General features: G+C 42.2%; 3 protein-coding genes, 2 non-coding genes and 1 pseudogene across 10 annotated transcripts; 4 read left to right on the top strand and 2 right to left on the bottom strand.

Moving 5' to 3' along the window:
• The first annotated feature begins 274823 nt into the window (after positions 1-274823).
• Positions 274824-289627, top strand: LOC124621920 (ets DNA-binding protein pokkuri). Its single transcript, XM_047147426.1, has 6 exons — positions 274824-274940; positions 280405-280512; positions 280834-281124; positions 281635-281970; positions 284856-285105; positions 287181-289627. The coding sequence occupies exons 2-6, from the start codon at positions 280491-280493 to the stop codon at positions 287461-287463; spliced, it is 1182 nt and encodes a 393-aa protein (XP_047003382.1). The 5' UTR covers positions 274824-274940; positions 280405-280490; the 3' UTR covers positions 287464-289627.
• Positions 289628-337010: 47383 nt separating this feature from the next.
• On the bottom strand, positions 337011-913439 carry LOC124622334 (rho GTPase-activating protein 10). Its single transcript, XM_047148011.1, has 21 exons — positions 913199-913439; positions 579697-579854; positions 482851-482922; positions 456189-456290; positions 429749-429859; positions 426143-426247; positions 419868-419930; positions 418576-418645; positions 417462-417559; positions 412953-413047; positions 402548-402629; positions 390317-390419; positions 386982-387206; positions 384473-384578; positions 372629-372788; positions 370401-370604; positions 365397-365673; positions 359412-359531; positions 350109-350160; positions 348281-348360; positions 337011-341360 (listed from the first exon to the last, which is right to left on the bottom strand). Exons 1-21 carry the CDS (start codon positions 913359-913361, stop codon positions 341269-341271), a joined length of 2538 nt encoding a protein of 845 aa, XP_047003967.1. The 5' UTR covers positions 913362-913439; the 3' UTR covers positions 337011-341268.
• On the top strand, positions 375160-375233 carry Trnat-ugu. The gene has a single exon. It is a non-coding gene; the product is annotated as a tRNA-Thr (tRNA).
• LOC124623527 lies at positions 499293-499410 on the bottom strand (annotated as a pseudogene).
• A 234-nt stretch (positions 913440-913673) lies between the features above and the next one.
• Positions 913674-1069930, top strand: LOC124622253 (mediator of RNA polymerase II transcription subunit 25). 6 transcript variants are annotated; one of them, XM_047147911.1, is made up of 19 exons: positions 913722-913745; positions 913840-914055; positions 914318-914456; positions 919743-919788; positions 939838-939962; positions 952646-952871; positions 954729-954874; positions 965673-965934; positions 968227-968713; positions 980502-980785; positions 991872-992059; positions 999676-999838; positions 1010964-1011155; positions 1012032-1012217; positions 1031379-1031651; positions 1043784-1043870; positions 1052241-1052399; positions 1057411-1057602; positions 1069633-1069930. In XM_047147911.1, exons 3-18 carry the CDS (start codon positions 914332-914334, stop codon positions 1057573-1057575), a joined length of 3114 nt encoding a protein of 1037 aa, XP_047003867.1. In that variant the 5' UTR covers positions 913722-913745; positions 913840-914055; positions 914318-914331; the 3' UTR covers positions 1057576-1057602; positions 1069633-1069930. The 6 variants fall into 6 exon arrangements, with proteins under 6 accessions (XP_047003868.1, XP_047003869.1, XP_047003867.1 ...); XM_047147912.1 differs by lacking the exon at positions 913840-914055 and having other exon boundaries at positions 913674-913745; XM_047147913.1 differs by lacking the exon at positions 913840-914055 and having other exon boundaries at positions 913710-913760.
• Positions 924586-924660, top strand: Trnat-ugu. Its single transcript has one exon. It is a non-coding gene; the product is annotated as a tRNA-Thr (tRNA).
• Positions 1069931-1153433: the final 83503 nt, after the last annotated feature.

Genomic DNA, 1153433 nt, shown 5'->3' with positions numbered 1-1153433 from the left:
TATCATACCCATTCTCTACAGTTATTTGTGTGATTGTCTGTAATTCACTGTTATAGTTGTTTAGATGTATCTGTAAGACAACAGATAATGTATTTCTGGAATTGTATTCCAAAGACTTGTCAGTTTCCTGCAGGGTCTACACAGTGAAGACACAAAGCGCACGAAATATTTCTGGAGCAGTAAGTTTTCTGTTCACGTTCGCAGACACCACATCACGAGAAATGTTGTAAAACTGGTGGCACACATAAAAAAAGCAATTATTCCGGATGTGTCGCGGTCTTGTAATGAAGTATTCCAATTTCGTGCTGATCTATTAACTCCTTGCTTCAGTAACTGTTACAGCCCATGGCAAAAAGTTTATGAACGTAAAAGGTGGTAAATATTCCTTATTCACTTACAGATCAGTCGATGTGTTTTGGGGAACTACAAATGGCGGACGGTGCAGACGACAAGAATCTGCAAGCTTCCTGCATATTGTAGTGATTGACACCCACCCGCCCCTTAAATGCGAGTAACCGCCAAAATTTCAATTGACAAGATAATTATAATGTCAGTACCAGTGACCTCTACCTTTTGAACGACTTAAATGTAAATGAGTGTGAAACATTAACACATCAAACCTACAGAACTCGCTTAACTGTCCATTAGCCAACATACTTGAAACCGAATTTGGAACAACTTGCAAACTGCTCTTATCCAACTGTGTAACAAATGTACGTGGCGGAAGTAAGTAATTTCGAAGTAATTAAGTCATGCAGTATTACGCAACACAAAACACGACAACAAAACATCAAAACATACTTTCTGTGTGTTCAGACACACATCGAAAACATTGTTGCAGAGTTATGCCTAATTCTGTTTTCATTTAATAAAGAAATTACAAAATTTATTGCTTATTCAGCATATTTGATCTAAGCTTGTGGAATAACATTATTTTTTTACTGAATTGTCTATCTGAAACTGAAAAGAGTATTTGAAACAAATTTTGTATGTATTTCAGAATAACTTTATGTGGTGATTTTTAATTGTAATATCTAAAAAATGCGCTGGTAACAAAGAATCGAATGTTCAAAAGCATACATGAGAGTGGGAGTTGTTTCACTTGCGGGCACTGTTGATCACAGAATTTGTTACACACCACCTATGTTACTTTGAGCAGTATGAACACAATGAATAGTATAAAGACGTATTTGTTCCTTAATCCATGTAGCATACTAAATGGACGTTAGATCTGAATCCAGTTCTTCAGAGGAACTGCAGGACAACGAGCAGAAATCAGGTACACTGGGATGCGCCACCCATGTGAACTGTTGCGTCTTTCTTCGAGTTTTTACTTGATTTCGTTTTCATTTAAGTAAGGGACATAGTGTCTCAACGTTGCTGGAATGTCTGGGATTAATTAATTGTAACATTACAAATTTCTTTTTAGATGGCTTGATCCATGATCAGTCGGAATCTTTTCATTTTTTTTTTTTAAACTGGACTTGTTTTTCTGGCATTACAGCATTTGTAACCATAGGAAGTCCGCCCTCGGTAGCTGAGTGGTCAGCGTGACAGACTGTCAATCCTAAGGGCCCGGGTTCGATTCCCGGCTGGGTCGGAGATTTTCTCTGCTCATGGACTGGGTGTTGTGTTGTCCTAATCATCATCATTTCATCCCCATCGACGCGCAGGTCGCCGAAGTGGCGTCAAATCGAAAGACCTGCACCAGGCGAACGGTCTACCCGACGGGAGGCCCTAGCCACACGACATTTCATTTCACCATAGGAAGATCCAACAGTATGTTGGAAGCACTATGTAGTTGACATCATACACCTCTTAGATGAAACACCCAGTCACAACCAACAACTTCACAATTATATCAACACAGTTCGCCGGCCGCTGTGGCCGAGCGGTTCTAGACGCTACAGTCCGGAACCGCGCTGCTGCTACGGTCGCAGGTTCGAATCCTACCTCGGGCATGGATGTGTGTGATGTCCTTAGGTTAGTTAGGTTCAAGTAGTTCTAAGTCTATGGGATTGATGACGCCTTGGAATCAGCTAAATGACGATCGATAGCAGTACAATGACGCGCGAAGAGATGAACACCCGCGAAATTACGTATGCAATGATGATCGGTTTCGAAATGACGATTTCCAAGTGACGAGAGGAGGGAAAACGATTTTGATAAACGTTATTAGCAGGCGGTACGAGATAGAAGTCTTCGGGATCGTTCACTGCTCTGAGATACGGATGACAGACACTGACAAAACGAGCGAAAGCCGATAAGCTAAAATTACTTTTGGTCGAGACCCGCTCTGAAACATTCGAGCAGTTTAATTCATCAGATCTGAGAAGTCAAATGATTATATGCGATGCTGAGAGTTGATGTGCGAACTACACGTTGAGGTGACAGGTGTCACGAAATACCTCCCTATTTCGTGTCAGACCTCCTTTTGCCCAGCGTAGTGCACCAGCTCGACGTGCCGTGGACTCAATGAGTCGTTGGAAGTCCCCTCTAGAGGTATTGAGTCAAGCTGCCTCCATAGCCATCCGCATCTGCGAATGTGTTGACCTCTCGATTATGTCCCATAAATGTTCAATGGGATTCATGTCGGGCGATCAGGGTGGCCAGACTGTTCAGTCGAATTGTCCAGGATGTTCTTCAAACCAATCACGAACAGTGACTAGTTGACAAATTGGGTCCATGGCTACGTGAGATCTGCACCACACTCGAACACTACCATCAGCTTTTAGCCACTGAAATCGGGACTCAGCTGGCCGGACCATGGTTTTCCAATCATCTTGGGTCCACCTGATATGGTCACGAGACCAGGAGAGGCGCAGCAGGCGATGTCGTGCTGTCAGTAAAGGCACTAGCGTCGGTCGTCCTAACGCATACGTTTGACATACGTCCCACAAGGATTTCCGCGGTTACCTCACGCAGTGTTGCTTGTTTGTTAGCATTGACAACTGTACGCAAACACCGCCTCTCTCGGTCGTTAAATGAAGGCCGTCGGCCACCGCGTTGTCATGCACCAGTATACAGGGTGAGTCACCTAACATTACCGCTGGATATATTTCGTAAATCACATCAAATACTGACGAATCGATTCCACAGACCGAACGTGAGGAGAGGGGCTAGTGTAATTGGTTAATACAAACCATAAAAAAATGCACGGAAGTATGTTTTTTAATACAAACCTACGGTTTTTTAAATGGAACCCCGTTAGTTTTGTTAGCACATCTGAACATATAAACAAATACGTAATCAGTGCCGTTTGTTGCATTGTAAAATGTTATTTACATCCGGAGATATTGTAACCTAAAGTTGACGCTTGAGTACCACTCCTCCGCTGTTCGATCGTGTGTATCGGAGAGCACCGAATTACGTAGGTATACAAAGGGAACGGTGATGGACCTTAGGTACAGAAGAGACTGGAACAGCACATTACGTCCACATGCTAACACCTTTTTATTGGTCTTTTTCACTGACGCACATGTACATTACCATGAGGGGTGAGGTACACGTACACACGTGGTTTCCGTTTTCAATTACGGAGTGGAATAGAGTGTGCCCCGACATGTCAGGCCAATAGATGTTCAATGTGGTGGCCATCATTTGCTGCACACAATTGCAATCTCTGGCGTAATGAATGTCGTACACGCCGCAGTACATCTGGTGTAATGTCGCCGCAGGCTACCACAATACGTTGTTCCATATCCTCTGGGGTTGTAGGCACATCACGATACACGCGGTACATGATGGCCACCACATTGAACATCTGTTGGCCTGACATGTCGGGACACACTCTATTCCACTCCGTAATTGAAAACGGAAACCACGTGTGTACGTATACCTCACCCCTCATGGTGATGTACATGTGCGTCAGTGAAAAAGACCAGTAAAAAGGTGTTAGCATGTGGACGTAATGTGCTGTTCCAGTCTCTTCTGTACCTAAGGTCCATCACCGTTCCCTTTGGATCCCTACGTAAGTCGGTGCTCTCCGATACACACGATCGAACAGCGGAGGATTGGTACTCAAGCGTCAACTTTAGGTTACAATATCTCCGGATGTAATTAACATTTTACAATGCAACAAACGGCACTGATTACGTATTTGTTTATATGTTCAGATGTGCTAACAAAACTAACGTGGTTCTATTTAAAAAAACGTAGGTTTGTGTTAAAAAACATACTTCCGTGCATTTTTTTATGGTTTGTATTAAACAATTAGACTAGCCCCTCTCCTCACGTTCGGTCTGTGGAATCGGCTCGTCAGTATTTGATGTGGTTGACGAAATATATCCAGCGGTAACGTTAGGTGACTCACCCTGTATATGAGGGCTAATGTGTCCACTGTGAAAGAGGAAGAAATTCGTGAAGTCTAGTCAAAAATTCAAGAAAATATCGATTGTTTGAGTAATTTGCCCATATCCTACACCAGTAATCAAAAAGAATATATGTCACACTTGTTTTGGATGTTTGAGCCATCAGTCACGACATTCTGCCTCGGCGATATCAGCCCAAAAACACAGAAGAAATTTTGCAGAAGTTCGCTGATTCTATTTACGTTATTAATTTGTATATGTTGAGAAGGTATTGGTAATTGGAGCTGGAGACGGAAAGACGTAAGTTCATCGAATTCTTCCACAACGGACGTTGTTACCACTCTAAACGATTGCCGCGCGTCGTAATTACAGCAGCAGCAATTCTTAGAGTTTTGGATGAGTTAATTGGGGAAGGACATTTACGGAACATGGCGTATGTCGATAATGCGAAAGAGCACGTAGACACGCGAGATAAAGCTTTGAATACATTTAAGCTGGCTACAGTCACACTCATTCTGCATAAACTGGAATTCGCGATGAAGAAAATACCATTCTTTGGAGTCAGCAGGAATTGAACCAGATCTGAAAAAAGTAAAAGTAGCTCAAATTTTTCCAGTACCAGCTTATAAAAACAACTCCAATCACTTCTAGGTTTTTGTGGATACTATCAGCGTGTTCATCTGCTTCACTGCAATTAATCAATAAGGATTTAGTTTGCACATGGGAGACTGATCAACGGAAAGCATTTGATGAGATCAAAAAGCAACTCTTAGAATCTCCACTATTAACTCTTAGAAGCTCCACTATTGCACGTAACTGGCCTCCCTACACCTTGCTATTCTGGGACTGACACCAGTGAATTCAGAATTCATACCCAATTATATCAAACAGTCACAAGTACTGTTTTGACAACATGGGAAAGAGATGCACTGTGACCGAGCGTGGAGCACTTGTGACTGTCTGAGGCTTTGACCACTTCCGCTATTTTCTGCTCGGGCAGCCGACTATCTTACGAAGAGATCATAAGACATTATCCTTTCTCCATTGGTGTAAATTAATGCATAATCGCTTTGCCTGATGGGCCCTCATCCTTCAAGAATACGGTTATGAGATACAGTAGACGCTGGGAAAAACGAGTGTGGCCTCTGATGCTTTGTCACATCTTGTGCAACATTTAATAAATGGTTTGCACTGAGACCCAGTAAATAAAGTAGGTAAAGATTAATTTTATGAGAGGAGTGGATGGAAAATCAACAATTAGCACGTTTTTATGTAACACCAAGCAGAGCAAGAAGCAGATGAAGTATTAAAATGATGAAGCAGAGACTACTAAAATTCTGCTATGTTACTTTCATGATGAGGTCTTGTATCACAGAATAGACTTAGAATCGCCCGCATCTCGTGGTCGTGCGGTAGCGTTCTCGCTTCCCACGCCCGGGTTCCCGGGTTCGATTCCCCGCGGGGTCAGGGATTTTCTCTGCCTCGTGATGGCTGGGTGTTGTGTGATGTCCTTAGGTTAGTTAGGTTTAAGTAGTTCTAAGTTCTAGGGGACTGATGACCATAGATGTATTTCAGTTCAAATAAATGTTTACAATAACTTCAGAAAAATTGACATTTGATCAAATGTCTCGGCGAGTACGAAAGATTAAAAAAGGGTTTCATTCACGTCAGCATACTGAAGTGTCCGACAATGCACCACAAAGGATTCTTGCACAATATTCTCTCACAAACAAAAGGCAGAATCATTATTTTGGAGCTCTACAGACCCCTTCGAAAATCTCACGGAAATTTCTCACAAATTTTGGTAGTGGTGGAATTATTTTCACAGCTTGTTCACTTCCTTCTGCTAAAAAAAAGGTAACTGCAAAATCGTAATTAAAAATTAGAAGACGACTTATTTTCTGAATTCCATTCGTTCACAAAATGCCCTGTCAGATAACGGACCACAGTTTGGTTTTAAAGAATGGAACTTGTTCATTGAAGAGGAGAAGATCTGTCATGCTGCAACATGTATGTATTGTAGAGCGTACCATCCAGCTGATGTTTAATGAAAGAGATAGGAAAATTATTCCGAGTATACTGCGGAAAGAAACGTAAGAAGTGGACTAATATGTTATCTGACTTCGAAGATGTGACAAATAGTTTGGCTCATTATTGCACTGGTCCACCACCCTGTACAGTTTTACATAATTAAGAGCCTGACAATTGCTTCGATGAGATTTTTAATTTCCTCTCACAAAATGAATTAACCATCACAGAAAGACAAAAAATGGCCTACAAGCAGATGAAGAGGAAGGCAGCGGCTAGGAAATTAAGACACAACTATTCAGTGAAACACATTGTGTATAAAATTGGAGATTATGTATTGCTACGATTACATTTCAAGTCTTCAGTGACGAAAGACGATATTAAGAAATTCCTGCTTTATTACTTGGGATCACTAGAAATTCGTAAAGTACTACATCCAAATTCTGTTGACTTGGTGGAACTTAATGGCGAAAAATATTTATGTCTTCATGATGTGAAGACAAATTGTACCACGATGTATGGAAGAGACTGAAAATTAATACTGTTGAAAGAGTGAGGTCTTCATATTATTTCTTAGAATGTCATAGACTGGCTGAGTATATTTTCCAATGATGCAGCATAAACAACTGACTGAGCATGCTCCCTGTCGTTAGTTGGGTGGATTATCAGTAACTGTGAGTTTGTATGTAAAGAAATTTTGCGTGTGCAGTGCAGCGAAAATTTCTTAGGAATGGCAACATGTGGTAAGCTAGACTATAGTATATTTAAAACTCCCTTGTTTTTTTTAAAAAAAAAAAAGTCCTACTATCAGGTTCTTCCTCCTTGTCTGTGTTCTCCATATACCCCTTTCCTCTCCGATTCTGCGCAGAATTTCCTCATTCCTTAGCTTATCAGTCAACCTAATTTCCAACATTCGTCTGTAGCACCACATCTCAAATGCTTCGATTTTCTGCTGTTCGGGTTTTCCCACAGCCCATCTTTCACTACGATACAACGCTACACTCCAAACGTACATCCTCAGAAATCTAACCCTCAAATTAGGCCTATGTTTGATACTAGTTGACTTCTCGTGGGTAGGAATGCCCTCTGCTTAGGCAGCAGAATTCCTTAACTTCATCTACTTTGTGACCATAAATCCTGATTTTAAGTTTCAGCGGCTCTCGTTTCAGCTACTTCTCATTACCTTCGTCTTTCTTCGATTTACTCTCAATCCATATTGTGTGCTCATTTTACTGCTCATTCCATATCATGTAATTCTTCTTCACTTTCACTGAGGATAGCAATGTAATCAGTGGATCTTATCCTTGACATTCTTTCACCACCAATTTTAATTCTACTCTTGAACCTTTCTTTCTTTCCGTCATTCCTTCTTCGATGTATAGATTGACTACATCCCTGTCTTACATCCCGTGTAATCCTAGTACTTCCTTCTTGGTCTTCCACTCTTATTATTCCCTCTTAGAACCTGTACATGCTGTGTATCACCAGTCTCTCCCTATAGCTTATCTCTATTTTCCTCAGAGTTTCGATCGTCTTGCACCACTTGACATTGTCGAACGCTTTTTCTAGGTCGACAAATCCTATGAACGTGTTTTGATTTTTATTAGTCTTGCTTCCATTATCAATTGCAACGTCTGAAGTGCCTGTGTGGTGCCTTTACCTTCACTAAAGCCACACTGATCGTCATCTAATACATCTTCAGTTTCCTTTTCCACACTTCTGTCTGTTATTATTCCTGTCAGCGACTTGTATGCGTGAGCTGTTAAGCTGGTTGTGCGATAATTTTTGCACTTGTCAGCTCTTGCAGTTTTTCGCAATTGTATCATGGTATTCTGTTAAAACTAAGTAGCATGTGACATGTGACTGTTTTTAAGATGTAATGGCGCAAGTTTTATTGTGAATTGTGTGGCCGTCTGTTCTCTCTCTCTCTCTCCGTCTCGAGAGGTCCCGTCATGCGATGCTATGGCACAGCGAGTCATGAGAAATGAGAGCAAACAGGTAATTCTTGGGTGGGGGGGGGGGGGGGGTAGTACTACGTCATAACAAGCGGAACCAACAGTTGGCGAACCTTCCTCTCAGTGATGCTCTGGTTTACTAAACCAAGCGACACACTAGGCCACGCTGCACGAATCGTCTCCCCACGACAGGAAGCATGAGAATTGTCTGTTGATCAATCAAGTCAAGCGAAGCATATCGACGGCGCAAGTCTTCAATTTTGTGTGTCGCATTTTCAATGTTGGTCAGGTTATTTGCGAAGTAGAGTATCAGTAAGTGCGGTTAATCATTGTGATAAAATAGTTCAAACCAAAATCTGTGTATTTGGACATTTCAAATTTAAGGCATTTATGTAATTCGATATGTAAACTGCGTGCTACAAATCTAGGTCTGCCCCTTTGTTTTCTTTTTCTTTCTTTGCATCTATTAATTACTAATATATGTGTGTTTAAATTAGGACGTTAGTATATTGTGTGTATAAATTTTATTGATGATGTGATTAGCCTACTTTTGTTCTCTTACCAAGCAAAAATTTAATATTTGTTTACTATAAGAGAAGTGAGAAGAATTATTCTCCTAGATACAAAGTTTGTTAGTCCTAGTGCAGCCTTCTTAATGAACGATGGGCGAGATAGAGTAGTGTGTGTTGATTTACAGGGTGTTTCAAAAATGACCGGTATATTTGAAACGGCAATAAAAACTAAACGAGCAGCGATAGAAATACACCGTTTGTTGCAATATGCTTGGGTCAACAGTACATTTTCCGGCAGACAAACTTTCGAAATTACAGTAGTTACAATTTTCAACAACAGATGGCGCTGCAAGTGATGTGAAAGATATAGAAGACAACGCAGTCTGTGGGTGCGCCATTCTGTACGTCGTCTTTCTGCTGTAAGCGTGTGCTGTTCACAACGTGCAAGTGTGCTGTAGACAACATGGTTTATTCCTTAGAACAGAGGATTTTTCTGGTGTTGGAATTCCACCGCCTAGAACACAGTGTTGTTGCAACAAGACGAAGTTTTCAACGGAGGTTTAATGTAACCAAAGGACCGAAAAGCGATACAATAAAGGATCTGTTTGAAAAATTTCAACGGACTGGGAATGTGACGGATGAACGTGCTGGAAAGGTAGGGCGACCGCGTACGGCAGGCACAGAGGGCAACGCGCAGCTAGTGCAGCAGGTGATCCAACAGCGGCCTCGGGTTTCCGTTCGCCGTGTTGCAGCTGCGGTCCAAATGACGCCAACGTCCACGTATCGTCTCATGCGCCAGAGTTTACACCTCTATTCATACAAAATTCAAACGGGGCAACCCATCAGCGCCGCTACCATTGCTGCACGAGAGACATTCGCTAACGATATAGTGCACAGGATTGATGACGGCGATATGCATGTGGGCAGCATTTGGTTTACTGACGAAGCTTATTTTTACCTGGACGGCTTCGTCAATAAACAGAACTGGCGCATATGGGGAACCGAAAAGCCCCATGTTGCAGTCCCATCGTCCCTGCATCCTCAAAAAGTACTGGTCTGGGCCGCCATTTCTTCCAAAGGAATCATTGGCCCATTTTTCAGATCCGAAACGATTACTGCATCACGCTATCTGGACATTCTTCGTGAATTTGTGGCGGTACAAACTGCCTTAGACGACACTGCGAACACCTCGTGGTTTATGCAAGATGGTGCCCGGCCACATCGCACGGCCGACGTCTTTAATTTCCTGAATGAATATTTCGATGATCGTGTGATTGCTTTGGGCTATCCGAAACATACAGGAGGCGGCGCGGATTGGCCTCCCTATTCGCCAGACATGAACCCCTGTGACTTCTTTCTGTGGGGACACTTGAAAGACCAGGTGTACCGCCAGAATCCAGAAACAATTGAACAGCTGAAGCAGTACATCTCATCTGCATGTGAAGCCATTCCGCCAGACACGTTGTCAAAGGTTTCGGGTAATTTCATTCAGAGACTACGCCATATTATTGCTACGCATGGTGGATATGTGGAAAATATCGTACTATAGAGTTTCCCAGACCGCAGCGCCATCTGTTGTTGAAAATTGTAACTACTGTAATTTCGAAAGTTTGTCTGCCTGAAAATGTACTGTTGTCCCAAGCATATTGCAACAAACGGTGTATTTCTATCGCTGCTCGTTTAGTTTTTATTGCCGTTTCAAATATACCGGTCATTTTTGAAACACCCTGTACGTTCTTCTGCAAAAATATTTAATTGTGACTATTATTTCATTAATTAATATATATGTATTTCGTTATTTTGCTAACTGTCTTTCTCAAAAATCTAACTATACATTTGTTTTATGCTATGCTCGTGGTCTCGCGGTAACGTTCTCGCTTCCCGAGCACGGGGTCCCGGGTTCGATTCCCGGCGGGGTCAGGGATTTTTCCTGCCTCGAGATGACTGGGTGTTGTTGTGTCGTTTTCATCATCACCATTCATCCACATTACGGTCGGAGGAAGGCAATGGCAAACCACCTCCACTAGCACGTTGCCTAGTACGGCGGTGCGGGTCTCCCGCATCGTTCCCCTACGCTCCGTCACGGAGTATGGGACTTCATCATCATCAATATTAATAGTGACATTCATGTTAATAACTACTGTTCTTTATTGGACGCCATCTGTAAATAGCTATTGGTTTTTTCTTTTTCCATCAGCATTTTTGTGGACATCGTAAGAGAGATTTTTTCAGTAATGTTACATATACGTATGCTTTAAAATTATATATTCTATTAAGTGTAAATAGTATCAGTTTAACATTACCTATTCTGCATTTCCTATTCACTGAGGTCATTAATACACGTCCTGCATTAGAAATGCTATGGCGTCTACGCACGTCCTTAAGAATAAAAAGTGGAGAACCTACATCGTTCAGTGCCGAATGGAAATTGCATTATTGCCATCGCAGTATTATGGGCTGGAAAAAACATCTACCGGGTCGTCATTACAACACCAGCCAGAAAGACGATACGACGCACTTGTCTGCTGACGAACTACAGGGAATGCTAACTGAAGTGAAGGCAGCCATTAGGGAAAAGATCTGAGTTAATGGTAAGCAGAGCGGTGGCATAATATTTTGTGGTTGACAGCACATATTATTTGTATTCATTAAGTGCGTTAATGCAAGGCGAGAAGCAGTTGGTAATATATGGCAGACAAGATTGATGCCATCAAACAAAAAGTAATCTTGTGGAAAATCAGCTTCAAGTTCATTACAGTAATCATTTCTAGTAATTCAAGGCCTCAGTTGTGGACCAGACATGACGCTATGTTTCAGTAATTGACACATTTCATCATGATTTCTCAAAGAAATTCCAAGACGTTCTATGACCGAATACGGATTTCTATTTGTCCGATTTTTCTTGCTTTTGGCATCTAACGTACCTCAATACTTCCAGACTGATCTGATAGGTGTACAGCTTAGTACAAATCTCGACGAGCTATTTGTCAGATCCAAGTATTTATAAGACATTTACAAAATGTCATCCCAAGAGCAATATCCTCAACTGAACAGTCAAGTTGCCATGCTTATTTGAATGTTTGGTTCAACATGTGTGCGAATTTTTTTCTGTTGACAAATTGACAATGTACCCCAGGTGTTCAGGTTTAACCGATCTTAATCTGCGGAACTCCTTGTCTGACTGTATAGCGAACGATAGACATAGATGTATTACATATTATAAAGTCGGAATTTTTCTAAAGTTATAAATATCACAACTTAATGTTAAATACGTGTATGTGAAGCTCTTTATAGTTCTGGTCGTCATATTATCACTGTCTAATGTATTTCTTTAATCAAGTAATAAAATTTATAATTTCGACAGCCCTACATTGATACCGGTGAAAGTCGTTTTCCAATAGCTGTTATTGTTCCAGAGATATTTTGGGTGGACAAGATAGATGGGACACCCTGTATAATGACTCACATTCTATATCCAGTTTATAGGATGGTCACAGAAGGAGAACAGACACGTCAATTACCGGACGACAAGTTCATAATTTTGTTAAAAAAATGCTCAGGACAGAGATTTGAACACAGATTTCCCGCTGCGCAGTCCATCCGTTTCATAGTCCAAGTATTGAGTGCTGACAAGGGATTTCAGATCGATTCCGTATTTCTGGATTTCCAGAAGGCTTTTGACACTGTACGAGAAAAGCGGCTTACAGTGAAACTGCGTGCTTACGGAATATCGTCTCAGTTATGTGACTCGATTTGTGACTTCCTGTCAGAGAGGTCACAGTTCGTAGTAACTGACGGAAAGTGATCGAGTAAAACAGAAGTGGTTTCTGGCGTTCCCCAAGAATGTGTTATAGGCACTTTGCTGTTCCTTATCTATATAAACGATTTGGGAGACAATCTGAGCAGCCGTCTTCAGTTGTTTGCAGATGCAGATTGCACCTTATATGTAAATAGTTAACAGCATCTCCATGTCCAATAAGAGCTTAAAGCTAGGTACTTCTTCAAGGGACCTACACCTTCCGTTAAGAGGCAGCGCACAGTCTGGATGGAAGGATCTCAATTGTGGTCCCTCTCTTTTGAGCCCAACCCGACGGATACCTATGGTAGATCGGGGAAAACCACCGTTCAGGCTGTGTTGCTGGCGGGGCCGGAAGGTGCTAACTGCCACACCACGTATCATTGTAAGTCTCATTGGCTCAGCGTGAACTGTTTGTACAACCAACCTACACAGCCTATACCTCAACCTCCACCACACTAACAACTTCTGATCTGAAGCTTATAGTTACGCACCTCTTCAAGGGACCTACGCCCCCCCTGGTAAGCGGCGGCGCACGTCCTGGATGGAAGGATCTTAATTGTCGTTCCTCTCTTTTGAGCCCAACCCGACGGATACCTATGGTAGATCGGGGAAAACCACCGTTCAGGTCGTGTTGTCGGCGGGGCCGGGAGGTGCTTGCGCCTGATGTACTCTACTAGGAGCCTCGTAGGCTCAACACAAACCGTTAGCGTCATTACCTTATTGCTTTTACCACAAGTACCCTTTCATTAGCAACTTTGAGCCAAGCACAAAATCAGTTACCTCTCTATTGTATATCGTAAATAGTTTAGCAGGCTGGACATGGAGGTCTTAGTCTTATTTCTAGCTTTAACGTACCCTAATCTCTTCTAGTTAAGTTAGTTTTTAGGGTGGTAGATGTTAAAGGCATGGTGAGCAACGTCCAGCGTCTTGAGGGTCATTCCAAGACCCGGGCCGCCGCCCACAACCAGGTGACGGGCAATATTATACCTATCCCTTCTCTATTCAGTTCTCTTCCTTCCTTCTTTCTAAATATTTAATTTCGTTTTGTTTATTAATATCTTACTTGATTTTGTATTAATTATAAGTTTTTCTAATGCTGCACAACAAACAAACAAAGTGAAAAAAAAGTGTTTGCAGATGAGGCTGTCGTTTATAGACTAATAAAGTCATCAGAAGATCAAAACAAACTACAAAACGACATAGAAACGATATCTGAATGGTGCGAAAATTGGTAGTTGATCCAAAATAACGAAAGGTGTGAGGTCATCCACATGAGTGCTAAAAGGAATCCGTTAAACTTCGGTTACACGATAAATCACTCAAATATAAAGGCCGTAAATTCAGTTAAATACCTAGGCATTACAATTACGAACAACTTAAATTGGAAGGAACACACAGAAAATGTTGTGGGGAAGGCCAACCAAAGACTGCGTTTTATTGACAGGACACTTAGAAAATGTAACAGATCTACTAAGGAGACTGCCTACACTACGCTTGTCCGTCCTCCTTTAGAATATTGCTGCGCAGTGTAGGATCCTTTCCAGATAGGACTGATGGAGTACATCGAAAAAGTTCAAAAAAAGAGCAGCACGTTTTGTATTGTTGCGAAATATGGGAGAGAGTGTCTCTGAAATGGTACAGGATTTGGGTTGGACATCATTAAAAGAAAAGCGTTTTTCGCTACGACTGAATCTTCTCACGAAATTCCAATCACCAACTTTCTCCTCCGAATGCGAAAATATTTTGTTGACACCGACCTACATAGGGAGAAACGATCACCACGATAAAATAGGGGAAATCAGAGCTCGCACGGAAAGATGTAGGTGTTCGTACTTTCCGTGCGCTGTACGAGATTGTAATAATAGAGAATTGTGAAGGTGATTCGATGAACCCTCTGCCAGGCATTTAAATGTGATTCTCAGAGTATCCATGTAGATGAAGAACACCATAATCACACAACCACGACACTGTGATTCTTGATATTTGCTTGATGTTGCATATGTGAGCTTGTATCGTTCACTGTTTCTATTTTGCATGTTTTTCCACAGTTCAATACACCTTCTTCCTGTTTTGGGCTTGATCTGTGTTCAGTTTTTGACGGATTACCTACGGAGCCACTTTACCACTAAATCTGAGGGGGGTGCTATGGAGAATTTCCCTTGTGAGTATCGGACTTCAAATTGCATTTGGATGTCTACACGTTCCTCTTAATGTGCTATGTCCTCTGCGTCAGTGTTGGAAGAGTCTGCTGTACTGGAGTCCTCATCTGGACTAACCTAGTCATCTCTTGTACTATGCCTGTAAGGTCTCATGTGTTTATACACCGAGGTGACAAAGTCATGGGTTAGCTATATGCACGTATGTAAATGGCTCTCGTATCGCGTAAACAAGATATAAAAGAGCGATGCATTGGCGGGACTATCATGTGTACTCAAGTGGTTCGTGTGGAAAGGTTTCCGACGTGATTATGGACGTACAACGGGGATTAACAGCCTTTGAACGCCGAATGGTAGTTGGAGCTAGACACATGGGACATTCCATGTAGGAAATCTGTAAGGGATTCAATATTCTGACATCAACAGTGTCAAGACTGTGCTGAGAGTACCAAATTTCAGGCATTACCTCTTACCACGATCCGCAGCTCGTGGTCTCGCGGTACCGCTCTCGCTTCCCGAGCACGGGGTCCCGGGTTCGATTCCCGGCGGGGTCAGGGATTTTCACCTGCCCCGAGATGACTGGATGTTGCTGTGTCGTCTTCATCATCATCATTCTTCTTTACGGTCGGAGGAAGGCAACGGCAAACCACCTCCATTGACTTGTACGGCGGAGCGGGTCTCCCGCATCATTCCCCTACGCTCTGTCAAGAAGCATGCGACGTCATTTCCATTTCCACCTCTCACCACGGACAAAGCAGTGGCCGACGGTGTTCCCGTAACGATCGAGAGCAGTGGCGTTTGCGTACAGTTGTCAGTGCTAACAGACGAGGAACACTGCGTGAAATAACTGCAGAAATCAGTGTGGGACGTACGATGAACGTGTCCATTAGGAAAGAGCGGCGAAATTTGGCGTTAATGGGCTATAGCAAAAAATGACTGACGCGAGTACATTTGCTAACAGCACATCGCCTACAGCACCTCTCCAGGGCTCGTGACCGTATAGGTTCGACCCTAGGCGACTGGAAAACTGTGGCCTGGTCAAATGAGTGCCGACTGAAGGGGTAGCATTCATCTCACGCTAGGTGAGGAGAACCCTACGTCATAGTGACGGAACACTACGTCATCGTGACGTAAATAACCTAAATCGACTACATGAATGCGTATATCGATCTTTGCGGTTGTACCGATAACGTCAAAGCTAAATGTAAATACATGTGTACAAACGAAGTGACGGGAATTGTCTGTTACGCTCATCCTAGTTGAATTAATTATTAAACTGTAATCCCAACAATTTGGGATGGTATTATGTGTTTCAGGAACATAGTGAATGTCTGAACGAAAGAACCATAACGAAAGTTAAAAAAAAAGCATTTAGTCAATTTTTTTTATAAAAATCCGATGAATCGTGCATAAATCGTGTGGATAGAAACGTGAAATAATTAATTATTAAGCTGCAATCCAAAGGATGTGGGATGTTACTGTGTGTTTCATGAACATAACGAATATCTGAATGAAGGAATCATAACCATAACGAAAGTGTCTTGTTATTTTTCTAGCCTGAAATGAATGCTACCCCATTCTTTTTAAAAAAAAAAAAAATCCGATGAATCCTGTCTAAATCATGTGGATAGAAACATGAAATAATTAATTATTAAGCTGCAATCTAAAGAATGTGGGATGTTATTGTGTGTATCATGAACATTACGAATATCTGAATGAAGGCGTTATAACTATAACGAAAGTGTCTAGACATTTTTTAGTCCGATTAATCGTGCATAAATCATGTGGATAAAAACGTGAGATTAAAGTGTTTCGTATTTTTATAAAAGCCAATGCATTGTACATTATTCATGTGGTCAGAAACGTTAAACTGAGAAACTGAAGTTGGAAGTAATTCCGAATGTTGCTGGAAATATTAAACCATCTAGTTCCATTTAATTTTGCCTTCATCTTGTAAAGTGCAAATTCAAGACGCACACAACAGTCGATAGGACAACTCGTGAAACTCATGATGGCGCGTGCCTACGTCACGTTGACGTAGGGCTCTCCTCACCTAGCGTGAGATGAATGCTACCCCGGCTGAAGGCAGTGCCCCGCTCTCGACGCGGGCCCCTGCTACCCTCGCGTCGCCCGCGGCCGCGCGCGCTGTGGAGTGGGCAGGTGTGGGGCCGGACAGGAGGGGTCAGGTGACGCGGCTCGGCTCGGCGCGGCGCGGCGCGGCGTGTTTGTCGCAGTTCTAAGATTAGCGGGTTCCGCCGGCGGCCGCCCAGAATACCGCCACTACCGGTGCGCGGCCCGGCCGGCCAGCTCGGGTTCCGCCCGCTATTTGCGGAGACAGCGGCCGGCGCCGGGGACGCCTTCCGGGGCCAGCTCTGCCGGAAACGGCGCCGCGCCAACTCTGCCACACTGTCCACTCTCACGAGCTCTGCACTTCATTCCCGAGACCAGTTTGATGCAGCGCTTCGCCCTGTTCTGATCTGTGCAACTGTCACCTCTCCTAAATTCCGTAACACAACTGATAAAAATACAGGGTGTTACAAAAAGGTACGGCCAGACTTTCAGGAAACATTCCTCACACACAAATAAAGAAAAGATGTTATGTGGACATGTGTCCGGTAACGCTTAATTTCCATGTTAGAGCTCATTTTAGTTTCGGCAGTATGTACTGTACTACCTCGATTCACTGTCAGTTGGCCCAATTGAAGGAAGGTAATGTTGACTTCGGTGCTTGTTTTGACATGCGACTCATTGCTCTACAGTACTAGCATCAAGCACATCAGTACGTAGCATCAATAGGTTAGTGTTCATCACGAACGTGGTTTTGCAGTCAGTGCAATGTTTACAAATGCGGAGTTGGCAGATGCCCATTTGATGTATGGATTAGCACGGGGCAATAGCCGTGGCGCGGTACATTTGTATCGAGACATATTTCCAGAACGAAGGTGTCCCGACAGGAAGACGTTCGAAGCAATTGATCGGCGCCTTAGGGAGCACGGAACATTCCAGCCTATGACTCGCGACTGGGGAAGACCTAGAACGACGAGGACACCTGCAATGGACGAGGCAATTCTTCGTGCAGTTGACGATAACCCCAGTGTCAGCGTCAGAGAAGTTGCTGCTGTACGAAGTAACGTTGACCACATCACTGTATGGAGAGTGCTACGGGAGAACCAGTTGTTTCCGTACCATGTATAGCGTGTGCAGGCACTATCAGCAGCTGATTCGCCTCCACGGGTACACTTCTGCGAATGGTTCATCCAACAATGTGTCAATCTTCATTTCAGTGCAAATGTTCTCTTTACGGATGAGGCTTCATTCCAACGTGATCAAGGCCGTCCGAAGTGGCCGTGCGGTTAAAGGCGCTGCAGTCTGGAACCGCAAGACCGCTACGGTCGCAGGTTCGAATCCTGCCTCGGGCATGGATGTTTGTGATGTCCTTAGGTTAGCTAGGTTTAACTAGTTCTAAGTTCTAGGGGCTAATGACCTCAGCAGTTGAGTCCCATAGTGCTCAGAGCCATTTGAACCATTTTGAGCCAACGTGATCAAATTGTAAATTTTCACAATCAACATGTGTGGGCTAACGAGAATCCACACGCAATTGTGCAATCACGTCATCAACACAGATTTTCTGTGAACGTTTGGGCAGGCATTGTTGGTGATGTCTTGATTGGGCCCCATGTTCTTCCACCTACGCTCAATGGAGCACGTCATCATGATTTCATACGGGATACTCTACCTGTGCTGCTAGAACATGTGCCTTTACAAGTACGACACAACATGTGGTTCATGCACGATGGAACTCCTGCACATTTCAGTCGAAGTGTTCGTACGCTTCTCAACAACAGATTCGGTGACCCATGGGTTGGTAGAGGCGGACCAATTCCATGTCCTCCACGCTCTCCTGACCTCAACCCTCTTGACTTTCATTTATGGGGGCATTTGAAAGCTCTTGTCTACGCAACCCCGGTACCAAATGTAGAGACTCTTCGTGCTCGTATTGTGGACGGCTGTGATACAATACGCCATTCTCCAGGGCTGCATCAGCGCATCAGGGATTCCATGTGACGGAGGGTGGATGCATGTATCCTCGCTAACGGAGGACATTTTGAACATATCCTGTAACAAAGTGTTTGAAGTCACGCTGGTACGTTCTGTTGCTGTGTGTTTCCATTCCATGATTAATGTGATTTGAAGAGAAGTAATAAAATCAGCCCTAACATGGAAAGTAAGCGTTTCCGGACACATGTCCAAATAACATATTTTCTTTCTTTGTGTGTGAGGAATGTTTCCTGTAAGTTTGGCCGTAACGTTTTGTAACACCCTGTATAGTCACCCGCTGGATATATCACTTGTTAACTGACACCACACTAGAGGATTTTAGCGACGGGTCGTGGTAGATGCTATTTTCCTTGACTTCCGGAAGGCGTTTGATACAGTTCCGCACTGTCGCCTGATAAACAAAGTATGAGCCTACGGAATATCAGACCAGCTGTGTGGCTGGATTGAAGAGTTTTTAGCAAACAGAACAGAGCATGTTGTTCTCAATGGAGAGACGTCTACAGACGTTAAAGTAACCTCTGGCGTACCACAGGGGAGTATTATGGGAGCATTGCTTTTCACAATGTATATAAATGACCTAGTAGATAGTGTCGGAAGTTCCATGCGGCTTTTCGCGGATGATGCTGTAGTATACAGAGAAGTTGCAGCATTAGAAAATTGTAGCGAAATGCAGGAAGATCTGCAGCGGATAGGCACTTGGTGCAGGGAGTGGCAACTGACCCTTAACATAGACAAATGTAATGTATTGCGAATACAATACGAAAGAAGGATCCTTTATTGTATGATTATATGATAGCGGAACAAACACTGGTAACAGTTACTTATGTAAAATATCTGGGAGTATCCGTACGGAACGATTTGAAGTGGAATGATCATATAAAATTAACTGTTGCTAAGGCGGGTACCAGGTTGAGATTCATTGGGAGAGTCCTTAGAAAATGTAGTCCATCAACAAAGGAGGTGGCTTACAAAACTCTCGTTCGACTTATACTTGAGTATTGCTCATCAGTGTGGGATCCGTACCTGGTCGGGTTGACAGAGGAGATAGAGAAGATTCAAAGAAGAGCGGCGCGTTTCGTCACAGGGTTATCTGGAAAGCGTGATAGCGTTACGGAGATGTTTAGCAAACTCAAGTGGCAGACTCTGCAAGACAGGCGCTCTGCATCCCGATGTAGCTTGCTGTCCAGGTTTCGAGAGGGTGCGTTTCTGGATGAGGTATCGAATATATTGCTTCCCCCTACTTATACCTCCCGAGGAGATCACGAATGTAAAATCAGAGAAATTCGAGAGCGCACGGAGGCTTTCCGGCAGTCGTTCTTCCCGCGAACCTGGACAGCAAAACTGCTACCGTGACCGGTAGAGGTACGCCAATATTTTACAGAATCGCACCGTCCCCAGCCTGGCTGATAAACACCTGCTGGAACGTACGATATTTATTCAGGATGGCGCTCCACCCCATATTGCTAGACGCTTGAAAGATCTCTTGCGCGCGTCGTTTGGTGATGATCGTGTCTCAGACGCCACTTTCGTCATGCTTGGCCTCCCAGGTCCCCAGACCTCAGTCCGTGCGGTTAATGGCTTTAGGGTTATCTGAAGTCGCATGTGTACCGTGGTCGACGGACATCTCTAGGGATGCTGAAAGACAACATCCGACGCCAATGCCTCACCATAACTCCGGACATGCTGTCCACAACATGCTGTTCACAACATTATTCCTCGACTACAGCTATTGTTGAGGAATGACGGTGTACACATTGAGCATTTCCTGTAAAGAACATCATCTTTGCTTTGTCTTACTTTGTCACGCTAATTATTGCTATTCTGATCAGATGGAGCGCCACTGTCGGACATTTTTTGCACTTTTGTATTTTTTCGTATCTAATAAAACCCCATGTCATTCCATGCATGTGTTTCAATTTGTACCTCTCTATCTACATTATTCCGTGATTTATTCAGTTTTCAAATTTATACTGACTTTTTGATCACCCTATATTTTAGTTTTCATCCGATGACTAGTTTCGGGCCGAGACTCATTTTCAAATCAACCTGTGGGGCAGGAAACCAAATTTACACTCATGCATGATACAGTTATTAGTTATTACCAAATTCTTAAGCATATGCCAAAGATCCAGAACATATCGTTTTAACAAGTTTGTTTGTGTGGCCATCCTCCGCAGCAAGCATATAAATACTTGTTTTGTGAACAAGGAACACATGAAAGCCTGGAAATATGGGACAAACCACTCCACATTTGCATAACACCTAAGAGAAAATGACCGCAAACCAACCACTAGAGAAGATGACATCAAAATAATTTGAATCAACAATAAAAAACACCACCTGACCATGCAAGAAAATTACCACATACATTAAACCAAAGCAGAGGGGAAAATTCTGTTGAATGACCAAGTACACATGTCAAGCAATTCATTATTTACACTAATAGATAAAATAATATAATAACGTTCGCAAAAAGTATTAAAATAATAATACTTCCCAATGTAATAATAATAGAACCCAACAATTTACACTCACTCATCCATGAACCCCTCCACAGAATGTTGAAACGAAAAGTCGAAACATCTGTCAACAAAGTTTTCAGCCACTCGCTAACAGATAGTTCCCCCCCCCCCCTCCCCCCACACACACACAAAAACGTCTACTCGATTCCCCCCCCCCCCTTCTCTCTCTCTCTCTCTCTCTCTCTCTCTCTCTCTCTCACTCATACACACACACACGTTATAAACATCATAAATAAAAGTTATTAACGAACATATACTTCGTTAGGTTGGCAACAAATAGGTAAACATACCAAAGAAGATGGAACACGTAATGGAGTCGCAATATTTACGCTGTGAAAGAAGTGTACGATGAAATAGTTGTATCGAGTGACAAAAGAACAATAGTCCACCACAAAAAAGAGTGAGAAAGATGGTGAACAGTGTGTGGAAGGCGAGAACACAAAGATGTGATTATATGGCAGTGATAAAAGTGGTAGTGCGACCTCCAGACCAGATGTGAGTAACGCTGATCAGCAAATCGTAAGTAATAATTTTTTAACAAAAAATCGCGAAGTGAACTGTTTGATAACCTATAACTAACAAAACCGTATCGTTATAAATCCCACTGATGATGCCTTAGAACAGGAGAAGGCGAAAGGCGTATGGGATAAATAAAGTAACTAGCAGCAGGAAAAGGCAGTTTTATTCACAAAACAAGTATATCGTTTTAAACTTACATAACAAAGTCGAAACTGGCGTTTCCGAAGATGTCAACAAAATGTGTAATGTACATTCATAGTGCATATAGATAACTGTCAATACTGCTTTGTTTGTCGTAAGGAAACCTCGGGAATGGAGCGCCCTATCAGGATGTATGAAACGTTTTTATTTATTGAAATATTCTCGAACCATCAAGAATACAACACTTCATACAACACCGTACAAATCCACAGTAAAATTAATACTTTTTTAAAATTTTTCCCAAAAAGAGTCAAATACTTAAAATCGCTGACCAGTAGTACACAGCAGCGCCACATACGGCGCGTATTACAAAATTGTATGCCATATTGGCACGTAAAAGTCATTAAATGTTAATTGTACCGCGAGCACTTTGTTTGCGGAAAACTAACACATGAACAGAATATAAAAAATAGGGCGCACAGAAGGGTGGTTTAGTCATTTGTAGACGGTACTCCAGCTGTCCACCAAAAGTGTAATAAAATCTAAGCTACAAAATTGTTTTTTCGTTTTTGTGGCCATATTGTATGTAGTTGCTTTACAATTACTGAAGGTATTTTAAATCCCTCAAGAAAGTGCCTATTTTTGCTACCAAACGTGTTCTTTCATTAAAATATTGGTTTTAATGAAAGATTTTTGCTTACATCAGGAAACGCCGTCTGCTTGCACTTTATGGCGGTGTTCCCTTGCTTGGCTCTGTTTTTCTACGCTGAATCCAAAAATGCTTTGCAGAACTATATCTTTCTTGATGTGAAACATGTCGTATTTCACGGCCGTTACTGTACAAAGTAGACAGAGACGGCGTTTCCTGATGTGAGCGAAAATCGGACATACAGTATCGTAAGTAAAATAAACATACATTGTAACGATCTGTTTTTAGATATAGAAAGCAAATAAGTACTGCGTGGCCCAAAAGTCCGTTAATATTCGAAAATTAAATACAGCACACAATAATGTAGGTTCAGACGTAAAAATTGAAACATGCTTGAACCGGCACTAGGTTTTAATAAAACCTGAAAAGTGCACAGATAATCAACAGACGGCGCTTCATATAATTCAAAAGCAATAACTAGTAGAACAGTTGACTTTTTGCAACGTCGATATTCTTTATAATAAAAGCTAGCATGTCGGCCCTCCTTCATTAATAATAATTGTAGTCGAAGAAGATTGTTGTGAACAATACTGTACAGCGTACCAGTAGGTAAGGTGGGAAAGTGTTGTCGGATGTTGTCGTTAAAGAGACAGGACGATCGCGGTAGACTTGGAACTTAGGTAACTCCGCAACCGATAATCGCAAGGATTGAGGTCTTACGGACCTGGTTATATAAGCATGACGAACGTGGCAGTCCAGCAAGCGACCCTGAGAAATCGATGTGCGCAAGAGATCATTCACATATGTTGGAATACAGGGTGGAGCGCCATCCTGCATAAAGGTCGTACCTTCCAGGCTAGGGACGAATTAACTCCCTCTCTCACTACTTCTCATTTTATACGCGATCCTCATGCGGCGTCACTGACGCGCTGTTGTCCAGCGCCATGTGTTGGCCAGTTTTTGCACTCGCTTTTTGTTTCAATAAAACCCCATGCCATTTCTGGCATGTGTGTCAATTTTTACATCTCTTCCTACATTTCTCTGTGAAGTACTGAAGGGCCGATCTTGTGTGGTTTTTCTTTCGAGAAATATGGGGAGGGGGGGGGGAGACCGGGGCTAGTTGACGTAGATTTTGGTTACTGATTCTTCTGTTGTGTTGTACAGTATTTGGGGAGATTCTGGTGAATCCGGAAGACAGGTTAAAACGTTTTTAGGTAACTAAAGAAACACTTTTCCGAAAAGCTTGCGACTATGCCAACTAACCCTGGATGTGGGGCTGACTGGCGCACTCCTAGAGTTGAGTTGGCATAAAATGACTCGGGTATGTAAACTGGCCCAGAACATAAGTTTTCCAGGAAAAACATTTTAGAATGAAAATTTTACTCGCCATCCCCGAATTGCTCTTCAACAGTGGGAAGCAAGAAGGTGCTCAAAACATCAATGTACGTCCGTGCTGTGATAGTGTGCTACGCAAAACAACAAGGGGTGCAAGCCTCCTCCATGAAAAACACGACCTCACCATAACACCAGCGCCTCCGAATTTTAATGTTGGCACTACACACGCTGGCAGATGACGTTCACCAGGCATTCGCCATACCCACACCCTGCCATCTGATCGCCACATTGTGTACCGTGATTTGTCACTCCACACAACGATTTACACTGTACAATCGTCCAATGTTTACGCTCCTTACACCATGGGAGATGTCGTTTGGCGTGATGTGTGGCTTATGAGCAGCCTCTCGACCATGAAATTCAAGTTTTCTCACCTCCCGTCTAACTGTCATAGAACAAAGCGCGTGCGAAACGTTTTGCACAGTCGTGTCTAATTTTTTAATTTTTTTCAGGAGGAGAATGAAATCTTTTGTGAACATACTTGGAACAGTCAGCTATACATTGAGCCTATCTCAATGTAGCCTCCATCAGCTGTGACGCATCTGGCCCAACGTTCTTTCCATGATGTAAATGCACTTTGGTAAAATTCTGGGGACTTACTTTTACACCATCGCTTGACACAGGAAATAAGATCTTTCTCGCCATGAAACGTTTTACCGCGCAGATGGGCCCTCAGACGGCCCAAGACGTAAAAATTAGACGGAGCCAAGTCCGGACTGTAGGGAGGATGAGGAACAATTTTCCAACCCATTTTCCTGATTTTCTCCTGCATCATAAGGGCTGTATAGGGTTTGGCATTGTCATGGTGTAGTCTGATGAACTGACCCTGAAGCTGTGGTCTATGGGTCTTGATGGCACGTCGCAGCTTTTCCAATGACAAACAGTAACGGTCCTGGTTAATTTTGGAGCCAGAATCCAAAAAGTCAATGAAAATGACATCACACTGATCCCAGAAGAAGGAGGCCATCACCTTTCGCTGCTGTTCGTGAAAGTCTTCGTTTCTTCTTCCGAGGGGAACCCGGATGACACCACTCCATGGATTGGGTCTTCATGAGACCCTCGCACACATTCTTCCTCATCGTTTTCATGTCTCTTGTCAATAATCTAGGCACCCAACGTGCACACATTTTTCTGTGCCCTAGTGACAGTACCAGTGATACCGCACCACCCAATGACAAACGAGTCATTTCAGCAAGCTGTCGTGTCGTCACACATCTGTCATTTTGGATGATTTGATCAATGGTTTCATTCACATCACTCACTGCCGTCGATGGTCTACCGCATCGTGGATTGTCCTGTAGAGAGAAATCGCCTTCTTTAAACCTCTGCAACCACCGCTGGATACTGCTGCGATCCACTGTGCCCTCCCCATAAACAGGGAGCAATTTCCTGTGAATCGATATGGCAGAGTCATCGCCAGTCTTGAATAGGGACTCAATCACCGACCATTGTCGCAACCTGATATCTACTTCACGGTCCACTATGACTCAGCTGTAAATAAAAAAAAAATACTTTTATATGCCAACTTATAGCTAAATGTTTGCAAGTACGTTCACAAAATATTTCATTCTCCTCCTGCAAAAAATAAAAAATTAGAGATGACTGTGCAAAACTTTTTGAACGCCCTTTGCACTTGCAGTGGATCCTGATGCAGTTTGGAATTCCTGTGTGATGATCTGGATAGATGTCTGCCTATTACAAAAAAATGGTTCAAATGGCTCTGAGCACTATGGGACTTAACATCTATGGTCATCAGTCCCCTAGAACTTAGAACTACTTAAACCTAACTAACCTAAGGACATCACACACATCCATGCCCGAGGCAGGATTCGAACCTGCGACCGTAGCAGTCGCGCGGCTCCGGACTGAGCGCCTAGAACCGCTAGACCACCGCGGCCGGCTGTCTGCCTATTACACATTACGACTCTCTTCGACCGTCGGCGGCTTCTGTCAGTCAACAGACGAGGTTGGCCTCTACGCTTTTGTGCTGTACGTGTCCCTTCACGTTTCCTCTTCACTATCACATCGGAAACAGTGGACCTAGGAATGTTTAGGAGTGTGGAAATCTCACGTACAGACGTATGACACACGTGACACCCAATCACCTGACCACGTTCGAAGTCAGTGAGTTCCGAGGAGGGCCCCATTCTGATCTCTCACGATGTCTAATGACTACTGATGTCGCTGATATGGAGTACCTTGCAGTTGGTGGCAGCACAATGCACGTAATACCTGAAACCTATGTTTTGGGGGTGTCCGGATACATTTGATCACGTAGTGTAGGTTTCATGGCGTTTTGCTTTTTGTTTTATAACTTGCAGTAGGCCATTTCAAGCGAATGGCTCATTGAAGATTTACACGCAAACCCGTCATCCTTGGGCTCAATTCTTGTAATAAAATGACAGTTAATGAAGCACTGGCCGTAAAAGATTTCAGGAAATCCTAAGATAAATAACAGTGCTTGAGGCTAATAAGCCATATTTGTTGGTTTCCGTATTTACAATTGCTTTTTACGAAATTACGCAATTGTAGTGATATACGTCATTAAAGACCTCTCCAAAAACCATCATTTTTAACTCGGTTTATTCAGCTAACATGTCGGCAAACGTACGTAAACATGAAATGTGTGGAGGTAGTGCCCTGAGCACTGAATGAATTTTGATCTTAGCATTGAACATATACAGGTTGACACTTTCTGCTGGTTTCTCATGACAACTGAGGAAGAAATTCAAAAGCAGAACAGTAATTACACCGTCGGAGGTTCGTGTCTTCCCTCGGGCATGGGCGTGTGTGTTGTCCTTAGTGTAAGTTAGTTTAAGTTAGACGAAGTAGTGTGTAAGCCTAGGGAATGATGACCTCAGCAGTTTGGTCCCACAGGAACTTACTACACATTTCCAGTAATTACAGATGACCATCGTAACCTGCAGAAAGAGTGGCAATAACATTCTGGTTATCAGCAACCGGAAATCTTTGTTGTTGTTGTGGTCTTCAGTCCTGAGACTGGTTTGATGCAGCTCTCCATGCTACTCTATCCTGTGCAAGCTTCTTCATCTCCCAGTACCTACTGCAACCTACATCCTTCTGATTCTGCTTGGTATATTCATCTCTTGGTCTCCCTCTACGATTTTTACCCTCCACGCTGCCCTCCAATACTAAATTGGTGATCCCTCGATGTCTCAGAACATGTCCTACCAACCGATCCCTTCTTCTAGTCAAGTTGTGCAACAAGCTCCTCTTCTCCCCAATTCTATTCAATACCTCCTCATTAGTTATGTGATCAACCCATCTAATCTTCAGCATTCTTCTTTAGCACCACATTTCGCAAGCTTCTATTATCTTCTTGTCTACGCTATTTATCGTCCACGTTTCACTTCCATACATGGCTACACTCCTTAGAAGTACTTTGAGAAACGACTTCCTGACACTTAAATCAATACTCGATGTTAACAAATTTCTCTTCTTCAGAAACGCTTTCCTTGCCATTGCCAGTCTACATTTTATATCCTCTCTACTTCGACCGTCATCAGTTATTTTACTTCCCAAATAGCAAAACTTCTTTACTACTTTAAGTGTCTCATTTCCTAATCTAATTCCCTCAGCATCACCCGACTTAGTTCGACTACATTCCATTATCCTCGTTTTGCTTTTGTTGATGTTCATCTTATACCCTCCTTTCAAGACACTGTCCATTCCGTTCAACTGCTCTTCCAAGTCCTTTGCTGTCTCTGACAGAATTACAATGTCATCGGCGAACCTCAAAGCTTGTATTTCTTCTCCATGGATTTTAATACCTACTCCGAACTTTTCTTTTGTTTCCTTTATTGCTTGCTCAATATACAGATTGAATAACATCGGGGATAGGCTACAACCCTGTCTCATTCCCTTCCCAACGACTGCTTCCCTTTCATACCCCTCGACTGTTATAACTGCCATCTGGTTTCTGTACAAATTGTAAATAGCCTTTCTCTCCCTGTATTTTACCCCTGCCACCTTCAGAATTTGAAAGAGAGTATTCAAATCAACATTGTCAAAAGCTTTCTCTAAGTCTACAAATGCTAGAAACGTAGGTTTGCCTTTCCTTAATCTTTCTTCTAACATAAGTCGTAGGGTCAGTATTGCCTCACGTGTTCCAACATTTCTACCGAATCCAAACTGATCTTCCCCGAGGACAGCTTCTATCAGTTTCTCCATTCGCCTGTAAAGAATTCGCGTTATTATTTTGCAGCTGTGACTTATTAAACTGATAGTTCGGTAATTTTCACATCTGTCAACACCTGCTTTCTTTGGGATTGGGATTATTATATTCTTCTTGAAGTCTGAGGGTATTTCGCCTGTCTCATACATCTTGCTCAGCAGATGGTAGAGTTTTGTCAGGACCGGCTCTCCCAAGGTTGTCAGTAGTTCTAATGGAATGTTGTCTACTCCGGGGGCCTTGTTTCGACTCAGGTCTTTCAGTGCTCTGTCAAACTCTTCACGTAATATCATATCTCCCATTTCATCTTCATCTACATCCTCTTCCATTTCCATAATATTGTCCTCAAGTACATCGCCCTTGTATAGGCCCTCTATATACTCCTTCCTCCTTTCTGCTTTCCCTTCTTTGCTTAGAACTGGGTTTCCATCAAAGCTCTTGATATTCATGCAAGTGGTTCTCTTTTCTCCAAAGGTCTCTTTAATTTTCCTGTAGGCTGTATCTATCTTACCCCTAGTGATATAAGCCTCTACATCCTTACATTTGTCCTCTAGCCATCCCTGCTGAGCCATTTTGCACTTCCTGTCGATCTCATTTTTGAGACGTTTGTATTCCGTTTTGCCTGCTTCATTTACTGCATTTTTATATTTTCTCCTTTCATCAATTAAATTCAACGCAAATCTTTACGTTAGCCATTTTTTGCATTTCAGTAGCTGCTATATATGAAATAGTATTTGATGTCTGCAGTGACATATAAAAAGCAGTTCCAGGATATTATTAAAGTAACTTCTGATCAGCCAGAACATTATGACCACCTACCCAATAGGTGGTACGTCCACGTTCGGCACCGATAAAAATCGGCGACGCGTCAGGGCATGGAAGCAGTGAGGCCTTGGTAAGTCGCTGGAGGGAGTTCGCACCACATCTGCACACACAAGTCACACAAGAGGGGCGACGAGGTCTGAGGCCACCTTCAATCACATCCCAGATGTGTTCGATCGCCTTCAGACCTGACGAACTGGTGTGTTGAGGCAGCAGTACACAAGTTGAACTCGTCATTGTGTTCCTCGAACTACTCCATCACACCTCTGGGCTTGTGACAGGGCGCATTATGTTGTTGAAAAATGCCACTGCCGCTGCAAAACATGACCGTCATGAAGGGATGTGCGTGGTCTGCAACCCGTGTGCGATACTCTTTGGCCATCATGGTGCCTTGCACGAGCTCCACTGGACCCATGGATGCCCACGTGAACGTTACTCAATGCATAATGGAGCTGTCGCCAGCTTGCCTCCGTCTCGCAGTACAGGTATCAAGGAGTTGTTTCCCTGGAAGGCGACGGATTAGTGCCCTCCCGCCGGAATCATCAAGCCACGCAACGCTCCTCCACTGCACCAATGTCGAGTGCCGATGGTCACGTGTCCATTTCAGTCGTAGTTGCCGATGTCGTGGTGTTAATATTGGCACATGCATTGGTCGTCGGCTGTGGGGGCTCATCATTAGGAGTGTTCGGTGCACTGTGTGTTCAGACACACTTGTTTTGTGCCCAGCATTCAAGTGTAACGTTAGTTTCGCCACAGTTCGCCGCCTGTCCTGGCCTGTTTTACCAGTCTGCCCAGCCTACGTTGTCAGACATCTGTAATGAGGGGTGTCCACCCAACCCCACAACGTCTTTACCTCTTTTCACCTTGGTTTCGCGTCGTTCTGAAGACACCACAGCACTCTCCAACATGTCGTGAAGTTTCCGAAATGCTCGTGCCGGGTGTCTGGGCCGTCACAATCTGCCATCAGTCAAACTGAAGATAGATCACGCGCCTTCCGCATTGTACGCACGGACAGCACCCTACCTGACACTACATACACCGTGCGTGTGTGTGACTAGCAGCCATTCCTCGCCAGGTGGCGCTGCTATCGCCTGAACGGGTTTATAACGATAGTAGGTCGGTGGTCATAATGTTCTGGCCGATCAGTGTATGAAGAAGATTGCGAGGTGCCGGGGTGGAGAAGAGTTTGTACCTCTTTAATTCAGACGAATTCTGCATGAGAGCGAGACATGCACTCGACCCTCTCCTTATCTACCAGCTAATTAATTATACGCACAATGGTAACGGAAGGAAATGATGGTGGGCCCTGCTAGTTGGTAAAATAAGGAGTGCACACTCACAATAATTTGATAAAAATCGTAATCTACTCAAAAAAAGAGAACTTTATCATAATAAACAACAGGAAATTGGATTCTGCATATATCTACGAAATGATATGCGGATTAAATATTACAATGAGATTTATTACACATCAGAGCATAAATGCACATGATTGTCGACACACACAGTGGGTTAAAGGTTAGGGTATACTGAAATATTATAAGAATTGGCTCGAGAACAAGGGGCTCCTGCTCTCTGTGAGGCAATAGATTGACGATAATGACTAGAGGACCTAATGAATCAAATATTAATCTTCCGACTATATAGCAGTATCGCAACTAGTAGTGAGAGCTCAAATGGGATCACATGGAGAAACAAGGAAGGTGGACTTGGAGCAAAGCGAGCGGGCGTACTGTTGAGGACTTCAGTATACAATTGATAAGTCTTACAATGCCGAAGCCGCAAAATGCTGTACCAGTACTGAAATCTCCAGCACGTCTTCGGTAGGCAGCGTCCTGATGATGTAGGCGCCGACTTCTGCCATGCAGCAACTCTGTGTCAACCCCTGGCCTCGAAGGCTGTCCGAGAATTCTAAGTTCTTCCGAAAACGAGCGACCAAGTCGCAAGACCGTCCGACTCCGAGGAAGATCAGATCCCGGAATCCCTGCCCGCGCAACTCAAGAGCGAAGCCAACATTGCTCTACTCCCTACTCTCTTCGAAAACTGCGAATCAGCAGTTCAGATTCCAAAATTCTCCCACACTCTCTCACATCATCATTTGCGCCAATAGCGACTGTTCCTACCAGTTTCGAGCAGGGCTTTATGACGTCAACTGACCTCATTTTAAGTTGACCAATCATGCCTGTGCTATTCAGTTGAGGGCACTAAACTTGCCGTTTGACCGGCTACGAAAACAACCTGCCTGGACCACCGGCCACCCGGCGCCAGACAGTCCACAAGTATTCTCAGAATCAAGAGGACAATGCAGTCAGTCAGTGCCAGGAGTCTTCGTTCCGGACGCGCCGGAACGGTAAACACATAAACTGCGGCGACACTCAGACGTCTCGCAGGTCGTTTCGCCCTGCGTACAATAGGCGAAACTCGACCGACGTCAGTCGTTCCGCCAGGCGCTAAGCCTATTGTACGAACCCCTCAGAATTCAGGGAATTGCAGCCCCCAACCGGAAACGCAGTGTGCCGCGTCCTCCTTTGCTAGCCTCATACAGGCCACCCGGGGAAGCAAAACAACACGTTTAGGAATCAAGTGAAAAATATTTTTTGAGCTCTCAGTACAAACACGTCTCCCTTTTTTATTATTTATTTTTCCCTCGTCGTAGCAAGACTGCTTCAGTGCAGGTACAGTGTGGTAGACAACGTTATACGTTGAATGTGCGCCTCTGAGTGCTAACAAGGCCCTCTCTGGAAAAAAGTGTGGAAAAACGCTTTCAGAATTTTTTAGATAAGAATACGTCTGTGTATCCTTTTCTTTCCCCCTTACCGGCAGGGAAGCGCGTTGTTGGAACCCTGAGTGTGTTTCCTGAGTGAAAACTATAATTTGAGTGTTTTTTATTTTGTTTGTCAACTGACTTACTGCAGCACACCAGCGTGCTATCAGTCGTGGTGTGAAAAACATAAACGTCTTTTATAAATGGACTTCTCTGCAAAGAAACTAGGCGTTTGATACTTTAATGAGTAATGTTAATGAAATTGTACTTTTTTTCTTCCCTTTACGATGCGCACCATAGACATAACCACAGCCGTACACTGTAGTGTAATTCCACGAGTAGAACAGCAATAATACAATCCACATATTTCACAAAATTAAAAAAAAATTCTCAGTCAAGAAATTTCACTAATAAAAACTACACTCCTGGAAATGGAAAAAAGAACACATTGACACCGGTGTGTCAGACCCACCATACTTGCTCCGGACACTGCGAGAGGGCTGTACAAGCAATGATCACACGCACGGCACAGCGGACACACCAGGAACCGCTGTGTTGGCCGTCGAATGGCGCTAGCTGCGCAGCATTTGTGCACCGCCGCCGTCAGTGTCAGCCAGTTTGCCGTGGCATACGGAGCTCCATCGCAGTCTTTAACACTGGTAGCATGCCGCGACAGCGTGGACGTGAACCGTATGTGCAGTTGACGGACTTTGAGCGAGGGCGTATAGTGGGCATGCGGGAGGCCGGGTGGACGTACCGCCGAATTGCTCAACACGTGGGGCGTGAGGTCTCCACAGTACATCGATGTCGTCGCCAGTGGTCGGCGGAAGGTGCACGTGCCCGTCGACCTGGGACCGGACCGCAGCGACGCACGGATGCACGCCAAGACCGTAGGATCCTACGCAGTGCCTTAGGGGACCGCACCGCCACTTCCCAGCAAATTAGGGACACTGTTGCTCCTGGGGTATCGTCGAGGACCATTCGCAACCTTCTCCATGAAGCTGGGCTACGGTCCCGCACACCGTTAGGCCGTCTTCCGCTCACGCCCCAACATCGTGCAGCCCGCCTCCAGTGGTGTCGCGACAGGCGTGAATGGAGGGACGAATGGAGACGTGTCGTCTTCAGCGATGAGAGTCGCTTCTGCCTTGGTGCCAATGATGGTCGTATGCGTGTTTGGCGCCGTGCAGGTGAGCGCCACAATCAGGACTGCATACGACCGAGGCACACAGGGCCAACACCCGGCATCATGGTGTGGGGAGCGATCTCCTACACTGGCCGTACACCACTGGTGATCGTCGAGGGGACACTGAATAGTGCACGGTACATCCAAACCGTCATCGAACCCATCGTTCTACCATTCCTAGACCGGCAAGGGAACTTGCTGTTCCAACAGGACAATGCACGTCCGCATGTATCCCGTGCCACCCAACGTGCTCTAGAAGGTGTAAGTCAACTACCCTGGCCAGCAAGATCTCCGGATCTGTCCCCCATTGAGCATGTTTGGGACTGGATGAAGCGTCGTCTCACGCGGTCTGCACGTCCAGCACGAACGCTGGTCCAACTGAGGCGCCAGGTGGAAATGGCATGGCAAGCCGTTCCACAGGACTACATCCAGCATCTCTACGATCGTCTCCATGGGAGAATAGCAGCCTGCATTGCTGCGAAAGGTGGATATACACTGTACTAGTGCCGACATTGTGCATGCTCTGTTGCCTGTGTCTATGTGCCTGTGGTTCTGTCAGTGTGATCATGTGATGTATCTGACCCCAGGAATGTGTCAATAAAGTTTCCCCTTCCTGGGACAATGAATTCACGGTGTTCTTATTTCAATTTCCAGGAGTGTATCTCTTTCTTCTTAAAAATTATACCACAAAGTGCACCGAAAGTCTGAGGTGGTAAAGACACGGCCAATGCATTTAAAATTTAGTGAAATATTATGAAATGGCTCATATCATCTTTACTTTGTCAGCTAAAACCTTGGATAGCTCAGATAACAAACACGCATTAAACACACATTAAAAACCTGACTCTGGGTTATAATATATCGTCTAGTTAAAATTATCTCCTCGTAACGAGATGGACAGGAAGTCGCCCAAGCAGTAGGGAAGATTTTAATGTCCCTGATCTTTTCCCGCGGGAAGATGACCATTGTTTCTGATAGTGTAGAATGTTCGCAGAGAAACGCTGAAATAGCCCGAGGGTAGTTAACTACTACTGTAGAAGGCCTGGGTAATAGGCTTGCAGACATGCCAGCAACATCAAGAGCCACGTTCCCCGACATGCCGAGTGTCCAGGAATCCATGCGAAACACACATGGTGCCAGCATTAGCGAGCAAGTGAAAACATTCCTGGATCCGTTGCACTAAACAGTGGAAAGTGTGCATTGGACTAAGGCTCTGGAGAGCAATGAGGGAATCTGAACATACAACAGATTTACAGGTGCCGTGTCGACAGATGTACAAGGTAGCCTGATAATGGGAATGTTCAGAGCATACTCATCAGGAAATTGTACAAGACTGTTGGAAGAGAAATATGTCATGGTGTGAGTAAAACATCGCAGAAGATGCTACACACTACGGGTAAAACGTCTCATAGGGTCGGCAGTGCACTCGACGCCTTGAGTCGTTTGCAAAGCGGAAATATCGCGTGTCTTCGGTCCACACTGCAGATACTGTTCAGTTTCCGTGTTACGAATAATGGTGAGGTACCCACCCGTAACTGTCCACCACGGTGTTCAGATGCATGCATGTCCGAAGGAACATTGCATCACACTTCTTAACACAGGCACTTTCTTTCTTTCGTTTACGCCATAGTCCCACAGCGAACGCAGGGTCAGTGTGGTTACAACGGATTTGGCAAGGTTAGTTTTAGGGATGGCCGGATGCGCTTCCTGCCGCCACCCCGCACCCCCCAGGATGGAATCAGTGTACCCCAACTGTCTGCATCTAGTGTATATCATGAAATAGTGCGGACTTGTTTCAAGTGTCTGCGACGCTTGTAACCAAGGCGGTATTCACGTAGCAGGATGTGGAAAACCGCCTAAAAACCACATCCAGGCTGGCCGGCACACCGGTCCTCGTCGTTAATCCGCCGGGCGGATTCGATCCGGGGCCGGCGCGCCTACCCGAGTGCAGGAAGCAGCGCATTAGCACTCCCGGCTACCCTGGCGGGTTCTTAACACAGGCACTATAGTATCTTATTTATCCGTCTGTACCGGGCAGCGACTTTCAGTTAAAATGCCCTCCCCTTGTACGGGAATTACATAATGTGTACGAGTGCAGGTTTTGACGCATAGACGACGACGACAGATGGAAGTTTGAGTCTGGCCATGAGTCGTGCACAGATAGCCAAAGCGAATAAAGCGACCGCTCGCGAAAAAGGGGAAAATCCGGGTTAGAATCCACGCCCGCCACAAACTTTCATTGTTGTTATTCCATTCTACAGTTGATGATTGCCCGTATTTGCAACTGCGAATACATTTCGTGCATTATAGATACACTCCTGGAAATTGAAATAAGAACACCGTGAATTCATTGTCCCAGGAAGGGGAAACTTTATTGACACATTCCTGGGGTCAGATACATCACATGATCACACTGACAGAACCACAGGCACATAGACACAGGCAACAGAGCATGCACAATGTCGGCACTAGTACAGTGTATATTCACCTTTCGCAGCAATGCAGGCTGCTATTCTCCCATGGAGACGATCGTAGAGATGCTGGATGTAGTCCTGTGGAACGGCTTGCCATGCCATTTCCACCTGGCGCCTCAGTTGGACCAGCGTTCGTGCTGGACGTGCAGACCGCGTGAGACGACGCTTCATCCAGTCCCAAACATGCTCAATGGGGGACAGATCCGGAGATCTTGCTGGCCAGGGTAGTTGACTTACACCTTCTAGAGCACGTTGGGTGGCACGGGATACATGCGGACGTGCATTGTCCTGTTGGAACAGCAAGTTCCCTTGCCGGTCTAGGAATGGTAGAACGATGGGTTCGATGACGGTTTGGATGTACCGTGCACTATTCAGTGTCCCCTCGACGATCACCAGTGGTGTACGGCCAGTGTAGGAGATCGCTCAACACACCATGATGCCGGGTGTTGGCCCTGTGTGCCTCGGTCGTATGCAGTCCTGATTGTGGCGCTCACCTGCACGGCGCCAAACACGCATACGACCATCATTGGCACCAAGGCAGAAGCGACTCTCATCGCTGAAGACGACACGTCTCCATTCATCCCTCCATTCACGCCTGTCGCGACACCACTGGAGGCGGGCTGCACGATGTTGGGGCGTGAGCAGAAGACGGCCTAACGGTGTGCGGGACCGTAGCCCAGCTTCATGGAGACGGTTGCGAATGGTCCTCGCCGATACCCCAGAAGCAACAGTGTCCCTAATTTGCTGGGAAGTGGCGGTGCGGTCCCCTACGGCACTGCGTAGGATCCTACGGTCTTGGCGTGCATCCGTGCGTCGCTGCGGTTCGGTCCCAGGTCGACGGGCACGTGCACCTTCCGCCGACCACTGGCGACAACATCGATGTACTGTGGAGACCTCACGCCCCACGTGTTGAGCAATTCGGCGGTACGTCCACCCGGCCTCCCGCATGCCCACTATACGCCCTCGCTCAAAGTCCGTCAACTGCACATACGGTTCACGTCCACGCTGTCGCGGCATGCTACCAGTGTTAAAGACTGCGATGGAGCTCCGTATGCCACGGCAAACTGGCTGACACTGACGGCGGCGGTGCACAAATGCTACGCAGCTAGCGCCATTCGACGGCCAACACCGCGGTTCCTGGTGTGTCCGCTGTGCCGTGCGTGTGATCATTGCTTGTACAGCCCTCTCGCAGTGTCCGGAGCAGGTGTGGTGGGTCTGACACACCGGTGTCAATGTGTTCTTTTTTCCATTTCCAGGAGTGTATGTTGGGCAGTCCGTGTTTCCGAACAAAACAAATCGGGTTACTTCAGCGATACCGTAGTAGTGATGACGTCCAAACACCGTTTCCGCTTCTGATTCCACACAGCCTATCGGTACATACTTACCATTCCACTGCTACCACTTACGTGAGCAGTGCAGACTCGTACAATCGCCTGGCAACAGTTCTTCACCAAGCGAGGTGGTGCAGTGGATAGCACGAGACTCCCATTTGGGAGGATGAGGGCTCAAACCCGCGGCCGGCCATTCTGAATTAGGTTTTCTATGATTTCCCTAAATCACTTCAGGCAAATTCCGGAATGTTTCCTTTGAAAGGGCACGGCCGATTTCCTTCCCTAATCCGATACGACCGATGACTTCACTGTTTGGTCCCATCCCTTAAATCAACCAGCCAAGAGTTCTTCATCGTCAACAGTGCTTCATAGTGGGCAGTGTTGTCTTAGTAACTACTCTTTTCTCCAGGCAGTTTATACCCATTTGAACCTGCCTACTGTAGTCGAACTTCGGTTTCCCTTAACAATTTCCATCCCCCCCTTTCTCCCATACAAATACCCCCATTACCAAAATCGCACTGTGCGATGAAGCTCTTATCCCACCCCCGGCGGAGGTTCAAGCCCTCCCTCGTGCATGGATGTATGTGTTTGTCCTTAGGATAATTTAGGCTAAGTAGTGTGTAAGCTTAGGGACTGATGACCTTAGCAGTTAAGTCCCATAAGATTTCACACACATTTGATATCTTATACAGCCCATTCGAGTCAGTATCTCTTCATTAGTTTCTCCGTCTACCCCTCGAATCACCTTCAATCTGTAACACCACTTTTGCAAAGCTTCTTTTTTTTGTTGTCTGCATTGTTTTTCTTTTCTGTAAAAGGCTTCACTCCAGACTAATTCCTCCATAAAATTTTCGTAATGCAGTGGAACATGGAAGTGGTGGGTGTGGGCTGAGCCATGAGTGAGTAGTGTTTTTGAAAATATCTTATTACACAAAAATTTCGTGCATAAAAAAGAAACAACAATGATAAGAAAACTCAAGCCAATAATAAATTAGCCTTATTGTCTATGGATCACGCACTGAATTCATAAGACAACATTACTTCTCCAAAAATTATTTAAACACTAACAGTCAAAGTGCATCTCTTGTATATATCCATAACAATTTAAGTAAAACACATTTAACCTTACCAGTCAGTAGCTAAATGGCAATTAATGAAGTAGAATAATTTCTGCTCCGTATTAATTTGGCACAATACTGAACCAGAACTTCGACTATAATATCATTAAATATGAGTTGCATTAACAGTGGTTAATATTAATTAAAATTGTAAAACCAGTGTAATCTATAAAATTTCAACATCGATTGGACTATGCATTCACTTTGAAAAGCGTCAAGCCGCTTTAGCTGATCGTTTTTCACTCACTTTAGATCCAATTTAACGTAACTAAACTTATGCAGATCGTGCGAATATATTTTTGCTTGTTGAATAATTCTGTAACGGCGATTTACGGAGCGATATCACTTCCTTCTTTTTCTTTTTAACTGCACTACTATTCACCTAGTGCCTGCTTCTTTGCGTGAACTTTCAAGCTGTGGTGTGCTGCAGCCCACGAAATAAGATTTTCAAGCTGAAGGCAAGCGAGACAGAACTCCGTTCAAAGGGACAACGTGTTCTGAGGATTAGCCAATGGCTGATACAGGTAAAGGTGGCTGAGGCGTATCCGTTGTCCGTGTGGAAGTGGAGGACCAGATGCAGTCCAGCGGCGCCGGCATGGTGGAGGCAGTGACTGGAACAGTATGAGCCATGGCGGCAGACGCTCCAGCTGGGGAAATGTGCTTCCTACGGTCTGTGTTCTGTTAGCTAAAGGTGCCCTGAAAGCTTTAATTCTGTAGCGAGGAATTCGGCGAAGCAGGGGACCGCTAGTCGGCGCTGTTTCAAAGACGCATTTTGAGAGATAGACATCTCTTAGCCATCCAAAATACATGGAAACAGGACTCAATTTAAAAAGAAAAGAAAAGAAGCTAGCTTGCAGGTGGTCAGCTGGCTGTTGCCACGGAAAAAAGTTGTTTTGTTCTCTTAATTCTTTTCTGCGGTTAGATAAATCCTTGAAAGCAGCTGAAAAGGAACACTGATTGGTGGCTGTAGTGTGACGTCAGTAAGGCGTAGTGTCTGAGTTGATTTTTTTTTTCAAGAAAATTTTCGAGAAAATTTGCCGTTTTGCCGATATCTGGTTTAAGATTAACAACAAAACAATTACGCTGTAGGCGGAGAAAATTCTTAGATGAAGTTTTCTAGGCCTGAAACGCAGACAGTCTTTGTGTGAAGTTTTAAAAAGCTGGACTTCAGCTTTGTATGCGAGACGTGAAGGGTACTCTGCCTTTTGAGGTGGTAAGAGACTGTTTGTGCTGCACTCTGCCGGGATGGCAGACTTCATTGGCAGCTCTCTTCTGCAGCGGAAACTGATGGAGTCCAGTGTTAAGAGTTCGAGGCAAAGCACTTCTATGTGCGCATCTGATGGCAGCCAAGCCCGTCGTCGGCGGTCTGCTCACGTTAAATCGGTTATGGTGAGAGTATCTTGCAGCAACAGCACATCCGGACGATCGGAACTTACGGATTCAACATCATCTTCGGTTCAGCCTTACACGTTCGTCACTACTGTGACAGTTGCGTGGATAACTTCAGTTTCTCTTTCGAGCCGCGTAGTCACTGTTACATTAATGCGTTGGCAGGTTGTGGTAAATTCACTGGTGAAGGGAGATAGTGTTTAACAAATTCCAGTTCCCCACCGATTAACTTTGCCAACTGAGTTTTATAGTAACAAGTGTTTAAATGTGCACCAAGTAATTTCATATTATGCGATTTTCGTAGCTTGTGCATTTAAACTTACGCAATAAACTCATTCAAATGGGATTTTTCGACTGAAATAGTCAGCAAACCATCCATCATGATACATGCTTTTGAATAAAATAATTGCGAATATCTCAAGGTAAGATCTACTGAGAGGGCCGAAAATTTCAGAAGCGTTAATTAATCTATTGTGTATATTTAATGGGTGGATCTGCGTCACAGGTAATTCCGACATTGATTATTTTTAACAACACTGAGGTTGTATAACTTTTGTTAAGGCTTTCGTGGCCACCTGTTGACAAACTGCCTGTTCGCACCTGTCTAGGGTTCTTCGGCCGACGTTTGTTTGATGATGATTCTAACGCTTCGCCAGCACGAGTGGCTGTTTTTGTCAAAGCTTCATCCTCGTCTGAGAACTTTTTCGTGATCATTTCCGGTGCGGTTTTCCTCTTGCTACCTGCAACGGTCGTTCGCTGCACCACGGGAATCCAGGATCCGTTCAACTTGAGACTTTCTTCATTCTTGTTGCAGCTTTTCTCATGTTTTCCTTTTTTCTGTAGCTTCTCCGAACAAGTGGGTGTGATAGCTCTTGTATATAGTCAGTATTTCCGTGTCGTTGAATTTTACAACGCTACTGGCCATTAAAATTGCTACACCACGAAGATGACGTGCTACAGACGCGAAATTTAACCGTCAGGAAGATTATGGTGTGATATACAAATGATTAGCTTTTCAGAGCATTTACACAAGGTTGGCGCCGGTGGCGACACCTACAACGTGCTGACATGAGGAAAGTTTCCAACCGATTTCTCACACACAAACAGCAGTTGACCGGCGTTGCCTGGTGAAACGTTGTTGTGATGCCTCGTGTAAGGAGGAGAAATGCGACCATCATGTTTCCGGCTTTGATAAAGGTCGGATTGTAGCCTATCGCGATTGCGGCTTATCGTATCGCGACATTGCTGCTCGCGTTGGTCGAGATCCAATGACTGTTGGCAGAATATGGAATCGGTGGGTTCAAGAGGGTAATACGGAACGCCGTGCTGGATCCCAACTGCCTCGTATCACTAGGAGTCGAGATGATAGGCATCTTATCCGCATGGCTGTAACGGATCGCGCAGCCACGTCTCGATCCCTGACACAACAGATACGGATGTTTGCAAGACAACAACCATCTGCACGAACAGTTCGACGACGTTTGCAGCAGCATGGACTCTCAGCTCGGAGACCATGGCTGCGGTTACCCTTGACGCTGCATCACAGACAGGAGCGCCTGCGATGGTGAACTCAACGACGAACCTGGTGCACGAATTGCAAAACGTCATTTTTTCGGATGAATCCAGGTTCTGTTTACAGCATCATGATGGTCGCATCCGTGTTTGGCGACATCGCGGTGAACGCACATTGGAAGCGTGTATTCGTCATCGCCATACTGGCGTATCACCCGGCGTGATGGTATAGGGTGCCATTGGTTACATGTCTCGGTCACCGCTTGTTCGCATTGACGGCACTTTGAAGAGTGGACGTTACATTTCAGATGTGTTACGACCCGTGGCTCTACCCTTCATTCGATCCCTGCGAAACCCTACATTTCAGCAGGATAATGCACGACCGCATGTTGCAGGTCCTGTACGGGCCTTTCTGGATACAGAAATTGTTCGACTGCTGCCTTGGCCAGCACATTCTCCAGATCTCTCACCAACTGAAAACGACTGGTCAATGGTGGCCGAGCAACTGGCTCGTCACAATACGGCAGTCACTACTCTTGATGACCTGCGGTATCGTGTTGAAGCTGCTGGGCAGCTGTACCTGAACACACCATCCAAGCTCTGTTTGACTCAATGGCCAAGCGTATCAAGGCCGTTATTACGGCCAGAGGTGGTTGTACTGGGTACTGATTTCTCAGGATCTTTGCACCGAAATTGCGTGAAAATGTAATCACATGTCAGTTCTAGTATAATATATTTGTCCAATGAATACCCGTTTATCATCTGCATTTTTTCTTGGTGTAGGAATTTTAATGGCCAGTAGTGTATGTGGTCCGTCTCACACAGCTCGTGCTCTGCCACGGCCGATTTCTCCACCTGCCCCAAACTGCAGTGTCGCTTATGTCCTGTGATCCCGGCGTTGATTGATCGCTCAGTCATTCCAACATAAGCTTTTCCGAATATGCATGGTATGCGGTATATTCCAATATGCATGGTATGCAGTATATTCCCGGCATTGCAAGTGGGTCCCTTTTCTCCTTTGCCGATCTGAGACACTCTTTGATCTTCTTTGTCGGTTTATAAGTAGACTTTAGACCGTGTTGCGCTATATACGGCCGATTCTGCCTGTTACACCCGACGCACCGGAAATGATCACGGAGATGTCCTCAGACATTAGCGCGTCAGGTGCATAAGATCTGCGTCCGCGAGATCGACTTCAGTCCACCACCAGCAGTGGAGGATGAAGCCACTCGTGCTTGCGAATCGTTAGAATCATCATCAAACAAACGTCGGTCGAAGAACCCGAGACAGAAGCCAACAAAAAATTTGTCAATATTCATAAACTATAAGCCCTCAAAACTACTTCACATTTAGATCTGTAGGGCAACCGAATACTTCCTACAGCTGGCAATAACACATTCAAGCAGTACTCCAGTCTATTTAACAAACGCTATTACCAGTAGTACAGTTCCATATGAGGCAGTTATATCCTCAACTCATGCGGGAAAATTCACCACGAAAATATAGAGTGAGCACAAAGTCTTGCCCTAATTATAACAATTTATTACAGAATAACCGTTTGACATAATAATTTACATTTGATCACGTTAAATAGGTTAGTGTTACTAGTTTTTTTTTATTAGAACACTTACGTTACTAAACCTCAACGTGTGCTCCCTCGGTAGCTCGGAGAATGTCGATGCAGTATTCCAGTTCCCGTCAGGTGTTTCGTAACATGTGTTCTGTCACAGTGCCCACAGCAGCTTGTATCCTAGCCTCCAGTTCGCCGACGTCAGCAACTGGTGTGACGAAGACTCTGTCCTTGATATACTAGTAACCCCAGACAAAAAGTCAAGGGTCGTAATGTCTGGAGAGGGGAGCAATGTCCGGATCGGTGGATTGGAAGGAGCGATCCAACACCCTAGCCACCCCGCTCTCCAGACATTATGTTAACAGATTCCTCTCTTTTTTCAGACATTCTTTCCTCGCTACCGCCAGTGTGGGTTTTATAACCTCTATATTTCAGCCATCGTCATTATTTTCCTTCCCAAACAGCAGAATTCATCTCCTTCTTTCAGCGTCTCATTTGCTGATTTGATTATCTCAGCATTGCTTGATTTAATTCTACTACATTTCATTGTCCTTGTTGTAGTTTTGTTCATGTTCATCTTATAGCCTTTTTTCAAGAGATTCACTCCGTTGCACATATCTTCAAAGTCCTTATTTTATTTCTTGTCCTTGGTCTTCAGTTTTTTTTTCATAATTTCTCTTTGATTCCAATGACACACCAAAAAAAGTAAAAATATGCTGGGTTGTGCAACATACCATTCCCGAGGCGTGGGCACCGCTATTATTCCTTTGGAGTCTCACAGAATGACATCCTGCTGTGTGGACGCAAGATGTTGCATTTGTCAAAATCTGTCTCTGTCCAGCCTAGACCTAATGAGTTTGTTTCCCCCTAATCTCCATGAAAGTGTGAAACATCCCCTTAGAAAAATTAATGAATTACTGTGCTGATAAACCCCTTACGTTATTTGATTTTCAAACAGCTGAGCAAAACTGAACGTGCACAGACATTTCTCTCTTTACTTATTCAGATCATCAATAAACTGACACACAATATTTTTAGCGCAACGCATTCTGACTTTCAATAATCCCTACAAAAGAATGGCCCTGACTAACAATAACCTATACCTTTCATGAATCACTTACCTCACAAAAATCTTCGTTACTCGAACTACTGCAATACAAAGAGCGCCACTACTGCCAGCTAAATAAAAGATTCTAACTACTGAAGGCACTAACTACTCATCGGCATAGTTAGCAAATGAAAGATTTTGATAAAGAACAAACTATGTATTTACCTTAATAATGTTGAAAAGTCATCATATATATCTATCAGTTCATGATATCCAATTATACAAATTTACTCTTTCTGATGGACACACGTCCAGATGGTCCGCTCTCAAAATTCTGCCATCTCTCTCTCCCTACATCCACCACTGTTGCCGGCTCACCTCCAACTGCGCAACGCTACGCGCTGTTCACATCCAACTGCCCAACACTACATTGGCGAATATCCCAACAATGCCAACCAGCCACAGACTGCACACAGCACAGCCAGTGATTTTGATACAGAGCGCTAGGTAACATTACCAACATAAAAACCTAAACAGCCTACTTACAAGTGTGATAAATAAAATACAAAATACGTGCCAAGGGCTGTAGTCGGAGCTGACTAGCCTTATTTACGCACTAGTGAATTTTCCTTTAACAACACCGTTAATAATATTGCGACAAGTCTGGTCAGGTGGTACAACTTTCCAGAAAAGTTATTGAGACACTGAAATGACCAATGTTGGTTCTGAAACTGAGGTTGATTGAAAGATGAGACTGTTTCAACAATTTCGGGAGTAACCTGGAGTTGGAGACACACGGGAGTTGGACCGCAGCCCTCCCGAAGTATAGGTAGCGAGTGGATGGCCCATGGGGACGATTTGACGTTTAAAATTGTTTCTTACTTTTGAATTCGCGAGTTAATGATCCGCATTGATCGCTAACGTGATACTGCCAACATGTAAAGCTTAGGGGGATTCTAGTGTGCGTTCGTATAATTCTGATTACTCAAGTTTTAAAATATGGGCTATAACGGGGGTAAGTGCAGATATCTCTGTTGGTGGCTGAGGACGGCATATTGGACAACATTACATCAGCATTTACGTCGTTTGCAGACGGATAATTATAGCCATTACAAGTCTAATGTTTTTAGGTAGATGTAGGTTGGTTCGTATCTCCAAGTACATGTGGCTACACCAAGCCATTGATGTTTATTTTCCCTTGGGCACCAAGTCAGGTGTTGAAGCAAGGGCACATGGACCAAAACGGGTAATCTATACTGCCAGGCGTAGTCCCGTCAGTGGTGCGGTACGACCGTGCAGAAAGCATCAGGTTTGTTACATGCTTGTGGGAAGACTGGTCGGTGCGGAGGGAAGACAACCAGCACACGTCTAAAAATATCTGCATTTATACCCGGTACACCCTGTATATCATTTGTGAACCTGTTGCGGCAAAGATTCAGAGCAGCTTTCGTCTGTATCGGATTTTGCTTATTTGCGTTTTTGGGTTTGGCTCGACAGACATTCGCGCTGGGAGTACGTGATCGTGGCTGTTGACTTAAGAGCAGGCGTCCAGCAGAGCTACGCCTTGAATGTAGCCGTGAGATGATGCACTCGGTTTCCCCAGTGTTAATATACCGACACTGTGCTGTAGGGTCGATACATAAAGCAGTTTGGAATTGTGGCCAGGGGCCTGCTAGGCTCATTTCGGAATCAGAGAATTTCCCTGAGTTTCCGTTGACGTTAGATAAGGGAAAGCAAAAGTACAGTGTGCACTTAAGCCAAAATTATTTTTTTAAACTCATTCATAGTAAGTAACTAAAACCAATTGTATGTGAGATTGCTCTAGTTATTCTACTTTTACTATACTGAATCAGTTTAAATGTACCAATCACCACAATGAAGTTTATGTGCAAATATTACAAAGATGAGATTGCGCACGATTCCCCCCCCCCCCCCCCCCCCACCCAACGGATTAATTATCCGCAGTGATTGGGGAACTGTGCGCTGCTGAAGTGAAGAGTCTATCAAATAGACGTCGGTGAAAATGATCACCACATAAATTATCTGCCAATTTCCGTTAGAGAAGAAACTGAACTATATTTAAACAGTGACATGGATTATGTAATCGTGTTTATTTTCGTATTTTAAAAATTTTTAGAATGTTTATTTCTTGGATAAGTATAGCTGCAGGATGTCTTATCCACTACTTCACCCAACACATCTGTAATCCAGCCTTTTGTCCCTATCTACTTCTCCACAGATCTATATCTACATATATAACCCACAAGCCACCGTACGGTGCATGGCGGAGGGTACTACCTGCCTTTTCCTTTCCTGTTCCACTCGCAAATCGAGGGAAGAAAAGACTGTTTAAAAGCCTCCATGCGAGCCCCAATTTCTCACATCTTATCGACGTGGTCCTTACGCGAAATATTCGTTGACGGCCAGAATCGTTCTGCAGTCGGCCTTAAATGCCGGTTCTCTAAATTTCCGCAATAGTGCTTCGCGAAAAAACGTCGGCTTCCCTCCAGCGATTCCCACTTGAGTTCACGAAGCATCACCGTGATACTTGGGTGTTGTTGGAACCTACCGGTAGCAAATCTGCCAGCACGCCTCTGAACTGCTTCTATGTCTTCCTATAACCCGATCAGGTGGAGATCACAAACAGTCGAACACTAATTAAGAATGGGTCGCACCAGCGATATATACGTCGTCTGCTGTATGGATGAGCTACACTTTCCCAAAATTCTACCAATAAAATGAAATCGATTATGCACCTTACTTACTACCGACTTGACGTGCTCATTCCACTTCGTGTCGTTCTGCAACTTTTCGCGTAGATATTTAGTTGCTGTGACTCTGTTAAGCAGTACCCTACTAATGCTGTATTCGAACGTTACAGGATTTTTTTACCTACTACTGAGAATCATTGCGAATCATGGGAGAAAGACGTGCAAATGTGAGAACTGCAAATGATAGCCTCAACATAGTTACACGTGTATCTTTATTGTAATCACATTGGAATATCTTAACGTTACCGTGTGTAATTCTTCGTAATAAAACAATATTCCTATAAGTATGCAATCTTGAATTTTCCTCATGAAATAGCGTTATCCGAAATAAAGAAGCATGCTATCTGAAATTGAGCACCCTTCTTTGACATAAATTATGAAGTGTAATATGTTGACTTCCCGCTATAGAAGATTACATGTAACAAAATCTGTTATGTTTCATGTAAGTCAGTCATTTTAAGAAGACTTCAACTGATTTTCAACCAACCATATCCTTAAATTTCCTTAGCTATCCGAAAATAGGGCACCTTATGCTACCTGCTCACTTTCTTCATTGTGAACCTACGTAATTTGAGCTAGATTTCTGGTTATGAGGAGCAAAATGAAGCGACATCCAACTTAATTGCGGTAAGTATCACAATTATGTGTAACTATGTTTTGATTTGTGTGACAGTCACCGCTCATTTCTGTATTGTGCAGCATTTTATCGCATTGCCAAGATTGCTACAGTAAATTTTTGTTTTGACGGTATTGCAAAATGAGTTGATAGTAATTCATTGCCTTTGGAATTATCGCGAACAACGCCGAATTTCCCGAAATTAGCAGCTTTAACATCCGCTTCTTCATTATTTTTTCTCCATTTTTTGTGTATTTCTTATTACCTTTCTTGAGAGCTATCTCAAAATTTTGCTGACTGGTAACAGTTTGTTTATTCAGCTCATTTTATGTGCAAGCTCCGACAACATTATAGAATAAGTAAAAAATGAAAACTCAAATAGCTGGATAAATGTACTACAAAGTCAGGTACACCGCAAATATTAGAAGTATATACTGACGGAGAAAAATGCAACACCCTCAAGGACTGTGTTCAGTGGCACCAGGATATAACATCTGCATAGTGATTCATTTGTCTCGGTCATCGGCAATCAGATGTCCCTCAGGAGGCCTGTTTGTGTAACCTCTGTTTCGACTCTGCAGACAGTAACTAATATTCATTCCAGGGGTCAACCATGCACCATAGACGAGTACATACTACTGTTGAACGGCTTCAGCCATTTGAACGGGGTTGCATTGTGGACTTGCGGAAAGTTATTTGGATGTATCGACGGACTGCTGTATGTATTGGACACTACGTGTCGGTGACGTGTCACCGCTTTCAACAGTGCTCTGTGGAACGTTGTCACACCTGTTGACGTCCGCATAGTACAGACGTACGTTGCGATTGACGTATTGTGGGAGCGGCGGTGACCGACGGTGTCATCAGCGACAATTCGAAACCGCCTGCATGTAGCAGGACTAAGAACACGTGTCAGTCTGGCCAGGCTACCACTGACACGACAACAGTGCCAAGCAAGGCTAGTCTACTCTCTTGAAACAGTTGACAGGAGAGTGAAATGGAGCTTTTTTGTTTTCACTAATGAGAGTAGGTTCTTGCTATTTATTTTATTTATCGTATGGCATACATCACAGTCCTTACACACTACTGGCCATTAAATTTGCTACACCAAGAAGAAATGCAGATGATAAACGACTATTCATTGGACAAATATATTATACTAGAACTGACATGTGATTACATTTTCACACAGTTTCGGTGCATAGATCCTGAAAAATCAGTATTCAGAACAACCACCTCTGGCCGTAATAACGGCCTTGGTACGCCTGGGCATTGAGTCAAACAGAGCTTGGATGGCGTGTACAGGTACAGGTGCCCATGTAGCTTCAACACGATACCACAGTTCATCAAGAGTAGTGACTGGCGTATTGTGACGAGCCAGTTGCTCGGCCACTATTGACCAGACGTTTTCAGTGGTGAGAGTTCTGCAGAATGTGTTGGCCAGGGCAGCAGTCGAACATTTTCTGTATCCAGAAAGGCCCGTACAGGACCTGCAACGTGCGGTGCTGCCGAAATGTAGGGTTTCGCGGGGATCGAATGAAGGGTAGAGCCACGGGTCGTAACACATCTGAAATGTAACGTCCACTGTTCAAAGTGCCGTCAATGCGAACAACAGGTGACCGAGACGTGTAACCAATGGTACCCCATACCATCACGCCGGGTGATACGCCAGTATGGCGATGACGAATACACGCTTCCAATGTGCGTTCATCGCGATGTCGCCAAACACGGATGCGACCATCATGATGCTGTAACCAGAACCTGGATTCATCCGAAAAAAAATGACGTTTTGCTATTCGTGCATCCAGGTTCGTCGTTGAGTACACCATCGGAGGCGCTCCTGTCTGTGATGCAGCGTCAAGGGTAATCGCAGCCATGGTCTCCGAGCTGATAGCCCCTGCTGCTGCAAACGTCGTCGAACTGTTCGTGCAGATGGTTGTAGTCTTGCAGACGTCCCCATCTGTTGACTGAGGGATCGAGACGTGGGTGCACGATCCGTTACAGCCATGCGGATAAGGTGCCTGTCATCTCGACTGCTAGTGATACGAGACCGTTGGGTTCCAGCACGGCGTTCCGTATTACCCATCTGAACCCATCGATTCCATATTCTGCTAACAGTCATTGGATCTCGACCAACGCGAGCAGCAATGTCGTGATACGATAAGCCGCAATCGCGATAGGCTACAATCCGACCTTTATCAAAGTCGGAAACGTGATGGTACGCATTTCTCCTCCTTACACGAAGCATCACAACAACGCTTCACCAGGGATCGCCGGTCAACTGCTGTTTGTGTATGAGAAATCGGTTGAAAACTTTCCTCATGTCAACACATTGTAGGTGTCGCCACTGGCGCCAACCTTGTGTGAATGCTCTGAAAAGCTAATAATTTGCATATCACAGCATCTTCTTCCTGTCGGTTAAATGTCGCGTCTGTAGCACGTCATCTTCGTGGTGTAGCAATTTTAATAGCCAGTAGTGTACATTTTATACATAGGTTAATTACAGGTTGACATCAAGACTTTTGATATAATCAGTTGCCTCCTCCGTTGCAGCGAGGAAATCGTTGAAGCTTCCCTTGTAGGTTCGAGCCGGGCATTCTTCCACTATGTGTCGGACTGTTTGTTTTTCAGCGCCGCAGTCGCAATTTGGTGTTAGTATAGTTCCCCACTTGTAGAGGACGTCAGCACATCTTCCGTGGCCAGTACGTATACGGTTCAGAATTTTCCACACTTTGCGTGACTGGTTGAAGACAGGCGGTTACTCAGTTGTCTTGAACCTTTGGCATTTTGGTGGGCAGTGTTCTTGCCAGTGTTGTTTCCACAGATTGTCGACATCAAAGTTGGAGTTCATCTCTTTAGGAGAGAATAATGCTGGTCTTCTCGATTTAAGTATCCTGCGCTCCAAGTCAGCTGTGTCGCTGTGTATGGGCAGCTGTGGGTTATTAGTTATCTTGTTGAACTCACTGAGAAGAGCCTTTTTTCGCCGCATTTCTGGGGGTAGTATGTGGCTCAGGGTTGGCAGCCATACTGTGGTCGTAGATTTTATTGTGCCACTGATAATGCGTATGGTGTCATTTAGTACCACATCAGTCCTGCTTGTATGCGGGCTGTTAATCCACACAGGAGCGCAGTATTCTGCCACCGAGTAGACAAGCCCAATTGGTGATTTGCAGAGTGTGCTTGCTGTGGAGTCCAAAGTGGTGCGGCACAGTTTATAGATGATGTTGTTTCTTGTCCTCATTTTATCTGCAGTCTTTGTCATGTGCTCCTTGTAAGAGAGCATCCTGTTTAATGTGCCTCTAGGTATCTGGGGTAGTTGTTATGGCTAAGGCTCTCTTCTTGCTGAGTGGTTACAAAGGTGGAAGCATGATACTTCAGTCTTAGTTGGATTTGGCTACAGTCTCCATTTGCGGAAATAGCCACTCAGCAGCTTCAAGTCTGAACACAAGGGGTCTTCAGTAGCCTCGAATGATTCATGTTGCGCAGCTATAGCCAAGTCGTCTGCATAGCCAAACTTCCTAGATTGTGTGTTTGGGATGTCAGAAGTATAAAGATTGAAGAACAATGGAGCAAGGACTGAGCCTTGTGGTAGCTGATTGTTGAGAATTTTGGTAGAGCTCATTTGCTCTCTAGTAATCACTTGAAAAGCTCTCCTGGCAAGCAAGTTACCGACGAGTCTGACGATACTGCTGCATGGGATTATTTGTATGAGTTCGTACAGCAGGCCTTGTCTCCACTGTCATAGGCTGCGCTCATGTCTACGAATGCAACTGATGTTTTTTGCTTTTTCTGGTAGCCTGCCTATATATGTGTTGTCAGGGAAAGCACTTGACCAGACCAGCTTCTATTAGGTCGAAATCCTAATTGTTCGTCTGGAATTGATTCCAGTATTTTTGGGCTCAGTCTATTATACAGGAGTCTCTCGAGCAGCGTGTATTTGACACTGAGCAATGTGATTGGTCTATAAGTCTTCGGCTCGTCGCTTGATTTCCCTGGTTTAAGCAGTGCAATGGTCTTGGAGTTCTTCATTTTCTGTGGTTCTTGCTGAATGTGACTGATGGACGTGCACCTGGTGAACTGCCTATTCCAGAGTGCATTCGCCCAAGATTCACGGGTTCCATTCCAGGCTTTATGAGGGGGGGGGGGGGGGGGGGAGGGGGCATCAGTTACAATTCGCGGTCACATTTGATATTTCAGGCTGTTATTCCGGTGCTACTGCCATTTCTTCAACAGGAAGATGCTGTGGTTTATTAGCAGAACAGTGCACGTCCACATACGGGAGCTGCGACCCAACGTGCTCTTCTTGGTGTACAAAAACTGCATTGGTCAGCAAAATCACCAGATCTTTCGCAACTTGAGCATGTAGGGGACATGACGAAGTGGGAAGTTATCTGTTCTTCAGAGCCTGCAAGAACCATTACTGAATTGCAACAACAGGCGCAAGATGCTTGGAACAGTCTATTGCAGGATGGCATTCTGCACCTTTATGATCGTTTGCATGCGGAAATACACGCATGCATTGCCACCAAAGAGCGCACAGTGCGTATTGATGGGAATGTTTGGGTACCCTCTACTGTGACATCTGTGTTTCATTTAGTCTGAATCTGTTATCATGTGCTCATACAATGATGAGCTACCTGTCACCTCACTTGTCAGTTGTATATTAGTTCCGGTACTGTATGTGACATGTTTCGTCTCCTGTACACACACACACACACACACACACACACACACACACACATAGGCACTATTATGTCTCCATGTTAGTCGTCAAATTTGTGGTGTCTAGGAATCCCACGTACTCGGATCGCTAGACAAACAATTCAAACAAATGGTATTAATGAGTTTTATTACAATAGGAAAAGATACAATACCTAACTTTGCAATTAGACAGATTTCTCGCAAGCAAAAGGACGTACGAAGTATTAAATCTTCTTCAGTATAAACAATTCCAAGTCTGTCGGTGTAGAAGCGAAGTAACGAGCATTGACGCTACTATTCAAGTCGCTAGTCTTGAAGTTGCTGTTCAGCTGGGGCGTCGCCAGTCGGTGGCGGTGCTTATGTCCTCTTCGCCTAGGGGCCGCTGTTGTCACGTTGTCGTCCTGGAGAGCGTTCGGTCGGCGAGCGATTGGCTGACGTCTTCTCACAGCCATCTCTTCTCTATCGTTCCCGACTGGCGTACCGGCGCTTGACTTTACGCTGTAACACACACACACACACACACACACACACACACATACACACACACAAGCGATTGCGGTTTCTCGTCAGGATTTTCGATAAAACACAAAACTGTTTCTTCATGTCACAAAACACCATATGATGAGTATAGTCCAGTTTAAAACAACAGAAGTGACCATAAGTACTGCAAGTGTGTACAATGAGAGATGTATCAAGGTGGAAAATATCTGACTCCTACAGTGTCTCGGTTGTAGTTTCACGATTATCAAAAGAAATGACATTTTTCAAGCTGTTGATTTCCATTGCCTTTTATGTGTGTGAGCGCCAATATGCAGTTCACTATTAGGAACCATATTACACATTTTGCACGTGTAATAACAGGTTTAAAACATTTATGCGACATACACCCAAAACAACACTATATATCAAAGTTGTCATACACACAAACTTTTTCTCCGACCACGTTTCCCTTAGCATCCGATAGCAACAACAGTAGCTCACTTTAGCTATTATGTATAAAGAACTGGCAAAGACGCAGGGAATACGCTTAATATTAAAATTCCGAACTATTCGAAAAGCGTATGCAAATACCATTTTCCCAAGATCATGTGACAATCGCCGTTTAATGTTTATAGCAGGCGCAAAAGTAACGCTAGAGATATTTCTACTCTCTAGTCTACAACTTGAAAGGCGGTATCATTTTGCGACCGATGGCTGTCGCCGAAGAAGTGGCGGTGGCGGGCTCAGTTTATGTTGCTGCCGCAATGAAGATCCTGCCGTCGGGATAGAGCGTCGCTCCTGCGCTCGACATCTCGGCAAAAAAAGAAAAGGAGATTCAGTCAGTCTGTGTTACACACATAACTCAACGCACAAATAAAATTATAAAATTCACATTAAATCATTTTATCATGTCCTATAGTGTTATTAAGTCTTGTCACCTGTAATCGCTTAGGCAGGAAGTAGAGGAATGCGAAAGCTCCAGTTTCTTGCCACACTACAGTGTCTACAATCCTACATTCCCCAACAGTCACGATATTTCTTCATCAACAAAAAACGGTGTGGCTGTTTATCTATACTTCCGTATTGTCAACTGCACTTGACCTGTCCGCTAACAGACTAATTACTAAGAGCGAAGTTTTATGCGAACGAAGTTTGTCGCTGCTGTACAGACTTCTTGCCGCTTCAGTTCTGGGCAAAACCTCAACATTTCGTAGTTAAACATTATCATCATCTTCAGGAACAGCCAGCGGTCGTGACTGATTTTTTTTGTTCCGTTATTGTTGTTTCAATTCCCCAGAAAGGGGACTGGGGGGCAGCGGATAAAAAACCGCTCTTTAGCCAAAGTTTACATACATTTCAATGATTAAAATACATGAAGACAGATGACAATAATAACTGATGATTTTTTGAAAAGACATTGGTGGACAGTATTTACGATTTTTACACAAAAACAGATGCCAATAAATGAAATTTTTAAAACATTTATTGATGGAAAACCTTTTTCTTCTATTTGGCAAAGGGCATTTTCCGCCTTTTCTGGTCTTATGATTTCATCATCGGTCTTCCGACACTTCTCTTGCCCATGGTTTGCAATCCGTTGCTAGTTTAGGAAGTCTTTGTGGTAGCATACGAATTACATGTTCTCTCCATTTTTCTTAGTATTGGACTGTTTTTAGGTTATTGGTTGCATCTTTAATTCTTCCCTTATTACTTCGTTTCTGATTTTGTCATGCCTGGTGCAGCGTTTTACAGATCTTAGAAATTTCGTTTCTTATGCTTCTAGTTCCCGTAAATCTTTGTCAGCACCCAACTGCGCCCCATATAATAAAGTGAAAACTGCCATGACGTTATAAAATTTCAGTTGTATCACTTTTCTCGTTTTTCCCTTAAATGTTGTCCTTATTGCGCCACATATACGCTGGAAAGTATTAGTTTTTTTGTGCATCCGTATCTCGAAAGTATGATTTGTCACATCCTAAATATTTCAAATTGGCTACCGGTTGGTTTGTTGGTTAGTTGATTTTGGGGGAGGGGATCAAACTGCGAGGTCGTCCCACGGGCTTAGGGAAGGAGAGGGAAGGAAGTTGGCCGTGCACTTTCAAAGGAGGCATCCCGGCATTTGCCCGAAGCGTTTTAGGGAAATCGCGGAAAACCTAAATCAGGATGGCCCGACGCGGGTTTGAACCGTCGTCCTCGCGAATGCGAGTCCAATGTGCTAACCACTGCGCCACTTCGTTCGGTGGGCAGCCTGTTCTGTCGCTTTATTGTGGACTTTTTTTGTTCATTCTGGGTAAATATCCAAAAGACCATTGTTTTAGTTTTATTTATAGATGTAGTCACATTGGTGACAGTAATAATACTAACCATACACAGTGATATTCCTGAGACGTAGTGAGTCTCACCTTCATATACGATACTGATGATCATGGTGAAAGTGGAATAATGAGAATGACTTCGGAGCTACGTAGAATTGCAGATAACGACTAAATGTCAGCAATGCCCTGGAAGGGGGAGGGACAAAATGGGAGTGTGGTGTGAGGTGAGCCATCGGAAAGATGAATCTATCTCGGGACGGATTTCGTCGTTGAGGAGTGGGAGTTGGTTGTAGTCAACGACGGGAGAGGGTGGATAGGGTATGTAGGTGCATGGAAGGTAGATTATGGATGTAGTGGCACAGTAGCATATCTGGATTGGTAATTAGAGAAGACGACGCGAGAAGTGTCATGTACGATGTGATATGGGGAACGTAGGCAGATGCGGAAGACGATGTGAAATGCATCTCTATCTAGGAATTCTAGGGACTGGTAGAATCCAGGAGGAACGCAGATCCAGGCAAGGTTGGTGAAGGTGAGAATGGGCTGTATGAGGAATTTATAGGTGAGGATAACGGTAGAAGGATGTAGACCCCAAGTGCGGCGTGTTAGTAGTTTTAGTAGTGTCGCAACTGCTTTTTTTGATTGCTATTTCAATTCCCCACAAGGAGGCTAGCTGCCAGCGGATAAAAACCTCTCTTCAGCCAAAGGTTACATAAACTGTATTTAAAGATGGTCAAAATGTATAGTAAAAGGTGACAGTAACACATAGGTGGACGATACTGACAAATTTTACGTAACAGTAAGTGACAATAAACGAGAATTTTGTAAAATACACATAGATGGAAAATACTGATGGTTTTTAAAACTCGTTTGACGATTTTATCTTACAGTTAAAATGCAGTCACTGATGAATGTAATGGTGATGCTTGGTGACACATAAAAACGTCGTGATGGTGAAGGTGCTATACTGAGTATGACCATGGGGCGCAGCATGGTGTGTGAGGGAGGAAGGAGGCAATGAGAGGATGGGCTGAGGTGGAACGTTGTGATTAGGATTCGAAAGAGGGGTATATCATGGAACGAATATCATCATTGGGCAGTGGGAGTAGGTTACAATTCCAGTGGGAGAGGTGGATAAGGCGTGGAAGTGGTTGGAAGGTGGAAAGTGTTTGTAGTAGTGCAGCTGGGTACCTGGATTGGTTAGTTATTAATGGGTGAGAAACTGAACGCTGGGACGATTTTGCGATTATGCATCGGGTCCGAAAGTGCTCTAGGAAGACAAAAAGATGTGGTAAGTGGATGAGTTGGTACAGGATGCGAGTTGGGGAAGGTAGGTGGATGTGGAAGGCGAGGCGGAGTGCGTGTCTCTCCAGGATTTCAAGGGATTGGTAGAACTTACGAGGGGTGGAGGCAATGTTTGGATACGGCGGATGAGGGATCGCATCTGCGGCTGTGGTGGCTTTATGCAGCCCATGTACGGCTACTGATTGGTCGGCAATTACGGCATGCTACCACAGCTGATGTCAGTGTCTGCGCTGGTGGCTTCACAGCTCCGTAGGAACGTAAACATTGCGACGAATTTCTGTTTCTTCTTACCGTGAAGAGCTCGCTCCAGGTCATAACCGCTGTCCCTGTTCAAGCTGTTCTCACACACTCTTATTTCTACCGTCTCTTTAATAATAGGATTACAGTACGTCGATGTCTGGGAAAGAACTTTTGTTTCATCAAACGGTATTTTTTGTTTATTGGTTGAGGCTGTGCTCAGCAACTACTTTCTCAAGTTACCGATTTTTAATGTGCCGTTGATGTTCTGCAAGTGGTCGGATACAGTACGGTTGGACTGAATGGTGTAGATACTTCCGCACCCACACGGGAAATTAGGAAATTGCCCTTAACTAGGCGCAGTATCATCTTTATCTTCTTAGATAGCCGGAAAGTAGGTCCTGCTCCTCGTCTTCACAGTACTCTGCCTATTTTACTAGATGTAGCACCGCAAAAATGAAAGAGGTTAGTCGGTGGCTCATCAAGTGATTGCTCAATTTTTCACATTTCCGTTACCATCGTACATGCACTGTTGTTAGGAGGGAACAAGAAGATATTTTCATTCGTTATTGATTTTTATTTGTCACAAAATTGGAACTTTATTTGTCACAGAATCGGAGCAAACGGGGAAAAGGAAACACTATTAAAACTAACAATTGACGATGGTTCCAGAATGAGATTTTCACTCTGCAGCGGAGTGTGCGCTGATATGAAACTTCCTGGCAGATTAAAACTGTGCCGGACCACGACTCGAACTCAGGCCCTTTGCCTTTCGCGGGCAAGTGCTCTGCCATCTGAGCTACCCAAGCACGACTCACGCCCCATCCTCACAGCTTTACTTCTGGCAGTACCTCACCTCCTACCTCCCAAACTTTACAGAAGCTCTCCTGCGAACCTTGCGGAACTAGCACTCCTGAAAGAAAGGATATTGCGGAGACATGGCTTAGCCACAGCTCGGGGAATGTTTCCAGAATGAGAGCTGGTAGAGCACTCGCCTGCGAAAGGCAAAGGTCCCGAGTTCGAGTCTCGGTCTGGCACACAGTTTTAATCTGCCAGGAAGTTTCAGTTGACGATGACGTTGCTTTGTAATCCCTAACAATAGAAAGTAAGACGATATCACAACAAACAACCGAAATACGAATCGAATGGCGAAGCAATGCGCGATCTCCCTAGGTCAGGATGGGGCTGTCGCCAATTACATGTCGGTGCTGAGACTTTAAGTTACTAGACGGTGACCGTATCTGGCTAAGACATCGTATTATTATTTTTATTTTACCCAACAAAAATGTTTGGTGAAAGCCCGCGACTGTAAAACCAAATGGTTTGTTTGTCATGAGAAAATATTTCCTATCGCCATTCAAGCTTTTCCTGTATTTGTTTGCTGCAAAAAATCAAATGGTTCAAATGGTTCTCAGCACTGTGGGACTTAATATCTGAGGTCATCAGTCCCCTAGAACTTAGAACTACTTAAACCTAACTAACCTAAGGACATCATACACAACCTTGCCCGAGGCAGGATTCGTACCTGCGACCGTAGCAGTCGCGCGGTTCCAGACTGAAGCGTCTAGAACTGCTCGACCACACAAGCCGGCTGTTTTCTGCATTACGAGGGAGGTTTGGACGAAGTTTCTAGGTCAGAGAATCGGAAGTGTTGCGGCTCAGATATTGACTAAAGTGCCCCAGCCTATTGCTTTGCTTTGCTCCCTAGTATGTTTCAATGTTTCCCATGAAATTTGTGGGGAACGTCTAGCGTGTGAAGCATTTTCTTCAATTACTGGTGCTGTGTCCTTCGTGACTTCTCTGCATTTACCTTCTTGCAGGTTCTGCAAGTATGATGCAGGTAGGAATTGTCTAATTAGATTTTGAAGCAAATAATGTTACGGGTTTTTTATTGTAAAATAACATTTGCTACAGCTGGTCGTAATTTTCTTTTATTTTTTGTTTATGGCGCATTTTGCAAAATAACTCCCATTATCAGTTGAGTTTTTCGAGTAGTATGACATTTTTAGGTGTATTGTTTGCGATGTGTGATTTCACAGCTCAGCGTAATAATGCAGTAGCTCACACATCGCTAACATCATGTCTAAAAATGTCATACTACACGAAAAACGCACTCCATAATAGGAATTATATCCCGAAAGGCGCTGCGCAGAAAATAAACAAAAGGATTAGTGACTGGCAGCAGTGAATGTCATTTTGTAACAGGCAAAACTAGAGAATTACCAGATTAAAAAAAACTAGTCGCACCGTTTCTACGTCCGTCAAACTTGCAGGAAAGTTTGCAAACACGGAAAAGTAACGAAGGGCACGGTGTGCAGGGTGGTCCATTGATCGTGAGCGGGCCAAATATCTCACAAAATAAGCGTCAAACGAAAAAACTACAAAGAGCGAAACTTGTCTAGCTTGAAGGGGGAAACCAGATGGCGCTATGGTTGGCCCGCTAGATGGCGCTGCCATAAGTCAAATGGATATCAAATGCGTTTTTTAAAATTAGGAACCCTCATTTTTTATTACATATTCGTGTAGTACGTAAAGAAATATGAATGTTTTAGTTGGACCACTTTTTCCGCTTTGTGATAGATGACGCTGTAATAGTCACAAACATATGGCTCACAATTTTAGACGAACAATTGGTAACAGGTAGGTTTTTTAAATTAAAATACAGAACGTAGGTACATTTGAACATATTATTTCGGTTGTTCTAGTGTGATACATGTACTTTTGTGAACTTATCACTTCTGAGAACGCATGCTGTTACAGCGTGATTACCTGTAAATACCATATTAATGCAATAAATGCTCAAAATGATGTCCGTCAACCTCAATGCATTTGGCAATACGTGTAACGACGTATTCTGGCGGTTTACGGTACCGCTGTTGGTGAATTACACTTGGTCGCTAAATAGAACGCGTGCAAAAAAATCTGTCATCGTCCCGTAATTTCTCTTGTGCCCAGTGGCAGAACTGTATACGACGTTCAAAGTCGTCGCCATGCAATTCCTGGTGCATAGAAATATGGTACGGGTGCAATCGATGTTGATGTAGCATTCTCAACACCGACATTTTTGAGATTCCCGATTCTCGCGCAATTTGTCTGCTACTGATGTGCGGATTAGACGCGACAGCAGCTAAAACACCTACTTGGGCATCATCATTTGTCGCTGGTCGTGATTGACGTTTCACATGTGGCTGAACACTTCCTGTTTCCTTAAATAACGTAACTATCCGGCGAACGGTCCGGACACTTGGATGATGTCGTCCAGGATACCGAGCAGCATACATAGGACCGCCCGTTGGGCATTTTGATCACAATAACCATATATCAACACGATATCGACCTTTTCCGCAATTGGTAAACGGTCCATTTTAACACGGGTAATGTATCACGAAGCATATTCCGTCCGCACTGGCGGAATGTTACGTGCTACCACGTACGTATACGTTCGTAACTATTACAGCGCCATCTATCACAAAGCGAAAAAAGTGGTTCAACTAACTCATTCATATTTCTTTACCTACTACACGAATATGTACTAAAAATGGGGGTTCCTATTTTAAAAAACGCAGTTGATATCCGTTTGACCTATGGCAGCGCCATCTAGCGGGCCAATCATAGGGCCATCTGGTTTCCCCCTTCAAGCTAGACGAGTTTCGTTCTTTGTAGTTTTTTCGTCTGACGCTTATTTCGTTAGATACTTGGCCGGGCACTATCAATGGACCACCCTGTATATCGATCGGTGGGGCTTGTAGAGAGGGAGGGGGCGGACGGGGGGGGGGGGGGGCAGTGAACGATTACTAATGTCAGCTGCATCGAATCAGCGGCGACGAGTGAAAATGTATGCCGGACCGGAATTCGAACATTCGAACACAGGATCGCCTTGTGCGTTAACCACTGCACCATCCAGGATACAGTGTTATCGCAATTGCGCGGACTATCTTGCACGCCTCACGGCCGACCCACATTCCCACCGAGCGCCATCTAATTGATTTGCCAAGACGGGCAGTGGATCCACTCACTTCAGTGAGGATGCACAATTACGTCCGATTTGCTGCAGGAATCTCAGAGTAGCGAGCATAGAGGAGATGGGCAGGGACTGCGGATAAGTTCCGATAACACTGTCCAGTGCACACTTTCACTCGTCGCCGCTGATCCCGCCTAATGTCCCAATGCAGTTCACATCAGTAATCGCTTTCCTTTCCTCTCGTTCGTCCCCCCACACCCCTCCACCACGAATTTACATATGATGTATCACAGCTGTGGATTCCGCTTGGTGTCTGTTCTTTCGGACACAGTACCAGAAGTCGAAAAAGTGGCTTCATACTCTTAAATTTGTCCTTAAATCTGACGACAAGCATTCCAACATTGTTAGAAGTCATAGCAGTAGCCTGAAGCACTTCCCTCGACATCCCAGCCGCAACGCCTCCGATACTTGACGTGGAAACTTCGTCCAATACTGCGAGACTAGACTGCCGCTTAACCTGCCTTGCTCTCCATCTCTGTCCACCAGCGCTCTCAGATCTGCTAGCATTGAGCCGAGCATCACCCAACTAGTCTTGAATGGCACACTGTGAATTACAATTATGATAAGCTGTCTTCCAAGGCCTGGAGTTCCAATCTATACAACAATAAATCTGTAAAACTATCGTGCGTATCTGTTTGTCTGTTGGAACACGCTAATGTCCTAAACTAAAGGACGAATTGTAATGAGGTTTACACAGGTAACTTGAGCATAGCTTGTATCAACGTAAATGCTGTATTTCATGAAAAATGGATCACGAAAAAATGAGACATCGTGATTTAAAGTTTTATTTAAAACCGTCGTGTCAGTTAATGTGAAAACGCCAATCTCCAAAAGTACTGGACGATTTTTCATGAGATTTTCACAGGTAACTTGAGCGTCGCTGTGCAATGCATATGCTGTATTTCATTACAATCGGAACATCGGTAACAATATATCGTAATTTAAATGTTAATAGTCTGCTCAGCTGAATATGGTTCAAATGGCTCTAAGCACTATGGGACTTAACATCTGAGGTCATCAGTCCCGTAGACTTAGAACTACTTAAACCGAACTAACCTAAGGACATTACACACATCCATGCCCGAGGAAGGATTCGAACCTGCGACCGCAGCATCAGCGCGGTTCCGGACTGAAGCGCCTAGAACCGCTCGGTCACAGCGGCCGGCCCAATTTAATAGTTCGGATGTTTACTCTAGTGACGGCTTAGTAATGGTACACCAAAGAACCAGTAGTTGACACTTGTTAGTTTCGTAGTACAGTAAAGAACCAATAGATGGCGACGTTAGTTTTTTTTTTCTTAACTCTGTGACAGAAGTATTTTCTGAAGTTTGCGTGAGTGGCCAAATTAATTGCCACAGTCTTACCTCTACGAACTAACATTGAATTTACTTGGCTAGATGTACGGATTTCCGTTTGTCTGTTAAAAATTAACGAAATTGCTTTGCTACTTTCGATAGGTTTCATTCATATTTGCCTTCTTGGCTAGGATAACAAATTTTTTGAGTAAGTGATACTATTATGGTTCCGTTTTTACCCAGTGAAGTATGCAGTCCTAAAAAGCGACGGTATGCAAACGCCCTTTTTTAACTCCCGGGCGAAGCATGGCCAGCATAGTTCTGTTCTTCGTGATCCTTGTATTCAACGCATACCTCGTATTTGAAAGTGACTAAGAACTTTAAAAAAATATTTGTAATATTATTGTCACATATCGCTATGCGATATGAGTTCATTTTTCAGCCACTATTTTAAAATCATATTTGTGGGCAAGGAGAAAAGTGTGTTTGGGGAGGAAGCTTCCCGCCAGACGGATCTCGATACAGTCTTGGGTGTCCTTTGTGGGCAGAGGGCAGCCTGTGAATCTCATTACGTCTAGCATACCTCCTTGAGGAGTTGAGTAACTTTCGCAGAAGTCAGGCTGTGATCCCCTTTGTTGCCATTGTGTGAACACGGCCAGTGCCGGTCCGTGTGGTGGACAGTGAATACGGCACCGGCTTTGCCATCCCCCTGGAGGCTATATGAGCACGACATTTTTGTTTTTCTGCGCTAACTTCAAAGGCCAAGGCACAGCGGTTCAGCTTGGCTAGCGTCGGAGCACCGGGCCGTTTTGCTCCGAAAATTTGCTTTATTCAATGAGACTGCGTCGTGCTACCTCGCACATGATGTGCACGACTTGAGTCGACAACATAACACTGCTTCAGCCCAGTGCTAAGAACGTGATAGTTAAATCTGGGGCTTGTACACAAGACGTAAAAAGTTTGCTGTCCTATCCCTGATTTTTCGTAATTTTTTTTACATTCCTCATCCATCACATTGGCAGCAGCTTGAAGTCGTCCCATCCAGGTCGAATTTTTGAAAGGTGGGAAGTTGGGCAGGAGGAATCAACTTTTTGGGCCTCAGGGATGGAGCAGCGGAGGTCATCTGGGACTGCTTGGTAGACTCTGCTGATCTTGAAGAGGTAAGCTTTTGCAAACAACGGTTGTGCATTTCCGCAGCTCGTGGTCTAGTGACTAGTCTTGCTGCCTCTGGATCACAGGATCCCGGGTTCGATTCGGCACCGGGTTCGGAATTTTCTCTGCACGAGGACTGGGTGTTTGTGTTGTTTTCATCATAATCATCATTCGTGACAGTGTTAGAGTGGACTGTGTAAATAACTGAACTGTGAAAAAATTGGGATTTTGTACGGGCGCTGATGGCCGCGCAGTGAGCGCCCCATAAACCAAACATCAACATCAACGGTTGTGCGATCCACAATCTGAGGAGCTCACTTGTCTTACATGTTTCTGGTACACAATTCGTGCTGCTGATTTAATTCGAATTTGTGTTTTGTTTCGAATATCTTGTATCCGTGAGCGGCACAATTAGGATGTCTTGGCTCTCCTGATTCTACATACAGTCCAGCTTTCATTTTGGTAACTCGTCAGTTTTAGTATCACTTATGCTAACTTAATTCATAATTCATTGAATCTTCTTTCTTTAATAATTTTTGATTAACCTGTGTAGAACTTAAGAGTAAATAAAATTCGGTTAAAGACGGACTTGACTTCCATTTCAAGATTCTACAATTGTCCTACAATTTTCCTGCTTAGGCGATCCACTATAGGATAAATAAATTGGTTATACTACCGAGTTATGGTTTGTTGTGTCGGCGTTTTCCTTGCGTGGAGTGGTCAAGTACAAGGATAATTTATCTATTATTTTCAGAAAGCAACGAGCGCTGTCTGATGGGCCGTCATAGTGCCGAAACAGTCTTGGGAACACGTAGTTCCAGCTGTACATCACCCTTCCAGGCCGTCCCCTATTTTGTGCCGTTTCCAATCTCCCACTAACTGGACAAGGCGTTGGACTTAACGGGAGTAACGACGGGAGATTCGGAGGCTAAAATCTGCAGTGAATACAGTGACAAGTTCAAACGGATATAGGTTGCAATAGCTACACAGATGAAGAGACTTGCGTAGGAAAAAAATTACAAATCCATTTACATCTGCATCTACATGATTACTCTGCAGTTCACAGTAACGTGCCTGGCAGAGGGTTTATCGAATCACCTTCAAGCTATTTCTCTACCGTCAGACTCCAGAAGAAGACGTACAAGCGGGGGTATAGGCAGTCCCTTTAGTAGACTTTTTGCATTTTCTTGTTGTTCTTCCAATAAATCTTAGATATGTTTTACCTACAACATTATATATGTCATCGTTCCAACTAAAGTTATTCGTAACTGTTATCCGTTAGTGTTTAGTTGAATTTACAGCCTTTAGATTTGTGTAATTTGACATGTAATAAAAATTTAGAACTCATGTAGATGACTTCACACTTTTCATTATTCAGAGTAAATTGCCACTTTTCACACCATACAGATATCTTGCCTAAACCATTCTGCAATTTGTTTTGATCATCTGGTGACTTTATGAGACGGTAAATGACAGTGTCATCCGCAGACAATCTACGAGGGCTGTTAAGATTGCTCCTAAATCATTTATGTAGATCAGGAACAGCAGAGAGCCCTTTCCATCAGTCTCTACGAACTGTGACCTTTCTGACAGGAAATCAGGAATCCAGTCGCCCAACGAAGTCGATACTCTACAGGCACGCAATTTCCTGCCTATTTATCAGATAGCAATGCGAAATAAAGTGAAGGACAAGACTAGAATCCAGTTTACAAAAGAAAGATGTTTAGGTCAGAATGAGTGACGCAAAGAAATGGAAGTGAGTATGTGCAGGTTCGAGGGTAAGCTCGTAGATTTCAGTATCATATTATGGTGAAACTGTCTACAGAAAAAGTGTGTTGTTGTTGTGGTCTTCAGTCCTGAGACTGGTTTGATGCAGCTCTCCATGCTACCATATCATGAGCAAGCTTCTTCATCTTCCAGTACTTACTGCAACCTACATCCTTCTGAATCTGCTTGGTGTATTCATCTCTTGGTCTCCCTTTACGATTTTTACCCTCCACGCTGCCCTCCAATACTAAATTTGTGATCCCTTGATGCCTCAGAATATGTCCTACCAACCGGTCCCTTCTTCTTGTCAAGTTGTGCCACAAACTCCTCCCCAATTCTATTCAATACCTCCTCATTAGTTATGTGATCTACCCATCTAATCTTCAGCATTCTTCTATAGTGCCACATATCGAAAGCTTCTATTCTCTTCTTGTCCAAACTGTTTATCGTCCATGTTTCACTTCCATACATGGCTACACTCCATACAAATACTTTCAGAAACGACATCCTGACACTTAAATCTATACTCGATGTTAACAAATTTCTCTGCTTCAGAAACGCTTCCCTTGCCATTGTCAGTCTACATTTTATATCCTCTCTACTTCGACCATCATTAGTTATTTTGCTCCCCAAATAGCAAAACTCATTCACTACTTTTAGCGTCTCATTTTCTAATCTAATTGCCTCAGTATCACCCGACTTCATTCGACTACATTCCATTATCCTTGTTTTGCTTTTGTTGATGTTCATCTTATATCCTCCTTTCAAGACACTGTCCATTCCGTTCAACTGCTCTTCCAAGTCCTTTGCTGTCGCTGACAGAATTACAATGTCATCGGCGAAGCTCAAAGTTTTTATTTCTCCTCCATGGATTTTAATACCTACTCCGAATTTTTCTTTGTTTCCTTTACTGCGTGCTCAATATAAAGATTGAATAACATCGGGGACAGGCTACAATCCTGTCTCACTCCCTTCCCAACGACTGCTTCCCTTTCATGTCCCTCGGCTCTTACAACTGCCATCTGGTTTCTGTACAAATTGTAAATAGCCTTTCGCTCCCTGTATTTTATCCCTGACACCTTCAGAATTTGAAAGACAGAATTCCAGTCAGCATCGTCAAAAGCTTTCTCTAAGTCTACAAATGCTAGAAACGTAGGTTTGCCTTTCCTTAATCTTTCTTCTAAGATAAGTCGTAAGATCAGTATTGCCTCTCGTGTTCCAATATTTCTACGGAATCCAAACTGATCTTCCCCGAGGTCGGCTTCTACCAGTTTTTTCATTCGTCTGTAAAGAATTCGTGTTAGTATTTTGCAGCTGTGACTTAATAAACTGATAGTTCGGTAATTTTCACATCTGTCAACACCTGCTTTCTTTCGGCTTGGAATTATTATATTCTTCTTGAAGTCTTGAAGAGTACCAAACTGAAACAATAGGTAACCTCGGAAAAAAATAAGGCCTTGAGAGCAAAAGATGTTGCACACGGGGAATCTTAGTTGTCTCCTGATTACCTTCACCGTTGAAGGAGTCAGTGACCTCGGCCTGTCCGCTGAAGCTCAAGCAACCGGTGCGTCTTCGTACGGTGGGGACATTATGAGACAGCCGTTTGCATGTCGTGGTGGCTCCAGCGGCCCGAAGCTTCGGCGCCACCGTACCGCAGCCACCGTTAGCAAACCGTCTCATCCTGAGCCCTGCTCACGTTCGGAAACAAATCTCTCGTTCGCTCTGCTTGTTGCTGTAAACTGTTTGCGTGACGATAGTTTGATGCGACATCCTTGTAACTGTCGGCAGAGGCTCGTTGCGCCACCGGTTTATCTGTAAGGAGACGAATGGTTACAGATGTCGGCTACTGTTACCGTACAAATCATTGTAAGAAACTAGATAATTCATGCACTAACTGCATATTCTGCTCCTTCTCTTCCAGCGAGCTATGTGGACTGGGATCGAGCAAGGTATTAGTCCTGCACTTGGGAGGAGTGGAATCAAATCTACGTCCAGGTCACTATTTAGATTTTCCGTAGTTTCCCCAAATTACTTCAGGCGCTCCGTTGGACGATCGCCATCATCAAAACTACGGCCACTCCGATCTCCAGTCCAAACTCTTGTATACAGTGCGATTCACGAAGATACGCTAATATTTTAGTATGTTGTTCTACAAGTAAAACTAAAGGAGAAAAGTTCGTATAAACGTAGGTCCACAAATGTTTAGTTACGGAGTAAAGGCTAATAAAAGATTTTGCCTGAAGTTTAGCAACTTTGCTAATATGAATCCATCGCAGAACTATACAAGGTTAAAGTAAAGCACGATTTCCATTTATTCTGTTGTTGTTGATCTGGTGAATCTAATAAAACATGTCCCAAACGTGTATCTGCAGTAGTTTCCCAGAACATCCAGAGAAGGAGAGAAGTAGTTTCGTAAAAAGTGTTATTTATTAACTAGTTGGCCCAATTTGTTTTTTAAATTCCAGACAATTGCACAAAGTTTTCAACAGAAGTTGTAGAGAATTTAGTTTTGAAAAAACGATGGTAATAACGTTAACTGAAACTGTATGCATGTGTTAGATAATCTACTTTTATTAATACTACAGCACACGTGAATTCATGTTAAACAGGAAAAAATAAAGCAGATTATCTGACACATTCATACAGTTTCAGTTAACGTTATTACCATCGTTTTTTCAAAACTAAATTCTCTACAACTTCTGTTGAAAACTTTGTGCAATTGTCTGGAATTTAAAAAAAAAAACAAATTGGGCCAAGCAGTTAATAAATTAAAATTGTACGAAATTGCTACTTTGCTTCTCTGAATGTTCTGGAAAACTACTGCAGATATACGTCTGGGATATGTTTTATTAGATTCACAACATCAATAAGCACAAAATAAATGGAAATCGTGCTTTACTTTCACCTCGTACGGTTTTGTGATGGCTTCATATTAGCGAAGTTGCTAAATTTCAGGCAAAACCTTTTATTAGCCCTAACTCTGTGACTAAAATTTGCTGGCCTATATGGGTATGAATTTTTTTCTTTAGTTTTACTTGTAGAATAACATATTAAAGTATTTGCATGTCTTCGTGGCTCACCATGTATAGTGACCTCGCTACCGACGTGCTAATAATCTCTGTCCTTTTATCTTTTCTACTTCTTTGTTCAAATGTGTGTGAAATCTTATGGGACCTAACTGCTAAGGTCATCAGTCCCTAAGCTTACACACTACTTAACCTAAATTATCCTAAAGACAAACACACACATACCCATGCCCGAGGGAGGACTCGAACCTCCGCCGGGACCAGCCTCGCAGTCCATGGTTGCAGCGCCTTAGATCGGTCGGCTAATCCCGCGCGGCTCCTGCTTCTTTGCTCTAATTATTGCAAATGTTCTTTGTACATTTAAAGATTCCATACTCTGCTTACGTTCATGCCCTAGACGGTCAAACGCACCATGGAGACTCCTTGTCTTTATAACATGCTTATCCATTGACATAAACCATACGCTACAGCTAAACGTGCTGATACAATCACAAAAAAAAACCTCCGGATTCATAATCTGCAATTCACCTTCTTCCTCCGCCACAGACCCTTTCTGCAATTTCATTCAAGCGTTTAGATTCTCACCTAAACAAAGAGATAGCTTCATTATTTTCGACACTTGTCTGTAGTAGTAGTAGTAGTAGTAGTAGTTTAATTCATTCATAGGTCTCTTTTACAAGGGTACTGGAAATGTCTTCGTATTACAATTCAGTAACAACAAAAACAAAATAATTCACGTATGCAGACTTTTACTTACTTACAGGTCTAGTATGACAAGGATTGGACAGGCCGTCGGCCGTGGCCTTATAGATGAACCATCCCATCATTTACCTGAAGTAATTTAGAGAAACGACGAATACCCTAAATAAGGATCTCTGGATGTAAACTGAAGCCTCCACCCTCCCAAATACAAGGCCACTCTGTTTAAAACAGTGGTAACTCACTCGGTCTATCCTTAGTGTACAATAATGTTTTACAAATATCCGAAGTAACTTTGCACCGTAATTCGGAGTAACACAGGCACTGCAATTTCTTATTTACCTGCCGACACCGGGCATGCGACTTTCAAGTGAAATTGTTCCCCTGTACGGAAATATGCATAATGGATGTACGAGTACAGGTTGGCGAGATACGGACGTTTAGGTCTTGCTCAGTTAGCCAAATGGTAAGGCGACCGCTCGCGACATGCGGGAATCCCCGTTCGAGTCCCGGTCCGGCACAAATTTTCATTGTCATCATCTCATTCTACTGATGGTTGCCCATACTCGCAGCTACGAATACATTTAATGTATTTCATAACGGTTATAGTAGCCGCAGAGTCTGTTCCCTCTGACATGCATGCATATCCAAAGGAACTTCGCATCGTAATTCGGAATAATACAGGCACTCCAATATCGTATTTTACAAAAAAAAAGTTGTTCAGTAATGTAAAAGGCTAATGCCACACTGTTCAATCATTTCTCAGTCCCACTCGCTACACACATTACACACGCTATACACACGATGTTTTTTTAACACTACACACATTATCAGCTGACGTCAGGACAGTTTTGCGTATGGCAACAACGAATAAGATTTTGAGTTCAGAAAGAGCATGTGTTAGTATTACGCTGAAGAGCCAAAGAAACTGGTACACCTACCTAATATCGTGTAGGGCCCCCGCGAGCACGCAGAAGTGCCGCAACACGACGTTCCATGGACTCGACTAATGTCTGAAATGTGCTGGAAGGAATTGACACTATGAATCCTGCAGGGCTGTCCATACATCCGTAAGAGTACGAGGAGGTGGAGAACTTTTCTGAATAGCATGTTCCAAGGCACCCCAGATATGCTCATTAATGTTCATGTGTGGGGAGATTGGTGGCCGGCAGAAGTGTATAAACTCAGGAGAGTGTTCCTGGAGCCACTCTCTAGCAATTCTGGACGTGGGAGGTGTCTCATTGTCCTGCTGGAATTGCCCAAGTCCGTTGGAATGCACAATCGACATGAATGGATGCGGGTGATCAGACAGGATGCGTACGTACGTGCCACCTGTCGCTTATCTACACGTATCGAGGGTCCCATATCACTCCAACTGCACACGCCCCACATCACTACAGAGCCTCCATCAGCTTGAACAGTCCCCTGCTGACAGGAAGGGTCCGTGGATTCATAAGGTTGTCCCCATATCCGTACACGTCCATCTGCTTGATACAATTTGAAACGGACTCGTCTGACCAAGTAATATGTTTCCAGTCATCAACAGTCCTATGTTGGTGTCAAGTAATATGTTTCCAGTTATCAACAGTCATATGTTGGTGTTGACGGCCCAGGTGAGGAGTAAAACTTTGTGTCGTGCAGGCAGCAAGGGTACACGAATGGGCCTTCGGCTCTGAAAGCTCATATCGGTGATGGCTGGTTGAATGGTTCGCACGCTGGCTCTTGTTTAGAGCCCAGCATTGAAATCTGCAGCAATTTGCGGAAGGATTGCACATCTGTCACGTTGAACGATTCTCTACAGTCGTCGTTGGCCCCGTTCTTGCAGGATCTTTTTCCGGCCGTAGCGATGTCGGAGATTTGATGTTTTACCAGATTCCTGATATCCACGATACACTGGAGAATGGTCGTACTGGAAAATCCCCACTTCATCGCTACGCCGGAGATGCTGTGTCCCATCGCTCGTGCGCCGGCTATAACACCACGCCCAAACTCACTTAAATATCGATAAACTGCCATTGTAGCGGCATTAACCAATCTAACAACTGCGACAGACACTTGTCTTATATAGGCGTTGCTGACCGCAGCGCCGTATTCTTCCTGTTTACGTATATCTGTATTTGAATATGTAGGCCTATAAGAGTTTCTTATTGTATGCCTATACCAGTTTCTTTGGCGCTTCAGTGTATAATTTTTATGGCTCTGGAAGTAAATTTCTCGAGAACACACAAAGAGAAGGTAATAATACAGTGTGAAAGTATTATGTGTAATGTTATATTTTTGCTATCGTTATTATTATTTATTTGAGTTACATTGTTAACCAACACCTTCTCTTTGTTATCTAAGTTTTCCTTCAATGTATAGAGTGTATTGTTTAATGGGTACTTTTTAACCACCTTTTTGAATAAGTTTGTTTCAGCAGTTTCTTTAATCTCCTTGGGCAATTTATTATACAGTTTTATTCCTTGATAGAAAATGCTGCTTTGAGTTTTATGCTTATTTGTTTTTGGTAAATGTATGTTCAGTCTAGATCTTGTTCTGTGGTTTATAGACAGAGCTGTTTAATGATTAGTGATGTATATAATGTGAACAACTGATGGGTAGAAATACTCAGACGGTGCAGTTAAAATTCCTAGATCTTTGCAGTGAACTCGACTACTATTCTTGGATTTTATTCTGATGGCTGGCTCTTTTCTCCAGTTTGAAAACTGTGTGCGCATTTTGTACATTTTTTCTCCAGAGAGGAATGTCATGGGTACGAATTAACGCATCTATGAATAGGATGTAATTAGAAGAGCCTGACTATTACGCACTGATGACAGTGCATAATATGCTGATGACATTCTGTTTGCAAGCATCTTACTGTGTTAACACCACTTCAACTCAGAATCAATATTCATTTCTAGAAATTCTGTATTTGTTACACTGCCTACAGAGGCGCCACTTGCGTTTAGTTTAACAGTGTATTTTCTCTCTTCAAAATTAGATTTATAGCATTAGTTTTCTTTGTCTTTCGTGTCATGGTATTGTTTATTAACCAGTTGTAAACTTCTTTGAGGGTTTTATTTATCTTCAGCGTGCATTAAGTTTTTACTAGTTTAGTAATTTTATCGCCTTTCTGCTATGATCTGCATCAAACGATCGCCTTCTCTTTAATGACTGTCATGTTCCATTGAGATTAGAGTTATATAAAGCTGCTTACTGTAGTGAATCCATGGCCTGCCTCTACAGTTTCTGTCTCCCCACACTTCCCTCAGTTACGGAATTGACAATTGATCGATGCCTCTGGATAATCCTGTCAACTGCTCTCTTCTTTAGTCAAGTTTTTCCATAAATTTATTTTCTCCCCAATTCGAATCAGCACCACCTCATTAATTATCCAACCGACCCATCTAATCTTCAACATTCTTCTTCAGCACCACATTTCAAAACCTTCTATTCTCTTCATGTCCGAACTGCTTGACGTCTGCTTTTCTATTCCATACAAGACTGTCCCTCAGCAAAGCTTTCCTAGCGCTTATATTTATATTCTGTATTTAAAAAAACTGTGATCTACATTTTCGAAGAGACTGAACTTAATTTGAGATATCTCCTTATTTTAAAAACTTTGTGATGTCCATTACTTATTTAATGTTTTTTAAAATTTTGAGCGTAGCTGCTGTTCAGCAACGATAAATGTAAATAAAGCAGTCTCGAAAATCAGGCAACCAGTTACAGGTATATAAAGGTTTATTAACAACCCTTGAAACTATTTTCAACAATTGTAAAATTGTCTTCTTCGAGAGGACATGGAATTATTGGGGAAATTTTTTTTGTCGTAGTCCAAAATAATTAGCAAAGTGTAAAGGATGTACAAATGCCCTGGATAAAAATATAATAAACAAGAAGTACCTACACGTAAAGTCACATATTGGCAACGACAAATTTCAGAGCAAAGAAGCTGATGTCAAGTAACATTTACATTGGAGTTGGGATAATTGTAGACTTTTATGCTTGGGTCAGCTCCAATAGGAATGTTTTTTTATGGATTTTACTTCGCTTTACCGATCGTCACAGATACCGTGTTACTTGACATGAACTACTTTGCTCTGAAATTTTTACGAGTCAGTAGTTTTGTTTATTATATTTTTATCGAGTTGTTTTGTACATCCTAAAATACTGATAATTCTTTTTAACCACGATGTAAAAAAAACTCTTCAATAAGTCCATGTGCTTCTGAAGAAGAAGATTCAACAGTTATTGAAACCATTGTCAAGGGCTGTTAATAAACCTTTATACCTACAACTGGTTAGCTGATTTTTTAGATCATTTCATATTATGTCTACTGAGTTTGTCGGTTTCTAGATTTCTGTCTATTTTCACACTATTTTTTACTAGGCCTAAATTCTAAAATATTTTAGGACAGTCATATCGATTACGATTTACTGTGACTTTGTGCGTAAAGTACAGTTGATATCTCTACTATCATTTCATATGATTATTATCTCCGTGGCAGAGGTCGCTAACGCCCGATTGTGCTGTGGCACTCGACGCGTGAGAAAGTCGGTTCGTGTTGGAAAAAAATTTCATCGCCAGTATTTGGTCGCCAAGGGAAGAAGAGGTGGTCCCGTGAAGTTCGTGACCACCAGAGTCCTGGTTTAAATCCCAAACCTCACCGCAATGTCTCTTGAAGTGAGCGTATGTCGCACTGTTGACGGTGATCCGTCCGTCGGATGGGGCGTTAAGCTTGGCGGCTCCCTTGCTGCTATTCGCGACGACTATGCTATCTCTCTCCTCTCATCATCATCATCATCATCATCATCATCATCATCATCATCATCATACACATACAAAATACAACATGCAGTATTACAAATAGTGTATAATGGAGCATTACCAGAATATACAGTGCGACCACATTTAAAACTCGAAACTGGAAGATATCACTGTGGCAGGAAGAGCCTCCGTTACCGAGAGCGATTCCCCGACAGATTGGATTCGCACTTGAAGAACACCCGACCCGAAGAAGATTGTAAGACAAATGGGCTATACCTCCGAGAATGGAACAGCAGAGAAATAAATACTGCACAAGGGCTGGACTGACCGTTAATAAAAAAGTCATGCTCCAAATATAGAATGAATCTGCTGCTCCTAAGACGACTCGTTTTGGACTTAGCCATCTTCAGATATCTGTTAAAAAATAGTAAAGATACAAGGAAATTGCAGAACAGAATCAGAATAGCGAAATACAAGAAAAACTCTTCTGTACATTCAAGGTACATCAGGCAAAAATATAAAATTTTCAAATGTGTGTGAATTCCTAAGAGACCAATCTGCTGAGGTCATCAGTCCCTAGACTTATACACTACTTAAACTAACTTATACTAAGGACTACACACACATCCATGCCCGACGGAGGACTCGAACCTCCGGCGGGAGGGGCAGCGCAACCCGTGACATGGAGCCTCTTAATCGCGCGGCCACTACGCTCGGCGGCAAAAATATACCCAGGAGCATCATGGTGCACGTAGATACGAGCTTACAAGATGTGTACTTCACAGTCACAAGCAGACCAGTGAAAAAAAATCGTAACATGAAACTTACAGGTGACATTAACACCATATGACAGTGTAGTAGTAATGTGGGCACTATATTTTGTCGTAATTGACAACATAGTCAAAAAAGTTTAATCATGAAAACACAATAACCTAATATACATGATAAAATTATAACAGTAAGAAAGATTGCGAAATATTTAGTTTATAACAAGAACAGCAAAGAACAATGCTGCATGACTACCGCCTGGTGGTAGAATAGTACCAAATGTGGCACTGTACATCGTCAAGGTTGACAGTGAAATTTATTAATGAAGAATAATAGACATGAATACGTAATAAAAATTCAACAAAAAAATTTAAAATAGAAACCAATAAACGCCGGCTGGTGTGGCCGAGCAGTTCTAGGCGCTTCAGTCTGGAACCGCGCGACCGCTACGGTCTCAGGTTCGAATCCTGCCTTGGGCATGGATGTGTGTGATGTCCTTAGGTTAGTTAGGTTTAAGTAGTTCTAAGTTCAAGGGGATTGGTGACCTCAGATGTTAAGTCCCATAGTGCTCAGAGCCATTTGAACCATTTTGAACCAATAAACGAAGCGGTATTGGCTAGCATCAGGTGGCAGAGTACCAGCAACACTGGCGCCGCACATCGTCGCAGTTGACAGTGGAAATAGTATATGTTGAACAACAAAATAATATAAAATTACAATGCAAATAAGAAACCGAATGAGCGGAGCCATATTGACTGACGTCAGATTGTAGTAAAGGGTAACAGATGAAAAGAGCACAAGAGCTATGGTGGATGTCTTTACAAAAATTGTAAACGTGTAGAAATAAAATAAACAAAATAAATGTATCCTGATGCAAAGACGCAAACCTTTGCAGAAAACATAAACGTAAAGTGTGTTATCGCTCGTGTAAAAAATTGAAGACTTATAAAAATCAGAATAAAATACAGTGTCTGTGTAAACTGGGTTTCATGTTTAGATACAAACTATTCCTAGAACAGGAACATAAGTGTACGAAGTGTTCATAGCAGGGACGTATGCGGGGAGAGGAGGAGGAGGAAGGGGAAAAGAAGGTGAATTTAATGGACCAACGAGGTGTTACAGTGCAAGTAAGAAATCACATTATGTAGAACGGAGCATCAGAAAACGACAAGATATGTATGCATAACACCGATAAAAAAAACGCAAAACTTGCCAAGAAACATAAGGGTACAGTGTTATTACTGCTCGTATGCAAAATTAAGACATGTTGTTACAGTCCTAGTCCGATGACTGGTTTGATGCAGCTCTCCACGCTATTCGAACCTGTGCAAGCCTCTTCATCTCCGAGTAACTATTGCAACCTACATCATTCTTAAACTGCTTCCTGTATTAATATATTGGTCTTCCTCTACAATTTCCCTCCCCCCCCCCCCCCCCCACACTTCTCTCCACTAAATTGGTGACATTTTGATGTCTCAGAATGTGTTCTATCGGTATGAAAATGAGAATAACATATAATGTCAATGCAAACTGGATATTTGTGTTCAGGAACAAACTACACATGCAGGGTGAAAAGTATTTAAACCGACAAACTCTGGGAGGTTGTAGGTGACATCAAAAAAAATATTTTTCCCTAATGTCAGTTTTTTCTATGAGGATTATTTAAACCGGTGGAGGCCATATTACGCTCTTCAGTTGTTAGAGGCCGTATTACGATCTTCAGCTGTTAGAGGGCGTATTACGCTCTTCAGTTGTAGGCAACTGCTGCCCACCAGTGTAGTAGTGCATTGTCTCTGGTTACTAATGGAGCGATACACCTGGAGTGAGTACACTGATATGGTTGGTGCGTACTATGTAGCGAACCACAACGAACGAGCTCCACAACGGATTTATCAACAACAATATCCTAATCGCTGTATCCTGCATCATACGACCTTTGCTACTGTATACTAATGTCTGCGTGAGACCGAGACCGGGTCATTTAGCAGATTACCTGGACAGGGACGCCGTCGCACGGTAAGAACGCTGCAATTTGAGGAAGCTGTCTTGCAGCATGTGGAGCGGGATCCTTCAATCAGCACACGCGCAATTGCACGTAACATGGGGACGAATCAGATGAATGTAAGAAAAGTCCTTCGAGAGCAATTTTTACGTTCATTTCACTTACAGCGTGTCCACAACCTGGAACCAGTTGATTATCCACCCAGAGCACAGTTTTCGCGGTGGTACCTGGAAAAGTGTGAAATGTATCCTACATTTCCATCCTCTGTGTTATTTGCCGATGAAGCAACGTTCGGGCGTGATGGAGTTTTCAACATGCACAAGTAGCATGTTTGGAGTGAGGATAACCCACATGCCACTGTTACTAGCGCTCATCCAGTGCCGTTATTCGCTAATGTGCGGGTCGATGTTGTTGAGGACGGTTTAATTGGGCCGTATCTGCTACCTAGGCCATTAAATGGCAGGCACTATTACAATTTTCTCGCCAGAGCATTGCCAGAATTGCTGGAAGACGTCCCGCCCCCTACAAGACAACGCATGTGGTTCCACCATGACGGGGCGCCGGCACATTTCAGTCGTCGTGTGCGTCGATTCCTGGACCGACGGTTCCCAGAAGCGTGAATTGGCAGAGGTGGTTCTGTACCATGGCCTGCTCCATCCCCAGATGTGTCCCCTCTGGACTTTTTTGTGTGGGGAGAGATGCACAACCTGGTTTACGCAACTCCTGTTGCATCAGAAGAGGATCTGATTGCCCAGATAGAAGCAGCAGCAGCAGGAACAATTCAGGATACTCTTGGGGTTTTTGCCCGTGTCAGACAGAACATGATCCGATGGTTCAACCTTTGTTTACGTATCAATGGAGGTAGTTTTGAAAATCTACTGTAATTGAAATTGGGTTGTGTTAATGTGTTGCCTCATGGCCATAAAAAACTGGAGAAGTGGTTGTTGGTTTAGTTAATTTGCCACCAGAGAAACCTTCCTCTATCGGTTTAAATATTCCTCACAGGAAAAAATGACATTGGGGAAAGATATTTGTTTTGATGTCCCCTACAACCTCCCAGAGTTTGTCGGTTTAAATACTTTTCACCCTGTATAACAGTAACAACAGTGAGCGAATGTCCATAGCAGAAGCAATTGGGAGGGGGATATTACGTGGGATATCATTAACTTTTTTTGTACATTTCGATCTCTTCCAAAATATCCAAGTCTAACCCTTTGGGATTTATATGTCAGACAATTAAAGTATTTTCAATTACCTCCAAAGTATTTTTATCGTAGGCAAGGTGGCATCCTAAGGCCGTGGAAGTTTTATTGCAGTGTTCCTTAAATCTGTTCGAAAGTCACGACCCTTTTTCCAATATATACTTCATCACAGCATCCACGTGATATTTTGTAGGCGACTGATTTTAAGATTTTACTCAGGTTTTCACCAACCGAAGTGCGTAGCTTTTATCTGGGCTTTCTGTGTGTCTCAAAGCCTTTATACAGGCTATTAGGCGGGTGCATAAGTTCGTAGAGTTTGTCCATATGTTTGATAAACACAATAGACGCACATAATAGAGACTTTAGTTACCAGCAATATATTCTCCTTCACCATTTACAAGTATTGCTGGGTTAATTTTTCGATTCCGCTGTAGAAATCACGTGGTTTTGAGGCGAAGAACATGTCGAGCCATGTTTGGAGCATATTTTCATCCGGAAAGGAAGATCCTTAAAGATTGTTCGATAGAGAGCGGAAAAGGTGAAAATCTGAGGGCGCAAGATCAGATGAATAAGGTCAATACCGACTCAAAGAAAGGCCTCGGCGCTTGTTCGTGACGTCACGTCAGCTAGGCACGGCGAACGCCAGGTCTGTTGCAGGCATACTCATAATGGTGGTGTCTCTCTCTCTGACACAGGAAAATGTGAAACTATTGGCGGTAGTTGACCAACACACATTGTTCTGAGAGATTTCTGCAATCAATTAATTGTGCAATTCATTACACTTCTTAACAAATAGTGTACTCCTGAACTTAAATTTCCACCTGTTTTAAGGATTGACGTACAAAAACAACTTCATGGTCCAGCAGCAACAGAATTCCTGCTTCTTTACCTTATTTGTAAATCTGAGGAAGTTACGTTTGTATTGGGTTGCTTTTACAAGAAACTGTGAACATATTGGTGCTCTTCTTTAGGTATCTTGGTTGACTATGGGGTGAGGAGCACTGAATGTTAATGAAATATCTTGCGATTGTACACGTTGGGGGACGGGGTGGGGGACAGAAGAAGAGGCGAAAGAGAGATACTTGTTCTATCGAATAAACTTTTTTTATCTTATAAAGTTTCTCCTTTCACTTGCAAGAGGGGAATATTTATCTTTTCTAATGTGCATGTTTAAAAAAGTTTAAGCTCAGCAGTATTTTCGATGTATGAAGCTATTTTGTATCCTGTTTAGAATTCCTTTCGTTGAAAACGACTGTAAGCTAATGACTGGCAACAGTTGGACATTTACACATGTAAATTAGTTCACATTTCCGTTGACGATGTCAAACGAAAATAAATAAAAGAAACAAGTTCATAGTAAGGGGTTGGGGTAAGTTTCGATAGCAAAATGGATCAAGTAAATATAGTTAATTGAATGTAAAATTTCCGAACCTTGCAATGGGGCAAAGCATCTTCTCATATTGATCTACATTTGTTTCGACAGGATTCAGTAATACAGAACTATGATCTTCATTTGTAGCTTTACGATAGTAAGAAAATCTTTCTTCCAAATAAAACTGCAGAATCCAAAACAATACCAAAAATTTTGTCCAAAAATAAGAGATTTGTAGTGATAAGCACGCCCAGGCGTTTCTGCCGTGCCTAGCTGACGTGACGTCACCAACAAGCTCCGAGGCCTTCCTTTGAGTCGGTGTTGATACGGCGGGTGCGGAATGACTTCCCAACCCAACTACTGTATATTGTTTTTTTTTTTTTTTTTTCATTCTAGCAGAATGCGGGCGTCATTATCGCGGACTACAATCACTTCACGCAGTCTTCCTGGTCGTTGTTAGTGGACTGCGTCTGCAAGACGTCACAGCTTTTGACAGCAGCGATGGCTACACCTCCGGAAAGCAGCTCATAGTACACCACACCGTCACTGTTGCACTAGATGCATCACATTATCTTTCGTGGATGCACGGAGGTCTTTGTACGGGGAGTTGCTGTTTTGTTTTTTGTTTGGATTCAACCATTCCTTTATTTTCGCGGTACCCACACACCCGAGATTTTAATCTTCCACATTGCATGTAAATGTCGCACGATGTTGAAATGCTCACACGTCAATCACATTTGCCACTTCTGGAGTACACTGAGGCAGATCGTGATGGATTAATGCTTTTAAATGATCTTCATCAAACCCAGAAGATCTTCCTGAATGTGAAGGATCACTAATATTAAAACTAGCCTCCTCCAAACGAGAAAACCATTTACTTGTCGTGCTCTGTCCAACGGCATTATCGCCACACACGGCGCAAATGCTTCTGGCTGCCTCCGCTGTTTTCACCCCTTTATTGAACTCAAACAGAAGAATAAGTTGGAAATCTTCCGATTTGGCACTCCATTTTGTAGCTACCACAGCTCTACTACCTCCAAATGACAAAATGACAGCATGTAAACTCATATACGAACAGTGAACTACAAATAAAAAATGACAATCTTTAAATAACCCATCGCAACCGGAATATCAACATGCAAACAAAAACGCTACGAACTTTGGCACCGATCTAATATATCCTAAATGCCCTTGCGATACCTTCGCGAAACCGTCCTCAGTAAGAGACAGAAGCAAACTTTAACGCTTTATCCGTTTTCTGTTAAAAGCTGAATCCTTTATTTCACGAATAACACATTCCGTGCAACCATTTTGGAACCCTGTCTGCATGGCTATGTCTGGCTCTGTCTCAGTGCGTGCTTGGTCCAGGACTAACGTGGCTAATCTGTTGGCATTCTGTAGAACGACGCACATTTCTGCGTTCTTGTTTGGCAAGAAAAAAATTGAAATTTGTGGTAAGGTCTTATGGGACCAAACTGCTGAGGTCATCGGTTCCTAAGCCTACACACTGCTTAATCTAACTTAAACTAGCTTACGCTAAGGACAATAGAAACGCCCATTCCCGAGGGAGAACTCAGACCTCCGACGGTGGTGAGCCGCTTGGACCGTGACAAGGCGTCTCACACCGCTCGGTTATCGCGCGGCTTTTTGGCAAGAGTCAGCACTGATAATTACATTAGTGGTTGTCGGCTTCCTAATTATGTCCAAGGAGGAACCTGCAAGTCCTCTAACTATCTGCAGATCCCAGTAATTCAGGCTCTTATTCGTTTCCAATTCCACAGTAAACATGACATTTGAGTGCAGGTGGATGAACGTATTAGCCAAATCAGCTACATCCTGCTCATTGCCCGTAAATAAAACAAAATTGTCATCAACACACCTGCAATAGGAAAGAATACCGCCAGAAATCATCCTTTTATTATAATGGTAGAGAAATAGTCCGAACCCTCTGCCAAACACTTAAGTGTGAATTGCAGCAGGGTCGTCATTGAGATGAAGAACTTAAAACTAGACATATATGTTATTCACCTTCTCTTAATATTTTCATAGCTCTGGTTATACTTTTCAGTAACGACTCTGGACGAACAATTACGTGAATCATTCAACAGACTTGACTATGGGACTTTTTAATAGCCTGCATTCCAAAAAACGTTCCAGCAAGGATTTTAGTGATCAGTCCATTTTCTAGTTCAGTAACGTTATAACAAAGGCGTTAGTACAAAGCCACGGTACGAACAGAAATCATTATTCAGCCAAAGCAGAAAGTAAACCCGATTTCTATGTTACTCATGTGGACATTGGAGCAGTATAACAAAAATTATGAATTAAACATCTATATCATTTTTCTGAAAGTGGAAGATATTTTCTTTTGCTCAAGCAGTTTGAAGTCGCCGTTTATTTCCAGACGTATTATAGCTTCTATCGTGAACACCTTCGTTTCATTATCTTAGCACAAGCTGAGACGTAAGTTGAAGCAAGTAGGCGTAACATCAAACCTAAGACACACACAGCTGAAAGTATTCCAGCGTAATTGCAATCCTCCTCGGCGTCTGTTGTCCGACCACACTCAATAATCCGCTGTTTTAGTGATAAACCAACAGGCCAAGTGTCGACAGAAAATGATAACGGCCACGAAAAGTCAAAGGTCGGGTATGAGTTACGACTGTTACGTCTCAAAGCGCGCCACTGCGCCCAGTAAATAGAATATTTGTCCGTGCACTGGAAACTTTGAGACGGCATGTTTGGCGGAAATAATGTGTTCTTCTTCGTTCCGCGTCCCTTAATGTACGGCAAAAATTTCCCGGAGCTCTAACATCAGCCCTTGCCGGTAACTGTATTACCGTTCCGACCTCGTTGCTTCTTACGGCGTGTTCTACATTCCGGTTGAGTAACTAAAAATTATATTTACTCATTAAATTCTACAGCTAATGAATTTTACGTCTTGATAGACAAATAACCTAACTGCTAGTCGCACAGAATAATATGACTAACAACATTGTCGTAGGGAAGTTGCATTGAACACGTTCAAAATGGTTCAAATGGCTCTGAGCACTATGGGACTCAACTGCTGTGGTCATAAGTCCCCTAGAACTTAGAACTACTTAAACCTAACTAACCTAAGGACATCACACACATCCATGCCCGAGGCAGGATTCGAACCTGCGACCGTAGCGGTCGTGCAGTTCCAGACTGTAGCGCCTTTAACCGCTCGGCCACTCCGGCCGGCAATTGAACACGTTGACTGTGATCGTCTGCAGTTACCTGTTACTGAAATTTAATATTTTTGTATTTACTATAATGCAAAGATTTGAAGTAAAAAATCATACAATAATTGTATTCTGCAGTGTTCCAATTGGAAACGTGACAGAAGAAAGAACAAAGCGTTTTTTAATGTATTCAGTAGTTCTTAAAGTATGTGATACCGCCTTTATTCCTTTATGAAGTAGTTTAAGGAAGTCAGTGACTCTACTGCTACTTTCACAAGTATGTGGTCAAATGCGGACAAAAATACTGGTCTGTGCCATATATTGTAGTATCAGCCTTCCTAATATACAATTAATTCACCATTCTAATTTCTAAACAACTACTGCTACTTTTACAAGTATGTGGTCAAATACGAATTAAAACATTGGTTTGTTCAAATGGTTCATATGGCTCTGAGCACTATGGGACTTAACATCTGTGGTCATCAGTCCCCTAGAACTTAGAACTACTTAAACCTAACTAACCTAATGACATCACACACATCCATGCCCGAGGCAGGATTCGAACCTGCGACCGTAGCAGTCGCGCGGTTCCGGACTGAGCGCCTGAACCGCTAGACCACCGCGGCCGGCAATTGAACACGTTGACTGTGATCGTCTGCAGTTACCTGTTACTGAAATTTAATATTTTTATATTTACTATAATGCAAAAATTTGAAGTAAAAAATCATACAATAATTGTATTCTGCAGTGTTCCAATTGGAAACGTGACAGAAGAAAGAACAAAGCGTTTTTTAATGTATTCAGTAGTTCTTAAAGTATGTGATACCGCCTTTATTCCTTTATGAAGTAGTTTAAGGAAGTCAGTGACTCTACTGCTACTTTCACAAGTATGTGGTCAAATGCGGACAAAAATACTGGTCTGTGCCATATATTGTAGTATCAGCCTTCCTAATATACAATTAATTCACCATTCTAATTTCTAAACAACTACTGCTACTTTTACAAGTATGTGGTCAAATACGAATTAAAACATTGGTTTGTGTCATATATTCTAGTATTAGCCTTCTTAGTAGACAACTGATTCATCATTCTAATTTATAAACAAATACTGCTGCTTTCACAAGTATGTGGTCAAATACAGACTAAAATACGGGTTTGTGTCTTATATTCTAGTATCAGCCTGCCTAATATACGATTAATTTATCATTTTGATTTCTAAGCAACGGGTAACAGTTACATGGATCAGTTTCCAAAGGTTGCTATCAATGTTCTTTTTACGTCAGCTCAAAGAGCAATTACTCCATATTTCTCTCTTAAACATGCTGTTTCGACTTCTTTGCTCTATTGACTCCATTTCCTAACGACCTACACTTCTGTCTCCCTTCAACTTCATGCGCTGTTCGTTTTCTCATCAGTGTGTATGAGTATTTCTGTACACTACGCCTTTTATGTTATACACTGTCTGACAAAACAAGAGAAGAATCCAAGCGACACTGACGGCAATGTAACTGTGAAAATGATTAGAGCTGCAATTCTCTGATAAAGGTAAGACGGCCACCAGAGTGTTGTTCTTGTTTAGTGTGGTTATCAGACTTGTTAGAGTATGTAACGGGCATGAATAGCACCAGATATTGAACGATGACTGTGAAGTACACGAGGATGATGCGTACTTGTGTGAGGCATCATCATCAGTACCTGACAGAGTTTGTCTCCATTTGACTGTCTTATCGAATCGTGCGATATCCAGATTTGCGGGACGTTCGGATGGGACAGTGCCATGATGTTGGATTGCATGGGAACATCCTCAAGGCTCTGGTCTACCACATCTGAGCACAAGGGAGGGCCGCCGTATTGTGCAGTAAGCACACCTGACCGCTACACATCTGCGCCTGCCGTCCGAGAACAAGGCAGTAATGGACTCCCTTCAACGTTCTGTATCATCCGTCAAATATGGTCTGAGACTAGCAGCAACTAGAGTAGAGAATTACCGTCCCAGGTGCAGGCTTCCGTTAACAAAATAACACAAACGGCTACTTTTGGAGTGGTTAACTTTTGAGTGCATATATATGAAGATAGGAACTGTTCTCGAAAGAACAGATATCATTTATGACCGTGCAGCTTCTCTAGAATAAATGATAATTAATTGAAACCCTCAGCTGCCGACAGGTGTTGTTGATATATCAACAACACCTGTCGGCAGCTGACGGTTTCAATTAATTACCATTTTGAGTGCATGGTAACATACAGATATATTGTGGAAATATATATTATTATTGCATTGTATGCCGAGCTCAGTAATATACAGGATGATTCTGCTGCCCCTACCGATTTCGGTTAAATCAACCTGCTGTATTATATCTGTCCACCATTAACCAGGCACACGAGATTTTAATATTCTCTCATTTGCTACGTGTGACCTATTAGTCCTACAGAAAAAATATATGGGACCTTTTTGCAGGAAATTTAACACAGTTAAATTTTGTACTGGGATAAGTTTTAGCTAGAGGAAGTAGTTTTCGAATTATTCAAGACAAATTTACAAAAGTGGTCTTCAAACGCGTTTTTCTGACTGACTAAAAATCGTCACCTCCAGCGAAAACGAGCCTGGAACAAAACTGAACTACATTAAAATTCCTACAAAAAGATCCCGTTCGTGTTTTTTTTCTGTAGGACTAATACTTTCCGCGTAGTGGCCGAGAGAATGTGAAAATCTTAAGTACAGTATTTGAAGGCATTGCGGGCTGCAGTAAACTCGGCGGTAGGGGCAACTGAATCACCCTGTATACATGCTACCTACCGCAAAACCAACGAAACGTAAGCAGCTATATGGAGGTCAAACAATCAGATGGCAAGCAAGTACTAAGTAAAAATGAGAAAGCTGAAAGGTGACTGTAATGTATAGAGGGTCTATATAAGGGAAATGAATTTTAGGACAATGTTACAGAAGGAAAAGAGTAAGTAGGTGAAGATGTATTGTGTTGATATGATATTGTGACAAGAGTTTGACAGAGCACTGAAAGGCCTAAGTGGGAACAAAGTCCCTGGAGTGGACAGCATTCTGTCTTCGGAGTGCCAGCCATGACAAAAATTATCTGCGCATGATATATCAGACAGACAAAATACCCTTTTTGATTATTTGCGCATACAGCTACCGTTTATCGTCTAGTAAAATCATCAGGAGATTAATACGAACTGCAAAATGATTTAGAAAGTTATTTGTATAGTGTAAAGAGTGACAGTTGACCCTAAACAATAAAAAATGGGTTGTCTTCCACATGAGTATTAAAAAAAACTAGTTAAAGTTTGATTACACATAAAATATCACAATTTTAAAGGTTTTAGATTCAACTAAATACCTAGGGATTACGAACAACTTAAATTCGAACAGTCAGATACAACATGTTGTAGGGAAGATGAAACAATGCATGCTTTACATGGGCGGAACACTTAGAAGATGCAGCGAGAAGTACTAAAGTCCCTGCTTACAGTAAGCTTGACTTCCTCTTCTGGAGTACTGCTGCGCAGTGTGGAATGCGTACCAGATAGGCTTCACGAATAACATCAAAACAGTCCAAAGAAAGGCCGTTCGTTTTGTATTATCGCGAAAAAAGGGAGAGGTGACTGATAGGTTACCTCAAGTAGCAAACATTAAAACAAAGGCTATTTCCACTGCGGCGAGATCTTCTCACGAAATATCCGTCACCAGCTTTCTCTCCAGAATGCGAAAATACGAGGGTTGGAACTTTTGATAGTGGCAACTATTTATTTACAGCTAGCACAAAATAGATACGTGTTTCAAAGTTTTACTGACCTTCAAAGTAGTCACCAGCATATTGTATAACCCGTTGCCAGCAATGTGGAAGTTGTAGGATACTCTTAGCAGTGCCAGTTGTGTTGACAGCCCGAGCGGCGCGGTCTATTGCCCGACGAATTTGTAGAAGTTGTGAAGTGAATGCCGTGTAGTGTTTCCTTCAATTTAGAAATCGAGTTGAACTCACGAGGGCTTAAGTGAGGGGAGTACAGTAGGTGGTATAGCACTTAGCAGCCCCATCAGTCAAACAAATCAGTAACAGCTTGCACTGTACGTGCTTGAGCATTGTCCTGCAAAATGGTGGTCAGGTCTGGCAGAAAGTGTCATCACTTCTGTCTCTAAGCTGGTCGTAGGTCGTATTCAAAAAATGAACAGCAGAGAGACAGAAGTGATGACACTTTCTGCAGGACCTGACCATCATTTTGCAAGACAATGCTCAAGCACGTACAGTGCAAGCTGTTTCTGATTTGTTTGACTGATGGGGCTGCTAAGTGCTATACCACCTACTGTACTCCCCTCACTTAAGCCCTCGTGAGTTCAACTCTATTTCTAAACTCAAGGAAACACTTCAGGCCATTCGCTTCAGAACTGCTACAAATTCGTCGGGAAATAGACCGCGCCGCTCGGAGTGTCGACACAACTGGCACTGCTAAGAGTATCCCACAACTTCCAAATTGCTGGCAACGGGTTATACACAATGCTGGTGACTACTCTGAAGGTCAGTAAAACTTTGAAACACGTATCTATTTTGTACGAGCTGTAAATAAATAGTTGCCATTATTGCAGTTCCAACCCTCGTATTTTGTAGACTCCCGCCTACATAGGAGTGAATGAACATCGCAATGTAATAAGAGAAATCAGAGCTCACACGGAACGATTTAGTTATTCATTTTCCCCAAGTCGTATTCGAGAGGGGCACCGTTGAGAAATAGTGTAAAAATGTTTTTATGGAACCTTTGCCAAGCACTGTAGTCATGTAGTCATGTAGTTGTACAGGATCCGTTGTAATTAAACTTGAGCCAGTGTAGACGGAAAACTATTTGCCGACTGTGTACCCAACTTCATAGAAATGATGTCCAGAGTGTACGCTGCAGGGTTTGCGTTGTTGATAGTGTTAGTGGCATGACATTCCAGTGCTGGTAGGACGACGTCTCGTTGAAACGCATTACAATTACAGTCACCATGGGTCTGGCTGAGGGCACCAGGGCTTTACTCGTAAAGCTGTTTTATCAAAACATCAGCAACAGTTCTGCTGCTCTCCGCGCATATCGACATATTTAAAGAACACCGAGAGGTCCTTTTTCCGCACCGGAGTCGAAAGAACATGATTAGGATTTTCCAATTAACTGGCGATTTGGGGACTGTTCGTGGAGCAGGTCAACGACCATTTGCGCCACAAATTGCTGAGAAAGCTACTGTTGCCATGGCTCAGAATGCTGGGCATAATGTGCGATATTCAAGCAGTTTACGAGCTGTGTTACGCCAAGTGAACGATCCACCGTCAACCGTTCGAAAAGTGCTGCGAAGTGGAATGGAATCTCAGCGGTTCCAACCTGTAAGGCATGCAGATGTTGCGTCGTTGAGCAACGTTTGTAACCTGGAACGTATGCATCGTAATAATTAATAAATGACACCCGCTCGTGCAGAACAGAAAATGTACTTCTATCAATGTATTATTGGCTATTTCTCTTCCTCGTGTCCTTACAAATATTTCCAAAAGTTTCAATGACCTACGTACGACCACACGTTATTGAAGGGGGCTCTCTCAAATAGTGGAAGTTTAATTACACTGAAACGCCAACGAAACTGGTATAGGCATGCGTATTCAAATACAGAGATACGTAAAACAGGCAGAATACGCCGCTGCGTTCGGCAACGCCTACATAAGACAAGTGTCTGCCGCAGTTGTTAGATCGGTTACTGCCGCTACATAAGACAAGTGTCTGCCGCAGTTGTTAGATCGGTTACTGCCGCTACAATAGCACTTTATCAAGATAGAAGTGAGTTTGAACGTGATGTTATAGCCGGCGCACGAGCAATGGGACACAGCATCTGCGAGGTAGCGATGAAATGGGGATTTTCCCGTACGATCATTTCACCGTGAATATCAGGAATCCGGTAAAACATCAAATCTCCGACGTCGTCGCGGCTGGATCCTTCAAGAGCGGGACCGACGACGATTCAAGAGAATCGTTCAACGTGACAGAAGTGGAACCCTTCCGCAAACTGCGGCAGATTTCAATGCTGGGCCATCAATAAGTGTGTGACCGACCGAGCGAGGTGACGCAGTGGTTAGCACACTGGACTCGCATTCGGGAGGACGACGGTTCAATCCCGTCTTCGGCCATCCTGATTTAGGTTTTCCGTGATTTCCCTAAATCGCTTCAGGCAAATGCCGGGATGGTTCCTTTGAAAGGGCACGGCCGATTTCCTTCCCCATCCTTCCCTCACACGAGCTTGCGCTCCGTCTCTAATGACCTCGTTGTCGACGGGACGTTAAACACTAATATCCTCCTCCTCCATCAATAAGTGTCAGCGTGCAAACCATTCAACGAAACATCTTCGATGTGGGCTTTCGGAGCCGAAGGCCCACTCGTGTACTCTTGATGACTGCACGACACGAAGCTTTACGCCTGGCCTGGGCCCGTCAAAACCGACATTGGATCGTTGATGACTGGAAACATGTTGCCTGGTCGGACGAGTGTCGTTTCAAATTGTATCGAGAGGATGGACATGTACGGGTATGGAGACAACATCATTAATCTTTGGAACCTGCATGTCAGCAGGGAACTGTTCAAGCTGGTGGGGGCTCTGCAATGGTGTGGAGCGTGTGCAGTTGGAGGGATATAGGGCCCCTGATAAATCTAGATACAACTCTGACAGGTGACACGTACGTAAGCATCCTGTCTCGTCACCTGCATCCGTTCATGTCCATTATCCATTCCGATGAACTTGGGTAATTCCAGCAGGGCAGTGTGACACCCCACACGCCCGGAATTGCTACAGAGTGGCTCCACTAACACTCTTCTGAGTTTAAACATTTCCGCTGGCCACCAAACTCTCCAAAGATGAACGTTGTTGAGCACATCTAGGATGCCTTGCAACGTGCTGTTCAGAAGAGATCTCCACCCCCTCGTACTCTTATAGATTTATGAAGAGCCCTGGAGGATTCGTGGTGTCAATTCCTTCTGCACTTTTTCAGACATTACTCGAGTCTATGCCACATCGTCTTGCGGCATTTCTGCGTGCTCGCGGGTGCCGTACACGATATTAGGCAGGTGTACTACACTCCTGGAAATGGAAAAAAGAACACATTGACACCGGTGTGTCAGACCCACCATACTTGCTCCGGACACTGCGAGAGGGCTGTACAAGCAATGATCACACGCACGGCACAGCGGACACACCAGGAACCGCGGTGTTGGCCGTCGAATGGCGCTAGCTGCGCAGCATTTGTGCACCGCCGCCGTCAGTGTCAGCCAGTTTGCCGTGGCATACGGAGCTCCATCGCAGTCTTTAACACTGGTAGCATGCCGCGACAGCGTGGACGTGAACCGTATGTGCAGTTGACGGACTTTGAGCGAGGGCGTATAGTGGGCATGCGGGAGGCCGGGTGGACGTACCGCCGAATTGCTCAACACGTGGGGCGTGAGGTCTCCACAGTACATCGATGTTGTCGCCAGTGGTCGGCGGAAGGTGCACGTGCCCGTCGACCTGGGACCGGACCGCAGCGACGCACGGATGCACGCCAAGACCGTAGGACCCTACGCAGTGCCGTAGGGGACCGCACCGCCACTTCCCAGCAAATTAGGGACACTGTTGCTCCTGGGGTATCGGCGAGGACCATTCGCAACCGTCTCCATGAAGCTGGGCTACGGTCCCGCACACCGTTAGGCCGTCTTCCGCTCACGCCCCAACATCGTGCAGCCCGCCTCCAGTGGTGTCGCGACAGGCGTGAATGGAGGGACGAATGGAGACGTGTCGTCTTCAGCGATGAGAGTCGCTTCTGCCTTGGTGCCAATGATGGTCGTACGCGTATTTGGCGCCGTGCAGGTGAGCGCCACAATCAGGACTGCATACGACCGAGGCACACAGGGCCAACACCCGGCATCATGGTGTGGGGAGCGATCTCCTACACTGGCCGCACACCACTGGTGATCGTCGAGGGGACACTGAATAGTGCACGGTACATCCAAACCGTCATCGAACCCATCGTTCTACCATTCCTAGACCGGCAAGGGAACTTGCTGTTCCAACAGGACAATGCACGTCCGCATGTATCCCGTGCCACCCAACGTGCGCTAGAAGGTGTAAGTCAACTACCCTGGCCAGCAATATCTCCGGATCTGTCCCCCATTGAGCATGTTTGGGACTGGATGAAGCGTCGTCTCACGCGGTCTGCACGTCCAGCACGAACGCTGGTCCAACTGAGGCGCCAGGTGGAAATGGCATGGCAAGCCGTTCCACAGGACTACATCCAGCATCTCTACGATCGTCTCCATGGGAGAATAGCAGCCTGCATTGCTGCGAAAGGTGGATATACACTGTACTAGTGCCGACATTGTGCATGCTCTGTTGCCTGTGTCTATGTGCCTGTGGTTCTGTCAGTGTGATCATGTGATGTATCTGACCCCAGGAATGTGTCAATAAAGTTTCCCCTTCCTGGGACAATGAATTCACGGTGTTCTTATTTCAATTTCCAGGAGTGTAGTTTCTTTGGATCTTCAGTGTATATCCACCCTGTATATCTGTAAGCGTTTGCGTACAGACAGATCCATTAGGAAACTCAGTGGCGGTAGTGAGAGGCCAACCTCAAGTCATCAAAACCTCTGTTCCTCTGCAGCGGATATGCGTGCACTGTGTGGTACAGCTCTGCCCATGCAATGCAAGTGGACGTCGCGCTGTAGTAAACTGCGGGGGATGACTACAACCGATAGACAGGGTTTACTGCTTGGCAGGTATGTCATTGTGCATGATATATTAGGTCGGTGCATAAGTTCATAGCGTTTTTCCGTAAGTTGAATAAACACAGCAAATACAGATAAGAGAGATTTTGCTCATCATTAATATACTCTCCTCTGGTATTTACAAGTCTGCCAACGCCGGCATAACTTTCCGATTCCGCGATTGTAAAAATGACATGGTTTTGAGGCGGAGAACTCGTCGAGGCATGTTCGGAGCGCATTTTCACCCGGAAAGGGAGATCCTTGAAGATTGTTCTATAGGGAGCGGAAAAGGTAAAAATCTGAGGGCGCAAGGTCAGATGAATAAGGTGGAGACGGAATGACTTCCCAACCCAACTCCTGTATAGTGTTTTTTTGTCAGTGAAGCAGAATGCGGGGGTACGTTATCGTGGAGTAGTACCACATCATGCAGTCTTTCTGGTCGTTATTTTTGGACTACGTCTGCAAGACAACTCAGTTTTTGACAGCAGTTATGGTTACACCTCGGGGAAGCATTTCGTAGTACGCAACACTGTCACTGTTACACCAGATGCATAACATTTTTATGGATGAGCGCAGTTCTTTGCTTAAGGGCAGTTGCTGCTTTGTTTTTGCTCAACCATTCCTCTCTTTTCCTTATGTTAGAATAAAGACATCATTTCTCGTCACCAGTAACGATAAAGGATAGGAATGGTCGGCGTTGTTCACCAGCCAACGCATGACGAGCAAGCAGAAATGGACATATGGCCACCCGCTGAGTTTTGTGATTTTGGCTTAGAGCATGCGGTACCCATAGACCCCATTTGTGAACCTTCCCCACTGCATGCCAATGTCGCACGGTGGTGGAATGACCCACGCGCTTTCAAATATAAACTGAAGAGTTTCCTCATGGATTACTCCATCTATTCTGTCGAGGAGTTCCTTAAAAAATTAAGCTGACTCCTATGTTATATTGTTGATTGCGTGTACATAAACTTACGACTTGACGTTTTTTTGGATTCATACACATTTTATTTTATCTGTTATTACTTTCCTGTTGTAATTTCATGTACTGACACGCTCCATGACCGTGGAGATTTGCTCCTGAATTTGGTCCTACGGAACCAGACGTGCAAAATAAAAAGAAAAAACACAGTTCTTATATTTGCCAGTTCTCGAATACAAGGACATGGATCATTGTGGATTACTGCGTTTAAACGATCTTCATCAAACCCCGAAGGTCTTCCTGAACGTGAAGAGGCACTGATGTCAAAACGACCCTCCTTAAGTCAAGAAAACCATTTTCTTGAAGTGGTCTTGAGAGGCACCCACATGCCTTGCTCATACTGTGGCATCAAGCAGTCAGGCCTGCAAGATGAGTGGTCTGCCAAGCGAGTGGACTCATTCTTATTTATCGAGTAACATGAACTCTAGTACAAATGGTTCAAATGGCTCTGAGCACTATGGGACTTAAAATCTGAGGTCATCAGTCCCCTAGAACATAGAACTACTTAAATCTAACTAACCTAAGGACATCACACAAGACCCAGTGAACTCTAGTACTCACAATTAAGTTACAAGTTATTCTCCTGTTTGAATAGTACGCAACGGGTACGGAAACGCACATCTGACTATTAGTAATTTACACAACTCTGACTGTTCACTACGCACTGACAATACCACATTTTCTTTCTTATTTAACGGCTTTGATCAACACGTCGCCATCGCACTGAATATGAATGGCGCACACATTATAAATTCTGGGTATCGTGACAACATACTATTCGAAGGATAAGGCCACCAATCTTTTTCTTTTCACTATCTTATTTATTCCGATAAATTCTATAACCTAAAACACAAATTCTATAACCTACAACAATAACACATGAGAAATTCCGCCCAGTGGGCATGGCTTTACATTGGTGATTCTCTATCTTATGGTCTCGTAATTATTTAAAGCTACAGTGCACTTTCTGAATAGGATGGTGGATCTTTTGCTATATCTCACACTTCGACTCTCACAACCATCATCACGAAACTTTCCTCCAGACCGAGCGGTACAAAAGGAACATGCATAACCCACTACCTCTGAAACTACCTTGCTACTCTCCCATGCAAACCACACATACTTAAATTACATGACATACACCACACTGCAACATGGAATACAACACAAGGAATAGTCACAACATTATAAACACATCACTTTCAGCTTTCCCACTTCAATTAGTATTCATCCCAGTTTCACACGACACTGCCCCACATCGTAACTTTTCTTTCCTACTATGAATTCTGGAGAATATATGCGCGTCTCCCTGTGCAATGCAAGCCAAGTGGCGTTGCTGGATAGACGGCTGACTCACCTTGCTTCACTCTCAGAGTATTATAGTTTGAATCAAGCATCACACGGAAACATAACACGCAAAGTAATATTAACAACATATTCGTCACACACGCGAGTCCTCAACTGATACCATGGACGAGTACTGCTCTTTATCCTTTGTCTCATACACAGATTGAGACTCACACAGTACTCACCACGTGGAACTACTCGTCTCTAATTTCAAGTCCTGCACACGCCATTTCTTAAATATTTCAACTTATGGTACACACGCTATTTCTTAAATATTTCAACTTATTGTACACACGCTAGTAATTCAGCTTAACTTAAGCACACAGAAGTATTTCAAGTTATTGCTACACGTGGTTTCATTGTGACCGTTGGTCACTTCCGAAAATTACTACGATCCCATTAATATTACCTGCCTGACATTTAATTCTCCCCACAAAAGTTCCTGAAATAGAGAAATTATTATTCCAAACTACTCTTAAGTATTTCACATGCATACCATGTCTCCACTCTTTTGTCTTTACGGAGCACAGCTAAGACAGGTCTTACCAACACTAGATCCAGCGGTAGAGTGCTGAAACATGGCCGTTCTTCAGGTCATCTCGCACCTCCGTCGAGGTGGGGGAAGACCATGCTACCCATTGGTCAGCCACATTTCAGGCGCTCAAAGCTCCGGTAAATTTCATCTCTTTGGTTCCACCAAAGGTGACCAAAAGATCGTCTCAAAGATGATCATATATTCACATTCACTATCTGCGGTTAGCAGACGACCATACATTCATTCATTTCACAGATCTCACCAAACTGGATGTAGGGATTTATTTTGTGGGAGTGCACATGTGATCAATTAAATAAATAAATTGTCATTCTTTCCCACACTGGTATCCGGCTTCGCTGTATTAATTGAAATTGAGTTATTATTAGAAAAAATATGTTGTACTGACAAGAATAACAAAGAATGTTTTACCTATTTTCAATGTCGGGCGGTACCCTTTCACTCTGTCCAATGATATAATCCACGTACACGGCTCAAATGTTTTTGGCTGGCTCTACTGCTGTCTCCCGGCTATTGAACTTAAAGAGAAGTATATGTCGGAAATGTTCCGGTTTCTGTAGTTGGCACTACATTTTTTAGCGTCCACAGGTCTGCTCAAAACCTCCAGATGACAAAATGAGAATATGTAAACTCAAGCAGCAACAGTGAATTAAAAAAAAAGGATAAATAAACCCCTTAGCAACCTGAATACCAACAACTTTACGAACTTGTTTACCAAACTAATGCCGGCCGGAGTGGCCGAGCGGTTCTAGGCGCTACAGTCTGGAGATGCGCGACCGCTACGGTCGCAGGTTCGAATCCTGTCTCGGGCGTGTGTGATGTCCTTAGGTTAGTTAGGTTTCAGTAGTTCTAAGTTCTAGAGGAGTGATGACCTCAGAAGTTAAGTCCATTAGTGCTCAGAGCCATTTGAGCCAAACTAATATTTATGTATTTACTGCTTATTTAGGCTGACCAGATTATGAAGGAAGGTAAGGGTTTAAAGTCCCACCTACAACGAAGTCAATAGAGACGGAGCACAAGCACGGATCTGGGGAGATTTAGGTAAGTCACAGGAAACCTAAATCTGGATGACCGAAAGCGGTTTTCAATCGTCGTCCTCCCGAACACGAGATGAATGTGCCAACCATCATGCCACCTCGATCGGTGTGTTGTAAAGCTGCTGATGTTGAAAGGAGAAAGGTGGAATGAAATCATTTACCCGTACTTCATGGCCATCAACCACCAGATTTGGTTGTTGATTCAGTTCACCATCAGCACAATGTATCCATGCGCTTTGGGCTGTTAGATGTGAGTAACTTCAAAAATGGGTCAAATGTGGTGAGTGTCTACCGCCTGGATTGGTACACCTAGAGATCATTGATGAATTTAGGGACAACCTTATCAAATGGGGATATTCTAAAGGAGAACAGTCAATGGATACCCTGTGCTACTGTCCATGGTGTGCTGAGTGATCCAGAGATGGTAGAGCACACAAGTGCTGAAGACGGAGCTGTTGCTGTTGCCCAATTCTGGGGGGGAGATAACGTAGGAGGAAACTATCCCACGCCGCGCGGGATTAGCCGAGCGGTCTTTGGCGTTGCAGTCGTGGACTGTGCGGCTGGTCCCGGTGGAGGTTCGAGTCCTCCCTCGGGCATTGGTGTGTGTGTTTGTCCTTAGGATAATTTAGGTTAATTAGTGTGTAAGCTTAGGGACTGATGACCTTAGCAGTTAAGCCCCATAACATTTCACACGCTGTTGAACTATCCCACGCTCACAGGCCCTGCAGACCACGCGCTTTTCCACTGCCTCCAATCCCGATTCCTCCGTGTGTCTTCAATCTTCAGGGTTTCCAGGTCCTTCGCCGTTCCATCCAGCGCTGCCTTCGTCGTCCTATGTGGCATCTGGTGCTTGGTTTCCCCCAGTTGGTTTCTTCACCTATCTTTCTTCTGACATGCGTGCTACATGGCCCACCCACTGAATTCTTTTGCACTTCAACTTCTGTATGATTGTTGGTCGTTGCATCATGTGACAGATTTCCTCATTTTCCTCCTCCTCCATTCTCCTTTATCTAAGATCGGTCCCATATCTTCCTTATCACTCTTCTTTCGAATATTACTAGTTTTTCCTTGTCTCGTTTAGCACCACCTGGGGTCAGTTGCCTTGCAACAGCCACTGTCTGTCTCAAGCCCGGATAAAGGAGGGGGGTTGGGCATTGGGCTAACAACCCAATCCCGTTAAAAGCTCTTTGTTACGGAACACGAACTTGCCTTGGGCACGTGGATGTGAACTATGAAGATCGTTATTTTAGCTATCCCATAATAGTATTGGTTAAAAACGGTCTTGGTTGCAATTTTAGTTTTTTATTTTTCAACGACGCGTTTCGCCTTATTTAGGTATCTTCAGGTTATCTTTTCTAGATGGACGCGAAAGATGCCTAAATAAGGCGAATCGCGTCGTTGAAAAATAAAAAACTAAAATTGCAACCAAGACTATTTTTAACCAATACTGTTAAGTTACAATAAAATGAACACCCTTAGCTGCTTACAGGCGTTGACATACGTCAATGGGGACAGATGAAAATGTGTGCCCCGACCGGGACTCGAACCCGGGGCACACATTTTCATCTGTCCCCGTTGACGTGCCGGCCGGGTGGCCGAACGGTTCTAGGCGCTACTGTCTGGTACCGCGCGACCGCTACGGCCGCAGGTTCGAATCCTGCCTCGGGCATGGATGTGTATGATGTTCTTAGGTTAGTTAGGTTTAAGTAGTTCTAAGTTCTAGGGGACTGATGATCTCAGCAGTTAAGTCCCATAGTGCTCAGAGCCATTTGAACCCGTTGGCGTATGTCAACGCCTGTAAGCAGCTAAGGGTGTTCATTTCATTGTAATTTCATTCTAACCAGCTGCATGGTCACCGATGGTATCTGTTCTTTCGGACATGTCCGAAAGAACAGATACCATCTTAGTATAAATACTGTTAAGCACTGGTTTGCTGTATGCCACATATGGATTGGAAGATTTTCTATCCCTAATACTGCACAGTTAGTTAATGTGCAGTTGTGTACGACTTATGGCTCAATGAAATAAATATGTCGCATCAGCGCTCTTCGGTTCATTCCTTAATCTTTGGTTCGATCTTCTGAACGACAGTGAAAAAAAAAAAAAAAAAAATTGAGGTACTGTAGAGCACAAGTGCCTCGCAGTCACTACCGGTCAGCAGGGCTGATTAAACGGGTTCGTGCTCCTCATCTGCTGCCATAAAGGCGGTGCTGCGGGAGACTGCGTCATCCTTCCGCGAAACCGGTTTGTCTGCGCGGCCGATTGTCTGGCGGCGCTTCCGCGTGCGGCGCCGGCGGCCGCACCCAGGCGAGCGCTGCTCGGCGCTCTCGCACACGCACGCACACGCGTGCACACAGCAAGGCGCGCCAGCAGCCGCATCGATCCGCCGCGCCGCCGGTAATTGGCTTTCATCAGGCACTGTACACTCGCTATTATCTGCCGCGCTGCCAGCGCCGGACGTGCGCGGCGGCGAGCGCGCGAACCCTCCGCGCCTGTCTTCTCCCCCTCCTCCGCCCGCGCCCCCCACCACTCTGCCGCTGTCACCCCCTCCACTGCTCCAGCCCAGCTGAGTGCCGGCTCGCGCTCCGCGCGCACTTGGCGAGCCGACTTCGGCGCGAGCGGGTCGAGCGAGAGCGTGTGGTGGTCGGTAAACAGTGGAGCGCAGCAGGCATTTGTCCGTGGCCCGTCAGCGACCGTTCACAGCCGTCGAGTGACAGTCCCACGCCACCTGTTCGCTTCCCGGTGTGCTCGCGCCTCTCATTACGCGAAGTGAGTGCGTGTCCATCCCTCGTAGCAGGAGCGTTGGTCTTAACGCGGAAAAGCTCACAGCCGCGCCGCCACATGGATCGTCCGCCCAGCAGCCGGAGTCAACGCCAAACGCCGCTCGCGGCCGCGTCATTCTAGTTGTGATTTAGTGGTGACTCGCCGTACTCTTCCGGACAGGATTACACGAGCGTCGTCGCTGCTGCCACAGCGCTCTTCTTCAGTTCCTTCACAAGGACACCGGATCTCTTCGCAGCACCCTCCTAAAGGTAAACATTTCATCTGTCACCGGCGCGCAGACTTGTTGCTTTCGCGGTGACGGTGCGTCTCCAGTGCCTGCACTGTACCATTGTGTGCTTCCCTACGAAGCCAGAGAAACATGTACTGGCTGATTACGTTAGCGTATGTTTTTAATTGTACGCCTCTTATTTGTGTCCGTAGTGAAGTAAACATCTTTCTACGATATGCCTTATAGTGACTGTAAGAAAAAAACAGTTGTTGCCAGACCGGAAAGGAAGTGTCAGTGCATAATTTGAAAGTGAAATGTCTTTGTAGACAGCTGTCGCATTTTCTGCTGTTGCCATTGCGAGGGCAAAGCGTGCTGTGCTTTCATCAACTGGTCTTATTTCGTTTTGTTTATATGCGCAGAATGTTTGTAACATTTTTCCACGCATGACAACTTTGAAACTTCAACGACTCAGACTTTAAATATTTTAGACTCATTCAATTCGTGAGTTGCGTTCTGCCCAACAAAAAAATGGTTCAAATGGCTCTGAGCACTATGGGACTCAACTTCTGAGGTCATTAGTCCCCTAGGACTTAGAACTAGTTAAACCTAACTAACCTAAGGACATCACAAACATCCATGCCAGAGGCAGGATTCGAACCTGCGACCGGAGCGGTCTTGCGGTTCCAGACTGCAGCGCCTTTAACCGCACGGCCACTTCGGCCGGCGTTCTGCCCAACAATATTTAAAGGAAGAGGCGGACATTTTGCTGGCGGTAGTTAACTTGACTCTTGCTCTCAGTTCAACTGGACAGGCAGAAAATATATCTCGTGTCTGGAAGACCAATAGAGATAAGCCAACGTGCTCTTGCATACACGGAATTATTTTTTGCGGCATATTCGTTTTAGAGCTTCGAACGCCCTCTTCTTCTTCCAATACAATATATACATTCCAGCCGCTCTTCGTCTTTTGTATTAACGGCACTTCGGCGTCTTTTTCCTGTAATATTACAGTTGTGTTTTTAGTTATAAGTTCGATAGCCACACCGACGAACTTTTGAAGCTTTGGTCAAGGCTCTGTCGTTGGTAGAATTTGCTTAAGCATTAGCTTTTAATACTGCCTAATAAGCTCTCGTACATCCTCCTGATATTATCGCCCGATGGTAGCCTCGAGGTATGAACGAGCGGAAGCACCCTTGCTGAATGATTGTACTGTTAAGAGTTTTTTCTTGTTGACTCTTCTGTACGCATGCTCTGAATCGTCAGGGAAGCATCGGGACAAGAGCGCAATTGCGGCATCAGTGGAGTGCCATTTAGAGCGCCCGTGTCTTCTGACGTAAGACATTTCATAGTCAGCCGCTTGCGTAGCAGGAAGAGGTCGACCTCAGCAGCGGAGGCGGCGCTTCCGAACACATGACGAGCGACTGCCCTCGATGGCCGGGGTCCTTTCCCTTCCGGAGCTGGTCACGCTCCCTTGCGGCCTGGAAACGAACCCCGCTAATCTTATCGGGCGTCCGGGCTGGGGCCACCAACAGGTGCAGGCGCTGGTGGAGGCGGAGGAGTCACATTCCTGCTCCTGCGGCCTCTTCTCTTCCTTGCAACAAGTAGTCGCGGCGTTGCCACGTCTCCTCTCGCGTCTGCGTCTCGCAGCATCCGCCCGGAAGCCGCCGGCCCCCGCTGCGCCGCCAAGTGCTGCGATTTCGGTTACACCGGCCCTCCGCGCTGTTACACCTGCGCCTCCCTGCCTGCCTAGACGTAGTGTCGCCTCTCCCAAGTCTGGAAGGAGTTTCCAGACCAACCACGGCTGTTATTATGTAAACTGTGTTTTTATTTATTTATCCTGGCCGGACTAGGACATTAGGCCCTCTATCACGTCAGACCAGGAATTCTCCATACTATACATCACATTCAGTACGGGAACCACGTTATCAGTTGTATCCAACGTAAAGCATACTTTTAGAAATTACTATGATGTGAGTAGCGTAGAAAAAAGCAATTTATATTCACTATAGGCGACATGTTCGTCGCGAGAGGACAACATTATTGGCATTTAATTATTTATATTACTGCATGAAAAGTAGAATAATAGAGGCAAACTGAAAGTGGATTTAAACTGTGCGTAGTAAGAGCAGTTGGCATAAGTGAAGGGCTGGAAGAGATAAAGACGAACGTGATGAAACAGAAGTAATGAAAACAGGGGTAAAGAAAGTAATGTGACTGAGAAATGGAAAGAGGGAAAACTGTAGCTGGGAGAAAATCGAAGCATTTACATTGCTGTTTGACAGCGAAAGTTCGCCAGATACGTAGAATTTTTTTAATATTTTTTTATTTTTTTTTGAGGGGGAGGGGTGTTCGTGTTGACAGAAGGAAGTTATTTAACTTTTTCGTCAAGTGCAGTAGGGCATTTATTTGTTTGCAGGTTAGCTTGTACCGCAAGCAGACAGCAACAGAAAGGAGTTTGCAAATGTTTTTGTTTTATGGATGGAGACAGCAGATACACGAGAATTTGTGTAGCGATAGCGTCTGGCTATCATGTGACGCTTTCGCAATAAACATGATATCGGTACTTTTACAGTAATTTATTTGCAGAAGGGTTCGAGGATTTGTCTTCACTCCTAGTCACTATAATCTGCACGAAGATTCTTCCATAGATACAAGAGTAATTCCGAATCCAATCCAAGGAAATGTGATAGAACCATTACCGTCGCATTCTGTGTTATTGGCAGTACCGTTTTTAGTCACACACTTTTTTTAGATTATTCAGTTCTGTATGACGAATTTTTGAACGGTACAGTTGCATTTATACCGGATCAGATCAAAGAAATTGTTATTAGATTTTAAATTTGACAACGTAGAATTGTGCACTTTCGTACGGTAGAAACGAGACAGGTGTCATGTATTACAAATAGTCTGTAATATTACGTCAACACCTGCTGGGAATCATAAGGCGGGAATATGAAGTGGAACTATCGCATACTGTCATCTGTAAATGGAGTGACCAGCATGTTTCCGTTCTGTTCATTCGATCCTGGGGAACTGGTTTGTCTAAGAAAGGGACTGATTACAGCTAACTTGTGCAGTTCATGCGATTGGACTCACATGGGAAATCGAGAGTTTATGGACCAGGAAGAACCTACATCGTTCATTTTATTAGGCTCCGAACATTTGTTTATTAATTGATACGTTTTTCCTTAGAGGTCATTTGATATATTCTATATAGAGGAGGAGGCAAACCAACTCAGCCTTCGGTCGAGGCTAAGAATTGCTAATCTACTGTATGCCGTACTTCTTAACGATGTAACACCTTGCCGACAGATGTCTAATTTTGTTTTCAGGATTATTTTTCCTGTCGTAAAACCTCATTCAGATGCACTTGTTTGACGTAGGAACTTATTCTTTTGTTGCTGTACATCTGAAGTCTCTTATTCTCGATCCGATTTTAATTACAACGCCAGGATCTGCTATGTTTTATGTACGAGAGAAGCTGTAGTAACCGACGACACTAGTAACGGAGGGCATACAGTTTATTCAACTACTGCTGTAAACTGAAAATAGCGACACTGGCCTCTGGTCTTGTTGTCTGAGCAGGAGATACTCTGGCCAACTGTGGCTAAAAGGTGTATGTGGAAAATTATCTAGCGGATGGCGTCGACACGAAGAGAGCATTTGGCTACACCGGGTCTGTCTCGTGACAGTACGTTGTTAATAACCACAATCTGCTTTATTTTAACAGCGCACAGTATGAGCTCAACCAGCTTCCTCGTTAGAATCTTCCTTCCTTTTGTCTGTACAAAGCACGAGGAAATAATAGTAATCGTAGGCTGTATCACGGTTGACTCATATACAAGGGAGCTAAAGTCTTCCTTCCTCTCGATTTCGTGCATTACAATTTCACTGCAAGTTCACGCCAGCCGGTACTTCGGCGCAAGAGCACAGTGAATCCCTCGTTTACAACGTATATACTTCGTTGCTAGTTCAGCACAGAACTCACGCCGCATGTAGACACATCCGCTTCCAGCATTATTAGCTAGGCCACTATTATGTGATTCACACGGAATGAATTGAAAACGGTGCAGTCATGGACTGTGCGGCTGGTCCCGGCGGAGGTTCGAGTCCTCCCTCGGGCATGGGTGTGTGTGTTTGTCCTTAGGATAATTTAGGTTAAGTAGTGTGTCAGCTTAGGGACTGGTGACCTTAGCAGTTAAGTCCCATAAGATTTCACACACATTTGAACATTTTTTTCAATTGGAAAAATTTTTTGGAAACAAAAAGTTGCTTTGTTCTATGTTTAGACGCAGTGCACATCACACGGGGTGTATTTCCCAAGGGCGTGTTAAGTATAGCTTTTCTACAATAATTCGCGGTTCTGGTGAAGCGTTGGTGAATGCACCGGCCTATCACTGCGACGCCGTAAATTAAACAAATACCCCCCCCCCCCCCCTTCCCCAATTCCCTTTTCTTTCTCTATCTTCGTAATTTATGGATTACTGTTTTCTTCGTTCCCTCAGAACATATTTTATTTGCAAACGCTAGACAAATGACATAGAAGAAAAAATGACATACAGATGACTGAACTGCATGATTGTGTACGTGTTGGTGTATATTGGTTCAAATGGCTCTGAGCACTATGGGACTTAACTGCTGAGGTCATCAGTCCCCTAGAACTTAGGACCTAAGGACATCACACACATCCATGCCCGAGGCAGGATTCGAACCTGCGACCGTAGCGGTCGTGCGGTTCGAGACTGAAGCGCCTCGAACCGCTCGGCTACTACGGCCGGCAGTTGACTCTGCGTCTGCTTGCCTATTGCTTCTAGTCTCCTGTTATTGACTTGCGCAGATTCACCCTTCTCATCGTCGGCGGTGTAACAAAAAACAGGTAGGGAGGAAGAAAAACGTTCCAGCTTACCCTTCAGCAGTGTGGTGAATTCACGGCAGACCGTACTCTGAATGGCTGCACTGAAATTTGAACCCCGCTCTTCCCGAATACAAGTCCAGTGCCTTAACCACCTGCCGCGGTTTCTTAACGCCAGTTCTTGACAGAATGGCTCTCGGTTTTGTTTCTGTTGGTGGACAATGGCTGTTCTCGGACAGCCGGAAGCTAGCAGCAGCCCGCGGAGCGGTTTTTCTGGCCTCTCGCGCTGCGCAGCGCCCGTCTGGTCACTTGTGGTTTTTTCTTTTCTGGGAGCATCGCGAGTGTTGCCGGTAGCGTGCGCTGGCCGGGTAGGCGCAGCGGGCAGGGGCAGCAGAGCCTCTGCTGCAGTAGCGGATTCCCGGAGTATGGCGCACGACTGTCGTTAATTCCATTTTCAAGTGTCTCAACATAAAGTTCTAGTAACTTTGACCGAAGTGGATTCACGACAAAATCGAAGTGAGAGTATGAGTTAAAAATGGTACCTATATTCAATAACAGCCGTATTTCTGTATAAAAAGAAACGAAGTACCAACTAGGACTGAAACTACAAGAAAATAGCTTAATTATTTTGTATTTATTTTAACAGTTCAAACGGACACACACAAATGTTAGAAAATACTTTGGAAAGACACCAGGTCACGTTAAAGGAGGACATCGAAGTAATGCGGGGGCGTGCTGCTAGCTTTATTACCTGTAGGTTCAATCAACGTGGGAGTGTTAACTGAAACGCTCTATGAACTGAAATGGAGGAAAGAAGATTTATTTTTGCGGAACACCACCGAGAACGTTTGAAGAAGCAGCATTTGCGACAGACTGCGCACAGCCATCGTCGTACAGTTAGTGTAGTGACGGCAAAAACAAGATGTGACAAGTCATTTTTCTCTCGCTCCATTAGCAAGCGGAACACGAAAGGGATTGACTAGCAGTGGTACCGCTGACCCTTTGCCTTGCACCGTGTGGTGGCTCGCGGAGTGTGTATGTAAATAGACGCGCAGTCTCTTTGGCATACAGGCTCCGCAATGGGTTTGCGCTTCGCGGCTGCGACGGTCAGTCCGCGAGGACTTCGCGCGGAGAGGAGGAGAGAGACGGGGAGGGAGGGAGGGGATCCCGGGAAGAGCAAAGTGGTCGCAAATAGCGGTGACGCCAGGGAAGTGGGAGCGGGCGGGGCAGCAGTCTTCCGCCGCGCTGAGCGCCGCCTATTTGGAAACTTGGCGCTGCCGGCCAGGGGTCCGTTAGGCAGGTGCTCCTCCCAGGCAGCAGGAAGAAGCGCTGCCTCTTCGGGATTTAGCTGCCCACTATCGTCCGACATTTTGCATCTGTCGAGGCTTTATGTGCAGATACACACCCGTGAACTGACTCTGTCGACGCCGGAGAGTTCCAGCGAGTTGCAGGAAGATCTGCAGAAGATCGGCTCTCGGTGCACGGATTACCTGTGGACCCACGATATAAACAAATGTGGAATACTGCGCGTAAATAGGTAGGAGGAGCCGCTGTTTCATTACACGACTGCGGAACTGTCACGTACATTACACGTCTGGATGTATGCGTGCGAAACGACTTAAAGTGAAAGGAACACATGAAACTGTTGGGAGGAACGTCAGCTGCCTGAGACTCGTAAGAATGCTGAGGAAAGGTAATACCTACACGAAGGAAATAGCTTACAAAACACTCGTTCGGCTGATACATCACTACTGTTTCTCAGTCTGGTGCCCATACGACGTATTATCGGGTAGCATTGATAGAAGAAATGGAGAAGACCTATATCTATATACATACTCCGTACGGTGCATGACAAAAGATACCTTGTAGCGGGATTAGCCGAGCGGTCTTAGGCGCTGCAGTCATGGACTGTGCGGCTGGTCCCGGCAGAGGTTAGAGTTCTCCCTCGGGCATGGGTGTGTGTGTTTGTCCTTAGGATAATTTAGGTTAAGTATTGTGTAAGCTTAGGGACTGATAACTGCTAAGGTCAAGTCCCATAAGATTTCACACACATTTGAACACATTTTTGATACCTTGTAGCACTACTACCCGTTTCCTTTCCTGTTCTACATGCAAATGGAGCGAGGGAAAATAACTGTTTATATGCCTCCGTACGTGCCCTGATTTCTCTTAAATCTTCGTGGTCCTTAAGCGAAACGTATGTTGGCGTCAGCAGGATCGCTCTACAATCAGCCTCAAATGCCGGTTCTCTAAATTTTCTCAGTAGCGCCACGCGAAAAGAACGTTTTCTTCTCTCCAGGTATTTCAATTTCAGTTCACGAAAAACATCTTCCTAATACTCGCATACTGATCAAACCTATCGGTAACAAATCTAGCAGCAAGTCTTTGAATTGCCTCGATGTCTGGTGCGGATCCCAAATACTCGAACAGTACTCAAAAATGCGTCGCACTAGTCTGCTATATGCGGTTTCCTTTACAGATGAACCACACATTCCTAAAATTCTCCGAATAAACCGAGGTCAACGATTCGCCTTCCTTACAACCATCCTTACGCGCTCGGTCGATTTCACATTTCTCTGCAGCGTTACACCTAGATATTTAATCGACGCGACTGTCTCAAGCAGCACACTACTAATGCCGTGTTGGAACAGAAATTTTGATTAAGTCATCTTATATGGCTCTACAGTCAGACCTCCCCGTACGACAGTAAACAGCCTCAGGTTGTTGCTCAGCCTGTTCGTCAGATCACTTACGTATACAGAGAATAAGAGCAGTCCTTCCGTACGTCCATGGCCATTCCAGACGATACTCTTGTCTCTGATGAACACTCGCCGTTGAGGAAAATGTCCCATTAATTAAGAAGTCTTAGAGTCCCTCACGTATCTGAGTGCTTATTCCGTATACTTGTAACTTCGTTAATAGTCTTCAGTGAGGCACCATGTCAAACGCTTTCCGGAAATCTAGGAATATGGAATCTGCCTGTCTGCCCTGCATCCATGGTTCGCAGGATTTCATGCGAGAAGAGAGATCCAGAGAAGAGTAGCGCGTTTCGTCACAGATTCGTTTGCTAGTTTGCTGTTCTAATTACGAGACCGTACTAACTTATTTCATTGCGTCTTCCACATATATTCCACGAAAAAGCTATGAAGGTAAAGTAAAGATTCTATCTCTTACGGAGGATTTTACTCGCGCAACATTCGTCTTTGGACTAGGAAAAAGGGGAAGTGACGGTAATACACTAGATACCCTCTATTACACAGCGGCAACGCAGTTAGCCAGGTTTAGATACCGATTTATGCGCATGGAGCCATGTTTCTGTCTTGTCATTTGGAAGGACACGTGGCTCCCAGTTTCTAAGGTCTTTTGAGACCGTATCCGCTAACTCCTTATAATCGCTCCTCAGTTATCATAATGACACTAAGTACACTCCTTTTCCGTCACCTCACGATTCAAATATCCTCGCCAGCAGCAGCAACAGCGGGTGTCTAACCCCTGTCGTCTGTGTGGCAGTAACTGGCCGACCAGTTACAGTGACGGATATTCTGGTCATCGAAAAGACGTTAAAAGCTATCGATCTCAACTACTGCTCTGTGTAGAATAATCTCGCAAAATACAAACTAGTCTACCTTCCCATTTGTAAGCATCTCTGTCAACATAAAATGCAGAATGGATCCAGTGCACAACGTACCTGCGGCCTTGGATGAAAATTGCAGCACGCCCACATCTCGATAAAAAGAAGACATTTATCTTTGTTGGTTATTGCTGTCTCAGGCTAAACTAAATGAACAACTGATCTGTTAGGACTCGGCCTCAGACTGAAAAAAAGTGCTTTGAGGTATATTAATGACCACACAAGGGAGAGGGAAGGTTGAGGGGCGCCACACTAAAAACAAACTCGTGTTCAACACGAGGATGTTATTTACTTTACAGCCGGTGGTAAATAAACTGTACCGTCTGTGAGGCGAGAGCTGCTAAGGCTGCTGGCGAAGCGGTCTATCAGCTAAGCAAATGATTTTCTGCTTTCGTTTCCACGTCAACTCAGTTAGCTGGTGTCGCACATTAGCTCATTTCAGAGTGTGACTACTTTTCTTGTAGGAACAAAATGGGAGATCCTCATCACTTTGTCAGAATCTAACGTTGCCTATGAAAACTCTGGCGTATGACGTGACGTCACAGTAAAGGGACGTTTTCCGTGCCAGAAGGGGAACGGACGTCTGCTAATTTCGCTTGACAGTGCAACTAGTGTTTATAGTAGATAAATAAAAGTATTGCCGTCGAAATGCACATAGTAAGGAAAGCAAGTTTCCGTTATAAAATGCACTAAATATGCAGGCAAATGGTACAATGTGATTTTAGGTAACTGCCAGCAGGTGTTACGAGGTATCGGGGGCGTGTTGGATTCCAGTCGTTGCGTAAAGGATTGCACAACAGAGAAGCTGCCAGAGGTAACTTTCGTTTTCTGCACGCACTGCCTCCTGTCTGTGTTAGAGAGAGGGGGCATCGGCGTTCCGGCAGCCCTGCAGGCTGTCTTCTTCCCGTATCTCACAAACCAAATACTTATCAAAGGCGATTACGGACTCGCTGTGTGTCATGTTTCAACCGTGTGAGATTTGGGGGAGGGGGGGGGGGGAGGAGGATGTGATTGCAATGTTTCATGTTCCAAACGACCAAACCTCAACATCTAGCTACCGAAGAGTAGTAAACTCTATTTGGCTGCTTTCCTGACCAGCGAAATCGGAAGAAGCTTTTGACGTACGTACCAAGGAAACTTCTAATTTGCTGTTTCATGCTATAAACCATACTGTTTTTGTACCAAAGGTCGTAAATGCCAGAAATACCTCAAGGAATGTAAAACTGGGTGGTTCTGAAGTTCGTCAAATAGTTCCTTTGTGCTTTATACGCTGGAGTTTTAATATGCATGTTGAAAAAACAGTTGAGGTATGCATTGATTTAATGTCTCTTCCTTTATTGTGATAATCTTCTTATATCTGTACACCTATTTCCAACGTCCTCTCCGAGGAATTTTGCATACTGCATTCTTGTTTTGTACTCCTTGAAATGACACATTCTGAAGTCTTGGTGCAGTGTCATATGTACCACAAATGTGTCACTTCCTGCTTGTGAGTTCTCATGGATTTCTTTACTTGAGTGTTCATCTAGTTCCTTCTGTTTCTTCCCATCAATTTTTAAGACTTTTCTGTGCAGCCATATTCGAAATATGTCCGCTTTCATCGACTCCGGTTTTCTCGCCATCCATATTCATTTTCCGAACAAAGCCCTGCTACAACTGAGCAGCTCCGAGATTTGAAACTTCAAGAAAGCTGTTTCGCCAATTAGGTGTTCGAACCGGCGAAAAGCAAGGATTCACATTCGAGTCCGATCCGATGTACAGTTTTAATCGCTATCGAAATTCCAGAACACTGCACACCCCACCGCAGAGTAAAATATTCGTTCTAGTTCAGAGGCTATTTCCTGAATTTTCTTTTGCTGAATGAGTTCCTTATCACACGCACCATTTTCGCCTATCGTCTGCGTTTCAGCAGTATGGGATAAATTAAACGCCGCAAAATTATTTCCCTGATTGTGCTGCATCTTTCCCGGTTTTTTAGTGTTTACCAAGTCCTTTTTCCCTTCCTACTCCTGGTTTGTGTTAATTATTTGTTGTTGCCTCCAATTTTATGTTAAAATGTTCCTGATTTATATTTAACAGTGCTGGTAATGCCGCATGCTTCGGTGATTGGTTTATTTGGTTCTTTATTTCAACGGAAAGCGTTTTCATTCTGGAACGGAGTATACGCCAGTTTTAGACCTCAAATGGTTCAAATGCCTCTGAGCACTATGCGACTTAACTTCTGAGGTCATCAGTCGCCTAGAGCTTAGAACTAATTAAACCTAACTAACCTGCCATGCCCGAGCCAGGATTTGAACCTGCGACCGTAGCGGTCGCTCGGTTCCAGACTGTAGCGCCTAGAACCGCACGGCCACTCCGGCCGGCTTTTAGACTTCCTAGCAGATTATAACTGTGTGCCAGACTGGTACTCCAACCCCGGTACCTCATACTATTGCAGGCAAGTGCTCTGATGACTGGATAGCTCATTCGGTAGAGCATTTAGCCTCGGAAGGCAAAGGTTCTGGGTTCAAGCCGCGGTCCACTTCAATTTCTGTTCTAAACATTCTGTGTCTTCTTTCAAGCTATTAAAAAGCTGTGCTTAGTTGCAGCTGTGGCTTACACGCTTACTGATATGAGCTTGTTTAGATTTTTCAGTTCAGTTACTCATTCGCGTCGTTTTCTTTCCACTTGTCTAATGGTGGCTTGTGATAGTGTGTGAACTAGAAAAATTGTAGCAACCGCGCCGGTAGCCGCGGTTCGCGCGGCTCCCCCCCCCCCCCCCCCCCCTGTCGGAGGTCCGACTCCTCCCTCGGGCATGGGTGTATGTGTTGTCCTTAGCGTAAGTTAGATTAAGTAGCGTGTAAGCCTAGGGGCCGATGAGCTCAGCAGTTTGGTCCCATAGGACTTATTACAGATTTTCAAAAAAACTGTTATAGGGACAACAGAGTGTTGACCCTGAAGTGACTAAAACTGAGGAGAAGAGTGTGGGAAAAGTAGACCGTTCTATCCGTAAGCTTTTATCTTAATCCTCTTACTATTTGTTCCTACTTCTTAGTATCTACCAAATTTTTTTGTTGCCCCGTTAGAGGTAATAACCTGACATAATAATATCAGAGTTCGAGTCTCGGTCGGGCACACAGTTTTAATCTTCCAGGAAGTTTCATATCAGCGCACACTCTGCTGCAGAGTGAAAATCTCATTCTGGAAACATCCCCCAGGCTGTGGCTAAGCCATGTCTCCTCAGTATCCTTTCTTTCAGTAGTGCTAGTTCTGCAAGGTTCGCAGGAGAGCTTCTGTAAAGTTTGGAAGGTAGGAGACGAGATGCTGGCAGAAGTAAAGCTGTGGGGACCGGGCGTGAGTCGTGCTTCGGTAGCTCAGATGGTAGAACACTTGCCCGCGAAAGGCAAAGGTCCCGAGTTCGAGTCTCGCTCGGGCACACAGTTTTAATCTGCCAGGAAGTTTCATATCAGCGCACACTCCGCTGCAGAGTGAAAATCTCATTCTGGAATATCTTAGTGATCCACGAGAAAATACTTTTCTGCGAGCGAACGCAAGTGCGTGACGTTGGCAGGGGCGATGTCAAAACAGGACACTAGTCGTTAGTGAAGTCCACAGGCAGCGTCTTCACGTCACAGTTTAGCCGTCCACGACTGTACAAGTTGGAGGAAGCTTGGACAGTTGCCGACGCGGACACTAATAGCCGTCCTATCCTCCGCCTGGCGTCCGCTGCCGCACTTCCTCGTTGGACATCGCTGCATACTTCGGCCTTTCACAACTCTGTACGTCTGTGGCGGAGAATGCATTACGACTTACCTGTACGACCGTGAATATATGCAAAACACGTCGTAAGTCGAAAACAAGGAAGGCGGTATTCGCCCCGTTTCGAAACCCTACAAAGCAGCACGCTCTGGCAGACTTTTAAAAACTTTTCATAAGTTTCGTCTTCTTGTGCATGAAGAATGTTGGACGAAAATTTCTTTTGCAATACCAGTAGCTACAGTTGGATCTGAAATGCGTACTGCTTTTGAAAAGATTGTATTGTATGTTGAAATGTTGCATCTATTTAAATTTTGACACTTTGGCGACTTACCCTGTAACACTACGAACGAGAGGGAACCTGGAGTTTAATGTGGGGTCCAAACCTGGTAGCGAATCTTCATAACATCGTAAGGTGAAGGCTATGTTAAAGGTAGACTGAAATTTTCCGTGGGCCGATTGAGATTCGATCCCAACTTTCAGTTCTCAGGGACGCGCCTTAACACTGGATCTCCAGGTCCGACATTACCAGGTTGTGTGGCATTAAATACTCGTACGAGTCGATAACGCGCGATAGGTAGATGTCGCGTTAAGATAATCGGGGAAGTCATCAAAAAGTTAGCCCACTGCCAGAGTTGGGAGAGACTGCGAATGCGAGAACTGTATGGTCCTGCAGAAACGAGTTAAGTGGGTGAGCTTACAAACGTCTTGTTGGGATGCAGTCTGGTTGACCTGTGTGATTTCCCGCACTGCAAGTCCCTTCTGTGAACTGTTGTGACGCCGTGGGTAATCGTGAAGTTGGGTTTTTCTCAGAAGGCCCCAAGACGAGAACCAGTTTTCCGATCGTAGGTAGCAGCTTGAAAACCACCGCCGAACCTTCAAAGGGGGATGTGTCTTCGTTGTACAGTCTTTGTCTTATTTTTCAATGGCCCCGTGTTTTTCCGAACCGCTTGCTGTAGTAACTTAGGACTCGTTTTAATGTTCGCTGCAGCATGCTCATCTGCCAAGGTGATGTTTATCTTACTCTGGGATTTTCATTGGAACGAATATGACGCAAGGTACGTAAGAGTCGATACGGATGACTTAAGAAGCGATACAATTATTAAGTCGAACACTTGTCGAGAACGGAATTAGCCGTCGGATTATTTGAGAAACCACTGCAGGGCTCATCTGAAAATATTTGTGAAACTATAAAAAAATTTCTCTCTCTCTCTCTCTCTCTCTCTCTCTCTCTCTCGCTCGCTCGCTCGCTCGCTTTCCCTCTCTCGAAAAGGATATGAATCCAGTTTTGAAACGACAGCGGAGGATAACTCAGTTCTTCAGATACCATAAAGGCTGTCTTTTTTTTCTATTACAATGGGATTGGGTAGCACACATATGCAGCTAAATACTCCTTGCACAGTGAATGTCATGCTGTCTTGTTTACCATTTTGAAGTACTCGTGGTTTTGCTGATAAATGCTGCTTCCAGCAGCGTCGTCAACTTGCGGTGGGTTTACATGCGTCAGTTTTCCACATATGTCTTTCCGTCTGACGTACTGCATAAGGATGTAGGATGTAACTGGTGTTCCGTGTTATCTTCCCCCGTCGTTAGGGCTTTCGTAGTTAGAAGTTTTACTTATTTGTTGAATTTTGTTAGTCTTTAAATTGCCATATACGATCGTGTATGTAATGCTTAATGCTACTGAGGTAGAAATTACATTAATTTGGTGTGTTCGGATATTGAGTGGGCATACTTCGTTTTTTCCTAATGAAGTCTGTTTAACAAGTACGTACCAACATCGCGGAAACTTTCAGATAGTCTCAACGAGTTTCTTACAATATGCGACTTGGCAGATTTGTAGTTACCACACTATAGAGGACAGTAGTCTCGTATCACTGCGATATACATTACTTGCGCTGTACTGTGCCGAGTGAAAATGAGATGGATTACTGTGTCGCTTCTTATAAGAACAACGTCTAGAAACAACACATTAATGTAAAGCGTCGAATCAAAATACCTTCAGCCGTCTAAATTTCCAGTTGTTATTTTATTTGCGCAATCAAGTCGGTAAATGATGATCGAAGGGATCGCTCTATTAGGAAGAAATCTACGGACACCAGCCACTAAATGCTGGCCCATGTTTCGTCTGGGCGTGAGGAGGAGGGAGAAGGTACATGTTGCTCGTAGGAAGAGGGAAGGATTAAGTTTGTGAACCTGTACGTAACGTGAGGATGCTTGTTACTTGTTATAGACCTTTTGTTTCACGCATCTGTCCTTCGACTTCTACTGGCGGAACTGTGGCAGCGCGCGCGCACGTTTGATTGTGTGTGTGTGTGTGTGTTTTGGGGGTAGGAGTCAGGTGATGAATCGCTAACATTTCGCATGCGTAACCGCCAAGCAAGCAAGGTGACGGGCGTGTTTACCCACGTCGATTAGCATAATTTTCTTAGGTGGACTTAAGAGTGTGTAACCGCGTAAAGCTTAGTATCCACGAAACTGTCAAATGAAACGTACACGGACCTACAACAGGGGATGGAGTGAATTGGTATTGTAAAATGTTTCTATATCCAGCACGAATATTGAACGCCGTTGTAACTATATTGGCACTGAAGACAATATCTAAACCTGCTGAGTTTCGCATTCCGAATTCTTTACCTTTCGCCTCCCTTTTTGTCACCGTATGCCTCATAGTTATTCATGTGGCTGGGCGACTGACTGCAAATCTGTAGTATGAGTGTCAGCTGCCCGATTGGTCCTACTTTCTTTTTTTCCGACTCTTAAGATAACTGGCAATGCCTTCTGTTTGTGGCAGGTGCCAAGTTGCATGCTGGTTCAGATTAGACGCTAAAGTAATTTACAGTGCAGAGCATGGGAAAAGTGAGATTGCAAAGGGGGATAGGGAGAGGGGGAGTAGTGGCTAAGGTGACTACATGAAGCTACAGCAGTCATCAAATCGAAGGTAGACTTGGCACAGTGGTGAAGGCACTAGATTCGACTTCGGTAGGTCGCTTCTTTAAATCCACCGTCAAGTCCACCTTTCCATGGTTTCTTCGAATCACTTCAGCTGAAAATGTGGACGGTTCCATCAATAAGGATACTGTCGACTTAACTTTCCTAAGCATTGCCCACTTTACCTGTGATCCGTTTCTAGTGATATTGACGCAGATAACACTTTATATTCTAATTTTCCATCCTTTCGGAGGTAACATTGCCATCGAAGAAGCAACATCCAGCTAGTTATACAAGGGCTGACTTGCGCTGTCTAGAATTCTGAGCGTATTTACGAGTCATTTGAGATAACATCTTTCATTATTTTGTAATTTTCAATTTAATACCGATTTTCACTTATACTCCGGAGAATATTATTGCATCCATTTGGGTCCTAGTAGTACTCCGCAAGCTGTTCGTACCCCCGAATTAATATCCTAGCTAAGCGCCTTTTCACGCCACACTGATTTATAAGCGGTGTAAGGCGCTGCAGCATGGACTGTGCGGCTGATCCCGGCGGAGGTTCGAGTCCTCCGTCGGGCACGGGTGTGTGTGTGTGTGTGTGTGTGTGTGTGTGTGTGTGTGTCCTTAGGATAATTTAGGTCAAGTAGTGTGTAAGCTTAGGGACTGATGACCTTAGCAGTTAAGTCCCATAAGATTTCACATTTGAACTGATTTATAACTGTACACAAAGTTAATTCGTAACAAGCGCGTGAATGCGCGTACACTCATTCTATGTCATCACAGGCAAAATAAATGCTGCGCTGCAAACACTCACAGACTTGATTTGCCTTTTGTGGGTTCAACCACTGTTTACGTATTATTAGAGTCGTAGCTACTGGCGATTTGCCGGCCGCTGTGGCCGAGCAGTTCTAGGCGCTTCAGTCCGGAACCGCGCTGCTGCTCCGGTCGCAGGTTCGAATCCTGCCTCGGGCATGGATGTGTGTGATGTCCTTAGGTTAGTTAGGTTTAAGTAGTTCTAAGTTCTATGAGACTGATGATCTCAGATGTTAAGTCCCATTGTGCTCAGAGCCATTTGAACCATTTTTGAACTGGCGATCCAAATGCGAAGGTATTGTCACACTAGAAAGCTGACCGACGAGGCGTACAGAAGCTTTCACGTCAAAATGATTTAACAGGTACCATATCGTCCTCCGTGTTGTATCTAGTTTGCCCACCAGTGAAGTGTTTTAATTTTATTCTCTTTCGGGACGTGCCCATACAAGCATCTCAACAGTGGAATGTCATTTATGACGTAAGGACAACCCAATAATCCAGTCCCCGAGAGGATAGACTCTCCTACGCGGCGGGCAATCGAACTCGGGCGCTTTCGATTAGCAATGCGCTGCGCTGGCCGCAAAACCACCGAGGCTGACAGCTAGTGAAGTTGGCAGGCCGACCTTCGTGCCCCTGTCGGTGTGTTAGGCAGGACTGCTGAGCCCCAGTAGACTCGCAGGCTGAGCTTTTGCCTGACTGCGCAGCTGGGTGTTTGTTTGCTGCCAAGGTGAGGCGCTGGCTGTGGGCAGCGAGTCCAAACACTACAGCACAGTACACTCTCCGCGTTCGCCTTGTGCGAGTCCCCGCAAGGCCAGCACGAGGAAAGCCACGCTCGCTCGCTCATTCCTTCCTGCTGGCGTTCCGGGAAGCGGCCTGGGTGCGTCCAGCTGACGGCATCCGACGGCACGACGCCTTTCCTCGCACTAAAAACATTCTCTGCACCGCTCGTAGCCACTATGATTATTATCCTTCTAGAATATGTGAGAGATGCGAGCAGCTTCTGCGTTACTCATCTGGACCAGTGGTTTCCGACCTGTCTCACAAGGAGAGCAATTGACAGTCGGATTTTTGTGTTTTTTTTAAATGTTTATGGTACGTGAAGTTCAAACGTCAGATATCATTGGACCAAAGTAGTTCGGTGCAGCTGTCAGAAATTCTCGAAGAAAACGACTTCAAAGTTTTCAGACCATCTCCAATATGCCAAAGTAAGACAGAATTTTTGGCAAGGAGCGTGGCTCTGCGGCAGATTGCTTGCCTGCCACGTAGGAATTCCGTGTTCAATTCCTGTCAGATACAACTTTCAGAGAAATGCATGTTCTACAAGCATTTCCATGAAGCGCAAAATACGTAAGTTGGGAAATAATTTCATCGCGCTCGAGAGTAGTAAGCGCTGGATCGCTCGGTTCGAATATCTACGCCATTTAAATTTCAGAAACATCGAATATACGCTATTTAACACGTATCTAATTGCCATTATTATGAAAACTGCGTGTCTTCAAATTTCTAATTACATATCATATAAAACAATCCAGTTTTCACTGCAGGTATGAATTCTTAATTACCAATCTTTTATAAAAAAAAAAAGTACCTCGTCTTCAGGCCACAAGTGGCCCATCGGGGCCATCCGAGCACCGTATCATCCCCAGCTGAGGATGCGGATAGAGGAGGGCCGTATGGTCAGCACACCGCTCTCCCGGTCGTTATGATGGTTTTCTGTGACCGGAGCCGCTGCTATTCGATCGAGTAGCTCCTGAATTGGCATCACGAGACTGAGTGCACCCCGAAAACTGGCAACAGCGGACGGCGGCCCGAACGGTCACCCATCCCAGTGCCGGCCACGCCCAACAGCACTTAACTTCGGTGATGTGACCGGGAACCGGTTTATCCACAGCGGCAAGGCCGTATCAGTCTTTTATAAAAAAAATATTGCTACAAACGATTTTTAAATTTAATAAAAAAAAGTACAAACGAAATGGTTCCCATCTTTATGCGCAGGGAGGTTATAATTCAAGTTTCGCCACTTGAGCCACGGTAGACGAAAAACTATTTACTCTATGGGTGGCCAACGTTATAGGAATGCTACTGAGTGTGCGCTGCCGTATTTGCGTTGTTCATAGTGTTAGTGTCACGACTTCCTGGTAGACGTCGGTACTCCTGGTAGACTGTGGTGCTCAGAGCCATTTGAAGCGTATTTACCAAGTTTCGCTGCCGTACAATGATTCATCCCCTACTGGACCTCAGTGAGTAGCTGCACCTTAATTATAACCACCCAGTATATCACCACGGGTAGAATGTATTGCAATAACATGCGAAGTACATAATTTCATCAATAAATTTGTATATTATTATGTAATGAAAATTTGCTTTCTTTATGGGACACCGGTTTTTTGTGCACCACATGAAAGATGACAACACATAAAAATATTATTTTTTTGAATGAGCTGGCGCACGCCGGCTGGCCCCTGGAGACGAGCGCCAGCGCCGGGTGAGTTGGGTAACGCCGCGCCGCACCCCCTGAGCCGGCGGCCGTGCTGCTCTTCTTTCCCCCGGCAACAGGTGTGTGGTGTGGGATGCTGGCCGCGTTGCCACGTCTCGGCGCTGCCCTGCTCTTCCCTCTGCTCTCCTCTGCTTGTCCCGCTCGCACCCACGCGCCCACCGCCTACCGCCTTTGTGCCCCGTTCCGGCCCGGCGGACGCCGTACCGGGCCCGCCGCGCCATTACGTCACAGCCACCGCTAGCGGCGTTCATTTACGGCAAGACGCCGCCCTAGTCTGCATCAACGTCCGTGCTCTGCAAAACACTGGGAAGTGCGTGGCAGAGGGTACTTTCCATCGTGCCACTTGGTAGGGCTGCTTCCCGATCCACTCACTTATGGCGTGAGGGAGAATCGTTGCTCAATCGCCTCTGTACACGCTGTATTTGCGATCCCTGTGGGAGCGATACAAGGAGGTAAATGCCTAGATTCCACGGTTAACACCTGTTCTTGAAACCTTGCGAGTAGGCTTTCGTGGGGTAGCTTGCGTTCATCTTCGAGCGTCTCCCAGTTCCAGTTTCTAAGCATCTCCAAGACACTTCCCCGAGGCTCAAACAAACCTGTCATCGTAAGGCTAACACCGACGCCAGCCGCATTAGAGCGGTGGCATAATTCAGTAGCGACAAGTGGAAATTTGTGCCGCACCGGGACTCGAACGAACCCTTTCCCGCTTTACGCGAGCTGTCGTCTTAACCGTTCGGCTGTCCGATCACGCATTCCGTCAGACCCAAACATCCAACTAGTCGCACAGTACTTCCATAGCGCTCCCCGCCACTCCCCTGCCCTCCTCCTCTTGTCCATTTTCTTCATTTCTCGCACCGTCTTGCACGATTCCTGCGAGAGGGCCGGCCGCGGTGGCCGAGCGCTTCTATGCGCTACAGTCTGGAACCGCGCGACCGCTACGGTCGCAGGTTCGAATCCTGCCTCGGGCATGGATGTGTGTGATGTCCTTAGGTTAGTTAGGTTTAAGTAGTTCTAAGTTCTAGGTGACTGATGACCTCAGAAGTTAAGTCCCATAGTTCAAAAATCGCTCTGAGCACTATGGGACTTAACATCTGAGGTCATCAGTCCCCTAGACTTAGAACTACTTAAACCTAACTAACCAAAGGATAGCACACACACATCCATGCCCGAAGCAGGGTTCGAACTTGCGACGGACTGAAGCGCCTAGAACCGCTCGGCCACAGTTGCCGGTAACGAGGGATGTGTTGATTGCCAGGGTGGCTATGTAGACATGAAGAATAAAAGAGATGTAGAACGTTAATAACGTTTGTTTTGTGTAAAAAGCCTTGAGTATCCACATTTAAAAAGATTGGAGACGCTACTTTTCAGCACACTCTCGTATTTCTTGCACGACCCTTTTCGGGCAATAATTCCCGTTCTCAAGTGCGTTATTCATGTATTCCAGCATTTATGTGTGATGTTTTCGAAGTTTGACCTGTTGTATCATTCTGTTGATTGCAGATTTACTGGTATCCCATTACGGAGAATCCATTACGTATTAAACATCACACTACATGTTGCAAACTGAAGAGTGCGTTTTTATACCTTACTTTTTGCAACGTGTTCTGTGCACTGTAAACTGTATGAGTGATGTGTTGTAACTGTGGGATTCTGCATAAGGGGACTACAAGAAACCTACAGGCAACAGAATAATACAGCAGCTCAAAATTCCAAAACGTCACGAATAAATGCCATTAGAGTCTTGCTGTCGACGAGGACTGAGGAGCGCAACTCATCGCTTCTACATCTACATGCACACTCCGCAAGCCACCTAACGGTGTGTGGCTGAGGGTAGCTTGAGTACCTCTATCGGTTCTCCCTTCTATTCCAGTCTCGTATTGTTCGTGGAAAGGGTTGTCGGTATGCCTCTGTGTGGACTCTAAATCTCTCTGATTTTATCCTCATAGTCTGGCTCAAATGGTTCAAATGGCTCTGAGCACTATGGGACTCAACTGCTGTGGTCATCAGTCCCCTAGAACTTAGAACTACTTAAACCTAACTAACATAAGGACATCACACACATCCATGCCCGAGGCAGGATTCGAACCTGCGACCGTAGCAGTCGCACGGTTATCCTCATGGTCTCTTCGCGAGATATACGTAGGAGGGAGCAATATTCTGCTTGACTCCTCGGTGAAGGTATGTTCTCGAAACATCAACAAAAGCCCGTACCGAGCTACTGAGCGTCTCTCCTGCAGAGTCTTCCACTGGAGTTTATCTATCATATCCGTAACGCTTTCGCGATTACTAAATGATCCTGTAACGAAGCGCGCTGCTCTCCGTGGGACCTTCTCTATCTCTTCTATCAACCCTACCTGGTACGGATCCCACACTGCCGAGCAGTATTCAAGCAGTGAGCGAACAAGCGTACTGTAACCTACTTCCTTTGTTTTCGGATTGCATTTCCTCAGGATTCTTCCAATGAATCTCAGTCTGACATCTGCTTTACCGACGATCAACTTTATATGATCATTCCATTTTAAATCACTCCTAATGCGTACTCCCAGATAATTTATGGAATTAACTGCTTCCAGTAACTGCTGACCTGCTATATTGTAGCCAAATGATAAGGGATCTTTCTTTCTATGTATTCGCAGCACATTACACTTGTCTACATTGAGATTCAATTGCCATTCCCTGCACCATGCGTCAATTCGCTGCAGATCCTCCTGCATTTCAGTACAATTTTCCATTTGCGTTGTGTTCTAGAAGCGTGGCGCACTGTTTCTCCTCAACTTTATTTTTATTGGTTGGAAAAACTAAGCATTTACAATCGGCATTCGGTACTCATTCCTGTGCAGCTTAAACAGTTTGGAGCAGAAATTCCTGTTCCTTTTCAAAAAGTAATCGGGTGAAACTTCCACTATCAAATAGAAGAGTGAGGAAGTTTTTGAAATCGCATAAGAACTAGTGCCGCACGCACGGCGCTAGCGGCATCTGACTGTCTTTATACGCCGATCGTAAAGAAGGTAAAGGTCAGGCAGCGGCCGTAACGCGTAACATCCACAGGGACAGCGTAGGTAGCTGCTAGCTGACAGAGATCACTACACTGGCCGTTCAGCTTTCCCTTCGCCTGCAGCCTGCCACGTGCAATCCACCACACGCGCCCCCGCCCGAACACTGGAAGCCGCGTACAAAGGAACGGTTGCTGCGCGGCGCGCATAGACGCAGTGGCGCCTGGTTGTACGTGCGCACAGCACTGTGTGATGGCCGTGTGCTCCTGATGAGCAGAGCTGCCGATCGATAGACCGACGGCTGCCCCATACCGGGGGCCAGCGGTTCGATGCCGCGCGCCCTGCAAATTCGGTTCTGCACCAAAGATAAGGTTACAGTGCTTTGATGTCCGCGAGACCCTCGTCAATAGACAGACTAAATTATCCTCCACTGTGGAGGCCCGCAGCCTCGCGTTCTCAATGGAAATGCTGCAGTGTTAACGTAGTCTACTAGCGGACGCTTTTCGCTTTATGGGAGGAAATGTAGTTGTCGAAGTTGGGTAGATTCTATTAGTATGCAGCTCTCCACTGCAACGACTGATATTCCGTAATCCTCTCTGTGTTCTTGTGTTACGTATTTTTTAAGCAAATCATAGACGTGCTAACTCGAAAAATACAGTGATTTAGTTACTGTACCAATTGAAGATAACTTTGGTCCCTCTATTTTACCCCTGATGCCTTCAGAATTCCAAGAGGCTATTCCAGTCAACATTGTCAAAACCGTTTCTAAATCTAAAACTACCATAAATGAAGGTCTGCCTTTTTTCAGTCTATTTTTTAAGATAAGGTCGGTGCGGAGTATCATGTTCCTCTATTTCTCCGGAACCCAAACTGTTATTTCCCGAGGTCAGCTACTACCAGTTTTTTATAATTCGTGTCAGTATACTGCAACCACGACTTACTAAGTTAATGGTTCTGTGGTATTCACTCATATGAGCACTTCACTTCTCTGAAACTCCAGTTGTTATATTCTTCCTGAAGTCTGAGGGTATTCCACCTGGCTCAAAACGTCAATAATTCTGAGGGATATAACTTATTCCAGGAGCCTTGTTTTTACTGCGATCTTTCAGTGCTCAGTCAAATTCTTGTCGCAGTACCATGTTTGTTATCTCTTCTCATCCACTTCATCCTCTCTGTCCATAATATTGTCTTCAAGTTTGTTTTCATTATATAGACCTTCTACATAGCCGGCCGCAGTGGCCGAGCGGTTCTGTGCGCTTCAGTCTGGAACCGCGCGACCGCAAGTGACGCAGGTTCGAATCCTACCTCGGGCGTGGATGTGCGTGATTTCCTTAGGTTAGTTAGGTTTAAGTAGTTCTAAGTTCTAGGGGACTGATGACCTCAGATGTTAAGTCCCAGAGTGCTCAGAGCCATTTGAACCTTCTACATATTCGTACCAGCTCTAAAAAAAAAAAAAAAAAAAAAAAAATATGGCTCTGACCACTATGGGACTTAACTGCTGTGGTCATCAGTCCCCTAGAACTTAGAACTACTTAAACCTAACAACCTAAGGACATCACACACATCCATGCCCGAGGCAGGATTTGAACCTGCGACCGTAGCGGTCACGAGGTTCCAGACTGTAGCGCCTAGAACCGCACGGCCACTCCGGCCGGCTCCAGCTCTCAGCTTTCCCTTCTTTGCTTAGCAGTGACCTGCCATCTGAGATCTTGATATTCATACAGCTGATTTTCTTTTCTGCAAAAATCTCTGTAATTTTCCTATTGGTGGCGTGTATCTTTCCCGTAGTTATGCATACTTCTACTCGTATGGCCTTGCATTTATCATCGAGCCATTCATGCGTAGCCATTTTGCACTTTCTGTCAGTAACATTTTTAGATGTCTCTGTTCCTTGCGCCTGTTTTATTTGTCGCATTTTTGTATTTTCTTCTTTCCGCAGTTAAATTCATTTATCAAGGGATTTCTGCTACGTCTTCCCTTTTTACCTATGTCACCCTCTGCTGCTTTCTCTACTTCGTCTTCTATTGTATTTCTTTCCCCAATTTCAATACACCATTTACAAGTGCCACACCGAATTAGAAAGCGCTTTAACCTTTCCGCCGGGATACGGAACTGAAAGCATTCCATTTAGGGGAATCTTGTTGCAACTTATACCTTTCGTCGGGAATTGCTGACCCCCACACGCGGGCAATATGTCTGTTCAAATTTCCACTTGGATGAAATGTCGTCTCATCACTGAATACGAGACGACCCAGAAGATCTTTATCGTAGTATAATTCCGTTCGCAAAGTTGACACGTACACCGTAGTCTGCAGGCTTTAGAGCTTGTAACAACTGCAAACGGTAAGGATGTAGTTTTAAACATTTCCTTAAACGCCCTCCCCCCCCCTCCCCCGACGTCACTGGAATTGCTAATTCACGACTAGCCTTTCGAACTGTATGTGAAAGACTCCCTGTCTTCAACACGTTGGTGAGCCACTCTTGATCGTCTCGTACTCTTCTATTTGCAAAGACAGTTTGCAAACAAAACTGCTGGAGTTGCTACTTCAGTTGTTGTATTATCTACGATTGTAAGCTGAACTTTTGAGCTAGGGGTAGAGGGTCTCCTCGGACAGGCTATACCACGTTGTTATAAGACATGCTTTATTAATCAGACGCTGGCATGAAAAGCGGCACTTTTATAAACGAAATAAAATTGTAAATCTGGAACACTGAGTGGTGATTTGAGCCCTGCGACTCCCACAGCGGCTAGACCACGGTGCAATCTCGCAGGTCGTCGCGACAGCGGCGTGCGGGTAGAAAGAAAGAGCGAAGGTACGGTGGCAAACAGAAGCGGCACAATCGGCCGCCCCCTGGGGACAGAGGTGTATATGTGCTAAGGACGTAGCAGCAGGTAGTAGGGCGCAGGGCGTGCCCCCACCCCACCCCGCCGCCCTCACTGCCGACCAGAATGCGGGTCGCCGAGGTACGGAAATACAGTCTGTCCCGGCCAGGCGGCGAGCCCCGCGCGGCCGGTGGTAGGGGTAGGGGTAGGCTACAGAAGGGCGAGGGGGAGGGGAGGGGGAGGCCAGCCGGCCACAGCCCGGCGCTTCCGCGTTCCCGCCGCGAGCGAGCCTGGGGCTCGCTTCCTGCATTCCCGGCAGCGCCACGGCGCATGTGCTGCCGCCGCCGCTTCTCTTCTGTTTGTCTCTGACCTGCGCACCGCCGCCGGCTTTGGCCCTCGACTTTTCTCCACCGCCCTGGCTCCTTGTGCGCTGAGAAGTCTCGCAATTTGCAAGGGTTACTACAGGTACTTGAATGAGATTATCACTCTGCGCTGATATGAAACTTCCTGGCAGATTAAAACTGTGTGCCGGATCGAGACTCGAACTCGGGACCTTTGCCTTTTGGGGCCAAGTGCTCTACCATCTGAGCTACCCAAGCGCGACTCACGCCCCGTCCTCACAGCTTCGCTTCTGCCAGTACCTCGTCTCCTACCTTCCATACTATACAGAAACTCTCTTGGTACTTACAGAAATCCAGGAACTAGTAGCTTTTATACAGATTTACTTATGCCTAAATGCGATTCGATCTTCGGCTGGTTTAATGTATCTTCATCAATAAACCGTTTCTGTCGACAACATTTTATTTAGCTTTCATCTTTTGCGAGTTGTACGTTTATTTAAGAGGTTGGAGACCTCCTTTGATTCTTTAACGTACAGCTTCATTTTTTTTCGCGTTCATGTCCGTAGCAGATACACACTGTAAGCTTTACTATGCAGAGCACCATTCACCGACTTACGTTTCTCGGTAAGCCTCGGTATTACCTCCAATTTATCGCGCGTTTGGTCCTAAAGCAAATTACAGCTAAAGTCAAGCTACAATTTTCGTACGGAGTCCGGTGCTACAAATGAAAGCGTGACCATCGAAAAAAAAGTAATCGAACTGTTTATTATTACAAAAGTAATCGCCATAACTGTTAACACATATATCCCACTGCGAGACAAGCAGTGCCCTCATAGAAAAATGTTTACGAATGCTTACGGAACCGTGTTTGCACCCAGGCACATACTTCCTCGTCGAAAGCAAATCTACGGCTGTGAGTGTATTCAGAGCTCTAAAAATATGGGAATCGCACAGGGTGAGATCGGGACTGCATGGACGATGTGTAAGGGCTTCCCAGCAAAGCTTCTAAAGCTTACTCGAGGCAGCCTTGGCAATGTGCGGGTCCACCCACTTGCTTTGCTGGGAAGCCCTTATACATCCTCCCCATGACATTTCCTTATTTTTGGAGCGCTGGAGAAACACATTTGTGGCAGTCGATTTGCTTTGGTTTTAGACATGCACACTTGGGTACAATCATGGTTCCGTAGATGACAGCAAACATTCTTCCATGAGGGCACTGACCATCTTGTCCCACAGTGGGATGGGGTAAATGTGTTAACAGTTAAAGCGATTACTTTTGAAATGATGAACAGCTTACTTACGCTTTTCCCATCAGTCTTGTTTTCATTTGACTGCCCTTAAACTTGATGGATTTCGACAGGTTAATCTGTTATCTCCGGAAATCTGCGAAATTTAGAGAAAACGTAAATCATTAGACAATGGGCATATATGCATGTAAAGTACTAGAAGCATATTAAAAGAAGAAGCTTATTCAGCATTGCCCTAACACGGATGAGCAGACGTCGTTAACTTCGACGAGAAAGGCCGTGTAATGATTTATGTTTTCCTAAATTTTGAAGACTTTCGAAGAAGGCTCATTAATCTATCGAAATCAGTTAAGTGCTATAAAATATTTCAGTTGTGCAACTGAGTGAATTTTAATTTGAAAAAAATATATGCCATAGTCGGTGAAAAAATAACAGCTATGAATAAAATCACAAATTACCAGCTGACGTGATTACTTAGTGAAGTACTCACAGAGAAGCATGTCTCAAGCTGGAATGTCGGTAATACTGTCTTTTAAACTCAGCGGACTTCGCCGGCCGAGCGGTTATAGGCGCTACAGTCTGGAACCGCGCGACCGCTACGGCCGCAGGTTCGAATCCTGCCTCGGGCATGGATGTGTGTGATGTCCTTAGGGTAGTTAGGTTTAAGTAGTTGTAAGTTCTAGGGGACTGATGACCTCACAAGTTAAGTCCCATAGTGCTCAGAGCCATTTCAGCGGACTTTAGAAGTGGTTTCGAAATATACAAGGAAATTTGTAATTTGGCTTTAAGTGTAATTTCTGATATAAAGAAGCGGATATATCGGCTACATGATGAATTCCGCGCTGCATCAGTGAAGTTAGAATTTGTGTGCTGAACATGTAAATGTCAACAAATTAGCTGGAAACTTTTTCATCGGTTTTGTGACTGGTGTAACGTCCCGCCGACGCTAAGATCGTACTGGGGAAGGCAACAGCCGGCCTACTTTTCAAACGAACAAGCGATTCAGTCAAACCGCGGAGATCCTAATTCGAGATGGCTGGACGTGAATTTGAACCAATGTCCTCCCGAATGTGGGTCCAATAGCTTGCTGCTGAGATACATCCCAGCCACACAGACGGTATCTCGCTGCTTCAGCAAAGAGCGTGTCTAGGAGCGGGAGGTGAAGAAGAGCGTGCGAGGCTCAGCGGCGGTCATCTTGGCGCGGCTGCCGGTGGAAGCCGCACAGAAATAGCGGCTGGCTTGGACACTGGGTGTGTGCCTCCTGCCGGAAGCCAGAAGCAGGTAGGTTCTCCATACAACAGCAGCAGCCCAGTGTCCGACCGGACACAAAGCCTGGAGCGGGAACAGGTAGTAACGGCCTCGGCTCAGACAGGGGCTCTTTAAGGAGGATTTGAAACCACTGGGCCACAGGTTTTTCAGTCTGTTTACTCGGGCCGTGCCCCGTTATGTGCTTAGTAACGTGGAGTGTGTAGCCTCGTGTTGGTCGATCTACCCTGTCGGAGGGGTCACATTCCATAGCAACTGACGGAAAGTCATCAAGTAAAACAAAAGTGATTTCTGACGTACCCCAAGGTAGAGTTACAGGCCCTCTGCTGTTTCTTATCTATATACACGATTTAGGAGAGAATCCGAGCAACCGTCTTAGGTTCTTTGCAGATGATGCTGTCGTTTATCGTGTAGTAAAGTCGTCACAAGAGCAAAACAAATTGCAAAACTATTTAGAAGAGATGTATGTATGGTGCGAAAATTGGCAATTGATCCTAAATAATGAAAAGTGTGTGGTCATCCACACGAATCAAACTTTGGTTACACGATAAATCAGTCAAATCTAAAGGCCGTAAATTCAACTAAATTCCTGTTGTTGTTGTGGTCTTCAGTCCTGAGACTGGTTTGATGCACCTCTCCATGCTACTCTATCCTGTGCAAGCTTCTACATCTCCCAGTACCTACTGCAGCCTGCATTCTTCTGAATCTGCTTAGTGTATTCATCTCTTGGTCTCCCTCTACGATTTTTACCCTCCACGCTGCCCTCCAATACTAAATTGGTGATCCCTCGATGTCTCAGAACATGTCCTACCAACCGATCCCTTCTTCTCGTCAAGTTGTGCCACAAGCTCCTCTTCTCCCCAATTCTATTCAATACCTCCTCATTAGTTATGTGATCTACCCATCTAATTTTCAGCATTCTTCGTAGCACCACATTTCGAAAGCTTCTCTTCTATTCTTGTCTAAACTATTTATCGTCCATGTTTCACTTCCATACATGGCTACACTCCGTACAAATGCTTTCAGAAATTTCTATGAATTGCAATTACGAACAACTTAAATTGGAGAGAACACACAGAAAATGTTGTGGGGAACGCGAACCAAAGAGTGCGATTTATTGGCAGAACATTTAGAAGATGCAACCGATCTGCTGAAGAGACTGCTTGTCCGTCTGTCACTGCTGCGCGGTGTGGGGTCCGTACCAGATAGGATTAGCGGAGTACACCGAGAAAGTTCAAAGAAGAGCAGCACGTTTTGTATTATCGAGAAATAGGGGAGCGAACGTTGCTGACATGATACAGGAAATGAGGGGTGGGGGGACATCATTAAAACAAAGGCGTTTTTCGTTGCGGTGGAATCTTCTCACGAAATGTCAGTCATCAATGTTCTCTGAACGCGAAAATATTTTGTTGACTCCGACCTGCATGGGGAGAAACGACCATCACAATCAAATAAGGGAAATCAGTGCTCGCATGGAAAGATACAGGTGTTCGTTTCTTCCGCGCGCTATTGGAGATTGGAGTAACAGAGAATTATTGTAAAGGTGGTTCGATGAAACCTTGCCAGACAGTTAAATGTGAGATGCAGAGTATCCTTGTAGCTGTAGACACCTGAGTGCGGGCACTTCTATCGGCTCGTGTGTTTATCTTTGTGCTTCAAGCCCATCATAATGTGCTCTCCTGTTTTAACGACCAGAGAACACGCGCGGGAAGTCATTCGGACTTCCGCAGTGTACACGACAATCGAAATAATTGATGTCATTTTTGTTTACCGTAATGTCACCACGTGTTTCCGCAGGAGGCCAAATGCAGTAACATCGTGGTTGGGTAGTACGGAAGTGAAACGTGGACGATAAACAATCCAGGCAAGAATAGAATAGAAGTCTCTGAAATGTGGTGCTGCAGAAGAGCGCTAAAGAATACATTCGTAGATCGGAATTACTAATGAGAAGGTACTGAATGAAATTCCGTAGAAAGGGAATTTATGGTATGAGAAGACTAAGCCTAATTTCAGATGTAACGTGCTGACGCATGCTAATTCGCGATCGAATTTCAGGAGTTCAGCTGACGAGTGGTAGAGGGCGTTACTGAAGACACTTTCTCGCAGTCCGTTTCGGTTTCAGCTATTTTGCAAGCGCTTCTTCAGTGTCCGAGCTATACTGTTCGTATTGAACCGGGAAATGTGATCGTAGGCGTTGAAGTACTTGATCTGACGCAATATTTACTAAGATTCTACGGCGTAAAGCAGATGACTTATGACCGGACTGTTATTTATCAGCTAACTTTAGCACGTACGAATGTTGACTGTCCATTTGGTATAGCGTGTAATACTACATTGCCCATTAGATATCATTGTGGATTGTGGCGAACACATTGCAAAAGTGATTACACTACTTCACAACTATGCTGGAATGAGATATGGATTTCAGCACGAAGATATCTTAGTAGGAGATGTCACAAGTATAAATGCTACCCACAATGGACGACCCCCTTCATTAATGGATAACGTTCAGACTAGATCTACCAACTATTTTGCTAATGAATTTAGTACTCGAACATGCAGGCCGTATGATATGAACGAAGGTGTATCTACTAACGATAAGCTTTTTCTTCCCCGTATTTTTTTTTTCTTGAGTAATTTTCCCTCATAGAAGGCCAGTTTCAATTCTTCCCAAGCCTGCCGTCTCAACATTTATTTTCATACCATTCCGACGCTGTATTCCAAATTGCTGGCCTTTTCCCTATTGAGGTAATAGCCCGATATCATTATTCTTGCCTTCGGTTTCGCTCATTTATCGCTACTTTAAAGAAACAAAAAGTAATGGATACAAACACAAAATACGTCTGGTCACGACGGAAAAGCATGGTCGCTATGTAACTTTCGCACCGCGGGTTACTCTGCGTCTAGAGACGTTTTGCGTAAACGTTGCGTAGACGCAGCGAGCTCGTGTGGTGGGTTGTAAGTTGAGAGTTTGTTTAAATCTCATTTTGTTCGCTTTCGTTCGTTGCATCTGCTCGGGGCGGACGTCGTAATACACCCGTTTAAATCGTTGTTGATCGGTGAACTCAGCTAACCCTCTGACCGAACAAGCTGAGCTACCGTGCCGGCACGTTAGATTAACGCGCGTCAGATTTTCTTCGTGTGAACGCTGCTTAAGTGAAAGGATCGGCTGATGGGACACATCCTTGGGGGATGAAAGGATCGTCAGCTTCCTAATGAAGGAAAGAGGGAAGGGACATTGTAAAGGGAGACAGAGGCGCGGATACAGATGGATTTAGGCTGCGGCAGTTTCGTAGAGATGAAGAGGCTTCCGCAGTGTTCACTAGCATCAAACCATTCGTCGGATTGAACATCAGCGTAGCACGCACCGATAAAGTCTTCTCCAATGAAAAAACCGAGAACTCAGTTCTCTGTTTTAGCGTGTTCTCAGTGGTGTCCGAGAACTGGCTTAGAGTTTTCGAATATCACATGTCAGAACAGACACCTCCAATTTCACTTTACAACTTGGCTCGTATCGGAAGCACTCGAGAGTAGAGCGAAAACATTGGTAAATACGTTTCCGTGTCTTTATAGCTTTCTAATTCTACGGGAGTTTGGGCGACGCCCTTACCCTGTTAAACGAAAAAAGAATGTTGCAGTGATAGATGTACTTTAAAAAAGAATTCGTAAATGGATATATCTGCACTACAACCAAAAGACACGTTCCGAATATCTTGATCTGAACTTTCGGACAATGGCTCAAATGGCTCTGAGCACTATGGGACTTAACATCCGAGGTCATCAGTCCCCTAGAACTAAGAACTACTTAAACCTAACTAACCTAAGGACATCACACACATCCATGCCCGAGGCAGGATTTGAAACTGCGACCGTAGCGGTCGCGCGGTTCCAGACTGAAGCGCCTAGAACCGCTCGGCCACACCGGCCGGCTTCGGACAATGTTGTTCATTGCGTGAATAAAGGGTTAGAATGGTGCTACAGTAATTGATTTTTTATAATTTCGTAATGTTTATGCGTGCATATCGTTCGCTGCCATCGTATATTTTACTTCATTATATATCATCAAATTAACTGAATTGGCGGTAACGACGCGCTACATGCTTTACTGTAGTAGCGATACATTTAAAACGACAAGTATTATGCTGTATCGCTTGACAGGAAATCGCCCATCTTACGACTAGCGTATAAAGGGGTCTTGGATACCATGTGTGTTATTTCCAGTTCAAATCATTGATTCTGCAGCGGATGGTGTGCACTGTAATGAAACTTCCTAGTAGATTAAAGCTTCATTTCGGACGGGAACAAGAACCCCGACTATTGCCTTGTGATTAATGTGCTGACAACTTGGTTGGTAAAACCATTGACTGCGGAAGTCCAATTAGATTGCAGTTCCAGTACACAGCTGTAATGTACCGGAAGTTTCATTACAATTTACACTTCGCATGGCGTGGCTTAGGAACAAGACAGAGAATTTCACTTCTCTTAATCGCACCTTCCCGCCGGCCAAGGGGTCAGCCGCGTGGAGATGTTGAACACCTGCAGCGTGCGGGAGACGTGTCGGGTCGTGATGTCGAACAAAAGCTGGTAAGGCTTTCGGTCGTTGGGCTGGTTATCGGGTGAGATATCTAGGGATTGACGACTCCGGGAAGCCTTCAGTGACGTCTGGTGTGTGAGAGAGGGAAGCGCCGGAAGCGGGCGTCGCCGCGGCCGGACGCCCCTGGGATGCGCGCCCCCAGCCAGTGATTCACCGCGGGGCGCAGGGGTGCAGCGCGCAGACCACCCCAGCTCTGCGTTCACATGTACTCCACGGCTCCGCAAGTTCTGTTCGTCTGTGTTGTTTACCTTCTGCTCTGCTGCCCTCGTCCTCATCTTGCATGGGAAGCGTCAAGCACCTCGAGTATGACGTTGTCGACATGAATGCTAAATGAAACTAAGTAACAGCAACCCGGTATAACATTCAGCAGGCGAGATGGGCTCGCGTAAAACGAAGGGCATCTAGAATGAAATTTTCACTCTACAGCGGAGTGTGCGCTGATATGAAACTTCCTGGCAGATTAAAACTGTGTGCCGGACCGAGACTCGAACTCGGGACTTTTGCCTTTCGCGGGCAAGTGCTCTGCCAACTGAGCTACCCAAGCACATCTCACGCCCCGTCCTCACAGCTTTAATTACACCAGTACCTCGTCTCTTACGCAGGAGAGCTTCTGTGAAGTTTAGCGGTTCTAGGCGCGCAGTCCGGAACCGCGCGACTGCTACGGTCGCAGGTTCGAATTCTGCCTCGGGCATGGATGTGTGTGACGTCCTTAGGTTAGTTAGGTTTAAGTAGTTCTAAGTTCTAGGGGACTGATGACCTCGGATGTTAAGTCCCATAGTGCTCAGAGCCATTTGAACCATTTTTTTCTGTGAAGTTTGGAAGGTAGGAGACGAGGTACTGGAGGAATTAAAGCTGTGAGGACGGGGCGTGAGTCGTGATTGGGTAGCTCAGTTGGTAGAGCACTTGCCCGCGAAAGGCGAAGGGCATCTGTCTATTTCACCAGATAGTCTGTAGTCATAAAATTTCAACTATCACGCCGAAGAAGTCCCGTTGCGACTATGAAACGTAGTGATAATGCAAGAACGAATCCAGGGGGGGGGGGGGGCACATAAACCCTACCGACGCCCAAGAAGAAATTAAAAGCGGTGTCGAGAAGTCTGCTGACGTCAAACACATCTTAAATGTGAGGAAGAAATTTTTGAGAAGGGAAGTGCGGAGCACTGCATTGTATGGTAGCGAGACATGGAACGTGGGAAAACCGGAACAGAAGAGAACTGAAGCATTTGAGATGCAATGGAAGAATAATGAGGTGGACTGATAAGGTAAGGAAAGAGGTGGTCCTCCACAGAATCTGCGATGAAAGGAACATATGGAAAACACAGACAAGAAGAAGGGACAGGACGATAGGACACCAGAAAATAACTTCCATTGTACTAGAGGAGAGCTGTAGAGGAAGGCTGGGTTTGTAACAAATATCCAGCAAATAATTGACGATGTAGGTTGCAAGTGCTACTCTGAGATAAGGATGATACAGGAGACGAAATTGTAGCGGTCTGAATCAAACCAGTCAGAAAACTGGTGACTCAAATGGAAAGGTCGCAGATGTAAACAAATTATTGTGATTACATTTTACATAGAGAGTTGTTCGTGAAGGGATATCCATTAATTGCGTGAGTTCAAAGTGGGGAAGGGGGAGTCCAGCAAAATCCAAACAAATCTTATTTAAAGGGAAGGGTCATGAAAGCTTAAGTAGCTTTTTAAGTCAGATAATGTAAGTTATTAAAACGGAAATCATTTTGTTTATAAAATTAATCTAGACAGTATTAAAGTGGCCAGCAATCATTAAAGCCTCTCTAAAATGAACTGAATGCTATACAGATGCGCATTTCCAGGATTCCCCTATTTGGAACAAGTGCTGCGCAAGTGTTAGACTTCATTCGGCGAGTTCCGTGCCGCACTGGTCGAAATCACATGTCAGTCAGTGAGTCCGTCGTGATGTTCTGCAACGCATATAAAGATGATGATATTGTGTTCAGCTTGAATTTGTATCAAAACTTTTACAATATTTATGTTAACCACAATGCCGAGAAGTCGAAACACCCGTGCGGTCAAGAAGTTTCATTTTTGCATATTTTTACCCGACTACGTGGTAAACCCCATGAGAGGGGGACGGGGGGGGGGGGGGGGGGAACCCTTCACATCTCACCAAGGGGGAGGGGTCCAAATTGAAAAAAAAAACACCCCTCACGTAATTAATGGACGTCCCCTAAGTACTTCTGAGAGGTCGGAAAGTGATTGTGTGAAAACTAAAAGACAAACAGAAAATAAGCACACATCAGTGGAACACTTCTCCTAGTTTTTAACCCACGTGACAAGGATAGGTTGGGTAGGCGCGACAGCATCCTGCTTTGGACATTCAATTGGCTGGGTTACGTGTCTGCAGGCGCACACTAATTCGAAAATACGGAGTCGATGATGTGTGTACATGTTTAGACATGCTTCCCTGTAGTGCAACTACGGCAGGGAGCCCATTACGAATCGAAACTCGAATGTTGTTTATAGCAAATTCTCAACGTGTCGGCCGTCATTCATCAAGAACGCCTGTAGTAGAGGGACAACGTTGTGAACAGCACTCCAACACACATTTGTGAGTATGGTGAGAAATTGCCGTCGGATGTTGTCTTTTTAGCATCCTTAACAAAAAATGGTTCAGATGGCTCTGAGCACTATGGGACTCAACTGCTGAGGTCATTAGACCCCTAGAACTTAGAACTAGTTAAACCTAACTAACCTAAGGACATCACAAACACCCATGTCCGAGGCAGGATTCGAACCTGCGACCGTAGCGGTCTTGCGGTTCCAGACTGCAGCGCCTTTAACCGCACGGCCACTTCGGCCGGCGCATCCTTAACAAGGTCGGACGATCGCGTAGACTTGTGATTTCAGGTAACCCCACAACCAATAATCACACGGATTGGGATCTGGGAACCTGGGTGGCCAAGTCATGTCGAATGCCGTCCGATGTGCACGAGAGATCTTTCACACGTGTACCAATATGGGGTGCATAAACGTCGTACCTTCCAGCAAGTGTTTACCAGACAGGTTAGGAATAACCTGAATCCCTCTCTCACTGCAGCTCATTTTATACACGTCACTGACATATTGCTATCCAACGCCATCTGTTGGCAATGTTTTGCACTCGATTTTGGTTTCAGTAGAACTCCACGTTTTCAGGCACGTGTGCCAATTTTTAGTGCAGTTTCAAATGTTTAGTGCAGTTTCAAATATTAACGGACTTTTGGATCACCATGCAGCGCCTGTATGCTACAAATGGAGAATGGTTTTTGTTCCCCCTGTGGCGGTGGCGCAACGATTTCAGTGTGTCGCAGGACTGCAGACACGTATCCGCGTCCTAATATTAAAATTATTATGCGAAGGTGTTAATTACAACTGCTCGTCGGAGAACGGTAATTCTACACGTAAGTGCACGTTAGGCCTGAGCAGATGCGCCCCGCACGCAGTGCTTCACGGAATTGGCACGAAGGCTCGCGTGGGCCCGTGCGTCGGCTGCGGAGCCGTACGGCTTCGGCTTCGGGGCTTAACTGGGAACACGCGTTACGTAAACGCCGTGGCCACGGCGGGCGGAAGACGAATGGGCACGCCGGTTTCACCGGAAGCCTCGCTATCGACCAGCTTTCCGGGTTCCACCGCACTTGCCCAGGCTAAGGATCTCCAATAATGGACATCGCCAAAATAGTCGACACTTTTAAGTAATCTCACAGAACGCGCGACGACTTAATACAGGATTGAATCGACAAAACAAAATTCCTTAATCAAGTTATTAGAGTACGTTACTAAGATGGAAGCTCGTACTTCGCCGATACAGAAAATTGTTCACACTTTTCATGACATACGTGTTGTCTCACTTGGTATCCGAAATGTAGTATTTCTGAAGCAAATAAAAGTGGTATAAGTAGTAAAGCTCCAATAGCAGCAGACCTGCGATTGAATGGAGAGTGTTGGGAGCAAGTCACTTCCTGTAAGTACATGGATAGCAGAATCACCGGGGATGGTAGATGATGCCAGGAGATTCGACAACAAGGAAGGTACTAACATCCAAAACATTAGTTTAAACAGCACGAAACGTCGTATAAAAGCTTTTCTCTGGAGCATTGCCCAATATGGTTTGCGGACGTGCACACTAGTGGAGCCAGAACAGAAGAGGCTACTGGTTTTTAGGCGTAGTGTAGAAAAAGAGTTCTGATGATGATGATGATGATGATGATGATGTTTGGTTTGTGGGGCGCTCAACTGCGCTGTTAAAAGCGCACGTACAAATTCCCAACCATTCCTCAGTCCAATCTCGTGAGGACAACACAAACACCCAGTCATCTCGAGGTAGGTGAAAATCCCTGACCCCGCCGGGAATCGAACGCGGGAACCCGCGCTCAGGAAGCGACAACGCGACCTCGGGACCACAAGCTGCGGACGAGAAGAGTTCTAAAGAATTAATGGGCAGAGAGCACGACAAATGAAGACTTCTTGGATAACATAGGAGAGAAAAGGTCGTTGTGAAGCACTGTCAATGAACGGGAGTTTCAAAAATACTTCTTACGCAAAACAATTAAGAAAGTTAAATAAACCTGTCCTAAAATCCTTCGTTTTCGAGTTATTAATGACAGTTTATGTTCTATGGCATTCCAGGTACAAGGTACTTAGTGCACTTATTCAAAGAAAGCTTTCACTCACTGTCTCGGTTATAGGGCTAATACGTGGGCTGGAATTGTAAGCGAGTGTCTGGTAAGTCCATAGGTTCTCCCAGCACGATTCCGTCTCCAGGCACTTTATCAGAAGAGAAAATGCCTCTCTAAATAAGTTGAAACACGTTATTTATGCTCGATGGGGATCCAGCACATTTTAGTCTCATTTTTCGCGATGCACTGGCTGGTGCATTCCGTGACAGATGGATCGGTAGAGGAGGACCAGTTCCGTGGCCTGCACGTTCTCCCGACCTAAATCCAGTCGATCTTTACCTCTGCGGCCACCTTAAACAATCGGTTTATGCAGCGGACAGCCCGGGTGTAGGAACTATTCATCGAGGTGTCTTGCAAGCCTGTGAATGATTTAAATGATGTACACTGTCGCCTCTGTATAGACTGAGGCACACGCGCCGGCGTGTTTGTGTTTATCACTAAATACGATAACACTATACGCAACAAAGAAATTCGTAACCAAACGCGAGGACTGCACATCAATAGAATCTACGTAAATCACCGCGCTGCTAGATGGGTAACTGATTTAGTGGTCCTGTACCATAGTTCCGGCATTCTTCGGAGAAATTTTACTTCCAGCACCACAAGCCTGGTGTCACTTTATAGTGGTTATTCGCTGCTGTAGACGGCGGCTTGAATAATAATTAATATTAATTTGCAGAGATGTGGAAAAATAATTAGTTGCATAGACGATTTCTCTGTTTCCCTGCAACCGGTGAGGTTTGTCTGTCACCTAATTGTGGCTGGCACCGAGTTAATTCTCTTCTAGCAGAGTTTCAGTTGATGATTGACGTAAAGACAACAGAGGGAAGCTAAACACAAGAGAAAATGCGTATCTTCTGGTGACATCAGCTGTATTGATCCTCCAATAACACAAAATAAATTGGCTACGTAGCCTGATAAGAGTATACCAGTATGATGGTAAATTTATGAACGCCAGTTCCTATTTATTTCTGCTGCAGGACGAAAATATAAAACATTCAGTCGTATAACAGCATTGGATTAAAATTGTCCAGCTGTTATACTACAAGAGAGTGCGAGGAGAGAAAACATGGAGAACTTTGTTCACTAACATGAAAGATAACTGAAGCCCAGGCAGGGCACTCAAAAACAACCACTCCGATATCATCCGCCACCGTAGCTAAGTCGACAGCGCACCGGATTGTCATGCTGGGGGGGCCCGGGTTCGCTTCCCGGCTGGGTTGGAGATTTTCTCCGCTCAGGCGCTGGGTGTTTGTGTCGTCTTCATCATTATTTCACCCTCATCGACGCGCAAGTGGCGTCATCTGAAAAGACTTGCACCGGGCGATCGGGTCTACCCGCCGGGAGGCCCTCGCCAAACGACATTTCTTTATCATTTTAAATAGCGCTCCGTCTGTAGCGTACTGAATTATAGCTAGGAACACTACTGAATGTGAACTCCGGGATGAATTTAACTGAGCGACCTCGGGAGCGAACGGCCCATGGCGGCAAACTATGCACAAAGCATGGTCACTGACGCTAAGCTGGTGGCTGGTCCCGAACTCAGACCATCGGAACTACACACCTCCGTTCATCTCGAACAGCTTGTCACAACTGGCGCCATCATGGCGTCTTTCGACACTTTATTAACCGAGGAGCGCTCGACACAGTAAGCTTTCGCTGACAAAAAAAAGGGCCATATAGCCAGCCTAACCAGCGCTGCGTACCGTTAGCGCCCTGTGCAGCGGCTGGGGGTTCGAAATGTTGAAGAGGCAGCAACTTAAGAGAAAACGGCGGGCACTCTCGTGTCCTTTCGCGGCATGTAGCCGTGGCCAGAAACTAACGGCTGGCTAAGCTCTGCCAGTATTCGCCATCTTGCGATATTCTAGATTTAAATTATGACGCAGAAAATTCGTCCGCCCCCACGAACACACAGTCCGCTGGTTAGGTAAACCGACGGTGATATCAGATCGTCCGAGAAAATTAGTCTGATAGCGAATAGTTGAAGATACACAATCTGCGACATCGCCGCGAAAAAACACAGTGACCCGTATATGTAATAAGTTTCCTTTAATTTACGTCTATGCTCGCAATCTTTTCTGTTTAACAGATTACCGGTTTCGGTCTTTAATGACCATAATCAGATCTGTTTCATAAAAGAAAGTCCTAGTGTACTGCAGCCATAGTGGCATCGTCAAATGTTAAATGCGGAATCAGCACCATCATTGTCAAATACATATAAATCACATCACATCACATGCAGGAGTCATGTTGTCAGTAAAACTACCGTTAAAAAAATAGTTTTACTGATATGACTCCTGCATGTGTTGTGATTTATATATATTTGACGATGCCACTATGGCTGCAGTACATTATAACTTTGTTTTTATAAGACAGATCTGATGATGGTCATTAAAGACCGAAACCGGTAATCTTAAACTGAAAAGATTGTGATCATAGACGTAAATTAAAGAAAAGTTGAAGATACATTATGACACCATTTGAAACAATAATAAACTCGAGATGCATATCAAACGAAAGGTACTTTTCTGATTTATCCGGATGTGATGTCAAACGTATTGTCACTGAGCTGTAGAGAGTGATGGCAGGCCTCGTGGCCATTCGACGAAAAGTCTGCACTCTCAACTTTACATACGGACTGGACTATAATTTGTGTCGGATTTTTTCGGCGATTCTAACCTGCCACTTCTGTGTCGAATGCTGCCGCAGTTCCTCCATTTGACAAGCACGGCCTCGGAGCAATGTCAAACAACGCAGCTCCACAATACGTGCGAGCACATACAAGAGAAGCTCTCCCCCACCTGATTGGGGGCCTCCTCCGACGTTCGGGTTGAGTTGTCCCGGGGCGTCGAATCCGTGCGCATCGCTCACCTGCCCCGCGGAAACAAGGCGTCCATTGTTGGCGACGAGTTGCCCCTGGCGCCCGCGCCGCTGTGCACCCCTGCCTCAGTATTGGGGGAGGGGGGAAGCTGCAACGACGATGCGAGATTCATTACCCGGGGCGCCACCACCGGTTCGCATCTGCCGCACCCACACCCCTCGCGCCCTACCCTTCCTGCTCGCTCATTTCCGCACCGGATTGCCGACCATCCCCCGCCGACCGTACAGGCCAGCTTTCTGCCGGACATATTGAGCCGTTTGAACGGCACTTGGCACGCTCCAGCGCCTAAACTCGCTCCTGAGGACCTCAAGTTCGGTGACCACAACAATTGTAATTTGCGGGCTGGTGCCTAAAGGTATGTTTACCTGAGCAGTATTTTACGGCAATATGTGCCCGCAATAGTATTGCCGTCAATATTATTGCAACGCTTGGAAATGACCGGGCAATATTGCCGATATAGCAAGCTGTTTTAAGTAACTGTTAATGTATTGCTAAAGTTTTGCCGGTGTTGTCCACAAAGACTGGAGAATATTTCGTATGGCTGAACCAGTCTCTCCCTGTATTTTTCTGTAAATGCTTCATTCTCGCTGTCATCTTTGTTTCCTACTTTCTCACCAATAGCGCCATAGTCACGTCTTTTGTTAGGGAACCTGTACAGGTTATCCCAGGAGGAATGGTCAGCACTGAGAGATATCACAGAAACAATAATACGAAGCAAAAAAGTCTAGTAAACATAGGCTCTAGAATATATATTGCATATGTTCGTATATAGTAAAAAATATATAGTCGTATCCGCCTGAATATTTATTACAGTAACGTGCAAAAATTTTAAGGAAGTCGGTCAAGTACTTTTTCAGATTTTTGTAAACAAGGTTAAACAACGACTTATCTTTATATAGTAGCATAGAGTATAGATGTTAAATACCAAATCTGATTGCGGTGCCTTGAGTAGGGCCACGTGTCGATGTGGAAGTTAAACTCGCCGACCACCTATTTGAAATGAACATCTGTGAGTATTACTGGTTTCCATAATCATCTGTAACAATGTACAAGGATTCGTCATAGGTACCTTCGTATTCTGGAGGGATAGGTTTCAAATCGCCAATCTCCGCATGACCAACGTATAGACTTATTTCGGCAGTTTTCTTAAAACCTCCAAACAGATATTTGGCTGCAAATACGTTGGCTTCCATTGCCGGTGTCAGCTTCATTAAAATCATTATGGGTGCACTGATGCATCATAGTATAAAATAGCAGAATACTAAAGGAATTGACGTTTTGACCATGTGGAAACGACCTTCCTCGTGCTGTAGATTGTGTCTGCTGCAAGTGGATACTAAAGTTTCTACGGGCTTCGAAAGACCACATCCACTGTTATAAAGCAAGGCAGTGGTATCTTACGAGCAATAAAAACTCCGAAGTAACTTTAAGTACCTGCGCCCAGCAGGGACATTGTACGTCCAGAAGAAAGCGTCTGCAAAATTGGCGAAACGTCGATAATTCTAGTGTTTAAGTATTGTATGTTATATTTTGATGTAACAGTAGACCCCGAAGGGTTTTAATGAAAATGCTGAGATATTTCTGTAGATAACCACGGAGAAAGTCTTTCTTTTTTTATCATATAACCGACCACTTTCTTTGTCGCCTAGAAATGTTCACACTCTTACCTTAAGGGTTTTTATGTTCAAATGTAGAATGTCGCTATTCATTCGTGCAGTGCCATCACTCCAATTATCTGTCGTCCTCTGCAGTCATGGATTGTGCGGCTGGTCCCGGCGGAGGTTCGAGTCCTCCCTCGGGCATGAGTGTGTGTGTTTGTCCTTAGGATAATTTAAGTTAAATAGTGTGTAAGCTTAGGGACTGATGACCTTAGAGATTAAGTCCCATAAAATTTCACACACATTTCAACATTTTTTTTCTGTCGTCCTGAATTCGACTTCGTAAGTTTTAGAAGTTCTGCTAATGTCTATCAGATTTCCTGGGCCTTTCTGTCCTCCCGGTTTATCGTACTGTTACATGGAACTTGTTTTTACCTTCAAACAGAGCCCATTTCATCAGATACAGTTACATCGCGCAATGATACAAACAAGCTAGTGGGCTGACCTCATTACAAAATATAAAATATTGTTGGAAAAATAACTAGTCAGCATGGTACACTAGTCTGGCACCTGCATTATAATAAAAGCAACGAAATTTTAACATAAAACCCAATCGTATATGTACGTAATGAAGTCTAAGAAAAGTCCCATCGAATTTTAAAGCTTCCGTTTACAAAAGAAACTCACTTATTAAGCTTAAAAGTGGCCGGTCGTCTGTTGTTTCCAATTTAATCTTCTTGTGGATCTTTCCTCTACTCCGTGTCCATTTTCCTTTTTCCCTACCTCCTTTTCTATTTGCTAGCGGTGAAGCTGACTGAACTACTACCCTCCTGCGCCACCCACTTCAGATACTTACCGCGGTGGCTGTTTAACATCTCCTCTCTCGTGTGAACAGCATTCCCGGCGCGCAGAGGTTCTTTCTGGAAGGATGTGTCTCGTGGATAGGCGCGCGTCGAGCCTTTCCTTCCCGCAGCGCCCACACGCTTGCACGTGCTGGCAGCGCAGCAGAGGTCGCGTCGCCATCACGGCAATAAAAATTTACAGGCACTCACACATCACGGGCAAATCTGCTTATCGTGAGCCGGCGCGAGGATAAGGAAGAAAATAATAAAAAGCTGCAGTTTCCGTGGATGGCCGGCCGTTACTCGCCGTGATTTACGGGGCATTGTTCTCCGAACGAGCCATAATCCCGCGAGGCTGCTTATATACGGGAAGCGCACGTGCCTGTTTCCGGTGAGACAGAATGGCGCGATCGTGAACTTGCGCCGCGTTAAGAGCGCGACACGGGACCAGGCAATCGATTCCTCATGTCATTACTTGTTGTTTTGGACGTCAACTCTAAGGTTGGTTTCATGGAGCTCTTGCTTGGCAGCCAACCTCTCCATTCCAACACTGCTGCATCCCACGGAGTTGGAGCACTTGTGGGGAGAGACATTTCTGACGAGCCTGCGGCACTTGCTGCGATAAGCGGCTTGTCGCATGCACGCTCAGAATTATTCTTTTTTGAGTGATTTCGTGATGCCTTCATCTGCCATTCTTTTTATTTCACGTACGATTGTACAATTTCAGCCTTAAGCCATTTTCAAGTATCTAAAACAGACGCATATTCGTTGGATACAGTAGTAACACTCGTGATTTTAACATACGAACAAGTCATACTTGTAGATGTCCTAGGAGCGTTATAACTTACTTCAGGGATGAGTCTTTAGAAGTATACTATGTCATGTACGTCCTTGCTCCTATAACTGCGTGTAATACTCATAAAATAATAAGAAAGTTTTTCCGTAGTTTAAGGAACACATTACTTTAGAGTAGTTGTTGCAAAGCTCTTATACACTGAAGAGCCAAAGAAACTGGTACACCTGCCTAATATCTTGTAGCGCCCCCGCGAACACACAGAAGTGCTACAACACGACGTGGCATGAACGCGACTAATGGCTGTAGTAGTGGTGGAGGGAATTAACGCCATGAATCTTGTAGGGCTGTCGATAAATCCGTAAGAGTACGAGAGGGTGGAGATCTCTTCTGGACAAAAAAATGGTTCAAATGGCTCTGAGCACTGTGGGGCTTAACTGCTGAGGTCATCAGTCCCCTAAAACTTAGAACTACTTAAACCTAACTAACCTAAGCACATTACACACATCCATGCCCGAGGCAGGATTCGAACCTGCGACCGTAGCGGTCGCGCGCTTCCAGACTATTACCTAGAACCGCTCGGCCACTCCGGCCGGCGCTCTCTTCTGAACAGCACGTTGCAAGGCATCCCAGATATGTTCAATAAATGTTCATGTCTGGGGGACTTTGGTGACCAGTGGAAGTGTTCAAGCTCAGAAGTGTGTTCCTGGAACCACTCTAGCAATTCTGTACGTGTGGGGTGTCGCATTGTGCTGCTGCAATTACTCAAGTCCGTCGGAATGCACAATGGACATGATTGGATGCAGGTGATCAGACAGGTTGCTCACCTATGTGTCACCTATCAGAGTCGTATCTAGACGTATCAGGGGCCCCATATCACTCCAACTGCACACTCCTGACACCATTACAGAGCCTCCACCAGCTTGATCTACTGACATGCAGGGTTCATGGATTCGTGACGTAGTCTCCATACCCGCACACGTTCATCAGCTCTATGCAGTTTGAAACGAGACTCGTCCAACCAAGCCAAATGTTTCCAGTCATCAACAGTCCAATGTCAGTATTGACGGGCCCAGCCGAGGCGTAAAGCTTTGTGTCTTGCAGTCGTCAAGGGTACAACAGTTTGCCTTCGGCTCCGAAAGCCCATATCGATGATGTTTCGTTGAATGGTTCGCACGTTGACATTCGTTGATTGCACAGCATTGAAATTTGCAACAATTTTCTGGCACGTTAAACGATTCTCTTTAGTCATCGTTGGTCTCGGTCTTGCGGGATCTTTTTCGGCCGCAGCGAAGTCGGAGATTTGATGTTTTACCAGATTCGTGATATTCACGGTACACTCGTGAAATGGTCGTTCGGGAAAATCTCCACTTCATCACTACCTCGCAGATGCTGTGTCCCGCAGATGCTGTGTCCCGCAGCGACCGATCTAACAACTGTGACAGACACTTGTTGTCTTATATAGGCGTTGCCGACCGTAGCGCCGTATTTGACTGTTTACGTTTCTGGTTTTGAATACGTATGCCCACACCAGGATCTTTGGTGTTTCAGTGTATATAAGATCGCTGTTGTAACGTACTTAAAAGTGGGAAGATTATAATTATTCTACAATTTATTAATTAACAAGGTTGTGTAAAATAATTATTACCTTCCTATTGTTAGGTACGTTTAAACATTTACCTTATATATGAGCTTTGAAACCACTGAACGAAAGTAAAGTGCTCTTTAAGTAGCGAAAAAGCTTTCTAATTATTTTGTGACTGTTACACGCAGTCATAGGAGCAAGGACATACACGATATTAGGAGTTAGGAAGTATCCCACGACTTTTGTCAACGCAGTGTAGTTTATGAAGTTTTATGTACAAAAAGCTATGCGCGATTGTGAACGCAGTTTAGTTATGAACTATAGGTGCAAGCACGGACATTTTTTAATAATTCTGCATTTCGTAGTATTCAGCGGACGTAAGTTCACATTTGTTTACTTCCGTCCAGTGGTGAATTTCGTGGTAAGAGCTGCATTTCATAGTAGCCAGCAGAGTTAATGTCACAGGTGTTTACTATTATCTCGTAATGAGAGAGACGCTCACGATATTCCCAGATCCGACGACTACGATTAGGGGGGCAGTGAGATTTTGTTGATTAAATGTGTACGCAGATAGGAGAGTCTTCCTCGCTGGCCGCGCAGGAAGTCTTAAGAGGTCCGGCGGAGCCGGGCGCACTTGCCGGGACAGGAAGTGTCGCAAGCGGCGGAAGTGGCTGCTCTGGCCGCCTCTCACAATAGACAATGGCCGGTGCCCTTGCGTCGCCTTCTGCCTTCTGCCTAGTGTCTGCTGCTCGCTGCGCCCACATCCAGCGCTCTCCGTGCGTTACGTTGACACTGATAGCCGCCCGAGCTTCTGCCACGCCCTCTATCCGGGCGTGGATGCAAGGGGAGGGTCGCAGGGGTCACGACGCCCTCCAGAAGACATCAAATCCACACATCAGTTTCCACAGAGGTGGCCGATTTATAGAGAGTAAAGTAGCATTAAAACTAAAGTTCTCGAACCTGGAAAGGAGTTCTAGTTTTTCCAAATATTTTCCATCTTCGAAGTTTCTTTTTCGGGGATTGCAGGGAGGGGGAGTGATGCCCACACCCCATCCAGTGTTTTGTTTTCTCTAGGCCGCGGAGTTTTTACTGTATGAATATAAATGTAGCCTTTCATTTAGACAATGTCAAACGCTTCCCAGACTTGTTCACATTAGTAATTCCGGAAAAAGTAACAGATGACGTGGACTTTTGGGGCAGATTTAAATATTCTTTTCTCCCACTGCAATGATGCAAGGCTTGATTTATTTATTTTTGTTTTCTGATACGCTTTCCGTAACCAAATCGTAAATCTAGCGTATTATGGCAGGAGACTTGGCTACATCAGTCGCCTGCCAATTTGTCTTGTGTGTTGACACATTTAAATTCAGTGTGTTGGTGCTTCTGAGGCGAACACGATATAACGGGGCGAGCGAAGCACGTAACATTCATGTGGTTGACCGGACTCAGTTGCAAGTTTCGCTTCTAGTATTGCAGACATTAACCTGAAAAAAAAAAAACCTAACTTTATTTTTAAAACCTTACGATTGCCTTCTCGTATTTTATTGATACCACAACATGAACACTGGCATAGAACCCCTCGCCCCCGAAGTCCTTCATTACGTTTAAGATATATTCGTCTCTGTCTCCCAGCACAGATTTTGCCCCCTACAGCTTCCTCTAATACCATGGAAGTTATTACTTGATCTCTTAACACATGTCGTAGCGGTATTGTCCTGTGCCTTGTCCTTGTCAGTGTTTACTACATGTTCCTCTTCTCGCAGATTCTGCAGAGAACCCTCAGTTCACCTCTCTTTAGTCCATCTATTTGTAATCTTTCTTCTATAGCACCACATGTCAAAGGCTTCACTTCCGGTCTTTTCCGGTAATTCCGCAATCCATGGCTCACTTTCACGCAAATTGCTTTGCTCCAAAGGTATATTCTCAGAAATTTCTTCCTCGAATTAAAGCCGATTTTGAGACTTCTTTTTGTAAGGAATGCCCTCTTAGTCTGTGATAGTCCGCTTCTTATACCGTCCTTCGGTAATTTTGTGTCTAAGTCAGCAAAATGTCTTATTTCCTCTACGTCGTTATTACCGATTTTGACGTCAGTGTTATCGCCAATTTCATTTTTGCTCCTCGTCATTACTTCCGTCTATCATCGGTTGAGTCTCAGTGGTTGACCAGATGAATGAAGCCAGTGGTAGGCCTAAATAAGAAAGTGTTTCATCAGCATCTCTTGGCGGTTTTGAAATATATATATATATATATATATATATATATATATTAACATATGTCCTAACATTTTCTGCAGTGGTTCCCACAGATGCTATGTATTTGAATATATATATATATATATATATATATATATATATATATATATATATATATATATATTCAAATACATAGCATCTGTGGGAACCACTGCAGAAAATGTTAGGACATATGTTAATTTTGCGTTTGGAAGTAAATGGTTTTCTGAGAATTCCTGGTTGGTTAATGGCACTACATTTGCTTTCTAGAGGAATTGAGAGCTTACAGATTTATTTCCAGTGTTCTCGAGTATTATATTTTAGGCACGAAATGGGATGACAGGAGGGAAGACTTTGGCTACTGAGAAACGTAAGAGTGGTCGTGATTCTGATAGTAGTACAGCAAGGCAGCATAGATCATCTTATTTATTTAGTCTGCACGGAGAGCAGATTATGAGGATTTCCGGGTTAGATGAAGAAACTGGAATTAAAATTACAGTAGATATGCAGATGATACAATCCAGGTGACAGAAAGTGAGGAAGAGTTTAAGATCTTTGTAAAGAAGGTGAAATAACAAATTAGGAAGGCTGGAATAATGTTCAATGTCAACAAAACGAAAATTACAGAAAGTACATCTGTCATTTCACAGCATGTTCTTGGAGACACAACGGAGCTAGTTTCCATTTTCAAACAAATCCTGCTCCTAGATTTCTGCTGATGGTGATTGCAGCGACGAAATCAAGAGACGCTTGTTACTTGGTATAAAGGCAATTTCCGACCTTGGCAGTGTTTTAGGGAATACAGATATAACTTTTAACAACATAGATCCGTACAGTAAGGGTATAATCTTTCCAGTTGTGATACACGTATGTTAGACCTGGACGTTAAAAAAGGCTGGCCTTTGTAGAATGGGCTGCTTTGAATTGTGATGCTGGAGGAAACTCGGGAGAGTTCTATGTGCTGCAAAGACAGGGACTAAGTCGGTGTTACAGCAAATAAAACCAGATTGCTCCTAAGAAGGTCTGGTACTGGAAAAATAAACTGACCTGCTTTGGGAAGACGTGTTTTGCAGGGAAACACCGTAATGATGGGGAAGATCGAAGGCACAGTGAGAAAAGGGCGGCAAAGATGAGGTGGGTCGACAGCAACACGAAAGTAATGATGTGGTTCTTCAGTTTCTCCCGGCGTATTTGTTGCTCGAACAGTCCACGGATATACTACCGGTTCATAGTGTCCAACGGGCACAATATTTCGGCGGTCAGACATGTCGCCATCGTCAGGTGCGCTGACGAACTGAGCTCCTGAGAGCGGGCGGCCGATTTAAATACCCTCCCCCCGCGGGTCGCTCTTATGAGCGTACCAAGATCCTGGCTCAGACCTGTAAATATTGGGACAGCGTTATAAGGAAGGCTGTCGAAATTCGCACCAGGGAAGATCTTATCAACCGAGATTACAAATGTAATGTATTGCGAATACATAGAAAGAAGGATCCTTTATTGTATGATTATATGATAGCGGAACAAACACTGGTAGCAGTTACTTCTGTAAAATATCTGGGAGTATGCGTACGGAACGATTTGAAGTGGAATGATCATATAAAACTAATTGTTGGTAAGGCGGGTACCAGGTTGAGATTCATTGGGAGAGTGCTTAGAAAATGTAGTCCATCAACAAAGGAGGTGGCTTACAAAACACTCGTTCGACCTATACTTGAGTATTGCTCATCAGTGTGGGATCCGTACCAGGTCGGGTTGACGGAGGAGATAGAGAAGATCCAAAGAAGAGCGGCGCGTTTCGTCACTGGGTTATTTGGTAACCGTGATAGCGTTACGGAGATGTTTAATAAACTCAAGTGGCAGACTCTGCAAGAGAGGCGCTCTGCATCGCGGTGTAGCTTGCTCGCCAGGTTTCGAGAGGGTGCGTTTCTGGATGAGGTATCGAATATATTGCTTCCCCCTACTTATACTTCCCGAGGAGATCACGAATGTAAAATTAGAGAGATTAGAGCGCGCACGGAGGCTTTCAGACAGTCGTTCTTCCAGCGAACCATACGCGACTGGAACAGGAAAGGGAGGTAATGACAGTGGCACGTAAAGTGCCCTCCGCCACACACCGTTGGGTGGCTTGCGGAGTATCAATGTAGATGTAGATGTAGATGTAGATGTAGATTGCGGCTACAATCTCAGCAAGGCTTGGGACCCGGCACTGAATGTAATTAAGAAGACTCTCAGCAAGAAGAACGAACTGGCGACCAGGGCGGACGTTGCAAGCACATCGACGCTACGTGAGATTCCGACGCCCACGTCTTCGCGACCGCCGGCGCGCGGGCGCGGACAGCGAAGAGTGTGGCCCGCGGGGGGAGGGGATTTAAATCCGCCGCCCGCCCTCGGTAGCCCAGTAGCTCAGTTCGTCAGAGCACCCGACTATGGCGAATGTCTGATCGCCGAAATATTGTGCCCGTTGGACACTATGAACCGGCAGTATACCCGTGGACTGTTCGAGCACGAAAGTAATGGATTCCGACCCGGTAAGTCTTCCGGAGATAGCACAGAACAGGAGAAATTGGCGTGTTTTAATCCATGGAGTTACGCAGACTCAGAACCGACAGGACAGAAGAAATTGGCGTGCTTTAATTCGTGGGGTCGCGGGGAATCGGAATCGATTAAACGACGACGACGACGAAACACACACACACACACACACACACACACACACACACACGGGGGGGGGAGAGAGAGGGGGGGGGAAGAGGAAGGGAGGGGGGGGGGGTAGTTGTAGATGGCCCCGCCTCCCGTCACGGACTTTAAAACTAGTGGTTCGCCGGCGCAGCGCGCATCCCACGTGTCCCCACGTGTCCGCGTGTTTGTTTTCGGTGGTGGCAGCGGGACAAAGCCTAGAGGCGGAGCGCCGTCTCGAATAAATCCCGTCGGCGCGCCACGTGTTCCTGCTCGGCACGTCGGCCCCTCCAGTGTTTCTTGCGGTGTGTGTCCCCTGGCGCACGGGGCCATCCTTCAGCCGTGAGCTTTGTTTTTGCCCCGCGGGCGGCCTGTTTGCTTTCGCCCCCCTGGGGCTGCGGCCGTTTCGAAACGACGGGGAAGCGGCCGCCTTACTTGCTGTGCAGTGCTCGCGTCGTGTCCAGGTCAGCGCTTTCGGCAGTGCTGCGCGCAAAGGCCACGGGCCGGCCGGAAGCGCTGCGGCAAAGGCCAGCGCAGCGCAGTGAAAGCGCCGCCTGGCCTTTCCGGGCCGCGGGGGCGGAAATCGCTCGCCACGAGCCCGCGGCCGGCAAGAGGCGCCTCTGTCCCGCGCCGTTTCACTGTCAGCTGGCGAAACTCGAGGTGCGAATCACAGGCATCCCACATACTGGCCCGTGGAACGAAATTCGAATCGCTAACACCTTTCACCACGCGCGTCGGGGGCTGACACCTCCACCGTGAGATGGATTTACGTCTGTTGATAAGTCAAGAATAAATTCGCCTCTGACTGCAACTAAATGATCTGCACTTTGATGATAACACAAGCCACAGTGCCCAACGTTGTCAGGGATGTTCAGTATTTGCACTGTGCCTTGTTGATACTCGTAACCAATGCGAGCTACAAGGGAAACTCGCATCGCTTCAAATTGAAGGGCATATTTAAAGTATTGAATACGTCTTCACTTGCGGCGTAACCCGTGATGGTAGCCTCTGTAGGTTCTCCACGACCAGTCTTGTTCCGTTATCATCTGTTGTTGTTATGTTTTGCGACAAGTACCTTATTGTGTTTCTTGAGAATTCGTCCTCAATTTTTTCACATCAGTTTTCACTGTTTCAAGCAGTGCTTTCTTTGAGTACGACTTCATCTGTTCGAAAAATTCACGTCACAGGTCGGGAAATCTCGGGTTTCTGTTTGATCTTTTGATCGGCCCGCGATTTAGTGACGTGTGTTGGTACCATATCCACGACATGCCTTAGCGTTTGTATGGCACCATGGATTTCAGTAATAAAATAACTGTGAAACACGGACTAAAATATCTTCTTGGGTGTATGTAACAACGGCAACTGGTCAATAAATAAGAGTTTGCAATCATGCAAATTCTCGAGCTTACGCTCGTCCCGTGATCCAATGACGTCTAATGGTACTCTCTCCAAGACTGTAATTTATTCTCGCGATAGGAGTTACATTCAGTTTATCACTATATGCAGTGAAGAGCCAAAGAAACTGCTACACCTGCCTAATATCGTATAGGGTCCCCGCGAGCACGCATAAATACCGCAGCGTGATGTGGCATGGACTCGACTAATGTCTGAACTGGTTCTGGACGGAACTGACACCATGAATCCTGCAGGGCTGTCCACAAATCCGTAAGACTACGAGGGGGTGGAGATCTCTTCTGAACAGCACGTTGCAAGGCATCCCAGAGCTTCTAACAACCCTACCACAACAAAGGTCAAAATTTTAATAATGATTATGGTGTTGCTCACGCTGCTAAATACTGCATTTTCGGCCAACAACAAAGTTATTATGTGGCCGGTGTCATTAGAGCACAGTTAATAAAGTCATTCCATGTAATAATGAATAAACTAGGCACTCATCTTTTCGTGTTTCCCACGCTGGTCTCGCTGTATACTCATGGCTCAATCGTCGAAAATCTGGGTGGTGATGATTCCAAGCTCGGATGCAAAGAGGCCTAGGTTTTATTGTGCGATATTCAAAAGTTTTATAGATGTGTTTCACAAACCATTCTTGAAGATTAAACCTTTGAAAGTTAGCACAATGGTGATGTAAAAAAAATAATCAGCACTCCGAATTTAAGTTACACTTCTTTTTTATTACTTTTGTTGCTGTACCACGTAACTCACAAAACATCACTTCACAATACAAAACATATTTGAAAACATCTTCCTCGCTGTTAAAGTTCACATTTTATAAGCTGACTACAATATGCGTCTTTCCAACATGACGTCCAAGACTTGACTTTCTCAAGGTCCGACTCTCTAACTAACTAATAATCGCTTACGCGCCCAAAAATCAGAGTTACAAGTACGTCAAAGATCATAGTGACAAAAGAAAGAATACACATAAGAATAACATCATTGCAGTACAAACATATCGATGTATCAGAGTACCTCTACATTAATGAAATCAAATCTGAATGTTGTCTCAGAAATATGTTAACTACTTTACGGAAACACAGTAGAATATTGCTGGTATCGAGAGGTTGAGGTGAGCTGCCGTAATGATTACGTAATTCAAGTACCATTACAAGCTGCACAATAACGTTCATGTCTGGGGAGTTTGGTGGCTAGCGGAAGTGTTTAGACTCAGAAGAGTGTTCCTGGAGCCACACTGTAGCAATTCTGGACGTCTGGGGTGCCGCATTGTGCTGCTGTAATTGCCCAAGTCCGTCGGAATGCAAAATGGACATGAATGGATGCAGATGATCAGATAGGATGTTTACGTACGTGTCACCTGTCAGAGGCGTATCAAGAGTCCCATATCACGCCAACTGCACACGCTCCACACCAGTACAGAGCCTCCACCAGTCCCCTGCTGACTTGCAGGTTCCATGGATTCATGAGGCTGTCTCCATACCCGTACACGTCCATCCGCTCGATACAATTTCAAACGAGACTCGTCTGACCAGGCATCATGTTTCCAGTTATCAACAGTCCATTGTCGCTGTTACGGGCGCAAACGAGGCGTAAAGCTTAGTGTCATCAAGGGTGCACGTGTGGACCTTCGGCTCCGAAAGTTTATATCGATGATGTTTCGTTGAATGGTTCGCACGTTGACACTTACTGATCGCCCAGCATTGAAATCTGCAGCAGTTTGCGGAAGGGTTGCACTTCGGTCACGTTGAACGATACTCTTCAGTCGTCGCTGGCCCTGTTCTTGCAGAATCTTTTTCCAGCTGCAGCGATGTCGGATGTTATACCGGATTCCTGATATTCACGGTTCAGTTGTGAAATCGTCGTGCAGGAAAATCTCCACATCATCGCTGCGTCGAAGATGCAGTGTCCCGAGACGGCCGTGGAGGCCGAGCGTGTCTAGGCGCTTCAGTCCGGATCCGCGCGACTGCTACGGTCGCAGGTTCGAATCCTGCCTCGGGCATGGATGTGTGTGATGTCCTTAGGTTAGTTAGGTTTAAGTAGTTCTAAGTTCTAGGGGACTGATGACCTCCGATGTTAAGTCTTATAGTGCTCAGAGCCATTTGAACCATTTTGCTGTGACCCATCGCTCGTGCGCCGACTACAACACCACGTTCAAACTCACTTAAATCTTGATAACACGTCATTGTAGCAGCAGTAGCCGATCTGACAACTGCGCCAGACACTTGTTGTCTTATATAGGCATTGCCGTCCGTAGCGCCCTGTTCTGCGTGTGTACATGTCTTTGTGTTTGAATATACATGATTATACCAGTTTCTTTGGCGTTTCAGAGTGTAATGCAGCTTCCAGTATACGTTACGTGGATCATGTAGGGACAATATGTGTAAATAATTTCTTGGCCAAAATAATCCTGCTTCAAAATAGAATTAATATGGACAAGAAATTATTACCCGTTGAAGTAAAGCTCTGTGAATGTCTTAAGAACGCCTAATGAAATCTTAATTCAGCGAAATAAGTTTTTTAAAATTATTAGGCTAGGGTTTCACTGCAGTATCTACGAGCATATGTGGACCTAGTGTACAAGCAAGAGACGTCAGTATTAAAAAACGTAGAGATAAACAGTTACAAGGTATATGACAAGATTCTGACTTAATTTTAGGCCGACCATTGACATCATTACAGACGTAAGACACGTTTGAACTGCGGTAGGAGGAAGAAAACATAGGCGGTATCCTTTATAGAGAAACTATCCGTCATTTTCGTTAAGTGGTTAACGAAAACCACGGATACCCAGTGCTCATATCTCGAGAGGTAACTGGCAGTCAGGTAGGGAAAGCACAAAGAGAAATTCGAATGTGTTCGAATTAGTTGAGCTTGCTTCACCTGCGGAACGTTTCATTTGGAAACAGACATCCGGCGTCGTGTCGTGGCCTTATCTCACGACGAAGTTTGGCGAGAGAGCACGGTGGGTGCAGTGCGCAGCAACAGCAGGAGCCGCCAACGAGCGGACAGGTAAGGTTGTGTAACGCGGCTGTGAGACTTCCGGGAAGTGTTTTGCAAACGCGCCAGAAGGCGACCCGCGTCTGCGAGTGGGAGGCGGCCCGCCGGGTTCGCAGAAGCGCAGACTCGCCAATACTTGGCGCCCGTCCGGAAATGCCCGGCTCCAGGCTGGCGCGTTAGTCATCCCTTCCCGCAGTGAGACACCCCACGCCGACCGAGGCAGATAAGGAGAGCTGCGGCTCGACTGCGCACTCGGCCGGGAAAGGGCGCGGATGTCCGGCGGCGCGGCTATGGAGGCGACTTTATTGTCTCAGTTGACCACTTGTCGCGTTTAATTCCTGCACTGATCACGGTGCCCTGCGGACTTGGAACACTTACGTTTCTTTCTCAGACGGTGTTTGAGGGACAGTGTCCGAACATCTTTACTCTGCTGTCGCAGTGCACTGTCCTAGTTGCATGTTGCCTATCTAATGCCTTCCGGGCAACCAAAATTTTATTTTCAGTACTTCATAGAATTTTGCAGCCATTACCCACACGTAACACTGAAAACACTGCAAAAGTATATCACTGCACACCGAATTTTCAGGAGATACTACTTTGTAAACATGGAGATGCGTGAAAAACGTAGCCGGCCGATGTGGCCGAGCGGTTCTAGGCGCTTCCGACAGGCTGAGAAAACATCTCCAGAAAACATAAGAGAACAGCCACAAGTACAACCTTATCAAGTGAGCTTATGCGAAGTGCTCGCTGGACTGTTTACCGTACGTACCGTGTTTCGCAAATTGATGCAAGAATCTTGGTTGTAGTTGCCGCAATTTCTATCGCTGCGACACTTCGAGTAGAATGAGGGAACTTATTTGAGTACGTAGTAAGCGCGTGTACTCGCCGTCACTTTCTTCAGAATGTTACGTGGTTATTTGGACTGTATCGCTGAGTAGCAGAACAAAAAATGGTAGGGAGGAAAGCAAGAAATGACCCACGATGTTAACATGTAACGCAGTCAGTTGGCTTAATCTGCTTTCCACTGTCCGAAGGGCGAATGTCTCCTCGCAGCGAGGTATCCAGGAGAGGTTGACAATCTGATGATGGTGAACTCTGCGCATTCACCCCCTGGTTCCAGTATGACGAGGGAAAAATTTCTAATTGTGATGAATGCCAGCTTGCCCGAAATGTAGAAAAATGTAAGTTAATGCGGCTGAATAGGAAAAAAATCCTGTGACGTTCGAATACAGCATTAGTAGTGTGCTTCTTGACGCAGTCATATCGATTAAATATCAAGGCGTAACGTTGCAAAGCGATACGAGACGGAATGAGCACGTCAGGTTGGTAGCAGGAAAGACAATGCTCGACTTCATTTTATTTGGAGAATTTTGAGAAAATTTAGCTCATCCGTAAAGGAGACGCCGTATAGGACGCATGTGCTACCCTTTATTGAGTACTGTTCAAGTATTTGGGAACCCCACCGGGTCGGATTGAAGGAAGACATCGAAGTAATTCAGAGGCATGGTGCTAGATTTGCTACCGGTAGCTTCGATCAGCACGCAAGTATTACAGCGGTGCTTCGTGAACTCAAATGGAAATTCTCGGAGTGAAGACGACGCTCTTTTCGCGAGGCACTGTTGCGGACATTTACAAAACCACTATTTGAGACAGACTGCTGAACGATTCTACTGTCGCCAACGTACATTTCGCGTAAAGACCATGAAGATAAGATGTGAGAAATTAGGCTGCCTTTGTTCCCCTCGCTCTATCTGCGAGTCGAACAAATGGTTCAAATGGCTGTGAGCACTATGTGACTTAACTTCTGAGGTCATCAGTCCCCTAGAAAAATGGTTCAAATGGCTCTGAGCACTATGGGACTCAACTGCTGAGGTCATTAGTCCCCTAGAACTTAGAACTAGTTAAACCTAACTAACCTAAGGACATCACAAACATCCATGCCCGAGGCAGGATTCGAACCTGCGACCGTAGTCGAGTCGAACAGAAAAGAAAATTACTAGTAGTGGTACGAGGCACTCTCCGACATCCACCGAACGGTGGTTTGCGCAATCCGTATGTAAATGTAGACGTATAAATAAAACCAAACGACTGTAGGAATTACTGGCCGTGAGAGCCCATCTGTTGTTGTTCGACCGCCTAGAACATGTTTCTCTCTTTGGCACCAGTTCGGCGTCTTGCGCTTCTTTATGTTGAAAATGAGATAAAACGGTTAGGGCAACACAAGTAACAACTAGTCACCGAGCGAAGAAGATCTTCGAGCCGACTGGGAATCGAACCCGGCACCACACGATCTAGAGACAGCTTCTGGAGCCAGTAGACGAAGACCTGCGGAATTCTCTGAACGTAATAGGGCCGGGGTGGGGGTGAGTAATTAAGGCCATACCGTCAGCGTGAATTAATTATCTCGGCTACGTTGCAAAGCAATTTAGTCAGGTATTTGCCTTCTACTTCGGTGCACATTGCTGTCATGCATACGGCCACAGGCGTGAGCATAGATACGATATCACAACAGGCTACGTACAGCTTACTTGGGCGGTGTCGGACAGGTGTGTAAGGCCGCGCCGGCCCTGGCGCTCACACACACACACACACACACACACACACACGTTTCCTGCTGCAGCGCCGCAAGGACCTTCCGGCTACGCGAGGCCACAAGACGGCTCCCGCCTGTCCTCCTCGCACGTTCAACACAACAGCTCCGCCGGCCGAGCCTTGTTCCGTTTGTGACAAAACACGCACGCACACACACACACACACACACACACACACACACACACACACACACACCTACATAAGAGTACTGCCACGAACATAGTAAACCACACCGAGCTGAGCTACACTCGTCTCCTAAACTAACCTCACGAGAGGAGCTTATGCCCAAAGGGTAAAAGATATCGCTGCTGTTTCGCCCGGCTGTAGTACGTACTCAGATGTAGCGAATGGTGCTCTAGTTGGGTGCACTTCTCAAGCGTTTTCGAAAAATTGCTGTCCAAACTTTTACCACCTTATACCAAATGAGAAGTAGTGGAGCAAAGAACTGTCTAGACGGTCCAGGAGGGTTTGAAAGAATTCCTAATTTCATTGCAGAGACGAGACGACCGCAGTATTGCTTCCAAATGCTACGATGACACGTGGAACACCACCTTCTACATGAACCAATGTACCATAAATTGTAACATGTAAAGGCAGAACCGTTGTATTTTTAGTTTATGTGAAGCACTTCGAATACACTTATGTAAAGCACTTCGAATACACTTTAAGACGATACATGTCAAGCGTTTTAAGTGGTATTCATTCACGAAACGCGTTTTCAGTGTTGTTTTCTCGGCACGCTGTCCCACGTCCCTAGACCTATTCGAAGTGCCGAATCGTGGAGAAAACGTGTCAGTTAGTAGTATACGGCACATGGTCTACGTGCAAAGCACTATCTTCGCTATGGAGCATTGGGTTCAAATGGCTCTGAGCACTATGGGACTTAACTTCTGAGGTCATCAGTCCCCTAGAACTTAGAACTACTTAAACCTAACTAAGGTAAGGACATCATACACGTCCATGCCCGAGGCAGGATTCGAACCTGCGACCGTAGCGGCCGCGCGGTTTCAGACTCAAGGGCCTAGAATCGCTCGGTCACTCCGGCCGGCACTGTGGAGCTTTAAGTACCAGGCGTCAACGTCTCCTCCATTTAGCTGATGCACAGTTTGAGTGTAGGCAGCGTGCTTGTGAGCGTCTATTTGTATCAATAAATTATGTTTTTAATGGAAGGATATCATAGGTTTAAAAAAATAATTTTAAAAAGTTATAGATGTGGGTACACAAAATAACATGTGTTTGGAAAATGTTATGAAAAGAGAAAGACAAGAGATGTTCTTGATAAACTGCCACCCGAACAACGAGGTTAGTAGGTTTTAGTAGTGATTTAATAACAAAAACTTTCCGCGTTTACTTCACTTCATTGAAACTAGTATTCTGATATTATATTTAATGTTTGAATTTATTTATCGTCATATTTATGTGGAACATTTTCTACAGTATAGTTTTTCTATTGTTTTAGGCTTCAAGCAGGTAGAGTTGTAAATGCAGTGATAGACTATGTCACTGGAAAAGCTAACTTTTCAATGACTGTCACGGAATAAGGAGTCAAAATGAAAAATTTAATCGTATGAGAAATGGGTTTTCTTAATTACAGTTGCACTAGTTAAGAAATTGCCGCCGTACTTCTGTGCTTACACTAACACAAAAAAAACGTGGCACTTCAAACAAACTTTCTAAATGTCAGTTACAACTAGTTAGTTCTCCAGTATGGCACCTAGAACGTTCTTAATAAATTATATATTTTCTCGTTTTCAGTGATGTAGTAAGTAGCATGATCCATGGTATCGCAATACCTTATCAGTTTTTTTGTAGGAATAAGTTTTATACAAAAAGAGGTGCGATGTTTTTCCATTGTCCTGACAAATGTGAGAGTTGGAATTTGGACAATTTTAAGGTGCCACTCTTCATTTGTTCTGTCCATGTTTACTGGAGCGTCTTTGCTCCTATTATCTTATATTTTGACCCTTAATCAGTTTAGCTGTTAATTGTGATACTCGGTATGCGGGATCTGCTGTCCAGGGACTAACAGGCTGCACTTTAGTACTTCCTACCTGTGTCTTTCCTTTGTAAACTTGTTGGCAGCTGTTCCAGTAGTTGTGTATCGACTGCTAGGGTTAGACGGGAGTGTAGAAGAAACCAGATCATTGCCCTGTTCAGGCAAGCTCCCAACACGTCACTGGCAGCAACTCAGGGAATCCACAGCTGGCGTAAACAAGATTACTACACCAGAGTTCGACCAAACTCCACTGTCTATCGTTACGTTGCATCGCTGTTGTATCGTCTACGCAAGATCTCCGTAGAGCTGTAGCACCAAAGTAATAAGGATACTATTATTCCAGGAGTACTGGTTAACAGTATTTACCATTAGCGTGTGATAACGATAATGTGACATCTAATTGACAGTTATGCGGACATGACGTGACCTTGCGGCATTTACAGTCAAAAAGCAGCGTACTGTGGCAGGTTAGTGTCTGAAGCGGGAGTTTCGCAACAGTTTTCCCGTATCGCTGCCGCGCTAAGCGGTTCCCCAAAGCCGCCATCTCTGTTAAGATAGCGCTGTACTTTGGACTCTCGACTGACAACACCCGGAACTGACTACCTGCGCAAAAGAAAAACTTATATTTCTGAGCTTTCTTAAAGAACACCATTTAAACACGTCGGAACAGTAATATGTTCTACAGAACAAAGAAATGCCACGTCGGCATCCGACAGCATAAAGGAGGTACAGAACCTGTATCCCTATATACAGGGTGACAATTATTGAACTATATGAAAAAAAAACGAAAATTTCTCACAAACTTTGGCGTACACACACTTAATTCAACCTGTGAACGTTACTACAGATAGTATGATTTAGACTATGACATGTTAGATATGTTTGCCATCATTGGCGTTGATGTGGCGCAGACGAATAGTGAAATTCTGCATGACCTGCTCAAGTGTCGGAAGAGCGATGCTGTCGATGGCCTCCTGAATGGCTGCTTTCAGCCCAGCAGTGGTTTTGGGGTTATTGCTGTACACCTTGTCTTTAATACAGCCCCACAAAAAGGAGTCGCGTGTGTTCAGATCCGGAGAATATGGCAGCCAGTCGAGATCCATGCCAGTGGACTCTGGCTACCCCAGAGCTAGAACGCGGTCTCCAAAGTGCTCCTCCAGGACATCAAGCGCTCTCCTGCTACGATGGAGTCGTGCTCCATCTTACATGACTCACGTCTTGTCGAAATCAGGGTCTCTTTGAGTAATGGGGATAAAATCATGCTCCAAAACTTTCACGTACCGTTCGGTAGTCACCGTGCCATCAAGCAATATCGTGACTGGACACTGCACACCACACAATCACCCGTTGAGGGTGAAGAGACTTCTCGATCGCGAAATGCAGATTCTCAGTCCCCCAAATGCGCCAATTTTGCTTATTGACGAGCCCCTCCAAACGAAAGTGGGCTTCGTCGCTAAACCAAACCATATAGCGCATACTAATTGCCAACATGCTCCGCCGCCAACCATGAAGTTTGATGAAAGCTCTAACGGAAACTGTTCAGAAGTCATGACGATTTTATTTCATATAGTTCAATAATTGTCAGTCTGTATCTGTTTCAATTTTGTTCTCTACGTGTTTCAAGGTATACATTTCCATGTCAGCATATAAATCTTCAAGATTTAGATATTGTCACATCTCATCACTTTGCATAAGGTTGGAAGCAAGTGACTCGAAACTGTTTTCAATTAATAGGCCCAAATATGTCTTTGTTGGTGCAACGGTCTGCGTAGGTATGCATGACAGTATTTAATCGCGAATTACTACATAGCGTTCCTTGCTAATTGTGAGCTCAACATAACGTCTTCGGATTTAGCTTTTGTATGCCGGAAATTTCTTAACGTTTTTAAGGTACTTGCACTTGGGAAACTTAGTGGCACCGGATCATAAGGAAGGCTTGCGAGAAGACGACGCCAGTGATAAGATAAGCGAGTTTCGACTTGTCTCGCAGATCTACACAAGTACTATGTCCTGTTACCGAAATGTAGGCATATTGTCCAGAGGACAGAGGGAGAAATATAAAATTTATCTTTTTCGAGGTTACTCTCTGTCAGTTCAGGCGTTGCTGCGACGGGTCCATTGAAAAAGAAGAAGAAGAAGAAGAAGAAGAAGAAAAGTATTATTGACATCTCTTTTATTAAACGGATAACCCGATCCAGAGTCCCAGTTTCAGATTGGCTATCTGACGAAATCTAGGGACTGCAAAAGTTTTATTTTCAATATTTCATATAATTATTGAATGAATTTATTAATTAAAATGTTGTTGTAATCTACTCTTTAAGACGTATAATCTTATGTCAATGAATTAACACATTAAGACAAGTATTACTGTTAAAAATTGTATGCATGTCTTAATGGAACCTAATTCACGATACACAAACTACCCTTAATATATTCTTCCAGTATTTGAGAATACTGCCAGCAAACTTTGTACATCGTTCCAAACGTTTTCTAAACTACTTCTAGCTTAACGTCAAATATTTAACACATTAACACCTTCGTAAAGTTATCAGACGTTTGCAACTGTTTTGTAGGTGGGGATTCGATTCTTTAAAGAATCGTTGGTGGAACGTTTAGTTGTTTTGATACTAGCCGAATAACAAAACAGAGCGACTGTAATCGCAATGCGGACGTTGTTATTTACGCCTTCCGGGGTTACTGGAAACCTTCAGCGAGCAATGCTTGCTGCTTAAGACAGCGAATAATAAACGATAAAAACAACTTTAACGTTGAGTGCAAAGTTATCGCTTCTCTGACGCACGGAGTTTCAGCCACAGGCACAACGTTAATACGATAAGGGAGCGGCAGATAAACGCGCTATAATCAATGCTAGCATGTACCATGGCCTCATCTTCGCCGTTTTCTGATTATATAATGCTTGCACACATTTCCTACCTAGTAAATGCAAGGTATTTCTGGGAGACGAAAGTAACGTGCTATTTTCGACCAAGTGAAGCTTAGTTTGACTTGTTCAACGATGATATGCCAAGTAATGTTATGATTGCCAAATACGACTGTGAAGAGCAGATGAATCATAGATCGAGATAACGTATATTTGTTTCACTTTGACATATGTAATTTTTCTAAGAAACTGGATCAGACACGGTAGTTTCCTTTAAACGCATTGAAACAGTGAATTGCATATGAAGTTCATTCACGGTACTTGTTGAATCGATGGAACGGCAGTAAGAATGTTCTTGGGATCGTCCTTGTTTCTGGGTTCGAAACTAGTTTCCAGTTTCGTACGTACTGTTCTCATTGGACATGAATGGATGCAAAAGGAAATGTAATTCCTGTATGCTGTTGTTTTTCGATTGAAGCTACTGTATTAAGATTTGCAGCTATCATTATGGTACGCAGACTGGCTTGCAACCTTTCTATACGCAGCTAAAATACAGCCACGACAAATACAATCTGAACTCAACTGCCGTTTTGATAAGAGTTGACATCTACGGCAAAAGTTAATGTAGTACAATAAGTCAGTCTGCTATTTAATAGCCGGCTGCGGTGACCAAGCGGTTCTAGGCGCTTCAGTCCGGAACCGCGCGAATGCTACGGTCGCAAGTTTGAATCCTGCCTCGGGCATGGATGTGTGTGATGTCCTTAGGTTAGCTAGGTTTAATTAGTTCTAAGTTCTAGGGGACTGATGACCTCAGATGTTAAGTCCCATAGTGCTCAGAGCCATTTGAACTTTTTTTTCTATTTAATACAGTGCTATTTCATATATGTCTAGCGTTGAGCAGCGATTTCGCAACCAGGCCTTCACTGAGTTGTCAGCTATTGTAACAGTGACTTAATAGTGACATTTCAGCACGGACGAAACTGTATGATCAAAAAGTATGTTGGAAATAGCAAAGACATGAAATCGTCCTCTAGTTTTCCTATACAAAATGATATATGTGTTTGGAGCGGAAAGGGGGGGGGGGGAGGCGCATGAAGGAATGTAAAAAACTGGAAGCTTTGGAATATTCATTGTCCGGGGACGCGATTGGTAACAAAGAACTTTGGAGTAAAGAGATCAATGACTGCTAGTAAAAATAGATGTTCTACCACTCTGACAGCGTAAACCACACCCACTGATCTTAAAGCAACGAGTGTGAATTATGTGGAAGCCGAAACAATGTGCGAGAAGTGCCGACGTCTGCTGCTACAGGGCGGCTATTGGACTGTACAGGTGCTTATGGAAATTCGAGAATACAACCTGTAAACGGCATCAGGGAGCCATCACTACAGTTACTTGCGCCACTATTTGCGGCGGCGAAAGCCCGAATGACGACGGTGTGCGAACATTCAACACCGCAAAAAACTTGTTGATGGCAGGAGAGTTTGAACCGACGACCTCGCGTGCAAACCACTCCTCCGCCGGCCTTGCAACAGGTAAATCGATAGCTGAAGGACGAAACCGCGGAGCATTGTGTAACTCTGCGGGGAAGCACAGCATGCAGCCGCCGAGGGAACCCTGCAGTTCAGTGCTCTGGGGCTACGCCGAGCGGCCCAGCTGCGTATAGGGAGCGTACAGTGGACTACACTAGAGTGCCCAAAATGACGGAAAAGCAATGGAACGCCACTCAGCAGTCGGCTGTCCGAGCCTATGCGGCCGAAGTGTTCCCGTACAGCGCTGGTAGAAATATGTTGCCGATACCCCATATTGAAATTGACGGCTGTCTGGCCGCCTAGGTGACGTGAAATTTGTCCGTCAGGCAATTGGGGTCGTGCTGTGTGACGGTTTACGCATATGGAAACGTAGTTCCTGCGATACTGAGTTCTTATCACAGACGCTGTTGACTTCGGAAGTCCGAATTCTTGTACGATCTCCGATATGATACGTGCGTATTGCATCGATTATCACCCCAACAGTTGATTAACTGGTGACATGCTACAATGTTGACTACACAACTGACTGCTCAATCTTGTGTCGACACTCGCGTCGTAAGTCACACGCTGCACATCTCCAAATGGGATGAACTTGCCCGTGTTTTCTGGCTAGTCAGCTTACATACGCTATAAGTCACCTTCAGAAATTTCTAATTTACGCAAAGAACAATTTTATTTGCCTGGCATGATTTTTATTTAAATATTTTAAGTCTCTTTGGGTAGTGCGTCATATTTGTATTGTAGTCTGTGTAAAATACTGGTCTGAACAGCAAATTTCTTCACTAGCGTACCCTACAGGGAGTGTTCTGTTGGCTCGGCCAGACAAAAGAGGGCTCTAAGCTGTACGTGAAACGGGAGCCATACAGTAACTTCCCATTTTTTGCATAGATACAGCATTGCCAGAGGTCGAACTATGCTGTACGAAAGAGGCTGTGTAAGGCAAAATACTAGACACGTGCGTGTAGAATTTGCTCTGTGAGGGATCCGTAGAAACTTAATTGTGGGTCCAAGGAGTTCTGCCGTTCATGGGATCACAATGACGTCTGGTCACAGAGGCGTTTGACTAATTCTTCATGTTCAGCCAATTAGTCACGAAATATTTGTAAATATTTGTAAATTATGTGCCTGAAGTTGCCTCGTAAATCAGTGTACTACTGAGAGAAATCTTATCAAAATATCTACTGTAGTTCCTGAGACTAGCCTAGACATACAGAAAGAAGTGACCAATGGACTCAGTTTATATTGCAAGATGCTAATCCAGGCGGGTGTAAAATGAATGTGAGCAACGGAAAATACTGAACGCGAAAATGAAGATTTGGCCCTGTCTGACTACCCCCTCGAGCGGATCTTACGACCTCTTAATGGTGATATTATCTCCTCCTTCTTGCTCCTTTCACATATAAATTACAACATAAAAATAAATGAATGATTAAGGGAACTAGTAACTACTAAATGTTAAATGTTGTTTCTGCTTATACATTTATCGTAAATTAAAACCCTTTTATATATTACAGATGTTTAGATATCAATGTCCAATAGACATAAAGAGATACAAATGAATTTCCTAACTAATCTTACTGATCAACTGCCCAAATCTGCCCCTTTTTATTGCTGTGCGATCTAATATAAATAACGCGAGATGACTGACATCGCCGGCCGAAGTGGCCGAGCGGTTAAAGGCGCTACAGTCTGGAACCGCACGACCGCAACGGTCGCAGGTTCGAATCCTGCCTTGGGCATGGATGTGTGTGATGTCCTTAGGTTAGTTAGGTTTAAGTAGTTCTAAGTTCTAGGGGACTTATGACCACAGCAGTTGAGTCCCATAGTGCTCAGAGCCATTTGAACCGTTTTGACTGACATCATCTTTGTACCAAACACTAGAAGACACTACTTTCAAAGATTACCTACAGTGGTGTGCAAACTCAGTGGAAATAAAACTTACGTGATCACAGCTCTTTAGCTTCGTAGCCCTAATAGGCAGAAGAAATTATCAATAAAGACAGCAAGTCCGACTGTACCAACAAAAGCTGATACTGAGTGACCATCAAACACGAGCAACTCAAAACGGAAGACCTCTCTCTCTTCACCGCTGGCTTCCCAGCAAAGCTCAGCTCCCCTCCCTCGTAACTGCAGAAGGCGAATCATATTCTCGAAACCACGGAATGTTCTCCCTCTCTACAGATTCTTCCGAACGCCGACCAACCATGTTTTAGTCTTTCGTCGTCCAGCGCGGAAAGTTTGCGGGGAAATACCTATCCCCGTTAATTAGGAATTCATACAATGGTTCGCTTCTCAGAGTGGAAATACTCGGAAATAAACCAGTCTGCGTGATTTCTGAGGTAACGCTTGCTTGTTGCTCTCTGCTGCGTCCAAGATTTTCAGAGTTTCCGAAGTATTATCCGGTTACCCTTCCGGCCTCACTATAACACCGGACGGCTACCGCTGTATTGTGCTTCAGCGCTCAAATGCCCCGACTGTCCGTTTTGGGGTACTTCCTTTGTTAAGCAGGACCAGCACGCCTGTGCAGGCTTTCCACCCAGGGCCTGAGTTACGCCTGCCGTTTCATTTCCACTGGCGTTCCAACCTCTGCTAGTAGAGGCAATCATTCATTACGCCGTTTTGATAATAAAGACAGTCCTTCACCTTTCAATAAGCGTTAACAACTATTTACAAGGTGTACGTCACAGTGTTAGTCTTCTTTAAATATTCATATATACGATGTACAACGTATCAAATGATACCTAATTCCGGTTGTAAATCACGGCAAAGTATGTAGATGAGTGCTTGTGAAGTGCGAAATTATAGCCACCTTACAATATATTCAGGGACAGGATACTTAATAAGATGTATTTTATTTACGTACTAAAACAACGAAAGGTTATCACTATTTATAAAAAAAAATAGCTGATACAGTGTTAGTAACTTAGATGATGATGATGATGATGATGATGATGCATAGTTATAGTGCGAACTCTTAAGATATATAATTTGTTGTTTACAGCCCAAAACTCAGACTAGCCACAATTTGTCTTTCTTTTACTACGAGACAGAAAAATGTTGTATTTTTTGTTCTGAGCAGCAAATAATGCGCACAAAATTACCTTCTGCTTGCTTGATAGACGAAAATATTTTTAAGGAAATAGAAAAAGAGAGAGAGAGAATTTTATCTTGAGTTCGTTGAAAGTACTAGTAGCCGGCCGCTGTGGCAGAGCGGTTCTAGGCCCATGAGTCCAGAACCGCGCTGCTGCTACGGTCGCAGGTTCGTATCCTGCTCGGGCATGGATGTGTGTGCTGTCCTTAGGTTAGTTAGGTTTAAGTAGTTCTAAGTTCTAGGGGAATGATGACCTCAGATCCCATGGTGCTTGGAGCCATTTGAACCAAAGTACTAGTCATTTTATTGCTGCCATCTTGAGTTTATAAATCGATATGTGTTCCAGAAGATCCTAACTAAAGTGTTAAAAAGAAACTAAAGCAAACACTGACTGTCTCATCTATCTGAAAAATCAGATTCCCAGAACAATAATAGGAAGCCTTTGTCAGAAACCCGTCATCCATTTGATTCCGTCATAAGCTGTTTCCATGGTACCTAGTGCGTTAGTTGAATCTTGTCTTGTAAGCGTGACCTCCTGCGAAACTTATCTGAGACAGAGGAGACAACCTGGGAGTCTTTTTTGGGGTAGCTGTGTCACCTGGCGACCCGGAGCCCGAGGCGTTTTTGGACAGAGCGGGACGGCGCGGGACTGGGGAGCGGGGCAGCTGTTTACGCCGAGATAGCCGCTCGCTATCTCGCGCCAGAGCCGGACATCCGGCTGTGAGCAGACGCTCTGAGCCGCACCACGCCACAGCACGTCGCTGGCTGCCAGCTATGCGGGCGCCCACAGCCGATACTGCGTCCACACGGCACGCTTTCAAAAAAACAAAGATCCCAGCTGTGTCTTCTCCTCTATAACCTGCTCACTTCCAAATTTTACTGTTTCGCAAGAACTTGCTCACAGGTAAGTTTAAACGCCAGGTGCCGTGCGCATTATCGATTTTCAATGGCTCGTTCACTCGTTAGCTCGTTGTGTTCGTCGAACGAATGAGAAGGCACTGTTTTATCACTTCGAATACGAAGAGGAAACACGCTACATTATAGTTTTACGGACCGTGGTTTTCTACAAGCCTCTCAATCACTTCAGCCAAATTCCGACATACGTGTAAGGGTACAATGAGGCTGTACGATTGCTATTTAAAATGTAAAACTGCTTCGCATTCTGATAGTGGAATGTTACACTTTGAAATTAAAATACACCTAAGCTTCCCTTCCAATTTGACAGAGATATTCATTTATCTTTAGGATCTAAATGTCCTGCCTAACGATTGAGACTGTGCCATTCTACATCTGGCTCACTTACGTTCTTACTACTTCATTCTTCTTAATGCCTGACTTTAGAAAGCATGTTTGCATGCCATAATTGGAGGTACCTTTCCTGTTTACTTTTCTAATGCACGATCACGTCTCAACCTTTTCCTAAAATCGTGTCTGCTGCATAATGGCTGTGAGCACTATGGGACTTAAGATCTCAGGTCATCAGTCCCCTAGACTTAGAACTACCTAAATCTAACTAACCTAAGGACGTCACACACATCCATACCCGAGGCAGGATTCGAACCTGCGACCGTAGCGGCAGCGCGGTTCCGGACTGAAGCGCCTAGAATCGCTCGGTCACAGCGGCCGGCTGCTGTATAATGGAAGGTCTGTCCCTCTCTCTAATTATATATATATATATATATATATATATATATATATATATATAATCTTCTGATCAGTACGAAGGATGCTAGCCATTCGTTGGTATACCATTACAAGTGTAATTTTTGCATTTGTAAAGATGTTGCTCATTTGGTGGAGTGATAGACTTTTTCAGAGTATCATTTAGTTTCTTCATTTGTAAATTGTTTCTTGCGAAAGCCGGTATTTCAGCTAGTGTTCTGCTTTAGTCGCTTCGATTTTCAAAGAACGTTAAGCGTTAACAAATAGAGTAAGCCGGCTACTTGCAAAAGTTACTCACTCGTATCTCTCTCTCTCTCTCTCTCTCTCTCTCTCTCTCTCTCTCTCTCTCTCTGTGACACCCAGTTAAGGTGCATTCAGCCAACCTGTATGCTCAAAGTGTGTGAAACAGATACTTATCAGTAAGGTATTAATGTTTTGTGGACCAGTAATATCTCGAATACATCTACCTACAGCATTACCAGGACTGACGTGGACAACAGCTTAAGCGCAGGCGCGCGCATGCGTGTGCGTGTGTGCGCGTGCGTGCGCCGACGAGAGTGCGTGGCAATGTTCTCGCATAAGTGTGGAAAGCTGGCCGGTCGCCAGTTCCGGTAAATATGTTTTGCTGCCTCGGTCAGGCAGCTTGCACAATAGCGGAGCAGCTTCACGGGTTGTGTCTCCACAGTCTGCACTGTGAATTTAAATGAAGCGAAGTCTGAAATAGACGCATACGGCACAGACGCTAGGCCAACACCGTGCTCGTATCAGCCATTCGGATATTCGCAAATGCAAGCTCCTTGCAGATGAAGAATTTGTCTGTACCATAAACCTCATTATCGGTCTCGGAACGGAGGAGGAAAATAGGCTGGCACAGGTGAACGTGCTGTCTCGCAGGAATATCTCAATCTCCGACGCTTTTGGTTTCTTTTGATCACTTCCGTTACTTGGCGGCAATCATCGTTGCGAAGCTTCTGATAAGGAAACGTGCCTTGAGATTAGATAGGTGGCGAGGGGAAAAAAGAGGCCAGGCAGATAGTTAATGTGTAACACAAAATATTGGCAAAGAGTTTCGCAACCGAGAAATCAGTAGTGTTCGTCTTGGGGTACGACGCGTGCGCCGTCGGGAAGCTGCGAGGCGGAGCTAGCTAGCTTGTTTTGCCCTGGGAAGGCTCGTCGGGATTCGCAGGTGAGTGATTACGTAACGTCATTCAGCTAGTGCTAGGCCTACAGCCAGAGGCATTTGACAAAAGGACGCACACCGAGCACTAAACACGCTTCTGAAAACGCTGTTGTAAATATTCCGGTTCAAACCGCAAGTAATTAAACCCCTGTGAATGATTAATTTTGTTGACAATCTATATAAATAACGATTTGCTGGCTAACCTCTTATCTGTGAGGTAACTGCGTAAAACGGTATTCCGCGTGCGCTTACAAACGTAACATATCAGACAATGTGCGAAGCCCTTGAGTGGCTCCTCCTACATTTGTAGCACAATGGCAGTCGCAAGATAATCACAGCCCTGACCATATTTTAAAGTTCTCTCAGTGAAAACATTAGGGCTAGAATTGCGTTCCGATGTAACGTACGACAAATCACAGCGATAGTATTTTGTCCTACTATCGGCAAATTCAAGCAAAGCAGTTTTGAAACCAGCTGGGTGGTTGGAGTGAAGCTAATAACATAGTCTATTGTAGGAGACCAATCATAGTCCGTGAAATATTAACCGTGGAGCGACTTGGCATTTGACACCTATACTAAGCGTTAAGTGCCAGAAATATGTGGATCCGTTGCATGTTGACTGTTCGTCTCGACATACTGAATGATGACTGCAATTATTTCTGCTTTGTGTTCTTCTTACTAATCTCGAAATGTTACCTCAGTGTTGGTGCATCGTCAGCACCAATAACAGGCCGTCAAGTCAAAAAATATTTTGGCGAGCGAAGTAAATGGATTTACGTTGCTATAAATTGAAAGAGACCTGCGGAAAAAGTAATTATTATTATTATTATTATTATTATTATTATTATTATTTTATCCGAAATGCATACTTCGCAAACAAACTGATGAACAATCCTGAGCTGTTGCTTGGGAAGTGTCCGGTGGTGAAATACGAAAACCAGCTTATCCAAGTCCATTGCCGTCTGTGACAGGATGGAAATGCCTTCGCCAAATCTTAAAATTTGTATTTCCTCTTTCTGTACTTTCATTCCCATGCCAGATTTACCCTTTTCTTCCTTGACTGTCTGCTTATCCTATAGACGGGTGAGGGATTTTCTCCTCCCGGGGACTGGGTGTTCGCGTTGTCCTCATCATCTCATCATCATCATTGGGGAAGTGGCGAGACTGGAACTGGATACAGTGGGAACTTGTACTGGCGCTGATGACCACGATGCTGAGCGCCCCAGACACCATCATTACCATCATCCTATAGAGTGAATAGCAGGCTACAAAGTTACATCCCTTCTCAATTACGGCCCCTTTTGCGTGTCCGTGGATTTTTAGAACTGCTGTGCGGCCCGTTTACAATTTTTCGATACTCTATCGTTCAGTGTGTTTCACACCTGATAACGTTAGTAAAATCCAAGGAATTGAAAAAAATGTAACTTTTTTGCTGTAGTATCTAGATCGCCACACTTTCTAGAAGTCTGCCAGTTTCAGTGCACTTCGCGGTTATCTTCAAGCTATACAACCTTGTGGAAAGGAAAGGAACTAATATTGGGAGACCGGGTCTCGAACCCAGGACCTCCTGCTTACTAGGCAGTTGCGTTAGCCACTGTGCCACCCAGACACAGTGTTTATTGCAAATCCACAGACTATCTCGGCAAGCTCCCCGACCAATTCACACTCCCGCTGCCCCCTAGCGGCACCTGTCTGCTGTCTCCATCCGTATCCTCCATGCTTGCTAAGTTTACATTCCCTCTGGAGGTCGAACGTAAATGTGCATCCGCGCTGAAGGTTACGGATTTATTGCCCATCGAGGCAAATCAATTATATGAATGCGTGGTGTCTGTTCTTTCGGACATGTTAGTTCACTATACCGTAACATGAAGATGACTGCGACGTGCGGTTGAAAGTGGCAGCGATCTAGAAATTATAATGAAACTTGTGATACGTTACTGAGATTACATACAACAAAATTTAACCGTCTTAAGTTATTTGCAATTTGAGAAAGGTATAAGATAAAGGGAACAAACCTCCTGCTACATCCAGAGTCCATTATGCATTGACGCACAAAAAAATTGCACCATCGATGTGCTGCAGATCGGTATAGAGAACACGACACTACGACAAGATCAGGCGCCTTATCTTCGCGTCTGTTAACAGCAAACTGGCCGCCTTCTTTTTTGCCGGGGACAAGATTTAGTTTTACTTCTGCCAGCCGATGGTGGAGTCGGCTTGGGCAAAGCCACACGTGGTGGTGCAAAAAGCAGGCACCACCCGCGCGCTGTAGAGATAAGAGTCCGTCCTGGGATGAAGAAGAGAGCGGCGCGCCAGCGATTAGGGATGTCCGCCTGGCGGAGATCATGTTACACCGAGCCTCGTTAGTCGGACAGATAAAGGAGACGCGAAGAGCCGCTGCGTTTTATTGCCGTCTGACGGACAGCTGCTAGGGATGACAAAAACCGACCGGTATTTTTCGGAAAAAAATTGCTTCGTCTCGGTTCTAACGGATGTTTTAATTTCTTAGTAATAACCGAGTAAAAATCCGAAATATCAATTAGTCATAGCAGCAGTGCTGAAATATTTCGTTTTTAAATAAACCATTTGTAAAGAACGAGTAATTTTTATTCGTAAAATTTGTATTGCATTGAAATATTGCCCACGAAATGCAAGGTTCCAAGTTCCGATCTCGGTTCGTAACTATTTTAATTTACCAGTAACTTTGACGTCAAGGTGCTTGCTGTGCTCACAAATAATATCAACATAGACTCCCGCCAGCGAATAAAATTCGGTGATTGTTATGAATACTGTTCACTCGAATCCCCAGCCTTCTCTTGACTTGTTCCACGTGCTTGAAGATTGTTCAATATTTCAACATTATGTTATTTCAGTTATCAATGAAGCGTCTCTGGCTCTGGATTCCAGTGTATAAGATTCCATCAAAATTATTGAAGCAAAATTATTATTAGAAAATAGTAGTTTCTTGATCGTCGCCGCGCGGGATTAGCCGAGCGGTCTTGGGGCGCTGCAGTCACGGACTGTGCGGCTGGTCCCGGCAGAGGTTAGAGTCCTCCCTCGGGCATGGGCGTGTGTGTTTGTCCTTAGGATAATTTAGGTTAATTAGTGTGTAAGCTTAGGGACTGATGACCGTAGCAGTTAAGTCCCATAAGATTTCACACACAATTGAACATTTCTTGGTCGTCAAATTTGCAGGTGGATTATATGATAATCGGTTCTGATCTGTTGGACTCTCTTCAGATCTGTGGTCACTGTAAAGTGATCAGTTATAGTAAACATTTATTACAACGGAACGTGGTGTGACCAGACGAGACTACAGTCGTCAGGTAACAAGTGTGGGTCCTTTGAGTGTTCTGGGAGATGGTTCATTTTTAACTACAACAGATGAATAATTAGTTCGACCTACCAGGGTAGCAGAGAGCGCTAACGCGTTGTTTTGTGCCCCGGATCGAATGCGCCCGGCGGATGGAGGACGAAAGCCGGTGTGCCGGCAAGCCTGGATGTGGTTTTTAGGCGGTTTTCCACATCCCACTAGGGTAATACCGGGCTGGTCCCCACGTTCCGCCTCAGTTACACGGCTGGCAGACATCTGAACACATTCACACTATTCCATGAATTCCACTAGACACATACAGCTGGGGTACACTAATTCCGTCCTGGGGGGGGGGGGGGGGGGGGGGTACTGGGTGGCGGCAGGAAGGGCATCCGGCCACCCCTTAAAATTAACATGCCAAATCCGATTAATCATGGCCGACCTTGCGTAACCGCGGGACAAGGCGCAAGCGACAGATGAAGTATTAGTTCACTTTATTACAAGAGTGAATGAAAAGGTCTACTCAATTTGAGACTGTTCTGTGCCAGAGGAGGGTGTAGAATATTTACAACTGCCCCTTATTATGAAAGCATCACTTGATGCATCAGTCAGCCGGCTGTTGTGGCCGTGCGGTTCTAGGCGCTTCAGCCTGGAACCGCGTGACCGCTACGGTCGCAGGTTCGAATCCTGCCTCGGGCATGGATGTGTGTGATATCCTTAGGTTAGTTAGGTTTAAGTAGTTCTAAGTGACTGATGACCACAGATGTTAAGTCACATACTGCTCAGAGCCATTTGAGCCATGCATCAGTCGCAAACTGTTCTCTTGCAGACACAATGTTCGACGTTCACAACTTCATCTTAAACTTTAACAACTCGTTGGTCCTATACACTATGATGTTGATTACTGTAGCTTAGGTCTGGAACTGGTCCGAGCTCTTGCGTGCTCGACATTATATTGACCTCAGTGTGAGGGCGCTGCTGTGCTGAGAAGGGAGGTGTGGTCTTCAGGAGCGTCTGTGATTCGTCGTTGCGGTTTGCAGCAAAACCTCGCTAACGTCTGCATTATCGATTCGCACTGCAAGCTGTGGAGTGACAGTGCAACCTCTGGACGATACCGCAGAACGATTTACAGGATAGCAAATCAACTGTTACTGGATATCTTTAAACAACACCCAATAATTATTTTCAGTATAATAAGTAACAGTCTTCTGTACAGATAACGTTCATTTTTGCTATGGTCTGTCAAGCAACGCTACCATCATACGACTTAAGGTGCATTGCACCACTCATACCATTTCATATGTGCAACCGCATGAGCCCAGGAGCTTTGAAGGAATGCCGCTGCCTCGGTCGTAAAGAATCGCATAATTATGTAGGGCAGACAGAGCGGCCTGGGAGAGAAACGTGCTTCCTGACCGCCGACCAGGAAGAGGAACGGGAAGTGTAGCGGCAGAGGCAGCGTGGGCCAGGAGCTCCCAATTAGCGGCTAACGGCCACCTCCCCCACCCACCAGGGGGCAGCTTCCCGCCTCCACTGAGTCCGTCGCGGCCTCTGTAGCGCTCGCTTGAATGATGATCAGGGCGTTGTGGACAACGAGATCTCTGCTCATAACGTTCTGATCTCCGAGATAACAAGTCAGAGATTGTCACTCACAGGGAGCAGCTAGGCCTACGTCTGGTCGGGGTGGTTCAGTCGTTAAAAACCGAACTCGTGTTCGAGAGTTGCGGGGTTCAAATCCCCGTTTGGCATTACTCTTAAATCTTCTCAGGCAAGTAATGTGTTTCATTCTTCGACGTCGTAATGACCAAGTTCACCCTCATCCTTATGAGATAGTAATGTGGCTCTAATGATTTTTACATCCGTGGAACATTTAACACTAAGCCTTCTTGGCTTTTATTCGAGCGTAATTGTTGGTTAAAATTTATAAACAGATGGTAATTCTTCGTTTCCGTGTTTAAATTATTGTCCAGCGAGGTATGACACCATTAGGCGACAATAGCAATCCAAAAACATTCCATTTAAATCTCATTGCAGTAGTTTTTACTCACGCAGTGTGGTGTAGACTACCTGAGGAGAAAGGCAATTATTAACACATTTCAGAGAGCATTTACTTCGTTTGCCGGTCTGTTGCTAGTAACAAAATATGATCACTCAGTCTGTTAATCAGAGACAGCTGTTTTCTTTTGGCGAAGAACGTTAGTGATCGAGGAAGGAGTATGTGGTACAAGAAGACAGCTAATTCTGATGTACAGAATGAGCGATTATTTACATTTTCGTGCCAGTAACAGTCCAGCGAACGAAGTAAACGCCCTCTGAAATGTGTAGCAACTGCATTTCTCCTCAGGTAGTCCACCAACACACCTGTAGCGCCACTTTTACATCCTCGAGCCAAACCTCGAAAAATGTCGCAGCAATAAAACAGCACGATAACATCTTCTGCATCATACTCCGCAAGCCACTTAATGGTGTGTGGTGGAGGGTACTTCTGTGACAACTGATTCCTTCCCCCCCCCCCCCCCCCCCCCCCGCCTTCTTCTTAATGGCGCATGGGAAGAATCATCGTCAGTGATCTTCTCTTTTAGCTGTAATTCCTCGAATTTTCTCATCTTGGTGATTTGTCTGTAGGAGTAAATAATAGGTTTTGGCTAGCCCTTCCCAGAAAGCGTCCTCTCAAAATTTCGGTAATAAATTTCTCTGTGAAGCACAACGTCTTTCTTGTAACATACGCCACTGGAGTTTGTTGAGCATCTGTGCAACGCTCTCGTGCCGACTAAACGATCCCGTGACGGAAAGCGCCAGTTTTCGTTGTGATCATCTCTTTTATCAGTCCTACCTGGTAAGGCGCCCAGTCTGGTGAACGGTACTCAAGAATGGGTCGAACAAGCGCCTTGTAAGCTCCTTCTTTCGTGGATGAGTTACGTTTCCTTAAGATTATTTCTACGAATCAGTCTGGCATCTGCTTTTTCATACTGTTTCTTTTATGTGACCATTCCACTTAAGGTCGCTCTGGATACTTATTCCCAGTCACTTTACGGTAGATACTGTTTCCAGCTGTTTGTTACCAATAGTGTAGCTGTACGTTAGTGGCTTTCTTTTCATACGTATGCGCAATGCGTTACATGTATTCACGTTCAAGGCCAACACCCAGTGCCTGCAACATTCAGAATCGCCTGTAGGTCATTCTCCAAATCGATACTGTCTTCTGCCGTTGCTGCTCTATGACAGACAACCGCATCATCTGCTAACAGTATAAAAGAGCTTTTGACGCTTTCCATTAGATCATTATTTAAACACATTGTAAACAGTAATGGTACTATCACCCTTCTTTGCGGTGCTCCTGAAATTACCTTAACATTTGTCAATTTTGTTCCGTTACGACGGACGTATTGAGCTCTATCTGCAAAGAAGTCTCGAATCCAGTCGCAAATCTGGTCCGATCTCGATAAGCTCGTATTTTTTTTAACATTGCGGGACGGTGTCATATCCTTCCTGAAGTCAAGGAATAGGCGTCAACCTGAGCGCCGCTGTCTGCAGCGCTGTGGATTTCATGAAGGAACAGGGCGAGCTGAGTTTCGCAACACCTCTGTCTGCGGAATCCATGTTGATTTTTACAGAGGAGATTTTAAAAGCGTCAAAATTCTTGAACACAAACCGTCGATCACAACTCTACAATAGATTGACGTCGACAGTATAGGCGTATAATTACGTGCGTCTGTTCTACGACCGTTCAAAAAATGGGAATGACTAGCGCTCTTTTCCATTCGCTATGTGCCCTTCTTCGATTCAGCGAAGTACGATAAACTCCTGCTAGAAGGGAAGCAACTTATTTCGCATATTCTTTGTAGAATGTGACAGGTATGTCTCATGTGATCCTGATGCTTTTCCACTAGTAAGCAATTGTAATAGCTTTTTTATTCGGCGATCGGCTATCTCAAAATCTGCCATTTCGACGTTCGTGCGATGTTTAGAAGTAGCGACCGTATTACGATCTTCTGCGGTGAAACAATTTCGGAAGGCCGAATTCAGTATTTCCGCCTTCTGTCTGTCACCTACTGTTTCTATGTGGTTACTTGTAGCACTCTAGAGCTATTTCATAAATTTCAGAAACATCTGGACCACGCAACACGTCAAGAGAATATGAAGAATAGTGACTAGAAAGTACGATGGTCACGCCAAAAGAAATGCACACTGTTTTTTTTTAATCCATCTTCGATTCTACTTGTTTGAAAGTTTTACGGTGTGTAGATACATCCTTTAGGAACAATATTTTCATTTCTCCACATAATTTCCTTCCCTCTCAACTGCTTTACTCCTTCTTGGAACCAGCGTCTGTATACCCGCACGGTCAAATTCTGGACCAACCTGTTGGAGCCACTGTTTGGCAGCGTGCACAAGGGAGTCATCATCTTCAATCCTTGTTCCACGAAGAGTGTCTTTCAGTTTCCCAAAGAGATGATAGTCACATGGAGCCAGGTCAGGAATGTAAGGCGGGTGTTTCAGTGTTGTCCATCCGAGTTTTGTGATCGCTTTAACGCCAACACCTTCAGTATTCTGCAAACACTTCCTTCCCCTATCCCAACGTAGCGTGATAATTCGTTCACTGTGAAGCGTCTGTCAGCAGTCACCAATTCGTTAACTCCCTGCACATTGTCTGGATTGTGTGCGATACGAGGCCTGCCGCTGCGAGGACAATCCTCAATATTGCCGTGCCCGCTTTCGTCACGTAACCTGCTTGCCCACCGACTAACTGTACTGCGATCGACAGCAGCATCTCCGTACACCTTTTTCAACCTCTTGTGGTTGTTTCCCACTGTCTCGTTTTCACAGCACAGGAATTCTATGACAGCACATTGCTTCTGACGAACGTCAAGTGTAGCAGCCATCTTGAAGACATGCTGTGACGGCGCCACTCACGGGAACAGGTTGAACTAAGTTTGAAAACAACAGGGGAGGACGTATCTACACACTGTATAACTTTCACACATGCAGAATGAGAACTGTATTTTTACAAAAATAGTGTGCATTTCTTTTGGAGTGACCCACGTAGATAGTGCTGATGCATGTGTACGTTGCTGCCAGAGCAACTTCGGAGGGCGCGTAGATGGAGATCAGGGCGTGAGTTCCGCCGGCCGGCGATCTGGTGCGGTCTGTGCTGAGTTAAGCGCGACCAGGTGCAAGAAGCGAGCCCTTGCAAGAAGCTCTGGCGGCGGCGGCGGCGGCGGTGGTGGTGGTGGTGGTAGTGGTCCGTGGGTGGAGCCGCTTTCTCCGCGCCCGTGTATCCTTCCGCCGGCAGTTGCAAAACCCCGGCCCGTCGGGAGAAAGGCGGAGGAGCTAACGTAACGTGCGATATGCCCGCCGATCGCTTCCGGGTCCAGCGGCGGCTGGAAAAACTGGACGGCCGGAGCGGGGCAGACAAGAAGCGACGGATTGTGCCTGCAGCCGCAGTGATCCTGTGGTCCGACACGCGCCAGCTATACTGCTGCCGCGCCTCCCACTACTCGTAGAGTACTGCTCACGGCGATTCATCGCAGTTCCTGTGCTCACAGTGTGTTTAATCATTGTAGTCTTCCATCTGGTGTGCAATATGTATGAGACAGACTTCAGGAAGAATATAGTAATTTGCTAAACACGTTCAACAGCCAACATCGCATAAATATTTCTTCATGTAAAAAATCTTGTTTCGACAGACTTCCCTGTCGTCTTCACGCCTTAAAAAAAGTTTCTTATAAAACGTATTCATTTTACGTTCGACCTGTCGACAGGTTGTCACGCGGATAAAAATCAGCACATTATAAAAGGTTTGTCGTCCACATGACAACTTGTGAGGTCCAACGCAAAATGCATTTTATAGTAAAGAGATTTTTTTAAGACCTGACGATGGCAGCAAATTCTGTCTAAATCGGTTGTTTTAAATGAAGAAATATTAAATGTTAATGCAATCTTCGCGGTTGAATGTTTTTAACAAGTAAACCAGATAGCTCCTTCGGTCTTCTCAAAATGAGAAAATTCAGTATAATAATTCCAGTTTCAAAGAAAGCAAGTGCTGAGAGGTGTGAATATTACCGAACTTATGAATAGTGGGCTCCATGTGGTTCCCAAGTCGTACAGCCACCGTAAACCATAAAATTACCAAATATGCAGCAACCAGTCACAAAATCATGTTTCATTTGTTCACTTTTGGAAATCGATTTCAACTGATTAACAGCCATCATCGATGCTACAAGTAAAAGAATAAAAATAATTAATAACAGTGACCAACTGAATAAATTTACATAAAGCAACGTAAACCATTAAATGTATATAGACGCATTAAACCATTTAAAATGAACATACAAATTTACTTTTCACCAATATGTGCCCTGGGTAGTAATACTGTCTTAAGCAGAGGTCACACATAAAGTGATACATCGGGAATTGACTAGGACAACGAGAAACCATAAGGGGCGCTGCAAAGCAAACCCGCCCTCTATGCAAAAGATACAGCTAAAATGAAAATGAGTAGAAGAAGAAAGAGGTATGACATACAAAGTGAGGTAAAATATAATGATACAATACTAAAATATTTGCATGAAATGGATATGTTGACAAAGATTTTGTCAACCACATGGTACAGTTATATACGTCAAAAAGCGATTGTACAAATTAGTAAAAAGGAACAAACGTAGATGAGAAGCACACCGCCGAAAAAAAATTTTAAAAATTTAATTTTTTTAAAAAAATTATTTACCATATTTTTATTCAAGAGCAAAAGTTAATCATAATGCCAAAACGTAAAACGGTGTTGGCATCCATCTAGCGTACAGTTAATGACATTCAGGAAGATCAGATTTTTTTCCGGCAGTTGGCACCACGTTGCTGAATGCACTGAATGCACATGCAATGTAAACTAAGTTGAAATAAGAAAATTACGGACTCGAACGAAACAAACGTATTAAGGAAACAAGGCCAAATGCAAAAATAAAGTGCTAGCACACTCCAAACATGGGAAAATTAACACCGGCTCGATAGGATGAATTGAGAATTCGTAGGGGCTTTTACGGTGTGCCCGTATATCATGCGACATAAATCTCCACCAAATGACCCCCGTCCCTCTACTCCTCCTCCCATCTCCTCTGCCATTGGCATCTTTGCTCTCCCATCTCTCTCCCCCTCACCCTTCTCCTCTTCTTGGCAGGTCCCCGGACTCGCACACGTTACGTGAACATTCGCGCGCCGGAGATCATCGCCATCCGTTTCTCGTGTGTGCCGCCGTGTTGTGTGTTTAGTGTTCACCGTCACACTCCATCGTTCACATGTGCCGTCGACATCATCAGTGTTAGTGCGTCGTGTCAGCAGTTTGTAGTGAGGATTATCGTCGAGTGTGAACGGCTCCGTGGTTTTGTATTTATTTGTCTACTGTTTTATTACCCGCCATTATGTAAATTATGTGTATTCCTTCTGTTTTTTTCTCATTGTCTTTTTCTACGGCTGAAGAGCAGCGTAGAATGCTGCTGCCAGCCTGCCTGTTGTACAGGTTTCAAAATCACAATAAAGGGGAAAAAAATCCACCAAATGTCTGTTGGTGCAGCCGACAAGACAGCAAAAGCCCAATTAAAAGGCGTTAACGCAAACTAAGTCACTATAACATCATTCATAGCACCAATCTATTTATCTCCCCGGTATTTGCCTGATTTAGGGAAACCACGGAAAACCTAAATCAGGATGGCCGGACGCGTGTTTGAACCGTCGTCCTCCCGAATGCGAGTCCAGTGTGCTAACCACTGCACCACCTCGCTCGGTCCGTGCAGGTTGTAGACACACGGTTGACGACGTATGGAAGTTTGGCTCTGGCCATGATCGTGCACGGATAGTCTAACGATCACTCGCGGTAAGCGGGGAATCTGGGTTCGAGTCCCGGACCGGCACAAATTTCCCTTGCCATACCATTATCTAGTTTATTGTTGTCGATATTGGCAGCTGCGGGTACATCTCTTGCAGCGACAAATATTCAACGACGGTTACGTTAAGCGCTTCTCAGCAACGTAGTGCGCAGTATAACAGGAAACGTTCCAGTGCGACTTCGCACGGCTGTCAGTTACGCAGAAATGTTAGCCGGTTCGTTAGCATACGGCCGTCCTGTGGCGGGCTTAGCGACAGCTCGAGATGCTGCGGACGCGGTAGGTGTGCGGCAGTGGGCGCTGGCAGCGGAGGGTAATTTCGTAACGGCGGCGCGCGACGCGAGGAGCCAGATAGCACCGCGAGCGGCGTTACGTAACGCGCACCCGCTGTGACGCACTTCCGCCTCGGCCGGCGCGGCGCTGCCTCCTTCCGACAAGCAGCTACCAGGCTGCGCACACACTGGAAGCCTGCCCGCGCGCCGACGTGGCGAGGCGCCGGCACGGCTCGGCTCGCCTTACCACACCAGCACCAACTCTCTGCACTGGCTGGTTCTCCACCTCCATCCCACGTTGCTGCGTCTCCGTAATTGAGTTGTCAAGTGGTTTTTCACGGAGCGCAAATTGCATGTTACGACGTCGTAACCAGATGGAATTTGTTTTTGGCGATTACCGTTCCGTGTTGTATCTTCAATAACGGCTACGCAGTGACTTGACACCTGAACGAACTATTGTCATTATACTGAAGAAAATGTCACTGAAGACCAAGTTCACTGTACTAAAACGTAACACGTCGCTGATTGTCTTGAAGTTGGGCTCGTTGCTTTCCTGTCAGCTGAGAAGAGTATGATTACAGCGAGAGGTCTTGATTATGCGATGTACTGATTCTAGGGTATGAATCTTCGAATGAATCAATGCCCCGAAACGCAACGAAATCTCAACACTTTTTAACTTTCGTATTTTGGAGTCTCCAAATATCAGATTGATAACATTTATAAAATCCCCCAGGCTGTGGCTAAGCCATGTCTCCGCTATATCATTTCTTTCATGAGTGCTAGTTCTGCTAGGTTCGCAGGAGAGTTTCTGTAAAATTTGGAAGGTAGGAGACGAGGTACTGGCAGCTGTGAGGACGGAGCGTGAGTCGTGCTTGGGTAGCTCAGTTGGTAGAGCACTTACCCGCGAAAGGCAAAGGTCCTGAGTTCGAGTCTCGGCCTGGCACACAGTTTTAATCTGCCAGTAAGTTTCAAGTTTTATAAAATCCGTTCGCTCTCCTGTGCCACCAATTCCAACTAAACATGTCTCCTTTTCATAGTATCACAGAACATGACTATTCCATCAAACAGCCACTTCCCGCCAAACGCGAACGAAGAGGACGACAATATTTCACTTGAGGAAAGGAGATCTGAATGATTTACGTCGCTCTCGAAGTCACTGTTTCGATTAACTGACACATATTTAACAAAACTTAGTAAAAATTAAATTTACAGATTTTCATTTTTTGACGCTTCCAAGTTATGAAAATTACTTAAAATGTAAACAGTTATGCATAAAATAATGAATTTTTGTTAAATATTATTTTAAATTAACTTTTCCACTAATGAATGAAATTAGCGATACCATTTGGTATCGAAGCTTTCAGAATGTGAATCAGGTGTGACTATATCTTAGTGTACACCATCACTTCTTTAGTTATTTAATTCGTTCGTAGAATCGATCCCCTTCATTAGGAAAAGGGCGTAAAAATATTAATACTTGTTATAAAACCGGCCGCAGTGGCCGAGCGGTTCTAGGCGCTTCTGTCTGGAACCGCGCGACTGCTACGGTCGCAGGTTCGAATCCTGCTTCAGGCATGGATATGTGTGATGTCCTTAGGTTAATTAGGTTTAAGTAGTTCTAAGTCCTAGGGGACTGATGACCTCAGATGTTAAGTCCCATAGTGCTCAGAGCTATTTGAACCATTTGTTATAAAAATTTCTGTGCGAAGTAATCGTAATCTAATTGTTCAGTATCTGCGTTGCTACACAAACGACGAAAATATTGCCCTCTGCTGAATTAATTGAATCTGTGGTTTTTTACTCTAACACTCAGCTACGAAGTTAAATATAATCTTTCTTTAACGTGCTTTTTTGTTGTTTGTCAGAGTAGTGGAATTTCATTCATATTCAGTTTATAGCTCATTCTGTCTTTGAAATATTCGTTATTAGTTTAAAAATATGTCTCAGCGAACTGTTTGAAAACCAGGGCTTCCATTTCTTGCATCTAGTATTGTTCAGCAATTAAATACGTTTTACGATAAATTTTCAGTTGATTAATTTCCTTGAAGACATAAATATAGTAGGTTATCCGTCCCAATTCCGGCCGAAATAATGATCTTATCGCATACGGTATCAGGTTACTCACTTGGCCACCTTGTTGACCTTGGACATCCCCTCCCTCCTCCCCCCACCGCCGGAGAACCACCGGAAATTGAATCAAGGCCATCCAGAGGAAACCCGAACCCTTCCCCTCCCCCGTCCCCCCCCCCCCCGCTCCCCTGTACACTGATTCGTTCCACATCATTTCGATAAAAGAATCGTTCAATCTATCTATGGAAGATATAGCTAACTCTGTATGTCAAGAGCATCGAATGCCATTACTAAAACTCCATCGTTATAGTTTAAAAAAAGGCAATCGGTGCTATATTATCTTATTGATTGCGAAGTCGACAATATTTACCTGTGAGCCTAAATATTCCTTTGCGTACTGTGATACGCTGAAAACCATGTTTCAGTCTCGTACATCGGTTATGAAATATCAGTCAACTTCTTGTTACACTACACACAACACGCACACTGTTCCCTCCTCTACTACCATACGCAATTTTATTTACATTTATCTCGATTTGTGGTGCCATATTTCCATCTTCAAGCAAAGGTTATAAAGTAGATGCGGTGAAAGGATTACTATTCCGCAATATGGTTCCTTTCGGGGCTACTGCGTTTTGGTGCAACTGTCTCATTTGCCGTTGTTGTGGCTGCTGTGTGGTATGCGGTCTTGGCTGCGCCGTCTCTTGAAGACCTCCGCCATTTCCCTCTCTGGCCACGCTGGCGCTAGTTTCGTGGCTGCGTGCCAGACCGTTCACGATAGTGAGCGCTCTGATGCGCACATCGCGTCCGGTCTGCGAAGCCAGCGGGATGGCAACCGATTTTTTTTTTTTTTTGTTCACAAATTTGGTGACATAAACTTTATACCTGATGATGTTTTGCGTATTCGAAACACCCGAGAAAACCTTCAGGCTTCGTGACACACCACCGCTGCGGCTGAAGCAGCGCTTGCAATACCACTCAGTGACATGTGCCTGAAAGTTGCGTTGTTCCGAACATATGCACCACAGGGAAAATTGTAATTGAACAGTACATCCGGAGAGAAATAAGTGAAGTTTCCATTATCTGAAGACCACGATATACCTTTCTGTTGCTGAAATTAAACGTATTACTTCTTCCACTACATGATTACACCCTCCTGAACATTTGTCTGCTTGCCATATTTGCACCTAGACCATTGTCAGTTAATATACGAAACGAAATTGCGCAATATTTAGAAGACTGGTCATATTTCTGCTTATATTTTGATCCAGTAATCTGAGTTAGGTTTCTCGTGATTTATGTTCACCTCAGGTGAATATTGCCTTCCAAATCCTCCTCTTCAATGATCTCAGTATGAGAAAGACTATTGTCTCTAACGTTGCTTCCTTCCTACACTTCCACGGACGTCGACATCTACATATAATGTCAGTAAAGTACGGTATGAACTCTGATTTTTTTCTCAAGATCATTTCGCGAGACATACGTGGCAGGAAGTAATTGATGCCTGACCCCTCCCGGAACCTACTCTCTCGGTATTTCGACAGTAAACATTTCCGTGGTGCACAACGCCTCTCTTGTAGCTTCTGCCACTGTAGTTTGTCGAGTGTCTCTGTAACGCTCTTTCGTCGAGTATGCCGGCCGGTGTGGCCGAGCTGTTCTAGGCGCTTCAGTCTGGAACTGCGCGACCGCTACGGTCGCAGGTTCGAATCCTGCCTCGGGCATGGATGTCTGTGATGTTCTTAGGTTAGTTAGGTTTAAGTAGTTCTAAGTTCTAGGGGACTGATGTCCTCAGCAGTTAAGTCCCATAGTGCTCAGGGCCATTTAAACCATCGCCGAGAAAACGATCCCGTGACGAAACGCTCCGCCTTTCGTTGGATCCTCTCTCTCTCTTCTGTTAATCATACTTCGTAAGGGTCTCACGCCATTTCGAAACAAAGCAATACTGAAAAACATAACTTTTATAGCGGGTTGAAATATTTTCTTCAGTTTTCCAACCCACAGATTATTTTGCAGGTCGACTGATCTTTATTTTTTCCCGATTGAAACTGACGAATAACGACAAAGTAGTGTCGAAGTACTTATTAATCCCTGCTTCATATAATTATAAGGTACAAAACAGCTGTAACGATATTATTTTCCTTCTTAATTATTCTTTGATTTTTAAGAAATTAATAAACTGCACCCACAAAAAATTGTATGTTTTACCAGTAACGTAGTGAAAATACATTCTGCCCACAGGAAATACACAAACTCTTGAAGTGAGCAGCTGAATGTAAAAGGAGTCCAGCGTATCCCCTTCATAAGCAAGTTTGCGAATTGCTTGGGGCTGAGAATTTCTATTTTCCTATTAAATCTGCTACCATATACCAGTTTATCTTTAACCCCCTTTTTGTCCGTCCTTCCTAAGTTCATTTACCTATCGTGATTTGAGTACGGCAGTGCAGTGTGGCCATCACGTTGTGTATCGTCAGTGGCGTACGTCTTCACTGCTCTACATTTTCATGTCATTACGAAAAACATATATGACACCGCTAGTTGTTACGTCCATAAGAAGATGTCACTGCAGACGCGCTGCGTCGTCTCAAGCCGAGCGGGACTGACATCCCGTGACAAAGTACGTTACGTTACGAGGCACGGTGAAAGTTACGGATGCTGTTGCTGTAACGCCGGGGCGTGGCGGAAGAAGACGTCAGGGAGACAAGCAGAGGTGAAGACTCGCAGCCGCGGAGGCGGCTTACCGAGAACAAAGGCCATTTGCGTGTGACCGCTGCGCCAGGCGTGTTCCGGGGAGCACGGAAGCTTTGTCACACGCGTGTTGACGTCCCGCGACCATGAGACACAGCTATAGGGTTACACTGCTACTTCACTTGCCTCTTCTTTCCGTTGCTGTTGATGAAACAGTTCTGTCTGCTTCAGTGACGAACTCTGTTTCATTTTTATAGACAGTAAGCTTTAACTAGACTCGATACCTCTCTTCACTTTCTGGCAACCACTTCAAGTGATACTCTATACGTTCTCACTGATCCCTGATCAGCTATTTAGTCATAATTTCTTTGGAAATTTTCTCTTCTGTTGCTCTTCATCTCTCCCTCGTGTCGTGCAGCTGGATGCATTGCACTTCCCCCCACTTACAATGCGTTACCCTCGTTCTCACAACTAATGGTTCAAATGGCTCTGAGCCCTATGGGACTTAACATCTAAGGTCATCAGTCCCCTAGAACTTACAACTACTTAAACCTTACTAACCTAAGGACATCACGCACATCCATGCGCGAGGCAGGATACGAACCTGCGACCGTAGCGGTCGTGCGGTTCCAGACTGAAACGCCTAGAACCGCTCGGCCACTACGGCCGGCGTTCTCATAACTCGAATGTTCGATTTGATATATTTTAAGTACGTTTCTAAAATTGTCAAGTTGTAAAATACTCGTTTTTGAAGATGGATCGTTTGGGCTTTGTGTTATAGGTTACGTCTGCAGCTGCAGTTGGGCGCCCACCCATGCCTACATTTCATCATGAATAAACGACAGATTTGTTTGTTTTACACTTATTTTGGCTACAGTGTTATGTCATACACATACGGGTCAAATTTCAGTTGTCTTCTACGAAACTTCTCGTTCGCGTTAGAGTGGTTTTTACTGCCCAGTTTAGTTTGACACCTAACTAAGAGCGTCACTGTTACAGGACATCGTTAGTTTGTCCAGCTTCGAAGGGGTTTTGTCAGTCAACACCGTTAACACACTAGTTGCAATGGCAGCCGTCAGTCTTGAGTTTTGTTGGAAGTGCTTTTCTAATTGCTGGCTCGCGGACCGACTCAAAGCTTTAATCTGCCTGCACTTGCTCGCCGTACCTTAAAAAGTTGTCATCAGAGGGTGAATTAAAATGAAAGATCTTCCGAGGTCTGCGCGCCAGTTTGCATTGGCCGATCTCATTTATTTCCTAACTGGACGTAACTCCCCGCGAATGATGGTAGTATTGAGGTTAGTCTGTATGTATACTGAAGAGTGCTCTTTGTTGGGTTGCAGTAACACACTTCAGCTTATACTTCCAGAATATAGCGTTAACGAAGTACGTGACAGAATACTAGGTTGAAAAATGTTACCGTGGTAAGAGTTTGTAGCTTCGCTAGGTTTCGTCCTGTAGAGTTTCGTGCCCTTTCGTCTTAATCGAGAATTTCTTTGCGCAGTAAGATACGGTGCAACCTATGCGGTAACGACGGATCCCGAAAATTAGTATTTTTTTAACGGACATATGCTATTTACAATGGTATGTCTATTTAAATTTCAGACAAACAGAAGACATCTGCAGCTGCCGTACAGCCAAGATAACAGTGTTTCCGTCTCGCAGTGATTTATGTGGCTTCTGTTCGTCTTGCGGTAGTTAAATAAGGCTTATCCGGAAAACTAAATAGCGTTAAGTTATAAAAGTAACGCCAGTACATCAAGCGGTTATATACCATTTGCAACAACTGCTGTCAGCTATTTTTCTACATAATGTCTCCTGTCTTAAGGCACGGGTCGTATCGAGGAACGAAGTTTCCGGTGCTCTCGTTGTAGAATTCTGTCGCTTGTGACGTAACCCGTGCTTTAATTCTCCTTCCTAAGACTGCCGTGTCCCTATTCATTTCTTCATGTTTGGAAAGAAGTGACGGATAAGGGCTGTACGGAGTATACTAAAACAATTCCGAATTGAATCTGTCCTGTAACATATGGGCAGTAAGTGGCGTTCACGAAAGCGATGCCAGAATTCAACATCCCACATCTTTAGTTATGGTTAGTTTTTTCGATCTTGTTTCGGGTCTCACAGTAAATTCTGGACTTCATGGTATTGACTCTTTCCATTAACCTTTCAACAAGTTCAATTCTCACAACAGATGGTCCGTCGAACACTTCTTTCTTCGTCGTGAACCCACCGGAAACATACGGCGCCAATTTCTTACAGCACTGCCACAGATAATGTTCTCGTCGTGTGCTGCCCAATGTTCACTACTCGTAGTATCTACAGCCTTCACGTTACAGCGCTTATTTCACAGGCGGCGGGACGGGTGGGGTGTCGATGATAGTAGCCATTTTTATCTACAGTTGGAGCGCAAGCAACTGTTCCTTAACCTTTTTGCGGCACTATCAGACTCGCGTCACGCCGCTTTACTCAGCTATGCTGAAATCATTTCGCTACCCCAACGCTCATCTGCACCAAACAGCATCGGAATTTTCTGAATAGGCCTTGTATTTACTGTTCTAAGCTGTGTTAGTGGGAACAATGCCTCTGTGAAGACGCCATGTTCGACTGTGCTGTGATACTTACATGGTTGCCAGCAACATCACATTGGGACGTTTAAACTGCAAATACCGAATTGTAGTTGAGGGGTAATATTCCCAGTTGTTTGCGGCACATAAGCACGGACGGCCAACTCCTGGAAGCAACCGATTGTGGACGGGACGGAGGTGAGTGACGGCCGTTAGTGCTGCCCCTGGTTCCTTCCCGGAAACCCTTGTTTCCTGTCGACCGCACCGCGCTTCCGTCTCTTGGCCGTCCTTACTGGCCAAGGAGCGTTCCCCGCGTTCGTTATTTCGGATCCACCACTCAAGTCTCATCTTGTACAGTCTGTCTTCCTAAACTACTGTGTGCTTCTTGTTCTGCTTACGGTTGGTAGAAGTAGAGGACCTAGACAATGAGCTGGCAAAAATCAAAAACGCCTTCGTGTGCTTAAGAGTGTCGTATCACGTAGGAGCAAAGTTACAGTTGACATAAATACCAAAATGGGCCAAGGGTAAAAAGCAATAGATAACTGAGCTCTTGGAGCTGAATAAGAGGCAGGTTACTGTAACTAGAAATGGACTTTTGGAGAAGCATTTGCGATTTGTGGATATACCATGTGAAGAATAATGCAAATGGTTTAAATGGCTCTGAGCAATATGGGACTTAACATCATAGGTCATCGGTCCCATAGAACTACTTAAACCTAACTAACCTCAGGACAGCACACACATCCATGTCCGAGGCGGGATTCGAACCTGCGACCGTAGCGGTCGCGCGGTTCCAGACTGAAGCGCCTTGAACCGCTCGGCCACGAAGACTAATACAAAAATAGTGATTATGGGAGCCAGCAAAAAGGTAATCGATGCGATAGAGACAAAACAGCTGTTGTGGCTGGACCATCTAGTAAGGATCGGTGAGGACAGGTGGCCAAAAGAAATATGAAACTGATTCGGCAAGGGAGGAGGAAGATAGGACACGTACCAAGAAAAAGGGAGGAAATTGTTCATAAGTCAGTGACGACAAAGAGAAAGCAAATTGACTGAAAGGAAAAATGAAGGTGGATAGCGTGAAGTGGCAAAAGCGTGATATGACGATCCTAAACTTGGTTTGATACAGCTCTCCGTTCCTCACAGTTACCATCTATCAAACGTACCTGTTGCATCCTACATCATCAGCGATCTGCATTACAAACTCAAATCTGTGGCTTAGCCCACGTACGAGCATGTTGGATGCATGTGTGTTTGATTCTCTACTGTTTTACACTACAGATTCCAGAGAGGATGTTAAATTTATTTGTTGTTTTCAGCCGAGTGGCATTATCCTACGTCCCGTAACAGGGTGACTAAATTACTGGTTTGCTTCTGTGCCCCTCCGTGTGACGTGGTTGACACACCTAATAGCACTAATAAAAGACAAATTGCATTCTTGTCTGTGTGTGAATTCCTAAGGGTCCAAACTGCTGAGTCCATCGGTCCCTAGACTTACACACTACTTAAACTAACTTATGCTAAGAACAAAACACACACCCATGCCCGATGGAGGACTCGAACGTCCGGCGGAAGGGGCCGCGCAATCTGTGGCAAGGCGCCTGAAACCGCGCTGCTTTGCATTTCTTAATTTTAAAGTATTCCCCGCACCCCCTCCTTTCTCATTCCCATCACTAACCGTAGGGGTAGTAGGGTTATGTTATTCGCATAACAATTTTATACAAAAATGTCATGTAGGAACCAAACTGGTTTGAAACTGCTGCAGGTGTCCCCGATGTGCGCTTTTATGTCACCACTTCTCACGCCCGCCCGCAGCCGTAGGGGTGCTGCGGGGGAGGGTCTTGCTGTCACAATTTTTTTCCAAGTTTCAAGTGATACGTAAACCCAGTTTGGTAGAAATTGCTTCAGGCGTTACAGAGATGGGCTAATATATCACTGTCACCAAACCCCCAACCCCTTCCCATACCCACACCATGGAACGAAATGTCATTCTGACCATCAACAAAGAGCTTAGCGGCCCCAAAAACTGTGGGTCCGACAATAACGTCTGTTGTTATCGAATATTTTTACATAAATAATGGAAATAATGAGACGTATTTACAAAATTTGTCTGAAATTGCTCCAAATGCTTCTGAGCTACGTCTTTTCAGCGCCACCCACTTTCCTTTGAGATTTAGATGGTTCTTACCACCACAGTGGTTCTTTCCAGACTGTAAGTGATACGTGTACCAAATTTGATCGAAATCGATCCTGTGGTTTAGGAATAGATGTGGGTCATACGTACATCCACGCATACATATTTTCACTTTCATAATAAGCCGGCCGTTATGGCCGAGCGGTTCTAGGCGCTTCAGTCCGGAACCGCGCGGCTGCTACGGTCGCAGGTTCGAATCCTGCCTCGGGCATGGATGTGTGTGATGTTCCTAGGTTAGTTACGTTTAATTGGTTCTAAGTCCCGTAGTGCTCAGAGCCATTTGAACCATTTGAACTTTCATAATATGCGTGGATAGAGAGAGAAGAAAAAGTGGTATACCGTTTAAGCGACGAAGTTAAGTCACCAGCTACTTCTTTAGGTTTACAACCCGACTCTCGAAGGAAAGATTCTTTAGGTGGCGGCTGTATGTCAGCAAATTGTTGGAACAAAAAGAAGCAGTTGTGTGAAGCTGGGTGCTGGCAGGCAGTAGCAGGAGTCCTGCAGACATGCAGAGAGGCAGGCAGGCGGGAGTGTGTCTCCTTGAGCTCGGCGCGGTATGTGCGGAGGAAACGCCTGACTCACAGCGGCCGTGCGTCATCGCGCCGCGCCAGATCCGGGAGCGCTGCGGCCAGCAGCTTCCGCTAGCCAACAGCCGCCGCACGCACTGCACCGGCCCGTCTCGGCCCTGTGTAGCACTGGTCTAAAGCAGACACAGGCCACTGCGTTTCTCTCGGAGTCGGCTCCGTTTATTCCATTCGAGTTGCTATCGGGACAGGTAATTAGGGGGCTACTAAAACACGACCGAACCAGCAGCATGCAATGCTGATAACGACAGATTCCCGAAGCGCACCGAAGGAGCTCATAAAACTCTGATGGAAAACTCTCTCTCTCTCTCTCTCTCTCTCTCTCTTTCTCTCTCCAGTCTCATTAATGTGATCACCTGATCACCTGTCGCATGCCTGAATAACCACCTTCTGCCGCGCGAACGGCTGCGACACGTGCAGAAGGAGTGTCTGTGAGGTTCCGGAAGGGGCCGACAGAAATGTGGAGCCATGTCGTGACAAGCCGCGCTGTGTTCCTTGGTTGAAGATCCACGGTGCGAACAGCCCGATCGGGTTTAGAACAGCATGTCGTTCTCAATGGAGAGAAGTCTTCCGAAGTAAGAGTGATTTCAGGTGTGCCGCAGGGGAATGTCGTAGGACCGTTGCTATTCACAATATACATAAATGACCTTGTGGATGAAATCGGAAGTTCACTGAGGCCTTTTGTGGATGATGATGTGGTATATCGAGAGGTTGTAACGATGGAAAATTGTACTGAAATGCAGGAGGATCTGCAGCGAATTGATGCATGTTGCAAGAAATGGCAATTGAATCTCAATGTAGACAAGTTTTCAAAAATGGTTCAAATGGCTCTGAGCACTATGCGAGTTAACTTCTGAGGTCATCAGTCGCCTAGAACTTAGAACTAATTAAACCTAACTAACTAACCTAAGGACATCACACGCATCCATGCCCGAGGCAGGATTCGAACCTGCGACCGTATCGGTCGCTCGGCTCCAGACTGTAGCGCCTAGAACCGCACGGCCACTCCGGCCGGCTAGACAAGTGTAATGTGCTGCGAATACATAGAAAGAAAGATCCCTTATCATTTAGCTACAATATAGCAGGTCAGCAACTGGAAGCAGTTAATTCCATAAATTATCTGGGTGTAGGTATTAGGAGTGATTTAAAATGGAATGACCATATAAAATCAATCGTCGGTAAAGTAGATGCCAGTCTGAGAGTCATTGGAAGAATCGTAAGGAAATGCAATCCGAAAACAAAGGAAGTAGGTTACAGTACCCTTGTTCGCCCACTGCTTGAACACTGCTCACCAGTGTGGGATCCGTACCAGACAGGGTTGATAGAAGAGATAGAGAAGATCCAACGGAGAGTAGCGCGCTTCGTTACATGATCATTTAGTAATCGCGAAAGCGTTACGGAGATGATAGATAAACTCCAGTGGAAGATTCTGCAGGAGTGACGCTCAGTAGCTCGGTACCGGCTTTTGTTGAAGTTTCCAGAACATACCTTCACGGAGGAGTCAAGCAGTATACTGCTCCCTCCCTCCCTCGCGAAGAGACCATGAGGATAATATCAAAGAGATTAGAGCCCACACAGAGGCATACCGACAATCCTTCTTTCCACGAACAATACGAGACTGGAATAGAAGGAAGAACCGATAGAGGTACTCAAGGTACCCTCCGCCACGCACCGTCAGGTGGCTTGCGGGGTATGGATGTAGATGTAGATATCGTCCCAAAGATTCTGGATTGGGTTTAAATCCGGAGGATTTGGTGGCCGAGGGAGTACGGTAAGTTCATGCTGGTGCTCTCCGAACCACGCACGTTCACCGCGGGCTGTGTGACACGTTGCATCGTCTTGATGGTAGGTGTCATCGTGCCGAGGAAAAGCAAGCTGCATGTAGGGGTGGAGACGGCTCCCGAGGATAGATGCATGCTTGGCTTGATCTATTGTGCCTTCCAGAATGACGACATCACTCAGGGAATGCGTTGAATGCCCCCAGACCATAACGCTCCCTCCACCAGCCTGGACCATTCCGGCGATGTTGCAGTGTGTTTGCTTTCAGACGTTTCACGCGTAAAACGTGATTCATATGACACCTGTTGCCACACAGTCGACGTGCAGTTGCGGTTCTGGTGTCAAAATTCCAACCTTCGTCGCCCATGAACAACGGTCAGCATGGCTCCATGAACCAGGCCCCTGTTGCGGAGGCCAAAACGCAGCAATGTTCTCTGAGTGGTCATTGAGGAGGCACTGTTGGTAGCCCCTTGGTTCATCTGGACGGTCAGTTGCTCAACAGTTGGTACCTCTGTTCACCTATACATATCTTCGCAGCTGTCGTTCACCCCTGTCATCTGTAGCCCGTGGTGCACCACAGTTACATCGGTGCCGGTTTTTGGTATCAGCATTTTGCCATGCACGGTATACTTAACCACAGCGGCACGCAAACTAATCATTTCTGGAATGCTTACACCCATGGCCCGAAAGCCAATGATTTTGCCCTCTTGGGCGTCACATAAATAGCTACGTTTTCTGAGGACAACACCGATTTTCGCGACCACCCACACCTCCCTCCCGACACGCGTTATATCCCTCCACTGCTAGTGCTGCCACCTGCTGTCTGTGAGTGGGTATTGCCTGTTGCCGTCGAACAAAGCCGGTGTCACATTAAAGTGAGTGCACCGTGTATATTGCACCAATAATTATAGAAAATATTTATTTATCCTGTGATGAAAACAGACACACAACATTTGTAGAGAAACTTGATCCAATCCATCACTCCATCTGATGTTTAGAAATGTCCGTTTTTGATCCTTTGTACACTCGAAAAGGTTGTTTGCTGTGCACCACGAAAATTTCCTTAATTTCGAGCGTTCGTGTTCTGCTTCAGGAAAGATTCTGATCTTCTTAGAAGGAAGTGGGATATCGCTGAGAAATGGGATCGATGGGATGTTTGTACTCCAATGCATTCCGTAATTATTACGCTGATGTCCAAACAACGTCTCTCAAATGTAGCTGCTAAAGTCAAAACGGGAAGCAGCATTCTTCAAAAACTTGTTAGTATCTTATGAGGAGCTTATGCTTTTGCTCTGTTCCATGCCCTTATCATTTTCACTTGCTAAATAGTGCTGTTCGATTTGGGTCAATAGTGTTCACACTAAGAAGAAAGAAATTATTAATGGCGTCTTAGAAGATAACCAAGAAGGGTAGTAACGATGATTTTGTAGTCTGTATCACGTGACACCTGTCATAATAAAGTAGTTGACAGTTCAGCAAAAGGACTAAGAAGCTCACAAAATATCTTCCACATTAAGAATTTCACCATGTTAATAAATAGTTAGTGAAAATCAACAAAAGTGGCGCTTATTCAGAGGCCATGGTCCACCGTTTATCATGTGTGCGAGAAGCAGGTGATCTGCAATAACCTTAATGCTCCAGTCATTAACTCTAGAACACTAAAGGCGAGGAAATGTTACGTTGTTACTGAACAATCGTTAATTTTACTACTTCCAGAGGAAATTATAATGTATAGTTTATTCACTTGTTAATAGCAATTATAAGGTCTCCAATGATATTCACATACAAATTGACAAAGGTCCTGTTTTTCAACCTATACTGACAATACCAGGTTGGCCGGAACAGGAAATGATACCAGCTGCAATCATAAATTTTCCTAGGGTTTAGTTATCTAGGACAATGTTATGATAGTATTTCTCACCAGCCTGTTCAAAATAAATATATCTCCAACATGTGCTTTATGCAAATGTGAAGGTAGTTTTGCCACACTTCAACTTAAATCAGTATATTGCGATTAATTTAGTGTATAACACAATATTGAGTGTTCATACGTTACTACGAATATGTAGCCTCACTACGTTTCGTCCTTATGAATTTCGTACCCTTCCGTCTTGCTTCTACTCCGGAATTCCTTTGCGCAGTCAGTTATGGTGCAGCCTGTGCGGTAACGTCAGATTCGGGACATTCCGAATTTTTAACGCTCGCCTTTTCCATAGGCAAGTGGATTTAAATGAACTTGTAGCGGCTGATCATTTATTCTTACATAAAATTTCACTCCGTCACCCATTTCTAGATTAAGATTATGAAAGCCTGTGGCAGTAGATACATAACAACAACAACTATTACTACTACTACCACCACCACCACCACCACCACCGTTACACAACAACAACAACAAACAGGCAACCAGCCGCTTACATATTTCTTTTTTATGCGTTTACTAGACGTGTCTTCAAAATCAGTGGCGACTAAGTTTGTAACATCTATTAAAATACCGTGTTTGTGTGTCCCAATTTTTTTATCTGCAATCTTCCAATCAGTTTCTCAAGGATGTTGTTTCGAAATACAGCATGTCAAACCGACAACAAATTGTTTCCCCCCTCTCTTCCACTTTTTTGTCTCTGAAGCACTGCAAGTTGCATACACAGCACTTCGTACACACTGAAATCATGGAGTGGCGACGGATCCTTCTACTTAAACGAAGTAAATGAGATTCGTAACCTGAAGGAAGGACAGGAGCCTCCTCTTCGAGTGTAAAGTTCGATGCCGACGGCGGTGCGATGAGAGAGAACAAGCAACTTCACTCGCGAGCAAAACATAACATTCTTAGAAGTCGTTAGCGGCTACAAGCAGTTCATATCATCTTCTCGGTGATACGTCGGGGAAAAACAGAGGTTTCTTCCTGGTTCTTTCGAAACTGCGCGTGACATCAGTGGCATTTCATTAGTGGGCTGCCACTGCGTGAATTATTTGCAGTGCACGTGCGGTGCAATGTAAACAAGTCCAGTTCAAAGGGGATGCAGCTCCATAAAGCTCAACGTCGCATTCGCATAAATATTTCAGGTTTTTTTTTTTTTTTTACTGAAGCAGTAGTCTTCCTTTCTCGTATCTCTGCGCTGATGTTAGTCTAAGCCGAAAAAGGACACGGAATTTCAGAAGTGAAATTTGACAAATAAGAGCAAAGGATAATCACAACGGAAATATACGGCTCGCCTCATAAGCGAGTGACTATAAGATCGTAAAAGAGCTAGTGGCTCTGTCGGAGTTAAGTTTCCTCGTGGCAGCGGCTTCACATGAACCGCAGCTGTTTGTTAACGTGATGGGTCATTAATCTTGACACCTCTGAGTAACAGACGTTTGAGTGTATAGTTTTAGATGTTTCCGTCATCGATGAAGCAAACACTGACAATAGCAGACATCATATATTTCGCGAAATTTCCCGATGAAAAACATTATTTAAGAAGCTGCCTTACCGAGTATAACGTGAATTTATCCTCTCATTATCCCATGATTTATCCTGGGCATGACTGGAGTAGGGCCAACTCTTTGTATTCGGAGTCGGAGGAAATGCGGATGAAGTACCAGCTCAAGCACACGACGACCTGTGCTTAACATATCAGCGACACTGGATTCTTCTGAAAACGTCATTTATAACGCTTATTTCTTGTATTTCACCAGTGAGTGTTAAAATGTACCAAGAACAGAATAACGCCCGAAGATTGGAACGGTTCGAGCTGAGGAAAAAAAAAAAATTAATGGGAAACCGTTGGGTCTCATCAAGTGATGTCTCCTTTTTTACAGTACAGATGAGCTAAAGAGACGGAATTGGTAATCCAGCGTGAACATTTTCGGTATTTTCCCGACGAATGGTTCATAATTTTGCGACGTCACGCTGTCAGTGACAAGATGTCATTGTGCGTACACTGTTTTGTATGTGCGCGCGCGCGCTTATGTATGTATGTATGTATGTATGTATGTACGTGTGTGTTTAAGTAATTTTAGAACGTCGTTAGTCGTGAACAACTGTAGGAAGTATTTTCAGAAGAAATATTAGTTAACATAAAAATACAAGTGTTAAAAGAGAGAGAAAAAATCGCTGTCGTACAGGTACGTCTAGCTGCTCACTCATGAACTGTCAGATTTTTCCATAAATCACGTACGACAATTGAAATAAGACTACAGTCTGATTCCAGGTTCGTCTTTCTCCAACTGAACGAGTTGCTGTTCCGAATCGACGAATAATAAAGTCGGCAAACACCGAGTGACGTCATTAGTTTCCTAGGGCACTCAGGCGTTGCCATACAAACTCGAACAATATAGTATTAGCTGACTGTATGTGGCAGACGTACGAAACAGTCGCGGCATGCGTACTTCATCTGTCACAAATATCAATTGAAATTATGTGGTTCCAGAGACCTTTTTAAGTCCAAACATCTGGGATGTATGTATGTATGTATGTATGCAGATTGAAGAGACGAGTGAAAATCTGTACCAAAGTCGGTATTCGAACCCAGCTCTCCTGCTTACTAGGCAGACGCGTTAACCATTACGCCACCTAGGCAGCCGGACGGAGTGGCCGAGCGGTTCTAGGCGCTACAGTCTATAACCGCGCGTCCGCTACGGTCGCAGGTTCGAATCCTGCCTCGGGCATGGATGTGTGTAATGTCCTTAGGTTAGTTAGTTCTAAGTTCTAGGGGACTGTTGACCTCAGAAGTCCCATAGAGCAACAGAGCCATTTTTGAACAACCTAGGAACATCTGCACGGTCTACCCAGCATGCCTCCCTTCGAAATTCAAATTCTCATTCACAGAGGAGGGAGGCGTGCAGATGTGCAAAGGCGAAGGGATTAACGCATCTGCCTAGCGAGCAGGGCAGCCGGGTTCGAATCCCGACTTTGGTACAAATTTTCATTCGTCGCTTCATTTTGCGTATATAAGTCACAAGCACTTTCTGATCGTTTGGTCAATAGCTGCAAGATCTCTAGTTTGAGTCAAGAGTTTTATGACCTGTCGCCGGATAGCTCCCAGAATTACTGATGCGCCATTTCAAAGGAGTACCGTTAACAGTCTGACCACAGAAGGAAATCCAGACGTGTCGGTATTAGGGCTAGCTGCGGGCTTATCATTAGTCAACATTGACGCCATACTCACGTAAGTGAGGGGTAAGGGTGTCAGATGCAAACGCTGCAGCCATCACTGTTAGCTACCGAGCTGTGGCGCCGCCTACACGAGTGGCAGTGCACCGCGACAGTTCTCGGTACGGTGCGCTCATAGGGGTCTGACGCGCGGCCCGCTGACGGCATATCCCGGATAGCGGAGGCACTCGACCTCTGCTCCTCGGAGCTCGTCAGCGGCCGTCGTGGTGGCAGATTGCGTTGCTGGGCGTCAGCGCGCGCCGTGCGAAGCCGGCCAGGCGCCCTGATAAACGCCGTCCGTTATCTGCGGCCGCCACTGAGCCCCCTGCTTCCGGCAGCGCTTCATCAAACGCCGACCGTCTGCGCAAATATAAAGACTCGGGGATTACTTTGTCACACACACACACACACACACACACACACACACACCCACACACACACACGTGCCGAAAATACGCTGTTTACTTGCAGTTGATGAGCTGTCATTCGTAGGATGTCTTTAACGAACTTCAAAGTACGAGGCGTGTTTTTTAAGTAAGTGCTGTTCTGAAATTTAAAAAAAGCCGTGCTAAGATATCTCAATAATTTTATTTTTACGTAAAAGCCTGTACCTTAGTCTACTTTTCTACGTAATTTCCGTCAATATTGAAGCACTTGTCATAACGTTGTACCAGTTTTTGAATACCCTCCTCATAGACGTCTGGCGCCTGACTTTTTAACTACTGCATCACCACTGTTTTGACTTCATCGTCTCTGAAGACGCTGACTGCCCAGGTGTTTCTTCAAGTACAGGAACAGATGGTAGTTACTGGGCGCAAGATCGGGGCTGTACGGAGGATGATCTAGAGCAGGGCTTCCCAACGTGTGGTCCGTGGACCCCTTAGGGGTCCGCCGGCTCTTTCTAGGGGGTCCGCGGCCACCCTTCACCAAATCGTGTAAAATGAGAAAAAGTATTGAATAAAAATGTGAAAATCAAATTCATCACTATTTTTTTTCGTGTAAAAAACATGTGTACTTTTACTTCAGGTCGTATCCCCAAGCAGCCTTTGCGGTTCCTAAGTGAGAACGTCTACACAGTTTAGTGCCGGAGAATGCGGCTTCTCTGATCGACTGTTTAGCAACAATACGGGGTTGGTTTGTGCCCCGGCTCACGGTGATAGATGCGCTGAAACCTTTTACGCATGCGCGGAACGAGCTTTGTCGACCAATCACAGCGCTCGCTGGCACGTATGCGGCCCCAGGCATCATTAAATGTTAAACTTGCTTTGTCAGTGCGCTACCTGTTTCATAAGTCGATTTTTGACCAGTTTATTACTTCTAAGATGGATCGGTGGCTGAAGTCAGAATCATTGAACAAGGCTGCAGTTTCTCTATCGCCTTCACAACAAGGGAAGTTTCCAGTTGATATGAATGAGGAGGGAGGACGACCAAAGGAAGACTTCACATACATTTGAACATTTTTCTTCGGATTTCACGAAAAATCACACACACACACACACACACACACACACACACACACACACACACACACACGACTGTTACGAAATATGCATGCTCCTTACACAACAGTAGCCAAATAGTGGAAGTGAACAGACCATAAGCGACAGCTTGTCAACAGCAAACAGTTTGGACGTGATGTTGATTGCTCTTGGAGGAAGACAGCTCCATCGTGTCAAATTTCAATTACGAAGTAATTTTAATCAGGCTATAGTGTGCTGAAGAAAGGGAGTAAATCCACTAGTAAGTGTCTGGATACAGTGGGAATTGAAATTGGATCATTAATTTCAAGTTTTTTTCATTCATCTCTAAACCAAAGACTGTTGATACTTCGGGGGGGGGGGGGGCGAGGGGGGGGGGGGGCTCATTGGGAACATGGTACTTGCATTAAGAAGCTTTCAGTTCCCATGGGTTTCGCTCTGAAATTTAAAGTTACTGTGCTCTTGACTGACTAGGGGTCCGCCATGGATTTTCGACTGAAGAAGGGGTCCGCCACCTGAAAAGGTTGGGAAGTCCTGATCTAGAGTTTACCATCGAAAAGATGAGATGAGATCTTTGGTCTGATTCGCCACATGCGGACGCGCATTGTCTTGCCGCAAAATGATGCCCTTACTCAACTTCCATGGACTGTTGCTTTGATTCTGGTGTGACGTAGGCCACCCATGTTTCATCGCCCGTAACAATTTGGTTTAAGAAATCATCACCGTCGTTGTGGTACCACTCAAGGAAAGTCAGTGCACTGTCTAAACGTTTGGTTTTGTGCACATCCGTCTACATTTTCGGTACCCAACGTGCGTACAATTTTCGGTAATTCAAGTGCTCGGTCACAGTGCCATACAAAACACTACGAGAAACATTAGGAAAGTCATCCCGCAAGGAAGAAATCGTAAAGCGTCTGTTTTCTCTCAGCTTATTGTCCACTTCCTGCACCAAACAACTACCCAAGGACGCCCACTCCGTTGTTCATCATGCACATTTGTGAGGCCATCTTTAAATGCTCTCACACACTTTCTTACCATTCCATCACTCATAATGTTTTCTCCGTAAAATGCACACATCTAACGATGAATATCGATCCCTTTTAGGCCTTTAGCACTACGAAATCTTCTAACAGCCCGTATTTCACAGTCGGCGGGACTCACGATTATCGGAGGCATCTTAAACACTCAGTACACAACGTAAATAAGGAAGACTCAGTCTGTAATGGCGTCAGTGCGTAGATTAAGGTACAGGCTTTCATGTAAAAATAAAATTATTGAGATATCTTAGCACGTCTTTAATTTCAAAACGGTACTTACTTTAAAAAAAACACGCCTCGTACAAAACGTTATTAATTACACAACGCGCACCATACTACCTCGTGTAAACCAGCACACTTCGATCGGATTATATGACTGTACAAGACGACCTGAGACAACTAGACACAGCGCTTCGACCAAACAGTTCCTACACCATGGTACATACTCATTTCTGGTGATCGCCCTTTGTTTCCCCCCTGTACTGTAGCATACCTGAAAGTGGCCCGGCTGTGAGCGTCTGTGATCGTCGTTGTGGTGTGTTGACCTACCATTTTATCTGATCGAATAGACCTACAATACTGGGAAATTGTCGTGGTTCAGTTAGTGCGTCCGTGTCGGTCATCGTTGTATTGTTAGCTATATCTGCAGCTGTATAATTTTCTGATGGCTTACAGAGTTTTTAATAAAGCTATATCTGGGAAACAAAGCAGTGGGAGAATTACTATACCGACAGAAGCGGGACGGCATCAAATCAGTACTCGTGCATGTCAATTGGACCGGCATTTTGATTGTATTAGATGTACTTTCCGTTCCAATAGATCCTCCGGATGTAGGATTGTCAGAAACACAAGAGTACTCAATAAATTTTTACCAAGAAAGACAAATGTGCTCATGTACTTTCCACAAATCCCAATTTGAACATTCCTCAAGGATGCAGAAGTAGTAAAAAAAATCTGAAGCATATTTTTATTTAAAAGTAATAAATAACTAGACACAAAACGTAAATATCCTATACAGTGCGGTGTGTATGATAATCCTTAGGCTGTCGTCGCCGTGCATCATCAAACGGAAGAATCATTTTACAGAACTTCTTTACGGTGATCGCATTACTGCACTGTAGCCTACTAAAATTTGCATAATTTTGTGTTATTAGGAATATACACGCATTATTTGGTTCTGCTTAGCAGTTTATCATTGAGTTAGTTGGAATTGGCCACCAATAAATTCTTTAGGCTCCTATTAAACTAATTTTATTGCTAGTCAAACTTTTTACGCCTGCTGGCATGTTATTAAAAAATTGTGTTCTTGAATAATGGACGCCTTTCTGTACCGAAGTAAGCGACTTTACATCTTGGTGAAGATCATTCTTATCTGTAGTGTTGATTCCATGAGTCGGAGGTGACATTGCTTGGCGGAAAACAGAATCACCTTATTATGGTGTCTATATTTATAAAAATTCCTGGTCAGATAGGACCTTCTTAGCCGCGTGGTCTGAAGCGCCTTTCCACGGTTCGCGCGGCTCCCCGTCGGAGCGTCGAGCCCTCCCTCGGGCATGGATGTGTGTGTTGTCTTTAGCGTAAGTTAGTTTAAGTTAGCCTAGGGACCGGTGACCTCAGCAGTTTGCTCCCATAGGAGCTTCTTGACATTACGCGAACTCGCAAGGTATCTTGGAGACACGACAAAAATCGATTTTCGGATATCGATGTGTCGATACACGTATAGTCGACATGTTACCTCGCTTTTCTCAGTTACAACGGTATTTTGTAAATGGAGAACTCTACGAAGCTTTGGAATAATCAGAACAAGACACACACTGCAGCAAGTCACAATTACAGGAAATGAACGATTTATCTAGTTGCCATCAAATGGCGGCGTACATTTCTTGTTTAGAATACAGATTTCTCTTCAATCAAAGGAAACGCTCTTTCTCAAATGTAATATGGCGTTCAGAACGTACTCTGTACTTGTTTCATAAGGTAGACTTTATATTTATTTCACTTTTTGAAAAGGATGCTTTGTCAGCACGAGAAAAATGTCACCTGCGCCGGCCGCGGTGGTCTAGCGGTTCTAGGCGCGCAGTCCGGAACCGCGCGACTGCTACGGTCGCAGGTTCGAATCCTGCCTCGGGCATGGATGTGTGTGATGTCCTTAGGTTAGTTAGGTTTAAGTAGTTCTAAGTTCTAGGGGACTGATGACCACAGCAGTTAAGTCCCATAGTGCTCAGAGCCATTTGAACCATTTTTTGTCACCTCCAGATCAAACGTGTGTACTAATGCCTGGAACGGCTTAGGGTAGTCCAATTGTTCATTCGATGAAATTGTAGATGGCTTTTGCGTTTACTTCGTCGGTACGAAGATCTTTTATTTCCGTGCTACAATACTTCTTCTGATAGTGTGGTTCTATGTCCGTACAATATTACAGGACGAACAGAAGTATACATAAATACAGACAACTATTGCGGCACTGAATTGAATTAAGGCGGTTCCCAGTATTTTTCCGTGTAGGGAAGGTGCGGAGTCCACTTATGATGGCAAAATCAAATGGGGAGCTACTTGAAGGACTTTGTTTCTGAAGGTGTCATTAGCGGTCGGATATGGGTATCAAATGATTGCTAGGCAAACGTATAATGATTAATTATTATTGAACAGTACTGCTAGCGCCAGAGGAATAGTGATAATATCCTGACGTTGAGAAAGTTCTGGTATGGCGGCTGCTCATTTCTTTGGGAAACACCAGCCGGACATTCTCGCAACCGGGAGACGATATCGCGGAAAAACTGGGTCGGGCTGTGGAAGCGGTGAAAGCCCCTTTTCACCCCTTCGGCGGCCGCCCGAAAATCCGTTTCCGAGGAAGACCGCGGGTTTCTCCGGCGCGCAACGTCCGGCCGCACTCGTGAGCAGGTTAGGCGGTGTGGAGCTTGGTCACACACACGATAAGCCGCCGTGAATCACACGCCCTGCACTCTGCTCCGGCGCGCCGGTCTTTTTCCTCTGGGCTGCGCCACTCCGGAAGTCACGACATTCCGTCCGCACAGACGCCTAGGAGCGGTGTCTGCCTGGAGTGCTGGAGGTAAGGGAACGTTTCTTTCCACGTCGGCGTAACACAGCCGGAGTGAGTCACGGCAGAAATCTGATATGTCTGCCGACGGGAAATGACACACAGGATTGGTTCGATACAAAAATGCCCAGCGACAGTGTGCTTTGGCTGCTTTTCCGTTCATCACCGCTACGTATCAGGAGTAAAATTCTCTTGTCTTTCAATCTACAAATCTATCCGTGTTAATGATGGATGAGCTCAGTGGCTGTGTACTGAATTGTGTGTTCAACGGCAATGAGGCACTTGTAAAATGTAAATGTCGTGTGACTAGGGCCTCCCATCGGGCAAGCCGTTCGCCTGGTGCAAGTCTTTAGATTTGACGCCACTTCGGCGACTTGCTCGTCGATGAGGATGAAATGATGGTGATTAGGACAACATAACACCCAGTCCCTGAGAAAATCTCCGACCCAGCCGGAAATGGAACCCGGGTCCTTAGGATTGACATTCTGTCGTGCTGACCACTGAACTACCGAGAGCGGACATGAGGCATTTGTATTATACGATATTGCATTGCTTGTGTTGTTCACAAGTAAGATGCAAAGATGCTTCGGACATACATGCATCCGCCGACACCTGGCAAGTCACTTTCAATAAAAATGTCTCCCATGTACTGCAATATACATAATGGACGTACGATTACAGGTTGTAGACACATGGCTGACGATGTATGGAAGTTTGGGTCTTGTCGTGAGTTGTGCTGGGATAGACAAAATGTAAGGCGACCGCTCGCGGTAAGCGGAAATCATTGTCATTCCATTATAAAGTTGATGGTTGTCCATATTCGCAAATGCGAATACATTTAATGTACTTCTATTACAGCTTTATATATACACGAGAGGCACTTCAGCTAGTGCAATACGTTTGTCTTGGTCAATATAACGTTTTTATCGACTCCATTGTTATCGCTGCAGCCCACCTTTATATGTTTGGCACAAATACCTGTAGTTCCACTTACGCAGCGCCGTGTGGATGAAAGACCGAAACCCATCCTGAGATAGAGAAAGCTATATAAAAATTGTTTGGTTGCTCTATTTCTTCAGTTAATTCTAAGGAATTATTGTTGGATGGGGAGAAATCGAATAAGCAACACAGTAGGAATTACGCGTTTTGCAATTATCTTCATAAGATTTTGTTTAAGAATCGGAAATAGATAGTTATGATTTGAAATGTTGTAGGATTGTTGGAGACGTGACATTATCGTGAAGGCCGGACCATACTCCCTGTCTGCCTCTTATATTATTGTAAAAATCTTCATATTTGAATTTATTCATTCTGATGCTAATTAAAATTATTTCTTTGTTACAGGTGAGAACGCCGCTACTTCTTCTGCTGGCCTTGCAGTTTCTAAGTAAGTACTTAAGTAAAATCGTCGCTCTTGCTCCTCGCGAAAGAACGTGCATTTAAGCGAATGTGTGAATCACCAATTTTGGACTGTTGAACACTTTGTTGGTTGCTTGCTGGGAGGGGACCAAACAGCGAGGTCATCGGTCCCATCGGATTAGGGAAAGACGGGGAAGGAAGTCGGCCGTGCCCTTTCAAAGGAACTATCCCAGCATTTGCCTGAAGCGATTTAGGGAAAGCACGTTAAACCTAAATGGCCGGACGCCGGTATGAACCGTCGTCCTCCCGAATGAGAAACCAGTGTGCTAACCACTGCGCAACCTCGCTCGGTCAATTTTGGCTGTTGTCCTCTTGCCTTTAGATGCATCGAGCTATGCCATGTTCGACAAGCTACTCATACTTTTTTACCTTTAAAAAAAGGTGGAAGAAAGCAGGCTTTGTTGTATGTGACGTATGATTCAGGTTTTACGAAACTAATTTCGTGGGGTCGACAAGGAAAAGTGCAGATGTTCTTTATAGCCACAGTTTCGTAAATTTTGCTGTTATCACTAATCGCTGCTGAAATTCCTCGAGGAAACTTGTGCTTGAGTGACATCTCATTTCAGATAAGTTACAGCTCATTTGTTGGAACAAGAGCCACGCAGAGCACTCTTCTACTCTGTTAAGAATTTCAGTGCCAAACTTGTGTGCTACGAGGAAAGTAAGTGGGGTCGTCATTATTGAGCAATGCCAAACTGGGTGTCTGCCCTCCGTGAAAGCAGATAACGCTGCTCTAGCGGAACAGGACTCCCTGCCGTGAAATCGAGCTGTTACGGTTTTTCTTCCTCGTTTCTTCAGTGACAGTGGAGGGAATCCACCGGAGGACTTGTTGGAGACATTTGGATGTCGGCTGAAGACCATTTATTCTCGCTTGCTGTAGTGACCGCATACTGATCAGCGGAGGCGATCGTCGCTGAATCCGTACCCAGAGATTCAACAGCATTAGATTTGAACTTCCCTCCAGTGTCGCAGCTTTTAGTGACGGAACGCTAACGCAGCTGGGCAGCAATTCAAAGCGGAAATCGGCTATGATCTCGGTGAAGTAGTCATATCAGCATTGAGCTGAAACTGAAAAAATACAGATAGAAATAATCACATTTGGGTTTGGAACTTGGCGAGGCTATTGCCAGCCATTGTACCATTTTTCTCAGTCGTTCTTGATTTTAATACTCTTTGCAAGATAGTTCCTTTATCTGCCATAATATAAGGGTCACTCAAATGAAAACGAGACAGATGAAAAAAGAGCGAAAAAACTGTTTAATATTTCAAAAGTTATCACCATAATTCTTAATAAATTTATCCCACAGTGAGACAAGACGGTCAATGCTCTCATGTAAAAAATGCTAGCGGTTGCAAACAGACCATGATTGTACCCAGGTGCAAAACCCTTTGTCCGAAGCAAATCGACGGCCACTAATGTCTTTCTCCAGGACTCCAAAAATACGGAAATCGTATGGGGAGAGATCAGGATTGTATGGAGGATGTTTAAGGGCTTCCCAGTGAAACTTCTACTGCGAATTTTGCAACATGTGGGCGGGCATTACCGTGCAACAGAACGATTCCGTCCGTCAACATTCCTGGGCAATTGTACCTGATGCCGTGCTTCAGTCTTTGCAAAGTGTCCACGTACTGATGCGCGTTGATTGTGGCACCGTGTTTCGGAAAGTCAACGAGCAGCGGCCCCTTGCAGTCAAAGAAAACGGTTATGGCGACTTTCCCAGACTTCGCGTGCCTGTTGTTTCGACAACGCTGCAGACTTTCGCCGAGAAGCCCTTACGCATCCTACATACAGTCCCGCTCTCCCCCATGCATTTACCATATTTTTGGAATACTGAAAAAAGGCATTCTTCGGACGAAGAGGTGCACGCCTGTGTACAATCATGGTTCCATACCCAACCAAAACATTTTTCCATGAAGGCATTGATCATCTTCTCTCACAGTAGGATAAATATATTAACAGTTATGGAGAAAACTTCGGAATAATAAAAAATTTACACACTTTTTTTTCGTTTGTATCGTTTTCAGTTGACAGACCCTTATAATAATGACGGTGAACATTTCCTGGAGCAAACCTTTCACGCTGCTGTGACCCAGACGAATTGAACGTAAGGTTCGAGCACACTGCGCCATAGTTGGAGCCAATGAACCTAAACGGGTGCTGATTGCAAAGGAAATAGCCAACAGCATGAAGCTGGAGTGTGTTGTGTATGACTCCATACATAACGGTAAGGAGAGGTGGACTATAGAGTGGTACAGCAACTGTCGCCGTAGGAATGCTTGACAGGAGCAGAAGCATGCTAACACAACAAACAGAACATTTACTTAACTTGTATTTCTCCAGCATTTCTCCAAGTATACGAAGACTCGTGTAGGAGAAAACGGAGCTCAGCTATCACGCTGTGAACTGGGATGCGGGTCTTTGTACTAGGCACGAATGAAGGTGTCGTAGCGATGAGGCTGCAAGTGCAAAGAGGGAAGTCTGGCCGCTGCCTGCCGTCCTATATTGAGGTGGGACAGGGCGCGTGTGGTGCAGAGCCGCTAGAGGCGTGGCGCAGCGGGCTCGCACCATTGGGTCCGCCAGATCTTAGACGACCACTGTCGATGTCTAACAGAAACTTGCAATTCCATCACCAACTCTACAACGCCCGTGGGGTGGTATCGATATGTGATACCAGATTGTTTCTGGCATACAGCGCCCCCGACCTGACCGCGATGAGACGAGTTGACATCTCGTGTCTTGTACATTGTGCGCGCGACTGTCTTACAGATGTAGTAGAAAGTCTGAAGGTGTCACAACCACACGCTGCGCCCAACTATTCCATTCACCGAGGCGACAGAAGCGGTGTGTTTCACCACTGCAGCAGTCATGGATCGATACTTATGAAGGTGTCACAACCACACGCTGCACCCAACTATTCCATTCGCCGAGGCGACAGAAGCGGTATGTTTCACCACTGCAGCAGTCATGGATCGATACTTATGTCTCGGCACGTGTCACCGTGTTGTCTTGTATAATACGGAGAACGTAGCAGTGGGTAGCCCTAGAGCGGCTGAGTGCGCGTGCGCCAGAAGCGACCGCGTTTAGCGCTGGCTGGGCTCCCATTGTGGGGGGTGCCCGGCCTGGCACCGGGGGCGGATTCTGCTGGCCACGCGCCGGGCGCGCGGACTCTTCCCTAGGACTGCCCCAAGCCACGTCGCTGCCTGCCACAGTGGACCCGAGTGCTGATGACGTCGTGAAACACTAACACACACATCGGTCTGTGCTGCGCGTTCGACCAGCTCCTATAGCGACATGCCGATATTTAAGTGGGTGAGTATCGATAAGCTGTCGATACGAACTATCTGAACTTCTAAACTGCTAACTCGGGGCAAGGTGAACAGCCCCAGTTGTAAGTTGCCCATCTAACTGCTTCCAGGGGCAACAAGCACACTGATGGAAGAAAAAGGCAGCACTGCGCAACATAAACGTAAGTTGATAGCCGTGTTTTTACAAAAAAATGGTTCAAATGGCTCTGAGCACTATGGGACTTAACATCTTAGGTCATCAGTCCCCTAGAACTCAGAACTACTTAAACCTAACTAACCTAAGGACATCACACACATCCATGCCCGAGGCAGGATTCGAACCTGCGACCGTAGCAGTCCCGCGGTTTCGAACTGCAGCGCCTAGAGCCTTGTGTTTGTACATCTGAAAGGTGACGCATAACTAAATTTCGTGGCAATGGCATGAGAGTGGTGCTAGTAGCGCCACTATTAGGAATAAAATAAAGTTCGATTTAAATGCTCACTGTAGCGGTCCTAATAGTTAGTCATCTTTGAGATTGGACGTGGTGAGTTGATGTTAGTGAAGAATGGCTTTCAGGCGACAAAGTCACCATTGTCAGTACCTCACTGAGTTTCAACGGCGTCCTATAATAGCGCCATGAGAAGCTGGATGATCCTTTTGCGATATTGCAGGAAGTCTTGGCGGGAATGTAGCCACTGTATATGACTGCTGGCTGCGGTGGTCACGACAGGTTTCGAGAGGGTGCGTTTCTGGATGAGGTATCGAATACATTGCTTCCCCCCACTTACACCTCCCGAGGAGATCACGAATGTAAAATTAGAGAGATTCGAGCGCGCACGGAGGCTTTCCGGCAGTCGTTCTTCCCGCGAACCATACGCGACTGGAACAGGAAAGGGAGGTAATGACAGTGGCACGTAAAGTACCCTCCGCCACACACCGTTGGGTGACTTGCGGAGTATATATGTAGATGAAGATGTAGACGTAGACAATGTACGGTCGCAAGAAGACCGGGCTCAGACGGCCACGTGGCACTAGACGAGAGGGAAGACTACCGCGTTCGACGTATGGCTCTGGAGCATCGTACTGCATCTGCAGCAACAATATGAGCAGTAGTTGGCATCATAGTGACAACCAACTGTTACAGATAGGCTTCTTCAAGGACAGGTCCCATCCAGACGCTCTTTAGCGTGCATTCCACTGACCCCAAATCAACACTACCTGCGACTTCAGTGGTATTAAGCGAGAGCTCATTGGAGGGAAGGGCGGAGGTGTCTGCTGTGTTTCCTGATGAAAGAATCTTACAACTGGAATAACCTGTTGTTGTAGCGTAGTTAAAATGTAGCAGAACGCTGCTGAGACTTATAAACAGAATGGACAGCAGCTCTACTATAGATGCCATTAATAAATTTGATAAACGATGCAACGTTTGTTAACTGAAAAGCTATTAGACAGTATTTGTAGTTGAGTTCCGACAAGGATGGAGAGACGGAATCTGCCCTGTGTCGTGTTGGGATCGAAAACACATTTTCCTTACGCGATTGAGAAGTCTCGGCGGCTCTGCCTTTAAAATCACAAGCGGGGTCATAGGACCACTGTTGTAGAGGGCTTAAAGGTTCAAATTGTATCTCATGAAGAGAGAGTCTTATGCCCCGAGCTGTGTACGCATTAACAGTGTAATGATTAACTTTAGAATGAAACTGCCAGATCATTTCAACTCAGAACGAACACTAGGATTTTTGACGTAATTTTTACTTCTTCGTCACTGTCGACTGATAGTTATTAGCTGGACGGATTTTGGCGCATGCTACTATCATCAGGTCTGACGAAATAAATCTCGGGTGAACAGCCTGGGCCGGCCGGGGTGGCCGAGCGGTTCTAGGCGCTGCAGTCTGGAACCGCGCGACCGCTACGGTCGCAGGTTCGAATCCTGCCTCGGGCATGGATGTGTGTGATGTCCTTAGGTTAGTAGTTCTAAGTTCTATGGGACTGATGACCTGAGAAGTTAAGTCCCATAGTGCTCAGAGCCATTTGAACCATTTTTTTGAACAGCCCGGTATGAGTGTGCATAGGGCACAATATTTCGGCAATCGACCACGCTGCTATCATTAGGTGCGCTGATGTACTGCTGATGTACTGCTGATGTACTGCTGATGTACTGAGTATAATCGACCACGTTGCCATCATCAGGTGCGCTGATGTACTGCTGATGTACTGAGTACATCAGCGCACCTGATGATGGCAACGTGGTCGATTATACTCAGTACATCAGCAGTACATCAGCGCACCTAATGATAGCAGCGTGGTCGATTGCCGAAATATTGTGCCCTATGCACACTCATACCAGCCTGTTCACCCGGGATTTATTTCGTCATAAAATACGCCTGCAGAAATTTGAAGAATCACATCATCAGGTCTGTTACTATTAAATGTACATCAATCTGAAGTGTTGTGAGAATTCTTTGCTGGTTGTGCCAGCGAGATAATGTACCTAAATTTAACCATTTTTGCTCTAAATTTCTTTGTTTGGCACAGTGAATTCAGTAGTACAGCCTTCATCATTGCCATTACTTAAACACTTTCACATTAAGATGTTTACCTTACAAAGGCCCTTCACAGCAGTAAATTTAAGCGAGTGAATGTGAGGAAGTGTTAAGTGATGACGTTGTGCTTATTACCGTGTTCAGTGTGACATGATAAATTTCCAACAAAAATGGTTAAATTTCGGCAGATAACCTCACTGGCACAACCAGCAAATAATCCTCACCACTCTTTATATTAACGTACGTGTAACTATAACATTAACGCACCCGATGATGCCAGCATGCTGCCGAAACACGTCTTGTTAATAAATATTAGCAAGAAGTGACTGAAGCAGTAAAAATTATTTCATAAATTTACAATGCAGTCGCTGACATAATAGACTCCATACAATATGGATAAATTTAAGTTAAAAATTGGAGTGCAGTAGCCAGTGTTTGACAGCTTTAGCGTAGGCTATATTTGTCTCAAAGGAATGAGAGAGTTTTTTTTGTCAACAGTGGAAAGACGATAAGGCACTGTTCAGACGATTCAGAATATTCATTAGGGTCAAATCGTGCACTGGTAAGAAGTTACATAGACTTGTCATCCGCCGCAATGCAGGCGAGTTTCGTGTCAGTTATAACGATACGACGATACGGGCAACACAACACCCAGCCCCAGTCGACGAAAACCTCCGATCCGGTGGGGAATCGAACCCGGGCCACTTCGGTTAGCAATTTGCCGCGCTGAACCCGCAGCTACCGAGGACAGTTGCTAGTCGCAAGTAGCAGCGTGTGAATCCCGCTGCAGCCGCTGTGAGAAACGGCGTGTTTGCCGGCTCGGCTCCAGTCCAGTTGCGTGCTACAGGCCCCGCTGTGGTCGACATCGTATCTTGCGGTCATCGGAACCCGCTCCGCCATGTAAACGATCCCCGGTGGGCCGGAGCCTTCCGAGGCTGGTGTGTGTGTGCGCGCGCCAGATTCCTGTATCACAGCCATACCTCACCACAGTGTCAGCTTCCCGCTACAAGCTGCTCCGCGCCGGCCCTAGCTGGGCCGCTGCCAGTACGTGTGTTCTGTAATTGAGGCGTAAAGGCGGAAGAACTCGCTATTTGCGTAAAAGGGTGGTGGAATACGTTTGTGAATGTTATACTTGTTTCCTGATGTGACTTTATCCACATGTGCCCCATCTCTCTTTTCGGAAGCAAGAACCCGTCCGAACACGTCTTATTACCTTCGCAGCTTACCAAACTTTCGTGGAAATCTCCTCTGTTCCTGCCGTTCTCAGAGATCTCTGTAAAAGAAACGCGATGGTTACATCGGGATCCCTGTCAATGGCTTTTTAGAACACGTTCTTTTTATTTAATTTCGTTTTCTACATTTTCCTACTGTACTGCACTCATTTCTGAGCTTAATTACTCATTTCCGTTTCTTCTTTTTTTCCTTGAAAGTCATTTCAATATTTCACTTCACTGGTGGAACCACATGGCGATTTATAAGAGGCCATTTCGAAAAGCTATTGGAAAAACTGTACCTAAATAGTCCGCAGCTCGTGGTCGTGCGGTAGCGTTCTCGCTTCCCGCGCCCGGGTTCCCGGGTTCGATTCCCGGCGGAGTCAGGGATTTTTCTCTGCCTCGTGATGACTGGGTGTTGTGTGACGTCCTTAGGTTAGTTAGGTTTAAGTAGTTCTGAGTTCTAGGGGACTGATGACCATAGATGTTAACTCCCATAGTGCTCGGAGCCATTTCTTGTATCTAAATAAAAATTATGGATAGATATAGATTCCATGCTCAGCGAAGCATTTCCCCACCGCTCTCACAAAGACACACTTCTAAACGTGTCGTAAACGAAGTGCACTCTGGCTCGTAGAACTGTCATCACTACTGTCAGATGAAACACTGGTTTGTTGTACTACAGGCGAAAAATCCAGTTAATACTCTCCAATTTTAGGAATGGTCCAAAAGTATGGATGAGTGATCCTGACAACTTCCGCTTTTTGTGTTCTGCATTCAAAATGCTTACCCTGCCATTTAAAGCGTCAGCCATCATTTTGTCTCTAACAAAAGTTGTGTCCCAACGTTGAAACTGACATTGCGTGAAAGACGTGATGAGCAGTATCTGTTTGGTCTGACTACAGTTACATATTGCCAAAAATAAATTGCAAATACCTGCCAAAACACCAGAGAAAATTCAGCTGACGACTCTCAGGAAGAGAACGTGTGGGGAAACCATCTGAGCCGCGCGGGATTAGCCGAGCGGTCTTAGGCGCTGCTGTTCCCGGCAGAGGTTCGAGTCCTCCCTCGGGCATGGGTGTGTGTGTTTGTCCTGAGAATAATTTAGGTTAAGTAGTGTGTAAGCTTAGGGACTGATGACCTTAGCAGTTAAGTCCCATAAGATTTCACACACATTTGAATATTTTGAACAAACCATCCCAATATGACACTGACATTGGAAGAAAGTCATCGCGAATATCGTAAACATCCAGATTATATAATCCCCTTCTGCTAGGTTGTTTGTCCGTCAGAATTCAGTCTGTCGACAGAAACTCGTAGGCCGATCCTGGAAGAGGTGTACACTGTATGCAAATAACGAAACAGTGAAAGAATAAGTGGGTGTGAGTCCAGAAACGCGTGCGCTGTTACCAAGAGCCAGATGTTACCTTCCTGGGCAAGGTGGTGCGGGAATTAGCAGGCAGCAGGGGGGGGGGGGGCTTTTCGGCAGTTCAGCACTGCGACCACTGCCTGCCGCCGCGGTGTTTATCAGCTGGCCACAGAGCAGTATGGCCGCCGCCCAGCGTCAGCTGACGTCAGCGTCTGTCAACACTGCTTCTTCCGCCCCCCCCTTCCCCTCTCCCCCCCCCCCCCCCCCCCACTACTGACCGACCCCGCCACGGTCCATCGCCTCAACTCCATACGGCGCCGACATTCTCCCGACTAAGGGGAAGAGAACGCAAAGGGTTAGTTCGGGCAGCGGCACAGCCCACGTCTGTAACGCAGGCAGACTTTCCATCTGTATAATATGCTAGCTGCTGAACGACAATTACAAATGGCAGAAACACTTCAGCATTTCCAGTTCGTGTAATGGAGTGGCAGCCGTCGTCATAACGCCTATAAAAAGAGAGTGAACTTACATCTGATTGGCGCCTTGCTACGGTTCGCGCGGCTGCCCCCGTTCGAGGTTCGAGTCCTCCGTTAGGCGTGGGTGTGTGTGTTGTCGTTAGCGTGTTAGTTTAAGTAGTGTGTAAGCCTAGGGACCGATGACCTCAGCAGTTTGGTCCCATAAAACTTACCACAAATTTCCAAATTTGTATCTGATGATGATGGCGTGTGACGAGGGCCTCCCGTCGGGTAGACCGCTCGCCTGATGCAAGTCTTTCGATTTGACGCCACTTCGGCGACTTGCTCGTCGATGGGGATGAAATGATGATGATTAGGACAACACAACACCAGTCCCTGAGCGGAGAAAATCTCCGACCCTGTCGGGAATCGAACCGGGGCCTTAGGATTGACAGTCCGTCGCGCTGACTGTATCTGATTACAAGATTAGTGGTGGTCATCTTGAGTAAATCAAATCTTGTAAGTATTTATGGTACAGTACTAGAAGCGATTTGAAATAAAACTGTCACGTAAAACGATTATTTGGCAAGGCGAAAACATCCATTTGTTGGAAGGGTTCTGGGAATGTGCGCGTCATATGTAAAGGGAATAGCATACGAGAAGCTGTTACGAGCTATTCTGGAGTATTTTCCAGTGTTTCGAGTTCTGACCAACTGATCATGGCAACAAACATGTCTAATTCTGTGATTAGGATCGGTGTAGTTCATGCAAAGCGTATGTGAAAGGCTCTGACAAACCGTATGTGACAAACCTCGGAAGAATAACTATCTAGCGCTCGCGAAACCTGATTGGTTTAGTCAACCTGTGTTCCAAGACGACTGTGCGACCATTAAGCTGTCCGAATATCTCGTAGGGATCATAAGAATAAGATAAATTAGGACAAGACAGACACGCAGTCCTCGATCGACGAAAGTCTCCGACACAGCCGCGAATCGAACTTGGTACCCCGCTAACCACTAGATCACGAGCGTCGGACATCTTGAGAAAGGGAAATGCAGTTATAGTTCTGTCAGGACAGCATAGCTTTGGTTCCGTTACGAAATTACTGTGTGGCAATGGGGCTGAAACTGCGCTTCGTTGGTAGTCCTGGCCCTAGCTTGTAGTATAATGCTCAGCCATTTTTGCGAATAGTTTCATTATCAATTTAACATCACGATAGAAACTAAAAAAAAAAACGTAATTGTCTCAACAGCTTCTCAGATACGTTACCAGTGTCGTCGTACTGCTAAATACTACCCCTTGTCTCACTGCAAAAATCACGTTTCGGTGTTTGAAATCAGTTACGAAGTATCAGCAACACAGCTCACCCCCGATTCTTTAAGCAATGTAGGTCCCACGTGTGAAACAGTTGCAAACGTCTGATTAGAAATGAGTTACTGTGTTAGGAAGATGACTTTAACCATGTAAAATGTTCATGGTTCTAGACGCAAAACTCTAATAATGTAGTTTTTGTTAGTTTCGTGTTTTCTGAATTATTTGTCGTACAATTATATCTTTTGCATCTGCTTTCAGTGTTACGCGTAGATACTGTCTGCAAAATGCGTTCCGAATAAAGTTGGTAGTAAAGAAGTAATAAATTAAAACGTCATGTCTTGTGCTGAACTTTCACTGCATGAATAGCTAATATGTAATAAGCGATAAGCTATTTCGTTTCATTATGTTTTGTGGAATGACAGCGAGAAAATGTTTGAAATTATGTGCTAAGTTTGATGGAAGTCGCTAAGTGCTGTCAGTCTCAAATACTGGGTGAATACACTCCGGATTACTTGCGCGGCCCGCGTTACACTGCCTCATGACATAATACACACATTCCCAGTGATAATACTTGATATGTCCTGTTAAACCTTTAACGTAAGATCATTCTCGCAATGAGTAGCGCATGTCAGCATTTTAAATTTTCAACCTCGGTCAATAATTACATGAAATTCTGAAAATCAAATTTATGTCGCCCCTGGGAGTGTTTAGCTAGGCAACCTGCAATTCAGTCTGAAATTTAGTAATCCAACTTCGTTGTCTACGTTAAGTGGGACGCCTGTACAATTTTTTTCTGCTTTCAAGCGTAACTCCGACCCCATTAAAGGACAGCTTGCACGTGCTTGTTCTTATTGTAGAAAATACAAGGACTGTCCGTAACGGAGTGTGTTGTCGACTGTGCTGAGTAATAAACCTGGGGCTTCCTTACCTTTTCGGGTATAGTTTGACAAGCCTTGGCAAGCTTACAGTCATCGCGAACTTTACAGACGGCAGCTGGTCTTGCGACCCGGAAGGCCATGCTGTCCAAGGATTTCGGCCTTCGCTGACGGTCGCCATCCTATCCTTGTCCTCCCATTGGTCTTCCGGTGACGTCGGCTGGTCGGCCTTGCCTACCTCCTTTCCCCCTTCCACTACCTATAAAGGCACATTTGCATGCCGAGCGTGAGTTTCCTCGGAAACGCGAGATATTAATTAAATAAATAATCAGTGACAAATAAATAAAGCCTATGGCACACAACTGCAGCGCTGTGTCGCTGATAAAACAAAAGCAGAATTACGTTACTCGTATGTTTGATTAAGAAAGGAGAGCCCTGGTTGAAGTGGTGCGAGAAGCACGTATTTTAGTTTATTGTCTGGCACACCGCCATATTTCGTGATATAGAAAATTACTGCGAGTTGCAACCATACTAGGCACTCGATTCTGTAAAGAATTTATATTTATAAAAGTAAGTAGGATTATGAACTGTAGGCTTATTCATTGAATATATCTGATTTAACTAACTGTGTAATTTTTTGTTTAGTAGACAATCACCTCTGTACGACGTTTTGGCATGGCTGGCAAATTATTGTAATATTGAGATTTAGTTTATGAGTCCGCACCTACCGCAGCAGTCTTTGGAAACGATTTAATTACGAAGTCCGATTATTTCAGTTTTATTTCACGGTCAACTACGAGTAACATTGCCTTTACGAAAAAGCCATTGTCAAGCGTCTGATACCGAATAATCAAAACCTGACGACTCATAGGAGAGCCAATCAGACAGATAAAAATAATTAATATTTTATTTTATTTTATTTTATTTTATACCGTGACCGCCAATCGACATCTGTCGTGCGTACCGCTCATTAGCGTCCGTATGTATCTGATAGCCATGTGTGTTTTTTGGGAGGGGGGGATTACAACACCCTTGTAGTATTCGCTGCTGTCATCTCTGTCACGGGCGTCAAATAGGGCAACGCTTTCGCATCTCTTCTAACACTGATTCAGATTCTGAGCTCTCCGAAGCGACTGATTGTTGGCACTGTTCTGCTTAGATGGAATGAGTAATAAATATTCCTTTGGAAAGTTATTCAGTAGTCTCAGATCTGTCATAAGGACAAGAAGTTAACTTCTTGTGAACTGCCGTTCCATAACGACCGTTTGACGTATTTGAACATCATCAGAGAAGATGGAGGTGCATTGCCGTCAACAAGAACTACAGCGCCATCGTAACGGATGAATCTGCAGCAGTACCCTTGCTAAATGCGCTTTTCCTTAGTAACTCATAGTAATATTTAATTCTAAGCGGTTTTCCTGTTGGTTTTTAAGTTTTTGACCTGAGACTGTCCATCACTAAGGCAAAATGTGGACGGGAAGCGACATAAATTGAGTTGAATTACAATCTACTGTTGGTCTCCAGATGGACACCCCTCCCCCCCTCGCTCTGATATGGAAAACAGCCTAAGAGTGACACAGTCACCATATCTGATAGAACAACACCATTCGCAAGCAACAGAAGGGCGCTAACGATCTTCGTTTGTAATTCTATCAGGGTATCAGTACAGATGAACATTTAGGGAACCTTCACTGACCTTGCAGCAACGGGAAATCTCATTACTTTTGGCACATAGGCACAATCAGCTGACGACAGTGGGAAGTGCTGTTACCAACAGTCGCATACCACACACACTAACGTATCAATCCAGAACGGGCGCTCAATTTACTTGACACACCGAGCACATGCGCATACCTACCGTTCGTTACCACAGTGCTTCGCTGCCGTGGAGGGCGTGTAGAAAATCTCTCCATAGCACAACAATTAGCAGTTGTTGTATTTGGTTTGGACGTAACTCAAGTGAGGGAGATAAAGTTCCTTAAGAAACGATAAACGTCTTTAACGGCAGGTACTTAAATCATACTTGAAACTTAAAGCAAGATTTCGTATTTATTTACTATTTCGAGACTTGCAAATGGGGCGTGTGAAGAGTGTTACTAATGTTAGGTCGTATTCTTATTTATTTGGTGTTGTAAGATAACGTAACAGAGACTAAGAATAAATGATCAGTCAGTTTCTGAACAACTTGGTGTAATGAAATCGAAGTTTTATACGTCTACAAGTAGTGAGTTATACACATGTCCGATTGGATCTGAGTGACTTAATAATTTGGGGAGGGAGATAAAAAGACTGCAAAAGTCAGTAGGATCATACTAACGACCGTTATACATCAATATTTCACAAATGATGTGTTTCAAATCATCTCCCCTCGAAAGATAGAATCGAAAAGCTGATTTTTTTATCACAAGACTAACAGTGGGACGTGAAGCGCTAATTGTAGGCTTGCGTGTTATTGAGTAAAATGCAAGGCGCTAGTTACTCGCGACTGCAAGAAGTTTGTGTGTGTGTGTGTGTGTGTGTGTGTGTGTGTGTGTGTGTGTGTGTGCAGAGGGCGCCATGGCGCCTCGCTCAGCAGTGACGTCATGAGCGCAACCTCGGACCCGGAAATTCCGCGGCGCTGGAGGGCATATGACTTGAGTAGAGGCTTTGGTGAGAGGGGTTTCGGGGGGGGGGGGGCACGAGGAGAGGGGGCGGACAGTGACGTTGCTGGAGCTGGAAACACTGGAGGCGGCGGCTCCGGCCGGGCTGCTGGAAATTCGCCAGTCCGCCGCGCCGGTTGGGCGCTTGCCGCAGCCGGCTACCGATTACTCGTTCTCTCGTCTGGCCACAGCTTCGCCGCACGAGCTCCGTTACAGACTTGGAATCCGTAGGCAGCCGGCACTGTCCCGCCGAGAAGCGGATGCGTTGGTGGACCCCTGCTCTCTGTAGAGCCTTCATTTGTTCGCAGGTGTACTGATGCAGTTCGCTGTATTGTGGTGAACAGAATGCACGCACGAGCAAAAACATACTCAGGACATGAGTTGGTGGGGAGGAGAGGGAAGGGGCTCATGTTAATTTCACGGTGAATGATGCAGTAAACGAAAGACTTCACAACAAATGGGTCTGGCACGCTTGCTGCTAGCCGGTACTCATTGCATAATCAATGTCAAACTGAAACAAAATTTTGCGCCTGTATGTTAGACAGACAGAAAGCCAGTTCGGTAGTGGGAGAGAGAGAACCCGGTGCTTTTTAGGAGCAACAAAATTTTGAACAATTTTAATAAACATTTTTGGAACAGCAATCAAAAAAAAGAAATTTTTAACAAAATTTTGATTTTCAATATTTCATACAATTATAAACTGAATTTAAAATATTGTCGACAATAACATCAAGATGTTGTGAATTTTCTTACACATGTTTTTCTTAATTATTCGGTGAACCAGCTACGCAATAAGGTGCTCTTTGCATGTTGTGCACAATGGACGTCAGTAATGAAATACGGTATTTGTTGATAAATACCTCTGGGATTTCCAATGAATGCCCAACAAAAAGTGCAGGCCCGCACTGATTCGATGCAGTACGGAGCACATGAGTTATCTACGCCATGTTCTGACACGCCTGCCCCGGTGCAACAACGCCACGGCACCTGTTATCAATCGAAACTTGGAGAAATGCTCTGTCCAGTGATATGCGTCATTTGTCTGTGTGTTCTGTAATTTTTGCAAAGTCGTCTTATAACACCCCGGATATGCGAGGGCTATTCGGTTGTTAAGGTCCCATCGGTTGCGAATCGAAACCCGCAGTGAAAATCCGATGAAGCTTTGCAGAGATGTGTTGGGAATTGTCTCTAGCATGCCCGTCGATCGCGCCACGTCGCTCTTTGCAATTCTGAGCGCACAGTGAACACGTGAAGTTGCCTAGGAAATAGCACCTCCCGCTACGTACGAGTGCCTGCTGAGAGATTTCGCCTGATTTCATACAGCCCATGTAACGTAACTGTCATGCATTTCTTTCTTGATGAAAATTCCCCGCCGCATACTGAAGGAGCAATGAAGACGCTCCTGCAGCGTTTTCGGTGGGAATTGTTTGATTATCCACAATAGAGCCTGTAACTGACTCTCCCCGAGTTTCATCTCTGTTGCCGCTGGCTACGAAGACAACTTTTTGGTACAGACAATGTGCTGCAGAGCAGCGTAAAGAATTGGTGGAAAGCACAGGCGGCTGCCTTATATGACGAGGGCACTGGAAAGTTGGTACAACGCGGCGACAGATGTCAAAAGTCGGAGCAGAGACCGTGCAGAGAAATAGCTGGGAAGTGTAGCTAGCTGAAAAAGAATCTGTTTTCGATTTTCACCGTCGTTTCCATTTCGCGACCGGTCGGACCTCAATACACGAATAGCCGTCGTACTTACGACTAATCCTGTACACGAAAGAAGCCTACGTACATGGACTGGCATCAGAGGAAGAAGCGACAGACAATGGCAAACGCTTCCCCGGGCCGGATGGCGTGTGCTTTCTTCTGCGGGGCGCCGGCAGTTTCGCTGATAGCTAAGAATAGCCGTGCCTCAGCGCTAGCGCAGATAAAGCCCGCTCAGCTGATGCAAGAGCTAGCCCTGACAGGCAGCGCGTGCAGTCCCAGACTCATCTGGGATGGTTGACCGTCTCTGTCGAGGAAGAAGGGTCGCCCCCATCCTGTCAGACGCACTCTCTGCGCCTCTCTATTCTACACAACTCGCGCTGCACTGGCAACCAGACCTTAGGCTCTTTACCTGTTATGTACGGCAATCTGTCAAACGCGACTAGCAAGATAAGCCGGAGAGGTGAACGATCCTCCGTGCCCGCTGTGTCGCGCTACTCCACTACTGCCGTTTGCCTTCAGCGCAGAGAAGCAGGTGCTGTGACGAGACCGCCAGCGGCATTTGGAAAGCAAACAAACCGACAATTGTTTACGCGAGACGTCACTGCCGGAAAAGTTGCCTCGAAGGAAAGTGGCGATCCAGTTTCAGTCTGCTGTGTTTGGCTCTTTAACCCCCTATGCCTATTTTGTTTGCTTCGTGCAAACACAGGTGGTAGTCAATTATTTATACGAGTTTCCATACGAGCACAGGCTCTTTAGCGACGAGCAGCTAACGACAACCAAATCTGCGATTCTAATTTCACTCGAATCTTGGTCTTAAAAAAGACATTGAGCTTGTATAGGTTCGTTTTATGGCCAGTAATTTTTGAGAGCGTTTCTCATGGAGGAAAACAGCGGCCTTGCCGTAAAACATTAAAAATGGGATAAAAACAGTCTTTAGTGCAGTATAATACTTACTTGCAATGGTCACCAGTTTGGGACAGAATGTGACCATCTCCATACCATTTGTCAATCAGTTGAAGTTCGTGGAGTCACGACACCTGCTCCGTTCACCGCCACCGTCTACCATCAAGGTATAAATGATCTGAAGATGATAACATTCTGACCGAAACCGGTAACCCTTGTAAATAAGTATTTTATTGAGGTCAGAGCCGTTTTTAATCCATTTAAAATTTTATGGTCAGCGTCATTTTCAGTAAAATAAGTTTGGGTGGCTCCATCACACTAAAGCAGCCAAATTGTTGACGTTTCGACAGAGTTTCTACAGTCCTCTTCAGGAAGATTGACTGATAGCTACTGGGAAATGTCTTCCAGTATATATTGTCTATTTCGGTTATCTGCTGACTACCGGCATCACATATCCGGAATGTCGTTGGACAATTTGAAGAGAGGTTGCTGTGGATGGGGATGGCTGTACGGTAAGCTATTGCCCTGTGCTGCTGTGGTGACTGATTGGAAGGAAACTAGTGACTGGTAGGAAATACTGCACCGGCAGGCTATAGCCTGTGCCACTCTTAATAAGACAGGCTGCTGAAATGATCAAACGCCTTAACGGTATGAACAGGGAGAATGGCTAAAAGTTACCTGCAGCTCAGCTGTCAGCTATTCCAGACCGGCAGGACGACCTGTATTCGCCAGCCAGTAATACCACTTGGCCCTGGTTTAACAGCGGCCACGAGAGAACTGCCGTGCGGCCTCGACGCTTCGCTGCCTACCCATCACCAACGAGAGTTGCCGACCAGTCACTTACCAGAGTGGCACAGGCAATACCCTGACGATGCGCTACTTCCTACCAATCATCTAGAGTTTTCCTCCAGTTCGCCACCAGAGCAGCACAGGCAGTAGCCTACAGTCAGCCATACTCCTCCATAGTAACCTCTCTGCAAATGGTGCAATGAATTCCCAGTCGATAACCGAAATAGAGAGTACGTACGGGAAGACGTTCGCTACTATCCAGCAGTAAACAGTCCTGAAGAGAACCGCAACAAGTCGGTCGAAACGTCGGCCGTCTAGTTGCTTCAGTGTTTTACAGTGATGCGGCGCAATATTGAAAATTATGTTACTTAAAATTAAACAATCCTATTGTCCCACAAATTGAATATACTACACTCCTGGAAATGGAAAAAAGAACACATTGACACCGGTGTGTCAGACCCACCATACTTGCTCCGGACACTGCGAGAGGGCTGTACAAGCAATGATCACACGCACGGCACAGCGGACACACCAGGAACCGCGGTGTTGGCCGTCGAATGGCGCTAGCTGCGCAGCATTTGTGCACCGCCGCAGTCAGTGTCAGCCAGTTTGCCGTGGCATACGGAGCTCCATCGCAGTCTTTAACACTGGTAGCATGCCGCGACAGCGTGGACGTGAACCGTATGTGCAGTTGACGGACTTTGAGCGAGGGCGTATAGTGGGTATGCGGGAGGCCGGGTGGACGTACCGCCGAATTGCTCAACACGTGGGGCGTGAGGTCTCCACAGTACATCGATGTTGTCGCCAGTGGTCGGCGGAAGGTGCACGTGCCCGTCGACCTGGGACCGGACCGCAGCGACGCACGGATGCGCGCCAAGACCGTAGGATCCTACGCAGTGCCGTAGGGGACCGCACCGTCACTTCCCAGCAAATTAGGGACACTGTTGCTCCTGGGGTATCGGCGAGAACCATTCGCAACCGTCTCCATGAAGCTGGGCTACGGTCCCGCACACCGTTAGGCCGTCTTCCGCTCACGCCCCAACATCGTGCAGCCCGCCTCCAGTGGTGTCGCGACAGGCGTGAATGGAGGGACGAATGGAGACGTGTCGTCTTCAGCGATGAGAGTCGCTTCTGCCTTGGTGCCAATGATGGTCGTATGCGTGTTTGGCGCCGTGCAGGTGAGCGCCACAATCAGGACTGCATACGACCGAGGCACACAGGGCCAACACCCGGCATCATGGTGTGGGGAGCGATCTCCTACACTGGCCGTACACCACTGGTGATCGTCGAGGGGACACTGAATAGTGCACGGTACATCCAAACCGTCATCGAACCCATCGTTCTACCATTCCTAGACCGGCAAGGGAACTTGCTGTTCCAACAGGACAATGCACGTCCGCATGTATCCCGTGCCACCCAACGTGCTCTAGAAGGTGTAAGTCAACTACCCTGGCCAGCAAGATCTCCGGATCTGTCCCCCATTGAGCATGTTTGGGACTGGATGAAGCGTCGTCTCACGCGGTCTGCACGTCCAGCACGAACGCTGGTCCAACTGAGGCGCCAGGTGGAAATGGCATGGCAAGCCGTTCCACAGGACTACATCCAGCATCTCTACGATCGTCTCCATGGGAGAATAGCAGCCTGCATTGCTGCGAAAGGTGGATATACACTGTACTAGTGCCGACATTGTGCATGCTCTGTTGCCTGTGTCTATGTGCCTGTGGTTCTGTCAGTGTGATCATGTGATGTATCTGACCCCAGGAATGTGTCAATAAAGTTTCCCCTTCCTGGGACAATGAATTCACGGTGTTCTTATTTCAATTTCCAGGAGTGTGTATCGTGGTAATCATTAATTAAGGCATCTCTAATGCATTGCGTCCTATCCCAATAGCATATTTGGATTAAAACAAATAATGACGTAAGAAGATATAGGCAAGTACGAACGTATTATACTAAAGTTCTATAATATGGCGTACTTCTAATTTTGGATCTCCAGAAAACACGATAAATAGCTGCAAGTAGGAAAAAATTACGTTGAAGGTTTTCAGTACTGACCATTCGCTTGATTGTCACTTCAGCACAACACGGCGACTGCTACGGCCTACACTAGTCTAGGTAACGCGCCATCGTGCAATAGTGTTGTCCCTCATTTCATTTGTTGCTCTCCGTTGGCTGAACCTTGTAGGAACGTCACTGTTTACATTTTAGTTCAAATGTGTGTGAATTGCTAAGGGACGAAACTGCTGAGGTCATCGGTCCCTAGACTTACACACTACTTAAATTAACTTAAAATAACTTACGCTAAGAACAGCACGCACTCCCACGCCCGACAGAGGACTCGAACTTCCGGCGGGAGAGGCCGCATAATCCGTGACTTAGCGCCTCTAACCGCGCGGCTTACGTTTTTGTACATGTTATTTTAATAGATGCTCCTTATTGCTTACTGTTCGTTTTCTGTTGTTTTATAACTCTCAGAATATATCATAATGAAGGAGTCGAATTTGGGCTCTTCCCGTTATCGTCATTGTTGTAGTGCCCTACCTGTTCACCTTCGTCTTCATACTACCTTCGGTTAACCTCTGCTCACAGTGACTCGTGCAAGTAGTTAGATGCTTCAAAGGCCGCCCGGTGTGCCATCATTTTCATTGGGTTCCATTTGTTAGCGCAAGTGGTGGGCAAGCGAGGTGTAACACCCAAGATGGACTAAAGATATCCTGCGTTGGATTCCTCGTGATAAAAAAAGGATTTAGGTGAACACCCAGAGCTCAAGATTGTAATATGTGGAGACCTCTAGCGAGGTCGGCCGGCCCTTCCGCGTCACACTACGAACGAGGAAGTGACGCCACACAAACGGGCAACTAAACTCTGTCTGATTTCAACAATAACTGTCCACAGAGAATAGCATCCCTCCTTTTAAGTGGCGAAGTGTTCAGAGATCAGTAAGTTCAGGGAAAGAGACGGAACCAGAAGGAAGCGGGTGTCAGCACTGACGTGCGTCACGCAGTGGCCCCCTGTTCTTCTGCTTCGCCTCCTCCGTCTGCAGTTCGCGGATGGCCGAAGGATATCCGCAGGATGCGGCCAGCCCGGCTAACGCACTGAGCGCACCGACCAGAATAGAACAGCCGCTTCTCGCCACCAGCTTTCTTCAAAACAACACAGTTAGCATCGCCTTATACGGGTTGCAACCACGTAACTGCCAACACCCAAGACGTGGTCACAACATTCCTGGAAGACCCCTTTGCAAATACACTGACCTTATAGAGATTAGCACGACAGTTCGTCCTATTTCTAGCAACGAATTGTTGGACACAAACAGTAATAACTTTATAATTTTAGAACTTCGTTGCTGTAGCTGCTGGTGACGTATCCCTCAACAGCTGACTACATGTTAAGCAGAGGAAATATGGCCACGGCGTGTAACCCCGAATCCAGATGCCACCAAGGTAGTTCGTATGGAAGAATAACTACAGAACTTAAGGAATCTAAAATCTTCCATTACCACGAGTTCTACATTTTAAGATGACGAGAACGATAAGAAGTCAACAACAGCAAAAAAATGGCGTCACGTTTTATCGCGAAATTAGACCTGGCTTAACTGCTGGAAAATGTTCGCAATGTGTAGGTAGACAATTTCTGCATTATCTGTTCACGTCGCATTCACTGCGTAAAAACTGTTCTGCGTTCTAAGCCTTGCGTCAGGTCCGCCAGTGTTGTATGTATACTGTAAAACAGAGTACACAATATACCGCAAATTTAATAGCTATATATCATAACTGTAACACGAACAGCCGCGCGGGATTAGCCAAGCGGTCTAGGGCGCTGCAGTCATGGACTGTGCGGCTGGTCCCGGCGGAGGTTCGAGTCCTCCCTCGGGCATGGGTGTGTGTGTTTGTCCTTAGGATAATTTAGGTTAAGTAGTGTGTAAGCTTAGGGACTGATGACCTTAGCAGTCAAGTCCTATAAGATTCCACACACATTTGAACATTTTTGCAACACGAACACGACTTAAACCCGAGACATTAAAACTGAAATTACAAATGCGACACCGAGCGAGGTGGCGCAGTGGTTGGCAGCCTGGACTCGCATTCGGGAGCACGACGGTTCAAACCCGCGTCCAGCCATCGTGATTTAGGTTTTCCATAATTTCCCTAAATCGCTTCAGGAAATGCCGGGATGGTTCCTTTGAAAGGGCACGGCTGACTTACTTCCTCATCCTTCCCCAATGACCTCGCTGTTTGGTCCCCTCCCCCAAGTCAACCAACCAACCAACGAATGTGAATAGTATTTCGAAACAACAGTACGGCTCCGACACAATTTATTCGGGTTGTTATGGTCTTGAGTTTGTTACAGCTGTTTACAGTCTAACCTGGCAACACTCTTAATCCCTACCGAACTTCTGCAGCCTGTTCGACGGTACGACATACAAATCATTGAAGTCATTGATTGGCGACTCCGTGGAGTGCTGTGTGCACAACGACCATATATGTTAAATTAAAAGGAAAGTCAGCGTTGGCAGTAATATTGATGGTTTATTGATAGCAAAATCGATTTTCAATCACATAGTGATCATCTTCTCTTCAGTGCTGTGGTGTACAAATGACACTCACAGGCACTGGTATCAAGTTATTATCAGTAACCAAAACCGAGAAACGATCACGAGTTATTGTTACTGCCAACGCTGACCTTCCTTTTAATTTGATCATTGAGGTCAGTCTGTCAAATTTCTCGCCTTAATAGACTACGTGTTAAGCACGGCTGTCATTGATTAAACTATTTAATAATTATTTCACCGAGGAAGTGTCGAAGTTTTTTAACGTTAACGAGCCGAAAATTCGTATAGCGTAACTACAGAGCTAAATAGAAGCGACAAGCCGAATACGGGAAGAACTGTACCACACAGCGCGGACCAGAATTGCTGCGGTCGGGCTTTCCGTAGCCGCGGTTCCAGGAAAAGAGGAAAATGCCCAGCTGTGTCCTCTGCAAGTCCGGTATCCAATGTCCTGCTCACACGCCTCCCTCCCAACTAACATATCCGTGACGTGACTACCATTCTGATTGGTATTCCCAGATACGCGGCTGCAGAAACCAGAAAGTATCTATTTTTTTATCTTGTGCTGACTAATTAATTGTTCAGGAACTAGAATGAAACATTAACCGCCATGCCAGCACACGTTTTGATCAGGAGCAAGAATGAAACATTAGCCGCCGTGTTAGCACATGCTTGGCTACCAGATATAATCTTCTTTTATCATATCTGTTTTCCCCCTCAGAGCACGTGTCAAGGCAAAAAATTTTATATTCATGTTTCCCGAGGTGTAGGTGTTCCCCCTCCCATCTCTCTCTGAGAGGTTTTCATTAGGAACAATTTCAACTGTAATAGCAACTAAACTAAATAGATTATTGTACAATATTCCTGAAAATAATTTCTTTCCGCCCCGTGTGTCATCTGGCGAAAAAACAGCTTGTAAATAATAAAGGTCATGTGTATAAGTTTCCTTACAGAGAGGTACTAAACCTACCTGCTAGTGAAACTGAATTATGACCGAATTTCAGTTTAATGTCGTGTCTTCGAACATATACTGAATGGTGAGACCCCTTTCTTCTATGGCTAAGCGAATATGAAGGTCGGACTGCATTACAGTTCAGAACTCTACACGCGCCCATCTTATATTCTTCCAAATATAGATACGACACCGCAGAAAATAGGAATACAATGATTGTATTTGCCGTGTGTTTCGTAAAGCGAACACATTTACTGCAGTAATTTTTGCCATATGTATCTATTTCATTATCACCTACACCTTTTCTCATTCTAAATCCTCTACAGGTAAGCTGGAGACTTTTTTGAATTCTGTTTTTAGTGATGCAGTTCTTTTACGCTTACTTAGTTCTGCTTTAAAATATCTCGCTTTTGTGTACAAACAGGTGCCTGACTCATGGTGTCAGTGTTAAAATGCGTGGTCTAGTAACAAATTAGAAAACTATCAGTAGACCATCTCCCCCCCTCCCTCCCCCCCCCCCCTCGACTCTTTAAAGAACCGAACTCCCTTGTATAAAACGTAATATATTCGAAACTATGTGTTGTACAGTGGCCGGCCGTTGTGGCCGAGCGGTTCTAGGCACTTCAGTCCGGAATTGCGCTGCTGCTATGGTCGCAGGTTCGAATCCTGCCTTGGGTATCGATGTGTGTGATGTCCTTAGGTTAGTTAGGTTTAAGTAGTTCTAAGTCTAGAGGATTGATGACCTCAGATGTTAAGTCCCATAGTGCTTAGAGCCATTTTTTGTTCTGCAATGATTTAATTTTGCAGGCACTTTCGGTGGTGTATGTGGAAAGGTCTGAAATTGTGTCTTAAGTTTTGTTGCAAGTCGCCAAGTGCTCTCATTCTCAAATACTGCAATAAAGACTGGATAATTTGTGCGACGTAAGTTGCACTGCCTCAAGATAAAACCGTTTTGAACTGTAATATGGTAAACCTACCTAACTTCCTGATGATAAGTATTGTACATGAAAAAGCAAAACGAATATTTAATCTAGAAACTTTATATTGTACTGTAAGAGATCAGTACATTGCTCCACTAACCCAGGGTAAAAGAGATTTAAGAAATGAAAAACTGAACAAAGTGGGCATGCTACCTAATTTCATTGTACCATTCCTAAATATGTGACACCATATGCTTGGTGTTCACCAGCTTTGTGTATCGACCATGGAGGTCATAAGTTGAATAGGATTTCTTCTCTTGCTCACATATCCCAATTTTGTCTTTTTCTCCTTCGCACTTAGAGATGGAGCCATTGTTTCTGAAATGGACAGAAACCTGAATAGTTGCCGTCTTCCTAAGCGAATGATTCAGTAATAAGGCACTGAAATCCAACTATGATGGTTAAGGTTGTACGTATGTTCCATTGCTAATACAACAGCACTTACGTGCGTGACTAATTACTGGAGCGATTTACTTTACTGAAACTGTATTACAGGACCAGTGGCCGGCCGGAGTGGCCGAGCGGTTCTAGGCGCTACAGTCTGGAACAGCGCGACCGCTACGGTCGCAGGTTCGAATCCTGCCTTGGGCATGGATGTGTGTGTTGTCCTTAGGTTAGTTAGGTTTAAGTAGTTCTAAGTTCTAGTGGACTGATGACCTCAGCAGTTAAGTCCCATAGTGCTCAGAGCCATTTGAACCATTTGAACAGGACCAGTGCAGCAAACGACGTATTTCCCCTCCACACAACAAACAATAAACTATCTATTACGCGCACAGCCTTCATTCCCGAGCAGAATGTCTTTCTCGTGTGAAGACATTCCTGCCATTTGTTGAAGACCTTTGCAACTGTGTGTATGGGGACTACCTTACTTAACTACAAAGAAAGTGTCTGCCATCACGAAATAAAGTACATCACGGAGTTAGGTAGGTTTACCCTATTTGCCTTGCGGTTCAAATGGCTCTGAACACTATGCAACTTAACATCTGAGGTCATCAGTCCCCTAGATTTAGAACTACTTAAACCTAACTAACCTAAGGACATCACACACATCCATGCCCGAGGCAGGATTCGAACCTGCGACCGTAGCGGTCGCGCGGTTCCAGACTGTAGCGCCTAGAACCGCTCGGCCACTCCGGCCGGCTTTTGTCTTGCAGTGTTGAATTTTCAGCTAATCTTTTTCGGACGTTCTACTAGTAATATGGTGGCGATTCCCGCTATCGGAATGATTACCTAGTTATAGAGGGGCCTGAAGACGGTGTCTTGTAACACCGAAACAATTTCCATATAGATAACACCAGTAAATACATCATCATCATCATCATCATCATCATTTAAGACTGATTATGCCTTTCAGCGTTCAGTCTGGAACATAGCCCCCTTATGAAATTCCTCCATGATCCCCTATTCAGTGCTAACATTGGTGCCTCTTCTGATGTTAAACCTATTACTTCAAAATCATTCTTAACCGAATGTAGGTACCTTCTCCTCGGTCTGCCCCGACTCCTCCTGCCCTCTACTGCTGAACCCATGAGTCTCTTGGGTAACCTTGCTTCTCCCATGCGTGTAACATGACCCCACCATCTAAGCCTGTTCGCCCTGACTGCTACATCTATAGATTTCATTCCCAGTTTTTATTTGATTTCCTCGTTGTGGACACCCTCCTGCCATTGTTCCCATCTACTAGTACCTGCAATCATCCTAGCTACTTTCATATCCGTAACCTCAACCTTGTTGATAAGGTAACCTGAATCCACCCAGCTTTCGCTCCCATACAACAAAGTTGGTCGAAAGATTGAACGGTGCACAGATAATTTAGTCTTGGTACTGACTTCCTTCTTGCAGAAGAGAGTAGATCGTAGCTGAGAGCTCAACCAGTAAATACAGCTAATAAAAATTTGCTGAGAAGCTGCGATGTTACCGGTGTTATACTTTGCCAGGACGAAGTATAGACGCTGCGGCAGTGAAGCGGGGGTGAGGCTGATTTGATTCGAGCCCCGCGCCTCGCCAGGGACTACGGCCCACGGCCGACCCGCGCGACAAAAGAGCCCCCGCCCACAATGGGGGCTACCTGCAGTGTGTGTAGCGGCGGCCGAGCCTCAAAGCCAGAGGGGGCGCCCTCCTAAGTGCGCGTATTGTTGCCTGCGAGGTGTCTTGCTAGCTGCCGAGGGCACGCCGTCTACAACGTTCCAGCCGAGCGACCAATGTGACATTCGGCCGCTCTACATGGTTGGAGATTCAGCCTGTGGAATGTTTGCTCTCGCAGTGGGAACGCCTCAGACACGCCAAACCCATGGGGCTTGTATGTCGCAGACCGCTTCTCAAACAAACATTAGAGCAAATGTTTTGCAGCACCAAGAATATCTAATGAATACAGCCTGGCGCAATTACGTCGTTCCTTTGGAAGATTCACCGGAAAACAGATTTTGTGTACATTTAAAAATATTTCTTTTTCGGGAGTTAATTTTGATGTACACCACGCATACGATAACATTACCTGAAAAATCGAATTATCTGTGTATCGTTACTGCATCCACGCGGTTGTGCAAGTCCCATTGGGTTTCCAAAATCACATTGCATTTTTGAAGCTTCGAAATAAAGTTTTTCGCTTGCCAATAAAAATAAACATCACATTCGTGACACACAGGTGAGCAGTTTGGCGGGAGTACTTCTGCCGTGCAAGCCTGTTCACCCTCGCCATGTGTAAACACGCTGTCATAGGTGACAGTATCAGTTTGTCCACCCCAATAATACAATATCAGAAAAATCTTGTAATCAGCAACGTATGGTTTTAAAATGTTCCTAAAAATATGTTTTGTAAATGTAATTCATTTACAGGATTTGGATCAAGTGATGCAAACATTTTGTCATTGATTGATCTCTTCGATATCAGTACCGCGAGAACCAAATTTACCATTAGTTCCTTATAAACACAGAAAAAACCTTAGGCAACCATTTTTCAGATGCTCTGATGGAATATTGCTCCGTGTACGAATGCTCATTTTATATACAATATTCAACTACGACAAGATCCTTTTTCCTCCGTTATGCGATTTTCATACATCGAGGGTTAAAATTTTAATTCTGTACTAGTCTTAAACGTTCAAGAAATTTATTTGCCTACATTATTATTATTACTACTACTGTTATTATTATTATTATTATTATCATTATTATTATTATTATTATTACATTTTGATATACGTACCTTATTAAGCCACATATTCCAATTTCGAAACGGAAAAAAATAGAAACACAAAATGGAGCAATCATAAAAATTTTTTCCTCGATTTCTATGAAAATATGCGTTTGCAGATTCCGTATATGATGATGAAAAATCCTTAGTTTTCAATAGAATCAACGGAACGTAAGCAAATCGTAGCGCCAGACGAGCAACTGCGTCTCACTCGTAGTGTATGGCAGATGCAGCGGTCTTCCTGGAAATGCCAATCCCACCACAATACTCAAAGGCGAATTTGAGAGGGTCAGACAAGAGAAGTAAGCAGTTGTATGACTGCTAGCGGTCACACACTCGTGCGAACGGTTGTCACGAAACATCTGTTGCTACACCCAAAAAAAGGAAAGTGAATTAATGTCTTATTTTGCAGTCTCGATTGGTCACACACAGGCGAAACATTTCCGCATTACCCCACGATATGCCAGTTTATCCATGGGCTGCACTATTTCTTTCTTGATTTTTTTTTTTTTTTTAATTTCTTTGGCTTTAGTAGTTTTATGCAAATGAACAAAATTAAGCACGCCACTTAATTTTTCTTGAGGTAATGATTAATACTTTATCAATAGCCTCGCACATGTAACTATAACTTTGTCGTATACTATCATAGTAAAACCCTGAAAAAGAGTGAGAGATGACTGTTTGAAACAAAACAGTCGGCGCTCGGCGAGCTAGGCCAGTGGCGCGAGGGACGATGTGTCCTCGCACGTTGCACGAACCCGCGACCCCCGTGGCGGGGAGCCAGCGGCGAGTAAACAGGTGCATTGTGGGGAGGGGGGGGGGAGGTGTCTAGGCTCGCCAGCCACGTCCGGCAGCAGCAGCGGCAGCAAATAGACGCCTCGCCGCACGTGTAGCCAAGGACGCGGCGCGGCAGCCGACGCCAGCTAACTTTCGCCTTGGCACCACCTCTGCCGTCTGTCACTTGCACCGCGTACTTGTGACGTCACAGGGGTTCACTCTTCGCATGGGCCGCAGATGGGTGGAAGGAATAAATTGTGTGTGTGGGGGGGGGGGGGGGGGGGGGGGTGCCGACGGTTCTTCATCGGGTCAGCAACAGACGACTCCGCCTTCTGCTCCGCAACGTCAGAACGCACTTAATACAGATCACGCTGCTGTCATTATGCGTAGTCAAAGACTCGTGCTGTGTGTGCAAAGGTGTGTTCAGGCGCGGATGACTGAGTGCAGAGTTGGCTCCAACACTTTCACAAGCGAAGCAGCTGCGAGCGCTAGGGACGGAGTAGTAAATCGCCCCGTGTGTGGGAAGAGTCAGCGCGTTTGAAGACACGCTGTCAGAAGAAGACTGCCGTTGCATTCCAGTGCACTTCACACAAGCTTCCAGAAAATATAGAACTTAATAAGTTAAAACAAGGCTGTCGTCAACCTGAGATTCGGTTTGGACACAGCAATGCTGTATTAAGAATGGCCCTGTTGCCAATAATATTTCATTACTTTTCGCTGGCTTTTGAAACTGACTTTCCCGGCTACTTATAGCAGCATAGTGTTCTTTGTGTGTTTCATATCACCAAATCATTCCCAGAAGTAAAGGGAGGGATGAATGGTAACATCGACTGGAGATGGGCCTTTGGATTTGTCGGCTGATACCCGCAGACCTACGAAGCCGGTTGACAAGCGACAGAACAAAACCATTGATATTAGATGGAAACTCTTTGACCTCGTTAAAACAACACAATTTATCGTGTGGTTAAACGTCACTATATTAGTTCTTTGCTACAATGCCTCCTCTGGCTGGCTAATAAGATTCCAAGCTTGCACGGGTCTGCCTCCGAAAAGTCTCGCACCGGCGAAAAGTGTGTGTGAAATCTTATGGGACTTAACGGCTAAGGTAATCAGTCCCTAAGCTTACACACTACTTAACCTAAATTATCCTAAGGACACACACACACACACACACACACACACACACACACACACACACACACACACGCCCGAGGGAGGACTCGAACCTCCGCCGGGACCAGCCGCACAGCAAGTGAAAAGCGGCCCAACAGCACACGTGCCAAACACTTAAATAGTACATTCGCCATTCTTTCTGTCGTCAACTGTGACTGCCTTACGCTTATAGTGTACCGATGCTATTCTATGTGGTATCACCCGGCAGGACACGGACTGCTGGTTACTGCATGCAACTCTATTGTAATATATATGTGGAGGGAAAATTCAAGCCAGATTACAGATTTGTACAGATTAAGCTAAGCTTCATTCGTGTCTGTACAGATTTTCGTGTAAAAAAAAAAAATTAAAAAAAACACTCCTTATAGCCCGATATCACAGCTTGATTAAGAAGTCTCTTTCTTTAACTGTTCCCGATAGTTATTGTGACACATTACAACGATATAAAAGACAGGACATATTCTGAAAAGTTTGCAGTAAAAGATGTAGTTGCTGGCCATTTTACGTTTTAGATCATACATTGCCGTGTACAAAGTGTTGCTAACACATGGAAATTATTTTTAACACTGGATGGAGAGCCAATATTTGGAAGTTGTCCGCGACTGGGCTCGCAGCGACGTGCCATACATTGGGACATTTCCGCCTGCCTTGTCTTGTTGCTCGTCGTATGGCTTCTGTAGAAACACGAGTGTCGCACGTGTAACTGTCGCGTCGTGTGACGATTTCGACGTGTCGTATCGCATTTCGTATTGCCTCAGTAGAACCGCACCTAATAGTGTGCAACTGTGGTGGGCAGGACGTGGATAACGCTTCGTGGGTAGCAGAAGCCAGCAATGGCTGTGGCGGTTCGTGAAAATTTTTATCAAGTGTGCTACAGTGTGGTGGCCCGTATCCTTTTCACATACAAGGGTATTAGTTACAACTTAGTCGAATAGATTAATTTTACTTATATAATTGAAGCACTCAAATATATTTAAATTTTGTATTTAATCGTTTAATAAGGAATAAAATAAATTAAAACGAAAAGAAACGAGATGGTAGGAGTGGGAATCGAGCCCGAGTTGATCAATTACCAGTTAGTGTGCTTGACAAGTGGGCCATGGCACCATTACGCCGACTGTTCTTCAAAATTCCTCATGATTTAGACTACCGCCATGCGTTACAAGGACTTTGAAAGAAAAACGTACCGACCAAGTGCTCTGAGAAACGCAGCCCTCAGTGCCGAAAGAGATGACGTCACATCAGAGCACGCGCAATCGAAAATAGATAGCTGCGCCCTTCTCTGAATTGATCGTAGTACGACTGACCATCATTTCAGCATTGGACACTGGTTTATAGTTATCGCATAGGGAACGCTACAAAACATATTTTCGTCGATGTTATTTGCATGTTGTTGTGGTCTTCAGTCCAGAGACTGGTTTGATGCAGCTCTCCCCTTCGTCTCCCTCTATGATTTTTACCCTCCACGCTGCCCTCCAATACTAAATTGGTGATCCCTTGATGCCTCAGAATATGTCCTACCAACCGATCCCTTCTTCTAGTCAAGGTGTACCACAAACTACTCTTCTCCCCAATTCTATTCAATACCTCCTCATTAGTTATGTGATCTACCCATCTAATCTTCAGCATTCTTCTGTAGCACCACATTTCGAAAGCTTCTATTATCTTCTTGTCTAAACTATTTATTGTCCACGTTTCACTTCCATAGATGGCTACACTCCATACAAATACTTTCAGAAACGACTTCCTGACACTTAAATCTATACTCGGTGTTAACAAATTTCTCTTCTTCAGAAACGCTTTCCTTGCCATTGTCAGTCTACATTTTATATCCTCTCTACTTCGACCATCATCAGTTATTTTGCTCCCCAAATAGCAAAACTCATTTACTACCTTAAGAGTCTCATTTCCTAGTCTAATTACCGCAGCATCCCCCGATTTAATTCGACTACATTCCATTATCCTCGTTTTGCTTTTGTTGATGTTCATCTTATATCCTCCTTTCAAGACACTATCCATTCCGTTCAGCTGCTCTTCCAGGTCGTTTGCTGTCTCTGACAGAATTACAATGTCATCGGCGAACCTCAAAGTCTTTATTTCTTCTCCATGGGTTTTAATACCTACTCCGAATTTTTTACCAGCTCGCATTCGAAGAGAAATGGCGTAATTTTAGTGTGATTTCCAGCCCTCATTCTGACAGAAATGGAATAATTTTAGTGTAATGTGTTTTAGGCCACTGGAACGCGAAGCAGAATGTTAGCATCCATATCAAACTTACAACGAACACAGCATAGACACTAAGGGACATGCCTTCCGGAATGCTCACGACCACCTCGTTAACCGAAAATTCGACCCCACGCGGCGGTTGTCGCCTGTGTCTCCGGCGTATTCGCTGCCACAAGGCCGGTAAGCGATACGCTTGGAGAGGAGAGGAGAGGAGAGGAGAGGAGAGGCGTCGGAGGAGGGCGCCCGTGCGGCAGAGGGCAGGCTCATCCCCACCAGGGCGGCGCCGCGCCGCTTGCGGTTCCTGCGGGCGAACCGGTTTCCCGTGAACAACGGCCGGGCTTCCTGCACACGACGGCCGGCCGGCCGGCAAAAAGACGACGCGACGCGACGCCGGCACACGAGGCGCGGCCGGTGCCGTAGCCGCGGGGCGGGCATTTCCTGCTCTCTGCTCCAGGCCGGCAGGTCCCCGCCGCTTGTCCCAACCTCGCCACCGCCTGCACGCACCACTCCCGTCATCCGCGTGCCTGCAGATTCCTCTCCTCTGCGTCGCCCGCTATTTTGCAAGTTTCGATCGGCCTACAAGTCCTCGAGATTAATTACTGGTTTCTAGTATACCAAGTGTTGAAACTCTGCCGTGTTGGAAGTAAAACAGCGCATGGCGGGCGAAGCGGCTTTTATCACTTAACACCATATACTCTCACTTATTTTTTCGATGTATTCCAATTTCTGTCTCCCCCTCAGTTTTTACCCTCTACAGCTCCCTCTAGTCACTCATGTCTTAACGCTTGCCCTCTCTTCCTCTTCTTACTCTTTTCCGTTCGTTTCTTGCTTAGCTAATTCTGCGGGCCACATCCTCATTCGTCATATCAGTCAACCGACTTTTCAAAATCCTACTGTACCACCACACCTCAAAGATTCTCTTCTTTTCCGATATTGCCACAGTCTGTGATTCAGTACCATACCGTCCGCCCCGATAGCTGAATGGTCAGCGTGACGAACTGCCGTCCTGGGGGGACCCGGGTTCAATTCCCGGTTGTGTCGGGGATTTTCTCTGCTCAGGGACTGGGTGTTGCGTTGCCTTAATCGTCGTTTCATCCCCATCTGGCGCGCAGGTCGCCCAGTGTGGCGTCGAATGTAATAAGACCTGCACTAAGGCGGCCGGACCTGCCCCGTAAGGGGCCTCCGGGCCAATGACGCCAAACGCTAATTTCCACTACCATACTAGGGGTGAGATAGATACTGCCTACAGGAAAATTAAAGAGACCTTTGCAGAAAAGAGAACCACTTGTATGAATATCAAGAGCTCAGATGGAAACCCAGTTCTAAGCTAAGAAGGGCAAGCAGAAAGGTGGAAGGAATATATAGAGGGCCTATACAAGGGCGATGTACTTGAGGACAATATTATGGAAATGGAAGAGGACGGGCTGGTTATAATGCTGTATGTTTCAGTCGTTTCTGCCGTCGTCCGGTAAAGTCAGTCTTTCTGCTATTTTTTATTGTTAGTGGAGCTTCTTTTATCATTCTCTCTTGCTTTATTCGACTTAACATGCCAAATTTGTTGTTGACAGCGAGTGTGTACGCACGTCTTTTTCTTTCAGGAATTTTTCTCCAGTCAGCCAAGCTGCAAACGAGTCCTCATGGGCTAAGAGTGCCAGGCCACTTTCAATGCACGCTATAATTACATTATTCTCCATTTTTTGTATCACTGTCCTAGATATCTAACTGCACTTTCCAGTAACTTAATTTCTGGAGGAATAGATTCCGCATTATTATGCTCGACTGAGTTTCCAATTACAAGGTACACTCTTTGTAGCTGTAGGGCAAGTAGAGAAGTTCGGGAAGGGTGATTAATGGACTTCTCCGCGTTTTCTGAATAGCGGAAGTCGTACCTACCTGTTGCACTAGATGAACAGCCCAAGTCTCATTTCCATAACTACCAATGCTGTTTTCGCCAGAAAAGCAACGAGCTCCAAGTGAGCAGTGTTAGTGAGGAAGGCTGCTGGTCATTTAAACATACATTCCAGTGAGTTCCAGTAAGAGGATAGCTGGAGAAGCTGGATCAGTCACTCTGTCGTGGAGTAGGAGAGAAATGGACCCAGTAAATGTAGAGGATGAAGCATGCAGTCTATTAACGGTCTTTAAGGAACACGACATTGATATAAGTCCCTGAAGAACTCTTCGGGTGCACTGGAACGTGTCTGGACAACAGACAAAAAGTAAACACGGTGTTTTGCCGCCGCCGGCCGCCACAAGGCAAGGCAATCAGAGTGGGAGCGTCTCCCCGGAGGAGCAGGGGAGGGAGCCGGAAGTGGGGGCGGGCTTGTCGCGGCCTGCCGCGCGCCTCGCTCGGCTACGTCCGCCGTTTCCGCCCCCGCCGCAGACAGCCGCGAGCGCCGCCCGCGCTCCCATGTAAACAATTCTCGCGGCCCTCTGACGTCACAGTGTGCCCCTCCCACCATCCCCTCTGCCCACTCCCCGTTTCCCTACACACCACGTTAACAACTGCAGTCGCCTTCAACACGTGTCTTTCTTTTCCTCTCACAGTCGTAACTTAACGCCAATTGCTCTTCACTTGGAGGTAATTTTGCTATCGTGCAGTGCATCAGCAACCATTAGATCCTCCATTACCTCGTGTATGTTCTGTCTCCATCCGTTTATGCATGTTGTAATATTTCCATTTCTTTGTCTCAGGCCGCCGCCCTGTTGTATCGTATAATTCCTGTTTTCAGCCATTTCCAGTCTATTAATACAGCTCCGTTCTTTTTGACGTCGTAAATTTTGTCTGTCTGGAACGTAGATTTACAGAAGTAAACGGAGCTTTGTGGGAGTATTGCTATGACATACGCCAGCTGACTGAGTGCTGCTTTATTTGCCCGAGGCGGTACTGACCGGAGTGGCACGTGATCGGCACATCACTCTTACGGCCGTTAAATTGTTGGTTTTCCAAACTGGAGACACTGCTTCAAAAGGTATTTCTCCAGGCTGAGATTCCGTGGAAGAATATTATAACCCTGCCATTAAAAAAGTTGCATACAAAATACTTGTAAGACCGATTCTTGAGTATTTCTCGTCATTCGGAGCCAGCACCAGGTTGGATTAATAGAAGAGGCTCTACGAAGAGCGGCACGTATTTTCATGGGATCGTTTAATAGGGGTGAGACTGTTTCGTAAATGCACAATCAATTCCAGCGGCATCCGATACAAGACAGGCTCACTGTTGACTCCACTTTACGCATAAGGTTACTTGATTCCATTTCAAGACAACGCGTTGCAGATAAATGTGCAGCAGTCAGCGGTATGTCCCGGTATGTCAACGGCCCGAAAAATTTTCAAACATCGCTGTGGACATATACAAGCGTAACAGAAGTTGAGCAACAATATAATTGCCGCGCGGGATTAGCCGAGCGGTCTGACGCGCTGCAGTCATGGACTGTGCGGCTGGTGCCGGCGGAGGTTCGAGTCCTCCCTCGGGCATGGGTGTGTGTGTTTGTCCTGAGGATAATTTAGGTTAAGTAGTGCGTAAGCTTAGGGACTGATGACCATAGCAGTTAAGTCGCATAAGATTTCACACACACACACACACACACACACACACACACACACACAATTTCACACACATTTGAACTTTTTTTTTTTTTTTTTTTTTTTTTTAACGATCTAATTCTAGGATTGATATGAATTCTGGAAACAATCCTGACTGCGATTGTATTCTACGATCTCTGTTTTTCTTTCTCGTTTTGTTTTCTACTTTCCCATCATTCAGCTAAATAAAATTTTGATACTTCCTAGCAGATTAAAATTGTGTGCCAGACCGGGACTCGAACCTCAAACCTTTGTCCTTAGCAGGCAAGTAACCACTCGACTGAACTATCCAAGCACGAATGACGACCCGGCCTCACAGCTATACCTCCGCCAGCACCTCACCTCTTTGCAAGGCTGATGAGGTACTCGAGGAAGCAGAGTTGTGAGGGCGGATCGTAAGTCGTGCATGCGTAGCTCAGTCACACAGTAGTACATAAACTGATTTTTGTTTTCTGTTCTTGTGATGTGTTTCTGTATTGTTAAATTGGTTAAATAAAATTTAGAAAAAAAGCTCGATAGAGCACTTGCTCACTAAAGGCAAAGGTTCCAGGTTCGAGTCTCGGTCCGGTAAACTATTTTAATCCGCCAGAAAGTTACAAATCAGCGCACATTGTGCTGCAGACACAAAATTCATTCTGGGAGTAAAATTGTAATTATTCGTCTTTCGTTTTCAGAATTTGTAAATATTGGATAAGTCTGTCATGTTTGTGGGTGTTCCGTCATAGGTTAGAGCAGCTGTGAAGTTTAATATAAATCGGTGCACTGTAATTGAAATTTTCAAGGCTGTAAACCTACTATATTCTGCAGTTAAAGACTCGAACGCTTTCTTATTATGACACAAGTATTTTCGATGGATGGATGAATTTTCTATAACTTACAGAGCTACAACATTACATCAAAATCTCTTCTGTAGCCCATTGAGCTGCGTATTGAATGTAAATCATGTTCGTGCATGTTGTTTTCTGTCTGTAAAAAGGTTTTGGTTAGTAAAAATCGTTGTTTTTTGGGTCACAAGCAACTCTAAAGTAAGCATATGGCTCCTGGTCATGGAGAGCCAAAAATGGCGTGGTGTACAGAAGTGAGACAACAGCAGCCAACAAGCGTCTGCTTGGAACGCTAACCACGCAGCTCTTGCGGTCAGGATAATCCAAGGGGATGAGAAGCGTGTGCCGGAGACCACGGAACTTCCGCCGGCATTCTGAGTCCGAGAAAGGAATCCTTGTTCGCCCAACAAGTGCCACTCCTTGTTTCCCGCAACACACGCTTCCCAGTATCGATTCCCAGTTACATTATTATTCGTTGCCACGAAGGTGCTCCAGTAAATCTACTCGGCGTGTCTTACAATACTTTCCTCATTTATGTAGGCCTGTTCAGCCAACACGAACTTGATATTCAGTTCATTCGAGGGATAGCAGAATGAAGATAAACTATATCAGTAAATAGTCTTCACAGGTTTGCCGCCGGATCACGTTGTGCAAATTCAACAATATTTCCTCGGAGCAACTGTCCGACATCTTCAGGTGGTTCAACCTTGCTCGTGGCTAGGTACGACTGACGTATCTTGTAGTATGTCGCAGGTAACGGAAACAGAGGAAAATGCAATTGCTGACACTGTCTATAAACTTGTAACAACAATGTAATTACTATTGCAGAAGTTGATACGTCCTTGGCATTAAACCTCATGTTAGTAACTCTGCAGCAGTAACAGTGGTTTTTATGTTTCTGTGCAGGTTTGAAGTGATATGGCGCAAGAAAATTGAGATTTCACAGTGAAAGAGAGTCGTGTGTCATTAAGTACCTTCCTTTAAAATGGAACACGGGCAACAAATTTATGATGATATGTCTAGTACATTGGGCGATAACTGCCCTTCATATTCCACTATTAAGAGTTGTTTCATTCAACAGGGCATTTTAGCACCGAAGATTAAGAGCGTCCTGGAAGGCCAAGTCGCAGTTTAGGAAAAGGTGGGTGCTGTTCATTCGATGATCCTGAAAGATCGGAGGATAACTTCTAAAAAGATAGAGACCCTGGACATATCCCGAGAACGTATGGGTCATATTATTCACGAGATGCTGAACACGAGAAAGTTCTCAGCCAAAAGGACTCCCTAATGTCTCAATGCAGACCAAAAGCGTAAACGAGTGGTTGCTTCACAGTCCGTTTTGGTCCAATACCGCCGGGCTCCTGTAGTATTTTTGATTTGTCTCGTCACCATTTGCGAAACATGGTTGCACACTTAAGATCCAGAGACCAAAGAATGGAGACACAGCGATCCTCCGCGTCCAAAAAAATTGAGAACACAAAGATCATGAGACATGTTGCTCGCGTGGGTGGATGGATGGAATCTTTCTTACTGAATACGTACAACATGGTAAAACCATCACGACAACGTACTATGTCGAACTTCTGGACAAATTGAAGCAACAGATGGTAGAGGGAAGCTAAGAAGATGGTTCAAATGGCTCTGAGCACTATGCGACTTAACTTCTGAGGTCATCAGTCGCCTAGAACTTAGAACTAATTAAACCTAACTAACCTAAGGATACCACACACATACATGCCCGAGGAAGGATTCGAACCTACGACCGTAGCGGTCGCTCGGTTCCAGACTGTAGCGCCTAGAACCGCACGGCCACTCCGGCCGGCTGCTAAGAGGAGGAATCTTGTTTCTGGAAGACAGTGCCCATCCTCACAAGGCTGCCAACACAGATAAATTAACAATTCCTCAAGCATCCACCTTATTCACCTATTACGTGTCCCAAAACTTCACCGAGCGAGGTGGCGCAGTGGTTAGCACACTGGACTCGCATTCGGGAGGACGACGGTTCAATCCCGTCTCCGGCCATCCTGATTTAGGTTTTCCGTGATTTCCCTAAATCGTTTCAAGCAAATGCCAGGATGGTTCCTTTGAAAGGGCACGGCCGATTTCCTTCCCAATCCTTCCCTAACCCGAGCTTGCACTCCGTCTCTAATGACCTCGTTGTCGAAGGGACGTTAAACACTAACTACCACCACCAAAACTTCACACACGGCTCTGAGCACTATGGGACTTAACATCTGAGGTCATCAGTCTTCTAAAACTTAGAACTAACTAAGCTAAGGACATCACACACATCCAAGCCCGAGGCAGGACTCGAACTTGCGACCGTAGCAGCCGCGTGGTTCCGGACTGAAGCACCTAGAACCGCCCGACCACAGCGGCTGGCCCAAAACCTCAAGAAACATCTCAAGGGATGAGGATTTCTAAACGCCGAGGAAACCAGAAACGTTGCGATGAACGGTCTGCAGCACGATCGAATTTATTATGATTATTATTTTTAGATGGATTACTAAAGCTCGGGCAAAGGTGCCAAAACGTGTTAAGCTGAATGGGGAACACATTGATATCAAACTCGTAAAAGCATTTTTTCTCTATAAAGCCAAGGACTTATCAGCTCACCCTCGTACTTGGAGATATCCGCATCGACGCAGGCTTTTAGTTCTTACTGCCGACACCTTTGCATTTATCAGCATCCGCAGAGACCCCTAGCCGTAAGCGTGGACGCGAGCACCGAGATGAGGGTCAGCCGGCTGCGCTTGCGCCGCCGGTTACGCAGTAGTTGCGACTTTCTTTCGCGGCGGTGCGCGGCTCGGCGCCTTCCATTCATTTCCTAGTTCCGCCAGAGGCCGGCGCGCCGGGGCGGGAGAAACCAGTTTGCAAATTACGCCCGCAGGCGGGTTGCCCAAGCGCGCTTTGCGTAACTCTGGCTGCCTGGCCTGGCCAACTGCAGAGCCGCTTGTGTGTGTCGCTTCGCCCATTGTGGCTGCTCACCTCTTGTGGTCCACGGGGGCTGCGAGCTGCGGCACGTGCCGTCGCTCTGTGACCTCCGCCACGCGGCGGAGAGGCGCTGTATCAGCGTCAACACGTGTGGTCGAACTGCCGGCTTCTGCGGAGTACCCTACAGCATGTGTGACCCACATACTGCTGCTGGTTAGCAAGGAAGGAGGGAGACTAGATCCCGTCGATGGCGATGTTCCGTGCCCCTTCAACCATCGACCTCACGAACACGACTGCAGTATCTAATACTGCGCCACGTCGCTCCGAGGACTACAACATACGCTAAAGAAAGAAACAAGGGAATATTATTTCTCCACCTATATTCATACACTGTAAAATACTCTAAAAATCGTGTAATAGTGACTACCTCATATTGCCGGCCGGTGTGGCCGAGCGGTTCTAGGCGCTTCAGACTGGAACCGCGCGACACGGCTACAGCCGCAGGTTCGAATCCTGCCTCGGGCACGGATGTGTGTGATGTCCTTAAGTTAGTTAGGTTTAAGTAGTTCTAGGGGACTGATGACCTCAGATGTTGAGTCCCATAGTGCTCAGAGCCATTTTTTTACCTCTTACTTCTGTTTTAAAGAACATTAGGAGACTGCTAGCCCCAGGGCTCTGTATAGTGCAGGCCTCTGCAGTTTTCGCGAAGTCGCGTGTATTGTTTTCGCTTCACTCTTTGAGGTTCTGCACAGCAAAGCCGATAGCTAGATTAAAATAACTTTGTAGCTGATATTTAAGTGACTTGGGAACAGAAACCAAATGGTTCAAATGGCTCTGAGCACTGTGGGACTTAACTGCTGAGGTCATCAGTCCCCTAGAACATAGAACTACTTAAACCTAACTAACCTTACGACATCACACACATCCATGCCCGAGGCAGGATTCGAACCTGCGACCGTAGCGGTCACGCGGTTCCAGACCGTAGCGCCTAGAACCGCACGGCCACCCCGGCCGGCAACAGAAACCAGACTACGGCCTACCGTAGCTCGCCGGCTAGCATGTTACGCGCATTGTCTGCCCTGCCTTAGACTTGTCATCCAGCGTTTGGAATCCTTACCAAGTAGGCGTGGGAACAAACATCGAACGAATTCAAAGACGCGCCGCTAATGTCCCAACATATCGGTATAGCCCATTCAGAAGTGGAACGGAAATGCTCTGGGAACTTGAATGGCCATCGCTGGAAGAACGACGCCTTAGTTCTCCCTAAATCTTATTGCGTACATTTCCAGAACTGGAGTCATAAAAAGACTGTGCAACTATTCTGCTATCATCGCTGTGTACAGGGTGTTTCAGACCTTTTGGATGAAATTGAGGTGATAGTGGGTGCACAACCGACTATGTTAAGACAATGAACAAATGGTCAGATGTGCATGTTTATTTTGTTATGGACATACACGGCGTACGCCGCATAACAACGACGTAGCTGACAGTAACTATTTCAAAGCGATGACCGCCAGTCTCAGTGCATGTATTGTCCGTCCCGATAGGTGAGTGGTCAGCGTGACGGATTGCCGTCCTACGGGCCCAGGTTCGATTCCCGGCTGGGTCGGAGATTTTCTCCGTTCAGGGACTGGGTGTTGTGTTGTCTTCATCATTTCATTACCAACCGGCGCGCACGTCGCCCAGCATGGCGTCGGATTTAATAAGACCTGCACCAAGGCGGTCGGACCTGCCCCGCAGGGGGCCTCCCGGCCAATGACGCCAAACGCTCATTTCCATTGCATGTTTTGCAACGGCTTATACAGTTCTCTGCACTCTCGCAAAGATCCCGGGTGTCTGTTGTACACTGGAACGGGCATCGCAGTGCTGCAGTGGCGAACTTCTTACAGTTCGTACTGTTCACGGCTTTCCGCGCCCGGGTTTCTAGGTTCGATTCCCGCCGGGGTCAGGGATTTTCTCTGCCTCGTGATGACTGGGTGTTGTGTGCTGTCCTGAGGTTAGCTAAGTTAAGTAGTTCTAAGTTCTAGGGGACTGATGACCATAGATGTTAAGTCCCATAGTGCTCAGAGCCATTTGAACCATTTAAACCATTTAAACCGTACTGTTCACGGATGATTCCTCGTTCATCCGTGATAGTGTTTTGAACATCCGCAACAGACATTTCTTGAGTGAGGACAGTCCCCACGCCAACGACATCGATGACCAATAACAACGATTCTCTGTCAACGCACGGGCGGGCTTTGCCCTAAATCACTTAATAGGACCTAATTTGCTGCCTCCCCGTTTGACGGTGCACGTTACCATATGTTCCTGCGAGATATGCTGCGACAATTGGTTCAAATGGCTCTGAGCACTATGGGACTTAACTTCTGGGGTCATCAGTCCCCTAGAACTTAGAACTACTCAAACCTAACTAACCTAAGGACATCATACACATCCATGCCCGAGGCAGAATTCGAACATGCGACCGTAGCGGTCGCGCTGTTCCAGACTGTAGAAGGGCTCGGCCACTCCGGCCGGCACCAGATCTCACACCTCTTGACTTTTTCCTCTGGGGTTACGTCAAGGCTTTGCTGTATGAAACACACTTAGAAAAGGATGACGACCTGCTTGTTAGGGTCCATCTGTCTGTCTGTACAACGAGTTGCAGACCTCAGTACGAGAAGAGAATAAGAAGGAAAGTTTATGGACGCGTATGTAAGAAACCAGAGGGAAGTTGGCATGACGAGGAACTGGAGCAGATTTGACGGGAAGTGCTTCCGAAGAGCGCGGTAGCAGAAGCGGAGTGCCGGACGGCCGTGTGCGCGCTGTCGGTCCTAATTTGCAGCGGATGGCGCCGGCGCGCCATATTAATAGCGCTGAGCGGAGCGGCCGCCTTGCGGGTTTTCGCCGCGGCTTCCGCCGGACTTACGTAAGGCGTTCCCTCCCCGTGGCTGCGGCTCGCTTGTCCCCGCTCCGCCCCGACAAGTATAGCGCGCGCCGGAAGCGCGGCCCGCCTTCGCCGGAGCAGCCGCCGGACAAGTCAGTAGCAGGCAGCGCCCCGCCACGGTGAGTCCGCGACGCGGCTGCCCTTCTCTCCGTCCCTCTGCTCTCTCCTCCTCTTCTCGCCGCTCGCTCCCTCGCAGCGTACTTTTCGCTTCAACTCATTCATGCCGCCCCTAACAATTTTGCGTCACCGCTCATCCCTTCCTCTTAGAGTGCATCTCCTTTTCACTACACATTTACTCTGTATCATCCTATAAGCCTTCATGTGGTTACACAATTTGCTTTTCACCTATACGACTGCACTGTCCTTTTCTTCTTCCACCTTATTTATTTATTTATTTTTATGCACCAGGAGAGATGACCCGCATTTATTCTGAAATATTTTCACGTCTCCGTGTACATTTTCTATTTCTCCGACACATCTTAACTTTCGTCGTCTCTCCTCTTGATCCTCCCTATTTACTACTTTGTTAAGGGACACCATTTTCGCCGTTGACTGTAAAAATCGTTTATTTCACTATTTCAGTTTCAGCCTCTGGGCCATTTTCAAGATGTACTGCAAAATATTTTTCTTCGGCCCATGTCAGACTTTAGAATCTTCCGACTTGCATACATGGCACTGTCAGAAATAAGACTTTTCCCTGCAGTAACATCAAACGAGTGCGAAGCTCTGTACGTCGTGAAACTATGTAAATTACGCGAACTGTTACTAATGTTAACACCCTTCACTTAAATCGCATTCGGGAGGACGACGGTTCAATCCCGCGTCCGGCCATCCTGATTTAGGTTTTCCGTGATTTTCCTAAATCGCTCCAGGCAAATGCCGGGATGGTTCCTTTGAAAGGGCACGGCCAACTTCCTTCCCCATCCTTCCCTACACCGATGAGACCGATGACCTCGCTGTTTGGTCTCTTCCCCCAAACAATCCAATCCAACTTAAATCGCTGCAAATCAAGGTTCTGACACACTTTTTACATGTGAACTACGGCCATTGGCGCGAATATACATTCATGTGCTGAACCAAAATCTTTCGCAGTACTCCTTGAAAATGGCCGAAATTGCAATTCCGAAATAAATAATTTTTACCGTCAACGGCGAATAAGTTGTTTAATAAATTTCACACGACTATGAACCCCGACCATGAGAAGTTAATTATTTACTACTACTTCTTCTTAATCCTTTAACTTTGTTACATATGTCTTGTTAATCTTGTGTCGCCCTCCTCCTTTACTACATCTTAAGCTTCTCCGTTTCTGCTACATCTTCTCCAACTCTTCTCCTTCTTCACATCATCATCATCCCCTTCCTTTTCTTCCTCATCCTCTCCTTCTTTCCCCAATCTTAGTTTTTACTTCCTGCGTCTCGTCCCCTCCCCTCCTTCTCCTCCTCCTTCTTCTCCTCCTCCTCCTCCTTCTCCTCCTCCTTCTTCTCCTCCTCCTCCTCCTCCTTCTCCTTCTCCTCCTCCTTCTCCTCTTCTTCTTCTTCTTCTTCTTCTTCCTCCGCCATCTCCACCTCTTCTACTTCTACACACCACACGTCACCTTATGGTGTGTGTGGCGAAAGGTATCTGTGCTACCACTATTATTTCCCCTCTCTTGTGTTCCATTCGCAAATTGTGCGTGGGAAGAAAGACCATCTGTGCAGGGTAATTCAGCTGCCCCAATTCATAACGCCTTCAGTTAACCGCACACACGATTTTCATATTTTCTCGTTCAATACGCGAAAATTTGTAGTCCTACGGAAATAGGTAGGCCTACGGAAATAGGCAGGGCCAGCTGAATAACCCCGCATATTCCGTATGAGCTACAATAGCTCTGATTTTTGACAGTGTTCATTTCACGAGACATACGTGGGAGGAATTAATGTGGTGCCCGTCTCACCTTGGAATGTGTTCTCTCGGAAATTCAAAAGCAACCCTCTGCATGATACGTTACAACTTTCTTGCCGCAACTGCCCCTAGAATTTGTTGAACGTCTTCGTAATGCTCTCGCACCGACGAAACTATCCCACGACGAAACGTGCTGCTCTTCGTTGCGTCGTCTCTATCTTTTACGTCGATTCTATCTTGGTAAGCGTCCCACATTGATTAACATACGCTAGAATCAATTGGACAAGTACTTTTTGTTTCTTTTGTGGATGAATTACATTTTCTTACGATTCTTCCAATGAACTTGAACGTCTTCTATTGCTTCTCAATCTCCACAACTTTTTTAAAACTCCTCTTTGATTTCATTTCTTAGACATTCTGCCACTGTCCATCTCCTGACATTCCCCCTCAGTTTCACAAGCACAGAAAATTTCTCAATGCTTGAGAACTGGCAGCAGTGGTCTGCACCCATTCGTACACTGCCGTACTCTGTCAGTTGTCTGCTGCTCTAAGACTACTCAGTACCAGTGTCCCGTTGCTAAACGTAAATTTCGGTGGTTTTCATGTCTTTTCTTTTTTCATTTCCTTCTCGTGCCCTGAAGGAACAGCTTTCATCTCTGAAAAATTGATATTAGCCTGTTACTGCTTGTCGTTGTAATGATAAACTCATACTGGAAGAGACTAAAGTTAAAAAGCAGAAGGTTTCTTTTTGTTCCTAGAATTAACAGAATAGAAAGCAATGTAATCCTGTGTATTTGTGCTCGTTAGGCAGTTGTTCATTTACATTTTGCTTAACACTCCGAAATGTGTGTTGCATGGTGACAAATGGGGTTACAGGTTTAGCTCATAAATTCTTTTGTATTACGAAAGTTAAGGACCATCGCTTCAGCCCTGATAACACTTGCGTTGAATATGCGACTATACAGCGTGGTCAGGAACAGTCTGAAGAGCTTGTAAAGGTGTTGCAGGGCAGATTGTGCTGAGAAATAATTGTTACGAAAAAAGTTGCTCCCTTTCCGAGTTAAACTAGCTTTGAAGTTAGCGAATCAGTCCATTCCGCGAGCATATTCAAGCAGCTCGTCTGAGACGGTGTAGCCAAACGTTTGCGTCGTTCGGTTTCGTAAAATCGAAGAAGAGAGCGATACAAAAATTGGACATGGAACGATAGTAAGGATCGAACCCGAGGGAAAGCTTGAATTTGCGCGCTGATTGGTTAACTTCAGTACTAATTAACTCGGAATCGGCGCAACGTATCGGTTTTTTTCTTAACAGTTTTTTCTCAGCACAACCTATCTTGCAACACACTCACAGGCTTTTCAGACTGTTTCGGACCACTCTGTATACAAGTTCATTGCTGAAAAAATAAAGAGTGGATGACAAGGGTCTGTTACTCGTATAGTGTGACATTATATTCATCCCCCATCCCCCCTCACGTAGGCGACAAGGAAGCCACTCACCTCCACGCCCAGAATGAAATACAAGTTTATATTAGCTCCAGCAGACGGACTGCAGACAGAGGCTGCGCAAGAGAGCCGTACGACTGGTTGCCCGCCGTGCAGACGCCTCCTGCGCTGATGTCAGCGGCGGACGTCCGCGGCTTTGCGTCACGCAGGCAGGCCTTCCCGCACGAAGCCTTCCCCGAAAAGCCGACACCGCCAACCGCGTACTGTTTTGCGCGAGAGTTAAACGTTCCACTGACAGCCGCACACTTCTTATCTCCCTGCTCTGACGTCACGTAAAGAATGAAATCATTTGCCAGCCGATAGTTGCCTCTTCTTCGGCGAGCTAGGGGAACGATAGATCCGACATTGTAGAAGGATCGCATCTCCGTATTCGGTTTGCGTGCTGTAGAGAAACTACAATAAATGAAACTTCCAACGCCTGGGCACTTACCTCGAGACATCTCCCCGAGAATACGTAAATGCTGACTGAGGTGAAGAGATCGTCTTTTTTAAGAGTTTGTGCATTTCAAGGAATTCTAGTGGAGCAGTTGTCACAAACAGAGATTTGTCTCGTACCTTTATCTGTCAACACGCACATCGTGATAGCTTTACGGCACTGATTAAATGATGAGCTGAAGAAATGTCCTGTAAGAAACTAACTGAAGCCTACTACGAAGACATTGTATAGCAGGCGTTTATTCAACGACTCGTGGGGGTTATGACACACACGCCAACAGAATTTTACGGTTTTAGAACAGCTTCGAACCTTGTCCGACCCCAATTTTCATGATTCTCTATCGTCTCATTGATCCTCTCCTACATTTCTTGACATTGTTTTTACAGTTTCCCCTTTCAAAGTTTTCTTGTGCGTTCCACATTTACTGCGGTTCGGTGGTATCCACAGCATAGTCTTCTTAGGTAACCTAGATTCATCCATCCATTGGACATGACCGTATCATATTACATGTATCCTTCCGATGTCAGCTGTTACTGACCCTTCAAGCTGTCATAATCGAACCTCTTCGTTATGTATTTTCTCTCTTCTGGATATCCCCAAGAAGTCGTCTGAGCATATCCTTTTCGGCGGTCTCCAACTTCCTCATATTATTCTCTGTAGCTCTCAGTGGCTCTGACCCTACATATCAATTCCAGTTTTCTCAGCTAATTTTCGGAGAATACTGTAGTCCGAAAACTCAAAAGTACCGAAATGTTTTTGAAATGATTTATGGCATTTCTCCGAATTTTAATATCTGACTTGTTGTTGTTGTTGTTGTTGTTGTTGTTGTTGTGGTCTTCAGTCCTGAGACTGATTTGATGCAGCTCTCCATGCTGACTAGTTAACGCTAAAGCAATACCGAACACTGATATAAACGAATTGTCATTATGACATTTTGTTTATTACTAAAATGCTACACGTTTATAGCACGTTATAACTAACAGTGGGGGAGGGGATGGAAGACAGTAATAAACTCTGACCCCCCACCCTCCCCTACCTAGATCTCAATCCCAGCATACGCGCCTATAGCAACCGCTGGTGGTCTTAGCGAATTCCAAGTTTTCTCTTCCTGCAACACACACCATGTGGGGGGAGGGGCGTAATTAATTGCTAGCAATCGACTGGTAACAATGAATATGGCCCTCGTATCTCCGTGCTGTTGATGCCAGACTCAGCTTACGCGTCACAGCGAGAAGATTGAATTCTTGGCAGATTGACTTTACGGAAGTTATGTCACAGATTTCACCTTTTTACAAACTTATTGCTTTGTGTCAGTCTTTCCTGTTCCTTTTCAGTTACATCTGCAGAGTCCACCGGCCAGCTTCCATGATGGTGATGTACATCCAGTGGCAGTCGCTTTAAGTGAAAATATTTTGTCGATCATGTTACAATGGACGAATTGTGCTTCGAGTGAAGTTTGATGCTGTGTTTTGAGATTTAGGCTGCTAACCGAACCCGCTTCTGTGCAAAAATTTGCTAAGCTCTATGCTACTTTATGGAAGAACGAGCAGAAGGAATTGCCGTAGCCGCAGATGGGTCGTACAATTCATATAAAGCCTTAGACGTGCGTTTATTTTGATCAGTTTACACAACAGATACGCTATCATCTGCGGTCTAATCAGCCGGCAGTTCTTTCGTGGCTCGTGTAATGTAGTATTGTTCGCCAGTATAGTGGTGCTCTATTCGGAGAAAGGTTGTGGTGGAAGAACGGTACCTCTCCATTGTTTTACCAACAAGAAATGTCGATTTTGGTGGCGTACGGTTCCTGATCGTCAGTCGAAGAGTCAGTGTACTGAACAAAATAGCAAATATATCCGCAGTGTCCTCGTGAGTGAGTCCGCATGACACTGTTGGTTCTGATCCACCCATCAGATGAGGACCAAAGTCGTGGGAGGCCCCTTGGTGCTGTTGACGAACTTGACGGCTGGAGGAATCCAATAGCGATGTGCCCCCAGAAGGATCTTGCTAAGAGAAGTGTCTTTAATTCCCCGCGTCGTCAAGCCGTTACAGTCAGAATTTCGTATGAGGAGGAATCTGTGGCTTTGAATACCTGTTGCCTGGGACCACCTGCCAGCTGCCGCCGGTGTGCAAGTGATGAGGCGTTCGTGGTCGCTGACTGCTTGCGGCCTTGGCTCACCTTGGCACGCGCCTGCCACGTGCTAATCTCGCCGACGTGACGGTCCGGCAGAGATAAACGGAGGTTCAAGGCGCCAGATACCGCTCCGCGCCCTCTGCTGGGTTGCACAAACCTTCCCGCAGACGTCTGCCTCTACACAGCATCACCTGATCTCTCTCTCTCTCTCTCTCTCTCTCTCTCTCTCCTGCACGACGCGATACTTCCATAAGCTTCAAGCCATCCTTTATTCTTCCTTCGAGTCCGGCGATATAGTTGCCAGAGGTAGCATCATGAGCAGTCTGCCTTTGCCTCCATCCAGTCGCTATTTCGCGTATGGAAAGTCTTTTTGTGAACACACGGAGCGGTGATAACAAACCGTTCCGTCATTAGATCGTCGTACCTGTGCACCATTCGCATTGTGTATGTAGCGAAGTGGATTCACATTCAGCAGGACGGTTTAAATCTTTTTTTTTTCAGCTTCCCCTTAATCGTTTAATGGAAATGATGGCATAGTTCCTTTCAAAAAGACTGCCTATACCCTTTCCCCAACTCGACGATGTGATCCACCTCTAACGACTTCGTCCTCGACGGGACGTTAAACTATAATTTCCCAACCGTTCTTGATCATTGTTGTGGTTACCGGAGTACGACTTGCGCTCATGCTGGTGTCCTAGGTGCAGACACACAAAAACACCACTACTGCCATTCAAGAGCGCCCCCGTAGCGGAATTACACGTTGCTACCTTAGGTACAGGAGGGCTCGGGTTCGACTCCTGGTACAACCTCAGATTTTTTTCCTGACGTAGAGAGATACGGAACGAGATCGGCTCATCGTCGTGGCGTCAAATGAGCAGCTACTTGAATAAAGGAGCAGCGGCAAGGTTCCTCTACAAGCAGTAACGGCAGGAGGGATTGGCGGCGTGCTGGTCACAGTTCCCACGATCATATACAGCTTCTCGTACTGCCTTGTAGACAGCAATCGGCGAGTGGGAACAGGGCCAAGGCGTAATCCACTAATGTTGTTTATGTTTACATTTTTCAGATAAAGTGACATTCATCTGTGTAGATGATGTAGTCAGAGAGTCAGATACAAAATATCTAACTTTCACTTTTGGTCGCTCTTCTGTTTAGTAGTACAGAGTATATGTTGTTCTGTCTTTAACCGTAAGCTGGTCTTATATTGCGTTTCTAGTTTGCAATTCTAGGGGTGTAACAATTTGCTAAGGCCTAAAAGATTATTCACAAAGCTTCAGTACTGATTCTTTCCTATGTAAATGTAACTGATGACACAACTGTATTCGTAAATAGCGGCTGCGAAGACTTAATATTCCCGCTATAGACTTTTCCCTATGTTAATTAGCTATGCTCATCCCTGAAGACACTCTTTCTTCAAGAAACTCTTGTGTTAGAACAAGCAGCTACTGTATGGCGTAAGATCATATCGAAAAACTGTCATTCTAGAAATCGCCATACCATGCTAACGTTTAAATGTGTCTGTCAGTGCTCATCGTTAAATGAACTTGTTACTGGGGACGCCATTCTGTTGGGGACCGTGTTGCTAACGGAAAATACAATGGCTCGGTCACGATTCAGATGGCAGTTGACCAATGCACTTCATTTGTTGGACGAACCTGGTGTTGATAGTCTCTTTGGGCGACATCCTCAGTAGTCGTGTACGGTTTGTGTAACTGGGCGTAACGGCCTGGTTCTGCTGGTGTGCAGTACGGTGTGCTTTTCCTCGCATGACGACTGGTTTATCTGCCGCACTTGTTTATCTCGCAGTTGCAGTGTCACAGAGTCAGCGCTGATTTCCTGGCAAAGAAGCTGGAAGGTCAGCGCCGGACGTCGCTAGCAGATAGGGCGGACGTGTTTTTCCAATAACATCAAGGGTACGCCCCGAACGTGAACGCAAGATTACGCCCTTAAAAACAAAAACACCCTTGTAGTTACGAAAGACAGATGCAATCTTATAAAATAAAACACAGAGATATATATATATATATATATATATATATATATAACACAAGGGTGTTTTTGTTTTTAAGGGCGTAATATATATATATATACGAGGGCGCGCTAAACGAATTTTTCATCTGAAAATTCTTCAAGTTTTTCATAGAAAACAAACGTTATTAACATTCTTTATATTTATTCTTCACGACTACATGTTTAGTTGACAACATACTCACCCTGGCGATGAACGCATTTCTCCCAGCGAAAGACCAGTTTGCTGATAGCGTCACTGTAAAATGTTGGACTCTGTCGACCGAGTCGCAGGCTCACCTCTGCTTGCACCTCGAAGGTGTTATTCAGGTTTGGAAAACAGATGAAAATCGCATCGGGCCAAGACGGGATTTTGAGGATTATCGATGCCAGTGTGGCCAAGGCGTCGGATTGTTGAAGACATCGCTGCGCTCTTTTGTGGTCTGGCGTCGTCGTAGCTGAAGGAAAGGGACTTCCATGTGTGGACGAACACGAAAGTCCATTACAGCACACTGTTTCTCACGCACCGACATACCGTAGTTAACGTTTCACGCCGCCATGTTACACGCTACAATTCGGATCCCTCTAGCGGCAGAAGGCTGCAAATATGTAAACATGAAGGTAAAGATGTAGAAAGTTAATTGCGTTTGCTTTATTTAAAAAGCACTCAAGAGTTTTCTCACCAAAAAATTCGGAGGCATTACTTTTCAGCACACCCATGTATCTGCCCTTAAAACTAGAGGTTGACTTATCGTTGGAAAAGGAGTTGAATTTGAAGAGGAATGAAGATAATTTGTGTGTAAGAAAAACTAGGAGCTGTAAGGTAAGACAAGGCTAATTTTGCAGTCTTTAAGATAGAGAAGCTGTTCACTTTAGTCGTGGGCCTCATCCGGGACTCAAATCCCTGCCTCGACATTCGGATATACTAAATAGTTTAATGTACTTTCAGCGACGATCATTTAGATGGGACACCACCAATTGCTTCCCTGTTCTTGAACTGTTCAACTTCACGCTCTATCTCTAATAGCAGAGTCGTTTCGGGACGTACTTCTTGCCTGCCTGCCTGCCTGCCTGCCTTCTTCCAGTTAAGTAACACACGGCTGCCTGATACCCTACACTAGTTCACAGTAGAATACTGAATTCCCGAGATAGTGACGGGTATGATACTCGTCAGCTGCTGCTCATACAACAGTTTCTCGTTCATTACGCTTGCTGCTACTACTACTACTACTACTACTACTACTACTACTGATAATAATAATACGTTACTATTACTACGAGCCACATTGTCGGAGAACGCTGAACTTCAACGCAGTACCCGAAGGTTGTCCGTGCCCTCCATAGCTGTTTCTCAGAGCTCTCTGTGTTACCTGGTGTCCGCCAAGGCCGCTCCTGCCAATAATTAGCGGGAGAATCAGAGTGTGGAAGATGGCAGAATCTGCCGCGCCAGCTGTGTTCTGCTCTCACAATCAACCGCTAGGTTGATTACAGGGCTGTTATTATACTAATACAGTCCGTTCGTAAACTGAAGAGCGAGCAGCGCTTAAGGCAAGGAAAGTGACTTTCCCTAAGCTGCTATAACCTGCCGTATAGGAACGCTGAGGATAAGCAGTACAGTGCGTTTCTTGCGTTAGTTATTTTAGTTACTAATTTCTGTGTTTTTCGTATAGTGTTACTGCCCATGAGCAAAAATTACATTTCTATCTGGAGTGCGTCACCACTGATTTAAAATGCGCGCTGCAAAGGAATCCGTGTAACTATTTGAGACAGTCTGTAGTTGCTCCTTGGCGTAATGGGGGGACACTTCTGCTGGCTCATTAGTTTGCAAACTGGCTATACATTGCGGTTGAACTCTCGATGAGTTGTCTGTCGGGTAACGACGCTACTCTTTCAACTAAGGCCACGTGTACGTGGTGACTTGAGTTTGATTACCTGTCCACTCCTTCAGGTGCGGCTATTGCCTGCACTCTCTTTAATCAGTTTCTAGCGAATTACACCGCGCTTCCTTATCACAGTGCAAAGCGACAGCGCTATCTCCATTTTGCGCATTAGCGTTGGCTTCATCCGCTCTACAAATAGCTCGTGGCGATTATCGCAGCTACTGTGCTCAGTTAAGTGTTCCATTGGAGCCAGAGAGAATCTTGTATATCGGCAAAGATTGAATATGAGAATCTACGTAGAAAAATCCGTACATTCAACTCAACTGGTGTGGTAGTTAGGACAAGGGTGGGTTACTGTGATGAGCTACGGTCTCGATCCAGCGAGAGAGGTTATGTGTATTGTTACAATACAGGGCCAGAATTGCCCCAGAAACAAATATCAGGACGGCCAGTGTGTCCGAGCGGTTCTAGGCGCTTCAGTCTGGAACCGTGCGACCGGTACGGTCGCAGGTTAGAATCCTGCCTCGGGCATGGATGTGTGTGATGTCCTTAGGTTAGTTAGGTTTAAGTAGTTCTTAGTTATAGGAGCTGATGACCTCAGATGTTAAGTTCCATAGTGCTCAGAGCCATTTGCACAAACATCAGGTTTCTACGATATTTGCACTCATCCCAAAGGAAATGTCATTCGAGAGAAGCTAAGCTGTGATAAAGAGGCTGCTATTGTCTGTGAACTACCACATATTCTGTGGTGTCGAAACATCGTTCGGCTTCGATTAAGACCTAAAAAAATTAACATAGTGAATCTGGCAACGTTAGTTAATACTGCTAGCAGTCACTTAACATCACTTAACATAGATAATGTGAAGAAAATTTTGTCATCATAGCTAACGGAACGTAGTCATGGGTTACTGGAAAGAAATTATCTCGATTGAATTCAGAAATTATTTCTTTATTAACCCATTCACTGCCAACTTCTTTCGGAGTGAAAGATCTTAACGTATGTGTATTTTAATTAATGACGTAGTCAGGAGCAACACTATGAGAAAAAATTTCCTGCTGTTTCATGTTCCAACGTAGGGAAGGATATGTACCACTCGTATTTTGACGTCAGACCTATGTACCCCAGTGGCAATGAATTGTTTTTTGATTTATGGTAAAGCACTTGTATCATATTTATGATTACAAATATTTGAGAATTTTGTAGATTATTCCAAATGACAAGCTCTTTACCATTACATGTAAATTCCAATTTCTGTGTCACATCACATCTATTCTGCAAACGTTTAGCAGACTTACCTTACCACTTGGACATTGATACGTAAGAATAACATGCAGCATATTCCCACTGGTTCTCAGAAAACCTTTCGTGGACGTATACGTCCCAATAGGGTAAAGTTCTTAATGAGATTTTATTGTTTTAAGTTTTAACGAAAGTAGCACAAAGAGGAGGTGGTTGAAATCAGCAAATGTTTCTTATCCACACTCACATTTAGGTACCGCAAGAAGTTCAAGACAATACAGATGGCGTGGGCAACTACCATGTTTAGCCTCATTCTTCTCAAGCAGGAAACACGTTCCCTTTAAGCCTTGGTTAGTTTTCTTCGGTGACACGCCGCTTTATATCTTTAGTGTTAAACGATGATTTATGTGGCGCGTAGTGTCAGCTCCAGCAGGCTGAATGCGCACGTGCAGGACAATGGAAAATGAAGAGGAAAACACGGTGGACATAAAGAGACAGCAGTGACAAGTGTTTGTCAGTCCCGTATCTGAAACGTCTTCGAAAATAGCCGGCATAGCAGCGTCGCGTTAATTGGGAGAGTTCGACGCTGGCGGCGTAGGATAAGCGAAGATTGTCTGCCCAACGCCCCACACGGCGCTGTGCTGGGAGCTTTGCTTTCTCAGTGGGTGGCGGTGGGGCTGTGCGTCGCCCACGTGTTACTGAAGGGAACAGCGATTCGCGTTTTGTAAATGCGGCGCTCTTAGTCGGAGCGCTGCTGAATTTGGCGCATTGCAAAAGTGAAGACATGCGGTATATACAGTCAAACACTGTCACATTTCCGCAGAATACAGACGGTGACGACTGGACTGCCCTGTCGCTTCACAGATGAGACTGGATCGACGCATATCAGCAGTGCGACGAGGTCATTTTACGCTGTTCTTACTCCTTCTGTTGTCCGATCTTCGCAGCCACAGTTAAGTGTTAAATGATCGATAGCTCGATTTCCACATCCTCCTTATAAGGAGGCCGCAGAGATGCCTATCTGTGAACACCGAAACGACGTCCATGACTTGGTCGGCTTCACTGTAAATGCAATGCCGTACATATTTGGTACATCTAAGCGAAGTTCTCACATCTGCTTATAATCGAGCTAATCCCTTCGGAAAAGACAAGAATCGCTTCACAGTTGGGATCGGACGGGGCGGTTCGAGTGCCGATCATCTTCAGAGAAGCCTGACACCTTTGCAGTCGCGAGGACAAAGGCACAAGTTACCGATCCAAGAGAGCAGAATACAGGCTATGGACGAATGGCTGTGGGCGAGAGTAACCCATAGATGACAACAAAATTTAGCTGCGCAGGGCAGATTACGATATCGCGCTGTAATACACATATATGTCGGCAAAATTAGACATCGCTGCCTCATCTTTGTGTATCGTAAAAAAAATGTCGACAGGCGCTAAAGTCGTCAACCTGTCTCGCCCCAGCACCATCGTAACGAAGTTAATTAGCTTATAGTGAACGGAAATTGCGCCATTTCCAGCATAAATCTAGTGATTTAACTCTGCATAACATATAATCCATCATCATCACATCAATAAAGCACGTGCTCCATCTCCACCAGGCGTACTATTACTTCTCTTCCAAAAATTCATTTATTACTCCTTTTGTTTCCTTTACTGCCGTTAATGAATGCTATATCGTCGTTTCTGTAATGCCTGCATTACTTTCAGCTACGTAATTTTTTTTAAATATGCGAATGCAAGCTGAAAAGCAATGCTTTCGATTTTTTTAATGTGAAACTCTTAAAACTTGTTAAATAAAACAAATTTTATTAACTTTCTACATTTTTATTTTTCATGTTAACATATTTATTTCTCAACATAGTCACCTTGGTGACGAACACATTTGTCCCAACGAGAGACCAGTCTGTTCATGCCGTCACTGAAGAACGTTTGACTTTGTTGACGGAGCCACAACTTCACCTCTGCTCGCACCATTTCATCACTATCAAAGTGAAAACCTCAAAGGTTCTTTAAGTTTTGGAAACAGATGAAAATCTGATGGGGCCAAGTCAGGTCTGTAGGGAGAATGATCGATGACAGCTAACCCAAGACGTTCGATTGTTGCAGACGGCTCAAGCGCTCGTGTGTGGTCTGATGCTGTCATACTGAAGGAAGAGGGTTGCCACAGGCGTCAGCGAAGTGGGGAAAGTTGACCGAGCAATATGCGTGACATGTAATACCTCAAGCGATATAGAGAACCCAATGAAAAATATTCGGAGGCATTGCTTGTCAGAGTGCTTTCGTATCTTTCCGTTTTTTTTCTGATTATAAATCCTCTTCTTTGCCTGAAGGATGTACCACTACCAATGCACCCAGTGGAAATGCACAACTCGGTATTTAAAAAAATTGAAATCTTCTTTTCTTTTCATTTAATGTTCCTTCTTCCCTTCGTTTTCTCTCTATTGCATCCTAGTTTTTTTTATTCTATTTTGTTTAACATTTCATATGGTTTGACTTGTAGTCTCTTGATCAGCATAACCGGTGATAGTATACCAGGGATAGACTCTGTCTTGCAGTCTCTTAGGCAGAAAAACCGGTATCGTATATCAGTGATGTACTTCCGGTCATTGGGGTGTAATAGAGGAGTGTTCTGGGTAATTCCAGTGGGAAGATCGGTAGAGTCGCGTCACTTGGTGGGACGAGGAGGAGAAGACAGAAGCACGGAGCGCGGAACTGACTTCAGCGGAAAGCTAAGTACCGGGAACTTCAGGAAACTTACCAAGGGCGGCCGCGGGTCGGCCGGTAGTCCAATCTTCTCTTTGCAAAGACGCTCTTTTCCTGTTGTCTCTCCTCTCATTGCTTCAGCTCCCACGTTTCCTTGTTGATTGTTCCACGAAAGCAGCCATATCCTTTCCGTACAAGGACTGCAGTTAATTTTCCATTACCTCGCCGCTTACGATGAAAGTGTTCTATTTTTCAAACGTCTGGCTGAAGAGAACATTGTTTTATTTTCATTGTTTCCGCAAGAGTGACGTAGAAGATCATATTTGAATATTAACTGCCTTGACAATGTAGAAAATGATAGATTGCTACTTACCGTAAAAGAGACCCGTTAAGTTGCAGACAGGCACAATTAAAAGACGCTTACACAAAGCTTTCGGCCACAGCCTTCATCAGTAAAAGATAAACACCCACCATTCTCTTTTGCTGATGAAGGCTGTGTGCGAAAGCTTTCTGTAAGTGTCTTTTAATTGTGCCTGTCTACAACTTAACGGGTCTGTCTTACTGTAAGCTGCAATCTATCTTTTCGTACATTGTTGAAAATCCTACATGGAGCTTCCGTTGTCAGTTGTCTTGTTCGGACAACGTAACAACTTTTTTGTAAATACGCAAAAGGCGGTAGTTTTTGGAGATGGATGAACTCGTTGACATGCAGACTTCAAACAACTTTCGCTATTTCGTAATCTGGGTTTAACTCAGTGTTTTATTTTGAATGATAGTCGCCTGAAAATGAACGCTAGCATCAAGAGTGTTGCTACTATAACAGCTAAAATACAAGTAATGTCTTATTGTCCGTGGAAAGTGAGTGGTACCAGCGTAGCTAATTGAAAGACTTTACAAGTGCCAATTTGTAGACGTCATATTCAGTCTTGCCTCTACCCTTTAGTACATTTAGTGGGGGTGACTGGGCACTTAGAAGTTGCACTCTTCCATTAACGGAATAAGACAGCATACTTTTAAGTACGTTACATGTCACGTCATCCACTAGTGGAATAAGTACATGGTTGACCATTACGAAAAGGCATTTCATAACGTGTAAGCTCGTTCGTTGTCGCTGAATCTGGTATAACAGCGTATAGAAGCTGTCTTCGAAGTGTACCATCGTATTTTGTCCATTATGCAACATTACGGAACTATATCGAGCGCCATCTACACAGCTCTTCATTCCTTTTCTTATCTTCCTTTACGCGAGATGTGCGTTGGTGGCTGTGGGATCGTTCCGCAGTCCGTTACAAATTTCGGTTCTCTAAACTTTCTCAATAGAACTTTGCGATAAGAACGTCTTCTCCCCCCCCCCCCTTTCCCCAAGGAATTCCCATGTAAGGTCACGAAGCATCTCCGTAATACTAGCATGTTGATCGAATCTACCAGTAACAAATCTAGCAGCAAGCCTCTGAACTGCTTCGATGTATTCCTTGAATCCTGTCTGGTGCAAATCACAAACACCTCTGCATATGTACTGCAACGTACATCCGTTTGAACATGCTCACAATATTAAAGCCTTCGCTTCCCTCTACAATCCCTCCCCCTCCTCTCCCACACTTCTTCCAATACCAAATTTTCTTTTTCTTGTTGAGGACGACAGCTGATACTAATGTTGATGATTAATAAAAACGACTTCAACTGCGTTATTGCACATTTATTTTGTTAAGGCCGGTTTAGTTCGTTGTACATCTTCAGGTTACCGAGCTGTGCCAAAGTCGTGACCAAAATGGTCTGGTTGTCATACGTAATTTAAAGATCAAATCAGAAGGCACTGATCGTAAACATTCCGCCAGGCGTTCGGCAGAATTTTTATGATCGGTGCTTTTGGACACATGGATACCAAATGGTTAGTCTATACTGACAGGCGTAGACCAGTTGGTGGTGCAGTTACGACTGTGCAGAAAACATCGGGTCGTGAAGTTTGTGACATGTTTGTGGGAAGACGGTTTCACACAGCCGGCCGCGGTGGCCGAGCGGTTCTAGGCGCTTCAGTCCGGAACCGCGCGACTGCTACGGTAACAGGTTCGAATCCCTCCTCGGGCATGGATGTGTGTGATGCCCTTAGATTAGTTAGGTTTAAGTAGCTCTAAGTTCTAGGGGACTGATGACCTCAGATGTTAAGTCCCGTTGTGCTCAGAGCCATTTGAACCATTTTGAACCCATCTCCGCGCCGACTGTTGCTTTGAACACTGGTAAGTGGGCGCTCCAATGTACTACATTCGTAGAAGTACCTCATTCTGCCACTAGATGTCTCTGTCTTTTAATAGGATCGGTGGTTTCATGCGGAAGGTACTAGTACTTACGAAAATAATAATAATAATAATAATAATAATAATAAAGTGGTGGTTTCGGGCGAATACCACTGGTAGTCAAAGGGTTAATGGAGCTGTGTATATCGCAGCGACCTTAGAACTGGCATTAATTGATAAGCCATGGACATGTGGGGAGGTGGTGGACTGGCGCCAGTGAAGATGCAGGCGGGCGCGCGGCGGCCACTTCGCACACTTCCGCGTCGGCCCGTGGCGTCGCGGCGCTGGCGCTGTGCTGGCGCGGCCTTGGCGCGGTGCTTGACCTGCTGACGTCACGCACTTGTCGCTCTCGCCAGATAACCTCGGCCGCGCCCTCCGCAGCTTCCTCAACACTGGCGCGACCGGGAGCTGCCGGCGGCGGCGCTGTGTACGCTGCTCGGCGCAGCGCGCCCTGCCGTCTTGCTTCACCTCTGGCCGCTGGAACCGCACCAAATGTTTTTGTAGTCACAGTGCCGAGAATGTTCGATGTAGCTCCCTGCGCCAGTCCGCGCTGCCTATTTGACTAATACGAGGGGACAGTAAAAACCAAGTGACACATTATTATATCAGGACAAGTAACTTACCACAAAATTAATCTTTATTATGCTCTACGCTTCAAAGTGATACACCGTTTTAGGGGTCTGTACCAAAGTCCGTAAAAACGGGACCGTTAAAGTGTCACTTGGTTGCCTGTCTGTCTATCCGACTGTTAAAAACCCCTTTTCTCAGAAACGGGTGGACATACCAAGTTGAAATTAATGTAACACACTAACGCCTACGGTCCATGACGATGTAAAAAATTGAAGGTTCTAAGTCAGTGTAGTCGAAAGAAGCGGCCATTAAAGTCGCATATTTTGATACTCGCAAACTCACCCCTCAAAACCTATAGGGTGCTTACCGCTAACCTAGAATCATGAAGTTTGCCAGTAAGCAAGGCTTCACAGTACAAGTAAAGGAAAAAATCCGAAAATTGTTGATTCGTAATTACATCACACGAAAAAAATTTCTTTCATCGTTTGTTATCCGACGTCAAACTTGAAATTAAAACAGTAAGTAGATTTGCATTCAAGCTGGCAGGGTCGCAGTGGTAAAAGTCAAAACATCAGGCAAGGAATGACTTTATTGCTCATATGACGCATTTCGCAATGTATCCGCCATCAGATATCCAGGACCGATTATTGCACGTAGACAGACTAGTCGGCGAATGGATATCTGATGATGCATAATTTTCGAAACGCATCATACGAACAATAAAGTCATTCCTTGTCTGATGTTTGACTTTTACCATTGCGGCCCAGTCAGCCTGAATGGAAAACTACTGATTATTATAATGATGGTCTCTGCCTCTTGCATAACTTTGTCACATTAACATGACTGGAACTGAAACATTCTCGAAAACCTTGGAATCCCTCGGAACGATATCGTGTCAGTATCGTTGATAACAGCCAAAAAGAGATAGTGTCTGGATTCCCGGAATGGATGAACTGTCTATCTACATAATTAAGTTTGTACGGAACCCTCAATGCGCGAGCTCAACTCGAATCTGGCCTTTTTTTTCCCAACATAGTCAACAAGTGTCTGTAGACAACGTTCGCTAACTTTCTGCCAGTTGATCAGTTTCTCGACCATAGAAATCCGCTCCTTGGACGTGAAGCCATTCGAAAACAGCTGTGAGAGTGGATGTCGCCATTGATTGCATATTCACATTCACAACGCGAGTTTAATTCAATGCAAAATGACGAATATCAGTGTAACCGTATAGTAGTTGTGGGTGGGACGCACTAGGGCATGCCTGATCGAGAGGCAGCTAGAGTGCGGGGGAAGTGCAACCTATGTGCTACCTTGAGAATAATAATAATATATTAAGTTGGCCGTAGTTTTAAACGCAAGAGTATATACTTAATGACACAGGCCCACTCGTGTACCCTTGACGACTGCGGGACACACATCTTTACGCCTCGCCTGGGCCCGTCAACACCGACATTGGACTGTTCGTGACTGGAACCATGTTGCCTGGTCGGACGAGTCTCGTTTAAGCTGTGCGGACTGGCCGCGCGGTTTGAGGCGCCATATCACGGATTGCGCGGCCCCTCCCGCCGGAGGTTCGAGTCCTCCCTCGGGCATGGGTTCTTAGCATAAGTTAGTTTAAGTAGTGTGTAAGTCTAGGGACCGATGGACTCAGCAGTTTGGTCCGTTAGGAATTCATACACATCTCAACATCATCTCGTTTCAAATTGTATCGAGCGGATGGACGTGTACGGGTGTGGAGACAACCTCATGAATCCATGAATCCTGTATGTCAACAAGGGACTGTGAAGGCTGGTGGAAGCTCTGTAATGGTGCGGGGAGTGTGCAGTTGGAGTGATATGGAACCACTAATACGTCGAGATACGACTCTGACAAGTGACACGTACATAAACGTCCTGTCTGATCACCTGCATCCATTCATGTCCATTGTACATTCCGACAGACTTGGGCAATTCCATCAGAACAATGCGACACCCCACACGTTCAGAATTACTACAGAGTGGCTCCAAGAACACTATTCTTTTAGACACTTCCGCTGGCCACCAAACTCACCAGACATTGAGCGTATCTGGGATGCCTTACAACGTGCTGTTCAGAAGAAATCTCCAACCCCTCGTACTCTTACGGATTTATGGGCAGCCCTACAGGATTCATGGTGTCAGTTCCCTCCAGCACTACTCCATGCCACGTCGTGCTGCGGCACTTCTGCGTGCTCGCGGGGCCCTACACGATATTAGGCAGGTATACCAGTTGTTTTGGCTCTTCAGCGTATATCCTTGTCTAGCTGTGCTATTGCGCCGTCGGCAATGACCTCGATATTTCCTACTCGCTACTCAACTTCAGTACTGATTGAGCCACATGAAACATTTCACAATTCTCCTTCCACAACTGTCAGGACATCAGTAAAATTACGTGGTTCTTAACTCACGATTCAGCACTCGTACGTACGTGAGAAAAGGTACCAGCTGAAACGTTTACCATGATTTCGATCAGTTAGTCTCGAATGGTCAATTAAGGGAAAGAGGTATGGCAAGGAGGGGTGATGGAGGAGCATCCCACCGACGCACAGGTAGTCTGCTGCCTCTGGCACGGCCACTGTATAGCAGGAGTCAGGACGCGCTCCGTGCAAAACAGGAAGCTGTCCGTCAGAGGCGGCTGCGCTGCGTGGGCGTGCAGCGGCCGGTTCCTTTGTTCCGGCGCGGACCGGCGCTACGGGTAAAACAAACGCTCCGAGACGCACCGGACAGGTACGTCGCTAGGTGACTGGCTCTCCGCCCGCTTCCGTTTCAAGCACTTGCGTGCGAGTGTTTTTTTAACATACTGGATCCACAATACCCGAATACCAACACAGTCACCATCGGCGCCGTTCTTCCGAATTCTGACGGTCAATTTCTGTCAAACGGATAGTGTGGAACAGTGGTTAACACACTGCAGTCGTATTGTGGAGGAGTTGGATTCAGATCTCTAATTCCAGTGACTGTTCAGCAATCGCGAAGTCGCACAATAACGGAGATCTTCGCACATGCATGCACAGTATGTTACTTTTGTACATCCTGTATTTGGGGTAAACTGCCAATCCCTACACCAAGCGACGATCATCTTCATGTCTTCCTAAAATTTTCTACCATTGCGACGTAATTATGAAAAACTAATAATAAGAATAACAAAGTTTATTTGAAGGGATAAAATGTAATTGAGAAGGAGTGTGATGTATCGAAATTTATATTAAATAACCAAGTTATTTGCTAAGTAGCTGGGTTGCTACAAGCCAAATAAATACAATAAAGAAGTCATCATCCGCTGGCACCATAAAGGAGCTTCCTACTATAATAGCGGTCCTATAACACTTTCTTGGAGTTGTTTACTTTTACTTCTCAACGTTGTTCTCTCTTAAAAATGACATAGTGTGTTCTATCTTTGCTAGGCACTCCTCAATCCAATCACAAAGCTGGTCTGATGTTCTATGCGCTTCTATTTTGTCCATTAAGCGACAGGCGTATCCCGAATAACAGTGAGCGTACAACTGTCATTAATTTCGCTCCTGATGATGTCTGACTGGCAATGGAAAGGAAAGCGTTTCTGAAGAAGAGAAATTTGTTAACATCGAGTATAGATTTAAGAGTCAGGAAGTCATTTCTGAAAGTTTTTGTATGGAGTGTAGCCATGTATGGAAGTGATACGTGGACGATAAATAGTTTAGACAAAAAGAGAATAGAAGCTTTCGAAATGTGGTGCTACAGAAGAATGCTGAAGATTAAATGGGTAGATCACATAACTAATGAGGAGGTATTGACTAGAATTGGGGAGAAGAGAAATTTGTGGCATAACTTGACTAGAAGAAAGGATCGATTGGTCGGACATATTCTGAGGCATCAAGGGATCACCAATTTAGTATTGGAGGGCAGCGTGGAGGGTAAAAATCGTAGAGAGAGACCAATAGATGAGTACACTAAACAAATTCAGAATGATGTAGGTTGCAGTAGATACTGGGAGATGAAGAAACTTGCACAGGATATAGTAGCATGGAGACTCTGGACTGAAGACCAGAACAACAACAACATGTCTGTCGGCTGATTTCTTCTTGGGGAAAAAAAAAATCACCGTATGTTTAGGCAGCGACAAAATAATCGTGAGAGGGGTTGCAGATGTGCTGGGTTGAAATCTCCGATGTTACTAAGTTTCCACAACTTTTTTGAGCGGATACTGTAGGGAGGGGTTGTTACCCCAATATTGCAGTGGCATATCTTTGTTTCCGATCCCTATACAGCTGACTTCTTATGCTTCGTTGCTAATGACTAAATCTAGAACTTAAAAACTATATTTTTTTGGTATGTCTAGGTGTTCGATTTAAATCTCCATTTGGTCAGCAATACCAAAATGGTGCGGTATTAGAATGTCAGCGCCTCCTGACACTTCCGAACAATAAGTTGTCACTTCGGGAGTCTTTCTAACGATTCCGGAATCACAGCGCACCCGAATGTATTAACTTGTAAGCGTCTTTCAGTGGCTTGAATTGATGACGTAGGTACTCCTACAGGTTTGTAGTTCGCAAAACACTTTGAAAGCATAGCTGTACTATTATATAGGGCGAGCCAGACAGTCCGCCAAAAAAACTTGAGAAGAAGATTGTTTTAATTTTCCAAGAAACTCGTATTTTTTGCCGAATCATTTCATAATTGGAAATCTATCGCATAACGTGGGTGAATGGAGATCGGTACGTGATCTAGTCTTTGTTTTTCTTTATTTATTTTCCCAACCTTACATCATGTATCCCCTTTTATGAGGCAAAGTTAGTTTCCCAGAGTGAAATCAGATGGGTATTCTAGAAGTACCCTCGCTGGCATTTCATAGAATATGTTCAGATTACATTCACTGGAACATCAGAAAGCCAGTCCGAGAGAAAAGTGATTCGAAAGCTGAAAATTGGACTCCTTGATGTAGATCATCGCAGCTTCCCACCATCTACGTAACACTCCACTCGGAGGGGGAAAAAATGACCGCTCGTCAGTTGTTTACGCCTGTGGATCTACGTTTAGTTTGGAGAGAGAGAGAGAGAGAGAGAGAGAGAGAGAGAGAGAGTTCCTTTAAGGGGAATATTTGCTCAGCATAGACGAGCTTAATGAGGCACGAATTTTCTTTAAAGCACTTGGTAACGAGTGACAGTCTTCATTCCAAAGCGGCGTCACCTTTAAAGCCTTTCATGCTTACGGAACCCTTTGGCACTGGCCGTAGCCTTCGACGTAACAGTGCAGAGAGGCGGCCTTTGGTCGCTTCGCCCCCGTGACGCACGGCAGTCTGGTGATGGAAGCCGGAACAGGGCGGTGTGGCCAGCCTGCTCGCGGCAGTTGGCAGCAGTGGCGGGCGTCCTTGGCGGGCTGCGAGCTGCCGCTTCCTGCTACGGGGCGCCTGCGCCACGTCTTCCCTGCCGAAAGACGGCGGGACGCGACTTGTCACCGGCAACGCGCATCTCCTCTTCTCTGCAACCGATACGTGTTAAGCATGTCTGCAGAATGTTTCCACTGGCGTGGTAAAGGCACAAGCAGGCGTCCCTATGAAATGTTTAGAACCGAAACGCTCATGGTGTCCAATCTGTAGTTACTTTAAAATTGTTAACATCTGGCGTTTAAGGTCCAAAGTCGTCCGCTCTCCGTGGCGACAGAAATATGTCTCTTACTCTCCATCTCCTACACACATACACACACACACACACACACACACACACAAACACACACACACACACACACACACACACACACACACACAAAACAAACCAATCAGAAAATCTGAAATTCACATACAGTATCTACTCGTATATTACTAACCGATTATTCCGGAACCTAGTATTGAGTTGCAGGTTGCATATATAATGACTTCCAGGGGCAACAGTCAATATTTCGCGTAATTTATTGACAGAATTTAAAAATTTAATTTGCTTTCATCATCTACTCATTAACCCTTAGCTTCCCAGGCCTTTTTTCACAACATACTGTCCCTAGTGCGGTCTGACAGACTACAATGTTTAAATAGTCATAAAAATTGCGTAAAACAATTTCAGTGGAACAATTCAATTTTTATGTAAAAGATTACGTTAACACCACACAAACATATATTCATATTTTCAAATACTTACCGTTCCTCCTGAGACAACTTGTGTCATCCAGTGTTTCTGAGCATGTCAAAAATATGGTCTTGATTTTGAGATGGGCCTGAGTTACGTTTTTTCCCCCCTTGAAATAGACGAAATTTTTGCGACCGGACAAGTTTCGTACTTCACAACTGACAAGCTGTCCGCCTGCTTAGTTGTGTGGTAATGTGTTTACCTCACATGAAGAGGACCCGGGTTCGATTCCGGGCAGGGTTGGAGATTTTCTCCGCCCGGGGACTGGGTGCTGTGTTGTCCTCATCATCCATTCATCACCACCGACGCGCAAGTCGCCCAATGTGGCGTCACTTGCAACCCGGCGGTCCAACTTCCCCGGATGGGGCCTCTCGGCTAGCAGTGCCACACAATGATTTTTACTGACGAGCACAGTGCTGTGCATGATGGAAGTGACAACACGGGAGGGTCTGTGTCAGGCTACCATTTGTGTATTCGGCAGCAGGAGCAGTCGAATGCCAAAAACTTTAAATTGGACTATAGTGTTCAAAAATGGCTCTAAGCACTGTGGGATTATCATCTGAGGTCATCAGTCCCCTAGACTTAGAACTACTTAAACCTGACTAACCTAAGGACATCACACACATCCATGCCCGAGGCAGGATTCGAACCTGCGACCGTAGCAGAAGCGCGGTTCTGGACTGAAGCGCCTAGAATCGCTCGGCCACAATAGCCGGCGGACTAAAGTGTGTTTGTAGACATACAGCTGCTTGATATCGACTCGTACTGTTCATATCACGCGCTGATGTTATGACCCAAAAAGTGCAGTTTCGGCTGGCTTTACACACCATGAATATGCTGATATGGTACGTTCTTCAGGGATTGCTTAATGCAAGTGATCATGCTGCTCATGAGGAATCACATAAACGGTTTCCTATTCGCGGAGTAGCGAAGTCTATGAGAAACGCTGAGCCCGATGCGGTCGACATATGAACGCGCAGTTGAATAAATCCCGACGAAATGGTCGTCAGTGCTCATCCGCTGAATCGTAGACCTGTTCAACACGTACTCTGCTCAGCGTGCAAAAGTTGATGAACGTTACGCCAACAACGCTTGTTTGTTTTCATCGTTATTGGCTGTCTAACAATACCACCACTTGCAAAGTAGGTTATAAATCAGCTTAATAACGTTGCTCACGCAGCATATGTTCGCTTTATCGGGCAACAACAAAGTTATTGACTGTGGATGCTATCGTCAGAATGGAAATAATGAAGTCACTGTAAAAAAAGTCATTAATTTTGGCACTTATCTTGAATGAATTCCCACATAGATTTCGTCGAAGTTGTTATGGCTCATCTTGTTGATTCTAGGGTGATTCCACTTTGACTGCTAGAAGGTCCTGATCTGTATTTTAGCAATATTTGAAGACCTAACAAATGCGTTTTTCAGGAAATTCTTAATGATCAAACAATCCCTGATCAGAACAATGGTATGGTAAAATAATTTTTGACTGGGTGTTCACGATCCACATGATTATTAAACTTCTTGTAAATTCACATATACTTCTTCTTAATTGTCACATCATCAAGAAAAGAGTTTTGTATCAATCTTCATACATTCAGTTTCCACTTTAACCAAACACAAGACTTGACTGTTCTTTCACAAAGCGAAATAACAACTTAACTTCTGCAAAGTGAAACAAAGACTGCTCTGTGCGCATTCGCGCCAAAACGGTTACAAGTAAGTCGAAGATTATTACAGTCTCACAGAAATGAATACACACAAGAACCATATCATTGTAGTATATCGATACATCGGAGTACCTATACATTAATAAACTCAAATGTGAATATTGTCACAAAAATACGTCTGTTACTTCGCAGAAAAGTAGTACGTGGCTCTGACGTGGCTCTGAGCACTATGGGACTTAACTTCTATGGTCATCAGTCCCCTAGAACTTAGAACTACTTAAACCTAACTAACCTAAGGACGTCACACAACACCCAGTCATCACGAGGCAGAGAAAATCCCTAACCCCGCCGGGAATCGAACCCGGGAACCCGGGCGTGGGAAGCGAGAACGCTACCGCACGACCACGAGGTGCGGACAAGTAGTACGTTATTACTGGTATCGAGAACTGGGATTGGAGTGCCGTATTGGACACGTAAATAAAGAACCATTACAGCTGCGAAGTGTTTTCGCAGGCTGCCGAGCTCGGCGGTTCAAATTTTGTCAAAGGGCAGTTGTTAGTAACCGATTCCTTTCACGGCAGCTGCTTCCGCTCGTCAAGGCACCGTCGACTTGCGTGCCTCTTGCCTCTCGCTGTGTCTTCCGAGCGTGGGCGGACCCATTATCGCCAGGTACGGCTGAACTGTACCAAGGCCTCGCAGCGGCCGTGGAGAGTGCGATAACTCAAGCGAGTTGGCGCAAAACTCTTTGGGCGGGCGGTCGCCTGGAAAGTTCCCCCGCCGCCGCTGTTTCCTGTGTGGGGCTCAGGGGAAGGCATTGGCGCCGTCGGGCCGAAGTGAGCGTGTTTCACTTTACGTAAGGACCCCCTTGTTACGAGCTGCAGGGCCGCCGACTACGTGAGCCAAGTTGCGCAACGGTGACTTTTAATGTGCTTTCCGGTATTCTGTCAAGTTGTTGACTGTGGTAAAATATTAAAATTTGGTGCAGTCACATAAAATTCGGGACAAGATCACAAGTTACTGGGCTCGTTTCGAGTCCAGGACTGTTGAAAACGGAAAATGAAGAGTACTGAATGTGAAGTTGGTCGAAGGCAGTCGAAATGCGTCGTGTGACTTACGACCTTACTACGAATTTTATGTGGTTAAGCCGGATTCCAGTGCATTACCAATACGACCTCGCCTCCAGCTAAAACGCGAAATTCTAAGCTTGCCGATTCTTTTTTTCTGACCCCGTGGTCTTCTTCAGGTGCTGTCAGCTGTGGTTACGCGTATTCGCTCCTTAGTTACCGACCTATCGGAATATTGTGCAGAAAAATAGAATTAGCAACTTGGCTGTTAATCAGTCGAGGAGAGAGAACCTGAGAAATAATGACTGGTCAGTTACAGCGATGCCATCTCCCGATGTCGTTAATACATTCGAGGCAGCTGCGTCATGTTATTACGATGAGCTGGCTGGGTGCCCACGTAGCCAGGGAACGCTTTTATTCACAGATATGGGCAGACTGTCATCTGTAGTGACGTGGTAATCTAGCTGGTATGCTAAGATTAAAATAACTTAAATGTTATCTAAACTGCGTGCTCTGTTCCGGAATTTCGGCAATACGCACTAGGGTTGCCCCCGTCTCCTTTACCTCCATGTGTACGTGTCTATTACTGTGTTTACCAGAGAAAAAGTAATAAATGGTTCAAATGGCTCTGAGCACTATGGGACTTGACATCTGTGGTCATCAGTCCCCTAGAACTTAAACTACTTAAACTTAACTAACCCAAGGACATCACACACATCCATGCCCGAGGCAGGATTCGAACCTGCGATCGTAGCGGTCGCGCGGCTCCAGACTGAAGCGCGTATAACCGCTCGGCCACACCAGCCGGCAAGAAGTAATAAATGAAATGGCAAAATGGCATATTACTTTTTCTACTGTATAAAGTCTAATGAATTCAGTCACACGCGTGGCAAGTATTGAAAACACGACTATTTTTCGTTCAAGTTCATCACATGGTCTGCAATTTTGTTTAAAGCCTTTTTGAGTGTTTACTGCATCCTTTGAAATGATGTAACCATACATCAATAAATATTATAAAAGTAATGTGTATAATGTTCCACATCTCCTTGTAAACCACTGGATCGATACCAACCAAACTTGGTGCAAATATCACTTCCTGCCTGGAAAGAATCGCTGTGGCGGTAAGAATCACTTACCTCTCAAGAGGGTGGGGGGGGGGGGGGGGGGGGGAGGAGGAGAGAAGCATTGCTCACGACATGCAAATAGCCAGGCTATATTCATCTAGTATTTGAGGATGGGAGTACTTCGTGACTTGCAGCAAACTTGACGCGTAATTTGAAACCTATAAGAGTCTCTTTCTCGCTGACAGCACCCGAAAAATGACGAAAGGAGGAAAGTTTATCGCTTACTACATTTTCGCTGATAACGCAACAAACTGCCGCATCAGGCATGAACTTTTAATTATTACTTCTTTACTACTAATTCTATTTGCAGCATGTGTTGCGGACACTGTGTGTGGAGGGAGGGGGATGATGTTTTCTTTATTTTATTGAGGAGTTACGTTTGGACTTTGTAATTTAAAATGTCAGAAGTTAAATAAGAGTACCCAGTGGACATAAGAATCGTTAGTTTATTTCGAACTTCTGGCAGCAACGGAAATGCGGCGCTGAACGCTACAGACATGATATAATGTAAAAAAATCTGCTAGGAGGTGCAGAAGCGTCGCGAATAAAAGCAGCGACACATGAATTTGTCTTCATGGGAAACAGCAATTTTTTGTAAATATCTAAGGAGGAAAACAAAACAAAAAAAGCGTTCGTATGTGGTCGGAGCCAAGTTGGCAGTTTGTGCAGTGTGTGTGGTGGCCGGGCGGATCACGGTAGCACTTAACAGACTTGGGTGCACAAAACTCCATAAGCAACAAGGCGCAGCCCTCGTACTTTGCAGAGAGCTGTACTTCCTGGCGAGATAACAAGGATAAGATAGCGGCGTATCTGTCGGCTACGGTGCCGATTCGCTCGCGGCTTGACTCCACCAGGTGAGGCAGGGCAAGGTGTGCCGAGCTCTTTAACCGGTAGCTCAAGCAGGCGCCTTCATCTACATATTTCAAACTGTTTGCATTTGCCAGTACCGCTAAACTGGTCTTCATCCGCTCATCTTTATTTCACTTCTGTCGTTTGCATAATGGTCTCTCTCTTCTGTTTTTCTTCTCCCAATCATATATATCGCACACTTTTACTTGGCCCCGAGCGAAGGATGCTGGGACCAGAAGCTGAGGATAGGCTCGTAGAACACTGGTTGCTGAAACAAGAACCACCTTCTTTTCCCAGAGCAGCCAGTTTATAGCGTATAACAGAAGCAAACGTTGGATAATGTTTCGAATAACTGATAAAAAACGTGATGACGTGTCGCTAGAAAGACCAGGTACGGCCTCCTGGCCCTTTTTTTGTAAATATATATAATTGTGAGTCTACATGTATAGACCGGAAACCACTCTGCGGTGTGCGGCGGAGGGTACTGTGTGTACCACTTGAACTCGCTCCCCTTTCTTGTCCCAGTCGCGAATAATTCGCGGGAGAACGATTGTCGTTAAGCCTCAGTACGGGCTCGAATCTGTCCAATTTTATCTTCATGATCTTTTCGCGAGATACGTTTAAAACCATACCGTGATGCCTAATTCCTCTCTTGCAGCGTCTGCCACAAGGAGTTGGTTAATCATCTGTGACGCTTCCGTGCTTGCTAAATGGACCTGTAACTAAACGCGGCGCTCATCTTTGGGTCTTCTGTATTTCCTCTATAAGTCTTATCTGGTACGGATTCTGTGCTAACGAGTATTTCCAGGTGTCGGTCCTGTAGAACGAGTGTTTTGTCTGCTCCTTTGTTGATGGACCACATTTCCTGATAATTCTTCCAATGAAACTGTCAACCGCGTAAATTTCGAGGTGCGAATGTTACTAAGGATTCCAACGAAAATTCTTTCTTACCCGAATTCCAAGAGAGGATAGAGGAATAACAGCAAACTTCTGGTCTTCGGTCACTAAGCACTGTTGCAGTAGCTAGTTCCCTGCCAAATACAACGAACCTTCACAACTTACTCTTCTGTCACCTGTTAACAATGAAACTTTTTGTCACATTTCACTAGTTTGTCAAATTGTTTGGTAGTGTTCAGCTTTGATGTGTTTGCCAAACGTAGACTGTATTTAACGTGTTTGAAAGAAATTTTGATTGACAGCTGATCTGACAAGCTGTCAGACATTTTTTGGCAGCCATTGTTTAGCGAGAAAGCGTTTCTTCAACAATTCATCTCACAGAGGAAAATCAGTATTTTACGCACAACACACTAGCGGGAGACCAATAATACAAAAAGATCTAAGCTCTCCAGTTTTTCCACGGACAATGTATTGTGGTATTTCTAATCAACTTTTATTAGAGGAACAAGTGGAACAGAGTAGACTGTCGCTTCTTTTTCAATGTGAGTGTGAAGTAGTTCTCTCAGTCTATTAAAAGTTGGACTGTTTATTCGAAGAAATTTTATGTAATGAAGTTCTGACTGTAACATGTCCTGCACCAGCGTCTTGTTTTGTTTTCCTTCTATACACACAGTGCTGAAGTCAGTGCAACAAATGTTTTGCCTGCATTGTTAGACATTCCCACTAATGTTAGAATACTTCGCCACACGAGACGCAAAACCTGACAGCTGCTTCAGAAGTGAGGTTACATTTTGACGGTCTTCGTTGGTACGTTTGCGCGCTTGTTTGACAAACCTGTAGATAGGAAACAGCGAGTTTGACAAACAAGTTTTATCGTCTACAATGGCCTTTAGATGATGAGGTGCCTGTGAAAAATGTCAAGCTGCGCCGTGGTTTGGAGCTAGCGCTGTTGTGTTGATCCATCTGTGATTGGGAAAGTAAGTCAGCTGGAACGCCAGACGAAGTGCAGGTCGTACCTAGTACGAGACGGAGCCTAGCAAAGCGTCAGCCTTGGGATGAAGGGCCGCTCCTCCGGCTGAGCTGGTGTGCCGTGACAGAGTGGCGCAGCTGCCCGCCGGCGCTGTCTGGCAGGATGTGGCCTGTTAACTCGCAGTTGACCTCCGGCGGTCGGCGCGAGACGCTAGGCCGGCGCAGCCAGCTCGCGGAAGTTCTTCCTGCCCACACGGCAGCAGGCGCGGGGAAAAACATGTCCCCCTCTCCCGCACTCGCCCCACCGCGTACAAGAGGAAACTAGACACTAGAACTAAAGCAACGCTGTATTAAATCGCCGTGGGCAGCGTCACCAGTGAATATTAAGCCTCCCGGGCCTCTGGATACGTCTATGGTTAACTTGCGTTTGCTGGCGCGATTACTGTGCTGGTGACGGTTTCGTGGCGACAAGGTCTTGCTACGGATTGTGATCTGTCCGTAACAAATCACTGAAGCCTCAAATAGTCTCTCCATCAGAATTTGCCAAAACAGACTGCCCAGCTGGCGTCTACAAGAGGAACCTTGAAGTTCATCGCAGAGGTTGTGTCAGTTCGTAAACATAGGCTGAGCTTCAGTCACTCCAGCCGTTATTGCCAGTAGGTGAATTATCATGCTGCTGCTGCTGCTTCTTTATTCAATCAGCTCCTCGTTTGGCCTCACGAGATTGAGTGGGCCCAGTTTCCGATATCCCTGCCACAGAAATAAATGTGAAGAGATACAGGGAATCAAAACAGGACTCTTCTAACCAAAGCCATGCAGCTATAGAATGGTTTGCTGTCCGTTCATTGCAATCAAAGCGGAGCAACAAACCTCTCCCTGGACCAGTGTTTTTCAGATTAGCCAACATATATCATTGACGTGTCTTGAAAGGAGGATATAAGATGAACATCAATAAAAGCAAAACGAGGATAATGGAATGTAGTCGAATTAAGTCGGGTGATGATGCTGAAGGAGTTAGATTAGGAAATGAGACACTTACAGTAGTAAAGGAGTTTTGCTATTTGGGGAGCAAAATAACTGATGATGGTCGAAGTAGAGAGGATATCAAATGTAGACTGGCAATGGCAAGGAAAGCGTTTCTGAAGAAGATAAATTTGTTAACATCGAGTATAGATTTAAGAGTCAGGAAGTCGTTTCTGAGAGTATTTGTGTGGAGTGTAGCCATATATGGAAGTGAAACATGGTCGATAACTAGTTTGGACAAGAAGAAAATAGAAGCTTTCGAAATGTGGTGCTACAGAAGATTGCTGAAGATTAGATGGGTAGATCATATAACTAATGAGGTGTTGAATAGGATTGGGGAGAGTAGAAGTTTGTGGCACAACTTGACTAGAAGAAGGGATCGGTTGGTAGGACGTGTTCTGAGGCATCAGGGGATCACCAATTTGGTATTGGAGGGCAGCGTGGAGGTTAAAAATCGTAGAGGGAGACCAAGAGATGAATACACTAAACAGATACAGAAGGATGTAGGTTGCAGTAGGTACTGGGAGATGAAGAGGCTTGCACAGGATAGAGTAGCATGGAGAGCTGCATCAAACCAGTCTCAGGACTGAAGACCACAACAACAACATATCATTGACCCGTCCTTGCAAATTTCCATAATGAATCATACTCCTATTTTCCATTGGCGATAGTCAGTCATCTCCTACGTTTAAGTCGTCACTCTCCGTCTTGTCCACAATGAGCGTCTACACTTTGATGTCTCTTCTCCATTTCTTCTTCTTCTTCTTCTTCTTCTTCTCCTCCTCCTCCTCCTCCTCCTCCTCCACCTCCTCTCTGTCTCTCTCTCTCTCTCTCTCTCTCTCTCTCTCTCTCTCTCTCTCTCTCTTTCTCGTGGCTGCAGTTAAGTCGTACAGTCTTTTTAGACACATCATGGCCACCTTTGACTGTAAAATTATTGATGAAAAAAGGTCAAATATAGCCTATGAATATGTTCTTGCTAACAGCCTCAGTGTCATTAAAACGGTGAACGTTTGTAGTTGTTTGATGTTATTTGTGTGCAAGACGGTAGTTATGAATATTATATTATTTGTGATAGTAAAAATTTGTAGATTGCCAAATAACATTGTAAATTTAATAAAAGTTCATCCGATTACACGTTTTTTTCGCATTACATCAATTGTAATATAAATAGTAAAGAAAATGACTGCGTTAGAAATAAAAAAAACTGACGAGCGGGACTCGATCCAGCGACCCAGCGATTACGCGGCTTTAACGCTAACAACATTATTTTTTTTTTTATTCATTTTGTTCGATATTGTTCGTTGCGTTTGGTGAGGGCGGACGTCACAAGACATCCGTTCAAAGTTGATCGTTGATTCTTTGACCCCTTTTTTTTTTTTTTTTTTTTTTTTTTTTTTTCGGAGTGCACGCAGCCCTCTGACGAACACACTGAGCTACCGTGCCGGCTAACCACTCGGCTGCCGGTGATTCATGGTCCAAATGGCCACGCACAGGTGTATATATTTGACGATCGAAATTATCTTGCGATTTTCTCAATAACGCTTGAGAAGTACGCGCTACTGCTTACAATTTCGTTGTCCTCGTGGAGTACTAAGAGTGTACGAAGTTTGCAGTAAATCAGCATTCCAAATGTCGTGGCCTCCCCTTGTGAGTCCGACACACGGTTTGAGCTCCCAGGCAGTTTCATATAGGACCCATATTTCTCGATATCGAGACGACTGGGAGCTGTTTTCAGTACCACTGTTTTGCCAGCCCGGCTTGCCCGAGCGGTCTAACGCACGACTTTCCGGGCGGGAAGGAGCGCCTGGTCCCCGGCACGAATCCGCCCGGCGGATTTGTGTCGAGGTCCGGTGAACCGACCAGACTGTGGACGGTTTTAGGCGGTTTTCCATCTGCCTCGGCGAATGCGGGCCGGTTCCCTTTATTCCGCCTCAGTTACACTGTCGGCGATTGCTGCGCAAACAAGTTCTTCACGTACGCGTACACCACCTTTACTCTACCACGCAAACATAGGGGTTACACTCGTCTGGCGTGAGACGTTCCCTGGGGGGTCCACCGGGGGCCGAACCGCACAATAACCCTGGGTTCGGTGTGGGGCGGCAGACGGGTGAAGTGGACTGCGGTAGTCGTCGTGGGGTTGTGGACCACTGCGGCTGCGGCGGGGACGGAGCCTCTCCGTCGTTTCTAGGTACCCGGTTACCATACCATACAATACAATACCACTGTTTCCCTACACCTTATCAAGCACAGCAGTGTGTTTGGTGTTTCCCTATTTTTGCCCATCTCCTGTACGTGTGTACCGTGTGGTGTATGTCGGCGGTTGTCAGAGAAAAAGCCGAGTCCTTTTCCAGAGCAGCGACATTAAGTCAGGTGTAGTGTTCTGAACAGACGGTGACGTCACGCCCCGCTCCGTGTTGCAGGCATGAAGGTGCTGCCACTGTCGCTGCCGCCGGCCGCGGTGGAGCGCGCGGCGAGCGTGGGCCCCGGCCTGGGGTCCCCGCACGGCGGCGCGCTGCCGCTGTCGCTGCAGCTGAGCGCCGGAGAGCTGCTGTGGCGGTACCCCGGCCTAGGGCTGGCCGCCGCCGCCTCCGCCTCCGCCGGCTCGCCCCAGCACGCCGCCGCCGCGGCCGCCGCCGCCGCCTCCGTGGGCGGCCAGGCCGCCGCAGCCGCTGCCGCCGCCGCATCCCTGCACTTCCCCTCCTCCAACGTCGTCGACTTCAAGGCGCACCTGCCGCCTTCGCTAGGTGAGTCACCATCACTCTCATTACATTCATCTTCCTGTGTTTACGAATTATCCACACACCTGTTCGTCTCCTCCTCCTCACTTCCTCAACATTCTTTTCCCCTCATTATCCGTTCCTCATCCGCATCTTTCATTTTCCTCCTCCACTTTCTTTGTCGTCATTCTTCTTCACCCCCTCCTCCTTCCCTTTCTTCTTCTCTTCCTTCTTCTTCATCTCTTTCTTCTTCTTCTTCTTCATCACTTCCTCCTCTTCCTACTTCTCCATCTCCTCCCCCTTTCTTCTTTACCATCACCACCTTCTTCTTCTTCTTCTTCTTCTTCTTCTTCCTCCTCCTCCTCCTCCTCCTCCTCCTCCTCCTCCTCCTCCTTCTGTCAGCCTTTTCACACTTCAAGTGGAACCTGCTGCCTTTCCTAGGTGAGGCACCATCCCTCCGATTACATTCATCTTCCTGTTTTTACGACTTATCCACAATCCTGTTAGTCTCCTCCTCCTCCTCATCCTTACTTCCTCAACATTCTTTTCGTCTCATTATCCCTTCCTCATCCGCATCTTTCATTTTCCTCCTCCACTTTCTTTGTCATCATCCTTCTTCACCACCTCTTCCTCCTCCTTCACTTTCTTCTTCTTCTTCCTCCTCCTTCCGTCAGCCTTTTCACAGTCCTTGTCAGTTGTTGTTGTTGTTGTTGTTGTTGTTGTCTTCAGTCCTGAGACTGGTTTGATGCAGCTCTCCATGCTACTCTATTTTGTGCAAGCTTCTTCATCTCCCAGTACCTACTGCAACCTACATCCTTCTGAATCTGCTTAGTGTATTCATCTCTTGGTCTCCCTCTACGATTTTTACCCTCCACGCTGCCCTCCAATACTAAATTGGTGATCCCTTGATGCCTCAGAACATGTCCTACCAACCGATCCCTTCTTCTCGTCAAGCTGTGCCACAAAGTTCTCCCCAATCCTATTCAATACTTCCTCATTAGTTATGTGATCTATCCATCTAATCTTCAGCATTCTTCTGTAGCACCACATTTCGAAAGCTTCTATTCTCTTCTTGTCCAAACTATTTATCGTCCATGTTTCACTTCCATACATGGCTACACTCCATACAAAAACTTTCAGAAATGACTTCCTGACTCTTAAATCTATACTCGATGTTAACAAATTTATCTTCTTCAGAAACGCTTTCCTTGCCATTGCCAGTCTACATTTTATATACTCTGTACTTCGACCATCATCAGTTATTTTGCTCCCCAAATAGCAAAACTCCTTTACTACTATAAGTGTCTCATTTCCTAATATAATTCCCTCAGCATCACCCGACTTAATTCGACTACATTCCATTATCCTCGTTTTGCTTTTGTTGATGTTCATCTTATATCCTCCTTTCAAGACGCTATCAATTCCATTCAACTGCTCTTCCAAGTCCTTTGCTGTCTCTGACAGAATTACAATGTCATCGGTGAACCTCAAGGTTTTTATTTCTTCTCCATGGATTTTAATACCTACTCCGAATTTTTCTTTTGTTTCCTTTACTACTTGCTCAATATACAGATTGAATAACATCGGGGACAGGCTACAACCCTGTCTTACTCCCTTCCCAACAACTGCTTCCCTTTCATGTCCCTCGACTCTTATAACTGCCATCTGGTTTCTGTACAAATTGTAAATAGCCTTTCGCTCCCTGTATTTTACCCCTGCCACCTTCGGAATTTGAAAGAGAGTATTCCAGTCAACATTGTCAAAAGCTTTCTCTAAGTCTACAAATGCTAGAAACGTAGGTTTGCCTTTCCTTAATCTTTCTTCTAAGATAAGTCGTAAGGTCAGTATTGCCTCACGTGTTCCAGTATTTCTACGGAATCCAAACTGATCTTCCCCGATGTCAGCTTCTACCAGTTTTTCCATTCGTCTGTAAAGAATTCGTGTTAGTATTTTGCGGCTGTGGCTTATTCAACTGATTGTTCGGTAATTTTCACATCTGTCAACACCTGCTTTCTTTGGGATTGGGATTATTATATTCTTCTTGAAGTCTGAGGGTATTTCGCCTGTCTCATACATCTTGCTCACCAGATGGTAGAGTTTTGTCAGGAGTGGCTCTCCCAAGGCCGTCAGTAGTTCCAATGGAATGTTGTCTACTCCCGGGGCCTTGTTTCGACTCAGGTCTTTCAGTGCTCTGTCAAACTCTTCACGCAGTATCGTATCTCCCATTTCATCTTCATCTACATCCTCTTCCATTTCCATAATATTGTCCTCAAGAACATCGCCGTTGTATAGACCCTCTATATACTCCTTCCACCTTTCTGCTTTCCCTTCTTTGCTTAGAACTGGGTTTCCATCTGAGCTCTTGATGTTCATACAAGTCGTTCTCTTATCTCCAAAGGTCTCTTTAATTTTCCTGTAGGCAGTATCTATCTTACCCTTAGTGAGATAAGCCTCTACATCTTTACATTTGTCCTCTAGCCATCCCTGCTTAGCCATTTTGCACTTCCTGTCGATCTCATTTTTGAGATGTTTGTATTCCTTTTTGCCTGCTTCATTTACTGCATTTTTATATTTTCTCCTTTCATCAATTAAATTCAATATTTCTTCTGTTACCCAAGGATTTCTATTAGCCCTCGTCTTTTTACCTACTTGATCCTCTGCTGCCTTCACTACTTCATCCCTCAGAGCTACCCATTCTTCTTCTACTGTATTTCTTTCCCCCATTCCTGTCAATTGTTCCCTTATGCTCTCCCTGAAACTCTGTACAACCTCTGGTTCTTTCAGTTTATCCAGGTCCCATCTCCTTAAGTTCCCACCATTTTGCAGTTTCTTCAGTTTTATTCTACAGGTCATAACCAATAGATTGTGGTCAGAGTCCACATCTGCCCCTGGAAATGTCTTACAATTTAAAACCTGGTTCCTAAATCTCTGTCTTACCATTATATAATCTATCTGATACCTTTTAGTATCTCCAGGGTTCTTCCATGTATACAACCTTCTTTCATGATTCTTAAACCAAGTGTTGGCTATGATTAAGTTGTGCTCTGTGCAAAATTCTACCAGGCGGCTTCCTCTTTCATTTCTTAGCCCCAATCCATATCCACCTAATACGTTCCTTCTCTCCCTTTTCCTACACTCGAATTCCCGTCACCCATGACTATTAAATTTTCATCTCCCTTCACTATCTGAATAATTTCTTGTCAGTAGTCTCTTAATAATGAGTAGGACTCTCACCTTTGATTTTTGTCATCTGTTGCACTGTGTTCTATGTAAATTACTAAAAATAATGTGTTATGGCATGTGCCATTGTGTTTTAGTGATGGGTCATTCAAGGCTTTACATCAACAGCAGGAACTGTCTGAGAAACAGTAGCTTTACTACACTACTGGAAATTAAAATTGCTACACCAAGAAGAAATGCAGATGATAAACGGTCTTCCTTGGACAAATATATTATACTAGAACTGACATGTGATTACATTTTCACGCAATTTGGGTGCGTAGATCCTGAGAAATCAGTACCCAGAACAACCACCTCTGGCCCTAATAACGGCCTTGATACGTCTGGGTATTGAGTCAGACAGAGCTTGGACGGCGTGTACAGGTACAGCTGCCCATGCAACTTCAACACGATACCGCAGTACATCAAGAGTAGTGACTGGCGTATTGTGACGAGCCAGTTGCTTGGCCATCATTGACCAGACGTTTTCAATTGGTGGAGATCTGGAGAACGTGCTGGCCAGGGCAGCAGTCGAACATATTCTGTATCCAGAAAGGCCCGTACAGGACCTGCAACATGCGGTCGTGCATTATGCTGCTGAAATGTAGGGTTTCGCAGGGATCGAATGAAGGGTAGAGCCACGGGTCATAACACATCTGAAATGCAATGTCTACTGTTCAAAGTGCCGTCAGTGTGAACAAGAGGTGACTGAGACGTGTAACCAATGGCACCGCGTACCATCACACCGGATGATACGACAGTATGGCGATTACAAATACATGCTTCTAATGTGCATTCACCGCGATGTCGCCAAACACGGATGCGACCATCATGATGCTGTAAACAGAACCTGGATTCATCCGAAAAACTGACGTTTTGCCATTCGTGCACCCAGGCTCGTTGTTGAGTACACCATTGCAGGCGCTCCTGTCTGTGATGCAGCGTCAAGGGTAACTGCAGCTGTGGTCTCCAAGCTGATGGTCCGTGCTGCTGCAAACGTCGTCGAACTGTTCGTGCAGATGGTTGTTGCCTTGCAAACGTCCCCATCTGTTGACTCAGGGATCGAGACAGGGCTGCACGATCCGTTACAACCATGCGGAGAAGATGCCTGTCATCTCGACTGCTAGTGATACGAGGCCGCTGGGATTCAGTACGGCGTTCCGTATTACCCTCCTGAACCCACCGATTCCATATTCTGCTAACAGTCATTGGATCTCGACCAATGCGAGCAGCAATGTCACAATACGATTAACCGCAATCACGACAGGCTACAATCCGACCTTTATCGAAGTCAGAAACGTGATGGTACGCATTTCTCCTCCTAAACACGAGGCATCACAACAACGTTTCACCAGGCAACGCCGGTCAACTGCTGTTTGTGTATGAGAAATCGGTTGGAAACTTTCCTCATGTCAGCACATTGTAGGTGTGGCCACCGGCGCCAACCATGTGTGAATGCTCTGAAAAGCTAATCATTTGCATATCACAGCATCTTCTTCCTGTTTGTTAAATTTCGCTTCTGTAGCACGCCATTTTCATGGTATAGGAATTTTAATGGCCAGTAGTGCAGTAGTTCCAGATTATTTCTGCAAAGTTATAATCTGGCAATAGAAAATCAGGATGGAATTATGACAATATTATGAAAAGGATAGATTGCTTCTCACCACATAGTGGAGATGCTGAGTCACAGAGGACTTCATCAGAATTAGACAATAAACGTGTATGCAGAGACACACACACACACACACACACACACACACACACACACACACACACACACACACACACACAGTCTCTGGATGCCAATGCTACAAGAGTTAAGAAGATGAAAGGAAGAAAGTGTAAGATAAAAAGTAATAAATTTTTCGCTCTTAATTGTATGAAAAAGGCCAGTTATATGTGTGCACTAGTGCACCCACATACACATACACAAAACCTGTATTTTTTACTAGTGTTAAGTAAAGTTTCTTTGTCAAAGTAATGTAGAAGCAAGTGGAAAATAAATGAGAAAGAGAAAACATTGTGATACTTTCTTCATAAACCTAGCCTCATTGAAACCCCTAGTTGTGGAAATTCCTCATTTGTAGGAACTAATAATCGTATGTTACAAACTGCCAAACCTAACCCTTCAAACAACTGTCACTAACACTAACACTAACATAAAAGAATTTCATCTAGACCATACATAATTCTTACACTTGCCACTGGTAATCATCTCACACACCTCTCTCCCTTGTGGACTTTTCAGCAAGTCCATTTTCCTTTGTTCCAGCCTCAGACCCGAGAATATGGTCACGAGAGGATGTGGCAGCTTTCTTGAAGTGGTGTGAGAGGGAATTTGACTTGCCCGAATTCAACATGGACATGTTCCAGATGAACGGTGAGTAATCAGATAACAAGTTACATAATGTGCACAGTACAGGAAATAAATTGCCAAACTTCACATTTTTATTCAAGTAAGATTAAAAATGAATTTCTTGGGTTTTTATTGTATGAAATCTTTTTTTCTTTATAGTAGAACCAGAACATGCAAACAAAATATCTTGCCATCCAGCTACTCGTACATTATTTGTTGTGTTGTGGCTGTGTTTCATTCTGTCTGTAGTGTTACCCAGCCACCTGTTCGTAACGAAGTTCTACGTAACTTCTGTTCTATAACTTCCCAGTCGTGCAGTCTTTTGAATTGACCTCATACCCGTAGGCAAGGCCCTGTGCCTGCTGACGAAAGCAGACCTGGGCGAGCGGTCGTCTGCGGCGGGCGACGTGCTGCACAACGTTCTGCAGCTGCTGGTTCGCGACGCGGCGGCACTGGCACGCTGCCTGCCCTCCAGCCCCGTAACGCCCACGTCGCGCTGCTACCCGCCACCCCCGCCGCCCTCACCCGCCGCCTGGGGATTCGTCGATTTTCCACCCCCCTCTGGGTTCGTGCACCTCGTGCAACACGGCAACTCTGTCACACTCAGTCCTGCACCCTCCGTCGATAGCCAGTCGGGTGAGTAAATCCTGATAAATATCACTCTTGTACACCTCTTGGCTGGTACTGAGCTATCATTTTGGAATATTAATGTGGTTGATCTGGTTTATCCTATCTAGGTGACTTATCCTTTTTGTAGTGCTGGATGCATTCATTTATACTTAGTATTTGAAACTCTGCCCCCATCTCTTTCTCCTCCTGTCTGTCCTTTTGTAACCTTCCATTCCTTTTAAAAATTGCATTTCTGCTGTGTGCAACCCTTTTTTTTAGATCCGTACTTCACTCTTACACAGCAAGGTAATATTGTCCATAGTGTCATAGAAATTTCACCATCATGTAATTTCTCAATTTATTTTTGAAATTTCTGATTAACATGTCTCCCTTTCATCAGGGAGAAAACAAAGCTTCAGTATTTGTTCTATTCAGATAGTCTATTTGTCTCTAATGTGGGCTCAGTTTGTGTTACATTATGGCCTTTTCATGAAGCTGTTCACTAACATGTATGTGGTGTGTGTTTCTTCCGTACAGGGAGCCCACAGCACGCAGACCACATGGCGGCATCGTCGTACCACAGTGGCAGTGCGGGTAGCAACAGCAACGGTTCTGACTCGGACGATGACAGCTGCCAGGAGGCAGCAGGTCCGGGCCACGCGGGCAGCTCGCCACCCCCTACCGCAACTGCCGCCCCTGCACCAGCGCCTGCGCACCAACAGCTCCAGCACACGCAGCCCCCACCACCGAGCCTGCCACCCCCGTCCCCCACGGCGCGCGAGCCGCCTCCGTCGCCTGCTTCTAACACTGTTTTCAGGAATGCTTTCGCACCCCGCGAATTCTTCCCTTCGGACACCCCGGAGCCTAACACCAGTGAGTATAATCAGTCTCGTAGAGTGGTCCGTACAACTTTGTAGTTGCTATTTCAAATTCCTGGTGATCAAAGAAATTTTTATTGACATAATTCTGCTAGAAATGAGAAGGGATGTTACAACATACAGCTTATGATCGCCAATGAATTGTTTTACTTAGTGATGTGAATTTCACGACAGTCCATCCATCCAGACAGGGTGTTAATCTCAGTAGTCCTCTTGTCGATATTAGAATCAACTTGCTCCAGTGCCAGGAGTGGTTTTCATCATCTTCTCCACCATTTTCTTACTATCATCAACACACAATCTATCCAGATTCAAATCATGGATATAGTCACCTAACTTGTGTGCACTGAAGAGCTGAACTCAAGATACAGTATCCATGCTTTTTAAAGTCTAGGTAACAATTTGAATAAAGACACCCTTTCAGATTTGATAAATAAACTATTATACAGGATCTCACAGCCAACAATACCAGTGGACTGCTTTAGACTGGAGGAGACATTTCTAGCTGTTCTGCAACAACGCAGTTCCTGGACACAGTATTCTGATTACTTACTTACAGAAATAGAGTGACAAATTTGATAAAAACATTTATTTGCAAAAATAAAACAATGTTTCAAATTAACCTCAATATAGCTCAAAGCTGCCTAGTGTAATGAGTGGCATTTCTATTAAACATGGAGAAAGAACACAATAGTATTGGATTACAAGATTAGTGGTGAACAACTGGAGCACTTCACATTAGTTAAATAATATTTAAGTGTAACACTAAGAGGCATAACAACACAAGCGAACACAGAAAATTGGTTTTAGATAACGCTTCTTACTCACAGTTTGAATGAAAAATGAATTCTATTTCTCAAAATAGACTTGGTGCTTTAATTTCAGTGTCAAACTTCTTTGATACTTAAATTTGTTGGAATGATTCTGGGATAAGTGCAGTGTACCTTTAAAGGAAATAACATACAAGGTGCTTGTGCAACCAATTCTAGAACTATTTGGAATCCTTATCATAAAGGCATGACAGCTGACATCAGACATATTCAGAGATATGTTGTCAAGATTGAAACAAGTTGGTATAGGCTGTAAGAAAGTGAATCGAGGTGGTGCCACAAACCGTATTGTAGCTTGCAGAATACATATGCGTACACAGATGTTCAAGATTGCTTCATACACAATTAAAGTGACAGATCAATGATAGAACTTTTCAACTATTGTTCATTTAGTATGTTGAAGATAATTGAAATGTAATAACAATATTTGCATCATAAAATTAATAGTTAGTAAAAATTATATATATATATATATATTTCTCTTTATTATCTCAATAGCTATGTGTAATTAAGCATGTAAAGAATATATGGAAATATGGTATATCTATTATATTTAAATTTTCTTCGTAGCAGGTATAACAGCAATGAATATATTAAAAGAATTTGGGCATTTTCTGCATTTGCTGTATTAATTTTATTTTTGCACAATTAATTTCAACCTGTGGGCCATTGGCAACTGATTTTGTGGTTCTGCAATAAAAAAATTACATTCTACATATTGAAATATCAGCTGAATTTCAAGATGTAAGGCATAGTTTTTTATTGTAGTTCCACAAAATTACTAGAGAATGGTATAGAAGGCTGAAAGTAATTAGGAAGCAATAAAATTAACACAGCAAAAGTGGAAAATACCACCTTGTTTTATTACACTAACATTGTGATTATGAGGGCAAATCAAATATAAACCATAATTATCATTTTATGCGCTTTTTTGTAAATGGAGAATGGTGCAATCTCTGCTCATGTTTGCTTTCATTTCTGATGTTGTCGTACCTTTTCTTTGGTGAGAATTGCTTTGTCAGAGCAAGAGGTACTATCATCTGCTCTCCAGTGGACTATGTTTCGTACAACAGGGTGCCTAAAATCATCCAAAATTTTGAAGAGTTTTGCACCACAGTTCAGAAACAGCACTCTGAGGAAGACTAAAGTATACATATGGTGAAAACAGAATTTACGAGGACAGAAACAGTTGAGAAATATCAGCATGACTGAAGAGAATATTCGCAATGTTAACCAGCCTAGTGAAGATGATTGACAACCTCGGATTTCAGAAAGTGTCCACAAGATGGGCGTCTTGTATTCTCACCATGGAGCACAAGTGGAAGCATCTCAAGATGTGCAAAGAGCTGTTGATGTGCTACCAAACTGAAGTGGAACATTTTTTGCTCTGGACTGTGACTTTAGATTAATCACGGGAGCACCATCACACTCGAGAATCGAAAAAGAAAGCTGCATGGACTAAGCAAGAAGGATGAATGTGCACTCATCAAAGCCAAAAAGTCTCTTTGCAAGGAAGGTTGCAACAGTCTTTTTTGATTTTTAAAGGAGTTTTTCTCATCAATTTTCTCCACAAATGTCATACCATGAATACTGCATATTTCTGCCAACATTTGAACCAAACCAAATGCACATATCTTCAGGAATTCGCATGTTTACAATCCAGGATGTGATCCCTCAACAAAAAATTAAGGAGTTGTCCTGGACGCACTAGAACATCAACCCCATAGTTCAGACTTACCGTCCTGTGATTTTCCTTTGTTTGGACCACTAAAGGAAACAGTCGGAGGACACAGATCTGATAAAGATGGTGCTGTGAAGTGTTCGTGCACAACTGGCTGCTCTCATGGACCAATCATTTTATGAGAATAGGATCAAGAAACTGCTTATCCACTGGGAAAAATGTGTGTCCCATTCAGGAGAATGAATTTTTCTAAAGCTTGAATAAACTTACAAAAAGGAAATATGGTTTATATTTGATCCACCCTTCTGTATTGTCACTATTCTAAAATAATAATAACAACAATAATTAAAAATATGTGCCTCTTTGCAGATGGCCGCCTTTTGTGGGATTTCCTGCAACAGCTGCTGAATGATCCAACACAACGGTACACAAACTACATTGCATGGAAGAACCGGGACACTGGTGTTTTCAAGATTGTTGATCCCGCAGGACTTGCAAAGTTATGGGGGATTCAGAAGAACCATCTTTCAATGAACTATGACAAAATGTCTCGTGCTCTGCGGTATTACTACAGAGTCAATATTCTGAGGAAAGTCCAGGGCGAGAGACATTGCTACCAGTAAGTAAATTCCATTTATATATGGATGTATATTCTTTAATGTTCATTTTTGTCATGTATGTTTAGAATAAATCTTTATCAGAATCAGAATCAAGCAGTTAATAAAGACACAAAAAGGAAGTGTCTGTGTTAGTATTTCTAACTCAATGTTTCCTCGTATACCAGAAGTACTTGAGAAAGGTACAAGACAAGAGAGATAACAGCAGGTCAGGAGCAGAGGGAGATCAACTGAAGCCCTGTTTTTTAAATCTTTTCACAGAAACACATCTATTTAATTTGTGGGCCCTTATAATGCTACTGACTACTGAACTGAAATTCTGTAGCTGTTATTTTATACTGGTGTTGGTAGCAGCTTGTGGTCTTCCTAAACAAATAACAGAATTTCCTATTAGAGTGGCTCATGTTAAAAGCTCCAGATTTTATTTATTTTTTAATTAAACAAAAATGTTCCACAACATCAGGGTTTGTCAGTGTATCTCTGACTGCATTAATTGCCAACTTTTCTCCTTTTCTCAAAGAGTCTGATGACTGATGGAAACTCGGAATGCACTTTCTTGGTGCATACAGCAATTGCACTAAAAGATGAGACATTTTCAGGGACTATTTTATTGGAATTGATAAAGTACACATTGTTTGGATTTAGTTGATCAGTTCAGAAGGTTACTTCAGAAGGCCTGAGCGTAACACATTACTGAAATTAATTACCGTGGCTGTTGCAAAACGCCACCATTATATCTCACAACAAAGTCGCATGGGCTGCCCTGCTGTTGTATACATGCAAAATTTCTTCTGATTTAGAGGTGACACAATATACCATTATCTTTTTTGCCTAGAGTATCATTGTTTGTTCAAAATGTACAAAAACTTTATCTGCAACAATCTTTCAAAAATTCTCTCTTCATGCCACCAAGGAGTTTCAGAGCTTTGTGCTTTTCATTGAGTAAAATTTTTAATTTTCTCTTTACATTCACAAATATAGTGAAGGAGACAGAACAGCATCGCTCTGTATTTGACTTACTCAATGAATTTTATCCCATCAAGCATAAAAGTAATTAGAGTGCACTTATATTGTGTTTTTTAAGACAGCTGCAGCAGCTATTCAACACTACAAGTATATTGAGGCATGGAGCTCTGTGATCTGTCTATCACTCTTCATACAACTTGTAATTTGCTGTAGCAATCTTTCAGGGCCATAGTGATGAGTTGCGACTATGTAAGTCAAATGTTAAACTTTCGGTTTGATTCAGTTTTTCACTAAAGGGTATTAAGTACAGTTGTCTGGACATTTAGCATAGTATACCGAGTTGAAATGACCCGTCGGGTAGACCGGTCACCTGGCACAAGTTTCAAAATATGTACATAGGAGAATAAGACAGTATTTTACTGGTGTCATGCAAAAATTCAGGAATTTTTATAAAATTAAAAAATAAAATTTTTGTGTAATAATAGTTTTCCTGAAATGATAAAAAAACATGCTGGGCATCATAACACAAAAAGAAAATGATGAGCCAAATTGACAGCTACAAGCAATTATACAAGAAAAAGCAATAGACCAGTGTATACAAGTAGCAGGGAGATATAGCTAGACACGTGAGAAGACAACTCAGTTTTTAATCTTGCATTCTTCTTGCACAAATAACAGTCTGGTTGTTAAAAGTTCCTCCATACAGGTCAGGAGTTTGTTCTCACACTGAATCTAATAATTTTAAGTCCTTGGAAGGATTTATGTGCCACAATCAGTTTATGTACACCAATGTGCTTTTATAACTGTGCCAGAATCATTGTCATCATCATCATCATCATCATCATCATCATCATTATTATTGTTGTCATAAATAATGTCATGTTAACCGTGATACCAACATAAGCAATTTATTCAGTCAACTTCTTGTGGAATGCCTACAAGCAGTACCTATTCTACAATAGTTGCTCTTTTTACACATTGTTGAATAATGAATAGAAAGTACTGTGATATTTGACAATAATTATTTGTTGAATAATGAATAGAAAGTACTGTGATATTTGACAATAATTACAAATAATTGTAATGTTATTAAAACACTGTCAATTTTTAGGTTCCTGCGCAACCCGAGTGAGCTGAAGAGCATAAAGAACATGTCACTACTGCGACAGCAGATGAGTCCCCCAAGGGCAACAGGTCCTGCAGCGAGCCACAGTGCCTCGAGTTTGACGATACCCATCAGGGTGAAGTTGGAGCCTAAGAGTGAACCAGATGGTGAAAATAGGAATGACAGTGACACTCCTGATGAGTCTGAGGAGCCTACCGACTTGAGCATGGAGCACCCAACGGACCTTAGCCCCACACGCACACATGCTCATCCTAATGACATTAACTGATGGACATCTGTAGACTGTGGGCAAAAGCATCGGTAATGTCCCAGAGTCATATAAGGTTCTGTGCTAGCTCTGACTATTTTATAATCCACGGTCTCTTCATTTTTTGAGTGGAGGCTAGTGGGTATTACAGTAAGACTCGAGCAGCTGTATGCTGATTATCTTGAGTGAACCGATTGGTTAAAATTGCTCATAACCTCCTATCAGTCTTGTGTAATTATCTGATATGTGATAATTTATTGTCCCTCGTTCTTCAGCAGAGTCAATTTTTATTTTGAAAAGTAGTAATTTTATATGTCATCTTTGCTGTGGCCATTATGGAGATAACAGAAGCAACAATCATGGCAAGCTTTACAAAACAGATGGAAACGCTGTTTTCGCAGGGTATGTTTCATGAATTGTTGGTATGGTTTGGAGCAGGTGAAGAGGAAGTGAAGTGAAGTTCTGACCTGTGTAATTACCTCCATTGGGACAGTGCAGCTGTGTCAAAGAGTGTCAAAGTCCTATCCTGTTATATGGTAATTAGACACATTTGTGAAAACACTGAATCTTTAAAATGTATTCAGGAAAACTACTGAAACAAAGAAAAACAAGTTTGTCATACAGTCCATTCTTTTTGGAAGCAAACAGCTGTGGTAGTCCTTTGCTGTTTAGTCACAAGACAGAAGACTACTGTTGATCATCACAATATTTTGATATTTTGCTGGTGTTGTTATTCATTTTTTTCAAATATTCAGTAATTTAATAACTCATCTAAAAGATTGTAGTGAGAGTGATTTTAAAATGGTGAAAGTCACCACTGGCAATTGAATATTGTGATTCAGTACAAGTAATCAACACAAGTGTTGGTAGCTTATTGAGTGTTTATCTTCTCACATCATGAGAGGTTTTTTCTGTGCCATTTATTTCATGTAACATTTATGAGGTAATAGACCATTTCCCTGTTGGAAATGCTGCAGTTGACATGCAGTAAGTGATAAATGCGTAGAAACTTCTTATTTTTTAAGAAAGTGTAAAAATGCAGCACGCATTGAAAGGTCAATTCATTACTGAAATACAGTGTATAAGTAAGAAATGAGGGACCTTTACATTGTACAGTCTAAATTAGCTGCTCAGTTTTAGAGTTAGCGTATCATTGCAAATGAAGTAATGTGTAACACTAGTAATTATGACTGTGTGATACATTCTGTGGCTCTCATATAAATGCCCAGTTAGCTACTATGCTTTGTAACCTTCTACACGACCACATCTCAGAAAGTGTGACAAATTAAGAGACAGACTGGACACATTTTGTTCTGTGACTACTTATCAAAGTCTTTCACTATTTAATTAGAAGATGTGGTATACTGTGAAACCTCAGAACAAGCTGAGTGGCTGCATTATTTATTACTTACTGAACATTTGCTCTGTGTTTTGGACAGCAGCTCTGAAGCCTTGCAGATTTTCTGTAGGGTAAAGTGTTTTCCACTGTGATCATTATATACATATATATTATATATACAGTGAATATTTTCTTTGTTAATCACTTGTAAATATATAAAAATGTTTTTGAAGGAGTGCTGTTAACAGAATATTTCTGACTTTGTATATTATAAATAATGTTTTAGTTTTTTGGTGATGAAGACCAGAAAAATGTAAATTTTTAATTTCACATTTTAGGACGGGACACAAAATAATTTTATTGTACAGTTTAGATATAGGGGTTAAATGTAATTAGTGGATTTAAACAGCTGGCTGCACCAAGTCTGAACCCACAATGTGATCGCACATGAGGGCATTTGGACAGAGTTGTGGAATCGGGCAGCTTCGGGGTTTACTGATTAAATGGTCATACTCAGAATGTGAAAATCTATACAATGAATTGAAAGATCTCATTATCTGTGAACTTCAAAAGTCTTTTGAAAATTGATGTACAAATGATATTAAAGAGAGAGAGATAACTATTTTTCTGTAAAGGCTGTGTGTAAATACAGCTTTATAAAGTATGAATGAACAAAAAAATGGAAGTATATTTAATCAAAAGAACTAATCTGTTTCACTCTTTTCCTTGCCTCTATCCCATCAGCCATGCACAACATGTACCAAGATTTTTCCAATAAGAGAGTAATTATTAAGCTATGTTGCTCATGGAAGAACCAACACAAGGGTTCTATTTATTTTCATTGTGTCTCAGATGTGAATTGAACACCTTACTTCTGAAGACTTATAAGACTTGTTTCTTAACCAGTTATGTGTTACCTTTAGAAAAGTCAATAAATATCTATACATATCACATAGCTATAGTTTATAAGCTATATCATGAGGTTCATCTGGTATGAATATTATGGCAGTCTTTTCTTTTCTAAACCCAAGTAGGAATAAACTCTGCCTGTATATCTTAAGACAGGCTTTAATTTTCCTTGTTGTTTTACATTCTTCATATCATTTATCATCTTCCTTTTGATGAAAAAATCATTAAATCATTAATATGTTTCACATGTATGTACTTAAGAGGGCACCACCACGATGTGTCCTAACAGGAGTTGGGATACATTTGAGGAGCAGTGTCTGGGGTGGACTAAAAAACATTTCACACACACACACACACACACACACACACACACACACACACACACACACACACAAACACAAACAAGATTTAAAGTATCAAAGGATGCAGAGTATGTTGAGAAAACAAATATTAAGCAAGAGCTTTCATTCAAATCAAATGGAAGTATTAACTGAATCATTTTTGTTTTACAGCATTAGTTGCTACCTGCAAACATACACAATCATCAGGCACCGCTGGCATTGTCTGATATTTGTATGATCCTATTATGGCTCACTGCTGCAGGTTCATCATAAACTAGACCCTAAGTGATTTTATTACACCAAATTGAGCAAGTATCTCCCTAAACAATTATTGGGAAGAAATATATTTTACTATTGTGAACTTCTCTTCCTACATTTAATAATGGAAATTGGCCCTTCAAATATATCCTTTATGTAAAGTGAAAATATCGTGATGTTAGGAATTAATATTCTGAGATCCTAAAAACATTTTACTGCTATGAAAAATTATCTCTGGTACTAATATTAAATATTTTTCTTTCTGACTAAAAATAAATTGGAAATTCTTTTAATTCTGAAATATTCATCAGGCTCAAGGCAAAGTTAATGCAAGCTTCTGCTATTGTGGTTTTACGTAAAGATAAATTTTCAACAATCAAAGATAAGCGTGTTGTGTTAACTGAAAATTGGACTTCATAAATAATTTTAAAATGTGGGTTGTTCAGAATGCCGAGCATGAGAAATGAAACGAAACTAATTTTAGAGTGCTTTTGGGAATTAAATTAAAATATCAGACACGCTTCCACCCATACAAAGCACTGGCCACATTTATGTAAACATTAAGGAGGGGAAAAGGTTTCTGTTTCAAAGCAGGAACAAATTTTTAAAATTCAACACACAATTATTATCTGACAGTAATTCAACTCACATGAATTGGCAGCAAGCCTCTATACATCAACAGGGTGTCTACGACCTGGGAGATCCGGGTAAAACCCGGGAATTTTTTCATGCGGGAGAAAACCGGGAAAAACCCGGGAATTTTTTAGAATTCCTGGAATCTGTTATTGTTTTAGTTTTCAGTTAAATTTTTGTGATTTTGACTGGTGAGAATCTACTCCAACAAAGGATATTACTGTATCCTGCTTCTGCAGAATAATACTGCAGCAACAAAACATGAACAAGAGGAAAAATGAACCAAAATAAAACTTAAGTCCCGAAGGAAAGGCGCCATATACAACAGCAAAGCATAGTGCTCATAAAAGCGTCTGCCAACAGCAAAGTGTGTCAAATGCTTCAGAAAGACTATGCATTGCTTCCTAACAACAAATTGTCTCCGATGAGCGTGACGTCACAGCTGTTTACATTAGATTCATTTGAGCAGTTGGGGGCGGGTTCTTGTGCATGCGCAGTTGAGTCGCGTATGAGTAATACCTTTTCCCGCTTCTGGCTACGGATGTGTGGCTGGGCGCCACTACCTAATATTGCCCCGGTTCGGAAATGTCATAGATCCGGGGCTGGTGCACAGAGCAGTCTGAGCTGTACTGGGGAGGTGGGTAGTCTCCACGTGACCTGTGTTTACGTTTAGTGATGTTGCTGTTTCCTGTTCATTTATTGCTCTCACATTAAATGAAAACGAAACGGATTTCTGTGGCCAGGAGCTATCAAATGAATTAAAATACGTTTGCATGTTTACGGAAGGCTAAAATTTTCTCCACCTTTCTGACAGTCCAGCATTAATTGCCTTGCAGAATAATGAAGTTATTTTTGTCGGTTTGCTAAAGAGATTTGACTTTTAGTAATCTTTAGCGATGAGGCAGTCAATTTATTTGAAACGAAGTGTCTAATTTCACACTGTTGGTTAGTTTCAAATGTTCGCTGTATTTCAAGTGCATTTTTTTCCATTTTCTAGCTCGCATGGCATTATGCCATAATAAAGAACCAAACATGAGACAATACAGTAGTGGTAGTCGAGAAAATTTACATCAAGAAAATTTACATCTGAATCTGGACATAAGAATGTGCACTTTAAGCCGAATTATGCATTTTAGTATGGTTCACGAAATTCCGATACTCTTGAAGTATCCTCTGATGTCTTGTTTCTTTTGTGACATAGCGCAAAATCTTTTAATGTTTTACACGTACAAACATACGGGCTTCCTCCGTCATCGTAGCTGCGCAAGAGTAGGGGCGCCTGTTATCTGGCGCTCTCTGACAACTGCTGAAACGAATCAGTTTCTAACACGTCACAGGAAAATATTGCAAATGGTGGTTTGAAAAGCGTTACTTTTTGAAAGTAAATTTCCTTTTACACAAGATGAACTATGTGCGAGAATGTACAATGAATTTCTTAAATCACAGAGCGTTTGACTCTCAATTAAAAATCAACTCTTTGAGGATGACCATCTAGAAGAATTTCGAGCCCAGAAGATCAGAAATTTACGTCGTTACTAAAAATTTTACTGGTACATTTGTGTGATACATCTCAAAGTGTAACACGTGCAAAAAAGATCAACATTATATGTGGAAGCTTAGCTTCTCTTGCAGCTTATTAATCTTCGTGACCACGATTATATGTGAAAGCTTTGTTTTTCTTGTAGCAACACTATGTATATTAATTTAAACCATTAACTTTTCCTATTTGTATTTTCGCACTACTTATGAGTGATCTTGCTATTGGCTGACTACATCACGTGTTCTATGCTGTCTTCAGCTGGCGAGATCACGTGACATGAGTTATGACTGGCTTACAAAAGCACGTCGCAATCTCGATTTCAATGCTTTGGAAAGTAACATGCGGTGTTTGGTGGAATTCGAAGTTATACCTTCATAATACGAAACTATGCAGCGTACATATTGCTGCACATCAAAGAACTTTCCAAAACATGTTTTCCCCCCCTTAGTTTCGTTTTCTAAAATGCCGGGAAATTCTACGTCGCCATATAAAACCATAAACATTCAAAGCACTGATAAATTTTACAGTGCCAAGGAAAAGTATACTATCACTTAACATGGGAAAAGTGTATTTTCACCCGGGAGAAAGTGTATTTTCAACCGGGAAATCCGGGAATTTTTTTCCCTTGTCCATGTATACACTCTGATCAAAGGAAATACAGAGCTATGAGCACAAGACAAGAGCTAAGCAACAAGATCAAAGAGACAAGCGATAAGAAGAAGATAACATGGCATGGCGTCTTTCCTTTATGTAGTAGTTCATGGAATCTTTATGTGTGACCAAGAAATCTAAAGTTTTAGTATACTATTTGTGTTCAATATTCTTTGTACAGTGTATATCACTGTAATTACTCTTACTGCTAATTAGAGGTGTTGCAAGCAGTACTAGCAAATCAGTTTGTTTTGCCATCCAGAAAAAAATTTAATTTCACTCAAGAAATTTGTGAAGGTTTCCATATGTCTATCTGGCTAGCAGAAAGACATCTTGTGAAATGCTTTGCAAAACTTAAAGAAAAGAAAAATTCTGTACTAATGCCTGTATATTCCAAGCTTATTTGCATCAAATGAGCAGGATATTAAGACATTCCTTAATTATACAATTCAGTTACCTGGAAATTAAGTTTTGCAAATGAGTTATAATATTTCTCTTTTAAAAGTGAATGCTTTCTACTGACTTGGATGATTTAGGAGTGTTGTATGTGTGAGAGCTCTGTGATAAATAAACCACGAATGAGGTCCAATTTATGAAAAACAGTGTAAATACATTATCACTGGTGCAGTTATGTTTGAAAATGGATGTATATATATAGGCACTTTGCATAATGCAGTTGACAACCTCACTGTGTATTATTTTCAATGATTTTTATCATTCAGAAATTATGTTGAGGCCGTGGGAGAAGAAGTTTACTATCTGATAATTAATCCTTACATTTTTCAAACATCCATCTGCCTTTCTAACAAGTAAATTTTGGATAAAAATAAGGTACACTTCACCTACAGCATAATCTCACTGTTTACAGACTGCATTATCCACAAATTTAATTCAACAGAGGGATATATGGCATTCAAAAATGAGAGCAAATACCTGTTGTGAGCTATGAGAGAGCCAGAATGGAAGTGGAGAGAGACGGACGGGAGGAGGAGCAGAGTGGGGGGGGGGGGGGGGGGGGCGGCACATGTCAGGTTGCAACATCCAAGTGATGCACTAAGCAGCGGTGCTTTAGACTGTCGTAGGAAAAGAGCAAGCATTGTGTGGGATGCATAGACATGTTTCTTCAGGCAGCTGGCTTCACTGTGTGAGATGGCACGGTAGTAAGTTTGTACTCAATTCAGAGGTGTGGTGCTTCAGATACCCGTCCTCATTTTTTTTTTTTTTTTAATTATGGTTTTCCTAAGTTTGTAAGCAAATAGTGGCATGCATGCTTTGATAAGGACATGGCTGATTTCCTCCCTCGATTTGAACTCATAGTGGACTAAATATTGAACACTAATCATCATTTCTGCATTTGTCAGGTTGCATGGCTCATATATGACACGACACACTTTGTTTGGGTAAGGGATATATTCTTGAAATATTTATCTGTTTCAGAGCCATTCTACTGACTCTCGACAAGACATATGTTTACTATGTAATGTTATGTATTATAGCATACACAAACAGCATCCATCTAAGAATTCAAAAACAATTGGGAGAGATGTCAAAAGCAATTCTTGATTGAAAGCCCTTGATTTTTGTGTCACTAGGTCACCAGTGTTAGCTAGTTATAAACTACTAAAAAAAAGGAAGTTTTGCACCATCTGTGAATGTGTGGGCACTTAGATTCACTTTTGAAGAAACTAATTAACTGTGAAATAAAAACAAAGCAATTGGTAAATTAAAGGGAGTCTCTTCATAGAGGGATATCTGTGGGTTAAAAATCTGCTTTGGGTGATATTCAGTACCACGTTGCTCTACCTATGCATTATAACATGCTTGGATCCTCCTCTGTATCAGTCCACAAGATAGAAGATACATTGCTGTTTCGAGCATGCCTGACTCTTCAGTGACGGAATTCCTGGGATGATGCACTCGTAAGTCTCTTTTAAACTGTGGCAAAGAGACATAGGTTTTTAATGAAAAATGCATTCAAAAACTGTGGTTTACTCAGAGAAAAATGGAAAGATGCACTTTAGGAGTTATACGAGGTGTGTGAAAGAAATAATGAGTCTGATTTTTTTATCTACTGAAGTTTTTATTTTTTTCAAACAACAGTACTGTCCTTTTCAAAGCAGCTGCTTTCAGCAGTTGTACACTGGTGGAGTGATTGTCCCTGTCTTAAAAGCAGCACTGAAAGGCTTCAACTGGTAGGGCCTTTTACATGTCAGTCACCTTCTTTTGAATGTTCTCCAGAGTCCCAAAATGACATCGTATTAAGATTTTTTCAATTTCAGCTGCCGTCAAACGAGGTGATTTCGGACACTGGGGTGAATTTGGACAGTATGGCTTATTTGCTCTTTACCACTGCATAGAAACAAAGAGTTACTTATTTTAACGTCCATCCGCCAGTTATTTTAGGTGCAAGAATGCATTTATCGCTTTCCACAACTTTTATTTTGCGTCAGTTGTTTCCCTCAGTGTTAAGAATCCATGCATTATCGTAAATTGGAAACTTTCTATTGTTGCGCGGAGTGGGAAGTTGTTGTAACCGTAATTGTTGATGCACTCAGTAGCTAACAGCATTGAGACAATTTCTGTATAAGTTTGTCGAGTTTCTCGTGCAAGGTTATGAAATAATAATGGTTTTTGTAGAACTGTGTACTGTGTGGGGTGATTTTGGACAATGTCAAGAATGTATAAGAGCAGGAGAGGTGCTACAGTACGGTGTAATTATGACCCAGAACTTTTGGATAAGGTGGTTCATGATATTCAGAGTGGTAAATTATTGTACAGAAAAGCATGTGAGTTGTATGGTATACCTCTATCAACCCTACAAAATAAAGTGCAGGAACCACATCCGAAAAAAATGGGTGGACAGCCAGTGCTGAATGAAGAAGAAGAAGAAGAAGAAATGTTTAAGCAAGGTATCTTGAGGGCTGCACATTGGGGATTTCCCTTCACTAAATTGGATATTAGATATTTATTTAAAGGCTACCTCAATAAATCTGGCTGAAAAGAGAAGAAATTCATAATAATCTGCCAGGAGAAGAATGGGTGCATTTATTCTGCATATGACAGTCAGAAGATCTTTCCATTCGCTTAAGCAAAAATATTAAACGAGCTCATGCAGAAGTGAACAAAGAGACTGTTAAGATGTTTTTCTCCAATATCAAGGGAAAGCTGGAAAATCTCCCACCATGTGTAAAATGTCACCAAAATCAAATAAAAAGCATGTAGAATTTAAAAAAAAGGCAGTAACTGTTAGAATTCTCCCTCTATATGCTATAACTTCGGACAGAGATTTAAAAAACACATGTGTCCGAAATAACCCCAATCCATGGGGTGACTTCGGACAGTTTATTTAACTGCCTCAGATAAATATATCTACACATACACTTTCTGGTTATGGGATATTTTATTCGTTACATGTATACCCTACCACTTCCATAAAAATCAATTTAATCTAACAATATATACGAAAGTTACAATCAAAATAATGACAAAACCATCCGAAATCATCCCGTTTGACGGTACAGAAAAAAGTCACAAGGACTCAGATCAGTTGAATAATGCAGCTGTGGAACAACAGGAATGCCTTTTGAGGTGAAAAATTCTGTGATGGAAGTGGCCGTGTGAGATGGAGCATTGTCATGATGCAGCATCCACTGTTTTTGCAGTGTCCAGTCCCACTTGAGTCATCCTTTTCCTGAGCTTTTCAGGAGCATCTTTGTAAAACACTTGATTGGCAGTTTTTCCTGAAGCAACAAATTCGGTCTGATCTCTCGATAGAACACATATGTTCAATGTTTATGTTGGTTTTTTGAAGTTGAAGGTTCCCCTGAGTGAGGGTCATCTTCAGCGTGTTCTCGGCCTTCCAAAAATGATTTGTGCCAGCGTAAAACTTGTGCTATTGATAAGCAATGTTTCTCATAGACTTGTATCAACTTTTCAGAGGTCACATTTGCGAATTCGCCGAGTTTAACTCAAAGCTTGATGGCATAATGTTGCTCTACATTCCGCGGTTCCCTTTTCACAATATACAACAAAAACACAGCTTCACTGATGGTGCTCTCAAAAATCACATGGTGGCTGTATGGAGCTGAAAGTGGAACTGAGTATCAGGCAGGGAAGAACACACTGGTCTACACAAGTAGAACAACACTTCTTTGCCAGATCACTTGCAGTGTTGTCAGTCTCATTATTTTTCTCACACACCTCGCAGTAAAGCAAATGAATGGATCAGGAAACAGACCATAGTGAAATGGTGGTGTTCTGGACAAATGACTTGGTGAAAGGATAGCAGATCAACCAAGGAAGTTCTTTGTTATAAGAGAAGACCAAAATTACGACTCTGAGATGCACAGGGGTTGGACAAAAATATGGAAACACCAAAAACTCAACAAAACGCATCACTGTTCCCAGTGTGGTGTAGGAAACCTGTTGGCATTTAAAATAGCTTCCGGTTTTCTCAGAATAGCTAAATACAGGTCCTGTAAGATTTTTTTAGGGAATCTTATGCTGTTCTTCCTGCAAAATTGTGGCAAGTTTAGGTAACAATGATGGAGGAGGGCAGCGATCATGCACCATTTTCTCCAAAGTATCCCACAAAGGCTCTATAATACAGAGGTGTGCTGAGTATGGTGGCCAAGGGAGAAGTGAAAACTCATCCTCGTGCGCAAAAACAATTCCTGGGTAATGTGAGCTGTGTAAACAGATGACCTGCCATCTTGAAATACAGCATCACCATTGGGAAACAAACACTGGACCGTAGGATAAACCTGAACAGCCAAACTGGTCACACAATTTATGTCAGTAAAGCAATCTTGCAGAGTTACCACAATATGGCTACACAAATCAACACTGAATGCCCTCCATGTTTCATTCTTGGGACCTAAACATGACGAGAAGTTGAAAACAGTGTGAAACAAGATTCTTCTGAACAAACTACTTTCTTCTGAATATTAGCTTACGCTGCAGTTCCCTGCTTGTGGAACTCCCTTCTTGTTGTTTTGGTGCCAATTGTTTGTGAGTGCAACATCCAGTTCTGCAGTGACTTTTGCAGCACTATTCCTCTCATTTTTTGCCACTGACTATCCTTCATGATCACTTAACACACACATTTGTCCATGTTGTGACTTAGCTGATGATGTTATTTTGCTTCCCTGTATGCAGTATAAATCTTTGATACAGTGCCTCTTCAAACACCAAACCCTTTGGCTCACTTTGTTATGGAAAGAAACAACCCCCCCCCCCCCCCTCCCCCAATATGAGTACCAACACTTTTCCCACATTCGAATTCACTTATCTCTGACATAATGCACTCACAACTACATAGAACACTGTTCTAACCACAACTGACACTTGCAAACATTTTGAGTAAATTGCACAGGTACGGTTCATGGCCAAATACAGCAGTGGAATCCGCATTTATGTTCAAGCAAGCATTTCTCATAATGTTTCCATCCCCTGTATTGGAGCAGTATTAATGCCTATAGCTGAAGACTGTAATGTGTGGGAAGGGGTATGGAAGGACTATATACTGATCTGTGAATTACATAGAACCCAACAAATTCTTCAATTTGTAGCTTACAGCCATTATGTTGCTGTCGATTATTTTTTTTTTTTTTTTGTGTGTGTAATTCATACAAACTGAACTCTAAGTAGAGTTAGATATTTGCAGCTTGAGCACTACAGAAATGGCAAAGACTTTGTGTTGTACTATTTTTGGTTACAGTTCTACTTTCCACAATCATGTTTTTTATTAAGCGCACGACACTGCAATTGATGTGTGAGAGTAAATATGAAGGAGCAACTGACATTAGGAGAGAGATGCTGTATAATTATATATGTCTCATTAGTATTATGCTGCATCGCACATAGATGTGCTTTACATTAGAAGCATGAACTGCACAAAATGAGTGTGCAGCTGAGACTAAGCCAATACGGAATAAAATTTTCGACCATAATTAAACTGGACAACCATAGAATGAAATAAGTCATTGTTCTATTATAGAGATGGTTGAGCTGTTATTTAAATGCAGGTCTAATTAAGTATCATGCTCTGACTCAGAGGTTTGACTAACAAAAGAAAATAGAAAAGGAAATAATTCCCGGAGTGTACTTAAATAAATAACCAACAAATACTGTCCTCCATTTTATTTATAATTTGATGTAACCATCCACTGGGGGCCTCTTTCATTTAAGTTCAAAATTATAATATTTATTTATTTCACACACACTGATGATGCTGTTCTTAACACACAGTGTGCGAAAAATGAAACTGTCTTGGAGAATATTTGTACGACTGACGCAGAACTGACCCTCATTAATCAACAGAACTGCCTATCATAAAATTATGGAAACAACAATTTCAGTGCACAGGAACTGTATAGAATAAAAACCATATCTATCCTGAAAGGGTTCAAACAGCAAAAAACACTGTCCGATTGAAGAAAAGCCTGGAACCAAGTCTAAAGACCTCACAACACTGTACTCTGTGTAAATGGGAACTACAAGATCATTATGTTGAAACATTACCAAAAAGGATGTGGATCTGTATCCCTACAAATTTACTTTTGTGTTGATTTAATTCATCCAGGTGAAATTTTTGCATGTTGAGTTCTGCCCGGGGTTTTTGAGTGAAATGGAATCAGTACTTTTGGATCCTCAGTTTTCAGATGAGGTCTGGTTCGGCCCGTCAGGATATGTGAGCTCACAGGTCGTGCACCATTATGCATTAGAAAATCCCATCAGTGCTTTGAAGAGCCACTGCATAAGTTCAAGACTGGCGTTCCATGCACAATGTCTGGTGTCCACATTGTTACATGATTCCTTCACCAAACTGTTAACGCTAACCAGTATGCCCAGAAACTGTTTAATCCATTAAGTGGAGAAACTCACAGAAGATGAACAAATGTAAGAATATTTTCAACATAACAGAGCAACAGCACACACTACCTTGATAAACTTGTCACGAGTGCACGAGATGTTTGGTGAGGAGAGGACACTCACCTGAAGCAGTGCAATCTCCTGTCCACCTCGATCATTTAATCTCTCTCCTTGATTTTTACGTATGGGATAAATTGAAGTTTCAGATGTACTTAGATAATACTCCCACACTGGCAATGCCACAGCAGAACAATGAAAACACTATTGCGGCAATCCCCTCGGGCAGAGCTACCGTGCATCTCACAGTTTGATAAATTGAACACAACACTGCACTGATGTCAATGGTGGCCATTTCCGGAATCTTCTATCATGTTCATCAACAAGGGGTAATTCTGCATCAGTCATACTGTAAATATTTTTGGGAGAGTTTCATTTTGCCCGCCCCCCTGTTGTGGTATTAAACATTCTCACTGAAAACTCACTGATATTTTCCTTAAGATCTTTTAAGTCTACTATATTTTGGTACTGATCAGGAAACTGTGTCACAACCAGTTCCAAGCTACTACTAGAACAGTGAAGGAGTAATGGTCTGGCAGACATGGACATATTTCACAAATCTTTTTTTCAAACAAATGTTGCCTATTACCTTGAAATGACATGAAATTCATACTCTTCATAACGAGTTCTACTCGCTATGCATTCTGCAAAGAGAGTAAATATTTTTCCAGCTTTGTATAATCAGCAAATTATATCTTCTCACTATGAAATCAGGTAACATTAAGATTAACAGGAGACCTTAATTCAAAACTTCACAAATAAGGGAACTGGTCAACACACCCAGAAAACACATTGTGGATTGAAAAATAGGAGTAAAAAGACTTTGATGTTACAGACACTATTATAAATGCTAGAATATTCTAATGTAAAAAGCTTACAACACACTAATTTGTAATGAATAAACAATTCACAAATCATTCACTTCATTGTTCCAATTCTTTACCATGTGTGAACTGCTAAGCTGCTCCTGAACTTCAGGATTAATTTGCCGCAGTATCTAATCAGAGTTGATACATTAGTTTACCCAACTGGATTTCTGTAAATGAAGTATGGCGTCAAACTTGACAGCAGTTTAAATTATACAATCCTTCCATTTCATATTGTTGAAAATAGTGGTGTTTTGGGAAGGTCTGTTGAGTTCAATAATACATGACCACTAAGCCTAATAAATCAAATTTTTGTCTTCTTTTAACTAAGCTAATAATCCCAACAAGTACTGGTAGCAATGAAGGTTTGGTGCTCATTGAGTCATGATAGAAGTGTCTTTCTCTTACTTTCCTAACTTCGCATAAGCTCTCTCTACATCTTTATGGTCTCTCAGACTTGGAAGAAAGGATATCATAGGTATTGTAATTGTGTTTGACAAAGCTAATATTGATTGTGGCCACCTTGTCCAGCTATTTATAGCTGGATGTGGATTCCAAACCACAGTACAATGTGGACCTTTTGTTTCTTTTCTCACATTAAAAAATCTTTGCCAGAGATGAAAAAAGTGACAAGTGGCAGAAAACTATCTTAGGAGTCGATGGGGATTGATCCTACTGAACCATTTGAGTCCAAACATGCCTGAGAATGATTCATGCGCACTTAACAGAAAACGGAGAAAGATGAGAGTGAACAACGAAAATATTGCAGTACAGCGTATATCTCAGACACTCTGTTGGCAATCAACTGCTGCATTCAGTTAAAAGTAAACTCGCAAATTATGATTATGGTTCCACATCAGCTGTAGAATATTTAAGGACAAATGAAAATTTGTGCCAGAATGGGATTCGAAAATAATTTCGCTATCGTCACGAGCGGTCAACTTAACCACCTCGGCTATCTGAGCATGCTTCTAGGAGCAGCCCAAATCTCCATTTGTCCTGATGTCTTCATTACAAATATTTAGAACAAATGTGAAAGCAGAGCCGCTACATGCATATGAAACTCATAAGGTTACCTTTGTCATCACCAAGAGCATGCAAGTCTTCCTCAACAGATGGGAAAAATCTTTTTGTCAGATGTCAAATCCAATGAAGATCTTTGGAACTGAATGAGAGCAGAGCCTATTGTGATCAAAATTAAGAGAAGGAAGTGGAGCTGGGTTGGACACAATTTCTGAAAAAGCAAGGATGCTGTAGAGAGACAAGCTGTCCACTGGATTCCATGGAGGAGGACAGTGCAGGAAGAGACGAAGAAGGAAGGAAAAACATTTGCAGTGTTGAAGATTCTCACCCAAAATCAAAAGCACTGGCAGAGCTTCGCTGGAGCCCTATGCTCTGCATAAGAGCAACAGGAGATTAGTCAAGTAAGCCAAAAGTGGCCACACATGTAACTGCATTCTTGGCAAGCGCACTTGCAGAACTGTGCTTGCCCAAGCATATTTGAGCATGTGTAGGATAAATTTGCTTATCCATCAGGACTCTAGAAGCAGCTTGACGCTTGACGTTTCAATTATGTGTACTTGTGCAAGTATTCAAGTATGAGTACAGTTGTGTACCAAGAATAGGGAGGCCTGTGCAAGCATTTATCAGTGATTTCATTTGATTTAATTTTTATTTGGTCTTGTTAAATTACATTCTGTACAAATGTTGTACCATAATGTAGACAAGTCAAAGTATACAATGTTACATGGAGAGAAAGAGAAGAAAAGCAGCAGTACTGTGAGACAGGTTCCATATCCTGTCTACTGTGAATAGTTCAAATGGGAATAATGTTTTTGTTTCTTTAACCACTCTTTATTACACATATCATGTTCCCTCATCTGATTTTTCATAACACAACCAATATGGCAACCAAAGCCATTGCATCATTACAGCTCAACATTCTCTGGCACATAAACTAATGCTCATACAAGTACTCTTGAGGTGTGTGGAGATGCGAGGAATTTGTGCTTGCTTGCGCAAACAGGCTTGTACATGTATGCTTATCAAGCACGTAGTTATATGTGTGGCCACCTTAAGTCAATTGGAAGATTGAAGGAAGATAAGGGCACACCTCCTCCCATATGACAATGCTTACTTTCTCCAACAAAGAAACAGATGCCAAAAAATAAAAGCAATCAACATTCACAATGTTCACAAACTGACTGTTTTAGAAGAAACAGACAATTACTTACAAATTGGCTAATTTAAATTACTGTCCAAGGTCATATATGAATTGTTGTGTGACAGTGACATAACATAACTACAGTAATATAATGCTGACTTTCTTGCATGTGCCACATAGCAGATATCTCACATTATGTACTAAAACAAGACATGACACAAAACTAAATGTTAAAAAGAAATGAAAAAAAAGAACAGACCTTCATACACCTTGCTTCCAAAAATTACTTGAATATCTACTAGTAGTTTGAAAATTGAAAAAAAAAAAAAAACTGGTTAGCAGCAAGACTAGTAACAGTATTTTTTTTCTCAGTAGCCCTGTATATACAATTCTTTAAAACCTGTAAATATGTTCACCTCTGACGTACCTCCAGTATGTTTGAAAATGCCAAGCTGCATCGTGGGTCAGAGTCCACACTAAACTTTAAGTCTCTTTATAACTGGCTGGGTAAGTCAGTTCAGAGGTTGGAGAAAGGCAAGGGCGATAGAATCTTGAACAGGCCTATGTGCAGTACATCAAATAAGCAAAACCAGTTGTATCACGTGAACAACAGTTGCTTAGTGTAATATGAAGCAAACTGGTGGATTTTCTACAAATTTTATCATGTTCACTGTAAAAGTTTATTGATATCAATTGTTAATAGAGCCTACAGTATTACGTCCTGAGGTGCCGACTGCTTTTTTTCTTCGTTCATACATACATTGATTTGCTCCACATCCTTAAAAATTCTCACCATTATGTGATCTATGGAACAAAAACAAATGAATGAAAGCCTCCATACTAAAACTATCCCAACCAACATACTAACTGCACTGAGATGACAAAAGTCATGGGAAACCTCCTAATATTGTGGCAGACCTCCTTTTTCCCAACATAGTGCAGCTACTCAATGTGGCATGGACTCAACAGTCACTTGTAGAAATACTGTGCCATGCTACCTCTACAAAAGCAAAGCACTTCGTCTTCAGGCCACAAGTGGCCCATTGGGACCATCTGACCACCGTGTCATGCTCAGTTGAGGATGTGGATAGGAGGGGGCGTGTAGTCAGCACACCACTCTCCCAGTCGTTATGATGGTTTTCTTTGACTAGAGCCGCCACTATTTGGTCGAGTAGCTCCTCAATTGGCATTGCGAGGCTGAGTGCACCCCGAATAATAGTAACAGTGCACGGCGGCCCAGATGGTCACCCATTCAAGTGCCAGTCACACCTGACAGCGCTTAACTTCGGTATCTCACGGGAACCGGTGTATCCACTGCGGCAAGGCCGTTGCCCATGCTGGCTCTACAACAGTTCATAATCATGAAAGTATTGCCACTGCACAATGTTGTGCACAAACTGACCTCTTGATTATGACACACAAATGTTCGATGGGATTCATGTCGGGCAATTGGGTGGCCTAATCATTTGTCCAGCATGCTCTTCAAACCAATCACAAACAATGGTGGCCTGGTGACAGTTGCACAAGGTCTCCAAGCCGCCAAATATAACCATTTCCAGTTGATGATGGATTCTGCTGGGCCAGGGGATACAGTCCATTCTGTGTAAACACAGTCCACGCCATTATGCAGCCACCACCAGTTTGCACAGCACCTTGGCAACTTGGCTCCATGGTTTACGCATTGTCTGCACCATCCGCTCTTACCTACTGAAATTGGGACTCACCTGAACAGACCATAGTTTTCCAGTCATCTAGGGTCCTACTAATATGGTCACAAGCCCAGGAGAGGCATTGCAGGTGATGTCATGCTGTTAGCAAAGGCACTTGTGTCGGTCATCTGCTTCTGTGGCCCATTAACGCCATGTTTCACCACACTGTCCTAATGGGTAGAGTTATTTCATGCAGTGTTGCTTGTCTGTTGTTACTGACAACTCTACGCAAACGCCACTTATCTCGATCATTAAGTGTAGGCTGTTGGCCATTGTTTTCCCCATGGTGAAAGGTAACGCCTGAAATTTGGTATTCTCAGCACATTCTTGACACTGTGGATATCAGAATACTGAATTACTTAATGATTCCTGAATGGAATTTCCTATGTATCTAGCTTCAACTACCATTCTGCATTCAAAGTCTATTAATTTCCATCGTGAGCTCACAATCACATCAGAAATCTTTTCACATGTATCACTTGAATACAAATGACAGCCCCATCAATGTGCTGCTCTTTTATACCTTGTGTCCATGATACTACCACTATCTCTGTACGTCTACATTGCTATCCCATGACTTTTGGTACCTCCATGTATTTCTAGTTGTGATGATAAACTGAACAAACAAGTAAGATATTTTCATGCAACTTCTAGGACTTGAAGGAGCATTTTACTAAATCATACACAAGGCCAGTCAGAAAATAATTAATGCTTGATTATACATAAATATTTGTTTACAATATTATGAAAGAAAACAGAATCTGCATAACTTGGGACAAACACTGAGAGCCAAACATCGGTTAAGTTGTTCTGTAGGTTGTAATTATTTGTCTGGGTGGCCTGTAAACAGATTGACACAGATGTTTTCGCCGGCCGGTGTGGCCAAGCGGTCCTAGGCGCTTCAGTCTGGAGCCGCGCGACCGCTACAGTCGCAGGTTCGAATTCTGCCTTGGGCATGAATGTGTTTGATGTCCTTAGGTTAGTTAGCTTTAAGTAGTTCTAAGTCTAGGGACTGATGACCTCAGATGTTAAGTCCCATAGTGCTTAGAGCCACAGATGTTTTCATTATAATGTTTTTGCAGGTTCACCTCTCTGGAATTCCTGTATTCACTGCCTTTGCTGTTGTCTTTCAACTTGTGTAGAGCTCATTTGCCCATTTCTTGTTCCTTCTTTTGTGCATTTATTTCTTCTTCTCTACAATACTGATCACCCAGCATCACAAAATTTGAAGATGCACCACTGAAATGACCAATTACACAAACAGTTGCTGTACTACAATCCCTTCATCCTCAATAACTTACTTTTCTCTGTCAACAAAGCGTAATGTAATCATAACTCATGTTGCCAATCCCAGTTGTTCATTCATACAATTTTAATCATTGTCATATACACAATGTCTAGAACATGCATCATTATACATGAGACCTTGCCCTTATTTAAACATGCCGTCTCTAACTACCTTCATGCAATGCAACATTAAACGATACCCTATCTTCTTTGATGGTTCAAACTCACATCTGGTCATCTTCATTTAAGTTTTCCGTGATTTCCCTGACTTGTTTAAGGTATACGCCAGGATGGTTTCTTCAAGAGGGGCACAGCTACTTTCCTTCTCCATCCTTCCCTAATCCCAGCTTGTGCTCCATCTCTAATGATCTCATTGTCTATTGGTCATTGAACACTAACTTCCTCCTTCTGTATATACTATACTAGTATTCAAATTATATTTACTATTGAGTTTTCAATTTTTTGTTTTAGAATACCTTATTTTGTCTCTGATCAGTGTCATCATAAATCCTTGTACACTGTACCTCTATCAGTACAGAAAATTCGCATTTGCCACAGCAAAATTCCACTCCCTCACACTTTCCAGGAATCCTGCCTGGCATTTCATATACTTAGTTCCTCTGGAACCTGTGGTTCTCTGACTAGTAATCAAAATGTCCTAGGTACTGGATTTTATCCCAGTCATTGCCTAAATTTTGAAAGAAAATCATGAGCGCCAGTGTCTGAAGACTTTTGGTATAAGATGTCACCCTTGAACCGACAATGACCTTCTCAAAGAGGGTAGAGGACAGAAACAGTTTTGGGACAATCTCTTGCCCTTGGGGTGGGAAACTGCCACTAAATAGAAGAAGAATCAGCAATGACCAATGACAGGAGGACGCAGAAGGCAATGGAAATTAAAGGCCCATAAGGGGTATCCACAGAACATGTGGCCTGCAGTTGAAAAATTGTCCTGATGATCTCTCCATTGGCAAAAGATTCTGTGTTAGACCCCATTTGGATATCCAGGAGGGGGCCACAAATAAGAGTGGTGACCATGAGAAGAAGATTGAATAACCAATTAAAGGTAACAATATATAAGTCAGAGAGTGGAATGTCAGAAATAGCAGAACAGCTAGAAAATCTGCACAGAGAAATGCAAAGGCTGAATTCCCTGGGAATGGCTACAAAAGTGTAACAACAGATGCAGCTGTGCATGTGTCTCCTGGTGTATTGCTGGCAGCTCAGTCGGTGAATGTTATGACACCCAAGAGATCATGTTTTGAAAACTGAGGGGACCATGTTGAGCCCGATGAGCTTTGTGGCTTTGTCAGTAGCTGGCGGCATCTTTGAAGTGCCATGATTGGCAGACCTCAAAGTATGAGAAATCCTGAGTGCAGGTCTGCTACCTGGAGACACAGGTAGCATGGTGGGGAAAACTTGACTGTTTGAATGGACTGGGGTGGGTAGCGGCCATGGCTGAGTTGACTGAATAAAAGAAAATTTGAAATAAGGGAAATTTAAATAGAAACTAAACCAAATCAGCGACAGAGAGGCCAGTCACATAATTTTAAAGACAAAAATCAGACAAGTGTATGAGTAAAGACGTGCCTTCACTACAAGATTTAGTTTTCAAGCTATTTAATGTTACATGTTTTGGATATAAAAGATCCTTAACAATTAATAATTCACCTACACCATAAGTGGTCCATACATACATCATGTCAATGAATAGGTCTCAGTGAGTGCTATCAAATTATTATGGTAGATCTTTTTGTGAATATTGCATGTTTTTTATTACACACCAGAATGTTTATTCTGCACATAAAAAAGTGAATTCCCTCAAAAGTAAAATACAAATTAGTGAAATTAGTGGCAACTCTGAAATATTTTTAACTCTGTGGACTTAGAAAAATAAGCACTGGGCAAACTCTTTGGTTGGGGTTTGTAGTACTTTGAGTGTGAGTGTCACAAAGACTTTCGAAACATTTTCAGTGGGAGAACTCTGAATAATTTTGTTTTAGGCAAATTAAGTGTAAACTGTTCTGGAGTTAGCTTTGAGAGTGATTAACACTTAGAATATCATCAGGAAAGGGTTACAGAACTTCAACTTACAAGTGTGCTGAAGCAATTTTAAATAATTTTTGTGGATTTCCTAAAGGTTGAGTGCATACGTTATGCTGTCAACTTAATTAGGTTCTTGCACTGACAAGTATTATTTTAATAATAAACTATTGTGAAAAGTGTGAAAGGGTATTTTGTTTGTTTTTCAGCAATAAACTCAGTTTCTGAAAACATTAAATTGCTATGGGAAGTGAACATTACTTCACTGCAAATTTCTGATTTCATTGAACTTATGACTGATTTCATATAGGGTTAAAGTGAAGGTTGACCCATGGACAGTGACACAGCCAACAATTTTAAATCCAAGCATGCATTATGGTACCTTAAGAACAGTACTTTCTCTTACTTTTATTCCATTTTTTATTTGTACAAATGCTTGTGGGAGCTCACAAGTCGATCTTTGATGAAAGCAACACCATTACACAATTATTTATCTGGTAGGCATCAATAAGAAGGGCAGTGTGATCATTCATTATCAAAGTACAGTCTATAATTTATTTCATTCTGTCGCAAGCCTCAGCCTAGATACAGTAAGGGTCAATGAAGTGAAACAGAAAGAAGATAAGGATTTCTGGTCAGAAAAATATAGGGTAATATCAGCAACAGCGAAAATTTTATCATGGGAACGGGATCCTTTATGGACAGTAAGATAGGACTGAGAGTGAGTTACTGTGAACAGTTCAATGATATGGTTATTCTCATGAGAATCAATGGCAAACAAACATGAACAACTGCAGGTCTGGTATATGTGCCACAGACATCTGGCGTAAGGAGTTGCCTTCATTCTGCCAATGGCCTCGTAAAAGAAGGCAGAGAAGTTGAGACAGTTTGGGCTCACCCTTGCCATAGGAATGAGAAACCACTGTGTTAAAGATACACGGTGGTGACATTGTTAATATTGTTCGAAAGAGTTTTTTTGTAGTGTGGTTCTGTCGATGAAGTACAATCAGGTTCTAACAGACAAATGACAGTCTGCCCGACCTTGTGCTAACACACACAATATGTATCCAGAGAACATGTGGCCTGTAACACAGGTCAACAGTATAAATACTTTGGAGATAAAAGTAGCTATTTCTTACTAATTTGAGAGCATTGATAATGAACATACATTAGTTTTTGAAAATTGGTTCATGTTTCGAGTGCACAAAATATGGGTTCATGACAATAGCAATTGTCTGCTTATTTAATTAACATCCATTGTTTGGCAGTCAGCTACATCACTAGTCTTATTGCTAGCACTATAACACTGACTCAGACAAGTCAAGAACCTCATCGGTGTTGCCAATTTAGTGGTTTTGCCACCAAATTTATTGGATTTGGAATGTTTTTAGTGGGAAAAATCTTCCTAATTTTACATTGCTTATGTGGTAGTTTAATGAGTTTCTACACTGCTGATGAGGGGAAAAGTATATTTTTTTACATTGAAAACTTAAAAGTTAGCAGATTTTTTTATTTTTTTATTAGTGTTTGATGGTTTTGTTTGAAACTGATTAGGAATACTGAATATCATACTTTGGTTTGTATTGAAACTTTGATGGAGAAAATGTGTTGTGTAGAGTTCTTTGTGTAGTTACAACTTGCATTCCCAGAGGTGGTCACTGTGAGATATTATATTACTGTGTTGTGTTATATCTCTTATCGTTAGCTGAAGTGATTAATTTGACACATGTCAGCTAAATGTGTTAACAGTGCACAGAAAGTTGATGTCTGCCATGACGTGACCGTTGACTATCAAAAAAGTAATTTTGTGCTCATCAAAAAGAAGGCCTGACAGAACATGTATGTTTGCACTGGTTGTAGTTAGAAATTGCACTCTCTAATGTGATTTTGGTGACATAATGTGAGAGTATGTGGTGTTTTTTTAAATTAGATACTGACCAGAAACATGTTGCGTAAATACGTAAACAGTGCAGACAACTTTTGTTACTTTTGTGGTGAGCTAATATTTGCCAATCAAAAAATAAATTTCACCCCAGTCACAAAGAAAGACTACTACTTGTATTTTGATTGTAAAGTGGGAGGTATGGACAAGAAGTGGGCACCATACATTTCTTGTCACTCGTGTTTTACAAATATGTGGGCCTCACTACATGGAAGAAGATCAAACATGCTATTTGCTGTTCCCATGGTATGGAGAGAACTGACCAATCATTCTACAAACTGTTATTTTTGCATGATTCCTTCAATAAGGACATACCCATATAAATAATGGACTGTCACTTATCCCAATATCCCTTCAGCTATTCATCCTGTGCCACATTCTGCACAGCTGCCTGTTCCACAACCTCCCACTTCTTACTCCAGCGGTTCATTCGATGAAGAGCAAGAACCGGACAGACTCGATGCAGTGTATTTAATCTGGTGTTCTCCTGGCTGTTTTTTCTTTTCTTATTGATGGTCGTATTAAAAGTTTGATTTGCTTACCTGACTTCTTTCTTGTTAAGTTCTAGCAGTAGATTTTATTGTGAAGCACACATCGATGTATCTCAGAGACTTGGAAGAAGAAAAAACTATCCAGGTTAAATACAGTTTACTTTTATCGTGAACTAAATGTCATTGATTTGCTTCTCTGATAGAAATTAATCACATATAAAATATGTCTTTCATTATCCTGTTTTACGCTCTTGAGCCTAGCAAACTGAAATGTACTTTCGTTATGTTTTAAAACTATTTTTTTGCAGCAAAAGTGATTTTAGTGCTTTCTTTCTACGGTGGCCAGACATGCTAGGCTGACAGTTAATATTGGCAGATTATTGAACAATGGAATATCACTGTGCTGCACTATGAAGCGATTTAAGTTATCTTTTCTCAATACAGTTTCAAAATGAGTCATTTGAGATTAATTGAATTGATTTTTCACAAAACTAGTCTTGAATTGCACTTTAAATAAAACTGAAACTATTTTTAGTTAACTTTTCCTCTTCATAACATAGGTAGGGTATCTTTCAGAAATTAAAGTTTGTTGATCCTTTTAACCTCATATATTTTCACAACATACCACTCACATGAGCTAACACTGAACCAAAATTAACACTCAATGAGGAAGCAAGGTGACTGAACCAAAATGAGCTAACAGAATGATCTGAATAAAATTGAGAGTGAGACAGTATTGTCTTTATTACTTATAGATTAATGCAAACAAACGATTCTAATCTAGAGTATTCATACTCCTTTACTCTCTTAGGATTATATAGTATTCCTTTTTTTATAACTAATACTTAACTATTTCAATTAAATTAATTAAAGGTTATTTTTATTAAAATTATGGCTTAAGGCCATCAAAGTGTGGCTACAGAAGGTATGCCAAATGCTGTTGTAGATTCGTCATCATCCACTGATCCTGAGTTCAGAGACAACAGCTCATCATCTAATCACCACCTGATTGATCAACATGAATTAAATGGTCTTGTGCGGGACCTGGTGTTGTCAAAAACTAGTGCACTATTGCTGGGATCTAGACTCAAGCAGTGGGAACTCTTGCTGAAGATTCTGAGGAGGGTAGCGCAGTGGTTATCACTCTGGACTTGCATTTGGGAGGATGATGGTTCAAACCCATGTTTGGCCACCCAGGTTTAGGTTTTCCATGATTTCCCTAAATCACTGCAGGCAAATGTAGGGATGGTTCCTTTGAAAGGACACGACCAATTTTCTTCCCTGTCCTTGACACAATTTGGTCTTGTGCTCCATCTCTAATGACCTTGATGTCAACAGGACATTAAACCCAATCTTTCTTTCCTTTCTTTTTTTCTTGCTGAAGATGTTAAGGTATCTGTTTTTCAGACTTGTCAAAAGACTCTCGAAGATTATTTTTCAATGGAAAATGATCTACTTTATTTCAAAAATGTAATTGGTCTTGTGAGATGAATAGACTTAACATAGTACATAATCCTGATGACTGGCAACTTAATAGATGCATCAAAACTAGGTCTGCAAGATGTGTCAGTGAACAATGGAAACATGTTTCCATCAATTCCAATTGGTTATGCAGGGCACTGGAAGGAGTCATACGCCAATATGGAAAAGCTGTTGAGAGCTATAAATTATAGTGAATACAGCTGGAATATCTGTGATGACTTCAAAGTTCTAGTCACACTTCTCGGCCTGTAGATCGGCTACACAAAATATTGCTTTTCTCTGTGCAATTGGGATAGCCAGTACAAGGCTTCCTACTATGTTAAAAGAGACTGGCTCCACCATAATCTTTGGTAACAGGAGAAAATAATATTCGAAATGTTCCTCTGATAGATTTCAACAGGGCTTTACTTCCTCCTTTACATATTAAACTAGGTTTAATGAAGAACTCTATTAAGAGTATGAACCAGGACAGAGATGCATTCAAATACATTCTGAGATAACCTATTACAGTCACCTTAAACTCAAACCAGATCATCATTTTTATCGTCATTTTTGTATTCAGAACCCTAAATTTCATAAGAAAATTCACTTCTCATTCTCAAAGCATGAAGAAAGTAAAATTTTGCTGTCCAATATAAATGGAAAAGTGTCATAATGATCTCTCCATTGGCAATATATTTGCGATTGGTCTCCAACTCAGATCTCCATTAGAGAAAGGTCATCACAAGAAAAAGATTCAGTAACCAGCAAAAGGATAATATTCTATGAGTCAGAGTGTGGAATGCCAAAAGTCACTATTTAATACAGAAGAAATTTAAAAAGGGAAACGCAAAGGCTCAGTCTAGATATGGTGGGGATAAGTGAAATGAAACGGAAAGAAGATAAGGATGCATGCTCAGATGAATATAGAGTAGTATCAACAGCAGCATGAAATGGTGCAATGGGAATAGGATTCATCACAAACAGAATGGGAGTAGGATTCATCACAAACAGGAAGATAGTGCAGTGAGTGAAAAGCTCCATAATATGGTTATTCTCATCAGAATCAACAGCAAACCAATGCCAACAGTTCAGGTGTATATGCCTACACCACAAGCAGAAGAAGAAGATCATGTACAGAGAAAGTACATGATGACGTAATTCCATATATGAAGGGCCACTGACCTCGCCAAGGTGGGGTGGCTTGAATGCCTCAACAGTGTAGGTAGCCGTACTATAGGTGCTGGTATATGCACAGCTGTCGATGTGCAGGTGCCGAGAGGCCAGATAAACATGTGATATCTGATGAAGAGCAGCAGCTTTTTCAGTAGTTGCTAAGGGCTGTGATCTGGATGATCGATTGATCTAGCCTTGTAACATTTATTTATTCATTTACATTTTCTTTGTGTGGAGCCATCGTAATGATGGCTTTTGCAAACATCAGACTTAATACTACGGTTATATTTACACTTACAAAATACACTATATTCTGTAGCTGTTGATTCTTATGTCTATTTTTTACATTTCTCACATTACAACTGATATGCTAATGCCTCATGTTACAATCACTATCTTAAAATTCGTTGAAAGAAAATAAACATTTTTGTATTAGAAAAGATTTTAATTTTGTTTTAAAAACATTTCCCGTGTACGTTCTTAGAGGGTTTGGTAGCTTGTTATACCAAATCAAACCACTGATATATGGACTTCTATCAGTCATTTTTAATGGTGTTCTGTTACGGAAATAGTTACACTTTTTTCTGGTGTTGTGATCATGTACATCACTGCCCTTGATAGCTTCTGTTGGTTGACTTATAAAAAATACAACTATTTAGAAGATGTACAGAGAATATATTGTCAGATATTTGTGCTGCACAAACACTTCATGACATGTATCTCTATGTCCCATCCCATGTATATGTTTTATTGCTCTTTTCTGTAGTAGCAGTATTCTTTTTAAATGTACATCAGCTGCACAGCCCCACAGTTCAATTCCGTAATTGAGAAAGGGGTAAAGTGTTCCATAATATACTAATTTCAGTGCTTGGCTAGGAACTATCTTTGCGAGCTGGCTGAGGATATATATGGCATTACTGACTCTTCCACATATGAAATTAATGTGGTATGTCCACCACAAATTTTCATCAACATACACACCCAGAAATTTACAGTTACCATTTTCTGTTGCAGAGATATTACACACACTATTCATATTGTTGTGGTGAGAACTGCCTGTTTAAAATGTCAGTAGTTGAGACTTGGTGACATTCACCTTGAGTCCCTGATCATTGAAGTATTTTGTTACTTCTGTTACACCACTAGTAGCAAGAGATTCTAGCTCATGAGATTCACTCCCATAGAATAAGATTGACGTGTCATCTGCATAGCTTACAATATGGGAGTTACTGGGTTGTGCAATGTCGTTAATATAAATAAGGAAGAGAAAGGGTCCAAGGATTGAGCCCTGTGGTACACCTTGTTCACTGGTGGACTGGGAGTTCATGATTTTATTATCTAGCTTGTATGACAATTTAGTGCTTTGCTTGCGATTCAGTAGGTATGTGGTTAGAAGATTCAAGGCTTGATACCCAATACTATAAGATTTTAGCTTTTTAAGAAGTACCCTATGGTTTACCGTACCAAAATAAAACAAGGCACTGTAAACGGCTGAAAACAAGAGGAAACTACAGTCATTATTTTTCCCGAGGGCACACAGCTATCCTGTATTGTTAAAATAGTCTGGATAAAATACTCTGAAAGTAAAACGGTCACCCATTTGGATCTCTGGGTGAATATGCACAAGAGGACATTGTCATCAGTAAAAACAAAACTTGCATTCTACTGGTCAGTGTGTGTAATGTTTAATCTCTTAATCAGGTAGGTAAATTAGAGAAGTGGGTGCATAGGTTGAAGTGGGAAATAGTGGAATTAATGTAGTGTGATGTCATGAAGAACAGGACTTTTGGTCGATTAGAATAGGAATGCATGGAAACTACTACAAACAGTATAGTGAATGCATTATTGTAGCAAAGATAGACGTGAAGTGAACATCCACCACATCAGTACAAGTTTATATGCCAATTAGCTCTGCAGATGATGAAGAGAGTGAAAGAATGTGTGACAAGATAAACTAAATAGGTAAGGGAGAAGAAAATTTAATTATGACGGGGGACTGGGATTAAATAGTAAAGAAAGGAAAAATAGTAGGAGAATATGGACTGGGGAAGGAACGACGAGTAATCCACCTACAGAATTTTGCACAGAGCGTAATTTAATCATTGCTAACACTTGGTTTAAGAATCATGAAGGTGGTATATGTGGAAGAGACCTGGATACATTGAGAGGATCCAAACAGTTTATATGATGGCACAGCAGAGATTTTGGAACCAGATTTTAAACTGTAAGACATTTCCAGGGAGAGATTTAAACTCTGACCATAATTTATTGGTTATGAACTGTATGCTAAAACTTAGGAAGTTGCAAAACAGTAGGAAATTAAGGAGAAGGGATCTTGGGGATCTGGGTAAGTTGAAAGAACCAGAGATTAATAAGAGGTTCAGAGGGAGTGTTGGCAAATGTTTGACTCAAACAGGGGAAGTGTATGCAGAAGAAGACAAACTGGTATCTTTGAGAGATGAAATAGTTAAGGCAAAAGATGATCAAACAGGTAAAAAGGCAAGGCCCAGTACAAATCTTTGGATAATGCATAAGATGTTGAATTTAATTTACAAAAGGCAAAAATATAAAAGTGCAGCAAATGAAGCAAACAAAAGGGAATACAGACGTCTAAAAAATGAGACTGGCAGAAAGTGCAAATTCGCTAAGTAGGAATGGCTAGAGGGCAAATGCAAGGCTTCTGAAGCATGTATAACAAACAGAAAGATAGATCCCATGTACTGGAAGATTAAAGAGACCTTCAGAGAAAAGAGTAGCAACTGTATGAATATTAAGACCTCAGATGGCAAGTCAGCACTAAGCAAAAAAGGAAAGCTGGAAGGTGGAAGGAATATGTAGAGAAGTTCTATGGGGGAAGTGAATTTGAAGACAGTATTAAGAAAGGGAAGAGGAAGCAAATGAATTCCCTCAAAACTATTGAGATATTCGGGACAGACAGCAACAACTAAACTTTCCCAACTGGTGTACAAGATGTTTTAATGGGCAAAATAACCTCTAATAATTCCCATTTCAAAGAAGATAGGTGCTAGCAGATGTGGATATTACCAAACTATCAGTTTAATAACTCAAGGTTGCAAAATACTGACAATATTTATAGAATAATGGAAAAACTGGTAGAAGCCAACTTCAGGGAAGTTAGGTTCTGGAGACATGTGGGAACATGTAAGGTGATACTGACCCTACGAGTTATCTTAGATGAAAGATTAAAGAAAGGCAAACCTACATTTATATCATTTACAGATTTAGGGAAAGCTTTTGACAAAGTTGAGGAATACACACTTCAAAGTTCTGAAGGTAGTAGGGATAAAGTAAAGGGAGCAAAAGGTTACATAAAGAAGTATAGAAAGCAGATTGCAGTTATAAGAGTCAAAGGACATAAAAGAGAAGCCATAGTTGAGGAGGGAGTGTGACAGCTTTGTAGCCATCCCCAATGTTATTCAATCTGTGTACTGAGTAGGCAGTACAGGAAAACAAAAAAATGGAGAAGTAATTAAAATTCAATGAGAAGAAACAAAAACTTTGTGGTTTGCCAGTAACATTACAATTCCATTATAGACAGCAAGAAACTGGGAAGAGCAGTTGAATGGAGTGGATAGTGCTTGAAAAGGGATTATAGATGAGCATCAACAAATGTAAAATAAGAGTAATGGAATGCAGTCAAATCAAATCAGATGATGCTGAGGCAATTGGATTAGAAAGTGGGCACTGAAAGTAGTAGATGAGTTTCGCTATTTGGTTTGGAAACTACCTTATGATGTCCAAATTAGAGAAGATATAAAACGCAGAGAGGCTACAGCAAGGAATTTGTTAACAATGAATACAAATTTAAGTGCATCACTGTACACTATCATTCACATGCATTAATGTGAACTCCTGTCAAAACCCTGAATATTCACCATTTTTAGGGCAGACCACTGTGAGATGTGCAGAAGGAATCAATGATGTTCTGGAAGATCCTGACAGGGATGTAGAGCCATGCCGACTCTAATGCCATGGCCAGCTATGCTAGGTTATTAAGTTGAGAATCCATGGTGTGAACAGCCCAGTTGAGATGGTCCCACAGATTCTTGATTGGTTTTAAATCCAGGGAGCTCGGTGGCCAGAGAAGTATGGTAAACTCATCCTTTTGCTATCTGAACCACACACATACACCATGAGCTTTGTGACATGTTGCACTGTCCTGCTGATAGATGCCATCATGTCGAGGAAAAATAAACTGCAGCTAGATGTGAACATGGTACCCAAAGATAGATGAAAACTTGCCTTGATCCATTCTGCCTTCCAGAATGAGGAGATTGCCTACAAAAGTCATGAAAACACTCCCTAAATCATAATGCTCTCTCCTCCAGCCTGGATCTTCCTGACAATAGTTGCAGTGTGTTTGCTTTCAGATATTTTACAATGATGGAGCATAAAACATGATTCATATGAAAAGGCCACCTGTCACTCTCAGTGGCAGTACTGGCATGCAATTAACAGCCTATGTTGCCAATGAACAGCAGTCAGCAAGGTGCATGAGGCAGGCACCTGCTGCAGAGGCACATATGCAGTAATGTTCACTGAATGATTGTTAAGGGGACACTTTTGGTGGCCCTTGGTTCATCTGGACACTTAGCTGCTCAACAGTTGCACATCTGTTCACCCATACACATCTGTACAACTGTCGTTCACCCCTCCCATCTATGGTCCTGGCACATCACAGTTGCCTTGGCACAGGTTTTGAATGTGTCATTTTGCCATGCACTGTATACGTTAACATGATAGCACACGAACAGTTAACAAACTTAGCAATTTCAGAACTATTACCACCCTTTAGATGTCCAATGAATCACTTCATTTCCGCATTATGAAAACGACTGCGCTGTTTTCTGTGTACTCTTGTCATTCTTTATACTCTCTCCGCTGCTAGTGTTGTCACCTGCTGTCTACGAGTGGTTATTACACATTGACATCGAACGTTAGTGGCTGTCACATTAATGTGGCCAGACCGTGTATTAGGCACCCATAATCACATGCAAGTTACACAATGAACAACGCGATGATTACATGGGTGATAGAAGAACTTTGCAGATTAGTAGGGCTGCTGAGGATGATGTTGATATAAATAGAAGAGCCTTACGTAAGCAACAGTATAATGTAAATATTAAGAAATTTTTGATAAGAAATAACTTAAGAAGTAAAGAATAACAAAAGCATTGAAATGTTGACAGGCACACACAAAAGACAAGAAAACTTAGGGGTGGAGAGCTAGCAGCTCAGAGGGAGGCAGAGGTTTACTAGCTAGGAATGCAGAAGGGAGGGGTGGCAGGTGCATGCGCTTGGCATGTGACGGACAGGTATCGGAGCTGGTAACGTGTGGCGCACTATGAAGTTAGTGTAGATTGGGAGGGGATGACAGGACAGAGGAAGAGGAAACCATTGGGTACAGGCTGTGAGGACAGTGGGTTAGTGGCAATTCAGTTCGGGAGGGTTACAGGATAAATGGACATATTCCAAGGATTACTCCTATCTGTGCAGTTCATAAAAGCTGGTAGCAGAGGGAAGGATCCAGATGGCCAAGGTTGTGAAGTAGCTATTGAAATTCTGAATGTTGTCCTTAGCTGCATGTTGCACTGGAGTAACTGAGCCGTATCCTTTACCATAAGAAACCACTTCGTTTACAAGCCACAAGTGGCCTATCAGGACCATCCAACCGCCACGTCATCCTCAAGGATGATGCGGATAGGAGGGACATGGGGTCAGCACACCGCTCTCCCGGTCGTAATGATGGTATTCTTGACCAAAGCCGCTACTATTCGGTCGAGTAACTCCTCAATTGGCATCACAAGGCTGAGTGCACCCCGAAAAATGGCAACAGCGTATGGCGGCCTGGATGGTCACCCATCCAAGTGCCGGCCACGCCCGACAGCGCTTAACTTCGGTGATCTCACGGGAACCGGCGTATCAGTATCCTTTAGCATGGTTTTGATTACCTATTCTGTCTGGAAATGAGGGCCATCCTCCCAGAGATCTTTCCTACATGTCCTAAAGTGGCATTCTGCTGCCCACCCAACCTTGATCTATCCCTACGCTACTCCCCTTATAACTTCCTGACAGGTTTCACATCCCTGTGGAAGACTCAAGTGCAAGACCTGTCCAGTCCATTCATCCAGCTTTTCCTACTCCAACCCTGTCACAGGCACATCCTGTCCCATGACAGGCACAGTTACTAACTCTGCTACAATCACTAGACAATTTCTTACAACAGTATGACAACCAATTAACTGTATACTAGGATGAATGGCCACCATTAGACTGTGGCCAAGAACAAAGTTGACCATCCAGTGGCATAACATGCAGCTGAGCGTAACATGCTTGATTTTAGTGGTTGCTTCACAACCCAAGCCACCTGGTCCCTTACCTCTACTACCAGCTTTTCTGAACTAGAGAGATTAGAGTTATCCTTGCAACACATCCTTCACTCCCATTAACCCACCTGGCCTCAGTCTTAATTTGTACACAGTCCCCACACCCTCCACCTAACAGTTTCCCCTTCCTCTGTCCTGTCAGCCCTACCCATTACATGTCACCTTCATCATGCACTATATCCCACTAGTTCTGGTACATGCTGATGCCTAGCCTGTGCACCTGCCATTCCTCCCTCCCACATTTCTGGCCACCAAACCAGCTGCCTCCCTCTGAGCTGCTAGCTTCCCACCTCTCTCTCCACCCGACACGACCCCTATGCCACCCTAATCCAACTGCCAAAAATGCAATCTTGGCATTATGTGCCCAGCAGGCATTTATTCGGTAAGTGATCTCCTTCGCTCCCAAATTATTTGAATAGTGTACTGTATTATTCCCAATAACAACTATTATGATGGTTGATGCTATGACAGTGATCATAGTGCTGACGAACAAATTTGCCACAGAAAGAATCCATGGTTGGAATGTAAGTCAGAGCATCACCATATGTCTACACTGCCATTCCATATGCTGACTGTCCAGTCAGTAACACTTCTATTGCAACTGCTTTTGATGTGAAGCATACAGATTGGAGTCTTCTAGCTTGAGTATTAGAGGCATTTACATTGCTAGCTGGAGATGGATTTGGTCTGAATGCTTTTATGGGATACAGAGTCTAAGATTTCCAGGTAGAATTGTCACACAGAACCACACCAACACTATCATTTATCAGTTTGGCTAGCCCATTTTCTTTTCTTTATGTGGTGCTTTCCAAATATGAGGGGGATAAGGTGAGGGTGACAGCAAACACTTCGACTGCTTCGTTTTTGCAGCAAGAGATTTACTTCAATGCCTAAATCGTCTTTCTCTGAACTACTGGGTACTTTTGGCATAGGTAAATTCTAAGATTTGTTCTTCCATGCAACACTGTGCTGTGTTGGGTTTCCAGTGCCATAGGTAGCTAAGGCATATGCACTGTACAAGTGGTTTTTGGCGCTGGCACTGTAGAGCAGCCACTACTGTCACCGATAGCTGTGGAGCAGATTTTATAGCAGATTCACTCTTATACTGATGCTCTTGCATTGGTAACTGGTCATCCTGACGTACTGGGTAGGTGCATAAGTTTGTAGCGCACTTCCATAAGTTTAATAAATATGAAAGATAGACAAGATAAACATAAAGATAAGAGATAAACACAAAAGATAAATCATCAATTTTCCTTCACTATTTACAACAGCCTGCCACTGCTTGGTTAACTTTTTGATTCTATGTCTGTAGAACTCATGTGGTTTTGAGGCGAATCAGTCATTGAGCCACGTTTGGAGCACGTTTTCATTCGGAAAGGTCCTTGACGGTTGTTCAATAGTGTGTGGAGAAGGTGAAAGTCTGATGGCACAAGATCAGGTGGATGACGTGCATGTGGAATGGCTTCCCAACTCAACTCCTGTATAGTGTTTTTTGTCAGTCTAGCAGAATGCGGGCAGGCATTATCATGGAGTAGCACCACTTCACGTGTTCTTCCTCATTGTTCTTCTTAGACTGCCTGTGCAAGATGTCTGAGTTGTTGACAATAAATGTGAGCAATGATGCTTACACCTCAGGAATGCAGTTCATAGTACACCATATTGTCGCTCTTTCATCATATGCATAACATTATATTTATGGATGTGTGCAAGTCTTTGTATGCAGATTTGCTGTTTTGTTTAGGCTCAACAATTCATTTCTTTTCCTTATATTAGCATAAAGATACCATTTCTCATCATCAGTAACGATACAGGATAGGTATGGTCTGTGTTGTTTACGAGCCAATTGATGATGAGCAAACATATATGCACATATGGCCACCCACTGATTTTTGGCTTTGAGCATAAACCCAATTTTTGAACCTTCCCCATTGCATGCAAATGCCACATGATGATGGAATGATCACAGTTCATCACATCTGCCATTTCCTGAGTACACTGAAGGGGCAATTGTGGATTAATGTGTTTAAATGATCCTCGTCAAACCACAAACATCTTTCTGAACAGGGAAAGCCACTAATGTCAAAATGATCTTTCTTGAAATTAAAAAAATATTTTCTTGTAGTGCTCTGTCTAAGGGTATTATCTCCACACACAGCTCAAACGTCTCTGGCTGCCTCTGCTGCTGTCACCCCTCTACTGAACTCAAACAGAAGAATACGTCTGAAAAGTTCCCATTTGTCCAAGTGGCAATCCACTTTCTAGTGTGCAGAGCTGCACTCATTATCTCCAAATACCAAAATGACAATATGTAACCTCAAATTGCAACAGTGAACCACAAATAAAAACTGAGAATTGATAAATGAACCCATAGCAACTGGAATACCACCACACAAAACAACAATGCTACGAACTTGTGCACCTACCTCTGACAAGTAAAGTGACAAAATATGAAGGTTGTACTGTCTTAGATATCTCCTTTATTCTGATTGCTGAGGTGAATTAAGGAAACAATAGGAAAGATGTATCAGGATGGACAGATGTGCATTTCAACCCTGCTTCTTCTAAATATGTGTTCAGTGTTGTAACTACTGTGTCACCTTGACTGGTCCAATGGTATTGACTTGTCCAATACCTTACACATACAATGCTTTTGTAGAAAGGAGGACTAATAAAAACACAATACAATACACTTCATTTGGTGATAGTAATTTCCAAAGAGACAAAGCAGAAAATAGTGTAAGTCTTGGTACACCTTATCTAAAGTAATGAACAGAGTTAGTAATGTCTTTTGAAAACCACTGCTGACAACAAGTCAGCATGGTATAACTTCCTCCAGAAGCAAAATGAGACAGTGCGAAAATGGCCTCACCATTGTTGCAAAAGATCAAATTCACTCTGTCAAGTACCAATGTCCTCCCAGTTATTTCTTTCAGTCAGTAAGATCCTTTATTGCTACAAAATGCAAATATTAAATTTCCAAATTTCCCTTTCTGCCAAGATGACAGACTTGTCCATTCTCGCAGCTTGAAGTTGCTTGTTTAAGACACAATAGTTTTATGTGTGTGCACACACAAGTGTACATGCATACACACACACACACACACACACACACACACACACACACACACACACACACACACAAAAAATAAAAGCATTCTTTCAGCAATTATAAAGAAACAAAATTATTTATTCAGAAAAATTCTCAGATTTATAGAGGAATTTCAATGTCAAAAGGAAGCGCAAAAGTTTTTCATTAGCATTATACACCAGTAAAGTCTACAATCACATAAACACACCGTGCATTAGGAACAAAAAATGGAAACACGATAAAATAATATGAACGCTTGATGCAATTTTCAATATGACAAACAATTTCTACAAAAGAAATTCACACAAATCGCTCGCCTAATTTCAACTAGTGCAGCACTGTGACGTGTGGTTAAGCAATAAATATACACTGATTACTTTGTACTCAAAGCCACCATTAAATTAAAACTGCTTTACTTCAGTGAAGACCAGAAGTGTTCCAGTCACCCCAAAAAAGTCACTGGGGTTATAATTTTTTGTTTTTGTTAACTGCCAGTAATGAAGAAGCCAGGCCAAGTAATACTGAAGAGTACATCAGAATATACACTTCAACAGACCAAAGGAAGAAAGCTGATATGAGCCTGTTCAGTAAACCACTTGAGATGACAAGGGCAGTGAACTCTTGATCAATATAAACCATTAAGTTATATGACAGAATTGCTTGCCAATTCTTACCTCAAGGAGGTGAAATTTTACCCCTTTTAAAGCAGTTATGGACAAGAAGTACAGCCACATGGAAACTGAAATATTGGGAAACCCAAGTGTTTCATTTGAAGCTAATGAACTATCACATGAAATTTTCAAAATTGTGAAAATTATACAAAATTGCAACAAGTACAGTTAGACCCACTTGTAATGCCTATAAATGCATTGTCATAGGTGATACAAAGTGAAGGTTACTGATTCTTGTTGATGGCTGTGGGTACGATACAGTAAGCCCCCTTCTCACATGAATTTGGCTAAGGCAAGCGCTCAGTTAAAAGAACAAATTTTGGTCCCAACAGTATTATACATTATCTTATAGGAAGTTTTTCTGGTTAACATGAATTTCTGTTAGGACATATTATGAACTTTTTTATAGTCCACTGAGCCATTAGATTTTCTCACTTAATCTGAACCTTCAGTGTTGCTCTCTTTTATCCCTGTTCTTTCAGTGTAATATTGTTCAATTATCGTGATTGACAATGATAGCCCTCGCAATGCCAACAGCATAAACAGTGAGCTCCAATCAACAAATGAAATTCTGTACTTGATATGCTTGTATATTCTTTAGAAATGAGGTAGTCAAGTAATATTTCAATGCCAGAGTAAGGGGGATTCATGGCTAAAAGAAAGCAAGTGATAGAGCTGCAAATAAAACTACAAGTCCTGGAGAAAGTAGACTTAGGTGTATTGATGAAAAGCACAACTACCAAAAATTATGGACTCGCCAAACTACATTATTTGCAATAATTATTGACCATGAAAAAATTCTTTATGTTGCTGCATTGGGTTCCAGGTAATACTGAAGCAATTTCCCTTTGATAGGTACAAAGATGTTAAAACTTTATTTATAGAATGTTTCAGCCATGTATGCACTTCTGATGTACCTCTAAGTGGAACTATAAAAGCAAACAAGGCTGCAAAAAATTTGGACATGCATGAGTACAGTTGTTCTGCTGGTTGATATACCAGTTCCAAAGGAGACACTCAGTTTCATTAGTGATTTGTGGTGAATCAGATAAAGTTGAGGTAAAAGGAGCAAACATCTGACTGCATTAATTTGAGAAAGTGAGAGGAAAGTGTGCCTCATGTGATGTCTGCAATATGACTAATAAAACTGGACATTTTTACAACCTTTTCCCAACACATACCCTCAAAATAAAAGGTGACTAGTGCCATGGTGGAGCACACAGCAAACAGCACATAACTGTTGTATGCCATTCAGATGGCAGTGATAAACACTGTCCTTGAATGATTGGTAAGTCCAAGAAACAACAAGAACATAAGCAATGATCCTTTATCTTGCTTATATTCTCACCATAAGAAAGCTTGGATAGATGACTCATCATTAAGAAAGTGGCTTCTTTATTTAAACAGTTGAACTTGGACTTGGAATAGACATGTCACTGGACAAGTGTATAGCCCATAACATAAACATCTTACATTAATCAACGTAAAAATTCACTAGCCAGGTGCCCTTACAAGGTCTGATCAAAAAATTCTGGAACATTCGTAATTTTGCACCAATGGTGTATTGGAGTGAAATGTGGTTGGCATCCTTGCACATGCCTGTGTTTAATGCGTGACTGCCGGATGTTTCATTGTTGTGTGCCTGCTAGTTACCATTTAGTTCTGTATTGAGTACAACATTGTGTCGCACAGTTTGTGAAGTTCGGGATGGCAGAGTTAGAGGAGCAACACGTCTGCATTAAATTTTGCATGAAACTCAAGAAACCCTTTACAGACACACACCAAATGATGCAGAAAGCCTACAGTGATGAGTGCTTAAGCAGTACCAGGTGGTTCACACCATTTAAAAATGGACAAACGGAAGTTAAAAGATGATCCTCCTTCAGGATGCCCTTCAGTGTTCACCGACAATGGTCATATCAGGAACATAAACGAAATTGCATGTGTCAATTGAACAGTGACTGTCTGAGAGATTGTAGAAGAATGTAACATTTCAGTTGCATCATGTCACAAAATCCTGACACAACATCTTGGAATGCATCATGTCACCACCAAGTTTGTCCCACGGCTCATGAGTCAAAACCAGAAAGACCTCTGCCTCGCAATCTGTGAAGAGCTTATGGATCATGCAAATGAGAACAAGATGTTCCATAAGAAAAACATAACTGGTGATGAAATGTGGATCTATGGTTATGATGTTGAGACCAATGTTTAATCTTCATAATGGATTGGGAAAGGTCCTCCAAGACCAAAAAATGCTCATCAGGTCAGCTCAAAAGCCAAATCTATGATGATAGTTTTCTTTGACTTTGAAGTATTGGATCATCATGAATTCATGCCACAGGGACAAATTGTTAAATGATGGTACTATCAGGAAGTGTTGCGATGACTGATGACTGCAAAAAAAAAAAAAAAAATAAAATAAAATAAAATAATGTGAGAAGGAAACAGCCTAAAATGTGGTGAGATAATTCATGGCTCTTGCATGACGATAACGCACCTGCACATTCATCACTGTTTGTGCATGACTATTGCACAAAAAATGAAATCCCTGTGCTACCTCATCCTCTGTACTCTCCAGATCTAGCCCCTGTCAACTTTTTTAATTTCCAAAGTTGAAAGTCCAATTGAAAGGATGAAGTTTTTCAAGGATAGATGAGGTAATAGAAAATTAACAGGCAGCACTTTGCGCTATCCAGAAGGAGGTGTACCAAAACTGCTTCCAAATGTGAAAAAGGCACTGGGAGTGGTGTATCGATTGTGGAGGAGAGTATTTAGAAGGAGACCATGCACAATAAGTAAAAGGCAGGCATAGAAAAAGTTTTTAGACAAAGTTCCAGAATTTTTCGAACAGACCTCGTTTGTATGAGACAATAAAGGACTGCAAGAAACTACCTGAGCCACTAACAGAAATTGAGGATGTTTTTTTGATACAAGGATCTAATGAACGTTTTAATAATACTAAACAGGCTGTTAGGGTAACAACAATAGCCCTAAACATTCCAACAAAAGTAAACATCATCCTCTCGAGTGTACACACATTATATGATTTAATTCCTACTTCATCTATTAACAAAGAAATTGTGAGCACTAATAGGAAACTATAGAAAATTCATACGCGTTTCCAAATACATGGTCCAGCAACATTAATGTGACCACCACCTATGATCAATGCCAACATGCAAAAACCACTCATGCAATGCATGTGGTGGCACTAGCAGTGGAGGGTACATAAAGCACATTGGCAGGGGGGGGGGGGGGGAGGGGGAGGGGGAGGGGACACGGAAAACAGTGCAGTTGTTGTGGTAATGTGGAAAAGGGGGTAATTTATCTGACATCCAAATGGATGTGATCATTGGCTAAGGTGTAAACCCCAATTGCATACATGATCTCAACAGTGGCCAGCATCTATGAATTGGTTTCTGTAGCCTGAAACAACGGTGTTGTGTCTCCAATCATCACCTAGCAACTGACGGGAGAAACTTTTTTTTTTCCAGGTGTTCCATTTTATTACATAAGTGAATGGCCAAAGTCCCTCAAACCTTCATGGACATACAAAAGCTTTGAAAACCGTTTGTGTGCCACCATGATTGAAGTGTATCGTGCATGGCAAAATGGCACTGAGGCACCTGTGGTGCACCATAGACAATAGATGACATGAGTGAATGATGGTTGCTGAGATGCGTATGAGCAAATAGACATGCAACTGTTGAACAACTGACTGTCCAGATGGATCAAGGGGCTACCAACAGCGTCTCCTCAACAACCGTTCAGTGAACGTTGCTGTGTACGAGGTTCTGCAGTAGGTCCTGGTTCGTGCACCCTTGCTGACTGCTGTTCATTGACAACGAAGTCCGCAGCTCATGGTCTTGCGGTAGCGTTCTCGCTTCCCGCGCACGGGGTCCCGGGTTCGATTCCCAACGGGGTGAGGGATTTTCTCTGCCTCGAGATGACTGGGTGTTGTGTGTCTTTTGTCATCATTTCATCATCGACTCGCAAGTCGCCGAAGTGGCGTCAGCTAAAAAGGACTTGCAATTCCGGCGGCCGAACACCCCGCATGGGGTCTCCCGGCCAACAATGCCGTACGATCATTTCATTTCATTGACAACAAAGCCTGGAATTTGCATGCCAATATTGCATTCAGACATCCACTGAACAGGGACAGATGAGTATGTCTTATACTCCATCGGACAGATGGCCGATGATGTTTACAACCCTGCAACCAATGTCGGAAGGGTCCAGTCCAGAGTGGGTGTTATGGATTGGGGAATGTTCTCGAGGCATTCCCTGCATGATCTCGTCATTCTGGAAGGCACAATGGATCAACAGAAGCATGCATTTATGATTAAGGACCACATCCACCCCTACATGCAGTTTGTTTTTTCTTTGGCGCCATGGAATTTACCAGCAGGACAATGCAACATATCTCACTGCTTGCAGTGTACTTGCGTGGTTTGAAGAGCACAAAGTTCAGTTTAGCATACTCCCCTGGTCATCAAACTCCCCAGATTTAAACCCAGTCGCAAATCTGCAGGACAACCTCGTCATCGACCCTCAACTGATCAACCTAGCACAGCTGGCCAAGGCTCTGGAGTCAGCATTGCTCCACATCCCTAGTGACACATTTCAGTACTTTGTTTAGTCTCTTCCTGCAGGTCCACCTTGCAAAAGGTGGTTATTCAGGCTCCTGACAGTTGAATTAATGTGAGTGGACAGTGTACATTGTTTCTTGAGTGTCATGTCCTTGAAAGAGCTCATAACATCAGGCATGACATGCACTTAAACAACACGAGATAGTGATTTACACATCAGCCAAGAACACACCAGTTGTAGAAAACAGTTCACAAATTGCCCTAAAAATTGAAATACAAGGACAGTCAAAAACTCTCATGCTAAGAGTGTGAAGGAGAAAAATGATTCTTCATTTTGCCAACAAGAGGAAACATGTCTGTCCAAAACATTCTTCAATGCTGAAATTGTGATCTCACCATTAATAGTAATAGACATTTAGAAGAAGTGGCATTTACAGCATCAACAGTAATTCCACCAACAATAAATGAACAGCAGACCGTCAAGTGAAAGTGTGTTGAGCAGAAGAAATGCTGGGCTTAAATTATATTTATAGGATAGGAGAAGAAAAAGCCAGCACGATATGTAGTGTCAATTGTCTACTCATTGACACAAATTCCACTGGATTCTCAATCAGATAAGAATGGCATTATTAGAATAAAGAAGCAAGAAAGCATATTTTTCATCGACATACGAGATTACTCATGCAAAACAGGTTAACTGCTTATTAACATTAACTAAAAGAACTGTATAAATAATGGTCAGATATTGTGCTTTACTGAGCATCATGTTATAGACAGATGTGGCATTATCATCAGTATTCTGACTGGTTTGATGCTGCCCGACACTGGTTCCTCCCTGTGCTAACTTTTTTGTCTCAGAGTAGCACTTGCAACCTACGTCTTCAATTATTTGTTGTATGTATTCCAGTCTCTGACTTTCTCTACAGTTTTATCCTTTACAGCTACCTCTAGTACCATGAAAGTTACTCCCTGACTTCTTTTAAACCAATGTCCATTCATCCTGTCCCTTCTTCCTGCCAGTTTCTTCATATGTTCCTTTCTTTGCTGATTTTGTGGAGAACCTCCTCTATCCTTACCTTATTAGTGCACCTAATTCAACAGTCTCCTGTTGCACACATCTCAAATGCTTAAATTCTTTTCTGTTCTGGTTTCTCCCCAATCTATAATTCACCACCGTACAATGATGTACTTCGTGTACAGCCTCAGAAATTTCTTCCTCAAATTAAGGCCGACGTCTGATACTAGCACACTATTATATCTCAGGAATGCCTTTTTTGCCTCCTCCTGTTTCACCCTTCATGGCCTATTTTGCTTCCAAGGTAGCAGAATTCCTTAATTTCATTACCACCAATTTTGATGTTATGCTTCTAGCTATTCTCATTTCGGCTACTTCTCTCTACTTTCACCTTCCCTCGGTTTACTTTCAATTCGTATTCTGTACTCATTAGATCATCCATTCCATTCAACATATCTTGTAATTCTTCTTCACCTTCACTGAGGACAGCAATGTCATCTGTGAATCTTATCATTGATATCTTTCACCCTGAACTTAATACCACTCTTGAACCTTTTTTTTATAACCATCATTGCTTCTTCAATGCACAGACCAAACAGCAAATGTGAATGAATGTATCCCTGTCTTCTACCAGCACCAGTTCTTGGTCTTCCAATCTTGTTGGTCCCTCTCGGCTCTTGTACATATTGTACACTATCTTTCTTTCTCTAAAGCTTACCCCTATTTTTTTTCAGACTTCTGAACATATTGCACCATTTTACATTGACGAACACTTTGCAGGAAAGCAAATCCTGCAATGCCTTGAGTTTTCTTCAGTCTTGCTTCCATTATCAAGCACAATGTAAGGACAGCCACTGTGGCACCTTTACCTTTCCTGAAGCTAAATTGATAGTCATCTAACAGATTCTCAATTTTCTTTTCCATTCTTCTGCATATTAGTTCTGTCAGTAACTTAAATGAATGAGATGTTAAAACTGATTGTGTGATAGTTCTCACATTTATCTGTTCTTGCCGTCTTCTGAATTATAAAAGTTTGATGGTATGACACCAGTCCCTCAGATTCTAAACACGAACTTGAATATTAGTTTGGTTACTACTTCTGCCAGATATTTTCCAAAGGAATGTTATCTATCTCTTATTTGATCTTAAAGTCTTCCAGAGCCCTTTTATATTCCGACTAATAATGGATCCCTTCTCTCTTCTATAACGAATCCAGTTTTTCTTCTATCACTTCATCAGACACGTTATCCCCCCGCAGAGGTCTTAAATTTACTCTTTTTACCTATCTTCTCTCCCCTCTGCATTTAACAATGGGATTGCCCATTGTACCCTTAATGTTGCTGCCCTTGCTTTGACTTTCTGTGTGCTGAGTCAGTCCTTTCAATGACCATTTATTTTTTGTATTTCTTCACATTTTCCTACAGCCATTTCCCCTTGGCTTCTCTGCATTTCCTATTTATTTCATTCTTAAGTGATTTACACTACTGGATCCTTGCCTTTCCCTGAGCATTTTTGTACTTCCTTCTTTCACTGATCAATGGAAGTAATTCTTCTGTTACCCAAGTTTCCTTCGCAGTTACCTTCCTAACACCTATGTCTGTCTTTTCAACACCTGTGATTGCTGTTTTTAGAGAAGTCCACTGTTCTTCAACTGAATTGTCTACTGTGTTGTTCTATATCACAGTACCCACATTTTTTGCAGACTTCAAAAATGTTTCACCCTTCCTCAGTTCTTCAGTATCCCATTTCCTTCCACATTGTTTCTTCAATTTCGATCTACTCTTCATCATTACTAAATTGCAATCTGTGTCTAAATCTGCTCCTTACAATCCACGATTTTGGAATCTGTGTCTGACGATGATGTAATCCATTTGGAATCTTCCCATCTCTGGGTCTTTACCACATACAGTACGATTCTTGAAGGAGTATACATTATTCCTTTCAGTCCCACGATTATTAACAATCATGAAAAGGATAGATTGCAGTCTGGCTAGAGTGGCCAGAGAAAGTGGTCATTTGTACGTGAGATGTGCCTGTTTGCATAAATGTGCATGTTTTCCTTTCCTTTCTTTTCTGAAGAAGGCTTTGACCGAAAACTCAGTGTGTAACCGTCTTTTCAATTGTCCCTCTCTGAATCTCAACATGTTGGCTTTAGGGTGAGTAGCAATCTATCCTTTTCACAATTGTTGATATTCCAACCTGTACATGTATACATGAACTTATTACTGTTGGCGTTGGTTTGCTGTTGATTCTGATGAAAGCAATCCTACCAATAAACTGTTCAGAGTAATCAATCTCATGTATTCCTATTCATAACATATCCTTCACCGACCATACCATTTTCTGTTGCTACTGTTATTAACTTAAATTTAGTGGACCACAAATCCTGACCTCCTTTCCATTTCACTTCATTCAGCTCCAGTATAGCCACAAGGGGCATTCAATAAGTAATGCAACATATTTTTTTCTCTGTGAATTTTGGCAGAAAAATTGTGTAATTTTTTGTCAGACATCATAGAATATTTCCTATTCAGCCCTTATAGTTTCACAAAGTTCCGATAGGTGGAGACACTACATGTAGCCTTCAAAATGGTGTCTGTAATGGAGGTGTGTTCCAAGAAGAGAGATGTCACTGAGATTCTTTTGGCAGAAAACCCAATCGTCACAGATTTCATATGGGCTTGCAGAATGTCTCCAGAGACCTGGCAGTGAACAAAGGCTCAGTGAGTCATTGGACAAGGCATCTGTCATCACCGCAACAAGGTCAAGCAACCTGTCCGATCTCCTGCATGGCGGTCGACCACACACAGCTGTGACTCCTGCAATGTTGGATTTGAAGAAACGACTTCAGCATCTTTGTTGCCACAAAAATGCAAATGAACTTCTTCTTCTCCATGACAATGCAAGGCCTCACACAAGTCTGTGCACCTGAGAGGAGCTAACAAAACTTCACTGGACTGTTCATCCTCATCCACCCTACAGCCCAGATCTCACACCTTTCAACTTCCATCTGTTAGGCGCAATGGAAGATGTCCTCAACAGGGCAATACAGTGATGATGGGGCAGTTACTAATGCAGCAAAATGTTGGCTCTGATGTCGACCAATAGAGTGGTAGCATGTGGGCATAGAGGCCCTCCCAGTAAGGTGGTGTGAGGCCATTGCACTGAACAGAGACTATGTTCGAAAGTAAGGTTTTGTAAGAAAACAGTGGGGCATAATATAGGTTATTGGAATCCTGAATAAAACCAAGGTATTAAAAAAAAAAAAAAAAGGAATTGCATTAATTACTGAAAACCCCTCATACATTGAGCCTCAGCGTTTCCTTTTCAGATTTTCTAGCTTCCCTGCCACATTCAAATTTCTGACGTTCCATGCCCTGACTCATAGAATGTTACCCTTTCGTTCATTACTGAGTCTTTCTCTCATGGTCACCTCTCCCTTGGCAGTCCCTTCCTGGTGATCCTAATGGGGGACTAATCCAGAACTTTTTACCAATGGAGAGATTATGATACTTTATCGGTCACAGGCCACATGTCTTGCGAATAGACTTTATGTATCTTTAATGCAGTGGAAACCACTGTCTTCTGAATCATCATGCCATTGACTACTGTTGATTCTTTCGCCTTTTAAGGGTTGTTTCCACTTCAATGCCAAGAGCGCCCTGAACCCCTGTCTGCTCCACCGCCCTTTTCGACAAGGCCATTGGCATTATTATGCCAGAAGTTTTTGGCAGCCATTGCTGATGCTTTTTATTCAAAATTTATACAGTGGCTAGTTCTAACACAGGATGAGCCACAGACACTATCCCTAGACCACAGGTCATGACATCCAGTAAGTTATAACTAAGTAACTCGCTATTGTAGGGAAAATGAAGATAGAGGTAACATAGCAATTTATGTTAAAAGGCAATGTAGCATTCAACACTATAGACATTACAAAATATTGTGAGGAGCAACATTTTGAAACAAGTAAAGCTGAAATAAAAACTTATCTGTACTCAATGATAGTATCGACTGGCACATTTAGGTGACATTAACAATTTTTATTATATCTTGTGGAACTACTGCTGTTAATATTACATTGAAAAGCAAAGGATACTGTAATTTTAAGCAATTTTGATGTACACTTTCCGACAAAGAACAACAATGAAGGTAACCCAAAGCATATGATGACCACATCTAGTCTAGCATCAGCACTCAACATTTGTCCCAAACTACAACAGACATACTCTAACCATTAGTAGATATTAGAACTTGTCACACACGCTGTAAACAGCCTTTCAAATCATGATGGACAAATTCTCACACTTTACAATGACAGTTTCTTCAAAAAACGGTCGCCCAGGTGGAAATTCACAAGAGTAATGAAGGAAAGATAAAACAAACTTCCAATTGTAAGTTACAGCAAATTCATTGGTCTTAAATATGTAGTTTTGACGATGTTGCTGCGAAACTTAGCTATCTTATAAATGAATTTTCTGCACTTTTGCAAGATTCCCTTATGACGACGCGGGTCAGAAACAGTGGTTCCATTTCTATAGACCTTCGATTATAAAAGATATTAAACAGAAACAGGTACAGGATGGGGCAAATAAAAGTAGCCCAGATGAGTGGGTACGACTGGACGTGACTGTATGCATATAACCATGCCCCGTGACGTGCACACTGTATGTACGCCTGCCATGTGCCACTTTGGAGCACATTTACACAATCTTCACACCTGAAAGAGTTGTTAGCAGAGGTCAGTCTGGTCGCAGCCCTAGCTGACCACCGAGGTCATCTGATCTGTCAGAGTGTGACTACTTCAAGTGGGAACCCCTCAAGACTACGGCGTATCGTCAACAACCCTCATAGTCTTCAAGAACTGCTGCTGAACATTTTGGATGAGACTGTAACAATTCCAGTAGTCCAGCTTTGATCTGCCTTAAGTAACTTGCTGACCAGGGCCCAAAAGTGCCAAGAGATGAATGGTGACCACTTTCAATACCTGCTATAGACAGGTTTAGTAGTGTATTTCCTATCCCTTGCTGTGTTTCTTTGTACCCTGCAACTCTTGTTCTCCGGGCCACTTATATTTACCCCACCCTCTACAAACACAATGAACACAACCTCTGTGTGTGTGTGTGTGTGTGTGTGTGTGTGTGTGTGTGTGTGTGTGTGTACTCCAACAAAATTCCAGAAATGATATTTAATCCTAATACTGAGAAAGTGGTATATTATGGCTATTTTCATTCACTGGTTGAGTATGGCATTGTTTTTTGGAGTAACCGTCCATTAGTGTGTGTGTGTGTGTGTGTGTGTGTGTGTGTGTGTGTGTGTGTATTGAGCCCAGGACCTAGAAACGACAGAGTGCACTCACCCCACCACCGCCCCACACCGAACCCAATGTTATTGTGCAGTTCGGCCCCCAGTGGACTCCCAAGGGAACGTCTCTTACCAGACAAGTGTAACGTCAAATGTTTGCGTGGCAGAGCAATTATGGTGTACGCGTACATGGAGACAGCGTTTGTGCAGCAATCGCAGACATAGTGTAACTGAGGTGGAATAAGGGGAACCAGCCCGCATTTGCCGAGGCAGATGGAAAACCACCTTAAAAACCATCCACAGGCTGGGCGGCACACCAGACCTCAACACTAATCCGTTGGGTGGATTCATGCCGGGGATCGGCATGCCTTCACACTCGGGAAGCAGCACATTAGACCGCGCGGATAGCTGAGCGGGCTTCCATTAGTGTAATAGTATTCACTGACATTTTCAGTACAAGCAAAAGCTTCTGACAATGTCTAAAAGATCTATTTTTGTTTTTTGGATATTGTAGTAATTTACTTCATTCTGTACATATCTGTATCAATTTAAAAGTAGACATTAAAAGCAGTCAATGTCAGTCATCTGAAGAAAAACCTCTTGTTGTTTTGAGGAAATAAAATTAGCCTGACAAAAGGTCTCTTTTCTAGATCTCACAGCTGTGTAAGCAATGCTTCACAAAATAGTATCTCCTAAATTTTATACGCATTTTACAGAACTCGTAGCAGCTTAGAACAAAAGGACAATTTTTGTGACTACAATAATGCTAAACAAGACAAGTCATCCCCCTTAAAAATGAGTGTCTTAAGTGCCAACAGACGTTACTAATTTGTAACTGGAAGCCCTAAAATACCATCTGACAGCTGACGTCACTGTAGCAACAAAATCATACACCTGCAACACATTAACCCTGCTGTTGCTAGAAATGAAAAAGGTGTAGCTGCTGTGAATACATGTAACAGGCTAAATGTCTCCTAACAAATTACTGTACATAACTAAATATATCCACTTTGAGTTCACCTTAAGCTACAAAGATAATGTACATTACAAAATGGAGAGTGATGGAAATGAATTTTTGGACCACATCTTCCCCAAAGAAAATGCATCCATTGGGTTTTCTGTTGCTGTAATTCCAGCAGGGATGACACAACAACAACAACAACAAAATTATCTTTCTAAAAACATCAAAACCTACTGCAAAGAGGAATAGAGAGGGATCTGTGTCCTGAAGTGAAACCAGAACCTGACATCAATGATGACAACTTCCTATGGATGAACCTTACCAATCAGATATTCCAGAACCAAAGAAGAAGAGGTGAAAATTTTATTTATGAATGAGCTTGAACCCCTTCACGTACAAGTATTTTAAAGTATAAAATACTATATTTTGGCCACTATAAAATGTGATACCTTAGAACTCAAATTTTGGGGTTTTTGTGAATTCAAAATTTAGGTAGTTTTGGGTCTATTAATGGTTTTACAATCAAAATTTTGTCTAATAGATGCCATAAATGCACAGTTTGGGGCCAAATTATTTGGTTTTAAATTTTTGCATACTGTAACGTGCTACAGGTCTGAAGGGGTTAACCACTTTCAATGAGTAATGTTAGCTTAAAAAAGCATGTACCATTTGGCAAAGGACATTTTAAGCATAATATATATCCAGAATTTCATTCTAAAATACATCAATTAAACAATGGTAATAAACTGAAACTTTAAATCCCAATATCTCAAAACGTCTATTTTCCAACACCAATATTCAACTCAACAATATTCATAACTCACTCTAATTTAGAGGTAGAAATCTAGTTTTTTAAGAAGCTGTCCAAAATTTAATGAAAGTAAAAATTACAATAGCACTAAACCATAATTTTTGATAAGAGGCCCATTTTCACTTTCTGTCTCTCAAATGAAGTTTAAGAACTCTGTAAAAAATTCATGATGCAAAATGTGTTTTATAGTTTGGATGAATTTTCAAATAATTAACTAAACTATATGACTAATATTGTCGGATAATACATTATTTTAAAATTGTTTATGGTAGTTTGGTCCTGCATTTCTTGATCTCTTTTGCTTTGGGGCACACTAAACTGTTTCAAACTTTCGGGACATCTCTACATGTTCCTAAATGCAAAAAATCCAGTGCATAGCCGAGAAGTACATACAAGATATTTTTTTTTATTATTGTGCATACAATCATGTATAATGATGGGTGATACCTTGCTAATTGGGCTACTCCAAGAAATTATTTGGCAATGAATTTTCTATGTTCTAGATATTTTATCTGCATTTGAAGGCATTAAAAATCTTGCGATACACCTCACATGTGCTCATGATGCAAAAATTTCTTGTGCTGTGGCAGTTGAGAAACACTGGTCTGGTCATCAATAATGATATTTGCTTTCTGCTCCACGTATGTTACTCTGTATAATTTTACAATATCGGTGAAAATATAAATTTAATATAATTGTGAATTAATGAATTCAATTATACCATAAAGGTTATGCGATTGTGAAGCCAGTTGCATTGTAAATATAACAACCAACTCAGTTTACGATCTTGTAAGCCCATTGCAGTAGTGCCTATGGAACATAAAATATAATAAATAAATCAATAACTAAATAAAGGAGAGTGTTTAAATCAGTCTAGTACAATACCCATCTGAGCTTAAGCATGTTAATGATGAAAATGTAATGGGATCTCTAATTTTTAATAAATTATGGATTTTCAAACAAATATTTGTATTTATACACTTGGACAAACACAATATAATATGGTAACAAATCACATTCATTTTTAAATAGCATTCTTTATGTGCAGCACAGTCTTCAATTCAGTTTCAGTGGTTAACTTTCAAATATACTTATTACTTAGCCAAATACGAAAATGCTAAACACATTAGCAAATATTTCTGACAATATACCTATGGTCAACACTGGTTGTCATAATGACAATTACACCATATAACATTATAATGAAAATAATTCTTGAAGATTCTTTGACATGAGAGTAGACACTGTAAAACAAAAAATATTTATTTACTTAACTAACAAATACATCAGGTACACAAAAAATAAGACACCCACGTATTTTGCACTGTTTACCACAATTTTTCTTTTATTATAAAAATAAGCACCAATATGTATGTGCTCATCTTTGGCATCTGCCTGAAGAGTGTGCAATGTAAATTATTCTGAGCGTTTGAGCTGTGAAGCTTTACAACAAAACTGAAACAGTTACATCTGGAATGTACAATCATTGTATCAATCTTGATACAGGTTACAGTTTAATAAAATATTTCCAATATATACATTAACAAAATTTGTATGTACACAACAAAATATTATTTACATAAATATATGTAGTGGATGAACTATAACAAGTATATATTTCATACATACATTAAACCTCATTGTTTACAATATATACAAATTAAATGCTACTTATGAATAAAGGCAAAGCAAACAATTCACAGTACAATTTACCACTAATTTATTTTCTACTTTAAGACTTTTGTCTTGCTTGAAAAAAAAGATATGAGTTTACAGACTGGACAGAGTCATGAAGATAAAAGACTCTCCATAAAGATGAAGAAGACTCATTACTATAATGAAGAGGTGTGAGATCACATGTAACTGCTAGAAGTTCAACGTGAAGTGGATTATTCAAAAAGTAATAATAATAATAATAACTGCCCCCTATGCTACACACACTTCCTTCAAACATTCTGCCAAGAGAAGAAAATCTGGACCTTTCTGCTGTTTATCAGAGATCCAACATATATAGGTTGTGGAGAGTGTTATTTAGCGTCTGAGTGGAAGACTTGTGTAGTTGTAGTTTATTAGTAAATAACAAAACAAAAGGAGCAATGAAGAGAAACTGAAAAGAACATGTACTGGAGAGAAGGGGAAAGGGCGGAGCTGGGGGGGGGGGGGGGGGGCGTTACAGTGGAGGCATCCATCTATTTTCAGAATATTACGATAACAATGTAAACTACCAGTTTTTTTATGGAACTGGCATCTTACATCATGTTAAACAATCACACTCTGCACTTGGACAATGCCTATAGTAGTATGTTCAAGACACACTGGAAGAACTATAATTCTTGTGAATATTGAAAAATCCTCCTCATGCCACTGCACCAGAAAACAATGAAAATATTAAGTTCCACGTAATTTATCTCATTTTGTAATTTCCTGAAGCTACAATGCAGCATTGGGGCACAGAAGACGACAATGCTCAAACTGAAATAATAACTTCTACAATCTATGAACAAGCAGTCACAAGTACAAAAATAGCAATGTATAAGCTATTCCCTTCACTATTTATCTTATAAAGAGATATCGAATGTGTGTCTTATACATTCATATATTCAATGCACATGCACCAACACTCAAATCACTCACTCACTCACTCACTCTCTCTCTCTCTCTCTCTCTCTCTCTCTCTCTCTCTCTCTCTCTCTCTCTCTCTCTCTCACACACACACACACACACACACACGCACACACAACCAGACACACGCACACATGCACAGAGAAAACAAACTTTAACACTTCCTATAGCTTTCTACAAGTGGTGTTATTCATGTGGTCCCCCTACACCTATCCAACTTTTGTCAGTTCTCAATACTACCAATGTGCACCATGCTAAAATGCTTCATTTTAAGTTTGATTTTCCATATCTTTATAAAAATAATTTTCTAAGAAAATAAATGTCAAATTATTTGACAATGGAACGTGTTAAGCTTTGCATATTTTCAGAAGACTACAGAAGGAAAAAATACCACCCAGTAACAAATTGGTATATTTTGCAAAGACGGATGTAGTTCGTGATATGTAAAGAAACCTTGTTCAGTGAATTTTTTCCCTTCCAGTTCTCCAATTGAAAGCCTTAAGTCAGTTTGCCTGTAGAAGCCTAAAATATCACACACTGGCATGACTGCAATAGTTTCAGTATATAACAAAGTAGCTATGAGAAGTTAACAACAAATCCAGGAACAGAGAGCAGGGCAAATGGATGAAAAATCTGGTGCTTATTATCTGGAATCAGTTCCCATTAAATTTCACAAAACTTGCATTCAAAGGGAGAGTACATAATGTACAGCCACACTGGCATGATTGATAAAAATTTATAAATGGGCATTACAGAGACTACTACAAGTCACAAATCTCTGTCATCTTGCTTACACTATTTTATTTATGCCATGTTTGCCACACGGCAATAGAAAGAAAACTGACTTAAAAGATATATTGCATTTTTTTTGGTTCAGACAATGAACAACAAAATCCAAAGAGCCACAATAATTAAAGAAAGGCAGTACATTTGGAGAGCACTACGAATCTGATGAACAGAAAGAGTGGTTACTGAACCTGTTTAAAAGGATTACACAACATTTGCATTTGCTGAAATAAGTATTGTATAATACCACACTGAGCCACACGAAATTATCATAATCATATAACATTACAATAGTACTGTTGCACACAAAATATAAACATCACTGTTCTAGTGGAATACAAAGTTGCATCATTATCATCATCAACATGTTCTTCTTAATTTGAAGTTAAATTCTGTTCCACTCTAGATGACTCGTTAATTGAACATTAAAGCTATAGCCAGAACAAATACTCCTTTAATTTAGCTCAGACACCAACACAACAATGTGACAAGAGTTTTATGCATTATTACTGGCCAGTAAAACTGTTAAGTTCAAAGAATTCAAGGTTATTATGAAGCTGTTGTATACAAAATATCACTAACAATGGAAAACTTAACCAATAACAGTATTGCTGAAGCACATAAACAAGGTTGGACTTGTAGTTACACTTGTTCCTTAGCACTAACAGGCTGCTCAGCATCTCAGTTACATGACAAATAATCTACAAAGAAAATGAAAAGCTGCACTGAAACAATAATACACACACTGTGACAACAGAAAATCCACTGGAGTATCAAGACTCGCATCTAGAGATTTCAGCTTTGATGAGCTACTCCACAATAAAATTTCACATTTCGTCACCAGGTTTCTCTGGTGAAGTGCCCTAACAGAAAACAACATGTTCTTTTCATATATTGCACTGATATTTTCTGTTGTGAAATCACATTTTCTTCTAATTGGCACAGAATAGATTAATTTGTGACTCTTGCATACATATATGAACATTTTATGACTATGAATTTGCTCTGTGAGGCTATATGAATGGAAGTATATCACAGAAAATTTAGGCTCACATTTAATATAAGTTACACAGTATTATTATACGCAGCACAATATTACAAATTAGTATGTTTAACAACTGCTATTTGGACTCTGAAAAGGATTCTTTTCGTATCTGATTTCCTCAAATGTGGCAACATAAAAGCAACAGATGACAATGGCAATCATAAATAAAATTATTATTAACATAATAAATAATTGTACAACAATATCTATATACAATAAATGAACAGTTGTTCAACGTATGATATTGCCATTGCATTCTCTGCTGGATGATAAAGGGGTGCCCACAAGTCTCTAACTGATCAGCTCATAATTACACTGTTGATTTTTACACTGGACATTAACAGGTTTTCACAAAACATTTGTAGGTTTGCAACAATTCTTAGTCACACAGATGCTGCACAAATCATGTTCTGATACTCAACTACTATACAGTTCACCTGCCAGTCAGTTTAATTATTGAGTTCAAAACACAATGCAGAAGACACATTCTTAAGAGGTGATATGTGAATGGAAGCCAAGTATGGAAAGGCCAAGACCCGCATTTAACACTCGTTTGACGAAGGAGTATCCCGGTGATGTACAAAGCGTACATTTGTAAACACAGGTCTGATGATAGACTCATTCATTAATCTGCATTTTAACATCGTTACTACATTGCACATATGCTTCAGAAGAATATCAGCTGCACTTATCATCACTGCGGTGGCTGATGGGGCACCTGCGGCTGAGTCTGAAGGTGGGCTGACCGTCGACTAATTCTTGCCCATAGTTTGAGCCCAGGTCAGGGAAGTTTCTCGACATAATTTTCAGGAATAAGGCCTGTCTTTCCATTAAGTGTTCCCTCAAGCCAACCAGGTTCCTGTGATCCTCTTACTGTGAACAAACACAAAATTGGATTCCTTCTTGAAAATCATACATTAATACAGCAAACACACACCCATGCACGCACGCACGCACGCGCACGCACGCACGCACGCACGCACACGCACACACACACACACACACACATGCACGCACGCACGCACGCACGCACGCACGCACAAGATACATATGTGTCTTATGATTAAAATTCTACATGTCAAATACTCACCAAATAGAATAGATGTTGAAATGCAAACAGGAACCTATGAAGGATAATAACATTACTTTGCCTTCTTTTAAGTCCTCTTTCATAGCTAACATACAACTGTGCTCCCATCAAGATTAATGATGATAAAGGTCCAGGAATCAGTAAAGTTTTGCAGCAAAATTGCCACATGACAGTGGGTGAATGTATGGGATACATAAAGTGGTGATCTGTGGAGCAAGGAGTTTCGAGCAGGAGGTTATGGGGGTGGACAAGAGCACTGTGTAGGTCGCATGTGTGACAGAATACCACTTGTCAAGGACATTTGACATTTAGGGGGATGGTGGTTGAAGTACTCCCAAAGAAACAGTTTCAGTTTTTTTCAGTCTCAGTTGATACTGAGTAAGAGAGAGGGAATTCCTTTGTGGCTGATAAGTATGCCATAGGAGCAGAAGTGTATGGGGACAGAAATCTGTTTATGGACAAGGATATAACTGAAACTTCCTGGCAGATTAAAACTGTGTGCCCGACTGAGACTCGAACTCGGGACCAATCCCGGGATTGGAATGACTCCTTACACTCTCCCTTAAAACCCACATCCTTTCATCTTTCCCTCTCCTTCCCCCTTTCCTGATGAAGCAACTGTTGGTTGCGAAAGCTTGAATTTTGTGTGTATGTTCTTTGTTATTTTTTTTTTATATATATATATATATATATATATATATATATATATATATATATATATATATATGAATTAATAGAGGGAAACATTCCACATGGGAAAAATATATCTAAAAACAAAGATGATGTGACTTACCAAACGAAAGTGCTGGCATGTCAATAGACACACAATCAAACACAAACATACACACAAAATTCACCATTACACCAACAATCTGACAACAGCTTTTGCATCCCGCAACTACCCTTCCGACCTGGTACAGAAGCAAATAACCAGAGCCACTTCCTCATCCCCTCAAACCCAGAATCCCCCAAAGAAGAACCACAAAAGTGCCCCACTTGTGACAGGATACTTTCCGGGACTGGACCAGACTCTGAATGTGGCTCTCCAGCAGGGATACGACTTCCTCAAATCCTGCCCTGAAATGAGATCCATCCTTCATGAAATCCTCCCCACTCCACCAAGAGTGTCTTTCCGCCGTCCACCTAACCTTCGTAACCTGTTAGTTCATCCCTATGAAATCCCCAAACCACCTTCCCTACCCTCTGGCTCCTATCCTTGTAACCGCCCCCAGCGTAAAACCTGTGCACCCTCCCACCAGTGCACCCTCCCACCACCACCTACTCCAGTCCTGTAACCCGGAAGGTGTACACGATCAAAGGCAGAGCCACGTGTGAAAGCACCCACGTGATTTACCAACTGACCTGCCTACACTGTGATGCATTCTATGTGGGAATGACCAGCAACAAACTGTCCATTCGCATGAATGGACACAGGCAGACAGTGTTCGTTGGTAATGAGGATCACCCTGTGGCTAAACATGCCTTGGTGCACGGCCAGCACATCTTGGCACAGTGTTACACCGTCCGGGTTATCTGGATACTTCCCACCAACACCAACCTATCCGAACTCCGGAGATGGGAACTTGCTCTTCAATATATCCTCTCTTCCCGTTACCCACCAGGCCTCAATCTCCGCTAATTTCAAGAGTGTCTTTCCGCCGTCCACCTAACCTTCGTAACCTGTTAGTTCATCCCTATGAAATCCCCAAACCACCTTCCCTACCCTCTGGCTCCTATCCTTGTAACCGCCCCCAGTGTAAAACCTGTGCACCCTCCCACCAGTGCACCCTCCCACCACCACCTACTCCAGTCCTGTAACCCGGAAGGTGTACACGATCAAAGGCAGAGCCACGTGTGAAAGCACCCACGTGATTTACCAACTGACCTGCCTACACTGTGATGCATTCTATGTGGGAATGACCAGCAACAAACTGTCCATTCGCATGAATGGACACAGGCAGACAGTGTTCGTTGGTAATGAGGATCACCCTGTGGCTAAACATGCCTTGGTGCACGGCCAGCACATCTTGGCACAGTGTTACACCGTCCGGGTTATCTGGATACTTCCCACCAACACCAACCTATCCGAACTCCGGAGATGGGAACTTGCTCTTCAATATATCCTCTCTTCCCGTTACCCACCAGGCCTCAATCTCCGCTAATTTCAAGTTGCCGCCACTCACACCTCACCTGTCATTCAACATCATCTTTGCCTCTGCACTTCCGCCTCGACTGACATCTCTGCCCAAACTCTTTGTCTTTAAATATGTCTGCTTCTGTCTGTATATGTGTGGATAGATATGTGTGTGTGTGTGTGTGTGTGTGTGTGCGCGAATGTACACCCGTCCTTTTTTCCCCCTAAGGTAAGTCTTTCCGCTCCCGGGATTGGAATGACTCCTTACCCTCTCCCTTAAAACCCACTTCCTTTCATCTTTCCCTCTCCTTCCCTCTTTCCTGATGAGGCAACAGTTTGTTGCGAAAGCTTGAATTTTGTGTGTATGTATGTGTCTGTTTGTGTTTCTATCGACCTGCCAGCACTTTCGTGTGGTAAGTCACATCATCTTTGTTTTTAAATTTTTATATATATATATATATATATATATATATATTATTACAAGTTTTGCAGCTTGCAAAAAGAGAATGTAATGAGAATCCAACAAGTGTTCTTTATTATGTTTGACTCAAATCTGTAAGTGCCTGTAATTCACTTATAAATGGTATTATCAATTTGAAAGCACTATCTTTGTAAAGGGAAGAAAATGTGATGTCCAAGAATGTCTGAACCACATATTGAATATATGACAGTGTTGTGCTATGTGGATCACCTTTTCAATTTGTACCACTAGCTTCAATAAAAAGGCATGACATTACTATTATTTGAAATTTTTTCATCTGTTATTGTTAAAACAGTGGCAGCTCGGGTACGACCGATTGTAACTGCAGCAATTTTGTCACAGTTTTTACTTGTGTGTGTGTGTGTGTGTGTGTGTGTGTGTGTGTGTGTGTGTGTGTGACACACACAGTGTGCATCATGATTGTAGAGGAGCTGCATGGCTTGGTACAAAATGAGGCATGTCGAAGACTGCAATAAATTCAGTTTTATATGAACACCTAGCTGTGAAAAAAATCTCTTCCTTATGGGTTCTGCACAATTAGGGAAAATCACAATAAATTTTAATGAGGAAATGCAAAATACATAAATACAAGGGTGGTTTGAAAGGTTCTTGGAATCACCAAGAGAGGTCAGCACTAGTACAATGAGTTGTTCACGTGATATTCATTGGACTTGCCTGTGTACACATGCCACGTCAGTGCCCTTGGAAGAGAGCTGTGGCTCGCAAAAAAAGGCCAGGTTTAGCAAGGAAGATCAAGTCATTTTCCATCAAGGCAATGCGCGTGCGCACACTAGTCGTCACCATGGCAAAATTACACGAAATAAGATGTGAATTGTTACCACACCCGCCTTATTCACCTGATGTGGCTCCATCAGACTTCCATCTCTTCCCAAAACTGAAAATTTTTCTTGATGGACGAAGATTCACTTCAAACAAAGAATTGATAGCTGGAGCAGATCTGGAGTAAATTCATTTTTGAGATGGGATCAAGGCACTGGAACATCATTGGACCAAGTGCATTAATCTACATGAAGACTAATTTGAAAAATAAAAAAGTTTCATTGATGCAAGTACTTTTTTTCTATTCCATTCCGAGAAATTTACAAACCACCCTCACGATATGGCAACAGGAGACAAAACCAGGGCAGAAATAAACTGTTTGGCTATTCCAAGATGAACCAAAAATAAAAAAAGCAGTGTATTAATGAAGAACTTCCAAGAAAATCATCACCTGTTTCTTTGGTTTACATGGCTTGTTGCAATCACTACATTAAAGGACTGAACAACTGTTAATGCTAAATGATATACTACAATTTGTTTGGTGCCAGTGAATTCAAGAAAAAAAACATAAAATGTTGCATTGTTCCTCATCTTAACAATGCCAGTTGTCACACAGCATGTTGAACAATTGATTATTTGACATTGAAAAAGATTGAATTAATGACACTTTACCCATTATGACCTGATTTATCAGTTAACAGCTTATTATTGTTTCATTGTATCAAACAAAAAGTATGTCTGGACAGTGATTTTAATCACCCTGAGCAGCTATTGAATCTTTCCAAAACCGTGTTTTTGAGGTATGAATAAAAGATGGGAAAACATTTTTCAGTGCTGGTTTCAATGTATGCGAAAGTGTATACATTTTAAAATGAATATTTTAAGAAACAATAAAATGATTTAACCACATGAACTTTTACAATGAATTTGTTGTACAAACTGTCCATGAGGCACCTGTTGCATTATTTCTCTATGGAAACCAGATGTTGTCAAAAGTTTGGATTTTCATAGATAATTAATGTCACAAGTGTGCAGAAGTTTATACAACAGAATGATTTGTACAATTTTTCTCTTTAATTATTTTTGTAGAAGTTTAAAAAACAGTTCTTACAGTTCAAAGAATGTGTTTTGAAAGCTAGCAGGGAATAAGAATTTCCAATGGCGTCTAGCAAAGGGTTTTAGGGAAACAACTGCAAGTCTTTCGAACTACAAGGGTCATTCACAAAGTAAGTTTCGTTTCTTTTTCTATCCGCGGCAGCACCACTATCACAGTTCTGAGCATGCGAGGCAGTTACTCTGACTCAATGAGAAGACGTACACCGTTTTCAGATCGTTGCTGCCGACATTTGCTTTGTAGTGCTTCTTTATAATGTCAGCCGTAATTGAAAATGCCGCCGTGTGTGAAATCAGATCTGTGATTCGTTTTATAAATGCAAAAAAAGTTAAACCAAAGGAAATTAATTGGCAAATATGCGAGGTTTACGGATAAAATGCTATGAGTGATTCAATGGTTAGAAGATGGAATGTCCCATGTGTCTAGCGCCCATTACCATTCCCCGTTCAATGTCTACTATTTCCCGTTGCGCAGCCATAATCATGCCGGAAACCTTTTCACATGCAGCACCTGGATAGAAATGACAGCTGCGCCATTACACTGTCCTTTTATACCTGACATGTGTGATATACGAGGGTCGTCCATGAAATAAGTTCAGTTTCTGTTCAATGAAGGACATGATCAAGTGCATGATGAAGAACAAACTGCACGTCCGTCTGTGATTACTGATGAACTGGTTCACACAATTGAAGAGAAAATTTACACTTAGTGCCCTTGCTATGGAAGTTCCGCAAACCTCATGATCACTAATTCATGAAATTGTTACTGAGAAACTGAAATTTCGGAAACTTTGCTCATGTTAGGTATCATAAATTCTTACTGAACAACACAAAAAACAACGGATGGGCAATGCACTTCAGTTTTTGACACGCTACCAGGAAGAAGGCGATGGTTTACTTTCTTGGATAGTCACGGGGGATGAAACTTGGGTATCGTACGACACCCCTGAAACAAAACAGCAATCAATGGAATGGAGGCACACTTCATCCCCAACAAAGGTTAAGCCTAAGCAAATGTTAACACCTCGAAAAGTCATGTGCACAATTTTTTGGCACAGAAAAGGCATTTTGCTGATTGACACCAAACAATCAATGCACATGGTTACTGTGAGACCATTAAGAGATTGCGCCGTGCCGCGGCATTTTCAATTATGACTGACATTATAAAGAAGCACTACAAACCACGTCGACAGCAGTGATCTGAAAATGGCGTACATGGCTTCTCCTTGAGTCAGAGTAAGTGCCGCGCATGCTCAGAACTGTGATCGTAGTGCTGCCACGGATAGGAATAGAGATGGAACTTACTTTGTGGACGACCTTCATATTTACGGCTACTACCAATTTCTACAGTGCAAGCAAGAGCTGCTTTTGTTTACTGCAGCACCATGGCTAGCATTTCTTATCTTCATTTCCTCAACTGCAAGACAATCTCGAGAACTTCAATAGAAAAATGTACCTCCCCATTGATACAGATGTTTACCGGACTGACCAAATGTTGCAGACTCAACTGCTGGATTAGTCATAGGCAACTAGAAGCAGTTTGTTTGTTCTTGGCTCCAGATTCACCCAATCTGGTGTTTTGTAAATTGTACATTGCAGCAGTGCTACTTGTATACTATTGAAATACTACCTGCAAAACAGCTCTTGCAAATATTGCTTGAAGGTAAAATGTTAAAGATTAAAAGTTGCCTAACAACCTGTAGAAAGATAATGGAATGTGCATATGTAGAATTCAGGCATATTGTCTCATCTTTTTATATCCCTTGTGACGACTCATCACCCGTGCTATAAAGTGAGTTGTTATCTTTACTCCTTTTATTACTTGCATTACGCCCGAGACTTTCCCCTATCACACAATAATTGAGCAATTACAACACAATGTTCTTACGCATTTAATTTCTTCATTCCTCAGTTTCTGGCATCTTCACCAGAATGAATACAATTAAATTTTCTATAATTCAAATTTCACTCCTATATATTTTGAAGCATTAATTGTGGTGCCATATGTTGCTCCTAATCTAAATACCACAGCTATGCTGTTTCCACTATAATTTTTCTAAACTGTCATTCTGTAGACTATGTTCCAAAATGCACAGATGCAAAGCCTTCATGGTTAAAAATTTAAGGTAGCTACTTGATTATCCTCGGCAAATATTTTAACCTAGCTGTTAATAAAGTGCAGACATTGAACTCACCATTAGTGATAATCTGGTTAGGTTCAAATGAAAGTTCTCCATCGTTCTCTCCTTGGCAAGCATACAACGTACGAACTCTCCTGCAAGAAACGACAATATACTCTGAGAAAACATCACTGTATTTTATTATACATTTGTCATCACTCTTTTCATGAACTACACTCCTGGAAATTGAAATAAGAACACCGTGAATTCATTGTCCCAGGAAGGGGAAACTTTATTGACACATTCCTGGGGTCAGATACACCACATGATCACACTGACAGAACCACAGGCACATAGACACAGGCAACAGAGCATGCACAATGTCGGCACTAGTACAGTGTATATCCACCTTTCGCAGCAATGCAGGCTGCTATTCTCCCATGGAGACGATCGTAGAGATGCTGGATGTAGTCCTGTGGAACGGCTTGCCATGCCATTTCCACCTGGCGCCTCAGTTGGACCAGCGTTCGTGCTGGACGTGCAGACCGCGTGAGACGACGCTTCATCCAGTCCCAAACATGCTCAATGGGGGACAGATCCGGAGATCTTGCTGGCCAGGGTAGTTGACTTACACCTTCTAGAGCACGTTGGGTGGCACGGGATACATGCGGACGTGCATTGTCCTGTTGGAACAGCAAGTTCCCTTGCCGGTCTAGGAATGGTAGAACGATGGGTTCGATGACGGTTTGGATGTACCGTGCACTATTCAGTGTCCCCTCGACGATCACCAGTGGTGTACGGCCAGTGTAGGTGATCGCTCCCCACACCATGATGCCGGGTGTTGGCCCTGTGTGCCTCGGTCGTATGCAATCCTGATTGTGGCGCTCACCTGCACGGCGCCAAACACGCATACGACCATCATTGGCACCAAGGCAGAAGCGACTCTCATCGCTGAAGACGACACGTCTCCATTCGTCCCTCCATTCACGCCTGTCGCGACACCACTGGAGGCGGGCTGCACGATGTTGGGGCGTGAGCGGAAGACGGCCTAACGGTGTGCGGGACCGTAGCCCAGCTTCATGGAGACGGTTGCGAATGGTCCTCGCCGATACCCCAGGAGCAACAGTGTCCCTAATTTGCTGGGAAGTGGCTGTGCCGTCCCCTACGGCACTGCGTAGGATCCTACGGTCTTGGCGTGCATCCGTGCGTCGCTGCGGTCCGGTCCCAGGTCGACGGGCACGTGCACCTTCCGCCGACCACTGGCGACAACATCGATGTACTGTGGAGACCTCACGCACCACGTGTTGAGCAATTCGGCGGTACGTCCACCCGGCCTCCCACATGCCCACTATACGCCCTCGCTCAAAGTCCGTCAACAGCACATACGGTTCACGTCCACGCTGTCGCGGCATGCTACCAGTGTTAAAGACTGCGATGGAGCTCCGTATGCCACGGCAAACTGGCTGACACTGACGGAGGCGGTGCACAAATGCTGCGCAGCTAGCGCCATTCGACGGCCAACACCGCGGTTCCTGGTGTGTCCGCTGAGCCGTGTGTGCGATCATTGCTTGTACAGCCCTCTCGCAGTGTCCGGAGCAAGTATGGTGGGTCTGACACACCGGAGTCAATGTGTTCTTTTTTCCATTTTCAGGAGTGTATTTTACACACACACACACACACACACACACACACACACACACACACACACACACACACACACACACACACACAGAGAGAGAGAGAGAGAGAGAGAGAGAGAGAGAGAGAGAGAGAGAGCTGAATTAAGTCTCATTTCTCAAAACATTCATAATATTTGACTGACTTGGAGAATATGAGAACAATAAAAACATTCCGAGAGCAGTAACATGTTAGAAAGAGACTGAAGCATGAAAACACTACTCACATATCCTGAGGTGGCCGGTAAACTGCTGTGTAATTTCCATGCAGTGTTCCTCCTGAAACAATGATAGTATTGACAAATAATTAACATAACTGCTGAGACTGTAATGTGACAATATGGATGTGTTTTGACTTGTAAAAATATCATTTCTCTCCCCTATCTTTCAGAAAAAATAAATCTGTATCTTAATTTTGGAACACATCATGTGAATATACCAGTACACGTCAAAAATTGTACTTACTCTTTCTAAAAGTAACGAACTATATTAGTTCATGAAATTGGGCAAAAATGCGTATAACTCAAGAATATCCACACAACTGGACAGCAGGTGTTGTGTGGAATATCTGTGGAAGGATAATCTACAGCTGGAAGTGGAAGAAAGGAATAGTTATTTTTGAGACATTGAAGTAAGCAGGTATATCATGTCACTTGCATAGTTACAGTGTCTTGCAAATATAGTTGCATTTGTATACAAGGAGCCATCTTGTGAAGTAACTAGCTAAGGGACAGTCGAGTGGCAGGTTCCTGAACAAACAATTTGTTCAGAATCAGTCAACATCAATCCAAAGGGTCCTACTCTCACATCAAGAATATGCACCATAGTCACTGTCTTACAATCTTGTCACATATGCTGAATCAAATTTTAGAAATAATGAACTTCGGAGGCATTGAGAATTCGCAAGAATTTTCCATTATTTTTGGAATTATATTTTGAAATAATTACAGTTTTGTTCAAACTTTATACATAATCCTTCATTAATCAACATTTCAAAATTTATTTACTACTATGAACCCAGTTTCGGCTAAAAAGCTGTCCATCTTCAGATCTGAATTTTTACAGAAAATTGCACATGAGGGAGAGTAGGGTGAAACAAACAGTCATCATGACAAACAATATGCAAAGTCAGTACATACCAAATATGACAAACTCTGTCAAGCTGGTAGGATTGATTGATTGACTGAGTGATTCGGGGGAGGGGACCAAACAGCGAGGCCATCGGTCCCACTGGATTAGGGAACGATGGGTACAGAAGTCATCTGTGCCCTTTTAAAGGAACCATCCCGGCACTTGCCTGAAGCGATTTTGGGAAATCACGGAAAACCGAATTCAGGATGGTCATCGAGGGTTTGAACCATCGTCCTCCCAAATGAGAGTCCAGCAAAAGCAAGTAGGAGACACAGTGTCATCAATAAATTACATACTTCTGTTTAACAGCATTCATAACCCATAGCTCAACCTCGTTCAACATTTATAGCTAGATGAACATTAATATAAACTTCATGTAAAAATATACAAATCAAATAAGAAATATGACCCATTGTGTCACTATACCATTACATGGATGAAGCCGTATGACCCACCCCAGATCTAATCTGCCCAGTGGATTAACAATGACTGTCAGTGTGCCAACCAGCCAGGATGCGTTTTTCAGGCAGTTTCCCACATTGCACTAGGTGAATACTATGCTGATACCTAAATCTTGTCTTAGTTTACACAATCTGCAAACATTTAGAAAACTTTCATGCTCACTTTCACATAAATAACACTACACACAGACAACTGGGGGAGAGGGTGGGAACACTACACACGGACCGAGTTAGAAAACTGATGCGGAAGCAAAGGGAACTTCACAGCAAATATAAACATAGCCAAAGCCTTACAGAAAAACAATAATTACGCGAAGCGAAATGTAGTGTGAGGAGGGCTATGCGAGAGGCATCAACGAATTCGAAAGTAAAGTTCTATGCACTGACTGGGAAGAAAATCCTAAGAAATTTTGGTCTTATGTCAAAGCGGTAGGTGGATCAAAACAAAATGTCCAGACACTCTGTGACCAAAATGGTACTGAAAGAGAGGATGACAGACTAAATGCCGAAATACTAAACGTCTTTTTCCAAAGCTGTTTCACAGAGGAAGACTGCACTGTAGTTCCTTCTCTAGATTGTTGCATAGATGAGAAAATTGTAGATATTGACGACAGAGGGCTAGAGAAACAATTAAAATCTCTCAAAAGAGGAAAGGCCGCTGGACATGATGGGATACCAGTTCGATTTTACACAGAGTATGCAAAGGAACTTGCCCCCCTTCTTGCAGCAGTGTACCGTAGGTCTCTAGAAGAGCATAGTGTTCCAAAGGATTGGAAAAGGGCACAGGTCATCCCCGTTTTCAAGAAGGGACGTTGAACAGATGTGCAGAACTATAGACATATATCTCTAACATCGATCAGTTGTAGAATTTTGGAACACATATTATGTTACAGTATAATGACTTTTCTGGAGACTAGAAATCTACTATGTAGGAAGCAGCATGGGTTTCGAAAAAAAACAGTCGTGTGAAACCCAGCTCGCGCTATTCGTCCACGAGACTCAGAGGGCCATAGACACGGGTTCACAGGTAGATAACATGTTTCTTGACTTCTGCAAGGCGTTCGATACAGTTCCCCACAGTCGTTTAATGAACAAAGTAAGAGCATATGGACTATCGGACCAATTGTGTGATTGGATTGAAGAGTTCCTAGATAACAGAACGCAGCATGTCATTCTCAATGGAGAGAAGTCTTCTGAAGTAAGAGTGATATCAGGTGTGCCGCAGGGGAGTGTCGTATGACCGTTGCTATTCACAATATACATAAATGACCTTGTGGATGACATCGGAAGTTCACTGAGGCTTTTTGCGGATGATGCTGTGGTATACCGAGAGTTTGTAACGATGGAAAATTGTACTGAAATTGCAGGAGGATCTGCAGCGAATTGACGCATGGTGCAGGGAATGGCAATTGAATCTCAATGTAGACAAGTGTAATGTGCTGCGAATACATAGAAAGATCGATCCCTTATCATTTAGCTACAAAATAGCAGGTCAGCAACTGGATGCATTGAATTCCATAAATTATTTGGGAGTAGGCATTAAGGAGTGATTTAAAATAGAATGACCATATAAAATTCGGTAAAGCAGAGGCCAGACTGAGATTCATTGGAAGAATCCTAAGGAAATGCAATACGAAAATAAAGGAAGTAGGTTACAGTACACTTGTTCGCCCACTGCTTGAATATTGCTCACCAGTGTGGGATCCGTACCAGACAGGGTTAATAGAAGAGATAGAGAAGATCCAACGGAGAGCAGCACACCTCATTACAGGATCATTTAGTAATCGTGAAAGTGTTGCGGATATGACAGATAAACTCCAGTGGAAGACTCTGCAGGAGAGATGCTCAGTAGCTCGGTACGGGCTTTTGTTGAAGTTTCGAGAACATACCTCCACCGAAAAGTCAAGCAGTATATTGCTTCCTCCTACGTATATCTCGCGAAGAGACCATGAGGATAAAATCAGAGAGATTAGAGGCCACACAAAAGCATACCAACAATCCTTCTTTCCATGAACAATACGAGACTGGATTAGAAGGGAGAACCGATAGAGGCACTCAAAGTATCCTCCGCCACACACCGTCAGGTGGCTTGCGGAGTATTGATGTAGATGTAGATGTAGACAACTAGGGGAGAGGGCGGGGTACACACATTCTGTCCTGTGGGGAGGGGGATGGGGTTTTACCGGGTGGCAACAGGAAGGGCATCCGTTCACTCCTTAAAAGAATCCATCCTAAATCCATTCATAAACCTGTCATCCCTGCACCAATGTGGGCTACAGGCATAACGAGAAGAATATGAAGCAGGCTGACACCACGTAATTCTTATCCAAATGTGAGAGATCACCGTACAAATTGTATCAGCTAGTATACACATTGAGAGTGTATATAAAAAACTATTTGACAAATTTATCACTGTCACATAGCACCAGTGAGTAACAGAGTACTATGTCCATGTCATAGCAGGCTGAGTAGCAGCACTGACTGATGTTACATGATGGGCTTAGAAAAAAACTCCGTTTAGAATATATTAATTGAAGCAAAATAATTGAAAATTACAATTGTAAAAATCTGTATATGACATATACAGAATATAACAGTAACAATAATAATAATAATAATAATAAAATACGTAGAGAACCCCAGATAACAACATTCAGTACAATGGAAACATACATTCATGTTTCAAAGTGACAAAATGCCACTAGACGGTATATAATTTTTTATACAATGTAATTCAGAACAACAAAATTTGTATTATAAATGACATTAAGCAATTAGGCATAACCAATCTAAAGCATTTAACTATCCAGTATTAAAGGATATAAAATCGTATGTAAGTTAGGCATGAATCTGAGACCCACTTGCTTTAGTCTACGAATGTAAGATAATGGCATAGGCAATTTGGGGGCATATGAATGGATGTATGCCAGTATTCATAACAACAATATTCACATAGTGAGTACAATATTCACATAGTGAGTACTACATAGTTCAAAGGCACTTATAAAACTTATGCATAATTTGAAACATAACTCACAATTCATAGCCTAACGAATCACAAGCCTTCACAGCATTAACAGTTGTAAATCAACACAATACAGAAACCAGTAGATACTAGGATGCAAGTATCATATCTACTAGAATATAACTAAAAACAAAGATGATGTAACTTACCAAAAACGAAAGTGTTGGTATGTTGATAGAGCCACTAACAAACACAAACACAAACACACACACAAAATTCAAGCTTTCGTAACCCACGGTTGCTTCATCAGGAAAGATGGAAGGAGAGGGAAAGACGAAAGGACGTGGGTTTTAAGGGAGATGGTAAGGAGTCATTCCAATGCCGGGAGCGGAAAAACTTACCTTAGGGGGAAAAAGGGACAGGTATACACTCGCACTCACACGTGCGCGCCCACACACACACACACACACACACACACACACACACAGATATCCATCCGCACATATACAGACACAAGCAGACATCTTAAAATCCACATCCTTTCGTCTTTCCCTCACCTTCCCTCTTTCCTGATGAAGCAACTGTGGGTTGCGAAAGCTTGAATTTTGTGTGTGTGTTTGTTAGTGTCTCTATCAACATACCAATGCTTTCGTTTCGTAAGTTACATCATCTTTGTTTTTATATATATTTTTGCCACATGGAATGTTTTCCTCTATTATATTCTACTAGAATATAATATGTACAAAAGCCATAACAAATCAAATTTTCATATGCAGCACACACATGTATGAAGATATCTGGCAGGAACGTGCCCTATCAAAGCAACAAAAAAAATATTAACCCTTTTAGTGCCAAATACGATCTGATCTTGATCCAGATTTTCGGCGAAAAATGCCAGTAACGATCTGATCGTGATGCCTTTCTCATTCGCTAGGAAATACTAACAACTTTGCCTTCAAGCGCGGAAAAAATGAATGAGAAAGGCATCACGATCAGATCGTTACTGGCATTTTTCGCCGAAAATCTGGATCACGATCAGATCGTATTTGGCACTAAAAGGGTTAATGTTATACGACAGTGCATGAAACATACAAATTATAACAATGGTTCCATTACAAGGAACAAAACTGGTCAGCAGCTTACACTCAAATGAAGATAACAATAATATAGTGTAAATTTTTATTCATAAGTAAATGAATGAAGATATACTTAACAAGACCAATAAAAATGCTTAAACTAGGCACAAAAAAAAGTCTGTTATAGATTAAATAATATTTGAAATTTATATATGTAAGAAATAACACCTGATGTATAATGAAAACATAATATTTGTCTTAATACTAATGTGTTAATGGGTAGTAGCCCGATGTCTACATGAGTAGTAGACATACCACAAAGTGGTTGTAATTAAAGTGAAGTTACTCACAGAGGTCCAGTGTGGGCTGTAATTATCACATGGCAGTGAAACTTGGTATATGCAACTGTGTTAATGCAGTACCCATTTATGCTTTGGCGGAGGAGGGGAGGGGGGTGTCACTGGCACCAGAGCAGTTCCAATTTTGGCTACCAGGTGCAAATTTGTCGCTGTAAAACATCTCATTGACGTCTCACGTGTTCACATTGAATGAATCGTGTATGAGGCAATCAATAATAAAACCAACATCATGCTTTTCTCACTTGTTTGACCTTTTCTGCCCACTACCATTCCCAATCCATTACATATGAAAACATATCTGTATGTCTTCTTTGCATTCACAGCACCAGATTTTCACCTTGTTATCAAAATTGGAAGTGTTTCTTTTGCAGCGTAAATTGGTTCTGCATTAATGCATCAGAATATTACCAGGTTTTGCTGCCATATAGTAATTACAGTCCACACTGGACCTCTGTGAGTACGTTCACTTTAAGTATAACCACTCAGTAGTAGCAGCTGTACAACAGTGCAAAAAGTCACGGCTATTGAATGTCAAATACGACGCCTTTACTAGAAGATAAATTGTCATCCTGGCTACCTGCCAGAAAACATCACAGGACAATCACATACGATGAGTGGCTTAATATTCAGGCAATAGTACATTGAAATATACATACATACAGACATGCAATAAAGTAACTGCTGTACAAGGACATTTTAGTATTAAAGAATAGTAACTACTCTCTCTTGGCAGAAATATTTCATAAGTGTGTCCAGAATGATGAGATCACTCAGGGAATGCCACGAAAACATTCCCCAGGCCATAACACTCTCTCCTCCAGCATAGACCCTTCCAACGACTATTGCAGGATGTTTCCTTGCAGTCCTGTGTAGCATAAAATGTGATTCATCTGGAAAGGCCACCTGTTGTCAACCAGTAGACGTACAGCTGTGGTAATGGCCTTTAAGTTTCAGCCTTCATCACCAATGAACCAGGTGCCTGGAGAGGAAGTCCTTAAGCAGCAACATTCGCTGAATGAGGAACCACTGTTGACATGCCCTTGGTTCATCTGAGTGATCAGTTACTCAAAAGTTGAGCATCTATTTGCCCCTACATCTCTCTGCAGCCAGTGTTCACCCCTGTCATCTATGGCTTGTGATACAACTCAGTTGCCTCGGTGCTGGTTTTGGACAGCGCCATTATGCCATGCATGGTACACTTTAACCACAGTGGCACAAGAACAGTTTACACCCTTGGTCCAAAAAACAACAATCATGCCCTTTTGGACATCCGATAAATCGCTCCGTATCTGCAACACGACAACAACGGTGCTATTTTCCACATCCCCCCTGACAAGTTTTACATACCCTCCACTGCTATTGCTGCTACCTGCCATCTGTGGTTGGTTATTGCACAATGACGTCCAACATAGGTGGTGGTCATATTAATGTAACTGAACAATGTATTTAAAATGATGCCCAAGTTTTACAAGTGCCTGAAATTATATAATATTCACTATGTGAACAATGTTGTTATGAATGCTGTCACACAATCCATTCATACACTTCTGAACTGCCTATGCCATTAACTTACATTCTGACAATGAAGCAAAGTGGGTCTCAGTTCATACCTCACTTACGTATGATTTTATATCTTTTAATATTGGATGCTTCAATGCTTCAGATTAGTTACAAGTAATAGCTTAGTGTTATGATAATATAGGTTTTGTTATTATTATTCTGAATTACATTACATGCCATCTATTGGTATCATGTCACTTTGAAATACAAGTGTATGTTACACTTATGCTGTCTGTTGTTATTTGGGCTTCTCCACTTGTTTAACTACAATTATTATTATAACATTCTGTATACATCATTAATTGGTTCATACAACCATTCTTCTGCTTGAATTAATGTACTATAAATGCAGTGACACCTACTGGCAAGTAGTTCTCCTGTAAGCTCTAGCACATAACATCAGTCAGTTTTCTGCCTGCCCTGACACAAGTATATTTTTCAGTTACTTACTGAAGCTAGGTGACAGGGGATATATGTGTCTAATAGTTTGTGATATGCACTCTTCATACATGGATACTAGCTGATACAATGTTCTTGTGCAACATGTACAATGATCTCTCACATTCAGGGATGAATTACGTGGCACAGCGACACACTGTACCCTATTTTCTATTTATTTGTATATTTTTAAACAATGTTTATATTAATGTCCACCAAACAATGGAAAATCCAAGATGAAATGTAACAAATTATGAAAAAGAAAGTTGCTACTCACCATTTAGCAGATATGCTGAGTCGCAGATAGAGGGAAAAAAATAGTCACACTCTTTCTGTTGTGCGACTCAACATCGCTGCTTCATGGTAAGTAGCAACTTTCTTTTTCATAATATTGTTAATGTTCATCAATCTGTACATGTACAATAAGGTTGCGCTATGAATGCTGTTAAGAACAAGCATGTAGTTAACTGATGACAATGTGTCTCTTACTGGCTTGCCAATGCAGCAATATTTGTCATATTTGGTATGTACTGACTTTGCATAACCTTTGTCATAATGACAGTTTATCACATACTAATCTCCCTCATGTGTAATTGCGTAATTTTCTATAAAGTTTCAGACTTGAAGATGGCTAGGTATTTTAGCCAAAAAACTATTTAGCGTAATTCAAATAAATTTTGCAGTCTTGGCTAATACAGGATTATTTATGAGAATATGTAATTTTTACATTTATATGTTGGTTATCTCCAACCTGACTATGTCAGAAAACAATAGAAAATATCGCCAATTAAACTGCAATGTAAAGTAATAATGTTGCTCTTAAGTAGAAAGAGTGATCAGAGATTAATTAACAATTCCTTCAATGCATATTACTGACAGTAAAAGTAAACTCAAATTATATAACTCATTTTTTCTAATATTTAAATTTTGGGCTGATTTAATTTTGCATGAGGGTCTTGCTTGTTTAGTGTGTAATATTGTGGTGTTGAATCACTGTTGTTCTACTAACCATCTGTGCAGATAGCAAGTGATCCGGAACATAATTTTAGTCATCCTGATTAAAAATTGGAAAAAATCCCACAAAAACTTTGATTGTGGAGCAACACACTTCCATGGTCAGCTAGTTCAATCAGACCCTAGAAGTGCAGAACTTTTCACTTAGTAAAAAGATAGATGATAACTCTGAAGCCTGACGCCAATCCGGGGGTGAGGGTCAATGAACTACCTCCTCCTGAGTGTGGCATTACTTGTCATGTAACATTAATTCTTCAACTTTTTTTTATTTCTGTTATCTATGTCCCTCATTTTTAACAATCATCATCTTCCTCTGTGCCACCAGTAAGCTGCCGAAACTGAGTCATTGGGCACAACTCCATGTTTGAAGCAGTAAAAACAGAACTCATTATGCTACCTCCTGCAAAGTCCATCCCTAACTTTATAATGCCTGGATACAATGAAGAGTAATATTCTGATTTTAACTCGAACATGAAAATGTGGAATCATTGAAAGCATTTATCTGCACCATTTTAATGTTACATACCTCTCTTGTTCTTCTGTGGTGAGTCTTGGACGTGGACCAGGCTACCACTTCCATCCCTCACAGAGACAGGCAAAGTTTCTGTTGAACTGCTCATACTGACATCCAAGCGTTCAGGACTACCTAATGACAAAATATGAGCACACAATATAAGAAGTTAATTTAGTTAGTTAAAATCAGACTGTTCTATCATTTGGCTTCATTATTTTATACAAATAAAATTGCGATGAAAATGGATGCACACAAATTTTTGCATGGGGAGAATTCAGTGATGTGGAATATAAATTTACATCAACTCTCAACTTGGATAACAATAATCAGCTTGTTACATGAAAAACATATGCTGTAGAAATTCCAATTTGTAGCTCTTTTCTGCCATTTACTGGGCACAGCAAAACAGTAGTTTTATTTTAAACTTTCTAGTCTTTTCTCAATTTTTATCAACTATGACAAGTAGTAGTAGACACATGAGACCCAAGAAAGATACTGTTTCTGCTATATATTAGTGTGACAGTGGCCACTGCATACTATTCATCACATTACTCATTTTATCACACCTCTATGGTTCTCCTCTCAAAATAAGAAAAAGAATTATATTTAGTCGATGAAAGAAAAAACATGATTCATCAGGGCATTTGCATAAATCACTTAACTGCATGTTGGTCATCCTTAGGCATGCAAAACAATTGTTGTTTGTAATGGCAAGGAACCTGTTGGTCACTCCTATGTGGCCAGAGGTACATAGCATGATACCCAAGGTACAATTCAAACTGTTCCGTCAGATTATGGGGAGACAGCATGTGAATTTTGAACAGGTGCTTTGGAACAAACAGAATGTCTTCCCTAGGATTAATATTTGGCAGTTTTGGGAAACAAGAAATCAAATTAAATTAACAATTTTGCTCATGAAACCACAGTGACATTTTAATTGTATTAACTGTGGGTTCTTTGTGAAACATTGTGAATTAAGCAAACAAACACTGTTTTTGGCCTTGTTTCACTATTATTCATGTTACTGCACAGCCTCGGTTTTGAGTTATAAGCCCATTTTCAAGTACATTACTGCTTCCCAAATATGATAATGCACACATAAACATGGTGACAAGGCAAAGATAATTGTCTCAACTTCTTAAGGTATCGTTCGATAGCTTAATGTAAAATTTTTTAACAATTTACATATGTAATTACATAATTCAGCAATTACCCTGACACGACAGGACTAAAGTTATGCACCAGCCAAGAACTTTTTAACTACGATGGACTGGGGCCTTAAGTTTTCCCTCTATCCTGGGGTTGTGATTTCATCTAAAATAGGTGAATAATTGAATTGGGTTTGCTCATTTTTAATTTCTAAAATTTCTAATTGGTTGAGTTTAGCCCCCTTTTCCTCTGTGTGTAAAACCTGTACATCTATTATGCATTTGTGGTTATTTTTCAGTCAGTGTTCTGAAAAGGCTGAATCAGGCTTCTTCAATCTCCAGCTTAAGCCTGGTGCAGCTTGACCTCCCCATCTGTCCAATGGAGCAAGACCCGACACTCACGCCATGTGATTATATAAACCCCATTTTTTGTGATGGCTTTTGCATTGAACAAGCAACTACCTATTGTCTGAGGGACATAGAAAAACACAAAGAAAGCCTTTGCCTTCAAAATGTTGCTTATCCTCTTGGATGTTTTTCCCATAAAAGGTTACCTGCACCATTTCTTTTCCAGTCTGTGTTTTTTTATCGGGGACAGTAGGGACCTGGCTTGCTTCTTTATCTTTTTACCTAAAATTTTATCAAAGATGTGGGGTTAAAAATCATTATTTGTGGCTATTGCTTTTATTGTGTTAAGTTCCTGGTCAAAGTCTTCTTGGCACATAAGGATAGAAATGAGACAATGGATGTTGTGGTGGAATGCTGCATGTTTATAGGTTGTAGGATGTTGGAGGAAGCAGGGATGAATCATCTTTTCAGTAAATTTTATTAAATTTAAGGCTGCTGCCTTTATATTTAAGCTGATGTCCAGGAAATTTATGCTCCTCCCCCCCCCCCCCCCACCCCCCCACCCCCAACTCCATGCTGACCTTTATATCAGTGTGCCACTGGTTCATATCTTACAACCTATAAACATGCAGCATCCCCCCACATGATCCACTGTCTCCTTTCTATCCACATGTCCCAAGAAGATTCTGACCAGGAACTTTAATGACTTTAACCTCAACATGACTGATAAAATTTTAGGTAAAAAGATGAAAAACACAGACAAACTGGAAAAGAAATGGCGCAGATTACCATTTATAGGGAAAACATCAAATACGATAAATAACATTTTGAAGGCAAAGGGTTTCTTCGTGTTTTTCTATGTCCCTCAGACAATAGGTAGTTGCTTGTTCAATGCAAAAGACAAACAACCAGCCATCACAAAAAGTGGAGTTTATAAAATCATATGCCGCGGGTGTCAGTCTTGCTACATTGGACAGATGGGAAGGTCACTCTGCACCAGGCTTAAAGAACATTACAGAAGCTGGATATTGAAGAAGCCTGATTCAGCCTTTGCAGAACATTGACTGCACAATAAGCGCAAATACATAATAGATGTACAAGTCTTAACACACAGAGGAAAAGGGGGCTAAACTCAACCAATTAGAAATTATAGAAATTAAAAGACAGATGTGTATATCCCCACACCTATTATTAAATTGTTGTTGTTGTTGTTGTGGTCTTCAGTCCTGAGGCTGGTTTGATGCAGCTCTCCATGCTACTCTATCCACGCTGCCCTCCAATGCTAAATTGGTGATCCCTTGATGCCTCAGAACATGTCATACCAACCGATCCCTTCTTCTAGTTAAGTTGTGCCACAAACTTCTCTTCTCCCCAATCCTATTCAATACCTCCTCATTAGTTATGTGATCTACCCATCTAATCTTCAGCATTCTTCTGTAGCACCACATTTCGAAAGCTTCTATTCTCTTCTTGTCCAAACTAGTTATCGTCCATGTTTCACTTCCATATATGGCTATGCTCCATACAAATACTTTCAGAAACGACTTCCTGACACTTAAATCAATACTCGATGTTAACAAATTTCTCTTCTTCAGAAACGCTTTCCTTGCCATTGCCAGTCTACATTTGATGTCCTCTCTACTTCGACCACCATCAGTTATTTTGCTCCCCAAATAGCAAAACTCCTTTACTACTATAAGTGTCTCATTTCCTAATATAATTCCCTCAGCATCACCCGACTTAATTCGACTACATTCCATTATCCTCGTTTTGCTTTTGTTGATGTTCATCTTATACCCTCCTTTCATGACACTGTCCCTTCCGTTCAGCTGCTCTTCCAAGTCCTTTGCAGTCTCTGATAGAATTACAATGTCATCGGCGAACCTCAAAGTTTTTATTTCTTCTCCATGGATTTTAATACCTACTCTGAATTTTTCTTTTGTTTCCTTCACTGCTTGTCCAATATACAGATTGCATAACATCGGGGATAGGCTACAACCCTGTTTCACTCCCTTCCCAACCACTGCTTCCCTTTCGTACTCCTCGACTCTTATAACTGCCATCAGGTTTCTGTACAAATTGTAAATAGCCTTTCGCTCCCTATATTTTACCCCTACCACCTTTAGAATTTGATAGAGAGTATTCCAGTCAACATTGTCAAAAGCTTTCTCTAAATCTACAAATGCTAGAAACGTAGGTTTGCCTTTTCTTAATCTAACTTCTAAGATAAGTCTTAAGGTCAGTATTGCCTCACGTGTTCCAATATTTCTACGGAATCCAAACTGATCTTCCCCGAGGTCGGCTTCGACCAGTTTTTCCATTCGTCTGTAAAGAATTTGTGTTAAAATTTTGCAGCTGTGACTTATTAAACTGATTGTTCGGTAATTTTCACATCTGTCAGCACCTGCTTTCTTTGGGATCGAAATTATTATATTCTTCTTGAAGTCTGAGGGTATTTCACCTGTCTCATACATCTTGGTCACCAGATGGTAGAGTTTTGTCAGGACTCGCTCTCCCAAGGCCGTCAGTAGTTCTAATGGAATGTTGTCTACTCCCGGGGCCTTATTTCGACTCAGGTCTTTCAGTGCTCTGTCAAACTCTTAACGCAGTATCATATCTCCCATTTCATCTTCATCTACATCCTCTTCCATTTCCATAATATTGTCCTCAAGTACATTGCCCTTGTATAGGCCCTCTATATACTCCCTCCACCTTTCTGCTTTCCCTTCTTTGCTTAGAACTGGGTTTCCATCTGAGCTCTTGATATTCATACAAGTGGTTCTCTGTTCTCCAAAGGTCTCTTTAATTATCCTGTAGGCAGTATCTATCTTATCCCTAGTGAGATAACCCTCTACATCCTTACATTTGTCCTCTAGCCATCATTATTAAATTAGCAAATCCAATTCAATTATTCATCTCTTTTAGATGAGATCACAACCCCAGGATATAAGCAAAACTTTGCGCCCCAGTCCATCATAGTTAAAAAGTTCTTGGTTGGTGCATAACTTTAGTCCTGTCATGTTAGGGTAAGTGCCGAATTGTGTAATTACGTAATTTGTTAAAAAATCGTCACTTACGTAATTTTATATTAAGCTATGGATTGATACCTTAAGAAGTTGAGATGATTATCTCTGCCTTGTGATCTTTGGGAATCAGTAGTGTACTTGAAAATGGGCTTATAACCCAAAACCTAGGTTTTGCAGTAACATTAATAATAAATTGTGAAAGAAGCACAGTAGCATTCTTTTACCCCTAAGACACAGATAATGGTGTCTGTGGAAAATGCCGAATTTGTTGGGAAGAAATCAACTATGGTGGGATGCAAGCGGGCGAAACAATAATAAAAATAATAATAATGATGACGATGATTATTGTTATACATTCCACAGATTACAATTTGGCCACTGTAACATCCCAAATGTTATCAATACTGTAATACTGCAATCACTGGTTGGTGCACACCCCACAGTTCACATGTTGAGTTAGAGTTCTCTTGGTGCAGAGGTATGTGCCTTCCGACATTTAACAGGAAACTGGATCTAGCTGACCAGGTAACTTATTTCTGATTTTCGTAGTCCAATTATAATGTTCTCATGTCCATTAAAATAGTAATTGATAATGTGATCAATTAAAGTGGATTATAAATATGGACTGCCCATTTCATATGACCATTTTCAATTATGTGCAAAGAAATTATACTTTAAAAACTTTTTTCCCCAAGAGTAATATAATCCACAGTCAGCTAGGCTTCTGATACCTATGATCTTGGATTAAGCACATTCAAAGCCTTGATATCTATGAGTGATTCCACGGTCATCTAACTGTTTCTGATTGACAGTAATACCATCAACATGTGAAAACCAGGTAAAACTCAACATTTACACGATAATCACTGTAAGCTGGCATGCAATGACAATATAGGATTTCTTATTGGCATCCAAACAAAATGTTTCCCTCTTTCTCCACATGGATGCCAAATGAATAATTTCTCCATTCCATCACATATGTTATATACCTTTTGCACTATGTCGCGTTTCATGTACATAGCCTAAGCACAAATATTTTCACAGGAGGGGAATGCTTGTAATGTTCTGACCATCAGTGTACATCAGAACAAAAGCTAAAAGAAACTTTATTTGGAAGCATCCCCCAAAGCAGATAGGGTTGAAGCAAGTATAACTATTCAACATCAAACTCACATCAGAAAAATGACAATTCAAGTCGATAGGATACATTGAATGCAAGTAATTTAAATCCTGGCCTATCTTCTCCTGCTGTCTGCCATCATCTGGTCTCAAACTAGTCCTGTTTTACTGGACCCTTTCCTCTCCTCTCATTTGCTTTATGATTGCAGAGAGAGAGAGAGAGAGAGAGAGAGAGAGGTGAGAGTGAATTAACATTTTTAACATGTAATGTAAGCACAAAAAGTAAAATCATATGTGTATCTCTTTTAAGAAAGTTCTCAAGGAGATAACTTTGTGTAATACATTAACATACTCACCCCTTGTGCTGTAAAAATAATGGGGCTTGGAGTGGTAGCTGTGGTAAGACGGATGCCCAAGACTCAGCAGGTTGCTTTCAGAAAAAGCTGAAACACTGGAAGGACTGACTCGACTTGACACAATGGAAGGCTGCAACTTATGATGAGCTGCAGCAGGAAGACCAGTCGTATGTGCACTCGGGGTCGGTGAAATACCATACCCTGGCCCAGTAATTCCTACGTGATTCATTCCTCCTCCCAATGATACAGGCGTTGGAGTGTCATATGTGCGGACAAGCTGTTCCAAGAGAAAATACAGTTTCACTAACACAGTGTCAGCATATTTAAAAGCAGAAATGTTTGTCTAACCTATGAACCTCCATTTAACTTGGTCCTTACATCAGGTAACCTACATCGCCATCTCAGAGTTTTTGATATGTCAATGATCTATTGGTACCCAAAGATCTTGATGTTAAAATATGGTACATTTCACATCAAAATTTAGGTAGCCACCAACGAATTAACTGATCAAGGAGGCATAGAGCTTAATACACTGGACCCACATTCAGTAGAAATAGGCTTTATATTTCCCATGGGCATCCAGATTCGTATTTCCCTAAACTGCTTGAGGAATATTGCTGAGATTGTTCTCCCAAAAAGATCTAACAAACTCCTACCCTTGTTTTGAAATTCAGGTACACTTTGAAGTAATAGAAGAGGAAGCTGGAATAACAACTAAGAAGGTATCCCATTCCATTTTTTCTAAATGTTTCACCCAATATTATCTTGTTCTAGTCCACAGTCAACAGAAATCAGAAGCCTTTACATAAATAGTATACGTTTCTGTGCCTGCATGCTTATCTATGTGATTCAACAGTACCATAGCGAAGTAGAGGCCTCAGTTTCATTGACGAACATGAATTAACCTTTTTTCCTTTATATAAACCCTGCTCCTTTTAAATATGAGAGCAGTACCTTAAACAGTGCACCATCTGACTTGATGGACAATGCTTGAATCGATCATGTAATTTATGAAGACATTCCTCTGACCGTTTGTATTCAGTTAATAAAAAGAGTGTATCTTTTCTTAATGAACCATTCCAACATTAACCTTAAGCAATTTAAGGAAACAATGGAAAATCCAAATCTGGATGGCTGAGTGGGAAATTGAAGTGCAACCACCCTGGATGCAAGTCCAGTATGCTAACCTCAGCACCACTTCATCTAGTAGTATCAAACAATGGAAAATCAAGGAACAATGACAATATTATGATTAATGATAGACTGCTACTCACCATATAGTGGAGGTGTTGAGTCACAGATAGTTACAACAAAAATATTGTCAAACAAGTAAGATTTCAGCCAAAAAGGACTTCACTGGAATTAAAACACACACACACACACACACACACAGTGTGGCTTCAGGTGCCAGAGGCTACAGTCGAGAGTGTGTGTGTGTGTGTGTGTGTGTGTGTGTGTGTGTGTGTGTGTGTGTGTTTTCGACAAATGCCTTGTCGGCCAAATGCTTGTATTGTGACAGTCTTTTTGTTGTGCCTATCTGCGACTCACCATCTCCTCTATTTAGTGAGTAGCAGCTTTCCTTTCCACAATACTGTTATATCAGATGGGAGCCATTTAATATTGAATGATGAGATAAGTATAGTTATGGGAGAATGCACATGCTGCAATGTAATTTTATCATTCCAGTGATCCAGGAGACGAAGATTTCATTCTCAATCATTTACTGATACAGTGCTGAGACCAGAATACTTCCAGGTCTTCTAAGCTCATATTCTAAAAGAAGATAGTATCCATAAACGAGCGATGCATATCACTGTTTTCGAGATGTACATGCCACTGGGTGTAAGATAAGGTGATTTGCCTGAGAACTGATCAGGAATTCAGCTCATCCTACACCCCTTGACAGCATGTGCAGTGATTCAGGCAGACTAATGGGAACTTCTGGTATAGAAAATGTAAATCAACCATTTTGTCATTGTCCTGACTTCAGCTGATAATTTGTGTACATTGTGCACAGGGATTAGAGTTGAGAAATAAATGAACAAGAGTAGCACAAGCACTTTATACTGTGAAATAACTTCTTTGGAAAAATGCATAAACAAAACAATATTGTACACGAGGGATAAACCAGATGAGGCTGCACTGTTGTCAACAGACTGCCCTTGAAGCTGGGCACATGAAAACCCTAACCCCATCTAGTTACCCTCTAAATTACTAAAGGCAAGAGGATGGTTCCCAATGCGACGAGGCCATGGCCAACTAACTGCTCCATCCTTGTCAAACTAGTGCTACGAAGTTCTTAAATGCCTGCACATATGAATTATGTTTTTGTTCTTAAACTGTAATACCAGGATATGACCAATATTTTTGTGAAAGTGATATAGAGGTGAATAAAATTTGATGCTAAAATGTAGACTCAGCTATAAATAATTCAAAAGCGCTAACTATGAATAGATTCAAAATGAATGGAAACCACTACTGCTGCTGTTGCTGCTACTGCACTGCTTTCTTCAACTCAATCTCTTCCAACGTCTTCCCCTTTTCTCCCCACAAAACGTAAGCTGTAATTTTTTAAACTATGAATACTAAGTATACTCATCTTCATGGGCTTGAATAATATACACTGGAGATGTGCTACCTGAAAGTAAGTACTGTCCAGTCCATCTGTCCTTTGTAGAATTTAACAAATTTTTGAATGGAAATTCCCTTTCCCTATAATTTTTCTAAATGGATATTTCTGAAAATGAAACACAGCAGTAGTCCCACAACAAGAAATGAAAAATTGTTACACCTTCAAGTTCTTTGAATCAGATATATCTTTTTCTGGAATACTGATAAGGGAAATTCCAGGTTTGGGACTGAATTTTGGAAACCATACGATTGTGTATGTTACGATTCAAGGTACCACAAGCTGCAGGCATCCATGCTAGTGGGCCCTCATTTACGAGTCATAGTCAAAAAAATTTCTTGATTGCACTTGCTGCTCTTAAGCTTTAAAAATAGCAGTGATATACAGGCTGGTGGTACAGAGTAATGGTTAATGTTCATTTGCCACCCACAAAAAGAAGTGGGTTCATATGTCATCAAGTGATTTGAAATGTTTTTATTTTTTAATCTTGATTGAAATGATTTCGATCATTATTTGTACTCAATTAATTGGTTTAAGTGCAACATTTTCTTCCTAATCCTTATTCACATAATTTTAATCAACATATTAATTTTCTTATTTGCCCTTATTTTTTCTTCCTTTCATTCTCCTTTCACTTGGAATTTTGTTCATGTGATTTTAATTATTATGTATTCAATTTAATTTCTTCTGTTTCATCATCTTGTATTTTCATTTATGTTATTTGCATTCATTCTTTACTTGAATTCAATTTTATTTACAATCCATTCTTTCATTTACATTTTCATCTTTATTATTTTGTACATAGGGCAACAAGAAATTGTGTTTCAATACTTTGTGTGACAATCACCATTTAAAAAAAAAAACTGAACATTTTCTAATGAAACACACATTTTTGACACTATTGCACGGTCAATATAGATAGATTATTTTATCTTTTGTTCTTAACAAATAGATCACCCATTTTAAAGGTTTAAATATTAAGAGATACAAATAAAACTAATTAAATTCACATATATAAAAACAAAGATGAGGTGACTTACCGAACGAAAGCGCTGGCAGGTCGATAGACACACAAACAAACACAAACATACACACAAAATTCTAGCTTTCGCAACCAACGGTTGCCTCATCAGGAAAGAGGGAAGGAGAGGGAAAGACGAAACCATGTGGGTTTTAAGGGAGAGGGTAAGGAGTCATTCCAATCCCGGGAGCGGAAAGACTTACCTTAGGGGGGAAAAAAGGACAGGTATACACTAGCACACACACACACATATCCATCCACACATACAGACACAAGCAAACATATTTAAATATGTCCCTCTCCTTCCCTCTTTCCTGATGAGGCAACTGTTGGTTGCGAAAGCTAGAATTTTGTGGGTATGTTTGTGTGTCTATCGACCTGCCAGCGCTTTCGTTCGGTAAGTCACCTCATCTTTGTTTTTATATATATTTTTTCCCACGTGGAATGTTTCCCTCTATTATATTGAAATAATTAAATTCACATGCACACAGATTCCAAATTGAAAAAGCACAAAGAGAAGAAAACATGACAGTAAATTATGAAGTTCAAACAATGACTAAAATAGTGTAACAAAAGAACAGAAATAAAAAAGTACATTTAAACCACTAACTGTACAAAAATAATGATCAAAATCATTTTAATATTAAAAAGTAAAAAATTTCAAAGCACCTGAGGAGATACAAACCCACAACCTTCTGCATATGAAATGAAGGGATATGTTCACCATTACATTGTACCACTAGTCTTTGCAAAGCTCGCCTTTAAAGCTCTTGAGAAATAAAACCAAATTATGAAATTTTTATGCACTCGTTACTCACAAAGGGGGGCCTATCAGGGTGAAAAGCTGCAGCGTATGACACCTAGTGCCCTGACCTACATCACCATATAGCTGGTTTCAAACATTTGATCCCATGCCTGTGACCTCTCCTTGTGAGAAATGATGGTAGAAAAAACTAGTACCACAAAACATTTTAAAAAGCACATTGTTATATGGGGAAGTCATTTACTATCCTAAGCCTGTAAGTATTTATTTTATGCATCTAAAGAAAAACACTTTACACAGGAACTACATACTTTTGAAAAGCTCAGACAAATAATACTAAAGAAGATTACACTTGTTGCCAGGTCTTTTCTATATAAAGATTTCAACTTTCTAATGTCCAGTCCTCAGAATGTTATATCTCGAAAGTTCAAAACGGCAGAAGCACAGTTCCATTTCACTATGTTAAGAGGAAAAAAAGAATTTTCATTTCACTCTTGAAGTAAGTATTGGCGAGTTCTATTTATTATAAGAAGAATTATCTCAAAACCTGTTATGTCAAATTTTAAATTTGGAAAATGTAATTATACATACATGTGCAACAGCGTGTGATGACTGCTGATGAGCATACTTTGCTCTAGGTGGAGGTATAACATGGTTGTGGTTATGGTTATGGTGTAGAGGAATGCCTCCATTTGTAGCAGCAGCAATATTAGTGGCCATCCCAAGCTGTGGTTGTATCTGTGTAGCTGCAGGTAGATTTGGTATTTCAGATGGCTCTGGGGATGTCCGGAATATCTGCAAAAAGTTAAACCTTTTATTTCTTCAGGTGGAAATTAATGATATTTTTTCACTAAATAGACTAAATAAAAGCTTGAAAAGATTAATAACAACACTTCTGTCAATAACAATGCTGCAGCCCTTGTTATTACTGCATTACAGCAATATGAAGCAGACAGGCTCCTACCACATGAATCCAATGAGCTATAGCTACTCCACCTTGTTTGGTGGAAACTTGCAATGACCAATATTTAACACACTTTTAATATAGTTTGTTTCTTTACTTTCAAAGTATAATTTTACATCCTTTATTCTAAAAGTAAGTAAAAATTTTTTTTTTACTGTTAGCATATTTCTTCATATTAATATCTCATTATGGCCACAGCATTTCAATACAAGATTCACGTGTAAGTAGAATACTTTCTTTAAAATAGCTTTGTGACTGGCATTACAATGAGTAGTGTGATAGGTGCCAGCCACATGTAGTTCTTCTCAAGCATCTGGTGCTCACTATGCTGTGCACTTATAGGTACAATGCACAGCCTCGTCAGGCATGGCTGGTTGTAAGCTATCAATGCTGCACTCCACCACCACAATCTGTCAGTCACAAAGTTATTTTATTTGAGTTATAGATTTCATGCATCATTTCTGACCATCGCACTACCAATTTTAAGAAGCCCACAAAAATATGATGCAACTTGTACATTAGTATCATGATTTTGTTTTCAATTCTAAAGAGTACTTCAGCAGCAGACAATATTACTTTCAGTTTCGTGAGGAATAATGTGTTAACTCTCATATGACAAACACTGGTGCAGGTCTCATGCATGGAATTAATCAACATCAACAGTTGTGAATGAGATGATACAATAAGACTAGCCAAATTTGTCCATTACAGATGATAATATATTTCCATACTGAAAGCAAGCATCAGGAAATTAGCACATCTCTCTTAGTTGTATTACTAACAAACCTTCATGAGCTATTCAGCTGTAGAGAGACATGTTCTTACTGAGAACCCAAGAGAATTACAACTCATAAAACCATTAGGATATGTTTGTACTCCATGCATATGATTTACTTTCGTGATGGAGTCTCAATAGTGTGGTGTATTGTTATTGGGGTAAAACATGGCTAAACTGTGTTAAATCAAATATGAAAAGGCAACACATGCTTCTCCACCATTTTAGAAATTTAAAACAGCAGCCCCCCAGAAAGTCATGATGACAGTCTTCTGGTGCTGCAATATTGGCCAGTAATTTATTATCTCATCAAGGAATCAACAGTGAACACAGCTGGTTATTACGTAACGTTGGGATAATTTTGAAAGGCAAGTCACAGGAAACATGCCACAATAACTCTTGAACAGGTTTCATATCATATTTGGTAACACCTGTGCAAAGTTTGTCAACAGAACATATGACCTGTTGCAGCACTTAGGGTAGGAGATACTAAAAGTGACCCCCCCCCCCAAGTTCTTTTTGAGTAACCACTTCTTTTAACTATTCCATCCAAGGCCGACTGCATTTTTAGGTGTAAGACTGCTAATATAGGTTAAAACATTATAATTTTTCATCAACACAAATTTTTATTTATGCATTACTGGTACATGTTTTATGTTCACCACAAACTGGAAAATTAAAAGTCTTGCTACAGATGCGCAAAATCCAATATTTTCATTCATATTACTTCTACTGAGATATCAATATCTTGGTGTATCAAGGAATAAAGCTCTGGTTACCTTACTTTAAAATATTACTCATAAACTGCAATAATTTGATGCTACTAATTCTGAGTACTTCTCCAAACGACAACTTAATTAATACTTGACAGTTTGTGAAAATTCGTATTTTATTCAGATCTTCAAAATATGTACTTCAAGTTCTTGTTATATTATTAATTTATCACTAGATTCTTTGAATGACTCCTGTTTGAAAGGCTAGGACTTACTAGCAATCATGTATAATAGTTGTGTTACAAGCAGACCATAGGAAGGGGAGAGGAAAAAGGGATATACTATGTCAATATCAAACTTTACACACCTTGTCATAGTTCTCAATCAGTATCTCAATAACGACATTAAAGAACTTTGTCTCCATGATGGCCGCAACAGTTTCCTCTTCAGGACGCAACAGTGTAGGCCCAAAACAGGTGCTCAGATTGCTCACAGTCATCCGATTTTTTTCACTTTTCTCTGCAACCCTGCATAAAGTCCATTAGACATTTAAGTTTTTAACGAGAAATCAATGTAAAATTAAGCAATGGAAATTATTATTATTTATCTTCTGGCATACAGAAGAGTCTTTGAATCACATCAACAAGCCATACAGATCTCAAGTACAATAGAACACAAATGACAATAGCTATAGACAAATATCAAAGTCTTTTACACAGTCTATCACACCACTCATCCCTGTGTGGAAATCTTCAGAAGGATCCTTGTACGCACACGCAAGAGATATTGATACAACGTAACTGCCTGTTGTCCCAGACCACAGCCACAAAATGGTGATGAAAATTTGCCCCCACTTGTGGAGTTTGTCTGCAGATGTTCCACAGCCCATTCGAATGTTGTTCACTGTAATGCAAACTGCCAAGTCTGGTCAAATCCAGGTGTTTCTTTTGGTTAAGGTACTTTGGGGGCAACGTTGTTGCCAATGGCATTTCCATTCACTTTCAGTACAAATCCTGGCTGTGATAAGAGTGGGATATCTTGATCTTAATCTTTTTCGCTTCACAGGGAATGTGTTATATGCTGTCAAATACTGGAAGGTCAGGGTATCAACAATCCGCTGGTATTCACATAGCAGTGTGTGATATTAGGAAGTGGAATGTGACTCAAGATAGGTAGCCCTTATATGGAAGTAAAATTGTATTGAGTCACTAGCATGAAATCTTTAAGTTGTACGTCTATCTTTTCCACACACACACACACACACACACACACACACACAGTACTCGGTTGTTGAATAAGCTCAAGAGTGTACCAGAGTACACAAGTCGAAGAGTGTCTGCGATCCCATGATGCTCACTATAGGCCATAAGGTGTACCTTTGCCAGACTGTAGAATGTGGTTGGTGCGCGTGCCTGAGGTAGGAGATTTTTGATAACACTCTCTTCCAGTGATGGCCCTTTGAGGAGTTCCAAAGTCTTTCTCATTATTCCGGATGTTGGGTCCCGTCTCAAATGCCAAAAACCTGCCGAGGGAACTGAGTCATTTAGGTAAAGTTTTCAAGGAAAACGGTTACAACAACAGACAAATTTCACAAGTAGTTTCATGTAAGCCATGAAAGCAGAACACCCCTGAAGATGATTGCATTTTTACTGTTTTGTAGCTCAGTAACAGGGAGATTAATCGGCATCTGAAAGAATATAAAATCGACACAGTCACAGGCCCCCAGCGAAGATCTTGCTACTAATGAAGCCTGAGAAAGACAACGTAGGCTTCGGAACACCGGGAACATACAAAATACTGTATGGGTGTGGGCAGTTTCAAGTCTGTCAGACTATCTGCACTATTAAACAGCACTGTACAGAACATTAAAGACGTTTCCGCCTTCGTTATCCCGAAAAATCAGCTGTAACAGAACATGCTATGGAAAACTGATGCCGAATTGCATTTGACGACATTATTATTAAATGGACGAATAGCTTCTGGGATACCAGAATAAATGAAGCAACAGAGATCAAATATCAGACAACACCCTCGACAGACACAGTGGATTGCAGCTGAGTACAGTTTGGGATCCTGTGATTGGGGAGCTGAAGCAGTCGTGCCACCAAAACATTTCCATATATGGTGTGTGACAGGACACCAGTGATGTCACTGGTGGCACCACAGCTATATAAGCACAGCAATGGCATTCACACAACAGTCAACCATTTGACAATGGCAGAGGAGATCTCTGCTGAAAGCTCATGCGCAGTTAACCACTTGATGTAGCTTGACACCCAAGAATATTTTATTAACTGACAAAGTTGATGATGAATAAATAAAGGTTCTTCAAGAAAAAATGGAAGTTCCCTTTACTTTTTGATCACACCTCATATGTTCACACACTGCACTGAAGAAAATGTAATTTTCAGCAATTGTCTACTTAGCAACTGTCTACCGAAAAAAGTTTATTTAGTGGCCTGGAAGATTGCTCAAGATGTACCTCTACTTAAATCTAACAAGAATACTAACTAATTTCACTTGTAAGCTGCTTGTGGAAACTTCAGGAGCATCTCATCTTGACGAAATTCCAAGTTCATCAACACCTCCATTATTCCTGAGCAGGTCGGTTTCCGCCTAGATCACAGCATAGCCAACTGATCTCTACATCTTGTTAAAAGTAGGTCTGTACGGTATTCTGTGATTTGTATTCCATTATACGAATAAAATGTGTAAGATGGTGCAGGGAAGATTCGCCTTTATGCCAATGACAATACCGATTTTCAATTTTGCTGTCAGTAAGTTCTACAAAGAGTTAATTCCTTTTCTCAACTAATGCAAATTCTGGAAGAAATAAATTAACATTATATGAAGATAGTAACTGTTCTCGAAAGAACAGATACCATTGATGACTGTGCAGCCTCGGTGGCTCAGATGGATAGAGCGTCTGCCATGTAAGCAGGAGATCCCGGGTTCGAGTCCTGGTCGGGGCACACATTTTCAGCTGTCCACTTCGAGGTATAGCAACAAAACCTGTCGGCAGCTGAGAGTTTCAGTTAATTATCATTTATTCTAGAGAAGCTGCATGGTCATCAATGGTATCTGTTCTTTCGAGAACAGTTACTATCTTCATATATATATAGTTAAAGGCTACCCAGCCACTGAACTTCGTCTGTGCGAATGCACACTGGTTGCTCGAACTCTTACGGGAATTATCACTTTAGTGTGCGCGAGTAATGAGTGGATGGGCAAATATCTATTAGGTACATTACATATGTAGATTGTGGACAGCTGGGAATGTGGGTCTGATGGGAGGCGTGCAAGGCATAAGTCCCTGCAGTCGTGCTATTCATCTGTGTCCTCAGTGGCTCAGATGGATAGAGCGTCTGCCACGTAAGCAGGAGATCCCGGGTTTGAGTACTGGTCGGGGCATACATTTTCAGCTGTCCCCATCGAGGTATGTCAACATCATCTGTCAGCAGCTGAGGGTTTCAATTAATTATCATTTATTAATATTATACTACCACCAGATCATTCATAATGGGTTTGTTTTATGAATGTTCTTGGTGCATTAATTCTCTATGAAAATGTGAACTTTTGGCAACATTCACCAGTTTTTTCATCAACAACCGACTGCCAAAGCAGTAGTACCCAATGTGATGCAAGAATACAATGTCCCCCATGAGGTAACAACCCTCACATTGTCTTTGTTTCCGTCACAACATACAGTATGGTACATACTGTTACTGAAACAATTTCAAATAAATTAGTTGGTAAAAAAATTTGATTTTCTCACATCACGTAGCCTCATTCATCAGCTTCATTCATTAACAGTCATAGTTACTGTGATGTTTAACCACTAAGTAAACTATTGTGCATAATTCGAATGGTCTGCATTGACACCTAGAGGGTACTAAGAGTTTGCACTTGGTGCATGTTACGTCAGATATTGCTGTGTACAAAATGTAGCTAACTCAATCATCAAAGGGGTTGTGCAAATTAGAATTTGTGTGAACATATTTAACAATGACATGAGATTCACATTCAACAGTGCGTAGAGGTAGGCAATTTGAACTGAAAGACTGCGTAGTAATATGCATGATACCATACACTGTGCCAACAACAAAGATGATGCAAGTGATATTTCATTGTTAGTGCCACTTTAATCTCTGGCCACAGTGGGCACTAGTATATCAGTTACATCTGTCTGTATAATTCCATTAGTACTTTGACACTTAGTTGCACTCCTGGTGGTGAATTCAACACTTGGGTTTTTCACAGAAAATTAATGCAACAAGTGCGTAAGGAACATTCAATAGATATATTGCCTCTGCTAGCTGATGGAAAGTGGAATGCAATGACACTGCTGTTTATTTAGACCTACAGTTACAATAGAAACTTCATTTTTCAAAATATTAACATAGTTTGTAGTTAAGATTGAACTACATTCTTCAAGAACCACTATTTAATGAGACGGGGTTAGCTGTGGTAAATAAGGTGAAATTTCAACAACATAAGGAAAATATAGATTGTTATTTACCATAAGGATGACCCATTCAGTTGCAGGCAGACACAATTAAAAGACACTTACACATCAGCTTTCAGCCACATCTTTCATCAGAAACAGAAACACACACACACACACACACACACACACACACACACACACACACACACTCTCTCTCTCTCTCTCTCTCTCTCTCTCTCTCTCTCTCTCTCAACCATCATCTCCAGCAGTTGCTCTGCCCAGAGATGTGCTTGTTTGTGTGAATGAATGTGTGTGTGTCTCTCTTTCATTTTCTGATGAAGGCTGTGGCTGAAACATAATGGGTAAGTGCCTCTTAATTGTGCCTGTCTGCAACTTAATGAGTCATCTTTTATTGTAAGCAGCGATCTATCTTTTAATTACATTGTCACTATTTCAACCTACAGTACCCACTGTTCGATTTTAAGGTGGAATGTTATTGATACATACCTGCGCCTAAGGTGGTCTTATTCAACCAGTGCAAAAAGATGACCCCATTGATTAAGTTAAAAAGAACATCCTCCACACTAAACAAAGAATTTAGGGAATAAAGCCTCTGCAAGCAATATTCCAACTGTTATACAATCATTAAAAACATCACAAAACCAGTCACTACTTCATCATTGCACAGTTAAAAGTACGATGGGGAAAGTCTAGTGATGCTTCTGCAAAATAAACAAGATATTTTGAGAATTTGTTTTACTCTGTCTCCAAAGGCAAATGGCCAACAATGGTCTCTTATTTCTTTAATGTTCAAGTTCTAACAATGATGTATAGAATATAACTCAAAACCCTGTAAAAACAAGATAGTTACCACCTCTGTTTGCCCAAATAACCAGATTTCAATATTTTTTCGCTCAAGCAACACCATGAGTTCGCCACAGAGAGCGTATGGCCTATCACTACTCTATAAGCTGATGCTTCTTCTTCTTTGTCTTCTAATTTTTGACACTAAAATACTTGTTTATGCAGTATGCTGTAGTAACCTCATTGTATCTTGGATAAACAATATTTGTAATTGCTTAATGACATATGACTAAGTATTGTACTGTTCAATCACAATTAAATCATAACATATGGAAGCAGCAGAAGGTATTTGTCCTAGAAATAGAATTTTTTTAAAAATAACATGGTGTTCTAATCTCAATATTGCTCCAGTTATATATATAATGGAACCAACAAGTGATCTCTCATTGACATTTCATCTGTGGTACCAAGACAGGAAATTTTCTTTGTATTTCCATTTCCCAAAAATTTGAGAATCTACATGAAGAATACAGCAATATCGTCTTAATCCCAACAAATGATAACATCAATTATGACATGAGCGAAACACAACAGTTTTTCTTCAACTAATACAACAGGCACATATCACACTTTCCAAGGGTGCTTTAATCTAGCCATTGACACTAAAACACAACACATTAGATTAGATTAGATGTACTTTTTGCTCCAATAGATCCGTAGTGAGAAGATTCTCCACAATGTAGAACATGTCAGAAACACAAATATATGCAATAAGTATTTATAAGGAAAAACAAATATGCTAATGTATCTTCTACAGATTCCAATGAAATAGTTCTCATGGATGTGGAATAAACCAAAAAAATTTTACAAGGTAATTAACTTGTCACAAAATGTGTCAATGTTCAATATACTGACAAGAGAATGGTCCAATCCAACATGTCAAAACTTACCCTAAAATTTTTTACACAGGAAGAATATGTCATAAATAATTTTTGCAGTCCATATCGAGAGCTAAACTGTTGTGTATATAATTGTCACACAAATGACTTGTAGAGGAAAGACAATCAAGGCAGTGTATGATGTTGCATTACAACTTCCATCAATTGGGACGTTAATTTGTTGACATGAAATATTTTATAACAATCCCTGCAGCACAGTTCTTATGACAATTTTTGAATAATGTATATTTTATTAAGAAAGAAACAGATCCTTGTTTGTTCCATGTAGTCATCACAAAAATGTGCAGTGTCTATTGGATGATGGGAATAAATACTGTATTTTCCTCACACCAGGCACAATGATAAAAGAGAAATAAATGGATTCAAGCACTTCATGGTAATTACTAGTCTCATTTAGACAAAATTGGGATGGAGTACGAAATGGTCATGGCCTTTGTTCTGCATACCGTGCAGTGTACCAGGCATACTTTATCAAATTCATAAAATGTTGTGAGGCAAACCAACAATTTAGTAACAACTTAAGTTTAACAATATTGTTTCACAGATAAACCTGAAATGATAAAAAGCTACCAGAAATTATACTGTCTGACAGTTTATCAAAAAATGCTTTACAGAGATGAAAATTTTTTTTATCGAGAGTCTGATTCACGCTATTAGTTCCTGGTGGAATTCAAATTATGTTAACAGTCTTTTTATCATCCTCTTAATGACAGAGGTGTTGTGATGCAAAGACCAAGAGTCCAACAAACACAATGAATTATTTTCTCCCATTTTTACATGTGTTTCTACATTGATTAAAAGAATGATTGTTGTATATATGATATGATATAGTATTCCCCAACTGCAAAGTGTCCATGCCTTTTATCGCTCGAAATGAAAAAGTGCCATTTGCACACAGTTCTTACTAGAATTCTGACTGATTGGCTTTATACGCAGCTTTTAGGGGATAACAAAAACCTTCATGTTAGTTACAAATTCCTCTACAGTATTACCTATTAATGACATCTCCTCTGCACATTTATTCGAAGTAAACTTCATAATTTTGTGATTTCCTTTTCCATATAATTTCCTAAATCTACTTAAGCAGGTCAAAGAAGCCTGAAAATCAGTAACATTCATCTCACTTGTGATTAAGAGTCTGGATGTGGTGATGCATCCACACTGAAATAATCATTGGCCATTCTCATCTTAATTATATATTTTTATCCTGCAGCCACTACGAATCAAGACCAATGGGAAAACGCCTGCAGGAATTGGCAAAATGTCGTGAGTAATGAGGATAATGGGCAAGGGGCACTACATCAGTAGTGTGTGGCTAAGTTGAGAATTTGGGTCTGATGTGAGGCATGCTAGGGTAGTCTTTGCAGTTGCAATGACCACTATGTTCAGATGGCACAGTGGTTAACACATCTGATCCATGCAAAAAAAAAATCAGGGGAAGTTTTGACATGTTGAACTGGACCATTTCCCTGTGAGGTGTGCTTCTGACAATTCTTAGATTATTGTAGCCGAGTATCATCAAATAGAAAAATTATTTTACAGAACTTATTAACAATGATTGCACTATTGCACTGAATTTGTATGTAAGTCAGTTTGTACAAGCACATTATTTGGCAATACTCTTAACATATACACATCAAACTTCATTAGCAGTTAAACTTTTTATAGCTGCTCGCAAGTTACTCAAAATGTTTTTCCGTATCAATGGACACTTTTCTGGACCGAAGTAAGTAAATTTAAATCTTTGTGAAGATAATTCTTATTAGTAATAATGATTCCATGAACTGAACTTTTGGTTTTAAAAGGAGATATATTTTAATGACAAATTTCATTAAGGAATAAATACATTGAGAAACAGTAGTTAATACCCCTAATTCCTTGAACGGGCCTCTGAAGGATATTCCTGAGTTCGCACCACACACAATTGTTATTATACAGTTTTGGTCCCATAACACTTTAGCTTGGATTGATGAGTAATGCCGTATGAAATTATGGAACGAAAGTGTGTGTAGTATTCCAGGATTTTTATTTTTACATCATCCATGTCTGATGACATTCACATTGCAAATAGAGCTTTGCTGAGGCACTTCAACAGCTCAGTAGTATGCTCCTCCTAGTTGAATTTATTATCACACTGCAATCCCAATAATTTAACACATGCAACTTTGTCTATCTGCTTCTCATCATATTTTAGTTCAGGTGTAGCCCTATACAGGGGAAACTCTGTTACAGGTTCTGAACTGCATGCAGTGTTTTTTTTTTTTTTAAGTTTAGTGACAAACAATTGGCTAGGAACCATTTATTAATGTCCATGAAAATTTCATTAACCAAACTTTCTAAGACAATACTTGTTTGGCTATTTTCTGCAATGTTTGCATCACCTGCAAACAAAATAAACTGGTCATCTGGTAATGTTATAGATGATAGGTCATTAATACATACAAAAAAAGTAAGGGGCCCCAAGATGCAACCTTGTGAGCCACCACATACAATTAGTTCCCAGTTCTTCTACACAGCTGTTCTTAGTGACATGTATTGACAGTTTCTTGTAGCATCATTTGAGCTGACAGAGGTTTAGTCTGTAGTGGTTGTAATTGGTAGTAGTAGAGAGAAGATAATGGAGCCTGATAGCTTAATACATGTCTTTTTCTTAATGACATCCTTGTTTCCTGTCCTGAGATATAGGATGTGAATCATTTTGCAACATTTCCTGTTACATAATTATTTTATAATTTACTTAAAAGGATATCATGATTTACACAGTCAGGTGCCTTTCACAGATCACAAAATATACCAGCATCCTGTAACTTATTGTCCAATGAATTAAGTACATTCTTGCTATATGTGTAGATAGGCTTCTCAGTATCAGAACCCTTTAGAAATCTGAACTGTGACTCTGACAATATCTTATTTTCTGTCAAATGATTGATAAGCTGATGACATAATACTTTTATAAAATTTTGAAGAATGCTGGCAAAAGTGAAATTGGATGGAAATTTGGCAGTATTTCTATATCTCCTTTCTTAAACAATGGTTTAACATCAACATATTTTAACCATTCAGGTAATGTTATACTGATAAACGACATGTTACACAGGTAAGTTAACATGTTAGTAAACTCCGAAGCATTCTATGGAATTAACTTTGTTTGTATTTTATCATAACCACTATATTCTTTTTTTGATTTTACAGATTCTATGGTGGACATTCCTTCTACTGGTGTAGTGAGGGTCATATTCATACTACTGAAGTTAATCACAAATAATGGTCTGGGATATTCCGTGGCATCATCTACTGAACCTGACAACCTCACCTTTTCAGTAATAGTTATGAAATAACTGAAAACATTTTGTAACATAGTCCATATCTGTTACCAACATAATCTTTACTCTTAATGCTATCTGCTCCTCTTCGTGTCTGTTTCTACCAGTCTCCTCCTTCACTGTGTTGCTTATTGTTTTTGTTTTGCTATCTGAAGTGATAATCTTTTTCTCGTTATGCATTTGCTTTGATGTCCTTATTACGATGTTTAATATTTTACAGTATGTCTTGCAATGAGCTGTCCCATCAACATCAGAAATGTTTTTGACTGATAAATACAGTTTACTTTCTGTTTCACAAGATATCTTTATTCCTTTAATAATCCATTGCTTCCTTGCAGACTTTGGTCTAGTCCGGGTTTTTTTGTGGGAAAACAGTAAACAAATAAGGTACGGACTTTGTTAATAAAAGTGTTGTATTTTTTGTCCATACCATGAGCACTGTATACATTACTCCAGTTCATGTCTCTGAGGAGTGTCCTCAAATAAATATTTGGGTTACTGAACGAAGCAGGTGAAAGGCAGTTAGTACTCAACCTCTGTGGAAATAATCTGGTTTATAGGAATTGTTAATTACACTGTTCCACCATGTCCCACAGATTTTCTGTTTCGTTCAAGGTAGGTGGCTCCGCAGGCCAGTCAAGCTGTAATAGGGTGGAGGAGTGCTCAGAAAATCAGTCACACATTCTTCTAGCCCAATGAACTCTGCTGCTGTCATCTTAATGTGCCTGTGTGAGAAAAGACCTCTTATGAGGTGACCAACTCCACATGCTCATTGCATGCCGTTCCTGTTACAATGTTCTCTTGCTAACAGGTTGGAATGGATCTTCATTCACTGCCTGCAGCAATTCTTGTCATGTTTGGAAGAGATTTTTAATTCACAAGCTGTGATACGTGTCAGACATTTCACACCATATGGTCACAGGCATGGCGAAACATGATTGCCTCTTCTTGCCTTTGTCATGTCCTTAAATTTGCCCATGTTTATTTACAAAGTCTGCTTGAAGCATAAACATCTCATTGATTGTTACTGCACTGTGCTCACATACAGGCAGTCAGGCAGTGTACAAGCAGTCGAGTACATGACTCAATAACTGCGGCATCCATAAAGGCATAATGATTCACGTGTGTGTGTGTGTGTGTGTGTGTGTGTGTGTGTGTGTGTGTTTAAACTAGCGAAGTAGTTGATGGCTGCTAGGTCTTCTGGGGCAGACTGACGCCTGCCGGTGCGCCACTCTTCCTTCATCCACTTGTCTGTGGCCTGGTAGATGTTCTCCCAGTCCGAAGGGGTGAAGATGGGGCGGCTGTTCAGCAATATCAGCTCCTTCCTCGTCACCGCCTCGCGCAACATGCCACGCGTGTGGCGAAGGTCACACGGTTCATGAGGGAGTGGTGGTTTCGCATGCGCCGGCCTGAAGGGGTACGGGTTGTCCCCGTGAGGGTATGTCCCGTCCTTCAGCGACGCCACGATCTTCTTCAGGAATGGCTGCACACTCCGCTTGTCTGGGAGCGGGAGGGGCAGCCCTTCGTCGATTTCCGCTTCTTCAGCTTGCAAAGAAGCGGTCGGCATCTCTTCCTCGGTTGATTCTTCTGCATCTGTCTCCAGGAAAGGAGACAGCGCAGGCGTCCCGACGTCGATTTCTATGCGAGACGCCGCCTGCATTACTGCAGGAGGCGAGTCGGTGGACGTCTGGGTGGCGGCGTCTACCCCCACTGGCCGCCTCACAGGGGTGGCAGGAGCAGGGACAGGCGGCGCCTTCTTCAGAAGCCACAGCTCCTCCCGCAGCTGTTGAAGCTGTCGGTGGACAGCCACGAGTTCATACTTCGTTACGGCCCTTTCGGCCGCAATGGCTGCTTGTAAGTCGGCCAGCGCTCGGTCAGTGGCCGCTTCGACACGGCACGAGGCGCGCCCCTCGCCGGAGCGGGGAGGCAGTGCGGCCGACTTGGCGGCAGGCGCCACAGAACGTGGTGTGGTGTGCTGCCGACGAAATTCCTTGCGGTAGCTGCAGCTACGCGAGTTGGCGGCGTGAGGACCACCGAAGTTTGCGCATCTGCTGGCTGCTCCGCGTGGTTTGGGGCAGTTACGGGTGTCGTGTGCCGCCGCGCATTACAAACACGCGACTGCGTTCCGACAGACACCCGCCACATGCCCCAACTGCTGGCACTTGTAGCACTGGACACATTCCAGTGACCGCTGCTTGCACTTCGGCTTCTGCTGTCGTCTGCGGCCGCGGGCACTCCCCAAAGCATTGATGAAGAGATCCAGCGCCGCTGCCAACTTGTTGCCCTTGCGTCCTGCCATGACTTGTGGTTGGAACAAAGGCGTGCGCGAGCAACGGTAACGATGTGAGCCGCAGCGAGTCGAGCAGCGGAGTACATGCGTGGGTGCATGCGCGTGCGTTTTGCACAAGTAAAAAAAATGTGATTTCCTTTCCCCCCTACTGTGCAATTTTAAAGGGCAGAAGTGCATTAAGTTAAAAAAAAAACGACTATGAGATACTTTGTAAATGAGCTACACCACCCTAGCATACACAGCTGCATCATGGTTGAATATTCAAGGGAAAAAGCTTATGACCAAGGTAACAGTATTTTTTCTTTCACAAGCAAAGTTCTGACACTGCATACATCAACATTAGCCATACATTTGTGTTTGAACACAAAATAACATCACAAGCACTTACTTTTTCAGGTGCCTGACAAGCATGTTGAGCATGTCAAAGTTCATTTGTGGTAGTCGATGAACCAGTGTATGTACATCATTCACTCTTTGACTTTTTGTTTCTTGTTCTGAAATACAGGAAAAAATAATTTGCACAAATCAATGAAAAGTGAGATAGAAGAGTGAAGATGAAAGTTCCTTTTGTCTAAGATAGGGAGCAGAAGGTAAAAAAGTTATAGATACCTGAGAAAATGGAAAAAACAGGAAGCAAATACACTATCATTATTTTACATTGAAAGTATCAATTTTGTAATTTTAATGTTAGAATTATTAACTACTAACCATGACTTAAAAATCAAAACAGTTATGCTCAGGAATGTGTAACCATATAGTACTGCTAAAATAGTTTATAAAAGTATAAACATGTATATTCTAGAAGCTATATTTACCAACCAGCAGCAAGAAAACACACATATAAAGGTATATGAGTTTGTAAGCTTTTGGAGCAAGTGGCTCCTCCTGCTGGGAGAAGGGTTGAACAGAAGCAAGAGGGGAAGAAGGAAAAGGACTGGTGAGGTTTAGAGAAAGGGGTAGAGTTCGGAAAAGATGCTCACAACCTTGGGTCAGGGGAGATTTCCCAGGCAAGATGAGAAGGAAAGACTGATTGTTGGGGACCACACTGGCTTTTTTTTTTCCCTTCACCCATCTTCCTTCCCCTTCGACCCTTCTGCCAGGAGGAGCAGCCACTGGCTCTGAGAGCTTGCAAACTTAAAATACCGTTATATGTGTGTTCTCCTTTCACCTCTTGGTGAATAGAATTTTCATCTATACTTTTACATTATATTTTCAAAAATTGATTGCTTTCCTACAAGCTATGTTGTTTGTTTAATGACTGCATCCAAATATATAAACAGTTTTGCATCAGTACAATAATACTAATAAAGAAAAACTTACATCAGCAGACACAAAGCAACACCCTATGAAAAGAGTCCGCAACATGCAGAATTAAAATTTGTCAACGCACTCATCCCAGTACAGTAATGACTCTTCCCACACTTAAGTTAAAGTTTTGACTTATGAAATTTCTTCTAAAAAACCCTTTCTACACATTAAAGGAATGTTGTAGTTAAATACAGAATATGAAATGTTCTGTGGAAGAAAAACACCAAACGCAATAGTAGCAAAGCACTTATGCATAATTTTAAGAGATGTTAATCAATGACTTACTCAGAAGAATGAATAATTTTGTTATGTATCAACTTTTGCCATTTCATGTACACAATGAATCATTCGATGTTGAATGAAGTGTTTTTTATTATTATGTGCAAATACAAATATATTTCTAGTTTTTCCCAATAAACTGTACATCAGCAATGAACAGTTTCTATCTCAAAAAATCATGAAAGAACAGTATGAACAACAGTGGTTACATAGGTAAATAATACGAAGTCAATATAGGGTGTACAGATATTCTCTATTTCACTTTTTATTAGTTCATAGCGATATTAACACACCCTCTGCAAACACTCATTTATTGTTTTCTCTCACTGTTTTCTGAAAATCTTTCTCTAAAAAATTTATGGCACGTAACTGGGGGTGCCCAACAAGTTTCGGTTCGATTTACCCACAATAAACAGAAAACAAATCAACAAAAAAGATTCATTTCTCAGTAATGTCAGGAGGATACCTATCCTCTTATTTGAAGAAAGTGATATGAACACCTACTTGTCGCTTTCGTGACACTATACAAACTATATCTCACACCATGATTTCATTCTGGGGCTACTGTCAAGCACGAGTAGTATGCAGTATGTATGTGTGTGGTTTACATTTATCTAATTTTTGTTGTATATTAAGATTAAAACATAAAAATCCAGCTATGAAAATGGCCAGCATGAGGCCATATTTTCATGAAGAAAATGTCTCTTATTTGTAAATATACTGACGTGTTTGACACTGTGGTGTGTTACAATGAATATGACCCATCTAACATGAAAAAAAATTAAAGACTCTTGACTGCTTTAACATCATTTCTTAATACATTACAGATTTTCTGCAATGAGTTGTACTGCAGACATCTAAGGGGCACATCGTTTGAGACAGAAGCATAGCAGATGGTAATAAGTTGTTTTTTGAAAAAGCTTAATTTCATTTGGCAGTACTAACTTCTCTATCATAATTTAGATCACAAATAACTTATATCTCGAAAACTTTTTCTCTTATTATCCCCCTTTCTTCTTTGCTAAGAGTTTTACACCTTCATAAACACTCATGCTTTCTTTTCTTACTCCCAGAGTATAATTTTTTGGTCTACATGAGCAACCATGATGTGTTAATACATTGTTTATAAAATCAACCCCACAAATTGATTTGGTATTATGTAGAAGTAATTTCTAGCAAACGCGATTCTGATATTTTATTCATACAATGTGATCAGTATTAATCAAATCATAAAATTTAATTCCATTTCTTCTTTCTTTCAGAGCATAATTTCAGTAAAAAAACTGTTAAGATAATTAAGCATCACTTACTCGCAGCAGCAACAAAAGCGTTATGGTGACGGAATGTCATCAATGGTTCTGGTAGGTTGCGAAGATAAGTCTTGAGGGCACTAGTGATAGTTTTACTCTCCCATTCAGATTCATCATCCAGTGCCTGTAGTCTTTCAGGTTTTCTCTTGTCTAAGCACATCTGCAATAACTTCGTTACCTTCGAGTTGAGGCCCACCATACGGTACAGACCTGTTTCCTCCAAACCTAAAAGATATTAAGTAATAAATGCATCAGTTACTCTGTTTTGGTGTTCATCTTTCTCAGCAGCTATTATTATTATTATTATTATTATTATTATTATTACAAGCCTACTGCAAATAGAAAAAAAATTATTTTGGCAGATAAATTTCACTTCTGTTAATAAAGTAACCTCAATGATCACACTGCTAACATTACCAGCACATAATAGATTCTTTTCCCGTGATAACTATATATTTAAAAACAATATTGCTAATAGATGATGTATTTTAAAAATTTGCTACACTGTTTGGCTTCTTTTTCCATGTTCAGATTACAACTGGTTTCTCCTTTCATTATCAAGATACACTAGAACTGAATTTACTCAGCGTACAGCACAGGTACAATTTCTTCTAGTTTTCTGACGACCACTTTGATGAAACAAAACTCCTGAATGTACACAGTGCAAATTTAACTCTAGCTTGTTGTAAGAAGCTGAAAATTAACTAAAATCCCACAACAACAATTATGTAAAATATGTAATTCACTAGATAAACTATGTCTTCTGTCTATAATAATCTACAGAACAAAATTATTATGTAGTTATTTATAGCACAAACTCTGAGCATACTTTGTTAATCAAAGTGAAACATGTCTGGTTAAACAGGTTGTCAATTTGCAGTATGTTTATGAGAAATAATAATAATAATAATAATAATAATAATGAACATAAGTTATTCTTTTTTAAGCGCACAAAAAGCATAAATATCATTTGAAGATATTCAAAGGGCCATTTAACAACTTTCTAAATAATTTATTAGGCATTAAATGTCACCTGTGCATCGAGAATGAATGCCAAAACTTTCCAAGATGTGGAGCATAATAATATTATATTATTGACCTCAAAAAGTTTTCTTTAAATTTTGTTACTGCTTTCGATATCCAGCACTCATATACATGTGGAGCTGTTCTCTGCTCTTTTTATTAAATATTAGGTCAGCCTATGAAGATTTCATAAAATATTTACATCAACAATTTAAATACCATTTGTATGAGTGTCATCCCTTATCCAGCTGCCCCTATTTTGGCAGCCGCTGGGTAAAAGTCCATCTCACGTCTTAAATATTTTAAATATGAGAAAATTTTTTATAGAAACTGAGAAGCTAGATATTAACCCTCTGACTGCTGTGAAGAAGTTAACTTGTCACACTCAATCGCTCCCCAGGTGCTGAGAACGTGTTTAAATGAGGCTCCTGTGTTTTCCTGAAATGCTACCGATGTGTTTAAATGTTCTGTTCTGCTGAACTCTCACTGCTGGGGCCAAGTTACTTCCATATCTCAGAGGATAAAAAAGTTTTGAGTATTTGCCATACAACTTATGTGCCTCTTTGCGTGCTATCATTTGCAAAATATCTTGTTTCTACATCTTAACAGTTTATGAAATATGATGACTGTTATAGCCACATGGTTCCCAATGTACAGAGCCACAAATGGACACATTGCACTTGGCCATCCATCAGATATAAAAAACAATAACTCGAGAATGGGATATTGACAGAAGATTACAGATCATCCAGCTTGGCTTTAGGTAACACCTCCTACTACTGGACGAACTCCTGGATTCCAGCAACTGTTAGTTCTGACAGATTTAGGACAACAGACCTTCATCTTAGAAGTTATATGCACAGTCAAATCTGATTGTAGTCCCAATAAGAAATTTGGTACACCATGGCACCTGACTCTAAATGTTGTAGATACTCACTCACTAATCCAGGCCTGCATGTTCAAACATTATCGTAAATCAGATTGAATCTAACATCATGAAAAGGATGCACAAAATCATATCTACAGGCTTCAGCCACCACAAACAGAACACTCAGGAATCATATGCAGCAGAATATGTGCTTGCAATATGATGCTAACTCAAAAGAGCATCCCTATGTCACCACATCAGCCCCTTTCCACAATACTAGCAGAACTGTGATGTGTCTAAGGGGAATATGACATGAACAGAGGGCAAGAATCATTCTCCAGACTAAACTGTAACTTATCCACAAACAGCAACTTCATCACAGTCCTGAGCTGTCATATGGGAAAAGACATTTCATTTGCCCAAACTGGGCAGTGCCTCTGTGCAAGAAAAATGAATGTAGTAGGTCTCAAGTGCATAAAGAGTAACCTCTCAAAACTAATGATATACATGCTGATTGAAGATGTAAGACTCAGAGGCTGCTTGGACATTTTCTGGTATAAATGGTAGGATAACAATGCCTGTGATAGGTTGCCCCACTTGGTAGAACATGTACACATACTACCCCTGAATGTTTATTTTCTCCTGGAACCTTCTCTACAGCTGCAAAATGATCTGCAGGTGACATTCAACTCCCAGACACTTTTTTGCCAGTTTCTTAATCTACCAATGATCAGGCCACGTGTAATGAAACCCAAATGTGTTCACTGTGACACATTGCTTCTCTGTGACTTGATTATTGTGTGCTAAATGAACACAACACAGAGTCAGAACCACTACAGAAGCTGCCTGTACAGACACAATGAATGGTCCTGTATGGGAATTTCAATAATGTTACATGTTTCTGTATAATTCTAAAGCAATTTCACTGCATGGTGTTACCATAATACAGTGTGTTTTCATTGATCTTGAGATCTCTCAACTGAGTGTAAGCAACATACTGACACCTAAAAAGCTGTACCATGCAGTAATATTTTCTGGTATTTAACAAATTTCGACATTTATATGTTAATGGAATGTAGTCTTGTGGTATTCTAAAGTTATATTTCTTCAAAAATGTACTAAATACACAAGATAATCTCTATTACAAGAATCATATATAATTTTTTTATTATTTTCACAGAGAAATAGGAATTTTATGTTGAAAGTGGTAATGGAAATGCCTGATATAATGTAAATATCTTAGCAACAAAGGTAATAACTAATGAAACGGTTGAGGTGACTCCATGCCTCTACTATTCATTGTTATCTTTGCTCTTAAATTATAATAATGTTCAGGTTCAAATTTATGTGCCTTAATATTTCAACAATGAATAATTTTTTTATGGTCTACAATTGAAATATGGCACAGAAACTTCATAAAAATCATCCACGGTGTTTTACTGACCTCTTTTCTCCAGAACTTCAATACACTTGCTGACAAATCTAAACCCTGTTTCATCTAGAGATGTTTCTTCAGATTTTGATGATTTACCAGGTACTGAATATGTCTGAAACCCAACAAAAATTTTAATGAGTCAAACTATTCATTTGTATAAGGAGAAACTCTTTGCTACATCATGCAAGCTCAAGCATGCTGCAACTATGAAACACTAACATGGAAAGAGTGAATAGAAAGACACTACAATTTAAACGGTTAGGCAGCCACCACCTAAATAAACACTTGTTACTGTTTGATATGAAAATGTCAAGATACACGGGACAGTCTACACATGCATTGGCATGAAATGTGTTGTGATTGCAATGTGTAAAATTTTGCAAATTCAGATAAGACAAGGTCAATATTCAAAATCTTAAAAGTGTAATAAGATTTTTCAATGTGTTATGCTTCATATTCACAGTGTATTTGCTGAGTTTTAGTAAATTTAATACTTAATTAAGAAATGTAATGTTCAGAGGTAAAGATTTTTTTATCAACCATTCCCAAAACTAACAGGGACAGACTAAGCAATACATGGAGAGAGACAGAGAGAGGAGCAGGGGGGTGGGGGGGGGGGGGGGGGGGCAGGGGGAAATAGATGTCTTCATTATTTCATTGCAGCAAGGATGAAAAGTAAGGAATTTAATGATTAGTATCAATTTTGCTGTAATATATTATGAAATATAAATGTGTTTCAGTGGGAAATTTCTTTGTGTGTCACCTGAAGAGTTTTGAAAATTCTACAGATTTTAGCCTATATTGCTTTCATTATACACTAAACAACAGAGGAGACAAAAAGTAAACAGGGCATACTGTGATCAGTTCAGATTTATTGACTACTGTCTAGCAGTTCCAAAGCAGTTCAATTCAAAGCAACAACAATGAGAAACCCTTATAAACTGGTTTCATGAATGCATCCTCAGAATAAATTGCATATTACTAAATGTTATCAATGTAGATAGCACAATGATTGAAGAAAATGACTAAAAATACTACTCCAAGTAATGATGATAGCATATGAACAACAGCATGAGAGATAAAATAATGCCCTCCCTCCCCTTCCGAAGGTAAAATGTGATGTTTTTCCAGGAGACACTGGAACAGAGCTTGAAGATTTGCTGGCCAAATCTCAAATCCTTCACCACTAGGGCTCATACCACCAACCTAAAAGTCAGCTTTATTGCATTAAAATCTCTCCTCAGAGGCAAGTACAAAGACTACATTCTAGCTGGTGTTAAGCAGAACCTTGACAGCAGCAGTCGGCTGGGCACTACAGCTTCGTGCACGTACCTCAACCAATAACGTAATACTATTTTGTAAACATCTCTACAGCGGGGCTATGCAGATGACTATCATTTTCTCCTGCAGCTGGAAGCTGGCAACAGCTCTGGTAGCTGTCCGCGATCCTCTTATACCGACTCGACTTTTCAGAGACGGTTCTCAAAATGCCTATCACTAGTATGATTCTTCAGTGGCATACTGCATACAAGTAGATGTAGAGCAGCAATATGCAGGAGCTGTCTGCATCTCAGGTTCTTATATTGACGTATATGAAAATGTTCAGAAATTTGGAAGGATTGATTTGGAGTAATTTTTTCAATACACACAATGCCCACGAACCTCACCAAACTGACAATGAACTGATAACCAAAGAATCTGTCACTAATATTCTAATCTCTCAGATTTTCTCATGGCGACAGATTACATGGAAAGGGTGTCCAGAAATTAAATATCGATTTTGTAGCAAACATTGGTGGAGGGGGTAAGGTGTATACACCAGTGCACTGCAGATGTAAAAGTTGCAGTTGTTGCTGAAAACAGTGGGTTGGCTTCATGGCACTCCTAAACTTGTGTTCTGTAGTTACAGATACCAGAACAAATGAGATGCCAACTGTGCAGGAGAGGATAGCCACTGTGACATGGTGGTTGCAGAGGTTACCACATGGTGAAATTTGGATGAGATTTGATCGCCAATTCCATAAACCTGGACAAACTGGTAAGACAATTCAATGATTAGTGAACGAGTTTAGCACACTAGTACACTTAAGAATGAGCCCAGACAAGGCCACCCACATAACTCTGCTGACCAAGTTGAAAACATTAGAACATGCACTGAATGCATGTCCAAGTTCCACGAAACAATCGTAGGTGGAACTGGACACCCACACTCCATGAGACAAAGTATTAGAACACACACTGAAAAAAACAGTGTTCAATCTGCAGATTCTTCCCTAGTTACACGATGAAAATCTGGGAGAGCACATGGACATGTGCTAGGATTTGTTTGAAACAGATTAAAATTGTAACATCCTCAACCAGATTCTATTCAGTGACAAGGCAACATTTCACACTTGTGGAAGAGTTAACCAACATAACTGCACATGACACACCACCAGTGGAGCACCTGGAATTCCAGACAGATTACACAGAAGTTAATGTGTGGATAGTAGCATCCATTAACAAAAACTATGGCCCATTTTTCTTCACCAAAAATTGTATGAACAGGACAAAGTAGCTTGATATGCTACAAGGTTTCTTTTACCACAGCTTGTGCGGGATGAATGAATGCATATGTTTACTCCCACCTTGACAGGAACCAGGCCAACATGCCATTAATGTGCGAATATCTTTGAATAAAGTGTTTCCTGGAAGATTGACTGGGCACACAGGACTCTTAATCTGATCCCGATCTCACACCCATGGACTTCTTCCTCTGGGGATTTATTAAGGGACACCATATCAACTCACTAGTGGAGCTCCAACACCAAATTAGACAAGCTGCTGCAGCTATAACACCACAAATGTTCCAAAATGTCTTTCATGCCACAGCCACCAGATGGGAGCTGTATCAGGATGTGAATGGTGCTATGTTGAATGTAACATGCAATAAACAAATTACATTACAAATAATAATAATAACAATAATAATAATAATAATTATTATTATTATTATTGTTATTATTATTATTTCTTTACTTTCTCAGACGTTAAGTGACACGGACCTTGATCAAGCGTCACTTCCTTTTAACTGTACGGTATATGTTATATTGCATTTAGGAACTTTCGGGTAAATGAACATGTATCAATAATTACAGATTTCTGTAGTTGTATATATAAGTTTGGATGTAGCTGTATTGCATTGATGTACTGGTGGATATTGTGTGGTATGACTCCTGTAGTTGATAGTATAATTGGTATAATGACAACTTTATCCTGATGCCACATGTCCTTGCCTTCCTCAGCCAGTTAGATGTATTTTTCAATTTTTTCTCCTGTTTTCTTTTGTTTATTTGTTGTATTGGGTATGGATATTTCGATTAGTTGTGTTAATTTCTTCTTTTTATTGGTGAGTATGATGTCAGGTTTGTTATGTGGTGTTGTTTTATCTGTTATAATGGTTCTGTTCCAGTATAATTTGTATTCATCATTCTCCAGTACATTTTGTGGTGCATACTTGTATGTGGAAACGTGTTGTTTTATAAGTTTATGTTGTAAAGCAAGCTGTTGATGTATTATTTTTGCTACATTGTCATGTCTTCTGGGGTATTCTGTATTTGCTAGTGTTGTACATCCGCTTGTGATGTGATCTACTGTTTCTATTTTTTGTTTGCAAAGTCTGCATTTATCTGTTGTGGTATTGGGATCTTTAATAATATGCTTGCTGTAATATCTGGTGTTTATTGTTTGATCCTGTATAGCAATCATCAATCCTTCCGTCTCACTGTATATATTGCCTTTTCTTAGCCAAGTGTTGGATGCGTCTTGATCGATGTGTGGCTGTGTTACGATGATACGGGTGCTTGCCATGTAGTGCCTTCCCCTTCCAATTTACTTTCTTCGTATCTGTTGATGTTATGTGATCTAAAGGGTTATAGAAGTGGTTATGAAATTGCAGTGGTGTAGCTGATGTATTTATATGAGTGATTGCTTTGTGTATTTTGCTAGTTTCTGCTCGTTCGAGAAAGAATTTTCTTAAATTGTCTACCTGTCCATAATGTAGGTTTTTTATGTCGATGAATCCCCTTCCTCCTTCCTTTCTGCTTAATGTGAATCTTTCTGTTGCTGAATGTATGTGATGTATTCTATATTTGTGGCATCCTGAACGTGTAAGTGTATTTAGTGCTTCTAGGTCTGTGTTACTCCATTTCACTACTCCAAATGAGTAGGTCAATATTGGTATAGCGTAAGTATTTATAGCTTTTGTCTTGTTTCTTGCTGTCAATTCTGTTTTCAGTATTTTTGTTAGTCTTTGTCTATATTTTTCTTTTAGTTCTTTTTAATATTTGTATTATCTATTCCTATTTTTTGTCTGTATCCTAGGTATTTATAGGCATCTGTTTTTTCCATCGCTTCTATGGAGTCACTGTGGTTATTCAATATGTAATCTTCTTGTTTAGTGTGTTTTCCCTGACTATGCTATTTTTCTTACATTTGTCTGTTCCAAAAGCCATATTTATATCATTGCTGAATACTTCTGTTATCTTTAGTAATTGGTTGAGTTGTTGATTGGTTGCTGCCAGTAGTTTTAGATCATCTATGTATAGCAAATGTGTGATTTTGTGTGGGTATGTTCCAGTAATATTATATCCATAATTTGTATTATTTAGCATGTTGGATAGTGGGTTCAGAGCAAGACAGAACCAGAAAGGACTTAATGAGTCTCCTTGGTATATTCCACGCTTAATCTGTATTGGCTGTGATGTGATATTATCTAAATTTGTTTGGATATTAAGTGTGGTTTTCCAGTTTTTCATTACTATGTTTAGAAACTGTATCAATTTAGGATCTACTTTGTATATTTCCAATATCTGTAGTAACCATGAGAGGGGTACACTATCAAAAGCTTTTTGGTAATCAATGTATGCGTAGTGTAGCGACCTTTGTTTAGTTTTAGCTTGATATGTCACCTCTGCGTCTATTATCAGTTGCTCTTTACATCCTCGTGCTCCTTTGCAGCAGCCTTTTTGTTCTTCATTTATAATTTTGTTCTGTGTTGTATGTGTCATTAATTTCTGTCTAATGACTGAAGTTAATATTTTGTAGATTGTTGGTAGGCATGTTATGGGGCGATATTTAGCTGGGTTTGCTGTGTCTGTTTGATCTTTAGGTTTCAGATAAGTTATTCCATGTGTAAGTGTATTAGGGAATATGTATGGGTCTGCAATGTAACTGTTAAATAATTTTTTTATATATATATATATATATATATATATATATATATATATATATATATATATATATATATATATATATATATATATATATATTGTTAAATAATTTAGTTAGATGTGAATGTGTCAAGGTGAACTTCTTTAGCCAGAAATTTGCTATTTTATCATTTCCAGGGGCTTTCCAATTGTGCGTAGAATTAATTGCTCGGGTGACTTCATGTTGTAAAATTATCACTTCAGGCATTTGTGGTATCATCTTGTATGAGTCTGTTTCTGCTTGTATCCACCGTGCATGCCTGTTATGTTGTACCGGGTTTGACCATATGTTGCTCCAGAAGTGTTCCATGTCTGTTATGTTTGGTGGATTGTCTATTTTTATGTGTGTGTTATCTATTGTTTGGTAAAATTTCTTTTGGTTTGTGTTGAATGTTTGGTTTTGTTTCCTTCTATTTTCACTTTTTTTGTATCTTCTAAGTCGTTTGGCCAATGCTTGTAATTTCTGCTTCTTTTCATCTAATTGCTCTATTGCTTCTTGTTGTGAGATTTTACCTAACCTTTTTCGTTTTTGTCTGATATTTCATTTCTTATAAATTGTGTTAGCTGTCCGATGTCTTTTCTCAGTTTTTCTATTCTGATCTGTAGCCCGTGTTGCCATGCTGGTTTTGTGGGTTTCTTCTGTGTGTTGGTTGGTTCTGATCTCTGCCTAGTGTGTATATTTAGTGTAGTGAGTGCTCCTACATAAACCAGTAGTTGTAACTCTTCCATACTAGTATTTTCATTTATTTTGTTGTGTATGATTGTGTTGATAGTTTTTATTGTTGTTTCAACTTGTGGGTTATTTGGTGGTCTATGCAAGAATGGTCTAATGTCTGTATTTGTGTCTTTGTACTCTATATATGTCAACTGAAATTTTTCTTCTATATATAACATGTGTGTCACTTCATGTTCTATTTGTGCTTGCGCTGGTGGCTGTCTTACGATTTCGTTTTCCTCTGATTGTTTAATTGATGCGTGTTGTTCTTTGTTTGTTTGCTTTGGGATGTTTGAGTCCATTACTGTATTTTCTTCTTCTTCTAATTGCACATTATTTTGTTCCAGTATTTGTTGTACTTGTTGTTTGATGTTTTCTAATTCTGACTGGGGTATCCTGTTATTTTTTATTATTACACAGATCTGATCAGCTAGTCGTTGTTCTGTTAAAAATTTTAATTCCGGGTATCTGGTAATAAATGTTGTGTATACTTGTGATCTGTACCCAGTTGTGTTGGTTCGTAGGTTTGTTGCTTAGTAATAACAGAACACGAGGTGTCGATTAACTTCATCTGACCATCTCATCCTCTGTCTTTGTTTTCCTTCTAGGGTGGTTGCAGGAAGCATATCCTGCAAAACACCTCTATTTGGATTTAAATCATTTTCCAGTTGGCTAGCAGTGTCGTTACCATTGTGGGCGGGCAAAGGGTTCAAACGTCGTCCACGACCATGACGGCGCTTGTCCGAGGCTTCTTTAGTTCTGTCCTGAACCAAGTAATCACACTAAAAGGGGGGTTAGCCCTATTAGTGGTTTGTTCTTTTCGTCGCCTTTTACGACTGGCAGAACATACCGGAGGCCTATTCTTTTCCCGGGCCTCCACGGGGATTATTATTATTGACTTTTTTTTCTCAGACTTAAGTCTGGTTAAAAATGGAACGTGACGCGGACCTCGGTCAAGCGTGACTTCCTTGTAACTGTATGGTATATGTTATATTGCATTTAGGAACTTTCGGGTAATTGAACATGTATCAATAATTACAGATTTTTGTAGTTGTATATACGAGGGTTATTCCAAAAGTAAGGTCCGATTCGCCGTAACTATTGAAATTTGGCGCCAATGACAAAACACGCATGCGCGCCGACTCCCGGCAAGCCTTGCGCGTCAAACGCCGCCATTCGCTTTGTTACTGTTGCTGAGTGTAGTTCACAGTGTCACTTTACAATGTTTAAGACAATTGATCAGCCCGCCGATTGTGAAGTAAGGGCAGTGATACGGTTTTTGTCTGCAAGAAACAATTCAGCGGCGGAAATCCATCGGCAGATTACTGAAGTGTACGGTCCTAACATAATGAGCGACAGTAAAGTGCGCAAGTGGGTGCGAGCTTTTAATGAAGGACGGGATAATGTGCACGATGAACCACGGTGTGGCCGACCATCAGTGATTTCAGACGATTTGGTCAATGCGGTTGACAAAAAAATTCGTGAAGATCGCCGATTCACTATTACAGACGTAGACATGCATTTTCCAAATGTGAGTAGAACAACTTTGTACAGAATTGTGTCTGAACATTTGAAGTTTCACAAATTGTGTGCCCGTTGGGTTCCCAGGCTGCTTACTGAGCCCCAACGAATGAAAAGAATGGCTTTTGCTCTTGATTTTTTTGGAGCGATATCATAAGGAAGGTGACAGTCTTTTAGACAATGTTGTCACAGGGGATGAGACATGGGTTTCTCACATCACTCCAGAGTCTAAACGTCAGTCAATGCAATGGCGTCACACGTCATCGCCAGTCAAGGTCAAGGCAAAGCAGACAATCTCAACACGTAAGGTTATGGCGACTGTGTTCTGGGATAGACGTGGAGTATTGTTAGTCGACTTTATGGAGAGAGGAACAACGATTAATAAAGCCGCCTACTGCGCTACCCTGACTAAACTTCGACGTGCAATCCAGAATAAGCGACGTGGTCTTTTGTCGTCTGGAATCTTGTTGTCGCATGACAATGCCAGACCCCACACTGCAAATGAAACGCAAGCTCTGATCAAGAAATTTGGATGGGAACAGATGGACCATCCTCCTTACAGTCCGGACCTGGCACCAAGTGATTTCCACCTGTTCCGTTACTTAAAGGAGTTTCTCGGCGGCAAGCGCTTCGACACAGATGATGAAGTGAAAGAAGCAGTTAAGGACTGGTTATCGTCACAGGCGGCCGATTTCTATAACATGGGCATTCAAAAGCTTGTTGAACGATGTGACAAATGTTTAAATAAGTATGGAAGTTATGTAGAAAAATAGATAAAGATGTAAGGAATGTAAATAAAACAATTGTTTTGAAAAAACATTTTAGTTTTGATTTTTTTTTTATAACCGGACCTTACTTTTGGAATAACCCTCGTATATGTTTGGATGTAGCTGTATTGCATTGATGTACTGGTGGATATTGTGAGGTATGACTCCTGTAGTTGATAGTATAATTGGGATAATGTCGACTTTATCCTGATGCCACATGTCCTTGACTTCCTCAGCCAGTTGGATGTATTTTTCAATTTTTTCTCCTGTTTTCTTCTGTATATTTGTTGTGTTGGGTATGGATATTTCAATTAGTTGTGTTAATTTCTTCTTTTTATTGGTGAGTATGATGTCAGGCTTGTTATGTGATGTTGTTTTATCTGTTATAATCGTTCTGTTCCAGTATAATTTGTATTCATCATTCTCCAGTACATTTTGTGGTGTGTACTTGTATGTGGGAACGTGTTGTTTTATTAGTTTATGTTGTAGAGCAAGTTGTTGATGTATTATTTTTGCTACATTGTCATGTCTTCTGGGGTATTCTGTATTTGCTAGTATTGTACATCCACTTGTGATGTGATCTACTGTTTCTATTTGTTGTTTGCAAAGTCTGCATTTATCTGTTGTGGTATTGGGATCTTTAATAATATGCTTGCTGTAATATCTGGTGTTTATTGTTTGATCCTGTATTGCGATCATGAATCCTTCCGTCTCACTGTATATATTGCCGTTTCTTAGCCATGTGTTGGATGCGTCTTGATCTATGTATGGCTGTGTTAGATGATACGGGTGCTTGCCGTGTAGTGTTTTCTTTTTCCAATTTACTTTCTTTGTATCTGTTGATGTTATGTGATCTAAAGGGTTGTAGAAGTGGTTATGAAATTGCAATGGTGTAGCTGATGTATTTATATGAGTGATTGCCTTGTGTATTTTGCTAGTTTCTGCTCGTTCTAGAAAGAATTTTCTTAAATTATTATTATTATTATTATTATTATCATCATTTGAACAAAATCAATGCTTAATTTCTGGACACTACACATTTTGGAAGGAGAATTCAAATATCTGTTGTCTACTTGGCATTCTACTCTCCCCAGCATAAAATGCAGCTGAAAGGAATGAATGGCATGACCAGAAGGAGAGAAAGAGGTAAAATAATTCAGAAATAAAAGGTGCTGGAAATATCTTACTACTATAAATGTTTTATTGTTAGCAGAAAGACGTGAAAGGTCATGCCAAGGATGCTACCCTGCAGGACTTACATGTCTTGTTAAATTTAGTATGAGCAACAGACAATGTAAGGCTTATCTGTAGTCTTCCTTTTTGACATTCTTTGCCTCTTTAGCACATTATTAATCATTTTTACTATGTTTGGAGTGAGAGCCAATGCTCAACTGTGATATCTTAACAATGACGAGGAACGAATTCCAGTAGCAAGAGCAGTTTATTTGACAGAAATGGGTTTGACACAGGTTAGGGCTGATGTCAGGTGGTGTTGGCTGAAAGCAAAACAGCTCTGATCATCACAGACTTGATGTCTTCAACTGGTGCCACTGGCTCTGACAAATTTCTAATCTGGTAATTTCTAATTGGGTGCTGTTGCAGCTGGAGTTCTTTTTTGATTATTGTTAATGTTACTGCACTGTAATGTCATCATTATTTAGTGAATAATGAGCTACAAAATTGGCTTTTCTAGTTATTGATTGTTAAAACCTGGCTTTGAATGTTAAAGAACACAGGACAATCAGACTGTAATAGTTTACAAAAAAATTACACACATTCCTGTGTGAGGCCTGTGGTTTTTGACAGGTTGTATCTTGAGAATTCAATGTCTTACTTGGCTCTGGTATCCCAGTAGTACTGTGTCACACTTGAAGTTGGTTTTAATGTAAAGCCATGTGATGTAACTACAGGTATTTACAACAATGTCTCCTACGTAGTACAGAAGTAATGGCACGTTTTTCTTTCAACTTCTTTTCTTTAAATTAAAAAGTCATCTGCATGACAAGAGTATCCACAATAACATGCAATAAAATGAATAAGACAAGAAGAAGCCATAGTGTGCCATCCTTAGTCGAGAGAGTGTGCAATTGTCAATTCCCACTTTACATATTACACTTATGCTGTTCACAGTAGTTTCATCTGGAAATGGCCAAATAGTCTTGCTGGTTCACTTTCTATGTTTTTAGTTAATTCTGCATTAAGGTTCTGTTTTTGTTCATGATTACTTTAATAAGCTCACATAACACAAAAGACACAACATGCTTACTGTCCAATGTTGTTAATTCTGGAGTATCAATGTCAGGAACAGCAGCAGCATTATTTTCACCTTGTTTGAATTCATACTAACTGAAGATAAGAGTATATTATCTGAAACATTTGATTATTATATTGTACACAAAAGATTTGGATTTACAAAGAAAAGCCGGTTGTTGGTATTGAGGTAATTGCTTTCATTGTCCTTTCGTAAATGACTATTTTTAAATAAATTTGTTGAAAGATTATTTACTGTGCAATACCAAAAGAATTGCTGTATTGCAATTTTTAACAGACATCTGCTCATCTATCAGTCACAAGATGAGCTCTAACAATTCAAAAAGTAGTGCTACAAGACGATACGCACACAAGAAAGATTTGCTTGTAATTGGCTTTAATAGAAGCCATTATGGAGGATAAACTCACTAAATGAGACTAAATTGTTGTTTTTAAGAACCACTATAACGATAAAATTGAAGATTTTTCTTTTGTGAAAGGCATGTATGATAGCATGGAAACATGGAACTCCTTTATGGTAACAATAAAATGATTGTGACAGTCCTCTTAAATGCCTCCTTTTGTGTCTCACAAATACTATTTTGTTCAAAATATTGGAAATGCAGATTTATTTTGATCTGTCAGTAAGCCTTAATGACACACATTAAATTCTGTCAGTCTACAAGCAGAATGACATCTATGGACAGAGCAGAGTCACCTCCATCAGCATATCTTATTGTCACACAAAGAATCCTTGTGGTCAATCCCTGAACTGGCAATCATTTTTCCTTAATGTGAGAACTGGGACATGTTCACCTAATGCGAGGAGACAACTAAGAAGAAGTAGGAGTTTCAAATGAAATGTTGACTTTAACAGCTACAACAGAAGTATCCAACCTCATGTCCCTCTGTACTGTCGTCCAGTGATGTGTGTGTTGTTGAAAATGAAGGATGGAGGCAGGGATGGAGAAAACCACAAAGTAAAACATATAGCATAAACAACATCTTGAAAGCAATGAGGTAACACTACCCAAAAACTATTTATTCCTTTCCCAAAAGAGCCAGTCACTTATCATGACACTGACGTCATATTACAACAGATTCAGAGCCATCTGATCTTAACATCTGATGCGCCTTTAACACAATAAAACAGTATAATTTTATGATGAATTTAAATAAATGACTGTGTACTGCTTCAATGGTTGGCACATATGGCCACTTTCTCAGAGATTATATATTGTATTTCAGTAATGAGATTATGGAATGCAAGATGTTAAAGAAGCAAATAAAAGAAAGTTATTTTCACATATGAATCTCTATACAATACTAACAATTTTCTACACATATAACATAGCATGAAGTATCACCCTGAGCCAAACAGCTAACTATAAGAGCTAAGTTATAGAAATATACCAACAGCACCAAGAAAGTTAAAAAGTCAGTTAAATGAACAGCTCTTGTAACTGAAGCAACTGAAATATGTATATCAGTAACTAAATAAAGAAGAATGCTTATAGAGTGAAACTATTAAAAGTAACTGTTACTTTTATGCATTTGTCACTAACACATTTATAAATATGTGAACATGCAGTTATAAAAATACATTCTCATACTGAAACAGCTATCATGCTAAATTCATTATTTAAACAAAACTTACAAGTACTGTAATACAGTTTAGTATTGAAATGAAGTGTTAAAAGATAAGTGCACATACCGGAACAAGTGATTGGGGACTTACGGGTTCCTTGCCATCCATGACATCCATCCACAATCTGCGGTCCTCATCTGATAATGCCTGCAGTGTGTATACTACACCGGGTCTGAAACAAAGCATGATAAATACCTATTTCACATCTGTACAAAATTACATAAACAACTGAGCTGGAATGATAACATAAATTATTTCAACCATTTCCATGTCTCACCAATTAACAAAAGTAATTGGTTTTGGGATAAATAAAACTTTAAGAGTTTCCTAAACATAAACACTACAGATTGATTCAGTAAATTCTCTATAAGAGGAACTTCTTGTCTGGAATTCACAGATACAAAATTGCTTCCTCTGATACAAACAAAAGTGTTCTATCATTGGGAATGATCAAAAGCACTTAATATAATCACAATAACACCTGTTCAACAGCCTGGTTATTTCATGTGCTTGATAGGCCTCGCTCCAGATTAATTCACTGTCGTAAAAGGCATTACGACTTTCTACATCACAGTAGGTGAATGTTTTGCCCTGTGACGGTGGACATTTTCATGGTTATAAATGAGGACATGATACCTGGCATGTAATCATATTTGCTTTGGTACTAGCTAACCTAACTTTCCTTTGTTCAAATCATCTATAGTGCAACAACTGACCAACAGACATCAACTGTTCACCACCGGCAATGGAGGGTGAAGCTTTGACAATGCCAGTCACTCATGCTGGCGAAACGTCAGTAAAATCATCAGATGAACATCGGCCGAAGAACCCGAGACAGCAGCCAATAGGCAGTTTGTCAACTAGTGCAATACTATATTACTTAAACGACTATCAAAATGCATGTGAAAGTCACTACTACTGTATGATTCTGGAAGCTGTGTAAGATGAGCACATCCAGTACTTGGATCTACTTACTCCTTGGTAGTTCTGTAGTTAACATTTACTATTGATTTCTTAGCCTCTTTATCTATTAAATCTGTGATGTGCATTGTATACAATAACATTATGGCTGTGTTGTTTTAAGTGACAAATGTCATCCTCCCCACAAATGTTGACTAGGAACATCAGCTCTCTGATGAAAAGATTATTCAGTATGAAATTAGCTACTGAAGTAATTAGCAATCATAAGTTTTCTTTTAGTTGATTCAGTCCATCCTATCAATCTGTGTATGGTGTCATCAGGCTTATTAGATTTCAGATAGAGCTTGCTCACTGCAACAAATTTGAAGTTGGGACATAAAAAGCTTTAGTGCAGTATGAGGCATAAATCTTAAAAACATTTTTTGCAGACTTATTGATACACACCATCAAACTGGAGCATTCTCTGAAAGAATGCAACATTTTAACAACATTGACAAACTCACTGACATTGTGATGACCAACAGAGTTGTTGATAAAAACTCGTGGATGTCTTAAATGTGAGATCTGTTTCACACAATAACTCTTTAAAAAATTTACATAACCAAAAATCCAAGTGGCACAATGGTAGCATCAAGTATCTACCACAATCCTCTGAGCTATCACATTCTTGATATTGGTTTTGTTTCCAAGTTATTGTTATTTGAGTGAAGGGTGGTGCAAATTTCATCATCATTTCTAAAATGGCTGACCCAAAGTCCTGAGCAACAACAAAATTGGAATTTTGCACTCACATTGAGAAACCATATACGGAAACATTTGGAATTTGGAAACAAGTTTATGGAGATGATGTTCTAGGTTTAATGCTGCATTACAAATCGTTCTCCAATTTCAAAAGTGGTTGGCAATCAACTGAAGAGACCTTGACTAGGAACACATGTGATTTAAACGGGTTATTCTCATATCCAGAAAATCAAGGGCATGGTGCATGTCAATCACTGTCCGTTACAGAACTTGAACAACTGATTTGTATCATAGGGTTTTGAGAACAATAATATGGAAAGGGTAGATTGATGCTCACCACACAGGAGGAGGATCAAGTTGCAGACAGGTACAATTAAAGACAATGACAAAAACATTCAGCTTTCAGACGGTCATTTATCAGAAAGACAAAAAAAAAAAAAAAAAAAAAACACACACACACACACACACACACACGACCACTGTGATCTCCAGGTGCAGGGGAGGGGGAGGGGGACTAATGAATGTCAAGGTCAGTGTGGTTATGGGAACACAGGACATGTAGCAGGGCGATTTCCCACCTGTACAGTTCAAAAGAGCTGGTGTTGGTAGGAAGAATCCAGATGGCACAAGCTGTGAAGCAGTCATTAAAGTGAAGTTCATAGGTTTGACTTGCATGATCAACATCTGGGTGGGAGTGTGCAGGAAAGTGGATGAGGACAGGATAAAGCTGCTACATGCAGCATTGGGAGGCCATGCTGAGGAGGAGAGGGGGGAGGTACACTGTTTGCCTCTGTACAACACGTCCAGTGGATGCTGCGAGGTCAGATGCCAGATACTGTGCAGTACTAAGGTAGTACCGTCGTCCCCTTACAGCCAAATAATGTTCCTCTCTTTCGGATGTCACACATGATCAGTCCCGCTCTGGTCTTCAGGATACAGTTCTGGTCTCTATGAACTGTCACCACATCCGAAAAACAACTGAACGATTCATGTTAAGCCATCATGCCACATCAGTTTGCTACTGTCCTGCTTCCAATCTTTTTGTGTCCCTCCACTGCAAAGAGTCTGGTAGGCATCTTCACTATGTCATACAGCACCATCTGTGACTGTGTAGACAGCGCTTGTGGATTTGGACTCTCTGGCAAACACTACCCCATTTGATGGGTGCCCTGATGTCATGATTGGTATCATTGTTTGTTGACCAGAAAGCTATCTTCCATGCAGAACACAGTCGTATGGACATCTGTTGACAGTTTGTATGAATTAGACACAGGACAGAGAAATAGTGGTTTGTTGCTTTAATTTTGGATACCAGTGTATTAAGACTGATGAACTCAGGCAGAGAGCTGAAGCAGCATGGAGTAGCATTCCCCCTAATCTGTCATTCAAGCTCAGTTTAACTCCATGCTCCAACAGGTTAGAGCAATTGTTGCAACAAGAGGTAGCAGTTCTCTACACTAAATTTCACATCCTACATATTTCCAAATCACCTACACATTTAGTCATATATCCTCTATACTACATTGTTTACAATGGGCAGTTCTTTACACACAATTGTTTCTGAGGCAGAGATGTACTGCTTTTGGAGGAATGTCTATGTTAAAATGAGTGTGACCTGAATTATTTTTATGATAACAGTGATTCGTTTGTAAACAATTCAAGTGAAGTAATGATGGTAACAGTCCCCCATGAAGATGGTGGTGGTGGTTTTTGGGGGAAGGAGACCAGACAGCGAGGTCATCAGTCTCATCGGATTAGGGAAGGACGGGGAAGGAAGTTGGCCGTGCCCTTTGAAAGGAACCATCCCGGCATTTGCCTGCAGCAATTTAGGGAAATCACGGAAAACCTAAATCAGGATGGCCGGACGCGGGATTGAACCGTCGTCCTCCCGAATGCGAGTCCAGTGTCTAACCACTGCGCCACCTCGCTCGGTCCCCATGATGAGTTCAAAGAACTATCACACAGTAAAAAGTTTTGTACTGTAATGCTGATGCACATATAATGGAATGAAGTGCACTTTTTGTGTTAGTGTATACCCTACATGTTGGCCAGTGGCCATAGTGTTTCCACAAAGAGACTTGTGCAACTGTGGCAGCAATTTATATACAAGCGCACGGAGGTGACCTGTTTCTGCATTACAGAGTGCAAAAGGTTAATGGGCAGCAGTGTACGTATCACTCACAAAACTGATATTTTTAACAACACACAAATAAATAAGTGCTCATAAGCAATCTGCCAATGGAGTATAATTACTTTTTAAATGATGTCATCTTCTTTTCAGCTGCTAGAATTTTATTTTATGATTGCAATTTTGGCATTAAGCCCTTTTCAAGCATAAGATTTCCGCCTGCTTAACTGGGCGGTAATGTGCTCGCCTCCCACCCAAGCGGGCCTGGATTCGATTCCTGGCCGGGTTGGAGAATTTCTCCACTCGTGGACTGGTTCTTGTGTTGTACTCATCATCATTTCGTCCCTATCACCGGCACGCAAGTCACCCAATGTGGCGTCAAATGAAATAAAACTTGCACTTGGCAGTCGAACTTCCCCAAATGGGGCCTCCTGGCCAACGATGCCATATGCTCATTTTCATTTAATAATGTAATTACAATGTTAGCTTGCTTAATGTAAAGCTATATGTCAAAATGTTATGCTTGAAAATGGCTTACTGCCAAAATTGCAGTCATGAAATTAAATTCTAACAGCTGAAAGCAAGGTGGCATCATTCAATAAAAGAAATATCATGACCAGGCAGCTGAGACACCAGTACAGGGTAAACCAGACAACCATGTGGAACATTCTCCATGACAATTGTTACTACCCTTGTCACTTACAGCCTGTGCAGGGTGTACTAGCAACATACTTCCCACATCAGGAGTAGTTTTGCCACTGGTTTCTTCATCAGGCAACTACGATTCCAGGATGTGAGTCGACCATCCAATTCACAGGCGAGGTAACCTCTATGTGAAGGGTATCTTCAACTATCGTAACAGTTATCTGTGGGATACCATGCAGAATGCCCATGATATGGTGACAGCGAATAATCAGCATTGGTGCATATGGAATGTGTGGACCGGGATAATTGGCAACCATATTTTGGGACCAGTCTTCCTTCCACATTGTCTAACAGGCCGGAACTACCAGTGTTTCTCATGGGTGACTTTGCCTCCCCTACTGGAAGAACTGTCACTGATGATTCGAAGGGTTATGTGGCTGCTACATGATGGTGCTCCAGTCCACTTCACCATTAACATCGAGACACATCTCAATAGTGTCCTCCCTCGTCGATGGACCGGTTGAGGGTGTCCAGTTGCATGGGCTGCTTGTTCATCATATCTCAACCCATGCAATTTCTGGTTAAGAGGTCATCTCAAAAGTATCGTATATCCTGTATGCAACCTGGCATATGTGAATGTATGAGAGAACATGCTACAGCACATACACACATGCGCTGAGGCACATGGAAACTATTTTCAACACATACTGTAAATGTGGCTACCTGGTACAGCGTGTGTTAGACCGCAGTATCTGTAACAATGTATGATTGAATAAATGGTCTCTAGCATGAGAACCATACATTTCTGGACATAAGTTCATTAGACGTTTTTTGTTCCGTATCCTCTTACTGATCAGTCCCTAGAATTTGTACACAGTGGAAAAAAAAAAAAAAATCACCCTGAATAGGTTGTTCTGTTACAAGTACTGATTTTGTATACAGGGCATCTAATTAGACACAGAATATATGATTTAAAACAAATTTAATTTAGGAACAAATATACTGACTTGCAGCAGTCAGTATACTGAATTCTCTAAACAGGTTTCTGCAACATGTTGTTGAAGTCACAACACAAACGATTCATAAAAATTGTCCAAAAAATAGCCCCACACATTAAAAATACCAACCACTTCCTGGACTGGCTCTCCACATCCCCACACCCTTACCTCCTGGGTCCCAACTCCTTATACACCAACACCCCACATGCCCGTGGCCTTGCTGTGATTGAACACTATCTCTCCCAATGCTCTACAGATTTCAAACCCACCACTTCATTCTTCATACATCTAACTAACTACATCCTAACCCATAATTACTTCACCTTTGAAGGGAAGGTATACAAACAAATTCGTGGCACAGCAATGGGCACCCACATGGCACCCTCCTACGCCCACCTCTTCATGGGCCACCTACAGGAAACATTCCTAGCCTCCCAAAACCCCAAACCCATGGTCTGGTTCACGTTTACTGATGACATCTTTATAATCTGGACTCAAGGCCAGGACACCTTCCCCTCATTCCTCCACAATCTCATCACCTTCTCTCCCATCCACTTCACCTGGTCCTCCTCCACAAACCAAACCCTAGGTGTCATTCTCCCCCTCTCAGATGACACCATCCACACACATCAGCACATATCAAACCCACCTTCACCAACAGTATCTGCAATTTTGACAGCTGCCATCCCTTCCATACCACAAACTCCATCCCATACAGCCTGGTCACCCATGGCAGAAGCATCTGCGGTGATGAGAACTCCCTCACCCCGTGCCATATCCCCACACTCACCTGATCCTCACATCCATCGCAAGAACCAACCACAAAGAAGCACTCCCCTTGTCACCCAATACCACCCGGTACTGTATCAACTGAACCGCGTCCTTCGTCAGGGCTTTGATTATCTATCATCATGCCTCGAAATGAGGGACATACTACCCAAATGGTGTTCTGGCACCCACCCAACCTCCACAATGTCCTAGTCCATTCCTATCCCATTCCCACCAAGCAACAATCACGCTAGTTCATAACTTTCTGAACAGCATGGCGGCGACCTGGTATGACATGGGCATGCAAAAACAGGTGTGTGTGTTTCTGCTTGAGAATAGAATTACATTCCGAAAGCTAGCAAAGCAAAGCTCTGTACCTTTTGTTCGTGTATCTGTCGACGGCGCAATGCTTCTGCCGTTCGGTGAGTCTAATCTCTTTATTCCTAAATAATTCTTCATTACATGCTTCGCTGTCAACATGGTATCCATATGTGCTTATACACTACTGTCATTAAAATTGCTACACCATGAAGATGACGTGCTACAGGCGCGAAATTTAACAGACAGGAAGAAGATGCTGTGATATGCAAATTATTAGCTTTTCAGAGCATTCACACAAGGTTGGCACCGGTGGCGATACCTACAACATGCTGAAATGAGGAAAGTTTCCAACCGATTTCTCATACACAAACAGCAGGTGACCGGCTTTGATTGGTGAAACGTTTTTGTGATGCCTCATGTAAGGAGGAGAAATGCGTACCATCATGTTTCCGACTTTGATAAAGGTTGGATTGTAGCCTACCACAATTGCAGTTTATCATATTGAGACATTGCTGCTCGCGTTGGTCGAGATCCAATGACTGTTAGCAGAATATGGAATCGTATCACTAGCAGTCGAGATGACAGGCATCTTATCCGCATGGCTGTTAACAGATTGTGCAACCATGTCTCGATCCCCGAGTCAACAGATGGGGACATTTGCGCACGACAACAACCATCTGCACGAACAGTTCGACGACGTTTGCAGCGGCATGGACTATCAGCTCGGAGACCATGGCTGCAGTTACCCTTGACTCAACGATGAACATGGGTGCATGAATGGCAAAACATCATTTTTTCAGATGAAGCCAGGTTCTGGTTACAGCATCATGATGGTCACATCCGTGTTTGGCGACATTGCAGTAGACATACATTGGCAGCGTGTATTCGTCATCGCCATACCGGCGAATCACCCGGTGTGATGGTATGGGGTGCCATTGGTTACACATCGCGGTCACCTCTTGTTTGCATTGACGGCACTTTGATCAGTGGACGTTATATTTCGGATGTGTTACAATCTGTGGCTCTACCCTTCATTCGATCCCTGCGAAACCCTACATTTCAGCAGGATAATGCACGACCGCATGTTGCAGGTCCTGTACGGGCCTTTCTGGATACAGAAAATGTTCGATTGTTGCCCTGGCCAGCACATTCTCCAGATCTCTCACCAATTGAAAACGTCTGGTCAATGGTGGCTGAGCAACTGGCTCGTCACAATGCGCCAGTCACTGCTCTTGATGAACTGTGGTATCATGTAGAAGCTGCATGGGCAGCTGTACCTGTACACATCATCCAAGCTCTGTTTGACTCAATGCCCAGGCGTATCAAGGCCATTATTACGGCCAGAGGTGGTTGTTCTGGGTACTGATTTCTCAGTATCTATGCGCCCAAACTGCGTGAAAATGTGTAATCACATGTCAGTTCTAGTATAATATATTTGTCCAATGAATACCCGTTTATCATCTGCATTTCTTCTTGGTGCAGCAATTTTAATGGCCAGTAGTGTATTTCATGTGTATGCTGGGAGCAAATCTCTTGCAGTTCCTGAGCCGAATATAGATTTTAGGTGAGTTTTTCCTTTCCAGTTCAGAGCAGGACGAGTTGAATATAGGTCTCACAGTGAGGTGTTCCCTTTCTTGTTCTGTGCAGAACAGTTAAGATGTAACATTATAGTTTGAGACTGATTCAACAACAGCTTCTTCATCATTAGGATACATATTTCTATCACATACACTTTCTGGTCAAAAGTACCCAGATATGCCTACATAATGAGGAACTGATCACTGCATGACACAAGAGGTGGTCCCACCAGTATGAAAGACAGTGTTGTCAGGAGGGAGGCAGTGACAGCAGAATGGGTTGAACAAGGGAACTTGGCAAAGGATATCACATGAGTAACAAACCCACCAGGGACACTTGTATTCTTCCAATGCCACACAAGTCAAATGTTGTTCATGTGATTATGCAGTGGAAATGTGAAGAAACAACCACAGTTAAAACTGAGATTCGCCAGGACTAATGTATTGACGAACAGGAAATCTAGAGCACCGCACATGAAATCAGCAGAAGGAATCACAATCGAGTTGTAATTCAATTCAGCAGCACAATCAATGTGCATAGTGAGTTGAAAAGAGTGAGATTCAATGGTCGAGCAGCTCCTTGTTATCCACACATTCCTGTAGCCGTTGCTAAGCAATGCTTGAGGTGATGTAAAGAGCAATGACACTGGACAGTGAACAACTGAAAATGAGTTATTTGGAGTGACGAATCATGCTATGCTCAGTGGCAGTCTGATGATGGGTTTGGGTTTGGTGAATGCATGGAGAACAATATCTGCCATCACGTGTAGTGTGAACAGTAAAGTACAGAGGAGGTGGTGTTGCAGTACAAGGATATTTGTTTTTGTGGCTGGGTGTGGTCCCATTACTGCACTTAATTGAATAATGTGGCAGGATACGAATGCATTTTACAGCTTTATGTACTGCGCACAGCAGAGGTACAGTTTGGAGATGATGACTGATTGTGTCAGCATGAAAAAGGGCCAGTCATAAAGCAGGATCTGCCATGCAATGATTCGTGGACAGTAACATAGATGAAATGGAATGGTCGGCCCAGAGTCCCAACCTGAACCTGACAGAACAATTTTGGAAAAGTTAGAATGTTGACTTTGTCCCAGATCCCAGCATCCAACATCACTACCTCCTCTGGTTTCAGTTTTTGAGGAGTAATGTGCTGTCATTCCTCCACTGTTATCCAAACACCACACTGGAAGTGTCCCCAGCCGAGTCCAAGTTGTCATAAAGTGAAGGATACGCAAACAACCTTGTTGACAAGAAAACATGGTACTTCAATCACAACACCTTATTAATTTTCTTTGCGGTAAAACAAAATAAAGAAAAATTGTCTCTGAAATCCATTTATGAAGACACTTGAGCATATGATACTACACGTAAGTTTATTAATAACTACTATAATTTACTGCAAAAAATACCTCAACTGTGTCATAATAGACAGCAAAAAATTAGAATGGTATGTAACTGACAGGGCAAGGAAGTGTACTCTCACCAGTGCTTTTTAATATAGTCGTAGACAACACCATAAGGAAAATTCACCAAGGGTCAACGACAGGTGATATGGAAATCTAGCATATGCAGATGACTTGGGAAGAAAATGGGCAGAAACTGAAAGAACAACTAAACATCTGGCAGAGATTAATTGGTGAAGCAGGCATAGGAAGAAGCTTAGCGATAAGTGAAGTAATGAAAGTCAGCAGGTAAAATGAAAAAAATAGGGATGTAACTTGCTGAGGGAAAATTATTAAAGAAGGAGATATTTTCAATCATCCAGAAAGTAAATTACCCAAGAAAGGAAACATCAATGATGAAATTTTGGAGATAATAATAAAGTTTCAAACAATTTTCTGTTATGTATCAAACATAGTTATAAATTGGAAAATATCTGCCCAAGCAATGCCATATTATCTTCAGATTTGGACCTATAGATCAAACTACTGGACTTTGGCAAATAAATATCCATGCAGAATACAAGCAACAGAGATGCACTTTCTACGAGGGATCATCGGTAAAATACTACGAAACACCGTGCAGATCAAGCACCTAAAAGAAACTATAAAAAGTACTAGGCTTAAACGCTTTGGCCACATGAAAAGAGTGGGACTAAAAAGATTTCCGAGAAGAGCCCTAGAATGGGCAGAGTCCAGACAAATACCAAGTGGAAGATAACAAATAAGATGGAGAGACCAGGTGAAGGATGATGTGAACTGAAGAGGACTGCAATAGAGGAGATGCAAAAGGATAGACTGTGGGAGACAGAGAGATGTTTGGAAGAGGCTCTGTAAATAACCTTCATAAGCAGAAACATTCCAGGAGGAGGAGGAAGAAGAGAAAGAGGAAGAAAAGAAGAACTATTTTTAGTGTGGCAGAAACTGACGCATAACAACTTACTGCTACCTTACCTGTCTTCTGGTGTAATGTCAAAACAGAAGCGCTTTTCTATGGATTCAGACATCCTCCTCACACAAGATGCAAGCTTTATAGTTTCTCCTGGGGCCTGTAAAGATACGAGTATTTAAGTTATGGAAATTGACAGCACAAGTTGTGACTGGAAAACAACAGCTGTAAACATACTGTCATTATGAATTTTCTAAAAAAAGGAAAGTGATATTAGCATGCAGTACTTTGCAGGTACAGAAATACTGTATTCTGATGAAATTAAAAACATGTATTACTTGTATGTGTTGCAGTGAAATTAGTTTAAGAAATTAGCAGTTTTAAAAAGGGAAGAAATATTAAGTAGATAGACACAGGCAGCTCTTTGAAAATGCATGCAGTCCTCCAAACGTACCCATCCACGGCATGAAGATATTGTTAAAGTAACCAATTATTCGAGTTTTTCGAGTAGACTGCATGTATGATTAGCTTCAAGACCACAGCCTTGTCACCATTATTTCCTTGGCCAATGTTTCAGCTGTTAACTGTTTAAACGTTTTCAAAGTGAGACAGAAACAGTCATCTGAGTTTAATTTGCTCTGCAGCAGCTACTACAGCTCAATTTTGTCTGTTTTTAGAAAAATGACTTTATCATTGACTCATTCTCATGCTAGCAACAATATGTACAATACCAAAAATTATTTCCTTTACTAAACCATGCTTTCTGGTATTTACTATTTTCATTTAAGATCATTTCATTCATTATCTTATTCCAGCACTTACTGTGCACTTCACTTCAGTATCCTTTTTCCACCTATCTGAATTCGCTGCACTCTCCCTCTATCCTGACAGCATTACACAGAAAATTCTTGATGGTTCTGGAATATGAGTCAACAGAATGTAAAGAGGCATGAGAAAAAACTTAATTAAAATTTGCCTCACACCAACAATGCAAGACAAGTGACTGATGTGCGACAACACGTAAATGTCAATATGGTGCAAAATCCCCTATACAAACTGTCTGCCATCAAGTAGCAGTACAGTATGAGTGCCAACCATGACTTCAGTCCAAATTTTGACATCATATTGATGTTTTAAATTACTACTTTACAATTCAATATTACCTTTCTTTTCACCATGGCTGAACAAATTGAAACACATTGGAATTTTCTGTCAATTATTTGTCAACAATTGACAGCAGTTATGCCTTTTCGTTAGTAGCTTCACTTTTCCAAATGTCTTTCATTGCTACGTGCTTCATTATCGGAGTGACTTTTCTGTTGTTGACATATGAGCCAATTGCTTCATTCAATACACTGCATCCACACAAGTTTTATTTCAATGGTACACCTATACTGTTGTCAACATAGCTTTGTAAGTAGTATAAAGCTACTTTAGAATGTAAAAAGCATTATTTTCTTTTGGAATCTTCAGAGTGTTTATTCTTATCGTCTGAATATAGAATATAAAATTGATACACTGTGGCTGGTTCCACTATTTCACAAGTTTTATTATTTTAGGAGCATATACTTGATTTTTACAATCTATAGTAAAGCGTACAATCTCCTCAACCCAAAACAATTTGAAGTAAAGGAAAAGATATTTGAGGGGCATAATAATGAAGTTGAAGATAATTTTGAAGACAAAGTGTGCACATTTATCATGACGAAGTTGAAGTCCAGTTGTAAGATTTAAAATTACAGGAAGACAACACTGCAGATGGGGAGGAAAATGGCCATTACTATATTGGATGGATCAAGGGACAAAATGGAATAAAGTTATACCATATTATTACTTGAAAGTTACCTTGAGCTACTGATATGGTGGAAGCAGCGAGCAAGCCTTCGGAATGCTGAAATTGCTTAACAGATGGTGACAATTTGTTCATTATAATTCTGCATACAAATTTGTATACCGATGTTCTTAAACTGAAGGCCTTAATAGGTCTCTTCATCTTAGCGGGTGTTAACGAAAGTAACATAGCTTACGGGATCTGTGGGGATCTGATGGCGACGGTATTGAAAAAATTTCTTTCGCAATGAACTTGAAAGTTTCAAATTCATCATGTGGTGTCTTAGATCTGACAATTGTGTGACACTCAGTGAAAGGATAGAACCAGACAATATAACAGCAATTCAGAAAATTTTTCTGTGTTTGTACAGAATTATCTGAAGTCCTATACCCACAAAGAAAGTGTTTTTTAGTAGTGTGTGTGTGTGGGCAGGGGGGGGGGGGGGGGGGGGGAGCATTTGTGTGTGTGCCGCTTATGCAGTGGTTCAGTCCTCTGGGTTTAAAAGGGTGGAGCAAATACTGGAGCATTAGTCACCTCAGCTCACTCTGAAGATGGTTGGACAGTATTCAGCCAAAATATTAGAAGAAGCAGCTGAATTTATGCGGCTGCACGCCCATAACTTTATGGAACAAACTTTTTCAATGATTGTTGGAAGGTGGTGGGGTGGAGAGAGTGTGGGGAAGCATGTCTACTCACTGATTTGATCTAATATGGATTAGACATGTATCTTTCAACACAACTGTTATGCTAATACATATATCTACAGTATAGGAAGGTGTAAGGCAGTCAACATTTTCTTGTTGTACAAAGAGAAACAATTTGTAAATATGTCTCCATGCTTTTTGGAAACAATTTTATTCTTTTAATTTTGAAAAAGATATCATGGAGCAGGGAACACATCAGTTATATTTTTCTCCGAGATTACTTATGATCAGTGGTAAAGATTTAGTGTAAACTGCGATAGCAATCAGCCATTGATAAATCTATTATTGCTATTATATACTGTCTTAGAAACACTGTGCACTGCATCTTAATGGAAAAAGAAAATCACAATTTCTTTCAAAAAGAAGAAGGCATTTATTTGGTTTCTTTTTAGGCTCCAAGGTTTTACATAAAATGCTCAAATGTCTTTCCACAGTCTGTGGAACAATTTCTTTCACTACATCTGTGAAATCAATTTCCCAATCCTGTCTTGATGAACCTGAAAGAGTAGTAAATGAATGGGTCTTTAATATGTCATTTCAAGTCATCACGGAGTGCTGAATGAGCTCTCAAAGGATGCTGATGATATTGGGACTGCCATAATCAAAATGATAAGGCAAATAAATTCCTGAAATAGTTTTTTAACCCTATCACATTCATCAATAAGCTGCCTTCGAATACAGCATAGTTTATACCAGTCTTAATAGTTCACAGCATTTCAAATTGGCATTAAGACTGTCCATGCTCAAGTTCCCAATTTTTATACAGTCCAATTTTTTTTCTTTTTCTGCAGTCCAGTCTAGCCACTGTCACAAATGATGATGATGATGATGATGATGATGATGATAACAGTCCCCGAGCACAGAAAATCTCCAACTCAGCCGAGAATCAAACCCAGGATCCCGGGACAGCAATTCTATCATCAAGAACTGACAGGAGGTTTCCAATGACTGTTTCATGAACTCTCAGTGCATTTTCTGTTCTATACGGGAACCAGAACGAACTAAGAATTACTAATAAAATGGTTCTTGCTTTCCCCTGATCAACCAGCATATGTTGCCCAAGTTGGTCATTCAAAGGTATACTATTTTCATGTTGCTAAATAACTGTGACATGCTCTTGATGAAAAAGACTATTCTTCCATATTTATAACTTTTCTGCAGCTTTTTTTCCCGTTTCTTGTTTTAAAAGAGACTTTTCTTTTAGTGGTCTTCTATTGCTTTCTATATGGACAGACCTAATGCAGTCGTAGCAGAGAACACTTACATCCTTTTCTTTGTAACATAGCCATCTACAAGAGACAAACAATTCCAATTTACAAGGCCTTCATGGAAATGTATGGCAGGACAGGACAAAACGCAGTTGGAGTTGTACAATATTCAACATTGTCTGAGAGATAGTAGCTTCTAGAATGCAACAGTTTGATTCAACTATAACCAAAAATTGTTGTCAAGCATAGTACTAAAAGCATATTTGCGGAGTGGCGGCGGTGGTGGGGTGGGGTGAGGTGAGGTAGAAACCCATAAGCTCCAGATTTTAAAGAAAGAGGGAAACATAAAAAACTGAACAATTGTTACCCAGTAGTGAACTGAAAGCAAGTGGTATAAAATATAGTGTGTTTTCAAGTATAATTTTATAAACAAGTTACCAATTTTTGGCATGTAATATATGAGTGAGGCACAGGGCTTTCAAGTGGAAGAAGTAGCATGTTTTTTTACATACAATAATAGTAATTTCTAGTAAAAACATGTGTATTTTGGATTATACTTGTTTTCAGCTATCCATGCAGTGTTGAGCCTGCATGCTGCATGAGGGAAGAAAAGGAGAAGGCACACAAAGTTGGAGCCATAGCTTTTTTAAAAAAAAAAAATTGTGTATGTCAGCTCTTCTCCATTTTATTGTAAATATAGTTATTACACACATGTACATAAAAAAATAGCAACTTATTAACACTTGGTTAGGGAACTGAATATCCTGTATCATGAACATTTGACAATTCTTATGTGAGAGAAAAAAGAAAGCAAAACACGGGAAATTTTACCTGCTTCCCTGTCAAGTGGTTGTATGGTACCATGGTGAATTCTTTGGTGTCCTTTTGGTAAGTGCAATACTGCTTTGTCCATGTTGTGCCAAAAGCCTCTAACAACAAAAGAACAGCTCAGTAGTCATAAATAGGAAATATTCACTTTTAGTTGATAAACTAAAAAACACCCACACATACTGTAGTTCATAAAAATTACATTCCCTATAAAAGCCAATGTTATCAGCTGGTGCAATCAAAAGCAATTTTCTGAGCCTTCCAGCTTTCCTGGTAAATTCATTTATTTATGGTTCTTGGGTCCACTATTGGACCACTCAGAGCAAATCTCACAATATTTCTGTGAGGTAACTGTTCATCAGATGGTTACTGCTGGCAAATAGCAATTGCCAGTGTTCACATTTTGATGGTCTTTTCATGGAGGCCTCACCTGAAAGACGTGCACACATGACCCAAGTTGTTACCAGATGACGATGGTAGCATGCCCAAAGGGGATTGAGGATTACAACAGAATACAGCTTGGAACCAAGCACATGCAGAAATTACATAAATAAAGAAAAAAAAACAAGAATTTTTACTACTTTGCAACAAAGTGGAGGTCCATCTAGCTATCAGTTTTGGTTTGGGTCCTGGTCACAATGACAGTGCTGGTGACCAGCACATGTGCAAATGCCACAGTTCAGTTTGCCATAGAGAACTCTGGACATGCTACTGTCATCTGCTTGAAAACAACTCTTGTCGTGCATGTGCAACTTTCTGACAAGGCATCACACACGTTACTTTCAGACAAGCCCTACATAAGAATACTGTTGCCTTGTGGACACCAGTAGTTGCTACTTGTCAGCAGTAGAATTCCCCCCCCCCCCCCCCCCCAATGCAAGTTTATTTTTACTCAGTAACATACAAATCATGATTTAGTAGTGTACAAACAGGATGGATCCACCATTTTTAAATACAAAATGTAATAAACTGAGTCAGTGCAAGAGTAATAAGTGGAGTTTAATATTTTAATGTAGTCCAAATGCAAGCAGTAAAAAATTCATGAACATGCTTTGTTTAACCATACAGCCACAAAATCTGAAAGTGCAGATAATAATTATATCTTAGTACTACTTACTCTTTTCCATCAGGTACAAATAACCTTCATGGCGATTTGGCTTAATAGGCGCTCCAGACAAAGCTGTTATCTGCGAGAAAATAATTACAAAGAATTATGATAGCATGTTTTGTGGTTAATGTGAGAAGTGTGTGATATTTAGGCCAATTTGTCTATGTTGCTATTTTAACATAGTGCGTATTGTCAGCAAAAATTTCTGCGAGGAACATAAAACACAGAAAAACAACTCCAACAATGGAAAATCTGGGTTCCACAAACAATATGAATTATAAAATCTTGCTACTCACCATCTACAGAAGGTATTGTCTGGTGGACTGTTGGCTCCAACAGGCTACTTACAACTGTGCCTGTCTGCTGCTCAACACTTCCTGTATGGGGTAGGCAGCAAGGTACCCTAATTCATATTGTTATTTCAGCCTAGATTTTCTATTGCTGGAGTTGTTTTTGCTAATTAATATTGTTAGAAAAACAACTTAATAGTTTAGCTTAAAATTCATGTGTGTGAAGTTCAGTGGATTCTGAAACCAACAAATTATCAACTTAACAACATTTATATTATAAGAAACTGACAAAAATTCAATTCGAGCTGGTCACTTTAATTTTGAGGTGCCTAATCTATATTATTTATTCATGTATGGGCCCAACAGGACCATGCGAGGTACAATTTGCCTTCCTTTGTGTCCAAATTTGTTTTATCCTTTCAGAATTAAGTATATTTCTTTTATCACACCACAGTGTTCCAGTCCATTTTCTAATTTCCCTGACCAACTTTCCAAGCAAATATCTTTTCTTGAATGTTTTTCTATCTGTAATATCTGCCTGAGTTACACCAGCTACTTTCTCCAAGATCCTCCTTATTCACAGTGATCCATTAAATTGGCTCAGTTTTGGTCTTCCTTCTGTTTTTGTAGAATTCTACTTTTTTGTTTTTGGTCAACCTACTGGGTGCCATTTCTATAATGTTCCAATAAAATTTAAGTCTCTGTTTACTCATGTCACCATGTATGCCTGTGTATTTTTCTATTTCCTTATTATTTCTCAGCCTGTAAGTTTCTCCATCAGTAATTCTGGGGCCTAATATTTACCTAATATATACCATACTACGAAAGGCAATTACTGTACAAAACCATACAGAGTAAATAACAAATGGTGGTGTTACTATTATTACTATTAAAAAACTGCTCAAGAAACTGAAAAAAGCTTTGCAGCATAAACAAAACTGTGACAGGAAGAGAGAGAGAGAGAGAGAGAGAGAGAGAGAGAGAGAGAGAGAGAGAGAGAACAATACATACCTCCTGCATTTTCTTTTTGAGCTTCTCCGTATGATCTCGAGTTGCATCGAAGTTATTTCTTGTCTGTAATGCCAGCATGCTTTTGTTTAATATGCAAACAAAACTTCCACACAGGTTACTATTATGATTTTGAAATTGTAAGTAGAAAAAGCAAGCAAATCTCTAACACTAAGCCCATTCCACAAACCTATTAAAATTTTATATTAATTCTATCAGATGTAATTAAAATGTATAAAACACTGCAAACCACTATAACAAGTAATTATTATGGTATAAAAATTCAATACATAATGCTATGAAAGTTTCACACAGTTTAACACTCCACCATCAGTTACAACACTTGGAATGCAAATGGAATAGATATCCAAACACAGTCAATGGCAAAAGAAACCAGTAAAATGGATTGAAAGAAAAGAACTGATCAGAGAGAGACATAAGGTAAGAGGAAGGAATGAGAAGAGGAAATAAGGAAAGATTGCCTTCATGTCCTGCTGCTCCTCTTTCCTTCAGAATGGGAAAGGCAGAGGTATTAATTAGCCTTAACTGACTTCTAACATTAATTAAGGTGCACGCGGCCAAGAGTAGGACATTAAGAAGATACGAAAGTGAACACAAATCTCTACGCAGAAGAACTCTGTGTAGTGTAGACAGGATTTTAAAAGGCTTTCACCTCTGCCTCTTCATAAAAACAATCGTGATTTATGTTCACACTTGCTGTCCATTTCTGAAAGACTTATTCTCAATGAAGATTTTCCTCCAAAAAAGATGATACACACATTTTTACATATTAATTTTCACTTTCATAAAATTATGTTTTGACAATGCCCGAAAACTGCACATATCAAATAAATCACTGATTAGTGTTGGGTGGTTGTAATTAAAGGGCAGCTTCTCATAGCAGTCCGGTGTGGAATGCAATTACTATATGGCAGCAAAACTTGGTAGACTGCTAATGCATTAATGTGGAACCAATTTATACCAGAGAAAAATCAGTTCCAATTTTGGCCACCAAGTGCAAATCCGACACTGCGAATGCAAGAAAGACATATAGAAATGTTTTCATATGTAATGGATTACGAATAGGACCTGGACAGAAAAGGTCAAATAAGTGAGAAAGGTATAATGTTGATACTATTATGAAGACATGCGCAGAAAAATGGGCTAATCCTCAAACGTATGTTGTCATCCGGTGCTTGGTATGGAAACTATCAAAATTTACGTTGACCTCACCCCTAAATCATTTAGGGGTGAGACCAATGTCAATTTTGATAGTTCCTGTACACAGCAATAGATGGCAACACTTAGCTGTAAGTTTTTGCATTTGAGGGTTAGCCCATTTTTCCATGCATGTCTTCTTGTTAATCTCCACTTATACAATTTGTTCAGTATGACCACTAGAGACATCAACAAGATGCTGCATCTGTAAAACAACATAATCAACAATTTCTCACAGTAGTTCTAGTGGAATCTGAGCAACGTGTTTCTTTACACTGGCCCTCAGATCAGGTAGAGCCTGAACGTGTCCTTTTAGACATTCCCAGGGACAAAAGTCTCATGAGTTCATATCAGGTGAACCTGCACGCCATGCATCTGGAAAACCTCTGAAAATAACACATTCGTGGAAAGTTGCATTAAGCAGATCTTTTACTTGGTGAAAAACTTGATGCATTGCCCCTTCTTGCATGAAAACAATAGTTTCCACACAATTGTGTTCTTCCAAAGCAGGAATCACATGCTGTACAAGGTGGTCTCGATAACATGCACACGTCATATTACACCTGACAGGCCCTCTGGGTGTATTCTCTTCAAAGAGGAAAGAACTAAGTTAAAAGCTGGTTGTGAATCCACACAACACTGTCACATACAGGGGGTAAAATGGCTCTTCGTGCACAACTCACGGTTTAATAGTGACTCAAATTCGCCAGTTCTGGGTATTCACTGCACCCTTTAGTATAAAATGTGCCTCATCACTCTATGGAATATTGCCCAGTCACGACATCAATGCCAATTCACGCCAGAAAATGAAGAGCAAATTCAGAACATTGATCAGGTTTCAGCTGCCGTTTCTGGATGTTCTGAAGGTAGCAGTGTAAAATAGACCACAAAACTTTTCCAAACTGTTGAAAATGTGATGTGTAGTTCTTGTGGCACTGCACGAGCATTAACACAACCTAAGGTACATGCTCATCATCAATTACAAACCTGGCCAAAATTTGAACTAATTTTTTCCAGCATAAATCAGCGCCACATTAATGCATTAACATACCTACCAAGTTCCACTGCCATACAATAACTATAGCCTGCACTGACCTCTGTGAATAACTGCACTTTAATTATAACCACTGAGTACCATATTAAACACCACGAAAGTGTTGCGGAATTTCACTACTTGGAGTGAGTCTTATCCGTTTGGGATGAACACAAGTATAAGGTGCACACACACAAAAACAACTTTGCTCTCAGTTTGTGACTAAATTAAGAGCTACAAACTAAATACAAAAATATTTTTTCACAAACAAACTGCTAAACAATATATTTTGCATTTCAGCACTATTAACTGCAAATACATTGATGACAATATACACGTTAAGCAAATGAGAATTATTTGCATTTCCTGATGTGAAGTATAAACATGTAACTAAAAACTAGACACAGCATAAATAATTCGAACACTCCAGAAGTTTTGTCCCGAGTACAAAGATTTGTTAAGAGAATCACACGTAATGCAGCGAGTGTCCAAATGATATTTCAGTTCCAGACAAACAATAGAGAGTATATTGCCAACTATTGGTCACAAAGCTGTAAGAATGCAGCTTCACAACACCAGTAGATCCTTGAGGGGGGTGGGGGTGGGGAAGGGGCACAAATCATACAGTAATTTAAAATGATCCCACATACTCCAGAATTAACGATATTTGTTTTTAGTGCTTTTGAAACCATGTACAGTTACATGTTCTGCTGTGAACAACAAGAAACCTCATTATCAGTTGGACATATCACTTTTAATATCCGATATACTTACAGAACCACTTCAGTGTTACTAAAACTTCCACAGTATTTAAATTATTAATGCTGTTTCCCATCTCCTACCACAAATATATACATCACATTAACTACTCAAAGTGGTTTCATTATTCTTTTTACTAATCTATTATTTTCATCTGCAGAATGACAAGTATTCTGTTTCTCCATCACCTTCCTCTGTCTGGACTTAACCAGAATGCAATGCCCAGAGTGGAAAGAAGAACAAAAGAACAACTTTGGAGGGGGGTGGGGGGGAGAGAGGGAACTCAGGTATATCTTTTCTAAAAGTACGAATATTTTAACAATTTTCAAACACATTCTATATCACAGTTGCTGTGCAAACTGAAATGAGAACAGAGCAGCATGTCACAACTGCAGCACCAAGACAGATGATTTTATAAACCATACCTTGAGACCTCAACTCTGTGCCTCTGGTTTAATATTTTCTTTTCCTAGCCTTTCTTCTAGATTATTTGTGGCATTATTTGTCATAAAGCTAAATAGGGCGACATGCACAATATTTTCAGGTAAATAAGGATACAAATAACTGCATGCACTGTACACGTTATCCAAAAGACAGCTAAATACATTTATTACAGGTATTGATAAACAAATGATACTCTGCAGCCTTTGTGTATTTGTAACTTGCTAATACGAAAGAGGACAAGAAAAAAAGTCCTTTTACTTGACTGCACAAGCAATTTTAGGGTGAAAATTTAAAAACTTCAGAGCAACAAAGTTAATGTGAACAACACCAATACTTCAGAGAATGTTTTCAAAATAATGGTTTAGCTAGACAATAAAATGGAAAGTGGTAAGTAAGGTAGTCTTTCTGTACACTACTTGTAATGTTTTAGAGAAGTGAAGCAACAACATAAATATGATAATGGAAGAGATTATTTTGGAATGCAAACAATGGAATGAGTACAGAAAACCACTGTAAAATGAAGATATTGAATGGTAAATAGGCTCATACAGATGCCACAAATGTGGTAGTCACTGTATCCCAGTTCTACTTTATATACTTATCCTAATGTTCAATATTTCTCCTTTGTGGTGGAGGAAGAAGGTAGGATGATTAAGATTTAATGTCCAATTATTCATGAGGACACTGCAGATGAAGCACAAGCTCTGGCAGGACAAGAGAAGGAAATTGTCCATCATTTTTAGATAAATCATCCTGGCATTCAACTATCAAATTATTGGTGCACAGATTTGCAATTACTGCAAGCCACAAACTCCTTACTGTGACTACGTAAAGGCCATTAGCTCAAAAATATCATACTGTGTGACAAGTTATTATTCCAAACTGTGATTCCCGTGCCCCAATGGGCTCAAAAGAACTGAGTTCTGCAAGGGCCCACACTCTTCATTTCAGGAAGGAGTGTAAGATGGGTAAAAACATGAAAAACTACAAGAACAAACAGTGAGGGGCAGGCCGCCACCAGAACAATGGCTGGCTGCATGCGGTCTGCAGCCTGTGCATCTATTTATGAAAACCATGGAAAACCGAAATCTGGATGGCCATTGGTGCCTAAAGTGACCATGCTTATATTTACTCATCCCATTACCTGAAGCAACAATAGAATCTAAACGACAGTTCGCAAGATATTGCCTGGAAAGATGGAAGTGAAACAACTTAAATCTCAGGAGAAAATGAATGTGTGATACACAATTCTCAGTGTGACCATCACAGGGTATCCGTATTCATGTCCACTGTCTCCAAGAAACGTGAGTAGTCTCTACTCAAATACCTTGGACATGCAGTTTGAGCATCACACCATAATTAAAAACTACAGAATTTATGTATATTCTTGTTTTATTTTCGATTGCCTCATTTTTTCCTTCTTCTATACTGTTTGTAAGTACAAATAATCTCTGAAACAAAACTACCCTACTATTTTGTTACATTACCATTTCATCATTTCATCCTTTTTCCATCTCTTCTCATAATGGTGTTTGTGTCACAAAAACGCTACCATTACGTACAGTAATGGAGAATATAATGCTCTTGAGTTTATGAAACTTGTTAGCATGTAAATCCTTAATTATCCTGCAATTACTTTTTGTTTTAACAATCACCAGTGATTATGTAATTCAAAATGGACAAAAAATCAATTTCATACTTATATCTTAATTGACTGAAAGCAGTGCGTTGACCTATATCATCCTACCGACACTGTTTTAATACAAAATGTACAATGTGGGTCATACGGTATCATAACCAAAATGCTGCTAATTGCAACTGTATAATGGCTAAATGCACAGAGAGAGAATTGACATGTTTCCAAATAAAAGGAACATTACAACAACCTTAATAAAACATGCAGACTGCTTTTACTCCTGAAATCACTTCCTGTCCTGAGACTAACGACACATTTAAGCACTTTGCACTTTCTCTTTTCATATTTGAGAATCTGCATGTGCCTCTCTTCAGGGATACTGAGTTCTTGCTGATCCAGTGGCTATAATGTGAGACATCAAATACACATTATGTAACATGGTATCACACATTTATTCCTTTTCCTGTTCAGCATAGCCTATTGTCTCACGTAAGAGGTGTCTAAAAATTCTTGTTGATATTTTCTGATACAAGTTGCTGGTTGAAACACTACTCAGCTTGAATTTTAATAGGTAGGTGGTCTTTTACCTCACTCAGTGTAAACCTAGAAACACAGACATTTTTATTCCTAAGTAAATTCTACGCCGACTGTAGTGATATGAATTCAGATAAGCTGTTAACTGTGAACAGCAGATAGAAATTTGTTTCCACTTACTCTACGACAGTAGCTGCCATGTTATTGATAAGTTTTATTGCAGTTGTAATAAGCACTGTACTGTTTTATTCTGGTTCTGGGTTTTCTTTTCAATGTTGTTTCAAATGGGAAAAAATTTAGATATCCCACACCATTAAAAATATTGATAAAGGTTTGTTCACAATACGAAAAAAGTATTCTTCACCCATACCAATTCAATATCATCATTTGTGTGTGTGTGTGTGTGTGTGTGTGTGTGTGTGTGTGTGTGTGTGTGTGTGTAGCATCAGGTATTGCCACATTAGCTGTGATGCTAGAAAGTTAATTCAGACACATTCACAAAAATTACTGCCAAAACGCCACCAAATGTTGATCACTTCTAGCTATTATTTAAAACATAGTGACACGAATGAAAAACTTTTTCATTTTATGCAAAGCTAGAATAAAATGTAAACACAAAATAGCATCTAAAGTTTGCTTTTCTTGATCATATACCTTCTGTATTTTTAACTGCAGATCATTCATGTATGGTTTGAAATCACTGGCAACTTCATGTCCATGGTGATAGAATGTTAACCAACTGTACATGAAACCGAGCAGCTGAAACACACAAACATTTAACACTTTTTCCCCTATCCAATGAAATTTGCAACTTGTACATATCTGAGTTTTCTTATAGGAGACAATTAATAATTATACGCCGCTCACTGCTGAAGCTGTACAGAAAATAGAATACCAGGATTTCCTTTAGTCCAATGACTATCAGATCTCAATAGAATGAATAGCTTATAAAAATATAATGTTGCACATGAATATAATAGAGGGAAACATTCCACGTGGGAAAAATATACCTAAAAACACAGATGATGTGACTTACCGAACGAAAGTGCTGGCAGGTCGATAGACACACAAACAAACACAAACACACACATGAAATTCAAGCTTTTGCAACAAACTGTTGCCTCATCAGGAAAGAGGGAAGGAGAGGGAAAGACGAAAGGATGTGGGTTTTAAGGGAGAGGGTAAGGAGTCATTCCAATCCCGGGAGCGGAAAGACTTACCTTAGGGGGAAAAAAGGACAGGTATACACTCGCACAGACACAAGCAGACATGCTTGAAAAATGTCTGCTTGTGTCTGTGTATGTGCGGATGGATATGTGTGTGTGCGCGAGTGTATACCTGTCCTTTTTTCCCCCTAAGGTACGTCTTTCCGCTCCCGGGATTGGAATGACTATTTACCCTCTCCCTTAAAACCCACATCCTTTCGTCTTTCCCTCTCCTTCCCTCTTTCCTGATGAGGCAACAGTTTGTTGCGAAAGCTTGAATTTCATGTGTATGTTTGTGTTTGTTTGTGTGTCTATCGACCTGCCAGCACTTTCGTTCGGTAAGTCACATCATCTGTGTTTTTAGATATAATGTTATACATGAGTGGATTACAACAGATCAGCAGAGACCAGATATAGAGGCATAAAAACATCTGATAACAGTTTTTTAAAAGAAGTTTCAATCTGATACATAAATATGGGGACTGTGAATAAAGCTGTGGCAAGACCAATATATAAATATGAGGCCTGTAAATAAAGCAAGGGCAACATGGATGGAAAACAATATTTCGTGAACTAACAACTACAGCTGCATTACATCCCTTCAGCATAGCCACCTGCCAAGTCTATCACCTTCTGTCAGATGTCAGGAAACCATTGGGGACCACTTGCAAGGCATTCTCTGTTTATGATGGTGACAGAGTGCCCTACTGCACAGAAAGAGTACAGGTACCACATCATGAAATTTGTGGCTTCAGAGGTGCATTTTCTCCTTCAAGACACTCACAACGTCAATCTGATTTTGAGAAATGGACAGCCGAGCTGTATGGTGGAATTCCACAGTCTCATTCCAACCCACACAAAATGCCTTGGCCCATTATGCAACCATCCTATACGGTAACACATTCTCGCCACAGACTTCGCATAATCCTTGGTAACATTCGATGCGGGTGACTTCAATTTTAATCCACGAATGTTGATCGCCTATTGAAAATGTGCTTTGGAGTGAAGAAATGAACACTGTTCACTTCCAACGCTACACAACAACAATGTTTTGGAGGTTCTCTCTGATAATGAGATAAATGCTTGAATTGCTCTCAAAGTCATTCTCAGGAGACCCAGGATTGGAAGGAAAATAAACTCTCTATTCCAGATCGGAAAATTAAAGAGAGGCAACACAGAAAAACTTTTCTAATATTACTGCCCAATAGAATTTTAAATGTAGAATAAATTTCTGAATTTCTGTCTATGATCAAAAACTTGTTAGGTCCTCAGACTACCAGTTTTGGTCAACAATGACCATCTCGAGATCTGTTTAAAAACATGTCCTAATATCATGCAGTCTTAGTGGCATTGTCAAAAGACAAACACAAAATCAGTTTAGCATCATTGCACATATATAAAATATGTTTATAATAGAGTCATCTTGCTAACAGGACTACTGTTCAAAACAAACTGCTCATTTTTTTATGAACTGTAATGCTGTTAACAAGATGACTCTAGTAGATACCATATTTTATATATTTGCAATGATGCTAAACTTATTTTGCATTTAAAATAGACCTGGAGATGGTCATTGCTGACCGAAACCGGTAGTCTGAGGACCTAACAAGTTTGCAATCACAGACGGCCACAGAGACATTTATTCTACTGTTTCTGGAGCCATGTGGAGCTTCTGGGGGCTTAAAATGTTCCAGCAGGAAACTGAAAGAGAAAAGGAATCTCTACCTAACAGTGACTAAATACTGTACGAAATGAAATGAAATGATCGTGTGGCATTGTTGGTTAGGACGCCCCATCGAGGGAAGTTCGGCCTCTGGTTGCAAGTCTTACTTCAGGCGATGCTATACTGGGCAACTTGTATGTCGGTGATGAAGAGGACAGCACAACACCAAGTCCATGAGTGGAGAAAATCTCCAGTCTAGCCAGGAATTGAACCTGCGCCTGCTGCATGATAGGCAAGCACGTAACCACTCAGCTAAACAGGCAGACATATTGTACAAAACATGTTAATGGACACCTCTTCAGCACATCTAACCATCACCCATTGCTGAGACTTGTATAAATGGAATGAACAGTTTACTTATATCACTAGCATTTCTGAGGTATGCAACTATCAATGAGAATTAACATACATTCAAAATTTCAACATGATTTTTGATGGTCAGCCAGCTACATTGACATATGCTATATAGATTGCCCATGACACTGCAGACAAAAGACTTTCTTCATTACAATGACAAACAGTTGCAGTACATGACAGACCAATATTACAGACTCAGAAATATACTACGTTCAGAAAGACAAATTTCCTGATTTTATCAATCTTGGTAAAAATTTCATAATGTTTCAAGTACCTTTCATATGAAGATACAGAGGCAAAAACAGTCATCTTATGCTGTGTAAGGAAGGTATGATCCTGGATATTCAGATGTTTACAGTCTGTGAAATACAGCTAAACAGATACATCTTTACAAACATGGTATTCTTTTGTTGGGGGCCAGCAGGAGTGTGATTGAATTTCCAAGAACAGCTGACTGATGGCCACCTAAATAAATATTCCCTTGTGCTTAGGCAAACAACTGTATCACGCAGTATTCACTAAATAAATGATTATAATAAGAACTAAATAGACTGAGTGACCACATAAAACACTTCTCTTTCAAAGACTGAGGAGCGGTTGGCTATCCTGACTCTTTTTATTGTTTTGATTCTGGAGTTTTTATTGTTTCCATCCTGGAATTTTTACTACTGTCTTGTACCTAAATTTATTTCTATAAGACACATTAAGTACGTCTACACTGAGTTCAATTGAAACAATTAGGTAACTGCTACTGATATATGGTGACTTAGCATCTCATTCCACATGACAATGGTATGGAGATTGAGAAAGATGTAATCACACATAAAAGCTTTTAAACTGTGGTGAGAGATTTTAAAAACTGATGATATATAGGAAAAAATGAAACAGAGAATGATAACCATATCAAAAAAACACACACACACTGCATATATTAACATTAATTTTGTGAACAATAGTTGACTGAATTGAACTTACTGTTTCAACAAATTCGAATTTCTTTTTCTCTTGGACTTCCTGTAGGAGAAACACGTACTCCAAACTGGCTTCTGAGAAAGCTCGCTTTTCGAGCATCAGATTCGCATCAGCCTGCAAAATAACAACAAAAGGAATAAAATTATATAAGCATTTCTTCAATGAAATGCATCAAAATGTTTTTAGTTAGGAATACACATTTTCAGCCAGTGATGGTAAAGCATATGTTATAGTATTACTAGTTTCTTAGTTAATTGAGTGACAATGGCTGCCAAGTCTTTAGTTCAAACACATTTCCATTATTACTAAGATTGAGCACTTGTGCCCTTCTTTCCTCAGTGTGGCGAGACGTGTGTATGTGTGACATGTGGATGACAGGTGAGCATTACAGCAATGTAAGTGTTATTTCTATGTTCTTGTGGATGAATATGGAAATAGTTGGTAAGAAAAGAGCAGAAAGAAAGATATCATCACAGAAGTGTTTCTATGTACAACAGCAACTTTTTTGGTGAACTGATCACGGTTGCTTGATGAGATATTGCAGAAAATCTAATACACTGGCAAAGTTTGGTGATCCGGAACTGGACACCTCAACTTCTCATTCTCTTATAGGCCAAGTACTGAGGCTGTGAGGTCTTTCCACAGATCAAAATACTACCTTCCCATTGATCAAAATCAATTTATTTTGTGTTGGTGACCTCTGCTAGAGAAGTGGGCTACTAAGAAATTGATATCTCACAAACAGGATCCAAAATGCCACATTCTTAATTTATTTGTATCTCTTAATTAACTCTTCTTTCTGCGAGGTACACACAAATCTGAAATCCGAAATAGTCTTACAATCTGTAGGAGCTGGATGTAAATGGAAGAAGAAAAATATGCAGACTGAATAGAATGACTTTCTCTGACTTTAGAAACATACATATCCATGCTGTGACCTAATGCTTTTGTAAGTAATAGTATATACACAGAAAGAAAGCTGCCCAAATTGTCCATGGTCATGAGTCACATATGGTCAGAAACAGATGAGGCAAAACATAATGCAAAACACAGCTGTTACAATATCACGCAACATACGGTAACTATAACAGTATCTAATATAAATCGGCAACCCTTCAGAAACTTTGTACACACTGCATTATTGGGAATGTTTCCCACAATATGACAATGCTACCTTTTTAAACTAGTTAGCCTGCATCTACACAGTGGTTTTTTCTAAGTTTCAATTATTTCTCATGCAATTTCTGTTATCAATGACTCTTGTTCTGTACAGTTAAGCAAATGCAGCCACACAGTAAAATGGTGTGTTAACAGAATGTGACGAGCTCGATACATAGTGAAACCGTTAAGACTGTTAACGTCGGAGGAAGGTAAATGTCTGGAGTAGATGGAGAGCATTAACACGGGAAAAATCTGAGCACTGGATCTGTTCCTTTCTGCGAACGTAAGTACAGACGCAAGCATGTGCGACAGCCGGTTCGCGGTGCGTCGCGATCGTACCCTGGCAGGCTGCAGCGACATGCCGTGCCGGGCATGTTGGCGTACCGAGGCGTCGCTTAGCGTCGCGCGGACTGGTCGATAGAAGACGCCGACGCCACGCGCTGGTTGCAAGGCGCTTGCGCAACGCCCACGCGGACGCCACTCTGTCTACGACGGCGCGTCTCTCCGCGGGAATCCAACAGTGACGTCACACCACGGACGGCTGCGCTTAAAACTTCGCGGGAATCCTCAGTGACGTCACAACTCGCTACCCCCGTGACGTAACCCGCACTGCTTGTTCCATTCCCACTATTTTTCGGAATATACAAATTCAATTGAAATCGCTCTGTAAGAGGAAAGGCCACAGCCATTGACGAGACACAAATATGATTTCACGATAATGGATGACAGCCAAAAACAGTTGCAGGATAAAAATTTATTAAAATTCTTGACCAAGGTTTCGGTACATATAAATATACCTCACCACATATAAATATACTCTCTCTCTCTCTCTCTCTCTCTCTCTCTCTCTCTCTCTCTGGTGATGTCTGGGCAATTATCTGTACCGCAACTGCCTATTTGCTATCCTGAAAAACTGAGTCAGCATCCCTCCATAATGAGTGAGATGTTGAATTCAGAAAGAGGAAGAGGTGTTAGTATTGTGCTATGCATAGCTTGGGGTAAGTATTTCTAGAAAGGGAGAAAGAAGGAAAGAAACAAAGTGAAGGTGTTTCGTGGAATATTGGATGTTTTATAATAACATTATTATTATTATTATTATTATTATTATTATTGTTACTATTATTTATATGTACAACATTTTTTTTATCAAACCCCTACTCTGTTTTATCTAAGTAATCTATAAATTGTATTGCGTAACAAGTACTTTTAGCTGCCTTTTTAAATATTTGTATTTTTGCAATTTCTTTAATCTCTTTTTGATAATTTATTGCACAGTTTTATTCCTTGGCAGAAAATGTTGGCAATAGCAACACGAATATTGTCCCGTACCTCAGCCAGGGTTTGCGGTCGATTAGTATACACCAAGGATTTGAGTTAGCCCCCTAAGAAAAAGTAGCATGGAGCTAAATCTGGCGAGCGTGCTGGCCACTGGAGATCGTCCCTCAAAGAGATGAGACGATCGGGAAAGTGCTCGCGCAATATGGTCATCGATGTTCGAGCCGCGTGAGCTGTAGCGCCACCTTGTTGGAACCAGACATCACCCGCATCCATTTCTTCAAGTTCTGGAAGAAAAGACTGTTCAATCATCTGAACATAAACCTCAGAAGTGACCGTCATTGCCTTATCGTTCTCTTCGAAAAGCCATGGGCTAATAGTGCCAACTTTAGATAGTGCACACCAGTCACATGTCCTGTATGCAGGAGCTGCTCATGAAGTTCTCGGGGGTTCGTGCCACTCCAATACCGCATGTTTTGTTTAGTCACGCAGCCAGACAAATGAAAATGTGCCTCGTCGCTGAAGAACACTAGGGCGTCATGAGGCAGCTCATCGATCAAGGCGAACGTCCTGGTTTCTTTTTCTGCACACCTGCAGTATCCATAAATGTGTCTACCCAAATAACAATTGATTTCCCATCAGGAACACGAGCTGCAGGCGGGATGTTGGACTGATTCCTGAATGCACGCTGATGACCGAACGTCCATTCGAGATGTAGGCCGCAACGACGAACGCGCGCTCCTCTCTTGCCCACTGCATGATCGCCACTAAACTAACCCTTAAAAAATGTTAAGTCTCGCACTTTTGAATGCACTGAAACCCACGCAACAATGAGTAACAGCCGCTGTGTACTGTACGTTTCAAATAAGTAAGTTCCCGCGCCGCACTCTGTATAATCATTAAGAGCAATAAAATTATATTAAGGGTTTAACACAATAAGCTGTTCGTCCACTGGTACAACGTAACTGCAACGTGACGTTTCTTGGCTACATCTGGACGAGAACTGCGTTACATGTTCTTCGTCCACTGATGCAAATGTTTTTGTGACGTGCGACTGACTGGATTGCTGATTTCTGTCAGTTGGCTCTACAACACCAAGTTATGTAGTTCGCAATATTCTTGTAGTGTACTGAAAGGAGAGGAGAGGAGAGGAGAGGGGAGGGAGGGAGAGAGAGAGGGAGAGAGAGAGAGAGAGAGAGAGAGAGAGAGAGAGAGAGAGAGGAAATTCTGGATTCACCCAGTCATTTGCGATAGTCACACACGTTCAGCTTTATCACTACAAGTCGAAAATGGACGAAGTAAAATTCAAATGAATTTATAGGATGTTGAAGAAACCGTTTGAAGAGCTGGCTGAGATTCATCGCCAACCATTACAACAACAACAAAAAGGCAAACTGGGGGAAGTGTGTCCCAGTTGAAGAAAGATTGATTACTTTGAGGTAGGGTCAAGGCCCTCAGAACAGGGAGCGACTCAAAAGCAACTCGTTGCCGACGTGAAAGGGTAATAGGTGAATCACTTCCTGTGTAGTTAAAAGGGGCTCTGCAGACGGCGCGACTGCAGTGTGACTCATCAGTCAATCGCTTGCAACGCATTGCCAACTAGTTGCCAGCAACTCGGCGACTGCATTGCCCAAGTGATCCTCGAACACGCCTCTGTACTGGTTTAAGCAGAAGATGAACGATCAGATTGTGAAAATAAGCTTTGTACGGAAAGTCGATAAAAATCCCATTCTATACAACTACAAGCTTCCAGGCTACTGAAGGAGAGGCTTGACAGAGAAAGCCGGGTGCGATGCGGAAAAAAAACTGCGTATGACATGTGTAGTGTGTTGTCCGTCTATTGATTAAAATAAAATTACCGGTACGTCAATGGACGCAAATGTACAAAAAAATTGTAAATCATATTGATACCAACAGTGAAAAGCCACAAGTCTCAGATACGTGTAAATACAATGGTTCACACGCAAATGATTAAACAAGCACAAACCTCCATATCCACATTTCCGTGTATATAAATCTCATGGTATTTTTTTGGGTTTTCAAAATAAAGATCACGATGTGCTATGGCGGAAGAAATTAACTGCACCAAATAAGTGTAGCAATGTTTAGTCATTCCATAAAAAAGTTGTGTGTTTCGGATTTATCTGTTACAGCTCCTTGGCTGCTACATACAAAACGCAGTTAATATTTCTTTGGATGTCCGGATGAATCCAGAATTTTCTTTGCTTTTATATAGAGAACCACATCTTCCACTGGGCTTGGTTCTGTGCTTGACATGGCGAGTGTAACCATACGATGATCGGGTGCGACAAACAATACTCCCTCTGTGTGTGTGAACTCCTAAGGGACCAAACTGCTGAGGTCATTGCTCCCTAGACTTACACACTGCTTAAACTAACTTACGCTAAGAACAACACTGTGTAAGTCGGCAACCAGTTGGTGGGCCCTCATTTGCGATAATTGACGAAAAAAAAATTCGAAATTTTGCGTGATGCTCAATAACTTAGTCAAGTTATGTAGTTTGGTTGCGTAGTGTATTGGATAGGATAGGATAGCTTGACGTGCTGGAGGTTGTGGATTAGAATCTCATTGGGTACATTAATTTTTTTATATTCTTTCTTCTTCTTTCGTTTCACCCTCTTTGGGGTACGCTGGATCAATCATTTCTTTGTGCGTTGTTCTTTTCTTAGGGCCCAATATTTCTTCATTCTTTCTGACATTCTTTTTCCTCTCTTCTTCCGAGAGGAAGCGTTTGAACTTTTGTGTAGATTTGTCTTGGAATCTTATGTTTTCCTCTTTAGTAATTAATTTAGCTGTTCGATCGATAAGTGATTTTTCTGAAATCCTTAACTGTACTAGGTCTTTCTCAGTTTCTTTAAACCAGTTGGCTTTCGTTTTGCGGCTACGCAAAAAGTCAAATATTTGCTTCGTTAATCTGTTGGAATTCATTCTGAGAAGAAGACCATAAAAATTTATCCTCCTTTTTCGCATAGTATCTGAAAGTTTTTCAATTTTCTTGTAGAGAGTTTCATTTTTGATGTATATAATTTTATTGTCTTGAAATTTTGGTTCCATGAGTTTTCTTAAAATTTCTCTTTCCTTTAGCTCAAGTTTCCCCATTTGGCCTTTGAAATTCATGTTAAGTGTTTCTGCTGCATACAATGCTTCTGGCTTAATCACTGTCTTGTAATGTGTAATTTTGGACCCCCATGAAAGGGATTTTTTGTTGTATGTATTTTTTGTTAGATGGAAGGCCAATTCAAGTTTACTTTTTCTGGATTCCACTGCTTTGCTTTCCCCAGCATTCCAACTAATCCATTCTCCGAGATATTTGAATTCTTTTACTATTTAAATCTTTTGTTCTTGAACTTTGAGGTATTTACATGAGTGCTTGATGTTTGTCAATATCTTAGTTTTTTCAAAGGAGATATGAAGACCTATTATATTCTTTATCGTAATGATTTTGATAATTTTTATTCAGTTAATTGATTTAAATGTAATTTTTTTATTTCCATTCCTTTATTACATCATTTTAATCATAAAATTCAATTTCATTTGCTCTCATTATTCTGTTTCCACCTGAAATCTTTGTTCATGTGTTTTTGGTTAATTTTATGTACTGATTTTGATTTATTTTGTTTTATCACCCAGTTTCTTCGTCCACATTACTGCGTTCATTATATCTATTTGACACTTGTTTGAATTTCGTTATACTTAAATGCCACTCTTTCATTTAAATCTTCATCTACGTTATTTTGTCCACAGTGCAATAGGAATTTAGGTTATGTTTTCAATGTATTTATGACGACTACCATGACAAAAAAACCCTGCACATCTGGTAACGAAAAATACATTTTTCACACCACTGCACAGTCAATATAAATACATTATTTGGTCTTTTGTTTTTCAACAAGAAGATTGGAATTGTCAAATAACTGAGTATTATAATACATAGATATAATTAAGTTCATATTCTCAAAAACTTCCGATTGGAAAAAGAATAATATAAAGGAAAAAATGAAAAAGTTCATATGGTGATTAAAATAATGTGACAAAGGAACAGAAATAAAAAAAGTAACATTTAAACGAATTATGCACGTGAAGCGATTATCCTATCCATTACAGCATGCAACCAAACTATGTAATTTGACTTCTTTAAAGTTACTGACTATCATGCAAAATGCCGAAATTTTTCGTCAATTATTCGCAAACGAGGGTCCACAAGTGTGAATGGCTGCAGAGTGTGATACCTGGGATCTTAACCTACATCATCGTGCATTTGGTTTCCAAAAGTCGATCACACCACTGGGGACCCCTCCTTGTGAGACAAGTATTGCAACTTGAAACTGTGTGTGAGGCAGCGTAACTCATGACGCGAAAATTAGGCAGACTATGTCCATCTACTATTTGAGAGTGAGAACACTTACCGACTTCTAACAAATTTTGCAAATGATTTCAAACGTTTACGAAACTCTTCCACACTAACGCCCCCCCCCCCCCCCCCCGCAAAATAATGAATGGAAAAAAAATTACCGCGTACTAAAATTTCGCTCTTCATGCACTAAAACTGCATGGTCAGGCATGACGTTTTCAAATGTGTGTGAATTCGTAAGGGACCAAACTGCACACTTACACACTACTTAAACTTATGTTAAGAACAAAACACACACCGCCCGCATCTCGTGGTCGTGCGGTAGCGTTCTCGCTTCCCACCCCCGGGTTCCCGGGTTCGATTCTCGGCGGGGTCAGGGATTTTCTCTGCCTCGTGATGGCTGGGTGTTGTGTGCTGTCCTTAGGTTAGTTGTCCCATAGTGCTCAGAGCCATTTGAACCATTTGAACCAAAACACACACCCAAGCCAGAAGGAGGACTCGAGCCTCCGGCGGGACATGACGTTTTAATTTATTGCTTCTTTACTGCAGATTTTATTCGCATCGCAGTTTGCAGACAGTGTCTATGTATACCACTGAATATACCTCGAGAATACATCACCGTTCGACACCCAGAACACCCAAAAAGCAGCAATGTCGCGTCCAAGTCGATGCAGTTTTCCTCGTCCTCCCGAAGGCGCTCAATACATCCGCAGTGCCACCTAATGATCAGAATACGAGCATACGAAATATACAGCAGCTATGTCACTGAACTGAAGAGTTTCTAGCGAACAGAAAACAAAATGTCAATCTCTACGGAGAATCTTCGTAAAAGCAACTTCGGGCGCACTCCAAAGCAGTACGATTACGCGAAAATATCGGCTTCTAGCGAAATAACACACTGTTTTCCGAAAATCTGTAATTTTGCTGTGTAAAAATTTTATAAACCTGAGGGTGTCAGTTTACTAATATACGCAAATAATGGTTACTGAATGTTAAAACCTCATTTTGACTTCCCGTCTCCTCAAGGCAGAAGATAGTCTATAATTTTAAAATGACAGTTCAATTACAGCGTAACGAAATTCGATGTGACGACAAAAACAGCATCTAACTTAGTACAAAAAACCGAAACTGGCAGAAACAGCCCCTAATGTGGCAAAAAACACTGGATCAGGCACAACACCGAATTTGGCAAAAATGGCGCTGAACTCGGAAAAAACAACACGAATTAAAGAAAAAAAACACGAAATCAAAGAGAACACAGAATTTTGTGGAAATTACCGAATTTGGCAAAAAAAACAACAACATTTAACTTGACAAAAACAGCGTCGGACTTGGCAAAAAAACGGCATCGGACTTGGAAAAAAAAACGGCATCGGACTCGGGCAAAAAACCCCGACATCGGACTCGGGCAAAAAAACCCGACATCGGACTCGGGCAAAAAAACCCGGCATCGGACTCGTGCAAAAAAAAAAACGGCATCGGACTCGGGCAAAAAAAAAAACGGCATCGGACTCGGGCAAAAAAAAAAACGGCATCGGACTCGGGCAAAAAAAAAGCCGGCATCGGAAATGGCAAAAAAAAAACCGGCATCGGAAATGGCAAAAAAAAAAGCCGGCATCTGAAATGGCAAAAAAAAAAACCGGCATCGGAAATGGCAAAAAAAAAAACCGGCATCGGAAATGGCAAAAAAAAAAACCGGCATCGGAAATGGCAAAAAAAAAAACCGGCATCGGAAATGGCAAAAAAAAAAACCGGCATCGGAATTGGTAAAAAAAACCGGCATCGGACTTGGCAAAAAAAAAAAAAACGGCATCGGACTTGACAAAAAAAAAACGGCATCGGACTTGACAAAAAAAAAAACGGCATCGGACTTGACAAAAAAAAAACGGCATCGGACTTGACAAAAAAAAACGGCATCGGACTTGGCCTAAACCCGGCATCGGACTTGGCCTAAACCCGGCATCGGACTTGGCCTAAACCCGGCATCGGACTTGACAGAAACCCGGCATCGGACTTGACAGAAACCCGGCATCGGACGTGACAGAAACCCGGCATCGGACGTGACAGAAACCCGGCATCGGACGTGACAGAAACCCGGCATCGGACTTGACAGAAACCCGGCATCGGACTTGACAAAAACCCGGCATCGGACTTGACAAAAACCCGGCATCGGACTTGACAAAAACCCGGCATCGGACTTGACAAAAACCCGGCATCGGACTTGACAAAAACCCGGCATCGGACTTGACAAAAACCCGGCATCGGACTTGACAAAAACCCGGCATCGGACTTGACAAAAACCCGGCATCGGACTTGACAAAAACCCGGCATCGGACTTGACAAAAACCCGGCATCGGACTTGACAAAAACCCGGCATCGGACTTGACAAAAACCCGGCATCGGACTTGACAAAAACCCGGCATCGGACTTGACAAAAACCCGGCATCGGACTTGACAAAAACCCGGCATCGGACTTGACAAAAACCCGGCATCGGACTTGACAAAAACCCGGCATCGGACTTGACAAAAACCCGGCATCGGACTTGACAAAAACCCGGCATCGGACTTGACAAAAACCCGGCATCGGACTTGACAAAAACCCGGCATCGGACTTGACAAAAACCCGGCATCGGACTTGACAAAAACCCGGCATCGGACTTGACAAAAACCCGGCATCGGACTTGACAAAAACCCGGCATCGGACTTGACAAAAACCCGGCATCGGACTTGACAAAAACCCGGCATCGGACTTGACAAAAACCCGGCATCGGACTTGACAAAAACCCGGCATCGGACTTGACAAAAACCCGGCATCGGACTTGACAAAAACCCGGCATCGGACTTGACAAAAACCCGGCATCGGACTTGACAAAAACCCGGCATCGGACTTGACAAAAACCCGGCATCGGACTTGACAAAAACCCGGCATCGGACTTGACAAAAACCCGGCATCGGACTTGACAAAAACCCGGCATCGGACTTGACAAAAACCCGGCATCGGACTTGACAAAAACCCGGCATCGGACTTGACAAAAACCCGGCATCGGACTTGACAAAAACCCGGCATCGGACTTGACAAAAACCCGGCATCGGACTTGACAAAAACCCGGCATCGGACTTGACAAAAACCCGGCATCGGACTTGACAAAAACCCGGCATCGGACTTGACAAAAACCCGGCATCGGACTTGACAAAAACCCGGCATCGGACTTGACAAAAACCCGGCATCGGACTTGACAAAAACCCGGCATCGGACTTGACAAAAACCCGGCATCGGACTTGACAAAAACCCGGCATCGGACTTGACAAAAACCCGGCATCGGACTTGACAAAAACCCGGCATCGGACTTGACAAAAACCCGGCATCGGACTTGACAAAAACCCGGCATCGGACTTGACAAAAACCCGGCATCGGACTTGACAAAAACCCGGCATCGGACTTGACAAAAACCCGGCATCGGACTTGACAAAAACCCGGCATCGGACTTGACAAAAACCCGGCATCGGACTTGACAAAAACCCGGCATCGGACTTGACAAAAACCCGGCATCGGACTTGACAAAAACCCGGCATCGGACTTGACAAAAACCCGGCATCGGACTTGACAAAAACCCGGCATCGGACTTGACAAAAACCCGGCATCGGACATGGCTAAAAAAAACAGCATCGAACTTGGCAAAAAAAACAGCATCGGACTTGGAGAGAGAAAAACCGCATCGGACTTGGCAAAAAAAGGCACCGAACTTGGCAAAAATACATCGAACTTTGCAATAACTACTTGGACTATGGAAAAAATACCTAATTTGTCCGAAACCATCGATTGTGGCTGTAAAATAAAACTATTTTTTTCTGCCTCATGCATAACTTTTTTCGCAGGTGATTCTGTTGTGTATAGAGAAGTTGCAAAGCAAAAAAATCTGCAGCGAAATGCAGGATAATCTGCAGAGGATCGATGCTGGATGCAGCAGTTGGTCCCGACATCAATAGAGGCACAGAGCATGAACAGACAGAAAGAACCATCATTTTATGAACACACAATTGCAGAACAATCACTGACAGCAACCAAATCCATAACAAATCTAGGAGTACGAAGTTATTTTAACTCGAAAGACCGCAGGTAACGCAGATGCCAGACGCATTCACTAGAAGAATCCTCAGGACGTGTAGTCCACCCATTAACGCAGTCGTCACCGAAACCCTTGTTCTACCAATATTCCAATATTACGAGTCCATCTGGGACCCATGCAGGAAAGAATTGACGGAGTAAGTACAGAAGATCCGAAGCAGAGTAGCGCGTTTCGTCACATGTTCATTTAGTATGTGCAAAAGTATCAACGAAGATGCTCCGTCAACTCCAGTGGCAGACACAGAGAGAGAGACGTTTTGTACCACAGCGTCATTCAATGATAAAATTCTTATAGTGTACGTTTCTAGAAACACCAACCAAAATACTGCTTCCTCCTATAGATATATCGTACGAGCCCATGAAGATAAAATTAGATAGGAATTCAACGAAGGCTCACCAACAATCGTTCTTCCGGCGCACCATTCGGGACTGGAACCTAAAGGGGGAAGTGACAGTAACATATTACGTACCCTCCGCCACACATCTTAAGGAGGCTTGTGAAAATACACTGTCTAATCACATTAATGTGACCACCTATCAAATGCATGAATAACTGGATCTTGTAGCGCGGAACGCTGCGATACGTGATGTAAGAGAGTCAAGGAGTTTCTGGAAGGTACCGACAGGAACGTAGAGTTATTCCAATTCCAATAGCGTGGCCAGCTACGCTTGTTTTTCTAGGTTGAGGATCCGTGACTCGTATAGCCCGACCGAAGCGGTCTCACAGATTACCGACTGGGTTCAAAATCCCGGGAGTTTGGTGGCCAGAGGAGTGCGATAAATTCATACCGATGCTCTTCGAACCACGCACACGCTACAGGTTGCGTGAAATGTTTTACTGTCCTAACGCTAGATGCCATCGTATGGAGAAAAAACATTATCCTCCTGGTAGATGCCATGATGTCGAGGGAAAAAAAGATTGTCAAGTTGGTAGATACCATCGTGTCGAGAAAAAATAAACATATAGGGCTGGACATGGTCCCCATGGATAGGAGCATACTTTTGTTCATCCAGTGTGCCTTCCAGAATGAGAAGATGCCACCAAAACATGCACCCCCCCCCCCCCCCCATTAGGTTCCCTCCACCGGCCTGAATCCCTCCTACGCTTGTTGCAGAATGTTTGCTTTCAGACGTTTTACGTCGTAAACGCCAACGGCCATCTGTCCGGTGTGAAAAAGCCACTTGCGGCCATTCAATGGACGTCCAGTTGCTGTATTGGCGTGCAAATTCCAGCCTACCATGTGAAAAATTTTGAAGAATTGCTGCTGCAATGTCTCATAGTTGGGTGGAAATTATTATTCTCTGTGATTTTACCATAAGTACGTCGTTAGTTACATGGCTGGCGTCTCTGGAATAACATCAGTGGGTGTTGGATAGTATTTGCCACGAAATGTAACTAGAAATCGAGGAAAGTGGTACCGTGGGAAGAAGAAAACGAGATTAGGGTTTAACGTCGCGTCGATAACGAGGTTATTGGGGACGGTCACAAGCTCGGAATGCTTTTTAAGGATGGGAAAGGGACTGGGTGTGCACTTTGAAAGGAACCATCCCAGCATTTGCCTGAAGCGATTCAGGGACATCACGGAAAACCTAAATCTAAATGACCGGACGCGGATCTGAACCGTCGTCCTCCCTAATGCGAGTCCAGCGTGCTACCAACTGCGAAACCTCGCTCGGTGTGGTACACGAACGTCTACCTTAGCTGCAAGGGCCGTTGTTTTTATACTGACGTCCAAGGATAGAAGCCATGCGAAGAAGTGCATAGAACGAAATGAAATGCGGACAAAAATGCTTAACAGCAACACCCTGGAATCTCCATTTGCCACTGTCAGCAGTCAAACCTTCGTACGAGCGACGAGTTCCAAAGCAAATAATTTCCAGAACGAAACGTCCACTCTGCGGCAGATGATGTGCAACACTCAAATTTCCTGGCGGATAAAACTGTGTTACTGGGACTCGATTCCGAACATCCGCCTTCTGCAGGCCGCGATTTCACTAATTGTGGTATCCAATTACTCTTCACGCCCCACTCAAAGCTGCTTGCCTTCGCCCCGCTCTCTTTTTTTTCCCCTTTTTTCGTCGTGGTTTGCGCGCGCGTTAGTTACGTGTTAGTTAGTTGATGTCAGTTAAGGCAGTCTTTAAGAGGATGAAGATACCATTATCAACATCTCACTGAGTTGAATGTGCTCTTGTAATAGGGCTACGAGAAGCTGGGTGTTCCTTCCGCGATACTGGAGAAAGACTTGGCAGGAATGTAGCCACTGTACATGACTGCTAGTAGCAGTGGTCACGTGAAAGTACGGTCACAAGAAGACCGAGCTCTGGATGGCCACGACAACACCCAGAGGGAAGACCATCGCGTTCGGCGGATGGCTCTGGCGCATCATACTGCATCTGTAGCAGCAATTTAAGCAGCAGTTGACACCACAGTCACACAACGAACGTTTACAAATCGGTTACTTCAAGGGCAGCTCCGAACCAGATGCCCTGCAGCGTGCATTCCACTGACCCCAAACCACCACAATTTGCAACTTCTGTGGTGTCAAGCGAGAGCTCACTGCAGAGTGGGGTCGAGGTCTGTTGCGTCCTCTGGTGAAAGCTGGTCCTGTCTCGTTGCCATTGATGTCCGTCTGCTGGTTAGCAGAAGGCCAGATGAGCGTCTGCAAACAACCTGTTTACGGGCTAGACACAATGGACCTACACCTGGAGTTAAGTTCTGCAGTGCGATTTCGTATGGCAGCAGGAACATTCTCGTGGTTATCTCACGCATCCTGACTGTAAATCTGTACGTCAGTCTGGTAATTCGACCTATTCCGTTGCCACTCATGAACAGCATTCCAGGGAGTGTTTTCCAACAGGATAACGCTCACCCACATCCTGCTCTTGTAACGACACGCTGTAAGAATGTAGACATGATGCCAACAGCATTAACCGTCCCCATGTAGTGAGCGACCAAGTACAACAGGCATCCTACTCGATCCCACAAGCTGATACCCCACACCTGTACTACACAATGCATGCGCGTTTGTGTGTTGCTTTCAACACTGCACCGTTTAATGATGTACCGGCATTTCACATTTACAATGGCTTTCCTTCGATTACAATAACCTGCGACCTTGCAATGTGACTCATTTATTCAAACAAATGTATTCCCGAAATCACATTACTCTAGATCAATTATTTCTTGGTGTTGGGACTCCTTTTCCGTCGGTATATTTCTGCACATTCGCTCGTTGTCGGTATACACATCGCTTTATGTGCATTCCCGTATTTTGAACAGCAGTCTCCCTAGCGTTTCGTTACTTCTTGTTTAAGCGTATAATCAGTGAATTCCTTTTAACATACATCAACATGAAAAACTAGTTGGAAACACCTTTCCTGTGTAAATATCTACACCTAACTTCACACACACCGCTACATTTACTATATTAATTCAACTGTTTTTTACGGTTTTAGAATAACCACCTAAATTACGATGAAAATTTATAAACCACTGCTACCGATATAGTAACTACCCTTCAACTAAATACCAGCAATAAAGCTGCCAATAAACGGTGGGATAATACCTTTCGAAAAACTACCTGAACTGAGAGCAGTTAACATGAATCCACGAAACGCAGTGGCCTGCTAGTTCCACTTCGCACCGGCAGATGGCAGTCAGCGTCACAGTTAATACGCTGTGTGACAGATGTCTCTGGCGTGCGCGCGTGGCTATTAAAACACGTGCGAGGGGGCGTGGTTACGTCTGTATCGTTCAAGATGTTGTTGTGGTCTTCAGTCCGAAGACTGGTTTGATGCGGTTCTCCACGTTAGTCTTTCCTGTGCAAGTTTCTTCATCTCTGAAAAACAGCTGCAACCTACACCCGTTGAACCTATTTACTGCATTCATGCCTAGCTCTCTCTGCAATATTTATCCCACATATTACCAAACTGATTATTTTCTTTGGTGCCCCAGGAAGTGTCCTATTAATCGAACCCTTCTTATAAGCAAGCTGTGTCATAAACTCCTTTTTATCCTCCAGTTCGCTTTCGTACCTCATCAGTTATCCCATCTATCTACCTGAACTTCTCTGTTCTTCTACAACATCACATTTCAAAAATTTCCATTCTCTTCTTGTCTGAACTCGTCGTTCACATTTCACGTCTGTACAAGGCTACACTCCAGGCAAATACCTTTACTAAAGACATCCTAGCGCTTAATTCATATTAGATGTTGACAGATTTCCGTATGTATGCTTTCCTTTCCATAGCCAGTTTGCGTTTTATATCCCACTTCGGCCATCGCCAGTGTTTCTTCTACCCAAATAGCAAAACTCATCTAATACTTTTAGTGTTCATTCCATAATGTAATTCCCCCCACATCGCCTGAATCAACTCTACTACATTCCATACGCTTGTTTTACTTTTGTTAATACTCATCTTACTGCTTGCTCATGTACAGATTGAGTAACACTGGGGATACGCCAAAAGCCTCTCAAACTCCCTTCTTTCCATGCTTTTATGCCCTTCGACGCTTATAACTCTACTCTCGTTTCTGTACAGATTCCAAATGGCCTTTCGCTCTTTGGGTTTTGCTCTTCTACCTTCAAAATTTCAAACAGCGTAGTACAGCTAACATTGCCAAACGCTTTCTCTAAATCTACATGTGTTATAAATATAATAAGCAGTAGCGAAAGTTCGCAGCGTTTTGCCGTAAGTTTAATAAACACAACAGATACACGTAACAGAGACTTAAGTCATCAATAATACATTGTCCTTCACTATTTACAAGTCTGACAACACTGGGGTAACTTTTAGGTTCTGTGACTGTAGCAATCACGTGGTTTTGAGGCGAATAACTCGTCGAGCCATGTTCAGAGCTCATTTTCGTCCGGAGAGGAAGTTCCTTGACGGTTGTTCGATAGACAGCGGAACAGTGAAAATCTGAGGACGCAAGATTAGACGAAGAAGGGTGGGAAGTGACTTCCCTCCGTAACTCCTGTATAGTGTTTCTTGTCAGACTAGCAGAATGCAGGCAGGCGTTACCATGGAGTAGCGTCACTTCACGCAGTCCTCCTGATCTTTGTTCTTGGATTGGGACTGCAAGACGTCTCAGTTGTTGACAATAAATGTCAGCAGTGACGGTTACACCTCGGGGAAGTAATTCGTACTACGCCACACCGTCGCTCTTCCACCACACGTATAACGTTACCTTTTGTGGATGCGTGCAAATTCTTTGTATGGGGAGTTGCTTTGTTTGGGCTCAATCGTTCCTTTCTTTTCCTTGTGTTGAGGACGCCATTTCTCGTCACCAGTAACGGTATAGGATAGGAATTGTTGGTGGTGTGTACGGGCCAATTGATGACAAGCAACCAAAGATACACATATAGCTACCCTCTAAGTTTTGTGATTTTAGCGTAGAGCATGCTGTACACATACACACGATTTTTTAACCTTCCCCTTTGATCCAAATGTCGCACGATGGTGGAATGATCAAAGTTCATCACCTTTGACAGTTCTCAAGTACACTGACGTGGATCATTGTGGATTAATGCGTCTAGACGATCTTCGTCAAACCCAAAAGGTCTTCCTGAAAGTGTAGGCTAACTAATGTCAAAACGATCCTCCTTAATCATTTTCTTGCCCTTCTCTTTCCAGTGGCATTATCTCCACAAACGACGGCAACATTTCTGGCTGTCTCCGCTCCTATCATATCTCTACTGAAAAAGAGAAGAATATGCCGGAAATTGTACATTTCTCCACTTGGCATCAATTTCCTAGCGTCCGCAGCACATCATGTGGAACATTTCTGTCACGGCTGGTTCTCCCACAGACCACAACTGTTCTGCGGAAATAGAGGGGGTGGAGGGGGGAATAAGGACTGACTTTGGCACAGTAACACCATGTTAGCTAAGGTTAGATGGCCTGGTCAGGCAATCATAAAGCCTTTTGGCTCTGCAACTACTGAAAAGTCTGGTGCCCCTATTCACGAGTTGGTCTCGCCTCTTCGCAGATAACATTCGACTGTGATTACGCCTACGGTTCGGCTATCCCTATCGTTGAGATAAGCAAGCAGCCTCACATCGGCAAGATCCGTGGTTCATGTAGAGATTGTTCAAGATGGATATCTGTTAATAACCTGGTTGAGAACTATCCACGAACATAGCATTAGCCATGTATATCTTTTGTAATGTATTCATCACGAGCTTGTCCCCACCTTCAAGCCTACGAAAGTAAAACTGACGATAGCTTCACTTTCTTCCAATTTTCTTGTACTATGGGGAAGGACTGTTTAAATGTTCAATGAGTCCTGCTAGTTTCTTTATCAGCGTAGTGCAATTGTGTTGTTCAACGGGAATATTTTTAAAAAAATCATACTAACAACAGGTACAAATAAAAACATTGTCCGCATTTCTTGTTGCCTTTATGAAATACGTTTTCAGGTACAATATAAAAACATTGTCCGCAGTTCTTGTTGCCTTTACGAAAGAAGTTTCCAAGTATCTGGTCACCGGACCCGGTTAATCAGCGAGTAACTTGGATTTCCGGGAGTGCAATCTTCTAGTTATCTCCTATGAGCGATTGGAACCTGACCAAAGCAAATGGAGGGAAGTAGGTGATGAGAAAAGGTCTTTGATTAAAGACATCGGACGGGCGCTGATACTGTGTGTTTTGACATAACGGTACTTTAAGTTTGTATAGATTCACAGATCTACTTGTAACGGCGTTTTATCCGAGAACATTACCGCATTTTAATAGACAATTATTATTCTCTCTTCGATTTCGGCCATCTATGGACCAAATGAAGTAACTTCCTCATGATTTTGTCTTCTTTTCCGATTTTCGGTGTTTCCAATATTTCTTCGTTCTTTCAATGTATTCTTTTCTTCTTTCATTTGTTCATAGGGTGATGAGGTTTCTGACCTTTTACTGAAAACCTCCGAACTTCCTAATATTACCGCCCTTCAAGAATTTCTGCTCTCGTAACATTAATTTCTGTTAAGTCCTGTTTCGCTTCCCTGAACCAATTGCTTGGCGTTTTGGGCTTTTTTATCGATACGCTTAACTATTTTCTTTAGTCGGTCTTTCCGGGTTCATCCGAACCAGCTGACCATAAAACGACATTCTTTTCCTGACCCATCAGACAGTTTTTTAGTTTGGGCACACAGTTCTTCGTTACTTCTTTCCACCCACGTACTCCCCAGTTTTTCTGGAAACGAGTATTTTCCTTAGTACCTTCCTTTTCTTTTTCTCTGATTCTTCTATTTCTCCTTCTTTGTTAGGGACTTCGGTTTCACGACAGTGTTTTGTTTTTACTGATTTTTTAAATTGATAATGTACTTCGTGAATTGGTAAGCCACTTCCATTTTCTGGGCTCTACTTTTTTTTCTCCTTTATCCAGGCCGTTTGCCTATATAATTTTCCCTAAGTACTTATTCACTGTGTTGATTCTATTTTATCTTGTGCTTAGGAATTTTGGATCGTTTTAATGTTCTTTACGAATTCTGTCTTCTCGAAAGACATTTGTAATCTAGCCTTTTCCGCCGTCTCTTTCAACTTGTTGATTTGCTCGGGTGTTGCACCGACGTTTTCGGAAATTACTGCTAAATCATCTACATAGGCTAGAAATTTGAGTTTGACGTTCGAGTTTTTACATCCCAATCTAATTTCTTGACTTCCTTTTTCTTGAAGTCTAAAATTCCATTATCTTGTTACCTTTCTCAAAACGCATTTGAAGAGCACTGGGGAGAGGCCACCACTTTTTCTTAGACCATTTTTTATTTCAAATAGTTTCAAATTTTCTCCATGGATTTTGACTTTGTTTCTGTCAACGTTTCTTTAATTATTGCCAAAGAGTTTTGTCTGTGCCGAATTCTTCTAGTGTATGGAACCGTGTTTCTCTGTCTACGGAGCCGAACGTTTTTAGTACAAAGTTTACACAATTTTTGCATGATAGCAGAGCCTTATGATCAGTTTCAAATTCATAATCTGTTCTATGCAGGACCAGCTCTTTCTAAATCCCCCTTGGCATTCACCGAATTGGTGGTCTAACTGATCCACCAAACGATTTTGCTGGGCCTTTGATAGGAATATTTACGTAACAGCCACTATTCCTCTGGGCCTTTGATAGGAATTTTTACGTAACAGCCACTATTCCTCTGTATTTCCTTTATTGTCTAAATGATGTATACGAGCGCATTTTTATTTTTTTGGAATTTCTCCGTTTACCAAATTTCCTCCGTACGCTTATATAGTTTTTCCATAATGTCATCTCTGGCATCGGAAGCTATTATTTTATATTTGCCAAAACGGAATACAGATGTGTGGCAGTTTCATGACAGAACGGAGGACCATAAATAAACAATCGTTGTTCTCGTGTGCGGCCCTATGCCACAGGTAGTGTCTACAAACATTTGAAAGGATGCAAGAAAGATGATTACAATGATAGGGACAGAAATAACGCTGTTTTAAAAAGTACCATAAGAGAACATGTAGATGAAAATTTATCTAGATAATTAGTTCAGCGATACGACAATGTCGTAGGTCTGCTAAGGAAAAATGTAGTAAAACTGAATTTAAAATTATGTTCGTCTGGTAGTCTTACGGTGAATTTAATACACAACGACAGGACTTTCATGCTTTTCTCAACAAAAAGTTCTTGACCGAATAGGAGATACTTAATTCACTGCGTATTGCGTTTTTTAGATCTGAATGAATCACTGTCTTACCACAAAGTCTGCTTGGACATAAGCGCATATGCCGAAGTTCGTACTTGTAAAATATTTAGTGCCGTAGTGTTATTAATTTGACAGAATTTTTTTGGTAACGAAGAATTAGCTGAAGATGTTCTAACTTGAGAAAAATGCATACAGAGAGGCAGAGCTCATCTAGAACTACACGTCGGAACAAATAACCGCGAAATGGAAATGAGCGTTTGGCGTCATTGGCTGGGAGGCCCCTTGCGGGGCTGGTCCGGCCGCCTTGGTGCAGGTCTTATTACATTCGACGCCACATTGGGCGACCTGCGCGCCGGATGGGGATGACATGATGACGAAGACAGCACAACACCCAGTCCCTGAGCGGAGAAACTGCGACCCAGCCGGGAATCGAACCCGGACCCGTAGGACGGCAATCCGTCACGCTGACCACTCAGCTATCGGGGCGGACATAACCGCGAAGATACATTAGAGAAGACATCTATGTAGTCAATGATTTTACGATAACACGTTGTCTGCTACGGTTAGTAGTACGGTTAGTATCAACATCTTGGCTTGCAAGTACGGCAGAGAATGATGCTGCGGCCCCCGCTCGCCATTTTGTCAGTTATCGCTGTGAAAAAAGTTTGGTGACGTCTGCTTTAGACATTAAGTATTCGCAAGCGGCCGACGTAATATTACGACTTTTGCGGGAAATGGGAATGTGCGGATGACTTAATATTACGTCTTGCCAGTTACGATGATTTTCCGCAGTGTCAAACGTAAATTTACGATTCCCGCAATTGGCTGTCAAGTCTGCAGGCTTCGTAGCTGTTGCTAGTTGGTAGCAGCGGTATCACTGAAACAATTCGTCGTTTTTGAAACCTGTGTTATCGTCTAATGTTTCATAGGTTTTATCTGACGTTGAAGTCCTTTCTGTTTCGTACGTTTTGTGTTGTTTTTTGTGTTTAAATCTGCAGTGAGGAGGAAAAACGTCTGGTGCAAATGATGTACAACGTCCCTGACGAGTCTGAGGATGGTGAATACGAAACACGTTTATCGTATTATTTTCGCAGTGTATGTTGTTGTGAAGGATTTTCCTGCAGGTCAATCAGGAAATCCATCCGAGCATATGATTTCAGTAAGTGTAATGTTCGACTGCGTATCTTCCCAGGTTTCAATTTGGATCACACTGTACTGTACTATAAAGCGTAAATTTTGCTTTGTTCTCGTGTTCTTTGTGTCTCTTTAGATTTAAATGGGCTGTAAAAGAAATATAAACAGAATAATCACTGCTTTACTTACCGGCGTATTTATTTGAATAACAGAATTCCTTTTCACTTTTTCTCTATGATAGATACTATTACACTGAAGTTTTATAGTGGGTTCAGATTTAATACTAGCAGTGCCAAAATATGTATATTTAAAGAAGAAAGTCCAATGGACCTACAATTATTTCGGAAGTCCGACTACATATGCTTACACACGCGAAACCAGATATTTTAGACAGTCCACAGGTAATGGAAGGTACGTACAACACCAGCATCGTAAGTGTAGATACGGGGTAATTTGTTTGTATTTGCTTTTTGGGAATGTGTTAGGTAATTTAATCTAAATTTATTTCATAAGATAGGAATGATCTAAAGATAGGCGAGAGAATCGGTTTACATCAATCAAAATGGGGAACTGATTGGCTGCTGTGGTGTTCGGTCTATCAGAGAAGAGATCTTATTCGCGACTGGTACTTGGAGAGGAATTTCGGGCGAAGTTGGAAAAAGTCGGTGGCCAACTCGTTCGACGAGAGCTCAGGAGCTCTATGCAATTTTGTTAAGTCTGAGTAACAGCGAATTTTTGGAGTTTGTGATTTTCAGGAAAGGTTTAAGATCAAACTTAGATGATATTCACGGATATTTTGGACTTTTTCGGCGAGAACTGAAGCCTTTTTCCCGGAGGGAAAAAATTCCTCGTGGCATGCTGTGAAATAGTAAGAGTGAACTTTCAAATTTGACACTTTTTTCCGGACGGAAAGAATTCCACGTGGCACGCTGTGCAATAATAACAGTGAACTTCCAAATTTCAAATATGAAGATTCAAATGGTGCAAATGGCTCTAAGCACTATGGGACTTAACAGCTGAGGTCATCAGTCCCCTAGACTTAGAACTACTTAAACCTAACTAACCTAAGGACATTACACACATCCATGCCCGAGGCAGGATTCGAACCTGCGACCGTAGCAGCTGCGTGGTTCCGGACTGAAGCGCCTAGAACCGCTAGGCCACCGCGGCCGCCAAAAGTGAAGATTTGGATAGTATCTGAGTAAAACTGTTACACTCAGAGAGCCTTTACGAACCATTCATTATACGATAAAAAGTACGGGTCTTTCAGAATCAGGTCTGACAGCGAGTGAAATTCTGAACATGGTTGCTAACAGAGCTTGTGCTACAAGTGTGAAAGGACTGGCACAAACAATGTTCATTTTCGTCTTTACAATCCTAGAGCTATATGCTAGGACGAAGTTGGTAGCAAATAACTGTGCGAAAGTACCAATACTGAACAGAATTTTTATGCAAAGACTTTCCTTCACTTGGTAGGTACAGCCATGGTATATTTAACTCATTATGAACACTGTCGACGCGTATATTGCAGCTAATTTTTTACAGATTTTCTCAACTCAGCTACATTTTGCGTCACTTCAGGTCAAGCCGTGTTATTTGAAGAGTGCACCGAAGGTAAGTGCTTTTCGATGTTAACAGAAAGCGCTGTCTCCCCTGGCTACACAGCCACCAACCATACAGTTGCGTAAGGCGGGTTGCCGCAACCTACGGCCCACTAATAACAATTCGTCTGGCGCTCCGACGAATAGATACAGCAACAACACACAAATACGCCGAGTTGTTCACAACCGAACCTCCAGCCGTCGCCACGGTATTGGATGGCGCCAGCCTCCCCGCCTGACATGCGATCATCGCTGCACAGAAAGCGCTGCTACTGCATCACTACCTCAAATGTGACACTAACGTGCTTCCTTCCGCCGGACGAGTATTTATGTCGCCGCACGATAACAAGTGTAAATAAAGAATCAAATAAAAATGTTAAAACCCTATTGCTATTGGCTACTATGGGCACTTTGAAAGCCTTCGATCACCCCCCCCCCCCCCCCCCACACACACACATACACACAAAAAAAGAAACAGTCAGCATTCCAAGCATTATGGAAAAGTTAATGCAAAAATTATTGCCTGGAAACAAAAACTGTGAGTTTCTCTTTCATAAAACACGGTCGATGATGCCTAAAAAATCCACAAGATTGCAAAAAAGTTTTCTAAAATATGTGAAAAACTATGACAGCGACTAATAAATGTCAAATGTGACAGTTGTAGGTGTTAAAAAGATCTGTCGACTGGACTATTATACGACTGACTATCGGTTATCTTCTTACGTTTCGATACAGATCGAAAAAACCGTTAAAATCGGTTCCTCTGTAACTAGCTCTCACGACCCATAATTGCGGTAAGTCAAAAGGTACTTGATTGAAAAAAAAAATTATTTATGAGATATCGACTTTTTGAAAGAAATTGCTCTCGATAATTGGCTGGATCTTCTCAGCATACGGCCTCACAGTAACAGTTTTAGGCTTGTTTTGTTCACAAAAAGTTGTGCTAGCATGCTATTCAATGATCTTTACGATTTTATTAAATGCAAGGATCAAAAAATTACTGAAAAACTTGCACTTTAGTTGGGTGTTTTTTTTAAACTGTGTCTCAATTTCTATTTTAGGAAAATAACTTTTAAAGCAAGAAACTCCTGACGTTTTTCACGATTTATTAAAAAATCTACGCCCTTCTACAGCACAGACAACTTTTTTTAAAAAAAGGAATGGACGCAATTAACATTTTAGACCCTTACGCTTGGTGGAAGTTAATTTAAAAGATAAAAAATGTTGTCTCGGCTCTAGAAGGTCGTAGAAATTTTGTTTTAATTCGTGAAAAATAACAAAAATTTCTTTCTTTAATAGTTAATATAATAAAATGAAAATTGAGATAGTCAAAAAAACACGCCCAAGTAAAGTGAAAGTTCTTCCAAATCATTTTTTGATCCTTACAACTAATAAAATCTTAACAATTATTTAACGGCATGGCAGCAAGACTGTTTGCGAAGAAAATAAGCCTAAAAACCGGTACTGTAGGCCTAATTTTTTAATTTGTCAAACAAGTAGTTTCTGACTTACTGCGGGCTATACATACAGTGAAGAGCTAGTAAGGTAATGCGAATTTTAACAAATTACAGAGAACCCGAATGTAGTGGCTTTTTCAAGGCGTCTCAAAACGTACGAAAGCAACCGATAGAACTTTTTAAACATTACGACCTTGTCTTTTAACGTTTTTCGATCGGAGCTATATTTTTTATTTAGTTAAGAAAAACTATTTTTTGCAACTCTGCAGAAATCTTACGCCATTTGTGCCATCCTGGATAGAGTTCGTGAAAATGCAACTATTTAATTTGTAAAATTCCATGTACGCTCATATTTTTTTGTTTTCAAATAACAATTTTTGCAAATTTAACATTCGGACGTCACAGAATGCTTGGACTATTACGGCGATCGAGTCTAGTGGAATTCTTTCGCCGAGAGCAACCTAAGCTCCGTGCTATACTCCGGCTCGCCTCCCAGAACACTGTCACCAAGGACGTCGTCCACCTACGAATATTCCCGTGTGAAGTCCGAGGTTACCCGCTTGGGCACTCCACGGCGCCGTCAGGACATCCCAGTGCTTCAGTAAGTAAGCGCCAGACTGAACCGAGTGCACATTCATGTTCCAAGAAACTGCTATTGTATTTTATTAGACTTGATAAAATTCCACTGTTATTGGCTAGCTGTGCACACCAGACGTAGTATGTTGTTCCTCTCGGTCACGAATACAATAGGAAAGAAGAACAATAAACTGGGCCGCCAGAAGCCTCTGAGAGGTCTTCTTTCAATACTGTCACGAGTTCATTGGACACAGCCATCTGAACCCCCTCAATAGGGTTAAACCTTGAACCGCTCTGCACCATTTTCTGTTTTACGGACAGGAAGTGGCAAACCTCATGAATAAGAATGGATGATGCAACGGTGAGAATTGCGTTTCAACCAGGACCTGCCGATTTATCGTTGCCTAATGACCCAGGGCTTTGCCGTGCAGCAAAGAAAAGTCAGAATTGATGAAGATGTCTGTGTGCGGATGTCCGACTCAAGTTAATGAGCGTGTTAACACTTCGTGGTAAAATTTATTTGTTACTGATGAAGGTGTTAGTTTTAGGGCGCTGAATAGCATGGTCTCCAGCATCCTTACTGGATAGCGACTTGAATGACGTTTGTTATCACAAGCGAAATTGCTACGACTATTCCGCAGGAACACACATTAACAGATTTCTTCATAACGTCTTACTCTGTGGCACAAATATGTAAATATGTGGTTCGTATCCTTGAATGTTGACTAAATGACACGCTGCCTATTGTATGGATGGCCGACTACTCTAACAAAAGAACAGGGGCCGACACCTCATTGAGTCCTCTATTCGGCGCTTCAGATCGGAGGCTTGATACTTCACGAAGTTATAAAATGCGTGTTACACTGTTGCCGTTGTCAGCTAGGATGGCGGTCAAGTCTCTAGCCAAGCAGAGGGTCGCTCTCACGTGGATAATCCTGCCAGAGAAGGAAATTGTGTCAATGGATTACGCCCTCTTCTTAAAAACCCAGTGAGCATCACCTCCTTCCTTAAGTGTGGCTGATATGAGATTCGCCACGCTTGGGTGGCGTGATGAATTCGATTGAGCCTGAGATACGAATTTGTCGTGAACAACCCCGCTACTATCGTCAGCGCGTAGACTTTCCCGGCGTCTTATGGTTGGCAAGGAGGGCTTACATCATCTTGGATGCAGAAAGCTTGACGCAAGTGCTAGAATAACTTAAGCTCTTGTTCAGGCAGAATATATAAAGATAGTAACTCTTGTGAAAGAACAGATACCAATGATGACCATGCAGCTTCTCTAAAAAGAAATGATAATTAATCGAAACCCTCAGCTGCCAACAGGTGTTGTTGCTATACCTCAATGGGGGCAGCTGAAAATGTGTGCCCCGACCAGGACTCGAACCCGGGATCTCCTGCTTATATGGTAGACGCTCTATCCATCTGAGCCACCGAGGGCACCGAGGATAGCGCGGCTCCAGGGACTTATCCCTTGCACGCTTCCCGTGAGACCCACTATTCCAACTGTCCACAACCTACATCCTTTAGGAACAATTACGAAAGTAGGTTGTGGACAGTGGCCGTCGAAAGGATTCATTCCAACTACACTTAAGAGCTAAAGAAATTAGTACACCTGCCTAATATCGTGTAGAACCCCCGCGAGTACACAGAAGTGTCGCAACACGACGTGGCATGGACTCGACTAATCTCTGAAGTAGTGCTGGAGGGAATTGACACCATGAATCCTGCAGGGCCTGCCCAGAAATCCGTGCGACTACGAAGGGGTAAAGATCTCTTCTAAACAGCACGTTGCGAGGCATCCCACATATCATCAGGTTACCTTCCATTCGGAAAGCGGTTGCACTCAGCGACTCTCATATTGACTTGTAAATAATAAATTGCAGCAATCAGTCGTCCTTTAAAGTAAATTATTATGCACATCTAGATTTCGGGTAGAAGCTAGCCATTCTCAATGACTATTATTTTCGCTCAATGCGTGTAAGTCCCTGATCGGGCTTCACCTACAGTTCATTGAATTGAGTATTCAAAGACCAGGACCCTACCGGCCTATAAAATATTAAGAGAGTAAGTAATTGGTACATCACCTCTTGCAGGACGTTCTCCTGTTTTCTGGTGGACAGGTTCAGGTACCTCTCTTGGCTAAGATAAAACTTCGCCGTTTCCTTCTCGAACTTCTTCTTGCCATCCTGAAACGTAAACACCCATATAAGTCTGCGTGCAAATTTATGATACGAGGTCAAAAAGAAAAACACGAAAAACTAATTAACTGATCAATTTCAGAAGAGTCAGCTTTAATGAACTAACTCAAGTTAAAAAAAAAAAAAAACCCTTGAACGACTCGGGGTAGGACGTGAACGACTAGAGACAGGAGGTTTACGTTCACAGGGCAAGAACATTAATATCTTCTGCAGAAATGATTAGCAGTTCAGTCACCTCGGATCAGCATGTGCCCTGTTGCTTAGTAGGCAGACACAGAATCCGCCACGGTCCCTGATAAGTTGTTCCATGCGTGACGGCATCGACGCGTATAGGACGCAAATGGCGTCCTGTGGTATAGCCAACCATGCTGCATTCACCTAGTTCCAAAGTTCATTTGTGGTGGTTGACATTGGGTCACAGCTCCGCACCCGTAGTTTCACCATATCCCACACATTTTCGATTGGCGACAAGACTGGTGATCTGGCGGGCCTGCGCAAAAGGCTGACATCCTGTGAAACCAAGAAGGCACGTGTTTGCGCATCAAAACGTGGTCGTGCATTGTCCTGCTGAAAATTGGCGTCTGGGGTGTTGTGCAGAAAGAGTACGGCTACCGATCGCAGGATGCTACTCACATAGGTCACATTTGTCACAGTGCCCGAGACGCGCGCCAACTGTGATCTGTGGTTGTACGCAACAGCACACCACAACATAACGCCTTGAGCTGGCGCTGTATGTCTTGTGCAAATGCAGTCACTGTGATTCCGCTCTCCCTGTCTGCGGCGAACCCAAATGCGGCCATTATTTTCAAACAAACAGAATCTGGATTCGTCCGAAAATGTTATCTGATATCATTCCTGTTCCCAGTGACGACGTTCCATACACCATTCCCGTCTAGCACGTTTCTGCACGTTCGTCAAAGGTGGCTGCAGATCTGTCCTTCAATGCCATTCGCATGCTGTATCTATTTCCTCGGGAGGTGGTCTGGGTGGTGCGACCTGACCCATCTCGTCGTGTACTACGGCGTTCCGTCAACCACTCAGCACACACTCGTTGCACTGGCGAAAAATTTTGTCTCACATGAGCAGCAGTTTCCCGGATGGATACATCATATTCTCTCATGCCAATAATGGATCCTCTTTCAAACTCGCTGATCTGACGGTACGGTTCGCGCATACTCTGCGAGGCATCATGCACGTCTTCTAAAGTCACACCGATCCATTACCTTCGGTTTACAGCGACGATAGCCGCAGGCACGATTTTCCGGTGGGTGGTATTGTGCCACGATATCGATATTGATCCTTGAACCCGCGGGCCGACATAGTTAAAATGCTAATCATTTCTGAAGAACATACTAATGTACACGTCCTGTGATTATGAACGTCCTATCCAAATGGTTCAAATGGCTCTGAGCACTATGGGACTTAACATCAGAGGTCATCAATCCCCTAGAATTTATAACTACTTAAACCTAACCAACCTCAGGACAATATCACACACATCCATGCCCGAGGCAGGATTCGAACCCGCGTCCGTTGCGGTCACGCGGTTCCATACTGAAGCGCCTAGAACCGCTCGGCCACTACGGCCGGCTGAACGTCCTATCCTTAGTCGTTCAAGGTGTTCTGTTTTGCAACAACAGTACCGGTAGACCGACAAATTTCTGCAGTTTCTTTCACTCGCCTCTGCATATATGCTTCACTAAATTCTGTTAAGAACTATGCAAACCTTAATAATACCTCCCAAATTTGCCAGGGAGCAGTGGTAGATCCATCCTAATACAGAATATCTGGACTGCTTTTCTTTCCTTCCAACACACCTCATGACACAAGCAAGGAGAATATTCACTTCATTATATTTTGTGCATGTTACAGGAGATGTCATTGTAGCCGCGCGGAGTGGCCGTGCGGTCTAGGGCGACGTGACACGGACTGCGCGCCACCACCCGCCGCAGGTTTGAGTCCTCCCTCGGGCATGGGTGTGTCTGTTGTTCTTAGCATAAGTTATTTTAAATTAGTATAAGTAAGTCTAGGGACCGATGACCTCAGTGGTTTGGTGTCTTAAGAATTCACACACATTTGAACATGTCATTGTACATTCTGTTACTTTACACACTTGACATTCCAGTACAATTTTGCTGGATAGACCTCTTCCTTATGTCCTCGCTAAACGTAAGGAATTTTTCGCAATTACGGTATTTACACTTAGCAACTGACAAAAGCAATTCTGAAAGCTTGCATTTACTAACCAGAACTAACCGTTATTTTCACTTTTCACAAAACCAACATTTTGTTCATTTTCGGTAAGATGTTTCAAACTGCGTTTTGGAGCACTGCCTAGCGAACGTTTAGGCCTAACCTCACTTCGCTGCGGTGTAACACTGTCTATATTTCTACGATTTTCAATAACACGTTTGTGCTGATTACCGTAAAATTTACGACTGCAACTAAACTTCTTCGTATCTGGCATTTTACGAAGTACAAGGGTTGAGATAGTCACACACAACAAGAAGTTTACAACATGAACACATGCGATAAACATAAGTAAACTCACGTAGTCCACTAGTATCGACGGAAAGATCGGTTGCAATAAATTCCCGTTGATAGTGAAGTCAATATGTTCTTCGTGGATGTTACACAAACGAGTTGCTATGGAAACAGCGGCTCCAAAATTAAATAACAAGACATTGTAGGCAAGATTTTGTGTTTGACAGTAGCGTGATAACTAGACATTCACGCGTCGCATCTGCTTTAGAAAGGCATTTAAACATGAAATGACGAGGTACTAAACAAAGTATTAATTTTTAGAATCACGTATAACCACAGAATTTTAATGAAAGAAATTTCCATTTTTGGGCCCTCATGAAGTCCACATTCCCTTAAAGGTTCATGTTCACAGAAATAAGCTACAAATTTGTCTGATCACAGAAGCAGTAGTGACGGTACCGTTTTTACCTGACAAAACAATTCTAATGGCAGCTTCACTGCTTTTAGTTTGTAATGATGCACCATATTGTTCACCTTCTTTATCGAGGATAATATTATCCAACAAGCCCATGTACTTAACGATCGTGTCAGCGAAATTGGGGTTGAGCTCAATACATGTCTGAAGCACTCGCCACTTACTGGTCATGATACCAAAGGTACACTCAACAGCCAGCCGTGCCTTTGGAAGTCGCTGATTAAATATTTATTTTAATGGACCAAGCTCTAATAAATAAAATTTATGTTTCGTCTCCCAAAAAAACATGTGGTGGCGTTATCATCTCATTCACATTAGTATTTTCGCAATGTTATTGCTTCTGCTCCTGAGAAAATGTAGTGACACATTTCTGGCCGCCCTAGTACGAATGAAATAACTTCTAGATGATGCAATTCTCCCACGCATTTCATTTTTATTAGTATTAGGTTCACCCTACACTCCTGTTTTCTTTTACCAGTTTTCGTCAGACGCCTCGTCTGGTTTGGAGAGTTCAAAAAGTAACGTCCACAACATCCATCGAGCTCGCTCACTGTACTGTTTTAATCACTGCCTACAGACATCGGTCAAAACTGGCAGTCGCAACGGTATACCTGAAGTTATAACAAAATAATTAACGTTTGGTATACTAAGGTGTCTGTTGCGTCCTTATCTCGGAAAAGGCAAAAGAAATGAAATCTACGTTTAACGTTCCGTCAATGCAAAATAATTAGAGACGGAGCAAAATCGCTGATTGAACAAGGACGGGGCAGCGAAAGAAGCTGCAGCATTTTTAAGGGCAGGTACCGGTGAAATTTCAACCTGGTCGTAAAAAGACCGCAGGGAGCTGAAAATTTGTTTCATAACGCATCTTGGCACGCTGAATCCAGCGGGTATATCCAATTTGCTAAACAACAGCTTTTTCATCACTTTCGAATTTTTGAGTTTTGAAAGAATCATTATTTTTTCAAACCCATAAGTAGAGTTGTTGGTTATCACTGAATGTATTCACAAAAAAAGTGAGCCAAAAATGTTTAAAACTGACGGAGGAGCAGCATTTTTAATTGTGGCCATTTCAATGTTTACAAAAACTTCGAAGTATAGTTAGTTTTCTATCATGAGATATACATGTACAGTGCAGAAATTTAATTGAAACATTAATTTTTATGAACATGTTGGTACATGTGCATAAACTGTACATATATCCGTAATAGTGTATGGATATGTGCCTAATCTATATGTACATCCGAAATTAACGTAAATAAGTAAGTGCAACTATAATTTACATTTTTTTGTAGTTTCCAGGCCTGCCGATTTACATTCGCGGTGGACTTAGTTGTGAATCGGAAAGTAAGTATTTACAAAGGTTCCTGGTCCAGAAAACAGGTGGCGGCGGGCTTTGAGGTTCTTAGGGCGAGCAGGTGATCAACATTCGAACACGGTCCAGTTATTGTACATTGTTGTTGTTGTTGTGGTCTTCAGTCCTGAGACTGGTTTGATGCAGCTCTCCATGCTACTCTATCCTGTGCAAGCTTTTTCATCTCCCAGTACCTACTGCAACCTACATCCTTCTGAATCTGCTTAGTGTATTCATCTCTTGGTCTCCCTCTACGATTTTTACCCTCCACGCTGCCCTCCAATACTAAATTGGTGATCCCTTGATGCCTCAGAACATGTCCTACCAACCGATCCCTTCTTCTGGTCAAGTTGTGCCACAAACTTCTCTTCTCCCCAATCCTATTCAATACTTCCTCATTAGTTATGTGATCTACCCATCTAATCTTCAGCATTCTTCTGTAGCACCACATTTCGAAAGCTTCTATTCTCTTCTTGTCCAAACTATTTATCGTCCATGTTTCACTTCCATACATGGCTACACTCCATACGAATACTTTCAGAAATGACTTCCTCACACTTAAATCAATACTGGATGTTAACAAATTTCTCTTCTTCAGAAACGCTTTCCTCGCCATTGCCAGCCTACATTTTATATCCTCTCTACTTCGACCATCATCAGTTATTTTGCTCCCCAAATAGCAAAACTCCTTTACTACTTTAAGTGCCTCATTTCCTAATCTAATTCCCTCAGCATCACCCGACTTAATTAGACTACATTCCATTATCCTTGTTTTGCTTTTGTTGATGTTCATCTTATATCCTCCTTTCAAGACACTGTCCATTCCGTTCAACTGCTCTTCCAAGTCCTTTGCTGTCTCTGACAGAATTACAATGTCATCGGCGAACCTCAAAGTTTTTATTTCTTCTCCATGAATTTTAATACCTACTCCGAATTTTTCTTTTGTTTCCTTTACTGCTTGCTCAATATACAGATTGAACAACATGGGCGATAGGCTACAACCCTGTCTCACTCCCTTCCCAATCACTGCTTCCCTCTCTTGTCCCTCGACTCTTATAACTGCCATCTGGTTTCTGTACAAATTGTAAATAGCCTTTCGCTCCCTGTATTTTACCCCTGCCACCTTTAGAATTTGAAAGAGAGTATTCCAGTCAACGTTGTCAAAAGCTTTCTCTAAGTCTACAAATGCTAGAAACGTAGGTTTGCCTTTCCTTAATCTTTCTTCTAAGATAAGTCGTAAGGTCAGTATTGCATCACGTGTTCCAGTGTTTCTACGGAATCCAAACTGATCTTCCCCGAGGTTGGCTTCTACTAGTTTTTCCATTCGTCTGTAAAGTGTACATACCACGATACAAACATACACTCTACCAATAACGCCCCTGCAGCCTGGCAACTCTTAATGCGACGCGGAAGCCCAGCACGACTCCTGGCGGCCCCGAAAGACCTACTTTTATTCCGCATGGCAAGCTAAATCCGAGGCTGACCACTCTCCCATGCGGACGCAGCTGAGATGTAATATTAAATTTAACATAAAAAATGCAATTTTCAAACTATCAAGTCATCTTTTATTTATTTTTCCTTCATACTGGGCCACACACTGTGTAATATCGTTGTAATTCTATTTTACGCATAATTTTTGTCGTGTACTATAAACACAGAATTTTTATAATTGATTTTCTCTTTTCGTGTGCATATATTAACACTTTGCCGTTCGCGCGTCTCGTACAAATGTATTCACTTGGTGCCAGCAGCGCTAATTCGGATTACTTGGCTTGTCGCCGGCAGTTCTTGACATTATGGAGAGATTATAAATTGTTACGTTTTACTAATCTCATCGTTAGTTCTCATAAGTTCTCAACATTGTTGCCTTACTTTCATGAAATTTCGAAAATATACATACGTAAATAAATACCAAATTTGTTACGGCGCCTTTCATGACCACCAGCGGCGTCCGTCTGCCCCACATAATGCCACCCCAAAACAGCAGGGAACCTCCACCTTGCTGCACTCGCTGGACAATGTGTCTAAGGCATTCAGCGGGACCAGGTTGGCTCCAAACGTGTCTCCGACGATTGTCTGGTTGAAGGCGTATACGGCACTCACCGGTGAAGAGAACGTGATGCCAATCATGAGCGGTCCATTCGGCATGTTGTTGGGCCCATCTGTACCGCGCTGCATGGTGTCGTGGTTGCAAAGGTGAACTTCGCCGTGGACCCCGGGAGTGAATTTGGGCATCACTCAGCCTATTGCGCACAGATTGAGACGTAACACGAAGTCCTGTGGCTGCACGAAAAGCATTACTCAATATGGCGGCGTTGCCGTCAGGGTTCCTCCGAGCCATAATCCGTAGGTAGCGGTCATCCACTGCAATAGTAGCCCTTGGGGGGCCTGAGCGAGGCATGTCATTAACAGTTCCTGTGTCTCTGTATCTCCTCCATGTCCGAACAACATCGCTTTGGTTCACTCGGAGACGCCTGGACGCTTCCCTTGTTGAGAGCCCTTCCTGGCACAAAGTAACAATGCGGACGCGACTGAACCGCGGTATTGACTATCTAGTAATGGTTAAACTACAGACAACACGAGCCGTGTACCTCCTTCCTGTTGGAATGACTGGAAACGATCGGCTGTCGGACCCCCTCCGTCTAATAGGTGCTGCTCATTCACGGTTGTTTACATCTTTTGACGGGTTTAGTGACATCTCTGAACAGTCAAAAGGACACTGTCTGTGATATCCACAGTCAACATCGATCTTCAGGAGTTCTGGGAAACCGGCGTGATGCAAAACTCTTTTTGATGTGTGTATTTATAGAAAGATGAATTTAATTCTCAGGCTTCGCAAGTTCTACCCATAGTTCCTCTTCAGAAAATATCTACCGTACTTAGCTTTCGAGACTAACGGTAGATATTTACTACAAAATGTGTTTCCTTTGCGCCACTATTCTGCCTAGTGACATCTGATTCACTCACACCCTGCAACCCCATTTTAAAATCAACTAAGTCAGAAGGTGTACACTATACCCAGTATTTGAATACCACTAGATTCCTGGACACTTTAACCCCGAAATGGTAAAAATTGGAAGACTTTGGGCTGCTAATGCTTTGCGTCTGACCACTGCCGCGCAGCAATGTAGTAGCCACTACATAATTATAGCGGATTTGTGATCTCAGTTAGATCGTTTATTGTAGTGAAGTGGATAACGAAGCAGTTTCTTGTCCACTGTGGGAACTGCATACAGTTCGGAGAAGGCATTTTCATGAGATATTTAACCATATATGCATGAATTTTACTATAATAGATGGATGATACAAAGTATATGTGCAGTTGGTGGACTATGTAAGGAACAAGGAAGTATGTAAGGAACAAAGAAGATGTTCATGCATTCTTTTCATAAGCTGTAACCTCCACCACACTGTTTCACGCGTTAATGCTAATATTTGAAATAAAAAATGTAATAATGATATTTTGAAAGTAATTCAGTTTAGAGATCCAAACACTAATGAACCCTTTCTTTACCCCCTAGAAAGTTTTATTTTACTCCTCAAGGGGTAATTACCTCTAGGTTGAGAACCACTGATCCAGGGGCAACAAAAATTTGATTTTTACTATTTCACATAATTAATCACCGAATTTAAAAACAGAAATGCTGTCATAATATACTTATTAAGATTTATTAGCCTACGTTAAAGGTTTAAAACAGTAAGTCAAGTTATCGAAGTTAAAAATTGTGTATGTCTCCAGAGGCAGCGTGACTCTCAGCGGCAGCAAATTATCCAGACTATACTCACCTTCCATAACACATTACACATAATTTCAATAATTTTCGGAACTTTTTCGCTGGCACCCCCACAAAATAATGAAAGGGAAAAAAGTTCATCGCTTTCTACATTTTCGCTGTTCACGCAGTAAAACTTCAGTACCACACATAAGTTGTATATATTACTTGTTTACAACTAACTCTACATACAGCACATTTTGCAATGAGTATTCGCATATACCACCGAATGTGCCTGGCAAAATCTTGTACGACACATAGTTCAGGAGATATGATGTTATAACCACTGAGATGCGTGAAAAACTAGCTTTTGCTTAAAACGGAGCGCAGACTATAATCATCCACCGTGAGACCACTTAGCGACTACCAGCAAACTTCAAACATAATTTGAAACCTTGTTATTTAACACAATAAATCGTCTTCAAAGTACTCAGACCTTTGAAGCTGTTTTATATACAGAAGTTCAGTTCTTTAAAGAATTATTGGTAATTCCTGGTTTCAGTAGACTGCATAACCTACTTCCAAAATTCGATATTTTTTGGGAATACAATGTCCTCTACATGTCAGTTTGCATCTGAAATATAACACGTTGACGTTCTTGGCGTTTTCCTGAAATAGACACATTCCTCGTCAGCATTTTCCCGTCGAGCACCAATCCCATGAACGCCCTCTCACATTTAGTGTTACCCTGTATCATCTACATGAGGTGAACGGTGAGGGGCCGGTGGACATTCACAATATTTCCTACTTATTGCAGTTTGCTTTGCAGATTCACTGCCATCTGCGGAACAAATTACCAAACGCTGTAGTTTGGTGACATTACTTGTATAATAGTTGTAATCCTGACAACAGCATTGACAGTTAAAAATAATTTGAGAATTTTATTCGTTTTTAAGCAGCTTAAATACCGAGAACACTGCTTAGTGTTCAGTCTATTATAGTATTGTAGCAAAATAAGGCAACCGTCACGTGATTAAGGATTACGAAATAGAGTTACTTTTACGGGACTGAAAGGGCAGGGAATGTGGAGAAACGAATTTATCACATTTTACAGAGATTATTTATGTAAAAGAGGAAAACTAGCAACCAAAAACAATCATACAAATGTGGAGTGATAAATTTCATGGTCCGACTGGGATTGACATCTTTAACTGCATTTAAAAAGGTCGACCAAAAGAATTAGACTCGAACGATTCAGATATACGTTACTTCAGACTCCATATGCATAAAATTAGAGTTTCAGAACATTTATAACTTTGTACCGGGAACTAGACTATACACTCTCTCTCTCTCTCTCTCTCTCTCTCTCTCTCTCTCTCTCTCTCTCTCTCTCTCCCCTACCGTTCCCACCACGCGGCCCTCACAGCATAAATAAGATACAATTACAAGCGCTAAAGCGAATTACGTAATATCAGTTTTAACACGAACTTTCATCCTTTTACTGTAGTTTAAAAGTTTATTAATTAATAAACTCTTATATCTCTCAGTGGACTCTGATTCACAATATCTTCATTTAAAGTTGAGAAAACTATGACAAAAAAAGAAAAAAAAAAGAAAAAGAGCCTAGCTAGAGCAAGAGCTACATGGTACTGGATGTTTTCAGAGGACCAGAATAAACAATGCGACGACGAAATCAGTTTTGATTGTGAACAAGCTGTTCCTGAAACAATATTTCACGTATTTGGACAGGGAATTAAAGTTGCCGATGACTAGGACTACGATGAGCTGTGATGGCCAAAAATATGCATAATAACACAAAAATATCCTCTAACAAGATTAAAATCAGTTAAAAAGCGCTGCACTTCTCAGCTGTACAAAGGGAGCACGTTTACAACAGACATCATCCTTTGGATCTAAATGTAAACGATTACGAATGAACTTTTAACCCAACAAAATCATTGAAATGGAATACAGTGTATAATAACCTTCGTTCTTTTCTAGTACCGTTTCCATTTTTTTACACTTCTTTTTCAACACTACGCAAACACGTTCTAATTCATTGTCATTTTTTTACTTGTTTATCTGCTTCACTAGTGACACTTCTGATTGGTTCAAAGCACTTATGGCAGCATGAAGAAATCCAAAATTTTATTTTACGTACGAAAGTGTGCCTGGAATTTCAACACTGGATACTGATTCTTGATCTCTATTCCAATTTTCTGCACAAGTTCCGCAACTCTCGGAACCGAGGTAATGCAATTTTTTGATGTGTGTACTTTTACATCTCTCTCTTTCTGGATGAGTTACATTTGCATAGCATTTTTCTAATTAGATGAGAGAGATGCACGTCCAACGGCCGTTCATGATAGCGACGCAAAATACGACTAATTCACGTCCCTTACAAGCCGTTCGGATTGCAATTTTGAGACGTGCATTGATACCTGATTGCCTCCATACTCCTCTATGACGATTATTAGGCGTCAGAGAAATCATGTACCACAAGAAAATTCAAACCGTTGAGCCAGATCCCATTCTAGGAACGTCTTGCCCTCCTCCTCGTGCTCCACTCTCCTGGGAGATCTGTACTGCTGAACGTATCGGACGTCTAGAGACCAAAATGATTGTGTGAAGATGGTGCGTACTGTCTGGGGCGAAAGAGCCCTCCCAGTTGCCTCCATAAGTAGCGCAGTCAATGAACATTAAAAAGAAGGTGGAACTGGGGAAAGCCTCGCGTAGCCCAAAATTTTTGAGCAACATACTGAAAGTCTCCACTGGTGTGGTGTGAGCACGGTGGTAAGGAAGGTGGGGGAGAGGAAAAAGTGTTTAAAGGCCACTTTTTATCTTTTTCTTGACTAGCTCGAAAAACACAGCTTCTAAAAAAAAATCAGTATAAAATTAAAGTACATTAATTTCCTATAAAAAGGGCCGTAAGCGAAGGTACGAAAATCGTTCAGTAAGTAATGCCCCACATTTTTTTTAGAAAAGCCATTAAGCCATTAACATACGTAGACAAACGTCCTTGGTGCTTCACATTTGATGTCTGTTCAGTGCGCCGGTGAAGTTTAGAATCGTTCTGGTAGATGGCAGAGCCCTAGTACAGCGTCAAAATGGCGTCTATATACGACTCGCGTTACAAGCAGCACGCTATTATTGAATTCTTGTGTGCAGAAAAATAAATCGTGGTGAACATCCATAAACGTTTATGTGAAATGTATGGCGATGTTGCAGTTGACAGGAGTACAGTTGGACGATGGGTAAAGAAAGTTACAGCCTCAGGAAATGCAGAAACAGGGCTCCATGATCAGCCACACTCGGTACTTCCTGTCACAGCACTGCTCCAGACATGCTGAATCGTGCGGATGCCATTATTCGTGCCGACCGGCGCATCACAACTCGACAATTGGTTCTATAGTTGCCTGTCAGCATTGGAAATGCGTCAGCAATGATCGAGACTCGGATATTCAGAGAGGTGCTCAAGATGGGTTCCACGAATGCTCATAGCGGACCACAAGATTCAAAGAAAGGCCTTTTCATCTGAATTGCTGGAGCGTTTTGAGACCGACGGAGAGGCTTTTCTGTTACGGATCGTTAGGGGGTCGAAAGCTGGGTGCACCATTTTGCGCCGGAAACAAAAAGGCAGTGCATGGGGTGGCATCGTCCACATTCACCACAGAAGATTATATTCAAAACAAACCCCTCTGCTGGAAAAGTCATGGTGACAGCCTTCTGGGATCTTTGTGGATGTGATGCGAAGAGGGTCAACCATCAATTCAGAGGCATACATGAAGATTGAATAAACTCAAGAACCGTTTCCGACGTGTCCTATCGGACAAGATCCAGCAGAAATCTCGCTCTAACACGATAATACACTCGGGTACACATCGCTCAAATGGGGCCAGACATCACTGCCTCTTCCACCCTATATTCCAGACCTGGCACCCTCGGACTTCCATCCCTTTGGGCCGCTTAGAGATTCTCTATGGGGAACACACTTTGAACATGACGAGAATGTCAGTCATGCAGTGACAACATGACTACGCCTACAGGACTAAGAGCTTTAACCAGTAGGGAATACATGCTCTTCCACAACGTTGGCATACGGCTGTAGAACGCGATGGAGACTACGTAGAAGAATAGGACATGGACGAGACATGTTGATGTACATTGTCACCAAAATCTGACTCTTTACCAATGCAAATGTTCTGAGAAAAAAATGTGGGGCATTACATATTGAACGACACACACAGGTCGCCGGATTGTGGTGATGCACTTTCTTCCTTTACAGGTCTGTAAACTTAAGTACCCACTCTGTCTACCCAACTACATCACAACAATCAATTACTAGATATTTCACACAGTGACATCGACCCTCCACTGCGCTCCTTACGAATCACTGGTGAACAGTTAGTACACATATGAGTTACTAATAATACCGATGAAAGAAACGCGTATGGTCAAAATCTACGTACATCTCCGAACACTGTTCTGTACTGATACAGGGGAAGCTGATTTTTAGTCTTCCTGTATGGCGGCTGCAGCGTTATTCGGGCAACTTCCCACACCACGAATGCTGCTCGCTTTGATTTTGCAGACTGACTATACCTCCCCAACGTTTCCTGTCAAGTTCTGTTATGTGTGTGGACATAACTTCAATGGGCTCGTGTTTATATAGCGGAGTTAATTTCAGTTGCTACAAGAGCTATTACGTAAACAAGCTCAACAGTTGGAGCTGTCAACAACACTGGAGAGGCTGTTCAAATGGCTCTAAGCACTATGCGACTTAACATCTGAGGTCATCAGTCCCCTAGACTTAGAACTACTTAAACCTTACTAACCTAAGGACTTCACACATATCCATGCCCGAGGCAGGATACGCGACCATAGCAGCAGCGCGGTTCCGGACTGAAGCGCCTAGAACCGCTCGGCCACACGGACGGCGAAGAGCCTGTCCCAAGTGTAACATGCTGTCGATATGTGTTCAACAATGTCTATTTCACTGTCTCCACGCGCACAAGCTGGAATAGTTTTCGCAGAATGAGGGGTATTCAAATGCGTCACCCCAGCTTCAGCTCTCCCCAAATCTGAATAGGGCCAGAGGCTTATAAATTGTCTCCCTCTGCAACAGAAATTGGTCACCTAGGTGTTAACAGAACTATTTCAACTTTAAGTCAAGAAATGCACTTCAGCAGATCACTTTTCTAGACCTGAACATGATCAGTCCCATTCCATGGTACATAATCAAACCCACCTTACAAGATGTACTGTGACGTGTGGTAAGTTGCTCCACTCAGCGCGGCCCACTCTACAAGTGTCGCCAGCTAGTGAGAGGAAGAGATTTACGCAGTCTACGAGTGACACAATCAATGGTGAGAGACGTGCTAAACTTTCTGTTCACTCATTAATTCAGCACCAAGTTACTACAAAACAATTACAAGGCGTTACAATACGGCATCAACGATAAGAATGTAGCAACGTGCCGCATTTATCAATCCAATCACTTTTCAACCAACACTACAAAGATCACATACAGCACACAACATATTACACACTTCTCACAAAAAATTTAAAATCACAGATGGTAAAATGGCCTACATTAAAAGTGAGTGGAACTCCAAATCCGCAATAGCTGTTTATTGTGTTTTCACTGTATGACGACGGTTTCATACCCTGGAGATACAGCTTCAGGTCATATAAAACTAATACTTCATGTGCGACGAATTCCAAGGTACAAGTGCGTGTCACTCCTCGGTAAAACCTTGGATGAAACGGCAGATGGGCCTCCGATCCGAGCGGTGCGTGATCACTAATACATCAAAACACAGTGAAGAGACGAGCTCGGACAGCTCATGACAGTCTACATACAATACGATAAAACCATCATCAAAATCCGCGGGAGAAACGAAGACGCACAAACCCTGGGAATCGTCAAAATACTACAATGACTGTGTGGCTAGAGCTGTAACGTGTAGTTCTATTTGACGCATGCCAATACACAAACCGGAAGTGAATAGCAATAAAATCCTAATCTTAAGTTAAAATATCTATTGTAAGGATAGGTTAGTTGCCAATGGTGGTGGCGTATTTATTGGAGTAAAGAATTCTAGCGTGATTATCACGATTCCGAATGTGAAGATCGGTCAAAAACGATAATCGGATGCTTTTACAGACCACCTGGGTTAAGAGCTGTAGCGTAAAGACCGCTTCAGAGGGCACTTTCAGAATATCGTTAAAAACTTGATCATGCCGTTGTAGTAGGGGGTGACTTCAAATTGCCAAGCAGAGATTGGGAGAATCATGCAACCAAAATTGGTGCCAGAGACAGCGATTCGTGTGACATTATCCTGAATGTCTTGTCCGAAAATTACTTCGCGCAGATAATTACAGAACCAGCTCGAGAGAGAAACATCTTAAGACCTCCTAGCTGCAAACAAACCTGATCTTATCGAATCAGTTAAAGTAGAGGAAGGTACTGGCGTTCATAAAGCCGTGATAGCAGCTATTACTACCGATATTAGGAGCAATGTTAAGAAAGGCAGGAAAACATTTTTGCTTAGCAAAAGTGACAGGAAACAAATTGCAGCGTATCTAACCTGTCTGTGTGTGTTTATGTGAATTCCTAAGGGACCAAACTGCTGAGGTCTTCGGTCCCTAGACTTACATACTAATTAAATTAACTTAATTTATGCTAGGAATAACACACATTTCCATGCCAGAGGGAAGACTCGAACCTCCGGCGGGAGGGACCGCGCACCGTGACATGGCGCCTTAACCCTTTGTTTCCTGACATAAGAAAAAATTTACTTTTTAACATATTCTTTGCAGAATTTATGCTATTGTGGCCTCAAATGACGGTAGGATTTTTTGTAAAATTTTATTTTATTTTATTTTTCACAGCTTTTTTCTCTCCTGGTACTCAGAAGTACCGTCAGACTCCATGGACAGAATCACAACATGTGCAGAAAAATGCTCCAATTTTTATAACTTGTACTTAATTCCACATAAATATTAAATATTTTTACATTAGAAAATTAATTAACAGAAATATGATATTTCTGATTTTTTTTTAAATTTCGCATAAATTTATTCTAGAGCAACTTCACAATACATACTAACTTAGCTATACATTTTTGACAGTATATACATTTCACATATTTAGTGATACCTCATGAAATTGTAGGAAACAGTTCTTTTTCTCGTTGCAGCACAAATACACTTTACATGTACTACATTGTGAATGTGGTATCGACTGAATTTTATTTTTCACACACATTTCGCATCGTCCTCTTTTACAACTGAACACTACAAAATGGTTTCCTCGGTTGCCAAGACGTACATCCTTCGGAACAGAAAAGTTATCCTTCCTTCTCTTTCGGAGAGTTATTTCATCTTTACTAGAGTTTCTCTTTTTGAGATTTGCCACTTGGTGTTCATTCATTAGCCCTAGTGCCACAGCACGCCTGAATTCCAGCAGTGGCAGTGCCCCATGTAGATCACTGAAAATGACGTAAGCATTGACAAAAGCAATTTCTATTGCTCCCCAGAAGAGACGGTGCCACCATTTCTTTGATCGCTTGTCAAGACCATAAGTTGAACATAATCTGTCTGCATGATCCACACATCCCATGTTTTTATTGTAATCACATACAATAACTGGACATGGTATAGTCATACCAGTTCCATCTTCCTGTTTTCTTGTCACTACGCCCTGTTCATTGCCATTGAAGTTTGACGCAAAATACACTACTTTATTTTCCTTCCATTGAAATACTGTTAGGTCTAAAAATGACTCTTGTGATTTGATTTAGACATTTTTCTTTAGGTAAATTCCCTGGCAAACCTTTCCTGTTTGTTCTAATTATTCCAGAGGCAAATGTATTTACGGATTTCTGTGTGAGAAAAAGTGGACAGAACAACTAGTGAGAGGTAACGCATTGTTGCTACAATAAAGTGTTCGCACAACCTGACGGTACTAATAAGTCCGCCTTATATTTTCCACTTTATCTCATTCACTTGTAACGTTATGCTTCAAACTATTATAAAAAAAAAAACAAAGAAGGTAAGTACGTACAATGGAAAACTCAACGGAAGTTTCAATAAATTGCGCGCAAATTCAAGCAACACCATGGAAACAAGCACATACAATCTTCTGTTTTCACAGCAGCGCGCGAAAAACAATTTCAAGCTCTGGCCGCCAGAGAGGTCTATGTATTGCACAATAACACCTATGAAACAGTAGAGCAGAGTTACTGTTACGTACCGACAGGCTCTCAGATCACGAAACTGCACCACGAGAAAATTATGAGAGTCAAAACTTTTAAGTACCGTCATGCAACAAAGGGTTAAACCGCGCGGCAACAACTCGCGGCTATCTGAGTAGTAAACAGTATTTAGTGCTGCGGATGAAGATGTGGAGCACAAACGGAAAAAATTCAAAAGCATCGTTCAATATGCCTTAGACAAGTATGTACAAAGTAAGGTCTTAAGGGATGGGAACAATCCACTGTGGTTTAATAGCCGTGTTAGGAAGCTGCTTTGTAAAGAACCAGAAGATCATATATTCAAGAAAGTTCAAAACCTGGTAGACAAACGAAAGTTGAACAGAGCGAAACTGTGAGTAGGGCGATCGATGAGACAAGCGTTCAGTGATTTTGAAGGTATAATTTTGTCAACCGATCTGTCTAAAAACACTGAGAAGTTTCAGTCTTAAGCAAATCAATAAGCAGTTCCATATGATCTATTCATTCACTCAGTGATACAGGCAATGAACAGAAAATGACGAAGGCCGAAGTGCTGAATGCGGTCTTGCGAACTTGTTTCACCGCGGAAGATAGTAACACGGTATCTCCTTTCCATCACAGTACCAATAGCGAAATGGAAGACATTGAGATAATCGATCGCGGAATATAAAGCACTGCAATCGCTTAGTAGTGGAAAGGCATCAGGATCAGATGAGGTAGTTGTAAGATTCTACAAAAATTACGGGAAAGAACTTGCTCCCCTTCTAGCAGCAGTTTATCGCAGTTCTCTGGAGCAACCAAAGGGTAGTTAGCGCCAATCTGTTGTAGAATTATGGAACATTTTCAATGCTCACGAATTATAACGATTTTGAAGAAATTGGTTGGTTGATTCGGGGGAGGGAAGCAAACAGCAAGGTCATCGGTCCTATCGGATTAGGGAAAAATGGGGAAGGAAGTCGGTCGTGCCCTTTCAAAGGAATCATCCCGGCATTTGCCTGAAGCGATTGGGAAATCATGGAAAACGTAAATCAGGACGGTTGGACGCGGGTTTGAATCGTCATCCTCCCGAATGCGAGTCCAGTGTGCTAACCACTACGCCACCTAGCTCGCTGCCTCTTACGTGGAATGACCGCATAAAACAAATAGTAGGAAAATCAATGACAGAATGAGATTCATAGCAAAAATCTGAAGGAAATGTAAGTCATCCACGAAGGAAATGGCTTACAAGGCGCTTGTTCGACCAGTTCTTTAGTACTGTTCATCAATACAGGATCTTTACCAGATAGGGAATACACTAAGCGAATTCAGAAGGATGTAGGTTGCAGTAGGTACTGGGAGATGAAGAAGCTTGCACAGGATAGAGTAGCATGGAGAGCTGCATCGAACCAGCCTCAGGACTGAAGACAACAACAACAACCAGATAGGGCTGATAGAAGTGACACAGAAGATCCAACGAAGAGCGGCGCGTTTCGCTGCGGGATCGTTTGGTCGGCGAGAGGGCGTTCAGAAATGCTCACCACACTCCCGTGGGGGACGCTACACAGAGGTTTACTACTGAAATTTCGAGAGAGCACTTTCCGGGAAGAGTCTGACAACATTTAATTATGCCCACCTACATACATCTCGCGAAATGACAACGACGAGATAATTCGAGGAATTAGAGGGACTTACCGACAATCAAACGCGCCATTCGCGAGAGGAACAGGGGGGGGGGGGGGGGCCTTGCGCAGTGTAGATGTAGACCCTATTTTTTCATTTAACAACTGTAAATAAGTAAGGATTTAATAAAATGAAAATAGCTCCATTACATAAAACGAACTGAGTGAAGTTACTCTGTCTACTCACGTAAGAGAACTGGGCAGGCAATGCTGTGGAGATATAGTCTGTCTGCAAAATGAAAAGCGAGCAGCAGTCGTGATGGGGGAAGTTGCCTTTCCCGAAATAATGCTACAGCCGCCTTACAAGATGACTAGAAATCAATTTCCCCTCTAGCAATGTAAATCAGTGTGTGCAGGTTTACCTGGATTCTGACCATATGCGTTTCCTGCTTTAGTACTGTAAGTAACTCTCACGTGCATTCCAGATCGCGGAAAATTAAACACCCTTTCTTCGGGAGATGTCCAGGGATACATCATGTGCGATGCGGGGGAGAGGGTCGTTGTAACACCGTGAAACATCCTTTAGTTGCTTGCTTGCTTGCACCGCAGTTTGAAGACCTAGGAACCTAGGATGGAGGGAAATGCATTACCACAAACCAGTTACTACCCCCCTCCCCTCCCCCCGCTCTTTGAGCCCCCACTCCCGCCCCCTCCACTCTGTTACACCCCCAGGACACAATTTATACATTAATACGGCTCTACTTCACTTGGCCGTTGGTACACGCACTTAATATTTGTTCTTAACAATAATTTTTATAATCTGCGATTTTTTCATTCTCCGCAATCTGGAAACTGCAATTTTTCCATCCCCTGCAACGCAGAAACTATTAGCCCTAGAGAGAAAAAAATGAATAGGCCTTTTCTTGTAGGAAATTTAATATAATTTAATTTTGTGCAGAGAAACATTTCGCTGCAAGTGGTAGTTTCAGAGTAATTCATGAAAAACATAAAAAGTTACGTTTAAAGGCATCCTACCCGTAGGGATTTTTAGTTTAAGGTTCCCTCCAACCACTGTACAAAAATCTGCGACTACATGATTTTCGTACGAGTCATAATTTGTAGCTGTTGATGACCGCGAGCGAATGCTACGAGACACATCTTACGTGTTTTATGTCTCACGACTCTGGGTGAATGTTCGACTGACGTTTCTGTAGTGTACGCCAAAACGACGGCCAACCTCCTGTGTTGTCAAATCCTTTTCCGCCCAACCCTCTATCCATTGTGTGTGTCCTCGCATGCTCCTCTTTTTCTCTCTCTCCTACGTCTTCTCTCACGTCCATTCAGCCAGTGTCCTCAGTTTAAATCTACCTGCCTAGAATTCGTCTTATAAAGAGATATCACCGACCTACCCTTTTTTAGGAGAAAAAGCAGACTTGCAAGACATCAGCCGCAGCAATCGAGCTCGCATGTAAATTTTGGCCATAATTCTGATAATAAGCTGTTAAGAACTAGTTGGGCCATAATGCTGATAATAAGCTGTTAAAAACTAGAAGTAAAGCTTTTAAACTTTGGCACGCGCCGAATATTTCTCAGTCGCTCCGCCCCGCTGCAGCCGCCTAATGACAGGGCACGAAGTACTGTATAGTGGAGTAAGAGGTTTGTGTATTACTTTTCCCCATGGTATACACATTTTTGTTCACTGCGGCAAAGTCCAGTTTCTAACCGGTAGCTGGTTGCAGATATCTCTTTGCTTTGAACATTTTTATGTTGCGATTCACAAACGCAGTGTAAAAGAATGAAACGAATTATTATGTCAATAAAGAAATAGCTTAGCGGCTATTTCATTATTAACACCGCTGCTGCGTTTTATTTTATTTGAATTTTAGTGCTAGCATTGTTAAAGTTAAGTACATTTGCCGGATATGCGCTATTTTTCAACGTATTAGCTTTATAAAATTGTAAATAGAAAATCATTAACTTCTTCATACAATAATTCTGTAGGATAGATTTATTCATTTTGATTTTGAGGCGTATATATAGCTGCAGAATATCAATACGAGAGTACTGTTAAAATAATATTGAACACACAGAGGATGTGCGTGAAACTGACATAAGAGAGTACTGCGACAATAAAGTAATGAGACTGATGTGATGAAAAATTTGTTGCTTACCGTTTTAGTCAAGTTTAGTGTTGTCTCCTTCAAAGTAGTTCCCTTCTGATTGCACACACTTTTTCCAGCGCTTCTGTCATTGATGTTAACATTTCTGGAACTCATCTTCTGTAATATTCTCCAAGATCCTCGTCACAGCTTTTTGGACATCTTGTGTTGTTTGAAAACAGTGTCCCTTGAGCGCCGTTTTGATCTTGGAAATAGAAAAAAGTCGCACGGAGCGATATCTGGTGAATAAGGTGGCTGTGGTAGTACTGAAATTTGTTTTGAGGTTAAAAATTGCTGTACTGACAGAGCAGTATGCGATGGCGCATTATCGTGATGCAGACTCCAATTATCAGCAATGTTGGCCCGGACAGGAAGAGCTCTTTTACGAAGTGCCTCTAAAATTTCTTTGTAGTAATATTGGTTAACTGTTTGTCAAGGAGGCACCCACTCTTTAAGAATAATTCCCCTTGGAATCAAAGAAGCACACAAGCATGCATTTCACTTTTGACTTTAACATGCGAGCTTTTTTTTTGGTCAGGGTGATCCCTTTGAGCACCATTGCGAACTTTGGTGTTTTGTCTCTGGTTCGTACTGAAAAAAACAACTTTCACCACCAGTGATAACACGGCTCAACAATTCTGGATTGATTTCCGTTTGCTCTAACAGATCCTGCCACATTTTTCCGTGACGAGACACACACACATACGTATTAACTTATTACAGCACAACTCACGACTGAGCAGTTGCATCAATGTGCCGCTTGGACTAGAAGCAGCTTATAAATGGCTCAAATGGCTCTGAGCACTATGGGACTGAGGTCATCAGTCCCCTAGAACTTAGAACTACTTAAACCTAACTAACCTAAGGACATCACACACATCCATGCCCGAGGCAGGATTCGAACCTGCGACCGTAGTGGTCGCGCGGTTCCAGACTGAAGCACCTAGGACCGCTCGGCCACACTGGCCGGCCAGAAGCAGCTTATAGACCAAGGTCAAAGATATTGTGCCTACACAAGCCTGCAGAGTTTTTCACATCTTGCAAAGAAAATCAGTCTCGTTACTTTATTGTCGCACCTAGTATTATACACTTTTCTTCTTTCTCGCTTCATTTATTAATCATATTGCCTGATACGCTACTCAATCTCTTGTATTGTCTTCCAACATTTCTTCCCGGTGCACCTGTAGCAGAGAGCCTTTACCTGGAGTCTTTCTCCACCGTACGGTCAAAACGTTTCTTCCGTTTTCTCCTATTTTTATTTTTCCCGTTTAGGTAGTACATGCCTAAATATTTCCGTATTACCTCACCTCCTTTACCATCTTCCCTTGCGCATCCTTCCAATCTTCTTCGAAACTACAATTCTTGAGTCTGTATTAGAATTTCTTGCCGTCTAATTGTTGCCCATGTTTTATTTCCATAAATAAAAAATGGCACTGCTTTTTTCGCGTAGAATAACGTGTTCTTGAACAAGATTTCCGAACACCTTGGGTAGACGTGGCTCCCTCCCCGCTCCTCTTTCCCCCTCCCGCGAATAGGAGGGCTCTGGTTGTCATGCAGTCGTACAGTACTACACGCCCGAGCATTAGGCGGCTGCAGAGGGCGGAGCGATTGACGAACGATTGGTGCGCGACAAAGTTTAAAAGCTGTCTTTCAGAAACTTATAACTGCCTATTATGAGAATTATGGTCGAAATTTTCGAGCAGGGTCGATTGCTGGGGCTGAGATCGTGCAAGTGTGCCTTTTTTCCTCGTTAAATTGAAGTCACTTTGGTGATGTAATTTTCTTGTAACATTTCTGTTTGGCTATAGCTGCTAGTATTTCCACTGCTAATGTTAGAGTAATTTCAAGTTTTGGATTTCGTGATAAATGTAATACTTCTTACATACACGTAGCGATGATGATAGTCTAAATTATTGTTGTGACATCAACCTTCACAACCATTCAAGGGCGAGCAGGCGAGTTACCTGCGAAATCCTGCTGCTGGGTGTCAAAACACTGCTAGCGTAGCATTCAGCAATACAGCAGTCTTTCGCATCGATGGGCTACGTTTCCAAGTGCCGTGCCACAAAGCTGGCCAGAGCGACTACTAAATGCTCGACGCTCAGCCATTAGCAACACTTGTACTTTGACTGGTTCCTGGAATTCCGACTTCAGCTGACGGTGTAACATTCCCCACACTAGTAGCTTCAACCTTGAGAAGCAGCATCAGCTAGCCGCTGGTCTACGCGTCGTCAGCTAGAGGTGATGGTCCCGGGTCTCGAGCCGAAATCGCCGATTGGGGGTCACCTCCAAAGTGTCTTCATCTGACACTTCGATCGACATCGACTGACCGCCTGTTGAGAGCCGAAAACAGTCCAGCGCAAACTTGCTGACCGCCGGACTGGCGACATCCAGCCGCTGTCTCGAGTACCACACACGTCGCCGGAACAGCGACATCTGCCTCTCGTGCGGAAGTCAAGCTAAAGAAAGAATGTTTACACTCAATGAACGCTCCTGAATCCGCGCTCGCCGTCGCACTGGTAAAACGCAACCAACAGTTCTCGCATAAGCCATTCTGGGACTGAAGGGACCTTCCTGCCTGGTGTTCGCATTGCAGACATAAATATACACGGTCTAATGACATTAATGTGACCATAGACTACGCTGGACATCAATGCGCAATAATCACTCACAGACGTCAGATGGGAGCACTAGCAGTGGGGGGTACATAAAGCGTGTGGGGGAGGAGGGGTGGGCAAACAACGCAGTAGTTGGCGTAACGCGGAAACGGGGCGATCTATCTGACGTCTAAAAGGACATGTCATTTGCTATCGGTCCAAGGGTGGAATCATTTCCGAAACGGATAAATCTGGAAACTGCTGGCGTGCCGCAGTGGTTAAAGTACTGGGAGTCCCAAAAAGAATGACTCGATTTTAAAAGAATTATTTATTAGGAAGAAGGGCTTAACACCAACAAAGTGCATACTAAATTACTCAGAAAAGACAGAAGTTTATAAAAATCAATCATAAATGTTCAATATGTCCAGCACTGGCTGCACGGACGACATCTAGCCGATAGCCGAATTCATTCCAAACTGAGCGTAAGGTGTCTTCTGTCACTGAAGCTACAGCAGCTGATATTCTGGTTTTTAGTTCATCAATGTCACGACGTAAGGGAGGAACGTAAACACATTGTTTAACATATCCCCACAGGAAGAAGTCACATAGTGTTAAGTCAGGGGACATAGAAGGCCAAGAGTGTAAAGTCTGGTCTCGCGGTTCTGTACGCCCTATCTAACGTTGAGGCACGTTGGCAATGAGGAAACTGCGCACATTGTTGTGCCAGTGCGGTGGCGCTCCATCTTGCTGATAGATGAAGTTGTCAGAGTCAAGTTGTGGGAATAACCAGTTCCGTAGCATTGCAAGATATGATTGTCCTGTTACGGTTTCTTCCTCAAAAAAAGTAGGTCCATAAACCTTGCCTTGCGAAACAGCACAAAAAACATTCACTTTTGGTGAATCACGAGCGTGCTCAATTGTTTCATGAGGGTTTTCGAGCCCCCATATACGAACATTATGACGTTGAACCTTACCGCTAATATAGACAGTTAACTCATCACTGAATATCAACCGTGACATGAAAGTGTCATCTTCCATGTCCTCTAAATAGCATTTCTAAAGTCCACAAGCTTCACTTTGTCAGTATCTCGAAGAGCTTGTACAAGTTGCAATCGGTATGGTTTGAGGGCTAAACGACGCGAACACACGCCACACTGTCATGCGCGGTAACGCAATTTCTCGGCTAGCACGACGCGTAGACTTGCGGGGGCTCCGCTCAAATGCTCATCGGATTTGTTCCAATGTCTGCTCAAGAGCGTGTGGCCGGCCAGGACTTTTGGCTTTTCAGAGGCAGTTTCTTCAAACTGGTTATACCACCGGCGAATGTTCTTTGGTGATGGTGGTTTAGAACGAAATTGAATATGAAACGCCCGCTGAACAGCGATCACCGATTGAGTACGACTAAATTCAATAACACAATACGCCTTCTGTTGCGCAGACGCCATATTGCGCGAGACTGGTTGCACGCTCCAGGTCAGCGCTCGTAGCGACATCTAGCGTATTCCTTTCTGAAGCTCTAGACCATGCCGATTACATCTAGCGCTGTTTCATTTACCTAGTGACATTTGTCTCAATATTATTAAAAGTTAAAATCGGGTCATTCTTTTTGGGACACCCTGTATGGTATGCACGGCAACATGGCGCAATCCAAAACCTCGTCGAGGCAATGGTAGTGCTCCGCGGGCCATAAACAACAGGGGTGAAGGACCTCTGCGAAGATGTATATGGAATAACAGACCTGCAACTGCTCAGCAATTGTCCGCCTAGATGAAGAAAGTGTTTCCTCAACGACTGTTCATCGAACGTTGCTGCGTATGTGCCTCCGCAGCAAGCCTGGTTTATACACCCATGTTGACTGCTGTTCATCGCCGAAGATGATTGGTACTTGCATCCCAATACCGGAACTGGACGTCCACAGAATGGCGGCAGGTGGCCTTTTCAGACGAATCACGTTTTATGCTCCACTGGACAGATGGCCGTTGTCATGTACGGAGTGAAACGGCTGAAAGCAAACACCGTGAAACAATCGCAGTAATGGTCCAGGCCGGCAAAAGGGCCGTTATGGTCTCGGGATTGTTGTAGGATTCCTTGGGTGATGTCGTCACTCTGGAAAGCACTATCGATCAACACAAGTATGTACCTATCCTCGGAGGCCATGTCCACCTCCGCATGCAGTTTGTTTTCCTTCAGCACGACATCTACCAGCACGACAATGCAACAGTTGCACAGCTTGCAGTGTATGCGCATGGTTTGAAGAGCAACAGGATGAGTTTACCGCAATCCTCTGGTCACCAAACTCGCCGGATTTCATCACAATCGAGAATCTGTAGGGCTACCTCGATCGAGCTATTCGTGCTATGGATCCTCAATCAAGAAACTTTATTACTTAAGTGAATGGGCGAAGTCCCTCAAACCTTCATTCAGAAGGATGGACATGCAAAAACTTTGCTAACTGTTTGTGCGCCACCATGATTAACGTGTATTGTGCACGGCAAAATGGCGCTAAGGCACCTGTGGTGTACCATAGGTCACAGATGATGAGTACTGCCCTGCAACAACCGTCGGAAGGGTCCATTCCGGAGGAGTGGATGTTATGCACTGGGGATTGCTCTCTAAGGCATTCCCTGCATGATCTCATCATTCTGGAAGGCACAATGGATCAACAGTGGGGGTTGGGGATTGGGTTGGGTTGTTTGGGGAAGGAGACCAGACATCGAGGTCATCGGCCTCATCGGATTAGGGAAGGATGGGGAAGGAAGTCGGCCGTGCCCTTTCAAAGGAACCATCCTGGCATTTGCCAGGAGAGATTTAGGGAAATCACGGAAAACCTAAATCAGGGTGGCCGGACGCGGGATTGAACCGTCGTCCTCCCGAATGCGAGTCCAGTGTGCTAGCCACTGCGCCACCTCGCTCGGTAATGGATCAACAGAAGCACGCATTTATGATTAGGGACAATGTCGACCCCTACACGCAGTTTGTTTTTTCCTTGGCACGATGAAATTTACCAGCAGGACACCGCAACATGTCTCACAGCTTGCAGTGTTCGTGCGTGGTTTGAAGAGCACAAGGTTCAGTTTACCATACTCCCCCGGCCATCAAACTCCCCAAATTTAAACACAGTAGAGAATCTGTGAGACAACTTCGATCACACTGCTTGTGTCATCGACCCTCAACTGATAAATCTAGCACAGCTGGTCACGCCACTGAAAGCGGCATGGCTCGACATCCCTGTCGGTACCTTCCGGAACCTCACTGGCACTCTTCCTCCACATCTCGCAGCGGTCCGCGCTGCAGAAGGTGATTGTTCAAGGCTTCTGACAGGTGGTCACATTAATGTGACAGGACAGTGTAGAATGGAGCATGACTAGTTAGATTTAAGAGAGGGCCCGCTTTCCGTGATTTCCCTAAATCGCTCCAGGCAAATGTCGGGATGGTTCCTTTGAAAGGGCACGGCCGACTTCCTTCCCCGCCCTTCCCTAAACCGACGAGACCGATGACGTCACTGTTTGGTCTCTTCCTCCAAACAACCCAACCTAACCCAAGCATCCCAAATTGTCCTCGCGAATTGACACTGACAGAGGGGCTGCTGCTCTGATGTCGCCATGGTAAATAAATCGATAAATAAATAAATAGATAATAGACGCACGATCTAAGCTTGAAATGACCCATTGCGGCATATCGACAGACTGAACATGGTACTCAAGCGAAGCTTAACTGCACAAAAAAATGCAGGTTTACATTTACCTCCAGCACACATGTGACTTTACGTAACTCCCTGTGGTCTAAAGCTTTCTGAGGATTAGGCAAAAAAGCACAAAAACTATGCTGGTCAGGTCAAAGCCACAAAATGAAGAGCCACAGCACCCTTGACACTAAAACGAATATACAAAGCCATTCATCGCAATGTGTTAACTGTGAAGGGGATGCTCACCTTGACGGCTCCTATCTCCTCCTTCCGGAACTTCTCCAGCGGCAGAATTATTTGCTCGTAGGCGCGGTCCAGCTGCAACAATACAACGAACGACGTCAGATACGGAAAATCACATACACGCACAGTAGACAAGATACGGGAAAGAAAGCTGTTACGCCAGACAATTTATGTAGCAACACCTTGTAATTTGACAAACTGCGTATTGGCTTCTGTGTCGGGTTCTTCGGCCGACGTTCATCTCAAGATTTTACTGACGTTTCGCCAGCACGAGTGGCTGGCATTGTCAAAGCTTCACCCTCCATTGCCGGTGGTGAACTGGACTTAAGTTCCAGGATATGCACGACCGCATGTTGCAGGTCCTGTACGGACCTTTCTGGATACAGAAAATGTTCGACTGCTGCCCTGCCCAGATCTCTCACCAATTGCAAACGTCTGGTCAATGGTGGCCGAGCAACTGGCTCGTCACAATACGCCAGTCACTACTCTTGATGAAATGTGGTTTCGTGTTGAAGCTGCATGGGCAGCTGTACCTGTACACGGCATCCAAGCTCTGTTTGACTCAATGCCCAGGCGTATCAAAAATGTGTGTATGAAATCTTATGGGACTTAATTGCTAAGGTCATCAGTCCCTAAGCTTACACACTACTTAACCTAAATTATCCTAAGGACAAACATACGCCCATGCCCGAGGGAGGATTCTAACCTCCACCGGGTCCAGCCGCACAGTCCATGACTGGAGCGCCTTGGACAGCTCGGCTAATCCCGCGCGGCGCAGGCGTATCAAGGCCGTTATTACGGCCATAGGTGGTTGTTCTGGGTACTGATTTCTCAGGATCTACGCACCCAAATTGCGTGAAAATATATTTGTCCAATGAATACCCGTTTATGATCTGCATTTCTTCTTGGTGTAGCAATTTTAATGGCCAGTAGTGTACTTTGTGAATTTGACATACCAAGTGATCTTTCCATTTAAGCTCTGAGGAAGCGCCATTTTCTTTTGTTGGCTCCAGTTCTGAGCTGAAATATAAACTCGAGGAAGAACACTTTTCTTGCGATACTATCCTTTCCCCAGTTCATCCAATTGTACTTTTGGAAACCGTTACTAAATGATTTAAATGAACTTGTTTTAAACCACCGGTGCACCTCATGTATTGATAGTCTTACAGTCCAGTCGTCTTGGAATATTGCTGAATGCAGTTAGAAAGCTATTTAATTATTGGTTTCGGAGCAATTTCGCGGGTCAAAGCAATGCTGGCAACCTTATTTACACTAGTTTTAATGGTGTAGCAGTGCAGAGACTTAATCCGGGGGGCCAGCAAACGTTTCCGAGTAAAGCCACGCAGCAATACGTCGTGTAATTTGGTCTCGCGCGCGCTACACTTCGCTATGTACGTGCTGACGTGCTGATAAACAATTCCTCCGGAATTTTTTTATGTCAAAACGCTTATAGCTTTTTAAATGAAACAAACGTTATTCATATTCTAACGGGCGTCCGGGAAGTAAGGACTAATTTGAATTTTGCACCATTTTGTCATATGACGGTTGGCAGCCGTGGTTATTTCGTGTTTTGTTAACTGCGATCCTTCCCATTAGTAGCTTGGTAACTTTTGAGTGGTGAGCATTGTTGTTTGATGTTTAGTTTCGCCATGGAGCGGATGACAACTGAGCAACGTATTCAAGTGATAAAAAGTCACTACAAAAACAGTGAAAGTGTTACTGCTACCGTTTGTGAATTTTGTGTGACACTCGAACGCAATACTGCTCCGATCGAATCATCCGTTCGGAAGTTTGAGATTACGGGTTCTGTTTCAAATGTTAAGAAAACAGGACGACAGCGTTCTGTTCAAATGGTTCAAATGGCTCTGAGCACTATGGGACTCAACTTCTGAGGTCATTAGTACCCTAGAACTTAGAACTAGTTAAACCTAACTAACCTAAGGACATCACCAACATCAATGCCCGAGGCAGGATTCGAACCTGCGACCGTAGCAGTCTTGCGGTTCCAGAATGCAGAGCCTTTAACCGCACGGCCACTTCGGCCGGCCTCGACAGCGTTCTGTTCTAACATAAGAAAACATTGCTGTCGTTCACGACAATGTGATCGTATGCCCTAGGAAATCGGTTCGCCGACGAGCTCAACAATTGAATTTATCACCAACTTAACTGTATGAAATCCATTCAAAAGATCTGATAATGTATGCGCACAAGATTCAACTTACATAAGAGTTGAAGCTTGCAGATCATGGAAAGAGACATCAATTTGCTCAATGTGTATTAGCTCGACAATCGGAGAACTTCACAAAGAGTATAATTTTCTCAGATGAGGCGCAATTCCACCTCAGTCGATAGGCAGAACTGCAGAATTTAGAGTAAAGAAAATCCGCTAGTGACTGCAGAAGATGAGATGCATCCACAATGCACGACAGCGTGATGTGAGTTCTGGGCAGGAGTGATCGGCCGTACTTTTTTGAAAATTACGTGGGAGCTGTTGTCACTGAACGGCGACCGTTACCAAAACATGCTTTCTAATTGGTTTTTTCCTTTTATTGATAAAAATGACGATTTTTGGTTTCAACAAACTGATGCGGCACGTCACACATCCCTCCACTACTTTCGCTTGCTTCTTCCACAGTCGTCCTTCCGCTGGTCGTCAATCAGCAAAAACGAAATCTGTAGCCTTTAGTCAAAGAGCACATTTGCTTCAGCACCCGCTCGCCGACCTCTGAGACTCTTACAATATCACAGCGAAGCAGCAATAAGAGCTGCTGAATATAAGCACTGAACCAAACACAGATAAGAATGTAAGAGATACATGTCTATTCGATAGTCGTCGGTTTCTTTATGACCGCTAAACCCTCCATCCACCACTATTTAAACAATGAGATTCCTATATTTAAAAGAGCTTCAAACGTCTGATTACCTTACAAATGAGTGAATGTGTTAAATATTTGGCTTTAAGCGAGCGATAACAAATTTAGAAAAGGTTAGGTTTGAAATTATGGTTAAAGTTTACTGTAAATCGCTAAGTGCTGTCATTTTCAAACACTGATTGTGTTTGATCCGGGTAATACATGTTTCGCTTTAAGGAACGATAGTTATGCATGCAACTCAATGTTTGCGAATCATATCTCCTGAGCTATCTGTCGAACAATGATATACGTTTGCACGTACGTTCAGTGGTATATGTCCTTACTGTCTGCAAACTGTGCTGCGCTTACATTTTGTAGTAAAAACGGTAATAAATTAAAATGACATGCCTGGTGATAAAGTTTTATTGCATTCACAGTGAAAATGTAGTAAGCGACAAACTTATTTCTTTTAATCATTTTGTCGGCGGTCCTAAAGTATTTGGAACTATGTATAAAGTTTGTTGGAAGTCGCTACGTGCCCTCATTCAGAACCACTGGATGAAATTAGTCTGGATAATTTGCGCGCCGTGACTTGCATGCTCTCAAAACATTTACACATACCAAACACAATATTATACCTCCTAGTGAGTAAGTAATGATCGGATTTTAAATTTTTGAATGTGGTGAATACTTCCACTGAAATATTGAAAATCAAATATATGTTGCCCCTGGAAGTCGTTATTCTACGTTGATGAAATGATACTCGATTTTGAGACTGTGGCAACGGCGGGCGTTTACAGACGCAGAGCGAGGGAAACGCATCTTCTCGTGGGCAGAAGATATAACACGACAGGGTAGAAGAACTAACGTACTTCTCGACGGTAAGTGGGGACGTACGTAAAATTCATCAAAAATGTTGAAATTATTTCTTGTCTCTAGATAGGTTTATAGCATGTCATAAATATTGTCTGCAATTTTCAGAGTTTAATCCATGTTACAAATGGTGTAAAAGCCATCTTGTTTCAATCAATGCACAGTGTCACGGCCACTTTCTTCACGGCTCTGTCCTTATGTCCGCCTGCTTAGCTGAGTGGGAACGTGTTTGCCTACCTTGCAGCGGGCCCCAGTTCGATTCCCGACCGGACTGGAGACTTTCTCCGTTCGCGGACGGGGAATTGTGTAGTCCTCATCACTGACACGCAAGTCGCCCAATGTGGCGTCACCTGAAATAAGACTTGCAACTCGGCGACCGAACTTTCCCTACCATCAGTGCCACACGATCATATCGTATCTGTCTTTGTTTGTACCATTTTATTATTTCCTACCATCAGAGACGACATCTGTAGAGTATAGAAGGCTGTGAGCCCATTTACGATGCGATTAATTACGATTTATTAAAGAAAGGCACACATGTTGGAACACAAAACCTGAACGAAAGTTTTAATAACCTCGTTTTATTCACCCACTACTGTCAAAATCTCTTCTTATGATACTTGTTTGGTATTCATTGATGGTAATACTGGAAGAATCAGGGCCCTTTTGAGACTAGGGTTTGATGCAGGTCGCTTCACTGAAAACCTACTGAGAGAGAATGATGATGTACATGTAGCTAGTTCTGATTTGTCAGTGAACCATATTCCAAAAAGAGCACGCCAGAAGGATGAGACTAGAAGAAAAGAGCTACATGAAGACCAAAAAGATCAAATGTATGGTTATGGCCAACATTAAGGTACATGTGAATTTTAGAATTTTCCCGGCAAATTGAATGTTCAAATTCCGGGCTTGCAGCTGGTCGCCGTTTAATTCATCCCACAATATTTCGACTGGCTACCCACCAGCCGTCTTCAGGTGAGCCATCTCAGACTGACGAAGAATTGCGCCGTTCCGCAAACATTTCGTTTAAAATGGCAAGAATCCTCTTTGAGCTTCAGGTGAAAGTGATTTTCCGCCCACAATCTAAGATTGCAGACGTTTTCGGATCAGTGAAAGACGATTTACTATTACGGAAGGCCGGAATTAACGAAATAAGTTGTCAATATGGTACGGTCTACATACGACAGATACACGTGCTGTAAAAAAATGGAAATGTCGTGTGACTAGGGCCTCCCGTCGGGTAGACCGTTCGCCTGGTGCAGGTCTTTCGATTTGACGCCACTTCGGCGACCTGCGCGTCAACACGTGCTGTGAAAGAATGCTGCACTGAACATGAACGTTCCACTCGGCCTTTTCCAACAAACCAAGTTCGCTGTTGCTGAACACTATATTTCCACTGGGCATTGAATGGAGTATCACAGGAGTATGATTCTGACAACAGCAACATTTTTTGGGACTCGTTTTATTAAAGAATCCGTGGAAATACGCCTGGCGGAAATGCGGATGAACCGTGCTAGTGGCTGCTAGCTGGACAACATATGCAACCCCGTCGTCTCCACGATCGAAGACGACAGAGTGCATCAACGGACGCGGCGAGCGGTAATGCAGAGAACAGTTGCGTTCCGCGGTTCCACCAACGTGGACGCTGCCGCCGTGACGTGTGGTGCGTCTGTCAACTTGATTTTGATGCATGCGCAGACACTCGCAGCGCGCTATATACAGGGTGTACATAAAGTTCGGGAACACTTTCGATTATTTTTTGCACAAGAACCAAACACTACATAGATATCACACATATGTCATTTTGAAGAGAAACCCTGAAAGTTTTTTTCCCCCTCCATGTATACCGCCACAGCGTAGTTTGGTAATTTGCCGATAGTCAGCAGTAGTCGCAAACATGGCGAGTTCAGGTGCGGAGCGAGCTGTTTCAAGAAATGGCCTCCCTGATCACCAGATCTCACTCCGTGTGACATTTTCCTGTGGCGCATATTAAAGATGTGGTGTATGAACCGCCTCTACCACGTGATGTAGCAGAGCTCCTGGGGAGAATACAGGAAGCGACTGCCCCAGTCGACGATGGCATGCTGGGACGGGTATGGCAAGAATTCGATTACTGTATTGACGTCTGCCGGGTCGCTCATGGGTCGCATATCGAATGTTTGTTAAAAAAAACTTTCAGAATTTCTCTTCAAAATGCAATATGTATTACATCTGTACAATGTTTAGTTCTTGTGTAATAAATAACTGAAAGTGTTCCCGGACTTTATGTATACGCTGTTTTGCGGAACGGTTGAAGTCTTCATCAGTCTTCGATGGCTCGCCTGATGATGGCTGACAGGTGCCCAGTCGAAAGATTGTAAGATGAATTAAACGACGACCGCTTCCAAGCCCGATATTTGTTTGAGCCTTAAGGAACGAGAGCAACCCCAAAAGTAATGTCTCGTATTTTTTTTGTAAGTACACAGACCTGTTTATTTCTACAATGGTTTACATCAGTTTACAACTTGAACATTTAGCTATTTTCCGACATAATCACCATTTCTGTCGATGGATTTTTGTAGCCGCTGTCGCAGTTTTTGTATGCCCGTGCCATACCAGCTCGCCGCCATGCTGTTCAGAAAGTTATGAACCTCTTCTTTCACACGTCGTCGGAGCTGAATCGCTTTCCGGCCAAATGTTCTTTTAACCTAGGGAGCAGGTGATAGTCACTGGGTGCCAAGTCAGGGCTATAGGGTGGGTGGGTGGGTATGTTCCACTGAAACTGCTGCAGGAGAGCAACGGTTAGATGTGTGGGCGAGCGTTGTCATGGAGATTGTGTACGCCCTTGGTCAACATTCCTCTTCTCCTGTTGTGAATTCCCCGTTTGAGTTTTTTCAGTGTTTCACAGTACCTCTCAGCGTTAACTGTGGTCCCAGCGATTCAGCTCCGACGACGAGGTGAAAGAAGAGGTTCATAACTTTCTGAACACCATGGCGGCGAGCTGGTATGACATGGGCAGGAAAAAACTGCCACAGCGTCTACAAAAACGCATTGACAGAATTGGTAATTACGTCGAAAAATAGCTAAATGTTCGAGCTGTAAACTGATGTAAACCATTGTAGAAATAAACAGGTCTATATTTATAAAAATAGGAGACCTTACTTTTGGGATTACCCTCGTACATGTTAAATCCTCAAAAAAATCTTTTTGTGTATTTCCCGCAACTTTTATTTGTCAGTGCATAAGAAACATCTTCTAATGAACCACTGAAGATAAAAAGGTGAAGTTTGCTACAGACTTTGTTAATGGTATATACTGTGGTACAAAATTTTTCAAAATGCTTTATCTGCAAATTTATTTGTTTGACAAAAATTGCTATGAATCCTACGTATAAATTTTCAATAACTGTTGCAAGAGTTCTGACACCGATTTAAAAAACTGGCACACAGATTTATCTGATTTTGAAAGTGATAACTGAAGTAAATTTTGAGAAAATGTTACTTACGTGAAACCGTGTGTTCTAAAAGTATTCAGAAACGTCATGATCATATTACTTGACAAAAAAATGGAAAAAATCCAGATTATAGCCAATAATGTAATGACATTTGCAAAATGAGGGGTGTCAAGCAAGGCGATCCCATCTCCCCAAAAATTGATCTCTGCTGTATTGGAAATGGCTATGTCAAAGCTGAGCTGGGAAGGTAATGGAATTAGAATTAATGGAAGAAGGCTTACCAACTTGAGATTTGCTAATGATATTGCCTTACTGGCCAAAGACTTCGCAGCGCTCCAAAACTTAGTTACAGACCTTGCATCGGAATGTCAGCTGGTTGGCTTGAACATGAACCTTTCCAAAACAAAAGTAATGTCCAACAAATGGGTACCAGCTGGAGAAGTGAAAGTCAAGGACAGTCTATTAAAAGAGGTTAGTGAATATGTCTACCTTGGCCAGATTATAAACATGAAGGGAGACATAAGGCCAGACATCTATCGACGCATCAATCTTGGCTGGCAAGCATTTGGGAAGAATTCAACAGTATTCAGATCAAAAATGCCAGTAAATCTGAAGAAAGCAGTATTTGATCAATGCATTCTTCCTGGGATGACGCACGGCTGCGAGACATGGACACTGAACTCATTTACAAAAGGGAAACTTAGGACAGCACATAGAGCCATGGAGAGATCAATGCTGGGCTATACAAGAAAGGATAGGAAAATGGTAGATGACATCCGGTCTGTGACGAAGGTTAACGACATCTTAGAGACAGTAGGTTCCTTGAAATGGCAGTGGACTGGCCACGTCGCAAGAAGAAAAGACAATAGATGGACGAAGCTAATACTGAAGTGGAGTCCGAGAGAGCACCGGAGGCATAGAAGAAGACCACCAGACAGACGGGATAAAGACATCAAGAAGATCGCTGGTAACACCTGGCAGAGAACTGCCCAAGACCGTCCCACTTGGAGAAGACTGCTGAAAGCCTACCTGAATCCACGACTCGAAGAGGCCACATCATTTAATGATTGAATTGGCTGATGATGGTGATTTGAAAAATTTGGTTCAATTAACTTTCAAACAGAAAATGGTACACTAGCTTATATGCACCCGCGTATTTCCTCATACGTCCCCCGTTAACCCTTGAACCGTCCTCGTTGATTTTTGTCTTCAGTCAATTTTCGCGCTCCCTCTGTGTCTGCGCAGTTGATTCGAGGGCATGCAGTGACCGTTCAGGGCAAGCACTAAAATGTACTTTCTTCCGTTTTCGTCTTCTTGTGCTGAAATAACCAGAACCTCGAGGAAAGAGCAGCGGCGGCGGAGGCAGCGAGCCTCTTCCTGTTATCCCTGCGGCGGCCGCCGGGAGACAAGCTGAGCGTGGCGCAGGCGCCCGGCACGTGCGGCCCACGTGCGGCTCGGCTCGCCCGTCTGCAGCGATCGTTACGAGAGTTCGGCCACGCGCCTTTCCCGGTTCGATACACGTGCGGTCTTTGCTCGCCACGCGTGCCACGGCATCCGTCACCCGCTGGCCGCTCATGCTCTCCGCCGAAAGTTAATTTCCGCTGCCTCCAGGACATCCTAAGCCGGGCGATAAAGCGATCATCTCGTGGAGAGGCGATGCGCGGCGAAACTACGATCGAACGCGCTGTTCGCAGCTGGTTGATTCGGGGATGTGCTCTTCAGTGTAATCTCGGCTGTCTCTCATTTTTGTATTAAACCATAAGACCGCTCACTTCCGACTCTTAAAAGAGTCGAACATATACAATACTGGCCATTAAAATTGCTACACCAAGAATAAATCCAGATGATAAACGGGTATTCATTGGACAAATATCTTATAGTAGAACTGACATGTGATTACATTTTCACGCAATTTGGGTGCATAGATCCTGAGAAATCAGTACCCAGAACATCCACCTCTGGCCGTAATAACGGCCTTGATACGCCTGGGAATTGAGTCAAACAGAGCTTGGATGGCGTGTACAGGTACAGCTGCCCACGCAGCTTCAACAGGATACCACAGTTCATCAAGATTAGTGACTAGCGTATTGTTACGAGCCAGTTGCTCGGCCACCATTGACCAGACGTTTTCAATTGGTGAGAGATCTGGAGAATGTGCTGACCAGGGCAGCAGTCTGTATCCAGAAAGGCCCGTACAGGACCTGCAACACGCGGTCGTTCATTATCCTGCTGAAATGTAGGGTTTCGCAGGGATCGAATGAAGAGTAGAGCCATGGGCCGTAACACATCTGAAATGAAACGTCCACTGTTCAAAGTGCCGTCAATGAAACAAGAGGTGACCGAGACATGTAAGCCGGCCAGTGTGGCCGAGCGGTTCTAGGCGCTTCAGTCCTGAACCGCGCGACAACTACTGTCGCAGGTTCGAATCCTGCCTCGGGCATGGATGTGTGTGATGTCCTTAGTTTAGTTAGGTTTAAGTAGTTCTAAGTTCTAGGGGACTGATGACCTCAGATGTTAAGTCCCATACTGCTCAGAGACATTTGAACCATTTTTTTGAGACGTGTAACCAATTGCACCCCATACCATCACGCCGGATGACACGCCAGTATGGCGATGACGAATACACGCTTTCAATATGCGTTCACCGCGATGTCGCCAAACACGGATGCGACCATCATGATGCTGTAAACAGAACCTGGACTCATCCGAAAAAAATGACGTTTTGCCATTCGTGCACCCAGGTTCGTCGTTGAGTACACCATCGCAGGCGCTCCTGTCAGTGATGCAGCGTCAAGGTAACCGCAGCCACGGTCTCCGAGCTGATAATCCATTCTGCTGCAAACGTCGTCGAACTGTTTGTGCAGATGGTTGTTGTCTTGTAAACGTCCCCATCTGTTGACTCAGGGATCGAGACGTGGCTGCTCGATCCGTTACAGCCATGAGGATGAGATGCCTGTCATCTCCACTGCTAGTCATACGAGGCCGTTTGGATCCAGCACGGCGTTCCGTATTACCCTCCTGAACCCACCGATTCCATATGCTGCTAACAGTCATTGGATCTCGATCAACGCGAGCAGCAATGTCGCGATACGATAAACCGCAATCGCGATAGGCTACAATACGACCTTTATCAAAATCGGAAACGTGATGGTACGCATTTCTCTTCCTTACACGAGGCATCACAACAACGTTTCACCAGGCAACGCCTGTCAACTACTGTTTGTGTATGAGAAATCGGTTGGAAACTTTTCTCATGTCAGCACGTTGTAGGTGTCGCCACCGGCGCCAACCTTGTGTGAATGCTCTGAAAAGCTAATCATTTGCAAATCACAACATCTTCTTCCTGTCGCTTAAATTTCGCGTCTGTAGCACGTCACCTTCGTGGTGTAGCAATTTTAATGACCAGTAGTGTATGTATAGAACAACATACGTCTGACTAGTTAACAAAGAAGTTTATGGTTTAAGGATTTGACGTTAAGCATATACGCGACAAAAAGTTTAGAAAAGGTTTAAAATTATGTGTTAACCTTGGAAAAATGCCCGAGGGAGGACTCGAAATACCGACGACGGGAGCCGCGGGAACCGTAGCAAGCCTGTTAAGTATGTTGGTAATAGCTAAGATCTCCCTTCCTCAAATAATGGATTAATATAGTTTAGGTAATTTGCGCTGCGTGAGATATGCTCCCCTCAAGACATATACAGTCTGTAATTGTAACACTTCTCTTACTGTGTTAAACAGTTAACCTAGAATTATAGCTCAGAACGAGTAGAATATACTGCATTTTAAATTTTTGAATTAGCTCGATAATTACTATAATATTTTGAAAATCAAATTTTGTTGCCCCTGGAAGCCGTTAGGCAAGCAATCTGCAACTGGGTCCGTCCACCATGAAGCGGGTTAGCCATTTATTAATATCGACATATACTACTGAATGTAAGTGCAAAATCATCATCGTCATATTGTCGACACATCATTCAGGAAATATACGTCAAAACATCGAGATATGTGAAAAACTAGCTTTTGGTTGAAACTAAACGTTAATTACCCAGGCTACAGTTATCCCGTGACGGATAATGAGAAATGTCTCTAAGCACTATGGGATTTAACATCTGACATCATCAGTCCCATAGATTTAGAACTACTTAAACCTAACTAACATAAGGACATCACACACATCCGTGCCCAAAGCAAGATTTGAACCTGCTACCGTAGCAGCAGCGCGGTTCCGAACTGAAGCGCCTAGAATCGCTTGGCCACAGCGGCCGGCGGATAATGAGAGTACTTAGCGACTTCCTACAAACTTTAAACAATTTCAAATGCAATTTTGTCAAATAAAGACATCGTTGGAGACCGTGGATGTTACACGAAATAAATTGTTGATGGTGTCCAGCAACCACCCAAAAATTGGTTTTAGGTTTCTTTATTTAAAAAGTACCGCTACCGGTTTCGAATTTGTCCAATTCATCACCTGACGGTTTTTTCATACTTTCATCAAAACATATTATACATTGGTTTCCTGTGAGTTGCCGTAGGATAAACAATAATTCACAATCATAAATGTGGAACCAAATGGCTACGCTACATACCAACACAAATATGTAGCGCACGCATTTCAAAAATGGCTCTGAGCACTATGGGATTTAACATCTGAGGTCATCAGTCCCCTAGACTTAGAACTACTTAAACCTAACTAACATGAGGACATCACACACAAGCATGCCCGAGGCAGGATTCGAACCTGCGCGGTTCCGGACTGAAGCGCCTAGAACCGCTCCGCCACAGCGGCCGGCGCACGCATTTATTTACGCGTTTATAACTGTGAATCATTATTTATCGTACGGCAACTTACAGGAAGCAAGCGTATAATTTGTTTTATGAAAGCATGAAAAAATCGTCTGATGATGAACTGTGAAAATTCGAAACCGGTGACGGTACTTTTTAAATGAAGTATCTAAAATCAGTTTGTGGCTGGTTGCTGTACACTATCAACAATAATTTCAAACCTTTTTCTAATTATTTTTCCCTTACATGCTTAATGTCAAATATTTAACATATTAACATATTTATAACGTAACCAGCAGTTTGAAGATCTTTTATACACGGGAGTTCGATCTTTTTAAGAACAGGGAGTTTACCGGTAGATTTTAATTGATTGGAAATATTTTGCACTTTAACGCTATTTTTAATCAAGAACAAAGAAAGTTATTTTTATTATAAATACCGTTCGTTAAGTAGTACTTCAATTTGGTAATAAATATGAAATTCAAGTAAATAAAATATAGAAGAAGGTATCTGGCGACAAATAAACCAATATCTTCGCGACTGCAAGACTAGTACGCTCCATTTGAAGCTAAGGGTGACTCTGTTCATTAGTACGAAACTTTTATACTTAAGAGCGTTCAGAAATCTCCAAATGCGGATTTTCCGAGTATTTTTGAGGAGTGCGTCATATCGCTATAGGGAACATTCAGAGCACTGCCTTTCAGATCCCGTAAATATGAAGAAAATCGAAGCAAGCCAGTCCATAAGGTCTCTTTGTAAATGTAGACGATGTCTGCAAGCCGGTATACAAAGACAGACAGAAGCAACTTCTATTGCAGACTTCAGTATTAACAAGAATATCCACGTATACTACTCAATGTAACTGCAAAATCATCATAATACTGTCGATACATGGTTCAGGAAATATGACGCCATAAACATCGAGACCTGTAAAAAAGTACCTTTTGGTCGAAACGAAATGCAAATTACCCATGGTACCAACACAAATACCCCACTTCTACTCCACACCTTTTTCTGTGCCAGCAGACTATTCTACCCTATCGATATTGTGCACCAGTCCTATGAAGGTTGTGGCGTCCTCAGGACCAACTTTGCGATAACGTGACGCTCAGCAAGCACGTGACTGGCACTTAACAGTTAGCGGTATTCAGGATTGCCGTATCGAGGGTGCCTTCGCCGACCGTACTCGGAGCGTCGTGCGCCGCTCTCACCTCCGCAGAAGAAATATAAACCGGCCATCTTGAGCCGCTGCCATAGAGAAACGCCGCCTGGTTGCGCTACACACGCCAACTGAGGACCCAGAATACACATCAACTCACTGCCTGCAATTGTGATTGATCCGCGCGTCTTTTTCAGCCACCGCTCTGAGAGCTCCGCCTCTTCCCACTTCCCTTCACTCAAACCGAACTCCTTCGAACAATACACACCATCCGCAAACTCGACTCCAATAATCCTATAGTTTGCCCTCTCCTTTCCAATCTTCGTATGCTGCTGGCCTTCACCAACACATCCCAGCATCCCAACACCTACACAACCTCCACATACTCTCCCAATGAACCGTCAACCATTTTCCTTTGCCACATCATGAACCCCGACATTTACCCATTCTACCAGCTGTCCACCCCACCCATTCCACCTCATTGGGGCTATTTCTCTCCCCCATCCCCACAATTCCTTACACCACTTTTTTCCTCGTCTGTCTTTCTTTCCCCACGCCCCTTCCCTTCTCAAGTATTAGCCACGCCAATACCCTCCCCCCCCCCCCCTTTCTGTCCCAACAGCTACTCCCATCGCATCGAAATTATGCACCAGTCCTCCACCCTTAAACCACCTTATTTCTACCCTCTTTACAGGTAAATCTTTTCCCCTTAAACAAGAGGATCCATATCTGAGATCTGAGGGCAGGTCCTTCCAGTTTTAGTGCCAGGAATGTGCCTCGTTTAAAGATTAGTTTTTGGGCATCATGTTTTAAATATTTTTAAATGTGCTCTTACCATGTTTCGTTTTACCTTTAATTAATACTGTTTTAAACTACACGTATATATAAAAACTTTCATTTTATTTTCACCTTTAAAAAGTCTTAATTCACTGTAAATACTTACCCTTTCTGTGTCTTGTTTTTTTTTTCCCTTAAGTTTTTATTGTTATCTAGCTGAAGAACGGATTGATTGTACCGCTGACAGCCGCCACGACCCTAGCTCTATGCTAGTGGTACTATGGAGAGGGGTGGGAGGTAGAGGGGGGGGAGAGAGAGAGAGATTCCAGGATGCAAAGTTATGTATGCTTTTTATTGACTATATTGTAAATAAATACATTTATGTCATAATCCTTCTACCTGTTTGGCATTTTCTAAAGTGATCATCCGCCTCGTTATAGCGACGGGCATAACAATAATGGACGAAAAAACTTTCACACTACCCTCATGACGCAAAATCGCCTATTAAGGTCGCTCATAGGTAATACTGAACCCGTAAATGGGAGTACGGCGGTGCTTGGTAATAACTTCATCTCGAAGTAGAAGATCACAGAACTGCTCAAGAGCCTAAACAAATCTTTTTTTTTTTCAAGTTGGTTATTGTCAGACGTAGGTGATATAAAATAAATAAGGTGGCATACTTCTGTTACTTTGTTACTTTCTTTCCACAATGGCATAGGAGGTAGTGTTTTGGGATAATTCTTCAAGCAAAGCTATAGTTTTCTGAACCCAAAGGCACTAGTATGAGTGATTTGTGGGGTGAAGGAAGGAAGATTAGGGTTGTCCTGAATTTCTAAAGATGAATGTCAAGCTGTCGCCTATGGTTGATTTCTATCCCCGTCCATCTCCCAGCTGCAGGCTCGTTCTCCATCTCTAATGACGACGTCGTGGACAGGACTAATTTTTATTTCCCTCTATTTTGCGTTTTCTTTTGTAAATATCTTCTTTTTCAATACTCTTTTGACCACAGGAAATCATTATCCACAGCAATCAGTGTAATCAAGTAGAAATTATATCTGTATCCTCTGGAATTCACTAGCACACACTTCTGTCTCCAACAGCAATGCGGCTTGTATGGACGGTCAGCCTACGTGAAAGGATAATTTCCAGCTTCGGTAATATGCGTATTGTCACTCTACAGTAGCAAAAGCCAATCTCACACGGAATAAGTTTCGTTGTATGCTAGTTCCTGGCTCACGCGACGGCTGCCAAATAAGGTTCGACTGCTATCCTGCTTAACTGCACGGAACTTCGGATGTTTCCCATCGTAGTCCCTTGTAGGGTTCTCGGACTGCTAGCCGCACTGGTCGATCAGCAATCCTGTTGGTGTCTCACCTAACAGCCTAGAAGAAGGCGAGGTCTCACAGAGAATGCTGGTTAACCAGTGAGACAAGTTAACCTTTAAGTAGACGCGCTGTTCTTGGTAACATACAGTCACGTGTAGGGTCTAGAAGTATCCCAGCCGAGTTTAGGTATGTTAATAAATAATTACTGGAAAGACATATTTATTATTTGAATCGCTTACTGTGGTCATATTAATCAGCCTTAACGGAAATTTTAAGTTGCAAATACACTTCTCGGGTTTGCCGCTGGATCTAATTGTCTAAATCCCACAATATTTCATCGATGCGACTGCCCGAGATCTTCAGGTGGTGGTAGTTGCTGCTGTAACCGCACAAGACGCGACCGATGACTCAATCGCGCGGCGTTGTCGAAATTTATCAGGCCAGGAGCAGGAAGACGCAGGAAGGCCTTCCGCGCGTGTACTGTGGGCAATGACTATGCTGCCGGACGCTCCTATGGTTGAAGCTGAATTCAATCTCAGAAGTATGTTGCGTCAAGTCATGAATCGGAAGTTCTTGTTTTCCCTCTTCTGATTTAATGGCAGCCATTGCTGGATTCCAGGCGGCGCCAATTGAAAATCTGCATCCCTGTTGATAAGATTGCCCGCCGTTTTACATGCGTAGGCCTTCTTAAAAAAAAAAAAAAAATCCACACACACACACACACACACACACACACACACACACACACACACACACACACACACAGAGAGAGAGAGAGAGAGAGAGAGAGAGAGAGAGAGAGAGAGAGAGAGAGAGAGAGAGAGAGACCCCCAACAAGACCTACCCTTTCCTCATTCGCGCCTTGACAGCCCACTCCACTCTCATCCTCTACAACTCCCAATATCTTTAAGTTACCCCTATAGCAAGTGAGCATGGCCAAGTGCAGAGTTCAAAAGGAAAGGTTGTGTGTAGTGAAATGTATGAATGTTATGTACTCTCAACTCAAAACCAGTGCTTTGTTCATTTAGTGCGTTAACAAGATGCAATGAACACGTGAAAAGGATGAGAAAGTAGCACTCCGTCTTCAGGCGACAGGTGGACATCGGGACCATCCAACCGCCGTGTCATCCTCAGATGCAGATAGGAGGGACGTGTGGTCAGCACACCGCTCTCCCGGTCGGTACGATGGTTTTCTGTGAGTAACTCCTCAATTGGCATCACGAGGCTGAGTGCACCCCGAAAACGGCAACAGCGCATGGCGGCCCGGATGGTCACCCATCCAAGTGCCGGCCGTGCCCGACAGCGCTTAATTTCTGTGATCTGACGGGAACCGGTGTATCCACTGCGGCAAAGCCGTTGCCCAATAGGAAAGTAAGTGATATCCAAATGTGATGTCAGGAAACATTACAGATCTCCCAACGAAATAACCATAATTAAATAATTTTCTGGATATTATAGACCGCTAATGATGTTTGGTATGATTCGGCGAAACATGTTGGGTTAGAAACAAAATAAATATTTAGCAGCAAAAAACGGAATTGTTTTTGTCTGCATGATAAACATAATATCGAGGTAGCAACTGAGGAAGAATAGCTCTAAATACACTGCCAGACAAAAAAAGTGAAGGACGTAGTACACATGATCGGATTTCATCGCAAATTCGTACACGTACACTACACTGGCGGCTATGGAAATGATTGTGAGTTGCAGAACGGCCGGCAGAGTACTGGTAGTGTTCGTATTTTGTGTGGTTACCAGTCCTGGATGAATATATGAGCGGCGTAAACAGCATCGGATGTCGAGTTTATATATAAGTTATTTCCAATAATTATTTATAAACATACCTAAACTCGGCTGGGATACTTGTAGACCCCACACGTGACTGTGTGTTACCGAAAACAGCGCGTGTACTTAAAGGTTAACTTGTCTCACAGGTTAACCAGCGTTCTCTGTGACACCTCGCCTTATAGGCTGTTACATCAGACGTCAACAGGATTCCTGATTGGCCAGTGCGGCTAGCATTCAGAGAACCCTAAAAGGGACTGCGATGGGAAACATGCGAAGTTAAGCAGGATAGCAGCCGATCACTGTAAAGCACACGGAGATGACACCTCCAGCATCTACATCTACGTGGCGTGATTACTCTGTTGTTCACAATAAAGTGCGTGGCACACAATAAAGTGCGTGGCAGAAGGTTCAATGAACCACCTTCATGGTGTGTGTCTACCGTTTCACTCTCGCACGGCACGCGGGAAAAACGAGCACTTAAATTTTTCCGTGCGAGCCCTGACTTCTCTTATTTTATCGTGATGATCATTTCTCCCTATGTAGGTGGGTGCCAACAGAATGTTTTCACAATCGGAGGAGAAAACTGGTGATTGAAATTTCATGAGAAGATCCCGTCGCAACGAAAAACGCCTTTGTTTTAATGACTGCCACTCCAATTCACGTATCATGTCTGTGACACTATCTCCGCTATTTCGCAATAATACAAAACGAGCTACCTTGTTTGTACTTTTTCGATGTCATCCGTTAGTCCCACCTGCTGCGGATCCCACACTGCACAGCAATGCTCGAGAATAGGACGGACAAGCGTAGTGTAAGCAGTCTCTTTGGTAAACCTGTTGCGCCTTCTAAGTGTTCTGCCAATGAATCGCAGTGTTTGGTTTGCTCTACCCACAATATTATCTATGTGATCGTTCCAATTTAGGTTATTTGTAATTGTACTCTCTAAGTGTTCAGTTGAATTTTGGGTCTCCATTCTGACAGCTGGACGAATCGTCCAATACCCGAATTTTTGGGTCATTCTAATGTGACAGTGACCCGATGTTGGATTGCATAAGAACATGAGGACAGGCGTATTCGACGGCAAAGTCCCGGTCGGGTATGTCTGAATACCAGAAGTGATGATAGCCATATTGTGCACCAAGTGCATCGTAGCCCCTTGACATCTACGCCTGCCATCCTACAGCAATTAAGGGACTCTCTGCAATATTATGTGTCATCTTGCATCACTGGCCGGAGGCTATCAGAAGCCGGAATAGGAAATTACCGTCCTATCAGTAGGCTGCCGTTAACACCATTAAAAAAACGGCTGCGTTTGGCGTGATACCGAGACCGAGAAGCATGGAATGCTGATGAATAGCGTCACATTATGCTCAGCAATGGATCGTGATGCTGTACACCCGGGATCATAATCATCGGCGAGTACTGTGACGACCTGGGGAGAGATTCCGTTCTTCCATTGTTCAGGAAAGGCACAGCAGTCTTACTCCTGACGTCGTGACATGCGGGCCATCGGGTATTATTTCAGGTCACGTCTGGTAATCGTTGAGACCCTCTGACGACACAGTGGTACGTCACAGATATCCTGCGTCCTCGTGCGTTGCCTCTAATGGGTCGATATCGTGGTGCCATCTTTCAATAGGACAATGCTCGTCCACACACGCTATGCGTCACCATGGTTGGTTGGTTGATTTGGGGAAAGGGGAGCAAACAGGGAGGTCATCATTCCCGTCGGATTAGGGAAGGGCGGAGAAGGAAATAGGCCGTGGCCATTCAAAAGAACCATCCCGACATTTGCCTGAAGTGATTTAGGAAAACCACAATCAGGACGGCCGGACGCGGGATTGAACCGTCGTCCTCCCGAATGCGCAACCATGAACTGTCTGTGTGATGATGAGGTACTCCTGTGTCCCCGTTAGAACGTTTGGGACTGTCTTGGACGTTGACTTTTTCCAGTGGCAGTATCCAGGATATAATGACGAGTTAACAACAGTTGTGTGCCAGCTTGCCACAGAAGAAGATACAACAGAATCAGTGGATGTGTCTTGGCCAGAGTGAGTGGAACATCATACTGCTAAGTGGGCTCATACCACCACTTTGTACTTTTCAGTCGTTTCTGTAATCACTGAAGTAATAGCACATCCCCTTCTGGATGCTTCACATTTTTTGTCAGGCAGTGTATTAATAATAGTATTTGTAACTGTTTATACAAGCTTTTGTTCTCTGACGTGTCCCTCTTCAGAAAGCGTACTGCGGATATGACGTATGTCACCCGGGCCTGTATAAAGGTGGCAGTAGCGTGCCTGATACACAGCACGTTTGGCACACTCGCAGCTGGACGGCAGCCCCGCGCCTCCGAGGCATTCCTGCGCGCGCCACCTGCACTTCCGGCGTGTCCCGGTCAGGCCATCACAAGTGTTGGCACTAGGCGCAGCTGACGCCTGCTAAAGCGCTTACCTACAGCTTCAACAGGCTGTTAGTTTCAGCGACATTCTAGCACAGCAACGCTTCCGGTTTCTCGCGGTCAAGTATCAGTAATACGAGGAGCGTTCAGTAAGTTGGTTTTATTCAGGATTCCATTACACCATATTATTCAACACTCTTTTAGCTACAAAAACCTATTTTTCAAGATAATCTCCGTTAAATGCGACGGCCTTACGCCACATTGCTGCCACAGCCTGTATACCCGCATGGTACCACGCTATTGGTCGACGTCAAGCCAGTGTCTTGCTGCATCCACGTACTACTTCCAAAGGAATGCATCCTTAGTTCGGCCAAACAGATGGAACTTGGAAGGAGCGAGATCCAGAATTGTAAGATAGATGAGGAAGAGCAGTCCAATGAAGTTTTGTGGGCTGCTCTGGGTGCGAAGCCTTGTGTGAGGCCTTGCGTTGTCGTGCAGAAGTTCGTTTGTATTTTTGTGGCGACGAACACGGTGGAGTCGTTTCTTCGTTTTCTTGAAGGTAGCACAATACACTTCGAGTTGATCGTCGCACCGCGAGGGAGGACCAGAATAGCCGCTTCAGAGAGCCAGAGGACCGTCGCCATGACTTTACCGGATAAGGGTGCGGGTTTGAACTTTTTCCTCGGATGAGAGGTGGTGTGGCGTCCCTCCTTGCATTGAAATTTTGTTTCCGGTTCGAAGTGATGAACCTATGTTTCATCGCCTGTGACGATGTTCGACAAAGAACTGTCATGATCAGCCTCATAACATGCAAGTAATTCCGCACAGATAGTCCTTCGCTGCTCTTAAAAGTCTTCTGTTAGGTTGCGAGGAATCCAGCGGGTACATACCTTTGAGTACCCCAACTGGTGGATGAGAGTGTAAGCACTAACAATAGAGACGTACAGTTGTGCAGCGAGGTGTTTGAGTGTGATTCGTTAATCACTTCGAATGAGATTGTTCGCACGTTCCAACACTGCAGGAGTCATAGCTGTGTGCGGCCGGCCGGCACGCGGGAGGTCGGACAGGTTAGCGTGACATTGCTGATATGATGGCACGCCTCGCCCAACGACTCACCGAGCTTTTTTTCACTGCCAGGTCTCCGTAGACATTCTGTAAGCGCCTATGAATATCTGCGATGCTCTCGTTTTCCGCCAAAACAAACTCAAAGACAGTTCTCTACTTGAAAAAAAAAGAGCTGTAATTCGTGTGTACAAATATGTAGTTCGAATTTCTAGACTTTTTAGACTTTCTATTTTAAACACATATTTTGGTATTGCTAGTGTTAAATCTTGAATAAGCAGATGAAACTTCAGTTTAACAGCTATCACAGAAAAAAGTTGGAAAGTAATTCTAGTCCTCAAATATTAAGAAAACACGTGATCCTGCTGTCTGTATTACTCTTACAGCCAATTTATATCCAATGAAACACACAAAACGTAAGATCAAAATTAAATTTTGCATTCATAGTGGAGTAAAGTGTGCTGTAAACTGAAACATGGAGAGATACAGTCCATTACATTCACCGGTCTTTTGTGCTCATATTCATTTCACGTTGTACCTGAAGAAAAATCCTTCACAACACACCTTCAAAAAAGTACAGAGTTACTAAAATTTCCAAATGACGTGTAATCTGAATTGTCGTCAAATATTTCGTTTTCATCGTCTGTAGATTCGTGAATGATTTTGTAAATCATTTTCTCCAAACGTTTCTCCTCTTCACTCCCCATTTGGAACACAAAATCAACAAAAAAGTACGTAAAACTCACCAAACAGAGAGCCCTCGAACGTACCTAATGCCCTCGAACCAAGAGAGAATAACAAACTTTTCAAGTAACACCCCTACCATCATCTACGAAGCATGCAAACCATACAAATGATTCTAGGAAACATAAAAATACGTTCGGAACGGCGGAAAATCAACGCAACTGCTGTGACATAATATTTCGTCCGCCGCTCACCCTCATTTCCAGCAAGCTCCGTAATTGTATGCCAGTCGCACGTCAAGTTTTAGAGACGCCATTTAGACGGCTACTTATAGTGCCGCCTCCTATCGGAACCCCATGAACTGAAGGGCAACATTCCACGCCGGCCCACAACAAATTCTGCATTTTTACAACCGAAACTGGCCGAGAAAAAAAAGTGTTGTATTAGTTACTGCACGCCCCTCGTAATACAGGTAGCAAGTCACATTTAGATGTATTTTCACCGAGAGAGGTGCGACACTGGTTTATACTCTGGGATTGTTTTCGGAAGAGCATGATTCCACATGTACATACATGCTCAGCAAATCACTATAAGTGTATGGCAGTGGCTACTACCCACTGTACCAGTTATTACAGCTTCTTCCCATTCCACTCGTGTGTAGAGGGAAAGTAGAAGGACTACCTTTTGCGCACGCTGTAATTAGTCTAAACACGTCTTTGCAGTCCCTTCGGGAGTATATGGGGCGATCAAAAGTTTCTTTCTGAGACGTTGTTGCAGCGTATATGCAACGTAGAGCGAATCCGATGGACCTATATAAGCACGGACATGTAGGAAACGAATTTGTCCGGCTTTCACGTCTGACGTGCTTGTAGCAAATGCGGAAACGTGAACTGTGGCGACGTTATTACCAAATGCATCCAAATATTACCCACGTGATTTTGTTCTTTTCTTGACTGCCGAAGCACATGCACCGGTAGACATCCACAGAAGAATGTCAACGGGGCAACACGCCTATCGAAAACCCCCGACGTGGACGCCAATTTCCGTGCTCGTCACGATTCGACACGAGACGCCTGTCGATCTGGGAAGCCAGTCTCATCCATTACGGAAACTCGAGCATCCGCCCTATGCTCCTGAACACTCCCATGCGATTATACCTTCGATCTCTTAAAAAGGCTCTTGATGGGTAGACGATTCCTGTCGGACGAGGATATGTAGCAGGCGGGTAAGGGCTTGTTCCACGCAGCAGGATACAGCGTTTTGTCAAAGGGATGTCTACAACCTATTGCGTCGGTTGTATGACTGCCTCAATGCTCAAGGCGATTTTGTCTCGTTGGTATACCGGTTCTGGACTGTTCATCCTACGAGCGGAAACTTATTAATCGCCCCCTTATACACACATCAAAAAAAGTTTTGCATCACCACGGTTGCCAAAATACCTGAAGATAGACGATGACGGTGAATATTGTATCACAGACACAGTCCCTTTTACTGTTTAGAGATGTCACTAAACCCGCACTAAGATGTAAACAACCATGCGTGAGCAGCGCCTATTAGACGGAGGGGGTCCGACAGCCGATCAGTTCTAGTCATTCCACCAGGAAGGAGGTACACGGCTCGTGTTGTCTGTAGTTCAACAATGCCTAGACGGTCAATACCGCGGTTCGATCGCGTCCGCATTGTTGATTTGTGCCAGGAAGGGCTCTCAAAAAGGGAAGTGTCCAGGCGTCTCCGAGTGAACCAAAAAGCGATGTTGTTCGGACATGGGGGATATACAGAAAAACAGGAACTGTCGATGACACGCCTCGCTCAGGCCGTTCGAGGGCTACTACTGCAGTGGATGACCGATACCTACGGATTACGGCTTGGAGGAACCCTGACAACAACAACAACAACAACAACAACAAAACACCACGCTGAATAAGGCTTTTCATGCAGCCACAGGACGTCATGTTACGACTCAAACTGTGCGCAATAGGCTGCATGATGGGCATTTTCCCTCCCGACGTCCATGGCGAGGTCCATCGTTGCAACCACGACACCATGCAGAGTGGTACAGATGGGCCCAACAACATGCCGAACGGAACGCTCTGGACTGGCATCATGTTCTCTTCACCGATGAGTGTCGCATATGCCTTCAACCAGACAATCGTCGGAGACGTGTTTAGAAGCAACCCGGTCAGGCTGAACGCCTTAGACACACGGTCCAGCGAGTGCAGCAAGGTGGAAGTTCCCTGCTGTTTTGGGGTGGCATTATGTGGGGCCGACGTACGCTGCTGGTGGTCATGGAAGACGCCGTAACGGCTGTACGATAGGTGAATGCCATCCTCCGACGGTTAGTGCAACCATATCGGCAGCATATTGGCGACAATTCGCGCCCCCATCGCGCACATCTTGTGAATGACGTCCTTCAGGATAACGACATCACTCGACTAGTGGGGCCAGCATGTTCTCCAGACATGAACCCTATGGATAATGCGTGGGATAGATTGAAAAGGGCTGTTTATGGACGACGTGATCCATCAACCACTCTGAGAGATGTACGCCTAATCGCCGTTGAGGAATGGACAATCTGGACAAACAGCACCTTGTTGAACTTGTGGATAGTATGCCACGACGTATACAGGCATGCATTAATGCAAGAGGAAGTGCTACTGGATATTAGAGGTACCGGTGTGTACAGCAATCTAGACCACCACTTCTGAAGGTCTCGCTGTATGGTGGTACAACATGCAGTGTGTGGTTTTCATCAGCAATAAAAATGGCGAAAATTATGTTTGTGTCGATCTCTATTTCAATTTTCTGTAAAGGTTCCGGCACTCTCGGAACTGAGGTGATGCAAAACTTTTTTTGATGTGTGTAGTACGCGGGGGTTGTAGAATATTCCTTGATTCATCATTTAAAGCTCATTCTTGAAACTTCGTAAGCGAGCCTTTGCGAAATAGTTCTCGTCTATATCCACACGTTTGCCAGTTCACTTTTTACGGCACTGCTTGACGTTCTCCCATGAAACTAACTTCTGACGATTCGTATTGCGCTTCTTTGCATACATTCAATATCCCCCGTGAGGCGTATTTGGTACTGGTCCCACACACTTAGGCAGTGTTCTAGGACGAGTCGCAAGGGTGTTTCGTAAGCATCTTCCTTTTCAGACTGGTCATATTTCCCTAGTATTCTAAATGGTTCAAATGGCTCTGAGCACTATGCGACTTAACTTCTGAGGTCATCAGTCGCCTAGAACTTAGAACTAATTAAACCTAACTAACCTAAGGACATCACACACATCCATGCCCGAGGCAGGATTCGAACCTGCGACCGTAGCGGTCGCTCGGTTCCAGACTGTAGCGCCCAGAACCGCACCGCCACTCCGGCCGGCCCTAGTATTCTACCAATGAACCGATGTCTGCCAACCAAAGCAGACAGCGTATGCCATGTGATAAAGTTTCCAAATGTAATCCATCCACAGTTACATCTATACTCCAATAACCATTGGTACGACTACCAATAGTATATTCCCGTTTCTTATTCCAATCGCGGATACTGCGCGAGATGAATGTGAGTGTGCCTAAGAACAAAACTTCCTAAATTTCGTCGTTGTGATCATTACGCATAACCGCGAAGTAAAGAAAGAAAATATGAAACGTGGAAGGGGTATACAGAGGCGTCACAGAGGGGAAATGAACTGCAATACAATATTATATACGAAAAAGAGGAAGGGAATGATGTAAGATGGGAGATATAATACTGCGACAAGAATTTTGCAGAGCTCCGAAAACATTGCGCCGAAACAAGTCCACTAAAGTAAAAAGGATCAGTCCCTCAGATCTCTTGAGCATCTTGCGAGAGCCAGTCATAAGGAAACTATCCCACATTGCATGCAAGATAAATCAGAGAGGCGAAATACCTCCCAGTCTTCAAAAAAAATGTAATAATTTCTATTTCAAATAAGGCAGATGTAAATAGAACAGTCAGTTTTACAAGTCGTGGTTGGAAAACACAACCACGCATTATTCACAGAAGAATGGAAAGAGTGGTAGAAATCGATCTCAGGGAATATCAGTTACGGTTCCGAAGAATTATAGGAACACGTGAGGCCCCGCTGATCCTGCAAGTTATATTAGTAGATAGATAGAATGAAGAAAACAAACCTAAATTTGTAGAGACTTACAGAAAGCCTTTAACGAAGGTGACTTGAAAACATACTCTGAAATTCTGAAAGTAGGCAGGAGGGAAAAGTTTTCTACAACTTGCACAAAAGCCAGTGTGCAGTTGTCACAGTCATTAAAGAGAAGCAGTAGTTGAGAAGGGAGTGAGGCAGGATTGTAGACTCGTACGATGTTATTCAATCTGTACACTGAGCAAACACATCCTGGAACCTAGCTCGTTTCACATTATTTCGATAAAAGATTTGTTCAAATTATCTATGCAATACTTAACTAATCGAAAAAGAAGCCAATTAGAATTTTCAAAGGGAATTAAAATTCAGGGGAAGAAATAAAAGTTATGTTGTTCATCGATGATATGGTATTTGTCAGAAACGCAAAGGACTTGGAAGAGCAGATAAACGGAACGGGTAGTATCTTGAAAATGTTATAAATTAGTATAGGAAGATATAGGAAGGATAATGGAATGTAGTAGAACTAAATGAGATGATGCTAATAGAATCTGATTAGGAAACGAGACACAAATATTACTCGATGAGTTTTATTATCTGGGTAACAAAATAACTGATGTAAAAGTGAGTGTGGCTAAGGTCTCCCGTCGGATAGACCGTTCACCTAGCGAAGGTCTTTTTAGCTGACGGCACTTTGGCAGCTTGCTTTTCGATGAGGATGAAATGATGATGAAGACAAGACAACACTCAGTGACCGACAGGAGAAAATTTTCGAACCGGCCGGGAATCGAACCCGGGCCTCTTACTTGGCATTCTGCCGCGCTGACCTCTCAGGTATTGAGGCGGACACTAACTGATGATTGGCGAAGTAGAGGGGATACAAAATGTAGACTGCCAATGTCATGGAAAATATTTCTGAGGAAGAGAAATTTGTTAACATCGAATATAAATGTAAATGTTATGAAGTATTTTCTTAAAGAACCTGCTTGGAATGTAGCGTTGTGTGGAAGTGAAACGTGAACAATAAACAGTTCAATCATAAAGAGGAATGAAGCTTTCGAAATGTCGTGCTTTGAAGTACACCGAAAGTTAGATGGGCAGATAGAATAACCAATGAAGAGACACGAATACGGAATTTACGGATCAGTTTGATTAAAGGAAGTTTTAATAAGGCACGACATGATGAATCAATGAATCTTCAATTCGCTAATGGAAGAAGATGGGGGGGGGGGCGGAGAGGGGGCAAGGAGGAACTGTAGAATTGTGGAATTAGTCAATGACTTGAATACTGTAAGGAAGTTCATATGGATTAAGGTTGGGGTAACTACACAGAGATGAAAAAGCTTTCACAGGATAGACTAGCGTGTGGAACAGCAGCACAACAATCATAAGACTGAAAACTGTAATAACAACATCGGAAGGTTCCCTCCTGAACTCGATATAAGAAAACATCTTGCAATTGGTACTCTATCATTATACGACGATTTCTCACTGACTGAGTCAATCCACGTCGAACCGCAGACTAATTATCAATATCTGGTGCAATGAAACGGCTCTCTGCTAACAGTCATCACCGCAACATTACTATCCTATCATGGTACACACAACGAGTCTTAAGTTCTCAAGCTGTGACTCAGTGAAGTCTGAGCAATAGTTACCAAGACTATGGAAGCATGTGAGCCTTTCCTAAAATTATGGAGAGCTATAGGGGCTTGCACAGGCCGAAGTAGCATTGAGAGCTGCATCAAACCAGTCTTCCGATCGACGACAACGACGACGTTGAAAATTTGGTTCGTTCCTCCATCCTACTGTAGAACAACTTAGGTGCTGCAGCATGACAACGATTTAAATTGGTAGTGGCTATTGTTCACAGTGTTTTGCGTAACTGGCGGACCTCAAATCCCAAAATTTTAACTGCAAACACGGTCAATACAAGGAGCTGCATATCAAAAGATGGATACTGTTCACTTATTTGATCCGAAAGATGACACACAGTCTGCAGTACAGTACCTGCATTCGCGAATTATTTTGGCGGGCCGCTGTGTGTCTTCAAATTCTAACGGTATGGGTGTTACGTATCAGATATTGGATTGTGGTATCAGCTCGACGTTTTTTTGAACTGGTATAGCAGGCTGGCTCAGTGGTCGAGGTACGGGGCTAACAGCTGTTAGCCGGTCTCGTCATTCTGTTCACGTTCGGCCAGACTCCGTGCACTGCAAGCTAACGCGCTACTCGTTGCCCTGCGCCACTGGCTCACCGGTGAAATACTGTCCAGTAGCAGACTTTGTTGTGCAGCCAGTTACACGTGTGGGCATCACCAACTTGAGGAGAGGGAGGAGCGCGACACGTTAACCACCTTATAATTTTTTGATAACTGAAGGAAATTTCAAAGGTCAAGGTCGCTAAAAAAGCAAAGGATGACTACTTTCGACAGAGCTATGCTGTCATTGTCGGTTCAAATGGCTCTGAGCACTATGGGACTCAATTTCTGAGGTCATCAGTCCCCTAGAATTTAGAACTACTTAAACCTAACTAACCAGCCGGCCGAAGTGGCCGTGCGGTTAAAGGCGCTGCAGTCTGGAACCGCAAGACCGCTACGGTCGCAAGTTCGAATCCTGCCTCGGGCATGGATGTTTGTGATGTCTTTAGGTTAGTTAGGTTTAACTAGTTCTAAGTTCTAGGGGACTAATGACCTCAGCAGTTGAGTCCCATAGTGCTCAGAGCCATTTGAACCATTTTGAACCTAACTAACCTAAGAACATCACACACATCCATGTCCGAGGCAGGATTCGAACCTGCGACCGTTGCGGTCGCGCGGTTCCAGACTGTAGCGCCTAGAACCGCTCGGCCACACAGGCCGGCTGTCATCGTCGGATCTGCAAGATAATGAACTGAAGTTGGTAGGAAAATATTTTACAATCGTGATATTACAAATTGATAACGTGTCTTGTTATATAACCTATGGAATTATAACATAACATATACTTTAAAATTTTCGCAACTTATTGTCCATCAGTGTTGCACGTCGCTTCAAAATGGCTCTGAGCACTATGGGACTCAACTGCTGTGGTCATAAGTCCCCTAGAACTTAGAACTACTTAAACCTAACTAACCTAAGGACATCATACACATCCATGCCCGAGGCAGGATTCGAACCTGCGACCGTAGCGGTCGTGCGGTTCCAGACTGTAGCGCCTTTAACCGCTCGGCCACTCCGGCCGGCACGTCGCTTCACATTGAATATGCACTTCCGACTACCATGGAGACCACTACACATAGGGATGTCAAATATAACAGCAGTATGTAAAAACATAAACATAATTTTATTGCGCCGATTACAAGTGTTCATGTTCATCACCAGCTGGCAACTGACAGAGTAGTGGTGAAAACACAACGACCGCCATGAACGTCCACCAGGCGATACTGTGCCGATTGAGTGGGTTATCGTTTTGCATATAGAATAAAACACGCGTACATAATTCCATATAGTCGGTAACGCATTATTAATGTTCCTTTTTCTTTGTTATTATGCAACCCAACTCTGATAAATAAATAAATTTTACGTATAATTAATATAAGTATCACAGATGACTTTCTAGGATAAAATATGAATGACAGACGTGCATTCATATCCCCACTGAGTGCCTAGACATCGGGCGACACATGCGATGTAGATGTTCTAAATCATACACTGAAACGCCAAAGAAAGTGGTACAGGCATGCGTATTCAAATACAGAGGTATGTAAACAGGCAGAATACGGCGCTGCTGTCGGCAACGCCTATATAAGACAACACGTGTGTGGCTCACTTGTTAGATCGGTTATTGCTGCTACAATGGCAGGTTATCAAGATTTAAATGAGTTTGGACGTGGTGCTACAGTCGACGCATAAGCGATGGGACACAGCACCTCCGAGGTACGATGAAGTGGGGATTTTACCGTACGACCATTTCACGAGTGGACCGTGAATATAATAAATCCGGTAAAACATCAAATCTCCGACATCGCTGCGGTCGGAAAAAGATCCTGCAAGAACGGGACCAACGACGACTTAAGAGAACCGTTTAGCGTAACAGACGTGCAATCCTTCCGCAAACTGCTCCACATTTCAATGCTGAGCCATCAATAAATGTCAGCGTGCGAACCATTCAACGAAACATCATCGATGGGCTTTCGGAGTCCAAAGCCCACTTGTATAAACTTGCTGACTGCACGACACAAAGCTTTACGCCTCGCCTGAGTCCGTAACACCGACATCGGACTCTTGATGACTACACCTCTAATGTCGGCTCAAAAATGGCTCAACTGGCTGTGAGGACTATGGGACTTAACTGCTGAAGTCATCAGCCCCTAGAACTTAGAACTACTTAAACCTAACTGACCTAAGGACATCACACACATCCATGCCCTAGGCAGGATTCGAACCTGCGACCGTAGCAGCAGCGCGGTTCCAGACTAAAGCGCCTAGAATCGTGATGTCGGCACCTGATGGTTAAAGTAGTCCACAGCTATCATGATGTTTTGAGCGTACATTACATTCAAATTAATTACGTTGACGCGCGCCTACCAATCTACACTGAGTGCCGAAACATCATAACCACAACCCACCGCGAGACGGAACCGCCTGGCACGGTTGCGACATTGTGACGCTGTAAGGAGCACAGACGAATGGGAAACATTCTACAGACGGTAAGAGCCGCAAATGGTGTAATCCACCGAGCCGCAAACGGGGTAATCCACCGACATAAGCAACTTTGACAAACGACGTATTATTATGGCCCGACGCCTGGGCACGAACTCCTCTGAAACTAAGAAGCTGGTCGACTGTTGGCTTCCTATTGCCGTGAGCATGAATGGGAACTGGTCGAAGGACGGTGACTCCAGGAGTAGATGACAAAGTGTTGGACGTGTACACGCCTCTTCACACAACACGGTGGTGTGTGTGTGTGGGGGGGGGGGGGGGGGAGAGGGGCGCTTGCCCACTATGTAAAGCATCACAGGTGGCGATCTCTGGCCAGTTCTGAAGACAGAATACAATGCCAGTGAAGGTACAAGTTTTTCGGAGAACACCGTTTGGTGCTCGTGGGTGAAGATGGGGCTTAGTAGCAGTGAATCATTGGAAATGTTTCACCTGGTCGGACGAATCACGTTTCTTGTTACACCAGGCCACACCGAGGGCACAATTGGTGGTGGTAGTATTAGGCTATGGTGGATATTAACCTGGTTCAAATGGCTCTGAGCACTATGGGACTTAACATCGGAGGTCATCAGTCCCCTAGAACTTAGAACTACTTAAACCTAACTAACCTAAGGACATCACACACATCCATGCCCGAGGCAGGATTCGAACCTACGACCGTAGCGGTCGCGCGGTTCCAGACTGAAGCGCCTAGAACCGCTCGGCCACTCCGGCCGGCCATTAACCTGGAATTCCATGGGAACTGTGATAGTACTCGAAGACACCATGACAACTGTGGACCACCTGCGTCTGTTGAATGCTACATGCTCTCCGAGGTGATGGCACCTTCCGGTAGGACAACTGTCCATGTTACAAGACCAGAATCGTGTTACAGTGATTCGAGGAACATGAAAGTGAACTTACATTAATATGTTTGTCATCAAAATCGCCTGATCTGAATCCAATGGGGCATGTCTGGAACACTATCGGGCGAGAGCTTTGCACACAAAAACCAGCAGCCCATAACTTACAAGAATTTTGTGAGCTTTACATAAACATGGGATATCACATACCATCGAAAACCCACCAAGGATTTTTTCAATCCACGCTTCAAGGAATCGCTCCTGTATTTGCATTTCAAAGGTGGATGAACACACCATTCAGTTGTGGACGTCATATATTGGCTCATCGGTGAATGCATATTGGAAAATAGTAACCGCATGGTACACAGCCCCGCCAACAGTTATAAAAGAACAGTTTCATTTTTCACTTGTGTTAAATTAGGCTCCACCAGCAACATTATTTACAAGCACTGCATGAGAAAACACGTGATTACAACTGTAGGATCGGCGTGGTTTTTAAAGTGTGTTGATCTCCGTTTAATATCTCCGTACAAGACCGATCGTTCTGGTTGGGTACGTCCTACAGTCACGGCGAATGGAATAGGTTGCCGTGTCGCGTGACTGGAGAGGCTGTACGGTGACGGCGTGAGATCGGACGCACGATAGACTTGACGCACGACATTGACAACAGAGCATTTGATCGCCGTCTGACCGTAGGACATTCATCTCATCTCAGAGGACATGCCGGCAATGAACTTTCCATGTGTCACAAGGTCAACGCTGTGCTGTGACTACCTCGATTGGGGACGTAACCGCCGTCGACAGAGTCATACGAGGAGCGTGAGAAAAGTAATGATACTGAATTTTTACTACTAAAGTAAGTTTTTACTATTTTTTTTTCAAACAACGATATTGTGTCATGCCAAATAGTTACCTACGGCAGCTACCGGCGGTGTAGTTGTTCCTAGTCTTGATGGCAATGATGAAATGCTTCAACTGGTAAGGCCTATTGCATGTCGTTCACATTCTTTTGGATGTTCTCCAGACATTTTTTTAATTTCGGGAAAAGAAGAAAAGTCACATGGATTCCGATACGGTAAATACCGGGGCTGTACAACAACAGGAATGCATTCTGAGGTAAAAAATACCGTGGTGGAAGTGGTCGTGTGACATGGGGTTGATATCATCATGCAGCATCCCCATGTCTGCAATGTCCACTCACTCGATTCACCACTTTCCTGAGCCTTTCAAGGACATCTTTGTAAAACGTTTCGCTGACATTTTGTCTGTGAGGACAAATTATGCACCCTACCTCTACTGTCAAAAAAGCAAAACAGCACTGTTATATTTGATTTGCTCATTCGAGCTTTTTTCCGTCCAGGAAATGTCTGTGTGCGATTCCTTGGTTTGCTGCTTTATCTCCGGATCGTACTAAAACCCAGGATTTATCGCCACTGATCACATGAGTGAATCATTTGTGGTCATTGGCAATTCTCTCAAGACGATCAACGCACACGTTTCTTCGATTCTACTTCTGCTCAGTCGTCACGTTTTTCGGCACCATTTTGGCACAAACCTTTCGCATGCGCAAAACTTCGGTCAAAATTTGATGTATGGTGCAAGTGTTTCAAGTTAAACAGGTCACCCATAATCATTATTCTTAAAAGTCAATCTGATCTCACAAGAGCACACACACGTTCGGCGTTTTCGTCGGTTTTTGAAGCTGACGGTCTCACAGAGCGAGTTTTCCAAAAATGAGTTGTGCCAGCGAAAAAACTTGTGCTCTTGATAAAGAATGTTCCCAATAGGACTGTTTCAACTTTTCAAATATCATACTCGTGGAGTGCCCATGTACAAGACAAAACTTGATTGCATAACGTTGCTCCAAATTCTGCTGTATCATTTTTATAACACACAACAAAATCACAACTTTATTGATGGCGCTCTCCAAAATCACGTGATTGGCTGTGCGGCTCTGAAACTCGGATGAGCATCTGGAAGAGCTGAACCCACTAGTCTACACAAGTACAACACAGCGTTGCTAGATCGCTCGCTATGTTGCCAGTCTTATTACTTTTCTCAAACACCTCGTATTCCTCGGGTAATAACGTTGGTGCACCGCCGTCGACTGCATCAAATTGAAACGACTGACATGGAGGCCAGTGCGTAGCAAATCACTCACAAATTCTGCACTGGGTAACAGTAATCTGTGCGTAGCTATGGTATCCAGAAACAACGATGGGAAAATAGAAATCAACGGCCCACACGTATACGACTACTCATTGTACATCAAAGAAAAGTATATTATGGGTGGAATGGTGGCAAGTGAAGCTGTCATCAACCGACGGTTGGTTTGAAGACATTGCTTTACTAAGCATCGTGCTATTCGAAGTGGCATGTGACATTTGAACTGACTTACCCAGCCAATTACAAGGCGCCCTACAGTTTTATGTGGATCCGAAACTAGGGTGCGACTCGACGGTTTTACATTACCAAACATTTCAGAGTTGAAAGTAATGAAAAGTGTGAGACAAAAATCCTGTAACCGAGAGGGTGTAAGAAGATCCCTGACAGCTTGCAGCACTGTTCACAGCTGCCAACTGTGAAGTGCTAGCGGCTGCGGGCGAAAACCATAGCCGTCTTCAGAGTTCTGACAACAATGAGGTATTGCCATAAAGACATTACCGGAATCGCATTACATTACTGGTTGAGGTAGAACCGCGAAGCTGCCGCACCCATCCCACCCCTATCAGGGCTCAACTTACACAGACTCAATTACAGGATTGAATGGGGATCAAAGCCGAGACCTTTGCATTGCAGTCTTCTTTCTTTATCTTTTCCATCCCCTAAACAGTCAGTCTGGACCCGCGTGACCACGACGGTCGCAGGTTCGAATCCTGCCTCGGGCATGGATGTGTATGATGTCCTTAGGTTAGTTAGGTTTAAGTAGTTCTAAGTTCTAGGCGACTGATGACCTCAGAAGTTAAGTACCATAGTGCTCAGAGCCATTTGAACCCTAAACAGTAAAATTCGTCCACTTCCCAAAAGCATGATGCTCATGTTTACCATGTAGCCCTCCAGCAAGTCACCCTTCTGCGCACTACAAAACCAGAGTTTTCTCTCTGTTCATATACATATTATAGCCAGCAACTAGCACTCGAACTGTATGCGTCGAAGTCAATTATTGTTTATTTTCGGCTATTGCTGTCAAGTTGTCGGCAGGTCGGTTCACGCTAATTTTCTTTGCACGATGAAGCACTCCCGTACAGATGCCTCTTCACAACTTGGTGAACTCACAAAGCCAGTACGGAAAGGGTGTCATCTCATAAATGTTTGTGCAACACCAATAAGAAATTCAAGCACATAAATCGTACCTCTCATACTGGTCTGAGGTCTAAGGGAACTGTAAACGCCAACCGAAGCACGGAGATACATAAAGAAAACTGGGTTTCCGAACCGACAATGAGAATAAAAACGAAATTGTCAAGAGACACGAAAGTGCAAATATTGTTTTTAGCTCGTCTATCTTTTACTGCAAATGCTTCTAAGAAGTGTAAAATAACAACAAACTCTAAGTACAAATTTTTATAATATTCAGTGCGTAACACAGATGCGAACAAGAGACCCATTTCCGATAACTAGGACATGATTAACTAGAACAGAAGCACTGAAACAGCAACATAGTGTGCAGGCGGGCGGCGCGACAAGCCATTGCGATGCTGGCTTTTGCGCTCTCTCAGAAACTGACGTTTAGCGCTACTTGGTTAATTGGAGCTGTCATGCAACACGAGAGACAGCAAGCGGTCGGGCAGGCAGTAGGGGAAACAAATGTCCGGAGCTCGCTTTGAGGACTATCCAGTGTGGAGAGTGCTCGCTGCCGAGAGCGCTCAATAACTGCGATCCCATCTCTGCGACAAACTAACAGGGACGTTGTCTTTCTTCTGGCGGGCGGATGATTTTACAAAAGGTCGGCATCCAAGCGCAAATATCAAACGATTGAAAACAGATGTCCTAGCTAAGGGAGTGCGACTTAAGTAATCGGAAAATTTGTGTCACATTCGTCTCTGTCTATATATTACTCTATCAACCTCCTCCTCCATCATCATTCCCCCCCCCCCAATATATATATATATATATATATATATAGTGTGGTGTCACCGCCAGACACCACACTTGCTAGGTGGTAGCTTAAATCGGCCGCGGTCCTTTTAGTACATGTCGGACCCGCGTGTCACCACTGTGTGATCGCAGACCGAGCGCCACCACAAGGCAGGTCTCGAGATACGGACGAGCTCTCGCCCAGTTGTACGACGACATTGCTAGCGACAATACGGACGAAGCCTTCCTCTCATTTGCCGAGAGACAGTTAGAATAGCCTTCTGCTAAGTCCATGGCTACGACCTAGCAAAGCGCCATTAGCCTTACCTACTTTGAGAGTTATCGTATAAATGTCTCAAGAAGAACGTGTAAACCAACAAAGAATAAAGTTAAGTATAAAGCAGCTACGTACTTTTCTTGCTACCATTCAATAGTTATCCTGTTCCAGACTTCACGCCAGTCGGCGTGTGTGTACGCGTGCCTTTCTTTCGGCTCCCTTCCCAGTGTGGCGTAGCAAGCTTGTTACGCCACAACATATAGTGTGTGTGTGTGTGTGTGTGTGTGTGTGTGTGTGTGTGTGTGTGTGTGTGTGTGTGTGCGCCTCTGGACAGATTTCAACCAAACTTTGTACACGTACCCCTTACTGTCAGGCAATAATCGCTGTCGGGGTAAGAACCACCTACCCATCATAGTTAAGGATATATCGTATACCTAGAGGTACGTAAAAAACTGCCGCATCATGCAAGGCGTTTAAATTTATTACTTCTGTCCATTTAACTCTATTCGCAACGTATTTATCGGAGGATCTACCTATGCCGCAGAAAGTATCTACATAAATACATCTTTGTACGAAACATAGCTCAAAAGATATGACGTCATAGCAACTTAGCTGCATGAAAAAAATGCCGCATCATACACGAAGTTTTAATACATTTATTCTTTACAACTAAGACACTCCTACAGTCGAGTCAACTTAAGGAAATCCCTGACACCCATCATCAGTGCTTTTGACAGCTTTTAACCGTGAAGCGCAAACGGCTGCAGGTGAAAACAGTAACTGCCTATAAAGCTATGAAGAGGAACTGCCATCACTATTTTTGCTAAAGGTTGTCCAGCGCCGGAATATATCTTGAATGAGGAATTGTACCCCGTACTCGAATCACACAGCATCCGAATGAATATGCCATGTTTCGTAATTTTCGACGGATTGTAAGCTTTCAAATTTAACTGTCCACGCCACGGTATCATTCCTTCATCAATTGAGATGTCTTGACTTAGATTAAATGTTTCTTTCAACTTTTTGGAAAAATAATCAATTACGAATTGCACTTTAAAAAGCCGGCCGACATTATCCGATTTATTGCTGTCGCAAAAATGTAAAAATGATAATAATTGCGTGAATCGGTTGCGGGACATCGTTTTGCGAAATATCAGAGTGTCTATCAACGGATTCGTTGACCAGTAATCATCGATCCTTGCTTTTTTTTTTACAATTCCCATAAGGATAGCAAGTCCAAACCATTTTCTAAATGGTTCAAATGGCTCTGAGCACTATGGGACTCAACTTCTGAGGTCATCAGTCCCCTAGAACTTAGAACTACTTAAACCTAACTAACCTAAGGACATCACACATCCATGGCCGAGGCAGGATTCGAATCTGCAACCGTAGCGGTCGCGCGGTTCCAGACTGTAGCGCCTAGAACCGCTCGGCCACTCCGGCCGGCACCATTTTCTAAGTTCGGGTCCCGTAACGTCGACAAATTTGGAATTTTTTTTATCCAGTTTCCTTCTATTGCGATTTTGACTGTAATACTTGTTGGTTTCGTTGCTAATACGAGTATCTTCAAATAGATCGTTCCCAATATATATTTCTACGATATCCACGACGTTATGTGTATCTTTGGGAAATATGTGTGGACCCGGAGATCCTTCAAATTTATTTTTGGCGCTCAGTAAATTATAGTCTGTCTTCTTCGTCTGATTCAGCCGAATCAGTTGGCAACCGTTGCGTTCGCCGAATTCTTCTTGGACGTATTTCACTATCTTCCGACGATTCTGCCTCACTTTCAGTTTTTTTATATCCAATGGCTTCTTCCCAATCGGCCATGTCGTCCGGAACGTCAGACAAGACGTCCGCGCATTCATCGTAAATAATCGTCTCGTCTCTTTCGTCTGCCATGATGAAAGTGCACAAGTACTTACAAAAATAAAAAAACTTGTTGACGTGTGTAACTTATTGTTACCTAACAAAACACCGGCCACTGCGCGATACTATGCCACGACACCACTGTGGTGTCGCCGGCCGTTGACCGCTATTTCGAGCACGACACCACTGTGGTGTCGCCGGACGGCAAAGTGTTAAAAGGAAATTACCGGAGCTTCTGTGGGCCGATCCTGCGAGAGGACTTGACGCCGAATTACTTTCCCCATGACTAATCCGAAATACATTCTCAAATACGCTGGAATGTTTATGCCTATATCTTAACGACAGAAACACGTTAACTTTGAGAAGACAGAGCTGGTGCGTGGTGCGATTTATTCGGACAGCGAGAAGACAGCTGCTGACGTGCCAGAGCCACTCAGGGCACCGCAATTCCGCCCATTAGGAGGCGCGCCAGAATTAGAAGCGAGCGCTTCGCACAATGCAAACGGAGATGAGCGGGGAAGGGTCGCGACACAGCATAAGCCACAGCGCTAAGTAGAAGTCTTTTCTACTCTACCTTTGGAGGTTTTCAGTGAATTTAAACGGTACGCAATTATACAAAACTGCTGGATCCACGACTTTTATTCTATATACACTACTGGCCATTAAAATTGCTACAACAAGAAGAAATGCAGATGATAAACGGGTATTCATTGGACAAATATATTATACTACAACTGACATGTGATAACATTTTCACGCAATTTGGGTGCATAGATCCTGAGAAATCAGTACCCAGAACAACCACCTCTGGCCGTGATACCGGCCTTGATACGCCTGGGCATTGATTCAAACAGAGCTTGGATGACGTGTACAGGTACAGCTGCCCATGCAGCTTCAGCACGATACCACAGTTCATCAAGAGTAGTGACTGGCGTATTGTGGCGAGCCAGTTGCTCGGCCACCATTGACCAGACGGTTTCAATTAGTGAGAGGTCTGGAGAATGTGCTGGCCAGGGCAGCAGTCGAACATTTTCTGTATCCAGAAAGGCCCGTACGGGTCCTGCAACATGCGGTCGTGCATTATCTTGCTGAAATTTAGGTTTCGCAGGGATCGAACGAAGGGTAGAGCCATGGGTCGTAACACATCTGAAATGTAACGTCCACTCTTCGAAGTGCCGTCAATGCGAACAAGAGGTGACCGAGACGTGTAATCACCCTATACCATCACGCCGGGTGATACGCCAGTATGGTGATGACGAATACACGCTTCCAATGTGCGTTCACCGCGATGTCGCCAAACACGGATGCGACCATCATGATGCTGTAAACATAGCCTGGATTCATCCGAAAAAAATGAAGTTTTGCCATTCGTGCACCCAAGTTCGTCGTTGAGTACACCGTCGCAGGCGCTCCTGATTGTGATGCAGCGTCAAGGGTAACCGCAGCCATGGTCTCCGAGCTGATAGTCCATTCTGCTGCAAACGTCGTCGAACTGTTCGTGCAGATGGTTGTTGTCTTGTAAACGTCCTCACCTGTTGACTCAGGGATCGAGACGTGGCTGCACGATCCGTTACAGCCATGCGGATAAGATGCCTGTCATCTCGACTGCTAGTGATACGAATCCGTTGGGATCCAGCACGGCGTTCCGTATTACCCTCCTGAACCCACCGATTCCATATTCTGCTAACAGTCACTGGATCCCGACCAACGCGAGCAGCAATGTCGCGATACGATAAACCGCAATCGCGATAGGCTGCAATCCCACCTTAATCAAAGTCGGAAACGTGATGGTACGCATTTCTCCTCCGTCCACGAGGCATCACAACAACGTTTCACCAGGCAACGCCGGTCAACTGCTGTTTGTGTATGGGAAATCGGTTGGAAACTTTTCTCATGTCAGCACGTTGTAGGTGTCGCCACCGGCGGCAACATTGTGTGAATGCTCGGAAAAGCAAATCATTTGAGTATGACAGCACCTTCTTCCTGTCGGTTAAATTTCGCGTCTGTAGCACGTCATCTTCGTGGTGTAGCAATTTTAAAGGGCAGTAGTGTAAATCTATTTACAATATTACTAATAGGTTAGTGATGGCTTGAGATCACCTACAGCTACGTGGGAACAGTATACAACTTAATTAGGTTACACTGAGGCAGAATATTGTTCCAAAGCGATTCAGAATTTGTTTACTGACTAACCTAGTGGTAGTAGTTGTTATGTAAGCTAACAAACATGAACTCACACAGCTAACACACAATACCGAGATAAAGTCCATCCGCATGGGCTGAACAAATCGAGTTTTCCCGAAAACGGGTGTTCATGTGGATAGAACTAAAATGGATAGCACCACATGTGGACGCTGGTCTTCGAAGTTCAACACCATGCCCCTTTCCCCAGATGGTGGTGAAGGGATATCTGTATCTACTCTTTCCTGTCTTCTTTTATTTTGTTCTAAATTTATACCGTAAATTTATTATTTCCTATTTCCAAATTTCTGTATTTTTCTTTAAAAAATAAGTGCAACTGCTGTAAGTAAATAAATGATAAAGTGAAGAAAAAAGAACACCACACAGCCCCACTTCCACGTAGTGCTGCAGGGGCAGCAGTTCCCGTGGGGTCAACTGCGTAGAACGGTTTTGCTGCCCTGTAGTGGCCATGGATACTGGCTAAGAGGTCTGTGTGGAGCACTAGGGCCTGCATAAAGTAATAAGATGGCAGGTAATAGTAGTTATAATGCAGCTTGAAAAAAAAAATAATTAAAATAGAATAAAAATGTAGGTACGCCCCTAAGTCTTCTCTGAAAAATTTATCTCAAATTAATGCAGCCGAAAGCCGTGACCAGCACTTTTCACTGTGTAACTAGAGGCTGATATCGAAATAATTGAGAAAAAAAGTTATTTTCTTTGAAACTACTGAGCTAGTTGAATGTTACGTTGATAATTTGCATGACTTTTATCGAATGATATGGAATGTGACCGTTTAAGGCAACACGCCGTATTTTACAGACTATAAAACGCACTTTTTCTTCGAAAAAATTGCCTCCAAAATTCAGTGTGTCTACAATCTAACTTAATATAAAACGTCTAGTGTTTGATTTAAAATTCCCGTCACTCTTAAAAATCTTCATATGTTGCAAATACGCTTCTCGGGTTTGCGGCCGGATCGTATTGTGTAAATCGTACAATATTTCTTCGATGCAACTGCTCGACATCATCAGGTGGTGGTAGCTGCTGCTGTCACTGCTGCAAGGCGCGACTGATGATAATCGCGCGGCGGCGTCGGAATTTATCATTAGTCGCGCCTTGCAGCAGTGACAGCAGCAGCTACCACCACCCGATGATGTCGAGCAGTTGCATCGAAGAAATATTGTACGATTTACACAATACGATCCGGCGGCAAACCCGAGAAGCGTATTTGCAACAGATCCGTCGGGAAAGCATGAAAAGTCACATCTGGTACCTCTACGGGGAGGAGATGGCCAACGACGTACGTGAGTTTGACAAGTTACGTAATAAGAGAGGTAGACTGCTGTGCACTATGGCGTTTTTATTGAGATTCCGTGACAAGCAAACTGTTCCAACGTTTGCTAAATTTAAACATCATATTGACACTGCGGCCGCTGTTAGAATTAAACGACGGGCGAGTGCAGCCCTAGTGAGAGAGAGGGTACGTTATACAAGACGGGAACTGCACATGGTGTCCACAAAATTGCCGTCACTGCATCTGAAAATCTCTTCGAAACTTTCAGCGTTATCATGGGATTGGGTAGATAGCGCTACCTGGGCGCTAGCAGACTGGTCAAAACAACAAGCCAAGTCCCGGCAAATGTCCAAGTATTCTCGTCTCGAGACCCAACAGCAAGAAGGGAATGCACCACGTCGACACACCGTGTTTAATTTCACGGGTAGAATCCTGGACGACGCAGCTGTTGCAGTGCTCGAGAAAGGTTTGAACTATGCACCAACACCACGGACAGCTCCAATCCGAGATGTCATAGCTGGCATAGAACAGGCAATTTTGGAGCTTCCCAGTGACGTTGCAGAAGAGATCAGGAGGGACACCTGCCGAATTTTAACACGACCCCCACAGAGCAAGTACAACATCAGCTCAGCAGAAAGGAAGGCCTTGCGATACTTGAGATCAGACAAAGACCTCGTCATTTTACCTGCCGACAAGGGGAACGCCACCGTCCTTCTCTCAAGAGTTGAATACAACAGCAAGATGGAGGCACTGCTTGACGATCCTGCCTATCGCAAGCTAAGAGAGGATCCGACTAGCAAAATACAGAGAAAAACATTAGATCTCCTCAAGAAGAGTTCTATTCCTTCTAAAGTGACCAAAGGCCTACGCCAACGGGCTGCAGTTCCAGCAAGACTGTATGGCCTACCCAAGATTCACAAGGATGGGACACCTCTTCGCCCAATAGTGAGCAACATCGGAGCTTCTACGTATTTTCTGGCCAAATATCTTACTACACTGTTGGGGCCTCTCACAGGCAAGTGTGATCACCATATCCGGAATTCAGGGGACTTCGTAGGACGCCTGAAGACACTTAAGTTACAAGCGTCGGATATTTTAGTTAGTTTTGACGTTATATCTTTGCTTACGAAAGTACCTCTGCAGGACTCGTTAGAGCTTATCAGCAGCCAGTTTGAGAGAGACATTGTGGCGTTGTTTAAACATGTGCTTACCTCAACTTATTTCTTATTTAATGACCAGTATTTTGAACAAGTGGGCGGTGTCGCCATGGGAAGTCCTCTGTCTCCCATGGTGGCCAACTATTTTATGGAAGACTTTGAGGAAAAAGCACTGCAGTCGGCAAGTCTCAAACCTTCTTATTTTTGGCAGTATGTAGACGATACCTTTGTGGTGTGGCCCCACGGAGTAGAGACATTACCTGTGTTTCTCGGACATCTGAACTCGCTACATCCCAATATACAGTTCACTATGGAAGTGGAAAAGGATGGCCTCTTACCATTCCTGGACGTCTTAGTCAGAAGAAGAGCTGACGGTACATTGGGACACAGCGTTTATCGCAAATCAACTCATACAGAGCTATATTTGCAGGCCACAAGCTGCCATCATCCTGCTCAACGCGGTAGTGTACTATGCTCTTTGGTGCATAGAGCACATGTAGTCTCAGATGCCGACAGCCTACCTGGTGACATACAACACCTGAGAACGGTATTCCAACAGAATGGCTATTCCGAAAGGCAGATATGCCATGCATTCCGTTCTCAGCAAACTCGACGCAGGGATGTATATGAAGTTGCGGAGGCACCCACTGCAACAGCGTTCTTGCCCTATTTTGGCGGCATGTCTTCGAGAATAGAAAGAATCCTCAAAAAGCACGACGTCAAGCGTGTTTTTCGGCCACCAGCAAAATCGAGGAATTTATTGTGATCTGTCAAAGAGGACCTTGGCCTCAGAAAACGTGGCGTGTACAAAATCCCATGCCAATGTGGAAAATCTTATATTGGACAGACATGCCGAACCGTGCAAGAACGTTGCGTCGATCATCATCGTCATACACGCCTGGGGCAACCTGATAAATCAGCGGTAGCGGAACATTGCCTGGACACGGGACATCGTATGCTTTACGAACAGACGGAAATTTTATCCCCAGTGTCATCTTTCTGGGACTGTGTTATTAAGGAGGCCATCATATTCGCACGGCGGACAATCTTATCAACAGGGATGCAGGTTTTCAACTGAGCGCCGCCTGGGATCCAGCACTGGCTGCCATTAAATCAAAAACAGGGAAAACAAGAACTTCCGTTTCCTCAAGTGACGCAACGCGTAGCTAAGATTTAGTTCAGACTTTATCCGCAGGAGCGTCCGGCATCACAGTTATTGCCCATAGCGCACGCGCGGATGGCCTTTCTGCAGCTCCCAGTAGGGGGAACCAGGAGCGCCGCTTACTCCAACTATGAGCGTCTTCCCGCGCACGCGTATTGCCTGCTCCCGTCATGATAAATTCCGACGCCGCCGCGCGATTATCATCAGTCGCGCCTTGCAGCAGTGACAGCAACAGCTACCATCACCACCTGATGATGCTGAGCAGTTGCATCGAAGAAATATTGTACGATTTACACAATACGATCCGGCGGAAAACCCGAGAAGCGTATTTGCAACAGATCCGTCGGGAAAGCATGAAAAGAATGTTCATATATTCAATGCTGCGGGAAACCTGTCTATCTGGCAACATTGGATTCAACTGGCAGCGGCAGTGGACCGGTGGAACGAACATGAGTTGCGGGGAATCTAAAGCCTGCTAACATTGTCTCCCTACCGGCCCGCCATCACAAACCTAGAACACTGTCCAGCCTGAGATGCGTCACTGCAGTCTGTGGTTCCCCTGAACTAAAATTGAAAGTCATTTGTGTTATCCGTAACCGTACAATATTTTTGTTAGTAGCTAATTTAGTAATGGAAAAAAGTAAAAAGTGTTCCTACACATTGAATTCCTAAATATGCAGAAGAACTTGGTAACACAGGAGTTGAGCGGCATTTCGACCTCTACCAATGGGGAAAAAAAAACAAAACATTCGCGACTGGCGGACCAGTAAAGAAGAACTGAAAAAAAAGAGAAGGACTAAATGCGCAAATAGAGGACTGAATGCAAAATGGCCAAAACTAGAAGATCACGATTTTCACGGATTTTAAAAGTCAGTTCGGTTTTATACATAAGAATTGTCTTTGTTCTTTTGGTGTGGTTTTGCAATCCAATAATAAAAATGGTAAAAAATGGCATTTTTTAAAAATTGCTTAAAAATTAAGGTGCATGTTATAGTCCATAACTTCTTATAGTCTTAAAATACGGTAAACACAGTCTGATCATAAGTTTCGGGACATCCAAATGTAATGTAACTTGCTCGCTCGATGTCGCGAGATTGGCTGCCACAGGAGTAACAAATTCATAAGGGCATTTCAACCCTTCTACGCTGCCCAAATCGATAGTGACTGTGGAGTGAAAAACTGTTGCGAAGGAACAAACACAGCTAAACCAAGAACAGGCACACCTCATCTACCGACGGACAGACACGTCGATCATGTAAGGTGGTCGTTGCAAAAATCACTCGTGAGTTACGATGTGCCACCGGCAGTCCAGCTAGTATAACGACTGTGAGTAGGGAGTTAAAAAGAATGACGTACAACGGTCGAGCGGCTCCTCGTAAGTCACATTTTTCTGTTATCATTGCAGAGCGACGCCGAAGCCACTGGACAGGCTGTCCCCACAAGCGGATAAATTTACAATTCTTCACTCTCCGCCTACCCTCGACCTGCCAGGTTAGCCGAGAGCGCTAATGCGCTGCTTCCTGGACTCAGGTAGGCGCGCCGACCCTGGATCCAATCCGCCCGGCGGATTATCGACGTGACGCCCAGCCTGGAATTGGTTTTTAGGCGGTTTTCCACATCCCCCTAGGTGAATACCGGGCTGGTCCCCGCGTTCCGCCTCAGTTACACGACTTGCAGACATTTGCAACACTTTTACACTCTTTCACGATTTACACTAGATGCAGACAGTTGGGGTACACTGTTTCCGTCCTGTGGGTACAGGGTGGCGACAGGAAGGGCATCCGGCCATCCCTTTACACTAACCATGCCAAATCCGATTGTAACACCGCCGACCCTGCCAACATTGCGGGACAAAGGCGCAAGCAAAAGAAAAAGAAGAACTCTCCACTTACCCTCCCCAGCATTTTAGGGATTAGTCCCAACAATTCATAAAATTTAAGATCCCATATGGATGAATCGTGTGCTATACACAGTCTGGTGAGCAGTACTCCCTTCCATCAATGAGGTTGCAATAAAGTCCGCCAGGCTTGTGTGGTCGATCTGAGCGACCGTAGTTTGTTTTCCGCCGACTCTTAGCCATTCACTCTCCCACCGGCGCATGATTCGCCTGACAGTGATATGACGGCGTGCAAGGAGGCAGCATATCGACATACAACACCACCCCGACGTGCTTCTTTGATTGCTTTGTCGGCTATGTCGTTTCCCCGTATCCCGACGTGTCCAGACGTCCAGTAAAAGATCACCACCTTCCCGCGGTGCTGGAACCGCTGGAAGGCGTCATGGTGGACCTGAATCAACTGGTCTATAGGATATATTTGGTGTATCGCTCGTAGCGCACTGAGAATCAGAACAGAAGATAAAACTTGTACTAAGATGCCTGTGAGCTCACTCCAGTGCCATCATATTGCCATATAACTCCGCATCAAAATTTTAAATTGTTCCAGAAGGTACACTCTGAAAATCATATCAGAAAAAAACTGTTGAACAGCCGAGGGCATTCCCTTTCTGTGGTCCATCCCATAAACACCGATAAAACTGTGGTACATACATAAAATTGAAGAAAACAGTGTTGTAATAGTGCAATCTGGAGTACAAGTTTTCTTGTATTGTGTCAAGCTTAAAATCACATTATGCCTCTGAAGACAACAAGGCGGCAATTTGTTCTATCCCTGGCAGTGTATTCGGTGGTCTAATATAGCCAGATCCTTGAGGCAGTCAGTAGCACGTATCCCAAATGGCTTGGTCGCACGGGCCTGATTCCTGAACAGGCTCTCCAAGATGGGGAGGACTGCCGCAGTAAATGCCAATGCCTGAGGCAACGCTGCGAGTATCAGCGACTGTCGCGACAAGTGGTGGTTCACCAGCCTCTGCACACAGACTGAACTGGCTGGTCCGACAGGCTCCACCCTATATCCGAATGCGCTGATGATCGACGGCGTATAACATCTTAAGATAGGAAATACGACATGACCCACTCAGTACGCAGCCGTAATATAACAATAACTTAACAAACGTCCCAAAAAACTGCACGTGATGGCACCTGTCAGTTTCTCACGCGGTTTCGCTGAGACATTTCGAAATATTCAATGTTTGTGGTTGTCATCCTCTTGATTGAGTTTCGAAACTCGACGACACTGCAGAAATACGATTCTACAAAGAGTATGCGAAAGAAGTTGCCACTCTCTTAGCAGCAGTGTATCGTAGTAGCTGGAGGAGTTAAGCATTCCTAATGTTTGGGAAAAAGCGCGGGTCATTCTCTTTTTTTTAAGAAGGGTCGTCGAACTATAGGTCACTGACGTAGGTCCGTTGTTAAATTTTAGAGCACGTTTTATTCTCGCGGATAACAACATTTCTCGAGACCGAAAATCGCCTCTGTAGGAGTCAACATGGGTTTTGATAACAACGATCATGTGAGACCCAGCTCGCGCTGTTCGTCCAAAAGTTCCAGGAAGTATTAGATACCGGCGCCAGGTTGATGCCGTGTTCCTAATCTCGCGGAAGGCGTCGATACAGTCTCGCACTGCCACCTAATGAAACGAAATGAAACACGATCGCACGGAAGATAACATCAGCTGTGACAGGACTGAAGAGTTTCCATCAAACAGAACACAATACGTCATTCTCAACGGACACCAATCTTCAGACGTAAAAGAACTACGAGGGTACCACAAAGCGTGTTAAGCTGTTGTAGACGGAAAAGTCACAACGCTAGAGGATCGACGCTTCGTGCAGGAGCTGGTAACTGAACCTCAACCTAAACAAATGTAACGTATTGCGCACAAAGAACCATGATGGCATTACTGCAATACAGCAGAACACTTAGTAGAAGCAGTCACATGCACAACATATCTAGACGTACGCCTACGAGGCGATTTGACGTGGAACGACCACATAAAACTAATCGCGGATACGGCAAATGCCAGACTAAGATTCACTGGAAAACCCTTAGGAAATGAGGCCCACCCACAATGGAAATACCTTAAAAAACACTAGTTCGATCAATACTAGAATACTGCTCGTTACTTTTGGATCCGAACCAGATAGGCTGGTGGGTAAACTCGAGAAGATCAAAAGAAGAGCAACACGTTTCGTTACAGGTTCATTTAGTTACCGCGAAACCGTCACGGAGTTTCTCAGCCCACTCCAGTGGCTGATTATGCAAGAGAGGTATTCTGGATCACGGTGTGGTTTACTGTACAAATTCCGAGAGCGTACGTTCCTGTGAAAGTCAAGCAGTATATTAACTCATCCTACGTACATTTCGCTCAAATTCCACGAAGGTAAAAATCAGAGAGATTCGTGCTCACTTGTTGGGCATGCCAACAATAGTTTTTCCCGCGAACCGTACGCGACAGGTACAGAAAAAAGGTGTGGCATTTATGCCACATCCTTGCCCATGTTCATTACATTTTTGTTGCTACGTTTTAACGCACAGGACAGGAAGTTTTTGTCACGGGAGGCTAGTAAGTAGGCAGCATCACAAGGCAGACACATCGAACGACGCGTCAAATCGTCACATAGCCCGAGAACGGTCGGGCAAGCAAGAGGCGTCTCGCACTGGAACAGAGGGGCAGTAAGAGTTCACCTACTATGCTTGGCGCCAAAAGCGAATCTTTTATTAATCAAATTTACTGTTTAAGCAATCTACTCCAACAGTGCTGATGACGTTACTTGCACTGATTATTAGTAAAACACTGAAGAGCCAAAGAAGCTGGTACACCTGGGTAACGTCTTGTAGGGCCCTCCGGGCATGCAGAAGTGCCGCAACACTACGTGGCATGAACTCGACTAATATCTGAAGTAGTGCTGGAGGGAATTGACATCACGAATCCTACAGGGCTGTCCACAAATCCGTGAGAGTACGAGGGGGTGGAGATCTCTTCTGAACAGCACATTGCAAGGCATCCCCGAGATGTTCATATCTGGGGAGTTTGAGGCCACATGAAGTGTTTAAACTGAGAAGAGTGTTCCTGAAGCCACTCTGTAGCAATTCTGGGCGTGTGGGGTGTCGTATTGTCCTGTTGCAACTGCCCAAGTCCATCGGAATGCACATTGGACATGAATGAATGCAGGTGATCAGACAGGATGCTTATGTACGTGTCACCTGTCAGAGTCGTATCTAGACATATCAGGGATCCCACATCATTCCACCTGCACACACCATTCACCAGAGCCTCCAACACCTTGAGCAGTCTCTTGCTAACACGAAGGGTCCATGGATTCATGAGGTGGTCTCCATATCCGTACACGTCCACCTGCCCGAAACAATTTGTAACGAGACTCATTCGATCAGGCAACATGCATCCAGTCATCAACAGTCCAATATCGGTCTTGACAGGTCCAGGCGAGGCGTAAAACTTTGTGTCCTGCAGTCATCAAGGGTACATGAGGTGTCTTCGGCTCCGATGGCCCATATCGATAATGTTTCGTTGAGTGGTTCGCACGCTGACACTTGTTGATGGCCCAGCTTTGAAATCTGCAGCAATTTGAGCAACGGTTGCACTTCTGTCAACGTTGAACGATTCTCTTTAGTCGTCGTTGGCCCGTTCTTGTAGGATCTTTTTCCGGCCATAGCGATGTCGGAGATTTGATATTTTACCGAATTCCTGATATTCACGGTGCACTCGCGAAATGGTCGTACGGGAGAATCCTCACTCCATCGCTGTCTCGGAAATGCTGTGTCCCATCGCTCGTGCGCCGACTATAACACCACGTTCAAGCTCACTTAAATCTTGATAACCTGCCACTGTAGCAGCAGTAACCGGTCTAACAACTGCGCCAGACACTTGTCTTACATAGGTGTTGGCGACCGCAGCGCCGTATTCTGCCTGTTTACATATCTCTGTATTTGAATACGCATGCCTATACCAGTTTCTCTGCGCTTCAGTGTAATTTCAACGTCACTCAGTTCATCACAAAATGATAATTACAAATTTTAGTTACTGTCACTGCTTAGTGATGGAAAGCGTACCAATCACAAGTGCGCTCTGGGAAGACTGGCGCCGAATTGCTACAACACCTCACTACTAGTGTACGAGCGTTTTCGGTGGTGGCAAAAATGTGTAAAACGTATTCTCGCGTTAAGACGGAATAATCTGTTACAGTTTCCTCGGACGACATTTTTTGTGTCAGCTTGTGGTAATCTCGTGTGAATTCTAAGATCCTGTGGAGATTTTTACTATGTCTTTTGTGATGTCCTAAAAATGATCATCATTCGAAATCTTTCTCACGAATAATGACAGACTCTCTCTCAGAATATTTTTTTATTGCTTTTTTGCTTCTACGAACAGAAATCAAAACCAGTGGCATCCTAACACTCTGTAACAGAGATCTTAACAACACTGATTTATCTCCCATTTGCCACTTCGTTATACATTGTTTAATGCACGCGCCTCGGAGACTCCGATCTGCCAAGAAGAAACCAACTGGGACGACAGCTACATCTTCTACAAGACGAGAGGCAACAAAGTTGCCTCCAATTATGCTAGGAACAGTGAGCGCGGACATTATTTACTGAAATCCACCGTGTTTGTTAATCCTGGCACATCTTTTCGTGGAGAGCGTAACATACAGGAACCAATTGTGTAGTATTTGATTTGAGGGTATCAGTTTGCATTTTTTGGGAATTATAGTTGGTGTACCTCATGAATATTTTACACTTGGCATCCCTTGTGTGGGAAAAAAAGTTCATAAAAAACGGTTCTAAGCATTATGGGAATTAACATCTGAGGTCATCAGTCCCCTAGACTTACAAGGGAACCTCCCCATCGCACCCCCCTCAGATTTAGTTATAAGTTGGCACAGTGGATTGGCCTTGAAAAACTGAACACAGATCAATCGAGAAAACAGGAAGAATTTGTGTGAAACTATGAAAAAAATAAGCAAATATATACAAACTGAGTAGTCCATGCCCAAGATAAGCAACATCAAGGAGAGTGTGAGCTTAGGTGCACCGTGGTCCCGTGGTTAGGGTGAAGCACAGGGAAAACTGTGCGACTGTGAAACTGTTGCATTCATTTGTTGAGTTTATGTGACAAACTCTTATGTTTTCATCACTTTTTTGGGAGTGATTATCACATCCACAACAAAACCTAAATCGGGCAAGGTAGAAGAATCTTTTTACCCATTCGCCAAGTGTACAAGTTAGGTGGGTCGACAACATATTCCTGTCATGTGACGCACATGCCGTCACCAGTGTCGTATAGAATACATCAGACGTGTTTTCCTGTGGAGAAATCGGTTGATCTATAACCTTGTGATCAAATGTTTTCGGTTCCCATTGGAGAGGCTCGTCCTTTCGTCTACTAATCGCACGGTTTTGCGGTGCGGTCGCAAAACACAGACACTAAACTTATTACAGTGAACAGAGACGTCAATGACCGAACGGACAGATCATAACTTTGCGAAAATAAAGAAGGTAAACTTTTCACTCGAGGGGAGACTTGAACCAAGGACCTTTCGTCACGGAGCTGCTCACGCTAACCACGGGACCACGGCGCCCTTGAGCTTACACTGTCCTCGATGTTGCCTATCATGCACATGGACTACTCAGTTTGTATATTTTGCTTATTTTTTTCATAGTTCCACACAACTTCTTCCTGTTTTCTCGATTGATCTGTGTTCAGTTTTTCAAGGCCTATCCACTGTGCCAGCTTATAACTAAATCTGAGGGGGGTGCGATGAGGAGGTTCCCTTGTTAGAACTACTTAAATCTAACCAACCTAAGGACATCACACACATCCCTGCCCGAGGCAGGATTCGAACCTGCGACCGTAGCAGGAGCGCGGTTCCGGACTGAAGCCCCTAGAACCACTCGGGCACAGCGGCCGGCGAAAAATACTTTTTTTTAAAAAATGGCTCTGAGCACCATGGGACTTAACATCTGAGGTCATCAGTCCCCTAGAACTTAGAACTACTTAAACCTAAAACTAACCGAAAGACATCACACAAATCCATGCCCGAGACAGGTTTCGAACCTGCGACCGTAGCAGTCGCGCGGCTCCAGATGAAGCGCCTAAAACCGCTCGGTCACCGCGGCCGGCTACTTTTTAAACAACTTTTAATTCTAATAGGAAGCATGAAACACTCATGAACACTTCATAAGGTGAAGTGACATTGGTACACAAGGTACTCTCCACCACACACTGTGAGGTGGCTTGAAAAGTATAAATGTAGATCCAACAAAGACGCAGCTTATGCTTTTCGCAACGACTTCTTCAGTTACACAAAACAGAAAAATTTTCTCCCGTAACGGAATTACAACGCTGATGAAACATCATTATGTTGGAAGGGCATGCCCATGCGAACTTGAGCTTTTCGAACTGAAGCGCTTACTACTTTTGGCTTGTCCTTCCTTTTTCTTTTTTTGTTCAAACACGAGACCGTCATTAATTTGGATTATCGATAACTTGCCGTATTTGATCTAGCGTAGCGTCAACTGAGGAAGTTCCCAGTGACACAGTCGTCTCCTCAATTTGTATCTCCTGTTATCACGATTTTTAAAAATCCTGTGGAACAAGATTGCAAAATGAAGGAGAAATGAAGTTTTTTTTTTTCTTCTAGGTCCGTGTAGGCCGCATTGGCGCTGCTCACAGGGGGTAGGCGTCAGCAGTGAAAGTGAAGGCGCTCGAACGGGAGAGGCGGCTTCGCTGAGGCCCGATACTCCTCTCCTCTCGTCTCGTCCGCTGCGTTCCCCTACGCCCCCTTTCCTCCGCCTTCCGGTCTCATTTAGAGGGCGTGACCCGGCCTCTCCCCTACTTTCTCTCTTACGAGAAAGCCGTCACCACTGATCGACGGAGAAGAGATCGATTGCTCCGCCGTCTTCAGCGGGCTCACTTAAACCTCCATCTCTCCTACTTTTAGCGATATCGTTCGTGCGCGCTGCGGTAGGGATGGCGGCTATCGCTGAGACAACCGATTTTCGGTTATACCGGTGGTTTTCGTCTCCAGTTTAGCCTGACTGGCAAAACCGCTCAAAATAGTCGGTTTCTGGGCTAACCGATTTTCGGTTTTTTCATTGTTTTTATTTCTAGTAGTAAACGGAGACTACGAACAAAAGATGAAAAATTCTAATGAAGATCGAGGAGTAGGAGATCTCGGTCGATTGGGATTAGGACTGTGACAGAAATCGGTGAAAGAGACGGATGTGGCGACTGCGTGAACAAAATTTCACACGTTTGGGTAGCATTAATTTTTCATCCTCACGCAACCACAAAATTAACCCCTTAATCCCGAATGTCTCGAATTTGCATCATACCAATGCTTTGATGATAATTAGATGATTAACTGTTCTCGAACGCCAGTGCCGGTAGGTCCTGATTCCGCATGAAGCTATCAACGATTCCTACAAGTGCTGCCCCTGCGTGTTTCGGTGACCTCCAAAGCGTCGTGATTTTTTATTTTTTATCTTTAATCTACAGTTTGTTCAAGGATTAAGGGGTTAAGGGTTCAGTTATCATCCTAACTTTACAGTACGACGATAACATTATAGGTACAGCAATCGAATTTACCTTCTCTTCCAAGGAACAGTGAGTATGTTTTCTCCTGAAATGACGTCGCAACATCATTGTATCTCGTCCCATTTTTAATGTTTTAAAGTAAATGGACCACTGTACTTCACTGCTCCGCACTTCGTAAATTACTTCCACGGACTAAGGATAGTGCCATTCTGCAACACAACCTATGCCCAAGGAAACAACAATAAACTACTGTAGGCCTGTACACCAAGTGGGGAAAGTCTTGCACACCACAGTTACACTTGTACCGTGCAATGGGCCACACCACACGGTGTTTTAAGGTCTTCTAATTTTTCACAAGATAAAAATTTAGAACATAAAAATTTCTTGAAGTAGTTCAATTTGCAAGAAATCGCCAATCATTACACGTGATTATGAGCATAATAACATAAAAATGTAGTACATTTACTATATATATATATATATATATATATATATATATATATATATATGCTTTTTTGAATCTAGGAAAAAATCACAGTTAGTGGCGTCGCAAAAGTTTGACATGTATTTTGGTGAGCCCCAACGGAATAAAAGGTTGAGAAACGCGGCGCTTTATGACAACCGCGTCTATCTTATTGCCTTGATCCACGATTTTCAGGATGTCGCATGAGGAAATTGCGAGTTGATTTCAGCGTAACAGGCAGTTTCGGTACCCATGCTGGCTGACGTAGACGAGGTCATTCTGTTCGAGATACCTATGTTTGAGAGAAGAATATTTTCTAGGATTCTACAACAGATGGATTCAACGAGATTAAATCATAAGTAGTCTGATTGTTTTCGCTATTTTACCTAAAGACGGGTGTAACCCCCACTTTCTTCTAATTAGTGAGAAGAATTTTGTTTGTTCGAGAGGCCTATAGCATATTACGTTTCAATGGTAGCTAACCCAGCTGCAAATTTTGTACAGAAGCTGTACAGAATTACATTGTGCTCTGAGCACTCGTTTCTTTTTATCAATTTCAGCTGTTTAAATTTTGCCTAAACTATTTTAGAGGCAGCATATGAAAGTCAAATCAGAAAGGCCACGAGCAAATTTCAATCCCTCCCTTTCCAAACATCTAAATTACATTACGTGGACCATATTCCATAAATCCTGCAGACAGGAGTCTCAGGACTGTGAGGAAAGGTCCAAGATTGTCATCTGAATCAAGAATTAAAGTAGACTGTATCACAACCAAATACTTAAATTTAGGAGTATCATTGAAGATACTCTTCAATAGCCCAGTTGGTATCAACTATGGTCATAAGATACCTGTTATAACGTCACAATGTTGCCCGTCAGATAATCAACATGCACTAGAGTGTCGACAAACACAAGTACATTTTTAACCCACGAATCTGACACGGTTCTGAATTAATGAAGATGAAATGAATTATGCGGCACTTAATGAACAATTTTACAAAGCCTGACTGACCTAATTAACGAAGATGAAATGAACTATGCGGCACTGAATGAACAATTCTACAAAGCCTGACTGACCTAACTGCAATCAAGCTACCTGTGATATAGACGGCCGATGTGGCCGAGCGGTTCTAGGCGCTTCAGTCTGGAACAGCGCGACCGCTACGGTCGCAGGTTCGAATCTTGTCTCGGACGTGGATGTGTGTGATATCCTTAGGATAGTTGCGTTTAAGTAGTTCTAAGTTCTAGGGGACTGATGACCTCGGAGGTTAAATCCCATAGTGCTCAGAGTCATTTGAACGTGTGATATACCGTAATGCTTCAGAATTAATAAGATCCTTGAGAGAGCTAACCGTCATGATACGACAGGCGAAATACCCTCCGAGTCCAAGAAGAATAGAGTAATCCCAATACTAAAGTAACTGTTGGACGGACAACGGCACTTGACTGTGTTCTATGAAAAACAAAAATACTCGTCTTTGGTGAACTTGTGCCGACTGATCCAGTCCTAGACGAATGTTGGTTGCCAGTACACGTATGAACACACCTGCAGTATTCCCGGTTTCAACTAATTCTAATCACCTTCAAAAAGCCGCGCGGTCTAAGGCTCCTTGCCACGGTTCGCGGGGCGCCCCCCGCCGGAGGTTCGAGTCCTCCCTCGAGCGTGAGTATGTGTGTTGTCCTTAGCGAAAATTAAGTTAGATTAAGTAGTGTGTAAGCCTAGGGACCAATGACCTCAGCAGTTTGGGCCCATAGGAACTTGCCACAAATGTCCAAAATACCTTCAGAAAGTCCCCATTCTCAAATTCTATCCCCAGCTTGCGAGCACTGGACTAATCCGAAGAAGACTAGAACTGTCGAAATCAGTAACGCAAGGCAAAATTGACCACTACATGTCACGAGAGACGGGCCAGCCTGTGCTGAAGCAAATGAGGTGTATTTTGTTGACAGCAGAAAAGCAGTAACAGCAGAACGGGGCAGAGAGTTCAGTGACTTCGAACGTGGACTAAATCATGGAATGTCACCTGAGTAACAAGTCCATCAGGGATATTTCATCACTTCTAAAGCTGACGCAGTCGATTGCTGGAGATGTGACTATAAAGCGGAAGCGCGAAAGAACAACCACAGATAAACCTCAGACCTCATGCAGTGACGGACAAGACCCGTCGAGCATTTCGGAGGTTCGTTTTAAAAAATTGCAGAAGGAATTACTTGTTAGTGCTATCAGCAGTCGACCTAGGTCAACGACTGTGCGTGGGAGTCGCAAAGAATGGGGTAGAATGCTCGAGCAGCTCCTCATAAGCCACACATTTGTGTAGTCGATGTTAAGCGACACTTTGAGGTGGCGTGAAGAGAGACGGCACTGGACTGTGGGTGACTGGAAACGAGTGATTTGGAGTGATGAATCACGCGTTATTCTTTAGTAATCCGAGGGAAGGAATGATTTTTTGTCGAAGGCCTGGAGAACGTTGCCTGCCATTACGTGCAGTGCCAACAATGAAGTACAGAGGAAGTGGTTTTACAGTAGGGCGTGTTTTTCGTGGTTATTCTGCTTAAGAAAACGCTATATGCGGAGGACATGAACATACGTTACGGTACTGTGTACTGCGTACAGTAAAGGAAGAGTTCGGGTACGGTGAATGACAGCATGACAATGTATACGTCACAAAGCAACATCTGCGAAGCAATGGACAAGAAACACTCCTGAAATCAACTGTCCTGCTGGGAGTCCCGCCGTGAACACAATGGAACACCTTTGGGATGAGTCAGAAGTGGACTTGGCTCGATATCCTAGCGTCCAACAACCTTCTCTGGTTTCGGCTGTTCTGGAATAATGGGCTGCCGTTTCTCCGCAGACATTCGGACACCTCATTCAGTAGGCGAAGGGTGGACTCACCCCATTATTAATGTACAAGTGTCCGGATACTTCCGAGCAGACAATGTACAGGTTTTTTTTTTTCTGAACACTCATTCTCGGCCGTGTTGGTATGCCAACTGTGGCTTACGTAAATATTCGTCTTCGGCGAAACTGGCGGCGACCGTCCCGGTCCGAGCGGCAGGTGGCGTGCGAGCTGAGCGGACCCGCGGGACCACGCCCACGGAGTCGGGTTGCAGCGAACCGCGCGGTCTAATTAACGACGCCTAAAGGTCACGCGGTAGCCGACACGCTGCACTGTCCGCATGCCTGCACCGTCGCTTCACCGGATCCTCTACCACAGTGTTCACGAACAAGTCGGCCCAACTAAGGTGCACATTAGTCTGTTCATCTGCATCTCTACTCTGTGGCGGGGCGGGTGGGTTGAGTGCGCACATGTGGTGCGTATTTATAGTGTGCCACCCTTTTTCTACTCCATTCACGATTGGTGCGTGGGAAGAACTGAAATGTTCCCGTCTGCATTTTCACGATTTCGCGGCGCTATCACTGATCCATTAAATTTCGGGAGTGCAGCCGCATAAGCTCTATCTTTCCTTCTAATATTTCGACCGTAAACCTTTCGCTCATCTTCAGAGTTAGTCGTCAGACTGAAGACACAGTACTCGTTCCGTCGTTTTTAACCACTGATACACGAGTGCCATAGACGTTGATCACCGGCAAAGAGTATGTATAAATTGAATTCGTGGCTATGCGACTGTTCCATGCTGGGATATCGATGTATTACCATAAACTGTGCAGTCACATTAATGTGAACACCTGTCAAAAGCCTGACCGCTGCAAGATGTGCAGATAGCGCGTCTATGAGGTTCTGGAAGGTACCGACAAGGGTGTGGAGCCACGCCGACATGTGTCCAGCTGCGCTAGGTTTCTCGGCTGAGGATCCGTGCCGTGAACAGGGCTATCGGGGTGGCCCCACAGATTCTCGATTGTGTTATTAAATCCTGGGAGTCTGATGGCCGAAGCCTTCGGCATCCTGGTGCTTTTCGTAGCACGTGCGTACACTGCGAGCTGTATGAAACGTTGCATTATCCTGCTCGTAGATGCCACCGTCCCGAGGAAAAACTAACGGCATGTAAGCGATGTCATGTTCCCCAGAGGTTGTGCTGATCCACTGTACCTACCACAATAACGAGATCGCCCAGGAAATACCCTCGGGCTTGGACGCTTCCGAAGATTGTTGCAGGGCGTTTGCTTTCGGACGTTTCACGCCGTACACACGGCCATCTGTCCATGGACGTGGACCATAAAACTTGACCTATCTGAAAAGGCCATCTGTTGCTGCTCACTTGTCTCCTGCTGCCGTACTGGAGTGTGAATTCCAGCCTTCGTCGCCGATAAACAGCAGTCAGCGTGGGTGCATGAACCAGGCGCGTGCTGCGGAAGCCCATGCGCAGCAACGTTCGCTGAACGGTCGTTTAGGAGACACTGTTGGCAGCCCTTGGTTCATCTGGACGGTCATTTGCTCAATAGTTGCATACCTACGCGCTCGTACATATCTCCGCAGCTGTCTTTCACCCCCTGTCATTTATGGCCCGTGCTGCTTCACAATTGCCTCGTAGCCGGTTTTGGATAGCGCCATTTCACCATACACGGTGTACTGTAACAAAGTTAACTGTTTCGGAAATACTTCCACGCTCGGCCCGAACTACAATAGTCGTGGCCTTTTGGACGACAAATAAATAGCTCCATTTTCGCGTTCGTCAACAACTGTACTGTTGTCGGCGTCCCACAACGAGCTTCACACACGTCTGTGAATGATTATTAGACGGTAACATCGAACGTAGGCGGTGGTCACATTAATGTTACTGGACCGCGTATTCGCTGCACTGTAGCGACGTGTTTTCGAGTTTATTACAGAAAGCGCCGAACTGCATGATTTGTCCAGGATGAAACCGCTATATTTGTTAAAGTCTTCGACAAACGAATTTCACCTCGACATTTTCGAACGGCACGAAGTGACAGGTGTCGTTTCAATGCTCTGTCGCAGCTGATTTACTGTGCTGTAAGAGCCAGTTGTACCGATGGTGTTCCGTGCGTCTTTCGTGGACTGTACAAGTCGTCTGTCCAAGGAACGAAAGGTCACACTAGCAGTGGATCTTGTAAAGCTAAGCCTCGCGGAGCCTCAGGTTAACCTTGATGGATGCAAAGGGCTGCTGTCTTCGGTCGAGGGCGAAAGTCACTTCAACTTCGCGCTTGACCAAGGTGAATCCGATCTATTTTTGACGACAAAGTTCCCGCATATGGCAAGAAAGACACAGATTTAAATCTCTCTCTGTCTTCTTGCTCGTTCCTTATGTCCATCTTAGATTTTATTCGTACCGCCCTACGTATCTGTTGTGTAGGCAAACCCAATTGTTTCTTTTCAGTGTACAAGCTCGTCCTGGAGACTGTTCTCGTCAGCAATGCTATTTTCTCTATGAACCGAAAGACATTCACCGTCTGAGAAGGGTTGTGGCAGCTATCTACATGTAAACATAAGTGCGTACGAGTCGGCTTCCGATAAAGTGCGTGTTCCAAGCCCGCATCTCGTGGTCGTGCGGTAGCGTTCTTGCTTCCCACGCCCGGGTTCCCGGGTTCGATTCCCGGCGGGGTCAGGGATTTTCTCTGCCTCGTGATGGCTGGGTGTTGTGTGCTGTCCTTAGGTTAGTTAGGTTTAAGTAGTTCTAAGTTCTAGGGGACTGATGGCCATAGATGTTAAGTCCCATAGTGCTCAGAGCCATTTTGAACCATTTTTTTGCGTGTTCCAAGATGCCATATTCTCTGTGACGAAGTGAAACATCCAAAAATGTAAGTCATCTCTCCTTTTCGATTTCCATCGTAAATTGAATTTAGATTTCAAACAAGCAGATTCCAGTGCCCTTTCCTGTCAGTCTTGCTTAAACAAACTGGCCACCAAGCGCACAAGGGACTACCCAGGGCTAAGCAGTCGCTCTGTTGAAAAAACCCTGGGAAATTCCTGCCTCAGTTGCAAAGATCGTTTGCTAACCTAAATACTGGAAATTTGCGTAGGCCAAATCAAAGCAGAAGAAAAGAAATGCAAGTAATCCGCTTAATTATAGATCATTATCACTTGTATCGATTTGCAGTAGCGTTCTGGAACATATACTGTGTTCTAACATTATGAAATACCTCCAATAAGCTATCCATAAAAATAATATTCACGAACTCCGAAAAATATCTTTTTTGTGAAACACACCTTGTTCTTTATTTACTCGAAGTAATGGAAGGAATAATTTAAATTGAAACGATTACATGGGTAATGTTGTGAGGATGGTGAAACAAAGACAACGTTTTATTAGCAGAATACTTGGAAGATGGAACAGATCTAATAGACAGCAACACTATGCTTGTCCGCCCTCTTCTGGAGTATTGCTGCGCGCGTAGGATATCCATCAGATAAGATTGACGGCAGACGTCGAAAAAGCTCAAAGAAGAGCAGCTCGCTTTGTATTATCGCGAAATAGGATTGAGAGTGCACGGGTATGATACAAGAGCTGAGGTGAAAATCACTGAAACAAAAACTTTTTCGTTGCTATTCACGAAATCTATCTATATCTATTCACGAAATTGCAATCGCCAACTTTCCCCTCCGCTTCTGAAAATATTTGTTTGGTTCGATGTACATCGGTAGAAGACACCAATTTAATAAAATGACAGAAATCATAGCTGACAGAAAAACATGTAGGTGTTCATTTTTCCCATGCGCTATTCGAGAGTGCAAGGGGCCAGAATGTATCTGAAAGTATTTCTATGAACCCTGTGCCATGCAGTTACGTGTTAACTGCATTGTCGTCATGTATATGTAGATATGGAACTGACGCCCATTATCCGATTTAAAATGTTGTACAAATTCATTTCTTATTTCTGCAGGCAATCTTGTTTCAGGCAGATATGGGCAATTTAACTACTCTTATGAAGAAGTCTTGTCTAGTGACATAATATATCCCAGTCCCCCACCCCATTTTCTGGTACTGCATAACCCGACAAACAATGTGGAGCATGACTTTTCTGATTTCATTTTTGCTGTTCTTTTCATTTCCTTTTGATCTGTTTCTAATTTCTATATCAAAAGCGGATGTCGTCAAAATAAACAGATAACTTAGATGAATGCAAAATAAAAATACAAAAGACCTGGTCATTCTCGTGACTTACGTTTTCAAGGTATCGGTGTTAACGCCACATGTTTGCTATTATTTTACGAGAATTAAATACAGACACAGAATAAGTAAAAACTGTAAGGCACAAGTTATGGAATTACCTACAAGGCTCGTCTTTCGTATATTTTTACATTACATTACTCACCTTTATTGACAATATGTCCCTCTCATTTATTTTAATAAAACACAAGGGTGTACTGAATATGGCACAACACACTTCAGAAATTATTTTCGAAACAGATGCGGTTGACATACGAATGGCTAGCGTAATCGTAGACTGTTGCTAAGTATCGCTGCATTAGTGTAAGCCCCTGTTCTGCTGATATGGCTCGTCGGTAATGTGTCTTGCTTTGAAGTCTTCGGTTCAAATGCAGGTAGAAGAAGGTGAAAATCGTCTATCGACATGCGGGTGAAATTTTGGAGTAAAGTAGACGATGGCTGCAGTTGTAGATCACTAATCAGAGCCAAACCACCACTTCTTTTAAGCCCTCACATAAATTCGGGCACCCACATTTTTCTGTGTCCACGCCATTTTGCAAACAGAGTGCTTCTCATACAAAATAAACCAAGTTGTATGTTTCTGTTCTCTATCACGTTGTACGGAATTTGAGTTAAATAACTTTCGCGCGAAAACGCCAAAAAAAAAACGAAACGCATCGTATATCTTCTCTTCCGTTCGTTCTAATGTTTAATGTTTATTGGCAGGTACAAGTCACTGATAGTGCGCACAAGCGAATCCCCATCGCACTGTCTGTGAATGCATGTTCACTTGTGTTCGCTTCAGTGTACCGGGGGCTTAAGTCGAATGCCACATTTCAGCTACTGAAACTGTTTACTAACGGTGGTAGCTGAGATGCGTGTACCGATTAATACCCGTAAAACTTAATAATATGGGAGCTGATATTCATTACACTTCTTACGGATCACTTATTTTGCGGACTGTAGATTATGTCACAGAATCCATAGTGCACATCACCTTTTTCACTGCGCCAAGTTTGTATTTCACACACTCATCTTAAGGCTTTCACTGCCAATTTTTTTAGGAGTGAAAGACATTAATGTACATGATCATTTTAAATGCTGTCGTAGTCAGAATATGAAAACATATTTCCTGTCGCTTCCTTTTTTATCATGGGGAGGAGTGGGACACACAGGGTTATTCGTAAGTACCTATTGCGTTTCAGAAGACGACTACCAGAAACTTCGAAACATGAAGAAAAAACACACATCAGTGGATAGAACATCTTTTAACTCACATTACAGGTGCTTAACATGCGCACAATTTGTGACGCGCTAAATGTCAACACGTGCGTGCAGTTCAGTGATACAAACTGTTCGGGAAGGCGCAACAGTAGCCCGCATTGCAAACCCGCTCATTGAGTTGCATACCTGCAGGCGCGAACTAATTCGATGCTTCATTACAGAGAAGAGCGTTAACAATGAAACTTGAAGACAGCACAGCCTACAGATGCAATCTGTAATTATAAGAATTCTGCAAACCAACAGCAGTCTTCCATTTACCACTGAAACATTGATATACCGCCATAAATTGCAGGAAGCATACGTCCCAATGGTAGTGACTGGGTTTCAGTCTTCAATACCTCTGTAGGTATCTTTTGCTGATTGTGTTCCACCGCTTCGACGAATAGCAGAAACATCACGTGACACCGTAAGTTCCTCTTCAATTTATTATTTATTGTGGAACCCATTTCGGTCAAAGATCATTATGCGGCACCTGTGGTCCAAGTGTCATGGATACAGGAAAATTTCAGGTGAAAAGAATATTTGGAAAATGTAGTAAAAACACAAGCAATACTTAGAGATTTTTGTTTACTGCAGCATTTAGATACAAACATAAAAAAACGAATTGTCAAAAATACAGTATTTATAAAGGACGATCCAAAAAATTTCCGTTTGAGGGAGTTGCTACAGCGTATATGCAACGTACCACGACGCTGACGCGGGTCTGTAAGCACCGACATGTAGACACGAGATCAATGTGGCATTCCTGTCTTTTCGTGCGGTAAAGCGGCAACGTGAGCTGTGGCGACGTTATAAATGCGTTCAAACAGGACAAACACGCTGTTATTCCTTTCTTGGTTGCTGAAGGGCAAACACGGGCATACAGAATGAGGCATGTATATACGGCAGTATGTCTTGTCGAAAACCACGGTTGTGGAATAGTGCGCCTAGTTCAGTGCTGGTTGCGGTTCGACACAGACTCCAGTGGGTCCGGGAACCCAGCCACATCCATTACGCACAAGTGGGAGACACTCGAGCACCCGCGCATTGTCGTGATCTCTCCCTATGCGATAATCACGACTTCGATCCCTTAAAACGGGCCTGAAAGGTTCGACGACTCCTGTCGGAGGAGGATGTGCAGCAGTCAGTAACGGGCTTCTTCACTCAGCAGGACGCAGGTTCAGGAACACACACAATAAAATTGCGAACAACCGTTGGCGTAAGACATCGCTAATCTGTAATTGCCGTAGCTTAGTTCCAAACAAATTTGCAACAAGATATCCCCAAAGTTTTCGAAATATGTTTTGGTTTTCAGTTAGATTTGTCCGTTCAAAATGAAATTCGGTTCTTCAGCATCACGAGAAAAAAAATTTCAAAGGCAAATTAACAGTTCATAATGCTATATTAATTAAAGCTGATGAAGGTAATCCAACTGCAATCATGTAAAATCTTTTCAAGATAATATTACCCAAATAGATAAAGACCCTACATAAAAATTCTCGGATTGCGCGGCTTCTCCCGCCGGAGGTTCGAATCCTCCCTCGAGCATGGGTATTTGTTGTTCTTACCAAAAGTTAGTTTAAGTGGTGTGTAAGTCTAAGGACCGATGACCCCAGCAGTTTGGTTCCTTAGGAATTCACACACATTTGAACATTTTTTTAAAAAAATCAGCTTGCTTAAAAATGCACATACTAACTGCCCCTTCCTGCTTATTGATAGTGAAAAAAAATGCATGAATATAAATCTGCACGTTCATAAGTTAAGAATTCAACCGAATTGTGAACTATAGACGAATAGTAATTAACAACCATTGCGCTATTACTAATCTAAATTTTTTGAGGAACACTACCGAACTGATTAACCAGATTATCAATATTAACATACCACCTGAGTGTGAATCACTCTCATTAGACGAGGTGAACTCATATACGAATGTTCCTGCAGATGCACAATTGTTAAAAAAATACTAAAATATGGGAAACTTAGGCAGGCAGAAATCGTTGAATTTACTGAACTTTTGAAGCAAACCTTATCGTAAACTACTTCATTTTCAATGGAAAAACCTTCCAGTAAAGTAAAGGCTTAGCTATGGGCTGTTGCCCAGCAAGTACATCAGCTAACATTTTTCTTGATCATATAGAAAATAAGCTGTTTATAGAACAACCAAAGCTAAATATAGTTGAGAAGACAGTGTATTATACACGCCACGTAGACGACGTGATTATTCTGTTCAGTAGAACAAAACCAAGAGTACGAATTGGTTTTCGGACTGAAAGTACAAATCAATCCAATACAGGGCATTAATCAGAGGCAATACCGAACCCCTCCCCCCAGTTGAGTATAACGAGTAATAAATATTACGTTGGACCAACTGGTAGAAACATACGCACACAGAACGCTGTAACACCGACAAAATCAATCTGACGACTTACAGTACTTACAGTACAGTACTTACAATACGTATTTAAGCTATGAAAAACATGTAGCAGATAACATCGAAAACCATGTTATTATTTTATATCATTCAAATGGCTCTGAGCACTATGGGACTTAACTGCTGAGGTCATCAGTCCCCTAGAACTTAGAACTACTTAGACCTAACTAACCTAAGGACATCACACACATCCATGCCCGAGGTAGGATTCGAACCTGCGACCGTAGCGGTCGCGCTGTTCCAGACTGTAGCGCCTAGAGCCGCTCGGCCACTCCGGCCGGCTTTATATAATTCAGAGAAAATGTCATGGAAGCGCAGGAAATTTTTTTACATTTTGCTAAACAATTAAATTCAGTTCTGAAGGAACAAATCGAACTAAAACCGCGAAACATTACGAAAATTTTCGGAATACTTAATCACAAATATAATAGTAGTCATGAATTAGAAGTCAGTATACAGCCTTGTATAGGTTAGCGAATTGTACGAAAAGACAAAGGACATACTGTACAACAAGTACGCCCTAAACATTTAACATAAAATGTTCACCAATCATTACTTGATTTTGTTTAAGAAATATTTACTTGAATACTGCGTCTAGTTGTTTCATAAGTAACTCAAAATTGCCAGCTGGAGGCCAGTATATTGTGACTATTGTTTGATTTTCCACGAATTCCTATTTCTACAGCACAAGCTTCAAAATGATGCTCAATGTAAAATCTAACAGCGTCAATGTTTTTATACCTGTATCAATTTTTAATATAGGTGGTAACTCCGGCTTCAATTTCAGTTTTCGGACTGGTTCGTGCTATACGAATAATCATAAATTTCAACAAAGTTCATACTCCATGGGGGCGTAGCGAAACGAAATAAAATTATACAACCGCGCTTAACTGTTACACGAACCGGGTCGCAGCCTGACTGCCACAATGCTACAAATCGCGTGCAATTCATGACACTGATTGAGAATTGCGAGCGATCAGTGATCGATCGCTGCGACCTAAAGACGGACTGCTGAGATCCATCGCTCGGTTGTGGGGTGCCTTATTATCATAGTGCTTCGCTATAACCCATTTCCCAACGAGGTCACCATCAAATGGTGGAGGGTTCACACTAGACGAACGTCAACACGACATTAATTCGCTCGGCCCAGTACCGAACGGTGAAAAGTGAGGTTATGAGACACCATCCGTGATATAAGAAGCCGGAATATAGTAACTAGCAATGATAAAGTTTATTAATGGCCAAAGCAAACTTCATAACGGATGTTCTTGATCAGTTTTGCATGGTAAATTGCTGAGACGTAAAACAACGTTTCAAAACAACTTTTTATTTGCTATCGAAAATATACGGGATATCCCAGGAGAAATTATCAGTATTCAGGGATATGATAGGATCGGTCATTTGAAGAAAAAACGAAAACTTTACATGGGCGTATGCCCTATTTCGAATGGATTCCGAGATAGAACACATTTAATGTACACTGTCATTTTTTTCTGTGTTATTCAATGCGTTATCAGAATTACACTGTACAATAGTTAGTAAACATTCAATACGCGTTTTACAAAGTGTCAATTGAAAAACATATTCACCTTCAAGCATGCACTCTGAATCTCTCGCACTACTCGCCTCACAACGCAACTCGGACAATCACACGTTCAACGTCCTAGTTTAATAGCAGAAAGACATCACCAGCAAAGAGGTTGAAAGCAACGGGGTAGATAGGATTAGAATAAAACTTCCAAGAGGTTGGGCGGTAAGACACATACGTGCGCCTCACTAGCTCAAAAACAAATGTGCATTACATGAAATATATTCGCAGTTGCGAATACGGACAACCATCAGCTCTATAATGGACCGACGACACAGAAAATTTGTGCCGGACCGGGACTCGAACCCAAATTTCCCGCTTTACTCGAGCAGTCGATTTAACAGTTTTGGCTATCCGTGCAAGATTCATGGCCACATCCATACTTCCATATGTCGTCATTCCTGCGTCAGAACCTGTACTCGTACACACTCCCGTACAGGGGAGGACATTTTTGTTGAAAGACGCTGCCTGTTATCGGCTGATAAGTACGACATGCATGCATGCATGCCCGAAGGAATATTGCATTGTACTTCTTAACAACGTAGGCACTGCAATATCGTAAATGTACAGAAAATGTGTACTATCTTAGAAACCATTCGAAATAGGGCATATGTCCATTTGAAAGTTTTTGCTTCAAACGGCATTCCTGTCATATCACTGAATTCTGACCACTCCTCCAGGGACACCCAGCGTACATACAAATACAATGAACAAAATTTATATCGGAATACACAGGTCGTTTTACTTTTCTTCCTCCTCTTCTTCTCTCCCTCTCTCTCCCTCTCTCTCCCCATTTGTTTTTTTTCTATTTATTTATTTTTTCCAGTGTAACAAAAATGGTTCAAATGGCTCTGAGCACTATGGGACTTAACTTCTGAGGTCATCAGTCCCTTAAACCTAACTAACCTAAGGACACCCACACACACCCATGCCCGAGGCAGGATTCGAACCTGCCACCGTAGCGGTCGCGCGGTTCCAGACTGTAGCGCCTAGAACCGCTCGGCCACCCCGGCCGGCTCCAGTGTAGCAGATAACGTCATTAACAATTATATTTTTGTCCTTCAATATAATTGACTTTTCCACTTAGTAAATGGTTATTTAATAAAAACTGCCTTATCAATTAACGTTCTTGTTCGTACAAGGCGTAGGCGTGAGCTCTATACTGTTATCGAAAACCCAAATACTTGTTGCTCGTAATTATCTGGTCTCTCCTACGGAAGAATTCTCAATTGAAAGAGTATGCAAATCGTCCTGGAGCATTTGAAATTTGCCACTAAAGCAAATCAAAATAATAAAATAAAGACTAAGAAATCATAAAGGCACAGAATCTGTAATAATGAGCGAGTGCGGCGAAAATAAGTTAACTTCCGATACTATCAGTCGACGACACCAAAGCCAACGTCAGAACTTTCTTGACGAGAAACCTTGACCTTGACGTCCCGGGTCGGTGCGAATGCCGCTATTTGAATTGCAATGTGGCATGTTTTGACGTTCCGTTGCGTCAAGGGCGAGTCGATACGACCTCTATGCACGTATTACTCCTATACGGAGACACGGCAGGTGCGACTGCGACGGGCAGTCGAGGGGGCACGGCAGGCGAATTGTAAAAGGGTGGAGTACAACAGTGGGGAAGGGACAAGCTGTGCAGGTCCGGCCTAATGGAAAGAGTTGCCATAACAACGGCGTTGCCACCGGCCACAGATCGATGCGTATCCACCTCAACGGCAACCACTCCAGTCTGCAGGCTAAGGGAGCAGGCGACAGTCGCGCGCCGCTACAGGACCCTGCGACGTGGCGGACCGTGCAGTGTTCGTGGCCACTCTTGCGCTATTTACACTACGCCATTGGTTCCCAACACCCCGCCCTGAAGGGTAAAATCAAATTTTCTGAAGGGTAAAAACTAAACGGTTCGATTCTGTTTCAGTCACGAAACTATTTTCAAAAGATCAACAATTTTTCTTCTTTAGGGCCAGCAGCGTAATATAAGTCTGATAACGACATGATTATTACAGTAGATACACCAAATGGCTGCTTGTAATAAGTAATCTTTTTTTACGACAGACTGTTTTGGCTCAATCGCCATTTTCAAGTACTTGCAATTACAATTTTTCTGAGAACAGGTGTGGATGCCAATGTCATTCATATTAACCCTTTCAGACCTGAATTTTTTCTAAAGGAGGAAAATTTTTCTTTATGTGGTAATGCTATTGAGTAATTTTTTACATGATTTTAGATGCAAGATTTATAAAAAAAATACGTACGAGTTCTGAAATCATACTTTGTACCTGTGGCTTCATTTTATGGACTAAAATAACTAATAAATAAATATTAAAATGATTATTCAACAATTGCCATGCAAAATAACAATGACAATTTTCAATTATACAGTGGAATACAGCAAACCAACCACATCCATGTATTCTCGTGGTCACGAGCTGCTGCGCACTGCCACATTGACTCGCTGATGTTTTCATGATGATGCCCAACAGTTGGCAGCACTTACATGTGATGAAGAGGTTGAACATTCGCAAATGTGTACTTCTGGTTCCCACTGGGAAAAAATACTTCTATTGCAACTAAGACACAGTAAAAGTTAATGTACACAATTGTAGCCAGAGGACCTGAAAGGGTTAAAGTAGCTATCTTTTACTTACGTCAAGATTGATGTGACGTCCATATTACGTCGTTAGTGGACTGTTTTGTAGCTGTCACTGCTACTAAACTAGCATTTTTCCATTCAATGATTAACAGGTTAAACAACCTCCCATTAGAAAAGCCAGCAATTCAAAAATAACTCAACACACTTCGCTATACAGCCTATAAAATTATTTTGACCCCAACATAATCACAAAATTACAAATGTAAAACACTCAAGCAGAACACAATGCATAGCGAGATATGCTAGCTCGAAACACATCACCGACACAGAAAATAAGATACGTACCAGCAGTCTACCTAGGTAGAACCTCCAAAAGAATTAATGCATTTTTTAAAGGCACAAATATTCAACTAGCCTTTCGAATCAATTTTATTTGCTATTTGTTGTCACACACAACACATAAAATTCAGGCTATAACTTCCAACAAATACAGTCTATGTAAGCTACGTCATAAAATAACATTAAAAGACGTAAGAAAAACGCTTGAGTGACTAACCAGCGATGTTATAGATAAGTTAAGAATTCCATAAATGTATGATTGTCGATCTCATATATGACAAGTACGCTACCATCTTTCCTAAAAAATAGTAGATAATTAAACCATTACTTTCAGATCGCCTGATGATGACAATAGTGCTGAAACAGGCCTGTCGTGATTAAATAAACATCTAAAATTAGAAGCACCTTTTTGAACTTAATTCATAATGTTTGAAGCGTTGTGTTTGGAAAAAAAAAATATTTTCCTTTAAAGAGTTCGGCGACTGACTTGTTATAAAGTTGTATATGTAACACAGAACTTTATAACTGTTATGGTATTACCGGCCCACCAGGTTAGCCGTGCGATCTAACGCACGGCTTTCCGGATTGGGAAGGGGCGTCTGGTCCCCAGCACGAATCCGTGCGGCGGATTTGTGTCGAGGTCCGGTGAGCCGACCAGTCTGTGGATAGTTTTTAGGCGGTTTTTCATATGCCTCGGCGAATGCGAGCTGGTTCCCCTTATTCTGCCTCAGCTACACTATGTCGACGAGTACTGCGCAAACAAGTTCTCCACGTACACGTATACCACCATTACTCTACCACGCAAACATAGGGGTTACACTCGTCTGGTGTGAGACGTTCCATGGGAGAGAGGAGGGGGGGGGGGGGGGGGGGTGTCCACCGAGGGCCGAACCGCACAATAACCCTGGGTTCGGTGTGGGGGCGGCGGAGGTGTGAAGTGGACTGCGGTAGTCGTCGTGGTGTTGTGGGTCACTGCGGCTGCGGCGGCGACGGAGCCTCTCCGTCGTTTCTAGGCCCCCGGTTAAAATACAATAAATGGTATCACCGATTGATAATTAACGATGTTACTCGTTGTTGTGACGTCAAACATCGTAATTAACTCAGCTAATTTTAATAGGTCATTAGGTCCTGTAATAAACTACTTAAAAATACGCAACGATAATCACTCTGCCATGGACACCATAAATTTTCAATATCATATTCCGTTCACTCCCAATAACAACGTACACTCATTTTTATATATTTTTTTTGACAAGAAGTTTGCAGACAAGATATCACAAAAGTTAAATAATTTGATGTCACGTATGTTGTCCAATTTAATAACTTATATACTTCTATAAAGGATAGTAAATTTACGTCAGTAAATTCCTTTACGAGCTAACAGTCTTCTGACCGTTTTGATGCACCACGTCTCGAATTCCTCTCCTGTGCCAACCACTTCATATTCGAGTAGCTCTTGCAACCAACGTCGTTAGTTATTTACAATATTATGAAAAGGATAGAGTGCTACACACGATACAGAGAAGATATTTAGTCGCAGGAAGGGGAGAAAAAAAAAAGAAAGAAAGAGACTGCTATAAAAGTTAGCTTTCGGCCAAAAGTCTTCCTGTAACGTAGAAAACACACACATACACACCCACTCGTGCAAGCATAACTTTTACACACACACACACACACACACACACACACACACACACACGACCACCATCTCTGAATCCTCTAAGGAAGCTTGTTATAAAAGAGGAATATCTCTAACAGGATAATTCGAACGAGGTTTTCATGTTTTCGTACTCGTAGCCTAACGTTCTGTGTGTGGGAACAGCAACGATGTTCCATTCAAAGCAGTTCCCTTCGGCAAGCTACACATTGGCAGAGTCTTCGTTCCCAGGCTTGCTAGAAGCGCTGAAAGGGTTCAGCTGGTAAGGAATTCAACATGTCGGTCACATTCTTTTTAATGTTCTCCAGAGTCCCACAATGACGACATTTTTCCTTTTCTGGAAAATAAAAAGGTCACAAAGACCCGGATCAGGTGAATAGGGGGGCTGTGGAACAACAGAAATGTCTTTTGAGGTCATAAATTCCGTGACAGAAGTGACCGGCCACAAATCCCGTGATGGAAGTGGTCGTGTGATATGGGGCGTTGTCATGATGCAGCATCCACCTGTTTGCGATGTCTGGTCTACCTAGATTCACCCTTTTCCTGATCCACTAGTCTCGCTCTATTCGCCCTATTCCTGAGTCTTTCAAGGACTTATTTGTAAAAGATTTCGTTGACAGTTTGTACTGGAGGAACAAACTCTTTATGCAAGATACATTGTCAAAAAGCAAAACAACATTGTTTTGATCTCTGATTTTCTCATTCGGGCTTTTTCAGTCGAGGAAATGTCTCAGTGCGCCATTCCTAACTTTGTTGCTTTGTCTCAGGATCGTACTCAAGAATCTAGGATTCATCTCCTGTGATCACACGACTGAACCATTCGTAGTCATTCGCAGTTCTCTAAAGAAGATCAAACACGCGATTCTACAATTGTCTTGCTCAGTTGTGAGGTTTATCGGCAGTGTTTTGGGCACAGACATTACACATATGCAAATTTTCGATCAAAATTTGACGTACGGGAAAGTGTTTAACAGGTCACCTATTATCCCTATTGCCAAACGTCGGTCTGATCTCACAAGAGTACGCACACGTCCGACGTGTTCGCCGGTTTTTGAAGTTCAATGTTCATCATCAACGCGCTCTTGATAAGGTTGGTTCAAACGGCTCTGAGCACTATGGGACTTCACATCTGAGGTCATCAGTCCCCTAGAACTTAGAACTACTTAAACCTAACCAACCTAAGGACATCACACACATCCATGCCCGAGGCAGGATTCGAACCTGCGACCGTAGCGGTCGCGTGGCTCCAGACTGTAGCGCATAGAACCGCTCAGTCACTTCGGCCGGCTCTTGATAAGGAATGTCCAGTTTGGGCTCTAATTATCGTATGACAGCGAAACTTGGTAGATATGCTAATGCATTAGTGTGGAACCGATTTTAGCTGGAAAAAACATTAGTTTCAAATTTGGCTACCTGGTGCAATTCTTACGATGTGAATGAAAGAAGGCTTTCTAGCAATCTTTCCGTGTGTACTGATTACGAATGGGACGTTGGCAGAAACGGTCAAACAAGTGAGAAAGCCGTACTGTATATTTTATTATTAACCGCCACTTACGTTCAATACGAGCACCGGAGATGTCGACGAGATGCTGCATCTGTAAAACGACGTAATCAACAGTTGTTCGCAGAAGTTCCAGTGGAATCTGAGCAACCTGTTCCTCTGTATACTGGCTTTCTGATCAGGTACAGACCAAACGCATTCTTTTAGATATTCCCAGAGCCGAAAGCCACATGGACTCAGATAAGGTGATCCTGGAGGCCATGCATCTGGAAAACTTCTGGACATTACACGTTGTTGGAAGGTTGCATTGAGTGGATCTTTCACTGGATAAGCGACATGAGATGTTGCCCCATATCGCATGGAAACAGTGGTTTCCGTACAGGTGGTGCGCTCTTCCAAAGTAAGCATCACATGCTATACGAGGTCTCGATAACGCGCAGCCGTCACGGTCACCTACAGATCCCCTGGGTGTATTTTCTTCAAAGAAGAACGGAACGAGCATAAGGGTGCTTGTGAACCCTCATCACACAGTCATATACGGCGAGTACAGTGGTTCCTCGCGCACAACAGGCGATTTAACAGTGCTCCGAGTTGGCCAGTTCTGTATATTCACTGCATCCTGTACTCTACCTCGGCGCTCCAGATAACACTGCCCAGCCATATGCCATCAACTTGGATCTGTGCCAGTAAATTCAGAACATTGCTGCGGACTATGAGGTTCCAGCTGCTGCAGCGCGTGGAGTTTGTACGGGTACTAGTGCAAAATAGACAGCAAGACGTTCCGCACTGTTGACAATGGGACGGACAATTCCCGTGACACTGCACGAGGACTAACACCACCCAGAGCATGTGCTGCATGGTCGGTTACAGCAACAGCAACCCCGTCAATAACTTCCACCGGGGTAGGACACTTTCCTCTTCCAGGTGCCACACAAAGCTCACCCGTGTTTTCGAATTTCATTATAATCTTTTTTAAACAATTTAATGCCACTGGGCCTCTCCTCCGACCTTTCACTCGGCGATATTCTTTCAGTGCGGAAATGTAATTGTTCCCATTCCCATAAAACTGTTTTAATAACAGCCCGCGATCTTTCTTCCCGACAGCCTCTTTATGGCTTGTCAAATGACAGCGTGGATGGCATACCGTCACACAAACAGTGTAGAGCGCAAGATTTGCACCTGGTAATTAAGGTTTCATTCAGCATAGCTCGGTTCCTCAATAACGCATTAGCGTCACTACCAAGTTTCGCTGCGAAACCACAATTACAGCCCGGTTCATGTCAAAACTAACATACGAATGTACGTTAATTCTGATATTAACTTACTGTATTTACATTATAGCGTTACATCCAGTTCCGTATTACGGATTTTTGATCTTTCAAATTCTATCTCTATTGCTATAATCCGTTCATCGTAAGAATAAACTCATGTCAATAAACACAGACACGATAATTGGTCTGAAGCCTTAGCACACGTACACTGGTGTTGTTACGCTCTCGAAAGTAGGTCCTACGTAAGTATTAGATATATTATTACTAAGTTACGTTAAAAGAAACGTTAAGATATTCAAATGTATTAACAATCACCAACGTTTTTCTTAATCACGCTTTAGCTGTGTAGTTTTTATTTAAAAAATCGTGTACAGTCACAGCCTCTGCATCGTTGTCGCGCTGTTAATGCGCAGTATGAAAATGGCTGAGGCTGCTTCCTTTTCCGTAGTGAAACACGGTTGAAACGTGCCGAGAAGAAGGTTGTTCCCAATGTTTTCCATAAATTTACAGAGATAATCGGAAACAAGGGATTGTATTAGATACTGACACACGAATTCACACGGGTCGTGTAGCAGAGTCGGTAGCGTACTTAAGTAATAGCGGTTTATGTCCCGCTGGATCAATTCTCGCATGGATCATCATTTTATTTTCTCGATCAATTTGAAATACCTACATCTCTTACTTGTAAACTTCATCAATTTTTTATGAATAATGTACGTCTTCTTGTTTCTAATTGCATATTGCATGCGAAATTCCTGTTTTCATTTCAAATATAAATTCTTAATTATGGGTATTTTCTGAAAGACTGTTAATACAAGTTGCTTAAATTAAGAACCCACAACGATTTAATTTTTAAGGCAAAAATGAAAAACCAAATCCTATTTATTTGGACTATGTCCATCGTTTTATACCACATAGGTAGATAAGTATCGTAGAAACATGAAAAACAATCATTTTCACAGCATCGAGCACATCATACAAATACTGCATTTTTACATTTACCACTGTACCATTACATACGAACCCAACAGAACTGATCTGACGCCAACTTACGAGATTTGGCCCGAGTAGTAAAAAGACTGTTAAGCTGCCAGACATACTGGAACCAACGCTCGCAGCTTCTTCACAGGTCACTGCCGAACGCTGGCGGGACATAAAAGGGCTCGTCATGAAAGGAGAAAATGCGGCGCCTGGTTGGCTTCGTGGATTCTGTTATTGATGCGTTCGTTATCAACGTAGTAGATGACACTTCCAGAAGTGAAATGTATTTCTCGGATTCGGGTAAGGACGGAGCAAAGAGATTACCCTACGACTGACTGTAATTATTTCCTTCAGTGGCTTCAGTATTCAATAGTACGGTGAATACCATCAGTATGCTTCTGCATCACACACAGCTCGCTCAGAAAAATTACCCAGTGTTTAAGTTAGAAATTTTCATCACTCTTGTTTGTAATTAGAATACTATGGCAAGTGAGAAAGAGAGCATTCTTATCCTTTCCGTCTAGTCACCTAAGAAGCGCACGGCAGTTCTCGAGTTTTGCCGAATATTATTTCGTTCTCTTTAAAAATTTAATGACATTCTAAGGTATACTGTTTCTTTGGTCGTTACTTTTTACGTCTGAACTGCAACTGGTCACATCGTTGTAGGTTAGTTGGACCGCTGGTCGGCCAGTGCTGTCCAACTTTAATGCGTCGTTAAAGCTGTTGTCCCGTATTATCGCTCAGTTTATACGCGTGTAACTCAGCATAAAACATATCCTTATGATCGTACTTGACTGTAGTGCCTGCAGCTTGGCTTCCGCTCCACGAGAAACGAAGTCCAATGAGATTCAACCAAACGCGGAAGAATACATGGCATAATGTTTACATCGGGTTTATTCTAATGCTGATGAACAGAGTAAAGGCTACAGGGGCGCCAGCCAAAGACCTAGGGTCGAAAATGGGCAGTAGCGCGGGAAACCATTTCTTCCAAATGAACAGGCCAACCGGAAATGATTTTACTTTTCACTTTCCATTGTAGTGGGCTTGGAAACGCAAAAGTGTGATGATTAGCAACTATAAATAAATTAGTCTGACTGCAGGGATGGTTTTTAGTTTATTTATTGCAGAATCGGTTTCGGGACTATCTGCCCTTCTTCAGAGGCAACTGTGAACAGTTTTTTTTTTCTTCAGTAAAGAGGTTCTGCATGGAGAGACAATATGATTAGGCTGTCATCATTACAGTCCTTAGAAATTTCGGCATTTTTAAAGAGTAATTTATTCGGTAAAAAATAGCGAGAGTATTGATAACGTCTACAATATGTCTTTAGTGTGTAATGGAATCATGTCAAACAATTTGATGGATACAGCGCTTCTGTCGTCACAGAAGCAACCGCATCAGGACTAGTGTGATATAAATACTGTCGTTCCTCGTTGACGTGCTGTATAATGAAACCACTCTCTCCAAGTTTATAAACACACCCTGTTACAGCGACCAGCCCGCAAAGCATTTCTGCTACGAGTTTTGCCGAGGCGCTACCCGTAAGGCGTTATACGTGTCAATGGATTGCCAGTAACACGCCCACCTGCGAACTCCCTTATACTCGCTCTCTCTCTCTCTCTCTCTCTCTCTCTCGTCACTACATATGAGTGTTTAGCTTCAGCGTTAGCATTAACGTTTCGGAAGTAACCAATTTTGCTCCTCCCCTAGTACTACTATAAAAATCCGCAGTATTACTTCGTAGATTTAACTCTCTTTTTTTCTGCTCTTGTTACAGGGGAGGTGGGACACTGATTAAAGCGCCGGAGTTTTATTTAATCGTATGGCTAGGGCCTCCCGCTGGGCAAACCGTTCGTCGGGTGCCGGTCTTTCAATCTGACGCCACTTCGGCGACATGCAGTCGATGAGGATGATGATGATGACAGCACAACACCCAGTCCCTGGGGGAAGAAAATTCCCCGACCCAGCCGGGAATCGATCTCGGGCCCAGAGGACTGACAATCGATCACGGTTACAATTCAGCTACCGGAGGCGGACAAGCGCCGGAGTAATATTCGGGAACAATGGGGATGAAATCGCCGTCCAGCGATCCAGACTGATATTTCCGCCCGTTCCTAGGACACGTTGAAACTGTCGGCAGATCAGTTTCCTCCTGAAACGATAAAGCTGTTTGTACATGTTACGACGACCATCTACTTCTTGTATGCAGGTAAATTTTATGAAATGACGGATGAAATGGCAGTGTGTTCCCCGTTGTCTCGAGCAGTGGCCAACCTTTTCATGGAAAACTTTGGGAAGCGTCATTAAATTTGGTTCCCCTTCGCCCATCTTCATCGTATCACTATTTTGACGACACGCTTATGACCTGGCCGAAATGCGTAGAAATCTTGAGCACTTCCTTGAACGTATGATCAGCATGCACCAAAATATCCAGTTCACTGTCGAGACAGAGAAAGAAGCAAGGCTGCAATTTTTAGATTTTTTGGTACAACGAAAGTCGGAGGGACGTCTCGATCACTCAGTGTATCCCAAGAAATGGCCCAATGATTTATAGCGTAGCGTCTACCATCCAGTCCACAAGAGGCCGCAAATGTTGCAAAATACCCCAAAACTGGATGGCAAACGTTTACAATGTGACGTCACCAGATGATGCGGCTCCCCTCACGTGTAGCTGAGGAACCTATCGGTTAGTCGTACCTCATTCCTCAACCCAAGTCAAGTATTCAAGGCCGTGTAGCTCTGTACGAGCGTGATTTCAGCGTGTGGGGATTTGGTTTCGAGGCTTGGCTCTGGCAGGTAGTTTCTTTCGTTTTTTCGCTACGTTATACAGTTGTTAAGATTTATTATTTTATTTACCGTCTCGCGGTCTCCGCTGGTTAATTGCAAAGATCAGTAACACAAAAACCTAACGTACAGCGTCCGACGTATATGAGAATAAGCTTCCGAACTGCATCGCTATCAGTAAAGGACCTACGCGTTCTTTGCTATAGAAAATCTGTAAACAAAAACAGAAGGGACAAAAGGAAAGGCACACAAAATAAAACCGGCTTTTGTTTGGTTACAACGAGGACAGTAATTTTGCAACTTCTACGTTTACAACAGATCAGAGTTACAGAAAATGTTCGAAAACAATAGCTTAGTGGAGCGGTGTGTAGCACTGCCCCTACCAGCGAGGGTGGGATCGACAAGCCTAAGTACGTCATCTGGTGACGTCACATGTTCAATACTGGTCATCCACTTTTGCGGTATTTCCCGACACTTGCGGCCCGATATATCTTACACTAAATTACTTGTCTCAGGGTCATATACGTCTCTCCTAGGTTTTAAACGTTAGTAAAAAGTACCCTGCATACGGCTACCGCAGCAGCAGTTTAGATAGTTACTCCTGACGAAGTTGATGGAGGCGATCGTCGAAAGCTCGAGATTTTCCCCTGAACTGACGTCGCTGAGAATATTTTATAAAACAATGCCGTAGCGTAAACATTATGACGAATATCTCTGCTTCTTCTCAAGTATAAATTAGTTATTTGCTATCCTTACTGGTGTTCAGATTTCAATTACCAGCATTATACAATAGTTTTAGTCAACGTTTGACAGGATTCTCCATGTATGATGTCCAAGCCTTTGTTACAGTGACCTCGATTCACTATATTCCCAGTTGGTATCGACGAGAGATTGAAAATTTTCCTCATTCCCAGCACACGGAATAGGTTCTGAGATATGTGGCCTAGAACACTTTTTATGCAATCCCAGTACTTTCATGGACGGCAAGTATTCATCAGAGACGAGGGAATCTAAGAAGCACCCACGGAAGTATGACAGGACCGCTCTTTATGTCTATATACTTCACCGATCTGACGGATATGAGGGGCAGCAACCTGCGGCTGTATGCTGATGATGCTGTAGCGTACGTGCAAGTGTCGCCTTTGAGGGTCCATACAGGAGGATACGGGACGACTTAGAATTTCTACTTGGCATGATAAGTAGCAGCTTGCTCTAAATGTGGAGAAATGTACGTTAGTGCAGATGGACAGGGAAAACAGTCCTGTAATATTGGAATACAGTATTAGAGGCACGCTGCTTGACTGTCACGTCGACTGAATACCTAGGCGTAACGCTGCAAACCGATGTGAAATGGAACCAGCATGTAAGGTCAGTTATAGGGAAGGCGAATGGACGACTTCGGTTTGTTGGGAAGTTTATAAATGTAGCTCGTCTGTAAAGGAGACAGCGTACAAACATTTTTGCGACCTGTTCTTGAGTATTGCTCGAGTGTTTGGGATCCCCAACAGATCTGATTAGAGAAGTCGTCGAAGCAATTCAGAGGTGTGCTGTTAAATTTGTTACAGGAAGATTCAATCAACACTGGACTGTTAATCTCCGGGGGGAAGCACTATCGAAAAAGTTTACAGAACCGACTGCGACCCAATCCTACTGCCATCAACATAAGCCTGGCGTAAGATCAGAGAAGACAAGACAAGGGAAATCAGAGTTCGCGAGAAGTGTATAGAGAGTTGTTTTTTCCTTCGCTTCATTTGCGAGTTGAACAGGAAAGGAAATGACTAGCAGTGGTTCCAGGTACCCATCGTCACGAACCGTATGGTGGCTGTTGGAGTACGAATATAGATGCAGATGAGTGGTTTCTAACCTTTTTGAGGCCATAATCGCAGAACGAGATCAGATGTCATCCAACACCCTGAATAAAGTTTGGGACCAACTGAGCATTAACTGTAAAAATTTAACACTCCTATTTTTAGTGACAGTTCATTTATAATGCTTAGTTAACGCTAAAACAATTTAACTCACGCGTTTTATATGTTTTTTTTTTCACTGGATCACGAAATAATTAGACAATGGGGTGTCTAGTTTTGCTTATTTCTAAGAACCGTTTTCTTTTTATGTGGTTTGGTGTCTGCCTTTGCACATCTTTAGCCACGTTTGAATTTCATTCAGTTCTTGACTTTTGTTAGCATTGCTACCATAGGTCGAAGATCTACACTACTGGCCATTAAAATTGCTACACCAAGAAGAAATGCTGATGATAAAAGGGTATTTCTTGGAAAAATGTATTACACTAGAACTGACATGTGATTACATTTTTACACAATTTGGGTGCATTGATCCTGAGAAAATAGTACCCAGAACAACCACCTCTGGCCTTTATAACGGCCTTGATACGCCTGGGCATTGAGTCAAACAGAGCTTGGATGGCGTGTACACGTACAGCTGCCCATGCAGCTTCAACACGATACCATAGTTCATCAAGAGTAGTGACTGGCGTATTGTGACGAGCGAGTTGCTCGGCCACCATTGACCAGACGTTTTCAGTGGTGAGAGATCTGGAAAATGAGCTGGCCAGGGAAGATGTCGAACGTTTTATTTATCCAGAAAAGCCCGTACAGGACCTGCAACATGCGGTCGTGCATTATACTGCTGAAATGTAGGATTTTGCAGAGATCGAATGAAGGGTAGAGCCACGGGACGTAACACATCTGAAATGTAACGTCCACTGTTCAAAGTGAAGTCAGTGCGAACAAGAGGTGACGGAAACGTGTAACGAATGGCACCCCACACAATCACGATGGTTCATACGCCAGTATGGCGATGACGAATACACGCTTTCAATGTGAGTTCGCCGCGATGTCGCCAAACACAGATGCGACCATCATGATGCTGTAAACAGAACCTGGATTCATCCGAAAAAATGACTTTTGTCATTCGTGCACCCAGGCTCGCCCTTGAGTACACCGTCGCAGGCGCTCCTGTCTGTGATGCAGCGTCAAGGGTAACCGCCGCCATGGTCTCCGAGACGGTAGCCCATGATGCTGCAAACGTCGTCGAACTGTTCGTGCGGATGGTTGTTGTCTTGCAAACGTCCCCATCTGTTGACTCAGGGATCGAGACGTGGCTGCACGATCCGTTGCAGCCATGCGGATAAGATGCCTGTCATCTCGACTGCTAGTGATACGAGGCCGTTGGGATCCAGCACGGCGTTCCGTATTACCCTCCTGAACCCACCGATTCCATATTCTGCTAACAGTCATTCGATCTCGACCAACGCGAGCAGCAATGTCGCGATACGATAAACCTCAATCGCGATAGGCTACAATCCGACCTTTATCAAAGTCGGAAACATGATGGTACGCATTTCTCCTTCTTACACGAGGCATCACAACAACGTTTCACCAGGCAACGCCGGTCAACTGCTGTTTGTGTATGAGAAATCGGTTGGAAACTTTCCTCATGCCTGCACGTTGTAGGTATCGCCACCGGCGCCAGCCTTGTGTGAATGCTCTGAAAAGTTAATCATTTGCATATCACAGCATCTTCTTCCTGTCGGTTAAATTTCGCGTCTGCAGCACGTCATCTTCGTGGTGTAGCAATTTTAATGGCCAGTAGTGTAGGTTCAACCGGGATTCGTATCTGAAGATGGCAATGCATGGAAATATCTAGAGGCTTTTATACATCAGTGGATATCAAAAGTGGCTCATGATAATGACATACAGGCATTCTGCACTAATGTGTTGTCGACTGATGTTAGTGTAATGACCTTCAGCGATCTGCTCGAGAGAGCTGGTTCGCGATAACGCCACTGGAGTAACTGTTGGTTTACGAAGACATATGAAACAGTGGTGGGGGGAAGGTAGGGGTTGGAGAGATCGAAGCCACATAGCGTCGTTACGAGTCTTAATTCTACAGCCAATAATGTCAGGTTATACGGAGATGCAACGCTTTACGAGGTTCATAATACGTTTCGTTGCATATTTATTTTCTAACACTGCTGTATTAATGAGAAATAGCAATAAAACATTTCTTAATATTTTGAAGAAACGGAGAACATGGGGCAGATAGAAACGAAACACGATATTTCTTAGGATTGTAGCAACCTTATGATGGATGCCATTTTAGGACGAAATTAAAGTTGACAAATTTATATTCCGTTATCACTTAATTTAAAAGTCAAATATGGAAAGACATGACATCAAGAAATATTACTTATTTTACTTTTCACTAAAACATCAGTTTTTGATACCGGTTTCGCTTCCCCAAATATGTAGACCGAAACATCGACATAATCGTAGCTGTGGACTTGTAATGTGGTGAAAATTTATACTGAGGAAATAAAAGTCTGCGAGACTAATTTTGCTATGGAACTTATCGCACAACTGTCACACTGTATGTCTAGAATTGTAGCTCAGTTTCCACATTGTCAACAACATCTGACAGTCAGTAAAACTGCACAACGCTTTGCAGGCTGAAAAGCAGTGTGACAATTTGCTCGAATCGCAAATTCATTTGTTGAGTGTTCCTCCTGAAAAAAATTTACACACACACACACACACACACACACACACAAATAATGCTTTAATTTTTTCACCCTCTGCTTCTCGCGTTCGCCTTCCAATTGTCAATAATCATTTGCGTGGAAGGCACTGTAATATCGCTGTAAATTGAAATTTTTTCTTAGTGGTCAGAGTTTTGAAGCACACTAAGCATATCAATACAACATCGCATACCATAAACATACAGGCATTCTGCACTAACGTGTTATGAACTGATGCCGATGTGTATGATCATCTTTAAATTGAAGTTCCTAACCTCGGCCATCACGATCAACTAAAAAAAGCTGTTCTCCAATTTAAGCATTGCGCATTAAGTAAATATGTACGCATCTAAGGCTACGTCGAACCTATGATCAATCCTCTGAAGGCAGCGCACTGCCTGCACTTCCCCTGCGCTACGTAATGACGTCTGACCATCACATTGTACCGCGAGCTACACCGAAGAGCCAAAGAAACTGGTACAGCTGCCTAATATCGTGTAGGGCCCCCGCGAGCACGCGTAAGTGCCGCAACACGACGTCGAATGAATTCGACTAATGTCTGAAACAGTGCTGGAGGGAATTCACACCATGAATCCTGCAAGACTGTCTATAAATCGTTAAGACTACGAGTGGGTGGAGATCTCTTCCGAACAGCACGTCAAGGCATCTCAGATATGCTCAATAATGTTCGTGTCTGGGGAGTTTGGCGGCCAGCGGAACGTTTAAAGTCAGAAGAGTGTTCTTGGAGCCACACTGTAGCAACTCTGGACGTGTGCGCCGTCGCATTGCCCTGCTGGAATTGACTAAGTCCGTCGGAATGCACAATGGGCATGAATGGATGTAGCTGATCACAAAGGATGTTTTCGTATGTGTCATTTGTCAAAGTCGTATCTAGAGGTGTTAGGCGTCCTATATCACTCCAACTGCACACGCCCCACACCATTACAGAGCCTCCACCAGCTTGAAAAGTCTCCTGCTGATATGCAGGGTCCATTGATTCATGAAGTTGTCTCCACAGCCGTACAGTTCCATCCGCTCGATACAATTTGAAACGAGACTCGTTCGATCAGGCAACATGTTTACAGTCATCAACAGTTCAATGTCGGTATTGACGGGCCCAGGTGAAGCGTAAAGCTTTGTGTTGTGGAGTCATCAAGGGCACACGAGTGGGCCTTCGGCTCTGAAAGCCCATATCGATAATGTTTGGTTGAATGGTTCGCACGCTGACACTTGTTGATGGCCCAGCATTGAAATCTGCAGCAATCTGCGGAAGGGTTGGACTTCTACCACGTTGAACTATTCTCTTCAGTCGTCGTTGGTCCCGTTCTTCCAGGTTCTTTCTCCGGCCGCAGCAATGTCGGAGATTTGATGTTTTACAGGATTCCTGGTATTCACGGTCCATTCCTGAAATGGTCGGAAGGGAAAGTCCCCAGTTCATCGCTACCTCGGAGATGCTGTCTCATCGCTCATGCGCCGACTATAACAACACGTTCAAACTCGCTTAAATCCTGATAACCTGCCAGTGTAGTAGCAGTAACAGCAGCAGTAACAACTGTGCCAGAGCCGGCCGCTGTGACCGAGCGGTACTAGGCGCTTGAGTCCGGAACCGCGCTGCTGCTACGGTCGCAGGTTCCAATCCTGCCTCGGGCATGAATGTGTGTGATGTCCTTAGGTTAGTTCGGTTTAAGTAGTTCTAAGTCTAGGAGACTGATGACCTCAGATGTTAAGTCTCATAGTGCTTAGAACCATTTGAAGTGCGTCAGACACTTGTATTATTTAGGCGTTGCCGACCGCAGCGCAGTACTCTGCCTGTTTACTCTGTATTTGAATACTCATGCCTATACCAGTTCCTTTGGCGCTTCACTGTATCACTACCCAGCCGGCGAGCGAGCGGGAGCGCTCTTCCTCACCTAGTCGTATCCTGAACAGCCCTGTGTTATTATAGTCTACCGTAAAGGTAGTAATTTTTAAAAAAAAATTATTTAGAGTGGTCATCGAGCCTATTTTGTGCTTAACCCTCATACAGTTTCATTTCACCACTCAGGAGGTAACTAACCCCAATTTGGGAACCACTGATGAACATTAACATCTCCCCACGCACCTTGCTTTCGCGTAGCAGGCTTTCACCTGCTAGTAGAGCAACACGCCAGGCGCGTGTCATAGCCGGCGCGGCGACCGTGACGTGCGTTTGTCCCTGGCTCCACAGCCACAACGGCACAGGACGGGTTACGAGAGCTTCCGGCACTGCGCGGTGTCGCAATCGCAATAACCGCCGGCCCGGCCAGCGCTGCTCATCAGCAATGTTGGGATTCTGCCTACGGGCCGGCAGTTCCTGTACCGTGTTGCGAACTAACATCCGATAGCAATAAAGTTGTCATCAGCTACACAATACAACGATGGTTAAGCCAATCATTATACGAAGCGAAACTGACACCTATATTCCTTTTAATGTTTTAGGCGTAAATATCGAGCCTCCACAAAGTAATCACGCAAATACGAACCTCCTGTCGATATAAAACGTGTGATCAAAAATTAACGGGAAGTTTTTTCTTAAAGAATCTTTATTCATCACATCAACGTTTTCTTTTTGGAATTAATTCCCCTCAGATGTTATACATTTGTGCAACGCTTCATCTAAACTTGAAAGCACTTCTGGAATCATTTTTCGTTATGGTGTTCAGCTCCTCCAGCGGTTCTGTGTGTACCTCATCAATGGTGGCAAAATGATGTCCTCTCACGGTCCTCTTCGGCACTGGAACTGAAAGAGGTCGAAGGGAGTCATGCCCGGTGAATACGGCGGCTGAGGAAATAACGATTTTGTTTTTTGCCAAAAAATCACGAAGAAACATTGAGATGTAAGCGGGAGCATTATCGTGATGCTATTTCCAGGCTGGATTTGCCACAATTCTGGTAAATGTAAACGTCGTGTGACTAGGGCCTCCTGTCGGGTAGACCGTTCTCCGGGTCCAAGCCTTTCGATTTGACTTGCGCGTCGATGGGGATGAAATAATGATGATTAGGACAACACAACACCCAGTCCCTGAGCGGGGAAAATCTCCGACCCAGCCGGGAATCGAACCCGGACCCTTAGGATTGACATTCTGTCGCACTGACCACTCAGCTACCGGGGATGGACACAATTCTGGTAATTTCTTCCAATTGATTCACGTAAACGGCGCGTAACTCTCAGGTAGTATTCCTCATTGACCGTACGAACATAAGGCACGATGCTCTGTCCCATTGTAATCGAAGAAAACAGTGAGAAGAACCTTCGCATGCGATCGGACTTGTCGAATATTTTTAGGTGTTGGTCCATCAAGCATTTTTCATTCGGACGACTGGGCCTTGGTTTCGACGTCATACGCAAATACCTATATTTCGTCACCTGTTGTAACCTCCTTTAGAAGTTCTGGCTCGATTTCATCCAGCAATTCTTTAGTGATGACTGCGCCGAGTCGTTTTTGGTCAAAATTCAACAATTTCAGAACAAAATTTGCTGTTACAACTTGCAAGCCCAAAACATCCGAAAAAATTGCTTTGCATGAGGCAAAGGACATGCCCACATCAGCAGCAACCTCTCTGATGGTCATTCGGGGACTTTCCAGAACCATTTTCTTTATTTCTCCCACATTGTTGTCAGCAACTGATGTGCTAGGGCGTCCAGGGCGGTTGTCGTCTTCAACTTCATCTCGATCCTCTCTGAAACATTTATGTCACTCGTAAACTCTTGTCTTACTCATAGTAGATTCGCCAAAAACTACAGTCAACATTTCCAATGCGATGCTGCACTCTGTTCCATTTTTAAAGCAAAAGTTAATGCAAATTCTTTGGTTAATATATTTCGAAAGTAAAAATTTGCCGAGTACTCGAAAACACTATAATCTTTTTGACTGTCAACAATAAACTAAATATTCAGAGCAGCTGAAAATGCAAACAAACATCAGGAACATGTGTATCAACAAAGCGACAAAAAATGTATACAACTGGATGTATAAAGCCCACAAAATTAAAAAAATCTCCTGTTACTTTTTGATCACACCTCGTACATTGTATGGCCGAAAGTGTCCGGACACCCATATATAATAAGGAATAACCCATTGGATGTCACGAGAATCGGACAGTTTATAAGTAGGCGGAGATACTGTGTTATCGGTACAAATGGAGTAACTGCACGTGGATGACACCTGAGTATCATATCCGTCAGGAACCTTTCGACCGTCCTCAAGCTTTAAGCTTCCAAAGTCTACTGTTGGGGATGCGATTGTGAAATGGAAACGTGCAGGAACAATTACAGGTAAATTCAAGACCATGCAGACCACATGTACTGATGGACCGGTACCTCGAGCATTGCGTAAAGTGACTGTCAGAAACCGAATGAAATCAGCGAGAGGAATCATTCGTAACTTCCAAAGTGTTACCAGCAGTTCACCTCGCACACTAGAAAGTTAAAACCAATGGGGTACGAAGGTCGAGCAGCTCCTCACATGTCACACATTTCTGCCATCAATGTTATGTCAACTGGAGTAAAGAGCAACGCCAGTTGGCAAAGGATGACTGGAAGCGAGTGATTTGGAATGATTAATCGTAGTACACTCTGTGGTAATTGGAAGGAGGGGTATGCATTTGGCAAGTGCATAGAGAATGATACCTGTCGAATGTAATGCCAATACTGAAGTGCGGTGGTGGTGGTGGTGGTGGTGGTGGTGTTACGTTAACTGAGTGTTTTCGTGATACACGGGTGCGGTTCCCTTATTGCGCTTAAGAAAATGCTAAAATTGAAAGGATATGAACACATTTTACAGCACTGTTCACTGTGTATAGTACAGGAAAAGTCAGAAATGATGAGCGTTCGTATCAGCATGCCGATGCACCCCACCATAAAGCTGAAACTGCGAGGACACTAGCGTTACTGAAATGTACTGGCCCGTCCAGAGCCCTGGCCTGAACCCAATGGAACACCTTTGGGGTGAGTTAGAGCATTGACTTCGCTCCAGACTCCAGCGTCCAACTTCACTTCCTTCTCCGCTTTAGGCTCTTGAGGAAGACTGGACTGTCATTCCTGTACAGACAGACCTTCACACACCTCACTGAAAGTGTTGCCAACCAACTTCAAGCCTCATAAACGTGAAGGATTGAAACATCCCATACTGAAGTCCACTCATGGATGTCCGGATACTTTTGATCAGATAGTGTACACAACTCCCGCTGATAAACTTTTCTTGCGGTCCTTGTATGTCCAAGGGTGCAGGTTCACAACTTCATTTGACGTTTGAGATGATAATGAAGATTGATACTAAAGACTGAAAACCAATGAAAAACTTTGCTAAATAGTAATGTATTGCTCCTCTTCAATATGGCAAACGTCAGTGCTGCCACCATACTGCAAGAGTCGGGAACGCCCAGTGTCACCTGAAGTTGTTCATCTCAACCACCGCAACTGGCTAAAAACCCTGCCAGAATCGCCCACTTAAGACAGTTTCTTTTATTATGGTGGCTTGTGAGATCATTATTATGGCGCCAATCAAGCGCTGATTCACAATTGTGACGTGTCTCATGTATGAAATTACTTTTGTATGTTTTTATATGACAGTGATTCCCAATTTTTAGTATGACTCAGTGGATAAAAATATCGTATTTATAATTTGCTCACAGATCCGGGGTGACATGATGATGGAAGCGCTAACAATACGTACAAAACGGAAATCACAACAAATATAGAAAGCAAAATTTGACAGGCAAAATATTTCGTAAGTAACTGGTGAATTTGTGTTGATCATTTCGATGAATTTTAATTAAAACTTTTTTTTTTTTTGGTTAAACCAATTTACCTGTATGAAGGTACTTCAACGTTGTACACTGACTGTGGCACTTCAGTTGCTTCAGAATGTGTTTCAAAGAAACTCAAATGCAAAGTTCAGCAGTGCTCATCAGGATATGAGGCATTATGCAGCAGCAGCTATTCTCCACAGAACCTAATATGTCAATGTGAATTAGGGGTGGTTCTGTAGTAATATTAGTAATGTTGGGGATAATTTCCAAAAGGGCAACCAAACGTCAAAAGTAGAACTAAACGAAGGTAGCTGATAAAGTCAATATAAGTATAAAGATAGACATTAAAAAATACGAGTAATTACAAATAGTTTCATATTGTAGCTGAGACGTCTCAGAGAAAGATGGTGAAACCGACCAGAACAACAATAAAGACGATGACGGCGACAACTTCCTTGACCAAATCACGTAGTACATAAGCATTTACACGTTATTGTACCTAGAGTCACGTGAAATATGTAAGCTGATATAGACACACAGCGTAGTAACCAACAGAACCAGCGACGTTGTCTTTCCGAGGTATTTCCCACCCCCGTAGGATTTTTGGTGGCTATAATCTACAACTCATCTCTAATACTTCCTAATTATCGTTATTTAATTTAATTTTTCTTGATAACTCATCGTTATTATTTTGATTTTTCCATTGCTGAAAACAACATTTGCTTGGAATAACGAACTAATTATGTTATCGCATGAAAAAATTGTAAACTATACGATCTATTTTTAAAATACTACGCTGCAGGTCTCTGAAAATATAGTAAGCCATAAAATACACAGCATTACCGTGATGTCTCCTGCGGGTGACTAATTTTTGTCTGCTGTGCTTACATCCAACTGTGTCATTGAAAGATGTCTTCAAATTAGCACTACCTGAAGAAAAGTAAAACTAAGAGAATAACTGCAGTGTTAGAGGACCCTATGAAGTCCAATAAAATCTCGATTACCCATGCAAACTTCGGTTTGGCGCTAATGAAAACGATTTACTGCTCCATGAGAGCAAACACCACAGGCACCACTTATAAAACTTGATGAGTTACAATTTTGTTACAAGAAAAAAATTTGACAGAGAGATATTAAAATAGCATATCGAAATTTTATAGTTACTTGGTCATTTTAAAGAAGCTGACGTCACTGTTGCACCAACTGAAAGAACAAAATCTCTCTTTCCTCCAGATACGAACTTAGGTTCCTTGATATGTGCAAAACTCTAAAACCTATCATCACCACCTAAAATGAGGGAGGTAGATTCCTACGCAAAATAAGATTTGGCGACAACAGCGCACGTTGATGAGTCTTCCATACACCCCGGGGAGCCCCGCGAGTTAGTACGCCGCTTCTGGGATTCAGTGAGAAGCGCCGCTCGGGATCGAATCCATCCGGCGGATTAACGAAGAGGGCTGGTGTGCCGGTCAGCCTGGACGTGGTTTTTTAGGAGGCTTTCCACATTCGAATAGCTAAATACCGGGCTGGTACCTACGATCCGATTCAGTTACACGATTCGCAAATATTTAGAAGACGTTCGCACACTAAACGCTGTCGGTAGGGGAGTACACGAATTCCGTCCGGAGCGGGTCAAGGGGTGTAGGAGTGGGAAAAGGTGGCGACAAGAAGGGCATCCGGCCACTCTCTACCACTAACATTGCCAAATCCTGACAATCAACACGCCGACCTCGAGACGACACACAGTAATAAAGGCCAGGAGCCAAACCCCATGTTCCGAAAGACACGTTATTGTAATTAATTGGGAGAAGATGTTTAATTTCCATTTACAGGACTTCAAAGTCATGTCCAATTAGGTAGAGGGTCTTGGTGACAGCAACCAGGTGTGCCTGATCTCCCGTAGCCTGGTATTTGAGTCATACGTCACCAGCTACCAAAACAGAGTGTTGCTGCACTGAGATGACGGTACGGCACATTATGAGCTAAGCAATATCTTCCTTATGGGCTATAACTTCCAGACAGAGGGAAATGTTACAGTAGTTATGGTCCTAGATCTGCTTTCACGAGCAAGCTTGAAACTCTCGTCCAGGAACTACGACGGAAGTTCTCCGTACTTTCCCTAAGCCAATGCAGGTGAACGCTGAGATGATTTTTTCTAAAATTCAAGGACAATTTTCAACACCATTCCGCCTAGCTGAGTTTGTGCTCTAACGATAACGAAGCACGCAAGCAGGCGCGCGCGCGCGCACACACACACACACACACACACACACACACACACACACACACACACACACACACACACACAAGAACGTTTTATAATTCAGTAATTGCTTTCGAACGGGCAAATAGTCTTTGATATCTTGTTTGGGATTCAAACCGCAAAATTTGGTGGAGACAATCGAGGAGCGACAGTGTGCGTAATTTTTCGTCAAATCAAGAGCGTATGCGTGCAACCCTGTGAACTCGGATGTTGTCATCTTGGAAAACGGGAGTGTTCACAGTATACTTGTCATTCACTCCGACTAAAACAGAGTCGACCTCTATCAACTGTATCCTTTAATACTGTTGACAAGACAAAGGAACTCGTATGAACCCTGTGCCTTTAAGTATTTTTTTTATCACTACGTAAATTGTTACTCGGCTGATAACATATATTACACAATAGAACCTTTGTGTCCTCTTTTTATCAATTCATAGTCTGAAGATGAGGACTGGTTGGTCGAAACGGTCACGGCATTGTTAAATCTTCATTCCACTGTCGTATAAAAGAATAAAAAACAAAAAGAACGTCAAAGTATCGTGACTGCCATTTTGCTAGCAGATATTGTGCTAACTCTGCACCATTAATAACCAACTTCCTATCTCTTTATATAATCAGAAGAAAACGAATTTCTTTTAACAAGTTTGCACTCATCAATATGACGGAATTAGAGAAAGCAGCATAACCTGGTGTTGTTGAACGAGTAGATGTGAAATAAATACTTTTCTAATAGGTTCTTCCGAGTATTTGTGGAATGCTTGCAGTCTTAGATATGAAATTATAATTTTGTGAAACACAAACACCTGTGCAAACCCGACGCGCCGCGCCGCCAAGCACTGCTCACGAGCGCGCTGCGCAGAATGGAACACAGTGCTCGTAGACGCGCTGTAATGTTACAGAGCTCGCGCGCGCACGTCAGTAATAATGGAAAACGAGAAAAGCTGTCCAAACAAAGCCGCGCTCGAACGAACCATTTCCTGTGATGCACCGATACTGCGCAAAACCTGTTCGTTGTTGCGCAGAGCGGCGCGGTTGACGTCCATACTGGACGCGAAGATCCTCTTTTCTTGGTTTTGAGCGGCCCGGCACGGTCGATGTGGACGCGGATTAAGATGAGAACAATTAATTCAATGGAACGACAACAGCAAAGAGAGCAACAACGTAACAGTAAAATACACTACTGGCCATTAAAATTGCTACACCAAAAAGAAATACAGATGATAAACGGGTATTCATTGGACAAATATATCATACTAGAACTGACATGTGATTATATTTTCACGCAATTTGGGTGCATAGATCCTGAGAAATCAGTACCCAGAACCACCACCTCTGGCCGTAATAACGTCCTTGATACGCCTGTGCATTGAGTCAAACAGAGCTTGGATGGCGCGTGCAGGTACAGCTGCCCATGCAGCTTCAACACGATACCACAGTTCATCAAGAGTAGTGACTGGCGTATTGTAACGAGCCAGTTGCTCGGCCACCACTGACCAGACGTTTTCAATTGGCGAGAGATCTGGAGAGTGTGCTGGTCAGGGCAGCAGTCGAACATTTTCTGTATCCAGAAATGCCCGTACAGGTCCTGCAACATGCGGTCGTGCATTATCCTGCTGAAATGTAGGTTTTCGCAAAGAACGAATGAAGGGTAGAGCTACGGGTCGTAACACATCTGAAATGTAACGTCCACTGCTCAAAGTGCCGTCAGTGGGAAAAAGAGGTGACCGAGACGTGCAACCAATGGCACCCCATACCATCACGCCGGTTCATACGCCAGTATGGCGATGAAGAATACACGCTTGCGATGTGCCTTCACCGCGATGTCGCCAAACAAGGATGCGACCATCACGATGCTGTGAACAGAATCTGGATTCATCCGAAAAAATGTAGTTTTGCCATTCGTGCACCCAAGTTCGTCGTTGAGTACACCGTCGCAGGCGCTCCTGTTTGTGATGCAGCGTCAAGGGTAACCGCAGCCGCGGTCTCCGAGCTGATAGTCCGTGCTGCTGCAAACGTTGTCGAACTGTTCGTGCGGATGGTTGTTGTCTTGCAAACGTCCCCATCTGTTGACTCAGGGATCGAGACGTGGCTGCACGATCCGTTACAGCCATGCGGATAAGATGCCTGTCATCTCGACTGCTAGTGATACGAAGCCGTTGGGATCGAGCACGGCGTTCCCTATTACCGTCCTGAACTCACCGATTTCATCCCATTGGATCTCGACCAACGCGAGCAGCAATGTCGCGATACGATAAACCGCAATCGCGATAGGCTACAATCCGACCTTTATCAAAGTTAGAAACGTGATGGTACGCATTTCTCCTTCTTACACGAGGCATCACAACAATGTTTTACCAGGCAACGCTGGTCAACTGCTTTTTGTGTATGAGAAATCGGTTGGAAACTCCGCGAGACCGCTACGGTCGCAGGTTCGAATCCTGCCTCGGGCATGGATGTGTGTGTTGTCCTTAGGTTAGTTAGGTTTAAGTAGTTCTAAGTTCTAGGGGACTGATGACCAGAGATGTTAAGTCCCATAGTGGTCAGAGCCATTTGGGTGGAAACTTTTCTCATGTCAGTACGTTGTAGGTGTCGCCACCGTCGCCACCAACCTTGTGTGAATGCTCTGGAAAGCTAATCGTTTGCATATCACAGCATCTTCTTCCTGTCGGTTAAATTTCACATCTGTAGCACGTCATCTTCGCGGTGTAGCAATTTTAATGGCCAGTAGTGTACAATGATGAGCCAAAACTTTGTGATCACTTGCTTAATACCGTGTTGCTCAAACTTGGGAAGGTAATGCACTGCAGCATCACTTCTACGTAACATAAGATTCGACAAGTCCCCGGCAGGTTTCCGTAGGTACAGTGGCGGTCGAAATAATAGAGCCACCTCTATTGACGAGATTAAGAACTAGGATATCTATTAGTTCGCGAAATCGCCACGAGTGCCGTGTTGTCAGTCCCTTGTAGACAACATCAGGGAAGACGTTGCTGCTATCTTTAGTCGTCCGAAAGGAAGCGTTTGAGCTAGACGTGTGAAAAGAGGCATAAAGGTAAGAATCTTATGGGTCAAAATAATAGAGCCGCTTTACACATGTGCCTTTAAATTGATATTTATGCAGTTGTTTTGTATGTAAATTGACGTGTGGTTTTGTTTACATTCGTCTAGATGGGCAGAGCAAAGCATACCAGTGAAGATGAGCGTATAGTAATGTTCCGGATGTTCAAAAGTGGGATGTCCATGAATAAAATAGCCAATGTCTTGCACGTTTCGCGAAAACGAGTCCAGAACACCATGAGACGGTCAAAACAAACAAAGCCGCAGGTGGAGAACAGGGGGCGACCTCGTGTAACTACTCCTCGCGTAGACAGACTCATCACTAGGGAAGTGAAGAAAGACCCATTTTTGTCAACACCACGACTGAAAGCCATTTTGTTTAGCGACGAACATGATGTTCAACCATCAACCTCAACGATTCAAAGACGACTGAGATCTGCAAAATTGAATGGGCGCATTGCAAGAAAGAAGCCACATGTTTCACAAGCTAATGTTCGGAAAAGGTTAGCCTTTGCCCGGAGAAATGAACAAAAACCTAATACTTGGTGGAGGAACATCCTTTGGTCCGATGAATCCAAGTTTAATAGGTTTGCCTCAGACGGAAAAGTCTATGTGCGCCGCCCACCAAACCAGGAATTTAATCCCAAGTACACTTTAAAAACTGTGAAATACGGTGGCGGAAGTGTTATGGTATGGGGATGTTTTTCGTGGTACGGTATTGGTCCAATACACCGTATCAACGGCATAATGAACGCAGAAATGTACAAAGACATCTTGGCAAATGTGATGCTGCCTTATGCTGAAGAGGAAATGCCGCTGAAATGGAAATTTCAGCACGATAACGATCCAAAGCATACTGCAAGGATCATAAGGCAGTTTGTTCAAGAGCACAATATCGAAGTATTAGAGTGGCCACCTCAGTCCCCTGACGCATCACCCATTGAGAACTTATGGGAGATCTTAGACAAGAGAATGGACCGCTCAAAAGCTACATCGTCAGAAAAACTGTGGGAAGAAATCCAGAGAGCCTGGTATGCGATCAGTAGTGACGAATGCAGGCGTTTAGTAGACTCTATGGGTAAGAGGTGCAGGGCAATCCTCAAAAATAAGGGTTACCCCACGAAGTACTAATGCAGTCCTATGCAAAAAAGACTGTTCCTGTACGTTTCATAAGACTGAGATCAAGTACAATATATTTGTTTCAATTGGCTCTATTTTTTTGACCCTGTGGTCTGGTATTCTTTTGAATATTATCGATTATTACTGATTATTTTGTGTTGTGTTATCGATATAACTGACTATAGTACAATGTGACTCGGTTGTAATGGTTTCCATCATAGTTCAAACATGTCAAGTAATAAATGTGCACTTTATTCCAAACCTTTGCCAGGTGGCTCTATTATTTTGACCGCCACTGTATGTGGCACCAAATGTCGACACACATGTCGCGTAGTTCCCATACATTGGGAGCCGCTGGGATGCGCGCGCGCAACTGGCGCCCGATAGCTTTCCAGATGTGTTTCAGCGGGTTAAACTCAAGCGAATTTATTGGCCAAGACATCAAAGTGAATTCACTATCTGGCCTCCTGACAGAGACAATTGTCCTTTTGGAGGATGCTATCGTCGTCGGGGAAGACATCGAGTATCAAATGAGGCAGGAGGTACGCAATAATTTTCACGTTGTCCATAACTGTCAAGCTCACGAGTGCGCAGCGCAGAACTACACAGAATGGAACAGAGTATTCGTAGATGCGCTGTAATGTTTCAGTGTTTGTGTGCGCACGACAGTAATAATGGAAAGCGAGAAACGCCGCTCTGGTTAATGTCCCTCATAACACAATACTGGCCCCAACGGTCAGAGTCTGTGGCACGGTGCAAGTTTCGAGCTGCAGTTCACTTGCATGACTGCGCTTCCAGACTTCACCATCGACCTGGTTTAAATAGGTAGAGTTTGTGATACCTCTCGCCACGAGACACGTTTTCATTGTGCCACGGTCCAACCCTAATGATTCCGTGTCCGTGAAACCGTTCTTAGGAATATCGTTGGATCATCAAGGAGGATCCATCACCTGCGTAGCCCATGTTCAATAATGTGCGTTGAACGGTGTGCTTCGAATCACTAGTACCTGCACCAGCATTGTACTCTCGTCACCAGGTCTGCCAGAGATGACTGACCAGCCTCCTTTACATAGGGGGCAAGTTTCCGATCTACATGTTCTGTGACGAGGCATGCACGTCCAACCCATTGTCGACCCATCGTGGTTTCATCGGCGACGGCTTACAGGCTGGCGCACTAAATGTGTTACCAATTATTTCTTTCACAATTTACGACGCACATTAGATATCCCGCTCGGATCTCTACAGCAGTACCAGCAGAGCTTGGAAAAACAAATGTGTTACGAAATGACATGTAATTCACGATACTGCCGCTAGGAGACTAATAAGCAACAATGGCTGACAATGGAAGACTGACGACACAGCAACGATCGACAATTGTGTTTTTTTCATGAAACGAAAAGCCTTGTGACTCAGAGGCGTTTTCGCCAACAGCGTTTTCGACATCAGTTTAACACACGATGGGTCCCTTGCAAGAAGACCATCCACAGGTTGTACGATAAATTTGTACAGGAAGGAACAGTATTGGAAGCGAAGCGACCTCGGCATAAGCCTGTTTGTTCGTCGGAGAATATTGAAGCGGTACGAGTTGCTGTACAGAGAAGTCCCGGGAAATCGTGTAGAAAGGCAGCAGTGCAACTAGGAATATCCAGACGCTCCGTTCAACGCATTCTTAAAAGTGACCTCCATATGTACCCATACAAGATGACCTATGCATAGAAGCTCACTGAAGAACACAAGCCGCAGAGACTACTGTTTGCTCAGTGGGCGGAGGATAGGGAAGAAACTCTCAACATCATTTGGTTTTCAGACGAGGCGCATTTTCATTTAGACGGTGTAGTTAACAAACAAAATGTACGCTTTTGGGCAACTGAAAACCCACAAGTGCTTCATGAACGACAATATTATGCTCCGAGGATTACAGCGTGGACAGCAATTTCCAGTCACGGACTTATTGGACCCTATTTCTTTGAAGAAACTGTGAACAGCGAGCGTTATTTGAGCATGCTTCGCAATAGCTTCATTCCACAGCTTCTTGCTACTGCCTTGCCCTTCAACACGCAGTGGTTCATGCAAGATGGAGCAAGGCCACATACTGCAAACACTGTGTTGGAGTTTTTACCCGAGCATTTCGACATGCGGATCATTTCACTCAAGTTTCCAGGTCGCTTCAATGGCGGACAAAATTGGCCCCCCAATAGTCCAGACCTCAATCCATGTGACTTTCTTCTTTGGGGGTACCTAAAGGAAAAAGTTTTCCCGGAACGTCTACGTGATTTAATGGAGCTCAGAAGACTTATTCTTCAAGCTTGCAGTGAAATTACGGAAGACATGTGCCGTAGGGTAATCACTAACTTCAGTGTTCGTTTGAAAGAAGTTAGGAAACGAAATGGTGGACATATTGAGCATGTGCTGAGTTAGAACAAATCTCCATGGACGGCTCTTCGTTGTAGTATATGTTCCTTTCAGATTGTGTTGACAAAGTTTATATTCAAAAACAAAATGGTAACACATTTCGTGCGTCACCCCGTATAACAATCTGCCGTTTGTCAAAGTCACTTATGTCAGTGGATTTCCCCATTTGCGACCGGTTGTAAGCTAGAACTTCATCGGATCTTTTTTCAAGCGATACTCATTCGTAAGCCATGTAGTTTCCGTCACCAATGAAATGTAGTTAATTTCTCCCAGTTTCTACCCGGCACACAAATCATGCAACGAAATAGCGACATATGTGAGCGGGTATATAAAATAAACTTAGAATTGAACCAGTGTGTTTTTTCAAATGGGCCGCATAGACGTTAATTATAAGAATAATTTCTTAATTAATCGTAGTTTCTTCTGTTTTCTCGTCGTTCCTTAGTTGCTTCAAATGTCATGGAGGTATGTTCCATCTCTGCAACTAAACGGAAGTTCGTTTATCGTCATAAGCGTTTCGCTTTCTTTTATCTATGAAGCGCCTTAAGGGGCCTATAATACGTTTCTTTTTATACATATAATAAATTCATTAAGCAATAATTACAAGTAAGTAACAAAAATGTATTACAGGTCACTGAAGATCTTCCATAAATAAAAACTAAATGCGTATGGACGAAACATACCTCCATAGATCTTGATTAACGTTCTGGGTTTTGCGATTATGCGGTTACGAGTTGCTATTCTGGACTTTTCTAAAGTACGGAGAGGTTAGTCTGTCAGCTTATGGACATAAAAAAGGATATTCTTTTGAAACTAAAGGGAGATATCACTGAAAACTGACGAAAGATTCCAATATATTGTAACCAAGTTGTATTTCAGTCTAAAGGCAATAGGCAATATAGTGTTAGTCATTCGAAATACTTCTGGTCTTTTTCACTTATTCACTTTTGATCCTGCCATTTTTCTTTAAAGATTTCGGTTACAGATTTTAGCGAATAATACTACAAGAGTGTTGCTTTTGTTGTCAGCAATAGCAAATCAAATCACAACAGTTACAATGTAACACACCAATACTGCCACCTTGCGAAAGAAAAAGACTGTTTACATAAGAAGAAAACCTTCTGCATAAGCAGTCTTTTGGGTCCACCGGCTCATAATGCTGTACGACTTTACCTTCTGCCGTACCAACGCATGCAGTTTCCAAAGTATTATTCTTCAAGTTGGAAATTAATCGCAATCAAACCGCTGTAAGTGAAAAATAAGGTGGAAAATGATAATTTTTGCTACAGGTTACATATTGTACGGGAACAATATTTCTACTAGCATGCTGCATAGTAAATCACCACAGCGTTCACGTCCAGTTCTGTGATGGCGAATGCGTAACGTTCGCGTGACTTTTTGCCAATCCCGGCGAGCAGCTGTAAAAAGCGCGGCCCTGATTTCCCCGGAGGCAAGCTGCACGCGACTACTGACCATCATGTCCCGCTGGTCCTCGATGTTGGAGATGAGCCGACCGAATTCCGACAGCGACTTTGCGATGCTGACCTCGTCGTCCGTTTGCGACGTTCCGATGCACTCGAAGTTGAAGTTGATGAGGCTATACGACAGCGTGCGCTGCGCTTTCGACAGGTCTGCAACAAATAAGTGCATCGCTTAGTTTTCAAGTTCAGGTTAGACAATCTTCATCATTGCCTTAAAATTATTTAGAAATAGTCTCGATCGCAGCCGATGTTAACTTCTGGCCGGTTTCGGCCATTTAATTACAGGCCATCATCAGAATTTGCACTGTAATAAAAAAGTAAAAGTGCTATATTACACAGAGACGTCAATTACATAAAAATATACTTTATAACGATGCATGATTAGCCATCTGCATGCCGCCGATTGCGTCTAACTCGCTGTCGAGGTCTCGGTCACTATGACTGATGTTGATGGCTGAGCTGCCACGAGTTATATAGGGAAGAGAGAGGGCGCTCCAGAGCCTAAGGCACCACCGTCGGCCAATGGGGAACGACTTACATGTCGTTCTGAGTCTTCATTTTTAAACAGTTATCTTTTAAATTTAATTAATCAAGAAACAAGTTTATATTCATTTATGGTTAATAATCTATGTTACAGCCATATAAAATGCATTAAAATTAAGAGTAATTTGTTAACTGAGGCCCAGAGCGTCGTCTGGAGGAAATAATTAATACAATAAGATCGCTAATTCCATAGCCGTTGCTACTTATTCGTAATAAAACCAAATGTATGGCGTATTAATACGATTATTATACATACTGACTTACTTGTATTAGTAGTCTGTTACTTAAAGTCCTAAAAAAAGGCAGAAAAAACTAATGCGTCGTTGTATATGCGCGCCATCACTTGGGGCCAGTACTTACATATTAGGACGCCGTTTCCATGGAGACATCCAGGTTGATATGTCTGTCAGTTGTCAAAGATGTACTTGACGCTTGTGTAACACTGGAGGTCGATATCGCTCACCAAAGATAAAAATGGGGTTGTTCACAGAAGTGGCGCCAGTTTAGCCACATTATCTTATTGTGGATAATTTGCAATACATCACTGTTCACAAGAGGAAACTATTTGTTACAAATAACTTAGAAACAGTTGGAGCTTACAATCAAAATATCTTAAGAAGAGCAGTAAAAATGCACGATTTATGTTAAAATAGTATACATGTCGATTTTTAAGTCGTTGACGTTACTGGTATTGTAAATGAATATTTCTGCGACTGTTCTATAAATAAAGATTTCTGCCGCTGTTCCACGTTTTAGAGTATACTTTCACATCGTTGCCTTCTCTATGTAATATAGTACTTTTACTTTGTCATTACTGTGCAAACTCTGATGATGGTCCGTAATTAAAAGGCCGAAACCGGTAAGACGTTAACATCGGCTGCGATTGAGAGTGATTTGAAATAATTTTATGACAATAAAGATCGCTTTCTCCAACAATGTTGCATAAAATCATAAATTGTCCAGACTTATTTATCAGCTAACCTGGAAGGCAAAGCAGTGTGGTTACTGAAACTTAAAATCCCTGAGAATTCCAGGTGGTGGTAAGTTCCTATGGGACCAAACTGCTCAGGTCATCGATCCTTAGATTTACACACTACTTAATCTAACTTACGCTAAGGACAACACACCCATGCCCGAGGGAGGATTCGAACCTCCAGGGCGGGGGCGGGGGGGTGAAAGCCCCGCGAACCGTTTCAAGGGGCCATAGACCACGCGGCTACCCTGCGCAGCAGAATTCCAGGTATGGGGGGAAGATGGCGTCATTCTCCCCTCTCTCCCTCTCAGCTGAGGTAGTTTGTTTAGAGTTTTCAAAAATCGATAATTTATAGAAATAATATTCATAATATTAACATACGTTGAAAAATTAAATATTTTCAAATTCGTGATTTACAAAACTCAATAAAATGAAATTCCAATGATAAGTCAAAAAACACAGAATTCCCTGAGATATTATGAAATTCCTGATATTCCCTTGGATTTCTCTGATTTTTCCAGATGAAATGTAAATCCCTGAGAATTTTAGATTTTCCAGTAGAATAGCCATCTTGAGAAGGTCAGTATACAGGGTGCCCTTTTGATAGAGCGGTCCCAAATTAGTCAGGTGTGTTATTCATTTTAGTGGTATGTATTAACAGAAATATTAAAGCACGAAGAATAACCAGCACTCCAGCAACGACTGAGCAGCACTGCTACATGGCGGTAGCATTCGGCACGGTCAGGCCGATGGTCCCGCTGCTAGAGTACTGGTTATTCGCCGTGTTTTAACATTCCTGTTAACACACATCACGAAAACGAATATCACATCTGACTAATTTGGGACCGCTCTGTTGAAAAGGCACGAAAAATTCCGCTTTAAAGAGCATTTTGTTTGTAACGAGGAACAAACCGACGCTTACCACGTCGACGCTAGGCGTCACATAAAAGATGCGAGGAGCAATATTAGTTTGTGCTGACAGCAGCTACACAATGCAAAAACAAATTAGCGAATACCTGCCAAAATACAGAGAAAACGCTCCTGACGACTCGTATGAGTGAGCCCATATACAGGGCGTAACCGGTATAAGAGCAGATATTTTTGTATGTCGTACCTTAATACGTATACACATCAGTATGTCGGATGTTTTTTCTCTGAGTTGAACAATCTTGTCACAAACACTTCCCAAACTTTATGATGTGATGATTTCAGCACGGTTGTATCTGCATCTCTAAGTGGATTACGCCTGTCAGTGACTCCACTATGCTGTCAGCCACCTGAGCCAACCCTGCACTAGGCTTCACAATGCTGGTGACCTCGTACTCACTCCCCAAACACTTCCTGCAACTGCTGGCCTACTCCTCTACGATGCCAACTACCTAGCAGCAGAACCTTCTTCATTCAGTTAGACTTTGCAACCGACCTAGGCCTACCAACTGCTGAGGACTGCTGCATGTTCCCTACACCTACAGTTACGAGAGGCTCCTCTCCACTGAACTCTGACAGTTGGTCAGATCTATCGCATATACACAAAGTATAACTGTCTGAATACCACCACCACCACCACCACCACCTCCTCCTCCTCCAGCTAACTGCCTTCTTGCCAACTGCCAGTTCCCATTCGCCAGCATCCTTCGCCCTCCTCAACCTATCTAGTTTCTCCTTTGCGTGTTTTAACTGCACCCGAAGGGCACAGATATTACCCCTCTGCTCCTCTATCAACTATTTCTACTACATATTCTGCATTCCCAGGAGAGGATCTCGCTAGAATGCCCACTGGTTTCCCCACTGTGTTCCCCCCAATGAAAATACTTTGAACAAATCCCACACCGTACCCCACTACTCACAAACCTACGACAGAGCCCACATTTCTCACTCATGGTAAAATTTTACAGCTACTGAAAAAACTGTACGTCTACGTTACCTACGTTCAGTTACACCAGAAAAACCATTTATGGAACTAACAATAGCCGTCTCGAAATTCTCTCTCTACTAAGAAAACAACTACTTTTATTAATACTACTAAGCCACAACTAATACCAATACCAACAAAACTTCTCAAAATTATTAGCTAAAACCAAAAATTCAAGAGGCCACTGGAACACTCAATGAAGTTAAAACAGCGAATGAAAATTTTACTGAAATATTTCACTAGAAACTATAAAAACCGCCAGCTGAAAACTAAAGCGCGAAATTTACTAAACGACTTCAAAGCACAGAAAACTCTAAAAAACACAGCGAGTGAACGTTTCCACAAGTTTATTAAATCGTTATTTCGCCACAAACAGCACTAAACACCACTGAAAACTATTAAATTTAATAACTGTATAACCGTGCCAAATAACTTTGTCATTACTTATCTTTATAGCCGCTACAGCTGCAATGGCACGCCGCAAAATGTAAACGCATTACTCCTCACTTCAATACCTGACATGCCGCCCCGAGTGAAAATGAACATTAAGGCTTGCTTGTACCACGCGTACGAGGAGGTACTATCCAACCACTGGAAACATACGACCCGTAATAGCTATGATTATCAGTCTGCAAATGACGTAAATGCTGGTGCAACGTTTTTCAGTACACCGTCCTCAGTCACCAACAGAAATACCTGCAGTTATACCCGTTACAGCCTGTGTATGTGTGTGTATCGGTCGTGGTTCGCCAATACCATGGCCTATCACGTTCCCTTTGGATTTTTTGTGTGTGGGCTTTCTAAAATCTTTGCTTTATTCCAGTCCTGTTGACAGTGTCGATCTCCAGGCAGAATACGGGACATCGAAAGAAGCCCAATGTCCGCCACGATCAAAGGATGGAAATGCATAGCCAATCAGCGACGAGAGACGGAAATGTCTGTATTTAATCTAATCTGCCTCAGGTGGTACTTGTTACGCTGTAAAGTGCAGTTACTAATTAAATTATCTGAAGTTAATAGTTTCAGTTGAACAAGGATAGGTAAACGTTAAATTCCTTTCCAGAATAAAATTTTCACTCTGCAGAGGAGTGTGCACTGATTTGAAACTTCCTGGAAGATTAAAACTGTGTGCTGAGCCAGGATTCGAACTCGGGAGCTTTGCCTGCGCAGGCAAGTACTCTACCAACTTCTTGAAGTTTGGAAGATAGGAGATGGGGTACTGGAGGAAAGAAAGCAATGAGGAGTAGGAGTGAGTCGTTCATGGGTAGCTCAGTTGGCACAGCACTTGTCGGCTAAAGGTAAAGCTACCGGGTTCGAGTCTCTGTCTGGCAAACAGTTTTAATCCTTCAGGAAGTGATAATTTCCTATTCATGGGACGCTTAGGCGAGAATTTTCTAAGTGTAATGTTATTGAACTCTATAAAAGACTACAGGGTTTAATTTCTGTTTATGCACAGAGTGTACAATACCGCACTGCCGGACACATCCAAACACTTTTGCTTACCGACAAACTTTCGAGCGCTGATCACTTGTCAGTTAGGCAATGTACACGAGTAGTGTTTGGTGTCATTCATATTAAAGATGTTGACAATAGGCGCGAATGTATACATTTCAAAATATTTTTTGATTTCGACACGTGCTGAGGCACAGTTGTACTGTTTGATAATGGTCATCCGGCCGCTGTGGCCGAGTGGTTCTAGGCGTTTCAGTCTGGAACCGCACGACCGGTACGGTCGCAGGTTCGAATCCTGCCTCGAGCATGGGTGTGTGTGACGTCCTTAGGTTAGTTAGATTTAAGCAGTTGAGTCCCAATAGTGCTCAGAGCCATTTGAACCATTTTTGGTAATGGTCACACGGCCGAACCTGTAATGATGCAAATAAATAACTCTTACAGTGAAAGATTTACAAAATTGGGCAACTTCTCTCAATGTGTGGTCATGAGCACGCCCAAACACGATGGTAGCTTTCTGCCATTCTCCCACGTCCATGTCGGCCCATCTTACTGCATAGACTCAGTACCTGGCACTTAGACTTCAACTTCACTACCATGAAGTACGTCAGCATGCAAAGGCCCGAAGTCCGCTTGTTACAAGTTCTGCAGCGCTCAGAAGTGACCAATGTAATATTTTTATGGGGAGGGGATGACCAATATTTTGTACGGTGAGCTCACAATACTTCTTGTTGCTTATCCAACAATAATTACATATATGGCCGAAAGAAGAGACACCACGTAATCATATAATTGAGGCGCCTCGATGGGCGATGAATTCACCACCTTCAATGCTAATACACAATCATGTTAGACCACCTGTGGGAATCTCAAAGTAGCAAGCATGGAGGACATGGACGGGGGCTGGGGATAGGTGGCGCTGGGTGGGAATGTGGATGTACCGAGACAGTGAGCGCAACTGCGATAAACACTGTGTCCGGGTGTCGTAGTCGTTAACGCAACTGCATAGCAAACAGGAGATCTCAGGTTCGAATCCCAGTCCGGCACACTTGGCTCCGCTGACTCTGCATTAAGTCCCGATGCAGCTGACATCGTGAGTTCTCTCCCTTTCCTTTCTCCCCTCCACATTCCATTTACATAATAATCACGTAAATTTACGTAGGCTGTGAACGCCTCTTCCCGTTACCCTAAGAGGTCGCTATTGTTATAAATCGGTTTTGGCAGTGTTAGTAGCATATCAGAAGAGAAATTTGTTAACATCGAGTATAGATTTAAGTGTCAGGAAATCGTTTCAAAAAGTATTTGTACGGAGTGTAGCTATGTATGGAAGTGAAACATGGAGGATAAATAGTTTGGACAAGAAGAGAATAGAAGCTTTTGAAATGTGGTGCTACAGAAGAATGCTGAAGATAAGATGGGTAGATCACGTAACTAATGAGGACGTATTGAACAGAATTGGGGAGAAGAGGAGTTTGTGACACAACTTGACAAGAAGAAGGGACCGGTTGGTAGGACATGTTCTGAGGCATCAAGGGATCACCAATTTAGTACTGGAGGACAGCGTGGAGGGTAAAAATCGTAGAGGGAGACCAAGAGATGAATACACTAAGCAGATTCAGAAGGATATAGGTTGCAGTAAGTACTGGGAGATGAAGAAGCTTGCACGGGATAGAGTAGCGTGGAGAGCTGCATCAAACTAGTCTCAGGACTGAAGACGACAACAATAACAACAACAACAACAACAACAACAGTAGCATATCAAGGTCGGACGACCTTTCTGAAGGCACCAATCTCCCCTCCCTCCCCTGTCGCTCCGTGGGGTAGGAATCTGTACCCCGTCTGTCTGTGTCTAGTGTAGATTTCGTGTTTGCGTAGCTTGTATCTGACGCAGTACGTGGGTGCCAGCTCGCTATTTACCTACTTGGTTGTGGGACGCTGATTAAAAAGGACATCCAATCTGGCCGACTTAGCACGTCTCGTCGTTAATCCTCGAGACGGATTCGATCCCAGTCTGGGTTGCCTCCTCGTGCCCCTGAAACGAGCGCGTTAGCGCTCTTGGCTGTCATAGTTGGTAAACGAACAGCACAAGATTCATATTGCGATATCTAAAACAAGTCTACAAATTTTACGTTTCCCCCTCTATCACACGACGTATTTCACAAAATAATGACGCACATCCAGTGATTTCATGCAGAACGCATATATTAAAAAAATATTGTTAAATAAAGCGTTAAAAGAAGGGACTCCTAACGTTATAATGAAACATGTTCTTCAGAACTAACACAAAGGCACAGACCTCGACGTCTCTTCCTTTCCCCCTAAAACCTCCGTTGCGTCGTCTTCTGTGCTCTACCTGAAGACGGTCGGCAATCATTCTGACTTCCTATCGGCTCTCGAAAACTGTTTCACTTGTTTAATGTCTTGATGGAACCTTTCTCTGCGTTCCTCATCTCAGTACCTGGAGTTTCTAGGAAGTAGCTGACCTATGAGTCCAAAAACTACACCACCAATCTCACTGAAGCATCCTGTTCTTTGAACTTACACAGAATGTCCCTACTATACTCTCGTACTCAAGGTCTTTGAAGTTAACAAGAAACTTGTTGACAACTTGTTTAAATGATATCCAAGATGACGTTTAAATTTTATTAATTTGTCTTCAAATGTTTCTTCTTTCATTAGAGTCGATGAAAAGCCCCTCCATTTATCTTAGCTTCTGGTAGCCGCAATAACTTATTTACCACATACTCGTAAGTGTATTATTATTATTATTATTATTATTATTATTATTATTACTGTTATCAGTCTTTGAATCGAATAGTACGTTCTCCCCTCCTACTTTTGGCAGCTCTAACTGGCAATGTTCAAATGGCTCTGAGCACTATGCGACTTAACTTCTGAGGTCATCAGTCGCCTAGAACTTAGAACTAATTAAACCTAAGGACATCACACACATCCATGCCCGAGGCAGGATTCGAACCTGCGACCGGAGCGGTCGCTCGGCTCCAGACTGTACCGCCTAGAACCGCACGGCCACTCCTGCCGGCAATTGGCAATGTTTTCTGACACTAGTTCTTGCCTCTTCACGACTGTTTCATCCGCACAGGATGTACGGGGCCTCCTCACAACTTGGACGCCCTGTGTGTGTGAGCCAATGGCCTGTCTGATCCTCAACATTTACGACAAAATACACGTCTTTGACGAAGTCTATGATTGTCTGCTACTGATTTTTCACTGAAGCCGAAATCTACAAAATGACTAATTTATTTCAAAGCGTACCTTCAGTGAGTTCATTTTACTTCATACATTTTGATGAATATATAATACACTACTGGTCAAAAGCACCCGGACGCATAATAGTAGACATTAATAAAGCGTGTGCCCAGTCTTTATGACGTCTTTAACTCTGCTGGCGATACTTTCAATGACGTGTCTGAATATCTATGGAAGAGTGGCAGTGCTACCTCAAGAGCCGACAGATGTGTAGAAGTGGTCAGGAGTATTAATATAACATCACGAAGCAATGAAATTCGCAAAAGAAGGCACAAATCGATTAGTCATATATTGCTGAAGTTTACGTCAAAAACGGTTTGTAAAAGAAACATACAGGCCTCAACATTACAATACCACATAAATATGTATGTAGCTGTATTATAGATTATAAAGTAAAGCATCTTTATTCAACATGTTTTAATGCAAACCTTCACAAAACGATACTGGCTTTATTAAAACAATTTAAGAGCTACATTTTGCGTGCTGTAATATTCCTTTCTATATACATAAAAGTTTTCCGCATGCGTCTATCAACATGAGTGTCAATGATTTTATATGTAAATGCCTGAGAATAAAAGAAGGCGCAGCCGCCAATACACAAGCTTATTTTGAGTTACTTAAGTTATGCTTTCTTATTAATCCATCAAGTCACATGTTTATTTCATTATTTATTGCGTCACGAGACCTGTTTTTTCGGCATTTCTAGCGGGGAAGACGTAACACTTGGATGTGGCACCGATCCGCAATTGGCGTGATTGCCTTACAAATTTGCAATGTTCATTTATACTCATTATGTGTGTGGAATCTGCAGTCATTCCGAGAAGAAGTTCGAGCTTTTCAAATCAATTATACAACATACAACTATTACCAAATCTCAATAAGCAGTTTACATTTTCTAAAATTCAGTCGGTCCACATCCTCTATTGCGTCAGTCCCAACACACCAATTTAGGAACACTGTCTTCAATCTGGCAGATACATTCTAAAATACTGGAGTCGGCGTAGGTGAAAGCCAATACCTCATAGAAATTCTCAATTTCTGTCAAAACTGCTTGCGAACATTCTAAGTACTTTACCTGAAATCAGCATTCAAAAGTACACCAGAAAAACCCTTTGAATGTAAGACAAAATTTGTCAATCAATGCAATCGTTGCCTCTGTCCTGATACTTTCTTCGTCTACGTAGTACTTAAGAACACACCTTTTCTTATTTTCCCGGGAGTCGAGAGAGAGAGAGAGAGAGAGAGAGAGAGAGACACAGACAGAGAGAGAGAGACAGAGAGAGAGAGAGAGAGAGAGAGAGAGAGAGAGACTTGTGCTGACGTATTGTTAAGCTTATTACGTGGTTGGTAACAAAGGACTCGTTTCGACCACGTGTGACAGAGGGGCCACAGTAGTGGGACACAGTAGGTCGTGAGCAGAGGCGATAGCGATCACGACAGTGCACAAATGTCAGGGGCGGCCGCGGCCGCTGCAACTCGCGACATTTCCGCGCTTCGTAGAAAGTCGCCGTCGCTGTGGTTAGCGGCACCTCACTCCCTAACTACCGAACCTGGTGGTATAGCGCTAACGCGCATGCCTACAAACCCTGATGTCGCGGAATCGAATCCCTATCGGACCACGAAAATGTCCAGTCTCTTTAATCTATAGCCTTAGTTTCTCAACGATGTAACGCGTCCGATCATACTGATTTACGTTTTCCGTGATTTCCCTGAATCGCTTCAGGCGGATGCCGGGATGGTTCCTTTGAGAGGGCACGACCGACTTCCTTCTCCATCCTTCTCTAGTCCGACGGAACCGACGACTTCAGTGTTTGGTCCCCTTCCCCAAATGAACCAACCAACCAACGGTTCACCTTTATGACGGCTTCTACTCAGCTAAGAACACTTTCAGTGAGATTTCTGAATATCTAAGGAGGAAAGATAGCCCATTCTTCCCCAAGAGCCGAAACCAGAGGAGGTAGTCATGTTGGACGCTGGGGTTTGGAGCGAAATCGACGTTCTAACTCATCACAAATGTGTTCCACTGTGTTGAGAGGCTAGTCGAATTCAAGAATGTTATTGTCTACCAACCATTGTCTCACTGATGATGCTTTATGAAAGGGTCCACTGTCATGCTGAAAAAACCACCACATCCTGGTCTCTGAACTGTCCCTATACTGTATGCAGCACACAATTCCGTAAAATGTTTTCATATTCGCATTCAGCGTTTTCTTAAGCATAATAAGGGGACCACATCTTAACCACTAAAACCACCACCTCCTCTGCACTTCACTGTCGGCGCTACACATGATGAACCATAGGTGAAAGCAAAAGCGGCCAAAGACACTACTAGCTAGGGCATATCCACCTATGGCAAGCTAACACACACCAACAAGCGACAAACGTCGGCAAGCCCCAGCATATCAGCAACACTGACTGGAAATTACCAGCTGCAATTAGAGTCGACCAACAGGCCACAGCAGGGAAACCGACGAGCTCGCCCACTGACGCATAAACAATTCGCCAACATCACCCTACACTGTGCATCCGATATATGACCTATCGGACACAAAAACGATGATAAACCTAACTGCTGGAGGTTGCTGACGCTAATCGAGAGTGCAAAACCGGCACCCAGCGGCAGGCGGCGAGCAACAGCACCGCACAACGTCTAAGGTATAGACATGCATGATACCCACTACTAACAAAGCCTACCCTTGCACGACCTATCGCAGGCAGTAAGACAACCGCTACTGCTCTTACCACCCGACCTAACTATCGCAGAGGTTTTTTCCTCTGCCCTTCAATTTAAGGTTAAATAACATCTACATTCACAGGATTGGCCCAAACTCAGACAAAATTTCAGAGGTTAATCGGCGATATTTTCTTAGTATTCTGATATAAGAGACCCCTTGAAAGATGTCAACGTTGGTACATCCAGGAACATTCTATTACTTTAGCACGAACACTGGTCGCCTCGCAATGGAAACAAAATAAGGGAGATTAAATTCCTCCCCATGGTTTGGGCGAATTCCTCTCGTCCATCTCGTGGCGAAGAGATGCAGGACATTGTCTTTCCAGTCACAGTCATCTTTTAAGCAGCATCCCCGCTTCACTGTGCTCTCAATAAAACGAACCAATGACGGTGCGCCACTTTCTAATTCAGTGTCAGTTTCTTAACCCCTTACGCTTTAAACGTATGTTTGTAATCGGAACAATCCGCGGTCTTATCAGATACAGTATAGGCTGCAGAATACGTCCTACTCTTTCACTCAACATAGCAACATGGCGAAGCAGATTTAACTTTGACTGTGGGCACCGGTTGTCCAAGAAAATCTAACCAAAATGACCTCTTAAAAAAGGAGGGTGCTGTAATTAATTTTTTCCTTTCATGTTTGTTGCTTTATAACGTTCCATGCTCATTATCACTAATCATTACAGTTTTGCCCACCTATCAACGTCGTTTACATTACTATCCGCAACATACATCAAGAACCATGGAGTGCGGCCCATTTTAAGTCACGATTTTGGTGCTTAACAGCTCAGCTGCTTGTGCCCTAAGTACTAGTAAACGAACGAACGAACGAACGAACCAACCAACCAACCAACCAACCAACCCACCCGTGGAATCCGGTGTCTCGCCAGTGTGTTTTATTTCGTAACCTCTTTATTTTTGTACCTACATTGCACAGAAAATATCTAAAGTCGAAACTACGCGCTTTGTCTAATTGTGTCCTCGGAGTCTTTCGCGGTGGCATGCTTCAATAAAATCTTCTTGGTTTACGAACCGCGTCATTGGGAATAAAATACTGGAGCTTTCGATAGCTGTCTCCGTCATCGTAATCAAGAGTTAAAATCGCCACATAAGCGGTGTTCAACCCAACAGTAAATTTACTGTCGAGTTGGAGAGGGATGTTTCAGTTTAGCGGAAGACAGGAGGAAGGTGGTCATTCAGTATACAGGAAATCTACGCACACTGACCAGTACTTGAACGCCAACAGTTTTCACCACCCTGTACACAAGATAGCGGTCCTGAACACGTACTCCAAGATAAGAGACACGTTACGTCCCGTTAAAGACAACACAAGTCTTCGAGTTCCTGGCGTATATGGTGTCCCCTGTAAATGCGGTAACACTTATATAGGTCAAACTATTCGAACTGCTGCTGTGCATTCTGCACAATATTCACGACATATTTAACAAAGGGAACTTGAGAAGTCGGCCGACGCTGAATATTGCCAAGAAAACGGGCAAAAAATTCAATTTAACATGCCTAAAAAATTTGAAAAGACGAGAGTTTTGGTTCGGACGCAATCATATCGGGATTCCGTTATAACAGAAGCGGCCGAAATTAGGATAAATAGCAACGATTTTAATAGAGACGAGGAGTAGACACTTAGTAGGGCAACGGAGCGAGCTTTGGATGATTAGCGGAAGCAAAGACATAGGCCTAAAGCTTGTAGTGAAGCAGCAGCGGTGGCTTCAAACGTGGCGCCATCCCCGCGCGCCACATGACGTCACTCGCTCCCGTGGAGGCAGGAGCTGTTAGGAGCTACCTAACTTGCCTTTTGCGTATGCGTCATTCTGTGAAGTTCCATACGCTGCCGTTGCATCAATAAAAGCAGAACACAGTGCCAACCCAGTCAGACAGTGATTTTAACTCCTGATAACAGTGGTGGAGATAGCGATGGAAAGCTGGATTATTTTATTCGCTGGGTTATTTTATTCGAAGTGACGCGGTTTGTAAAATGAAAAGATGTTATTGCTGTGTGTCCTTGTTTGAAAACGAGCTTGTTCCATTTACTTGCAATACCTGGCTGTTGACCAAAGTATGCACACTTATTCTTCACCCTCGAGGTTGCATTCTGTACTGCTCGCTTCTGTCTCGAGATTTTTTCCGCTTGTGTTTGTGTACGTAAACAGTGATACAGAGCAGAATGGATAGGTTTATTGACGAAGAGTTGGCTGCCATACACGTCGTGTATGGATTCAATGATAGAGAAGCATAATGGCGATATGGTGTGCTGTTCCTATAGCGAAGGCAACCCCATCACAGTACATTAACATATGTATGAGGGTTGCTGCTCCATGTACGTTTTGATGACAGAATACTACAGACATTTTTAGTGTTATGAAGCTATTTTCACATAAATAAACGGCACTGGGGTAAAAATCAAATAAATCTTAATAACATTATTACTCAGTAATCAATCACCGGAGACCACGGATCCCTTATACCGAAATACACAGAAAATATCCTTCAGTAATCAATCACCGGAGACCACGGATCCCTTATACCGAAATACACAGAAAATATCCTTTAATAACCTCCGAAATTTTGTCGGTTTATGTTCTATGTAAGGGAAAAGACGATCCAAAATCGATATATTTAGTAATTTAACCACAAAAAGCGATGAACGCGGTTTAAGTTGCTTCTACTGTTTGACGAAAGGTTGTTTTTATGCATTTTCTTGTTAAGAAAACATACAAGCCCGGGTAGTTTTGCTCTGTGTAATCTGGAACGGGAATTGAAGTTCAGAGAGAAGAAATAAGCACACTGAGGTTTGCATATGACAGTGACATCAAAGCAATTGGAGGAGCAGCTGAATAGAAAGGAATAGAAAAAAAACGTTAGAAGATGAATATCAACAAAAGGAAAATAAGGGAAATGGAACGTAGTCCAACTAAATCAGGCTATGCTGAGAGAATTAAGACTAGGAAATGGAGACAGTGAAAGCAGTATTTGGGCAGCAAAATAGCTGATGATGGCCGAAGTGCAAAGGGTGTAAAATGCAGATTGGAAATGACAAGAAAAGCATTTCTCGAGGGGAAATAATTGTTAACATTGAATATAGATTTACACGTTAGGAAATCCTTTCTGCAGGTATTTGTCTGAGGTGTAACCATGGACGGAAATGAAACGTGGGCTATAACCAGTTCAGACAAGAAGACAACAGAAGTTTTTGAAGTGTTGTGCTACAGGAGATGGCTGAAGATTAGATGGGTAGTCAGGTAACGAATAAGGGATGAATTGAGTTGGAGAAAAAAGAAATTTGTGGCATAACTAGCATACATGAAGGGATCGGTTGATAAAACACATTCTGAGGCACCAAAAAATCTTCGTTTTGGTAAGAGGGAAGTGAGGGGGTTAAAAAGTGTTGAAGGAGACAAATTGGTACACCTGCCTAATATCGTGTAGGGCCTCCGCGAGCACGCGGAAGTGCCGCAAGACAATGTGTCATGGACTCGACTAATGTCTCAAGTAATGCTGGAGGGAATTGACACCATGAATCTTGCAGTGCTGTCCGTAAATCCGTAAGAGTACGAGGGGGTGGAGATCTATTCTGAACTGCACGTAGCAAGGCAACCCAGATATGCTCAATAATGTTTATGTCTGGGGAGTTTGGTGGCCGGCGAAAATGGCTCTGAGCACCATGCGACTTAACTTCTGAGGTCATCAGTCGCCTAGAACGTAGAACTAATTAAACCCAACTAACCTAAGGACATCACACACATCCATGCCCGAGGCAGGATTCGAACCTGCGACCGTAGCGGTCCCTCGGTTCCAGACTGTAGCGCCTAGAACCGCACGGCCACTCCGGCCGGCAGCGAAAATGTTTAAACTCTGAAGAGTGTTCCTGGAGCCACTCTGTAGTAATTCTGGTCATGTGGGGTGTCGCATTGTCCTTCTGGAATTGCCCAAGTGCGTCGGAATGCACAAAGGGCATGAATGTATGCAAGTGATCAGACAGGATGTTTACGTCAACTGTCACCTATCAGAGTCGTATCTAGACATATCAGGGGTCCCATATCATCACTCCAACTGCACACGCCCGACACCATTTCAGAGCCTTCACCAGCCTGAAAAATTCCCTGCTGACAGTCATCTACAGTCCAGTGTCGGTGTTGACGGGCCCAGGCGAGGCATAAAGGTCGTGCAGTCATCAAGGGTACATAAGTGGGACTTCGGCTCCGAAAGCCCATATCGATGAAATTTCGTTGAATGGTTCGCACGCTGACACTTGTTGATGGCCCAGCATTGAAATCTGCAGCAATGTGCGGAAGGGTTGCATTTCTGTCACGTTGAACGATTCTCTTCAGTTGTAGCCAGACAGTTGTTGTCTTATATAGGCGTTGCCGACCGCAGCGTCGTATTCTGACTGTTTACATCACTATGTGATCAAAAGTATCCGCACAACCCCAAAACCATACGTTTTTCATATCAGGTGCATTGCGCTGCCACCTACTACCAGGTACTCCACATCAGCGACCTCAGTAGTCATTCGACATCGTGATAGAGCAGAATGGGGCGCTCCGCTGAACTCACGGACTTCGATCGTTGTCAGGTGAATGGGTGTCACTTGCGTCATACGACTGTACGCTAGATTTCCACACTCCTAAACATCCCTCGGTCCACTGTTTCCGATGTGATAGTGAAGTGGAAACGTGAAGGGACACATACAGCACAAAAGTGTACAGACCGACCTCATCTGTTGACTGACGGAGACCGCCGACAGTTGAAGAGGGTAGTAGTGTGTAATAAGCAGACATCTGTCCAAACCATCACACGGAAATTCCAAACTGTATCAGGATCCACTGCAAGTAATATGACAATTAGGCTGGAGGTGAGAAAACTTGGATTTCATTGTCGAGCGGCTGCTGATAAGCCACATATCACGCTGATAAATGCCAAACGACGCCTTGCTTGGTGTAAGGAGCGTAAACAATGGACGATTGAACAGTGGAAAAACGTTGTGTGGAGTGACGAATCACGGCACACATGTGGCGATCTGATGGCAGCGTGGGGGTGAACGTCATCTGCCACCGTGTGTAGTGCAACAGTAAAATTCGGAGGCGGTGGTGTTATGTGTGGTCGTGTTTTTCATGGAAGGGGCTGCATCCCTTGTTGTTTCGTGTGGCACAAGCCTACATTTAAGTTTCAGGCACCTTCTTACCTCCCACGGTTGAAGAGCTTATTCGGGGATGGCGATTGGATCTTTCAACACGATCGAGTATCTGTTGATAATGCACGGCCTTTGGAGGAGTGTTTACACGCAATAACATCCCTGTAATGGACTGGCCTGCACAGTGTCCTGAACTGAATCCTATAGAACACATTTGGGATGTTCTGGAACGCCGATTTCGTGCCAGGCCTCACCGACCGACATCGATACCCCTCCTCAGTGTAGCACTCCGTGAAGAATGGGCTGCCATTCCCCAAGAAACCTTTCATCACCTGATTGAACGTATGCTTGAGAGAGTGGAATCTGTCATCAAAGCTAAGGGTGGGCCAACCCCATATTTAATTCCAGCATTACCGATGGAGGGCGCTACGAACTTTTAAGTCATTTTCAGCCAGGTGCCCGGATACTTTTGATCACACATTGTAGAGCAGGAGACACGACGTCATAAACACTGAGATGCTGGAAAAAAATGCCGCATCGTCCGCGAAGCTTTAATACATTTCTTTTTTACTACTACGACACGCCCATCGCCGAGTCAACTTATGGAAAACCTTGACACCTGGCACCGCTTCAGTGCGAACGGCTGCAGGCGAAAAGAATAGCGCTCTAGAGAACTATGAAGCGGCGTTGCAATAGAGATGTTTACAAAGTCGCGTTGTAGACACGTGAAGATGCTGCGCCTTGCGTACAGAACTGTGAATTTCAAAAATGTTTTTATGAATAGACGGAAATGATTTTTTTTATATATATATTACATTAAAGACACAGTTCAATTTCTGTTTTCGTTCCTAACAGAAAGTTGGCAAAATGAATACCCGGGCACTGCCAGGTTTGGTAGTCAGTATCATCATAAACGAAAAAAAGTACGGCTCTGCGGGTAGCACGAAATGGTTTCGCGGTCAGCTGGTTAACGATCAGTGGTTTAACGTATTGGCGCACAGATGGCAGAGAACACGTATGCTGCGGCGAACGGAAGTCGGGAAGAGTGGCGGCTGAGCTGGACACGTCCATTAGGCTAATCAGCGAAGGTGACGCGGCAGTGCGGGAGGTTATCCAGCGCCTGGCCGTCGGAGTGGGCACATGGAGAGCAGAATAGTGCCAGCACTCACGCGCCCGACAAGGCACGTCCTACGTCTTTTGTCCGGGAAACGCGACCGTGGCCTGCTTGCTGCGACACTAGCGCGACATAAAGAGCAAATATCTCTGGCGTAAGGCAGCGTCAGCAGTTCTCACTAATCTCTGACTGCCCCGTAAGGAAGGCGGAGGGGCACCCTTATCGCGGACGAAACAAACTACAGGAATGTCCCAACTCCAAGCTAGGTACACCACTGCAGTGTGAAAATATCTTCCACACTGCAGTACTTACGGCCTAAGCGATTTCATGTGACAAGACGCAATAGTAATGCGATATAGTGCGTTCAGAAAGTTGCTGAGCACCTGACTACGGTCTACGTAAGCAGATTACGCTGGAAGTTGGCAGAATTGTTCTTTCATAGATCCGCGATTGTTTTTTAATTCGTTCCGCTATTGTAACTGTTTGCTTCAGTTGATAAAAGTGCAGTGAGCAAATGTACAATTTGTTTTTCAGATTAGGGTGCTCTCAACTAACGAACGTATTTTTCTTTTGGAGCTTGAGGTTCGATAATGCGATATATACATAATTTAAATGCAGGAGGCATTTGCTGAAAAATTCCCAGTGATGTGGTTCGTCGGCCTTTTGAGAAATTTCGGAAGACAGGCTCACTGTTAAGATACCGAACGAACTGAAAGATCACCTAAAACTGTGATCGACAAACGTTTTTGGGTAACACTCAATATTGACATTGTAGGGCGGGCCCTCGAGCCGCGGAAAAACTGGTATTTATTACTAACCTACATAAATTAGTGTGCTAGGAGCCCCCAGTAGACAGGCTATAGTAATGGTCCGGTAAGTTGGCCACCTGACGCGTAAGTATCGATCGTTAAAAGTGGGCACAATTTGGAACAATTAGTGTCCACCGTTCTCTGTTTTTATTTGCTGTCACCCTCAGCGACCCCAAAATTGTGACACTGTAATTGCCTTAGGACGTGTTGTTGTGTATGTGAACAATGATCAATCAATTAATAACAGTAACGATGCTTATATTGGAACGCATTATGCAATAGGAGACAGGATCTCAAATGTTTACTATACGTTTTGAAGGGCAGTTTTCTTCTATTCCTTGTATTGTATCACAACAGAAGTTAATTAATTTCATGTCCCTTGGTACAAATACGTTCCTGATTTGAACGAGACCGTCTCTACAATGCGCGTTTACGAATCAATGCTGCTTCCACGCTAAAATTTATACCATAGCAGTTGATCGGTACGAGTCACGCACGCCCATCACTTGTCACAACTGGAAGAGAAAACCGTAAAACATTTCCCCTCTCAAATCCTTTAACCCCGCAATGACGCGCTATTTACCCTTCTGCCCCTGAGGTAAGCGGCCAGCTTTACTTAGCTCTAGCCAGAATTCAAAAACGTTAGTTAAAATTAAGCTCATCTTAAAATATTACTCTCTCTATATTTTTGTTTGTTACTCAGGAAGAAAACTACACTCTTAAAGAAATTCTTATTATTAGTCAACATTTCTGGATTCGGCTCTTACTTGCTAGGGGCTTATTGTAGAATACGGCTGAGAACCGCGAGTCGCAAGAATGCTTGATACGAGGGACCGATGAGCTCAGCAGTTTGGTCCCTTAAGAATTCACACACAATACTTGATACAGACCGCAGTTTGACGACGACTATATGCAGCAGAACCCAGCAAAACCATTGCGCAAATTGGCACAAGATATATCGGGCTTCCAACCGCACATAAAGCGGTGAGGCAAAGATTGAAATTGTTCTCGTATAAAGTGACAGCAGTGCATGAATTGAAAAATGCGGACCGTGGAATCCGGTACTGTAAATTGTTTACCTCTTTTAGTGAGAGGAATATCACTGATATTCTTGATGTCATCTCCTATACACACGAGACCTGGTTCTACCACTCTCGTCATGTCAACACAAAAAAACACGCGATTAGGGTCGACGGAGAATTCTCGTGCTGTGCTTTAAACGCTATTGCATGATCAGAAAATTGGAGTGTGGATAGCGTTATGCAGAAGGACCTTTATTTTTTTAGAAACCGTGAGCAGTGGACGTTACTGCTTAACGATCTGCGAAGTTAGTGGCTGGCTAAAGGAAGACGAAATCAACTACTCATGGTTTCAATGGTTTCAACAAGATAGTGCTACAACTAACAAAACTATGCATCTTCTGGAAGAGTTTCTTAGGGTACGTGCTATCTCTCTCTCTCTCTCTCTCTCTCTCTCTCTCTCTCTCTCTCTCGGTCTTCAGTCCAGAGACTGGTTTGATGCAGCTCTCCATGCTACTCTATCCTGTGCAAGCTTCTTCATCTCCCAGTACCTACTGCAACCTACATCCTTCTGAATCTGTTTAGTGTATATAATAATAATAATAATCATAATCATAATCATAACCCCCATGGAGGCCCGGGAAAAGAGTAGGCCTCCGGTATGTTCTGCCAGTCGTAAAAGGCGACGAAAAGAACAAACCACTAATAGGGCTAACCCCCCTTTCAGTTTGATTAGTTGGTTCAGGACAGAACTAATGAAGCCTCGGACAAGCGCTGTTATGGTCGAGGACGACGCTTGAACCCTATGCCCGTCCACAATGGTAACGACACTGCTAGCCACACGGAAAATGATTTAAATGCAAATAGAAGTGTTCTGCAGGATATGCTTCCTGCAACCACTCTAGAAGGAAAACAAAGACAGAGGATGAGATGATCAGATGAAGTTAACCGACACCTCATGTTCTATTATTACCAAGCAACAAACTTTTAGGAACAAACACAACTGGATACAGATCACAAGTATTCACAACATTCATTACCACATACACAGAATTAAAATTTTTAACAGAACAACGACTAGCTGATCAGATCCGTGTAATAATCAAAAATAACAGGATACCCCAGTCAGAATTAGAAAACATCAAACAACAAATACTGGAACAAAATAATGTGCAATCAGAAGAAGAAGAAAATACAGTAATGGACTCAAACATCCCAGAGCAAACAAACAAACAACAAAACGCATCAATTAAACAATCAGAGGAAAACGAAATCTTAAGACAGCCACCAGAACAAGCACAAATAGAACACGAAGTGACACACATGTTATGTATAGAAGAAAAATTTCAGTTGACATATATAGAATACAAAGACACAAATACAGACATTAGACCATTCTTGTATAGACCACCAAATAACCCACAAGTTGAAACAACAATAAAAACTATCAACACAATCATACACAACAAAATAAATGAATACACAACTATGGAAGAGTTACAACTACTGGTTTATGTAGGAGCACTCACTACACTAAATATACACACTAGGCAGAGATCAGAACCAACCAACACACAGAAGAAACCCACAAAACCAGCATGGCAACACAGGCTACAGATCAGAATAGAAAAACTGAGAAAAGACATCGGACAGCTAACACAGTTTATAAGAAAAGAAATATCAGACAAAAAACGAAAAAGGTTAGGTAAAATCTCACAACAAGAAGCGATAGAGCAATTAGATGAAAAGAAGCAGAAATTACAAGCATTGGCCAAACGACTTAGAAGATACAAAAAAAAGTGAAAATAGAAGGAAACAAAACCAAACATTCAACACAAACCAAAAGAAATTTTACCAGACAATAGATAACACACACATTAAAATAGACAATCCACCAAACATAACAGACATGGAACACTTCTGGAGCAACATATGGTCAAACCCGGTACAACATAACAGGCATGCACGGTGGATACAAGCAGAAACAGACACATACAAGATGATACCACAAATGCCTGAAGTGATAATTTTGCAACATGAAGTCACCCGAGCAATTAATTCTACTCACAATTGGAAAGCCCCTGGAAAAGATAAAATAGCAAAATTTCTGGCTAAAGAAATTGACCTCAATACATTCACATCTAACTAAATTATTTAACAGTTACATTGTAGACCCATACACATTCCCTGATACACTTACACATGGAATAACTTATCTGAAACCTAAAGATCAAACAGACACAGCAAACCCAGCTAAATATCGCCCGATAACATGCCTACCAACAATATACAAAATATTAACTTCCGTCATTACACAGAAATTAATGACACATACAACACAGAACAAAATTATAAATGAAGAACAAAAAGGCTGCTGCAAAGGAATACGAGGATGTAAAGAGCAACTGATAATAGATGCAGAGGTGACATATCAAGCTAAAACTAAACAAAGGTCGCTACACTATGCATACATTGATTACCAAAAAGCTTTTGATAGTGTACCCCACTCATGGTTACTACAAATATTGGAAATATACAAAGTGGATCCTAAATTGATACAGTTCCTAAACATAGTAATGAAAAATTGGAAAACCACACTTAATATCCATGCAAATTCAAATAATATCACATCACAGCCAATACAGATTAAGCGTGGAATATACCAAAGAGACTCATTAAGTCCTTTCTGGTTCTGCTTTGCTCTGAACCCACCATCCAACATGATAAATAATACAAATTATGGATATAATATTACTGGAACATACCCACACAAAATCACACATTTGCTATACATGAATGATCTAAAACTACCGGCAGCAACAAATCGACCAGTTACTAAAGATAACAGAAGTATTCAGCAATGATATAAGTATGGCTTTTGGAACAGACAAATGTAAGAAAAATAGCATAGTCAAGGGAAAACATACTAAACAAGAAGATTACATATTGGATAACCACAGTGACTGCATAGAAGCGATGGAAAAAACAGATGCCTATAAATATCTAGGATACAGACAAAAAATAGGAATAGATAATACAAATATTAAAGAAAAACTAAAAGATGGAGGTGGTGGTGGTTAGTGTTTAACGTCCCGTCGACAACGAGGTCATTAGAGACGGAGCGCAAGCTCGGGTTAGGGAAGGATTGGGAAGGAAATCGGCCGTGCCCTTTCAAAGGAACCATCTCGGCATTCGCCTGAAACGATTTAGGGAAATCACGGAAAACCTAAATCAGGATGGCCGGAGACGGGATTGAACCGTCGTCCTCCCGAATGCGAGTCCAGTGTGCTAACCACTGCGCCACCTCGCTCGGTGACTAAAAGAAAAATATAGACAAAGACTAACAAAAGTACTGAAAACAGAATTGACAGCAAGAAACAAGACAAAAGCTATAAACACTTATGCTATACCAATATTGACCTACTCATTTGGAGTAGTGAAATGGAGTAACACAGACCTAGAAGCACTCAATACACTTACACGATCACAATGCCACAAATATAGAATACATAACATACATTCAGCAACTGAAAGATTCACATTAAGCAGAAAGGAAGGAGGAAGGGGATTTATCGACATAAAAAACCTACATTATGGGCAGGTAGACAATTTAAGAAAATTCTTTACAGAACGAGCAGAAACTAGCAAAATACACAAAGCAATCACTCATATAAATACATCGGCTACACCACTACAATTTCATAACCACTTCTACAACCCTTTAGATCACATAACATCAACAGATACGAAGAAAGTAAATTGGAAAAAGAAAACACTACACGGAAAGCACCCGTATCATCTAACACAGCCACATATCGATCAAGACGCATCCAAAACATGGCTAAGAAAAGGCAATATATACAGTGAGACGGAAGGATTCATGATTGCAATACAGGATCAAACAATAAACACCAGATATTACAGCAAGCATATTATTAAAGATCCCAATACCACAACAGATAAATGCAGACTTTGCAAACAACAAATAGAAACAGTAGATCACATCACAAGCGGATGTACAATACTAGCAAATACAGAATACCCCAGAAGACATGGCAATGTAGCAAAAATAATACATCAACAACTTGTCATACAACACAAACTAATAAAACAACACGTTCCCACATACAAGTATGCACCACAAAATGTACTGGAGAATGATCAATATAAATTATACTGGAACAGAACCATTATAACAGATAAAATAACACCACATAACAAACCTGACATCATACTCACCAACAAAAAGAAGAAATTAACACAACTAATCGAAATATCCATACCCAATACAACAAATATACAGAATAAAACATGAGAAAAAATTGAAAAATACATCCAACTGGCTGAGGAAGTCAAGGACATGTGGCATCAGAATAAAGTTGACATTATACCGATTATACTATCAACTACCGAGTCATACCACACAATATCCACCAGTACATCAACGCAATACAGCAACATCCAAACATACAGCTACAGAAATCTGTAATTATTGATACATGTTCAATTACCGGAAAGTTCCTAAATGCAATGTAACATATACCGTACAGTTAAAAGGAAGTCACGCTTGATCAAGGTCCGCGTCACTTTCCATTTTTAACCAGACCTAAGGTCTGAGAAAGGAAAGAAAAAAAAAAAAATAATAATAATAATAAAAGATACCTCTCTCGCTCGCCAGACTTCAGTCGATCAGACGTTTTGCTTTTGGGAGCACCAAAACCTGTAGTGTACCGCAATCGCCCACTTTCGCTTTGTGACTTAAAAGACTCTGTGAGAAGCGTATTTCAATGAGAGTTGTAGAAAATGTCTCCCAATAAAATTAAGCAGGTTCAAACTTGTATAGTCGCCCTTGGACGAAATTTCCTACATATGTGGTAAATGTACAACTTCCCGAACGCCCTGTATAAGTTAAATGATTTTATGCGAATTTAAATTGTTTTATCTATAACGAGTGATTTTTCTACATGAGTAGAAACTGCGATAAAAGATCCCCGAGAGGCTAACGAGCAAAAAAAAGTCGTACGGAGATTTGTCTGGAAACGCATAATGTCTATGTTACAGGGTATTCATTACTTACAATTTACAGTACAATGCAGTGAGGGGTATGCTGTGATGAGGCCAGGTATTCGCAGCGGTTCCCACTGCCCTCTACGCATGCGCTAACATGTTGCAGCGGCGATGCTCGCACACACAACTGTGTCATTCTGCAACCGAATGGTGTCACAGGTAACATGAATGCGTTGTTCCGCCGTCTGAACGTCCGCGATGGTTTTTACGCGTGCAAGACTTCTTCCAGGTACCTCCACAGGTAGAACTCTACGGCTATAATGCCTCTGAATTTTTGTGTGAAACTTCTTAAAAGCTTTTGAAATAAAACAAACGACATTAACATTCCGCATCTTTATTGTTCATGTCCACATATTTGCAGCCCTCTGCCGCTGGGCTCCGAATTGTACCGTGTTACATGACATCAGCAACAATCCGACGCCTTGGGTTCACTGTCATCGGTTATCTTCCATACAGTCCCGACTTGGCCCCATTCGATTTTCATATGGTTCTAAAGCCTAAAGAACATCTTAGAGAACTTCACTTTGATAGTAGCGGTGCACGCAGGGGTGAGGCTGTGGGTGCGTCAAGAACGGCAAACATTCTACAGTGACGGAAAAATGGTTCAAATGGCTCTGAGCACTATGGGACTTAACATCTGAGGTCATCAGTCCCCTAGACTTAGAACTACTTAAACCTAACTAACCTAAGGACATCACACACATCCATGCCCGAGGCAGGATTCGAACCTGCGACCGTAGTGGACGCGCGGTTCCAGACTGAAGCGCCTAGAACCGCTCGGCCACACCGGCCGGCACAGAATCTACAACTGGTCTCTCATTGTGTTCCACCGCCAGGAAGACTATGTCGAGAAATAAATATGCAGACATGAAAAGTAAAGATGAAGAATGTTAGTAACGTTTGCTTTATTTAAAAAGACTGTAAGAGATTTCACAAAAATATTCGGAGGGATTATTTTCAGCATGTCCTCGTAACAAGATGAGGTCTGGCGAACGGGTCGGCCATGCGACAGGGCTACCTCGTACGACCTATCGGTCTGGGCAGATGTTGTCGAGATGCCTCCGTACGAAACTGTGGAAGTGAGCTGGAGCACCGTCATGACGCACCCACATTACCCTTCGTACCGCCAAAGGAACACCTTCCAACAAGGGAGGCAAGGTCACCCGCAGGAAGATATGCCTCGCCTGTGACGTGTTGTGGAAGATTAGATTAGATTAGATTAGATTTACTTTCATTCCAATTGATCCGTAGTGAGGAGGTCCTCCAGGATGTGGAACATGTCAGAAAAACAACAATACATGACAAATATTTACAACTAAAACAAATAAGCTAATGTACCATTCCACAGGTCCCAAGTGGAATGATCGTCATTTTTTAATGAACACTAAGAGTCATTTTATAAATACTATTGCACTGAATTTAAAATAAAAAAGTTTTTTATTTATTTATAAGGTAAGAAACATGTAATACAACTACTGTAATACTTATTTACAATGAACACATTACTGCACTGAAATGGTGCAGAAGTTAGATTATACTTACACACTTACACACACCCAAGCACACACACACACACACACACACACACACACACAAATTTTCAGTGAACACATTACTGCACTGAAATTGTGCAGAAGTTATGTTGTACTTATATACAAATCAGTTGGTTTTCCTAAGAAATTCATCAATGGAGTAGAAGGAGTTGGCCACCAATAAATCCTTTAGGCTTCTCTTAAACTGAATTTCATTGGTTGTTAAGCTTTTTATGGCTGCTGGCAAGTTATTGAAAATGTGTGTTCCTGAATAATGCACACCTTTTTGTACAAGACTAAGTGACTTTAAATCCTTGTGAAGATTATTCTTATTTCTAGTATTGATTCCATGAATTGAGCTGTTGGTTTGAAAAAGTGATATATTTTTAATGACAAATTTCATTAAGGAATAAATATATTGGGAAGCTGTAGTTAGTATCCCTAGTTCCCTAAACAGGCTTCTGCAGGATGTTCTTGAGTTCACACCACATATAATTCTTACTGCACGTTTTTGTGCCCGGAAAACTTTAGCTTGGCTTGATGAATTACCCCAGAAAATAATCCCATATGACATTATGGAATGAAAGTAAGCATAGTATGCCAGCTTTTTCATTTTTATATCCCCTATGTCTGACAAAATTCGCATTGCAAACAGAGATTTGTTAAGACGCTTCAGCAGTTCTGTGGTGTGCTCCTCCCAGTTGAATTTATTATCAAGCTGTAATCCCAAGAATTTAACACCGTCCACTTCTTCTATCTTCTTGTCATCATATGTTAGACATATACTCTTGGGACACCCCTTACAAGTTCTGAACTGCATGTAGTGTGTTTTTTCAAAGTTTAGTGACAAAGAATTGGCTAGGAACCAGTGATTAATGTCCACAAATATTTTATTGGCTGATCTTTCTAAGACTACACTTGATTTGCTATTTATTGCAATGTTTGTATCATCAGCAAACAAAACAAACTTGGCATCTGGTAATGTTACTGATGAAAGGTCATTGATATACACAAGAAAAAGTAAGGGCCCCAAAATGGAACCTTGTGGGACCCCACATGTAATTAGTTCCCAGTTGGATGATGCCTGATAGCTTGATACATGTCTCTTTCCTAATAACACCCTTTGTTTCCTGCCAGAGATATAAGATTTGAACCATTTTGCAGCATTTCCTGTTACACTATAATATTCTAGTTTACTTAAAAGGATATTGTGATTTACACAGTCAAATGCCTTTGACAGATCACAAAATATACCAGTTGCCTGCAATTTTTTGTCTAATGAATTAAGTACATTTTCACTGTAAGTGTAGATAGCCTTCTCAATATCAGAACCTTTTAGAAATCCAAACTGTGACTTTGACAGTATGTTATTTGAGATAAGATGGTTATAAAGACGACTGTACATTACTTTTTCGAAAATTTTTGAGAATGCTGGCAACAGTGAAATTGGACGGAAATTTGATGCTATTTCTTTATCTCCCTTCTTAAACAGTGGCTTAACTTCAGCATATTTCAGCCATTCAGGAAACATTCCACTGATAAACGACTGGTTACACAGATAGCTTAATATGTTACTTAGCTCAGAATCACATTCTTTAATTAACTTTGTTGATATTTCATCATACCCACTAGATGTTTTTGATTTTAAAGATTTTATGATGGACGTTATTTCTGTTGGGGTAGTGAGGGTCAAATTCATATTATGGAAGTTACTTGAAATGTCTGGTCTAAGGTAATCCATAGCAGCATCTACCGAACCTGACAACCCCATCTTTTCAGTAACAGTTATAAAATGTTTGTTAAAAAGTTCTGCAACACTATACATATCTGTCACCAATGCATCTTTTACTCTTAATGCTATTTGTTCCTCTTCATGTCTGGTTCTACCGGTCTCCTCCTTCACTATATCCCATATTGTCTTTATTTTGTTATCTGATATGACTATCTTTTCCTTGTAATATATTTGCTTTGACATCCGTATTACAGTCTTTAATATTTTGCAGTATTTCTTATAATGTGCTATAGCATCAACATTGGAAATGTTTCGGATTGACAGATACAGTTTTCTTTTTGTTTTACAAGATACCCCTATTCCTCGAGTAATCCATGGCTTCTTTGTAGACTTTGCTCTAACCTTGGTAAGTTTTGGGGGAAAGCAGTGTTCAAATAAGGTAAGCACTTTATTAGCAAAAATGTTATATTTTTCATTCATGCCATGAGCACTGTAAACATCAGTCCAGTGAATGTCTCTGAGGAGTGTCCTAAAATAATCAATTTTTGGCTTACTGATTACCCTCTTGAGCTCAGATTTAACAGATTTTATATCCTGTTCAGTATTAACATTTAACAGAAGGAACTGCATGTCATGGTCTGAGAGGCCATTGACTATTGGTTTTGTAATAAAATTTTGTTCATTTGACTTGTCTATAAAGATATTATCAATGGCTGTTTGTGAGCAAGTGGTTATCCTAGTGGGGAACTTTACTGTGGGAATTAAGTTGAATGATAGTGTTACTAACTCAAATAGGTTCTTATTGGGAGAGTCTTTAAGGAAATCTACATTGAAATCACCAGCAACCACTATTTCTTTGTTTTTGGTTGTTAAATGGGCCAGTACAGCTTCAAGGTGGTTTACAAACAGATTAAAGTTACCTGCAGGTGCTCGATATACACTTAATATTATGAAAGATTTTTTGTGAAAATCTAATTCTGTTGCACATGCTTCCATATGCTGTTCTAGGCAAAATTTATGAATGTCTATGTTCTTAAATTTATGACAGTTCCTGATGAATGTGGCAACTCCTCCTTTCTCCATTTCTGATCTACAAAAATGAGATGCTAACCTAAACCCTGTAACACTTAAAAGTTCTATACCAGTGGTCACATGATGTTCAGAGAGGCAGATTATATCAGCTGGGTTTGAAGACTCTAATTCATCTATGCAGATAGTTAATTCATTAATTTTATTTCTCAGTCCTCGAATATTTTGATGCAATAAAGATAGCTGACATTTCACATTGACTGACTTAAAATTGGGTGGAGTTAAAATATCTGCTGACAGTTGAAAATTCTTAACCAATGGCTGTTTATGTTGATGTAATAAGCTGGAATTATGTTTTTTGATTTCTTTCTCAAACTGAAGGTTTGTCTCAGTTCTAACCTCTCTTAAAATTTGTTTTCTTTCTGTCCTCCCTACCCTAAAAAAGGGTCTTTTCTGAATCCTATAACCACTGGTATTTTACCACTCATGACAGTGCCTCCCCCCTTTAACTTTCTTATTATTTCCCCAGCCAATTTACCCTTCCCCTTCCTGTTGAGGTGAAGGCCATGCCTAGTATAATCCCACCTACTGATAGAATCAACATGAACCACACCAATGTGTGACCCCGCACCCGACATGAGCAGCCGTTCCAGCTCCAAATTAACTCTCTTGACAGAAGAGTTCAAATGAGGTCGGTCATGGCGCCCAAGAACAGATACAAACTCAACACTGGTATGCCTCGATGCTGATGCAATCTTCGCCAGGTCACACTCTACGCTGTACCCAGGATCTCTGTCAATACTGTTACCTGCCCCAGCCACTATAACCACGGTGTCTTCCTTAGTGAAATCTTTGCAAAGTGATCCTAAATCCTCTGTCACCTGCTCCAGACCAGCGGTGTGGCTGATCCCGCGAGGCGGTCGCCAGTAATCCCTGCCCAGGCACTGAGGTTGAGCCGATGCTGATGGTTTGCTGCCACCTTAGCATGGGGATTCTCCGTAGTCTACACATCGCACGTCCACACCAGAATGAGTCTGCAAAGACGTGAAGCGGATGCCCCGTAGTACCAACGTATGGGCTCGCTGCCGTCATGGACGACATTACTGCCCTCTTGAGCGTGGAGTAAGACACTAGTACAGACAGAACATTCCCACTTGCCTTGTGTGTTTTCATGTGTGCTTTCAATCACTGAAAACCTACACTTTTAAAGATCTTTTATCGCCATTTTCAAGTGGCTGTGCTTCCCTTGGAACGCATTCCGGCTATGTGTCCATTTTTGCTCCGTATCCTCTCAAGATTGTCTATGTCTTTTTCTGTTTAATGTCGAAAGTGCAAGCGACGGACCATGCCGACGGCTGATGGCTTGAAAATGCGCTCTGACTAGGAAATAAACAACAGTAATAGGCAATGCAATTGTAAATTAAGGCAGTATTTCAATTCGAGCTTCAGGTAAAGTGTCTGAAAATAAAACAGCCTATTGGAAAGTGAAAATGTAATTACGAAGGTGACATGACGAATGATTAAGGTCACTGTTGCTAACGATTATCATAATGCGCACAAGACAAGGCATGACACGATTCGTTTATAAGTGAATATCACCTCTGTGTGCAGGCAAGCTCTCTTTGCTCGGTACATCCTTACACTGTTTCCTCTAACGACTGAAGAAGATTCAGAGAATGAAAGTATTTCGCGAGTCTACAGAAAACTCGATGGTGTCATAATAATATTGAGGTGCCGGCTTTGTGGCAGTATGTGAATAACCGGACTATAGCTATAATGATGAATTGCTTCCGAAAGAAAGGTAAAGCCATTTGTTTCGTGGCACTAATTAAAACGCTGCTCTAATGAAGTTACAGCGACAATGATGCTACAGTCGAAGTTGTAAGAAGAACAGCTTCAGGCTGAGCACAATGACACTATCATAATGTATCAAATGGTGCCTTTAATACTTGGAATTGTATCCAACTCTGTGTTTAGAATGAGGGACATAACAGTACGAGCAATCAAAAAAGGCTCACGTACTAATGAATATCATAACACTGTCTTTAAATACGAGTAAGTATTTTCATTATCATGCTGCGACAGCTCCTTCTCATTCAGTAAATTAAAATCGGATCTTGAACAGATCAAAACTTTCGTGGCCAAAGCGCGGGTCAGCAACATTACACTGCTCTCTCTGCCAAAATAAAAATACGGCAGATATATATCGATAAATACCGTGACACTTCTATTTTACAAAATACTGATAAAGATGAAGTAATAAATCTGAAAGGGTTCTATCGATTTAATATATCAGCCATTGTGAAGAAGAGCATTATAATTTTATCTCACTTTGTTCCAAAGCAAAAATCCGTGAAGATGGTTTCCAAAATCCGTTAATAGTGGTTTTCTTATTATAAAGAAATGGAGTTGACAACTTATTCAATTCTGAATATGTCTCGTGTCTAACGTTCTGCAACCTCAACAAATTATTAAGATTTTTTCAAATAACATTTAAGATCGGATAAGCTTGAATGTATCTAGATACCGCTTTGCTCGAAACCGGCAGCAATAAATAAAAGATAAATAAGCAGCTCTGGTGGATTAATATTACAATAGTATGCATGTCATAAAACTTATTCAATGTCCATGGAGCAGAAATCAAACGACACAGAATCGTGTCAATGCCTGACCTATTACAGCGGCGGTGTCCACTCCAATGGCGCAGAGGCACAACTGACACTATTCCGTCGGCTCTGTAAGTGGAACGGACGCCTCAGAGTACTGAACTTCATTGTCTGTTGTGTTTTCCATTATTTCCTAAATCCTTTAATCGTCGATATATCACAGAAAGTTCGCGATGTTCTACCATAAATAAGATCCGTCAAAGATGTTTTGGCTCTCTTTCCCGGCATTGCATCGTGTTAACAAACTGGGCAACTATTCGAGGGAAGCGACGTCGATTTCTCTCTCGGCTGCCACGATCTAGAATTTTACGTTGTGTCCCTATATCCTTTCAGACGAAAGTCAGGATGATTGATTAAGGGGATACAGAATCGGATTTTGGGTTAAAAAATCGAATTTTTTTTTATTGGCGTATTATATTCTGCCATGTTTCCTCTTTAAAATGACGTATCATACATAGCTCTACTACAATTATAACTATTTTATTTTTATATATTTGTGAGATCGGGTATTGCGCTTTAGTTATACACGTCTCTCGTGGCTGACCATGTACTTTTTGGCAGTACCTTTAAAGTGACATGAATTCAAACATCCCGGTTTCCAGCGACTATTTATACACTAGTTGCCCGAAAATGTTTCTCTCTGGTTTCCTCAAGTTACTCTTTGACTTTGTGGCGGGACTGTTTTGTAAACAGTGTGATATAAGAAAGTAGTTGTTGTTGAGTTATTTCGTATTTAGTGCTTCATTTTTCGCAGTGAAAATGCCTAGAGCTAAAGCAAAAGTATTTAAAAAGCGTGTGAACTGGCAAAAGAAAAGAAATAATGATTCATTAGCAAAGCAAAGCAGTTCATCATCATCACTGTTGGAAAATGTGAATCCACTTATTACTGATTTGCCGAACGAACTTACACCAAATGAAAACAGTGCTTCTCATAAAAAACTAAGAGATTTGGAAGAGAAATATAATTTACTTGATAGAGGGAAAGAATTTTTTGAACTCATTGATACGAATATATTGTGTGAAGCTCTTGAAAACAGTTTGTGCTGCAAAAAATGTCATGGAAACGTTTCTCTGAAAGTAGAATCCCATGTTGGCCTGGCTGCCCAGTTTAATTTAATATGCAGTGTTTGTAAATACAGCTGTAAGTTTCCAAGTTCGGTTTCAGTAACTGTAAATAATGGATACAAGAAAACTGAACTTTATAGTGTAAATATTAGGTTAGTTTATGGATTGCGAGCAATTGGTAAGGGCAAAGCAGCTGGTGATATGCTATGTGGTGTTCTAAATCTTCCAAGTGCACCTTCAATGTTTGAAGCTTACAATTATGTACTAGGATCTGCAGTTGAAGATGTAGCACAGAAGTCAATGCAGGTTGCTGTGGAAGAAGCAGTGGAAGAAAATGACGGCAGTCGTGACCTCACAGTGGCGTTTGATGGCACGTGGCAGAAAAGGGGCCACACCTCCAACAATGGTGTTGTAACAGCAACTAGTGTTGATACTGGCAAGGTTATTGATGTTGCAATAATGTCTAAATACTGTAGGTGCACAGGCAGGCTGAAAAATGAACACAGTGATGACTGTATTGCTAATTATTATGGTAGTAGTGGTGGCATGGAGGTTGCTGGGGTGAAGAAAATTTTTCATCGCTCTTCACAGTGGTATAATGTTCGCTATGTCAAATATCTGGGAGATGGTGACTCTAAAGCATTCAAAGAAGTTTTGGAAAGCAAACCATATGGGAACAGTGTAAATATAAGCAAACTTGAATGTATAGGACATGTGCAGAAGAGAATGGGTGCCAGGCTGAGAAGGTTAAAATCAGTTATGAAAGGGAAAAAACTAGATGATGGGAAAACCTTGGATGGCAGAGGAAGATTGACTGATTCCATAATAGACCACATTCAGAACTGCTATGGCCTTGCAATCAGGCAAAATACAGGCAATCTTGAAGAAATGAGGAGAGCTATATGGGCTTTATATTTCCACACCGCATCCACGGATGAGCATCCACAACATGGTTTGTGCCCCAAAGGTGAAAACAGCTGGTGTAAATACAATAGGGGACTAACAACAGGAGAGAAATACATTCACCACCACAGTCTACCATCAGCCATCATGGCAGAAATAAAGCCCATTTTCAGAGATCTGGCTGACAGAAGTCTTCTGATGAAATGTCTTCACGGAAAAACGCAGAACCCCAACGAGTGCTTGAATAGTGTGATATGGCATCGTCTCCCAAAAACAGTGTTTGTCGGAATTAATACACTACATTTTGGTGTGTATGATGCTGTGGCAACCTTCAATCTTGGAAATATAACTAAATGCCAGGTCCTTCAAAAGTTGGGTATGTGTGTTGGTTCCCGTACGGTACGTGCTATGTTCTTTTTAGATCAGCACAGACTAAGGCATGCTGATAATATAATCAAGACATTAGTGAAAAAAGCAAGACAGGTGCAGAGGGGTGCCAAAAGAAGACTTGAAGATGATTATGAAGACTGTGAAGGGGGTATTAGCTACGGATCAGGAATGTTTTAATCTTCTTTCTCCGTTTCCCGTAAGTTTACTTTTTACTTCATCTAGGAACATTATCTCAGGTACTGGTCAACCTAGAAGTCTGAAATTTTTATGACGTAGTGACATAGGTCCCTATTACATACTGAAACAACGATTTTTTAATTACTTGATTTACAAAAGACTTAGGGGTGATAGTCTAGTAAAAAGCGATGGAAAAAATTTACTTAAAAATAAATGTACAATATCTCTGTAAGAAAATACTTTGACAATAAACTGTTGTTTCAGTATTGTTGTAACATATGAATGCACATACAGTAAAATTTTTACCTCTCTGTCTCCAGTAGTTTGTGAGAAAATGTTCCCTATAGTAGGCATATATTAACATTGCGGGGATAGGTGATTCCGTATCCCCTTAAAGCATTCAACTGCCTATTCCCTCTTCCATTCCCGTTCCACTGGGATAAACGCGTCGACTCTAACGACACCTATGTCGATAAGGCGATAAACAGTAGCACTCTCTTCCTCCTCTCTGTGAGTAAACAAGTGAATTGCGAAATCGTCACACATGAAACGAGCTACGGAGGTACCCTACGGGGGCGTTATAGCTACTGTTCAAGATACGCACTAATGAGCTGGTGACTAACTCCTAAGATCCATCATCAGGCTATTCGCAGGTAGTGCTTGATATAGAGAAGTTTTATATTTAAACATTGTAGCAAACGTAGGAAGACATTAATCGGATCACTTTTATGTGCATGGACTGGCATCTGACCCTGGACTTAAATAAATGTAGCATATTGCGCGTAAATGGTGGGAAGATACATTATTGTTTTTTTATTCGATTGGCAATCAATCACTGGAAATACTGATAACGGTAAAATACCCATGAGTATGCCTCCAGAGCGACCTTACACAGAACAACATGAGGCACGTTGTCGGAAAAACGTACCACAGTGAGTGAGATAGCACAATCATGGGGATAAATTAATTCATCGGTGAAATAAGTGACTTATACATTTGTTTACATGGCCACCTTCCGCGTGAGGTTACTGCAGCTTAATCAAAAAGAGACAAACACCAGACGCGTTTCGGTTTTCTTTTTAAATTCTTTATACAGCATCTTCTATGGTAGTACTGCAAATTGGATACATGCGTTTCTACATTTTTAGTTGTTTCAGACTGAAAACAACGTTTTGTTTATAAAGTTGGTGTGCAAGTTAGTTACGGTCTTTCTTTACATATTCTCCAAACCACTACTTCTTCCGTCCTTCCTTGCAGCGGTTGACGTCGAAAGACTTCGATTCACATATGCACTTGGCAGTTTTTGCCATTCTGCAGTATTTGTTGTTCTGCATAAAAACAGTCTACCGAACCAAATAATCAATTCAGAAATACTTCCCAAAAACAACAGGAAAAACTGATCTAAATCACAAATATACCAACTGAAATGCAATACATGTGATGGAAGATACATACGTCAAACCAGGAGGACATTTGACACCAGATGCAAACAAAGAGCACGGAAATATAGGACAAATCATTCAACTTTTGCAGAACACTTACACCAACACAATATTACCACCTGAGACAGAGACATGGAACTCAAAGGGTAAAAAACAACAAAAAATACCTCACCTTACAAGAAAACTACCATATTCATAAAACCATAACAGAAAAGAAACAACTCATAAATGATCATACGAACTTGGCAAACCACACACTCTTTACACTGAGTGACCACTTAATATAACATTAAATATACACATATAACCACAGGCTCCATTTACCACTTTCATCTTCTCCCAGATTCTGTCCAGGCCTATGCCGCCTCCCTCCCCCAGTTTCACACGTTTGCAACACTCACAACGTGAACGAAAGCACACGAATACACATAAACACTGTTACTGTGCCGAGTGAGAAACACACATAACTTTAGTTCAATTTACAAAAGTGAAGTGTAAATAATGCAGAGAAACAAATACTGCAGAATGGCAAAAACTTCCACACCAACTTTATAAAGAAAACATTGTTTTAACCTAAAACAACTAAAAATGTATAAACGTATGTATCCAATTTGCAGAATAGCGACGGAAGATGTCTTATAAATAAAAGCGAAACGCGGCTGGTGCAATTCTCTTTAATTAAACTCCAGTAAGCTCAAGATAGAAACCCAATAATAACTGAAAGTGACTTACTGACAGAAAAATCTCGCCCTACGAATTGGTTAGTACCGTTCTTCTATCGGGAATTTTACCAGGTAGGATTTACTGCGGAAGTAAAGAATATATAAAGGAAAGTGTGGCGTTTCGTCACGGATTCATTTTGTAAGAGCCAGAGCATTATGAAAATGCTCAACATACAAGAAAGGCATCGTGCACCACAGATAAATTTGCTATTAGAGTTCTGAGATCGCATATTCAAGAAGAATCAAAAAACATTAACTCCCTCGGATATCTCGTATACTGATCACAACAGGGGAAAAATCTGAAAAGTGGAGCTAATGCAGACGTTTACCGACAGTCGCAAGATTTTCAAACGCAAGCAAACGGCAGATATGGTGGTGGTTACCAGAAGTACCCTCCCCCAGCGAGATGACATACCAAGTATGGATGCAGATGCGATCTCCCTTCTAATTTGCCAATCTGGCAGGGTAGGGAGAAACTGCCCCTTACCTTGCGCAAAATTCAATCTCCTGCTGCTTTTAAGAAGAAGTTGAAGCATTTCCTACTATCATCCTCATAAAGTTCTCCACAAAATTAATGTACCAGGCCAATCCTCTCATCTGTCAAATAGCAAAGCTAGCGTCTCCTATCTTGCTCCTGAGATGCCTTCTTCTTCATCTATCTCTATTAGCCACGCAATCTTCTTTTCCTTTATATTTCCTTAATTATGTTTTATCATGTCTATTCTTTTCCTCCCTTCACCATGAGTCTCCATCATACTCCCTGCTGCCAGCACTCCTATCTAAAATTTGTCTCTTCAATAATGTCTAATTATAACAGTACTTATGATCTACGAATATAAACTCTATATGTATGTATTTTTCCAGGTGTACCTTTCTAATTGTTTATTTCACTTTTTGTACTAGATGTAGTTTAACATGCCTACTAAAACGTATGAATGTAAAATAAGTAGAATGCCTGGTTAGATGTAAGAGAGGGCCTGATGGCCCTAATCTTGCCAGGTTAAATAAATAAATAAATAAAGCATACGGATGTTCCGCGTATCGTATGAGACAGCATTGTTGGCACCTTACAGAGTTTGAAGGGGGGACCCATTGTGGGTCTCCAAGTGGCCGGCTGTTCGACTCTGCACTGTCCAGATTTGTGGGACATTCAGATGTGACATTAGCCCAATGTTGGACTGCATGTGAATATGAGAGCATGCATACTCGTAGTCAAGGATCGACAAGGGAGGACCACCGTATCGGGCACCAAGCACATCGTAACCCCTTCATATCTGCGTCTGCCACCCGAGAACAAGTGATGGACCCTGCAACATTGTGTGCTATCCTGCACCACTGGACCGTCCACTGCGTAGACTGCCATTAACACCAAAGCACAAACGGCCGCATCTACAGTAGTGTCGTGGCCGGGAAGCATGCACTACTGATGAATGGCACCGCACTGTTTTCAGCGATGAATAGCGGTTCGCGCTACCCCGGATGACAACTGTCAGCAACCACTGCGGCCACCTGCGGGGAAGTCTCATCCTTGAATTGTTTGGAAGAGGTAAAGCGGTGATGCCTGGCATCACGATATGGGGGGGGGGGGGGGGGGGGAATCGGGTATGGCATCAGTTCACCGCTGGCAGCCACTGAGGAGGGCGCTCTGACGGCACAATGGTACGTTACGAACGTTTTAGACCCCCATGCGCTACCTCTCATGGGACATTATCTGGTGTCGTTTTCAAACAGCAAAATGCTCGTCGTCACATGGGACATGTCTGCAGGAACTGCCTGAGTGATATTCTATGTTTGACTCAGTAGTTTGCCGCGCGGGATTAGCCGAGCGGTCGGAGGCGCTGCAGTCATGGCCTGTGCGGCTGATCCCGGCGGAGGTTCGAGTCCTCCTTCGGGCATGGGTATGTGTTTGTCCTTAGCGTAATTTAGGTTAAGTAGTGTGTAAGCTTAGGGACTGATGACCTTAGCAATTAAGTCCCATAAGATTTCACACACATTTGAACATTTTTTTGACTCAGTACTTTAATCACTGAAACATCACCATCTTCAGTCCACAATTTACATTTCGTTTCCCCCTCCCCTTACGAGTGCTTCACTTTTTTTGTCAGGCAGTTAGTAACGATCGACTTCACAGACCGGTGGCAGATAAGAGTATAGCACCTCCAGGACGTCCATGCCTCTTGTGGCATCAACAGAGTTCAAATCAACGATCGAGTTGATTCCAAACAAACAATTCGTAGACAGAATGATAGTTTAAACCAGACTCAGGCGAGAGGAACAGCAGTGTGTGTGTGTGTGTGTGTGTGTGTGTGTGTGTGTGTAAGGCAGCCACCCAGCAGGCAGAAGGCTACGTGGACCCGAGATGTGACGCTATTTGACCACACGGACCACCCGCGCAGCAGCGCAGCCGCAGCACAGTCCAGGGCGCCGTGGGTTATCTGGCAGCGAGGTTGACGTCACACACAGTGCGACGGTCGGCGCCAGTGACACGCCGCACCGCCAGTCTGCTGAGCTTAGGCAAACACGCGATAAAGCATTCTCTAGGTGTCAGGTTTAATCGCGCTGCAATATGCGAGCTGTCAGCGCTCAGCGCATACCCCTGCTTAAATGGCCAGTCAAATAAACCGGTCGGTAACGGTCGTTTTACCTCACTCTTTTTAAATTATTTGGGACTCGTATGAACCACGTAAATAACTACCGGTACTTCTTATTAAACGTACGGTTTTTCCACTGTTTTTTCACCTGGTTGTAGTGTTGTTGTTCCCAATCTTCTGAGCAGTTTGCTGCTGTTTTCTCCAGAGATGTGAAACCACATGGGACTTCAGAAAGAACGTTACACATGTTATCCCACTGCGTAGCAACAGTGGCGTATTGTTAGAGGAGTGTACATGTTCCAGGTTTTCTGCAGACACATTTTTATTACGACAAGGATAAGAAAGACATCACTTGGTGTGACTGAAATGGAGCGGCAATTGGAAACGTACTCCAAAGCTGGAATACGCGGATCAGTACGATTCTTGTGGGAAAAACTTCTAAATTGCACACACAGCGTAAAATCCGGCGGCATGTGAATAAAATGCAGAGTCGCGTCCACAAGTAGTGAAATGGAGCCAACAATTTGACCAACGCCGCACAGCCATGGGTGATGGGAAATTACGAAGCATCCACCACAAAGTCTAGATCTTGCAACATGGAATTTCCATCTTTCCGCCAAGCTGAAATCATATCATCCAATTCCTCGACAACAGAAATCCGTTCCTTATCATGGAGTCATTCGAAAACCACCAGGTGAACGCACTCATCGTTGAATCTCTCTTACCCCATCAGATGTTACGGGTTATAGATCACGGATTTACACGTTAAACGTACAGCGGTGGGGCAAAAACACGGATGTACCACGAAAAATGCATGGTCGAACACAAACACAGACAGAAGCCAGTCAGTCCTTCAGATTGCGCTATTGTATTTGATCACGAACGGCGTCTGGGGAATGTCCTCAAAATGTCAGTCGTGGTCAGAATAGTGTTTTCTGTGTAGTTGTCGATGCATTATGTTGTCGCTAAGTGAATTCGAACATGGTCAAATTGTTCGTGCTCGTCTGCTGGGTGCTTAGGTAACCAAGAGTCCCGAAGTGTTTGGTATTTGAAGAGGTAACGTAACGAGGATTTATACTCCATACTGGGAGGTGACATAGCGTAATCCGCTGTGTCACAACACGGGCGAAAGGGTATTTTTATTGATCGCGACGGTCGGTCATTCAACAGGATTGAGGCGAAATATAAGGGAACTCGATAGGCAAGGATATGCATAACGAGCTGGAATTCCAAAAATACTCATCAGTGACGCAAATGCCCGTTAACAGGAAAAGTGGTGACTAAGCCATAAAACCTGGACTATGGAGCAATGGAAGAAAGTCATTTGGTTGGATCAGTCTTTTTGCACACTGCTTTCAACTTCTATCCCAAGAGCGAAACATGGAGGCGGTTCGTTGATGATTTGGGCAGCCATATCGTGGTACTCCATAGGCCCGATGGTGAATCTGTAAGGTCGCATTACTCCTACGGCTTACGTGAGCAATGTGATCGATCAGATCCACCCAATGGTACAAGATTTGTATCCCAATGGTGATGGTGTGTTCCCGGACGATAGGTGCCAGCTTTCACGCTCGCATGGTCAGGACTGGTTTTGAGAGCACAAGGATGATTTCTCGCATCTCCCTTGCTCACCACAGTCACCAGATCTCAAGATTATTGAGACTTCGGGGTTAAGTGTGGAGAGAAGTGTGCGTGATCATTGTCCAACTCCATGATCGTTACCTGATCTTGTCACTATTTTGTAGGAAGATTGGTATAAGATTCCATTTAGCACCATACAAGAGCTGTACTTATACATTCCGAGACGATTGGAAGCTGTTTTGAATGACAACTGTTTCCTACAAAATGTTCAAATGTGTGTGACATCTTATGGGACTTATATGCTAAGGTCATCAGTCCCTAAGCTTACACACTACTTAACCTAAATTATCCTAAGGACAAACACACACACACACACACACACACACACACACACACACACACACACACACATGCCCGAGGGAGGACTCGAACCTCCGCAGGGACTAGCCACACAGTCCATGACTGCAGCGCCTTTGACTGTTCCCTACAGCGTATAAAATTTGTTGAGTTAGTGTGTGTTTCCATGTTTTTGTCCAGCCCCTGTATGTGCACTAAAATGTCTTCGTTTCGCCACTAACAGATTACTCAACTACATATCGGACATAAAAGCCGTGTTACATGCCCGAAAGTTAAGCAGTCTGTATACAATACCTGGCTAGGTTACCGTTAGAGCAGAGCAAGACCAAGATTGGGTTTCGAATCTGCGACCGAGACGGAAACTCGACACTCGCAATATTACACTTTATCTGGAATAGCCGCCAAGGCTGTCAATTGCGTAAGGAGTTGTCCGACCAGTTCTGCCCCTGGCAGTTCTGTAATCTCTTCCTTGACAAGAATCTGTACCTGCTTTCTTCGGACCTTGCGCTGTGACAGAACTACGTATCATACACAGTGTAATGTTCGACCCTCTGGCGACTATACACACAGTTGTGAGCTAAAAAAGACAGAGACAGAACAGAGTTATTCACAACAGAAGCTAATTTGACTTACAGCGCTGTTTTCATTATAATCGTTTCTTGGAACAAATTACGCTAAAAATACTAACGATAAAAAAAGATCGTGAAGCGGTGCTGCATTAGAAGATGATGAAATGGATTCACATATTGTGAATATGTATTTGCTTCAGGTAGTAGTAACAAATGAAAATCTGTACCAGACTTTGACTCGCACCCGGATTTCCCGCCTCAATCACTTTGACTATCCGAGCACGCCCACATTGCTGCTCCAAACCACCTTACGTCACGCAGACACAATCCAAATGCTCGCGCAATCGTGACACTAAGCACAGGAAGACAAATGTTATTCTGCATCGTAATCTTAATCCCCTCTCGCGTGATTGTATCATTAATGGAACAGTGTCTATATTTCTTCAGTAACTGCATTTATTACAATACAGTGTCCTTTAGACATCTACACACAGTCATCATTAATGATATAACCAAGCCTGGAGGAACTAAAATGACGATACAAAATAACATTTTTTTCCCTATACTTAGTTCCACCAATGTACGAGAATCTAGACTATGACTGCATGACTTATGGGGGTTTGGACCGGCACTGTTGGAGAGTTCCGATAGCTAAATTAGGCGACTGCTCATAGCAAGCGGGAAATACGGTTTCGAGTCTCGGTCTGGCACAAACTTTAATTTATCGCAAATAGCTGACGCTAACAAATATTCACAATATGTGAATCTGTTTCATGATTTCCACAGTTGTAGATGGTCAAAGACAGTGTCCGTTCCTAAAGGACAGGCATGCATGCCTGAAGGGCGCTGCACTGTAGTAAATGCAGTTACTACATAAACACAGACACTACCGCCATTGATGCTATCCTAGTGATGGTTCCATGGAGCTAACAAGACAAAATAGACAATTATTAGCAAAAACTTCATGACCACTTGTTAAATAGTGTATTGCTGTACCTTCTACAGCAACGATTCTACGTGGCATGGATTCGACAAGTCATTGGTAGGTTTCCGGAGCTTTGTGGCACCAGATGTCTACGCACAGATCACGCAATACCCGTAAATTACCGGTCGGTAGTTTTTGGCTGCGGAGATGGTGTCCGATAGCGCCCCTGTTATGTTTCATTGGGTTCTGGTCAGACAAATTTGGCAGCCAAGACGTTAACGCGCGCTTACTGTCGTTCTCCTCGAACCACTATTACATGATTCTGGCCTTGTGGCACGGACAGTTATCCTGCTGGCACTTATAATCGCCGTCGGGGAAGACGTCAACTATGTAGAAATGCACGTAGTTCACATCATGGTGCCTCTGATTACTACAAAAGATCCCATGGGAACCTAGGTGGATGTTCCCCATAGCATAATAGTGGCCCCATCGCCCTGCATCACTAGCGTAGTGATTGTTTCGCCTAGAATCTAGGCCCTAGATGATGCGCATCCAGACACGAACATTGACCTAGTGTAAGAAGAAACATAGTCATTCCGCCAGGCAACACGTTTTATCAACCCAGGCTCCAATTCTGATGATCGCGTGCCCACTGCAGTCGTAACTGACAAGGTCGTTGGGTCAACATAGGAACCTGTAAGAGGTCGTGTGCTGCCGAAGTCAATGTTCAATTGTGTATAGTGCACGATGTGCTCTGACATACTTGTGCCTGCTGTAGAACTGAACTCAGTCCTCGGACCTGCCCACAGATCGGCTTCTCCACGTTCTCTGATGAGGTGTGGACGTCCCACACCTTGTCTACTTGTGGTTTCACTGTCCTTCAACCACTGTCCATAGATGCTGACAACATTAGCACGCACACGGCAAATCGGATTCGTCGTTAGCGATATGTTCGTCTTGAGAAGCCGGGTCACAAGTAGCTTACGTCAGTCGTTTCCCTTTTTACGATCCGTGTCGTAGCTAGGCTTATTCCCAATTCGCCTCTCCTCCGCTTAGTTTCCTTGCTGCGTCATGTGCCCGCAAAGGCGCCGGGTGACAATAAATCTCGTGATATGCAGAAGCTAGATTAAGAAAAGGCAAACCTACGTTTCTAGCATTTGTAGACTTAGAGAAAGCTTTCGACAATGTTGACTGGAATACTCTCTTTCAAATTCTGAAGGTGGCAGGGGTAAAATACAGGGAGCGAAAGGCTATTTACAATTTGTACAGAAACCAGATGGCAGTTCTAAGAGTCGAGGGACATGAAAGGGAAGCAGTGGTTAGGAAGGGAGTGAGACAGGGTTGTAGCCTATCCCCAATGTTATTCAATCTGTATATTGAGCAAGCAGTAAAGGAAATAAAAGAAAAAATCGGAGTAGGTATTAAAATCCATGGAGAAGAAATAAAAACTTTAAGGTTCGCCGATAACATTGTAATTCTGTCAGAGACAGCAAAGGACTTGGAAGAGCAGCTGAACGGAATGGACAGTGTCTTGAAAGGAGGATATAAGATGAACATCAGCAAAAGTAAATCGAGGATAGTGAAATGTGGTCGAGTTAACTCGGGTGATGCTGAGGGAATTAGATTAGGAAATGAGACCTTAAAGCAGTAAATGAATTTTGCTATTTGGGGAGCAAAATTACTGATGATGGTCGAAGTAGATAGGATATAAAATGTAGACTGGCAATGGCAAGGAAAGCTTTTCGGAAGAAGAGAAATTTGTTAACATCGAGTATAGATTTAAGTGTCAGGAAGTCGTTTCTGAAAGTATTTGTATGGAGTGTAGCCATGTATGGAAGTGAAACAGGGACGATAAATAGTTTGGACAAGAAGAGAATAGAAGCTTTTAAATTTAGTGCTACAGAAGAATGCTGAAGATTAGATGGGTAGATCACATAACTAATGAGGAGGTATTGAATAGAATTGGGAAGAAGAGAAATTGGTGGCACAACTTGACTAGAAGAAGGGATCAGTTGGTAGGACATGTTCTTAGGCATCAAGGGATCACCAATTTAGTACTGGAGGGCAGCGTGGAGGGTAAAAATCATAGAGGGAGACCAAGAGATGAATACACTAAGCAGATTCAGAAGGATGTAGGCTGCAATACGTACTGGGAGATGAAGCATCTTGCACAGGATAGAGTAGCATGGAGAGATGCATCAAACCAGTCTCAGGACTGAAGATTACAACAACAACATGCAGACCTTGTTTTGGGAATCTTCCATCCATTTCAGAGGATCCGGCCGGTTGTTCCTCCAGATATGTATCTGCAAGTATACCCCAAGGGAGGGCTGGCGAGCGGCGGCTTCGGTAGAGGCAAACATACCATATTGAAGTTACTGTTTCTTGATAAAGCTCTCTGGAACAGTTGCAGACTAATTTCATTCGAAGGTTTTGACCTGACACCCATGTACAAACACACAACGAACTTCACTTCTGCATCAGTGATCTTATCACGAGTGGCGTTGGAATCCATGAAGTCGGAGGCGATGTACTGGAGCTCACGATCTTCTCGAATGTCTTAAATTTGATTGTGCTCCTGTTGAAGAAATGTAGAAGTGGTGTCACAGTCACTGAAGGCGTGAAGAAATAATACATTTTTTTGGCTTCTTTGTAGAGCTTAGAACTGCTGAGTGCAAAAATAGCGGTGTCTTGGTTGCCTCTTCCAGGTGATGACGGTTTTTCCGGCTCACTACTATCAGTTATATGGTCAGTCAACAGGGCCACTAAATCAGTACCTTCCCCGAAAATGACGACGTTGCCTACGTCTCTCGACTTTTCTATGGTTGTACCAACAAGCAAGGAGTCGGTATCCTCAACCGACTCCTTGATCTGATACCCTTCAACACACAATTTTTTCTGTCAAAATTGGGATAATATGTTTCTTATTGCGTTCGCTTGATAAGAAACGCTCTTTTGGCGTAGATGGTGAAACTGTCTCATCAGAGGAAAGGGAAGGCCATGACATATCTCTGGATCTTTGGGCACGTTCAGCGGATTTCACACTTTCCTCAGCTCCCTCCTCACGGGATCCCACAAACACTATGGTATGTTTGAACCCAAAGTGTTTTTTCGACTTAGTTCATTGACTTTTCAAGGATGGAGGAAAACACTTCATCACCAGTATTCCACACAACACGATGTAAGAGGAACTCACTATCGAAGAAGTCTGCCTTGCTTGTGATTTTAACAATGGCTGGATTGAACAGTTTAAAGAAGGATGATTTTCTTGTCTCCATCAAAAGGGAAATAGCTGTGGAGTTAACTCAAAGGCGAAATACGATTAGAGCTGTTGTGGTGACTTTTTACAAAAAGGGGTTCGGCGGAAAATTGCATCAGGACTGACAGGGACTGGTTCACCATTCATCTTGACTGTACACTTCACGGCTCGTAGGGGAACTACTAGGTTCTTCCTCAGTAACTGAGTTTTAAATGAAGACTTAGGAAGAATTTAGTATTTCGAATATTTCTAAGTTTTTATAGGTATCTTTGCACAGAAGCGAGCTAATTTTAAAATTTACGGGCTCTTTTTATGCAGAATTTTATGCTCTATAATTTTCATGCGTGACTTTTGCATTTGGAGTAGCAATTTTTGTTGGAACATGAGCATAACTCACTTTTCCGCAAAGTTGGTAAAACTGCCGTTCAATGAGAATCGATTGTGGCTAAACGTCTCAGCCAACTTTAACTTTTCAGGAAGTCATTCTACGAGAAACTTTATACTCTTTCATTTTGGAAATGTTCGTAGGATGCATCGTTTTCGAGTTATAAGCGAACAACTGCAGAAAGTCCAAATTTTCGTGGTTTTCCGGACCTCAAAAGTTTAAAGCCTGAAAACGTCGCAAACTCATATGACTTACTAGGAAAGCCTAACTACGATAAAAATTATTTACAGCTTGTACATATTTATTGGGCAGCGCCGTCTTTCTCACGCCTAATTTTCCTGGGCTATAGGGTGGCTACTTCACCCATCTTACCCCTACCCCAATTACAGCAACACCAACTACAGCAGATAATTGATTTTAACTCTGCAGCAGAGTTTATGCTGATTTTAAATGTCTTAGTATGCAAGAAAACCTCTTTGAAGTTAGGAAGGTACGAAGAAAGATACTGCCGGAAGAATAGCTGTGAGGGCAGTTTGTGTGTCGTGCCTGGATAACTCAATCGGTAGGCACTAGCCTGCTGATGGCAATGGTTCCAGGTTCGAGTCCCGGGCTGGCACGCAGTTCTACACCAAAACTTTGGGTTGCTCAAGCGTCGTCAAATACCCATTTCCTTGATAGCTGTGGACAAAGAAATTCTTCAGCACACTTAGTGACTGGAAAAAATCTATGTTTAAGAACGAAACACCGAAGACCTCAATGAAAATGGGTAATAATAAAATGGTAGAGAGGAGACAAGTGAAGCGTACTGCGTACTGAGGTGGATGACGATATGTAAGAAATTCTCCCCCATTCGGACACATGGTTTAGACATCCTGACTGTGGAAAATCGAGTCGACATTTGGTTTTCAATCGACGCAGCACGTGAAAAATTGTAGATAATACACTGAAGAGCCAAAGGAACTGGAGCACCTGCCTAATATCGTGTAGGGCCTCCGCGAGCACGCATAAGTGCTGCAAAATGACGTGGCATGGACTCGACTAATGTCTGAAGTAGTGCTGGGGGGAACAAACACCATAAATGCTGCAGGGCTGTTCATAAATCCGTTTGAGTACGAGGGGGTGGAGATATCTTCTGAACAGCACGTTACAGGGAATCCCAAATATGCTCAATAATGTTCATGTCTGGGGAATTTGGTAGCCAGCGAAAGTGTTTAAACTCAGAAGACTGTTCCTGAAGCTATTCTGTAGCAGTTCTGGAAGTGTGAAGTGTCGCATTGTCCTGCTGGACTTGCTCAAGTCCATCGGAATGCACAATGGACATGAATGAATGTAGGTGATCAGACAGGATGCTTACGTACATGTCACCTCTATGAGTCGTATCTAGACACATCAGGGGTCCTATATCACTGCAACTGCACACGCCCCACACCATTACAGAGCCTCCAACAGCTTAAACAGTCCCCTGCTAACATGCAGAGTCCACGAATACATGAAGTCGTACCCATACCCGTACACATACATCTGCTCGATTTAATTTGAAACGATACTCGTCCGACCAGGCAACATGTTTCCAGTTATCAACAGTCCAATGCCGCTGCTGACGGGCCCAAGCGAGGCGTAAAGCTTTGTGTCTTGCAGTCACCAAGGGTACACGAGTGGGCCTTCGGCACCGAAAGCCCATATCGATAATGTTTCGTTGAATGGTACACACGCTGACACTTGCTGATGGTACAGCATTTAAATCTGCAGTAATCTGCGTAATTTGCGGAAGGGCTGCAGTTCTGTCGCGTTGAACGATTCTCTACAGTCGTCGTTGGTCCCGTTCTTGCGGGATCTTTTTCCGGCAGCAGCTATGTCGGAGATTTGATGTTTTACCGGTTTTCTGATATGCACGGTCCACTCATGAAATGGTCGTACGGTAAAATCCCCACTTCGTCGCTGCCTCGGAGATGCTTTGTCCCATCGCTCATGCACCGACTATAACACCACGTCCAAACTCACTTAAATCTTGATAACTTGTCACTGTGGCTGCAGTAACCTAATAACTGAGCCAGACATTTGCTGCCCACCGCAGTGCCGTATTCTGCCTGTTTACATATTTCTGTATTTGAATAGGCGCTACAGTGTATAATTTAGAACAACCGTAGTGGGTACCCAATCATGGCACTTTCAGCTTACCACAAGTTGGTACACAGTTCGCGGAAGATGGGTGAAGTCAACAGGAAGGCGTCGTTAGAGAGGTGGTAAGAAGAGGACAAGCAATGTGATTTGCACGGTCCGCGCTGCAGCCTGAACAAGCAACAGCTGCCAGGGTCTCGGAAGCCTTGCCTGTCCCCCGCACGGCTGATCGCGGCCTTCTCGCTCATTAGACCTGTCCGTGTCACAGATCACAAGCAATTCGCCTCCGCGGCCGGAGCCCCTAATTCGCAGTAGCGCTCGATTTGACGATGGCGGGTTAAATCGTGGTGGGTGGTAAAAATACACAGGGATCCAGAAGAATATGGACAGTGTCTGATAATCAATGTTAATGCAACAAAATCACATACTGTTACAATTCTAGTATGGGGGGAAGGCTATTTTATGTGGGGAAGGTCATTTTTTGTGTTCAAAGTGACCCCAGTAACAGCCAAACTACGTCGATGCCGCTGAACTGTTGACTGAACTACGGCTGTCGGCTGTCAGTGTTGCCAGTGTGACAGCCACACAGGATGCCTCGATGTTTCTCATAGCAGTTCAGTTTAGCTGGCTTCTGTTGATGTACTTCATTTTTTGAGGTTGCCCACCGGTAGAAAGCAACAGCTGTGAGGTCTGGAGACCGTGGTGGGTATTCAGCAGCTCCTTTTCGACCTATCTATGGTCCAGGCAGATTTTTATCCAAGTAGGCTCACACATCACTGTGGTAGTGAGGCGGAGTGCCATCTTGCTGTAGGTAAAATCTTCAGATCACACCACACATTAACCGGTAGATTAACATGTTTGTCCATGTGAACATGGGCCCAGCACATGCAATTGTGTCGGTTTACAGTACCGTTCAATTTGAATTGTGCCTCTTCAGATCAGATAAACATCCTTGCAAACCATTCATCCTCGCGAAGCATACCTAAAATCCACTAGCAAAAGCCGGCCGCTGTGGCAGAGCAGTTCTAGGCGCTTCAGTCTGGAACCGTGCTGCTGCTACGGTCGCAGGTTCGAATTCCGCCTTTTTTTAACTAGCAGCATTCCATCCTTCGATGCGGATCGTCTCCTTTCACAGCGTGCAGCGATCTTTGCGGCCTTCAGAATTCGTTGTACGCTTGATCGGCTTGCACCCTGCTTCACAGATTTTTTAGGTGACCTAGTAAAATGCTGCAACACAGCAGTGCTGGAAGCTGGGCTTGTTGATGTATTTGGTTGGCCAGACTTTTCCTTATGCCCATCCTGAACAGTGTCGATGACTTCAAATTTATTCAGAATACGATAAATTGTACACGTTGGTCGCTGAGTTCCGTACACATTACGTCATTGCCGCTGCAGCTCCATCGTGTTATCCTACTTGCAGCACCACTTCAATACGGCTTTGCGTTGCTCAAGCAAGTCTTACTTCATTCATTGCTGCACTGGCATCTGCTGGAAAACGCGCACAGAGATCTGCTGAGCAAACAATGGACTACGCTACCGCGCAAAATGTCATTTTGTTCCAAAGTTATTGACTATTGAGTGTTTACATTTCTCTGGACCCCTCTGTATTCGAAGGCAGAATATAGTCAACAAGAGGAGGATACGAACTAGGCGACAGCGCCTGAAGACCGTGCTTCGTGCCAATGTCCAAATCCTTCCGTCGTGACCGCTGCTGTTATTATCATCTCTGCTTTTATTAGCATCTAAAAAGAATTCCGCTGCAAATACAACGAAAGAAGCGATTTATTTTCGCCTAGCTTGTTAACAATTGCGTAAGTTTCAGAAAAGCCACACGAGTGGCGAATTTTGAGTAAAACCTACAATTCTCTTGTTGCCACGTTAAAATTTGTTTCTTTTGCTGAAACAGCAATGTTTACACAGTTGCACCTCACTAACATGTTGTGCAGGGGCAATTGCGAGAGAATTCTGAATCAGTGGTTTACTAAGTTTATTAAGTATGGAACTGAGGAAGATAAAGATCTGTAGCTTATGAAAACGCACATCCTCGGTATAAAAGTAAATATGCAATGTCTTCACTTGCGTAGTTCCAAAAAGCCACAGCACCTACCATTTCGCCGGCCGAAGTGGCCGTGCGGTTAAAGGCGCTGCAGCCTGGAACCGCAAGACCGCTACGGTCGCAGGTTCGAATCCTGCCTCGGGCATGGATGTTTGTGATATCCTTAGGTTAGTTAGGTTTAACTAGTTCTAAGTTCTAGGGGACTAATGACCTCAGCAGTTGAGTCCCATAGTGCTCAGAGCCATTTGAACCTACCATTTCATCAGCTACCGATGGTCCTTAAAAATTACATTATTTCAAATGTGTGTGAATTCCTAAGGGACCAAACTGCTTAGGCCATCGGTCCTTAGATCTACACACTACTTTAACTAACTTACGCTAATAACAAGACACACCCATGCCCGAGGGAGGACTCGATTCTCCGGGTGGAGGAGCTGCGCAGTCCGTGACATGAGGACTCAAACCGCGTGACCACTCCGCGCGGCCATTACTTCATCGAAAAAGTCTGTAGTTAGTGGAATAACACGGTAGATAATGAAGTTTTGCATAATAACAATTTGGTAAAATACTCTCCTCTTTGCGTGCTATCTTTTAGCAAAATCTCTTTCCAATATCGCAAACAGTTTATGAAATATAAGGAATGTTGCGGATACTACATTCTGGCTTTATCTTTGGCGTTCGCGATTGCAAATGAGTGTGCTACATCAGATCATTTTTCCAGAGATTGGTGACAGAGACACCGACCCAAATAAAAAAAAAATTCAATATGTTAGCTAAATTTCAGGCACAGCAACATACGGTATTATATAACATGCACCAAACGCAAAATCATAGCGATCCCTATTTCGAATTTCGCTCAGTGCCTTATTTCCATCCAAATACCACAGTAACTATGACATAAACGAAATGATAGTCACATCATCCTGAAGCTCACATATAAAGCAATAAACAACGGAAAAACGAAATTTTTTGCCGAATAGTTTCTATAAAATTGTTTGAGAAGGACTGCAGGGCGTAGGCTTCGGTTCTATAATTGCCGATGGCCGAAAGGTGACGAACACTTGTTGGCCTCCCCTTCCGAACAAATGAAAGAACTCTTTCAGAGCTTTGCGCGAAAATTGGTCACTGCGCATCGGCCACCGTATCCTGCACGGACTCTTATCTAGGATGTGATCCACGGCGACCTGTTCACTTGCTCCAATGCACCAGTACGTACACTGCATGACAATAAAAGGTGAAACATCCAGAAGGGCAGGAGGAAACGAAATAAAACTACACGGACCGAGATGGTTTGTTATGTTACTTCACCGATTACAATGGCTAGTAAAATTTACAAGGAACTTGGTAGTATGACAAATTGAGCTAAGCTGGCCCACAACTTTTTTAACTGGTCCTTGATATCCTGAATACTAGCAATGGGAAGGAGTTTACGTTCAAGCTGGTTCCACACATGTCCTATCGGGGACAGGCCTGGGGATGTTGCTGGCCAATGGACTACCTCAACATGAGGCAGGCAGTTCATAGACGGACGTGCCGTATGAGACGACCACTGCCCTGCTGAAAACGACCATCACAACAGTCACAAGAGAGGCAACACATTAAGATGCACGATGTGCGTGACAAACAGTTATGCCGCAGAGTTCATTAAATCACTACTAGTCTTGACCTGAAGGCTATCCGATGGCTCTCGACGCGGTGACACCAGAAGCAAAACTGCTGTAGCTGCAGCTAAACCTTTCGGGACGTAAGGTCGTGGTCCCAGAAACTCTTTTTCTGTTCCCGACGTTTCGTCCAGGACTGCGCTTGATATCCTCAGAGGCGCTCCTCCGCTGAGTCTTGTCGACTGACCGGTCGGACGTCAGACAGCGACATAAATACTGTAGGAAAGGGGGCGTGGTCGAAGTAACACTTGATAAGCAGAGATAATCCTTGTCAGAGATAAAACTTAACTATCGATTGTCGTCTTGTCAGCGCAGCCTTGGACGAAACGTGAGGAACAGATGAGTTTCTTGGACCACGACCTCACATCTGGAAAGGTTTACTAGTAGCTACATCATCCGGTCGTGAAAGCCTTCATTTTATAAAACTGCTGTGCCTCTCTTAATCATAGGAAGAATCGGGCCGGATCTCTCTTACGAGAGCCTGCAGCCGTCTCCGGCGGGGAGCGAGTAACCATTTCAGACGAATTTAATAATTCTTGATTGCGCGTTTAAATGCATGCAAGTTCTCGATAGCACGCAACAAAATTGAGACCTTCAGTCGGTACCTTTTCAATTAAATATGGATATCCTGTGGGCCCTGCAGGGAGTCGAGCGTTCCCGAAATGTGGCGGACAAGCCTACTAGCGTGGCGTCCCAAGTTCGTTTCAGGATCCGTAACACTTTTGGTCCCGTCTACATGGACACTGTTCACACCCCCTATATGCCCTACGAGTCCTGATAACATTAAACATGAATAATACTAACACACTCCAGGGGCTATTCTATCCTACACAGAGAATTGCAACTCTATTCAATTACACATCGGAAGCTGACGTGTTCATGTACGAAGACACATTCACACACGACCACGTCTTCTCGACGCTTCAATTTTTTGTCAGGCAGTAAAAAACGCCATATTAAATAAGATGAGTCACAAAGTCATTTCCTCCAATCATAGATATGGTTCTGTGTCATTTGCAAACAAATGAGACTCCGTAGGACTGTGAAGGGCTGTGCCAGAGTACACAGATTAAGGCTCATCATCACGAAGGAAATAAATATACTAAAGAGAAGAAAAAAAACTGAAGACAAAAGAAGAAAATGCGAACATCTCGACAGAATGAACAAGGCATATCAAAGTGCAAAAGAAGAAGAAGTAATGCATGAAAACGATAAGAAAACCTAAGACAGAAGATCTGTATGAGAAATACAAATCACGAGAGAGGGAAATTCCGTAACATGAGTTTCGTAGGTCTGACAAGAAATTACAAAGCGAAAATGAAGCTACCATGCTGATTTTATTGTTCTTCTCATAGTAAACTGAATGATGTAGTACCCTGAATGTTATGCCATTGTCAACAGCCATATACACTACATGCAGAGAATATGAATGAAGCATAATAGAAACGAAGTCTATGTAGATCAGCTTTGTTGAGGATTTGTCGTAATTCTCCACTGTGCTTTGTGCGTAGAACAATTAACATTACCAGAGTACTTCAAAACAAGCCATATCGCGGAGCAGCTTTAACTTACCAACGAGAGTGTGGTCCTAGTAGCACAGGTTACGAACTGGATAAGAGAAATTAGCAGATCATTGCATGAGTGGAGACTAGCTTCACCCAAGTACGAATGGTGGGCGTGGAAACAGGTTACAATCAATAATGGCAGATTTCCTGCAATAGCAAACAGTGACGGTCTAAACTTCCTGATGGAAAATGCCACATTCATGAATTGTTTTTTTAATTTAACTCCAAGAATAAACATGAATCAGTAGTCTGCTCAGGCCCAGTCTTATTTTATATCTCTATTCCCTTAAATCTTAACCTTGTGGGAATCGCCGTACAATTACTAAACAAATACACAGATATTACTTTGTTAGTTTTAAGGTTATGGCCGCCTGTGTGAAATGAATACGAATACCTTGGTCTCGTTACACTTAAATTTTTTTAGAGGCAATAACAGCGAAGAATTTCACTGTTAAGAAGAGTAGAAACTTTCGATTGATTTATCTCTAAGTCTGACGTATGAACAGTGAATCACAATTTCAAGTATATTTTTGTTCCTTAACATATAATCAAATCTACAACATAGTTAATAGTGAAATATGTCTCATTATTCCAGAGAGACCTCCACTCACAGAGATAAAAGTTTCTGTAATTTCTCTCTGTCGTCAATTAGATTGTTATGGACACTATTTTACACGCCTTTTGTGATTATTCGCCTAAGTGATAACAGATTCACACCTTTAATGTGCAAAAAGGTAACTGTTTTTCGTAGATGACAGGGGCAAGAAGGTAAATGGAATACACGAATACGTTATTACGCAGAATTCGTCTCATTTGCTTGTATATCTTCAAAGTCAAAGATAATACAATTAGGAAAACATTGGCACTGTCCCCTTGTTTACAACGCTCCGCTGCGACTTGGACACAGAGAATTCTGTATCGAACTGAACGCTTATCTAGAGAAATATGCGGCCATGGGCATAGGCAAAGCACAATATTGTCACTCACTTAATACAACTGACGGATACCCAAATTTGAATGATTGCACTGGAATCTGACGTCAGCTACGCTTAGATACAGGCCCAGCATTTCAATACTGCACCATTTAACTTAGCTAAACTGCAATAAAAACAAGTATTTTACGTCACTATGGATCACTGTATTACGGGGCTTTGAAAAATCAAAAATAATTTATACGTACAAACAAACCGTACGCAAGCAACAAGGAAACTCACCCCAATAGGCCAGCAGATGCTATGTTACTACTGAAGGATAATTGCCTGAGTTTACACTTACTTCTTCCATTGCGCCACAGCGTCAATGGATCTTGCAGTAATAATTCCGAATTCCGAATCATGAAACATTCATGGAATCGGAATCCAGCGACATTAATGGTGCAATGACACAGCAGTTAAAATGATGCCCCGGTGAAACGAAACTCATGTTGCGGTTAGCGGATTCTAAATTGTCTTACAGCGAGGGGGAAAACCACTTATACCAGTGCAATTCGTTATGTTCTATGAGCAGACATTATCAAACAGGAAAGGTAAGGATCGCAATGTAGACGTTTCAGCACGGAAGATCTCTTTTTGTGTCTCTTGCAGTCGATTTTTCGGGCCCTGTGGCAATTGGCTGATTAGAAACGCACTGCATAAACTGTATTAATGGAGAGGTAGTTTCGATGATTTCTCCGTATTAAATGTGGTAGTTCAATTTACAAACTACTTAGAAATTACACAGAAAATATGAAAGGCCTTTGCTAACATCCATTCTAAGTGTGTGTATTAGTGAATTCAAACTAAAGAACAGGTTGTTTTTGAACAATCAAATGCAGGACGATAAATAAATGATACACACTGTGCACAAAAAAATCACATAATCTACGTCAATTAAACATCACGTGAAAAGAATTAATGTCTTGCTTTACGTAACTCTGTAATGAAGTAGTATGACCTACAGTTAGCACAGTAGGTAGTCACAGGTCACAGCGTAAATAATATCTTTCCAGGTTCGAAAAGTGTTTCAAGTATTTAAACCAGTAACGAAACTATATACTTATAGCACACGCGAGATTCAAGGCAGACGAGTAAAAAAATAAATGCATGCCCCAGTACAGCGCTAACAACAAAAAAGATGCACATGTAAAAAAGGAAGAGAAACCAATAACTTCACGAAATGCGGCTAGTAATCCTTCACGAAATGCGGCTGGTAATCACAGAGTGGAATTCCCAACACGCACAGCTACCACTAAACGCTCTTGCGTGAGAGTGATCATACTACACTCTCAAAAAACAAGAGCAACAGGTGTAAACAACTTCTGTAACAGCCTATCCACCGAAACTTCTTTAATCTCAGAACGGAGAGTAATAAAAATAAACAAATAAAGAGATCACAGTCATCAGGGCAACTCCTTTCAAAATCTTGCTGGTATATACTCTGTAGTTTCCCACTCGACACACCGGATCTACAATCAGTACTCAGTTATCTATTCAATAACTGCTGAAGACAGAACAGATATGCCGAGACGTAATGTAAAATCTCGTACGGACCAACAAGGCGTGGATAAGATTTATCAGCCTGGTATATACTATATTGATGAGACGAAACATTCCGAACACTGCCCACAGAGCACCGCGAGATTCAATTCCGCCTGAAGGCGATACACTAATAATTTCGTGTGGCTCAATGGCCAGGTACAAGTCCTTCAACTCGACGCCAATTCATCGATTTGTGTGTTCCTAACCTACCTCAGTTACCCAACTGCGGAAAGGAAACTTACAGTTTAACGTGGAATCCGAACCATGCGTCGTTTCTGGCGAATCTTCATATCATATGCCAGGTTAGAAGGCAGACTACAAAATCCGTGGTCCGATTGGTGTTTGATTCCGCTACGTCTTGGTTTCCAGGTACATGTTTCACTGCTCGGCCATCAGGCCCGACGCCTGGTGTGAAGGCCACGTGCCGCGGTAGAGAAAGTATACCGGAGTATAGTCGTCAAGCGCATTTTCTCGGGTGTTTCGGTAGATATTTGAAATTTCGTTTTTGCAGTGTGTAGTTGGAGTCAGCCCGAACGAATCTGCTCGTCATGTACTTCACGCGACGCCCAGAGTCGGAGGAAAGTTTGTTTCCGGCTGCAAGCAAAATTATTTTTAAAACGGGATTTTACATTTCCATTCTACAGAGCGGTCCCAGATTATTGTGACATATCTTTTGTCGATACGTATTAACAACGACAGTAGAACACGAAGCATAACAAGTTCTCCAGCAGCGACTGAAAAGCTGCTGCATGGAGGTGGCTTTCAATGCGGGCCAGGGTGGTGTTAGGTAGCTGCTGGAGTACTTGCTATATTTCGTATCTTACTCTATCTGTTAATACATATCGGCAAAATAAAATTCACACTACGTTGATTTAGGACTGCCCTGTCTAATGAACACGTAAAATTCTGTTTTAAAAATCAGTTTGTTGTTACGGTGAACTTACTGACGCTTTTCATCGACACTGGACGTCGCACGAAGTACGTGATGAGCAGTATTTCTTTGGGCTGACTCCAACTACTCATTGTAAAAACGTAATTGCAAATATCTGCCGAAACACCAAAGAAAATGGGCCTGGCGCCTCTTAAGAGTAGGGACGAATGTGGACTCATTCTAGTGACGATATGGGCCGCAAATGAGAAACTCTACTGACATAAGGGAATTTGACTAAGGACAATCTGTTAAGCCCCATGACGAGTACCTCAGGGACTGCGAAAATGGTCGGCTGTTCGCGTGCTACTGTCGTGGACATCTATGGAAAATGGCAGTGTGTTGGACGCACACGCCTCATCACATAACGTGGAGATCGGAAGCTCTGGAAAATCTGGTCAGCGAAGATCTGTGGCAGATTTGGCGACAACGCACCGTGCTGGTGCAGGCAGAACAGTTCTGCTGCACACCGTTCAGTGCACATGTTGAACATGGGGCTACGGAGAAAAAGACCTGTATGTGTGCCCACGCTGACCAAACGACATCGTTAATTACGGTTCCAGTGAGCGTGGGATCATCGGGATACGACGGTGGGTCGATGGAAATGTGTGGACGGATGTATCACGTTTCTTGGTACACCAGGTAGATTGTCCTGCCCTTATGCACCGTCATTACGGTGAAAGATGTACAAAACATGCTCTGCATCACGGACGCACGCCGGTGGGGTGTATTACGCTACAGGGGATATTCACTTTCCATTCTTTGGGACCTGTTGTAGTAATCGAAGGCACGCTCCACGACAGCTGTGGACTACAGAACATTATTCCACTTCTTCATGCAACAGTCTTCCCCGACAGCGACGGCATCTTCCAGCAGGATAACTGCCTATGTCACAAGGTCACAATCGTGCTACAGGGGTTTGAGGAGAGTCATAGTGAACTCACGTTAGTTCTTGGCACCATATTCGCCTGATTTGAACCCAATGGAACGCACCTGAGACATGCTATTGGGCAACAGCTCTGCGCCCCAAACTGCCGACCCGTAATTCAGGGCCACTGCGGGACCTGTGCATTGACATCTGGTGCCACATACCTCCGGAAGCCTACGAAATGACTTACCGAATCCGTGCCAAGCAGAATCGCTGCTGTACTGCGTACCAAAGGCGGACCAACACCCTATGAAGCACATGGTCATAATGTTTTAGCTCTTCAGTGTAGATGACTTTAAAACTAAGAAAAAAAATTTCTGTTTCGTTGTTGCATGCTGATCAGTGACGTAAGTGAAGTGTCGGAATGGTTGTTTTTTTTTTTTTTTTTTTTTTTTTTTTTAATCCAGCTTTGTAAAGTTGTGATGTGCGCATTCCATTTAAATTGATGTAATCGTTTGATATGAAATTATTTCTTTTGGGGAATTTATCCAAAGGTAATTCTTTCAAGGAGCGGAAGGTCTGTAAGGATTCTGCTTCTCTAGTTTCAACAGTTAAGATATGTGCTGCCGAATCCAAATGTGATCTTACTTAGCTTTAAGACGATCCATTCTGAAGGTCTTCCCAAAACTGCAACTACACATGCAAACAGAAAAATGGTAAATCTGGTTTAAAGTGATAAGTAATTAAAAGTGTACGACACAACTGAGGCCATACACATGCAAGAAATAAAAATTGCTGTCAGGCTCAAATCTAGGATTATGGTTCCAGAGAGACGGCTGAGATCATAGCAGTTTGTATCACCACGCCGTCTCCAAATTCTCTAGTGTAATCGAAGGTATTTCCTTAATCTACAGTGATACCAACTACAATGGCGGAAAATTTTCGAGATTTGATGTGTGAAAGCTATGTTGCAAAAAATCTCCCCCCTTCCCCTCCCTCTATTTTTTTTTTATTTATTTAGATCCTCCTCTCTCATCACTTGCGGATTCTCCTCTGGCAGCCGTACTTGCAGCATGTTTACTTAAATATGAGATGGTTTTGTGGAATATGTTTGTCGCATTTGCTAACTAACTGACCAAAGGCAAATGTGATAGCAAATTTGTCAGAAAAGTTGTGCCTGTTTTACAAAGAATTCAGTTCACTGCGTGCGCCGATCTGGTACGCTGAGCGAATCGTGGTTTTTACCACTATAGAACAAAAACGAAAAAGCAGTCAAAGCAGTGAATCGAAGTTGGTGGCCCTGCACCAGAAACGTGGAGTCGATTCCATCTTTCTGAAACGTTGTGGTTATTGTTTTCTCCGATCCTGAAGCGATTCTGCTTAGGGTTACTTTTGAAGAACCAAAACGGAAATTGGTGTACTTAAGCAAATCTTCTGAACCAAGTGGCTTTAAAAAAAACCGCCGGCGATTCTAGAGGCTTCATTCCGGAACCGGGCTGCTGCTACGGTCGCAGGTTCGAATCCTGCCTCGGGTATGGATGTGTGTGATGTCCTTAGGTTGGTTAGGTTTAAGTAGTTCTAAGTCTAGGGGACTGATGACCTCAGATGTTAAGTCCCATAGTGCTCAGAGCCATTTGAACCATTTTTTGAAAAACCGTCGCGATGACGTTTGCACCAAATAAAAGTAAGAAAAGCAGTGTGGTTCTTCAGTATCTCCCGGCATAATTCATGACGAAATAGACCCACAGCTCCTAGGCAGTTAGTTTACCAGCACACTTGATGATGGCAACATGATCGCTTGCCGAAATACTGTGGCCGAAATATCGTGCCCGTTCGACACTGACATCCAGCCGGTCACGCATGAACCATTTCGTAAAAATATGCTTTCACAATGGGAAAACTGAAATATCTGAAGTGCAAATTATTTTAACAACCACTCAATACACCAGATTTTGCCTATTTGGCTACCAATTGCAAGAAAATTTGTGTCTGGGAACTGTTTTGCAAATAATAAAAAGGTTGTGGACAGCCGGAGATTGCATTTCTCGAGAATGGCAATCAGGAATGGAGTCTACTCACTGTAAAAACATTGGACAAACTGAGTTGACCACACTGGGAAGCCATTCCTTCAGTAATTGATTCTGGGCTAACGAAAATTACCTCTCACTAGCAGCCGAATACTCTGAAATCATGCTTCTACTTCCTCCGTTTTTCTCAAGTGTTTCAGTTCTACGTTCTTGAATGCAGTAGTACGAATACAACAATTACCTTTTTCTCTGACCACAGTGTGTATGGTAAGGTTATAGCAGATATATTGAACTTTATGCCATATAGAGTAATCTATGCTGAAGGATGAAAAGTTCCAAATAAACTTGTAAAGCAAACGTGGACACTACGAAATAATATGAGAAGCGGGGTTGTAGACGGAAATATGCCCACCAGGCCGTGCGGCAATACCCTGAATCAAATCTCCAGCTTGTTTCCTCGCATCTAAGAATGCGACACACCTAAAATTACAGTTCCCTATGATAGGGACAGCCTTCTTGGTGGCAACGGTCTCCTTTTCTGTATGTTGGTGAAAGGATTCCTCTTTTAACTTCTTCTTTCTCAACATGAACACCATCATTTACATTACAGAAAACATACAACGCGACCTTCACACAGCGAAGAAAAGAAGGAAACACGAACGGAGGTAGAAACCTTTTTCTACTACGTCATACTATTTCGTTCGGCATCAGTTCCCTGGAATCTCATTCCCTCTGGATTATTTAACTCGTTAGCATCTCACCCTTTCCAAGCTTTAAAGCGTTGATGTGACAGTGATCAAAACGCACTTCTGCGCTCTGAAGAATTTTTTCTGCCGTCTCTCAAGGAATATCATTTGAAGATTATTCTGCGTTTTCGTGTCTCTTTTTGTCAGCAAAACAATAGACACCAGCGAAGAATCGAGCAGTTATACGAATTCATTCCTTCAGAAACAGGACGCAATGTTCTTCGCCTCTTCCTTTCCCGTAAGTATCACTTCTGTTCCATCTGCGGTCTTTCCGATAATCTTTCTGAACTGGAAACTTCACCGAACTATGCTTTGGGAGTTGGGGACAATAGTAGCTCGATGCGAGCAAACTTTCTGCGAGAGCTTGCGGCAGGGGAACGCGAAAGCAGCTTCAGAAGCAATACATCTGAGTGGATTCCTTTCTACAGGCTTCGGCCTCGAGTGAAGTTACGAAACTCGTACGGTAATGTTTCACGATACATTATGGCTGATGACCAGAATGGAGAATCGTGCCATATATCCATTTATCGATTGGATTAAACCCGTAAAACCCAATTCCCGATTCTTTAAAGAATCGAACTACCATGAATAAAAGGTTAGATCTCCCGAATTGTGTGTTGTACAATGATGCAATGTTGCAAGTACATTCAGTGGTGTAAGTGGATTCTGGCTCCAAAACATTTCCCAAATAGGTTACTACTAAAGAAATAATAAGCTAAAAGGGTATTTCTGATGCTGTAGTTTTATTGCATGAACAGCTAAAATGTAGTAGGTGATAAACTTTTTTCTGTCATTATTTTGTGGGGTTGTCAGTGAGAAAAAGTATCTTAAAGGCGTGCACTTACGTGTAGTTTGTTGGAAGTCACTGAGTTCTTATATTCTCAAATACTTGATAAATACAGGGTGTCTCAAAAAATATACTAACAGTCTGACTGCTCATAACGTGATGACACTCTTGTTTTGCAGGTGTAACTAATGCAACAGAATGGCAGGAGAGCAACTTAGCTTTGAAGAGAGAAAGTCTGTCCTTAAATGTCACTGGAAAACAGAAAACGGCACGGGAGTGCACAGGAGGTTCAGAAGAGAGTTCCATAAACCGCCGCCACCGCACCGGACCATTGCTCGCATCAGAGGTAAATTTGAAGCAGATGAAACCATTCGCAATGCCAACAAGAAACGTTCTGGACGACCACGGACATCTACCAGCCCTAGAAAAGAAGAGCAGTTGCGGGAAACCCTCATTCGATTATCACAGAAATCTCGGGAGACACACATATCAAAAGATAGCGTTCAATTCTGTGAACAGTACTTGGCAAAATGTGCAGAAGATGCAGGATTTCCACACAAAATTGCCCAGAGCGATGAGGCCACCTTTAAAGTATGTGGCGCAATTAATCGCCATTATTGTACCTACTGGGGTCCTCTTAATCTCCATGTTACAGTTGAACAACATTTAAACGTACCAGGACTAACAGTGTGGTTGGGCTATCAGCACTGGGCATCATAGGATTACTTTTTTTTCACGGAACTGTCACTGGTGACAGATACCTAACTCTTCTGCAGGAGCCCATCGGTCCAGACATTGAGGAGATGTTTGGCCATGAAGAGATTTACTGTCGGCAAGACGGAGCACCTCCCGACTACAATCGCAGTGTAAGAGCTTCTCTCGATGCAGCTTCTCCGAAGACATGGATTGGACGAAGGGGTAGCATTAAATACCCTGCGCATTCCCCAGATCTCACGCCAATGGATTTCTATTAATGGGGATACCTCAAGGACAGAGTTTGTCGCACAACCCCCAAGACAATTGATGCACTGAAATTGGAAATTGAACGACAATGTCGCAAAATTAAAAAAAAAAAAAAAAAAAAAGAAAAGTGTATCGTGCCGTTTCCGAATCAATTGGTTCGCGTTATCAGTTTTGTCTGGACAACGACTGTCATCAATTTGAACATTTGCGACCATTATTCTTTAAGTATATTTTTCTTCTGTAAATTAGGCCTTTAAACTTGTCTGCATGTTCATAAATAAAGTTTTTGTATTTATTCAAAGTTTTAGTACAGTTTCTGAGACACCCTGTAGAGTCAAGGTAATTTACGCGCCTTGAGTCCTGCTGCCTCGAGACACACTTTAACACTCGGCAAAAGCGGTACCGGACAGCTGCTAAATCTCACACAGTATACAGACGATGGGTTCGAAGTTCGTGAGATGACAGGAGTGGTATTTGTCGACTGATCAGCAGCGTATTACACTATCAGTCACCGGCTACTACTAGGAAAGGTTTACAACCACACGAAAGATTCTAGCTGAACTAGGATCATTCCGATTTTTGAACTTTTCCCATGGCGTGCAGATGTCGGACGATGGTGGAATGATTACAGTTCATCACATTTGCTAGTTCTTGTGTACGGTTACGGGGATCAATGCGAATTAATGCGTTTAAGCGATCTTCATGAAATCGTGAAAGTCTTCCTGAACGTGGAAACTCACTAATGTCAAAACGTTCTTCCTTAAAACGGGGAAACCATTTTCCTGCCGTGATCTGTCCAATGCCATTATCCCCGTCACGGCGCAAATGTTTCTGGCTGCCTCCGCTGCTGTCACCCCTCTACTGAACTCAAACAGAAGAATATGTCGGAAAGGTTCCGATTTCTACACTTGGCATTCCATTTTCTAGCGAACAGAGATCCATTCACTATCTCCAAATGGCAATATGTAAACTCAAATAGCAATAGTGAACTGCAAATAAAAAATTACAATCGATAAATAAACCCATAGCAAACGGAACACCAACATGCAAAACAACGCTACGAACTTATGGACCAACCTAATACCATAACACTTTCAGACGGAGTTATAAAATTCGTTACTGACTAGCACGATTCTAGTGTGTTTACCACAACTGGATGATCATGTTTCCGTTCAGATCGGAGTCAATATCAAATATTTGGATTTGTAGCCTGGCAACGAGTGTCGCATAAAAAGGCGGAAAGATCATACATTATTTGATCGCACGACTATCGAACAGTTACTCGAATCCATTAAATATCTGTGAGTATGTATACGGAGACATTAAAAGTGAACGGCTAAATAAAACTTGTAGAAAAGTCAGATCACCTAGTGAGGTCATGGGAAGAATTTTCAGGAAGGTATAGACCAACCACCAAGGAGTTAGCTTATAAAACTGCCTCTCGAACTATACTTTTGTACTGTTCCTCACAAGGGAACCTCCCCATCGCAGCCCCCTCAGATTTAGTTATAAGCTGGCACAGTGGATAGGCCTTGAAAAACTGAACACAGATCAATCGAGAAAACAGGAAGTTGTGTGCAACTATGAAAAAAATAAGCAAAATATACAAACTGAGTAGTCCATGCGCAAGACAGGCAACATCAAGGACAGTGTGAGCTCAGGAGCGCTGTGGTCCCGCGGTTAGCGTGATCAGCCTCAAAATGAGAGGTCCTTGGTTCAAGTCTTCCCTCGAGTGAAAAGTTTAATTTTTTATTTTCAGACAGTTATAATCTGTCCGTTCGTTCATTGACTTCTCTGTTCACTGTAATAAGTTTAGTGTCTGTGTTTTGCGACCGCACCGCAAAACCGTGCGATTAATATACGAAAGGACGTGCCTCTCCAATGGGAAACGAATACATTTGATCACAAGGTCATAGGTCAACCGATTCCTCCACAGAAAAACACGTCTGATATATTCTATACGACACTGGTGACGGCAAGTGCGTCACATGACAGGAATATGTTGTCGACCCACCTAACTTGTACACTTGGCGAATGGGTAAAAAGACTCTTCTACCTTGCCCGATTTAGGTTTTCTTGTGGATGTGATTATCACTCCCAAAAAAGTGATCGCATCGAATGGACGGACAGACAGATAATAATTGTCTGAAAATAAAAAAAATCAAAGTTTTCACTCGAGGGAAGACTTGAACCAAGGACCTCTCATTCTGTAGCTGATCACCCTAACCACGGGACCACAACGCTCCTGAGCTCTCACTGTCCTTGATGTTGCCTATGTTGCGCATGGACTACTCAGTTTGTATATTTTGCGTATTTTTCACAGTTCCATACAACTTCTTCCTGCTTTCTCGACTGATCTGTGTTCAGTTTTTCAAGGCCTATCCACTGTGCCAACTTATAACTAAATCTGATGGGGGTGCGATGGGGAGGTTCCCTTGTCAGTCTGGGACCCTTACACGGTGGCATGAGAAGATATAAGAAGAACAACGGGTTTAGTCTCGGGTTCGTCAAGTTACCGCGAAAGTATCCCAGAGACGCTCATCCAACTCCAGTGGCGGGCGTTACACGAAAGGAGTTGCGTACTCGGTGTGGCTGAGACACTTTCAAAATTTCCAAAGTGTATGTTCGTAGATGGGCCAACCAACATTTTGTTTCCTCGTACACGCGTCTGGTGGAAGTCCATGAAAGTAAAATAAGACAGTTTAGAGCTACACGGGGGCTTACCAAAAGGAGGGCTGCCAATAAATCATTCGCGGCAGGAACGGGAATGGGGAGACAGTAGCATACAAAAAAAAACCTCCGTCGCTCAGTTCGGCAGCTTGCCGAGTATAGATGAAGGTCCGCTAAGCCACCAAACCAAAATACAAAATCAATGATTAAAGAAATACAGTTTTACCTTAATTGTATATTGAGAACCACAGTGACGACGTGCAATGCAGAAAGATGACGTAAAAAACCCTGCGAGAGCTATGCACCAAATGCTTTGCCCCACGTACTTAAACGTGCTGTCGGAACTGTGGCGAATCTAGCACCTGGAAACCACCACCAATGTAGCTTCTCTCCGGTCGACTACTACGTTTCATGATCTGAAATTCAGTGCACCGGATCTTACGTAAAACGTCCATGAAAGAAGCACGCCATCAACAGCTTCGTGATTCGAATCGATAATCATTGTGATGAAATAAAGCAAGCCTATTTACTCCTTTTCCTCTTCCTCCAGGTATTTTTCGACTGATGTGCAGTCCGTTTTCAACGAACTTCTGCAGCGTAGTCGAAACAACCTTGCCGATATGTGGAAGCCCTGAAGAAAGGCATTCGTGGCCGTCGATATATCAGTTTTAATGGAAACAGTTCTGAGGGTGGGGATTCGTACAAAAGACAAAATAATATAAGTTAGCTTAAAAATTTAACATTAAAATATTTTAAGAAGTGTCAAGAACTTTATTCATAAATGACTTTTAGCTACACTACATTCTCATCTGAATCCTGTCCGAAACCTTTCCGTATATGACAGTCCGAGGGCAAGATGATGACAGTAGACAGTGAATGATTTTTTTTCACGAAAGCAGTGCATTTATATTTCAACATATTTTCTTTTTTTAATCAGTGCCATTTGTCCACAGTTCTTCCAACGAGCATTCATTTCCGGAAGCCCTGAAAAAATAATCTGTGGGTCAGATAACTTCTTCATTGCTCTCGAAACCTTCTCAAACTTCTAATTTTTCCCTCTGACAAATCACGTTTGTACTGTCCCGAGTTTTTTTCTCCATTTTGAAATATAATGTATTTCATGTTATTACTATTTCACAAAGGTAGTCCAGAAAATTGGTATGGTTCTCAGCAGCTACTGGTTTGCGCTATGCAAAATATTCATTAAAAATAAGGATTTTACATTCCAAAGACCACTGGCATAACCATTCCGCGGATGAATTCCACTTCGCCTTTTTGAGTAAACTGGGGGGACTTGCGTCTCTTCGAGGGGCTACACAATGTTGAGAATTAACTTTCATAGCTATTTTGGTCATCGTTCAAGAAATTTGGTACATTACTAGTAGTACGTTTTTTGTGGTTAATTATTCACACAACATGCACTTTTTTCCTTTTTCTGATACTGTAATGGTGTCGTCTATTTTATAACCTATTATTTACCTATAATATTATATTATCTGAAGCACCCAGAAGCGGATGTGTAAACGAAATAAAACTTTACGGCTTTAGAGGTTACCCGTTATTATAATAATTGCAACTCAGGAGATATTTCTGGCCAGGAGAGTACCTAAACTACATGCAGACAGTTCCTAACGAGACATGCCATATGTGATAGAGAACTGTCCTGTTCTAAAAATTGTACCACGATACTACCGCATAGGAGGTAACATGAGGATGCAGGATTGTCCGTAACTACCGTAATGCCTTCACAGTTTTCCCCTATTATTACCAACAGCGTATCTCCCTCGCCATGACGTCAAGAGTAACACCGCTGGGCCTCTCCAACACAGAGGAAGAATGGGATCTCTCCCAAAGTCGCCTCCATGCTCGCCCGCGACTGACATCCGGGGTACTGCAGAACCGCGATTGTTCGCTGAACTTAGTGGCGCTGCCTCTGGATCACGGGGTCCCGTATTCGATTCCTGGCCGGGTCGGCGACCTTCTCCGCACCCAGGATTTGGTGCTTGTGATGTTCTCATCATTTAATCATCATTCGGGAAAACGGCGAGAGTGGGCTGTGAAAAAAATCAGGACTTTGTACGGGCGCCGATAACCGCGTCGTTGAGCGCCCCGCAAACCAATCGTCGTCGTCCTCTTCGTCGTCATCATCATAATCTGTTCGCTGAACACAATGCAACGCCATTCGTAGGCAGTCTGCGCTTTCTGGCAACGGCACCACTCCAAACGCAGCCGTCTGCGTTGTGATGTTGACGCCAGCGTATGCATGGAGCGGTAATTCCCAGTCCGACTGCTACCAATCTCTGACCACATGCGCGCGATGACAGAATGTTGCAGCGAGTTGTTCTCGGATGGCAGGCGCAGATGTTAAGGGTGCACAACACGGCAATCTACCGCCGTAGACCGCGCTGACTGCTACCATGGTGCAGCGGCGCTGCTCAGTCGCTGCTGGAGTACTCATTATTTTTGTGCTTTTCTGCCCCTGTCAATACATGTCGATATAACTAACATCGCACTAGGTTAGTTTTGGACCGCTTTATCGAAAGGGCACGTAAAATTCCACCTTAAATATAATTTTGTTTGTAAGGGGGAAAAAACGGACGCATCCCCTCGACAATGAACGTCGCACGAAAGACCTATTTCCAAAGCGAGGGGAAAGATCCACCGTGGTATAACAATCATGTACGAAAGGTACTACGGAAACAAAGAAAGCTTCATCATAGGTTTAAGAGTAGTCGAATCATAGCTGATACGGAAAAGCTGAACGAAGCGAAAAAGAGCGTAAAGAGAGCAATGAGAGAAGCATTCAACGAATTCGAACATAAAACATTGGCAAACAATCTAAACAAGAACCCTAAAAAGTTTTGGTCATATGTAAAATCGGTAAGCGGATCTAAATCCCCTATTCAGTCACTCGTTGACCACGATGGCACCGAAACAGAGGACGACCGAAGAAAGGCAGAAATACTGAATTCAGTGTTCCGAAACTGTTTCACTGCGGAAAATCGTAACACGGTCCCTGACTTCAGCCGTCGCACGGACGCCAAAATGGAAAATATTGAAATAAACGATATCGGAATTGAAAAACAACTGCTATCACTTAGTAGCGGAAAAGCATCCGGACCAGACGAGATACCCTTAAGATTCTACAGTGATTATGCTAAAGAACTTGCCCCCTTTCTATCAGCAATTTATCGTAGATCGCTGGAATAACGTAAAGTACCTAGCGACTGGAAGAAAGCGCAGGTCGTTCCCGTTTTCAAGAAGGGTCATAAATCAGATGCGAATAATTATAGGCCTATTTCGCTTACGTCAATCTGTTGTAGAATAATGGAACATGTTTTGTGTTCTCGTATTATGACGTTCTTAGATAATACAAATCTCCTTCATCATAACCAACATGGATTCCGCAAACAGAGATCATGTGAAACTCAGCTCGCCCTATTTGCCCAAGAAATTCACAGTGCCGTAGACACTGGCGAGCAGATTGATGCCGTATTCCTGGAGTTCAGGAAGGCATTTGATACGGTTCCGCACTTACGCTTAGTGAAAAAAATACGAGCTTACGGAATATCGGACCAGGTTTGTGATTGGATTCAGGATTTCCTAGAAGAAAGAACACAACATGTCATTCTTAACGGTTCAAAATCTGCAGATGTAGAGGTAATTTCGGGAGTACCGCAGGGAAGCGTGATAGGACCTTTATTGTTTACAATATACATAAATGACTTAGTTGACAACATCGGTAGCTCCGTGAGGCTATTTGCAGATGACACGGTTGTCTACAAGAAAGTAGCAACATCAGAAGACTCGTACGTACTCCAGGAGGACCTGCAGAGGATTAATGCATGGTGCGACAGCTGGCAGCTTTCCCTAAACGTAGATAAATGTAATATAATGCGCATACATAGGGGCAGAAATCCATTCCAGTACGACTATGCCATAGGTGGTAAATCATTGGAAGCGGTAACGACCGTAAAATACTTAGGAGTTACTATCCGGAGCGATCTGAAGTGGAATGATCACATAAAACAAATAGTGGGAAAAGCAGGCGCCAGGTTGAGATTCATAGGAAGAATTCTAAGAAAATGTGACTCATCGACGAAAGAAGTAGCTTACAAAACGCTTGTTCGTCCGATTCTTGAGTATTGCTCATCAGTATGGGACCCTTACCAGGTTGGATTAATAGAAGAGATAGACATGATCCAGCGAAAAGCAGCGCGATTCGTCATGGGGACATTTAGTCAGCGCGAGAGCGTTACGGAGATGCTGAACAAGCTCCAGTGGCGGACACTTCAAGAAAGGCGTTACGCAATACGGAGAGGTTTATTATCGAAATTACGAGAGAGCACATTCCGGGAAGAGATGGGCAACATATTACTACCGCCCACATATATCTCGCGTAATGATCACAACGAAAAGATCCGAGAAATTAGAGCAAATACGGAGACTTACAAGCAGTCGTTCTTCCCACGCACAATTCGTGAATGGAACAGGGAAGGGGGGATCAGATAGTGGTACAATAAGTACCCTCCGCCACACACCGTAAGGTGGCTCGCGGAGTATAGATGTAGATGTAGATGTAGATGAGCAGTATATATTTGGGCTGACACAGCTGCACAATGGAAAAACAAAACTGCAAGTATCTGTCGAAATAGCAGAGAAAATGCGCCTGACGACTGTTAGGAGAGACACCCAGAATACTCCACCAGCAACACTTTGGTGGTCGCTGCAATTGTCACAGTGAATTTACCCGCTGATTGTGTGCATGAGTATGAAGTTACATTGACATCCGAGTATATTTTTCTGGGTTCTTCACTTTTTGTCGGGCAATGTATAGTGTGCACTGTGTCGATTCCCCTTAATTATCGAGATGGGTTCGGTCAATTTACCAGTATTAGCCGGAGCCACGACCAGTCCGCAGCGTCACTCGGCTCGTGTAGCGTAGCGGCGGGTTGTTTTCATTCTCCCCCGCGAGCTGCATGACGACTGCTAACGGCATTCGGCGGGGGATGTTCCGTGACGTCAGACGTGCCCTGCCGTGACCCGATCGCCCACGCCGCCCCGCCCCGCCACGCGACCTGTGACCCCGTGGCGCGCGTGGCAGCCTCAAACACGCCCCCGCGCTAGGCTGCGCGGGGGTGTTATGCACCGTTTCTGACAACGGCTCTACGCTGAAAGTTCATCCAACATGGGTAGCAACGTGCGCGGCAAATGAGGATCATATTTGCATTGCTTATTCGCCATTCGGAGACCACTGAAGCTGTAGTATCCTCGAGCGTCATGATGTAAACTGGATGGCCGTTCATTGAGCTCGTTCCAGTTGTGGTTAACACAGCAGACTCGTGTTAGGCAGTAAAGAATGCTGTAACTCCGCCCGCCAATGGTAATATATTACGTTGGCGTGTAAGTTAGTAGCGTTTTTGTTTTGCATGTTGGTGTTCCGATTGCTATGTTTTATTTACCAATCGTCATTTCTATTTGTAGTTCACTGCTGCTATTTGAGTTTACACAGTGTCATATTGTCATTTGGAGATAGTGAATGGAGCTATGGGCGCTAGAATATGGAGTACCAAGTGGAGAAATCGATACATTTCCTATATTCCTCTGTTGCAGTTCAGTAAAGGGGTGCCACCAGCGGAGGCAGCCAGAAACCTTTGCGCCGTATATGGGAATAATGCCATTGGACACATCACACTAAGAAAATGGATTTCTCGTTATAAGGAGGACCGTTTTGACACTAGTGACTTTCCACGTTCAGGAAGACCTTCAGGATCTGATGAAGATCCTTTAAATTCTTTAGTTCACAGTGATCCACATCAGTGTACAAAAGAAATGGCAAATGTGATAAACGGTTATCATTCCACTATAGTCCGACGTCTCTGCGCAATGGACAAGGTTAAAAAACCGGGTGTATGGGTACCACAAAATCACAAAAATCAGCAGGTGGCCATATGTGCATCTCTCCTTGCGCGGAATCAGCTGGTTTGTGAACTACACCAACCATTCATATACTGTATCGTTGCTAGTGAAGAGAAATGGTGTCTTTATGTAGACACGGGGATAAGAAAGAAACGGTTGAGCCCAAACAAAGTAGCAAAGACGTGCGCATCCACAAAAGATAACGTTATGCACCTGGTGGAACAGCAACGGTGTTGTGTACTATAAACTGCTTCCCCGAGGTGTAACCATCACTGCTGACATTTACTGTCAACAGCTAAGGCGTCTTGCAATCCCAGAACAACGACCAGGAAGACTGCGTGAAGCGATGCTACCCCAAGATAACGTCCGCCCGCATGCTGCTAGACTGATAAACACTGTACTGCAATTGGGCTGGGATGTCATTCTGCACCCACCTTATTCACCTATCACGCGCCCTCAGATTTTCACCTTTTCCTCACACTATCCTTCAAGGAACAACCTTTCCGGATAAAAAATGCTCTCCGAACATGGCTCGGCGGCTTCTTTGCCTCAAAACCACGTGATTTCTTCAGTCGCGGAATCGAGAAGATACCCCAGCGTTGGCATACTGTTGTGAATAGTGAAGGAGAATATATTATTGTTGACTAAAGTCTCCGTTATGCGTATCTGTTGTGTTCATTAAACTTATGGAGAAACACTACGAACTTATGCAGTAACTTAACAGATTGGGACTCCCTCTGACCCACTAGAAGCTCGCCTGATATTGAGCTGAGAACACCCTGATTGTACAGTGGGTTATCACTCAAACAGTCAATTTTACCTTCAAGGGTAGAGCATGAAAGGTATTTATAACAGCAATAAAAAATCTCCACTGACTGATGCCAGTGTGGTGCTTATAGGAAAAGGTGGCACCCGATTTCTCATGGTTGACTGGAGTAAAACACTCTGGAGGCCATGTTTCCGAAGAAGTCTACATCGACATCCATGCTCTGAAAACCCCTGTGATTCGAATGGTCAAGAGTACTTCCCAGTGTACCAGATATTTGGGCTTCTTCCCGTTCCATTCCCATGAATGGAGCTCGTAATGTATGATTGGGCGCTGTAAACTACTCTAATCTTGTCTTCCCGATCCCTATGGGCTCGATTCGTAGGAAGTTGTATGTTTCTTAATTCATCACTTTAATTTCGTTCTTAAGCCTTTTGTACGTAGGCTTTTACGGGATATCTTCAGTCCACCTTCAAACGATTTATCGTGTTTTTTTCTTTTTTTTCCTTTCTTCCGAAGACTGGGTCAAATAATGTATACAGGGTATAACTAAGTTCCACTTATAGACGTTGAGTACTTGTAGTGGGGACCAAGACGCATAAGTTTTTGCATAGGAACTCACGTCCAAAAACGTACCGATTTCCCGATAAACGCAAAATGTCTCAACGCAAGTCCAAATTTATCGAATTTTCGAGTCCACTGATAGCGTATAACGTACACCACACTGTTCCATCTCTGGAAAGATCGCTAGATTCCTATGAAAACATGATATCTTACTTGGTTCTGCTCCAAATAAGAATCTGTTATGCATGTAACAATTTCGATGTTGACACATTACACTATAAGCTTCCATTAACATTAAGTGCTATAAATACCCAACAGAATAAAAGGCTCATTAGCACCATTTGAGGTACACAAACATTTAGCTCAAAACGTCCAGCTGGTTCGAAATGGTAAGTTACAGCTGAGCACATCCCCATCCTCGAGCTACACACGATCCGATCTACCAGCCACGCTACACGAACCAATATACCAGCCACATACTCCCAGATATCAATAAACATCTTATTCATCTCCACAGACTCGTGCCACAATAAAATTGTCACTCTACCTTACTAGTTTTTGTAGTATTATTTTCATGCGTCTTGTATAATTTCTGTCTTTGCGTTGTGTTTGATACTATCTATCTCATAGATTATAATTAAAACTTTCTAGTTTTACTGACCTCTTTATAGTTATCTTGTTAACAGGTATCTTGTTCATTAACAAGTGTGTACATTTTTCTGAAATAAATAAGGCTGAGTGATTCGAGATTCATCAACTAATGTTTGCTGATTGTATCGGGTAAGTGAAATAGGAAGTTCACATGTTCAGTCTTCGGTCGACGGTTTTCTTTCAGACAGTCGAAATTACTTTCACCCATAGATAAGAATTAAGTTATGTAAACAAATGCTACACCTACATCGCGATTCAGATCCCCCATTATGTTCTACGTGTCTATACAGCTGCCTCTATGAATCAAGCAGGGTAGACGGTGAGTGCTAAAGCATTCTAGCGTCCAAATCAATCTACACGTTAATGGATTTTCCTCGTAGGTGCTTAGTTTTGAATAATAAACGTCAAATTATTTGTATAAATTCTGGACTTGTAACTGTACACAGCTTTTGGTTATGTTATATTTACCGATAACTGTAAATTCTTCTCATGCTCATGTCGTACACGAAGAAACATCAGAGTGACGGTTTCATAGTGTACTATTACTAGCATCACCATCTTAGTGAAAAAGACTTCGTTAAATGTGATGGAACTCTTATAAAAAAATTACTGAAACTTCTCAAAAGTCATACAACACAGAATAAAATATACTCATGTCGAAAATATCGTTGATGATGGTTAAAAGGTGCAAGGTAGAAGGGGGATGGTTAAAAGGTGTAAGCTAGAACAACTAATTCCGATACCTATGCAGAGAATAACTACCATTGCCCATTGTCCTAATTTATGGTTAACAAGGGCAACAACAGACTTAAAACACGTTATGTACGCGTAACACAAGTCTCATAAGACCTTTTCCGTGTGTTACAACAACAAAGAGCAAAATAACTGAAAATTACAAACAAAATAACGTACACGATTGTAAATGAGAGCAATTACGTCTCCACGACTCTAGTCCTACAAATTTTGACGGGTGACAACTGAGAACTATGACAGTTACGTGTGCACGTTAAGTTGTTGGATTGGGTTCAGTCTGTTTATGTAAACGAAAAAGAAATCATCTTATAACATTTCCCACGCCCAAACATTTTTCAGATTTTTGTACCATAAATTTATTCTTTAAATCCGAAAATATTTTTTACGATGAAATTGCGAATGAAAATTAGGCCTAAAACAACTTTTTTCTACTACGGCATTTTACCTTAATTACTAGTCCGTTACGCTTCCTGGGACATTAATTATGTGAGCTGGTCATATATATCATCATCTAATTATAGACCAAGGTGGAGAGTTAACAAATATACTTTTTTTTTCTTTTCAGTGTTGTCTCGTAGCATGAAAATATTTCGGACGATGTTCTATATAATGATGAGGGAAACAAAAACAGTTGTTTTGGAAAAAAAGGATAAGCATATTTGTGGTCTCAGCTGCACAATACATTGCATGTTTATTCTCAAGGGCTTTCAGTTATCCCAACCATCTTCACAACAGAAGAAGAATGTCCAACAACAGATCAGAAATACATTTTCGTCAAACATGACCCTACCAAATGTAGAACATACGTAACTGTCATAATAGTCCGTTTGAACACAGTCCACATAAACGTGCTGTACCTTGGCACAGGGTTGCATTCAAACATGCTATGATGACAGTTACGTGTGTTCTACATTTAGTTGCGTATCTGATGAAAATTTAATTCTGATCCATGTTTCTCCTGTGAAGATGGATGTAAAACTGAATTCGGTAATGAATAAACACACACTTGTACATCCGATGGCACTTTTTCCCAAAATATTTAACAGCCTCTGACAGTTACCAACAGAAACGATTGCATGTACCATTTCTGTCCCAAAGAAATTTTTCGATAATATTAATCGTTTCAATTATATTCTTCCCTTCACTATTACATCCATTATGCTGACGTCATCATACGACCGAAGGCAAGTGAAAAGAGTCCCTCATATCCACTGGCGCCAGCAGCTAGATAGAGAATGTCGTTTATAACAAATAGCTTTGATAGGACAAAGGCCGCAAAGATATCTCTGCATCACTGTCTTGTGCAATTAGCTTTTTGGAAGAGGCTAATTATGTTTTAATAGTCTGTGTGGTTTGCAAACTACCACGCAATTGCATTAAGGACTTATGTTACTTAGTTTACAATTTCGCAGTTTCTCCTATTTATTTCCGTCTATATCACGCAGGTGCCCCTGAATTCAAACAGTAGTCCAATCTTCATCGTATTTGACTCTCCTCCTTCATTCTGTTTACAAAGTCAGTGGTGATTTACATTTACAGTGGTGAAATCGTTATATGATTTCTGCATCCTGCTATTGTTCTTGAAACCATGGTTTCGCTTTCCGTAGTTAGCCACCATCCAGCTGCCGGCCGCGGTGGCCGAGCGGTTCTAAGCGCTTCAGTTTGGAACCGCGCGACCGCTACGGTCGCAGGTTCGAATCCTGACTCGGGCATGGATGTGTGTGATGTCCTTAGGTTAGTTAGGTTTAAGTAGTTCTAAGTTCTAGGGGGCTGATGGCCTCAGATGTTGAGTCCCATAGTGCTCAGAGTCATTTGAACCATTTTTTTGAACCACCATCCAGCTGTTTAAGTAACACGAGAAATTGAGTTCAAGCAACACACTAATGGAAAAAAAATCGCCACACCAAGGAGGAGTTGTGCGACATAAACGAAAGTTTGTAAGCGTTGTTTCTACACTTGAAAGATGATGTTCATTCAAATTTCACGTCAGTCGTACAAGAGTGTAACTAGTAGCGCACTATGAGGATGCAAATAAGGTTTGATGTAAACACATGCTGTCACGGTCGTAAGCGCTAGTTACCTTTGTGTTTGGACGAAGTGAGCTGATGTTAGCCAAGAATGCCTTTAAGGCACAAAGACGCCTTTATTAACACCTCATTGAGTTTGAACGAGGTCGTCTATCTGGGTTACGAGAAGCTGGATGTTCCTTCTGCGATACTGCAGAAAGACTTGACAGCAATGTAGGCACGGCACATGATTGCTGGTAGCGGTGGTCACGAGAAGTACGGTCGCAAGGAGACAGGGCTACGGGACGGCCACGTGGAACTACCGCGAGATAAGACCATCGTGTTGGGCGTATTGCACTGGCGCATCGTTTTGCATCTGCAACAGCAATTTGAACAGCAGTTGGCACCACAGCCTCGCAACAAACTGTTAAACATCCGTTACTTGATGATCAGCCCCTAGCCAGACGCCCTGTACCGTCTATTCAACTGACCCCAGAACACTGCCATTTGCGACTTCAGTGGTGTGCGAGAGCTCATCGGAGGACAAGGTGGAAGCCTGTTGCGTTTTCTGATGAAAGCCGGTTCTGCCTCGATGCCAACGATGGCCGTCTGTTGGTTAGGAGGAGGCCAGCTGATGGCCTGCAACCAACTTGTTTGCATGCTAGACACACTGGCCCTACAGCTGGAGATATGGTCTGGGGAGCGATTTCGTATGTCAGCAGGAGCAGCCTGACAGCAAATTTGTACGTCAGTCTGGTGATTCGACCTGTTGTTTTTCCATCCGTGAACAGCATACAAGGGGCTGTTTTTCAACAGGATAACCATCGGCTACAATTCGCTGCCGTACCTCACAAGCTCTACAGAATGTCGACAGGTTGCCTGGACCTGCTCAATCACCAGATTTGCCTCCAATCGACTTAGACAAACGTATTCCCGAAATTTCAGTGCTCTACATTAATTACTTTTTGGTGTGTGATTTTTTTCCTTCCGTGTATGTAACTCTGGCGTTGGCGTTTTCATGAAGTAGAACAATGACTTGAGGAATGTATACTTTTTTGTTCTACTGCTTTCACGTACAACAAAAAAATGGTTGAAATGGCTCTTAGCACTAGGGGACTTAACATCTATGGTCATCAGTCCCCTAGAACTTAGAACTACTTAAACCTAACTAACCTAAGAACATCACACAACACCCAGTCATCACGAGGCAGAGATTTCACGTACAACAGTATGATTCATACATAATTTTTAAATAGTAACGTTTATTAAATCGTCCAAAACCAACAACAAACCATAACGATGCTACATTTACCCCTAACCTTCTCAGACATCGCCTACGGTTTTTGCAAAAATTTCGAGCTTTTTATGCATTTTAATGCATAAAAATTAAATCGCCAACCCTGCTGGGAGCCAGAAACATTAATCTTGTTTCTAACTACATGTTCTCTAGAAGGTCCTCTCCGTTGGTGAGTACCTCAAACTTATGAGAGACAGATGTCTTAACGTCCAATCGACCACGACGGTATCGCAACGGAAACGGTTTATACTAGGATAGGACCAGTGGCTGCCGTCGATAGTTATGAAATTTAATGTAATACAGTGTTCCACTAAGAAAGTAATCAAGAGCGATAAATGAGTTTGGACAGTTAAATTGAATTTAATCTTCGGAATTAGTAAGTCACTACAGGTAAGGTCTTTTTAATATTGCTGAACAGATATTGTCTAGGAATTTAAAGATTAGATATACAAAATTATTATTCTACAAGTTATGCTGTATGAGTGTGAGACTTGGTCTCTCACTGTGCAAAATGAAAAGCCGTTTTGAGTATTTGAAAACAAAATTTTCAGGAAAATTTTCGGAGCAAAAAGGGATGACATTAGCGGAGAGTGGCGAAAACTGCACGACGAAGAACTTCACGAACTCTATTAAAACCCTGACATAATCAGTATTATTAAATCACGTAGGCTCCGATGGGCGAGTCACGTAGCTGGAATGGATGAGGGCAGGGCAGCGCGCAGAGTACTAGTAGGGCACTTAGAGGGAAAACGTCCTGTGGGGAGACCGAGGCGTAGATGGGAGGACAACGTGAAGGCTGGTTTGAGGAGAGTAGGCATTGAAAGCGAATGGAAGGAAATAGCCCAAGACAGGGATAGATGGCGAAAATATGTTGCTGCGGTAATGGACTCTCGAGTCCGGTGTGACCAGTGAGTGAGTGTGTGTGAGAGGGATACTTATACCCGCTGGGTAACATGAGAGCTTGGCTGGAATGTGGGAAAACCGGAGAGAGCTACCAAAAGACTGTAGCCTTCCGCTTGTCCACCAAATGTGCTCGGACATCCCAGCTGGTAAAACGCTATCCACATAAGACAGCTCAGGTAGCAGGGAGATTTGTCAGGGCCGCATTTCGGCTGAACGTAGTAGCAGGTACGGTAAAGTATTGTTACAATTTTCTATACTATACTGAAAACTAATCTAATTAGGTCCATCTGAGCTAAGACGAGAACAGGCAGTTTCGCAAGAGCAGATGAAACTCTACGACCCTGACCGAACGCAAAACCCTCCTACCCATACTTGCAGAAACTGTCTACACAATGTTTGTTGAAGTCCCAGAAACCAATCTGGGAAATTAGTCGCAGAACCAAATTTCGGTATTACTTAAGAATGAAAGACGAAATGGACAAAAAAGAGTTCGGGGGGAAGCAGACAAACCGCGGATCACATGGTGCATCGTGCCCTGCAAGATACTATCAACGACCTACGAGAGTTCTTATCGAAGCGACCGACTTTGCATTTACCTGGTTTAAGATAATAGACTTAGAGATCTAATAAAAAATTTAATAACTTTAAGTAATACACGTTATTTTTTTATGGTTTTGTAGTTGTCTTCAGTCCAAAGACAGGTATGTTGCAACATTCCACGCTAGTCTATCCTGAGCAAATCTCATTATCTCTAAATAACTACTGCACTCTATATCCTTCTGAACCTGCTTACTCTATTCAACCCTTAGTCTTCCTCAATTATTTTTGCCTCCCTCCCCCAAAATCCTTCCATAAAAAACTTGACGATTCCTTCATGCCTCAGAACGTATCATACCAACCGGCTCCTGCTTTTAATAAAGCTGTGACACAAATTTCTTGTCTTCTTAATTCGATTCAACATCTCAATTAGTTATTCGATCTACTCACCTAATCTTCACCATTCTTCTGCAGCACCGCATTACAAATGTCGCTCAAATGTTTATTGTCCACGTTCCATTTTCGCACTGAACTACAGAAAAAGGCATTCAGAAATGACATCGTAACACAGATTTATGTTCGATGTTAACAAACCCCGCCTTTCTGAACCTCGTTTCTTGCTAACTGTATTTTACATCGTCTCTACCACGATTGTCATCAGTTACTTTGCTACTCAAATACCAAAAATCACGGGCTACTTGTGATGACACATTTCCTAATCTAATTCTATCAGCATGACCTGATTTAATTCGACTACATTTCATTAAGATTGTTTTACTTTCGTTTCATCTTATAACCTCTTTTCAAGACACTATCGGGTCTGGTAGTCTAGCGGTGCATGGGAACAAAGACGTCGCAGGATCTAATTCCGTCGTACTATGGATTTTTCAGTTAGCGTTCTAATTATCCTTCACCTCTCTCTGATATTACAATGTCATCGAAAACAATCAAAATTTTTCATTTCTTCTCTTCCTTTCTCCAAATTTCTCCTTGGTTTCCTTTACTGCTTTCAACCTGAATTACATTTGCATATTTTCGCATTCTAGCAACTGCTACTGTGTATTGTGTTGTTGTTGTTGTGGTCTTCAGTCCTGAGACTGGTTTGATGCAGCTCTCCATGCTACTCTATCCTGTGCAAGCTTCTTCATCTCCCAGTACCTACTGCAACCTACATCCTTCTGAATCTGCTTAGTGTATTCATCTATGGTCTCCCTCTACGATTTTTACCCTCCACGCTCCCCTCCAATACTAAATTGGTGATCCCTTGATGCCTCAGAACATGTCCTACCAATCGATCCCTTCTTCTATTCAAGTTGTTCCACAAATTTCTCTTCTTCCCAGTTCTATTGAATACCTCCTCATTATTTATGTGATCTACCCATCTAATCTTCAGCATTCTTCTGTAGCACTACATTTCGAAAGCTTCTATTCTCTTCTTGTCCAAACTATTTATCGTCCACATTTCACTTCCATACATGGCCACACTCCATACAAATACTTTCAGAGACGACTTCCTGACACTTAAACCTATACTCGATGTTAACAAATCTCTCTTCTTCAGAAACGCTTTCCTTGCCATTGCCAGTCTACATTTTATATCCTCTCTACTTCGATCATCATTAGTTATTCTGCTCCCCAAATGGTAAAACTCATTTACTACTTTAAGCGTCTCATTTTGTAATCTAACTCCCTCAACATCACCAGATTTAATTCGACTACATTCTATTATCCTCGTTTTGCTTTTATTGATGTTCATCTTATATCCTCCTTTCAAGACATTGTCCATTCCGTTCAGCTGCTCTTCCAGGTCCTTTGCTGTCTCTGACAGTATTACCATGTCATCGGCGAACCTCAAAGTATTTATTTCTTCTCCGTGGATTTTAATTCCTACTCCGAATTTTTCTTTTGTTTACTTTACTGCTTGCTCAATATACAGATTGAATAACATCGGGGAGAGGCTACAACCCTGTCTCACTCCCTTCCCAACCACTGCTTCCCTTTCATGCCCCTCGACTCTTATAACTGCCATCCGGTTTCTGTAAAAACTGTAAATAGCCTTTCGCTCCCCGTATTTTCTTCAGTTTCATGAGAGTGGCACAATACACTTCAGAGTTGATTGTTGCACCACGAGGAATGACATAGAATAATCTCATCAGAGGCCAAGAAGATGGTCGCCATGACTTTACCGGATAAGGGTGGCGCTTTGAATTTTGTCTTCGGAGGAGAGGTGGTGTGGCGTTACTCCATGTATTGCCGTTTGGAATCAAATCCGTTCGACGTGATGAACTCATGTTTCATCAGCTGTGACGATGTTCGACAAAAAAATTGTCTCGATCAGCTCGTAGCGCCCAAGCAATTCCGCAAAGATGATCTTCTTTATGGTCTTTTGTTAGGTGGTGAGGGACCCAACGGGAACACACCTTTGAGTACCCCAACTGGTGGACGAGTGTGTCAGCGCTATCAACCGTCCAGTTCTGCAACGAGTTGTTTTGTTGTGATCCATCGATCACCTCGAATGAGTGTCCGGATGTTCCAACATTGCAGGCGTCATAGCTTATTCGCTGGCCGGCATGCGGAAGATCGGACAGGTCTGCGCGACCTTGGAGCGACGATGACAGGAGCCCCGCCCAACGACTTACCGTGCTTTTGTTCACTGCCAGATCTCCGTAGACATTTTTCATTCACTGTTACAGAAGCAACGAAAAAAGCATGCCAAATTCAGAACAATGCAAAATCCCCAAGACTGGCTAAGTTTCACGGAAGCTAGAAATTTAGTGCGGACGTCAATCCGAGATGCTTTTAATAGTTTCCACAATGAAACACTGTCACAAAATATGGTAGAAAACCCAAAGAGAATCAGGTCGTATGTTAAGCACACCAGAAGCATAAAACAGTCAATACCATCACTGCGCGATAGCGATTGAAATGTTACCGATGATGGTGCCACTAAAGCGGAGTTACTAAATAGTTTTCCGTAATTCCTTCACGAAAGAAGACGAAGTAAATATTCCAGAATTCGAAACCAGAACAGCTGTTAGTATGAGTGGCATAAAAGTAGATATCTTAGGTGTTGCGAAACAACTCAAATCACTTTAGAAAGGTAAGTCTTCCGGTCCGGATGGTATACCAACCAGGTTCCTTTCAGAGTATGCAGACACAATAGCGCCTTTTTCAGCAATCATAGCAGTCATGGACTGTGCGGCTGATCCCGGCGGAGGTTCGAGTCCTCCCTCGTATGTGTGTGTGTGTCCTTAGGATAATTTAGGTTAAGTAGTGTGTAAGCTTACACATTTGAACATTTTTTTTAACGACCACATACAACCGCTCACCTGACGAAAGGTTTGTTCCTAAAGACTGGAAAGTAGCGCAGATCAACCAATATTCAAGAAAGGAAACAGGAGTAACCCATTGAATTACAGACCCATATCACTGGCCTCAATTTGCAGTAGGATTTTGGGCCATATACTGTACTCGTACATTATGAATCACCTTGAAGAAAATGACTTACTGATGCATAACCAACACGGATTCAGAAAATATCGTTCTTGTGCAACACAGCTAGCTCTTTATTCCCATGAAGTAATGAGTGCTGTCGACAAGGGATCTCAGATCGATTCCATAAGGTTTTTGATACCGTTCCTCACAAGCGACTATTCATCAAATTGCGTGCATATGGACTATCGTCTCAGCTGTGTGACTGGATTCGTGATTTTCTCTCAGAGAGGTCACAGTTTGTAGTGATGGACGGTAAATAATCGAGCAGAACAGAAGTGATATCTGGCGTTCCGCAAGGTAGTGTCATAGGCCCTCTGCTGTTCCTGGTTTACATAAATGATCTAGGTGATAATCTGAGCATCTCTCTTAGATTGTTTGCAGATGACGTTGTAATTTACCGTCTAGTAAAATCATCAGACGATCAATTCCAATTACAAAATGAACTAGAGACAATTTCTGTATGGTGCGAAAAGTGGCAACTGGCATTAGACAAAGAAAAGTGCGAGGTCATACACATGGGTACTAAAAAAATTCGATAAATTTGGGGTATAAAATAAATCGCACAAATCTAAGGGCTGTCAATTCGACTAAATACCTAGGAATTACAATTAAGAGCAACTTAAACTGGAAAGACCACATAGACAATACTGTGGGGAATGCGAAACAAAGACTGCGCTTTGTTGACAGAACACTTAGAAGATGCGACAAACCGACTAAAGAAACAGCCTACATTACACTTGTCCGTCCTCTGTTGGAATATTGCTGCGCGGTGTGGGATCCTTATCAGGTAAGACTGACGGAGGACATCGAAAAAGTGCAAAGAAGGGCAGCTCGTTTTGTGTTATCGTGCAATAGGGGTGGGAGTGTGACTGATATGATACGCGAGTTGGGGTGGCAGTCACTGAAACAAAGGCGGTTTTCTTTGCGGCGAGATCTGTTTACGAAATTTCAATCACCAATTTTCTCTTCCGTATGCGAAACTATTTTGTTGACACCCAGCTACGTAGGGAGAAATGATGATCATAATAAAATAAGAGAAATCAGAACTCTAACGGAAAGATTTGTGTGTTCCTTTTTCCCATGCGCCATTCGAGTTTGGAATGGTAGAAAAGTAGTATGAAAATGGATCGATGAACCCTCTGCCAGGCACTTAAGTGTGAATTGCAGAGTAACCATGTAGATGTAGAAAACCAGCTATGAATACCTACGATGCTCTGATTTTCCGCCAAAAAAAAAACTCAATGACAACACTCTGCTTGGAACGCACCTCATTTACAGAGGCAATTTTGAGGGCTATATATTGCGCCGCCATCTATCGGAACTTCATGAACTATAGGGGCTGAAGCGAGAATATTTCACGATGTCCCACAACAAATACCGTATTTTCTTTTAACCGAAACTGGCCGAGAAAAAACTGTGTCGCATTACTTATTGAACGACCCACGTAAAATATGAGTACATACCTTACCGAATCGAAGAAGAAAACGAAGTCCGCAAGTTCAGTGTTTACTGTACCATCGCTGCAGAAGTTCACATTGGATAAATAGAGCGACTGCGGCCTGTGTCGTCGTTGACCTTAGAGGACTTAGGAAATCTGCAGAAAACGTAAATTTGACTATCGGACAGGGTTGAGTCTGTGCGCCACATCGTCCGGTAACTGACGAAATGAAGTTAACAAACAGTGTAGTTGTACCGTTCAGAGACACGAGTTTCCTGTGGCCACTTTCTGGACTGCGCCGGCCGCTCTCTGGGGACTACGAAACACAGCGGCTCGAATCCTTTTGGAAAGATATCACCGACAGTTAGAAATTGGAACGCAGCTGGCGAGAAACTTAGCGGGGCTCCTGCAACGTGAGGTGGCTGCAGATCTGTTGTTCGTGGAGCGGGGGTTTGCGGAAGACGAGATAGCAAGGGACTCGAGCGGGCGGCCAAGACGAATAGCGGGAACGTTCGTGAAAAACAGACAGAGCAGTGTGCGGCAACAGCAGATCCCTGAGATAGGCTACTCCAGGACGTGCCTGTCCGCAGCTCACTAAAAATGAAGATAAACTTCTCGACAACTACCTGAAAATTATTAGTCAGCACACAAACATAACCTATCGTACAGAGCCCTTCCGAAGACATCCATTACTGCCGTAATTATGTCGTAAGAGAAAACATATACAGAGACAAAATAAAATGTGCATCTGCCCTAGAAGTCAATATAAGTGACGCTTTTGCCTTCTTGAATCTCTTCTATCAGCTATACGTACTACTAAATTAAAGGTCCTCGACGCGTTTTTCTGTCGTTGTGTGAGGCCTAATCCGACGAACCACAGTAAAGATTTTTATACTGTTTTCACTAATAGACAGACCGATTCACGTAGAAGCTCCGCGTATTAATGGCGTAAATCAGGGGTGTCCAACCCGCGGCCCGCTTGTGGCCCAAGAAGTGAGTAGCAATCACAAGATAAAAAAAAGAATAACAATAATATCCATTATTGTAAAGTCATGATGAATTATTGCAATTTTCAATTTGAAACTCGCGCCACACGATGCTCTGCTCTGCTCTCTCTCTCTCTCTCTCTCTCTCTCTCTCTCTCTCTCTCAGCAGTTATTATGAGTGTAAGGTATATTATCTGCGGCCCAAAAATACTCGTTTTCTTATACTGTGGTCCGGGTAAGCTAAAACGTCGGACACCCAAGGTGCAAATGGCAACTGTTTACAGTTTCACCACAGTGGTGTAGGTGAAGTCGAGACGAACAAGCCTGATATAGGGCACTTGTGGTCTATCAAACAAGGAAACAGACTGAAAATGTCGTATAAAAGTCACCTAAGCTGCAGTGCATGCACGCCGCGCGAGATTTTGGCTAAAATCGTCCATAAACATAAACAATCCTTACAAGTGCGTAGGTTTCAACGGTCGGTTTCACTTTGGATGAAATAATTTGGGGTACTGGGCCGCATCATTGTAACTACTAACTACTGTGCAGCGAACCGCGGCAAGTCGGTCGAAACGTTGGCAATTTAGCTGTTTTAGTAGTTGCAATGACGCGGTCAAACAGTCAAAATTATTTTATTCAAAATAAAAAACGCGTGTCACTGCACTTACAAACAGTAAAATAGACGTGTGTGTAAACTTTACCTCAACATTTTTGTGAATTTTTCAGAATAAAATTAGCAAATAAATGGTTTTGTTTGTCTGGCCTCCTTACCAATAAATTACTGTGCTCGTAAGGGTTTAGTTTAGATCGATTTGTAACCGTAATTAGTTTCTGCATAACGTTTACAAAAGTCAATTTGTCTTTCATTACCCTCACGGGGAAGTTTTAACTAATAATGCTAACGAAATCGCCAACTAAGCCGGTGCTTGAGAAGAGAGCGAGGGGGAATTGAAAATCTCGCGCAACAGGCATGGGCTGCCGCTTCAGTGGTTTCTGTAGGCCAGTTTGAAATTGTTTCTCGGCTTGATACGCTGTAAGTGTCCCATATCCAATTATCCGTCTCGACTTCTAATATATTACCGCTACTCCAGGGAAGTAGTCTAGCTGTAGATACTAGTGCTATACCATGACGGGTCGCGGGTCTGATTCTACAGTTGGAGCGCTCAGTGTTTATGAAATTTTTCTCATTGCGTTTTATGAGTGACTTCCGAGTTCGCTTCCTTGTTACCTCTTTACGACACACCTCTGTTGTATAGGTCCAGCCCAGCGTGTGTGTGTGTGTGTGTGTGTGTGTGTGTGTGTGTGTGTGTGTGTGTGTGGTGACAACACCCCTTCCCCGTTACACACTGCTAGAAGCTTTTATATTTTTACACATATCAATTTCCAAGTTTCGCAGCTAATATTCGGAAAATAAAGTAGCGCGAGAACAAAGAGTCTCGAAAATGCAAGGAATTCTAGAAATCCGCAAGCTGTGTGTTATCACAGGATAAGTTTCACTTGCTCGTCTGCGGGATAGCCCCCATGGATGCGATTGCGACATGACCGGATGCAGAAAAGATCCCAATCAGGTCTTTCAGAAGCTGACCGTACGTGCTGCCAACAACTAATCCGACAAGATCTTGACTCATGAATTTACGTGTAGAACCAGTCAACTGCAGGAAGCTGACTAAAGTAAGACAGAGGTAAAGAACCTACCCTACAGAAGAGATTAATAAAAAATTAAGAACTTATAGAAATATTGACTTTCTCGAACAGACGTGAAAACGACTAGTAGAAACACAATTTCCCCCACCAACTTACACGTTCCCGCTGCCATACCTGCAATCCACAGACCTGCGTGCTCAATTGTAGTGCTAAGTCAAATACTGGCAATAACGAATGGAGACTTCGATGTTGCAAAAGAACTGAGAATTTTGGTTATTACTGTTCTTTAATCGAATGCATGTCATATGAACTTCTTAGATCTTCTGGAAAATGCAATCATTTTTGAAGAGGCCTTACTCTACAATCTTAAGTTTTCTAAAAGGAAAACATTCTGCAGGTGATTATATGGAATGTACCACTGTGAGGTTTCCACTATACAAAGGACTGCCGTTACTGCAGTTGCTAAAGTTTGCAATCTCTTTGAAAAAAAGTCCAAAATCTTGGAATAAGGTCGCAGTAGCAGTGATACGTACAGGCCATTTCATAAAATCGTCACAGAAATATCTATATTCATGCCGAATATAATCAAATAAATGTTGTATGTCTTGAATTTTCTTCCTGTTAATAGCCACTTGTCCAATGTGTTTTCGAAATTAAAAACTACAGACACTAGCCGGCCGAAGTGGCCGTGCGGTTAAAGGCGCTGCAGTCTGGAACCGCAAGACCGCTACGGTCGCAGGTTCGAATCCTGCCTCGGGCATGGCTGTTTGTGATGTCCTTAGGTTAGTTAGGTTTAACTAGTTCTAAGTTCTAGGGGACTAATGACCTCAGCAGTTGAGTCCCATAGTGCTCAGAGCCATTTGAACCATTTGAACTACAGACACTCCGGAAATAAAACATCGAATTTAGGCTTCTGTAATCTTGTTCAAAATACTTAAAGGACTGTAGTTGAAACGGGTAGTATACTCACGATAGTTCACTACTGCTGTTTTATAGCATTCTGTTCATAATTTCCAACATTACGTTTTTTCTTTCTTTCTTTTCTTGGTGCTTTTACTACTTTCTAACCAAATATTTGACGTCATTTTACATCTCACAACACATGTTCAGAAATAACAACAATTGAACGACGAAAAGCGAAACGTAAGATACATTGCATTAGGCATTCGGTAGATGGCATGCGAAGATGATCACCATTGGGAGGGCATTATTCAAGGAGTGAAGCCCTTTCAAATATGACTTCGCTGTAACTGAGTAGTAGAGACACGTTTAAAATATCTGAAAATACGCGCGCAGGCGTCGGTCGCAACTTACAGCAATGATAATGTAACATAGCAGTTTAAATTCTGAATTTTTTTTTTTTTTTTGGAATGCCACGTATACCTTGAGCGCAAGTAAATGCGTCTTAAATACACGTAGCGTGACGTAATCTCAATACGCAGGCAAAAAGTTATTTATTATTAATGGAAACGTTACGTTCTCTTTCAACAAATGACAACGTGACGTAACCTACAAAAAACCCAGTGGTAATACAGAATATGAAATGATTTTTTTTCCTAACAAATTAATCTACTGTTACACAGAAAGAAAGAATGGTACGAACACCTGCGTATTATTGGAATAACTGTAAAGAATTTCTTTAACTTTATTTCTTTAAGAATTGAGTTAACTTTTAATCCTCTGAATTAACTGAAAATATTTTAAACCAGAGGTGAAGCCTCACCTAAGCCTTGCGGTGTTAAATCTCTGAACAAGTTTCGTAATCAAAAATATTAGCTAACTTTAATATTGAAAACTGACTGTAAAACCTAATAAAAGCATTTACAATTATTTTCCTTTGCGAGTGAAGCTCGCAAACACTGAAATATTCTTTAGAACACGTAATGGCGGACACAGCGCCACCGAAACAGTCGAAGCCAGATGGTCAATCGACAGCAATATTATTATTATTATCTCCAAATAAATTTCACGTGGAGGGGGAAGTATTTTTGAAAGGAAACATAACGAAAAACTGAACAAACAGAGCCGACCAACACGGCTCATATATATATATATATATATATATATATATATATATATATATATATATATATATATATATATATATATATATTACAATTGAAGTTCCATGCTTTCATGAAACGTATTAAAATATCGTATTCTTTATCTCTGCGATTAATGGAAATTATTGTCACAAAATATTATCAAGCTCGACAAAAAGACTCATAATATTACAGTCATTACGTTCTTTGTTTACATTACATTCATATAAGTTGAATAAATCGCATCATACATTAGACAGACTTCCAGGTGACGTCCAACAGACAGTATCCACATATACCACTGAATGTAGCTGCAAGTTACCCTCTCACGTGGAAATTAAAATGTGTTTCGTGGAGGCCCTCTCAGGCAGCGAAAGTTTAATTATAATCACCCCGAATACTGAATACAAGAGACGAAACTGGGAAAACAACGACTTTACCGAGAAAATCATCCTTAGCGATCAGATGCAACGAGTCACTGTTTGCCATGTATTTTAGGCTGTATTCTTGATCCTTACTTGTTTGAACTCAATATTGGAAACGCAGCAACAGTGAACGGAGAACTCGACGACGAAATGATTTCTTCCCCCCCCCCCTCATCTGAATGGTGTGAACGTTGATTATGTTCAGCTGGCATTCTTGGCTAACATCAACTCACTTCGTCCAATCACAAAGGTAACTAACGCTTACGACCGTGACAGCATGTGTTTATTCAAACCTTATTTGCACCCTCATAGTGCGCTACTAGCTGCACTCTCGTACGACTGACGTGAAATTTGAAAGAACATCATCTTTCGGGTGTAGAAACGACGCTTACTAACTTTCGTTTATGTCGCACAACTTCTCCTTGGTGTGGCGATTTTTTTTTCCTTTAGTGTGTTGCTTGAACTCGAATTTTTGCCGGCCGCTGTGGCCGAGCGGTTCTAGGCGCTTCAGTCCGGAACCGCGCGACTGCTACTGTCGCAGGTTCGAATCCTGCCTCGGGCATGGATGTGTGTGATGTCCTTAGGTTAGTTAGGTTTAAGTAATTCTAAGTTCTAGGGGACGCCGGCACGGTAGCTCAGCGTGTTCGGTCAGAGGGGTAGCCGTCCTCTGTAATAAAAAAACTGAGTTAATGGATCAACGACGAACTGAAACGGGTGTCTTGCGACATCCGCGCCGAGCAGATGCAACGAACGAAAACGAACAAAATGAGATTACAAAAAAAGGGGACTGATGACCTCAGATGTTAAGTCCCATAATGCTCAGAGCCATTTGAACCATTTTGATTATGTCCAATTTTAACAATTTTTGCAAGTGTCGACAGCGAGGAAAACAAAAGCTTGGTTACGAGACAGGATCCGTGAATGCCTGCTTCCTCGGAAACGCGTCGTACTGTCAAGTTTTTTCCTTCCTGGGATTTTTTTAAGAGGTACCAGAGCTCACCTAGCGATTCTCGAAACTTCCTTCAGAAACAATTACGTAGCCACACTTGCACAGTTATGTCAATATAGTGTCAGTTTCAGTAAAAACTACGCTTCATGTCCTAAGTGAGAGTTAACGGCATTTTCTTAGTTCCATCTACAGCGTGACTGAAAATCCAGAGTGGTTTCTTTGTACCCAGTCCAACGAAGTCTGTAGACTGACGTCCTCTGCAGCACGTCGTAACCCGCAAGCTCTGTGCAGTACCGTTGCGGCGTCACGCCGAACGGTCGCCGTAACAGCAGTCCCAGAGGCAAGCATGGTAAACACGCCTCTTCCGCTACCTCTCTCTGCTGGGAGCGGCGTCACAATCAATTTACAAGAGACAGACAGGTGGCTCCGATATGATTCTGACGCTCCTTTTGGGGACGAAGGGGGAAAGTGCTCGTCGTTTAACTGCATTCTTGTTGGTACCGACGTGCTTTCACCGCTAACCTGCCATCTCAAGGGTACTCCGTTACTTTATGAGAACACACTTCTGGCGCACACATTCTCAACTTGACTCTCACTAGACGCGAAAATGCACGTGTACGAGGAGCTGGTGACGTCACAGCGTGAAATTCAGCTTTCCACTACACTGGAGCGTGAAATGAAGAACCTCTCGTGTCATTTTTGCGACGTGGAGTGCAACGTGGCCAATGAGATGCGACATCGTTTTTACCTCACAAGCAGAACTGAGAAGCCGCTATAGTGTACTGAGGTAAATTATGTATGTTTTTCTCACGGAGTGTGAATATAAGCAGTTCCAGAGCATCAGCAAATTGAAGATCTCTCGAAAATGTATTATTCTTAGCTACGATTTGTTATTATAAAGTGAAGTATAGCTACATGTCGGTAGATAAAGGCTTCCTGATATTTGATGTTTTTGGTTATATAACTTGTGCTCTATGAAATTATGCCGTTTCAATGGTATGGCACAATTATGTATCAAAAACGCATCGCTTTTATACAACTTGTCGTAGTAAAATATCAAATAATGACATCTGTAGATTCAGTCTTTTATACAGTGTTTACCATAGGCCGAGGCCTAGCTGCTATGTTGACCTCTTAGCTTAGCTGATAGCGTCGTGAGTTCCGAAGAGAACGGTAGCAAGTTCGTGTCCACATCTCACAATTACAATATTTTTCACCTTTCGTTTTATTAATTTAATAAAAGTATTATATGCAATAGTCGATGTTATTTATTATAAATACTACCCAACACCTTTGCACTCACTTGTCCATGAACCCCCCCTAAAGAACATTTAACCCCCCCCCCCCCCCCACACACACACACTACTTCTTCTTCTTCTTCTGTTAGATTGGCAATATATAGGTAAACAAACCAAACAAGAGGAAACACATCATGAACTCACAATATTTGTTGTTGTGGTCGTTAAGTCCAAAGACTAGTTTGATGCAGCTCTCCATGCTACTCTATCCTGTGCAAGCCTCTTCATTTCTGAGTAGCTACTGCAACCTACATCCTTCTGAATCTGTTTAGGGTATTCATCTCTTGGCCTCCCTGTACGATTTTTACCCTCCACGCTTCCCTCCAGTAGTAAATTGGTGATCTCTTGATGCCTCAGAACGTGTGCTACCAAGCAATCCCTTCTTTTAGTCAAGTTGTGCCACAAACTCCTCTTCTCCCCAATTCTATTCAATACCTCCTCATTAGTTACGTCATCTAACAATCTAATCTTTAGCATTCTTCTGTAGCGCAACATTTCAAAAGCTTCCATTTCTTCTTGTCTAAATTGTTTATCGTCCATGTTTCACATCCATACGTGGCTACACTCCACACAAATACTTTCAGAAAAGGCTTCCTGACACTTAATGTAAACAAATTTCTGTTCTTCAGAAACGTTTTCCTTGCCATGGCCAGTCTAAATTTTATATTCTCTCTACTTTGCCCATCCTCGGTTATTTTGCTGTCCAAATAACAAAACTCATTTAATACTTTAAGTGTCTCATTTCCTAATCTAATTCCCTCAGCTCAGCATCCCTCAGCATCAGCATCACAATATTTACGTCTTTAAGAGTACAGTTTTCGAACAAAAATCTGTAACTAGTGGCAAAACAGTAATAGTGCACCACAAAATTAAAGGTAAACATGATGAATAGCGTGTAGAAAAATTTCGGAATATAAAAATGTGTTAAAGCTTTGGAAATGAAATGGCAGTGTGACCTCTGTAAACTAGATGAGAGAAAACGCAGATGCCAACAAACTGTAAGTAATTACTTATTTACATAAAAAACACGACGCGAACTCTTTGATAATCTAAAAATAACACACATCAAAACAAAACTGTATCGTTCCAGATCCCACTGAGGAGGCTTTAAGAGTGTGCCTGGAGGAAACAAATTACAGTGCAATAAGAAAAACTGGTTTTATTTAGAAAACAAATATAAATAATGTATTTGCTGCAATTCTTGTTGCAAGGGCTAACAACTGCAATGTTTCCAAAAAATGGCTCTGAGCACTATGAGACTTAACTTCTGAGGTCATCAGTACCCTAGAACTTAGAACTACTTAACCCTAACTAACCTAAGGACATCACACACATCCATGCCCGAGGCAGGATTCGAACCTGCGACCGGAGCTGCAATGTTTCCACAGTGGCCAGAAATCTTAACGTGATCGGCAGTCTAGGTCTGAAAGTAAACACAAGTTACACACTGGAAATTTCTGCTATTACGAAACTTTGTGTAAAACTGCTTTGTAGACTTCCCCATGCTTGTATCTTGTCGGTAAATATCCTTCTCACTGATGGTGAGTACCTTTGTAAAAGTTTCTTCGATTCAAATGAAATTACGAAACGAGTGTCGAACTTGAAATATATGTGATGATGCACATTACTTCAGAGCGCTGGTCGTCAATGAAACATTGGAAATATGGATATCATGCATGTGCAAACTGACATCAGACACTATACTTTAACTACAGTATACTTAGAACTGAAAGTGGTATGAAGACTCAACTGTGTGAACGAATAACTTCTATTAGTATGTATGTCAGATCTCTGCCGAATGCATTCACGAGTGCAGAGTCTTCTTCGCGATTACCTTCGCTTTTCTTCAATAACAGTTAACAGATTTAACGCAGCTATTTTACATGCGTCCATTTTTGTAAAGAAGCTGTACGGTTTTCGCGCTGACATCGCAAATCACAATGAGGAGCACGTCCCCTTTTGTATTGTGCGCGCAAAATTCCGTGGCCGCTAGATGCGCTGTCGGATGGGGAGGCGTGGGGAGGGCGGTAGTGGTGGGGGTCGCTCAGAGCGCTGTAGAGGAAATGCTGAGGGCTAGAGGGGCAGTGCTGTTCTATACTGCCAGCCTACGCTCGCATTCTTTGTAAATATTAAGTGGGGCCCCTCCACACCCACACTTGCATGAGGACTGTTCAAAAAGATCTACTGTCACCTCTGCTTTCGTTAGTACAGAAAAAGAATTCCGCCGAAAATGCAGCGATTTATTTTTGCCTGGCTTGTTAACCATTTGTAACTTTCAGAGAGGAGTCACAAGTGGGGAACGTTGAGTAAAAGCTACACAATTCTCTGATTTCCATGTCAAAATTTGCTTCTTTTGCCGAAACACAGAGGAGTTTACACTGTCTCACCTCACTAACGGTTGCAGGAGAATTCTGAAACAGTGTTTATTAAGTGAGGAACTGATGAAAAATAAAGTCAGCAGATTATGAAAAGCATATCCTCGGTACAAAAAAACGAGTAATGTCTTTAGGTATGTTGTTCCAAAACCCATTTCTCCTTTTACCAACTATCGATGGCCGTTAAAAATTACATTCTATCACCAAAAACACTAGTTATTGGAGTAACACGGTAGACTATGAAATTTTACATAATAAAGATATTGTGATACTCTCCTCTTTGCGTGCTATCATTTGCCAAAATCTCATTTCGATACCTGAAACCGTATGTGAAATATGAGGAAAGTTGTGGATATTTCACTCTGGCTTTATCGCTGGCGCAGCGTGATCGCGAATGCGCGTGCAACGTCGGATCGATTTTCTAGAGATTGGTGACAGATACCTCTACCCAACTCTAAAGAAAAATTCAATACGTTAGCTAAATTTCATACGCAACAAAATATTGTGAAATATGCAACGGACGCAACATTTTTCATTGCACACTTTTCCAACTTTCGCGTACTGTCTTACTTTCACGTGAATATCACAATAACTATGGCCATCATGAACCTGACACACAAAGCTATAAGTAAAGCAAAAATGAATTTACTTCACCGAATAGTTTCTGTAAAATCGTTTGAGAAATACTAACTGACCACTGCGCATCGGCCACCGTATCCTGTAGGAGCTATAGCAGGCCGTTTCAGAGCGTACAGCAACCACCGACACCACGTGTGACGTGCTTCGCGATGACAAACACGTTCCCTGCGAGTACGCCTTTTAGACGTAGGAAGTCAGTACACCTCACTATGTCTCACAAGCGACACCATTTGTTGTTGCTTTTCAAGAATATACATCTCTGCACATCAGTGCTTGCAACTGTATACATCGGATACAATACAGTGTGTTGGGTACAGTGTGGAAGACTGTGACTGCTAAACTAATACACTGCCGAATCTGCTGCAAAAAAAGCTCTAAGCACTATGGGACTTAACATCTGAGGTAATCAGTCCCCTAGACTGAGAACTAATTAAACCTAACTAACCTAAGGACAGTTCACACAATCATGCCCGAGGCAGGATTCGAACCTGCGACTGTAGCAGCAGCGTGGTTCCGGACCGAAGCGCCTAGAACCGCTCGGCCACAGCGGCCGGCGCAGCTGCTGCAATTTCGTTGAAATATGTCAAACTCTTTGCACTTAACACAGCTCAGAAATCTAATTCTTGAAAGGCGATTTTTTTTATGTCCAGGAAATGACCTTCAGATCCTTCGAGGGTGAAGTAAATTTTCGGAAGAGACAGCCTACAGTGTACCGAATGGCGCAGCGATTAATGCACCTGCCTAGTAAGCACGAGACCCCAAGTTCGAATCCCGGTTCGCCACAAATTTTCGTTTGTCACCGCTGATTCTGCGTAATGTCACGATGCAGCTAACATTTCCTTTCGTCCCCCCTCTCCACCTTCAATGTACACCTAATTTCTTTGTTGACTCGCAACTACATATGGACGAACGACCATCATGGTAAAATACGAGAAATCAGAGCGTGCACGGAAAGCTTTAGGTGTTCATTTTTCCGTGCGCTCAGTATCCAGCGTGTCTGCCTGCTATGCAGACGACCAAGTTCAATTCCCGGTATCGGCAGGAATTTGGTGGAAGGACTGGGACGGGGTGCACTCAGCCTCATGATGTCATTTGAGGAGCTACTTGACCGAGTAGCAGCGGTACCAACGTTGACAAAGCCGACAACGGCCGGGAGAGAGGTGTGCTAAACACTTGCTCCTCCATACTGCATCCAAGTGAGGGGACGTCCATTAATTACGTGAGCTCAAAGTGGGGGGTCCTTCAAAATTTCACCACATCTCATTTAAAGGAGGATAGGCAATGAAAATCACTCATTAAATTTTTAATTAATTGAACATGCGTTATCAAAATCGACAATATATTACATAGTTAATCCTGAGTGTCGACAATATTAAAGTGCTCACCAATTTTTATAGCGTTATTGAGCTGAATGTTTTATATGTGTGCACGCACGGGACTCCCCCACTAAAAACAAGTGCCACCCATGTTCGGATTGCATTCGGGGGGTTCTCAGCCGCCCTGGTCGAAATCACTGCCTGTCATTCAATGAATCAGTCGTGATACACTGCAACGCATATAAATGCGATGATATTGTGTAGGCGGTATGTCGACAAGTCGAAACGTATGTGCGAACAGCAAATTAATAGTTTGTCGAAGGAAGCGAAGCCGCATTTCACCGACAAGAATTCTCTGTCATCATATAAATAAATATCAAAAGATTCAAAAGCTACGTAATCGTAGAGTTGAAAAGAAGGTAAAACAGTATTGTCGTTCATCTGGAAAGTACGTAAAGGTTCAATGACATTTAATTTATATACGAGGGTAATCCCAAAAGTAAGGTCTCCTACTTTTTTTATAAGTACATAGACCCGTTTATTTCTACAATTGTTTACATCAGTTCACAGCTTTAAAATTTAGCTATTTTTCGACATAATCACCATCTCTGTCGATGCATTTTTGTAGACGCTGTGGCAGTTTTTGTATGCCCATGTCATACCAGCTCGCCGCCATGCTGTTCAGATAGTTATGAACCTCTTCTTTCACCCAGTCGTCGGAGCTGAATCGCTTTCCGGCCAAGTGTTCTTTTAACCTAGGGAACAGGTGATCGTCACTGGGCGCCAAGTCAGGACTATAGGGAAGGTGGGTGATTATGTTCCACTAAAACTGTTGCAGGAGAGCAACGGTTTGCCGAGCGATGAGTGGGCGAGCGTTGTCATGGAGAATGTGTACGCCCTTGCTCAACATTCCTCTTCTCCGGTTCTGAATTGCCCATTTGAGTTTTTTCAGAGTTTCACAGTACCTGTCAGAGTTAATTGGGGTCCCATCGATTCAGCTCCGACTAAGAAGTGAAAGAGAGGTTCATAACTTTCTGAACAGCATGGCGGCGAGCTGGTATGACATGGGCATACAAAAACTGCCACAACGTCTACAAAATTGCATCGATAGAAATGGTGATTATGTCGAAAAATAGCTAAATGTTCAAGCTGTAAACTGATGTAAACTGATGTAAACCATTGTAGAAATAAAAAGGTCTATGTACTTACAAAAAAAAGGATACCTTACTGTTGGGATTACCTTCGTATTAAAGGCCAATAACAGGTAAGTTCTTTCGGGATCCGTCAAAACGGTTAACACAATTTTCGTGAGCCTGCCTGTCTGTCTGTCCGTCTTATACTACTTAGGATTGGAGTGTTTAAAATTGTTTTTTAATCACATGTTAAAAACACTGTTTGATACATTTTATAAATAAAACAAGATTTTATAGAAGTGTTTTAATCAATGTTTCAAACAAAAAAACTACTTTTTTTTACCTGACTGCGGGGTGAACCTCACTTGAGGTTGGGGGGGGGGGGGGGGGGGGGAAGTGAAGGAATCCCACTACATCTCACCAAATCTTAAAGAAAACCCCTAACGCAATTAATCGGCGTCCCCTGATTCCATTGGCGGGAGATGATACGACGGCCGGTCGGTTCACGAATGACCCAACACTGCTAGAATGCTTACTACTCGAGGGTGGAAAGGTTGAGAAATAGTCTGAAAGTGATGCTAAGAACTCCCTGCAAGACACTTGTGTGTGAAGTGCAGAGTAGTCTGCAGATGTAGATCCATAATTGTGAAGAAAATCGAAAAAGGCAGTCTATAAAATCCCTTCGTGAGTGATAGAGCGTTTACGAAAGCCACTGGACGAGTATTTCATGCACCGCCCAGCAATACGGAATCTGCTATTTAGTAGAATCGTTGACTATTATTATTCGAAATGTATTAGAATTTTGTAGACTCTGTCCCAGAGGCCAGGCGTAGGCAAATGTCCCATTTAATGAACAAAGTAAGAGCATATGGACTATCAGACCAATTGTGTAATTGGATTGAAGAGTTCCTAGATAACAGAACGCAGCATGTTATTCTCAATGGAGAGAAGTCTTCCGAAGTAAGAGTGATTTCAGGTGTGCAGCAGGGGAGTGTCGTAGGACCGTTGCTATTCACAATATATATAAATGACCAAAGAATGAAGACCTGGTGGGCAAACAAGAAGAATAAGAAGCCCCAGAAGTGAACCATCTTTACTTAGCGTCTTCCATGTTGGGAGCTTTACGACTAATAATAATAAATGACCTTGTGGATAACATCGGAAGTTCACTGTGGCTTCTTGCGGATGATGCTGTAGTATATCGAGAGGTTGTAACAATGGAAAATTGTACTGAAATGGAGGAGGATCTGCAATGAATTGACGCGTGGTGCAGGGAATGGCAATCGAATCTCAATGTAGACAAGTGTAATGTGCTGCGAATACATAGAAAGATCCCTTATCATTTAGCTACAATATAGCAGGTCAGCAACTGGAAGCAGGTAATTCCATAAATTATCTGGGAGTACGCATTAGGAGTGATTTAAAATGGAATGATCATATAAAGTTGATCGTCGGTAAAGCAGATGCCAGACTGAGATTCATTGGAAGAATCCTAAGGAAATGCAATCCGAAAACAAAGGAAGTAGGTTACAGTACGCTTGTTCGCCCACTGCTTGAATACTGCTCAGCAGTGTGGGATCCGTACCAGATAGGGTTGATAGAAGACTTTGAGAAGATCCAACGGAGAGCAGCGCGCTTCGTTACAGGATCATTTAGTAATCCCGAAAGCGTTACGGAGATGATAGATAAACTCCAGTGGAAGACTCTGCAGGAAAGACGCTCAGTAGCTCGGTACTGGCTTTTGTTGAAGTTTCGAGAACATACCTTCACCGAAGAGTCAAGCAGAATATTGTTCCCTCCTACGTATATCTCGCGAAGAGACCATGAGGATAAAATCAGAGAGATTAGAGCCCACACAGAGGCATACCGACAATCCTTCTTTCCACGAACAATACGAGACTGGAATAGAAGGGAGAACCGAAAGAAGTACTCAAGGTACCCTCCGCCACACACCGCCAGGTGGCTTGCGGAGTATGGATGTAGATTGCCTCCCCCCGCCTAAGGGCTGGTCTGTTTTAAGATCAACTTACACCTTAAGGACTCGATACATGTAGTGTCTATAATGTAACAAAACAAAAACCAAAGAACAGCACAGCTGCACCGAGACACCACACTAATTATCACGACACAGAACACGACCTTGCCCGCGTGTACCGTGAAACCGCTGGCCGTGTGATAGAAGACGTCGCCGAAGTTGTCGCTAAAGGCTTCATCAAAAGCGCGGCCCGACCGCGTGCCTTCAAGGCCGTGGAAGGGCGGGCAGCCGCTTCCGCGAAGTACCAGGAGTAAATAGGCACTCGCGTGCGCCACGCGGCTTTCGTTTTCCGCCGCTAACGAGCCCGGCCGCCCGACACGGGCATGCAGCAGGTGGCTGCGCTGTATATTGAATGGAGAAAGCTGTCACCGCCTTCCGGCCTGGCGGGTTTTGCACTCTGCAGCGCGACACTTCCCGCGCTCGCAAACTTCGCACTTACAAGTAAGCAAACGGCCCTAGAAGTTGACCTATTTTTAATAGTCATACCTTCATTGAAGAAACAACATCGCGTAACTAAGTGACAGCCCGGATCTACGATATTTCCGAAGTTGGGCAAAAACTTGATAGTGGCAACCCCAATCCCCCCTCGAGCATTTGAGACAGGACGTCAAAAATTTAAAAAAATCTAGTTTGTAGCGTACATCTTTCTGAAGAGTTTGATATAAACAGGACGTATATGTTCGAGGAAATGTAGGACACGTTATTTGGTCTTAAGTGTTCCAAAATGCAGTGCCATGGCTCTTCACACAGCATTCTTCTATTGTACATCACTACATTTCGCTCTGTCGTATTCAAACGTGTGTAATTTGCAATGGAAGCCATCACACCTATATTCACGACAGTGTAAATTAAAAAGTCCTGTGGTGCCTCTCCTATCCTGCTCACGGTCGGCCGGTTTGGCATCCTACCCCCCCCTCCCCCCCCCCCCCCCCACCCCGCTAGCCGGCTGGTGTGGCCGTGCGGTTCTAGGCGCTTCAGTCTGGAACCGCGTGACCGCTACGGTCGCAGGTTCGAATCCTCCCTCGGGCATGGATGTGTGTAATGTCCTTAGGTTAGTTAGGTTTAAGTAGTTCTAAGTTCTAGGGGACTGATGACCACAGATGTTAAGTCCCACAGTGCTCAGAGCCATTCCCTTTTGCTTGCTTCACTCGCTGCATTCTTGTATTTTCGCCTCGCGTCACTTAGATTCAATATCTCACGCGTTATCCGAAAATTTCTGCTAGGACTTGTCTTTTTACCTATTTGTTCGTTTACTGTCTTCACTACTTCATCGATGCTACCAATTTGTCTTCTTTGGAATTCCTAACACTCTTTCACTCAATCGTCGTCTAGCGCTCCCTCTGAAACTCTGAACAACCTCTTGCTCTTTCAATTTATCCAGGTCCCAAACCCTTAAATTCCAACATTTCTGCAATTTTTTTTTGTTTTAGTCTGCAGTTCACAACCATTAAATTATGGTAACAGTCCACAGCTACCCCTGGAAATGTTTTGGAGTTTAAAATCAAGTTTCTCAATTACTGTCTTACCATTACGTAAATCTAATCTGCTTGAAACCTTCCCTGTGTTTCCAGGTATCCTCCACATGTACAACCTTCCATTATGATTTTTAAACCAAGTACTGCGAATTATTAAACTGTGCTTGGTGCATAATTCTACCAGGTGGATTGCTCTTTCATACCTCTCCCGTAGTCTACTATTTTCCTACTATGGAACTCCAGTCCCTCATCACAATCAAATTTTTGTCTTCCTTAGCTACCTGAATAATTTCTTTCGTCTCATCATATTTTCCTTCAACTTCTTTATCTGCAGAACTGGTAGTTCCCACTACACATGAACTTGGATTATTGTGATTGGCTATGGCTTCGTGCTACTAATGCTTTCACGATGCTATCCATACTAGCTTACGCGCATACTATTTTTTTTATTCGGTATTAGATCACTATTTGGTTTCTTGTTGATAACCCAGCACTGTAGACGATCGGACGATTTGTCAAACTTTATGATTTTGTCACGTTATTTGGCAATGTGTTGCTCTGTTTGAAGGACTTTGTTGGACGTGTTTGAGAAAAGAAATTAACTACCGGCCGATCTAACCAACAAGTTTGGCCGGTTATGTATGCGTTTGTCGAACAGTAGCCAGTTTCTTCCTGGACTTCGAAGACGGTGGACAAAGAAATGTTGATGTTTCGCCTCGCATTTTGATCGTAAGAAGACTTTTTATTGGAATTTACCTCCTTGTACCGTGAGCCTCCAAAATTGTGAAAACAAGATCAGACAACTACATGGACAATTAAAAACAACCACAAGCCATGATCAAGCATTAAATATGAACATGTAAATGGAAGAAATCAATACTATGTACAAGCCAGAACGCAACAAAATGATGATGTCTTTTAATGCTAAATTTAACACTTCATAACTACGCCACTTAGAGTACGAGATGTTACGCACAATAAAAATTTAAGATCTTCGATATATATACCGCCTGCCAGATACCTCGAAGTTATAAATATGTAGTAAGGTCAAAAGGTCCTGTCATCCCCATCGTTTTTGGAGATGATGTATGTTTTACTCCATACGTATTTTCTTTCTTTTCAGATGTCAGGCACAACTACCTACAGTGTGTACGAACCTGTTCTGGCGAGTGCATGCGCTCATAAACATGTACACACCGAGAAAAGCATTAGATTCCATACAGAAAGTTCATCAAAACCAACGATACTACGATGGCAACAGAAACTGTTCAGAATCGGGCCGATTTTGAATGTAAAGAAGACAGGTCGACCATTAACTAGACAACAAGCATGTACAGCTGTGGCGGATTCTGAGCCCAGATCTCTCATAAAATGATTACGAGACAGATCTCCTGAACTTGGAATTCTAAAAAGGATTATACTGACACACATGAAAAAAGATCTGGAATTAAAATCTCTTAGGACAACATTTGTAAAGGAGTTGAGTGAAGTGCACACGCGGCGAAGACGGAAAGCTTGTTCATGAATACTTGACGTCTTTGTGATGCTCCCGCAGCGGGGCAAAGTTTTTTTCTCAGACCAATGTGCAACTTATTTATCTTGTCGGAATAGGGGTATTTTTTTCTGGTGCAAGGAGAACCCATATTGTTATGAGGAGTTACAGAATAATCCCCACCTGTTACGACCTGGGCTACAATGTCCAGTAGGCATCTCATAGGGCCGCATTCATCTGACGGCACAGTGAATTAACATTCTCACTTGCAAATGTTCCGTCTATGGTCACAGTGAATTAACATTCTCACTTGCAAATGTTCCGTCGATGGTTTTTTTCAAAACTCCAGAGAATGAACGTTTCTGGTGGTAGTTGGCGTCGGAGTCAACACGATGGAGCTCCTGCTCATTATGCTCGAGAATTCTTAGCTTATGTGTTACCCCAGAGGTGGATTGGGAGAAAATCAATGCGTCTGAGAGCGACGATCGCGTGGCCTCCGACGGGTCCAGATCTGACATCATTTGACAATGCCCCGTGGGGAATAAGTAATCAGCATGTTGCAGAACAATAATAGAAGACAACCGACGAATTGAAGCAAGCTGTTAGGGGGGCATTGCGGGAAATCAAACTGCCTGTGCTTCGAAAAATTTCACATAGTACCTGGCGTCGCATCATTTTGTGCCGCGACAATGATGGTGCCCATACTGATGGTCTGGAACATTAAACAAGCTGGAACGTAAAGTATCGACGTTTGTCTTGCGTCTGCTATGACATGTTCGAAATAAATAAACACACATCATGCCCAAAACGATGCGGGAGACAGGGTCTTCGCACCATACTGTGGACCATTAGGTTCTGAGTGTAATATTTCATTTATCAGATTTTCATGGGTGTATATTTATCTCTCAATTTCTACCATTCCCCGGACCAACGTCGTTTTCTTTTTCTTCTTTATACACAGTGCCGGAGAACCACTTGTATGAATAACAAGAGCTCAGATGGAAACCCAGTTCTAAGCAAAGAAGGGTCTGTACAAGGGCGATGTACTTGAGGACAATATTATGGAAATGGAAGAGGATGTAGATGATGATGAAACGGGAGATATGATACTGCGTGAAGAGTTTGACAGAGCACTGAAAGACCTGAGTCGAAACAAGGCCCCGGGAGTAGACATTCCATTACCACATTGGTTTTCTAGCCAAAAGAGTGGGGAATGACGTCGTATATCAGAATACTGAATAAAACCAACCTGCTATTAGAAAAACAAATGTGTTGGACTACTTATTGAACGCGCCTAGTATTGTATTTACTTATCGTATGACAATACGATACATTCCGTTTGAACTACTGATAGCCTTGGGAGAGCCAGTCCTGACAAAACTCTACCATCTGGTGAGCAAGATGTATGAGACAGACGAAATACCCTCAGACTTCAAGAAGAATGTAATAATTCCAATCCCAAAGAAAGCAGGTGTTGACACATGTGAAAATTACCGAACTATCAGTCTAATAAGCCACGGCTGCAAAATACTAACGCGAATTCTTTACAGACGAATGGAAAAACTCATAGAAGCCGACCTCGGGGAAGATCAGTTTGGATTCCGTAGAAATATTGCAACACGTGAGGCAATTACGACTTATCTTAGAAAATAGATTAAGGAAAGGCAAACCTACGTTTCTAGCATTTGTGGACTTAGAGAAAGCTTTTGACAATGTTGACTGGAATACTCTCTTTCAAATTCTAAAGGTGGCAAGGATAAAATACAGGGAGCGAAAGGCTATTTACAATTTGTACAGAAAGCAGATGGCAGTTATAAGAATCGAGGGGCATGAAAGAGAAGCAGTGATTGGGAAGGGAGTGAGACAGGATTGTAGCCTATCCCCGATGATATTCATTCAATCTGTATATTGAGCAAGCAATAAAGGAAACAAAAGAAAAATTCGGAGTAGGTATTAAAATCCATGGAGAAGAAATAAAAACTTTGAGGTTCGCCGATGACATTGTAATTCTGTCAGAGACAGCAAAGGACTTGGAAGAGCAGTTGAACGGAATGGACAGTGTCTTGAAAAGAGGGTATACGATGAACATCATCAAAAGCAAAACAAGGATAATGGAATGTAGTCGAATTAAGTCGGGTGATGCTGAGGGAATTAGGTTAGGAAATGAGACACTTAAAGTAGTAAAGGAGTTTTGCTATTTGGGGAGCAAAATAACTGATGACGATCGAAGTAGAGAGGATATAAAATGTAGATTGGCAATGGCAAGGAAAGCGTTTCTGAAGAAGAGAAATTTGTCAACATCGAGTATTGATTTAAGTGTTAGGAAGTCGTTTCTGAAAGTATTTGTATGGAGTGTGGCCATGTATGGAAGTGAAACATGGACGATAAATAGTGTGGACAAGAGGAGGAGGAGGAGGAGGAGGAGGAGATTAGTGTTTAACGTCCCGTCGACAACGAGGTCATTAGAGACGGAGCGCAAGCTCGGGTGAGGGAAGGATGGGGAAGGAAATCGGCCGTGCCCTTTCAAAGGAACCATCCCGGCATTTGCCTGAAGCGATTTAGGGAAATCACGGAAAACCTAAATCAGGATGGCCGGGGACGGGATTGAACCGTCGTCTTCCCGAATGCGAGTCCAGTGTGCTAACCACTGCGCCACCTCGCTCGGTGTGTGGACAAGAAGAGAATAGAAGCTTTCGAAATGTGGTGCTACAGAAGAACGCTGCAGATTAGATGGGTAGATCACATAATTAATGAGGAGGTATTGAACAGATTTGGGGAGAAGAGGAGTTTGAGGCACAACTTCACTAGAAGAAGGGGTCAGTTGGTAGGACATGTTCAGAGGCATCAAGGGATCACCAATTTAGTACTGGAGGACAGCGTGGAGGGTAAAAATCGTAGAGGGAGACGAAGAGATGAATACACTAAGCAGATTCAGAAGGATGTAGGTTGCAGTAGATACTGCGAGATGAAGAAGCTTGCACACGATAGAGTAGCATGGAAAGCTGCATCAAACCAGTCTCAGGACTGAGGACCACAACAACAGCAACAACAATACAGTGCAGAAGTCAATGCAAGGAATGCTTCGTCCGCATTAGTAGCCATTCCCACTAGCGTCAAAATACTTCGCGACACGATACGCCCAAGTAGTTCAAATGTTTGTTTATGGTTGACAAAATTAGTTGGTAAGACCAAGCGCTTGTTTGACCTTCCAGTCGATAGCAAACAACGAATATGAGAAACACGTTTGTTAGGCCCTTAGGGGTGGGGTGGGGAGTAGAGAGATGTGGCTGGGCTAATGCTGCAGCCGCGTTCGCGGGGCCGCGGGGACACCCTAGCACTGCAAGACGCGGGTGACGCAAGCGGCGCTCATCGACGGCGGGCGTGCTTAACCGGAACCCAGCTGAGCGATGGTCGCCTTTCACCCGCGCCGCTGCCACAGCCGGGAGGTCCCGTTAGCCCGCCGCTGCCTGCTGCCGCCTGCCCCATAACGCCCCTGCCCGCCCACTCACTGTTGCGGGTAGCGGAACGCCCTCATTACACAACGCTCGCCTCATCACCGACACTGCGATACCCATCAGCTTTCTCTCACGCTGCATACATACCTTGATTACAGAACTATTAAACCACTTCGTAATTGACAGCATGTCCCAGGGAATAGTGATCTCCGTTGGTGTAATGGATGAAAAACACAGTCTCGATAACTATTTTCTTTATCAACGACGACTGGTTTAGATATGACTAGCGGATCATCTTCATATCTAAGTTGGGATAAGGGGAATTTCGCTGCGACAGTATAAAAAAAATGACGTAAGCATAACATTATAAATACTACCGGCAACTGTTCTACATATTCACTACCGTATATATATATATATATATATATATATATATATATATATATATATGTGTGTGTGTGTGTGTGTGTGTGTGTGTATGATAGTAGCCTAATCAGAAAGGGAGGAAGAAACTGAAAAAACTTCAGAGGGTATGTAACGTTGTTTCAGTAGAAAAATTTACCATTAACTTGGCAGTTCGACTTTTGTTCTTTCGGGCCTGCAGTGCAAAATGTGTCCTCTAATGACATGATTATTATGAATATCAGCCAGCTACACTGATCTTTAAATAGTTTTTATTTTATAAATCACTCACGATGAACCCATTTCGGCATATTGCGATCAGGTGCTTTGTAAACCAAAGTGATGGTCTTAATATAATGGTCTGTAACTACGATCAGTAAAGTTGTAACACACTCTCGTTTGATGTTTTTACCTTGTATGCAACATCCTTACTACCAAGTCCTGTCTTTTTTTAGAATTATTAGTTTCTCCTTAGGCGTAAGTTGGTGACGTATATCTGACTTTTAGTCAGTTTTTATGTATGCTATTCTTCTCTTCACAGATTTTATTATTTTTATAACTAAAACTGAAACAAATTCCGGGCAAAAACGTAATTAGAACCATATCTATATTAATAATAAACTACCGAATTTGCACATATCACTTACTTATGATGACAACTAGGTAAACATGCAATATCGCTGATCCAATGTGATCCAAGCTGTCAAGAGAAAGTAGCATACACAAAAACCGACAAAGTCAGATATATGTCTCCAAAGTACATCTAAGGAGATACTAATAATTTTAAAAAAGACAGAACTTGGCATGTAACGATATTACATGTAAGGTAAAAACACCACACGAATGTACGAAGGTGGGAGTGGGGGGTCGAAACGTTTCAAGCCTAACAAATAACGAACCACAGAAATTTCATAATACCAATTTACTTTTCAATTTAATACTCGGTACACTAATACACTTACGGGCACGCTCAGGTAACGTCTGCAAACCGTTCAAACAAAAGGTCTTCGATTTCGAGTCCAACCAAGCGTTCACAGCATCAGTCACTGCATCATCATAGTGAAATCGTCGTCCTTTGAGGTCTTTTTTTAGGTTTGGGCAAATAAAATGTCCGATGGAGCCAAATCTGAAGAATATGACGGATGACGTAACAATTCGAACCGGCAGTCACGCAAAGTTTCGAGTGGTGCGGAGGGCTTTGTGCGCTGGTGCGTTGTCCTTATGCAAAAGAACTCCGCGCACCAATTTTCCGTGCCTTTTTTTCTTTATCACTTCTCTCAAACGGCCCAGGAGAGTGCAGTAGTATGATGCATTGATAGTTACGCCCTTCTGCAAGTAATCCACCATAATTACTCCTTCTGCATCCCAGAAGACCGATGCCATCACCTTACCAGCTGATTTTCGCACCCAAATTTTTTTTGCAGTAGCGGATGAACGATGTTTCCATTGTTGTTTTGTCTCACGATCAAAGTGGTTAACTCACGTTTCGCGCAATGTCGCATACCTTGCAGGAAAGCCGTCTTCATCCGCTTCAAATTAGCGGACGATTTCTTCACAACACTACACATGCTACCTTCTCTGATCTGCACTCAATACTTTCGGGACTCACCGAGATGAAACTCTCCGCATTCCCAAAATATCCACAACAATATCATGAGCACGCCCATGGGAGATTGCAGACGCGGTTTCAGATGTGCTGCAACGCCGTCCGTTGTTCGACGATCCCGCAAAATTGTATCGTGAATTACAGACACTGTCATCAACGGCAACGGTGGCAGGCCTTCCGCTCCTTGGCGCATCTTCCACATTCGTTCTTCCACGTTTGAAGTCGGACACACAGTTCTTCACTGTTGCATAAGACGCAGCACTGTCCTTAAGTGTATTCCGCATGTACTCCGCAATTTCCTTGGGCGTCATTCCCTTCAAATGAAGATAGGCAATCACAGCACGATTCTTGATTCTCTCGATATTCGCCATCTTGCTTACAGTATGGTACACAACGCGTCCTAGCGGAGAAACAAACGAAGCTGGAGCCACGAAATGTCACTTGCATACCCACAAAGGATCACTATAAAAGTAGGTGCTGGTATTTGTACGAGACATCACTTATTTATGTAAGTGGAGGAGTTGGAAAATAGGTTTCCCCTGTTGACTGTGGTCAGAGTTGTGTGTGAAAGGAAAAAAAGAGAATGAGACATTAAAGATAAGACATATCTTTATTTTTCTACATAATTTCCAAGTACATACCGCTTTATAAGCTTCAAAAAGCCTTCCAGGAAAAAATCAGGCGTTGCATACGGAAGAAGCATTGAACGGCTTGTTTGATGTCAGGACTACTGCCAAAGCGCCATCCGCCGAGGGTCTTCTTCAAAGCAGGAAACAGACGGAAGTCACTTGGTTCCAAATGGCTCTGAGCACTATGGGACTCAACTGCTGAGGTCATTAGTCCCCTAGAACTTAGAACTAGTTAAACCTAACTAACCTAAGGACATCACAAACATCCATGCCCGAGGCAGGATTCGAACCTGCGACCGTAGCGGCCTTGCGGTTCCAGACTGCAGCGCCTTTAACCGCACGGCCACTTCGGCCGGCGGAAGTCACTTGGTGCGAGTCCGGACTGTAAGGCGGATGGTGTAGGCGCTCCCAACCAAGAGTTGCAATATGGTTTTGCGTTGCCATCGCCCTGTGCGGTCTCGTATTGTCATCCAACAGCAGAACGCCAGATCTGAGATGGCCAGGCAGCGTTTTCCGAATCACGCCTTTCAATTTCGACTGAGTGGCTGTGAACCGCGCAGCATTGATGGTTGCATCCTCCAGATAGTCCAGCAGCAAAACTCTTTTGGCGTCCCAGAAAACGGTGAGTAGCACTTTACCTGCAGATGGAGTGCTTTTGAACTTCTTTCGGACAAGTGCTGACCGATGTTTCCACTCCATGGATGCGGCCTTCGGTTTGTGCGTGTAAAGATGGACCCACGTTTCATCTCCCATCACAATCCGAAACAGAAGGTTATTGCCAGATTCATGGTAAAGCACGAGCTGTTCCAGGCTGAACGCCATGTCACCGTGTCGTCTTTCGCCCGTATCACACAACTCTGCCCACAGTCGACAGGGGAAACTTATTTTCCAACTCCCCTCGTATTTACAGAGCTTTTTTTTCACGGTAAATGATAACAGCCAAACAATTGCAGGATAAAGATTTATTGAAATCCTTGACCACTGTTTGGCTGTTATCATTTACCGCGAAGATCTTCAACAGTTGCTGCTTCAGCCATGTTTAAAATTTTGTAATATTCACACAGCATCTGATGATGTCAATATGCCGAAATAGGCTCACCGTGAGTTATTTATAAATAAAAACGATTTAAAGACCAGTGTAGCAGCCATTTACAGGACAGTGGAGCTGGCTGATATTCATAACAATTGGCAGTATGAGCACCCTCCCTGGTCTGACTGCTTGTACTGATTCGGTTGGGAATGCTGTCGTAAGGTCGGTGTATCCTCTCGACAGCACACCTCTGACGACTGGTCCTTGATACTCTGCGCACTAGCACTAGGATGGACGTCGAAGCTGGTACCTCAATACCACGCAGACAGTTCGTGAGACAAGTGCCATGTGTGTACAACTGACACCACGATACCGTCGTATGATATGTAATACATGCTCCGGACATACCGTTGTGTCGCCGGTGTTCCCTCTATCACTGCCAGCCGTTACTTGGCTCCCCACGCAGTGACTTGTGTGCCCCTCCTTAACATAACAAGAATGCGAACTCTCCCCAGATCGTTGCCATTATCACAGACGATGGTCATCGAGGTTAGTGCAGCACCGCGATCTATAGCTGAACACAACGCGATGCCATTAATCTACAGTTTATGCTTCCCAGTCACTACACCACTCCGAATACAGTCGTTTGTGTTGTGGTGTTAACGGCAGCCTACGCACAGGACTGGCTGTTGTTGGTCTCCGGCCAATAGTGCAGAAATGTTCAGGGAGTCCATTAGTGTTCTCGGATGGCAGACTCAGAAGTAAAGGGCTTACGGTGATCCTCCCTTGTGGTGGCCACACGTGGTCAACTGGAACCTTGACGACGAACGTGCCTTCCCTCAGGTTCCGATGCTGTCCAACATTGGGCCACTGTCTCATCTGAACGCCCTACAAATCTCAATAGTGCACGATTCACACAACTGCTCAAAAGGAGTCCCATAAGGAGGCTCTTTTCAATCTCTGTCAGGTGCTGATAAAGCTGTCTCAGACAAGTACGCGGTATCTCTGTGTCCTTCACAATTATAGCTAAACATCTAATGCTGTTCAAGCCCCTTGTATTCCTTACTGGGCATGGTAACAACACGAAACACGAACAACATAAATGCACTCTGGTGACCATTCTACCTTTCCCCCAAACCATTTACAAACCCGCCGATGGTGCATACGTGTACGAGGTGACACTGACATCCGGCCATGTCTTCTGGGTGCAAGGTGTACAATATAACATAAAAAACGTAAAAAAATATAGACAACGTTTGGGGAAAGGTCTTAATCGATCAAGTGACATGTGTACAAGTCTGCGGCCAGTATATTGACACAGAAATACTTCACGCAATGGCCCGTTTATAATACGATATGGACATCAAATCGAAACCGGTTACCATTAATAAAAAAAAGTGACCGAGACTGTGTTTCTGATTCATAAAACCACTTCACTTTCTGTTTTGTCGAAAACTGACGTAGCTAGATCCCTGCAGTATGAAAACCGTTACGCAAAGTAAAAACAGAAACCAGCCTCCGTTAATACTATTTACTTGTATTAAGTACCAACAGCATAATTACTGGTTTCGAATACATCAAATTCACGATATATCGAATACACCAGATTCACGATATACACATTAACAGCACCATGCCTATGATGTTTTGTTTCTGTTATATGCACCGCAACTTCCTATTCGCTTGCCTGAAAAACTGTGCCACCATCCCTCCTTAATGAGTGAGATGCTAGCCTCAGAAAGATGATAATATCTTAGTTTATCCGCTGATGAGCTTTCGTGACTGGGTTTTCCAGAAAAAAAGAGAAGAAAAAGAACATTGTGCTACGACAGTAGATCGTGAAATGACAGGTAAGTTTTATTATTCTTTACGTGAGATACATGTTTTTTCCTTTCTTTTTCTCGCCAAACGCCTACTCTGCGTTACTAAGTAATCTGTCATTGTACTTTTTAAATCCACTTTCAAATAAAAAGTTTTGGTTCTCTCTTCAGACAATGTATTGTACAATTTTATTCCCTGGGATGAAATGCTGTTTTAAGGTTTTGTTTATTAAGTCAGTCTCCGTTTTGTTGAGTGAGCATGCAAAGAGCTGTCTGTGCAGTACCTTTGGACGGTAAAGATTTTTTGGTGCATAGCTAAATGCTAAGTATATTAACATTGGGTGGCTGGAATTCCCCCAGTTTCGTACACATCTTGGTTGGCTAATTCGTGGGCGGGGGGGGGGGGGGGGGGGGGGGGGGGGGGGGGAGGGCGGTTCCAAACACTGAGGTCTGCGGTCCCATCGGTTTCGGGAAGAATGCGGAGGGGAGTCAGCCGTGCCCTCTCAAAAGGAATCATCCCGATATTTGCCTGAAGCGATTTGGGGAATCACGGTAAACCTAAATCAGGATATCCGGACGCGATGAACGGTTGTCCTTCCGAAAGTGAGTCCGGTTGCTAACCATTACGCCACCTCGCTCAGTGTACAGACCTTAAGAATCAACCTAATCACTACTTTTTGTTATTACATTTATGTTCCTTTTCTGAGACGTCGGATAATACACCCGCAAGACTCAAGCAAATGTGACATATCACGAGGGCGTGTACAGGCTATCATTATAGAACTGCGATACAGGAAACTTGGTGTACGTGGGGGGTACCTCGATTTTCTGTGATGAAACAATCAACCGATTGGAAAGAATCTCGTCGGCTACCGTACGTGGTCGCCCACTACGAGCTTGTCACACACGCTGAGAAAAGCATCGCCGTTTCCTTCGTTACAAGCGCGCGATAAAGATCACCGTGCACAGTTTTCCTTCTTGTATGGATTTTAGCTGGAGGCCTGTCTCCTGCGGTTACGGTGGTGGTGGTTGTTGGGATGTTTAAGGGGGACTAAACAGCTAAGGTCATCAGTCCCCCACCTGCGGTCCAAACTCGATTACAGCAAGCTGTTTCTCACGCACCGATGTCGTTACGTTAACCACCACTATATCACACGCTACAATTCAGAGCCCTTTAGCGGCAGGCAGTTGCAACCTGCGCCAGAGAAGCGGGAAAGCCGACAGAGTAATATGGAAAACATAAGTATCTTAGCCGCTATTGAAAACAGAATACAAAATTCGCGGGCATTACTTTTCGACAATACCCTCGTTATCCACGCAGAAAAAGGTTTTTGCTGACCGCGAAATCCATTAACGACGGCATTGTAGCACCGCATTCATAATGAAAATGACGACTCTGCTTGAAAGTCCGTCATGGAGCTTGAGGAAAGAGCAGCAGACGCAGCCTCTTTGCCTACGAGACGACAGGACGCAGCTGCGGCCTCACCAATTGCCCTTTCTGTAGGGCTCTCGATGGATTCGCCCTTGTAGGACATTCCGGCGCGACGCTCCTCTGTATGCTTTACATGTAGACGGCTAATCTCGTCGTCAGCCGGCTTGTCTCCCATTAATCTGTGAGCACACCGCTCTCTCCAGGAAATGAGGCACTCAAATTAAGCAGCGAAAACTTAAAAGTCTCACTTACGTTATCCGTTATGCCCCCGGGCACGACTTTCCAAAAAAAGCAACGATCGGTGTCCGCCAGACATGAGTGTAAATCTGCTCTAGTCCAAAGCTTGTTTCATGGTGCTAAGCGCTCTTACCAATAATCTTGAGACAAGTCTTTGGCCGAAATGTCCAACAAAAGGCGACACGGCAATCGGACGGTTGTATTTTTTTCTTTCATATTTACAGTACGTGAAGTCCAGAACTTTAGGAACAACTCGTCAATGCAGACGACAAAACACTCCAAAATTCTAGCGACTTTATAATTCACTAAAATAACATACTTCGCAACAGGCCACGTGGTGCTGTCGGTAGCGCTCGAGACTGGCAATCGCGGGATCGCTGGTTCTAGTCCTGTTTCGGTCATTATTTTTTCGTTAAATTCTAATACCGACGTGATTTAAATACAAAATTCATCAAATGTATTGTAACCAACATACCTAATGACTTTTTTTTCAAAAATGCGCGTCTTTTTATTTCTAATTACACATCACACACAAATTCTAGTTTTCATTTCAAATGTATTTTAAAAAACTGTGACTACAAAAATGCAGCATTTGTGCGGTGTGTTCGATGCCGTGAAAATTACTTTCCTCGTTTTTAAGACGCTTACAGTACTAGCTCGTGTAAGATCACTTCTGTGACATACAACAATGGACACAGTCAAAATAACGAGAAGGGGAGCCCCGGGCAAAAGGGCTACTTGGGTCCTGGCCGCTACAACGTGCTGGCATGGCGAGGGGAATGCTTCAATTATTCTCCCTAGAGGGCCCAGTCACCTCGACTCCATTATCCTACTTCAGTCATTGAACTTTCGGTCTCGCTATTACGGGGTACACAGCTATTCTATAAGGGAGCCAATGTGGGCAAAGTGCTCATCTCGGCGGTGGCTTCTGACCGCTTTGTGAAGGGCGAAAACGTCAATGCAGCGGGCAAAAGAATGGCTCCCTGGCGATACTTCCATCGAGTCCTCATAAGAGCGACGTAGAAACGGCAAATAAAGAAAGCGAAGAAATAAAAAGTAAAAGAAAGGTAAAACGGAAAGCATCCGAAAAGAAGAAAGGCAGAAAAACCAACCCAAGAAGACCTCTTCTTCACGATAATGATGAATACACAGAGTGCTCGTACTGCGAAGAAGAATTTTCAAATTCACGGGCAGAAGTGCAATGGATTAAGTGCGAAATGTGCTCCGTCTGGGGCACGACATCTATGCAAGAGTTTAGTAACATGGTTTAACTTGAATTTGCGAAGAGTGTACATAATTTAATTCCAATCACGTTTTGCAGTAAAATGCATTTATTTCTTTGTTAAAAAAGTTTTTGTTCCTTATTTATGAGTTTAAAACTACGTTGCCCACTGATGTCGGGCAAAGTGGCCATTTTTCCACTTTGTGAAAACTGAACCGTTTTGAAGTGTTTAATTTGATCATAAGGTGATTAAACTATTCGACATTGTACTTCAATAATTGCAGACTAAAATCACTCACTTCTATGCATTGCCGTCCACTGATAATCAGCTTTAAAAAAATACGAATACTTTAACCTGGCCACTCTGACCAGCTCTCCCCTATTTTGTTTCCAGTTCGATGTTTCTATTTTCAATTTTGCATCAAAAAATTACTTTCTATGTTTTATGTTTTTTTATCCAACCAATATCTATTAACAATCTTTTTATGAAAGATTGATAATTACGAATTTGTTGCAACAACTGCTCAAAAGTAACGTGCTCCTAAAATAGCGTTAACACCTCGAACTAATTTATGAGCATGATATGATGTCACAGGAGCAAGGAAGTATATGACATAATATGTTACCAAAAAATCATCCGTAAAATACTTGAAAATGGCCTAAAGCCGGAATTGTACAATCGTACAGAAAATAAAGAAAATGGCAGCTGAAGGCTTCAAGAAATCATTCAAAAAATTCATCACAGCTGTGGACCCTATCGCAATGAAAATTAATAATTTATATTTCCACGTGCATGGGCTTGCAGCTGACTGTTAATACCCCAGACAGGGAAAGGCGCATATGCACAAGCTAACCCGAACCAAAGTTCTTGAATACCCAGGCAGAACTGGAAAACGATTACGAGTAAGTCAGGAAAGAACGGAAAACGCTCCCTATGTTGACGTTACTAAGAGTATTAGTTTTGGTTCACACATGATATGATGTGCTTCTGTAGCGAATGAAGGTACATTCGTCCTTATGTCATACTGAACATGTATCTTGGTATATGCAAGGGTTGGATTACAACTATGGAAACACTGCGAGATGTGTATATTTGAACATAAATGGTTACGCTAGCCAAGTCTGCAGGTTGCGCTGTTGTATTTGACCACGAACAGCACCTGTGCAATGTCCTTAAAACGTTGCAAATGTCAATCGTGGTCTGAACAATGTTCCGTGTAGCTGTGTGTGCATTACGTCGGAGCTAAATTCATTGGTACTTCAGTACCCAAGGTAGCCGTACTTCAGTAACCAAGGTAGCCGAAGTGTTTGGTGTTACAAGAGGCACCATATCGAAGATTTAGAACGCATACAGGGAAGAGGGTTGAGACGAAAAATAAGGGAACAACAGATGCAAAGTCACTGCAGAACTGAATTACCCACTCGCGAAACCTGTAACCACCAACACAGCACGAAGGAACCTCCATCAACAGAGAATTGTGAGGCGAGTTGGAATTCCAAAACTACTCATGAGTGATGCAAATACCCGTGACAGAAAAAGTTGTGCCGAAGCCGGGACTACGGAGAATGGAAGAAACTCATTTGGTCGGATGCGCTTCTTTTCACACTACTTGCAAGTACTTGCCGAGTTACCGTCCTATGAGTGAAACAGGCGGGGGTTCAGTGATAAAAAAATGGAAATGTCGTGTGGCTAGGGCCTCCCGTCGGGTAGACCGTTCGCCTGGTGCAGGTCTTTCGATTTGACGCCACTTCGGCGACCTGCGTGTCGATGGGGATGAAATGATGATGATTAGGACAACACAACACCCAGTCCCTGAGCAGAGAAAATTTCCGACCCAGCCGGGAATCGAACCCGGGCCCTTAGGATTGACAGTCTGTCACGCTGACCACTCAGCTACCGGGGCGGACAGTGATGATTTGGGCAGCCATATCGTGATATCCCTTGGGCACCATGGGTACTCGGCAAATTTTTATTACCGCCGAAGTTTATGCGACCGTTCTGGCTGATCTGGTCCATCACACTATACAAGGTTTCCCAACAGTGTACAAGGTTTCCAAGACGACACGTTCCCCTGTTCACACAGTCCGCGTCGTCCAGGACTGGTTTTGTTGGTGCTGGCCACCACAGTCTACGGATCTCAATACTGTTGAGCCCTTATGGTCTACTTTGGAGAGAATTAGCCATACAGCACCTGTATTTATCCAATCCGAGACCGCTCGAAGCTGTTTTGAATGCCATCTGTTTTGCTACACCGTATTAGGCATGGCAATGAGCTGTGTTTTTGATTGTTGTTGTTGTGGTCTTCAGTCCTGAGACTGGTGTGATGCAACTCTCCATGCTACTCTATCATGTGCAAGCTTCTTCATCTCCCAGTACCTAACTGCAGCCTACATCCTTTTGAATCTGCTTAGTGTATTCATCTCTTGGTCTCCCTCTACGATTTTTACCCTCCATGCTGCCCTCCAATGCTAAATTGGTGATCCCTTGATGCCTCAGAATATGTCCTACCAACCGATCCCTTCTTCTAGTCAAGTTGTGCCACAAACTCCTCTTCTCTCCAATTCTGTTCAATACCTTCTCATTAGTTATGTGATCTACCCATCTCATCTTCAGCATTCTTCTGTAGCACCCCAATTCGAAAGCTTCTATTCTCTTCTTGTCCAAACTATTTATCGTCCATGTTTCACTTCCACACATGGTTACACTCCATACAAATACTTTCAGAAACGACTTCCTGACACTTAAATCTATACTCGATGTTAACAAATTTCTCTTCTTCAGAAACGCTTTCCTTGCCATCGCCAGTCTACATTTTATATCCTCTCTACTTCGACCATCATCAGTTATTTTGCTCCCCAAATAGCAAAACTCATTTACTACTTTAAGCGTCTCATTTCCTAATCTAATTCCCTCAGCATCATCCGAGTTAACTCGAATACATTCCATTATTCACGTTTTGCTTTTGTTGATGTTCATCTTATATCCTTCTTTCAAGACCCTGTCCATTCAACTGCTCTTCCAAGTCCTTTGCTGTCTCTGACAGAATTACAATGTCATCGGCGAACCTCAAAGTTTTTATTTCTTCTCCATGGATTTTAATACCTACTCCGAATTTTTCTTTTGTTTCCTTTACTGCTTGCTCAATATACAGATTGAATAACATCGGGGAGAGGCTACAACCCTGTCTCACTCCCTTCCCAACCATTGCTTCCCTTTCATGTCCCTCGACTCTTGTAACTGCCTTCTGGTTTCTGTACAAATTGTAAACTGCCTTTCGCTCCCTGTATTTTTCCTCTGCCACCTTCAGAATTTGAAAGAGAGTATTCCACTCGACACTGTCAAAAGCTTTCTCTAAGTCTACAAATTCTAGAAACGTAGGTTTGCCTTTTCTTAATCTAGCTTCTAAGATAACTAGTAGGGTCAGTATTGCTTCACGTGTTCCAACATTTCTACGGAATCCAAACTGATCCTCGTTTGGATATATTTGTCAATCCTCTGCATTTTCCTGTCCTTTCGACCGTATTCCATACAGTTGTAGCTGCTATTAATGTGTATTTTCCCATGTGAACTGCTAATTTGCTTTGCACAACGTATCTCGTGCGGCACGGTTACTGTATATGTGCGTTTTAATGACGTGTTCGTCGAAACTGGCAAATAGCACAGCAAATAAACGATATACTTATACAGCCTACAGCAATATTTTCTTTTCCTAAGCAACGGAAAGACTGGCTCCCCGAAGTAAGACAGAAACGAGTGAAGGAAACAGCATTCGGCTCATCTGCACACTCGCCTCTCACAGCCATAATCAGCAGACCTCTGTTCACAATCCTAGTGCCAAATGAAATACTGATAATGGTGAGTACACAGTTCGGTTATGTATTTTGTAAACTCTACGGTCTAAAAGTCGTGAGAGATTGTTGCTATTATACAGTCTTTTCACAAGACCAAGAATGAATTCTGAGAGGAGGGAATGGGCGGCGAGGGGGACGGGCAGGGAGCGGAGAAACCAAGCTCCGGCCACCGAATCCCAGCGGACTGGTTGTCGAGGGATGAGGGGTGGCGAGGTGGTAACAATTAGCGCTTACGTCAAGCAGTGCTGGCACTACACATGCGCTCGTATGTGACAATATATTTTGCTCTAAGCGGTGCTGACAGAGCTATCTATAGGATATATTTCAACGTAGATGGGCTTACAGCCTGACTTAATATTCCAGCCAGGAAAAGGCACACGTGCACAGGCAACTCTATCTTCTGTCAACAACGAATCGAGCAACGTTCTTGAGTTCACAGGCAGAACGGGAAAACGAGACCACGTTGCAGGTCTACGAAAGCAAAAACTTGGAAAAGGGAGTAACAAAAGTTTACATGATTCGTGAACTCCAAATTCATAGTTTCTTGTTGAATAATGGTGCTTGTTGCTACTAATCCCGTATCAGTTCCCGCGGAAAATTCGAAATTAAAAAGAGCCAGTTGTAGAACTAACACTGTGGCAATAATCGCCGTTGTTACTGTGGCTTTACTCATCCAGTGGATAACAAGAAATTAGTTTTTGTTTATCGCTCGTAAACCACTGCTCATCTCAGAGTAAACGATTACAGGGTGTGGTAATACTTCGAGACCCAACCTACACAGCCGCACAATCATGGGGTTTCAAAAAGGTCTTCTTGTAAGGGAAACGGTACTAGGAGTTTCTGCAATCAATAACCTTAATTTTACGCACATAAACAAAATTACCGCTTTAAAGTAATTCAGAAAAAGGGGAAGGCAATTTCAAAGCCTTGTCGACCTGGCAGGAGCTACGCAATGACCGAGTCGTGAACTTCAACCGGCACAGTTTTTCATCTTTAACACCGAGGCACTTGTCTTCCCATCGGTACATGAACCGGTACGTCAACAACGAGGCGATAGCATGAAGGGGAGGGCACATTAAAATATCTGAGGATTATGACACCACACCTCCTCGGCTGCTACATCTACCCTTCCGTTCCTCGCTACATCGTGAGCCATGGGACCCACCAAATTCACCACCTTCCCCAGCCCTTACAAGTGGAGAAGGGCGTGACGTCCTGGACTACTTTATCGGCTGGATACAAGCGTTGCAGAGACTGAAGGGCACTTTGGGAGTCGGAACAGACGAGGAATTGAGCAGGCACGGCAAATCTCATGTGCTCCAGCGTCATCAAGATCGCGAATAATTCGGCATCAAATACAGTGGCGTCTAGAGGCATGCGAATCTTGAGGACACGATCAGAGAAAACAACAGAGCAAAATGCGGTTTGGAAGAAAAGAGAGGTCCGTTTCTTCGACATGTGGTACTTTCTGTCAGCTCCCCTGCAGCGTTTGCAGTTCTACCCTTGTAATCCCCCTTCCTCCATTCACGACGAAATTTTCCAAATCGCGCGGGGTAGCCGCGCGGCCTCGGGCGCCTGGGCACGGTTCGCGCGGCTACCCCCGTCGTAGGTCCGAGTCGTCCTTCGAGCATGGGTGCGTGTGTTGTCCTAAGCGTGAGTTAGTTTACGTTAGATAAAGTAGTGTGTAATCCTAGGGACCGAGGACCTCAGCAGGTTGGTCCTATAGGAACTTACCACAAATGAAACCAACAATAAAATTTTCCAATCTTCTTTCGGTTAGTTCAATACGGCTCACTGCTGACTGTGCACGTGAGAGAAGAAAGTTACGTGATATGCTCTCTCCCCGTTAATGCTGTGGCCCCATTTTGCAAGACCATAATCGGATACCAGGAGAGAGCTAGAATTACATGTTTTGGCTAGTGAAATAGCAGCGACAGGACATCATTTCAAGCTCTGATGTTTTCGATGGTTACTAGGAGTTTCTTCACAACGATTTCCCGTGTCTATCTTTGCAAAATTCTTCTCACAGTGCAGAAGCTTGCTTCTGTGTACCTCACTGTTCGTCTCATCGAGTCAGAGAGAGGGTGGCATGACATTTTTGCTTGCCAGCTCGCAACATCACTGACATTATTAATTACTTTTCTTGTTCCACTCCGTAACGTACTACCTTTTTACCCTACTACGAGGACTGGAAAGTGTATCTGGCGCTGGCCGTGATGTGCCAGAACCGCTTCGTCACTCATCAATGGATGTGTTAACGTGTGACATAACACAACACGGCACAAGGATCACTTCACAATGACTACAAACACAAGACTCTGAATCGCTGAGGTTGGCAGCGGAAAGACACATGGGCGGGCCGAAATCGACCGACTTGTACCCATTCATAACTAGGAAGCGCTCGTTGTTCTCTCTGTGAATAAACTGCATTTCTTAATAGTGCACGACGTATGTTCTCAACTTCTCCGACTTACGCTTTCAAATGCAGTATTTCTCTGAACTTCATTGCAATTACTCGGACGTATGCTAAAGCAATGCACTAAACACTGATTCGAACATATTATTATTAACACTTTGCCGTCCGCACGTCTCGTACACATTTATTCGCTTGGCGCCGTCAGTGCTTATTCAAATTACTTGGCTTGTCGCCGGCCGCTTGTCACCTTTCCGTTGCTGACGAGCTTCAAACACATTGACTTTTGCGCACGTTAATTTTTCCGGAAATCCTTTATTTTGCCGTATCGTTCCACAAACTCGAATATTCTTTACAAGTAACTTCTCTGCAAGTTCTACACTGTTATAATAATTATCCATGTAGAGGTGATGCCACTTTCCATAAGGTGTCAATATTTCAATCACTGTTTCTGCTAAAGGTTATCCAGCGCCGCAATGTATCTTGAATGAGGAAATGTATCCCGTACTCGAATCATACAGCATCCGAATGAGTATGCCATAGTTCGTAATTTTCGACGGATTGTAAACTTTAAAATTTAACTGTCCACGCCACGGTATCATTCCTTCATCAATTGAGATTTTTTGACTTAGATTAAATGTTTTTTTTTAAATTTTTGGAAAAATAATCAATTAGGAATTGTAGTTTGAACAGCAGGTCGGCATTATCCGGTTTATTGTTGTTGTTGTAAAAGTGAATATTTGTCTGAATCGATTGCAGGACATCGTTTTGCGAAATATCGGTGTGTCTATCAAAGGATTCGTTGACCAGTAAACATCGATCGTTGCTTTTTTTACAATTCCCATAAGGATAGCAAGCCCAAACCATTTTCTAAGTTCGGCTCCCGTAACGTCGACAAACCTGGCATTGTTAAACCCAGTTTCCTTCTATTGCAAATTTGAATTATTACTTGTTGGTTTCGTTGCTAATACGAGTATATTCAAATAGCCCGTTCCCAATATATAATTCTACGATATCCACGACGCTATGTTTATCTTTGGGAAATATGAGTGGACCCCGAGATGCTTCAAATTTATTATTGGTTCTCAGTAAATCATAGTCTGTCTTCTTCGTCTCATTCATAACTTGGCAACTGTAGCGTTCGCCGAATTCTTCTTGCACGTATTTCACTATCTTCAGGCGATTCTGCTTCACTTTCAGTTTTTTGATATCCAATGTCTTCTTCCCAAACGGCCAAGTCGTCCGGAACGTCAGACACGACGTCCGCGCATTTATCGTAAATAATCATATCGTCTCTTCCGTCTGCCATGATGGAAGTGCACAAGCACTTATAAAAACAAAAAACTTGTTGAGGTATGTAACTTATTGTTACTTAAACAAAACACCAACGGAATGAAAAAGATACTAAAGTGCTGTCACCGGCCACTGCACGATACTACACTCACGACACCACTGTGTTGTCACCGGCCGTTGACCGCTATTTCGCGCACATCGCTGTGGTGTCGCCGGTCGGCAAAGATTATTATTATTATTATTATTATTATTAAAATGGTAAGAACCTGTGGCACGGTTAAAGTGGGAGTGGTTAAGTAATATTCGGGTGGGTGGAAGACTGTTCGAACTGCGGCCCCCTCCGCCACACCTGCAAAAACGAACTATACCGCCGCGCTTGCGACATTTATGTAATCGCGTCGCATGCATCCACAACGCCTGGGAGCAGCCGAGCGCTGAGACGCGCGCTAAGGCTTTCCTCGCGTCGTTAACCGTGGGCCTCGTCGCGTTTTTTCGATGCCCCACGCGGCGACGCGTCTGCGTGGGGTTACCGCTGAGTGGCACCATTACTGTGTTAGCAAGCCAGCTAATGGGCGCAGCGGAAGGCATCAAGTACTTATTACGTCCGCGGGACGTCGCTAATTACTTCTGCTATCCCCATTTTAAAAGCAGTCTGCCACTATTTCTTGCCGCTAAAGCGTCTTTACTGAACACTATTACACGTAAATCAAGCTGTAACTGAGTGGAGAAAAACGAAACATATACCACCAAGTCGTGGAGACGCCAACTATCCATCTAACGTTTAAGTTTTAGGTAGACAACTCACTCGAGAACTCACTATGTTTATCATCATTACTCTTCGTTTTGATAGTGGAGGTGTAACTATTCACTACACGATACTTTGTTCTTGGATCATGTTCACGAGCATGTAATAGCGTTTTCAACTAGAATCACGTCAACGGTGTAAGCGCTCCTTTGCTGCAGTTCGCAGTTTTGGTGTGCCATTAAAACATTGGAGAACAATATGTAGGAGAGCTGTCAGAGAGACCCAACTACATGTGCAGTGAGATAATTATTGAAATGAATGGGAAAAAATGTAAATTAGTTACTCACTTCATATAAACGTCACTACAGATATTAAGATTTAGGTTATGACATGTTCGATAGATCTACCATCATTGGTGGTGATGTGGCGCAGACGAATGGCGAAATTCTGCATGACCCGCTAAAGTGTTGGAACATCGATGCTGTCGCTGACCTCCTGAATGGCTCTTTTCAGCTCAGCAATGGTTTTGGGGTTATTGCTGTACACATTGTCTTAACGTAGCCCCACAAAAAGAAGTCGTGTGTGTTCAGATCTGGACAATTCGGCGGCCAATCGAGGCCCGTACCACTGGCCTCTGGGTACCCCAGAGCCAGAGTGCAGTACCCAAAGTGCTACTCCAGGACATCAAACACTTTCCTGGTTCGATGGGATCAAGCTTCGTCTTGTATGAACCACATCTTGTCGAAATCAGGGTCACTTTGGATAATGGGGATGAAATCATCTTCCAAAACCTTCACGTACCGTTCGGTAGTCACTGTGCCATCAAGGAATATCGCACCCATTATTCCATGACTGGACATTGTACACCACGGAGTTACGCGCTGGGGGTGAAGAGACTTCTCGATCGCGAAATGTGGATTCTCAGTCCCCCACATGCGTCAATTTTGCGTATTGACGAACCCATCCAAATGAAAGTGGGCTTCGTTGCTAAACGAAATGCGCATGCGCATACTAACTCCCATCATGCCCCGCGGCCACTGTGCAATTTGAACGTCCTAACGCAGAAGTTGTGACGATTTCATTTCATATAGTTCAGTAACTGTCACTTTGTATGAGGTGTATCCAAAAATTCTCGAACTCTATTAGTTATTAAATATTAGCTAGGCCTAATACTGCACGATTACCTTCAAACTAGAGATGGGGAAAAGCTACGGATTACATATTTAGTTCTGAATAACTGGTATTTTTTCACACTTATTTGGTCTCAGTAATATCAGGTGTTTTTTTTATTTTTACTAATAATCGGTTTTAATTTTTAAATAAACCTTATTTTAAAAAAGTAATTTTTATTGGCAAAATTTGCATTCGTTTGAAATATTGTGTTATTAAAGAAAATGGGAAAAGCGGTCAGTGCTATTTCAATAACAATGCCGACAGACACGAGCAACAAACACATGGAATATGAATTAATACAGCAATGCTGAGATGTCTTCTTCTCGTTGTGGCTTGATACAAACTACATGTGTACGTGTAGTGTGCGAGTCCTGGTCTATACGATAGTTTCTCGCAGTCTTCGCCGGACACCTGATGTATAGCAGAAGGGCACCAACCCTTGTCTGGAAACATTTTGGCGAAGTGACTTTGCTAGGAAGTACAAAGCTTCATTTGCTTTAAAAGTTTAATCCTTAATCTGCCGTTTCTATGAAATAATAAAAGAGGAAAGAAATTATGGACACAGTAATAAATCAAAAACTTAACTAATCACTCGTAGTATAAAATAAAATTATAAAGTAGCTGCTCCGCAGCCTGTGTCTACATAACATGTCTTTATCTATTTGTAACCCTTGAAAATGGACAAATTAACACGAAAAACAGACTTCTTCAACCTCAGTTTTCATCCTTTAGCGTGAACTATTTGTAATGCCTACACAGTGGTACGATCCCCGATCACAATACGGTATTTCAGCAGAGTTTCGAAAAATTAGAATCAATTGGAGAATACTGGTGATTTTTTTGTAGTATTCAACCACTCATTATTTTTCGAGGAAAGGTCCGAACGGTGGACAGACTAAGTTTTCTTTTATTGGCCTATTTAATTTAATATTCTGATTCTATGTGACTTGAACTGAGAGAGTCAGAATTTTTCAATCTTTGTTCGATTTCTACGTTTATTTCACGAAATAAAAGGAATACAGAACTGGAAATAAATTATTTCAGAAACCGGTTATTTTGATTGGTTTTAACAGTCAGGTTAAACTGGTGAAGGGAAAAAAAAAACAATATAACAGAAAACCGGTGATTTCAGAGACAGCCGCCATCTCTGCTTCAATCTAGTCTCCTTCGGAGTGATTGAACCGATCACGGCGTTTCTGCTACTTTTGAAATGACTGTTTGTCTATCATTGTTAAGATGTTTAGTATCCTCAGCTATTCGGCCTGAGTCTCCTACACTGTATCGAATCTTCGCTCCCTTCAACTAGGTCTGGCAGGTACGACGTGTCATCTTGTTTTCCTAAATTATGTAGGATCTATACGGTTCCTTGCGCTGGTGGTGTACCCAGTCGTTCGTGCGCCACTTCTGTGGACGTTTCCACCTCATGTCCTCCCTCATGCGTTCTAGAACACGTGACGGAACTGATTACCGAGCGTGTGATCAGGAGAGGGCGAACTCTTTACGAAAAATATGTTCTCAGTATCGCCGTATTCATTTAGTGATTATATTCGAGGCAGTGTTCGTCTGGTTACTTCAGGTGGCTGTAGCGCTGCTGTTCCCTGCACCTCTCCTCATCGACTGTTCTCATTGCTTTGCCTACGTAAGACCGTTACGTTTGCTGAGAAAACTTCTGGGATCACGTTTATAGTAATGGCTGCAAGTTTCCCCTACAGCACTGTGAACCGTACGATGATGAGCGTTGAAGAATGAGATCTCTTGTCTCAAAACTAATTGTCACATAATGAAAAACTCGACAGTCCAGTAGCTTAGGAACAATACATTCATATCCGTCCTCAAGCAGCTACGGAACCGAAGACCTCCATTAAAACAGGGCAAATTCATATTTTATTTATGCTGCGTCATGTACAGAGTTATTACAAATGATTGAAGCGATTTCACAGCTCTACAATAACTTTATTATTTGAGATATTTTCACAATGCTTTGCACACACATACAAAAACTCTAAAAGTTTCTTTAGGCATTCACAAATGTTCGATATGTGCCCCTTTAGTGATTCGGCAGACATCAAGCCGATAATCAAGTTCCTCCCACACTCGGCGCAGCATGTCCCCATCAATAAGTTCGAAAGCATCGTTGATGCGAGCTCGCAGTTGGTGGATCTTTGTTGAACTTCGTCCTCAAGTGTCGTTGCACTGTTATGACTGACTGATGTGAGTGCATTTCAAGCACAACATACGCTTTCTCGGCTCCTGTCGCCATTTTGTCTCACTGCGCTCTCGAGCGCTCTGGCGGCAGAAACCTGAAGTGCGGCTTCAGCCGAACAAAACTTAATGAGTTTTTCTACGTATCTGTAGTGTGTCGTGACCATATGTCAATGAATGGAGCTACAGTGAATTTATGAAATCGCTTCAATCATTTGTAATAGCCCTGTAGTTACATTTCACGACACTGGAGATACGTGTTGGATTACAGGATTAATGAAGCGTTCGATACCACTACTCCAATTCAACCTTAGGCGTCCACAAATGGAAAAGGGGGGGGGGGGGGCAGTGGGGATTGTGCTGTGAAATAACTGTTATGAAAGAACTTCGACACCTCGCGCCGTTTACGAGTTAATTAGCACTGAAGTTAGCCAATCAGGTCACTGCGCGCGCAAATTCAAGAGGCTCCTTGTCCGGTTTCCCAAAACTGAACAAGAGAGCGATACAAAGACTGCACATGGGAAGGCAGTAAGGATCGAAACCGAGCCACAGACTGTACTGTCTCGTGCCGTAACGTCTATTTTATGAGAACAACTGACACTAACTGTATCTGGGTCATTATAACTGATGACAGTAAATTTGAAATTACAATTATTTGTTGTATTGGTTACGTTGTTTCATTTCTTCAACACATACAGGGTGGTATATTGTTAGTGACCGGGCCAATATCTCACGAAATAGCATCAAACGAAAAAACTACAAAGAACGAAACTCGTCTAGCTTGAAGGGGGAAACCAGATGGCGCTATGGTTGGCCCGCTAGATGGCGCTGCCATAGGTCAAACGTATATCAACTGCGTTTTTTAAAATAGGAACCCCCATTTTTAGTAAATATTCGTGTAGTAGGTAAAGAAATATGAATGAGTTAGTTGAACCACTTTTTTCGCTTTGTGATAGATGGCGCTGTAATAGTCACAAACGTATAAGTACGTGTTATCACGTAACATTCCGCCAGTGCGGACGGTATTTTCTTCGTGATACACTACCCGTGTTAAAATGGACCGTTTACCAGTTGCGGAAAAGGTCGATATCGTGTTGATATTTGGCTATTGTGATCAAAATGCCCAACGGGCGTGTGCTGTGAATGCTGCTCGGTATCCTGGACATCATCCAAGTGTCCAGACCGTTCGCCGGATAGTTACGTTATTTAAGGAAACAGGAAGTGTTCAGTCACATGTGAAACGTCAACCACGACCTGCAACAAATTATGATGCCCGAGGAGGTTTAGCTGCTGTCGCGGCTAATCCGCACATCAGTAGCAGACAAATTGCGCGAGAATCGGGAATCTCAACAACGTCGGTGTTGAGAATTCTACATCAACATCGATTGCACCCGTACCATATTTCTATGCACCAGGAATAGCATGGCGACGACTTTGAACGTCGTGTACAGTTCTCCCACTGGGCACAAGAGAAATTACGGGACGATGACAGATTTTTTGCACGCGTTCTATTTAGCGACGAAGCGTCATTCACAAACAGCGGTAACGTAAACCGGCATAATATGCACTATTGGGCAATGGAAAATACACGATGGCTGCGACAAGTGGAACATCAGCGACCTAGGCGGGTTAATGTATGGTGCGGTATTATGGGAGGAAAAATAATTGGCCCCCATTTTATCGATGGCAATCTAAATGGTGCAATGTATGCTGATTTCCTACGTAATGTTCTACCGATGTTACTACAAGATGTTTCACTGCATGATAGAATGGCGATGTACTTCCAACATGATGGATGTCCGGCACATAGCTTGCGTGCGGTTGAGGCGGTATTGAATAGCATATTTCATGACAGGTGGATGGCCCGCACGTTCACCAGATCAGACGTCCCCGGATTTCTTTCTGTGGGGAAAGTTGAAGGATATTTCGTTACACGTATTGCCAAATGCATTGAGATTGACGGACATCATTTTGAGCATTTATTGCATTAATGTGGTATTTAAAAGTTTCACGCTGTAACAGCATGCGTTCTCAGAAATGGTAAGTTCACAAAGGTATATGTATCACATTGGAACAACCGAAATAAAATGTTCAAACGTACCTACGTTCTGTATTTTAATTTAAATAACCTACCTGTTACCAACTGTTCGTCTAAAATTGTGAGCCATACGTTTGTGACTATTACAGCGCCATCTATCACAAAGCGAAAAAAAAGTGGTCCAACTAAAACATCCATATTTCTTTACGTACAACACGAATATGTAATAAAAAGAGGGCGTTCCTATTTTAAAAAGCGCAGTTGGTATCCGTTTGACCTATGGCAGTGCCATTTAGCGGGCCAACCATAGCACCATCTGGTTTCCCCCTTCAAGCTAGACAAGTTTCGTTCTTTGAAGTTTTTTCGTTTAACGCTTATTTCGTGAGATATTTGGCCCAGTCACGATCAATGGACCACCCTGTATATATATGTCAAGACACAAAATATAAGAAGTTATAAATAAGAGGACATTCTTTTTAATGCCTACTGAATAAACAGGACGACACAGATATCGTGTTTTTACAAAATAATACGCGAAAGGAATATTTATTTAGGTAGGTAAACGTAAGAAACCTCACTCTTTCTTAGAAGTAACGATCATGGCTGATTTAATTTCCAGAGAGTTATAGCAAAGATTTATAATGTTTCAACCCTTTGAGTGCCAGTGGTTTTTATCTGAAACCATAATTTTATCATACTGCACTGTAGCAGTTACCAATAGCGTTCAAAGCAGTAGTCGGCACGAGATTGTGCTACGTAACTGCAGGAGATAATGACATGCAGCATTTTTTTTTATAGTGGTCATACTGAGGAGGTCGTTATCGGTGAAAGTACGTCTAAAGTTACTGTAACGTTCATCTCAGTAGCGTACATCTGTGTTTGTATTACTGTTTTATTAGTGGTTTCGAAATAAAACCACTGGCCCTATTCTACTTGTTACTTGGACTATAATTTGTTTTAGGTATTATGAGTTCATGGACGTTTCGAAATTTGGAACTGACTCTAGGAAAAATGCAAATTTGCTTTCAAATATGTCATATGAAATGATGGGTTGTAGAAAACTGTATGTCGCGTTGGTTTCAAAGTGAAAGCATCTCCATAAAACAATGGATTGTTCACTTTTTTCCAATTATTTCTTGTATTCGTTGCTTACTATCACAATAAAGGTTAATTGCGTGAAAAATTTTGAAGTTATATCTGGCTTCATATTGGAAGAACTCAAATGGTTGAATAGAAAATTATCGTTTTTTCTATCGCGTAGCTGATGTATTTAAATCAACTGTGTACAAAAAAAAAAAAAAAAAAAAAAAAAGCTCAAGTTTCTGACTATTTTAATAAGAGCTAGAAATGTTGAAAGTTTTAGGAGTTGGCTCTACATGCTGCACATACAGTTACTGTTGTCATGGAGCGACAAGCTTCCTCAGAAATGGTTCAAATGGCTCTGAGCACTATGGGAATTAACATCTGAGGTCATCAGTCCCCTAGAACTTACAACTACTTAAACCTAACTCACCTAAGGACATCACACACATGCATGCCCGAGGCAGGATTCGAGCCTCCGACCGTATCGGTCGCGCTGTTCCAGACTGCAGCGCCTAGAACCGCTAGGCCACACCGGTCGGCCGAAGCTTCCTCGATGCGCTGTCTGAACTTATTTTCCGCTAGATTGCAAAAGATATCGTTACATGACACCAGCCACTTCAAATGTAGCATATTGGGTGTACCCCCAAGCCTTTGGATGTTTCAACTTCCATAATTAAAACTGTTAGAAATTTTCCTTTAATTTACGTCTATGGTCACAAACTTTTTGTTAACAATTTACCGGTTTCGGTCTTTAATGACCATTACCAGATCTGTTTCATAAAAACGAAGTTCTAATGTACTGCAGCCATAGTGGCATCGTCAAATGATAAATACGGAATTAGCACCAGCATCGTAAAATACATATAAATAACATCATATGCACGAGTCATGTTGTCAGTAGCACTACTGTTTAAAAATGCTAGAAATTTGTTTTAAATTGATTTGCACACAGTTTAAAAACATGAGCTACAGTACAGAAAACGCTAATGTTCTATTTAAAGAAGTATAACTCGTTACTGTACCTCTCTGGAAAATAATTAAATAAATTATTTGCATAACTCTGCAGAGTAACGTTTGTTACGTTCATCTATGTAGATAAATATTTCTTTCTCTTGATTTTTGGTAAGTTAAAAAAGAAAATATCTTACAAGGAGAGGTCTGGGATGTGGGTCACCGATTTTGGTCAAGTTTTGTAAGGACGTTGAAAATAAGCAGACAAGTGTTTCGGTTTTCTGCTAGACGCTCCCTAGTTTTGGAAATATCAAGGTCAAAATTGATGGCGGAAAAACGTAATTTCTGTGCTACACATGGAAAGATCGTCTAAAAACAAATATTTTTATTAATATAATATGGTATCCAAAGCGAATAATGTTCGAGTTATTAACGTTTTTGTGCTTTCAAGCTGCATCTTTGGTACGCGTCATTCGACGTGTCTAGTACGGCGAGGTCGGTGGGCGGGTGGTCAAGGCTTTACACTACCGAAATGCTGGTCTATGTTCGATTCTTGGTCGTGGCTTTTTCTTCGCCCGATATTTTTTCGATGCATCTCATAGAATTTTGATAATCGGAATACGTTTTCTTTCCTTTCTTTTTTGGAGCAAAACCTCAGGAAGTGTGACTAATTATCAAATACGTATACATAACGTACTGACAGTTATTTTCATCGTGATACATAGTACAAAAATACACGTAAGTACTTGTCACAGACACAGGCAAAAAATAAATATTTCTCCCACGTTGTGCAACACGCGAACGAAAACTCTCCGCACTGACATGTTTTCTGGTGCATCGTTCATGGAAAACATAACTGATCCACGAACAGCTATAAACAGATCTACCGAATATCAATTTGGATGCGTATCACGCTCAAGAAAGCATATCTTGAAAGACAGACAGAAATGGACAAATGGTTATGGCCGAACGCATGAATTTTGATAGCATCCGCTTCATCTTGTAATTTTCTGCTCTGCTGTGATGTCGCATGAGTTTCAAGTCTTGCGATGAAATTCTTTGCATGTCGGAGGAAATAAACATCACACAGTTGACAGCGAGGGGTACAGTTCGGTGGTATACTTTCGCGGCGCTGGTCGGTTGAACATCGTCATCTACGAAATTCCTTCCGTAGCGCGACATGTAACACTATGTAAGTAACCGTCAGCACATTATATCTACTTATTTGATTACTAATCAGACCTCCCGATGCTTTACTTAAAAAAGGCACGAAAGGTATCCCCATAACAATAACATCACATACACCTAAAAAAATACTAATGACACAAGGCATGACCAAGAATGGTTGTTTGCCCTCTTCTTTTCACAGCAATCTGGTCGGCACTTACCTGGATCGTGTTTGTTAAAAGGCGGAAACCTAATATCGATGGCCGTGTAGAATTGAACCTTGTTCCTTGCGAATAACACTTCAGTTTTCTGTTTTACCTTGCTTGGTGTATGACGCAAAGACATTATCTGAAACCTAAATAAAGGTATCGAGACGTGGCACAGAGCGCCGTTTCTTCTGAATAATTTTTGTTATACTCACTGAATTACAAATCAACTAGCCGTTACAAGGTCTATAACGGATTCAAGTAAGTTGCAACTACCATATTTCATAGACACCATTTTTTTCCATAATCGCATCGGATACCAAAAAGATCAGAACCCGAAGTGAAATGAAATCTTATTCTTTGGGTTTTTAGCTGAGTGGTCACCTACTGAGTGTAAACACATCCTGAGGTTAGAGGGCCATCTATTAACTCAGAATACGAACTAATCAGCAGGATAACTCTATAATAATATTTTTAACTTACAGAAAACAACAACCCTAGAACTCTGAACATAATCTCAAAAATCTTATTTACGGATGTCAGTGTCTCTAGCGGAAGTTACGAGTCCTTGAGTATTCTGAGCGAGAATGTATCCCTGTACCACCTTATTAATGGAATAGAATAATTCAATTTCATTAAGAACAACTAATGCTAGCATTTAAGAATATCTTAAAGTACCAAAATGTGTGTAATTTGTATATCTATTTTAACGGGAACTACACCACGCTTTGTGACTGGCGCAAGCAGTACAGGTTTGGAGAGGGCAGTATTTTCTTTTAACTATGATTTTTTCTCCCAAATAGCTTTAATGGAAGATGAACTAAGATAATAATTAGTACTGAACATTAGATCATCTCTCGGAGTAGATGAATGTGAGCCAATTGCCCCTGAAACTTTTTGTGTACGTGAACATCTCACAATTACCGAGTGCCATTTTGTGTTATATCAGACACCAACAAATACCACTTTTTCACGCATTCAATGTTTGTGATGTGTTATCTCCCGACTGTGTCGTACAATGGACATACTTTATCAGGTATATCCAGTGATATATACAGGTACCGCCTGCAAAATTGTTGCGATTAGTTATCAGTAAAAAAGTAATAAAAGGACATGCCTGATGTTGATGTTTTATTGTACGAAAATGTGATTAATAGTTTCCCATTAATTATTTTGTAGGAGTGTCAGCAAGAAAAAAAAATTCGGAAAATTTTGAAATTATGTGTCAAGTTTGTTGAAAGTCGCTTAGTGCAACCATTCTCAAACACTGCATGAAAATATACCGAGTAATTTGAGTTACGCTGCCTGAAGACATATACACAATATATAACTGTAATACTTGACTTGCTGTGTTAATACTTTAACACAAGATTAAAGCTCTTAACGATGAGCTATTTTTTAAATTCTGTCAACACCTGTATGAAATATCGAAAAGAAAAGTTTTGTTGCCCCTGAAAGCCGTTAGGAAGTTAACCCGCAACTGGGACCGAGCACTGAGAACTGGGTTATCCATTCTAACTCTTAGCAAGCAGCAAAACCATTAAAGCTTACAACGTTGTCCTGTCGCAGTTATTATTTTACTTACTGTTTTCACTAGCTGAAACAAGTAATTCTAGCTCTCTCCTAGTAGTCGTAATGGTTCTGCAAAAAAGAGCCATAGCATTAATAGAGAGCTTAAGGAGTGCGGGCATATCACACAACTTGTCTTCTCTCGCGAACACTGACAGCAGTGAGCCGTTGTGAACTAACCCAACAAAGATTGGAGAATTACCTTATGAACTGAGGAAGGGCAATCACGAGGGTAGAGGTGCAAACACTATAAAAGAGCTGACAGAAGGGGGCCACATGTCGTAGAAACGGACCTCTCTTTGCTTCCAAAACATATTTAGCTCTGGTTTTTTTTCCCCTTGATCGTGTCCTCAAGATTCGGTTGCCTCCAGACCACACGTCTTTGATGCCGAATTATTCGCGATCATGAGGACGCTGGAGCACATGAGATTTGCCGCGCCTGCTCAATTCCCTTTTGTTCAGACTCCCAGAGTGCCCCTCAGTCCCTGCAACGCTTGTATCCAAATCTCTCTCTCTCTCTCTCTCTCTCTTTTTTAAGTGATCGGCTATCCACACCCTCCTGTGAGGCATTCTTAGTTTTCCTCTAGTCTTAGTTGAGTTTCAATTGGCAATTTTCGATCGTCTCCCCATTGTTCACATTCTTTCTCATGTTGCGAGATACGCGGTTCTAGACGCTTCAGTCCGGAACCGCGCTGCTGCTACGGTCGCAGGTTCGAATCCTGCATCGGGCATGAATGTGTGTGATGTCCTTAGGTTAGTTAGGTTTAAGTAGTTCAAAGTTCTAGGGGACTGATGACCTCAGATGTTAAGTCCCATAGTGCTCAGAGTCATTTGAACCAACCAGACTGGGAGTGGAGGGGGGAGGGGTGGAGGGGGGGGAGGGGTGGAGGGGGGGAGGGAGGGAGAGAAGTGTGTTTGGGCGGTGAGAACTGACCCTATCCCACTAGACGTGTCGACGCATTTCATCCACTCTCGTCTGGAGGATCTGTGACGTAGGACCCGCTTCGCGCAACACCGTTTCCGTATTTAGATTGGGAAATGCCAAAGCGCTGTGCTAGTCGTGGACTGTCGCGGCCACTTTAGAGAATCGCGGCCGGCCCGGTATGGCGCGCAAGCGCAACGGGTGACGTCAGCGGTTCTGGCGCGAGTTCTGTCGGTGCTTCCTGTTCACCTTGCCCCTTTGCCGCCAGACACGAAGCTGGGCGTGATTTGTAATTAAGACAGCTTTCTCTTATACACATGATTCCTTCAATGGCTTCCCTAAACCACGTCACTGAATCAGTGGTATGGTTCCTCCCAACTGCGCATGGCCGAATTCCTTGTCCTAACCTTGTTAAACTCAACTACCGCTCTCTACTGATTCCCTCTCTACCGACAAGTCATACTTTAACCGACCTCTTTCCGTAGCGACCAACCAAATGGCGAACGTGAAGACGCAAAAATCTATCACGTCCCTGCAAGTCACGACAATCATAGTTTATTCAGATCCCGCAGCGACCAACCAAATGGTAAACGCTGGGACACCCAAATCATTCATGTGCCTGCAAGTCACGATAATGATGGCTTATTCAGAATACGTCCCCAAGCCCCTTTCTCGCATGCCAAGATAACATCCAACATCTGATCCTGTGGATCTCACACATACACACAAAAAAATGTTCAAATGGCTCTGAGCACTATGGAACTTCAACTTCTGAGGTCATCAGTCCATAGAACTTAGAACTACTTAAACCTAACTAACCTAAGGACATCACATACATCCATGCCCGAGGCAGGATTCGAACCTGCGACCGTAGCAGTCGCGCGGTTCCAGACAGTAGCGCCTAGAACCGCTCGACCAGCTCGGCCGGCCACACACACACACACACACACACACACACACACACACACACACACACACACAATTTGCAAACTACGCTGAAGTGCTGAAGTTGATACGTCCCATAAAGTGAGGATTTTTTCATTCTCTTCGTGTATTTGGGAATTACATCATGCTACATTGCTGAACTTCTAATCAACCAGCGGACCGCCTCGGCTTCGCACGTGCAGCACATAGTACCTATGGTACGGTTGGCGGTTATCGCTGAAACAACCTGTTTTCGATTATGTCTGTATTTTTCCGAGTCGGTTTCACCCGACTGTTAAAACCACTCAAAACAACCCGTTCCTGAGATAATCGATTTTTTTCTATTCCTATTATATCCTGTAATAAACGTAGAAATCGAATACAGATTCAAAAATTTTGACTCTCTCAATTTCAGCATACACAGAATCAAAATATTAAATAGATCAATAAAAGAAAACTTAGTCTGCCCCTCTTCATTTCTTTTCTCGAAAAACTGATATGTGATTGAGTACTGGAAAAAGTCACCAGTATTCTCCTATTGATTCTAGCTTCTTTGAAATTCTTCTCAGAGATCTTGATGTATCGAGGATCATACCACTATTTGGGCATTATAAATAGTGAGTGCTAAAGGCTGAAAACTTTCAATGATACATCACTTCGTAAAAAACATTTCCAGTCTACGAATGGTGCCGTTCTGCAATACAGCCCATGTCCAGCGACGAGAGAAACTACCGTATAGACCAGGTGGCGATAAGTCTTTTACTCTGCACGTACCAGCGTATCTTAAGTTACGACACACGGTAGCAGGGGCATTATTCTCTCAGTAATGCTGTACCAGTTCTTATAGCATGTGTTTGTTGCCGTTTCTGTCAGCATTTAAAAAAGATTTATTTAAAAACTAAATATTTTAGCACTGCTGCTAACGTTAATGCGGCGATTAGTAAACGATATAAAACACCTGCTATAACAGAGACCAAACAAATACCGAGAAATATCCGTTATTCAGAACTAAAATACCGGTATCGGTTTCAACCGGTCGGTTTTTACCATCTGTAATCTACAGCCGGACGATTTGTTTGTAATATATATAAATTGTAGTTAATATGAAACTAGAGCCGGAACATAAAGAATAGATACCAAATGTACTACGTTCACAATTATGATCTATTCCAACACTACACGGTCTCGTTACCATAACTTTCATTAAGTACATTCTGTGACTTGAGGTTCAGATAAAACTACCGATATACCTCCGATTACAAAAGTATACTACTACTACGTACAAGGGTTAGGCATTAAATTATGTTGCCAATCCTAGTCCACAATTGAACAGCGCACAGCAACAAAGTTATACTTTGTGCTTTGGGCCCGTATGGAAATGAATATCCGAGAAATCGGTGAGACGTCTTTCCCCACATGTTCATATAAACAATATGGGCCAACAGATTTAAATACAACTGGTTCACCCTAAGATCAACAGATGTTAGGAGTATGAATACATGCTACAGTCTCAAAATCAATGACAATCTTCTTTAGGCCGTTATGGTTCTCAGGTCCTCAATGACATACACAAACCTTCGTTGTGAATCGGGCTCTATTAGCGAAATCATTTCTAAGATTAGCCATAACATTCAGGGACGGGGACTTTATAATATGCACAGGGAAATAAAAAGGCTGCTGAAGAAAGATAGTTCAGGCCACTCAAAAATAAAATTGGTTTCCTCTTCCGACAGGAGCATACAACACAGTGATGGGAAAGCATCGTCGAATTCTCAGGAAGTTAATTCCAGTTGCAAATCTTCCAGCAGGTTGCGGGTCACAGGGGATTGAACAGAGTTAGAATACCGCTGGAATGATTCAGAGGTAACAAGGAGAGTTAGTAACGTTTGAGTTCCATTCCGTCGTTGTAGTCACGACTGGGAGCACGTGTTCCCTAGCTAACAGTGAAAAATGTGCATAATTTCAATGGGCACGTCTTTCTGTAGAAGACGGGAAATACACGTCAGTACCAGAACACAACTGAAATACGTAAGCAGCCCTGGTGAGCTCTGAAGTGAGCGCTCTATTCGATTCAGTCATCATCAGGGAAAGTAATCACAGCCTACCGCCCCATATTCCGCTAACAGGCTGTTTCGGATTTCTTTCTTTCTCATTCAAATAACAAACCCGAAGTATATATTAATCATCCAAGGAACTGTTGGAGATTACTACCTACTGGAAAGGCTAACAATGAAGGCTTCTGAAATATATTCAATCAGACCTTTTACTGTAAAGAGCAAAAGATTCCAAGACAATAATTCTCCCTACCACGGTGAAGCATACTGTTCACTGAAAATGGGGTTCCGGATGAGCAATGCGCTGTTCTTTTGAGATAGCACAGCTCCCTCTGACACACTGTACGATAAGGATTTCACCGTATCCCTCTCCTAGCTGTAGGAGTCCCACGAAATCATCATCTGGCCAGCATTTAAGCGATAAACTGATACCGTTCCGCCACCGACATATCAGGTACAGAAGGCGCTACATACATTGTTCTCTGCTTCTGTATGACAACAGAACGCTCCCTGGTACATGTTTACCACATAAACCAAATGGAGGGAATTTGATGTCGAATTCATTGCTACGTGGTCTATCTACCTCTGGCTTGTCCGGCTATGAAGTGCATTTTTTAAAAATTTTTCACGTTACCTAAATAAGCTTCATGTTCAAGCCTCAAATCCGTGCTGTGAAAAATAAGTAACATTAAATGTCACCAAAACTGTTGTATTCACGAAATGCACTTGGTACTAAACACATGAATTTGGCAAGAAGAGAACCCTGTTACCCAAAGAAGTTGCTGTTATTAGGTGGGTTGCTTGCACACAGCAACTGCACAGTTTTGTAACAGGGCCAAACAAGATTAGGCAGCAGTTGTGTAATACACATAGCAACACAGATTAGCAACAATTTATAATTACTTATTGATACAAATTTTACAATACTTAGCTTTAAGAAAAGGATTATTATACGTGGCAATATAAATAAATTTTCACTTGCAATGATTGTCTTTTAACCACTGGTATAGGCCCCCATCCAGTGAACGATGACTAACATCACTTCTATGTCCTGTTGGGCTCTTGTTTGCAGCCACTGTAGCACTCACCGAGATAGGTCCTGACACTGTGTTGAGGAACTCACGACTGAGCGGCGGATCCGTGTGTTTACTTATATTCAAATTTGGCAGATGGATGTCCACTTGGAAATTATTTGCATGATGTAAATCGGATTAGTAAGATAGACCACGTGTGCGCCCATTCTAGGAGTCTAACCTTAACTCAATTTACGCCTGAATCGTAGGCAGCTCGACACTCTTCTATGTAGGCTGTGTACCGTGTCTTGTGAAGGACATAGCACAAACATCATCATAGAGTTCTTAGAATGATGGATGATGGAAATAAACTCTTTGAAACAGGTAATAGCGTCACTCGCTAGCTCACGCGAGTCTGTTGCGGGTTGACAGGAAACGGCAAGGTCACTACTAACAGATAAGACACATTTAATAAATTGCAGGCGTTTTAGGTAACGGCAGAATGTACAACGGCTCCATCGGGATGCGTCGTTCTCTGTAGTTGCTCTAGGAAGATTGAAGATAATTTGAAACAAAGTGCTAAAGAGAAGAATAAACGTGGCGCTGCTGGTGCTAACATCTCAGCTGTTGAGCTTGGAACGCAGGAAATGGCGAGACTGGCGGAGGAAGCACGTTGGTTGGTAATCGTGAATCGTCAGTGCTGAAATGCAAATCTCTAAATATTCCAAGATAGGTGAAACAAATATTTTACCAATTGTACATTAATGTTTCCGTCGGAAACTATATGTATACATCTTATAAAAATGTGTGTGTGTGTGTGTGTGTGTGTGTGTGTGTGTGTGTGTTTTTCATCTGCCCCCTAAACCACTGGACCAATTTCAACCAAACGTGACACACATATCCCTTACTGTCAGGCAACGAACACTGTGGCGGTATTAACTAACTACCTATCATAATTCAGGAGATACGACGTTATTAACAACTGTGGAGAAAACTGCCGCATCATGTATGACGTTTAAATTTATTTCTTCTGTGCTACTAACTAACACATATGCCGCTAAACGTACCTACAAAATATATCATTTCATGACACAGGTTTGGAGATATGACGTCATAAATCTGTGCTACTAACGAACACATTATGTCGCTAAACATACCTACAAAATATATCATTTTATGACACTTAGGTTAGAAGATATAACGACATAAGTACTGAGACGTGTGAAAAATGCTGCGTACATTTATTCTTTACTACTAAGGAACTCCTTTAGTCAAGTTAATTTAAGCAAATTCCTGACACCTGGCGACGCTTTTGACGGCTTTCAACTGCGGAACGCAAACAAACGGCTGTAGGCGAAAACAAAACCCATCTATAGAGCTATGAACAGGCGTTGCCATAGAGACGTTTACAAAATCACGTTGTGGATACGCGAAGCAGTTGCATACAGAAACTGTACAGTATCATCTCACACAGAGTCTACTGCAGGAGTACATATAAGGTTTCGTTTCTAATAGAAAATTGGCAAAATGCATATCGACTGGCTTTTGCTGCCATAGATTTTAAACTAGTTTCATTCATCTCTCTATGTTATCTAAGTGTCAGTCTATTCATATCTTCTTAGCTAATGCATTCTGCATCAGTTTGAATCCGCTTAGTCTACCTTGGTCTCCCTATACAACGTTTACCCTTAACAATTCCCTCCATTCTTAAGGCCTCACTAAATGTCCTATCAACAGATTCCTTCTTTTACTCTAATCGTGAAAAATTTCTTTTCTCCTCGATCCGTTTCAATATTTTTTCATTAAATATCCAGCTTACTCACTCCAGAAGTTCCGATTGGCTTCTTGGCTGCTGTGTTTCGTCCATTTTTCACTCTATATAACGTTACATTTCAAATACACTTTGAGAAAATACTTTCAAACGCTTACATTTATATCCTATATTACCATGTTTCTCATTTTTAGGAAAGCTTTTCTTCCTGTTATTGTCTACGTCTGATACCATCTTCTGTCATCTTTAAAAATTTTGCTCTCTCTGCTGAACTCACCAACAACTTTCAGTGTGTCAGCCCTGAATGTACGTCCCTCGGCATCCTCTGATTCAATATGACCACATTATTTTTACTGTGACTGATGTTTATCTTATAATTTCTGTTCAATACACCATTCGTTCAGTTGATATTCCAAGTCCTGTGCCGTTTCTGACAGAATTTCAATGTCACCGACAAACCTTAAAGATTTTTTTTTCCCCAATGTACTGGGTGGTTATAATTACGATGCAGCTACTCACAGACGTCCAAGTGTGGGTTGTAATTATCGTATGGTAGCGACACTTCGTAGATATTCTAATGCGAAATTTCCAATTTTGGCACCAAATGCAAACCTGGCACCGTGAATGCAAGAAAGACGTACAGAAATAGTCCCACATGTCATGGATTAGGAACAGATTGTGAGCAGAAAATTCAAACAAATGATAAAGTCGTAACACTGAATTTATTAGTAACCTCCACTTACAAAACCTGTTCAATATGAGCATAGGAGGAGTCGATGAGATGCTGTACAGTGTCACATTTGCACTTGGTGGCCAAAATAGGAACTTTTTTCCTTTTTTTCCGACGTAAGTCGGTTTCGCATTACCATATCTACCAAGCTTCGCTACCATACGATAATTACAGACCACAATGGACCTCCGTGAGCAACTGAACTTTAATTATAACCACCCGTTACACATAAACCTTCACGGGTCGTGTATTATTTTACTTAGTTGATTAGATTCGTTCATCACACTCGTGCACTCTCAGATTTTCGCTGCCCTGGTAGCAACACGTTAGAAGTTGAAAGCACACTAATCGTCAAATTTCCTTTCCTAAATTTTCTATCGTTTCCTTTACTCCTTGCCTCACGTACAGATTGACTAAGATGGAGACTAGGGCACAACCATACCTCCCTACCTCGATACCTCGCTTTCATGCCCTGCGACTTGCAAAACTTTTGGTTTTTGTGCAAGTCATAAATAACCTCTCGCTCCCTGTATTTTACTCCTGATAATTACAGATTTCCAGGAAGTGTATTCAAGTAACCATTGTCAAATGGTTGTTTCCCCTAAGTGTACCAATGATATGAATGTGGGATTCCTTTCTTCAACCAATGTTCTAAGGTGAGTCATTTTTCCGGTACCCAAACTGACATTCCTCCAGGTCGTATTCTTCCAGTCCCATATACAATCCTTCGGTAGGGAAGTCGTGTTAGTGTTTTACAACCATGACTTATTACACTAACAGTTCAGTAATACTTTTCTTCTTTGGTATTGGGATTATTACGTGGTTATTGCGCTCTGAACAGATTTGGTGGTTGTGGTCTTGAATCCAATGACTGGTCTGATGCAGCTCTCCACGATATTGTATGATCTGCAAGTCTCTTTATTCCTGAATAACTAATCCAACCCATATCCATTTGAATCTACTTACTGTATTCACACCTAGGTTCTCCCTTTACTAATTTTACGCACCACACTTCCCTCAATTATCAGAATGACTATTTCCTCGATATGATGTATAGGGTGTGCCATACCAACAACCCTCGTCTTTCAGTCAAGTGCAATAAACTTATTTGTCCCCAATTCGGTTTCGTACTTCTTTAGTTATTTTGCCCACCCATTTAATTTTCAGCATTCTTCTGTATCACCACGTTTCAAAAGCTTCTATTCTCTCCTTGTCTGAACTGTTTATTGTCCACGTTTCCTTTCCGTACAAGACTACCCTCCAGACAAATACTTTTAGAGAAGACACTTAAATTTATAATTGCAAGAAATAAGCCCTCGGTCACTATTTTTAGACTTAATTAACCTGGTTTCGACACTACTATGAATGCCTTCATCAGAATTAAAAACGATTAAAGTGGCCTCTAACCTAGTCACAGAGTTATAGGATACGACATTATTTCTATATAAAGAGTCTAAGTACTGATTAACAGTAAAATACATAGGCAATACTTACATGTCACATGTAAAGTAATTAACACGTGAGGACGGCTTTAGTCACAGAATATTTAAGATAAAATAATGAAGGCGAGCCACTGTGGGGACTCCCGTTCGTTGCATCTTGTGGCCGTACAGGTATGAGCAGCCCATAGTGGCTCGCCTTCATTTATTTTATCTTAAATATTCTGTGACTAAAGCCGTTCTGGCGTGTTAATTACTTTACATGTGACATGTAAGTACTGCTTATGTCTTTTACTGTTAACCAGTACTTACACTCTTTATACAGAAATGTCTTATCCTATAACTCTGTGGCTATGTTATAGGCCACTTTAATCGTTTTTAATTCTGATGAAGGCATTCCTAGTAGTGTCGAGACCAGGTTAATTAAGTCTAAAAACAGTGACCGAGGGCTTATTTCTTGCAATTGTAACCTAGAAATGGTCTCTTAACGTACAGCCATGTATAAAATTTTGACTTTAATTTATATTAGATGTAAACAAATTTTTGTATTTCTGATATACTTTTCGAGCTATAGCGAGCCTCCTTTTTTACTCTCTCTGCCTGCCGGAGTGGCCGAGCGGTTCTAGGCGCTTCAGTCTGGAACCGCGCGACCACTACGGTCGCAGGTTCGAATCCTGCCTCGGGCATGGATGTGTGTGATGTCCTTAGGTTAGTTAGGTTTAAGTAGTTCTAAGTTCTAGGGGACTGATGACCTCAGAGGTTAAGTCACATAGTGCTCAGAGCCATTTGAACCATTTGTACTCTCTCTACTTTGGTCATCACCAATTATTTTGCTGGCCTAACAGCAGAACTCACCTACTGCTTCTACTATCTCAATTCCTAATTGGGAATGCAATTTTACCAAAAACAGACCTACTGAAGACAAGTACCGCAAGTTTACTGCAGCAGAGTGCCATCACAGGTAATACGGGTTGTGTCGCTTCTGGCTTTGCAGCTCAATAGAATTAGCACCGAGACACACAGCGAGGTGTACGATGGCTGATAAAAAAGAAATGAGACAGTTGGCAATAGCAAAGAACTATTTGTCGAAGCTTATTAGAGCGCGAATGTTTTCCGACCTTGGGCTGCGTCCTTACGCCGTGATAAGAGTCAGCATACTCGACCAACTCGTGGGTGTGTACAACCAGTTTACTGCATACGTGTTCTAGTTTTCTACCAGAAGGCAAATACGGCGGAGCTCCGGTGCACACTTGTGGAAAATTAAAGGGGTTTCGTACTGGCAAGCGTAATTAAACCTTGGCTTCTCGTTTATCACTAGGAATGTCATCAAATTGCTAACAGAAACTACGGAAATGAGGGAAGGTTATGGATATGGTGTCTGTTCTTTCGGACATGTCCGAAAGAACAGACACCATTGATGACCTGCAGCCGTCTAGAACGAAATTAAAATTATATTAATACCCCCAGCTGCGCACGGGCGTTCATATAGATCAACGGGGACAGGTGAAAATGTGTGCCCCAACCTGGACCCGAACCCGGGATCTCTGGTGATACCTGCCATGACCTTCTTCCGTGCTGATGCACACATATTCCCCGAACTCTTACAGGACTTGCAAGAATGTCTTCCACGAGTAATGAGCGTGCTGGGGTGGGACAGTACAAATGTAGTGTGTGGACATGTAAGGTGAGAATGTGAGTCTCGCGGGAGGCGTGAGCGAGATAGTGCCTGCAGTCGCACTATCATCTGTGCCCTCGGTGGCTCAGATGGATAGTGTGTCTGCCATGTAAGCACGAGATCCCGGCTTCGAGTCCCGGTAGGAGCACACATTTTCACCTGTCCCCGTTGATCTGTATCAACGCCCGTGCGCAGCTGACGGTATTAATATAATTCTAATTTTGAGGGGAGGTTGGTAAGCCACGTAAGTAAGAGTTGCAGACACGCTCAAATCAACCGAAACAATGAGAAAAAAGTACAACACTCAGTTACAATAACACCACTTAATCAGTTACTGTGATATCACTAAAATGAGCGGTAACCTAAAGTGGTGTGATGACATAAAAGATATTGCAGAAAAAGCAGACGCCAGGTTGAGATTTAATGGAAGTATCTTATAGAAATGTAATTCATCTGCGAAAACACTTGTTCGACCGTATTTCGGATATTCTGGAACGCTCTGCGGGTTCGATTAATAGAAAAGAGAGGCATTTAAGTGCTGAGAGTACGTTCCGGGAAGAGTCTGACAACATATTACTCCTTCCAACATACGACTCGAGAAAACCCGAGAACTTGGAGCTAAAGCGGAGATTTACCGACTGTCATTCTTTCCATGGCCACTCGCGAATGGAACAGGAAAAAAAAGAGGGAGGGGAGGGGAGAAAAGATAGTTGAACCAGATGTACCCCCCCCCCTCCCGCTATTCGGCGTAAAATGCTTCAAATGGCTCTGAGCACTATGGGACTTAACTGCTGTGGTCATCAGTCCCCTAGAACATAGAACTATTTAAACCTAACTAACCTAAGGACATCACACACATCCATGCCCGAGGCAGGATTCGAACCTGCGACCGTAGCAGTCGCTCGGTTCCAGACTGTAGCGCCTAGAACCGCTCGGCCACAGCGGCCGGCTACTCGGCGTAATATGGCTTAAGTAGTATACAAGTAGATGCAGGGTGCGTGCAGGCAGTCACTACTTGCTGAAAAGGAAAAAAATCATACAAAATAAATGCTGAAACAGGAGCAAATGGAAGCAATGGAGAGGTTTTGTCAAATGCTGCCAGGACGGCAGCGAAGCTTTTAGCACTGCCTGAGCACCACCGTGGATGGTTCCGAGGTTCAGTGAAGATCGTTAATCTATCATCGCAATATTTATCAATCACTTTGTTCCAAAGAGCAAGCGACAAGATTTTTTAAACTCTTTGCCCGTTGAAAACCGGCAGCCTTCCCTAAACTTCTAAGATTTCAGCACTCAGGAAAACTGCTACAATATGACGCCTAAGTACTGGTCCGGAAATTGTCGACCATCTCGCAAAAAGATATATTACTGGAAGACAATTCTATCTAATACCAATCACTCACTCTGATTTCAAACATGAAAAAAGTGCTTACCACGACTCGAATCGTGAATGGAATGTGTATCAGCAACAAACGGGCAGGCGCCTAGTGATCATACAACCAGACATCTCTCTTCGAGCGTTGCTTGACTATGTGAAGCTAAGTGAACGTCATGTGACGTCCCTCATTCGTATGAGGCTGAAACACGAATGTTAACCAGTACATTTACATCGAATAAAAATTATAGTTTCTGGATGTTGTGCTCAGGATCAAACTGATGTGACCGGGCTAAATCACTTATTACTGGCATGATCAAGTACAAGAAAGCGCAGGAAGTACTGTCTAGGAAATTGGATTTAAGGTGTTTTCACCAACCTACAAGTGTTACCCCCGTGCCGTACAGGTTTGATGTTATAAATACAAAAACTTACGAGAAGCTGATACACAAATTTAAGCTTGGCAATATAAGTACACGTTGTTGTTGTTGTGGTCTTCAGTCCTGAGACTGGTTTGATGCAGCTCTCCATGCTACTCTATCCTGTGCAAGCTTCTTCATCTCCCAGTACCTACTGAAACCTACAGCCTTCTGAATCTGCTTAGTGTATTCATCTCTTGGTCTCCCTCTACGATTTTTACCCTCCACGCTGCCCTCCAATGCTAAATTTGTGATCCCTTGATGCCTCAAAACATGTCCTACCAACCGATCCCTTCTTCTAGTCAAGTTGTGCCACAAACTTCTCTTCTCCCCAATCCTATTCAATACCTCCTCATTAGTTACGTGATCTACCCACCTTATCTTCGGCATTCTTCTGTAGCACCACATTTCGAAAGCTTCTATTCTCTTCTTGTCCAAACTGGTTATCGTCCATGTTTCACTTCCATACATGGCTACACTCCAAACAAATACTTTCAGAAACGAATTCCTGACACTTAAATCTATACTCGATGTTAACAAATTTATCTTCTTCAGAAACGATTTCCTTGCCATTGCCAGTCTACATTTTATATCCTCTCTACTTCGACCATCATCAGTTATTTTGCTCCCCAAATAGCAAAACTCCTTTACTACTTTAAGTGTCTCATTTCCTAATCTAATTCCCTCAGCATCACCTCAAAGCTTTTATTTCTTCTCCATGAATTTTAATCCCTACTCCGAATTTTTCTTTTGTTTCCTTTACTGCTTGCTCAATATACAGATTGAATAACATCGGGAAGAGGCTACAACCCTGTCTTACTCCCTTCCCAACCGCTGCTTCCCTTTCATGTGCCTCGACTCTTATAACTGCCATCTGGTTTCTGTACAAATTGTAAATAGCCTTTCGCTCCCTGTATTTTACCCCTGCCACCTTTAGAATGTGAAAGAGAGTATTCCAGTCAACATTGTCAAAAGCTTTCTCTAAGTCTACAAATGCTAGAAACGTAGGTTTGCCTTTTCTTAATCTTTCTTCTAAGATAAGTCGTAAGGTTGGTATTGCCTCACGTGTTACAACATTCCTACGGCTCACGTGGCTCAAGCAAATCGAGTTAGAGTTGCGCTGTAGCTATATATATCTATTATTAATTTATATTTGCATATGACATAAATTACTGTTCCCTTGTATATTTTTTTTTTAACTTAAGAAGACTCAAACTACCATGAGTAAGACATTCCATAGAAAACCCACTGTAAGAAGAGACTTGTACATAATATAATCTCCTTAGTATATTGTAATGTGCACACTAAGCTTATTATGTCATTACTGCTTCTCAAAGTTTTATTATTTCTGTACAGGTGTAACTTATTGGCTGTATGGTCAGTTGCCTAAAGCCACTATAAACAAACAAATTAAACTATTGGTCCATGTGGTCAGAGACTGACTGAACCTATTTCAGGAGCACGTTCTCATTACTTCGTGGCAGTCCACAAGGTAAGCAAGTGAATGCCATGGCTCGTTTTGGATACCTAGACAAAGTGAAGAAACTCCCAACACAAAAACAACACAGAAGAAAACGACAAAACCAGCTGTATGTCTAGCATGTCTTTCGGCTCCGAAAGAAAACAGTAGACAGAACAAAGCTGTAGTACATATTATGGACATATTATAGCCATCCTAAATCGGTCTTTTGCAGCAGTTCTGAAAGACCACTCTGGGACATTTTTACGTTACCAGGTACTAAGGAGGATGGCCCACTATGTAGCTTGCGTCAGTCGATTTCCGGCTATCGGACTGTGCGGACGTGTCGCGATGTGCACCGTGTGAAAGTTCCTGGAAAGTAACATTCGCTACGCACTTCTGAGTTTGCACACTCACATTGGTGGGCAATTGTACGTAGCATTAAAAGTAGCACTTGAACTACACCACCTCAACCGGCACCGTGAATGGACGGTGGCTTCTACAGCGAGGAAGACGGCATACAACCGGGCTACAGGGAGCGACAAACTGGGAAAGCATAGCTGTCAGCCATTGCACAAGCAGTAACGGAAGCTGTAAGTACACTCTATGGCGCAGTATATGTTGAGAGGACTATGATTCCTAGAATCTGACTTCAACTCAGAAAAGACCCAGCAAGGAACACGTAGGTGACGGTACAGAGAAACGCTTGGCAGTACAAAGTAACGTACAGAACGATGCGAATAGCGCAGCTAGGAAACAAAAGGCATCAATGCAGTACCGCCTCTGGCAGAATTGCATGGGTGTGCTGAAAAGAAATGCCTTCGCATTTTTTATTCTGTTGTCGAGATATGTTGAGATATTACATGCCACGCATACTACTCACAAGGGAACCTCCCCATCGCACCCCCCTCAGATTTAGTTATAAGTTGGCACAGTGGATAGGCCTTGAAAAACTGAACACAGATGAATCGAGAAAACAGGAAGAAGTTGTGTGGAACTATGAAAAAAATAAGCAAAATATACAAACTGAGTAGTCTATATGCAACATCAAGGAGAATGTGAGATCAGGGGCGCCGTGGTCCCGTGGTCAGCGTGAGCAGCAGTGGAACGCGAGATCCTTGGTTCAAGTCCTCCCTCGAGTGAAAATTTTAATTTCTTTATTTTCGCAGTTATGATCTGCCCGTTCGTTCATTGACGTCTTTGTTCATTGTAATAAGTTTAGTGTCTGTGTTTTGCGACCGCACCGCAAAACCGTGCGATTAGTAGACGAAAGGACGTGCCTCTCCAAAGGGAACCGAAAACATTTGTTCGCAAGGTCATAGGTCAACCGATTCCTCCACAGGAAAACACGTCTGATATATTCTATACGACACTGGTGACGGCATGTGCGTCACATGACAGGAATATGTTGTCGACCCACCTAACTTGTACACTTGGCGAATGGGTAAAAAGATTCTTCTACCTTGCCCGATTTAGGTTTTCTTGTGGATGTGATAATCACTCCCAAAAAAGTGATGAAAACATAAGAGTTTGTCACATAAACTGCAACAAATGAATGCGACAGTCGCACAGTTTTCCCTGTGCTCTGTCAAAACATATGTTTGTAACGTTTTCAAATTTTTCCGTGTGTAGACCGTCAAATCCTGCATATGCCCAAGCAAATCTGAACATGTCCTGGAATTTTGGAGAGCGAAGTTGATTGTGTGTGTGTGCCTGAACTTTGATAATTGTCTGAAAATAAAAAATTAAAATTTTCACTCGGGGGAAGATTCGAACCAAGGACCTCTGGTTCCACAGCTGCTCACGCTAACCACAGGACCACAGCGTTACTACGGTAGTACGATCCTTAATATTATATATGTTGAGCATGGACTACTCAGTTTGTATATTTTGCTTATTTTTTTCATAGTTCCACACAACTTCTTCCTGTTTTCTCGACTGATCTGTGTTCAGTTTTTCAAGGCCTGTCCACTGTGCCAACTTATAACTAAGTCTGAGGGGGGTGCGATGGGGAGGTTCCCTTGTCAGTTGACTTTCCCGTTTCGCTGGCGCACGTTTCAACTCTCTGCCGCTACAGGGCTCCGAACCATAGCGTGTAACATGGCGGTGTGCGGCGTAACATACGTCAGTGTACTGCGAGACTACTAGAAAACTGAAAACAGGAATTCGAAGAATTCTTCCACTCGTAGAGCAGCCTACCCTTCAGCATGACAATGCCAGACCAGACACGAGCGCTGCGACAAATGCAACACTCTGAAGCTTTGGGATCACTGTCGTCCATGATCCTCCATACAGTGTCGACTTGGCCCAACCGTATTTTCATCTGTTTCCAAAACTTAAACACCTTCGAGGTCTTCACTTTGGTAGTGATGCTGCAGTGCAAGGAGGGCTGAGGTTGTGGCTCCGTCATTGAAGTCAAACATTCTACAGTGACAGTGTCAACAAAACTCGGTAGGAAAAATGTGTTTGTCGCCAGTGTGACTACGTTGAGAAATAAATATGTAGACACGAAGAATAAAGTTGCGGAATATTATCAATATTTTTTTAAATTTAAAACAGATTTCACATACAAAATTCAGACACATTACTTATCAGCACGTCATGGTACAATGTCATCAATAAACTTCGAAATTTTTAGTTTCTCTCTCGGAACTTTCCTCCCTCTTCCACATTTTTTCTTCGTTTCCTTTACTGGTTGCTCTATGCACAGATTGAATTACATCGGGGATAGGGTACAACCCTGCCTCACTCCCTTTTCAATTACTGCTTTTCTTTTATGTCATTATAAAGGGTGTCCATGAAGTGTCTTTAAAATTTCAAAAATTTATTACAAACATAAATGATGAGGTATCTTCACCACTTCTGTACTATGCGCTCAGTGGTTAAAGTTTTTAGTTATACTTCATTTGCGTTTCAGGTGCCCTACTGATAGATGGGATACTTTGAATGAACTCGCACACAAAATAGCTACTTCTTGCGAGAATGCGTACCTATAGGCTAAATATTAGTCTGTTGAAAAAAAATCGGCTGCAGTCTCGGAGAAACTTTAGAAACCTAATTATGGGAGAGAGAGACCGTCAGCTGTCTCAATGCACGTTCACGACAATGGCATGCCAACAGCGGATCAACCTCGCCGTATCAAACATGCTGGTCCCAGGCGCTGGGCCATAATAACCGGCTTTTTTTTTTCAAAGTAGCTTATGACAGTGGATTTCCACATTTGTGCCCATTATCTTCGCTAGAATGACTCCCCATTCGTCTCTAATCCGCTTATATACTTCCCTTATTATGGCGCGTGGCAGCAACGCTATCAGGTGACATTCAATGGGCAGTGGTCATAACGTTTTGGCTCACTTTTTGTGATAATTTTCACATACCTGTCTTTCATTTGCCTATGTAATAAATTTTCGTATTTGAAAAGAGATTTTATGGGCATTATGTACATACTTTATGGGTTTGCTTATGATGCTCCCACTCAAGATTTTCTTTGTATTCTACACGACGCAATTCGGGGAATTATTTCCATTTTCAGGTGTGCCTTTTCTTGGTGTACTATTCCATTTTTCGTTATGTTTTTGATGCGCGAGGTTCTGCATTGTTCTGCTGACTTTATGCAATATATATAATGCGCAATTTTTAGTTGATTTTCGAACTTTAAATAGTGTACAGTTAGCGACGAAATTCTTATTGTCCATTTGTGCAGTCTCAAACATGTTAAAGATCACACACAATTTTCTGTACACAGTATACATCGAGAATAACAAACTTACAAAAATAGTTACAAAGATGTTTTTACATGTAGTCACGAGAAATAATGCTGTTCCATGGAGTATAATATACTTTCGTCCAGAGGGCATTTTTCTTAACAATCTGGATCAGAATTTGGTTATATCTATTTATAATTACAATTATTTCTATTTGTTTCCATTTTTATTTAAGTACAACGTCGAAGTATCTGAAGAAATTCATTGACCTCTTTCAAGCTTTTCGTTTAATATTTTATCTTCGTGTTTTCTATAATGTGAATCACTCTCCAGTTCTTCTAACAGATTAATTTTATGCCCTGTATATAGTGGGCGGAGTACTGTTGACATTTTGCTCTCCTTTACCAACTAAGTATCCTGCATTGTGTGTGTGTGTGTGTGTGTGTGTGTGTGTGTGTGTGTGTGTCTGGGGGGGGGGGGGGCTTTAATGTGGTGTGTATACCTGGTGTTGAAATTTCAGCCTATTTGTGCTAGGCAAAATATGGAGCATTCCCGGCATGTAACTTTGTATATTCCAGAGTCAGAGTATAGGTCATAATTACACTTTATGTTAGTATTGGTTTTTGCTGCAGTTTATTAGACGTAGAAAATCCAATTTTTACTTTATGGCCTTTGAAAATATTTTTAATTTTCTGTGATATACTGCCAATTTATGGCATGCTAGACATACAGCTGGTTTTGTCGTTTTCTTCTGTGTTGTTTTTGTGTTGGGAGTTTCTTCACTTGGTCTAGGACTTAGTCAATCATGGTAGCAGTATAATTATTGACAACTGCAATATGTTTCAATATATTTCTTTCTTGTTGCATGTTTTCTTGCTTGAAAGGTATTTTTGTAGTCCTGTGTAGCAGTGACCTCTACGCTGTCTGTTTATGGATGCTGTGGTGACATGAGGCTTCAGGGATTTACATATGGGAATAAAGTCAACAGAACAATGCAGAACCTCGCGCATGAAAAACATTACGCAAAAATGGAATACTACACAGAGGAAAAGGCGCTCGAAAATGGGAGTCATTTCCCGAAACGTGTCGTGTAAAAAGAATTGTGGCCCTTAGCAAAAAAGTCTTTTATAAACAAACCCATCGTTTTCACAGTCGTAGGCTTTCACAAACTATGTCTCAGTGTTCAATCATACTTTGTTGTTGCGTGATTCTGACAAGCCCGTTGAGCAACAGCACTGTGCACACAAGAGGACGGACGTACGGGTGTTACCAGTCAGATGACAAGCTAGGAGACTGAGTCCTGCACGTGCACCAACAGCCCAATGCCTGATTAATACCTCAATTTGCGTAAGAAACGCCAAAGGAAGGGGGCGACGCTCCGAGGCGCAGCGCACACGTGTTGAGTGGCGACATCCTCCTTACGGCGCGGCAGTTCGGACCTACAGTGACCGCGTGACGTCACCGGCTTTGTAGCCTCTGGGCTCACAGGCGGGCACGTACCGCCCGGCCCGCCGCATTGCTCTCCCCCACCAAGGTCGGCGCTGCCACGCTCGCGGCTTCAGAACTGAGCTTCTCAGCTCGGTCCAGGGCAAGCCACCCGTAGTCTAATGCGCCCAACCGACTCATCGGGCAAGCCTCCCGTAGTCTAATGCGCCCAACCGACTCATCGTCAAACGCACCAGCTCACCCTTTTGAGAAGTGACAATAGAAATTCAGACGCTTACAACTAGTACGCAATGTGTCCTTACTTCTTTCTCTACGTATGGCGAATGTCAACTAAACCTAGATCTGAATAACAAAGTGAGTAACGTCTGGATGTTACAGGCAACAGACAGAGCACGTGTTTGGTTACAACATCTGTCCTGTGCTCGACTGTCACATCGCTCTGCTATCTCAGCTGCAGTTTACCAGTCAGTTGTGGATGACAAGTGGGATCTCTAACGTAATTCAGAGCAAAGAACGCATCAGACAAACTTTTTATTGCTTTGATCGCGTGCAGGTACTCTGGATTACTTGTTTGGAGAGGACTAAGCTGCCATCTTCTGATCCACAGTGTACAAGTTACGAAACCATGCTGTGCGATAAACCGCACGTTTGTTTTCCTACTATAGTAACGAACACATAGGAAATAGTGAGTAGAACGGTAAGAAATATAAGTGTGTTCTCATAGCAAGACAGCGACGTACAAGTGTGGCACATCAAGAAGTGACTGGGTTGGCTGCCAGCTACATAAACAGCATGATTTCATAACCTGTACACGTGGATCTGAAGATGGTACTTTAGTCCTGCCGAAACTAGTAATCCGGTATACCTACATGCGATCAAAGCAATAAATATTTCATATCTGAAGCTTTCTATACACTGAATTCATTGATCACTCTCCAGCCGACAATGTCAAGTGTTTTGTAGCGTAACAGCCTTTTTTCCTCAGTGCGATATGTTTCTATTACGAAAGGTATGAACTAACAGTGAAATTGCTTAGAAAAGTGGTAAGACTATTATGGCCGTGCAAAGCGAACGCGATACTGCATTTTATTGGGGAACTTGTGAAAGCAGTCAGTATGGAGCTACAAAGCTGCTGCTACCGCAGCCAAACTGTGGTCACAAATCACGGCAAATTGAAAACATCCCCCTCTTTCACTGTCGACTGTAAGTCACTTTGTTATACAGTACTTCGTTATTATGATTCAGATATAGCCGCCTCTTTGCATTCTCACGGAGTTTGAACAGGTACACTTATGGTGCCAAATTGATGGGACATTCCATCATCAAAATTGTAGATAAATTCACCACAGTCCACAGGGTCACGCACGACGCAGTAGCATTGTATCGACTGCATGATCTCCCGTTGTAGTACCCTGCTCAGTAATGGACCACAGACACTTCATAGCCTGTAACAGTGATATATATATTATGCGAGATAGCGAAACGTGGTTGGCTGGGAAACTGGAGAGTTGTTCGGCTATCTAACTGGAACGGATTTACTGATTACGATTTGGATGGGTGCAAGCCCACAGCCTATTTGTATCAAGTGGTTAGTACGACGATGTCGAGCTTAACGTCCCCATAGCAAGCAGCGGTCACAGTAAGCAGCTTCATATACCATCAGTATGTAGACAGTAAACTGGGACAGAATACCATCTTTCCTGTGCTTCACACGCATCTGCAGCAAGCGTCATTGCTGTAGATTTTAGAGCTTCCATTTTGATGGAAGTTGTATTCGTTCTTATTGGCATATGGATGTAAGAGCCGACAAATTTCGGATGTTGTTCCGAGAATTTTTTAAGTATTTTTGTACAAGATGTCCGTGGACTCAGATGTAACATAGTGCAATAACGCAACTGTGTGTGTGTGTGTGTGTGTGTGTGTGTGTGTGTGTACACAAATGAAAAACTGGTCTAAGCACTGAAACATGTCGAGATAACATGTTGCGGAGGATTAATGGCTGCATAGCTCTATTTCAATTATTTCTATTTTTTAATACAGGTTAATGACTTATGCAGCTACACTTACCGAAAAGAAGAAAATTGCACTCAGACGGAAGAGGAATATCACTTACCTGAAAAGAAGGAAAATAAGATAATTTAATACAATTAGGACATAAGAGGGACGTACAGTACACAAAGCATGTTTCAAGCAAATATTCTATTTGTTTATTTGTTGTCTCTACACTATTTTATGTTAGTGAATTTCGAAATGAGGCTAATCTGAAACGAAGAAACGTATCATCCTGTTTTCAGTCTGGATAGTGTCTTTCGAATATGATGATGATGATGATGATTGGTTTGTGGGGCGCTCAACTGCGCGGTTATCAGTGCCCATACAAATTCCTGACCTTTGCTCAGCCCAATCTCACCACTTTCATGAATGATTATGAAGTGATGAGGACAACACAAACACCCAGTCATCTCGAGGCAGGTGAAACTCCCTGACCCCGCCGGGAATCAAATCCGGGACTCCGTATCGGGAAGCGAGAACGCGACCGCGAGACCACGAGCTGCGGACGTCTTTCGAATAAAATGCTATGTTAGTTTGAGGTGTCGAGATTAGGAACGAGTTTTCTGTAGTCAACGAATACCAAAGAATCTTCGCATTCCGGGTTTGTAAACAGTAGTAGCTGTCCAACAAAATACGAATGGACATTTTTGTCGACTCATCTCTCGCTTAATAGGTCACAGAAAACAAATGTCGTCATCCGTCATAAAGCCGACTGTGTTGCAGTGGCTGGCGAGTTATATACTTTTCTTTCGTAATATTTAGCAACCAAAAAATGGCCAGTGCTTGCAAGTTCTTCAGAGAGATGAGAGAGAGAGAGAGAGAGAGAGAGAGAGAGAGAGAGAGAGAGAGAGAGAGAGAGATGTAGAGTGCTTGGGAACGAAAAGTTGAGTTTGATATCGAGATCATAAAAGGCACAGTACTGTCTCAAACGAACAAGTACGAAGCCGGACTTTAGTGAAGAGCCAATTCAACGTACGATCTCTGAAATCTGCAAGTGTTTACGCATGCCACAAGAAACCCAATAGTGTGGGCCGGATACAGATTTGAACAAATTTTCTCAAGACCACGGATGTCCTAACCACTTTGCTGCCTTATTACATTTACGCGCATCACTTACTTCACCGACCTATGAAAAAGTATTTGTCTTGTCACTTTACCCTGTTTTACAACAATGCCACGCAGCTAAAAGCTTTAGTTTCTGGATCAATGTTTATTTACTGACAGTATTCTCTTTATGTTGTAATGTGGAAAAATCAGTGGTTTAAACTACACGACTGATGTATGATTTGATATAACTGTGTAGTGTCAGCTGAACAGTTATGACATCAGATAGCTCCTTCAACGGCTGCTCCTTTGCCTTCATAAGGCGTCTTGATCGAACAGAAATAGGTGTAATTCATCAAGGCGCCAACAAGCACGTTGAACACAAAACGTGTCAGCAGTACCAAAACGTCCGGTCTGCGCCATTATCTTAATGGAAATGTTTCATCCACTATGCAGCTGTCAACGTAATTGATGGAACCCCTCCATTAAGCTAATTTTAGACGATGGCTGCGGAATTGTCAATCAAGGGAGCCAGTCAACTGTAACGCATAGGAAGACATGATAATTCAATCCCTGTAAACCTCAGCTTCACGTTATCGCAACAGTGTAAGTATGAATTTAAATTATGTAATCAATTTCTCCTTACTTACTCATCTTCTCCAAGGAGCACGAAACAACAAATTCAAAAAACTATATTAACTGTCGGAAACCTCGAAATCATGTGAGAATAAAATATCATTAGTAATCAAAAAAAAAAAATTACGGTAGTAAATCAACATATTTTATGCTACCGTACATTCTGCACGACGAGATCTTCGTATCTGCAGAACAAAAATTGTACAGCAGGTATAGAATGAATGACTATTACATAGCACAATGACATGAGCGCAGCTGAAGAAGAACATCACTGGTTACACATGGATGTAAGTGAGCTGTACATAATCTGTCACGTAATATGAACATGACAACCCAATCACAGATGGAAAAAAATGTGTGTTTTCCAATACTAATAACAGTAATGTTGGGGGCCATGCCCACAACTGAAACAATGGCAGGACTGTGTTTAGTGACCCGTTAAACGCAACACAAAATGGTGCTCACGACAAAGCAAGGTGTCTTCACTTTCGATTGTCATGCGAAGCACAATTCGTGGAAACCGTGTTCACAACTGTTTGCGCAAGAGTTTCAGACTGAAGTATTTAGGCAAAGACCTCAGCAAAGTCGGCAAGGCAAAACTTTGTGACAAGATACGCGAAACGATCTCTGCAGCGAATTAAAAACTATGACTATCCGAAAAGAGGTCGATCACCAGAAAACATTGCTCGAGTGAAGGAAAGTCTGGAACAAAGTCAGACGAAATCTCAACACTATTTATCTGTGCAAGTAGGAATTCGGATATCGTTGTGTCGGATCATTATCAAAATGGATCTCCATCTGCATCCTTACAAATTTACAGTTGTTGACGAGTTAAAGCGTCCAAGTGTTGAGTTCTGTGACGGTTTCTGCGTGAAGTGGTATCAGGCCTTTTGGTTCCTCATTTTTTTCATTTCATCAGATGACTCGTGATTCAACCTGTCATGGCATACGAATTCACAGAACATGCACCATTATGCATCACAAAATCCCCACCAGCACTTTGCAGAGCCGTTAAATAGACTCAATATGCCGGGCCGGCTGGTCTAGCGGTAACGCCGGCACGGTAGCTCAGCGTGTTCGGTCAGAGGATTATCTGCCCTCTGTAATAAAAAAAACTGTGTTAATTGATCAACGACTAACTTAAAGGGATGTCGTGCCTGGAAACCGAAAGGGTCGGGATCTAATCCTGGTCGGATCATGAATTTTTCAATCTGCCTTTCACCTTTGCGTTTACCTCTCAATCATTTGCAGATCAGCCAGAAACGACATGTGATTAGGATCCTACGTTGAACTGTAGATCCCTTATCCTCACTTGTATAACTGAGGTACGTTAGAGACAGGCAAGTCACCAAAGTGGCGTCCAGTTCAAAGACGGACGAGACCACTGAGCCACATCAAACAATAATAATAATAATAATAATAATAATAATAATAATATGTTGTCATCATCATCATCTCGAGATTGGCGTGTAGTGCACAATGCATGGTGTCTTCGTCGTAACACAATCCTTTCACCAAACGATTGCTATTAAGCGATATGTTCGAAAACTGTTTAATCCGTATGGGGGTCGAGCCTCAGAAGATGAACGGCTGTATGGTATGGATATTTTGAGCAATATGGAGCAACAGCACACATCGCCTTAACAACCTATTCACAAAGCATGAAGTTTTTGGTGAGAAGAGCAAGATCAACAGAAGCAGTGCAATCTCCTGCCCACCTAGAGGTCCTGGTCTCTCTCTTCCTGCGACATCTACGTGTCGGGCAGACTCCTGTTGAGCGTACTAAAATAACTAATTCTCGCACACTGAAAGAGCTGCAGGAGAACGCTGAAAGCGCTGTCGCTGCTACCCTTCAGTTGGAGCTGCCAAGCATGTCTGTTTGATGAATCGAAAACTGCGCTGCAGCATCTCCTGTGATGTTCATGAACAAGGGCTAATCCCGCGTCAGTCTTATCCATACCACTGCATAAATATGTTGTTGTTTAACACTGTTACTAAAAATCTCGATAAGTACTAGAACGATTTACTTTAAATTTTTATACCGCACTCTGACAAAAGTTCGGACGATGAAGAGCCAAGGAAACTGGTACACCTGCCTAATATCGTGTAGGGCCCCGCGAGTAAGCAGAAGTGCCGTAACAATACGTGGCATGGACTCGACTAATGTCCGAAGTAGTGCTGGAAGGAACTGAAACCATGAATCCTGCAGGGTTGTCCATAAATCCGTGAAGGTAGGAGGGAGGGGGGGGGGGGCGGGTAGAAATCAGAAATCTCTTTTGAACAGCACGTTGCAAGGCATCCCAGATATGCTCAAAATGTTCACGTCTGGAGAAGTTTGGTGGCCAGCGAAAGTGTTTAAACTTAGAAGAGCGTTCCTGCAGCCACTCTGTAGCAATTCTGGACGTGCGGGGTGTCGCGTTCACCTGCTGGAATTGCTCGTCCATCAGAACGCACAATGGACATGAATTGATGCAGATGATCAGACAGGATGCTTACGTACGTGTCACCAGTCAGAGTCGTACCTAGACGTATCACTGGTCTCACAACACTCCAATTACACACCATTACAGAGCCTCCACCAGTTTGAGCAGCCCCTGCTGAGATGCAGGTTCCATGGACTCGTGAGCTTGTCTCCATACCCGAAAACGTCCATCCTCTCAATACAATCTGAAAAGAGACTCCTCCAACAAGGTAACATGTTTCCAGTCATCAACAGTCCAATGTTGGTGTTGATGGGCCCAGGCGAGACATAAAGCTTTATGTCGTGCAGTCATCAAGGGTGCATGAGTGAGCCTTCGGCTCCGAAAGGCCATATCGATGATATCTCTTTGAATGGTTCGCACGCTGACTCTTGTTGATGGCTCAGCACTGAATCTGCAGCAACATGCGGAAGGGTTGCGCTTCCGTCAACGTTGAACGATTCTCTTCAGCCGTCGTTGGTCCCATTCTTGCAGGATCTTTTTCCTGCCGCAGCGATGCCGCAGATTTGATGTTTTACCGGATTCCTCATATTCACCGTACAATCATGAAATGATCATACGGGAAAATCCCCACTTAATCGTACCTCGGAGATGCTGTGTCCCATCGCTCGTGCGCCGGCTATAAAACCACGTTCAAACTCACTTAAATTTTGATAATCTGCCATTGCAGCAGCCCCAAACGATCTAACAACTGCTCCACACACTTTTTGTATCATACAGGCGTTGCCGGCCGCAGCGCCATATTCTGCCTGTTTACGTATCTTTGTATTTGAATACGCATGCTTGTACCAGTTTCTTTGACGCTTCAGTGTATATACAAAATAAAGGGGAAACGTTGTTAGCAAAAATCTCGAAGGATTTACTTCACGTTTAAAAAAAAATACTGTAATAAAGTTTCGGGAAAATTTGGAAGTAGAAATCTTGAAAAGTTATTGATGAAATACCTCAAACATTCACGCGATGTTGTAAGAAACGATCAGATTGGCATGAGCAATAAACAAAGTACAGGTTTTCTGTTGAAACCAGCTGCGAGGACAGAAATGCTGTACTGTGAAAATGTGCTGTTTAGTTTCCTTTCTCGCAGTCAAATTTTACAACGACAGCAGGGAACTTATACCGGAACAGTTTCTCCCACATACATTCTTTCTCCTCATATATAATTTTCAACGAACATTGTGTACATAACTATGTGCTGTTTTGGTTTCTTCCTGGCAGTCAGTTTTAACAGAACACAGTCGTATTTATGGTTAATGGGCTTATGACTAGAATACTAAGAAATCTGAATCGTCCGAAACTTTGCTATCTACCAGTTTGCAGATTAAAACCACGCGGAATACTGGTATTGAAGCTACAGTCCTCACAGACAGAGCAGCATAAGAGGTCGCCCAGAGCAGCATGAGAGGTCGCCCATGCCCTATATACCAGTGATCTCAACCAGTTACCACTTTATTTCAAGCGAGTTAAATTCCCAGACAAAGTTCGTTGGCTATACCAATAAACAAGGCTCGAAGTCAGCGAGAGGGGAGGGGGGAGGAAATGGACAGGGCGGGGGGGGGGGGGGGAGGGATGGAATATAAAGGGCGAGGGAGGGAAGGAGAAGGGAGAAGGTGTGAATCGGGAAAGGACAAGGAGGAGGAAGTGATTGACAGAGGGAGAGATGGAGGACGTGATGGACAACATTACTGCGTTCACTAGTTGTAAATTTTTACGGGCAAATTTATTTCGCTCACCTTTTTAGGCGACGTGTAACTGTAAAAACACGCCGACGTAAATGAAAGGAAGTCATTGCTCAACATCCTTAGCCACACGAAAAGTGCAAGACATCTTGTTCACGTAAATTTCCTCATTGACTCAAGAGCTCGCAGACTAGGCAACATATAATGGCTGCTGACAAGCCAGTGTGTGCTTTCCTCAGAGTCTTTGACACATGGAATGGTCTGCAATTAACCCAAAGCTAGAGCCTTTCAGTAACATTTCGTTACCCACAACTGCGCGTAATTTGTGTAATTATCTCGGTGCTCTGAGTTAAGCCGCAGTTAATGCTTTCGAACGAGAACACCGTTGTTATAAACGAATACAGTTGCAAGAAACTCGAAAAGAGAAAACCGCTGCCGCCACATGTGCACTCCTACAGTACAAAACGTGAACGGAAGAATAAAGCCGGTGATACAGATTGTACCCGGTATTCGACATATATCTCTTACATGGCTAAGCCCCGTAGAATTTGACTCAGTGTCCGTTCAGAAAGGTCGGTTTTCCATATTTGCTGTGGGAATCCACAATTTGATCTCCTTTTACTCTTCGAACCTTACATCAATCTAGCCATTCTATTCCTACAGACTACATTCGACGCGATACAGATGGCCGTACCGTACGTGCAACCACAAGGGGTATCTGTTCGCCCGAGAGGCCAGACAAACGCGTGGTTCCTGAAGAGGGGCAGCAGCCTTTTCAGTAGTTGCAGGGGCAACAGTCTGGATGATTGACTGATCTGGCCTTGTAACAATAACCAAAACGGCCTTGCTGTGCTGGTACTGCGAACGGCTGAAAGCAAGGGGAAACTACACCCGTAAATTTTCCCGAGGGCATGCAGCTTTACTCATGATGATGGCGTCCTCTTGGGTAAAATATTCCGGAGGTAAAATAGTCCCCCATTCGGATCTCCGGGCGGGGACTACTCAGGAGGACGTCGTTATAAGGAAAAGAATGCTGAAGATTAGATGGGTACATCACATAGCTAATGAGGAGGTACTGAATAGAATTGGGGAGGAGTTTGTGGCACAACTTGACAAGAAGAAGGGATCGGTTGGTAGGGCATATTCTGAGGCATCAAGGGATCACAAATTTAGCATTGGAGGGCAGCGTGGAGGGTAAAAATCGTAGAGGGAGACCAAGAGATGAATACACTAAGCAGATTCAGAAGGATGTAGGTTGCAGTATGTACTGGGAGATGAAGAAGCTTGCACAGGATAGAGCAGCATGGAGAGCTGCATCAAACCAGTCTCAGGACTGAAGACCACAACAACAACAAACATTCGACTCTTCGCAAATTAAAAATAAAAACAATTTAAAAAATAACTGCATTCACATTAATTTCATCAATTCGTTTGTAAGAAATTTGTTGACATTGCAAATTTAAAACCATATCTCCATCTGAAAATCCGTAGACTCCCGAAATCACTTCAAGCAAATTCCAAAATTAATCTTCATTATGCACTGGATTGGATGGCAGATTAAAACTGTGTGCAAGACCTGAACTCAAAAGCGGGGCCCTCGCCTTTCTTCTGGGAATGCCAGTCCCGCGAAGTATGCAGGAGAACTTCTGTCAAGTATGAAAGGTACTGAAGGGAGTGAAACTTCACGGTCCAAGTCACATAGATTTGACCACCGCGTATGTTCGACCTCAAAGTGCAAGAACAGCTCACAGATGGCAAGTGGCAGCACTAGCTGCCAAGCGTACATAAACAGCGTCAGGGAGGGACGAGGAAACAGTGCAATCGTTCTCGTAATATGTAGAGTTATTTATTTGACAGCCAAAAGGGTATCGTCGTTGACTTTCGGACCAAGGGTCAAAGCATTTTCCAAACGGCTAAGTTTGTAAACTGTTCGCGGTCGCAATGATTAAAATAAACCCTGCATGGCAAAATGGCGCTATCGAAAACCAGCGCAGAGGCAACTGTGGAGCACCACGGGCCATAGATGACAGGGATGAACGACGGCTGCGAAGATATACTCAGGAGAATAGATGTGCAGTTGTTGAGCAACTGACCGCCCCAATGACCATTCAGCGAAAGTTGCTGACCTTTTCGGATGAATCACGTTTTATGCTCCACAGGGCAGATGGCCATTGGCGTGTACAGAGTGAAACGTCTGAAAGCAAACACTCTGTAACAATCGTCTGAAGGGCCCAGGTCGGAAAAGGCAGCGTTATGGCCTGGGGAATGTTTTCGTGCGTTCCTTGGGCGATCTCATTATGGAAGACACAATGGATCAACACAAGTATGCATGTATACTCGAAGACCATTAATTTTCATAAACTTGATGAAAAATATAAAAGGAGGCTGCTTATTATTAATCTTCAAAGCTTTATTTAGAAAGTTTCTTAATTTTCATGCGAGGTTCATATAATTGAGCTTGGAGGCGTGTACAGGTACAGCTGCCCATGCAGCTTCAACACGATACCACAGTTCATCAAGAGCAGTGACTGGCGTATTGTGACGAGCCAGTTGCTCGGCCACCTTTAAACAGACGTTTTCAACTGGTGAGAGATCTGGAGAATGTGCTTGCCAGAGCAGCTCTACCTGTATTCAGAAAGGCCCGTACAGGACCTGCAACATGCGGTTGTGCATTATCCTGCTGAAATGCAGGGTTTCGCAGGGATCGAATGAATGGTAGAGCCACGGGTCGGAACACATCTGAAATGTAACGTCCACTGTTCAAAGTGCCGTCAATGCAAACAAGAGGTGTCCGAGACGTGTAACCAATGGCACCCCATACCATCACGCCGGGTTATACGCCGGTATGGCGATGACGAATACACGCTTCCAATGTGCGTTCACCGCGATGTCGCCAAACACGGATGCGACCATCATGATGCTGTAAACAGAACCTGGATTCATCCGAAAAAAAGACGTTTTGCCATTCGTGCACCTAGGTTCGTCGTTGAGTACACCATCGCAGGCGCTCCTGTTTGTGATGCAGCGTCAAGGGCAACCGCAGCCACGGTCTCCGAGCTGATAGTCCATGTCGCTGCAAACGTCGTCGATCTGTTCGTGCTGATGGTTGTTGTCTTGCAACCTTCCCCATCTGTTGACTCAGTGATCAAGACGTGGCTGCACGATCCGTTACATCCGTGCGGATAAGATGCCTGTCATCTCGACTGCTAGTCATACGAGGCCGTTGGGATCCAGCACGGCGTTCCGTATTACCCTCCTGAGCCAATCGATTCCATATTCTGCTAACAGTCATTGGATCTCGACCAACGCGAGCAGCAATGTCGCGATACGATAAACCGCAATCGCGATAGGCTACAATCCGACATTTATCAAAGTCGGAAACGTGATGGAAGACACAATGGATCAACACAAGTATGCATGTATACTCGAAGACCATTAATTTTCATAAACTTGATGAAAAGTATAAAAGGAGGCTGCTTATTATTGATCTTCAAAGCTTTATTTAGAAAGTTCCTTAATTTTCATGCGAGGTTCATATAATTTGGATTATACAACACTGTTAAGAAGATGATGTCCATTTCATTAATAGTACAAGTCTCACGGTAATTACTATTTGCTTAAAGATGTGGTTAGGCTTCATAGGAATGTGACGACGACATAGCAGATTAAAAAGGAGAATACGAGCTATCTTACTTTCAAGGGCAAATTTGGTTTCCGCATGTAAGGCTGCTGATAACCTAGAAAACATTTACAAGTAGTAAAAGAAAATGAGCTGCGTCGTTGTTTAACACGCGCGGCTGGCTGCGTCCTGGTGTATATGAAATGATTTAAAATTTTGGCTATATGTGATTGTATTGCTTGCACATTTTACTTCTCTTTTTAAGGAAGCCAGTTTTTAGCTGTGGGTTTCGCGCCCGTGCAGTAATGGCAAAATCATGACAGAAGGTTGTATACATGGAAGAATCCTGGAGATACTAGAAGGTATCAGATAGATTATATAATGGTAAGACAGAGATTTAGGAACCAGGTTTTAAATTGTAAGACATTTCCAGGGGCAGAAGTGGACTCTGACCACAATCTATTGGTTATGAACTGCAGATTAAAACTGAAGAAACTGCAAAAAGGTGGGAATTTAAGAAGATCGGACCTGGATAAACTGAAAGAACCAGAGGTTGTACAGAGTTTCAGGGAGAGCATAAGGGAACATTTGACAGGAATGGGGAAAAGAAATACAGTAGAAGAAGATTGGGTAGCTTTGAGGGATGAAGTAGTGAAGGCAGCAGAGGATCAAGTAGGTAAAAAGACGAGGGCTAGTAGAAATTCATGGGTAACAGAAGAAATATTGAACTTAATTGACGAAAGGAGAAAATATAAAAATGCAGTAAATGAAGCAGGCAAAAAGGAATACAAACGTCTCAAAAATGAAATCGACAGGAAGTGCAAAATGGCTAAGCAGGGATGGCTAGAGGACAAATGTAAAGATGTAGAGGCTTATCACACTAGGGGTAAGATAGATACTGCCTACAGGAAAATTAAAGAGACCTTTGGAGATAAGAGAACGACTTGTATGAATATCAAGAGCTCAGATGGAAACCCAGTTCTAAGCAAACAAGGGAAACCAGAAAGGTGGAAGGAGTATATAGAAGGTCTATACAAGGGCGATGCACTTGAGGACAATATTATGGAAATTGAAGAGGATGTAGATGAAGATGAAATGGGAGATACGATACTGCGTGAAGAGTTTGACAGTGCACTGAAAGACCTGAGTCGAAACAAGGCCCCGGGAGTAGACAACATTCCGTTAGAACTACTGATGGCGTTGGGAAGCCAGTCCTGACAAAACTCTACCACTGGTGTGCAAAATGTATGAGACAGGCAAAATACCCTCAGACTTCAAGAAGAATATAATAATTCCAATCCCAAAGAAAGCACGTGTTGACAGATGTGAAAATTATCGAACTATCAGTTTAATAAGTCACAGCTGCAAAATACTAACGCGAATTCTTTACAGACGAATGGAAAAACTAGTAGAAGCCGACCTCGGGGAAGATCAGTTTGGATTCCGTAGAAATATTGGAACACGTGAGGCAATACTGACCTTAAGACTTATCTTAGAAGTTAGATTAAGAAAAGGCAAACCTACGTTTCTAGCAAAATGGTTCAAATGGCTCTGAGCACTATGGGACTTAACAGCTGTGGTCATCAGTCCCCTAGAACTTAGAACTACTTAAACCTAACTAACCTAAAGACATCACACACATCCATGCCCGAGGGGCAGGATTCGAACCTGCGACCGTAGCAGTCGCGCGGTTCCGGACTGCGCGCCTAGAACCACGAGACCACCGCGGCCGGCACGTTTCTAGCATTTGTAGATTTAGAGAAAGCTTTTGACAATGTCGACTGGAATATTCTCTTTCAAATTCTAAAGGTGGCAGGGGTAAAATACAGGGAGCGAAAGGCTATTTACAATTTGTACAGAAACCAGATGGCAGTTATAAGAGTCGAGGGTCATGAAAGGGAAGCAGTGGTTGGGAAGGGAGTGAGACAGGGTTGTAGCCTCTCCCCGATGTTATTCAATCTGTACATTGAGCAAGCAGTAAAGGAAACAAAAGAAAAATTCGGAGTAGGTATTAAAATTCATGGAGAAGAAATAAAAACTTTGAGGTTCGCCGATGACATTGTAATTCTGTCAGAGACAGCAAAGGACTTGGAATAGCAGTTGAGCGGAATGGACAGTGTCTTGAGAGGAGGATATAAGATGAACATCAACGAAAGCAAAACGAGGATAATGGAATGTAGTCGAATTAAGTTGGGTGATGCTGAGGGAATTCGATTAGGAAATGAGACGCTTAAAGTAGTAAAGGAGATTTGCTATTTGGGGAGCAAAATAACTGATGATGGTCGAAGTAGAGAAGATATAAAATGTAGACTGGCAATGGCAAGGAAAGCGTTTCTGAAGAAGAGAAATTTGTTAACATCGAGTATAGATTTAAGTGTCAGGAAGTCGTTTCTGAAAATAAGAGGGCCGTTCAGAAAGTAACCTCCGGTTGATTTAAAAAAATACACCAAGTTAAATAAAAATATTTTAATATATACATCTTACAACTACATCTTTGCACTATTTTTCTACACAGTCTCCATAGCGATTGAGGCACTTATCGTATCTCTTCACAAGCTTTGAAATTCCTTCTGCATAAATATCACCCGCTTGTGCCTGGAGCCAGCCTGTGACCGCATCTTTGAGCTCTTCGTCGTCATCAAACCGCTGTGACCCGAGCCATTTCTTCAAATGCATGAAGAGGTGATAATCACTTGGCGCCAGGTCTGGGCTGTAAGGTGGATGGTTGATAACGTCCCACTTGAAGGACTCAAGAAGGGCCGTTGTTCTGCGAGCAGAGTGAGGACGGGCGTTATCGTGCAAAAAAACGATACCGGAAGTCAGCATACCACGGCGTTTGTTCTGTATAGCCCGTCGTAACTTTTTTATTGTTTCACAGTACACGTCTTGATTAATGGTCGTACCACGTTCCATGAATTCAACCAACAACACCCCTTTGGCATCCCAAAACACCGTTGCCATCAGTTTTCTGGCAGAAAAATCTTGCGAGGCTTTTCTTGGTTTGGTAGGCGAATTTGAATGTGCCAACATCTTTGATTGTTCTTTTGTCTCAGGGTTCACGTACTTAATCCAGGTTTCGTCACCGGTCACGATTCTGTTTAACAATGGTTCTCCTTCGTCCTCATAACGTGACAGAAAGTCTAATGCAGAGGCCATTCTTTGAGTTTTGTGGTGGTCGGTAAGAATTTTGGGCACCCATCGTGCACAGAACTTACGGTAACCCAATCTTGCTGTCACTATCTCGTACAAGAGAGTCTTAGAAATCTGTGGAAAACCAGTAGACAACTCCGACATTGAGAAACGTCGATTTTCACGAACTTTTGCATCAACTGTCTGAACGAGTTCGTCAGTCACCAATGATGGTCTACCACTCCTCTCTTCATCATGAACGTTTTCTCGTCCACTTTTAAATAAACGTACCCATTCACGGACAACTCCTTCACTCATAACTCTTGGTCCGTACACGGCACAAAGCTCACGATGAATAGCTGCTGCAGAATATCCTTTGGCTGTAAAAAACCTTATGACAGCACGCACTTCACATTTGGCGGGGTTTTCTATTGCAGCACACATTTCAAACTGCCACAAAAACTAAACTAGCGCAGGTACGACGTTCACTCGACCACGGCTTGATGCCGACTGACCTGTTGAGTGCGTGAACGCACAGATGGCGTCGCTACTCCCCCCACAACCCGCACTGTGACCAATCGGAGGTTACTTTCTGAACCGCCCTCGCATTTGCATGGAGTGTAGCCATGTACGGAAGTGAAACATGGACGATAAATAGTTTGGACAAGAAGAGAATAGAAGCTTTCGAAATGTGGTGCTACAGAAGAATGCTGAAGATTAGTTGGGTAGACCACATGACTAATGAGGAGGTATTGAATAGAATTGGAGAGAAGAGAAATTTGTGCCACAACTTGACTAGAAGAAGGGATCAATTGGTAGGACATGTTCTGAGACATCGAGGAATCACCAATTTAGTATTGGAGGGCAGCGTGGAGGGTAAAAATCGTAGAGGGAGACCAAGAGATGAATACACTAAGCAGATTCAGAAGGATGTGGGTTGCGGTAAGTACTGGGAGATGAAGAAGCTTGCACAGGATAGAGTAGCATGGAGAGCTGCATCAAACCAGTCTCCGGACTGAAGACCACAACAACAACAACATGATAAAAAACAACATTATACAAAGTTTTGTTTGTTTTCAACCATATCACCGCCTCAGGCATAAGACACGGACCTAAAAATCGTGTATGAAACAAATCAATATAAGTATAAATATATCGACGGCGGAGATCCTCCATGGATACAGTCACTGTAAAGAAGCTTCCAAAGAAACAGAGACATCTGCAAAATAGGTGTAAAACGAAGTATAGGGCTACAGATAGGGAGATGCTGAATGAAACGTGAGGACGTGATGCGCTAAGCCTTCGACGGCTACCATGGCAGATATTGTCGAAGGAGCTCTGACGAAACGGAAAGAAAGCCCGATCGTAAGTAAAAGCTAACAGTGGTATCAACGTTAGTGTACAGACAGTCAAGGACGAGACAGGGACTGAAACTTAGGGTAGCACAGCAAAAGCCGACAGGCTGAACTTGATTTCCAAATGTTTCTTTACAAATGAAAGCCCAGGGGCATTGCTCCAATTCAATTCTCGCACAACCACAAAGATGAGTGATATAGATAATTATTGTCAGTGAGGTTAGGTAGCAAATGATATCGCTAAACTTCAAATGGTTCAAATGGCTCTGAGCACTATGGGACTTAACTTCTGAGGTCATCAGTCCCCTAGAACTTAGAACTACTTACATCTACCTAACCTAAGGACATCACACACATCCATGCCCGAGGCAGGATTCGAACCTGCAACCGTAGCGGGCGCACGGTTCCGGACTGTAGCGCCTAGAACCGCTCGGCCCCACCGGCCGGCGATAAACTTCAACAAAGTTAAGGCATCAGATGGAATCCCAACGAAATTCTGTATCTAATTTGCCTCTCTTATAACTATAATCTTCCGTACGTACCGCGAACAAAAATCGTGCCCAGTAGTTGGAAGAGAGCACAATTCACACGTGTCCACAGCAAGGGGTAGCAGAAGTAATGCACAAAACAACCATCGTTTGTCCATGACATCCATTTATCATAGCATCTTAGGACGCATTCTGAGCGAAACATAACGAGCTATCGAACAGAATCACCTACATTCCAATGCCCAGTAGTTGGAAGAGATCACAATTCACACCTGTCCACAGCAAGGGGTAGCAGAAGTAATGCACAAAACAACCGTCGTTTGTCTATGACATCCATTTATCATAGCATCTTAGGACGCATTCTGAGCGAAACATAACGAGCTATCGAACAGAATCACCTACATTCCAACCAGCACTGGTCCCGAAAACATTGATCATGTGCAACCCAATTCGCACTTTTGTACTCGACATCCTGGAAGCCATGGATCATGGCAGTCACGTACATAAGATATTCCTCAAGTTCCGAAAACCATTTGACTGAGTATCACGTCTACGATTATTATCTAAAGTATGATCGCATGGGGTATCAAGCGATTTTTTAACACGGAGGACACAGCATGTTATCTCGGATGCAGAATTATCGACAGATGTAGAAGTAGCTTCGGGTGTGCCCTATGAAAGTGTGTTGGGACACTTGCTGTTCATATTATATGTTAATGAACTCGCAGAAAATAGTCTTAATAATTCAGCTTTTAGCTGAGGATGCAGTTGTCTACAATGAGGTACTGTCTGAAAGAAATTGCACAAATATTCTGTCAGTTTAAATATTGGCAACTCGCTTTAAAAGTTCAAAAATGAAAAATCGGGCGCTTCACAAAACTAAAAAACGTAGTATCCCTATGGCTACAGTAGTAAAGAGTCACAATGCAATCCGCCAACTCACACAAACACCTGGGTGTAACAATTTAGGGGGTTATGAAACGGAACGATCACATAGTTTCAGCCGTGGGTATAGCAGGTGGTAGACTTTGGTGAATTGGTTGAATACTAGGGAAATGCAATCAATCTACAGAAGAGATTGCTTGCAAACCACTCGTGCGGCCCATTCCACAATATTTCTCAAGTTTGGGACCCGTAAAAAGCAGGATTAGCAGGGGCGTAGATCGAATACACAGATGGGCAGCACGAATGGTGACATTTTTTGACTGGTGGTGGAGTGTCATAGAGATGCTGAAGAAACTGAACCAGCGGACATTTGCAGATTTTTTAAACTTATTTTACGGCGCAAAAACAACTGAGGTCATGAACGTCCATGTCATACCTTAGAACATCAAGGAGTAAAAGAAGTTAAAATCGACTATACGTCAAGCCCAATCGATGGAAGGAAAGAGAGCTAAAATAAGGACTTCCTCTTGGAGAAAGGTCCACAAGATAGGCTGTAGGGAATGCCGAGGTCCCAAACCAAAGATTAAATGTCCTTCGCCATATTGCTACGACGGAAAAAAAAGGAAAACGCGGTCGACTGTTCGCGCGTCGTTCGCTAAAACGGCCGATAACTTAGATGGCAAACATATACTACAACGTAAATGGTTAAAAAAAAGCTAATCGGTCAGGAAATGGAGAACCGTCAAAGGTTGTCGACAATGAGCACAAAGTGGTGATCGATCGCCACTCAACAAATGGCGATGGCAAAACAGACAGTGACCAAACGCGAGAGAGCTGAGAGGTGGTACGCCAAGCCGCTGAGAGAGATTTATTTCCCCAGAGCTTGTTCCCATCAAATGAAGACCAAGGCGATGCCTAAGTGACACCACCTGCCTACAGACGGCGACACGGAGATCTTACGAAAGAATGGAATAGCTAGCAGAACGAGGTAGGAGGACTGCATCTTTGGTAGTAACGTCAGCAGCCTCATTTCCCATGACACAGACGAGACCAGGAACCCACACGGGCATCACAGTAGCTCCAACAACAGCGAGCAAATGGAAGCTTTGTTGGACCCATTACACGAACGGTTGAACTGTGTACAGCACACAGAGGCTCTCCAGGCCACAGAGTGAATCGGAGCATATGACACAATTAAAAAGCCTGTGTCACCGGATGTACTGGGTGGCCTGACAGAGGGCGAAGAGCTCTTCTGTTAACATTGAGCAGTGTTCTGGAAGCAAATACCGAAAATGGTCGGTACCACTGGCGAAGGCACATCCGACACAACAGTCTATCTAAGAACCATCAGTATACACGAAGGTGCTATCGCTCAGTTGCGCGCGAAGGTCCAGAAACTACAACGAAAGACAGAATCTGATGTAGTTTGCTTGAGAAGCGAAGGAAGTCCAAGATGCACACGGGCCGCCGCACGAAACCAAGGCGGTGAAGGGTTAACACCCATCAGGAACGTGACAGGTAGCGTGAAGTTAAGCTGCCGGAGGGGTAGCCGAAAGCGAATTTCGAAAGTGACAGAAGTAGGGCGCGCCCCATACTGGCGGTCAGGGGGGTCGTCGAAAAAGAGGGCATAGGATGGGTGGCCGGGCATAGAAGACAAACGGCATGCGTATCCGCTGAGGATAATATCACTCTGGTACGACAATAGATAGACGCAAACTAGCCCGGGAAGTTCCCCCAAGTTTGAAGAACCGGCATTAAATTATAGCTCTAGGGATGCACTACACCCACCCACACATCGTTCCCGTAAGGATCGTGAGGACAAGATGAGATTAATTACATCATGCACGGAGACATTTAAACAATCATTCTTCCCGCGCTCCATACGTAAATGGAACGGTCAGGACCCTTAATTATTGCTACAATGGGACGTATCTCTGTCATGCACTTCACAAAGGTTTGAAGAGTATCGATTTTGATGTAGAGCTGTGGATTTAAGAATCTCCTGATGAGCGCTAGTCTTTTGTGCCAAAACAACAAAACTAGATAGACCTCGACAGGAAGTGAGAATCATTGACAGGGGATCCTTCTCAGTTTTCATACTACTTTTCATATGACCCGACAAGGAGAAATCAAGTCGCGTGTTTTCAAGCGAGTAAGTGGCTAGAAATAGGACTATCTATTCCAAATAAAAGACCTTCATACAGTGTTCACGATTATACGTGAAGAATCAAAATCTTAACTTCTGATTCGGCCAAAAGGCCATGCAAAAAGACAATTTCCAGGCGGTCTTAAACTGCCGCCACCTTCGGAAACAATAGTTCGACTTTCTCGGTCGATAGTGACTACCGTTCAGGGTATCGAAACGGGAGTCGGCCTTCGGCAGCACGCCGATTCTAGTTCCATCCCATCCACCGTTTGCCGACGGGTAAGGCGAGGATGACGCAGCCCAGTCGGTGCAGGCGGCAGGTCGCAAACCGCAACGGGTTGCAAAACAAGGACGCGAGCAACACGAGCTCAGTCCCGCTTGCCCAATACGAACAGCGCCGCGTCATCGCACTGCGCGCCCACTTAGTGCTAGCCAGGTGTCCCTCCACTTTGGGTCGTCACACACGAGAACAGTGGGCACTGTTCGTGTGTCCATTTGCTACGGACTGAAATCCAAAAGTTCCTAGAATCCATCAAGCGCACACATCAATTCCCCCAAACTTGTAGGCAGTTTTCAACCCCACATCTATTCCTTCCAGATTTTACTGCAACTATAGTGTTTGTGGCCTCCTCTATAGAGTACGCCGCTGAAGTTCGCCTATGTAGTGGCGTTCGCCTCGGAGGCAGCCGGTTCGAATTTGATGGCGGAAGAAATTTTCATCGTTAGTGTGTATTTGGCCGGCAAGGGGTGAAAGGTGGTGGCGTACAGTTACTGGTCACCAGATTTTACGCCAATGTCCTCGGTTATTTCCAAACCTTCCCATAGTATCTCATGGTGTGAGTGCATGTGACACTGTTGATGATCCGTCCGTTTGATCCCGACGATACCACTGGTGCCATTCAAGGGAAGTAGGTTGTGTGCCGATAACGAGTTTCACACTCTTCCCTTTCCTTAACCAATCATAACACTACAAAACTACACTACAATGTAGAAGCATTTATTACAGGAACCCACACGACGACACAGCTACACGCTTGAAATTTAACAACACTCGGAGAATGCAACACCACACCACTTCCACAAGGACTTTGCCCAGAATGACAATGCAGGATTCTCGCATCTGCCCCAACGTTCATTTCCAGAGTATGGGTCTAACTTTTTTGGCCTTGCAGTCTTGATAGGCGGAGAAAATATCTATATGGAGCTAGTGCGTCTTATGTGTTGTGTTGGCAGAAGAGCGAACACCGTGTTAGTACTGGAGGCCGAAATGCACGCGTTTTAGCTCACGCAAGCTGGCGTGAGGAGGGAAGGACTATACTGACGTGAGTTTGATACTTAACTTTAATCAATTAATGATGAAGGTCGCTCTTGACGGTACATGATTCACAATATTATCTGTTCAGAATACATTCATAGTAACTGAAAATGGCGCCTTGCTAGGTCGTAGCAAATGACGTAGCTGAAGGCTATGCTAAACTGTCGTCTCTGCAAATGAGAACTTATGTAGACTGTGAACCATCGCTAACAAAGTCGGCTGTACAGCTCGGGGCGATTGCTAGGGAGTCTCTCTAGACTAGACCTGCCGTGTGGCGGCGCTCGGTCTGCAATCACTGATAGTGGCGACACGTGGGTCCGACGTATACTAGCAGACCGCGGCCGATTTAAAGGCTACCACCTAGCAAGTGTGGTGTCTGGAGGTGACACCACATTATGAATATAGTGGACGAGAATCAACTGCCATTTTGGTTTTAGCCAAAATATCCAGCACACTGTACGTCATATGATGTGTGTTCTTTTGGAGGGGGATACGTTATTCGTGGAACACTTCGTTTAATATTTTGTTCTCAAGAACTTTTTTTAAAATCGTTCATTAGAACAAATAGCTGTTCCGTTGTGACTAAAATTGCACAGTTTAGTTGAAGTTATATGAAAGCAACCTTCTTCGTCGGTGAAGATCTTCCAAGAAGAAAAATAGTTTAAAGCCCTTGGATCTGTGGTTGAGGTTCACAGCATACACCGACATCTTCACATTCAGCTATACCATCAAAAGTTGTTGACGTTACCACGTTCATAGAACCGTCTTGGATGATTTGTGTCCTATCTCGCAGAATCAGCCACCATACCTGGTGTGATGCCAGGTATGAACGATCGTCATCGTCTATGGGAGACCTGCCATTTACGAAATGCTCACGCCGGTTGTAGGTTGAATGAAGCGTTAGTAGTTGTCGCCCAGAGGTTTTTTTCTGGTAAACAACTGCAACAGCAGCTGTGGGTACACGTTCATCACAGATAAACCCAAAATCACCTTGATTTTCACACTGTGGTACACTCATTTATGAAAGATGTTTAGGTAGGTACATCAAATTTAAATTTCTGGGAATTCTTGCAAACCTCTTCGGAACAACCGCTCTCGCTCTTTAAGGGAATTGTCTTCCTACCTGATATTTACCGTTTCTCCTCGCAATATTTCCACTCCCAACCCCCCCTGCCCCCCCCCCCCATCCTGGAAGGACTATTTCACAAAAGGGTTACAAAATAAATTAATACTGAAAAAATTACTCAATACTGCCCTTTTCATTTATATTTATGAAGTTGTTCTACCAAGAAGCGACGGAACATGATAAAACAGTTCTTCTGCACAGCCAAAAAGCTACGTATGATGGTGTAACCATACAGGCATTGTGTATGATACATTTCCTTGGTGGAAGGCAACTTTCTAAATTAGGTTAAGTATTTTGCGTAATGCGAGAAAGCTTCCCAACACTAGACGACGAATTTACTAAAATAAATACGAAACAATACGTGGCAATTTTTACCAATAAAAAAGCCCCGGTGTATCTAGAGAGAAGTGCCAAAGCGATTCGCATTAGATGTGAATCAGCTACGACCTGTTACCTTACATTCATGACAGGGACAGACATGTTAGCGAACCCACGCATGGAAGCCGTTACATGGTCACGTTAGCGAAGTGTTGTTGGAGCAACATCCCGTGCAGGGATGAGGAGCCTCTTCGAAAAAGGACGCCTACATGTCGAGTTTGCTGCCTACGCTACAATGCACCGTTCTACAGGGAGGAGATAGTAGTTCGAAGAGAGGATTAGAACTTACAAGCTTCCAAGTCTATTCTTATAAATCTTTTAACACAAAATGCCCGTTTGGAGAAATTACAGATTCCCACTGTAATTACACTACTGGCCATTACAATTGGTACACCACGAATACGACGTGCTACAGACGCGAAATTTAACCGACAGGAAGAGGATGCTGTGATATGCAAATGATTACCGTTTCAGAGCATTCACACAAGGCTGGCGTCGGTGGCGACACCTGCAACGTGTTGACATCAGGAAAGTTTCCAACCGATTTCTCACACACAAACAGCAGTTGACCGGCGTTGCCTGGTGAAACGTTGTTGTGATGCCTCGTGTAAGGAGGAGAAATGCGTACCATCACGTTTCCGACTTTGATAAAGGTCAGATTGTAGCCTATCGCGATTGCGGTTTATCGTATCGCGACATTGCTGCTCGCGTTGGTCGAGATCCAATGACTGTTAGCAGAATATGGAATCGATTGGTTCAGGAGGGTAACACGGAACGCCGTGCTGGATCCCAACGGCCTCGTATGACTAGCAGTCGAGATGACAGGCATCTTATCCGCACGGATGTAACGAATCGTGCCGCCACGTCTCGATCCCTGAGTCAACAGATGGGGACGTTTGCAAGACAACAACCATCTGCACGAACAGTTCGACGACTTTTGCAGCAGCATGGACTATCAGCTCGGAGACCACGGCTGCGGTTACCCTTGATTCTGCATCACAGACAGAAGCGCCTGCGATGGTGTACTCAACGACGAACCTGGGTGCACGAATGGCAAAAGTCTCTTTTTTTCGGATGAATCCAGGTTCTGTTTACTGCATCATGATGGTCGCATCCGTGTTTGACGACATCGCGGTGAACGCACATTGAAAGCGTGTATTCGTCATCGCCATATTGGCGTATCATCAGGCGTGATGGTATGGGGTGCCACTGGTTACACGCCTCGGTCACCTCTTGTTCGCATTGACGACACTTTGAACAGCGCACGTTACATTTCAGATGTGTTACGAACCGTGGCTCTACCCCTCATTCGATCCCTGAGAAAACCCTACATTTCAGCAGCATAATGCACGACCGCATGTTGCAGGTCCTGTACGGGCCTTTCTGGATAATGTCCGACTGCTGCCCCGGCCAGTACATTCTCCAGATCTCTCACCATCTGGTCAATGGTGGCCTAGCAACTGGCTCGTCACAATACGCCAGTCACTACTCTTGATGAACTGTGGTATCGTGTTGAAGCTGCATGGGCAGCTGTACCTGTATGCGCCATCCAAGCTCTGTTTGACTCAATGCCCAGGCGTATCAAGGCCATTATTGCGGCTAGAGATGGTTGTTCTGGGTACTGATTTCTCAGGATCTATGCACCCAAACTGCGTGAAAATGTAATCACATGTCAGTTCTAGTATAATATTTTTGTCCAATGAATACCCGTTTATCATCTGCATCTCTTCTTGGTGTAGCAATTTTAATGGCCAGTAGTGTACTCAATTAGCCCATGGAGGAAATATTGGTTGTACTGCAAAGGTTGTCTTGCTGAAAGTAAGGGTCGTGTAATATTTTGCACAGACGTTTATCCTGTGTTCTGTAGTAGCACATGGCGAACAAACATTGGCGTACTGACTCTCCCTCCTCTCTGATTTTCAATCAGAGTTGTAAAACAACAGTCGAATCAAAATACGAATATGAAACTCGACATTACCCACCACGATACAAACCACAAGATATGTTTGTGAAAATGTGGGAAATTTTAAACCAGCTTGGTATTCACTGGTCTTCGTAGAAGAAGCTTCTAGTTAAAGACGAACCACTTCGATGTTTTCACTGTCTCATAGTACACAGCTCCATTGTATTGCAAAAAATGGTTCAAATGGCTCTGAGCACTATGGGACTTAAACCTAACTAACCTAAGGACATCACACACATCCATGCCCGAGGCAGGATTCGAACCTGCGACCGCAGCAGTCGCACGGTTCCGGACTGCGCGCCTAGAACCGCGAGACCACCGCGGCCGGCCATTGTATTGCAAACTGTTGGAGACGGTAAGTTCTCTATGACGCTGATGTCGATGCACGACCCACCTTACCGCTGTTCAAGAGTCGTTCGATGGCTTTACGCCCTCGTGAGAAATGTTTGTACAACTGCAGAAGCGAAAACGTGCTACGAGGTGATGAAGCAATGCGTTACTTCAATTAGGAATCCAATCGCACTGCTGTGTCATCTTGCAGCACATTTCCGTTTATGCAGCTGTACAAACGTTTCTCACGGGAACTTTAAGCCAACTTAGACTGGAACTATCACATAGAAAATGCTGTGTGCAACAAATCTACTAAAGATATTGCCTAAACTACGCTTGTCTGTCCTCTGCGCGTTATGAGATCCTTATCAAGTAACACTGACCTCACAAAAGTTCAAAGTTGTACAGCTCTACTTGGATTATCGCCAAATAGTAGAGTGTGTGTCACGGATATGAAACGAGCGAGCTGTGTTTGAAATCATTGGCAAAGAAGTTGGAATAAAAAATTACATTTAAACTAATTACTCTTTTCATTACCTTTAGAGATAAATAAAATCCGCTAGATCTGGTGAGATTCAAACCTACGACCTTCGTCAACACAGATTAATACGCTAAACATTCGCTATATTACAACACTGGTTGGAGTAATATTATTAATACTGTAATGCTCACTTGCAACAACGAATTGTAGCCTTCAAACATTCGGCTTCACGCAGTGTCGTGTGGAGCTTATCTAATGTAAGCTGATATCTGTAATTATGATAACTGTATATGCGACGCTGAATCGCATCTTGTGCGGAAGTATCTAGTAGCGTTTGGTTAGTGCTGTGTATGAAACGTGCGCATTTCATTAGCATCTCTCTCTCTCTCTCTCTCTCTCTCTCTCTCTGTGTGTGTGTGTGGGGGGGGGGGGGGGGTTATCATGCGTGATGAAATACAAAATAAAAGTACCAGATCCATGATTCTGGATCCAAACACATCAAGAAAGAAAGCCGGACAGGGGACTGGAAGTGAACTGACTAGCTGTAGTGACAATTTGGCATCGGCGAAGGGTTCGCGGGTGAGCGTTCTGATTGGGGAAACCAGCTCCAGCGTGTGAAGTGTCAACTATCAGTCATTTTGATAAGACTACAGTAAAGCACGGTGTAGTTGATACCAGTTTCGTTGGTGGGTATAGCTTTACTGAACTGCGGAAATGATGGTAGCAGAGGTAGTTATTCATAGCTGGTGGCAACGTGACGCCGCTCGGTTCCTCGACAGTGTGGGACAGGCGCGACGTGGTTAGCTGCGAGGTGATAACAGCTGGCGGCCCTGCGCCGACGTCGCAAGGCGCGGAATCCGGCGGCCTGGAGCCTAGCGGCTGGCGTTACGGACGGCCGGCGCTAGGATAAAAAGCGACACAAAGGAGAAACACGGAAGCGGGCCGCAAAAACGACTAAGGCAGCCGCTGCGGCCTTCTGGTACCGCTTACTATCTTACTGAGAGCACCGGCTATGCTCCGTACACGATTGCAGGCAAAGCACAATACCGGGTGTCGTACAGTTTTTACCGTAAATGCTACGTTTGCGTTTTATGTTGGACATAACTTCCGGAAGACGAAAATCGATTTTCGCTGCCCTGTTGTGTTAAGGCCTGAAGTCCGGTCAAATATACACTACTGGCCATTAAAATTGCTACATCAAGAACAGCTGCAGATGATAAACTGGTATTCATTGTATACATATATTATACTAGAACTGACATGTGGTTAGATTTTCACGCAATTTCGGTGCACAGATCCTGAGATATCAGTACCCAGAACAACCACCTCTGGCCGTAATAACAGTCTTGATACGCCTGGGCCTTGACTCAAACAGAGCTTGGAGGCGTGTACAGGTACAGCTGCCCATGCAGCTTCAACACGATACCACAGTTCATCAAGAGTAGTGGCTGGCGTATTGTGACGAGCCAGTTGCTCGGCCATCTTTAAACAGACGTTTTCAACTGGTGAGAGATCTGGAGAATGTGCTGGCCAGTGCAGCTCTACCTGTATCCAGAAAGGCCCGTACAGGACCTGCAACATGCGGTTGTACATTATCTTGCTGAAATGTAGGGTTTCGCAGGGATCGAATGAATGGTAGAGCCACGGGTCGTAACACATCTGAAATGTAACGTCCACTGTTCAAAGTACCGTCAATGCGAACAAGAGGTGACCGAGACGTGTAACCAATGGCACCCCATACCATCACGCCGGGTTATACGCCGGTATGGCGATGACGAATACACGCTTCCAATGTGCGTTCACCGCGATGTCGCCAAACACGGATGCGACCATCATGATGCAGTAAACAGAACCTGGATTCATCCGAAAAAAAGAGACGTTTTGCCATTCGTGCACCCAGGTTCGTCGTTGAGTACACCATCGCAGGCGCTTCTGTCTGTGATGCAGAATCAAGGGTAACCGCAGCCGTGGTCTCAGAGCTGATAGTCCATGCTGCTGCAAAAGTCGTCGAACTGTTCGTGCAGATGGTTGTTGTCTTGCAAACGTCCCCATCTGTTGACTCAGGGATCGAGACGTGGCGGCACGATTCGTTACATCCGTGCGGATAAGATGCCTGTCATCTCGACTGCTAGTCATACGAGGCCGTTGGGATCCAGCACGGCGTTCCGTATTACCCTCCTGAACCAATCGATTCCATATTCTGCTAACAGTCATTGGATCTCGACCAACGCGAGCAGCAATGTCGCGATACGATAAACCGCAATCGCGATAGGCTACAATCCGACATTCATCAAAGTCGGAAACGTGATGGTACCCATTTCTCCTCCTTACACGAGGCATCACAACAACGTTTCACGAGGCAACGCCGGTCAACTGCTGTTTGTGTACGAGAAATCGGCTGGAAACTTTCCTCATGTCAGCACGTTGTAGGTGTCGCCACCGCCGTCAACCTTATGTGAATGCTCTGAAAAGCTAATCATTTGCATATCACAGCATCTTCTTCCTGTCGGTTAAATTTCGCGTCTATCGCACGTCATATTCGTGGTGTAGCAAATTTAATGGCCAGTAGTGTAGGTTTTCTGACCGTCAATTACTTTACACAAATGGCCTGTAAAAATCAGTTATTCCATATTCCCATACAGTCAGCATGTTGGTTGTTTATCTTTCGTTAATTACAAAACATATTGCTCTGTTCATATTTCGACTCCTCCTTCGCTGCACAAAAAGTAGTTACGTTCAGATACGTCGACATACAAAAAGGCGGAAACTGACAACTAACCAAGTTCAAAAACGATCGAGCGCTTAAATGAGAGCAAAAATCGAGTGTGGAAAAGGAAATATGGCAGCTAGAACAGCTTTTCCACAACAGTACTGGAGTACCTGACGACCAAACAGGATCGATATTGAGAAATCTGGCTAAGAATACCGGATTCGGGAAGCCGGTGTTTCAGTGAATACATGGTCAATACTAGTACACGTTCTCTCCACTGAAACATGTAAAACCCAATCCACCAAAGATCGGTCGGTCAGATCGGCACCAAACGTTGTATATCGGTAGATTATCAACCAAAATTCCGATATAGTTTGTGCTATGTGCTGTCCCCCCGGAGACATGCAATACGGACTGTCGTCAGAATTCTAGTTTATTGTATCAAGTCATGCCAGTTTCTGTACTCTAGAACATTTGAAGCTTATATGGGACAACATGATCCTGACATGTAAAAGGACTATTCGGAGTTCATTGCAATGTTCTGTTAACATTCCGCTTTAGCTTCGCGTGTCTGAAAGTAGCAAACCAAATAGTGTACATTTGTAGTTTCACAGCATAAACACAAACAATAAGAACAGATGAATAAAAAAATTATTGCATCACACGTGCCAAAGTGTAACAAGAACAATAAAAAGAAGAAGAAAACAGTTTCACACGTACTACAGTATAAAATCTAGAATGATCAGGGTTTCAACCCGGGACCCTTGGTGCGATAAACTAATGCTCTACCGACTTCCCCAAGGGGCTTTATACGGCAGATGTTCACAGTTATGCTTTTCCTATGCTTCATGGTTCATATATTACTTATTACTTACCGTCCACGCACGTTCTCATGGACGACGGCACATGGCACGAACAAAATCGTAGTTTTGGTTGACACTATGTCGATGTACAACGTTTGGTACTAATCTGTCTGATATTTGAGGTTTGGGTGTAAGCAGCTTTAGCTGTTTCAAAATGGAACGGTGTACCTTTATGGAGGACTCGTGATGAGAGATGGTTGTAGTGGGTTGAGGACCTACATACATCAACTGTTCTAATGCGTTCCTATAACTATTGCTTAAAAATAAAAAGTTACTCACTGGAACAGAATTTTTCCAAATTACGCTATTAATAAGTTTAGTTAGAAGAACATCTTCAGTAGCAGCTGATGTGCAACAGTATTATGAGCAAATGCGTTTCGCTTTTTGTAGTATGATCAACAGTGGTGATTGGCGTTTATTGCTCATTTTACAAGTTTTGAGGGTAACTGGGTTTCCTCTCGTTGACAGCAAAAGTTGCAGTCAAAAAAGAAAAGCTTTTATTTTACTTTCACTATTTGCATGCCGCATTGCATTTGGTTTTCTTGTGTATATAGCAACACAACACATTACCAAGTGCAAATCTATTGCATTTATAGTAAAAGTTCTATTAATACAGCTTACGTCACGTTTGACAAAATACACACGGAGCGCGGTTTAAGGGAACCTTCTCAAAGCTGAAATAAGCGAATAGTGAAAGTAAGAACGAGCTTTCTGTTGACTGCAACCCATGCTGCAACGAGAGGAAAAACCAGTTATCTTGAAAACACGTAAATAGGAACACTGAATGCAAATGTCCCTTCATAACGCTTTAGCAGTAGTGAAACGCATTTGGCGATAAACTTTCTTAGATCGTAATACGTTCAAAACAAAAATACTTCGCTACTGAGTCTTATGCGAGAACGGTAGTCCAGCTGACTAGAAACCTCGAGAAACAATGTCCACTCTGCAGCGGAGTTTGCGCTGATATTAAATTTTCTGGCACACTGAAATTGTGCGCTCGGCCGGAATCCGAACCCAGGACCTCTGTCTTTCACGGGCACGGGCTCCACCAACTGAGCTATCGAGCACGACTCACGGCACGTCGCTATAGCTTTAGTACATCATCTCCAGCATTCCAAACTAAGGTAATGGCACAAGTAAAGCTGTGACAACGGTTGATGAGTCGTACTCCTCTGAAAGGCAAATATATTGGTTTCGAGTACCGGCCCGGCACACTGTTTTGAAGTGCCAGGAAGTTTCAACTAGAAACCTCTCACATCCAAATTGCTGACAAGAATGTGATGGAATGAGAAAGACAATTGGGGATCTGTTAGGTGACGACCAGTTTGGATTTATGCTACGTAAAATCACACGACGGGCACTTATTAAGTTACGCTTGATAATGGAAGCACGACTTAAGAAATGTCAGGACACTTTGCTTGACTCTGTCGATCTAAGAGACCAGAAGACCGAAAGAGAAGTGATAGGATTAAAAAGGACATAAGGCACGGAAGATGTCTCTCTCCTCCACTCTTCTGCCTCTACATCGAAGAAGCAATTAAAGAAAAGAAAAAAAAGGTTCAAAAATCAGGGTGAAGAGATATCAGTGATAGAATTCTCTGATGCCACTGCTATCTGCTTAAAAGTGAAGAAATATTACAGTGATCGCTGTTTGAAATGTGCAATTTACTTAGCACATACTATGGAGTGAGAGTAAACTGAAAAACATTAAAGTATTGAGGAGTAGCAGAAATGAGATAAGTGATGAAGTTAACATCAAAACCACGGTCAACGGAGTACGAGGTGAAGGAATTCTGCTACGTTGTAAGCAAAATAAATGAAGACAGATAAAGCGAAGACACAAAAAATAGATTAGTACGGCAGAGAGGGCATTCCTGGCCGAAGGAAGTCTACTAGTACCAAACACAGGTCTTAATCTGAGGAAGAAATTCCTGGGAAGTCTGGAGAACAGGCTTGTATGGGGTAATGGACTGGGGGGAACCGTAAAATAGAATCGAAGAGTAAAGAAATCTGGTAAGAGGAGGCTGAAAAATAAGAGGTTCTCCGCAGAGTCAATGACGTTAGGATCATGTGTGAATCAGAGGAAGAGAAAGGACAAAAGGCATCAGAGGTCGAGCAGTAGCGCTGACTGAACGAAGCCGAGTGAACCAATAGGCGGTGGTCTTTTTTTTTTGAGGAATTTTCCCAGCATTCGTTGTAATTAATTCTGGTGAAGCTATAATCAGTATGGCCGCACGACGTTTCGGACACTGACCTAGTGACATATGACCCCAATGTCATAACCTGTGTGCTAATTCACTGGGTGTTTCTCTACGAGTGGGTTTTGAGTGGCATGACTGTAGCGGAAAACGCATTCCACGTTGTACCGCCCCCCAGCGACTAGATAACTGGCTTGGTCACTATCTCGTTCCCTGTTAAAAGCGCTTTCACCTCAGGCAGCAGAAATGGGAACATTCTTTGACACCAGTGTCTTGGGGCATTTTCCTGTGTGGAACTGAAGCTTTCAAAAATGTATACGAGTATCAGAGAGTTACATCTTTGTTCCATGATCGTTGGCAGATAACTATCCGGCGTTAAGAGTTGTTTTCACAGAAAAAGCATAAACGTCCACCCTTCTGCTCCTATATTTAATTCTCCGGATCTCCCATCGCAGATACCGATAGGCTCGCCAGGGCCTGTGGAAGGAATTTACTTCATGCCTGTCGATTTCAACCTCTGTACTAAAGGCTTCAGCTGTATTTTTAGGGCTTAAATCATTTCCAGATATTCAGCGTTTCAAATTCACTTTTCTCCGTTTCTTATAGTTACATAGCTTTCCGAATTCTCATTCATCTGTTTTAGCATCATATAGTATACAGGGTGCATGTTATTGTCGTGAACGTCGCGCTACGGACGCAGCACGGCGGGGCTGGTATTACACCATGGGCACGTTCGCCTTGACTGCCAAGGGTTGCCTGTGGTAGTAACTGAATACACCATGACAGCTGTAGATCTCGTGAACATTATTGTGCGACACGTACCATTTCTTGGTCTTGGTCATCCACCCCTCCCTTAATAGAACACTATTCCTATCTTGATAAATAAGTCGTACTGTGCATGCACTGAAACAGCTGACGGTGTATCTCTCCCATAATTAAGTTTCTGAAGTTTCTCCGAGACTGCAGCCAATTTTTTTTCCCCCCAACAGACTAAGATTTAGCCTATAGCTACGCCTTCTCGCAAGAAGAAGCTATTTTGTTTGCGAGTTCGTTCACAGTATCCCATCTACCAATCGGGCACCTGAAACGCAAATGTTTTTAATGTGCGAGGTTCTGCATTGTTCTGTTGACTTTACTTCAATATATAAATCCCCGAAACCTCATGTCACCACAGCATCCATAAACAGGCAGCATAGAGGTCACTGCTACTCAGGACTACAAAAATACCTTTCAAGCAAGAAAACATGCAGCAAGAAATAAACATATTGCAGTTGTCAATAATTATACTGCTGCCATGACTGACACAGTCCTAGACGAAGTGAAGAAAAACCCACGCAAAAACAACAACTCAGAAGAAAACGACAAAACCAGTTGTATGTCTAGCATGCCATAAATTGCCAGTACATCACAGAAAATTACTAATATTTTCAAAGGCCATGAAGTAAAAATTGGATCTTCTACACATAATAAACTGCAATACTAACATAAAGTGTATTTATGACCTATACTCAGACTCTGGAATACACAAAGTAACGTGCCAGGAATGCTCTATGTTTTGCCTAGGACAAATAGGTTGAAATTTCAACACCAGGTGTACACATCACAATAAAGCACGCGCGCGCCCGCGCGCACACACACACACACACACACACACACACACACACACACACACACACACACGAAATCAATAGCCACACACGCGCACAATACGGGATACTCAGTTGGAAAAAGAGAGCAAAATCTCAAGAGTACTCCGTCCACTACATAGAGGGCATAAAATGAATCTGGTAGAAGAACTGGAGAGAGATTCACATTACAGAAAACACGAAGATGAAATATTAAACGAAAAACTTGGAAGAGGGTCAGTGAATTTCTTCAGATACTTCGACAGTACGTATATCTTCTTCAAAGTTAATCACCACCTGATGATCCATATGCGAAGACTGCTTTAACTGTGCACGGTATGAAACGTCCCCTTTGAACAATTATGCACGGGACTGTGCTTAACCTGACACACAATGTTTTTAGCGCAACGCAATCTGACTTTCAAAATTCCCTACTAAAGAATGGCCCTGACTAACGTTAAACTATACCTTTCGCAAATCACTTACCTCACAAAAATCTCCGCTGCTCAAGCTACTGCAATACAGCGAGCGCCACTACTGCCAGCTAAATAAAAGATTCAAACTACTGAAGGCACTAACTACTGATAGGGATAGTTAGCAAATGAAAGATATTAATAGAGAGCAAACAATGTATTTACCTTAATATCATCACAAGTCATAATATATATATCAGTTCATGACAAATTAGAAATCTCCGCCATCTCTCTCCCCACATCCACCACTGCTGGCGGCTCACCTCCAACTGCGCAACGCTACGCGCTGTTCACATCCAGCTGCCGCTGCCCAACACTACAATGGCAGACAACAATGCAAACTAGCCACAGACTGCACACAGCACAGCCAGTGATTTTCATATTGAGCGCTACGTAACGTTGCCAATAAGAAAACATAAACAGCCTACTTACATAGAGAAAACATAAACAGCCTACTTACATAGCCCCCATGCTCCCCACAAAAATTTTTACAAATTGGATTGGGCAGTGGCCAATACAGATTTGAAAAAAATTTTTCATAATTACAATAACAAAGAAATCAAATGCACACACTTATTGATACAATGTTGGTCAAAAGCTTAAATTTTCTCACCGTCCATAAAGACAGTCCACATTGTTCACCACAGTAAAACTGCCGTTTCTTTTCTCAAAGTCTGAGCAGTAAAAGACAATGCACACAGAAGTAGTGGAGTTCCATGCAGTCTTGAAGAAGTAGTGTTGTCCTTCCAATGGAAAGACAGTGCTGACTCTTGATATGCATACAGGTAATGGGCCACAACAGAGCAAACCCACAGCAGAGTCATTCGAAGTTCTGACGAATATTGGTAGGTAGGTCATCACAGAGCAGACCCACTGGAGTCCTGGTAGAGATTGTGGTATTGGTGGGCCACCAGAGGTGCAGACCCACTGTAGTCCTTGTAGAGATTACGGTATTGGTGGGCCATCAAAGATGCAGACCCACTGTAGTCCTTGTAGAGATGGCCAGCAGCCATCTGTTGTGACTGTGCAGGTGCACAATCACCATTGAAGAGTCTTGCGGATAATATAGCAAGTCCATAAACCACCACTTGTGCACTCACAAAGTTTTTGAAATTGTCCTTAGAACCAGCAATGCTGTTATCCAGTCCCTTGCTGAGTTATTAACACACGTGCAAACACTAACAGTCCCTACTTCTCACATATTGTCCACATACTATGACCAACAGAAACGTGTGCAGTGAAATGTAACTAACAAGTTAATAATGTCATGAACTGGTGACAATTACAATTTTATAACATAAGAATACAATTACAAAGGTACAAAATACATCATTAAAAACATAATAATACAGATAACATTTGTAGTACAGGCTTTACAAAAGAATAGAAATAAACATATACATCAGTGTTACAAAAATAGTGACATAAGTACATACATAAAATAATGAGAATAGTTTTCGAAACATTAATTTCACACATGAACATTGAAACAGAACAGAATTGTAAACAACTTTACAAAGAAAATAACATATTATTAAGTATTCCTCCTCTTAGTGAATGTAGCTTAATATTAAAAGAAAAAAAATTCTATGAAACTACACAGAGACAGGAAGAAAACAAATACTCAAGGGTACACAAACACATAGTGGGATAACACCAATAGGAAAGGACAGGGTTCGTTTTCAGTGTAACATTTGGTACTGCAGTCCAACCCAAAACTTCATATATCTTTCCTCTTATTTCATCCTTTGTTTCCACCAAAAAAAATTCTATCTAAGCACGCTTTCTGTATTTATATGTTCACACATTTCGTACCTCAACATTTATTTCCAAGAAAATCCTACCTAAACCTGTTTTCTCAATGCATTTGTTCCAATTCATCGCAACTCATTCTCTTAGAGGCTACCCCCTCTTAAGCTAACTTAAATCTACTGAGCTCAGATGCTAAACTAAGGGACGAGGCCATGCAGCAGCACGTAAAACAATTATTATAAACAGCAATGAAAAAAATGGAAAATTGCAAAGCAAGCTACAGTATAAATTAGCAAAAGTCAAATTCAATAACACTATGCCTGGCAAACAGCAGCAACTTATACCTAAACATGACATAGCTCAAGCAGAAAAAATATTACACTAAAATGGCCATGTCTAATACCTATGTCACATCTTAACATTAGAGTGATGCATCACAAAAACTTACGCTAGTAGATAAGTTACCAAATCGTAAAAAAATTATTTATGCAATTCCTGTGAAGGGAAATGTTTTTTTTTTGTGCTCCCTCATTTGTTTTGGATAGATCATAAAATTATTTACTGGATCTGTAGGCATAAAATATTTATATTAGTACATATATTAAATTTTATTTTAACCAATGCTGCAGTGCAGCTAGAAACTTGATATTAAACAAAATGTGTAAATAAATACATAAAGCAAGCCATATGGCATTTTTCTTAACTAGCAAGGCAATAGCTGTGAAATGTTTCTCATCGTTTCATTAGGCATTTCAGTAAATATCATAAATTACGAGCTCCACAGTATGCTTTCAACAAGGAGATGTCAGTAGTGCGGACAATGGCCTTCCCTTTCTTTTTTTTCCTACCTGTGCCGCTGAAAAGGGCTCGCAATAATGGCTTTTTCTCCAGGCGTCTGACACAGCTGGGTGCCCGCGACGCATTACGTGCAGGTGGTCACTTTGGTTTCCAACATCCTGTTTCACAAGTCAAGAGTCCCTACCCACTATTCATTACTCCTTACCTTATTACACATATACGTATCCATCGACACTCGTCAATATTTCGTCATTATAAATATGAAGCATAATCAAATAACTCATGTAGCCTCAGCCTATTAATCATAAACATACCTCAGCAGCATAATACACATCGTCGTCGTAAAAATAACATCATAACACCTCAGTCAAATCTCAAAATCGTCGTAGCTTCCTCCAATAATTAAAAAAATTCTCTGCTCATGTCAAAAGTGTCATTTGCCTCAAACGTACTTTAAAAATCATGAATCCATACCAAATACATAATTCAAAGCTCTCATAGTATCACAATGGTTCCGAAAAAAATATGAACAGTTCACAAAGTACAGACAAAATACAATTTCGTAAGTGTGAAGTTATCCAACGGTATAATTACGTAAACATCTGTCACTGATGTAGTAAAAAAAGTCTACCTCTCAGTTACATGATCAGATAGCTGTGTAATCTGTGTGTTAGAGAAATATGGTACCGATGTGTAAAGTTGTATAAGCAAATACCATATTAGCTAGGGCTCCTTGTGCTTGCCAAACACATGGTACACAAAGTAAGCGTGTACCCCCCTGAGGATTAATGTAATTATACCCTCAGGTGTTACAGATTACAGCAATGAAACGAAATGTATCACTGAAAACTTTCTTTGTAATTCAAAAACCTTTAAAAATAAATGTTTTAAGTACAAAATTAATCACTGAAATGCGTGTCCTGTAGCGCTAAATGTGCATATTGTTGTAAGATAATCTCTGTGAAAGTGTCGTTATTTTCCTCCAAAAGCTAAGTTCTGCAGAAGCCAATGTACTTACCTCATGATAAACAAAAGTGAAATGCTTTGCGTAGAGATATCTTAGTTATTACGCTTATTGTTGTGATGATGAAAGTACTGTGCTGTAACGTATTGTTGTGCTATGGAAAAGGCTGTCTCCTTGTAGCTATACCACAAAAGTTACTAATAAAACATGTTTTGATTTCCAGAAGAATTCAGAAAACTGTGCAGATATAAAACAGATACACCGCAAAAGCAACATTGTAAATTGTCACTCATTAGTAGCGTCGTGATAAAAATCGTGTAGCTGTCACATAAACTAACCTCTGTGTCATCTGGTATCTCTCAGAAAGCACTTTAAATTCAGAATGTATTTTCAAATAAACCAAAATGTTGCATTAAAATCTCATTAGCAGTACTGGTAAATGTTCTAAGTATGTGAGCCTTATAGTCGTTACGTAATCGTGCAACAAACAAGCAAGAATGTACACACACAATAACACTGTGACGTCTGTTTACTATAACAATGCATTCGTCATTTCTGTTTAAATAAGTTCTCTTGGTTCTTGATTGGATATTTAACTTCAAACATTGTTGCATGGTAACAGTTTCTAAAGCATACTAGTAACGTGAAGTGAAACGTTTTATGGCAAAGACAAAGTTAAAAGGCAGATTATCTGTCAATAAATGGTTTTACATGAGAAATGTGGTGTAAACCTTTACTCTTCCTAGTACGCAGAGTTTCAACTTCAACGCAATTATCATGTGGTATACGTCGGATTCTGTAAGGTCCATTGTAAACTAGAAAGAATTTGTGACTCAAGTGTTTCTTCTTATGTGACAATGAATGAGCTTTAATGAGAACCTTCTGACCAATATACAATTTCTTTGCATTTGATTTGCCGTGTAGTTTTCTCCTTTTGTCTGCTGCAGATTTTATATTTTTAAGAGCCAAATCAATTATGTCTTTGTGTCGAAGTTTACGTGTATTCGGGAAAGGTACAAGCTCTCTGATTCTGTTCGGTGGTTCTTCATTCTTCAATACAAGAGTAGGTGGTAAAGCAGTGGAATCATGAGGCATTTCATTCAGCACGTTTTGAAATAAGTGTAAATATCTGTCCCAATGCTGATGCTTTCTGTGACAATAAAGCCTGCAAAGCTTATTGATTTCTTTCATAATCCGTTCGGAGGGGTTACAATGTGGTGAGTACAATGAAATAAAAACAGGTTTGATTTTATGGTTGCGAAGCATGCGTGACCAAACAGCAGATCTAAATTGCGGTCCGTTATCTGAAATGACTTTAGCAACGTGGCCGACTTCACGTAAGAAATTTTTAACAAAGGCGTTGGATACAGACCGTCCAGTGGCTTTACGTAACGGTGTGAAAGAAACAAATTTTGAAGTAAGTTCAACAGCGACTAGAACGTACGAAAATCCATTGGATGTTCTGACAAGCGGTCCCAAGAGATCAACAGCAGCAAATTCTTTTAATTTAGAAGGAATGATAGGAAACAACGGAGCACGATGTGAGACAGTAGATGGTTTCGCCTTTTGACAAAGTTTACAAATAGACAAGACTCTTCGAATTCTTTTTTCCATATTGTTAAAATAACAAGTCGTTCGAAGAATATGATAACATTTTCGTGGACCAAAATGTGCGTAGCTGAAATGAATGTACCAAATGAGCTTATTAACAAAATCGTCTGGAATGCAAAGTACCCATAGCTTGTCATCAACAGTGCAGCGTTTGAAGAGTATGTTGTTTCTAACCAGGTAATAATGCCGAATCTGTGTGTGTGTCTTTTCATGCCATTTGCTCTTGATGTCTTTCCAAATCGGATCTTTATCTTGTTCATGAGCAATGTCCTTTAAAGATGTGGTGATGAAGTTTTCAAAGGCGACTTTCTGAATGTAAAGAATACTGAAATTTTTCTCGAGGTTGCCTTCTGTGGTACTTTTCTCAAGCCCAGCCGGTGCGCGTGACAGTGCGTCCGCAACAATGTTCTCCTTGCCGGGAATGTAGACTATTGTGAAGCGGAATTCTTGCAGAAACAATGCCCAACGTTTTAACCTGTCATGATTTAATTTTGAAGACATAAGAAATTGTAATGCACGATGATCACTGTATACTTTTACGTGCTTACCAGAAAGAAAGAAACGGAATTTGTTAAATGCCCAAACGATAGCTAAAGCTTCTAATTCAGTAACGGAATAATTTTTTTCAGATTTTGTTAGCACTCGGCTAGCAAAAGCAATGGTTTTCTGAACGGTAGTGTCATTTTCTATGGCTTCTTGAAATAAATGGGCACCAAGACCGACTTTAGAAGAATCCGTACTAAGGCAGAAATCTTGTGACAGATCAGGATGAGCTAGTATTGGCGCGTGAAGTAACGCTTCTTTCAAAGAATCGAATTCCAACTGTGCTTGTTCGTCCCAGTTCCAAATAGTATTTTTTCCAGTGAGAGAACAAAGTTTTGGTGTAACTAGAATTTGCATATTCAGAAAACGACGGTAAAAATTTACGAGACCTAGAAAACTGCGGACTTGTCTTTTTGTGGATGGAACTGGAATGGCTCTGATTGCTTCTAACTTTTCAGGATCCGGCTGAATGCCTTCAGAAGAAATAATATGTCCCAAAAACTTCACCTTTGTCCTACCGAATTCAGACTTTTCCAAGTTAACTGTAATTCCAGATTCTGCAAAAATACGTAACAAACTGTTGAGGATGCGGTTATGTTGTTCCCATGAAGCTTCTGCTATCAGAATATCGTCCACATATAAGGTGATGTGACGTTTTAAGAACTCAGGTAATATGGAATTTAACCCACGAATGAATGCTGCCGAAGAAATGTTCAAACCAAAAGGAAGTTTCCGAAACTGATAACAAACGCCGAAACAAAGGAAAGCTGTGTATTTTCTACATTCTGGATGAAGTTCGATCTGATAAAAGCTGGATCTGAGATCAATGGAAGACAACACTTTTACACCATTAAAATTTTGAAGAAGTTCTTCCATCGTCTGCGGCCTGTCTGTTTCAGGAATGATGATGGTATTGATTTGTCTCGAATCTAAAACAAGCCTGATCGATCCATTTTTCTTCTCAACAACATGCAATGGGTTGTTGTATGAGCTTACTGCAGGCTCAATAATGCCCTCGTCAAGCATAGATTGTATTTCTGTTCTAACACGGTCCCTATAATGTGCTGGAATTACATATGGTCTAACACAAAATTTAGTATGCTCACGAACACGAAATTGGTATTGAAATCCCTTGATTGTTCCTGTTTTATGAGTAAAAACTGTGGAATGTGCTTGTAAAATCTCAAAAAGGTCCTGCCTATCAGTGTCATTACAATTCTCAATTGTTTGAATTTTATTCTGAATTAACTTATTAATGTCAAATGCGCCATCGATATCATCCCTGTCAGTACTTGCAGAGTGATTGTTAGTGTCTAGTTCCGTAGAAAAGTCCGAACTGTTGTCTAACAGAAGGTAAAGCCGATTAATTTCCTCGTCATGGTTTGAGAGCCAGTCTTCAAATTTCAAAGCTATTGACTTACCTTCTTTCTCTAAACTTATTTCAGCATCGTGAAAGCTTAAGATTGCTTTGTATTCATTCAAAAAGTCTACTCCCAATATAATTTCCGTCGACAATAATGGAACAATAAGAAAGTTTATAGAGAAGCTGTGGCTTTGACAAAAGAATTCTAAATTGGTTTGCTGGCGTACATCTACACTTTTTCCAAAAATTGCACCTTGTAATTTGATCTTACGTAACGGAAGTGTAGGGCAATCGTTCGATTTGTTACATTTGCTAAAGGCTGTTTCACTAATTACTGAGATGGGACTGCCAGAGTCAAGTACTGCCGTAAATTTTACGTCATTTACTGTAATGTGAATCACAGGATATGCAATATTGTTATGTTTTATGTCGTGTTCCTGGAGTAAGATGTCCCTAATGTCTTCCATTTTTACGTAATTACTAGCTACGGCAGCTGCGTCGTTAGTGTCATAAGAACGTTTTGTGGCTGCCATCGGTGTGAGTCATTGCCTATTGTCTCTTTGTTGGCGCGCGTCGTTATTGGGATTTGGAGACCTAACTTCTACAAATTCACCGTGACGAGAGGGCCCTGCTCTGTTTGAATCCCGCCAGTTCTGATGCAGTTCAGGTCTATCGTTACGATCATATCGTCTGTCGTCATGTCGATAGATGCCATAGTTTCTTTCTTGTCGGTCACGTGGTGGAGAATTTCTCCCTGAATCGAAACTGCGCGCTGGACCGTTGCGTCTAAAGTTATTCTGTCTCCCCTGATAATATTTATTTTGGTTCCCATATTGTCTGTTTCTCTGATTGTCTCTGTGATAGTCATTACCACGGAGAGGTGATCTTTCCCTGTAGTTATTACTACTCTGCCAACGGTTGTCATACGGGTGGTGTCTATTTTGGTCACGATTTGTGTTGTGAGAATAGCCTTGTCGTGTCCAGTTATTACTTCTTTCATCGCGGATTTGCGACGGATGTGACCTGTAATTGTTGTGTTCCTGGTTTCGCGTTCCGCGATTGTCAGTGTCAATTTCTAATTCTTGTAACAGTCCCTGAAAAGCGTCAATGTCGTCTTTGCAACGTCCTGCTAAAATAATATGTCGTAAATGTTCAGGTAATTTGATTAAGCAAATGCGGATGAGTTCTGAAGGGCTGTATGGGTTTGACAGGTACTGATTCTTGTGCAACATGTCTTCAAAATATTTCACAAGACTGGAGAATTCAGATTGTTCGAAATGTTTCATCATTATGATACCATGTTTTACCCGGTCTTGTGTGGCTTGAGACCAATATGCTGAGAGGAAGGCATGGTAAAATTCTCCTTCACTGTGGCAATCGTGAATGACCGATCGCATTCTTACAGCTGGTTCATTCTCTAAGTAGCCACACATAAATTCTAACCTGTGCTCCAATGCCCAGTTGGGAGGGAAACAATGAGAGAATTGATGGAGCCACGCTTGTGGATGAATGTCGTTGGCAGAATTCTTAAACGTTTTGAATTTACGTGTAGTAATGAACAGCTTATAGTCAAAATCATCATGTCGGCGAGTCGCATATCGGTCATTGTTAGGTCGTGTCGGCCGTTCCATCTCAAAATTCGGTGCACATTGCCCATTTCTTTCATAACTTCCGAAATGCCCTGTGTTATTATTTTGCGGCTTTTCCGTGTTTCTAAGTCCCTCTTCCCAAGTTGGGGCACGAGTATCCTCTGAAATGCGTAATTCTTGTATTAACTGTGTCAGCTGATCTTGTACTTCCCGGATTTCTCTTTGGTGTTGCGTATTAATCTGATTCTGATTTTGTTTGAATTTCCTAATTTGTTCGCACTCTTCAGTGTCAGTGAAGGCTACAGGTCTTGTGTCATTCAGATCATCATCTACCTTTGTAGATAAGTTAGTGACCTGATCCGAAAGTTCGGCTACTTTCTCCGATAGTGAACACATTTCCTCAGTGTGTTTTTCTGAACCAAGTTTCAGAGTATCTACTGTGTCCTTTAAGTTTTCCTGAGTTTTTGCAAGTTGCGTAACCGAATCGGTAGATGCAACTGAGTCAATTTTAGCCCACAAGGTCTCATGATTTTCATGAACAATGGCTTGCAGTTCTTTTATGGCTGCTTCGTGATTCTGTAATGCATTTTCATGCCGCGAAAAAATAGGTTGAAAATGCTCACAAATTTGTGTTTTTACGTCATTACAGACTTTTTGACATTTCGATTCAATGTTATGTAACTCAGTGGTTAAATCTTCACGTGTTTGTTCAAGTGTAGTGTCTAACTTTTGAAGATTTTGTTCCATTGTGTCTAACTTTTGAAGCTTTTGCTGTGTTTGTCTCTGATTTTGTTCCATTGTGTCTAACTTTTTGAGATTTTGTTCCACTGTGTCTAACTTTTTAAGATTTTGTCCCATTTGTCTCTGATTTTGTTCCATTTGTTGCATTAATTGCAATAATAATGTATTAGTGTCTGGAATCTGTTTCTCTACGCTTTTCGGCAGTGCATTTGCACCGGCAACATTCACATTTTGACAAGCAGAAAATGCGTCTTGACTTATTTGAGAAAACGGTGATAACCCAAAACCTGAATCTACAGTATCTGCGAAATTGTGTCCTGTCATTTCGGATTCCTGAGGCGAGCTGTTGCCGACCGATCGATCGATAATGCTTCCCTCTTCACTAATTGTTTCACTGTCCGTGCCATTGTTTGCCGCCTGCTCCATTTCCCTATGAACAGTTACCAAATTACTACTTTGAATGTCTGTTAATTCATTACTCTGCGGCGCTAACACACTGCCTTCGTCTTCACTGTCATTTCTCAGTTTACTTTGGAGCCTAGTGTTACGTTTTTCACACGCCATAATTGTCACAATATTTCACACGATAACACAGAAAAACACAATTTGAAGAGCAAAAATAAGAGAACACATTAACATAACACTGAAAATAATATCTAGTTAATTACAGCTGCGAAATACTTGGTGCAAATCTACATGCATGCCACAACTGTTTTACTGTACAACAATGAAAGGCTACAACTACAAAGGAGATTCTCTCTACAATTACGCGCTAGCAATAAACAAAATCTACACTAATTACACAAACTACAAGAAAAAATCAGAAGATTCCAGTGAGGTATCCTAGGCTAAGGGTCGACATATGAAACGTCCCCTTTGAACAATTATGCACGGGACTGTGCTTAACCTGACACACAATGTTTTTAGCGCAACGCAATCTGACTTTCAAAATTCCCTACTAAAGAATGGCCCTGACTAACGTTAAACTATACCTTTCGCAAATCACTTACCTCACAAAAATCTCCGCTGCTCAAGCTACTGCAATACAGCGAGCGCCACTACTGCCAGCTAAATAAAAGATTCAAACTACTGAAGGCACTAACTACTGATAGGGATAGTTAGCAAATGAAAGATATTAATAGAGAGCAAACAATGTATTTACCTTAATATCATCACAAGTCATAATATATATATCAGTTCATGACAAATTAGAAATCTCCGCCATCTCTCTCCCCACATCCACCACTGCTGGCGGCTCACCTCCAACTGCGCAACGCTACGCGCTGTTCACATCCAGCTGCCGCTGCCCAACACTACAATGGCAGACAACAATGCAAACTAGCCACAGACTGCACACAGCACAGCCAGTGATTTTCATATTGAGCGCTACGTAACGTTGCCAATAAGAAAACATAAACAGCCTACTTACATAGAGAAAACATAAACAGCCTACTTACAACGGTAAGTAAAGAGATTTTGCTCGCTATAGACAGTTCACCTATAGCAGTTTGCAGAATGTCATAAACAGTGAGGCGACAAAAGTCATGGGGTATCTCCTTTTGCCCGGCATAGTGCAGCAACTCGACGTGGCACGGACTCAACAATTCGTTGCAATTCCCCTGCAAAATTATTGAGCCCTGTCTCTACAGCCGTCCATAATTGCGAAAGTGTTGCCGGTGCACGATTTTGTGCACGAAATTAACTCTCGATTACGACCAATAAATATTAGATGGGATTCATGTCGGGTGATTTGGGTGGCCAAATCATTCGCCCGAAATGTCCAGAATGTTCTTCAAAACAATCACGAACAATTGCGGCCCGATAACATGGCATCTATAAAAATTGATGGTTCTTTGGTAACATGAAGTCCATGAATGGATGCAAATGGTCTCCAAGTATTATAACATCCAGAGGATACAGTCCACTCCATGTAAACACAACCCAACACAATTATGGAGCAACGACCACCTTCATCTGTGACTTGTTAACAACTTGGATCCATAGTTTCGTGGGGTCTGCGCCCCACTTGAACCCTACCATCAGCTCTTACCAACTGAAATCGGGAGTTATCTGACCATGCAACGGTTTTCCAGTCGTCTAGGGTCAACCCGATATGGTCACAAGCCCGGAAGAGGCGCTGCAGGCGACGTCGAGCTGTTAGCAATGGCACTCGCACCGGTCTTCTGCTGCCATAGCCCATTAATGACTGATTTCGCCGCGCTTTCCAAACGGATTCGTTCGTTGTATGCCCCATACTGATTTCTGCGGTTATTTAATCATGTGTTGCTTGTCTGTTAGCACTGACAACTATACGTAAACGCCGCTGTCCTCGGTCGCAAAGTGAAGCCCGTCCGCCACTGCTTTGCCCATCGTGAGAGGCAATAGCTGAAATCAGTACTGAGTGTAATAGAAGCATACACCCAACAGGTCACCGATTTTACTAGTCTTTCGTATGATTTTAGTATATAGTTGGATTTAACATATGCTGCTCAAGGACCATACGCTCATCAAGAGTTTACAAGAAATCGAGGTTCGAAGTTTCACAAGCTTTTTGTATACCGCAAGAGAGCGCTAGCGGTCGAATACCAGCGTTTGCGCAACGGCAAACTTGCGTTCGAGTGATGTCGTTGACGAGGACGCTACCCTTCCAACACACGACACTAGCTTCATTAGCGTGAGAATTAGCACAGCTGAGTCAATAATTTGTGTTTATGAAAACGAAACGCACTAATCTTAATATCTCATAAAACATGGAGCTATATTCCATTCGGCCGAGAACACTTAAGTGGGCAGTTTCGCGCGTCCTCCACGATCAACCACTTTTAAGTGATTTTGCTTACGTTTCTCTGGCAACGACACAGTGCGGGTGTAGTTCTAAACAACTATGGCTTTCATTCGGTGCTAAAAGAGAAGAAAGAAGAGTACGGTTTAACGTTCCGTCCATGTCAAAGTCGTTAGAGACTGAGCGCACACACACACACACACACACACACACACACACACACACACACACAAGTTAAGTGTCCAGGATGTTGAAGTAAATCGGCCGTGCTCTTTCAAAACAGTTACCTTGGCATTTGCCTCGAGCTATTTACGGAAATCATGGAAAACCTGAATCTGGATAGCCGGACGCGCATTTGAAACGTCGTCCTCCCAAATGCGTGTCCAGTGTACTCATTGCACAAACTACCTCAGTCATTTGGTGTTGCAGAAGCCTTTGCCCTTCGAACTGAAATCGGGCAACAAAGACTCCTGTAAACGGTCAGGTAATTGCCAAACTTCACTCGTTTGTCAAATTGTTTGGCAGTGTGCGGCTTTGTTTTACGTTTTTGTCAAATACAGAAAGTGTGTGAGAGAAATTCTGACTGACAACCGATTTGACAAGACGTCGGGCGTCGTTTGACTCGATATTTTGCTGCGCATGTTTAGTGAGAAACAATTTTATCAAAATTGCTCCAAGTGTATAGTAAGTTTGTACAATTGTGGGCACTACGATCAAGGCTAAAAACAAAAGAGGACTCGCAAATTCTAAATGGTACAGGTGTTACGTCTTTCCATTCACATATTATGCAGCAAGATGTTAAGAAGAAAATCAGTGCTCTACGCACAACACACAAGCGAGAGAGCAATAATAATAAATAAATAAATATATATATATATATATATAAGCTCTCCGGTTCTTTCATGGGCAATGTATAAGTTATCATGTTGGAGTATTTTTTTATCAACTTTCGTTAGTTTAAACAATAACTGTGTATTCTTTTCCAATGTGAGCGCAAAGTAATTCAGGGGAGCTACTCAAACTTGAAAAAAAGGTCCCTGAAAATTCCAGGTGTAAAGAAGCTCCTGATAATTAATGGTGAGTGGACGGGGTGGGAAGCATACCATAATAATGACTTTACTTTCCTTTCAGCTGAGCTATACACACGCAATAAGCAGTACTTTAACCGTAGTTTTTAAACATCGATAATTTATATGGAATAATATTCACATAATAAACACGGCTTGAAATATTCAGCATTCTAAAAGCTCAATAAAATTAAATTTCAATGCTATGGTAAAACCGTAGACGTCCCTGAGATTTTATGAAATTCCTGAAATCCTCTGATATTTCTCTGATTTTTCCAGGTAAAATGTAGTTCTAACAAGTTGTTGAAAGGTTCACTGTGCATTTGGAGAAAGTTGATGTAATCATCAGGTTCTATGTGTAATATTTCTTTTAGCAGATTTTCACAGGAGTATTTTCTCTCAATGTCAACCTTCCTTACATCAGCGTCTTCTTTTTCTTCTTTATACACAGGGCTGAAATCAATGCAAGATATGTTGCAAGATATGTTTTGTCTTTATTGGTAGCCATTCGCACTAGTGTCAAAATACGAGGGGCGTTCATTTATTTATTTATTTATTTTTTTTTTTTTTGAAAGACGGTCATTTTTATTCAGGACTCAAACACAACATATTACACTCGCCACTCACAAAAATCCTGTTTTTCAACATTATCTCCGTTCATTGCGACGGGCTTACGCCACCTTATAGGGAGGGCCTGTTGTCAGCTTGGGGCCACCCTACTGGTCGACGTCGAAGCCTACGACTCGCTGCATCAATAACTTCCCAATCATTCAACTACTGCATCCTCCATCCGGCCAAACAGATGGAAATCGGAAGCTGCGAGAGCTAGGCTATAGGGTGGATGTGGAAGAACAGTCCAAAACTTGTGAGCTCTTCTCGGGTGTGTCAGCACTTCCAACAGAGACGTCCAGTTGTGCAGCGTAGTGTTTGAGTGCGATTTGTCGACCACCTCAAACGAGAGTGCCTTCAAGTTCCAGCACTGCAGGAGCCACAGCTGTCACTGGAGATCGGACAGCTTTGCGCGACCTTGTTGTCATGATGACAGACGCCTGGCCCAGCGACTCGCCCTGCTTTTTTTCCTCTGCTAAGTTTCCGTTGACATTCAGTAAGCGCCTTTGAATATTTGTGATGCTGTAGTTTTGCGCCAAAAGAAACACAAACACAGCTCTCTGCCTTGAAAATGGCTCTGAGCACTATGGGACTCAACTGCTGAGGTCATTAGTCCCCTAGAACTTAGAACTACTTAAACCTAACTAACCTAAGGACATCACAAACATCCATGCCCGAGGCAGGATTCGAACCTGCGACCGTAGCGGTCTTGCGGTTCCAGACTGCAGCGCCTTTAACCGCACGGCCACTTCGGCCGGCTGTCTGCCTTGAAAGCATTTGGGTTACAGACGCCATTTTGAAGGCTAATCGGAAATTCATGATACTGTAGGGGCTGAAGCGGATTGGTTCATGATGTCTCGCAACAAATTCCTCGTTTTTTTTCAACAGAAAGTATCCGAAAAAATGTCGCACTATTTATTGAAAACCTCTCGTAGTTATTGTGTATCGCCGGCCGCGGTGGTCTAGCGGTTCTAGGCGCGCAGTCCGGAACCGCGCGACTGCTACGGTCGCAGGTTCGAATCCTGCCTCGGGCATGGAAGTGTGTGATGTCCTTAAGTAGTTCTAAGTTCTAGGGGACTGATGACCACAGTAGTTAAGTCCCATAGTGCTCAGAGCCATTTGAACCATTTATTGTGTATCGTGTTGGGTGTAATAATGTGTATTATGCAATACGTAGCCGATGTATAGGGGGAAAAATCAAGAAACTTCCCGGTCGACTGAAATTGTGATACTAACAATTTGTGTATGAATGAATACAACCTGGGTTTAAATTCTAGGTAACGGACTACAATGTATTAAATAGCAAAATATTTCGCGCCATGATATTCTCAGCTACTTCACAAGTGAGGTGAAGAAACTACGTCCGCGCGTTTGTCTGACAAGGCCATGGATAAGAAACAGCCAATCCGACAGACACACACACACACACACACACACACACACACACACACACACACACACACAAATCCTTTACATGTGTCTCAATGTTTCTGGCCATCAGTGATCTCAACTTGCCGAATGGGGCATAGTGTACAACGCATCCAAAATCAGCATGATGAACTATATACTAAATAATTTCAGTGCTGTGTAACACATACACCGCAATTCAACTTGAGTATATCTATTATAATCGGCTATAACTACTTAATGCACACCAACACATCGATAAGAATAATAGCTAATGTTCAAAAGAAACTTTAAAATTTAGATCGTTGCGCAAGCGCAGTAAATCTGAAGCTGGTGCATGCTAACGAATGCTGCAAGCCATACAGGAAGATACTCTTCCTGCAGGTCTCATTTATAGCGATGAGGCAACATTCCAAGTTTGTGGCAAGGTTAACCGGCACTCAATTCGAATATGGGGTAGAGAAAAGCCTTCGTGAGTAAAGTAAAATTATCATGATGAGAGTTAATGTGTACCGTGTGATCTCTGCACAAAAACTGCACAGTTTTCTTCTTTATTTTTTTCCACTGCGGTGTTCTTTCTTTTTTTCCGTTGCGGTGTTTCAACAAACTCATTTAGCTGGACATGCTTGAGCAACACATCTTCCAAAATGTTGGATCAGTCGTAATGCATATAAACATGCTGTTGGACGTGATATCCATGGATTTCTTCGTATGGGGCTATGTGAAAGACTTGTATGCGCCTCCTTTGCCGAAAACAGTCCCAGAACTCAAAAAGCACATTTCTAACGCGCGCTCGTCGATGACTCCACATACGCTTTAAAACGTATGGCGAGTAATGGATTATTGCTTAGATGTCCGTGTGGCCAAGTGGAATCTTATAGAATACATACAGAAAGTAACTTTATGTTCGTAATACACAGAGAAAGTATGGGTGCCCATTTACGAAACATTTTACGCTCACTGAAGAGGAACTTTTGACCTCATGCATCATTTAACTTTGTCAGCTACGACAATGAATAATTATTTGCGTTTGAATTGAGATTTGATAAATTTTGCTGAAACTTTTTTGGTGTAGTAGTATGTCATGTATCATCACAAGGTTAAATTACAGTTTTTCTGGACCCTGAAAATGTCATTCCTTTGTTGATGGTCCAGTGTCTCGCTAGCTTGTTCTCCTGTTTGATCATCTTGGACATGATTTTCAACCCTAAACTTTTGAAGGACATGCACTAAAGAAAATTTATTACTATTCACTCTGTAATTGATTCATCTTATTAGCTTTATGACTTCAGTGGAACCTTTCCCGTGTGATGGGGGTTCTATACCAGTGTCCCAAACCTTAGGGTCAAAATTAAATACAATGCTGCCCATTAAACCTGCAGAAATAGGAAGTATAGCAATTAGCGAAATTTTACTTACTGTGCGTGTATAGTATAGCAGGAAGAATATATGATTAAATCTGTAGGAGATTTGTGACAAGGTACGGACACGTAATTCCTTGCTGCTTCAACTCTATTCCAAAGTACATGACTCGTAGAGACTGTTGGGTGCTGGCTGTCAGTCTCTAGCGAACCCATGACCACACATTTTCAATGGGCGAGAGACTTGGACAACGTGCTCGCCATGCCAACAGCCGAGCACCCTCTGTGTCAAGGTAAGCCAGGATAGTACGGGCCACATGGGATCTTAACGTCATACAGCTGAAAGATAACAGCACATAGATAGCGAAATATAGCACAGCCATCAGCCTTACGTAAGAAGTGTAATGGCTGCTGTCCAAATTACTGCGTCTATTCTATCGGGCGTTAGTCGTGTGGGGCTGCTGAGGTACTGTATGGCGCTGAATGCGCTCTTCCTGAACGCATCGATTCCATATTCGCGTGACACTCGTGGGATCCCGACTAACTCGGGTGGAAATATCGCAGAACTATAAACCGCAGTCTCGATAGGCCACGAGATTGGCGAATTCCGACACATGCCAGTTGACGTTTCTCTTTCTTACACGGGATATAGTACGATTTTCTCACAAACGGCAAACAATGAAATATGATTTCGAAATAACAAATCCGCTGCTTAATCTTTCTTTATAATCGTACACAGAATGCGTTATTCCAACCTACTTTGTGTGTTTCTATTGAAATGCTGTTGTATACTACGACATAGAAACATGGTGTTGTTTAACATTGTTACCAAACATCTCGAAAAGTTCTTGAGCAATTTACATGATGCTCTAACACACATTTGGACGGGCATAGGCTGTACATTTTTAAATATCTACAATATATAGGTAATGTAATATACAGGATTCAAAAAAACGTTTACTGGCACGCCATATCGGGCATACAACAAGGGGAGTCAGGAAACGGGGGTCGCAAACGCCACGAGAGGACGCTAAGGTCCCTTGGTGACTGGCATCGTCGGAGGCTGTTTAATTGGGCCGTACACTTATCCGGACCGACGTGATGGTCGCTAGTATCTCGTATTCTTGCAAGAGGTTTGCCGGACATGCAGAACGATGTTCCCATGCCTATTCGTCGCCACATTCGATTTCAGCACGACGGAGCTTCCGCGCGTATCAGCAAAAAAATGAGGGCACATCTGCATGCAACCTTTCGCGGCTGCTGGATTGATCATGGTGGGTCAGTCGCATGGCCACCACGATCACCTAATCTGTGTACCAATCGATTGTTTCCTATAGGGATTCGTGTGTGAAACGCTTGTTCCATCGCCTGAGGACCTAGTGGGCAGGATTGTTACGCCAGGATGGCGACTTCGAGATACACCCAGCTATCTTTGATATGGTGCGCAGTTCAATACAGCATCGATGTTAGGCGTGTCTTGGAACTTCCAGTAGTGTGTGTCTCATTTGTAGCTTGCGATTAAACAATTGCGACGCCATTTAGTAGCCCCGGACGGCCTCTACGGCTGGTTCCTGTCAGATTACTGATCCTTGTATGCCTGCCATGTTGTTTGTAAACGTTTCTTTGACTCACCCTGTGTAAGGAGAAATGTTGTCAGCAAAAATCTCGAGAAGTTACTGCCCATTTTTCTTCAAATTCGTACATGATACTCTGATAAACGTTCAATAAGAAATCCTTATTGGCAAAAATCTCGAACAATTCTTGACTGATTTTCTTCAAATTTTTACACGATACTCTAATAAACATTGAGACGGACATAGGTTAATTTTTTAAAACAACAGTAAGTGTGGGCCTTCGGCCACTGCGTTGTACCTGGTGAGAGGTAATGCCTCAATATGGTTTTGTCGCACACTCTTGACGCTGTGGATCCCGGAATATTCAATTCCGTAAAAATTTCCCAAACCGAATGTCGCAAGCGTCTGTCTCCAGCTACCGTTCCGCGTCCAAAGTCTATTAATTCCCATCATGTGGCCTAATCACGTCGAAAACCTTTGCACATGAATTACGTAAGTACAACACGACAGCTCCACTAATGCATTGCTATTTTAAACCTTGCGTACGCGATACTACCGCCATCTGTATATCTGCACATCGCTATCCCATCACTTTTGTCACTTCACTGTATTTGGCAATTGCAAAGCGTTGACAGATCCTTTAGTAATTTGTGTATCCAAGCATGTCAGTTTGAAATTATCTTCACAGCGCTGCAATTTTAATGGCCAGGAGTTTATCAGGAGACGCGACCGGCAATTTGATTTCCCGCCAGTGCTTAACAATTAGAGAAGAATATTAGACAAGCAGCAGAAGTAATATTACATCTATTCAAGGTCTTTAGCAAAGCAGGATATGACTTACAGGTACACAAGGCTTTCCATAGATCTATAAGCGGGCGGAACGTCGCAATGCAATGAACTGACGCTTTGAAGAACCGCTGCGTGCCCGTGCAAAGTGATCGGAGAAGAAACGTTTGGTGATGTGCTTTTTTAACCCCGAGACAAAGGCGCTGAGTTCAGAGCGAAGGTACGCGGATGGATAGCCGGGTCTGAGCCGGCGCCACCGGGCTGGGAAGTTGCAGGCGGTCTGCGGCGGTGACTCACGGGCCACCGGGGTCGTCTTACTCGTCGGCCAACCGCTGGGCTACTGGTCGCACCCACCACGGAGACACAGACGCGCTTCACAAGCACTCTCTCTTAGAGCTTACCTGGACATGAGAGATCATCAAGCATACGTAAGTCGTGCAGTGCGAATGCTCTAGGCTTGTCGAGCTGGACAGATAGGATAACAGAGCTGGTGCAATAACTGGACATCAAAAATGCATACCGCAACAATGCCTGACAGCAATACTATACAGCAACATGAGCTGTTGCTGGGTAAATAGTTCTGGGAATATCATGGGGTCCCGAGTTCGATTCCCGGCCGGATCAGGGATTTTCTCCGCCCGGGGACTGGGTGTTCGTGTTGTCCTCTTTATCTCATCAGTATTTGGACCGTGCCGGGACTGGAAATGGAAAGATTTGGAACTTGTATTGGCGCTGCTGACCACGATGTTGAGCGACCCACAAACCAACCTTATCATCATCATCAGTTCCGGGAATATCTTACGTCGTCGTTCTGTCTTGTGGCAGATACAGGCATGGTTCTTCGTCATCTGTTCCTGTCTTGTGCTTTCCTCTTTAGTTCCATTCACTTACCCACTTTTCTCTTTACACTGTCAGTTAATTCCCAACGCCTTCTTCCCCTTCCTCTACTGCCGTTTACCATTCCTTCAGTTCCTTACAATAACCCGATTAAAATTACTTGATAGTTGATACTTCATGCGTTGGAGCTGATTTGCTCCGGCATTCTTTCTTGATGTGTTTGGATTCCGGATCATGGCTCTGGCACTTTTACTTCGCATTTCGTCACACATGATAATCACACCAACAACAAACAAACAAATAAACACACACACAAAATAAACAGCGATGCTTCAAATGGTTCAAATGGCTCTGAGCACTATGGGACTTAGCTTCTGTTGTCATCAGTCCCCTGAACTTAGAACTACTTAAACGTAACTAACCTAAGGATATCACACACGTCCATGCCCGAGGCAGAATTCGAACCTGCGACCGTAGCAGTCGCGCGGTTCCAGACTTTAGCGCCTAGAACCGCTCGGCCACTCCGGCCGGCAAAAACAGCGATGCTATTGAAATAAATATGTTTCATACGTAGAGTATTTATACTCTGGTTTTACACACAGCATTAACCAAACACTACTGTATACTTCCGCACAGGACGCGATTCAGCGTTACATACACAGTTATTACGATCACTGAGATCGGCTTACATTTGATAAGCTTCATACGACATTGCGTGAAGCCGAATTTTTGAAGGCTGCAATACATCGTTGCGAGTTGGTCACCATAGTCATATTCTTACTATTTAATCAGTGTTTTGGTACAACGCAAAGGTTAGCATATCAACCTGCCTTGTAAAAGGTTGTAGGTTTGAATCTCGTCAAATATACTGAATTTTTTTATTTCTAAATCTAATTAAAAGAGTTTATTATTATTCCATTAATTGGCTTAAATGTGTTCTTTATTTCTAATTTTTTGTAGCGTCATTTTCGTCATCGTATTGACTTTTTTATTTGTTCTTATTTTTCTCCCTTTCATTGTCGTTTGGGATCTCCGTGTCGTGGGTAATCTTCAACCAAGTGCCAACGAGAATTGCTCATCGTTTGGTTAGGCGGCAGCTCGTGTAGCCAGGGTGAGGATAGTTTCAGGTAATCAGTGATACCGAGAAATTAAAGTTTGCTTTTAGCGCTGAAACTGAATTTTTTCTGTCTTCAGTTATCTCGTAAAGATTAGCTATACTCGGCGTGAACAAGTCGATTGTGATTGTAGTTGTGCGGCAGATTGTTGACCGCCTTTTCCTCGGATACAATGAACATGTCGAGGTTGTGGTTAGCTTTGGACATGAGTCTGCGTTAAGGGCTGCAAAACGTCGTCAACCGCAGCTCAGTCCATTGTCACTTAAAACCAACGCCTTGCATTTCCGGCATGCCTCGCGGTGACCACTTCCAGCAATGCTTCGCGTTACAAATTAGCAGTTGAGGTGGAGTGGAGGTGAAAGGAGAGGAAAATGAAGGGATTACTGAGGTCAGCTGCATCGGGACATTATGAGGAATCAGCGGCGACGAGCGAAAATGTATACGAGACCGGGATTCGAACTTGGGATCTCCTGCTTACTACTCAGGTGTGTAAACCACTGCGCCATCCGGGGCACACTGTTACCACAATTGCGTCGACTATCTCGGCACGCCTCACTGCCTAGGGCCACCTATCCGCAGTCCCTGTCCACCATACTCCTGTTCGCTATTCTGAGATTCCCGCTGGAGGTCGGAAGTACTTGTGCATCCGCACCGAAGAAGGTGGATCCATTGCCCATCCACGCGAATCAATTATATGAATGCGTGGTGTCTGTTCTTTCATGTCCAAAAGAACACACACCGCAAGTTCGTATAATTAATTGCATTTGTTAAGTGACGCACCGTGTTTGTGTATCACCTATAATAAAGCGCTAGCCGGCACCCGATGCAGCAACACTGTAGCACCAAGTGACAGATGTCAAATATCATGTCATTTTAATCGGTTTATAAGTTAAGTACTGGCATCTCAATAAGTGGCCTAGTCAGTCTTTTCTTTCTTTTCCTAAAGGTGTCTAGAGATTCCCGTTCTCGTCAACATTCAAAGAGGAATAAAAAAATAAAAATAAAAAAAACCCAGGTAATGGACTTCAAATCGTGCAAAATTTTCCCTATAACCATAGGTCGAAAATGAACCCCTGTGTAGCTCCGGCCATGAAACGACAGCCGGTCAGCGGCAAGCACCCAGAAGTGTGTGCCTCTTGAGCTAAATTGCACTTATGCTGAAGGCAACAATTGCTAATTAAAATAGCTGGACATAACGGGTTTAGGCTGTAATCAAAGATAGGCGAACTTTAAATTACTAACCATGACCCATTACGTTAGATGAGAATTTTCTGTGATATTCACTGGGTAAAGGTCGAGATTAATCTACTCAGTCCTTATGTAGCACATATGCTACGTTCAATCCTCAATTGTAACATGCACTTTTCTTAATCTTACAGCTGCCAGTGATATAGAAAACAAGGACTCCTGCACTAACTCACAACTGTATACACTGCCAAACCATAATTAGGTTCACAGACAACATGTTATCTAGGAGATACTGTACTTGCACGTGATCCTCGGCGATCGATTAAGCAGACAGAAGAAACTTAATAATGGTCTTCCCTTGTTCTGTTCAACTTATACAGGGTGGTAAGGAACAGTCCAAAAAGCTCCTAAGAGTGTTCTCAACTGAGAAATACTGGTTAAGAATAAAAATCGATGCTTTGCGCAGTTTTCGAGTTATTTAGCATCAAATCTAGCCAATCAGGAACTTGTACTAGCAAATTCAAACACTTTGTAAGTAGGCTGTTTAGGTTTTTATATTGGTAACGCCACGTAGCGCTCTGTATGAAAATCACTGGCTGTGCTGTGTGCAGTCTGCGGTTGGTTGGCATTGTTGGAATATTCGCTATTGTAGTGTTGGGCAGTTGGATGTGAACAGCGCGTAGCATTGCGCAGTTGGAGGTGAGCCGCCAGCAATGGTGGATGTGGAGAGTGAGATGGCGGAGTTTTGAGAGCGGATGATCTGGACGTGTGTCCATCAGAGAGAGTAAATTTGTAAGACGGGATGTCATGAAGTGATATATACGTATTATGACTTTTGAACACTATTAAGGTAAATACATTGTTTGTCCTCTATCAAAACCTTTCATTTGCTAACTATGCCTATCAGTAGTTAGTGCCTTCAGTAGTTAGAATCTTTTATTAGTTAGCAGTATTGGCGCTCGCTGTATTGCAGTAGTTCGAGTAACGAAGATTTTTGTGAGGTAAGGTATAGGTTATTGTTAGTCAGAGCCATTCTTTTGTAGGGATTATTGAAAGTCAGATTGCGTTGCGCTAAAAATATTGTGTCAGTTTAGTGATGATCGGAATAAGCAAAGAGAGAAATGTCTGAGTACGTTCAGTTTTGCTCAGCTGTTTGAAAATCAAATAACGTAAGGGGTTTACCAGCACAGTAATTCATTAATTTTTCTAAGGGGACGTTTTAACTTGGCGGGCTGAACTGCTGTAATGCACGGCCATCTGTCGGTCTTTGAGTTGTAACTTGTTCAAATGCTCATTAGCAGCTAAAATGTACCTTTTCGGAAGTCATAAATTTAAGATAGGCGAGCAAAAGCAACGTTTTTTCGGTTAGAAGAAACCAAACGAAGAACAAGTCTGGCAATACTGTCTCTGGAAGGCTATTTGAATTTGCGCAAGCGACGACCTCATTGGCTAATTTCCATGTTAAGTAACTCTGAAACGGCCCAACGTATCGATTTTTTTTCAACACCATTACAAAACGTTTCATACTGTTTCTGACCAGTCTAGACAATGTGTCCCAGGAGGAATGGTCAGTATTCAGGGATATGACCAGTAAATATGGGCCCTAAAATGCTTATCTCAAGAGCTATATGCGCTTCACCTTTGACACTGCGTAATAAATCCCTTCTACTGAAAGCTCTTTGCTTTTCAGATTTTCAGAGATATGGCCCAAAGCAAGGAAAAAAGTGGAGTAAATGTGGGCTCGAAAAGCGCCTAACTTAAGAGCTATGGGATGCAAAGAGCTTGTAGAAACGATTTGTTTCACAGTGTCGATGATGAAGTATTCACAGCTTTCAAGGTATGCATTTTAGAGACCATGCTTACTAGATTTTGTTAATTCGAATGATCGTTCCTGTCACTTTCCCGAATACTGATCATTGGTCCCGGGAGACCCGATACACATCTGATCTCCCTGAAACAGAGTCAAGTGCGGATGTGGCTTTGGCGACTCGACAGAGAACGTCTTGAAAATGGTGACGACATACTCTCTGCGGATCTAACAACAATGCATGAATGCTTCAAAAACATGAGATTAAGACCAAATTCCACGAAGACCTAAGTTACCTGTTTTCATCTTAAAAACATCAGACCAATGCAAAGCTAAATGTCACCTTTAATGGTCAAGTCCTTCGCTACCAAGACTTCCCAAAGTATTTAGAATTAACTATTGACACAACTTTATCTTATACGAAACACGCAGGGAATACCGCAACAAAGCTGAGATGGCACAACAACATCATACAGAAGCTGAGTGTTACTTCATGGGGCGCAAGTGCTGCAAATAGTTCACATGTGAGGAAATTCCATGTTCAGCTGAATGCAGCAATGAGAAGAATTCCAAATCCACCCCTCTTCACTGGTTACCATCTCTAAACCGTATTGCACCACCAGATCTTCGAAAGAATGCCCTTCTCAAGAAATATGAAAAATTAATTGAAATTCCCGTTGCAAATCCACTCTGATTTGCCTGCACTACGAATAAGGCGATTAAAATCTACGCAGTCATTTATCATAATGGCCGAATCGCTGAAAGCAGTGGATCTCAACTTTGACAGAAAGTGGTCAGAGACGTGAAATAGTATTTCTCATGAGGAATATCAAACCCTCATAAGACCTGGTAGAAGACCAGAAGGCATGTAATTACCGCGATGTGCTTGGAACAAGATTAACAAGATTCGACAATTAATAAGATCTTTGCAGAAAGCCTCCTCGATGGGCGAAAGGCTTCACCTTCTCAACGTGACTGTGGTAATGATCATGAGACCATGAAACACATTGTAACAAGCTGTTAATAGACGAGATTACCCTGGAAACCTGTAAGATTTCTTTAAACTAACAGGGACAGCACAATGAATGGATTACAAACACACACATTAATTTGTACATTTAGTATTTTAGTTCTATTTAGTTTGTACAATTGTACAATTCACAGATGTTAATTGCATTTCAGTTTATATTGTAGTACACCAAATAAACAAACTTAGACCATATGCTTCGTGTGCATAACTTGTTTTCATTATTGTGTGTTCCCAGTAGGTGGCAGCATCTCCTTAAAGAAAGGTGTTTATCCCAGTGTCAGCATGTCTTAGAAACAGAGTTAATTTTTGTTTATTTTTAGTAATTTTGGATTATAATGTATTTAGAATACACTGTAATATACTAATATAACCCCACTTTATCGAATAAGTGACTTTATTTCATCAATACAATACAGCGATATAGTTTCTTCGGCGTAGTAGGCGGTCTACGTTTGGCAACGACCAACACTTTCGCATTCCAGTGGTTTTCTTTTAATAATTTTTTAGGACACTGATACTGAGTTTTTAGAATATTGTACACATTTCAATTATTTTCTGTCACAAACAGTATTCTCTTTGAACATGTCCTAAAAATTCTGTGAAATCACAGAAACTTTTTTCAAATGTACTAGTTCAGTGCTATTTTATCGCGGAAGATTGGATTAACCACATATATAAACTTTTCATTGACAAAATTTAAGTTCACGACTGAGATTAGATCAACTATTCAGAACGTACGGTAACGCATTTAACATGTTGAGAAAATAAGCTGTGCTACAGAAACAGAATATAGTACGGTAGTCAACATGAGACACTGTAAGGTGCGATTTTATTCATAATGAGATCTAATGGACACATGACTTAAGTTTTGCTAACGTACGTAGGCGTATTGAGAACAATGCCTCCCAATTTTTTGTGTATAGATCTTACAGTTTTTTAAATAAAACAATGGTATTAACATTCTACACATGTCCACATATTTATAGGATGTTTTAAAAAGAATGACCTGATTTCAAAACTCCATATTTATTGATAAAAACATACTGAAAACATGGAATAGATCGCAAAATACTCACAAAATCTTAAAAGCTATGCTATTACAAATGCAGCAGCAGCACGAACAATGTACAGACGACAGACAAAGTCGTCATAAATGTAACACAATGTATCTGCTTTCGCAGTAGTTATAACGACTCTTATTCTGTTCTTTATTTCTTTTACGTCACGAAGTAAAGGGGAGGTGAACACACTTTCCTTCATATATCGCTTGGGTCATGTCTGGCGATCTTGGAGGCCAATAACGAAGGGCAGTGTCTCGGGGTCCCCTGCGCCCTATGAGGCATTGAGAAACTGACGCACGTTGTTGTGACAGTGTGCTGGAAAGCCATCCTGTTGGTAAATGAAGTCATCGGAGTCCTCCTGAAGTTTTGGGTAAAGCCAATTCATTAGCATTTGAGATAACTCATTCCAGTCACTGTGTTTAAACTAAAAAGGAGGAACCATACACTTTTTCACGAGAAATGGCGCACAAGAAAGTTCACTTTAGGTGAGTCTCGTTCAGGCTCAATAATGTCACGAGGTTCTGCAGTGGCCATATGCGCTCGTTATGTCGATTTACTTTACCGCTAACACGAAATGTTGCTTCATCACTGAAAATTAATCGTGGTCTAGATGTCTCGTCTTCCATGTCCTCTAGCAGACCATTGTTGAAGTTAACCCGTTTCCATCACCAACCAGAAGATGGTGGTGGTGGTGGTGGTTAGTGTTTAACGTCCCGTCGACAACGAGGTCATTAGAGACGGAGCGCAAGCTCGGGTTAGGGAAGGATTGGGAAGGAAATCGGCCGTGCCCTTTCAAAGGAACCATCCCGGCATTTGCCTGAAACGATTTAGGGAAACCACGGAAAACATAAATCAGGATGGCCGGAGACGCGATTGAACCGTCGTCCTCCCGAATGCGAGTCCAGTGTGCAGCAACCAGAAGAGCTTGCACTAATTGTAGTCTGTATGGTTTATAACCAAACGACGTCTTGACTTTGTGGACTCCGCTTAAACGTTTGCCGAGTTCTTTCCAGCATGTCATCAGTGTGTGACGTTGACCTGTACCCTCACCTTTGCATAAGCATCCTGTCTCTTTCAAATTCGCGATTCCAGCGACGAATGTTTTTGGGTGCAGGCTGATCAATGCCAAAACGCCGACGAAAAGCACGCTGGACCGAAATCACAGACTTACTTGCAACTGCAGCACACAAAACGGCATATTACGTGCACGAATCGCATGCAGTCCATCAGACTGACTGGGACTTCCATGTGGACAGTGATCGATCGCCCACACGACGGATCGCTGCGATCCGTCGCTCGCGTGTGAAGCCCTTAAGGATGTTCCTTAACATTTCTGCCGTCACACGGTCATGTAAATTCACGTAAACAATAGTGTCAGAACTGAACGGTGTCTACTTGCTTCAATAATTATTCACATTTCCCTGATAAGCAACAACTTTTGAAGTGTAATTGGTTTCAGGAACATGTACGGGATCTTTATTTGAGTCGTGGTTATCTTCATCATCCTCCGATTTGTACAAATCGTGTCTAAAAAAGAATTTCCTAGCACAAACACCGCACACATCACAACTAGTACCAGCCATGTTTTTGATACCTACCACTGTTTACGTGATGCACATATCCACACAAGTTGCCATTGGTGAAAATTTGAAACGAGAAAGAGCTGCCATTTTTCGGTTTATTGTGGAAATATCAACTAATACGAATAAAGCGCTTAACGCTTAACATACCACGTTTGTCGGAGAAAAGCAAGAGCACATCACCTCTAATAGAAACATGCCTAGGAAAGGGCTATGGTGTTCATCAAACCAATCTTCGGGTCTGATTACATGTTTTCATTTCCAAATACTCCAAAACATCCGCAATATGATGCTAGAAAACTTCCTTTTCAACAATTTCACCACAATACTGAATATCTCGCTTCCCCACACTTATTTTCCTAATTGCCACCGATATTCCGTTTTTGCTCGTAGAAGTCAGTGATACGCCTAGTGAACAACGAAAGGTCATTCGCCGATCACGCACAGAACTGATATTAGTAAAAGCAAACAACTTCAAAAATGAAGTCAAGTATGGGGAACAGTTATTTAATTTTTTAAACCTATGCGTCGTGGTGCCGTTAATATGATACGTTCCACCAGGAAACTCATTTAACCGCACAGCGCAATTACGGCAAGTTGTAAATGTCTCGCATTTACTTTCACTTTGTGACTGGTAATTAGGAAAAGTATCTGATGGTATTAAATTTTCTTAACCGAGCAAGACACCCACCTTTGAGGAAACCAATTACGCATATTCTAAGCATGACTAACACGACGTAACCTTTTGCATTTCATTTCATTAACTTTGTCGGTAGTATCTTATTTCCAAGTAACAGTTTCATAGCCTTTACACGCTTTACTGAAGGAGATAGTTTTGCTGAAACTAAAATGTTTGCTTTCCATAGGGACTCATACTATGCTTCTCAGTACCTCTTGTTTCGCACCTCATTATAAAAAAATACATTTCTGAAGCAGATAGGATGTATTTAAAAGACAATGTATTCGACTTCACGTGCACACCAAATTTAGCAGTTTATTTGATTATACAAATCTACCTGGAAATGGACGAAAAAACTAAAAATGTATTTAAAATTAACGGTTAGCCGTATTGGAAGAAAAGAGAGGATCCGATGTGTGAAGAGCTCTGGCGGGACGTTGCATTTTTAGTTTTAGTCTTTATTGCAGTTCGATTTCAGTTGCTGTGTAGCTATCTTCAATGCAACACGGATACAAGAACATAATGAGAATCAGGCATTCAAATACAAACGAAAAGGCGACAGAAGCAATGTACCCAAACTATCTGCGTTTAGAGCGAATTCTGTGTGCAAGAGTGAGTAAGTGTTCTAAGTGTTTGTGCAGCGTGTCTGTGAGGTGTAACATGGGAACCAGCCTGGTATACACTTAGTGAGATGTGGAAAACAGCCTAAAAACCATATCCAAGGCTGGGAGGCGCACCGACCCCTCGTCGTTAATCAACCGGCCGGATTCGATCTGGAACCGGCGTACCTCCCTGTCCGGAAAGTGGTCGCGTTAACACGTGCGGCAACCCGGGCGAATCAACAGACGTACTTTTTTAAGAGCAACATAAATAAATAATAAAAGCTATTATGGCAGGCTAATTGTCCTTCAGACAGAATGACAACAAATGAGATATCATTTTTCTTGTATTTGTTTATGTGTGGGTATGAGAGGTTATTAGAACCAGGTGACAACCAAAGAAGAAAAAATCTGTAAAAGCCGGCCGGAGTAGCCGTGCGGTTCTAGGCGCTACAGTCTGGAACCGCGTGACCGCTACGGTCGCAGGTTCGAATCCTGCCTCGGGCATGGGTGTGTGTGATGTCCTTAGGTTAGTTAGGTTTAAGTAGTTCTAAGTTCTAGGGGACTGATGACCACAGCAGTTAAGTCCCATAGTGCTCAGAGCCATTTGAACCATTTGAGCCAAAATCTGTAAAACTCTTTCACGAATATCGTCGTAATTATGTTCAAAATTTTAAAAGCGCCAGTTGCAGCAACTGGCGCGTACATGATTTATCTGATCAATATGGGTAAGGCAACGTGGAATATACAGTTACAGATTAAGTGATAACTGATTAGCGTGTCTGGCGAAAGGGAGCTAAATTTATAACACTCTGGCACCGCGTTGAGATCGGACGTGATATCCTAAAAGTAAACGACATGGTGGAAAATTGTTTAATTCCACAGCGAACGTGTCACATCACATTGGCTTACAAACCTCCAGCACCTGTATGTAAGGTCGATGTACCGCTCCCACTTCGGCTGTAGAATTACTCGCCAAATCTCTCACAAGGAAAGATCCCCAGGAATGGGATCGACTTTTTGAAACCGTCTACATAGTATCTCACCCTGGTGGGCCTTCGTTTGCGAGCAATCTACGAAAAAAATTTAATATTTTTGCGTTACGTTGTAGAGCCTTAAAGTTGATAACAGGACATATATCGACGTTGTGGCGTAATGGTGAAGCCACGTGCCTGAAGTGCAGAATGTGTGGGTTCCAATCTTGTCAGATGATCCATTTTTTTTTTATTTTTAAACATTTATTCAAATGACTTTGATCATTATTTTTATTTAGTTACTTCCTTTAAATGTACTTTATTTAAATTTCTAAGCCTTTTTCTCCTCATTTTAATCATTGCATTAACTTTTTCATTCACTTTTATTTTTTCTTCCTATCCTTTTTTTGCCTGTTTACATATATCTGTGTTTGAATGCGCATGCCTATAACAGTTTCTTTGGCGCCTCAGAATAATTAAAACTATATTCAAACAAAATGAGGAATAGAAATATTGAGTCCTATGTACAAAACGGACGAAAATGTAAGATGATTAAACGGAAGAAATTAAATCGATGTCTATAAATAAAAATAATGAATATCATGTGGACAAATGCGGCAACTGGAAAAAGTATGATTGGAAGATAAAATAAGAGCAGTTAATTTGATGATTACAAAGATAAGAAATTAAAATTCATTTAAACCAATTAACGGAATAAAAATGATCAATGTCAGGCAAGTAAAGGATAAAAATGTACAATTTTGGATCACTTGACAGATTGCAACGCAGAATCTTCTGCACATCATACATGTGCCTTAACCACCACCCCACAAACGTCCATGCATATACAGTTATCAACCTTAAGGCTCCAAAACGTAATAAAATATTACGAAATTTTATTCATCGATTAATCGAAATCGAGGGCCCTCCAGGATGAACTGCAGCAGGGTCAGATACCTGGGACCCTAGCCTACATCACTGTATAGTTAATTTCAGAGCGTCAATCCCACCCCTGGGGATCTCTTCTTGTCAGCAGAATTTCGCCAAAGACATTACTGACAGTATCATAACGTCATATTACACAGTTGCAGCTTCGTGATTTGTGTGTCTAACATCCTTATATTGAAATGTGGAATATCAGAGCTTTCGGAACTATGGTAAACTATGTCAGCCCAGGCCACGGAATACCTTTGGGCATGGACATCCTATCGGACGCTACTGAGGTAAGTAGGGAGAATTGGACTACTGACTGGACGTAGTGCCTGTCTCATTGGGCTCATAATTAGCGAGTCAAAGAACTTCAACCTTCACTTTTTTGGTAAGTGGTAAGCTCATACATTTACGTTGGGTGTTTGAACAAAACGTAGAAAACACAAGAGCTCTGTCGGACTCGCGTTGTGTGTTGATGCTGTTGAAGAAATCTGTAGTCAACAAAACCAACCACTGGGAATATTGGTTAGTAGAAGAAACGGCAGAGTTATATGACAATGGCAAGAAGACTTTTAAGGTCTTGATGAAGGGATACTGCCGCGTATTACACGAAGTTTCTCGTGACAATGTTCTATCTCCGTTTTAATACCGAACAGTTTAGAGAGCACCTTTGTCGACCACAATGAATTGAATCACACTGTGATGGTGCGGGCCTGAGGGCATATATCACCATCCACTACGCTCTATAGCTACAAGAAACAAGTCATTTACTACAGTGTCTAAATCGGGCGTGAACATCATGCGCCGATATGGAAGTACTTATTAAAATTTCTTAGACACGACAAATACGAGCGATAGTCATGATGTTTTCATTAACAAACAAAGGAAAAAGTAGTGCAATTACTTTTTATTTGTTTACTCGTACATGTCCGCAGTCCTGGTACACAATGAAATTCTTATATCACACTAACCGCAGCATGCCGCTAGAGACGCCAACTCAAAATAGCACAGCCCACTGATGAAGTGTAGTATCATCTGGTAATTTGTGTTCTGCATTTGAACTGTACCAACACCGTAACAATTCGTACTGAGATGGTGGATGTATTCGGCAGCAATGCTCCAGCATGTGACACAGTGATTACGCGGCACCGACGCTTCCGGTGTAGTCAAGCAAGTATACATGACAAAGTACGAATTGGCAGGCCATCCCTCTGAGGAGAACCAGCCTTTGGCCTGCGTATCATAACAGAGGCGATAGTGGAAAATGTGAAAATCAGTCCTGGTTCAGTTTACTGCATCATCCACAAATTTTGAATATGACAGGTTCCACGACCAGCCACACCAGTGGCAGCTGGTTATCATGTGCTAATATGGTAAAGCACACTGTAAATATCGCGCTAAAATTATGTCATTTCATTTCGAATGCGAGCCAGAAACCGCAGTAAATTTACATTACTCTTGGAATGAGAGCCGGAATTTGCGTTTAAGGTACCATTTCTCTTCGAATGCGTGGTGGTATGCAAATAAACCGCATGAAAACGTGTTTTTGGCGCCCTCTCCGCGAGAACTAGAAACCAGCGTTGTGTGCTGAAATGACGGTCAACCGCGCTACAATCGGGTCAAAGAAGCGACGCATTTGTCTGTTTTCTACTGTGCATGTTCTGGTGTGACGTCATCCCTTTTGGCACTACGACTGGTACGTTGCTCACAGCATGAAGTTAGTATTTTTCTTTGAAATTATGTGTAACGAATTGTGCAAGTTATGAAGGATTTTTAAAGCATCGTTGTAATGATTCTACAGTGGACGAGTTGTCTAAATCATATACAGGTAATTTGCGGGCCAGGGTTCGATTCCTGCCCAGACTAACATTTTTTTCTATATTATTTCATTCCTCGCAATACTGAACTATTAATTAATTAGTTAATTTACTGCCTATATATCCTGACCAGATTAGGGCCTTAAGGCCCTGTTATTACATAACAAACTCCGTTATAATAATTTGCATTATTAACAAAAGTAATAATTTGCAATAATAATAATAATAATAATAATAATATAATGGAGGCGCTAAGCATGTCACTGATTAATTTAGCACTTTTGAAACTTAGTTTGGTATTAGAAGAAGTGGAAGAGTTAATGAAATGGGAGAGGCTTGAAATAAGAGTGAGAGTGGTTGCTAGGAAAGGAGAGAATTCCAATACAGAACTCTGTAGATAATGGGAGGGAAAAGTAGTCGGGAGGGAGGAGGATTTACGAGAGTGATCTGCAAGAAGAGATTACTATTGTGATAGAAGGTGGGCCATTAGCTGTCGTTTGAAGTTTAAAAGGATTTTAATTTATCTAATATTTAGAGGAAGATTGTTCCAAAGTCGGGTTCCTGATACAAAAAAATGATTTAGGGAACATGGCTGTGTTGTGTAGTGGTACAGAGAGGATTTTACTTTGCTGGGAACGAGTATTGCTGCTGTGTTGTTCAGCCCGCATCTCGTGGTCGTGCGGTAGCGTTCTCGCTTCCCACGCCCGGGTTCCCGGGTTCGATTCCCGGCGGGATCAGGGATTTTCTCTGCCTCGTGATGGCTGGGTGTTGTGTGCTGTCCTTAGGTCAGTTAGGTTTAAGTAGTTCTAAGTTCTAGGGGACTGATGACCATAGATGTTAAGTCCCATAGTGCTCAGAGCCATTTGAACCATTTTGTGTTGTTCAGATAGTATAGTAAGGGTTGAAGATAAATGGGGAGGAGTGCAATGATTGAGACTACGATATAGCAACATCAGAATACGATGCTTTCTACGCTTATCGGAATGCAGACATGATAACTATTCATAGGTATGAGTGGTAGTATCGAAATACCGTACATCACCATAAATTTATCGCACACAAGCATTCATTGCCAGTTCCAGCCGACGTCGGCTCTCATACGAAAGCCCTTGGAGAATAGGATCACCATAATCAAAGATGGGGAGTGTTAGTGACTACGAGTTTCTTTTTAAGCTACAGAGGAAATACTTTCTTATATTTCTGTAGTAAATGATGTGAAGCTGACACCTTCTTATAGACTGCAGCTGAGGTTTCAGTCTATTCTAGGTGATGGTCCAGAATTACCCCCAAATTCTTTGCAGAAAAAGTGATTTCTGTGCTGCGTAATATTAAGGGTACAGAGAGTCTCTGAGCTGTAGAGTAGTAAGCTTTTTGTGAGCGACTAAGATTTTTTGCGTTCTAGATAGTTAAGATTTAAACCTATGATTTGCGCTGATTCTTATAAAGCAAGTCAAAGTCAGTATTTGCGTTCTGAATGGCTGTGAGCAGATTTGTTGGGCTTGCACTTACGTGTAACTAAAGGTCGTCAGCGTGTAACTGGTATTTGCAATCGGAGATAATAGTCGACACATCATTTAACCCGAAAGGAAAAAAGTAATGGGCCCAATACTGATTCTGTGGGACCCCTGATACTACATTCTTCCGTAGTGACTCCTTTGTTGCAATCATCACATACAGTTGGCGGTATGTAAGGTGTGAGAGGAGCCACTGTACGGCACTTGAATAAAAGTTCTTACATCTGAGTTTAGCGAGGGGAATACCAAAGTCGACAGCGTCGAAAGCTTTGCTGAAATCCAAGCACATAATAGTCGCCTCTTGTTTGTGCGTAGCTCGTATATGTTTGAACAGCTCGGTTTATGAAACTTCCTGGCAGATTAAAACTGTGTGCCGGACCAAGACTCGAGCTCGGAACCTTTGCCTTTCGCGGGCAAGTGCTCTACCAACTGAGCTATCCAAGCACCACCCGCGACCCGTCCTCACAATTTTACTTCCGCCAGTATCTCGTCTCCTACCTTCCAAACTTCACAAAAGCTCTCCTGCGGACCTTGCAGGACTAGCACTACTGGAAGAAAGGATATTGCGGAGACATGGCTTAGCCGCAGCCTGGGGGATGTTTCCAGAATGAAATGCAGAATGAATGCAGCGAAGTGTGCGCTGATTCTGAAACTTCCTGGCAGATTAAAACTGTGTGCCGGAGCGAGACTAAAACTCAGGACCTTCGCCTTTCGCGGGCAAGTGCTCTACCAACTGAGCTACCCAAGCACCTTAATCGAGCGACCTTTCACGACAACAGAAGAAGCTTTGTTCAATGAGTGAAAACTATGAATGTTTTATGGGCGAATCGGATGTGAATGAAATATTTGATATGTCGGTTCTCAAAGGAATTTTTTCAAACTGTGTAAGATGTATTCATTGTAGTGAAGTTGGTCTGGAACTCTCCATAATAAAGCACGTAGGACTTGCTAGTGAAATACAACTGAAATGTGATAAGTGTTCATACATGACCACCTTTTGGAACAGTGTTGCAGTAACTGCAACTGAAGAAAATTGTAGCAAAATCTACGAACACAACAACGAGCGATGCTTGCTTTAGACAAGGAACGCCTTCGGGCTGCAGACAGGGCTGTAAAGAGTCTAGAAATACAAGCAAGAGTAAACAGGAGGAGGAACAAGAGTAAGCTGGAGGAGGAGTTTGCAGAGGATGAAGATAATCCATCCTATGGACCTGGAATGGACTAAAAAGTTAATCCAATCTTTGTCGCTCGATTCCCAAAACTTTTATTTTCTCATACTAATTACATGTTTTCTAAGGATCTTCCAAATATATTTGTTTCAAACTTTCAGTAAATGTTACACAGTACCTTCTGCATAATTTAGCACAGCCTTTTTCCAAAAAACTGTATATTTTTGAATATATAAATAAAAAATTGCAAAAAATGTTGTGAATTTTCATTACAATTGAAAAAAATCGTCTTTAATAACTGAACTAAAATTTTGTAAAATCCGTGTGTTAAGTTGTAGCCCATATTCCAATAAATAATCTGTATAAAGTTCAACTTCCTACCTCAAATACTTTGTGTGGAAAGATGTAATATATAAGCGTTATTTTAACATTGCAAGTATAGGGCGTTCCGGAGCCCCTTAAAAGGACGACCGGACCATAGGATGAGTAACGTACCAGACACGTCATTCGGCAAACAGGCACAGTATGAGAAACATCAGTTCACACGGCAGGTATGCTACTCACCTGCTGTCTACGTCATCGTTTAGTTGGTCGTTCACTGTGTAACACGAGGCCGGCATCCTCGGTTTAGGCGAGCTTCCGCCAGGCCCCGCGGCTGCAGGTGGTAAGCATGCTGCCGCAACAACATAAGCATCGATTGAGCCAATTTGCAGGCCATTAGGAGTTGCATCACATCCTGCGGCGCCTGCGCGGAACACCGTCCGCCGCGGTCAACAGCCGTAAGCCCCCACAGCCTTCTCAGCCCATGCCACGCCCTTATCCTAATGCGACATCTACCTTGCGAACGGGACATCCAGCTCCTCAAGAAAACTTCGTTCTATTTGTACACTATCGCCTAGGCGCGGAATAATACAATAATAAAACTTCACTTCCGCGAAATGTCCACAGGTCTACATCTACGGCAAAATTCAGCAAGCCATCTTACATTGTGAAGTGGAGAGTACTTCTTGTACCAAAGTCCGTCCCCAGGACTGCCAACAGTTTTTGGATGTGAAACAGGTGATAAAGGGACAAGATTTAGAAAGAAACTGGCTAAAAGAGACTCCTTTAAGGGGAACAGCAACTTTAACAAAAAAGGGTAACCAAAGTTGACTTAAGGGAAAAAAATGGCCTAGTGCGAGTAGGAGTCGAGCACTGAGGGTTCCGTACGAAGTTAATTATGTACATAGATAGTTCATCCATCCTGGGAATCGAGAATGTCCACGGCCTCTTATCTATATCAACACTGACAAGAATGTTTCAATTTTAACCCATTAACGGTCATGATCACCATTCGGGAGTTTGTCTTCTTAACGAAAATTTTGTATTTGTAGTTAAGCTGGTAGCAACTGTTACTATTTTTCATTGTTGTCTAGATCTTTGTCAAGCTTGTGCATTAACTGTTAATCAGTTGCTGTTAAACGGTCAGACTGTACAGTATTATTTGCGTGAATTTGTGAAGTTTTTCAGGGTTACAGGAGTTAAACATTTTCAAAACGGCGTCAGTTACATTATTATATATACAACTCCCAGTGCCTGTATAATGTCATCTTCTGTAATGGTTTTAGATGTTTATCGGTTGTTTATTTCCGAGGCTTATTTTATTTTCCCATGAGGGCTCTCTGAATTTCAATCCCCGTTTGGCAAGTTCAGCCTAAAACACATTTAGTTTTTCTTTTCTTCATGTCTCCCCGGGAACAATGAGTCGATATAAACCACTTTCTATAAGAGAAATTAAAGGCATTGGAAATGACTCCAGTTGGCTTCTTCTGAAGAGGAGAGTAAAGTGAACGTTACCATTTGGAATCAGTTAACTCACACAATTACCTGGATGTAATACTTTGTAGGGATGTGAAATAGAATGAACGCATAGGCTAAGTCGTGGGTAAAGCAGGTGGTCGACTTCGGTTTATAGGTAGACTAACAGGAAAAAAAAAAAAAAAAAAAAAAGGCAAAGTGCTTACCTATTACTCGTGCGCGAGCCATCCTACAATATTGTTTAACTGTGTGGAACTCATACCAAACAGAACAGGGGATACTAATCGCGTGTATATAAAGTCACAGATTTGTTTGATCCGTGGGGCAGTGTCGCAGAGATGCCGAAGAAAATGAACGGGCAGACTCTTCAAGATAGACGCAAACTATTCCGAGAAAACCAACTTACAAAGCTTCAAGAACAGACTCTAGGAAATTGCTACAATTCCCCACATATCGCCTCTGTAAGCATCGTGAGGGCGAGATTAGATTACCTGCGACACAGAGGCGCTAAAAACATTCTTGGAGCGCTACACACGTAAATGGAACGGGAAGCACCCCTAATAACTAAATGGTTCAAATGGCTCTAAGCACTATGGGACTTAACATCTGAGGTCATTAGTCCCCTAGACTTAGAACTACTTAGACCTAACTAACATAAGGACATCACACACATCCATGCCCGAGGCAGGATTCGAACCTGCGACCGTAGCAGCAGCGCGGTTCCGGACTGAAGCGCCTAGAACCGCTCGGCCACAGCGGCCGGCCACTAATAGCTGGTACAATGGGACGTACCCTCTGCCATGCAGTTCTCACTGGATTACGGAGTATGGATGAAGAGGTAGAAAAGTGGGACACGCTGTATATGATGGCCCATATAAATACTATGGCTGCTGGGAAAGAGTACGGTAACCTAGCTCCCCCCCCCCCCCCCAAAGTTAAACAGTTCGCAAAAACCGCTAGAATGTTTGAAGGATGTAAAGCGATCCCCGCTCCCCTTCCCCCTCCTTCAGAGCAATGCTGTTTCAAACCAATTCCCAACGAAAAACCAACATATAAGTAAAAGGATGTAACCTGCGTTTTGTTGGCATACGCTTTTAATTAGAGGATTAATCGATTGGAAACCGGTTTTAATTAACTCCGTGTTTACAATTTGTCTGCAAGTGAGGTCACGTATTAATCAGCCAGTAAAGGGGACACAAAGGGAACTTACTTCTATCTACACTGATATTCCGCAAGCCACGTAACGGACTAGTATTTCTGGTATAACGATCTTTTCCTACTGTTCTGTTCCATTCTCAAATACTGCCTGTAAAGAACGATCGTCCGTAGACCTCCGTGTGAATTCTAATTTCTTTGATTATCTCGTCGTGATCTCTTTCCGATACGCACTCTCTCGGCATTTTAATAATAAACCTGTCTGTGATGCACAACACATATTTTCTAGCTTCAGCCACTCGATTTTGCTGAGTAGCTCCGTAACCATCTCACACCGACTAAACGACGTCGCGACAAAATGTCTCCCCCCCCCCCCTCTCTCTCTCTCTCTAAAATTGGTTAGTGTCCCAGACTGAAGACTGATGTCCAATACTCAAGAATCGGAATTGCAAGTTTTTTAAGCTACTTCTTTTGGGGTGAATTACATTTCTGTAAGACTCTTCCAATGATCCTGAGCATGGCATCTGTTTTTTCCGAAAATTTGTTTTATGTGCTTGTCCCGCTGATTTGTAACCAATAGCTAAAATCGAACAGTAGTTGTTCAGCGGAAAAACTCTCCTATCGGACCACAAAAAAGGCGAATATGCTCTTATCTGAAAGACTCTGATTGAAAACTGGGGTACCAGCGATCTCATTCTACCTTCCTCAGCGCTTTTAATAATTTTCCCATAAATTTTGGTATGCGAACATATTCGTCCTCTTTTTAACAAGCAATTCACGTCACACTCCCAGAAACAGTAACTCGATCAAACATATTAGTCTGTCCCTTTAAGTCGCTCACCGCATCCATTCACACTTGTCCATTTCTCACTCTCATTCAGTCCATCTCATTGTCATTATCTCTTTGTGTCTCTCCAATTGCCGGCCGCGGTGGTCTCGCGGTTCTAGGCGCGCAGTCCGGAATCGTGCGACTGCTGCGGTCGCAGGTTCGAACCCTGCCTCGGGCATGGATGTGTGTGATGTCCTTAGGTTAGTTAGGTTTAAGTAGTTCTAAGTTCTAGGGGACTGATGACCACAGCAGTTGAGTCCCATAGTGCTCAGAGCCATTTGAACCATTTTGTCTCTCCAATTGTCTCCTGTCTCACTGCCACAGTCTCCTTCCTTGTGTCCTACTACTACTACTACTACTACTACTACTACTGTCTCCTGTCACAGTCAATATCTCTCTCTCTCTCTCTCTCTCTCTCTCTCTCTCACTCACTGCTGCTATCGCATTCATTCCTTCCCACTTCTGCTGTCTTTTCTCAATACCAATATCTCTCTGTTCCTTGCTGTCATTATAACAAACTAGGTCTCTCATTATAGCTACCTCTCACCCATTTCCACTTTCTCCTTCTCTTTATATTCCTCTCCCACTGATCTCCTTCACTCGTTTTGTAGCAATGTTCTGTCACTGTCAACTATGTTCCACTACCACTGTGTCCCTCTCTTACTCTCACACTGCCATTGTCTCCTCCTCTCTTTCTATACCATAATCACTGTCTACTATCTTCCAGTATTTATTACATTCCCGTGTCTTTCCTAGTTCCACTGTCTCCTCCTTCCTCAGCATAAAAAAAGGGCAAATATGTTCGCATGCCAAAATTTTGGAAAAATTGTTAAAGGTGCCCGAGGAGGGCAGAATGAGGCAGCTAATAGCCCACTTCTCAGTCAGAGTCCTTTATACAAACAGGAATATATTCGCCTTTTTTGTGCTCCAGTTGGAGTAATTTTCCGCTGGTTCCGTTCCTTTCCCTGAGTCAGCGGGACATGTCTCTCATACGAAAAGAACCTTATGGGTCAGTAAAATTTGATAATTTACTCATGTGAAACTGAAATAACGCACAAGTAATTTTACACCTTAGAAAGGATTTTGTGAGCACAAAAATTTGGCATCTGTTTCAGTACAACAACAAGGGGCTCCCAGAACCCTCCTGATGATAACACACACACTTTATCAATTATCCGCTCCTGACAGCGAAAAAAATGGCGAACAACGCTTTTTTTTTTTTTTGAGTTTTCTCTGGAACCGTCCACGAAGTAAATGGTGCCTCCATAAGCTGCTTAAGGCGCGCCGTAGACCATACCTAATCCTTCCGTTGGGTATACAAATGGCTAGGCCAAGGGCTATCCAAATCACTTGACCTTGTCGTCCTATCACCAACAGAACCCGAGGTATGAGCTCTGGAAAAATCTTGTCTCTGTGCGCGGCGTTTTGGAACATACTGGTTCGGATGCTGTCGCATGCGTACCGATTTGTTCGCCTATTAACGAGCAATACGTTGCATTTATTTACATTCAGGATCAGCTACCACTTTCTGCGCCGATAGTCCATCCCTTACATGAATCGGCCGTGTCTGTTCTTTCGGACATATCTGAATGTGAAAATAGTTTATGTCGGTAAACTACATTGCGATAAATAATAATCATAATAATATAGAAATTAGAGCTCGTACAGAAAGATTTAAGTGTTTATTTCCCCCACCCGCTGATTGAGAGTGGAAAGGTAGAGAAATAGTCTCTAAGTGGTTCGAAGAACCCTCTGCCAGGCACTTAATTATTGTGAATTGGAGAGCAGTCATGTAGATGTAGATAGAAATTTTCCTTACGTCAAGGAACAACTCGGGCGTCACCGTCTACGTCGCTGTTGATCTCTACTACGACCTGAATTTAGCAACACCACTCTGTTTGCGGCACCCATGTTGATTATTATACTGTAGGTTCTCGTTTTTCACAAACATGCGTGAGCATAAAATATTTTCCATAATTAACGTTAACTTCTGACGAGCATCATCCTAACAATAAGTCTTCGGGCACTTATCTGCCAGTACAATCAGCACAGCGAAATCATCGAACTCAGCACTGAGCTAAGTGTTTGCAAGCAGGATGCTGAGAAAATACTCGAGCTACGTTCAAAGGAAAAAGAACCTTGCGCCACGAGAAAAAAGCCTAGACAGACTATCCGTAGTAACAGTATCCTCGGAGCGAGCCGGATCTGGAAGAGGCATGTGAGATGGAATGCACGAAGCAGGCAACATATGTTTAGACAGCAGAGAGGAGAAAAACGCTACGGTGTGGGGACAGCTTTACACCAAGCGTCGTCTCTGGCTTCTGAATACTCTCCGACCTTCAGGTCCGTTTCAGGTCCGTTGCTGAACCAAAAAATTCGTGAGCACTAACGTCAGAACAGCTCTCTAACGAAATGATACGGGATATCCGTATTACACTGCTCGACAACTGCTACGGCACAGAGACAGGGTTGGATAGGAATAATCACACGTAATGATGGACAACATGAAACACAGTACGTTTGTAATGGAGGTGGTACCACATCATTTATAACGAAAAATGGTAAAAGGTTTCACCACATGGGAAAACAGGTCGACTCCCAACATAAAAGTCGAGACCGGACACTCAGTTTGCACCATTTATTCATGCTGGTTAGCAACTGTTGAGGAATCCTTGGGGGATATTGTCCCACTCATCTCTCAAAGGTGTTTTCAGTACTTGCACGGTTCGGAGAGGGGGTGTTCGTTGAGAAACGTCTGTCAAGAGTGTTCCAGGCATGCTCCATAGGGTTTAGGTCTGGGGAGTTAGGGGAGCCAATTCTTACATTCCATATCTTCAATTTCCAGTTTGTCCGACACCTCAACGGTCCTATTTGAGCGGGCGTTGTCGTCCATAAACAGACAATGAGGACCTACCGCACCCCTAAACAAACACACATGATCCAGAATAATCTCCCTGAAATTCCACTGTGCAGTAACGGTACCTCGCGCGAAGATATGCGGCGGTGTTCGGTCGTTGTGCATAATTTCTATCCACACCATAACGCCTAGGCCGTACCGATGATGTTCATGAACATCCTGTGGTGTGTAACGTGTTCCCTTCTCTCTCCACTCTAACTGGTGTCCAGCATCATTGGTCACAGTGAAACGGGATTCGGCTAGAGAACATCACTCTGGAACTCTGTTGTTGACCGTAACCAACACGTTCCCTATTACCAACGAACACGAATGGTGGCGTGTTTGAAGTGCGATGCATTTACTACGCTTCCGAGCATACAAACCAGGCTGATTTAATCGCCGGGAAATGGTTCTCGCAAACACAAGTGTACTAGCAGCGGTTGCAACGTCTGCTGCGATCTGCCTAGGACTGAGATGTCTGCTCCCTTCCGACGAAAGGACTACGTATCGATCCACTTGCGGTATGGTGGTCCGTTTACGGCCATCGGCATACTTTCGGGTAGCATTTCCACCTTCGGAAGACATTTTTAATGGCGAGGTGACACTTCTGGACACACACATTACTGTGGCCACAATAGTGACACTATGACTTGCTTCGAGCCGTCCAGCTGCTCGTCCACATTTGTAAGCACTCAAATGATGTCTTGCAGACATGTTGCAATACCACACGGAATGTCGCTCTAATCGGTTCCACAACTACCTTCGTCAAACACCGTATAGTGTGAACTTTTCAATGCATACAGAGCGTATCATCGATCGAGTGTTGACGAAAATTGTCAGTTGTTCCGAAGCAGTTATCAGTTGTTGCTTAGCTAGTGGCAGTTGTTCCTTAGCAGTTTCAAGCTTTTTAAATGGGAACTACGTGGAAGACAGACTTCCTTGAAACCTAGGCGGTAACGAGGTAGGATACCACCTACTGGTAGGTAAAGTTCTGATACATAAACAGCACTCTAATGCCCGAGAAAATCAATATTTGAAGTGCGCCAAGACATCCCAGGCCGTTTAACCCTTACTACCATTCGAACGTGCAAGTCCCAGCGAGGTTATCAGATATCCAGTGGGAATTTGTTACACGTTATTGCTATATATAAATGACCCACTGGTATTAGGAAGCATGCTGATGACTTGCAGAATTCTTATAATTATAGATTGCACCTGAAGGTTATGATGTCTTGTTTCATTGTTAACCGTCTGCTTGCTAGGCGCCTCCCCACAAAAAATGTCGTCGATTGAGTCTCTTTTCTCACTTGCAGAGCAAATGATTTCACTGGGAAAGAAAGAAACGACGGTCAAAAGAAAGGGAATTGGTGGACGTACAAGTGCTGCGTACAAATCTATGGTGAATGTTGGGGACCATCTATCAACTGAAGCTGATAAACAAGAAGGTGCGCAGGATGTGCTAAGTGAAAGAAAAAACTTAGAAGCTCTTATGTACCATGTGTCAAATTACTGTTTCACACCGTATAAACAGGAAGATCTATGTGACTGTCACACGAGACTTTCGAAGTTGCAAGTAATGATAAAGATCTTGTTATTTGGAATAATCTCCAGAAATATCAAATATTTCTATTCATGAATGCCATCCAATTGCTTTTCTGAAAGTATGTATCATAAATGAAAACACAAGACTATAATTCATGTCATTACCAGTGGGACATAAAGACAACCATCACGCCAGAATACCACTGGGATATATATACAGGGTTATTTGTAAGTACCTCTGGGATTCATAAGACGACTGGATGAAAACTACAAGACACACAGAAAGTGACATATCCGTGGATAGAGCTTCTGCCCAAGTCTCGATTCGTAACACAGGCCGTGGCGTAATTGCACTAAAATACAGGTGTGTCAGAGCATGTATATAAATTATCTGCCCAGTATCATCGTACAGAATTAGTTAGCCCCTACAGATAGGCATCCCAACGAACAGTGTTGTTGCGCAGTGCTGGACAATTAGCCTCAATAAACGGCACGCACATAATGAAGTTTGTCGCATCTGAAACGGTGCCTATACTGAGCATTTTGTAACGTGAGTTAAAAACTTGAAGAGATACTCTATCCACTGACAAGGGTCTTATTTTCTGTACACTATCGGTCAAAAGTTTTCGACCACCTACCACAACTATGAATTTGTGGTTAAAACAGTGACTTCGTTTTCAAATGGCTCTGAGCACTATGGGACTTAACATGTGAGGTCATCAGTCCCCTAGACTTAGTACTTAAACCTAACTAACCTAAGGACATGACACACATCCATGCCCGAGGCAGGATTCGAACCTACGACCGTAGCGGTCGCGCGGTTCCAAACTGAAGCGCCTAGAACCGCTCGGCTACACCGGCCGGCGAATGTTCTATCATACCCCCATTATGGAAATATAGTAAGTATACATGTGTAAAGAATAAGCGCCTCTGTTGTGAATTTGACTGATTATTCGAAGAGAAGTAGAGTGGCAACTGGTGAAAATGCATCGCACTATAAACGCTGTCACGATTGTTGTGCGTTTACTACCACGGGGTTCACCATGTCCTTATGAAACAACACGATAAAATCTCATGAAATGCCGATCCAAGCGCCCTCACTCCTAGGTGTAATAAAATTCTGGCCAACTACCAGCAATCAGTTCGCATTAGTTTACGATACACAGTGTGCATATAGCACTGCGTTTGTATACCTGATCAGGTTCATGCTATATTACCTCCCAATGGGACGAAAGCAGGAGACTAGAACTGAAAAACCTGATGTAATACTTGTTCTGCATCAAGAAGGCTATTCTAATACGACATTAGCAAAGAAGGTTGGTGTAGACCAATCTACAGTGGTGTATACGTTGCAGCGGTTCAAGCAAACTGGTGCCAATGCAAGTGTTCCCCGATCTAGAAGACCACAAAGAACATAAGGAAGATTAGGTCACATGTGCACAGAGTGAACGTCAGAGGACTCTTACTTCACCTGAAATTCGCGAGGAAGTAAACAGTATGCGAGCAGCTCCAATCTGTCTCCCCGACCATCTGACATGACCTGCAGTTTCCATAAGGCTCGCGCCGATCCTCTGGGTCATCACAATTTGCCCTCGGGCAAACTCAAATAGATTATGCGCCTTCCCCGTTCTACACAAGTGCACTATGCGTGTGTCTGACTAGCAGTCATTCCTCGCCAGGTGGCATTGCTATCGCCTGGACGGGTTTATATCGATAGTAGGTCGATGGTCATAATGTAAATGATGCGTCAGAGAGAGAGAGAGAGAGAGAGAGAGAGAGAGAGAGAGATGTGTCAGAAACGATAACAGCATTTCATACTACAAAAATGCTAGAACCGATTGAATCTAACGCCAAACAATTGCAATAATAACCTGGCACTGAGATGAAGAGTGCTATTCATTTTTCTGACGTGCATGAACTGCCTACGAGACAATCGTTTACCGCTACAAGTGCACAGTTTAACGGTGTGAGGGATGTAGCTACAAGCTACGACTGACAAAATATCGCCCGTCGCGTACGTGCAAATATTATACGGATGTAGACTGGATTCGATATTTCTCGCGGGCCGCGAACATGTTGCATGTCAATATACACACTTACTTACTTGCTCTCTCAAGGAAGAAGTTACGTCGCTAGGCAACAACTGTATGCTTAGCACCGACAGCTGTATTCTCAGGTGTGGGCGCTGTACACCGTGAGTCATCGCGACCTGCGGAACAGGTCCCGCCTTCGGGCAAGGGAACTGCGCGCAATAATATGCGAACGGACGTTTACTCGCACTTCGCTGCAGGAAGATGCCACGAACACGGGGGCTGCAGCCAATACCCGTAATTCTGGACGACGGGAAATCATATCCACCTAGCAATGAATATAGTATATGGATCGACACAGTTTCGTCCAGAAACTAAAATTTTGGCTCCCCTTTCTGCACAGAGGTGAATACCGATTTGCTTTAGATCCTTCCGTGCAAGTATTTGCAACCCACTTGTCAGTTACGTCACTGGTGACATACGCAAACTCAACAAAAATAAACTCTCGTCAAGAAAGATTACAAGCAGTAAATAAATCACAAAAAATTAATCTGCAGCGGATAATTTAAATGATAAATCGACAGTGTCGCAATTTTTGATTTGTAGAAGCGATACATAAGCATACTGCACGAGCAATACCACATTACTTCCAAAATTAAGGTGGTAGCCCAGCAGAAAGAGAGAAAGAGCGGAAACTGACGTACGAGTATTCTATAGAGTTGCGGATAGCTCTGCCAGACCTGAAGTCTAGAGTATTCAGCTCTTAACCTACTCAGTTTTCGCGGGGAATATCTTCAGATATTTGTCGGTTTCTATTCGTCCTAAGTCTTTCTAGGACCACACCAACTGTGTTCCTTCACTTTATCGAGTGGACATATTCTGGGGAGATACGATTGTTATTAGCACACTCCCGCGCGTCCTTACGTGATTTACGAAAAACGACTTCATTTCTTATGTGATTTACGCAAAACAACTTAATTTCTTTAACAGGAAACACGTGGCCAAAACATCAGCACAAATAAAGGTAAGACAATTTTCTTGTCACTGCATTTTTATTGGTAATTATTAAAATGTTCTTCACTCTATTCTTATTGTTAGTTCTTAAAATACACTACTGGCCATTAAAATTGCTACACCAAGAAGGTGACGTGCTACAGACGCGAAATTTAACCGACAGGAAGAAGATGCTGTGATATGCATATGATTAGCTTTTCAGAGCATTCACACAAGGTTGCCGCCGGTGGCGACACCTACAACGTGCTGACATGAGGAAAGTTTCCAACCGATTTCTCATACACAAACAGCAGTTGACCGGCGTTGCCTGGTGAAACGTTGTTGTGATGCCTCGTGTGAGGAGGAGAAATGCGTACCATCACGTTTCCGACTTTGATAAAGGTCGGATTGTAGCCTATCGTGATTGCGGTTTATCGTATCGCGACATTGCTGCTCGCGTTGGTCGAGATCCAACGAATGTTAGCAGAATATGGAATCGGTGGGTTCAGGAGGGTAATACGGAACACCGTGCTGAATCCCAACGGCCTCATATCACTAGCAGCCTAGATGACAGGCATCTTATCCGTATGGCTGTAGCGGATCGTGCAGCCACGTCTCGATCCCTGAGTCAACAGATGGGGACGTTTGCAAGACAACAACCATCTGCACGAACAGTTCGACGATGTTTGCAGCAGCATCGACTGTCAGCTCGGAGACTGTGGCTGCGGTTACCCTTGATGCTGCATCACGGACAGGAGCGCCTGCGATGCTGTACTCAAGGACGAACCTGGGTGCACGAATGGCAAAACGTCATTTTTTCGGATGAATCCAGGTTCTGTTTACAGCATTACGGTGGTCGCATCCGTGTTTGGCGACATCGCGGTGAACGCACATTGGAAGCGTATATTCGTCATCGCCATACTGGCGTATCATCCGGTGTGATTGTATGGGGGGGGGCATTGGTTACACGTCTCAGTCACCTTTTATTCGCATTGACGGCACTTTTAACAGTGGACGTTACATTTCAGATGTGTTACGACCCGAGGCTCTACCCTTCATTCGATCCCTGCGAAACCCTACATTTCAGTAGGTTAACGCACGACCGCATGTTGCAGGTCCTGCACGGGCCTTTCTGGATACAGAAAATGTCGACTGCTGTCCTGGCCAGCACATTCTCCAGATCTCTCACCAACTGAAAACGTCTGGTCAATGGTGTCCGAGCAACTGGCTCATTACAATACGCCAATCACTACTCTTGATGAACTGTGGTATCTTGTTGAAGCTGCATGGGCAGCTGAACCTGTACACGTCATCCAAGCTCTGTTTGACTCAATGCCCAGGCGTACCAAGGCCGTTATTACGGCCACAGGTAGTAGTTCTGGGTACTGATTTCTCAGGATCTATGCACCCAAATTGCGTGAAAATGTAATCACATGTCAGTTCTAATGTAATATATTTGTCCATTTATCATCTGCATTTCTTATTGGTGCAGCAATTTTAATGGCCAGTAGTGTATTCCTTCGTTACAATGTGGTTCGATGCATCGTACTTGTTTCAAACCTCAGCATCATTTATTTTTACGAAGAAAACGAAAGGAGGAAACAGAAAAGGGAAGTCGCGACTCGTCACGTCTTCGGCTAAATCCAGAGAAGATGGAGGAATCGGGTCTGTGTTAGGAACCCGTACCACAGAAGATCGTAGTCTATCAGAAAACTTTAACTTGTATTTTCTTCCTCTCCCCTGTGAAATTCCAGTTCACAACATTCATGATGATACTGCATGAGGTCATAGAGCCAAAGTTAATTTACTCGTTTCATACTTTATGGATTTTACTGACTAGAAAGGCATCTTATCTCAAATACGCGGCTATCTCCCGACGACGAATATTTTAGTTACAATGGAAATCGACGACTTTCTGGACTTAACGGCGGCCCACTGCCGAAATCATGCCCTTGCTCACACATGCGCAGTATTGTACCTCTGCCAGCCCGACAAGTTATACCAAGGTCATCCGACCGGTTACACGGATATTTTAAATATCCGAATATTTTCCAGGTGTATCACGTCGTCTTCAACACTGCACGGAATCAGGATCGTACACCAGTATGTTCTTCAAAAACTTTTCGTTTAATTATTACAAAATAAATGCTGGCACTGGCTATTGGACATAATCTCCTTGATTCTATTAAACTGTCACTTTGCAGCCCTTGAGACTAAAAACTGATACCAGGTGCAAATAAGTTTACCTTCTGGGAACGTGTCAAAAATATTTCAATCAAGAGAAAATTTTCTGCGTCTGTAATGAACTCTAAAATAAACAGAATGAGTCCTCCGAACAACATCCTTTGCTGCAGTGCGAAAGTGGCTGTACAAGTGTCCTATTGGGGCTCCTCATTACTAGAGCAGTAGTGCATGTGGTTGCCGGTTGTACAGAAATATTGTGCAACTGACGTTTGTCGTCCAGATGGAGTATAGTGGTATTATTAATTCCTATAATGTCGATATTTAGACATGGCAGTTGGTTCGCCTAACAGGTATACATGTGGAGGGGAGCGCTTTACAATCAGTCTTTCCGACTGGCTCCAATATCCGCGAAAATGCGAAATTCACAGTTGATTTACAGTTTGCACTTGGCCCGCTGCCTTTTCAGAGCAGAATCTCAAATCACTTTCTAGGACTAAAAGCAGCAATCACATAAGGAAAAAGTAACAGGATCTTCACGGGGACCCACGTCTGTGAAGCTTTGGCTTTTTCGCAAAAATACCCACAAGGGACTTCAGAGTAAGTTACACATTATCATGACATGCCAAGTAACTCTTATTAAATCCTGCACTAACTTCAAAGTGACACAGATACATGACACTGTTTTTAAACATAGTCGCCAAGTCTCCGTAAACAAGGGTCGGTATGTTCTACCAATCCTTCAATTCCCCGACCATAGACATTCGTTCTTAGGTCACGGAGCCATCAAAGAACTGCTATGTGAACGTCCTCAACGTCATCGTTGGAAAATCTGCGATTGCTACGAATCAGTTCCCAGATTGTATGGGCAGTTTCGTCTGTGGTCGATGTCGATGGTTTCCTTTCCGATCAGCACCACTCACGTATGTGCAGCCTTGATCAAATTCTTGACACCATATCACGGAAGGATGAAAGGCAGATTGGGTTTACGTTGGGATGGGTGCACGACAGCAAGGTCTTCAGTGCCCGTACTAAAACTGAATAGTGTCGGTAAAGGACACTAAACAGGAGTGTAAAACAGCACGGAAACGGAAAGGAACCAAGTGTGAAAAACTCGGTGTGTATCCACACGGAAGCATGAAGTGAAGTATCATGCCAATATTAAAACATTAACTACACAGGAATAAAGCGGTAGAAGGAGTTAAAACAATATAGCAGGTGGACGTGACTGAATGAATAAAGGAGGAGGAGCCAGCCACTCTGCAACACACTAAAACCCCCAGCCTAAAAGCTGAGGCCAGAGTCCCGACCATCACAAAACATTAAAACTTTGATGACACTCGTCCCATCATCAGCTAAAATAGAGGGCAGATCCACACCGATACTTGCTTCAACCACTGCATCACGGTATAACATGGTCTCTGTTAAAATATGGCGTAAGAGATTTGCACGCCACAAGCATCACAAAACGGGGGATCCTCTCGCCGTAGTAAGAAGCCATATGTATGAGGGCAGTGCCCAATTCGAAGACGTGTGAGGGTCACTTCACTCCGACTGAGAAACCGGCGCGAGGCACGCCACGGTCAGAAAGTTGACTTCACCAACCGCAGCTTATACTCGGTTACCGCCAGCTGTTCCTCATCCTACGACTACATGAACTTCCTGTGTAGTGCAGAAACGACAGCCTGCAAGGGAATAGGATATTGTGCCACATCCTGTCCTCTGCAGGCCTCCTTGGCAGCCCGCTCGCCCTGTTCATTTCCCCGTATCCCTATGTGCCCCGGCATTCAGCAAAATGACACCTGCTTTCCGTGCCGTTGGTCATGTATCAGCTGGATCAACTTCTCAGCTGGGTACAGTTTCTGTAATGATTGCAAGGCACTAAGGGAATCGGAGTAGATGAGAAATATTCTGCCCTGTCGCATCTGTTCCACCGCCTTCTGGATCGCGAGGTACTCGGCTGAGAAAACTGTATACTCATCAGAGAAGCCGAAGGAATTCCCTTGTTTGGAGCCATCAACGTATACTATTGTGCAACTCTGGTGCGTATCTAAAATGTTAAGAAACACAGATTGTAATGTAAGCTCTAGTGTACTATCTTTCTTAGAATTGGTCGAGTCTAAAATATATCTGGGCCTCTGGAGGAGCCAAGGTGGAAATCAGCTCCAATTGCGATGGACGTCAGTGGAGACGGAGCACAGGCTCGGATTGTGTCAAGGATGGGGAAGGAAATCGGCCGTGCACTTTTAAAAGGAGCCATCCCGGCATTTGCCTGGCGCAAGTTATGGAAATCACGGAAAACCTAAAACTGGCTGGCCGCACGCGGGTTTGAACCGTCGCCCTGCCGAATGCGAGTCCAGTGTGCTAACCAGTGCACCATTTTACTACAGCTGGACGGGACACTACATTTGGTGCATACACCGGCAGATTTTCACGGTGAATCTGAATGAAATTTAGAATTTTGCCCAAAAGAATTGTACTGTCCCGCTAACTTCAACTTTTCCAGCTGCCGCGAAATTCCACCAGCATACCGTGATACACTTGTGATCAACACACCAGCAGAAACGTCTGCAGGTAACCCGGAACACGTACTCGCATCCGACAATACGCTACTCTTGTTGCGTAACGGTCACAACGTGGGACTACATGTAAAACTTACTTTCTGAAGCCGCTAAATAAATGATACGATTTGGTGATAAAAATCTGTTCATCTTACTGGAAGTAAAATTAAGTCACACTTATCGGATTATGAGATACGCTCTAATCTTCAAGGCCGCAATAGTAGATCTTTAGCGTCATTGTCTCAACGTGCTATGGTCTGTTTCACAAGAAATAGAATTTCTGACCATGGATAGTACGCGCTGTGAAAGGTCCGACGTGAATTTCTTTTTACGTGCAACACTACAAGTCTCCATGGTTTCTAATAACAAGTTGTCCTAATCCTTAAACTGGCTTCCTCATCATTGAGACCACAATTTTCTGGACACAATGATTTCCTCCAATAAGTCGTCCATTTTCCAACTTTTCCGATTAATTTACATTCCGCACTTGTTGGCTGCCTGCTACAGCTGGCATCGCGTCCGATGTGCCACATTACTTTACCAGCACAGCCGAAGTCGCACTAACGGCCCTAGCAATACATGTACATGGTGTTTCACGTAAAACGCAAGCGCTGTGTCTGACTTACAATTAGCACGGGAACCAATCATCAAAAACACATGGTAATACTGCTCTATAGACGCATTAACGGTATGTGCCCTTGCACTGCTCTACATTAAATGACGGTAGGTCTCTTTGTTCGGATGTTCCCGTTACAAACTTCTCGGATTTGTAGAGGGGCCTGAGTACACACTATTTAGAACAGCAACCCATGTCCGGAAACGTAACGTTTCCGTTCTACGAAGTTTTCAATTCAGACCACGACGCGTCCACGTCTGCTCAGGGAAAGAGAAAAGTCACAGAGCTGCTTGTCCTGGTACGCAATAGAGTAGAAAGGATGACGTGTACTAAGTCAGACGGTCGTCTGAGTCACTTAACTTCTGCCTTGCTACAAAACTCCTGGAGAGAGAGAGAGAGAGAGAGAGAGAGAGAGAGAGAGAGATCTGCTGGCTGCTGGCACGAGCTGCGGCCACTAGAAACTGAAGAGAGACCATGCGGGATGGAGAGTGTGTGTCAGAACATATCTCGTATGTACAAACACTGGTGGTCAGCACCAGACGTACTACTGTTTTGTACATACAGTACGCTGGGTTCTTTTTTGATTTGGAATAACGTAATGTTTAGGTGTTAATACTAACAAATGTGCTTAAGTGATACATGGATGTTTCGGTATGTTTCCTTTCGAACTGTTACCTAAGAACTGTGCTGCGTTATGCCTAATTCAGTTCCTCAAGCAGAAGTGGATGAGTTAAACATCTAAATTGAAGCCCGTTTCCGGACCTGGATTCCTCATCATTTCGTAAGTCATGACAACTGTGGTATATCTTGTGATAATGTGAAAATCTGAGAATTCCACGCTGTGCGCGGAACCGGTACGGTAGTGTATATGTGAATGCCAACATAAACAGGGTTCCAGTACAGGACATCATGGTAAAGGTTGAAATGAAACACACGCACTGGAACTGTGAAAATTTATTGTACACAAGAACAAATGGCGTAAAAATGAACTTCTGTGCTTCAAATTAGTCCACCAAATGCATACACACAGCGCTTCCAAAGGTGGGAGAAGACGTTGACTGCCATTTGCATTGCCACCAATGTGTGCCACCTGCCACCGATTTGCCGCGAGAACATTCACCCTGTTTGCAAAGCGACTCCCACGCAATGCTTTGCTCAGTTGTGAAAAGAAGTCGAAATCGCGTGAGATGAGTAAGGTGGATGGGAGAAGGATCCATCTTGCAGCACGACCAACCCCACACTGAATGTCCTGGTACCGAGTCATCCTCGCATGCGTTCGCAATCTGTCGGTTGATTTCAGTAACGTTTGCAATGATTACGGTGATACGACACGTTAGCACGATATACCATTGTTGCCATGAATTATGGAGTGATCCTCGTATATCATGTTGTTGTTGTGTTCTTCAGTCCAGAGACTGGTTTGATGCAGCTCTCCATGCTACTCTATCCTGTGCAAGTTTCTTCATCTCCCAGTACCTACTGCAACCTACATCCTTCTGAACCTGCTCAGTGTATTCATCTCTTGGTCTCCCTCTACGATTTTTACCCTACACGCAAACGTATCATAAGTTAATATTTGGAAGAAAAAGATGGGTCAATAATTTGAGTTGCAGTAGTTGCAAATCACTCATGTTTTTACACATCACGCACACTCTTTATCTATCCGCTGAGAATTTTTCCAATTCTAACGTAGGTTGTCCTGCGAGTTCGTGTACGCTGATTAATGTAGCTATATTTCATCAGAAGAAAATCCGCCTCCGTTGCTGAGGTCGCTAATGCTCGCTTGGGCGGTGGCACTCGACTCGGAGTTAATTCGAATCCTGGTCGGAGGTGAAATTTTCACTGCCAGTATTTGGCCGACAAGAGGAGGAGAAGCGTTGGCGTGAAGTTTCTGACCATCATCAGTATTTTCGCCAATGTCCTGCTGTGAATTCCATACCTCTCTCAGCAGTGTCTCGTTACATTATGGCATGTGGCAATGTTGATGTTTCGTCCGTCGTGACGGCCCCTTCGGCGTTACTCGAGAGTAGTAAGCTATGTGCCGGCAAAGGGTTTCGACCTCTCTTTTCTCTCATCATCATATATCACAAACACAACACTACACTATACACGTATCCATTATATTTACCTGCACTGAACAAATGCACAGACGACAAAACTGTCACATATGGGCAAAGAAACTCACACCAATATCCAAGAAAGGAAATAGTACTCCACTGAATTACAGAGCGATATCGCTAACGTAGATTTGCAGCAGGATTTTGGAACAAACTGTGTTCATACGTCATGAATCACCTCGAAGAAAACGGTTTATTGACAGACAGCCACCAAGTTCAAATGGTTGAAATGGCTCTGAGCACTATGGGACTTAACATCTCAGGTCATCAGTCCCCTAGAACTTAGAACTACTTAAACCTAACTAACCTAAGGACATCACACATATCCACGCCCGAGGCAGGATTAGAACCTGCGACCGTAGCAGCAGCGCGGTTCCGGACTGAAGCGCCTAGAACCGCTCGGCCACCGCCAGCCACCAAGTGTTCAGAAAATATCGTTCTTGTGTAGCTCTTTATTTTCACGAAGTAATGACTGCCATTGACAGGGATTGTCAAATTTATTCCATATTTTTAGATTTCCAGAAGGCTTTCGACAACTTTCCTCATAAGCAACTCCTAATCAAATACTGTGCGTATGGAGTATAGTCTCAACTGTGCGACTGGACTCGTGATTTCCTGTCAAAGGTCACAGGTCGTAGTAATATACGGAATATCGTCGAGTAAAACAAAAGTAATATCTGGCGTTCCCCAAGGAAGTGTTATCCCCAAGGAAGTGTTATAGGCCCTCTGATGTTCCTCATCTACATAAACGATTTAGGTGACAATCTATTTATTTATTTATTTATTTATTTATGCATTTATTTTACCTGGCAAGATTAGGGCCTTCAGGCCCTCTCTTACACCTAACCAGGCATACTCAGATTCAACAAATTTCAGTGTCTACAGAAAATTAGGACATATAACATGTTATACAGTATTAATGTTAAAGAAAAAAAAATAGAGATTATAAAAGTAGTACAATGATAATTATAACAATCAAAAAATAATTATAACAATCAAGAATAATAAAAGTAATAATAATAATGATAATAATAAGTAGCCTTCTTAGACTTTTGTAGATGGTGCTGTCATTTACAATTTCTTAAACGCATCAAAACGAATTGCAAAACGTTTAGACGCGATATCTGTATGGTGCGAAAAATGGCAATTGTGTCTAAATAACAAAAAGTGTTAAGTCGTCCACGTGAGTACTAAAATGAATCCACTATATTTCGGTTACACGACATATCTCAGCAAATCTAATGGTTGTAAATTAAACTAAATACTTAGGGATTACAATTACGAATGACTTAACTTGGAACGATCACACAGATATTGCACTGCGTAACGCAAATCGAAGATGGCGATTTATTGGCAGAATACTTAGAAAATGCAACAGGAATACTGAAGATACTGCTTATACTACGCTTGTCAGCTCTCTTTTGGAGTACGGCTGGGCGGTATAGGATCTGCATCAGACAGGATCGACTGGTGACATCGAAAAAGTCGAAAGAAGGGCAGCTTGTTTTGTACTATCGCGAAACAGAGGACAGAGTGCCACGGATATGATACGAGTATTAAGGTGGCAACCATTAAAACAAAAGTCTGTCGTTGCGGCAGGACGATCTCATGATATTTCAATCACCAGCTTTCTCCTCAGAGAGTGAAAAAATTTTGTTGGCGCCCACCTACACAGGGAGTAATAATCATGATAAAAAAAAGTGCGAGACATCAGAGCTCGCACAGAAAGATTGAAGTGTTCGGTTTTCTTCCGCGGTGCTCGAGAGGGGGACGGTAGAGAAATAGCTTGAAGGTGGTCCGGTAATTCCTCCGCCAGGCATTTTACAGTGATTTGCAGAATAATCACGTAGATGTAGAAAGAAGCCAATGTGCCGGAGGACGAAGACCCCCTTTCCGCTAGACGACCGAACCTGGAATTTCCCATCTAACAATGCCATATGACATGTACATGAAAAGAAAGAGTATTTTAGGATCAAACTCTCCATCATGCACAGAGGGCAACAGCAGCTGTAATACTGACGCCGAGAAACAGTACCTGAATTGGTCGGCGGATACAATGTCGTTACTTTGTAAGCTTTCAGCTTGAGTCTGTGCACAGCTCTGAGCATATGCTACAGAATACCAGTCCACAGAGGTAGACGTCGCAAAGATTTTCTCAGACTCCTTCCAAGGCCGCTCCTAACTTGACCAGTTTACTCTCGCCATACGATAACACCTGCCACACGATCCGATTAGCGCGCCTGAACTTCATGCGGTTATCGCAGTCTCCAGACTGAGGTACTAGTTCTCTCGCAACGCGGAGACAGTCTGTGCACCCTGTACTACGCAGGCTGTTTAAAAAATGGAGTCACATATTCCTACAGGAGGTAGTATTGCTGAAAACTAGAAGAAAAGTTCCTATAATGAACTTCACGGGTACGACCCCCAGTTGAGATATGGACTAATCTAACCTGCCATTTCCACTGTCTGTTACCTTATGTCCTCGCATTCCCATCCGTCTGTCACTTAGAGCCGGCCGGAGTGGCCGAGCGGTTCTATGCGCTACAGTCTGGAACCGCGCGACCGCTACGGTCGCAGGTTCGAATCCTGCCTCGGGCATGGATGTGTGTGATGTCCTTAGGTTGGTTAGGTTTAAGTAGTTCTAAGTTCTAGGGGACTGATGACCAAAGAAGTTAAGTCCTGTAGTGCTCAGAGCCATTTGTCACGTACAGAAGTAGACGTTGTAGGCAGTGCTGCATGTGGTTCATCTGTCTGTTACGTAGAAGACCTAGTGCTGTATGTGGTTACCAAGCATCCTGACATCCTACAGCCCTTCTTCCCAAGAGAATCATGCACTCATTTAAATATACCTGCTTCATTCGGATTGCGTCACTTGCATTTGTCAGACGTTCCTCTAATGTCTGCACACTTTCGATGTTTTGTACGTACACCAATATCCTAAAATGTACCCACCGCCACAATTCCAACAGATTCAGGTTCGGTATACAGGGAGTCCATGCTAGCGGGCCTTCAGGACCAATTCATCGCCCATGAAACGTACTTTCGAACGATCAGTAAAAATGGGGTGGTGCCCTGTCGTGCATAAACTACCGTCGTCGTTCTGCATGGGTAACATTTTGTAACAGCGCTAGTAATTCATAGCGCAGAAATGGACAACACACAGCATCTGTTACATCTCTTTCGTAAAGCGTTTCGCCCTGTAAGTCTGCCATACAATTCCTAGGCATACATCAATACTGAAGCGATCCTGATGCCGTATCTCCACGACTGCTCGAGAATCTGAAGCTGCTCACGCAAGCATACTGTGGTAATTCATTGTGACAACTCCTGTGAATCCTGCCTCACCTGTAAATAAAATGCAGGCTGTAAACTGTGTATCTTCACCGGCCAATATTTCAACAGGTAATGGGCTTCCAGACTTATCATCATAGGAACGTTCATTCTAGGTTTGACCAATACTTCTCCAGTAGGAATATGCGATTTTTTTAAAGACTCTGTACAATATAAATACATCACACAAAATCTTGAACGTCTTTGTTTCTGTTGTTATTGGTACTATACTGCATTCGTAAGAATGCTAAACTTTAATCTAGAATGCACCGTAATATAAAATTACACGTGATAAAAACGAAATCCTTTATATGCAACAATAATATGCATTGTAATACAATTTCAATAAATTTCTGTAATGCTGGAACGATGTTAAGGCCTGAATTACAGAGGCAAGATGATAGCCACTTATTATTTGTCCTATGAATAATAAAATTAAAATATGATAAAACAAATATTATTTAGGTGAATGGCAGCAGTAGATGATAAAAAACTACGTAATTCCAATTGCTTAACGGTTATGATTCGATCACCGGTAGACGTTCTTTTGCTCGCGACTCTGAGCGCTACTGATGACGAATGATTCTGGACAACAGTACTGCAGTTTAACAATTGTTTGTCTTTTATTTTTATTAGTAATTACCATTTGTTGTATTTGCTTCTGACTCTCATAAATAGGTAAATACTAAACTTACAAACGATATGTGCTTCAAATGGACGTATACATAGTATAGCAAATATAACGTGCAGTTGCGACACAAGATGGAATGGACAGTTAGATACTGGTCGATAAGAGACCAGTTTCAATATACAGGGAGCGGCGCTTAAATCCGGACAAATTTCAGTTTGAATTTCCCGCCATATCGTAGTCCCGTCGAAGGTCGCAATTGGTGTTCTCGAAAACCATAGGCATCTGGTAAATTGTCAGAACCTCAAAATGGCCGAGATGTTACAGACAAGTGTGGAGTACAACCGAAGAGCCGCGATTATCTAAAGTCTTTGCGCTGGGAGTTCGCCCACTGAAATAGTTCGATTCGCGGGTAATAGATCAACTATTTACGGTATTGTGGCCAAGTATAATCCTTCGGAGAAGTCTGGGAAATGTTCCGCTAACCGGCAAGGAAATCTCATTTCAGGAAACGCGTGTCACGAACTGCGGAAGTCATCGAAAAGGCTCAGGCGCTGATTTCGGAGGACCCGGGGTAATCGCTGAGGAAATTGGCATCAGTTTTCAATGTCAGCGAGCGAACAATGCGTGGGATGGCAGGACGACCTCATACGAGCCATTTAGTCCAAAACTGGCTTTCGGATAACGTTGACATGTACTGATCGGAGTTCTGTCCCCCGAATAGCCCAGATTTGAACCCCCCCCCCCCCCCCCAGCCGCTTTGCTTGGAATGTAGTCGAAAGAGTTGCCAATAAGGCGCGCACCGCTATCGAACCAGCATTCGCGAAATGGACAGCGCTGTTTTTAGAGTGCGTGCGATCGCTTCAGAACAGGATTGGAGGCGGTCATTCCGGCTGAAGGAGGTTACATCGAGTAATGTTACTCTTGAAAAATACCACTATTTACATGTAAAAGGATTTTCACTTGTATTTTGTTTTAATAAGTTTGCTTTTAAAAAAAGTTTCATTTGTCCGGATTTAAGCACCGCACCCTAATGTCAGATGTCGGGAAAAAGGATGGTTTATTAAAATTTACTATTGTTTGTCCGGGTCTGCATAAAATGTTTTCTGCTTTCACTTAACGAAACCGCATATTGTCTATAACTATTTAAGTACAATGTAACCAACCCAAACCAAGTATCAATGCGGCCCAACAGCTCGTGGTCTAGTGGCTAGCGTTGCTGCCTCTAGATCACGGGGTCCCGGGTTCGATTCCCAGCCGGGTTGGAGATTTTCTCTGCCCGGAGACTGGGTGTTTGTGTTGTCCTCGTCATTTGATTATCATTCGTGACCGTGGCGAGACTGGACTATGTAAAGACTGGGACTTCGTACGGGCGCTGATAACCGCGCAGTTGGGCGCCCCACAAACCAATCATCAGTGCGGCCCAAAAAGCAAGCATCTATCACACGACCGAAAAAAAATCTGTATAATTCCTTTTATGTCAAGTTATGATGAACTGAATGTTTTCAATTTGAAACTCCCGCCACACGATACTATTCTCTCATTGGTTCATTCCTTCCTTAACATTGCCGCCCGTGCCATACTTGAATCCTCAGTCTCGTTCCTATAACCGGCCAATTCGTCAGACGCGTTAGTCTTTTATCTTAAGTATACTTCAGTTGCAACTGCGAAACAGATTTAGAGACGTATAAAGGAAATTAATTTATGGATATGCAAAGAAATTCAGTGCTATTTCTGTACAGCTGTGCTAAAAAACTTTTTCAACGTAGTTCGGATCACTACACGTCGGAAGAAGTCAGAAATATTCATGTGGATTGCAGCTAATGCTATTTAACAATACGATAATTCTATTCCAACAGGTTTTATTTGATATCATATTCACTACTGCAAATAAGAAAAAAATGGTTCAAATGGCTCTGAGAACTATGGGACTAAACATCTGAGGTCATCAGTCCCCTACAACTTAGAACTACTTAAACCTCACTAACCTAAGGACATCAGACACATTCATGCCCGAGGCAGGATTCGAACCTGCGACCGTGGCGGTCGCGCGGTTCCAGACTGCAGCGCCTAGAACTGCTCGGCTACAACGGCCGGTTACTGCAAATAAGAACCACATTTGAACATGGACATCTCTATAATTAGGTTTCGCGACATCTTTACTGTCGTGTGCAATTTCTACCATAGTAGATGATCTGTGCAAATCAAAATGTGTCAGTGCTGCACGCGATGTGTAAAGCTGCTCCATCTGCCCTTCGTCGCCCCGCAGTGACCATGCTCATTCCCCCCCCCCCCCCCCCCCCCTCCAGATGGAATGAATAGGGTTCCAGTCTGACATCCAACTAAACGAAAAATTTGATTTTATATCTTTGTTGGACTTTTCCAAATCATACCGGTCCAGAGACAAATGTCCCTTGCTGCACAGTCCTGCGTTATATATGTCTTCTTTCTTTGGAAGCAAGTGCGTTTGTGAACAGTCACTTCCAAGCGTAAAGAATACAAAGAGTAAACATCTAGGAAAATCTCACATGAACATCTTGAGAACCCTCTGAGAAGAGCAACCATTTTGATCGAAACTGATTTTAGTCCATTGGTTTCTCAAATTCCAAGTCAAACGTCACATTAATTCTATTTACGAGGGGCTTTTTTTTTTTTTTTTTTTTTTCCAACCCCTGATAGCTTAGTATAGAAGCTACGCGAGCGGCGGAAAGTGGACATGCGCTGCAGGCTACTGCGCAACTCTCGCACTACACACTCCGCCATTGCCGACCTCAAGTCACCATAACTGCTGTCTATGGAAATTCCCGAAGTTTTGAGATCTGTCGTATACTCTATCGTTACATAACATTTAGGCTAGAAAAAATTATGTGCTCGATGGGTTCCAAAAATGTTGACGGAGGCCCACAAAAGTCACCGAATAGCCGTCAGCTTTAAATTTCTTTGACCGTTATCACGATGAAGGAGATAACTTTTTGAAAGCAATTGTTACTGGACATGAAACTTGGATCCAATACGACACACCGGAAACGAAACGACAATCACTACAATGGATACATCCAAATTCACCAAACAAACCAAAAAAATTCGAACAAACATTTAACAGAAAGGTTATGGTACCGTGTTTTGGGACCAAAAAGGCAGCCCGGAACAACTATCCATGCAGCTGCTTATTGTGAAACTTCACGATGTTTGCGGAGAGCCATTCAAAACAAATGAAGAGGAATGCTGACTTCAAGGAATTCTGTTGACCCATGGCAACGCTCGTCCACACACTGCTGGCACAACCCAATTTCGGTGGCACATTTTCGATCATCCGTCATTCAGTCCTGACCTGGCATCCAGTGACTTTCACCTTTTCCCTGAACTGAAGGCGTGGCTAGGAGGGCAGGACTTTCAGACAAACAAAGATCCTCAAAACAATGTCAATGCTCATTTGACATCATTGGCCGGCAACATTTTTTGAAGAGGGTATTGCAAAGCTTGTCCACAGGAACGATAAATGTCTCAATCTTTTGGTAATAAAATAATTTCTATGAACTTGTTTTCAATTAATTCCATCTTCCTTCAATTCTGAATCACTTAAACATGTTAACTAACTCTGACCGTCACTTATCTTTTTCTCCAGCCGCATCCTGCCTCTTTTTTTCCTCAGCAATTATTGTTAGTGTAAGTATGGTATGTGCGGCCCAAGAGTACTCGTCGTTTTCCAATGTGGCCCAGGTGAGCTAAAAGGTTGGTCACCTCTGACACAGATAGTCTTGCTTCCTTGGCAGCTGAGTGGTCAGCGAGATTGCTTGTTATGCTGAGGACCAGTACTGCCAGAAATTTTTGCTTGGCGGGAGGACTGCAGTGGGGTCCACTTAGCTTCGTGATGCCACGTGAGGAGTTACATGAATGAGATATAGCGGCTCCAAGATTTCAGGAGAGCGGTGCGCTAACCCTGTGCCCCTCCACACCGCATCCAAATGACACAATGTGACAAGGATGACATGACGTCGGTACGCATAGGGCGGTCCTCTTGGCCTTGTTGCGGAGTTACCTCAGTTATTTAGATTTACTGTTTTAAAATCTACTACAGGCTGTCTTAGACCACTGGTAGTTTGGTCGCGCCTCGAGAAGTCTGCTGTAGAGACAGGGTGGAAGTGACCAAAGTGTTCGCAAATGTGAGCAGCGAAGTACTAGTGGGAAAAATCAGCCGTCTCATTGTTAGTTTGGTTAGGGGGCCAATCTTGACAGTTTACGTTGTTGCGTCGGCGTCGTATGCATGCCTACACGCCATTGCTAATTCTACTGGCGCGCGTACAGTATGCCCGAGCATCCGCTTGTGCATTTGTGTGTGTGGCTCTACCTGTGCAATCTGCACCATTCCAGTTAAACGCAGAATGCAATCCTCATCAGTGAGGCCGGCACTGCCGCGGCTAATTAGCCGGCTAATCCGGTGTGCAACACAGCCAGTGGAGCCCGTAGAGCCGGGCTGTGCCCAGTAGCGGCGGGCTGACATTTGCAGGCGCTGGGATGGCCGACCTTTCACCGCACTCTACTCGTCTGCACTGGCGCGGCATTTGCAACTGCTTTCCTAGCGAAGGCCGAAAGCTCCCTCACTACGAGCCACGTCTAGCTCGATGCTTGCGAATAACCGAGTCTGCATTATTATTCCACGACTGAAGTTCCAACACAAGCCTATAAAGGTCTCCGCGTGCAATCAATGAGCACACACTATAATAAATTCAGTATGCTGCCTAATCACAATACACTGAAGGTCGACAAAAGGAAACAAGAACATTTAACTCGTGCAAGTTCTTAATGTACTTCACTGTATGCTGGCCAGTCGCCCTGGCTTCGCACGGGTAAAAGAGAAGCCCACGAAGTTGTTCGAAGCATGGACTGACTTCTAACTCTGACAACATAATTTGCAAGTAAAAAGTCGTAATATTTACGCGATTTCGAGAAAATGGTGAAAGAAATTTACGCGTCAATGATGTACCTTGCGTTGCGACCGTGAGAACGAGCTGGCGGCGGTCATGTGGTCAGCGTTCAAGCTCCGTAGTCGGTGGATCGCCGGATCGAGTCCTCCTCACGTACTTTTTCATAATTTATATTTCTTAAGCACCAGTCATATTATTTCATACATAGTACACTTGAAAGGTAATATGGTGAAAAGACACGTGTATTTCACCAACTTTTATTCAGTTTCCCTGTTTACTAATATTTTATTATTACAACAAATATTCTAAAGGCAAGTTAAAAGCTTTACCAAGCACCTTCAACACTTGTGCATATTTGATTGCCAACGAACGACACATTGCTTCTCGTGAATCAATCCTACATCGTCAATTTTCGGCACTGTCATTTACGAAAATGTTGCGTCACACATGGTTTGAATCTAAGTTGTCGTAAGAAAGAGAAATTTCTGAAAATGTCAACCAGATCTGTTTTTCGTTAGAAAATGTGAGGATTCTTTGCGCAAGCGGGAAAACTGCATTCATTCGGTGTAGTGGGTGCAGTTTTAATTATGTTTTCCGTGTCTGTATCACAAGTATCGTCCTACAACTAATAATGTCGAAAGAACATTAGACGATTAATCGCTCATTACCCTCATGTTCTGCAACACTGTAACTCATTACACTATCGAATAAAGTTATTTACACCTATATTTATCGAGGTTTAACTTGGGCTTTCCAAGTTTGTCCCTTGTCCTTGAAACCTGTGGCTGCAGATCGAGGCGCCCAAGTGGAAGAAAGTTCTCGCTACCTTACCCGACTCGAGGTATGAGGGATTTCGGAGATCACGGCAGGCGTACGTTTTCAGGAAAACTTAACGCACTTGGTAGTTTACTTGATGATTATAAACATATTTGTTGTGATAGTAAAAATTATCAAACAACCAAACAACATTGTAAACTGAATGAAAGTTCATGCAGATACTCTTGTTTTTTCAACACATTACCTTCCAAATGTAATATTTATGAAATGATACGACTGGTATTGAACAAAACATAAATTTAAAAAAAAAACATGAGCGGGACTCGATCCAGTGATCCACCTATTGCGACATTTGAACCTAAGACATGACAACCGCCATCTCAACTCAGGGTCGCAACGCACCGGTACATCACTGACGTGTAAAACTTCTCTTGCGATTTTTTCGGAATGGTCCAAGTAGTACGCTTTACTAATTGCACATTTTGTATCTTAATCCATCGTGGCCTCCCCTTGTAAATATCTAGTGACGGACGATTTGTCTGGCGAAGCGGAATAAAGTATATACACGTAACTTCCTCGTGACTCAGTCAATCAGTGAAAACCGTATCAAAATCCTTTGATTAGCCTTCACACACCAACAGAAAAACGAGGATTATGTATGGATTGCAGAATAACTAAAAGACTTAACTGCAACAATAGGAAAAAATATATCCGCACAAAATTTCCTTACGGTGAGTTTTTAGCATTTTGATATCGAATACGACAGGAGGCGCTTTACGAAAAAAAAAAAAAAAGAAGAAGACCGCCGTATTAGCATCAGGAAGCGCAAAGAGTTGAGGAATAATATGCAGACACCGAAAACAGAACACATTACCATGCCTAATACAATGTGGGAAAATCGTTGGCATTCCAAGCAGCTTCCAGTAGTCTCGGAATGGATAAATATAGGTCCTGTATGGGTTTTCTGAGAATCGTATCATTCTTCCTGCAAATTAGTGGCATGTCCAGGTAATGATGATTGAGTTGGATACTGACCACGCACAGTTCCCTCAAAATCAGACAATAGAGGATCAGTAAAATTGAGATCTGGTGACTGGTAGCCAGCACAGAGAATTGGGCAAGGAACCCAGTCAAATCGCAATTTTGGGGCTCTAGTATGTCTATTTCACACAATTTCAACAACAGGTATTTTTATGTTAGGCCACTATTACCGTCGGTTCCCCCATCCTGATTAGCAGAACTGATATGTTTAAGGAACTTCAGCGCTCGAGAACTAAAGACTGGAATTTTCTCAGTTAAACCCAATCTTGCAGACTAAATACTAGGATCGTCGCAAAATGTTCCCAATATGACTAGCGAGAAGAAATCGTGAATCAAGAAATTGACTGGACTACACATCGTCCAATGCCACACACGAATGAGTACATAAGAGGGCGGCAGCTATGAATATCTACGTCTACCAGAGGTTGCACTCTGTCACGGTACAGCGAGTGGTGCGCCAAAATACCGCAATCGTTAACTTGCCCTTCCCCCTTCGTGTTCCATTCGCCGATGAATAGAGATAGTTGGTATCCCTCTCTATAAGGCCACATTTCTCAGTTTTTGTATGTTGGAAGGTATGTTTCTTGTCACGTATTGGAACGTGAGTTCGAGGTATTTACAGATTAAGTCACTGAATTACTTACAGAGCTTTTCTTATGGCGTCTTCAATTTGAGTTTGTTTTGCGTTTCTCTAGAGTTCACTAAACACGAGGCTCCTAGCTCTTCGTTGAATATTCTTCTTCTTCCTTTTCTTTTCCATCATCCCCCTCTTCCCTCTCTCTCTTCCATTAATTCAGCATGGTGAAGGGCCATCCCGAAGAAAACACTCAAGAAAAGGTAGAACGAAGATTAGGTAAACGACCTCTTTAATGAGACTCTCCTGGAAATCTACCAGTTCTTAATCGTTACCTTACTGTACAGTCTTCATCCTAGCCTTCGTCTCTCACTGAAGTGAAGACATGCCAGGAACATCACGTAGCTCGTCTACTCCGTTAAACTACATTCCCCCTTTCCGTGGTAGCATTAGTGATGTGGGTTAGGGGCACTGAAGTCACCACAGTGGCGTCCTACTGAAAGACTTGCACCGCGCCGCTGAACATCCCTCTAGACATCTAGAGGGACTCCCAGCAATCATGCCAGACAATTATTATTCTTATCTTAAAGGTTTTGCAGAAGTCTTTTCCGTATAACATTTCACGAATAATGCTGCGGATAGGGGACACGAAGCCGACACATCACGTAGTAACATTGACCTCAAAACGATAAAAACGAAAGCAATTTGCCAGAGCGTTCTCGACATTACCTCGTCATGAGCTGGCAAAAGACAGGTTTATTTTTTAAATTGTTTCCCCAATTTGTGTTGCAGCTGATAGCAACGGAAACTAACTGACTGGACATGGATACTTGCTCATCTTTGGGCACACTGTACACGTTCTAGCTTCACTACCTTCGGTGACGACGATGGATGACTTACATGATAAAACGCTTTGAGAGTATTACATTGTTGCTACTGTTACTAAAAATACGGTTATTCCTTCTCACGTACGCAGATGGGCCGTTGTAGCCCTTTCGATTCTTTTCAGACGAACCTCAGCGAACTGGAAGTGGGACGAAAGTGCTTCCAACGATACTCTGGTGAAGATTTTCAGCTCCAGTACTTGCCTTATGATGAAAGGAGAGCCCGAAATCGGAAAAAGGACTGCGTTAGCAGTGTGTGTTTTTATCCCAAGCGCCCATGTCTGCTTACGCCGTATCCGATATGTACGTTAACTCCATCACGCACTTTATAGGTACAGCGTCTATCAAAGCAGATATTCTGTTTGAAAGCCAACTTCCTCTTGAAAAGTAATTTGCTCTTCTTGTGGCGAACGTGTATGAGTCCATGACACTCTTACAGGGAATAGTGACAACTTTATTCGAGGAAAAAAGCATACGTCTATTTTAAAAATTTCACTCAGAAACTTTTTAGCTTCATTTGGAGTAAAAACGCACAAACATAAATAACCTTCAGATAGAAGGATATGTCTCCTGTTAAATTGTAGAAATTGCACTTCTGCTCAAAGAAGAGCAAACTATCAGCAGAAAAACAAGTACCACGCCTCACATTGAACAATATTCTGCACGCGACATCCGTAAATATAAAACTAGAACTATAAGTAATGCAACACTATTTTATCTTTTCTCTGGTAGAGTGACCAACTTCAACCACTCTGGTCTGCCTTGACTTACGACACAGACTCTACACACCGTACTTTGTTTTAATTTTTACTTGGGCGACTCGACTCCCTAGCAATAAAACAGTAAAAGCTAAAAGCGGATACTGTACAATTTAAAAATATACAAACGCTGTGAGTCCGTATTAAATGAAGTTAACATCCACTGACTTTAATATACACCACAAAATGACCTGTGGCAGTATTACCAAAGAGAAGCCACCACAGACTGGTTTAACAAATGTGCTCGACATAGCCAGAAATAATGTGAATTTATCACCGGTAGTATATATTACCTTACGTGTAGCCACAAGCAACAAAGGTGGATTATCAAGCTGAGACATCAGCTGTAAGCACACTACCTTCGGTCACGAAAGCTGCTGTTTGCTGAGCCGCAGCACAACTAGAAACTGACAATAATTCTCTCCGACTACAACTGAAAAGGAACGTCGGTAATTTAAAAGTTAGAGAAAAAGATACAGAGAGAAATCTAAGGCATGCAGTGCAGCGTATCGATCTCATGCTTCAGACGAGGTAAGATAAATGTTTATTCGCTCTATCTTGCCTGGGAATCTACTTTGTGGGAGATGTTCTAAAAGCTTTCTACATAAATCCTGATACAGATTTCACGTAAAACAGCAGCAGCTCGATGTATCGCAGGAATCCTTTACGGATGGGAGACAGTGATGATCTCATTTTGTTCGACAGCGGAATAATTTTTGAGAAATCCTACAGCAGTTTCTCGTGGACATGAAGATCCACAACACTGCTTGTTCAGACTACTTTTTGCTTTTTATTCAAAAGCTGCAATTCCTCCTAATCATTGACGTCTTTCACCAACTGCGTTAGAAGAAACAATCCTGGAAGTCCGTAGCGGTGCTTGTAGATACTGCTAACAAAGAAAAGAGCTTCGTGAATAATCAGATATGAGTAGCAAAGTACTTTGCACGCGTTAGACATAAAAAAAACCTAGGAGAATCTACACTTGTGGAAATAAGGGAAAGTTTTAAACACAGTATTTCTTACGAAACTTGATTTATGACGCAGTGATAGGGTGCTTATTGAAATTATCTCGCCATGTTTTCATTTAGTGGAATAGAAGCATGGTGTATTAAAAGGATGTGTTCGTGACGCGAACAGATCAACGAATAAGAGTTGGGTTGTTTCGGGGAGAAGATGAGACAGCAAGGTCATCGGTCTCATCGGATTAGGGAAGAACGGGGAAGGAAGTCGACCGTGCCCTTTCAAAGGAACCACCCCGGCATTTGCCTAGAGCGATTTAGGAAAATCACGGAAAACCTAAATCAGCATGGCTGGACGCGGGATTGAACCGTCGTCCTCCCGAATGTGATTCCAGTGTGCTAGCCACTGCGCCACCTCACTCGGTAACGAATAGGAGTTGTTGGTTATGGTGCCTATAAAGCTAAACATGCTCACTAGCACGCGATGTGATTTGTCCAACGGCTGCTGTCTTTCGCTGTCAAAGCACCGGTGGTGTAAATAGGGTAACTGTGGACCAAGCTGAACTTAGACTTTGCTCTATCCCCGACCCCCAAATATCAGATTATTTAGCGAGCGCAGGCATCGCCTGAAGGGGAAACTCTGACCGTGAGAAATAAATTTGTGGAGCAGTCATTACCCGCAAACAAATTTTATTTCTAACGGTCGCAGTTCCCACAACAGGTGATGCCTGTTTTCGTTGTTAGAGACTCGGAATACATAGAGCATGGCACACTCTGCAAGAGATCTGAAGATGATGCTGCTGAGTAAGTTTTTGAGGAGACCAAGCCAAACAGTTAAGGTCATCAGTCTCCTAATCAATCCCCCCTCCCCTCTGCCCCGCCCCCTATCCACAAAGGACAGAAGCAGTGGTCTCAATCTGTAGTAAATTCTGCGTGCATGTGAGAGGAAGTGTTTTAAATGTTTGCTTAGCGTGTATCTGAGGTGGAATATGGGAACCAGCCCGGTATTCACCTAGCAAGAATCACATCCAGGCTGGCCGGTACAACCGTCCCTTGTCGTTAATGCGCCGTATGGATTCAATCCGGAGCCGACATACCTCTCCGTCCCGCAAGCGGTCGCGTTAACACGCGCGGCTACTCGAGCAAGTAGTTCTGAATATGCTCGCTTCTAACGAAGTGAAATACGTCAATAAATGAAAGTTGTATCCGACTAATGCTCGTCCACATTTTTATCAGATTACTATTTAATCCTCATCGCAATCAGATCAATAGGACTTTACAAAGAAATAATAAGTACACATTCGTGAAGGTATGTTCCGTCTATGCAACTAACTGAAGATAGTTTGTTTACTGCCATACGCGTTTCCCTTCTTTTATTTGAAAAGCATCATCAGTGGCCTGTAATACATGTTCCTTTTTATACATATAATATAGTTATATATAGTTTTATACATATAATATAGGTACAATATATTGCTACGTTACATTTTGTAGTGTTTTTCTCTTTTTTTAGGTTAGAATCAACTTTTGTAGCACAAATTTCGTGATGTGAAATCATCGTTCGATGTTACTATTTCCAGCACTGGTAGCTCATGCGTGTGGTCCTGGAGATGTATACATTACTTTCCATGCACCAGTTGGCCGATTTCCGACGTTCTTTCACCCACATTTGATTCATCACATCGCATACAACACTTGCACTTTGCATTTCGTGTTCAACGTAAGTGTTTTTCCGGTGTGTGGTGTTGCCAACTATCGTTGTTTGTTTATCTGTCGTCTTTTGTGTGTGTGTGTGTGTGTGTGTGTGTGTGTGTGTGTGCGAGCACGTACATTTGCTGTATGTGAATGCGTCATTCTTTCTTGAGACTGATTTTTTATTTATTTTTATTTTTTGGGATACTTGTTTGTGTGTATTTGGCAGTGTATAAATGTGTCATTCTTTATTGAGAGTATGATTATATATATACGTGTGTGTATGCGCGCGCATTTGTATGTGTGTGTGTGTGTGTGTGTGTGTGTGTGTGTGTGTGTGTGTGTGTGTGTGTGAGAGAGAGAGAGAGAGAGAGAGAGAGAGAGAGAGAGAGAGAGAGAGAGAGAGAAGGGGGGAGAGGAAGCTTCATTAATTATTTATTCTGATCTCTGCTTGTTACCGTTTTTGTGGCTAGCATGATCAGAGAGTTGTTGCTTATATGGATTTGGTCATGCTGGGCACCCAAACAATAACAAACAGAGATCCAAAATGTAACCAGAATAAATAATTAATGAATATTCCTCTGCCCCTCTCTCACTGACACACACACACACACACACACACACACACACACACACACACAAGCGAAAACTATCAAATCACATCACAACACATACAAAAGACGACACAGATAAACACACAACGAAAGTTGCCAACACTAAAACACACACATACTGAACACAAAACGCAAAGTGCAAGTGATGTATGCGATGGGTTGAATCAAATGTGGTTGAAAGAACGCGGGAAATCGACCAACAGGAGCATGGAAGCTAATGAATACATCTTCAGGACCACGCGCATGAGCTAACGGCGGTGGAAATAGTCAGTAACATAATTTCACAAAAGTTGACTCCAACCTAAAAAAACAAGACAAACACTACAAAATGTAACACAGCAACATATTGTAACTAGCATAATATTTATTATATATATGAAAAGAAACATGTATTACAGCCACTGATGCTGCTTCAGAAATAAAAGAAGCGAAACTGAACAAACTGCCTTCAATTAGTTGCATAGATTGAACATACGTCCACGAATTTTAAAGCAACTGAGGAAGACGGAAAACAGAAAAAATGACAAAAAAGTACACAGTATCTTGACAACAGATTCTAAACATGTAAAACATTCAATCCAAAGTCTTAGTGCTTGCAACAATAACGCGACTGTCTCCACTTTTTCATCGCTGACCAGTGCAAAGCCATAACACACAAACGCTTATTATACTGACTGGTTAATTATATGCTTCAGCCTCAGCTGTCACAAATCGTATCATTACCGGTTTCGATTGCTCAGCGATGTCTTTTAGTAAAGAGGAAAGCTACAAAGGGCGTGCTCTGTAGCGCTTATATATGCCGGATTTAGCTGAGCGATACGCAGCTAGCGCCTGTTGGCGGGCGATATTTAAGAGTGCGATAGCGGCGCTATTACCGCAGAGGGACTAGGCAACAGGCGGGTGCAGGCACTGCTGTGGCTTCTGTGCAACGTGGCCTCGTTGCACCACAGATTCCCTACAGCTGTAAGGCTTCAGTTGGCTCACCGTATCCTCCCGTTTGGGCGACGTCAACAAGCTGCTGCTTCACTCAACTGACAGCCAACACTTTCTCAAATTCCGTCCTAATCGTCGATACGACTGTCTTCCACGTGTAATGAAAGTACAAAAAACAAAGGCAATTGCGGCCATATGACTGATACATTTACTAGAAGCCAACTCAACCACTACGCCCATCAAGAAGGTCGTGACCTCTGTGGAGTATCACAGTGGACTAGTACTCTTTGTTGAGCGTGAATTTTTCACTTAACTTTCCAGGAGGACCTGCATCATCATTATCGCTGTTGTACATGCAGAAAAGAGAAGACTCTTCAAACGTTTATGGATACTCTCATTTGGATGGTACAGCAGTGGCAGAGTGTAGAATGTAAGTAACTGTCAATACGTTGAGCGAAAATTCACAACTGGTGAAGCTAGAGGACCGAGTGTCATTTACAGACGCATGTCGCAGTGTGGCATTTCTCGGAGATACTGTCCAGTTTGTAACGAGGAGTGTTATTTACATTTTTGAGAGCGAGAAGACAATCATATCAAAATGAAAGAAAGTTTATTTCGAAGTAATTTTAAACTTACAAAACTTGGGTGGCTATAAATTTGAAAATTTTCCGATTTTGTTAAAATGTATCGACATACAAGGGAACAGTTCGACCGCAATTACTAAAATCACTCCATGTTACATAGGTGACCCCACCTCTCTAATTCATACACACAAAGGCCAACGACCATCCACATCGTTACAGCCGATTGTTCGGGCAAAATATTAAGAATACTGTTTTCTGCCGGTTCGACCAAGTTCTGATTCGTAGTACGAGATAACCGAAATGCGAGAAAGCGCGTAAACGGTTACAAGAAGAAAGTCGTCTTTGGCTAAGAGAAGCTGAGTACAGTAAATCAGGGGAGGATAAAGAAAACGCTAGTATTCAACACTGCTCTTCTAGTAAGTTCCTATTGGAAAGCCGGCCGGAGTGGCCGAGAGGTTTTAGGCGCTACAGTCTGGAACCGCGAGACCGCTACCGTCGCAGGTTCGAATCCTGCCTCGGGCATGGATGTGTGTGATGTCCTTAGGTTAGTTAGGTTTAAGTAGTTCTAAGTTCTAGGGGATTGATGACCTCAGAAGTTAAGTCCCTTAGTGCTCAGAGCCATTTGAACCTATTGGAAAAGTACGGTTGGCTTCCGTTGTTTAGAGGATGACGAGCAGCCACTCCACCCTCGGACACGCAAAGAATCGAAGTACCATGTACAAAACAACTTCAAACGTTAGTTGTTCACGCATCTCAATATTTGTGACGTCGTATCTCCAGAAAATACACTGACGGAACAAAAATCGCAGCACCAAAAAGTAATTAATGTAGAGAAATGAAACTCTGGTGATGGAACAGCCATGGGTTCGCCACTGTCACCAGCAATAGCGAATTTTTTCATGGAGGGCTTTGAAGACCGAGCGTTGAGCAGTGCTCACCTCCGCCCATCATGCTTCTACAGATACGTCGACGATACTTTTTTAATCTGGCCACACGGCACCAACACGCTGCAGCAGTTCGTCGAACATTTAAATGGTGTACATCCAAACGTAAAATTTACATTGGAGGTAGAGTAGGAAGGGAAGTTACCTTTTTTAGATGTATTGGTAGAGCGAAAGCCGGATGGACGACTGGGCCATTCTGTGTACAGGAAGCCAACCCATACAGACTTATATCTGCATAGCCATAGCTTCCATCATCCGTCTCAGAAGAGAGCTATGCTGAATAATAGCTCAATACTTTAGTACACAGAGCCAGGACTATTTCCGACGAGGACCACCTCGGTCCCGAGATTAACCATTTGACGACTGTTTTCAAGAGTAATGGTTATTCTGCCGGTGAAATTAAATCAGTATTGTCCAAGAACGTAAGACACGATGCCGGCCACCGAGCGGGGTGGCGCAGTGGTTAGACACTGGACTCGCATTCGGGAGGACGACGGTTCAATCCCGCGTCCGGCCATCCTGATTTAGGTTTTCCGTGATTTCCCTAAATCACTCCAGGAAAATGCCGGGATGGTTCCTCTGAAAGGGTACGGCCGACTTCCTTCCCAATCCTTCCCTAATCCGATGAGACCGATGACCGCGCTGTCTGGTCTCCTTCCCCAAACCAACCAACCAACCACGATGCCGCCCATGTACAAGAACGGGACCAACACACAGCGCGGCTTCCTTTTTGCGGTGCTACAACGAGCAAGATAGCCAGAGTCCTGAAGAGGCAAGGAATAATACCAGTTTTCCGATCACCTAGGAAAATTAAGGAAATGTTGAGGTCGGTCAAAGATAGTCTCGGCTTAAGAGTGCCGGGAATTTATACTATTCCTTGCGAATGCGGCAAGAATTACGTGGGCCAGTCTGTAAGAACCGTTGCCGACCGCTGCATCGAGCACCAGCGCCACCTGAAATACAGGTATTTGGAAAAATCACCGGTGGCTGAACATAGCCTGCTTAACAAGCGTAAGATTTTATTTGAAGAAACCAGAGTAATAGCCCACGCATCGAATTACTGGGACTCTGTGATCCGGGAAGCAGTCGAAATTAGACTTAGCGATAATAACTTTAACAGAGACAACGGCTATGCACTTAGCAACAATTGGAAGAGTGCACTGGATAAAGAAAAATTGCAGAGAAAAGCTTCCCGCACTTTACCTCCTGATTCAAGGGATGGCGCTGCAAGCAACGCAGGATAGAAACTACATCTATGGAAGTAGAGGGCACCACTTCACTACGCGCCATATCGCTGTTGCTATGACGCATTCCAGCCAATCAGAAGCCGTCCTTTGCATATAAAAGTGGGAACCTCGCTAGTTCACGACAGTCAGTTTTAGCCCTGACGACGACCATGGAGGTAGTGGTCGAAAGCTTGGAGTTTTATCCTGAATTGACGCAGCATGTATACCGAGAGATTTTTATTCAAGAAATACGTCGCGAAAGACTTCGTAGCCTTTGGAGATACATTTGTCTAGGTATATATGTAATTGATTAACATTGCAAGATCATGGATTAATGTAAAGGCGAGATAGGCAATTTCAAATGTGAAATGCTGGTATATTAATAGGCGTTGTAACCTCTAGAATGTTGAATGCAAGCATGCAATGGTGCATGCGTTGTGTTGTACAGGGGCCGGATGGCAGTTTGTGAGATGGAGTTTCATGCCTGTTGCACTTGGTCGGTCAATACCGGAACGGTTAAAGCTCTTTGTGGATGACGCTGGAGTTGCCATCCGGTGATCTTTTCACAAATGCTCGCTTGGAGTCAGATCTGGTGATCGAGCAGGCCAAGGCAACATGCTGACACACCGTATATCATGTTGGGTTACAGCAGCAGTATGTGGGCGAACGTTATCCTGCTGGAAAACAGCCCCTGGAATGCTGTTCATGAACGGCACCACAACAGGACGAATCACCAGATTAACGTAGAAATTTGGAATCTGCGTAGGTGGGATAACCACGGGAGTGCTCCTGCTACACGAAATCGCACGGCAGACCGTAGCTCCACGTGTACGTCCAGTGAGGCTAGAACGAAGACAGGTTGGTTGCAGCAGGCCGTCAACTGGCCTCTTCCTAACCAATACACGGCCATCACTGGCACCGAGACAGAAACAGTTTTTATCATAAAACGAAACAGACATCCACCCTACCCTCCAATGGGCTCTCGCATGACACGACTGAAGTCGCAAATGGTGGTGGTTTGGGGGGGGGGGGGGGGGTTAGTGGAATGCACGCTACAGGGCATCTGGCTAGGACCTGTCCTTGAAGTAACCGATTTGTATGAGTTCGTTGTATCACTGTGGTGCCAAACGCTGCTCAAATTGCTGCTGCAGATGCTGTACGATGCGCCAGAGCCGTACGCCGAACATGTGGTCTTCCTGCGACCGTACATTCACGTGATCACCGCTGCCGGCAATCACGCACAGTGGCTGCAATCCTGCCAACTCTTTCTGTAGCCTAATTACACGACCTCGGTCAAACTCAGTGATGTGTTGATAATGGCGTCTTCGTCGCCTTGAAGGCATTCTTGACTGACATCAAAATGGTTCAAATGGCTCTAAGCACTATGAGGTCATCAGTCCCCTAGACTTAGAACTGCGTAAACCTAACCTAAGGACATCACACACATTCATGCCCGAGGTAGGATTCGAACCTGCGAGCGTAGCAGCAGCGCGGTTCCGGACTGAAGCGCCTAGGACCGCTTGGTCACAGCGGCGGCTGACTGACATCCATTTCACACGTCCAATCTCAAAGGTAACTAACGCTCACGACCGTCACAGCATGAACTTACAGCGAATCTGATTTGCATTCTCACAGTGGCGTTACTTGCGCCATTCGTATGCGACTGGAGCGAAATCTGAGCAGACACCGGGTGTACCGGGTGATCAAAAAGTCAGTATAAAGTTGAAAACTGAATAAATCACGGAATAATGTAGATAGAGAGGTACAAATTGACACACATGCTTGGAATGACATGGGGATTTATTAGAACCAAAAAAATACAGAAGTTCAAAAAATGTCCGACAGATGACGCTTCATCTGATCCGAGGCGTAATAATTAGCATAACAAAGTATGACAAAGCAAAGATGATGTTCTTTACAGGAAATGCTCAATATGTCCACCATCATTCCTCAACAATAGCTGTAGTCGAGGAATAATGTTGTAAACAGCACTATAAAGCATGTCCTGAGTTAAGGTGAGGCATAGCGTCGGATGTTGTCTTTCAGCATCCCTAAGAATGTCGGTCGATCACGATACACTTGCGACTTCAGGTAACCCCAAAGCCCATAATCGCACGGACTGAGGTCTGGGGACCTGAAAAGGCCAAGCATGACGAAAGTGGCGGCTGAGCACACGATCATCGCCAAACGACCCGCGCAAGAGATCTTTCACGTGTCTAGCAATATGGGGTGGTGCGCCATCCTGCATAAACATCGTAAGTTCCAGTAGGTGTTTATCGCCAGGCTGGGGATGATGCGATTCTGTAACATATCGGCGTACCTCTCACCCGTCACGGTAGCAGTTACAAAACCAGAATCACGCATTTCCTCGAAGAAAAAAGGCCCGATAACGGTAGATGTGGTGAATCCAACTCATACCGTGACTTTCTCGTCGTGCAATGGAGTTTCCACGACAGTTCTAGGATTTTCGGTAGCCCAAATTCTGCAGTTGTGGGCGTTGACAGACCCTCGGAGCGTGAAATGAGCTTCGTCGGTCCACAACACGTTACTCAACCAATCGTCATCTTCCGCAATCTTTTGAAACGTCCACACCGCATATGCCCTCCACTTCACTAAATCGCCAGGTAACAGTTCATGATGCCGATGGATTTTGTACGGATAGCATCGGAGGGTACGCCTAAGTGCCAACCAAACAGTAGTGTATGGAATGCCGGTGCGACGTGCGACTGCACGAGCGCTGACTTCCCCGTGCATAGACGAACCCGCTACAGTCTCCATTCTTCCTGAACTGTCTCAGCAGCATTACGGCTTGTGCTCGGTCGGCCACTACGGGGTCTATCGTCTAAACAACTCGTGGCTTCGAACTTCGAAATCATTCTCGCCACAGCTGCATTTGTCAACGGACCTTTACCCGTTCGATTCCCCTTCCTATGGAGATAGGATCGTAACACTGAACTAGCACATTCCCCATTCTGATAATACAACTACACTAAAAGCGCCTTTTCAGATAACGTCAACAGGTTGCGACTGCTGGTGCATCTGAGTCTCTAATTACAACACCTTTTATTCACGATTGTCACGCGCAGTCATTGGCGTTTTGCTGTCCAGCGCCATCTGTCGGACATTTTGTGAACTTTTTTTTTAACCCCATGTCATTCCAAACATGTGTGTCAATTTTTACCTCTCTATCTACACTATTCCGTGGTTTATTAAGTTTTCAAATTTATACTGACTTTTTGATCACCCGGTAGAAACACGCTACCAACTTTCGTTCATGTCGAACAACTCCATCTTGGTGTTACGATTCTTTTTCCGCCAGTGTATGTGTCACACAATGGCTACTTTTACAGGTTCATTCAGTGGTATAAAGCAACGGCCTGGCCGCAGTGGATACACCGGTTACCGACGGATCACCAAAGTTAAGCGCTGTCGGGCGTGGCCAGCACTTGGATGGGTGACCATCCGGGCCGCCATGAGCTGTTGCCATTTTTCGGGGTGCACTCAGCCTCGTGATGCCAACTGAGGAGATACTCGGCCAAACAGTAGCAACTCCGGTCCAAGCAAACCATCATAACGACCGAGAGAGCGGTGTGCTGACCACACGCCCCTCCTATCCGCATTCTCATCTGAGGATAACACGGCGGTCGGATGGTCCCGATGGGCCACTTGTGGCCTGATGACGGAGTGCAGTGGTATAACATATGTGAATACTGTCTGTAATACGTTACGAATACAGTTAGTAGTAAACGAGGTTGTAAAATTTCATGCCTGTTTTGCTGCATAAAGAGCGAAAATGTAATAAGCAATTAATCTTTTTCATTCCGTTAATTCGTGGAGGGGTGTCGGGTAGAAAAAGTTTCGGTAACGTTCGAAATTATGTTTAAAATTTGTTCGAAGACGCTAATTGCTCTCAGATACTGGTTGATTATAGTCTGGATAAATTTCATGCTATGAATTATGCTGCTTCAAGACATGTACAAAGTTTGTAACTTTAATACCATCATGTTAAACCTTTAACGTGATGTTATAGCTCTTAACCTGTAGTTTATGACAGCGTTTTAACTTCGGTCGATAATTACAGGAAACACTGGAGTCCAAATTTTTTGTGGCCCATGGAAGCAGTTAGGCAGGCAACCAGCAACTGTGAATGGGTGACCATTGTAGCCGTTTAGTAATATAAAAGAGCCAAACACGTAATGTCGTCCGCACACTGCGCAATTGAAAAGGAACGCAACGGACAGGCGACCTAAATCGGCAACTGGTTGCCGACTGTGTGGGAACGCAGATCAGCACACTGCGCAACTCTAAAACGAGAAACTGCATTTAGCCTGTGCGAGCGTGTGGGAAAGGGGGTACTGGTTGTTGCGACCTGCTTCTTTTGGTTACAGTCGACATGTCGAATACAGACTTAAGCTCAGAAGAAGATGTAGTGGTACACGATTTAACGTAGTATTCGAGCTCACAGCTCAGGGATTGCATTCCGAACTGTCCGTATCCTTCCTCACCCTTTGCTTTGGCTGCAAAATTCTCTTGCAGAAGGTTTCTCTCACCATCTGAATTCCAAACTAAATCCTTTGGGATAGATGCCATTGCCTGAATGACATTTGGCGACTTGTACCACGGAGGCGAGATGGTGTACCTCAAAGACAGCCAACTCGATCACCAAAATCGAATTGAAACAAATGTTACCATTAGATAACGAATTCTGATAACAACAAGCCAAAAAACTTTGAAAAAATATAGGCATTACCGGAAACTGTCGCAGGAAATTTCGTGAAAAAAATCAGCCGCGCGTAATACACTATTACTAATAATATTAAGGAATTATTCGAATGGGACGGACACAGGTAGATGTGACGTACATGTACAAACAAATGATTACAATTTCAAAGAAATTAGATGATCTATTCAAGAGAAAGAGCTTCACAAACTGACCAAATCAATAAAGCATGGTCCACCTCTGGACCCTGTGCAAGCAGTTATTCGGCTTGGCAATGATTTAACAAGAGTTTTTGTATGTCCTACCGAGGGAAATCGTGTCAAATTCTGTCCAAATGGCGTGTTATGGAGAGAGATCAGGCGTCCTTGGTGGCCAAGGTAGTATTAGGCAAGCACGAAGAGAAGCAGCAGAAACTGTCACCATTTGCGGGCGAACATTATCGTGCTGAAAATATGTTCAAATGGTTCAAATGGCTCTGAGCACTATGGGACTTAACATCTGTGGTCATCAGTCCCCTAGAACTTAGAACTACTTAAACCTAACTAACCTAAGGACATCACACACATCTATGCCCGAGGCAGGATTCGAACCTGCGACGTAGCAGTCGCGCGGTTCCGGACTGAGCGTCTAGAACCGTTAGACCACCGCGGCCGGCTGAAAATATGTAAGCTCAGGGCAACAAGGAGGGGGAATAGAATATTGTCGACGTACGGCAGTGCTGCAAGTGTGATACGGATGAGAACCGAAGGGTCCTACTGAAATGAAATGCCTCCTACCCCCAATCCATCTCTGCTGGTTGTCGAGCCGTATGCCGGGCGACTGTCGGGTTGGTACCTCACCGATGTCCGCGACGTCTCCACATACACCTTGGCTGGTCATCAGTGCTCAGTTCGAAGCAGGTCTCATTACCGAAGACAATTCTACTCGAATCAAAGAGTTTCCAGGCCTAAGACAAGATCGTAGACGCCCCGGACAGTGATGGGATACCAACTTGACTGTCGCCCGCTATATGGCCTGAAAACCAGGAGTGAACGTCTGGGCCGGCCAGTGTGGCCGAGCGGTTCTAGGCGCTACGGTCTGTAACCGCGCGACCGCTACGGTCGCAGGTTCGAATCCTGCCTCGGGCATGGATGTGTGCGATGTCCTTTGGTTAGTTAGGTTTAAGTTGTAGGGGACTGATGACCTCACATGTTAAGTCCTATAGTGCTCAGAACCATTTGAACAATTTTGAACGTCTGGGGACCCATTTCATTTCATAGCAGAACCCTTTTGGTTGTCATCCGCAGCACCCTTACAGCACAGATCTGTTCTACACCCGTTTTGTTGACCTTCAGAGCAAGCCCCTCTGAGCTTACATTTCGGCAAGATAATGGGTGCCAGAACATGGCGAGAGATTCTACTGCCTGTCCTCGTGCTTGCCAAACCCTGCCTCGGCCAGCGAGGTCGTTGGACCTCTCCCCAAATTAAAACATTTGGAGCATTACGGACAGGGCCCTCTAACTATGTTGTGATTTTGACGATCTAACGCTCCACTTGGACAGAACTTGGCACGATATCCCTCAAGAGGCCATACAAAAACTCTGCCATCAACGCCAAGTCGAGTAAGTGCTTGTATAAGGGCCAGAGGTGGGCCAACGCGTTACTGACTTGCTCAATTTGTGAAGCTCTTTCTCTTCAATGAATTATCCAATTTTTCTTTAAAATCGTAATCATTTGTTTGTACATGTACAGCACGTTTACCAACTGTCGGTCTATTCGGATGATTCCATTGAGGTGCGAAGTGTTTTTTTGATTTTTTTGTCTTAGAATGTACATCTTTTCCACACTTACGATACCTTCATTCGCAGCTAACGAACCTAGAAAAAACAGCTTACCAGGAACGCACGTGTTCGCTACTACTACATCGAGAACAGCGGTGGCAGAGGCTAAGCCATATCTGCACCGGCAGGTTTCCTGTGGCGGTCAGCGCCATTTCCGCTCCCGGGTACCGCCGCGTCTGCCTGTTAACTAACACGTCTCTGGCCAAACCAGCTACATTCTACGGAGCGTTACGCTACCAGTTTTTAAACAGAGAGTCATCCATGAGATAGAAGGAGTTGTTCGAGAGAAATGATTTTAGATTAGTATATGTTTCAGGTTAGTTTATGTTATTGGGCAATTGACCAAAAATTTATTAAAATTTCGCGGAACGACATTTTTAATATATTCTCTTGCTTCTGCAACTGAACCATTTAATCTTATTTTAGCTGTTTCATTTAGAACAATAATTACACTCCGCATGACCAACGATCCATATTGATACATACGATTTCTCCAGGAACACTTTTCGCATCCCCTAGATAACACTTACCCACCATCATTGAATACGATAGCATTAAAGAGACGTGTTGTGCATTTCAAAGTTGACTGTAATATCGCTCAGTGCTATCAAGAGTCTCACTTGTTCGTTTCCTCAGCAATTAGGTAACAGCAGCCGATGGCCTGCCAGAGAGAGAGAGAGAGAGAGAGAGAGAGAGAGAGAGAGAGAGATAAGAGGGGGCATAAGCCATTTCCTATTACACTCGACCAATGAAAACTCCTCGCGTCATCTTCACGTGCTACAGAAGGGACAACACTTGTCTCACAGCCGGCGAACGACGCAAAGATCGAATATCTCTCGGGTAAGGAGATTCCTTCTGCCAAGTGTCAACAGCCTCCTTAGAGGGTTATGAGTGGGTAGAAGACAGCGCTTGGAGTGGGAAAGCACCCCGAAAGGCGGATAGGCCTGATAAGGCCAACGAAAAAAATGCCTCTGAGCACTATGGGACTTAACATCTGAGGTCATCAGTCCCCTAGAACTTAGAGCTACTTAAACCTAACTAACCTAAGGACATCACATACATCCATGTGCAAGGAAGGATTCGAACCTGCGACCGTAGTGGTCGTGCGGTTCCAGACTGTACCGCCTAGAACCGCTCCGCCACCCCGGCCGGCTAAGGCCAACGGATAGTACAAGGAAGGCAAGGGGTAAACACTGTATTAAAGACCTATGTGATATCTCTAGTCCCACTGGTCTGTGCTCTTAATAGAAAACAATCGAAGAGGGCAAACTTACAAACACATGAAGGAAGATGCCCAGAACAGGACACAATGGACAGCCTCCAGTTGAAATCTATCATAAGGCAGATACACCAAAGAAGAAAAGGTTTTTCAGTAGTTTTGTAATTTTAATATGCATCATTAGAATTGCATAATTTTTATAAAAAGGAAAAATAACTTAAAAAACCATGAAGTTACAATTAAATTTACCAAGTAATAAATATCATATGGACTGGCTCTCTTCGATTTTCTGCAGACGTATAGGTCTTGAAAATCAGGACCCGAACCATTTCCTAACGCAATACAACGAGGTTCTCATAAAACTCAACGAAAAACCAGCCTCAAAAATTACAAGACTTCCGAGGTCTCTTAAGTACAAAAGTTACCATCTTATCTTCATAGCTGCAGGTAGCTGAAAGCGTGGTGTAAAGGTGTTGCACTCGTGAAGTCACTGGTCCGATAGCAACTTGTTTTACTTTTCTTAATTTTGCATATTTATTAACAAATTTTAATAAAAAAAATATCTTTATTTTTAAATTCTAATCGCGCGAAAATGTGAACATTCAAGATGAATTAAAATTTCTTAAAAATGTGAAGCATCAAGTAAAAAATAAACTCTTTTTCAAAATTTCTTGAGACTTTAACAGTATTATTGATTTATACACTGCTGCTATAAATGGTTCACTCGTTTTCAATGTTCCATATTTTCCAAAGTGTTACCCGTACAAATAATAATGCCGCATTAAAAGAACAATAAACTCACCGAGTTTGCATTGTACCTATCAGTTGGCGTTACGAACGCAGTGCCTTTGCAAAATGACGAAAAAGAAGGGAGAGAGATTTTTTGTGTTCGGGTGTGCGAGAGGTTTGTCTTTTATAACAGTGTAGTGTGCTTTTAGAAGGAATTATGGGAAAGAACCGAAACTTGAGGATGGACATTTCGCCTCCATGCCGATATTCAGCGCCGAAGCAATCTTCCAATGTGGCAGTTTAACCGCCACATTGCGAGTGCGCAGGACACTGAAAATCCTCATAGAACTGTGATGCAAGAACGAGATTCGCCGTAGGCTAATGTTTTCTGCGCAACGTTACAGACGAAGCTCTATGGTCTTTTTTCTTTCTGTGGCAAGACTGTGACTGATACCTCTTACCTTGATACGTGTGGTTGTTTCACAACTGACTGCTGATCTCGAGACTTGCATCTTACAATAAGGCGGAACACCTCGTTATCGGGGCATCCAAGTTCGTCGCTACCTATACGACAAACTTCCGCATCAGTCGACTGGGCGTAGTGGTGAAAATGATGTGGCTCAGTTCCCCCCCCCCCCCCCCCCCCAACCATGTCGCCTGACCTAACGACGTGTGATTTTTCTTTAGGGGTACATTACGAATCGAGTTTGCGGACCCCTAACTGCCAAGTACACTGGAACGTGTCAGAGAATGCATCAATGCTGCTGCGATGACCACTGATACGGTGTTGCTACATAAGATATGGGACGAATATGACCAGACGGGGGCACTCACACAACAGATGTAGAGTGCAAAATGCAAACTTAGCCAGTTTACTGTTCTATTCATGCATGTACCATATGTACACGTAATAGTTTGGGAAACATAGTGGTTTGAAACTAATTAATCATTTATAGCAACCCTATATATTTTCTTATTTAAAATGCGGCGTTTTGCGTGTCTGTGTCAAATTTTAATTACTATTCGTATGAACAGAAATACTAACAGTAATTAAAAATATATTATTTCTACTAGAAAATTACGATTCAATGTGTGTGTATTATCATTTCAAGTTGATGTATACAGAATACAAATAAAATTTAAGGAAAGATGATGACGTTCACCCAATGGCTCACGCATTATACTTATCATTCGACTGCACCTTCAAAGATGAGAATGCTAATAGCACAGTTGTAAGTATGCAAGTTTGGTTTGATGAGCATGTGAATGAAATAATGTGTATTCTCAGCTTCCGCCATCAACGAATCTGAATATTACAGCGCCATTTTGGTCTACAGACCGACAACAATTGAGGTAGGGAGGTTAGTATTTGTCTAGTTGAAGTCGAGGTGATTAGAGACAGAGCACTCCCTATGATATGGGGAAGGAAAATAGGCTGTATCCTTAGCTTAAGCAATCTGTAAGAATCAAAGCAAACCAGTCTGGGTTTGAACACCAGTCCTTCAGAATGTGAGCCCTGTGATATATCAGAGTGTAACCTCACACGGCCAGAACTACTGAAGGGATCGGCGGAACGCAGTGCTAATCCGTAACAGAGTATTTTGAGAGGCTGAATGTTACAAGTTTGATTAAATTCAAAGACAAGAATGTATACAGAATAAGACAAAACAATTTTAACAGGGCGTTCGGAAACTCCCGTTATAAACTTCTAGGACTTGTAGAGGGGAGTGCGTATATATTTTTTGAAATGGAATCCATGTCCGGAAACGTACCGCTTCGGTTTACTAGTTTGGTATGCAACAGGATGGTCACTGTGCGGAGTAGCTAATGTCATTTGACGTGTATCCTACCTCTCTGACGTGGTTCGAGCCTCCTTGGCATGTTTGTTGGGTGTTAGAGCTACATGGCTGAGTGCACGTTTGCAGAATACGCCGACATGATCCTTCTGTTTGCCGAAGCTCACGGGTAGTGCAAGAGCTGCCCATCGCCTTTATCACGGTAGTTATTCACAACGTCCGATTCCATACCATACTCTTTTCGTCACAGTTACGGAAAGGCTTTGAGGAAGGTGTACCTTCACAGTCAGCAGGCGTTATACACTCCTGGAAATGGAAAAAAGAACACATTGACACCGGTGTGTCAGACCCACCATACTTGCTCCGGACACTGCGAGAGGGCTGTACAAGCAATGATCACACGCACGGCACAGCGGACACACCAGGAACCGCGGTGTTGGCCGTCGAATGGCGCTAGCTGCGCAGCATTTGTGCACCGCCGCCGTCAGTGTCAGCCAGTTTGCCGTGGCATACGGAGCTCCATCGCAGTCTTTAACACTGGTAGCATGCCGCGACAGCGTGGACGTGAACCGTATGTGCAGTTGACGGACTTTGAGCGAGGGCGTATAGTGGGCATGCGGGAGGCCGGGTGGACGTACCGCCGAATTGCTCAACACGTGGGGCGTGAGGTCTCCACAGTACATCGATGTTGTCGCCAGTGGTCGGCGGAAGGTGCACGTGCCCGTCGACCTGGGACCGGACCGCAGCGACGCACGGATGCACGCCAAGACCGTAGGATCCTACGCAGTGCCGTAGGGGACCGCACCGCCACTTCCCAGCAAATTAGGGACACTGTTGCTCCTGGGGTATCGGCGAGGACCATTCGCAACCGTCTCCATGAAGCTGGGCTACGGTCCCGCACACCGTTAGGCCGTCTTCCGCTCACGCCCCAACATCGTGCAGCCCGCCTCCAGTGGTGTCGCGACAGGCGTGAATGGAGGGACGAATGGAGACGTGTCGTCTTCAGCGATGAGAGTCGCTTCTGCCTTGGTGCCAATGATGGTCGTATGCGTGTTTGGCGCCGTGCAGGTGAGCGCCACAATCAGGACTGCATACGACCGAGGCACACAGGGCCAACACCCGGCATCATGGTGTGGGGAGCGATCTCCTACACTGGCCGTACACCACTGGTGATCGTCGAGGGGACACTGAATAGTGCACGGTACATCCAAACCGTCATCGAACCCATTGTTCTACCATTCCTAGACCGGCAAGGGAACTTGCTGTTCCAACAGGACAATGCACGTCCGCATGTATCCCGTGCCACCCAACGTGCTCTAGAAGGTGTAAGTCAACTACCCTGGCCAGCAAGATCTCCGGATCTGTCCCCCATTGAGCATGTTTGGGACTGGATGAAGCGTCGTCTCACGCGGTCTGCACGTCCAGCACGAACGCTGGTCCAACTGAGGCGCCAGGTGGAAATGGCATGGCAAGCCGTTTCACAGGACTACATCCAGCATCTCTACGATCGTCTCCATGGGAGAATAGCAGCCTGCATTGCTGCGAAAGGTGGATATACACTGTACTAGTGCCGACATGTGCATGCTCTGTTGCCTGTGTCTATGTGCCTGTGGTCCTGTCAGTGTGATCATGTGATGTATCTGACCCCAGGAATGTGTCAATAAAGTTTCCCCTTCCTGGGACAATGAATTCACGGTGTTCTTATTTCAATTTCCAGGAGTGTAGTTATGCTCCAAGGAGACGCCGCAAACCCGTATTGGAAGAGGCCGTTATTACATCACGTTGAAGAGAACCCGTCAACGAGTACGAGCACCTGCGCGTCTTTCTTTGGTTATTAATCAGTGGAATCGTGAAACAAGTGATGTACTGTGTCACGCCTAATTACTGGAAAAAGTGGTTGCGTTACCCGGACATGTGCTCCATTTCCAAGTATTATCTATTAACTCTCTACAAGTCCTAGGGAATTTTCGAATACCCTGTTTAATGCACGGCGCCTTCTAGCGGTCCTTGTGAAACTACTTGTTACCAGCATTTGACGAATTTGAAAAACGCAATAGATAGCGCGATCAGACTAACCTACACCGCAAAACGGCAAAACAGTCACCCGATCCCAGTTGGCGGTTGTCTATCTAGCGGCTTCCAGGGGCAACAAACATTTGATTTTCAATATTTCATACAGTTATTGATCAAATTTAAAATGCTGACATAATCTACTCATTAACAGGCAGAATCGTACGTTAGAGATTTAACACAATAGATTAAGTCAGAAACAATGTACTTGTCTTGAGGCAGTGTAACTCATGGGACGCAAATTATTCAGACTATAATCATCTATTATTTGAGAATGAGAGCACTTACGTTCATGTAGTTCAGCATCAGGCATCACGTTCTAATGCGTTATTTCTGTGACACTCCCTCTACTCACAACATATTTTGCAGACAGTGTCCACACGTGCCGCTGAATGTACCAACAAAATTAGATCACTGTACTAAACATAGTACACGAGATATGACGTCATAAATACTGAGATTCTTTTCATTTTGCTGAAGAGGGCACATCAGATTTAAAACTGCAAGAATTGAAGAGGGGGTTTTAGGTGCTTATATTTTACGTCTGGAATTTCTCAAACAATAACTTCTTGTTCGACAAATTTATACAGCTTTAAATACGCGAAAACACAAAAACTTCATACAGTGTACATGTGTTTCATATACAACGTACCCTACGGTAATACTAGGGTCCGTACTACCAGCTTTCACTTTTATACGGTCCTACTTGTAGCGAAGTATAAAATTGATAACCCAGACACGAATAGATACATTCTTTGATTCAAAAAGTATTCGGTGCCATTTTCCACACTTAGGCTGGTTTTTTCATTTCTTTAAACGTCGGTAATACAGTCGGTGCCAAAACGCATAGCATGTGCTAACCAGTATCTAGCCTGTCATGAAGCATCCATAATCTCTTCAGTCCCGATGTATCATATATGGGATCTCCTGGTTTTATTTCTTTTCTTTGTAGGGCAAGTGTATATATATATATATATATATATATATATATATATATATATATATATATACAGGAATTACTTTACGCATTCCACAAAAAAGAACATGAAATTAGGACAGGTGATGTTAATTTCGATCTACGTGGTAATTCCAATGTTTTACTTGTAATTTTTGAAAGTTTTGATAGCAAGTGTGTACTATTTTGACCTCTATTGAAATCTACAGGTATATGACCTGAAATTTTTTAAAGCAACAATAAGCTGGAAAGTCGTAGGTATAACTGTTCTATCATACCAGACACCACCTATAAAAATCCGATATAGTTTCAAAAAAATTTTGCGCGTCATTCGTTGTTAACTTGCATTAACACAAAGCACTTAACGCAACCCACGTCCAGCCATCCTGATTTAGGTTTTCCGTGATTTCCCTAAATCGCTCCAGGCAAATGCCGATTTAGTTCCTTTGAAAGGGCACGGCCAACTTCCTTCCCCGTCCTTCCCTAATCCGATGAGACCGATGACCTCGCTGTCTGGTCTCCTCCCCAACAACCACCCAACCCAACTTAACACAATAGTAGCGCGCTTGTACTTTCAGTATGTGTTAGGGGCTGAGAGGATAAATGGGATCAATATAGGCCACATAAATGTGTTACGACGGAGTGCTCCTATTTTATGGCGAAACACAGAAAAGACACTGTCACCATCTTTCATGTAGAGAGCCAGATTTGCAGTACACTTCTATTTCGTTTTGATTTTCATAACTAGTTCCAGAGTTCTGCTGTTGATCCAGATGAAACGAAACGCTCATAGGTTAAAAGTCACGGCACGTTCTAGGGCAGCGAGCTGAGTCCATTTCGTTGGCGTGGTCTGCGGCTGGGTCACACAGATACCACCGCTAGGCAGTCCCAGCAAAACCGCGAGGACCGCAATGCGGGTCAGGTGTCGCCCTGGTGCAGCCCAACGAGTCGAGCCAACTTCCGCAATTGGCAACTCCCAATGACCGACTGGCCTCAACAAGCGGTATCTTCTTCTTTTCCTCACCTGCGTCTTTCACTTTTGACGTAGACATCCTCCACGTAATGTTGTTATTCATCTAAAAGAAAATGCTAGTGGTCATCCAGAAAATATCAATATTTTTTTTTGGTTAGTTTTACAACTTTCGAAGCCCGTACGACTGAAGCAAGCGCACTTCTTGCTGTATGAGTGGGGAGATGTTTACTTGTTTCCTTTACTTGTTTATGTCCGGCAATTTTTTTTTTCTCCGTGAAACATTAAAACATAAAAACGGGCCGCTTGTAGCGAGCAAGCTAGACTGTTACTGCTTACGGCCCCAATAACATTTCACTTTCATGTATATTTCCATTAACGTGTGTCACGGTGCCGATATGTTTATATATGGCATAGTCGTAGTGACAGCGAAGCACTGAGGCATCATGCAAGACGCCAACATCGATTTACGTCGAATCTGGATGCTCCAGTACCTAATGCAACCTTAATTGACGGCGTCGTTGATTCACCATGAGAATACGTAGGAGTCGTCTGCTGCGGAGGTCCACGTTCAACAACGTGCGCTGAACGGTGTGCTCCAAAACACTTGTACCTGCACCAGCACTGCACTCTGGCGTACAATCTGCCACAGATAGCCGCCAATCCCGGTTCACAGGGCTTCCGACATCTACATCTACGTGGATACTCTGGAAATCACACTTAAGTGCCTGGCAGAGGGATCATCGAACCATCTTCACAATAATACTCTATTATTCCAATCTCGAAAAGCACGCGGAAAAAAAACGAACAACTGTATCTTTCAGTGCGACCTCTAATTTCCCTTATTATATTATGTGTTTGTTTTAATGGTGTCCACTCCAAATCCTGTTTCATGTCGGTGACACTCCCTCCTCTATTTCTCGATAATACAAAAAGTGCTGCCCTTCTTCAAACTTTCTCGATATACTTCGTTAATCCTATCAGTAAGGATCCCACACCGCGCAGCAGTACTCCAAAAGAGGACGGAAAAGCGTAGTGCGCGCAGTCTCTTTAGTAGATGTATTGCATCTTCTAAGTGTTCTGCTAATAAATCCAGTATTTGGTTCGCCTTTCCTACAACATTTTTGTATGTTCTTTCCAATTTAAGTTGTCCGTAATTGTAATTCCTATGTATTTAGTTGAATTTACGGCCTTTAGATTCGATTGATTTATCGTGTAATCGAAGTTTAACGTATTGATTTTAGCACACATGTGGATGACCTCATACTTTTCACCATTTAGCGTCAATTGCCAATTTTCGCACCACACAGATGTCTTTTCTAAATCGTTTTGCGCTTTGCTTTGATCTTCTGATGACTTCCCCAGACGATAAACGACAGCATCATCTGCTAAGAATCTAAAACGGTTGCTCAGGTTGCCTCCCAAATCGTTTACACAGATAAGAAAGAGCAGAAGGCCTATACTACTATCTTGGGGAACGCCAGAAATCACTTCTGTTTTAATCGATGTCAGTCGATGTCAGTCTCTGACAGGAAATCGCGAATCCAGTCGCATAACAGACGATATTCCATCAGCGATGAGGAATGGACGTCCCAAATATTTCCGCCTAATGGACGTTTCACCGCCCTTCAACCACTTTCCATAGAGGGTCACGACAGTAGCAGCCGAGTTGCTTCGCCATTCAGAGGTGCTCGTTCCCATAAGTCGGACTATAGCAATCTGCCCTTCGTCGAAATTGTTTATTTTGTTTATTTCACTGCGACCCGTATCGTCGCTAGAATGAATACCCCCATTCGTCTCTATGCCACTTACACGCTTTATAAATTTACACTCATGAGCAACTGAACTCAACATCTCTCTAGCAGCGTGCTGCATCTATTATCGCTCTGATGGTGTCGGTACGTTGTGGTACGGGATACATGAGGGTACAGAAACTGCTGCGGAGCGAGGTATTCTAATCCGTAAGCCGTGACAGATTTTGGGATTGATGAATTGACCAAACGTCATGCTGAAGGTACGGGTGTGAATGCAACTAGGGCCTATCGTCGGAAAGATCAATAGCCTGGTGCAAGCGTTTTTAATTGACGCCACTTCGGCGACTTGCGTCTCGACGAGGAAAAAATGGAGACAATGCAACACCCAGTCTCCGAGCGGAGAAAATCTCTGATCCCACTGGGAATCGAACCGGGCCCCTCACAAGCCATTCTACCGCGCTCACCACTCAGCTGTGGAGGCTCATAACTCGGCTGAAATGTCGGTATATTTTTGTACTTTCATCCTCCTAGTATCAGTGGGGTCAATATAACCTCATAACCAGATTGGAAACATCTATCTCCCTTTTTTAAAACTACTGTTGTCAAAATAAATTACTTTCTCCCTCCAAGACCACTGTATCCAATGATGTACTATTTATTTTTATATTTACAACACATTGAAATTTATCCGTGGTTTTCGCACTTAGTGCCTCCGGGGACAATATGGCTGCATTTTAAATTGCTTCTTTATTTTCCGAATGTACCACTTATGAAAATAGAATGACGACTGTTACGTTGAACAATTGTTAGATGAAACACCTGCAACAGTGATAATATTTCCCGCTTATTTTTATACCCACTTTTAATGTGTTTCTTGCCTCAGCTGCTGCACACTTCCTACTACCACAGGAATCAATATGGCCCCATAACCACATTAGCAACACATATCTGCCTTTTTTTTCAAAGCTATTGTTTTCAAAATATATTACTTTCCTTCCCTGAGTCAATATATCCAATGATATTTTGTTCTTTTTTATAATAAATGGTTCAAATGGCTCTGAGCACTATGGGACTTAACATCTGTGATCATCAGTCCCCTAGAACTTAGAACTACTTAAACCTAACTAACCTAAGGACATCACACACATCCATGCCCGAGGCAGGATTCGAACCTGCGACCGTAGCAGTCGCGCGTTTTTTTATAATAGATACTAAAGTTTATTCATGATTTCTTGCACTGGGTACCTACATGACTCCAGTCTAAATTTCTTTTTGTTTCTTGAATGTAACATTAAAATTATTCCTGTTACATTTTTACGTTGGTCACTTAAAATATTGCCAATACATCCCGTGTCAATTAGGGAGGGGGGGGGGGGGGTCGTTATGACCCCGGTGGTACTCAGTGAAACAAACAGAAAATTCTGGTGGTAGTGGTAGTAGGGTTACGTATTTATAAAATGACGAGGCAAAATGCCCAGAATGCTTTGAAAGCCTACGCATTAGAAACCGATGTGCATGATCTGACAGTAGGCTCCAACAACCTCACGGTGAGAGACGATAGACGTTGTTGTTGTGGTCTTCAGTCCTGAGGCTGGTTTGATGCAGCTCTCCATGCTACCCTATCCTGTGCAAGTTTCTTCATCTCCCAGTACCTACTGCAACCTACATCCTTCTGAATCTGCTTAGTGTATTCATCTCTTGGTCTCCCTCTACGATGTTTACCCTCCACGCTGCCCTCCAATGCTAAATTTGTGATCCCTGGATGCCTCAGAACATGTCCTACCAACCGGTCCCTTCTTCTCGTCAAGTTGTGCCACAAACTCCTCTTCTCCCCAATTCTTTTCAATACCTCCTCATTAGTTATGTGATCTACCCATCTAATCTTCAGCATTCTTCTGTATGGGGGCCTATAATTCCTTGCCTTGTAATCATCTTTTACAAGAGAAAACTTACGCCGCGTGTCCGATCGACGTCTGTTTGCCGATCTTCTTCTAATCTGCATCCAGAGTTTGCTATGAATTTTTCGAATGATTCCATTCTATCTGTAACTGTTAAATTTCAGTTTATACCTGTGCTATCGAAAAATGTCGGCTTTCGGCCAGTTTGAAGTACTCAGCTGAATGTTATTTTAGGATACAAAATTAGATCTTCAGTACATAATTTTTAGTCAAGAGTGGATGATTCGTATTCATTATCGGGTATTGCTTCACCATGTATCAGAAGATCGTTCCTGGGTTCGAAAGAACAGAAAAAACAGATAAAAGACAAGTGTCACCTACTATACAATCAACAACCCATTCCCAAACGACTTAACTGTAGGCGAAGTTTTATGGATTCAGTGCGAACATCTGAGGTGACAATAAAAGCCCTCTGAAAAGTGAAAGTTTTATGCTCAAGTTCTCACCTGGACTGGTGACAACGGAGACCTTTGAACCGACTTCGTAGGGGCATGGGACATTCTAAAACAATTATGAGCAAATGGGGTTCCATAGACACTGATAGCTTTGAGTGTGGTGAAATTCAGACCATGAAGCACCTTCTGAAATGCCAGGTAGTGGACGCTCCCAGAGATTTTCACTCGGGATAACCCTGCGAAATACAGACACACTTCCGCAATATGGGATGAGTTCTGGATGAGCGAAATATGGTATCTTTTTATCGCTTGTACACATCTTGTATACTTTAAATTTGGGTATTTTCCCTATATACTATTGAAAATATACATACATTCTTTATATTACTTGTTTATTTGGTTCTGTTGTGTTTTAAGATGTAGTTTGTACACGACTGTATAGGGTGGTCAGAAACGGTCGGAAAAGCTTGAAGGTTGTTGCAGGGTAGATCGTGCGGCAAAATAATTGTTGGGAAAAAATTCTATACGTTGCGTCTTTTCCGAGTTAATTAGCATTGAAGATAGCCAATCACGCCTTCCGCGCGAAAATTCAAGCGGCCCGCCTGATACAATTAGTGTGAGTTGTTCTCACACCATCGATAGCGCACGAGACTGCTCAGCTTTTGGTTCGGGTTCCCTCCTTATTACTGTCTCATGTCCAATCTCTGTATTGCTCTCTTGTTACATTTTTGAAAACCAAACAAAGAACACGTTTTGTGACACGGTCTCCGACAAGACGCTTGGATTCGCGCGTGGAACGCCCTGATTGGCAACTTCAATGCCAGTTAACTCGGAAACGGTGCTACATATAGATATTTTTTTTTTCTTAACAATTGATTCGCAGCACAACCTACCCTGATACACATTTACAGCTCTTCAGACTGCTTCTGAACACCCAGTATATAGAGCAAAATACAAGATATGCTAATGCAACAGCTTACTATATACATTTGTCAGTCGTCATCACATCACAACCTAAGACCGCGGAGTCGCACCGACGTGCGTTATAGTGCCTGTAATGAGGAAGACCTGGCGCTGGTTGCTTTATGTAGCACTAAGGCTTACATTCTATCATGCTAATGACTGGATATTGTTAAAACACAGTATCGGAGAAACTAATCTGGTGGTTCCCTGATCGCAGTGCATGATCTGGTATTAGCGATTTGTCCATGTAGCCCTGAAGGTAACTGCTCTTGTGCTATTTAACGCTCGCAATACCTTGTTGTTTGTGTTTGTGTGTGTATGTGTGTTTGTTGCGTGTGTGTGTGTGTGTGTGTGTGTGTGTGTGTGTGTGTGTGTGTCGCGCGCGCACTTTGTGCTCACCTTTTGAAAATATGTCAATCTAGTCAGTTACTTAATATTTTACAATTTTGAAGAAAAAAAAAAAAGTATTCATTGTTTCCAATGAAGCCTTCGACCAGATTGGATATTTGTTTTAAATCTTTCAGTTAAACTTAACTAGAATTATATGTCTCATTAGTAGATCTCAATTTCCATAGCAATAGTTACACATCACTACGTCTTTAAAAAGTATGTTGTGAGTAAAAGTCAACAATAATTGGATAGTTACCTTAATAAATAGAAAATGTTATATGAATGTGCACCTCTTTGCTTTACTTCTTGATTGTCTCTTTCCGAATGTATAGTCTCTTCATGAATGTAAACTGCTACATACCAAAAAATTCCATTCACAGAAAAAAAGTATGTGCATAAGCTAACCTCACATTTACAGTTAAAAAGTACATATGTCTGCAAGAATTAGAAGCAATCTGACTGCGAGAACGCATATGAAATATGCCATTGATGAACCCACACTCTGTTAAAAAAAAACGGTTTAAAAAGTACTTTGACTCGGTGAAACAGAATACTCGTATCTCCTGTATTTGGCTTTAGGTATCGCAATGAAAAAACGTCGTGGAACTGCTCTCGCTGAAAAAGAAGGCGCATCTCGATTCCTGAGCTGTTGCTAACTACAGAGAAATGCCGTAGTGCAATGCGATCTCATACGAACGTGCAATGCAAACTTTGTTCTCATAAAATTTATCTGTCATAAAAAGGAATGTTCATCGGGTAATGGAAGCTGTAATGACCAAGAATAATCTGCGTTACTCTCTAGACAAGAAACTGTATTAAAAAACATTCATCTCAAATTTCGTGACACTATTCCATTTACAAAATGACACCACAGGCGTCTTAGCAAGCAATAAGAAAATATTTCATTTCAAATTACACTTACGTACGATCAACACTGTTGAGATAGAATAAATTTCATGTTGAGTTAAATTTTTTGTAACACTAAAGTTCTCACACTAATTACTAAATTATTTTCATCTTTGCAAATATATTAACATAGACTGTGACAAAACTTAATAAAAATAGCAAGACATTCCTAATTTGGATGTCTGTGTTGAACCAAGAATGCCTAACTAAATGCTGCCACAATGAAGTAAAATATGGTCATTCGTTAGCTTAAATCCCAACATTTCAAAATAGTATCTGCCTTAGCAAATCCATCTCATTCAATGCATAATGGTAACATTCCTTTTGTAATGATATATTCCACCAGATTAATAAAATAATTCCCAAGAGCACCACATTCTGCGTCCTTCCTGTAGAAGCTCACTGCCACGACACACTCTATCTCCCGTCCCAGCGATCAACACTTAACAGCGGCAATCGCAGAGTAAAGATGGCTAACTATTCTCCGGGCAGCGCAGCGTCTCTGGCGAAGTTACGCGCGCATAGCTAAACGAGAGAAATGTTACAAGCTCGTTTTAAGACATCCAAAAACAAGAAAATTACCTACAAAATTATACAGGGTGTTACAAAAAGGTACGACCAAACTTTCAGGAAACATTCCTCACACACAAAGAAAGAAAATATGTTATGTGGACATGTGTCCGGAAACGCTTACTTTCCATGTTAGAGCTCATTTTATTACTTCTCTTCAAATCACATTAATCATGGAATGGAAACACGCAGCAACAGAACGTACCAGAGTGACTTCAAACACTTTGTTACAGGAAATGTTCAAAATGTCCTCCGTTAGCGAGGATACATGATATCCACCCTCCGTCGCATGGAATCCCTGATGCAGCCCTGGAGAATGGCGTATTGTATCACAGTCGTCCACAATACGAGCACGAAGAGTCTCTACATTTGGTACCGGCGTTGCGTAGACAAGAGCTTTCAAATGCCCCCATAAATGAAAGTCAAGAGGGTTGAGGTCAGGAGAGCGTGGAGGCCATGGAATTGGTCCGCCTCCACCAATTCATTGGTCACCGAATCTGTTGTTGAGAAGCGTACGAACACTTCGACTGAAATGTGCAGAAGCTCCATCGTGCATGAACAACATGTTGTGTCGTACTTGTAAAGGCACATGTTCTAGCAGCACAGGTAGAGTATCCCGTATGAAATCATGATAACGTGCTCCATTGAGCGTAGGTGGAAGAACATGGGGCCCAATCAAGACCTCACCAACAATGCCTGCCCAAACGTTCACAGAAAACCTGTGTTGATGACGTGATTGCACAATTGCGTGCGGATTCTCGTCAGCCCATACATGTCGATTGTGAAAATTTACAATTTGATCACGTTGGAATGAAGCCTCATCCGTAAAGAGAACATTTGCACTGAAATGAGGATTGACACATTGTTGGTTGAACCATTCGGAGAAGTGTACCCGTGGAGGCCAATCAGCTGCTGACAGTGCCTGCACGCGCTGTACATGATACGGAAACAACCGGTTCTCCCGTAGCACTATCCATACAGTGACGTGGTCAACGTTACCTTGTACAGCAGCAACTTCTCTGAGGCTGACATTAGGGTTATCGTCAACTGCACGAAGAATTGCCTCGTCCATTGCAGGTGTCCTTGTCGTTCTAGGTCTTCCCCAGTCGCGAGTCATAGGCTGGAATATTCAGTGCTCCCTAAGACGCCGATCAATTGCTTCGATCGTCTTCCTGTCGGGACACCTTCGTTCTGGAAATCTGTCTCGGTCTCGATACAAACGTACCGCGCCACGGCTATTGCCCCATGCTAATCCATACATCAAATGGGCATCTGCCAACTCCGCATTTGTAAACATTGCACTGACTGCAAAACCACGTTCGTGATGAACACTAACCTGTTGATGCTACTTACTGATGTGCTTGAGGCTAGTACTGTAGAGCAATGAGTCGCATGTCAACACAAGCACCGAAGTCAACATTACCTTCCTTCAATTGGGCCAACTGGCGGTGAATCGAGGAAGTACAGTACATACTGACGAAACTAAAATGAGCTCTAACATGGAAATTAAGCGTTTCCGGACACATGTCGATATAACATCTTTTCTTTATTTGTGTGTGAGGAATGTTTCCTGAAAGTTTGGCCGTACCTTTTTGTAACACCCTGTATACACACGTTCCAAATTAACAAAATTTGCTTTTTTTAATGTTTCAGGGTGGGCATAAAGTACCTCCCCTTGGTAATACGGGTCATGAAAAATGCTTTGATACTGCAGGGGTTAAGCCGCGAAACTAGCGCCGGCTGCCCCCTCCTAACTCCACACTCAGAGCCTGGGTGCTCTCTGGACTGCGGGATTTGGCTGTTTTTCCGCGCTGCGCTGCGAGCTGACAGCGCCAGGCGCGGAGTCAACACGGGCTGGCCGTGACTAAGCGCGCTTATCTCTCAGGGCAAACATTCCAGCCGCGCGTCCAGTGTCAGGTGGCTGGCCCAGCCCCGCCTGTGCGCTGGACTGGACGCGCCACACCAGTGGCAAATGCACAGACAAACGTCTCTAGTCGGCCATTAAGAACGGATGATAAGCGTTCAGTGCCCCATTACGGACTGTGCCCACTCAGTGGATGGAGCTATTGGGCATCTGCTACTGACACGTGAAAATCCCCATCACACCCTCCGCAAGGTTAGTGGTAAGATGAGGCCCAGTGGAGAGCCTATGAAAAACTGAACACAGATCAAGCATGAAAACAGGAAGAAGGTGTACTGCACTGAAGGGGAAAAAAAAAGAGCAAAATAGAAACAGTGAACGGTCCAAGAACAAGAAATGCAATGAAGATCAACCTGAGACAGCGTCGTCGGTAAGTGGTCATGGTGTTGCCAAGGTGGCGACCCATGTTCAATACTCTCTCGAACCACTTTTTTTTTCCACAACATTAAGAACTGTCCGTCCGGTCACTGAAATGTTTGTTCTCTTTCTGCAGTCATACTATACATTGGTTACAGAATATGAGTCATGTTGTAAGAATACGTTACCGTCGCAGGTAAATGTGATGAATCGTGAAATTACGCAAGATACCATGCAGACGTCTCACAGAAATGAAAACAGCAAACAAACATGCGTGAAGTATGTTACAACAAAGGAATTCAGGAGTCAACACATCCAAAACGGAACGCAACTTCAAAAAGTTAAAAAATATAGAAAACGCATAGATGTTAACGAAGATTATGTGGAAAAGTAAAGTAGATATATACTACAATATTACTCTCCATAAAAGTCTTTTCTTATGAGCTTATTTTTTTATGACCGAGTGGACCTTAGTTTTGGAATAAGCCATTTTCTCCATCCCGCGCACAGTTGCGATTGCAGCACTTGTCCAGAGGGACATTTCTGCAAAGCCTGAATGAGCAGCATACCAAAAGTTTGTTTCCTGTCTAGCAATGTAGCACTGTGAGCTGTAGTCTACGAAACTGTTACTAGGAAATGGTTTAATACATTTTGAAAGTTCTTCCCATTTGTGTGACCATATTGTTCGTAGCTGCTTTAAAATTTCTGAGGCTATTTTTGTTCCGTCGTTATAACTACAATTTGTATTTGTAACGACGGAACAAAACTCAGAAATATGTTGAACGGTTGACTAAATGACGGGGTCGGTTGACAGGACACGTTCTGAGACATCACGTTACCAGCAATTAGCGCTGTAGGTAAGTGTGTGCGTGTGGGCGGGGGAGGAGGGGCAAAAATTGTAGAGGGAGACCAAAAGATCACTAGAGTACTCATGTTCCAAAGGATGTTGGTTGCAGTAGTTATTCAGACATAAAGAGGATTGCATAGTATAGACTAGCACGGAGAGCTGCATCAAACCAGTCTTCGGACTCAAGACCACAACAACAGCAACAAACACATTGAAAGGTTGAAAAACCTGTGACCATTTATATTTTATGATAATTTATTTGCCTGTACCAGCTTCACGCCGGTTTGCCCATCTTTAGACGATGTCCAGGCAGGTGAACTTGGTGGGTGACAGTATGGTTGTGAGTTGCCGAAGCCAACGATTAGAGGGAAAAAAAAAAAAAAAAAAAAAAAAAAAAAAAAAAAAAAAAAAAGAGAAAAAACTCATGATATATCTTGCGCTCCGCAGAAATGTCAAAACACCCAATCTCCGTTCAAGTATCACTCAACACGGTCGTCACAAGCTCCGTACATATCTTATCGGGTTGAGTCGGCAGTATTCGTAAGCTTACGATTTCTTACTTCCACGCATTTCCTGAATTCAAATACAGAGTGCGATCAACGGATTGCCCGAGTGACTCGTGTGACAACTGCTGAGTGTTTCCGACAAACATTAGTTCGGCGTACCTCGTTTGTTACAGTGCGTTCTAACCGACTGAAAAATTAATTTGTGCTGTGAGTTGAATGGAGAAATTACTCTTATTTTACAACAACTAGTCATACTACTCACATGAGTGCACAGTTAACGATGGTTTATTACGAAGGCGTCCTGTGACCCCTTCGAATTTTTAAATGAAAACTCTTATAGCTTTTTAAATATAACAGCACGTTATTAACGTTCTACATCTTTATTCTTCGTGTCTACATATCTGCAGTCCTCTGGCGTTAGGGGGCTCCGAGTTGCAGCGTGGAACATGGCAGTCTGTAATGTAACTATATCGGTGCTTGAGAAAAACCTCAGAAATCTGAAAGCACGAATTCGAAGAGTTCGTCCACACACTGAACACACTATCCTTCAGCATGACAGTCCCAGACCACACATGAGCGTTGTGACGTCTTCAACAATCCGGCGCCTCAGTTCACTGTCCTCGATCGTCCTCCATAGAGTCACAACTTGGCCGCATCCGACTGTCATCTGTTTCCAAAACATAAAAAACGTCTTCGAGGACTGCACTTTGATTGTAGTGAAGCGGCGCAAGCAGTGGTAAAGTTGTCGCTCCATTAACAAAGTCAAACATTCTACAGTGACGAAATCAATGAACTGGTCTCTCTTTGGGAGAAATGCGTTAGTCGGTAGGGTGACTACGTTGAGAAATATGATGTAGAGATTAAGAATAAAGATGTAGAATGTTAATAAATAACCTTTGTTTCATTTAAAAGGCTTTACGAGTTTTCACATAAAAATTTCGGATGAGTTACTTTTCAGCAAGTCCTCGTACATGTTTTCAATTTCATATTGCAATTATCATGTAGCGGGAAAGCAGCAAACTGCGTGATTTTTCTTCCCCTTTCCTTCGGAGGAGAGCCAGGAAATAAAGCGAAGTGTCATTTATTTCGACAATCATGCTCAATCAGAGGATAGTCTATAGTAAATTTCGAAAGTACATTGACGTCTAATGACATTCCATAACGAAACAAACGAGTACCGAATATCATGTGACGAGTATGTGTCTCGAGTTCACCGAATAGGTGTGGTACCAGATTTAATCGTTACTTTTACAGCACGATTAACGGCAGAGGGTACATAACATACGAGGGGTAGTCACGAAGTTTTATTAATCAACTCGAAAAAAGTTACGTAATTAATTTTAGCTTGTTCGTTGGTAGGGACACATCAAAATCCCGACGCCACAGTAACGTAGTTCCGCTACAGTAGTCAAAACATCCCATTTGCAAATTGGAGTATGGTGCGGTGATTCATTTTCGGCAGCAGCGAAAATATTGCAGCTGTGTCAGGACAACCGAGATGAATTCTTTAGCTGTCTGAATAGCTCTAACACGACTACAACATTTTCGCTGCTGCCGAAAACGAAATACCGCACGACGGTCCAATTTACAAATGGGCTGCGTCATTTTATTTGACTCCTCTAGCGGCCTGCTATGGTAGTGTGACGCGGAGATTTCGCCGTGTACCAGGACTACACACAGGTACATGTAGGCAAACACGAAAATTAATTACGAAACTTTTTTTCCGAACAATAACGAATTTTCATACCTATCGCTGAAATTACCCTCGCTTCCCTGAAGAGGTGCGTACACTCTCGCGAGGTTTACTACTGAAATTATGAGAGACTACGTTCCGGGAAGTGGCAAACAACGTAAAGGGTGCCCGGGTTAAACTAATCTATATATAAAAGGCTCGCGTGTGTACGTACTGACAGACTTTTCTCCATGACCACCCGCTGCCACCCACTCGTGGTTGTGGTGGTAGATAGCCCTAGTTCTCATGCTGTTAGTAAGGCAGTTTGGTCGCGGTGTGTGGCGAGCAAAAATCCGCGAAATATGGAGCAATACATACTCTTAGAAAAAGCTATATACTATGTGACTTACGAACTTTACCACACATTTGAAAATGAGTTTATTGTTTCATTCGTCCGACATAATACGACGCATTCAGACATTGATAACGACGCGTAATATCAAATAGATCTGTTTTTAATCCAGCTGAGAAACCTGGCGTTGTCCTAGTCAAAGGCTTGAGTACCATTCTAGATGTGAGATGCACACATACGTGTATCTCGTTCAGGATATTATAAATGCACTTGTCCTGTTAGTAGCAAGGTAGCTTGGTAGCGGTGCGTGGCAGCGGGTGAGTTTGATCGCAAAAATATGCGAAAATAAAGCAATAAACACTGTTAGGTAAAGCTAAATAATATATGAGTAAGGAGCTGTACCGCGTAAGTGAAAATGTTATTGTTTCATTCACAATGCAGTGTAATGGTGAGAGAGTCCTCAACTTGTTTCACACAAGCTGTGGAGGATAGAAGTCGATGACTGCGGTTGGGAGACATCTCAATGTAATGCGCGATGTGGAACACTTAGTTCTCTTAGAAAAACCTATATTTTCTATGACTTTTGAGCTTTCCCTTATTAGTGGATATATTCGCTTATACAACCTTCACCCTGTTACATCAGCACTGGCACTAACATTACCTTACGCAGACATACCTAGGAGTATTTATGGCTCTATATTCCGCGAATTTTGGCCCACTACACACTCACTGCCACGCCCCGCGACGAAACTACCTTACTAACACGACAACTGCATTCATAATATCCTTAAGGAGAAACACGTCTGTTGCGACAATGTTGTACTCTCCAGTCCAAAGACTGGTTTGATGCAGCTATCCATGCTACTCTATCCAGGGCAAGCCTTTCCATCTCCGAATAACTACTGCAGCCTACATCATTCTGAATCTGCTTACTGTATTCATCTCTTGCTCCCCTCTACGATTTTTACCCTCCACGCTTTCCTCCAGTCTGTTAAATTGGTGGCCACCTGATGCCTCAGAATGTGTCAGACAGATCGATACCTTCTTTTAGTCTGGTTGTACGGCAAATTCCTCTTCTATCCAATTCTGTTTATTACCTCCTCATAACTTACGTTATCGACCTATCTAATCTTCAGCATTCTTCTATAACAACACATTTCGAAAGTTTCTATTCTCTTCTTGTCTAAACTGTTTATTGTCCATGGTTCTTTTCCATAGATGGGTACACTCTGTACAAATACTTTCAGAAAGGACTTCTTGACACTTAGATCTTTACCCGACCTTAACAAATTTCTCTTATTCAGAAATGCATTTCTTGCCATAGCCAGTTTACATTTTATATCCTCCCTGCTTCGACCATCATTAATTATTTTGCTCCCCAAATAGCAAAACTCATTTATTACTGTAAGTGCCTCGTTTCTTAATATAATTCCCTCAGCATCACCTCATTTAATTAGACTACATTACATTATCCTAAATTTGCTTTTCTTGATGTTCCTCTTATATCCTCCTTTCAAGATACTGTCCATTCCGTTCAACTGCTCTTCCAGGTCCTTCGCCGTCTCTGACAGAATTACAATGTCATCGGAAAACCTCCTACTCCAAATTTTTCTTTTGTTTTCTTTACTGCTTGCTCATTATACAGATTGAATAACATCGTGGATAAGCTACAACCCCGTCCCACTCCCTTCCCAACCATTGCTTCCCTTTATGCCCCTCGACTCTTTATAACTGCCACTTGGTTTCTGTACAAATTGTAAATTGCCTTTCGCTTCCTTATTTTACCCTGCCAGCTTTAGAATTTGAAAGAGTATTTCAGTCAACACTGTCAAAAGTTTTCTCAAAGTCTACAAATGCTATAAACGTAGATTTGTCTTTCCTTAAACTATCTTCTAAGTCGTAGGGTCAGTATTGCCTCGCGTGGTCCTACATTTCTCCGGAATCCAGACTGATCCTTCACGAGGTCGGCCCATACCAGTTTCTGCATTTTTCTATGAAGTGCTAGTATTTTGCAACGGTGACTTATTAAACTGAAAGTTCGGTAATTTTCACAACCGTCAGCACCTGCTTTCTTTAGAATTGGGATTATTATATTCTTCTTGAAGTCGGAGGGTATTTCGCATGTCTCATACATTCTTGCTCACCACATGGAAGAGTTTTGTCATGGCTGGCTCTCCCAACGCTGTCAGTAGCTGTAGTGGGATGCCTACTCGCGAGGCATTGTTTTGACTTAAGTCTTTCAGTGCTTTGTCAAATTCTTCATGCTTTATCGTATCTCCCTTCTCATCTTTCTCTACGTCCTCTTCCATTTCTATAATAGTGCCCTCAAGTACATCCCCCTTGTACTGAACCTTCTGTACGTCTGTATTCCGTATCTAGAATGGTACTAATGTCTTCTCCCACACCATATATTCTGACCCGTGCAACGCCGGGTTTCTCAGCTAGTAATAGTAAGAAATGTAATCACTGGAGACATATCCGAGGTATTTACTGGTAACTCGAAATGTTTTCCGTGTTTGCGTCCTGCGGCTGATACCGCGTTGCGCATGCGCGTAACTGTTCTGAATCACGTAAACACGCGTCAGTAGAAGGTGAAACGTGTACTGTTTCTCGCGGAGCTAATCTGTCGCACTAGTGCAACGCCGTTTTCGATGTGAGCATATAGACTGCTAGAAATGGGACAAGAATCTTCGGGGAACTGCTGCAAGTTTGCTTTCGATGTCGGGCCACCACGCAATGCACGCAGTTGCAAAGGCTACTGTTGAATTAATCCTTACGTCCTTCAAGGGGAACCCCAGTACGTCAATCCGACAAGCACGCAGGCAGTTACAGTTGCCTCGTTCGACAGTACACGATGTCGTCTATAAAATGTCGCACATACGGGAGTAGAAACTGCAGGTTCATCATAAAATCAAGCTTGAGGACAGGCCGCAACGGAAGGCATTTGCGGAGACAATGCTGGCAAAAATGTATGAAATCGCGGCATCAATTTTACCAGATATAAGTTCGTGATCTATTAGATCTGCGCCATCGCATTCGCTGCTATCGCAAATGTTACGAAGGCAATGCTGCAAAACACTTGGAGAGGAGCAGAATGCAGATTTGGCGTCTGTCGCGCCCCTAATGGTGCGCATATCGAGATGGCTTGACTGTGTAAAAAAAGAGTTAGCACACTTGCAGAAACATACCATAGATACGGAATACAGACGTACTGAAGGGTCAGTACATAAATATATCAATTACTTTTCAAATTATTACATTTTAAATTATTATTTAACCTGGACACTATGTAAGAGTATTACTTCTTCCCACACATGTCTCGCGAAATAATAACGAGAAACTTCGAGAAATTAGAGCTAATACGGACATTTACGAACAATAATTCTTCCCGCGTGCCTTTCGCGAATGAACAGGGAAGTGGGTGGTGTACAGTAAGTACCCTCCGCCACAAGCCATCAGGTGTCTGGAGGAATACAGATGTAGATGCAGAGCCGAGAACTTGACAGATAAAAAACGTGAATACATGCGACCACATTTTGCCTGATCGTTTCACAAATTAATGCTGAGTCTGACAAGTGCGAAGATGAGAAAGACGACGATTCCGTGAGAATTGGTTGACTGTGGTCGAAAATAATGGGCTAACATACAGCTACGAGACAAACTGAATTTAAATGGCGTCCTCGTTTGTAATCGTGGTCGTCTAGACTCCGGCCCTGGAGGTCCTGGTTCGAAGACGGCCACATCTTCCTCTCCTACTGCTACGGTAAATAGACAATCTGCAATATATATGGAGTCAGACCGATATTCCAGACACCGGCTTGCGCCACTGACTACCTTTACCTCGTTGGTATAACACCAAAAGAGAAAACGATTTAGAAACTACTTGTCCAAATTAAGTTGGGCCCCATTTTATTGCTAATATTTATTTTGACGAGCGTGGAGGCAAGATATGGGTGAGTGGGAGGGCAAGCTAACAACAGCGATAAGATTAGTTAGCAAAATGTTTGGAAAAGTATGACGTGACAGAACATCCAAATGTGAAAACAAACGGCTCCAGCTGTGACACAATTTCAGTATCCCTTAAGGGTAGGTGGTTGTAGATGGAGACGGGAAGTACAAAATACGAAATGTTACCAATGAGACTACTTAGAACTACTTAAACTTAACTGACATAAGAACATCACACACATCCATGCACGAGGCAGGATTCGAACCTGCGAGCGTAGCAGTCGCGCGGTTCCAGACTGTAGCGCCTTTAACCGCTTGGCCACCCCGGCCGGCGATATTCTAATCAATATACAGTGCAAACACAGAAATGCCAGAGTATCAGTTTCGTAGCCTTGTTCAAGATGTTCAGGGTGACATTTCTCCGCTTCCGACTGTGCATAACAGAGCCCCTCATGGATGCAAAGCGGTCTAGAGGTTCCCGCATGATCGTCACGGATTCTGCTGACATTTTGTGTGAACATTCGCACATGTTCCCAATGAACATCAGTAAAGTTTTACTTTAGTCAATAAATACAATACTTCCAGAGATATAGTGATTTGTTTGACCCAAAACGCAACTGTCGGAAGTTCACTCCTGGTCCCATACGCAAATTTGCCGTATGGAAACAGGGGCGAACTTCCGACAGGATAAACCAGAAACTTTGCGCGTAATAGCTTACCAAAGAAAGATTTTAAAAATGTAAAATGTCATTCTCTTACTGCTTTTTAATAGTTTACAAACTGAAGGCAGAGCTGACGCTTTCTGTAAAAACTCCAATGATGGCTGTTTTCAGCAAACTCTTTCTTTAACAAGACCACGTTTTAAATCATCTAAATAATTACATTTGGTTTTGCAGTGCAAGCACATAAGGCCTTAACAGACGACACTCTAGGAGGTGCATTTAAAATACGCCCATATTCCGCTAGCAATCAAGTCTGACACCTTTTTTTATATTTAGCAATTGTTTAGTATTCTCTGGGGAAAGTAACATCGAAAGACGTAAGACTACGAACTGAGATCGAAAAACTTCAAAAAAGGGGCGTCTTTTGTTATGACTCATCAAAACACAATTCAGCCTGCTTTTCTGCTACGATAACTATAGAATCCTTGTATGTTCGCATTGCAAAACCAAATCTGATTCTTCATGTGGTTTAGAAAATAGGCTTTCAAATGAAAGCGGGTATAAAAGAGTTTGCAGAAGACTGTTTTGTAAAAGTGGAATAAAAATAGTAAAATCGTCAACTTTCTTCAATTTGTGAACTATTGGAAAGCAGTAGGAGAGTTAAATTTTATACCCTAAAACCTTGTATTGGTAAGTTATTACGTGAAAAGTTTCAAGTTTATCCTGTAATTACTTCCGGAGATATAAAAAGCTGAACATCATATTTTTTCAAGTGTCCATTTTTTCGGCCGTCATTGCTGCGAATCATCCATATTAAAATCGCCCACAAAATCTTTATTTTTTCTTGTGCGGGCGCAAAAATTTGTACAAGATGGTCTAGTTTTATTTCTTTCGAGAAAATGATGCTAGAGATACTATGTCTCAAAGCTGTCAAAAACTCATGAGTGCACTTTCGATAGTTGCGCTATGGAGTCTAATAAATGACTAGATTTCTGGCAGTATATATTGGCGAAAGTAAAACTTCACCAATGTTCACTGGGAACATGTATAAATGTTCACACAAAACTTCAGCAAGATCCGTAAATCGTCATGTGGGAACTTTTCCAGAAATTAAACAACTTGGCATGGAATGGTCCTAATGCATTTCGATATGGAAGACATTATAAACGAGTACATTATGCTTCCTGGATTAACGTGCTCATACATGTAATCTATTTTAATTATAAGATCAAAAAATTACGTGTTTCTGTATTTAACCAGGATAACTAATGACATATGAGACGGAATACGAAAGTAAATGATTTTTTTCCCGAATCAAGGTCTTTATTTCGACAAATACAACGTTCTTTAAATATTTAGAAGCTACGGGGCACCCACTGCACGCAATATCTAACAGCAATAAAAAGGAACGCCGTTCGGAACGACTAAGATGCCAAACAATGCATTATTTCCGCAGCGATGACATCTGGATCACACGTTTCTGCGTGAGGCGCCGTGATTCGTTCCGGGCCAGTGCTGACTGAGGAGCACTCCAGGGCAGCTGATAGCCGTGAGAAGCGGTCCAAGGACGGCTCCGATAGAACCACGTGCGCAACGGGCTGAGAGGTTGCTCCAGTTCGTGGCCGACGAAAAGGCGACAGCCAGTACCGGCCTATGGGCCGCCATACACTACTGTTTGCTACCCGCTTCAGTGCCGAACCCGTTGGGACGGAAAATGCCAACCGCTTAAAACCGATACCTGTTTTTTAGTTCTGGATAACCGGTGTTTTTCGGTACTTATTTGGTCTAGGTTACAACAATTTTTTAAATTTGTTTACTAGTAACTGGGTAAAAAAACCGAAATATCAATTAGCCTTAGCAGCACTGCTAAAATTTTTGATTTTTAAATAAATATTTAAAAAAGAGTAATTTTTCTTCGTAAAATTTCCATCGCTTTGAAATAATAGGAGAAGCGAACAGGGGTACCTGTTACCTACCATGAGGTCCATTAGATGGTATGTGTGTAGACGCAGTTTGCGGGACTTGTCCAATCTGGTCTATATGGTAGTTTCTCTCTGTTCTAGTCGGAGATTAGATGTATTATAGAATGGCACCACTGTAGACCGGAAGTACTCGTATTTTACGAAGTGGGGTACCAATGAAGTACAATGCCCCATTTGTTTCAAAAGATTAAGAACTGGAGGAGCCACAACAAACTTTCGACAACATGTAAGGAGAAAACTGATTTAACAATTCATTCATAACGTACAACAGAAATAGCTTGTGTCTACATAACACGCATTTATTTACTCGTAGTTTCTGAAAACGGACAAATTAATATGAAAAATAGAGTTCAGTCTCAGGTTTCACCCTTTAGCGCTGACTATTCGTACCGTCGAAATAGTGGTACGACACTCGAATGCAACATTACTTTTGAGTGGAGTTTCTAAAAATTAGAATCAGTAGGAGAACACTGATGATTTTTTTATAGTATTCAACTACTTTTTCGAGACAAGCAGCAAGCGGTTGACAGACTAAGTTTTTTTATTTGTCAATTGGAATTGATCAAAGTTCGATTTCTACGTTTATTACACGAACTAATAGGAATAAAAAACTGAAAATCAATTATTTCAGAAACTTGTTATTTTGAGCGGTTTTAACACTCGGGTTAAACTGGCACTGAGAAAACTAGTTGTTTCAGCGATAACAGTCATTGCCGCTCTCAGCCGAGTACCTTCAGCGTGAACGCCCACTGAAAAGTGTAACCGCCACCTGAAGTCGCATGGCGTCACGCCAACAGAACCAACACCACCCTAACAATGAAAGCGTCCACAGCCCAAGTACATTAGTCGCAGGACTATGTGTGTGTACATACGACCGGCGATCAGATTCCTTCCTCACGGGATTGTAGAAGAGGAATCCAAACTGTCGTCGTCCCGATCAAGGAACTGCACAGATGGAGGTGTCCTCAAATATGAACGTAATCAGTAAGTGTCAAGGGGAATCATTAAAGGGAGTATTTTAAATGACTTATTACACAGCATCACGTTGTTTTTATTACACAGCATCACACCGCCGAATCTGTATACAGAACACTATAAATTATCTGCTGCGCCTGGAACATGCAAACACAATGCATTTATCGTAACACGAAGATGCATCACGCTTTCGTGTTGGCAAATCATACTGTAGTCAGATCTTGAATCTAACCCAGCACATCGAGGACGGTTTTGAGCGAGGTGAGATTACTGGAGTCGCTTTTGTTGATCTAACGCTGCATACGACACTGTCAATCACAGGAAACTATAAAATAAAGTGTATGATCTTACTAAAAACTACCAACTAACATCCCTTACCAGCATTTTCCTTCAGAACAGAAAATTCCAAGTTTCATTACAGGGTAAAAGGAGTAGATGGCGAACGCAGAAGAACGGCCTCCCCCAAGGCAGTGTGCTTGCTCCAGCACTGAACAATATCTACACAAACGATCAGCCAATACCAGCAAGTACTAGGCTCTTCAACTATGCCGATGACACAGGGGCCAACCTTTAAAGAAGTAAAGGGAAAACTGTCTTTAGCAATGGATGAACTCTCAAAGTACTATGATGCCAACCACCTGAAGCCCAATCCCAGTAAAATTCAAATGAGTGCCTTCCACTTACGAAACAGGGAAGCGCAGCAAAAGCTGGACATCACATGGCGAGGAGAGCAACTGAAACACTGTCCAACACCAGTCTGTCTAGGTGTCACACTGGACAGGGCTCTAATGTACAGGCAGCAATGTCTAAACGTGAAACAGAAAGTCATTGCTCGCAATAGGATACTTAAGAAGCTGATTGGCAGCAGCTGGGGAGCCAATCCGCACCTCCTAAGGACTTCTGCACTTGCGCTTAGTGTATCAGCCGCTGCGTATACTGCTCCTGTGTGCAACGCTTCAGCTCATGCTAAGCAAGTCGATATTGTGATCAACGATATTGCAAGGATCGTCTCAGGATGCTTGAAGCCAACACCAGTGCAGAAATTGCGTCCGATTGTTGGAATAGACCCACCCAATATCCGGAGGGCCATTGCTGCAAACAATGGGAGAATAAGGCAGGAGAAGACCGCCTACATCCTCTGTATGGTCATAAGGCAGCAAGATCCCGCCTTAAATCCCCCAGGAATTTCCTTGCTAGCACTGCGCCACTGGAGGGAGCGCCAGAGGCAATTCGTCTTGCAACACGGAAGAGCTCACTGCCCGCAGAAGTATCACCAAAAGAAGTAGCTCCTGGCGCAAACCTACAATACCTGTATGGAGGTCCCTCAACCGCCTAAGATTGGGCGTCCCCCGATGCAAGACAAATCTAAAGAAATGGGGAATCCTTCCAGCGAGCGCAGACACCTCTTGCGACTGCGGGGCTGAAGAAGATCCAAGCCACCTACTTGTTGCCCCCTCCTGGACAACCCGTGCACAGTAAAAGATGTTTATGAAGGAAATGAATGAATGATTTCACTTCCAAAAAACTTTTCAAATTATGCATCGTTCTTATAATCTTCAAACAGATGCTGACTCTCGAAGTTCCCTCACTTTTTAACTCTGCTGAAGGCCCGCATCAGTTTTTCTGAAGCCAGTAATTTTTAAAAGAATCTCTTTCTTTTTTTGCATGTACGTCTCTGTAGAACCACGGGTAGCCTCTTCATGGATTACATTTTTCTTCTTATCCTCTTAAAATTCCATCCTCTCTCTTCTTTTTTCTCGCTTTTCTTCCGAGATCTTCAGTATCCTCTTCTCTTGTCTGCTCCACTGGTGAAGCTTTATCGTTTCTCCAATTTTCCTTCATTTCCATCTTGATCCCCAATTGCGACCAATCACTCCGAAGTTCAACCGTACTGACTATACGACAAGTTTGTTTGCGTGGCCAACATTCGCTGCAAGTACATAAATATTGTTTTACAAAATTAAACGAATATGTACGGTGGGTCTATAAACGCACTGGAATTTTCTTTTTCGCGTGGTTTCTGTTTCTATGAAGATAGCAGGCAGAAGGCGTATAAATGACAAGATATTGGGAAGCGGCTTTAGGAGGAAGGCAACTTAAGCAAGAAAACCTCTTTTCAGTGAATGTGAAATTAGCAACAAAGAAGATGAAGAAGAAGATGGTGTGTGGATTCTGTAGGATGTAAACGGAATGTTTAACGAAATGAAGGTGTTATGACAACAGGGATTATCATTTTGTCCAAGTGAAATCCTAATGTTTCCATATCCTGCAAGAAATGTGTATGCACCATGGAAAATTAAGTTCTTCCCACTAATTAAAAAGTCACTGTGGCACTACTGAATAGTTATTTGGTCAAAAGATAATAAAAGACATTTCTAGGCGCAATACAGATCATGGTTCTCAATTCTAAGGCGGCATTGTGTGATGTTTTATTGAAAATGCTCTAACGATATTTTGTCTCGTCTCCGATTTTTCCATATACTTTCCAATCCTATTTCTCGCTCAGAATAAATGGCAACTGAAAAAATTATTTAATGAAAATTGTGTCAACAATGAAAAAAGTCAGTTTTGTTGGAGAAAACTAGTTCAGAATTACTGGAATACCGATATGTGGGGACACGATCTGTAACAGCGGCAAGGATAATAATTACAGGGAAGTTGTTCGGATATAAACTTAATAAGCAACATCGCCGTCTGTTCTATTAAGTGGACAAAACATACAAGGGGAAGGTTCAACTGCAAATACAACCGCGAGAAGTACTGCAACGACGCATTACTTTCCGCGAAATAGCGCAATAAGATGGTGGAAGTACGTAATGCGTCATACATACGAATGCGAGCTAGGAAAGACATTCTTGTCGATTAGCTATACCATTCGTTTTACTGTTCACGCATCCTGGATTAGCGCCGTGAAGCACGTGAAATGAAGAGTTGTGTCTTTTACATTAATGGTTCACAATACAACGTGTGTGTAAGGCGAATCGCGCCTCTTTTTGGGTTCATAATGTGAACACTTAAGTTACCGCTATAGTAAGCGAATGAGTTTATTACTTGTGGTAAACGTGTGTTACGTAATGTCAGCTGCATTCGTTTCCACTCTTAGCAAATGCACAGACGTCATAAGATCACGTTCATATCAGTAACACTATTCATTAATTTGTGTGTTGTATTCCAGCTCACGGGCTTTACTTACGAGTTCATGCTTTTGTAGTAAGGTCACAGTCTCACCAGAAAACACAAAAGCATTCATTCGTGTCAGACAAAGCACCTGTGTCACCTAAGAACAAGGCTCTACTGTAAGCAACCCAACTGAACGGGAAGCATGTTTTCGAGACACACTACAACAACAATTTGAGCCTTGGTTTCGACTGATGGAACTTGATGCAACGGTTACAAATCCAAATGATATCAGGTCTAATACGGCACATAAGACGATTACAAAATTTCAAAACAGTTTGTAATGGAATCTCATACAAGGGTTACCACAATATTCCACTGCAATCGTTGTATTACGGAAGAAACGGCCACAAATAAAAAAGCAAATAGGACAGTTTCAAGTCTACCAAATCGTAAGGGAGTAATTTTAAACGAACTGGTGATTACAAATCAGTATACCTATTTAATGTATAAAGATATACCGATAAAAATAACTGAGAACGTAAAATAAATTTTGAGAGATTTTCTATATGCAACGAAAGCCCGAAAATTTCTGTATGATAGATGTCTATAAATCAAGTTTTTACTATCCCGGTTGTACGAGGTGTCTTCATAAAGTAATGGAAATTTTGTTATTTCGCGTCTTGTGTTAGCTAACAAGTCTGAAAAGCATGTTTACAACTTTAGCCATATGGGTTACTGTATGTAGTCTGCTTCAGCTGTCAAAAAGGTAACGTGTGTTTTGGTAGTATAAGCAATTATTTATTTTGGGTTAAATGGATCAGAGAACTTGTAATAAATTTTGCTTTAAGAATGGAATGTAGTTCAGCAACATTTTGGAAATGTTAAATATTGCTTTTAAGGGTAAAAACAAAGTTTTATCAGTCATACAAGCGTTTCGAAGACACTGAAGATGACAAGCGGCCTGGCCGCCCCAGCTAACCATCTACCGAAGGAATCGGAAAAAAATGAAAGTTGATCATGAATGATCGCCAAATTACCATAAGACAAGTCAACAGTATGAACTGGTTCATGACTTGAGTTTTCTTCTGGCGTTTTGGGTATGAAATGCATGAAAGCGAAATTTGTCCCAAAAGTTTGGAATTTCGAACAAAAACAGCGCCGAATGCAAGTTGCACAGAAGTCACTAAACGAAGTCAACAGCGATGCAAAATACCGAAACGTGTCAAAATAGGTGATAAAACATGAGTTTACGAATCCGATGTCGAAAATTCGAGCTCAATCGTCCCAGTGGAAGCAATCGAAATAGCAAAGATCAAAAATAGCTGGACAAGTGCCGTTTAACGTGAAGATTACGCATCACGAGTTGTTGCCACGACGTAGATTTATCAGTACCGGTAAGGAGTAAAACACAAATTTAACTGTGTTTGCGTCAAGAAAGGTCCGGATTTGTGGCGAAACAGTTCATGGCTTCTGCAACGCAATAATGCAACTGCTCAAAGTTCATTTCTTGCTAAGAATTTTCGGCCAAAAACAATACTGTAAAGATGAGCCAGCATCTACATTCGCCAGATGTGATTTTCTTCTGTTCCCAACAATAACGAAAACCCAAACGCGGCCGCACAGATGAGATTAAAAAGGTAACGAACGCTAGCACAGTTAAAATCTCTATCTTTCGCAGATTATAAAAAACAAACTTCGTCTAAACTGGCTCTGAGCACTACGGGACTTAAAAGCTGAGTTCATCACTCCCCTAGAACTTAGAACTACATAAACCTAACTAACCTAAGGACATCACACACATCCATGCCAGAGGCAGGATTCGAACCTGCGACCGTAGTTGTAGCGCGGTACCAACCTGAAACGCCTGGAACCACTCGGCAACTGCAGCCGGCTTCGTCCAAACCGTCTATTTTGGTAATACAAGAGAAGAATGATAAAAAGTTGTCTTTGTACATGTATTACCACGGAAAATCGAGTCAACAACACAAATACGATCAAACAACGACAGTCAATCTACGCTTTCCTTTCGCACATGGGAGCACGCTGAACAAAAATATACATGAATAAAGCTCGTAAGCAGTGTCCTGTACTGATGTGTTTGTGTCGTACTACGCAATGCCAAGGAATGTTCCTTCGCATATGCATGCATGTCCTAAGGAACATTGCTTCGGACTGTATAGTACAACAAAGACACAGCACTACAGTACAGTATTACACGCCATAGCGGGGCAATACACGATCGAAAAACAGTGTGCCAACCTTCCAGGAATAACGGTGGTATAGTGCGAACACCCCGAATGTAGAGACCATGACACGAATGTGTAGACCACGACAAATGGACAGATGAGTCGCTCTTGCAAGCCTTCTCGGATAGCCGAAGTGATTAAGACAACCGCTCGCAACAAGCGGGAAATCCGGATTCGAGTCTGGCAATAATGTTCATTTGTTCTGAAATCTTTTTTTTTCTTTTTTGGCTGGTGCGGGATTACAATAATAATTTGCGAATCATTTCTTTAAGCTCTTGTATCGTTAAGTTCACTATGTTACCATATGGAATAAAAGAAAGCTACTTAGAAGGTAACATATGTTTGACCATTTTATGACCTCACATAATAGGAGCAATTAAAATATATTTCTTTAGATTTTGGCCGGCTGGAGTGGCCGATCGGTTCTAGGCGCTACAGTCTGGAACCGCGCGACTGCTACGGTCGCAGGTTCGAATCCTGCCTTGGGTATGGATGTGTATGATGTCTTAGGTTAAAGTAGTTCTAAGTTCTAGGGGACTGATGACCTCAGCAGTTAAGTCCCATAGCGCTCAGAGCCTTTTTTTGGGCGGGGGGGGGGGGGGGGGGGATTTGAAGGCTGAAAGAGTGGCTACAGCCTTCAAAGGCAAAGTGTCTACTGCTTAAACTTTAAAAAACATAAGAGATAATTCTAACTGCAGCAGTTGCGTTCCTCATTACCTTTCCGTTACATATACTAATGTTGCCAAGACGTTACGACCACTGCCCACTGCGAGATGGAATGCTGGCTGGTGGCGTTGTGGGAGCGTGACGCGGAAAGGAAAGTATATAAACTGAGCAGGGACGAATGGGGAATGATTCCAGCGACGATACGGACAACAAATTGGGAAATCGACTGACATAAGAGACTGACGAACGGCGAATTGTTATGGCCCGCCACCTGGGTACGATCATCTCATAAACGGCGAAGCTGGTCAGCTGTTCGCGTGATACTGTGGTCAGATAATGGGAAGTTGTTCAACGGTGAAACCAGACGAAGGCGGTAAGCTGCGGGACGACCACACATCACAGAACGTGGAGGTTAAAGTCTTGCCACTGCGAACAAGAATAAGCAGCGATGTGTCGACAGAGTAAAATACTGGTACAGGCACAAATGTTCCGCTGCACACCGATCAGCGCACATTGGTGACCATCGGGGCTCCACAGTAGAAAACCCCTACGCGTTCGGCTACACAGTAGAAGATCCCTACGAGTTCGTAAGTTTACCTAACGACATCGCCAATTAAGATTTCAGTGGGCACTGGATCATCGATACTGGAACAATGGAAACGTATCCTCGGATCGGCGAACCACTTTTCTTCTCACTCCAGGGCGATGGACGTGTCCGGGCATAGCGTTAAGGCTGCTGTACACGAGGCCAGTAGTAGCGTCCACTATAACTGGCCAGTAGAGGCTGCCACCATTTATAGTGCCAGTGGCCTTGTGCGTAGGGGTACTGGCGCCTTCAGTGGCCAGTAGCGAGTGGTGGCTACTAAAGTCAAACATGCTTGGTTTTTGTGGCCGGTGAGGCGGCCAGCAGCAGATCATTACTGGACGGTTCTTACGTGCAGTGGCCGCCACTACAGCTGATTCCGCCGTCGTGTGAGGAGCTGTGCCGTTGTTTTTGAGCTTAGATCAAGTGGTTGCCTTGCCGTGCTGTCGTGCACTGTGTTCATATGTCTTGTTCAAGTGCAAACAGATACTGCTACTAAGAAGATCGCGAAATGGGGTACAGGTAATATAATACAAATAATATATATATATATATATATATATATATATATATATATATATATATATATATATGTAGCATAATATAATGAATATAATACAAAAAATAATAATACAAAGTGGATGATGCTCCAAGAGTTTCTCTTCGACCTACTCAGTCTTTTACCCATATTCTATGTCGATTTACAATGGTTCTCAGCTCCTCACTTAAAGTTACAACAATTTCACTCGCCACTTCGTCAGAAGTCTCATCAAACTCACTGTCACATGCCATATTTATCACGAAGAAACACGTAACACTGTATACTTCACCATCTCTAACGACAGACTGGCGGCCACAGATGCGAAGCGATTATTGGCTTCGTGTATTGGCTTACTGGCCGGTAAGACTGGTGGCGTCCACTTCTGGCCGCCAGAACTGGCTACCACTACTGGCCCCGTGTACAGCGGCCTTTAACCGGGAGGAACAGGCGCTCGGAATATGCAAGGCGCTGCGAACGCAGCCGGTGGCAGCACTATTATGCTATGGGTGTAGCACGCCGAGGCTTCCATTGGACCTGTAGTAGTAAATAATGCACGATCCAGTCACACTAATGCCACCACCGCCTTTGTTCGACGTCGACGTGCAATAGCACTCACAGATGGTACGTGGCAGCACCAACAGCGGAGAGTATAAAAAAGCATGTCGGGGGGACACGGAAAACAGTGCAGTTGTTGAAACTTCCTGGTAGATTAAAACTGTGTGCCGAACAGAGACTCGAACTCGGGACCTTTGTCTTTCGCTGGCAAGTGCTCTACCACCTGAGCTACCCAAAACACGACTCACGCCCCGTCCTCACAGCTTTAATTCCGCCAGTACCTCGTCTCCTACCTTCCAAACTTCACAGAAGCTCTCCTGCAAACCTTGCAGAACTAGCACTCCTGAAAGAAAGGATATTGCGGAGACATGGCTTAGCCACAGCCTGGGGGATGTTTCCAGAATGAGATTTTCACTCTGCAGCGGAGTGTGCGCTGATAGTGCAGTAGTTGTGTGGCGGAAACGGAGCGATTTATCTGACGTCCAAAAGCGCATGATCATTGGCTTTCATGCCAAGGGCTTTCCGAAACGGATAAACTTCTAAACTGTTCGCTTGCTGTCGTGGTTAAAGTATACTGTGCACGGTAAAATGGTGCCATCCAAAACCGACGCCGTGGCAACTGTTGTCCACCAATGGCCACAGATGACAGAGGTGAACGACGGCTGCAGAGATGTGTACGGACGAATGAACGCGCGACCTCTCCGCAAGGGGCTGCCAACAGTGTCTTCTCAACGACTGTTCAGCGAACGTTGCTGCGTATGGGCCTCTGTAGCAGCAGCCTGGTTCATGCACCATGCTGACTGCTGGCAACAGGCGACGAACGCAGCTGGACGTCCAATGAGTGGTTCAAATGGCTCTGAGCACTATGAGACTTAGCATCTGAGGTCATCAGTCCCCTAGAACTTAGAACTACTTAAACTTAACTGACATAAGAACATCACACACATCCATGCACGAGGCAGGATTAGAACCTGCGAGCGTAGCAGTCGCGCGGTTCCGGACTGAAGCGGCTAGAACCGCTCGGCCACCGCGGCAGGCTCCACTGAGTGGTGACTGGTGGCCTTTCCAGACGAATCACGTTTCATGCTCCACCATTACACATGGCAGTTGGCTTGTATGGTGTGAAACTTCTGAAAGCAAACACCGCAGCAATCGTACAAAGGGTCCAGACCAGAGGAGAGAACGTTGTGGTCTGGGGAATGTTTTCGTGGCATTCCCTGGGTGATCTCGTCATTCTGGAAGGCACAGTATATCAACACATGTAGGCAACTATCCTTGGGGACCATGTACATCCCTAAATGCAGTTTGTTTTTCCTCGGCACGACGGCCTCTACGTGGGTCACACAGCTCGTAGTTTACGTGCGTGGTTCGAAGAGCACCAGGATCAGTTTACCGTACTCCTCTGGCCACCAAACTCCCTTGATTTAATCCCAATCGAGAATCTGTGGTACCACTTCAATTGGGCTGAGCATTTCATGGATCCTCAACCGAGAAACGTAGCGCAGCTTAACACTGGACTGTCGTCGGCATGGCTCCACATTTCTATCTGTACGTTCCAGTACCTCACTGACGCTCTTCCAGCACGTCTTGCAGTGGTACGTGCTGCAAAAGGTAGTTATTCAGGCATTTGACAGGTGGTTACCATTAATGTGACTGGACAATGTAGAAGGAACCGTGAGGGATGTGCACTATATGAAAATTAATGGGGACCATCTGCGTCCCTTTACCGTTTCATATCTTCCCCGAAGGGTGACGAAATCTTTCAGCAAAATAATTGCCTGAGTAGCTTCACAAGTCCAGAATTGTGTTACTGTGGTTTAAAATCACGTTGTTGTTGTTGTTGTTGTTCTGGCCACCAAATTCGATGGAACATTTCTGAGACGCCTCGACGCTGGTTTTGGATAGCGCACTTGTGCCATGCATTGTATATTTTAACCACAGCGGCAAGCGAATATTGTACAAACTTAGCCATTTAGGAAAGGCTTCCACCTTGGCCGAAATCCAATGATCATGCCCTTTTGAACGTCAGATAAACACACTATATACCCTCCACTGCTAGTGGCTGGCACGTGTCGTCTTTGAGTAGTTGTTGATGTCGAACTCAGGCGTTGGCCACATTATTGTAACTGGGCCGTGTATATTATTTCTGCTGGCAATGCAAATATAGGATAGCCGCTGAAAATATGTAATATGACGAAAACAGTTTACGCACACACTTAAATGTAATACTGATCTTATTTACTCATTTTTTGTTGATTTTTATGATTAGGGGGATTATACTGACTCATGAACATTTCTTTAAGATCTACAAGAATGACACCATGGAGGTTCAATATCCTGTTGCGAAGAAGTTGCTGAAGGTATGGTGAAACGTCTAGTACACATGCAGCTGATTGTTTGTTCTTAAAGAAGCATTTCATAAGTCGTGAAACTGATACAGAAGGGTCAGCAAATGTGGGTTTATACGCATGGTCTAAAGTTGATTGTTAGCCCCAGGCCTTCGGGAAATGTTTTCCTTCTGAGGACATATGTTTATCAACAGAAGATGGCACTGACAGTTCCTGCACATTTTTCAAATTTACCAGTGAAATTACTATGTATAATTTTCTGCTCCTGATATTAATATTTACCACCCCAAAACTTACGATGAACTTAGAAATATACGATAAACTGAGCAGTTTTAGTTGCTACTATTCCCAAATAATACATACTGACACGTATTTCACTGGCATGCTGGAAAAAAAAATTGTCACTTAAAGAGGGTTAAGCGTTTTACGGAAATCAAGGAAAACCATACTCTGTGGCTGTCAGTCGGAGATCTGAACCGCTGCGCTATCGAATGCACGAAAGTGACTGTATTCCATGACATTTCATAGCGTCCATACGTAAATTATAAAGTGCTCACATCTTAAGAGATAGACGTGATGTCAGCGTATGCAGCTTGTTTAAGTAAAACTAGGGACCGCGCGATTTCAGTGAAATTGTTCTTTAGTTATTGGGAAATGATTTCCAATTTTATGCGGGGAATAGAGAAGACAGTGGGCCATTTGTTCCGCGCAGACTCGGCAAAACTTCCATTCGTGACTGGCGTGGCCTTCAGCAGGTAACATTTATTGGCGATACGTGGCAGTGAGCTACAGGCAGTGCGGCATGGCCAGGTGCAACGCGGTAGTGGCACGTACAAGCTAGGCTGGTCCCCGTCACCTCCTCGCCCGCAGCCAACGTTGGGTCACACCCTTTCATGCTGCCGCAACATCCACGTCTGCCGTCCACACATCTCAATTGGCAACTGTATTCGCATTGCTCTGAAGTAATAGGAGATGGTACCCAAATATTCCAGAAACATGTCTGTGAATATTACTACAGTCCGATTAAAATTACTTCAAGGTTGACATTTCAAGCGTTGGACATGGTTTCCTCCAATCAGAGCGCTCGACGTCACGCCCGAAACCGTTCGCCACTGCCAAACTGCCCCACAGCTGGTCAGTTCACTTCCAATTTCTCGTCCGGCTTTCTCTCTTGGTGTGTTTGGGTCTCTAATCCTGGAGCTGGCCGTTTTATTTCGTGTTTCATTACACACGATAACTATACCAAAAACAATTGTCCACCCACTGCACACATAATTTGTACCATGGAACTATTATGATTAAATGGAGACATGCGTTACATGTGCTTCAATATCTCATGAAAATGACTTCTCCGAATTGCTGGTAGTTACCTCAATGGTTCAAAAGTTGCTTCATTATTCACTTAGCAAAAAAATGTTCAAATGTGTGTGAAATCTTATGGGACTTAACTGCTACGGTCATCAGTCTCTAAGCTTACACACTACTTAACCTAAATTATCCTAAGGACAAACACACACACCCATGCCCGAGGGAGGACTCGAATCTCCGCCGGGACGAGCCGTTCACTTAGTAACAAGTAGACGAAATCGTTGACAACACAACAGTAACTATGCAACGACTACTACATTGCTGTAGGGCATACACATTATTATTGTTGTTGCTGTTGTTGTTGTTAGTGGCAGTGGTCAGTAGAGATGGGTCGCCCGTGAACTAACGGGTCCAAGGGAACGGTTCACCAAGATGAACGGAAAGAACGAGGAGCGAATTCTAAGGAACGGTCTTTCATAGTTCACTTCGGTCGTGGCTTTCTACTTATAGTTCCCAGGAACGGGAAACGGTCGGTCTCGTTCCCGCAACAGCAAGTCAGTAGTTATCGTTCCAGCCTCGGTCCCGTTCCCGTCTCTGTCTCGGTCTCCCTCGGCCGGACTCGTCCTTCGCGCGGTTCCACTGCCGGCTGCTGTTAGTTCAGCATCGAGTTGCTGTGCGTTTCGTTCGCTGCGCACGCCCATTCTAGATTTGTTTCAAACCTTTTTGCATGCTGGACTACTGGTTCCTTTCGTATTCTAGTCAGCGTCCACAACCAGTAATTAAAATGTATTTTATAATTACATAAATTACATGAAAATTATGTGGTATGTAATACATACATCTTTTCAGGTAACAAAAGGGCATATCAGCTTACTTCATTATTTCGATAAACAGCAGACGACATACTTATAAAAAGGCAAGTTTTTTTGTTGCTAACACATGCAAAGGAATTCGGCATGGCACACACGAGTGGCTATTTTCCGTCTTTTTTTTATCCAAGGTGAAAGAGCATGTTCATTGGTATGGAAGGCAGACCGACTTACAACCTAATGAAGCCAGCGTTCCTTAATCGAGTGTCTGCAGTCACATTTTATAAAGAGAATATGATGATGTTGTTGTTGTGGTCTTCAGTCCTGAGACTGGTTTGATGCAGCTCTCCATGCTACACTATCCTGTGCAAGCTTCTTCATCTCCCAGTACCTACTGCAACCTACATCCTTCTGAATCTGCTTAGTGTATTCATCTCTTGGTCTCCCTCTACGATTTTTACCCTCCACCCTGCCCTCCAATGCTAAATTTGTGATCCCTTGATGCCTCAGAACATGTCCTACCAACCGGTCCCTTCTGGTCAAGTTGTGCCACAAACTTCTCTTCTCCCCAATCCTATTCAATACTTCCTCATTACTTATGTGATCTACCCATCTAATCTTCAACATTCTTCTGTAGCACCACATTTCAAAAGCTTCTATTCTCTTCTTGTCCAAACTATTTATCGTCCATGTTTCACTTCCGTACATGGCTGCACTCCATACAAATACTTTCAGAAATGACTTCCTGACACTTAAATCTATACTCGATGTTAACAAATTTCTCTTCTTCAGAAACGCTTTCCTTGCCATTGCCAGTCTACATTTTATATCCTCTCTACTTCGACCATCATCAGTTATTTTGCTCCCCAAATAGCAAAACTCATTTACTACTTTAAGTGTCTCATTTCCTAATCCAATTCCCTCAGCATCACCCGACTTAATTCGACTACATTCCATTATCCTCGTTTTGCTTTTGTTGATGTTCATCTTATACCCTCCTTTCACGACACTGTCCATTACGTTCAACTGCTCTTGCAAGTCCTTTGCTGTCTCTGACAGAATTACAATGTCATCGGCGAACCTCAAAGTTTTTATATCTTCTCCATGGATTTTAATACCTACTCCGAATTTTTCTTTTGTTTCCTTCACAGATTGAATAACATCGGGGATAGGCTACAGCCCTGTATCACTCCCTTCCCAACCACTGCTTCCCTTTCATGTCCGTCGACTCCAATAACTGCCATCTGGTTTCTGTACAAATTGTAGATAGCCTTTCGCTCCCTGTATTTTCCCCCTGCCACCTTCAGAATTTGAAAGAGAGTATTCCACACCTACAATATTATTTCAGTGATACAGGGTGGCCCACGAAAAATCGGCACCGAGTACTAGACTGCTCGTTGCCGCTTACAAAACGTCATTTATTGTTTCGAAGTTGTTTGATTGGCTTGTTATTTCTTCATTGTCTAATTATTACATGTTTATGCTCGTAGTGGTCACAAATCGTGCGTAATTGGCGAGCAGTCGGTACTCGGGGCCGCGACACCTTATATTGTTTCAATGCGATTGGCCACATAACGCTACAGTCGGCTAAACGAGATGTTTTGCAGAATCACGAAAATTATTTCTACAAGTGTGTGACAATTCTGTAATGAATAAAAACTCGGTACTCCCGGGGGGAGGCAAATGCCTCCTCTTGGCGCCTTCCATCTTCAGTCAGCTACCTGTGCTACTAATTTTCAGTTTTTTTTAATATAAAAATCATACACTATTCACAAATGAACGGCTCCCAAAAAAAGCGATCACCAGTGAACTAGCTCCCATGGATGAAAGAGTTTGCCCGTCTCTAGTGGTCAGGCACAAAGCACTGCTAAACAAAGGCTTCCCATTTCTGTTAGTTAAGAAGTAAGGAGACCATCAAAGAAGAAAGTTAGTATAATACATACATTTTAACTTGGTTGATTTTAAACACGGTGTAGGCTATGGGGGAAGCAAGTATCTCTAGAGGGATAGTACAGAGGAAGCATGTCTACCTCAATGTGGATAGTTAGCGTTCGTTTCTGAGGAGAATTTGTAGGCAGCACTTTTGATAATTTCACCTTCACAAATGCGGCAGGTGGTACTACTGATACATTTGCCGTTTTCGTGAATCAAGCGCGGGAAGAACGACTATCTTTAAACCTGTTTATGAGCTTTAATGTCTCCGAACTTTCCGTCATTATCATTTCAGGAGTTGTATGTAAGAAGAATTTTTAGGTTCAAATGGCTATCAGCACTATGGGGCTTAACATCTGAGGTCATCACTCACCTAGAACTTAGAACTACTTAAATGTAACTAAAGTAAGGACATCAAACACATCCATGCCCTAGGCGGGATTCAAACCTGCGACTGTAGCGGTCGCGCGGTTCCAGACTGAAGCGCCTATAACCGCTCGGACATCTATAGGTTACCACGCTGTTCCTGGAACATACGTTCCTGGAAATTTTAAAAATGACTTCTCCGAGATTCACAAAGCCTCCATTGAAGCATCTGACAGTGGAGTTTGCTGAGCATATTCGTCATATTCTAAAGCTAATGCATATCTCTTCTTTAGATCTCCTCTGTAAATTCTACCTAGTAAGAATTCCAGATAGATAAGTAAAACTCAACGAAGGGTCGAAAATGTATTTTGTAAGCTAGTTCTTTCGTGGATGGATTTATATTTCCTATCGAGTCTTCCAGTGTGTCTCACAAGGAGAGAAATCAAATACCGTGTTCGGTGGTGTAGGTTAAGATCCCAGGTATCACACACTTGTACGCACTCGTTTGCCAGTACTTGAAGGAAAAAAACAATTCGGAATTTTGTGTAATGTTCAATATCGTTAAAGAAATCGAAAAGATGTCGAATTGCATAGTCTGCTAGCGTCGTGTAATGGGTAAGATAGTAGATTTACGTGCTTCGGGTTGTGTCAGATGCAGTACATTTTTGTTATTTTTAATCCTTTATCGAAACGACTTTGATCGTTGTCTATTCAGTTAATTCGTTTAAATGTAATCTTTTATTCCTATTCCTTTGCCACAATATTTTAATCACTGTATGAACTTTTTTCCGATCTGAATTTTTATGAATATGAATTTATTTATATCTATTATAATATTTAATTATTTGAAAATTCTGATCAGTTAAAAAAACAAAAGACGAAATAATTATTCATACTGATTGCGCAATGATGTGAAAAATTTATTATCCGTTACCAGATAATATAATTTTTTTGCACTGTAATCATCATACAAACATTTAAAACAAAACCTAAATACCTACTGCACCATAGCAAAATAATGAAAATGAAGATTTAAAGGAAAGAAAGGTTTATAAGTACACCGAAATTCAAACAAAATGAGAAATGAAGGCAATAACGTGGACGAAAAAGCAAGGCGATGAAACAAATTAAATATAAATTAATACATAAAACGAATTAAAACATACGAACAAATATTTCAAGTGGAAAAAGAATGATAGGATGAAAAATGAGAGCAAACGAAGTGGTCGATACTGTGATTAACATGTTGTGACAAAGGAACGGAAGTAAAAAATTAAATTTCAGTCAGTATAATTGAATAAAGTGTTGATCAAAGTCACTACAATAAGGATTTTAATGCTATTGAAAATCACACAAAATTCTGAAATTTTTTATCGTCAATTACTCGCAAATAAGGGCCCACCAGGGTGAATGGCTGGTGTATGTTATATCTGTGATCTTAACCTACATAAACGTATAGATGGTTTCAGAATAACGATCCCACCGCTTGGCATTGTATAATCCGCTTGTCCAAGCATATTAGGTTGCCCCGGATGCTTTTTTCCGTATAATTTTCAGCTTGAACGCCTCCACAGCCGAATAGCTAGCATCGATGGGTCGGTACCGAGGACACACGTTCGATTCCCGTTCCCTCTTAGGATTTTTCGGAGGTAGTGAAGTCTGGAACGGCGTCTACTCAACTTCGTGAGGCCAAATGAGGAGTTGCTTGAATAGTGGCATCACCAGGATCCATGTAATTGTAATAACGGCTGGAAGGATTCCTGACATGCCGACCACATCTAATCCGAGAATCGTGTACAAATTTTTTCGGCTTTTGCTTTTCCAGTGGTTTATTGGTAGTGGTGTAATGAAGTAGTATTTGGTTTTTCCATCCATTAGAGCGCAATACATTAAATTTACTCATGTTGAGGATCAACTCCCGGTTTTACTGCGTTTCGCTAGTTTTCAGGCACTGCAATATTTCTATACACACAAGCACCATCTGCGAAGAGCTTAGCAGAGCTTCCGACGTTGTCCGTCACATCATTTAAAGATCTGTCGATTTCATCTAACAAGGAGAGATCCGGAGCGGTGCGACTAACTTTCTGAGACTATCTATACGGTGATGTAGGTTAAGATCTCATGTATCAAATTTCTGAGACTATCTATACGGTGATGTAAGTTAAGATCTCATGTATCACACACTGAAGCCACGCACGCTGGTGGGTCCTTGTATGTAAGCAATTGACGAAAAAAAAAATCGTAATTTTATGTGACACTCAATAGCATAAATCTGATTGCGTGATGTAACCGATAGGAAAACAGCTTCGCATGCAGGAAGTTGTGAGTTAGAATCTCGCCAGGTGAAGGATTTTTCATTTTTAATCCTTCATCGAAGTGACTTTTATCGTCATTTTTATTGAATTAACTGCTTTAAACGTATTTTTTAAATTCGATTCCTTTGTCACATAATATTAATCATAATATTAACTTCATTTGCTCTCATTTTTCTTCCAATCACTCTCTCACCACTTAAAATATTTGTTCATGTGTTTTTAATTAATACCGATTTTATTTCTTTTGTTTTATAACACTGTTTTTTCGTCCACATTACAGCGTTCATTATATCTATTTCTCATTTTGATTGGATTTCGATTTACTTATAAACCCGTCTTTCACCTAAAATTTCATCTGCGTTATTTTGCCCATAGTGCAATAGGTATTTAGATCTTTTTAAAGTGTGTATGACGATTTCCATGACAAAAAAAAAAATGCACATCTGGTAACAAAAATAGATTTTTCCCACAATTGGACAAATATAAATAGATTATTTTGTGTTTTGTTTTTTAGCTGATAAATCGAAATTTTCAAATAACTGAATATTATAATAGATAAATATAATTAAATTCATATTCACGAAAACTTCGCCGGCCGGTGTGGCCGAGCGGTTCTAGGCGCTTCAGTCTGGAACCGCGCGACCGCTACGGTCGCAGGTTCGAATCCTGCCTAGGGCATGGATGTGTGTGATGTCCTTAGGTTTAAGTTGTTCTAAGTTCTAGGGGACAGATGACCTCAGATGTTAAGTCCCATAGCGCTCAGAGCCATCTGAATCAAAAAACTTCAAGTGGCAGTAGAATGAAAGACGAAATGAAACAAAAAAGTTCATAAGCTGAATAAAATGATGTGACAAAGGAATAGAAAAAATACATTTAAACCAATTAATCGAATAAAAATAAAGATTGAAGTAATTTCGATAAAGATTTTTAAAAAATGTGCGCCTGACGACATACGAACTCACAACCTCCTGAATGTGAAGCTGCTGTTATATCCATTACACAACACAACCAGACTACATACGGCAATTTTTTTAAACCTACACACAAAATTCCGAATTTCTTTACATGCAAACGAGGACTCACCACGGTGAATGGCTGCTGTGTGTGATACCTTGGATCTTAAACTACATCACCGTTTGGATACCAGCAGTTTCAAAATGCCGATCGCATCGCTGGGACCTCTCCTTATAAGACCACAGATTACTCTCCCTAGAGAAACAATGTACTCGCTCGCACTCACTGGTTGAGAGACCGTACCTTCTACGCAGCTGTGTCCTTCGACATTATCAAAGTAACTGCAGGATCTTCACCGATAACAGTGGAATGTAACATGAACAGCTTACTGCACTTGAGAAGTCAACAAGCACACTGTGAAAGATGTATCTACAGCTGTTTCCCCGTTTACACCCAAGTAGTACGCGAGCTTTTACTCTTAATGGCATAGAAATAACGGTGTAGAAGGCAAGATTTCCATAGTTCTAATCTGTGGAAACAAAATAAAAAATCAAATCCTTGTAACATTTTTCGTTTAAAATACAGATTATGGTGTTAAAGTAAACGGTAACAACGAATAATGGCAGAACATAGTTTTCGTTATTAAGGCATATAATTTATTTGCCCATTAAATGTTGCTAGTCACACCTATTAATCAGTTACCAGATTTTTTTCGACAGTAGTTTCAGTTGGTGGTTGTACATGAACGCAAATGAATTCTTCCTTGTGTAATCTAATGGACAAGGTCAAACATGTTCTATCCGAGGCGCGGAACGAGTCTTTCTTGGACGACGAAAGACAAAGTTATGAAAACACTGATACGCTATCAGTCGGCAAGACTTAATAAACGAATTTACAGTAATTTTCTGTAGACGTTATCTTATCGCACACGCGGTACTCGATGGCGGAGTGTTCATTGAAATTTTATGCGCACGTTTTCTACGGTATGAATGACCTCAGAATTCGCGCTGCATGGGGCTTAGAGCCACACCTGCACGTCAAAAAGTTTTTCCCAGGATGCAAACGACACCGTGCAACGAACATCCCGCTGTTCCGAAAGAGAGAGCAGCAGAAATGCCGTACTGAGCTTATTGTGATGTAAGAAAACAGAGTGCGCTGTTTGACAATAGCGGTGACGTATACAGACGTCGCCTTCCAGGAAGTGGCTTGTGAACTCTCTTAATACCAGCACACGGCACAGGACAACCTTAGCCCTCTTTTTGCTTACTGGTTCCCGGGAAACCACTTGCTAAACATAAGCGGCTTTAAAAAACGGACTTCGAGACACAAAATGAAAACATATATCATCAGGCTCCTAAAATTGTTATAACGTTGCAGCGGTGAAACCATTTCGTTCCCCACCCATTTCTCTGACAAATACACAAAACAAAGCAAAGATGTCCCCAACTCAAAGGTTTGTTGCACACCTACTGGAAGGTGTATGCCTTCGCATTCCTCAGACCTTTGCACAGACAGTCATAAGAAGACATACAGTTTAAAGTGAACCCCGAACCGCAGGATAGACATTCTACACAATAAATCATTGCTAGAGTTGACAGAAGCTATAGGTGAAAAAAAAAAAAAAAAAAATCCTCCGAGCAATTGAGGACCGAACCCTAAACCTTTGGTTTGTAGTCTAGCACACACCCACAGAGCCACTGACAAAAAAGCATTATTGTAAGACCGCAAAAATCTATCGGATCAGCGGAGATGCAGGAGGAAAAAGTCTCTATTTCTTTTGAAAGTACTACCGCAATTTCATTACAGGATTTTTAGAATTTACTACACAATTCACTTGCGGTTACTGTGGACAGTATATTAAGACAAATTGTACGAAATTAGATATGAAAATTATCCTATTCCATTTCAGCGAAATTAATTACAACAACAAAAATAGTTACACTATATAACGAAATAATAAGCAACCAGTTTCACAAAAGAAATTTAATTTATTTACCGATTTCGGGCACTTAGTGGCCTTCTTCAGAAGGGTGACTGTGACTAAAAGTGCTTATTAGGCGTAAACAGTTGCGAGTAATGACAGTTACAAGTTATCTTTACGGCTAATAAGAAATTTTAGTCGTTTGTAGTCAGCCTCCTTAGGTTGGGCACTAAAGTGCCCGAAACAAGGACACAATTTTCTTTTAAGCAACTGGTTGCTTTTTATTTCGTTATATTCAACTAAGGTTGCTGAGGATGGATAAAATTTATTATATACGCCGCGCCGTCACTCCTAAAATAATAGTGAAGTCTTGTTCAAGACTCGCAAATCTAAGATTGAGTATGGTGCAAAGTTTATATTCGACAATACCCAAGAGAAATAGAAGCGCGTTAACTCGCACTTGTGACGGGATAGTTAATGTATTTCATTACACAACAGCGGAGAAGGCCCACTTCGCTAGGTCTTCTTCCATTTGTTTTCTGAACTGGTAAAAATAGGTGCATCTCATTTGTATAGCATCTAACTTACTGAAACTCTACCGTTTATAACCTTCGTCTGATCTCTGGTTCAAAGACGTGTAAACTGTTGTGTTTTCCAAACACGCGAAAACGTTACGTATAATTTTCCGAAAAAAAACAAAAAAAAACCTTTTTTAAATTCACTGCGCAACATGGAATGTTTGCCCTTGATGGTTATACTGCACGATGATCATATCGGCAATTAAAGGATTTTTAAAGCTGAATGGTAACATCGTTGACATGAGTGGAATTCGTGGTTAAACTTTTCGCTTCTATGATGATGATGATGATGATGATGATGATGATCAGCTTTTTTGTACGGGTATGCGCATCTCGTGGTCGTGCGGTAGCGTTCTCGCTTCCCACGCCCGGGTTCGATTCCCGGCGGGGTCAGGGATTTTCTCTGCCTCGTGATGGCTGGGTGTTGTGTGATGTCCTTAGGTTAGTTAGGTTTAAGTAGTTCTAAGTTCTAGGGGACTGATGACCATAGATGTTAAGTCCCATAGTGCTCAGAGCCATTTGAACCATTTGTACGGGTATGCCATAAACAACGAGGGAATTTAATAATTCTGCTGGGAAGTTTACGCTTTCGTCTTGGCTCGTAATTTTATTTATAAATTTAAATACTTTTCCCCCCTTCCCCTAATATCAAATTCCTTGTTCGCGGCTTTGTTTGCTGAACCACGCTATTTTTTTGTTACTTAACTAAAATTTTTTGCTCACAAAACCATTCTTTGTTCGCGTAGCCCCTCTTTCTATCGTAGAATACCATTTTCCTTGCCCTTGCGAAGTTAACTTTTTTGCCCAAAGCATTTGGACGTATTATTTCACCTGCATATTTAAACTTTGTAGCCTTTTTTTTATTCTTCCATAATCAGTTGAAGAAACAAGTCTCAGATTATCTCCTTTTCTAACAGTTATGATTTTTCGTACATTCCCAAACCACCTTTTCTAGTATACAATTGAACAGCAGTGGAGACATCTTGAGTGTCAAACGTTACAACCTACTTCGCGCCATGCTACTTTCAAGTGCAGACGTAAAGTCGTACAGCAACGTCAACCCATAGCCCTAGGGATAGGTTTACTCCCTTCTTCGCGCACGTTGGCACCTTCCCCCGGATGTCCTGATCATATCTCTCTCTCTCTCTCTCTCTGTTCATCTCATCCACCTGCTCCTGCTCCCCTCTCTGTCCGCCTGCTCCTCATCCTCTCTCTATCGAATTTCTCTTCCCACCTATCTGTGTCCATCTCCACCTCCCTCTGTCCATTTGCTCCTCCCCTTACCTCTCTCCATCTCCTCCCCCGCCCCTCTCTCTCCGTCCATCTCCTTCTGCCACCTCACTGTGTCCCTCTTCTCCTCCCCCTATCTTTCTCCATCTCCTCTCCCCCCTATCGCTCTCCACCTCCTACTATTTCTGCCCATCTCCTGCTTCCCGCTCCCTTATGTCCATTCCTCCCTCTTCTGTCCATTTCCTCTTCCTCCCTCTTGCTGATCTTGAGCTCTGTTTATTGTTATAGCCAACGAAACCTTGAATGGGAAGTGAAGTCACTTACGAGAGACCTCCCCTGCTGTTTTGTCCGTTAGAACAGTAGCTTCAATGACACTATTACGCTTAGTTTTAATCTGCAAACGGGCATTATTACACAATTTCGGTCCAGGAACACTTTCAATTATTTATTGCATGAGAACCAAACAATGTACAGATATCATACATATATAATTTTGAGGAGAAATCTTGAAAGATTTTTTTTTCCCTTCATGTATACCGCCACAGCGTAGTTTCGTAGTTTGCCGATAGTCAGCCCTAGTCGCAAACATTGGCGAGTTTAGGTGCGGAGCGAGCTTTCTGTGTGTTGGAGTTCGCCACAAACAAGTGTGCTACAGCTGCTCAACGGATGTTTAGAACCAAGTACGGTAAGAAGCCACCAACAAGGAAGGCCGTTTACCACTGGCACAACAAATTCGTTACGACGGATTGCTTGTGCCCGGCGAAGAGAAGCGGACGTCCCAGTGTGAGTGAAGTGAATATGGAGCGCATACGACAGACATTCATAAGGAGTTCAAAGAAATCGGTGGTTCGCATATCGAATGCTTGTAAAAAAGACAACTTTCAGAGTTTCTCTTCAAAACGCAATATGTATGACATCTGTAAAATGTTTAGTACTTGTGCAATAGCCGCCCGATGTGGCCGAGTGGTTCTAGGCGCTTCAGTCTGAAACCGCGCGACCGCTACGGTCGCAGGTTCGAATTCTGCCTCGGGCATGGGTGTGTGTGATGTCCTTAGGTTAGTTAGGTGTAAGTAGTTCTAAGTTCTAGGGGACTGATGAACTCAGAAGTAAAGTACCATAGTGCTCAGAGCCATTTGAACTTTTTTTGTGCAATAAATAATTGAAAGTGTTCCCGAACTTTATGTACACCCTGTATTTAAGACGTTATATTAGGCTGCGTCTTTGTACGATAAGCGGAGTTTCCCGAGAGGGAAGGGAATATGTTATTCTCTGGGGAATTTTAGTGGCGTTACTGTGCACTAGTGTTCACTGCGGATGGCCCTCCAAACCACGTTGGTTACGAATCGATGAATTGATGGATGGTTGGTTGGTTGGAAAGGTGTGAAAGTGGGGGAAGGGGGCGTGGTTAAGGGACTAAATAGCGAGAGCCTCAGACCCTCGTTCAAGGGATAATATGTCTGCACTTAGTGAAGTCAGGCAGATATTTGAATTGTGACAGTACGAGTAAGGCCGGCCTCTGTTACCGAGCGGTTCTAGGCGCTTCAGTCCGGACCCGCGCTGCTGCTACGGTCGCACGTTCGAATCCTGCCTCGGGCATGGATGTGTGTGATGTCCTTAGGTTAGTTAGGTTTAAGTAGTTCTAAGTCTAGGGGACTGATGAACTAAGGAGTCAAGTCCCATAGTGCTTAGAGCCATTTTGGAGTACGAGTATGTAAAAGTACGAACAGATTGTCTCAACCTACATTACTTGTAAATTTTTAATTTCCTTGGGGATGTTCCAAGGAGACACTTAGCTTTTCGTGCAAGTGTCTACAAATTACTAGAGAGCACTATCCAGACTTCAACGTTTTCCTCCGTGACTCCAAAATTCTCCGGATCTCAACACAAGTAAACATCCGTGGTACAATATGTATCGTCTTGTTCGGTAGGTTATTCCTCCACTAAAGACTTCCGCACAGCCTTTGGAAGCAATGTGGACATTATTCCTAAGATAGGTACCTATACTTCATTGAGTCAATTCCGGCTTATCTAGCTGCCGTAATTTCTAGAAACGATGGTTACGTTGATTACTAGCATGTGTAACAATGTGACATGCCGAAGCAGCTCTGTATATTAAAACGAAAGGGATGTAGGATTGCGAATAGTGAGTTCCAAGATTAGATTTCTGAAGAGCTTGGCCACACTTTTTAACTACAATATAGAGTTTGCAATGCCTCCCTCTGAATAAAAAGAGGGTCTTCATGTGGTCTCCCTCTCCCTCCTCGCATATGACCTTCGAACCATGCTTCTCGACCACAACGCTCACAGCCCACATAAAATAAATGCAGGGGGTCTAAGTGTCAACAGAATGCCATTTCGGCAAACAGTGAAAGCGCTGGCTTCTGTGGCGACCTTTAAAACGTCACATATCTGCCCACCACGCGGCGATAAAACCCGCCATAAACGTGGCCGCAGCTGCTGTAAGTGCCGCAGGCAGGTCCTAGGTAACCATCGCCTGCAAACACACGTACACAAAGAAACCAATTACAAATTTGTTGTTGCGGCCGTTCTTCGCAGCAAGTACAATGAGGTGACAAAGCTCATGGGATGGTGATATTACCGCGTGCATAAGGTATAAAAGAGTGGGGCATTGACGGACCTGTCATTTATATTCAGGTGATTCACGTGAATAGATGTCTAACGTGATTATGGCCCCACGACGGGAATTAACAGAATTCGAAAGCGGAATGGTAGTTGGAGCTAGACGCATGGGACATTCCATTTTGGAAATCGTTACGGAGTTCCATAATCCACGAACCAGCGTCAAAAGAGTGTGGCGAAAATACCAAATTTCAGGCATTACCTCTCACCATGGGCAACTCAGTGGCCGACAGCCTTCACTTAACGACCGACAGCACCGGCGTTTGTGTAGAGTTGTCAGTGCTAAAAGACAAGCAACACTATGTGAAATAACCGCAGAAATCGATGTGCGATGTAGGACGAACGTATTTGTTAGGGCAGAGCGGCGAAATCAGTCATCAATGGGCTATGGCAGCAGACGACCGACGAGAGTGCCATTGCTAACAGCACGACATTGCCTCTCATACACTCGGGACCATATCGGTTGGACCCTAAACGACTGGAAACCCGTGGTCCGGTCAGATGAGACCCGATTTCAGTTGGTAAGAGCTGTGGTAGGATTGGAGTGTGGCGCAGACCCCACGAAGACATGGGCTCAGATGTCTACAAGTCACTGCGCAAGCTGGTGGTGGCTCCCTAAAGGTGCGAGCTGTGTACATGGGCCGGACTGGTTCCTGACTAGGTTCGTCTACTTGGAGACCATTTGCAGCCGTTCATGGACTTCATATTCCCAAAGGACGATGCAATTTTTATGGATGACAATGCGCCATGTCACCGGGCAACAATTGCTCGCAGTTCGTTTGAAGAACATTGTGGACCATTCGAGCGAATTCTGGTCACCCAGATCGCCCGGCATGAATCCCATCGAACCTTTATGAGACATAATCGAAATGTCAGTTCGTGTATAAAATTCTGCACCGGCAACACCTTCTCAATTATATAGAGGCAACATGCTCAATATTTCTGCAGGAGACTTCCAACGACTTGATAAGCCCATGCCATGTCGAGTTGCTGCACTACGCCGTACAAAAGGAGGTCCGACATGATACTTGGGGCCATCCCATTACTTTTGTGACCTCAGTGAATGTAAATTTTCGTACCAATTTATAAAACGAATTAAAAAAAAAAAAAAAAAACCAATACGTCCTCTACCTACAAGTGGACTTCAGGGAATGGCTTCCTCCTATTTTCCTCATATTTATAGTACACTCAATGCTCATAAATTAAGGATAATTGCAGAATGTGGTGCCATACAATGTGGCACTACACAAAACTGGCGCTAATGGCATAGGCACACAGGGAACACACACGACACAGATCTGTAGGTCCAACGGTATTGGTGATAAGTTGAGAAAACCGTCCCGAAACACATGTGCTACAAAACGCCACGGTTTCCTGCGCATGTACTCCGACAGCAATATGGGACATGATCACCATACACACGTACACAGGCCGCACAACGGGTTGTCACACTCTGGATCAGGTGGTCGAGCAGCTGCTGGGGTATAGCCTCCCATTCTTGCAACAGTGCCTGTCGGAGCTTCTGAAGTGTCCTAGGGGTTTGAAGACATGCAGCGATACGTCGACCGAAGGCATCCCAGACGTGCTCGATGTGGTTTAGGTCTGGAGAACAGGCAGGCCACTCCATTCGCCTGATATCTTCTGTTTCAAGGTACTCCTCCACGATGGCAGCTCGGTGGGGCCGTGCGTTATCATCCATCAGGAGGAAGGTGGGACCCACTCCACCCCTGAAAAGGCCGACATACTGGTGCAAAATGACGTCCCGACACACCTGATCTGTTACAGTTCCTCTGTCAAAGACATGCAGGGGTGTACGTGCACCAATCATAATCCCACCCCACACCATCAAACCACGACCTCCATACAGGTCCCTTTCAAGGACATTAAGGGGTTGGTATCTGATTCCTGGTTCACGCCAGATGAAAACCCGGCAAGAATCACTGTTCAGGCTATACCTGGGCTCGTCCGTGAACATAACCTGGGACCACTGTTCCAATGACCATGTACTGTGTTCCTGACATCAGGCTTTACAGGCTCTCCTGTGACCAGGGGTCAGTGGAATGCACCTTGCAGGTCTCCGGGCGAATAAACCACGTCTGTTCAGTCGTCTGTAGACTGTGTGTCTGGAGACAACTGTTCCAGTGGCTGCAGTAAGGTCCCGAGCAAGGCTACCTGCAGTACCCCGTGGCCGTCTGCGCGCACTGATGGTGAGATATCGGTTTTCTGCAAGCAATTGCAGCGCACAATAAATACTAGTCGTCCGCCATCTTGAAATTTGACGAAAAATGTGACAACAGTGTAATATCCCTTTTTAGAGCGGCGTCAATGATCTTTGTCAAAGAAATAGTGTAATATCGATCTTGCGAGCACTCCGAAGAGCTTGCACTGCCGTCCATGGTGGTCGCACGCACCCTACATGTCACACCTTTTGTAATTTTCAACAGACCATCACAAATCGCGGTAGTGTCATTTCTGTTCTTCTCATTGCATATTTCTTTCAGTTACCTTTGTACTATACCGGAGCAGTTCTTCCTACGTATGCTCCAGGTTTCACCGAGCTATGAACTTGGCAGTGACCTATCATACGAAAATTACTTTCGTCCTCAAGTTTCGGACGCCACTGCACATTCGGAACCAATACTACACACCTCGAGTAACGATATTTCAAATAGAAAAGCACGCTACTTCAGCGTATATATAATTCTTCAGATAAAAAACATGGAGCGAGGAGTGACTGATGAAAATTCACAAATTAAATGCGCTGTGTTCATCCAGGTATCAGACAGAAAGAGTTAACGGTGTACGTGGACTGAAAAACGTAGCTGCCTGAACTGGGGAACTGCTGTAATGGTCCTCTCGGGCCGCCAGCGGCGTATGCAAAGCAGGCAGTCCCGGCTTTCGGAAGCCATTAGCATGAAACACATTCAGCTCCGCACAGCGGCCGAGGCAACATGTCGTTTCGGACTCCCTGAGGACTAGGCCAAACCTTCCAACGGGAGACGTAGCAAATGGTTTCTGTTTATTGCTTCACACAAGGACAGCTTCGCGTTGTCAATCCTGTGCATAACTCTTTTATAATTTAAGCTTGGGTCTGTTTCTACTGTAGATCCTCGCCCACGCTAGTGCGATTCGAAAGCCACATATTAAATAGGAGAGCAGTTTTCTGAACTGTCTCCACTATACTACAGCAGGGTGTTCGCAGCTGAGCCACTTTTATACTTGCCTCTATAGTCGGCGAGTTAGTACTAAGCGTGTGGCAGAAGATATTTTTATTATACAGGGTGGGGGAGACAAACGGGAGTGTTTGAAAATTGACTGGCTGCCGTCGTTTGGAGTTATGGGATTGGGGGAATTGACCTTAGGCTATGGACAGGTGGAAGTATTAGTAGCCATGTAGAGTTGTTCAAGCGCGCAACGTGCTACTGCCTTTAATGTGTATGGCAAAAACTCGAAAAATTTTGTTGGACTTCAATGCGCTTTCCATTGGGGACTTCATTTACCGCACAAGGCCCTCTTGGAACGCTTTCACCTTTGGGTGAGACTGTTTGACGCCACTGGTAGCATTACAAAGAAAAAAGTGGTGGTGTAAAAGCAAGCAGTACCATACAGAATAATAACTGATAATATTTTCTCTGTTTGAATTGGACGCTTATGATCCAGACGAAGAAATACTGTCCCCGTAGGACGGTGCAACAAGCCATATTGCTGCAGGTTCAACATATGTGTGCGAAATCAAGGGCGCTTTCTGTGCGATACCACGAAAAAAAAAACTTTCAAGATAAACTGATAATTTCCACTTATGTACACTAGATTCAAGGAAAAAAAAATCTCAAGTTCGTGTGATTTTTTTTTAATCTTCCCGTTTGACTGCCTCACCCTGTACCACACATTAAGGATGGTTGTCTGTCCACGGATGGAGTCTAGGAAAGACGACGTAAGTGCTCGTAGAGAGCTGCTGACAGTAATTTTATAATAATGGTATTTTGTCTTCACATACGGAGATGACGACGTTAAGTGCTCGTAGAGAGCTGCTGACAGTAATTTTATAATAATGGTATTTTGTCGTCACATACGGAGATGAATATTCGTGGTATCCGCCGTCCTGGATACATTTTTTTTTAATTCTCTGTGCTGTTGGTTAATACAGTCTGATTAAGGTGCTGATCCCCCATGGCACACCAAAATGTTGGAACACTTACATAAGCAACGAAAAAAACATGTCAAAAATAAAAGGACGCAACCCCCAAGATTGGAGAAGGTTTATAGAAGCTTGAAATTTGGCGCGAATTTCAATGCGAGATGCTTTTAATAGTTTCCACTGTGAAACTGTCTCGAAATCTGGCAGAAAATCCAAAGAGATTCTGGTTGTATCTAAAGCACACCAGCGGAAAGACACAATCAGTATCTTCAATGCACGACAACAATGATATGTTATTAATGACAGTGTCACTAAAGCAAAGTTACTTAATTCGCTTTTCAGAAATTCTTTCACCAAAGTAGACGAAGTAAATATTGCAGAATTCAAATCAAGAACAACTGCCGACATAAGTAACTTAGAAGCAGATATCCTTGGTGTAGCAAGGCACTTTAAATCACTTAATAAAGGCAAGGCTTCTCATCCAGACTGTATACCAGTCATGTTCCTTTCGGAGTAGCTGACCCAATAGCTCCATATTTAGCAGTCATATACAACCGCCCACTCGTCGAAAATTCCGTACCTGAAGACTGGAAAGTTGCACAAGTTGCATATCGCTAACATCAATTCGCAGGACGATTTTGGAACATATACTGTGTTCGAACATTATGAGTCACCTCGAAGAAAACGATTTATTGATAAGCAAGTTCACAGATTCAGAAAATATCGTTCTTGTGAAACACAACTAGCTCTTTAGTCACACGAAGTAATGAGTGCTGTTGACAGGGGTTGTCAAATCGACACCATATTTTTAGATTTCCAAGAGACTTTCTACCAAATTGCTTACCTGTGGAGTATAGTCTTACTTGTGCGACTGGATTTGTGACTTTGTCAGTAACGCCACAGTTCATAGTAACTGAAGGGAAGTCATCGAGTAAAAAAGAAGTACCATCTGATGTAGACCAAGGAAATGTTATAGGCCCTCAGCTATTCCCGATCTACATAAACGATTTAGGAGACAATCTGAGTAGCCCTCTTAGGTTGTTTGCAGATAATGCTGTCTTATAAAGTCATCGGATGATCAGAACAAATTGCAAAACGATTTAGACAACATATCTGTGCGGTGTGAAAAGTGGCAATTGATCCTAAATAATGAAAAGTGTGGAGTCATCGACATGAGTACTAAATTCTTTTAATACTCACGCCGATGACTAACACTTCCACTAAATTTCAGTTACACGATAAATCACCTAAATCTAAAGGCTGTGCATTCAACAAAATATATGGGGGTACAGTTACGAATAACTTCAATTGCAACGATCGCACAGATAATGTTCCGGGTAAAGCAAACCAAAGACTGCGATTAATTGGCGGAACACTTACAAAACGCAAAAGGACTACTAAAGAGACTGCTTACACTACACTTGCCCGCCCTCTCTGTGCGGGTTGAAATCTGCATCGGATAAGATCAACGAAGGATGATAAGATCGACGGAGGACATCGAAAAAATTCAAAGGAGCGCAGCTCGTTTTGTACTATCGCGAAATAATGGGATTGCAATTACTAAAATAAAGGCATTTTTCTTGTGGCTGGATCTTCTGAAATTACAATCACCAGCTTTGTCCTCAGGGTGTGAAAATACTTTTGTTGCCGCCCACCTACATAGGGAGGAATGATCATCATAATAAAATAAGGGAAATCAGAGCTTGCAAGGAAAGATTCAAGTGTCCGTTTTGCTCGCGCGCTGTTTAATAGTGGAACGGAAGAGAAATAGCTCTAAGGTCATTCGACGAACGCTCTGCCAGGCACTTAATGGGAATTTCGGAGTAATCATGTACATATAGAACATCCCATACATAAGTACAAGAAACAAGAAGGAACAGTATTATTGAAAGACCAAGGCCGAAGCGTTTGGATTAAGAAGTCTGTAGGATAGGGATGTCATCTTCCATCCTTAATGTTGAATAGATACAACGAAGAAACAATGATGGAGTGATATATGCGGTGAAAGGATATCAATGATAAGATTCACTGATATTGTTATCCTTAATGAAAGTGAGGAAGAATTGCACAATCTGTTGGTTGGCACGAACCAAGATGGTTGTAATTTAACCCGGCCATCCACGAGGGTAAAAAAATCCACCAAAAAACCAATAAAATCTAACTACAATTGTGAAAAATGTTGAAGTCCTTTTTGGAAGCATACAGAAATTTACGTATCTTCTCTAATATCTCCGCTCTTTTCTCTTCTAAATTAATTCTTAACTTTGAATAACCAAGCCCGTAGGTGGAGAGGATTCTTTCAACGGATGTAGTGCAGGCATGGCATGAAATGAGGCTTTTCACAAAACTAACAAATCCTGTCGGTAAGTTTCTGCTGTTTATAGTTCCATTATCTTCCACTATTTTTTTGAATGGAACTTTGTTAGAATTAAATTAGGAAACATAGTGGCAGGAAAATAATCAGAATCAGCGATTCTAAAAAAGGTAACACTTGCAATCCACTCTGTATGCACCTTCTTGTTCAGAAGCTAATCTCCTTCTGAATCATGGACCTAAAATACGTAAAAGCAAGAAACAAAGTGTTCTACTGCTTGTTCCTTTTGTCTTTTTATTACGTTCTTACAGAGCTCTAGGCCAGGACTTTCTGAAAGATCGATCATTAGTTCGATAGATCGTGCAATAATTGTGCTAATTGCTTGAAAAAGATCAAGGCCTCGACAAATCTCTGACGTTGTCGGAAAAGATACGCGACATTTTTATAAATTACTAGTTGACAAACCGGGTATTTCCCAGGTATTCAAAAAATGGTACAAATGGGTCTGAGCACTATGGGACTTAACACCTGAGGTCATCAGTGCCCTAGAACTTGGAACTACAAACCTAACTAACCTAAGGACATCACACACATCCATGCCCGTGGCAGGATTCGAACCTGCTATCGTATCGGTCCCGCGGTTCCAGACTGAAGCGCGTAGAACCGCTCGGCCACTAATACATTTCCATGTATTAGTGAAAACACTTTTGAAATTATGGTACAGTCGTACAAATAATATATGTATAATGCACAAATTATAACAGCATCTTCGCGTGCCTACAGCTTGATTTTGTAAATGTGTCTATGCTAACGCCCCTTCATAGCCGTAGAGAATGCTATTGTTTCCGTCTAGAGCGGATTGCGCTTCGCAGTCGAAAGCTGTTTAAAGCGCTGCCAAGTGTCAGGGATTTCCTTAAGTTCCCTAGCCTGTAGGAGTGTCTTTGTAGTAAAGAGTAAATGTATTACAACTTTGTGGATGACGCGGCGTGTTTTCACGCACTTAATGTTTGTGATGTCACATCTCTTGAAGCACGTGCCGTACAAAGATATAATTGTGTGGGTATACTCAGTGGTATACGTGGGTGCTGACTGCGAAACATGCTGCGAACAGAGTTAGTAACACACAAGCCATGATGCGGCAGTTTTTTCACGTATCTCAGTGTTTACAATGTCATCTCTCTTGATCTATGTGTCATACGGTGATACAATTTTGCAGGTACAGTCAGCGTAAGTACTGTACGCGAAATTTATTCAGAATTAGTACCAGTGACGTAGTAAATTTGAACGTCATGCATATTGGAGCAGTTTTTCACGCAACTCATCGTTTATAAAATGTCTCCTGAATTATGATAGGTACGTGGTTCCTACCCCATAGCGATTGTTGCCTGACAGTAAGATATATGAGCACCAAGTTTAGTTGAAATTGTAGTTTAGGAGATATGGAACACACATGTTCCATGGTTGTTTGGGGGGAAGAGACCAAACTGCGAGGTCATCGGTCTCATCGGATTACGGAACGACGGGGAAGGAAGTCAGCCGTGCCCTTTCAAAGGAACCATCCCGGCATTGGCCTGGAGTGATTTAGGGAAATCACGGAAAACCTAAATCAGGATGACCAGACGCGGGATTGAACCGTCGTCCTCCCGAATGCGAGTCCAGTGTGCTAACCACTACGCCACCTCGCTCGGTGCATACATTGTTAGACTGCGTGAAGATAACAGTATTCAAGATTTTACTAATGTTAGCAGGGACTACTTCAGAGTGCTCCACAATTTCTACATACAGTATTTAGAACAAAGTAGTTGTAAAAGGGGAGGGGGTAGCACTCTGAATAAATTAATATACTTTTAAGTTCCATTTAATCTCAACCAAGTCCATTCATGACCATTACTTTCCTCTGTTTCATGTTCATCTCTACACCGAAATTTGAACCAGTCTTCACTCTGGATAACAGATCACTGCAATGAGGATAGTATCCGCAGCAAATCGTAGATTACTGATTTTCCTGCCGCCAACTGGAATTCCACAAGTGCGTCCCCTGATGACATACTCTGCAGACATGTTATAGAGTTGAGGTGATAGTATACACCCTTGTCTGGCTCCATTTTTCACATCGAAAAACCCCGATAATTTATCATTCACTTTTACGGTTGCAATATAACGGATATGAAGACCTTTGAGTAATGATAATAAGTGTTTTGCGACCGCAAACTCATTCAGCACTTGCCAAAACTTGTCATGCACGAAATTTTTACGTCAATATTTATCAAATATGGAGGTGGTCTAGTAGCGTTGTGCGTTCTGTATCACCACATTACGTACACCTCTGTACAGTGTGTTAAAAAAGTGCTAAAGATGGGCTTACAAATGAATTAATCCATAAGACATGCGACCTCTCGAGCAAGTTTAACACTTTTCAACAATATGAAATCTACAAGTCCTTACCTCTTTTTCAACAAGCAATCACATCTTTTACCTAGACTTATTAAGAAATATCATGCAAGATTTGGGGTCAGATGAGCTATGCGCAGTTAGGATGCAGCGATATACGTTGCAAAGCACGCGTTTGTCGCATGTATCCATTATCTCGGTGGTGTCCAAACGGTCACGAGGCATTTGGAAAACTTCCAAACAGCCTGTCGAACGCCTCATTTCAGTGCACCCACAAAGCAGATGATAATTTTTTTTCTCTGCAGACAGCAGAGTGACTGAATAGACGCGTCTTATTTGAAGGTTGCTTGACAGCTGGGGAGATTATTAGCCACGTTTAACACGCCGTTAGTAAGAGGGCTCTCGCACGAAAGAATTATCAAATTATAAATGGCGATCAAAAACCTTCCATTTGAGGATATTACTGCAGTGCATACGCAACGTAACGCGAGTACTATTCTGGCAGAGTACGCGAAAGAACTCCCCCCCTTCTAACAGCCGTGTACCGCAAGTCTCTGGAGGAACAGAAGGTTCCAAATGTTTGGAAAAGAGCACAGTAGTTCCAGTTTTCAGGAAGGGTCGTCGAGCAGATGCGCAAAACTATAGGCCTATATCTCTGACGTCGATCTGTTGTAGAATTTTAGAACATGTTTTTTGCTCGCGTATCATGTCATTTCCGGAAACCCAGGATCTACTCTGTAGGAATCAACATGGATTCCGGAAACAGCGATCGTGAGATATTCAACTCGCTTTATTTGTTCATGAGACCCAGATACAGGCTCCCAGGTAGATGCTATTTTCCTTGACTTCCGGAAGGCGTTCGATACAGTTCCACACTGTCGCCTGATAAACAAAGTAAGAGCCTACGGAATATCAGACCAGCTGTGTGGCTGGATTGAAGAGTTTTTAGCAAACAGAACACAGCATGTTGTTCTCAATGGAGAGACGTCTACAGACAAATTAACCTCTGGCGTGCCACAGGGGAGTGTTATGGGACCATTGCTTTTTGTGAAAAAATATATATAAATGACCTAGTAGATAGTGTCGGAAGTTCCATGCGGCTTTTCGCGGATGATGCTGTAGTATACAGAGAAGTTGCAGCATTAGAAAATTGCAGCGAAATGCAGGGAGATCTGCGGCGGATAGGCACTTGGTGCAGGGAGTGGCAACTGACCCTTAACATAGACAAATGTAATGTATTGCGAATACATAGAAAGAAGGATCCTTTATTGTATGATTATATGATAGCGAAACAAACACTGGTAGCAGTTACTTCTGTAAAATATCTGAATGATCATATAAAATTAATTGTTTGTAAGGCGGGTGCCAGGTTCAGATTCATTGGGAGAGTCCTTAGAAAATGTAGCCCATCAACAAAGGAGGTGGATTACAAAACACTCGTTCGACCTATACTTGAGTATTGCTCATCAGTGCGGGATCGGTACCAGATCGGGTTGACAGAGGAGGTAGAGAAGATCCAAAGAAGAGCGGCGCGTTTCGTCACAGGGTTATTTGGTAAGCGTGATAGCGTTACGGAGATGTTTAGCAAACTCAAGTGGCAGACTGCAAGAGCGGCGCTCTGCATCGCGGTGTAGCTTGCTGTCCAGGTTATGAGAGGGTGCGTTTCTGGATGAGGTACCGAACATATTGCTTCCCCCTACTTATACCTCCCGAGATGATCACGAATGTAAAATTAGAGAGATTCGAGCGCGTACGGAGGCTTTCCGGCAGTCGCTCTTCCCGCGAACCAAACGCGACTGAAGCAGGAAAGGGAGGTAATGACAGTGGCACGTAAAGTGCCCTCCACCACACACCGTTGGGTGGCTTGCGCAGTATAAAAGTAGATGTAGATGTAGGTATTTAAGACCGACATGTTGGCAAGGGATAAGTGTGGCATTCCAGTTTTTCCAATGTCCGTGCGGTATCTGCGAAAATGTGAACTACGCGACGTTATTACCAGTTGCATGCAAACAGGACGAACGTGCTGTTATTCTTTTCTTGGCTGCCGAGGAACAAACACAGGTAGAAATCCATCGCAGAATGACGAATGTTTATCGGGCATCATGTCGGTTGAAAACCACCGTTGCTGAATGGTGCGCCAAGTTCATAACGCACGCCCTCATATCACAAATGTCGCCGCCCTGTAGTCCTGATGTCTCTCCATGACATTATCACGCCTTCGGCCCCTTAAAAAAGGCCTTGAAGGGCCGACGATACTTGTCGGACGAGGATAAGCAGCTGGCATCTACGGACTACTTCCCGGAGGAGAGGACGGTCTCTTACCAAAAGGGTACCTTCAACTTTATGCGTCGGTGAGAAGACTGTCTCAATGCTCACGACGATTTTGCTTGATTGGCATACCGATTCGAATGGAAATCTCGCCCCTTGCACGAAGCACAGGGAAGGTAATGGCAGTGGCTTTAGTTCGTGACCTACCCCATGGTCGTACCTCGAGAGGGGAGAGGACGGGCAAGTGTTGGGTTGTACCGACCCTCCCCCAGAAAAAAATTAGGACGACGTAATAAAGGGTACACAGAAACTGTGGCTTTACACGCGACATAGATGGCAAGAACGAAGAACGAGTGTCCTTCTCGCATATCGTTCGACCAAGTTGTCTAATATTTTGGCATCGACTAGAAGCTCACTTGCTCCATGCAAGTTAAGTACATCCTACGAAAAATGAAAAGCTAATATTAAACATTCAGCTGCGAGTGGTTGGTGGGGGTGCCGACTCAATGAGATCGTTTATGGATTATTACAGTTGCCTTTGCTATGGCTCGGCTAGCGATTCTGCCCTACAAACGCTCGACAGATGTCAGTATAAAGCAATCATTTGCTGGTTTTGTGATCTACGGTCGAATCCAACGAATGCTCTTCTTGTCGAAGCTAATGAGCCTCCTCTCGAACAGTAGTAGCTACATTGGCTCCAAATATCTACACCTACGTGATTACTCTGCTATTCACAACAAAGTGCCTGGCAGAGGGTTCAATGAACCATCTTCAAGCTGTCTCTCTACCGTTCCACTCTCGAACGGCACGTGGGAAAAACGAGCACTTTAATTTTTCTGTGCGAGCCCTGATTCCTCTTATTTTATCGTTATGATCATTTCTCCCTATGTAGGTGGGTGCCAACAGAATGTTTTCGCAATCGGAGGAGAAAAATGGTGATTGAAATTTCACGAGAAGATCCCGTCGCAACGAAAAACGCTTTTGTTTTAATAATTGCCACTCCAATTCACGTATCATATCTGTGACACTATCTCACATATTTCGCGATAATACAAAACGAGCTGGCCTTCTTTGTACTTTTTCGATGTCATCCGTCAGTCCCACCTTTTGCGGGTCCCACACCGCAAAGCAATACTCCAGAATAAGGCGGACAAGTATGGTGTAAGCAGTCTATTTAGTAGGCCTGTTGCACCTTCTAAGTGTTCTGCCAATGAATCGCAGTCTTTGGTTTGCTCTACCCACAATATTATCTATGTGATCGTTCCAATTTAGGTTATTTGTAATTGTAATCCCTAAGTATTTTGTTGAATTTACAGCCTTCAGATTTGTGTGACTTATCGCGTAATCGAAATTTAGCCGATTTCTTTTAGTACTCATGTGAATAACTTCACACTTTTCCTTATTCAGGATCAACTGCCACTTTTCGCACCATACAGATATCTTATCTAAATCTTTTTGCAAGTCGTTTTGATCATCTGCTGACTTTACAAGACGGTAAATGACAGCAGCATCTGCAAACAATCTAAGAAGGCTACTCAGATTGACTCATATGTCGTTAATATGGATCAGGAACAATAGAGGGCCTATAACACATTATTTCCGTGTTACTCGATGACTTTCCGTCTATTACTACGAACTGTGACCTTTCTGACAGGAAATCACGAATCCAGTCGCACAACTGAGGCGATACTCCGTAGGCACGCAGTTTGGTTAGAAGACGCTTGTGAGGAACGGTGTCGAAAGCCTTCTGGAAATCTAAAAATATGGAACCAATTTGACATCCCCTGTCGATAGCACTTATTACTTCACGAGTATAAAGAGCTTGTTGTGTTTCACAAGATCGATATTTTATGAAACCGTGCTATGTGTCAATAAATCGTTTTCTTCGAGGTACTTCATAATGTTCGAATATAGTATATGTTCCAAAACCCTGCTGCAACCTAGTCAATCGCTCACAATTTGGCAAGACCGTTTGTTTTTGAGGATTTAGGTGTTGGCCGACACGTGCTTCATTAGTCGATAATGGTTATAGAAGAAACTTTCACCATCATCATCTATCTTGTATTATATTTCGTCACTGTGTCACCGAATTGCAACAGTTTTGCACCAATCACAGTTTCATGATAGATTACAGGAGTACGATGACAGATTTTGGACATTCGTACAGATACATCATACATGAAACTTCCCGGTATATTAAAACTGTGTGCCGGACCGAGACTCGAATTCGGAACCTTTTCCTTTCGTGGGCGAGTGCTCTATCATTCGAGCTACCCAAGCACGACTCACGACCCGTCCCCACAGCTTCGATTCTGCCAGTACCTCGTCGTGTGGACGAAGTAGAGAGCTAGTAGAGCACTTGCCCGCGAAAGGCAAAGGTCCTGAGTTCGAGTCTCGGACCGGCACACAGTTTTAAGTTGCCAGGAAATTTCGTATCAGCGCACACTCCGCTACAGAGTGAAAATCTCATTCTACGTCATACTTGTTCACCTAATATGAGCCCGCAACTTTTTAAGTGAATATCAACATACGTATCGCCTCTACACAGACCGATCACGTATCCTGCATTACTAGAAGGACTTAAAATATGCCGATAGATATTGATAAATCAGTTTTCTGACAGATTTGTGATCAGCACTGCTGCTCATGTAGACTCATGTCGTCAATAATACCAATAACTACTGGATTATTTCGACTGCATCTCTATCAACTACAACTGATTGTCTCGCCCCTACGTGATTGTGCCCTGGATGGGACATCGACCACATTTCCGGCTGCCCCCACCAAGTGACAAATGAATATTGCTGAATTGCTAAGTGCTTCGTCGACACCAATTTCCTGTCAAAATGAAGACATTACTAGCAGCTCATGATGTGTTACTATTTTGCCGGCTGAACGCATCATGATGTAACTGTTACGTATACATCCAATGTAAATATTATATGCGACTCTTGGGTGTACGTGTGTGTGATTCAATATGTCTTTGGATTTGTATCATTTGTGGAAGACCGACGAGTGGAAAATGTACGGCCACAAATAAAAACCTTTATCGTAAAATATCCAAACTATTTTGCTATTCACCGTGAAACTGAGTTCAAGCCCCCCCTTTAAAAAAAAAAACAGCTCCGAGCTTATTCCTCATTCAGACAGACTTGTTAGCAAATAATGACTAAACCACCAACCATACTCATCACATTTTCTTCACAGCGCGGTTGATTGGCTTTTGCGGCCCTCACTCCAACTGTTTAGTGCAGTGGTTCCAAACCTTGCCTAGACCTATTATCCCTGAGTGACATTCTAAATTTGCAATAATAGTAATGATTTTTTGAAAATAATTTAGTTTCGTGATTGAAACAGAATCGAATCGTTTAGTTTTTACCGCTTAGAAAATTTCATTTTAGCCTTCCGGGGGTAATTATCCTCAGGTTGGGAACCACTGGTCTAGTGCATGAGTGTCCAAGCCGTGACGCGCATGCGGCCCAAGAAGTGAACATTTTTCATACGGCCGGTGGAAAAAAAACATAAAATTCCGTTTATGGAAAGTTTTCAATTTGTAATTCGTGCCACACCATGCTATTCTCTAAATGGTCCATCCCGCCATCCCTTTATTTCTCAGCAGTCATTGCTAAGTACGTTATGTGCGACCCAAAATTACTCGTCTTCTTCCAATGTGGCCCAGGTAAGTTAATAGGTTGGGCACGCTTGGTCTAGTGTAAGCTCAGTTGCAGATCTGGAAGAGGCTATCATCAAAAGTACGAAAGGGTATCCGAGAAACAATGCTACAAAACACACTAAATATTTCGCCAATTGTCCATAAAAATTCAGGGCCTCACATCTCACTTGGACCACCCGCATAGCTTTCGTAACGAGTATGTACCAGACTGACCAATGACGTACTACTATACTTGTGACCAAGAACAAAGATTGCAGCCACGCACTGTTTCAGCAGGTATCTTTTTTTATTCATCTGCAACCAAGCAATGTGGTGCGATGGTTGTAGTACTAAAATGATATTTGGGGAATATGCCATGACAGTGCTCTGGCAATTTTGCTGTTTTTCCTATACCGGGTCAAAAGTCCGCTGGGCTGCTTCCTGCATTAACTCCGCAAGTTCTAATCTCCAATCCTTAAGAATTTAATGGGCAGGAATGAAAATATGGTAATCACATGTATTTAATTTAGAAACAGGCTGCTAATTTGGATCCTGAAACGGTTAGGACTAACTAATAAGACTCAGATCGAAAGAAAAGTTGTGATGGTCAACTTGGAGCAACAATATGCTGCAGAAAGTCTCCAGTTTCCTAGTGAAAACAACCTTTTTCTAGGATTCAATATTACGCTCTAGTATAATGAATGGTGACTGCAGAGTTCCTGGAACCCTGTTTAATCCATTCAAGCGTAGTATAATGGCACTAACAAGAGCGAATTGGGTTTTTAAATTGCACGTGAACATGCCGTAGGGTTTTCTCAGTTCCTGCAACGAAATACGCGACCGTTTAAAGAGCATACTTGTGCGTAGATGGTGTGTTCGGTTTACAAGGTGCCCAAGAAAGAAAGGTTAGTACTCAGGGAGATGACAGGAGCAACCATTCGAAGAAAAATCTAGTAAACGAGGGCTCTAAAATACATTCATGAGGAGCTATGAACATTTGCTCATCTCTTCTACTAACAAGTGCTCCTAGATTTAAAGGTATGCATTTTAGAGTCCATCTTTTCTTGTTCTGTTCCACACTACCCGCTCCTAAAATATGGAAAGCAAACAGCTTGCAGTAGAAAATAATTGTTACACAGTATAGAAGATGAAACAGGGCTCATACCTCTTACGGGATGTGTTTTAGAGCCCGTGTTTACTACACTTTTCTGCTTCGAATGATCGTTTCCATCATATCCCTGAACACTGACCTTTCCTTCTGGAACAAGTGTGTAGTTCCCGAGGAGCATGGTGCTGTTTCCATGTTGTCATGAATCACGAACAGGATAAAATATTGGTGGAGAAAATCGGTTTGGGGATTTTTTTCCCCGCTTAGCACTAACAGTTTCTGACTTAATGTGTAACGGACGAATCCCCTCGAACATGCCGGTATTCATATTCGCAAGGTATTCAACACCACACTGAGTACAATAAATTATAGTATAATCTGTTGGGTACGACCTGTGTGTTAACGGAATTCCTCCTTTTCCTCTTGAAATTCACGATACGAAAATTTGTTCTAACCTCGGTATTAGTGTGACCCTCTGGTACTGCATTTCCAAAGGGATTCAAAGTACCTTTTTTCCTGAGCACGTGCGGAAAGTTTTCTTTGAGGAACCTTTAAACTTCTGAAACTTGTTCACCGTCGCCTGTAATCAAATTTCCACTATTGGCCAATTCCTGCAATTACGCGGTGGTAGGTGTGCACAGGTAAAAAGTATCCAGACACCAAAGTAAGGCAGACAACGGCTTATGGAGGAGTATGAACTCTGGATGATTTCAAGCTGAGACAAATTATCGTGTTTGAACATATTTGTTCACCATATTTCGCTGTGGACTGTCCGTGTTAGAAGCTATAAGTCGTGTCCCTATGGCGTGATCACGTTGTCACTGGAAATATCGTCGCTAGCACTATTATTGTTCTAGGTATTCTATTTAAAAACTATAAGGATTAAACGCAAACCTGACGAAATACAAATACAAAACGCGACAAATGCTCAGACCTCGGTCTCGGCCGTGGAGCTCACTGGTCTCATCAGGTGAGAGGTGCAGAAATCGCATTTCGTTAGTGGGATTCGCCGTCAATTTACAAGCATTTTCGACAGCTGTTTACAAATGCAAAACAATTGGAATAACGTGCACACCTGTCTACATTCAGCGGTGTGGGACTGGATCCAACTATTTCTGTAAGTCGTTATTTTGACAGGTGGGTTGAGTAACTGTCTTAACTGCATTAAAGACGAAGGACTAGACACGAAGCGAGGAAAAATAAATGGGCCATGTCCTCTTCGAAGGAACCATTCCGCCGTCTGCCTCAAGTAATTGAGGGAAACCATGGAAAACCTAAATCTGGATAGCGGGGTGGGGAATTGAATCCAGTTCTCCAGAACAAGAGTACAGTCGTATTTGTCTTTACTAATCTCCAAAGACCTCCAATTTGGCAAAGATGCCTACTACGATTAAATAATTGCCGACCGTGATCTTACTACACCCGATCCCCCCTTAAGACAATAAAAATGAAGAGAAATCAACTTATCACGGCATAATTCACTGACAGACTGTGGAAGAGTACATCTATATTTTAGAATTTAAAAAATTCCTTAGTTATGAAAATAGTTTTCAAAAAACTCACAAAAACTTCTAAAATTAATGAAATACAAACGCCTATTTATCTTACATACTGTACAGATATGTTCGCCGAAGCCGCGGCCGACTGGTATGAATGGGTAGGGCAACAATTCCGAACTTCCATTACAAATTCATTGCAAAGAATTGTGTGTTATTCCACTAATTGCCTAACCAGCTTTCCTTATGTGGGCCATTATAGAAAAAAACACCGTTTCAACTCTCAATTCAACACGGTACGACACGTGTCCTTGCAAGAACCATAAAAAAGGAAAAGCTTCCGATGCTGCGTCAATAGCACAACAATATAAAGTGCCAATAAATAATACTCAAAATGGAAAAAAATGAAGAACGGTATATTTGTAACATGGAAGTGAACGCGAATTTAACGTGTAAAACTATCCGTTGGCGCTTTGGGCATCAGCTGATCAACAATGCCGGCGTCACGCATGATCATCTCGCACAAAATTCTATGTTGCTAGTATATCTCATTACCACTACAGGCTAAAATAATTTGTACTATAACCAAAATAACGCAAAATTTTGTTTCTGCAGCAGTTGAAAAACATGCACGCTCATGTCATAACGCTATAATATAATATCGTGAGAAGATATAAATGCGATGCACGAACATTGCATAGTTCATATACCAAATATAAAATATTGAGCTATATGATTCTTGCCTATACTTGAAACACTGGACATATGGTTGCACTGACAAGCGTACATAACAATCCGTATGAACAAACACCTGTTAAGACTGCAAGATCAGTGACTAATAATATTTAACGTAAGTAGTCTACGAGTCAGTACAAACGGCATAAAGTCCAGTATGACTCTGTACAAAACTTACTTTTTGCGGCATTTAGTAAATCCTTTACTTCTTTTATCAGTCCTTTTATTTGTTGACTTGTCCGTTCCAGCTCCTTCTCATGTGTGTGAAGTTTCTCCCTGAACGTAGGGCTATCAGTCAAACATTCTGTAAATTCAAGCGGCTGTAGTCCCACCCCCATCATAAAACAAATCTATGTAACACCATTTACTTCGTATATATTTCACGTACAACACACGCGTACGTAACCACACATCCACTCGACACAAACGCCAAATACGAACTGTTAATCAGCGAGCGAAAGAAGATATTCCATGGAGCAGTGATGCCAACCAACTACATGTAGCAACATTTCATACTGCTTAAAAGTTTAACATAGTCATCCAAGTGAAAATAAAATCACTAAATATATAATCTAAGTATATAATGTTTTCTGAAAATATTTAAAACCAAATAATTTTTGTCACTGGAAATTAGGTGAAACCTCTTTGGATGACACACTTTGGCACATATGGCTATACATCTTTGCCGCAAGTAGTTTTACCGTGTTTGTTTTGCTGTGTTTGTGGTGCGTGTGTGACAAGTAACTAATTACCCTTTTTTGTTGTTGTTGTTGTTGTTGTTGTTGTTGTATTTATTGGATTCATGACTGATCATTTCAGGATCGCTTCACATTATTTTGTAATTTACAAAATTTGAGGGTGGAAAGTCAAATTTGCTTACCCTGGCTAGTTAACTATCCCTGGATGACAAACTGATACCAGTTATTGTGTGCAACTGAACGTGGTTTGTTTGTGTTTTGTGACCAGAAGACTATTTATACCGTTTGAGCAGATGTTTAGACCCAGAGCTGCACTCCAGTATTGAGTTGAGAAATTGTAATTACACTTTATTACTTGAAGTAGACAGCTTCAAGTGTTATTTTCCCTGTTCGTCATAGGCAGCTTCTTTTCCCGAGAAATATGCATCCTGCTCAATTGGCGGAATGCTCCCTACGTGCCGTACAAATAGATTATGTGTTTAACATTATCGTCAAGAACGGTGCATAATTTATATTAAAATAAGAAAATTACCGGATTTGTTTTCTCCTCTCCACAAAGATTTTGCTTCGTTTATGTAATTCCTGATTTCGTGTTCCAGAATAAGGCTGCTTGATGATGGTCGTTGGTGGACAAGATCATGTAATACAGGCCGATATAGTCTTTGTTATTGAAGGCACAGCAATTAATGGAGCTTACTTAAACGACCTGAAATCAAATTATGTTATACCAACCCTAGAGTGAGTAAAGATTTTTTATTGATTTCTTTTTTAATTGCATTTTTATCAATCATAGCTGGGAATAAAACTCTGAATAGTTTATAATGAACGTTTACGAATATCATTGAGTGAGAAATCCTTTACGTTAGTTATTATTCAATAAAGGACTGATACATTGCTTTTGAACAGTATTTTTCACACACACACACACACACACACACACACATTTGTGTATGTTATTGCTATCCACCTGTTGTAGATTATCACCCTGTTTCATGCTATCGAACGTGGATTCTGGGAACATGGGTCATGCAAAATGCAACTCATTCTTTTCTCAAATGACATACTTGAGGTCTTGAATTAAGGCAATCAGGTTGATGCATCGTTTCTTGACTTCTGAAAAGCATTGTCTCGGCATCAAACTAAAGGTTAATGATAAAAATACAGGCACATTGGGTATCAAATGCAGTTTGCGACTAAATTAAACTTTGTGTGGTAGGAAGGATGCAGCATTTACCCTCAATAGAGAGCCACTGATAAATGTAGAAATAATTTCGTATGAAATGTGTTAGAAGACTTGCTGATCATGCTATTTGTTAATGACGTGACAGACAATTGAGAAATTGTAATTACACTTTATTACTTCAAGCAGATGGCTTCAAATGTTATTTTTCCTGTACGTCATAGGCAGCTTCTTTTCCCGAGAAATATGCGTCCTGCAGACTTTTTGTAGATGGTACTGTTTACAGTGTTGCAGCACTGTCTGAAAATCTACACAAATAGCGTCAGATCTTGATGAATTTTCAATGTGATGCAAAGATTGGCAGTGTAAAATTGTGCACTTCATCAAGTGCCAAAAACTAGTAGCTTGTGACTACAATGTCAGTAAGTTACAGTTTCAATCAATCAACTCATTAAAATACTGTACCTGTGTTATAATTGGTGGAAACATAATAGAAATAATTGTCGAAACCCATTCATAAGTAAAGAAGTTGGCAGACTTTGCTCCATGGGTGGGCTGAGGGAAAATACAATCCACAGAAGTAGACTGCTTAGAAAATACTTCTGTGCTGGGTTGTGGATTATTACTCAAGTGTGAGGAATGCATAGCAAATATAACTAATGGAGGATATTTTACAAAATCAAAGGACACCACAAATGCTCACAAGTGTGTTTTGTCAAGGGATAACTTCACAGAACTGGCAGATGTGTGGAGATAGATTCCAACTATACCACTAAAGTCTACCTACCTAGACGGAAAGTTGTCATCAGAGACAAGAGAATCATTAGGAGCACCCCAATTAAGTTCAATGGGACAACACTTCTCTGTATGCATAAATGATCTTATGGATAGTGTGAGCAGCTATAATTGATGATGCTTGGCCTTGGGTGACTGTAGAAGAATACAGGATGACTTTGGCAGATTTTCTACTTGTTGTGATGATTGGCACCTTGCTCTGAGTGTAGAAAAATGTAAGTTAATGCAGATGATTAGGAAAAACAGTCTTGTTATGCTCAAGTTCCATATTATTGATGTGCTACTTGATACAGTTGTATCAATTGAGTGTCTAGAAGTAACATTGCAAAGTGTATGAAATGGAACAAGCACATAAGGATGGTAGTAGGGAAGACGAAGGGCCGACTTCAGTTTACTGGGAGAATTTTAGGGAATTGTGTTTCATCTGCAAAGGAGACCACATGTAGAACATTGGTGCAATCCACTCTTGAGTACAGCTCGAGTGTTTGGTATCCCCACCAGATCAGATTACAGGGTGATATCAAAGCAATTCAGAGCTGGGCTGCTAAATTGTTACCAGTAGATTCAATCAACACACAAGTATAACAGAGATGGTTTATGAACTCTGGATGCCTGGAATGAACACAATGTTCTTTTTGAGAACCCACATTTGCTGCTGACTGCTGAATGATTCTGTGATCACCAAAAACATTTCGTGTAAGGACTGCAAAGTCATTGTAAGAGAAATTATGGTTCATACAGGGGTGTATAGACAGTCATTATTGCCTCGCTCCATTCGTGGATCTGTAAAGGGAATGACTAGTAGTGGTACAAGTACCACCTGCCATACCATGTGTTGGCTTACAGAGTATGTATGAGAGAAGATCGGAAAGTAACACACAATAATTTTACTACCAAAATTTTTAATATGTGACAAAACAAAAATTCCAAGCAACATGCAGTCATTGAATTCTTGACAGCATTTGTTGATGTGAGTACTGTGCTTCGTTGGGCGAATGTGCTTAAAGATGTTGAGGCGGGAACATCTGACCTGTGTTGCAAACAAAGAGTTGGACGTCCTGTGACTGCAACCACTGAGTTTTTACAAGCAAAATGTTGACAGGTTGATTCAGGACGATCGTCCCATCACTCGGAGAGAAATTGCAAGCACAATCGATATTTCACAAGAACGTTTGGGTCACATTATTGCTTTGCTTGGATATCGGAAGATCTGTGCACGATGGGTTCCCTGGATGCTGACTTCTGAAATGAAAGTGCACAGACTTGAACTCCTCTCGCCTTATGAGAATGAAGGTGACACTTTTCTCATTCAGGTGTGAAAGGAGATGAAATGTCAGTCTATCTAATATTGACACACGGACTTGCCCCAGAAAAAGAAATTCAACATGCAGCCCTCAGCTGGAAAAATCAGGGCTACAGTGTTCTGGGATGCAGATGGTGTTATCCATGTTGATTTCCTTGATCGTGAAACAATAATAAATTCAGAATGTTACATCATAATGGTGCAAACTCTGAAATGACGGCTAACAGGTGTCTGAAAGGAAAAGGCAAATGTTTTCCTGCAGCATGACAATGCCAAACCACACACTTCACCTGCCACCACAGCAGAACTTCAGAGACTGAATCTCACCACCGTACGGCATCCTCTATACAGACCAGATTTAGCACTGTCTGACTTGTATCTGTTCCCAATAATGAAAGATGATCTGCGTTGGCATCATTATGCTTCTCATGAAGACGTTGAGAAAACCGTGAGACTGTGGTTGTGGAAACAGTGTCAACTTCTGTGACAGCTTCTGAAAACTTGTTCATCGTTGGCGGAAATGTATTCAATTGGCTGGTGATTTTTTGGAAAAGTGAATATTGGTAACTAAAGATCACATTCTAAGGATTATTTCTGCATCTGATTTATTAAAATATTCCCATCCAAACCCAATTAATGAAGGTGGAAGCGTTACTTTTCATTCAACCCTCGTATGTTGTGTTGGACCATTATGAAGTACCTCAAAGAATATGACCTGTAGTCACATAACCAGTTCAATTTCAGAAAATATCATTCTTGAGAAACTCAAGTGACTTTTTATTCATGTAAAATAATCAGTGCTTTTGATGGGGATCTCAAATTGGTTCCATAGTTCTACATTTTCAGAAGACTGTTTGTCACAGGCAGCTTATAAATAAATGCCTATGAAGTATTGTCTCAGTTGTGTGACTGGATTCGTTATTTCCTTACAGAAGGGTCACAGTTTGTAGTAATTGTCAGGAAGACACGCGAACAGATGTGATATCTGGGGCTCCCCAAGGAAATGTTATTGGCACTCTGCTGTTTTTAATCTGTATGAGCAGTTAAGGTGATCTGAACAGCCCTCTTAGATTATTTTCAGATATTTCTGTCATTTACTGCATAGTAAAGTCATCAAAATTTCAATCCAACTTTCTGCTCTGAATACCAAAACATTTTATTGACTCCCATTTACATAGGGAGAAATGACCATCTCTAGAAAATAAGAGAAATCGGAACTCGCATAGAAATATTTAGGAGTTCATTTTTCCCACATGCTATTTGAGACATGTATAATCAAAAAATAGTCTGGAAATGGCTCTATGAACCCTTTGTGGAGAACATAAGTGTGAATTGCAATGTATTCATGTATATTTAGTTCACAACTGTAGCTGAGTGGTCAGTGCGGTTGAATGCCATGCGGGCAGGAGCTGGATTCAGTTCCCGGTGGTGCAAGGTATTTTTTTCTAGATGGGAGGACTGGTACAGGGTGCAATCAACCTCACGAGGCCAGTTGAGGAGAAACTCGGCTGATTGGTAGTGGTCTCAAGGTCATGAAACTGACAATGACTGGGAGAGGTGTGTGCTGACCACGTGCCCCTCCATACTGTATACAATGACGCAGCTGGCAGAGGATGACATGGCAATTGGTCAGTCCTGATTGTCCCATCAGTGCCAGACTGTGTAACTTTACCTTATTTTACATGTGTATTTAGCTGTAGATGTTTTAAGCAAGGGGTCTAGGAATGTGCTCCGACGTATCCCTCCTGGAGGGATGACTGTGTCTTTGTGGTACTGCATCACATTAGGATTCAACAAGGCAAACAATTTTTTAAAAGAGATAGGGTTTGAGGAAGAATTGTGCTATTCATCAAAGGTTTGTTTAGATAGATAGCCAGAATCATCTCCAGTAACAGGATCAATTAAAAAAAGGCTTTGGAAGCACAAAAAAGTGTTACTGTACATCATAAAATGGGGTTTTAATAGCCATAATGATTCAAATCCATAACCACTAGTCCGTATTTAACTTTTATGTGATTTCCATAAACCAATTCTGCCAAATGCTGGAGTAATTCTTTTAGAAAAGCAACAGTCTACCCTCTTACATAGTTCACAGGCTGAGCTAGACTCCTAAGGGGATTCTACTGCATTTCTTGATATCGTTAGGTTAGAAGACTAGCACTAATTCAACAAACTCACTAGTGTTGCTGATATACAAGTAGCTGAAGAGTTGGCTTGTGATTCTATTAAGAATTTGCTTGCATATTTTGTTTGGTTGCATAGCACAGTTTCTATTGATAAATAACAGGCAGAGTTAAGATAACTAGTCAGTGAATAGTTGAGTTGTTGACAGGTACGTAAAGAAAATTGAAATCTTTGCTAACCCCAGCTTGTGCGTGTGCACCTTCACACACACACACACACACACACACACACACACACACACACACAGAGCGAGAGAGAGAGAGAGAGAGAGAGAGAGAGAGAGAGAGACCCGCGTCCGGCCATCCTGATTTAGGTTTTCCGTGATTTCCCTAAATCGCTCCAGGCAAATGCCGGGATGGTTCCTTTCAAAGGGCATGGCCGACTTCCTTCCCCCGTCCTTCCCTAATCCGATGAGACCGATGACCTCACTGTCTGGTCTCCTTTCCCAAAAACAACCAACAGAGAGAGAGAGAGAGAGAGAGAGAGAGAGAGAGAGAGAGAGAGAGAGTGAGTGACGTTTGTAACAATAAAGATTGAAAATAAAACTTTCTTTTCATTTCAGATATTTCAGTCACTGCCCTGTTGAAGAAAGAGAGTACATAGCTGAGGTAAATTATAATTCATTTATCTGGTTTTCCTTTTTCTGCTTTCACACATAAGAATGCAGGGTCTCTCGTCTATTGAATAAAATATTCACATAGTCTGAGCCACATCAAGTGATTAAAATGCCACAAGCTGGTAATCAAGCACTTCTTGGCCACTATCAAGTGGTAGTGGTATGTCTAACAGTGAGTTGCTGGTACAGATTTATATACACTAGCCGCCAACTGTAATGTCACTGCAGCTCAAGGCATTTCCATATATGGCTGTACTTTGATTTAGTGTTCGATGCGTCCTCATCAACCTCATAATCACTGAATTCTGTGTCATGCTGGGTTGCAGGCTGTCATCTCTCTTAAGGGTGTTTTCAATCATTTATATTTTGATGGCTTATTTAACTACACGTCCCAGAAACCATTAGAACAAGCCATGACAGAGGTCAGCAAATAAAATTTGATGATCTCTGTTGTGCCTCACAGTGACAGCTTCTAGAACTGTATAATAAAAGAAGTCCTCAAAATAAGAATAACCAATAACACCCTTAATAGAGATGGTGGCCTGCAGCTTAGTGTAGCATGAAATCCAGTGACTACAAGTTTGAAGTGGGCACATAAAATGTCGATTCAATTTATGCCCATATGTGGCAGTGCCCGTACTAACCCCAAAAATGTGCATTAGCAAGGTATGCTCTAGAAAATGGTCACTGGATAAAAATGGATGAAACCTCTGTTATGGCGTGCACTATCAGTTTCTGGGACAGTGTAATTAAAGACACCATCAAAGTAAAAATTACTGAAAACACCGTTCACAGAGATGGCAGCCTGTGACTCAGCATGGTGCAGAATTCAGTGATCACGAGGTTGAAGAAGGCATATGAAATGCTGAATCAAAGTATAGTTATATATGGCAATGCCAGGAGAGGCAGTTACATCACAGTTGACAGCCAGTGTACACAAGGGTGTACCAGCAGTCCACTGGCAGTCATACCACTTGATATAACCAAGGAGTACTTGGTCAAAAGCTCATGGCATTTCAACCACTTGACATGGTTGGAAGCCTGAGAACATTTTATTCTTCATTCATATATTTTCCATAAATCAATTGGGCATTACTTCTAGATTACCATATTTGATGAGGAGTGTAAATTTTTCACCTCAAGTAACCTTTGACTGATTACAGATATTTGTAATGTTTTCATCTAGATGTGACCAGGGGCTTATGAACAAAATCCAAAATATGTAAATCAACATTTTTGTCTTTAATTTTTTAGCAGATCTATGATATATCTAGAAGTAGCCATCCAGTAAGCTAAAGTGGAATGATCACATGAAACAAGTTGGAAAATCAGCTGCCAGACTGAGACTCTTTGCGAGAATCGTAAGGGAATGTTGCTCGTCCTGAAAGAAGTTGCTTAAATTAGTTGTTTGAGTGATTCATGAGTACTGTTCATCAGTTATAAAGCCTTACCAAGTTGGATTAATGGAAGAGAGAGAGAGAGAGAGAATCAAACAGTGATAAGTGGCGCATTTCATCATGAGATTGTTTATATTGTTGTAGTAATGCTACTCTCTTTCAAATTCTGAAGGTGGCAGGGGTAAAATACAGGGAGCGAAAGAAAAGTTTGGAGTAGGTATTAAAATCCATGGAGAAGCAATAAAAACTTTGAGGTTTGCCGATGACATTGTGATTCTGTCAGAGACAGCAAAGGACTTGGAAGAGCAGTTGAACGGAATGGATAGTGTCTTGAAAGGAGGGTATAAGATGAACATCAACAAAAGCAAAACGAGGATAATGGAATGTAGTCAAATTAGGTCGGGTGATGCTGAGGGAATTAGATTAGGAAATGAGACACTTAAAGTAGTAAAGGAATTTTGCTATTTGAGGAGCAAAATAACTGATGATGGTCGAAGTAGAGCGGATATAAAATGTAGACTGACAATGGCAAGGAAAGCGTTTCTGAAGAAGAGAAATTTGTTAACATCGAGTATAGATTTAAGTGTCAGGAAGTCGTTTCTGAAAGTATTTGTATGGAGTCTAGCCATGTATGAAAGTGAAGCGTGGACGATGAATAGTTTAGACAAGAAGAGAATAGAAGCTTTCGAAATGTGGTGCTACAGTAGAATGCTGAAGATTAGATGGGTAGATCACACAACTAATGAGGAGGTATTGAATAGAATTGGAGAGAAGAGAAATTTGTGGCACAACTTGACTAGAAGAAGGGATCGATTGGTAGGACATGTTCTGAGACATCGAGGGATCACAAATTTAGTATTGGAGGGCAGTGTGGAGGGTAAAAATCGTAGAGGGAGACCAAGAGATGAATACACTAAGCAGATTCAGAAGGATGTAGGCTGCAGTAGTTACTGGGAGATGAAGAAGCTTGCACAGGATAGAGTAGCATGGAGAGCTGCATCAAACCAGTCTCAGGACTGAAGACCACGACAACAACAACAACAACAACAACAACAACAATGCTCAACGAACTCCAGTGGCAGATCCTACATGAGAGTTAGCCAACATTTCACTTTTCTCCACATATGTCTTAGGAAAAGACCATGTTCATAAAATCAGAGTAATTAGTATTCATCAGAGCTTTATCAACCATCAAGTTCTCAACTATCATTCACAAACGTAACAGGGGAAGGGGATAAAGACAGTGATACTGGAAGTACACTACACACCATAAGGTGGCTTGCAGACTACAGGTGTAGATGTAGAAACATTTGCACCATCTTTGTTATCATGAGAGAACATTACGCAGATCATAGTGACACTCTGGATTGTCTTATGTGGGGGTCAGACTTGCAAGCACAAATGGAGGAATCGACAGTGAAGCTAGTGTGGAGACCATTACTAGTACTATCATTTTCCTAAAAAATCAAAATTTTAATTTTTGTTTTTCTGAACACTCACTTTGAAAGTGCCTGTTGTATATAATGTCACCAATGAATACTGCGAAAACTCTGTAGAGAAGGCAACCTGCACCATTTCTCAGCACTGCAGTGGTCAAATATGGCATTTCATGTTAGGAATCTGTGAACAGTTAGTGACAGCAAAACATGGACTGACAAAAGAGTGTAGGGGTTGTTTTAATAAACAAAGGCACTATCTTACCCTTTACCTTACTGGGATTCATTCCTCTCTTTAATTCTGATCTACATGTCAGTTGTGGTAGGTACATGGGACCAAACTACTGAGGTCATTGGTCCCTGGCACTTGTGCACGGACATCGTGCACAGATAACATCACTGAATCTATAGTAAGTCAGACCACCATTACGTAAGAGGCACGCATCAGTGCCAGCAGCAGTCATTTTCAGTTATCTTCTGACGATGAAGATGGTGCATATCTTTGAAGACTTAAGTTTTTACTACATTATGCCACATTTTAAACGCAGAAATAGTTTTTATACCTATCATGGTGATAGTACATTGTAAAATTGGTTTAATAAACTATTCTGGTAGGCAACCACTTTATCACACACCTTACATTAATTTGCCAGCTTCATTGATTCACTCAGTGTGAAAGGAAGAATGAGTAACTTTCCTGACGTAATAAGAATACCAATTGAATGACTGATGATCAAGGAAAGGACGCTGATCTGATAACTCATGTTAGGCCCTATTTACTTTCTTCTCTAGTTTTTATGTGTGCTTTGCATTATCCCCACGAGACAAACATCTTCTGTGTGTGATCTCCACAGTGCAGGTCATTGGCGGTGGTTGAAACGTAATGATGTAGATTATGTTTACATCATAATGACTTATGTCTCTGGTGGCCACAGATGTCGCATCTGGGTCTCCCATGTGTGCAACATTAGTTAAATATCTGTAAGCAATGTACATATAATTTTCTGTTCAGCTGAGGATCTCCCATGGGAAGTACAGTAGCCGTTTACCTGTAACTAAGTAATATAATGTACTTATCATTTTTCTGTTTAGCTGTTTCTAGTGACAGTACTAGCTACATGGAGATATCTCCCCCTCTATTGTTGCTGATATTATGTTTGTGTAAAGTTGTGAAATTAAATATGGCTCAATGTATTGCCATATTGGTCAGCTGTAGCTCTTTATGATCAGTCTACACATTGTTGAGTCTGTTGTTTTCACAAGAGGAGGAGGACTGAATTTTAGAATGTTCCATGGGGAACCCCATTTGTAAATCTGTAATATGTTCAGCTGTCCTACTGTTTGTGTTGTGACTGCCAGATTTCTCATACATTGCTTAAAGAGGTGTACAGCTAATTAGCAAAATAATAGAAGCACTCAACAAATATAATTAATTCAGTACTGGACAGCCTTCGACTGTCATGCAGCTACAATTTGACCTGGAAAAATCATGATACAAAGCATTTAGTACTATACCATACAGAAGTTAGATGAGTCAATATTGATGCAGCAGGAAATATGCACTATAGTCCCTGCATTGACATCACATAAAGTACCCGTTATTTTCTACGTTGGATTGGGTTGTTGAGTGGAATCCGATCTGAGTTTAGGCATTTTCTTCTTGGAAGACTGCATCCATGACAGAGAGATTATTTGTCCTATAGGATGCAACCGTCAATTAAATAATCCAAACATTCGTTGCACATAATTAACTCTTTTTGTTTCGTAATAGAAACAACAAAATGTCAAGAAACTGTGTTCCAGTCAATAACAGAGCCGTATATAGTAGGCAGTCTTCCGCATTCTTCGTTGCATGTGAACATTTCATAAATCCAAACTGTACTTGTAGACAAATTGCAAGATGCCGTATTAGACAATATGCAAGGGATAAGTCCCTGCAGACGCACTATCCTCTGTGCCCGCGGTGGCTCAGATGGATAGAGCGTCTGCCATGTAAGCAGGAGATCCCGGGTTCGAGTCCCGGTCGGGGCACACATTTTCAACATGTCCCCAATGAAGTGTATCAACGCCTGCTTGCAGCTAGGGTGTCTATTTAATTATCATTTCATTTCTAGCAAAGCTGCATGGTCATCCACGGTAACTGTTCTTTCGGGAACAGACACTACCGTCATATATAGTTAGACAATATTACTCTCTTCTAGTCATTGATGCCAACATCGAATGTTTGTGCCGTCATTTATATATTTTTCTGGGTGATGGTTAGAGTTGCTGAAAATGTCACACAGTGTGAGATGTTCAGTTTATACATGCCTTATCGGTCTGTGAATACAGTAAGAGTTTTGATATTATTTATGTCCAAATAGTTCTTAATCTATTGACAATAATCCTGTTAACTGTGCCGTGGCATTGATCACTGGTGCTGTTTATTCCCCATTATTTTACATACATATCGTATTGTAATAAATTTTGTATGCTGTCATTGCTGTGGACGAAGCAGCTCTTGATAGATCTGATACAGTAGCAATCTCTGATGATACTCCTGCCCATACTCTTACTGTGTTCTTACTGATCATCTGATGGAGTTTCCCATGTTGTACAGTCTGACTCTGTCCAATTTGCAAGAACAATACATCAGACATTGTCCAGTGTGCTGCTCCCTCATTTCCTTTACTATAGAAACAAACATCATGCTTGTAGCATTACAGAGTAGTATTGTTAACTCTTAAAGATATTGAGGCATATCTATTATTAATCGATTAAGTTTCATGTGAGTAGCAATAACATAAAAATTCTTTGATTGTAGTGTGGCTATGTAACTTCCTGCTTAGTTAATTTTGAGCTATCTGACTGATGCTAGTTAGTTTGTGTGTTGCGTGTTCCAGAGATAATTTGTACATCAAATCCTAATGATGTAGAATGAGTCAAATCACAAATTATTTTGTAATTATGTCTACATGCTGATGGTTTACAAGTGATTTATTTCTTTTCTCCCTTAAATAAAGACATACAGTTGTGCGTTGGTAAATCCTACCCACCATCTTTTACACGTTACAGTAATAGAAATTCTTCTGCGGAATAGGAAGAATTGTTTTAGAGAAACTTTTTCAGTTTATTTTCAAATTTTACTTTGGTGCCTATCAGACATGTTATATCACTGGGTAAGTGATCAGAAATTTTGGTTGCAGCATTATGCACCCCTTTTTGTGCTAAAGACAAAATTAATATGGTGTAACAGATGTCATTTTTTCTTCTAGTATTGTAATTTTGTACATCATTGTTCCTTGGTGTGGTACATGTTGTCAAAAGTATTCAAATCTTACATATATGCTGACAGAAAAAAAAATTCAACACAAATAAGGAGTTGTAAAATAATCAAAAGTTTGTAGGCGTGTTTCTACATCTGAAAGATCATGTCTCTTCAGATTTCATGCCATTCGCATAAGAGAGGCGCTAGTAGTGCCACTATGAGGATACAAATCAGATTTTCTTTAAATACATGCTGTAACAGTCATAAGCATTAGTTACGTTTGAGATTGGACGAGGTGAGTTAATGTTAGTCATGATTGCCTGTAACACGACTGTTATAACGTCACGTTGAACACATATATTTCAAAACGACACAACACATATGTCACTGAGCAAGTTGACAATACAAGACATGTGAACAAGGTAACATTCGAATGAACACTGAGTCCAAGTCTAGCGGCCGCTGCCTGGCTGGCCGCTTAGGTGGCGCGGCTGCTGCATGGCTGGCAGACAGCGCCACATGTAGAGGACACACGTAATTGCGCGGCGGCACTTTGAATGATCGGCGAGTCACAACACTTTTCCGCCCTTGGAAATGTTTGCACTGGTCATGATGGAGGTGGCCTGGAGATTGCTAACGTCCATAGGCGTTGTTTGACTGGCCGTAAAGTCTCGAGGAGGAGGCTTCCCGTACGGACGGAAGTGTCCTCTATGATAACGGGTCGAGATGACAGGACACGTAGAGGTCGAATCTACTGAGGCCCTGTGCACCAATCTGCCCGTTGTGGCAAGTCCAGTTGATATAACAGGAGACGTGGGCGATGTGTCGGCGACCGTAGGAGAAGGAGACGAGTAGATTGGCTCCTACAGATGATGGTCATCCGGTTCCTGCATGGGCACATCTCCTGGTGGCGTCTGTTCTTGTACTGGCACCGAGATGACGGTGAGAGGGCTGCATTGTGAATAATGAGAGATGCCAAGATCCCGAGCATCAGGTAGAGCTGAAGGTGGTGTAGCGGCATTCGGAACAGGCGTTACCGGCACATGAGGCCGAAGCTGGTCCGAATGACGCACTGCAACACCCGTGTCTGTCTGGATTTCATACAGGCATCGGCCACGGTGTCTTAAGATGCGGCCCGGACTCCATTTTGGCTGCCTGCCATATCCCTCTACCCAGACGAGGTCGTTGGTAGTGAACCGGCCAAGTGAAGGCACCCACGGCCGTGAGGTGGAAGACCTCAGAAGGTGAAGGAGCGTGCGGGGCTGTCAGCCATGTAAGAGCTCAGCCAGGCTGTGGTCGCCCATGGGGGTGAAACGGTAAGAAGCCAGAAACTGGAGAAGAGCATCATCAGCAGCAGAAGAAGTCAGAAGTTTCCGCATCTGAGCCTTAAATGTGCGGACCAGTCGTTCAGCCTCACCGTTTGATTGTGGATGGAACGGAGGGGCCGTGGCATGCCTAATGCTGTGACGAGCACAAAAACCCGCAAATTCGGAAGAAGCAAATTGCGGACCATTATCAGTAACAAGAGTAGAGGGAAGGCCTTCCAAAGAAAAAATGCAGGCGAGAGCACTTGTGGTTGCCGCGGTGATAGGCGACGTGCGACGGACAATGAAAGGAAAGTTAGAGTAGGTGTCAATTACGAGGAGCCAATAAGTACCTAAAAAAGGTCCCGCGAAGTCAGCATGAATGCAGGGCGTCTCAGGCGAAGGCCACGGTGACAAAGATGACTTCGGGGCGGCAGCCTGTGACGCACAAGGGCCACAGGCAGCGACCATGTGTGCTATTTCAGAGTCGATGCCAGGCCAGTACACATGACGACACGCCAGAGATTTTTTGCGAGAGACACCCCAGTGCTCTTGGTGAAGGAGGCGCAAGACCAAAGCATGCAAAGACGCAGGTACCTCAACATGCGGCGAAACATTGTTGGTGGAAAGGAGGACAACACCATCCCTAGCCGTGAGGCGGTAGTGCAAAGTGTAGTAGTTCTGCAACGGGTCAGAAGTCTTAGCGGATGGACGATCTGGCCAACCCTTCTGAATACAGCGGAAAACCTGGGAGAGGGTAGGATCAGAACCTGCAGCAGCTGCCAGCCGGTCCCCAGTGATGGGGAATCCGTCCACAACCCGCTGCTCGGCAACATCCAGATGGAAACACAAAAGTTCGTCCCTATCGAATGCCAGATCAGGACCCATGGGAAGGCGAGACAGCGCATCAGCATTCGCATGTTGAGCCGTCGGCCGGAAATGAATCTCATAATTGAAACGAGACAAGTAAAGAGCCCAACGCTGGAGGCGGTGTGCAGCCTTGTCGGGAAGTGACGATGATGGATGAAACAAGGAAACGAGTGGTTTGTGATCCGTAACAAGATGAAATTTGGATACATAGAGAAAAACACCAAATTATGAAGAGCATAAATAATGGCCAAAGCTTCTTTTTCAATTTGAGAATAATTTTGTTGGGCATCCGTGAGCGTTTTGGAGGCATAAGCAATGGGCTGTTCAGAGCCGTCCGAAAAATGGTGCGCAAGGGCTGCATCGACCCCGTATTGAGAGGCGTCTGTGGCAAGAACAAGATGTTGGCCAGGTCGATAAGTAGCCAGGCACGGGCCCTGTTTCAGCATAGTCTTCAATTTTTGGAAAGCCGCATCGCATGACGCAGACCAGTGAAAAGGCACGTTTTTATGCAACAAGCAATGCAACGGCTGAGCCACCGAAGCAGCAGACGGTAAAAACTTGTGATAGTACACTATTTTCCCCAAGAAGGCCTGCAGTTCCTTAACAGATGTAGGGTGAGGAAGGACATCGATCACAGCGACAGTTTGCTGAAGTGGACAAATACCATCCCGAGAGAGTTGAAACCCCAAGTACTTGAGAGATGCCTGAAAAAATTGTGATTTCTGAAGATTACACTTAAGACCGGCAGTCTGTAAGACATGAAAAAGTGTGCGGAGGTTCTGAAGATGTTCTTCAGTGGTGGAGTCAGTGACAACAATGTAGTCCATGTAATTTATACACCCAGGGACAGGGAGCAATAATTGTTCCAAGAATCGCTGAAAAAGAGCAGGGCGCTGGCAACCCCGAATGGCAATCGTTGGTATTGATAGAGGCCGAAAGGAGTGTTACGGACCAGAAACTGCCAGGAAGCAGTGTCAAGAGGAAGTTGATGATAAGCTTCTGACAGGTCAATTTTAGAAAAATACTGGCCTCCCGCAAGTTTAGTGAACAGTTCTTCAGGTCGGAGCATAGGGTAAGTGTCGATGAGGCATTGTGCATTTACAGTGGCTTTACAATCGCCACAGAGATGAATATCACCATTGGGCTTAGCAACGACAACGACAGGAGAGGATCACTCACTGGAAGTGACAGGAAGCAAGACCCCTGAAGTAGTGAGACGATCCAGCTCCCGTTTGACCCTATCACGAAGGGCCACAGGAATGGGCCGAGCCCGAAAAAACTTAGGCCGAGCAGTGGGTTTGAGCGTGATATGAGCTTCAAAGTCGTTTGCACGGCCTAACCCAGGAGAAAAAAGGGACGAAAATGTCGTCGACAAAGAATCCAATTGAGCTTAAGGAATAGCATCAGAGACGATATTGACAGAGTCATCTATGGAGAACCCAAAAAAGGGAAAGGCATCAAAACCAAAAAGATTCTCTGCGTTACTCTCGTCGACCACAAATATGGGAACAGTGCAAACGACGGATTTGTAAGATACCTCAGCATTAAATTGTCCCAAGAGAGAAATCTACTGTTTATTGTACATCCATAATTGCCGATTGACAGGTGATAGGAATGGAGAACCCAACTGAAGATACATCTGAGAATTGATGATAGTGGCAGCAGAACCGGTATCCACCTGCATGCGAACATCCCGACCAAGGATTTGGACAGTGAGGAATAACTTCCCTGAAAGGTAAGAAGTACAATTGACAGACAGCACAGAAGCAGAATCAGTGTCACGGTCATGAACATCATGTATGCTGTCAGATTTCCAAATGGCAGACACATGACCCTTCTTTTTGCAATTGTGACACACAGCCCAACGTTGGGGACAGTCCTCCGGTGAAAGTTTCGTAAAACACTGCGGACACAAAAGAAGTTGCTGGGGGTTTTGCTGCAGTTTCTTACAGGGTTGTTTACGGTTAGGCCGAGGCTGCATTTGGGAGCGTACAGTGGCCACGTCGGCTGGCGGAGACGCACCGCACGCGTCGTCAACAGTGCACAGAGGTTGTATTTCCCCAACGTCACCCCACACCTCTATTTGCGCCCCAGCGGCACGAGAAATTTCTAAAGACTGCGCGATGGATAGGACTTCATCTAGAGTGAGATTGGCCAACCGAAGGGCACGTTGCCAAACTTCTTTGTCGGGCGCCGACCAGATAATAGCATCCCGTACCATGGAATCGGCATAGGATTCTTTGTGAACATCAGTAACAAATTGACACTTTCGACTGAGGCCGTGAAGTTCAGCAGACCAAACACGATAAGATTGATTTGGTTGTTTTTGACAATGATAAAAGGCAACACGAGAGGCTACCACATGCATTTGCTTTTGAGAATAGACAGACAGAAGTGAGCAGATTTCAGCAAAGGACAAAGACACAGGGTCTTTCAAAGGAGCCAATTGCAACAACAACCGATACATTTGCGGTGAAATCCATGAAAGGAATAGATACTTACATGTTTGTTCGTCCGTGACATGAAATGCCAAGAAGTGCTGTTGAAGACTTTTTCGTAATCAGACCAGTCTTCTGCCGTCTTGTCGTAAGGAGGAAAAGGAGGTGTAGACAATGACGAGAAATGCCCCGCATTTGATGCCACGACGAAATCGCGAATCGCTGATGTTAGAAGTGTTTGCTGTTCAATGAGACCTTGCAATAGTTGCTTGACAGTAGCCATGGAAACCTGTGGGTCAACGATGAAAAGGAAAAATCCACTACCTCATCGCCAATTGTTGTAACGTCAAGTTGAACACATATATTTCAAAACGATACAACACATATGTCATTGAGCAAGTTGACAAAGCAAGACATGTGAACAAGGTAACATTCGAATGAACACTGAGTCCAAGTCTAGTGGCCGCTGCCTGGCTGGCCGCTTAGGTGGCGCAGCTGCTGCATGGCTGGCAGACAGCGCCGCATGTAGAGGACGCGCGTAATTGCGGGGTGGCCCTTTGAATGATCGGCGAGTCACAACAACGACAAAGATGCCATTATCAGCATCTCACTGAGTTTGAATGAGGTCATGTAATAGGGCTATGAGAAGCTGAAAGTTCCTTCTACAACATTGCAGAAAGACTCAGCAGGAATGTTGCTACTGTACATGATTACTGGCAGTGGTGGTCACAAGAATGTACAGTCACAAGAAGACAGTGCTCCAGACAGCCACGTGACACTACTGAGAGGGAAGACCATCATTTTCAATGTGTGGCTCTGGTGCTGCATCTGCAGCAGTAATAAGAGCAGCAGTTGACATGACAGTGACACAACAAACTGTTACACATTGGTTACTTCAAAGACAGCTCTGCACCTGATGCCCTGTAACATGCATTCCCCTTATCCCAAACCACCGCCACTTGTGACACCAGTGGAGTCAAGTGTGAGGTCCTTTTGGCAGGGTGGACGTCTGTTGTGTTTTCTGATGAAAGCTGGTTCTGCCTCAGTGCCGGTGATGGCCGTGAGTTGGTTAGGAGGAGGCCAGTTGAGGGCCTGCAACCAACCAGTCTGCGTGTTAGACACAGTGGACCTATACCTGGAGTTATGATCCGGTATGTGATTTTGTATGACAGCATGAGCACTCTTGTGGTTATCCCACACACCCTGACTGCAAAATTGTATGTCAGTCTGGTGATTTGACCTGTTGTGTTGCCATTCATGAACAGCATTTCAGTGGCCATTTTCCAATAGGATATTGCTTGCCCACATACTGCTGTTGTAACCCAACATGCTCTAAAAGTGTGAACATGTTGCCTTTGGCTGCTCAATCAACAGTTCTGTTTCCAGTCAAGCGTATATGGGGCATCATCAGACGACAACTCCAACATCTTCCACAAACAGACTTAACCGTTCTTGTATTGACCTACCAAGTGCAACAGATGTGGAACCCCATCCCATAAACTGACATCTGACACTTGTACAACACAATGCATGCATGTTTGCCTGCATGCATTCAACATTCTGGTGGTTACACCAGTTATTAATGTACCAGCATTTAATGTTTGCATTATCTTATCTTGCACTTAACATTAAACAGTGATCTTGCAGTGTTAATCATTTAACTACATTACCTAGACAAATGTGTTCCTGAAATTTCATTACTCAGCATTAATTATTTTTGGTTGTTGTGATTTTTTTCCATTGGTGTATTTGTGGATGGCAAAGTAGTTTATTCTACAGTCCTTCCTAATGGCTGAGGAACATAATTTGTGCTTGGGCATTCAGACCAAGTTGATATGTAGAGACTTCAATAGAATTAACACTGTCTTGGTGTCACTGAGAGCTTATCAAAGTGAGGGATGGATTCCAAGATCTATCCAGGCATTCATAAATGACTTGTCACTGCTTCTTTCTCAAATGAGTTGTGAAAGGATGAAATAGGAATCAGAATGTTACCGGTATTGACAACAGAATGTCAGCTGCTACTGGAATAGTCTGCTACAGTTGATATATCATGCTTTAGCAGTTGGGTGTACTTATGTTCATTGCTCACATCATTTGCCCGATGTACAACAGTCCACCCTTGCATGGGATGTTGTAGACGCCTCACCTCCCAGAGCATCAAATTACCCCTGAGGAATCAGTAAGGTGTGCCATTTTCAGTGGAAGGTGAGAGATCACTATGAATTAAGCCTGATCTAATTTTTAGGAAAACTGCATATGTATGGCAGGAAAATCATGGATTTAAATCTTTCTCTTTACATGGGTTAGATAAAATTGGCAGTAACACCATCATAATTCATACCTGATTTCATGGACGGATGTTCACCGTAGTACATGCCTTCAGTATAATCACCCTGCATCTCGATCACCTTCTCTTGCACAGATGGAAGGGGTCGAACATCATCAACGTGTCTTATCTCTCTTGTTGTCTTCCAAGGACCACCCTGTGGTGTGGATTATGTCGTCTCTTGTGTTGTACCACATGCCACAAAGAGTTTCTTCCATTTCAGCGGAAGGTCGTAACCACATGGCCTCATATCAGGTGAATGCTCCATTATCTCCCACTCCCATATATGCAGATGTTCCTGCTCAAGGATTGCCGTGTAGCATTGTAGCATTGTACATTGTCATGAAGGACAATGGGATGCAGTCTGTCGGCGATCTACATACAGCAGGGAGACAAGGAGCTCAATTGTCATGTTGTCTATGGTGGGACATCCTGAATGGGGCAAATCTTGAATAACAACCATGCCATCCTGAAACACTTTCACCTATATTACCATCATACAATATGGCAGTGCTGCATTACTACACAATTTTCTGAAAACATGGTTGTGTGCTCCAACCACATGCTGTTTGAGTCTTGATCCATGCATATTAGATAACATCTTGGACCTACTGATAACAAACAGACCCCAACTTTTTGACTCTGTAAGCGCAGAACAAGAAGAAGGGACCGGTTGGTAGGACATGTTCTGAGGCATCAAGGGATCACACATTTAGTATTGGAGGGCAGCGTGGAGGGTAAAAATCATAGAGGGAGACCGAGAGATGAATACACTAAGCAGATTCAGAAGGATGTAGGTTGCAGTAAGTACTGGGAGATGAAGAAGCTTGCACAGGATAGAGTAGCATGGAGAGCTGCATCAAACCAGTTTCAGGACTGAAGGCAACAACAACAACAACAACAACAAGCGCAGAATAGGGAATCAGTGATCATAAGGCCATTGCAGCATCCCTGAATATGGAAGTAAATAGGAATATAAAAAAAAGGGAGGAAGGTTTATCTGTTTACCAAGAGTAACAGAAGGCACATTTCAGACTACCTAACAGATCAAAACGAAAATTTCTGTTCCGACACTGACAGTGTTGAGTGTTTATGGAAAAAGTTCAAGGCAATCGTAAAATGCATTTTAGACAGGTACGTGCTGAGTAAAACTCTGAGGGACGGGAAAAACCCACCGTGGTTCAACAACAAAGTTAGGAAACTACTGCGAAAGCAAAGAGAGCTTCACTGCAAGTTTAAACGCAGCCAAAACCTCTCAGACAAACAGAAGCTAAACGATCTCAAAGTTAGCATAAGAAGGGCTACGCGTGAAGCGTTCAGTGAATTCGAAAGTACAATTCTATGTACCGATTTGACAGAAAATCCTAGGAAGTTCTGGTCTTACGTTAAATCAATAAGTGGCTCGAAACAGCATATCCAGACACTCCGGGATGATGATGGCATTGAAACAGAGGATGACACGTGTAAAGCTGAAATACTAAACACCTTTTTCCAAAGCTGTTTCACAGAGGAAGACCGCACTGCAGTTCCTTCTCTAAATCCTCGCACAAACGAAAAAATGACTGACATCGAAATAGGTGTCCAAGGAATAGAAAAGCAACTGGAATCACTCAACAGAGGAAAGTCCACTGGACCTGACGGGATACCAATTCGATTCTACGCAGAGTACGCGAAAGAACTTGCCCCCTTCTAACAGCCGTGTACCGCAAGTCTCTAGAGGAACGGAAGGTTCCAAATGATTGGAAAAGAGCACAGGTAGTCCCGGTCTTCAAGAAGGGTCGTTGAGCAGATGCGCAAAACTATAGACCTGTCTCTCTGACGTCGATCTGTTGTAGAATTTTAGAACATGTTTTTTGCTCGCGTATCATGTCGTTTCTGGAAACCCAGAATCTACTCTGTAGGAATCGACATGGATTCTGGAAACAGCGATCGTGTGAGACCCAACTCGCTTTATTTGTTCATGAGACCCAGAAAATATTAGATACAGGCTCCCAGGTAGATGCTATTTTCCTTGACTTCCGGAAGGCGTTCGATACAGTTCCGCACTGTCGCCTGATAAAGAAAGTAAGAGCCTACGGAATATCAGACCAGCTGTGTGGCTGGATTGAAGAGTTTTTAGCAAACAGAACACAGCATGTTGTTCTCTGGCTTGCCACAGGGGAGTGTTATGGAACCATTGCTTTTCACAATATATATAAATGACCTAGTAGATAGTGTCGGAAGTTCCATGTGGCTTTTCGCGGACGATGCTGTAGTATACAGAGAAGTTGCAGCATTAGAAAATTGTAGCGAAATGCAGGAAGATCTGCAGCAGATAGGCACTTGGTGCAGGGAGCGGCAGCTGACCCTTGACATGACAAATGTAATGGATTGCTAATACTTAGAAAGAAGGATCCTTTATTGTATGATTATATGATAGCGGAACAAACACTGGTAGCAGTTACTTCTGTAAAATATCTGGGAGTATGCGTGCGGAACTATTTGAAGGGGAATGATCATGTAAAATTAATTGTTGGTAAGGTGGGTACCAGGTTGAGATTCATTGGGAGAGTCCTTAGAAAATGTAGTCCATCAACAAAGGAGGTGGCTTACAAAACACTTGTTCGACCTATACTTGAGTATTGCTCTTCAGTGTGGGATCCATACCAGATCGGGTTGATGGAGGAGACAGAGAAGATCCAAAGAAGAGCGGCGCTTTTCGTCACAGGGTTATTTGGTAAGCGTGATAGCATTACAGAGATGTTTAGCATCTCAAGTGGCAGACTCTGCAAGACAGGTGCTCTGCATCGCGGTGTAGCTTGCTGTCCAGGTTTCGAGAGGGTGCGTTTCTGGATGAGGTATCGAATATATTGCTTCCCCCTACTTATACCTCCTGAGGAGATCACGAATGTAAAATTAGAGAGATTCGAGCGTGCACAGAGGCTTTCCGGCAGTCGTTCTCCCCGCGAACCATACGCGACTGGAACAGAAGAGGGAGGTAATGACAGTGGCACGTAAAGTGCCGTCCGCCACACACCGTTGGGTGACTTGCGGAGTATAAATGTAGATGTAGATGTAGATGTTGTTTGTTTTTCCGAAACATACTGTCAGGGGGCTTGAACTGGCCTCCTGCAATTTCAGACAGTAAATGCTACTACTTCTACTGACTTTCTACTATCAGCAGCAGACACTGCAACAGCTATTGGATGTATATCCTTCATGTTATGGCAGTGTTGCCACTACTTTTTATCCAACCTTACTATTTTGTATCTATTGCACATTGCAAATCTGTTGTGGTATCATTTGCTTCAAAAATTTGTTTTAGTTATAATAGCTTATCCCACAGCCTGTCCATTTTTGCATTTTTGTATGCACTGTGTTCCCTACACCTCTGGTCAGGAGGGTGACTGCAAAAACTTGTTTGAAGATTTAAGTCCTAATGGATATCAACCTTCCTTTTGGAATCCCATAGTAAAGTGAATATTTTCATGGACAGAATTTAGATGCTTCAAAAGTTGACATAATTTGTCCTTGTCCTGGAACCACACTATGAGGGTGTCACCAACATACCTTTACAGCTCTGGCACCTTTTGAGTCCTCCATAAATAGATAGATCATCCCATCCTTGACTGTACTTCCTGTCTTCATACAGTGTGTTTAAATTTTAAAAAAATATTTAAAAACTGCATATCTGAACAAAACTATCATCTTTATTGAAATTGTTGCTAGTAAGAAGTAAGGAATCTGGATAAGAAACAGTGATGAAAAATGATATGGCATTGAAGCTGACTAGAAAATCAGAACAGTTCAGTATAAATCATTTAATCTTCCCACTAAATTCTGCAGAATTCATAATATGAAGAGAGCACTTCCCCAAAAATAGTCTTCACATTGAGGCAAAGTGTGTAGATCTTAGTAAGCTGAAGAGCCAGTAAAACAGCCATGACAGAGCTTCAGACAAATAATGGTCATTTTATGGTCTATGATACCATTATTCTGGCATTCATTTAACACTTTAGGGACACAGTTGAAAAGAAACAGTGGCTGTTCATCTTGTGAATGACTTAACAAATCATCATAGTCATTTCAGCATGGACAAAGTTCTAGCTTCTATCTTTGCTTTTTTAATTCCTCAAAGAAATTTCTACTCTGCCATATTCATCCACATATTTACATCTCAGTATGGTTCAAGTGTTTGATCACATATTTTAATTCCCAGCCAGTTAGAAAGAGTGCGTAATAGACCTCTTTGCATTCCAGAAAATATCTCTAAACACTGATTATCTATGGCCACATGATTCATGGTATGGTCTCTACTTTCAGTATATTGACCCGAGTGCTGAAGCTTCAGTTGGCTGGTTCTCTTGATAGATAGTTCATCCCCAACAGTTTGGATTAGTTGAAAAGAATTAAACACAGTTTCATAGAAACAGGGATGATGACCCAGTGTCACTATTTAGAAGAATTTATTGGACAAACAAGGGGGAGAAGTTTACTAAGGGCATAAGATGGATGAGAACTTTAATTCTTACCAAAAAATATTGTTACAACACTATGAATCCAACTTTCCTTTTCAACAGGCTGGAGATAATTACAGCGGAGACAGAAAGAAAGGATGGCTAACTTCTGGGATCAAATTGTCTTGCGTGAAGAAGAGAGAAAGCTTTATTTAATATAGTCAGTTAGCTCAAGAAAAGAATTAAAGGCACACTACAAGCAGTACTGTAAAATTGTCATGTCATCAACAAGACAAAGCCCATGCACTATGCACAAAAAATTCAAAGTTCCAAGAGAATGTCACTTATAGCAAATCACTGGTCAACCTTTCTTACAGTAACTATGTAACAAGTACTGAAACTGGATCCTATGAATGATGCTCTATAGAGAAAGCAGGATTTGATCACGGAGAAACCATTGTGGTAGAATTAAATCTGTTGGCATTTTCTGTGGCCTTGCCAAAAAAATATTAAGGTATTACAAGGATCAAGTTGTATTTCACTAACAGGAAACAAAAAGTCTCATTACTAAGTGTTATCACAGGTAAAAGTATCAAATGTGGAGTCTTGTGCTAATCAGTACTTGATTCAGTACTTGTTCTTTGCCTGTGTATCTGTTTTATGTCAGAGAACTCTACAAAAATTATTATGTTTGCTGACTACAAGCGTACTGAGTAAGATCCCAAATATAGTCATAACAGACACAGCCAGAAGGTTAATGGAACTGCTTTACAGTTGGTTCACAACAAGCAATGTATCTCTTAACCGTTCAAATGCTAAAATTTTATGGTTACAAACAAATTAAAATTTCTTAAATGTTTCGGAATTAGAGATCAATGGTACTCACTATGTAAAATTTCATGTGTGCAATTTCTAGACATTCAGATTCAGTTTCAGACAGGATTATTAGAATAAGGAATAAGAACAATCTACATAAAGACATAAAATTACTTAACTTGGTCCAAAAAGTTGTCCACTATTCAGGAACACACATTTGCAATAAGTCGCCAGCAGCCACTAAAAATGCAGTTTCAGATAAAGGATAGTTTAAACAGAGTTTAAAAGACTTTTTGGTAGCCAATTTCTTCTACTCTATAGATGAACATCTATACAGGAAACCAGTTTAAGTAAAAATGTCTGTTAGATTTCAGTTTTGACATCACTTTATTGCAACTGTCAAGATAAGGTATTTTGTGTGTGACAAATTTATTAAAAGTGCATAACTATATTTTATTCTGACAGTGTATTAGTTATGTAAATATTAGCAGTTGCAATGTACTGTAATGTCTTCACACATCTTGACAATCTCATGGCAAATGATCAGAGACATGGGTATTATATTCAAAAGTTCTATGTTATACTTTCTGACATGTTTCACACCCACGAGAATCATCTCATTTTTGGGTCTATGGAATGAAAACTGAATCTAATCTAACCTAATCATACTTCATGTACATCCACACAGTACTGTCATATGATATTGTCTTTTCAGGTAAAGAAACAGAGGTTAAAAACATATGCAGGAACCTAGAGATTATTATGCATATTGGCCATTATACTTACTCCCTAATGGTGTTTATAATTAATAATAAGAGTGAATTTAGTGTGAACTGTACAACTCACATTAAAAATACCAAATGAAAATATACCGAGCGAGGTGGCGCAGTGGTTAGCACACTGGACTCGCATTCGGGAGGACGACGGTTCAATCCCGTCTCCGGCCATCCTGATTTAGGTTTTCTGTGATTTCCCTAAATCGTTTCAGGCGAATGCCGAGATGGTTCCTTTGAAAGGGCACGGCCGATTTCCTTCCCACTCCTTCCCTAACCCGAGCTTGCGCTCCGTCTCTAATGACCTCGTTGTCGACGGGACGTTAAACACTAACCGCCACCACCACCAAATGAAAATAATTTTCATGTAGATTCTGCATCCCTTCTAGCATTTAGAATTAAGTTTCGTACTTCGGTGCAAAAGACTTTAATGAATTTGCTGCAGGCATCTAGCATGAATACAGAAGTACCAAAATATTCAAAACTACATTAAAATAGTATCTTATTAGCTATTCCGTTTTTAATATATTACAGCATTTATTGTAAGGGATGTAAAATTCTATCAGTGACATTTGTAATAACAGCTTTGGCTTTTCAGATATATCTGCAATTGGTAGTGTTCTGGTGAAGTACAAACTGACTCACACTTAAGTCATTGAAGGCTGTCCTTCATGATGGAAGTTAATGAACATTATATCTGAGAATAAATGAATGGGACAATTAGATCATGAGTGACTGGGAAATAACTGAGAAACAAGTAGATGTGTTATTTTGATAGCTGCCAATATAGACTCATTAACAATGTTTATGTAGTTAAGGGTGCAAAATTAATGTGAGAGAGCTTTTTGTAAGACATGATTGTTTAAAACATTGCTTATATGTCATAATTTCAGTACGAGATTTAGTGTGCTAATTGATATAGTACTTTTACCATATTATTTCTTTTGTAGATTTGGTTTCCATAAAATTAATGCATATTTTACGTACATTTACAGAGTACAAATGTACAGTATGGGCTTGTGGTATATCATGCAGCTGACTGTTTTCCACGGCCAAGCTGTATGTGCTATGGGCCATATTCCAGTGCTGTACGTGTTCTTAACACTATTGATAAGCTTGAGTAAGTATGAACTCCCATGTTTACCCTTCATTTCCGTGGTTTTGTATGTTATACAAGAAGTTTAAAATATTTAATACTGTACAAGAATAATATGTGGTGAGACAAGATGAAGACCCTCTTTTTATCATTTCTGCATCTTTTAATACGTTCTTTTCTAGAAATAAGGTATATAGACGTGTAAGTAGTGTCCGTGAAGATAATAAAAGAAAAACAAGTTGTTATATTTCTCGTGCAGTGAATGAGAGTCGTGGCCAAAAGACAACTGGTTCTCTTGAACATACAGTTACCATGAAACCTACAAACAATATTTACAATTATGTGGAGTTTGGTTTCTATGTCACATGCATGAGACTCTGATAAGATGTATCAATATATTGATAAAGAATCTATTGCTATCACAGGAGCTACAACAGCACACATCAGGTGATCCTCAAGTACTGAGCAATGTTGCAGTGTCCAACATGTCTAGTGCATGCCAGAAATAACAGCAATCAAATGGGCTGTCAGTAATTATACATTCATTCAGGGTACTGCTACATGAAGAGATAACATTGTCAGGTAACTGTACAGGCATTGAATATGAAGTAACTCTGCATGTAATGAAGGCCAGATACAGTGAGGCATAACACACCAGGATCTGTGGCTCCACTTGGATGTAAAGGTCTGTCCAGGATTGGCAGCATCACCATTGATTGGGCGTTACTCCAAATGAGAAGCTGAGGAGTAGTCAGCACAATCGGCCGGTGTAACTCCGGAAGGTTACTGATGTCTTGGAGGCCGTGCACTGACATAAGTACTTCTGAGGTGAAAGTTACAGTGCATACTATTTCCAGGCACGTGACTTGTGGAGGGAAACAGACATGAGCTAGCACTACTTCTTGTCATTGAGTGCATGCCAACAGATGGCAAGAGTAGCACTTGCAGTGGCAGTGTCCGGAGTTCATGGAGATAACAATCCATGTTGTATTTGTTGTTATTTTGCCGGCTTGATACGCAGAGCCAATATCATCGAGCTGGTTTGCAGACGTCTATGCAGGAAGTGGTCAACACCTTAAGGATAGGCTGCCCACAAGACACGTACGTGCTGCATTTGCTTTCTGATTGGACTGTGGGTGCAATATCACATTCCCTGTTCCTAGTGGAGAAGTGGTGAAGCCATCTTCCTCGTAGCTGAAGATCATGCATCCCCCTGCCTCGTGCAGGTAACAAGATGGTTGTGCCCACCACATGCTGAAAAGAGTAAAAAGAGTAGTGTCAATGGGTGTCCACATTAGAGTGGTGCTTCCCCTGGGCGAAGTAGATGTCTGATTGGGTCTGGGGAGCTATTGAGGGTGGTTGCTCAGATTGCAGAACTGGCACCCAAGGTTGAGAGGTGTCACCTTACAGATGACGCAGACGACCTGAGTTCGATGGCAGTGTAAGTGCGAGAATGGCGTGACTGTAAAAGAAACAAAATTAATGGCAGGTTGTAAAAGGATTGATGATGTAGAGCAGCCAGGGAGGAATGCAGAAGGGAAAAGGGCAGAGCACCATCGGAATCAGTTGAATGTAAAGACGCCAAATGATCCCTTGCAGAGAAAAGGACAGCAGAGATAGAGCAGAGTACCAGAGATGTGGTCCATTGAGTGCTCACTGCCATGGCGTATGTGCGAAGATGGAAAGGAAGAGGGCAAAGCACTGGATAAAAATGGTCTGTTGAGATCTCAATGCTAGAATGTGCACGGGAGCACAGAAGAGGAAGAGGGGGGTCTCAGATAAGGAATGAGGAATAGGGGCTCCTGTTGAGCTGAGGAGGTCAGTGGGAGAAAAGCAGGTGCACTGGAGGAGTCCATTGAGTGCAAGCCGCTGCAGGCCACCAGAACCCTGGAGATGATGGGGCCTTGGAGCTCTGAAGGCAGCTGTCTACCGAGCCTTGGAGGCCAGGTGACTGGAGGCTGGACAACTCTGGAGACCTCGCACTGATGTGATTGATGACTGTTGAGACAAAGCAGGGTTTACTGGGAAACCTACTGCCTCTCTGTTGTATGAGGCTTGTGCAGGCAAGTGGGGTTCTTCCTGGCTGAACTGTGTGGACTCTAGCCATTCATGGGAATATATACAGATCCTTACAAATACTAAAACAAATCTCTAAATATTATCAGTAGTTGGTACAATGTCACCAACACCCACACAACTAAGGGAACTCAACAAAAATAGTTCCCCAGGAATGGCATTAAGAAAAACCAAACTTTGATGACTGTAACATTGTCAGAATGTTTTTGTTGTTATGAAGAGAGAAGAGAGGTCTTTCAAGAACTTGGCCTCTATGTACAACAACAAAATTTTTGGAAGCATTGCTGGAACTGTAAAATATATCAAACATCTTCACAATTGTACACTTGTGGTGGAAACTGTTATGTCTAACCAACTGACCACAGTTCTGCACTGTAAGAATTTTGGTCAATATACCATAGAATGGTGTCCCCCAAGGGACCACTTTAAGTATCTAGTTTAATCAATGACTGAAATTCATTATTACTAGCACTTACATCAGTGTAACCTGTGGATTGTCAGTATCATCCACCTGCCAGTGGTATACTGGAATAGGAGTAGTAATGCCTAGCTACTTAAACCACACTGACATCCACTAAAACCCAGAACGAAAGCTCAGGTGAATGATGATTGCTATCATTAATTGTTGTTAAAGGCAAGTTTTCCTGTATAAGATACCTAATCTGGTTTGGTGTCTCATGTGATATTGTTTACATTGACCCTTAAACCATTTGTGGTGGTACAAATCCCAGTACATAAGTGGCTGTGCTTGTGACTAGCATTTTACCACTTTGCATAAGGGTCTTTTCCTATTCGAGGCCAACACAATTTGTTGATTTGACATTGTTCATGATTCACTTAAAGTACGTATGCGGCTCACTTGATACGATAGTCATGACTGAAACAATGGACTGATTGGTTGATGAACCATTTGTCACTCAGTAAGTTGGTGTCACCGACATTGACACAGTAAACTAATGAAGAGGTGTAGCTCTGTGACATCACTAATTAAGGTTAAAGCATGAAATGGCTGTGGCGACTTAGTGATTTCTTTTCCTTTATTTTTTTTAAATCGAATTTGAGAAGGCTTCAGTGTAGTTTTTTTTGGGATAATAGTCACCCATTGTTAGCTGCATGCTGTTGACTGTAATCTTGAAGAATCAATAAACCACTGGGAAGCCAGATTTATTAAAACTGAATTCTTGTTTTCGAGGTTCGTTTGTTATTTTGCATAGTAAGTAACAAAAAAGGAATTAGTGTTGAAAGTGTTATGGTTTGCGAGAGGATGTACAAGTAAAGGGAATATGAAAGTAGGTTGTGCATAAATAATAAAGCTGTATCTAGTTTGAAAAGTAGGAATATTAAAGACAGTGATCATAAATTAGTGTTTATGAACATATTGTACTTGGGTAGAGAAGAAAGTTTTTATTAATATCAGTGAAAGATGACCATTAGTAATGGAATGGGTTTTGCAATAAAGAAGTCTTTAAATGAACATTGTATTTTCACATTTTTAATGAACGAGAACTATGTTTTGATGACAATCAATCAGTCACGTCCTGGCTTTCATATGTGATCAAAGGCTCACATGACCACCACACTTGTGAGATCCTACAGTAAAGTATATAAAACTTTAGGCATTTTGAACTGTCTTTGTGGAAAAGTCTGTGGTGCTAACAGATCCAGTCTACAACAATTTTATTTTTGGTACAATCTGAACTATGAGTGTACCGTTTATTGTTCAGACTGAACTTAATATGGAAAAATGCTGGATACAGTACACAGTGCTGTCATCAGAATGACAGCAGGGGCTTATACTACAAATTCTATCCCTAGCCTCTGTGTTGAAGTTAGTGAACCACCACTTCCTGTCTGTGACATTTCCTGACCATACAACATGCCTTTAAAGTTAAGTCAGCCAAAGAGTCTTCAGCATCCACTGTCATTGATTACCCTCCAGCATGGCAACCATTCTTGAACCACAAAGCCTCTAGGGATCCAGGTGAAGCAGCTTGTAGCAGATATCGATTTTCTCCTACAGTGTTGGAGCAAGCAGTCACCTTGACTGATAAAGTGACCCAGGATAAATTTGAAAGTACTGTATATGTATACACAAAGTTGACAACAACAGATTTTATGTATCTCTGTGCATGCTTTGCATTTGAAACAAACACTGTAATGACAAAATTGTTTACACTTCTTACTTCAAGCAAGATGACTTTGTTATCTGCTCAGTTGTTTTCTTAGATGATGTCATAAGAATTTGCCTACCAACAGAATCGATGTTGAGTTGGATGCAGTCCTGATGACACTCAAGCAGATGAGATGTACCTGTATGAAGGCTTTCCTCATCTGATACAAATCACAGTGCTCTGAAAATCATGCAGAGAAGTACCAAGCAAATAATTTTGTTCAGAATACTCGGTTTTCCCTACAGAAATAGGGTAAAGAGGAGTCAATCCATTTAGTACTAGACCTCATTGGAATTTGCATTTACAAGACTGCATATGCAGTAGCCAACCAGGCTTGTGATAAGAATGCAGTGACATCAAGTGACCCCCCACCCCTCCCTTTAACTCCCACAGTCAGTTATGTCTTTTCTTTTGTTTAAGTACCGGTTGGATAGCCATATGCACAAGGCAAAAGTTTTAGTCCTTTTATGGAGGTAATATTCCTTTCAGGAAGTAAAATTTCATGTGAAGACCATCTTAAGTTTATTTAACTATGAGGTAATGTGCTTGAATGTGCATGGTGGTGTGGAACCAATCATTCACATTTTTAATTTTAAATTATAAACAATTTTAGAATATTATCTATTATTTGTTTATAGCTTACTTTTCCAACATAATTGTTAATGTGAGACAGAATATAGAGTTCAACAGTGTTGGGATTGATGGGTATCAGTTCCATCCTGCTGGTCGTCTGGGAGGGACAGCCCTCACATCCTTCCAGACACTGACATTATTGGACATCATCAAAAACTGTTAATATACAAGGGGTAATCAATAAGTAATGTAACCATTTTTATATTTGACCAATTTCAGTTGAAAAAATGTGCTATTTGTCCGGGGCAACATGGAGTATTCTTGCTACAGTCCCTGGGGTTTCATGAAGTTACGATCAGTAGCAGCGCTATGTGTAGCATTCAAAACGATGTCTGTAAGGGAGGTGCATTCCAAGCAAAGAGAGTTCATCGAGTTTAATTTGGCGGAAAACCAGAGCATTGCAGATATTCATAGGCACTTGCAGAATTTCTACGAAGACGTGGCAACGGACAAAAGCATGACGAGTCATTTGGCGAGGTGCATGTCATTGTCACAAAAAAAGTTGCACAAACCAGTCTGATCTCCCACATGCTGGTTGGCTGCACACAGCTGTGAAATTGAAGAAATGGCTTCAGTGTGTTCATTGCCACAAAAATGTAAACAAACTCTTCCTTCTCCATGACAACACAGGGCCTCACACAAGTCTGTGCACCCAGGAGCATCTTAAAAAACTTCATTGGTCTGTTCTTCCTCATCCACCCTACAGTCCGGATCTCACACCTTCCGACTTCCATCTGTTTGTCTCTATGAAGGATACGCTCTGTGGCAAGCAGTACATGAATGATGGGGAGGTTATTGATACAGCAAGACATTGGCTCCGTTGTCAACCAGTAGAGTGACACCATGCAGGCGTACAGGCCCTCTCAGTGAGGTGGCATAAGGCCATCACATTAAATGTAGATTATCTATAAAAATAGGTTTTGTAGCCAAAAGAGTGGGGAGTAATATGGTGTGCTGGAATACTGAATAAAACCAACCCGCTTCCAGAAAAATAAGTTTTGCCTTGTTGACTGCACCCTTGTATGTGCATGGTATACTACCACAGTCATAGTATTTGTAATGGAAGACTTTTTTGTTCAGCTCACAAAGTGGATACATTCATTTTTGTAAAGTTGTAATCTGCTTAAAACCATCACATTGTTGTAATCATCTATAGATTATATTGTCTACCTGAGGGCATCATCCAGTCCCTCAGTCTTTCACAGGATTGTGAAGATGAAGGGATGAAAAAGAAAAGAAAATCTCCACTAAAATGATTCCAATAATACAGTCGCACATAAATATATTGAGAACAGATATGGAGGATTGAGTGATTGTGTTCTCAGTGAAAAAGCCAGGCTCAGTGGGGAGAGTACTGAGAGTGTGTGAACTCACCCTCTCTCTGTATTCACACTCACTGTGCACACAAGATCTTAGTTAAGAGTCAGACCAATTTTTAAAGTTCAGTGGCTGCATATAAAAGTTGGCCACACATCCTCGCATTGCGTCATTACTGTGCTAAGTTCCAGATAACTGACTAAACTGCAGGCAGGTTTTGTATAGTGAAATAAAATGCTCTGAACACAGAGTACCGTGTAGTAAATAAAAATTAGTATTTAGAAAAGTAAATGATGTAAATAAAAAACCTGGTTAAGTGCTGTGAGTGCAACAGACTTAACAGTGAGCTTGACCAAGACTGCTTCAAGTCATGAACACCACAGTTCAGAATTGAAGTCCACGAAATTGACTGTGGAAAGCTTTTCTAAGTGCACGAATTCGTGCAGAAATTTTACAAGTTCATAGACTTCTCACATGAAAAATTTCAAACACTTCTGATCATAATTAACATGCCACACATCCATATAGGATTTGGCTTGACAAACTTCTTCAACCTACTGCCCATGGTCATTATGACTTAAATAGCCTTCATTTGTCATTGAAAAACTTAAAAAAATGCATTTATGGACAAATATTTGAAATAACTTGCAATCACTTGCTGATACCTGTGGCATGTTGAAATATACCAGTTGGATGCCTTTTGACAGGCAAATCTTGCATAATATCTCTCAGGGGCTACATTACCTTTTCGACAAATAAAAAACCTCACTACCATAAATATTGTACATCAGATGTTACTCTCATTTCATCAACTTTACCTTTTGCTAGGGTATTTAATTCATGAGTTGTTTGTGCCTCATCATGTTGGAGTGGCCAAAATTAGCTTTATAAGGCACGAACTGTTTAAAGCTAAAATTAATTCTCCATTGACAGATAATTTATTGTCCCATACTGCTGCTATACTTATTGTCTTCCAAATTATTTTATATTTAAATGTTTTTTTAGACATTAGAATCAATATTCCAGCTCATTATGTATATTTTATTGCTTTCAATATTATAATGTAACTGCACTCCGTCTTCAGGCCACAAGTGGCCTATCGGGACCATCTGACCGCCGTGTCGTCCTCAGTTGAGGGTGTGGATAGGAGGGGCATGTGGTCAGCACACCTCTCTCCCGGTCGTTATGATGGTTTTCTGTGACCGGAGCCGCTACTATTTGGTCGAGTAGCTCCTCAACTGGCATCAGGAGGCTGAGTGCACCCCGAAAAATGGCAACACCCATCCAAGTGCCGGCCACGCCTGACAGCGCTTAACTTCGGTGATCTCACAGGAACCTATGTACCAACAGCGGCAAGGTCGTTGCCTATAATGTAACTGGATTGACGAAAAAATGTACTCATCAAGCAGTTGCAGGACAACGGAAATATAAAGGTATTTCAATTTTCAAGCCTTCAGAGTGGTGGCTCCTTCTTCTGGTAGAAGTGTTGAAGGAGAAGGAAGAGGTATGAAGGCAAGGACTGGTGAGGTTTAGGAAATGGCGAGAGTTCGGAAAAGTTACCCAGAACCCTGGATCAGAGGAGACTAACTGAACGGAATGAGAAAGAAAGAAACAAACAAGCAAACAAAGACTCTTTCCTTCTCATCCTGTCTGGTAAGTCTCCCACAATCTGGGGTTCTGGTTGACTTTTCCTAATCTCCTCATTTCCTAAACCTCACCAGTCCTTTTCCTTCAACACTTCTCCTTCCCCATTTCAACCTTTCTGCCAGAAGAAGGAGCCACTATCTCCGAAACCTTGCAGATTTAAACACCTTTATATATGTGTTCTCCTGCTGCTGGTTGGTGAGTAGGCTTTTTATCTATCCAGCTATATTATATTTTCAAAAATTGATTGTTTACTTTCAATATTGTTGTTCAAGTGCTGTCAGTGGACACTTTGTTTTGATCACTTAAGGCATTTTGAAGTTATTAATTTTTAAAATGTACCTCTACGTCATCTCTAACTAAGCTACTCTTCCATCTATAGAGTGCTCATTTAAACATGATTTTTCATCACATTTTTAGGGTCTGTAAAAACAGACTCCTTATACGATCACTTTGCTGTCTGACTCTATGTCCTTCTGTTAACATCTATTTTTGTCTGGAATGGGTAGAGGTATCAAATTGAAATTAATGTCAAATGCTAAGATCTGTCTTTCATTGTCGGTGTAAAAAAATTGAACTTATAAGTCAATGCAATCAAAAGTATGGTCATTTATGTCACATATTTTGATACTTGCAAACTCACTTGGCAAAATCCATAGGTGAATGATGTGTATACATACTGTAATTAGGTTTGTATGGAATCTTCACTGTGTGAGTCTACTTGCACTTTTCTGTTGTTTTTTTTTCCCCATGCGGTGCCTTTGTATGTTACATAGCTTTATTAGTAATGTAAAACAATTTGCAACCATTGAATTACTGCTGTATTAAATCCCTCCTGCCATGCAGCATCTTGCAACAGTCACTTGCAGAGGGAAAATCAGTTGCAATAACCTTCAGTGTACCTGCTTCCCTTCTGACAGTGGTGGATTACTTCATGGTGGGTAAGTTTTGCCAATAGTAGAGGCACAAATGTTTGCTGCTCTTAGTAACATTTCCAACACACTACCTTCTTGAGACTATGTCCACCAGCATTAAGACAAACACCACATTGTGCTATCTATCAAATGTGCTGGCATTAGTGGTGCTTTTATGTCTTCATAGAGGAATGGACTTTTTTTGTTGTTGACAACATGTAGCATCCTTTATCTATACCTGCTCAAACTGACTGGTAAGCAGTATTATAATACAGCTTTGTTAGAATGTCAGTGTGTTTCCCCTGTCTGTGCCCTAATGTTGCCCGAATTGGGAGACTTCTGTTGGTCTCATTATACATACTTTCATTTATTCCGTTCCTGTGGAGCCATTTGAGGCTCCAGATGTGTTGTAGAGTTTAGTTATCATCTGCCTTATTGGTGGATCTCGAGGGTCATGTGATTGTAAAATGAAGGCCAGTGGCTCAATGAGTCATCATGTGCTGTCAGTATCTCTCTGTGCTGCTTTGATCCCTTAGATATTACTCCATCGAAAGTGCTCAGTGAATTTCACTCCAATGATCACTTCGTTATCTTGCACTACCTTCCATACAGAGTTGTATCATAAGGAAAGAAAATGGGTCTTAAGCAGGGAAAACTTCATGCCATACAACCAATTGTGAATCTTCATGTTGTTATTGCATATTACTTGATCCATAAAATTACAGGAATTCAGCCATAACCAGACTTTGTCTACAGCTGATATTTGTGCTGTAAAGTGTTCAGTCATCCCTGAAGATAGCCACGAAGACTGACAGTAAGGTTTTCCCATCCACCTTATACACTGGTAGGAGTCAAGTGTATGTGAGTACACAGCAAATCATTCTTATTTTATGTTTTTGAGTCATCGGTATTCAGACTGATTTGATGCAGCCCGCCATGAGTTCCTCACCTGTGCTACACTCTTCAGCTTGGAGTAGCACTTTCACCTTGCATTTTCAATTATTTGCTGGAGGTATTCAAATCTCTGTCTTCCACTGCAGTTTTTACCCTCTACAGTTCTGTCCATACCAGGGAGATTATTCCCTGAACCTTAACACATGTTGTGTAATCCTGTCCCTTCTTCTTGTTAGTGTTTTTCATGTATTTCATCATTCATCGATTCTGTGGAGAACCTCCTCATTCCTTATCAGTCCACTGGATTTTCAACATTCTTCTGTAGCACCATGTCTCAAACACTTCATTACCATACAATGCTGTGCTCCAAAGGTACATGTTAAGAAACTTTTTCCTCGGATTAAGGCCTATGTTTGATACCAGTGGACTTGGCCAGGAATGCCCTCTTTGCCTGCACTAGTCTGCTTTTTTGTGCTCCTTACTTTGTTCATAATGTGTAATTTTGTTTCCAAGGTAGCAGTGTTCCTTAACTTTGCCTGCTTCATGATACTCAATTTTGATAAGTTTCTCACTATTCTCATTTCTGCTATATCTCATTACATTCATTCTTTTCATGATTTGCTTTCCATCCGTATTCTGTACTCATTAGACTGTCCATTCCATCCAACAGATCCTGTAATTCTTCTTCACATTCACCGAGGATAGCAATGTCATCAGCAAATCTTATCACTGATGTCCTTTCACCCTCATTTTTAATCGTACTTTTCAACTTTTATTTTATTTTCTTCATTGCTTCATTGGTGTATTCTGTTCTCTTCTGTGTTTAACACTTGAATTCTCATCACATTCTTAACATTATCACCAGTTCTATTAATTTCACCAAACATTGTTTTGACTTTTATATATTCTGAACAAATCTTCCTGATGATCATTTCTTTTTCGGTTGCTTCGTACCTTTCTTCCAGCCATTTCACTTTATCCGCCCGGCATTTGCTATTTATTTCATTATGAAGAGATTTATGTTACTGTGTTCCTGTCTTTCCCTGAATATCTTTTTTTACATCCCTCTTTTGTCAATCACTTGGAGTACTTCATCTGTTACCCAAGGTTTCTTCAGAGTTACATTACTTGTACACACATATGTTTGTCCAACGTCTGTGATTTTGCTTCTTAGACATCCACTCCTCTTCAACTGAGCTGTGTACTCTGTTGTTTCTCACCACAGTATTCATGTCCTTTTAGTGAACTTCTATTGTGTCTGTCATTCCTCAGTACTTCAGTATCCCACATCCTTCCACATTGCTTCTTTCAGATGATTCTCTTGAACTTTAGTCTACTCTTCATTACTAAATTGTGCTCTGAGTCAATATCTGCTGCTGGGTACACCTTACAATTCAATACCTGATTTTACAATCTCTGTCTGACCATTACATAATCCAGCTGGAGCCTTCCCGAATCTCCCTGTCTTTACAAATTATATATCCTCCTCTTGTGAGTCTTGAACAGAGTATTTGCTATTACCATCTAAAATTTATTTCAGAACTCAGTTAATATTTCCTCCCTCTTGTTCCTACTGCCAAGTCCATATTCTCAAGTAAAATGTCTTCTGTTTCTTCTCCTACAACCCTGTTCCAATGTCCTTGACTATAGATTTTCAGCTCCCTTTTGCATACAAAATACCCATTCAGTATCCTCAGAATCAGCAGCGGAAAATTTGTTCATAAAATTTGTTATGAAATAAATAGTAATTTGTGGAGAGCAAATGCTGAAACAAGGTTACAATCTGTAAATAGTCTTCACAGGTTCGCCGCCAGATCACATTATGCAGATTCCACAATATTTCCTCAGAGCAGCTGTCTGACATCTTCAGGTGGTTCAACCTTGCTGGTGGCTAGGAACGACTGAGCTTAGTCATACATAGCCACCAGCAAGGTTGAACCACCTGAAGATGCCGGACAGTTGCTCCAAGGAGATATTGTGGAATTTGCACAACATGATCCGGTGGCAAACCCATGAAGACTATTTACAACATATCGACCGGAAAAGCTTGAAGAAGCAAACAAGGTTACAATCCATGCATTAAAATGTTTTGTAATCAAGGATAACAATTCTGTGAGAGGAACAGTAGTAAATAATGACACATTCTTGGTAATGACACATCATAAAAAAAAACCCAGCAAATCTGAGCTTCTGATAAAATGTACTGAATTCCAGATGTGGCGGAGACATTTTTCAACAAGAGGTCTCAAGAACAATGCTAAATGCTTGGCCGCATAATATATAGGAGATCCACTCTTACTTGCTGCTGTGGGCCATAGGGGTACATTCTTCTTGTAGATCCTAGGAAGCCCATATAATCTCAGCAAAGACATCCTTCACTGAGGGTTTTTGGTAGCATATATCTCTGTCACCCATGTAGTATTTTTCCACTATGATTTGGAATATACTCATAGGCAGTTGGCTTGCTTTACTGGTATATAAAGTGGATGAGAACACTTCAGTGCCAGTATTTCTACCTGGGCAGTTGACAGTCCAAATATTAACAGCATAGAAAATTTGATTACCACTGAAGTTCCACAATTTTATGGATTGATCATACAAAGTATATTATTGTCAATCCACTGAATTTTACATCCAGACTTTAGGCCAACAATGAAGGTAAATTGTTCTCTGGTGGAGGGAGGAACACTAGTCCATACATACAACTTTTATCTTCCCTAATACAGGATTGGAGCAATTTTTGGTTCTCCTCCATCTCTGCATCTTCCCTGTATGTTTTACTGTTTGTTGATATGTATTTTTCTCATGCAACTGATAGACATGATTTTTAAATTTGTAATATGTTTGGATACAATGCCTGTGCTCTCACTTTTAGTGTATGTCAGCTCTTCTATAGTTTCTCTTACCATACTAGTTGGTTAGTAGACTTCCAACATCTGTTTCAACTAGCAGTAACCTCCTTGTTTTACTTGTGTACTTTGCATTTTTGTGTACTTCGTGATATGTTCCAAGACTTGGCATCTAAATAGTCATACACATGTTCTAATGCTAATTACAGATCTGTCGGAGGCAGGGGTGAATCAAATGGAAATGTGGCTGAAGGCCTGGCATCTGCACTCCAGTGTTTTGAAGACATGCAGCAACGCAGAGAAGCGAGTGTGCTTCCTTTACTTCAGAGACATTGCATACTACTATGTAATTCACCTCCATATTTAATGGCAGTTACAGAGTCACCTGCTTTTGTTGGACATAATGTTGAGCAGCTTGCTTCTGTTCTCAGCAAGGTAACTGTTATGTATGATTTGACTTTGGCATTTACACCAGATGAGACAAATTAATATTATAACTGAGTTCTGTCTCTAAAAATGATTAACTCCAAACTGAAACTGCAATTTAGAGATGTAAACACTAGCTTTTGGACCTAAAGGTTCATTTACTGGACAGTAGAGACTGAAGTGGTGGGAAAATACACGTAACTAGGTAACCAGGATATTGTGTCAAGGGAAACACATGGGGACAAGACTGTGTGAACACATGTAATACTAGAAAAAGATGATATTTGGAAACTTGATAAGTTAAAACTACCAGAGACAGTAGTCAGCAAAAATGTGAGCAGCCAGAGCCTGTGGTCGTGTGTGTGTGTGTGTGTGTGTGTGTGTGTGTTTTGGTCTATAGACTGAAAACAGAAACCTTGAAACAGACCAATAATGAAGCAAAAAATTTTGCAGCAACAGTAATGGTTGGCAGAGAAGTTTATACTGTAAGTCTTTAGTCCAGAGTGGTAACAGGATGCTGTAGAGTAAGTTTCCACTTAGAATGTTCTCAGCTATGGCTGTTGGAGATAGGATCCAGATCACTTGCAGCTGTTATGTATTTTCAGAATAGGCTTACTGTGTCATATCATCTTCGTTGATGTGTTAGTGCACATTTCACAACATGTTAGGATAAACAGCTGAACAATGGTTGCCCTTCAGGTGGAACGTGACGTGGTATGTCTTACAGATGATAGATCACCCTACGATAGAATGTGTCTAATCAATGGTAATGGCTAATGGTAAAATGTATAGCAGGAGGAGAACCCAAAGTAATTCACTGGGGGGAAGTTGTGAATCATAGGCCAAATAAATTGTTTGAAAAGGAGTATAGAGTCTGATAGAGATATTGCACAAATTGGAACAGCATTGAAAAGCTTTTCTGAGTAATTGGGTGACAGCGATAAGATTAGTACACTTTTTTTGGAGCACAACTTCAGAAAATTTTAGTCCTGATGCATAAATGGATTGCCATGTTAGATGACGAACTATACCCTTCTACCATAAAATTTCAGGTGTGCAGCTGCATAAATTCAGCTTCTTCTTCTAATATTTCAGCTGAATACTGTCCAGCCATCTCAGCCAAAATATTAGAAGAAGAAGCTGAATTTATGCTGCTGCATGCCCGAAATTTACGCCACGAAAACATGAAGATGTATACCCTTCTTGCTTACTACTTATGAGCATCATTAGTTAAAGGGCTACAAAACTAGGTGGTGCAGTGGTAAACCAGTGGACTCTTATTGTGGAGGACAGCAGTGAAATTCCTCATTGGGATAGCTAGATTTAGGTTTTCTGTTATTTCCTTAAATCACTTAAGGCAAGTATCAGAACGATTTATTCAAAAGGTCACAGCTGATTTCCTTCCCCGATCCAAGCATGTATTCCACCTTTAAAAACCTTGCTATTGCTGGAATGTTAACTGTTAATCTTCCTTCCTTCCTTCTACAGCAGGAATTTGGGAATGGCTTGTGAAGCGTTCTGGGGAGGGGATGGGGAACTATGAGAAATGAAATCTGCCATGAGAGTTTTTTTTTATGGAGTTCACATTTCTCTGGACCCCTATGCATGTGCTCTGCTTGAGCTATGCCAACTGTGGGTATACGTGATGGGTTGACAGATGTGTATGAAACATGTATTTCTGTACATGTACCAGTGACAAATAAAACTAAAATTTTGTCAATTACTTCAGAAAATGTTTGTTATCTTTCTTCTCTTAAACACATATTTAAGATGAAAATCAGCTCTTTTTATAAATTAAGATTTTAAATTGTTGTGCTTTACCCACACAACAACATGGTTACATTCAAGTTTTTCTTCTTTTTTCAGAGAGGAATTCATTTATCAGTATTATCTCCAAGAAAAATACCCGCACTTTTCAAACTGTATGAGAAAGCTGGAGGTGATCTTCCTGCATCTCAAACCAAGAACTATGCTAAAGATCCACGTCATTTGGTTCTTCTCAAAGGTTACAGGTGGGTTTACACTTCAGTAAAATTATGGTTTGATCATTACAATAATTGAATTTTGTGGCTGGGAATATGAACAGTATTTGTGACGAGTGTCTGACACTCTCCACCAGGCAAGTTGCTGAGTGGTGACATGGCAGTTAAGAAGTGGTGAGTGATAGGCTCCCAGCTCTCATTCTTCAGGGCAAGGAATTTAAAAAAGGCGCATGCTGAAAAGTAATATCACCAAAATTTATATGTGAAAACTTTTAAAGTGTGATTCTTGAGTTTCTCCCGGCGTATTTGATAGTCAAAATATCCACGGGTGTGCTGCCGGTCTATAGTGTCCAACGGACACTGCCCGTTGGACACTATAGACCGGCAGCACACCCGTGGATATTTTGACCAACTTTTAAAGTGTTTAAATCAAACAAATGCTGTTAACATTCCACGTCTTTATTCTTCATGTCTATATATTTGCAGCCCCTGCTGCTAGAGGACTCCAAATTGTAGTTTGCAACATGATGGTGTACAACCTCAACTATGTCGGTGCATGAGAAGCAGCATGCTGTAATCAATTTGCAAATTCGAGGATTTCATCAACACATAGAGCACTCTCTCCTTCAGCATGACAGTTCCATATCACACATGAGCATTGCAACATCTGCAACAATCTGATGCCTTGGGTGCACTGTCATTGATCATCCTCTATACTGTTCCGGCTTGGCCCCATCTAGTTTTCATTGGTTTTGAAAATCTAAAGAATACCTTTGAGGACTTCACTTTGGTAGTGATGGAGTGGTGCCAGCAGAGATGAGATTGTGACGAAGTAAACAAAGTTAAACATTCTTCACTGAACTGTCAACAAAGTGGTCTCTTGTTGGGAGAAATGTGTTCATTGCCAGAGTGACTATGCTGAGAAATATGCAGACATGAAGAATAAAGATGTAGAATGTTAATAGCCGGCTGCAGTGGCCGTGCGGTTCTAGGCGCTGCAGTCCGGAACTGCGGGACTGCTACGGTCGCAGGTTCGAATCCTGCCTCGGGCATGGATGTGTGTGATGTCCTTAGGTTAGTTAGGTTTAAGTAGTTCTAAGTTATAGGGGACTGATGACCTAAGATGTTAAGTCCCATAGTGCTCAGAGCCATTTGAACCATTTGAATGTTAATAATGTTTTGTTTTACTTAAAAATCTTTAAGAGTACAATAGAAACATGGAGTTTCCATTGTTTATTTACAATTGTGATTTATCTCAACAACTGAGATTTGAGAGTGTTGGTACTGGCTAACTAAAATGTATCAATCATTTGCCAATTTAAACTGTATATGTTCTTCAAATGTGACCTCTGTCCCTCTCACCCCCCCCCCCCCCCCACACACACACACACACATACACACATACACACATACAAACACAAGTATTGCTCTTTCTGATCACTTGTATGAAATAATCTGTTTTTACTTTGTTACAGATTAATTAGCATAACTCTCACATTATAGTAGCAACATATAATATTATTGCTCTTTATTCACCGATGTTTCAGCGTAAATTCCTTAAAGACAAATGGATTACCTTCAGGTTTTTGTTGTGACATTGAGATTATTGTGATGGTCCACAATCTGATATTTCAACAGAACTGTCATAACTACAAATTATTTCTGTTGCCGCTCGTGTATACATATTGTGCTATTTCATTCATGTGTTCTTATTGTGACAATGGTTGAACTATTACATAAGTTCAGAAATAGAGGATGATGAAAGGTACTTTAAAAATAGAAAGCATTTATACTTCACCCTGTTTAAGTTACTACTTTTTTATTACTATTGTTATTAGTGCTTGATGACACTGCCCTGGGACCAGCACCTTATAAAGTAGGATATATACTGACGTGACAAAGGTCGTGGTATAGTGATATGCATGTATACAGATGGTGGTAGTATCATGTACACAGGGTATAATAGGACAGTGCATTCTGGCAGAGCTATCATTTGTACTTGGGTGATTTATGTGAAAAGGCATTTCCGATGTGATTATGGCCACACGGCAGAAGTTAACAGACTTCAAACATGGAATGGTAGGTGGAACTATAAGCTTGGGACATTCTACTTCGGAAATCATTAAGGAATTTATTATTCTGTGATGCACAATGTCAAGAATGTGCCATAATACCAAATTTTAGACATTACCTCTGACTACGGACAACATAGGTGCTGATGGCCTCCACTTAACGACTGAAAGCAGTGGCATTTACATAGAGTTGTCAGTGCTAACTGACAAGCAGCTCTGTATGAAATAACCACAGAAGTCAATGTGGGATGTATGACGTGTCCGTTAGGACAGTGTGGCGAAATTTGGCTTTAATAGGCTATAGTAGCAGGTGGCCAATGCAGGTGCCTTTGCCGCCAGCACAACATTCCTGCATCAACTCTCCTGGGCTTGTGACCATATTGATTGGACCTTAGATGACTGGGAAACCATGGCTTGGTCAGAAGAGGGCCAACTTCAGTTGGTAAGAGCTGATGGTATGGTTCGAGTGTGGCGCAGACTGCACGAAGCCATGAACCCAAGTTGTCAACAAGGCACTGTTCAAACTGCTGATGCCTCCATAATGGTGTGGGGCTTGTTTACACATGATTGACTAGGTATTCTGATCCAACTGCACCGATCGTTGACTCGAAGTGGTTATGCTTGGCTACTTGGAGACCATTTGTAACTGTTGACATTCTCAAATGACAATAGGTTTTTCGTAAGTGATAATGCGTTATGTCACTGGTCCACAATAGTTTGCAGTTGGTTTGAAGAACATTCTGGACAATTTGAACAAATAGTGTGGCCACCCACATCACCCAACATAAACCCCACTGAACATTTACAGGAAATAATTGAGCAGTCAGTTTTTGCACAAAACACTGCACCAGAAACACTTTCTCAATTATGGTCAGCTCTAGAGCAGCATGGTTCAATATTTGTGCAGAGGTTTCCAGAAAGCTGTTCAACCCATTATGTTACATCAAGTTGTTGCACTAGAACGGGCAAAAGGAGGTCCAACGTGAAGTTAGGAGGTATCCCATGACTTTAGTCACCTCAGTTTACATCTAATAATTACAAAGTGTGTAAGGGCATAAAGAACACACAATAGTTATTAATAATAATGCATGTGGCTTCCATCTTGGTGTATGTCTTTTGGTTTGACACATTTTCAGTGGCTTGTGTGTTGGTACCATTGTTTATTTTAACAAGCAGCTTCTTGTTTGCCTTCATAAGGCTGATAGGACCCCTACCCAAATCTTTCCACCTTTTGTTGTGAGTTGTACAAACAAATTGAGGGGGGGGGGGTCTCTGACACCTATCTGATAGAGGTGATAGAAGATGTTGCTGTTATGGACTGCATCCTTATGATTGACTTTCGATGTTATTTACTTCTTGTCCAATCCATAAACCACCATCATCTTGGGGGGTTGGGGGGGGGGGGTAGGGGGAGGGGACAACACTGCTTGACTCTGTACCATCATCTTTCTTCCTACTTTTCATTCTGCTCTTCTAAGTGTTTTTTGCTTTAAATTTAGGGATTTGATTGGATGCACTGAAATTGGTGTTAAGCAGATGCCCACTGTAAACTGCAGTATTTATGAGGAGGTTACTAATTGTTCTGATGCTACTAACAACTTTCCAGCAGCCTCCCTTACAGTTAGCATTCAGTATGCAGTTTTACTTATCAGCTTAAACACACAGCATGTCACCTATTCTTCCCGCGCCCAGGTTCGATTCCCGGCGGGGTCAGGGATTTTCTCTGTCTTGTGATGACTGGGTGTTGTGTGATGTCCTTAGGTTAGTTAGGTTTAAGTAGTTCTAAGTTCTAGGGGACTGATGACCATAGATGTTAAGCCCCATAGTGCTCAAAGCCATTTGAACCTTTTTTTTTGTCACCTATTACTAATAGTGTGGTAATTCTCTGTTAGAAATTTTCTGCGTGTTCACACCCCACTTCTTTACAGAGTAAAATAGTTAAAGAGCTAGACAGAAAATTCTCATCTGGCAGTAAGAATTTATTTAAGAACAAGGATGTATACCATATTAAATCAAGCACCAAGTTCAGCATCTTAGCAATCAGGGATTATGCAAGTATAGACAAATATACTTAAGCAAACAGCAGGAAACATGGATGATTAAAAACAGGCAGAACACTACAATACCACAAATGCAACAATCACAGAAGCTCTTCTGCAGAATTGAAGCTGTAAGAACGGGCCGTGAGCCGTGCTTGGGTAGCTCAGATGGTAGAGCACTTGCCCGCGAAAGGCAAAGGTCCAGAGCTCGAGTCTCGGTCCGGCACACAGTTTTAATCTGCCAGAAAGTTTCATATCAGTGCACACTCCACTGCAGAGTGAAAATCTTATTCTGATATGATATGCTTAACTAATGTAACTATTCAGAAATGTGTCGGAGAGAATGTGAGAAAGTATTGTAGAAGGTTAGTACAAGAAGCAATTGAAAACAAGAAGAGTATGATAAATTCAATGTAGACAGTACATTTCGTCAGTTAAGATGGCAGAGACTCAGTAAGTTATAACAGAAACAGATTTCAGTTTATCTGAATGGTCAACATGACAAATTCATCTTCATCACTGAGTATCAATGGGCCACATTCAAAAGCATTGTACAGTGCACATTAGACAAGTAAATGCTGAGCAAAATTCTGAGATATGGAAAAGATCTGCTCTGGTTCAACAGCCATGTCAGTAAGTAGCTATGAAAGCGGAGAGAGTTCCACTGCAAATTTAAATGTAGGCAAAACCGTCATGGAAAAACAGAAAGCAAATGAGGCCAAAATTAGTGTAAGGGGAGCCATGTGCAAAGTGTTAACGAATTTGAGAGCAAAATTTCGTCTAACAACTTGAAAGAAAATCCTAAGATGCTTTGCTCTTATATTAAATCAGTAAATGGATCAAAGTCATCCACCCAGACACTCTGTGACCATAATGTCACTGAAATGGAGGATGACACAGAGAAGGCCAAATTGCTGAATGTCTTTTTCCAAAACTGTTTCATAGAGGAAGATTGCACTACAGTACCTCCTTCACTTCTACATCAGCATCTACATCTATATAGATATGACCGAAGCCACCAAACGGTGCGTGGCGGAGGGTGTTACTACTTGTCATTTCCTTTCCTATTCCACTCACAAATAGAACAAGGGAAAAATGACTGCTGTATGCCTCCATATGAGCCCAAATTTCTCGTATCTTATCTTCGTGGTCCTTACGTACAGTGTATATTGGTGGCAGTAGAATCATTCGGCAGTCAGTGTCAAATGCCGGCTCTATAAATTTTTTCAATAGTGTTTCTCGAAAAGGACACCTCCTTCCCTCCAGGGATTCCCAATTGAGTTCCTGAAGCAACTCCATAACACTTACGTGTTGTTCAAACCTACCGGTAACAAATCTAGCAGTCCACCTCTGCACTGCTTTGATGTCTTCCTTCAATCTGACCTGGTACAGGTCCCAAGCACTTGAGCAGTATTCGAGGATAGGTCGCACCAGCATCCTATAAGTGGTCTCCTTTACAGGTGAACCATTCTTTCGTAAAATTCTCCCAATAAACCGAAGTTGACCATTCGCATTCCCTGCCACAGTTCTCACATGCTCGTTCCGCCTCATATCGCTTTTCAACATTATGCCCAGATATTTAAATGACCTGACTGTGTCAAACAGGACACTAGTAATACTGTGTCCAAACATTACAGGTTTGCTCTTCCTACTCATCCGCATTCACTGATATTTTTCCATATTTAGGGCAAGCTGCCATTCATCACATCAACTGGAAATTTTGTCTAAGCCATTTTGTATCTTCCCACAGTCTCTCAACTTCGATACCTTACTGAACACTATGGCATCATCAGCAAAGAATTGCAGATTTCTGCCCACCCTGTCCACCAAATCATTTGTATATGTAGAGAACAACAGTGGTCCTATCAAACTTCCCTGGGACACTCCTGACAATACCTTTGTCTCTGATGAACATTCGCTGTCAAGGACAACATGCTGGGTTCTATTAATTAAGAAGTCTTTGAGTCACTCACATATCTGTGAACTCATTCCGTGTGGTCATATCTTCATTAACAGCCTGCAATGGGGCACCATGTCAAATGCTTTCCAGAAATATGGAATCTGCTTGTTGCTCTTCATCCATAGTTTTCAGTATATTATTCAAGAAAAGGGGAGGCTGAGTTTTGCAAAAGCAATGCTTTCTAAAACCTTGCTGATTTGTGCACATAAGCTGTTCAGTCTCAAGAAAGTTTATTATATTCGAACCGAAAATATGTTCAAGGATTCTGCAGCAAACAGAAGTTAGGGATATTGGTCTGTAATACTTACATCCCATACATCTCCCATCACCACCTGCTCCAGTCCGGTCACTAACTTCACCTATCCCATCAAAGGCAGGGCTACCTGTGAAACCAGTCATGTGATCTACAAGCTAAGCTGCAACCACCGTGCTGCATTCTTTGTGGGCATGACAACCAACAAGCTGTCTGTCTGCATGAATGGCCACCAACAAACTGTGGCCAAGAAACAAGTGGACCACCCTGTTGCTGAACACACTGCCAAACATGACATCCTTCATTTCAATGATTTCTTCACAGCCTGTGCCATATGGATCCTTCCCACCAACACCACCTTTCCTGCATTGTGGAGGTGGGAACTTTCCCTGTAATACCTCCTATGTTCCCGTAACCCTCCTGGCCTCAGTCTTTGTTAATCAGTTTTCTTACCCATCCAGTCCCTTCTCTGTTCCCAGTCCAGCACTACACAGCTGTCATTCCACCATCACACTCAGTCTTTGTACTCCTCTCCCTTTCCGCTGCTTTAAATCATTACAGGAATGAGGAAAATGACAGTTATTGAAATAAATGTCCATGGAAAAGAAAAGCAGCTGAAATCACTCAATAGAGGAAAGGCCACGGACATGATGGGACATCAGTGTGATTCAACATAGAGTATGCAAAGGAACTTGCCCCCCTTCTTGTAGCAGTTTACCGTATGTCTGTGGAGGAGCGAGATGTGCCAAATAATTGGATAAAAAGCACAGATCATTCCCTTTTTCAAAAAGGGTCATGGAACACACCTACATCTACATCTACATAGATGCTCCACAAGCCACCATATGGCGCACGGTGTAGGGTACCCTGTACCACTGCTAGTCATTTCCTTTCCCATTCCACTTGCAAGTAGAATGAGGGACAAACGATTGTTTGTATGCCTTCGTATGAGCTCTAATTTCTCGTATCTTAACTTCATGGTCCTTACTCACAATATATGTTGTCGGCAATAGAATTGTTCAGCAGTCAACTTTATATCTAGCAGCCCACCTCTGAATTGCTTTGATGTCTTCCTTTAATTTGACCTGGCACAGATCTCAAACACTCAAGCGGTATCCAAAAATAGGTCGCACCACCGTCCTATATGCGATCTCCTCTACAGATGAACTACACTTTTCTAGAATTCTCCCAATAAATTGAAGTGGCCATTCGCCTTCCCTACCACACTCCTCACATGCTCGTTCCATTTCTTATCGCTTTGCAACATTACGCCTAGATACTTAGATGATGTGATTGTGTCAAGCAGGACACTACTAATGTTGGATGAGAGATTTGTGAGAAATGCAAGCTAAGTAAGAGACCAGTGCTGTAGGGTACTCTTTGTAAAACCAAACTGGGGTTTCATCCAGACCTGGTGACTTACTTACTTACAAATCTTTCAGCTGTTTCTCTACACCAGGGTGCTTCTTACCATGTCATCCATGGGGGAGTCTGTCCTGTGTTCAAATGCTGGTATGTTACTACAACTCTTCTGTGTGAATGATTTCTTGAACATTAAATTTGAAACTTCATCTTTCATTTTGCTATCTTCAGCTGCCACACCAGATTGATCAAACGTAGACTGCATGGAAGCCTTAGACCCTCTTAGTGATTTTACATAGGACCAGAATTTTCTCTGGTTCTCTGCCAGATCTATTGGTAAGGTATGATGGTGATGGTTGTATGCTTCACGCATAGATCTTTTCACAGACGCACAAATCTCTACAAACCTTTGCTTGTCATCATTTGAGCATTCTCTTTTGAACTGAGAATGTAACGGGCTCTGCTTCCTCAGAGTTTTCCGGATTTTGTTATTGTATCATGGTGCTTCTATTCTGTCCTTAATCTACTTGCTAGGCACATAACTCACCAGGCCACGATTTAAAATCTGCTTAAACTTTGCTCGTAATTTCTCTATGTCCATCTTACTCGAACTAAGTGATTTCAGTTCACAAAACTATAGGCCTATTTCTGACATCGACCTGTTTTGGAATGAGTTTTAGGCTTCCTTATTATGATATTTCTGGAGACTGAAAAATCTTCTCTGTAGGAATCAACACATGTTCCAAAAACAATGATTATGTGGAACTCAAGCTCACTCTGTTCACCCAAGAGACCCAGAAAGCAGTAAATACAAGCACCCATTGGGTACTATGTTCATTGACTTCTTGAAGGCATTTGATACAGTTCCGCATTGTTGCCTAATGTACAAAATACAAGTGTACAGAACATCATACACAACTGTACGACTGGATTTTGTGTTGTGCTGTTGCGTGACCATAAAAAGCAGTAGTGAAATGCAGTAAGACCTGCAGAGGTGTGACACTTAGTGCAGGCTCTCGCAATTGACACTAAACATAAATAAATGTCAAGTATTGCCTATACAAAGACTGAAAGACCCATTATTGTGTGATTACATGATAACAGAACAATCATTGGAAGTAGCTACTTCCATAAATATCTAGGAATAAGCTTACAGAGTGATCTGAAGTGAAACAACCACATAAAAGTAATTGTGATTAAGACAGATGCCATACTGAGATTCATCAGAAGAATTCCCAGGAAATGTAGTCCATCAACAAAGGAGGTAGCTCATACAACCCTCATTCGACCAATACTTGATTATTGCTCCTCAGTCTAGGATCCATACTAGATAGAACTGATAGAGGAAGTAGGAAGGTCCAAATAATTGCAGCACATTATGCCACAGAATCAGTCAGTAAATGTAAAAGTGTTTTGGAGATTCTCAGGCAACTCCAGTGGCAGACGCTGCAGGAGAGGTGTTCTGCATCACAGTGTGGTTTACTGTTATGAAGACGTGCATTCCTAGTGGAATTGATATTGCTTCATCCTGTGTATACCATGAAGATTAAAATTTGAGAGAATCAAGCCCACATAGAGATGTACCAGCAATTGTTCTTCCCGTAAATCATTCGCAACCAAAATATGGAAAGGGGTAAGTGACATTTTACAAACTACCCTCCACCACACCCTGTAAAGTGGCTTTTGGAGTATAAATATATATGAAGAAACAAAATTGTACACGGATAGATTCCTTTAAATGTTTGTATAGTTCAAGAGATTAATCATAAATGCAAATAGTTAATATTGAAAGTAAGGACATTCTCTTAGTATGTCAGATCACATCTGTAAATTGACTATTACTTAGGTGGGCACCACAGGCTTGATAAATCTGAAGAATGACATTTCCATCTGGCTGTTGTTTTAAAATAGTAGTTTATTAAGAACTACTAGCTTGTTTCATGTTTTGCGCATTCTCAAGTGCTTCTACTAACATAACAGTACACTGGATTTAAGTGGAAGTCAAAATATAAAAGGCTCTAAAACTTAAGTGGATGCAATGTTTCTCTCACTGTGCACTTTTGTTTAATACAACTTAGGAGCATGATGTGTCCACATATTTTGTCAGTAATATACTGTTTCTTAGAAAACACTACATCCATTACACTTTTAGGTCCTTTTATATATTAACTTCTATGTAGTTCCATATGTTATTATGTTTGTAGACAAATTTTGAGAATGAGCAAAGCTCAGAATTAACTAGTAGTATTTAATAAAATAAGATTATTATTTTAAAGTGCAAATGAGTAGAAACAGTGTCAGTCTTCAGAAATGTGTACAGCTATTTGGCTTATGAAGGAAGGAAAGGCATCAGAAGACAACAGTGTTTCAATAGAAATGGTTAAAGCTGAAGAAAAAATAAAACAAAAGAACTCGCAAAAATTACTTTACAGAAGCTTGCACTCGTGAATTTGGTTTCAAGATGTACTATTACTTAGTGACCCAAAAAACTGGAAAATACGAATTTAAAAGCTTCTGTGGCAGGCAATTTGTTCTCAGAAAATTATACATTATCTGTTGTGGTGTGACAGTTATTTTCCCTTTTTTTAAATGAAGTATGTTCCAGTCAGATACAAATCTTCACACACATTCATACAGAGAGAGAGAGAGAGAGAGAGAGAGAGAGAGAGAGAGAGAGAGAGAGAGAGAGAGAGAGAGAGAATTACGTGAATGGCCATCTCAGTTTCACTGGGTTTTTGTGGAATTGTCACTGAAAGATGAATTGAAGAAGCTCATTCACTGTCTTATGCATACTTACTTAGTTTCGTTACTTAGTGAACAAATGTTGACATAAAGTCTTGATACACCTACACATCTGTTTACGTGGACTTTGTTAAAGCTGTTTCTGTTTCATATAATTTTTTATTGGTTCATTACATGGTGTGGTGTCAGCAAGTAAGTGCATTGTGATAAGGCTGTGTGCATTTTTCCACCTTTTTAACTGGTACTGTTTGCAGCATGTAACCATAACCACTTGTTTTCTTTCTTAACAGACTGATAGTCTGCATGTTAAGCACTGGCCTTTACTAAAATGAAAATAATTTAATTATTATTATGTTAGGAAAGCTCCTTTGTGTATACTTTGATGTGCTATTGTTTGCAGTTTGAAAGAACGTCCTGTTAGCCCGACTGTGGCAGCAGGTGTGAGCTTGCTGCCGGGACACCCTGCACAGTGCCCCATGCCTGCAGGAGCCCTCGGCCCTGTGCCATCTTTGTCGAGCCCGCTGCCCAGCATTGGCAGCCCCATCGGGGTGGCCACTGCTGGGTCTGCACCACAGGCTGCAGCAGCTGCTGTTGCTGCTGCGGCAGCTGCTGCCGCCAGCAGCGCAGTGTTCAGGGGTGGAACCCAGGCCCCCACGTCTCAGGTTGGTACTGGTTCTCTGCTTAAGTATTGAGCTGAACCATTGTATGATCACTGCTCAAATAAAATGACAACAGATTTAAATAATGTCTGAAAAATTCATCTGTTCTCCACTTACTTGTATGATGTGATTTGGTGCACTGGTAATACATTGGACTGGATGGTGCAAAATTCCTGTTCAGCCATTTGTGATTGCTCCTATGATAAGGCCTCAGCTGATTTCCTTTCCCAACCTTAGCTTGTGTTCCATGTATAAATACTTAATCTCCATCAGGTTGCCCTCCATGGGGTGGGTGCACGCAACGACTGTGGTTATATTGGGTTAGATAGAGCAGCAATCAGTCATGGAATTAAGTTGCTTTAATATGACATTTATAGTCACAACACAGCTCAGATTTCGACCTGTGTCAGGTCATTATCAATCCAGTGCAGAATTGTAGCAGTTGTTCGTGCTCAAGTGAATGCTTACACAGTTCAACCATTAATGGTAATGAATGTCACATAAAACACTGTGGACATGAAGTGAGTTGCCGTGGGGTTTGCTGCAGTTTCTTAGAGGTTTGTTTACGGTTAGGCCGAGGCTGCACTTGGGAGTGTACTGCGGCCACGTCAGCCGCACGCCACACGCTTCGTCAACAGCACACAGAGGTTGTACGTCCCTGACGTCACCCCCTGCCTCTATTTGCGCCCCAGCGGAGCGATGGATAGGACGTCATCTAGTGTCGGATTTGCTAACTGAAGGGCACGTTGCCTAACTTCTTTGTCGGGCTCCGACCGGATAATAGCATCCAGTACCATGGAATCAGCGTAGGATTCTTTGTGAACGTCAGTAACAAATTGACACTTTCGAATGAGGCCGTGAAGTTCAGCAGCCCAAGCGCGATAGGATTGATTTGGTTGTTTTTGACAATGATAAAAGGCAACACGAGAGGCTACCACAAGCATATGCTTTCGAAAATATACGGACAGAAGTGAGCACATTTCAGCAAAGGACAAAGTTGCAGGATGTTTCAGAGGAGTCAATTTCGACAACAACCGATACATCTGGGGTGAAATCCATGAAAGGAACAGAGACTTACATGTTTGGTCATCCGCGACATGAAATGCCAAGAAGTGCTGTTGAAGACGTTTTTCGTAATCAGACCAGTCTTCCACCGTCTCATCGTAAGGAGGAAAAGGAGGGAGAGACAATGATGAGAGACGCCCCGCATTTGATGCTGCGACAAAATCACGAATTGCATTTGTGAGAAGCATTTGCTGTTCAATGAGATCTTGCAGTAGTTGCTCTAAAGTAGCCATGGAAACCTGTGGGTCAACGATGAAAAAGTAAAATTCCCTACCTCATCGCCAATTGTTATAACATCAAGTTGAACAAATTTATTTCAAGGATGACACAATACATGTAAGTCACAGATCAAGTAAACAAAGTAAGATGTGTGTACACTTTAACAATCAAATCAGAACTGCGTCTGAGTCTAGCGGCCGCTGGCTGGCTGGCCGCTTAGGTGGCGCTGCTGCTGCATGGCTGGCAGACAGTGCCGCATGTAGAAGATGCGCGTAACTGCGCGGCGGCAGTTTGGAAGATCGATGAGTCACAACAAAGAAGAAGTGCATTTTTCTTTTCTTAAGTCTTATAGTGGTTTCGTCCAGGTGACTCTTCCATTGCGATGGAATCTAAGATTCAGTAGCAATCCTCATTTCTGTTGCAGTCACTGTATTAAGTATTGGTCTTTTGATTTCAGTTTGTATCTTGCAAAGACAACACTCTGACTGTTTATGCCAGAATGGTTGTCTTTTTACCTCATGCTGTAGATGACTGATCCCTTTGACTGATAGGGATGGCTTTGTCTCTGAGTGAATATTATCCAGTTGGTTGTAGATGTCTGTCATTGAAGCTGTCACAGAGAGTAAGCTTTTGAACTCCAAACTTTCAGCTTTTCAGATAGCAATTTTGAACTGCTATGTAATGGCATTTGTGAATTGCTCATTCACTTCTGGAATACAGTTTATAGCAGTGAATCACCACCAAATGAAATGGCAGATTGTTTCCTGCTTTCCTTCTTACAACTGTGTCTTCTTGTGACAAGACACTTTGTGAATTAATAGCGCATGTTAATACATCATAATTATATCACTTTCTTTGGATCCACCAATGGTAAATTTTGCTTAACTGAACTCGTGAACAGTTGTTTACCATTACAGATGACAACAAATTATTTAGTATAAGCAGATAGATTTTAAGAAATTTTACAGTGGCTTTATGTAGAATCATTTTGAGGTTTACATTATGTTTCAGGCAATGCTTGCTACCCAACAACAGCAACAGCAGCAGCAGCTCCAGCAGCAACAGCAGCAATTACAACAACAGCAGCAGCAACTGCAACAGCAGCAGCATCAGCAACAACAGCAGCAACAGCAACAACAACAGCAACAGCAGCAACAACAACAACAGCCACAAATGGTACCTGGAGGACGAGGCTTTCCACAGCAAAATCCTCCAGGTTACCACGGACCTGTTATCGGCGGTACTCGACCTCCTCCACCCTCCCGCTGGCCCCCTACTAGTGCTGGTCCGGTACCCGGCACAATGATGCCCCCACAGCAGCGTCCCACATTCCTGCAGCAAGGTCCTGGTGCGACAGGAGTGACAGGAGCAGGACCAAACCCTGTGGCCTCAGCTGCAGGGCCTACTGCAGCCACTGCAGGCAGTGCTTTGCTTGCACAGCTGTCAACACCACCCTCTGCTATGACGCAAGCACCATTTGGAGCCACAAGGATGGACGGTTAGTTACTGCAGTTATTCTTACTGTGTGCAATGTACATGTGTAAGTAAAAATAGTGAATGAGGCTGATGCTTTGAATCGTGAAGGTAAGACTGTTATGTGCCAGCTTTGGGAGAGGAGAAAATATGGTTTTTAAAGGAAATTCATCTGATTTTGGAAGACTACACCTTTTACATGAATGAAGTTACGCATGAAGGTAGGAACTTGGGATGACTTTTAGGTTATGTATTGAAACTAAAAGTTAGCTGGCCATAGTGGTCTCCCTAGTGCTGCCAGCCCACTCACTTATTCATTTAATACCCATCCTTGTCAAGTTAAGACTACAATAACACAACAACAAAAATGTGTTTTGTGTTCTTTGCTTCACCAGGGGCAAGTCAGTTATAACTGTGCAGTGTGATTTTCTTTGAGAGCTTGACAGTTCACCTCTTACAGCTCAAAGCATTTGACAGTGACACCAGGAGTTTCAAAATATTGGCTGTTTGTGTAAGGAGAAATCTACTGTTTGCTTTTGGTGTTCTTTTAAAATAGAGAGTGCATTAAACAGAGTTTTAAACATAATCTACAGAAGAAACTTCCTGGCAGATTAAAACTGTGTGCCGGACCGAGACTCGAACTGAACTCGGAACCTTTGCCTTTCACGGGCAAGTGCTGCTCTACCAACTGAGCTACCCAAGCACGACTCACGCCCCGTCCTCGCAGCTTTAATTCCGTACCTCATCTCATACCTCGTTTCATTCTAGTCTACAGAAGTCTGCTCATCATGCCAGCAGAGAGTTAGCTGTTCCTCATGCGCCTGTGTGGCATGTTCTGAGATGAGATTTGTGTTTCAAACCAGGGTGGATGTTTGCCATGCATCAAACGGAACACACAATGAACATTTGCGAAAGGTAAATGAAAACTTTGATCCTAAATATAACAGTAAAAAGTTCCCCAAAGTGCGTGCAAAGTGAAGGTAAACTCTTGTAAAATTGGATGGTGCTTTTGAAAATAAAAACTTTGTGGTCCTCCGTGTAAATTAAAATTTATCCCAAGTTCCTATTTCCATTCATGTAGAATATATATAAGGGGTACCCAGAAAGTAACAGATGTTTCGAAACAAAAAAATTAACAATATGGAAAAATCAGATTTTATTATATACATTTTGAAGTCATACTTGTGAGCTATTTTTCTATATAATCACCATTCAAACTGAGGCACTTATCATACTGTGGCACAAATTTTTCAATGCTGTCTCTCTAGAAATCTGCTGCCTGCAATTGCAACCACCGGTTTATATTGGCATGCAGTTCAGCATCAGTATCAAAGAGTTTTGTAGCTAGTCATGCCTTTATTACTAGGAAGAGGTGGTAGTCACTCGGTATCAAATCCAGGCTGTATGGTGGATGTTCAAACACCTCGCATCCAAAATCCCGTAGGAGCTCTTAGGTATGATTGGCCATGTGTGAACATGCATTTTCATGAAAAACAAAAGTTTTGCACTAAGTTTTCCCTGACGCTTGTTTTATATTGCCTACCTTAATTTTGTCAATGTTTGACAATACTTCTCTGAGTTAATTGCTGTGCCACATTCAAAGAAATCAACGAGAACCACTCCCTTTGAATCCCAAAACACAACAGCCATGATCATTCTAGCTGAAATTGTTTGGAACACTTCTGTGATTTATTGGTAGAATTTGCGTGTCCTCATTCCAACGATCGCCTTTTTGTTTCACAATTGACATGCTTCACCCAAGACTCGACCCAGATTATGATACAACTGATAACTTTGCTACCATTTTTCTTGTAACCTGCAAGGAAGGTCAGTGCTGCAGCCAGTCTCTGTTTTTTGTGGTCTTCCATTAGGATTTTGGGAATCCATCTAGCACAAAATTTGTGGTAACCAAGCTTGTGGACCACACCACCATGCACCAAACTCTGTGAAATTTGGGGAAAACATTGTCAAAGTTCCATAATTGTGAAACATCAATTTTCACAATTTTTTTCATTGATTTTCATCACCAGTTCACCAGCCCAAGGCTATGCCAACCACTGTGGTTCTCATCATGAACATTGGTACGGCCGGTCGCAGGTTCGAATACTGCCTCAGGCATGGATGTGTGTGATGTCCTTAGGTTAGTTACGTTTAAGTAGTTCTAAGTTCTAGGGGACTGATGACCTCAGATGTTAAGTCCCATAGTGCTCAGAGCCATTTGAACTGTTGGTACGGCCATTTTCAAAATCAATGCACCATTGCCTCACTTGACTTTCACTAATTATTCCTTTTTCATACACATCACAAAGGTTGTGATAAGTTTCAATTGGTTTGTAGTTTTTTGGGAATAAAAACCTAATCACGGAACACACCTCATAAGTGATGGGATTTTCTATCGGAAAGTACATTTTAGCACATCAAAGAAAGCAAAGTAGCAGAGAACACAGACCACACGCAACCATCGCTGGATGCATCATGAGTGTAGGAATGTTAGGGCACCAAGGTGGCGGGTGTAGCCCCGCCCACCACCTGAGACGTAGCGCTTTACATCACCCATATTGATATCACAACAGCAGTGAACTGATGTGCAGTATGAGTTATGTGCAGGACAGGTGGCTTCAGATGACAGTGTGTGTAGTTTCTATGCGATCTGGTAGAGGTCACTAGCTGGTGGACATTATGTGAGCTGCAGTCAAAATACTGTCATTTTTATTTACAGTTCTGTTTGTTTCATTTTCTAATTGTTTATTAATTACTACTGTACTTGTACTTAGTTATGAGAGGGAATGAAAGTGTGAATGTGAAATAATGTTTTATGTAAAGTTTTCATACTGTTCATTGAAATAACTGGCCTCTTGAGGGATTTTCGAGAATGGCGTGCTTGTTAGTCTTTCGTACCAGGGAATTTATTATAAACTATTTCATCAGTTTATGGTATTGGGGAAATGAGATTATGATTTCAGCAAAGTTGTTTTATTAAGAGGGAGTTAATTTTATATTTGTGGTTTTCAAAATTTATTTATGTTAATTTACTGTTTTGATTCAGTGGCAAATTTTGATTGGTTCTGTTTATATATGCAGGATTGAGTGGGTTTGATATTGCTTTCTGATTGGCAGAACTTAGCATATTCATGCATATTTTGGGAACTAGAAACTTATTTTGTGTAGAGAGATGAGTGGAGTTGTGGCTTGGATTTCATAGTGATCAAACCTATTGATAGATGCCCCACTACAAATTACGAGGATCACTCCAAAAGAAATGCACACTATTTTTTTTTTAAATCCATCTTTTATTCTACATGTTTGAAAGTTTTACAGTGTGTAGATACATCCTTTAGGAACAATATTTTCATTTCTCCACATAATTTCCATCCCTCTCAACTGCCTTACGCGATCTTGGAACCAGCACCTGTATACCCGTGTGGTAAAATTCTGGACCAACCTGTTGGACCCACTGTTTGGCAGTATGCACAAGTGAGTCATCATCTTCAAATCTTGTTCCACGAAGAGAGTCTTTCAGTTTCCCAAAGAGATCATCGTTACATGGAGCCAGGTCAGGACTCTAAGGCGGGTGTTTCAGTGTTGTCCATCCGAGTTCTGTGATCGCTTCCATGGCTTTTTGACTGACATGTGGCCGTGCATTGTTGTGCAACAGCAAACCATCCTGCTTTCACAGATGTGGTCGAACATGACTTAGTCGAGCTTGAAGTTTCTTCAGTGTCATCACATATGCATCAGAATTTATGGTGGCTCCACTTGCATGATATCCACAAGCACGAGTCATTCGGGATCGAAAAACACCGTAGACATAACTTTTCCAGTAGAAGATATGGTTTTGAATTTTTTTCTTGGGTGAATTTACATGATGCCACTCCATTGATTGCCTCTTCGTCTCTGGTGAAAAATGATGGAGCCGTGTTTCATCACCTGTCACAATTCTTCCCAGAAATTTATTTCCACCATTCTCGTACTGTTCCAAAAGTTCGACGCATACCGTTTTTCTTGTTTCTTTGTGAGCCACTGTTAACATCCTGGGAACCCACCTGGCACAAATCTTTGTAACGCCAACAGTTTCAGTATTCTGCAAACACTTCCTTCCCCTATCCCAATGTAGTGTGACAATTTGTTCACTATGATGCATCTGTCAGCAGTCACCAATTCGTTAACTCTCTGCACATTGTCTGGAGTGTATGCAGTATGAGGCCTGCCGCTGCGAGGACAGTCCTCAATATTTGCTGTGCCCGCTTTCATCACTTAACCTGCTTGCCCACCAAGTAACTGTACTGCGATCGACAGCAGCATCTTCATACACCTTTTTCAACCTCTTGTGGATTTTTCCCACTGTCTCGTTTTCACAGCACAGGAATTCTATGACGACACGTTGCTTCTGACAGACGTCAAGTGTAGCAGCCATCTTGAAGACATGCTGTGACAGTGCCACTGATGGGAACAGGTTGAACTAACAAGGAGAGGCCGCCAATTGTGAAATTCAGATTCGATTCATACTGCGCATAATAAAAGTTCATGGCCCGAGGTGTAATGTGGCAAAGCACCAAGATGCACTTCTCAGCCTTTGTCGAGAAAGTCGATACTTAAAAGAAACCATTGCGGTGAAATACTGTCTGCGATTAATAATTGTCGACAGTGTCGTGGCGCAGCGGTAAGCGCTCGGGTTCGTAATCCGAAGGTGGTCGTATCGAATCTCGTGCCATGCAACCTTTTTTTTTAGTATTTGTTTGTTGTAATTCAAATGTACACACACACACACACACACACACACAGTCATTCCTCCAAAGTGCACTCCTCCCGTCCAACCGTATATATATGTGTGTGTGTGTGTGTGTGTGTGTGTGTGTGTGTGTGTGTGTGTGTGTGTGTACGTTTTATTTCAAGTATTATTTTTCCACGACAAACGACTTTCAACAACTTATTATATACATAATTGTTGCAACTGATTGCCGGAAATTATATATATAAACAAAGATGATGTGACTTACCATACGAAAGCGCTGGCAGGTCGATAGAAACACAAACAGACGCATACATACATACAAAATTCAAGCTTTCGCAACAAACTGTTGCCTCATCAGGAAAGAGGGAAGGAGAGGGAAAGACGAAAGGAAGTGGGTTTTAAGGGAGAGGGTAAGGAGTCATTCCAATCCCCAGAGCGGAAAGACTTACCTTAGGGGGAAAAAAGGACGGGTATACACTCACACACACACACATATCCATCCACACACATATACCGACACAAGCAGACATATTTAAAGACAAAGAGTTTGGGCAGAGATGTCAGTCGAGGCGGAAGAGCAGAGGCAAAGATGATGTTGAATGACAGGTGAGGTATGAGTGGCGGCAACTTGAAATTAGCGGAGATTGAGGCCTGGTGGGTAACGGGAAGAGACGATATATTGAAGAGCTAGTTCCCATCTCCGGAGTTAGGATAGGTTGGTGTTGGTGGGAAGTATCCAGATAACCCGGACGGTGTAACACTGTGCCAAGATGTGCTGGCCGTGCACCAAGGCATGTTTAGCCACAGGTAGATCCTCATTACCAACAAACACTGTCTGCCTGTGTCCATTCATGCAAATGGACAGTTTGTTGCTGGTCATTCCCACATAGAATGCATCACAGTGTAGGCAGGTCAGTTGGTGAATCACGTGGGTGCTTTCACAGGTGGCTCTGCCTTTGATCGTGTACACCTTCCGGGTTACGGGACTGGAGTAGGTGGTGGTGGGAGGATGCATGGGACAGGTTTTACACCGGGGGCGGTTACAAGGATAGGAGCCAGAGGGTAGGGAAGGTGCTTTGGGGATTTCATAGGAATGAAATAACAGGTTACGAAGGTTAGGTGGACGGCGGAAAGACACTTTTGGTGGAGTGGGGAGGATTTCATGAAGGATGGATCTCATTTCAGGGCAGGATTTGAGGAAGTCGTATCCCTGCTGGAGAGCCACATTCAGAGTCTGTTCCAGTCCCGGAAAGTATCCTGTCACAAGTGGGGCACTTTTGTGGTTCTTCTGTGGGGGATTCTGGGTTTGAGGGGATGAGGAAGTGGCTCTGGTTATTTGCTTCTGTACCAGGTCGGGAGGGTAGTTGCGTGATGCGAAAGCTGTTGTCAGGTTGTTGGTGTAATGGTTCAGGGATTCCGGACTGGAGCAGATTTGTTTGCCACGAAGACCTAGGCTGTAGGGAAGGGACCGTTTGATGTGGAATGGGTGGCAGCTGTCATAATGGAGGCACTGTTGCTTGTTGGTGGGTTTGATGTGGACGGACGTGTGAAGCTGGCCATTGGACAGGTGGAGGTCAACGTCAAGGAAAGTGGGATGGGATTTGAAGTAGGACCAGGTGAATCTGATGGAACCAAAGGAGTTGAGGTTGGAGAGGAAATTCTGAAGTTCTTCTTCACTGTGAGTCCAGATCATGAAGATGTCATCTATAAAGTCCAGATCATGAAGATGTCATCAATAAATCTGTACCAATCTGGGTAACCAAGAAGGCTTCCTCTAAGCGACCCATGAATAGGTTGGCGTACGAGGGGGCCATCCTGGTACCCATGGCTGTTCCCTTTAATTGTTGGTATGTCTGGCCTTCAAAAGTGAAGAAGTTGCGGGTCAGGATGAAGCTGGCTGGCTAGGGTGATGAGGAAAGAGGTTTTAGGTAGGGTGGCAGGTGATCGGCGTGAAAGGAAATGCTCCATCGCAGCGAGGCCCTGGATGTGCGGAATATTTGTGTATAAGGAAGTGGCATCAATGGTTACAAGGATGGTTTCCGGGGGTAACACATTGGGTAAGGATTCCAGGCGTTCGAGAAAGTGGTTGGTGTCTTTGATGAAGGATGGGAGACTGCATGTAATGGGTTGAAGGTGTTGATCTACGTAGGCAGAGATACGTTCTGTGGGGGCTTGGTAACCAGCTACAATGGGGCGGCCGGGATGATTGGGTTTGTGGATTTTAGGAAGAAGGTAGAAGGTAGAGGTGCGGGGTGTCGGTGGGGTCAGGAGGTTGATGGAGTCAGGTGAAAGGTTTTGCAGGGGGCCTAAGGTTCTGAGGATTCCTTGAAGCTCCGCCTGGACATCGGGAATAGGGTTACCTTGGCAAACTTTGTATGTGGTGTTGTCTGAAAGCTGACGCAGTCCCTCAGCCACATACTCCCGACGATCAAGTACCACGGTCGTGGAACCCTTGTCCGCCGGAAGAATGACGATGGATCGGTCAGCCTTCAGATCACGGATAGCCTGGGCTTCAGCAGTGGTGATGTAGGGAGTAGGATTAAGGTTTTTTAAGAAGGATTGAGATGCAACACTGGAAGTCAGAAATTCCTGGAAGGTTTGGAGAGGGTGATTTTGAGGAAGAGGAGGTGGGTCCCGCTGCGACGGAGGACGGAACTGTTCCAGGCAGGGTTCAATTTGGATGGTGTCTTGGGGAGTTGGATCATTAGGAGTAGGATTAGGATCATTTTTCTTCGTGGCAAAGTGATATTTCCAGCAGAGAGTACGAGTGTAGGACAGTAAATCTTTGACGAGGGCTGTTTGGTTGAATCTGGGAGTGGGGCTGAAGGTGAGGCCTTTGGATAGGACAGAGATTTCGGATTGGGAGAGAGGTTTGGAGGAAAGGTTAACTACTGAATTAGGGTGTTGTGGTTCCAGATTGTGTTGATTGGAATTTTGCGGTTTTGGAGGGAGTGGAGCTGGAAGTGGGAGATTGAGTAGATGGGAGAGACTGGGTCTGTGTGCAATGAGAGGAGGTTGAGGATTGCTGGAAAGGTTGTGAAGGGTGAGTGAGTTGCCTTTCCGGAGGTGGGAAACCAGGAGATTGGATAGTTTTTTGAGGTGGAGGGTGGCATGCTGTTCTAATTTACGGTTGGCCTGTAGGAGAATGCTCTGAACAGCCGGTGTGGATGTGGGAGAGGAAAGATTAAGGACTTTTATTAAGGATAGGAGTTGACGGGTGTTTTCATTGGTTGAGTTGAGGTGTAGGTGAAGGATTAGGTGGGTGAGGGCAATGGATTGTTCAGTTTGGAACTGGTATAGGGACTGATGGAAAGAAGGGTTGCAGCCAGAGATGGGAACTTTAAGTGTGAGGCCTTTGGGGGTAATGCCAAATGTCAGAAAAGCCTGAGAAAATAGAATATGGGAGCGTAATCTGGCTAGGGCGAAGGCATGTTTGCGGAGGGAATGTAAATAAAACTTAATGGGGTCGTTGTGGGGGTGTTGTGAGGGTGACATGGTATTAGAAGGTGGAAAGTGTAACATGAGGAAATGAAAATGAAAATAAAAATAAAAATAAAAATAAAAATATATGGGGAGGGATAAAGGTGGACTGGAAAGTAACTGGAGATCTGGTGTGAAAAAAGGCGAAAAGGTGTTGGTTACAGCTGGGCTATGTTGGACTTGGGTTGGTAGACAACGATGTGCACAAAGGTTAGGTGGTTGTGTTGCCGCCAGAACACGTTAGAGGACGGAGAAATTCGTGAAAATTTCGAAAAAACTGCGTGTAATATATTAAAAGGAGTGGTTTTGTGGTGGCAGATTATGAAAATGGGGCTAACAATTGTCTGACGAAGAAATAATGACGTTAAAACCTGTGGGAAGTGGCTAAAAATTATCAGTGATGTGGGAAAAATGGAAATGGAAATAAAGCGAAAGTTATTAGAACTAGCCGACATATATGTCTGCTTGTGTCTGTATATGTATGGATGGATATGTGTGTGTGAGTGTATACCCATCCTTTTTTCCCCCTAAGGTAAGTCTTTCCGCTCCCGGGATTGGAATGACTCCTTACCCTCTCCCTTAAAACCCACTTCCTTTCGCCTTTCCCTCTCCTTCTCTCTTTCCTAATGAGGCAACAGTTTGTTGCGAAAGCTTGAATTTTGTGTGTATGTTTGTGTTTGTGTGTCTGTCGACCTGCCAGCACTTTCATTTGGTAAGTCACATCATCTTTGTTTTTATATATATATATATATATATATATATACACACACAGTCATTCCTCCAAAGTGCACACCTCTCGTCCAACCGAATATATATATTTCTAGGTATATATATGTGTGTGTGTGTGTGTGTGTGTGTGTGTGTGTGCGTGTGTAGATACATATATATAATTCCGGCAATCAGCTGCAACAATTATGTATATAATAAGTTGTTGAAAGTCGTTTGTCGTGGAAAAATAATATTTGAAATAAAACACAATATCACAAATAATATTCAAGTGGATACAATTTATTGAAAAGTTCGGTATACACTTGCACATAATCAACAATTAGTGATCAGAAGTAGCTGGAGTATCGCACGAATCAGAGTGATAGTTATCATAGAAACATGGAAAGCAGAAAACAGCACGACTTCGAGCACATCTGATAAACGATGCGTTTTTACAAGAACAATTATTTTTTAAATTATCTGTTGGGAAACACACCTGAATGACATTCTGAAAAATTGTTCTATCGTTCGTCTGATTTGATAAGTACCACGCGTATCGTATCATATTGGCAAAAATCGGAGAAGACAATTGGTGGTGGACGATGGATTGGATTTTTATACAATCGTCTCTGGAGTTGATGTCACGGTTTCGCTCGATTAAAAAAGCACAATTTTGAAGGCGCTTGATCAAATTTATTACTTGCCGGTAAAAATACACGTCACACGGTTGGACGAGAGGAGTGCACTTTGGAGGAATGACTGTGTGTGTGTGTGTGTGTGTGTGTGTGTGTGTGTGTATACATTTGAATTACAAAAAACAAATAATAAAAAAAAAAGTTGCGTGGCGCGAGATTCGATCCGGCGACCTTAGGATTACGAACCCGAGCGCTTACCGCTGCGCCACGACGCTGTAGAAAATTATTAACCATAGAGAGCATTTCACCGCAACGGTTTCTTTTAACTCGATTTTCTCGACAACGGCTGAGAAGTGCATCTTGGTGCTTTGCCACATTACACCTCGGGCCATGAACTTTTATTATGCGCAGTATGAATCGAATCTGGATTTCACTATTGGCTGCCTCCCCTTGTAAGTTTGAAAACAAGCGTGAAGGATGTATCTGCACACTGTAAAACTTTCACACAAGCAGAATGAAAACTGTATTTTTACAAAAATAGTGTGCATTTCTTTTGAAGTGACCCTGGTATTAATATTGTGATATTTCAGTACAAAAATGTTTGAGTAGTGCCATAAAGTGTGGAAGAGTGTTCAATTTTTTGCACAGTTTGAAATTCAGAACTTTTGGTGACATTTTAAATAACTAAATTCTGCATGGTGTTTTACTTACTCATGAACATGAACATGGACATGAACATTTTGTCACGTGAGACTGATAATATCAATCTTTGAGTGAACTATTTTGAAAGAAACAATTCATTTGTAAACTTTTAGTGAAAGACAGTTAATAATTACCATAAACTGGCTGCAATTACGAATACTGTGTGTATGTGAACTTTTTGGACTTTGTACAGCATAGAGTGGGGCTTGGTAGTGACTGGTGTCTTCAAGCTTACTATAATACAGTGAAATTTTACACACATAAATACTTTCATTTAACTATTCCTTCCACCGACAGAACAATTATAGTGTGACTTGTGGTTACAAAGTATACAGCTGTTTTTCTATAGCTTTTTCTGGTTGAGAACTATACTTCAGTGACTTCTGTGGTGTGCTTACTGCAAGACCTTCAGTACACACACCATTAGATTATTTGACTTGTCGCTCTAACGAAGTAGGCGAGTGTCAGCAATATGTCTCGTGGTCTTATCGTGGCGTGTTTATCTTCTGCCTTTAGGTCAGACGATGGAAATGCCACTTGCACGCTTAGAGTAGCAGATTGACGGTGACCAACTTTAAACAGGACTTGATTAATTTTCACACACGTTTATTAAAATAATAACAAGAATAAAAATTACTTAACTTGGTTCTGGATGCTATTTACAATTGACAACCTGAAGTTCCTTTGGTATCGGTACGTTAATCTTATTCTCACATATCTCTCTGATACTTGACAAAAGTGTCTATACATTTATCTTCATGGCTATGTAAAGGAATATGGTAATCTTATTAGGTGCAGACTGAAACTCGACTATAGACTGGTACAGACAAATGTAGAACTCGTACAGACTGTTGCAGACAAATGCAGACTGGTACAGACTGGTGCAGACAAGTGCAGGCAGACTAATCGAAGGTCTGTACACTCGTTATGTATCACTGCGCGAGTGTGATCCAGGAGTAGAAAAGTTTCTACGTTAGCAGCAATCTCATTGGGTGCGTTACATATTAATACGCGGATCAGCGGAAGCAGAATTTGGTCCATCTCTATGGCAGCGCCATCTCATAGTGCGGAGACGGATGAGCACTGCACCTGCGCTGTTGTGCTTAGTGGGGCACGGTCTAGTGGGAAAGTTTTGTATGCGCTGACTATGCGGAACTATGTACACAACAACTTCTAAGAGGTGTGCATCTGAAGAGAGATTCATCACAAGTTGAGTGGTACTTTGCAATGCAGCACACTATCACATGCCATGATAGATCAAAATGTCTGTTGCTTTCTGGGTAGCTCTCATAGTATTGTGCAATTGGATGCATTTTTTAAAAACATTGTGTATTTGGAAGAAAAGACGGGACAACCCACGAGGCACTGAGATGAAAGGAGGTGATTAGCAAATTTCAGTCTCTTGGGTAACATTTTCCAGCATTTGTTACAAAATAATATGAACTTGGACACTTGATGGTCTCTTCTCTCCTTCAGTGGAGGCATTTCGATTTTTAATTATCTTGTTGCATTACACAGTTTTCTGTACAAATTCAAAATAAATTGTGGTTTTGTAGGTGCTGCCAATATAATGATTGGCAATCAGCAACAAGTTCAATCAACGTTGCGAGGTCCTGCAGGCTTAATGGGAGGCCCAGGGTCAACTGCAGGACAGTTAGGACAGGCAGTTCCCGGAAGTCAGGGAGGAGCAGTGCCCGGACAGCCAGGTGTAGGTGTCGCAGTGGGAGTGTCAGCTGCTACAGTAGCTGCTGCTCAGCAGCAGCAACCACAGCAGCAACAGCAGCAGCAGCAGATGCCCCAGCAGCAACCACAGACAGCTGGATCAGCAGGGCAACAGCAGGTAATTCCTGTGGCAGTGTGTAAGTCGTGTATGGGAACTGAGTGTTGAATCACAAGAAGCAACAAAGAATTAATTTTTTAGTTTTTATATTTGCTCAATTGCTCTCTGTCTCTCTCTATCTCTCTCTCTCTCTCTCTCTCTCTCTCTCTCTCTCTCTCTCTCTCTCTCACACACACACACACACACACACACACACACACACACACCATTGGACAGAGCATGCCAAGAAAATAGTTTTCTCACTTTGTTTTGGCATTAGTGACTCTTCACTTTCAGGAAGACCTTCGGTATTTGATGAAGATCGTTACACGCATTAATCCACAGTGATGCATGTCAGTGCACTCGAGACCTGGCAGATATGATGGACTGTGATCATTCTACCCTCATGCAACATTTGTTTGCACTGAGAAAGCTTCAAAAATCGGATGTATACTGTAAATCAAAATTACAAGAATCAGCAGATGATCATGTGTGCATCTCCACTTGTTCATCATGAGCTGGCTCATGAACAACACTGATTGTTCCTGCCCTGTATTGTTACAAGTAATGGGAAATGGTGTCCTTATGATAACATAAGGAAAAGAAGGAAATTGTTGAGGCTGAATAAAGTAGCAACCCTTATATAAAGACCTGCACACATCCACAAAAGATCATGTTATGCATCTGGTGTACTATGAATTATTTCCCCAAGATGTAAATGTCACTGGTGATATTTATTGTCAGCAATTGAGATGTCTGCAGTCGCAGTCAAAGAACAACAGCCAGGAAGATAGCGTGAAGTGCTGCTACTACACAATAATGCCTGCTTGCTTTCTGCTAGACTGACAAAAATTGCTATACAGTAGTTGGGATGGATAGTCATTTCACATGGACCTTATTCAAAAGATCTTCTGCCCAGAGATTTTCACCTTTTCTGTTCTCTAACAAACAGGCTTCAAAGAGTTTCCTCTCTGGATGAAAATGTACTCCAAATATGGCTCATGAGCTCTTTCCCTCAAAACCATGTGATTTCAACAGTCATGGAATCAAAAATTACTCCAGCTGTGGCAGGCTGTTGTAAATAGTGAAGGAGAATATGTTGTTGTTGTTGTTGTGGTCTTCAGTTGTGAGACTGGTTTGATGCAGCTCTCCATGCTACTCTATCCTGTGCAAGCTTCTTCACCTCCCAGTACATACTGCAGCCTACATCCTTCTGAATCTGTTTAGTGTATTCATCTCTTGGTCTCCCTCTACGATTTTTACCCTCCATGCTGCCCTCCAATACTAAATTGGTGATCCCTTGATGCCTCAGAACATGTCCTACCAACCGATCCCTTCTTCTTGTCAAGTTGTGCCACAAACTCCTCTTCTCCCCAATCCTATTCAATACTTCCTCATAGAATATGTTATTGATAACTAAAGTCATTGTTATGTGTGTCTGCGTGTTTATTAAACTTATGGAAAAATGCTATGAACTTATGCACCAACCAAATATTTTTTCTTCCAGTAATATCCTTAGTGTATAAGGAGCGGAGAACTGAATCTCCCAAGAATATCACAAACATAGTTTATGGTCATCATATTTGGAGAATGAACTGTGTACACCACAAACAGAATTGTTGGAAATATCCATATACAAGAAGAGACACGCTATTGTCTTGTAAGATGGAACCATCACCCATTGTACCAATCTTGGGACATACATAGTTATCAGTGACAGTATTTCTACTAAATGTCATGTGACTAGGGCCTCCCATCGGCTAGACTGTTCGCCGGGTGCAAGTTTTCGATTTGACGCCACTTCGGCAACTTGCATGTCGATGGGGATGAAATGATGGTGATTAGGACAGCACAACACCCAGTCCCTGAGCGGAGAAAATCTCCGATCCAGCAAGGAATCAAACCTGGGCTCTGAGGATTGACATTCTGTCACGCTGATCACTCAGCTACTGGGGGCGGACAGTATTTCTACTGATCCATGGAATCACAGTTTCACATGGAAACACGCAGTTAATGTGTACATGTAAAGATATTCTACTTGAAAACATAAAAAGCACTACCTCGTCTGAAGATACCACTGTCATGGATATTAGGCGGATGATAATGAGTTCCAGCTTTTTTCTAAATCAAAACATATTGATAATGACTATGCAAGTTAAACTGGGACTCACCTGTGAAGAGAATGATCTTACATTGATATATTCTGTGTAAATAGTAGCACATCCATTGCTAATGCTCCTTTGTATGAAGGGCAGTGAGCAGTAGACATCTATTCTTCCAAGTGTGTGTGTCACAGAATGAATTTTCATCAAGTGGCCACCTCTGTCTGACTTAGCTCTCTTCCTTTGAAGACCCTCCTTAGCTAATTCCCCATTGACACCATTCAATAATGTTGATTGTTCCGGCTGTTTTATCTTGTTGTTACACCAACTGCTATCCTGTACCAAAATGTGCAATTGTTTTTTAAGTACAAATGATTAAAAAAAAGCATAGCATTTCATGTTTTTGTGTAGTAATTTTGTGGAGTGCACTGAACAACTATGTAAGAATCGCCGTAGTTTCCACGAGCAGTGATAATGTGAAGCCCAGCTTGCTCTGTTCATTCATGAGATTCAGCTGACAGGAGGTAGTGGAAAATTGACTGATGTCAGGTTTCTCCAGTTCCAGAAATCCATCAATACAGTTCCAAATCATCACCTAATAAATGAAATACATGTGTGCAATCTTTTGAATCAGATATGAAATTCAATTGAAGACTTTCTAGTGAATAGAATGTAGGATGTTGTTTTTATTGGAGAGGTGTAACCAGAAGCAAATGTAGCACCTGCTGTGCTTGAGTAGATGCAAAAAAATTGATATCACTTGATTACGCAATTCCAACTTCACTGTAATCCAGTGAAGTGAATATTTCACACATTCTAAGGAATACTTGAGAAAAAGCAGTACAACTTAAGTTTCACTTATCTGGTTCCTTGTAATCAGTTGTTGAACAGCTTCATCAAGGACACAGGCTTTGTATTAGATTCAGATACTTTCAGTTGTTTCAGTACTTGTAGAAATAAATGAAGAATTTCACCACTTTGATTTCACATAAAATATAACATTTATTTTTATCATCACAATACATTCTTCCCAAGGCCTTTTTAAGGCCCAAACAACACAAACAGCCACTTGAGGCACCAGAGGGACACCAAGCACAAGGGCAGTATTTTTGTACAGGACGTATCACAATTAGTAGCAAAATTTGACATAGGTTGAGAGTATACAATAATAAAAGCTAAAATTTTTCGTAAACATGGATCCACAAGCAAGCAGACAAGATACTTGCAAAGTGTTGTCATGAGCTGCCATTAATTTTATGTCAAATTCTGTCTTAGTGTGAATGAATTTGAAATGTACACTTTTTGATTAACTCTTAATGTAATTGAGATCAAATTTCACGCTAGGTCTTCCTTATCTTGCACATATTTTGAGAGTGTGGTACAAGCATGATGGCGAACAGCCACAGTTTTCTGCTGACATAAGATTACATCTAGTGAGCCATTATGAGCCTAGATGGACTTCATCAATATGAAATTAGACAATTTTTTTTTGGTCCCCCTTTTTCCAATGAAAAGTGAAGTAACTTGTAAATTATAAAATTGAAAAAAATGACAGAAATGTTATATGTTCATTTTTTCAATTCAGTTTAATAGAAAGATCATTGTTATTGAAGCTAGAACAGTATAATAGGCATAGCTCTTTCTTCTTCCACATAAAACTTTTAAAAATTTCAAGAATTACCTTAAATTAAATTGAGTTGTTTCTTCTTTTAATATTTAGTACTGAAATAAGACACGAAAATTTATTTCTGTTACAGAGGAATGTTTATGTAGTAGTTAATTGAAAAGAAAAGAAAAGAAAAGAAAAGAAAAGAAAAGAAAATATTTCCACAGTCACTATATTCAGATTTATTTGTAAAGGTCTTTCCAAGAACCCAAGGAGAGGCAGTTAATATCTGAGGGATGGGAGATGTTTGGCAGGGGAGGGGGGGGGGGGAGGGGGGAGGGTGGAGAAATGACATTTTGCTTGTGTGAAAAAATGTTCTTGAACTGACCCTGTTTCTTGTTGCACCCGTAGTTTAGGTCAGTCATGATAATTCTTCAGCTGACTCCCACTTTTGACAGACTCCCTTACAGCATACTTCAGTAAACTTAAAAAAAATGCAAATTTGCAAATGATGGCTTGGGAAAGGTGATAAGTTTCAAAAATATAAAAAGAACATTTTCCGTTATCTATCTTTAACATAATTTATTTACAGATTCTTATTTTGAATTTAAATATGATTACTATTAATATTACAATGAAAATAATTGATATTCTTCATCATCATCATCAACATCTTGGACAATTTCCAGCCTCTGGCCAGGTCTGTTTGGAACATAACCCTCTCCATCATCTTCTCTCTTGCCACCATCTCTCTGTCTTCACCCTGGTCCAGTCTTCTACTTTCGTCTGGACACTTTCCTCCACTCCTTTCCACCATCTGTCTCTCGGTCTTCCTCTTGGTCTCTTTCCTTCCAGTTTCATCTTGTGCATCCTCCTGGGTATCCTTTTCTCTTCCATTCGCTTAACATGCCCATACCATCTCAGCCTTGATTTCTCTTTCTGTAATGGTTCCATCTTCATTAACTCTCTGATCCTCTCATTTCTTAACGTGTCTGTCTTTGTCACTCCAAAACTGCTCTTCAAGAATTTCATCTCACTAGCTTTTACTTTGCTTTTTTCTATTTCTTTCACAACCCAGATTTCAGATGCATATGTCAGTATCGGGTCATAGTATGACCAGTATATAACCTTTTTACTGATTTGGGGTACATCCTTACTCCATATCAGGCTTCTGACACTCTTCTGAAATGCTTCTGCTTTCCTCCCCTGCTCGTTTATTTCTCTGTTGTTTTTTTCCATCTTCCTGTATCAGGCGTCCTAGGTACTTGAAACTCTCCACTCTCCTCAGTCGTTCCCCACAAATTGTTATTCCAGTTCTTCCTCTCTCCAGTGTTCTTGTTGTGCTGATCATCTCACTCTTACTTGTACTAAATTTCATATCATATTCTTGTACTGTTTGTTCCCATACTTCCAACTGCTCTTGTACTTCCTCCTCCTTATTCCCCCAAATCATCAGATCATTTGCAAATGCCATAGCTTTCATCTTTCCTTCACCAATTACTTGTGCTACTGTACTCATTATATCATCCATCCCTGCAATGTAGAGTAATGATGAAAGTGCAATGTTGAAAGTGCACTTCCTTGCCTCAAGCTATTCTTCTGTTCAGTCCAAGCTGATCTCTCTCCTCCCTCTTTCACACAGTTCACACTTCCATGATACATTTCTCTTATCCTCCAAATAGTCTGTTTTGCTGCTCTTCTGGTCTCCAGGGCTTTCCACACTTTGCTTCTACACACACTTTTTCAATGTTCAGGAAGATCATTAGTAGATCTATTCCATATTCATAATGCTGTTTCTGCAGTTGTCTTACAGCAAAAATTAGATCCACCATGGACCTTCCTATACTGAAGCCATGTTGCTCTTCTCTCATTCCCCCTCCTAATTTCGCCCAAATTCATGCTTCCAAAATTTTCTCAAAAGTCTTTGCACAATGACTTACCAGTGTTATCCCCTGATAGTTCTTGCACTCCTTTCTATTTCCCTTCTTAAAGATTGGGACAGTTATTCTCTTCTTCCTGTCTTCTGGGATCATCATCTGTCTCCACACAATTTTCATTACTCTCTCCAGCTCTCCTGCTGCTCTTACCATCTCTTCACGTAGCTCATCTAGACGTGGTGACTTCCCTCCCTTCGTCTTGCCTGATGCCTCTTCCACTTCTCCCCATGTAAGATCTTTCCCTATTTGCTGTTCCTCCTCTTTTTTTCTCCTCGGCTTGTTCGTCCTCATCTAGGTCTCCATTCGGTTTCAGGAGTTCTTCAAAACACTCCTTCTACATATTCTCGAATTCCTCCTTATTCTCTACATCTTGGCCATTTTTGTTCATCATTCAGGCATAATCTGTCATACCGTTCTTCCTCTTACTTTTAATCATACCATATAACACCTTTTTTTTTAACCTTCACTATCCTCCTCCATCATTCTGGTCCACTGTTCCATCCACTTTCTTCTCTCCTCTGCCACCACGCTTATTACTTCTTTCTTTTTGCTTGATACTCTTCTCTTGTCTCTATTGTTCTCTTCTGCTCCTGCCACACTCTCTAATGTTCCCTTGAATCTACTCCATTCCTCTTCTACTGTTTTTGGTTCATCCTTTGAAATGCTTTCCTTTACTACTTGTAGGTACTGTAGCCTGCTTTCTTCTCCTTCAACTTCCATACCGTTACACATCTTTCCTGGTTTTCTGTCCCTTTATTATCCTTAGTCCCTCTCATGTTCATTATCAGCTAACAGTGGTCACTATCCAAGACCTCTGATGGTATTACCTTAATATCAATGATGTTCCTATTCATCTCACTATTGTACAGAAAGCAGTCAACTATCAACTCTCTTTTTAAGTCTTGACTGCACCAGGTAATCTTGTGGCTCTCTCTTTTCCTGAACCTAGAGTTCCCAACCAGCAAGCTGTTCCTTTGACAGAACTCCAATAGTCTTTCACCTTCCTCATTTCGACAGCCCCAACCCTCTGATCCAAGTGCACTTTTGCAGCCTTGTCTTTCTCTTCCAACGTGTGTGTTTAAATCCCACGTTACTATCACATTCTTCCTTCCCATCTGCTTCTGCATTTCCTCTTCAAACTCTTGCTTCTCCTCAGAAGTGCAACCCATATGCGGCGCATATGCTTGTGTTGCCTCTATGGTCATCCCCTTGAGTGATATTTTGATCTTCATCATCGTATCACTTATTCTCTTCACTTCCTCTTTTAGCCCATCTCTTTCTGCTATTCCCATTCCATTTCTCCTTCCCCCTTCATTTCCACCCCAGTACAGTCGATAGCCTTTCCTCAGTTCTTTCCTTCCTTCTCCTTTCCGTTTTGTTTCAGCTAACCCTAATAGGCCTAACTTTCTTCTTTCCATCATGTCTACCATTGATATTTCAAATTTAAAACAACTCTGTTAGTTACAGAAAGTTTACAACTAAAAAAAAGAAAATAAACTGTCCAAAAGCTGACTTCAATGTGATAGAATCATATTCGTTAGTAACTTTTGTAAAATTTATTTCTGTAAAGTGTGAATGAATTAATAGATAAACCACACATAAAAAATTACTACATGAACTGAGTCGTAAAAAAAGTGATAAGACCAATACACAGCTAAATGAAAATTTGTAATGAACCAGTCAATACTCCTGATACTAGTACAAGTTTGTCTCCAGAACAATTAAAGGTAACATGGCCATCTAAATCTTGCCATTTGGAAGATAGAGGCTAGACTCAGATTTATTGGAAGAACCGTAAGGAAGTGTAAATTATGTATGGAAGTAGTCACTTACAAAATCCTTGTTCAACATATTCTGGAATACTGTGTTCTGTTCTGGGAAGTTAACAAGTTTTATTTACGAAAGAGATGGAAAGACTTCAAAGGAAAGCAGTGTGGTTGGTTCATTACGGGTTTGTGTAGTTAGTGTCACATAAATGCTCAACAAACAGCAGTGGGAGTTCTTACAAGAAAGACATTGTGTGTTGAAGAGAGCCTTATTCATAAAATTCTGAGAGCCCCCATTCAGAAATGAGACAAGAAATATACTACTTCCTCCAACATATAGCTCATGTAAAGATGTCAATGATAAGATTAGCAAAATTCAGGCTCTTGCAGAAGGGTCTAATGATCTTCTTTCCTGTGTACCAACTGTTAATGGAATAAGAGGGGGTACAATGATTCTGATTCACTATGTGTGCTCTACCATACACCATACTGTTTATTGCAAAGTATAAATGTTGATGTAGATGTCGCAACATATTTGACTTTAATACAGTTGCTTTAAGATTTTGGAAGTTATTTTTTCTAGTAATTTTCCCCAGTTTATGAGTACTAGTGTATAACCTGTTTGTGTTATTCCTTTAAGGAAAATAACATAACCAGTGAAATTATCTGTTGTAAATGTGTATACACCATGCATCAATCAGCTTCAGATGAGTGATTACTTTGCCACATTTTTTGTGTAATTGGTTGTGCTCTCCATTGTGTAATGATTAGCCATGATGACACAAATAGTTGGAGACAGAGGAGCCATAAGTGACTGTTGCTTCTGTAGGCTGAAGAAGCATAAGGTGCAATGAATTTTCCCCCCGTCTGCCAAAATTAGATCATTTGTACAATCCCTACGTGCTGAGTCCCAAAGCAAAAGCCTCTGCTGCCACCAACACAGTGTGTGCTCATCCGAGACCAGAAACAAGAAAAGACCACAAGGTGCAGCACATGCTGCCTTAAATTTGCACACCTCTTCCCTAGCCAAGTGTTGCTGCAACCAGTAATCACTGCATTAAGCTTATCATAACGGGGTTTTCTTTTTTATCCCGTCTTTTCACTTTTGGCATTTTGAGATCTTACAATTGGTTCTATATCTACTGGTTCTCTTTTAATCAGTAAAATCTTAAATCTATCAATCTATCAAAAATGTACCAAACGAGGCAGACATCTAAATATTATCTTGCTGATTAACAGCGTTTCAGTTTGAAGGAACTTTTTATCCACTTTCCATTACACTATCAAACTATACATATTTCACAATGCCTTTGAACTAGAGCCAGTTTTATTAATACCTGATTCAATTACATGCAAATTTTACCATGATATCAGTCTTACATGTACAGTCTGTGTTTGTAGAAAGGTAGATAATGTGGGCTGAAGTGCACTTACTGTGTCAGTGGCCCTTGCATTATGTGCTGATGTGGTCTGTTGCTTGAGGCTGGTGTCAGCCAGTTGGGTGATGGTATGCAACAACCAATAGGAATCGCTAAACCTAGTGTGTTCTTTTGACGGAAGATGCGAATTTATTAGGTTTGTTTTCAAAACAGAGAAGTTTTGATCAGATTGTTTCATATTTCAATGGAGCTGCTTTAATTTGGAGGGAAGTTGTAGACTGGTGTTTTGAGCAAAGTCTTATTGCTAGGGAAAGATTTTGTAATAAATATTCTCGGCACTAGGAGTTGGTTCCAAGAAAAGATCAAAGTGATGGTTTGCCATAAGTGTTGCTGAGAAGAAGGATCACGTATTTGTTGCTGCATCATACAGCAGAACATTTGGTGGGTGTGCAAGGTGCAGCCTGAAGATGGCAGATATTTTGAAAATGATTTTCTTTTGGCTGAAGAAGTTTACTAACTTTTTTTATTTGTGAAGAGTTACATTGTTCAAACACTGTCATTGACAGGTGCCGTTTTTGTCAGAAATATATGTGTTGGATTGCATTAGAAGTGGTGACTGACTTGGAGGTGAGGGACCAATTGCAGAAATTGATGAATCAGTGTTCAGGAAATGAAAGTTTTAGAGGGAAAATGTTTGCCGGTAGATTGGGGTTTGATGGAGTTGAAAGAGGAAGCAAGAAGTGTGTTTTCAAAGTTGTTCACAAAAGAAACAAATGTGTGTTTTTAAATGTGCAGAAAAACTATGTGCTTGTGGGAAAAATTGTAATTTCTGATTACTAATTGGATGAAGGATTCATACATTTGTTGGTGAGTAGCAGAAAGCATTTTAAAGATCCAATAACTGATGCACATACGAACAGCACAGAGGGTACATGTTCCACAATCAAACGTTCTTTTTGTGGGCCCATTAATACAAGAATATTTCTGATGCATATTTGTTGATGTATATGCGGAGGAGGGGGTGGTGTGATGAGAAAGATTTATTTATTACATTTATGGAAGCAGTTGAGAGAATTTGTAACCCAGAAAAAGGCTTTGTGCTTTGTTTCATTTCATTTTTTGTAATTACAGTAGTACTTTTTATGTCAGTGTGTTGAAACGAACAATAATGCATTCTTCACAAATGTTATGGTTTCTGAGATCGTGATTACCTTGACATTTTTTATACCACAGCTTAAAATCATGATTATCAATTAGTGTAGTCTGAGGCCTAGATTAGGCTGGAATTTGATAGTTTGGTAATGAGTTGGTGAAGCAGACGAGTGTGAATGGATGAAAACTGTGTACTGACAGAATGACCTGTAGCCTAGATTAGTTTGGAATTGACAAGTTGATTGTGAGTTGGCGAAGCAAACAATTCTTAACATGAAAATACGTTTGTCTTAACACATTGATGTACAGGAATACTCTCAATAATGTATATTTACCGATAATGCCTGTGTTTAAATCGTTCTGTTGTTTATTACATGCACACATCTGAATTATGGCAGTCTGGGTGAATTTTCCTTTTCCTTATGTTTGATCCACACTGTAGTGTCAGTACTGATTAATAAAATGCAAAGATACTCGTATTTCAGATGTAGATGTTAGTGGTACTGTTTGACATAGCTTGTGTTGCTGGAGCTATGTACTAAAGCTGTTCAAAGTTTTATTGATTAGTGTAATTATCTGTTTGGTTTATTCTCCATAACTTTTCAAATCTTTGTTGTACATATTGTTTTGAAGTGTTGACAATATAAAAATAAAAATGTAAATTTATATTTTTTGTAGGATTAACAGCTCACATGTAATTTAATTCTCATTGGATACAGTTGCCAGCCATTCACAAGCTCCACCGACTAGCAGTTATTAGTCGATAGCGTTTTTGTAGACCATATATACAGAACCCTGCCTGTTCCTCCCAGAGTGTCCAGCTTTATATGCAGATGTCAAATTCCAGCTCAAATAACTGCCTGCAATACAGTAAGCACTATCCTTTACACCATTGTGCAGCCCACTAAGTGCTCATTCACTGTGCACCACCTCTAGCTCCACTTGTTTCTTGGCTGGTGTTTTGACAGTTGTTGCTTTACTTGCTGCATCTGTTTGCCACACACCACAATTGGTTTTGCACTGAAGATGTATAATAAATAAAATAATTATGACACCATATACTTCGCAGTGTACCTATGTGGTGAAAATGTGTTTAAACTTTGCAGGACAATGGAAGTTTTGTTAAACTTGAGGTAATTCAAACCGATAACCTGTTTGTTAACAGGAGATGGTTCCTGTGCAGCAACAGCAATCACAGCAGCAACAGCAACAGCCTCTGCGTGAACGCCAGACCATCTGGCAAGGTGTGCTAGAATGGATAGAGAAGACAAAAAATCCCAACGATCCTCAGAAATTAACAAGACATGTACCATGTCAAGTTTCAACAAACCCAAAGGAAGGTGAACCAGACTTGTGAGTTGCATTTCCCACAAAATAAAATGTGTGTGTGTGTTTGTATGTGTGTAAAACTGAATTGTTTAAAGCAGATTGATAGGTGGAGCACAGTAAAATAACAGGAAACATCAAGTTAATCTTCGTGTCCCATTACCATCCAACCATGAATACCTGCTCATTCTACCTTTACCAATTCCACAAACTTTCCTTTGTCCTTGCAGAATTCCAATCCCACATCCTCTTTCTAAACTCCTGTGTGGCATATGGTATCCCACCTAATGGGCTTAGCATTGAAATTGGCATCTCAAGTTGTCACCCATCCTACCACAAGGACCTTTACCTTCTCAAATTCCACCAGCTTCTAACCTTCACCAATCTGGTCCTTCACCACCAAGTGTGAATGCTGTTTTCTGTTATGTGTTACCATTCTCCAAACAGTGTTCCACTGTAGGTGAGTGTTTGGCGTTCCCTTAATATTCGAGGTACTATCCAAAATTTTCGGGACTGGTGCTGCCTTCTGTTGAAAACCTTACCTTTGGACTCATGGTCACCATCACTCTCAAAGTAATTCCCATCTGCTCGTAGACACCGGTTCCAGTGCTTGTGCCTCTGGTCAAACGTTTCCTGGAAGTCCTGTTCTTTGAGGGTGTTTATCACCACCAGCAATGCTTCTTGAATCCTCTCTAGAATGTCGAACCGACGGCCTTTCAACTTGAGTTTCAGTTTTGGGAATAGCGTGAAGTCGCAAGGTGCCAAATCTGGCGAGTATGGTGGGTGGGGTACAACCATCATGTTGTTTTTTGCCAAAAAGGTCCTGGTGAGCGAGGACGTGTGACAGGGCGAGTTGTCAATATGCAGCAGCCAGTTCCCTTGACGCCAAAGTTCGGCTCATCGTTGCCGCATGTTTTCACGGAGCTGTCACAAAACGTCACAGTAGTACGCGGAATTCACTGTTTGGTTGGGTGGGACGAATTCTTTGTGCACAGTTCCCTTGGTATCAAAGAAAACAATGATCATTCTCTTCAATTTGCTCTTCACCTGTCTCGCTTTTTTGGGTCTTGTAGAGCCTGGGCTCTTCCACTGGGATGGCTCATGTTCTGTCCCCCAAACACTTGTTGAATCATTGCAAGGGTCTCCGCACCTCTTTTCCCGAGATTCGCACAGAATTTGATACACACACGCTGTTCTGTTTGCGGATCCATCGTAAAATTGCCCCACACCAAACACAGAGTATTATGGAAATCACCGTGGACACACAACATGTCCTCCCAGCTGATTGCCACTCCGCATACTGACTCATCAGATATGCAGCTCTCGCTACCTAGTGGTACAAAGATCTACTACTCCTACTTTCCAGATTGCAGCACCAGTTCCAAAAATTTTGGCTTCCACCTCATACATGTTGCTCCATCCAGGAATTTCCATTGTTGTTAACTGAAATGTTTTTCATCTGAGATGAAGATTTTGCTTGAATCTCATTTACAGGCTAATTCATCTGTAATACTGTTGTTTTTTGCCCACTCATCTAATGTAGGGTGCCTAGGAAAGCTGCTTTCTTGGATCGCTAGACAACAGTTCAAGCAAATTGTATTAATGGAGTTTATTACAAAAGGTAATGATTACAATACTTAACTTTGTGAGATATAGATGTGTCACAAGCAAGGGGTGATAGACAAACATAAGCAAGCTCTTCAGTATATACAATTAGTAATACAAGTGAACCAATACAGTTTCTAAGTCAGTGATCGTAGGTTGGCTCGACTTCAATTCGGGCCGCAGCCAGGCAGAGCGGTGCCTGAATTCTTGTGGCCTAGATGCTGCTCCTGTCTCGGTGTTGTCCTAGAGAGGGGTCTGTCAGTGTACTATTGGCTGGCGCTGTCTCACAGCCCTCTCTGCTCTTCCATTCTTTATCGTCATGGGGGTTACACTGGAACATTCCTCCCCCCTCCCCCAAAGTGACGGTCCATCATCGTATAGGGAGTGCAACAACCATGGGGGAGGCAGGAGTGTGTACACTGTGCTGGACTAGAAGCCATGGCTGCAGGGAACGTCAGGCTTCTGGTCGTACCCTGCCATACGGCCTTTGCGGAAATGTCCCCCAGAAAATTACCAGAAGGGTACGTGTACACCTCCTGAGGCCATTAGTGAGATGTCAAAGGCGTCGGCTGCTGTGGTGTGGGTTGGTCCAGCTCCATCAGTGGACGAGAGGAGGTGGAGGAGGTGAAGGCTGTGTCTCCACGGCTGTAGCCATGCTGTCCTCAGGATCCGTAAATCTGGGGGAAGAGAGATAGAAGTGTCACCGTGCGCATGACAGTGATGAATTTGATTGTGATGTCAGCGCTGCAATCCGTCGGGGCCTGAAATGAGAGACGTGCGTGCGCCAAGTTGACCAAGGATCTTGCCTTGCACCTACTATATGCCCCCACTAAAAACCCTGAAAAACACAAAGTGCGAAGTGATACTTGCAGCCTTCTTTTGGCACCGGATGCTGAAGAGGGTGTATCAGGTGGAGCAGTGTCCGATGGTGGCTGCCGTGGAGCAATTTCATTGGTGATGGGCCATCTCGTGGATGCGAATGATAGGAGGCGAGAAACAGTTGCAAAGCTTGATCCCTGGTGTGTGCAGTGCAAAGTTTGGCTGTCTACTGCTTGAAGGTTCTGACAAAACATTCCGTTTTGCCATTTGACTGTGGATGGAATGGTCCACTAGTTAGATGCTGTAGCCATTGCGTTCACAGAATGTTTCTATTTCATTTGACGTGAACTAAGGACTGTTGTCGGACACTATGACTTCAGGTAAACCCACAAGGCAAAAAATAGACTACAACACCTGAATTGTGCTATGTGACGTTCTTGAGTTCATTGGCACAGCAAAAGGAAACTTGCCATATGAGACAACCACAATCAACCAACAAGTGTTTCATAAAGGTCCCGCCAAGTCTATGTGCACACATTGCCATGGTGATTGTGACTTAGGCTAAGCAGAGAATGTTTGTGGTTGAACGGACGGATTTTCCACACATGCGTGACACTTTGACGTCATCTAATCTATTTGGGTGTCCATACCCTGCCCAGTACAGTGGCGACGCACTAACTGTTTCGTAGGAACGATCCCAAGTGTCCTTTGGTGAATTAACTGCAACACTTCTTTTTGCAAAGCTTATGGGACCAGCACACATGACTATCCACTGTCATTTTGAACAAGAATCACACCTTTCTGTATAGCGAGGCCATGCTGACATGCAAAGTATTGGTGCACTACAGAGTTCTTTATGCTATGCAAGGAATGAGGCCAAGATGTGCGAATTTATTTTAGCAAAATGTTCAAATCTATATCAGCCTGTGCAGTTTTCCTATAGTTCAGCGAAAAGATTGAAGCAATTCAGAATCCTGAGCATCGATGTGCCAACAAGATGCAGCAGAAGTGTCAAAGTCTGTATCAGGGTCAATTGGAAGACGTGAAAGTGTGTCCACATTACCATGTTTAGCAGTCAGACGAAACACAATCTTCTACTGATATTGAAACAACAACAAAGCCCATCTTTGCAATTTTTGGGCAGTTCATACAGGAACCGGCTTTGTCAGATGAAACAAGGACTACAGTGGCTTGTGATCCCTTACTATGTAGAATTTTCTGCTGTACAAATAGTGGTAGAATTTGGTGGCACCATACACAATACCCAATGCCTGTTTCTGAATTTGTGAATAGTTACACTGAGCTTTGGACAACTCTTTGATACAAAAGCAATAGGTCTGTCTTTATCATCAATTCTGTGTGAAAGCATTGCATTAGTTCCGTAAGAGGAAGAATCAACTTGCAATACAACTGGTTTGTCAGGATCAAAGTGAACCAAACATCAATCACTGAGCAATGCATCTTTAAGTTTTTGGAAAGCTACTTGGCACTCATCTGTCCAAACAAAGGGGACATTCTTGCGATGCAAGCAATGCAATGGAGCTGTGATTTGTGCAGAATTCTCTATGAACCAAATATAATAGTTCATTTTCCCTAAAACTGACTGCAATTCTGTGACATTGCGACGAACTGGAAAATCTGATATGGCTAACAAATGTGACAGAAGAGGACGTACACCTTGACTGTTTATGACGTGACCAAAATACTGCAACTCAGGTTTAAAAGACTCACACTTTCCAGTCTACACTATAGTCCTGCATCAGATAACATGTGAAATAAAACATGCAAATTTGTGATGTGATCTTCAGGTGTATGACCTGCTACGAGAATATTGTCCAGATAGTTTGAACAGTTTGGCACTTGAACAGTCAACTGTTCCAAATACCGTTGGAAAATGGCGGGTGCGGAAGCACTGCGGAAAGGCAAACACAAATTTTTAAACAAGGCCAAATGAGTGTTTACTACACACACTTTTTGATATTCTTCATCTAGTGGTATTTAAAGATATGGGTCGCGCAAATCAATTTTTGGAAAGTAATGACTAGGACCTAATCCATCCATGAGATCTGTTGGATGTGGCAATGGATGAGTATCAATCACTGGTTGTGGATTGACCATACACTTAAAATCAACACAGAGGTCAATGCGATCTGAAGGTTTGGGGAGCAAAATCAGTGGACTTGCCCATTGAGTAGCTTGTATGGGTGCAATAGCTCTGCTATCTTGCAATTCTTTAAGTTCAGCAGCGACTTTGTCCTGTAATGCAATCGGAACAGTTCTGGCCCGGTAAAATGACGACTGAGCATTGTCTTTCATTGTAATATGTGCAACAAAAGTATTAGCCTTGCTTAAACTTTCAGAAGAGAGTTCAGGAAATTCTTGCAGCGAGGTAGCTACGCTGTCTTTTGCATGGAATACAGACTCTGACAACACATTGCCGTGAATGTTAAAGCCAAACAGATCAAATGAATGAAGACCAAATATGGTCACACAATTGTGTAATTGTAGCACCGTAAAAGTCACTGTTCGCATATGCGAGCGATACATGACAGGCAAAGTACATTTTCCGAGAATGGGAATGTCTTGTCCATTATAAGCCTTCAGGTGCATGCTAGTTTTAGACACACGTGGGGAGCCTAACATTTCATATGTTTTATGATTCAGCAATTTAACAGAGACACCGCGTCCAACTGAAATTTCATGCGTTTTTCACTAATATGCAAGCGAACAAAAAGTTTGTTGAACTGGTGTAGCACTGAAGAAACTCTTCGCTAGCTAGTTTTGCTAATTCCTGTTACAGACTTTGAATACACTGCATTAATTACATGAGCGTTGTGACTAGGGTTTTTGTGAGTGAGCCAAATTCTTATGTTTGTTTTGTTACAAACAGATGGTTGTACATGTCCTTTCTTGCCACAAGGGTGCTTTCGGGAGGGGCAGTCTTGGTGTTTGTGCTATGAATAACACCGAGGGCATTACTTAATTCTGTTTGCCTGTGTAGCCACCTGTTTAGCAAGTTGCTTATGCGGTGTGGAAAATTGTCTATACGGCGTGGCACACACAAACTGTTGATTGGGTCGATCACTAGCAAGGTTCGACTCAACCTGACAAATTGCTGGCTGCTCAAATTTGTCGGCCGACCGGGCACCTGAATCGTACTGATCTAGTATTTACACTACTCGCTGAAATGATGGATCAAACTGTTTCAAAATCTGTTCTTGGAGTTTGACATCAGTTACACTGTACACAATCGCATCACGCAACATAACATCTGAATATAAAGCACCCCAAGCACTTTTGAATTTGCATTTCCTCATCGTCATACCCTGCAAATCTGTTACCCACTCATGATAAGTTTGTTCTGGCTGTTCCTTGCAATTCAAGTATTGGTTCCTAGCCACTACCACATTCACTTGTTGGTCATAATAGTTAGTTAGTGAATCCACAACTTGATCATACGAAAGTTCACTCAGAGTGGCGTTAGGAAAGAGTTTTTGAATGAGGCGGAACACTGTACTTCCTACTGTGGACAGTAAATGATGCAACTTCACAGTACCTATACGTTGTGAGCGAGTACATGGGCTTCAAACCGTTGCAACCACTCGAGCCATTCCTCTCCTTGTTCATGAAACTTGCGAAAAGGTGGTATAGCAGTTAGCTGCTATAGGTGTTGCTTGTGCTGCATTAGTAGTTTGGTTCACCAGGAGCTGCTGTACCGTGTTTAGCAGTGAGGATATTTGCTGTGTCTGAACTGAAACATCTGCATTAGCTGTGTTGCAACTATCGCTTGCTGCTGTGGCATCTGAGCAGGGGTGAGATAGGTGGGGTGGGCATGTTGGAAGAGACAAATGTAATAAACAGACAAGGCAAGCAAGAAAAATAAGTACAAAAGCAAGGAAAACTTCTGCAACTCTCCCCTGAAAACACTGATTAACAAAACACGATAAGAGCCTGTTAAACCAAGTAAACACCCCTGCAAAGAAAAGAGAAGAGGGAATTGAAGCGCTAGCAAAACAATAGCCCTCAAAAAGTCAAAACAGGGAAGCAGTGGTGGCCGTTGGCTCGTGGTTCGTGGTACACGTCATCGCCAATGTTGTGTTCTGCCCACTCGTCTAAGGAAAGCTGCTGTCTCAGAACTCTAGGCAACAACCAAGCAAGTTGTATTAGTGGAGTTTATTACAAAAGCAAATGATTACAATATTTAACTTGAGATATAGACGTGTCGCAGGCAAGGAGCGACAGACAAACCTAAGCAAGCTCTTCAGTATATGCAATTCGTAATACAGGTGAATCAATACAGGTTCTGAGTCACTGCTGTAGCATTTGTAAGTTGGCTCTGCTTCAACATGGGGCACTTCTATTCTCTTGGGCTAGATGCTGCTTCTATCTCGGTGGTGTCCTAGGGAGGAGTCTATCAGCGTACTATTGGCTGATATCATCTCACAGCCCTCTCTGTTCTTCCATTCTTGATTGTCATGCCAGTGCTTGACAATATGTCTGAACAAATACACAGCCTGTATATTTACTTTATCTTGTTTTTATTGTTTACGAACACGAAGTTGCAGGTGATAGGAATATTATTTTCAGGTTATAAATGCGTTCCAAGTATCAAGTCTCTTAGTTCAAAGTCTGTTCTCTTCCATCCACAGAACTGTGAAGCTCTTGAATCACTGACCAAAGTTGTGAGTTCTGAATTTGTAAGTCATTAGTTCATATTACTTGTCAAAATTGTGCAGTATTTCACTGAGTGACACTCCCATTGTCATCTGGGGAAGTGATGTTGACGGAAGACATGAGAGTGACGCTTAACGAAATGTCACACCATTTAGATGAACTGACCCAACTGGAAACCTGAGAGCTGTACATTAATATACCACTGTATGTGAAAAACTACAATAAGTCATTTCTGGCAGTGATGTTCATTGATCCCTCCCAAGCTCTTCCATTGTGTCTTACAATCCAATGTAATCCAAAATATTTGTTGGCACTATTTTAAAATATTCAGCATGAGGGATTCAAAAATGTTTTGCACCATAATTGCAGTGCTTTTAACAATTGACGTAAGAAGTTCACATACTAAAAAAATGATTCAGAACTCAGGAAAAGAAAAGCAAGTGTCTAGTGTGATGTGAGAGTGATGCAGTGAGATTTTACTCTATTTATAAGGAAATCTTAGTAACACAAATTTGATGCTTACAGCTAATATATTTTTCTTGCAGGAAAGCCGACTCATGGCCACAGAAACTTATAATGCAGCTGATGCCAAAACAACTGATAGGAAATATTGGTGGAATTTACCTGAAAAATTCGAAGTCTGTTCTCTTCCATCCACAGAACTGTGAAGCTCTTGAATCACTGACCAAAGTTATGAGTTCTGGATTTGTAAGTCATTAGTTCATATTACTTACTTTACAGAGTAGTATTTGATTGTCGTTAGTAGTCATTTTTGTAAAAAAAGTTTGGAACTATTTACTTGTGACATGTTGAGTTGCCAACAGGCACAACTAAATGTCTGTTATATATGAGATTTTGGCCAAAGTCTTCTTCAAAAAAGAAAAACACACATACATTCTGCAAGCAAGCACACATCACACACACTTGACTGAAGTGGCCAAGGATGGGAGTCGTGTGTGTGTGTGTGTGTGTGTGTGTGTGTGTGTGTGTGTGTGTGTGTTTCAAAGAAGGCTTTGGCCAGAAGCTGATATGTCTTTTTGCCTTGCCTCGCTGCAACTCAGCGTGTCATCTTTACAGTGAGTAGTAACAGACTTTCATTAAATTATCAGGTATTTTAATAGGTACAGGTAGTGGATAAAAATAATAGAAATGCTGAGGCTCTACAAGGGCACATTGTCCCATATTGCAGGAACTCGATGCCATTTTATGACAGTATTTTTGATTACAATGTTTTAATATGAAAATATGTTATCACAATTAATTTAATTCCAAGGTTTTTTTTCTTTTTTCCCCACTGATTTCTCTTGTTACTCTGTGTTACACCTTTGTCATCCAATGTTTTGCTTTCCTTCTGTAATATGTTAGTATTATTATAAGAAAATTACGAAAAGGAAAGTTGCTACTCACCATATAGCAGAGATGCTGGATCACAGATAGGCACAACAAAAAGACTGTCACGATATAAGCTTTCAGCCATCAAGGCCTTTGTAAAAAATAGACGGCATACACGTGCGCGCGCGCACACACACACACACACACACACACACACACACACACACACACACACACACAGACTGCAGCCTCTGGCAGCTGAAACCACATTGCGAGCAATGGGATTGGCAACTGCGTGGGGGTAAGGAGAAAGCTAAGGTGAGGAAGGGGTGGGATAGCAGGGTAGGGGTGGGGGATTCCACCAGCTGTCAGATACATCCCTCTGCAAACCTTGCCAGTGACCTCAATCCAGAAATCCAGCAATGTCTCCAGTCTCTCCTCAAGTCCTTAGGCCCATCGCAGAACCTCTCCCCGGAGTCCATCTCTCTGCTCACCTCTACCACTCCCCACACTCGTACCTTCTGTGTGCTTCCTAAAGCCCATAAACCCAACCACCCAAGACACCCCATTGTGGTCGGTTACTGTGCCCCCACTGAGAGAATCTTTGCTCTTGTAGACCAACACCTTCAGCCTACTACCCAGAACCTACTCCCTTATACAAAAGATACCACCCATTTCCTCCACCGACTCCCCACAGTTCCTGTCCCCTTTACCACAAGGTCCACTGTTCGTCACTATTGATGCCACCTCCCTTTACACTAACATCCCTAATGCCCATGGCCTTACTGCTGTTGAACACTACCTTTCTAAACGTCTAATGGATTCCAAACCAACAACTTCCTTCCTGATCGCCATGACCAACTATTTCCTCACCCACATTTACTTCTCCTTTGAAGGCATTACCTATAAACAAATCTGGGACATGGCTTTGGGCACCTGTGTGGCACCATCCTATGGCAGCCTATTCATGGTCCATCTAGAGGAAACTTTCCTAAAACCCAAAATCCTAAACCACTCACCTGGTTCATATTCATTCATGACATCTTTCTGATCTGGTCAAGGGTGAGGACACCCTATCCACATTATTCCAGAACCTCAACAGCTTCTCCCCCCATTTTCTTCACCTGGTTCTACTCAACTCAACAAACCACCTTCCTAGATGTTGACCTCTACCACAGAGATGGCTACATCAGTACCTCTGTCCATCTCAAACGTACTACCCACATGCAATACCTCCACTTCGGCAGCTGCCACCCATTCCATGCCAAGAAGTCCCTAGTCACCTGTGGTCATTGCATCTGCAGTGATGAGGAATCCCTCTGGAAATATACCGAGGGTCTCACTGAGGCCTTCACAGACCGTAAATATCCTCCCAAACTTGTTCTTAGCTTATCTTTACAGTCTTCCACAACCTCCCAAAGTCCCACCGTCCAGCCACACAGCAGCATTCCCTACGTAACTCAGTACCAGTGAAGACTGGAGCAACTGAATTACCTTTTACACTCAGTCTCGACTACCTCTCGTCATGCCCTGGAATGAGAAATGTCCTGCCCACTATCCTTCCCACACCTCCCACAGGGGTATTCCGCTGTTCACTGAACCTACTCAGTATACTAGTCCATCCCTACACAACCTCTGCTCCCAACCCCTTACCCCTTACCTCATGGCTCATATCCCTGTAGTAGACCCAGCTGCAAGACCTGTCGCACACATCCTTCTACAACCACCTATTCCAGTCTGGTCACAAACATCACCTATCCCATCAAAGGCAGGCCTACCTGTGAAACCAGTCATGTGATCTACAAGCCTAAGCTGCAGCCACTGTGCTGCATTCCGTGCGTCAATGACAACCAACAAGCTGTCTGTCTGCATGAATGGCCACTGACAAACTGTGGCCAAGAAACAAGTGGACCACTCTGTGGCTGAGCAAGCTGCCAAATATGACATCCTTCATTTCAGTGACTGCTTCACAGCCTGTACCATATGGATCCCACCAACACCAGCTATTCTAAATTGCACAGATGGGAATTCTCCGTACAATATATCCTACATTCCCATAACCTTCCCGGCCTCTACCTTCGATAGTCATTTTTCTCATCCATCCAGCTTCTTCCTTGTTCCCATACCAGCACTACAATGCCCTTATTCCACCAATACGCCCAGTCTTTTTACTTCTCCCCTTTTCCACAACCCCCCACCTCCCCTCAACTTTCGCCTGCCCTCCGTTTAACCTCCCAACTGCACCTAGCTGCCCTATCCTCTCCACCTCATGTTTGCATGCTTGGTAGCAGCACTTCACTGTCCACTATCCCTATCCTGCTAGTCCTCCCCCTCCCTGCACCAACCTCCTCCTTACCCCCACCCAATTGCCACTACAACCATGCACTGCTGCTGCAGTGTGGCTTCAGCTGCCAGAGACTGCAGTCACTCTGTGTGTGTGTGGGGGGGGGGGGGGGGGTGTCTATTTTCGACAAAGGCCTTGATGGTGAAAACTTATGTTATGACAGTCTTTTTGTTGTGCCTATTTGCAACTCAGCATATCCACTATATGGTGAATAGCAAGTGTCCTTTTCATGATATTGTTATATTCCAACATGGATTTTACATCGTTTAGTATTATTGTAAGACTTGACAAGGCCAAATATGACCAATAGTTATCTTCATTGTCCACATAAAATTGTTTTAATTGTCTAAATTGCAAATTTATACAATGATATGACAGGTTTCGTTTATGCCAACAGTCATCTTCAAATCTAAATACCCAGAAAAATATTGTTCGTAAGAACTTCCATTTACTTACAGTAAATATAAAAAGGAAAAATGTGGCTGAGAATATCTCATCACAGAGTATACAGCCATGTACTGAGTCATTTAAACTACTGTGTGTTCTATGGTGCTGCTCTTTGAGATAGACATAGGTGGACACCTGCTAGAAGGCATGCTGTATGCTCAATTACATAATTATATCTAAAAACAAAGATGATGTAACTTACCAAACGAAAGTGTTGGTATGTTAATAGAGACACTAACAAACACAAACACACACACAAACTGTCCATTTGCATGAACGGACACAGGCAGACAGTGTTTGTTGGTAATGAGGATCACCCTGTGGCTAAACATGCCTTGGTGCACGACCAGCACATCTTGGCACAGTGTTACGCCGTCCGGGTTATCTGGATACTCCCCACTAACACCAACCTATCAGAACTCCGGAGATGGGAACTTGCCCTTCAATATATCCTCTCTTCCCGTTACCCACCAGGCCTCAACCTCCGCTAATTTCAAGTTGCCGCCGCCCATACCTCACCTGTCATTCAACATCATCTTTCCCTCTGTACTTCCACCTCGACTGACATCTCTGCCCAAACTCTTTGCCTTTACATATGTCTGCTTGTGTGTGTATACGTGCGAATGGATATGTGTGTGTGTGCGAGTGTACACCTGTCCCTTTTTCCCCCTAAGGTAAGTCTTTCCGCTCCCGGGATTTGAATGACTCCTTACCCTCTCCCTTAAAACCCACATCCTTTCGTCTTTCCCTCTCCTTCCCTCTTTCCTGATGAAGCAACCGTGGGTTGCGAAAGCTTGAATTTTGTGTGTGTGTGTTAGTGTTTGTTAGTGTCTCTATCAACATACCAACACTTTCGTTTGGTAAGTTACATCATCTTTGTTTTTAGATATATTTTTCCCACATGGAGTGTTTCCCTCTATTATATTCAATTACACAATTAAATTAACGCATTAAAACAGAAAACACTAGGAAAAGAATCTTGGCAGTTTAAGTTAGGGTAGTGAAAGTGTTCCACAGCTAATAATAGTAAAATATGGGAAAAGTAGATGAGAAGATAAAACAGTTATTCTAATGATCAGGCTGTTTGTGCATAATAGAAAGGTGCACATCAGTAAATTATGAAGTAATTTAACAAATAAAATGCAAGATGCAAAAGGACAAAAAGGAGATGTTGCAATGTTGCTAAGTTCATTGTACATCAGGAGATTATGAAATACAAGGATCATTCGATAATCAAAGAGACAAATTGGTGTGGGGAAAAACTGTTGGTAGGGCAAGTTTGGTACTTTTATCATTTTAAGTTGGCATCACTGGGACGAGCCCTGATCAGCTAATGTATCAACATTGTTTTGTTTATAACCTCAAAATTACATTTCAAGATGGCAAGTCTGCTTGAAACATCCAAATTAGTTGAACAACGTTCTGTTATTCGTTTTTTACTTGCTGAAGGTGAGAAACCAGTGAATATATACTGTAGAATGTCTAAAGTTTATGGTGAAGGTTGTATGAAATGTGCAAATTTTTCAGAGCAGTTAAAAAATGGTCACGGCTCAGTGACTGATGAACACTGTTCTGACCGACCAGTTGCAGTTTCAACTGCCTCACTTGAAAGTCGAATTGATGACATTATTTGTGCCTACCACTGTGTGACTGTGGAAATGATACTTGTTAAGGTTCAAGTTAGTACCGGTACAGTTCGTAACATTATCTATACCAGCTGAAGTACCACAAAACATGTGCAAGATGGGTCGAAAAGGAGTTGACAAAACTACACAAGGAAACAAGGTTGGGAATGTACACAGAGTTAAAGGAACGTTATGAAAGAGGAGATAACACTTCCTCAACAAAATTTTAACTTGTGATGAAACTTGGGTTCACTGTTCTGAGCAAGAATCAAAAAGACAAAGCGTGGAGTGGAAGCACACCAACTCACCTGTCAAGAAAAAATTCAAAACCCAAGCATCAGCAGGAAAAGCCATGTTGACGGTGTTTTGGGATGCTGAAGGTCCAGTTTTTTGTGATTACCTCAAAGAGCAGCGTACAATGAACATCCAGTACTACTCGGATTTGCTTTTAAACTAGGTGAAGCCAACCAAGAGAGAGAGAGATGTCCCGGATCTCAGAGGAAAGGTGTGATTCTCCAGCAAGACAAGACACGTCCTCATATTGCTCAACCAACCTGTGAAACTATTGACAAAATGGTCTGGGAAGTACTGCCTCATCCCCCTTACAGTCGTGATTTAGCACCTAGTGATTTCCATTTGATTGGTGTACTGAAGGAGGCATTATGTGGGAAGAAGTTCCAGGACAATGAGGACATGAAAAAGTTTGTGGGAAATTGGTTCAAACATCAAGATAAAGAGTTCTTTGCAGCCGGAATAAAAAAGCTTGTAGCCTGTTGGAACAAATGCATAAATGTTCAAGGAGATTGTGTTGAAAAGTAGAAAAAGTATTGTTTTGTAAAAATAAACGCTTTTTTCTCCAGACCAATTTGTCTCTTTAATTATTGAATGACCCTTGTAGGTGAACAAAAAAAAAAAAGTGAAGGACAGAGAGGGAACATATCACCACCGCTGTGTTCATTGCAGTTAGCAGGGGTCACTTTCTTCGGTCATGCTGTCTTATTGTCATTCTTGATTACTGATGTGTTGTTGACGAGCTCGGAAGGGCCACAAGGACACAGTTTTACCATCTTCTTTCCCACAAGGAAACACCTGAATGACTTGTTTCAGCATATCAATGCATTACATGTTTAACATACAATGTCAAAGTATCAGATCACTAGAGCAGCTCCTAAGAGATGTTAAAATGCTCATTTTTATTAAACACACACTATTCATTTAAAATTTGGTCTGGAACAACAGAAAGTGCTCTCCAAAACAGATTTTAAATAACCATTGTGAGTTTAACTGGAATGAGTATTTTAATATTTTTGAGGAGCTGCTCTAGTTTCTAGTTTGATTCATGTACTCCCTTTATCAGAGAAGTTCCAGAACAGTTTTCTCTCTCTCTCTCCTTTTTTTTTTTTTAAACTAGAGAATTGCACTTACCAATTAATGATCCTAGCTCCTCCTCAAAGTAGTCCCCCTGGCTGTCTATACTCATTTGCCAACATTCCTTTAGGTCTTGGAAGCAAGCAGGAAAATATTCAACTGTCATGCTTGTAAGCTGATTTGTCACAGCCAATTGAATGTCTGTGATATCTTGATGAAGCTTTGCTTTCAGTTGCCTTTTCACTCGCGGAAACAAAACAAATCACAATGCGTGAGGTCGGGTGAGTATGGCAGATATGGGATGTTAGTAACAGAATATCTGGCCAGATACTTAGTAAAAGATAAAGAAAGCAGTATAGGGTATTGCATTGTCATACAGTAACCAGTTCTGAGAAAGCGCAAATTAGTTTGGTGACATTTAATTGCTTGTCGCAGACTTCAAGACTTCATTGTAAAGAGTTTGGTTCACTGTTTGACCTGGAGGTGCATACTCATGGTGGACTACTCCTTCACTATGAAAGATTGCGATCAACATTCGCTTTGTTCTTGAAGGTTGTCATTTGACCTGTTGCGAGGCTGGTGACCAAGGAATCTGCCCTTCAGCACTTTGACTGTTTGTGTGAGGGTCGTACTGGTAGCACTAACTTTCATTCAAATTAAGTTCTTCTGAAACTGCATACACAGTTACATGACAGTCTTCTTGCAATAAGTGCCTTACACACTTACGAACGAGTGCAATCTTTTTACAGTTGTCAAAAGAGCTTCCTGATTGGATTGGGGATGGGAAAGCTGGTGACATGATGTGTTGAATGCCATTTTGTTTGTAAAAAGTGGCAAAAAGCTGTTCCCAGAACACGTTTCACCCACACTGAGACAGATTCCGATTCATTTATTTTACGATGATTCCTGGTCCTTAGAACCAAAGGCATAGTCGACATGTAATATGATGAACCCTTATCTCTGTTGTAAACTTCACAAATCTGAAATGTCCGATAAGCTATGACATCACGTGCGTTGAAATTATCTAGCCCTTTTACTTTATCGACTTCTGGTCCATGTACAAGAGCAACGGTGACCGAGCCATTACCATGTTCATTCGTAACCTTGTTAGCGAGAGTAAAGTTGAAAACTGCACCGCAAAACACTGATGGCCCATGCAAGATGACTTGGGTGCCTATGTAATTATTGGTAGCAATAGAAATGTTGTCTATTGCTTTAAAAACTGTAAGATGCGAACGCCTACTCCTCCTAAAACAACGCAGCATAACTGATCTATCTCAATGCTGCTGCACGTGCGGCTGCTCGACGACTGACGCCGTCTTTCCAGATTCATTACTTATGCCGATGGGCATGCCAGACAAGAGTGATGTCTGTGGAAGTGTCAGGGGGGCATGCAGGCTGGACCAGCTCCCGGTTTTCCAGCACAGGGGCGTGTGGCCGGAAGGAGCCCACTTGCTGCCAGTACCTGGGTCATGGCGATGATGAGAAGGGTGCTGGATGCCACTCCATTTCCATGTATGGCTCCAAACGTTTGGGGTGCCCCAGTTGGAGATGCTGCTCGGGACAGTCTGGTGGCACCACCTGCTGTGGCTCCTCCGGTGTCTGGTCCTCGACAGATGACTGAGGAAAGGAGAGTGATGAGTGCACAGGGTGATGTACTAGACTGCAGATAAGGAGGAAGGGAAGACTCCAGAGCTCAAGTGGGAATAGAAGGAGATGGAGAAGGAGAGAAATGACACATGGCATTGTCGCGAGGAGCATCCTGGAGTGTGACTGGGGATGAAGATGGTTGACCACCTGCCGCAGGTGGAGTTGCTTTTGATGACTGGTTACTGTCCTTTTATCTGTGTTCAAGATGAACACACAGTGACTCATTAGCTTCAAATGACTGTCAGAATCCATTTGTCCTGATGCTCAGAACCCCGCACTCACACTCGGGTGCCTGCCGTAAAGTCTGGAGATGGTGAAGTGGGCAGTGTAACTTGTCTCAGCAGCTGGAAATTTAGGAGTGTGCGCAGCTGGTGGCCATGAAAGAGCTCTGCCAGATTCTACACCCCCACCCCTTCCTTTTGTCCATCAGTGTACCCCTGTATGAACTTGCAAAAAGGGCTAGAACATCATTTGTAAGCGAATGGTCAACATATTTTCTCATATGGATTTGAAAGTGCAAACAAATCTCTCAGCTTCCTGATTGGATTGGGGGTGGGAAAGCTGGTGACATGATGTGTTGAATGCCATTTTGGTGGCAAAAAGCTGTTCTCAGAACTGGGGCCCATTATCTGACCCAGCTGTGCAGGGAAGGCCTCCTATGGGGAAGAGCATGGGTACAGTACTGCAGAAAGCACATCATCCTGCAGGGATGGCCGGATCAGTTACCCAATTGGAACTCTAACCCCCCTCCCCCCCCCCCCCCCCCAACAGCAATGTTTTCACCTCTATAATAGGTTTATTGTTGTATATGGTGCCTTAATGATGACCTTAACAACGGTGGAGCAGTGGTTAACAATATAGGAAAACTGGGAGTAAGTGTCAGTGACTATCAACCAAATGGCGTCCAGAAAAGGGCTGGCAAAATCAAGATGAATCCTCTCCCAAGGCTGCAAGACATAGAGCCTGGGAAGCATCTTGGTATGACACACACCCTAAATGATTCAGGAGATGCAGGACATCTGGCTGATGGGGTTGTGTAAGAACCACTTGTGGAGGGTTTTTGTCTTCGTATCATAAGATGCAGTCCACAAGACTGAGCCTATGACAGAGGTGAAAATAGTTCTATAGGGGGTTAAAGTCGTGACTGGGTACCTAATCTGGCCATCCCTGCAATATTGTACCCTTTCCCAAGGTACCAGTGATTCATGATCCATTGATGAGAAAGTAGTCCACAGTTTGCTGCCCTCATTATCTAAGTAGAAACAAAGGGCCTCATCTTGTCTGAACACTGGATCAGGGCCCATTGGATGGTGCGAAGGGCATCAACATTTGTGTGCTGTGTGGTATTTCAGAATTGCATATCATAATTACATCTGCAGAGAAAAAGAGCTGATAGCTGGAACCAATGGGTCACTTGATCAGGAGGCTTAGCAGCCGAGTCAAAGTGTGTTATCGAAGGCTTATGATCAGTGATTAAGTGGAACTTGGCTACATAGAGAAAAATGTGGGACTTTTTTAATGCAAAAAGATTGCAAGTGCTACCTTGCCCTTATGGGAATACTTCTGCTGGGTGGCATTGAGCATTTTGAAAGCATAGGCTGTTCAGAGATGTTGACATTGCAATGTGCTAATACAGTGTCCAAGTCCCATTCAGAGACATCAGCAGCCACTGCCAACTGGTTCCACAGCTGGAAAGTGGTGAGGCAAGGCATGGAGAGTAAGGCTTGTGTGAGAACAGATTCTGTAAATGTTCCTCATTTGTGGCCCCAGTGACAACAACATCATCTAAATAATTAATGCAGTCTAGAACATCTGTAAGCAATTGTTTGAGGAACTATTGAGAAAGTGCCATGCCGAAAACCAAACATTAAAACCATGTGGCGTGTTGACAACCAATGTCTTCTGTGATTCTTGATCAAGGGGCAGCTGCAAGTAACTTTTAGCCCGGTCAATTTTTTAAAAATACTGCCCACGTGAGAGAGTGATGAATAGTTGCCCTGACTTTGGAATTGGATAAGTGGCAATTTCAGGTTGTCAGTTTTGTGTGACCTTAAAATCCCCACCATCCAAGGTGAGGTCGTCAAATTGTCGGGCTAATTTGCCGTACTTCCTTGTCTGGGACCACACAAATAATAGCATCCCATCCTCTTTGGTACTTACTTTTTAACTCATAGCATAAATAATAGTGCACCACACAAGTTGACTGATATATTTTACAGTTCAAGTTCAATACAAATGTCACAAACATAGTATACAGTCCTAAAGAACAAACCACAAGAGTAATTTAGTATAACAGCAATAATTTTGTATTCAAAGAACAATCCATGCGCAGTAGCACGAGCAAAGACAAAAAGGGCTGAGCAGCTGGCTAGCAGCAGCCACATAAATAGACGGACATAGTGAAGCCTGGCACAGGTGGCACTAGGAGGACCCCTGCACTGACATTCTACGTGACACATTTGCAGTGGTGCCTCTTTTGAGTAGTCGATCCCCACCACCCACCACCCATCAACAGCAGAGGTGGAAAAATAGATGAGTTGTATTGGCGACTGGCTGGCATTAGTGACACCTTTCTTTGCCCACCAGAGTGGGTTGTGGTTCTGTGAGTTACCATATATCAATTTGTATCCTTCAACTACTTAAAGTGTAACTTTATACTACTATATTACTAGCTATATTTTAACCTCTGCTAGTATACCATCACCTGATTCCTGTCATTCTCGACCTATGGATTGGAATGACATCTCTCTTTTTCCCAATTCTGGTACTAATTTCCATTACTGCTTGGTATTTTCAATCTACGTCTTCCTGACAGCAAATGCATTGTTTAAAAGTTTCATATTGTGGTCACCGCGTGCATCACTTTTCTGTTTTTATTTTTTTTCTCATGTTGACCAGTCTCATATTAAAAATTACGCCTCATGCTCTGTCCCACATGGAAGCATCAGAAGCAACATTTACATAGATCAAGTTCAAAAAGTGTACCTAACACATTTCCTTAAAAACATAACAATGTAGCTAATATATATGTGGTACACATAGTGTTGTAAACTTTATGGTGTTTCAGGCAGGCTGTGTTCATTTCACGAGCATGTCACCAACATCAGCTTGTGACATCAAAGTACTTATCCTCCTGTACACAGCAGAGAAGCGTGCATACCTAGGGTTTATCCCTAATGATCAGACAACATTTGTGGATCGTCTCCGTCGTGTCATACAGCAATCAAAGTCAAGCCAGGCACTAATAAGGCAGGGACAGGTATGTTTTTCTTTCATCATATATTGATGACTTTGTAACAGAAAGAATGGGAAAACGGAATTGTATTTTATGACTGTTTTTTTAATGATTGCTAGAGGATCACAGACACACACATACAAGTACGCACACACACACACACACACACACACACACACACACACACTGATTCTTCATGTTCCATGAATCCCAATGAGGAGGAGATGTTTCGGGGATATAGACTAGTTGCAACTAATACAGACACATGCATTGTTCCACAGTGATATATGGCAGTATACACCAGTAGAACTCATTAAAATACATGGGAGCTTATAGGTAGATGCTGTTACCTTGAAATGCTTATATATGCTGGATTGTACTTAAACCTGCACTACTTAAAATTTGGTTATTCTGTATACAGTGAGATTAAGCCTGTTGTGCATGTAGCCAACATTGTGCAAGTATGAGAATGAGTGATGCAGAGACAGGGAAATAATTTGGTGTTAGTAGACATTTTTTTGAACTTCTAGCCTAGTTAATGCTTTCATTTTGAACAATATTTTGTCTGCTGCACTTGTTATTCTGACAGGTGTTTTCAGCACTGTTGTGTTTATATTTGTTGTTTGGACTTGATCAACAGTGAGTATAACCAACATTAGTGCTTGCAGCACCTTACGAAGATAACGAGAGGTGTTACCAAAATTTGTGTAAAATGACATCCATAATTCAGGTGGATACACAAAAAACGGGTGTGCTGTCTGTCACACTAGAAACTTAGCTAGCGTTGTTTCACTGAAATGCCATTGTGGTGTCAGTAGTTATGTAGGGTTATGTAGCCATATTAGTGTGTGGCCCAGTGATAGTTGCGCATCATAACTGCTGGTTGTCAATGGACCACAGCAGGGTGCCCCTCCGCTTCCTGCTCCCATGAGTGCACCTGGAGGTGTCCAGCAGCCACCAGGGGCCACACAAGGACAACCACAGGCACCTGGTATCATGCTGTCACAGACCAATACTGTTGCGATGGGAGGTGGCCAAGTTGTTTCTTCCTCTGCCTCTGTGCCCACTAGCCAAGCAGCGGTGCAGGTAAAAAGGATCATATTTACATGTTATACCTAGTAGTATGTAGAGTCTTAAGATTTGTGATTATTAGTTTTGTTCATCCATTATTTAACATACAGAATATACCCTGAACCTATTTCATAGAACTTGCTGCACTTTATTGTAATATCACTAAGTGCAATACACTTTGTAGTTGTTCATTATAGTTGTTAATGCATTCCTCTCATTTACTTCATTCATTTCTGCTTGTAGTTAGCTCTTCTGTGTATCCAGTGATGCATGTTGATGCTGAGTTTTGAGTGACATGTTGCTTAACGCATGTTTTCATGATGTTATATTCTTTCTGTCTCTCTTTTTCTTGTTTTTAGATTCCTAAGAAAGGTCATTTTATATTATAAGTTCATGAAACGCTCTTTAGCACAACATGCCTGTTCATATTTTCACTAGTTTCACTCTCTTATTTTTTTTTTTGTCAAATATTTGCTCCATATTTCATTTACTTTTGTATGTGCTTTTTTCAGTTTTCTATTTCTTGTTTGTGTGTTCTCTTATACTTGTCAAGGAACTATACAATGGAAAATCCAAATGCACACGCACACACACACACACACACACACACCTTGGCACTGCTACATTAAATCAGCTGACTACATGGTGGCAGCACTGCAGCTCGTCTGGTGTGAGGGGTGGAGGCAAGTGGAGTGGGGAAGGGGACATGGGGAGAGTGGCAGTCTGAGGGTATTTCACCTGTCTCATACATCTTGCTCACCAGATGGTAGAGTTTTGTCAGGACTGGCTCTCCCAAGGCTGTCAGTAGTTCTAATGGAATGTTGTCTACTCCCGGGGCCTTGTTTCGACTCAGGTCTTTCAGTGCTCTGTCAAACTCTTCATGTAGTATCATATCTCCCATTTCATCTTCATCTACATCGTCTTCCATTTCCATAATATTGTTCTCAAGTACATCGCCCTTGTATAGACCCCCTTTATGCTCCTTCCACCTTTCTGCTTTCTCTTCTTTGCATAGGACTGGTTTTCCATCCAAACTCTTGACATTCATACAAGTGGTTCTCTTTTCTCCAAAGACCTCTCTAATTTTCTTGTAAGGCAGTATCTATCTTACCCCTAGTGATACATGCCACTACATCCTTACATTTGTCCTTTAGCCATCCCTGATTAGCCATTTTGCACTTCCTATTGATCTCATTTTTGAGACGTTTGTATTCCTTTTTGCTTGCTTCATTTACTGCACTTTTATGTTTTCTCCTTTCATCAATTAAATTCAATGTTTCTTCTGTTACCCAAGGATTTTTAGTAGCCTTCGTCTTTTTTCCTACTTGATCCTCTGCTGCCTTCACTATTTCATCTCTCAAAGCTACCTATTCTTCTTCTACTGTATTTCTTTCCCCCTTTCTTGTCAAGTCTCTACAACATATGGTTCTGTCAGTTTATCCAGGTCCCATCTTCTTAGATTTCCACCTTTTTGCAGTTTCTTCAGTTTTAATCTACAGTTCATAACCAATAAATTGTGGTCAGAGTCCACATCTGCCTCTGGAAATGTCTTACAATTTAAAACTGTTTCTTAAATCTCTGTCTTACGATTATATAATCTATGTGAAACCTTCCAGTATCTCCAGGCCTCTTCCATATATACAACCTTCTTTCATGATTCTTGAACTAAGTATTAGCTATGATTAAGTTGTGCTCTGTGCAAAATTCTACCAGGTGGCTTCCTCTTTCATTCCTTACCCCCATTCCATATTCACTTACTATTCCTATTTTTTTTTAAATGCATTATTAAACCTACTCCTGGATAACAGCTATTCGATTTTGTATTTATAGCCCTGTATTCACCTGACCAGAAGTCTTGTTCCTTCTGCCACCAAACTCCACTAATTCCCACTACATCTAACTTTAAGCTATCCATTTCCCTTTTTAAATTTTCTAACCTACCTGCCTGAGTAAGGGATCTGACATTCCATGCTCCGATCCGTAAAACGTCACTTTTCTTACTCCTGGTAACGATGTCCTCCTGAGTAGTCCCCGCCCAGAGATCCGAATGGGGGACTATTTTACCTGCGGAATATTTTACACAAGAGGATGCCATCATCATTTAACCATACAGTAAAGCTGTATGCCCTCGGGAAAAATTACGGCTGTAGTTTCCCCTTGCTTTCAGCCATTCGCAGTGCCAGCACAGCAAGGCTGTTTTGGTTAGTGTTACAAGGCCAGATCAGTCAATCATCCAGACTGTTGCCCCTCCAGCTACTGAAAAGGCCGCTGCCCCTCTTCAGGAACCACACGTTTGTGTGGCCTGTCAACAGATACCCCTTCATTGTGGTCGCACCTATGGTACAGCTATCTGAATTGCTGAGGCATGCAAGCCTCCCCACCAACAGTAAGGCCCGTGATTCATGGGGGGAATAATAGTAATAATGATGATGATGATGATGATGAAACTTGAGGTCATATCTCATCATTGGTAAATGAACCGGTGGTCGGTGATACTAATCTTCTTATCTGTTCAGTCGCTATTTCCAGGAAATTTCTAGCTTGGATGACTTTCCAGTTACCATCTCTTTCATGAACATTTCCTTGCCAGTCTTAACAACAGTTATCATTCTGTTAACAGGGAGAAGGGAGGCACCATCAACCTTTTTTCCTTGAAGTTGGTGCATATATGCAAGGCCTTTCTCTCAACTGCTTGGTACCGCACTCCCTGGTCAAGATAGTGATGTCGTACATATCCATTCGCGATGTTTGACAAACTGTCTTCTGACTTTGTTCAGTATCACACAACAAATAATAGAAAAATGAGAAACAAACAACAAAATCATAGTTCAGAACAAATAATCAACACGGATGACAACTTGCTTGAATGCGAAGTGTAATGCTAGCAGAAAGTGTTGTGATAGGCAGGAAGGTTTGGAAACAGCAGGTCATTGCTGTAGCTACAGATCCTGTGAAACTGGTTGAATGTACGTCATTCTTTCCTTGTTAGCCTCACACCTCATCTTCCTTTGTAAATATCAGTCCATAAATGCCAGTTATTAGATGTGCTGACAAATGCATAAAAGTACAACAATGCAAATGGGTTTCCAGTCCACACATACAATATCTAATGTCAAGAACATACCACATCTGAGTACGATAAAACAGTTCGTTTAGAAATTCACGCAAAGTTGTTCTGTTACAGATGAGTTGGAGAGCAAATTGGGTATCTGCTATTGTTCTTCACCATACCATATGTGAAAACCATGAAGAATATCGTACATCATGTCCAAGGAGATGAATCTGTAGCACTATAGCTTCATGCTCATTGAGTAAAACAGCAGCGCACAAAATATTGCACAGCTGCCTTTAAAATGTTTTGATACAAAAAGAAAATGAAGCATCTGATTCAGGAAGCAGCTGATTCAAATTGCTTCAAAGGATACCCAACTGCAGTTTGCAAATTCAATGTAGCAACTAACTGAAGAGGGAAACTGTGGGACAGTTTGCTTATGGTTCTCAAATTAAGCATATTACCATCAGGAGATCTTTTTCTTTAAACAGAATTTTGCAGATCTAAGGAAAGAAAGATACTGATGGATGCATTTACAATCTCACTGTGGAGTTATCCAGTACAGGCATCATTAGATCCATTAACTGTCATCCATAAGTTATGAAAGTGATTATATGTGATGCCCATGACTAGGTTAATATTTCATTGTACACATGTCCCACTCATCACACTATGCAGGGTTTCACAGGTGGTTTCAAACCAGGTGTTTCTTATTTTAACCAGTCTGATGTACTTTATTCTGAACAAGACAGTAGAATAAGCCTTATAATGTCCCTAAAATCCGCCAATACCTGAAGTAGTTATGATAAATTTCATTAGTGGTTTCTTTGTCTTGAATACTTTTAATCTCGCCTTTCTCCACAAGACATTATCAAATGAAAGTACACAACATTATTGGTATCTCTTTCTTGGATACTTTTAATCTTACGAAAAGAATAGTTACTACCCACCATATAATGGAGATGCTGAGTCACAGATAGGCACAACAGAAAGACTATCGGAAAGTGAGCTTCCAGCCAACAAGTCCTTTGTTGAAAATACACATGCACAAGAGTGCGCGCTTGCGCGCGCGCACACACACACACACACACACACACACACACACACACACACATGACCACAGTCTGTGGCAGCTGGAGCCATCCTGGATTTTCCATTGTTTGATGTTTTTAATCTTTTTACATTTGTGGATGTCCATGATGTCATAGATGACTCCCAGAAACACATTTTGTTTATGTGTTTTCAATGTCTGAATCGTTGCATTGGACTACTCAGATGTGTCTAGCAAAGGTATGGATTGACCAGCATATTTTCTGGATTTGAAGCTATGCAACTTCTATCTGTGAAGCAGCTTAAAGGTTGTGGTGTGCTGATGGAATCCCACCATGCTTGTGCAATCAGTGCAAACCATAAAATGATCATTCTAGTAGTGACATAGTAGAAGGAGGATGCTTATTTTATGCTTTGCTTAAGACATAACTGTGGCAAATGATTGACAGAGAAGACCTTCACGTGATTTCAGGCTGTATTACACTGCCTCACAGACTGAAACAAAACAATAAGTAACAACATAGAAGAATTTCAACCTCTGAAATGGATTGTCTGCAAGAATGATTTTAATCCTGAAATCATTCACTTGCTGTGTTTTGATAACCATTATTCCTGTTGATATTTGACTACTGATCATACAATGTAGATTTTTACAGGAAGTGTTTGTTTTCTTTGATCTTTGGGATTTTAGCTGTGAATCAAGGCATATTCTTGCACCTAAGACAGAGGAATATGGTTTCAACCATGGCAGATATGCCAAAGAAATGGATATCATAAAGAAAATGAGACAGATTATTTACAACAAAATTAAGTAGTAAATGTATTATCTATGAAACTGTACATAAAATACTTTAATTTCTTTAACAGCATTTTTAAGATGATCTTGGGTGAGTACTGTTAATCCATAGGAATGAAATTTTCACTCTGCAGCAATGTGTGCACTGATATGAAGCTTCCTGGGAGATTAAAACTGTGTGCCGGACCAAGACTCGAAAGGCAGAGGCCCTGAGTTTGAGTCTCGGTCCACACTTCTAATCTGCCAGGAAATTTCACGTCAGTGCATACCTACAGAGTGAAAATTTTGTTCTGGAGACATCCTCCAGGCCGTATCTCTGCGATATCTGTTCTTTCAGTAGTTCTAGTCTTGCAAGTTTCACAGGAGAGCTTCTGTGGAGTTTGGAAGGTAGGGGATGAGGTACTGGCGGAAGTGAAGCAGTGAATATGGGTTGTGAGTCTTGCATGGCTAGCTCAGTTCATAGAGCACTTGCCTGTGACAGGAAAAGATCCAGAGTTTGAGTTCAGTCTGCCACACAGTATTAATCTGCCAAGAAGTTTTAATGCATAGGATGTTAACATAGGCTTAGTTAAACAGTACTCTGTGAATGCATGCACTCCTCTCACACTTCGGTGTAGGAAGAAAAGGAAATTTGCAGCTGGTCACTGCTAGAAAATTATAGTAGACATTCCAACCTGACAAATAGGTGCCTCTGCCTTGTTGCGTGCCCACCAGCATGCTTACAACATGAGTTGTATTGCATGAGGTAAATGATTGGAATTAGGTATACCATGTCACTCATAATCTTGTCCAAAAGAGAGAGAAATGGAGTAGTCTCATCAGTCTGTGTGGAATGGGAGTTAGTTCAGTTGAACATATTTTTGAAGGCCATGCATAAAAAATAATAATAATAATAATAATTGTTATTATTATTATTATGAGCAGTTCAAAAGGCTGTGCAAATGTTCAAAATGGATGCAACTTCGATGACTTGTGTGCCCCTAATCTATCCCAGTAATCCTCACGGGAAAGGAGACCTACAATTTAACACTGAATCCATACTATGTATCATTCCTGCAAATATTCACATCATTGCGACGTGATGGTTCAGTTAAAGGCCAACTGAAATATTGCCTGGTCTGACAAGGATTCAGTCTCATGATCTTTCAGTTTCTGGGCTTTGCTACTTGACTACTGGGCCCGATATTGAAGGCCAAGTTGAGTTGTTAATATTCCACTGTACTATGTGCTATAAAAATCATTCATTGGAATGCTGTTACAACACCAGAGCACTTGCTAGTGAAAGGAAAAGGTTCTTAGTTCGAGTTTGGTCTGACACACAGTGCCACAGTGGGGAAGAGGGTGGCAAACAACTGTGATCATTTAGTGGATTTCTGATCTCACTTTTACAGTCAACATAGCCAATTAAATAAATTCCTTAAACTTCTCAATCCAGGGGAAGAATGTACGGTCACATATATAGCAGACAAGTTCAATGTTTTCAAATATAAAATAAGCCTATGGAAAAATCAAGTCTATTCCTTGCGTGAAATATTTCCCAGGGCTCAAGGTAGACTTTTCAAAGACATTGCAAAACTCAGGGGTGATATTGAATTATTTGTTAGACTGTTCTTGCTTCAGCTGTTGTTGTATCCCATTCCTTCCAGTGTGGGGACATACATCTTGTTGTATGACTGGTTCAAGGATCTGCTTTTTCCAAACACTTAGTTTAAGAGTTTATAAGATAATATCTTCTTGACCAAACAAACAAGTTTCAAAAATTATTTAAATGTTTGTCTTGTCTCTATGTATGCACATTTTTTTTTTCCTCTTATGAAATTTTCAAGCTTCTGCCAACCTGTGGAGGCCAACATCCAGCAGTGTGGTATGATTGGCTGAGAAGGACTAAGGGAAGTGGATGGGAAAGAAGATAATGAGGCCGTGGAGGGCTGAGAAGGACTAAGGGAAGTGGATGGGAAAGAAGATAATGAGGCTGTGGAGGAATAGGAGTATGATGCCTAGGCCCTGTGTTCAGGTCATGAAAGATACCCTCTGTGAGCCTGAACCAGACATGGGGTAGGGGTTTGGGCAGGCTATGATGGTTTCCTCTACATGGCCCATAAACAGATTGGCATAGGAGGGTGCCATGCAGGTGCCCACAGCAATGCTGTGAATCCATACTAATATTGGAAATACAAATGTGTGTTATCTTTCCATGACTAAATCACTGAACCAATTTTGAATTCTGAGGAAGAACATAGTTTACTTTGGGGGGGGGGGGGGGGGGGGATACCAACCCATAAGAGAAGTAGGGAATTGAACATATTTTTCTTTACTTCAGTGAATGTAAACTGTGAAATAATTATTGAATTTGTTGCATAATGTACAAGTTGTATAAAGTATAGTAACTAGGTAGCTTGATAGATAGATTCACACTCATGCCCACACCTCTCCGCATGCTCCGTTTGGCAGCGATGCTGCGTGTGTCGCCATGTTGCTTGCGTGTTGGGGCAATAGAGGGGGCCAGGGGGATCGCTAATCACAAGTTATGGTGACCCAAACAGACAAACACATGAAGGCAGCTGAAATTATTGCACATACAATAATTTACTGAGTCCCCATCATCCATCATAACAAAACAACTGATATGCGAGCACAGCCACGGATAAGCTAGTTTTTTATGTATCTTTCTGTCAAAGGAGAAGTATTTATTATGTGAACCTGTAATTAGTTAGATGTGTAAGGAAGGTCATTAGGAGAGGCAGTGTTTGATAGAAGTGAGGCCATGGGGATGGGGGAAGTTGGTGTATAGGGAAGTGCATTATCAGTGATGAATAGGGTACAGGTGGTAGTTGGATGGATGTTGGTGAGAGTTGGCGAGGGAAGTGGTTCGTAGTCTACCTGCCAAGCTGCAATCCTTACCAGCATTATGTATTCAACTGGCACAATGTAACTGTTTGTTTATACAAGCTTGATATCTGTAAAATTATGAGACACAGTTTCTGGCTAGTACTTACCTTAAGCAGGCAAAAACTTACTCTGTCATTAGACATATGTGAAAATACACAACACTATGCTTGCTTTTTAGGAGGAGTGGAGGATAGCACGCGGAGGCTAAAAAGGAAGGGCAGGTAACTCGCATCTCCAGATGAGGATGGGGTGAGCGGGAGGGTGAGGGTATGTGTTAAATGCTTGAATGTAAGTTTTTTTGAGTAACAGATAAACTGTATGCCTTTGATCATCATATTGTCCCTACCTAATGTAAACATTCAATAAGAGAGAAATTTATTGGGTTGGTAAAGGGATAAAAAGTTGAAAATAAATTATACTGATAAAAATGAAGTCTGAGCTGAAATCGTGCTGGAATCCCGTTGCCTAGCAAACACATATTCTGCTGCTTCCTGTGTGTTGCAATATTAACATATAGCTGTCTCACCACATCAGAATAGTGCAGTGGTTGAGGAAGTGACAATGCTGGCCAGATGCTGAGACACTTCTGGAAAGTGTTCCAGGAGTGCAGGAGTTGGCCAGACAAGCAGCAGCAAATGAAAATTCACAAAATTGTTCATTTGATTCTCCCTGAGACTTCCAGTGCACAGTATGTAATTGCTACAGATATAGTTGACTAAGGTACTCCAAAAAGTATGGGTCGTTTGTTTGCTTTAACCAAACTTTTCTCAATTTTTATAGGCAGAAAGATCTCTCTCTCTCTCTCTCTCTCTCTCTCTCTCTCTCTCTCACACACACACACACACACACACACACACACACTCACACACTCTCATACATCCAAAAACTTATCACTTTCATCTTCGTTAAGAGTAAAATGAAACTGTGGTTAAGACAGTGAACCTGTAATCAAATAATAGAAACTCCAGGCAGAAATATCAACAATGTAGGAAAGGGCAGATTGCTACTTACCATAAAGAAGACACATTAAGTTGCAGACAGGCACAATAAAAGACACTTGCATAAATCCACATAAAGACACTTACATAAAACCACAGTCTATATCACTAAAAAGGAGACACACATCATTCATACACACATGCACACAAACTCCACCATCTTGAGCCAGAATGCAACTATCAGATGGGATGCAAGCAGCAATATGAAGAGGACAGGAAAGGTATAGAAGTGTACAAGTGAGGAGAGAGACAAACACTGTTTGGTGGAGTGTGCGGGGAATAGAATGACAGCAGGCACAGCATCAGGAGGTTTTTGGGCAGAGATGTGCAGAAAAAAAGGATCAAAAAAGGAGAGGTGTAGGGAAAGACGGGCAGATGCATTTGCAAGGGCGGCAAATAAACAGGATGGGAGGACATGATAGAACAGAGGGGGTGGAAACTGTTGGGCAGAGGGTATGAGGATAGTATCTAACTATAGGTAGAGGCCGGGATAATGATGGGAGCGGAGAATGTGTTGTAAGGATAATTTCCATCTTCACAGTTCAGAGAAGCAGGTGGTGGCTCGGGTAGTGAAGCAAGCATTGAAATCAGGTGTGTTATGTTCAGCTGCATGTTGTGCCATAGGGTGGTCTACTTTTCTCTTGGCTGTGATTTGGTGGTGGCTATTCATCTTGGTGCACAGCTGGTTGGTAGTCATACCAACATAAAAAGCTGTGCTGTGATTGCAGCAGAGCTGGTAAATGATGTGGCTGCTTTCATAGGTGGCCTGGTCCCAGATGATATAGGATAAACCTGTGACAGGATTGGAATAGAAAGTGCTGATGGGTGGATTAAGCAGGTTTTGCACCTGGGTCTTCCACAGGGATATGATCCTTGTGGCAAGGGGTTGGGATTGTGAGTGGTAGTGGCATAGAGAAGGACTAGGAAGTTGTGGAGATTGTGTGGGTGACAGAACATCTTTTTAGGAGGGATGGGAAGTATCTTGGGTCAGATGTCCCTCATTTCAGGACTGGCGATAGGTAGTCAAAGCCCTGGTGAAAGATGTGGTTCAGTTGTTCCAGTCCATGGTGGTGCTGGGTGATGAAGGGGACACGTCTTTGTGACCAGTTCTTGGGGGGTGGTGGGAGGATTGGGGGTGTGAAAGGAAATGGGATGGAAGATCTGTTTGCAGACTAGGTCTGGGGATAGTACCTGTCTGTGAAAGCCTGTTGTGGTTGGTGGACTTAATATGGAAGTGTGGAAGCATCAGAGAGGAGGAGGTCAACGTCTAGGAAGGTGGCATGCTGGGCTGAAGAGGACCATGTGAAGCTGATTGGAGAGGAGGTTTTGAGGTTGTGATGGAATGAAGATAGGATATCTTGTCCCTGAGTCCAGATAATGAAGATATCATCAATGGTGTTTTGGGAGGCTAGGAGGGTCTCCTCTGGATGGCCCATAAAAAGAGTGGCATTGGAGGCTGGTATGCAGGTGCCCATGGCTGTGCCACAGATTTGTTTATATACTTTCCCTTCAAAGGGGAAGTAGTTGTGGGATAGGATAAAGTTAGTAAGGTGTATAAGGAATGAGGTAGTCGGTTTGGAGTCTGAAGGATTTAGGGAATGATAGTGTTCAACAGCAGTAATACCATGGGCATGAGGAATGGTTGTATATAGGGAGGTTGCATCAACAGCCACAAGTGTGAATCCAGGAGGCAGAGGGGTCAGTGAAGGAAGTGGTTGGTGTCTTTGACATGTGGGGCTAGATTATGGGAAATTGGTTGGAGGTGTTGGTCAATGTGCCCCGAAATTCTTTCAGTGGGTGCACAATAACCAGCCACAGTGGGGCATCCAGGATTGTTGGGTTTGTGGATTTTGGGGAGCACATAGGAGGTGGGTGTGCAGGGTGTCTCAGAGATGACGAGAGAAATGGATTCAGGGGAGAAATTCTGGGAAGGGCCCAAGTCTTTAAGCAGGAGTTGGAGGTTGTGTTGGACTTCTGGAATGGGATCACTCTGGCAGAGTTTATAGGTATACTAGTCAGATAATTGGTGGAAGCCTTCTGCCAGGTAGTCAGTGCGATTTAAAACAGCTGTGGTGGAACATTTGTCTGCAGGTACGATGATTAGGTCAGGATTTGTTTTGAGGTTGTGTATGTCTTTCTTCTACTGAAAGTTTGTTGTTGTGATGAATGGACCCAGGGAGGGAAGGTGAGGTTAAGGTTGTGATGGGGAATTTCTGGAAGGTGACCAGCTGGTGGTTAGGTGGAAGGGTGAGGGGGGGGGGGGGGAGTATGGTTGGATGGTGGTATGAACTGGAAGAGGCAGGGTGCAGTGTTGGAATTAGGGTAGTCAGGGTTTGAGAAATCAGTGGCAAGTTATGAACCACCTTCTGCTGATATCCCACTGCCACCTTGGAGCACCACTATTCAACCCATATCGTACCCACAGTGTTCCTCCTTGTCCACACCTCATAGCAGCTAAACCCTACCTGGCTGACCTTTTCAACTTGCCACATCCCCCAAAACTCCCTACCAACTCTCCTACAAATCCAGAGCCAAAAGTTTCCCACAACACTTAATCTTGCCACCAAAACCCCTCGGCTCCACAGAAGTTTCAGTCCTATCCAAAGGCCTCACCTCGAACCCTACACCCAAATTTAATCACCCTGTGCTTGTCAGAGACCTGCTCTCCTTCTCTCGATCCCTGCAATGGAAACACTTCGTTGCCACCAATCTCTTGAACCAAAACCACCTTGATTCCAATATTGTACCCTTTGTCTTCCAGTTCATACCACCATCCAACAATGATCCTTTCCCCCTCTCAGCTAACCACCCACTGGTCACCATCCAGGAACTCCTTACCTCCAACTTAGCCTCACCATCCTTCCCCAGGTCCCTTCTTCAGAACACCAGCCTTTCAGTAGAAGAAAGAATACACACACACAACTTCAAAACAAATCTTGACCTAATCATCCTACCTGCAGACAAAGCTTCCACCACTGTTGTTATGAATTGCAGTGGCTGCCTGGCAGAAGGCATCTGCCAGTTATCTGGTTTCTCCACCTATTAACTCTGCCAGAGTGACTCCATCCTGGAAGTCTAACACAACCTCCAATCCTTGCTTAAAGCTTTAGGCCTTTCCCAGAGCATCTCCCCTGAAACCCTTTCACTTGTCATGCCTATGTCACCCCGCACACTCACCTTCTACATGCTTCCCAAAATCCACGAACACAACAATCCTCGACACCTGATTGTGGCTGGTTCCTGTGCCGCCACAGAAAGAATTTTGGTCAATGAGGACCAACACCTCCAACCAATTGCCCATAATCTAGCCTCCCACATCAAAGACACCAACCACTTCCTTCACCAACTCACCACTGTCCCCACCCCTTACCTCCTGGATCCCTATTTTTGACTGTTGACGCAACCTCTCTATACACAACCATCCTTCACACCCATGGTCTTACTGCTGTTGAACACTAACTATCCCAGCCTCCTTCAGACTCCAAATCCACATCCTCATTCCTCATACACCCTACGAACATTATCCTAACCCGTAACTACTTGTCCTTTGAAGGGAAGGTATATAAACAAATCCATGGCATAGCTATGGGCACCCACATGGCACCCTCCTATGCCAACCTTTTTATGGGCCATCTGGAGGAGATCTTCCTAGCCTCCCAAAACACCAAACCCCTAGTCTGGTTCATGTTCATTGATGATATCTTCATTATTTGGTCTCAGGGCCAAGACACCCTATCTTTGTTCCTTCACAACCTCAACACCTCTCCCATCCACTTCATGTGGTCCTCCTCTACCCAGCGTGCCACTTTCCTAGATGTTGGCCACCTCCTCTCTGATGGTTCCATCTGCACCTCTGGCCACATTAAACCCACTAACCACCAACAGTACCTGCATTTTGACAACTGACATCCCTTTCACACGAAAAAGACCTTCCCGGACAGCCTGGCCACCCGGGTATGGCATATCTGCAGAACTTCTTGCCCTGTATGCTAAGGGTCTGACAAAGACCCCAGATCTAATCTGCAAACAGATCTTCCAAGCCATTTCCCTTCACACCCCCAATCCTCCCACCACCCCCTAGAACTATTCACAATGTAGTGTCCCCTTCATCACCCAGTACCACCCTGGACCGGAACAGCTGAACCATATTCTTCGCCAGGGCTTTGATTACCTATCATCAGGCCTGAAATGAGGTACAGCCTATCCAAGAGACTTCTCGCCTCCCTAATGTGGTGCTCTGTCGCCCACCCAACCTCCGCAACATCCTAGTCCGTTTCTGTGCCACTCTCACTCCCAATCCCAACCCATTGCCACAAGGATAATATCTGTGCGAAAGACCCAGATGCGAAACCAGTCAGTTCACCCACCCAGTACTACCTATTCTACTCCTGTCACTGGTTTATCCTACCCAATGAGGGGCTGGGCCACCTGTGAAAGCAGCCATGTCATTTACCAGCTTTTTCTATTGGTATGACTACCAACCAGGCCACCACCAAATTGGGGCCAAGAATGAATGGCCACCGCTAAACTGTGGCCGAGGGCAAAGTAGCCCTCCCTGTGGCACTATGTGCAGCTGAACATAACACGCTGATTTCAATGGTTCCTTAACTACCCAAGCCATCTGGATCCTTCCCTCTGCCATCAGATTTTCTGAGCTGCGCAGATGGGAGTTATCCTTACAACACATTCTCCACTGCCGTAATTGTCCTGCAGTAACACGCTGACCCCACACCCTCCATCCAACATTTTCCACCTCCTCTGTCCTGTCATGTCCTTCCCATTCTCATCTCCCACCCTGTTTATTTGCCACCCTCTGCCAATGCGTCTGCCCATCTTTCCGTGCTTCTCTCCTTTTTTGCTCCTTTTCTCCCCGCCTTCCTGCCCCACAACCTCCTGAAGCTGCACCTGTTGTCATTCTAGCCTCTGCACACTCCACCAGACAGTGTTCATCTGTCTTCCCATCTGTACATTACTATCCCTTCCCCTTCCCTGCTGCATCCAGAATGCTGCTTGCATCCTATGTGATAGTTGCATTCTGGCCCGAGGTGCTGGAGTTGGTGGTCATGTGTGCATGAGGTGCGCTTGCTTGTGTGTACGAGTGGTGTGTCTCTCTTTTACTGATGGTGGCTGTGGCCGAAAACTTTAAGTAAGTGTCTTTTAATTGTGCCTGTCTGCAACTTAACATGTCTTCTCTACAGTAAGTAGCAATCTGTCTTTGCACACATTGTTGAACGTGTATTCATATTGAGTGGTATTAGGATTCTTGTTTGTGTATCACAGCTTATGTTCTCTGTATAATGATGTGTGTGTGTACTTTGCAAGCCATCTTCTGATTTGTCACAGAGGGTACTTCATTCTCATTTTTTACTTGTTCAGTTCAGGAATAGTGTGAAGGAAGAACTACACTCAGTAAGTGTCCATATCAGCTCTCGTTTCTTTGATTTTTTTGTCATGATTATTTTGTGATCTGTGTGCAGCAAGAAGGAAAGTGAAGAAATAATATGTTTCTTAATTCTTCTTGTAACATATCTTCTCAGAAGTTTTCTGTAATTTCTTTGAATGATTTAATTCTGAGGTAGTGCCTCAAGGAAGATCAGACCTATTTTCTTCCTCATACTTTTCTAACTAAGCTAATCTTCTTGAGCAGCTTTCTTTCTATGAATACTTATCTGCAGCTCAATAATTAATTTGGGGCTACTGTGTATGAAAGAAGAGCAGTTGGGTCTCTTGATTTTTGAGAACTGTGTCCCTACTGATATGTCGTGAATAAAAACAGTGACTCTACAGAGGTGATTGCTTTCTTATCATTTGGCATCCCATTTTGGAATAATGGTCAAGTGTGTGGCACACTACTAAATAAGGCTAACAGGTGACTTTGAACATATACAAAGAAGGGTGGTGTAAATGGTCACAAGTTTGTTTGATTGATGGAGGAGAGTCACAAGGATGTAGAAATACCCAAGTTGACAGAGTCTTGTAGTTGGATGCCAATTATCTCACGCAAAGCTACTTACAGAATTGCAGTGACCAGTATTAAGTGAAGATACTGGAGATATTCGTCAGCTATTGTCCCCATAACGACCCTGAAAAGGAAGATAGACAAATTACAGCAAACACAAAGGGATTTAAATATTCATTCTTTCTGCACTACACATTTAAATGGAACAGGAAGAGTCCCTAACATTTGGTACCATATAAAGTACTATCTGCCATGCATTTCACAATGGTTTGCAGATGTAGACATAGATACTGGGCTGATCCAGATAGTATACTATACTGTATGTTTTCTTCTGTAGCTTCACCACAATGCTTTTCCAGAATAAACCAAGATTGTAAACCACGTTTCCACTTAATATTGGGAGCTAATTTCCAATCCAAAGACTTATTTGCTAGCATACTAGGTAAAACTACTTCTTTCTGAAGTGAGAATAGCCCTAAATCGATCATTCTTGTTGCCATGGTCTTCAGTCTAAAGACTTGTTTGATGTGGTCATCCACGGTAGTTTATCATGTGCAAATCCCCTCATTTATGCTTGATTACATCTTTTGTTCATTTGAACGTGCTTACTGTATTCAGCTTTGATGCCTCAGGATATGTGCTGTCAGCCTATCCCTTCTTATTGGCAAGTTGTGCTTTAATTCCTTTTTCCCCAGTTTGAACCAGTATCCCCTCTGCCCATCTAAGTTTCAGCATTCTTCTGTGGCACCATCTTCTAATCTCTTCATGTCTGTATTTTTTTAATCCAGGATTCATTTCCGTATCATGTTGCACTCCAAACAGTTACTTTCATAAAATACTGCCTGACACCAAAATTCATATTTGATGTTGACACGAAAATTCATATTTGGTGTTGACAGAGGTATCTTTTTTTAGAAAGATTTCTTACTATTGCAAAACTATACTTTATATCCTCTCTACCATTGCCATTGTCAGTTATTTTGGTCCCTTAGTAGCAGATCTTGTCTGCTGATTTCAGTGTGCCATTTCCTAATATGGAGTGAGGTGACGCATTGGTTAGCACACTGGACTCGCATTTGGGAGGATGATGGTTGAAATCCCTGTCGGCAATCCAGATTTAGGTGTGTCATGATTTCCCTCCAATGCATGCAAATGTAGAGACAGTTGCTTTGAAAGGGCATGGCAGATTTCCTTTTTGATCATTGAAGCAATCCAAGCATGTGTTCTGTCTCTAATGACCTCACTGTTGATGGGATGTTAAACTCTAATCTTCAGTCATTTTCTAATCTAATTTCCTCAGTGTCACCCGGTTCACTTCTGCTACATTGCAGTACCCTTATTTAAAATTGTTGATATTCATCTTTTAATGTCTTTCACTGTAACCTAATGTACCCACACCCACCACCCAACAGTTTCAGCTCCCCTCTGTCCTATCATCTCCTCCCAACTCACCACACCTCACCCTCATTGTGCTCTGTTCTATGCCAATGCACCCACCATTCTTTTTCCCCTTTTCTGCTCCTCTCCTTTCTGCTCTCTTTTTTCCCAACCTCCACCCCCACAGTCCCCCAGTGCTGCATCAGATAGCCTTGTCTGCCATCTCTAGTCCCTGCACACTCCAGGTAGCCTCGTCTGCCATCTCTAGTCCCTGCACACTCCACCAGCAGCACTGTTTCCTCTTCCCCACCTGTATCCTGCTGTCCCTTCCCCTTCCCCACTTCATTACTGATTGACAAACTGCCTATTTGCTTCTGATTCAGGTAATTCGGCTGATGTTGGTCTGATGATTTTACTGACGTTTTGCCAGCACTAGTGGCTGGCATTGTCAGTGCTTCACCTTCCACTGCCAGTGGTGAACTGGAGCCGAGCTTGTGGCCGCAGACTATATGTACCTGGCACGCGAATGTCCGAGGGCTTCTCCGTGGTCATTTCCGGTGTGGTTCTCCTCTTGCTACCTGCGACGGTCGTTTGCTGCAGTATGGGAAGCCAAGATCCATTTACCTTAAGGCATTCTTCTTTCTTGTTGATCTATTCTTGTGTTTGTGTATTTCTGCAGCTTCTCTGAACAAGTGGGTGTGATAGTGCTTCTCTACAACCAAAACTTCCGTGTCGGTGAATTTTATTAGATGGTCGGTCTCACTCAACACGTGCTCTGCCATGGCTGATTTCTCCACGTGCCACAACCTGCAGTGTCGCTTATGTTCTTTGATCCTAGTGCTGAGTGATCATCCAGTCATTCCGACATAAACTTTTCTGCATGTGCATTGTAAGCGGTATATTCCCGACATTGCAAGTGGGTCCCTTTTATCCTTTGCCGGTCCAAGACATTCTTTGATCTGCCTTGTTGGTTTGAAAATTGTCTTTACACTGTGTTTGTGCAATATACAGCCAATTCTGTCCGTCACTCTGTGACTGTATGGCAGAAAGGCTGTACCCGAAATTTCTTTTTCTGATTTCTTATTTTGCCAAGTGTTTGGCTCTGTTACACTTCTAATATAATTTGTGTAGTACCCATTGCTCCTCAGAACATTTTCCAGGTGTTGCATTTCACATTTGAGGTGCTGCAGCTCACATATTCATACTGCTCACGTTAGGTGCATATGAATCATACCTCTTTTTCTGGCTCAGGTGGTGGTTTTATAGTTTGTGCAGGTGTTGGTCCGTGTGTGTTAGTTTTCGGTACATGCTATGTCCTAGGTTTTCACCACCCCTTGTGACCAGCACATCTAGAAATGTAGTTTCTTATCATTTTCTACTTCCATGGTAAATTTTATGTTGGTGTGGAGGCTGTTCAAGTGTCTTAGGAAGTCACCGAGTTGTTCTTCACCATGGCTCCACACAAAGAAAGTATCATCGAAATATCTGTACCACACCTTAGGTTTACAAGTTGCCGAGTCCAGTGCCTTTGCTTCGAAATGTTCCATGTCGGGAATCGCCTTGTCAGTCTGCTTCTGGCATCTTTCAAACTTCATCTTCTACTGGCGCTCAGTGCGGCACTCTAGTTCGTTCTGCATGAACCTGTGAGTGATTCTGTCGATCTCGTCCCAGTCGCCTTGATGCATTCTGCTACTTTGTTGATAGAACATGTCCGGAAGTTCCTGATCCGTTCTTGCCAAGTCTCTCCATGTTGTATGATTTCGCTCATGAAGAAAAGCTCGTTCCAGTCTGTCGTGGATACGATGTGCTTGGGTGGTGATGAATAGGCGTTTACATTCCAAGAACTTCAGTGTAGCATCTTCAGCTCTGCACCTGAAAGGAAGGTGAGAGAGGACATCAATCGCACTTTCTTATTCTGTCGTTGGTCTGCCATTACTGATTGTTGCTCCTGTTCAGTGCTTTTCAGTTTTGTTCTAGCCTGAACAGCAAGAATCATTTGTGTGTGAGGCATACATAGTTGTATGAATACATGTGTATTTTTTTCTTTTCTGATGAAGGCTTCAGCCAAAAGCTTAATGTGTAACAAGCTTTTAACTGTTTCTGTCTGCAACTCAGCATGTCATCTATACGGTGAATGGCAATCTGTCCTTTCCATAATTGTTTGTATTCCAACCTGGACTTTCCACAGCTGGAAGAAATAACATCTACCTTCACAAATCATCCCTGCACATTTATAGGAAAGACAGCTCATCCAGTGCCTTGTGAACAAAGCCACAAAAGAAGGCTATAGGCTATGCAAAATAAACAAACCGGAGCAAGTTTTTACATTTTTATTTTTTGTAGCGAAAAGAGAATTTTCTTGAGAAAACTATAACACTACAAGGAATTGGCAAGCTAGCTTACCTTCAGGAGGAGAAATTTTGCACTTTATTCCTTTCTTATAACAAAATTTAATGCAAATTCTCTGATGCATTTTCATACAAAATAAATAATACCAAAGTGCACACATAATATTTTGGACAGCTGACAACAGGCTAAATATTCATTATGGCTAACACTATACATATACTATACAGTCATGTTTATCAAAATAACAAAAATAAGAAATTCAAACTGTAGTAACACACCATGCAAAATTAAAAAATGAATGTCACTTTTTGAACACACCTCATACATGAGCAGGAAAGTTTTAAAACTAGGGGAACATTACTCATTTGTCAGTGTTTTTGAAAAGTTTTCCATCATGTTTGTTCAGCACATTCCACTGCCAGCTTTTTGTATTTCTTGGTTGTGGAATGCTTACGCATTGATTCTTTTTTTTCAGTTTTTGTCCTGCATTGTAATAGTTTTTTTTCTTTTTTTTCTGGCAAGATCACTAATAGTGCACACAAAAATCCAGTAACATATCCATTTTCAGAAAAAGTTAAGTTCCTCCAATGGCAGCCATCTTATTGCCAGTATCCTGTGTAATGATAATTTTACTTTGAATACATTTTTCAAGCACTGTATTGTGATTACATAAATTGAATATACCGTTATTATTCTCATCCTGCAGGGACAGGATCGACAGCTACTACTTGTGCAACAACAACAACAGCAACAGCAGCAACAGCAACAGTCCCAGCAGCAGCAACAACAGCAGCAACAGCAGCAAGGCCCAGGAGGCACAATGCGAGCTGGTCAGGTACTAGGAGGTCCTGGCCCTCAGCGACCACCGTTTGATAACATCGAAGTTGCACGACAGCAAAACCTTGTTAAGATCCAGCAGCTACGTGAAACACTGGAAGCTGCACAGCAACAAGAACTGCAGTACAAGTCCCAACTTGAGGTATATGCCATACTAAAAGCAATTTTAAGAAATAAAAATCAGAGAATGTCTTTGTCTATCTCATCTGCTCTATTTAAGTTGCAGAGTTAGGTGCTGTCTCTGGTATTCTGTAACAGTACATATAGTAAAGCAAAAGAAATAATAATTAAAAAATTATCAGTTTTCACAAATAGTTATGATTAAATTGTGTCATGCAGTTAGTCTCAGAGATATATATTTTTATACAAAAGTCTCAGCAGAGTACAGCCTATGTCTTTTGCGAATTAAAACTATTCCAACCATGCTGAAATGGAGGTAGTCATGCAGATAATATACAGTACTGAATGTGCCATCTACAAAATTTAGGGGTTTTATCTTCACTTGTAATAAATTTCAGAAAGTTAATAAAAATGTGCATTATCAGTGTACATAATCAGCTTTAAAGGAATTGTAATGCTATTTGCTATTTTTTCAAAAGTCAAGATGTCAGCAATGGTGTGTTCAGTCTTGGTGTAGATATCCACTTCACCAGTTTTCTCATGAGCTCATGCCTCAATCATCTTCTCACCATAAGCATCCTCTTATGGCCACTCATGAGGAGGTTTAGGAACAAAATTGTCAATTTTGAAAGCCCTATGCCCTGTGTGCAGTTTCACTATCACCAGATTTCTCTCTGACATATATATCATCATTATGCATCCGAAGAATAATTAGGAAAGTGTTACAACAATTCGTTTTTGTAGCTTTAATTTTTCTAAGTGAGGAAAATAAAAATCCACTCAACGTTTTTGCAGGGAACCTATGATCTTCAGTCTTTTGTGTGAACCTCCGTTAATATGGGGTGCTCGATGCTGGACGCTTATCTTACTGCAGTTTGTCAACGACCCAAGAGAAACTATTAAATACTGCACCAGATCATTGCTAATCTATTTAATTTATCATGTTAGCATTTCTTTTGTCACAATGTTCAGTCCATGTATTCACAATGGTCAGCATCATAATTGTCTGAATTGTTACAAAAATATGATTTTATTGGTGGTTTGATTTGGCGATGAACTGCATTGGCCAATTGCTTCCTCCCATTCAAAACTGTACGATGTTTAGTATCCTTCTCCCCATAATCATAATTAAATGTATAATTTTGAATATAGACAGGCAGTGTGCTAAACTAGATGATCCCTTCAAATCTTCCAGGTCTTCTTCTTACATTGGCTCCCTCCTCTGTGGTGAAATAAATAACAACGGCAAATCTGAAGATCTAAAGGAGTACCAGAGCTCTCCAAAATATTGTACAATAGCAGTCACGACAGCTTGATGTAACACTATTGTGTACATTCTGCTAATTCATACCGCCAGAACTATAGCAACTAACAAGCCTGACGTTGTTGTGCATCATCCAAATAAAATATCATGCATTTTAATTATTATCTCAGTCCTGTGTGATTAATACTAAGTTCTGTTACAAGAAATTGAAATGTACATATATTAGCACTGAAGTCAGGCAGCTGTGGAATATAAAAACTGTTTTCATCCTCATCATCATTAGTGCCCCTAGGATTAGTGGCACACAGTTTTAAGAGGCTTTATCTAGGAACCAAGATTGTAGTAAAGACACTGAAATACATTATCTTGTGCAGAACCAGCATCATGTTGCACAAAGTACTCGTAAAGTCACTTAAGTCAACAGCCTTATTCCTGAGGAAGCTGGAAGGAACATGGAATAAAATAAGGGCCGTCCTCCCCCCCCCCCCCCCCCCCCCAACCTCCGATAGGCTATAAATAAAAGACAAGTTCATAGAAAATAATTATTTTATTATCAAAAATTTTATACACTTATGGTTACTTTTCAACATAATCACCGAAAAGATTGAGACATTTATCGTACCTATGGACAAGCTTTGCAAAGCCCTCTTCAAAAAATGTTGCCGCCAATGATTGCAAATGAGCACTGACATTGTTTTGAAGATCTTTGTTGGTTTGAAAGTCGCTGGGTGCCAGGGCAGGACTGTACGGCGGATGATCGAAAATGTCCCATTGAAATTGTTCAAGGAGCCATTGGATTCTGCCGGCAGTGTGTGGATGAGCATTGTCATGGATCAACACAATTCCTGAAGTCAAAAATTTGGTCATTCAAAACAAACAAACAAACAGGAGTGCTGACTGAAGATGTGCCTGGGAGGGCATCACTTTCAAACCAACGAAGATCTTCAAAACAACATCAATGCTCATTTGCAGCCATTGGCGGCATTTTTTGAAGAGGGTATTGCAAAACTTGTCCACAAGTACGATAAATGTCTCAATCTTTTCAGTAATTGTGTTGCAAAAAAGTCACCATAAGTGTACAAAACTTTTGGTAACTTTTATTTATACCCTATCGGAGGATTTTGGGGGGGGGGGGGAGAGAGAACGGTCCTCGTATTTTGATTGTACCTAACAATGTAATCTTTGTTGTGAAACATAAAGACAATAATAATAAGAGGATGAATCGAATATAAATGGGATTTTATTTTTTATTTAAATTCATTTATTGAAAAACTCAAGGCAATTATAATTTATTTTTCCACATAGTCTCCTGCTTTGGAAATGCATTTGTCCCAGCGTATGGGCAGCTTTTTGATGCCCTCATCATAAAAAGAACTGGGTTGTGTCACCAGCCATTTGCGCACGAAGTCTTCCACTCTCTCGTCTTCTTTAAATCGTCGCCCTCCTAGAGCTTCTTTAAGTGATCCGAATAAATGGAAATCGCAGGATGATAAGTCTGGGTTGTAAGGAGGATGATCAAGTGTAGTCCGAGTGCGTTTACTGTAGCTTGGAGACAGATAGAGCTGCAGTATGGGATCGCACATTGTTGTGGAGGAGGATGACCTGTCGAATCGATTGGTCTTGTCTTTTGTGGCGATATGCAACTCTTGCCTTGTTCAACAGTTCGCAGTAGTAAGCAGCATTGATTGTGGTTCTCTCATGCAAAAAATCACTCAGCAAAATGCCTCGCTGATCGAAAAAAATGATTGAAAGAACCTTGCCAGCTGACAGTCGAGTCTTGGCTTTCACTGGTGCTGCCTCTCCTTCCACTCCTTACTGGCTTGTTTGGATTCTGGAGTGTAGTGGTGAACCTATGTTTTGTCTCAGGTGACAATCTGACTCAAAAATCCATCACCTTCTTCCACAAACCTTGTTGTAAGCCTCTGACAGACCTCCAAACGTCTCAGCTTCAGATTTTCGGTCAAAAGTTTAGGGACTCATCCAGGACACACTTCATGGAACTGTAGGTCATTCGTGATGGTTGCTTGACAGCTCCCATAACTGATTCTGACTTTTTGTGCAATTTCTGATACCCTCACCCATTGATGGTTGTCAGTAATGTCTTTAACCTCACGAATGTTTTTGTCTGTAATGCTGGTCCGAGGATGGCGATCGTGTTTCTGATTTTCCACACATTCTTGTCCTTCCTTGAACATTTTATGCCAGGCAAACACACGCATCCTTGATAATGTTTTATCACCAAACTGTGCAGGCAATCTTTGGCAAATTTCCACCGCTGTAACTCCTTCACGAGCAGGAAATTTGATAATTATGCATTGTGCAGTGGAGGGGTGCACCTGTTGCTCAGACATCGTGAGCATTACTGACAAAACAGTGGGAAATATCTAACAGCATGCTCTCCTCACTTCTAATGTTCGCTCTTAAGCATAGCAGAAGTGCGGGGCCAATCCTACCAACCATTGAAGTTCAGGAACAAAAATCCCATTTATTTTTTATCTCCCTTCATAATAATAATAATAATAATAATAATAATAATAATTCAACATATATACCAATATCTGCAATTTAGCTAATTTACTGAGCAAGGTGATGCAGTGGATAAGACACAGTACATGTGTTCAGAAGGATGGTGATTCAGCTACCCATACAACCATCCATGATTTAGGTTTTCCTTGGCTTCCCAAAACTGCTGAAGTCAAATGCCAGGAAGGTTCCTCTGAATATACACAGCCAATTTTGTTCCCTATACTTCAATATCTGAGCTTCTGTTCCATCTCTAATGACCTTGTAATTGCAGTGGCATTAAAATCTAGTCTCTCTTCTTCTTTTTGTTGAATTAATTGCACCATCTATATTTTTCCTGTTGTGATGTACATCTCCAGGAACTTTGGTAATGAGCAGAAACCTACTTAGCAGATTCTACTTGTAATACGTAATCACAGTAACATATTGGTGGCACATGTACTTATCAGCTGATCAACCATCTAGTATAAATGCAATACTTCCTGCTTTTGGTGCTTTTGGGCAAATTTCTCAACCAGACCTCATGCAGAAAATATGGCAGCACCCTAGACACTGTTGTAGTGTGGGATAGTAATTCCTTTTGTCTCACAAGTTTGAAAGAGATACCACGATTTAGCACACACTACACCAAGATGTATTCCTTACTTCTGATTGCTGCAAAAATAGTGTACAAATTTGGACAGAACTCCTTTTGACATATTCTTTTGCTTCTAGTGAGAGTAGGGGCATGTGTAGATCATAAAAAATTGTTTTTGTACATAAAGTAAGATATTTACTTACACAGACAAATTTGTTCATTCAAAGACCTCTGTAATGTCATCATCTTTTCTAGTACTACATTTGATGCCACTGTTTATACATTTACAAGGGCGTTTTACTCTGTGTTTTATGCTGTGTGAAGCATTAAATGAATATAGTTGCAAACATTTGCTAAATCTCTTTTCCTGACTCATACATCTGTGACTATTACAAACAAAGCCCATATATGTACAGATGCCATGTTTCAGTTGCTTACTTGGGTTTACTTGTAGTACATAAGTACTAGTTCCTATATTTTCCATGAAGAATTCAGATCTGTGTGTGTGTTCCCATTTTGGACATGAGCACCATAATTCTAATTGCTAACAACCTCATTAGACGAGAACTGCTTCCTACTGATATGTACTGAAAAGTGATATGGAGATCCGTAAAGTGATTGCTAACTGGCCTTGTAACCAATTATGTGCATGAATGTTTCGTATTTGCTGTGTTTATGCAGACACTATTTGCAAATTTACAATGGGATGTTTATAATGCACAAGGTAAGGGGGATAAGTAGTGCTCACTAGCAAGGCAACAAAAAAGTTCAGTCATTAGCAAGATCAACATTGTCCTGAGCACTGCATCACAAGTGGTACTACCAGGTGGAGTGTTTCCTGTGGAAGATCTGACTGTGTTCACCAGTGGCTGGGCACTCTTTGGGTCACTTGAGCATCTGTGATACACAGCTGTAGTGATGAAAGCCAGCTCACAGTAGGATGCCCAGCACAGTGTGTCTACCTCGTTACCACGGCACATTAGGCCAATTTGGTTTTGGGAACTCACATTGTGCCAAGCCCACCTAGGATGATGTCTGACTGTGCCAGATTCTACTTGGCTGCACCTTCAGTGCCATTTGCTGTACAATGCCCCATGTGCTTTCTAACTGTTGATTGCTGAAGTCTGGCTGGTGATTCAGAAGATTAACCAAGCTTCCATGGAGTTGTCCCTTGATGACTACAGAATTTGTTGTTTATAAATCTGTACAAGATATTTTTTCTTGTGTTTCAAAGTGTACTGTCTCTATTGCCAAATTGGTGATGCCATTCAAACTTCAGATTTTGCTTTGGCAGTTGGGAAGTACATCTTTACTGTAAGAGTGTTTAGAGAGGGCATCTGCAATATCCTCATGAAAGATTCCATTAAATCAAAGTGGACTGACTCACAGTTCCTTGGGTGTTGGCCATGGTATGACCATCTGTATCACTGCAGCCTTGTTGCATCACTCTCAGATTAGTCTCTTAATATCTCAGTTTTTATATGTTGCCAGTAGATGAGATGTTGTGCACTAGATGCTTTCTGTGATTCAACAGCCAACCCCCCTCCCCCTCCCCTCCTCCCACTCCCGTCCTTCTGCGCATCCAGTCCAATGCAGAGCTGTAAGATTTCATCCTGCAGAACCCATGGAATGACAACTCAAAAATTTTCTTGTTCTACAGCTAGGAGGCTCATACTACCATTCAGTGATAGCCTGTATCAAAGGTATAGGAAAATTTACAGTCTGTATATAAAATTTAACATTAATTGTTCTGTGACATCATTGCATACAGTGTAGACAATTTTTGCTGCATTAGTCAGGAAATGGTCTGTTGTGTCCTGTATTGTCACAGTAATCTGGAAGGCATATCCTTCCATTGATTTAAAACCTTGTCATACTCCATGACAACATACAATGAAGTGTGTCTGTGTTGATATGCTTCCTGGTTGGCCAGAAATGCGTTTCTAGGTGTACAAGTCGATGAAAGATGTAACATTGTGCCACAGCTTGCAAGACTATATGCAAAGGATTTATTATCTGTTATCACGTGGAAGCATAGTCTGCACAAGCTTGCTTTGTGACCATGTAAACAATAGCCATTGACTTTTACTTGGCTTAAAGTTATTTTCTTGAAATGATTATATCTCTGTCATAGCCTAATAAGACTCATGGCAATGTTGATGTTCCAAAGTATGCAGTGACATGACTTGTACACCATCTTTGAAATAAATGTTGACAGTATATGCCAGTAATTATTACTGGAAGCAGTTTCTCTATACGAACACAATATAAAATACACATTTAGTTGAATTGCTTCTTGAATGGAGAACAAGTTTTCCAGACTCATACAAAGATTACCTTAACCCTTTCACTGCTACAGACGCGCTCTCTACATTCTGTGCTGAGCGTGGTTTTTTTTGTGTGTGTGTGTGTGTGTGTGTGTGTGTGTGTGTGTGTGTGGGGCTGTACAACTTGCCAAATGCTGTTCGGAGACAACACTCCATGGCTATAAAATACGCTACTGGCCATTAAAATTGCTACACCACGAAGATTATGTGCTACAGACGTGAAATTTAACCGACAGGAAGAAGATGCTGTGATATGCAAATGATTAGCTTTTCAGAGCATTCACACAAGGTTGGCACCAGTAGCGACACCTACGATGTGCTGACATGAGGAAAGTTTCCAACCGATTTCTCATACACAAACAGCAGTTGACATGCGTTACCTGGTGAAACGTTGTTGTGATGCCTCGTGTAAGGAGGAGAAATGCGTACCATCACGTTTCCGACTTTGATAAAGTTTCCGACTTTGATAAAGGTCGGATTGTAGCCTATCGCGATTGCGGTTTATCGTATCACGACATTGCTGCTCGCGTTGGTTGAGATCCCATGACTGTTAGCAGAATATGGAATCGGTGGGTTCAGGAGGGTAATACGGGACGCCGTGCTGGATGGATCCCAACAGCCTTGTATCACTAGCAGTCGAGATGACAGGCATCTTATCCGCATAGCTGTAATGGATCGTGCAGCCACGTCTCGGTCCCTGAGTCAACAGATGGGGACATTTGCAAGACAACAACCATCTGCATGAACAGTTTGACGACGTTTGCAACAGCGTGGACTATCAGCTCGGAGACACTTGATGCTGCATCACAGGCAGGAGCGCCTGCGATGGTGTACTCAATGACGAACCTGGGTGCACGAATGGCAAAACATCATTTTTTCGGATCAATCCAGGTTCTGTTTACAGCGTCATGATGGTAGCATCCGCGTTTGGGGACATCACGGTGAACGCGCATTGGAAGCGTGTATTCGTCATCGCCATACTGGCGTATCACCCGGCGTGATGGTATGGGGTGCCATTGTTTACACGTCTCAGTCACCTCTTGTTCGCATTGACGGCACTTTGAACAGTGGACGTTACATTTCAGATGTGTTACGACCCGTGGCTCTACCCTTCATTCGATCCCTGCGAAACCCTATATTTCAGCAGGATAAAGCACGACCGCATGTTGCAGGTCCTATACGGGCCTTTCTGGATACAGAAAATGTTCACTGCTGCCCTGGCCAGCACATTCTCCAGATCGCTCACCAACTGAAAACGTCTGGTCAATGGTGGCCGAGCAACTGTCGTATCGTGTTGAAGCTGCATGGACAGCTGTACCTGTACACGGCATCCAAGCTCTGTTTGACTCAATGCCCAGGCATATCAAGGCCGTTATTGTGGCCAGAGGTGGTGGTTCTGGGTACTGATTTCTCAGGATGTATGCACCCAAATTGCGTGAAAATGTAATCACATGTCAGTTCTAGTATAATATACACTCCTGGAAATGGAAAAAAGAACACATTGACACCAGTGTGTCAGACCCACCATACTTGCTCCGGACACTGCGAGAGGGCTGTACAAGCAATGATCACACGCACGGCACAGCGGACACACCAGGAACCGTGGTGTTGGCCGTCGAATGGCGCTAGCTGCGCAGCATTTGTGCACCGCCGCCGTCAGTGTCAGCCAGTTTGCCGTGGCATACGGAGCTCCATCGCAGTCTTTAACACTTGTAGCATGCCGCGACAGCGTGGACGTGAACCATATGTGCAGTTGACGGACTTTGAGCGAGGGCGTATAGTGGGCATGCGGGAGGCCGGGTGGACGTACCGCCGAATTGCTCAACACGTGGGGCGTGAGGTCTCCACAGTACATCGATGTTGTCGCCAGTGGTCGGCGGAAGGTGCACGTGCCCGTTGACCTGGCACCGGACCGCAGCGACGCACGGATGCACGCCAAGACCGTAGGATCCTACGCAGTGCCGTAGGGGACCGCACCGCCACTTCCCAGCAAATTAGGGACACTGTTGCTCCTGAGGTGTCGGCGAGGACCATTCGCAACCGTCTCCATGAAGCTGGGCTACGGTCCCGCACACCGTTAGGCCGTCTTCCGCTCACGCCCCAACATCGTGCAGCCCGCCTCCAGTGGTGTCGCGACAGGCGTGAATGGAGGGACGAATGGAGACGTGTCGTCTTCAGCGATGAGAGTCGCTTCTGCCTTGGTGCCAATGATGGTCGTATGCGTGTTTGGCGCCGTGCAGGTGAGCGCCACAATCAGGACTGCATACAACCAAGGCACACAGGGCCAACACCCGGCATCATGGTGTGGGGAGCGATCTCCTACACTGGCCGTACACCACTGGTGATCGTCGAGGGGACACTGAATAGTACACGGTACATCCAAACCGTCATCGAACCCATCGTTCTACCATTCCTAGACCGGCAAGGGAGCTTGCTGTTCCAACAGGACAATGCACGTCCGCATGTATCCCGTGCCACTCAACGTGCTCTAGAAGGTGTAAGTCAACTACCCTGGCCAGCAAGATCTCCGGATCTGTCCCCCATTGAGCATGTTTGGGACTGGATGAAGCGTCGTCTCACGCGGTCTGCACGTCCAGCACGAACGCTGGTCCAACTGAGGCGCCAGGTGGAAATGGCATGGCAAGCCGTTCCACAGGACTACATCCAGCATCTCTACGATCGTCTCCATGGGGGAATAGCAGCCTGCATTGCTGCGAAAGGTGGATATACACTGTACTAGTGCCGACATTGTGCATGCTCTGTTGCCTGTGTCTATGTGCCTGTGGTTCTGTCAGTGTGATCATGTGATGTATCTGACCCCAGGAATGTGTCAATAAAGTTTCCCCTTCCTGGGACAATGAATTCACGGTGTTCTTATTTCAATTTCCAGGAGTGTATTTGTCCAATGAATACCCGTTTATCATCTGCATTTCTTCTTGATGTAGCAATTTTAATGGCCAGTGGTGTACATATCATCCAATTTTATGGTACTATTCATTGACAAAATTTTATTTTTGCACATGTTACAATATGATGTCTTTGCTTGATAAAGGACTGATTTTATTTTCATTATTCATCATAGTTATTGTGCTGTATCATATTAAGTAAAACACTGCATGAAATTTTAAAGAGTTTGCAGAGGTAAAAACTCATTGCATAAACTTTGCATATGATTGATTTTAGTTCATATCTTCCAGTGTATGAAATGTAGATAAGATATCAAATTTAAAAAAAAATTGTGAACAGAATACTATCTCATTTCATTCTTGAATTGTTGATTTTTGTATCCAACAAACATTTGTGTTCAGTGTTCCCACATGGACTTGCCAGCTTCTGCAGAATACTTGTCATTCGATTTTACAAAAACTACTGACTGAAAAAAATTAATTTTTGCACACCTTATGGTGTGATATCTTTGCTCGGTAAAGGATTGAATGTCTTTTTGTTATTCGTCATAGTCATTGTGCTGCATCAAATTAAGTAACACATTGAACAAAATTTTAAAGAGATTTCAGATACAAAAACACATTGCATAAACTTTGTGTGTGCTTGATTTTAGCTCATATATTGCAGTATATGAAATGTATGTAAGATATCAATGTTTTTATTTAAAATTGAGAGCAGAGCAATATCTCATTTGATTCTCGAGTTTTTGATTTTTGTAACCAATTGACAGTCACATATGACATGCCCACTTCCATACATGTGGATGGGGAATTACGTGGTCATAACGATCATCATATTTCATAAATATTTCCGTAAATTATAGTGCGTAAAGAGATACATATATTGTATTATAAATACTCGAAACTCTTTTATTCACCGAGATATAAAATAACTCATCTGTGGCAGTGAGGCTAGTGGCTCAGGAAGTGTACAGACATATGTAGTATGGTAGGAAAACCCAAGTGGCTCACGTATACATGTCCACAGCAGCTGAGGAGCATTAGAACAGGACGTGTATTTATGTCCACCACAGCAAAAGTGCTAGCAAAATTCTAGAATTGTCAATAAGCAGTTCATTTTTAATTTAAAATACTAGCAGAAATGTCCTGTTTGTCCTCAGCAGTTATCTCTACCACTACACCATGCTGGATGATGCCCAGCTATGCAGTCCATCATCAATTGCTGCTCAGAAATGATTGTCCACTGGATTAAACAGCTTACCTCAAGTACCCACAAGCAGATAGTGATCTCTAAGAGTGCAATAATTCATAATAAGGGATAACATCCCTGATGGAATGATTTAATGGACTTCCTTGCTGAATCATAGGTCTTTGGTGGGATTCTGAGGTTGAAGAAATGATGTGTTTGTGTAAAGCACTTTTATGTTCCATCCAAACACCAACGGTCTCTGGATTTTGACAGTTGTCACCCATTCCATACCACAGAGTGCATCTCATACTACCTTGGCACCCACAGGCATTGCATCTGCAGTGGAAGATAGGAATTGTCCAAATATGTTGGGAATGTCGTCATAGAATTTCCAGACAGACAGTACTCTCCCCGGTTACCATGGCAACAGATTACTGATAGATTACTGATACCATTCTTATGGTCAGACCAACAAATCCTTTGCCACTGTCCAGTATTCCCATCACCATCCAGACCTTGAAGCACTCAGTCACACCCTTTCCCAGGGCTAGGCTATATTTTATTGTGCCTGGATGTGAAGGGTGTCTATCTGTAACCCCCCAAAGAAGTATTCTGTCATTTTCTCAAACTATGCAGTATGCTAGTCCATTCATGTGCCATCCCTGATCTCTCAGTCCTGCAGTCTGTGTGTCATCCCCCCCTCTCTGTTATTATCTTCCTTCCAGTTTTGTGAATTTTATCATAATGTAGATAAAACAGGGGTGATAGCTCTCATGACTGTCATTGCAATTTTATGAGATACTGCATTTGTAAATCTAAGTTTATCCCCCCCCCCCCCTTTTCTCCCTTCAGTTTTCATATAAATCTAAATTTATCTGTGTCTCACCCACTAGTACATGCAAGTGAGTTGTTCACTTTCCTCATTATGTTATTTTTTTTAAATGTATTGTCTCATGAGGCCTCTGTATTATTGGCACATGAATAGGGGACATGTCACTACCTTAAGTGGATGATAATTGAATACATTTACAATTAATAAATAATAATAATAATAATAATAATAATAATAATAATAATAACAATAACAAAAATAATAATTGTGATGATGACTACAATGATGATGACAATGATGATGATGATGATGATGATGCTATGACTTCCTAAGATGTTAATTTCAAATCACAAAATAATGATTATGGAATTGGGATATGCATATCAAAGTAATTTTTAAAAGCCATAGACTGTTTCAAAGTAATTTCTCTTGGAAGTATTTTGTGTGCTGTTAACTTAAATCTGAAGTTAAAGGAATTGTTTTCTTTTGGTATTTGACAATATTCTCACAGAAAACTATCACTGTTTGTCGTCTAGATAATGAGCCACATGAAGATTCAACAGCTGCAGCAAACTCTGGAAGTTGCACAGCAGCAGGAGATGCAGTTCAAGGCTCATTTTGAGGTTAGTATTTGTCTTCTGTTAACCTTTGTACTAGCGGGCAGAAATTTTTCTGCAGTCTTCAGTAAAAGCTGTACTCCGAATTCCGCAAGTCAAAAATCAAATAGTTTACAATTGCAGCCTTTGAGAGTTCCTCACAACCATATAATGATATGTACCTTTGTGTTGTATTTCAGGTCATTAAGTATGTGCTGCTGTACTAATATACAACAAAGGCAAATACTGCAGGACTGATGACCTCACCATTTAGTCCCATAACCTTCCTCCATCAATCAGTTAATCAATCAAAGGCAAATACTAACAGTGCACTCACTAAATTCTTTGCCAAATCATGAATGATTGAAACCACTCCTTCAGTGTTTTGTGTAACTTATATAGTATGACAATATCTTGCACAGTGGACTGGACCATTGTTCAGGTACGCAAGTCTGCAACTATGGTTTAGCCATTACCACAGAGCTCTTCGTACAGTATTTAGTGTGCCCTTATCATTAGTATGTTTAAGACTTCAACTTCACACTGATGTTTCTGTATTCAAGGAATTGAACATATACAGGGTGAGTCACTAACTATTGCCACCAAGAATAACTCCAAAAGTATGATAGGAGCTGAAAAGTTTGTGGGACAAAAGTTGCATGGGACAATGGGGGCCATAATATGATGTTCATTTTTTGTTGCTAGGTGGGGTCACTTCAGAGATATGAAGGTCAGCTTTGTTTTTTTAAATGGGATGCTATAGTTTGGTTCTTATTTTCTGACAGCGGCTATTGAGACAAATCCAGTGATGTGTAACAGTAAGGTCTTTGAAGATCAATGAAGGTCAAAAAGGTGGCTTGAATGTCCATTTACAGAAAGTGTTTGAAGTGATGACCATTGGCATCAGTGCAGTGCTGCAATCTTCTTATCATGGATTGATTGGTATTCCTTATCACATCGGCACTTATTGAAGCAGATGCTCTGACATTTCTCTCTCGCATATCTTCAGGTATAGTTGGAACGTCTTTAAAAACAATGTCTTTTACGAATCACCACATGAAAAAATCCAGAGGTGTCAAGTCTGGCGAACAAGCCGGCCACGGCACATCTCCTCCGCGCCCAGTCCAACGATTTGGAAATTGCCTTTGCAACTCATTTCTAGCCATCAGCGAAAAATGTGCTGGACACCCATCGTGTTGATACCACATTCTATTCCTTGTTCCTAAAGGTATTTCTTCCAATAACAGATCTAGTGTTTATTGCAGGAATGTGGTGCACTTCCTACCATTAAGATTTCCTTCAATGAAATAGGGGCCTATAATTCTGTCCTCCAGAATCCCACGCCATACATTCACTGACCACGGTTTTTGGTGTGCAACTTGCCGCAACCAGTATGGATTTTCAGTTGCCCAATAATGCATGTTATGCAAATTAACATTTCCATGGTTCGTGAATGTAGCCTCGTCAGTAAATAAAATGAAATTAATAAATGTATCATCCCTCTGAATCTGAAGTTGAGTCCTTCGGCAGAATTCAATGTTACAATCCATACCAGGTAATTCTTGGTTGAGACTGATATGGTAAGGATGATATTTATGGCGATTCAGAACACTAACAATACTACTCTGGCTCAAGCCAGATTCCCTTGCGATTTGACACGAATCTACACAAGGATCTCGAACTACAGTGGCAAGAATACCAATTTCCATTTCCTCATTAACAACTTTCCTTTGCCGGATATGTGTCCAATGCATTAAAAATCCAGTTATTCGCAATCTATCATACATGTATTTAAATGTACAACATGTAGGGTGAGTATGTTGAGGATATCTTTCAGCATATATGTCTCTACTTTCACTGAATTTCATTGGCATTCTCCATAAATGAGAAGCATATCGACTTGTTCTTCGTAGGAATACATCATTCACATTCACTTGATTCAATGATACTAGTCTTACTGTTCCTATTAATGTTGTAATGTGGAACTATCGAATGGTGTTTACATGTCAATGGCATGTTAGATGGATATGCCGTATTCAGCGAATATTTACTATTTGCACGACATACGAGAGAGAGTACCACTCAATCCATGATAAGAATATTGCAGCACTGCATTGATACCAATGGTCATAACTTCGAACACCTTCTGTAAATGTGTAAATGGACATTCGTGCCACCTCTGTGACCTTTGTTGTCTCGATAGCCGCTATCAGAAAGTAAGAAGAAAAAAAAAGGTTGACCTTCATATCTCTGACGCGACCTCACCTAGCAACATAAAACCAACGTCATATTATGGCCCCGTTGTCTCATGCAACATTTGTCTCACAAACTTTTCAGCTAATATCATACATTGGGAGTTGTTCTAGGTGGCAATAGTTAGTGACTCACCCTGTAGAATTAAATAATTCAAGTAAAATGAGAATATAGATGGAATATGTTCTAAACTCGTACTGCAATTACAGGTGGAGGCACTACTGAGAATTCAGAATAGATGTTAATAACAAAAAACTTATTAAACATTAAAATAATATAATTGGATAGATAATTAATCTACTCACCAAGTGGTGGCAGGAGATGACTTACATGAAAGTTAAGGAAATATGCAATCTGTTGGAGCCAGAGGTTCCTTCTTCTGAGAGAAGGGTTGAAGTGGAAGGAAAAGGAGTGGGAAGGTTTAAGAAATGGGGAGAATCAGGAAAATATCAGCCAGAACTCTGGATCAGGGAAGACTTACCGAATGGGATGAGAAGGAAAGACTGACTGTTGGGGACTGAACCAAATGGAAACCGCATCTGGCACAGTCTCCAGCAATCACTCTTTCCTTCTCATCCTGTTCATTAGGTCTCTGCTGACGTGGAGTGCTGGGCAGCTTATCTGTAACCCTACCCATTTCCTAAACCTCACCAATCCTTTGCCTTGATCCCTTTTTTTGTAAACCATCGTTGCCAGTTTTATAAAGGCCTTGTCGCTACTGCTGTGGAGGCCAAGTTGCCACTGTAGTTATGTTTGGCTGAGTTTGTGAATTCTTGAAATGGCTTCTGGTGCAGTACACTGCCAAGACAATTTCTTCCTGCAATTATTACACAGCTATGCCCAAGGGTCAGGTAACAGGATAGGAGAACGAAGGTTCTAAAACACTCCAACAGATTAGTAACAAAGTCACACAAATGAGTTAAAAAGTTTTACTTATCTTTGTGACCTGTTGAATAATGGTGTCTGCAACACTGCATGTAATATAACACAAAAAAGCCCTCAATGGCTAAGTGCAAATAATCATAGGTAAACTTCACAGTATGTAGCAAATGCAATTACAACAACTCTCTGTTCACTTCTAAGAGTTCACTAAATGATGTTCCCTGTCTAAGTCAGCCCTGGACAATGATCTTTAACCAAGTGGCTGAGAGCTGCTCTTCTCTCTTCCAAGTAGGCTTCTGCCCATTGTCGTCCGGTCATTGGCAGATTGTACTCGGCTGGCAATTAGCCGAGGCGAAGTTGATACATTCATCCTCAGCGCCACCCATTGTGCTGGTGGAACTTGTGCAAATGGCAAGTCTCTATGACACTGGCACCAGCTCGCATCTTTGCGCCTGTGATGTTTTTGCCCTGGTTGTGTCTTGTTCGGACGACACAGCGCCTTTTCTGTCCCCACCAGCCCTTCTGCCAGTTCCCCTCCAACCCTTCTGCCAGGAGGAAGAACACTGGCTCTGAAAGTTTGCACATTTCCTTAACTGTTATATGTGTTTTCTCTTGCCGTCACTTGGTGAGTAGATTTTTTGCCCATCTAATTGATTGTTTTCATTGTTTCATTAAAAAGCAAGTGCTACTTATTTCACACTTTTGGATGTGCATGTGAGGCTATTCTTGTAGTGTATGATTTTGTTGTAGTTTTTGTGAACAGCTTTGGTGCGAGATGATAAAAAAGTAATGGGATTTTTTGTTTTTGTTAAAGAATCTTTATTTATCAGTTTGGTCCCCTTCAAAGTAATCCCCCTCAGATATATACTACATTTGTGCCAGCACTTTTTCCAGTCTTGGTAACACTTCTGGAACTCATTTTTCATTGTGATGTTCAGCGCCTTCTGCAATCCTGTTTTTATCTCATCAGTGGTGGCAAAATGATGTCCTTTCGTAGTTCTCTTCAGCTTCGGGAATAGAAAGAAGTCTCAGCAGGTGACCATATCAGGTGAACACAGTTGTTGAGGCAACATAACAATTTTATTTTTTACCAAAACATCATGAACGAGCATTGAGGTGTGAGCTGGAACATTATCATGATGCAGTTTCCTCGAGCGGTTTTGTCACAGTTCTGGTCGTTTTCTTCAGAATGCTTCATGCAAAAGGTGCATAACTTCCAAATAGTATTCCATATTGACCATAAGGCAGGAACTCATGGTGCACTATTCCCATGTTTATGGTCTTGACTCTTCAGGCAGTTTCCATTGGGATGATTGGTTTCAATGTTGTACCTATGTACCAATGTTTTGTCACTTTTTATAACCTTCTTTAGAAGTTCTGGATCATTGTTGACCTCATTCAGTAATTCCTGAGCGATGTCTACACGATGTCATTTTTGATCAAAATTCAAGAATTTCAAAACAGACTTTTCTGCTACACTTTTCATGCCCAAAACCTCCGAAAACATATGCCGACATCATCAGCAACATCTCTGATGGTGATTCATCGATTCTCCAGAACCATTTTCTTTACTTCTTCCACATTCTCGTCAGAAATTGATGTGGTAGGGTGTCCAGGGAAGTTCGTCTTCAGCATCTTCTCGACCTTCTTTCAAAAGTTTATACCACTCATAAACTATTGTCTTACTTGTAGTTGATTTGCCAAAGGCCACAGTCAACATTTTGAATGTGATGCTGAACTTTATTCTATTTTCAAGCAAAATTTAAATGAAATTCTTTGATCCACCTGTATCAAAAATAAAAATTTACCGAGCACTCGAAACCACGTGTAACTATTTCAACTGTCAACACTAAACTAAATATTCAAGACAACTGAAAATGCAAATATACATCAGGAACATGTGTACCAACAAGAAACTGAAAATTATATATATAAAGCTTGCAAAATTCAAAAATTCCCATTACTTTTCGATCATACCTCGTAATTCAGACTGTGACTGGAAGAGTTCAGCACAGCTTAACTACCACTGATTCTTCCAGCTAATGTCAGCTAATAAATTCTGAACTACTGTATTTCATACAGCTGTGGATTGTCGACATTGTCTGTTCTCTCAGAGATGCGTGTAAATAAACATATCAAAGGTACGGAAATGCACAAGCTGTCAGAGTCAGTGCCTCCTTCTGGCACAAGGATTGAAGGGAAAAGAAGAGGGATAAAGGAAAAGGACTGGCGAGGTTTAGGAAATGGGGAAATTTAGGGAAAAGTAACCTAGAACCCTGGGTCATGGGATGACATGGAAAGATTGATTGTTGGTGCCTGCACTGGACGAGACTTGAAAACCAGAGAGCTTAAAGCTGGAAGATAAGGTAAAAGCAAGAGTGAGATTGCAGGGGGGGGGGGACAACCAAACATGAAAGAATCAATAAGAGTGGAAAGCTAAGTGCATTGTACATGTTAAACAGGTGGGAATAGGGAGGAGGAGGAGGAAGAGGTGATGGTGTGCCCCCCCCCACCCCCCTCCTATCACCTCAGTTTTTTTAATGTCCTGGTCAGGCCATATGCTCCTTCCACACACCCCTTGACTGCCCCTGCTGTAAGACTTGCCTGATCCACCCTTTCACTTGCCCCTATACCAGCCTTGTAATGGCAAAACATATACCAACAAAGTGAGAGCCACTTGTGAAATGACACGCGTTGTGTACTAAGTGGTATGTAAACATCATTCAGCATTCTACATTGGTTTGACACCAAGCTATCAGTTAAGATGAATGGGCATAGACTGAGGGTGTATTCTGGCTTCAAGCAATATCCTGTTGCAGAGCATGCTTACAAAATGATAGTCATCACCTCATTACCTGTTTCACCACACATACTATCTGGTTTCCCCCTCCTGACACCAGTTTCTCAGAGTTCCGCACATGGGAACGGATGTTAGAACATGTGCTTGGTTCTCATCACCCACCTGTCTTAAATTTACATTAATTTCTGTGGTCTCAGTTACTGCTCCTTTTCTGTACTCCCTTTTATTTTTCTGTATCTTTTATTTTCCAACCTGTCTATTTCCCCCTTGCCTGTCTACTATGTACAGTGGACTTAGCTTTACACTCTTGTTGACTCTTGTGTGATGTTTTTCCAGTAATGTCTGTCTTGTTTATTACCCTATCTTCCACCGTTAAGTTCTCAGGTTTTCACATCTTGTCCGGTGCAGGCACCAACAATCAGTCTTTTGTTCTTGCCCTGCCTGGAAGTCTCCTTTGATCTGAGGTTCTGGCAACTTTTCCATAACTCTTCTCATTGCCTGAACCTCACCAGTTCTTCTCCTTCCTCACTCTTCCTTTCCCTTCAATCATTCTACCAGATGAAAGAACCACTGGTTCTGAAAGCGGGCACATTTTCATTTCTTATGTGTTTTCATCTTTTTCCTCCTGGTGAGTAGATTTTTTTTAATCATTCAGTTATATTTTCAGACTTTGATTGTTTTTGGTGGAAAAATTAGCAATTTGGTTACGTTCTGAAACATTTATACTCTTGAGTAATTTGAAAAAGATTTGATTTGCAATAAAAATCTATACATCTGTCTCTTTACCTTCCCTCTATTTTCCTCTTTCCCTAGAAATTCTTTTTCTTTTAACATAGGATGAGAAGTGATACAGTTGGTGTGTCTTTTTTCCTCCATTGTTTCCATTTTGCATATTTACACCCCTGGCCAATGAGCACTTCTAATAAAGAAGAGTTAGAACTCCTAAAGAAAACCACAGAAAAAGTCTACCTTTTTGAGAAATCCATATTCATTACCAGTTTTTGAAAATTCCAGATTACTCACCAGTGTGAAATTCTTTTCCAAATTTTTAGTAATAACTATGAAAAATGTATGGAATTTGAGAACTTTATTGGTACATAGTGTAGGCACCACGGAGCCGTAAGCATCTTACACAGGTGCTACATCTGATTATTAAAAACAATATGTTAGAAAGTAGTAGCTGATAACAGATCATTATAATCTCTCATGGGAATTGACAACAAATACAATTCTTTTATCTTTTTGAGGGAAATATTGAGTAGTGCGAATACACCAGTTTGTTCTGAACTGAAATTGCCACGTGATGTACTGATTATTCGGTGGTAACCTTAAGGAAAATGTTAACCAGTACATAGGTATGGCATTATTACGTGAAAAAATGACATGCTGTCCATGGAGCTTAAGTGAATGATTGATTATATTATTTTATTTTTGATATTTTTATGATACAATCACATGAGCATTTCACAGTTGTATAACCAGTTTCGACCAGGTAGTGGTCATCTTCAGACCGAAACAGGAATCTTGTTTATCATAGTTCCTTTGGGAATTTTGCTCACTTATTAATTCTTACCTTCCTATTCAGAATTTTTGTGAGACGCTGTGCTGAAACATTCAGGCTATATTTCTTCATTTCACCTGATTTATATTCATACTCATGGTTTTTTTCACATTGACAACTCTTACAATCTCAATTGTATTATGCAACAAACAGAACCTTCCTGAAAAATTCATAGGTTAAGAAACTTGCAAGAGGATCAGTAAGTACTACACAGAGGAAAGGAGGTAAAAACAAAGCAGAAAATAAATAGCTATTGAAAAACAAGAAAGAAAGTGCAGAACAGACAAATATTAATGTATTGGAATTCTTTATGTGCTCTGTAAATGACAAAAATCAAAAGCTGCTGATGAAAGAAAAATATGTAGGTCAATTTATATTTTGCTCCACCTTCTTGTAATAAATGCAGAACATTATATTGTTACCTTCCACATACCTCCTGAATTTAGATACTTATTTATGCAAACATCTGAATATTACGCAACACACAGTTTGAAATTACAGTCAATATATATTCAAACAGTAGAAAATCCAGGATGGAATGTAACAATGTTATAAAAAGGAAAGTTGCTGCTCACCATACAGTGGAGATGCTGAGTCACAGATAGGCACTACAAAAAGACTGACACAAATAAAGCTTTCGATCAGTAAGGCCTTCATCAAAAATAGACCACACACACACACACACACACACACACACACACACACACACACACACGAAAACGCGACTCTCACACACAACTGCAGTCTTAGGCAACTGAAGCCACAAATCAATATATATTTTGACACATTTTAAATGCAGCTGTACCCATTCCACTTTTTGGGACTTGTTAGTCTCATAGATTCCTTGTTCTTATCTGTGAAAACACCTTAGTTTTAATTTTTAATCTGTTAATTTCTCTAGCAAGAGCAGCAGAAGCAGCTGCGGGCTCAGCTACAACAGATGTCTCAGCAGCAACAGAGGCAGATGACACCACAAGTCCTGCAGCAACAACAGCAACAAAGAATGATGCGTCCAACTGGAATGGCTAACAACCCAGGGCTCCGTCATCTTTTGCAGCAGGTATGTTAATTCTTCCATAGCACACGGTAATTATGTAAACTCTGACCTTTTCCTCTTATTTAACATGGCAGGCAGGTGAAAAGGTACTGCATTTACTGGGAAGTAAAATGACACTGCCAGTATGAAACTCTATCTAACAGAGCTGAATACAGTCTGAGCATGTGAAAATCAGTACATGAACAGTGTGTGGTCTGAAATGAATCTTTGTTACTAGTGAAAACTGTTTGACTTGCAATTCAATTGGCCAAGAATAAGATTAGTAATGTAATGTTATATTATAGACATTATGCTTTGTATAGACCAAGTGAAATTTGTATCACAAGCATATAGAATTATATACAGGGTGATTCACGAAGATATGCAAATATTTTAATATGTTATTGCGCAAGTAAAACTAAAGAAAAAAGTTCATATAAACATGGGTCCACAAATGTTTAGTTAATAATAAAAGATTTTGCCTGAAATTTAGCACCTTTGCTAATATGAAGGCATCACAAAACTGTACGAGGTTAAAGTAAAGCATTATTTACATATATTTTGTTGTTATTGATCTGGTGAATCTAATAAAACATGTCTCAGACATGTATCTGTAGTAGTTTTCCAGAACATCCAGAGAATCAAAGATGTAGTTTCATAAAATTTTTAATTTATTAACTACTTGGCTCAGTTTGTTTTTTAAATTCCAGACAATTGCACAAAGTTTTCAACATAAGTAGTAGAGAACTTAATTTTGGAAAAATGATGGTAATAACATTAACTGAAACTGTGGTGTCACCGCCAGACACCACACTTGCTAGGTGGTAGCCTTTAAATCGGCTGCGGTCCGCTAGTATACGTCGGACACGCGTGCCGTCACTATCAGTGATTACAGACCGAGTGCTGCCACACGGCAGGTCTAGAGAGACTTCCTAGCACTAGCCCCAGTTGTACAACCGACATTGCTAGCGATGGTTCGCTGACAAAATATGCTCTCATTTGCCGAGACGATAGTTAGCATAGCCTTCAGCTACGTCATTTGCTACGACCTAGCAAGGCGCCAGTACCAGTTACTATTGATACTGTAATAATGTACTGTCAAGACCGACATTCACCATTTATGGATTAAAGTTAAGTATTCCACCAGCTACGTCCGTTTTTTCTAAATTCTAATTTCCTTGTCCTGTTCCAGACCTCACGCCAGCCTGCATGAGCTAAAACGCGTGCCTTTTGGCTTCCTCTTGTAACCCGGTGTTGGCTCTCCTGCCAACCCACAACAGAAACTGTATGAATGTGTCACATAATCTGCTTTTATTAATACCATAGCACACATGAATTCATGTTAAAGCAGAAAAAACCAAGCTCAGTTTTAAGGAAGTTGCACAGTGTACACACAGTTTCACAGTACATTCACAATAAATATTCAAAAATGTCTCCACCGAGTTCAATGCATTTAGCTGCATATGTATGAACAGATTTTGTTGCTTGTTCCAGTTTCACAGGGTTGTTCTTAATTTCGTCTGTTGCATTCATAATGTGAGCAGGTATAACGTATGCAATATTCGTTAACTGCAGCTGTAGCATTACCATCACATTTGCCAAATCGCCATATTCCTCTGCCATAAATTTGAAAGGCATCCCTATTTCACAAACAATGTATAAAACAAAAACAGTTACTATGTGATTTCACTTAAATACACTGTTCTTATTATGTTCTTTCACTGAACAATATAGAAAACTAACTCGTTTCAAGGTTAGGAAACTACTGAAACAACTCACTAACAGTTGCCAACAATGACATAAATGTTTCTACATTTTTAATGGAGAGTAAACAAATTTACTTGTATAATAATCTTGCTTCTCTGGATATTCTGGAAAACTTCTGCAGATTCACCAGACCAATAACAATAAAATAAATGGAAATCGTACTTTACTTTAACCTTGTACAGTTTTGCGATGGCTTCATATTAGCAAAGTTGCTAAATTTCAGCAAAATCTTTTATTAGCTGTAACTCCTAAACTAAACATTTGCAGACCTATGTTTATATGAACTTTTTCTTTAGTTTTACTTGTAGAATATCTTCGCGAATCACCCTGTATATGTGGGTTTCTTTCCAATGTCTGTGTTAAACTCCAGTTGGGTACAGGTTTTATTTACTTTATAAATTAAGCTTTTTTTCAGTTGGATACCTGTAGCAGTAACATTAAATCACAGAATATTTTCACCTTCGTCTTGCACTTAAAGTAGTTTTCACATGTTGTAATACAGGGTGCTTCATAAAGAATGACCAGAGTCAAAACTATTTTTATTTATCGATGAAAACTTACTGCAAACATGGGATTGATTGCAAAATACACACAAAATCTTGTAGTTTTAACCATGCAATTACAAATGCTCAGTGTGTCCACTAGCAGCAGTACAGACCACATCTGGACAGTAGCTAAATTCGTCATAAACTTTACATGATGTATCTGCTTTTACTGGAGTTATGGTGGCTGTTGTTTTGTCCCTTACTTCTTCTATGTCACGAGGTAGAGGGGAAGTGAACACACTTTCCTTCACATATCCCCACAAGAAAAAATCGCATAGGATCTGGCAATCTTGGAGGAGAAAAATGCAGGGCAGTGCCTCGGGACCCAATGTGCCCTATTCAGTGTTGAACTATCTTCAAATGCTGCAGAGCTGGCTTTCTCCACACTTCAGGAGTCTGATGATTTGATTTTCCAAAAGGATGGAGCTCCACTGCAATGGCACAACAACATACATCAGTTTCTAAATGTCACTGTGCTTCAACACCAGACAGGGCACATGGGACCCCCAAGACACTTTTTTGGCCTCCAAGATCACCAGATGTGATCCCTGAGAATTTGTTCTTGTGGGAATATGTGAAGAAAGTGTGTTCACCTCCCCTTTACCTCGTGACCTAGAAGAAGTGAAGAACAGAATAACAGTTGCCACAACTTCTGTAAAAGTAGGTATATAGTGTAAAGTTTATGACGAACTTAGCAATCATCTAGATGATGATCTTGCTGCTGCTGGTGGACACACAGAGCATTTGTAGTAGCATAGCTAAAACTCTTCAGATTTTGTGAGTATTTTGCAATATATACAATGTTGGTAGCATGTCTTTATCAATAAATATGGAGTTTTGAAATTGGATCATAATTTTTGAAATATCCTGTGTGTTGTGTATGTTTTAACAATGGGAAGTCCAGTACACAGTAGTACAGTATGAAAAGGATAGATAGCTACTCACCACAGAGAATAGGCGCTGAGTCACGGAGAGCTGCAATGAAACATTTTCTGACAAAAATGTTCATTTTCTGAAATAAAAACCACACACTACATTCTTCCCCAAGCACAAGTCAAACACACACACACACACACACACACACACACACACACATATATATATGGCCATTGTCCCTGTCCTGGCAGTCAGACCCCAGTGGCCGGGTACAGTGGTCATGTGCGTGTGAATTGTGCTTCTGTGAATGAATGTGTGTTTTCTATTTCAGAAGAAAGACTTTTTTGTCCAAAAGCCTCGATGTTTAGCAGTCTTTTGCACTATGCGTCTCTGATGCTAGACACCTTCTCTATGTTTCTCTATGTGGTGCGGAGCAATATGCCCTTTTCACATTACTGTATGTTTTCTGTAACTTAAACTACTGGTCTCGTCAGTTTATTTTGATGACTGATAACAGCCAATTCTTCTCATATCTTTTTATCAAATTCTTATAAGAGTTCCGGAGAAAATATTCAATCAGTCATAATACATTTAGGAAACTATCAGAAGTTTGTGCTAAGAACACTGATGGTTTCTTTGATTTTACTTCTAAAACCATCACAAAATACAAAATGCTATCTCCATGCTGTGTGGTTAGTTACATCTCTATTAATATAAACAATAAGATGAATATAATAGAGGGAAACATTCCACGCGGGAAAAATATATTTAAAAACAAAGATGATGTGACTTACCATACGAAAGCACTGGCAGGTCGATAGAAACACAAACAAACACATACATACACACAAAATTCTAGCTTTCGCAACCAATGGTTGCTTCGTCAGGAAAGAGGGAAGGAGAGGGAAAGACGAAAGGATGTGGGTTTTAAGGGAGAGGGTAAGGAGTCATTCCAATCCCGGGAGCGGAAAGACTTACCTTATGGGGAAGAAAGGACAGATATACACTCGCACACACACACACATATCCATCCGCACATACACAGACACAAGTCCTCTTTCCTGATGAAGCAACCATTGGTTGCGAAAGCTAGAATTTTGTGTGTATGTATGTGTTTGTTTGTGTTTTATCGACCTGCCAGCGCTTTCGTATGGTAAGTCACATCATCTTTGTTTTTAAATATAAACAATAACATTTACTTAGTTCACAAGTTTACAAATGATGTTAACTTTTCAGCTGCACCCTGGGTGGAAATCTACATTATCTTATTTGCTATATAGCGGAGATGCTGAGTCACAGATAGGTACAACAAGAAGACTCTCACAGTTAAAGCTTTCGGCCACTGGCCTTCGTCAACAATAGCGAGTGCGCCCACACACACACACACACACACACACACACACACACACACTCTCATGCAAATGCAACTCACACACATGGCTGCAGTCGTCTGTGTGTGTGTGTGTGTGTGTGTGTGTGTGTGTGTATTGTTGACAAAGGCCAGTGGCCAAAAGCTTTAACTGTGAGAGTCTTTTTGTTGTGCGTATCTGTGACTCAGCATCTCCGCTATATGGTGAGTACCAACTTTTTTCCTCATAATATTGTTGCATTCTATCCTGGATTTTCCGTTGTTTGATTATCTTATTTCCTCCAACTCTTTCCTCTCTACAGCTAGGTGAAGCAGCCCATATTCCAGAAATTAATACTTTTGTGTTTTTTGTTTGTGGGAATTAACCTGCTGCCACCTGATAAATTTAATGTTTGTTTAATTGTTATATAAAGAATAAGCTTAGTTTCTTAGAAGTGTTAGGATTGACAGGCTGAAGACTTTGTAACTTTCTGCACAGCAACCACAGTACAGGCAAGTGCTAGGACAAATGCAACAGCAGCAGCAACAGCAACTAGGAGGTCCAGTGGGTGTGCAGAGGGGCGCACAGCAGCCGGGCCCTGGAGGCCAGCCACAGCAGCAGCCACCATACGATGATGTCTCAGGCTTTGATATGTTCGGATGAAATGCTGGATCACTGATAAGAACTGAGGTAAATTATGACTATGAGAGATACAGCCATGACAATTATTTCTTTCACAACAGAGCTGTTAAACAACACTTAAAATAGGATGGCCTGGTTGTGTATCAAATTTACCACCACAGTGGATAGTTGGGAGATTCAAGGAGACTGAAGGGCATTCCCTCCAAGGAGGAGGGGAGGGCTGTTGTCTCATCTAACTCCCCCTCCCCCTCCCCATCTCCTGACAGTCTCCACTAGCTCACCTCCCTCTCCAGAAAAAAAATTAGAATCTTTGCAGACTGAATCCACATCCTGCTCTGCCACACACTGATACTAGTCACAAAGTGGTTTTTCAGGAGCTGGAACATTTGCACCTTTTCAGTTGGAGCCTCAGAGTTATTCAGTTGAATAAGAAATGAGAGAATTTAAAACAGCTAGCCTCTGTGGTATTGCAATAGCATGGGTTCCTCAAGTCTACATATAGTATGAGGCATGTAGTTCACTTTAGATACTTTGTGATGCACTAAAGATTTTGTTAATCTATTTTGACTCTCAGGAACAGTCACGCTGGGCTCAAAAAAATACCAAAACCTAAGCTGCAGGTATCAAAACTATTTTTTCAAATGAAACTATTCAGTTTTGTGGCAAGGCTACACAAAATGAGTAAGTATATTGTGTTGCAATATTTCAAAGCCGTAGTGGACAGCGTGCTGAATTTACTGATAAGTAATTTTTAACATTCATATCTTCAGAATTGTCAGCTGCTTTCTTTCCTTCTTTAAGTGAAACAATTCAGTGTTTTTGTAATATCGGAAAGAACATTTGAAGATGATTTCAGTGATGTAACACTTGGAACTTGATCAAATAGAAACAAGGTAATAGCACCACCAGCCACTCTCCTGCCATCAGGAGAAGATCCCACAAATGTCTGCTCTGCTGTACCAAATGTCCAAATGCAAGCAGATATTCAGGGATTACTCATTGTTTACCTGTGGATTTGAAACCCATCAGTCTGTGCTCTGCTGATCAGGCGACTTGCTCATCAAGCTGTTCAGATTTCCACAGTATATACAACAGCCAAAAACTGGATATTGTTTTCGTATATGATGAATGTCACCAAACTGCTAGTAGGATTGTGCCTTTGTATGCTCAGACGTATCCTGATAGTCTCAAGCTCTCACAATCTGTCTTTGCAAATTTTATAGAAAGATTCAAGAAACTAAAAGTGCAAAAAATAAAATTTAAGAACAAAAAAGAACCACAGCTGATGAGAGAAATACAACTAACATTTTAGCAGCAGTAACACTCAATCCACACATTACTTCAAGGCAGCCTGGTTGTGCAAGTAAGATCAGCTGAAAGGATATTCTACAAGTATTTCATCAACAGCTTCATTCAGTGACTTTCAAGTACAGTTACAGTTCTCCAGATGGTGTCTACAGAAGCTGCAAAGTCATGTCCAAGATATTAGCTGCAAATAACCATCATTTACAAACCACGGCAAATCTGCTTTTGCAATATGCACTGTTCGGCAGTTGAATAACTGCACGTTCTGAGAGGAGTGGGGGGGAAAAAAAAAAAAAAAAAAAAAAAAAAAAAAAAAAAAAAAAAAACCCAGTGACTTTGGTCTGTCAGTTTGTGGTGATTAGCTTTCAAGGGTCACATCATTTGTCCCTGTTTTGTTGGTGTGACTCCAAATAGCCACAACTATCTATAGTTTGTAACTGATATGCTGCTGCAACAATATTAGGAAAAGGATAGATTGTTACTCAGTATAAAGATGACCTATTGAGTTTCAGACAGACACAATGAAAAGGCTGATACACATTACAGCTTTCAGCCCAAGTCTTCTTCAGAAAAGAAAAAACACACACACATAATTCACACAAGCAAGCACACCTCATACACATGACTGCTGCCACTGGCAACTCCAATCAGAATCTGGTCAGAGCTGCCAGAGGTAGCGATGATGTGTGTGTGCGGTGTGAACGTTTGTGTGTTTTCTTTGCTGATGAAGGCAATGGCTGAAAGCTATAATGTGTATCAGCCTTTTTGTTGCATCAATCTGCAACTCGAGGGGCATCTTCAAGGTGAGCAGCAATGTAACCTTTTCTCTAATATTGTTGATATTCCAACTGAAGTTTCCATTGTTGTATAAGCTGCTACAGTTATTAGAAAACATTGCATTTAACATAAGACAATCCATGTGCTACCAATATGACAGATGTCCAGCCCATTCTGCACAGATAATTACAGAATTTATCAACAAAACATTAAGAGATCGGACACCTGGGAAACACAAAATCGCCAATGTGCCCACCAAACTGTAACTCCTCTGAACGTTCATCTGTGGGGAAAATTAAAACAAGAGGTCTACAAGGGAACACTGCCGTCTGCTGAAGATGTGAAACATAGTATAACAATACCTGTGCTGCAACACGTGCAGATAAATTTCTTTGTGCAACATTGTCTTTCTTGAACACTGAATATGTCAGTCGATAAAAATACAAAGCTTTCTTGAGTAAAGTGAACAGAATTTGGCATAAAATGACAATCTGGAGAGCAGTCGTGATGTACATAATTTTTATTTAATTGTCTTGGCTGCACAGATTTTTGAATAGAATTATTGGTGTAGGCTGTCCAATACCCATCTTCAGACACACTCATTCTGCTGCCCTGCAGCAAGTCATACTATGTAAAAATAAGAGAAATGTTATTTTTACTTGTTGTGATTGGTGCAGTGCAGCAGAATGACAGAGTCTGAATATGGCTATTGCGAAGCTGAAACCAATAATTCTATATTTAAAAATCTATACGATCAAGACAAATAAAAATGTTGAGTTAAGTGTTTGCTTGCATTTGGTACAAGAGGGCAAACTTTTGTGGGGCCTCTTCTTCTGGTGGTGGGACACTGAAATGCTGCACTTTTATCATCTTATTATTTGATGAAGTTCCATACATGTTATGTTACAATCTTTTTTGGAGGCTCTTTCCAGTGCCTCAGAAAGAAGTGTTTATAGTTACATTTAAGGGGAAAAAAACAAAGTTGGTTTCATAATTTAGCAGCTATAAACATTAAAATTTACTTTTGCGATTCAAAAAGTTAACCACATTGGCATGTATGAGATCACTGAATGCAATGGAACTGTGGCACAAGAATGCTATGCCTTTCCTGCAGTGACAGTACCTACATCACAGTACTTTTGCATCATCTGAGAGTTGTTGTGTTACTCTGCATTTTGTGTTGTGCACTTTGGTGATAGTGTATTACAGGCTTGTTCACTGTTTTGAAAATATTTCCACAGAAACAAAGGTAATCAGGCTAGGCATCGCCTGCTTTTCATGACTTATTGATATCATCACTTAAGCTACCTGATTATCAGATGACTCAAATTAACAGTGTCATGTGTGTTTACCTCGAATATTCTCTGAATGTGTTTTCAGTGTTAAAGAAGTGTTTTCTTTGATTGCTACAGTTTGTCATGGCAGTGTTAAGCCCAGTGCCCCCATCAACTGTTGTTCCCCCTGGTATGCTATTTCTAACTTACTGGAAAACTTCTGAGTATTCAACTGAAGAAATTGGAGGGAAAAAATGTGATGATGAGAATTTAATTTGATCCACGAAGTGTTCCTAATAGGTAAAGATAGAACACAAAGAGAAAGCAGTAGATCCAGATTCAAATTCTGTGTCTGGCTTATACTTTGAATTCTCACATCGTAGTAATTATAAGCAGTTATCCCTTGCACACCACTTTACAGTGTGTGCCATGGGGTTCTGCTGGAGTGCTATCATTTTCCCCTGTTCTCTGTTCTATTTGGAAATCGTACATGGGGAAAAATGTTTCAAAAAACTTCTGAATGAATTCCAATTTCTCTGATTTGCTCATTGTGCTGATTTCGCAAGATATAAGTGAGTGGAAGTAATATGCTTCACATACCGTCTTGCAATGTACACTCTTGAGTTTTAATACTAAACCTACCAGTGATGCACAGTACCTCTCTTGTAGCATCTGCCGCTGGAGTTTGTTGAGCTGCTTTTTCCTACAATTGGTTTTTGTTACCATTCCACTTTAAGTTGCTCTGAACTATTTCTTATAGGTACTTTGTCGTTTTAACTGCTTTCAGTGATTTTATCACCTCTATTCTAATCAAACAGTAATGAATCTCTTTGCCTTTTATGCAGAGTACGATACACTAATTTTCATTGAGCATCAACTTCAAGTGCCTGCATCAATCAGCGATCCTCTGCAGGTCCTGCAGTCATCTGGTGTAGCAACACAACTGCATTGCCAGCAAAAAGTATAATGGAGCTTGCAGTGTTATACAGGGTGTTACAAAAAGGTACGGCCAAACTTTCAGGAAACATTCCTCACACACAAAGAAAGAAAACATGTTATGTGGACATGTGTCCGGAAACGCTTACTTTCCATGTTAGAGCTCATTTTATTACTTCTCTTCAAATCACATTAATCATGGAATGGAAACACACAGCAACAGAACATACCAGCATGACTTCAAACACTTTGTTACAGGAAATGTTCAAAAAGTCCTCCGTTAGCGAGGATACATGCATCCACCCTCCGTTGCACGGAATCCCTGATGCGCTGATGCAGCCCTGGAGAATGGCGTATTGTATCACAGCCGTCCACAATACGAGCATGAAGAGTCTCTACATTTGGTACCGGGGTTGCATAGACAAGAGCTTTCAAATGCCCTCATAAATGAAAGTCAAGAGGGTTGCGGTCAGGAGAGCGTGGAGGCCATGGAATTGGTCACCTCTACCAATCCATTGGTCACCGAATCTGTTGTTGAGAAGCATACGAACACTCCGACTGAAATGTGCAGGAGCTCCATCGTGCATGAACCACATGTTGTGTCGTACTTGTAAAGGCACATGTTCTAGCAGTACAGGTAGAGTATCCCGTATGAAATCGTGATAACGTGCTCCATTGAGCGTAGGTGGAAGACCATGGGTCCCAGTCAAGACATCACCAACAATGCCTGCCCTAACGTTCACAGAAAATCTGTGTTGATGACGTGATTGCACAATTGTGTGCGGATTCTCATCAGCCCACACATGTTGATTGTGAAAATTTACAATTTGATCACGTTGGAATGAAGCCTCATCCGTAAAGAGATCATTTGCACTGAAATGAGGATTGACATATTGTTGGATGAACCATTCGCAGAAGTGTACCCGTGGAGGCCAATCAGCTGCTGATAGTGCCTGCACACGCTGTACATGGTACGGAAACAACTGGTTCTCGCGTAGCACTCACCGTACAGTGACGTGGTCAACGTTACCTTGTACAGCAGCAACTTCTCTGATGCTGACATTAGGGTTATTGTCAACTGCACGAAGAATTGCCTCATCCATTGCAGGTGTCCTCGTCATTCTAGGTCTTCCCCAGTAGCGAGTCATAGGCTGGAATGTTCCGTGCTCCCTAAGACGCCAATCAATTGCTTCGAACGTCTTCCTTTCGTGACACCTTCGTTCTGGAAATCTGTCTCGATACAAACGTACGGCGCCACGGCTATTCCCCCGTGCTAATCCATACATCAAATGGGCATCTGCCAACTCTACATTTGTAAACATTGCACTGACTGCAAAACCACGTTCGTGATGAACACTAACCTGTTGATGCTACGTACTGATGTGCTTGATGCTAGTACTGTAGAGCAATGAGTCACATGTCAACACAAGCACCGAAGTCAACATTACCTTCCTTCAATTGGGCCAACTGGCAGTGAATCGAGGAAGTACAGTACATACGGACGAAACTAAAATGAGCTCTAACATGGAAATTAAGCGTTTCCGGACACATGTCCACATGACATCTTTTCTTTATTTGTGTGTGAGGAATGTTTCCTGAAAGTTTGGCCGTACCTTTTTGTAACACCCTGTATACTAGATTGTTTGTGTGAAATATAAAAAGTAACAGATCATGAAATCACTCTTCCATCTGTCAATTTTGTCTAGTGTAACAGCTTATCATGTTCTGTGTGCACGGTACAGAATACAATTAGAAATCACGTCTGTCATTCAGCAAGCTCAAATTTCGTTTACTCCATGTCTCAAGTGTGAAATTGTACTGAATGCCTTCCGAGAATCAAGGAGCTGAACATCAACCTGGGACGCATTGTCTATGGTGCTCTAAACCTCGTGGAGGAATTGAGAAGTCTGCGCTTTGCAAAATCTCTTTTTGAAAATTCCATGTTTATTTATGCAGAGGAGATTTTCATTCTCCAAAAACGTTTTATATAGCCATACGACATATTCCATAATTCTACAACAGATTGATGCCAATGAGATAGGCCTATTAAATACATGCATCTGTTTGATGGCTGTTTTAAAAACCTGGAATGACTTGCATATCTTTTCTATTTGCATGGTGCTCTTTGTTATTCCAGTGACCTATGATAAACTGTTCCTAGAAGGGGAATAAGTTTTCACATAATCTCTGTAGAATCTCACAGCTAACTCTTCTGTTCCAGGCACCTTTCCACTGTTGAATAAGTTAAGTTGATTTTCTATTCTGTGTTCTCTTGTTGTAATATCTGTCATTTTGGTGATTGTGCTGTGATTGAAAGGAGGAATTGCACTTTTCTGTAATGAAACAATTTGAGCGAAGTGAAGGAAATATTTTGGGCCTCATCATGTTATCTTGCATTTCAGTGACAGTATGATCACTGGTGCAATTACGTAGATGATTTAATTCACTTACTGACTGAACATTGCAAAACTTTTTGGTACTTACAGTCAGATTGGTAGGCAAAATTTACTTTTGAATTCAGTGGATACTTCCCACAGTGTTCTCCTTATGCTCAGTTTTTCTTTGTTCAACTTATGTTTTTAAACTAGGCCATGATTTTGCCTGCATCTATGCCAAAACCCTGTTTGCTTTCGTAGCACCTTTCAATATGCCTATTGAACTGCAGCACATCTTTCCCATCCTTCACAACACTACTCCACACATATTTGTTTAAGGCATATTGTACAATGTTTTTGAGTTTTATCCATTTGTGCTCCACATCTATGCTCTCAGAGCTGAATACTTGATGGTTACTACTCAGATACTCTGCAATTCATTTCCTGTCACCCTTTCTAAGCAATAATAATTCCCTACCTTTCTTAAAATGTGTTGCAGACCTTTATTTTTTGGAGAGTTCTGCCATTATTTCTGATTAAACAGGTGCTCTGTAAAAGCAGCGATTTCTATGTTTGACTCACTTTTGATGCTTACCTTCACTCCAATCATTTCACATTCAGATTTTGTAATAAATTCACTAGACATCATTGAGTTTTTTTCCAGCAATAAATATGTTCTAAATATTTGTGTCTAGCCTATCCTTGTGATATACATTACAATCTGAATTTAAGATTTCTCTTCTATTAACTTCACAAGTCAACCAACTTTATGTTTCTAATACTGTGTGGGCATTATTACATTTGATAAATGAGGCCGCAATATGGACACTCCTGCTGTTTACTAATACCACATTAATAATTTCTCCTTCTGATCTGTAACGATGAAGGATCACCTCCAAGTGTAATGTGGGCATTCTTTCTCCAGTGATGTAGATAATTCAAATCTGAGATAGACTTAGAAGCATCTGTACCTCTACTTTAAACCTTGCACTCTTCTACAACCAAACAACTGCAATAAATTCTAGGTGTGTTGCTGCAAATAGTGAGAATGCTTCATCCCTGCGACCAAGTTAGCTATCTTCACCAGTTCAGCTGGCTGTCTAAACTAAACAGTAAAGAGTCATCTGTGCCAACATTAGCTACTGTCTGCAATCAGTGTTCATTAGCTGCCAGCAGAGCCTCCTCCATGTCTCATGCGAGACTTGTGGTAAAGCGTACCAAGTTCACACTGGCCTTTCCTGATCTGCTCACTGTTTCCCTGAAGAACTCAGTTACACACTTAACACTGCAGCAGCTTCCAGTGACCAACATATCTACCCTCTGTGCTTGTCTGGTCTTGGAAAGAAAATTGATCCCTAGTCCATTGGACAAGGCATCCCATACTAGCTCACATGTGGCATCGACACAGGAGAGTGTCACATATTTGTTGATAAGATGTAAGAGGGCAGCTGTGGGGCCAATTCCATCAATCACATTTTACCCATAGATATGTGAACACACAGTTATCTGCCCCTCCTCCTCGAATGAGGACAAAACAGTCTGTTGTTGCATGATGAAAGACACAGTGACAACAAGATTTCCAGTGGCATCAGAGGTGTCGCGGCTCAGCAATAAGCAGCTTTAGGTGCAGTCTCAAGCATATCTACCAAGGCCAACATGCCTTCCAGCTATTTCCAGACACCAGCCAACTCACATTGTGCCTGCAAGCAACAAGCACAGTCCCTATCCATTTCCTACTGTTTAGAAACAATATAAAATCATGAAAAATATTCTGACTAAAGTAATCAAAAACTAACTGAGAAACAGTACACTTACCATTCATACACACATGAAAAAAAGTTTTGCATCACCTCAGTTTTGAGAGTTTCGGAACCCGTACAGAAAATTGGAATAGAGATCAACATAAACATCATTTCTGCCCTTTTTATTGCTTATGAAAACCACACATTGCATGTTGTACCAACATACAGCAAGACCTTCAGAGGTGGTGGTCCAGACTGCTTTACACACCAGTACCCCTAATACCTAGTAGCACGTCCTCTTGCATTGATGCATGTCTGTATTCGTCGTGGCATGCTATCCACAAGTTCATCAAGGCACTGCTGGTCCCCACTCCTCGACAGTGATTCGGCATAGATCCCTCAGAGAGGTTGATGGATCACATCATCCATAAACAGCCCTTTTCAATCTATCCCAGGCATGTTCGATAGGGTTAATGTCTGAAGAACATGCTGGTCACTCTTGTCGAGCGATGTCGTTATCCTGAAGGAATTCATTCACGAGATGTGGGTGGTGGGAGTGTGAATTGTCTTCCAAGAAGACGAATGCCCCGCTAATATGCTGCCAATATGGTTGCGCTATTGGTCGGAGGATGGCATTCACGTATCGTACAGCCATTACGGAGCCTTCTGGACCACCAACAAACGTACATCGGCCCCACATAATGCCACCCCAAAACAGCAGGGAACCTCCATCTTGCTGCACTCACTGGACAGTGTGTCTAAGGTGTTCAGCCTGACCGTGTTGCCTCCAAACACATCTCCGATGATTGTCTGGTAGAAGGCATAAGCGAAACTCATTGGTGAAGAGAACGTGATGCCAATCCTGAGCAGTCCATTCAGCATGTTATTAGGCCCATCTGTACTGCGCTGCATTGTGTCATGGTTGCAAAAATGGACCTCACCATGGACGTTGGGAGTGAAGTTGCGCATCATGCAGCCTATTTACACACAGTTTGAGTTGTAAAACAGCATCATGTGGCTACACGAAAAGCATTATTCAACATGGTAGCATTGCTGTCAGGTTTCCTCTGAGCCATAATCCGTAGGTAGCAGTCATCCACTGCAGTAGTAGCCCTTGGGCGGCCTGAGCGAAGCATGTCACTGACAGTTCCAGTCTCTCTGGATCTTCTCCATGTCCAAACAACATCACTTTGGTTCACTCCGAGACGCATGGTTGAACTACAGATGACACGAGCCGTGTACCTTCTTCCTGGTGGAATGACTGAAACTGATTGGGTGTCGGACCCCTTCCGTCTAATAGGTGCTGCTCATGCATGATTGTTTACATCTTTGGGTAGGTTTATGACATCTCAGAACAGTCAGCGTATGTCTTCAGGAGTTCTGGGAACCGGGTTGATGGAAAACTTTTTTAATATGTGTATATCACTCTTAGATGTGCAGAACGGAGTATGTTGTGTCTTTTTAAAATTGAAGGTGAGATCATTTGCTGAAAACATGTCAACGATACTTTCCAGAATATTAATTACCATTTCTTCTGTTTCTGTATGTATGTAAGGCCTGATTACAATACTAGTTTCTTCTGTAAAAAGAAGTAATTCTGCTTGTTGTATACGAGGTATGTCCACAAAGTAAGTTCCATTTGGTTGTATAAAACAAACATGTACAGATACAGTAAAACTATTAATTGTACAAAAATCTACAACTGTTAAACTACTTTTGTACGTAGCTTCCGAAATTTTTTAGGCACTTGTCATAGTGTGGCACAAATTTTTGTATGCCTTCTTCATAGAAGGTTGCTGCCTGTGTATTCAACCATGTGGTAACATGTTCTTTCAGCTCGTTGTCATTGTTGAAGTGTTGAGCACCAAGGACAGATTTTAGGTGTAAGAAGAGTTGAAAGTTGCTAGGAGCGAGGTCTGGGCTGTACGGAGGATGATCAGATGCGTTCCAGTGAAATTCCCGTAAGAGTTGTTTGGTCACATTTGCCGTGTGAGTTCGGGCATTATCGTGGAAAAAAACAACATCTTTTGACTAATCCTCGGCGCTTGTTCTGAATTGTGGGGCACAATTTCTTAATGGTCTCTCAGTAACCATGTGCATTGATTGTTTGGCCTTGTGGTAAGAAATCAGTCAGCAAAATGCCTTTTCTGTCCTGAAAAACTGTGCACATGACTTTCCGAGGTGTCAAGATTTGCTTAGCCTTAACCTTCGTTGGGGATGTAGTGTGCCTCCATTCCATTAAGTGCCGTTTTGTTTCAGGGGTGTTGTACAATACGCAGGTTTCATCCCCCATGACTATCCGAGAAAGAAAGCCATCACTTTCTTCATTGTAGCGTGTCAAAAACTGAAGTGCACTGCCCATCCATTGTTTTTTGTGTTGTTCAGTAAGAATTTTGTGTACCAAATGTGAGCAAATTTTTTTGAAATTTCAGTTTTTCAGTAACAATTTCATGAATTAGTGATTGTGAGATTTGCGGAACTTCCATAGCAAGGGCACTAAGTGTAAACTTACTGTTGTGCTTAATCTTCTCTTCAATTGTGTGAACCTGTTCATCAAGTAACCACAGATGGTCGTCCACTTTGTTGTTCATTGTGCACTTAATCACGTCCTTCATTGAACAATCTGACCCATCTTCTAACCATTGAATCACTCATGGCATTTTGTCCGTAAATGTCACAGATTTGCCGATGAATTTCTTTTGGTTTGACTTTCTTTGCATTTAGAAAACAAATCAGAGATCTGATTTCACATGCGGCGGCATTTTAAATTACGGCTGACATTATAAAGAAGCACTAAAAAGCTCACGTCGGCAGCAGCGACCTGAAAATGGCGTACATGTCTTCTCCTTGAGTCAGAGTAACTGCTGTGCATGCTCGGAACTGCAATTGTAGTGCTGCCGCAGATATAAATAGAAACGGAACTTACTTTGTGGACGACCCTCATATTAGATGGGAGATTGTTTACATACATGAGGAACAATATTAGACTAGGATTGAGGAACCCCATAAGTGATATTTCCTCAGTCATAATTATGCATAATTATGTTCAATGACTACCTTGGTTCAATTACTAAGAACAACCTTCTGTATGCTTTTGGTTGGATATGACATTATCCATTGGTTGGCTGTACCATAAACCCCATAAAACGCCAATTTATCTAGAAGAATACTGTGATACACACAATCAGGATGGTCATAGAAATTTGCAATATGCAGTATGGTTTGAAATTAGCATATGAAGAGGTTAATGTGCTCTATACGTGCAGCTCTTTTACAATATCAATCGACATTGTTAAATAAACTTAAGACATCTAGAAAGTAATCATTTTTATCTCATGTCAAAGTCAGGGTATTGCTATGAGTGCTTTTTGGAGTTGCAAATAAATCATATTATGTGTTAGTAATGAAAGTCATCTTGATTAGTTTTAGTGTCTTGACTAATGAATATCATGTTGTTATGATAACTGTCCAGATGTCAAAGTACATAACAACTGTTAGTGCTTAAATTAGTGACATCAACCTTGGACAGGCCCTGTAGAGAAAATACACAACTAAACAAATATTAAGGATACTTGTGTCATACATCTCATGCACCAGGATTACTACTTTTTGTGCTTTTTTATATGTGTTTGTTTAAAAAACAAATAGTATCTTGAATTTCTGTTACAGAATAACAGGAGTTCCTGGCAACATGTGTTTGAAGCGTTCCAGTGAATACTGTATCATCATGTATTTCACAAGTGGCAAAATGTTGCTTGTTCATTGTGAGCAACTTCACTGCTTTGCCTAGTTCCAAGATCCGTTGAGAGTTCAGGCAAAGAGTTCAGTGCGTCTGAAGAATCATATTTTCAATATTCAGCATTCTGCATACTTTGCTGAATGAAATAATCCCTAAGCATTAACATACTTTTTAAACAATGTGTCAGAAGTTCGAGCGATGGAGAAAATAAAGTAATTTTTTTACATATCCTTTGCTTTTTCTTCAAATCTGTTTTGTTATCCATTTTCAAATTACAGTGTGATTTGTGAAACCATATTGCAGTGCCTGTGTCATTAAGACGAATGATGCTGTGTTGTTCCTTTGGACATACAGGATGCAGGAACCATGACATATGGAAGTTTGGGTCCGGCCATGGGTTGTGCATAGATAGCAAAGCGGTTAAGGCCACCACTCGTGCAAAGCAAGACATCCCGGGTTTGAGTCCCAACCCGGCACAAATTTTTGTTGTCGTCATTCCATTGTAAATATGTTGGTTGTTCACATTTGCAACTGTGAATACATTTCATGTTGTTTTTGACTCTTCATTTTAGTTTACTTTTCATGACATAATGATATCATCTCTCCCAATGTTAACAGTTCTGTCTCTCTGTCTCTCTGATGTGAAAAATACTGTAACAAAACTAAGAGTCATAATTTTGACACATAATGGATTCTCAAAAGAGGGCTCAGAAATGTTGAGGTATGTGAGAGTAAATGTAGTCATGTTAACCATTACACATAAAGCTTGAAAAGTATTTAGCCTAACAATACAATGTGTATTGTTGGAAGGTACATTTATACAATGTGAAGAAAGATACAAGAAAAAATACATAAAATAATAGAAGTACAGGTTATAACTTACAAGATAGGGATTCAGTTCACATTACAGAGGGCATGAACAATATCCAGACAGGAAACCTGAGATTTCTAAGAAAAATGAAAGATGTTCCAGTTTGGAAATGCTAGGTAATCATGAGATATGAAAAGAATGAAATGTTATTAAAATAGAAACAAATACAGAAGAAAATGAAAGAAAGGGAAATGCCATATGGACAGAATGGATGATACTACTGTATTTACTTGATTATAATTAAATTATGGTTGAATAATCAGTCAAAAAATATAGGGTTGTCTTATATTCACAGATTAAATTATTGCAACTGTAGTCAACGCTTTTACGTTAGTAGATTGATGTAAGTGCCGTTCTACATTTACAGAAGAAGTCTGGCTATTGAAGTCACATGCAGATTTATTTTGGAAAATATGGAAGGGTGGGTCAGACAAATTATACTTGCACTCGAACATGCTTGAGATTTCCCAGTATGCTGAAACGCTCCATACAGTATCAATGGTGCTTAAACAATCGAGTGACATTTGACTTGTGTGGCACTAGTGCAAGGGATACATGAGACACTATAAACTAACCACCACTACACTCTATTGCTATGCTTAAAATTTGACAATTTTGGTAAACATAGCAGAACACAGCATTAAATTCTGGCATCCTCTTGAACTCTTGTTGTATTTGAACAGGTTTGCAATAAAAGTTCTCATACATTTGTGTATAGAAACACTTATGGTGCTTTTTAAGTAAACTTATTAATGAAAGGCAAAAACGTTGTCCTTAAAAACCATTACTTCATACTGAACGCAATTCAATATTTAATTTGTTTATGAGAGGCTGTAATGATTTACCATATTGGTTGCAAATGATAAATTCAGTCACTGTTCACATATTAGAATATCGAGTAAAAATGTTACCTCTTTCTAATCAGCATTAGAACAAGATGGTGACATTCAGATGAAGCAAGAAAGAAAATTAATCCAAAATTAAACATCTAAAAATGAAATAAATAATATTAAACAGACTCTAATTGTTAATGTGAGAATAAATTACAGCGGAAAGACCCTTCATGAAGATAGTACTGACAGATGTCACTAAGTTGCAGGAGAAGCAAATGTTTGAGAACTGGATTGAATTGTGATTGTGATGTTTTATTTATGTATCAGTTGGTGTTGTTCAGATGACCTGCATCTTAAAAGATATTGCAGCCTGTGTTTCACAATTGCTCAAGCACAGCACTATGGCAGGTCTGGAGGGGGAACAGCGATACCAGCTTGACTGAGAACTGAGGTAAATATGGGAGAGGACGTGGTAATCAGACAGCAAATTTCATTGTGCTGCCACTGCCAACCAAGGGAATGTATACCACGTACTTTGTATTTTTATTAACATCTACCATTTTTGTTAATGGCAGTGGTTACCTGTTTTACTGCCGAACACAGCTGGTTCTGTGTGGCTTCAATGTTTGTGTTTGCATCTTTGATTTTCTTTATCTGTTGCTCTACTAGATCATGATGGTCGTTAAAAAAAAGCTACCTTCTGTTTTAACTCCACAATGTTACTGTTAACCTCAGAAAGTACTTCATGCTTGACTTGTTTTTTCATATCATTAAATTTCTCTTCAATTTCAGTGCGAAAGCTTTTGGCTAAGTCATAGAACTTCTGTGCGACCGTATCTTGTAAATCCTTGAATACTTGTTTTTGTTCATGTTTCGTTGTATTTAGATCTTGTGTGATGGTTTTCAGATTCTGTGTCAAATTATCAATTTTGGTATTCATATTTTGTTTCATATCAATGAAACTGGTGTTCATATTATCTAATTTTGTGTTTATGTTAGATAATAACTGTCATAGCAATGTGTCAGTTGTACTACTGTGATTGCTGTCAGCTGTACCTTCCAAGTTAAGTTTGTGTTGTGAACAAGTGGTGTTGTAACGTGTTGTCAAGATTCATATTTGTATCGCTCCCCAATGTTTCATTCATGAGCAGTATATTAGTTTGGGAGATGCGTGAAATTGTTTCGTCAATTGTAAACATTGTGTCATCAAGGTTATTATGCTGTGGAGTGTCGCTATCACTTATCACAACTGCAAGACTCCTCTCTGACGTACTTAAAACTTTCTGCAGTAGGCATGCATAGTGCCTGAACTTCAATTGTTCGATCGCGCAGTTCTTGGCTGATTGCGTTTTCGCTATTGCTATCAACAATGGACATATATTTTTCTGCCTTGTTGTTTGAATATGCAAAAATAAAAACTTCACAAAAATGCTAAAATTTCACATGCTAATTATTACACTTGATAATTGTAATTTACGCGATGACAAAGCCTGTTTTATGTCTTATTATGGTACACAAACTATTGTGTTGCAATTCTTTATGTTTTACTGACAACGCATATCACACGAAAAATTCCTGTAAATTTTCCACAGTAAAATTCAATGAAGGGAATAATGAGGAAAAGGTTTCTATCTACATCAAAAGAGGTGCTACTAAGTGTAACCATGCAAGCAACTTGCGGAGCCGTCCTACATTAGCTGCACTGAACAAAACAGCTTACTATGGAAAATTTTATGTAACCTGGGACCTACTCTTTTTTCTTTCCAAAGTTTCTCCTCAATTTTTGCTCTTTTGCTTTACTTGCTCCTCATTGTGATTCATGAAAACAAAAAAAACAGACAATTAGTTTTTATGGCTAATAACCAAGTCATAGAAATTTCTTACTATAACAATAGTTAACAAACCCTACTTACAACCGATGTCCTGAAGTCGTGGCACTTAGATCACCAGTTGCATTAAAAAAAAAAAAAAAAAATATATATATATATATATAAAAAAGGAAAAATTAAATGAATTGATTGGTAATTGTCCTCTTGCTTGCAATGAAAAGAGAATATTGGTGCACTGTATTATTATGAAATGTTCTACATGTACGAAATTGTGCTATTGTTCATTCACTTTACCTTGCGTCATTTCTTTTTCTGTGTCCGTCACTGCATATATTTTAATTCTATTTGTCATCTTCTGAAAGCTTCTCCATCTGTCAATTTTACAAAAATATGACCGTGGACTTCTTTTACTCCATTTCAATTGTAGATGCAGGCAGCCAACTCCAGGGAACACCAGTGCCTCTCAATATTCTTAACTTGATTCTATTTAACTTTAATAAAAATATTTAATACTGTTATTAAGTCTTCTCTTATTCAGAAACACATATGATATGAAAGACTTGTAGCTCTTTGTACTCCAAGCAATACATCTTAACCAAACTTCTACCTACGAGAGAGTGAAACAAAATCATGTACCAAAAAGTGAATGATGTTTTATGGTCATTTTTCTATGCTTTACTGTGCATTCATAACTAATGTCTTTGCTGACGCTTATAGTCGGTCTTTGATTCTGTCGTTATTGCTGTTTCATTTTTTAATAAATTTTAACCTTACCATATCCTGGGGTCTTTCACCATGTACCTACACAACAAGAACAGAAATGATTAATGAACAAGATAACACAGTAAACAGAAAATTTACTTAACTTGTATTTCTCCAAGTATATGAAGTCTCATCACCCATGAACCATGGACCTTGCCCTTGGTGTGGAGACTTGCATGCGTCAGTGGTACAAATAGCCATACTGTATGTGCATCCACAGCGGAGGACTATCTGTTGAGAGGCCAGACAAACGTGTGGTTCCTGAAGAGGGACAACAGCATTTCCAGTAGTTGCAAGAGCAACAGTTTGGATGGTTGACTGATCTGGCCTTGTAACATTAACGACGATGGCCTTGCTGTGCTGGAACTGTGAACGGCTGAAAGCAAGGGGAAACTATAGCTGTAATTTTTCCTGAGGGCATGCAGCTGTACTATATGGTTAAATCATGATGGCGTCCTCTTGGGTAAAACATTCCAGAGGTAAAATAGTCCGCCATTTGGATCTCTGGATGGGGACTGCTCAGGAGGACATTGTTATCAGGAGAAAGAAAACTGCTGTTTATGAATGGGAGCATGTAATGTCAGATCCCTTAATCGGGCAGTTAGGTTAGAAGATTTTAATAGGGAAATGGGGAGTTTAAAGTTAGATATAGTGGGAATATGTGAAGTTCGGTGGCAGGAGGAACAAGACTTCTGTTCAGGTGAATACAGGGTTATGAATACAAAATCAAATAGGGGTAACGCAGGAGTAGGCTTAAGAATGAATAAAAAAATAGGAGTGCGGGTAAGCTACTATGAACAGCATGGCAAACACAATATTGTAGCCAAGATAGACATGAAGCCCATGCCTACCACTGGAGTAAACGTTTATGTGCCAACTAGCACCACAGATGATGAAGTGATTGAAGAAATGTATGATGAGATAAAAGAAGTCATTCAGTTAGTGAGAGGAGACAAAAATTTAATAGTCATGGGAGACTGGAATTTGATAGCAGGAAAAGGAAGAGAAGGAGAAGTAGTAGGTGAATGTGGACTGAGGGTAAGGAATGAAAGAGGAAGCCCCCTGGTAGAATTTGGCGGAGGGTATAACTTAATCATAGCTAACACATGGTTTAAGAATCATGAAAGAAGATTTGTATATGTGGAAGAGGCCTAGAGACACTGCTAGGATTCAGATAGATAGTGGTAAGACAGAGGTTTAAGAACCAGGTTTTAAATCGTAAGAAATTTCCAGGGGCAGATGTGGACTCTGACTACAGTTTATTGGTTATGCACTGTAGACTAAAACTGAACAAACTGCAAAAAGGTAAGAATTTAAGGAGATGGTACCTGGATACACTAAAAGAACCAGAGGTTATAGAGAGTTTCAGTGAGAGCATTAGCAAACGATTGACAAGAACGGGGGAAAGAAATGCAGTCGATGAAGAATGGGTAGCTTTGAGAGATGAAATAGGGAAGGCAGCAGAGGATCAAGTAGGTAAAAAGATGAGGGCTAGTAGAAATCCTTGGGTAACAGAAGAGATATTGAATGTAATTGATGAAAGGAGAAAATATAAAAATGCAGTAAATGAAGCAGGCGAAAAGGAATAGGAACGTCTCAAATATGAGATCAACAGGAAGTACAAAATGGCTAAGCAGGAATGCCTAGCGGACAAATGTAAGGAACTTAGGCATATATCACTAGGGGTTAGAAAGATATTGCCTTCAGGAAAATTAGAGAGACCTTTGGAGAAAAGAGAACCACTTGTATGAATATCAAGAATTTGGATGGAAAACCAATTCTAAGCAAAGAAGGGAAAGCAGAAAGATGGAAGGAGTAAATAGAGGATTTATACAAGTGTGATGTACTGGAGTGCAATATTATGGAAATGGAAGAGGACGTAGATGAAGATGAAATGGGATATATGATACAGCGTGACGAGTTTGACAGAGCACTGAAAGACCTGAGTCGAAACAAGCCCCCGGGAGTAGACAACATTCTGTTAGAACTACTGATAGCCTTGGGAGAGCCAGCCCTGACAAAACTCTACCATCTGGTGAGCAAGATATATGAGACAGGCGAAATACCCTCAGACTTCAAGAAGAATATAATAATTTCAATCCCAAAGGAAGCAGGTGTGAAAATTACTGAACTATCAGTTTAATAAGTCATGCCTGCAAAATATTAACATGATTTCTTTACAGACAAATGGAAAAACTGATAGAAGCCGACCTCGGGGAAGATTCGTTTGGATTCCGTAGAAATGTTGGAACACGTGAGGCAATACGATCCTATGACTTATATTAGGAGATAAGTTAAGGCAAGACAAAAGGAGTACAACCATGAGTGATGTATCAGTGCAGAAGAAAAACTTGTTGTAATTTTAAGGTACATTTTTTTTTTTTTTTTTGTTATTTGCGTCAGTTTATTCATAAGTATTAATTAAAATAGTTTTTGCCAATGTTAAAATTCTTTGAACTGAAACAATTTACAAAATTCATAATTACAAGTCAAAAAGTGTGACAAATGGTTCTTTACTTCGTTTTGTGCACCTTGCACGATGATATTAGTTTGAAGTTTGCACTGTAGGTGGTATTCTGTTTTTATGTGCAGCTCTAGCAAAAGAAGCTTGAACTTCGAAATGAACATGGTGCGCACATTACTGTTGTCAACATATGAAGAGGAGTGAAGTGTAGTTCGATATTTATGGGCCAAAGGGCGTAAACCGAGTGAAATTCGCAGGGACATGTGTGGGGCATATGGGGGCGACTATGTGGAGAATAGCAATGTCTGCAGGTGGTATGCATTCTTCCAAGAGAGCCGTGTGAACTTCAGCGATTCGCCTCGCTCCAGGCGGCCAGTAACAGCTGCATCCCCATAGAATGTCGAAGCCATTGGGGCAACAATTTTGAGCGAATGGGGTGTGCAGCTGAGAACCTTATCACAGCAAATTTAACACTTCCTATGGCGTGGTGTATGACATTATTCACGACACATTGAAATTTCGTAAAGTTACTGCTCGCTGGGTTCCTAAGAATCTGACAGACAACCACAAGTGCCAGCAAAAGATGACAAGCTTGAATCACTTAACGTGTTGCACTATATATGGGCGCGACTTTCTGAAAGGAAGCGTCACTGGTGATGAGTTGTGCCCGCAACACGCCTGAAACCAAGGAGGCCGTTGTAGAGTGGAAACAAACTGGTTCCCCTGTATGAAAAAAAAAAAAAAAATTGAAAGTGACTCAGTCTGCTAGGAAAATGCTTGTGACAAGTGTTCTGGGATATACATGGTGTGTCATTGGTGGATTTTGCTGAATACAGGACCACTATGATTGCTGCAGCCTAAATTAAAACTCTGGTTAAGATGCGTCGTGATCTTCGTGACAGATGCCACAACATTAATACTGACAATGTCAGACCTCTTCATAACTATATTCACCTCTATGTTGCTGCACCACTTCGTCAGAAAATCGCCAAATTTGGGTAGGAGGTGCTCCAGCATTCACTATACAGTCCATCCCTTGCACAATCGGACTTTCATCTGTTTGGTCCATGAAGAAATGCTTTACGACAGATGCAGAACTGGAATTAGCAGCCCTCAGATGGCTATACTCCATGCAAATGGACTTATACGAACAGGGTACAATGAAGCCGGTTCTCCGTTGGAAGAAATGTGTGGAGAACATAGGTGACTATGTAGAAAGTATGTAGAAGACGTAAGTTCATTTGTGATTTTTGTTTTGTTACAAATTAACCGTTATTGTGAGTTATTTTGTGATCTTCCCTTGCAATATCAGAGATAGTTTTGCTGATTACTTTTGTTCTCCTCAAGGATCTGTACGATGGCAAGGTCTTTATGCTAACATCCTTGAATGAAGAATATTATTTTTTTAATTTAAAAATTAGCTTGTTGATATTTTATTCATGAATACATTTCAGCGTACACTGTTTCTGTCAGTACTCACCAAGATCTGATTCCTGATTGTCATCCATTCCATCCTACTTTTTTCCCAGAATGACCGCTGGACTATCTCCTTTTATTTCTGTTTTTCTGCTCTGAGTCCCATGGGTTGTAGAGCTGTGGGTGTTTTTGCACTTCCGTGATAATTATTTCGCTGTTCAGACTCTTCATTTTGACACTTCATCAACAGTAACAAAGATGCGACGGTGATATAGTCTTTCTACAACCTGCACATCGAGCTGCCAAATCCCCAGTCGCTGTACCCAGCTAAGTCACAGGAAACACCTTCGCACAGGGTGTCCCACAAAGTTATAGCAACTTTTTTGCTGCGCATTTGTCAAATCAGTGGTGACTCTTTGCTCAGACACTCCTGGAGAGTGCTAATTTTCACTAAACGCATTAGACTATTCGAAACACAGTAATCAGTAACTAACAAGAATAACGCAAGAATTTAGGTAATTCATCAGTCGCTGCACTGTGCTGCTATACAAGCAACAGATTCATAGCCATGTACTGCAGTTCTTCCTGGAAGGCCGCTTCCCTCAGACAGACCACAAAAACGCAGCGCATTTTCCAATCAGGTGGGAAGAAAGTAGGTGGAATGCACCCCAGCGTGTTCGCACGCCTGAGCGCAAAAGTCTGCCCCATTCAACAGAAGTGGTGTATATTGTTGACCTGAATTTCGGCTCAAACGCTCGTGGAAAACACGGTCGTGGGGATACGGCTCAATATAGTGTTAGAAAATTACCAGCAGTCATGTCAAATACACGCATCTTGCTGGCAAAAAGCTACCTGGCACTGTAATTAGTACTATACTCTATCTTACTTGAGAATGGCTTTGTTACAGTGCGTGCACACCAAATAATTAAGACAACCCAGGAACTGCGTAAGTTACAAATAAACGACATCAACTATGTCAAAACCAAACTAACAACATAATTCCACACAATACAATATAAAATGCTCCCGATAACTACCAGCCCCAACAGTCGATCCATGCCCAATCCTGTAAGAATATAATCTGTATGGCTCATGGACCAGTGTCTGTGCTGCTATGCATGTCTGAATAATCAAATAAATAAAAAAATCTTTACGTATGAGCTGCAAAACAATAGATTAGTACAGCAGAATGAAACTGCATACCAAAAACTGTAGATACACGAAGGAAGTTCCTTATGCAACGCCCTAGCAAGCATTCGCTCTTACCAAGTACAGATAGCACTAAACTAGCCTACCCCAATTTCCAATTTGTATCCAAAATACACCAATCCACAGATGTAGCCGGGATTTAACTTACAGATGAGGAGGTTCAACAAATGGACAGCATCATAAAATGGACTTGTAATAGAATACAAAACAGCACCTTATATGTAGAAAGTGTGTGTATTTAAGTACAAAATTTAAATTATTGTGGATCGTTCAGCTAATAAATTATAACATTCATCATCAAGCATAAATCGGTCAGTAAAATTCCTTTGTTGATGGTATCTCTAGGGAGCTGTGTTTTTGTATGGCAGTAAAAGTTGTTTAGAGATGGCAGTGAACAATTGCACACACATGTTGGCAAGCCACATCTTTCCAACAAGTAGTATAGTTTTAAACAATAGCGAGTTAGAGAGGAGGGCAAGCAGCACAGTGACCGTCATGAAGAGAAGGGAAGTACTCTATGAAACTAATTTCCAGCTTTCTCAGTGGTGACAACACACGCACAGTTTCAACCTCATAGTCCCATCGATCGTCTGCTATGCTAGAGATAAGGAAGTAAGTTTAGTATTTCATGTCTCGTCGACAGCTAAGGTCATTAGAGATGGAGTATTGCTCGAATTTCTTAATGTTCGTGATGGAGGAGGAGGGCAGGGGGATGGTGTGGAAGGAAGCGGTATGGCCTTTCAAGGTAATGGCAGTAAAAATTATTATGTTTCGTGAAAGCGCAGAATAGAGGCATTTATCTTCAAATGTGGTACTTCTTAATAGTAATGAAAATGAAATGAAATTAAGCATTTTGTAACAATGTTAGATCGCAAGGGTTGGCAATGGCCGGCTGCTGCTCAAAGTTTACCGATTTTCTGCCGACACGTAGGCCCATTGATTACAACTACAATTTGGAAGTGTTTATTTTAGCAATTTGGCCCCCTTTTCCTGGTCGGTACTTGTCAGTAGAAGCGGAAATCCTCGTGCCGTTTCTGTTCTGTTACGAGGTCCCTGCCAACCTTAGCAAACAGTTGAATACTCTCAAGTATTAGAAGAAGGTCAATTTTATTTCATCCTCATTATACCAAATAAGCAGCATTTGAATGTGAACATATCTATAAATTGCTTTCACGAAACATTCTTACTTCCACGATGTTTAATTACGTTAGTCAGTGGAAGTCAGTGCTACATCTGAATGTTTCATTTATGGTGAAAGTGTTACGGACGGGGGAGATCTGACATAATGAAGCATAAATCATGCAAACCTTTATTGACAAATTAAGAGGAGAAGGGATGGATTAGCATGTTGTTTTATGAACTGTACCGCTCCTGTTGTTCATTAAAAGTGCAGGAAAATTTATTGGATGAATTATTGTGCTAGAACAGATACAGTGCAAAATCTTTGGATAGTCAGTTTAAAAGTTATACCTTAAAAGAACGTGTTTATTTTGGGGGAAGCTGTACCACTATCACAGGAAAAATGAAAAACAAAGTGAGGAAACCGATTTTGAAAAGAAAAAAATTGTTGGTCGTGTTGCTATGTAGACATTTTCGAAACGTATAATGGAAATGGTGACAAAACAATCATTTCGTGTAGTGCGTATCGAAGATCATTATCTGTGATAATTTAAAAGTGGCCAGTCACATGTGATAGCTGACATCCCTTTGCAAAAGAGTGCCAAAAGACGCTTCTGACAAAGGAGCCTAAATGGTTGTTTAAACAATATTAATGATAATCTGTTGACATGTATTGTGAACACACTTGCACAGGAATATTAGCTTATTTATTTATGGAAAAACCTTTTTTATATTTAATGTTTGCGGTTTGAGTGTGGCTGGTTGTTACTTAAATATTGTTGTATAATATTAGTTTAGTGTGGAATGTGGTGACATTGAGTCAAATCACGTCTGTAGAATGTAAGAACTATGCATTTTCAGTGCAGATTGCCTTCAGCCAATGGTAAAGCAGACAGTAGCCGAACACTATGAAGTCAAGTGGAGACTGGGACTTCTCGAGCGAAGAGCTCAAGGGAACGATTCTGGACACTTTTATGTTTGTTCTGGGAAAAGACAGACCTGCCTGTGATAATGCACACGATTCAGACATATAGGTGATAGATTCTGGGTGGTGAACAGACGTCGTTGTGGATACTTTTAGGTTAGAACTTGAACGGGATACTTGGATGTTCACTCTGGAAGAAGGCAGACCTGCCTGTGGTATCATGTGGTTTTCGATGGAGTAGGCGATAGATTCCGGGTGGTGAACAGCCGCTAATATACTCCAACTTCCGAAAAGACTTTTCGTTTCGAGAGGTCTGAATGTGCTCCTGTGTAGGACTCTTAACTCTTTCCGCACGTATAATGGAATTGAGAAAATAACGAGCATGAATTACAGTGCTTTGTATCATGTATGTTAGTGTGTGAATCATCATGTTGAACTCTGAATTGTTTTGAGCTGATGAGTGTCTCGTATATTGTGATCATGAAATGGACTTAGTCTTTGCGTATCCCCAGGATAGTCTGGGATTTTGCTACCATTCTCACAGCGCTCACAACATAACTTTACTGCGTTTTAGAAGAGTATTTCTGTTTGCATTATACATGATTATCCTAGAACAACTTTCCATTTGAGATATCGATTCTTGAATAAGCATTATTCAACATCATTCTTTGTCATCTACATCAGCTATAGATTCAGAATGGAACCTTTTTTTATTAAATTGTTCAATTATCTTTTATTTTATGTTTATGTGTATTTTATTAATTCACAATTCTACCAATTCTTGCTGATGCATAGACTATTTGACTATAGGATCAGGGCTACAGATTATTATATGCAGCGAGTTAGCTGTGGGGGCATGAAAGCAGATGTAACTGGCTTGACCCTATGACTACATCCAGCTACTGTTTTTAAACAGAACCATGCATAGCCTGAGTACCTAACGTACAAACAACAGCAGGCAAAGTCTCAACAGATTTTTTTGTTTGGACTGCTGTTTAGAAGAACAACTTTAATACTAGTAACCATTAGGTACCCCTTGTAATGTACTATAGTTTGCATGAGCATTTAGTTTTAGATGGTTCACGTTGAAAGGTAACCCTGGTGGACTATTTAAAGATTGAGAATGTAGGCAAAAGTTAGTTTACTAACAACATTTATTTTCCCAAAAGCAGATATAAATTATTCTAAACAAGTTATTGATAGAATACCGTAAAAAACTAACAAATGATTTAAGACTATACTGTACAAAGGATCCTGGGTGGCAGAGACAGTTTAACTAGTGGAGTGAGTCAAGTACTCTGACCCTAAAAATATGGAAAACGCAATCTGAATTGATCTGATGCTGAGCAGACTTTGATTGATCAAACCTATAAAGGTACAGCTGAGAGCAAGTGGCGATTGAGGTCTGTATGCCCTGACAATGCTGGAGTGGCAGTACGTTACCCCGTTTGCTTCGGGCGGTGATGTAAGTTGCAGCTCGCGAGATGTGTGCAGTGGAGGTGAGACGTGGAGACGCAACTGTGAATCGATCGCGGCCACGAAAGAAATGCCACGGTCTAGAGATCAGGCAGACGGATTGCAATTTACTCTCTACCAGAGCCCTGAAATCACGGTAGATTTCAGCGTGTGACACACCCATTCACTGGTCGTACCAAGGACCAATTTGGCTCACTTATACAACAGAGCACACAAGGACACAAAACGTCAAGACTGGTAAACCAAAAAACGAATAAGTGTGCCCTCGGCAAACGAATAGTCCGAGACATTTGAAGTCACACTGTCAGTACGGTAAGAACTTCAACACAGCCTCCCCAGTCTAAACTACTCACAAGTCAAGTCGGTCTCAAGACAGGTCTCAAGTACCAACCACACACGCCAGAGCTTCGACCAGAAGTTCTTACCAGACCACCTGAGTGCTTCGCACCTCTCCAGAAAAAAATTTCGTTTTCCCACAAAGTGCACGAACGTCACTGCCTTCACGCCGTCTTGAGGCAATCACAAGGCTCCATAGGCGCTAAATCTCCCCTCCCACAAGACAGCACAAACTCGTGTTTAACCAGGGCAAGAGTTAAGAAACCTGCACCTCTGAAAAAAGGAAACTGCAAATTACTGGCTTTTTTAAGTTTTCACGGAAGGGTAAGGGATGATTTTTTCCCAAAGTCTTGTCTCTTTCCACATCAACAAGTGAACAAATACAATCTCAAAGATGTTTAACTAAAACACCTGTGCTTTGGAGCTTGTTAGTCCTAGCTATGAGGGGTAATAAAGATTATATCTCCAAACATTTCTCAGACGCTTTATTTTTCTCATACAACTGAGGCAGCTAGGGGAAGTGGCTCACTGGCCTATTTGCACTATTGGCAAACACAGAAACTTGTATATTTTTATTATGTGTGGCTCTGCATACAATGCACGGTTTACGACTCCACTGTGTAGACGTGTTCCTTTAGGCCGTCGCCCCGGCCCAGGCTTCTGCTGGTGCTGCGGCAGGTAGCATGGCATTCTTCTGCTGGAGACCTGTCTCGACAAGGGGCTGCCCTGTCTGCCCTGTACAGCTGTGGATCTGTCCAGCAAGATTTACTAAGGGATGGGCTCACACCAATTGCTTCAATATGCCGTTTCTATGAGCTAAGAATCATGAAAATACCTCATGCTTTTAGCGCCCTACCAGGCTCCAGCAACATTTGCTCAGGCTGTTAACTTTCTAGAGTCTCGCTCAAGGTGCATCAGGTTGTAACAAAATCTTTAACAATTTTCCGTATGCGAAAAAAATTGGTGAGTGAGTGTGAGAGAGTACCTTGTCCTCTCTCAACGTCACACCTACTGGTGTTGTCTTTCTTACATCCTGATATTCACATCCCTTTAACCAAAATGATTCTCTGAGAACTACATCATCATTCTTCCATGGAATTCCACTGAAGTTCTTGGAGCATGTCTCTTACACTTCTGTATGAAGTCGTGTTGTAGCCATTATCATCATACAATTTCCTTGGCTTCCAGAAACTCCTTATGGTCTTCCTATGTTTGTACTTCCCTCCGCACAACGCCATTACCACCAAACATCGAACATAAAAGTAGGTCAGACAGTCATGGCAATGGTAGGTTTGTGCACTATAAATAGGGTTAGTGGGAGATGTATTGCTGGAAATCTATCTCACATTATTTACAATGTATTCCTTCCAGCACAGAGGATTGCTATCCAGTTCTGCACTGTAGTGTGACCTGACTCGAGCCTAGGTAGCTGCCATTTACAGATGAATTTATAAAGTTCCATGACTAAGGGAATATATGTGCAAATCCACAGTGCTGCTAGGCATTTTTTCACACTAAGAATCAGATCCTATATCACATGCTTGTGTGTGATGTATATTGTATAACAATGATTGGCAATATGAATACTGGGTCATAAGAAGACAACATTGCGCATATAGAAGCTTGAAAGCAGTTTGCTGAGTTTTAAAACACATTATGGAGAATATCTGATGCTGCTGGTCGTCGTTCCCTTTTGCTAATCCATTTGCACATGGATCACTAGGAGAATGAAGATATGGCCCCATTACGTTACTTAAAATGTTGAAGTGTGGTGAACGTGTGGGACCTATGCTCTACAATATGGACTACTATGGAGAGACTGCCTATGGTGGACATATTCTTAAACTGCCCTTCTATTATGTTGTCAAGTATTTGTTGGAACACAAAGTTACCAGTACTGACTTCTGGTGGTGTTAAATACAGGGTGTGTTGTGTAGTGGTCTCAAAGGAATAGGAGAGACATTCACTTGTGTCTTTATTAAAACAAACATCACACGGGGGTGCGGGTGGGGTTATTTGAGTGCATGTCACATAGTTTAGCATTGCTGTATTGTCATTAGTCGGGCACTGTGCCAGGCAGTGCTAGACCACTGCCACTGCTACCACCATCACTAGAGACAGCGCCACACTGTGTGACACTACAAGGCTGTCCTCAAATGATTGACAAACCCTGGTGCCCGAATTCTGCAGAATGCACAATACACCAGTATTGCAAGGCCGCTTTCACCTATGAGTCTGAAGCAGCAGGCGCTGCATCATACATTGAGGAATGCAAGAGGACATCTCACGCCTTTCACCCGATACAGGCCATGTGTCCGCCACAAAATGTGTGCTCTAGATAGCTGACCAGAGCATACTGGCACAGCTCTACGATGTCAGAGTTTGAAACTTGGAATACTGGAACTGAATCTATGACGTCAGACCCAGTATGGCTGACCAGGGATGCAAAATAGCGATCTAACACAGCGATCAGGGCAGTCTCTATCATGTCAGAATCCAATTTCTGGACTACTGGCTTTGACCCTATGATGTCAGAGACAAAGGATGTTTGTGCAGGTCCAGGCCTGTCTGCTGGACAAAGGATGTCGTGCTTGACCTGTTTTCCCAAGCCTCTATTCGCTCAGAGGTGTATGGTCACTGCATACTGCTCCTCCTAATTCTAAGTGTAGATATTTCCACTTCATACCTTTAACACAACACCAGGGGGGAAAGGGGCCTTCTGCACACACACCACCACCACTACCACCATCCCCACATCACCCCCACTGCCTCGAACTGGTCCCACGGTCTGCAAACGTCTGAGCTGCTTGTAATATTTCTGGCTTTGTAGCCATCATACGCAGCTACTAGAAGCCATTCTTCGACCTGTTGAGAAGGCAGCAGTGTAATGTGGTGTGAGGTACCAGTGACAGTTGGTTTGTTCGTCAAGAGTATCGTGAGAAAGACCACTTGAATTGTAGTCCTCCTCCAAGATTGGCTGCTGCGTTCAGAAGTAGCGCGCCAAAATGATAAACTTGTGTTGTTAATATTAGAAAAACTAAACTGTGAATTTACTAGGCTTACATATAAAAGCTTTCAATAGAAGGCTGTCGTTCCATTATCTCAAAAGTGTTACTTACCAGTAGGACAATAAACAATCTAAAACAGAAAAAGTAGAGAAAGCATTTTAGAGAGCTTTGCATCATGACTATCTTGGGTGATTGGTGATGTAGTTTGGTTGCAAGAACAGAGCTGGTTCGGGAGTGTTGGAGGACAGACATGTTATCTGCCTTGCTCGGTGTTGCTTAAATTTTAATTAGCAATCTCTGGTTATTTGGACATGTAATTGAGAACAATCTGATAGTAATTGCACAAATACACTGTTAATTATTTTTTATGGAAGTGTGAAGAATGGAAATTATTTGTGATTCATAAGGAATACCAGTTCCTCGCTAATAGTTTATCACAGCCTCAAGATAATGGAGTCATGAGCTACCTTCTGTTTTCTGCACAGAGGACAATAACTATATAAGGCTGCAGTCTAGTGAACGTTATTCAGAACTTGTGTATTCCTCTCAGGGTGGTGGAAGCAACTAGTCACTTTGTGTGTAATGCAGTCTTAGTACAAATGAGATCAGTGACACATCATCTGTGGTAACGCTGAGGAGGTACATAGGAGGGAAATTTTCAAGGGAAGGGATTTATCATATCCACGTAAATTCCTGTCATTACCAATATCTCTCTCTCTCTCTCTTTCCACCTGGCAAATGCTCTGCATCAAACCGGGTCTCTCCCACCAAGTGTACTTGTGCTATGCTTAAACAACCCCCACACCCCCTCTGACATCACGCTCTAAGCAGTTCACCCTTCTACACTAGCCACCATAAGCTCAAAATGGTGAGGAAATCCACTTACACAAGTTTAAAATTATGGGAAATCTACTGGCTGTCGAACTTCAGAGCTATCATCCTTGTCACGTGCCTCCAAACTCACCGATACAGAGAGGCTGCTTTCGCCAGCAGTAAGTATGTATGTGAATTGGCCAGTGCCATGTCATACAATGAGGAATGCAGGTGGACATCTTTCTCTTGGTAGGGGCTGCGTGCCCCACCACAATTGGCACACTAGAACATACCAGCAATGTAGCGAAACCATTTGTGAATGAAACTCGCATGTATGTATTTAAAAGTCGAATTGTAACAATCAAAATGCGGTAAATACATATGATGGGGAATGTATGATATTTTCTATGAGAGTGGTGGTCAATGCCATACTTGTACATCACATTTATCTTAAGATTTCCCGCATCACTATGTGTTTTACAGTGCATACTTAATATCAGACATCTCCACAAGATTTTTAAATGACACACATTCAGCAATTCACTGAATTATCACGTCAGTTTAATGTAAATCAGTAAATAACGTGGTGAAACCAATGAAATTTGTACCTAAAGAAGTGTTAAACTCCTTTGCAGTCGTGGACCTACGCTGTTAAAAAGAATATTATACTGACAACATTCCATTTTGCGTTAAAAACAATGAATATCAATATAATTATAGAGTTGAGGAATACCCAAACGCTCAAGTATGGTTCTTGACGGTTTGATATGTTTTTACTTAAAGAGTAATGACACAACCATGGTAGACCCTGACGGCACTGGAAGAAAGCACAACACCAAACACCATCGAGCAGTATGTTGTGGGATGTATATTTATCCAAACAAACACTGTTCTCCTAAGGGTTCCCACGTCACTATGTGTTCTACAATGCGTACTCAACATCAGACACCTTCAAAAATGGCTCTGAGCACTATGGGACTTAACATCTGTGGCCATCAGTCCCCTTGAACTAAGAACTACTTAAACCTAACTAACCTAAGGACATCACACACATCCATGCCCGAGGCAGGATTCGAACCTGCGACCGTAGCAGTCGCGCGGTTCCAGACACCTTCATAAGACTTCTAAATGACAGCAGGTGACATACATAAAGGCTGCATCAGTGGGCTGATCAGTTTTAAAGCTAGGACGGGTGTTCTGTAGTTTGACAGCCAGCAGACTTCACATCATTTTAAACTGAGGATAAGAGAACTTTCTTGACATTTTGAACTTTTGTACCTGGCGTGGTGACGTGAATTGTTTATACTGTAATGTCACAAGGTGTGCGGAGATTGTTTAGGCATAGCACAAGTGGACTTGGGGGAAGCGTCCTGCTTGGTGTGGAGTGATGCAGCTGTTCACGGATGATGGGGTTGGTGTGGATGGCGTATTCATGGTGGTGCAAGAATGGGGTGAAGCCATAAGGATGGGGAGCCCTTTTCCTTCCCTGGTATTTGTTTAAATAAAGATACATTTGTTTCTACTACACAGCATGCAGTTTAGAATTTAGCTTATAATGCTCTGTGACGTTATCTGTCCATCAAGTATGGACAGCAGTTCAAGTAAGGGGAATTGCTTAACTTAGGGAGAATTACACAGTGACCTAACTGCTATAAACAACCCTACAAGTCTCTAAGGGTAAGTTACTTTCCTTTGTCCTAGCAGCTCGGATTTTGACGTCATAGTAGAGCTACACCAGTATTCCAGGTATTGGAATCTGGAATCAAAGAGACAATATGCCTTGGTTGCTATCTTGTATTTCCTGTCAATTTGTACTTATGACAATAATCTTACTTACACAGGAGGAGGGGGAAACTCTGCCAAAATTTGAATTTAGCACGAAAACTTGAATTTCCGCCATTTTGTGTACAGGATAACTGGCCTTTGTCTGATGGGGGAGAGGAAGGATGGATTGCCATAACTCATCAATCATGCTATTCCATTTTCTAACAGAAAGCTTACTCAGATTTAGCCTAAACACTTTCGTATGACTTTGGACATCCAGCAACACACCAAAAACGTTTTAGCAGATTTTAGATTTGTTGTTGATGTTAGTCGTTAGCAAGTGCCTGACGATACAGGCCTGGTCACCTCCGCCCTCAGCCACTAGCCTCCTCTGTGTGTGTGAGGGGGGAGGGGGGGGGGAGGGAGCAGGTACATGCCGCACATAATAAAATAGAATTTACCGTGGAGTATGAAACTGACAGCTGTTTACAGTTCCTGGACCTGAATATAAAAAAGCAAGGCAACAAACATGCGTTCTCCGTTTATGGAAAACAAACTACGACTGATGCCGTGATCCCGAATGATTCATGCCATCCGCAGGCTTATAAAGAAGCTGCTTTCCATAGTCTCGTGCATAGGGCAGTCAATATACCTATGAGCGAAAAAGATAGGGAGACTGAAATTAATACCGTTAAGAGAATAGCGATGAATAACGGTTACAGAATAGATATGGTTAAAAAACTGTTACGGAAAAGTAATAAGCGCAAAAAGAAAAAACCTGATGGAGAGAAAGTGAAAATTATCACGATGCCATACTACGGAACAGTCTCACAAAAGATAGCAAATATTTTTAAGCCACACGATGTTAAAATAGCTTTTCAGACCAATAACCTAGTGAGGTATAGCCTTAACTACGATATTGGCGAGAAGAGATATAAGTTCGGGAATTTATAAGATTCAGTGCAGAACTTGTGATGCAAAATATATAGGGCAGACAGGAAGATCATTCGCGATCCGGTATAAAGAACATAAAGATGCGTTCAGGTTAGGAAATTATGACAAATCAGCTGTTGCGAACCATATATATGAAACAGGCCATCCCCTTAATAGCATAGAAGATAACGTAGAAATATTGCATGTAGAAAAGAAAGGGAGGAAACTTGATTTACTAGAGGAATTCCGAGATAGCTATCCATGAAAAGAAACAAAGCAATATTCTAAATGCACAAGATAATTTTAAAGAAATGAGATTTTTTAGCGGGTTTTTAGAATTATTTTAGGGTAGGTATGCGACTTTAAACTTGTAGCATGTCACTGACGGAGTTGCGAGAGGCTAACGATGGCAGACCAATACAATAAGGAAATAAGGCGCCCAATAGCATAGCGTTACCGTCAAGCACACGGCTGTAACCACGCCACAACACCTAGGCACGTCAGTCCACAACAGCTCCCGAGCCGGCACAGTGCGACAGCATACTTTGTAGCTATGGGACGGCCATCGACTTGTGTCAACAACTTCAATGTAAGACAAGGGCCCACAGTCCAATATACTTTTAATTCTGTTTTACTCTATGGCCTTCCCAAATATTTGTGATGGTATTTTGTCTTTTTAGTTCGTTTAATTTCCTGACATAGACTTTACAACCTGATGATGAGAGCATTGTCTCTTGAAACGCGTTGCTAAAATATATGTATAAGAATCGCAGTTGAATGCTAACAGTAATAACCAAGAAAACTGGCGTTCTACGGATCGCAGCGTGGAATGTCAGATCCCTTAATCTGGCAGGTAGGTTAGAAAATTTAAAAAGGGAAATGGATAGGTTAAAGTTAGATATAGTGGGAATTAGTGAGTTCGGTGACAGGAGGAACAAGACTTCTGGTCAGGTGAATACAGGGTTATAAGTACAAAATCAAATAGTTGGTTTAATAATGAATAAAAAAATAGGAGTGCGGGTAAGCTACTACAAACAGTGAACGTATTATTGTGGCCAAGATAGACACTAAGCCCACGCCTACTATAGTAGTACAAGTTTATATGCCAACTAGCTCTGCAGATGACGAAGAAATTGAAGAAATGTATGATGAGACAAAAGAAATTATTCAGATAGTGATGGGAGACGAAAATTTAATAGTCATGGTGACTGGAACTCGATAGTAGGAAAATGGAGAGAAGGAAACGTAGTAGGTGAATATGGATTGGGGGTAAGAAATGAAAGAGGAAGCCGTCTGGTAGAATTTTGCACAGAGCATAACTTGATCATAGCTAACACTTCCACGGGCAGATGTGGACTCTGACCACAATCTATTGGTTATGAACTGTAGATTAAAACTGAAGAAATTGCAAAAAAGTGGGAATTTAAGGAGATGGGACCTGGATAAACTGACTAAACCAGAGGTTGTACAGCATAAGGGAACAATTGAGAGGAATGGGGGAAAGAAATACAGTAGAAGAAGAATGGGTAGCTCTGAGGGATGAAGTAGTGAAAGCAGCAGAGGATCAAGTAGGTAAAAAGACGAGGGCTAGTAGAAACCCTTGGTTAACAGAAGAAATATTGAATTTAATTGATGAAAGGAGAAAATATAAAAATGCAGTAAATGAAGCAGGCAAGAAGGAATACAAACGTCTCAAAAATGAGATCGACAGGAAGTGGAAAATGGCTAAGCAGGCATGGCTAGAGGACAAATGTAAGGATGTAGAGGCTTATCTCAATAGGTGTAAGATAGATACTACCTACAGGAAAATTAAAGAGACCTTTGGAGAAAAGAGAGCCACTTGTATGAATATCAAGAGCTCAGATGGAAACCCAATTCTAAGCAAAGAAGGGAAAGCAGAAAGGTGGAAAGAGTATATAGAGGGTCTATACAAGGGCGATGTACTTGAGGACAATATTATGGAAATGGAAGAGGATGTAGATGAAGATGAAAAGGAAGATGCGATACTGCATGATGAGTTTGACAGAGCACTGACAGACCTGAGTCGAAACAAGGCCTCGGGAGTAGACAACATTCCATTAGAACTACTGGCGGCCTTGGGAGAACCAGTCCTGACAAAACTCTACCATCTGGTGACCAAGATGTACGAGACAGATGAAATACCCTCAGACTTCAAGAAGAATATAATAATTCCAATCCCAAAGAAGGCAGGTGTTGACAGATGTGAAAATTACCGAACTATCAGTTTAATAAGTCACAGCTGCAAAATACTAACGCGAATTCTTTACAGACGAATGGAACAACTGGTAGAAGCCGACCTCGGGGAAGATCAGTTTGGATTCCGTAGAAATGTTGGAACACGTGAGGCAATACTGACCTTAAGACTTATCTTAGAAGAAAGATTAAGGAAAGGCAAATCTACGTTTCTAGCATTTGTAGACTTAGAGAAAGCTTTTGACAATGTTGACTGGAATACTCTCTTTCAAATTCTAAAGGTGGCTGGGGTAAAATACGGGGAGCGAAAGGCTATTTATAATTTGTACAGCAACCAGATGGCAGTTATAAGAGTCAAGGGACATGAAAGAGAAGCAGTGGTTGGTGAGGGAGTGAGACAGGGTTGTAGCCTCTCCCCGATGTTATTCAATCTGTATATTGAGCAAGCAGTAAAGGAAACAAAAGAAAAATTTGGAGTAGGTATTAAAACCCAGGGAGAAGAATTAAAAACTTTGAGGTTTGCCGATGACATTGTAATTCTGTCAGAGACAGCAAAGGACTTGGAAGAGCAGTTGAACGGAATGGACAGTGTCTTGAAAGGAGGATATAAGATGAACATCAACAAAAGCAAAACGAGGATAATGGAATGGAGTCGAATTAAGTCGCGTGATGCTGAGGAAATTAGATTAGGAAATGAGACACTTAAAGTAGTAAAGGAGTTTTGCTATTTGAGGAGCAAAATAACTGATGATGGTCGAAGTAGAGAGGATATAAAATGTAGACTGGCAATGGCAAGGAACGCGTTTCTGAAGAAGAGAAATTTGTTAACATTGAGTATAGATTTAAGTGTCAGGAAGTCGTTTCTGAAAGTATTTGTATGGAGTGTAGCCATGTATGGAAGTGAAACGTGGACGATAAATAGTTTGGACAAGAAGAGATTAGAAGCTTTCGAAATGTGGTGCTACAGAAGAATGTTGAAGATTAGGTGGGTAGATCACGTAACTAATGAGGAGGTATTGAATAGGAATGGGGAGAAGAGAAGTTTGTGGCACAAATTGACTAGAAGAAGGGATCGGTTGGTAGGACATGTTCTGAGGCATCAAGGGATCACAAGTTTAGCATTGGAGGGCAGCGTGGAGGGTAAAAATCGTAGAGGGAAACCAAGAGATGAATACACTAAGCAGATTCAGAAGGATGTAGGTTGCAGTAGGTACTGGGAGACGAAGGAGCTTGCACAGGATAGAGTAGCATGGAGAGCTGCATCTAACCAGCCTCAGGACTGAAGACCACAACAACAACAATAACAACAACATGCTTTTGAGTAGAAGGCACACATTATCAGGTTTGGGGCGGGAGGGACAATTGAATGCCTCCTCAGGACGTGAGTGGCTAATGCGAAATCCGAGATGCAGTTTGCTGGTTGTTATGAATGTATTTTAGAGTTTACGTGTCCTCTCTTGCCGACGGGAGTGTGGAAAAGAATGCAATGAACTGGAAGGAGTATTTAGCAGAGGAGGAGGAGGTGATTGCGGGTGGACAGAACACAGGAAATCTATTCTTAAATGGCGACATGGAGCTTGCCCATGGAAGGAATTCCATCGACAATAAAGTCTGCGTTTCTCTGTCCATTTAATTTAATTTAATTTCATAATTCTTCCATATTTAAATTCCTGCTACCCAAGATTTTATGAAGCAGGTCATACATTATACAATTTTTTTTGCGTGTGGTAATACTTGTTCCAAGTTACTAGCAAAATATGTTTTGAGCAATTAAACAAGGGCAATAACAATGAGTTACAAAGAAATTTAAATTGGCTCTAGGAAACAGATTGTTAAAATAATAAATGTTTGTAATTTAGAAAAAAATGGTTCAAATGGCTAGATTTTAGAACTACTTAAACCTAACTAACCTAAGGACATCACACACATCCATGCCCAAGGCACCGTAGCGGTCGCGCGATTCCAGACTGAAGTGCCTAGGACGGCTCGGCAACTTCTGCCGGCTGTAATTCAGAAGAATACGATAAAATGACAGGATAGGGATGATCTGCAAATTTTCCTTTACTGTTAAAACAAAATATAAAATATAAATTAGGGTCATACTGTTGCTGTTCCAGGTGGGAGGGCCTCTGTGGAAACATTGAGCATGTTCTGCCTGAAATATCGTGCAGAATTATGTCTTCTTATATCGCTAAAAGAAATACGTCATGAATGACTCTCTGTGTGTTAGTTTCTACTGTCTAAGAACCAATGCTACTTATTATATCTTTTAAGTGCTTAAGTGGGGCACATCTACTGCACTATTTGGGTTACTGTACCTAGACGAAGTTCTACATATTGTATGTGTGCTGTTATGTTGTATGTTTGTGTGCACATCGCTGTTTCACGTGACCAATGACATAGGCAAGGGGGAAGCCTCGGAACTTAAACTTCAACACCTCCAAGATTTTCCAGCAATGGGAATTGTATATGGCACATAACATTTAACAAGGATGATGAATTATCAGTTTGATTGGCTGGAAGAAGAATATAAGCTAGCCCATCGGGTGTATAGCTAAGCCCAGTGAAAGTGCTATGGAGACTATAAAATATCGTCCTGGTGGATATTTGTTGTCAAGAAGGGAAAGAAGACACTTGTAATTGAGACGACACTGCCCTTCACATAAGTGCCACCGGAAGATATGGCCAGCCATCTGCAGCACACTGGCCCACTGCCTTTGTGCTAGTGGGGGGACAAGGACAGTGTGGCCCCACTTTGCATTTTGCCAAATTTATTTAAGATGGTAATAGATGTGGCAATGTCACAATGACATCATGGTGGCAAGTTCAAATTTTGGGGGGAAAATAGGTTAATTGGGCTACCTCCACTAACCTAACACCTTCCCCTGCCCCCTCCCCTCTCCCCAAGAAAATGGCATAAAGTTCAAATTTTGTTAGGAAGAAGGTCGCTTGGGCAACCTCCACTAACCTAAGAAAATGGCGGGGAAAAGGTCACTTGGGCTACCTCCACTAACCTAAGTCATCTGACCGCCACCTCTTCCTTGGAATTGGGGGGAAAAGGACTCAGCCTATGTTGGGCTGCTGTATAGGATGGACGTAAGTCTTTATTTTGGATGTGGTGTTTATTTAAACAATTTGAGTTGCCATAGGCAGTAGCTCCATCCAGTGTGTTCACCAGAGGGCGCTGTCATCCCATGGTGGTCTGGGGGAAAATGGCGGGAAAAGGATTGAGTCGTGTCCAGCTGCTGGGTAGAGGAAGGAGTTACTTTACTTATTTTGGAACAATTTATTTAGGGATGGATTTCACATAGTATATTTATTACACTGATACAAAACACTCGCACTGACATGCTTGGGGGTCACAGCAAGTTGCCTACACACCTGCACTACACTGATACAAAACACTCGCACTGACATGCTTGGGGGTCACAGCAAGTTGCCTACACACCTGCACTCATAAACCACCGAAAAATGCAGTACACTGATGTGCAGACATGAAAACAACATGTAAATTGTCAAAATAATGCTCTGCAAACTGCTTCCTTATTGTAAACTGTCAAATAATGCATTGCACAGCGCATAGACCTGCAAACTACTAGTAAATCACGAAAATAATGCAGTACACTGATGTACAGACCCGAAAACAAATCGTAAATTGTCAAAATAATGCTTGTAAAAAGATATGCAGACACACTCAGTAATTATAAACTGTCGAAATAATGCATTGTACAGCCTACAGACCTGTTCTGTTCACAAAATAATGCAACAGACCCGTCCACTACTCGTGAAACTGTCAAAAAATAATGCATGTGTAACACTATGCAAACACGCTCACAACGCTTAAACAGCCGAAAATAATGCAGGGCACAAACACTCATTGCACATAAAAAACGCCTTCGAACTAACATTAAGAAATTCAACCACAACGTATCAGCAAACTGTCCCCTACAGCGGCCCCAAAGCACTCACACTTGGTGCGAGCACATCGGTCCAGCCTGCGAGACAACTTTCGGCCCCTGGGCTGCACGCATGTCTTTAACGTTGCTGGTGCCATGCCTTTCTACCTGTGAAGACCTAATTGCTGAGCGACTCACCATCTCAAGCGTAGCTAAGAGGTTATCAGCGCTATACTGACGTGACAGGTCTATGTAAATAAGAGCTGTCTCCCTCTCAACACGCTATAGAAATCTTGCAGTGCTTCCCAGAATAACACAAGATGCATTCTTCCTAGCGATCCTAACGGAACAGCCCGTCCATTACATGTCAGCCCTTCTTGGAAATAGTAAAGTGCTGCAGAAATAGTTAACGGTCACTTTTGTTGTTGCTGTAGGAGCTCTCGTGATGTCTCATCTTGTCTGCATGGAAATTCTTGTCCTAACAGGATCTGTTTAGAAAATAGCCCTGAATAACGCCGAATGCATTCCCCCTGATGGTCCTAACGAGGCACCCCGTCCATCACGTGTTACCCTTCCTGGAAATCGTGACGTCATACTTCTAACAAACGTCTCCGAAGCGATAAACGTTCTCACCGCTATGTAGAGGCTCCTACGTCCCATCGCAAAGGATGTCTTGTGAATGAATGGAGTATTCTGATTGGCTCTTACTGAATTTCTCTGCCAAACTGCTGCTGTTGCCGGTGCGGGAGCACTGTCCGCAATTTCTTTTCTGCAGACGAGACTTTCAGCAGCAAAACTATTTTGTACAGATCGCCATATTGCACTGACAGTTAAACCCTGCAAAAGTGGTCTACAGATCTTCAAATATGGAAAGACACTTGCTCAATTACACTGCTCTTCCACTGAGGACGGAAGCATGAATATAACAGCGTGAAACCGATCTCTGTGCACCATGTCGATGTAGTAAATGTACAATTCGTTTCCTGCGCTGTAGAAAATCGCCAGTTCTGCATCATGCTTATAGCTATCGACCGCCAGACACTCATACATATACCACAGAGACAGACAGCATAAGCACATGCACCGTATGTACTCACTTGCATAGCAGTATCACTTGCGCAGTATAATTCCGAAGATATCGACTGGAGATTATTTCTCCAGATACCCAAAACTTTAGCGAGGTGGAGTGTGCTGTAAACCACTGAGTAACTAGAAACTTATTTCGTCTGCGAAGACCTTTATGTGAAAACACACACCACAATTGATCATCTCTCAACTAAATAAAGATGGGAAATATGTAGAAGCAGTCAACCAGAAAATGTATACATGGGAGGGAATAATGGTGCAGCGCAAACACAAGTCCATGTTGAATCTTCTCAAATTTCCACAGGGAACACATGTGATCACGAAGGCTGTCCAACACATATGACTTGTTATTAGTTCGCTATTCAGCCATCTACAGGACGACACGGTTAGGCCAGCTACATTCCTGCACCCTAACAGGCCTTTCTATTCATACAGCTCCTGCTGTTAGCTGGAAACGTGAATCATTTCAACCACAGGCCACCGCCGCCACGCGCCATGTATCCCAGACAAATCGACCTAGGAAATTGGCTACGTATATATTTGATCACTATAATTACAATTAAATATTACGATTGCGGTCTCAATTGGATGACATCGACAATGAGCGAAGTATCGAAAATATTCCCTGCTGACAGCTGTGGCTCTGGAAGTAAAAATATCTGTACCATTCTTATGACTTGAGATACTTTTCCAAGTAAAAAAAAAAAAATCTTTCATTCCCTTGGCGGCTATCGCAGTATTCCACGTCAAATCCATAATTCCTTTACGACAGGACATAATCATTTTCTTTGCACATGTCAGGAAAAACACACACACACACACACACACACACACACATATATATATATATATATATATATATATAAGCCTGATACTGAAGGCGAACCTATCATGCATCCCCTACTACTAAGTATAATACTTCGCCAATAACTGATTGCTCGCGATACGAAAAAATAATGATCGAAAATCAGCCATGGGTGGACATGTCTCATAAGTTTTTTCTGCGAGTGGTACGACTGGGTCTTGAAAGAGAGATGTAATCGTCTTACAAACTGCCAGATGTTAAAAACACTATCGCAATGACCTGTTATTAGCACAGTCGGTCTTGATTTTACAGGTATTCACAAGTACCGCTAACGATTTCCATGTTAAAAACTGTACAGACCTTATAAATCGTTGTATGACATTACCTCTGAATTAAGTGGTTTTTCCACACAAATACCGCGACACTGAATATAGATGGTGACCGCCGGAGTGTATATTAACAGACCGAAAGTGTGGTTACACGGCGCCAACAGTGTAAGCGCTTAATAAAATCACCGAATTTAGAAAGTGATTCGGCTAAGGAACGCAGTATGAAGCCAACGTTTACAGCTCCCTCATGCTACCGCTAGATATTTGTAATGCATTCTGTTTCAATGCCACATCAGAGGTTCTGCGATATATCCACTGGTTTATAGCAGATGGTTGATTGAGAACGATCACAAACAGCAGATGGTGTGCTGATTGAGGTCGTAGGAAATGCACACAGGCTTTTCAGATCGCTAGTGCTACACTTTCCGGTAGAACTGCTGTCTGCAATTTGGAATCAAGTCTTTCCATTCAACCACATACCTGCGTTGGGTCCTATGGAGAAGCCTTTTAATGATTACAGCCTCAAGTGAATCATATTTCTGGCACTCTCAAATCTCGGAACGACTCACCTTTTTCTAACCTATCTGCTACAGTAAAGTTTCAACGTGGTTTTAGGTAGTCCCTATGCATCTTGCAACTGCTCCTCAGACTCTGCACTACCATCCTTGCAGCTTTGCGCATGTGGTCGTTTCAATTTAAGTCGGAACTGAGTAAAAGTCGGAGAAAGCTATATCTATCACATTTTGCAGTCCAAGTAGAAATAGGCTAAGATGAGTTAGTGCGACAGGACCGTGTTTTGACATTTGACCATTCAATGGCAATGGGAACAAGTTCTCTTAGCTCCACGAACTGTGCACGATGTGTAAGGTCGGTGCCAAACGAAGCCCACTCCTGCAACACGAGGTAGTCTAAAGACAGTATGAACAGCTACGGTGGTGTTTCTTATCGGGAAAATTAGGAAGACTCAACACCATACAGGTACTGCATTCCAAAGCAGATCCACGTCCCACAGGGTCATTCACGTCTGTCACGCCAAAATTGTATCATTGTTACTCTGTACCATCCAACAGAGAAAAATAAACTATAAAAGCTCTGCTAACTTCATCCAACAGAGAACTCAATACGATTTTTACCACATCTCCCTGTTCCCATATATCGAAAACAAATACCATCTGCGCGCTGGCATCGAGCACGTGGTGATCCTGTTAAATATACAGGTATTGATCTATAGCACAGACCAGTGTAAAGTTTCATCGCCTGTACTCTAGGAGGATGACTGTATCCCACAGATTATACTTTCAGTTACAAGAGTGGCTCTCTGTGACCCTGTGTCGTTGTTTGTTTTCTGCTGTAACACGCTTTGTACACTACCATACATTTTGTTCTTTCCGCCACGACTTCGAGGTCTGTGTCAGGTTCTAAACTGACATTAACACGTTTTTATCGATTGCCTCTTACGGAAAAGTAGACATCTCACAGTGTAAATCATGTTGTTACTGCTGCTACCACACACACACACACACACACACACACACACACACACACACACACACACAACACACAAACGCACACAAACTGGATGATTTTAAATAAAAGACTGTCACAACATAAGGAAACTGGAAGAGTTGTACGTCGTTGTTGAGCATTTCAAAACTGCTTTCCAAAGGTGATTGACGGCCTCTACATTTAAACTCAACTGTCACAGTGACGGAATAGCTGATGGTTCAGTGTTCCGTTTCGACTGATTCCTCATATTGCAATCATGTACGTGATCACTGTTTCAGTGCTAGCCATTCCCAGGAGATGTTACCCCTCCACCATGACTGTTTCTCCATCTCAAACAAGCGATGTCAGTCACTCATTGTGTGGTAATCATCAGTGTACCAGTGGGTGGATGGGATGGAAAGGACGCTGTCGATATACTGTCATAATAAGCATCACAACTGATAGTGTGAACAATCCTAGCAATTTTTCAGTAATTTCAACACTGACCAATGAAGCGACAGCATGCTTCCCCGTTTCAGTATTATTGCTAAACCGCCCCTTGTCTACTTTGCGAGTACCATTGCGAATGTAGATAGATGACTGTGCAGTACGTCCATTCATTGTTAATTCTCGAACATATACATCATAAAAGTATACCAGACAGCGATCTGCATACACTCCTGGAAATTGAAATAAGAACACCGTGAATTCATTGTCCCAGGAAGGGGAAACTTTATTGACACATTCCTGGGGTCAGATACATCACATGATCACACTGACAGAACCACAGGCACATAGACACAGGCAACAGAGCATGCACAATGTCGGCACTAGTACAGTGTATATCCACCTTTCGCAGCAATGCAGGCTGCTATTCCCCCATGGAGACGATCGTAGAGATGCTGGATGTAGTCCTGTGGAACGGCTTGCCATGCCATTTCCACCTGGCGCCTCAGTTGGACCAGCGTTCGTGCTGGACGTGCAGACCGCGTGAGACGACGCTTCATCCAGTCCCAAACATGCTCAATGGGGGACAGATCCGGAGATCTTGCTGGCCAGGGTAGTTGACTTACACCTTCTAGAGCACGTTGGGTGGCACGGGATACATGCGGACGTGCATTGTCCTGTTGGAACAGCAAGTTCCCTTGCCGGTCTAGGAATGGTAGAACGATGGGTTCGACGACGGTTTGGATGTACCGTGCGCTATTCAGTGTCCCCTCGACGATCACCAGTGGTGTACGGCCAGTGTAGGAGATCGCTCCCCACACCATGATGCCGGGTGTTGGCCCTGTGTGCCTCGGTCGTATGCAGTCCTGATTGTGGCGCTCAGCTGCACGGCGCCAAACACGCATACGACCATCATTGGCACCAAGGCAGAAGCGACTCTCATCGCTGAAGACGACACGTCTCCATTCGTCCCTCCATTCACGCCTGTCGCGACACCACTGAAGGCGGGCTGCACGATGTTGGGGCGTGAGCGGAAGACGGCCTAACGGTGTGCGGGACCGTAGCCCAGCTTCATGGAGACGGTTGCGAATGGTCCTCGCCGATACCCCAGGAGCAACAGTGTCCGTAATTTGCTGAGAAGTGGCGGTGCGGTCCCCTACGGCACTGCGTAGGATCCTACGGTCTTGGCGTGCATCCGTGCGTCGCTGCGGTCCGGTCCCAGGTCGACGGGCACGTGCACCTTCCGCCGACCACTGGCGACAACATCGATGTACTGTGGAGACCTCACGCCCCACGTGTTGAGCAATTCGGCGGTACGTCCACCCGGCCTCCCGCATGCCCACTATACGCCCTCGCTCAAAGTCCGTCAACTGCACATACGGTTCACGTCCACGCTGTCGCGGCATGCTACCAGTGTTAAAGACTGCGATGGAGCTCCGTATGCCACGGCAAACTGGCTGACACTGACGGCGGCGGTGCACAAATGCTGCGCAGCTAGCGCCATTCGACGGCCAACACCGCGGTTCCTGGTGTGTCCGCTGTGCCGCGCGTGTGATCATTGCTTGTACAGCCCTCTCGCAGTGTCCGGAGCAAGTATGGTGGGTCTGACACACCGGTGTCAATGTGTTCTTTTTTCCATTTCCAGGAGTGTATTTCAACACGTCGAGCATAGTGCGTAATTTAGAATCTTTCTCTATGCAGATGGGAGTCACAGGACATTCTGGCATTCTTAGGATAAAGTTAGAGAATGAAAGATCCCCTCACAATTTCTTTGACCCACCTGCCCTGCATCACCGTTACCGATTTAATAGCAGATGACCAGAAGCAGACCGCTACATCCCACATCTCGTGAATGAATGGAGCTTGTTGCACCCATCCAAGTGCACAAGATTTCTCCAGATGCGTGCATGTCGAGGAGGTTGGCACCCCTTATCGGTGTATAGTAGTAGATTTGAAAGTGTTGTGATGTAATAGCAGACGGATAAGAAGAACAAGAAACAGGTGATTTTTATTCATGATGGAGCTCCAGACAGATGGAGTTCGAAGCACTTTACGTAAATCAACTACGCTATCAATTCTAAAGTATTGTTCTAGTGTCTGGGATCAGTACCAGAAAGTTATTTGTAAGAGAGAACATATACCCATGCACTCCTAAGGCTACACGATTCTACATTTAAAACAGGTAATAATGTTGCATGGCTGCAGTTTCCGACCTATTAGTCATGTGGAATGCCTCGCTGTTAATATTCCAATGTAAGAAATATATTGCCAGCGCATGACATACATTCTTCTTGCAGGTTTTTCTACGATAAACTATGGTAACAAACTGTAAAATGAAAAAAACTGCTTCCTTAAAACATCGATTCCGTGTGATACATGCACAATATAGCTTTCCAGAAATGTGTAGCGTCCGCTGTTCACATCCGATCACGGTTCAGAAATTATAGTAGGCCCTAATGAGCCCTGTCTAAAATGATCGTTGTTGTTGTTGTGGTCTTCAGTCCTGAGACTGGTTTGATGCAGCTCTCCATGCTACTCTATCTTGTGCAAGCTTCTTCATCTCCCAGTACCCACTGCAACCTACATCCCTCTGAATCTGCTCAGTGTATTCATCTCTTGGTCTCCCTCTACAATTTTTACCCTCCACGCTGCCCTCCAATACTACATTGGTGATCCCTTGATGCCTCAGAACATGTCCTACCAACCGGTCCCTTCTTCTTGTCAAGTTGTGCCTTAAACTCCTCTTCTCCCCAATCCTATTCAATACCTCCTCATTAGTTACGTGATCTACCCATCTAATCTTCAGCATTCTTCTGTAGCACTACCTTTCGAAAGCTTCTATTCTCTTCTTGTCCAAATTAGTTATCGTCCATGTTTCACTTCCATACATGGCTACGCTCCATACTAATACTTTCAGAAACGACTTCCTGACACTTAAATTTATACTCAATCTTAACAAATTTCTTTTCTTCTGAAACACTTTCCTTGCCACTGCCAGTCTACATTTTATATCCTCTATACTTCGACCATCATCAGTTATTTTGTTCCCCAAATAGCAAAACTCCTTAACTACTTTAAGTGTCTCATTTCCTAATAAATTCCCTCAGCATCACCCAACTTAATTAGACTACATTCCATTATCCTCGTTTTGCTTTTGTTGATGTTCATCTTATATCCTCCTTTCAAGACACTATCCATTCCGTTCAACTGCTCTTCCAAGTCCTTTGCTCTCTCTGACAGGACTACAATGTCATCGGCGAACCTCAAAGTTTTATTTCTCCTCCATGGATTTTGATACCTACTCCAAATTTTTCTTTTGTTTCCTTCACTGCTTGCTCAATATACAGATTGAATAACATCGGGGAGAGGCTACAACCCTGTCTCACTCCCTCCCCAACCATTGCTTCCCTTTCATGTCCCTCGACTCTTATAACTGCCATCTGGTTTCTGTACAAATTGTAAATAGCCTTTCGCTCCCCGTATTTTACCCCAGCCACCTTTAGAATTTGAAAGAGAGTATTCCAGTCAACATTGTCAAAAGCTTTCTCTAAGTCTACAAATGCTAGAAACATAGGTTTGCCTTTCCTTAATTTAGCTTCTAAGATAAGCCGTAAGGTCAGTATTGCCTCACGTGTTCCAGCATCTCTACGGAATCCAAACTGATCTTCCCCGAGGTCGGCTTCTACCAGTTGTTCCATTCGTCTGTAAAGAATTCGTGTTAGTATTTTGCAGCTGTGACTTATTAAACTGATAGTTCGGTAATTTTCACATCTGTCAACACCTGCCTTCTTTGGGATTGGAATTATTATATTCTTCTTGAAGTCTGAGGGTATTTCACCTGTCTCATACATCTTGCTCACCAGATGGTAGAGTTTTGTCTACTCCCGAGACCTTGTTTCGACTCAGGTCTGTCAGTGCTCTGTCAAACTCATCACGCAGTATCGCATCTTTCATTTCATCTTCATCTACATCCTCTTCCATTTCCATAATATTGTCCTCAGGTACATCGGCCTTGTATAGACCCTCTATATACTCTTTCCACCTTTCTGCTTTCCCTTCTTTGCTTAGAATTGGGTTTCCATCTGAGCTCTTGATATTCATACAAGTGGTTCTTTTTTCTCCAAAGGTCACTTTAATTTTCCTGTAGGCAGTATCTATCTTACCCCTAGTGAGATAAGCCTCTACATCCTTACATTTGTCCTCTAGCCATACCTGCTTAGCCGCTTTGCACTTCCTGTCGATCTCATTTTTGAGACGTTTGTATTCCTTTTTGCCTGCTTCATTTACTGTATTTTTATATTTTCTCCTTTCATCAATTAAATTCAATATTTCTTCTGTTACCCAAGGATTTCTACTAGCCCTCGTCTTTTTACCTACTTGATCCTCTGCTGCCTTCACTACTTCATCTCTCAAAGCTACCCATTCTTCTTCTACTGTATTTCTTTCCCCCATTCCTGCCAATTGTTCCCTTATGCTCTCCCTAAAACTCTGTACAACCTCTGGTTTAGTCACTTTATCCAGGTCCCATCTCTTAAAATTCCCACCTTTTTGCAGTTTCTTCAGTTTTAATTTACAGTTCATGACCAATAGATTGTGGTCAGGGTCCACATCTGCCCCTGGAAATGTCTTACAATTTGGAACCTGGTACTAAATCTCTGTCTTACCATTCTATAATCTATCTGAAACCTGTCAGTATCTCCAGGTTTCTTCCATGTATACAACCTTCTTTTATGATTCTTTAACCAAGTGTTACCTATGGTTAAGTTGTGCTCTGTGCAAAATTCTACCAGACGGCTTCCTCTTTCATTTCTTAGACCCAATCCATATTCACCTACTATGTTTCCTTCTCTTCCTTTTCCTACTACCGAATTCCAGTCACCCATGACTATTAAATTTTCGTCTCCCTTCACTATCTGAATAATTTCTTTTATTTCATCATACATTTCTTCAATTTCTTCATCGTCTGCAGAGCTAGTTGGCATATAAACTTGTACTACTGTAGTAGGCATAGTCTTCGTGTCTATCTTGGCCACAATAATGCGTTCAATATGCTGTTTGTAGTACCTTACCCGTACTCCTATTTTTTTATTCGTTATTAAACCTACTCCTGCATTACCCCTATTTGATTTTGTATTTATAACCCTGTATTCGCCTGACCAAACGTCTTGTTCCTCCTGCCTGCGAACTTCACTAATTCCTACTATATCTAACTTTAACCTATCCATTTCCCTTTTTAAATTTTCTAACCTACCTGCTCGATTAAGGGATCTGACATTCCATGCTCCGATCCGTAGAACCCCAGTTTTCTTTCTCCTGACAACGATGTCCTCCTGAGTAGTCTCCGCCCGGAGGTCTGAATGGGGGACTATTTTACCTCCGGAATATTTTACCCAAGAGGACGCCATCATCATTTAACCATGCAGTAAAGCTGCATGCCCTCAGGAAAAATTATGGCTGTAGTTTCCCCTTGCTTTTAGCCGTTCACAGTACCAGCACAGCAAGGCCGTTTTGGTTAGTGTTACAAGGCCAGACCAGTCAATCATCCAGACTGTTGCCCCTGCAACTACTGATAAGGCTGCTGCCCCTCTTCAGGAACCACACGTTTGTCTGTCCTCTCAACAGATACCCCCCCATTGTGGTTGCACCTATGCGGTACGGCTATCTGTATCGCTGAGGCACGCAAGCCTCCCCACCAAAGGGAAGGTCCATGGTTCTTGGGGGGGGGGGGGAATGATCGTTAGTAACGGAGAATACCTCTTACAAGGAAGCAGATAAACGCTTAGCAGGGGCGTTTGACATATGAAACCACAAGTCATGCCGCCACTAACTCTGTAAACAGGACATCTGTCAAGCAGATATACACACGTGGATTGCAATGCCTTACAAACACCTGTTACTAACTTAGAATCACCTTAGTTATGAAAATGAATTCTCGATTTTTTACCCAAGATGTGATAGGGGAATGTAGTACATCACATAAATCTTGGTTCGTGTAGAGCAATGTGTCGAAACAGGATGATCACATTTCATCACACAGGGGATGGAAGTCTTCTGATGACCGAGAGGTTTGCTGTTAACGATCGCAAGTAAACAGTGCTCTAAGTCACACAGAACACGTGGCTGTATACTAGTCGAACGCAGGGTATGTCGCGCAGCTGATGCATCCTGACACTCGCGCCGGTTGTCAAATTTCACTGCACTGTCGTAACAAGGAAGTTCGTTGTACGTCCCAAATTGATTTCTCTGGTTATTTCACGTAGTGTTACTAGTGTGTTAACACTGACAACTCTACACAAATGCCGCTACTCTCAGTTGTTAAATGAAGGGCCATGGCCACTGTGTTGTCCCTGTTGAGAGGTATTTGGTATTCTTGGCACATTCTTTTGAAACTGTGGATCTCGGAATACTGAATTCCCTAACAATTTCCGAAATGAAATATACTATGCATCTAGCTCCAACTACCTTTCCATCTTCAAAGTCTGTTAATTCCTGTAGTGGTGCCATAATCACGTTGGAAACCTAATCGCATGAACACCTGAGTACGAGTTATAGCTCCGCCCATGCACTGCGCTTTTATACGATGTGTATGCGATACTTCAGCCATCTGTATGTGAGCATGACATTTGCCACCTCAATATATATTTGAATGACCGTGGTCCAAGGCACTTTCTTCACAAAAATAAATGTTTAGAACCAAGCTCTTTAAGTTCTTACACCTGGCGACCCTCATCCTTTCAACTAATCTGCAAATTCTGCATGCAAGTGCACTTAAGACATTGAAATTCACTTTTACTGAAGATGTAAATGCCACACTCAAGTGCAATTTAAGATACTGCCATTCCTTTGATTCAGTATGCAAATTCCGTCCTCATGTTAGGCTGAGGTTTGTCATGACATGTTAATCCCACCACCAATCTGTAGCACTGCAATCAGAGCGGGATGTTTGTGGCAGTCAAAAGCTAGTGCTCCTACTCGCCTGTTGGCACAAGTGTGCATAAGGTTGCCATCAGCTTATGGTTTGTTACAGGATGGCGCAGTGTGCATAGTAATACAAGAGGTAGCTGGTGGTGAGGCATCTGACAGCACTCGCGCACCCAAGTGAGTGCAATGCGGCCTCTCTCCTGACTTGCACACATGGGAATACGGAAGCTGCTGGCACATCTGCCCTGCAGTTGGTGCAAAGATAGGATCAAAACGTTTTTAACAGGGTAATTACGTGCAGTGAGTTATGCTGACGTCAATTACACGACAGTATTCCTTGCATAGTTGGAAAAACAGAGATCTCTTTAATTACATCTTTTTGATGTATTGGACTTGACCTACATGTTATGAAACAGCACTGAATGATGAGCTTTTCCCCCCAAATAAAAGAGACATCTAACCTCTATCCTTTGCCATGTAACTGAGATTGATCTGAATTCCCTGTCATGTGATCCTTAACCTCCAGCACAAGCTGAATCCTTTCCCAGCAATTTCCATATCGAGGAGAGGAGGGGGAATGGGGGATTTCTTAGAGGGGGAGGCATTAATTAATTTAGTCAATCGATTTAATTTATTAGTGAATTAATTTGCTATCGAAAGTGTGCTCATACTGGCAAAGGGAGTTCCCAGATATGTGGGGCAGTTGGAGGGGATATGGTGGGGGTGGTTTCTCAGAAGTAAAGATTATCCCCAGGGGTCATAAATCAACCCCAAGGGTTATAAATCAGCTAACAGAACCATAGGTTAAGGGAAGGGGGAGGAGCCATAAATCAAGTTTGCCCTGAATGTACGCGACACACACTAACAAACTGCATTGATACCCCGTTTGCCCTACTACTCTTCACTTAGCACTTTGTCATTCTTCCAGGTGAAGAAGCGAAAAGTAACAGAAAAGAATCGAAGGACGAATGGGGATTGGAATCCCTAACCTTCAGCTTCCTAGGCATCGAGTCGCATTTCTGAAGAAATCGTTAATATATCATTTATTAAACAGAAAATGCACTGAGTATACTAAAGAAACAATGTGTATAGAATTCTGTACAAGAAATAAAAAAATAAAATGTGGTGACATATTTCATTACTCCTTATTTAAGTTACGAATAATTTATTCATGAATAAATTTGTTGAATGATCTTATAATCTGGATAATTATGTAGGTAGAAATTAACCGCTAAATCTTATGCTGCTTTCCTCTTTTCAGTCAATGCAGTTAATGGTCCATTCCCTTCAGTAAGCCTATAAAACTGGGCTGACAAATTGTGACTCACGAGACATTCCCCCCCAGCAAGTGCTTGTCTCTCCCACTCGAATCATGTTATGGCATTCCAGCTAATTCCAAGAATGACTGAAAACTGGAATGGGTTGTGAGTCCTATATGTTACTGTAACAAGATATGGGCTACGAAAACTTTGATTTTTATTTATTTGTCTCACATTCTTGTATGAACATTAATGAGATACTGAAATTTTTCTTGTAGATTTATTTAACTTAGTCTTGACCAGCTCTGCAGTACTGACTTCAGTTTTCATTGAATCTTATGTTCCGATGACTCATTCATCACTGCATTAAGCTGAGCAACTTTAATGTATTTCATTCAAGAATATGCACTTTCACAAATGTATGTATCCAATAGAAATTTTATTTTAAGAGTCAAGTCAGCAAGTTTATAGTACCGATATTTTGGAATGGCTTCAAAAATTGCTGCATGTCATTCTGTTCTGGAGAGCATAAATGGATAATTTTGCAAACTGCAGACTTCCTATTGAAGATCATTTCGAACACTTTCAAGACTAATTTTTTCAGTGGATTGTTAATGAAAATATCTGGCTCTAGAGATTTAAAATCTAGAAAACAACTCTGAGTCCCATTGGAGTCTTTAAAATTTTACTTCCTTGTATTCTTGTTTCAGTTCGCAGTAACTTAGGAAAAGACACAATTTTCCTCATTTAGTATGTAAACAATATAATTTTACATGGGAATCCATTAGTATCCTAAACATATCACAACTACTGTGTTCCTTTCCTTGTAATCGCAAATTCAAATTGTTTAAAGATTAGTAAAATATTTTGGAAATTTATTTCATTTTTCCTTAACACTAGAACAGCTGATATTTGGACATACCTACAATCGTGGCAGGTCACTAATAAGGCATGTATCTTTTCCTTTTATTAATGTGTGTCATCAGATTATTGTTACTATTAATGAATCTATTCTTTGAAGTGTTGGAAATTTTATTTTGAAATCAACAAAAATAATTAAAAGTTTGCACTTAAAATTATACGTCGTGAATCATAAGTTAAATTCTTTTTACCATATATAGTTACATACACAAGTGCATCATTTGGTATATTGTTATAAAAAAGGAAATAATTTCATTGTTGGTTTTTGAATAGTTAAAATACTACATAGAAAGGACAATTGTGAATAAAATTGAATGTTTACATTGTTATTTAATGTTTTACTTTTAAAATCCTTAAAAGTGTCATAAGCTTTGAAAAAACAGAATTGTTCAGTGGATCAAGATTCCGTTATCCTTGTGGGAAAATTTCATTTCTTCCATTCTTTATGTAAATATTTTTAATTTAATATGATTAAATAAAGAAGAATGACGTAACTGATTATTTTTTCGATTATTTTGGAAAACAGAGAAAATAAAGTAATGCACCTCACATTCAATGAAATTATAATAATTAGTAATTTAAAGTTATAAATTATTTTTCTATTTAGTTCAGAAATTTCAATTATTTGTAGTTAAAGGAAAAGAAAAGGGAAATTTTAATTTTTCAGTCTTTCTTGTTCTAGTTCAAGTGAATATTCTGGGTCATATCTATCATTACTAGTAGTCCATTGAAGAATAGAATTTTCTTGACTTTTTCTTGAACCTCAAGATAAATCACTATAAAATCTCATCCCAAATTATTTCTTTACTATCCTTTAAAATCTACCAAACTATTCTAATGGATAACGTAATTTGTTTTGTTTGTTTTTAATTTTATCATTGTTAAGAAAATGGTTTTCCTTTGTTAAGTGATTTGAAGAGAATAGTTGATAAAGAAAGTAGTGGATATTCTATTCTAGACAAAGTACTGTTTCCCTTTTTAGCTGTAATAACATCAGATAATTTTAACACATAATTGTCAATTACTTTAGTATTTTATTTACCATCATATGCTGAAAAATCTGTCCATCTGTGAGAATAATCTCAAATGTCATAGAAAGTTGTGAATGATAGAATCCAACCATCATCAATATTAATATTAAATTCCCTTTCTTTGTTAGGAAGGTATAAATTATTTTTTGGTTTGTCATTAACAGGAAAATAGTAAAATTTATGTCTCGATTTTGTTCATGATTTAATACAGAAAAAATTATTAATTCATTATTAAAATTACTGTTACACAAGAACCATTGAAATCAATCGAATTACCATTTTTATCTATGATAGAAATTATTAAACTGGAATATGTATGGCTTAATTTGGTTCATAAATTAATGGTCCCCCAAATTAAACATTTGGCTTCAATGAGGATATAATATTAGTTTCCCTACGAAAATGATCATTATGTTCAGCAAACTTTACATCAGCTAAATTACAATTCATATTTATTGATTAAAATGGAATAATTTTAGGAACAATGTTAGCAAACAATTCTTCATAAGCTTTAATAATTTGAATATTAAATCCTGAACTCAGTCCAATGCAATCTTATTTATTAGTAAACATCACTTTCGATAGCAATTCTATTTAAAATTTAATCTTATTTACTGTGTACGTTAGATTTTTCCAACTGAATAAATTTTTCTAAATTTTTCAAGCTATATTGACCAACAGGAATTTCTGTTCTTTCTTAATTAGTGTATAATTAATATTTTTGGAGGATGTATTTAGATTTAAAAAATTGTATGAAAACTAACTAGTGAAACAATTTTGTAAATATTTCTTATTAAATAGTTAATGTTTTTTGTAAGAACATGTAAATTATCACTAAACTGACATAATCTACTCACTTATATTAATGAAGTTTATGTAAGTAAATGACAGATTGGGAACCAAAAATAAGAATACAGAAAAAATTAAAAAATAAACACAATAAACTTTTATCAACTGTATTCGATTTTAAATAACAGGAACAAGTTGTTGTGGAAAAAAACACAAATGATTGATAATTCTGTTCTAATACCTGGATAATGAAACTGGAAAAAATTAATCATTTGTGTGTTTATACTCAAAGTTTAGATTAACCAAAATGTCATGAATCTATAAAAAGATGGGAAAAAATACAAATAAAATTAGTGAAGAAATAGAAGATGAAATAAATAAAAAATTGCTACTTTTATTGAAAATAATGATAAAATTATCTCTTTAGGCGAATGTAAAAATAATCCAGTTGTGGTTTTTGATGATATCATTCTTGAGAATCAAGATATAGTTAGAGAATATGTTACTAGAGGTAGATATAAGGAATAGATTGTTTTTATTAACTCAGACATATTCAAAAATAACAAAACAATTTGTCAGACAATCTTATTTCTTAAATATATTCAGACAAGACGACAGAATTTAAATCATAATTTACATGAATTTGTTGGCAGTGATCTAAAATTCGATGATTTGAAACATCTATATTGTAAATGTTGGAATAAATCTGAGTCTGGTTTTATAACTATAGATTTGACAAGAAAAATTATTAATGGTAAATACAGAGAATGGATTAAGTATTTTTTAAACCTGTAACATAAATATTAAACAGATATGATGAACATATATGTCGAACATAAATGTTGAACATAAATGAAGAACACAAATGTTAAACATAAACACTGAACATAATCGATGAATGTAAACAATTAATATAAAATAAAATTGGTTAGTGTTATTTATCCTTAATAAATGTTTCCAAAATATGATCCAGAGGTTGTTAAAAGCTAGATGAAATAGAAAGATTACAGAAAAATTAATAACCAAGAGCATATTATGAAAAATTCAAACAGAAGATCAAATAGTTTTTGAACCAATGAAACAGGTTAAACAAGTGATCTAAGGATCAGGGTTTCATAGCTACTAAAGAAAATAGAGAAGTTTAAACACAAATGGTTCCTGATAATCAACATTATTTAGGAGAACAAATCAATATTCAACAATTAAACAATATGATAGTGATAAAAGAGATTTCATATTAAGTGAATGAGATGTAAAAACTTTGTGAGACCTTAATTTTTTCCAGCAAACTTAATGTTCAAATAACTAACGGGTTTGCTGGCGAGTGACATCGTCGACAACTGCCAATATTTCGACAGGAGCACATCCTGCCATTCTCATGTCACAACTGCAAGAAGGAAGCAATGTGAAAGGGAATTTAATACCTCAGTTCACAGAGGAGAAACAAGGAAGATACCACACACAGAACAAGTAACCGCAGAGTCAGCACACAACCAAAGATAACCAATATCAGAAATACCTATAGTGACTATTAATCAGCACATGAGGTAGCACTCATTCTGTCCCTCTGTGTTTTGATAAGAGACAGAACCGGATTCCAAGCAGCATTTAAACAAAGTACACCATCTCTGTTTATAAGGTTGCTTGATAGTTTGATTTCAACAGCTTCCTGAATAACACTATCCCAATAGCTGGATGTGCAAGCCAGAATCTCAGTGTTGTATTCCATTTGATGACCAGAGTCAAGCCGCAATAGCGGATTTTCTCAGTTGTTGTAAGGGTGTGTGACTCTTATATTCAATACACCAGTCTTCCACAGTCCTGATTATCTGACCAATATATGACATGCCACAACGGCAAGGAATATGATATATGATAGACACCAGTCTTACACAAACCAAGATCATCTTTTACGGACGCCAACAGGGCCTTAATCTTATAATGTGTTCGAAAAACACATTTCACATCATATTTCCGCAAAATATGGCCAATCCAGTTGGAAATACTTCCTGTGTAGGGCAAGAAGGCCGTAGACTTAGGTGCCACTTCGTTGCTATCGTCACTCACCTGTTGCACAGAAGGCTGATAGTGCAACGCACATTTGATCTGCCTCTCACTATAACCATTCTGACGAAAGGTGACTTTGAGATGTGATAGCTCAGCTGCCAAACATTCAGGGTCTGAGATAACTTGGGCCCTGTGAACCAAGGTACAAAGTACTACTTCATGCTGAGCTGGATGGTGACAACTACCAGCTCGCAGATACAAGTCAGTGCGAGTAGGCTTCCTATAAACAGAATGTCCCAAGGTACCATCAGTCTTCCTTCTGACCACCATATCAAGGAAGGGAAGGCATCCATTCTTTTCCACCTCCATAGTGAACTGAGTATTTGGGTGGATTGAATTCAAGTGTTCCAAAAACCGGTTTCAATTCTCACTACCATGAGGCCGAACAACAAAAGTATCATCTACATATCTGACAAAACACGCAGGTTTCAAGGTCGATGACTCCAATGGACGTTCCTCAAAGTCCTTCATAAACAAATTGGCCACAATAAGTGACAATGGGCTTCCCACTCCACCATTCTGTTTGTAGTACTGACCATTGAATAAAAAGTAAGTGGAAATCAGCAAATGTCGAAACAAATTAGCTATCTCGACACCAAACTTAACATCAATTAGTTGCAACGAATCAAAGAGAGAGGAACAAGAGTGAAAAGAGAAACCACATCAATACTGACTAAAATATCAGGGTCATTCAAACGCAATCCCTACAATCGGTGTAAGAAATCTGAAGAGTTCTTAATGAGGTGTTCACACCTACCTACTAGTAGACTCAACAAACTAGCAAAACGTTTAGCTACATGATATGTCGGACCACCATTGTTAGAAACAATAGACCTAAATGGGACAGCCTCTTTATGGACCTTAGGTAGGCCATACAATCTAGGTGGTACAGCACAGTAAGAATTAAGAATCTTGATAGTCTCCTGTGAAAAAGAACTTTTCTTCAGGAGGTTATTAGTGTTTTTCTCAACAGGGTCAGCACTGATTTTGGGATACGCCGAATCAGAAATTAGACACTGCATCTTTTGAATGTAATTGTGCTTGTCCAACACAATGGTGGCATTTCCCTTGTCTGCAGGTAAAATATTTTACATTAGACAAGACTTGTGAAAATGATGATATTACTTATAAAAATAACAAAGAATAAGAAAAAAGACATGAAGCAGATAAAGAACTTAACTTAATTAGAAAACAAAGAGTGTAATCTAAAGATTCTGCAGTTGGTGAAAAAACAGCTGCACATGCAGTTAGATTAATAATGTACAGAAAACGAAGATTAGGAATTCTTTTAAGAGTTAATGATAAAGGATGGGATTTATTAAAATATATGTTATTGATTTTTAATCTATGTAAATGAATCACTAAATCAAAAGGTATTAAAGTCGAAGCTAATATTGTACCAGATAGTGCCTTTGGGTTTTTGACTGATACACAAAACAGAAAAAAAGATAAATGAAAAATTGCTTAAGGTGATAATTTATTCATATCCCTAAGCACACTAGTTGTGGGAAAAAAGGGTTGATTATCTAACAAAAAAGAAAGAAAGTTTAAGATCAACAAAACACAAAATGGATTTTGTTACTGGTACTATTATCACTTTACCATTTATATTTGGTGTTACTTCAATAGCTGCAGCTGTTTCAAACACAGTTATAAAAAGAGTAGTACAAAGTTAGAAGTACAAAAAGGACAATCTAGTAATGGAAAATAGATGAAAAAGTTTAAAATAGTAAAAAACTTCAAAAACATAGCAAGAAAATTACTAATCGTTTATCTAATTTTAACACAGAATAAGTAGTTTAACAATGAAAAACTAAGTATTTTAGGGGGGTTTTTATGATTGCTGAATTACCTGGTAACCAAAAGCTTTGAATGTGGAAATATAAATTTAGATAGAATTGACCATGTTGGTACTCATTGGATTTGTTATTAAAAGGGATATAGATATAAAATTTGTTCTTGTTGCATTTGATGAAAATATACCAAAACAATTACTAAACAACTTAGGAGAAAATGATTGACATTATAACATCGAAGAATACAAAATTTTATTGAATTTATTTGTGATTATTTTTGTTTTTACGACATCTTGGGTTGTCGGGTGTTCTGCCGGATATCAGCGTCGTACTTGCACGATATTTTGGTCACGTAGCTCGTAACCTTCATCAGGTGTGACCTGAGACTGTCTCAGGTCTCAGGTCGCACCTGATGAAGGTCACGAGTTACGTGACTGAAATATCGTGCAAGTACGACGCTGATATCCGGCAGAACACCCGACAACACAAGATGTCATTAGATCGCCGGGAAAGCCTGAAGAGTTATATTTTTGTTTTTGTTTATATGATTTTAAATTGTTGTGGATGAATTATAAGGGAAATGATATTTGAAATTTAACAAATGGTCATTTTTGTAAGTAAGAAAAATAATCAAATTAATCGAGAAATAAAAAAATGAGTTAGCATCAGTTGAAGCATTTAATGTAGAAGAAATCATTGGTTCAGAAATAGAAAATTTAATGACACAATTTCCTAATAAATTACATAACATTTCTAAAGCAACTAATAGATTTATTGATTTTAAAGGAAGAAGAGCAGAAGATTGCAAACATCCAGTGAATGGTTATGATACTGTTATACTCAATACATTGAAAAAAAATTGTTATAAAACCTGAATTTACTGCTATTTTAATGCAGTTGAATAACTGTGTTAATAAAATGGATTTTAATAAATAGATTAATCTGCTCAATAAAACTAATCTATCAGATTACTTTACAAACAAGGAAATAGAAGAACCTTTCCAGATTATTCCTCATAAACGGATTGAACTCCATATTTAAATGACTAAAGTAGTCTGAAAGATATAGTATATGGCACACAAATAACTGAATTTAGTTTTATGACTGGAGACAAAAATGCACTACTTTGAGTATAGATTTATTGTAAAGCAGTTATTGTTTTTCGAAAAAATGTAATGAGAAATGTATCATTTTATGATTTCGATAAGTGGTTTTAACGAACTTTACGAAATACCTCGTTAATCTAATTAATAAAAATTTAGCATAAATCAGGTTTTCAAACTACATAATTGAAAGATTCTATTAAAACTGTTCCCATTATTGTAAAGTTTGTTGAAATAATTTAAAATTTATTTATTTATTATTCTGTATAAATAGAGAATCACAATCACACCCACTGTTTAAACTGTAAAAAATTTATTGAAAAACATAATCGTCATAGAGTAACACCAAAAATAGAAAACAAAGAATTAAAGATCTTTGTTCAATTTGTAAAAGAAAGGAAAATGTTAAAAAAATTTGCAGGTAATGGTTTCGTGAAGAAATGAATTGCATAAACCAATAAAATAGATTCTGAAAAATTAAAATGAGCTTCAAAAATAAGTAAAAGATATGTGTATATATATATATATATATAATTTATTATCTGTTATCAAAGTTTTTTCAATATTTGGTAAGGCTTATCCACTTAGGGATAAAACAGCTAAAAGTATAGCTGATGCTTATGAAAAAAGTACAGAAATAATATTCAGAAAAATTAATGAACGGATAACTGGTAAAGAATTTATAAGAAAGAATATCAAAAATTAATAAGATAATTTAATATTGTTGATAGCTAAACTTTTAGTGATTTAAAAGCATCTATTGTTGAACAGTTTAACAAGGATATTATAAATGGGTTGATTTAGTTAAAATCTTGTTGATGAAAGTAGTAACACAAAACATTCAGCAACAAAAATGAAACCAAAAGATGTAAAAACGAAAATGAAATGATATTACTGAAAACTGTTTGATGTGACATATTTCTTAGATATTAATGCTAAATATTAAATTTGTAATAAATTAAGAATAAGTAAATTAAAAGGAATTTCTGAAGGAGGATTACAGCAAATTGGCCAATAGAAATTTTTGAATCTGAAGATGTTATTCATTCTAATCCAATCACACGTAAACTAAAACATTTAAATGGTGAAGAAATAAAAACAAATTTTTATGAACAAGAAGGATACCAAACAATTTTTCCAGATATTTAACTCATTGAAAAACTTTTCAATAAGACAGGGAAAGAAGTATGTGTTAAATCGTTATGTTTCTACAATTCATACAATGTTTGGGTAAAGAAAAGTAATATATATTTTTTAAAACATTGGTATCAAATTTATATATAACTGAAGTTACTTATTGTAAATTAAAACAGAGATGTGATTGAATATAGTATTCATTGTGCTTATTGTTTTACTAATGAAGATAAGATAAATTATGATATCAAAATAGAAGTTAACAGAAGTGATTTAATATCGCAGTTATCTCTAAATTATAAATATGAATTAATGGAATCTGAAGATTTTTATAGTTTTAGTATAATAAAAAATAATTAAAAATGGTGTATAAAGTTTAATCATGAAAAAAGTAGTTCGAAATTTAATTTTATATTCTAAAAACCAAAACTAAGATTTAACTACATTGTCATACTATAACGATACAGCGTCGCCCTAGACTTATATGAAGTGCCTTATATCACATTTTTTATATGCATCATGGTAGTTATCAGCTGACACCATGCTTCCTATGTCTTTCTATGTGTAGCTTTATATGTATTGACCAATCCAATTTGCTAAATCACCAAATATTTTTGTGAAAACATAAAAGATTCTGGAAGGATGCATATTGTCGTAGTTGTCAATAGATTGGGGTCAGTAAAAACATGATGCATAAATGCTAAATCAACTATGTAATTGAGAAACTGAAGTAATAAATATATAGCAACAGGTGTTAAGGGGCAGTGGAAATGTTGGCATAAATAACTAACGCCTCTAATTCACTTGATTAATGAGTTTACACAGAAAACCTTATGATCTTGAGAAACAGCTTAAAAGTTATTACCAATAGATGTATTTTAATTTGTTATATATTTTTATGTCCTCCTTGGTAATTACATATCTAACTAACCCTCCACTTGTTTACAACACATTTTTCGATTTGCAGAATTTGAGGCCTTATTTGTCAATTGTATGTATGTAATTGGATAAAGCATAAGTTCTGTACTGCCAGTGAATGTTAGTAACCAAATCCGAAATTTAATTAATTATGTAACTACAAGAGACATTATTGTAATTAAAGTTCGGATTGATGTTCTTTTGGAAAATTACAGATATTTCTACAAAAAATTGTGTAATTCAATATCGTATCATATACCTTGTTTGGCTGTAACATCAGTTTCTTTACTTTTGTAAATTTTGATTGTAGCATCAAAATTGTACAAAATTAATAATAGGTTGTTTTGAAATTTATTGCTGAATTCTATATAAAGCGACACAGCGGTGCTGCAAGGTCATTCAGTCAGTGTTTTGTTTACGTGCGAAATGTGTAGTTTGGTTGTCAATAAATTCAGAGCAGCTTGAAACTTTTGTTTTCAGTCATCAGTGAATCCCAGGCAAACATAATTTAAGTTAAGCATTAACAACCCTTGGAGAAAGTTACAATACATTTAGTTCGTGTGAATAATTATCCAAAATACTGAAATAATTTTGATGGCAACAATATTCAAACTTTCGTTCATAGTTTGGTATAAATTCATTGAATTAGGTACATATTTGATTCTTAATAATTCTACACACTTTGGATTTATATTTCTGATAATTTTTATTTCTTTCTGGATACTTTTAAATTGTGTTCGAATAATGTATTAATCATAACTATAACTCTCATCATATTTAAAAAAGGAATGTGTGTCTTAAATTTTCATCAGTTAATCAGGGAACAACATGTGGTGATTAACTGTTTATTAGTTCATTACTTTTGTGTAAAATTTTTGTAGGGCAAATTCTTCATCGGATTTTCTTATGTAATAATCCTTATTTCATTAAGATCTCTTACATGATTTGTTTGACTTTCATGCAGTTGCTTCACATTAATTTTTATTTTATATTCGCCATGTTTCCGAACTGATGTTAAAATTTCTTTATAAATCCAGTCTTGAAAAAATTTCTGCTAAATGCATTTTTCATTCCATAATGAAAGAATACAAAGTTGGTTCTTTTATAAAAAATTTTATCCGTAGGTAAGTGTAGCAGCGAACTACCACTTACTTCTTTACAGTTTTTACACATATTTACTTTTAACATTGTGTATTGCATGGGGGCTTAATTAAAATAAAATGAAAATAATTTTTAAGTTTTTAGTTTAGCTGTATGTCCGATTACGCTGTTTCGTAAACGGTTGGCCCTGACTAGTATTTGTACGCAATCTGACTGCATAGAATAACAACAAAGAATGAAAGAAAATTTTCGTTAACACAATTAATTAATTAAGTCCCCAGCAACTATAAAACCTACGAAACTAAATCACAAGTGTAATTGTTCTGTGTGTGGGAGTGTGACTCAATGTACACATCTATCACGGTTCTTCTTCAATAAGACAAGAAATTTCAAATACCATTTATACTGACGTGACAAAAAAAATTAGAAATACTATAATTGCGCAAGAAAACCAGAATTACACTCTAATACAAGAACACACGCCAGATGCTTTGTTGACTGAACCTGTAATGACGCATTATTCAGGACACTGAAATAATGAGAGAGAAAAGAAAAGTTTTTTTTTACCTTCGTTTATATTGATGAAAAGCACTCTAAACATTACAATCTCTCCACACCGACTCGCCACTACCACATCTCAACAAGAACTTTTCAGTATCACATCTCAGCAAGCACTTTTCGCTAGCACATCTCAACAAGCACTGACTACTACGAGTTCTCCCCAAGCACTGCCAGTGGAGGCGGCTGAATAATACTCTTTGGCGCAATCTCTGGCGCTGTGGCTCAGTGTAGCCACCTTTCATATGCCCCTCCTCCATGGGCCAGAATTTCTTGGTATTTTTGCCAGCATTGGTGGTGAAAATACCACCAAATTCGTCCACAAAAATACAGACAAAAATAAAAGGTAATATTAATACCTAAATATCACATAATTAGTTAAAATTTTGGCTTTGCACTGACCTTTCAATAACTTAATATATAAAATACAGTAAGCAATACAACTTCTTTTCATACATGTGTTCTTACATAATAGTTCACACAATACACCAAAAATCAGTTTATACAAATGTTCACATAAAATGCTTTCAATGATTAGTTCCAGCAGTAGCACCCAGCAATGGTTAACAGGTGCAGACACCAACAAGTGACATCATTCAGCAGAAGCAGTTCCATTAGTGGCACTCAGCAATGTTGAGCAGGTGCAGACAGCAGGAAGTAACATCATTTCAGTAGAAACAGTTCTAACAGTGGCACCCAGTAGTGTTGAACAGGTGCAGACACCAACAAGTGACATCATTCAGCAGAAGCAGTTCCATTTGTGGCACTCAGCAATGTTGAGCAAGTACAGACACCAACAGGTGACATCTTTTCAGTAGAAGCAGTCCATCAGTGGCACCCAGTAATGTTGAGCAGGTGCAGACAGCAACAAGTGACATCATTTCAATAAAAGCAGTTCCATCAGTTGCACCTAGCAATGATGAGCAGGTCCAGAGAGCAGTCCATAATATTCACTATCACTGATCACACTGTTCATCAGAGTTTATAAGCAGAAATTAAACATGTCCTAGTGGCACCAATCATGTAGAAAAAGTACAAGTAACAGTCCATAATATTCACTATCACTAATCACACTGCTCATCAGCGTTTATAAGCAGAAATAAAACATGTCCTAGTGGCACCAATCATGTAGAAAAAGTGCAAGTAACAGTCCATAATATTCACTATCCTAATCACACAGTTCATCAGCAGAAATTAATCATTTCTAAGCGGCACCCATTATGTTGAAGAAGTGCAGGTAACAGTCCATAATATTCACCATCACTAATCAGACAGTTCAGGCATGAACAATAGTTTGAATGCACATACAAATGCTTTTACACTAAACATACAAATTCTAATAAGCACACAAATGATATCAGATAATTGTCATATTAACTATTACAAATACTCAAACATCAGTAAACCTATAATATTTATGGGTGTCAGTGCAAGCCACTACAAACAAATAAGATAATATTTAGGAGATAGGTTGGGACTAATTATTTGGGATTAGGAAAGGAAAACACACAAAACACACTCACTCATCTTTCATCCACATTAAGTACTACTGTGTAATTGGATAGTGTTAACTGTGTAAATGCAATTCTGTCAAAATTTGATGTTCATCATGTGTATCAAGTGGTAGTGGCAGCAATGTATAACAGTCAATAATAGTTAAGTCAACATCATAGTCATCATGTCAAGACCAATGTATGCCAAGCCAGATCAAAATGTACGGTTGCTGAACAACTGTCAGTGAGCCAAGATATGCAAATACTTCCTCTCTCCAAAAAAAAGTATATACTGCTTAGTGATTTAACAAAGTGTGTGTATAGACTATCTTCCTTCTACTTGAGTGTTCTAGTCTGCTATCTTCATCCTCCTTGTTCCATATAGACCAACAAAAAAAAATATGCACCTCACTTACTTTACCTCTTATCCACCAAAACTCCAATAATCATCAGCATCACATAATCTCAATACTTCAATAATACCTCTTACGTCGATACATATAAATCTTATTATCAATATCATTTACCTTACCTCTTGTCCACAAAAACTCCAATAATCATCAACTTCACATAATCTCAATAATACCTCAATAATACCTCTTCAATACGTCGATACATATAAACCTTATTACCAATATCATTTCACTTCCATAACAACTCTTTCCTCTAGTCAGTCTCCTTGAACAAGTACAGATAAAATCCTAATGCAAACCTCATCATCCTATACAATCTGAAGACACATTGTCAACACACAACCTCTGTGTAATCCATCTGACCCAAATCTTCTACTCATTATGAATTATAAACAAAAGAAATGCATACATGACCTCTAACAGACTTAGTTCGAATAACTCTCAGTAATTAAGTACGATTACGGAGCGTGAATGATCATAATATTTCACAGTGTGTACACCACTTCAAGAATTATGACAAACAGAAGCAAACATGTGGAGTATTTCTTGTGTCAAGTGTCACTTCCTATTTCAATTGCTCACGAAAAATGCAGTGTAATAACTGTCAATGGTCTAAACCTAGTTTTGGTATGTCATGTCGTTAGCTTCCTTCCTATTAGCATAAATTTATACAGCTTTCATAAAACCTCCAGCTCATGTGACTTCCAATAAAGTTTCTTGTACTAATGTCGTTTATGTCGAATATTAGCAGTTCATTTTCCTATCTTAAAAATATAAGGCACTGAGCGTAAGCAAAACATGCAATAGCGAGTAAATATACCAGTAGAGAACAGAATGTCAACAAGTGGATGCAGCACAATTCTTACAACGAGGCTCTGCCAAGCGAACAATCTATAATTAATACAATAGTGTGACCTAAACTCTATGTTCATACACAGTATATCAGCATTTCTATATACCAAATTAAAGAGTAGTTATGACAACAAAACAGAAATGTGTAAATATGCAATCCATAAGCAAGGCAGCAAATATGTTATCTAACTTAATAAACAGGTCATTAGCATCATATCAGCATAAGCAAATAAATGTTCATATGTAATCTTAATAAGTAAACATGAAGGCGCAAGCAGATAAATCACAAAGTATAACTTACATACCTAACCACATCAGCACAATTAATCAGGTGACAATTATAATTTAAATAAATAAGCACAGCAGGCACATAATAGAAAAATATGACATCAGTGAAAAAGCAGTGCAGCCAAGCGATGCATAATATACACAAGTTACAACCCAGTTCATTAATAATCATTGTCAAAATCAGTTAACGTTCGCAAGCTCGTCGCTTCGCAAGTAAATTCATAGGACATGAAATTTAGTACAAAGTATGAATCACGTAATTGCGAGCAGCAAATTACGTCTAAAGTACGTACCTAAGTGGAAATTTGTTACCTGAAAAATGAACTCAATTAATAGTTACCTTTTTAGTTTATTAGTTTCTTCTTGGAAATTACATTCTTTCTGAAATTTTCTCGATAGCAAGTCCTCTTAACATTGGAGACACACAGAATTTACCTGAAGTTCTTAAATATCTTATACAACCGTATCCTGAAAAATACTGAACGTTAATAACATAATTCATCAAGTCACTATAGCTTTATACTGAATTTAGTCGGAGAAATTAGACTGTGTATTTGTTTACGGCTGTCAGTGCATTCGCACTGAGCGCTCGATCAGCTGTAGGCGCATGACGTGGGAAGCAATTGTTTGTGGTCAACGACTGCCTTGTGCGGCGCGCAGACTTGACTGTTGCTTTGAGTATGTGCCGCCGCCAAAACACAGCGCGGTATCCTTGTATTCTCCGTGTGTTTACATGTAGCTGTTAGTTTCTCACAAGTATGTCATTCCACAAAAATTTTTCAAAAGTATATCATTCCACAAAAATTTTAACGTTAGATATATGATGTATTCCCTTAGAGCGTCGTGATTTAAGAGTTTCTACTTCAACAGTGTTATCATGAATAATTTTGCGAATTCTATATGGACCGTTATAAAGCAAAAAAAATTTGAGACACAAGGCTTTTCCTTTGTGAGACAAACGATGAGACTTAATCAGCACCTTTTGACCAACTGACAAGATTTTTAAACGACCAGGACGCTTAGCTGATTTCTCTCTTCTAGCAGCCGCAGATGCAATATTTTGTAGAGCCATGTTCACAACTTCAGAATGCCGCAGTTTCCATGAAGGCGGAAAAGGAATGACTTCAGAAATGAGATTTGTCGGAGCTTTGTTTTTTAATATCAGTATAGGCGGTAAAGAAGTTGACTCATTAGGAAGTTGATTCAGAATGTTTTGAAAAATATGAAGATACTGATCCCAAGTTCTGTGATTCTGATGACAATAAAGTCGACACAATTTATTGATTTCCTTCATCCATCGCTCTGAAGCGTTAGATTGAGGGTGAAAAAGTGAAATGAAAATTGGTTTAATTTTACGATGCCGTGGAGTACGAAGCCAAATTTTAGAACGAAACTGTGATCCATTATCTGATATAACCTTATCAACATGACCCACTTCCTTAAGAAAATGTTTAATGAAAGCATTAGATACTGAACGAGCTGTTGCTTTGCGTAAAGGTGTAAAACACACATATTTTGATGTCAACTCCACTGCTACGAAAATGTACGCAAAACCATTAGTAGAACGAACCACTGGACCGAACAAATCGACTGCAGCCATCTCCTTCAATTTCACTGGAATGATAGGAAACAACGGTGCTCTGTGAGAAATTGTTGGCGGCTTAGCCTTTTGACATAATTTGCATTTGGCCAGAACAGATCGAATACGTTTTTCCATATTACTGAAGTAGCAATTTCCCCGTAATTTATGAAAGCATTTTCTGGGACCAAAGTGTGCATAACTGAAATGCGTATACCAAATCAGCTTATTAACCCACTCATCAGGAATACAAACTAACCAAACAGAGTTGTCGACCGATTTTCGTTTAAAAAGAATGTCATTGCGAACTAAATAATGCTGTCTAATCGCTACGCTTTCCTTTCTCCTCCACTTCTCCTTAATGTCCTTCCAGATTGGATCCTTATTTTGCTCCTTAGCGATGTCCTGGAGCGAAGACGAAATAAAGTTCTCAAACGCAACACCTTGAATATACATCAAACAATAATTGTTTTCCTTGCAGTCCTCTTCAGCACTTTGTTTCAAACCCATAGGTGCACGTGATAAAGCATCAGCAACAATATTTGAAGAACCCTGTATGTAAACAATACTAAAATCAAGTTCCTGTAGGTACAACGCCCATCGTGACAATCTGCCATGAGTTAATTTTGTCGACATAAGAAATTCCAGAGCTCGATGATCGGTGTAAACCTTAGTATGTCTGCCATACAAAAATACGCGAAAATTTTGTGAAAGCCCAAACAACAGCCAAAGCTTCAAGTTCCGTAATCGAATAGTTCTTTTCTGATTTAGAGAGAACACGACTTCCAAATGCAATAGTTTTCTGGACTACAACGCCGTCTTCTTGTATCTCTTGAAATAAATGTGCACCTAGGCCTTTGTATGATGAGTCCGTCGCCAAACAAAAATCTTTAGATAAATCCGGATGTGAAAGAAGTGAAGCAGCAGCTAAAGCATCACGAAGTTGTTCAAATTCTGATTGAGCTTCCTCATCCCAACACCAATTAGATTTCTTTCCAGATAGTTCACATAAACGAGGTGTGTCCAAATCGTCCAATCTAACAAAGCGTCTAAGAAAAATACAGACACCAAGGAAACTACGAACATCACGTTTTGTGGTAGGAACAGCATAATTACGAATAGCGTCTAGTTTCTCCGGATCAGGAAGAATACCTTCTGTAGAAATAATGTGACCAAGAAATTTCACCTGAGAACGACCAAATTCAGATTTTTCTAAGTTCACTGTAATGCCAACTCGTGCAAAAATACGTAATAATGAATCCAAAATTTTGTTGTGTTCACTCCAAGAATGTTTAGCAATAAGAATGTCGTCAACATATGAAGTAATATTGTCACGAAGATAAACAGGTAAAATTTCATTTAAGCTATGAATGAATGCTGCAGAAGATACAGTAAGTCCAAATGGTAATTTCCGAAACTGGTAACAGTTACCAAAGGCTAAAAAGGCAGTGTATTTTCTACAATCAGGGTGGAGTTCTATTTGCCAAAAACTTGCGCACATATCAATCTTGGATAAAACTTTAATTCCATGGAAATGTTGAAGAAGTTCATCTAAATTTTGTGGGCGGTCAGTTTCAGGAATGATGATATTATTTATCTGTCTGGAATGCAGAACCAGACGAATTGATCCATCCTTTTTAAGAACAACGTGTAATGGGCTAGTATAAGGACTGACTGCAGGCTCAATAATGCCCTGATCTAACATGTACTGAAGTTCATTCTTAACCTTCTCTCTGTAAGCCAAAGGAATAGCATACGTTTTTCCGCGAAATGGTGTGTGTTCTTTTACTTTAAATAAATATTGTAAGCCTTGTATAGTTCCTGTGTGATGACTAAACACTGTAGCATGTGAAGTCAAAATGTGGTGCAGCTCTTCTCTTGCAACGTCATCTGGCACTTCAGCTTTCTTAACCTTTTCATTAATTAATTCTTCGCTATTAATTATATCACCCATCGCGTCTCTGTATCTATTGTCATTGTCATGAATAAACACACTGTCGTCATAATGCTCAACGAAAACATCAGAAGTAAGAAACCTTAAACATTTTGTATCTGATTCAGATCTTGTGAAACACTCGAAAAATTTCAAACATTTCGGCATTCCGGCAACAGTCAAACTCACACTTCCTTCTTTAAAGTTCAAAATTGCCTTATGTGCGTTAAGAAACTCCATACCTAATATAATTTGTGTACTGAGTAATGGAACAATAATAAAATTAGCAGAAAATTCGTATCCTTGACAAATGAAATTTAAGTTGGTCTGTTGTTTAACTTCCACACTTTTTCCAGAAATCGCTCCTTGAATTATAGTTTTTGAAATAGGTAACACAGGACAGGCAATAGTTCTTTCACATATACGAAAAACTGATTCACTAGTGACGTTCAATGGGGTCCCAGAATCTAAAACTGCAGTGAACTTATTCTTACCCACACATACTTCAATAACAGGATGAAAAATGCGTCTGCATTATTTTCCTTTTCGTCTAGCAAAATGTCTCTCATGTCTTCCAGGCGTACGTAGTGTAAAGTTGTAGTGTCATTACTTTCTGAACCGTCTATATTGCTGCCAGAAGCCGAAGCTACAAGTCATTGTCGATTGTTTGCGTCACGTCTTTGAGTATTCGCGTCATTTCGCGGATCAATTTCTACGATTTACACTTGTCTCTCTGAAGTTCTGTCACGTGGAGGATGCCAATTAGGTCCTTCCTGTCTGTTAGATGCAAATTCTTGGTTGTGTCTGTTATTAAAATTTCTATTTTCCTGTCTGTCTGCATGACTACTTCTTGTATAATTTCTACTGTCACTTCTGAAATTATTGTTGTATCTACTACCCTGGTTATTTCTGTAGAAAGAATTTCTATTACTGTATGAACAATTTCTGTCTTGATGATACCGATTACTGTTTCCATATGATTGATCATTCCGGTACGAATTACCGTTGTTATAATTGTCTGTGTAATTTCTGTTAGAACGTCTGTTATTGCCATAAGGCTGGTATCTATTGTCCTGTCTGTTACGTCTGTCATTCTCAAAATTACCCATATGACGCCTGTTCCGATCACTATCCCTTTTCTCTGAAAATCTATTGTAATTACTGTTACTGAAAAAGTTACAAGAAGTCCCGTCGTCGTTGTCATACTCAAGTTCTTGCAACAAAGTCTTAAAAGTCTCGATGTCGTCTTTACATCTTCCAGCTAAAGCAATTTGTCTTATGGATTGTGGCAGCTTAGTTAAACAAATGCGAATTAATTCAGTCGGGCTATAAGGGTTGGAAAGGAACTGATTCTTTCGAATCATGTCTTCAAAATATTCTGCTGGCGTGCGGAACTCAGACTGTTTAAAATTACGCTGCATAATAAGACTGTGTTTGACTCTGTCTTGCGTGTTTTCGGACCAATATGCCGATAGAAATGCATGATAAAAATCATTCAGATTATTACAATCTCTAATGAGTGCGCGCATCCGCGTCGCCGGTTCGTTTTCTAAATATCCACACATAAATTCCAGTTTGTGACTTAGTGGCCAATTTGGTGGAAGTGCGTACATAAATTGATCTAACCATGCACATGGATGTATGTCATTCTTAGAATTGTGGAAGATCTTAAATTTCCGAACAGTCAAAAAGTGTTTATAGTCAAAGTTTTCGCCTCGTGGCGACAAAGACCTACCGCGTCTGTCCGAGTCACAATGACGATTATTGTTAAATTCACGCGCCTGGCGCTCTCTTGTTGCATCCCGTAAATGAAACAAATTATTTTCTTCAAAACCGTCTGGTATCTGTGATTCTAAATTTCTTTTGCCGTCTTTTCCTGCGATTTCGCCTTCAATCTGTTTGACTTGCTTTTTTAATGCCTCAAATTCCCTTTCCACGCGTTCATTAAATTTTCCCTGATTTTCAACATGTTTATTTATGTTCTGGTATTCTTCGGTTTCTGCAAATGGCAATGGTGCTGTATCATCTGAATCTCTGTCCCCACTTAAACTAAGACTTGTCAGTTTATCTGAAATCTCCTCAACTCTTTCCGATAAATCACCTATTTGTTCTTTCTGTTTATTTACGTCTTCCGTAGGTGTCGCGACTCGGGTTTCAGTATTAACACATTTGGTAGTTAACTGTTCATATTGTTGTGTTAGGTTATTTATTCTGTCATTTGGTACGGATTCCTAGATTCTCTCAAATATTTCATCCTTATCGTGTGTACGTTGTAAATTTAACTCTGTAAATTTTTGTACTATCACGCGATCTCTTTCTTCCTGTTCTCTATCCTGTTCCTTTTGTCTAATCTCTACTGCAATTAATCTGTTATTGTGAGAATTCAAAATCGGTTGTACTTCTTCTCTGATTTCTTTCTTTAATTCATCTTTCATATTTTTGAAACATGTCCCTATTCGTGAGTCTAACCATGTTTCCATTGTTCCCATCTCAGTTTTAATTGTCCCTATCTCTGTTTTTAATTCAGATCCTAACTGTGATCCAAGTGAGTCTAACCGTGTTTCAATTGTTCCCATCTCAGTTCTAATTGATCCTATTTGTGAGTCTAACCGTGTTGCCAAATTTCCCATCTCTGTTTTAAATTCAGATCCTAACCGTGTTTCCATTGTTCCCATTTGTGAGTCTAACCGAGATCCCAAATTTAATATTGCACTCATCAACTGCTCGATATTAAATGGTTCAAAATTCTTTTCGCCCATAACATTTCCAGCAAAACTAACTTCCTTCTGCATAGCCATAAAGCTATCCGAGTTCGATACTATTTCAGAATCTTCTATCGTTGATCTCGTATTCTGTGAATTTTCTGATTGAGAAAAATTTTGAAATGGTTCCGGACTGTCTTCCCGACTTATTAAATTGTTTTCAACTCCATTATTCATTATACTGTTGTCCTGTGTTGGCGAGTTCGCCATGTCAACAATTTCGTCATTCTCACTATTCATCATTTTCGCCTTTTTCATCGATCGCGTAATCATTTACAAAACATACAAAACTCGTCACTGTACGAAAATTACACACAATGCCTCCTTATCTCCAACAATACCATTCACACGAGATGTTTCCCTGAAACACGATTAACGAACAATTGAAATAATTGCACTAGATTGTCAAACGCGTATACAAGACAACAAAATTAAATTATGAAATACCATTAGAAGAATGACAATTACCAAATCTACACATGCAATATAGACTGCTATTACTAAACTACAAATTACTACAACAATACTACTGTCTATTATTTTTACAATCAGAAGAATTCCAAGGGACGATCTGAAGCAGTGGTCGCCACATGCATGGGGGCTTAATTATTATTAATGAAAATACTTTTTAAATTTTTAGTAGCTGTATGTCCGATTACGAATCTCGTAAACGGTTGGCCCTGACTAGTATTTGTACGCAATCTGACTGCATAGAATAACAACAAAGAATGAAAGAAAATTTTCGTTAACACAATTAATTAATTAAGTCCCCAGCAACTATAAAACCTACGAAACCAAATCACAAGTGTAATTGTTCTGTGTGTGGGAGTGTGACTCAATGTACACATCTATCACGGTTCTTCTTCAATAAGACAAGAAATTTCAAATACCATTTATACTGACGTGACAAAAAAAATTAGAAATACTATAATTGCGCAAGAAAACCAGAATTACACTCTAATACAAGAACACACGCCAGATGCTTTGTTGACTGAACCTGTAATGACGCATTATTCAGGACACTGAAATAATGAGAGAGAAAAGAAAAGTTTTTTTTTACCTTCGTTTATATTGATGAAAAGCACTCTAAACATTACAATCTCTCCACACCGACTCGCCACTACCACATCTCAACAAGAACTTTTCAGTATCACATCTCAGCAAGCACTTTTCGCTAGCACATCTCAACAAGCACTGACTACTACGAGTTCTCCCCAAGCACTGCCAGTGGAGGCGGCTGAATAATACTCTTTGGCGCAATCTCTGGCGCTGTGGCTCAGTGTAGCCACCTTTCAGTATCAAAGCGCCTCTCATATTTACATATTCCAAAATATCGCAGGTATCTTTGGATTTGAACTATGGATTATTTTTTCTATCAGTAATCATTAAGCCTTGCTTATCGTTATAATTAAGTTGTTATAGTTTAGTTATAAAAGTGAATCCATTTGTATGTAATAAAATCTAGTAGATTTTTGTTTTTTACATTTTAATAAGATCCTTTCGTTATAAATGGAAAGTGAAAATAAACTGATTTGTCCATTGTGCAAAGAAGAAAAAGAAATTCATAAAGAAATAAACATTACAAATAAGAATACTACTTCAAAAAGCATTGTATTAATTGGATAAAAAAGAAAAAAATGAATATAGAGATTATAAATGAGAACATATAAACGAACTCATTAATAACTGAAGTAATTGCTCTAAATATATACATAACTGTAACTATAATCAACTAAAAACAGAGAAAGAAGATGTCAATTGTAGAAAACATAGAGAAGGGTATTATTAAACAGGTGATTTTTTTTGTGGAAAACTTCTTAATAAAATATATATGAAAAAAATCGTAAAGTACCAATTCAGGAAAAAATGTTGACTACTCATAAAATCCGTGGTATGTGCCACAACTGCTGTTTCAAGGAAATTCCAAAGAACTACCAGACAGCATTACTTTATGTTATCCTTTTTTTATAGTTTAAGCAAATGAAGACACAAAACCACAATCATTTTTTAGAGTCAAGTTACTGTAAAACATTGATCATCAACAATAAAATTGTTGATGGAACAAAAAAAGAAGAGGGTTATACTCCAGCCTCTCTAACATAAAGGCTGGGCTAAGTTTGCCACTTGTATCTGTAAATAAAGGGGTGTGGAAATGATAATAATAATAATTTTACCATCATAAAAATCTGGAAACTATTGTTTACAGTTTTTCTATAATAACTATATTATTATGAAAATTCAGTTATGCCTACAGAAGTGCTATTTCAAGGAAAAAGACAAAATCAAGCATGTTATGTGTTCTTATAAATTTTATTTTAAAAAATGCCTTTTACAAAGTCTAAAAAGTTACATTTTGTTACAGAAGTGCTATTCCAAGGAAAAAGACAAAATCAAGCATGTTACGTGTTCTTATAAATTTTATTTAAAAAAAATGCCTTTTACAAAGTTTAAAAAGTTACATTTTGTATTAATTTATCACTATTTTATAAACAGAATGTTACATTGCTACAGTCTATAAACAGCTGTTGTAATTACTCACACAGATTTTGTTTTTTTGTTTGAGATAAGGTATCATGTTTTTTAAGTCCTCCTTCATCTCAGTTTTCAACCTGTCTGTTAGTTCAAGCTGGGGTAGATCTAAGCCTTTTATGGTTTCCATCTTCACACCTTTTTTGAATACGTTCATTTGTGTCCACATTTCAACTTCATTGAGTGTTTTTTTAAGCACTTTTCTTTGGTTAGTTTTGGAAACTTTGAGCCAAATGGCCTTGGAAATTTCTAACTTTTTGGTGATGAGGTGTTCATTAACTGCTTTGGAGAAGTCATAAAAATCGTCATTGGTCATCATAGTGGTTAGAAAAGGTGGTTTGCTATTGGCGTTACATGAAACTTTCACAAGATCCAAAGGAACTTCATATTTTTCTACTCTTTTCCTTTTTCTCAATTACAGCAAAGCCTTGGGCCCAGGTTAAGTATGAGTGTCCAGACACAATGTACTTGTGGTGTACATCGTCGTAGAAATCATCAGAGATCAAGTATATCCATAGGAACAATACCATTTGGTTTTTGTTTTGGTCACAGCTGTTGTCAGACCGCACTATTAACTTTTTTTCTGTGTAATTTTACTTTTAATCCCCCTTAGCATACAGCTCACTATTTCGTTGCCTCTGTAACATTATGTCATTGTCTTATCATTTTAAATCATTCACTAATCGAGCAGTAGCTCGGCAACAGCAACAGTTAGCAAATAAAGTTGTGAGAATGTAAAAGGTGAACGACCTGTGATGTAACTTGTTTATTGTCGAAGCGCTGTCAGAGATGCAGTGAGTTACTGACTTTGAAAACCGCGGCGCGAAAAACGGACAGAAGAAGAACACTTGTACACGTTTTTTTTTATGTACGAGATATTCTCGATGAACAGTTACCCATTTTTCTCTTATCTCTTGTAACTTGTGTCGGACGCGCATGTCTTGCCGCCGTATTATTATCGTTAAAAATAATATTATTTTAGTGTAAAGTAAAAGTGCAATACCAAAAGTGCAATACTGCATAGCAGTAGATTTATTGTGCGACGTGTATGTGAAAACGTCAAAGGAATTATTTTCATTACGAGAAGTGCCAGTCAAAACGGCATCCATGTTAGATCCTTCATTGCAGTGTAAGTTCATCTATTAATTGCCATAAATTCACAGTTAAATGGAACTGGTGTATCGACTATTTATTTAGTATAGAATCTATGTTTCACTCATTTATGAAGTTATTTAATTTTCTTTATGTTTCTGCCAAATAGAGAGTTCAGAGTCACGAATTCTTTCGTCAAGTTCGGACGGAAGTTGCATGTGGCGAAATATTTTCTCCGCGCCATATTCTACTGGTAAATGCATGATAAACTGAGGTCCCTTAGAAAATTCATTTTGAGCTATCCAAAAATAATTATATTTTGAATAGTCATTTACTCTCCTGTGCAATGCAACTTCCGACTGTTCAGACGATCCAACAAGAGACAGCCGCACATGGTCGGCGTTCGCAAATATATTTCCACCGCTGATTATAGCTATATGTTACAGCACAAAAGTAAAAATATTGTTATAATAAGCGACTACGAACGGGGACATTTATAACTGTATGTTTATGTAAACATATCGTTATAATTGGCGCATGAACAAGGACGCGAATTAAAAAAAAAAACTCAAAGGAATACAAATTTATACAAGATACACATTTTGGGAATATTCATAAAGAATTGTGGCTAATCTTGTGCTTTTTATTTGTTACATGGCATCAAACACCATCCAATAAAATTTCCATTGAGCGAAAGAAACGAGATATTCAGAGTAAATTACGGAAGAGAGGTTTTTTTTTGGAACCGAATTTGTGCGAAAATCTAGTTGCTATGCCCAAGGCAGTCATCAGCAACGTAAGTTAAAATTTCGTTAGCCATAGACAAGCTTCCTTAATTTCAGCCGACATTAATCAATTTGTGATGATCTTTATTAGTTGCAGTAAAATTTGCTTTGAATTCAGTAGATTGCATTTAGTAGATTGGTAATTTCTTCAAGTATTGTTTAAATTCCATTGTTGTGCATAGCATATCATTTGTTTTTAAATGTCCGCTGCCTGTTCATGGAACTGACCAGCCTTAGTTTTCATTTATTTTGAACAGTGTGCAGCCATACTTTCTTGGCGGTCCAGAATAGTCTCTTGTTCTCGTGACGTGCAACTCGCGACATTCCGATCTTGTGACGTAGCAGTGACAACCGACTCGCAACCGATAAATTACATCTCTGTCGACAGCTGACGGCCGTAGCTCAAACGAACTTCATTGACTTACTGTTTGTAAATAAGTGAGCTATGGCAGACGATAAAATGTCATCACTAGATTCAAATGAACAGAATGAAACGAGTGAAGTGTCGCGTAGCTTGCGGTTATGTACGATAATTAGTAGGGCTGAGACACCAATCGAAACAATTGTAGAAAGTGAAGTAGGAAATCTTACGGACTTTAGGGCCTCACACCATAATGTTACCGGTACTGAACTAGACAATGCCAGCATAGTTTCTGCCACTAGTACTCGTAGCCATATACCGGTTACAAGGGAAGCAGGTGAAACCAATTCAGGGGTAGTGACAGACGATGTATTCAAACAGCTACTGAGTCAAATAAGTCAAATGATTCAGGTCGGAAATCGCCAATTGAAAGAGGAAAATCGCCAAATGGTGAATTCCATTAAAAATGATTTGAATGACGAAAGTCGTCAAATGAAAGAGGAAAACAGACAAATATTAGCCTCGCTTGAAGATAAACTTTCTACAGTAATTGAAGATAAACTTTCTACAGTAAGCGAAGAAATAAAAACTGTTAGAGAAAACGTAGCCAAAGAAGTAGCAAAGCAAGTTAAGGATGCTGTTTCTCAAGTGCGAAGTGGAATAATTTTCGAACTAAATGACACTTTAGCTACCACGCAAAGCGAGATAGCTGATATCCGAAACGCAACCAAGAATCTTGACTCCACTGTAACCACGGTTAATCACAGGTTAGACAGAATAACTATGCAGGTACAAAAGCTAACCGAGGGAATGTCAAATTTGACTCTGGAAACTGAAACGAAAGTAAAGGAGAGACCTGGCAGTCATAAGAGAGAATTTAGAGAAAAGTATGAGAACTGGATTGCTGGAAAGGACAAATTTGTCGAAAAAAATTAACAAAGACCTAGTAGAGACTGTGAAAGCAACCACTCTAGGTATCTTGTCAGCTCCTGGAAGCTCCGGAGAGACCATAATGTCTGAACTCGGTAGCATTAGGTGTACCCTTCAGCAAGAATTACCAAATTGGAAGCAAGAGGTGACGGAACAGCTAAATAACCTGAAGGCACAAGTGAGTAGTAGTTCCCGAATACAGAGACCGAATTATCCTAATTCTATAGCCTCAGAGGAAGAAGATGAATAATTTCGGGAATTCCGAATACCTGTTGTATCTAATGAACACACTTCACCACCACATATTCCAGCTAGTCACCGAAACCAAGAATCTGACTCAGTAGTAAAAATGATGAGGGAAGAAAGCATGATAAAGCATCGAGTTTTTCAAACCTTTAGTCCGTAAAAACGAAATATCCACCCAATTATTTTCCTTCGTGGATTCTCTGGCATTTTTTCTAATTCGTGGACTGATAGACAGCGTATCCAATTTGTTACCGGATATATAGGTGGCGAATCGGCAATATGGGGAACCGAAATGGTTGATAAGTGTCGAACGTATGAGGAGTTTGAGCACTGTTTCCTCAGCAAATTTTGGAGCGAAGGTGTTCAGAAGCGCCTTCGTAAAGAAGTCTATAATGCAGAACAATTTGACCCCAGGAATAGTAGCCTGAGAAAGTACTTCGAAAAATATCTTGGCAAAATCAGGTATTGGGATAACCCTAGTAATGGTAAAGATGGAATTATTATTCTCAAGTCTAAATTACCCATATCGATTCGTGAAAAGCTGATAGCCATACCAGATGATGATCGAGATACCTTTCTGTCGATATTAGATTCCATAGACCTGATCTATGAGGAAATGAGAGCTAACAAACCGCGGAATACGCCGCTCAATTCTTGACCACAACATTACGAGAGTAACGGCTATGAAAAGCCAAGGAACAGTTACAAAAATAGTAACGATTGGCAAAACGGAAATAAAGGCAATGGGAATAGACATAATCAACACAACCGACTCAATCCCGTGTATAACACGACTGGTAATCAGTACGGCAATCAACCGTACAAGCAGAAGTTTGGAAATGGTTTCAGTCAAAAAGGTTGGCAACAGCAGAGCGGCTCGCAATGGAATGCACCATACTCGCGCAGCCAACACTCAGATTAGGGGCAGCAACAAACAGCTGATAACGCCCACTCATACCAACGCAACTCCGCGCCTAGTAAAAATTAAGCGCAGGGAATGTACAGAAACACACAGTTTAACGACAAACCACAGTGTGAAGATGGATTTCACAGTAACAATTCTGGAAATCATAATAGTAATAAAAATCATCAGACCCCGCGAAGGCATTACAATCCCCCTGTATTTTTCGCAAACGCGGAAGATAGTAACACGTATTGGACACCAGAACAAACGCAGCAACATTTTGACACAAGGTTTGTGCATAACAGCAATTTTGTTCCTCAGTGTTCTCACAATGTAAGATTGGTCGAACTTTCTAATGATGAAGGCCAATCAAAACCACACAAACAGGAAAACTAAGTTCAGCATCTGAAAGCTCCCTAAGTGATGCCGTGAGACAGAATGGGGGCGACCACTTCGACGGAGAGACTAACCATGACGTACTTGTACTGAGATACAATGACGGGATGGACATGAGACAAGAATTATTACAAGAGAAAGAGACGACCTACGGCGATGAACCGATAGATGACCAAGTGCAAGCTATGACAAAACTTCCTATAGCTGGAATTTTGACGACTGTAATCCTAGATACAGGTACAAATATTAATGCCATGTCCTTATGTTTCTATAAGCAAATTAGTACATTAATTAAAATTTCAACATTACCCTTCCAAGGATGTTCAATAACAGGAGCCATCGGCTCCCAGGCACAAAAGATCAGTATACAAGCTTGGGTACCACTGGAGATTCAATCAATACCCATCAAATGTATTTTCCTCGTTGTCAAGAATTTGGCAGTGCCATGTCTCTTGGGAATGGATTTTCTACGACGATACAGAGCCCGAATAGATCTTCATACAGGCATTTGCACACTGTTAGTACATCAGACAGAAGTTGCACTGGAGTTAGTGAAAGAAAGAGAAAAAAACTTTGGCACTTGTAATAGCATTAGATTACAAAGGATAAGCAGAAAACCTCCTTGTCGTAATCATTTCAATTTGTTCTATGGTAACTGTGATACATTTAATGATACAATAACAGTCAGTGACTTACCCTCTCAGCAGGAAATAACCAATAAGACTGCAGAATCAACCGAGTTAACCGAACCTCAGCGACAGGAATTATTCAATTTGTTGTCACATTATATCAGCGTGTTTCCAAAACGTCCTGGTATTATAAAAGACTATGAATATACTATGGAAGTGGTGCCGCACCAAACTTTCTGTCGCACGACATATCCCATACCGTATGCAAGAAGGGAAGCAGTTCGTAATGAAATTAAGAAAATGCTGAACTGGAAAGTCATAGAGTATTCTAATTCGCCATATAGTAGCCCCTTGTTGACGATTTTGTAACAGGATAACACCGTACGACGCACGAAACATAAATAAAATTGTTGTGCCAGTATGAACGAGACCTGAATCGATTGAAGAACACCTGCAGAGATTTTATGGAATTAAATATTTGAGTAGCATAAATTTGAAAACGTCATTTTGGCAAGTGAGACTAAATCCTAACTCACGAAAGTATACGGCATTTATCTTCGCCGGTAGATCTTATCAATTTCAGGTCATGCCTTTTGGATTGAATGTTAGTTCTGGAGTGTTCATCTCTGCCCTAGATCATGTTATTGGTCCAGATCTTATTGATGAAGTCACTCTCTACGTTGATGATCTTTTAATTGCAACTAAAACCTGGGAAGGCCACGTTGAACTAATACAGAATGTGTTTCAGTGATTCCTGGAATACAGAGTCACTGCCAACTTGGAAAAGTCACACTATGGCCGAGCCGAAATCAAATTCTTAGGACACGTCATTGCATCTGACGGAAACCGTCCTGATCCGGCTAAGCTAAGAGCAATTAAAAATTTTCCTATCACATCTTCAAAACGACAACTTAAAGCTTATCTTGGACTCGCTTCATTCTTCAGAAGATTTTTATCAAAACAAGTAATGAACAACCCTGATTTATTGAAATTGTTAAAGAAAAATACTCAGTGGAATTGGACTGACGACTGTCAAAAGGCATTCCTCGATATCACAGAAGCTTTGTTAAATAGCAACATTCTTTATCATCCAGATATGGAAAAGGAATTTGTGTGTCATCTGACGCATGTTTTTGGGGGTTAGGCGCATGTCTCTTCCAGATCCATGAAGCCAATGGAAAACCAGACATCAGAGTAATTAGTTTTGCTACTAGGGTTCTTACAGAAACTGAACGAACCTATTCTGTTACTGAGTTGGAAGCTCTTGCAGTAGTTTGGGCTTTCAAGAGATTCAACTACTACATCAATGGCAAGAAAATCAAAGTATGTTCTGATCATCAGGCTTTAGTTTTCTTCTGACGTGTAAACTCATACATCCTCACTTAACAAGAGGTGGTGTATTTTCTTACAGGAATATGACTTCGAAATAATCTATATAAAATGCAAAGATAACATTATTGCAGATGCTCTATCTTGCATGCCTGAAGGCTCTTTGGACAGTACTGAACTTTTGGAACAAATGTCAAATTACAGAATTCTTTTTATGAAGGATCCAATACATCGGAAATATTTTCTTGATCTTTGTAACCAGATTGTCCAATTGCAGGAAACTGACCCAAAATGGAGAGGTGTGAAACAGATCCTCAAAACTAATCCTACCCATCGCATGTGCAAATATTACAAATTGCATAATCAAGTTCTTTTCCACCGAACATCATTGTCATCAGAAAATTGGCTAGTATGCATTCCGCAGGAATATGTAGAACACTTACTCTGGCAAACACATATTTTGTGGGGACACTTTGGTCCAGAAAAGTGTAAGTGTAAAATAGCAAAGTACTGCTACATCCCTAACCTTCATAGCAGAATTCACAAACTATCCAAACACAGTATCATTTGTCAAAAGGCAAAACCTTTTAATATTCCGAATATACTGCCTTTGAATCCTATTATCACAGAGAAACCTAGACAAATCCTAGGTATAGATTTGGCAGGACCCCTCCCACGACGTCATGGAGGACTAAGGTACCTTGTAGCTGTCATTCATCTATTTACCAAGCATTTGAGATTGTACGCTATGAGATCTGCAAACACTCAACTAATCGTCAATCGTTTAGAACGTGACTACTTTCCTAGATTCAGAAAACCTGAATCAATTCTCTCAGACAATGGGTCTAACTTTGTCTGCAAAAGATGGAGACTTTTCCTTGCTAGTCATCAAATTAGGCAAATCCTTACCTCCAAGTTTAGACCGCAGTCGAACCGACTGAGCGGGTGTTCAAGGAGTTTAATCGTTTTTTCGTACGTATATACCAAATCAGCAGACTCGCTGGGTTGACTTTGCATCACCTTTCGAGGAAATTGTGAATAATCTACCACACCTGTCTACTGGTTTCACTCCGAGTGAGTTGATGTCTTCTGACCAAGAGAAAAATGAATGGGTCAATTCAATTCCTAAGTGTAATAACACAAGCGCTAGTTTGGACGCCAGAATAAGACAAGCTCTAACAACATTGACCACCCAAGCCAATTTACGCAAGAAGGCATATGACAAACATATTAATAAGGTGTTAACTTATAACGTAGGCGAAAAGGTCTTGCTAAAAACACACTTTAAACCATCGTTGCTCTTACGCAAAAATCTAAAATGGCAAAGTCTTTTTGAGGGACCTTACAAGATCCTTCGTATAACGCACACAAGTTGTTATCTGATTTCTGATCCCGCGAATGGGAAAATAAAAGGGTTATACCATCACTCTGATCTTAAAAAGTATCATGCTACAGAATAAGTCAAAAGGAAAGCTTAATAATGGCAAGAGAAGGTTAGCCGCTAGTGACTAAGAGACAACTGATCTGACTATGTAAAGAAAAAAAATGCTTAGAATAAATTACACGACAATGAGTCTATCTTGCTATACAGCAGAGAATTTAAAATATGTTATCTTGAGCCATAATTTAAGTACAGACAAGCTGATAAATAATTTTAAAAAATCTTGTTTAACAAAGAAAGTGATCAACTCCAAGAACTTTTGTTTTAAGATTTAGTTTTAAGGAGATAATATTTAAGAGAGAAAAATGAAATATAAAGCGAATGATGTGCCTAACAAGCTGGCTTCTGTGATGTGAAATGCTAAAGAAGTGAAAATAAAATATAGTATGTAAGAAATTTTTTTTAAGTTCAAGGAGCAATGATCGAGAAACGAAATTTATTTTCGTCAAAGACAAGGGTCGCTTGACAATTATTGGTTCCTGATCCCACTACAAAGGAAAACAAGTAACTAGTTTCTAAGTCAGCTATGTCTAGATTAAGTTCTAATGTACATAAAAATCTGGAACAGGTTCATCTCTGCATTAAAATAACGTAATGTTTACGAAGCATGTGGGGAACTTGGAAGTACCAACTTGGCCACGAAAGCGCTCTCCTTCAGCTAGATAAACAAAGTACCATTAATTGTAATTGCAATACGCAGGCCAGATACATTCAAAGCTATAAGTGAAGTATATACCAAGTATAAGAGCGTAAGTGACAAGGGCAATGCAATGATGAATTAAGGTCATATATAGAGGTCAATGCAGTGTAATGCAAGCAGGCGTCAAGGCGAGAATAAAATGACAATGAAACAGCTGGCAAAACAGCGCAACTAGTTCTTAATTGGAGTGCATACGCAGATGTAGAGCACAAAGGAAAATTAATTTCTAAGTCATAAGGAACAAGAAGTTGTTTGCTAGATTTCTTCTTCTATGTACTATTATATCTATGTCTTTCTTCTGAATTTGTGTAAATATCCTAACCCACCTAAACCTGTCCCGTAGACTTGATGTCACAGATTGAGAAATGCGGTTGACGTGAGAGGCTGGTTTGGCATACGATTTTCAAAAGGAAACGCGTGAACGAAATCGGGAAAAGCTAGTTTTGAAACGTCTTTATTTTTCCTTTTAAAGTCAATCCGAGACGCAAACCGAGATCGCGATAAGGAATTTGAATATTTTCTTGAATGGTGTTCTGTTCTGATGTGAGAGGGTGATCAAATGTGACTGATTGATCCTCACATCTAGTAAAAAGAGAATTTTTGTTGAAATGACAGTGATAACTTTAATGAATCCAATGAATAGAAAGATCGATTCAAATGAATTAAAATAATAATAATAATAATAATTGCTAACAGATCGGAGAAACTAATGTATTGTGACTGTGAACTAAAAGCATAATTAGTCTTAGAGAAAGATGATGAACAATGTAAAGTGAAATGTTAAGGTAGTTACCAACAAAGCAACAGAAATTGAAATGGAAATGATAATCAAAGCTCTCAATTAGCAAGCTTCAAAGTGAGACAAACTACTTGATTATAAACTGTAAAAAAATTTGTGTACATAGTAGTGTATAAGTGAAGGCTTAAAATGCTGTGCAAGTCTGCCACAGACACGAAGCAATGCGTCGTTGTTATAAGTAAGTGATAATTTCATTCACGATGAAGATAAAATGTGTTAAACGTACAGATAGGCTGACGGACAGTGATAGTCCTGTTGTGTAACCGAAGGCGGTGATGTGATTAAGTGCAGTGCATCGGAAACCAAGTGCAAGTGTTAGCTGCTTTGCAAAGTGCGAGCGCTAGCCTACCTTAAAATCGTCAAAATCGGCTGGAAAATGTGGAGACAGGGATGGTTTCAATGGAGTCCCTGTCCCTGGTAATCCTTGTCCCTCCGCACCAGCTCAGTAAACCACAAAATACCACAACACCATCGACGCACGGAACCGTCCACGGAAAAGCTGAAATACCGCAAGGAGGATAGTGAACGCCTCGAGTTGCGATTCATCTCTAACAATCAGCCTGTGCCAATGTCCATCGACACAGCAAATGCGTTAAATTTAAAGTGATATACCAGCACAGCAGTCCCGCTGCAGTTCGACGAAACGGACTTTCCATGAAAGCCGCTCCCAAAATAAAAGACTCTTATATGAGTTCACAACATATCACATACTATGCTAATGTTATATCCTGTGAATAAAATGCAAATAGCCAAACCACATGCGAATAGTGACAAACTCAAATTACTATGAATCTCAAGTCCTAAAGTTAGATTTAAGCTTAGTTTTTAGACTAATGGTTATTTATATTTTTTGTTACATGTAACGTGTGTACCTAATGTGCGAGCGAGACTCGCCCACCAGAGCTGATGAAAAGTTTTCTACTCGGAGACCGCAAAGTAGCGAACCAACTTCTCAAGGGATAAGCTTCACCTGGAGAAGAATCAAATTTTAACTTACCTGTCAAATACACAAACAATTAAAGCGTAAAAATCATGACAACTAGTGAGCAGTGGAAAATGGACACGTGTGAGAAATTCCATGTGTGAGAATTATATGTGTATAAAAATGGACACGTGTGAGAAATTCCATGTGTGAGAATTATGTGTGTATAAAAAGACGAATCCTATGTGTTTTCTTTCAGGAGCAAAGAGCCTATGAGCTCTGGACGATAACTTGAGGTCACAAAGACGGTCGTTATGAACTCTGTAAAACAAAAAAAGACTGTAATGAGTATAATGTATAATCTCCATTGTAAACTTTGTAGATTTACTGTCTTAGTTTTTAAATTATTTTGTGTATCTTTACCTAAAGAATTGTCTTTGTCTATGAATGGGAAATCACCATATTTGTGTAATCCTAATAATCAAATGACAGGAATACTGTGTTTGATCAATGTAAATCTGTAAAGTACTCAATCCCATAATGTTACCGGCGACATGTGAATCTTGGTAATCCCCTTGATTTCCAAGATTCCCATGGAAGGCAATGTAACATTATGTGATTGCCTTATCATTTTAAATCATTCACTAATCGAGCAGTCGCTCGGCAACAGCTACAGTTAGCAAATAATGTTGTGAGAGTGTAAAAGGTGAGCGACCTGTGACGTAACTTGTTTATTGTCGAAGCACTGTCAGAGATGCCGTGAGTTACTGACTTTGATAACCGCGGCGCGAAAAACGGACAGAAGAAGAACACTTTTACACATTTTTTTTTCATGTATGAGATATTCTCGATGAACAGTTACTCATTTTTCTCTTGTCTCTTGTAACTTGTGTCGGACGCGCATGTCTTGCCGCCATATTATTATCGTTAAAAATAATATTATTTTAGTGTAAAGTAAAAGTGCAATACCAAAAGTGCAATACTGCATAGCAGTAGATTTATTGTGTGACGTGTATGTGAAAACGTCAAAGGAATTATTTCAAAACGGCATCCATGTTAAATCCTTCATTGCATTGTAAGTTCATCTATTAATTGCCATAAATTCACAATTAAATGGAACCGGTGTATGGACTATTTATTTAGTATAGAATCTATGCCTCATTCCTTTATGAAGTTATTTAATTTTCTTTATGTTTCTGCCAAATAGAGATTTCACAGTCATGAATTCTTTCATTGAGTTCGGACGGAAGTTGCATGTGGCGAAATATTTTCTCCGCGCCATATTCTACTGGTAAATGCATGATAAACTGAGGTCCCTTAGGAAATTCATGTTGAGCTATCCAAAAATAATTATATTTTGAATAGGCATTAACTCTCCTGTGCAATGCAACTTCCAACTGATCAGACGATCCAACAAGAGACAGCCGCACATGGTCGGCGTTCGCAAATATATTTCCACCGCTGATTATAGCTATATGTTACAGCACAAAAGTAGACATATTGTTATAATAAGTGACTATGAATGGGGACATTTATAACTGTATGTTTATGTATATACATTACGTAAACACATTGTTATACCTCCCATGCCACTCATGCCGTCATGCCAAACAAACATAAACCTTTATTATTATCTGCCATATGCAATCCCAAATTGTAACGAGAAAGTTGATGTAAGTAATACATTTGGCAGAGTGACAATGTTGGCAAAAAAATCTGTCGTAAATCTATGGATACTGTCCCTGTATGACTTATAGAAGTGGTAGAATATACATGATCATGCTTCATCTCTTCTCTAGTTTTTTCAGTGCATTTGTGATGAAATTCTAGTCAAATACTGCATACAGCTCTGTTGGTTGAAATATTCAACATTTTACTTTTAAGCAGATCACATCCGTTACAGATATCTTTGCTTGGGCAGTGAAATCTCACTTTGGGAAAGCATACTTTCAATAGCTTTTTGTAGTGCAAATATATAATGTGTGTGTTTGGCTAAAGCCTCATACATGCTACTGTAATTTAAATCTTGGCTCAAAAATAAAAGGGAGCTTATAGCTCTTGTGTAATGGCTTTCGTCCTTGGGGCAACTTTTGATGCATTCAACAGTGCATTTCACATCAGCAGCTGAATATTTCCTATGTTTGTTTTTATTTCCCCTACATTCAATGTAGGTAAAATCACCACTCTTTTTTTTTGCTTTTACTAACGTTTTGACTCTTTGCCTGGTAATTTTGTGTATTTCCAGAAAGGTATTTTTTTTTTGCAAACTTGAAAATGTCCACCTTCGTCATCAGGAACTATATAAAAAGCACTAGGCTGTCTGCAGCTCTTCTCAGGTTCTTTGTAAGAACAATGACGCCTTCTCTAACATTGTATACACTTACATTTCCCATCAAATAAGAGTTTTCTTAACATTATCACCTAATTCATAGAACTTACTGAATATATTTAGTTTATGTTCGAATGCACTGTCTCTACATTGACAGGATCACCAGCATGAAACCTACAACAAACAAACACAAGAATTAGAGGCAATAAATAACGTGTTAAATAACTTCTGACTGCCACGAATAACCTGTTTGTTTGCTACTCGACACAGTTAGTAGGTCTACTATAGTCCAGGAACCAAGTCAGACATAACCAATGTGATCTGCATAATCTAAACGTAGGTTAGCTTAAAACGTCAAACAAAAAGATAATCATGCGAAGTTCTTCAAAAAAGCCTTAGTCCTAAGGCTTTAAAGTTATCATATGCACTTACCTCATTAGGTGGAGGTTGTTTTTGAGGTATGGTAACTTTCTTATTGTTCTCATATGTTTTTCCCTCTTAGCTTCTTATTTATTTGGGAAATACTGCCTTCACCACTTTTCCGACGTTTTCTTGTTTCATCCATCACATAAACCACAATAGTAAACACAACAGACAAGACTAATCACTGTAAATTGAACACAATCGAACCTCAAACTAAAAACAACAGCAGGGGCACATAGCCTGCATTTTGTTTCAGAACAGGTGGCACTTAACACGTGGTTGCTAGATAGCTGGTTTTTACTGTGGAATAAAATGAATTTTTTTGTTTTTGGCACTTAGTACAGATTTTATAATTAGTCAGCAAATATTAAAAACTGATCAGACATCAAATTAACTTTTATTTCATAATGTTTCTAATTTTATAAGCTTCATTCCATATATTACACTGTTTTACAAAATTTTAATTTTTTAATTTTTGTCCATTCAATTTTTAAATCTTTATATTTTAATTTTTATATTTTATGAATTTTGAAGTGTTAATACATAATTATTTTATTGTATAATATGTGTATGGTTAAGTATCAATTCCATTTTATCACCAGAACTTAAAACAAGTTTATTACATTCAACATTTACTGTTTGTGTTTAAGGAGTTAGGATGTCAAATGGACTAAGTTGGAGCAGAAGAGGCACCACAAGACATTTTTATTTTCACTGTCTATACTTTTACAAATACATCCATAAAACTTTGTGAGCATGAGCAGGAAGGATGCAGAATTCACACTCATAGCAGTGGAAACTCAAAAACATAAAAATAATTCTTTTTACATGTGAAATTTATTCATTTTTTCACTTACTAATGGCTGCATTTGTTGTTATAGGTACACTTTTCTTCATAAGTAAGAGAGATCCTTCGATGAATTTTGCACAGCATACCTACAGGTCTATGAAACTCTAGAATTTTCCAAATCTGTTAAAAATGTAAAAAGTAAGAGAATAATTATAAAATGTGATTTTTTTCTTAACTGAAGTTTAAAATGTAACAGTTCATTCATTTTTTCATAAATTAAATAAATTCTAGAGTTTCAAACTCTAACTATAGTTTGTGTAATGTGCAAAACGCAAAATTCATCTATGGATTTCTCTTGCTTATGAAGAAAAGTGTACCTATAGCAACAGATGCTGCCAGTAATAACTGGAAAAATGATGAAATTTCATTTGTAACAAAATTAATTTTTATGTTTTTGAACTTCCACTGCTCCCAGTGTGAATCCTGAAGCCTTTCTGGTCATGCAGGCAACGTTTGATGAATTTATTTGTAAAAGTAGAGATAGTGGAAATTAAAATATCCTGTGGTGCCTCATCTGCACCAGGTCCGCCCATTTGACTCCCTCCCCCCCTTAAATAATTTAATTAAATTCATTTTTCTATATTGTTTTATTTTGTCTTCTAAGCAGTTTTTATAATCATCAAAAGTCATTTCATTTCTACAAGAGATCTTGTAGCTCCTTTAGATTAATTATATTCTCTATCTTCTACTTTATAAGCATACATTTTTGATCTTTAACTAATGTCTTCTAACATAATTTTTCCACAATTTTCATCTTTAAGATTTCATAAAACCTCCTTGTTTACTTGAGGAATTCCATACATATTAATTTTTGAATATCACTTGTGTCAATTTCATTAATAATCGATTTCATACCTTTATAAAAATCTTCAATTCTTGTTTTGTAAATTAAAGAATCTGTATCCATATAACATAAATTAATGTTTTCAGTCCTTTTTCGATTCATTATGTCATAATGAAAATCATTCATTTTTATTTTGGATATGTCTAGAATACTTATTCCAATGTAAATTGGTTTATTGAATTTAAATATTTTTTTTTCTCGAAATGCAGTGGCATCTTAATGATTTGGATTTCAAATCTATTTCATAGTTTTTTCTGTATTTGTTATTATTTTAAATGTTATCTCTTTCTATCGTTTTCTAAAATCCTGAAATATTCATTAACTTATAGAAATATTTTTCATACTCCTTAGTTACATTTTTCTCATATCTGTGTTAAAATCAATATATTTTTTCAATCAATATGATTGATCAAATGATAATTTTCTATGGGTTTTTGTTAATTTTAAACCAAGATTTCTGTAATGTAAAACATATTTTTTTTATTATTTAATGTAGTTAATAATTTATTTTTTCATTCAGGAGCAAATGGTAAATCTTTGTGTAAAAATCCTAAATTTTTTGGATCTTCTAAATCAACTTCTACAATAATATATTTACTATCATCTGATATTTTTAAGTATATCTTCAGATTTAAAACATTTTGGATTTAACCACTCACAATTTTTAAATGGTAAAAACTGTGACATTTCCCAACCACATAAATTATTTGCATCTAAATACAATTTGATTGTTTTTCTAGCTCAAAATTTTTCATATTTTTAGTATTTGATTTAGCTTATCTTTTAATACTTTTAGAAATTCCATCTCGAATTGCTTTTCCAATAAATAAAATCATATCATAATCATCTAATAAATCTAATTCAATGTTTGTCTTTTTTAACACAGAGTCTCAAGATAAAGCAGTCCTGTAAAATCCCAAGATGGGTCGAGTTTATATACTTCAATAAATGTGTCTCTAAAATTTTCAAAAATATGTATTGTGTTAAAACATCAGATTATTATCTAATTTTAAATATTCATCTAAGTTTTTAAAATGAATTTTCTCCAAAGTAGTTTTGCATGATTATAATCTTCATTAGAAATGTTTATCATGTCTAGAATAAAAATATTCTTTATTTGGTAATTTCGTATTTTTTTCTTAACAGTTCATGTATTTATATGGTTTAACTCAATTTTTAATCACTGAGTGAAATTGTTCACTTTTAAAATATTTGATGTTTCTCTAAATTGAGCTTTAGTAAGAATAGAATATAATTCATGAATGCTTGAAGTTATGAATTTTAAAGGTATTTTAAAATCTTAATATTAAAGCATCTTCAATGTGTTTACTGAATGAAATAAATTTTTAATTATTATTTGAAATAGCATTATTAACTTGATTATGTATTGCTAATTTTGTGATAAACCAATAGACATGTAATTTGCTAAATGATGAATATAAATTGGAATAAAATTAGGATTTTGATAATTAAGAGTAAAATCTTCATCTGCAGCTCATTAATATTTTACCGTTAATTGGCTTGCTTTTTTCTCCTTTACAAATTACTTTTAACAGTTAAACAGGCTTTTGAATTTCAAAGTTTATTTTACCTTCATTTGTCATTATCATTGGAATATAAGGTCATATGTTTCCGTAGTTTCTTTAGATTCTTGTGCAATTTCTTCAACGAATTTTTGTGACATTTTTACAAGGTTATGTTACATGTTTTTTATATTAATCATTAGTGTAGTTAACATAATAATTAATGGAAATGGAATACGTTTTTGACATATATCGATATAAGCTTTTTCATGGTTTTTTGGCAAATGTTAGCTTCTATTAAAAACGTTCATAATCTGCATAAATTACAAAAGGTAGTTATAATTAATTGTCATAATTTCTAAATTTAATTTTGTCACCTTCTGCAGGTGTATCTATTTTAATTTTTTATTTTCTGTACAATCGTGTCTGTGATCATCTAATTTTTCTTGCGAATAAAAGCATCTTAAACATCTATCACAAGTATAAATTTGTCAATTGTGTTCACATGTTTGAGGACTAATTAATGTAAATAGATTATTTATTCAACGTTAACATTAATCAAAAGAAGTTTAACATGTTTTTGTTGTATAGTTTTTGATGATAAAAATGGTACACAAATAATTTACCTCATAAGAATAATCATTAATTGAAGTATTTGACTTCTTTTCGCATTTTGGGATAACTGTAATTGTGCAGGAAAACTAACTTTCCGTTTTCAAAAGTTTCATCGTATTTTAATCCAATTTTTTATAATTATCCAATCTACATGATCTACATGATCATTAAATGATAAAATGCTGATTTTAGTGAATAAAGAAAACATTTTTAATCTGTATTATTACAGTATTTACAGTTTTTTATCTTTAATTTCTTTTGGTAAATAGATATAAGAAGAACTAAAAATTGGTTTGTGTATATTAACACTTAATTCAAAACTTTAAAATAACGACCAACCACAGTTTTTTCTTTGTAATTCTTCCATGTGAGTTAATAGTTAATAAGCTGATTTGTGATGATAATCTTCTACATTGGTAGTTCTTAATAAAACTTCATTACTTGTTTTAAAATTAAATACTTGTATTTTGTCTTCTTTTTTCAAACTACAATATAAATTCATGTTAGGTTTAATCACTCTTTTTTTATTAAAATATTTTTAATTTAGTGATTACTTCTTCATTAATTTTACTAAAAGGTTGATGTGATTCGACAATATCATCAACATGATTAATTCCATAAGTTATCATACTAGATTTAAAAGCAGAATCACTTCTAATAATTAGTTAAGGAGAATTTTTTGGATAATTCTTGTTTAATTTCTTCATATTTATCTATTAGTTGCTTTCAAAAATAATTCTCATTATCGATATTATTAATATTACCCTCTTATATACTAATGAGATGCATTAATTATTGTTTATTATGTTTAGGAGAATGATTTATTTTTTTAGTTTTACAGGCTTTACGAAGATTTTTAAAGAATATTTATTTAATTCGTAATTGTTATTATTAATATTGTTTTCATATCTTTCAGTATGTGCATTTAATTGTTGTTTATTTAGTTAAATATAATTTTTTAATTTTTTGTTTTATGGGTTTTATGAAGTTCTATTAAAGATTTTATATTCAATTCTTTATCGTTAACATTAATATTGCCAATAGGATTTAGAATTAGATTCAATACTTTTTTTATTTACTTTGGAGCAATCATTTAAATTTTTTGTTTTACTAATTGATAGTAAATCTTTTATATTTTTATATCTTAGTTCTCTCTTCTTCATTTCTTTCATATCAAAATAATAATAAAATTTCAAGTAATCTTATCTAGTTACATTTTAATAAAGATTTTCTTCACAATAATTTTTAAATATGTATAACTCAATCCATAATTTCTTTACAATAGTTTTCTAATTTTTGAAATAGCTCAGCTTTGAAGTACATTTTGTTTTGCTTTTTTACATATGTATAAAAAATTTAGATTTTAAAAAAATTATAACGTTTGTGATTGAACTGTACCATTGAGTTTTTAAATGAAAATTTCAATTGTTGGTATATATAAATGATGTTTGATGGACCTTATTTATAAAGAACAAATTTATTAGATTTTATTTTTTTAAATAAAATTAACATTTCTATCTTTGGAATAGATAGACGAGATGTGGTGGAACTTATTTGTAAAGAAAAATTTTATTAGACTTCTTATTAATTAACATGAGAATTTCTTTTGCTGGTATTGTATTGTATTGTATTGTTTGGAACCAGGGACCTAGAAACAACAGAGAGGCTTCATCCCCAACGAGGCCCTCTGTGGTTCAAAATCCCACTACAACAGGGTACAGCAGTCCACTCACCCCACCGCTACCCACACTGAACCTAGGGTTATTGTGAAGTTTGGTCCCCAGTAGACCCCCCTCTGGGAACATCTCACACCAGATGAGTGTAACCCCAATGTTTGTGTGGTAGAGTAATTATGGTGTACGCATACATGGAGATAATGTTTGTGCAGCAATCGCCAAAATAGTGTAAATGTGGTGGAATATGGAGAACCTGCTTGCATTGGCCGAGGCAGATGGGAAACCACATTAAAGACCATACACAGACTGGCCGGCACACTGGACCTCGACACTAATCTGCTGAGTGGATTCATGCTGGGGACCAGCACACCTTCGCATCTGGAGAGCAGTGGGTTAGACTTCAGGGCTAACCAGGCGGGCTGCTTTCCTGGTGTAGCTAAATAATATCTCAGAGAACTAATTTATAATGAAAAATTTATTATATTTTAATTTTTTTAATTAGATGAAAATTTCTTTCATGTATATAGATAAATTTTTAAATGGAGTAACAACAAAATTAAAGTCTTGATTTCTTATTTAGAAATTTCAAAAAATGTGCACTTTGGTACAAAACTCTCATACATATGTTACTATTATACCTGTAAATTTGCCAGAGATATAATATAAAAGCTAATCTGCTATTGTTGGTTCTTTCTCACATCCTCCACAAATCTGCTATAGGTTAGAGGTTACTTCTGTTTTTAGTGATGTATTGCTCCCTTCATTAACACTATAGTTCATGGTGATCATGTGGCTTAATTCATCAAATGCAATGGAATGGATGCCATTACTGTCGTTTTTTTACAAACCAAGATTTGGAGCATGGTTCTTTGCCACACCTTGTAAGAAATTGTAATGCATACTGCCAGACATTGGTCGTTATCTGTCATTCATTGCGCTTGTTGTGAATGTTTACAATATAATAATTAACAAATTAAATATTGATCTTCATACTACCTGGAAATATATTCATCATGTTTCCCAGCAATCAGACATCCATAAATACCTCAGAAATCAAATACCTGCCAAGCCCCCAGTTCCATAATTTTTAATCTTATTATCAGTTTCCATCCTAATTGCAACTGAATTAGTATTTTTTGTTAGATTGTGTCAGAAGAAGCAAGATGTAAAATGCTAACAATAAGAAAAATTTAGTTTCTCAAAAGTTGTCCATTTGACGAATTTCTAAATAAAAATGGGTAATGCGTTTGGGGAAATTTCATCGCTATTTCTTTAGTAATTCGCACTGATCTTGTGTTCCAGAGAATTATTATAATAACGAAGAGGTGAAAAGAAATACCGGCAGGTTCTCTCTCTCAACTTGCCTCTGCAAAATCTAGATATAATTGGCAGCAAATACCATGCCATGCCATATCTTTTTAGGTTCTATCCTCATATTCACCAGTCCGTATTACTGAAATACAAGGCCTCTTCCAGTCCTCCATCATCAAAATCTGCGTGTTGACTTTCTCATATCTACAGTATACGAAGTGTAGCCACACACATGCCACAGAGAACGCAACACGCCTTCTTGTCTGTCAGCTGGCCACTCCGTCCCCTTCATAGTACTGACTGCCAGAGCTGTAGCAAACCATATGTATTCGAAACTGGGTAACGAATACTTTGGCAGTCTCGAAGTACCGAATCGTTATTCATAAATACATTTCCTTACTCGCATCTATCGATATGATTTCTACAATTGAAAACAATATAGAGCATGCATATATCGAAAATGCGGCAACGGCGAATGCAGTAGGAATCGCGCATATACGAAACATCGCCAACTAAAGGTTGTCCGCTGTGTATACAAAAAGCATGGCGTCATTCGATTCGACACCCAGGATGGATCTCGTTACATTACTCTGTGTTTGGCTCAGCTCGGTCGGTTCTGCACGGCCATTTTTGGACTGTTTAAGAGTGCGCGCGCATTGGCACAGTAGTTGCAATTTGGGGAATATGGTTTGTATTGTACAAGGTTTGTTGTCATGTAAATCTAGTTTCATTAAAAAATATTGTTTTTGGAATTGGTATATATTGCGTTAATATTAATTGTGAGGTGAGTAATTTATACACACATCCTTGACGACTTTTAAATGCCCAGCTCCATGATTTAGATGGTTATTATATGTTATATCTTAGATCTTACTTCTTGGTCCGTGTTTGCAGATTAATCCTCGGTGATCTCCAGATCCACCTTTAATGCAAACGCACGTTATTTTATTTTATTTTTTGCTGCAAATGTTTCAATTCAGTGATTATTATTTATTCTTTGATCTCGTGTAGTATAAAAAAGTTGTAGAAAAATTGTAAAAAAGTTGTCATCTTCTAATGTGATTCTTTTTCACTCGTGCCAGTATTATTTGAATTGGTAATTTCACAAAACACAGCACAACAGTCCCGTGACTCGCGAATATAGTGCTACAATTATCACTGCTCACACTGGCAGCAATGGGAAACAGGTGGTAGCCGTCACCGAATATCCCAATTGGCTCTGACATTCAATGAGCGAACTTAGGGGCAAGCCTCCTGATAAGAGTGCAGGAACAGTACTTAGCATTCTTAACCCTTTTCCTGAACTTAGCAATTCTGTATTGTTTCTTTCAGTGCAATTTTCGATGGACAAGAAACTGTGGAACTGTTGTACCGAAGTTACCGATTATAAGGCAGAGTGTGATCTTTGCCATACCTTATATTCCGTGAAAGGTGGTTCTATGTCAAATTTAAAAAAAAAATCTTATTATGAGCATCGATCATCATACGAGATCATAATTACAGTTTTACCAGGTCCATTAGATGGCACCAGGTTCGAAGAAGTCTGAGAATTTTCTTCTGAAATGCCAGTCCCATCTACGTCTAGATCTGAAGTTTCTTCATTAAAACCACAGCCTCAAAAACAACAAACAATCGATGCCACATGTATCATTTGTTGATTATGTTGATTATTGCAAAAAGGCTTCCCGTCGTGTATGTAAATTGGAAGTGGATGTGGGAGTAAGGAGAGGAAGGGAAAGGAAAGGGGTTACTGGGTTATTGTTGTCAGCTTCATTGGGACATTACGTGAAATCAGCGGCGCCGAGTAAAAATGGGTACCATACCAGTATTCGAACGCAGGATTTCCTGATTACTATACAGTTGCACTAAACACTGTGGCATCCAGGACACAGTGTTATCGCAACTGTGCAGATTATTTCGGAACGCCTCAGGGCCAGTTCACATAGCCACTGAGCGCCACCTATCTGCAGTCCCTGTCCATTTCCTCCATGTTTGCTACTCTGAGATTCCTGCAGGAGGTTGACGTACTTATGCATCCACACTAAAGAAGGTGTATCCATTGCCCATCTAGGACACTTAATGCGTTGTGTCTGTTCTTTTGGACATTTCTGAAAGAACAGACACCACGCATTCATATAAATGCTGTGTATACGCTATTT

Source organism: Schistocerca americana, chromosome 7 (assembly GCF_021461395.2).
Source record: "Schistocerca americana isolate TAMUIC-IGC-003095 chromosome 7, iqSchAmer2.1, whole genome shotgun sequence".
Classification (NCBI taxonomy): Eukaryota; Metazoa; Arthropoda; class Insecta; order Orthoptera; family Acrididae; genus Schistocerca; species Schistocerca americana.
This window is presented reverse-complemented; position numbering and strand designations above follow the sequence as displayed.

Coding starts and splice junctions, on each gene's coding strand:
- LOC124622334 (XM_047148011.1), bottom strand. CDS start 913,361: ATGATGGGGGTGGGACTACAGCCGCTTGAATTTACAGAATGTTTGACT. Junction 419,931..426,142: donor TGCAGTTAAAAATACAGAAG/GTATATGATCAA, acceptor CTGGCATTACAG/ACAAGAAATAACTTCGATGC. Junction 418,646..419,867: donor TCAAAAAGAAAATGCAGGAG/GTATGTATTGTT, acceptor ATTTTCTCGCAG/ATAACAGCTTTGTCTGGAGC.
- LOC124621920 (XM_047147426.1), top strand. CDS start 280,491: ATGGACATGTTCCAGATGAACG. Junction 280,513..280,833: donor GGACATGTTCCAGATGAACG/GTGAGTAATCAG, acceptor TCATACCCGTAG/GCAAGGCCCTGTGCCTGCTG. Junction 281,125..281,634: donor CTCCGTCGATAGCCAGTCGG/GTGAGTAAATCC, acceptor TCTTCCGTACAG/GGAGCCCACAGCACGCAGAC.
- LOC124622253 (XM_047147912.1), top strand. CDS start 914,332: ATGATGGTCGTTGGTGGACAAGATCATGTAATACAGGCCGATATAGTC. Junction 939,963..952,645: donor AACACTATTGATAAGCTTGA/GTAAGTATGAAC, acceptor TGCTAATTACAG/ATCTGTCGGAGGCAGGGGTG. Junction 1,012,218..1,031,378: donor CTAGCCAAGCAGCGGTGCAG/GTAAAAAGGATC, acceptor CTCATCCTGCAG/GGACAGGATCGACAGCTACT.